We start from the raw sequence: 1,110,629 nt of genomic DNA, 5'->3' as shown, positions 1-1,110,629 counted from the left end.
AGGTCTGGTCTTGGCACCAGGCAGTCCCACCTTGTCCTTCATGGGTGCTATCCCGCATATAGCAGTAGATAGTCTACTTTGGAGTCATTCCTGCCAGTAGAGGCCCTGCAGTTTGTGCTTCTTCCTGTGTGAGTGTATATTTCCTTGAGTTAAAATTGGTTCTGGGAAGTCTGGATGTTTCCTTTCACCAGAAGGTTTCTTTAGATCTGTGGAAAGTGGTCTGACCTACAATAGGAAAGAAAACACTGGCAAATGGAATACACCAGAACTGGGAAAGGGATAACTGCAAATTAAGTCAGGAAACACACTTGCTTTAACTTGGGGAAAAGAGAAACTGGGACATGGATCACACTGATACCGGGACATGGAACACTCTGGTACTGGGACATGGAACACAATGATACTGGGAATTAGAACACGCCGATACTGGGACATGGAACAAGCCGATACCGGGACGTGGAACACGCTGATACCGGGACATGGAACACGAATACCGGGACATGGAACACTAATACCTGGACGTGGAACACGCTGATACCGGGACATGGAACACGAATACCGGGACATGGAACACTAATACCGGGACGTGGAACACGCTGATACCGGGACATGGAACACTAATACCGGGACGCGGAACACTCCAAAACTGGGACATGGAACACGCTGATACCGGGACACGGAACACACTGATACTGGGACACGGAACACACTGATACTGGGACATGGAATACACTGATACTGGGCAGTAGAACGCTGATACAGGGACATGGAAGACGCTAATACTGGGACATGGAACACGCTGATACTGGGACATGTAACACGCTGATACTGGGACATGGAACACGCTGAAACTGAGACAAGGAACACGCGGATACTGGGACATGGAACACGCTGATACTGGGACATAGAACACTCTGATACTGGGACATAGATCACTAATACTGGCACATGGAACACGCTGATACCGGGACATAGAACACGCCGATAATGGGACATAGAACACGCTGATACTGGGACACAGAACACTGTGGGCCTGATTCACAGAACTAACTTACAACAAAATCCTAAACCTACTACTTCTGGTAATCACAGAAGGCATTTAGTAGTCTTAAGTTAGGATTTTGTCTTAAGTTAAACCACTCCTAAGTGCATAATGACTGTTTGGTCCTCCCTCTTGGGCCACCCAAACCAGTCATGCGCACTCTTCCCTTCTCCATGCAGGCTGCATTACAGCCTGCCTAGAGAACATGCCCACCCCTCCAGCCCCTGGCTGAGCGCATTGCAGCGTTGTGATTGGCTTAGGGGATGGAGCCTGGCTGCCTGCTTCCTGTCTGAGTCGGAGGCAGGAGAGCAGGAGCAGAGAAGACGAGGGACCCGGGCTCAACGTACGATTTTTTTGTATGTTGAAAATTATAATCCCTCCTGCGCAACCCTGCGCCTGCCCCCCCTCCCCCCCCACCCTTGCCTGCACCCCCCCTCCCCCCCACCCTTGCCTGCACCCCTCCACCCATGCCGGCCGCAACTGCACCAATACTGACATTCTGTCTCTTTTTGTTGCGAACATTGTTAGTTTAGGTGCACTGATTACTCTAGCAAAGTTTATCAGTTTATTTGTGCTCTCCCTTGAACAGGCAGGGATACTTTAGTCTCTGCTGGTCTCCTTTCCCTGCAAGTTGTCAATTACTGCAGTGAACAGGGAGAGGATGGGAGGAGGACGTGGCTTTAGTCAACTGTTTTTTTCACGTCCCAGCATCAGCTCAACATCCTGTGATTCTAGGCAAATCGCGTAATTTCCCTGTGTCTAAAAACATGAATCTGACCGTATGTAATGTAACTGGTGCTCATGTAAAGCACTCCAATGCCACTGGGCCGAGTTCGTGTTATATAAAACTGCATGTGGGTGGGATAGGTGACACTTAAGCAAATGCACCGTTCACCAGTCTCTGAGATTGAAGAGCTTCTCTGAAGTATAATAAAAATATGCTGTGAAAATCTTAAAAGCTCAGGGTGAGCGTAAAATCGACCTAGGTGTGTGCCATGTCCTGCTTCCCAGCGGACATTAATCAAACCATCTACAGCACACTTATGGGGGGGAAAAACAAATAAAAGTGACTTCCTTGTATTTTTTGATAATTTTGATCTTCAAACAAATTCGTTATTTTTAATTGGAAGGTTGATTTCCAATTTAAGTCCCTCTCAAACACGCTTCTTTAACAATCTGTGCGTATATAATTATATCACTTTTTTGTAAACATTGGAACACTTTTACTGACTGCAGGTATATATTTAATTCCAATTTTTTTACTGAAACAAATGGCATGAAGAGCTATACAATGAACCGAAGTGTGAAGTGAAGTGCAAACATTTACTGAAAGAAAGATACCTCTGAAAAGTTTCTTAAGGATAAGAGATGCCGAGTCACATGACACCAAGATATACTTGTGCATCTGCCAGTCAGACCAGATTTTCATAGACCCCATTGCACCAAATGTACTTTTCAATCAACATATTGGGGGCCAGGGTGGCCAAGCGCCGGAGGAAACACTGGCAGCCCATTGGTCTGGCCAGACTCCTCTTTTTCCAGGGCCACCGAAGCCACTGGAGTTCAGAGGGCAGGAGATGCTCTCGTTGAGGTGTGCTGGGGGATTCCTCTTCATGAGCTTTTCTACCCCCTACCTGCTGGAAACAGGAGAAGTGCAACCTCTGTGAACCTGGCACCAGCACTCCTGGGCCCTAGAAGTGAGTATGCTGGGCCAGCTTGGGTACAAGAGAGGACCTCCATTGGGCCGGGCTGACTTAAAAGTGACCTACACCTAGAATTAAGAGGGACAGGTGGTATCCCGGAACCGCACACCAGCGCCTCCCAGTGGCTGCAGAACTCTGTAGCCCAGGACTGGAGGAGTGGGAGAGGCCCTAGGAGTCAGCAGCATCCAAGGAGAGAGTGAATGAATGCCTCTGCATGACCGCTAATCCTGGAGGGCCTGGCCACGCCGGCGTATCAAGGACTGCGCGGTTCTCGTTCTAACAGACAGCAAAGCCCCTGCACTATACAGTTACAATTAATACTTAGTAATAATGGTATCAAATGAAAGTAGTGAAAGTAATTTGAGCACATCAATATAAAATCTTGGACTTCGAGAATAGATAAGCATGAGTTTGACATATATCAGTACAGAAACGTTCTTTTCTTGATGTAGTATTCCTGTTTATTGTTCCTTGGTGAACGGCACCGGGAACCACTAGAGGGAGACCGGTACCAGCCAGGTGTATCCGCCGATGAATCGGTACCATCATTTATTTCTCCTCCCGGTAACCATTTGAATACGTAATAATTTTGATTCACCAGAATCCCGCTAACCTCGAACCCATACTCCTTGGAACTCTGAATACTGGTTTCCAGGAAATGCCCATACCGGGTGCTCTCTCTTTACTGCAATGTGCCTATCACATATGAGGCCCTGAAGATTCGCAGTCTGTTCCCTGCGATGAAACACGTGTTGGCCTATGCAAAGGAACAATAAATAGGAATACTACATCAAGAAAAGAACGTTTCTGTACTGATATATGTCAAACTCATGCTTATCTATTCTCGAAGTCCAAGATTTTATATTGATGTGCTCAAATTACTTTCACTACTTTCATTTGATACCATTATTACTAAGTATTAATTGTAACTGTATAGTGCAGGGGCTTTGCTGTCTGTTGTTACTGTGTGGATCCCTCGGGGTCCTGCCTAGAGCAGTTGTGAGGGTTACCGTTCGCCTCATTGCCTATACTGATCACTTATTGTCACCATCACCTTGCGGTCACCCAGGTTGTGCGCCTAGTAATTCTGGAACATCTAAAAACCTCCTAGTTGTTTGTGCGGTTCTCGTTCTAGTTTGCATGGAGTCACAAAGTAATTGCCCGGCAGGCCAGATCTCTGCAGCCATTACCCGCCTTCGGGGAGTTCTGAGAAATATGGCAAGGAAACCACTAAGACTAGAATTGAGAGGATTTAAAAATTTTAGGACTGTGCTGCAGAGGATGGGTCTAGAGATACAGTAAAGAAGACATCCTTTCTCGCCAAAAAGAAAACAGGAGGCAGTAAGCAATCCCGTAGAACTGTCATAGCAGAACTTTCAACCCCTTTTTCTTCGCTATTGCCTTTCAACAAATTGCTTTTACCTGGAAATGTTAATCCAAATTGTCATATAAAATTCGGTGGGATTGCATCTAATTCCATCATAAATTGGATAATCCCTATACATCTCAATGCTTTACTTCTCCTAATGCACGTTTTTGACGGTTCCATTCACCTCTTTTCCTAACAATACTGAGAATTGAATGTCATCTAGGGTTTGTACATTGTCTGAAAATTTCCAACCACCATGAATATTTATCTCTCTGTTTCTCCTCATTTTTACAGATTATTATTGTCTAATTTTACTATTGATTTAATGTTCATAATATCTCTAGGTCATTTGTATCTATTTACAATTTGTGAGGACAGTTTTCTTATAGGTATACATGTAATGTTTCTCTTATTTATTCCCCCCTCCCTTTTACTTCCTCCCCCTAGAAATCATAAAAGCATTTCGTCGTTTATTTTGAATTTATTTTTTCAATTGTATCACATCTATGCATTATTACACCTCTTTAAACTCTTTGATGTTTTTTCTGTTATTTAAATAAAGGCTTTTAAAAAACAATAACTTCCACTCCATGAGAAAGAACATATTTTCAGAAGGTCATACAGGCAAGACAACCATTCTTGGTGGTGACCCAATTTAGATTTTTCTGGATTACAGCCGAAAGAGCAGGCGGCAGAGAACAGGAGAGAGAGAATGGAGGTTACAAAGAAGGACCTGCATAATCAATTTAAGCCTGGAGACTTCTCATTGGTATCCTGCCAAGATGAACGTAACCCCTGAGGGTGAATACCATGTTTTCATACAGATTGAACCAGCAGAGTCCTTCCCAAAAGCGAAGACATCAGATCGTGAATACCTTTGCAGGATATGAACTAGGTGCTGTTACACCGGACTAGACGCGAGGTGCCACTGGGATTGGCATGATTGTATTATGTCCATTGAGCAGAGAGTGAGGGAATTCTTTCAGTTTGAGACTGAGGGGCATATTATCAACAACTAGCGATATTTATCGCTAAATGAGCTTAGCGATATTTTTTTTTAGCACCGCCCATCACCGAATTTTATCGCAGAGATAACGTGCTATTAGCAACGTTTATCTCAAATGCGATAAAATATCCGGCAATAACGGCTCAATGCGTGAATATCGCTGGGAATCCAGCGATATTTGGGCATTATCGCCAATAGGGACTTAACCTGAATATCCAACTCCCATTGGATATACAGGTTAAGAAGTGGTCTGAGCAGGCGTTAGTTTTTGGCGATATTCGCGCTTAGCGCACATTTTTTTATCGCTGTGCCTGCGTTGATAATAAGCGATAGCAACGTTAGCGACTGCTGTCAGTCGCTAACAGGTTGGGTACGCCCACTTTGCATGTCATTAGCGATAAATATCACTGACATGCAAAGCGGGCCCCAAACCGCTCGCTTTCGCCTACAAACTGTCGCTAACTGTTGTTAGCGACAGCTTGCTAATAGGGCGATGAAATTATTGCCGCTTTCGCGGGAAAAAGGCCCTTGATAATATGCCCCTGAGTGTGATCCCTGGTTGTGACGGGGTCTGCTTTTTTTTCCAACCCGCCCATGCACTCCCACCACTCGACTATCTCAATTGCTTTGGGAAGTCAATACAGAGAACTCAGAGATAACACTCTGTATTTCTTTACTTTGGTTATATTCATCTCTCTGTGCATTTTTGGAGCCCTTAGTTTAAGTGTTTAAGTATACAGGGTGTTGCAATAAAAAAAATGATTTACTCCTAAGGTCAATGTATTTTGCTTAGCAAAACTATGTAAATTGATACTTGTATAGCGCACTACTCACCCGCAAGGGTCTCAAGGCGCTTGTACGAATACCGCTGTGGAACCCATCCTGGCTTTCCCTGTGAGGTGTCCACTCCTGGGCACCCCCAAGGTGGAGGCCAGGCATCTACAGCCCTTCTCCATGACATGTGGAGACAGTGAAATGCTGTGTCAAAGTGATCACCCTACCCAGTCACTTCACTCTTGGCAGGTTCTGGCTCAGCTACTTGCGCTCATTTTAGGTATAATCTCAGTTTGTGAGGCATCCAGGGAGAGTTAGCAGGGTTGTGTACCGTTTACAAACATAAGGGTGTTAAGGACATGTCCTCGGAGCTGTTTTTTCATTGATGGGTTTGAACAAATGCTCTTAACAAATTACCGTATTGGCACTACTTCTCTTACATTTATATTGACCTGGAACCCTAAACTCTGCCAAGCCTGTGCACATGGCATGCAGCTAGATCCAGTATGTACCCTTTGCCAGTGCCCTTTACCACTGACATGCAACACCCTTGTGCATATACAGATGTGCCAGTCTACCTCATACCTGACCAGCATGTATCCTGAGTACACAGAGCGGTTCCAGTCTACCTCATCCCTGACCCGCACATATCCTGAGTACACACAGCTCTGCCAGTCGACCTCATCCCCGACCCGCACATATCCTGAGTACACAGAGCGGTACCAGTCTACCTCATCCCTGACCCGCACGTATCCTGAGTACACAGAGCGGTGCCACTCTACCTCATCCCTGACCCGCACGTATCCTGAGTACACAGAGCGGTGCCAGTCTACCTCATCCCTGACCCGCACATATCCTACAGCTGTGCCAGTCTACCTCATCCCTGACCCGCACGTATCCTGAGTACACACAGCTGTGCCAGTCTACCTCATCCCTGACCCGCACGTATCCTGAGTACACACAGCTGTGCCAGTCTACCTCATCCCTGACCCGCACGTATCCTGAGTACACAGAGCGGTGCCAGTCTACCTCATCCCTGACCCGCACATATCCTACAGCTGTGCCAGTCTACCTCATCCCTGACCCGCACGTATCCTGAGTACACACAGCTGTGCCAGTCTACCTCATCCCTGACCCGCACGTATCCTGAGTACACACAGCTGTGCCAGTCTACCTCATCCCTGACCCGCACGTATCCTGAGTACACACAGCTGTGCCAGTCTACCTCATCCCTAACCCGCATATATTCTGAGGACACACAGCTCTGCCAGTCTACCTCATGCTTGACCCACACATATCCTGAGTACACGCAACTATGCCAGTCTAGCTCATACCTGACCAGCAGGTATCCTGGGTACACAGAGCGGTGCCACTCTACCTCATCCCTGACCCGCACATATCCTACAGCTGTGCCAGTCTACCTCATCCCTGACCCGCACGTATCCTGAGTACACACAGCTGTGCCAGTCTACCTCATCCCTAACCCGCATATATTCTGAGGACACACAGCTCTGCCAGTCTACCTCATGCTTGACCCACACATATCCTGAGTACACGCAACTATGCCAGTCTAGCTCATACCTGACCAGCAGGTATCCTGAGTACACACAGCTGTGCCAGTCTATCTCATACCTGACCCTCACATATCCAGAGTACACGCAACTATGCCAGTCTAGCTCATACCTGACCAGCAGGTATCCTGAGTACACACAGCTGTGCCAGTCTACCTCATACCTGACCCGCACGTATCCTGAGTACACACAGCTCTGTCAGTCTACCTCATCCCTGACCCGCACATATCCTGAGTACACACAGCGGTGCCAGTCTACCTCATGCTTGACTCGCACGTATCCTGAGTACACACAGCTCTGCCAGTCTACCTCATCCCCGACCCGCACATATCCTGAGTACACACAGCTGTTCCAGTCTATCTCATACCTGACCAGCAGGTATCCTGAGTACACACAGCTCTGCCAGTCTACCTCATCCCCGACCCGCACATATCCTGAGTACACACAGCTGTGCCAGTCTAGCTAATACCTGACCAGCAGGTATCCTGGGTACACACAGTGGTGCAAGTCTATCTCATACCTGACCCGCACATATCCTGAGTACACACAGCTGTGCCAGTCTATCTCATACCTGACCAGCAGGTATCCTGAGTACACGCAACTATGCCAGTCTAGCTCATACCTGACCAGCAGGTATCCTGAGTACACACAGCTGTGCCAGTCTAGCTCATACCTGACCCGCACATATCCTGAGTACACACAGCTGTGCCAGTCTATCTCATACCTGACCCGCAAATATCCTGAGTACTTGCAACTATGCCAGTCTAGCTCATACCTGACCAGCAGGTATCCTGAGTACACACAGCTGTGCCAGTCTAACTCATACCTGACCCGCACATATCCTGAGTACACACAGCTGTGCCAGTCTATCTCATACCTGACCCGCACATATCCTGAGTACAGGCAACTATGCCAGTCTAGCTCATACCTGACCTGCACATATCCTGAGTACACACGGCGGTGCCAGTCTACCTCATGCTTGACCCGCACGTCTCCTGAGTACACACAGCTCTGCCAGTCTATCTCATACCTGACCAGCAGGTATCCGGAGTACACACAGCTCTGCCAGTCTACCTCATCCCTGACCCGCACATATCCTGAGTACACACAGCTCTGCCAGTCTATCTCATACCTGACCAGCAGGTATCCGGAGTACACACAGCTCTGCCATTCTACCTCATCCCCGACCCGCACATATCCTTAGTACACACAGCTCTGCCAGTCTACCTCATCCCTGACCCGCACATATCCTGAGTACACACAGCTCTGCCAGTCTACCTCATCCCCGACCCGCACATATCCTGAGTACACAGAGCGGTGCCAGTCTACCTCATCCCTGACCCGCACGTATCCTGAGTACACAGAGCGGTGCCAGTCTACCTCATCCCTGACCCGCACATATCCTACAGCTGTGCCAGTCTACCTCATCCCTGACCCGCACGTATTCTGAGTACACAGAGCGGTGCCAGTCTACCTCATCCCTGACCCGCACATATCCTACAGCTGTGCCAGTCTACCTCATCCCTAACCCGCATATATTCTGAGGACACACAGCTCTGCCAGTCTACCTCATGCTTGACCCACACATATCCTGAGTACATGCAACTATGCCAGTCTAGCTCATACCTGACCAGCAGGTATCCTGGGTACACAGAGAGGTGCCAGTCTAGCTCATACCTGACCAGCAGGTATCCTGAGTACACACAGCTCTGCCAGTCTACCTCATCCCCGACCCGCACATATCCTGAGTACACACAGCTGTGCCAGTCTAGCTCATACCTGACCAGCAGGTATCCTGAGTACACACAGCTCTGCCAGTCTACCTCATCCCCGACCCGCACATTGAGGTTCCGTAAAAATTATTACGATGATCTGGGCATTGCCGAATATGAACGAGTTTGGTATCTACGAACCGCAAATGACGAGTTCGGCAAGTGTGCGAAATTTCGCTACACTACCTGCCAGGGTTCGTCTAATATTACGCGTTCTTCATCTAAACCCTCGGGTTCCATTTTAGATACGGCATCCATTTTGTTTCTTGCCCTCACGTAGTCAGCGAGCAGGTAACTGTTCGCCCCTTGACCCTCTAGTTCCCAAGCCTTGCGGAAGACGCATATTCCTTTCATGCGTCTTTATGACCGGAGGAATGACACAGCAAAGGCAGATGGCTCAGCTTGAGGGTAATCTGGCCGTGCCGGCCTATTGTGACAGCCGTGCAGGCGATGGGATCCAACTCTTTGATCCTACGATCATGCTTCCTATATTACCCCCACACTCTTTTCTCTACACGTGTCTGACTTCCTTGCAGCTGCTCTTGTCTCTTCTTCTTTGTCATTTACAAACTCTAATGGGTGTGCCTAATGGTGGGAAGATGTACTTTTACAGTTGGGAACCGGCATGGCTATTGTAATTATGTTCCGGGATTCTGAACACATGAAAGCGACCCTTTTGAAGTCTACTGTGGGAACTGGATTGTAATCTTTTGTCCACATGTTATGCAATGGCAACATTCTGTATAAAAGAGAGCGACCAACGTATACAATTTGAAGCAGACTCTCAGAACCTACACACTGTTGTACTTCTTGTGACTTTTGCCTCCCTGCAGTAATAAACGCTGATCTTTGACGCCGAAGGAAGTGTCCCGTGTCTCTGTAGTTTGTGCGTCGAAACAGGTATCCCATGAAGGTTATAGGTGTTGTTCCCTGGCACCGCTGGTACTATTAAAAGTCCAGTCCTTCAGTTGGCGCCCAACGTGGGGCGACTTCAGCGGTACCGGTCCAAAGCCTGATGATCGTGAGGAACTTCGTGTGAAATCTCCGAGGGAAGGTGCACCCCGCTTCATCGATCCTGTTGTCGAAATAAGTGGCCCGAAGTTTTTCCCTGCGAAGATTCCCGCCTCCTGACGGCTGCGACGGACCGATGCCCTGACTGTCGACCTGTCTTCGACGCCCGGCGCAGACCTTATGTACAAGCGAGACGATAGATGGGCCTTCCTGGTGACGCCATTGAAGTTCTGAGTTAAGTATTTGTGGGTCGCTCCCAGTCCTTAGTGGTTGTTCTAGCTTTTGAAAGCTTTGTTGTTAGCCTTTAAGGCTTTGTTGTAATAGCTCACCGAGCTTTGTAATAGCCTCCTCAGGCTTTGTGGTTAGCTCTCCGAGCTTTGTGATAGCCTTAAGGCTTTGTTGTATTGCATGGTTCCATTGCATTTGTGGTTCTTAGTATTGGTCCTTAGTATTATTTGACAGTTGCAATTGCCAAAAACCGAGGGTTTTGACTTACACGAGGTTTTAATTGCTTCGGTAATCCTTGAAGTTTGATACTAGGTTAGTGTGCACGATGCCTAGCCATAGTGGTTTGTTTCGTATTTTCAAATGTTGCGCAATGGATTCCCGGTTGGAGGACTCGTGTCCGATACCTCCAGTTGGAACTCCGATACATGATCTTTATAGTCGACATGGGGTGGGTCCTATAATATATAATGATTACTGGGTCCGTTATACAAAGAAAGACGGTGACCTTAGATGGCCACCACATGGAACTTTTGAACTTTCGATTTTAGATAATCTTGAGGCTAAATTATTTTTAAAGAAAGCTAGGCCAGCTATGTTTGATTCCTTTCGGATATGGCGTAAAGAGGCCAAGCAGAAAGAAATCAAACAACTTAAAAAGGATCAAAAGCAAGGGTTCGTTCCTGTAATGCAAGCTATAAAAGAATGTAGACAAGACAAAGAAGAAAAAGACATGGAAATCTCTACTAGATTGCATCACATGAAAATAGATAAATGTTACCCAGTTTTACCGAATAAATTAGAAAAGAAAGAAGAAGATTTAAAGGAGGATTCCTTGCTGTCATACTTGATGAAATCACCCCCTCCTTATGTACAGGGTGCTACTGCTCCTGTAGCTCCTCCTGTAGCTCCCCCTGTTGTTCCTCTTGTTGCTCCAGCGGCTGCGGGTCAGCCCGCTGTTAACCCTACGTTTGTTCCACCACCTGTTCTTGTTCCTACTGCTCCTGTACCTGTACCTTCGCAGACTGTTGTTTCTGCTACTCCGACTACCTTGTCCGTTTCTACTATGCCTTCCTTCACCTCCAGTGTTGTTGCCCCTGTTTTTCTTTCCCCTTCTGTTCGTAAGCGTGTTCCTAACTCTGTTGCTACCCTTTATTCACCTCTTTCTGGTCCGTTATTTTCGTCTAATTTATCTGAAACTCCTCAGAGACGGAGTCAGATCCCTAGTGGTAGGGAGAAAGAGACGTTAATAACCATGGCTCATAGGTGGATGAAACATTCTGCTAATTACACTCCACGTGTAGTCTTTGATACGTTTTCTCAGTTTAATGAGCCTACGCAGAGATTCGTATTTGAGGAGATGTGTAACTTTTTGAGGGAAGAATGGTATAATGATGATGTAGATAATGTACCGTCCGACATAATTGAACTTCAGAGTCACTTTTCGAACGGTATGATTATAGGAGACGATGTACGACGTGCCGTGGAACGCTTATTAGCGTTCAGATCCACAGCACATTCTCGGGTGTCATCAGATGATACCACCGAGAATTGGAAAGCGGTTCCTGGTCAATATCCCATGAGAGAGGTTCCGCCACTTTGGGTGCCTGGTGACCCTGGTGCTAACCCTCCGGTTCTAGCCCATTTTCGAAGGGTGTGGATACATCTTCCATGGAAACGATCGGAAGTTTTGCAAGTGAAGCAATCCTTACCCGATCCGCGTAAAAATCCGGCTGGTTATTATAAGGAGTTATCGCAACTGGTGGAAGCTTCTATTATGAACCTTGCCGACATCGACATGTTGTTTGGCAATGTAGTCCCGCAACCAGTTTGGGCCAAAATTCGTCAAGCCAACCACGCAGTTGAATTAGGGGGTGATTGGGCTGCACTGATAGCGGCTGATGCATTGCAAGTCGGTGGGGCTAAGCCTGACCAGTTAATCTTAGATTTGCCTCAGAAAATAATTACGCTCATGAAAACTATCATGCCAGCGATGAAAGTGAACTGGGATAAGTTATCAGCTTGTAAGCAAAAGAAAGACGAGAGTGTCTCGGATTTCTTTACAAGGTTTGAGGAAGCGTTTGTCGACCACAGCGGCCAGGACATGGGCGCTGAGGGAGGCCAGCGATTATTTGTTGACAAATTCGTGTCAAATTTGCTGCCTGAGCTATGCAACAAATTAAAGAATTCAGAGAGTGCGTGGGCAGTTTCAACCCCTGCGCAAATACTAGCAACGGCTCAGTATTATGAGAATAGGGAAAAAGAAGAAAGTGATCGTGTAGAAAAGAAAACGAAGGAGCTCAAAACGAAGGTTTTGTTGCAGCAAGCATACCCTCCACGATCAAACCAAAATGATTCACAACAGCAGTATCGACCACGAGCACAGCCCGATAGGACACAGCCGCGTTCTGACAACTTTGATTATAGATCTTCACTTGGGTATAATCAGTGCGCATATTGTAAGAAGGAGGGACACCTAAAATATGATTGTCTTGCCTTACGGGACCGTCTGAATGGTGTGTCAGCACGAGGAAATCGTGGTAGTGGTCCCCAACAGGCATCACGAGGTAGAGGTCGTGGTTCATCCCACAATCAGAGTGATCGTTATCAAAATCAATCAGATGCAAATAATTGTTTTGACCAGCGAAATGCGGGGTCAGTCCGATCTGCACAGTATAATGTGGATGATTATTACGTAGAGCATGAAACTGTTGCAAATGACCATTACTAGGACAGCCACCGGCAAAGAGAGGGAGTAGTGTCAGTTCCGGTCGATCAGAGTGGGCCTTACGTTGCAGTGGCTACATCGGGTGTAGTTGAGCCTTTTCTGTTAGACACTGGTGTGATGAAAAGTTCCATCATGCATTCGAAACTCCCTGGCGCACCTTTGTCTGGCTTAACGAACGTTTCCGTTGGATTCTCTGGCGCCCCTGTTAGTAACCCAGTCTCTAGTCCTTTGCCTCTTATGATTGGACCTCGTGAGCTAACGGCTCCACTGATTCTATCTACAGGTTGTGGTGAGAATCTTTTGGGCCTGGATTTGTTGAAACGATTATATGCAACATTGTATTGTTCCCCCGAGGGAGTAGAACTTACATTGGGACAGAGAGTGATCTCTCCCATGTATTTGTCGGTCGATAAATTCCCACCGGAATTGAGTTCCCTCCCTGCGTCCTTATGGGCCACAGGTCCCAATGATGTGGGCCTGTTAGACATTCCACCCTATGTGATTCAATTGAAACCAAATGCGCGATTACCACGTTTACCTCAATATCGTATTTCTCTTGAGGGTGAACGAGCACTGTTAGCAATCGTTCATGATCTCATTGAAAAAGGTGTTGTTGAAGAAACTCGTGGAAACGTGTGTAATAGCCCTGTATTGCCAATTCTGAAACGAACTGACCCAACTAAACCTCCTGTGTATCGTTTCGTTATAGATTTGAGAGAGGTAAATAAAATAGTGGTTCCACAATTTCCTGTGGTTCCGGACATTACGGCTTTACTAACAATGATTCCGGCATCTGCCTCCTGGTTCACAGTGATCGATCTAAAGAATGCTTTCTTTAGCATCCCGATTGCAGAGGAAAGCAGAGACCTATTCGGATTCTCATTAGGTGGTCGCAGTTTTAGGCTAAAACGCGCTCCACAGGGCTACTGTGAGAGTCCGTCAATCTACAGCCAAGCACTTAAAGGTCAGCTTGATGCCTTTTTATTACCTAGAGGTGCAGCTTTGATTCAATACGTTGACGATCTTTTAGTGGCAGCTGATACAGAAGCAATTTGCAAAACGGCTACAGTATCATTGTTACACTATCTACATGACTTACACCACAAGGTATCGCCTTCAAAGCTACAGTATTGTTGTCAAGAAGTTACCTATCTAGGTCACTTATTGTCAAGAGAAGGGAGAAAATTGACCCCAGAGAGAATTGCAGCAATTTCCCGAATGACTGTGCCAAAAACCCAGAGAGATGTTCGCGCCTTTTTAGGTATTACGTCCTATTGTAGACAATGGATTCCAAATTTTTCATTGTTGGCGAAACCATTGATAGCCCTTACGTGCAAGGATATCCCATCCCCAGTACCTTGGTCTGAAGAATGTCAGAAAAGTTTTTCGGAATTACGTGATGCGTTGTGTTCGGCTCCTGTGTTGGGCACTCCTGACTACAGTAAGCCGTTTACACTATACGTTCACGAGAGGGATGGTTGCGCGTTGAGTGTTCTGACACAACCTTTTGGTGGTAAGCAACGCCCATGTGCCTATTTTTCTTCGACTTTAGACCCAGTAGCAAGAGCCTTGCCAAGTTGTTTAAGGGCAACAGCGGCAGCTGCGGCGTCCATTCGACAGTCCGCAGGTCTAGTCATGGATAATATGCTTACAGTGATGGTTCCGCATGCAGTTGACACTCTTTTGAATCGAACGAAAACTCAACATCTGACGAGCGCAAGATTGTCTGGATATGAGTTGACGTTGCTGGCCAGTCATATACGGATAAAACGATGTAATGTGTTGAATCCAGCAACATTGCTGCCGATCGACGCAGAATCAAGTGGTGAAGCAGTACATGACTGCTATCTCAGAACTGAAGAGGAAACTAAGGGTCGTATTGACCTAAAAGATACTCCATTGACAGATCCCGATAGTACTTTGTATGTGGATGGTTCTTGTTTCAAGTTGCCGAACGGTGATGTGACAACTGCGTATGCTGTAGTAACATTGAAAACGATTGTAGAAAGCGCAAGATTAAGTCAGAAATCGGCTCAGGCTGCCGAGTTGATTGCTTTGACGAGAGCGTGTGTGTTGTCTAAAGATAAACGGGTGAATGTGTTTACAGATAGTCAGTATGCGTTTGGTGTGGCACATAGTTTTGGACGACTGTGGAGAGAGAGAGGATTCCTTACGTCGCATGGCACGAAGATTCAACATGGTCAGCTTGTAAATGATCTTTTAGATGCACTCACATTGCCTAAACAAGTGGCCATAGTCAAATGTAGCGCACATCAGAAAGTAACAGACGATGTGGGTCATGGAAATGCGTTTGCGGATGAAACGGCTAAAGAGACGGCTAAAGATTTGACTAACAGAATGTATGTTACGAGCTCAGTGAGATGGCCAACAGAGACTGGTATGTGTGAAGACACATTTGAAAGTGTGAAAGCAATACAGAATGAAGCCACTGAGACGGAAAGGACAAAATGGAGAGAGAGCACGGGAAGATTGGATGAGAATGGATGTTGGGTTGATCTATCAGAGAAGCAGAGATGGATGTTACCGGATGCGTATGTGCTCGCTGTTGTTACAATGGCTCATGGTATGGCGCACATCAGCACGAAAGGCATATGCAAGTTGTTGTCCCATGTATGGAAGAATGATGGAATTACTAAATGTGCCGAGAGAGTGGTTAAGAATTGTATGGTGTGTTTGATGCACAATCCTGGTAAGGGCACCCCCACTCCACCTGGTCATTTTGCCCCTCCTATGTACCCATTCGAAGTCATCCAGTTGGACTTTATCCACATGGACCGATGCAATAACTTGAAGTATGTGCTGGTTGTGGTGTGTGCATTTTCTAGGTGGATTGAGGCCTACCCCCTTAAGGATAATACGGCTTTATCCACGGCAAAAGTTTTGCTCAAAGAGTATTTTTCCCGCTACGGAATGCCTCGGGTTGTATGGTCGGACAACGGAAGTGAGTTTGTTGGGAGTGTGATGAAGAGTGTGTGTCGCGGGTTAGGGATTGTACAAAAATTTCATAGTGCAAATCATCCACAATCAGCAGGATTGGTGGAAGGATATAATGGCACTTTAAAACTGAAATTGGCTAAAATTCAGGCAACAACTGGTTTATCATGGCCCGACGCTTTGCCTCTGGCTCTCCTGTCGACCAGGGCAACCGTACACTCTCGAGTAGGGCTCAGCCCATATGAGATTGTGTTCGGCCGTCCTGCTAATGTATGGGGAGTTCCAAGACCAAAGGAATTTGACAGAATTGAATACCCTATGTTGATTGATTATCTCTATGATCTGACTGCTAAATTGAGTTTGATTCATCAACAGGTCTTTGAGTCTCTGCCGTCACAAACAGAGGGTCCTGGTCATCGACTTCAACCAGGGGACTGGGTCCTTGTTAGAAACTACGGACGAAAACGAAACCTTGAACCAAGATTTGTGGGCCCGTTTCAAGTACAGCTGGCTACGAGGACGGCGGTTCGACTACACGGACGTCGGAACTGGGTACACGCTACCCACACCAAAAGAGTCCCGCTTCCTTTGCCATCGGACACCTGGATGAGAAGAGGTCTTTCTGCATCTGAGACCGACACTCCACCACGTTTCGTTCCATTCAGCGAAGCTCGGCTTGTATCTGACACCGTTGTTGACTCCCCTCAAACAATTTCCTCCACGTCAACTTTGGAAAACTTGACTGTTGAACAATCGCCTGAACAATTGAACACTCCTTTGCCGTCCAATCCGTTATTTGAAGATCAGACTCGCCTTGGAAGTAGCCGATATTTTCTTCGTCCACGAACAAGCCACAAATAAAAAGATTTTTTTGTTTCTAGATTCTACATTGCTCTGAAAACAGTGGACATTATATATTGTGTATCTTTTTCTTCTTTTCCGTACAGCCAAGAACATTATTTAGTTAGAACCTACCATCCAGGTTGACCGTAAGGCCGTGCGGGTACTTACTTCTGTTTAGCAGCTATCAACACAAGGTTGGTTTCTATTATCAATTTCTGGGAACTCCTGGGAATTGATAACCGCTACTCAGAACGAAGTGCGTCAAGAACGTCGCGGACGGTCGTTAGGGGATGGAATCATCATTGAGTGAGCTGTCGAAAAGAGAAGAAATGTTGGCGCAAAGATCTACATTACAAAAAATATGTCATACAAAATGGTTTTTCTCACAAGTAATCATACTGTTTTTCACCATATCTATGCTATTAGTAGGAGGAATATATTATGGGTCTCAGTCCTTATTGTCTTCTGCTACACCTACTCTTCCATCACATAATCAATATTTCGTTTCTACTGTTTCTCCACATTCCTTTTATCCTCTGCCTCAACACGAACAAGTCAGACGTGCGGAATTCAGAAACAACTCTTTTATCCAACTCTTGCATCAGCATCAGTTAGTGGTAAACACTACCAACTGTTGGGTGTGTGGGTTAATGCCACATACCATGGATAGGGGTATTCCGTACTTAGTTCTGCCTTATAGTGCACAAGGGTCAGCTCGAGCATTACAAACTATGTTCCGTAGTGCACTAGATTCCTACCCCCATCGAGAACCGCGCTCAGCAAACTCTGGTCCTGGCCCGTACCACAAGACTCTGGCAAGAGCTATTGCAGACTTAGATAGAGATATTTTTGACGCATCGCTCATCCCAGAGGAAGAGGTGCGAGCATATAGGGAACTAAGTGAAGCTGAGTACAGCTTATCAGTAGGTGAGAGGCAGCTTAAAAGCTCGCCACCGATATGGATTGTACCTCACCTTGGTAATTTCTGCTTGAAAGGTCTTGGTCGAAATCCGAGAGCTCAGTTTGGGGAGAGTGCTTGTACTGAGACGTATGTCTTACCAACGCTCTCTTCCCCTGTCTTCCTGCCTGCCAAGGGTACCTACTTTGTATGTTATGATCGAGCCTATACGTGGTTACCTCATGACTTCTCGGGTACCTGCTATATTGCAAATCTTTTGCCTCCGACTTTCACTGTGGCCTCTGATTATCACAGGAATAGAATTGTAAGAGGTGTGGTTAGCAAAGAAGATACTTCCGGACAAGAAGCGGGAGACTTCTTTAAGGGTTTCCTACCGTTTTGGGGACCGATGGTTAATAGCAGGAACCTGAGGCAGTTAACTCGTGTTGTAGAATCAACTGCCAACATAACTGCAAATGCCCTTGGTAATTTGACAACCGAGCTCCAAGCGGATAGATTGATGACGTTGCAGAACCGAATGGTTCTAGATATCATTCTAGCAGATAGAGGTGGGGTTTGTACAGTCATCCATTCGAGCTGCTGCATATTCATACCTGATAACGCTCCAACGGTTTATCAAGCCATCTCTAAGTTGCACAAAATTTCGGAGTCCATACACGTGGACGAAGGAAATTGGACGCTTCTGGGATGGTTTTGGGGTCTGATGTCGACTTGGGGTTGGAAGATTCTGATGATCATAGGGGTTGTTGTGACATTTCTGTTCTCATGTTGTCTTTGTGTGCAATGTGGTCCTGCCTTATGTGGCCTCTGTGCTACGACGTGTATAAGACAGCCCGTTGTCACCAAAGAGGCATTGAAGGATAGAATAATGTATCAGCAACATCTGAATGATCTGATGAGTATCGAAATCGATTATGATTCCGACTAGTGCTTGCCTACATGAGGGCAAAAGGACCGTCTGAGGTTCCGTAAAAATTATTACGATGATCTGGGCATTGCCGAATATGAACGAGTTTGGTATCTACGAACCGCAAATGACGAGTTCGGCAAGTGTGCGAAATTTCGCTACACTACCTGCCAGGGTTCGTCTAATATTACGCGTTCTTCATCTAAACCCTCGGGTTCCATTTTAGATACGGCATCCATTTTGTTTCTTGCCCTCACGTAGTCAGCGAGCAGGTAACTGTTCGCCCCTTGACCCTCTAGTTCCCAAGCCTTGCGGAAGACGCATATTCCTTTCATGCGTCTTTATGACCGGAGGAATGACACAGCAAAGGCAGATGGCTCAGCTTGAGGGTAATCTGGCCGTGCCGGCCTATTGTGACAGCCGTGCAGGCGATGGGATCCAACTCTTTGATCCTACGATCATGCTTCCTATATTACCCCCACACTCTTTTCTCTACACGTGTCTGACTTCCTTGCAGCTGCTCTTGTCTCTTCTTCTTTGTCATTTACAAACTCTAATGGGTGTGCCTAATGGTGGGAAGATGTACTTTTACAGTTGGGAACCGGCATGGCTATTGTAATTATGTTCCGGGATTCTGAACACATGAAAGCGACCCTTTTGAAGTCTACTGTGGGAACTGGATTGTAATCTTTTGTCCACATGTTATGCAATGGCAACATTCTGTATAAAAGAGAGCGACCAACGTATACAATTTGAAGCAGACTCTCAGAACCTACACACTGTTGTACTTCTTGTGACTTTTGCCTCCCTGCAGTAATAAACGCTGATCTTTGACGCCGAAGGAAGTGTCCCGTGTCTCTGTAGTTTGTGCGTCGAAACAGGTATCCCATGAAGGTTATAGGTGTTGTTCCCTGGCACCGCTGGTACTATTAAAAGTCCAGTCCTTCAACATATCCTGAGTACACACAGCTGTGCCAGTCTAGCTCATACATGACCAGCAGGTATCCTTTTTACACACAGTGGTGCAAGTCTATCTCATACCTGACCCGCACATATCCTGAGTACACACAGCTGTGCCAGTCTATCTCATACCTGACCAGCACATATCATGAGTACACACAACTGTGCCAGTCTATCTCATACCTGACCCGCACATATCCTGAGTACATGCAACCATGCCAGTCTAGCTCATACCTGACCAGCAGGTATCCTGAGTACGCACAGCTGTGCCAGTCTAGCTCATACCTGAGCCGCACATATCCTGAGTACAGGCAACTATGCCAGTCTAGCTCATACCTGACCAGCAGGTATCCTGAGTACACACAGCTGTGCCAGTCTATCTCATACCTGACCCTCACATATCCTGAGTACACACGGCGGTGCCAGTCTACCTCATGCTTGACCCGCACGTATCCTGAGTACACACAGGGTGAAACCAAAAACAATTTAGAGCCTTACCGGACTACAGGCGCTGCCTTTCTTTTCCTTCTAAGGGGACACAGCATCCTGCATTGCCACAGCCCGCCCGCCCGCCGACGCCCGACCCCTTCAGACACCTCGGGGGTCCGGCTGCTGTGCGGAGTGTGTGTGGAACAAGGACCACAAATCCCAGCAGCGCTAGCGGCGCATACCGCTACCTTTCCGCGCCAGGAGGCGCATAAATCAGGCGTCACCCCGATCGAGGGGGTGAAACCAAAAACAATTTAGAGCCTTACCGGACTACAGGCGCTGCCTTTCTTTTCCTTCTAAGGGGACACAGCATCCTGCATTGCCACAGCCCGCCCGCCCGCCGACGCCCGACCCCTTCAGACACCTCGGGGGTCCGGCTGCTGTGCGGAGTGTGTGTGGAACAAGGACCACAAATCCCAGCAGCGCTAGCGGCGCATACCGCTACCTTTCCGCGCCAGGAGGCGCATAAATCAGGCGTCACCCCGATCGAGGGGGTGAAACCAAAAACAATTTAGAGCCTTACCGGACTACAGGCGCTGCCTTTCTTTTCCTTCTAAGGGGACACAGCATCCTGCATTGCCACAGCCCGCCCGCCCGCCGACGCCCGACCCCTTCAGACACCTCGGGGGTCCGGCTGCTGTGCGGAGTGTGTGTGGAACAAGGACCACAAATCCCAGCAGCGCTAGCGGCGCATACCGCTACCTTTCCGCGCCAGGAGGCGCATAAATCAGGCGTCACCCCGATCGAGGGGGTGAAACCAAAAACAATTTAGAGCCTTACCGGACTACAGGCGCTGCCTTTCTTTTCCTTCTAAGGGGACACAGCATCCTGCATTGCCACAGCCCGCCCGCCCGCCGACGCCCGACCCCTTCAGACACCTCGGGGGTCCGGCTGCTGTGCGGAGTGTGTGTGGAACAAGGACCACAAATCCCAGCAGCGCTAGCGGCGCATACCGCTACCTTTCCGCGCCAGGAGGCGCATAAATCAGGCGTCATCCCCGTCTCGCGGGACGCGAGCGGGACGCCGGGCGAAGCCCGGGCTAAGGGCGGGCCCTCTGAGGCCCTCCGAGGTCGACGAGGTCGGGTCGGGTACACCCCACTAACATCTTTGCCCGACGGCGCACCAGGTAAACTTGTGAAATTTGTTATATGTGTTTAGGATTCTTACCTGCTACCCAGGCTATAAAGAGTAATACCCTTTATGATATAGAGCTCCGCACGATATACACTGGGAGACCTCTAAATTTCCCATTCAGTGCTTGCCATCGCACCCTGGCTACAACTACATCGCAATGTCTACCAGGGGTAGCAGAAGTAAAACCGCTGCAGCAAACAGTACATCCATTATTGGCCCTATTGACAATTTTATCACGAGAACTCATGACGCTATTGACTTAAGCATTTCCCTCCTTGAAAGAAGAGTCTCACAAGACCTAGAAGCTGCCAGGCGCAGGGCCTCATATGAACTATTAACAACCAAACGTTCCTCCCTCGGTGAAATTATGCTGGCAAAAACTCCTAATAAACAACAAGAATTACAACCAGGTTGCTTGCAAGAAACACGGCCTGATACTCATACCATTCCCAATGAAATCAACTTATCGGCTACGGACCCATTAATTGATTGTGATTCTGACACGAGCAATGATCTTGAAAAGACACCAGATCTAAATATAAATCTTACTGCGGAAAATATGGAAGCGAATAGTTATACAGCATTAAGACCTACTGAGGAGGGCGCTATTCGTAAACAGACTCAGCAATCAATAATAACTATCCCTCCTCCTGCAAAACAACGTGAAAAATCTAAAGCTCCATCTAGAAACGCCACAATCAAGCCTCCCACAGTTAGTGGAACAACAAACAAACCCCAGCCCCCAACGGAAGTAATGCAGAAAAAGGCCCAGGAGTATCCAAATAATCTTGACGCATCAGCAAAACAAATAAATAAAGACGACCAATTAATAGAACGAATTGGCAATCTTTTGGCGATCTTCATGTCACCAATCGAATCTAGATTGACCCGAATTGAAAAGAAACTTGAGGAACTTATCGCTGTTAATAAAAAGACTTCCACTAGAGACACTGTACCTATTAATACAGCAGGAAACATAAACACCAGTATAACCACCATTACAAAACCAATAGAAAAAGTTACATCATTTGTAGCGAAAACAACAAACCCACAACCAAAACCACCTGTAGTAAGTAGAGATAAGCCTACAAACAATCCTACTACAGGAAATGTTCCAACTCGAAGTACAACCACCAGCATTCAGGTGGAATCTACTACTCCAGGAAATATAACGGAATCATCTCAGGAACAAAAAAAGAGACATAACCATTCAACTTCTACTACTACAAATTCTCAGAAACCCCGACCAACACAAGACTCTCCATATAATTCAGGGCAGATCCCCTCAAGAATTAACCTTCCTCCCGAATGCGGTGCTTATGTATTGATTTTGGTTAACGTGCCTAGGCTTAGGCATGATCAAGAGGAAACTTCTTCATCTTTGAAAAATAAGATCTTGCACTGGCTGGTAACAAATTGTAACTATCCGATAGAATGTGCAGGAGAAATAAACCATGTACAGAGAGTAGGATGGATAGGCCCTTTAAAGAAAAAATTCGAAGGTGACTGTGTATCCATAAGTTTTAAAAATCCACAATGGGCTGAGAAAACTCTTGCGAGAGCCCCCCAACCCTCGGCTTGGGAATTTAACACTACTCTACTCCCGCTGGGGTATTTCTATAGACATCTGAATACCGATGCATCAACAGTGGAACCCAACCCACCCATCCCTTTTTTTAATCACCATCCAATGTTTGTAAACAACTCCCCCTTCATACAGCAGTATCCTAAATTCACATATCCGAATATCCACATGCAAAGGCATCAACCGCAGGCTTATTCTCATTTCACACCTCACCCCTATCTGTCCACAATGTCAACTAAGGAATATAGGGACCCACGTTGGCAACAAGTTGCTGCCGCCCCTGGCAATCTCTATAGTATCCCAACACAAAATAGATTTGCTGCACTTTCCACTCTTGACTTCAATGATTGACAAGAAAACACCTTCCCTGTAGGACTAGAGACCGACACATTAAATCCAGAAGGTCAGATGTCAGGAAGTGCCCTCAATACCCAGGGAATAAACATTCATAACCCCATAGCAGACAATACTCCAATTATTCAAAATCAAGTAGGACCAAATGATGAAATCAATTTAGTACAAACAAAAATTAGTCTTGATTTTCAGGGAAATTCTGTAACTAAGATAACTTCTCCTAGACACAATAGAAGTACTTCCCTAATACATATAACCTATTGGAATACAGCAGGCTTGCTGGCTAAGATAACAAACCCTAACTTTATAAACCAAGTGACAGCGAGCAGTATTATCTGTCTTCAGGAAACTTGGGCTATTGAACCATTACATATAATGGGATACAAGACTTTCCTCTCTTCAGCCAAAAAATCTTCATCTGGAAGAAACAGTGGCGGTTTAACTATCTATATAGCCAATACTTTACATCACGAAGAGATAGTTTTAGTTAAACTACATGAGAATTACCAAATTATTATTCTAAAGATAACTAAACAGACGTTATACATCATCGTAAATTTCTATAATAACAAAAAACTAGACGATCTGACTAATCTTCTTCAAGAGATTTCTCTTACTTTACAAGACTTAAAAGAGAAATTCACTAATAAAACATGCACTATACTCTGGGGTGGTGACTTTAATATCCACTTATGCGAGTATAATAACACAGATAAATGCGGGATAGTGGAAGATGATGGTAACACGATCACCCACTTTACTCACTCATATGAAGGCGAAAAAATGAATGAGGTTGTAACCGAATTAGAACTAGGTTTTGCAAACGAACTGAAAACCCCCCAAGTACCTTTTACACCAACCTTTAATGGCAGGGGACTAATGAGTCTGATAGACTATGTGATGATCTCAGCACATAAAGGCCCAAGCATAGAATCATTTGAAGTAGCCAAAAACCCTTTAAGTGATCACTTCCCGATTGTAATCACTTTAAGAGAACAAAAAAAACAAAAAGATCATGACACATTCTCTCTATTACATCAACAAAATCTAGAGTTGGGGTCTCTTAACGGTTACACCCTAAAATGGGGAAACGTTGATAAAAAAGCGATCACCTCAGGCATAGTTGCAGCATGTAAAAACGAGATATCACTTTGCCTAGACTACGAGGCAGAAAGCTCCAATATATTAGCCAGTTTTAATACCATTACAGAAAAGATAAAAAAGGCATTAACTAGATCTTGTAAACAGAAAAACCGTGAAAAGAATGGCTGGTTTAATTCAGCTTGTACCAAAGCACACATAAAACTAAAAAAAGCATTAGGCAAGAAACATAGAGATAGGGCGATAATTACTGCTTTAAGGAGAGAATATGCCTCGGCAATTAAAAACAGAAAACAAGAGATAAAAAATGAGCTATGGGAGCGTCTAAAGAAAAGCTCAGAACTCAAAGATAGTGCTGAGTTCTGGAAAATAGTACGGTCACCACACCTCACAGGTAAGGAGGATATACCCTCCATTGATGTTGCAATTACCAACACTGACTGGGTAAATCACTACTCAAATGTTTTTGGTTTAGGATCCTTACATAATATGGAAACAACAGACTTGCTGAATCAGGTTATCTATCCGCTAAACCTGCAGTTTACGCACGACGAGGTGCAGAAAGCATTAAGGTCCTCAAAAATAGGCAAGGCCCCGGGGCCTGACGGGGTGCCCGTCGATATATACAAACACGAAGAAGAACTCTGGTCCCCGCTTTTGACAAATGTATTAAACGCATCACTAGAAGAAGGCCTAATAAAAACATGGAAGTCTTCTGTACTCGTCCCAATTTTTAAAAAGGGAGACCGAAACTCACCAACTTGTTATAGGCCTATCTCCCTCCTGGATTCTCTTGGGAAGGTCGCTGGCCGGATCATTCTCGAGAGACTCCAGGAGTGGGCTGTTACTAATAACGTTATATCAGATATACAATACGGTTTCCGCGAGGGCCTAGGCACTGTGGACCAAGCGCTAAACCTGTCTCTACTGGCAGGAAAGTATTTAGAGGCCAAGGGGAGTGTTTTCCACATGGTGTATGTAGATCTATCCGCAGCCTTTGATTGTGTTATACACTCAAGGCTGTGGATGATCATGTTGAAAACGGGAGTAGATCCTCCCATTGTTGACTTCCTAAGAGAACTTTATACAGGAACAACAGGCAGAGTCCGATTCGGGACAAAGGGACAACTGACAGACAGCTTCGGTGTGGAAAAGGGGGTCAGACAGGGATGCGTTCTGGCCCCCTTTTTATTCACCCTTTATACAAACGGCCTCGAGATAGCAATGCTTGAGGGAAGCAAAGATCTTCCCTCGGTCGGTCGTCGGCATATACCTGCCTTACTATATGCCGACGACGCGGTCATTTTGGCTAGAACATCAGTGGAACTGCAGCGAGAGCTGGATAGATACTGTGAATTTATGTTAAGTCTGAACTTGTTTTTAAATGCCAAGAAAACTTTTACTATGCATGCGGGGAGGAAAACCATTAAACCTAAAAAACTATTCGTGAAGGGAGAACCGATAGAAAGAACATCTACCTACCAATACCTGGGAATCGTCATTGACGACAAATTTAAATGGAAAGCAGCAATTTCTGCTAGGAAACTCTCCTTTCTAAAAGCAACAATGGCTTTGAGATCATTTGTTCAAAAATTGGGTCACAAGCCACCTTTAGAAACGTTAAAAATCTATAAGGCAAAATGTGTCAGCACCGCTATTTATGGGGCAGGGATATGGGGCTATGTAAACGTGACTGACTTACTAAAAATAGAAAATGCCTTTTTAAGATCCCTACTGGGGCTTCCGAAAAACTCTTCCACATACGCCTGTCATGAAGAGCTGGGTATTGACCATCTAGAGGACATTATAAGAATTCAACCTATAATGCTCTGGCGAAGAATTTGGGTCACCGAACAATGCCATCTAACCAGACTCATTATCCAAGATATACAGACGCTCGAGCACTACGGGCGGTTGAAATGGACAGCCTATGTAAGAGCCTTTTTTAAAGACATGGGATGCAGTCATTATTTTACAGATCCAACTTCTCTAAACAGGATTTCCAAAATAGAACTGAGGAAAGCATGTCTATCACATTTGCATCAAATCCGTTTGCTAAAAGAAGTCCATAAACCCTCTGTACAGCAAAGCTTATTAGTTCAAACAGTATCATCTGTAGAACCCTATTTGATGTTTAATATGAGCCAATTTGACAAACTACTCTTGACACGCTTCAGGTTCAATATGTTCCACCTAATGGTCTGTTTTCCCACACAGTACGACTGGTCATCAAAATTGTTGTTGTGCCCTTGCGACTCCCAATCACAGCAGTCAACGATACACACAGTTTTATTTTGTAAATTCTTTGAGGCACCCCGCAGACAATGGCTGCTGCCCATACTTAAATACTGGGGTCTGCGGCAATCCCGCCCAGCTTACCTGGCATTACAATATCTGGAAAATGAATTGATAGCAAAAGCAACTGTACGATTCCTGAAATTTTGCATACGCCATAGGTCTAATCTCTGACAATTAAATGAGTGAAGAGTCCGTAAGGGATGGCAGTAAAAGTTTACCCTCTTTTATGATTTTATAAATTGTATTTTAAACCTATGATTTTTTAATACTCTGCTTTTAAACTGAATTGAATCAACGTATAAAAATGTATTTCTATGAACTTTTATGGTTTTTCTTTAAAAAAACCGAATAAAGTTATTTTTGATTTGATTTGAGTACACACAGCTCTGCCAGTCTACCTCATCCCGACCCGCACATATCCTGAGTACACACAGCTGTGACAGACTATCTCATACCTGACCAGCAGGTATCCTGAGTACACACAGCTGTGCCAGTCTACCTCATACCTGACCAGCAGGTATCCTGAGTACACACAGCTCTGCCATTCTACTTCATCCCCGACCCGCACATATCCTGAGTACACACAGCTCAGCCAGTCCACCTCATCGCTGACCCTCACATATCCTGAGTACACACAGCTGTGCCAGTCTACCTCATCCCTGACACGCACATATCCTGAGTACACACAGCTCTGCCAGTCTACCTCATACCTGACCAGCAGGTATCCTGAGTACACACGGCGGTGCCAGTCTACCTCATGCTTGACCCGCTCGTATCCTGAGTACACACAGCTGTGCCAGTCTACCTCATACCTAACCAGCAGGTATCCTGAGTACACACAGCTCTGCCAGTCTATCTCATCCCTGACCCGCACATATTCTGAGTACACACAGCGGTGTCAGTCTATCTCATACCTGACCCGCACATATCCTGAGTACACACAACTGTGCCAGTCTATCTCATCCCTGACCCCCACATATCCTGACTACACGCAACTATGGCAGTCTACCTAATCCCTGACCCGCACGTATACTGAGTACACACAACTATGCCAGTCTATCTCATACCTGACCCGCACATATCCTGAGTACACACAGCGGTGCCAGTCTACCTCGTCCCTGACCAGCACATATCCTGAGTACACACAACTGTGCCAGTCTACCTCATCCCTTACCCGCACACATCCTGAGTACACACAGCTGTGCCAGTCTACCTCATCCCTGACCCGCACATATCCTGAGTACACACAGTGGTGCCAGTCTACCTCGTCCCTAACCAGCACATATCCTGAGTACACACAACTGTGCCAGTCTACCTCATCCCTGACCCGCACATATCCTGAGTACACACAGTAGTGCCAGTCTACCTCATCCCTGACCCGCACATATCCTGAGTACACAGAGCGGTTCCAGTCTACCTCATCCCTGACCTGCACGTATCCTGAGTACACACAGCTGTGCCAGTCGACCTCATGCCTGACCCGCACATATCCTGAGTACACACAGCTCTGCCAGTCTATCTCATACCTGACCAGCACCTGAGCTGACTGGCACAGCGGTGCCAGTCTATCTCATACCTGACCAGCACGAATCCTGAGTACATACAGCGGTGCCAGAATATCTCCTACCTGACCAGCTCCTGAGCTGACTGGCACAGCGGTGCCAGTCTATCTCATACCTGGCCAGCCCGAATCCTGAGTACACACAGCGGTGCCAGTCTATCTCGTCCCTGACCAGCACGCATCCTGAGTACACACAGCGGTGCCAGTGTAAATTAACATTGACCTGCACATTCCCTGTGTTCATCCAGCTCAACCTCTGCAACTTAACCTTGATACACTTGTATAACATGCACACCCCGCACTGTGACTGGGCCTCAACTCTGATCTCTAACTACAATGTGCACACAGAGCTCTATTGCACCTCAAATGTGACCTGCACTTACCCACAGCTCCACCAGCACACCTCATCATGACCTGTTTGTACACTATGTGCTCAGAACTGTGTCAGTGTACCTCATCCTTACCCTGTACATCTTGCACGACCAGAGCACTCACGCTTAACCTGCAAGAACACTGTTTACACATAACCTTAGCAGTGTACCTCAGTCATCCAGTGCATTTAATATATGTACACACAGTTTTCCATTACCATTCAGTCTTAAAAGTACAGCTCTGACCTTGTATGAGTGCTGGGGACCGAAGAATGAGCTGAGCAAGCAGGGGACTGGAGGTTAGTAGAAGCCTCAAAGATTTGGATTTGAGCAGCAGTCTTGAGGACTTAACGTGTGGCCCTTGCTGGGGCCCGTGTGCATGAGTAGGAGCCGTTGGGTCTTGGTGAGGACCAGGAGTTTTAAAGTTCTGGTGGTGAGCGGGTGCCTCAGGGCATTGGGGTGACAAGAGCACCAGGGTGGAGCTCAGGGTAAAAAGAGGTCTCACCGGACTACATGGCCCTCAATGGTCCGGGTCAGAGTGAGCAAGAGCTGCAAGGCCGAAGGAGGAGGAGGGCGATCATGGGACCATAGCGGGAGATTTCTCCAAGAACATCCGATAAAGCTCTGGGGACCTCTCTGTGGGTAGGAGCCTCACAGATCTGAGTGTGATTAAGAGCCCAATTGGACCCACCAGTAGGATGAACTTCATGGTTCTGAGGGTAACTGGGTTATTTGGGATCTAACTGATGATGAGCTAGAGGCTTGAGGCATTAGTGTGTCACAGCATCAAGATTTCATCCACTACCCCAAAGGGTCTCTTGGTTTGGTGCTGATTTACTATAAGCAGGGGCCACTAATCCCGGAGGGTGCAGACAGGTCTGAAGACCTAAGAGTGAGTATGATCCTCTGGAGACCTGCTGGTCACAGGGCAGTAAGGATCCTTAAAAATAAACAGAAACGTTAGATCCTGATGGTAGACAGGACATTCAAGGATCCAAGATTGAGCATGGGACATGGGAACTAAAGCTTAGATGTATATTCAGGACCTAAGGGTGAGAAAGACATGTATAGCTCTGAAGAAAAGGACACATGTGGGTGTGCTGCAGTGAAATACTTTTTTTCCAGTCTGGACAAAAGTTACTGGCCCTATATGCTTTAAATACTTTTACTGCTGCAAATGTTTGCCAACATTAACTCCATGATCCTAACCAAGCAGTGCTTTGTGAAATGTGGTGACCTGCAAATGTGGGCCAATTTTTTGTGCTGCCCTGGCCTAATTGTGGTCCCAATCTAATCCAGCTAGACAAATAGATCAGGACAGGGCCACACTGCCAGGATCTTGGTCATGGAGACACACCCCACCTCATCAACACTTTTCTGAAGCAAATGAAGTAGGGAGTTCTAGACACTCTGAGTGAGCTGAATACTTGTATAGGCGCACAGTAACACTGAGACAGGGAGCACTCTGGCACTGGACATAGATAGCCCACAGCGCCAAGAAGCCATGTAAATGGCAGTTGTGTCTACTTATGATACGATCTGTGAATAGAGCCAGGGACCAGCAGGCGCTCTCAGAAAACACATTATCCCACTGATCTATCTTACTGGCAGAGCCTGTAAATATCAGGCTAGCACAGACCTCTGCGTAAGTGTTTACTGAGGTTGGCACTTGTGCCATCAGACAAAACTTTGCGGTACAAAAGGGGGGTGGTGATGGATGGAGCATCTGAACCAATCAAACACTCACACCCAGTCAACAGATCTGGGTTTAATCCATCACCGTTCTTTAGCCCACTCTGCCACCCCAGTTCAGACATGGCCATATGCAAATCAGTCTGACCCTGTGCCTCATGGGAACAGTCCAGCCCGAACTGCGCCTTCCCTGGACCGGAAACAAGCATCCTGAGACCGGTTTCTGGCATTTCAGCCGTCTTCAGCCAGCCTTGCTTGAATCCAGACAAAACTTGGCAGACAAAAAACACCCTGAGTGGTCTTCCCCTCCATCTTCGGAGTGTCATAGGACCTCATTTGTTTGCCAGCGCCACTCGCCTCTTCCCTTCCTCTCATTTTCATGGTTTTCTCATTAATTGTCCATTTGCATGACATGGCAGCCCGGGCTGGTGGTTGGAGTATTTGACTAGTCACTGTTTGTCCATCTGCTGCTTGCACACTATTCAGGCCATGCGGGTTTGACACACACGTGGCCTGGTGTTTGCACGTTTTACATACCACAGGTCGGTTTTTCATCTGCTGAAACTCCCCATCCAATCAAAGCCCTACAGCCTCTGCTGCATGCTCAGAAGTATCTCGCCCATGCTCACTGATGCACTCCTATTTTTACTCTTGTTTCTACTCACAGAGACCAAAAATACACCTTTCCCACATTTTTGAGTGTTGGAGTAAGAATAGTAAATCATTCTCCCATGGAGTCCTTTCACCCCCTCCTCATCCGACCTCATGCATGTACTTCAGAGCAACAAGACAGCTATTGGTAAGCACAGAATGCCATTACCCCATTCTGGGAAATTAGTACAAATATACATTTTTTTGTTGCATTTCTGATTGCTTTTTCCCCAGAATTCGTTTACGGGCATTCTGCGACTACGATTCCTGCTATTATTAGTAACCTTACCGAGATACACAAACTGATGTCCAGGGTCACAAAGGTCTTTTCATGTAACCAACTTGTATAAATGGTTGTATTTAAATGTGTGAACTCAATTTTGTAATTGACAAAACATGAATCTGCACTCATAAAGTGATTTCCGCACACAAAATATTACCCCACTAAGGTCTAGTATCATACATTGGTAAATATTCTCCTGAGACAGGCCTATCTTTTTAAGTGCTGAGACTCCGCAGTCATAAAGATACTACTCGTATAATACCTTTGTGAATAAACAATGGAAAACTTACGCCAGAGTGAATCATGCCCAAAGTATAGCTGAGTCTACAATTTTACAGAATGAAGGAACAAGTCGATGCTCAGCCTCGAGACCCACAAGCTGGATTCTGCAAAGATTATCCTGCACAGACAAGATTGCAACACTGCTCATCATCATTGCACAGTGGATAGAATGGAACTCACCCCTCTATGTCAACTCCATCGACTATGAGAAGGCATTCAACAGTGTGGACAGAGGCCCTTTGGAAACTCCTCCGCCACTATGGTGTGACAGATAAACTCATAAGGATCACCAGGTACTCTTACGAGGGAATGACTTGCAAGATAATCTATGGAGGACAACTCATGGAAGCCTTCCAAGTGAGGACCGGAGTCCGCCACGGTTGGTTGCTCTCACATTTTCTCTTTCTGCTGGCTATTGACTGGATCATGACCAAATCCACAGTAAGGAGAAGAAATGGGTTCCAGTAGGCATCTTGGATGCAGCTCAATGACCTGGACTTTGCAGACGACCTGGTCCTGCTTTCCTAAACCCATCTGCAGATGCAAGAGAAGACCAACAATGTGGCAGCCACATCAGCAAAATGTGGCCTCAATGTCCATAGGGGAAAAACTAAGATCCTGAAGGCTAACATGGCCAGCACAACTGCATTCACTCTTGAAGGCATGCACTGGAGGAGGTTGAGACCTTCACCTACCTGGGAAGTTTCACAGAGAAGCAGGGCGGTATAGATGCCGAGGTCAAGGCAAGAATCAGCAACGCAAGGGCTGCTTTCCTTCAGCTATCTGGTGCTCCAATCCTGCAAACCAAGCTCAGGCCTTTTAACACCAACATCAAATCGGTCCTTCGGAATGGACCAGAAACTTGGAGGACAACAGTGACCGCCACCATCAAAGTCCAGACCTTCATCAACACCTGTCTGAGAAAAATCCTTAAATCTGCTGGCCAAACACCATCAACAACAATGACCTGTGGCAGCAGACTTTCCAAATCCCTGCTCATGAAGAAATCATGAAAAGATGTTAGGGCTGTATAGGTCACACGCTCGGCAAGCCCACATCAAACACCACCAGCCAGGCCCTCACCTGGAGCGCTAGAAGGAAAAGGAGGCGAGCAAGGCCAAGAAACGATGTGCAGCTACCCTTCTACATACATATGGAGATCATGTAAATTAAGTGGAATGATTCATAGAATGTTCCTTCATTAACCCAATGTCAAAATACAACATTTCTTCTTCTCAGGCAGACTCAGCCTTCCATCCTTCCAAATTGGCTAATAGTAACATCACTATTGGCATCCTATAAAAATGGGCAGCTGTGTGGTATTTAGCGCTAAATGTATGTAAAAAAAACCATTATCATTGTAAAACTTACTTTGCGTGTTGCAGCAAGTTAGAAGTAGCCTTACAGCAGAAAGAAAATAAAAGAAACCTATTAAGATCATAGGGCTAGATGTAGGTAATTGTAATTTATCGATTCGAAAATACCGAATTTTACGGATTCGGTATTTACGAATACATACATGCCCTAAGGGCATGTATGTATGTCACATGGCACAGGTGTAAATGCACAGATTTGCATTTACAGAGGAATTCCTTATTTACCACCAACTAATAGTTGGTAGTAAATAACGAATCCTTAAAGCACAAAAGCACTCTTAAGTTCCTACATCTCATTTACCGATTCGGTAAATACTGAATCGGTAAATAATGATTCGGTAAATACTGAATCGGTAAATACCGATTCGTTATTTACCGAATCGGTAAATATACCATGTACATCTGAAAAGGCTATTACCGGTCGGTAACGGACGATTTCAGCCCTTACCGACCGGTAATAGCCTTCCTACATCTGGCCCTATATGTTCTAATTGTTTTAGCATTTTAATTTGTTTTGTTGGGAAGGCACCATTCGTTCCGAGCATGCTTCTATGACACCTCTGTACTATGTGGGGGAGCTTGTAGTCTCTATTGTTATATAGAGTACTGCAGCAATCCCCTGCAACTCGTTTGTGCATCAAGGGGCATATTTATGTAGGTTTTGCGTCGCCTATGCTCTACGCAAAGGGGTACAAGGCACGCAAAACTTAAGTTGGATTTATCAAGCCACACAAGGCCACCTTGCGTGGGCCTCGGTGGCTTGATAAATCCAGAGTAATACAACGCAGCGCAAATTGCTGTGTTGCATTACTCTGCCCCTGGGAGGTGTTCCTTGGGTGGAACATGGGTCTTCCCAAACATCCACCCATGGATTTTGGTTTATTCCCAGATTTACCATTACTGCTAGACCTGGGATGCTTCAAAATTATCCAACTTCCCAGGGGAGGCGTAACGAGGAGAAATATCTTAATGTTTCCTCCTTACATTCTCTTTCTATGGGTAGAAATAGGAAAATGCCTCAGGGATTGTTTTTATGCGATAATGTGCCCTTTCCGGCACAAAAACAATCCTGCTTACAACGCAGGCCCCCTTGCAGCATGATGCAAGGGTGCCTGCTTTGGCACTAGGCAGCCCATTGTGCGCCAGCACAGTGCAAAGACAGGAATGCGCTGTATATTGTTAGATACGGCGCATTCCTGTCCTTTCTCTGTTATGCAGTGCAGCAAAGTGACTTTCTGCGCTGCGCTGCGCTGCGCTGCGTGATGCCTTGATACATATGCCCCCAAATGAACAGCAGCTTCAACCCCTGCTGATTTCACAGTTGTCCCCAGGATCTTAAAGCAGCCCATTCCTTGCCCGCTACCATGAAAGTTATGCCCCAAATGAAGCATCACAAAAAGAGAGCAAAGGGTGGTTTTCTGCTTGGGCCTTCGCCTTCGATGTGCCAGGGGACACCCTTAATCCCTTCGCTGCGGCGGCAATTCCGCCGCAGTGCTAGGGGGAGGGGGGCCGCGCGGCGCTCGCATGCTCGTGACGGAACCGCTCCGTTACAAGCCTCGGGTGAGCTCTGCTTGTGACGGAGCGGTTCCGTCACGGCCCCGCCCGCTCAATAGAACGCACCGCGCAGGCGCGTAATCAGCGCTGCACAGGTGCGGCGGCCGGGCCGTGACGGAACCGCTCCGTCACCAGCACAGCCCACCCGAGGCTCGTGACGGAGCGGTTCCGTCACGAGCATGCATGAGGTTAAAGGGACCTGATGAGGCTTCAAACCTGGGACCACAGATTCCTTAGGAACCTCTGTAGCAAGTGCCTTAACCCCCCCCGAGCTATATTACCATTAATATAGTCCGAGACTTGCTGCACATACAGATGTCTTACACCATCTTAAACGAAGTTATCTTAGTTACTAATAAAACACGCTAGAGCAGCTTTAAGATCACATTTTCTTTGTGGTCAGTTTATTCAGGAACAGGCTCAGTAAAAACACTGCAAAGGTAGTTGCAGTCTATCGACTGGGTATTATTAACTCTGCACCCTAAAAGATCTGCCCCTCAGGAGTCTGCTTTTTCTGACTCCACTCCCATTCCGTGCCACCCCGATTTTCACCTGGGCAGCTTTCCACCCCCATAACATTACAATCCGGAGTGCAAAATCTTCAAACAGTAACTAGAGGACGGATCTTGCTAGGCAGTAGACATGCATGCTTTATACGGGATATTTAGATTTGATTTTATTAAGTGGACCACTTCGTCTCTGCATGGCTCAGATTTGGATCAATCAGAAACCTCAAGTCCACTATAATAAAAGGATTGGGAGAAAGAACTGCTCTAGGCAGGTGGGCCCTGGAGTGGCCCAGGCTCGCCTCAAAAGTCCACAAAACCCCACTTCATGCCCAGCCGTTGAGGCCCCAGGCTACACTAAAATGTTTACCTTTATGAATTGGCTACATATTTTGCGAGCGCCTAGATCTGAGGCCAGCTTTAAGCTTGAGGCCTAGGTCAGAGAGTCCACCTCTTAACCCCCCCCCCACAAACACACACACTCCCCTGACTGGCCTGCAGGGCTTTCTGTGTCCTGTAATTACCTCGATGCCGAAATAAAGACACCATAATGAACACAGATTATAAAGATGAACCAAAAAGGAAGCAAAGTGAAAATGATGGTTTGTTTTCTGTAAGTAATAATGAATACAAAAAAAAACCATTAGGATTATGGATGGGTTCAGGGCTACAGTGGGTGCAGGATAAGCTTGGGTTTAGGGTCAGGCTGGGGGTGCTGACCTGTGGCTTCTTCATTGTCCACTTAATTAAGGGTTCATCGGTTCAGCCGAATGTTAATGGAAACAATTGTCATTATTTTTTTTGTAATTTGTTTCAAAGTATTTTCCCATAATGATTTCTTTATTTTTTCGTGGATCACCTGATGATGAGGCGGGAAAGGGCCTTCGGGGCCTTGGGAGTCCTCCAGTTCCCCATGGGTTCCCCCTGTGTTGCCACCAGCTTGATGAGTTTGCCATTAACCATGATACCAGCAAGGAACTGGTGGGTCGTGGGTCCTGAGTCCCCCCAACCCTGGCTTGCCTGGTTGGTTCTACAATCGCTACTTGTATGCTGGCGGAGGCCTGGGGGGAGGGGCTTGGGACCACATTTTAAAATCTGCCACCATCATCAAGGTTTTCAGTCCACAGACATCACAAAAATTGGTTTGCCATCACAGGTGCTGCGGCTTCCGGCTCCTTTAGGCGGGGTGGGCTGAACACTAATGACGACGCCATCTTGAAGTCCCCGGGTCTTGCAACATCCCAAAAGGCTGCAGAGATCCAGGAAGCGGTGGTGCAGCCGGACGGTCCCCCAGGTCAGGGCGACAGGGCAACCAGCCGAGTAAGCCAGCAGGACAAAGCTGTAGGTCACAAACCAAACACTCCCACCCCCGCTGGCCACATAGAGGTGGTCGCTGACCTGGACAAGGACTACGCAGAGGGCGTAAAAGACCAGAAGCACCAGCACCATTTTGGCAACACGAAGGTGTACAGTATTTCGTGAACCACCAAGACGGCCCCCCATGCGGCGGGAGTGTAGGCATAATGACACCACCAGCAGAATGCTGCAGGTAGTCAGTGCGGCCAGAGGCAGCATGTAGCCCAGGATAGCGAAAGAAAGGACGTAAGACTCGTAGCCTTCAGATATTTCATAGTAGTCTCCGCAGTGCAAGTCTGAGCCATTGGCTGGTGTCAGGTTTACAAAGGCAATAGTTGGCCCACTAAGGGCACTGCAGGCCACGAACAGAAAAAGCAGTATGAACGGCATGGCAGCAGGAGCCCGTAGCCGGACGCGGGCGAGGCAGGTTGGGCTGAAGCTGGAGATCCTGAGGGTGTAAAAGGCCGAGAGGCAGGCCGTGAACCAGAAGCTGGTACTGGCGGCAGTCATGCTGGCAAAGTCCAGAACTTGGTAGATCCATCCTCCGGTGTGCTGGCAGAGTTCAAGGAGGTAGACCACCAGCCAAAGGAAGTTGGCCACTCCGTTGAGGAGGCTGACCAGGGCGAGAGTACCGATGACCAACTCATTGGTCGGAATGCCCCGGGGTGAGGCCGGCTTCCGGCGGAGGACAGCCTCCAGGATAAAGACATTGCTAAGGAGGCAGGTGCAGAGCAGGAGGCTGGAGGCCGCAAGAATAGCAAAGACTGCGCCCCAAGAGGTCATCTCTGGAGAGACATGTCCATGGAAGGACACCAGGAGCATCCAGGGCAGAAGCAGCAGGAGACAGAGGATGGTCTCAGCTTGGAAGAGATCAAGGTCCAAACGTCTCTACAGCAAGGGACAAGGAGCAGCCTCTGCTGTGGAGAGGAGGAATCTGCCCGAGTCCAGCGCAAGAACAACACTCTATGGAAAGTATGAGTTTGACGTATGACACGATTATGACTAAGGAAATCCTGATGCAAAGTAGCTCCAACCACAGGAAGAAACATCTCAAATCACATAAGGCATCACATTCCTAAAAGAGCTTGGAGAGCGGAGTCTTCTAGAGTTCTCAGTAGTGAATCGACAACACCCCCACCCCCCCATGCTGACCAAGAACAGGGCCTTCTATGGCACAGGCACTGCAACAGATAACATATACCTCCCCAGTATAATCCATACACCTTGCAGCATATACCCAGCCCTCCGTGTGACACTCTCACCCAAGAATCACTATACAAGCAGACTTTGTGGTTTGCAAATACTCACTGTGCATATTAACTCTCTGCATGTCCTGCTCTCCGCGCTCCACTGGATCACCTCCCTTCTGTTTCTGCTTCAATTGCCTTCTCTCAAGACCGCCCTTTCTCAACCAGACTTCCAATTTTCCTTCAATTTTGTCCACTTTCCTCTTTGTCTCATTAATGTTGATCTAGTTTTGTCTATTTTTGTGTCTACCGATGTGCCAGGTGGTTTCTACCGTGTGCTTGGGGACAGGTTGAAGGGACTGGGGAGGTGGAGCTGGGCAGCCAAAAGGTTGACAAAACTCAAGTCCATAGGCTTGGCAGAAGAGATGGGTCTTCAGAAGCGTTTAAACTAAAGTGTCTAGAAGTCTACCTTGAGACAAAGAGGTAGCATGAGGAAGAACCATGTGAATGCAGGGATCTCTGCGAAACCACTCAACCCCGGCTGTGCAGAGAGAGGGGTCTAGGAGTCCAACGTTAGGGCTCTAACAGGTGGGACTGATTTTAGAAAGTCCCACTGTGCAAGGCCGGGTGCACAAAGCACAAGGTTTGCAATCAAATCCCTTTTTTAACTGGAAGAAACTTAAGTGAGCTCAGTGCAGGAGATGTGAAGTGATCTTTTTGAGCCGACTTGTTGATGACCGAAGCCTAGTTTATAGCACTATAGATTAAGACAGTTGTGTAGGCTTATAGTCCTTCATATGGTCCATTACAGTAATCTATGAATGATAAACCCACTAGAAGGAGCAGAGGGTCAGACCACATTGATGGTGTGTTGACAGCAGTGGATCCAAGGGAGACATCAAAGGTTGTAAAACAAATTTTTGTTCAATTGTGGGATGAATGAGAGCTCAGAGTTCAAAAGGATCCCCGGATTTTATTCTGCGGTTAAGGGTTGGGGGATGATATACATGGTGAGGCCTGATAGCAAAATATTGCATCATTGAGGCATAACCGGGTTAAACACATCCATTCTAGCCCATGGATGAGGCTATCCATGACACCAGATTTCTCTGCATTTTGACCTGGATCTGGCTGCCGTTGGTGTGTAGGTGGTACTCAATGTTGTGGTTACTTATGTTTGTTAACCTGTTGGCCGCTAGGGTAATTACCCCACTGGGCGGGGGGGCACACACAGCGCCCCGGTGCTCGTGACGAGCTCAGCTCGTCATGGGCCACGGTGGCCACGTGCTCATGACGAGCTGAGCTCGTCACGGCCACACCCGTTTCTTAAGAACGTTCAGCACAGCAGGGAAATTAGCCCCGCATACGAGCGTTCGGACCGTTATGACGAGCTCAGCTCAGCTCAGCTCGTCATGAGCTCATGAGCACCATGGCTCATGACGAGCTCGTCATGAGCGTCCAACTGGTTAAAAGAGCTGCCATCTAGGTTTTGAATAAGAGTAGGGGTGAGCCTCAGGACATTCCACAGGTCACTTTTGTGATTTTAGTAAAGTTGTGTATTTTCACCTCATAAGCAGAAGCAACAGAACCCTTGGATTTCTGAGCCCCCAATTAAAAGTTGATCTTTAGCTGGGACAGGAAGTCTGTGACTTCAAAAATGGCAGAAGTGTTGACTTATATTTACAAGCCAAGTTGCGCTGCTCTTGCTCCATGCAAAGTTGTGCAAGAGCGATGCAACATAAAAAAGAGAACTATGAAGCCACGCAAAGCCATCTTGTGTGGCCCTGCACGGCTTTGTAAATCTCGAGTAATGTAACACAGCGCAAATCTCTGCATTCCATTACTCTGCGCCTGGAAGGTGTTACCTTGGGTGTTGCATGGGTGTTCCCACTCAACATCCATAGATTTTGACGCATTCCCAGAGTTACAAGAACAGTTAAATCAGGGAATGCACCAAAAAGATAAGCCTCCCCAAAAGAGGCAGAACGAGGAGATATAACTATTTCTCCTAGTTTTTTCCTCTTTCTGTGTGTGCTGTATTAAAACGACTTGGTCATGGGTGTCTATAAGGGGGGGTGGGGCTGGATTTTTCACTTGCTCTTTAATGACTGTGCCCCTGCCTTTTGACATTGTCAAGATCAAAGAACGGGGGGAGGTAGAGGGATATGCTAGGTCCACCCTCCTGTTCTAAACGTAGACCTACAAAATCCGAAATCTCAGATAAAGAACCTAGCAGTGAAAATTGATTTTCGGTCCTGCCAGGCGGCGCCGGGAAACCTTCAGGTAACTGTGCACCTTAAAATACTAATAATAATGTTTTGTATCTTATTAGTCAGCCCATGCTACCACTTCACGCCATGTCAAGTACATCGTTTTTCACTTCTCTGAAATTGTAATATGTGTCCTTCCGGGGATGAGTGCCAGGCTACTTTCTCAATATTTTGGCGGCTTTCACGAAGGCAGATGCTATGATAGTCTGTTTATTTGATTTACGCTTTGAGACTTTTCCTTGCTCTCATCCCGAGCGGTCTAAGACTTGCGCTTTCTCTTTATCTATTTCTTTCCACCGTTTCCTGAACTCTTTCATCCCAACGCTCCCTTTCTAGCTGCACAATTAGCATTCTCTGTCTCTTCCTCGATCTTTATAATTAAATAATGCATTATTGACATTACCTATTATTTTACAATTATTGCCAAAGCTTGGAAGGCTCATTGGTATCACACTTTTGGATTTATAATAGTTTTTTGTCTCTGTTGGTGCCACAGGGTTGCAGGTAGGTCGCTCACTCTTCTGTTATCTCTGGTTCTTCTCCAAAGAGGACACAGTCAGACATTTGGGATGTTATTGGTCTGGGAGGGAAGGCTCTGTGGTAGCAATTCATCATTTCCTCGCACCTGGGGTAGTGTGACTGGGTTTGTGCTTTGTTACCAGAGAGGCCCAGACTTCAATGTCTTTTTCTCCTGTACAAGGCAGTCAATTTCACCCATCATCAAACTCTGTCATACGATTGCTGATCTTCTATTTGATCAATGTCTGACTGTGTTTTAAGTTCTTCAGAGTAAATAATGTGCTAAGGTGTACTTTCTATGTAGTCCTTTGAAACATCTCATTTTGTACTGTGCTTGTGTTTGCATTTCCTAGTGTGTTGCATATTTTTTATTTATTTTGGTAGCAGATGTAAGTGCTAAGCTTCTACGTTTTTCCAATTTCTTTGGAAGGTTCACATCTTCTCTTGAGGTGAGACTAATCTCCCACTATCAGGGGGTTTGTTGTCCCCTATATGAGGGTTTATTGGGCTTTGTACTGGAAGAATTTTCAGTGCACTTCTCGACAGTGATATCTAGGAATGCATGTCTGTTTTCCTTTGTCATTGTTGGGATCATCCTTGTGCGCCTCAGTACGTTTTTTGCAGAACTGAGGGTGCATGTTTTCTCCTGAGCTGGTTTCCTGCCATGTAAAGCATCGGTGTCTGCACTCAGAGCCCATACTGTTACTGGCCTATTGGAGTATTGCTGTGACAAACAAATCAAAGTTTATCCCCAAAGCTTCATCTCGAGATTCATAGCTTGGAGCTTGACCTTGAGCATAAACCTCCTGCTTTACCTTCTCAAGGTACATCATGGCTTGTGTGAGCTATTCAGATCTGCTGAATGTTAGTACCAAAGCAGTGGAGTTGGTTCTCTGTTCGATACTTTGAGCATTTATCAAAAGTTGGCACTGGTTGGACCTTACTTTGGATATGTCTTGAAGGCCATAACTTTGGTTTTCGTATAGTTTGTTTTCAGGCGCCAGTCTGCAGCCAGACGTTGCCGTAGGACTTGTTCTGTAAGTGACTGGTGGTCCAGCTCATCGGTGTACAACAGGCCAATGATGTTTTGCATCTTCTAGTAGTAGTGCTGGTGGAGGTGATTTTGGTAAAGTGACTGCCAGGTTGTTCATGTGCATGCTGCACCTGCACGCCCTAAAGCATCTTCCCTACCTCAACTGGTGTTCGTGCTTGAAGGTACCCAGCTTAAAGGTGTTTAGTTGTATGCGGCATCGTAATACCTGCGTCAAATCTACTCTGCGTCGACGGAAAATAGGAAGCTTCCACTGCACCTCAAGATTGCTCGATTATCTCAGGAGACAACATTAGCTGCCCCGCTTGAGCATCTAATATCCATAGATCCTGACCGTAGGACCTTTTCCCTTACATGGGTTCCCGTTCTGCGGATTCATTTTTTGAAAGCGCCGCCAAACTTGCTCCACATAGATAGAAAATAAGAGGCTTTTCCTGTCCCATAAGAGTGCCGTTGGTTTTCCTTATGTGGGTTCCTGTTTCATACATCCATCTTTTGAGAATGGCGTTAAATCAGCCTGACAAAGATAGAAAATAAGAGGCTTCTCTTGCCCCACAAGTTTGCCGCCGGTTCCAAAGAATTAGCACCCACGGACCAAGACGGCAGAAACACTTTTCAGAGTCGGTTCCCTTCCCGATTTTAATACTTATAGCAGAATAGACCTGCCAAGTATAGGTTCGGTATTTTGACGCCAGTTACTAAATATATCCAGTGACATCCAAAGTTTCAAATTGTTTGGTGGTATTTCCTGACGAAGGCACCTCCAGTGCCGAAACGCGTGTCGAAGAAACCATCCTCATCAATATCAAATCGTTTAAAAATATGTCTTTTTAAGGAATTTCACAATGTGTACCATAGGATTAATGTTTCTATAAATACAAATGTATCTACGAAGATAATTAAGATGTACTGTTTTTTAATAATTTTTTCTTCTTGAACTCATTCTACACATTGCACTTTATTCCACATTGCCTGGAAGCGTTGTTTTCCATTGCATTGTGAACACATTGCCTTGATTTCATCACACTCATCCACGCTAGACTGCTTCTAGGAAGAGTCCTGTGTGCCACAAGAAGTGCCTTTTGGAAATGCAAAAAACATGCAAACAATGACCGCTTTCTGGACTCTGTGAACTTATTTGCGGATTAAGACGTGTAATGAGTCCATATGGTTGATTGCCGTGTGATGGCTCACATGTAGGTTCTCTTTGCCGTTGATGTGTGCCTGGGGTTTTGGGTCTCTCTCGCCCTGTCTCTTCTTCTCAGAGGAGAATCCAGGGCAGCGTACGGGATAACAAGTGGACATGGAGATGGAGATGCAAGGAGCACTGAGTGCAAGGTGGATGCAAGGAGCTACTAGAGTGACACAAAATGTTGAAAGCAAGTATCAGTGTTTTTCTAAATTGGAGCATCAGGGTGCCAATGGGGGCGTGCAAATGGCTGCATGACGGCACCCATTTATTGGCTAACAGTAATGAGAGGTAGTAAGGGCTATATAAAACTTGGAGTTGTCTCCAGTAGATTGGACAGTCATGATTACAGCGCCTTGATGCCTACAGGCATTTGTTGCACTCTATACATTTTATTCAAATCAAAATCAAATCATACTAGGTCAGAATGTATAAAGTGTGAGCAGATTGCAGTTGGTTGAATATAGGGCTTGCTATAAGTCTGGTTTTCAGTGAGCTAGATGAGGGCTTGTTAAAGGTCTGGAGAGAGCTCTTAAGGGACACAGAAAGGTAGGACAGGAAGACGTCATTTTCAGGGTGCTTGTTGACGAAAGGCCCCCAAGATTGATCAGACTGGGGTCGGGCCCCTAGGCAGGAATCCTTCGGTGCTGCTGGCCTCCACAGCTGTCAACGGTCTTGGGGTTCTGAAAAGAGGTAAGCAAGGTTTTGGGGACTGAATCTGGGTCAAAACAGGGGGAAAACAGCTTGTACAGTGGGCCTGGGTGCATGCAGTAAACAAACACCACAGGGGTCTTCTACACCACCAGGGGACTTGTTGCTCTCTTTAGCCCATAAACATCATTAATTAAGCATTATATAACAAGAGAAATAAATATTAATGTAGTGTTTGATGTAGCACTTAATAGCAGCATCCAATTTCTAAACACTCATTTCAGGCAATATAGACTGAGCCATGGAGAGCTGAAGTCATTTTTCCTAGGATCACAAAACATGGCCGCGTGGGCAAGTTGGGACTGCACCCCATGCTTCAAGATCTCAAAAAGCAATGGAGCCCACAGATCCTTCTTAAGGACAAATGCTTCATCAGGACACCGGCATTTGATATCAAATTAGATCTCATAAAGTCTGTGCATAAATCTTCCTCCAAACTGCTGATCCCTCATGCAGGTTACCAACAAGCCCTTCAGGTTGTTAGTGCTGTCATTGTTATTGTCATTATCGTCCATTTATAGCATCCGATGGCAGACCGCTTCATCGCTAATACGTTACTTAATGACAGAGGGCAGGCATGTCGCGAATGGAGACAACATTATGTCATGGATGAAACAGACACAACGATTTTCTGCTTTGGAATTTCACATGCATGTCTCCATGGCATTACCCTGTGCTAAGATTAAAGGCAAACGAGACGTGTTGAGCTTGTGTCTCATAGTGCCCTATGGGGCAAATCTTCAAGGAAGTGCCGCAGCGTGGCAACGCAAGCTCTTTGGCTGCGCCACGCTGCGGCACTTCTGAAGCACAGGGATGCAACATATTTACAACAATATGTCGCATCTCTGTGCTTACCCCTGCGCTGGCGCATAAACTGCAGCCAGGCGTCAGCGCAGGCACACTTGCACCATGGAGCAAAGATGCCTGCGTCGTGGGGAGATTGTTTTTGTGCAGGAAGGAGCCCTTTTCTGCACAAAAACAATCACGACAGGCATTTTCTTCTTTCAATGCGTGCTGTAGAATGCAGCACACATTGAAAGAGAAAAAAAAGGAGAACTTAAAACATTTCTCCTCGTTGCGCCACGCATTTCCAGATTTATGATCCCTTGTAAATCTGGAAGTGTGTCTGGTTCCATGGGTGTTGTGTGGGAACACCCAAAGCAACACACATAGAACGCCCCTTCCACGCAAAGTGCTGCGCGTGAAGGGGCCATATTTACAAGGACAGGAAAAGTCATGCAGGTGGCTTTTCCTCTCCTTGTAACTATGGAGAAGGGAAATGCGCCTCCAATATGTCACAAAAAGTGATGTACTGGTGGCGCAAGGGGCTTGTAAATCTGCCCCTTTGTTGCCATGAAAATCCTTGGTGTGTGTGGAAGGGCTGAAACCTTTATGGAATTGTTCCTCTTTCTATAATTATACCATATATCTCCCAGGCCTACAATGGGGATGCACATATTTAATTAAAAATGTTACCAAATTCTATCCTTCATTATAAATGTTACACAATGAGGTCACAATTGTGTCTACCGTAAAGACCCATCTAATTTCAAGGAAAATTCCGCTTGTGCAACGTGAAATGCAACGTGAAATCAGCTAACTTCTCCCTCGACACACCTAAAATAGACACACAATAAGACAAAGATTCTGAGGAAAAGCACGAAGAAGGGGAGGTTCCTCAATAGGATAGGAGGCTACTGGCAGAAATGCATTTGATACACTGCAAGAGCTCCCTTCTGGTCTCTCAGACTTAAAGAATCAGGTGAGTTCACAGAAATGCACTTAAAAAAATCAAAGCTTAAAGTTTTGTTATAGTTAAGTGTTGAAATGAGATGAGAAATACTGTTTAAAAAATAAAAAAACATAGAAATTTGCCATTTATAGTTTCATGAATTAACTATAATAGTGCCCCATCATGCTCTTCTTATCGGCTCACATACTACATCACTCATGACATGCTAAATGCCATTATTAATGTCATCACTGATGACTCCTCAAATGACATAATTGATGATCCACAACACCGGACCAGCCTACCTGAACAGCAGACTCAGCTTCCACACCCCCACCCACCAGCTCCGCTCCGCCAGCCTCGCCCTCGCCGCCGTACCCCGCATCCAACGAACAACCTCCGGCGGCAGATCCTTCTCCTACCTCGCCGCCAAGACCTGGAACACCCTCCCTACCCACATACAGCAGACCGAAGACCTACTCGCCTTCAGAAGACTCCTCAAGACCTGGCTCTTCGAGCAGTAGCGAACCCCCCCCACCCCCCGCCCCCCTCTCAGCGCTTTTAGACCCTCACGGGTGAGTAGCGCGCTTTACAAATACCATGATTGATTGATGATTGGACATTATCCAATGATTGTGTCACTGTGGACTAAGAGTAACTCAACAACTTAAAAATACAAGCTGTCATTTTAAAGTAATTAGTAAATAATTAGCATTATTTTTACTATTTCACGGCTGTATGTGATTTCATAGATAAACGATTTCATGGAATACCATTATTGAGAAAAATTTCATCTAAACTGTTTAATGGAAATTTTCATCATGAATGCCATTTACCTTTCCTATAACCCAATTCATAGATTCTCTTTTTGGTTGGAATTTGAATGCTTATTTTTTAAGTGGAAATACAATGGTTGCAGAAACAGTTTTGTCAGAGATATTTATTTTAGTGCTTTATTTCAGGGGACATTATTTCATAGTTATACATTTTGCATTGTCAAATAATTACTTTAGATGCATTTAATTCGCTGACATTCACCAGTAAACACCATCCATAGCTCAACCCCTACAACCCCTAAACACCATCAATTCCTGCCCCCTAAATCCCCTTACTTCACCTAAACTGCACTCAGGCCTGAAGCCTAAAAGCCCTTTCTACCCCAACAATTTACCATCACAGAACCATAAAACCACTCACTACTCCTATTCCTGAACCTTAAAACACCTCAGAAACCCGAAGTCCATCTATACCTGACCCCTAAAAAACCCTCACCGCCCTTAAACAATATACATCCATGGCAAATAAGAACTCCTCATCACCCTAAACTACTTATCTCTGACCCCTAAAGCCCCTTTCTACAACTAAATTCCACCCATCCCTGAATCCTTAAAACCCCTCAACGCCATTAAATCCACACCATTCTGAACTTTCACCATCCCAGCTGCTACCCATTAAATGAACCTTAAAAGGCCTCTGCACCCCTAATCTCCGCCCATCCATGAACCCCAAAGCCCTTAACACCCTTACACTCCACCCATCCCTGAAACCTAAAAACACCTTACACACCACTCATCCGTGAGCCCTAAAAACCCCTCAACACCCCTAAACTCCACCCATCTCTGAACCCTAAAAACCCCCTTCTATGCCTGAACTCCAATTATTCCTTACCCCTAATAATCTCTCATCACCCTAAACATTACCCTTCCACGAACCCAGAAAACCCCACAGTAGTCCTAAACTCCACCCAGGTTTAATGTAGTTTTGGGGTTTTCCTTAAAATGTTCTTTCGTTTAATGCTTCCTTTATTTTTCGATTTGTTGTATTTCCTTAAAATTGTCTTTCCTTAAAATTAGTTTTCCATGATTTAGTTTCCTCAAATGTGGTTTCTCAGTTTTTGTTTTCGATTAATTCACACACATCAGAGTAATTCAACAACTTAAAAATGAGAGCAGTCATTTGAAAGTAATAAGTTGAAAATGGACATTATTTTTACTGTTATGCACTAGCAACTGTCTATGTGTCAACTCACTCATATTTAGTCGATTACCCTCTTTTCACTTGTATTCACTTTCCTTAGAAACAAATAGTCTCCATGTGGGTTCACGTACGCTTTAAAGTCTGACCCCCAATTAAAATGGTGTTCATTATTAATTCACTTTAATGAAACCCCCCACCAAAACAAATGGCAAGACTCACAATTTACAATCAAAAGGTTGACATGCATGCATTAGTCATTGATAGGTCACCTTCCGCACAACCCTCCATTGTGGGTTATTGGAAGTGAAACTGTCTGTCACAGAAGTGAGGGTGGAGATGGCCTGTTTGGACCAGTTTTTTGGGATGCCAGAAAGGTCTACGAAGTGAATAATCTCACGTATCACAGAGGAGATGTTGATATGAGGATCCCGCAGATATAGGATTACATTGTCCAAACATGGAGAGTAGAATACTTCGGGGCATATTATCAAGGGGGTTTATCTCCGCTTTTTTGGCTTTAAAAGCCAAGAAAGCGGAGATAAATGTATCTCCCTATTACCTAGCTGTCGCTAACACCAGTTAGCGACAGCTAGTAGGAGATAGCGACCATCTTGGGTCCCACTTTGCATGTCAGTGATATTTATCACTAATGACATGCAAAGTGGGCGTGCCAAGATGTTAGCGACTGGAAACAGTCGCTAACATCGCTATCTCCTATTACCAACTTTTGGAGATATTCGCGCTAAGCGCGAATATCTCCAAAAACTAACACCTGCCCTGAGCAGTTCTTAGCCATGTTATCCAATGGGAGGTGGATAACATGGCTAAGAGCATTAGCTCGGTAATGCATGAATATCGCTGACTTTTCAGCGATATTCATGCATTGCGGCCGTTTTTTATCGCATTTGCGATAAACCTTGATAATAGCAAGGTTTATCTGCGATAATTTTGGACGATGCTTAGCGTTAAAAAATTCGTTGCTAAGCATCGTTAGCGATAAATATCGCTTAACGTTGGTAATATGCCCCTTCTATTGTGGAAGTCAAGTCCACTGCCTAAGTGGTGCTGGTCTAGGTGGGACGCTAAGGGCTCCATAGCAATGGCAAAAACAAGGTATGAAAGGGGGCACCCCTGCCTAGATAATGGGAAGGGGGCTGTGACCATGCCATTAATTTCCAACCTAGCGCATGGCGACTCAAAGAGGAGTTTAATCTTATTAACCCCTTCCACGCTGATGACGAGCTGGGCTCGTCATGAGGTAGCCTCCTGCTACGCTGATGACGAGCCCAGCCCGTCACGTAAAATGCGGTTTCGCAAAACTCCGCATACAAGCGGAATTCCGCCCGCACGCATGCGGTTAATAAAGCTGGGGTTAAGGCCCAATCTCCACAGCAGGTGAAGTAAGATGGGCCATTCCAAAGAGTTGAACACCTTGGTGGTGTTGAGCAACGCTGCTGTGGCCCTGAGCTGGGGATTGATGAGTCCACGAGTGCAAACATTGTGTTGAAAATATGCAAAGTGTTGTGGCCTGGCACAAATCCTGATTGGTCAGGACGTACTATGTCTGACATTAGTGGCATTAATCGAGCCGTGAGTAATTTGGCAATAAGATAACCATATATTTGGGTGCTTTTCAGGCATAAGAATGATGACAATCAACGCCTTCTGCATCGTAGGGAGGTGGCGTCCCAACCAGAAAGCCTCATCAGAGAGAGCCAAGCTGTAAGGGACAAGTACACAGGCTTACTCCTTGTAGAAGGTGACAGTCAGGCCTTCCAGGCCCGGAGCCCCATCACCAGGCAAGTTTTGGATCAACTGGACTATGTCCTCGATGGTGGATGGGACATTAAGGTATTGGCGGTGAGCGTTCTTGAGCCAAAGCAGTTGGGCCAAATCCAAATATTTGCCTAGTTGTGCAGGGTAGTAAGTCATTGTAGAGCTATGGAGATTGGTGGTGAAGGTGGTCATGGTATGCTCAAGATTGTATCGGTCCGAGTGTGGGGTGTGCTGATTGTCCAGTAGTTCTGGGATATAGTCGCTAACCTCGGGCCAGCAAAGTATTTTAGCCAGCACCTGTCCTAGTCTGCCCCCTCCCCGAAATGCTGTACCACCGCCTCCCTGCCCAGATAGTGGGTTTCCTGGACTGCCACCTCATTGTGTTCAATTAGCTTTTGCCTAAGGGAGACAAGGGTGCTAGGGCCAGTTGTAGGTGGCCATTTACCGGCCGGTAACGGGCGATTTCGGCCGTTACCGACCGGTAAATGGGTTTTTGGGATGTAGGGGGCCAATTTTACAGATTCGGTAAATTTACCGAATCGGTAAAATACTGATTCGGTATTTTTACCGATTCGGTAACTTCTAGATGTAGGTGGGACTCTTCTGAGTCCCAAAGGCCTCTCAGATTCGGTATTTTACCACCCAATCCAATTGGGTGGTAAAATACCAAATCCAGGTGTGCTTGCACATGTGTGCATGCACACCTATGCCATGTTACAAAAAACAACAATGGGAGAGGTAGGGAGAGTCAAGACGGCTTCTCTCAATCCCCGGTTCAATGTAGATAAACAAAAAGAGAGAGGCCAGATCAATCTCAAATAATGCCACAAGATTGGAGCGAGATAACTGGGGATCACACACTCACTTAGGGTGAAAAGGAAAGCCCTCACACACCGACCTAGTCAGTGTCATGCTTCATCATCGGGCCCCACCAAAGAGGCCGAGTGCCTCTTTGGTGTGCTACAACGCCAGAAAGACTGCGGAGCTGGTTGTGTGAAGGAGGGCGTGCTGTGAGGGTGAGTTAAATTAAAAGTGTCTAAATGAGTATCAAAAAAATATTTTATTAAATGATCCCTAAGACACGATTTTACAGGTATTATGTGTCTGAATTTAGTTGCCAAGGATTAGGAATGGTAAGATTCAGATAAATACAGTGAATAAATTCGTCAGTCAACATGTTTCTGCCATATTGCAGGCTTAAATTTGCCAAGGCATTCTTCAGGACTAAACCCCGGCGGTATGGACTCTCTAATCGTCCACCCTAACCAAGGGACGTGAAAGTGAAAAAAGGGTGAAAAAAGTGCATAAAAAGGGGAGAGCAAATGCTCAATCCCAAAAAAACTCCAAATTCGGGAGTATTTCTGCACTTTAAAATATGGCGCTACTTGCACCATGGGTCTCGGGAGGGGGGGTCCGGTCACGAGGGAGTCCCTAGGTGTCTAAGCGGGCTGCGAGCAACGAGGGCGATGTGCCAATTTCGCTCCAACCCCCCTCCCGAGACCCATGGTGCAAGTAGCGCCATATTTTAAAGTGCAGAAATACTCCCGGATTTGGAGTTTTTTTGGGATTGAGCATTTGCTCTCCCCTTTTTATGCACTTTTTTCACCCTTTTTTCACTTTCACGTCCCTTGGTTAGGGTGGACGATTAGAGAGTCCATACCGCCGGGGTTTAGTCCTGAAGAATGCCTTGGCAAATTTAAGCCTGCAATATGGCAGAAACATGTTGACTGACGAATTTATTCACTGTATTTATCTGAATCTTACCATTCCTAATCCTTGGCAACTAAATTCAGACACATAATACCTGTAAAATCGTGTCTTAGGGATCATTTAATAAAATATTTTTTTGATACTCATTTAGACACTTTTAATTTAACTCACCCTCACAGCACGCCCTCCTTCACACAACCAGCTCCGCAGTCTTTCTGGCGTTGTAGCACACCAAAGAGGCACTCGGCCTCTTTGGTGGGGCCCGATGATGAAGCATGACACTGACTAGGTCGGTGTGTGAGGGCTTTCCTTTTCACCCTAAGTGAGTGTGTGATCCCCAGTTATCTCGCTCCAATCTTGTGGCATTATTTGAGATTGATCTGGCCTCTCTCTTTTTGTTTATCCACCTATGCCATGTGACAGACAGTGTGCCACATGGCACACATGCCTGTATTTGGGGTGCTAGAGGGTGTCAAAGTGACACCCCCTGCACCCTTGCTGGAATCGGTATTTACCGAATCTGTAAATACCAATTCGGTAATGCCCATTGATTCCTATGGGCTTCAATGCCCATACGAATCAATGGGCATTACCAAATCGGTATTTACAGAATCGGTAAATACCGAATCTTAACCATTCGGTATTTACCGAATCTGTAATACCTACATCCCCCCTCTATTTTACCACTTCTTAAATACCGAATCGGTAAAATTCGGTATTTAAGAAGTGGTAAAATAAAATTACCTACATCTAGGCCCAAGTGTCTCCAGAAGTAAAGAAAGCTAGTTCAAGAATGTGGATTTCTGACTCAAGTTTAGCCAGTCATGCTGGTATTGTTGGCAAAATCCCAGCCTGCTTGGCTATGCAGACACCCCGAATGACGGCCTGAAACACCTCCCATAATGTTGATGCAGAGGTCACCATTTGAAAGTTATGGGCAAAGTATTACGTGATGCTTGAGCACACCTTATCTCGGAATACAGGGTCATGGACAGCGTTAGCAAAGCAGTGCCAGTTGTGTGCCCGGACTTTTGTGTCGGGGAGAGCCTACTCAAGAAGGATCAGCGCATGGTTCGAGAGCATCCGGGGGAGGTGCTCGATTGTCGTCAGCCAGGGAACTGCATCCTTTGTTGCCAACCAATAATCTATTCTGGACCAGGTATTGTGCTAGGCACCCATGCAGGTACCATCTTTGTCTTGGGTGTGGTATTGCCTCCACAAATCATTGAACCCATGGTCATTGTTTATGATTTGATTGATTTGATTTGAAGATTTAAAAAGCGCGCGAATGCCCATGGGCATCTTGGCGCTGGGTGAAGTAGGGAACCGAAGCTGCTAAACATTAGTGTACTAACCAGAGGTGAATAGCCATGTTTCTATCTCTTTCCAGGAGGAGAGCAGTGAGGGGCTATTTTTAATTGCAATTGGGAGCAGATTCCATGCCTTTTCTGCGTACAGCAGGAAGCTTCTCCCCCCACCTGACCGGTTTATATCTTGACACATGTCATTTTCAGGGGTGCAGCAGGGTGTCCTTGGGACACCCCTGCACCCTTGAAAATAATCTCAATTTGCGATTAGCTAATTGCTAATCGCACATTTCCCCTTCATTCCTATGAGCCTCCTGGCCCATAGAAATGAATGGGAAATTATTCCTTAATTGCGATTAGCAATTTGCTAATTGCAATTAAGGAATATTAAGAAATCGCTAAAAAGAAGCTGATTTCTACATACATTCCATTGTGCGATTCCTAAATAGCGATTCCTTAAAAATTGCTATTTAGGAATCGCACATTGGAATGTTGATACATATCGCCCTAACTCTCAAGGACGTTAGCGAGTATCTTTACACCACTATGGTCATACCTGCAAGTGACTCCTTAATACTACTAGAACATTTAAATCTCTACATTTCTAGTCCCTTTATGCACACCTAAAGTTCTTATCGAAATTTCCACCCATTCTGGATCACCAGAAGTGATTTGCAAAACTGCAGTTGTGTTGTCAAATGCTGGAGCGATGATGAAACTCAGTCTTTGAAGAACTGTTCCCAATACTGACCTGGCTGCATCTCCTTCCACCTGACCTGCATCCTCACACCGAGCTTTGATGACTATTGGTTACGCAGCCTTTCCCAAACAAAATCTTTGTGCGTTTATTGAACAGTACCTAAGAGCTTGAGACCTTCTGTGTCACTAATCCAACCTAGATTTAATAGTCTCTGATGTTTCACAAAGGGGTTAAATGTAAATCAAAAATAGTAGAGCGGTGACCAGTCTGGTGCGGTTGTATGTTCTTTCAACGAACTCCGTTGTAACGCATGCCTTTACCACACATGCATTACTACGGAATGCTATTTTCACGCTTATCTTTCTCCACGTATTTTTCCGTGGTGACGTCATACGTAGGAAAAAAGAAACGGCCGTTTCCTTCCTCTGCGCCGCCGATTGCCTGTACATCTCGTCTAAAGGTTAGTGTTTTTTTTGGGGGGGGGGGGGAAGCCCGCCCCAACCCCCCTTTTTTATTTGTACCCTTTACCACACATGCCTTTACTACGTACCTCGTAGTAAACGTATGTGTGGTAAAGGCTGTCGTTGTAACCACGCATGCGTTGTAATGCATGCGTGGTTAAGGTTTTCGTTGAAACGGCCTCGTTGTAGTGACCGTTTCCCGTCTGGTGCTAGTCAAGTGGGGTGCATAGTGGGTGCGTATAAGAGATGGTTAATAAAGACTTTAGATACAGGGCACCTCAATAGGGGCACGGGGGAACAAATTATTTTCGATGAGTGCAGCAAATGCAATTGTAAGATGGAGAAATATACTTTAACTGAGTAAAGGACAGTAAATTAATATGGAAATAGTTACTCAAATTAGCAGAGCTGTTTTAGCAGGAAGCAGTATAGTGGGACTCTCTTCCTGGTAGTTCCTACTCACTTCGATCTCCGAAGTGCCTGGTAAATCCCCCATGACTCATCAGCAGGCTGGTCTTAAACAGATGTTGGCAGCTGGTATGATTCCAACACAACTGACAGTGAAGCATACCTCCTCGAATCAGGGTCTCCCAAAGGCTAGGCAGCAAAGCCCAACACTTGACCCAGGAGATCAAGCTCAATGGAGCCTCAGATTTAGACACTTGTTACTTTTTGGCATTTAATAAAGTAGAATTATTGGTGGGGTCCTCAAAACCTGTAATTGGATCAGGGTCTCTTGGGATCCTGACAGGGCCTAGTCAGATAATGTCAGGGTTGTCCCACAAGGTTCCTCAGCAGAGCATTACAGGACATGAGAATTCCAAAATATAAGGAGACTGAGATATACAACTAACATTCCCTATTTTGATCTGTCAGAAGCTGCAGAGCTGATAAACCACTCTAAAATACTTCCCCTCTCCTCTGCCACAATAACATCCCATGATACGGCATAGTATATAGACAGTGTATGTACAGTGTATATGAGGTCCAAATACAGTTTTACAAATCAAACTTATCGTAGTACACCATACAATATTTCTTGAGTCAGTCTTTGGTCTGGCACGCTCACTCTTTCCTTCCCATGTAAACTTGTATCTGTGAAAAGGCCCTCTCAACATTGGCACTTGAGACAGGCAACACCAAAATAGCTAGTACAAAATTTGCTAACTCCGGCCACTGGCATAGCTTTCTATACCAATACCGGTGCACCTGAAGATTGTGATTCTCTGCAACATATGCGTTGAAATGGGCTCATATGCCCTCAGAATTACTGAAGCGGTCAAATACGAGGCAGCACTTTTGAAACTCCAGAGTAAATTTCCCTTTATAGAAGGGATCTATAACTTGTGCAGAGTACCACAGTGAGGCTTCATGGACTTCAAATGCCATCGTTGGTGAAGGGCTATTTCTCATGCATTATAAAATAAAAGTTCCTGAATTGCTCCTCAACATTTCTTTGCTTACCAAATGGCAAGCACTCTATCATGGAACATGTTGCAGTGCCAAAGTGACTAAAAGTGTCGCCCAGCTTACTCTGAAGGAGATGATTCACATCTACATGAACTATGGTGAACACTTGGTAGACAAGGGTGTTTTCAGACTCTAGTTTTTTTTATTATGTCCACTATACAGTCATGCTTTCCTGTAAAAATCAAAAAATGCAGTAGAGTGCACTTTTTTTCCAAATAATCAATATGTGGCAAAAGATCCTCACATTTCTTGCCGTTTGCATCATCACTCATCAAAAGTTCTGTAAACGGTTGCCACATGGATAATATAGCATTAATGGCCTCTAGGACTGAGAATCATCAGCTAAGTGACACAGTTGGGGTGACTCTTTCTGTTGATGCTTCTTTCCGCGCATAACAAAACAGTCCACTAGAATGGACTAAAAAGTCAATAGCATTCCTCATTAACTCTGAAGATTGTAAAGATGCTTTCAGCATACAATCTAACAAGTGGCAAGGATCTCTTACAGGGAAGCACTTCAGCTCCGATTTTGACAGGTCATCACACAACTTTTTCATATACGTAGCTGAATCACAGTAAATACGAACAATATCACTCCAATCTTTGTTGAACTTGGTAAGAACTATTTTGCAGCATCATTCCAAGTCACACTGCATTCCATGTTTTCCAAAAGTCTGGTGTCATGTTTTCACCAATATCCCAGGTACTTTGTGACTGCACTCATATATACCTGTCACTATACCTTGCACTGAATGTTAAAGCCTAGGGTGTTTGGCAATTCACCTACTATCAATACTGACTCACTAGAAAAGGGGGCTGAAGTATGAAGGGTTTTTACCCATTCTCTGTGGGTAAATGTGATTGTACATATTGGAAAAGATTCTTATGAAACCTTCAGTGAAAGACTCCAACGTAGCCAAAAAATCAAATATGATTTAGATATTTCCTGATTCTCTACTGTTTATAAAATAAATAAACAACACCTAAAACATGCTTCTAACCCCTGTATCTTTGGACCAAAGACCACAAAACTGAAAAGAGGAAGAAACAATATTTTAGTGACATCCCTAAACAACAAAATTCAAGCAGAATAATGTTAGCCCAGTCTTTCTTACTGCCACCTAGTTACAACCTTATATAACAAAGTTACATTGTAATGGCCCATTTAGGAAGAAATAAAAATGACTCTTTCACTCTCCTTTTCCTTTCTTTGAATGGCATTTAGTTTGTGGTTGTGCAGGGTTCTTTTCAGTGTTTATATGTTTACACTGGTGAGGGCTATTTCCCTTCCGGTGGGGTTTTATAAGTTATTATAGGTTTAAACCTAAAACCGGACAGCCTATCTATAGCTAATCAGGAACACCCTTAAGCCTGTCTTATCTCTACTCCGTCTAACCGACTAGACCTGCAAGAAGCCTCAGGCCCCTCTCGAAGCCGGGAATGAGAAGGGGATACTCTTAGCTGTGCTTGAGCTCTCCCTGCTTCTAGGGACTTTCAGGGGCATTATTTATGCTTACCTCAAACCACCTCTGAGGTGTGGAAGGGATCCAGGACCCTATCAACCCTACCACAAGCACAGGGGAAGGGGCAGTAGTGCCCAGCGGAGGGAGGAATGGCGGACAGCATCTGTGAGGCCTTGGGCATCACAGGTAGCTTCACCCTTTTTAGGTACGATGAAGAATGGACTTACTGTCTTAATCAGGATGCGACCGGCATACAGAAGTAAAGTCTAGCTGCAATTTAAGTAAACCCCACACCCCCACTTCTAGGGGTAACCACAACACATCTAAACAGTCAATGGGATCTGAACTATAGGAACAGTAAAGAACATTTAATGTGAAGTCCTGAAACAGTAGTCTCTGTATAGGGCTTGGGAACAGGAGGTGTTTGTAGGGAGTTTGGAAACAGGAAGTCTCCTAAGGGAAGTTTTGAACAGAGGTTGTTGTTTGGGGCTTGGGAAAAGCTAGTCATTATTGGGGCACGGTACAGGGAGTATATCTGAGGACTGGGGAATGAAAAATCTGTTTGTGGGCTTGGTTTGGGAGTAGGTTGTGGGTGGCACTGCCACAGGGCATGGGGAAGGGAAGTCATTGAAGAGTTTCCTCTATGCTTCTGCAAAATGGACTTTGTTTAATATCAATTCCTGATTCTGTGCATCTTCTGAATGTTGTATTCGAACAAAGGTCTGTATTGATCGGCCTGAAACAGAAAATGTTAGAAATAAACAAAATCGTGATTCATTTGTGTTGTACTTTTTTGGTTGAAGCCTACCAGATAGCACAATTGCTTGGTTGTGAAAAACTTTGTGCGAACATGTTGAAAGCTGTCCAAGGAGTGTATTCCTCCCATTGCTTACCATTGGCTTTGCCTTTTGTCTTTCACTTTGCCTTGCTTTCTATTGGCTGATTTTATTTGTATTAGCATGTCTAGCTTGTTTGCCCTTCTCATGGAGCCTAGCCTCTGATTCGTTACTTCTATTCTTTCAGGCGTAATAGCTTTCTGGGAACTATTTTTCATGAATCCCTTTGTGATAGTGCATGTTTCCAGCTGTCTCTCGTGTGCTTCTCTCCCCCACCCATGCTTATCTTGTTAGCTCTCACCAGTGCTCTTCCCTACCTTCCCACTCTCTGTGTTGCTCTGTCTAGCCTATGTGCTTCTTCTTTTTCCTTTGTGTTGTTCAGCAATGCCAAAAACCTTTGGCAGAGCCAACAGGTCACAAAGGCGAGAGCTAATGGCTTAGCCAATGCGTGTTTACAAGAAACGGTCAGCTTAGTTTGGACACCAGGTATACTTTAACAGTAGATTAACATTGCAGTCATTCTCGCCGCCAAGTAACAGCTCTGTGTGGAGGAACTGGTGTGTGTCGTTCCAGTTAAGAACGTCATTTTCTGACTTTGAATTTATGCGACTGATTCTGCAGAATCTGGGCAGCTGGTTCAGGTGCATGTAGCCATTTTGGATTAGGAACCATTATTCATTCCGAAGGGTTCATTCACTGGCGAAAGAAATCCAGAATTGGGCTGAACCTTCCATTACCCCTGAATCAGGAGCCGGTCATTGCGCTCCGCATGGGTGTCTGCCACCACGATTCTCATTGTTAATTCTGGCAAGCTGCACTAATGCTGAGTTAGCGCACCCTGGGTCATAGGGAAACTCAGAAGATCTCAGCCCTAACTCCAAATTAAAGGTCTAAAACTCAAATGATGCAGTAATTGGACAACCAGAAAATTCCACACCTGGTGAAGTCATTTAACATATGCGCAAGTACACCCCAGGAGTTAGCAGATGTTAGAACGAGCCCCTAGCGTTCCTCCTCCCTTCCTGTGCGCCACTGCTGGAGATGCGCCATCTTGGGAATCCTGCTCAGTTGATCTTGCACCATCTTCTTTGCTGCCAAAGTTAGAAGAGGATAATAGATAGTCACTCTAGATATAATTCTGATCATTTGGGACTTAGGAAAAAGAAGGAAAACTTGGCTTTTACATTTGCTGATGAAGGACCCTATTTATGGTTAGACGGAGCCAGTAAACCTGCAGCGGTCCTTATACCCGGCCACAAACTCAGGGGCATATTATCAACAAATAGCGATAATTATCGCCGCGCATCACCGAATATTATCGCTGAGATAACGTGCTATTAGCAACATTTATCTCTAAAGCGATAAAATATCCGGCGATAGCCGCTCAATGCGTGAATATCGCTGGAAATCCAGCGATATTCAGGCATTATCGCTAATGGGGACTTAACCTGAATATCCACCTCCCATTGGATATACAGGTTAAGTCCTGGTCTGAGCAGGCGTTAGTTTCTAGCGATATTCGCGCTTAGCGTGAATTTTTTAATCGCTTCGCCTGCCTAGCTAATAGACGATAGCTGTGTTAGCGACTGCTTTCAGTCGCTAACAGGTTGGGTACGCCCACTTTGCATGTCATTAGCGATAACTATCGCTGACATGCAAAGCGGGCCCCAAACCTGTAGCTATCGCCTATAAGCTGTTGCTCACTGCTGTTAGCGACAGCTTGCTAATAGGGCGATAAAAATATCGCCGCTTTAGCGGGAAAAAGTCCTGCTAAAGCGGCGATATGGCCCTTGATAATATACCCCAAAATCTTTACCTCTTTGGATTTTTGCTACAGTCACTGTTGAATTTTTGTGTTCTTCATCGCTGTATTGCATATTCTCCTCTTTATGCCCTTCCTAGATGAGTGTACGACCATGATAGTACGTGAAGGTGGCTTTCAGTCCCCCCCGAGGTCTACCATGTTGTCCAAAATGACTGGGATCCTCAGACCTCACTGTCACAGTTCTGATTACAGACCCAACTCCCTCCCACCCAGCCAGACCTGATATTAATCCACGACCTACAGTCCCTGATTACATCATACAATTCCTTCCTCCTCTCCTCACTTACAGCCTGAGGTTAATCCACCTGCAGATACTTACCATACCTGCTCTCCCTCTTTGAAAAAACGCATATTGTTTTCTCCACCCACTCACCTCCACCTTTGTCCGCCTGAGCGCCTTAACCCACTGGCAAGCATGACCAGCCAAAACAATGTACGATGGCGGATGGGATTCAAGAAACTGGAGTAAAGAAGATTTCTGGCAAGGACTGCGGCCATTGCAAACTTGAACTTGCCGCACCACACTCATAAATCCTCTGAAAGTGGTGTCATTATTTCTAAAACTTTATTATATATATGATGTCAGTCATTCAAGTAGAGCGGCAGGTGGTGATTGGTTGAAATGCCTTTTGGAGCCTTGTTGGTCATTAAAGGGCTCAAGGTATCTAAAGGGAAAGTCAGAAAGGGTCCTCTCAATTTTTTCTGCCTTCAGTGGTCAAGGCCTGGAGAAAGAATAAGGAGAATGTTGCAGGTTGGGGTAGGGCGTGAGGGGGGGCATCAGTCAGGCTCAGAGGAGAAAAAGAATCCTTTGTACTGCACTGTCTTTCCTTTCACTCTGTTCATCCTGCTGCAACCTCAGTTCCATCTTTTCCTCGTTTCCTTCCTGTCCAATTGTTCTTTACTGTTCTCGCTTTTCCATTACTGTGTGCAGCTGTGCATTTCTATAATTTTCTTTTCTTGTTTCTTTGTAGTTGTTTTCTAGATTTTTTATTTCTCTGACTGGTTATTTAATCATTCTCTCCCTGTTACTTGGATCCTCCACCCTTTTTAATGATCTTTTTCTCAAGGCGGTTATTTCTTTTGTTTCTCTCATTTGTGTTTGTTTTGTTTCTTCTTTCTGTTCTCTTGCTTTCATCTGTGTAACACACATTCTTAGTTTTTTAGGTCGAGCCTGTCCCATTCCGCAGGAATGGATAGGATCGAATTTTAGTGTTGCATCAGGAAAGCTAAACCAGCCGGCGTTTTCCTCAAGTGCATGTGGTCGGGAACGCGCATCCGCCTGCTGGTTTAGCTTTCCTGATGCAACTCTAGGGATCTGCTCCGCCCCCTACTGCACGCGCTTTCCATCTGCCTGCCTCGAGCGCGTCCACTTTAAAGCATCTGTTGCTCTGCCTCAGTTCTCCACTTCTCCTCCCCCCTCCTCCCCTCTAATTACAACCCTGTTCACGACCGCAAGGCCGTGCTTCAAAGGGATCCGCAGTCCCGCCCCTAAAAGCTTCTTTCCTGACTCCACTCTCTTCCCCTCCTCTTTACTTTCCTGGTTTTCTTTCCGTTCTCTGTTCGTATCCCCCCCTCACCCCCTCCTCTCTCTTTCTCTCTCTCTCTCGCTCTTTCTTCCTCATTTCTCTATAACTCTAGCCCTTCGTATCCCTTTCTCCCTCTATTTCTCTCCCCACTCTACTGGTAGATTGAGGCCACAGGCACACGGGCAGAAGTGCTCGAAATCGCACCCCTGCTCTTCAAGACCCTGTGCTCAGCGCTCAGTTCACCCCTCCAGGCACCAGCAGTTTCACCGGTCAGTTTAGCACCTTCAATGACATCGCAGATATTATTATTATTTTTTTTTTTTAGCACTCTAGTCACGCAAGTTGCCATCTCGGTACAAATGTACCTTTCTATTTTCTCCTTCTGCTGATAACTTACAGCACAAATGAAGCTCCCAAATCGGCCCTTCTCTACTATGCTGTGCGTGTTTTCCCGGCCGCCTGCAGGCATGTGTGGACAGATGGCGATATTTACTTTCCTGTCATTTTTGGTGACTCCAGATACAGAGAGAACAGATAAGATCGTTTGCTTTTAGCGAGCCTCCCTCACTGGCCCTTAAAACGAGTGAAATTCTCACTTGAATCATTTCACCCTGCAGTTGTGTTTTCAGTGTGCTTCAAGATACAAACCACAAAGCAAAAACATTTCCCAATACCCATGAATTATTATAACGTGCTTTACATTTGTGACCTGAATACGACAATATGTAAATTACAGTGGAATTATTAATATTTACTTGTATTGCATGTATACAGCGTTTACCACTTACCTACATCTTTGCTAAATCGTTTTTTATTTAACACTTGACAGTGTCCCTTCCGCTGCTACCCAGTTAGTCATCACTTTTTACTTGAATAATTTACTCCATTCTGTTTATTAAATGTTTGCCTCTAGCTTGTCTTCGGTGCAGGGGTTATCTTAACTTCGTGTGCTAAGGCACATATTTTTTTCATTACTCTTTTCCCAACCGTACGTTCACAACACAACTTCACACGAACATGAAAGTAAGCCTTCTCAACCACCATCTAAATCATGAGGATGGACTTCTACAGTTCTGGACATTTAACAAAACAAACAAGCATTTGCAATGCAATAGGTCTCGCAGTTGTGAGAGTTTGAGTTACTGGCATTGTAAATGGCAACGCCTTTTATTTACGTGTTGGTTTTTAAAACATAAATGAAAGGCATTGTCATTTACAATGCCAATAGCTTAAACTCTCGCAAATGCGAGACCTATTGCATTGCAAATGCTTGTTTCTTTTCTCCATTTAGTGGCGTCACTAGGGGGGTGCGCGGGGTGTGGACCGTGTGGTACAGGCAGAGGGAGAGATGGTGCAGGCAGGGGGTGAGATGGTGCAGGCAGGGGGTGAGATGGTGCAGGCGGAGGGGACATGGTGCAGGCAGAGGGGAGATGGTGCAGGCGGAGGGTGAGATGGCGTAGGCTGAGGGAAAGATGGTGCAGGCGGAGAGGAGATGGTGCAGGCAGAGGGGAGATGGTGCAGGCAGAGGGTGAGATGGCGTAGGCTGAGGGAAAGATGGTGCAGGCGGAGAGGAGATGGTGCAGGCAGGGGGTGAAATGGTGCAGGCGGAGGGGAGATGGTGCAGACAGAGGGAGAGATGGTGCAGGCGGAGGGGAGATGGTGTGGACACTGGGAGAGATAGTGCAACCAGAGGGGAGATGGTGCAGGCAGAGGGGAGATGGTGTAGGCAGAGGGAGAGATGGTGCAGGCGGAGGGGAGATGGTGTGGACACTGGGAGAGATGGTGCAACCAGAGGGGAGATGGTGCAGGCAGAGGGGAGATGGTGCAGGCAGAGGGTGAGATGGCGTAGGCTGAGGGAAAGATTGTGCAGGCGGAGAGGAAATGGTGCAGGCAGAGGGAGAGATAGATCTGGCATCTCCCCAGGCATCTGCTGTCCCATGCTGGAATATCTATTAAAAGGGGGGAATAGGATTAGAGTCATATATGGCAACAACTTTCTAATAGTACTCTCTAAGATATATCAATGTTCCGGCACCCGGTTCAGACCGTTGGCCTTCGGCTTCTCTGCTGGGTCCTTCACTCTTTGCGCTGGGGGGGGGGGGGAGAAGTATATGGTATTTAATATTTTCTTCTTGCAATTGGTTGTTGCACCCATGCACTCCGCTGCTGCACACGCACATCACAAGCCCAGACCTCGGTCTGAGCGCTTCTTGTGGGAGGGGGAAGGGGACTGGGGTAGGGAGGGGGCTGGGAGGGGTGTTCAGGGGGGGTTGGGGTCAGGGGGTGTGGGAGTGAGGGGGGAAGCATAAAAAAATGAGAATTTATGGCACAAAGCTTGTCTCTCTTTCTATTGTAGGACATGGTATTTCTGCTAGGGGAGTTTCTTTTTTACAATCTTTGGTAATAAAAATGAAGGAATTGTTAAAAATTTAAGATGTCGAGCCTTAGTATATATTCGATTAACATAGGGGGGTTGAATGATTGGAAAAAAAGGGCCAGATTGTCAGAGTTTGTTAAAACCGAGCCCATAGATATCTTGTGTCTTCAGGAAACGCATTTACCGTGGCGAAAAAACAGCTTCTCAGGGTTGACGGCTTTGACATTCTGGCTCATCTCAAACCTCAACAGTAAGGGGGGTGGCGATACTATGTAAAAAGGTGTTGGGCGGGGTTAAACGAGTTAAAACAGATGCACCTGGTAGATGGGCCCTGGTGGAGATGGAGTGTGGGCTAACAATATGTGGGATATACGGATTTAATCAAGATGACCCAGAAGTATTCGAAATAATGGAGGGGGAACTGGCAACCTGGCCCGTACCCATTTTGGTATGCGGGGATTTCAATATTTCAGCTGATCTGGAGGACAGAAGCCTGTATACCGGTAGAAAGCCCAGGGTTTTCAGGGCGCTCTGCTCCCTGATGCAGTCACATGGGCTAACAGTTGTATGGGGAGCGAAGGAGCCACACGATCCGGGGTTCACATACTTTTCATTCCCAGGGCGGGGCTAGGCCTGGGGTCTGAGGGATGAGGGTCTGAGTCCAGTGAGGGTCAGGGCGGGGCTTGGGGTCTGAGTCCAGTGAGGGTCAGGGCGGGGCTTGGGGTCTGAGTCCAGTGAGGGTCAGGGCGGGGCTAGGCCGGGGGTCTGAGGGATGAGAGGTCTGAGTCCAGTGAGGGTCAGGGCGGGGCCTGGGGTCTGAGGGATGAGGGGTCTGAGTCCAGTGAGGGTCAGTGCGGGGCTAGGCCTGGGGTCCGAGGGATGAGGGGTCTGAGTTCAGTGAGGGTCAGGGTGGGGCTAGGCCTGGGGTCTGAGGGATGAGGGGTCTGAGTTCAGTGAGTGTCAGGGTGGGGCTAGGCCTGGGGTCTGAGGGATGAGGGACGAGGGTCTGAGTCCAGTGAGGGTCAGGGTGGGGCTAGGCCTGGGGTCTGAGGGATGAGGGTCTGAGTCCAGTGAGGGTCAGGGCGGAGCTAGGCCTGGGGTCTGAAGGATGAGAGGTCTGAGTTCAGTGAGGGTCAGGGCGGGCCTAGGCCTGGGGTCTGAGGGATGAGGGTCTGAGTCCAGTGAGGGTTAGGGCGGGGCTAGGCCTGGAGTCTGAGGGATGAGAGGTCTGAGTCCAGTGAGGGTCAGGGTGGGGCTAGGCCGGGGGTCTGAGGGATGAGAGGTCTGAGTCCAGTGAGGGTCAGGGCGGGGCCTGGGGTCTGAGGGATGAGGGTCTGAGTCCAGTGAGGGTCAGGGTGGGGCTAGGCCTGGGGTCTGAGGGATGAGGGGTCTGAGTCCAGTGAGGGTCAGGGCGGGGCTAGGCCTGGGGTCTGAGGGATGAGAGGTCTGAGTCCAGTGAGGGTCAGGGTGGGGCTAGTCCGGGGGTCTGAGGGATGAGAGGTCTGAGTCCAGTGAGGGTCAGGGCGGGGCCTGGGGTCTGAGGGATGAGGGTCTGAGTCCAGTGAGGGTCAGGGCGGGGCCTGGGGTCTGAGGGATGAGGGTCTGAGTCCAGAGAGGGTCAGGGCGGGCCTGGGGTCTGAGGGATGAGAGGTCTGAGTCCAGTGAGGGTCAGGGCGGGGCTAGGCCGGGGGTCTGGCTGAGGGATGAGAGGTCTGAGTCCAGTGAGGGTCAGGGCGGGGCTAGGCCGGGGGTCTTGCTGAGGGATGAGGGTCTGAGTCCACTGAGGGTCAGGGCGGGGCTTGGGCTCTGGATGAGGGGTCTGAGTCCAGTGAGGGTCAGGGCGGGGCCTGAGGCCTGGGGTCTGAGGGATGAGGGTCTGAGTCCAGTGAGGGTCAGGGTGGGGCCTGGGGTCTGAGGGATGAGGGTCTGAGTCCAGTGAGGGTCAGGGCGGGGCTTGGGGTCTGGATGAGGGTCCCAGTCCAGAGAGGGTCAGGGCGGGGCTAGGCCTGGAGTCTGAGGGATGAGGGTCTGAGTCCAGTGAGGGTCAGTGCGGGGCCTGGGGTCTGAGGGATGAGGGTCTGAGTCCAGTGAGGGTCAGGGCAGGGCCTAGGGTCTGAGGGATGAGGGTCTAAGTCCAGTGAGGGTCAGGGCGGGCCTAGGCCTGGGGTCTGAGGGATGAGGGTCTGAGTCCAGTGAGGGTCAGGGCGGGGCTAGGCTGGGGGTCTGGCTGAGGGATGAGAGGTCTGAGTCCAGTGAGGGTCAGGGCGGGGCCTGAGGCCTGAGGGATGAGAGGTCTGAGTCCAGTGAGGGTCAGGGCGGGGCCTGAGGCCTGAGGGATGAGAGGTCTGAGTCCAGTGAGGGTCAGGGCGGGGTCTGAGGGATGAGGGTCTGAGTCCAGTGAGGGTCAGGGCGGGGTCTGAGGGATGAGGGTCTGGGTCCAGTGAGGGTCAGGGTGGGGCTAGGCCGGGGGTCTGGCTGAGGGATGAGGGTCTGAGTCCAGTGAGGGTCAGGGTGGGGCTAGGCCGGGGGTCTTGCTGATGGATGAGGGTCTGAGTCCAGTGAGGGTCAGGGCAGGGCCTGGGGTCTGAGGGATGAGAGGTCTGAGTCCAGTGAGGGTCAGGGCGGGGATAGGCCTGGGGTCTGAGGGATGAGAGGTCTGAGTCCAGTGAGGGTCAGGGCGGGGCCTGGGGTCTGAGGGATGAAGGTCTGATTCCAGTGAGGGTCAGGGCGGGGCTAGGCCTGGGGTCTGAGGGATGAGAGGTCTGAGTCCAGTGAGGGTCAGGGCGGGGCCTGGGGCCTGAGGGATGAGGGTCTGAGTCCAGTGAGGGTCAGGGCGGGGCCTGGGGTCTGAGGGATGAGGGGTCTGAGTCCAGTGAGGGTCAGAGCGGGGCTAGGCCTGGGGTCTGAGGGATGAGGGTCTGAGTCCAGTGAGGGTCAGGGCGGGGCCTGAGGGATGAGGGTCTGAGTCCAGTGAGGGTCAGTGTGGGGCCTGGGGTCTGAGGGATGAGGGTCTAAGTCCAGTGAGGGTCAGGGCGGGGCTAGGCCTGGGGTCTGAGGGATGAGAGGTCTGAGTCCAGTGAGGGTCAGGGCGGGGCTAGGCTGGGGGTCTGGCTGAGGGATGAGAGGTCTGAGTCCAGTGAGGGTCTGGGCGGGGCCTGGGGTCTGAGGGATGAGGGTCTGAGTCCAGTGAGGGTCAGGGTGGGGCTAGGCCTGGGGTCTGAGGGATGAGGTCTGAGTCCAGTGAGGGTCAGGGCGGGGCCTGATGCCTGAGGGATGAGAGGTCTGAGTGCAGTGAGGGTCAGGGCGGGGTCTGAGGGATGAGGGTCTGAGTCCAGTGAGGGTCAGGGCGGGGCTTGGGGTCTGGCTGATGGATGAGGGTCTGAGTCCAGTGAGGGTCAGGGTGGGGCTAGGCCTGGGGTCTGGCTGAGGGATGATGGTCTGGGTCCAGTGAGGGTCAGGGCGGGGCTAGGCCTGGGGTCTGGCTGAGGGACGAGGGTCTGAGTCCAGTGAGGGTCAGGGCGGGGCCTGGGGTCTGAGGGATGAGGGTCTGAGTCCAGTGAGGGTTAGGGCGGGGCTAGGCCTGGAGTCTGAAGGATGAGAGGTCTGAGTCCAGTGAGGGTCAGGGCGGGGCCTGGGGTCTGAGGGATGAGGGTCTGAGTCCAGTGAGGGTCAGGGCGGGGCCTGGGGTCTGAGGGATGAGGGTCTGAGTCCAGTGAGGGTTAGGGTGGGGCTAGGCCTGGGGTCTGAGGGATGAGGGGTCTGAGTCCAGTGAGGGTCAGGGCGGGGCTAGGCCTGGGGTCTGAGGGATGAGAGGTCTGAGTCCAGTGAGGGTCAGGGTGGGGCTAGGCCGGGGATCTGAGGGATGAGAGGTCTGAGTCCAGTGAGGGTCAGGGCGGGCCTGGGGTCTGAGGGATGAGGGTCTGAGTCCAGTGAGGGTAAGGGCGGGGCCTGGGGCCTGAGGGATGAGGGTCTGAGTCCAGTGAGGGTCAGGGCGGGGCCTGGGGTCTGAGGGATGAGGGGTCTGAGTCCAGTGAGGGTCAGGGTGGGGCTAGGCCGGGGGTCTTGCTGATGGATGAGGGTCTGAGTCCAGTGAGGGTCAGGGCAGGGCCTGGGGTCTGAGGGATGAGAGGTCTGAGTCCAGTGAGGGTCAGGGCGGGGCTAGGCCTGGGGTCTGAGGGATGAGAGGTCTGAGTCCAGTGAGGGTCAGGGCGGGGCCTGGGGTCTGAGGGATGAAGGTCTGATTCCAGTGAGGGTCAGGGCAGGGCTAGGCCTGGGGTCTGAGGGATGAGAGGTCTGAGTCCAGTGAGGGTCAGGGCGGGGCCTGGGGCCTGAGGGATGAGGGTCTGAGTCCAGTGAGGGTCAGGGCGGGGCCTGGGGTCTGAGGGATGAGGGGTCTGAGTCCAGTGAGGGTCAGAGCGGGGCTAGGCCTGGGGTCTGAGGGATGAGGGTCTGAGTCCAGTGAGGGTCAGGGCGGGGCCTGAGGGATGAGGGTCTGAGTCCAGTGAGGGTCAGTGTGGGGCCTGGGGTCTGAGGGATGAGGGTCTAAGTCCAGTGAGGGCCAGGGCGGGGCTAGGCCTGGGGTCTGAGGGATGAGAGGTCTGAGTCCAGTGAGGGTCAGGGCGGGGCTAGGCTGGGGGTCTGGCTGAGGGATGAGAGGTCTCAGTCCAGTGAGGGTCTGGGCGGGGCCTGGGGTCTGAGGGATGAGGGTCTGAGTCCAGTGAGGGTCAGGGTGGGGCTAGGCCTGGGGTCTGAGGGATGAGAGGTCTGAGTCCAGTGAGGGTCAGGGCGGGGCCTGATGCCTGAGGGATGAGAGGTCTGAGTGCAGTGAGGGTCAGGGCGGGGTCTATGGGATGAGGGTCTGGGTCCAGTGAGGGTCAGGGCGGGGCCTGGGGTCTGAGGGATGAGGGTCTGAGTCCAGTGAGGGTTAGGGCGGGGCTAGGCCTGGAGTCTGAAGGATGAGAGGTCTGAGTCCAGTGAGGGTCAGGGCGGGGCCTGGGGTCTGAGGGATGAGGGTCTGAGTCCAGTGAGGGTCAGGGCGGGGCCTGGGGTCTGAGGGATGAGGGTCTGAGTCCAGTGAGGGTTAGGGTGGGGCTAGGCCTGGGGTCTGAGGGATGAGGGGTCTGAGTCCAGTGAGGGTCAGGGCGGGGCTAGGCCTGGGGTCTGAGGGATGAGAGGTCTGAGTCCAGTGAGGGTCAGGGTGGGGCTAGGCCGGGGATCTGAGGGATGAGAGGTCTGAGTCCAGTGAGGGTCAGGGCGGGGCCTGGGGTCTGAGGGATGAGGGTCTGAGTCCAGTGAGGGTAAGGGCGGGGCCTGGGGCCTGAGGGATGAGGGTCTGAGTCCAGTGAGGGTCAGGGCGGGGCCTGGGGTCTGAGGGATGAGGGGTCTGAGTCCAGTGAGGGTCAGGGTGGGGCTAGGCCGGGGGTCTTGCTGATGGATGAGGGTCTGAGTCCAGTGAGGGTCAGGGCAGGGCCTGGGGTCTGAGGGATGAGAGGTCTGAGTCCAGTGAGGGTCAGGGCGGGGCTAGGCCTGGGGTCTGAGGGATGAGAGGTCTGAGTCCAGTGAGGGTCAGGGCGGGGCCTGGGGTCTGAGGGATGAAGGTCTGATTCCAGTGAGGGTCAGGGCAGGGCTAGGCCTGGGGTCTGAGGGATGAGAGGTCTGAGTCCAGTGAGGGTCAGGGCGGGGCCTGGGGCCTGAGGGATGAGGGTATGAGTCCAGTGAGGGTCAGGGCGGGGCCTGGGGTCTGAGGGATGAGGGGTCTGAGTCCAGTGAGGGTCAGAGCGGGGCTAGGCCTGGGGTCTGAGGGATGAGGGTCTGAGTCCAGTGAGGGTCAGGGCGGGGTCTGGGGTCTGAGGGATGAGGGTCTGAGTCCAGTGAGGGTCAGGGCGGGCTAGGCCTGGGGTCTGAGGGATGAGAGGTCTGAGTCCAGTGAGGGTCAGGGCGGGGCCTGGGGTCTGAGGGATGAGGGTCTGAGTCCAGTGAGGGTCTGGGCGGGGCCTGGGGTCTGAGGGATGAGGGTCTGAGTCCAGTGAGAGTCAGGGTGGGGCTAGGCCTGGGGTCTGAGGGATGAGGTCTGAGTCCAGTGAGGGTCAGGGCGGGGCCTGATGCCTGAGGGATGAGAGGTCTGAGTGCAGTGAGGGTCAGGGCGGGGTCTGAGGGATGAGGGTCTGAGTCCAGTGAGGGTCAGGGCGGGGCTAGACCTGGGGTCTGAGGGATGAGAGGTCTGAGTCCTGTGAGGGTCAGGGCGGGGCCTGGGGCCTGAGGGATGAGGGTCTGAGTCCAGTGAGGGTCAGGGCGGGGCTTGGGGTCTGGCTGATGGATGAGGGTCTGAGTCCAGTGAGGGTCAGGGTGGGGCTAGGCCTGGGGTCTGGCTGAGGGATGATGGTCTGGGTCCAGTGAGGGTCAGGGCGGGGCTAGGCCTGGGGTCTGGCTGAGGGACGAGGGTCTGAGTCCAGTGAGGGTCAGGGCGGGGCCTGGGGTCTGAGGGATGAGGGTCTGAGTCCAGTGAGGGTTAGGGCGGGGCTAGGCCTGGAGTCTGAAGGATGAGAGGTCTGAGTCCAGTGAGGGTCAGGGCGGGGCCTGGGGTCTGAGGGATGAGGGTCTGAGTCCAGTGAGGGTCAGGGCGGGGCCTGGGGTCTGAGGGATGAGGGTCTGAGTCCAGTGAGGGTTAGGGTGGGGCTAGGCCTGGGGTCTGAGGGATGAGGGGTCTGAGTCCAGTGAGGGTCAGGGCGGGGCTAGGCCTGGGGTCTGAGGGATGAGAGGTCTGAGTCCAGTGAGGGTCAGGGTGGGGCTAGGCCGGGGATCTGAGGGATGAGAGGTCTGAGTCCAGTGAGGGTCAGGGCGGGGCCTGGGGTCTGAGGGATGAGGGTCTGAGTCCAGTGAGGGTAAGGGCGGGGCCTGGGGCCTGAGGGATGAGGGTCTGAGTCCAGTGAGGGTCAGGGCGGGGCCTGGGGTCTGAGGGATGAGGGGTCTGAGTCCAGTGAGGGTCAGGGTGGGGCTAGGCCGGGGGTCTTGCTGATGGATGAGGGTCTGAGTCCAGTGAGGGTCAGGGCAGGGCCTGGGGTCTGAGGGATGAGAGGTCTGAGTCCAGTGAGGGTCAGGGCGGGGCTAGGCCTGGGGTCTGAGGGATGAGAGGTCTGAGTCCAGTGAGGGTCAGGGCGGGGCCTGGGGTCTGAGGGATGAAGGTCTGATTCCAGTGAGGGTCAGGGCAGGGCTAGGCCTGGGGTCTGAGGGATGAGAGGTCTGAGTCCAGTGAGGGTCAGGGCGGGGCCTGGGGCCTGAGGGATGAGGGTCTGAGTCCAGTGAGGGTCAGGGCGGGGCCTGGGGTCTGAGGGATGAGGGGTCTGAGTCCAGTGAGGGTCAGAGCGGGGCTAGGCCTGGGGTCTGAGGGATGAGGGTCTGAGTCCAGTGAGGGTCAGGGCGGGGCCTGAGGGATGAGGGTCTGAGTCCAGTGAGGGTCAGTGTGGGGCCTGGGGTCTGAGGGATGAGGGTCTAAGTCCAGTGAGGGCCAGGGCGGGGCTAGGCCTGGGGTCTGAGGGATGAGAGGTCTGAGTCCAGTGAGGGTCAGGGCGGGGCTAGGCTGGGGGTCTGGCTGAGGGATGAGAGGTCTCAGTCCAGTGAGGGTCTGGGCGGGGCCTGGGGTCTGAGGGATGAGGGTCTGAGTCCAGTGAGGGTCAGGGTGGGGCTAGGCCTGGGGTCTGAGGGATGAGAGGTCTGAGTCCAGTGAGGGTCAGGGCGGGGCCTGATGCCTGAGGGATGAGAGGTCTGAGTGCAGTGAGGGTCAGGGCGGGGTCTGAGGGATGAGGGTCTGGGTCCAGTGAGGGTCAGGGCGGGGCCTGGGGTCTGAGGGATGAGGGTCTGAGTCCAGTGAGGGTTAGGGCGGGGCTAGGCCTGGAGTCTGAAGGATGAGAGGTCTGAGTCCAGTGAGGGTCAGGGCGGGGCCTGGGGTCTGAGGGATGAGGGTCTGAGTCCAGTGAGGGTCAGGGCGGGGCCTGGGGTCTGAGGGATGAGGGTCTGAGTCCAGTGAGGGTTAGGGTGGGGCTAGGCCTGGGGTCTGAGGGATGAGGGGTCTGAGTCCAGTGAGGGTCAGGGCGGGGCTAGGCCTGGGGTCTGAGGGATGAGAGGTCTGAGTCCAGTGAGGGTCAGGGTGGGGCTAGGCCGGGGATCTGAGGGATGAGAGGTCTGAGTCCAGTGAGGGTCAGGGCGGGGCCTGGGGTCTGAGGGATGAGGGTCTGAGTCCAGTGAGGGTAAGGGCGGGGCCTGGGGCCTGAGGGATGAGGGTCTGAGTCCAGTGAGGGTCAGGGCGGGGCCTGGGGTCTGAGGGATGAGGGGTCTGAGTCCAGTGAGGGTCAGGGTGGGGCTAGGCCGGGGGTCTTGCTGATGGATGAGGGTCTGAGTCCAGTGAGGGTCAGGGCAGGGCCTGGGGTCTGAGGGATGAGAGGTCTGAGTCCAGTGAGGGTCAGGGCGGGGCTAGGCCTGGGGTCTGAGGGATGAGAGGTCTGAGTCCAGTGAGGGTCAGGGCGGGGCCTGGGGTCTGAGGGATGAAGGTCTGATTCCAGTGAGGGTCAGGGCAGGGCTAGGCCTGGGGTCTGAGGGATGAGAGGTCTGAGTCCAGTGAGGGTCAGGGCGGGGCCTGGGGCCTGAGGGATGAGGGTCTGAGTCCAGTGAGGGTCAGGGCGGGGCCTGGGGTCTGAGGGATGAGGGGTCTGAGTCCAGTGAGGGTCAGAGCGGGGCTAGGCCTGGGGTCTGAGGGATGAGGGTCTGAGTCCAGTGAGGGTCAGGGCGGGGCCTGAGGGATGAGGGTCTGAGTCCAGTGAGGGTCAGTGTGGGGCCTGGGGTCTGAGGGATGAGGGTCTAAGTCCAGTGAGGGCCAGGGCGGGGCTAGGCCTGGGGTCTGAGGGATGAGAGGTCTGAGTCCAGTGAGGGTCAGGGCGGGGCTAGGCTGGGGGTCTGGCTGAGGGATGAGAGGTCTCAGTCCAGTGAGGGTCTGGGCGGGGCCTGGGGTCTGAGGGATGAGGGTCTGAGTCCAGTGAGGGTCAGGGTGGGGCTAGGCCTGGGGTCTGAGGGATGAGAGGTCTGAGTCCAGTGAGGGTCAGGGCGGGGCCTGATGCCTGAGGGATGAGAGGTCTGAGTGCAGTGAGGGTCAGGGCGGGGTCTGAGGGATGAGGGTCTGGGTCCAGTGAGGGTCAGGGTGGGGCTAGGCCGGGGGTCTGGCTGAGGGATGAGGGTCTGAGTCCAGTGAGGGTCAGGGTGGGGCTAGGCCGGGGGTCTTGCTGATGGATGAGGGTCTGAGTCCAGTGAGGGTCAGGGCAGGGCCTGGGGTCTGAGGGATGAGAGGTCTGAGTCCAGTGAGGGTCAGGGCGGGGCTAGGCCTGGGGTCTGAGGGATGAGAGGTCTGAGTCCAGTGAGGGTCAGGGCGGGGCCTGGGGTCTGAGGGATGAAGGTCTGATTCCAGTGAGGGTCAGGGCAGGGCTAGGCCTGGGGTCTGAGGGATGAGAGGTCTGAGTCCAGTGAGGGTCAGGGCGGGGCCTGGGGCCTGAGGGATGAGGGTCTGAGTCCAGTGAGGGTCAGGGCGGGGCCTGGGGTCTGAGGGATGAGGGGTCTGAGTCCAGTGAGGGTCAGAGCGGGGCTAGGCCTGGGGTCTGAGGGATGAGGGTCTGAGTCCAGTGAGGGTCAGGGCGGGGCCTGAGGGATGAGGGTCTGAGTCCAGTGAGGGTCAGTGTGGGGCCTGGGGTCTGAGGGATGAGGGTCTAAGTCCAGTGAGGGCCAGGGCGGGGCTAGGCCTGGGGTCTGAGGGATGAGAGGTCTGAGTCCAGTGAGGGTCAGGGCGGGGCTAGGCTGGGGGTCTGGCTGAGGGATGAGAGGTCTCAGTCCAGTGAAGGTCTGGGCGGGGCCTGGGGTCTGAGGGATGAGGGTCTGAGTCCAGTGAGGGTCAGGGTGGGGCTAGGCCTGGGGTCTGAGGGATGAGAGGTCTGAGTCCAGTGAGGGTCAGGGCGGGGCCTGATGCCTGAGGGATGAGAGGTCTGAGTGCAGTGAGGGTCAGGGCGGGGTCTGAGGGATGAGGGTCTGGGTCCAGTGAGGGTCAGGGTGGGGCTAGGCCGGGGGTCTGGCTGAGGGATGAGGGTCTGAGTCCAGTGAGGGTCAGGGTGGGGCTAGGCCGGGGGTCTTGCTGATGGATGAGGGTCTGAGTCCAGTGAGGGTCAGGGCAGGGCCTGGGGTCTGAGGGATGAGAGGTCTGAGTCCAGTGAGGGTCAGGGCGGGGCTAGGCCTGGGGTCTGAGGGATGAGAGGTCTGAGTCCAGTGAGGGTCAGGGCGGGGCCTGGGGTCTGAGGGATGAAGGTCTGATTCCAGTGAGGGTCAGGGCGGGGCTAGGCCTGGGGTCTGAGGGATGAGAGGTCTGAGTCCAGTGAGGGTCAGGGCGGGGCCTGGGGCCTGAGGGATGAGGGTCTGAGTCCAGTGAGGGTCAGGGCGGGGCCTGGGGTCTGAGGGATGAGGGGTCTGAGTCCAGTGAGGGTCAGAGCGGGGCTAGGCCTGGGGTCTGAGGGATGAGGGTCTGAGTCCAGTGAGGGTCAGGGCGGGGCCTGAGGGATGAGGGTCTGAGTCCAGTGAGGGTCAGTGTGGGGCCTGGGGTCTGAGGGATGAGGGTCTAAGTCCAGTGAGGGTCAGGGCGGGGCTAGGCCTGGGGTCTGAGGGATGAGAGGTCTGAGTCCAGTGAGGGTCAGGGCGGGGCTAGGCTGGGGGTCTGGCTGAGGGATGAGAGTTCTGAGTCCAGTGAGGGTCTGGGCGGGGCCTGAGGGATGAGGGTCTGAGTCCAGTGAGGGTCAGGGTGGGGCTAGGCCTGGGGTCTGAGGGATGAGAGGTCTGAGTCCAGTGAGGGTCAGGGCGGGGCCTGATGCCTGAGGGATGAGAGGTCTGAGTGCAGTGAGGGTCAGGGCGGGGTCTGAGGGATGAGGGTCTGAGTCCAGTGTGGGTCAGGGCGGGGCTAGACCTGGGGTCTGAGGGATGAGAGGTCTGAGTCCTGTGAGGGTCAGGGCGGGGCCTGGGGCCTGAGGGATGAGGGTCTGAGTCCAGTGAGGGTCAGGGCGGGGCTTGGGGTCTGGCTGATGGATGAGGGTCTGAGTCCAGTGAGGGTCAGGGTGGGGCTAGGCCTGGGGTCTGGCTGAGGGATGATGGTCTGGGTCCAGTGAGGGTCAGGGCGGGGCTAGGCCTGGGGTCTGGCTGAGGGACGAGGGTCTGAGTCCAGTGAGGGTCAGGGCGGGGCCTGGGGTCTGAGGGATGAGGGTCTGAGTCCAGTGAGGGTTAGGGCGGGGCTAGGCCTGGAGTCTGAGGGATGAGAGGTCTGAGTCCAGTGAGGGTCAGGGCGGGGCCTGGGGTCTGAGGGATGAGGGTCTGAGTCCAGTGAGGGTCAGGGCGGGGCCTGGGGTCTGAGGGATGAGGGTCTGAGTCCAGTGAGGGTCAGGGTGGGGCTAGGCCTGGGGTCTGAGGGATGAGGGGTCTGAGTCCAGTGAGGGTCAGGGCGGGGCTAGGCCTGGGGTCTGAGGGATGAGAGGTCTGAGTCCAGTGAGGGTCAGGGTGGGGCTAGGCCGGGGATCTGAGGGATGAGAGGTCTGAGTCCAGTGAGGGTCAGGGCGGGGCCTGGGGTCTGAGGGATGAGGGTCTGAGTCCAGTGAGGGTAAGGGCGGGGCCTGGGGCCTGAGGGATGAGGGTCTGAGTCCAGTGAGGGTCAGGGCGGGGCCTGGGGTCTGAGGGATGAGGGGTCTGAGTCCAGTGAGGGTCAGGGTGGGGCTAGGCCGGGGGTCTTGCTGATGGATGAGGGTCTGAGTCCAGTGAGGGTCAGGGCAGGGCCTGGGGTCTGAGGGATGAGAGGTCTGAGTCCAGTGAGGGTCAGGGCGGGGCTAGGCCTGGGGTCTGAGGGATGAGAGGTCTGAGTCCAGTGAGGGTCAGGGCGGGGCCTGGGGTCTGAGGGATGAAGGTCTGATTCCAGTGAGGGTCAGGGCAGGGCTAGGCCTGGGGTCTGAGGGATGAGAGGTCTGAGTCCAGTGAGGGTCAGGGCGGGGCCTGGGGCCTGAGGGATGAGGGTCTGAGTCCAGTGAGGGTCAGGGCGGGGCCTGGGGTCTGAGGGATGAGGGGTCTGAGTCCAGTGAGGGTCAGAGCGGGGCTAGGCCTGGGGTCTGAGGGATGAGGGTCTGAGTCCAGTGAGGGTCAGGGCGGGGCCTGAGGGATGAGGGTCTGAGTCCAGTGAGGGTCAGTGTGGGGCCTGGGGTCTGAGGGATGAGGGTCTAAGTCCAGTGAGGGTCAGGGCGGGGCTAGGCCTGGGGTCTGAGGGATGAGAGGTCTGAGTCCAGTGAGGGTCAGGGCGGGGCTAGGCTGGGGGTCTGGCTGAGGGATGAGAGGTCTGAGTCCAGTGAGGGTCTGGGCGGGGCCTGGGGTCTGAGGGATGAGGGTCTGAGTCCAGTGAGGGTCAGGGTGGGGCTAGGCCTGGGGTCTGAGGGATGAGAGGTCTGAGTCCAGTGAGGGTCAGGGCGGGGTCTGAGGGATGAGGGTCTGAGTCCAGTGAGGGTCAGGGCGGGGCTAGACCTGGGTTCTGAGGGATGAGAGGTCTGAGTCCTGTGAGGGTCAGGGCGGGGCCTGGGGCCTGAGGGATGAGGGTCTGAGTCCAGTGAGGGTCAGGGCGGGGCTTGGGGTCTGGCTGATGGATGAGGGTCTGAGTCCAGTGAGGGTCAGGGTGGGGCTAGGCCTGGGGTCTGGCTGAGGGATGATGGTCTGAGTCCAGTGAGGGTCAGGGCGGGGCTAGGCCTGGGGTCTGGCTGAGGGACGAGGGTCTGAGTCCAGTGAGGGTCAGGGCGGGGCCTGGGGTCTGAGGGATGAGGGTCTGAGTCCAGTGAGGGTTAGGGCGGGGCTAGGCCTGGAGTCTGAGGGAGGAGAGGTCTGAGTCCAGTGAGGGTCAGGGCGGGGCCTGGGGTCTGAGGGATGAGGGTCTGAGTCCAGTGAGGGTCAGGGCGGGGCCTGGGGTCTGAGGGATGAGGGTCTGAGTCCAGTGAGGGTCAGGGTGGGGCTAGGCCTGGGGTCTGAGGGATGAGGGGTCTGAGTCCAGTGAGGGTCAGGGCGGGGCTAGGCCTGGGGTCTGAGGGATGAGAGGTCTGAGTCCAGTGAGGGTCAGGGTGGGGCTAGGCCGGGGGTCTGAGGGATGAGAGGTCTGAGTCCAGTGAGGGTCAGGGCGGGGCCTGGGGTCTGAGGGATGAGGGTCTGAGTCCAGTGAGGGTCAGGGCGGGGCCTGGGGTCTGAGGGATGAGGGTCTGAGTCCAGAGAGGGTCAGGGCGGGCCTGGGGTCTGAGGGATGAGAGGTCTGAGTCCAGTGAGGGTCAGGGCGGGGCTAGGCCGGGGGTCTGGCTGAGGGATGAGAGGTCTGAGTCCAGTGAGGGTCAGGGCGGGGCTAGGCCGGGGGTCTTGATGAGGGTCTGAGTCCACTGAGGGTCAGGGCGGGGCTTGGGCTCTGGATGAGGGGTCTGAGTCCAGTGAGGGTCAGGGCGGGGCCTGAGGCCTGGGGTCTGAGGGATGAGGGTCTGAGTCCAGTGAGGGTCAGGGTGGGGCCTGGGGTCTGAGGGATGAGGGTCTGAGTTCAGTGAGGGTCAGGGCGGGGCTTGGGGTCTGGATCAGGGTCCGAGTCAAGAGAGGGTCAGGGCGGGGCTAGGCCTGGGGTCTGAGGGATGAGGGTCTGAGTCCAGTGAGGGTCAGGGCGGGGCCTGAGGGATGAGAGGTCTGAGTCCAGTGAGGGTCAGGGCGGGGTCTGAGGGATGAGGGTCTGAGTCCAGTGAGGGTCAGGGCGGGGTCTGAGGGATGAGGGTCTGAGTCCAGTGAGGGTCAGGGTGGGGCTAGGCCGGGGGTCTGGCTGAGGGATGAGGGTCTGAGTCCAGTGAGGGTCAGGGTGGGGCTAGGCCGGGGGTCTTGCTGATGGATGAGGGTCTGAGTCCAGTGAGGGTCAGGGCAGGGCCTGGGGTCTGAGGGATGAGAGGTCTGAGTCCAGTGAGGGTCAGGGCGGGGCTAGGCCTGGGGTCTGAGCGATGAGAGGTCTGAGTCCAGTGAGGGTCAGGGCGGGGCCTGGGGTCTGAGGGATGAGGGTCTGATTCCAGTGAGGGTCAGGGCGGGGCTAGGCCTGGGGTCTGAGGGATGAGAGGTCTGAGTCCAGTGAGGGTCAGGGCGGGGCCTGGGGCCTGAGGGATGAGGGTCTGAGTCCAGTGAGGGTCAGGGCGGGGCCTGGGGTCTGAGGGATGAGGGGTCTGAGTCCAGTGAGGGTCAGAGCGGGGCTAGGCCTGGGGTCTGAGGGATGAGGGTCTGAGTCCAGTGAGGGTCAGGGCGGGGCCTGAGGGATGAGGGTCTGAGTCCAGTGAGGGTCAGTGTGGGGCCTGGGGTCTGAGGGATGAGGGTCTAAGTCCAGTGAGGGTCAGGGCGGGGCTAGGCCTGGGGTCTGAGGGATGAGAGGTCTGAGTCCAGTGAGGGTCAGGGCGGGGCTAGGCTGGGGGTCTGGCTGAGGGATGAGAGGTCTGAGTCCAGTGAGGGTCTGGGCGGGGCCTGGGGTCTGAGGGATGAGGGTCTGAGTCCAGTGAGGGTCAGGGTGGGGCTAGGCCTGGGGTCTGAGGGATGAGAGGTCTGAGTCCAGTGAGGGTCAGGGCGGGGCCTGATGCCTGAGGGATGAGAGGTCTGAGTCCAGTGAGGGTCAGGGCGGGGTCTGAGGGATGAGGGTCTGAGTCCAGTGAGGGTCAGGGCGGGGCTAGACCTGGAGTCTGAGGGATGAGAGGTCTGAGTCCTGTGAGGGTCAGGGCGGGCCTGGGGCCTGAGGGATGAGGGTCTGAGTCCAGTGAGGGTCAGGGCGGGGCTTGGGGTCTGGCTGATGGATGAGGGTCTGAGTCCAGTGAGGGTCAGGGTGGGGCTAGGCCTGGGGTCTGGCTGAGGGATGATGGTCTGAGTCCAGTGAGGGTCAGGGCGGGGCTAGGCCTGGGGTCTGGCTGAGGGACGAGGGTCTGAGTCCAGTGAGGGTCAGGGCGGGGCCTGGGGTCTGGATGAGGGGTCTGAGTCCAGTGAGGGTCAGGGCGGGGCTTGGGGTCTGGATGAGGGGTCTGAGTCCAGCGAGGGTCAGGGCGGGGCCTGGTGTCTGGATGAGGGGTCTGAGTCCAGCGAGGGTCAGGGCAGGGGTCGGGGTCTGGCTGAGAGATGAGGGTCTGAGTCCAGTGAGGGTCAGGGCGGAGCTTGGGGTCTGAGGGATGAGGGTCTGAGTCCAGTGAGGGTCAGGGCGGGGCCTGGGGTCTGAGGGATGAGAGGTCTGAGTCCAGTGAGGGTCAGGGCGGGGCCTGGGGTCTGAGGGATGAGAGGTCTGAGTCCAGTGAGGGTCAGGGCGGGGTCTGAGGGATGAGGGTCTGAGTCCAGTGAGGGTCAGGGCGGGGCTAGGCCTGGGGTCTGAGGGATGAGAGGTCTGAATCCAGTGAGGGTCAGGGTGGGGTCTGAGGGATGAGGGTCTGAGTCTAGTGAGGGTCAGGGTGGGGCTAGGCCGGGGGTCTGGCTGAGGGATGAGGGGTCTGAGTCCAGTGAGGGTCAGGGCGGGGCTAGGCCTGGGGTCTGAGGGATGAGGGGTCTGAGTTCAGTGAGGGTCAGGGCGGGGCTAGGCCTGGGGTCTGGCTGAGGGATGAGAGGTCTGAGTCAAGTGAGGGTCAGGGCGGGGCTAGGCCGGGGGTCTGGCTGAGGGATGAGAGGTCTGAGTCCAGTGAGGGTCAGGGTGGGGACTGGGGTCTGGGGGAAGAGAGGTCTGAGTCCAGTGAGGGTCAGGGCCGGTCTTGGGGTCTGAGGGATGAGTGTCTGAGTCCAGTGAGGGTCAGGGCAGGGCCTGGGGTCTGAGGAATGAGGCTCTGAGTCCAGTGAGGGTCAGGGCGGGGCTTGGGGTCTGGCTGAGGGATGAGGGTCTGAGTCCAGTGAGGGTCAGGGTGGGGCTAGGCCGGGGGTCTGGCTGAGGGATGAGGGGTCTGAGTCCAGTGAGGGTCAGGGTGGGGCTAGGCCTGGGGTCTGAGGGATGAGGCTCTGAGTCCAGTGAGGGTCAGGGCGGGGCCTGGGGTCTGAGGGATGAGGGTCTGAGTCCAGTGAGTGTCAGTGCGGGGCCTGGGGTCTGAGGGATGAGGGTCTGAGTCCAGTGAGGGTCAGGGCGGGGCCTGGGGTCTGAGGGATGAGGGTCTGAGTCCAGTGAGGGTCAGGGCGGGCCTGGGGTCTGAGGGATGAGGGTCTGAGTCCAGTGAGGGTCAGGGCGGGGCCTGGGGTCTGAGGGATGAGAGGTCTGAGTCCAGTGAGGGTCAGGGCAGGGCCTGGGGTCTGAGGGATGAGGGTCTGAGTCCAGTGAGGGTCAGGGCAGGGCCTGGGGTCTGAGGAATGAGGCTCTGAGTCCAGTGAGGGTCAGGGCGGGGCTTGGGGTCTGGCTGAGGGATGAGGGGTCTGAGTCCAGTGAGGGTCAGGGTGGGGCTAGGCCTGGGGTCTGAGGGATGAGGCTCTGAGTCCAGTGAGAGTCAGGGCGGGGCCTGGGGTCTGAGGGATGAGGGTCTGAGTCCAGTGAGTGTCAGTGCGGGGCCTGGGGTCTGAGGGATGAGGGTCTGAGTCCAGTGAGGGTCAGGGCGGGGCCTGGGGTCTGAGGGATGAGAGGTCTGAGTCCAGTGAGGGTCAGGGCGGGGCCTGGGGTCTGAGGGATGAGGGTCTGAGCCCAGTGAGGGTCAGGGCGGGGCTAGGCCTGGGGTCTGAGGGATGAGGGTCTGAGTCCAGTGAGGGTCAGGGCGGGGTCTGGGGTCTGAGGGATGAGGGTCTGAGTCCAGTGAGGGTCAGGGCGGGGCTAGGCCTGGGGTCTGAGGGATGAGAGGTCTGAGTCCAGTGAGGGTCAGGGCGGGGTCTGAGGGATGAGGGTCTGAGTCCAGTGAGGGTCAGGGTGGGGCCTGAGGGATGAGGGTCTGAGTCCAGTGAGGGTCAGGGCGGGGCTTGGGGTCTGGCTGAGGGATGAGGGGTCTGAGTCCAGGGAGGGTCAGGGCGGGGCTAGGCCTGGGGTCTGAGGGATGAGGGGTCTGAGTTCAGTGAGGGTCAGGGCGGGGCTAGGCCTGGGGTCTGGCTGAGGGATGAGAGGTCTGAGTCAAGTGAGGGTCAGGGCGGGGCTAGGCCGGGGGTCTGGCTGAGGGATGAGAGGTCTGAGTCCAGTGAGGGTCAGGGCCGGTCTTGGTGCCTGAGGGATGAGGGTCTGAGTCCAGTGAGGGTCAGGGCGGGGCTAGGCCTGGGGTCTGAGGGATGAGAGGTCTGAGTCCAGTGAGGGTCAGGGCGGGGCTTGGGGTCTGGATGAGGGGTCTGAGTCCAGTGAGGGTCAGGGCGGGGCTTGGGGTCTGGATGAGGGGTCTGAGTCCAGTGAGGGTCAGGGCGGGGCTTGGGGTCTGGATGAGGGGTCTGAGTCCAGCGAGGGTCAGGGCGGGGGTCGGGGTCTGGCTGAGAGATGAGGGTCTGAGTCCAGTGAGGGTCAGGGCGGGGCCTGGGGTCTGGATGAGGGGTCTGAGTCCAGTGAGGGTCAGGGCAGGGCTTGGGGTCTGGATGAGGGGTCTGAGTCCAGCGAGGGTCAGGGCGGGGGTCGGGGTCTGGCTGAGAGATGAGGGGTCTGAGTCCAATGAGGGTCAGGGTGGGGCTTGGGGTCTGGATGAGGGGTCTGAGTCCAGTGAGGGTCAGGGCGGGGCCTAGGGTCTGGATGAGGGGTCTGAGTCCAGCGAGGGTCAGGGCGGGGGGCGGGGTCTGGCTGAGAGATGAGGGTCTGAGTCCAGTGAGGGTCAGGGCGGAGCTTGGGGTCTGAGGGATGAGGGTCTGAGTCCAGTGAGGGTCAGGGCGGGGCCTGGGGTCTGAGGGATGAGAGGTCTGAGTCCAGTGAGGGTCAGGGTGGGGCTTGGGGTCTGGATGAGGGGTCTGAGTCCAGTGAGGGTCAGGGCGGGGCCTGGGGTCTGGATGAGGGGTCTGAGTCCAGTGAGGGTCAGGGCGGGGCCTGGGGTCTGGATGAGGGGTCTGAGTCCAGCGAGGGTCAGGGCGGGGGTCGGGGTCTGGCTGAGAGATGAGGGTCTGAGTCCAGTGAGGGTCCGTGCGGGGCCTGGGGTCTGAGGGATGAGGGTCTGAGTCCAGTGAGGGTCAGGGCAGGGCCTAGGGTCTGAGGGATGAGGGTCTAAGTCCAGTGAGGGTCAGGGCGGGCCTAGGCCTGGGGTCTGAGGGATGAGGGTCTGAGTCCAGTGAGGGTCAGGGCGGGGCTAGGCTGGGGGTCTGGCTGAGGGATGAGAGGTCTGAGTCCAGTGAGGGTCAGGGCGGGGCCTGAGGCCTGAGGGATGAGAGGTCTGAGTCCAGTGAGGGTCAGGGCGGGGCCTGAGGCCTGAGGGATGAGAGGTCTGAGTCCAGTGAGGGTCAGGGTGGGGTCTGAGGGATGAGGGTCTGGGTCCAGTGAGGGTCGGGGTGGGGCTAGGCCGGGGGTCTGGCTTAGGGATGAGGGTCTGAGTCCAGTGAGGGTCAGGGTGGGGCTAGGCCGGGGGTCTTGCTGATGGATGAGGGTCTGAGTCCAGTGAGGGTCAGGGCAGGGCCTGGGGTCTGAGGGATGAGAGGTCTGAGTCCAGTGAGGGTCAGGGCGGGGCTAGGCCTGGGGTCTGAGGGATGAGAGGTCTGAGTCCAGTGAGGGTCAGGGCGGGGCCTGGGGTCTGAGGGATGAGGGTCTGATTCCAGTGAGGGTCAGGGCGGGGCTAGGCCTGGGGTCTGAGGGATGAGAGGTCTGAGTCCAGTGAGGGTCAGGGCGGGGCCTGGGGCCTGAGGGATGAGGGTCTGAGTCCAGTGAGGGTCAGGGCGGGGCCTGGGGTCTGAGGGATGAGGGGTCTGAGTCCAGTGAGGGTCAGAGCGGGGCTAGGCCTGGGGTCTGAGGGATGAGGGTCTGAGTCCAGTGAGGGTCAGGGCGGGGCCTGAGGGATGAGGGTCTGAGTCCAGTGAGGGTCAGTGTGGGGCCTGGGGTCTGAGGGATGAGGGTCTAAGTCCAGTGAGGGTCAGGGCGGGGCTAGGCCTGGGGTCTGAGGGATGAGAGGTCTGAGTCCAGTGAGGGTCAGGGCGGGGCTAGGCTGGGGGTCTGGCTGAGGGATGAGAGGTCTGAGTCCAGTGAGGGTCTGGGCGGGGCCTGGGGTCTGAGGGATGAGGGTCTGAGTCCAGTGAGGGTCAGGGTGGGGCTAGACCTGGGGTCTGAGGGATGAGAGGTCTGAGTCCAGTGAGGGTCAGGGCGGGGCCTGATGCCTGAGGGATGAGAGGTCTGAGTGCAGTGAGGGTCAGGGCGGGGTCTGAGGGATGAGGGTCTGAGTCCAGTGAGGGTCAGGGCGGGGCTAGACCTGGGGTCTGAGGGATGAGAGGTCTGAGTCCTGTGAGGGTCAGGGCGGGGCCTGGGGCCTGAGGGATGAGGGTCTGAGTCCAGTGAGGGTCAGGGCGGGGCTTGGGGTCTGGCTGATGGATGAGGGTCTGAGTCCAGTGAGGGTCAGGGTGGGGCTAGGCCTGGGGTCTGGCTGAGGGATGATGGTCTGAGTCCAGTGAGGGTCAGGGCGGGGCTAGGCCTGGGGTCTGGCTGAGGGACGAGGGTCTGAGTCCAGTGAGGGTCAGGGCGGGGCCTGGGGTCTGAGGGATGAGGGTCTGAGTCCAGTGAGGGTTAGGGCGGGGCTAGGCCTGGAGTCTGAGGGATGAGAGGTCTGAGTCCAGTGAGGGTCAGGGCGGGGCCTGGGGTCTGAGGGATGAGGGTCTGAGTCCAGTGAGGGTCAGGGCGGGGCCTGGGGTCTGAGGGATGAGGGTCTGAGTCCAGTGAGGGTCAGGGTGGGGCTAGGCCTGGGGTCTGAGGGATGAGGGGTATGAGTCCAGTGAGGGTCAGGGCGGGGCTAGGCCTGGGGTCTGAGGGATGAGAGGTCTGAGTCCAGTGAGGGTCAGGGTGGGGCTAGGCCGGGGGTCTGAGGGATGAGAGGTCTGAGTCCAGTGAGGGTCAGGGCGGGGCCTGGGGTCTGAGGGATGAGGGTCTGAGTCCAGTGAGGGTCAGGGCGGGGCCTGGGGTCTGAGGGATGAGGGTCTGAGTCCAGAGAGGGTCAGGGCGGGCCTGGGGTCTGAGGGATGAGAGGTCTGAGTCCAGTGAGGGTCAGGGCGGGGCTAGGCCGGGGGTCTGGCTGAGGGATGAGAGGTCTGAGTCCAGTGAGGGTCAGGGCGGGGCTAGGCCGGGGGTCTTGATGAGGGTCTGAGTCCACTGAGGGTCAGGGCGGGGCTAGGCCGGGGGTCTTGATGAGGGTCTGAGTCCAGTGAGGGTCAGGGCGGGGCCTGAGGCCTGGGGTCTGAGGGATGAGGGTCTGAGTCCAGTGAGGGTCAGGGTGGGGCCTGGGGTCTGAGGGATGAGGGTCTGAGTCCAGTGAGGGTCAGGGCGGGGCTTGGGGTCTGGATGAGGGTCCGAGTCCAGAGAGGGTCAGGGCGGGGCTAGGCCTGGGGTCTGAGGGATGAGGGTCTGAGTCCAGTGAGGGTCAGGGCGGGGCCTGAGGCCTGAGGGATGAGAGGTCTGAGTCCAGTGAGGGTCAGGGCGGGGTCTGAGGGATGAGGGTCTGAGTCCAGTGAGGGTCAGGGCGGGGTCTGAGGGATGAGGGTCTGAGTCCAGTGAGGGTCAGGGTGGGGCTAGGCCGGGGGTCTGGCTGAGGGATGAGGGTCTGAGTCCAGTGAGGGTCAGGGTGGGGCTAGGCCGGGGGTCTTGCTGATGGATGAGGGTCTGAGTCCAGTGAGGGTCAGGGCAGGGCCTGGGGTCTTAGGGATGAGAGGTCTGAGTCCAGTGAGGGTCAGGGCGGGGCTAGGCCTGGGGTCTGAGGGATGAGAGGTCTGAGTCCAGTGAGGGTCAGGGCGGGGCCTGGGGTCTGAGGGATGAGGGTCTGATTCCAGTGAGGGTCAGGGCGGGGCTAGGCCTGGGGTCTGAGGGATGAGAGGTCTGAGTCCAGTGAGGGTCAGGGCGGGGCCTGGGGCCTGAGGGATGAGGGTCTGAGTCCAGTGAGGGTCAGGGCAGGCCTGGGGTCTGAGGGATGAGGGGTCTGAGTCCAGTGAGGGACAGAGCGGGGCTAGGCCTGGGGTCTGAGGGATGAGGGTCTGAGTCCAGTGAGGGTCAGGGCGGGGCCTGAGGGATGAGGGTCTGAGTCCAGTGAGGGTCAGTGTGGGGCCTGGGGTCTGAGGGATGAGGGTCTAAGTCCAGTGAGGGTCAGGGCGGGGCTAGGCCTGGGGTCTGAGGGATGAGAGGTCTGAGTCCAGTGAGGGTCAGGGCGGGGCTAGGCTGGGGGTCTGGCTGAGGGATGAGAGGTCTGAGTCCAGTGAGGGTCTGGGCGGGGCCTGGGGTCTGAGGGATGAGGGTCTGAGTCCAGTGAGGGTCAGGGTGGGGCTAGGCCTGGGGTCTGAGGGATGAGAGGTCTGAGTCCAGTGAGGGTCAGGGCGGGGCCTGATGCCTGAGGGATGAGAGGTCTGAGTCCAGTGAGGGTCAGGGCGGGGTCTGAGGGATGAGGGTCTGAGTCCAGTGAGGGTCAGGGCGGGGCTAGACCTGGGGTCTGAGGGATGAGAGGTCTGAGTCCTGTGAGGGTCAGGGCGGGGCCTGGGGCCTGAGGGATGAGGGTCTGAGTCCAGTGAGGGTCAGGGCGGGGCTTGGGGTCTGGCTGATGGATGAGGGTCTGAGTCCAGTGAGGGTCAGGGTGGGGCTAGGCCTGGGGTCTGGCTGAGGGATGATGGTCTGAGTCCAGTGAGGGTCAGGGCGGGGCTAGGCCTGGGGTCTGGCTGAGGGACGAGGGTCTGAGTCCAGTGAGGGTCAGGGCGGGGCCTGGGGTCTGGATGAGGGGTCTGAGTCCAGTGAGGGTCAGGGCGGGGCTTGGGGTCTGGATGAGGGGTCTGAGTCCAGCGAGGGTCAGGGCGGGGCCTGGTGTCTGGATGAGGGGTCAGAGTCCAGCGAGGGTCAGGGCAGGGGTCGGGGTCTGGCTGAGAGATAAGGGTCTGAGTCCAGTGAGGGTCAGGGCGGAGCTTGGGGTCTGAGGGATGAGGGTCTGAGTCCAGTGAGGGTCAGGGCGGGGCCTGGGGTCTGAGGGATGAGAGGTCTGAGTCCAGTGAGGGTCAGGGCGGGGCCTGGGGTCTGAGGGATGAGAGGTCTGAGTCCAGTGAGGGTCAGGGCGGGGTCTGAGGGATGAGGGTCTGAGTCCAGTGAGGGTCAGGGCGAGGCTAGGCCTGGGGTCTGAGGGATGAGAGGTCTGAATCCAGTGAGGGTCAGGGCGGGGTCTGAGGGATGAGGGTCTGAGTCCAGTGAGGGTCAGGGTGGGGCTAGGCCGGGGGTCTGGCTGAGGGATGAGGGGTCTGAGTCCAGTGAGGGTCAGGGCGGGGCTAGGCCTGGGGTCTGAGGGATGAGGGGTCTGAGTTCAGTGAGGGTCAGGGCGGGGCTAGGCCTGGGGTCTGGCTGAGGGATGAGAGGTCTGAGTCAAGCGAGGGTCAGGGCGGGGCTAGGCCGGGGGTCTGGCTGAGGGATGAGAGGTCTGAGTCCAGTGAGGGTCAGGGTGGGGCCTGGGGTCTGAGGGAAGAGAGGTCTGAGTCCAGTGAGGGTCAGGGCCGGTCTTGGGGTCTGAGGGATGAGTGTCTGAGTCCAGTGAGGGTCAGGGCAGGGCCTGGGGTCTGAGGAATGAGGCTCTGAGTCCAGTGAGGGTCAGGGCGGGGCTTGGGGTCTGGCTGAGGGATGAGGGGTCTGAGTCCAGTGAGGGTCAGGGTGGGGCTAGGCCTGGGGTCTGAGGGATGAGGCTCTGAGTCCAGTGAGGGTCAGGGCGGGGTCTGAGGGATGAGGGTCTGAGTCCAGTGAGTGTCAGTGCGGGGCCTGGGGTCTGAGGGATGAGGGTCTGAGTCCAGTGAGGGTCAGGGCGGGGCCTGGGGTCTGAGGGATGAGGGTCTGAGTCCAGTGAGGGTCAGGGCGGGGCCTGGGGTCTGAGGGATGAGGGTCTGAGTCCAGTGAGGGTCAGGGCGGGGCCTGGGGTCTGAGGGATGAGAGGTCTGAGTCCAGTGAGGGTCAGGGCGGGGCCTGGGGTCTGAGGGATGAGGGTCTGAGTCCAGTGAGGGTCAGGGCAGGCCCTGGGGTCTGAGGAATGAGGCTCTGAGTCCAGTGAGGGTCAGGGCAGGGCTTGGGGTCTGGCTGAGGGATGAGGGGTCTGAGTCCAGTGAGGGTCAGGGTGGGGCTAGGCCTGGGGTCTGAGGGATGAGGCTCTGAGTCCAGTGAGAGTCAGGGCGGGGCCTGGGGTCTGAGGGATGAGGGTCTGAGTCCAGTGAGTGTCAGTGCGGGGCCTGGGGTCTGAGGGATGAGGGTCTGAGTCCAGTGAGGGTCAGGGCGGGGCCTGGGGTCTGAGGGATGAGAGGTCTGAGTCCAGTGAGGGTCAGGGCGGGGCCTGGGGTCTGAGGGATGAGGGTCTGAGTCCAGTGAGGGTCAGGGCGGGGCTAGGCCTGGGGTCTGAGGGATGAGGGTCTGAGTCCAGTGAGGGTCAGGGCGGGGTCTGGGGTCTGAGGGATGAGGGTCTGAGTCCAGTGAGGGTCAGGGCGGGGCTAGGCCTGGGGTCTGAGGGATGAGAGGTCTGAGTCCAGTGAGGGTCAGGGCGGGGCCTGGGGTCTGAGGGATGAGGGTCTGAGTCCAGTGAGGGTCAGGGCGGGGCCTGGGGTCTGAGGGATGAGGGTCTGAGTCCAGTGAGGGTCAGGGCGGGGCTAGGCCTGGGGTCTGAGGGATGAGGCTCTGAGTCCAGTGAGGGTCAGGGCGGGGCCTGGGGTCTGAGGGATGAGGGTCTGAGTCCAGTGAGTGTCAGTGCGGGGCCTGGGGTCTGAGGGATGAGGGTCTGAGTCCAGTGAGGGTCAGGGCGGGGCCTGGGGTCTGAGGGATGAGGGTCTGAGTCCAGTGAGGGTCAGGGCGGGGCCTGGGGTCTGAGGGATGAGGGTCTGAGTCCAGTGAGGGTCAGGGCGGGGCCTGGGGTCTGAGGGATGAGAGGTCTGAGTCCAGTGAGGGTCAGGGCGGGGCCTGGGGTCTGAGGGATGAGGGTCTGAGTCCAGTGAGGGTCAGGGCAGGCCCTGGGGTCTGAGGAATGAGGCTCTGAGTCCAGTGAGGGTCAGGGCAGGGCTTGGGGTCTGGCTGAGGGATGAGGGGTCTGAGTCCAGTGAGGGTCAGGGTGGGGCTAGGCCTGGGGTCTGAGGGATGAGGCTCTGAGTCCAGTGAGAGTCAGGGCGGGGCCTGGGGTCTGAGGGATGAGGGTCTGAGTCCAGTGAGTGTCAGTGCGGGGCCTGGGGTCTGAGGGATGAGGGTCTGAGTCCAGTGAGGGTCAGGGCGGGGCCTGGGGTCTGAGGGATGAGAGGTCTGAGTCCAGTGAGGGTCAGGGCGGGGCCTGGGGTCTGAGGGATGAGGGTCTGAGTCCAGTGAGGGTCAGGGCGGGGCTAGGCCTGGGGTCTGAGGGATGAGGGTCTGAGTCCAGTGAGGGTCAGGGCGGGGTCTGGGGTCTGAGGGATGAGGGTCTGAGTCCAGTGAGGGTCAGGGCGGGCTAGGCCTGGGGTCTGAGGGATGAGAGGTCTGAGTCCAGTGAGGGTCAGGGCGGGGCCTGGGGTCTGAGGGATGAGGGTCTGAGTCCAGTGAGGGTCTGGGCGGGGCCTGGGGTCTGAGGGATGAGGGTCTGAGTCCAGTGAGGGTCAGGGCGGGGCTAGGCCTGGGGTCTGAGGGATGAGAGGTCTGAGTCCAGTGAGGGTCAGGGCGGGGTCTGAGGGATGAGGGTCTGAGTCCAGTGAGGGTCAGGGTGGGGCCTGAGGGATGAGGGTCTGAGTCCAGTGAGGGTCAGGGTGGGGCTAGGCCGGGGGTCTGGCTGAGGGATGAGGGGTCTGAGTCCAGTGAGGGTCAGGGCGGGGCTAGGCCTGGGGTCTGAGGGATGAGGGGTCTGAGTCCAGTGAGGGTCAGGGCGGGGCCTGGGGTCTGAGGGATGAGGGTCTGAGTCCAGTGAGGGTCAGGGCGGGGCTAGGCCTGGGGTCTGAGGGATGAGAGGTCTGAGTCCAGTGAGGGTCAGGGCGGGGTCTGAGGGATGAGGGTCTGAGTCCAGTGAGGGTCAGGGTGGGGCCTGAGGGATGAGGGTCTGAGTCCAGTGAGGGTCAGGGTGGGGCTAGGCCGGGGGTCTGGCTGAAGGATGAGGGGTCTGAGTCCAGTGAGGGTCAGGGCGGGGCTAGGCCTGTGGTCTGAGGGATGAGGGGTCTGAGTCCAGTGAGGGTCAGGGTGGGGCTAGGCCGGGGGTCTGGCTGAGGGATGAGGGGTCTGAGCCCAGTGAGGGTCAGGGCGGGGCTAGGCCTGGGGTCTGGCTGAGGGATGAGAGGTCTGAGTCAAGTGAGGGTCAGGGCGGGGCTAGGCCGGGGGTCTGGCTGAGGGATGAGAGGTCTGAGTCCAGTGAGGGTCAGGGCCGGTCTTGGTGCCTGAGGGATGAGGGTCTGAGTCCAGTGAGGGTCAGGGCGGGGCTAGGCCTGTCTGAAGGATGACAGGTCTGAGTCCAGTGAGGGTCAGGGCGGGGCTTGGGGTCTGGATGAGGGGTCTGAGTCCAGTGAGGGTCAGGGCGGGGCTTGGGGTCTGGATGAGGGGTCTGAGTCCAGCGAGGGTCAGGGCGGGGGTCGGGGTCTGGCTGAGAGATGAGGGTCTGATTTCAGTGAGGGTCAGGGCAGGGCCTGGGGTCTGGATGAGGGGTCTGAGTCCAGTGAGGGTCAGGGCAGGGCTTGGGGTCTGGATGAGGGGTCTGAGTCCAGCGAGGGTCAGGGCGGGGGTCGGGGTCTGGCTGAGAGATGAGGGGTCTGAGTCCAATGAGGGTCAGGGTGGGGCTTGGGGTCTGGATGAGGGGTCTGAGTCCAGTGAGGGTCAGGGCGGGGCCTGGGGTCTGGATGAGGGGTCTGAGTCCAGCGAGGGTCAGGGCGGGGGTCGGGGTCTGGCTGAGAGATGAGGGTCTGAGTCCAGTGGGGGTCAGGGCGGAGCTTGGGGTCTGAGGGATGAGGGTCTGAGTCCAGTGAGGGTCAGGGCGGGGCCTGGGGTCTGAGGGATGAGAGGTCTGAGTCCAGTGAGGGTCAGGGCGGGGCCTGGGGTCTGAGGGATGAGAGGTCTGAGTCCAGTGAGGGTCAGGGCGGGGCCTGGGGTCTGAGGGATGAGAGGTCTGAGTCCAGTGAGGGTCAGGGTGGGGCTTGGGGTCTGGATGAGGGGTCTGAGTCCAGTGAGGGTCAGGGCGGGGCCTGGGGTCTGGATGAGGGGTCTGAGTCCAGTGAGGGTCAGGGCTAGGCCTGGGGTCTGAGGGATGAGGCTCTGAGTCCAGTGAGAGTCAGGGCGGGGCCTGGGGTCTGAGGGATGAGGGTCTGAGTCCAGTGAGTGTCAGTGCGGGGCCTGGGGTCTGAGGGATGAGGGTCTGAGTCCAGTGAGGGTCAGGGCGGGGCCTGGGGTCTGAGGGATGAGAGGTCTGAGTCCAGTGAGGGTCAGGGCGGGGCCTGGGGTCTGAGGGATGAGGGTCTGAGTCCAGTGAGGGTCAGGGCGGGGCTAGGCCTGGGGTCTGAGGGATGAGGGTCCGAGTCCAGTGAGGGTCAGGGCGGGGTCTGGGGTCTGAGGGATGAGGGTCTGAGTCCAGTGAGGGTCAGGGCGGGGCTAGGCCTGGGGTCTGAGGGATGAGAGGTCTGAGTCCAGTGAGGGTCAGGGCGGGGCCTGGGGTCTGAGGGATGAGGGTCTGAGTCCAGTGAGGGTCAGGGCGGGGCCTGGGGTCTGAGGGATGAGGGTCTGAGTCCAGTGAGGGTCAGGGCGGGGCTAGGCCTGGGGTCTGAGGGATGAGGCTCTGAGTCCAGTGAGGGTCAGGGCGGGGCCTGGGGTCTGAGGGATGAGGGTCTGAGTCCAGTGAGTGTCAGTGCGGGGCCTGGGGTCTGAGGGATGAGGGTCTGAGTCCAGTGAGGGTCAGGGCGGGGCCTGGGGTCTGAGGGATGAGGGTCTGAGTCCAGTGAGGGTCAGGGCGGGGCCTGGGGTCTGAGGGATGAGGTCTGAGTCCAGTGAGGGTCAGGGCGGGGCCTGGGGTCTGAGGGATGAGAGGTCTGAGTCCAGTGAGGGTCAGGGCGGGGCCTGGGGTCTGAGGGATGAGGGTCTGAGTCCAGTGAGGGTCAGGGCTAGGCCTGGGGTCTGAGGGATGAGGCTCTGAGTCCAGTGAGAGTCAGGGCGGGGCCTGGGGTCTGAGGGATGAGGGTCAGAGTCCAGTGAGTGTCAGTGCGGGGCCTGGGGTCTGAGGGATGAGGGTCTGAGTCCAGTGAGGGTCAGGGCGGGGCCTGGGGTCTGAGGGATGAGAGGTCTGAGTCCAGTGAGGGTCAGGGCGGGGCCTGGGGTCTGAGGGATGAGGGTCTGAGTCCAGTGAGGGTCAGGGCGGGGCTAGGCCTGGGGTCTGAGGGATGAGGGTCCGAGTCCAGTGAGGGTCAGGGCGGGGTCTGGGGTCTGAGGGATGAGGGTCTGAGTCCAGTGAGGGTCAGGGCGGGGCTAGGCCTGGGGTCTGAGGGATGAGAGGTCTGAGTCCAGTGAGGGTCAGGGCGGGGCCTGGGGTCTGAGGGATGAGGGTCTGAGTCCAGTGAGGGTCAGGGCGGGGCCTGGGGTCTGAGGGATGAGGGTCTGAGTCCAGTGAGGGTCAGGGCGGGGCTAGGCCTGGGGTCTGAGGGATGAGGCTCTGAGTCCAGTGAGGGTCAGGGCAGGGCCTGGGGTCTGAGGGATGAGGGTCTGAGTCCAGTGAGTGTCAGTGCGGGGCCTGGGGTCTGAGGGATGAGGGTCTGAGTCCAGTGAGGGTCAGGGCGGGGCCTGGGGTCTGAGGGATGAGGGTCTGAGTCCAGTGAGGGTCAGGGCGGGGCCTGGGGTCTGAGGGATGAGGGTCTGAGTCCAGTGAGGGTCAGGGCGGGGCCTGGGGTCTGAGGGATGAGAGGTCTGAGTCCAGTGAGGGTCAGGGCGGGGCCTGGGGTCTGAGGGATGAGGGTCTGAGTCCAGTGAGGGTCAGGGCAGGCCCTGGGGTCTGAGGAATGAGGCTCTGAGTCCAGTGAGGGTCAGGGCAGGGCTTGGGGTCTGGCTGAGGGATGAGGGGTCTGAGTCCAGTGAGGGTCAGGGTGGGGCTAGGCCTGGGGTCTGAGGGATGAGGCTCTGAGTCCAGTGAGAGTCAGGGCGGGGCCTGGGGTCTGAGGGATGAGGGTCTGAGTCCAGTGAGTGTCAGTGCGGGGCCTGGGGTCTGAGGGATGAGGGTCTGAGTCCAGTGAGGGTCAGGGCGGGGCCTGGGGTCTGAGGGATGAGAGGTCTGAGTCCAGTGAGGGTCAGGGCGGGGCCTGGGGTCTGAGGGATGAGGGTCTGAGTCCAGTGAGGGTCAGGGCGAGGCTAGGCCTGGGGTCTGAGGGATGAGGGTCTGAGTCCAGTGAGGGTCAGGGCGGGGTCTGGGGTCTGAGGGATGAGGGTCTGAGTCCAGTGAGGGTCAGGGCGGGGCTAGGCCTGGGGTCTGAGGGATGAGAGGTCTGAGTCCAGTGAGGGTCAGGGCGGGGCCTGGGGTCTGAGGGATGAGGGTCTGAGTCCAGTGAGGGTCAGGGCGGGGCCTGGGGTCTGAGGGATGAGGGTCTGAGTCCAGTGAGGGTCAGGGCGGGGCTAGGCCTGGGGTCTGAGGGATGAGGCTCTGAGTCCAGTGAGGGTCAGGGCGGGGCCTGGGGTCTGAGGGATGAGGGTCTGAGTCCAGTGAGTGTCAGTGCCGGGCCTGGGGTCTGAGGGATGAGGGTCTGAGTCCAGTGAGGGTCAGGGCGGGGCCTGGGGTCTGAGGGATGAGGGTCTGAGTCCAGTGAGGGTCAGGGCGGGGCCTGGGGTCTGAGGGATGAGGGTCTGAGTCCAGTGAGGGTCAGGGCGGGGCCTGGGGTCTGAGGGATGAGAGGTCTGAGTCCAGTGAGGGTCAGGGCGGGGCCTGGGGTCTGAGGGATGAGGGTCTGAGTCCAGTGAGGGTCAGGGCAGGCCCTGGGGTCTGAGGAATGAGGCTCTGAGTCCAGTGAGGGTCAGGGCAGGGCTTGGGGTCTGGCTGAGGGATGAGGGGTCTGAGTCCAGTGAGGGTCAGGGTGGGGCTAGGCCTGGGGTCTGAGGGATGAGGCTCTGAGTCCAGTGAGAGTCAGGGCGGGGCCTGGGGTCTGAGGGATGAGGGTCTGAGTCCAGTGAGTGTCAGTGCGGGGCCTGGGGTCTGAGGGATGAGGGTCTGAGTCCAGTGAGGGTCAGGGCGGGGCCTGGGGTCTGAGGGATGAGAGGTCTGAGTCCAGTGAGGGTCAGGGCGGGGCCTGGGGTCTGAGGGATGAGGGTCTGAGTCCAGTGAGGGTCAGGGCGGGGCTAGGCCTGGGGTCTGAGGGATGAGGGTCTGAGTCCAGTGAGGGTCAGGGCGGGGTCTGGGGTCTGAGGGATGAGGGTCTGAGTCCAGTGAGGGTCAGGGCGGGGCTAGGCCTGGGGTCTGAGGGATGAGAGGTCTGAGTCCAGTGAGGGTCAGGGCGGGGCCTGGGGTCTGAGGGATGAGGGTCTGAGTCCAGTGAGGGTCAGGGCGGGGCCTGGGGTCTGAGGGATGAGGGTCTGAGTCCAGTGAGGGTCAGGGCGGGGCTAGGCCTGGGGTCTGAGGGATGAGAGGTCTGAGTCCAGTGAGGGTCAGGGCGGGGTCTGAGGGATGAGGGTCTGAGTCCAGTGAGGGTCAGGGTGGGGCCTGAGGGATGAGGGTCTGAGTCCAGTGAGGGTCAGGGTGGGGCTAGGCCGGGGGTCTGGCTGAGGGATGAGGGGTCTGAGTCCAGTGAGGGTCAGGGCGGGGCTAGGCCTGGGGTCTGAGGGATGAGGGGTCTGAGTCCAGTGAGGGTCAGGGCGGGGCCTGGGGTCTGAGGGATGAGGGTCTGAGTCCAGTGAGGGTCAGGGCAGGGCTAGGCCTGGGGTCTGAGGGATGAGAGGTCTGAGTCCAGTGAGGGTCAGGGCGGGGTCTGAGGGATGAGGGTCTGAGTCCAGTGAGGGTCAGGGTGGGGCCTGAGGGATGAGGGTCTGAGTCCAGTGAGGGTCAGGGTGGGGCTAGGCCGGGGGTCTGGCTGAAGGATGAGGGGTCTGAGTCCAGTGAGGGTCAGGGCGGGGCTAGGCCTGGGGTCTGAGGGATGAGGGGTCTGAGTCCAGTGAGGGTCAGGGTGGGGCTAGGCCGGGGGTCTGGCTGAGGGATGAGGGGTCTGAGCCCAGTGAGGGTCAGGGCGGGGCTAGGCCTGGGGTCTGGCTGAGGGATGAGAGGTCTGAGTCAAGTGAGGGTCAGGGCGGGGCTAGGCCGGGGGTCTGGCTGAGGGATGAGAGGTCTGAGTCCAGTGAAGGTCAGGGCCGGTCTTGGTGCCTGAGGGATGAGGGTCTGAGTCCAGTGAGGGTCAGGGCGGGGCTAGGCCTGGGGTCTGAAGGATGACAGGTCTGAGTCCAGTGAGGGTCAGGGCGGGGCTTGGGGTCTGGATGAGGGGTCTGAGTCCAGTGAGGGTCAGGGCGGGGCTTGGGGTCTGGATGAGGGGTCTGAGTCCAGCGAGGGTCAGGGCGGGGGTCGGGGTCTGGCTGAGAGATGAGGGTCTGAGTTCAGTGAGGGTCAGGGCGGGGCCTGGGGTCTGGATGAGGGGTCTGAGTCCAGTGAGGGTCAGGGCAGGGCTTGGGGTCTGGATGAGGGGTCTGAGTCCAGCTAAGGTCAGGGCGGGTGTCGGGGTCTGGCTGAGAGATGAGGGGTCTGAGTCCAATGAGGGTCAGGGTGGGGCTTGGGGTCTGGATGAGGGGTCTGAGTCCAGTGAGGGTCAGGGCGGGGCCTGGGGTCTGGATGAGGGGTCTGAGTCCAGCGAGGGTCAGGGCGGGGGTCGGGGTCTGGCTGAGAGATGAGGGTCTGAGTCCAGTGGGGGTCAGGGCGGAGCTTGGGGTCTGAGGGATGAGGGTCTGAGTCCAGTGAGGGTCAGGGCGGGGCCTGGGGTCTGAGGGATGAGAGGTCTGAGTCCAGTGAGGGTCAGGGTGGGGCTTGGGGTCTGGATGAGGGGTCTGAGTCCAGTGAGGGTCAGGGCGGGGCCTGGGGTCTGGATGAGGGGTCTGAGTCCAGTGAGGGTCAGGGCAAGGCCTGGGGTCTGGATGAGGGGTCTGAGTCCAGCGAGGGTCAGGGCGGGGGTCGGGGTCTGGCTGAGAGATGAGGGTCTGAGTCCAGTGAGGGTCAGGGCAGGGTCTGAGGGATGAGAGGTCTGAGTCCAGTGAGGGTTAGGGCGGGGCTAGGCCTGGAGTCTGAGGGATGAGGGGTCCGAGTCCAATGAGGGTCAGGGCGGGGCCTGGGGTCTGGATGAGGGGTCTGAGTCCAGCGAGGGTCAGGGCGGGGGTCGGGGTCTGGCTGAGAGATGAGGGTCTGAGTCCAGTGAGGGTCAGGGCGGGGCCTGGGGTCTGAGGGATGAGAGGTCTGAGTCCAGTGAGGGTCAGGGCGGGGCCTGGGGTCTGAGGGATGAGGGTCTGAGTCCAGTGAGGGTCAGGGCCGGTCTTGGGGTCTGAGGGATGAGTGTCTGAGTCCAGTGAGGGTCAGGGCGGGGCCTGGAGTCTGAGGAATGAGGCTCTGAGTCCAGTGAGGGTCAGTGCGGGGCCTGGGGTCTGAGGGATGAGGGTCTGTGTCCAGTGAGGGTCAGGGCAGGGCCTGGGGTCTGAGGGATGAGAGGTCTGAGTCCAGTGAGGGTCAGGGCGGGGCTAGGCCGGGGGTCTGGCTGAGGGATGAGAGGTCTGAGTCCAGTGAGGGTCAGGGCGGGGCTAGGCCTGGGGTCTGAGGGATGAGAGGTCTGAATCCAGTGAGGGTCAGGGCGGAGTCTGAGGGATGAGGGTCTGAGTCCAGTGAGGGTCAGGGTGGGGCTAGGCCGGGGGTCTGGCTGAGGGATGAGGGTCTGAGTCCAGTGAGGGTCAGGGCGGGGCTAGGCCGGGGGTCTGGCTGAGGGATGAGAGGTCTGAGTCCAGTGAGGGTCAGGGCCGGTCTTGGGGTCTGAGGGATGAGTGTCTGAGTCCAGTGAGGGTCAGGGCGGGGCCTGGAGTCTGAGGAATGAGGCTCTGAGTCCAGTGAGGGTCAGTGCGGGGCCTGGGGTCTGAGGGATGAGGGTCTGTGTCCAGTGAGGGTCAGGGCAGGGCCTGGGGTCTGAGGGATGAGAGGTCTGAGTCCAGTGAGGGTCAGGGCGGGGCCTGGGGTCTGAGGGATGAGGGTCTGAGTCCAGTGAGGGTCAGGGCGGGGCTAGGCCTGGGGTCTGAGGGATGAGGGTCTGAGTCCAGTGAGGGTCAGGGCGGGCCTGGGGTCTGAGGGATGAGGGTCTGAGTCCAGTGAGGGTCAGGGCGGGGCCTGGGGTCTGAGGGATGAGGGTCTGAGTCCAGTGAGGGTCAGGGCGGGGCTTGGGGTCTGGATGAGGGGTCTGAGTCCAGTGAGGGTCAGGGCGGGGCCTGGGGTCTGGATGAGGGGTCTGAGTCCAGTGAGGGTCAGGGCGGGGCTTGGGGTCTGGATGAGGGGTCTGAGTCCAGCGAGGGTCAGGGCGGGGGTCGGGGTCTGGCTGAGAGATGAGGGTCTGAGTCCAGTGAGGGTCAGGGCGGGGCTTGGGGTCTGGATGAGGGGTCTGAGGCCAGTGAGGGTCAGGGCGGGGCCTGGGGTCTGGATGAGGGGTCCGAGTCTAGTGAGGGTCAGGGCGGGGCTAGGCCTGGGGTCTGAGGGATGAGGGGTCTGAGTCCAGTGAGGGTCAGGGCCGGTCTTGGGGCCTGAGGGATGAGGGTCTGAGTCCAGTGAGGGTCAGGGTGGCGCTAGGCCTGGGGTCTGAGGGATGAGAGGTCTGAGTCCAGTGAGGGTCAGGGTGGGGCTAGGCCTGGGGTCTGAGGGATGAGAGGTCTGAGTCCAGTTAGGGTCAGGGCGGGGCCTGGGGTCTGGATGAGGGGTCTGAGTCCAGTGAGGGTCAGGGCGGGGCTTGGGGTCTGGATGAGGGGTCTGAGTCCAGCGAGGGTCAGGGCGGGGGTCGGGGTCTGGCTGAGAGATGAGGGTCTGAGTCCAGTGAGGGTCAGGGCGGGGCTTGGGGTCTGGATGAGGGGTCTGAGGCCAGTGAGGGTCAGGGCGGGGCCTGGCTGAGGGGTCTGAGTCCAGTGAGGGTCAGGGCGGGGCTTGGGGTCTGGATGAGGGGTCTGAGTCCAGTGAGGGTCAGGGCGGGGCTAGGCCTGGGGTCTGAAGGATGACAGGTCTGAGTCCAGTGAGGGTCAGGGCGGGGCTTGGGGTCTGGATGAGGGGTCTGAGTCCAGTGAGGGTCAGGGCGGGGCTTGGGGTCTGGATGAGGGGTCTGAGTCCAGCGAGGGTCAGGGCGGGGGTCGGGGTCTGGCTGAGAGATGAGGGTCTGAGTCCAGTGAGGGTCAGGGCGGGGCCTGGGGTCTGGATGAGGGGTCTGAGTCCAGTGAGGGTCAGGGCGGGGCTTGGGGTCTGGATGAGGGGTCTGAGTCCAGCGAGGGTCAGGGCGGGGGTCGGGGTCTGGCTGAGAGATGAGGGGTCTGAGTCCAATGAGGGTCAGGGTGGGGCTTGGGGTCTGGATGAGGGGTCTGAGTCCAGTGAGGGTCAGGGCGGGGCCTGGTGTCTGGATGAGGGGTCTGAGTCCAGCGAGGGTCAGGGCGGGGGTCGGGGTCTGGCTGAGAGATGAGGGTCTGAGTCCAGTGAGGGTCAGGGCGGAGCTTGGGGTCTGAGGGATGAGGGTCTGAGTCCAGTGGGGGTCAGGGCGGGGCCTGGGGTCTGAGGGATGAGGTCTGAGTCCATTGAGGATCAGGGCGGGGCCTGGGGTCTGAGGGATGAGGCTCTGAGTCCAGTGAGGGTCAGGGCGGGGCTAGGCCTGGGGTCTGAGGGATGAGGGTCTGAGTCCAGTGAGGGTCAGGGCGGGGCCTGGGGTCTGAGGGATGAGAGGTCTGAGTCCAGTGAGGGTCAGGGCGGGGCCTGGGGTCTGAGGGATGAGAGGTCTGAGTCCAGTGAGGGTCAGGGCGGGGTCTGAGGGATGAGGGTCTGAGTCCAGTGAGGGTCAGGGCGGGGCTAGGCCTGGGGTCTGAGGGATGAGAGGTCTGAATCCAGTGAGGGTCAGGGCGGGGTCTGAGGGATGAGGGTCTGAGTCCAGTGAGGGTCAGGGTGGGGCTAGGCCGGGGGTCTGGCTGAGGAATGAGGGTCTGAGTCCAGTGAGGGTCAGGGCGGGGCTAGGCCTGGGGTCTGAGGGATGAGGGGTCTGAGTTCAGTGAGGGTCAGGGCGGGGCTAGGCCTGGGGTCTGGCTGAGGGATGAGAGGTCTGAGTCAAGTGAGGGTCAGGGCGGGGCTAGGCCGGGGGTCTGGCTGAGGGATGAGAGGTCTGAGTCCAGTGAGGGTCAGGGTGGGGCCTGGGGTATGAGGGAAGAGAGGTCTGAGTCCAGTGAGGGTCAGGGCCGGTCTTGGGGTCTGAGGGATGAGTGTCTGAGTCCAGTGAGGGTCAGGGCAGGGCCTGGGGTCTGAGGAATGAGGCTCTGAGTCCAGTGAGGGTCAGGGCGGGGCTTGGGGTCTGGCTGAGGGATGAGGGGTCTGAGTCCAGTGAGGGTCAGGGTGGGGCTAGGCCTGGGGTCTGAGGGATGAGGCTCTGAGTCCAGTGAGAGTCAGGGCGGGCCTGGGGTCTGAGGGATGAGGGTCTGAGTCCAGTGAGTGTCAGTGCGGGGCCTGGGGTCTGAGGGATGAGGGTCTGAGTCCAGTGAGGGTCAGGGCGGGGCCTGGGGTCTGAGGGATGAGAGGTCTGAGTCCAGTGAGGGTCAGGGCGGGGCCTGGGGTCTGAGGGATGAGGGTCTGAGTCCAGTGAGGGTCAGGGCGGGGCTAGGCCTGGGGTCTGAGGGATGAGGGTCTGAGTCCAGTGAGGGTCAGGGCGGGGCCTGGGGTCTGAGGGATGAGGGTCTGAGTCCAGTGAGGGTCAGGGCGGGGCCTGGGGTCTGAGGGATGAGGGTCTGAGTCCAGTGAGGGTCAGGGCGGGGCTAGGCCTGGGGTCTGAGGGATGAGAGGTCTGAGTCCAGTGAGGGTCAGGGTGGGGCTTGGGGTCTGGATGAGGGGTCTGAGTCCAGTGAGGGTCAGGCGGGGCCTGGGGTCTGGATGAGGGGTCTGAGTCCAGTGAGGGTCAGGGCTAGGCCTGGGGTCTGAGGGATGAGGCTCTGAGTCCAGTGAGAGTCAGGGCGGGGCCTGGGGTCTGAGGGATGAGGTCTGAGTCCAGTGAGTGTCAGTGCGGGCCTGGGGTCTGAGGGATGAGGGTCTGAGTCCAGTGAGGGTCAGGGCGGGGCCTGGGGTCTGAGGGATGAGGGTCTGAGTCCAGTGAGGGTCAGGGCGGGGCCTGGGGTCTGAGGGATGAGGGTCTGCGTCCAGTCAGGGTCAGGGCGGGGCCTGTGGTCTGAGGGATGAGAGGTCTGAGTCCAGTGAGTGTCAGTGCGGGGCCTGGGGTCTGAGGGATGAGGGTCTGATTCCAGTGAGGGTCACGGCGGGGCCTGAAGGATGAGGGTCTGAGTCCAGTGAGAGTCAGGGCGGGGCCTGGGGTCTGAGGGATGAGGGTCTGAGTCCAGTGAGGGTCAGGGCGGGGCTAGGCCTGGGGTCTGAGGGATGAGAGGTCTGAGTCCAGTGAGGGTCAGGGTGGGGCTAGGCCGGGGGTCTGGCTGAGGGATGATGGTCTGAGTCCAGTGAGGGTCAGGGCGGGGCCTGGGGTCTGAGGGATGAGGGGTCTGAGTCCAGTGAGGGTCAGGGTGGGGCTACGCCTGGGGTCTGAGGGATGAGAGGTCTGAGTCCAGTGAGGGTCAGTGCGGGGCATGGGGTCTGAGGGATGAGGGTCTGAGTCCAGTGAGGGTCAGGGTGGGGCTAGGCCTGGGGTCTGAGGGATGAGAGGTCTGAGTCCAGTGAGGGTCAGGGCGGGGATTGGGGTCTGGCTGAGGGATCTGAGTCCAGTGAGGGTCAGGGTGGGGCTAGGCCGGGGGTCTTGCTGATGGATGAGGGTCTGAGTCCAGTGAGGGTCAGGGCGGGGCTAGGCCTGGGGTCTGAGGCATGAGAGGTCTGAGTCCAGTGAGGGTCAGGGCGGGGATAGGCCTGGGGTCTGAGGGATGAGGGGTCTGAGTTCAGTGAGGGTCAGGGCGGGGCTAGGCCTGGGGTCTGTCTGAGGGACGAGGGTCTGAGTCCAGTGAGGGTCAGGGCGGGTCCTGGGGTCTGAGGGATGAGGGTCTGAGTCCAGTGAGGGTCAGGGCGGGCCTAGGCCTGGGGTCTGAGGGATGAGAGGTCTGAGTCAAGTGAGGGTCAGGGTGGGGCTTGGCCGGGGGTCTGGCTGAGGGATGAGAGGTCTGAGTCCAGTGAGGGTCAGGGTGGGGCTAGGCCTGGGGTCTGAGGGATGAGAGGTCTGAGTCCAGTGAGGGTCAGGGAGGGGCCTGGGGTCTGAGGGATGAGAGGTCTGAGTCCAGTGAGGGTCAGTGCGAGGCCCGGGGTCTGAGGGATGAGGGTCTGAGTCCAGTGAGGGTCAGGGTGGGGCTAGGCCTGGGGTCTGAGGGATGAGAGGTCTGAGTCCAGTGAGGGTCAGGGCAGGGCCTGAGGGATGAGAGGTCTGAGTCCATTGAGGGTCAGGGCGGGGCTAGGCCTGGGGTCTGAGGGATGAGAGGTCTGAGTCCAGTGAGGGTCAGGGCAGGGCCTGGGGTCTGAGGGTTGAGGGTCTGAGTCCAGTGAGAGTCAGGGCGGGGCCTGGGGTCTGAGGGATGAAGGTCTGAGTCCAGTGAGGGTCAGGGCGGGGCCTGGGGTCTGAGGGTCTAAGTCCAGTGAGGGTCAGGGCGGGGCCTGAGGGATGAGAGGTCTGAGTCCAGTGAGGGTCAGAACGGGACCTGGGGTCTGAGGTATGAGAGGTCTGAGTCCAGTGAGGGTCTGGGCGGGGCTTGGGGTCTGAGGGATGAGGGTCTGAGTCCAGTGAGGGTCAGGGCGGGGCCTGAGGCCTGGGGTCTGAGGGATGAGAGGTCTGAGTCCAGTAAGGGTCAGGGCGGGGCTTGGGGTCTGGCTGAGGGATGAGGGCTCTGAGTCCAGTGAGGGTCAGGGCGGGGCCTGGGGTCTGAGGGATGAGAGGTCTGAGTCCAGTGAGGGTGAGGGCGGGGCCTGGGGTCTGAGGGATGAGCGTCTGAGTCCAGTGAGGGTCAGGGCGGGGCTAGGCCTGGGGTCTGAGGGATAAGGGTCTGAGTCCAGTGAGGGTCAGGGCGGGGCCTGGGGTCTGAGGGATGAGGGTCTGAGTCCAGTGAGGGTCAGGGCGGGGCCTGGGGTCTGAGGGATGAGGGTCTGAGTCCAGTGAGGGTCAGGGCGGGGCTAGGCCTGGGGTCTGAGGGATGAGGGTCTGAGTCCAGTGAGGGTCAGGGTGGGGCCTGAGGGATGAGGGTCTGAGTCCAGTGAGGGTCAGGGCGGGGCTTGGGGTCTGGCTGAGGGATGAGGGGTCTGAGACCAGTGAGGGTCAGGGCGGGGCTAGGCCTGGGGTCTGAGGGATGAGGGGTCTGATTTCAGTGAGGGTCAGGGCGGGGCAAGGCCTGGGGTCTGGCTGAGGGATGAGAGGTCTGAGTCAAGTGAGGGTCAGGGCGGGGCTAGGCCGGGGGTCTGGCTGAGGGATGAGAGGTCTGAGTCCAGTGAGGGTCAGGGCCGGTCTTGGGGCCTGAGGGATGAGGGTCTGCGTCCAGTGAGGGTCAGGGCGGAGCTAGGCCGGGGGTCTGGCTGAGGGATGAGAGGTCTGAGTCCAGTGAGGGTCAGGGCCGGTCTTGGGGCCTGAGGGATGAGGGTCTGAGTCCAGTGAGGGTCAGGGCGGGGCCTGGGGTCTGAGGGATGAGAGGTCTGAGTCCAGTGAGGGTCAGGGCGGGGCCTGGGGTCTGAGGGATGAGAGGTCTGAGTCCAGTGAGGGTCAGTGCGGGGCCTGGGGTCTGAGGCATGAGAGGTCTGAGTCCAGTGAGGGTCAGTGCGGGGCCTGGGGTCTGAGGCATGAGAGGTCTGAGTCCAGTGAGTCTCCACTGTCACGGACGCCAATAGCTGATGCGGGAACATTACGGGTATCCTGAACGAGAAAAAAGTGATGTGCATTTAAAACAGAAAAACGCTTGAACAAGTGCGTTTCCTGCTACATTAATAGCTGGAGGACTTAACCACATTTTAAAAGACAGCACGTGACTCGCAATTCTAAAGACCCGTAGAGCCCTTCGGAACCTGCACTATTATTGGATGAAATGTATGATGGTCCTTCTAAAGTGAGAAGAGGGTCCAGTCTATGCCGTCCTTGAATTCAAGAGTTGTCACGGCTGTATAAAGTGTGTTGCCCCCGTTGTGCCCCTCCTCCGTATACATGCCCTGATGAAGGTGCCGCTGTAGACCGTATCTGGCACCGAAACGCGCGTTGGCGCAGTGAACATCTGTCCTGACTACAACTCTCCATACCCTCCTAGCAATCTGCTGAGAGGGCACTGCAGGACTACCTCAGTGTATTTGTCCACGATAGGTTGTGGGGTTGTTTGAATTGTGTGAATGCGAATGGATGAATGAAATTGTTAATTTGCCTTAGTGGTATGAGTCTGTAAATATGAATGAAAGTTGAGAGGGTGCTTAGGGGCTATATGTATATTTTTTTGTAACCACAAATCCAGTACTGTGTTTGTATATATTTGAATGATGATGTCATTGTACACTTTTTTACCATCTTTTTATACTTTTGCAACTGAAAAATGAAAATAAAAAAATATATCTATTCTGAAGCCGTGTCAATAATCAATGCATAGTGTTTGAAAAGTGAGCTCGAAGTTGTGCATGATAATACTATAGGACTCTTTATGAGCCTCTAAATTGAAATCTATAGGGCAGACTTCTTGTTCTTTGTTTTGGATTTATTTATCCCCTGCCAGTCTGCCCTTTATCTGCCTCAGGGGGCCCCTTATGATATTGGTGACTGAGTCCAGTGAGGGTCAGGGCCGGTCTTGGGGCCTGAGGGATGAGGGTCTGAGTCCAGTGAGGGTCAGGGCGGGGCTAGGCCGGGGGTCTGGCTGAGGGATGAGAGGTCTGAGTCCAGTGAGGGTCAGGGCCGGTCTTGGGGCCTGAGGGATGAGAGCTCTGAGTCCAGTGAGGGTCAGGGCCGGTCTTGGGGCCTGAGGGATGAGGGTCTGAGTCAAGTGAGGGTCAGGGCGGGGCCTGGGGTCTGAGGGATGAGGGGTCTGAGTCCAGTGAGGGTCAGGGCGGGGCTAGGCCTGGGGTCTGAGGGATGAGGGGTCTGAGTCCAGTGAGGGTCAGGGCGGGGCTAGGCCTGGGGTCTGAGGGATGAGGGGTCTGAGCCCAGTGAGGGTCAGGGCAGGGCTAGGCCTGGGGTCTGGCTGAGGGATGAGAGGTCTGAGTCAAGTGAGGGTCAGGGCGGGACTAGGCCGGGGTTCTGGCTGAGGGATGAGGGTCTGAGTCCAGTGAGGGTCAGGGTGGGGCTAGGCCTGGGGTCTGAGGGATGAGAGGTCTGAGTCCAGTGAGGGTCAGGGTGGGGCTAGGCCTGGGGTCTGGCTGACGGATGAGTGTCAGGGCGGGGCTTGGGGTCCGAGTCCAGTGAGGGTCAGGGTGGGGCTAGGCCTGGGGTCTGGCTGACGGATGAGGATCTGAGTCCACTGAGGGTCAGGGCGGGGCTTGGGGTCTGGATGAGGGGTCTCAGTCCAGTGAGGGTCAGTGCGGGCCTGGGGTCTGAGGCATGAGAGGTCTGAGTCCAGTGAGGGTCAGTGCGGGGCCTGGCGTCTGAGGGATGAGAGGTCTGAGTCCAGTGAGGGTCAGTGCGAGGCCTGGGGTCTGAGGGATGAGAGGTCGGAGTCCAGTGAGGGTCAGTGCGGGGCCTTGGGTCTGAGGCATGAGAGGTCTGAGTCCAGTGAGGGTCAGTGCGGGGCCTGGGGTCTGGATGAGGGGTCTGAGTCCAGTGAGGGTCAGGGCGGGGCCTGGGGTCTGGATGAGGGGTCTGAGGCCAGTGGGGGTCAGGGCGGGGCCTGGATGAGGGGTCTGAGTCCAGTGAGGGTCAGGGCGGGGCTTGGGGTCTGGATGAGGGGTCTGAGGCCAGTGGGGGTCAGGGCGGGGCCTGGATGAGGGGTCTGAGTCCAGTGAGGGTCAGGGCGGGGCTTGGGGTCTGGATGAGGGGTCTGAGTCCAGTGAGGGTCAGGGCGGGGCTTGGGGTCTGGATAAGGGGTCTGAGTCCAGTGAGGGTCAGGGCGGGGCTTGGGGTCTGGATGAGGGGTCTGAGTCCAGCGAGGGTCAGGGCGGGGGTCGGGGTCTGGCTGAGAGATGAGGGTCTGAGTCCAGTGAGGGTCAGGGCGGGGCCTGGGGTCTGGATGAGGGGTCTGAGTCCAGTGAGGGTCAGGGCGGGGCTTGGGGTCTGGATGAGGGGTCTGAGTCCAGCGAGGGTCAGGGCGGGGGTCGGGGTCTGGCTGAGAGATGAGGGGTCTGAGTCCAATGAGGGTCAGGGTGGGGCTTGGGGTCTGGATGAGGGGTCTGAGTCCAGTGAGGGTCAGGGCGGGGCCTGGTGTCTGGATGAGGGGTCTGAGTCCAGTGAGGGTCAACGCGGGGCCAGGGGTCTGGATGAGGGGTCTGAGTCCAGCGAGGGTCAGGGCGGGGGTCGGGGTCTGACTGAGAGATGAGGGTCTGAGTCCAGTGAGGGTCAGGGCGGAGCTTGGGGTCTGAGGGATGAGGATCTGAGTCCAGTGAGGGTCAGGGCGGGGCCTGGGGTCTGAGGGATGAGAGGTCTGAGTCCAGTGAGGGTCAGGGCGGGGCCTGAGGGATGAGAGGTCTGAGTCCAGTGAGGGTCAGGGCGGGGTCTGAGGGATGAGGGTCTGAGTCCAGTGAGGGTCAGGGTGGGGCTAGGCCAGGGGTCTGGCTGAGGGATGAGGGTCTGAGTCCAGTGAGGGTCAGGGCGGGGCTTGGGGTCCGAGTCCAGTGAGGGTCAGGTCGGGGCTAGGCCTGGGGTCTGAGGGATGAGAGGTCTGAGTCAAGTGAGGGTCAGGGTGGGGCTTGGCCGGGGGTCTGGCTGAGGGATGAGAGGTCTGAGTCCAGTGAGGGTCAGGGTGGGGCTAGGCCTGGGGTCTGAGGGATGAGAGGTCTGAGTCCAGTGAGGGTCAGTGCGGGGCCTGGGGTCTGAGGCATGAGAGGTCTGAGTCCAGTGAGGGTCGGTGCGGGGCCTGGGGTCTGAGGCATGAGAGGTCTGAGTCCAGTGAGGGTCAGGGCAGGCCTAGGCCGGGGGTCTTGCTGATGGATGAGGGTCTGAGTTCAGTGAGGGTCAGTGCGAGGCCTGGGGTCTGAGGGATGAGGCTCTGAGTCCAGTGAGGGTCAGGGCGGGGCTAGGCCTGGGGTCTGAGGGATGAGAGGTCTGAGTCCAGTGAGGGTCAGTGCGAGGCCTGGGGTCTGAGGGATGAGGGTCTGAGTCCAATGAGGGTCAGGGTGGGGCTAGGCCTGGGGTCTGGCTGACGGATGAGGGTCTGAGTCCAGTGAGGGTCAGGGCGGGGCTTGGGGTCTGGATGAGGGGTCTGAGTCCAGCGAGGGTCAGGGCGGGGCTTGGGGTCTGGATGAGGGGTCTGAGTCCAGTGAGGGTCCGGGCGGGGTGTGGGGTCTGGCTGATGGATGAGGGGTCTGAGTCCAGTGAGGGTCAGGGCGGGGCTTGGGGTCTGGATGAGGGGTCTGAGTCCAGTGAGGGTCAGGGCAGGGCTTGGGGTCTGGATGAGGGGTCTGAGTCCAGCGAGGGTCAGGGCGGGGGTCGGGGTCTGGCTGAGAGATGAGGGTCTGAGTCCAGTGAGGGTCAGGGCGGAGCTTGGGGTCCGAGTCCAGTGACGGTCAGGGCGGGGCCAGGCCTAGGGTCTGAGGGATGAGGGGTCTGAGTCCAGTGAGGGTCAGGGCAGGGCTAGGCCTGGGGTCTGGCTGAGGGACGAGGGTCTGAGTCCAGTGAGGGTCAGGGCGGGGCCTGGGGTTTGAGGGATGAGGGTCTGAGTCCAGTGAGGGTCAGGGTGGGGCTAGGCCTGGGGTCTGAGGGATGAGAGGTCTGAGTCCAGTGAGGGTCAGTGCGAGGCCTGGGGTCTGAGGGTTGAGGGTCTGAGTCCAGTGAGGGTCAGGGTGGGGCTAGGCCTGGGGTCTGGCTGACGGATGAGGGTCAGGGCGGGGCTTGGGGTCCGAGTCCAGTGAGGGTCAGGGTGGGGCTAGTGTTTTTAGCACCTGCCACTTATCATAAAAACTTGAAATTGTTGAATAATGCCACTGTGAATAGATACAAACGTACTTTATCTATCGATGATGTGGACCAGACCGACACTAGTTTGCAGCAATATGTAGATTTTAACCTAGGTTTATTCTTCTTTGTTGGAGCTGCCCTAAACAGTAGAAAGATAAGAAGATTAACTAGAGTTGTAGAGGCAGTGACCAACCAAACTGCTGCAGCACTAGAAAACGTAACTGAAGAGTTGCAAATTACTAGAATTGTTGCCCTGCAAAACAGAATGGTGTTAGATGTCATATTAGCAGAAAAAGGAGGAGCTTGTAGACTTATTGGAAGTAGCTGTTGTGTCTTCATCCCAGACAACTCGCCTTCTGTTTATAATGCCATAAATAAACTGCATAAAATAGCTGCTGACATACATGTAGATAATGGTACATGGACCTTCTCTAGTTGGTTTTGGACCTTATTTACTACATGGGGTTGGAAGATCCTCACTGGCCTTTGTATAATAGTAGTAATTCTTTTTACTTGCTGTATGTGTATTCAATGTGGTCCTATGATATGTTCCCTTTGCATTACCTCTTGTATACCCAATAAGAAAGCTGTTACCGAAGCTGCTTATCAAAAGAGTCTAACTAAAGAGATTTCTAACATTATGAACATTGACATTCAAGATGAGTTTGATGACTACCCTATGAAATGGAATGGCTGCAGCTAACGCTGAAAGGGTCGTCTGTTGTAAATAAAACAACGGTATTATTAAGCATTAGCTGAAGCCATAATGCATCAGTCCAAATATCTAGTATAGGGATTCCATTTTGTATTTCGAGTCCGCCATTTTTCATGCCCTACATTGCCATGTGCTCAATGTTCTGATTGTCCTACCTCTCTGCCAGTTACACTGTGGATTCTACCTAGCAACAGTTATTATTAGTCCTTCTTGAGAGTGTAGCGCATGCTCAGCAGAAATAACAGTTGTTCCTTATTAGCATAGCCCTCCCATGTTCTAGAAGGAGTAGTTTCTGTCCTGTAACTCCAGTTCTGTAGTAGGGGTATCTCTGTTATAGTCATAATCTAGTGAATAGTCCCGCCCATGTGCGTGGACCCCGGAGCAATCAAAAATAATCTCTTACAGTGTCAAAAAATGCAGAACTGCACAGACACTTAAGAGAGAATGAAAGACAGATAATGCAGCCTAAAAAGGCTACACTGTCCAGTACTTCAACTAGAAATTCCACCATAAAATCCACAAAACAGCAAAAGCCTGTACAGATTTCCATTGCTTTAACAGCAAAATCCCTCAGAAATGATAGAGAGAAGAACCTGGACAGACAAGCCCCATAGGCTGCCATTATGTGGCTTAAATAGGATACTGTGCCTTTAAGGAACCTTCCAGAACCTTCTCCCAGTATCCCAGAATGCATAGCAGGTCCAACTTAGTTTCAGTTCTTTTTGAAGGCGTAAAAAACGCCAGACCTGTAGCATTATGTACATGAATAACTCTCCACCGGGGAGGCGGGAGGGCGCTTATGACTATAACAGAGATACCCCTACTACAGAACTGGAGTTACAGGACAGAAACTACTCCTTCTGTAGTAGGGGATCTCTGTGTATAGTCATAATCTAGTGAATAGAATGGCAAGCCCATCCCCACACCAAGCGGCGGTGGAGAAGAGAAAATTACGCCACTATTGTGCGAACAGATTCCGCAGCGAAGCCTGCCCAACCTGAGCGTCTGCCCTGGCATCAGTGTCCAGGCAGTAATGCTTAGCAAAGGTATGGACCGACTTCCAAGTGGCCGCCTTGCAGATCTCTGCGAAGGGAACATTACGAAGCATAGCTGTCGTGGCAGCTTTGCCTCTGGTGGAATGAGCCTTAGGTTTACCCCCTAAGGTCTTATTAGCTTTGCAGTAACACAATTGTATGCAGGACACAATCCACCTAGAGATGGACTGTTTAGAGGTAGCAAGACCAGTCCTGACTGAGCCATAATTGATGAACAATTGGTCTGACCTACGAATATCTTTAGTCTTATCAAGATAAAACTTCAGCACCCTCCTCACATCCAGGGAATGTAAAGACCTTTCCGCTGGAGACGAAGGATTCTGAAAGAACGTAGGTAAAGTGATAGTCTGGTTGATATGAAAATCAGAAACAACCTTGGGAAGAAACTTAGGGTGAGTACGCATAACAACCTTAGCAGCATGAAATACAGTATAAGGTTCCTGGCAACACAATGCCTGAATCTCACTCACCCTGCGGGCCGATGTAATGGCCACGAGGAACGCCGCCTTCCAGGACAGGTGCTGCAACGAAGCCTTATGAACGGGTTCAAAAGGCTCCTTCATCAATCTGGACAGCACCACATTCAGGTCCCACGAAGGCGAAGGAAGCCTGACAGGAGGGAATACTTTCTTCAAGCCTTCCAAAAAATCTTTGATCACAGGGATCTGGAAAAAGGAAGTCTGTGAACGGCCTTTCCTGTAGGCAGTCAAAGCAGCCAGATGAACCTTAATGGAATGAACATTAAGGCCCGACTGCGCCAGATGCAACAGATACGGAAGGATGACATCTTCCTTGCATGTCGTAGGGTCATAGTTCTTAGACTTGCACCAGATGCAAAACCTCTTCCACTTGTAAGCATAAGAAGTCCTAGTGGAAGGTTGCTTAGCCTCCTTCAGTATGTCCATACAATCCTCTGGGAGATTCAGATGGCCATATTGCACTATTTCAGGAGCCATGCCGCCAAACTCAAAGACGAGAGGTTGGGGTGCACCATCCGCCCCCCGAACTTCGTGAGAAGGTCCGGCCTGCACGGCAGCTTCATGTGAGGAAGGAGAGACCGGTGAAGCAGGTCCGTGAACCACCACTGTCTGGGCCATTCCGGGGCAATCAGAATCATTCTCGCCCTGGAGTGGGACAGCTTGATGAGAACCGCCGGAATCAGGGGAATTGGTGGAAAAGCGTACAGAAAGCTGTTCGACCAGTTGATCCATAACGCGTTCCCCAGCGTCCCCGGCTGGTAGTACCTGGAGGCGAAGCCTCGGCATTTGCTGTTTTCGGCGGTGGCGAACAGATCGACGTCTGGAGTTCCCCACCTTGCGAAGACTTCTCCTAGAACTTCGTCGTTTATGACCCATTCGTGGTTTTCCTGAATGAGTCTGCTCAGTTCGTCTGCCTGAACATTCTGCACACCTGGCAGATGGGTAGCCGTTATCGACAGTCCTCGAGCCAGAAGCCAGTGCCAGATCGCCTGCGCCTTGTGCGACAGAGTGCCTGATCTCGAGCCCCCCTGCTTGTTGAGGTAATACATCGTTGTCGTGTTGTCCGTCTGAACAAGCAGCGAGTCGGTCTGAAAGGACGGATGAAAAGCCTTCAGTGCCAAGTGAACAGCTCTGAGTTCCAGGAAATTGATGTGGTACGTGGACTCCGTCTGGGACCACGTCCCTTGAATTTGCAGGTCTCCGGAGTGCGCTCCCCAGCCTTGGAGAGACGCATCCGTCACGATGGTCTGTGTGGGAATGTCCTTGTGGAAGGGAACACCTCTGAGAAGATTCTCCTTCGAGCACCACCACTTCAGAGACTGAAGAGCATGTAGAGACAGTCGTATCTTGTCATCCCAGGACCCTCTCCTCTGGTCCCACTGATCCTCCAAGCACTCCTGCAGCGGTCTCATGTGCAGCCGCGCATGTGGCGTCAGGAAGATACACGAGGCCATCGATCCCAGCAGAGAAGACACCATCCTCACTGTCGTGGATGGAGCGGACATGAGAGCCTGAGCCTTCCGAAGGAGTGATAAACGTCGCTCTTCCGAAGGAGACACGCTTGCTGACAGCGTATCGATGGAGGCTCCGAAGTACTGGATACACTGGACCGGAGTCGGGACAGACTTGGACATGTTGATGTGCAACCCCAGCTTGTTCAAGAGAACGCACGTCTTCTGAAAGTGCGCTTGAGCTTCCGAGAAGGAGGAGGCCTTGATCAACCAATCGTCCAGGTACGGGTAGACAAACACCTTGTTCTTTCTCAGGTGTGCCGCCACTCCTGCCATGCATTTCGAGAATGTCCTGGGCGCAGACTTCAGCCCGAAGGGAAGCACCGTGTACTGATAGTGATTGGTGCCGACCTGAAAGCGCAGAAACTTCCTGTGTTTGCATGCAATTGGCACATGGAAGTATGCATCCTGTAGATCTATGGCACACATCCAGTCTCCTCGTTGCAACTGAGGATAGATCTGATGCAACGACAGCATGCGAAACTTTTCTCTGCGAATCCACTTGTTTGCCTGTCGCAAGTCCAGAATGGGCCTGAACTCGTTCTTGTCCTTCTTGCGGACGAGAAAGAACCGAGAGTAAAGACCTCTTCCTCTTTGAGACAGAGGTACGTCCTCTATCGCCCTTTTCCTCAGCAGGATGTCTGCCTCCGCCTGGAGCTCGCGCAGCTGGTACTGCGAGCTGACCGGAGGGATCGATGGAGGAGGGCTGATGAACCGAAGACTGTATCCATTGCAAACAATATTCAGCACCCACTTGTCCTGAGTAATTTTTCTCCACTCTGCCAGAAAAATTGAACGCTTCCCCCCACCGGAGCGGGTAACGGACGAAGGGGAAGTAACCGCTCAGGGTCGAGACCCGGCCGGGCCCTTGGTCGCGGTAGAGGACTGCTGAGCCCCTCTACCCCTCTGACGCTTCTGGAAGGGTCTTCTGTATGGCTGCTGTTGTTGCTGCTGCTGATGTTGTCCAGAAGACTGACCCCTTCCACGACCCTGCGACCCGAACCGCCGTTGGAACTGGCGGTAGGGTTTCTTTTCCTTGGGCTTCTCCAAGCCCACCGCCGTCAGGGTCTCCGCCTCGGCCTTCATCCTGGCCATTTCATCATCCGCGTGTTTCCCGAAGAGGGTATCTCCGGAAAACGGCAGATTCGCCACACGTTGTTGCGCTTCAGGCTTAAGCGACGTCAACCTGAGCCAAGCATGGCGCCTCTGGTTTATACCGTGGCAGTATCCATGCGCGGACAGCAGGGAGATATCTGCCGCGGCACTGATGGCCTGGTTAGAGACCAGCATCCCCTCCTGGACGATCTCCATGAAGTCCTCTCTGCGGTCGCGAGGAACGAGGTCCGCAAACTGCTCCATCGAGTCCCACAGTGAACGGTCATATCGTCCCAACAGAGCCGAGTCACTGGCGGCCTTCATCGTTGTGGAGGACGTCCCACACTCCTTCCGTCCAGCAGAGTCAATCCAGCGGCTCTCCTTATCAGGAGGCACAGTGGATGCAGGGGAGGTGGCATGGAGCTTCCGAGCCGCTGTCACGATCACCGAATCCGGTGTCGGGTCCTTTCTCAAGAAAGCTGGGTCCGACTCTGGAGCTCTGTATTTCTTGATGAGCGTGGAAGGCGCAGACTTCACCACCGCCGGTGTTAGGAAGAGCTGTTCAGCAGGCTCAAGGAGCCCCGGCACCAAAGGTAGTAGGGGGCGAGACAGGTGTTTCTTATGTAATGTCTCAAAGATCACAGAAGTTGAAGGCGTAGGAGCTGTAACCTTGATCCCCAACTTCTCCGCCCCACGCAGGAGAACCTCCTGAAACGTGCCAATGTCATCTATTGGGGACACCCTAGTCTCCGGTGAATCAGATAACGTTGGCGAGTAGGAACGCGTCCCCGAGGCAGAACGGGACCGGGACCTATGCCTTCTATGGCGATGCCTGGATCTCGATGAAGACCCGCGTCCACTCCTAGATCTGTCTCGTCTACCCGAGCGAGACCTAGATCTCTTGGGTCTGGGCCTGTCCGTAGGCCTCCCCGGTTCAGACGCCTTAGGCTTCGGAAGAACCTTCGACTTAGGAGTCTTCTTCGGGGGTGTCGGGTACTTGGGCATCGACACCGATCTCGGCGGAACTGGTGGAGGAGGCGTAACCGGAACCGGGACCTTCGGAGCCGGTAGGGGAGGCAACGGGGGAGGGGTCGGAGCCCTCGGCGGCGGACCCCTAGGCAAAGGAGGCGGAGTAGGCTTCTTCGGGGTATACACCACAGAATACGCCGTTCCCGGCGAGCCATCACCATGTCCAGACTGTGGGGAGCCCCCCACAGTCCTGGGCCTGTCCTTACGACCTCCTGACGCCGAAGACCGGTGCCCAGACATCGAACACGAGCCCTTCGACGGCGATCGGCCCTTCGGCGTCGACCGTTCCACACTCCTCGACGTCGACCGGTGTCTATGCCTCGACGTCGACCCCGACCAGCTGGATGAACCTCGAAATCTCGACGACGGGCGATGGCGCCTCAACGGCGACCTCGACCTCTTTGAACGTCTCGACGTCGACCTCTTAGATCGCCTCGACGTCGACCTCTTAGACCGTCTCGACGTCGATCTCTTAGACCGTCTCGAGGTCGACTTCTTCGGCGCCGGAGACCTCTCCCGTCTCGACGGCGACCCTGACGACGAGGATCCCCTCGACAACGATGACTTCGACGGCGAACGGCGGTGTCGCCTCGACGGCGAGCGCCGACGCCGGGTCCTCCGATGTCTTCTACTCGACGCCGACGTCGACGACGAGGAAATCGACACCGGCTTCGACGGCGGCCTGAAAACGTCCCTCGACGTCGACGGGCGACGTTTTCTCAACCCAGAGCCCTGGGGAGACCGGGAACTGGCCGTGGACCTTCCTCTCGACGTCGTGGTCATAGCAACTGACCCAGACGGAGATATAGGACGAGAGCTGGACTTCCTGCCCCTGGGGAGCCCCCCAGAGGCCTCAGCATGGGCAGAAGGAGCCCCTCCTGACCCACCTCGAGCCTTCAATCTTCTTTCTTCAAGTCCCTGAAGTCTGATTTTTCTCCTGTCCTTCAGGGTCCTTCCAGAGAAGCCTCTACAGATCACACAATCCTCAGGGATGTGGGAAGAGGGAAGGCAGAGGATACAGACCTCATGGGGGTCTGATTTGGCCTTCTTCCTGGAGCACTCCGGGCATTTGTCAAATAATGCAGGCATTATGGACAGCAAAAGAGTGCAGAAACCCAAGAAGAAAGTCACCAAAGTACTTTAAAAGCACAAAAATCGAATTTAGTGAAAAAACACCAACAAAACCCTTGAAAAGGGAGAGCTCAATGCTCCAGGGTCCTGCTTGCAGGAGCCGGAAAAAAGAACTGAAACTAAGTTGGACCTGCTATGCATTCTGGGATACTGGGAGAAGGTTCTGGAAGGTTCCTTAAAGGCACAGTATCCTATTTAAGCCACATAATGACAGCCTATGGGGCTTGTCTGTCCAGGTTCTTCTCTCTATCATTTCTGAGCAGTGGCGGTGCGTCCATTGGGGGCGTTGGGGCGTTGCCCCACTAGCCTGGACGACCGCCGACACTGCACTGCATAATAAAATATGTTTTATTTCCAAGTTCCCCCCAAAAAGAAAATCGGAGCGCCGAGCGCACCAAGGCCCCGGGAGAAGCCCGACAGGATCAGGCATCCATAAGGAAGTGGGCCGGCCTGTGGGGGGTGGGGCTGCAGCAGAGAGTGACAGCCCTGGCTGAGGCAGCGCACAGGCAGAGAGGGTGACTGCGAGTGCGCATGCAAAAGGCCAGAGTTGTCCAGATTTCGACGGGCCAGCGCATGCGCACACTTTAGACCCTCCACCCAACCCCCCCTCTACCACTATCAATATAGGCTTGGACCCGGGGCCCCGGGTCTCTAAATGGGCAGATTTCAGTCTGCTCTTTAGCCAATCCTGGTGCAGTGGCGCTGCTAACCCTGCGCCAGGATTGGCTGCTGCGGCAGGATGGTGCCGCGCACGTTGGTGTTGGCTGCTCTGAGCCATTGTCTTCAGTGATTGGCACTGGTCACTGCGCATGCTGTACTGCGTGTGTGTGTGTGGACTCGGAGTCGGACTGCCTGCTGGCTGGCAGTGGCTGCTACCTGGACGGACGGGCCTGCTTAAGCAGCTTACATCCATCGTTGATCGATTAGCACGACGGGACCACGTCCGGGCGGCACACACGTAAGTTATGTTCTAATATGATCATCAAACTGATCTTTGCTGCTATCGAGGCTGACTAGAGCGTCCGTCATCACAAGCGTGGGCCGAGAAAACAGCCTCTGAAGTGCCAAAATAATTATCAAAGGCATCATCTTAAGTCAAGTGGGATGGTGAAATATAGACGGGGGCTGCTGCTAACAGATCCGCAGCTGTCCTTGCACGTGGGTGTCTGCACTTTTAGCAGAAATAGTCACCTCTGGGACGGAAGTCGTGCGATGGTCGTTCAGTGAATCAGTGTTGATCATTCTGATCAGAAAGTTAATCTGAGAGGGCATCTAATGGGCATGTGGCGGCAGTGGTGACTGGTGACTGTAAGTAACATCATGGTGGTGAGTGGCATAAACCACATCATGTGCTGATAGTTTGTCACTGGCATGTCTTGCCTTGTTATGTGCATCTTCAGATTCTTAACACAAGCGCGCAGGCTCTTCAACGCCTCGTCATGGGTAAACGCGATATAATTGCAATTACAATGCAACTGTCCACAGCGTTGCGAAGGTGCAAAAGTGTAAACATGCGCAGCTTACATTAAACAATGTTTGAAAAAGATAATGAAAGAAATAGAGGGGCATAGATACAACCTTATACAGTGGGCTCGGACTCTTTCTATCTTCTTCTCTGAGCAGCAACAGCTCTTGCAGTGAATGGTATGCATGTTCTGTGCAGTGCAGGTAATGAGGCGCCAACTCAGCAAAACTAGTCTCCCGTTTCTAGTCCCTCATTTATTAAAGTTTTCCAAACAGCTGTCAGGAATTCTGATGTTGCTATGGCGTAGAACAAAAAAAATCGTTTCAAGGCACTTGAATAATAGATTGCACAATGACGGAGCTCAATGGAAGTGCTGCCTTTATCCTACTGTGAAGGATTGAAATCTGAGTTGATAGATTTGACCGTGAGATCTCTCAAAAGGGTCTTGGAAGCAGGAGCTCAACCCGCGGTACTATCTTCTTAAAAAAAATCGGCAGGGGAGGGTGGGGACGGGATACTAAGGTGGAAGAGTGCACACAGGCAGCTGGGAGAAGAAAAATCCTCTTCTGAAAAACACAGAGCTTCTGAACCTTGCTGGGCATTAGTGATGGGTAAAGTTGGTAAATGTCACCTCTTCCTCAAACGAAAACACCCTTTCTTCCTTTTTTATCTGAAAGCCCAATTCAAAGCCTCGTTCCTCCCCGTGACACATCTGCAGAAGCACTCGCATCCAAAATCAGCTCTAGTGCAAATTTAAAAAATATAAAATCTGCTTTTAAATATGCACGAGATTTTTTTTTCGAAAATACAATTCTTTAGAAAAAATTGGCACCCAAAAACGTGGCATGCACCTTGCTTACTGAATAAACACTTCAACTTTCACGAGGAAAACATGCCCACTGAGGCGTGTAGGGCTGTCTGCTGCTAGTGGTGATAACGCAGCGCCATCTTTGCGCTGCTCTCAGAGGGGCGTCATTGCAGCTACTCAGACCTAGTAAGTGGCAGTGCTACTCTTATGGACTGTTGTTCAAGCACTGTTATTTAGCAGTGTGACTGCAGGTCTTTTAACAGCAAGTGAGCCTTCAATGCTTCCTAGCGCTTTAATTGTGCACAATATTAGTCACGGACTCACGGTTTAAGAGCTGCAGAATCCAAATTTCAACAAGGATTATTTTGTTTGCAGTGCACACTGGCCATCACTGAATATGGTTCATGACGAAAATGGTCCAAGAATCCCCAGTAAAGCGGCGATCGTCCCTGGGAATGGTGCGGGCAGTTTGGAGTCTGACTGAGTCCTGCCTGCCTGTGGTACGGATGGACCAAGTAACGACGGGGACGGGTGGAACTTTCACTGAGCAGCGCCAGAGGCCCAGAGTGTATTTTGGTGTTTCAGACCCACACACAGTCAGGTGGGGAGAAAACGCGATAGAAATGCAGGTACCATACAGTCAGGGCTTTAAGTGGGATGAAAAAACTGTTGGGGGGGGGGTCTCTCTCAAAGGGGCCTGGCCAGTGGCCGTGCCTTACAACTGCTTTAAAACACGTAAGCTAAAAATCGGTGTTTAGCATAGTGTGCTGCGCTGCCTGACTTGTATTTTGTTGCTTTTGTCACTGCATCCAGATATATAAAACAAGTAACATTACTCCTACAACAAGCCAGGACTATTGGCTTTGTCAATGGTTGTTAGTTGCATAAAATAAATAAGCAACTAATACTGCTTCGTTGTATATAATATTGAAAAAGCTTCAATTCTGACATGAGACTGTGAAAAAAGTAAAACGAGTCTCTTATAAGTTATATCAAAGCCTGTGAAGGATGGTACTGCTGCAGAGTGAAGATTTTTATTTTCACCCTGAGGGCGAAGGCAAACATTGGAGAGCCTAATAAGGACCCTTCTCCGCACCTGCTTAGCACCGGCAGGACCCGGCCCTGCATACAGTGTATGTTTTTGGAGAGGACGCAAAATTCGTAGACACATGAATAGCTTTAGTTGTATCCAGCGTTTGCAATCACCAATTTGCTGGTTGGTAGCACCATAAAAAGTGCTGCCAAGTATTTCCATGTAACGTCTTATCAGTAAGTCATGACTTTTCAACCAACTGCCTGTTACTTTATGGGACTTTCATTTTTTTCGTAACATTGAAAGTGTAGGTTAAAAAAAAATCCCAGCACGAGTAGTGGTATTGATGTAAAAGCCAGTACTGGCTGAAGGTGTCACACATTACATGAGAAATGGGCGGTTATGACTGAAGTGATTCCTTTTGGATAGGAGCCACATATTTAATATTTTTTCTAGTGCTTCAATCAGGGATAAATAGCATGAAAAGTTGGAAGCCTATACAAACTCAGAATCCTGTTAGTTGTGGCTCAACAAGCGTAAATCAGAAACGTGTTGTGAGGACCTTTTCATTTAGGTAAAATAGCGCAATCACAACAAAAGACAGTCAAATACTGCTCCCCTTACCACCTATAAACAATAACCTCACCAATTCATAGATCAAACTATGCCCAAACCGCCCTACCCCTCTGGGACTCCTAGGCGCAAAACCCTCTGTAGCATTTGTAATTGCATTTCACCTTCTGTCTGTCATCTATCTGAATGCTATCACATGTGCTATGTGTGAGAAGTTGGCCTGATGTGCAGTGTTCACTATTCTAGTGATCACTATATATCAGTCCAAACAACCCTTATTGATGATTGGTTGTAAGTCAACCTTATAGACCAGCTATCCTAGTAGCATGGATACGAGCAGTCTAAGGCTAAGACTCTAGAGGGCGTGTTAAGCCAGCTGTTTTACCATCACATTACCCCTTGAACACCCAGTGAAAGGACACCACACAAGTGTTATGAAAATAAACAATGTATTTATTAGAATCACAACAACCCTGTACTCTTTATGAGGACAGGGTGCTAAGCACACAACAAAACTCTTATGAAAATACTTAAGTTAGCACGTTATACACAAATGCCCGAGGGGCACGAAAAACCATATACTCTAAAAGTGGAATGCGAAATTACTAGCAGGTAAGTACAGTACTAATAGGCTTTGGAATCGCTAGGACTTGACTAGGGAATCGTTAGATTACTTCTAGGAGACCTAGGGGACTCGGGTGCAGAGTGTGCACTCTCACGCGGGATGCGGGACAAAGTCTATGGAGGCTAGTAAAGGCAAAGTTAGTGTTCACGGGCGAACCCGACCTGGTAGGGAGAAAACGACAGTGGGTCCTGACCCTTGGATAGTGAGGCTATGCTGGGACACCGAAGTGCCGAAGTTACCTAGCCCAGGGGCTGCAGCTGCATAGGTCTGAAAAGACGTCGGGAATCTCGTTGCCGGACCAGGAGCCTGGAAGAAGGAAGTTGCTGGCAGGCGACCAGTGAAGAAAAGTTCGATGGATCCAAGCCTGGATCAAGGAAGAAGGAAACCTGAAAGCAGAGGGGACCAAGTTCTTGAATCACTAGCCAGTGATTAAGTGGGCACCAGGATGGCACCGGGCGAAGTCACCGCAGTCAGGTGAGTGGGCGCTGCTGGGCTCTGCAGTCTCTCGGACCAGGAGGCGTTGTCGGCGACCAGGATGGAGGTGCGAGCTGTCCCACGAAGGTTCTTGCTGTCGACGTCGCTGGACCCAGGATTGGGCAACAAGTCTTAGCAAATGCAAGGCCCACGCGGTGGACCTAAAATGGCGTCTTAGCCGGACCAGGAGGGTCCAGGGTACTTCTCCGATGGAGGGAAGCAAGGGCCAGTCTGGAGCAACCAGACCAGCAGCAGTGTTGTTGTCGGGCGTCGTTCGGAAGGCCACAAGCCAGCGGGCTAGTAGCCAAACAACGCGGTGAGCAGTAGGAAGCAGAAGGGCCCCACGCCGATCGTGGAGATGCTGGGGGGCTGCTCTTCGGTGCTGGAGCTGCTCAGGGTGGGGGCTTCTCGGACCCCAAAGCACTCACCAGGAAATTACTCGGTGGGCTTGCTGTGCAGAAGTTGTGCAGTCTTGGCGATGGCCGGTCCCTCGAGGTCTCGTCGCACCCACGGTTCTCAGCTGTGCTGTAGAGGTGGGTAGAGGTCAGAGGTGCCAGGGAAGCCGGGTCTCGTCGAGCTGGGCAGTCGGATTCCGGAGGAAGGACGTGCAGCAGACCGCAGTGTTCTTAGATGGTGCCTGCGGATGCAGGGTGACTACTCCTTAGCCACAAGGGAGAATCTTGAGGAAGAAATCGGGAAGTCCTTTCGTGGAAAGTGGTATCTTGATTCCAAAGATGATCTGATTTGGAAGGGGGCCAGTCTCTACCTTTATCTTGGAAAAGGGGGCTGGCACGCGACTAAGTCCTGCCCTAGGGGTGGGACCAGGAGGGGGGTGGTTACACCCACTTCCTTGGCGGGCTTTTCCCCAGCACAGGGTCAGGAGTGTCCCTGGAACTGGTTCAAGCCAGCCTATGCACAGTGAGCACCGGGGTGCCACGTGCAGTCACCTTCCTCTGAAGCCCTGCCTACCTACAATACACAAAATCCTGTCTGGGACGGTGCTGGCACCGCCCCTGGCAGGAAACCCTTTGTCCTTATCTCCTGCTCTGGGAGGACTCCCAGCAGCAGGAGGGCAGACTTGTGTCTCGGTGGCAGCATCCATTTTGTGGATGCTAAGGCTCTGTCTGACTTTAACCGGGGTTAGGGGTTACATACATGTCGTGTCCCTCTAGAAGGGTGGAATGCTAACCCCGTCGCCAGAATTGGCGAGGGGTTAGTATTCCAATTCGTATGACACCTTACTCGACATGTTTTGATAAAGCGATACCAGAGTTGGCATATAACCGCGAGGATTATAATGCACTTAAGAGTATATGGTATGCGATATCATGGAAACGGCTAAGGGATGGATCCCGAAAGCCGCAGACAGGCTCAGCTCATGCCAGAGCACCATCTCACACGATTCCAAGCACTCTGCCTTCAGGATTGTTAAGGCCTGCCCTAGGAGTGACTGATAGGAGATCTGTGTGTCCATTTTTAGGGTTAGATATAGGTATACTATATCTATAGCAAAGGGTGATTACACCACCTTGCCCCAGCTGTCGTGCAGCCAGTTGTGTCAGATTTGGATGGCCAGCCAGGGGTGGCACAATACATGCTGCAGCCCCTGGTAGGCCCTGGGTACACCTATGCCCTGGGTACCTAAGGTACACTGTACAGGGACTGATAAGGTGACTCAGTATCCAATTGGATATGTACCTAGGGTAAATGGAGTCCATTTTACAGAGAGAGCAGTAGGCCTGGGGTCCTGAATAGCAGGGTCCCAGGTCAACTAAGTCAGAAAACCAGCAAAACACCAGGCAAAAAGTTGGGGGCAACCATAGTCAGGGATCTACCTTCCTACATATAACCCCCCCCCAAACGAAAGGAGATAAGGCTAGCCTTGCCAGGTAAGCCTATATTGCCTGAGTGGCCATATAAGGAAGGACCAGCACTGGCATGGTTACCCCCTATCTCATGGTCCACTAAGCAATCCCTCACCCTAAGGGTGTCTGAGGGTCTCCACCATAGGGAATCTCTACCTGTGGTGTGTTTTGGCAAAGTAAAAGGCTGGTGCTGAAATGGAGTACTGAAGTGAGGCCCCACTAATTTTGGGCTCAGCTTCCTCCAATCATTTTCCACCATAAAGGCCTTTCTTTCCAAGACTGAGTTGTTTTGGGCTCTCAGGGTCAACCTCTGGCTACCTACAGCTGGAGGTTGGGTCCCTCTGTTTGGCTTACTGGAGGGACAGGTCAGGTTTGGGGCCCTCAGGTCCCAGGTTTGGCTGTGCCCAACAGTGTCCATCTGTGGGAGGTCCCTAACTAAATTTAAGGGGGATCCCTCAGGAGTTGGTTTTATTTTCACTTGGCTAGGACTACTAGCTTCAGTGCCCTTAATCTGATGATTGGGGAATTCTTTTGGACAGGGGGCCCTTTGGGGTCCACCACTGGCCTCCCTGACCTCTACAGCCCTGGGCTGACTGAGGAAGGGTAGAGAGGGGCAGGTTACCTGCTCCAGACTGGGTCCCATCTTGGAAGGGTCCACTGACATCAGGGGTTCTGCCAGGCTAGGCCTGACTACCTCTGTGGCAGTTTCTTCACAAGGGGTCAGATCAGTTCCCTGAGGAGGCTGATCTTTTCCTAAAGTCTGGTGGGAGGGAGATTTCTCTTCCTCCTCAATGCTCTCTGTCTGAGTGGAGTGATCCATAGTTTCAGGCTTCACAACACTATCATCTGTCTGAGTTTGAGCTGTGGCCATCACAACTCTCCCAACCTTTTCAGGAGGGGGCTCAGTTTGGGTGTGGGCTGTTACCATGACAGCCTTGACAACCTGTTCTGGGAAGGAAGTTGTCTGAGATTGGGTTGTGACTGGCACAACCCTCCTGACCTGTTCAGGGAGGACATCTTGGACTGGGGCTGTGGCTATCACTGCCCCACTAACCTTACCATGGGTATTTACCATTTTAGAATGGGTTTCTTGCTCAACTTCAGCCCAGGCTGAGAGCTCTAAATCATTCCCCAGTAGGCAATCTACAGGCAAGTTTGGTGACACTGCCACTCTCTTGTGGCTAGTGACACCTCCCCAGCTGAGATTGACCACTGCCATGGGATGATCTCTCTGTACTCCATCAATATTGGTCACCTGGTATGTGGCACCAGGTAAAAGTTGCCTTGAGGGGACTAGACTCTCAGTCACCATAGTGATGCTAGCCCCTGTATCTCTATAGGCCTCAACTTTTATACCATTGATGAGGGGCTCCTGTCTGTACTTGCCCAAAGTGTTGGGACAAGTTGTGAAGTTGGCAAACCCCATGCCAGTCTCACAGACAAGAGTATCTAAGTCAGGGGACCTGGTTAGGCCAGAGTCCCCAGGAACTCCCAAAGTAAATGCACCCAAATTCTTGGGGGCACTCCCACCACCTGGGGGATTACTACTAGTAGTAACAGGAGGTTTGGGAATGTTACTTGGGGGTATGTTTTCCTTATTGTTATTCTTTGGGCAACTGCTGTCAGTTTTTAAATGACCCACCTGTTTACAGGGATAACAATAAGGTTTCTTCTGGTTGTTGGAAGGATTCTGGGACCCACCCCCCTCAGAGGATTTTTGGGGCCCTGATGTGGTTTGATCTGTAGATTTATTCCCACCCTTCTCTTGAGGCTTGGTTGATTCCTTTTTCTGGTCACCACCTTGGTTCTTGGGCCTAATCCTGGTTCTGACCCATTTGTCTGCCCTCTTACCCAATTCTTGTGGAGAGGTCAGATCAGAGTCTACCAGGTGCTGGTGTAATAACTGGTTCTGACAATTATTTAAGACTTGCTCTCTCATAATAAGATTATACAATCCTGTGAAGTCAGTAACCTTGCTACCCAGTAGCCAGCCTTCCAAAGCCTTAGTGGCACAATCAACAAAGTCAGACCAGTCCTGAGACTGAGTTTTCTGGGTGTCTCTGAACAGCAACCTGTACTGCTCAGTGGTTAAGCCAAACCCATCAACCAGTGCATTTTTCAGGACCTGGTAATTGTTAGCATCCTCAACTCTAGTAGTGAGGAGCTTATCTCTACCTTTGCCATCAAAGGAGAGCCACAGTATAGCTGCCCACTGACTCTGGGGAATGCACTGCACAGTGCAGGCCCTCTCCAGAGCAGCCATCCATTTCTGGATGTCATCCCCTTGCTTAAAGGGGGGCACTATCTTAGTCAGGTGTTTAGTATCTAAACCCTTCTCTTTTTCTCTTGGGAGATTGCTGCCACCAGTGGGAGCTAACCCACTCATCTGCTGCTCTCTTGCCAGGGCAAGCTTCTCTTTGGCCAGGGCAATTTCTTCCCTTTCAATCCTCAGTTCAGCTTGTCTCATCCTAGCTTCATGCTCCTTTCTCTGAGGGGAAGTAAATCTCCTCTGTGGAGGATTCCTTCTCCCCTGAGAAGAGGCATTAGAGTGCAGAGATCTATTGGAGTCCCTAGAAAGAGATCTATCTCTTCTAACTCCAAGGTTAGGCCCACTTCGGGTTAGTACTGGGGGTCCCCCAGATCCTAGCCCAAGTAAGTCTAAGTTGGCCCTGGTTAGCCTTCTGACTACCTCAAGACCTTTGTCTACCTCATCCCCAGAGAGTTCCTCCTGATCCTCCTCCTCCTCAACTGCAGTAGCAGTGTTGGGGAGGTCTGGATCCCCAGAGGTCCCCTCTAAGGCTGGCATGTTCTGAGGTTCCGTGATGATTTTACTCGTGTTTGTAACATTGTCGTAAATACATAATTTTGGTATCAGTGAACCGCAAATGATCCATTTAGTATATCCTGGTGTTTTCGCTATGCTACGAGCAAGAGCACTCCTGTTACCAACACATTTGTGATTTACCCGTGGCATCCATCTTAGAACACGGAAGCCATTTTGTATTCCTTGCCCTCACATAGTCAATGGACACGCAATGACCTCTTTTCATTAAAGGACACGTAGGCTTTAACCGGCGATTCACCTTGCTAGTGACACGTGCACCTTAGGCCAGCAACGCTGTAGCAGCATGACTCGGCAGGAACTGCCTCCCCAGCCTGAGGCCAGTCCTGCTATACTGGTTCTTGTGTTCGTTGGCCTGATCATGATTAGGCGGCCGAAGCTGGTAACCGTGCCCATTTACGACCCACAAACATTTCTTATCCTGTCTTTCTATCTTCTGCACCTGGCTCTGCTCCTTTCCTTCTGGGCCTTTATTAGGGGGAGGTAACGAAATTTACGATGAGGCGGTCCGGGTCTTGAATGAAGAATTGACATGGGATTATGATGGACTAGTGGGAACCCCTCATTTGTAATGTTTTGACATCAGATACTGTTGACGATCCCTGTGCAACGCCAAATATTTATTGTTTAAGACACGAATGTTTAGAACTGTGGTAACATGTAAAGAATTTGCCTGAAGCCCAATATTTAGTATATAAGGAGCAACCCTCTTTGTACAAATCGAACAGGCTCCTAGATACTGCCCATGTGTAGTTTCTGTGACTTCTGTGTCCCTGCAGTAATAAACCTTTGGTCTTTGACGCCACCATCGAGAAGCCCGTGTTTCTGTTTGTTTGTGCACCAAGACAGGTGGAACTCCGGGGTCTTCGGGTGTTTTCCCTGACACCTCTGGACGGAACCAAAAAGTCCAGAACTCCAATTGGCGCCCAACGTGGGGCGACGTCATTCGGTACCGGTCCAAAAGCCTGAAGAGTTCGAGGAGCTTCGTGTGAAGATTTCAGAGGGAGGCGCCCCACTTCATCGATCCCGGCATATCGCAAAAGTGGCCCCGACGTTCTCTTCCACGAGGGTTCCCGTTCAGACGGCTGCAGTGGTCCGTTGCCTTGACCGTCGCCCTGTCTTGGACCCGAGGTGCAGTCCTCAGTACGGCGAAACGTGACGGGTTTCTCCTTGGTGACGTCTTCAGTGCCTCAGTTAAGTATTCAGTGGTTGCTAGTTGGTTTTGTAAGGGTTGCTCCTATTTGGATAAACCTTTTAGTTCTCAGTTCAGTTCAGTTCTGTAAGGTTATCACTGGTTATTCTGGTTACGATAATCATTCTGGTCAGTTCAGGTATCGATACATTTGTCAGTTCTGGTAGGCCTAAGTTCTTGGTTCGAGTGCGCATCTTTTCTGTTTATGTCTTGTTTGTTTTGTGTTCCGGATTATAAAATGGTAAGTCGGAAAAATTGTATGTTGTCTTGTTTTAGTTGCAACAGTGATTCCCAGTTGGAGGACTCGTGTTTGGTTCCTCCGATTGGAACTCCCCTTTATGATCTTTATTGCAAGTTTGGTGTGGGTCCTATCTCTTATAACGAGATATGGATCCACTACACAGAGAAAGATGGTGTCCTTAGTTGGCCACTACATGGTAGTTTTGAACCCGAGGTTCTCGATAATCTAGAAAGAAGGTTGTTTAAGAAGAAAGCCCGGCCGGCAATGTTTGATTCTTTCCGTTATTGGCGAAAAGAATCTAAACAGAGAGAAATTAAAAAGTTGAAGAAAGAACAGAAAGAGCAAGAGTTGACTTTAGAACAGTCTGCTAGGCAGCTGCAACTCAACGAGTCTGAGAAAGCGATGGAGGTGGCCGATAAAGAGCGTAATTTAGCGATAGACAAGTGCTATCCTGCTTTGCCATCGAGTACGGCTAAGATAGTAGAGGACCCTGAAAAGGATCCCCTGTTGTCTTACTTGTTACGATCACCCCCACCGTATGCACAGGGTGCTACGGCTCCACCTATACCGAATGTTCAATTACCGGTTGCTGGACAACCTGGTGTCCCTGTTCCCGCTCCCCTGAATCAAGTTCCTGTACCTCCTGTGGTCAATATTAATGTTCCTTCGACAACCCCTCTTCTAGGGTTGCCGGCTTCTTTACCTATGCCTGTGTCACTCACACCTGCTACTTCACAAGCTATTTTTCCTGTTACTCCTACTGTTCCTGATCTATCTGTTCCAACTGCTACTCTATTTACTGCTTCTGCTAATATTATGACTCCGCTTTCTGTTCGTCGAAGAATCACTGATTCTGTCTCTAATATTCTATCTCCCTTCTATAAAACTCTGATTAAGACTCCTACCTCTGACTCTGTGCAGAGGCGTAGCCAGCTTCCCAGTACTGAAGAAAAAGGAATACTAGATTCCACTGCTCTTAGATGGGTTTCGAAAGTTGGAAGATATAATGTACAAAATGTATTAGATACATTTATGCAATGGAACGAACCGACACAACGATATGTGTTCGATGAAATGTGTTTCCTTCTACGTGAGGAATTGGAAGAGGATGACCCTGAATCAAATCTAGGAGAATTAATTAATGTTCAGAAAGAGTTTGCTGCAGGTATGATAGTTGGACAAAATATAAAAGAAGCGATGGAACTGATTTTAAGTTATAGGAATGACCCATCCCTTCGTTCACCAAGGGAGTTAGGGAAACGTAGTACGAAACAAAATCGTCAGTATCCAATGAGAGAGGTTCCACCAATTTGGCGTGAAGCTGTGCAAGCTAATGCAAACCTTGGTATTGCAGCCGCTCCGGCACAATTCCAGAGAGTCTGGATACATATTCCATGGAAGCGAGCTGAAGTATTAGCAGTGAAACAGGCCTTGCCAGATCCGCGTAAAAATCCTGCAGGGTACTACAAAGAGTTGGCTCAAACAGTTGACGCTTGTGTATTGAATCTTGCTGACATAGATCTGCTATTTGGTAATGTAGTACCGCAACCAATTTGGGCTAAAATTCGTAAAGAGAATCATCCAGTTGCCCTAGGTGGTGACTGGGCAGCTATAATTGCAGCGGATGGTCAACAAATAGGTGGTTCCAAACCTGAACCTTTAATTGCTAATTTGCCTGGTAGAATAATCGATTTAATGAAAACCTTGATGCCAGCATTGCGCGTTAACTGGGACAAATTGTCCGCGTGCAAACAAAAGAAAGACGAAAGCGTCTCCGACTTTTTCACAAGATTCGAAGAGACTTTCGTGGATCATAGTGGCCAGGATATGAGCACAGAAGGAGGCCAGAGATTATTTGTTGATAAATTTGTGCACAATCTGTTGCCAGAACTTAGTGGTAAATTAAAGAATTCTGAAAGTGCGTGGGCTGTCTCTACGACTGCGCAAATACTTGCGACTGCTCAGTACTATGAAAATAGGGATAAAGAAGAGAAGGAAAAATCAGATAAAAAGACGAAAGATTTAAAAACTAAAGTACTTTTACAGCAAGCTTATCCGCCTCGCATGAATCAGACGAATATGCAGCAAGGGTCATATCAAAGAACGGATTATAATTTTCAAAGGCCACAATACCAATGGAATCAATGTGCTTATTGCAAAAAGGAAGGTCATTACAAAAGTGAATGTCCAGTTCGAACGCAAAATAATGCTGCGGCAGCTCAGAGAGGTCGTGGTAGTTCTATGCAAAACTCTAGAGGTCGAGGACGAGGTGCTATGCCTCCGCAGACGAGTGATCGCCCCTCTAATTATTTCGACCAGCGAAATGGACAATCTGCCCAACAGAATAGGTCTCCACAGTATCATGTTGAAGACTATTATGAAACTAGTGAGGAAGTTCAGCAAAGTGAATACTAGGACAGCCATGGACAAAGAGAGGGAGTAGTATCAGTACCAGTAGATCAGAGTGGGCCTTATGTCGCGGTAGCAACATCAGGTATAGTTGAACCGTTTCTGTTGGATACTGGTGCAGCAAAAAGTTCTATCATACATGCGAAACTCCCTGGCGCACCTTTGTCTGGCTCAACAAACGTTTCAGTAGGTTTTTCGGGCGCCCCTGTTCACAACCCTGTTTCTGGTCCTTTGTCTATTTCTGTTGGACCACGTCAATTGAAAGCACCCCTGATTTTGACGACAGGTTGTAACGAAAATCTGCTTGGTTTAGACTTGTTAAAACGCCTGTACGCGACATTGTACTGTTCTCCATCAGGAGTACAGCTTACATTGGGTAAAAGAATAATCTCTCCGATGTACTTGTCGATGGATGCGCTCCCACCAGAGCTGCGTTCACTCCCTGATACTCTTTGGGCGACTGGTCCTAATGATATAGGTCTCTTGGAAATTCCACCCTATGTAGTAACTTTGAAAGCAAATGTTAAACTTCCACGAATTCCACAATACAGAATCTCTAATGAAGGTGAGCGTGCGCTCCTACTGATAGTACAAGACCTGATCAAGAAAGACGTTATAGAAGAGACTAGAGGTAATGTCTGTAATAGTCCTGTACTGCCTATTTTGAAACGAACTGACCCTACAAAGCCTCCAGTATATAGGTTTGTAATTGATCTTAGAGAGGTTAATAAAATTGTGATCCCTCAGTTTCCTGTGGTTCCAGACATTACTGCATTGAAAACGTTGATTCCTGCTACAGCAGCATGGTTTTCAGTTGTCGACTTGAAAAATGCCTTTTTCAGCATTCCGATAGCCGAGGAAAGCAGAGATATCTTCGGTTTCTCTCTAGGAGGACGAAGTTTTAGATTTAAACGCGCTCCACAAGGTTATTGTGAAAGCCCATCCATTTACAGTCAAGCATTAAAAAGCCAGTTAGATTCCTTCGTACTTCCTAGTGGTTCTGCTTTAGTACAGTATGTCGATGATCTTCTAGTGGCTGCCGATGACAAGGAAACTTGCAAAACAGCTACGATTTCTTTATTGCATCACTTGTCAGATTTGAATCACAAGGTGTCACCTTCAAAAATGCAATACTGCTGCCAAGAAGTGACCTACCTAGGTCATCTCTTGTCAAAGGAGGGAAGGAAGTTGACCCCAGAGAGAATAAAAGCAATTACACAGATGAACGTTCCTAGCACGCAGAGAGAAGTACGTGCCTTTTTAGGTATTACCTCATATTGTAGGCAATGGATCCCAAATTTTTCTCTTCTAGCAAAACCATTGGTAGCCTTGACTGGGAAAGGTGTTCCGAGTCCGGTACCATGGTCTGCTGAATGTCAGCAGAGTTTTTCTGAGTTACGAAATGCACTGTGTTCAGCACCTGTATTGGGTACACCCGACTACAGTAAGCCATTCACGCTCTATGTCCACGAGAGAGAAGGTTGTGCATTGAGTGTTTTGACGCAGAAATTTGGTGATAAACAACGCCCTTGTGCGTATTTTTCATCAACATTAGATCCAGTAGCTAGAGCATTGCCTAGTTGCTTGAGAGCTACAGCCGCAGCTGCAGCTTCCATTCGACAATCTGCTGGTTTAGTAATGAACAACATGCTAGTAGTTATGGTTCCTCATGCTGTGGATACACTCATGAACCGAACCAAGACGCAACACCTTACCAGTGCTAGATTATCAGGTTATGAACTGACACTGTTAGCTAGTCATATTCAGATCAAGAGATGCAATGTATTGAATCCAGCAACATTGTTGCCGACTAGCCAAGAGTCGAGTGATTCCGAACCACACGACTGTTGTTTCAAAACTGAGGAAGAAACAAAAGGACGAATCGATCTAAAAGACACTCCGTTGTCAGAACCAGATGGCACGTTGTATGTTGATGGGTCTTGCTTCAAATTGGAGAATGGTGATGTGACTGCTGCTTATGCAGTAACAACTTTGAGTACGATTGTGGAGACTGCAAGAGTGAGCCAGAATTCTGCCCAGGCTGCAGAATTGATCGCGCTAACAAGAGCGTGCGTTTTAGCTAAGGGAAAGAGAGTGAATGTGTTCACAGATAGTCAGTACGCGTTCGGCGTGGCCCATAGTTTTGGCCGTTTGTGGAAAGAAAGAGGTTTCATTACGTCCCATGGGACTAAGATTCAACATGGTCAGCTAGTTAATGACTTGTTGGAATCTCTAACCTTGCCGACTGAAGTTGCGATTGTGAAATGCAGTGCTCATAAAGCAATCACGGATGATGTTGGTCGTGGGAATGCTTTTGCTGATGAGATTGCAAAACAGACAGCTAGAAATATGATGAGTAGAATGTATGTTGCAACGTCTGCAAGATGGATTTCTGAGTCTGGAATGTGTGAGAACACAGTGGAAAGCGTGAAGGAAATTCAGAAAGAGGCGACTGAGGAGGAAAAACTTACATGGAGAGAGAGCACGGGTAAATTGGACTCGAGTGGGTGTTGGATTGACTTGTCGGAACAACAGCGTTGGATGTTGCCTGATGCGTATGTGCTTGCAGTAGTAACGATGGCACATGGAACAGCGCACATCAGTTCAAAAGGGATTTGTAAGATGTTGGCTCCGGTCTGGAAGAATGACGGGATTAGTAAGTGTGCAGAGAGAGTGGTGAGAAATTGTATGGTATGCTTGATGCATAATCCTGGCAAGGGAATCCCCACACCTGCAGGTCACTTCGCTCCTCCTTCCTGCCCCTTTGAGGTGATCCAGCTAGACTTCATTCACATGGATCGTTGCAATAATCTGAAATACGTCCTAGTGGTAGTTTGTGCTTTCTCCAGATGGATCGAAGCATACCCACTGAAGGACAATACTGCCTTATCCACTGCCAAAATTCTTCTTAAAGAATACTTCCCCAGATACGGAATGCCACGGATTGTATGGTCAGACAACGGAAGTGAGTTCGTAGGGAAAGTTATGCAGAGTGTGTGTGCCGGCCTAGGGATTAGACAGAAATTTCATAGTGCGAATCATCCCCAGTCCGCGGGTTTAGTCGAGGGTTACAATGACACCCTTAAACTGAAACTCGCTAAGATACAAGCATCCACGGGTTTGTCCTGGCCAGACGCATTGCCTTTGGCTTTGCTATCAACAAGAGCAACTGTACATTCTAGAGTAGGGCTTAGTCCTTACGAAATAGTTTTTGGCCGTCCTGCAAATGTTTGGGGGGTACCTAGACCGAAAGAATTTAAGCAGCTGGAATACCCAATGTTAATTGATTACCTTTTCGACTTGACTGCTAAATTGAGTCTTATTCACCAACAGGTTTTCGATGCATTGCCAAAGCCACCGGAGAGTCCAGGCCATCAGCTGAAACCGGGTGATCAGGTGGTCATCAGAAATTTTGCAAGAACAAAAAATCTTCAGCCCAGATTTATTGGCCCTTTCCAAGTCCTGCTAGCAACGAGAACTGCTATTCGTGTGGCCGGAAGGAAAAATTGGATCCATACGACACATGCTAAACGTGTGCCTCTGCCACTTCCTTACGACAACTGGGTAAAGAAAGGAATCGGTACCTCTGAAACGGAACAAATCCCCAGGTTCATACCTTTCAGCGATGCAGAACTGATCACGGATTCACCAAATTCTGACTCTCCTCCTGAAACTGCTCTTTTGAACCCTGAACATTTGTCATACACACCCAAAGAACATTTGCCATCTGCGAACGTGAACATTGCAACGTCAGCTGAAAATACATTGTTTCCAGATCAGACAGCTCCTGCAAAACTGAGATACAACTTACGTTCTCGCAATATGGACAAATAAAGCAGGAAACTGCCTATTTTCAGATTTGCATTTTCTATACATTGCCTCCAGCCAGGAAGTTTGCTAATACTTTGTATTGTTTCTTTTTGTTTTAAAATTGCCTTGCCGTCTGGGTAGCCGTAGGGTCGTGGCTGTGTGCCTAGTTGAATCTGCGGGGGTCAGACACAAGGTCGATCTTTCTGTTAGTTCTGGGAACTCCCAGGGCTGATAGAGGCATTTTCATCTACGTACACATCATCAGTGGTCGCGAACGGTCGTAGAAGATGGAGCTTCCTGAGCTGCAACGAGAAAATGTAATTTATGTTCGCAGAAATAGACTGTACAGAATACTTCACAGCAAATGCTTTCTAATGCAATGTGCAGTTACATTTTTAATTGTTTTGATAACGTTGGTGGGTGGAATCGTCTTTTGTGTACATTTGATTTTTATGCCAGTAACTACAGTACCTTCCCTTGATCCTACTACTTCTACGGTTTCTTCTATGCATTCTTTTCACTCATTTCCTGAACACGAACAAGCTCGACGCTCAGAATTTATTAACAATACATTTGTACAGCTCTTGCATCAACACCAACTGATAGTTAATACTACAGACTGCTGGGTGTGTGGCTTAATACCTCACACTATGGATAAAGGCATTCCCTATCTAGTCTTGCCTTTTAGCTACAACGGATCATTTCAGGCCTTTCAGACCATTTTTTCATATGCCCTTGAGACCTATCCTCCGCGTCCACCACGGTCCACTAAATACAACTCAGCCAACAAAGCTTTAGTCCAGGGAATTATTGATATGATTAAAGACGTCAATAATACTCCATCTTATCCTAGAGATGAATTACTGGTGTATTTGAGTTGGAACTCTACAGAGTATCGCCTTAGTTTGGGAGAAAGCAAGCGTAAAAGCTCCACTTCAGTTTGGGTCGTGCCTCACCGAGGTCAGGTCTGTTTGCAAGGAAATGGGAGAAATCCGAGAGCTCAGCTAGGGAGGAGTGAGTGCGTTGAGACTTACGTATTTCCGTCTAACTCCTCCCCTGCCTTTCTGACTGCTAGGGGTACCTACTTCATTTGTCAGGACAGAGCATATACATGGCTGCCTGCTGACTTTTCAGGTTCATGTTATATTGCTCGATTGTTACCCCCGACATACACTGCTTCTTCAGATTATCACAAAACCAGAGTAGCAAGAGGTGTCTTCAGCAAGGAAGATACCGCTGGTCAGGAAGCTGGAGACTTCTTCAAAGGTTTCCTTCCGTTTTGGGGGCCTATGGCCAATAGTAGAAATCTACGTCAACTAACACGGGTAGTTGAATCTACAATTACAGAGACTGCTGGTGCCCTTAGTAACTTAACAGCTGAGCTCCAGGCGGATCGTCTCATGACGTTGCAGAACCGTATGGTTCTAGACGTAATACTTGCAGATCGAGGTGGGGTATGCAGAATGATCCAATCAAGCTGCTGTGTCTTTATTCCAAATAATGCTCCAACAGTCTATGAAGCAATCTCTAAGCTACATAAGATTTCCGACTCTATACACGTAGATAAGGGAAACTGGTCCTTCATGGAGTGGTTTTGGACTCTGGTATCAGCGTGGGGATGGAAGGTTCTGATGGTTATTGGTGTCATCCTAGTATTGCTGTTCTCGTGCTGTCTTATTATCCAATGTGGTCCCGCTCTGTGTAGCCTCTGTGCTGCAACCTGTTTCAGAAAACCCCCTGCATTAGGAGAAAAGGCACGAGACAGGATGATGATACAACAACATGTCACTGACCTAATGAGCATAAAATTAGACTCTGACTCTGATATAGACTGAGTAATTGCCTATGTAAGGGCAAAAGGAGGGTCTGAGGTTCCGTGATGATTTTACTCGTGTTTGTAACATTGTCGTAAATACATAATTTTGGTATCAGTGAACCGCAAATGATCCATTTAGTATATCCTGGTGTTTTCGCTATGCTACGAGCAAGAGCACTCCTGTTACCAACACATTTGTGATTTACCCGTGGCATCCATCTTAGAACACGGAAGCCATTTTGTATTCCTTGCCCTCACATAGTCAATGGACACGCAATGACCTCTTTTCATTAAAGGACACGTAGGCTTTAACCGGCGATTCACCTTGCTAGTGACACGTGCACCTTAGGCCAGCAACGCTGTAGCAGCATGACTCGGCAGGAACTGCCTCCCCAGCCTGAGGCCAGTCCTGCTATACTGGTTCTTGTGTTCGTTGGCCTGATCATGATTAGGCGGCCGAAGCTGGTAACCGTGCCCATTTACGACCCACAAACATTTCTTATCCTGTCTTTCTATCTTCTGCACCTGGCTCTGCTCCTTTCCTTCTGGGCCTTTATTAGGGGGAGGTAACGAAATTTACGATGAGGCGGTCCGGGTCTTGAATGAAGAATTGACATGGGATTATGATGGACTAGTGGGAACCCCTCATTTGTAATGTTTTGACATCAGATACTGTTGACGATCCCTGTGCAACGCCAAATATTTATTGTTTAAGACACGAATGTTTAGAACTGTCGTAACATGTAAAGAATTTGCCTGAAGCCCAATATTTAGTATATAAGGAGCAACCCTCTTTGTACAAATCGAACAGGCTCCTAGATACTGCCCATGTGTAGTTTCTGTGACTTCTGTGTCCCTGCAGTAATAAACCTTTGGTCTTTGACCCCACCATCGAGAAGCCCGTGTTTCTGTTTGTTTGTGCACCAAGACAGGTGGAACTCCGGGGTCTTCGGGTGTTATCCCTGACACCTCTGGACGGAACCAAAAAGTCCAGAACTCCAGTTCTCATGTAACTGAGAAAGCTTTCTGGCATCATATGTCTCTAAGAGACCTATCAGAAAGGGAATGGTGGGGTTAGACCCCTGCTTCAGCTTTCTGGAGACACAGATCTGTCTCATCTCCTGGAAACTGAGAGCTGCATATCTTGAAGTGACCTGTGGAGGGTCAACACTGACCAGGGGAGTCTCAGTAGAATCTCCCTGGGTAGACATGCTTTTCTAGTGAGGTGTAAGTGGTGCACTTACCTACACTATATGTTTGCCTACTGATCCCTTGCTAGAGTTGTAGTTTAGGGTGTGCTAGGCCCTAGGAGCTACAACAGCTGGTTCAGTAGAACTCAGAGTATTCTAAGCTAAGTTATATGTACCTTTAGTACTTATGTGATCTTTCACAAGATATTCTTAGGGCATGTGTGGTAAAACAACAGCAAGCTCAAATCCCAACCGCTGCTCACCAATGTGAGAAGTTGGCCTGATGTGCAGTGTTCACTATTCTAGTGATCACTATATATCAGTCCAAACAACCCTTATTGATGATTGGTTGTAAGTCAACCTTATAGACCAGCTATCCTAGTAGCATGGATACGAGCAGTCTAAGGCTAAGACTCTAGAGGGCGTGTTAAGCCAGCTGTTTTACCATCACATTACCCCTTGAACACCCAGTGAAAGGACACCACACAAGTGTTATGAAAATAAACAATGTATTTATTAGAATCACAACAACCCTGTACTCTTTATGAGGACAGGGTGCTAAGCACACAACAAAACTCTTATGAAAATACTTAAGTTAGCACGTTATACACAAATGCCCGAGGGGCACGAAAAACCATATACTCTAAAAGTGGAATGCGAAATTACTAGCAGGTAAGTACAGTACTAATAGGCTTTGGAATCGCTAGGACTTGACTAGGGAATCGTTAGATTACTTCTAGGAGACCTAGGGGACTCGGGTGCAGAGTGTGCACTCTCACGCGGGATGCGGGACAAAGTCTATGGAGGCTAGTAAAGGCAAAGTTAGTGTTCACGGGCGAACCCGACCTGGTAGGGAGAAAACGACAGTGGATCCTGACCCTTGGATAGTGAGGCTATGCTGGGACACCGAAGTGCCGAAGTTACCTAGCCCAGGGGCTGCAGCTGCATAGGTCTGAAAAGACGTCGGGAATCTCGTTGCCGGACCAGGAGCCTGGAAGAAGGAAGTTGCTGGCAGGCGACCAGTGAAGAAAAGTTCGATGGATCCAAGCCTGGATCAAGGAAGAAGGAAACCTGAAAGCAGAGGGGACCAAGTTCTTGAATCACTAGCCAGTGATTAAGTGGGCACCAGGATGGCACCGGGCGAAGTCACCGCAGTCAGGTGAGTGGGCGCTGCTGGGCTCTGCAGTCTCTCGGACCAGGAGGCGTTATCGGCGACCAGGATGGAGGTGCGAGCTGTCCCACGAAGGTTCTTGCTGTCGACGTCGCTGGACCCAGGATTGGGCAACAAGTCTTGGCAAATGCAAGGCCCACGCGGTGGACCTAAAATGGCGTCTTAGCCGGACCAGGAGGGTCCAGGGTACTTCTCCGATGGAGGGAAGCAAGGGCCAGTCTGGAGCAACCAGACCAGCAGCAGTGTTGTCGTCGGGCGTCGTTCGGAAGGCCACAAGCCAGCGGGCTAGTAGCCAAACAACGCGGTGAGCAGTAGGAAGCAGAAGGGCCCCACGCCGATCGTGGAGATGCTGGGGGGCTGCTCTTCGGTGCTGGAGCTGCTCAGGGTGGGGGCTTCTCGGACCCCAAAGCACTCACCAGGAAATTACTCGGTGGGCTTGCTGTGCAGAAGTTGTGCAGTCTTGGCGATGGCCGGTCCCTCGAGGTCTCGTCGCACCCACGGTTCTCAGCTGTGCTGTAGAGGTGGGTAGAGGTCAGAGGTGCCAGGGAAGCCGGGTCTCGTCGAGCTGGGCAGTCGGATTCCGGAGGAAGGACGTGCAGCAGACCGCAGTGTTCTTAGATGGTGCCTGCGGATGCAGGGTGACTACTCCTTAGCCACAAGGGAGAATCTTGAGGAAGAAATCGGGAAGTCCTTTCGTGGAAAGTGGTATCTTGATTCCAAAGATGATCTGATTTGGAAGGGGGCCAGTCTCTACCTTTATCTTGGAAAAGGGGGCTGGCACGCGACTAAGTCCTGCCCTAGGGGTGGGACCAGGAGGGGGGTGGTTACACCCACTTCCTTGGCGGGCTTTTCCCCAGCACAGGGTCTGGAGTGTCCCTGGAACTGGTTCAAGCCAGCCTATGCACAGTGAGCACCGGGGTGCCACGTGCAGTCACCTTCCTCTGAAGCCCTGCCTACCTACAATACACAAAATCCTGTCTGGGACGGTGCTGGCACCGCCCCTGGCAGGAAACCCTTTGTCCTTATCTCCTGCTCTGGGAGGACTCCCAGCAGCAGGAGGGCAGACTTGTGTCTCGGTGGCAGCATCCATTTTGTGGATGCTAAGGCTCTGTCTGACTTTAACCGGGGTTAGGGGTTACATACATGTCGTGTCCCTCTAGAAGGGTGGAATGCTAACCCCGTCGCCAGAATTGGCGAGGGGTTAGTATTCCAATTCGTATGACACCTTACTCGACATGTTTTGATAAAGCGATACCAGAGTTGGCATATAACCGCGAGGATTATAATGCACTTAAGAGTATATGGTATGCGATATCATGGAAACGGCTAAGGGATGGATCCCGAAAGCCGCAGACAGGCTCAGCTCATGCCAGAGCACCATCTCACACGATTCCAAGCACTCTGCCTTCAGGATTGTTAAGGCCTGCCCTAGGAGTGACTGATAGGAGATCTGTGTGTCCATTTTTAGGGTTAGATATAGGTATACTATATCTATAGCAAAGGGTGATTACACCACCTTGCCCCAGCTGTCGTGCAGCCAGTTGTGTCAGATTTGGATGGCCAGCCAGGGGTGGCACAATACATGCTGCAGCCCCTGGTAGGCCCTGGGTACACCTATGCCCTGGGTACCTAAGGTACACTGTACAGGGACTGATAAGGTGACTCAGTATCCAATTGGATATGTACCTAGGGTACATGGAGTCCATTTTACAGAGAGAGCAGTAGGCCTGGGGTCCTGAATAGCAGGGTCCCAGGTCAACTAAGTCAGAAAACCAGCAAAACACCAGGCAAAAAGTTGGGGGCAACCATAGTCAGGGATCTACCTTCCTACACTATGCCACTGTTTAGTAGAAGCATAGTGTACACTCTTTTAACATCAACAAAGTCAGGCAGGGAAAAATGTGGAGACTGACAAAAACGATGTCCTTTTTATACGTATGCAATATTACTTTCTCTTCAATTTTCTTTATTTGCGCTTTTTTTTATTGTGCTTGTGAACTTGGCAACCAAGTACTTCAACAGTATACACTTTAGCTGTCATTATGAGTCCGTATGAATGGTATTTCCGTGAGCAGTTATAGGATACTGCCACAGCCGATTCTGCGGCCACCATGTATGTGTACCTCAAGTGTTAAAATGCAGCCCTTGAAACCACTGTAGTTACGGGACAGTCAGAGGGCACAGATGTGTACAGTCTGTAACTGAGATAGCGCTTGCTTGTACTACTACTACCCCGAACTACTGTCTATGACCCATATGTCAGTCATGATGGGGCTCTTCAGTAATGCCTCTCGGGCTCTCATAGTGCCAAAGTTTCCGCTCAAGGCGCTTCCTCCGAAGCAGACAGACGCCCTCATTTGTAAGTGGCAGCACTACCTTTATATGCAACACGTGATGCCACGAAATTAATATTTATACTCGGTATAGTAATAGGTGCATTTTTACCAGTGCTTAATTTGTACAGCCTGCATACATCTTTGTGAGCCCAGCGATTTCCAGGAGGAAATAATAAAGGCAGGCTCATATGCAGGCCAGGGTGTGTGCACTGTTTAGGCGTGACGTTGTGCTGTAATTGGTGGTGGTGGCGGTGCATCGTGCATGGGAGCAATCTTAGGCTGTGCCAGCAACACTTTTGATCCCCTAAGTTTTCTGTCTCTAGTGCTGCGCAACAGCTCTGATGTTATGTAATTTTTAAGTGCGTTATGCTGCAGGTGTTATTTATTTGTAATGCTATGTTTTGGTCTATTATGTTTTTAAAGGTGGACAGGCCGGGCCTAATGGCACTATGGATACAGTAGTTTTAGAAAACGTATTGTGAAAAATACTAAGCTAATGCTAAAAACTCAGCTGGAATGTTTTATATCAGAAGTTGCAACACTTCTGATTTATGTTTACGAAATATACCTTGAGATACTATTTTATACTGGTATATGTACTCCGCTCAGGAATGTTTTCGCTGATGGCTGCTGTAGGTGAAAATAATGAACAAGCTATGCCATGGCAAAGCCAATTGGTTCGGCCTTTCAAACCATGCAATTTTGATCGATATATTTATTTTTGAAAAAAAATGGAAAACTATAGAGTATATGACATAAAAGACTATCCCAGAAGGGTCGGCATTGAAATGCACTTCTTTTCAGGCGGATGAGCACGTGTTCAGGGCTCAGGCCAAACACGTGCAAAACTGTGCCACCAGCCAATGGATTGAGTGGGCAGACCCATTGCCCCATGCTATTGTGTGTGGAAACAAAATATGAATAACAGTTGAACAGATAAATAAAGGAAGGGTGCTGGCTGAAGACTCATACAGGTCGCGCCTTTGGGGCCTTATAAATGTTTAGCCATGCAACACTTGCTGTTGCACCAAGGATATTGTTCATGTTTTTCCGAGAGAGAGATCAGAGTTTTGTTTAATGGAAGTTTTGACTCATAGAAGGGTAGCACAGAAGGTTACCTGCTGCAAAGAACATGTACCTGATGCAGAGCACAAAATCAGTAAATAGGTCAGTGGGTCACTGCATTTGTCATAGAAATCATTTTGTCACTTGCCCGTAAGTAAAAATCCTAACATACAACAGTGAGCTATTGAAAACTGCAAGGGTAAAAATTGTACAGACGTGCTGAATTTAGATACAAAAAGTAAATATGTTGAATGGTGATAGTTTGTGACCTGTTTAGTTGGTTCTTTTGTTGGTTGCTGTTTAAATAAAAAAAGTTGTTTGTTTTGTTGTTTGCAGTTTAAATAAAAACAATCTGTGAGGTTTTCAGCATTGTATCTTGAAGTTTGTTATAAAGCTCTGTAGTTATACTGAATAAGCAGCTACCTATGTTATATGACAGCTCTTTAATAATGTAATACCTGCACTTTCACAATTGCTTTATTAACCTTCCTGCTTTCTCAAATTTGCTTGAAAATGCACCATTTTTCCACTATTTTTTCAAAATTTTCTCGGGGGGAATTCCCCCCGAACCCTCCTTAGGGGGTTCAGGCTCGCTCGCTGCGCTCGCTACGGTGCAGTATGATTATCACTTTACGCCCCACCACTTTCAAATGTCAGCAGCCGCCACTGTTTCTGAGGGATTTTGCTGTTAAGCAAGGGAAATCTGTACAGGCTTTGCTGTTTTGTGGATTTTATGGTGGAATTTCTAGTTGAAGTACTGGACAGTGTAGCCTTTTTTGGCTGCATTATCTGTCTTTAAATTCTCTCTTAAGTGTCTATGCATTTCTGCATTTTTTGACACTGTAAGAGATTATTTTTGATTGCTCCGGGGTCCACGCACATGGGCGGGACTATTCACTAGATTATGACTATACACAGAGATCCCCTACTACAGAAATACTGTTAGCTCCACCCACTGATATATTTGGAAATGTCCTTACGTGGGGTTGTAACCTCTGTCTAAGCTGTAAGCTGAACCCCTTCCACTGTGTATAAAAGGGGCCATGTGCTTGTATTCAGTGTGCTACTCTGTACAATACTGTAGAAGTGTTGTGGAGGTTGTATCACCACCTTTAAAGGTTTATTAAACTATGTTTTTGTATTTCCAGTTTCCTTGCCAACTTCATTTGTAAGTCTAAGGACTTTGTACACAGAAGGGCGAACCCTTTCGGTACCTTTGGGCCTTGCTGAGGCCTGAACTCATCAATTGGCGCCCGTCACGTGGGGCTCATCGGCGACTCGGAGGCTCGAAGGACTGGTCGTGACGAAGGAATGGAACTCTGCCGGGGAAGTGATCACTGCCAGCGGCGTCTTTAGTCCTGGCATCCTGAGGTATTTCTTCCTTCCTTCCGATCTGACCATCTGGGTGGCGCCGGTCTTCGACTGAGACCTCTTCTGTCGGTTTGCTGTGGATAAGCTGTTTGAGCAAATTGTGGAACTTGGCAAGTGGAATCTGGACGCTCGTGCTTGGTAAGGACCAATGTATGGTAATTACTGTGAGTGTTTATGGTAGCCAGTGATTAGCAAGGCAGTTTTAGGATACGCTTGCTGTGGCTTATGGATATGGATATGGATATGGAGATGTTTGGATGATCGATCATATTATGATTATGAATATGGGTATATATGCGTTGCAACACATATAGGTAGGCAATGTGGAGATTTTTCTCCAACATATGGTTGTGAGCGGCGCAACGATTAAGTGCCATTTTTCTGTATAATATTGCGTATTTCGCACTATTTCTAGCATGCCTGCTTTTAGCACACTACGTAAGTGGTGCTGCTGTGGAAACCGGTTAAGTCTTGAAGAATCGCAGCCGGCTCCCCAGAAGGGACGCCGAATAGGGACATGTACATTAAGTTTGGTCTTTCCCCTATAATGTACAGCACATTGTGGAGGAAGTATACCAAGAAGGATCCTGAGTTGAGATGGCCTTTGTATGGTTCGTTTGATGTGCGCAAAATTGAGTATGTGGAACAGTGCCTGTGTAAGCGCCGAGCGAGACAAGATATGTTTGAGAGTGTGCGAATGTGGGTGAAAGAAGTACGTGAGCGTGAGAAACGTGAACATGCGCTGATTGAGAAAGAGCAGAGGAAGAATGTGCGTGAGAAGGCGCAAGAAATGAGACAACGTGAACAAAAAGACGCGGAAGAAAAACGGGAAAAGGAACGTAGATTGCAGATATCTGGCCAATATCCCATTCGTCGGCCTCTTTATCCTGTCCTTAATAATTCTGATGATGATTTTTCATTACTAGATCGTTCTCCGCCTCCGTATGCTGGCCCGTCTGCTCCGAAAGGGGAAGATGAGGATTCTGGATCATTTAAAGATAAGGTAGACACGCGGTCTAAGCTAACATCTGATCGTATGGCGGAGCTCCGACAAATTTCTTATCGTATTCTTAATATTACAATTCCTCTTGCTGAAATATTGTTGTCTCTTGAAAAATGGCCGGAACAGGGAAAAAATTTATTTTCTTGAAACCTTTTCTGATGAAGTAGTCGGGGCTTTTCGAAAATATTCTCCTGTGCTTGAACCTGATGACATAATACAAGATAAGAAAGAATTGCGTAAAGGTCTCTTTTCTCCTTCCCAGGCAGCTGATGCAGTTCGACGGTTATTCGTATTGCGGGATGAGGCGTCTCGGTTACGAGAAGAAAAACGACAAAAGACGGTGGACGACAAAGAGACGGGTTTGAGTGGCGACGGGAAACAATCATCTATCTTTTCTTCAGATAAGGTCGATATTGTGCATGTTAAACCTATGCGAGAGGCAGCGCCTTTGTATGTTCCTCCTAAAGGAGCGGGTACTAGTTCAGATAAAGATTCAGCTGATGCCCGAGGGTATTTTATCTATAATTGGGTATATACTCCTTGGAATAGAGCGGATGTTATGGCCTTAAAGAAAGCGTTACCTGACCCACGGAAAAATCCTGCTGCCTTTTATGAGGAAGTTGAGGGGGCTTTGAATTCTTGTACTATGACATTAGCTGACGTTGATTTATTCTTTGGTCTTATATTACCCCCTGACATGTGGAGATCAGTACGGAAAATTGATGATTTAGTGACGTTTAAAGCTAAATGGGAAGACATTGAGGAGGAGGACAGAGCTAGGAAACCTGCGCAGAAACCACCCCAGCTCATTCTAGACCTCCCTGCTGCTATTTTGATTAAATTAAAGACAATTATTCCCCCTAAAAAGATTGACTGGACTATGTTAGCATCTTGCAAGCAAAAGACAGATGAATCAGTTTCTGACTTCTTTACGCGATTTGAAGAAACTTTTCACGATTTCAGTGGTCAGTCTCTGACGGATGACACGGGTCGACATCTGTTTGTAGACAAATATGTTTCGAATTTATTACCGGGAGTAGCAGCTCGGTTGAAAGCGAGTGAAAGCTCCTGGACGACTTCGACTCCGGCATCCCTCCTGACAATGGCTCAGTATTACGAGCGTCAGGAATTAGAAGCAAAAAGTAATGAAGATAAGAAATCTAAGGATTTGAAAACAAAAGTTATGTTAGCACAAGTGTATGGACCACCCCAGAGAGGAAATAATAGAGGTGGTCGGGGTTTTTATGATTCTACATATAACCGCACAGACTTGGCTAAAGATCAATGTGCATATTGTAAGCAACGAGGCCACTGGGCCAATGAGTGTCCTTTAGCGCGAGAACACAGGGCTATGGGACGGGGTAGAGGTTTTGGGAGAAATCGTGGGGGTTTTTCTGGACCACGAGGTAACCTAAATGACAGGGCTAGATTCGAATCTAGAGAGCAACAACAAGGAGGGTCTAATACCTTTGATAGACGAAATCAGTATCAGATGTCTGACTATGTGCACCCCGAAAGTCATGATTCCCAATATGCATAGGATTGCGTAGGATGGGGGGAGGAATCAGTTGAAGTACCAGTAGATCAGAGGGGTCCTTATGTTACAGCACATGTTTTGGGTTCTACTGATCAGTTTTTGGTTGATACAGGGGCTACTCGTAGCGCTTTGTCTAAACAATTGGTTCCGAGGGCTCCCCTGTCTGGCTTAACGATCACATCTGTAGGGTTCGATGGAACACCTTCTCTTAGCCCATTATCCCAACCCCTTGCATTTCATGTCGACAAATTTACAGCACCATGTCCATTCTTGCTTTCCTCAAATACGCCTGACAACATTGTGGGTCTAGACATGCTGAACATTTTAGAGCCACAATCCGCTGCTCCCCTGAAGGAGTACGCGTGATTTTAAATGATAATTACCCTGCAAAAGAGAGAGTGTGTATGGTCGCTGAAAGTGCTGCATTAGCCTATTTACCTCACACGTTGTGGGCTACTTCACACACTGATGTGGGACAGATGGTCATTCCTCCGGTTCACATTAGTGTGAAGGAGGGAGCTGTGTTACCACGCCTGCCTCAAAATAGGATTTCACAGGAGGGTGAGGAGGCGCTCATACAGATTGTGCAGGATCTCATCCGAGTGGGGGTGGTGGAAGAAGTCCCATACAATGTTTGTAACAGTCCTATTTTACCAATCTTGAAGAAAGACACTGATACTAGGGTATATCGATTTATTATTGATTTGCGGGAGGTGAACAAGATAGTGGTGCCCCAATACCCTGTTGTTTCTGACATCACGACACTCCTTACCTTGGTTCCACCAACAGCAAAAACATTCTCGGTTGTCGACCTGAAGAATGCCTTCTTTTCGATCCCTATTCACCCTGATAGCCGTTACCTTTTCGGCTTCACTTTGAATAATCGATCGTATAGATTTTGTAGAATTCCACAGGGCTATACTGAGAGCCCTAGTATCTACAGTCAGGCATTGAAAAGACAGTTGGATTCCTTTGTCTTGCTTGAGGGGGTAGTGCTTATTCAATATGTCGATGACATTTTGTTGGCTGCTGACACCCCTGAGCAATGTGAGACTTGTACGTTGTCCTTGCTTTCCTTTTTGGCTTCTCACAATCATAAGGTATCTAAGAAGAAATTGCAATTCTGTAGACCTAAGGTGACCTACCTAGGCCACCTTTTGTCTAAGGAGGGGCGTGCACTTACATCAGATCGTATCCAAGCCATCCTGGACACACCAACACCTTCTACACAGAAAGATGTTCGAGCATTTTTGGGTCTTACGTCCTTTTGTAGGCAGTGGATACTGGGGTTTTCACATATAGTCAAACCACTGTTAGCGTTATTGACAAAAGACACTCCAATTCCCCTTCCTTGGACAGATGAATGTGAAAACGCTTTCCAACAGTTATGTCAGGCCCTTTGTTCAGCACCAGTGTTAGGCACTCCTGATTACACGAAACTTTTCACATTATATGTACATGAGAGAGATGGATGTGCGTCATCTGTGTTAGTACAGATGCATGGGGACAGGCAGCGTCCGTGTACATATTTCTCGGCATTGCTCGATCCTGTCGCTCGGGCATTGCCGGGGTGTTTTCGTTCGGTCGCAGCGACAGCTGTGTCAATACGTCAGAGTGAGGGAATAGTGTTATCTCACAAGCTGTTAGTGTTGGTTCCCCATGCTGTTGATGCCCTTTTGAATCAAACAAAGACGCAGCTTTTAACAAGTGCCCGTCTGACCGGATATGAACTAACGTTGCTGGCTCCCCATATCACATTGAGGAGATGTGCTACGTTAAATCCAGCAACATTGTTACCATTCCTGACGACTCAGCCTGAGGCACAAGAAGCACATGATTGTATTTTTGTGACTGAGGAACAGACAAAGGGTCGTATCGATCTCCAGGATACGCCTTTCTCAGATGTAGATGGAGAATTATGGGTGGATGGCTCCTGCCTGAAGCTACCGGATGGTACGACTTCGGCAGCATATGCCATCACTACTTTGTATACCATCGTGGAAACAGCACGCATACTACAGAAATCAGCCCAGGCAGCGGAGCTGATAGCATTGACACGAGCATGTGAGCTTAGTGCAGAGTTGTGTGTGAATATTTATACAGATAGCCGCTATGCTTTCGGAGTAGCGCACGACTTTGGCCTGCTCTGGAAGGAAAGAGGTTTTCTGACATTGTTGAAAATTAGTACGGTTTGGTGAACATTATCTGCGCCATCTTGCCTCTTCCCCTGATGCCACACTTTTGTCGTGCGCACCCGCCATTTTAAGATGCCTTGATCAGAGCGAACCCTTTTGTATGCCGCTGGCCCCTGATATAGCCCTTCGCCCTCACTAAGCCTGCACGCTGACCAACCCCCTGCTTGCACCTGCCTTGAATCATAAACCCCTTTTCGGCGCTGCTCTGCCCCAGGCCCTCATCCTGTTCCCAGCGCGACACCTCCCTTCTTCCCTTTCACGATCCCCGGCCCTTAGATGCAAACCCCCTTTTTCCCCCGTGTGCCCGTTTGTCTTCCCCGTTCCCAGGCCGACACCCAGCACTGCCGATACCATTCCTTGCCCCTCCCCGTACAAAAGAAAGCTTCCCCCACCAAAGGATCCCCGGGTTGATCAAAGCCCCCACTCCATGAGATCCGATCAAACCCCCCACATTCCGTGAATCGGCGGAATATCCAGCTGCGCGATACTCATCACCTGTTGTGACTAGGGTGGGGACTTCAACTGTAAATGTGTGTGGGAACGGGCCCAAAGGGGAGTTCCGGGAATGTCTGTTCCATACATCAAAGCTTTAACATGAATATGTAATCTGCAATAAAGTCATAAAACAGTGTATAAGAGGCCAGGCCTCAGAAATGTAGCTAGAGCACCTCAGAACGATACCTTCTGCCCGTTTTGTTGTGTTCTCCTCCGGAGAGAATAAAAAAACCTTGTTTCCTGCCTTCCAGTCTCCAGCGCCTGCCTCTTCATTGATTAAATAACTAGAGGGTCACAGAGGCAATACCGCCGGGCAAATACCGATTGTCCCCGACCCGTCACAGGTTTAACAATTGGCGTCCCAAGCGTGGGGCCCATCAGCGACTCGTGGATCCAGTGGGAGAGGTCCCGACGACAGAGTGAACGACTGCAACGATCGGGAGAGCTCTTGCCCAATAGACCCTCGTCTGGCAGCCGATCATCCGAACTTCACTAGTTCCGAACAGACCTCTCTCGAGTGATCTACGGTCCTGACTGGGAACCATTAGGAGTGCCGTGAGAAATACGAGAAAAAGAGGACGAACGGGCGCTGGATTCGGAAGACAAGAAACTGTCCACATGGTCCGGGTAAGGTCGTGTAATCACGACAAGTTGCGAAATGATTGCTTGATTGTTTGATTGCTTGATTATTCATAAAATACTAGTATTACTCTTTGTTTGACCTATTTGGAGATTCACTGTCTGCACACGGAGAAACAGTAGGCTCCTTCTCTTTTGCAAACGGTGAAGGATAGGTAACGTAACCGTCGCGCCTATCTTTCTCCCCCACTGACTCTATTATTTCTTAACGGTTTTTGGGAGACTCCCCTCTCCCTCACTGATTAAACTGGGTTCTTTAACCCCGAACTACTGTTCACAGATTGTCTTCTGGAGATTCTCTGTCTGCAAACCGGAAACAACAGCTTCCTCTTTGCGGTTAGTGAAAGGGTAGAGGACGCAGACTTTTGCGCCCTACTTACTCTCCCCATTGTCCTTTTTCTATCCTATTTATTTATTTATTAATTGCTTGATTGTTCCGCGCTCTTGGTTACTTTTTTTATTTTTTGTTCATGAGGTATTCACTGCCTGCAAACAACGTAGAATAGGAATATTCTGTCTAGTCTTTGCACCTAGTGATAAGATAGGCACTGCTGACTTATTAGTCCCTCGTTACGAGCCGTCATGTCTGTCTTCTCCCCATTGATTGATAATTGGTTCAGCCCGGACCGTGTATTAGAGGTGGACCATATAGCTCCACTAGAAGGCACCCCTAATAAGGACATGTTCATAAACTATGGATTAGTTACCATAGCCTATAATAAATTGTGGCACAGGTATACCAAAGAAAGTCAAGACAAACAGTGGCCACTGGCAGGATCCTTTGACCTTGATAAAATAGAAACGTTAGAAATAGCCCTTCGAAATAATAAGACAACGCCTATTATGCTCGACAGTCTCGGTATGTGGCGCAGAGAGGCTATGCAACGACAGAGAAAAGACGAGGACAAACCAAGTAGAGAAATATACCGACAGGACAACCCCAGGACACCGCTACCCACAAGCTATTCCCCGACACTACGCAAAAGACGACCAGACTTAGGGCCAGACCAATGCGCTTTTTGTAGATATGTCGGACACTGGAAAGCACAATGCCCGACTCTACTGAGCGTGAGTAAAGGCAAAGGGCCGACAGGAACGACAGATCGGCAGTATGAGAAAAAGCGCGAGACAAAGAAGAACCCGACTTACATAGACAGACCAGATAGAACCACCACGTTTGATTATGCCCGATGGCACAGATTTCGCCAGGACAATTTCAGCGGCATGCTCAAGTTCTCCTAGGTCGGGCAACGTCAAGACGGGAACCCAGCCACGCTTTAAGATTCACAAACGGAAAGAGATAATTATGACCAATAACTGTTTTATATTCGTCTTGGGTCTTTGTATGTCGTACTTGTACTGTCCCCCCCCCCCCCCGTCTGAGTTTGTGTGTATATAATGTACGAATCTGCGTCATCCCTCTACACGTGTTTCCGTGTTACTCAACCTCTGTTAAGCAGAAACTTAGCATAAAAGCAACCTGGAAAGAAAGAAATGGTACAACAAAATCCGTAGACCATTGATGAACTTGAACTTTTAATTTAACACAGCAAACAAGAAATAATAACGGTAAACTGTAGAAAATGAAAGTCAAACAGAACATTCGCCCCCCCCCCCCATTCTGGAACCTTCCAAAGTAGGGCAGGGTTACGGCTACGCCCAACCAGCGGCAACCCATATAAGGCGGGCCCCGCTGCCAACTCTTGGTCAGGAAATCTTAACATATGGGGAAGCCGGAGGAGAGGCAGGGGCCAGCGGAGTCCAGCCGCAACGGCCCTAGGTAGTTTCCGGTAGTCCCGCCACATGCCTCCTCGGCCCAGCCGCAACGGGCCTGGATAGACTTGAGTAGTCCCGCCACATGTCCAGAGAAGAGCGAGGCACCTCTTCCTTTTCTCCTCCGCAACAGCCGCAGCAGCCCTGGGCGGCGGATGCCCTGTCCATACCCCTGCAGGAATGCGTCCAGGTCGGGCCGGGAGGGAGAGGCGACGCGGACGAGCCTCTCCCACCTCCACCGATAGGAGGTCTCCCAGCCCCCGGCCCAACGCCGAACACCCCCAGTCAGGCGATGGTGCCCATACTTGCACAGCACCGAACACACCATGGTGGCACCCCAGTATTTGCACAGCACCGAACGTGCAATGGTGGCCATATTTTCGGAACACCGAACCTGCAATGACTGCACCGATACTCGTGCCGCGCCGAATGCGCGCCACAGGTGGCCATACTCCCACAGCACTGAGCACAAGACTTGGGGAACACCGGATGTGGAGAGACCTTCATGCGGGGCGATGAAAAAGAGCAGCATGGAGTGCACCGGGAGAAGGAGACGGCGCGAACGAGTCTCTCTCGCCCCCCCCCAGGTGGGGGCATCACAGCTGCACCCCAGCTGAACGTCCCGCTTTCACACAACAGGGACCTCTTCCTTTCACTCCGAAGGATCTCTTCCACTCTTGCAAACTCGACGAGAGTGGCCCCTGTAGGGCCTCAAAATGGCGTCTGGGTCCGCTGGAAGGCGGGCCCCGGCCACTAGAGTAACTTTGACCAGCAATATAACTCGGACATTTGCCCACTGGGGCACGAGCCCCCATCTCCGACAGCATCTCCGCAGCCTTGAAGATCCTACAAAAGTCCCCGGCGGAACCTTCGGCCTCTGCAGGTTTCCGGTAAGGGACGGCCGCCTTGACCGCCAACGAAATAAACATGACATTGCCACTCCTTCTGTTAGCATGAATTCTAGAACTGCCGAAAAGGACTCTGGTCCAAACTGCCAGTAATGGGAAACATTTCCCCCTGATGCTACTTCCGGACTGTGCCGGCCCCGCCCAAAATGGCGCCGGTATCAAGAGGGACTCGCGAACACCTCGTGGTGTTCCTTCGCACTAATATAAACTTGATGTTCTGAGACTTTATATGATCCTTTGTACACTTGGCTAGAAAAGACAAGGAGAGCTCACTCGACGAACAGTATGAAAGGATCCCGTTAAAAATGTTGATTACAAATGTACAATGTATTATATTTTTATAGCTGATGTATAACCTCATCTACGACGCACACATACAGTATGCATATAGGAAATCTGATTGCAACTATTATGATTATGCTTCTAAATTATGAAATAAATGCCCCCGAACCCCCAGCCAATTAATAGACGTTTTAGTTTCCTGCAAATGAATGAATAAAACTTTCCAATGTATTTGTTTCCGCAAGACGACACCCCCACTGTACGCGCTTTAACCATTGCCATGTCCGACCAAATACGACTGCACCCTCATCATCCACGTATTGAAATGATTCCGAGAAATAAAGGTTTTCGAAACTATGGACGGGTATTGCATGCTTTATTTTATAAAAAAAAAAAAAAATGTGGGATCGGTGGGAAAGTTCTTTTCTGTGCACCCTACTCTGCTCTCTCTTTAAGGTTGAAAGAAGATGGTTGCCCAGCCCTGGAGGACGGATCGGATCGACAACACGACACTCTGCCTTCAAAGTACGCGACTGACTCATGAACTCTCGCGTGGAGGAAGACCTTGACTTCCAAGGATGGGTAAAACGAACGGTGTAAATGAGGGAATGTAAAAGGAGGGTGAAATGAAATGATGTAAACGTTATAAAGTACAACGTTCCAAGGTATCAGGGAACGGAGCTGACCCAAGAACCGAAGAACCTTAGAACGCCACAGCGTTGAAGGAGGTTTAAGGATCCCGATAGTGAGATACGTCCTTTGACTAGATACCTCGCACTAGGCACCTCTGGTTTCCTTTTCACGTTCCCCTCACATGACCTATATGGACACACTGCCCCCCCCCCCCGACTCCAGAAACCATATCCCCGGGGACTCTGCCCCGAGGAGGGAAGACGAGTAAGAGGTGAGTAAAGGACTCTTGAATACATGTATTTAAATATGCGCGAATGCTGTTCCCTCCCCTCCCCCCTTTTTTTCCTCCCTCTGCAGGTTACATCAGAAATTACAGCCGAGGTGTGGCGAAGATCTGAAGCCTTGCCATGTCTAATACACAAAGCAGACTAGCGCCGCAAGGTGGTGCCTAAGCACGCCTGCAAACTACTCACTTATCGAACAAACCCGAAAAATTAGCACGACCTGATAAAAAGTGATCACCCTTAAACCAGACCGGACGAATGAACCCATGTCACGTATGATGCGAAACTGAGAGAATGTGTGTGTGTGACCGAGGCGCTGACCCAACTGGTCGAAGGACCGAGAATGCGAGAAAATGCGACAAAATGGTACCTCCTCTCTTCTTTCCTTTTCTCAAGGCACGTCCCCTCTACCCTGTCTAATACTCAAACTGCATGATTACAAGATCCTAACGCAGACCCGTGAATGTCCTTTACTGTGTAATGCACTAAATAGCCTTTTCTGACTACACTGCCACCCTCTCTGTTGCACGTGTACTATTTAGCCTGCCGTTGCACTCTCTCTCTCTCTCTCTCTCTCTCTCTCTCTCTCTCTCTCTCTCTCTCCTTCTATTTTTTTGCACTCCCACTCTTCCGAGCGATTAGCCCCGAAATTGGCAGACTGCCACCCCTAGCGCACCACCTAATTGGCTTCAAATACCGTCAGTATTTGCACAAAAACTTGTCTTTAATACAATCACCCTGATGTGGAAAAGTAAATTTTGCTATGTTCTGTGTCCCTACGTGTCATCCATCATATGTTATGTGTGCATGATTAAATATGCATATGTACTCTCCATGTCCGATTAATGACGCAATTACAGTTGTGTCCACCTCTAGTATGCCAGTTTCCAGTCCTCGTGAATACTACGAATATCAGGCCTATGTAAAGCTACGTTGCCACGTTTCTCAGTGTGCACGTTATTCTATTATAAAGTCCCCGTTTCTAGGCCTCAAAAGGGCCTGGACACCAGATTCAGCTCCTGTCTCCTGAAGCCTCGCTGAGGAGGGATACAGCCCCCACCTGTATCCTCGACCCTTCACTTACTTCCTGCCTCGCAGTGCCCGATCCAGCCTGGCTCAGTCTCTGAGTCTGCCAAGAATATGTTATAGTTCCAGTTATCAGTTCAGTCCTCCTTCTCTGCATTCCTAAGCTACTGAACTGTATCAATAGTTTCCGTCATTGTCTAGCCTTCACGTCTCCACGTTAGAGAAATACTGCATTTAATGGTCATTTCATATTCTTCATATTCTTCATCACGCACTACATGTAGAATAATACATGGTCCAGTCTTAGAATCAAGTTAGCCTTTCCTCTCCTGACTTATAGTTTATATCAACATGTTCTCTAAACATCAGATACTAGATACTGTTTAGGTACATGTCGCCCTGACTCTCCAGACTTCAGTCTCTGCTCCTAGCACAGAGTTCATAGCCCCCAGCTTCTCCTAGTGATACGTCATTGCCAGTTTGCGCGCACCATCAGGTTAGAGGTCCCGGCTCCCCAGGTAGCCCCCTCCATGGTTTCCGCCCCATTCATGACATATCCTGTTACGTTTGCATCACATGTCTATGTATACGCCCAGTTACACCTACTTTCGCCCTTATCTTTCGCGACTGCTACGCGTCACGCCTTCTGCTCCACCCACTGCTACGCCTACTGCAATGTAATGCTATGTGTTTGCGTTATGTATATATGCTCATGTATTGTTATTAAAAGTCAGCGCGCTCATCCCAGATCCAGCCCCAGCAGCTGCTGGGCCCTGTCATCCTATTCCTATGCAGGTTGACCTGTTCCTGTCCTTATGCTGTAATAAACCTGCAGAACTCCTACTACCTCGAATCTTGACTCTTATTTTATTGAGCTATCTGTTATGATATACGTCTAGTCAAAAAGAGAGGTATTATTTATTTATTTACCACATAATGGCGCCCGAATAGGGACTTGCCCTTTCCCCACGCGTCGGTGAAGCCACGCCGACCCCCTGACCCTCTGCAGTCGTGACGGAACTCTTCTGCGCAGTGGCAGATATTTCTGCTCAAGTATCCCTCAGGCCCACGGAGGAGACGGAGGAGGCGGTCCAGCATCCAGACGAGACGGTGGAGGAACGCGGCGAGTCCCGACCAGAGCCCAAGCCAAGAGTCCAAGGTCCGAGGTATCCGGAGGTCCACCCGTAACTGAAGTCCGAAGTCCGAAGTTCGTCGTCCGTCGTCGTAGCAGTCCAGTCCAGTCTGAGGCTTTCCGTTCTTGCTGCCCGGTGAGTACCGTTACTGGGGTGGTATCTAGACAGGGTCAATTTAATTGACTCTGGTCTGTGGGTTGGTGGTACACAGTCCCACAAACGAAGTGTCCACGTCGGTGGATGCGGGTCCTGACGTGTCTCTTTACGAGACCGGTAAGTTTCGTACTGTTTCAGCAGTGCATCTAGTTTCTGTTCTAGCCAGTTTCTGTTCTCGAGAAAATTTATGTGTTCTGTTCTCAATATTTCCAGGTAATATTCTGTTCGAACTGTTATTTTAAATGTTTTTCATGTATTTTAAATGTCGTGGTATGAATGGGGAATAAGTATCGTGTTCATTGTGTATTGTATTGTGTCCAGATTACAGTTCAGTCATGCCCATATTTTCCAAGTTACGTCAGTTAAAAACTAGAAAGGGTCTGCTGGAAGCAGCAGTTCCCGTCCCGCCCAGGGACAGTCCAGGTCACTTTATGTATCAGAAACATGGCATAAGCGCCATATTGTATCTAGATTTATGGGTAGAGTATACCAAACAGTTAGAAGAAAAGTATAGATGGCCCGTATCGGGTACATGGGATGCTGAGTGCATCATGAGAGTAGAAGAGGCATTATGGAAAAAGAAAGCCAGACAGTCACAGAAAGATGCCATCGAGTTATGGCGTAAAGAAGCTCATAAAAGAACTAAAAAAGAAATCAGAAAGTCAGAATTAAGTAGAGAATCCTTAGAGCGAGCCCAAGAAAAAGAATTAATCGAGATAGGTGAACAAGTCAAAACTGAACAGAGAGACAGACAGAGGAATGCCCTTATTAAGGGTATGTATCCTCTTCTTGCCGAGGGCTTGCCAAAAGCGACCCCGGAGGCATCCAGTAATTTCCCGCCACCACTAGTTCCGACCAAGCTACGTCACAAACCGACCGCAGCTGATATTTTTATTTCGTCCTATCTGGACGACACAGTCCCTGAATATGCAGATCCTGTTCGCGCTCCGCCAGTCCCTGTAAATCAGGCACATCCTGCTCCTCCAGACACCGGGGCACCCCATGCAGTACCTGCTACGGTACCCCCGGTCCAGCCAGCATTTCAATTTCCCGCTCCACCACGAAGAATATCAGTCGATGATTCTAGTCTAGGGGCCGCAGGAGGAGGTCCTCCTCAAACCCCGCCGCCACGCAAGCGTTTATCAGCACTCGAATTACATGCTCAAGCATCACAGCGTACTCCCAAGAGTAATAAGTCTGTTGCAGAAATCAGGCAAGCCCTTGGCGAATGTGCCTATGACCCAGTCCCAGGCGAGAATAATATGGTTTTATATTCAGTACGCGTAAGGAGGGTGACCGAGTATCTAGTCACCCTACCCGATATGAAAGAAGATCTAGACAGAATATATCGTTTCATCCGTACAGGGGATGATCCAGAAAGTATTAGTGATGCCATGTCTCAAAGGAAAGCTGAGATCCAGCGTATGATATTAAAGTTTTTAATTAACTGTCTAATAAGAGAACAAGATTACCCGTCTAAAGATCCGGCCGAAATGAAAACCCTGACAAAGTGGAGTGATAATATAGCCGAGGGTAAGCACAATACCATTAGTGCCATGGAGAGTATGTACAAGAAAATCCGTAGAGAAATAATAAAGATACACGAACAACGTAAAGCAGCACAAGTAAGCGAGAAAGAAAGTAACTCTGATACTGAAGAGGTAGACGACGAGAATACCGCCAGGATAGCGTATGTAGGAAAATCTAGATTTCCAGATCGCCATTTACGCTTAGAACACAAGTCAGTTTTCCATCATTCAGCACCAGAACAAGGTTCCCTAGAACAAGTGTTCCAAGCTACCGATCACATTCTGAAATTACGAATCGGTTACAGTGAGTTAAGTACCATGCATGAACAAGAACTAGCCCGATCAGCAGTCCGATGGATTACTGATTCTATCACTTTTCCAGACGAAATAGTGGCACAAATGTTTCTGAAATTGCCCCCAGCCGAGCAACGACTGGTGGGTATGTATATGATCCAACACCTCATTACTTCGTATGAGGGTCAGCACTCTGATCCAGGTCCGTTACATGATGTCCTGAACGAGTTACTCCAGTATAGATGGAGAGGTCTAGGTACCGATTTAATTAGTGTCATTCTAGAACAGCGCCACAAATATAGAACGTTTCTGAACCCGCATTTTGTTCATGTCTCACCCCCAGAAAGTAAACCATTTTACATGGAAAGACAGAACCCGTTACGAGAAGTGCATCCAGTTAAGACAGGGGACGGTGAAATGCAACGAGTGTTTGTTTACACCCCGATTACAAAGATGGAACTCCTCGAAATGTAGAAATTAATTCCCTGTCATGACAAAGATCCAGCAGGGTTCCATAGAGAATTAAAAGACATGCTCCGTATGGGAGAATACACTTACCCAGATATCATTAAAATGTTAAAGGTCCTGTTGCCCGCAGGGGTGTATGAAAAGCTAAAGGAAAAAGAATGGGAGGTGGGAGAGAAAAAGATCGATTGGGCAGTTCTAGAAGCTGAAGACAAGGCACGAGTACCAGGTACCGGTCTAGGAGAGAAATGTAAAGAATTACCAGAATTATTGATTCAAGTTCTACCCAGATTATTGACAACTAGAAAAGAAGACTGGGATGCAATCTCAGCCTGTAAACAGAAGCAAGATGAGGATATTAGTGATTTTTATTCTAGATTTGAAAAATGTTTTAGTATCAATAGTGGCCTCAAGACAAGTAGTGAGTCATACCCTCACCTTTTTGTTACTAAATTAGTCGAGAATTCAAGCCCACAAGTTAAAAATCGAGTTTTGAAAGTCGAAAGCACCTGGCAAGCTAATACTCCGTCCCAGATGCTCCAGATGCTCCAGTACCACCAGAATAGAATCAGGGAAGAGCAAGAACACGAGAGAAAACGTATGAAAGACACGAAAATGAAAGTACTAGTTGCACAATCCGTTCCTCAAGACAGTCAGAAGAGGGGTCCGAATCAAGCCAGTCATCCTGCAGCTCCCGTTAAAGGGAACTGCAATTATTGTAAACAGCCAGGTCATTTTATAAATGAGTGTGCAGTTCTGAAACACAACATAGCTACTGGTAAGACTAAGGAAAGACCACGTCCGCCTAGACAAGAGCAAGTTTCACAGACTCCTCAGCCACAGAATGCGCAACAGACAGTTACCGCACCGCAGCCTATCGCTGCAACACAGCATGTTACATCGCAGATGTACCAGTATGCACAGTCTGAGTATCCAGAGTACCAGCAGTATTCATGAAACAGCCTAGAGAGGGAGGTAGGCTTGCCTCTCATCGAGATACCTGTAGATCAAGAAGGTCCCTATGTTCACAGTCAAGTATTAGGGAAAGACAGAAAGTTTTTGATTGATACAGGGGCAAGTAGGACCACAATTAGTCACGCCGAAGTTCCAGGGGCTCCGCTCTCAGGCTCAAGAAATGTTTCCCTTGGATTTTCAGGAAAACCTATCGTAAATGAGATTTCAAAGCCAGTTACTCTAGAAGTAGGTCCATTGTCCCGCACTACTGATCTGTTACTTACTAAGTCATGTCCAGAAAACCTATTAGGCATTAAGACACTGAAAGAGTTGGGTGCAGTTATATGCTGTTCCCCAGAGGGAATACGATTGTTCCTACGTGACTTCAAGGGTCACTATGTATTACGAGATTTTGATTCGAGACTGTCTAACATTCCACAGCATCTATGGGCGCAAGGTCCAACTGATGTAGGTTACATGCAAATCACACCCTATCGTGTGACTCTCAAGCCAGGTGTAGTGTTACCACGAATCAGACAGTACAGATTGCCACCTGAGGCTGTAGCAGCCTTATCCAAAATTATTGACGAGCTCATGGCACAAGGAGTGGTTGTAGAAACTGACTCCAACGTATGCAATTCTCCGATCATTCCAGTTATGAAACGTACTGATCCAAATGCACCCCCAGTATATCGATTAGTGATCGACCTACGAGAGCTTAATAAATGTATTATTCCGCAGTACCCAGTTGTCCCAGACATCTCTTCCCTATTGACAGCCATTGATTCCGAAGCCACGTTCTTCACTGTCATAGACCTCAAGAACGCATTTTTCAGTGTTCCAATTCATCCAGACAGCCAGTTTCTTTTCGGATTCTGTTTAAATGGAAGGAGCTATATGTTCACACGCGCTCCTCAAGGTTTCACAGAAAGTCCTAGTATTTACAGTCAAGCACTTAAGAGACAACTTGATAACATTCACATGCCAACTGACACTGCCCTGCTCCAGTATGTCGATGACCTACTGGTCACAGCCCGTTCTGAACGTGCTTGCGAGCGGGCATCCCTTACAGTCTTGTATTTCCTAGCCGAGATGGGGCACAAGGTGTCCCCTTCAAAGCTTCAATTCTGTGTCCAGCAAGTGGTATACTTAGGACACTTACTGTCCAAGAGGGGTAGGCAGTTGACACCAGACCGTATCCAGTTAATAGCGAGTCTTCCTCAGCCCAAGACCCAGAAGGAGGTACGTGCTTTTATCGGCCTCACTTCTTACTGCAGACAATGGATTCCCCAGTATGCATTTCTAGCCAAGCCACTGATACAGTTAACGACACAGGAGGCAGCCGTATCGACTGTCCTCCCTTGGACATCTGAACATACACTTAGTTTCAACGAGTTAAAGAAAGCTTTATGCCAAGCTCCAGTTCTAGCTACACCGAACTACAGTAAGCCTTTTACACTTTTCGTTACTGAACGTAAAGGTACAGCATTATCTGTTCTCACACAAGATCAAGCAGGACAAAACAAGCCCTGTGCTTATTTTTCGAGCACATTAGATCCAGTCGCCCAGGCGTTGCCTGCGTGCCTCAAGTCAGTTGCAGCCACAGCACTAGCTATCAGACAAAGTGATTCCATAGTCTTAGGACATACCTTGACAGTACAAGTTCCACATTCTGTGGAAGTTCTTCTGAACCGAACACAAACTCAGCACTTGACAATTGCACGTTTAACAGGTTATGAATTGACACTGTTCCAGCCACACATAGAAATCAGACGCTGCAACGTCCTGAACCCTGCTACACTGTTACCATCAGCTAAATCAAATCCTGACCCACATGACTGTGTGGAAGTAGTTAACATTACGACAAAGCCAAGACAAGATCTGACAGATATTCCGTTACCAGACCCTGACCTGACACTTTATGTGGATGGTTCATGTATGAGAACTAGTACAGGAGAACTAGTCGCCGCGTATGCAGTGACTACTGACACTGAAGTTATTGAAACACACCGTATTGATACCCTGTCCGCTCAAGCAGCAGAGCTAGTTGCTCTGACACAAGCCTGCATACACGCCAAGAACCTGAAAGTTAATGTTTACACAGATTCACGCTACGCATTTGGAGTTGTACACGACTTCGGAGTGCTCTGGCAGGAGAGAGGTTTCATGACTTCTCATGGAACCAAGATTCAGCATGGTCTCCTTATTCAAGCTCTGTTAGATGCCATACATTTACCGACATCCATTGCTATCATGAAATGCAAAGCACATACGAAAGTCACTGATATTATTTCCCAAGGTAATGATCTAGCAGATCGCACAGCCAAGCTTACAGCACAGACTCTAGACATTCCAGTTAACATGACACATACTCCAGATCCGACTACATGCATGACAGTTAAGGACCCTACACAAGATGTCATAGATATCCAGTTACATGCTACTCCCGAAGAAATCAAGAAATGGTCCGAACAAGGAGGGGTCCAGACAGATCAAGGATGGTTAACAAAGGGTAGAGCCACATGGTTTCTCCCCGACTCTATGGTTCAAGTCATTATTAATACCGCACATAGTCCAGCACATTTAGGAGAAAAAGCTATGTTAGACAGTATCCAGAACATTTGGTTCAACAAGCATTTACGAGCTGCAGCTAAGCAGAAAGTCCGTACCTGTATGATATGTTGTCAGTTTAATCCAGGTAAAAGTGTCCCGGTGGAACAAGGTGGATTCCAGCCCCCTGACCACCCTTTTGAAGTCCTCCAGATGGATTATATTCAGATGGAGCGATGTCGAGGTTTCAAGTATGTCCTTGTAGTTGTATGCGCTTTGTCCAGGTGGACAGAAGCATATCCAGTCCCAGATTACACAGCCGCGACCACTGCCAAGCAGTTGGTTCGTGAATTCTTCCCCCGTTATGGACTCCCTAGAGTCGTATATTCTGATAACGGCCAGCCATTCTCCTCAGAACTCATGAAGCATGTTTCCCTTTTGTTAGGGTACCAGTGGAAGTTCCATTGTGTACGCCATCCTGAAGCAGCCGGTCTCGTTGAGAGACATAATCAAACCCTGAAAATCCGCATCGCCAAAGTCTGTCAAGAAAAAGGTGTGGACTGGCTATTAGCCCTGCCAGTCGCTTTATTTTACATGCGCATGGTCGCACATTCCAGATCAGGTCTGTCCCCGTATGAGGTCGTTTTCGGCCGCCCCCCTAATATGTGGGGTACTCCTAGACCCCGAAGTATTACCGATGTTTCAAGTAATATGCTGACAGATTACCTAGCTTCCTTGATGTCTGCCCTCAACTCATGTCGTTCACAGGTTGCCGCCGCATTTCCAGACAATACCGAGGTGGCACCGCATGAAATCGTTCCAGGATCCATGGTGATGGTCCGCAACTTTGACAGATCAAGTCCGCTGGAGCCTCGATGGAAAGAGCCCCGACAGGTCCTCCTCACCACCCGTACAGCCGTGAAGTTGGAAGGACGCAAGGGCTGGGTGCACCTTTCTCATGTTAAACTTTTTAATGGACTGAAACCCGTCTTGAAAAACATTTCCCAGGATTTGAAGGATTGCCAAAGCATTGTTCTCAAGGACTGTCCCGCAAATGACATTGTTACAACCCCTCCCCTGTTAGAGAAAACTCCGCAGCAGGAGTATAAACAGAAACTACGGTCTAGTAAAATAAGTCAGTCAGTTTGATTGTCTAAGTCCTCCCCTAGGTGAAACGGTTAGACTGTTTCTGACATGTATAAAATAGACCCCCATAGTGAGAGAGTTAGTCAAAACTCAATCCGATGTATCGTTTTTCTATGTTTCATATTGTTTTCCAGCCTTATGATTTCCTGCACCAGTTATGCATTTTACCTATGTTTCCCAGTTTCACATGTAAATAAGTCTGCTAATGCTACAGTAGAGCACACGTTTAGTGATCTGCCCCCTCATGAACTGTCCTACCGCCTCGCTATGCGTAATAACTCATTTATCCGCATGTTACATTACTCACACCAGACCAGCAATGCCACTAATTGTTGGGTATGTGGTCGACTCCCCCCTTTCCAGATGCCGAAGGGAGTTCTGCCACTTTTTCCTTATCCATTTTCACATAATGGTTCGTGTGGAGCATGGTCCACGTTAACGTCATCCTCAACAGATATGTTTTTTCTTAACAGTACATGTTTCCCAGACAAGCAAGGTTTCCCTCACCGAACAGGTTTAGATCTAGAAAATGAAGTGTATAATTTAGGTAATTATTCGTCGAATTTCATGGTCTTGAATGTTCAGTCTGATACTACTCCAGACTTACCTGCTATTTCAGTACTACCAGTCAAAGGCGAATTATGTGTCCGAAATAATGGTTCCGTACATGTAGGACATAGTGAATGTACTACTATTGTCAAGTATAGTGACAGTGGGAAATCTATTTTTAAAGCTTCACGTCATTCTTATTTTATTTGTGGTCAAACTGCATATGTTCGCCTGCCCCTCGATTGGGAGGGAACCTGTTACATTGCCTTCCTACTGCCACCAGTTTTCCTAGCCCCACCTGATTATCATAGAAATACACATCTAGTACACATTAGACATAGAAGGGAGTCCCCAATTGTCGATTATACTGAAACTGCTCTAGAACAGTATACAGATTTCAATAGAGGTTTCTTTTTCTTTATAGGACCTATCCAGAATAGTAAACTAATCCGTAGGTTAACCAGAACCCTTGAAGCTGTAATAAATGAGACTGCCTCTGCTCTAGGTAACTTAACTGAAGAGCAATCTGCTATGAGATTTGTCGTTTTACAGAATCGTCTCGTCCTTGACGTCATACTGGCCGATAGGGGCGGGGCCTGTAGAGTCATCGGATCTAGTTGCTGCATTTTCATTCCAAATAATGCGCCGTCTGTTTATTCAGCTATAACCAGACTCCATAAAATTGCCCATCTGATACACCAAGATCCAGGCACCTGGACATGGTCCGGTTGGTTCTGGAATATAATTTCCGCATGGGGATGGAAAATATTGTCCTTTCTAGGTATTGCAGTAGCGATCATATTCAGCTGCTGCCTCTGTATACAATGTGGCCCTGCGATTTGCGGCATGTGTGCTACATCCTGTATTCCTAGTTTAACTCCTAGTCCCAAGTCCCGTTCTAAATCCCGTTCCAGGATAATTCGAGACGAGCAAATGATACTGTATGAAATGATAGATGGTATCATGAATATTGATGTTTCCTGATGGAAACGTAGTGACAAGGAGGGATTGTGGAAAAGTAAATTTTGCTATGTTCTGTGTCCCTACGTGTCATCCATCATATGTTATGTGTGCATGATTAAATATGCATATGTACTCCCCATGTCCGATTAATGACGCAATTACAGTTGTGTCCACCTCTAGTATGCCAGTTTCCAGTCCTCGTGAATACTACGAATATCAGGCCTATGTAAAGCTACGTTGCCACGTTTCTCAGTGTGCACGTTATTCTATTATAAAGTCCCCGTTTCTAGGCCTCAAAAGGGCCTGGACACCAGATTCAGCTCCTGTCTCCTGAAGCCTCGCTGAGGAGGGATACAGCCCCCACCTGTATCCTCGACCCTTCACTTACTTCCTGCCTCGCAGTGCCCGATCCAGCCTGGCTCAGTCTCTGAGTCTGCCAAGAATATGTTATAGTTCCAGTTATCAGTTCAGTCCTCCTTCTCTGCATTCCTAAGCTACTGAACTGTATCAATAGTTTCCGTCATTGTCTAGCCTTCACGTCTCCACGTTAGAGAAATACTGCATTTAATGGTCATTTCATATTCTTCATATTCTTCATCACGCACTACATGTAGAATAATACATGGTCCAGTCTTAGAATCAAGTTAGCCTTTCCTCTCCTGACTTATAGTTTATATCAACATGTTCTCTAAACATCAGATACTAGATACTGTTTAGGTACATGTCGCCCTGACTCTCCAGACTTCAGTCTCTGCTCCTAGCACAGAGTTCATAGCCCCCAGCTTCTCCTAGTGATACGTCATTGCCAGTTTGCGCGCACCATCAGGTTAGAGGTCCCGGCTCCCCAGGTAGCCCCCTCCATGGTTTCCGCCCCATTCATGACATATCCTGTTACGTTTGCATCACATGTCTATGTATACGCCCAGTTACACCTACTTTCGCCCTTATCTTTCGCGACTGCTACGCGTCACGCCTTCTGCTCCACCCACTGCTACGCCTACTGCAATGTAATGCTATGTGTTTGCGTTATGTATATATGCTCATGTATTGTTATTAAAAGTCAGCGCGCTCATCCCAGATCCAGCCCCAGCAGCTGCTGGGCCCTGTCATCCTATTCCTATGCAGGTTGACCTGTTCCTGTCCTTATGCTGTAATAAACCTGCAGAACTCCTACTACCTCGAATCTTGACTCTTATTTTATTGAGCTATCTGTTATGATATACGTCTAGTCAAAAAGAGAGGTATTATTTATTTATTTACCACACTGAGACCGTGTCATTACCTCTCCTTTTCCGCTAGAAGTCAATGAACCGAGGTTGGACCGTAAGGGAAAGGACAGGTAAGACGACAGAGGTTCCCTAATCTGGCCCGTAATAAGGGAACTACATGTCAACGGCTCCTATGGTATAAAACAAGGACCTCAGAATACGCGACCCTCCCCGCCCCGAATTGTCGCAATCCCCAAACAAAAAAAAAATGATCACCCCTGTTACATCCCCTGTATCAGCCGCTCCAAACTGGAGTTATGAAACTACCCCTCATTCCCGGTTGGGAGGGATGGGTCGATTTACGCCCTTACACGCATTGATAAAAAGAACTGTTTAGCCTATGTTCGTCCCTCAGCAAAATATCTGTTTAGTACCATGCCGATAGCACACAGTACCCTTGGTAAATATAAAGCCCTAGAGAACGGCATAACTTTGTCAAGCCCGTCTTACGAAGGTGGGTCTCCATCAGATAAACTGTCGAAACTGTAATAAATAATTATGCAAGGAAAGCCATAATACCTCCAACAGGCCCGTCATCGGTCATTTATATGTTAGTTGTGAACCCTAAAATAACGGACGTTTTCATTTCTATCTGAAGCTGGGAGAGAAATAGACTTTTGTGATTTCCTTCCTCTGCAAATTCTCTAAAGACTGTCTTTTCAAACTCGTTTAAGGGTACGGCTGTCAGGAGAGAGAAGGACCGGATGTGGGAGCACGAGGCCTGACTGCAGACTATGGAACACCTACGACATGGGCCAAGGCGAGACCGCGACAGAACAGAGCTACAGGACGAGGCACTACCTCCAGCAAAGTGAGAAGAAAGGGCTAAACTGATGCCCCCGCTCTATGTTCGAATGTGTGCCGAAAGGTCCCCGCTCTCCAGACTCGGTCTTGAGCCCGCCCATCTGAAGTCTCTCGTTCCCCTAGTTTGTTCCTAATTTGGCCTTGCTCCATCCCCCTTTTTTCTCCGACCTACCCTATGGACTGTTTTTTTACGCTCTTCTTCCATCTGAACTTTCTGACAATCACCTCAAAGGACACAGGGCGAAAAGGACCTTTCCGACCAGAAACGCGAGGAAAGGGTCGTGCCCTGCAACGCAGAACTTAGAATAGAGCTGGACTTGTAGCTCCACCGCCGGTGCTCCACAGCGCCAACGAAAGACAACAAAGAATAATGAGAACTCGTTAACTTCGAACATTTGACATCCTCAATCACCGTTTCTGCTATGCCTCATTTCTCTCCCAGCCGCCATTGTATTGATCATGCTCCAATCCGAATCTGATATATGTAATAACCTACCAGTTCACGTTATGAAATGTACTTGCTGCTCTCGCTACAGAACCGTTTTTTGTATTACATTTTTATGACTTTCCTGCTAAAACAAATTGATCAAAGTTTATCAAATAGGTCCACCTCCTAAAAACTAGAAATGTTAAAATGTATTGTTTACAACTCTTTTCATCTAGGGTTCCTACCGTTTTCTTTCTCATGCCCACCACAATAGAACCGAGTAGAAAATGAACCAGCAAGATGTCTTGAATATGTTAAAGGGAGGACTGTTGAAAATTAGTACGGTTTGGTGAACATTATCTGCGCCATCTTGCCTCTTCCCCTGATGCCACACTTTTGTCGTGCGCACCCGCCATTTTAAGATGCCTTGATCAGAGCGAACCCTTTTGTATGCCGCTGGCCCCTGATATAGCCCTTCGCCCTCACTAAGCCTGCACGCTGACCAACCCCCTGCTTGCACCTGCCTTGAATCATAAACCCCTTTTCGGCGCTGCTCTGCCCCAGGCCCTCATCCTGTTCCCAGCGTGACACCTCCCTTCTTCCCTTTCACGATCCCCGGCCCTTAGATGCAAACCCCCTTTTTCCCCCGTGTGCCCGTTTGTCTTCCCCGTTCCCAGGCCGACACCCAGCACTGCCGATACCATTCCTTGCCCCTCCCCGTACAAAAGAAAGCTTCCCCCACCAAAGGATCCCCGGGTTGATCAAAGCCCCCACTCCATGAGATCCGATCAAACCCCCCACATTCCGTGAATCGGCGGAATATCCAGCTGCGCGATACTCATCACCTGTTGTGACTAGGGTGGGGACTTCAACTGTAAATGTGTGTGGGAACGGGCCCAAAGGGGAGTTCCGGGAATGTCTTTTCCATACATCAAAGCTTTAACATGAATATGTAATCTGCAATAAAGTCATAAAACAGTGTATAAGAGGCCAGGCCTCAGAAATGTAGCTAGAGCACCTTAGAACGATACCTTCTGCCCGTTTTGTTGTGTTCTCCTCCGGAGAGAATAAAAAAACCTTGTTTCCTGCCTTCCAGTCTCCAGCGCCTGCCTCTTCATTGATTAAATAACTAGAGGGTCACAGAGGCAATACCGCCGGGCAAATACCGATTGTCCCCGACCCGTCACAGGTTTAACAACATCATACGGAACACAAATTATGTATGGAGAATTGGTGCACAATCTTTTGACTGCCCTGACATTTCCTAAGAAGATAGCTATAGTGAAATGCAGTGCACATAAGAAAATTGTTGACAAAGTAGGGCAAGGAAATGCTTTCGCTGACCAAGTAGCACGAGAAACTGCAATGAGACCTGACTCCACTTCAATGTATGTTGTGAAGTCACAAGCAGAACGATGGCATGATGCTAGGAAAGAAGTGAGGGAAATACAGAGAGTTGCTTCTGATAAAGAACGAGAGCAATGGTCTGAAAATGGAGAACTAGATGATGAAGGTTGTTGGCGCAACAAACAAATGGATAGGTGGAAGTTGCCCACAGCTTTTGTCCAACCTATGGTTCAAATGGCACATGGGCTAGCACATGTTGGAGCTTCAGCGATTGTGAAATTGCTTGCGCAAGTTTGGGAGCATCCAGAGATTGCTAGCACGGCCAAGAGAGTGGTACAGACCTGTATGATCTGTCTTAAATACAACCCAGGGAAAGGAACACGGACTCCAGCAGGAGGATTTGAAATACCTACTGCACCTTTTGAAGTCCTGCAAATGGACTATATCCAACTTGAACGCTGTAATAATCTAAAGTACCTCTTGGTGGTGGTGTGTGCTTTCAGTAAATGGATTGAAGCCTACCCTACTAAGGACAATACTGCAATGACTACAGCAAAGGTGCTACTGAAGGAGTTCTTTCCTAGGTATGGTGTTTGTAGACTATTATGGAGTGATAACGGGCCTCATTTTATAGCAGACGTTATCAAGTACGTTCTGAGAGGTCTGGGGATAAAACAGAAGTTTCATGCAGTGTTCCATCCACAGTCGGCTGGCTTGGTGGAACGCTACAATGGAACACTGAAGCTTAAACTAGCAAAGATCCAGGCCTCCACTTCTCTGACTTGGCCCGACGCTTTGCCTTTGGCATTGTTGTCAATAAGATCAGTACCACACTCCCGAACCGGCCTTACACCGTATGAAGTGGTGTTTGGTCGTCCCATGAATATTTGGGGAGTGCCCAAACCAAGTTCCGTATATGATGTACCTTGTGTATTGATGAATGACTATCTGGCACAATTAACTGATAACTTGGTTTCTATTCATCAACAGGTTCGAGAAGCACTCCCTGACCGGTCCACAGGTGAGGGTCATAGTCTCCGACCCGGTGACTTCGTCCTCATCAAGGCGTTCGAGAGGACGAGTGGCCTGGAGCCCCGTTGGTGCGGTCCCGAGCAGGTTCTGCTCACAACAAGAACGGCCGTCCGAGTGACCAACCGGAAGAACTGGATTCACTCCCTTCATTGTCGCAGAGTGCAACCCGGATTGGTGGAGCCTGCCGTGTTGATTGACCATCGAGAAATCCTGACTACAGAGAAAGGCCCTGCTGTGGTACCTGATGAGCAAGAGGAGTTCTTCCCGCACCCGACGACTTCTGGAGTAAGAAAATACAACCTTCGACCCAGGAAGAAGTTTGCTGCTGTTTAGACTGCTGTCAGAACGGCCTCTTGGTTGGTGCAACGGAGAGCCGATGAGGCAAGGGGGGGGGATCAGCCTTGCATTAGAGTAGTGACACCCGTCTTGGCCCGTTGGTGAAGAAAACAACAGCCGCCTTGGGGGAAGAGTTCTGACAGCCTTTTTTTTAGTTTCAGGAAGATTTGCGAGACATTTGTTCAACATGGAGAGAAAGAAAGTGATCTGCGCCTTTGGATTTATTGCTAGTGTGGCAGTTGTTGCCATTATCACGTGGTTTGTTGAGGATGTAATTCCTGCCCGTGATCTATATGTGGTTTCTACACCGGTGCCAGAGGAGCATTTCTTTTATACGCCCCCCTATCAGGAACCAAAACACCGCTTGTCCTTTGTAAATAACACCTTCATTCAGATGCTACATCATACCCACACGGCTACAAATGAAACAAATTGCTGGATATGTGGTATGATGCCAGCGCACCAGAAGAAGGGGGGGGAACACCGTTTATACCTCTCCCTTTCTCTCATAATGGTTCTTGTCGTGCCTGGTATACTCTTCTATTTGCCACAAGAAAGCCTGCTGTTGGAAGATTACTTTTTAGATTAAATAAAGAATGTCACCAGAATAAAGAAGGCTATCCACAAGCCAATGGAACTATATGGGAGTGGGAAGAATATCGACCGGACAATGAGTCTACTCCCTACATTTTTACGAACACTAGAGACACTGTCGAAAGTGAAAAATGTGTGATTTCAGTTGCACAAGCACAAGCGGACTTATGCGTACAAAGTGTTGGGTACATCCCTGTAGGTGTTAGTGATTGTATTAAAGTCTTAAATATAGATGGTCTGAATAATAGCACATTTGTAGCATCCCATAATACATATTTTGTATGCGGTAATAGAGGATATTATCGATTACCAGCTGGCTGGTCAGGAGTATGCTATGTATCGTTTTTATTACCACCAGTGTTTTTAGCACCTGCCACTTATCATAAAAACTTGAAATTGTTGAATAATGCCACTGTGAATAGATACAAACGTACTTTATCTATCGATGATGTGGACCAGACCGACACTAGTTTGCAGCAATATGTAGATTTTAACCTAGGTTTATTCTTCTTTGTTGGACCTGCCCTAAACAGTAGAAAGATCAGAAGATTAACTAGAGTTGTAGAGGCAGTGACCAACCAAACTGCTGCAGCACTAGGAAACGTAACTGAAGAGTTGCAAATTACTAGAATTGTTGCCCTGCAAAACAGAATGGTGTTAGATGTCATATTAGCAGAAAAAGGAGGAGCTTGTAGACTTATTGGAAGTAGCTGTTGTGTCTTCATCCCAGACAACTCGCCTTCTGTTTATAATGCCATAAATAAACTGCATAAAATAGCTGCTGACATACATGTAGATAATGGTACATGGACCTTCTCTAGTTGGTTTTGGACCTTATTTACTACATGGGGTTGGAAGATCCTCACTGGCCTTTGTATAATAGTAGTAATTCTTTTTACTTGCTGTATGTGTATTCAATGTGGTCCTATGATATGTTCCCTTTGCATTACCTCTTGTATACCCAATAAGAAAGCTGTTTCCGAAGCTGCTTATCAAAAGAGTCTAACTAAAGAGATTTCTAACATTATGAACATTGACATTCAAGATGAGTTTGATGACTACCCTATGAAATGGAATGGCTTCAGCTAACGCTGAAAGGGTCGTCTGTTGTAAATAAAACAACGGTATTATTAAGCATTAGCTGAAGCCATAATGCATCAGTCCAAATATCTAGTATAGGGATTCCATTTTGTATTTCGAGTCCGCCATTTTTCATGCCCTACATTGCCATGTGCTCAATGTTCTGATTGTCCTACCTCTCTGCCAGTTACACTGTGGATTCTACCTAGCCACAGTTATTATTAGTCCTTCTTGAGAGTGTAGCGCATGCTCAGCAGAAGTAACAGTTGTTCCTTATTAGCATAGCCCTCCCATGTTCTAGAAATACTGTTAGCTCCACCCACTGATATATTTGGAAATGTCCTTACGTGGTTGTAACCTCTGTCTAAGCTGTAAGCTGAACCCCTTCCACTGTGTATAAAAGGGGCCATGTGCTTGTATTCAGTGTGCTACTCTGTACAATACTGTAGAAGTGTTGTGGAGGTTGTATCACCACCTTTAAAGGTTTATTAAACTATGTTTTTGTATTTCCAGTTTCCTTGCCAACTTCATTTGTAAGTCTAAGGACTTTGTACACAGAAGGGCGAACCATTTTGGTACCTTTGGGCCTTGCTGAGGCCTGAACTCATCAATGTGAGGGTCAGGGTGGGGCTAGGCCGGGGGTCTTGCTGATGGATGAGGGTCTGAGTCCAGTGAGGGTCAGGGCGGGGCTAGGCCTGGGGTCTGAGGGATGAGAGGTCTGAGTCCAGTGAGGGTCAGGGCGGGGCTAGGCCTGGGGTCTGAGGGATGAGGGGTCTGAGTTCAGTGAGGGTCAGGGCGGGGCTAGGCCTGGGGTCTGTCTGAGGGACGAGGGTCTGAGTCCAGTGAGGGTCAGGGCGGGTCCTGGGGTCTGAGGGATCAGGGTCTGAGTCCAGTGAGGGTCAGGGCTGGCCTAGGCCTGGGGTCTGAGGGATGAGAGGTCTGAGTCAAGTGAGGGTCAGGGTGGGGCTTGGCCGGGGGTCTGGCTGAGGGATGAGAGGTCTGAGTCCAGTGAGGGTCAGGGCCGGTCTTGGGGACTGAGGGATGAGGGTCTGAGTCCAGTGAGGGTCAGTGCAGGCCTGGGGTCTGAGGGATGAGGGTCTGAGTCCAGTGAGGGTCAGTGCGGGGCTAGGCCTGGGGTCTGAGGGATGAGAGGTCTGAGTCCAGTGAGGGTCATTGCGGGGCCTGGGGTCTGAGGGATGAGAGGTCTGAGTCCATTGAGGATCAGTGCAGGCCTGGGGTCTGAGGGATGAGGGTCTGAGTCCAGTGAGGGTCAGTGCGGGGCTAGGCCTGGGGTCTGAGGGATGAGAGGTCTGAGTCCAGTGAGGGTCATTGCGGGGCCTGGGGTCTGAGGGATGAGGGTCTGAGTTCAGTGAGGGTCGGGGCGGGGCTAGGCCTGGGGTCTGAGGGATGAGGGGTCTGAGTCCAGTGAGGGTCAGGGCGGGGCTAGGCCTGTGGTCTGAGGGATGAGGGGTCTGAGTCCAGTGAGGGTTAGGGCGGGGCTAGGCCTGGGGTCTGAGGGATGAGGGGTCTAAGTCCAGTGAGGGTCAGGGCAGGACCTGGGGTCTGAGGGATGAGAGGTCTGAGTCCAGTGAGGGTCAGGGTGGGGCTAGGCCGGGGGTCTGGCTGAGGGATGAGGGTCTGAGTCCAGTGAGGGTCAGGGCCGGTCCTGGGGTCTGAGGGATGAGAGGTCTGAGTCCAGTGAGGGTCAGGGCGGGGCTAGGCCGGGGGTCTGGCTGACGGATGAGGGTCTGAGTCCACTGAGGGTCAGGGCGGGGCTTGGGGTCTGGATGAGGGGTCTGAGTCCAGTGAGGGTCAGGGTGGGGCTAGGCCTGGGGTCTGAGGGATGAGAGGTCTGAGTCCAGTGAGGGTCAGTGCGAGGCCTGGGGTCTGAGGGATGAGGGTCTGAGTCCAGTGAGGGTCAGGGCGGGGCTAGGCCTGGGGTCTGAAGGATGACAGGTCTGAGTCCAGTGAGGGTCAGGGTGGGGCTAGGCCTGGGGTCTGGCTGACGGATGAGGGTCTGAGTCCACTGAGGGTCAGGGCGGGGCTTGGGGTCTGGATGAGGGGTCTGAGTCCAGTGAGGGTCAGGGCGGGGCTTGGGGTCTGGATGAGGGGTCTGAGTCCAGCGAGGGTCAGGGCGGGGGTCGGGGTCTGGCTGAGAGATGAGGGTCTGAGTCCAGTGAGGGTCAGGGCGGAGCTTGGGGTCTGGCTGATGGATAAGGGGTCTGAGTCCAGTGAGGGTCAGGGCGGGGCTAGGCCTGGGGTCTGAGGGATGAGAGGTCTGAGTCCAGTGAGGGTCAGGGCGGGGCTTGGGGTCCGAGTCCAGTGAGGGTCAGGGCGGGGCTAGGCCTGGGGTCTGAGAGATGAGGGGTCTGAGTCCAGTGAGGGTCAGGGTGGGGCTAGGCCTGGGGTCTGAGTCCAGTGAGGGTCAGGGCTGGGCTAGGCCTGGGGTCTGAGGGATGAGAGGTCTGAATCCAGTGAGGGTCAGGGCCGGTCTTGGGGCCTGAGGGATGAGGGTCTGAGTCCAGTGAGGGTCAGGGTGGGGCTTGGCCGGGGGTGTGGCTGAGGGATGAGTGGTCTGAATCCAGTGAGGGTCAGGGCGGGGCTAGGCCGGGGGTCTGGCTGAGGGATGAGAGGTCTGAGTCCAGTGAGGGTGAGGGCCGGTCTTGGGGCCTGAGGGATGAGGGTCTGAGTCCAGTGAGGGTCAGGGCGGGGCCTGGGGTCTGAGGGATGAGAGGTCTGAGTCCAGTGAGGGTCAGGGTGGGGCTAGGCCTGGGGTCTGAGGGAAGAGAGGTCTGAGTCCAGTGAGGGTCAGTGTGAGGCCTGGGGTCTGAGGGATGAGGGTCTGAGTCCAGTGAGGGTCAGGGTGGGGCTAGGCCTGGGGTCTGGCTGACGGATGAGAGTCAGGGCGGGGCTTGGGGTCCGAGTCCAGTGAGGGTCAGGGTGGGGCTAGGCCTGGGGTCTGGCTGATGGATGAGGGTCTGAGTCCACTGAGGGTCAGGGCGGGGCTTGGGGTCTGGATGAGGGGTTTGAGTCCAGTGAGGGTCAGGGCGGGGCCTGGAGTCTGGATGAGGGGTCTGAGTCCAGTGAGGGTCAGGGCGGGGCTTGGGGTCTGGATAAGGGGTCTGAGTCCAGCGAGGGTCAGGGCGGGGGTCGGGGTCTGGCTGAGAGATGAGGATCTGAGTCCAGTGAGGGTCAGGGCGGAGCTTGGGGTCTGGCTGATGGATAAGGGGTCTGAGTCCAGTGAGGGTCAGGGCGGGGCTAGGCCTGGGGTCTGAAGGATGACAGGTCTGAGTCCAATGAGGGTCAGGGTGGGGCTAGGCCTGGGGTCTGGCTGACGGATGAGGGTCTGAGTCCACTGAGGGTCAGGGCGGGGCTTGGGGTCTGGATGAGGGGTCTGAGTCCAGTGAGGGTCAGGGCGGGGCTTGGGGTCTGGATGAGGGGTCTGAGTCCAGCGAGGGTCAGGGCGGGGGTCGGGGTCTGGCTGAGAGATGAGGGTATGAGTCCAGTGAGGGTCAGGGCGGGGCTAGGCCTGGGGTCTGGCTGACGGATGAGGGTCTGAGTCCACTGAGGGTCAGGGCAGGGCTTCGGGTCTAGATGAGGGGTCTGAGTCCAGTGAGGGTCAGGGCAGGGCCTGGGGTCTGGATGAGGGGTCTGAGTCCAGTGAGGGTCAGGGCGGGGCTTGGGGTCTGGATGAGGGGTCTGAGTCCAGCGAGGGTCAGGGCGGGGTTCGGGGTCTGGCTGAGAGATGAGGGTCTGAGTCCAGTGAGGGTCAGGGCGGAGCTTGGGGTCTGTCTGATGGATAAGGGGTCTGAGTCCAGTTAGGGTCAGGGCGGGGCTAGGCCTGGGGTCTGAAGGATGACAGGTGTGAGTCCAATGAGGGTCAGGGTGGGGCTAGGCCTGGGGTCTGGCTGACGGATGAGGGGTCTGAGTCCAGAGAGGGTCAGGGCAGGGCTAGGCCTGGGGTCTGGCTGACGTATGAGGGTCTGAGTCCACTGAGGGTCAGGGCAGGGCTTGCGGTCTGGATGAGGGGTCTGAGTCCAGTGAGGGTCAGGGCGGGGCTTGGGGTCTGGATGAGGGGTCTGAGTCCAGTGAGGGTCAGGGCGAGGCTTGGGGTCTGGATGAGGGGTCTGAGTCCAGCGAGGGTCAGGGCGGGGGTCGGGGTCTGGCTGAGAGATGAGGGTCTGAGTCCAGTGAGGGTCAGGGCGGGGCTAGGCCTGGGGTCTGAGGGATGAGAGGTCTGAGTCCAGTGAGGGTCAGGGCGGGGCTTGGGGTCCGAGCCCAGTGAGGGTCAGGGCGGGGCCTGGGGTCTGAGGGATGAGGGGTCTGAGTCCAGTGAGGGTCAGGGCGGGGCTAGGCCTGGGGTCTGAGGGATGAGAGGTCTGAGTCCAGTGAGGGTCAGGGCGGGGCTAGGCCTGGGGTCTGAGGGATGAGGGTCTGAGTCCAGTGAGGGTCAGGGCGGGGCCTGGGGTCTGAGGGATGAGGGTCTGAGTCCAGTGAGGGTCAGGGCGGGGCCTGGGGTCTGAGGGATGAGGGTCTGAGTCCAGTGAGGGTCAGGGCGGGGCTAGGCCTGGGGTCTGAGGGATGAGAGGTCTGAGTCCAGTGAGGGTCAGGGTGGGGCTAGGCCTGGGGTCTGAGGGATGAGAGGTCTGAGTCCAGTGAGGGTCAGTGCGAGGCCTGGGGTCTGAGGGATGAGGGTCTGAGTCCATTGAGGGTCAGGGTGGGGCTAGGCCTGGGGTCTGGCTGACGGATGAGGGTCTGAGTCCACTGAGGGTCAGGGCGGGGTCTGAGGGATGAGGGTCTGAGTCCAGTGAGGGTCAGGGTGGGGCCTGAGGGATGAGGGTCTGAGTCCAGTGAGGGTCAGGGCGGGGCTTGGGGTCTGGCTGAGGGATGAGGGGTCTGAGTTCAGTGAGGGTCAGGGCGGGGCAAGGCCTGGGGTCTGGCTGAGGGATGAGAGGTCTGAGTCAAGTGAGGGTCAGGGCGGGGCTAGGCCGGGGGTCTGGCTGAGGGATGAGAGGTCTGAGTCCAGTGAGGGTCAGGGCCGGTCTTGGGGCCTGAGGGATGAGAGCTCTGAGTCCAGTGAGGGTCAGGGCCGGTCTTGGGGCCTGAGGGATGAGGGTCTGAGTCCAGTGAGGGTCAGGGCGGGGCCTGGGGTCTGAGGGATGAGGGGTCTGAGTCCAGTGAGGGTCAGGGCGGGGCTAGGCCTGGGGTCTGAGGGATGAGAGGTCTGAGTCCAGTGAGGGTCAGGGCCGGTCTTGGGGCCTGAGGGATGAGGGTCTGAGTCCAGTGAGGGTCAGGGCGGGGCTAGGCCGGGGGTCTGGCTGAGGGATGAGAGGTCTGAGTCCAGTGAGGGTGAGGGCCGGTCTTGGGGCCTGAGGGATGAGGGTCTGAGTCCAGTGAGGGTCAGGGCGGGGCCTGGGGTCTGAGGGATGAGAGGTCTGAGTCCAGTGAGGGTCAGGGTGGGGCTAGGCCTGGGGTCTGAGGGAAGAGAGGTCTGAGTCCAGTGAGGGTCAGTGCGAGGCCTGGGGTCTGAGGGATGAGGGTCTGAGTCCAGTGAGGGTCAGGGTGGGGCTAGGCCTGGGGTCTGGCTGACGGATGAGAGTCAGGGCGGGGCTTGGGGTCCGAGTCCAGTGAGGGTCAGGCTGGGGCTAGGCCTGGGGTCTGGCTGATGGATGAGGGTCTGAGTCCACTGAGGGTCAGGGCGGGGCTTGGGGTCTGGATGAGGGGTTTGAGTCCAGTGAGGGTCAGGGCGGGGCCTGGAGTCTGGATGAGGGGTCTGAGTCCAGTGAGGGTCAGGGCGGGGCTTGGGGTCTGGATAAGGGGTCTGAGTCCAGCGAGGGTCAGGGCGGGGGTCGGGGTCTGGCTGAGAGATGAGGATCTGAGTCCAGTGAGGGTCAGGGCGGAGCTTGGGGTCTGGCTGATGGATAAGGGGTCTGAGTCCAGTGAGGGTCAGGGCGGGGCTAGGCCTGGGGTCTGAAGGATGACAGGTCTGAGTCCAATGAGGGTCAGGGTGGGGCTAGGCCTGGGGTCTGGCTGACGGATGAGGGTCTGAGTCCACTGAGGGTCAGGGCGGGGCTTGGGGTCTGGATGAGGGGTCTGAGTCCAGTGAGGGTCAGGGCGGGGCTTGGGGTCTGGATGAGGGGTCTGAGTCCAGCGAGGGTCAGGGCGGGGGTCGGGGTCTGGCTGAGAGATGAGGGTATGAGTCCAGTGAGGGTCAGGGCGGGGCTAGGCCTGGGGTCTGGCTGACGGATGAGGGTCTGAGTCCACTGAGGGTCAGGGCGGGGCTTCGGGTCTAGATGAGGGGTCTGAGTCCAGTGAGGGTCAGGGCGGGGCCTGGGGTCTGGATGAGGGGTCTGAGTCCAGTGAGGGTCAGGGCGGGGCTTGGGGTCTGGATGAGGGGTCTGAGTCCAGCGAGGGTCAGGGCGGGGTTCGGGGTCTGGCTGAGAGATGAGGGTCTGAGTCCAGTGAGGGTCAGGGCGGAGCTTGGGGTCTGTCTGATGGATAAGGGGTCTGAGTCCAGTTAGGGTCAGGGCGGGGCTAGGCCTGGGGTCTGAAGGATGACAGGTGTGAGTCCAATGAGGGTCAGGGTGGGGCTAGGCCTGGGGTCTGGCTGACGGATGAGGGGTCTGAGTCCAGAGAGGGTCAGGGCAGGGCTAGGCCTGGGGTCTGGCTGACGTATGAGGGTCTGAGTCCACTGAGGGTCAGGGCAGGGCTTGCGGTCTGGATGAGGGGTCTGAGTCCAGTGAGGGTCAGGGCGGGGCTTGGGGTCTGGATGAGGGGTCTGAGTCCAGTGAGGGTCAGGGCGGGGCTTGGGGTCTGGATGAGGGGTCTGAGTCCAGCGAGGGTCAGGGCGGGGGTCGGGGTCTGGCTGAGAGATGAGGGTCTGAGTCCAGTGAGGGTCAGGGCGGGGCTAGGCCTGGGGTCTGAGGGATGAGAGGTCTGAGTCCAGTGAGGGTCAGGGCGGGGCTTGGGGTCCGAGCCCAGTGAGGGTCAGGGCGGGGCCTGGGGTCTGAGGGATGAGGGGTCTGAGTCCAGTGAGGGTCAGGGCGGGGCTAGGCCTGGGGTCTGAGGGATGAGAGGTCTAGGTCCAGTGAGGGTCAGGGTGGGTGGGGCTAGGCCTGGGGTCTGAGGGATGAGAGGTCTGAATCCAGTGAGTGTCAGGGCGGGGCCTGGGGTCTGAGGGATGAGGGTCTGATTCCAGTGAGGGTCAGGGTGGGGCCTGAGGGATGAGGGTCTGAGTCCAGTGAGAGTCAGGGCGGGGCCTGGGGTCTGAGGGATGAGGGTCTGAGTCCAGTAAGGGTCAGGGCGGGGCTAGGCCTGGGGTCTGAGGGATGAGAGGTCTGAATCCAGTGAGTGTCAGGGCGGGGCCTGGGGTCGAGTCCCAGAGCACCCAGGTTGTCGATATCCAGTGGAAACTGGAGGATATGGAAAATAGGCTAAGGCGCAATAACCTACGGGTGCTGGGGATACCTGATGGGGCAGAGGGGTCAGATGTTAGGGCCTTTATAATCAATCTCTTTAAGACCGCATTCCCTGAACTCTCAGAATGGAACTGGCCGGCAGGGGGGGTTGGGGTCAGGGGGTGTGGGAGTGAGGGGGGAAGCATAAAAAAATGAGAATTTATGGCACAAAGCTTGTCTCTCTTTCTATTGTAGGACATGGTATTTCTGCTAGGGGAGTTTCTTTTTTACAATCTTTGGTAATAAAAATGAAGGAATTGTTAAAAATTAAAGATGTCGAGCCTTAGTATATATTCGATTAATATAGGGGGGTTGAATGATTGGAAAAAAAGGGCCAGATTGTCAGAGTTTGTTAAAACCGAGCCCATAGATATCTTGTGTCTTCAGGAAACGCATTTACCGTGGTCGAAAAAACTGCTTCTCAGGGTTGACGGCTTTGACATTCTGGCATGCTTATCTCAAACCTCAACAGTAAGGGGGGTGGCGATACTAGGTAAAAAGGTGTTGGGCGGGGTTAAACGGGTTAAAACAGACGCACTAGGTAGATGGGCACTGGTGGAGATGGAGTGTGGGCTAACAATATGTGGGATATACGGATTTAATCAAGATGACCCAGAAGTATTCGAAATAATGGAGGGGGAACTGGCAACCTGGCCCGTACCCATTTTGGTATGCGGGGATTTCAATATTTCAGCTGATCTGGACGACAGAAGCCTGTATACCGGTAGAAAGCCCAGGGTTTTCAGGGCGCTCTGCTCCCTGATGCAGTCACATGGGCTAACAGTTGTATGGGGAGCGAAGGAGCCGGACGATCCGGGGTTCACATACTTTTCATTCCCACACCAGAAGTACACCAAACTGGATTACTTTCTAATCTCATCCACAGAGATTAGTAAAATCCACATCAGGAAGCTCCTCAAGGTCCTATTGGACCATAGTCCATTGGCAATTAGGTATCATGGTGTAGGGCCAGTTAGAAAACACAGGGTGTGGACATTCAATAGGAAACTCCTGGCTGACGCACTGTTTGTTGATTATCTGCGGAAATGGGCTCGCAAGTTTTTTTATGCCAATCACTATAGTGCATCTAGAAACTGCGTTTGGGATACGTTTAAAGCTGCACTGAGGGGGGAGATAACTAGCTATACCGCCCAAGCCAGGAAAGAATTACATGCTGGAAAGGATAAGCTCCTAGCAGATCTGGCCAAGGCAGAAGAACAACATTGGGCTTGTTTGTTGACACATGGCATGTTTACTCGGTTTTATGTCTGTAAATCTTTGTCAGATATATTTTATGAATTTTCTGCAAATGTTTGAAACCTTTCCCCCCTATTTATATTTATGAATTGATATCCTGAGATCTTTTGGCATCCTGAAATTTCTTGTATTGTGATCATTTATTTTTACTGCTTTTGTACCAATATAAATTCTCAATAAAAAAAAAAGGGCAGAGGGTGAGATGGTGCAGGCAGAGGGGAGATGGTGCAGGCAGAGGGGAGATGGTGCAGGCAGAGTGTAGGAGAGTAGGGTCTGCTATCCTATGGTCACCCCAAATTTTTGCTTTTTGCTTCACTGGTTTTCGACTACTGAGGCTGTGGGCCTGCTGATCAGACCCCCAGCCTGCTGTTCTCTCACTAAATTAATGACACATGTGCTATAGGCACATACCAATTGGAAATGGACTCCTTGTCAGCCCCTGTAGAATGCACTATAGGTGCACAGGGCATAGGGGCCACCAAGGCCTACCAGGGGCTGCAGCATATCTTTTGCCACCCCTGGCTGGTTCTTAAATTGACACAACTGGCTGATCACTCAGCTGGGGTAAGGTGGTGTAAACACCCCTTACTTAGGTATAGTATATCTATATCTAAACCTATATCTGGACACATGTAAACCTATGAGCCACTCTTATAGTAGGCCTCATCAATCCTGGAGGCTGAGTGCGTGGTTTTATGTGAGATGGAGCTCTAGCATGAGCTGAGCCTGTCTGCAGCTGTCGGGAACAAATCCCTAAGCTGTTTCAGGATAATGCCATACCATATACTATTAAGTGCCTTATAATCCTCGCGGTTATTTAGCAACTTTGGTTTGGCTTTATCAAAACATGTCGTGTAAGGTGTCATACGATTTGGAATACCATCCCCTCGCCAGTTCTGGCGACGGGGATGGCATTCCACCCCTCTAGAGGGGTAAGACATGTTCCTTTACTAAATGCGGTTAATTTCTCAAAAGACCTTAAGATCCACAAAATGGATGCCTCTGCCACAGACAAATGTCTGGACCCCTGCAGTTGACCGAAACTCGACCAAATGGGTCCTGGACAAAGGGTTTCCTGTCACAGGAGGGTGTCACCGCCCTCCAGACAGGAGATAGTGTATTGTAGCAGGGAGGTTTGAAAGAAACCAGACACTGCCTGGGGCGCACAAGGCTGCCCCTTGCATAATCCGGCCAAACCGGTTCTGGGGCACTCCAGCCCTCGTGCCAGGGCGGCCTGGATCAAAGGAAGGGGGTGTATCCACCCACTTCCTGGGTCCCACCCATAGGAGGGGACCTAGCAGGTAATCACGCCCCCCAGATTGGAATAAGAGTGGGAGCAGTGCCAATGCACATCAGATTTCCTGGAAGAAACATTTGAAACGCAATTCTGGACCCTTCGCCCTCCATCTCATCGTGGAAGCCCGAAGAATCTCCCTTGTGGTCAAGGAGTGACCACCCTGCAGCAGCAGGCACCATCCAGCCCTCGACGTCTACTTAGTTGCAGTTCCCGCCGGAACTCGAGCGACTGAGATCGACAAGATCAAGCTTGCCTGCCTTCCAACAGCCCGATCCACAGTCCCTGCAGAGCTGAGACCCGTGGAGGCGACCGGAAGCGTGGGGCACGCCATCTTGAATTGACCACGAGACGCTGACCGTGCAGCCCACGAGTGACCCTCGAAGCTGTGCACCGGGGTTTGAGAAGCCCCCACCCTGAGCTGCTCCTGAGCCGAAGTTCAGCCCTCCACACTCGACGAGTGCTGCGTGGGGCCCTTTGGCTCTATTTGGCTCAACGCGTTGGCCCGGTCACTTGCCCGCCGGCTAGTGGTCCCTGTGCCGACGAACTACCTAAGAAGACTCGTGAATCTGGTTGCTCCAGATCCACACCAGCTCCCCTGAAAAGGAGCCCCGACTCTGACCTTCCTGGTCCGAGTGAGAAGCAATCTTCCGATCCCGCGTGGATTGCTCTTGCCAAGGCTTGTTTGCTCCAAACTTGAAGCCGACTGCACCGACGGTGAGAGCCTGCGTGGGACAGATCGTGACCTGCTCCTGGACGTCGCAGATGCCCCAGAGCCCACGTGACAGCGGAGAGAAGCTCCTCAACGACCACCTGATTGCGCCCGACATTGCCTGGTTCCGTCCTGGTTCCACCCTGGTCACTGCTGAGTGACCCAGACTCTGTCCCCTCTGCTTTCAGGTACTCTACAACTTGAGTCCACCCTTGGACTCCACCGGACACTTCATCTTTAACCCGCCTGCAGCCCTTTCAGCTTCAAGCACCAAGAGCCTGCGTGTCAAAACCCGACGCCACTTCGACCCTGTGCACCCACTTCCTGTGGGTGAGGTAACTTTGCTCCGCCGGTGTTCCCACACTGGTGCACACCTCTAGGGTCTGTGTGTTAAGTTTTGTTCCTCTAGGTTCAGCGGAAGTGTCCTTAAACTTTAACTCTATGACTTTTACGCACCATTGGTTAACATTGGTGCATGCGTGCGCTTTCCGCACATCTCCCGAATCCCGAGGGCCATTCCCGACTTCAGCATTGCTTGTCCTGACTGCTCCCAGCGATTCCCTAGGCCCTAGGCCTAACCACTGTTCGAGTGGCCTCTCTTATACCACTTGTTTAGTATATGGTTTGAGTGGCCACCCGCCCTCATCCATAATTGTGCAACTTGTATGTTTAAACAGTGCTTTTGATTTAACGCTTGTGCCCCTTTATTCATAAAGAATACTGGGGATTGTTTTTAGTAATAAACACATATATTTTTATAATATATACTTGTGTGGTGTCCTTTCATTTGGTATTACAGGATTGTATGTGGTAAAACAGCTCGCTTAACACGACCTCTTAAGTTAAGCCTTTAGGCTGCTTAGTCCATGCTACCCCTAGGATAGCTTGTCTAATAAGGTTGACTTACAACCAGACACCATAAGGGATTGTTTGGTCAGGTAGTAGGTGGTTCCAGAATTGGAAACATCCCCTACCAGGCCAACTTCTCACATTGGTGAGCAGCGGTGCGGATTTGAGCTTGCTGTTGTTTTACCATTGCAATCTTTATATCAAATTGAAAGATCACATCAAGTACCTCTAGGTACATATAAATCAAAAGCTTAGCATATTAAGTTCTACTGAACTTAGTAGGTGTAGGTTGAAGGGATTAGCACACCCTGACTACAACTAACTAGCAAGGTACAGTAGGAAAACACTTAGTGTAGGTAAGTGCACCACTTACACCTCACTAGTAACCATGTCTGACACAGGAAAAGCCTCAGGGTCTGCTCCTGTGACAGTTGACCCTACCCAGGCAACTTTTGGATATGACAAACTAACCCGCAGAGACTTGATTGCCTTGTGCAAAGCAAGAGGGTTAAAAAGGGGCAGAAGCCCCACCTGCCTAATCCTGGTAGAAATCCTAGAACAGGATGACTTAGAAAAGGCAAAGGCAGCTTCCCTAGACACAGGAAGTGGAGGGAACCCCCCTGAAACTGATCCCCCTCAGGAGGAGGAGGATGATGATGACTTAGATGAGGACTCAGATGTTGAGGACTTAGGAGTTCAGGATCAGGGTAGCCAGGTTCCAGTTGCCAGGCTTAGCCAGGCCAACTTGGACCTACTGGGGAATGGAGAGGGCCAGCACCTCCCCAGAACCCAACATGTTATTCTCCCAGGCAACAGAAGAGTGAGATCTCCCTCAGGGGACTCTCATGTTTCTAGTGCCTCCAGAGAATCACAGAGAGGCATGAATGCTTCTCAAAAGCTAGAACATAGGGCCAGAATGAGGGCTGTCAAACTCCAGATAGAGAGGGAGGAGGTAGCCTTGGCTCAAGCTAGACTTGCCTTGGCAAGAGAGCAGAAATTAAGTGGCTTAGATGTCACTGGTGGCAGCAATTTTCCAAGAGAAAAAGACAGGGCCTATGATAATAGAAACCTGACCAAAAGTGTGCCCCCCTTTAAAGAAGGGGATGACATCCACAAATGGATGACTGCTCTTGAGAGAGCCTGCATGGTACAGCAGGTTCCTGAGAATCAGTGGGCTGCAATTTTGTGGTACTCCTTTTCTGAGAAAGGGAGAGACAGGCTCCTCACAGTTAGACCTGAGGATGCCAAAAACTACTCTGTTTTGAAGAGTGCTCTTATTGAAGGGTTTGGCCTAACCACTGAGCAATACAGGTTGTTGTTCAGAGACACCCAAAAAGCACAGACTCAAGACTGGACTGATTTCGTTGAGTGTGCCACTAAGGCTTTGGAGGGTTGGTTGCAGGGAAGTAAAGTTTCAGACTATACAGGATTGTACAATCTTATCATGAGAGAACAGATCCTTAATAACTGTACAAACCAGCTGTTGCATCAATACCTTATTGACTCTGATCTGACCTCTCCCCAAGAATTGGGAAAGAAGGCAGACAAATGGGTCAGAACAAGGATTAAGCAGAAACCCCAGAACCAAGGTGGTGACCAGAAGAAAACAGACCAGAAGGGTGGTAACCAGAATCAGAAAGATAAAGAAAAAGACCAGAAGTCTTCAGGCCCCCAAACTAATAGTAAGGAGGGTGGTTCCCAAAATGGTAACAAGAAGAAGAAGAACAAAGGTCCAAAGACACCTTGGTGTAATACCTGCAAATCAGTTTCACACTGGGGCAGTGAGTGCACCAAGGCAAATCCAGTTCCCACCACTACAGCTCCTAAAGCAACTGCAACCCCAAGTACAGTAAGCAGTGGTGGAACACAGTCCAAGGGTGTAGCTGGGTTGACCCTGGGTATTGAAGTAGGATCTGGCCTAGTCAGAATCCCTACACAGGCAGTTCTCCTGTATGATGTGGACATTGAGTTGCCCACTGCAGTAAGCCCCACTAACCTGGGCAAATACAGGCAGACTCCCTTAATTAATGAGAAACTGGCTCAAGCATACAGGGACACATGTGCCAGTGTCACCATGGTGACACCTGGCTTTGTGGACCCTGGACAGATTGTACTAGGTGAGAGCTACCTAGTGACCAACGCCAGCAACTCCACTACCTCCCATAGTGTGGCAGTTGTGAACTTCTCCTGGGGAGGGGTTGATGGCCTAAAGAAAGTTGTGGTGAGTGCAGACCTACCAGTAGACTGTCTGTTAGGCAATGACCTTGAAAGCTCAGCATGGTCAGAAGTGGAGTACAGGACTCATGCAGAAATGCTAGGGATTTCAGAGCATGTCCTTGCCATGACAAGGGCTCAGGCTAAGAAGTGCCTTCCTGAACCAGTGGTGGATCTTGAAACAATAGACCATCCACAACCCAAGAGAAGGAGCAAGAGAGGAAAGGCCCAGCCTTCCACCTTGCCCCAGGTTGAGGATCAAGTTTCAGAGGAAACTGATTCTGCAGTCCAAGAGGAGACTGTCTCTGAGGAGCTTGAACCTGACCAGGTTGAGTTTCTGGGGACAGGGGGACCCTCAAGGGCAGACCTGAGGCAGGCTCAATTAGATTGCCCTTCCCTTGAACCCCTCAGACAGCAGGCTGCTGCTGAGGCTGCTGGGGATGCCCAAGGTACCCATACTGTGTATTGGGATGATGGACTCCTTTACTCAGAGGCTAGAGACCCCAAGCCTGGCATGACCAGGAGGTTGGTCATACCTCTGCAGTTTAGGGGGTTCCTTCTTACCTTGGCCCATGATATTCCCCTTGCAGGACACTTAGGCCAGAACAAGACGTGGGACAGGCTTGTTTCACACTTTCACTGGCCTCACATGTCAGAGGATGTCAAGGAGTTTTGTCGCTCCTGTGTCACTTGCCAAGCCAGTGGTAAGTCAGGTGGCACAACAAAGGCCCCCCTAATACCACTACCTGTGGTGGGGGTCCCCTTTGAAAGAGTTGGAATTGATATTGTGGGTCCAATGGACCCCCAAACAGCATCTGGGAACAGATTCATACTGGTGGTAGTGGATCATGCCACCAGGTATCCAGAGGCTATTACCCTGAGGACCACCACAGCACCTGTGGTGGCAAAAGCCCTCATTGCAGTTTTCTCAAGAGTGGGCTTTCCAAAGGAGGTGTTATCAGATAGGGGCACCAATTTTATGTCCAGCTATCTGAAAGCAATGTGGAAGGAATGTGGAGTAAACTATAAGTTTACCACCCCATATCATCCACAATGCAATGGGCTTGTGGAGAGATTTAACAAGACCCTTAAAGGCATGATAAAAGGATTACCAGAGAAGCTCAGGCGGAAATGGGACATTCTTTTACCCTGCCTGCTCTTTGCTTACAGAGAGGTCCCACAGAAGGGGGTTGGCTACAGCCCTTTTGAACTTTTGTTTGGCCACCCTGTGAGAGGTCCATTGTGTTTGGTGAAGGAAGGATGGGAGTTACCTCTCAAAAAGCCCAAACTAGACATAGTGGACTATGTACTTGGTCTCCGCTCCAGGATGGCTGAGTACATGGAAAGAGCATCCAAAAACCTGGAGGCCAGCCAAGAATTACAGAAAGCTTGGCATGACCAAAAGGCTGTGCTGGTAGAGTTCCAACCAGGACAGAAGGTATGGGTACTGGAGCCAGTGGCTCCAGCAGCACTCCAAGACAAATGGAGTGGACCCTATCCTATTATTGAGAAGAAGGGGGAAGTTGTGGTAAATAAATAAATAATACCTCTCTTTTTGACTAGACATATATCATAACAGATAGCTCAATAAATAAGAGTCAAGATTCGAGGTAGTAGGAGTTTCGCAGGTTTATTACAGCATAAGGACAGGAACAGGACAACCTGCATAGGAATAGGATGACAGGGCCCAGCAGCTGCTGGGGCTGGATCTGGGATGAGCGCGCTGACTTTTAATAACAATACATGAGCATATATACATAACGCAAACACATAGCATTACATTGCAGTAGGCGTAGCAGTGGGTGGAGCAGAAGGCGTGACGCGTAGCAGTCGCGAAAGATAAGGGCGAAAGTAGGTGTAACTGGGCGTATACATAGACATGTGATGCAAACGTAACAGAATATGTCATGAATGGGGCGGAAACCATGGAGGGGGCTACCTAAGGAGCCGGGACCTCTAACCTGATGGTGCGCGCAAACTAGCAATGACGTATCACTAGGAGAAGCTGGGGGCTATGAACTCTGTGCTAGGAGCAGAGACTGAAGTCTGGAGAGTCAGGGCGACATGTACCTAAACAGTATCTAGTATCTGATGTTTAGAGAACATGTTGATATAAACTAGAAGTCAGGAGAGGAAAGGCTAACTTGATTCTAAGACTGGACCATGCATTATTCTACATGTAGTGCGTGATGAAGAATATTAAATGACCATTAAATGCAGTATTTCTCTAACGTGGAGACGTGAAGGCTAGACAATGACGGAAACTATTGATGCAGTTCAGTAGCTTAGGAATGCAGAGAAGGAGGACTGAACTGATAACTGGAATCATAACATATTCTTGGCAGACTCAGAGACTGAGCCAGGCTGGACCGGGCACTGCGAGGCAGGAAGTAAGTGAAGGGTCGAGGATACAGGTGGGGGCTGTATCGCTCCTCAGCGAAGTGTCAGGAGACAGGAGCTGAATCTGGTGTCCAGGCCCTTTTGAGGCCTAGAAACGGGGACTTTATAATAGAATAACGTGCACACTGAGAAACGTGGCAACGTAGCTTTACATAGGCCTGATATTCGTAGTATTCACGAGGACTGGAAACTGGCATACTAGAGGTGGACACAACTGTAATTGTGTCATTAATCGAACATGGGGAATGCATATGCATATTTAATCATGCACACATAACATATGATGGATGACACGTAGGGACACAGAACATGGCAAAATTTACTTTTCCACATTCCCTCCTTGTCACTACGTTTCCATCAGGAAACATCAATATTCATGATACCATCTATCATTTCATACAGTATCATTTGCTCGTCTCGAATTATCCTGGAACGGGATGTAGAACGGGGCTTGGGACTAGGAATACAAGAGGTAGCACAAATGCCGCAAATCGCAGGGCCACATTGTATACAGAGGCAGCAGCTGAATATGATCGCTACTGAAATACCTAGAAAGGACAATATTTTCCATCCCCATGCGGAAATTATATTCCAGAACCAACCGGACCATGTCCAGGTGCCTGGATCTTGGTGTATCAGATGGGCAATTTTATGGAGTCTGGTTATAGCTGAATAAACAGACGGCGCGTTATTTGGAATGAAAATGCAGCAACTAGATCCGATGACTCTACAGGCCCCGCCCCTATCGGCCAGTATGACGTCAAGGACGAGACGATTCTGTAAAACGACAAATCTCATAGCAGATTGCTCTTCGGTTAAGTTACCTAGAGCAGAGGCAGTCTCATTTATTACAGCTTCGAGGGTTCTGGTTAACCTACGGATCAGTTTACTATTCTGGATAGGTCCTATAAAGAAGAAGAAACCTCTGTTGAAATCTGTATACTGTTCTAGAGCAGTTTCAGTATAATCGACAATTGGGGACTCCCTTTTATGTCTAATGTGTACTAGATGTGTATTCCTATGATAATCAGGTGGGGCTAGAAAAACTGGTGGCAGTAGGAAGGCAATGTAACAGGTTCCCTCCCAATCGAGGGGCAGACGAACATATGCGGTTTGACCACAAATAAAATAAGAATGACGTGAAGCTTTGAAGATAGATTTCCCACTGTCACTATACTTGACAATAGTAGTACAATCACTATGTCCTACGTGTATGGAACCATAATTTCGGACACATAATTCGCCTTTGACTGGTAGTACTGAAATAGCAGGTAAGTCTGGAGTAGTATCAGACTGAACATTCAGGACCATGAAATTCGACGAATAATTACCTAAATTATACACTTCATTTTCTAGATCTAACCCTGTTCTGTGGGGGAGACCTTGCTTGTCTGGAAAACATGTATTGTTAAGAAAAAATATATCTGTTGAGGATGACGTTAACGTGGACCATGCTCCACACGAACCATTATGTGAAAATGGATAAGGAAAAAGTGGCAGGACTCCCTTCGGTATCTGGAAAGGGGGGAGTCGACCACACACCCAACAATTAGTGGCATTGCTGGACTGGTGTGAGTAATGTAACATGCGGATAAATGAGTTATTTCGCATGGCGAGGCGGTAAGAGAGTTCATGAGGAGGCAGATCACTAAACGTGTGCTCTACTGTAGCATTAGCAGACTTATTTACATGAAGAACTGGGAAATACAAGAAAAATGCATAACTGGTGCAGGAAATCATAAGGCTGGGAAACAATATGAAACATAGAAAAACGATACATCGGATTGAGTTTTGACTAACTCTCTCATTATGGGGGTCTATTTTATACATGTCAGAAACAGTCTAACCGTTTCACCTAGGGGAGGACTTAGACAATCAAACTGGCTGACTTATTTTACTAGACCGGAGTTTTAGCTTGTACTCCTGTTGCGGAGTTTTCTCTAACAGGGGAGGGGTTGTAGCAATGTCTTTTGCGGGACAGTCCTTGAGAACAATGCTTTGGCAATCCTTCAAATCCTGGGAAATGTTCTTTAAGACGGGTTTCAGTCCATTAAAAAGTTTGACATGAGAAAGGTGTACCCAGCCTTTGCGTCCTTCCAACTTCACGGCTGTACGGGTGGTGAGGAGGACCTGTCGGGGCTCTTTCCAACGAGGCTCCAGCGGACTTGATCTGTCAAAGTTGCGGACCATCACCATGGATCCTGGAACGATTTCATGCGGTGCCACCTCGGTATTGTCTGGAAATGCGGCAGCAACCTGTGAACGACATGAGTTGAGGGCAGACATCAAGGAAGCTAGGTAATCTGTCAGCATATTACTTGAAACATCGGTAATACTTCGGGGTCTAGGAGTACCCCACATGTTAGGGGGGCGGCCAAAAACGACCTCATACGGGGACAGACCTGATCTGGAATGTGCGACCATGCGCATATAAAATAAAGCGACTGGCAGAGCTACTAGCCAGTCCACACCTTTTTCTTTACACACTTTTGCAATACGGATTTTCAGGGTCTGGTTATGTCTCTCTACGAGACCGGCTGCTTCAGGATGGCGTACACAATGAAACTTCCACTGGTACCCTAATAACAGGGAAACATGCTTCATGAGTTCAGATGAGAATGGCTGGCCGTTGTCAGAATATACGACTCTAGGGAGTCCATAACGGGGGAAGAACTCACGAACCAACTGCTTGGCAGTGGTCGCGGCTGTGTAATCTGGGACTGGATATGCTTCTGTCCACCTGGACAAAGCGCATACAACTACAAGGACATACTTGAAACCTCGACATCGCTCCATCTGAATATAATCCATCTGGAGGACTTCAAAAGGGTGGTCAGGGGGCTGGAATCCACCTTGTTCCACCGGGACACTTTTACCTGGATTAAACTGACAACATATCATACAGGTACGGACTTTCTGCTTGGCTGCAGCTCGTAAATGCTTGTTAAACCAAATGTTCTGGATACTGTCTAACATAGCTTTTTCTCCTAAATGTGCTGGACTATGTGCGGTATTAATAATGACTTGAACCATAGAGTCGGGGAGAAACCATGTGGCTCTACCCTTCGTTAACCATCCTTGATCTGTCTGGACCCCTCCTTGTTCGGACCATTTCTTGATTTCTTCGGGAGTAGCATGTAACTGGATATCTATGACATCTTGTGTAGGGTCCTTAACTGTCATACATGTGGTCGGATCTGGAGTATGTGTCTGATTAACTGGAATGTCTAGAGTCTGTGCTGTAAGCTTGGCTGTGCGATCTGCTAGATCATTACCTTGGGAAATAATGTCAGTAACTTTCGTATGTGCTTTGCACTTCATGATAGCGATAGATGTCGGCAAATGTATGGCATCTAACAGAGCTTGAATAAGGAGACCATGCTGAATCTTGGTTCCATGAGAAGTCATGAAACCTCTCTCCTGCCAGAGCACTCCGAAGTCGTGTACAACTCCAAATGCGTAACGTGAATCTGTGTAAACATTAACTTTCTGGTTCTTGGCATGTATACAGGCTTGTGTCAGAGCAACTAGCTCTGCTGCTTGAGCGGACAGGGTGTCAATACGGTGTGTTTCAATAACTTCGGTGTCAGTAGTCACTGCATACGCGGCGACTAGTTCTCCTGTACTTGTTCTCATACATGAACCATCCACATAAAGTGTCAGGTCGGGATCTGGTAACGGAATATCTGTCAGATCTTGTCTTGGCTTTGTCGTAATGTTAACTACTTCCACACAGTCATGTGTGGCAGAATTTGAATTAACTGATGGTAACAGTGTAACAGGATTTAAAATGTTGCAGCGTCTGATTTCTATGTGAGGCTGGAATAGTGTCAATTCATAACCTGTTAAACGTGCAATTGTCAAGTGCTGAGTTTGTGTTCGGTTTAAAAGAACTTCCACAGAATGTGGAACTTGTACTGTCAAGGAGTGTCCTAAGACTATGGAATCACTTTGTCTGATAGCTAGGGCTGTGGCTGCAACTGACTTGAGGCACGCAGGCAGAGCCTGGGCTACAGGATCTAATGTGCTCGAAAAATAAGCACAGGGCTTGTATTGTCCTGCTTGATCTTGTGTGAGAACAGATAATGCTGTACCTTCACGTTCAGTAACGAAAAGTGTAAAAGGCTTACTGTAGTTCGGTGTTGCTAGAACTGGAGCTTGGCATAGGGCTTTCTTTAACTCATTGAAACTAAGTGTATGTTCAGATGTCCAAGGGAGGACAGTCGATACGGCTGCCTCCTGTGTCGTTAACTGTATCAGTGGTTTGGCTAGAAATGCATACTGGGGAATCCATTGTCTGCAGTAAGAAGTAAGGCCGATAAAAGCACGTACCTCCTTCTGGGTCTTGGGCTGAGGAAGACTCGCTATTAACTGGATACGGTCTGGTGTCAACTGCCTACCCCTCTTGGACAGTAAGTGTCCTAAGTAGACCACTTGCTGGACACAGAATTGAAGCTTCGAAGGGGACACCTCGTGCCCCATCTCGGCTAGGAAATACAAGACTGTAAGTGATGCTCGCTCGCAAGCACGTTCAGAACGGGCTGTGATCAGTAGATCATCGACATACTGGAGCAGGGCAGTGTCAGTTGGCATGTGAATGTTGTCTAGTTGTCTCTTGAGTGCTTGACTGTAAATACTAGGACTTTCTGTGAAACCTTGAGGAGCTCGTGTAAACATATAGCTCCTTCCATTTAAACAAAATCCGAAAAGGAACTGGCTGTCTGGATGAATAGGAACACTGAAAAATGCGTTCTTGAGGTCTATGACAGTGAAGAACGTGGCTTCGGAATCAATGGCCGTTAATAGGGAAGAGATATCTGGGACAACTGGGTACTGCGGAATAATACATTTATTAAGCTCTCGTAGGTCAATCACTAATCGATATACTGGGGGTGCATTTGGATCAGTACGTTTCATGACTGGAATGATCGGAGAATTACATACGTTGGAGTCAGTTTCTACAACCACTCCTTGAGCCATGAGCTCGTCAATAATTTTGGATAAGGCTGCTACAGCCTCAGGTGGCAATCTGTACTGTCTGATTCGTGGTAACACTACACCTGGCTTGAGAGTCACACGATAGGGTGTGATTTGCATGTAACCTACATCAGTTGAACCTTGCGCCCATAAGTGCTGCGGAACATTAGACAGTCTTGAATCAAAATCTCGTAATACATAGTGACCCTTAAAGTCACGTAGGAACAATCGTATTCCCTCTGGGGAACAGCATATAACTGCACCTAACTCTTTCAGTGTCCTAATACCTAATAGATTTTCTGGACATGACTTAGTAAGTAACAGATCAGTAGTGCGGGACAATGGACCTACTTCTAGAGAAACTGGTTTTGAAATCTCATTTACGATAGGTTTTCCTGAAAATCCAAGGGAAACATTTCTTGAGCCTGAGAGCGGAGCCCCTGGAACTTCGGCATGACTAATTGTGGTCCTACTTGCCCCTGTATCGATCAAAAACTTTCTGTCTTTCCCTAATACTTGACTGTGAACATAGGGACCTTCTTGATCTACAGGTATCTCGATGAGAGGCAAGCCTACCTCCCTCTCTAGGCTGTTTCATGAATACTGCTGGTACTCTGGATACTCAGACTGTGCATACTGGTACATCTGCGATGTAACATGCTGTGTTGCAGCAATAGGCTGCGGTGCTGTAACTGTCTGTGGTGCATTCTGCGACTGAGGAATCTGGGAAACTTGTTCTTGTCTAGGCGGACGTGGTCTTTCTTTAGTCTTACCAGTAGCTATGTTGTGTTTCAGAACTGCACACTCATTTATAAAATGACCTGGCTGTTTACAATAATTGCAGTTCCCTTTAACGGGAGCTGCAGGATGACTGGCTTGATTCGGACCCCTCTTCTGACTGTCTTGAGGAACAGATTGTGCAACTAGTACTTTCATTTTCGTGTCTTTCATACGTTTTCTTTCGTGTTCTTGCTCTTCTCTGATTCTATTCTGATGATACTGAAGCATTTGCAACATCTGGGACGGGGTATTAGCTTGCCAGGTACTTTCGACTTTCAAAACTCGATTTTTAATTTGTGGACTTGAATTCTCGACTAATTTAGTAACAAAAAGGTGAGGGTATGACTCACTACTTGTCTTGAGGCCACTGTTGATGCTGAAACATTTTTCAAATCTAGAATAAAAATCACTAATATCCTCATCTTGCTTTTGTTTACAGGCTGAGATTGCATCCCAGTCTTCTTTTCTAGTTGTCAATAATCGGGGTAAAACTTGTATTAATAATTCTGGTAATTCTTTACATTTATCTCCAAGACCGGTACCTGGTACTCGTGCCTTATCTTCAGCTTCTAGGACTGCCCAATCGATCTTTTTCTCTCCCACCTCCCATTCTTTTTCCTTGAGCTTTTCATACACCCCTGCGGGCAGCAGAACCTTTAACATTTTAATTATATCTGGATATGTGTATTCTCCCATACGGAGCATGTCTTTTAATTCTCTATGGAACCCTGCTGGATCTTTGTCATGACAGGGAATTAATTTCTTCATCTCGAGGAGTTCCATCTTTGTTATTGGAGTGTATACAAACACTCGCTGCATTTCGCCACCCGTTCCTTTAACTGGGTGGACTTCTCGTAACGGATTCTGTCTCTCCATGTAAAATGGTTTACTTTCTGGAGGTGAGACATGAACAAAATGCGGGTTCAGAAACGTTCTATATTTGTGACGCTGTTCTAGAATGACACTAATTAAATCGGTACCTAAACCTTTCCATCTATACTGGAGTAACTCGTTCAGGATATCATGTAACGGGCCTGGGTCAGAGTGCTGACCCTCATACAATGTAATGAGGTGCTGGATCATATACATACCCGCCAGTCGTTGTTCGGCTGGGGGCATTTTCAGAAACATTTGTGCCACTATTTCGTCTGGAAAAGTGGTAGAATCAGTAATCCATCGGACTGCTGATCGGGCTAGTTCTTGTTCATGCATGGTACTTAACTCACTGTAACCGATTCGTGATTTCAGAATGTGATCGGTAGCTTGGAATACTTGTTCTAGTGAACCTTGTTCTGGTGCTGGAGAATGAAAAATAGACTTGTGTTCTAGGCGTAAATGGCGATCTGGAAATCTAGATTTTCCTACATACGCTATTCTGGCGGGATTCTCGTCCTCTACCTCTTCAGTATCAGAGTTACTTTCTTTCTCGCTTACTTGTGCTGCTTTACGCTGTTCGTGTAATTTTATTATTTCTCTACGGATTTTCTTGTACATACTCTCCATAGCACCGACGGTCTTGTGCTTACCCTCGGCTATATTATCACTCCACCTTGTCAGGGTTTTCATTTCGGCCGGATCTTTAGACGGTTAATCTTGTTCTCTTATTAGACAATTGATCAGAAACTTTAATATCATGAGCTGGATCTCGGCTTTCCTTTGAGACATGGCCTCGCTAATACTTTCTGGATCATCCCCTGTACGGATGAAACGATATATTCTGTCTAGATCTTCTTTCATATTCGGTAAGGTGACTAGATACTCGGCCACCTTTCTTACGCGGAATGAATATAAAACCATATTATCCTCGCCTGGGACTGGATCATAGCCGCATTCGGCAAGGGATTTTCTTATTTCTGCTACAGTCTGATGTCTAGGCGTACGCTGTGACGCTTGTGCATGTAATTCGGATAACGTTAAACGCTTGTGTGGCGGCGGGGTTTGAGGAGTACCTCCCCCTGCGGCCCCTAAACTGGAGTCTAGGTCTACTGAGGCTCTTCGTCCTGGCAGAGTGGGAAATGGAAATGTAGGCTGGACTTGTATGACGGACTGGACCGGGGGTACCGTAACAGGTACTCCGGTGTCTGGAGGAGCGGGAAGTGCCTGATTTACAGGGACTGGTGGAGCGCGAACAGGATTTGCATATTCTGGGACTGTGTCGTCCAAATAGGACGAAAAAAAAATATCAGCTGCGGTCTGTTTGTGACGTAGCTTGATCGGAACTAATGGTGGCGGGAAATTACTGGATGCCTCTGGGGTCGCTTTTGGCAAGCCCTCGGCAAAGAGAGGATACATACCCCTATTAAGGGCATGCCTCTGTCTGTCTGACTGTTCGGCTTTGACTTGTTCACCTATCTCGATTAGTTCTTTTTCTTGTGCTCGTTCTAAGGATTCTCTACTTAATTCTGACTTTCTGATTTCTTTTTCAGTTCTTTTATGAGCTTCTTTACGCCATAATTCGATGGCATCTTTCTGTGATTGTCTGGCTTTCTTTTTCCATAATGCTTCTTCTACTCGCATGATGCACTCGGCATCCCATGTACCCGATACGGGCCATCTATACTTTTCTTCTAACTGTTTGGTATACTCTACCCATAAATCTAGATACAATATGGCGCTTATGCCATGCTTCTGATACATAAAATGACCTGGACTGTCCCTCGGCGGAACAGGAACTGCTTCTTCTAACAAACCCTTTCTAGTTTTTAGCTGACGTAATCTCGAAAAGAGAGACATTGTAAACTTGAATCGGAACACAATACAATACACGAGAAACAATAACAACTGGGAAAACAATTCAGGCATACCACGACATTGGAAATACATTGAACAACATCATAACATAACAGTTCGGACAGAATATTACCTGGACTACTGAGAACAGAAACACAAGAATTTCTCGAGAACGGAACAGACTAGAGTTACTGGATGCACTGCTGAAACAGTACGGAACATACCGGTCCCATAAAGGGACGCATCAAGACCCGTATCCACCTAGGTGAACACTTCGTTTGTGAGTCTGTGTACCACCAACCCACGGACCAGAGTCAATTTAGATTGACCCTGTCTAGATACTACCCCAGTAATGGTACTCACCGGGCAGCAAGAACGGAAAGCCTCGGACTGGACTGGACTGCTACGACGACGGACGACGAACTTCGGACTTCAGTTACGGGTGGGCCTCCGGATACCTCGGACCTTGGACTCTTGGCTTGGGCTCTGGTCGGGACTCGCCGCGTTCCTCCACCGTCTCGTTTGGATGCTGGACCGCCTCCTCCGTCTCCTCCGTGGGCCTGAGGGATACTTGAAGCAGAAATATCTGCCGGTGCACAGAAGAGTTCCGTCACGACTGCAGAGGGTCAGGGGGTCGGCGTGGCTTCACCGACGCGTGGGGAAAGGGCAAGTCCCTATTCGGGCGCCATTATGTGGTAAATAAATAAATAATACCTCTCTTTTTGACTAGACATATATCATAACAGATAGCTCAATAAATAAGAGTCAAGATTCGAGGTAGTAGGAGTTTCGCAGGTTTATTACAGCATAAGGACAGGAACAGGACAACCTGCATAGGAATAGGATGACAGGGCCCAGCAGCTGCTGGGGCTGGATCTGGGATGAGCGCGCTGACTTTTAATAACAATACATGAGCATATATACATAACGCAAACACATAGCATTACATTGCAGTAGGCGTAGCAGTGGGTGGAGCAGAAGGCGTGACGCGTAGCAGTCGCGAAAGATAAGGGCGAAAGTAGGTGTAACTGGGCGTATACATAGACATGTGATGCAAACGTAACAGAATATGTCATGAATGGGGCGGAAACCATGGAGGGGGCTACCTAAGGAGCCGGGACCTCTAACCTGATGGTGCGCGCAAACTAGCAATGACGTATCACTAGGAGAAGCTGGGGGCTATGAACTCTGTGCTAGGAGCAGAGACTGAAGTCTGGAGAGTCAGGGCGACATGTACCTAAACAGTATCTAGTATCTGATGTTTAGAGAACATGTTGATATAAACTAGAAGTCAGGAGAGGAAAGGCTAACTTGATTCTAAGACTGGACCATGCATTATTCTACATGTAGTGCGTGATGAAGAATATTAAATGACCATTAAATGCAGTATTTTTCTAACGTGGAGACGTGAAGGCTAGACAATGACGGAAACTATTGATGCAGTTCAGTAGCTTAGGAATGCAGAGAAGGAGGACTGAACTGATAACTGGAATCATAACATATTCTTGGCAGACTCAGAGACTGAGCCAGGCTGGACCGGGCACTGCGAGGCAGGAAGTAAGTGAAGGGTCGAGGATACAGGTGGGGGCTGTATCGCTCCTCAGCGAAGTGTCAGGAGACAGGAGCTGAATCTGGTGTCCAGGCCCTTTTGAGGCCTAGAAACGGGGACTTTATAATAGAATAACGTGCACACTGAGAAACGTGGCAACGTAGCTTTACATAGGCCTGATATTCGTAGTATTCACGAGGACTGGAAACTGGCATACTAGAGGTGGACACAACTGTAATTGTGTCATTAATCGAACATGGGGAATGCATATGCATATTTAATCATGCACACATAACATATGATGGATGACACGTAGGGACACAGAACATGGCAAAATTTACTTTTCCACAAAGTCACCTACTTGGTAGACTTTGGAACACCCAGGAGCCCTCACAGGGTAATCCATGTGAATCGCTTGAAAGCATTTGTGGACAGGGAGGACATGAGCTTGCTCATGGCCACAGATGGGGAACAGGAGGAAGAGAGTGACCCTCTCCCAGACCTGCTGTTGGACAGGCCACATGAAGGGCCGCTCTCCCCCGGCCCAACCAGGCCCGAGCCCAGCCACGCAAGTACCACACACCACCATTGCACGTCCACCGTCCCCGCAGGGACCCCTACACTCGAACCTGTTGACCGCGTAGGCCGACCCACTACCGGCCTGCGCGCCCATCCTGGGCGCCATCTTGGACACTCCACCACGAGGCCGCCTGGCCCCCGATCGACCTCAACCCTGGGCCTGGCCAGGCCTCAGACATTCCGGCACCAACGTCCACCCAGGAGGTGAGCGGGCTACTTGGTCAGTCAATGGGAGCAAGAGGTGTCGATGGCTCTCCCCCGCCAAGTGCCGCTCGCCCATCGCCTCCCCGGGCGCTGGCTCCACCCCCCTGCTGGGTGCCGGGACTCCCTCATCCCGGACCTCCCGACCTCCAGGTGCGAGGGTCCGGACATCAAAGCACACCAGCCCTATAACTGGGGCAGCTCCGGAGCAGGACGGGAGTTGTATCTTGGAGTCGAGAGACGCAAAGAAGAACTCATCCTTGACGGACTACTGGCGCTGCCGTAGCTCTGTCTTGTGCACCCTCGTCTTGCCTGCTGGCGCTGCCGCGGCTTTGGGAACCACCCTATCCTTCATCGTCGTCGGGACCTGCTGGCGTGGCCGCGGACCGTTTGTAACCACCACCTTCATCGGGACCTGCTGGCTCTGCCGCGGACCGTCGTCTTCCTTCATCCATCTCGGGACCTGCTGGCTCCGCCGCGGCCCGTTCATCTACACCACCGAGCTCGAGGATTGAGAGCTATTTCCATCTTTTTGGTAACAAGACTGTCCCGCTACCCTTTTCCCAAACAGAGACCAGAATAGAGGGGACCCCTGAGTCCAGACCTCCTTGTACCATTCTACCGTACTTGAAGAATTGCCTATAAAGTATCGTTGAACTTTATCATTGTGTGGTGTCCGTCTGTGGGGGGGGAGTTACTTGTCTGTACGATTCACTGGAGACGGCTCTCCCCGGAGACCTCTCCCCTTATCCTCGGCCGACCCTCCCGGTCCGTCTAACATTGGTGGCCAGCGGCGCGATCCGAATCACCGCATAAACCGTACAGAGAGTAGCTCACCCCACGGCGAATCACGATGTCAACTAAAGACAGCGGATCAACGGAGAAATTCCAGATGGAGAAATTGGATGAGTACAGCCATCGTGAACTTAAACAGTTCTGTATCGAATTAGGTATCGCTACCACCGGACTAAATACCAAAGATGACTTTAAGCAGGCCCTAGAATCTTGGGCAGAAACCGGGGCTGCCGGAACCCCCGATCAAAACATCGCAGCACAAACCCCCATGGCCCCTGAAGAGCGAAGAACGGGTCTCTCGCCAGACGAGATCCAGGAACGAGAAAGAACCCGACTACACGAGCTGGAAATGGCCCGGATCAAAATGGACGTTGAACTGAAGTTGGCCGAACAGAAAATCAACTTAGAGCACCTGCGTCTCCGAGAAGAAAGAGAGGAGAAACAGAGACAAAGGGAGCTCGAGGAAAAGAAACTGGCATATGAACATGAGCGGAAACTAGCTGAAATCGACCTACGCAAACAGAATAAAGAAGCAGGGGTGTCCGAGCAACCCCACACTCCAGGGGCAACAGAGAAGAAGGTACACATCCCCAAGGATGTCGTTCGAGAATACTTCCGAGAGGACGACATCCAGCAATGGTTTAAGGCCTATGAAATCGCTATGACTGCACACCGGATCGATAGAAGCGATTGGGGGGCCGGTCTGTGGGGGAGATTCCTCAATGAGGGCCGCGACGCCCTGCTGCAACTCCCGGACCACCAGATGACCTCCTATGACCATATGAAAGCTGCACTCCTCACCCGCTATGGCCTCACACCCGAGATGTACCGTCAGAGGTTCCGAGACTGCACCCGCATCCCGGGTACAACTTGGGTGGACTATGTCAATTACTTTAGCCGAGCCTTCGAGGGCTGGATCAAAGGAAGCAAGGTCACAACCTACGAACAACTGTTCAATCTTATGGTATGGGAGCATCTGTCGAACAATTGCTTCATTGAACTTCGCCAGCACCTTCTCGACAGCAAGTTAACGGATCCCCGGCAGCTCGCAGCCGAAGCTGACCGGTGGGAGATCACCAGAGTGGGTCGAAATGGGTCCTACGAACAGAACCGGAACAACAATGGTCAGCACCGTCCCCGAGGAGGAGGAGGCCAAGGACGCGGAAGAAGCAACGCTCCGGTCACCCCCACTACCAGCACCACCCCCCCGGCCAACCGGGGCAGCACCCCAGCGCGACCAGGATATCGAGCCAATGGTACCTGCCATCGATGCCAACGAGTCGGACACTATGCAAACGACCCAAACTGCCCCCAGTACCAGAGCCCAAGACCCCGCCAAGTAGCCGCTGCTGCTCTGGGGGAGGAACAGATCTCAGAGGAACAAGAAGAATATGAACAGGAACACCAAGAATGGGAGCCAGCCGCCATGGCTCTCGCCTGCCTAGGGGGGGGAGACATGGTCCCGCGGGTCCCCCTACCCGCTAATACCCAGAAGTACAGCCAATGGGTGGGCATCAATGGACGCCGGGCTGAAGCCCTTCGTGACACTGGGGCCAGTGTAACAGCCGTCCGCTGTCACCTGGTGACCCCCGAACAATACTTACCAAACATTCTCTGCCCGGTACGTTCAGCCGATAACTCAGAAAGTCTGTGTCGGATGGCCTGCGTCCCCTTCGAATGGGGAGGGGTCTCCGGCATGTTGAAGGTGACGGTCCGAGATGATGCCCCCGTAGACTGCCTCCTGGGTAATGACCTGGAAAGCTCTCCATGGGCAGCAGTCGAACGAAAAGAGCACCTGGGGATGTTGGGCGTCCCGGACTGGGCGTGCGTCACCACCCGGTCCATGACCGCCCGTGCCAACCCCCGCCCAGAGGAACCCGAATGGCCGGCGCCACCGCCTCCGGTCGCCCCCGCCGAAACCACCGACCGTGACGTCCCCCCCGAACCAGCTCAACCTCCAGACCTCGCTAACCCCGACCAGTGGCCTCAAGAGGGGGGGCCCACGCAAGAACAATTTCGCCAAGAACAAAAGACCTGTCCCTCCCTCGAGGGACTCCGCCAGCAAGCGCTAGCCCAAAGCGCAGGGGATACCTCCGGAACTCACTGGGTCTACTGGGACAATGATCTGCTGTACAGTGAGCAAAGAATCGCGGAGCTGGGGGCCAGCCGAGTCCTAGTGGTACCCCTCCGTTTTAGAGACTTTCTGCTAAACCTGGCCCACGATGTCCCCCTGGCAGGACACCTGGGTCAAGACAAAACCTATAGCCGCCTGGTGACCCACTTCTTCTGGCCCAAAATGAGGGACAATGTACACCAGCATTGCCGATCTTGCCCCACGTGCCAAGCCAGTGGAAAGAGCGGCCGCAAACTGAAAGCCCCCCTGCAACCTTTTCCCGTGGTCACCACCCCGTTCGAGAGGGTCGGAATCGATATCGTAGGGCCCCTGGACCCACGCACAAAACAAGGCCATCGATTCATCCTGGTGCTAGTGGACCACGCCACCCGCTACCCGGAGGCTGTTCCCCTGCGGACTGTGACAGCCCCGGTAGTCGGCCGGGCGCTGATGGGGATCTTCTCCCGGGTGGGCTTCCCCCGGGAGGTCGTCAGTGACAGAGGCACGAACTTTATTTCGAAATATATGAAGTCTCTCTGGCAACAGTGCGGGGTTACCTACCGGTTCACGACCCCCTATCACCCTCAAGGAAACGGACTCGTTGAGCGGTTCAACCGCACGCTCAAAGGGATGATCGGGGGGTTGGAAGAGCCCCTCCGTCGCCAGTGGGATGTGCTGCTGCCGTGCCTCCTCTTCGCCTATCGAGAGGTTCCCCAGAAGTCCCTGGGCTTCAGCCCATTTGAACTGCTATATGGACACCCCGTGCGGGGACCGCTCAGCCTAGTCAAGGAAGGCTGGGAGATGCCCCCTCTAAAGAACCCACCAGATGTTTTCCGCTACCTCCTAACTCTCCGCAACCAGACCCGGCGATTCCGAGAACTAGCAAAAGCCCACCTAGAGGCCAGTCAAGAGGACATGAAAAGGTGGTATGACCGGAATGCCTCCTCCATCGAATTTGAACCTGGGCAACAGGTATGGGTGATGTCCCCCACCGAACCCTGCGCCCTACAAGACAAGTGGACAGGGCCCTTCAAAGTGGTCGAGCGCAAGGGTCCGGCTACCTATCTCATCGACTTGGAATCTTCCCGGAACCCCCTCCGGGTCCTCCACGCTAACAGACTGAAACCGCACTTTGTACGGACAGAACTCAGCCTCCTGATGGCCACAGACAATGGGGCTGAAGAGGACTCCGAGCCCCTCCCTGACCTTCTACGAACTCGGGAGAAAGACGGCTCCGTAGATGGGGTCCGACTCTCAGAGGCCCTCACCCGAGAGCAACGCCAGGAGTGCCGAGTTCTCCTGTCACAATTCGCCAGCCTGTTCTCCCTCACCCCAGGTGTCACTTCCTGGTGTACGCACGATGTGGACACGGGGGACAGCCCCCCTATCCGCCACCGGGCCTACCGCGTGCCAGATCGGGTACGGGCCTGCATCCAGGAAGAAGTAGCCAAAATGCTCACGCTCGGGGTCATCGAGCCCTCAGACAGCCCCTGGGCCAGCCCTGTAGTACTGGTCCCCAAAGCAGCTGCCCCCGGCACCACACCAGAACTCCGGTTCTGCGTCGACTACCGGGGCTTGAATGCGGTCACCAGGACAGACGCACATCCCATCCCCCGGGCAGATGAACTAATCGACCGCATGGGAGCTGCCCGCTACCTCAGTATCTTCGACCTGACGGCGGGCTACTGGCAAATCGGCCTCACACCCCGGGCACAAGAACGTTCTGCCTTTTCCACTCCCGATGGCCATTACCATTTCACCGTCATGCCCTTTGGCATGAAGAATGCCCCAGCAACATTCCAACGGCTCGTCAATCAGGTCCTGGCGGGGCTCGAAGGATTCAGCGCCGCCTACCTAGACGACATCGCTGTATACAGCAACCATTGGTCCGAGCACCTCCACCACCTCCGAGCAGTGCTGCAAGCCCTTCAGCGAGCTGGCCTCACGATCAAGGCCAGCAAGTGTCAAATTGGGCAAGGGTCTGTAACCTACCTCGGGCACCAGGTGGGAAGCGGCCTGGTGGCCCCTCTGCAGCTAAAAATTGCCGCCATCCAGTCCTGGCAGCCCCCCATCACCCAGACCGAGGTACGAGCCTTCCTGGGCCTCACGGGCTATTACCGCAGGTTCGTGAAAGACTATGGTACTATCGTGAGGCCCCTCACAGAACTCACGTCAAAAAATCAGCCCCAGAAAGTCAACTGGACCCCAGAGTGTCAAGCTGCATTTGAACAATTGAAAGCCGCCATGTGCTCCGCCCCTGTGCTCCAGGCCCCCGACTACAGCCGGGAGTTCATCGTCCAGACGGATGCCTCCGACCATGGCATTGGGGCAGTCCTGTCTCAAGTGAACACCGAAGGCCGTGATCAACCGGTGGCCTTCATCAGCCGGCGACTCCTACCCCGGGAACAACGCTGGAGCACCATAGAGAGGGAGTCCTTCGCGGTGGTGTGGGCCCTCAAGAAGCTCCGGCCCTACCTTTTTGGCACACCCTTTCGGGTACAGACCGACCACCGACCCCTGCAGTGGCTGATGCAGATGCGGGGGGAAAACCCGAAGTTACTACGCTGGTCCATCTCCCTACAAGGGATGGACTTCACAGTTGAACACCGGCCTGGGCCAGATCACGCCAACGCAGATGGCCTGTCCCGGTTCTTCCGCCTCGACGAGAAGAGTCCCCAAGAGGATGGGTAACTCTCCCCGCCTTCAGCTGGGGGGGACGCATGTTGGACAGGCCACATGAAGGGCCGCTCTCCCCCGGCCCAACCAGGCCCGAGCCCAGCCACGCAAGTACCACACACCACCATTGCACGTCCACCGTCCCCGCAGGGACCCCTACACTCGAACCTGTTGACCGCGTAGGCCGACCCACTACCGGCCTGCGCGCCCATCCTGGGCGCCATCTTGGACACTCCACCACGAGGCCGCCTGGCCCCCGATCGACCTCAACCCTGGGCCTGGCCAGGCCTCAGACATTCCGGCACCAACGTCCACCCAGGAGGTGAGCGGGCTACTTGGTCAGTCAATGGGAGCAAGAGGTGTCGATGGCTCTCCCCCGCCAAGTGCCGCTCGCCCATCGCCTCCCCGGGCGCTGGCTCCACCCCCCTGCTGGGTGCCGGGACTCCCTCATCCCGGACCTCCCGACCTCCAGGTGCGAGGGTCCGGACATCAAAGCACACCAGCCCTATAACTGGGGCAGCTCCGGAGCAGGACGGGAGTTGTATCTTGGAGTCGAGAGACGCAAAGAAGAACTCATCCTTGACGGACTACTGGCGCTGCCGTAGCTCTGTCTTGTGCACCCTCGTCTTGCCTGCTGGCGCTGCCGCGGCTTTGGGAACCACCCTATCCTTCATCGTCGTCGGGACCTGCTGGCGTGGCCGCGGACCGTTTGTAACCACCACCTTCATCGGGACCTGCTGGCTCTGCCGCAGACCGTCGTCTTCCTTCATCCATCTCGGGACCTGCTGGCTCCGCCGCGGCCCGTTCATCTACACCACCGAGCTCGAGGATTGAGAGCTATTTCCATCTTTTTGGTAACAAGACTGTCCCGCTACCCTTTTCCCAAACAGAGACCAGAATAGAGGGGACCCCTGAGTCCAGACCTCCTTGTACCATTCTACCGTACTTGAAGAATTGCCTATAAAGTATCGTTGAACTTTATCATTGTGTGGTGTCCGTCTGTGGGGGGGGAGTTACTTGTCTGTACGATTCACTGGAGACGGCTCTCCCCGGAGACCTCTCCCCTTATCCTCGGCCGACCCTCCCGGTCCGTCTAACACCTGCTTTCTCAGAACCCTGATGATGGTTCAGTTGATGGAGTAGCCTTGGCAGGCAGCCTCACTGACCAGCAACAGATGGACTGCAGACAAGTTTTGCAGGCCCACAGGCATTTGTTTTCACTCACACCCAGCCAGACTGACTGGTGTACCCATGTTGTGGACACTGGTGACAGTCTGCCTGTCAAGAATAAGATCTACAGGCAACCTGATCATGTCAGGGATTGCATCAAGGCTGAGGTGCAAAAGATGTTGGAGCTTGGAGTGATTGAGCCATCAGAGAGCCCATGGGCCAGCCCAGTAGTCCTGGTGCCAAAACCTCATACCCAAGATGGAAAGAGAGAAATGAGGTTTTGCGTGGACTACAGGGGTCTCAATGCTGTCACTAGGACAGATGCTCACCCCATTCCAAGAGCAGATGAGCTCATTGACAGATTGGCTTCTGCCAAGTTTCTGAGCACATTTGATCTGACAGCTGGCTACTGGCAAATCAGACTAGCTGAGGAGTCAAAAGCCAAAACAGCATTCTCTACCCCTAGTGGACATTATCAGTTTGTGGTAATGCCCTTTGGTTTGAAGAATGCACCTGCCACTTTCCAAAGGTTGGTGAACCAAGTCCTTACTGGGTTGGATGACTTTTGTGCAGCTTATCTAGATGATATTGCTGTCTTTAGCTCCACCTGGGAGGATCACCTGATCCACCTGAAGAAAGTTTTGGAGGCCCTGCAGAAGGCAGGCCTAACTATCAAGGCCACTAAGTGCCAGATAGGGCAGAGTAAGGTTGTATACCTGGGCCACCTAGTAGGTGGAGGCCAGGTTCAGCCACTGGAAAGCAAAATCCAGGCCATACAGGACTGGGCTCCTCCAGTTACCCAGACACAAGTCAGAGCCTTCTTGGGCCTGACTGGGTATTACAGAAAGTTTGTGAAAAACTATGGGTCTATAGTGACACCATTAAATGACTTGACATCCAAGAAGATGCCAAAAAAGGTTCAGTGGACAGTTAGCTGTCGGAAGGCATTTGATGACCTGAAGAAGGCCATGTGCTCTGCACCTATCCTGAAGAGTCCTGACTACTCCAAACAGTTCATTGTTCAGACAGATGCTTCTGAGTTGGGGGTGGGAGCTGTGCTCTCACAACTTAATCAAGATGGTCAAGACCAGCCTATTGCTTTCATTAGCAGGAGGCTGACTCCCAGAGAGAAACGTTGGTCAGCCATTGAGAGGGAGGCCTTTGCTGTGGTTTGGGCATTAAAGAAGTTGAGGTCCTACTTGTTTGGAACTCACTTCCTGGTGCAGACAGACCATAAGCCCCTCTTATGGCTTAATCAGATGAAGGGTGAAAATCCCAAACTGCTCAGGTGGTCCATTTCCCTACAGGGGATGGACTTTACAGTGGAGCACCGCCCAGGGACTGACCATGGTAATGCAGATGGTCTCTCCAGGTACTTCCACTTAGAACATGAAGACTTATCTGGTCAAGGTTAGTTTAATGTCCCTGCGTTTGGGGGGGGGTTGTGTAGGAGAGTAGGGTCTGCTATCCTATGGTCACCCCAAATTTTTGCTTTTTGCTTCACTGGTTTTCGACTACTGAGGCTGTGGGCCTGCTGATCAGACCCCCAGCCTGCTGTTCTCTCACTAAATTAATGACACATGTGCTATAGGCACATACCAATTGGAAATGGACTCCTTGTCAGCCCCTGTAGAATGCACTATAGGTGCACAGGGCATAGGGGCCACCAAGGCCTACCAGGGGCTGCAGCATATCTTTTGCCACCCCTGGCTGGTTCTTAAATTGACACAACTGGCTGATCACTCAGCTGGGGTAAGGTGGTGTAAACACCCCTTACTTAGGTATAGTATATCTATATCTAAACCTATATCTGGACACATGTAAACCTATGAGCCACTCCTATAGTAGGCCTCATCAATCCTGGAGGCTGAGTGCGTGGTTTTATGTGAGATGGAGCTCTAGCATGAGCTGAGCCTGTCTGCAGCTGTCGGGAACAAATCCCTAAGCTGTTTCAGGATAATGCCATACCATATACTATTAAGTGCCTTATAATCCTCGCGGTTATTTAGCAACTTTGGTTTGGCTTTATCAAAACATGTCGTGTAAGGTGTCATACGATTTGGAATACCATCCCCTCGCCAGTTCTGGCGACGGGGATGGCATTCCACCCCTCTAGAGGGGTAAGACATGTTCCTTTACTAAATGCGGTTAATTTCTCCAAAGACCTTAAGATCCACAAAATGGATGCCTCTGCCACAGACAAATGTCTGGACCCCTGCAGTTGACCGAAACTCGACCAAATGGGTCCTGGACAAAGGGTTTCCTGTCACAGGAGGGTGTCACCGCCCTCCAGACAGGAGATAGTGTATTGTAGCAGGGAGGTTTGAAAGAAACCAGACACTGCCTGGGGCGCACAAGGCTGCCCCTTGCATAATCCGGCCAAACCGGTTCTGGGGCACTCCAGCCCTCGTGCCAGGGCGGCCTGGATCAAAGGAAGGGGGTGTATCCACCCACTTCCTGGGTCCCACCCATAGGAGGGGACCTAGCAGGTAATCACGCCCCCCAGATTGGAATAAGAGTGGGAGCAGTGCCAATGCACATCAGATTTCCTGGAAGAAACATTTGAAACGCAATTCTGGACCCTTCGCCCTCCATCTCATCGTGGAAGCCCGAAGAATCTCCCTTGTGGTCAAGGAGTGACCACCCTGCAGCAGCAGGCACCATCCAGCCCTCGACGTCTACTTAGTTGCAGTTCCCGCCGGAACTCGAGCGACTGAGATCGACGAGATCAAGCTTGCCTGCCTTCCAACAGCCCGATCCACAGTCCCTGCAGAGCTGAGACCCGTGGAGGCGACCGGAAGCGTGGGGCACGCCATCTTGAATTGACCACGAGACGCTGACCGTGCAGCCCACGAGTGACCCTCGAAGCTGTGCTTCGGGGTTTGAGAAGCCCCCACCCTGAGCTGCTCCTGAGCCGAAGTTCAGCCCTCCACACTCGACGAGTGCTGCGTGGGGCCCTTTGGCTCTATTTGGCTCAACGCATTGGCCCGGTCACTTGCCCGCCGGCTAGTGGTCCCTGTGCCGACGAACTACCTAAGAAGACTCGTGAATCTGGTTGCTCCAGATCCACACCAGCTCCCCTGAAAAGGAGCCCCGACTCTGACCTTCCTGGTCCGAGTGAGAAGCAATCTTCCGATCCCGCGTGGATTGCTCTTGCCAAGACTTGTTTGCTCCAAACTTGAAGCCGACTGCACCGACGGTGAGAGCCTGCGTGGGACAGATCGTGACCTGCTCCTGGACGTCGCAGATGCCCCAGAGCCCACGTGACAGCGGAGAGAAGCTCCTCAACGACCACCTGATTGCGCCCGACATTGCCTGGTTCCGTCCTGGTTCCACCCTGGTCACTGCTGAGTGACCCAGACTCTGTCCCCTCTGCTTTCAGGTACTCTACAACTTGAGTCCACCCTTGGACTCCACCGGACACTTCATCTTTAACCCGCCTGCAGCCCTTTCAGCTTCAAGCACCAAGAGCCTGCGTGTCAAAACCCGACGCCACTTCGACCCTGTGCACCCACTTCCTGTGGGTGAGGTAACTTTGCTCCGCCGGTGTTCCCACACTGGTGCACACCTCTAGGGTCTGTGTGTTAAGTTTTGTTCCTCTAGGTTCAGCGGAAGTGTCCTTAAACTTTAACTCTATGACTTTTACGCACCATTGGTTAACATTGGTGCATGCGTGCGCTTTCCGCACATCTCCCGAATCCCGAGGGCCATTCCCGACTTCAGCATTGCTTGTCCTGACTGCTCCCAGCGATTCCCTAGGCCCTAGGCCTAACCACTGTTCGAGTGGCCTCTCTTATACCACTTGTTTAGTATATGGTTTGAGTGGCCACCCGCCCTCATCCATAATTGTGCAACTTGTATGTTTAAACAGTGCTTTTGATTTAACGCTTGTGCCCCTTTATTCATAAAGAATACTGGGGATTGTTTTTAGTAATAAACACATATATTTTTATAATATATACTTGTGTGGTGTCCTTTCATTTGGTATTACAGGATTGTATGTGGTAAAACAGCTCGCTTAACACAACCTCTTAAGTTAAGCCTTTAGGCTGCTTAGTCCATGCTACCCCTAGGATAGCTTGTCTAATAAGGTTGACTTACAACCAGACACGATAAGGGATTGTTTGGTCAGGTAGTAGGTGGTTCCAGAATTGGAAACATCCCCTACCAGGCCAACTTCTCACACAGAGGGTGAGATGGCTTAGGGTGAGGGAAAGATGGTGCAGGCAGGGGGTGAAATGGTGCAGGCGGAGGGGAGATAGTGCAGACAGAGGGAGAGATGTTGCAGGCGGAGGGGAGTGATGGTGCAGGCGGAGGGGAGATGGTGCAGGCAGAGGGGAGATGGTGCAGGCAGAGGGAGAGATGGTGCAGGCAGAGGGAGAGATGGTGCAGGTGGAGGGGACATGGTGTGGACACAGGGAGAGGTGGTGCAACCAGAGGGGAGATGGTGCAGGTAGAGGGGAGATGGTGCAAGCAGAGGGGAAGATGGTGCAGGCAGGGGGTGAAATGGTGCAGGCGGAGGTGAGATGGTGCGTACAGAGGGAGAGATGGGGCAGGTAGAGGGGACATGGTGCAGGCAGAGGGTGAGTTGGTCCATCCGGTAAGTTATGAGGGGGTGACACCATGAGTTACCTGCACCGGGTGACACCAACCCTAGTGACGCCACTGTCTCCATTCCTTTCATTGACTGATTGTGTATTACACCTCACTTTTATTTTTTCTTCTTTTTTCTATTTCGTCTGCTTTTTAATTTCTCCCTTTGTTTTTGACCTTTATGATTCTTCCTCTATCATATTTTTTTCTCCTCTTTCCCTTTCTCGTTCTTACATCCTTTCTCCCTATTTTTCCTTCTCTACTTGAATTCGTTATTTTTCCTATAGTATAAATAAAGTATTTTTTGTCTTTTTTTTTTCTTTTTCATTTCTATTCTTTCCCTCCTTCCTCCATTCCTTTTCGTCTTACTCTTTTTAAAATATTTCTGCATCATTGTTTGCTCTATCCCTCTGCAGAGCTTTTAAACGTATGTGTCGATGAAAATCTTGAATTTCTTCATAGCCTTCGTCAATCATCCTGTATTTTCTGTCCTTCATGCATCCAACACGGTACACCTGCACGAGAAAGGGCGACAGTGAAACCTAATTTCATTTTACCTACAAATTTCCTACCTCATTTCTCATTGCTTCCTTTCTTAATGATAAACCCGTGTTACTGCCTCATTCTATCCAGTGCTCTCTGCTGTGTCAGTGCTTAATTTGTAAATAAAAAAATAATAATAATGAGTGCCAGGGCTCTTGTCAGGAGGCCACTGCAGCTTGCACCACACATTGCACCTGCAATGGTGCCAATGACAGTAACAACACAACTCCTAACCATCACACTCCTACAAGTGTGACAATATCGATGATTCCAGGCCCCCAAATCTCTACGTTAGCCAGACAGCGCCACCTTGTGGCAGACTGTCACAAGTGCTGTGTTGACAGTTAAGCGCTGTGTTCACAATTAAGTGCCGGTGCTGAGCCCTGAAAAACGCCGGCTCAAATTAAGCATTACGTGCTCTACTTAGTTGCCAGTTACTATCCCAACTTTCTTGTTTATGTCCACTAATCTATCTGCCTAATTTCCTCACGGTCGGAACCATACAGAAGGTCCATGGTTGGATGCCTGGAACCAGGTGAGACCTTGCTCAAAACACCTTGGACCCCTTTCACAGAGCTATTTGCATATTTAAGTTTTGCTTACACACACATATTGCCAACTTATATATTTATGGCTATTTGCAAATCCCTTTCACACCGATTTCCACCCTGGAAAAAATCTCATAAATGTATTCCTAACAAGGGACCCTTTACAAGGTGGAAAGGGAACACCCATTAAACTGGTGAGGGTGTGCAGGAACGATTTTCTTTATAAGGAAATATTTCTTCCTGGAGAAAAACAGAAAAAAGTCAGAAGGTGGATTTGCACTTTCTGACTGCCACGCTATTCTAGGTGTAACCTGGCAAACCTTTGTGCATTCCAGGAATTTTCAAATCTACACCCAGCAAGTATGTACACATACGAGTATGAATTAGTTTGTGTTTTTTTTTAAATCGAGACCCTCAAGTCTCACTTGCTCTGAATGAGTGTCACCCCTTTTCTATTTCACACTCCCTTAATCCTTTAGAGGAGCAACACACAAAATGAATCCTACCTTTGGTTAAAAAAATATAATACACAAAGTCCTGAAATCTTACACTGTGGCACGTGGGGTCTTTGCTAACAGTTATTTTTTGCTTTATACTTCTGTAGTCAACGATTGGTGGTTAGATGTAGCATGTTTACAGGGGGCCTAAAAACTCTACTCTACTCTTCCACACACTCTCACGAGCTTCCCCTTCCATATGTTAAAGGTCCGAGTATGACAGTCTGTGCCATATCATATCGACATACATGCAGGCTTTACTTTATTTTGGATGCTAGCCAGCAGGTACTGCTGCATGTTTACCTTGAAATCCTGGTATTTCAATCTCACCCAACCACTAGTTGGCGCAATAATGCACAGCATAGTGAATCCAGAAAAGATTCACGCTGCAAAATGAATAGTTTGTTACCTGTCGGAGTTGTTTTGCAGCTTGAAGAATTTTCTGGGTTCACTAGCGAACCCACCCTTCTCTGCTAAGGAAGAGAACTATAAGGAGAAGAAAAAAAAAGAATGCGAAGATGGCTACCAAAGGTGGGAGCCTCCGGAGGTAGCCCGTCGACGTCACAGAAGGGCACCAAATCGTACTACTTCGACGTCCACCAACAGAAAGAAAAACAAGCATTTACAATGCAATGGTTTCGCCTCCGGAGGTAGCCCGTCGACGTCACAGAAGGGCACCAAATCGTACTACTTCGACGTCCACCAACAGAAAGAAAAACAAGCATTTACAATGCAATGGTTTCGCCTCCGGAGGTAGCCCGTCGACGTCACAGAAGGGCACCAAATCGTACTACTTCGACGTCCACCAACAGAAAGAAAAACAAGCATTTAACAATGCAATGGTTTCGCCTTTGGAAAAGTTAGAGCTATTGGCATTGTAAATGACAAAATTTGTATTTATGTGTTGGTTTTGAAAACAGATAAATAAATGGCATTGTCATTTACATTGCCATTAGCCTCTGCAGTCACTCTGCAGTCCCTAGCACTCCGTAGCACTCCCTAGTCACTCTGCACTCCCTAGCACTCCCTAGTCACTCTGCACTCCCTAGTCACTCTGCACTCCCTAGCACTCCCTAGTCACTCTGCACTCCCTAGCACTCTGCACTCCCTAGCCCTCTGCACTCTGCACTCCCTAGCACTCCATAGGCACTCTGCACTCCCTAGCACTCCCCAGTCACTCTGCACTCCCGGGCACTCTGCAGTCACTCTGCACTCTCTAGCACTCCCTAGTCACTCTGCACTCCCTAGCACTCCCTAGCACTCTGCAGACACTCTGCACTCCCTAGCACTCTGCAGTCACTCTGCACTCCCTAGCACTCCCTAGCACTCTGCAGTCACTCTGCACTCCCTAGCACTCCCTAGCACTCTGCAGTCACTCTGCACTCCCCAGCACCCCCTAGCACTCTGCAGTCACTCTGCACTCCCTAGCCCTCCCTAGTCACTCTGCACTCCCTAGCACTCTGCACCCCATAGCCCTCTGCACTCTGCACTCCCTAGCACTCCCTAGTCACTCTGCACTCCCTAGCACTCCCTAGTCACTCTGCACTCCCTAGTCACTCTGCACTCCCTAGCACTCCCTAGTCACTCTGCACTCCCTAGCACTCTGCAGTCACTCTGCACTCTCTAGCACTCCCTAGTCACTCTGCACTCCCTAGCACTCCCTAGCACTCTGCAGTCACTCTGCACTCCCTAGCACTCCCTAGCACTCTGCTGTCACTCTGCACTCCCTAGCACTCCCTAGCACTCTGCAGTCACTCTGCACTCCCTAGCACTCCCTAGCACTCTGCAGTCACTCTGCACTCCCTAGCACTCTGCAGTCACTCTGCACTCCCTAGCACTCTGCAGTCACTCTGCACTCCCTAGCACTCTGCAGTCACTCTGCACTCCCTAGCACTCCCTAGCACACCCTAGCACTCTGCACTCTGCACTCCCTAGTCACTCTGCACTCCCTAGCACTCCCTAGCTCTCCCTAGCACTCCCTAGCTCTCCCTAGCTCTCCCTAGCACTCTGCAGTCACTCTGCACTCCCTAGCACTCCCTAGTCACTCTGCACTCCCTAGCACTCCCTAGTCACTCTTCACTCTGCACTCACTACTCTGCGGGTGACAGTGCTCGCCATGTTGGCCGCGGAAAAGGAATAGGGTACTGAGTGGGGGTAGGGTTAAGCTTTAAAAATACCTGCCTGGTACACCTAACACTTTAATCTGGCTAGCAGCCAGTATGATTAAAAACAGGAAAAATTAGGAAGTCCCAGGGCTCTAGTAACCCCTACTTCCTCTTAGGGTCAACATATTTCTGCCACTTGTGTTCCCAAATGCTCAATCCACACTTATTCCATAATGCTGACGTAACTGATTAATTTAACATACATACGTCAAGCACACCTAAACACCTCTTCCAGGCAGCCCCTTCATCAGACACGCACACACCACCACCAGAGAGCCTGGAGCAGCAGCAATGCGACACCCTCCTCCTCCCTGCTCCTAGGAGCGAATCCGACCCGGAATCCAGCCCTTCCCCCTGCAGGACAACTTCTGAAAAGGAGGAGGAGGAAGGGGGACCTCTGAAGAATAGACAAATCCAAACCAAGCAATGCAATCGGCTGTGAAAAAAAGAGGTCACCCTTAGCCCGAGCTTTTCCCAGGGCAGTGTTTTTCTCTCGCTCTCCTATACCGTGTCCCTTACTGTGTTTTGAGATCCAAGTCCACACAGAGACAACACACACTGCACACACCAAACCGCCCCTGCCCGCAGCTCTACTGCACACGGGATTTTCGCTATACCCGCTTATGAGTCTCTGTTAACCAATTCCTCCCACAAACCACCTCATGAAACACCAGCAGCGAGAAACCCCCCCAGCCAGATGAACCATCTCCCGTTTGGACATAAAAAGCCCTCCTCCCGCCGCACTCGCTCTCCCAGAGCGTGTGGGCTGCATTTATTTATTTAAATACACAATTACCAATCAAGCACACCTAAACACCTCTTCCAGGCAGCCCCTTCATCAGACACGCACACACCACCACCAGAGAGCCTGGAGCAGCAGCAACGCGACACCCTCCTCCCTGCTCCTAGGAGCGAATCCGACCCAGAATCCAGCCCTTCCCCCTGCAGGACAACTTCTGAAAAGGAGGAGGAGGAAGGGGGACCTCTGAAGAATAGACAAATCCAAACCAAGCAATGCAATCGGCTGTGAAAAAAAGAGGTCACCCTTAGCCCGAGCTTTTCCCAGGGCAGTGTTTTTCTCTCGTTCTCCTATACCGTGTCCCTTACTGTGTTTTGAGATCCAAGTCCACACAGAGACAACACACACTGCACACACCAAACCACCCCTGCCCGCAGCTCTACTGCACACGGGATTTTCGCTATACCCGCTTATGAGTCTCTGTTAACCAATTCCTCCCACAAACCACCTCATGAAACACCAGCAGCGAGAAACCCCTCCAGCCAGATGAACCATCTCCCGTTTGGACTTAAAAAGCCCTCCTCCCGCCGCGCTCGCTCTCCCAGAGCGCGCGGGCTGCATTTATTTATTTAAATACACAATTACCAATCGGAGATGGGGGTTAATTGCAAGGAACTTACAAGAGCTTGTACAGGACGCCCACTGCTGCCGCTGCACTCAGGCGGGCTCTGCTGCTCCTACTACTTTCTCTGTGGGTTTTATTTAGCGGCTCCACGCAGCTTCTCACCGGTGCTTTGTTGTTGTTTTTGAGGCGAGGGGAGCCGCCGGTGAAGTTTTGTGCGCTCGAGGCTTCTCGCGCAGGGTCTGCACACCAGTGGAGGAGGAGTTGGATCGCCATCTTCCTCTCACTTCCCTCTCCTGCTGCTTGCTGCTGCAGCAGATGACCTGAGAGGGATCCGTCTCACTCACACTGTGCGCGTCTCTCTCCTCGCTCTGAATAATGAGCAACCAGAGGCCAGGCAGAGCGAGAGACAAGGAAGACAACCTCGCAGTCCTTCTCCTCCACCACCGAGAAAGCCAGAGCTCCAGGGAGCAAACGCGGACCATGTTTACCGCTAGTATCGTGTGGTGTGTCCACGGACAGCGGGAGAGGGGCGAGGGGGGCAGGAACGGGCACACGGACAGCGGGAGGGGGGAGGGGGGCGGGAACGGCACACGGACAGCGGGAGGGGGCGGGAACGGCACACAGACAGCGGGAGGGGAGGGGAGCACTCACCTGGACTTCTTCCGGCGGCGGTCGGCCTGGAGGAATGACCCCAAAAAAACAAAAATAAATAAACACCACCCACCGCCGCGATGACGATCAGAAAAGGGTGCAGAGGGAAGAAATCGCGGGAACGCCCACGAATCTGGTCCGGCCATGACGGACAGATCTCTGTTCCAATGGCTAGCCTCCATTTATGGAGCTAGCCAATGGAACAGAGGGCGGATTCCCAAGCCACATATTATTCTCATTAGGTTTTCGCCTGCGCGAAAAGCTGCGCAGTGCGCAGCTTTCACTTAGGCGAAACCTAAAAAGAGAAGAAATACTACAATTCCGGACCCAACCACTAGATGGCGGAATAATGCACAGCATAGTAAATCCAGAAATTCTTCAAGCTGCAAAAGTTAACCGACAGGTAAGAAACTATTCGTTTCAAGCAGGTCTTCAAGTGCTACGGTTCAATCAGGCAATATCTAAGGTGTACCTTCCAAAGCACATTTCACTGAAGCTTCTCCAATTCGACCTGTGCCCTACATAGTAACTTCCTACTTCATGCTCAACAGGGTTTCCCCTCTTTAGAATGCCAAGGACATCTATACATCCTTGCTTTGGCCATGTGCGAAGCCTTTTGCGAGAAAAGATTTTGTTAAACTCCGAGGGCCCTAGTCACAAAAAAATACCTGCTACTTTCTTTTAGCGACTCGTGGCTTATTTAGAGGCAGGTGATTGAGCCCAAATTTTAAAGTAAAAAATGGCTTTATTTTAGCATTCACCCACATTAAATTGCTTTAACTTCAATGCAAGTCAACCGGGAAATTATCTTCCACTTAAAACTTTGCCAAAATCTCTGTTTTCCTATTCCCAAATGTTGCATGAATTCAGTTATAAGTTAGATGTGCTACAAGAGTAAGTTACACATACTTGTAATAGAACCTTTGTGCATCTGGCCCTGAGTTTAGAACATTCACAGTAGTTGAACGCTACAACCTTGCCATCTGATCCTGAAATGGGCATGCGCTGACTGACATAACACAGGTAAACTCATCCGAATGTACATACCACCCATACAGTTTCCATTCAAACCAGGCAAATGCTGAGCCAGGGCATAGGTGCTATACAAAAAAAAGCCAAATTCAATGTATTTAAAGCAATTTCTGCTCTAGAAATTCCTTTTCTTCATACCCTATCTGAAATTGTATAGCCACTTGAACACAACATTGCCATATTAGTTCCTGGAGAGAATTGCAGCCTGTGTACAAGGTTCTACTTGGGGCTTGACGCTAAAGCCAACCTGTGTAGCATTCGCAAAACTGGTTTCTTGATTTAATACAAAGGTGCAAATTGAAGGAGTAAATTTGCATAGTTGTTGCTTTGTCCAGTCGACACTGGAACCCTTTATGTTGGCTAAGTGGGATTTTTTGATCAGCTGGTATTTTAAATTGAGGAATATGAAAGGACGAGGAGGTGGTGGTGGTGTAGGAAAGTGAACTGAGAAGATCAGGAGCTAATCTTCAACTCGCCTTTGAACAAATGATCCCATGTCAGTTGATCACACTTTATAACTGTAACCTGTTCCAAATATTCATGTGCCATGTTACGTCACAGTGCATTTTTCCACAAAGCTGCCTTCTAGCCACAAGTTTTCCAAAAAAGAAATACATAATAAACACACTGCACACTCTCAGTAAGCGCTCTTCATTCATTGGCCTGTTCGACTGTCATTCACATTATGCTTGCACCCACCACATCATGGGTCATTGAGACAGCTCCCGTCAGCCAGGATGAATCAGGAGGTTAGTGGCTTCGTTAATGCACAGGACGTTCCTGCCAATGGCCCACAAAGTGCCCTTGGCAGGATACTTGGGCATTAGAAAAACCTGGTATAGGTTGGACTCACTGTTCTAATGGCCAGGGATGCACAGAAACACAGAGATGTTCTATGGAACCTACTCAGCTTGCCAGATGAGTGGTAAGTCAGGAGGGAGGAAAAGGGCACCATTAGTGCCTCTATCAGTTCATGTGTTCCATTTGAGCAGGCGGAACTCAACATAGTTGGTCAATTTGATCCCTCCTCACAGTCAGGCAAGAAGTATATATTGGTTGAGGTGGATCAGGCCACCTGGTAGCCTGAAGCTGTACCTCTGAGGAGCATGACTGCATGGGTGGTAGGTGGGGACCTTTTCTAGGGTTGGATTTCTGAAAATGGTAACTTCTGACAAGGGAACCAATTTGATCTCCTCTTGCATAAGAGATATGTGGGAGTAAGCTGGGGTGACATACCATTTTTCCATAGCATACCACCCACAAATCAATGGTTTGGTGGAGCTGTTCAACAAAACACTGACGAATAAGCTTGGAACTCTGCCAGAGAACCTCAGGAGGAAGTGGGATCTTCTCCTGTCTGCTTACTGAGAGATTCCGCAGAAAGTGGTAGGCTTCAGGCCCTTTGAACTTCTGTATTGAAACCTGGTGTGGGGTTCACTCACCATAGTCAGGGAAAGGTGGAAAGAAAGCTCAGAGTCTGTACAGAAGGATGTGGTGGACTATGTAATTGGACTCAAAACGTTAATGGCGCAATACATGAGTCAGTCAAAGTAAAACCTTCAGGCTAGCCAGGTGCAGATGAATGAGTGGTACAACCCGAAAACTAGACACGGTGTATGAGTGACCTCCAGGCTCGTTGTGCCACTTCGGCATCCAGACAAACTGATTCTGCAGACATGGGAATAATTCCTATCAAATTTGTGATGCTGTTTCACGTCAGTGAAACTATGACCTTGCTGATGTTCTATGCTCCACCTTACCCCTCTAATCACAAAAGAGAGCTCAGTTTTTAAATTGATCCTTCCACAGAACACCGGGTGGATGAGCAGCTTTTTATGGGGTCCTTTCCAGCAAAAAAAGGCAAGTCAGTGCAGAAGCGAACCATCTACCACAGAACTGTGCTCTGCATTAAGATCTGCTATGCATTGGGATGATGCATCCCAAATGCAAAAATACCGGTCGCAAAGGGGCAGATTCGGAGAATCTACCCCTTTGTGAACTGATTTTACCTTGATGCATCTATGCCTATGAACTTAGTGACAAACATAGGTGAGTGATTTAAAGTTACCTACTATACAGCGGCCTAGATCCACACCACTCCTTCTTCTGTCCTGATGAAAGTCCGTCGATCATGCGGTCCTAAGGACTGAAATATGTCGACCCCTGATAACAATACTATATAGGTGCAATGGACCACTTACACATCCACTACAGCACCTAGCACTGTTTTTAACCTTACCTTCCTGATCAATAAAATGCTCTTTACAGGACACAAGGTATTTTTAACTCTACACTTTTTTCACATATTTTTACACATTAATCGCGACAGTCAAAGAACCAGATGGTCTTCGTCCAGGTGGAGGAAAGTTGACTGCCTGGAGAACGGGAAACTCTGGTGGAAAAGAACCCTATGATCAAAATGCTCACCTGACTTCATCAAGCGGAGAATCAAGATATACCACTACCTATATAGTTAGAGTGTATAAGTTCCTTTGGGGAAACAGCCTCTACAACAAGCATTTTTTAGCACGCATTTTTTTACCTCGAATATGCATTTACAACGCATGCCAATACCACACATTTAAGGTAAGTTGGAATGGGTGGGGGGTCTCCCTCCACAAATACATTGTTTGAAATCTAATAACAATGCATAATATTGGCATGTGTTGTAAAGGTATATTCGCTGTAAAAACATGCGTGCTAAAAAATGCCTGGCAAAGGCATGCAATGTTGTTACCTACAGCATACAACCGGTCCTTTTTACAACACTTATAGACCCTGGCGTTCCAAGACACGTGGTTCATTGCCCTTTCGATTAAATACTACTATACATGGAAGCTGAATGAATCACAGCTTCTTTCTCCCCATTCTGATTTTTGGAATCTCCTTCATGGGTTCACCCCGCCAACACCTACCATGTCTGGCCAACATCCTCCAGACGATTCTCACTCGGTGCCACTCATTCCGTCTGATGTCAAAATGAGTTTGTCTGCCTCTCCTAGTGGGAACAGACACCATCCTAATCACCATTAGGCACACATTGAATCCTTCAATGGGACAAGTACACCCTTGCAGTGCTTAATTTATGCCAGTGATTGCAGGTAGTAGGCACTGTCATTCAATTTTTGGGGACTAAAACTTTGCCATCTGACTTTGAGCCAGAGCAAGAAAGAGACAAGAAGAAAAGGAAGGGAAAAGGTGGAAGCGGGAAAAAGGAAAACAGTGTAGAGTACGTGTACTTCCAGCAGGGTCTCTACCCGAACATAAGCTCTCTAGCTCCAGGCAAAAGCGTTGCATCATCTAGGCACTGGTGTATGCCTGGGGCTCCATCTCTTCGAGCACGGCATCTATCCCATATATAGTCCCTCCACCAAGCACAAGGTCTCTGGACCCCACCCGGGATCCTGTGATCCACCCCAGGTTTCTATCTTCTACAAAGCTTGTCTATCTACTACATCTGGCCTCTATCTCCCATAAACCCGTCGGTCACCACCCGCACCCTCTCTCACCTTGTTGGCATGGAATTTGCGCTGTTGGCACTGGTGGTGCTTGAACGAGCAGTAGCTTGGGTGCTGATATTGCTCTGAGTCGCAGACCTGTGGACATAAACAACCAGAGAAAAGATTCAGAATTCTAAGTTGAAAATTAGGAGAAAGATAGAAAGGGTCCAGGAAGGGTAAGGTGTAGGTATACCTTGAATGGCAGGAAGCAACACTAACCTTGTCTGGGTAGTCCCCTTCCTGGAAGTAGGCGTACTCCTTTTTCAACCACTTGTTGACGTGGGGCCCAATGCAACCATGAAATTGCAGCTGGCTGCACCAATAGTCTGGCCCCATCCCGGCGTACAACTTCATTCCATAGAATTTTCTATTCTTGAGGACATTAGCCTATGAACAAAGCAATGGAGGATCAGAATGTGTAGAAAACAGTTGCTTGCTCGCAGTAACTGCTCCATCAGCCTTGAGTATCTCTTCTGTTAGTACCACATGCGACCTGCTGCTGGAACAAACGGATGCATAGCAATGTTAGGAACAAGCATTTGCAATGCAATAGGTCTCGTTTTAACGCAAATTTAAGCTATAGGCCTTGTAAATGACAAAGCCTTTTATTTATGTTCTAAAAACCAGAACGCAAAAATAAAGGGCATTATCATTTACAATGCTAATAGTTCAGACTCGCGTAATTGCGAGACCTATTGCATTTCCAATGCTTGTTCACCTTACGGTAACTATATTTAAAATAACAGACTCACTTTAATTGTGAAACTCAATTGGCTAATGCAATCCCTCTGCTGATGTCTTTCTGTGCGTTAACAGCGAGAAACAGAAAAGAATACAGCCTGGCGGAGTAGGGAATAATAACATGCCTACTTACATAGCTTACGACATCACAACCTGCAACTGCAAAAACTCTTTGACTGTACAAGTCATTAATTGTATCTCAGACAGTAAAAGATAAGTGTTACTCAAAGTGTCACACGCTTGGCTGCAGAATACCACTCCAAGAGTGTGTTCGAAACTTTCTGCCACATTTTGGAATGCTTTGGACCTAAGATTAGCGTCCTCTGGAAGTCACTATATACTGATTTGAGGTGCTCACTTTCCCATTCCAAAATGGACATTACTTCAAGTTCATACTATGGATGCACCACAACGTGCCGCAGCGCCCTAAAAAGATTGCCTGTATGTTATCATTCCGAAAAGATCCCAGGACCTACATATTGTCAAAGGAGTACCACCTACTCTACTTGACCTCTCGGAAGTCCTTCCTATAATAACTTGAAAACGGCGAATAGAGAAGTCATCTATTGCCCAGTTAATGCCGTTCCAAGATGGCCACTGTTTTGACGCAGACACGTGGGTGTTTACAAGTCTGCCTGAGGGCGGTGAGTCAGCAATGTGCAGGCGTGGTGCGAAAACGTTGCGCAGCTTGTTTTCCAGAAGCGGGAAGAGCAAGGCAGAGAGAGCTGTGCATGGGCGGCAGCGGGACTGCGTCACTCACCGAAGAGCTGCTATCCTAGCCCAGGGCTGCGTTTCTAGCCTGCGGCCCGCTCGCTATTGCAGCGTCACTGTTAACTGTCTTTGCAAACACTGGAGGGGACATTGGGCGCTGCCGAGGGAGGGGGGCGCCTTGCACTGAGGTTCCTTGCGAGCACTGCACTGAGGGTGGGCGTGACTGCGTGTCTCACTGCACTGTGCGGAGAAGTGCAGGGAAATAATGTTAAAGGTGGGTATGTTTAAACAAGCAAAATCAGGCAGCAAGAACAGCAGCAACTATAATAAAAAAAAATGCTTAAACAGGATGAGATGAAAAGCACACATGGTGAGTTGAAACATAGGGTGTTGCCATCACAGCGCATCCGTTCGTAGAAAGGCTGTGTTTGCGGGGAGAGAGAGGGGAGGTGCTGGTGTGGGAGGGGGGAGGTGCTGGTGTAGGAGGAGGAGTGCTGCTAGGGCAAGGCTGTGTTTGCGGGGAGGTGCTGGTGTGGGAGGGGGGAGGTGCTGGTGTGGGAGGAGTGCTGCTAGGGCAAGGCTGTGTTTGGGAGAGAGAGAGGGGAGGTGCTGGTGTGGGAGGGGGGAGGTGCTGGTGTGGGAGGAGTGCTGCTAGGGCAAGGCTGTGTTTGCGGGGAGAGAGAGGGGAGGTGCTGGTGTGGGAGGAGTGCTTCTATGGCCTGGGGGAAGCTGGCTGGGGAGGGGGAGGAGAAATGCTAGTTTATGGCCCAAAAGCGCGTGCCTGTGGCCACGTGAACTTCATGAAAACGCCAGCAAAAAGCTGGTGGTTTCATGAGGATTTTGAGCACTTGAATTCTCGATCCCTCAATGCGCTTGCGCGCATTGTAGGTCACGAGACCTAAAAAGGGGTGGACAGGGAAGACTCGCTTCCCGATTCACAAAGATAAACTTAGACTTTAAGTTTAGACCTAAATTATGGGCCAGATGTAGGTAGGATTGATTTACCGATTCTTAATTACCGAATTTTACCGATTCGGTAATTAAGAATCGGTAAATCAGAGGGGTGGGTATGTAGATATTCCAGATGTGCTGGAATACCGAATCGGAGAAATTCGGTATTTACCGATTTGGTAAATACTGATCAGTAATGCCCATTCATTCCTATGGGCTTTGAAGCCCATAGGAATGAATGGGCATTACCGATTCGGTATTTACCGAATCGATAAATACCGAATTTCACAAGGGTGCAGGGGGTGTCACTTTGACACCCTCTGTCCCCCCCAAAAGAGGCTCGGGTGCCGATTCTTAATTACCGAATTTTACCGATTCGGTAATTAAGAATCGGTAAATCAGAAGGGTGGGTATGTAGATATTCCAGATGTGCTGGAATACCGAATCGGAGAAATTCGGTATTTACCGATTTGGTAAATACTGATCAGTAATGCCCATTCATTCCTATGGGCTTTGAAGCCCATAGGAATGAATGGGCATTACCGATTCGGTATTTACCGAATCGATAAATACCGAATTTCACAAGGGTGCAGGGGGTGTCACTTTGACACCCTCTGTCCCCCCCAAAAGAGGCTCGGGTGCCATGTGGCAAGCATACATGCCCTAAGGGCAGGTCTGCCTGTCATATGGCATAGGTGTGCATGCACACATGTGCATGCACACCGGAATCGGTATTTTACCATTGAATTGGATTTGATGGTAAAATACCGATTCGGTAAGGCTTTTGGGACTCTGAAGAGTCCCACCTACATATCAGATTTACCGAATCGGTAAAAATACTGATTCGGTATTTTACAGAATCGGTAAATTTACCGAATCGGTAAATTTACCGATTCTGTAAAATAGTGCCCCTACATACAGAAAAGCCATTTACCAGTCGGTAAAGGCCGAAGTCGGCCGTTACCGGCCGGTAAAAGCCTACCTACATCTGGCTTGAACTCTAACTTTAGACCTGAAGTCTAATTTTAAACCTAAAGTCAAATTTTTAAACTAAAGTCTAACTTTAGACCTGAAGTCTAACTTTAGCCCTGAAGTCTAAAGTTAGACTTCAGGTCTAAACGTAGAATTTAAGTCTAAACTTAGGCTATAGGTATAAACTTCGTAAAAAATGCATAAATCACTCTTTCAATGAAGACATTGTGGTCCTCCGCTAGTTGCATAACCTTGTTGAGTGTCTTTCGGAAGCATTTCACCTCTCCATTAGGGTGGGATTGTAAGTTGATCTTGATATATTTTTGGGTCATGGCAGCAATGTACTCTTTAATGAATTGTTGGTGTGAATCTTTTTCTTACTCAGGACATTTCGTGAGTGTCGATAACCCATAGTACGCAATGGTCAAAGTTGTTCACGTGTTAAAACAAGGCCCAAAATCTTCAGTAGGAGGCCTTTGCGCAACCCCCCTCTGGTGCAAGACCACAGCAACAGGTCCTGCAAACCACTGTAAGCTCCCAGCACTATCTCGGTCTGCAAATGGTCCAGTTTGGTGGAGTGGAATGCTTTTTGCTCCAATGTTTAACCCAAGAGACATATCCCTGAGCTCTAACAACAGATGGCTCATGAGCTGCGCTTCTTGTTGTAGTCCTTGAGACTTAGGGCCCGATGTAGGTAGGACTTATTTACCGATTCTTAATTACCGAATTTTACCGATTCGGTAATTAAGAATCGGTAAATAAGAAGGGGGGACATGTAGGAGCATCCAGATGTTTATTTTACCGAATCGGTAAAAATCTGTATTTACCGATTCGGTAAATACCGACCGGTAATGCCCATTCATTCCTATGGGCTTTGAAGCCCATAGGAATGAATGGGCATTACGATTCGGTATTTACCGAATCGGTAAATACCGAATTACACAAGGGTGTAGGGGGTGTCACTTTGACACCCTCTGGCACCCCCAAAAGAGGCTCGGGTGCCATGTGGCAGGCATACCTGCCCTAAGGGCAGGTCTGCCTGTCATATGGCATAGGTGTGCATGCACACATGTGCATGCACACCGGAATCGGTATTTTAACATCAAATTGAATTTGATGCTAAAATACCGAATCGGTAAGGCTTGTGGGACTCAGAAGAGTCCCACCTACATATCAAATTTACCGAATCGGTAGAAATACCGATTCGGTATTTTACAGAATCGGTAAATTTACCGATCAGTAAATTTACAGATTCTGTAAAATATGTGGCCCTACATACCATTTCTAAAATACTGGTCGGTAACGGCCGAAAATACCGATTTTCGGCCGTTACCGACCGACCTACATCTGGCCCCTGATTTGCTGTGGCTACTTTGTTCTAGAGATCAAGCCTTAGCTCCTTCTATGGCAGCTTGCTTTGATCTCTCACCAGTGCCCTCTCTTGATCTACACTCCCCAGTGTTTCATCTGGGTCCTGCTTATGTTAGAGCGTATACTAATGGATTTGCAAAAGTTGGAAAAAAGTAGCAAAAAAGAACTAAATGGGACAAACACTGTGATGATGGAGTATGGTTTTTAGGTGTAAAATAGTTTCTTATGCATTCCAATGAAATTACTTCGTGTAGGCGGAATGATACTTGAAGTAGCTTATAACATGAGGTGAGTGGGTAATATTCGCTTGGTCGAGCTACAGCCCACTCTATGTATGTTTTATACAATAGGTAACAATACGTCTGCAGACAGCTGTGCTGTTAACCGCATGCGCGCTGCGGCTATTTTCGCGCTGCGTGGCTTTTTTCAAAAAGCCGCGTTACATGACGAGCTCAGCTCGTCATCAGCGTGCGAGCGGCGCAACTGATGACGAGCTGAGCTCGTCATCAGCGCCGAAGTGGTTAAGCCATACATAAAAAGAGGTTTTCAGAGAGGTTACTAATGGGCTCTCTTTTTGCCCACATGAGAAATTTGTGACCCGCTGTTTACGGGCCGGCTCGAGTTGCACAGCGATATGCACTTTGGTATGTAAATTATTTTTATTTATTTATTTATTTTTTAAAACCTTTATTGACATCAAAAAGGAGAGACAAGTCAAGGCCTACAACCCAGCCGGCCGGCCGCAATGTACAAAACAATCAGGAGTCACCAGGCAAATATCACATAATCAATCAATACAAAGCAGAGGCCGTACAATCATAAAAGGGGGGAGAAAAAATTCAGGAACCAAAGGGCTAAAACACAGGAGTAAATAAGGCTTAATTTTTTAATATGGGGAGAAGACGTATGACAGGCGCACTTTCAATACGGAGGCATCCGATATCCCGTAATCAACTGCAACATTAATAAGGGGGCATGGGGCCAGAAGATCGGGGGGGATAATACAATGCATTCAAGAAATCAGGATATGTGAGACACAATCAGCCCCTGAGCATTCTTCTCGTAACATGCCCGCCACCCAAGACACTACCAAGCCAGAACAGAGGGATCGGAAAGACAAAAAACCAAAACCAGCTCGTCATAATAACTTCTAGGACACCGAGAGGAAAAAGGGGGGGGGGAACGAGGTAGGGAAGGGGAGGGGGAAGGGAAGGGAAAACGGAGGGAAGACAAAATAAGACAATAAAAAGGGAAATGAAGAAATAAGAAAAACGAAAGGAAGAAGACACGCCGACCCAGGCCCCCCGTGGCAGGAAGACAGGAGACAAAAGGAGTAGCGGCCCAAGTGGGGGTATGGCGATCGGGGAGAAAGACAGCCGAAACCTATCAGGAGGATTAACGACGCCACACCCCACAGTCAAAAACAGACCAGGACGACACCCCATCACGCGCTATAAAACATTAAGAGAAGGGGACCGCCCACCTTTCTACGATTAAAAACAATGATGCTACTAAATCGTATACCGGGAATCAAACAGAAGTCGTACATTTCACCCCCAACCCTTTCGAGCAACAAATCCCACCCACCACATGGCAATGTAAAACCACATACTAAATACGAAATCAGCATATAGTCGAGTGGAATGGTGACTAACATAGCTACGTGGGGGGTAGATAGATCCACAAGGGAGCAATAGTCCGAACCGAAAGTGTAGATGCATCAACAATCGCAGCACGATCAGTGTAAAACAGGAGTTCAGTTGCGCCACTGGATCGGGCGAGGTGGCCCCAGTTATAGACACAGGCAAAGTCTTCGAAGCAAGCACAGGAGGCAGTCCACCAATAGTTTCAGGCAACAATGTCGAACATGGTCGCAGTACAGCATCCAAGTCCCCGGGGTCCGAACCATGAAAAGCGGGGCGCCCCAAAGTCACCGGTGCACTACACGATCTTCGATCAGTGGCGGAGACACTCAAGTCAATCGAGGGGGGCGAGGCAATGAAGTCATCGAAACAAGAGGGCGACAAGAAGAAATGGCCGCCCAAAATGGCGGCAGATCGCGGCGGACCCACCGAGACTCCCAGGGCCAGGGAAGCGTGTAGGGATCTCAGGGCTTCCAGGATATCTCTGACCGTCGGCTCACGTCCACCAGAGCCGCTCCCCACACGATTAGGCAACACGGGCCTGCCGCCACAGGGTGATTCTCGTTCCAGAGGGTCGGCCGCCATTTCGTGAATCAGCCCAATCGCCGCCCACCAAGACCCCCGGAAATAACAGTTCTCAAATGTAGGACTTTACAAGCTCCGGGGGTCCCAGCAAGGGCGGCCTCGATGCCAAAAGGATATCCGCCCAAAACGGGTCTCCGCCAGCACCAGCTCCGGTGCCCCAAACAAGCGGAGTCCGGGCCCCGAGGACCAGGGCCGCCGGACCAAGCAGCGGCGGAGGGAGACCCCTTCACAGAATCAGGTCCCGGGGCCTCTCACCCACGTCGGCCGCTCGGCCACCAGGGCAGGCCCGGGTCAGGATCGCCGGGATCTTCGCACATCGGCTCCCAACACTGGTTCTCGCTCTCGGCCGGGGCCGAGAGCCGTCGGATCCCGCCGGCCAGGTCCCGGTCCAAGTCTCGCAGAGGCCCCGATCCCTCGGAGGCCACAACTCCGGAGCCACTGCACACCGAGACCCCGGGGTCGGATGGTAAGTACAAACAAGCCGTTATGTTTCAATGCCCCAAAAGATGTGTCGTCCTCGGACAGGATAGAAGACAGGATAGTCAATCAGGACGGAGGGCTGCGGGAGCCGAGCTAAAGGGCCACCATCACGGCCGCGAGCTAGGCTCCTCCCCTTGGTATGTAAATTAATCACCATCAACCATAATTTATCCAATATTTGTCCATTTTATTCCATTTTTTCAAAAGTTTATCCTTCACGTCAAAAGATACAAAATTCTTCAATTTTATGCTTTTTGTTTATTCCATGATTGCCCATTCAGGCTTAAACATGAACAATTCAGAATTACGAGTCCTTCAAGTATTCCCAATGGTATCACACCCTATGCATTTCGGTTTTCAAACCTTCGTCGGGGGTATCTGTGATTTAAAAAAAGAATATTTTCAGTCACGTCTATTAAGCATTACCTTTTTGTAGGAATCATGTAAACTATATGCACTAGACATCATGTAAATTATATGCACTCCTGTTTACACCCTCATTTCTACCGTAAGTGAACTCGACACAACATAATCTTAAAACAAAACATCTTCATCCTAGATAACGACAACCGTTACTTTCTCATCCCTGATTCCCCAAACTGGATAAAACTAACAGAACTTGCTACTAAATGAGAAAAAATAATGGGTGTGCTTCAGGACTACATTTACAGTGCGTTGTATATAAAGCCGTTTCAACCCGTGAACAGCACCCCGCCGAACAAAATTGAAGAAAAGCAAAAGAGCGTAATATGTTCACGTCAAAAGAAGTCCAACAAACTTTCCGTCACGGAGGACTCATAGATCATAGGCATTAATTCTGAGGCATTAACATGTCATTGACATCGAAGGACTGTTTCTCTTGCACTATTGTGTCATCTAAAACGTTAACGAATGTTCGATCAGCTACCATGTATATATGCACAAGTGAAACGTTGATTTAGTAGCGAACACTTTAAGGGATACAGGGGTTGGTGATTGAGAGGGGGAGGAGTCATGAGGACACGTGATATTGGACCAATCATTGCTATACAGGTGGGGTGGGACACGCTAGTTTAAAAATCGGGCCTTAAACACGAAGCGCAAACAAATGGAGGGTTCACGCGTATGTGAAGCAAGATGAATGAGATGGTGATATCAGGTATGCACGGAGTTTAGGACAAATATTTGATTGAGGATGAGGAAAAGGATCGGGTGGTTTATAATTATGGGTAACTGGGAGGTTCGAGTTCACTGACAGTTTTTGTTTAACGGGGTTAGTACGAATGCACTGTTTATTTTTGGAACAAAAGGTTGAAGTAAACGCACATAGGAACGGAAGATTTAAAGCACTGTGATTATATTTTTGGGGGAATCAGGGATGAGAAAGTAACGGTTGTCGTTATCTAGGATGAAGATGTTTTGTTTTAAGATTATGTTGTGTCGAGTTCACTTACGGTAGAAATGAGGGTGTAAACAGGAGTGCATATAATTTGCATGATGTCTAGTGCATATAGTTCAATCAATCAATCAATCAGAGCATTTGTATAGCGCACTACTCACCCGGAGGGTCTCAAGGCGCTGGGGGGGGGGTCCGCTACTGCTCGAATAGCCAGGTCTTGAGCTGCTTCCTGAAGGCGAGGTGGTCCTGGGTCAGGCGGAGGTGGGTCGGAAGGGAGTTCCAAGTCTTGGCGGCCAGGTAGGAGAAGGACCTTCCTCCTGTGGTGGCTCTTCGGATGCGGGGGACGGCGGCGAGGGCGTGGCTGGTTGATCGAAGCTGGCGCGTGGGAGCGTAGAAGTTGAGGCGGCTGTTGAGGTATCCTGGTCCTTGGTTGTGTAGGGCTTTGTGTGCGTGGGTGAGGAGCCGGAAGGTGATTCTCTTGTTGACCGGGAGCCAGGGCAGGTCTCTCAGGTGTCCGGAGATGTGGCTGCGGCGGGGGATGTCCAGGATGAGTCGTGCTGAGGTGTTCTGGATCCACTGGAGTCTCTTCTGGAGTTTGGCGGTGGTTCCGGCGTAGAGGGAGTTGCCGTAGTCCAGACGGCTGGTGACGAGGGCCTGGGTGACCGTCTTCCTGGTCTCGGTGGGGATCCATCGGAAGATCTTGCGTAGCATTCGCAGGATGTGGAAGCACGACGAGGAGACGGCGTTGACTTGTCTGGTCATGGAGAGGGAGGAGTCCAGGATGAAGCCCAGGTTGCGTGCGTGGTCAGTTGGTTTGGGTGCGCTGCGCAGGGCGGGGGGCCACCAGGAGTCGTCCCAGGCGGAGGGTGAGGATCCCAGGATGAGGACTTCCGTCTTGTCTGAGTTCAGTTTCAGGCGGCTGTTCGACATCCATTTGGCTACTTCTGTCATCCCTTCGTGCAGGTTGGCTCTGGCGGTGGCGGGGTCGTTAGTGAGGGAGAGGATCAGCTGGGTGTCGTCGGCGTAGGAGATGATGTTCAGGTTGTGCTGGCGTGCGATGGCTGCGAGGGGGCTCATGTAGACGTTGAAGAGAGTTGGGCTGAGCGAGGAGCCTTGAGGAACGCCGCAGATGACTTTGGTGGCCTCGGATCTGAACGGGGGGAGGCGGACTCTGTGTCCTTCCGGTGAGGAAGGAGGTGATCCACTCCAGTGCCTTCTCTTGGATTCCGACGTTGCTGAGGCGCTGTACTAGGGTGCGGTGGCAGACAGTGTCGAAGGCCGCGGAGAGGTCCAGGAGGATGAGGGCCGCTGTTTCTCCGTTGTCGAGCAGGGCTCGGATGTCGTCTGTGGCTGCGATCAGGGCGGTCTCGGTGCTGTGGTTGGCCCGGAAGCCAGACTGCGAGAGGTCGAGGGAGCCGTTCGTCTCGAGGAAGGCGGCTAGTTGCTTGTTGACGGTCTTCTCGATGACTTTGGCCGGAAACATGATTCCTACAAAAAGGTAATGCTTAATAGACGTGACTGAAAATATTCTTTTTTTAAATCACAGATACCCCCTACGAAGGTTTGAAAACCGAAATGCATAGGGTGTGATACCATTGGGAATACTTGAAGGACTCGTAATTCTGAATTGTTCATGTTTAAGCCTGAATGGGCAATCATGGAATAAACAAAAAGCATAAAATTGAAGAATTTTGTATCTTTTGACGTGAAGGATAAACTTTTGAAAAAATGGAATAAAATGGACAAATATTGGATAAATTATGGTTGATGGTGATTAATTTACATACCAAAGTGCATATGGCTGTGCAACTCGAGCCGGCCCGCAAACAGCGGGTCACAAATTTCTCATGTGTTCATGTCAGAGTGCCAAAGGAACGGGGCACGAAACCCGAGTGCTGCACGCCAAACTGGATAAAACTAACAGAACTTACTACTAAATGAGAAAAAATAATGGGTGTGCTTCAGGACTACATTTACAGTGCGCTCTCTTTTTGCCCTCCATGTCCCTCTCGCTCTTCAGCATTAGTTGAAGCTTCAACTAATCCGAGTGGAGGAGCAGAAGACTGCGGAGACCTTATCACAGGCTCCGTATTCCGAGTTTATTACGGCAACGCTGATGGATGCTGGCTGATAACCGATACAGACAATCCCCTTTCTTACACCGAATTTCGTTCACCAACTGGATCGTTTTGTTAATGGTTCCAATCTTGAGATTGTCTCACCTTGGCGGGGAGGACGGACATTACCGACAGAGGCCATCCAATCTCCATACCAAATCTCCTTTGCAATAAGGACTGCTTATCAACAGAAAACGAGGGTCAATATCATTGACAAAACACCATTCCAGCACTGATATCGAGGGTGTGACTACACCCTGGACCATCGGATTTGGATGATCCATTCCAATGCCCTGATGAAATTCCCAAGGCAGTAATAGGGAATGAAACGCGTTGGCTGTGCCTGCATATCTCGAAAGAGAAAATAAAGAATCCATTAAGGAAAAAAACGAGGATTTTTGAAAATCTTTGAACTTTTTGGTATCTCTGACTTCATTGTGTGCACCTCTTAAACTTCTTATAATGACTAGGCAAATGGGCCCAAGATCAAGACAAAGAAGACTAGGAGGAGGAAAAGGAGAAGTGTCAAGTGTCGTGTAAGGAGGCCAGGAAATGAAGTGGGCCTGGAGGAATGAGATTTAGAGCAGGACATGGATAGCCAGGCCAGAAGGACCAAATGGGCCAAGAGTACTATGGCTCAGTGGACAATGATCAGGTGGAGAAACAGGGCTAGGGGAACCAGAACAAAGAGGGTTAGTCTAGGAGAACCAGGGCTATAGGACCATGATCAGGAGGACCAAAACCAGGAAGGCCAACAGGACAAGGTGGAGGACCAGAAACAGGAGGACAAGAAAGGCTAAGAGCACCAGGACCAGTATTATCAAGAGGGCATGAGAGCCTGGGGCGTAATCAAGCCAGCTAAGATGGCTGACGTGCCTGAGTAGAGCTTTGTACACCAGCCTGCATAATCAGCAATCATCTTTATCGGTGGGGTCCAACAGAGACAGGTAACTGCTTCTGACAGCTACCGGATGCCCAACACATAACTAGAGACTACCTGCGAGAGCGAGAAGGGGCTACACCATAAGATTCGAAGGGCCTCGGCCTCGCGGCTGCTCCCCCAAAATGGCGACCATCATGGACAGCGGACAGAGGGCCGTAGACAAGAGCCGTGAACTGCCGGCTCGGAACAGAGCGCAACTCTATCCCAGGCCCAGCACTGTGCCCTATCCGCTGCCGGCAGGAAGAACGAGGTGAGGAGAGGCGGGGGCTTAGCGGTGGAGAGGAATGGGAGGCCAGAACTGCCACAGGACACCCTACGGCCATTGGTGAACACCTAGGGCCAGCAGAGAGGCCTACATGACGGCTCTCCGGCTGAGGGCCGACTGGGCCCCCCAGGAATCCCCAAAGCCTCCCAGAATCTGACCCAGGCCGGGCTCCAGGAACAACTGCAGATGGCGAAGGAGACGCAGTGTGAGGCGGACTGGAGAGCCATGAGTCACCTATTGCTGGGGTTGGAGACGCACCGATGTGCGGCCCAGGAAGCCTGGACAGCGTGACACTCGGTCAATACCAGGAGAAAGGAAAGAGATCAGGTCCGTCTCCCATCCACCACCTGCAGTCCAGCTGGGGAGCACCCCCACCGCCTGAGGCTTGGCGGTCGATAAGAGTCCCAGAACTTACCTTAGTCAATGTTCGGGGCTTAAATGCTACTAAGAAGTAGGGGCTGTCCATCCAGGAGCCCTTTTATGAGGGCATACCGCCCCTCTTTGTCCATCGCCCTGCGGGTTTCCTTAAACGGGATCCCCTGCCCGAGCCAAATCAGCGATCCACGCGCAAATGCGGAGTATGTAGTAGCACAGAAAGGGCTGCATCAGCGCTTTTGCACTTGTTCCAATTCGGCCTTTGTGAGGTGCGTCTCCTGTATTATCTGTGCTTTCTGGCGTTTGGTGTAGGAATTAACCGCATACCTTTTTTCACTGTGTGCATTCCCCGAAAATTTAGACAAGATACTAGGGTCTGCGGTCGTTGGCATGTCAGAGTGGCTCTGGGGTGGGGGAATGGGTAGGGGGTATCTTGCACTGATCCCGCCCCGGTCCCCTCTCCTGTAATGCTGTCAGATGACAATGCTCGCCCAGGGTGGAATTACATTTGTGGGGATGGGGGATAACTGGGAAGAAATTCAAACATTTTGAGGGGAACCAGGTCCCAACACTGCGGACCTATCACAACTGGCGATACTTCCAAACTATGCATGGAGCTAAAGTTCTAGTGTATTGGGGGGGGGGGACTTCGTTTCTAGGGGTGCTGGTCCGTTGCCCATAGTGGTCCATGTTACCAAGTGTAGTGTTGTACTTAGGAAGATAGCTATGAAGCGACTAGTGGTAGTAAGGTCTCAACCTGTTTTTCCGGGCATGGGCACGGTGGGGACCCCGTTGGGAGAGGGTGAGGAAGAAAGGAGGGGATTGTGAACCTAGATATCATGTTCCCTCAAATTAGTGTATCTGCTGTTTGGGGGTCACGAGGTGAGGGGTCACTGAGTGCACTCAGGAGATGCTTGTGTCCATGGAATCCTCTTTGGATGAGAAAATGTGGGGGTCATCCTCCCTGTCCGAGCTTTCCAAGGCTGGATCCTATTTGCGGCTGGTTGGAGAGCTCTTCATCGTTCAGCTATCTATTATTCGAGGTTGTGGGAAGCTACTTAGCTCTGGTGTTTCGGTCCCCGTCGCTGGGAGGTTCTTTTTCCTCTTTGGCTCCTGCATTGTGGTTCCTGTATGTTAGGGGCTATGTCCCAGGGAGGATCGTCCAGAGCGTGGAGGTAGATCCAGTCAAATACTGCCTTCGGGTCCACAAAGAACAATGAAGCCAGTATTAGACCCCATTCAGGTGGAGCATCCGTTTTGCCCCCAGGAAGGAGGCCCGCTGTCGCTGCACCACCCTAGAATAGTCTGGGAAGACCATCACTCATTTGTCTTTCACCTGAAGTGGCCCATGGTGTCTGGCCGCTCTCAGCACTGGGTCCCTGTCCCGAAAGTTTAAGCAACTTCAGGAGCAGTGGTCATGGGGACATCCCTGGGGAAGGTCATTGAGCCGGAACCCTGTGGGCTCTCTCCACTGAAAAGGGCGTGAGATCGGAATCTGGGGTGAATGATTTGAGCCATGTCTATATGAACTTCACCGGGTTGGATCCTTCAGCCCCTTCTGGCAGGTTGATCACGCGGATATTGCTTCGTCGAGACCACCCTTCTAAGTCCTCTGCCCTCTCCTCCAGCCTGTTGATACAGGTTTTAAGGTCCTGCATGGCTTCCTGCTGTGACTTACCTAACGGCTGAAGGGTGGCGAGGGCCTTCTCAACATCCGCTACTTTATCAGCTAGCTTACGCTGGACATCTCGCAACAGGCTTGGGTCCGAGTACAGGGCCCTAACTTATCCTCCATTGTGGCCTGTGAGTCTTCAATTGCTGCTAGTAATTTATCCAGCTTGTCGGACATAGACTGAAAAGCAGTTGTCTCGGCTGCTGGGGCCTGATTGGAGACAATCGGAAGTGACCGCCGTTCCGGGGCTGGTGTCTGCGATCCTGCTGTATGACGTAGGCGCCCCATGATGTATCCAGTGGCGTGGCCGGATCACTTCCTTACGTGTCACCAGGAGCGATCTGGTGATGTCGATCATTTGTGATGGAAGACAGGTTACTGCTGTTAGCTCCGGGTGAGTCTTTTCGGCTTTCTGTGTCCACCAGTGTGGCAGCTGCGAGCTTCGTCGAGGTGGCACCTCCTAGGAGATAAGAGTGGTTGGGAGTATTAGGGTCTTTAGCATTAAGGTGGCTCAGTAGTCCTTCAATACGGGCCTTCCATCATGCATGCTTGGCCCCGTGTTCAACAGCATTTGGGCGAGAAGAGATCATGTCCTGGTTGGAGATTCAGCTCTCCGGAGTTGAGCAGTGCACTGACCGGAGGCTCCCCATCGCTGTCTGCTCCAGGAGTGGTTTGGTGACCTTTCACACCCCAGTCAGTGTCCCGCTGGATGCTAGTCATGGGCACAGCATTGGTCTTTAATAGACGTATGGCGGAACAGAAACCCAATCTCTAGGCGGTATTCCTTCCACTCGATACTCCATAATCTACGGGTACCCCTCGACCGGTTTCTATGCTCGCCGACAATACTCCCCATGGCCCAGCAAGTAGATAACCTGGGACGTGTGGTCTCCGATCTCGACTTGCATCTTCTAACCCTCCAATGGCGACCACCCCACCCACTTGTCCCCACCTGGAAACTGCAGTGAGAATGCTTGGAAGACCCAGTGTTCCGCCACGATAAAACAAACAGTATTGAAGAATATGTTGCAAATAATGCCAATACGGCATCCACCAGGACACTGGAGTGGGATGCCCAGACGTAGGTCCCTTGATCACTTTGCCACTGGATTCAGGCTAGCCTGGCTGATGAGAGCTGTTAGTCCGAAACCGGTCCCAGGATGCTTGTTTCTGGTCCAGGGAAGACATGGCTTGGCAGTTCAGGCTGGACTGTTCCCATGAGGCACAGCGTCAACAATGATTTGCATATAGCTGTGTCTGAACTGGGGTGGCAAAGTGAGCTAAAGAACGATATTAGATTCAACCCAGATCTGTGACTGTGGGTGAGTGTCTGAAAAGTTTCAGCACTCCTCCATCAGCTCCTTGTGTTTGCTGCCTTCAAGATAGTCATCAGAGAGGCATGCATCAGGCAGATAGCGGGAGTCCGCAGCACACTTGACCGAAACTTGCAGAAAGCTGAACAAGAGCAAGCTGCCGTGACCAAGGCAGCAGACGCGGGCTCTGTGACCCCCAGCCCGAGTCGTGGAAGCCAAGACGGCTTATGCGAAAGGATTAGCAGGTCTACGAAGATACAGCATAGGGAGGGGGACAGATCAGGGGCACTTCTCACCTGGCTTGCCTGTCACAAGCAGGACACATAACCAATTACTGAGAACATGGGCCCTGCTTGCAGGGTTGCCACATCCCAGGCAGATATCCTGCGGCTCTTCCAGGTCCACTACACAACAATATACATAAGCCCTGACCAGGACAGTCAGAAACAGGTCAACCACTTCCTTGCACCCCTAAAAATACCCCAAATTCCGATGGAGGACAGGGCTCTCCTCGAGGCAGTGATCACACCCTCTGATGTAAAGCAAGCAATTCAGGCCCTAGCCCAGAACAAAGCCACCGGGCAAGACGGCCTACCTTTAGAATACTATAGCATCTTCGCCACGTTGTTGGCACTAAAATTGTCAGACATGTACGAGGCAGCGCTAGAGAAGGGGGAACTACCTGGCTGTATGCGGGAAAAATATAGGCCAATAACGTTACTATTCGCTGATTGTAAAATTCTAGGCAATATTTTGGGGGACCGATTGGGCCCAATACTCCCGCTGTTAATACACCTGGACTAGAACGGGTTTATGTCGGGTAGGAATACATCCCAAAACATACGTAGGCTCTTTCAAGTTCAGGATCGGGCTCCGGGCCGCTACCCCAGGGCGTCTTGCCTGGTCCTGGACTTGGAAAGGCATTTCACACCCTGACCTGACCATACCTCTTCGAGACATTGAAACGGATGGGGCTGGGATCAACTTTCAGAGCACAAGTGAAACTATTATACATGAATCTCACATCGAGGACACGACTGGGTAAATACATCTTGCAGCCCTTCCAGATAAAGAGAGGCACACGTCAAGGGTGCCCTCTCCCCCGCTATTTGCCATGGCAATGGAGCCTCTCACGATACGGTTGCACCAGGAGGGAGAGACTTGGGGCATCTCAATAGCAGGTACTACGCACACTGTGTCCCAGTATGTGGATAACCTGCTGCTGTGTGTACAAGATATCGCAGTGGATCGCAGTCCCATAAGGAATACACTTTCAGACTTTACAGCTGCAGCAGAGTTGGAGACTCGAGGTTTTGCTTGGATTTTCTGCGCCCCACGATACCTTGGCATTCGACTTTATCAACACCCCACAGACTTATTCGAGGGTAATCATCGAAGAGCCCTAGCGGGTGGCAAGGCCCAGTAAACTTTTGGTTGGAAGACTCTGCCCCTAGCCCCAATAGGCAGGATAGCCTTAGCGAAGATGATCTTAGTGCCGGAATTTCTCTATTACATTGCAAATACCCCTGTCATCCCCCCTCGCTCTTTCTATCGCAACCTGGATACCTTATTGAGCTCCATCATATGGGGAAACAACAATCAATCATTTGTAAAACGCACTACATACCCGCGAGGGTCTCAAGGCGCTGGGGAGGGGGAGGCGCTACTGTTCGAACAGCCAGGACTTGAGTATCCTCCTGAAGGTCAGCAAGTCTTGGGTCTGTTGTAGGCTTAGTGGGAGGGTGTTCCATGTCTTGGCGGCGAGGTGGGAAAAGGATCTCCCGCCGGTGGTTGTTCTTCTGATGCGCAGGACGGTGGCGAGTGGAGGTCGGCGGAGCGTAGCTGGCGGTTGGGGATGTAGATGGATAGTCATCTGTTGAGGTAGGTATTGTGGAGTGCTTTGTGTGCATGGATGAGCAGATTGAAGGATATCCTCTTGTTGACGGGGAGCCAGTGCAGGTTTCCCAAGTGGGGGGTGATGTGGCGGTGTCGTGGTACATCGAGGATCAGTCGTGCCGCGGCATTTTGGATGCGTTATAGTCGTTTGATGAGCTTGGTCGGGGCTCCCGCGTAGAGGGCGTTTCTCTAGTCGAATCTGCTGCTGATGAGGGCCTAGGTGACTGTCTTTTTTGTATCTGTTGGGATCCATCTGTAGATCTTGCAGAGCATGCGGAGGGTGTTGAAGCAGGAGGAGGAGATGGCGTTGACTTGCTTGGTCAATGAGAGCGTTGAGTTGAGGATGATTCCCATGTGGCGTGCGTGGTCGGTGGATGTCGGGGCTGCCCCCAGTGCCGTCGGCCACCAGGAGTCATCACAGGCTAAGGGTTGGAGCCGAGGATGAGGACCTCCATCTTGTCCGAGTTCAGTTTCAGACGGCTGATCTTCATCCAGTCAGCGACGGCCTTCATTCCTTCGTGGAAGTTGGCTTTGGCGGTGATGGGGTCCTTGGTGCAACTCCCAACCGACCGAGGAGGACTGGGGGCGCCATCCTTTGAAGCCTACTTTCTTGCGGGGCAACTCCAGTGGATGTCCCGATGGACAGCGGGGTGATATCTGGGGGAGACCGCCTCAGAGATGGGATCTATGTTGGTGCAGGCTATCTGCCGCCTGCTCCTTCCCAGCACCCGCCCTGACTCGACATATCCCATACAGGTGACGGTAGTGCGTACATGCATGTTACACATTCACCGCATGTCTGGTGGGACCCCCCTTGTACAACCCCCTATTACCGCTAGTCGGACTCTCTAGAAATGGAGGATACTACTCCCCCCGAACCATACAAATCTGGACAAACCACTAGGTCCTGGAGATGGGATCCCTGTTCACTGAGGATAAACTGCTCCCGTTCAACCATTTCTCGGAGGAGACAGGTCTCTCACCGGGCAGTTCCTGCTCCATAGACAAATAATCCTATGTTGCCGCCGCCTTTGGGACCGCTCAGAGAGGGGACCCGCAGCGCAACTGGTACTTCATGCAATACTCATTATGGGCATGGGCCGTCACGAATTACCTGGCATTTTAAAGCAATCTAAGACCTCACTGCCACTACACTTACCCCGCTGCACTGGAAGTGGGAGGAGGAGAAGGGCGCCCACTACATGATAAGGAATGGGAACAAGCCCTAGAATACCCAAAGAAAGTGTCCCGCAATGCTCGCTTTAAAAACATACACTTCTACAAACTACATCGGGCCTGCCTCACCCTGGCTCAGCTCCAATGGATTTACCCAGACACACGACTCCTCTGCCCAAGATGTTAAACCCCACATGCAACATTTAAACATACCCAGAAGGACCCCCACTGACAGCCTGCAGAGAGGCAGTTGGTAAATGGGGCTCGTCAGAGAAGGACACAATCAGGCGGGAGGAGGTACAAAGCTTGCGTAAGAAACATATTTCCACCGAGTGGGCACACTACTGTACCAATTCCGCCACCACGCAGTAAGCACCCAGCAAACGCTACCACAGACAACTACAACTGAAGCCCCAAGTCAAGATATACTAGCCCAGTCCACCTCACATACTGGTAATACCCCAGTTACCTCCAGACACCACGATAGAACATGACCTGGCAGTACGCACAAGAGACAAAGAGACCCATACACAGTGCCTACACTCGCGTGAGCGACACTTTGGGAAAGCCCTACTCCCCCCACCCCCTAAAAAACTACACGCAACAACATTATCCTCCCATCAACTGACGCCCATGGATGAAGATGTTCTAATTTGCCTCGCCCCCATCATTCTAGGTTCCCACCCCCTGTTCGTTGTCCATGCCGGTAGTTTCACGGACCAGATACCGTTCAAGTTATATTGCTCCTATTATGGCTATATTAAGACACATGACAACACTGCATGGCCATAGCAGTGTGACCAATAGCCAATCCCATTACACACATATACTGTCACACCCTGGGTTGACAGGCAAACATGTAAGATGCAATTATGATAATCGTGCCAATTGCTATAACTACTACTATGTAAACTGTCGTTAAAAATTAAATACAAATTGTTAAAAAAAAAAATGAGCGCAAGGACCAGGAGGACCAGGGTCAGGAGGAACACAAGGACCAGTGCTAGCATGACAAGGTCCAGGTCTAGTTGGAACAGAGTCTGAAAGAACAGGGCGAGGTGGTCCAGGACATGCACGAAGATGAGGGGCAACATAACCGGAGGACTAGGTGGAGCAGGGCTATGAGGACAGGCACCAGGAGGACTCAAACCATTAAGGTAAAAAAGACTAGTACCAGGTGGACAATGACCCGGGGGACAGGAAGGCCTGAGGATGTACAGGAATCAGAAACGGGGTGGGAGGGTGGCGGTGCGGGCAGGAACAGGACTAGAAAACCCAGAAACAAACACAACCTGGAGGATGTCCAATACAAAATTAAACCATATCAGAAAGACCAAGAGCACCAGGCCCAAAGATCAGAAGGAACAAAACCAGGAGGATAAGAAATAGAAGGAATAGGAGGACCAGGAAAACAAACCAGAAGCAGCAGGACCAGAAGGTTGAAGAGAATGACCAGGAGGAGGACCAGAAAGAAGAAGAGGGCCAATGCTAGGTGGAGCTGGGTCACAAGTACAAGGATGGCCTGAAGCCCCAAGAGGATGAGAATAAAAAAGAAGAAGTATTGAGGAGGAGTAAGAGAAGGGTCAGAAGAGGAAGGTGGACCATGAGGAGAATGTTAAAGGACAGAAGGACCAGGAGAAAGAGGACAAGAAGCAGGATATTGTGTGATTCTAGGCCACATGAGTAAGGACTTTGATGAGGGACAGAATGAAGAGATTACTGAAGATAAGGGTGCATGTTGCTCTAAGGGGAGCCTCAAAGATAATCAGTAGAAGCTTTCTGCCAAAGCCAATGCCCCTTAGTTCTTTACCTTGTTTTTAGATTTCATGTTCTGAGACTCAATTGTAGGGTTGATGAACTTGGTGAAAGACACCTGGGTGTCACAGCGTACCCTCTTCAGGTTGTTTTTTGTCTTGCACTGCTCCATCTTCAGAGAGCAGAAAGCGCACATCGGGCAGATCTCCTGGTGCTGGCGACCTTCACTGTCACAGACCTGGTAAAGGAACAAATCAGTCACATGGAACTAAATGTTGAAATTTTCAAGAAGGACTCTAGAAAGTACCCTGGTCTGGAATTCACTTGGGAGCAGCTCCTTCACCTCCCCTTGAATGCACAAAAAGAGCAGAGCATAGTAGAGAGGGTAGATTTCCGCTTGATGTAGATAAGATTTTGGGGCTGCCCACAGACAGAAAAAAGAGACTAGTCTTTTGCCCATCCTTCAATGGATACACTGGACTGTAGTCTGTGGGATACCCAAGACAGCAGGAGGAGAGAAAGGACTGGGGGGCATATTACCAACAACTAGCGAAAATTATCGCTAAATAAGCTAAGCGACATTTTTTCTATCGCCAAGTATCACCGGGTTTTATCGCTGAGATAACGTGCTATTAGCAACGTTTATTGCAAAAGCGATAAAAATCCCGGCGATAGCGGCGAAATCCATGAATATCGCTGAGAATACAGCGATATTCACGCATTATCGCTAACAGGGTCTTAGCCATTATATCCACCTCCCAATGGATATAATGGCTAAGAACTGGTCTGAGCAGGCGTTAGTTTCTAGCAATATTCGTGCTTAGCGCACATTTTTTTATCGCTTCGCCTATCTTGCTAATAGGCGATAGCGATGTCAGCGACTGCTTTAAGTTGCTAACAGGTTGGGTATGCCCACTTTGCATGTCATTAGCGATAAATATCGCTGACATGCAAAGCGGGCCCCAAACCGCTCGCTATCACCTACAAGCTGTCGCTAACTGATGTTAGCGACAGCTTGCTAATAATTTAATTGCCTATCACCTCCCTTGATAATATGCCCCTGGATTCCTTTGTCTGCCCTCTGAATGGACTCTGGGTATGTCGTGGAAGCAGGGGAATACTGGACTGAATTTCAGAATCTTATGGAAAAGACTCTAGTACACCAATTTCAGTACACCCTCAAATACACTTTATGGGTAGTGAACCCCGACCTTCTCAGATTTCATCCAATGACTGGAACAGAACGGAAATTGAATCAGGACTCATGAAATAAAACTTTTCTGAGGGTGGATGGAAGGATACCTGGACGTCCTAGCTTAGAGAAAATCTAGGACATCCAGAAAGAGGTATATGAGATATTAGGCCCTCCTCCAGAGCCAGATGGGAGTTTTTGAATGTTCACCCTCTTGAAGAAAAATCACAATATGCCCAAAGACCTAAGGTACAACAAAAAGTTCAAAGGATTAAATTTGTGCACAGACATGTTTACAAAAGCCATGTCTTACACAAAGAGAAGAGAGCAGATTTTTCCAAAGAGAGATGATAGAGTGGAGGCAAGTGGGAGTGCAGATACCTCGGCACTTCTGCTTTCTGCAGATGATTGGCAGGAGTAATAACCCCCCGCCCATCCCAGCACACTTTACCATATCTCCATATCCCAGCGCTTTTTCCTCAAACGTTTTCCAAGCCTGCACAGCAAAGTCGGTGGTGCAGGACCCCTGTAGCACCTTGGTACACATCATCGCCGAAGTGTCATCCTTTTCTATTGAGAAGAGGCTGCAGGGGTGGTAAAGAGACAATAGTTACCATTCATGTACAGCATCAGTGACAGCATGTCTAAAACCTAAGGCACCAAATAGTATTTCTGTGTCATTCAAAAAATTCTAACAGTCCTGCAACAATGCACTATAAGGGCTTGGCCTGCCTCACTGAGTGAAGATAAGGGGGACGGGCTTCAATGCTGGCCCCTAAGTGCCTGTTACACTTGAAGTTGAAGCAGATTGGCGATAGCGATGTTAGCGACTGCTTTCAGTCGCTAACAGGTTGGGTACGCCCACTTTGCATGTCATTAGCGATAAATGAAGCAGATTGCCCAAGCCTCCCTGAACATGAGAGACTGTCTGTGATTGGCATGGCAGCTCCCTGAACCCAAACCACCTTAATATGGATACATTAGGTGTATGGTCCAGGAGAAGACAGTATATGTGGCCCGGGACTGCCCCCGGAAGTGGGTGGCGGTATGGTCCAATTGGAATGAGTATCGTGGTAACCTATGTGAACCCCCTCGAATTACCCCCATTGACGAATTGCTTACAATTTGACTTATAGCTGAATTGGCACCAATCAAACTAGTACTGTACAAGAAAGATCTGTGTAAACTGTTTCTCCAATACGAATCATGTAATAAGTGTATTCCCTGTATGTGATGACCACCTGATTTTGTTCCTTTTCAATAAAAAGATTTATAAAAAAATATATATATGGATACATTAAACCACATATCTCTGCAGTGGATGATATTATCCAAAATTCTTCGTTCAGCTTGAATAGACATATATTTACTAAGATCACCAGATGACTGCATGCCAAAAGCCACAGATTTTCCTGGTGCAGGCTTTGCTTTTAAAAATCATTGCTTTCAAGTGTATTACTCCCATTTATTACAATGACCTGAACCATGCCGATAATTCCGAGAGTACAGTCTTAAATGAGGTATGTGGAAGGCCAAAATTAGAAACAAAGGGGAAGATTTAGGAAATGTTCATGCAACGCAGACCAGCAAGCAAAGATGTTGCACTGTGTTGCGTGAACAGGAGAGAGCTGGAAAGCACGATATCTACTAAGATATGGCAGCCTTCAGCTCTCCCCCTTGTGCTGGTACACTTGCAGCGGTAAACAACCTTTACAACGCGGTCAAAACACCGCAGTGCCATCACAACGCAGATTTTACAGCGCAAGTCGTTACCACGACTTGCACTGGAGGGCGCTCTAGACTAAGGAATAGTAGATTTACTATTCCAGCACCTTCCCTACTGTACGTAGGATGGAGTCGGAATAGTTAATCATACTATTCCTAAGTCCAGCACCCTACAGCGCAAGTCGTGGTTACGACTTGCGTTGTAAAAGCTGCGTTGTGATCTTTTTGATCACGTGGTAACATCATACATCCCTTGTAGCTGCCTAGCGACAACACTGGCACCTTTACGTCATGCTGCAAGGGTGGCTGCATTACAAGCATGATTGCTTTTTGTGCAGGAAGGTATACCTTGCTGCACAAAAACAATCCAAAGAGACAATTTCCTCTTTCTATGAGTGATGCAGAATGAAACATTATTTCTCCTCGCTATGCCTCTCTGTGGTAGGCATACTGATTTCATGCAATTACAGCTTTGCAAACCTTAGTAAATCAAGAATTGTGTGAAATTCATGGGTGGATGCACGGGAACGCACATGCTCCACTCATTGAACGCCTACTACTAAGAAATGGTACACAACACAGAGCTGATTAAGGCCTATGCAGCACCTGCCACATGTGATGCTCAATGGACTTGAAGCCTCAGGGTTTGAAGATAGTTTAACTAAACTACGGGGCATATTGCCAAGCAGGGCGATAGGCAATTATCGCCGCTTTAGCGGCCGTTTTCGGAAGCTAAGCGGCAATAAGGAGTTGTTTCTGTCCTGTAACTCCAGTTCTGTAGTAGGGGTATCTCTGTTATAGTCATAATCTAGTGAATAGTCCCGCCCATGTGCGTGGACCCCGGAGCAATCAAAAATAATCTCTTAAAGTGTCAAAAAATGCAGAAATGCATAGACACTTAAGAGAAATTTTAAAGACAGATAATGCAGCCAAAAAGGCTACACTGTCCAGTACTTCAACTAGAAATTCCACCATAAAATCCACAAAACAGCAAAGCCTGTACAGATTTCCATTGCTTTAACAGCAAACTCCCTCAGGAATGATAGAGAGAAGAACCTGGACAGACAAGCCCCATAGGCTGCCATTATGTGGCTTAAATAGGATACTGTGCCTTTAAGGAACCTTCCAGAACCTTCTCCCAGTATCCCAGAATGCATAGCAGGTCCAACTTAGTTTCAGTTCTTTTTGAAGGCGTAAAAACGCCAGACCTGTAGCATTATGTACCTGAACAAATCTCCACCGGGGAGGAGGGCGGGCGCTTATGACTATAACAGAGATACCCCTACTACAGAACTGGAGTTACAGGACAGAAACTACTCCTTCTGTAGTAGGGGATCTCTGTGTATAGTCATAATCTAGTGAATAGAATGGCAAGCCCATCCCCACATCAAACGGCGGTGGAGAATATGAAAATTACGCCACTATTGTGCGAACAAATTCCGCAGCGAAGCCTGCCCAACCTGAGCGTCTGCCCTGGCATCAGTGTCCAGGCAGTAATGCTTAGCAAAGGTATGGACCGACTTCCAAGTGGCCGCCTTGCAGATCTCTGCAAAGGGAACATTGCGAAGCATATCTGTCGTGGCAGCTTTGCCTCTGGTGGAATGAGCCTTAGGTTTACCCCCTAAGGTCTTATTAGCTTTGCAGTAACACCATTGTATACAGGACACAATCCATCTAGAAATGGACTGTTTAGAGGTAGCAAGACCTGTCCTGACTGAGCCATAATTAATGAACAATTGGTCAGACCTACGAATATCTTTAGTCTTATCAAGATAAAACTTCAGCACCCTCCTCACATCCAGGGAATGTAAAGACCTTTCCGCTGGAGATGACGGATTCTGAAAGAACGTAGGCAAAGTGATAGTCTGATTGATATGAAAATCAGAAACAACCTTGGGAAGAAATTTAGGGTGAGTACACATAACAACCTTAGCAGCATGAAACACAGTATAAGGTTCTTGGCAACACAGCGCCTGAATCTCTCTCACCCTGCGGGCCGATGTAATGGCCACGAGGAACGCCGCCTTCCAGGACAGGTGCTGCAACGAAGCCTTATGAATGGGTTCAAAAGGCTCCTTCATCAATCTGGACAGCACCACATTCAAGTCCCACGAAGGCGAAGGAAGCCTGACAGGAGGGCACACTTTCTTCAAGCCTTCCAAAAAATCTTTGATCACAGGGATCTGGAAGAAGGAAGTCTGTGAAGGGCCTTTCCTGTAGGCAGTCAAAGCAGCCAGATGAACCTTAATGGAATGGACATTAAGGCCCGACTGCGCCAGATGTAGTAGATATGGAAGGATAACATCTTCCTCGCATGTCGTAGGGTCATAGTTCTTAGACTTGCACCAGATGCAAAACCTCTTCCACTTGTAAGCATAAGAAGTCCTAGTGGAAGGTCGCTTAGCCTCCTTCAGTATGTCCATACAATCCTCTGGGAGATTCAGATGGCCATATTGCACTATTTCAGGAGCCATGCCGCCAAACTCAAAGACGAGAGGTTGGGGTGAACCATCCGCCCCCCGAACTTCGTGAGAAGGTCCGGCCTGCACGGCAGCTTCATGTGCGGAAGGAGAGAGCGGTGAAGCAGGTCCGTGAACCACCACTGTCTGGGCCATTCCGGGGCAATCAGGATCATCCGCGCCCTGGACTGGGACAGCTTGATGAGAACCGCCGGAATCAGGGGAATTGGTGGAAAAGCGTACAGAAAGCTGTTCGACCAGTTAATCCATAACGCGTTCCCCAGCGTCCCCGGCTGGTAGTACCTGGAGGCGAAGCCTCGGCATTTGCTGTTTTCGGCGGTGGCGAACAGATCCACGTCTGGAGTTCCCCACCTTGCGAAGACTTCTCCTAGTACTTCGTCGTTTATGACCCATTCGTGGTTTTCCTGAATGAGTCTGCTCAGTTCGTATGCCTGAACATTCTGCACACCTGGCAGATGGGTGGCCGTTATCGACAGTCCTCGAGCCAGAAGCCAGTGCCAGATCGCCTGCGCCTCCTGCGACAGAGTGCGCGATCTCGAGCCCCCCTGCTTGTTGAGGTAATACATCGTTGTCGTGTTGTCTGTCTGAACAAGCAGAGAGTTGGTCTGAAAGGACGGGTGAAAAGCCTTCAGTGCCAAGTGCACAGCCCTGAGTTCCAGGAAATTGATGTGGTACGTGGACTCCATCTGGGACCACGTCCCTTGAATTTGTAGGTCTCCGGAGTGCGCTCCCCAGCCCTGGAGAGAAGCATCCGTCACTATAGTCTGTGTGGGAATGTCCTTGTGGAAGGGAACCCCTCTGAGGAGATTCTCCTTCGAGCACCACCACTTCAGAGACTGAAGAGCATGCAGAGACAGTCGTATCTTGTCGTCCCAAGATCCTCTCCTCTGGTCCCATTGATCCTCCAAGCACTCCTGCAGCGGTCTCATGTGCAGCCGCGCATGTGGCGTCAGGAAGATACACGAGGCCATCGATCCCAGCAGAGAAGACACCGTCCTCACTGTCGTGGATGGAGTAGACATGAGAGCCTGAGCCTTCCGAAGGAGTGATAAACGTCGCTCTTCCGAAGGAGACACGCTTGCTGACAGTGTATTGATGGAGGCTCCCAAGTACTGGATGCGCTGGACCGGAATCGGGACCGACTTGGACATGTTGATGTGCAACCCCAGTTTGTTCAAGAGAACGCACGTCTTCTGGAAGTGCGCATGAGCTTCCGAGAAGGAGGAGGCCTTGATCAACCAATCGTCCAGGTACGGGTAGACAAACACCTTGTTCTTCCGCAGGTGTGCTGCTACCACTGCCATACATTTCGAGAATGTCCTGGGTGCAGACTTCAGCCCGAAGGGCAGCACCGTGTACTGATAGTGATTGGTGCCGACTTGAAAGCGCAGAAACTTCCTGTGTTTGCATGCAATGGGCACGTGGAAGTATGCGTCCTGTAGATCTATGGCACACATCCAATCTCCTCGTTGCAGCTGAGGGTAGATCTGATGCAACGACAGCATGCGAAACTTTTCTCTGCGAATCCACTTGTTTGCCTGTCGCAAATCCAGAATGGGCCTGAATTTGTTTTTGTCCTTCTTGCGGACAAGAAAGAACCGAGAGTAAAGACCTCTTCCTCTTTGAGACAGAGGTACGTCTTCTATCGCCCTTTTCCTTAGCAGAATGTCTGCCTCCGCCTGAAGCTCGCGCAGTTGATACTGCGAGCTGACGGGAGGAATCGATGGAGGAGGGCTGGTGAAACGCAGACTGTATCCATTGCAAACAATATTCAGCACCCACTTGTCCTGAGTAATTTTTCTCCACTCTGCCAGAAAAAATTGAACGCTTCCCCCCACCGGAGCGGGTAACGGACGAGGGGGAAGTAACAGCTCAGGGTCGAGACCCGGCCGGGCCCTTGGAAGCGGTAGAGGACTGCTGTCTACCTCTACCCCCCTGGCGTTTCTGGAAGGGCCTTCTGTACTGCTGCTGCTGTTGCTGCTGCTGATGTTGTCCGGCAGACTGCCCCCTTCCACGACCCTGCGACCCGAACCGCCGTTGGAACTGGCGGTAGGGTTTCTTCTCCTTGGGCTTCTCCAAGCCCACCGCCGTCAGGGTCTCCGCCTCGGCCTTCATCCTGGCCATCTCGTCATCCGCGTGTTTTCCGAAGAGGGTATCTCCGGAAAACGGGAGATTCGCCACACGTTGTTGTGCTTCCGGTTTAAGTGACGTCAACCTGAGCCAAGCATGGCATCTCTGGTTAATCCCGTGGCAGTATCCGTGCGCAGACAGCAAGGAGATATCCGCCGCGGCGCTGATGGCCTGGTTAGAGACCAGCATCCTCTCCTGGACGATCTCCATGAAGTCCTCTTTGCGGTCTCGAGGAACGAGGTCTGCAAACTGCTCCATTGAGTCCCACAGTGCACGGTCGTAACGTCCCAACAACGCCGAGTCACTGGCAGCTTTCATCGAAGAGGAGGACGTACCACACGCCTTCCGACCAGCAGAGTCGATCCAGCGGCTCTCCTTGTCTGGAGGCACCGTGGATGCAGGGGAGGAGGCATGAAGCTTCCGGGCCGCCGTCACAATTACCGAATCCGGCACCGGGTCCTTTCTCAAGAAGGCTGGGTCCGAGTCCGGAGCTTTGTACTTTTTGAGGAGCCTGGAAGGCGCAGACTTCACCACTGCCGGTGTCAGGAAGAGCTGTTCAGCCGGCTCGAGGAGCCCCGGCACCAGAGGCAGCAGGGGGCGAGACATGTGTTTTTTATGTAATGTCTCAAAGATCACCGAAGTCGAAGGTGTAGGCGCTTCAACCTTGATCCCCAACTTCGCCGCTCCACGCAGGAGAACCTCCTGGAATGTGCCTATATCGTCTATCGGGGACACTCTAGTCTCCGGCGAATCAGACAGTGTGGGAGAGTAAGAACGGGTCCCAGATGCAGAACGTGACCTGGACCTACGCCTCCTATGGCGATGCCTGGATCTCGATGAAGAACCACGTCCACTCCTAGATCTGTCCCTTCTCCCCGAGCGAGACCTCGATCTCTTGGGTCGCGGACGTTCCGCTGGACGTACCGGCTTCGACGGCGGCCGGAACACGTCCCTCGACGTCGACGGGCGACGTTTTCTCAACCCAGAGCCCTGGGGAGACCGGGAACTGGCCGTGGACCTCCCTCTCGACGTCGTGGTCATCGCAACTGACCCAGACGGAGATCTTGGGCGCGGGCTGTACTTCCTGCCCCTGGGGAGCCCTCCAGAGGCCTCAGCATGGGCAGAAGGAGCCCCTCCTGATCCACCTCGTGCCTTCAATCTTCTTTCTTCAAGTCCCTGAAGTCGCTACAGATCACACAGTCCTCAGGGATGTGGGAAGAGGGAAGGCAGAGGATACAGACCTCATGGGGGTCTGACTTGGCCTTCTTCCTGGAGCACTCCGGGCAATTGTCAAATAATGCTGGCATCATGGACAATAAAAGAGTGCAGGAACCCAAGAAGAAAGTCACTAAAGTACTTTAAAAGCACCAAAAATCGAATTTAGTGTAAAAACACCAACAAAACCCTTGAAAAGGGAGAGCTCAATGCTCCAGGGTCCTGCTTGCAGGAGCCGGAAAAAAGAACTGAAACTAAGTTGGACCTGCTATGCATTCTGGGATACTGGGAGAAGGTTCTGGAAGGTTCCTTAAAGGCACAGTATCCTATTTAAGCCACATAATGGCAGCCTATGGGGCTTGTCTGTCCAGGTTCTTCTCTCTATCATTCCTGAGGGAGTTTGCTGTTAAAGCAATGGAAATCTGTACAGGCTTTTGCTGTTTTGTGGATTTTATGGTGGAATTTGTAGTTGAAGTACTGGACAGTGTAGCCTTTTTGGCTGCATTATCTGTCTTTAAAATTTCTCTTAAGTGTCTATGCATTTCTGCATTTTTTGACACTTTAAGAGATTATTTTTGATTGCTCCGGGGTCCACGCACATGGGCGGGACTATTCACTAGATTATGACTATACACAGAGATCCCCTACTACAGAATTCTATCGCTCTATTAGCAATCTGTCGCTAACAGCTGTTAGCGACAGCTTTAGGCGATAGCGAACGGTTTGGGTCCCGCTTTGCATGTCAGCGATATTTATCGCTAATGACATGCAAAGTGGCCGTACCCAGCCTGTTAGCGACTGAAAGCAGTCTCTAACGTTGCTATCGCCTATTAGCAAGGCAGGCGTAGCGATGGAAATATTCCCGCTATCGCCAAAAACTAACGCCTGCTCTGTGACCAGTTCTTAGCCATGTTATCCAATGGGAGGTGGATAACATGGCTAAGAGCATTTTGTTGTTAATGCGTGAATATCGCTGTATTCTCAGCGATATTCACGATATCGCAGGAAAATGTATTGCTTTTGTGATAAACGTTGCTAATAGCACGTTATCTCAGCGATAATTTCCGGCGATGCTTAGCGATAAAAAATTCGTTGCTAAGCCCAGTTAGCGATAAATATCGCTAATCGTTGGTAATACGCCCCTACGTGCTGTAAGAAAACAAGTTACTTACCTGTAACTTTAGTTCTCCAGTATTGGAATCTTTCATAGATTCACATGCCTGAATCATTCCCCGTCGTCGAGACGGGAGTATCCGGTATATAAAAAAGCAGTGCTTAGTAGTGTAGCAAACTGAAAAGAGGCCTAGGCCCATTTCCCTTTTGCAACCCATAGCCTTTGTTATGTAAAAAAGGCCCAAACTTTTCCCTGAACCAATCAGAGCTCCTCACCCTCTAGAACACTCCTGAGAGAACCTTCTGCCCCTCAGATTTTTCGCGCACTTGTGCATATAACACACTTCTTGTGCTAAACCCGAGGTGAGCCTCTCAGGGGAGGAGGGTGGGTGCATGTGAATCTATAAAAGATTCCAATACTGGAGAACTAAAGTTATAGGTAAGTAACTTGTTTTCTTACTCCAGTATTGGAACTTTCATAGATTCACATGCCTGAATCAGAATAGCGAGCAGTGAAAAAACAAAGCACATTTACCTGATACATTACATAACCATGCAATACCATTAGAAAATGAAGCATAATCTCATATACATATATACATACTTATATAAAATGTGACTTTGTAAACAAGAGAAAATTATGGATGGAGGGATGCAAGAAAGGCTCACCGTTACTGGATGATATTCCCCAGTACCGCCTCTCCCACCGCCGCATCCGATTCTGCGGCTGCCTCCAAGCAGTAGTGCCTGGTGAAGGTGTGCGTAGATGCCCAGGTTGCTGCTCTGCAGATATCCTGGATTGGCACTCCAACAAACAATGCAGTGGATGTGGCCACTGCCCTCGTGGAATGGGCACGGACTCGTGCATTCAAAGGCTTTCCAGCAGCTTGATGACAGTAGACAATTGCACTGGAAATCCATCTGGCAATTCCCCTCTTTGACAGCGGGAAGCCTTTCCTGGGTGCACTGAAGGCGACAAATAACTGGGAAGACTTGCGAAACGCCTTAGTTTCTTTCAAGTAAAATCTCTGAACATCCAGCGAGTGTAATACTCTTTCTGCCGCTGTTGATGGATGAGGAAAGAAACGCTTCAGCACCAATGGTTCGTTCAAATGAAAATCCGTTGGCACCTTCGGAATGAACTTCGGGTTTGTCCTAAGAATCATTTTATCCTCTTGAAATTGCAAGAAAGGCTCCTGAATCGTGAGCGCTTGTAGTTCACCTACTCTTCTCGCTGAAGTCAATGCAATGAGAAGAGCCACTTTCCAGGACAAGAACTTCAGGTCTGCCCTGTGTATCGGTTCAAATGGTGGCTTCAACAATTGAGAGAGTACAATATTCAGATTCCATAAAGGTGGTGGAGGCTTTACTGGTGGAAAGACTCTGAATATCCCTTTCATGAATTGATTGATAATCCTTGAGGACCATAAAGATGGGCCTGACGATGACCTCCTGTAGTGGGATAACGCAGCCAAATGCACCTTGATGGAGGCGTGTGCTAATCCTGACTTTGCTAACAGCAGAATGTAAGGTATAATTTGATGAGGTGCAGCAGTAAGAGGGTGAACATCATGTCTCTTACACCACAAACAAAACCTCTTCCATTTCATCCTGTAGGTTTTGTTGGTACTCTCCGCTCTGGCCCTGGACAGGATCTGCCTACATTCATGTGAGATGTTCAGATGGCTAAACTCACAGTGTTCAGGAGAAAGGCTGCTAATCGCAAGGATTTCGGGTCCGGAGGGCGCACCTGCCCCTTGGACATTGTCAGAAGCGATGGAATCAGGCGCAACCGAATTGGACGGTCCTCCGACAGTAGCAGCAGTTCCGTGAACCAGTGTTGTCTGGGCCACCACGGGGCTACTAGGATCAGCCTGCACGGCTCCTTCTTGATCTTCACCAGTACGCGGGTGTGAGAAGTTGGCCTGGTATATGATGCTCACTAGTTCTAGTGATCACCTTGTACCATGCCAAGCAACCCTTATGGTGCAGGTTGTAAAGTCAACCTTATAGACAAGCTATCCTAGGGGTAGCATGGACTAAGCAGTCTTAGGCTAAACTCTGTAAAGGCATGTGAAGCAAGCTGTTTTACCATACACAATCCCTTGAATACCAAATGAAAGGACACCACACAGATATATATTGAAAATATATATAGATTTATTACTACAAATATCCCTGATACTCTTTATGAGCACAGAAGCAAATGCGTTAAAACAAAACACAGTTTAAATACACAAAAGTTGCACAATTAAGGATGAGCCCTAGGGGCCACCTAAACCATATACTAAGAAAGTGGTATAAGAGATGCCACTTGGACAGGAAATAGGCCTAGGGCCTGGGGAATCGCTGGAGCTGTTCGGGACTAACAGTGAAGAAGTCGGGAAAGGCCCGCGGGACTCGGGTGCAGTGTTTAAAGTGCACGCACTCACCAATGCAAAGTCTATGGTGCGTAAAAAGTACAAAGTTAGTTAGAAAGGAACCTTCCGAGTGACCTAGAAAGCTGAAACTTTAGACACAGGCCCTAGAGGTGTGTACCAGTGTGGGAACACCGGCGGAGCTGAGTTACCTCACCCACAGGAAGCGGGTGCATAGGGTCGAAGTAGTGTCGGGTTTCGTCACGCAGGTCGATGGTGCTTGGAGCTGAAGATGCTGCAGGCGGCTCGATGTGAAGAGTTCCGGTGGATCCAAGGGTGGATCTGAAGAGGTGAAGACCTGAAAGCAGAGGGGACAATGTTCAAAGTCACTAGCCAGTGACTACCGTGGAACCAGAGTGGAACCAGGCAATGTCGGGCGCAAACAGGTGATGTCGTGTAGCTTCTCTCTGCAGCCACGTGGACACGAGGGGTCGAAGACGTCCAGGAGTCGGTCACGAGCTGTCCCACGCAGGCTTCTCGCTGTTGGCGGTGTCGCGACTTGATAGAAGCAAACAGGCCTTGGCTAATGCAAGCCACGCAGGAATCGAAAAAGGCTTGTTACTCGGACCAGCAAGGTCAGAGCAGGTGCTCCTTTTTACAGGAGCAAGAGCAAGTCTGGAGCAACCAGACCTGCAGCGAAAGTTGTAGGTTTTGTCGCCAAGATGGCCACTAGCCGCGTGGCAAGTGGACGGTTAGGCGCGTCGAGTGGCACACTGCAAAAGGGCCCCACGCAGATCGTGGAGATGCTGGGGGGCTGATCTTCGGTGCAAGGGCTGCTCGAGGTTGAGGCTTCTCAAACCCCAAAGCACAGCGTCGAGGCTGCCTCTGATGCTGCGCAGTCAGCGTTTCGGGGGTCTTCCAAGATGTCCGGTCCCACGTCTCTCGGTGCCTCCACGGGTCCCTTCTTTGCAGGGACTGTGGATCGGGCGGTGAAAAGTCTGGGAGTCTGGGTCTTGTCAGGCTCTGGGCTCGGGCTCCGGCGGGAGGCGGCGGCAAAGCAGATGTCGAGTTGCTGGTTGGTGCCTGTATTCACAGGGTGGTCACTCCTTGGCCACAAGGGAGATTCTCTTCCGTCTTCTGTGCAGCAGAATGTCGAAGTCCAGTCTTCTTCTGTATTTCAAGTTGATTCAGGATGATCTGAAGTCTCAGGACACAGCTCCCACTCTTATTCGAATCTGGGGGGCCGGATCACCTACTAGGTCCCTCCTCTGGGTGGGACCAGGAAGGGGGGTGGTTACACCCCCTTTCCTTTGTCCAGTTTCGCGCCAGGACTGGGGCTGGAAAGCCCCAGCACCGGTTTGAACTGGCCTATGCACAGGGACACCTTGTGTGCCCCAGGCATGTCTGATTCTATTCAGCCCTGTCCTACCCAATACACAAAATCCTGTCTGGAGTGGTGCTAGCACCTCCCCAGGCAGGAAACCCTTTGTCCAAGCTGCCCTCGCTGGAAGGACTCCCAGCAGCAGGATGTCAGACTTGTGTCTGTGGTGGCAGCATCCATTTTGGGATGCTAAGGCTCTGTTTAACTTTAACCGGGGTTCAGGCTAGGTACATGTCGTGTCCCTCTAGAAGGGTGGAATGCTACCCCCGTCGCCAGAACTGGCGAGGGGGTAGTATTCCAATTCGTATGACACCTTACTCGACATGTTTTGATAAAGCCAAACCCAAGATAGCATTTAACCGCGAGGTTCATAATGCACTTAAGAGTATATGGTATGGCAATATCATGAAACAGCTAAAGGACATGGTTCCGAAAGCTGCAGACAGGCTCAGCTCATGCCAGAGCACCATCTCACATATTTCCAAGCACTCTGCCTCCAGGATTGATGAGGCCTTCCATAGGAGTGACTGATAGGAACATATGTGTCCATTTTAGGTTAGGTATAGGCATACTACACCTAAGTAAGGGGTGGTTACACCGACTTACCCCAGCTGAGTGATCAGCCAGTTGTGTCAAATATGGAGGCCAGGCCAGGGGTGGCACAATACATGCGGCAGCCCCTGGTAGGCCTTGGAAGCACCTATGCCCTGGGTACCTGGGTACACTGTTACAGGGGCCAATAAGGTGAACCAGTTCCAATTGTGTATGTACCTAAGGTACATGGAGTCCATTTTAAGGAGAGAGCAATTAGCCTGGGGCCCTGAATAGCAGGATCCCAGGCCAACTATGTCAAAAACCAGCTAAACACCAGGCAAAAAGTTTGGGGGTAACCATAGTCAGATATCCACCTTCCTACAGCGGGGAGAAGAGGAATTGGAGGAAAACCATAGGAAAAGATGCCGGACCATGCCATGGAAAACGCATTCCCCCAAGATCCCTTCTGGGGAAGCCAGCTTGCGAAGTACTGGCGTTGCCTGTTTTCCATTATAGCGAAGAGGTCCACCATCGGTGTTCCCCATCTCCGAAAGACGCTCTCCGGGATCTCCTGGTCTAGCTCCCATTCGTGGCAGGACGATTTTAGCCTGCTGAGAGTATCCGCCTTGATGTTTTGATCCCCCGGGAGGTGTTCTGCTGTCAATGATATTTCCTGCTGAATCGCCCATTCCCATATCTCCTGGGCTTCCTGAGACAGGGAGAGAGATCTTGTTCCCCCTTGCTTGTTTCCATAATGCATCGCCGTGGTGTTGTCTGTTCTTATCAACACCGGCGCACCTTTTATCCTTGGCAGAAAAGCCAGTAATGCCAAGCGGATCGCTCTGAGCTCCAGCAGATTTATATGTAATTGCTGCTCCTCTGCCTTCCAACGGCCGCTGACCTGAAGGTCCTGAAGGAAAGCTCCCCATCCTTCTAACGACGCATCTGTCGTTACCACTAGCGGAGCTGCTCTTGCTAGAAACGTCAGTCCTTGAGACACATTTGCCTTTTGCATCCACCACTTTGCTGCCTGCAGCATGACTGGTGTCACTTTTATTGTATCCTCGAAGGATCCCTCCACCTGACGCCATTGGAGATCGATCTGTTCCTGCCATGGTCTCATCCTTAGCCTGCAGCAAGGTACCAGTGGAATACAAGAGGACATTGTGCCCAGTAAGGGTTTGTACCTGCGGACTGAAAGAGACTTTCTTTTTCCCAAGTCTTGGAAGAGGGACACAATCCTCATTTGTCTTTCCACCACGTCCTCTTGGAGTTGATTTTGTGTATCCTCCTGACTGACGCTGGTTATATTGCTGACGGTACGGCTGCGATGAGGACTGATAAGAAGATGAGTACCTCCCTTGTTGGTATCCTCCTCTGTACGAGGATTGCCCTCTACCCCTGGAGCCACGAAAAGGGGTTTTTCTGTACTGCAGTGTTTCCAGAGCATTTGCCGTATCAGTATCCTTCTTGATACTTTCCAGCGTATCATCTATATGCTTCCCAAATAATTCTTCTCCATTGAAAGGGAGGTCTAAGATTTTGTTTTGTACCTCCGGCCTAAATGCTGTTGCTCGCAGCCAACACTGCCTGCGCAGGACTGCAGCTCCCCCCAGGGATCTAAAAGCCGTGTTCGCTATATCCATAGCGCAGTCTATGACTTCAGCCGAAGTCCTCTCTCCTTCCATGAGAATTTTCTTTGCCTCCTGCTTCTCTGGATCTGGCACCAGGTTAACGTATGGAAACAGGTCGCACCACATCTGCCTGTCATACCTCCCCAATATTGCAAGGGCATTAGCTGCTCTTACAAGCAGAGCAGACATTAATGAGAAACGCTTCCCTGTGTTATCCAACCTTCTGCCCTCCTTGTCTGGAGGTGTTGCAATCGGAGCAGATGGGTTCCTGGATTTCTGTTGTGCCGCCTGCGTGATAACAGAATCAGGTTTGGGATGACCTAAAAGGCAAGATGGAGCATCTACTGGTGCTTTATACTTTTTATCCAGTCTGGCCTGAACCGGTGTTACCGTCGCTGGCGTCTCCATGGCCTTCAATCCTTCTTTCCAGATATGAGACACTATAGGTAAAGATCATACAGATCTACGATACGAGTCTTTAAAGTCATATAGAAAACATTCCGTTTTCTCTTCCGTCATGGTCAGTGCAAACCTCTTAGTGGCTCTCTCCATTAAATTATGAAATCCACCAATGTCCTCCAGTGGAGAGTCCACTGGTCTCTGCGGAGGAGTTGCAGGTGATGGGCGATGTAGTCATTCCATTCTGCACTTGTATCCGCAATCTCACCATCCTCCTTATCCTCATCCGAGGTATCGTGGTGTGTTGTCGGTGGTGGGGACCTAACTGTAGGTTCCGGCACAATCTCTCGCCTACGAATCGGAGTCCCTGGAGCCGATCGTGGACGTGGAGTAGCCTCCATGGCCTGTTGAGTGACAGGAGTCACTGGGTATCTTCTCCTATAATCCTCCAACATTCCTTGGAGATCCTTCAACAAAGAGGATGGTACACTGGTCATCTCCTCTCGTTGCTGTTGTCGATATCTGTGTTGTTCTTGGGGTTGTTCTTGATAAACCCCATATTCTTCCTCAGAATCTTCTTCTTGGTACTTGACCTGTAATTGCGACGGGCTACTGGCAATACCATACTCATCATCCTCCTCCGAGTCTTCCTCTTCCAGTAAGTGAGAAGGTAGCAATGGGGAAACCTTGCTTGGAGATGTAACCTCAGGTGTTATAGGTTTTTTCCAAGGCACCAACCTTTTTTCTGGTGTTTTTTCCCTCGTCGACGAGCCCGTCGACGAGATTCCCATCGCCGTCGTCGACCAAGTCATTGTCGTCGACGCTACCGTTGTAGTGACCGTCGACGCTGTCCTCGTCGACATCGTCGTCCTCGTCGACGCTGCCGTCGACACTGCCGTCGTCGACGCTGCCCTCGTCGCCGCCGCCGTTGACACTGACGTCGACGCCTTCGTCGACGGTGAACCCGACGACGATATAGTCGTCGACGGTGAAATCGTCGACGCTGTTTTCTCACCAGCCTTATCGACGGAGGTGTTTTCGTCGTCGTCGATGGTCCCTTTTTAGTCGACGGAGCTGATTTCTCCTCAGAAGGCGCAGAAGAAGATCGTTTGATGGTAATCTTGATCTTCTGAGGTGACTGTGGTGGATCTGAGGTGGAATTTGCTCCTTTCACCTCACCAGCAGATCCCTTCTTCCCCTTAGATGATACTGAAGGGGATTTTGAGGGACTGCGCCCTGAAGACCCTGGAGTGGTCTTTTTTTGGGGCCTTCTCAGGTCTTTCCCCTGAGGAATGTGTCTGAGGAGATCTACTTCTCTTCTGAGATCTGTTAGACGCCACAGATTCCTCCTCGCTCTCACTTGAGAGGATTTCCTTCCTGGCTTTGACTTTCTGAAGCCAGATCAGCAGCCTTCCCTCACGATCTCTCAAGGTCTTATTTGAAAAGGTACGACATACCTTACAATCTGCTGCCTTATGGTCTGGATAGAGACAGTAGATGCAGTCCTTGTGAGGGTCATCTGTAAACAGCCTTTTCTTGGAGCAGGTTGAATAAGCTCTAAATAAACCTTTTTTTCTCCTTCTCAGACATGGTTGATGAAAAAACTTCCAATTCAAGCCAAAATACTGTAGAAATAAAGATTTTGAGCAGAGCTCAAAGGAGACTCCCTAGCACAACGTGCTGTAGAAAAATCTGAGGGGCAGAAGGTTCTCTCAGGAGTGTTCTAGAGGGTGAGGAGCTCTGATTGGTTCAGGGAAAAGTTTGGGCCTTTTTTACATAACAAAGGCTATGGGTTGCAAAAGGGAAATGGGCCTAGGCCTCTTTTCAGTTTGCTACACTACTAAGCACTGCTTTTTTATATAGCGGAGACTCCCGTCTCGACGACGGGGAATGATTCAGGCATGTGAATCTATGAAAGTTCCAATACTGGAGTAAATATCTTTTAAACTGCTTCTTGGGACCCCAGCCCAAGAAGACATTGATTTGACCATCTGGTGAACAAGACCTGAAGAGAAACACCTTAATATCAGGTGATGGAACCCAGAGGAACCAATATTCCAAAGGTGTTGTTTGATGACAATAATTGAATTTCTCTGGAAGAAATCTAAACGTAAAAGACCAAATCCTAATACACTTTGCAGTAAAGTGGGTAAAGAATAGAGGGCTGATGTAATTTCAGTCTTAAACCTTAAAGGCAGCATTTTGCACCCAGACAAGTGCTAATATAAGACATATGGAGTTTGACACTGAGATGCAACTGTAAATGGCAAACAGTAAATCCCAGTCTCCTGCAATGATGACTGAGATTAATTTTAGCATTACATCCATCACTTGCTTGTTTTAAATTTTTTCAGTCCTCTAAACTGCTATCAGTTAATCCAATCCTCAAAGATAGCCTTACCAGCTATTTCCTTTTCTAGGCAGTAACTCCCAAACTGAGTTCAAGAACAGGGAGTATACTGTGCTATGGGTATACAAGGCAAACTCCTGCAGAAGCCACCTTGCAAGCCAATGGAATGAATACGAAGCAGGAATCTGCCCTCTAAGGAAACTGCAAGTTGGAAGCAAAAGCTACAGATGGAAAAAACCTCCAGAATTGGCAAAAACAACAGCCCAGCCGAGCCACGAGGAGTAAAAGGGGATGAGAGATACCAAACCATGGAATCAATAGGGCAAAAAGGAGAGAACTGGGCAAAAATACCGATGAGCAGGGCAACATACTCAATGCTGTTCCTGCAGCGTCTAAAAACCCTAACTTAACTGAAAAAGAAGAATAAGAACTGCAGGAAGCAGTTCCATCATGATGGCTTTAGCTAAACCCACCCAAAACTGAGGAGCGGTGGCTAGGATGGATTGGGATAAAGACTAGGAACCCCAGCCCATTGTGGTGCTGTAACTTCCTGCCCTATCTTTACCCTTGCAAGGATGTATGGAAATTCCGGGTCCCCCTTGAGCCCCAGACCAACACTGGACCAAGGACTCATCTCTGAAGATGGGGGAAGACCCATATAGGCACTTAACCTGTCCGCAGCTGTCCGCAAGAGTAACTGTCTTCGAAGACACGCCTGTGGTGCATATCTAACACTGTTTGGTCAAATCACTATGGGCTAGATGTAGGTAACTGAAATTTACCAATTCTAAAATACCAAATTTTACCAATTCGGTATTTTAGAATCGGTAAATTCAATGTAGATAAATATTCTGTAAGTATTACCGAATCGGTACGATTCAGTATTTACTGAATCTGTATTTACCGATTCGGTAATTGCCATTCATTCCAATGGGCCTGGAGAAGAGCCAAAGATCATGGCGCTCCAGATCGGCCAGCCCACGATGGGACTCAATCCGGGACACGGCTGCACGTTGAGGACTTTGATTGCGGTACCATGACCTGCAGAACTGTAACGTATACTGTGTTTTTGATGTTTATATTTTTCTCAGTTCCAATGTGGGAGGGTATTCACATCGATCCAGTGACTCTGGGACTCTGCTGCTGGACTTTGGGCGCTCCATATCTGCAGGGGCCTCATGATCGGGGGCAGCACTGGTACGGTGGCTGGAGCTGGGGCCGGCTCACGTTCTCCCTAACAGAGTTTCTTCGGGGGGTGGGGCGGTTCCCTCACTCCGGGGCTGGGGTTGGACGAAAGGCGCTCTGCTAATTGGGGCAGTGGGTAGTTTGAAACCTACAGAGCAGGGAGCAGGGAGGTGGGGTCAGTTCCTTGGGGAGGGAGAGATGAGTCCAGGTGGGCCGGGAAGGGAGGGAGGTGTGGCTGTGGTCTGGAGGGGGGAGGGGGGTGGAGCCAAAGGGGGGAGGACAAAGGGAGGTAGGGGGTGGGGGGGGAGGGGAGGGGGTGGTGAGGTGTTTTTTGGAATTGGTGAGGGGGGGAAGGTTTGATTGGCCACACTTGACTGGTTCTGAGGAGTTGCACTGGCATGCAGGGATCCCGGGGTCTGAGCGGACTGTGAAATGCGGATATGGCTAAGAAATGGGACAAAAGCCTCAAGTTGCTGAGTTGGAACGTTAATGGGCTGGGGGACAAACTAAAACGCACCATGGTATTACAGTTTGTTAAGCGCCACATGCCCGATATTGTGATGTTGCAGGAGACTCATCTGTTAGGTAACACATGCCATGCCCTGAATAGGTACGGTTACACCTTGGCAGTCCACTCTGGCTTTACCACAGGGTCCCGGGGCGTAGGTATCCTGCTCGGACGCAATCTCCCATTTCTTCCAGACCACACAGACACTGACCTGCAGGGCTGCTTCGCCACAATTTCGGGGAAATGGGAGGGGCGCAGGCTCACTCTGATATCCACCTATGTACCGCCGGGACTCCAGTCGCAAGCATACACAGACCTTGGTAAACTCCTTCTTTCTCTCCCGGATAGGCAGTTGTTTATAGGAGGGGATTTTAACGTGGTAGTTTCCGGGGCTTTGGATAGGCATCCGGCCAGAGATACACCCAGGGGACAAAGATGGCCTGGTGATTTCCTAGAGACATTTGGCCTCACGGATGTATGGCGCTTGGCACACCCTACCGACACACAATATACTTTTTTCTCGGGACCACACCACTGCTTCTCCCTCCTTGATTATATCCTTACTCCCCTGCACCGAGACACAGAGGTGCGTGCGGCAACACACCTGGCGTGAAGCATTTCTGATCACTCACCAGTGTCGGTCTACATCACCGTCGGGAATAGACGGGAGGGATGTGCCGTGCCTATAAATGCCTGGTACCTACGCAATGAGGACCTCCGTAAGGCACTGACCCTCTCCATAGTCAACTATTTCAATAGTAACGACGGCTCGGTGGACTCGGCGGTTACCTTATGGGAGGCCTTTAAAACGGTCCTCAGAGGAGAGGCCCTGTCGGCAATTGCTGGACGGCGTAAGGAGAGGGAGGCGCAACTGGTGGAGGTAGAGGCCGACCTAGGGGCATTGGAGGAGGTGGCGCATACGAACGATACACCCGAGGCGCGTCATCGGCTCTCCTTGAAAACCGCGGAATATCAGGCGATAGTCACAGAGGCAGTGTAAGAAATGGGGTTACCAAATCTCCAGGGGGGTAGCACGGAACCAAGCGGGCAGGCCAAACTTCGGAGGACATGTGAAGCACTCACGCAGTACCCACAGACGACACACCAGGCACACCACAAAAGAGGCAGGACACCAGTTTGAGTTGGAAAATTAAGAAGTTTAGTATCTCCAACCTGCAAGGCAAAAATGCGTCAACAGTGGTATCATAACACGGCGCCAACTGGCACCAGAGCCAAGTGTATCAGGGGGGATTATTTACATGGGAAGTAAGGGCTGAGTCCGCAAGTCCATCTGAAATATAAAAATGTGACTAAATTAACATTGAACCTGGGGCCAGTATGGCGGGGCCAACTCAGTCTCTCATCATCCTTAGTGATAGGCTGTAATTGCAAAATACACCATCAGCATAAGTACACACCGTGCACAATAACTCCAGCCCGACCCCTGTAAAGGAAAACTTAATGGCATCACAGTAAATCCCAACAGACAGGAACACCTGTAATAAATCAGCAATGGGATATAACCAGGGGCCTGGAATGACACGTCAGGCCAGCACAGGGGCAGGACACCTATAATAAAAGGGCACATCAACATTAGATATCGGTCTCTTCACCTTAGGCCAGGGAGATGACCATCTCATCAGGGTAGTAGGCACCTTGTATGCAATTGAACCTTAGGCATACACATAACGCTGTGACATTAGGCATTTAACCATAAGCATTTCAACACTGGCGCATTATCCCTGAGCAATACCCTGGCATGTAACACATTGTGCACCTCACCAGTGCGTACATTAGGCTCACTTAGGCAGGTATATAACATCCACAGGGGCCCACAACCTTAGTTGTCTAACAGCCTGGAATCAGCCTGGAATCAGCGTAGGATCACCTAACAGGCAGGAAACATTAATATGCATTGGCATCAGTAACATTAACAACAGGGGGTACCCTTAAACATTTCCCTCACCAGGTTTCCGTAAAAACTAGGGGACCTCAGGGCAACCCATACAGCAGGGATTTATATCTTCCAAGGGGGGGATGATACTCTCCACCCTAATAATATTCAATGAGGGCAATCCCGAGTTATCTGGTGGGGCAGTTACGTGCAGGGAAGTCAGGACAGTTCAATCCTTCTGGAGCCCAAGTTGCAGCTGCCCTCTGCCAGACGGGGCACCTGATAGGGCAAAACAGTCCCCGGGGGCGGGCACCGGCAATGTACCCCGTTGCCCCCCCTCCACCAACTTAAGACAGGCCCCACTCACAGGCTGCACTTGATGCTCCCTGTGGGGCTCAGCTCCTCAATGCTGCGTAGGCCACTCGGGGCCCGCAAGGCCTCTGCTGCACAACCGAGGCTCAGGGCTCCTTTCCGGGGGAGGGGGCAGGCACCGGCAATGTGCCTCGAGGCCCCCCCTTCCCGCGGCGTCACCCGGGCCCCTCCTCCTCACGGGGGCCCGGGGGGGGAGTTCAATACGGCCTCTGGGCGGCACAATCGGGGCTCCCTCTTCCTCACGGGAGCCCCGCAGGCACACTGCTCCTCCGGCCGGCTTCGTTACAGGAGGCGGGGCTGGCACCGACAGTGTGCCCCGGCCCCGCCTACCTCACCGGCTGCACTCAGGGGCACAGACCAGCGGGGTGGCCTCCCGCTCCGGTCGCTGGCATTCGGGGCTCCCCCTTGACCACGGGGGCCCCGCATCGACCCTTCACCTGGGTCCCCCTCCCTCACGGGGACCCAGGGCTTCGCGACGCTCCTCTTCCCGGGCTGCCGGCCGGCAGCCAATCCCTGCGCGGCGTTGGCGGGGGCGGGCCGATGACGCGGCCGGGCCCCCGTCACGTGATGGGGAACCTGACGGCTTCAGGGCCTAACGTGGCCCTCTCTTAACTTCGGCGGCCCTCTCCTCACACCGGGGGCCGCCGCAACTGTATCCACGACGGTGGGGGTTGCTCCTAGGCGGCGCCGGCCGCGGCGGCGATTTTCACCAATTCCCAACCGGCGCAAGGCAGCGCCAACACTCCTCTGGCTGCGGCGATGATATCGGCGGCAATAAGGGGTAGGCTCCCTTCTATTTAATTATTTATATGGCGCTATTCACAGCGCACCGCTCCTCCCTCGGGCCACACAGCGGGGGCAGGAAATTATCTCTTCTCCAGCGCTTCGCAATTATAGCGCTTTCAAATTACAGCGCTTGATAGGCAGGGCCTTACAGCACTTAGGGGCCACAACAGTCCCAGGGCCCAGCGCTTCTAAAGGGCCTCACAGCACCTCAGCTAGCAACAGTTCTTTTGGGGGCACAATCTTCCCCATCCGGTGCTTCAAAGGGGCCACAGCTTCCCAAGGGGGGTAGACAGTCCCACTCCTCACCTCATGGGCGCTTCTTCCTCGCAGCGCTGGCGTAATTCCCGGTCCCCACAGTGTCAGGGACCTGGGTGGGGGCCCTTCTTCGAAAGGGGACAGCAGGGGGGGGGGGGTTTAGGGGTGCAGGGCCCAGCTCACAGGATCATGTGGCGGTAGCACCTCGCAGCAGGTCCCCTCTCTTTCTTGTCCCAGCTCTGACTGACTCTCTGGTGGCACATCCCCCTTACTTATACCCTCCTCCCAGGCAGTGCCAGAACCTTCTAGAATGTTGGCAAAGCTGGCCTAAACTGGCTCAAGGGGAGGGGTTGAGATCCCTGGGTGCCAGGCTTTCCCTCCAAAAGCTAGGGGTAGCTGGGTAATAATAGCTAGACCGCTGACCTATGGCAGTCCAGTGGCAAAACCCATGGCCATGGCATCCATTTTAAACACAGTACATTTTAGTCAGGTGCATTTTACAATGGGGGGAATTTACAAGTGCTCACACCATTACATAGCATTACAATTTAACAAGGTGTCTCACACCACTCATGGCCTATACAGATTTAATCCCACGGGGGAGACATTCCAAATTAGGGGGGCAAAAGCGAAAAATTTCAGGGGACAGGCCAAGTCCAACAGGCAGCAAAACAGATGGCGGCCTCCAGGGAAGGTAAGATCTACGACCAAGGAGACAAGGCGGGTAGGCTCCTGGCGTGGCGCGACAAAAAGCAACAAGCAAGTAAGGTAGTGACCAAGATTGGAGCGCTGGACGGAAAAGTAGTCACCGAACCCGACGACATAGTTACTGAATTTGCCCGTCATATCCAAACAGTCTATCGTAGGGGGTCTGACCGCCCGGAAGAGGACTCGGTCGCATTACTAGTGGACCTGAGGATGCCGGCCCTCTCCAACACAGAGCGCGACCGCTTGGAGGTGCTGCTCACCACAGCAGAAGTGGGGCATGCTATTGGCGACCATCGTCCCGGGAAAGCGCTAGGCCCAAATGGCCTCCCGATTGAGCTCTACAAGCTCAAGCCGGATAGCATTAGCCCCTATCTTAAGCGTATGTTTGACGAGAGTAGGTCTACGGGGGTGCTACCCTGTGACCAGAGGCTAGCAACGATCGTAGCGATTCCTAAAGAAGGGAAGCCCAGGGAGTTGTGTGCCTCATACAGGCCCATCTCCCTGCTAAACGCGGAACCCAAGATATTAGCTAAAGTCCTGACCAATAGATTGCAGCCGGTCCTCGCAACACTGGTCCATCCAGACCAATCAGGATTCATGCCCCACCGAAACACGGGACTCAATCTCCGTCGTTTGAAAAGGGTGCTGGGGAGATGTCATACGATCGGCGAGGATGCAGTGGTGGTATCGTTAGATGCCACAATGGCATTTGATACCCTCGAATGGCCATATATGATGGCGGTCCTCCGTAAACTGGGTTTCGGCCCAGGTTTCATCTCTTGGGTGCGACTTCTCTATTCGGAACCGCTTGCCCAGGTGGTTGTGAACAATAAAGTCTCAGAGGCTTTCACTCTGGAGAGAGGGACGCGCCAGGGGTGTCTGCTCTCTCCCCTCCTCTTTGCCATTTCCCTCGAGCCGCTGGCCACCTGGATTAGACAGGACGTTTCTCTGAAGGGGCTCCGTTGGGCCGATTGTTGGGAGGACAGGATATCGTTATACGCCGATGATATCCTTCTTTATCTATCGCGGCCCCGGAGATCATTGATTGTAGCTCTAGACATTTTCACCAACTTTGGTCGGAACTCCGGGTACAGTATCAACTGGAGCAAGTCCCTCCTTTATGTCCTTCAAGGTAACACCCCTTTACTTCCACGCGACTGTCCCATGAAGGTGGTCACAGAGGGTTTCACATACTTGAGCATATTTATGTCCAAGGATAAGGCCGCTATGTATGACAAGAACCTACTCCCGCCCCTTCAGAGGCTCAAGCGAGACTCCGCCGCCTGGAAAAAGCTCCCGGTGTCCCTGCTGGGCCGGGCGGCACTTTTTAAAATGATGGCGCTGCCCCGGTTCCTGTATGCCCTCCAGAACTACCCTGATCTTGTCCCGTCTTCGTATTTCACGGCCATTGAGGCGGCACAGAGGAACCTCCTGTGGTCCGGTGCATCTCGAATAGCTCTGCAGAAACTGACTTTGGGGTGGTATGATGGAGGGATAGCCTTACCTGACATCCACAGGTATTACTGGGTGGCACATCTTTGAGCTATCAACAAGGGTACCTATTGCGACGGCAACGACCCGGGGTATGGCATGGACAGGTGGCTCCTACCAGGGGGGAACTATGAAGCCGCGCTATATGAACGGCCAGCCAAGCTCGCACTTACAAGGCCGACTCTCCATTCTGTGAAATTGTGGCACATGGTCCAACGGACGATGGGATGGCACAACGTGCTCACCTTGGCCACCCTGCACTGGGTGTCCGAGCGGCTTGGCCTCCTGGGTCGCACTAAGGGGTTCCGAAACTGGGACCTTATAGGCATATACCTATGGGATTCAAGAGGGGTCAAATCCTTTTCATCCCTACAAAATACGTACGAGCTCGCAGACACGGAGTACTTTCGTTACCTCCAAGTCCGTCACTCCCTGTAGAAGAATATCCCACACGGTACAATGCCCCCTCAAGCCTTCCCCCTGGAGGATAGGCTGTTGGACGGTCACATACAGGAGCATGCAATTTCACTTACCTATAAGAAATTGATAAATAACTTCCCCAACTTACTTCTGGGCCTTGAAGGGAGGTGGGAGGCTGATGGTTTGGAAATTGATGAGGAGGAGTGGAGGTGTGCTCTGGCCTCCCCCAGGGAGGTAGCGATCTCATCCGGGCTGCGGCTCATCCAACTCAAGATTCTACACAGAGTGTACATTTCAATCACCAGGTTGCAGAGAATGGGCAGGAGTGATAGTGAAGGGGGCAGGAGGGGGTGCGGAATGGTTGGGTCCTTCTTCCACATGATATGGGAATGTCCGCTATTGCAAGTCTACTGGGTGAAAGTGGTGCGCTGTATGCAAGACGTTTGGGGGATAGAGTTATGCCCAGAGGCGAATCGCTGCATCCTGAACATATGGGAGCCAACGGACCTACCAGCTAGAGGCAAGCTTTGGGCAACACTGGGACAGATGGTAGCTAAGCGTAACATTGCGAGACTTTGGGGGGGCAGGCACGCCACCGCGTCTCGCCGAATGGAAACGTGATATGGACTGGTGCATGCTGCAAGAAAGAACAGTGTATGTAGCCCGGGGGTGCCCCCAGAAATGGGGGGAGATATGGGGAAAATGGAATGACTACAGAGGCAACATATGTGAACCCCCTCAACCTAGACGGTCAGTACTTGAGGTAGATGTTTAAATGTACAAATATATTGCAGTCCCATTGAAATGATACTGACGTAATGTTCTGATCCTTGTGTGATCTGCTGTATGCCTTTGTAACCCGTTTGTGTGACCATCGGTGGCCAATGTTTGGTCTTTAAATTTAAAAAAAAAAGAATAAAAAAAAAAAAGGGTGCAGGGGTGTTCAAAGGACACCCTGTTGCACCTCTGAAATAAGCATGGGTGCACATGTGGCGCACATACATGCCTTAAGGGCATGTATGTGCGTCACATGGCACTTTGAAAAATGCAAGCATTTGCATTTTTCACGGAATTCCCAAATTACCAGCAACTTGAAGTTGATGGTAATTTGCGATTCCTTAAGGACAATTTGCATTTTTTTTTGCTTCATACATTGCATTTAACCCCTTCCATGCGCATGACGAGCTGAGCTCGTCATGAGTTGCGCCGCTCGCATGCTCATGACGAGCTCAGCTCGTCATGTAACGCGGCTTTTCGTAAATAGCCGCACAGCGCAAAAATCGCGGCCGCACGCATGCGGTTAAGGAATCGCAAAATTTGCGATTCCTTAAATGCAATTGCAAAATAAGGAATTGCAAATTTTGCGATTCCTTGTTTTGCACCAGATTTTCCTTTATACATACCATTTGGCAAATTCGCATTCGCAAACGCGAATTTCAGCGTTTGCGAATGCGAATTTGCTTCATACATATGGCCCTATATCACCCTTTCGTCTGGTCCAGGGACTCCAGTAGGTTGGTGTGATTGCCACTACCTTGGATCTCCTCTGTTCCTTCATGACGGATAAGGTCCATATAGTAAGCATTAGAGATTTCAGAGCAGAGGCTTTTAGGCTCCCATGTGGGGTACCACAGGGGTCCACCTCAGCCCCGCTCTTTATAATTTGCACATCTCCGCCCTTGCTGAGCTGGTGCATTCATTCGGATTCCAAAAGTTACCCTATGCAGAAGATATACAAATGATAGTCTCCATATCAGACAATCTGCCGCTGGTAGTAGATAAATTCAAACAGTGTATGAGTGCAATCAGTATCTGAGTGAAAGATGACTGTCTAAATCTGAATGCTGAGATCCTGGAGTTCAAGGGCTCAATACTTGGTCTGGTCTGAGCTATTGTGGCTGGAAACCAGCGAAAAACTTGGATATCATTTTTTACAGTTCTCTCAATTTTGACTCACTGGTCAGACGTGTAGGAGAGTGGGGTCTGCAATCCCATGGCCACCCCAGATTTTTGCTTTTTGCTTCACTGATTTACGACTTTCCCTGGCTGTGGGCCTGCTAATCAGACCCACAGCCTAGCTGTTCTCTCTCTAAATTACAACCATGTACCTTAGGTGCATTTTACCAATTGGTACTGGGCCACCTTATCTTATCAGTCCCTGTACAGTATACCTTAGGTATCCAGGGCATAGGTGTACCCAGGTCCTACCAGGGGCTGAAGCATGTATTATGCCACCCCTGGCTGGCCATCCAAACAGACACAACTGGCTGCACGACAGCTGGGGCAAGGTGGTGTAAACACCCTTTGCTTTAGATATAGTATACCTATATCTAACCCTAAAATGGACACATATATTCCTATCAGTCACTCCTATGGCAGGCCTTATCAATCCTGAAGGCAGAGTGCTTGGAATTATGTGAGATGGTGCTCTGGCATGAGCTGAGCCCGTTTGCAGCTTGCGGAACCAAGTCCTAATAGCTGTTCCATGATAACGCTATACCATATACTCTTAAGTGCATTATAATCCTCGCGGTTAAATGCTAACTTTGGCATAGCATTATCAAAACATGTCGAGTAAGGTGTCATACGAATTGGAATACTAACCCCTCGCCAATTCTGGCGACGGGGTTAGTATTCCACCCTTCTAGAGGGACACGACATGTATGTAACTGTGAACCCCGGTTAAAGTCAGACATAGCCTCAGCTCCACAAAATGGATGCTGCCACCAAGACACAAGTCTGCCCTCCTGCTGCTGGGAGTCCTTCCAGCAACGGAGGCCTGGACAAAGGGTTTCCTGTCAGGGGCGGTGCTAGCACCATCCCAGACAGGATTTTGTGTATCCCAGGTAGGCAGGGCTGAAAGGAAGGTGATTGCAAGTGGCACCCCGGTGCTCACTGTGCATAGCCCGGCTCAAACCAGTTCCAGGGGCACCCCAGCTTCTGAGCTGGGGGGAGACCGGACAAAGGAGAGGGGTGTAACCACCCCCTCCTGGTCCCACCCATAGGGCAGGACCTAGTCGTGTGCCAGCCCCTTTTCTTAGGATAAAGGTAGGAGCGGGCCCCCTTCCCAAATTAGATAATTCTGAATCTTGACTACTTTCTGTGAGAAGTTGGCCTGATATGTAGTGCTCACTATTCTAGTGATCACTTTGTATCATTCCAAACAACTCTTATTGATGATTGGTTGTAAGTCAACCTTATTAGACCAGCTATCCTAGTAGCGTGGACAAGAGCAGTCTTTAGGCTAAACTCTGGAGGGCGTGTTAAGCCAGCTGTTTTACCATCACATGTACCCCTTGAACACCAAGTGAAAGGACACCACACAAGTTGTTATATAAATATAGGATATTTATTAATAACAGTTCTACCCTGAACTCTTTATGAGTCAGGGAGCTAAGCACAATACAAAACTCTTACGAAAATACTTTAAGTTGCACAATATACACAAATGCCCGAGGGGCACGAAAAACCATATACTACAAAAGTGGAATGCGAAATACTAGCAGGTAAGTAACAAGATCCAGAGGCTTCAGGATCGCTAGGACTACACTACTGAACCTTCAGATTACAAGTAAGAGGCCTAGGGAGATCGGGTGCAGAGTGTGCACTCTCACGCGGGATGCGGGAAGAAGTCTATGGATGCTAGGTTTCGTAAAGTTAGTGTTATCGGACGAATCCGACTAGGTAGACTAAAAACGACAAAGGATCTGGACACTTGGATAGTGAACCTGTGCTGGAGTATTGTGATACTCAAGTTACCTAGCCCAGGGGCCGCGGCTGCATAGGGTTCAAGTGACGTCCGGAATCCTTGTTGAAGTCTATGGAGCCTGAAAGAAGAAGTTGCTGGCAGGCGACCAGTGAAGAAGTTCGAGGGGATCCAAGCCTGGATCGGAGTTGAAGATGACCTGAAAGCAGAGGGGACTCAGTTGTAGATCACTAGCCAGTGATCGGATGGGCACCAGGATGGCACCGGATGAGGGCACCTCGACCAGGTGAGTGTGTGACGCTGGGCTCTGCAGTCTCTCGGACCAGGAGGCGTTGTCGGCGACCAGGATGGAGGGGCGAGCTGTCCCACGACGGTGTCTGCTGTCGGCGCTGCTGAAACCAGGATTGGAGCAACAAGCCTTGGCAAATTCAAGCCCACGCGGTGGACTCAAAATGGCGTCTGGAGTGGACCAGGTGGGTCCGGGGTGCTCCTCTGTTGGAGGGGAGCAAGCGCCAGTCTGGAGCAACCAGACCAGCGATGGAAATGTCGTCGTTCGTCGTCAGGAGGGCCACAAGCCAGCAGGCAAGTAGCCGGACAACGCGGTGAGCAGCAAAGAGCAGAAGGGCCCCACGCAGATCTCGTGGATGCTGGGGAGCTGGACTTCGGTGCTGGAGCTGCTCAGGGTTAGGGCTTCTCAAACCCCAAAGCACTTACTCGAGGGTCTCTCGGAAGTCGTGCTGGTGAAGCGTCTTGCAGGTCTTGAAGATGGCCGGTCCCACGGGTCTCGTCACACCCACGAATCTCAGCTGGGCTCGATGATGTAGGTAGAGGTCAGAGATGGCGGGAAGACCGGTTCTCGTCGAGCTGGGCAGTCTTGATCCGGAGGATGGACTTACAACAAACCGCAGAAGAGCTTCGGTGGTGCCTGCTGGTGCAGGGTGGCTACTCCTTAGCCACAAGGGAGAGTCTTCAGAAGAAGTCAAGAGTTCTTTCGTGGAAAGTATTCAAGATTCAAGATTATCTAATCTGGGAAGGGTGCCTGCTCCTACCTTTATCCTAAGAAAAGGGGCTGGCACACGTCTAGGTCCTGCCCTATGGGTGGGACCAGGAGGGGGGTGGTTACACCCCTCTCCTTTGTCCGGTCTCTCCCCAGCTCAGGGGCTGGGGTGCCCCTGGAACTGGTTTGAGCCGGGCTATGCACAGTGAGCACCGGGGTGCCACTCTGCAGTCACCTTCCTTTCAGCCCTGCCTACCTGGAATACACAAAATCCTGTCTGGGACGGTGCTAGCACCGCCCCTGGCAGGAAACCCTTTGTCCAGGCCTCCGTTGCTGGAAGGACTCCCAGCAGCAGGAGGGCAGACTTGTGTCTCGGTGGCAGCATCCATTTTGTGGAGCTAAGGCTATGTCTGACTTTAACCGGGGTTCACAGTTACATACATGTCGTGTCCCTCTAGAAGGGTGGAATGCTAACCCCGTCGCCAGAATTGGCGAGGGGTTAGTATTCAAATTCGTATGACACCTTACTCGACATGTTTTGATAATGCTATGCCAAAGTTAGCATTTAACCGCGAGGATTATAATGCACTTAAGAGGATATGGTATAGCGTTATCATGGAACAGCTATTAGGACTTGGTTCCGCAAGCTGCAAACGGGCTCCGCTCATGCCAGAGCACCATCTCACATAATTCCAAGCACTCTGCCTTCAGGATTGATAAGGCCTGCCATAGGAGTGACTGATAGGAATATATGTGTCCATTTTAGGGTTAGATATAGGTATACTATATCTAAAGCAAAGGGTGTTTACACCACCTTGCCCCAGCTGTCGTGCAGCCAGTTGTGTCTGTTTGGATGGCCAGCCAGGGGTGGCATAATACATGCTTCAGCCCCTGGTAGGCCCTGGGTACACCTATACTCTGGATACCTAAGGTATGCTGTACAGGGACTGATAAGGTGGCCCAGTACCAATTGGTAAAATGCACCTAAGGTACATGGTTGTAATTTAGAGAGAGAACAGCTAGGCTGTGGGTCTGATTAGCAGGCCGACAGCCAGGGAAAGTCGTAAATCAGTGAAGCAAAAAGCAAAAATCTGGGGTGGCCATGGGATTGCAGACCCCACACTCCTACACAACCCCCCCCCCCCAAACTTAGGGACATTAAACTAACCTTGACCAGGTGAGTCTTCTTGCTCTAAGTGGAAGTACCTGGAGAGACCATCTGCATTACCATGGTCAGTCCCTGGGCGGTGCTCCACTGTAAAGTCCATCCCCTGTAGGGAAATGGACCACCTAAGAAGCAAAAATCTGGGGTGGCCATGGGATTGCAGACCCCACTCTCCTACACTTTCCACGAAAGAACTCTTGACTTCTTCTGAAGACTCTCCCTTGTGGCTAAGGAGTAGCCACCCTGCACCAGCAGGCACTATCGAAGCTCTTGCGGTTTGCTGCACGTCCATCCTCCGGATCAAGACTGCCCAGCTCGACGAGACCTGGTCTTCCCGCCATCTCTGACCTCTACCTACATCATCCAGCCCAGCTGAGATTCGTGGGTGTGACGAGACCCGTGGGACCGGCCATCTTCAAGACCTGCACGACGCTTCACCAGCACGACTCCCGAGAGACCCTCGAGTAAGTGCACTGGGGTTTGAGAAGCCCTAACCCTGAGCAGCTCCAGCACCGAAGTCCAGCCCCCCAGCATCCACGAGATCTGTGTGGGGCCCTTCTGCTCTTTGCTGCTCACCGCGTTGTCCGGCTACTTGCCTGTTGGCTTGTGGCCCTCCTGACGACGAACCAAGACATTTTCACCGCTAGTCTGGTTGCTCCAGACTGGCCCTTGCTCCCCTCCAACAGAGGAGCACCCCGGACTCTCCTGGTCCACTCCAGACGCCATCTTGAGTCCACCGCGTGGGCTTGCCTTTGCCAAGGCTTGTTGCTCCAATCCTGATTTCAGCAGCGCCGACAGCAGACACCTTCGTGGGACAGCTCGCACCTCCATCCTGGTCGCTGACAATGCCTCCTGGTCCGAGAGACTGCAGAGCCCAGCGTCGCCCACTCACCTGGTCGAGGTGACTTCATCCGGTGCCATCCTGGTGCCCATCTGATCACTGGCTAGTGATCAAGAACTGAGTCCCCTCTGCTTTCAGGTCATCTTCATCTCCGATCCAGGCTTGGATCCCATCGAACTTCATCACTGGTCGCCTGCCAGCAACTTCTTCTTTCAGGCTCCATAGACTGTAACGAGGATTCCCGACGTCTTTTGAACCCTATGCAGCCGCAGCCCCTGGGCTAGGTAACTCGAGCATTTCGGTGCTCCAACGTAGGTCCACTATCTAAGTGTCCAGATCCTTTTTAGTTTTCAGCCTAACTAGTCGGATTCGTCCGATAACACTAACTTTACGAAATCTAGCATCCATAGACTTCTTCCCGCATCCCGCGTGAGAGTGCACCCTCTGCACCCAACTCCCCTAGGCCTCCTGCTCCTAACCTGAAGGTTCAGTAGTGTAGTCCTAGCGATCCTGAAGCCTCTGGATCTTGTTACTTACCTGCTAGTATTTCGCATTCCACTTTTGTAGTATATGGTTTTTCGTGCCCCTCGGGCATTTGTGTAAATTGTGCAACTTAAAGTATTTTCGTAAGAGTTTTGTATTGTGCTTAGCTCCCTGACTCATAAAGAGTTCAGGGTAGACTTGTTATTAATAAATATCCTATATTTTTATAACAACTTGTGTGGTGTCCTTTCACTTGGTGTTCAAGGGGTATATGTGATGGTAAAACAGCTGGCTTAACACGCCCTCTAGAGTTTAGCCTAAAGACTGCTCTTGTCCACGCTACTAGGATAGCTGGTCTAATAAGGTTGACTTACAACCAATCATCAATAAGGGTTGTTTGGAATGATACACAGTGATCACTAGAATAGTGAGCACTACATATCAGGCCAACTTCTCACATTGGTGGCAGCGGTTGGGATTTGAGCTTGCTGTTGTTTTACCTCGCACGTATCCTAAGAATATCATTTGAAAGATCACATAAGTACCCAGGTACATATAACTTAACTTAGAATACTCTGAGTTCTACTGAACCAGCTGTTGTAGTGTAGCAGGGCCTAGCACACCCTGACTACAACTCTTAGCAAGGGATCAGTAGGTAAACCCATAGTGTAGGTAGGTGCATCACTTACACCACACTAGAAGCATGTCTACCCATGAGAGTCTTCAGAGACTCCCCTTGTGGTTATTGACCCTCCACAGGTCACTTCCAGATATGCAGCCCTTAGCTTCCAGGAGATGAGACAATTGTGTACCTCCAGGAAACTAAAACAGGGTTCTAACCCTACCATTCCTTTTCTGTTAGGTCTCTTAGAGACATATGATGCCAGAAGGGCTACTCAGACAGATGGGAGCATGCCAGCCTTAGAAGGTACCCTTGGTGATCCTGACCTCACTGAAACAATTGATGTAGAAGAGGAGGAGGAAGAAGAGGAGAATTCTGGGGATGAGGCAGACAAAGGTCCTGAGCTAGTCAGCAGACTTACTAGGGCCAACTTAGACCGACATAGGGAAGGATCTGGGGGACCCCCAGTACTGACCCTAAGCAGGCCTAACTTTGGAGTTAGAAGAGATAGGTCTCATTCTAGGTACTCCAATAGATCTGTGCACTCTAATGCCTCTTCTCAGAGGACAAGGATTTCTCCCCAGAGGGGAATGACTTCCCCTCAGAGAAGAGAACATGAAGCAAGGATGAAACAAGCTAATCTGAGGATCCAGAGGGAAGAACTTGCCCTTGCCAAAGAAAAGCTTGCCTTTGCTAGAGAGCAACAGTTGAGTGGGACAGTCCCCACTGGTGGCAGCAATATCCCTTCCAAGGATAAAGACAGGAGTTTTGATACTAGACACCTGAGTAAAATAGTGCCCCCCTTTAAACAAGGGGATGACATCCACAAGTGGATGACTGCTTTGGAGAGGGCCTGCACTGTCCAGTGTATCCCCCCAAATCAGTGGGCAGCTATATTGTGGCTCTCCTTTGAAGGCAAAGGTAGAGATAAGCTCCTCACTACTAGAGCTGAGGATGCTAACAATTACCAAGTCCTGAAGAATACACTGATTGATGGGTTTGGCCTAACAACTGAGCAGTACAGGTTGCTGTTCAGAGACACCCAGAAAACTCAGTCTCAGGATTGGGCTGACTTTGTAGATTGTGCCACTAAGGCTTTTGAAGGCTGGTTACTGGGAAGTAAAGTTACTGATTTTACAGGATTGTATAATCTAATTATGAGAGAACAAATCTTAAGTAATTGTCAGAATCAGTTGTTGCATCAGCACCTTATTGACTCAGATCTGACCTCTCCCCAAGAATTGGGAAAGAAGGCAGACAGATGGGTCAGGACAAGGGTCAAGCAGCAGAACCAGAACCAGGGTGGTGGCCAGAAAAAAGCAGATCCCAAGGGTAATGAGAATAAACAAAATGACCAGAAGTCTTCAACAGGGCCCCAACAATCCAAAGAGGGTGGGTCCCAGAATTCCCAAAAGAAGAAGAACAATGGTCAGAAGAAACCATGGTGCCAGTACTGTAAAAGTAATACTCACTGGTTTAGTGAGTGCACCAAGAAAGGCCCAACTCCTACCACTACTGCCCCTAAGGCACCTGCACCCCCTAGTACAGTTAGTAGTGGTAGTAATCCTCCTAAGGCTATAGTGGGGTTAACCCTGGGAACTGAGGCGGGCTCTGACTTAGTCAGAACACCTACTCAGGCTGTTCTTGTTTGTACTGGGGACATGGATATGACCCCTACACTAAGTCCCAGTACTCTGGGCAAGTACAGGCAGACGCCTTTGATAAATGGAAAAATGGCTCAGGCCTACAGGGACACTTGTGCCAGTGTCACCATGGTGACACCTAACTTTGTGGACCCTGACCAGGTAATACTGGGAGCAGACTACCTGGTGACCAATGCTAGCAATGCCACTACCTCCCATAGTATGGCACTTGTTAACTTCTCCTGGGGAGGGGTAAATGGCCTCAAAAGGGTTGTTGTTAGTTCAGACCTCCCTGTGGACTGTCTTTTGAGCAATGATTTGGAATCCTCCTTATGGTCAGATGTGGAGTATAGGACTCATGTGGAAATGTTAGGTTTGTCAGCACATGTCCTTGCTGTGACTAGGTCACAGGCCAAGAAATGCCCAGCTGAACTAGTGCTGGATCCTGGAACAATGGACCAGACACTACCCAAGAGAAAGAGCAGTAGGGGTAAGATTGACTCTTCCCCCCTGCCTCAGGAACAGGATCAGCTCTCTCAGGAGACTGACCCCAAGACCCCAGAAGGAACTGTCCTAGAAGAGCTTGAACCTGAACAGGTTGAGTTTCTTGGGACAGGGGGCCCTTCCAGGGCAGACTTGAGGCAGGCACAGTTAGACGTTTCCTCTCTTGAACCCCTCAGACAGCAGGCTGCTGCTGAGGCTGCAGGGAATGCCACAGGTGCCCATAAAGTGTACTGGGACGATGGACTCCTTTACTCTGAGGCAAGAGACCCCAAGCCTGGTGCTACCAGGAGGCTGGTCATCCCCTTGACTCTGAGAGGTTTCCTTCTCACCTTGGCCCATGAAATTCCCCTTGCAGGTCACTTAGGCCAGAACAAGACTTGGGACAGGCTTGCCCCACACTTTCACTGGCCTCACATGTCTGAGGACACTAAGGACTTTTGTCGTTCATGTTGCACCTGCTAAGCCAGTGGCAAATCAGGTGGCACCACAAAGGCCCCCCTTATACCACTACCTGTGGTGGGGGTTCCCTTTGAGAGTGTGGGGATTGACATTGTTGGACCAATGGACCCCCCAACAGCATCTGGGCACAGATTTATACTGGTGGTAGTGGATCATGCCACCAGGTATCCAGAAGCTATTCCCTTCAGAACCACTACAGCTCCTGTTGTGGCAAGGGCCCTGGTTGGAGTTTTCTCCAGAGTGGGGTTCCCTATGAGGTGATCTCTGACAGAGGTGCAAACTTCATGTCAGGATACTTGACTGCTATGTGGAAGGAATGTGGTGTCAATTACAAATTCACCACACCCTATTACCCACAATGCAATGGGCGTGTTGAAGGATTCAACAAGACCCTCAAAGGGATGATAAAAGGGTTACCTGAAAAGCTTAGGCGAAGATGGGACATCCTTTTACCCTGCCTTCTGTTTGCTTACAGAGAGGTCCCACAGAAGGGGGTTGGCTACAGCCCTTTTGAGCTTTTGTTTGGACATCCTGTAAGAGGACCCCTATGTCTTTTGAAGGAAGGATGGGAGTTATCTCTCAAAAAGCCTAAACTTGACATAGTGGACTATGTACTTGATCTCCGCTCCAGGATGGCAGAGTACATGGAGAAGGCATCCAAAAACCTTGAGGCCAGCCAGGAACTTCAAAAAGCTTGGCATGACCAAAAGGCTGTCCTAACTGTATACCATGCAGGACAGAAGGTGTGGGTGTTGGAGCCAGTGGCCCCAGCAGCTCTCCAAGACAAATGGTCTGGACCCCACATCATCATTGAGCAAAAGGGAGAAGTCACCTACTTGGTGGACATGGGAACTCCCAGGAGCCCTCACAGAGTACTTCATGTGAATAGGCTCAAAGCATTTGTCGACAGGAAGGACATGGGCTTGCTCATGGCCACAGATGAGGGACAGGAGGAAGAGAGTGACCCTCTCCCAGACCTGCTCACTCAGAACCCTGATGATGGGTCAGTAGATGGTGTAGTCTTTTCTGACAGCCTCTCTGAGCATCAGCAACAGGATTGTAGGCAAGTCCTTCAATCCTTCAGACAAATGTTTTCTCTGACCCCCAGTCAGACAAACTGGTGCACACATGAGGTGAACACTGGAGACAGTCTGCCTATAAAGAGTAAAATCTACAGGCAACCTGACCACGTCAGGGACTGCATAAAAACTGAAGTACACAAGATGTTGGAATTGGGAGTCATTGAACCCTCAGAGAGCCCTTGGGCTAGTCCTGTAGTTCTAGTGCCTAAACATCACACCCAAGATGGTAAGAGAGGGATGAGGTTTTGCGTAGACTACAGGGGTCTCAATGCTGTCACTAAGACAGATGCCCATCCAATACCCAGGGCAGATGAACTGATAGACAAGTTGGCTTCTGCAACTTTCTTAAGTACATTTGACCTAACAGCTGGTTATTGGCAAATCAGGTTAGCTGAGGATGCCAAGGCCAAGACAGCATTTTCTACCCCAGGAGGTCATTACCAATTTGTGGTGATGCCCTTTGGTTTGAAGAATGCACCTGCCACTTTTCAAAGGTTGGTGAACCAAGTTCTCACTGGGTTGGATGACTTTTGTGCAGCATATCTAGATGATATTGCTGTCTTTAGCTCCACCTGGGAGGATCACCTGATCCACCTGAGGAAAGTTTTAGAGGCTCTGCAAAAGGCAGGCCTCACTATCAAGGCTACTAAGTGCCAGATAGGGCCGAGTCAAGTTGTATACTTGGGCCACCTTGTAGGTGGAGGCCAAGTTCAACCTCTGGAGAGCAAGATACAGGCCATAAAGGACTGGGCTCCTCCAACCACCCAGACACAGGTCAGAGCTTTCTTGGGCCTGTCTGGTTACTATAGGAAGTTTGTCAGAAATTATGGGTCCATTGTGACACCACTTAATGACCTGACAAGTAAGAAAATGCCAAAGAAAGTTCAGTGGACAGTTAACTGTCAGAAGGCATTCGATGACCTAAAGCAGGCCATGTGCACTGCACCTATTCTCAAGAGTCCAGACTACTCCAAAATCTTCATTGTCCAAACAGATGCTTCTGAGTTGGGTGTGGGAGCTGGTCTATCTCAGCTGAATATTGATGGTCATGACCAGCCCATTGCTTTTATAAGCAGAAGGCTGACCCCTAGAGAGAAACGTTGGTCAGCTATTGAGAGGGAGGCCTTTGCTGTGGTTTGGGCCCTGAAGAAGCTGAGGCCATACTTGTTTGGTACTCACTTCAAGATTCAGACCGACCATAAGCCCCTCTTATGGCTAAATCAAATGAAGGGTGAAAACCCCAAACTTCTTAGGTGGTCCATTTCCCTACAGGGGATGGACTTTACAGTGGAGCACCGCCCAGGGACTGACCATGGTAATGCAGATGGTCTCTCCAGGTACTTCCACTTAGAGCAAGAAGACTCACCTGGTCAAGGTTAGTTTAATGTCCCTAAGTTTGGGGGGGGGGTTGTGTAGGAGAGTGGGGTCTGCAATCCCATGGCTACCCCAGATTTTTGCTTTTTGCTTCACTGATTTATGACTTTCCCTGGCTGTGGGCCTGCTAATCAGACCCACAGCCTAGCTGTTCTCTCTCTAAATTACAACCTTGTACCTTAGGTGCATTTTACCAATTGGTACTGGGCCACCTTATCAGTCCCTGTACAGTATACCTTAGGTATCCAGGGCATAGGTGTACCCAGGGCCTACCAGGGGCTGAAGCATTGTAGGAAGGGGGAGTCTCTGGTTGGCGCAGTGCAGCACTAGCGACAAGCAGGGCCTCTCTCTTCCCCGTCAGGGCTGAGGGTTACCTTCAAGACAACCTCTGCTTACCCTCTAGGTAGTGTGGCTTAAGCAGTCTTAGGCTAATCTCTGGGGCATGTAAGGTTAAACATTTGCAATATTACACCGTCACAACCAACCCACCACACAATGACACCAAACTGTATTTGTAAAAATATATTCTCTTTATATAAATTTCAAGCAGGCTTGTAAATACAGTCTTGGTTATTTCAAATGCAGGTTCCAGTTACTCTTTAGGTTAAGTTGCCACAGTTCTTTCTCAGTAATAAGCAATCTTTGTTTAGTGTTATTCCCAAACAGTTCTTTCAGTGTTCTTTCCTTTCAAAGAGAAAGCCTCTCTCTGTTCTGGGGCTTTGGGACCCTCCCCGGCCTTCGGAGCGCCTTGCAGCGCCTCTCCTGCCTTCAAGGGTGAAACTGACTCGGCCCCTACCAACTCTCACACATCTCGCGGTATGCTTGGAATGGAGACCAGAGAGGGCCTCAAAGAAACCCTGGGCCTTTTCCAGAGGTGGGGGCTGAGCTCGGAGCAGAGCAGCAAGCAGGCGATCAGAGGAGCCCCGGGCCTTTTCCAGAGGTGGGGGCTCCCGGCTGCAGTGAGGAGCAGGGAAGGGTGAGAGGAGCCTCTGGGGCCAAGGCACCTTCAGGAATGCTTTCTTTCAGGAATTGTCAGTGCAGAGGGGTCCCTTCTGACAGCGAAGGATCTCCGGGAGGCAAGGCACCCTTCACAGTGCGGTGCGGCCTCTCCTGGGGGGCAGAGCAAGGCAGGGCAGCCGGGTGCAATTAGATGCCCGGGCACAGGCTGCTCGAGTCCCCGGGATTCCGGCGGGAGGGGCTGAAGTCTCCTCAAGGGCTCCGTGAAGCAGGCAGGGGTAGAGGAGCGGCCGGCCTTAGCCCTGGGGCAGAGAGCGACTCCGGGTGGAGCGAGGCTCTCAAGGGCAAGAGGGCAGGCTGGCTCCCGAGTACCACGGCCCTAGGAGGGGGCTAGAGGGGGCAGACTTCACCTCCGGCGGGAGGAAATACTCGGCCTCAGGCAGGGGACGAGCCAAAGCACAGGAGAACCCACTGGTCCTGGGGTTCAGTTCAGGGGGCAAGCTCAATCAAGCCCTTGGAGAATGTTTAGAGCACAAAGCAGCAAAGTCTTTAAAGCAAGTCTTCTTCCTCTCCTTTCTCAGCAAGGCAAGCAGCAGGCCAGTCCTTCCAGCGTCTCTTCTCCTTCTAGTCGGGCAGAGGTCCTTTGTGGTAAAACAGGATTCTGATTTACAAGGAGCAGGGCTCCTACTTTTATACACAGTTTCTTTTGTTCTCACTGGCCAGGGGGGCCTTTGCATAACTGCTCCAGTCCCTGAGCACTTGCGGTGGGTACTTCTGCTTCTGCATTCAGTGTGAGGGCAGGCACATCAGCCGCTCCCCAGGGGGGCGGAGCCGGCATTGTGAAGACAGGGGCAGCCTGAGTACTTTGTTGACAAGCTTCGGTCCTTCCTGGGCCAGGTGCAGGCTGAGTCATCAGTCGCTCCCCAGGAGGGCGGAGCCAGCATTGTGGGGGCAGAGCACAGCCTGATGCATCATTCAGGGGAAACTCCCACCACCCACTAAGGTGTCATCCTGCTATTCACAACCTGTCAACTCCCAGCCCTGTCACTCACACACTCAGACAGTCAGATACACACAAGAGCAGAGGCGGGCTGAAATGGTTAGACAAGCAAATGCTAGCTTTCTAAAAGTAGCATTTGCAAACACAGGATATTAAAATAAACTTTACTAAAAGAAGTATTTTATTATTCTGAGTTCAGGCATACTAAACATTAATTTCTACCATGTCCCCTGAGCCTGCTGGGATTATAGAGTGTAATAATTCCAGCAGCCCATCTGGCCTAGAAGGGAACTGGTAGCCTTACAATAGTGAAAAACGAATTTGGCAGTAATTCACTATTAGAACATGCCACACACATCAGGGCATGTTCTACCTTACACTTACAATGCACCCTGCCCTCAGGCCTACCATAGGGGTGACTAATATGAAGTTAAGGGAAGGTTTAGGGGCTGGCAAGTGTGTGCACTTGCCCAGCCAGGGTGACAGTACCAGACTGCACGCAGGTTCTGCAATGGCAGACCCTAGACACATTTTAAGGCTGCTTCTGTGGGTGGCGCAACCAGCGCTGCAGGCCCACTAGCAGTATTGGCATTCACAAGCCCTGGCACTCCTAGTGCACTTTACTAGGGACTAACAGTAAATCCAATGAACCAATCATGGACATCAATCACATGTACACTTTTCAGTAGGGAGAGCATATGCACTTTGGCACTGGTCAGCAGTGGCAAAGTGCCCAGAGTCATTAAACCAACAAAAACAGGTCAGAGAGAGTATTGGAGGAAGGCAAAAAGTTTAGGGATGACCCTGCCAAGAGGCCCAGGTCCAACACAACCCCCTTCCAGCCAAAACGCAGGGTAGACCAATCACCACTGTGATGGGCTTCCCTGCTTAGGGCGATAGAACATGGACCTGGCCCGCAACAGCAGGGGCACACTCCAGTTCTACGCCAATCTGAACCTATTTCAAATCCTCTGTCCACACTCTCAGGGTCCACCCCGCTGATCAATGGGGCACCCTTCTCTTCCTCTGTGGACACCACCTGTGCAGCCTCTAACCTTAACTTGCTCACAGGTGTGTCCCAACAGACAGACATCAAGTCATAGCGGCCACTGACAGTAGTCAGAGATGAGACCCAGGCCTCATGCCTCTCAGGGCTCTCAAACCTCTGTGGCATTAGAGAGTGGGGGGCAGTAGCCCCAGGTGCTTGGCACCCTTTGTCCACTCTCCCTCCTGTCAGGTCAGGTATGTCATCCTGGCACTGACCCACCAGCCCCAGGTCTGTACCAGGCGGCTGTACCAAAGACTGGGGTGGCCTTTCCCACACCCGGTCCTCCTCCTTGGGGCTCTGTACCCTCCCACCTGGAGTGGTACCCCCTTCCAGAATTGTCAGGGCACCTGTGGCAGGTGACCTGCACAATTCGCCCACCAGTTCAGGGGTGCTATCCTGCAACTGGGGCACCAGGTCAGGGGGGACACCCTGCACCTGGCCCTTAAACCTAGGGTCTAAACCCTCAAGTTGACCCGGGGTCAGAGGCGAGGACTCCCTCCCTCTGCACCCCTTTCCAGAGTACTGCCCACTCCCAACCGGAGTGGTACCCCTAGAAGCGACATGGGCCAGGACACTGATTACAGTGGTCCTGCCCTCCAGGTCAGACAACACCTGACCCTGGCTTCTCAACTCAGGGACCCAACCCTGCAGTTGAACACTTGCCTGGCGCACCAGGACTTTCCGGGGAGCACGCCTGCCCCCCCTGAGGGTGGCACATAGCTCATGTGTCGTGCGACAGTCTGCCCGGCGCAGATCTCCCAACCCCTGTCCCTCTGACAGTGCGGGAAGATCCCCCAGGACAGAAGTGGTGTCCCCCTGGTCATTCACTGGGGACGCAGCCCTGCTGGCTGGCCCCTGACCCACTGGTTCTTCCACTGGGGACTCTTTCCCCCTCTCGCCCCTCTTTCTGGACTTCTGCACCCTCCCAACTGGAGTGGTACTGCCAGTCACCAGAACTACTGGAGCCCTGTTTACAGAGCCTCCACGTTCTCTAGCCACTGGGGGATCCCCCTCAGCGGGTGACTCATCCGGACAGCCTAGGCTCCCCACCTGGTGTTCCCTTAAAGAACCATCCAGGCTCTGAGACTGAGGTTGGGCACTACCGGGACAAAACCCATTCTCACTCCTTCCCCTTAAGGACAGGACGTGAGGCCCTACACCCATCTCACTACTACAGGACCTAGCTGGGCTACTCTGCGCCACTTCCACCACTCTGGGCTGGAAGATACCTGAGACACTCTCCACAGGATCACACCCCAATGCCTCTCCAGACCCTCTGGAATCCACCACAAGGTCTGCCTCCAATGTGAGCTCCCTGGGGTCAGAGAACTCACTCTCAAACAGGTGTTGGCATAGCTCTGGAAAACTGGGACTTACAATATGCTCTCCCACAATTGGATTACACAGCCCCCTAGCAGGGTTAACCAAATTATCCTTCACCTCACCATCCAGCGCCTCACACACATACTCCACACCATTCTTCTGAGACTGGCCAGACAGTAGCGAACTGTCTCTGTCACACAACCCACACTCTTCTGGGCGGTCCTTACACTCACCCACCAGGACCTCAACCATGGGGGAAACCCTCCCGCCACTAGGACCATGAACTCCTACGCCAGCTACCCTATTCCCTTCAGGGACGCTGCGCACTACTGGAGCTACCTCATGCCCTTGAACCTCCTGGTGTAAGTTAACCCCCTCCAAGTCAGGTGCCATATCTCTAGGTGCACGCGCTATGCTGTCTGCACTAGATACCTGAATGTTGCTGCCACCATCTGAGCTGGACTCCACCTCCAACTCAGCAAAGCTCAATCTCTGAGCTACACACATTTCTTGTTGCTGGGCTGAAGCCCTCCTGGCCTCAAGCGCCTCGAGCTCCAAGTCAAGTTTCCTCATTCTTAAGTCATGCGCAAGCTCCATTTTCATTACTTCCAGGGCTAACCTCCTAGATTCTAGCTCCAGTTGCCCATTTATTTCCAGCTCTGCCAACTTCAATTCATGATCTCGGGTTGCCTGTCTGTCCGCCAGCTCCTCTGGCGACAGACCTCGGCCAGAAACACTGCTACCCAATGGGGAGGTTGCACCCCTACACTCTGGAGTCAGGGGTCCCTCCAGCTGCTGTTCTGCATCCTCAAATTCAAAATCCTTTCCAGGGGCATTCCTTGCCTTGACCCAGGCCCTCAGCGCCTTTTGGAACTGCTCACTTCTGGAGAGTCCGGTCATGGAAATGTTCAAATTTTTGCAGAACCTCTTGAGCTGTTTCCTGGTGTAGTTTTCTAGTTTCTCCCAATCACAGTCAATAGAAGAAATGGATGTTGCCCTTTCCATTTTCACTGACACAGGCATGACTTCAGAAACACATGGAGATCTCTTCTCGCAAATCATAAATCAACAAAAAATGTCTGTGGCTTTAGTTACTGGACTGTCATCACTGTGCAATGGTCAGTAGCTAGGGTAAAAACACTGCAAATGTAAATCCGCTATCCTCACCGCTGCGTCCAATGTAGGAAGGGGGAGTCTCTGGTTGGCGCAGTGCAGCACTAGCGACAAGCAGGGCCTCTCTCTTCCCCGTCAGGGCTGAGGGTTACCTTCAAGACAACCTCTGCTTACCCTCTAGGTAGTGTGGCTTAAGCAGTCTTAGGCTAATCTCTGGGGCATGTAAGGTTAAACATTTGCAATATTACACCGTCACAACCAACCCACCACACAATGACACCAAACTGTATTTGTAAAAATATATTCTCTTTATATAAATTTCAAGCAGGCTTGTAAATACAGTCTTGGTTATTTCAAATGCAGGTTCCAGTTACTCTTTAGGTTAAGTTGCCACAGTTCTTTCTCAGTAATAAGCAATCTTTGTTTAGTGTTATTCCCAAACAGTTCTTTCAGTGTTCTTTCCTTTCAAAGAGAAAGCCTCTCTCTGTTCTGGGGCTTTGGGACCCTCCCCGGCCTTCGGAGCGCCTTGCAGCGCCTCTCCTGCCTTCAAGGGTGAAACTGACTCGGCCCCTACCAACTCTCACACATCTCGCGGTATGCTTGGAATGGAGACCAGAGAGGGCCTCGAAGAAACCCTGGGCCTTTTCCAGAGGTGGGGGCTGAGCTCGGAGCAGAGCAGCAAGCAGGCGATCAGAGGAGCCCCGGGCCTTTTCCAGAGGTGGGGGCTCCCGGCTGCAGTGAGGAGCAGGGAAGGGTGAGAGGAGCCTCTGGGGCCAAGGCACCTTCAGGAATGCTTTCTTTCAGGAATTGTCAGTGCAGAGGGGTCCCTTCTGACAGCGAAGGATCTCCGGGAGGCAAGGCACCCTTCACAGTGCGGTGCGGCCTCTCCTGGGGGGCAGAGCAAGGCAGGGCAGCCGGGTGCAATTAGATGCCCGGGCACAGGCTGCTCGAGTCCCCGGGATTCCGGCGGGAGGGGCTGAAGTCTCCTCAAGGGCTCCGTGAAGCAGGCAGGGGTAGAGGAGCGGCCGGCCTTAGCCCTGGGGCAGAGAGCGACTCCGGGTGGAGCGAGGCTCTCAAGGGCAAGAGGGCAGGCTGGCTCCCGAGTACCACGGCCCTAGGAGGGGGCTAGAGGGGGCAGACTTCACCTCCGGCGGGAGGAAATACTCGGCCTCAGGCAGGGGACGAGCCAAAGCACAGGAGAACCCACTGGTCCTGGGGTTCAGTTCAGGGGGCAAGCTCAATCAAGCCCTTGGAGAATGTTTAGAGCACAAAGCAGCAAAGTCTTTAAAGCAAGTCTTCTTCCTCTCCTTTCTCAGCAAGGCAAGCAGCAGGCCAGTCCTTCCAGCGTCTCTTCTCCTTCTAGTCGGGCAGAGGTCCTTTGTGGTAAAACAGGATTCTGATTTACAAGGAGCAGGGCTCCTACTTTTATACACAGTTTCTTTTGTTCTCACTGGCCAGGGGGGCCTTTGCATAACTGCTCCAGTCCCTGAGCACTTGCGGTGGGTACTTCTGCTTCTGCATTCAGTGTGAGGGCAGGCACATCAGCCGCTCCCCAGGGGGGCGGAGCCGGCATTGTGAAGACAGGGGCAGCCTGAGTACTTTGTTGACAAGCTTCGGTCCTTCCTGGGCCAGGTGCAGGCTGAGTCATCAGTCGCTCCCCAGGAGGGCGGAGCCAGCATTGTGGGGGCAGAGCACAGCCTGATGCATCATTCAGGGGAAACTCCCACCACCCACTAAGGTGTCATCCTGCTATTCACAACCTGTCAACTCCCAGCCCTGTCACTCACACACTCAGACAGTCAGATACACACAAGAGCAGAGGCGGGCTGAAATGGTTAGACAAGCAAATGCTAGCTTTCTAAAAGTAGCATTTGCAAACACAGGATATTAAAATAAACTTTACTAAAAGAAGTATTTTATTATTCTGAGTTCAGGCATACTAAACATTAATTTCTACCATGTCCCCTGAGCCTGCTGGGATTATAGAGTGTAATAATTCCAGCAGCCCATCTGGCCTAGAAGGGAACTGGTAGCCTTACAATAGTGAAAAACGAATTTGGCAGTAATTCACTATTAGAACATGCCACACACATCAGGGCATGTTCTACCTTACACTTACAATGCACCCTGCCCTCAGGCCTACCATAGGGGTGACTAATATGAAGTTAAGGGAAGGTTTAGGGGCTGGCAAGTGTGTGCACTTGCCCAGCCAGGGTGACAGTACCAGACTGCACGCAGGTTCTGCAATGGCAGACCCTAGACACATTTTAAGGCTGCTTCTGTGGGTGGCGCAACCAGCGCTGCAGGCCCACTAGCAGTATTGGCATTCACAAGCCCTGGCACTCCTAGTGCACTTTACTAGGGACTAACAGTAAATCCAATGAACCAATCATGGACATCAATCACATGTACACTTTTCAGTAGGGAGAGCATATGCACTTTGGCACTGGTCAGCAGTGGCAAAGTGCCCAGAGTCATTAAACCAACAAAAACAGGTCAGAGAGAGTATTGGAGGAAGGCAAAAAGTTTAGGGATGACCCTGCCAAGAGGCCCAGGTCCAACAAGCATGCATTATGCCACCCCTGGCTGGCCATCCAAACAGACACAACTGGATGCACGACAGCTGGGGCAAGGTGGTGTAAACACCCTTTGCTTTAGATATAGTATACCTATATCTAACCCTAAAATGGACACATATATTCCTATCAGTCACTCCTATGGCAGGCCTTATCAATCCTGAAGGCAGAGTGCTTGGAATTATGTGAGTAGGTGCTCTGGCATGAGCTGAGCCCGTTTGCAGCTTGTGGAACCAAGTCCTAATAGCTGTTCCATGATAACGCTATACCATATACTCTTAAGTGCATTATAATCCTCGCGGTTAAATGCTAACTTTGGCATAGCATTATCAAAACATGTCGAGTAAGGTGTCATACGAATTGGAATACTAACCCCTCGCCAATTCTGGTGACGGGGTTAGCATTCCACCCTTCTAGAGGGACACGACATGTATGTAACTGTGAACCCCGGTTAAAGTCAGACATAGCCTCAGCTCCACAAAATGGATGCTGCCACCGAGACACAAGTCTGCCCTCCTGCTGCTGGGAGTCCTTCCAACAACGGAGGCCTGGACAAAGGGTTTCCTGTCAGGGGCGGTGCTAGCACCATCCCAGACAGGATTTTGTGTATCCCAGGTAGGCAGGGCTGAAAGGAAGGTGACTGCAAGTGGCACCCCGGTGCTCACTGTGCATAGCCCGGCTCAAACCAGTTCCAGAAGCACCCCAGCTAATGAGCTGGGGGGAGACCGGACAAAGGAGAGGGGTGTAACCACCCCCCTCCTGGTCCCACCCATAGGGCAGGACCTAGTCGTGTGCCAGCCCCTTTTCTTAGGATAAAGGTAGGAGCGGGCCCCCTTCCCAAATTAGATAATTCTGAATCTTGACTACTTTCCACGAAAGAACTCTTGACTTCTTCTGAAGACTCTCCCTTGTGGCTAAGGAGTAGCCACCCTGCACCAGCAGGCACCATCGAAGCTCTTGCGGTTTGCTGCACGTCCATCCTCCAGATCAAGACTGCCCAGCTCGACGAGACCCGGTCTTCCCGCCATCTCTGACCTCTACCTACATCATCCAGCCCAGCTGAGATTCGTGGGTGTGACGAGACCCGTGGGACCGGCCATCTTCAAGACCTGCACGACGCTTCACCAGCACGACTCCCGAGAGACCCTCGAGTAAGTGCACTGGGGTTTGAGAAGCCCTACCCTGAGCAGCTCCAGCACCGAAGTCCAGCCCCCCAGCATCCACGAGATCTGCGTGGGGCCCTTCTGCTCTTTGCTGCTCACCGCGTTGGCCGTCTACTTGCCTGTTGGCTGTGGCCCTCCTGACGACGAACCAAGACATTTTCACCGCTAGTCTGGTTGCTCCAGACTGGCCCTTGCTCCCCTCCAACAGAGGAGCACCCCGGACCCTCCTGGTCCACTCCAGACGCCATCTTGAGTCCACCGCGTGGGCTTGCCTTTGCCAAGGCTTGTTGCTCCAATCCTGGTTTCAGCAGCGCCGACAGCAGACACCTTCGTGGGACAGCTCGCACCTCCATCCTGGTCGCCGACAACGCCTCCTGGTCCGAGAGACTGCAGAGCCCAGCGTCGCCCACTCACCTGGTCGAGGTGACTTCATCCGGTGCCATCCTGGTGCCCATCTGATCACTGGGTAGTGATCAAGAACTGAGTCCCCTCTGCTTTCAGGTCATCTTCAACTCCGATCCAGGCTTGGATCCCATCAAACTTCATCACTGGTCGCCTGCCAGCAACTTCTTCTTTCATGCTCCATAGACTGTAACGAGGATTCCCGACGTCTTTTGAACCCTATGCAGCCGCAGCCCCTGGGCTAGGTAACTCGAGCATTTCGGTGCTCCAACGTAGGTCCACTATCTAAGTGTCCAGATCCTTTTTCGTTTTCAGCCTAACTAGTCGGATTCGTCCGATAACACTAACTTTACGAAATCTAGCATCCATAGACTTCTTCCCGCATCCCGCGTGAGAGTGCACCCTGTGCACCCGACTCCCCTAGGCCTCCTGCTCCTAACCTGAAGGTTCAGTAGTGTAGTCCTAGCGATCCTGAAGCCTCTGGATCTTGTTACTTACCTGCTAGTATTTCGCATTCCACTTTTGTAGTATATGGTTTTTCGTGCCCCTCGGGCATTTGTGTAAATTGTGCAACTTAAAGTATTTTCGTAAGAGTTTTGTATTGTGCTTAGCTCCCTGACTCATAAAGAGTTCAGGGTAGACTTGTTATTAATAAATATCCTATATGTTTATAACAACTTGTGTGGTGTCCTTTCACTTGGTGTTCAAGGGGTATATGTGATGGTAAAACAGCTGGCTTAACACGCCCTCTAGAGTTTAGCCTAAAGACTGCTCTTGTCCACGCTACTAGGATAGCTGGTCTAATAAGGTTGACTTACAACCAATCATCAATCAGGGTCGTTTGGAATGATACACAGTGATCACTAGAATAATGAGCACTACATACCAGGCCAACTTCTCACAAGACGTACCACCAGTACTTGATTTTTTTATTATCAGGACTTCGAAGAAAATCTTTTCTTCTTCTACCCCCCAGAACAGAATTTCAGTAGGCATTGCCTTGAAAACATCACGCTTAGAGTAATGCAATGCTCTATGTTTAAATATCAAAAGGTCCTCGCTGAATACTTTTTAGGCGATTAAGAATGCAGAAGCCCTCCTTGTTTTAAATGTGCCGAAACATCTTTTCAGTGAGGAACGGCATTCCCTCCTTTCATTGGCTGCCAGTTAGAAAGTGGGTGGCCTATAAAGCCCTTTGCATGGTCTTCCTTGCTTTCAGCTTTTTTATTAAGTATCTGCGATACATACCATAAAATACAAATTCGAGCTGTAGGATGCTGCTCTCAGCTGATGATTGATTAACCCCTTCGGTGCTGATGACAAAGCCAGCTCGTCATCAACGTTACCTGCGCTGCTACGGATGACGAGCTGGCTTTGTCACGATCAAGCCATTTTTGAAATTCCCGTGTACAGCGGGAAAACGCGGTAGCGCGGTAGGGGTTAAGGCCTATATGATTTGCAATTATCTGCTAGGTTTACCATGTTTAGGAAGTGATATAATCAGGGCCTCTCACATTGAGGGTGGAAGGATGCCCAATTTCCTCGCTTGCGCAAATACGGCCTTGAGAATAGGAACCAGGAGGCGCGCGTACCTTTATAGAAATTGGCCAGTAAGCTATCCGGCCCAGGAGCATGCCCAGGCCGCAACTGAATTATGGCTGCTCGAATCTCCTCCTTCTCAATATCGGCTGAGGGAACTTCTCACTGTGCATTGTTGAGCCAGCACAAGGCCACATCTTCCAAGTAAAGAGGTCTACATGGGATTTCACTTAAAGAGCAATTTCATTCAATTTCAGCACTACTGTTGGATGTCCTAATCGTGACGTCAGAAATTAATTATTCTAAAAATATATTCAATAAAGTCAACAAGGAATAAATCTCAACAAAACTGCTAATAGCTAACTATAAGTACTGCATTTCACTGGTTGTGTACGAGTGAAACCTGAGCCTAACTATAACGCCCCTCTAACCTTTGTTTTTTTCTGTGAATTCCTAAGGTGTTTTTAAAAACTAATTCCACACTATAACGTCCCTGTAATCTTTGTTTTTTTTCAGTGAATTTGTAAGGTTGTTTAAATGCTAATTCCTACCTATAAGGTCCCTGTAACCTTTCTTTTTTCAGTGAATATAGATAGATAGATAGACACACACACACACACACATATATATATATATATATATATATATATATATATATATATATATATATATATATATATAGAAGAAAGGGTTGCCCCAAGGTGGGAATGCACTTACGGGTAGGAACTAATGCCAAAGCCAGGGCGCGAGCTGCGAACAAAGTCCTTTTGCTGCCAGACGCGTTTCGGGCAACCGCCTTCTTCAGTGGCAGACCATGTGACAAGACGGCAAGCGGCAAACACCAGTAAATACCCACAGTAATTATACGCAGGTGAAGCACCTGAGGCAATGCTTTCTGGGACTGGTAGTTTAACAGTGGAACCCAAGTGGGTGGCCGCCGCCATTCACATGTAAAAAAGTATTAAAAGGATTGCCAATGTCCCCGCAAGCACCCCGCAAGTAAAGGGCACCTCCCGTACCACAATACGCTGCCCAAATGAGGCAGCTGTGGACCCGCAGTTTGTCCGCGGTAGTGCAAACCCGCGACCGGGCCGGCCGCAAACAAATGGAAGAAAGGGTTGCCCCAAGGTGGGAATGCACTTACGGGTAGGAATTAATGCCAAAGCCAGGGCGCGAGCTGCGAACAAAGTCCTTTTGCTGCCAGACGCGTTTCGGGCCAACGCCCTCTTCAGTGGCAGACCATGTGACAAGACGGCAAGCGGCAAACACCAGTAAATACCCACAGTAATTATACGCAGGTGAAGCAACTGAGGCAATGCTTTCTGGGACTGGTAGTTTAACAGTGGAACCCAAGTGGGTGGCCGCCGCCATTCACATGTAAAAAAGTATTAAAAGGATTGCCAATGTCCCCGCAAGCACCCCGCAAGTAAAGGGCACCTCCCGTACCACAATACGCTGCTTCACCTGCGTATAATTACTGTGGGTATTTACTGGTGTTTGCCGCTTTGCCGTCTTGTCACATGGTCTCTCACTGAAGAGGGCGTTGGCCCGAAACGCGTCTGGCAGCAAAAAGACTTTGTTCGCAGCTCGCGCCCTGGCTTTGGCATTAATTCCTACCCGTAAGTGCATTCCCACCTAGGGGCAACCCTTTCTTCCATTTGTTTGCGGCCGGCCCGGTCGCGGGTTTGCACTACCACGGACACACTGCGGGTCCACAGCTGCCTCATTTGGGCAGTGTATTGTGGTACGGGAGGTGCCCTTTACTTGCGGGGTGCTTGCGGGGACATTGGCAATCCTTTTAATACTTTTTTACATGTGAATGGCGGCGGCCACCCACTTGGGTTCCACTGTTAAACTACCAGTCCCAGAAAGCATTGCCTCAGGTGCTTCACCTGCGTATAATTACTGTGGGTATGTACTGGTGTTTGCCGCTTTGCCGTCTTGTCACATGGTCTGCCACTGAAGAGGGCGTTGGCCCGAAACGCGTCTGGCAGCAAAAGGACTTTGTTCGCAGCTCGCGCCCTGGCTTTGGCATTAATTCCTACCCGTAAGTGCATTCCCACCTAGGGGCAACCCTTTCTTCCATTTGTTTGCGGCCGGCCCGGTCGCGGGTTTGCACTACCGCGGACACACTGCGGGTCCACAGCTGCCTCATTTGGGCAGCGTATTGTGGTACGGGAGGTGCCCTTTACTTGCGGGGTGCTTGCAGGGACATTGGCAATCCTTTTAATACTTTTTTACATGTGAATGGCGGCGGCCACCCACTTGGGTTCCACTGTTAAACTACCAGTCCCAGAAAGCATTGCCTCAGGTGCTTCACCTGCGTATAATTACTGTGGGTATTTACTGGTGTTTGCCGCTTTGCCGTCTTGTCACATGGTCTGCCACTGAAGAGGGCGTTTGCCCGAAACGCGTCTGGCAGCAAAAGGACTTTGTTCGCAGCTCGCGCCCTGGCTTTGGCATTAATTCCTACCCGTAAGTGCATTCCCACCTAGGGGCAACCCTTTCTTCCATTTGTTTGCGGCCGGCCCGGTCGCGGGTTTGCACTACCGCGGACACACTGCGGGTCCACAGCTGCCTCATTTGGGCAGCGTATTGTGGTACGGGAGGTGCCCTTTACTTGCGGGGTGCTTGCGGGGACATTGGCAATCCTTTTAATACTTTTTTACATGTGAATGGCGGCGGCCACCCACTTGGGTTCCACTGTTAAACTACCAGTCCCAGAAAGCATTGCCTCAGGTGCTTCACCTGCGTATAATTACTGTGGGTATTTACTGGTGTTTGCCGCTTTGCCGTCTTGTCACATGGTCTGCCACTGAAGAGGGCGTTGGCCCGAAACGCGTCTGGCAGCAAAAGGACTTTGTTCGCAGCTCGCGCCCTGGCTTTGGCATTAATTCCTACCCGTAAGTGCATTCCCACCTAGGGGCAACCCTTTCTTCCATTTGTTTGCGGCCGGCCGGGTCGCGGGTTTGCACTACCGCGGACACACTGCGGGTCCACAGCTGCCTCATTTGGGCAGCGTATTGTGGTACGGGAGGTGCCCTTTACTTGCGGGGTGCTTGCGGGGACATTGGCAATTCTTTTAATACTTTTTTACATGTGAATGGCGGCGGCCACCCACTTGGGTTCCACTGTTAAACTACCAGTCCCAGAAAGCATTGCCTCAGGTGCTTCACCTGCGTATAATTACTGTGGGTATTTACTGGTGTTTGCCGCTTTGCCGTCTTGTCACATGGTCTGCCACTGAAGAGGGCGTTGGCCCGAAACGCGTCTGGCAGCAAAAGGACTTTGTTCGCAGCTCGCACCCTGGCTTTGGCATTAATTCCTACCCGTAAGTGCATTCCCACCTAGGGGCAACCCTTTCTTCCATATATATATATATATACGCGTAATGGCCGATTAAAACGCGAAAGCATTTCTTTGCACCAAATCTGGGTCTGTGTCTTCTTGCTGCTAAAACATTTCCTGGAAGTGGCGTTCGAGCAGTAAATCGGATATATATATATATATATTCTCCAAAGTTGCCCCAGAGCAGGATGCCATAGCAGGTACGAGACACCAGATTAACATGGGACTTCATAGAGAGGGTGGGTTCGAGCATAATTCCCAAGTCGCGAACCACTTCTTTGGGCTCGGGGCAAGGTCCCATTTCTTGCGGCCACCAATCCTGTGTCCATATCAGCTTGGCCTTGCCAAACAGCATTATTTCCGTCTTGCTGCAATTAAGTTGGAGTTTGTTGGTACTCATCCAGTCCTTGATGGCAATCATACATTTCTGGAATCTGGATTGAGTATCAAGAAAATGAAGGCTGTGGTTGCATTATCCACGTTTTGCCTTAGGAGCCCACCCTATGATTAAGATGAAGGATCATCGAAACGCGTCAGGGCAGCATAAATGTACGAGCCAAAGGTGTGTTGTTTTGTGAAATATAAGGTTTGGAGAACACCCTGCTTGTGGAGTGGCGTCTCTATGCTCTGGGGAAACTTTGGAGAATATGTTACACAGCGGCCTCGGCCGTGGGAGATGCACCGCCTAAAACAAATGCAGGTCTGTGGGGCTACAACCGGATGGCAGCCGATTCCAGCACAGTGGGGCAAAGAAATTCGAAACCGCACATCTTTCCTCAAAGCCCACTGGAGGGCCAGAAACATTGCTTTTAACATTGGGGTGTTTTATGACAAACACACATCTTCAAAACCTGCCCCTCTCGAGGAAACAGGACCGGAACAGCATGGATACCCATCACAGCTCTTTAGTCAATTGACATGAGTTGCAGGCAACACGTTTCAGCCGCGAGATCTGCCTTGTTCATATGGATATTATATATACACACACATATATATTTATAAAACCACATGCACATCCATAGCCCTAAATCATAAAATTACTTATACCTACCTTTACCATTGGCCAACCCTAAACCCTAAAATTATCTTTTCTTTCCTTTGCCAATTCCCACACCTACAACTTAAACTTACCCATACCTCCCTTTAACACTAACCCACCCTAAAATGACCCTTTCTTCCTATACCTCTACCCACCCCTTTATCTTATCATTTTTCTTGCCCCCTTTACCTCTACTTACCCCATACCCACCCCTTTATCTTATCATTTTTCTTGCCCCCTTTACCTCTACTCACCCCATCGCTCTAAAATTACTCTTACCACCCTTTAGCATTGAACAATCCTATGCCCTAAAATTACCCCTACCTTACTTTACTACTACCCACTCCTAAACCCTAAAATTTCCCTGACCTGCTGTTAGAAGGGCGATCCCGGGGGAGGCAGAAGATGTCTGACTGACAACCCCTAGGTCCACCCCTCCTTCTGGAAGTGGCCGAGCGTTGTCGAGAGGCCTCCTGGGTGAGGGTCCTCTCCTATAATCGTACAGCAGAGCAATCACACCACTACAAAGGGACACCACACAAGGATAAGTTCTTTGGCTTTATCACGAATAAAGGATGGATTATCTTCGGTAATATGTACAGGCGGATCGAGGGATCCGTAAAGGCTCGTAACAGGGAACAGGGTAGTGGGACAGTCTCAGTATTTGTCGGGCGTAGGGATACCCTGCGCGCAGCTCTCAATCCTCAAGCTGGGGGGTTCCGAAAGGTCGAGCCGCGGCAGCGCCAGCAGGACTCAAAGATGGTATTGACGAAGTTGGGCCGCGGCAGCGCCAGCAGGCATCGAGACAGTTTCGGCGAGGATGGGCTGCGCAGCGCCAGCAGGCTCTCAAGATGGTTCAGCTAAGATGGACCGCGGCAGCGCCAGCAGGCTCCAAAGATGGTTCGTCTAAGATGGACCGCGGCAGCGCCAGCAGGCTCCAAAGATTGTTCGGCTAAGATGGACCGCGGCAGCGCCAGCAGGCTCCAAAGATGGTTCGGCTAAGATGGACTGCGGCAGCGCCTGCAGGCTCCAAAGATGGTTTCAGGATACAGGGTAATGAGTTCTTCTCGGGGTCAGCCGCGACAGTGTCAGCAGGGCTCTCGACTCCAGGATACAACTGGCGTCCTACTCCAGGGCTAGCCCAGATATAGGACTGGAGTCCTTTGATGTCCGGACCCTCTCGCTTGGGGGTCAGAGGGGCCGGGATGGTGGTGTCCAGACACCCAGCAGGGGGGTGGAGCCAGCGCCCAGGGAGGCCGGAGGGCGATCGATACCAGGCATCCGGGGACGGCTGGAGGGCCATCGAAACTCCCCTCCTCTTGGATCCGTCGAGTGGCCACTCTACCACCTGGGGGGATCTTGGTGCCTCGATGTCGGGGCTTCGCTGGGGCCTTGGCCGGGGTCGGGCCGAGGCCACGTGCTCGGTACGTGATGGGCCCAAGATGGAGTCGGGCCTGAAATGGTGGTCCGGAGTGGTAGCCGGACCTGCAGCGTTGGGGCGTGCAGGGTTCGCCGTGTTCCAGGGGGGAGAGCCGGGGGTTGCCAGGGTGGCGGCTCTCGTTGGGAGTTCGTGTAGGGTAGCGCCAAGGGGGCAACCGCGGATCGGTGGAGGGCCGATGTCGTCCTGGGCCCGCCATGCGGGAGGGGTCGGACCACGCCATGAGGCCGGGTCCAACACACGTCCCCTGCAGCTGAAGGCAGGGGAGAGTCACCCATCTTCTTGGGGGTTCTCCTCGCCGAGGCGGAAGAACCGGGACAGGCCATCAGCATTGGCGTTGTCGTTGCCAGGGCGATGCTCCACAGTGAAGTCCATCCCTTGGAGGGAGATGGACCATCGCAACAGCTTCGGGTTCTCTCCCCGCATCTGCATCAGCCACCACAGGGGCCGGTGGTCGGTCTGCACCCGGAAGTGGGTGCCGAAGAGGTAGGGCCGGAGTTTCTTTAGGGCCCACACGACGGCGAAGGCTTCTCTCTCGATGGTGCTCCATCGTTGTTCTCTAGCCAGCAGGCGCCGACTGATGAAGGCCACAGGAAGGTCGACTCCCTCAGTGTTAACTTGTGATAGGACCGCCCCAATGCCGTGCTCCGAGGCGTCGGTTTGGACCACAAACTCTCGGCTGTAGTCGGGGCCTGGAGCACAGGGGCGGTGCACATGGCAGTCTTTAGAGTCTCGAAGGCTGCTTGGCACTCGGGGGTCCAGTGCACCTTCTGTGGTAGCCTTTTGGAGGTCAGTTCAGTGAGGGGTCCCACAATGCTCCCATAGTCTTTGATGAAGCGCCGGTAATATCCTGTGAGCCCCTGAAAGGCTCTGACTGCTGTCTGGGTGACCGGGGGCTCCCACGCCCGGATGGCGTCAATCTTTGGTTGGACGGGAGCCACCTGGCCGCTCCCTACTTGGTGCCCCAGATAGGTCACGAACCCTTGGCCTATCTGGCACTTGCTAGCCTTTATTGTCAGTCCGGCTCGTCGGAGGGCTGTCAGGACCTCCCAGAGGTGCTTTAGGTGCTCGTCCCATTGGAGGCTGTACACCGCAATATCGTCCAGATATGCGGCACTGAACTCTTCTAGCCCCGCCAGCACTTTATTCACTAGTGTCTGGAAGGTAGCCGGGGCGTTTTTCATGCCGAAGGGCATCACTTTGAAGTGGAAGTGGCCGTCGGGGGTCGAGAAGGCAGATCGCTCTTGGGCACCAGGGGTGAGGCCGATCTGCCAATACCCGGCCGTGAGGTCGAAGGTGCAAAGATACCTGGCGGCCCCCAGGCGATTGATTAGTTCATCCGCCCGGGGGATGGGATGGGCGTCGGTCCTGGTGACGGCATTCAGCCCCCGGTAGTCGACACAGAACCGGAGCTCCGAGGGCGCGCCGGGGGCAGCGGCTTTAGGGACCAGGACAACGGGACTGGCCCAGGGACTGTCTGAGGGCTCGACGACCCCCAGGGCTAGCATCTTGGCAACTTTGGACTGGATGCAGGCCCGAACTCGGTCAGGAACTCGGAAAGCCCGGTGGCGTACGGGCGGGCTGTCCCCGGTGTCGACATCATGGACACACCACCGGGTGACCCCGGGGGTGAGTGAAAACAGGTCCGCAAATTGTCCCAGCAGCTTTCGGCAGTCCTGGTGCTGTTCTGGGGTCAGAGTGGAAGAGAGGGTGACCCCTTCGACGGAGCCGTCCTTCTCGGCGGTGCTCAGGAGGTCCGGTAGGGGCTCGGAGTCGTCTTCAGCTCCGTCATCTGTAGCCAACAGGAGGCTCAGTTCTGTGCGGGCAAAGTGAGGTTTGAGCCGGTTGGCGTGCAGAACCCGGAGGAGGTTCCGGGGGGACTCCATGTCCACCAGGTAGGTGACGGGGCTCTTGCGCTCCACCACTTTGAAGGGCCCCGTCCATTTGTCCTGGAGGGCACAAGGTTCGACCGGGGACATGACCCAGACCTGCTAGCCCGGCTCAAACTCGATGGACGAGGCGTTCTGGTCATACCAGCGTTTCATCTCCTCCTGACTGGCTTCCAGGTTGGCCTCGGCAAGCTCCCGAAACTTCCGAGTCTGGTTGCGGAGGGTCAGGAGGTACCGGTAGACATCCGGTGGAGCATCTCGGACAGCCGTCTCCCAGCCTTCTTTGACCAGGCTGAGGGGACCTCGGACAGGGTGTCCGTACAATAGTTCAAAGGGGCTGAACCCCAGGGACTTCTGGGGTACCTCCCGATAGGCAAATAGGAGACAGGGCAGGAGGACGTCTGTGAGAAGTTGGCCTGATGTGCAGTGTTCACTATTCTAGTGATCACTATATATCAGTCCAAACAACCCTTATTGATGATTGGTTGTAAGTCAACCTTATAGACCAGCTATCCTAGTAGCATGGATACGAGCAGTCTAAGGCTAAGACTCTAGAGGGCGTGTTAAGCCAGCTGTTTTACCATCACATTACCCCTTGAACACCCAGTGAAAGGACACCACACAAGTGTTATGAAAATAAACAATGTATTTATTAGAATCACAACAACCCTGTACTCTTTATGAGGACAGGGTGCTAAGCACACAACAAAACTCTTACGAAAATACTTAAGTTAGCACGGTATACACAAATGCCCGAGGGGCACGAAAAACCATATACTTTAAAAGTGGAATGCGAAATTACTAGCAGGTAAGTACAGTACTAATAGGCTTTGGAATCGCTAGGACTTGACTATAGAATCGTTAGATTACTTCTAGGAGACCTAGGGGACTCGGGTGCAGAGTGTGCACTCTCACGCGGGATGCGGGACAAAGTCTATGGAAGCTAGTAAAGTTAAAGTTAGTGTTTACGGGCGAACCCGACCTGGTAGGAAGAAAACGACAGTGGATCCTGACCCTTGGATAGTGAGGCTATGCTGGGGCACCGAAATGCCGAAGTTACCTAGCCCAGGGGCTGCAGCTGCATAGGTCTCAAAAGACGTCGGGAATCCTCGTTGCCGGACCAGGAGCCTGGAAGAAAAGATGCTGGCAGGCGACCAGTGAAGATAGTTCGAGTTGATCCAAGCCTGGATCTGGAAGATGGATGACACCTGAAAGCAGAGGGGACCAAGTTCGTGACTACTAGCCAGTAGTCAGTGGGCACCAGGAGGGCACCGGATGGCAGTCACCTCGACTAGGTGAGTGGGCGACGCTGGCTCTGCAGATCTCACGGACCAGGAGGCGTTGTCGGCAACCAGGATGGAGAGGCGAGCTGTCCCACGATGGATGAAGCTGTCGGCGTCGAAGTTACCCAGGATTGGGCAACAAGCCTTGGCTAATTCAAGCCCACGCGGTGGACTCAAAATGGCGTCTTGAGTGGACCAGGAGGGTCCGGGGTGCTCCTCTTCGGGAAGGGAGCAAGGGCCAGTCTGGAGCAACCAGACCAGCAGCAGTGATGTCGTCGGGCGTCGTTCAGAAGGCCACAAGCCAGCGGGCTAGTAGCCAAACAACGCGGTGAGCAGCAAAAAGCAGAAGGGCCCCACGCAGATCGTGGAGATGCTGGGAGGCTGCACTTCGGTGCTGGAGCTGCTCAGGGTCGGGGCTTCTCGGACCCCAAAGCACTCACCAGGAAATTACTCGGCGGGCTTGCTGTGCAGAAGTCGTGCAGTCTTGAAGATGGCCGGTCCCTCGAGGTCTCGTCGCACCCACGGTTCTCAGCTGGGCTGTAGAGGTGGGTAGAGGTCAGAGGTGCCAGGGAAGCCGGTTCTCGTCGAGCTGGGCAGTCGGATTCCGGAGGAAGGACGTGCAGCAGACCGCAGTGTTCTTGATGGTGCCTGCGGATGCAGGGTGACTACTCCTTAGCCACAAGGGAGAAATCTTAGGAAGAAGTCTTGAGTTCCTTTCGTAGAAAGTAGTTTCAGGATTCAAAGATGATCTAATTTGGAAGGGGGCCTGCTCCTACCTTTATCTGGGAAAAGGGGGCTGGCACGCGACTAAGTCCTGCCCTAGGGGTGGGACCAGGAGGGGGGTGGTTACACCCACTTCCTTGGCGGGCTTTTCCCCAGCACAGGGTCTGGAGTGTCCCTGGAACTGGTTCAAGCCAGCCTATGCACAGTGAGCACCGGGGTGCCACGTGCAGTCACCTTCCTCTGAAGCCCTGCCTACCTGCAATACACAAAATCCTGTCTGGGACGGTGCTGGCACCGCCCCTGGCAGGAAACCCTTTGTCCTTATCTCCTGCTCTGGGAGGACTCCCAGCAGCAGGAGGGCAGACTTTTGTCTCGGTGGCAGCATCCATTTTGTGGATGCTAAGGCTCTGTCTGACTTTAACCGGGGTTAGGGGTTACATACATGTCGTGTCCCTCTAGAAGGGTGGAATGCTAACCCCGTCGCCAGAATTGGCGAGGGGTTAGTATTCCAATTCGTATGACACCTTACTCGACATGTTTTGATAAAGCGATACCAGAGTTGGCATATAACCGCGAGGATTATAATGCACTTAAGAGTATATGGTATGCGATATCATGGAAACGGCTAAGGGATGGATCCCGAAAGCCGCAGACAGGCTCAGCTCATGCCAGAGCACCATCTCACACGATTCCAAGCACTCTGCCTTCAGGATTGTTAAGGCCTGCCATAGGAGTGACTGATAGGAGATCTGTGTGTCCATTTTAGGGTTAGATATAGGTATACTATATCTAAAGCAAAGGGTGAGTACACCACCTTGCCCCAGCTGTCGTGCAGCCAGTTGTGTCAGTTTAGTTAGTCAGCCCAGGGGTGGCATAATACATGCTTCAGCCCCTGGGAGACTTCTGGGTACACCTCAGCCCTGGGTACAGGGACTTGGAGAGGGCCCAGTGCCAATTCAGTACCTGAGTACAATTTGGATAGAGAGAACAGCTAGGCTGTGGGTCTGATTAGCAGGCCCACAGCCAGGGAAAGTCGTAAACCAGTGCAGCAAAAAGCAAAAATCTGGGTGATCATAGGATTGCAGACCCTACTCTCCTACATGACCCCCCCCAAACTTTGGGACAGTAAACTAACCTTGACCAGGTGAGTCTTCTTGCTCTAAGTGGAAATACCTGGAGAGCCCATCAGCATTGCTGTGATCAGTACCAGGTCTATGCTCCACTGTAAAATCCATCCCCTGTAGGGAAATGGACCACCTAAGCAGTTTGGGGTTTTCACCCTTCATCTGATTTAGCCACAAGAGGGGCTTATGGTCTGTCTGAATGGTGAAGTGAGTGCCAAACAAGTAGGCCCTCAGCTTCTTCAGGGCCCAGACCACAGCAAAGGCCTCCCTCTCAATAGCTGACCAATTTTTCTCTCTGGGTGTCAACCTCCTACTAATGAAAGCAATAGGCTGATCATTACCATCAAAATTCAGTTGAGACAGAACAGCCCCCACACCCAACTCAGAAGCATCTGTTTGGACAATGAATGGCTTGGAGTAATCTGGACTCTTTAGGATAGGTGCTGTGCACATGGCCTGCTTTAGGTCATTGAATGCTTTCTGACAGCTTGCTGTCCACTGAACTTTCTTTGGCATCTTTTTGCTTGTCAGGTCATTAAGAGGGGTCACTATGGACCCATAATTTCTGACAAACTTCCTATAGTACCCAGTCAGGCCCAAGAAAGCTCGAACCTGAGTCTGGGTGATTGGAGGAGTCCAGTCCTTGATGGCCTGTATCTTACTCTCCAGTGGCTGAACCTGGCCTCCACCTACCAGGTGGCCCAGGTATACAACCTGTGTCTGCCCTATCTGGCACTTTGTGGCCTTGATAGTGAGGCCTGCCTTTTGCAGAGCCTCTAACACTTTCCTCAGGTGGACCAGGTGATCCTCCCAGGTGGAGCTAAAGACAGCAATATCGTCTAGATATGCTGCACAGAAGTCATCCAGCCCAGTGAGGACTTGATTCACCAACCTTTGGAAGGTGGCAGGTGCATTTTTCAGTCCAAAGGGCATTACCACAAACTGATAATGCCCTCCAGGGGTAGAAAATGCTGTCTTGGGTTTGGCCTCCTCAGCTAACCTGATTTGCCAATACCCAGCTGTCAAATCAAATGTACTTAAGAAGTTGGCAGAAGCCAATTTATCTATAAGTTCATCTGCTCTTGGTATTGGGTGGGCATCAGTCTTAGTGACTGCATTGAGGCCTCTGTAGTCTACGCAAAACCTCATCTCTTTCTTACCACCCTGGGTGTGAGGCTTTGGCACTAGAACTACTGGGCTAGCCCAAGGGCTATCTGAGGGCTCAATGACTCCCAGCTCCAACATTTTCTGCACTTCAGTTTTGATGCAGTCTCTAACATGACCAGGCTGTCTGTAGATTTTACTCTTGACAGGCAGACTGTCTCCAGTGTCAACATCATGGGTACACCAATCAGTTTGGCTGGGTGTCAGAGAGAACATATGTCTGAAGGATTGCAGGACTTGCCTGCAATCCTGTTGCTGATGTTCAGTGAGGCTGCCACAAAAGACAACACCATCAACTGATCCATCATCAGGATTCTGAGTGAGCAGGTCTGGGAGAGGGTCACTCTTCCTCCTGTCCCTCATCTGTGGCCATGAGCAAGCTCATGTCCTTCCTGTCAACATATGCTTTGAGCCTGTTAACATGGAGCACTCTGAGAGGGCTCCTGGGAGTTCCAAGGTCCACCAGGTAGGTAACCTCTCCCTTTTGCTCAATGATGGTGTGGGGCCCAGACCATTTGTCTTTCAGAGCTGCTGGGGCCACTGGCTCCAGCACCCACACCTTCTGCCCTGGCTGGTACACAGTCAGAACAGCCTTTTGGTCATGCCAAGCTTTTTGAAGTTCTTGGCTGGCCTCAAGGTTTTTAGATGCCTTTTCCATATACTCAGCCATCCTGGAGCGGAGACCAAGTACATAGTCCACTATGTTGGTTGCAGGCTTTTTGAGAGGTCTCTCCCATCCTTCCTTCACCAAACACAGGGGTCCTCTTACAGGATGCCCATACAGAAGCTCAAAAGGGCTGTAGCCAACCCCCTTCTGTGGGACCTCTCTGTAAGCAAACAAGAGGCAGGGGATCAGGACATCCCATCTTCTCCTAAGAGTTTCAGGTAGCCCATGAATCATCCCTTTGAGGGTCCTGTTGAATCTCTCAACAAGCCCATTGCATTGTGGGTGGTAGGGTGTGGTGAACTTGTAGTTCACACCACACTCCTTCCACATTGCAGTCAGATATCCTGACATGAAGTTTGTACCTCTGTCAGAAACAACCTCCTTAGGGAAGCCCACTCTGGAGAACACTCCAACTAGGGCCCTTGCCACTACAGGTGCTGTAGTGGTCCTAAGTGGAATAGCTTCAGGATACCTGGTGGCATGATCCACTACCACCAGTATAAACTTGTGCCCTGATGCTGTCTGGGGTTCCATTGGACCAACAATGTCAATCCCCACCCTTTCAAAGGGAACCCCCACCACAGGTAGTGGTATGAGGGGGGCCTTTGTTGTGCCACCTGACTTACCACTGGCTTGGCAAGTGACACAGGAGCGACAAAACTCCTTGGTATTCTCATTCATATGGGGCCAGTGAAAGTGTGAGACAAGCCTGTCCCAAGTCTTTGTCTGACCTAAATGACCTGCAAGGGGAATCTCATGGGCCAAGGTGAGAAGGAAACCTCTCAGAGACAAGGGGATGACCAGCCTCCTGGTTGCACCAGGCTTGGGGTCTCTTGACTCAGAGTACAGGAGTCCATCTTCCCAGTATACCCTGTGGGCACCTGTGGCATTCCCTGCAGCCTCAGCAGCAGCCTGCTGTCTGAGGGGTTCAAGGGAAGGGCAGTCTAACTGTGCCTTCCCCAGGTCTGCTCTGGAGGGTCCCCCTGAGCCCAGAAACTCAACTTGATCAAGTTCAAGCTCTTTAGGCTCAGTTTCCCTCAGTTCTCTCAGATCAGCCTCCTCAGAGACTTGATCCTCAACCTGGGGCAAGGGGGAAGGCAAAGCCTTACCCTTACTGCTCTTCTTCTTGGAAGGTGTCTGGTCCATAATTTCAGGATCCAGCACCTGTTCAGTGGGGCATTTTCTGGCCTGTGACCTAGTCACAGCAAGCACATGTGCTGGCAAGCCTAACATTTCCATGTGAGTCCTCTGCTCCACTTCTGACCATTGTGATGACTCCAAATCATTGCCCAACAAACAATCAACTGGGAGGTCTGAACTGACTACAACTTTCTTTTGTCCCTTCACTCCACCCCAGGAGAAAGCCACAATTGCCACACTATGACTAGTAGTGACATTGCTGACATTGGTCACCAGGAAAACAGTACCTGGCATGTTCTGTCCAGGGTCCACAAAGTTAGGTGTCACCATGGTGACACTGGCACAAGTGTCCCTATAGGCCTGAGCCATTTTGCCATTAATTAAAGGCGTCTGCCTGTACTTGCCCAAAGTATTGGGACTTATCTCAGGGGTTATATCCATATCCCCTATACAGACAAGGACAGCCTGAGTGAGTGTGCCAACTAAGTTGTCAGACCCCTCAGTTCCCAAGGTTAACCCAACTAATGCCTTGGGAGGTACACTACCACTACTGACTGTACTAGGGGGTGCAGTTGCCTTAGGGGCTGTAGTGGCAGGAGTTTGTCCTCCTCTTTTGGTGCACTCACTAAACCAGTGAGATTTACTTTTGCAGTACTGGCACCACCTTTTTGACTGGCCTTCTTGAGTCTTCTTCTTCTGGGAAGCCTGACCCCCACCCTCTTTGGTTTGTTGGGGACCTGGTGAAGACTTCTGGTCATTTTGTTCACTCTTTGCATTACCCTTCTGGTCTGCTTTCTTCTGACCACCCTGGTTCTGGTTCTGGTTCTGCTTGATCCTTGTCCTGACCCATTTGTCTGCCTTCTTTCCCAATTCTTGGGGAGAGGTCAGATCTGAATCAACAAGGTGCTGGTGCAACAACTGGTTCTGACAATTGTTTAAAATTTGTTCTCTCATCATCAGATTATACAATCCTGTGTAATCTGTAACCTTGCTACCCAGCAACCAGCCCTCCAAAGCCTTAGTGGCACTATCCACAAAGTCAGACCAGTCCTGAGACTGAGTTTTCTGGGTGTCTCTGAACAGCAACCTGTACTGCTCAGTGGTTAAACCAAACCCATCAATCAGTGCAATTTTTAAGGACCTGGTAATCATTAGCATCCTCCACTCTTGTAGTGAGGAGCTTATCTCTACCTTTACCATCAAAGGAGAGCCACAGTATAGCTGCCCACTGACTTCGGGGAATGCACTGCACAGTGCAGGCCCTCTCCAAAGCAGCCATCCATTTCTGGATATCATCCCCTTGCTTAAAGGGGGGCACTATCTTAGTCAGGTGTTTAGTATCTAAACCCTTCTCTCTATCTCTTGGGAGATTGCTGCCACCAGTGGGAGCTAACCCACTCATCTGCTGCTCTCTAGCCAAGGCAAGCTTCTCTTTGGCAAGGGCAATTTCTTCCCTTTCAATCCTCAGAGTAGCCTGTCTCATCCTAGCTTCATGCTCCATTCTCTGAGGGGAAGTCAATCTCCTCTGGGGAGAGTTCCTTCTCCTCTGAGAAGAGGCATTAGAGTGCAGAGATCTATTGGAGTCCCTAGAAAGAGATCTATCTCTCCTAACTCCAAGGTTAGGCCTACTTAGGGTCAGTACTGGGGGTCCCCCAGATCCTAGCCCAAGCAAGTCTAAGTTGGCCCTAGTTAGCCTTCTGACTACCTCAAGACCTTTGTCTACCTCGTCCCCAGAGAGTTCCCCTTGATCCTCCTCCTCAACTGCATTGGCAATGTTGGGGAGGTCTGGATCCCCAGAGGTACCCTCTAAGGCTGGCATATTCCCATCTAGCTGAGAAAGCTTTCTCGCATCATAAGTCTCTAAGAGACCTATTAAAAAGGGAATGGTGGGGTTAGACCCCTGCTTCAGTTTTCTGGAGACACAGATTTGTCTCATCTCCTGGAAACTGAGAGCTGCATATCTTGAAGTGACCTGTGGAGGGTCAACACTGACCAGGGGAGTCTCAGTAGATTCTCCCTGGGTAGACATGCTTTTTCTAGTGAGGTGTAAGTGGTGCACTTACCTACACTATATGTTTGCCTACTGATCCCTTGCTAGAGTTGTAGTTTAGGGTGTGCTAGGCCCTAGGAGCTACAACAGCTGGTTCAGTAGAACTCAGAGTATTCTAAGCTAAGTTATATGTACCTTTAGTACTTATGTGATCTTTCACAAGATATTCTTAGGATATGTGTGGTAAAACAACAGCAAGCTCAAATCCCAACCGCTGCTCACCAATGTGAGAAGTTGGCCTGATGTGCAGTGTTCACTATTCTAGTGATCACTATATATCAGTCCAAACAACCCTTATTGATGATTGGTTGTAAGTCAACCTTATAGACCAGCTATCCTAGTAGCATGGATACGAGCAGTCTAAGGCTAAGACTCTAGAGGGCGTGTTAAGCCAGCTGTTTTACCATCACATTACCCCTTGAACACCCAGTGAAAGGACACCACACAAGTGTTATGAAAATAAACAATGTATTTATTAGAATCACAACAACCCTGTACTCTTTATGAGGACAGGGTGCTAAGCACACAACAAAACTCTTACGAAAATACTTAAGTTAGCACGGTATACACAAATGCCCGAGGGGCACGAAAAACCATATACTTTAAAAGTGGAATGCGAAATTACTAGCAGGTAAGTACAGTACTAATAGGCTTTGGAATCGCTAGGACTTGACTATAGAATCGTTAGATTACTTCTAGGAGACCTAGGGGACTCGGGTGCAGAGTGTGCACTCTCACGCGGGATGCGGGACAAAGTCTATGGAAGCTAGTAAAGTTAAAGTTAGTGTTTACGGGCGAACCCGACCTGGTAGGAAGAAAACGACAGTGGATCCTGACCCTTGGATAGTGAGGCTATGCTGGGGCACCGAAATGCCGAAGTTACCTAGCCCAGGGGCTGCAGCTGCATAGGTCTCAAAAGACGTCGGGAATCCTCGTTGCCGGACCAGGAGCCTGGAAGAAAAGATGCTGGCAGGCGACCAGTGAAGATAGTTCGAGTTGATCCAAGCCTGGATCTGGAAGATGGATGACACCTGAAAGCAGAGGGGACCAAGTTCGTGACTACTAGCCAGTAGTCAGTGGGCACCAGGAGGGCACCGGATGGCAGTCACCTCGACTAGGTGAGTGGGCGACGCTGGCTCTGCAGATCTCACGGACCAGGAGGCGTTGTCGGCGACCAGGATGGAGAGGCGAGCTGTCCCACGATGGATGAAGCTGTCGGCGTCGAAGTTACCCAGGATTGGGCAACAAGCCTTGGCTAATTCAAGCCCACGCGGTGGACTCAAAATGGCGTCTTGAGTGGACCAGGAGGGTCCGGGGTGCTCCTCTTCGGGAAGGGAGCAAGGGCCAGTCTGGAGCAACCAGACCAGCAGCAGTGATGTCGTCGGGCGTCGTTCAGAAGGCCACAAGCCAGCGGGCTAGTAGCCAAACAACGCGGTGAGCAGCAAAAAGCAGAAGGGCCCCACGCAGATCGTGGAGATGCTGGGAGGCTGCACTTCGGTGCTGGAGCTGCTCAGGGTCGGGGCTTCTCGGACCCCAAAGCACTCACCAGGAAATTACTCGGCGGGCTTGCTGTGCAGAAGTCGTGCAGTCTTGAAGATGGCCGGTCCCTCGAGGTCTCGTCGCACCCACGGTTCACAGCTGGGCTGTAGAGGTGGGTAGAGGTCAGAGGTGCCAGGGAAGCCGGTTCTCGTCGAGCTGGGCAGTCGGATTCCGGAGGAAGGACGTGCAGCAGACCGCAGTGTTCTTGATGGTGCCTGCGGATGCAGGGTGACTACTCCTTAGCCACAAGGGAGAAATCTTAGGAAGAAGTCTTGAGTTCCTTTCGTAGAAAGTAGTTTCAGGATTCAAAGATGATCTAATTTGGAAGGGGGCCTGCTCCTACCTTTATCTGGGAAAAGGGGGCTGGCACGCGACTAAGTCCTGCCCTAGGGGTGGGACCAGGAGGGGGGTGGTTACACCCACTTCCTTGGCGGGCTTTTCCCCAGCACAGGGTCTGGAGTGTCCCTGGAACTGGTTCAAGCCAGCCTATGCACAGTGAGGCACAGTGCCACGTGCAGTCACCTTCCTCTGAAGCCCTTCCTACCTGAAGCCCTTCCTACCTGCAATACACAAAATCCTGTCTGGGACGGTGCTGGCACCGCCCCTGGCAGGAAACCCTTTGTCCTTATCTCCTGCTCTGGGAGGACTCCCAGCAGCAGGAGGGCAGACTTGTGTCTCGGTGGCAGCATCCATTTTGTGGATGCTAAGGCTCTGTCTGACTTTAACCGGGGTTAGGGGTTACATACATGTCGTGTCCCTCTAGAAGGGTGGAATGCTAACCCCGTCGCCAGAATTGGCGAGGGGTTAGTATTCCAATTCGTATGACACCTTACTCGACATGTTTTGATAAAGCGATACCAGAGTTGGCATATAACCGCGAGGATTATAATGCACTTAAGAGTATATGGTATGCGATATCATGGAAACGGCTAAGGGATGGATCCCGAAAGCCGCAGACAGGCTCAGCTCATGCCAGAGCACCATCTCACACGATTCCAAGCACTCTGCCTTCAGGATTGTTAAGGCCTGCCATAGGAGTGACTGATAGGAGATCTGTGTGTCCATTTTAGGGTTAGATATAGGTATACTATATCTAAAGCAAAGGGTGAGTACACCACCTTGCCCCAGCTGTCGTGCAGCCAGTTGTGTCAGTTTAGTTAGTCAGCCCAGGGGTGGCATAATACATGCTTCAGCCCCTGGGAGACTTCTGGGTACACCTCAGCCCTGGGTACAGGGACTTGGAGAGGGCCCAGTGCCAATTCAGTACCTGAGTACAATTTGGATAGAGAGAACAGCTAGGCTGTGGGTCTGATTAGCAGTCCCACAGCCAGGGAAAGTCGTAAACCAGTGCAGCAAAAAGCAAAAATCTGGGTGATCATAGGATTGCAGACCCTACTCTCCTACAACGTCCCATTTGCGTCGTAGTGGCTCTTCTAGGCCCTTGATCATCCCCTTGAGTGTTCGGTTAAACCGCTCCACAAGTCCATTCCCCTGGGGGTGATACGGGGTGGTGAACTTATATGTGACCCCCCACTGTTGCCACAGGGACCGCATATATTTGGAAATAAAGTTTGTGCCCCGATCACTCACGACGTCTCGGGGGAAGCCGACTCTGGAGAAGATCCCCATCAGCGCCCGGCCCACCACGGGGGCCGTGATGGTTCGGAGGGGGATGGCTTCTGGGTAGCGGGTGGCATGGTCCACCAGGACGAGGATGAATCGATGTCCCTGAGAGGTGCGGGGGTCCAGGGGCCCCACAATGTCTATCCCGACTCGCTCGAAGGGGGTGGTTACCACGGGAAAGGGTTGGAGAGGGGCCTTGACTTTCCTCCCGCTCTTCCCGCTGGCTTGACAGGTCGGACAGGTTCTGCAGTGATTGTTCACATCGTTGCGCATTTCTGGCCAGTAAAAGTGGGTCACCTGGCGGCTGTAGATTTTGTCCTGCCCCAGGTGCCCGGCGAGGGGCACGTCGTGTGCCAGGTTCAAGAGAAAGTCTCTGAATCGGAGGGGGACCACCAGCACTCGGCTGGCCCCCAGTTCTGCAATTTTCTGCTCGCTGTAGAGGAGTTCGTGGTCCCCATAGACCCAGTGGGACCCCGACGGGTCTCCGGCGGCTTGAGTGGCGGCTTGTTGTCGGATTCCCTCGAGGGAGGGACAGGTTTTCTGTTCCTGCCGGAACTGTTCGCGGGTGGGGCCACCTTCTTGGCGCCATTGGGCTAGTTCTGGAAGGTGGCCGAGCCCGGTGAGGTCTTCATGGCTGGGCTCCTGGGGCCCGAGTTCTGGGTCGGCGTCCTCGGGGACGGCGGGCGGCGGAGGCGCAGGCCATTCCGGTTCTTCAGGCGGGTGTCTTTGTTCGGGGCGGATGCCCGGGCGGTCATCGATCGGGTGGTCGCACAGACCCACTCTGGAAGTCCTAGCATCCCCAGATGCTCTCTCCGCTCGACGTGGGCCCAGGGTGAACTTTTCAGGTCGATCCCGAGGAGGCAGTCCACGGGGGCATCGTCCCGGACAGTCACCTTCAGCATGCCCGACACTCCTCCCCATTCGAAGGGGATCTGTGCCATCTGGCACAAGCTCTCGGAGTTGTCCGCTGATCGTACTGGGCACAGGACGTTGGGCAAAATTTGTTCAGGGGTCACCAAATGGCAGCGGACCGTCGTCACGCTGGCTCCAGTGTCACGGAGGGCTTCGGCCCGGTGTCCATTACTGGTGACCCATTGGCGGTACTTCTGTGTGTTGCCTGGGGTCGGGGCCCGGGGGATCATGTCCCTTTCACCCAGGCACACCAAGGACATAGCGGCGGGCTCCCATTCGGCCTGTTCGAGGTCGTTGTCCTCGTCCTCGCCTCTTTCTTCACCCAGGGCGGCGGCCGCGATCTGGCGGTTTGGAGGTCCGGTGGTGCCGGGTCGTTGGTTCATTTGGCAGAGGGGGTCATTAGCATAGTGATCCGGCCGCTGGCATCTGTGGCAGGTAACGTTTGGGAGGGGCCCTGGTCGTGCTGGAGGGGCCCCCCTTCGGCCCATGGTAGGCGAAGTGGAGGTTGGGGATGGCCCCGCAGGGGGGGTCCCGGCCCCTGCTCTGGCCTCCTCCGCCGCCGCGTGGCCGGTGGTTCCCCGGGGATTCCCGGCCGTAGTCTCCCATCGGGCTCCGGGGGACTCGGGTGCTCACCCATCTATCAGCCTCGACAGCGAGTTTCCGTGGCTCTGTCAGTTTGCTGTCGAGGAGATGCTGCCGGAGTTCGATGAAGCAGTTGTTGGAAAGGTGTTCCCATATGATGAGGTCGACCAACTGCTGGTAGGTGGTGACCTGACTGCCTTTGATCCAACCCTCGAGGGCTCTGCTATAAAAGTTCACGTACTCTAGCCAGGTGGTCCCGGGGATTTTTTTACAGTCTTGGAATCGCTGCCGGTACATTTCGGGGGTGAGTCCGTAGCGAGTGAGGAGGGCGGCTTTCATGTGTTCGTACGAGGTCATCTCGGCATTGGGGAGCTCTAGCAGGGCTTCCCTCCCTTCATTGACGAACTTCCCCCACAAGTCCGCGCCCCAGTCCTTGAGGGGTACTCGATGGGCGGTCATGGCTACTTCATATGCTTTGAACCACTGTTGGATGTCGTTGTTTTTATAATATTCTTTGACGACATCCTTGGGGATGTGTACCTTCGTGTCCACAGGTGGGGGCGAGGTCTTTTTGGCTTTGATTTCGAGTTCTTAAGGCCACGCTTGTGCTCGAACGTGAGTTTCTTCTCCTCGAGGTCTCTCTGCCTTCGTTTTTCCTCCAGATCTACTTCTAGCCGTAGTTGCTCGAGGGCTATCTTTCTTTCTGCCAGCTGTAGTTCTCCGTCTAGCCGGAGTCGGGCGAGCTCCAACTCGTGGAGCCGGTTCCTTTCTCGTTCCCGGGCGTCTTCGTGGGAGAGGCCCGTGTCTAGGTTGGCGGGTCTTTCTTCCGCTGGGGGTGCGTCGGCCTCTGGGTTATCTTCGCTCTGGGGTGGCGTCGCTCCTGCCTCCACCCATGTTTGCAGAGCCGACTTGAAATCTTCTTTGGTGCTTAGGCCAGTGGTAGCGATGCCCAGGTCTTTGCAGAATTGCTTCAATTCCTTATGACTGTACTCTTCCATTTTTTCTTTTTGGAACTCTGCGGTTGGTCTGGTTTCTTGAGTAGTCATGGTCGCGGTGTGTTTCTGGCGGTAGTGGATGAGTCACTCTCTGTACGATTTGCGCTGGCTCGGATCGCACCGCCTGCCACCAATGTTAGAAGGGCGATCCCGGGGGAGGCAGAAGATGTCTGACTGACCACCCCTAGGTCCACCCCTCCTTCTGGAAGTGGCCGAGCGTTGTCAAGAGGCCTCCTGGGTGAGGGTCCTCTCCTATAATCGTACAGCAGAGCAATCACACCACTACAAAGGGACACCACACAAGGATAAGTTCTTAGGCTTTATCACGAATAAAGGATGGATTATCTTTGGTAATATGTACAGGCGGATCGAAGGATCCGTAAAGTCTCGTAACAGGGAACAGGGTAGCGGGACAGTCTCAGTATTTGTCGGGCGTAGGGATACCCTGCGCGCAGCTCTCAATCCTCGAGCTGGGGGGTTCCGAAAGGTCGAGCCGCGGCAGGGCCAGCAGGACTCAAAGATGGTGTTGACGAAGTTGGGCCGCGGCAGCGCCAGCAGGCATCGAGACAGTTTCGGCGAGGATGCGCTGCGGCAGAGCCAGCAGGCTCTCAAGATGGTTCAGCTAAGATGGACCGCGGCAGCGCCAGCAGGCTCCAAAGATGGTCCGGCTAAGATGGACCGCGGCAGCGCCAGCAGGCTCCAAAGATTGTTCGGCTAAGATGGACCGCGGCAGCGCCAGCAGGCTCCAAAGATGTTTTCAGGATACAGGGTAATGAGTTCTTCTCGGGGTCAGCCGCGACAGCGTCAGCAGGGCTCTCGACTCCAGGATACAACTGGCGTCCTACTCGAGGGCTAGCCCAGATATAGGACTGGAGTCCTTTGATGTCCGGACCCTCTCGCTTGGGGGTCAGAGGGGCCGGGATGGTGGTGTCCAGACACCCAGCAGGGGGGTGGAGCCAGCACCCAGGGAGGCCGGAGGGCGATCGATACCAGGCGTCCGGGGACGGCTGAAGGGCCATCGAAACTCCCCTCCTCTTGGATCCGTCGAGTGGCCAATCTACCACCTGGGGGGATCTTGGTGCCTCGATGTCGGGGCTTCGCTGGGGCCTTGGCCGGGGTCGGGCCGAGGCCACGTGCTCGGTACGTGATGGGCCCAAGATGGAGTCGGGCCTGAAATGGTGGTCCGGAGTGGTAGCCGGACCTGCAGCGTTGGGGCGTGCAGGGTTCGCCGTGTTCCAGGGGGGAGAGCCGGGGGTTTCCAGGGTGGCGGCTCTTGTTGGGAGTTCGTGTAGGGTAGCGCCAAGGGGCCGACCGCGGATCGGTGGAGGGCCGATGTCGTCCTGGGCCCGCCATGCGGGAGGGGTCAGACCACGCCATGAGGCCGGGTCCAACACCTGCCTTTACTACTACCCACCCTAAACATATTCGTCCCTCCTTTTACACCCACCCAGCTTTAAACCCTAAATGTATCTTTACCTCCCTTTGCCAAAAAATTACCCTAACCTCCTCTTACCACAACCAAACCCCAAACCCTAAAATTACCCTTACCTTCCTTTACCTCCACCCACCAATTAATCTTAAAATTACCCTGTCCTCCCTTTACCACTACCCACCCCTAAACATCAAAATTATCATTACCTCTCTTTACACCCTATCCAGGCCTAAACCCAGAAATTACCATTACCTTCCTTTACCATTGTCAACCCTAAATACAAAAATGGCCCTTACCTCTCTTTACTTCTGCCAGACCTCAACCCCTAAAATTACCCTTACCTCCCTTTACCACTACCCACCCCTTTATCCTAAAATTACCCTTACCTCTCTTTACCTCTACCCACCCTAACCCCTAAAATCAACATTACCCCTCTTAACTACTGCCCACCCATAAACCTTAAATTTGCTCTTACCCCCCTTTACCACTATCCACCCCTAAACTCTAAAATGATCCATACCTGCATGGTCAAGTCATTGTGTGGTAAAGATGTCATATTAAAGGCTGTATAGACAAATTTCTATCTTTGTATTTACTTTTGCCCATGTGATCTGTTAGTGGTTTAATAAACAGAGCAAATTGTGATTCTTCATCTGTGCAGTTAAGGAAGCACTCATCTGAAAGTGTGTGTCTGAGAGCATTCTCAACTGAATATGTGTCACTTTGAACAAACCAACCTTATGTCTATCTGTATGTGCTGTAGGTTATTTGCACCTCATGGGGACCTGGCATTAAGAATGGAGACATGTCTGCCACTGTGGATATTTAGGCAGATGGATAATAACTCTGTGGTTGTGTCTCTGTGAAAAGACTTGTTGGAAAGGCGACCCCAGGGGAGTCAGAAGGTGTCTGACTGCCCGCCCCGAGACCCACCTTTCTCTATGGAAGAGGCCGAGCGCCGTAGGGAGGCCTCCTTGGCGAGGCTCCTCTCCTACAATCGTACCAGCAGAGCAATCACACTACCACAGACGGACACCACACGAAGGGATATTCTCAAGAATCTTTATATAAGAAATGAAGGCACGTTCTCGTAAAATGGTAACACAGGGATCGAGGGATCCGTAAAGTCTTTGCTTCGGGAAAAGGGGGTAGCGGGACAGTCTTGGCACCAACTGGTGCGTGGATAGTTCAAGGGGTCAGGCCGCGACAGCGTCAGCAGGGCCTCGAAAGTGGTTTCAGTTCGGTCAGGCCGCGACAGCGTCAGCAGGGCCTCGAAGATGGTTCAGCTTGGTCAGGCCGCGACAGCGTCAGCAGGGCCTCGAAGGTGGTTCAGCTTGGTCATGCCGCGACAGCGTCAGCAGGGCCTCGAAGGTGGTTCAGCTTGGTCAGGCCGCGACAGCGTCAGCAGGGCTTCGAAGGTGGTTCAGCTTGGTCAGGCCGCAACAGCGTCAGCAGGGCCTCGAAGGTGGTTCAGCTTGGTCAGGCCGCGACAGCGTCAGCAGGGCCTCGAAGGTGGTTCAGCTTGGTCAGGCCGCGACAGCGTCAGCAGGGCCTCGAAGGTTCCAGGTGCATGAGTTCGGATCAGGATCAGCGGCGACAAGGTCAGCAGGGCTTCTGGAGTTCTGGACTTTTTGGTTCCGTCCAGAGGTGTCAGGGACAACACCCGAAGACCCCGGAGTTCAACCTGTCTCGGTGCACAAACAAACAGAAACACGGGCTTCTCGATGGTGGCGTCAAAGACCAAAGGTTTATTACTGCAGGGACACAGAAGTCACAGAAACTACACATGGGCAGTATCTAGGAGCCTGTTCAATTTGTACAAAGAGGGTTGTTCCTTATATACTGAATATTGGGCTTCAGGCAAATTTCTTTACATGTTAGCACATTCCAAAACCTTTGTATCTTAAACAATAAATATTTGGCGTTGCACAGGAATCGTCATCAATATCTGATGTCAAAACATTACGAACGAGGGGTTCCCACTATTCCATCATAATCCCATGTCAACTTCTCATTCAAGACCCGGACCGCCTCATCGTAAATTTCGTTACCTCCCCCTAATAAAGGCCCAGAAGGAAAGGAGCAGAGCCAGGTGCAGAAGATAGAAAAGTAGGATAAGAGATGTTTGTGGGTCGTAAATGGGCACGGCTACCAGCTTCGGCCGCCTAATCATGATCAGACCAACGAACACGAGAACCAGTATAGCAGGACTGGCCTCAGGCTGGGGAGGCAGCTCTTGCCGAGTCATGCTGCCACAGCGTTGCTGGCCTAAGGTGCACGTGTCACTAGCAAGGTGAATTGCCGGCTAAAGCCTACGTGTCCTTAAATGACAAAGAGGTCATTGCGTGTCCATTGACTATGTGAGGGCAAGGAATACAAAATGGCTTCCTTGTTCTAAGATGGATGCCACGGGTAGAACAGAAATGTGTTTGTAACAGGAGTGCTCTTGCTCGTAGCATAGCGAAAACACCAGGATATACTAAATGGATCATTTGCGGTTCACTGATACCAAAATTATGCATTTGCGACAATGTTACAAACACGGGTAAAATCGTCACGGAACCTCAGACCCTCCTTTTGCCCTTACATAGGCAATTACTCAGTCTATGTCAGAATCTAACTCTATGCTCATTAGGTCAGTGACATGTTGTTGCATCATCATCCTGTCTCGTGCCTTTTCTCCTAATGCAGGTGGTCTTCTGAAACAGGTTGCAGCACAGAGACTACACAAAGCGGGACCACATTGGATAATAAGGCAGCATGAGAACAGAAATACTAGGATGACACCAATGACCATCAGAACCTTCCATCCCCACGCTGATACCAGAGTCCAAAACCACTCCATGAAGGACCAGTTTCCCTTGTCTACGTGTATAGAGTCGGAAATCTTGTGTAGCTTAGAGATCGCTTCATAGACGGTTGGAGCATTATTGGGAATAAAAACACAGCAGCTCGATTGGATCATTCTGCATACCCCACCTCGATCTGCAAGTATTACGTCTAGAACCATACGGTTCTGCAACGTCATGAGACGATCCGCCTGAAGCTCAGCTGTTAAGTTACTAAGGGCACCAGCAGTTTCTGTAATAGTAGATTCAACTACCCGTGTTAGTTGACGTAGATTTCTACTATTGGCCATAGGCCCCCAAAACGGAAGGAAACCTTTGAAGAAGTCTCCAGCTTCCTGACCAGCGGTATCTTCCTTGCTGAAGACACCCCTTGCTACTCTGGTCTTGTGATAATCAGAGGAAGCAGTGTATGTCGGAGGTAACAATCGAGCAATATAACATGAACCTGAGAAGTCAGCAGGCAGCCATGTATACGCTCTGTCTTGACAGATGAAGTAAGTACCCCTAGCAGTAAGGAAGGCAGGGGAGGAGTTAGACGGAAATACGTAAGTCTCAACGCACTCACTCCTCCCTAGCTGAGCTCTCAGATTTCTCCCATTTCCTTGCAAACAGACCTGACCTCGGTGAGGCACGACCCAGACTGAAGTGGAGCTTTTACGCTTGCTTTCTCCCAAACTAAGGCGATACTCGGTAGAGTTCCAACTCAAATACACCCGTAATTCATCTCTAGGGTAAGATGGAGTATTATTGACGTCTTTAATCATGTCAATAATTCCCTGGACTAAAGCTTTGTTGGCTGAGTTGTATTTAGTGGACCGTGGTGGACGCGGAGGATAGGTCTCAAGGGCATATGAAAAAATGGTCTGAAAGGCCTGAAATGATCCATTGTAGCTAAAAGGCAAGACTAGATAGGGAATGCCTTTATCCATAGTGTGAGGTATCAAGCCACACACCCAGCAGTCTGTAGTATTAACTACCAGTTGGTGTTGATGCAAGAGCTGTACAAATGTATTGTTAATAAATTCTGAGCGTCGAGCTTGTTCGTGTTCAGGAAACGAGTGAAAAGAATGCATAGAAGAAACCGTAGAAGTAGTAGGATCAAGGGGAGGTACTGTAGTTACCGGCATAAAAATCAAATGTACACCAAAGATGATTCCACCCACCAACATTATTAAAACAAGTAAAAATGTAACTGCACATTGCATTAGAAAGCATTTGCTGTGAAGTATTCTGTACAGTCTATTTCTGCGCACATAAATTACATTCTTTCGTTGCGGCTCAGGAAGCTCCATCTTCTACAATCCGCTCGTGACCACTGATGATGTGTACGTAGATGAAAATGCCTCTATCAGCCCTGGGAGTTCCCAGAACTAACAGAAAGGTCGACCTTGTGTCTGACCCCCGCAGATTCAACTAGGCACACAGCCACGACCCTACGGCTACCCAGACGGCAAGGCAACATTTTAAAACAACAAAAAATAATAGTAAACTTCCTGGCTGAAGGCAATGTATAGAAAATTCAAATCTGAAAATAGGCAGTTTCCTGCTTTATTTGTCCATATTGCGAGGTCGCAAGTTGTATCTCAGTTTTGCAGGAGCTGTCTGATCTGGAAATAATATATTTTCAGCCGACGCTGCAATGTTCACGTTTGCAGATGACAAATGTTCTTTTGGTGCAGATGGCAAGTGTTCAGGGTTCAAAAGAGCAGTTTCAGGAGGAGAGTCAGAGTTTGATGTATCAGTGATCAGTTCTGCATCACTGAAAGGTATGAACCTGGGGACTTGTTCTGTTTCAGAGGCACCAATTCCTTTCTTTACCCAGTTGTCGTAAGGAAGTGGCAGAGGCACACGTTTGACATGTGTCGTATGGATCCAGTTCTTCCGTCCGGCCACACGAATAGCAGTTCTCGTTGCCAATAAGACTTGGAAAGGGCAGATGAATCTGGGCTGAAGATTTTTCGTTCTTGCAAAATTTCTAATGACTACTTGATCCCCAGGTTTCAGCTGATGACCTGGACTCTCCGATGGCTTTGGCAATGCATCGAAAACCTGTTGGTGAATAAGGCTCAATTTAGCAGTCAAGTCGAAAAGATAATCAATTAACATTGGGTATTCCAGCTGCTTAAATTCTTTCGGTCTAGGTACCCCCCAAACATTTGCAGGACGACCAAAAATTATTTCATATGGACTAAGCCCTACTCTAGAATGTACAGTTGCTCTTGTTGATAACAAAGCCAAAGGCAGTGCATCTGGCCAGGACAAATTTGTGGATGCTTGTATCTTAGCAAGTTTCAGTTTAAGGGTGCCATTGTAACCCTCAACTAAACCCGCGGACTGGGGGTGATTCGCACTATGAAACTTCTGTCTAATCCCTAGGCCGGCACACACACTCTGCATAACTTTCCCTACGAACTCACTTCCGTTATCTGACCATACAATCCGTGGCATTCCGAATCTGGGGAAGTATTCTTTAAGGAGGATTTTGGCAGTGGACAAAGCAGTATTGTCCTTTAGCGGGTATGCTTCGATCCATCTGGAGAAAGCACAAACTACCACCAGGACGTATTTCAGATTATTACAACGATCCATATGAATGAAGTCTAGCTGGATCACTTCAAAGGGGCAGGAAGGAGGAGCGAAGTGACCTGCAGGTGTGGGGATTCCCTTGCCAGGATTATGCATCAAGCATACCATACAATTTCTCACCACTCTCTCTGCACACTTACTAATCCCATCATTCTTCCAAACTGGAGCCAACATCTTACAAATCCCTTTTGAACTGATGTGCGCTGTTCCATGTGCCATTGTTACTATTGCAAGCACATACGCATCAGGCAACATCCAGCGCTGTTGTTCCGACAAGTCAATCCAACACCCACTCGAGTCCAATTTACCCGTGCTCTCTTTCCATGCACGCTTTTCCTCCTCAGTCGCCTCTTTCTGAATTTCTTTCACGCTTTCCACTGTGTCTTCACACATTCCAGACTCAGAAATCCATCTTGCAGACGTTGCAACATACATTCTACTCATCATATTTCTAGCTGTCTGTTTTGCAGTCTCATCAGCAAAAGCATTCCCACGACCAACATCATCCGTGATTGCTTTATGAGCACTGCATTTCACAATCGCAACTTCAGTCGGCAAGGTTAGAGATTCCAACAAGTCATTAACTAGCTGGCCATGTTGAATCTTAGTCCCATGGGAGGTAATGAAACCTCTCTCTTTCCACAAACGGCCAAAACTATGGGCCACGCCGAATGCGTACTGACTATTTGTGAACACATTCACTCTCTTTCCCTTAGCTAAAACGCACGCTCTTGTCAGCGCGATCAATTCTGCAGCCTGGGCAGAATTCTGACTCACTCTCGCAGTCTCCACAATCGTACTCAAAGTCGTTACTGCATAGGCAGCAGTCACATCACCATTCTCCAATTTGAAGCAAGACCCGTCAACACACAACGTGCCATCTGGATCTGATAATGGAGTGTCTTTTAAATCAATTCGTCCTTTTGTTTCTTCCTCAGTTTTAAAACAACAGTCGTGTGGTTCGGAATCACTCGACTCTTGGCTAGTCGGCAACAATGTTGCTGGATTCAATACATTGCATCTTTTGATCTGAATATGACTCGCTAACAATGTCAGTTCGTAACCTGATAATCTAGCACTGGTAAGGTGTTGCGTCTTGGTTCGATTCATGAGTGTATCCACAGCATGAGGAACCATAACCACTAGCATGTTGTTCATTACTAAACCAGCAGATTGCCGAATGGAGGCTGCAGCTGCGGCTGTAGCTCTCAAGCAACTAGGCAACGCTCTAGCTACCGGATCTAATGTTGATGAAAAATACGCACAAGGGCGTTGTTTATCACCGAATTTCTGTGTCAAAACACTCAACGCGCAACCTTCTCTCTCATGGACATAGAGCGTGAATGGTTTACTGTAATCGGGTGTACCCAATACAGGAGCTGAACACAGTGCATTTCGTAACTCAGAAAAACTCTCCTGGCATTCGGCAGACCATGGCATTGGACTCGGAACATTTTTCCCAGTCAAAGCTACCAACGGTTTCGCCAAAAGAGAAAAATTTGGGATCCATTGCCTACAATATGAGGTAATACCTAAAAAGGCACGTACTTCTCTCTGCGTGCTAGGAACATTCATCTGTGTAATTGCTTTTATTCTCTCTGGGGTCAACTTCCTTCCCTCCTTTGACAAGAGATGACCTAGGTAGGTCACTTCTTGGCAACAGTATTGCATTTTTGAAGGTGACACCTTGTGATTCAAATTTGACAAGTGATGCAATAAGGAAATTGTAGCTGTTTTGCAAGTTTCCTTGTCATCGGCAGCCACTAGAAGATCATCGACATATTGTATTAAAGCAGAACCAGGAGGAAGTACAAATGAGTCTAACTGGCTTTTTAATGCTTGACTGTAGATGGATGGGCTTTCACAATAACCTTGTGGAGCGCGTTTAAACCTGAAGCTTCGTCCTCCTAGAGAGAAACCGAAGATATCTCTGCTTTCCTCGGCTATCGGAATGCTGAAAAAGGCATTTTTCAAGTCGATAACTGAAAACCATGCTGCTGTAGCAGGAATCAACGTTAACAATGCAGTAATGTCTGGAACCACAGGAAACTGTGGAATCACAATTTTATTAACCTCTCTAAGATCAATTACAAATCTATATACTGGAGGTTTTGTTGGGTCAGTTCGTTTCAGAATGGGCAGTACAGGACTATTGCAGACATTACCTCTAGTTTCTTCTATAACGCCTTTCTTGATCAGATCTTGTACTATCAGTAGGAGCGCACGCTCACCTTCACTAGATATTCTGTATTGTGGAATTCGTGGAAATTTTACATTCGCTTTCAAAGTTACTACATATGGTGGAATTTCTAAAAGACCTACATCATTAGGACCAGTCGCCCAAAGAGTATCAGGGAGTGAATGCAGCTCTGGTGGGAGTGCATCCATCGACAAGTACATTGGAGAGATGATTCTTTTACCCAACGTAAGACGTACTCCTTCTGGAGAGCAGTACAATGTCGCATATAGGCGTTTTAACAAGTCTAAACCAAGCAGATTTTCATTACAACCTGTCGTCAAAATCAGGGGTGCTTTCAATTGTCGGGGTCCAACAGAAATAGACAAAGGACCAGAAACAGGGTTGTGAACAGGGGCGCCTGAAAAACGCCAGGGAGTTTCGCATGTATGATAGAACTTTTTGCTGCACCAGTATCCAACAGAAACGGTTCGACTATACCTGATGTTGCTACTGCGACATAAGGCCCACTCTGATCAACTGGAACTGATACTACTCCCTCTCTTTGTCCATGGCTGTCCTAGTACTCCCTTGGCTGACCTTCCTCACTAGCTTCATAGTAATCTTCAACATGATACTGTTGAGACCTATTCTGTTGGGCAGATTGTCCATTTCGTTGGTCGAAATAATTAGAAGGGCGATCACTTGTCTGTGGAGGCATAGCACCTCTTCCTCGACCTCTAGAGTTCTGCATATAACCACCACGACCTCTTTGAGCTGCCGCAGCATTATTTTGTGCCCGTACCGGACACTCAGTCTTATAATGGCCTTCCGTTTTGCAATAAGCACACTGATTCCATTGGTACTGTGGCCTCTGAGAATTATACTCTGTTCTTTGATATGACCCTTGCTGTGTATTGGTCTGATTGGTGGGAGGCGGATATGCTTGCTGTAAAAGAACGTTAGTTTTTAACTCTTTCGTCTTTTTATCTGATTTTTCTTTCTCCTCTTTGTCCCTATTTTCATAGTACTGGGCAGTAGCAAGTATTTGCGCAGTCGTAGAGACAGCCCACGCACTTTCAGAATTCTTTAATTTACCACTAAGTTCTGGCAACAGATTGTGCACAAATTTATCAACAAATAATCTCTGGCCTCCTTCTGTGCTCATATCCTGACCACTGTGATCCACGAAAGTCTCCTCGAATCTTGTGAAAAAGTCGGAGACGCTTTCGTCTTTCTTTTGTTTGCACGCGGACAATTTGTCCCAGTTAACGCGTAATGCTGGCATTAGGGTCTTCATTAAGTCGATTATTCTACCGGGCAAATTAGCAATTAAGGGTTCAGGTTTAGAACCACCTATTTGTTGACCATCCGCTGCAATTATAGCTGCCCAATCACCACCTAGGGCAACTGGATGATTCTCTTTACGAATTTTAGCCCAAATTGGTTGCGGTACTACATTACCAAATAGCAGATCTATGTCAGCTAGATTTAATACACAAGCGTCAACTGTCTGAGCCAACTCTTTGTAATACCCTGCAGGATTTTTACGCGGATCTGGTAAGGCCTGTTTCACTGCTAATACTTCAGCTCGCTTCCATGGAATATGTATCCATACTCTCTGGAATTGGGCCGGAGCGGCTGCAATACCAAGGTTGACATTAGCTTGCACAGCTTCAGGCCAAATTGGTGGAACCTCTCTCATTGGATATTGACGATTTTGTTTCGTACTACGTTTCTCTGACTCCCTCGGAGAACGAAGGGATGGGTCAATCCTATAACTTAAAATCAGTTCCATCGCTTCTTTTATATTTTGTCCAACTATCATACCTGCAGCAAACTCTTTCTGAACATTAATTAATTCTTCTAGATTTGATTCAGGGTCATCCTCTTCCAATTCCTCACGTAGAAGGAAACACATTTCATCGAACACATATCGTTGTGTCGGTTCATTCCATTGCATAAACGTATCTAATACATCTTGTACATTATATCTTCCAACTTTCGAAATCCATCTAAGAGCAGTGGAATCTAATATCCCTCTTTCTTCAGTACTGGGAAGCTGACTACGTCTCTGCACAGAGTCAGAGGTAGGAGTCTTAATCAGAGTTTTATAGAAGGGAGATAGAATGTTAGAGACAGAATCAGTGATTCTTCGACGAACAGAAAGTGGAGTCATAATATTAGCAGAAGCAGTAAATAGAGTAGCAGTTGGAACAGATAGATTAGAAACAGTAGGAGTAGCGGGCAAAACAGCTTGTGAACTAGCAGGTGTGAGCGATACAGGCATAGGTAAAGAAGCCGGCAACCCTGAAAGAGGGGGTGCCGAAGGAACATTAATAGTGACCACAGGAGGTACAGGAACTTGATTCAGAGGAGCGGGAACACCAGGTTGTCCAGCAACCGGTAATTGAACATTCGGTATAGGTGGAGCCGTAGCACCCTGTGCATACGGTGGGGGTGATCGTAACAAGTAAGATAACAGGGGATCCTTTTCAGGGTCCTCTACTATCTTAGCTGTACTTGATGGCAAAGCAGGATAGCACTTGTCTATTGCTAAATTATGCTCTCTATTGGCCACCTCCATCGCTTTCTCAGACTCGTTGAGTTGCAGCTGCTTAGCAGACTGTTCTAAAGTCAACTCTTGTTCTTTCTGTTCTTTTTTCAACTTTTTAATTTCTCTCTGTTTAGATTCTTTTCGCCAATAACGGAAAGAATCAAACATTGCCGGCCGGGCTTTCTTCTTGAACAATTTCGTTTCTAAATTATCAAGAACTTGAGGTTCGAAACTACCATGCAGTGGCCAACTAAGGACACCATCTTTCTCTGTGTAGTGGATCCATACCTCGTTATAAGAGATAGGGCCCACACCAAATTTGCAATATAGATCATAAAGGGGAGTTCCAATCGGAGGAACCAAACACGAGTCCTCCAACTGGGAATCACTGTTGCAACTAAAACAAGACAACATACAATTTTTCCGACTTACCATTTTATAACCCGGAACACAAAACAGACGAAACACAAATTAAAGAAAGGTGCGCACTTGAACCAAGAACTTAGGCCTACCAGAACTGACAAACATATCGATACCCGAACTGAACTGAATGATTATCGTAACCAGAATAACCAGCGACAATCTTATAAAACCGAACCAAACCAAGAACTAAAAGGATTAGCAAAACAGAAACAACCCTTACGAAGTAACCAACTATCAACCACTTAATACTTAACTGAGGCACTGAAGACGTCACCAAGGAGAAACCCGTCACGTCTCGCCGTACTAAGGACTGCACCTCGGGTCCAAGACAGGGCGACGGTCAAGGCAACGAACCACTGCAGCCGTCTGAACGGGAACCCTCGTGGAAGGGAACGTCGGGCCACTTTTGCGATATGCCGGGATCGATGAAGTGGGGCGCCTCCCTCTGAAATCTTCACACGAAGCTTCTCGAACTCTTCAGGCTTTTGGACCGGTACCGAATGACGTCGCCCCACGTTGGGCGCCAATTGGAGTTCTGGACTTTTTGGTTCCGTCCAGAGGTGTCAGGGACAACACCCGAAGACCCCGGAGTTCAACCTGTCTCGGTGCACAAACAAACAGAAACACGGGCTTCTCGATGGTGGCGTCAAAGACCAAAGGTTTATTACTGCAGGGACACAGAAGTCACAGAAACTACACATGGGCAGTATCTAGGAGCCTGTTCAATTTGTACAAAGAGGGTTGTTCCTTATATACTGAATATTGGGCTTCAGGCAAATTTCTTTACATGTTAGCACATTCCAAAACCTTTGTATCTTAAACAATAAATATTTGGCGTTGCACAGGAATCGTCATCAATATCTGATGTCAAAACATTACGAACGAGGGGTTCCCACTATTCCATCATAATCCCATGTCAACTTCTCATTCAAGACCCGGACCGCCTCATCGTAAATTTCGTTACCTCCCCCTAATAAAGGCCCAGAAGGAAAGGAGCAGAGCCAGGTGCAGAAGATAGAAAAGTAGGATAAGAGATGTTTGTGGGTCGTAAATGGGCACGGCTACCAGCTTCGGCCGCCTAATCATGATCAGACCAACGAACACGAGAACCAGTATAGCAGGACTGGCCTCAGGCTGGGGAGGCAGCTCTTGCCGAGTCATGCTGCCACAGCGTTGCTGGCCTAAGGTGCACGTGTCACTAGCAAGGTGAATTGCCGGCTAAAGCCTACGTGTCCTTAAATGACAAAGAGGTCATTGCGTGTCCATTGACTATGTGAGGGCAAGGAATACAAAATGGCTTCCTTGTTCTAAGATGGATGCCACGGGTAGAACAGAAATGTGTTTGTAACAGGAGTGCTCTTGCTCGTAGCATAGCGAAAACACCAGGATATACTAAATGGATCATTTGCGGTTCACTGATACCAAAATTATGCATTTGCGACAATGTTACAAACACGGGTAAAATCGTCACGGAACCTCACTTCGACTCCAAGATACAACTGAAGTCCTAATACAGGGCTGACCCTGATATAGGACTGGAGTCCTTTGATGTCCGGACCCTCGCGCCTGGGGGTCAGAGGGGCCGGGATGAAGGTGTCCAGACACCCAGCAGGGGGGTGGAGCCAGTGCCCAGGGAGGCTGGAGGGCGATCGATACCAGGCGTCCAGGGACGGCTGGAGGCCCATCGAAACTCCCCTTCTCCGGGATCCGCCAAGTGGCCACTCTACCACCTGGGAGGATCTTGGTGCCTCGATGTCGGGGCTTTGCTGGGGCCTGGGCCGGGGCCGAGGCCACATGTTCGTGACGTGGTGGGCCCAAGATGGAGTCGGCCGGAGATGGTGGCCTGGCATGGTCGCCAGACCGGCAGGGTTGGCGAGTAGGGTCCGCCGGGGGGAGAGCCGTGGGTTGCCAGGGGGCTGCTCTCGTCGATGGTTCGTGTTCAGGGGGGTCGACAGCGGATCGACGGAGGGCCGATGTCGTCCCGGGCCCGCCATGCGGGAGGGGTAGGACCACGCCACGAGGCCGAGTCCAACACACGTCCCCTCCAGCTGAAGGCGGGGAGAGTCACCCATCTTCCTGGGGATTCTCCTCGTCGAGGCGGAAGAAGCGGGACAGGCCATCAGCGTTGGCGTGGTCGTCGCCAGGGCGATGCTCCACAGTGAAGTCCATCCCTTGGAGGGAGATGGACCATCGTAGCAGCTTTGGGTTTTCGCCACGCATCTGCATCAGCCACCGCAGGGGCCGGTGGTCAGTCTGGACCCGGAAGTGGGTGCCGAAGAGGTAGGGTCTGAGTTTCTTGAGGGCCCACACGACGGCGAAGGCCTGTCTCTCAATAGTGCTCCATCGCTGCTCTCGGGCCAGCAGCCGCCGGCTGATGAAGGCCAGAGGATGGTCAATCCCCTCGGGGTCAATTTGAGATAGGACCACCCCGATGCGGTGCTCCGAAGCGTCGGTCTGGACGACGAACTCCCGGCTGTAGTCAGGGGCTTGGAGCACAGGGGCGGTGCACATGGCTGTTTTCAACTTCTCGAAGGCCACCTGACACGCGGGTGTCCATTGTACTTTCTGTGGCCGGTTCTTCGAGGTCAGCTCAGTGAGGGGCCCCACAATGCTCCCATAGTTCCTGATGAAGCGCCGGTAATATCCCGTGAGCCCCAGGAAGGCTCGGACGGCGGTCTGGGTGACCGGGGGCTCCCAGGCTACGATGGCGTCAATCTTGGGTCGGAGGGGAGCCACGTGGCCGCTCCCCACTTGGTGTCCCAGGTAGGTCACGGACCCTTGACCTATCTGGCACTTGCTGGCTTTCACAGTTAGTCCGGCCCGTCGGAGGGTCGTCAGGACCTCCCAGAGGTGCTTCAGGTGCTCGGCCCAGTGGAGGCTGTACACCGCAATGTCGTCTAGATAGGCGGCACGGAATTCTTATAGCCCCGCCAGCACTTTGTTCACCAGTCTCTGGAAGGTGGCTGGGGCGTTTTTCATACCGAAGGGCATCACCTTGAATTGGAAGTGGCCATCGGGTGTTGAGAAGGCCGATCGCTCCTGGGCGCCAGGGGTGAGGCCGATCTGCCAGTACCCGGCTGTGAGGTCAAAGGTACTGAGGTACTTGGCGGCTCCCAGGCGGTCGATTAGTTCGTCGACCCGGGGGATGGGATGTGCGTCGGTTCTGGTAACAGCATTCAGTCCCCGGTAGTCAACACAAAACCTGAGTTCTGGAGGGGTGCCAGGTGCGGCGGCTTTGGGGACCAGGACAACTGGGCTGGCCCAGGGACTGTCGGAGGGTTCGACCACCCCCAGGGCCAGCATTTTGGTAACTTCTGTCTGGATGCAGGCCCGAACTCGGTAGGCCCGGTGTCGCACCGGCTGGCTGTCCCCGGTGTCGACATCGTGGACACACCACTGGGTAACCCCGGGGGTGACGGAGAACAGGTCCGTAAATTGTCCCAACAGCTCTTGGCAGTCTCGGCGCTGTGCGGGGGTCAGGTCGGAGGAGAGAGAGATTCCCTCGACGGAGCCGTCCTTCTCAGCGCACCTTAGGAGGTCGGGCAGGGGCTCGGAGTCGTCTTCGGCCCCATCATCGGTAGCTAGCAGCAGGCTCAGTTCTTTGTGGACAAAATGAGGCTTGAGCCGGTTGGCGTGCAGGACCCGGAGGGGGTTTCGGGGGGACTCCATATCCACAAGATAGGTGACGGGGCTCTTGCGCTCGATCACTTTGAAGGGGCCCGACCATTTGTCCTGGAGGGCACAAGGTTCGACCGGGGACATGACCCAGACCTGCTGGCCTGGCTCGAACTCGATGGATGAAGAGATGGATGGTCATGTCCTCCTGACTGGCCTCAAGGTTGGCCTCGGCAAGGGCCCGGAACTTCCGAGTCTGGCTTCGGAGGGTCAGGAGGTACCGGTAGACATCCGGCGGTGCGTTTTGGACTGTGGTTTCCCAGCCTTCTTTGACCAGGCTGAGGGGACCTCGGACAGGGTGTCCGTACAAGAGTTCAAAGGGGCTGAACCCCAGGGATTTCTGTGGTACCTCCCAATAGGCGAACAAGAGGCAGGGCAGCAGGACGTCCCATTTGCGGCGGAGGGGCTCTTCTAGGCCCTGGATCATCCCTTTGAGTGTCCGGTTAAACCGCTCCACAAGTCCATTCCCTTGGGGGTGATATGGGGTGGTGAACTTATACGTGACCCCGCACTGTTGCCACAGGGACCGCATATACTTCGATATAAAGTTTGTGCCCCAATCGCTCACGACTTCTCGGGGGAACCCCACTCTGGAGAAGATCCCCATCAGGGCTCGGCCCACCACGGGAGCCGTGATGGTTCGGAGGGGGATGGCTTCGGGATAGCGGGTGGCATGGTCCACCAGGACGAGGAGGAAGCGATGCCCTTGCGAGGTTTGGGGGTCCAGGGGCCCCACGATGTCGATTCCCAGTCGCTCGAAGGGGGTGGTCACTACTGGAAAGGGTTGGAGCGGGGCCTTTACCTTCCCCCTGCTCTTTCCGCTGGCTTGGCATGTCGGGCAGGTGCGGCAGTGGTTATGCACATCGTTGCGCATTTTCGGCCAGTAGAAATGGGTCACTAGGCGGCTGTACGTTTTGTCCTGCCCCAGGTACCCGGCGAGGGGCACATCGTGGGCCAGGTTCAAGAGGAAGTCTCTGAATCGTAGGGGGACCACCAACACTCGGCTGGCCCCCAGCTCGGCAATTTTCTGTTCACTGTATAGGAGGCCGTGGTCCCAGTAGACCCAGTAGGACCCCGAGGTGTCCCCGGCAGCTTGGGCTGTGGCTTGCTGCCGGGTCCCCTCGAGGGAGGGGCAGGCCTTCTGTTCCTGCCGGAATTGTTCTCGGGTGGGACCACCCTCCTGGCGCCATTGGGCTAGTTCGGGTATGTCGCTGAGCTCGTTGCTGTCTTCACGGTCGGGCTCCGAGGGCCCGGGTTCAAGGTCGGATTCTTCATGGACTGCGGGCGGGGGTGGCGCTGGCCATTCTGGCTCTTCGGTCGGGGCGGCCTCGGTCGCCGCCGGGGACCGGGCAGACATAGATCGGGTCGTAGCGCAGACCCACTCTGGCAATCCCATCATTCCTAGATGTTCTCTCCGCTCGACTTGGGCCCAGGGAGAGCTCTCAAGGTCGTTTCCGAGGAGGCAGTCCACGGGGGCGTAGTCCCGGACGGTCACCTTAAGGGTGCCCGATACCCCCCCCCCCACTTGAAGGGGATTCGGGCCATCTGGCACAGAGTCTCGGAGTTGTCGGCGGCCCTCACGGGGCATCGCACGTTTGGTATGATCTGTTCGGGGGTCACCAAGTGGCAGCGGACGGCCGTCACACTGGCTCCCGTGTCTCGGAGGGCTTCGGTCCGTCGTCCATTGATGTGGACCCATTGACGGTATTTTTGAGTGTTGTTCGGTAGCGGGGCCTGGGGGACCATGTCTCTTTCGCCCAGGCAGGCTAGGGCCATGGCGGCCGGTTCATACTCTGTCTGACCTTCATTGTAGACCTCTTCGTCTTCTTCTCCCCCTTCCCCCAGGGCTGCAGCAGCGAACTGGCGGGTCGGAGGGCCAGTGGTGCCGGGACGCTGGTTCATGGGGCAGAGGGGGTCACTGGCATAGTGACCGGGCCGCTGGCATCTGTGGCAAGTAATGTTCGGGCGGGGCCCCGGCCGTGCTGGGGGGGGCCCTCTTCTGGTCAGGGATGGCGAAGTGTTATTCTGGGGGGACCCCCGAGGTGGACTCCGTCCCGGGGTCGGCGGGAAGTCTCGGCTCCTGTTCTGGCCTCCTCCGCCGCCCCGCTGGCGGGGGTGCCCCTGGCCGTTCCGTCCCGTTTCTCCTATCGGGGTCCGGGGGACCCGGGTGTTCACCCATCGATCAGCCTCGATGGCGAGTTTTCGGGGCTCGGTCAGCTTGCTGTCGAGGAGATGCTGTCTGAGCTCGACAAAGCAGTTGTTGGAAAGGTGCTCCCAAACGATGAGGTCGAACAGCTGCTCGTAGGTGGACACTTTGCTGCCCTTTATCCATCCTTCCAGGGCCTGGCTATAAAAGTTTACGTACTCCACCCACGTGGTACCGGGGATCTTTTTGCAATCTCTGAACCTCTGTCGGTACATCTCGGGGGTGAGGCCATACCGGGTGAGCAGGGCGTCCTTCATGTGGTCATAGGAGGACATCACGTCCTCGGCCAGCTCTAGCAGGGTGTCTCTTCCTTCGCTGACAAATCTCCCCCATAAGCCGGCACCCCAATCTTTTCGCGGGATGCGGTGCGCGGTCATGGCAACTTCATACGCCTTGAACCATTGTTGGATATCGTCATTCTTGTAGTATTCCTTGACGATATCCTTGGGAATGTGGAACTTCGGGTCGGCAGGAGGGGGAGGGTTCCGGGTTACCGCGGCGCCAGCCTCTTCGATCTTGGCTTTGATCTCTAGTTCTTTGAGGCCACGCTCGTGTTCGTACGTGAGCTTTTTTTCTTCCAATTCTCTTTGCCTCCGCCTCTCTTCCAGATCTCCCTCTAATCGTAGTTGCTCAATGGCCATTTTCTTTTCTGCTAATTGAAGCTCTCCGTCCAGCCGGAGTCGGGCGAGCTCTAGTTCATGGAGCCGACTCCTCTCTCGCTCCCGGGCGTCTTTGTGGGAGAGGCCCGGTTCTTTGTTGGCGGTTCTTTCTTCTATTGGGGCTATGACTGTACTCAGGGGTACTTCTAGGACAATGTCATCATTAGTTTGGGGTGGGGTCGCTCCGGTCTCCACCCATGTTTGCAGCGCTTCTTTAAAATCGTCTTTTGTGCTTAGTCCGGTGGTAGCGATACCCAAAGCTTTGCAAAATTGTTTGAGTTCTTTATGGGTGTACTCCTCTAATAGTTCTTTCTGGAATTCTGTGGTCGTTCCGGCTTCCTTAGTACTCATGGTTGCTGTGTGCCTCTGTTAGTAGTGGCGAGTTACTCGCTGTACGATTTGCGCGGGCTCGGATCCCGTCGCTTGCCACCAATGTTGGAAAGGCGACCCCAGGGGAGACAGAAGGTGTCTGACTGCCCGCCCCGAGACCCACCTTTCTCTATGGAAGAGGTCGAGCGTCGTAGGGAGGCCTCCTTGGCGAGGCTCCTCTCCTACAATCGTACCAGCAGAGCAATCACACTACCACAGACGGACACCACACGAAGGGATATTCTCAAGAATCTTTATATAAGAAATGAAGGCACGTTCTCGTAAAATGGTAACACAGGGATCGAGGGATCCGTAAAGTCTTTGCTTCAGGAAAAGGGGGTAGCGGGACAGTCTTGGCACCAACTGGTGCGTGGATAGTTCAAGGGGTCAGGCCGCGACAGCGTCAGCAGGGCCTCGAAGGTGGTTTCAGTTCGGTCAGGCCGCGACAGCATCAGCAGGGCCTCGAAGGTGGTTCAGCTTGGTCAGGCCGCGACAGCGTCAGCAGGGCCTCGAAGGTGGTTCAGCTTGGTCAGGCCGCGACAGCATCAGCAGGGCCTCGAAGGTGGTTCAGCTTGGTCAGGCCGCGACAGCGTCAGCAGGGCCTCGAAGGTGGTTCTGCTTGGTCAGGCCGCGACAGCGTCAGCAGGGCCTCGAAGGTTCCAGGTGCATGAGTTCGGATCAGGATCAGCCGCGACAAGGTCAGCAGGGCTTCGACTCCAAGATACAACTGAAGTCCTAATCCAGGGCTGGCCCAGATATAGGACTGGAGTCCTTTGATGTCCGGACCCTCGCGCCTGGGGGTCAGAGGGGCCGGGATGAAGGTGTCCAGACACCCAGCAGGGGGGTGGAGCCAGCGCCCAGGGAGGCTGGAGGGCGATCGATACCAGGCGTCCGGGGACGGCTGGAGGCCCATCGAAACTCCCCTTCTCCGGGATCCGCCAAGTGGCCACTCTACCACCTGGGAGGATCTTGGTGCCTCGATGTCGGGGCTTCGCTGGGGCCTGGGCCGGGGCCGAGGCCACGTGTTCGTGACGTGGTGGGCCCAAGATGGAGTCGGGCCGGAGATGGTGGCCTGGCATGGTCGCCAGACCGGCAGGGTTGGCGAGTAGGGTCCGCCGGGGGGAGAGCCGTGGGTTGCCAGGGGGCTGCTCTCGGTGATGGTTCGTGTTCAGGGGGGTCGACAGCGGGTCGACGGAGGGCCGATGTCGTCCCGGGCCCGCCATGCGGGAGGGGTAGGACCACGCCACGAGGCCGACTCCAACAAGACTGTTGTGTGTCTTTCTGTATCCCAGCACAGCTGCAGTCCTCTGCAACCCATCACTATGGGCTTGTGTCATTGAGTATTGATAGTTACAGCAAGCTGGGTCCTTCCTTTGTCATCACTGTAACATGTCCAATTTGTGTTGCTGGATAAGTATATGTGCCCTAGAGAATGTGCACTATTTCTGTGAAAATAAACAACTTTGTACTGATGTGTATTCCAACCCAGGTTAATTCTTGTGTCGTTGTGTTGCTTTTAATAGAAAGGTTTGTGTAAGTTTGCACTTATGTGGCACCCAATAGGGATGAGTCATTCTAAAGAGAATTGATTATGTCACAGAAAATAACATATCATGTCGGTTGTGTAACACAGGAGAAGAAAACATTATACACCTACTGTGCCCTCTGTCCAGAATTAAAAAACAAAAGAGTAACACTGTTAAAAAGGTTATTCAATGAAAGATCAACAAGGACTTGTAGAAAAGCACTGCTCCAGTGTCTTTGCCCTGACGACATACTCATTAACTCTGCCTTCTCAAAATTCTTAGCATTTGCATGGATAAAACTTGAATTTCTATAATATTAACTGTCACGCCGTTCATATTTTTCTCTTCTAAACTTTTAAATATATGAATTTACAAATTTAAAACAGTTATATAATCCACGTGTACTATTTTAAAAGTTTAACGCTTCATTTTAAAATCACTTTCTTTTTACTGTATTATTGTAATTGACATGTTTATACTGTGCATTCACTCTTTGTAAGGATTTTAAATAATCAATAAACATCATCATCCGATGATGTCACAGTGCAACACTGTGTATACCACAGCAGGTGCTCTTTTCTGCAGGTATGCTAGTTAACAGTGACTCACCTTTCAGGGTCTCCTCCAATAGGCACCATGTGCCTGATGGTTGGTTCAGTTGGCTTGTCAACCTTGCCAGAAGGCGGGACCATGTCAATCATCCTGGTCTTCTTGGACTTCGTGAGCATTTTCAAGTTACTGGCAGGTTTGGTTATCCATACACCCTTTGCAGGAGTCTTCATCCTCACCGTGACCGATACGACCACTGTGGTTGCCGCTATTCTCTTGGGTACAGTCAAGGATATGGAGGACTTGAGCAGCTCATAGATTTCCTTCCGGATCTTCTCTTTTAGAGCCTTGCTGTTGATGACATTCGAAACCACAGCACGAACCTTAATGCTGGTATCAGGCTCAGACTTTGGCTTTGCTTTGGTTTTACCTGGCTTGGCTTCCTTCTCTGGCTCCTGTACGATGGCCAGAGGTTTGGAAGCTGACTCCTGACCTGCAACTAAGAGGGAATATTAGCATAAGTCCTTGACATCAGGCACTGGGGACCCTGCATTAAAGATATTCCATTTCAGGTGTGAGTAATTTATCCAGTTCTTAGTTTTTTGCATTTTGTACTTCTCGTTTTGAGTTTTGCCTTACAAGTCCTAGACCAGAATGCTAAGAAGAAGGCTTGGCTGAAGGATCTACTCACACCTGACCTGATGCAACTTGAGATCCGGAGGCAACATAGAATTAGATTGGCAACTCAAGCCTCATATGGTGTAACCTGTAGAAATCAGAATTGAATAGACTTCTCCCAAATTACACTGAGATACAGAAGCAAAAGAGTTTGCTACTCACACATGATATGAGAAGGTCTGGCAGCTCTAATGGGCACATACAGAAAGTGATCGTGCAGAAAGGATAGAACATGTGTAGGTACTCAAGCACAGAGGCACATGAGCAAGAAGAATATGACAACGAAAGAAAAATGCTCACAAGTTAGCTAAGACCTGGAAAAATAGGGCCACAAGCAACTACTTAGTCATGTAAAACACAGGCTCACAAGCATAAATTCAAATGCACAAAAAGAAATTTCAGCCCCTGTGGGAACATAGGTGAGCAGAAATAGAGCATGCATCGATCAAGTACAAGAGTCACATAAATCACGTGTTCATTCCAAGATGAGAAGCATACAAATAACATCTCAATCATGCATGAATCTGCACCAAAAAAGCAATTCAGCCATGAACAAACAAAGATACACAAGTGGAAACCGAGTAATGCAGAAAAAATACACTTGTACAGAAAGACAGACAAAGACACTACAACAAGGAACATGGGGCCATATGTATCAACAACCTGATTTGCGATTCTCAAATAGCGATTTTTTAGAAGTCGCTATTTAAGAATTGCAAATAGGGATGTATGTACAAAATCGCAGTTTTTTTGCGATTTTGTTAGTATTCCTTTATTGCAATTAGCAACTTGCGAATCGCAATTAAGGAATACTTTTCCATTCATTTCAATGGGCCAGGAGGCCCATAGGATTGAATGGGAAGTTATTCTCAATTTGCGATTCGCAATTTGAGAATCGCAAATTGAGATAAATTTCAAGGGTGCTGGGGTGTCCAAAGGACACCCTGTTGCACCCCTGAAATAAGCATGGGTGCACATGTGGCACACATAGATGCCCTAAGGGCATGTATGTGTGCGTCACATGGCACTTTGAAAAATGCAAAAAATGAATTTTTCAAGGAATTCGCAATTACCACCAACTTGAAGTTGGTGGTAATTTGCGATTTCTTAGGGCCAATTTGCAATTTTTTATGCTTTTTACATTGCATTTAAGGAATCGCAAAATTTGCGATTCCTTAAATGCAATCGCAAAATAATTTTGTGATTCCTTATTTTGCACGCAGATTTCTTTGATACATACCATTTAGCACTAATGCGTTCGCAAACGTTTGCGAACGCATTAGTGCTTGAGACATATGGCCCATAATTTGCAGTTCCAGTGCAAGACACATGCAGGAACACTGGCATGCAGAAGTTGTCTTCTACAATGACAAAAGCCATAAGCATAATAGAGAGTATGGGCGTCTTTCGTCAATCTCAAACGGGACAGATGGTCGCGCCCACATCCTATTTAAGCGCTTTTCTGGCCTTACTCTTTCTAAACTAAAATTAGCCAAGGGTCTAAAGGGGGTAACTTGGTTATTCAAGTGGGATGTGCCAGAAGTATCAGAATCCCTGGCACACTACTGGTAAATATGGGGAACAACCTTTACAACGAAACTTTTACAACGAACTACCATTACAACGCAACTTTTACAACGAAAACTATTACAACGCATTGCGCTGGGGGGCGCTCTAGGATAGGGAATAGGTTAATTTACTATCCAATAACCTTCCCTACTATCCACGGGGACTGGAGTTTGAATAGTAAATTAAACTATTCACTATCCAGCGCCTAAAAGCATTATGCGCTGTAATGGTATGCGTTGTAAAAGTTGCGATGTAAAGGTAGGCGTTGTAAAAGTATGCGTTCTAACGTCATACATCCGGTAAATATATGTGCACATCATTGGACACTGCCCAGTCAACACTGGCTGCCCCAGGACTGACAATAAGGACATTCACTGTGCACTACTGTCAATAAATCTACTAAGGAGGCGTGTAAAAAATGAACAGAATTTCCTTACCAGTTATTACAAGAAATGTAGGACAAATTATGTGAAATTAGGTGTAATTAGGTGAAATACAAATATTTAATTTTTATGTGTCAGCGCAAAAATACAAGTGCAGTGAAAAACGCCAGCTCATGTTCTGCTTGTTTGCGTTGTTCCTGTGCTACAATTATGCTGACATGGTAACATGGCGTAATGTGACACTCCTACAAAATTCTGCCTTATACAGCAATGTAATTTAAATTTTGTCCACGCTTACCTCTTTCGGACATTTGTATAGCAAACTTAGGGGCATATGTAGGTAATTCACATTTTGCGATTCTCAAATAGCGATTTTGAAGGAATCGCTATTTGAGAATTGCAAAATGGAATGTAGGTAAAAAAAAATCGCAATTTTTTGCGAATCTCAAAAGTTCCTTAATTGCGATTAGCAAATTGCGAATCGCAATTAAGGAATGAGAGTCCCATTCATTCCTATGGGCCAAGAGGCCCATAGGAATGAATGGGGATACATTCTCAAATTGTGATTTTCTATGAGAAAATCGCAATTTGAGAATCGCAAATCCAAGGGTGCCAGGGTGTCAAAAGGACACCTGTTGCACCCCTGGAATGTGCCTGTAAGTACATGTGGTGCACATACATGCACTAAGGGCATGTCTGTGCGCCACATGGCACTTTGAATTTAAAAAACAAAATGCATTTTGACAGGAAATCGCGAAATACCATCTACTTGAAGTAGGTGGTATTTTGCGATTCCTTAAGCCAAAATCGCAATTTTAAAGGCACCCCTACATAGCATTTAAGGAATCGCAAAATTGTGATTCCTTAAATGCTTGAACAAAATAAGGAATCACAATTTTTGCGATTCCTTATTTTGCTATGTGGCACCTACATACCAAAAGGCCGTTTGCGATTCGCAAACGCCGAAATTCTGCGAATTCCGGCGTTTACGAAACGCAAACGCCTTCCTACATATGCCCGATGATCACTGGGGAACCAGTGAAGAACGCTGGTACTTTTGACGTTCAGCCACCATCAACAAGTTTGCACACATTGACCTGTGGGTGAGCACCCTCTTCACTGTTACCTGACTTATCCACTATGTTTGAAGTGTGCCTTCAAGAGTACCTCGTTGATAGAACATTGGTTCTTCTTTGGTAATGAACAGCCCTCACCTTCCCAACCTCCCATCCTAATGATACTGATCCATGCATCCTTCAACCTGTGAAACAACACATTCTGAAAGTCTTCACTCACCTGGACCTTTTCTGACATGTTCTAGCCAGGCACATCCTCCTAGGACACAAGGCAGCATCTTTCTACCAAGATGTCACAAAACATACATCTCACTATGTTAACAACATGTAAAAGTCCTTATTTGAAGCCCTTCACCCAGAGTTTAAGATTTAGGCATGGTGGACTCAGACATGTTTGTTCTTATCTATCAAACTAAACCTCAGAAGGCTACTATATACAGTTTTGTGACATCCCAACTCGCAATCTACAATCTGTTTCAAATCAAGACGTGAGCAATTCCAGGGAGATATCTGCCTCTGTAGTAGATTAAATAATCCTCTACCGTGTAAGTTAGGTCCTAATAGTTCCTTACCTATTGCATGCTCTGTGAATTGCTCTCCACACAGCTTGAGCAGCAATGGCCACACGTGTTTATATCCTGGCCTTCTGTATGTGCCACAGGGACTATCGGGCCCTTAGGAAGCAGATGACTTGATGGTTTATGCATTTCAACACACTGATTCAGGAGGTACACCGTCTAAACTAAGTACCCACAAGAAGCAGCGAATTGTACCTCTCATTCATTGTAATATTACTCACAGAATCCTCCAAATCGGGATGAGAAGGTACCTTGACCGGGAAACAACCATCACAACGCACTACCATTACAACAAAACTTTTACAACGCGAGATCCATTACAACGCATGCTATTACAACGCATGCCATTATAATGCAGATGCTATTACAACGCATGACATTACAACGTAAGTATGGGTAAGTATTTAATTTAAATATTAATCTTTTAATTTAATAATATGAATTTTAATATTTTAAATATTTAAATATTTTTATTTTTAATTTAATATTTTTGTGAAATTAAATCAATTTATTCAAAATATTTATAATATTTTAATTACATTTAATATTTTTTACATTATAATTTAATTTACTTTAATAATTTTTAATATTTTAAATAAATGTATTCAAATTAAACCCCCTGGAGTTAGAATAGTAATTTTAACCCCTACACTATCCAACACTTACCCTACTATTACACCCCCCTGGAGTTAGAATAGTAATTTTAACCCCTACACTATCCAACATTTACCCTACTATTACACCCCCAAAGAGTTAGAATCGTAAATTAAAATATATTAAATAAAAAAAAAAATTATTTAAATAAATTAATAAATAATGTTTGTAATTTAATTAAAATTAAATTAATATTAATAAAATTAAATACTTACCTATACTTACGTTGTAATGGTATGCGTTGTAATAGCATCCTTGTTGTATTGGCATGTGTTTTTAATCGCATGCATTGTAATGGATTTTGTGTTGTAAAAGTTGCATTGTGATAGCATGCATTGTGAATGTATGCATTGTAACGTCATACATTCCTTTGACCTGATGATTCAGATGCAACATTAATGAAAGAGTGCACACCATATATAAACAAGTGTAATCCCGCAACCAGGACACCCAACATTGCCGCAATGGCGTACCTGGGAGACAAGTCGGTTGTCTCTCCAGGGGAGCGGGACGTCGACCACGTGACCACCGCTTCGCCAGAAACGCCACGGACACGAAAAACGCAGAGAGGGGAATACTTGGCACCAGGAGAGAAGGAGATGTCGAGAAAGAACAACGACGTGGAGGCTGAGAGTGAGGAGCCCGAGAGGAGGAACCAGGAGAGGAAGGCAGGAGCGGACTACGGGGAACAGCCTAGAGGCAACACCTGACAGTCCAACAGTCCTGAGAAAAAAGAGGACGTCTGGACCCCTTCTGCCACAACCCAAGAGGGCCATGGCTTTAGGGAAGTACCACTCCTCCATTATTTCGCCTTGGGGAGGTGGTGGGGGCTGTCGACTTGCACCAGAGCACAGCATGTACTGAAGCAAGCACCACAAACACCAGGGTGTTTTCGGTGGGGGTCTACACAGGAGTCCCTAAGCATTTCTTCTGATATTCTATTATTCTTTTTTTTTTAGGGCAAAATATACCTCCATCCCCCTGTGGCTGCTCGTTGTGTGAAGGAGAAGAAAAGCAAGCCCCGCTAAATTCTGAGGGGAAAAAGAAGCACACAGAGGAAGACTACTTCCCATGTTTGTGGACTGTCCTACAGCACCTCAGTTTACTTTTGATTTGACTGTTTAGTAGGGAATTTATTCAGTGGTATGTTTCACTAAACTTTAGTAAAACATGCCACTGAATAAAATCCCTACTAGTACAACAGAATTTCTTTATCTTTGTGTGCATACCCCTTCTTAATCCACTGAGTGATTACAATGGTGTCAGAAGTGGGATAGCATCATTGCCTCATCATGACCCAACCCGTCACTATGGAGGCGTTAATCACTCAGTTAGCTGAGGGACAGCGACACCTCCAGTTAGTATTGGAACTGCTAAACCAAGCAGCTCAAAACGAAAGGGAGGCTTTCCAAACGGCACTGAGAGAACAAGCTGCATTGATTGGCTCTAACCAACAAACACAAGATACTGACATATGTTGGACCCGGCCTCGTGGCGTGGTCCTACCCCTCCCGCATGGCGGGCCCGGGACGACATCGGCCCTCCATCGACCCGCTGTCGCCCCCTTGGCGCTACCCTACACGAACTCTCAACAAGAGCAGCCACCCTGGCAACCCCCGGCTCTCCCCCCTGGTACACGGCGAACCCTACGCGCCCCAACTCTGCAGGTCCGGACCACCATTTCAGGCCCGACTCCATCTTGGGCCCATCACGTCCCCGAGCACGTGGCCTCGGCTACGACCCCAGCGAAGCCCCGACATCGAGGCACCAAGATCCCCCCAGGTGGTAGAGTGGCCACTCGACGGATCCAAGAGGAGGGGAGTTTCGATGGCCCTCCAGCCGTCCCCGGACGCCTGGTATCGATCGCCCTCCGGCCTCCCTGGGTGCTGGCTCCACCCCCATGCTGGGTGTCCGGACACCACCATCCCGGCCCCTCTGACCCCCAGGTGCGAGGGTCCGGACATCAAAGGACTCCAGTCCTATATCTGGGCTAGCCCTGGACTAGGACGGCAGTTGTATCCTGGAGTCGAGAGCCCTGCTGATGCTGTCGTGGCTGACCCCGAGAAGAACTCGCTACCCCAAACCTCGAACCCCTGGTTGGAGTCCTGCTGGCGCTGCCGCGGCCCACCTTCGCTGAAACCATCTTGGAGTCCTCCTGGCGCTGCCACGGCCCACCTTCGCTGAAACCATCTTGGAGTCCTGCTAGCGCTGCCGCGGCCCACCTTCGCTGAAACCATCTTGGGAGCCTGCTGGCGCTGCCGCGGCCCATCCTCGCCGAAACTACCTCGAAGCCTGCTGGCGCTGCCGCGGCCCAACTTCGTCAAAAACATCTTTTGGAGTCCTGCTGGCGCTGCCGCGGCTCGACCTTTCGGAACCCCCCAGCTCGAGGATTGAGAGCTGTGCGCAGGGTATCCCTACGCCCAACCAGTACTGAGACTGTCCCGCTACCCGTTCCCTGTTTACGAGACTTTACGGATCCCTCGATCCGCTTGTACATATTGCCGAAGATAACCAACCTTTATTACTGATAAAGCCTAAGAACTTATCCTCTGGTGTGGTGTCCATTTGTAGTGGTGTGATTGCTCTGCTGTTACGATTCTAGAAGAGGACCCTCACCCAGGAGGCCTCTCGACAACGCTCGGCCACTTCAAGAAGGAGGGGTGGACCTAGGGGTGGTCAGTCAGACATCTTCTGCCTCCCCCGGGATCGCCTTTCTAACAACATACTACACCAGACGGATGCTATATCTGCAGAAAGGGTATGCCCAAACGTTCCTAGGACTGTCCAGCAGAAATTCCAAGAGGACGATGACCCAGACTATTTCTTGGGTGAATTGTGAGAGGGTGGCAACAACTGCCGCTTGGCCCCAGAGAGGTGGGGCAAGTACATAGCGCCCCTACTTTCTGGGGAATTACAGGCAGCCTATCAAACTGCCAACCCCGATGGTACTATGCCCTATCCAGATATTAAAAAGGCAATCCTTAAAAGGTTAGGCTACGACCAGGAATACTACCGAACTAGGTTCCGTAAAGAGCTGTGGGCAGCAGGGGATAATCCTAGAGCCCTATATTATAGGATCAGAGACCTTGGGAATAGGTAGCTGCAACCGGATGCTACAACAGTTGAGGTCACCGAGAAAATATACCTCAAACAATATTTAGAAGCCTTACCACCAAATACCAGGACATGGGTAAAAAAACATCCTGCCATGATGGTACAAACCGCTGTGGAGCTAGCATGTGCCTACCATAGACCTCCAGAGTTTGAAGCCCAACGAACGAAAAGTCCTTTTTCTCCCCAAAAACCTGCTGTACGAATCGGAGGGGATGCTAGAATACCCGGAGTGTCCAAATCCCTACCCAAGGCTCCGGCACCAACCCGACCGCCACAATCAGAACCCATGTGCTTCTGTTGTGCGGAGTGGGGCCACGTTGCCCGGAACTGCCCACTAAAAACTGAGGGAATAGAACCTATGAATATAGGAGTATCACAGAGTCGGGTTCTGACCCCAGGAGGGACTCAAGGGCGGTATAAAATGCCCATACGCCTAAACGGAAGGCCAGTGGAGGCCTTGTTAGATACTGGTTGTCATCATAGTATTATCTGTAGGGAGCTTATCCCTCTTAATCAGATTTTGGGCGAAGAAGAGATACAGGTTTCTTGTATCCATGGGGATGTATGTTCGTACCCCCCTAGCGGAAGTCATTATAGAAATTAATGGAGACCCTCAGATAAGGAGGGTAGAAGCGGTTCCTGTGTATTAGTGAAAAAAGTTCTACTAGGCACTGACCTCCCGGACTTTGATGAATATGTGGCCAAACTACCAAAGGAAGCTTCTGACCTGGACTGCTTGAGAGAGGCCCCTTTCTGTACATCGGACATACAAAGTACCCAAATAAAAACTTGACAAAACCAGGGCTGAGAAAAGGAAAGAAAGAGAACTGTATAGACGTTCTTCCCAACCCCCTGTCACATGTTTTCTTTCCTCCACAGAGAGCGAACATATGTCAACCCGGAGTTTCAGGGCAGCCCAGAGAGAAGACAGCACATTAATGTACGCCTGGAAACAAGCAGAAGAAAACGAAGACCACAAAAAGGTAGGCCCCCTATTTCTGTATCAAAAAGGGTCTTCTCTACAGGATTTTCAGGACTCCCAACAAGCACAAAGAACAATTAGTTGTCCCCATAGCCTTTAGGGAACAAGTTATACACCTCGCCCATAGTCAGGCCGGGGGTGGGCACTATGGGCAAGAACACGCTCTCAAATACTTGTTAGAGAGGTTTTACTGGCCAGGGGTTTATAAGGAGGTGGCAAGGTTCTGTGTCTCCTGTCCCAGATGCCAATAGGTAAATCCTTCAACCGAAAAGAAAGCCCCTCTTTACCTTTCAAAAGAGTAGGTATGGACCTGGTAGGCCCCCTTCCACTCTCTGCACGAGGCCACCAATATATCTTATTCCTAGTGGACTACGTCACCAGGAACCCTGAGGCTATTCCCCTCTCCAGTATTACTACCCTTTCGTTAGCCCAAGCTGTGGTATCCTTTTCTCGGGTGGATTTTCCCTGTGAACTGCTGACCGATCAAGGAACACCATTTATGTCCCGTCTCATGAAGGAAATATGTAAGTTACTGGGTGTCCGTCAGATTAGAACCGCTGTATAGCATCCACAAACAGATGGTCTTGATGAACGATATAACAGGACCATAAAATCTATTCTTAAACAAGCATTTACAATGCAATGGTCTCTGCATCATTAAAGGTAGAGCTATTGGCATTGCTCATGACATTTCTTTTTTTTCTTTAAATCATAAATAAATGGCATTGTCATTTACATTGCCAATACACAGCACTCTGCACTCAACAGCACACACCACTCTGCACCTGCACTCACTGCTCTGCACTCACTACTCTGCACTCACTACTCTGCACTCACTACTCTGCACTCTGCACTTACAACTCTACACTCACATCTTTGCAATCACTACTCTGCACTCACTACTCTGCACTCACTACTCTGCACTCACTACTCTGCACACTCACTACTCTGCACACTCACTACTCTTCACTCACTACTCTGCACTCACTACTCTGCACTCACTACTCTACACACTCACTACTCTACACACTCACTACTCTGCACTCACTACTCTGCACTCACTACTCTGAACACTCACTACTCTGCACTCACTACTCTACACACTCACTACTCTACACACTCACTACTCTACACACTCACTACTCTGCACTCACTACTCTGCACTCACTACTCTGCACTCACTACTCTACACAGTCACTACTCTGCACTCACTACTCTGCACTCACTACTCTGCACTCACTACTCTGCACTCACTACTCTGCACTCACAACTCTGCACTCACTACTCTGCACTCACTACTCTGCACTCACTACTCTGCACTCACTACTCTGCACCCACTACTCTGCACCCACTACTCTGCACCCACTACTCTGCACTCACTACTCTGCACTCTGCACTCACTACTCTGCACTCACTACTCTACACACTCACTACTCTGCACTCACTACTCTACGCACTCACTACTCTGCACTCACTACTCTGCACTCACTACTCTGCACTCTGCACTCACTACTCTGCACTCACTAATCTACACACTCACTACTCTGCACTCACTACTCTGCACTCACAACTCTGCACTCACTACTCTGCACTCACAACTCTGCACTCACATCTTTGCAATCACTACTCTGCACTCACTACTCTGCACTCACTACTCTGCACTCACTACTCTGCACTCACTACTCTACACACTCACTACTCTGCACTCACTACTCTGCACTCACTACTCTGCACTCTGCACTCACTACTCTGCACTCACTACTCTGCCCTCACATCTTTGCAATCACTACTCTGCACTCACTACTCTGCACTCACTACTCTACACTCTGCACTCACTACTCTGCACTCATGTTGGACAGGCCACATGAAGGGCCGCTCTCCCCCGGCCCAACCAGGCCCGAACCAGCCACGCAAGTACCACACACCACCATTGCACGTCCACCGTCCCCGCAGGGACCCCTACACTCGAACCTGTTGACCGCGTAGGCCGACCCACTACCGGCCTGCGCGCCCATCCTGGGCGCCATCTTGGACACTCCACCACGAGGCCGCCTGGCCCCCGATCGACCTCAACCCTGGGCCTGGCCAGGCCTCAGACATTCCGGCACCAACATCCACCCAGGAGGTGAGCGGGCTACTTGGTCAGTCAATGGGAGCAGGAGGTGTCGATGGCTCTCCCCCGCCAAGTGCCGCTCGCCCATCGCCTCCCCGGGCGCTGGCTCCACCCCCCTGCTGGGTGTCTGAACCCCCTCATCCCGGACCTCCCGACCTCCAAGTGCGAGGGTCCGGACATCAAAGCACACCAGCCCTATAACTGGGGCAGCTCCAGAGCAGGAGGGCAGTTGTATCTTGGAGTCGAGAGACGCAAAGAAGAACTCATCCTTGACGGACTACTGGCGCTGCCGTAGCTCTGCCTTGTGCACCCTCGTCTTGCCTGCTGGCGCTGCCGCGGCTTTGGGAACCACCCTATCCTTCATCATCGTCGGGACCTGCTGGCGTGGCCGCGGACCGTTTGTAACCACCACCTTCATCGGGACCTGCTGGCTCTGCCGCGGACCGTCGTCTTCCTTCATCCATCTCGGGACCTGCTGGCTCCGCCGCGGCCCGTTCATCTACACCACCGAGCTCGAGGATTGAGAGCTATTTTCCATCTTTTTGGTAACAAGACTGTCCCGCTACCCTTTTCCCAAACAGAGACCAGAATAGAGGGGACCCCTGAGTCCAGACCTCCTTGTACCATTCTACCGTACGTGAAGAATTGTCTATAAAGTATCGTTGAACTTTATCATTGTGTGGTGTCCGTCTGTGGGGGGGAAGTTGCTTGTCTGTACGATTTACTGGAGACGGCTCTCCCCGGAGACCTCTCCCCGTATCCTCGGCCGACCCTCCCGGTCCGTCTAACATTGGTGGCCAGCGACGGGATCCGAATCACCGCATAAACCGTACAGAGAGTAGCTCACCCCACGGCGAATCACGATGTCAACTAAAGACAGCGGATCAACGGAGAAATTCCAGATGGAGAAATTGGGCGAGTACAGCCATCGTGAACTTAAACAGTTCTGTATCGAATTAGGTATCGCTACCACCGGACTAAATACCAAAGATGACTTTAAGCAGGCCCTGGAATCTTGGGCAGAAACCGGGGCTGCCGGAACCCCCGATCAAGACATCGCAGCACAAACCCCCATGGCCCCTGAAGAACGAAGAACGGGTCTCTCGCCAGACGAGATCCAGGAACGAGAAAGAACCCGACTACACGAGCTGGAAATGGCCCGGCTCAAAATGGACGTTGAACTAAAGTTGGCCGAACAGAAAATCAACTTAGAGCACCTGCGTCTCCGAGAAGAAAGAGAGGAGAAACAGAGACAAAGGGAGCTCGAGGAAAAGAAACTGGCATATGAACATGAGCGGAAATTAGCTGAAATCGACCTACGCAAACAGAATAAAGAAACAGGGGTGCCCGAGCAACCCCACACTCCAGGGGCAACAGAGAAGAAGGTACACATCCCCAAGGATGTCGTTCGAGAATACTTCCGAGAGGACGACATCCAGCAATGGTTTAAGGCCTATGAAATCGCTATGACTGCACACCGGATCGATAGAAGCGATTGGGGGGCCGGTCTGTGGGGGAGATTCCTCAATGAGGGCCGCGACGCCCTGCTGCAACTCCCGGACCAGCAGATGACCTCCTATGACCATATGAAAGCTGCACTCCTCACCCGCTATGGCCTCACACCCGAGATGTACCGTCAGAGGTTCCGAGACTGCACCCGCATCCCAGGTACAACTTGGGTGGACTATGTCAATTACTTTAGCCGAGCCTTCGAGGGCTGGATCAAAGGAAGCAAGGTCACAACCTACGAACAACTGTTCAATCTTATGGTATGGGAGCATCTGTCGAACAATTGCTTCATTGAACTTCGCCAGCACCTCCTCGACAGCAAGTTAACGGATCCCCGGCAGCTCGCAGCCGAAGCAGACCGGTGGGAGATCACCAGAGTGAGTCGAAATGGGTCCTCCGAACAGAACCGGAACAACAATGGTCAGCACCGTCCCCGAGGAGGTGGAGGCCAAGGACGCGGAAGAAGCAATGCTCCGGTCACCCCCACTACCAGCCCCACCCCCCCGGCCAACCGGGGCAGCACCCCAGCGCGACCGGGACATCGAGCCAATGTTACCTGCCATCGTTGTCAACGAGTCGGACACTATGCAAACGACCCAAACTGCCCCCAGTACCAGAGCCCAAGACCCCGCCAAGTAGCCGCTGCTGCTCTGGGGGAGGAACGGATCTCAGAGGAACAAGAAGAATATGAACAGGAACACCAAGAATGGGAGCCGGCCGCCATGGCTCTCGCCTGCCTAGGGGGGAGAGACATGGTCCCGCGGGTCCCCCTACCCGCTAATACCCAGAAGTACAGCCAATGGGTGGGCATCAATGGACGCCGGGCTGAAGCCCTTCGTGACACTGGGGCCAGTGTAACAGCCGTCCGCTGTCACCTGGTGACCCCCGAACAATACTTACCAAACATTCTCTGCCCTGTACGTTCAGCCGATAACTCAGAAAGTCTGTGCCGGATGGCCTGCGTCCCCTTCGAATGGGGAGGGGTCTCCGGCATGTTGAAGGTGACGGTCCGAGATGATGCCCCCGTAGACTGCCTCCTGGGTAATGACCTGGAAAGCTCTCCATGGGCAGCAGTCGAACGAAAAGAGCACCTGGGGATGCTGGGCGTCCCGGACTGGGCGTGCGTCACCACCCGGTCCATGACCGCCCGTGCCAACACCCGCCCAGAGGAACTCGAATGGCCGGCGCCACCGCCTCCGGTCGCCCCCGCCGAAACCACCGACCGTGACGTCCCCCCCGAACCAGCTCAACCTCCAGACCTCGCTAACCTCGACCAGTGGCCTCAAGAGGGGGGGCCCACGCAAGAGCAATTTCGCCAAGAACAAAAGACCTGTCCCTCCCTCGAGGGACTCCGCCAGCAAGCGCTAGCCCAAAGCGCAGGGGATACCTCCGGAACTCACTGGGTCTACTGGGACAATGATCTGCTGTACAGTGAGCAAAGAATCGCGGAGCTGGGGGCCAGCCGAGTCCTAGTGGTACCCCTCCGTTTTAGAGACTTTCTGCTAAACCTGGCCCACGATGTCCCCCTGGCAGGACACTTGGGTCAAGACAAAACCTATAGCCGCCTGGTGACCCACTTCTTCTGGCCCAAAATGAGGGACAATGTACACCAGCATTGCCGATCTTGCCCCACGTGCCAAGCCAGTGGGAAGAGCGGCCGCAAACTGAAAGCCCCCCTGCAACCTTTTCCCGTGGTCACCACCCCGTTCGAGAGGGTCGGAATCGATATCGTGGGGCCCCTGGACCCGCGCACAAAACAAGGCCATCGATTCATCCTGGTGCTAGTGGACCACGCCACCCGCTACCCGGAGGCTGTTCCCCTGCGGACTGTGACAGCCCCGGTAGTCGGCCGGGCTCTGATGGGGATCTTCTCCCGGGTGGGCTTCCCCCGGGAGGTCGTCAGTGACAGAGGCACGAACTTTATTTCGAAATATATGAAATCTCTCTGGCAACAGTGCGGGGTTACCTACCGGTTCACGACCCCCTATCACCCTCAAGGAAACGGACTCGTTGAGCGGTTCAACCGCACGCTCAAAGGGATGATCGGGGGGTTGGAAGAGCCCCTCCGTCGCCAGTGGGATGTACTGTTGCCGTGCCTTCTCTTCGCATATCGAGAGGTTCCCCAGAAGTCCCTGGGCTTCAGCCCATTTGAACTGCTATATGGACACCCCGTGCGCGGGCCGCTCAGCCTAGTTAAGGAAGGCTGGGAGATGCCCCCTCTAAAGAACCCACCAGATGTTTTCCGCTACCTCCTAACACTCCGCAACCAGACCCGGCGATTCCGAGAACTAGCAAAAGCCAACCTAGAGGCCAGTCAGGAGGACATGAAAAGGTGGTATGACCGGAATGCCTCCTCCATCGAATTTGAACCTGGGCAACAGGTATGGGTGATGTCCCCCACTGAACCCTGCGCCCTACAAGACAAGTGGACAGGGCCCTTCAAAGTGGTCGAGCGCAAGGGTCCGGCTACCTATCTCATCGACTTGGAATCTTCCCGGAACCCCCTCCGGGTCCTCCACGCTAACAGACTGAAACCGCACTTTGTACGGACAGAACTCAGCCTCCTGATGGCCACAGACAATGGGGCTGAAGAGGACTCCGAGCCCCTCCCGGACCTCCTACGAACGCGGGAGAAAGACGGTTCCGTAGATGGGGTCCGACTCTCAGAGGCCCTCACCCGAGAGCAACACCAGGAGTGCCAAGTTCTCCTGTCACAATTCGCCAGCCTGTTCTCCCTCACCCCAGGTGTCACTTCCTGGTGTACGCACGATGTGGACACGGGGGACAGCCCCCCTATCCGCCACCGGGCCTACCGCGTGCCAGATCGGGTACGGGCCTGCATCCAGGAGGAAGTAGCCAAAATGCTCACGCTCGGGGTCATCGAGCCCTCAGACAGCCCCTGGGCCAGCCCTGTAGTACTGGTCCCCAAAGCAGCTGCCCCCGGCACCACACCAGAACTCCGGTTCTGCGTCGACTACCGGGGCTTGAATGCGGTCACCAGGACAGACGCACATCCCATCCCCCGGGCAGATGAACTAATCGACCGCATGGGAGCTGCCCGCTACCTCAGTATCTTCGACCTGACGGCGGGCTACTGGCAAATCGGCCTCACACCCCGGGCACAAGAACGTTCTGCCTTTTCCACGCCCGATGGCCATTACCATTTCACAGTCATGCCCTTCGGCATGAAGAATGCCCCAGCAACGTTCCAACGGCTCGTCAATCAGGTCCTGGCGGGGCTCGAAGGATTCAGCGCCGCCTACTTAGACGACATCGCTGTATACAGCAACCAGTGGTCCGAGCACCTCCACCACCTCCGAGCAGTACTGCACGCCCTTCAGCAAGCTGGCCTCACGATCAAGGCCAGCAAATGTCAAATTGGGCAAGGGTCTGTAACCTACCTCGGGCACCAGGTGGGAAGCGGCCTGGTGGCCCCTCTGCAGCTAAAAATTGCCGCCATCCAGTCCTGGCAGCCCCCCACTACCCAGACCGAGGTACGAGCCTTCCTGGGCCTCACGGGCTATTACCGAAGGTTCGTGAAAGACTATGGTACTATCGTGAGGCCCCTCACAGAGCTCACGTCAAAAAATCAGCCCCAGAAAGTCAACTGGACCCCAGAGTGTCAAGCTGCATTTGAACAATTGAAAGCCGCCATGTGCTCCGCCCCTGTGCTCCAGGCCCCCGACTACAGCCGGGAGTTCATCGTCCAGACGGATGCCTCCGACCATGGCATTGGGGCAGTCCTGTCCCAAGTGAACACCGAAGGCCATGACCAGCCGGTGGCCTTCATCAGCCGGCGACTCCTACCACGGGAACAACGCTGGAGCACCATAGAGAGGGAGGCCTTCGCGGTGGTATGGGCCCTCAAGAAGCTCCGGCCCTACCTTTTTGGCACACCCTTTCGGGTACAGACCGACCACCGACCCCTGCAGTGGCTGATGCAGATGCGGGGGGAAAACCCGAAGTTGCTACGCTGGTCCATCTCCCTACAAGGGATGGACTTCACAGTTGAACATCGGCCTGGGCCCGATCACGCCAACGCAGATGGCCTGTCCCGGTTCTTCCGCCTCGACGAGAAGAGTCCCCAAGAGAATGGGTAACTCTCCCCGCCTTCAGCTGGGGGGGACGCATGTTGGACAGGCCACATGAAGGGCCGCTCTCCCCCGGCCCAACCAGGCCCGAACCAGCCACGCAAGTACCACACACCACCATTGCACGTCCACCGTCCCCGCAGGGACCCCTACACTCGAACCTGTTGACCGCGTAGGCCGACCCACTACCGGCCTGCGCGCCCATCCTGGGCGCCATCTTGGACACTCCACCACGAGGCCGCCTGGCCCCCGATCGACCTCAACCCTGGGCCTGGCCAGGCCTCAGACATTCCGGCACCAACATCCACCCAGGAGGTGAGCGGGCTACTTGGTCAGTCAATGGGAGCAGGAGGTGTCAATGGCTCTCCCCCGCCAAGTGCCGCTCGCCCATCGCCTCCCCGGGCGCTGGCTCCACCCCCCTGCTGGGTGTCTGAACCCCCTCATCCCGGACCTCCCGACCTCCAAGTGCGAGGGTCCGGACATCAAAGCACACCAGCCCTATAACTGGGGCAGCTCCAGAGCAGGAGGGCAGTTGTATCTTGGAGTCGAGAGACGCAAAGAAGAACTCATCCTTGACGGACTACTGGCGCTGCCGTAGCTCTGCCTTGTGCACCCTCGTCTTGCCTGCTGGCGCTGCCGCGGCTTTGGGAACCACCCTATCCTTCATCATCGTCGGGACCTGCTGGCGTGGCCGCGGACCGTTTGTAACCACCACCTTCATCGGGACCTGCTGGCTCTGCCGCGGACCGTCGTCTTCCTTCATCCATCTCGGGACCTGCTGGCTCCGCCGCGGCCCGTTCATCTACACCACCGAGCTCGAGGATTGAGAGCTATTTTCCATCTTTTTGGTAACAAGACTGTCCCGCTACCCTTTTCCCAAACAGAGACCAGAATAGAGGGGACCCCTGAGTCCAGACCTCCTTGTACCATTCTACCGTACGTGAAGAATTGTCTATAAAGTATCGTTGAACTTTATCATTGTGTGGTGTCCGTCTGTGGGGGGGAAGTTGCTTGTCTGTACGATTTACTGGAGACGGCTCTCCCCGGAGACCTCTCCCCGTATCCTCGGCCGACCCTCCCGGTCCGTCTAACAACTCACTACTCTGCACTCTGCACTCACTACTCTGCACTCACTACTCTGCACTCTGCACTCACAACTCTACACTCTGCACTCACTACTCTGCACTCTGCTCTCACTACTCTGCACTCTGCACTCACTACTCTGCACTCACAACTCTGCACTCTGCACTCACAACTCTACACTCTGCACTCACTACTCTGCACTCTGCACTCACTACTCTGCACTCACTACTCTGCACTCACAACTCTGCACTCACAACTCTGCACTCACAACTCTGCACTCACAACTCTGCACTCACAACTCTGCACTCACTACTCTGCACTCACTACTCTGCACCCACTACTCTGCACCCACTACTCTGCACTCACTACTCTGTACTCACTACTATGCACTCACTACTCTGCACTCACTACTCTGCACTCTGCACTCACTACTCTGCACTCACAACTCTGCACTCACTACTCTGCACTCACTACTCTGCACTCACTACTCTGCACTCACTACTCTGCACTCTGCACTCACTACTCTGTACTCTGCACTCACTACTCTGCACTCTGCACTCACTACTCTGCACTCTGCACTCACTACTCTGCACTCACACTCTGCACTCACTAATCTGCACTCACTACTCTGCACTCACTACTCTGCACTCAGTACTCTGTACTCTGCACTCACTACTCTGCACTCTGCACTCACTACTCTGCACTCTGCGCTCACTACTCTGCACTCACTACTCTGCACTCACTACTCTGCACTCACACTCTGCACTCACACTCTGCACTCACACTCTGCACTCACAACTCTGCACTCACTAAATGTAAATGTAAATGTCATGGTACTTATAGAGCGCTCTGTCACCAGACGGTCACCTTGCGGTGTCGCCTATTCGGTTTCCTGGCGCTGATACTCATACCGCTGTGGAACCCCTCCTGGCTTTCCTTGTGAAGTGTCCACTCCTGGGCACCCCCAGGATGAAGCCAGGCATCCTTAGCGCTGTTGGGGCCGGTGTGGAGGCTAAGCAAGCTATTGTCCAGAGTTGCAGCGTGGGGCCCGTGATTAGAATAGGCACCGAGGCGAGAATTAACAGGTCCGAGGAAATTGAGCCCGAGACCCCGCTGAGGCGGAAATCGTACCCTGGTGCCTGGCCAGAACTCTGCATCAGGGTCTGCCACTCTAACCATTGAGCCACACTCCTACACTCACAACTCTGCACTCACTACTCTGCACTCACTACTCTGCACTCACTACTCTACACACTCACTACTCTGCACTCAGTACTCTGCACTCAGTACTCTGCACTCTGCACTCACTACTCTGCACTCACATCTTTGCAATCACTACTCTGCACTCACTACTCTGCACTCACTACTCTGCACTCTGCACTCACAACTCTGCACTCTGCACTCACTACTCTGCACTCTGCACTCACTACTCTGTACTCACTACTCTGCACTCTGCACTCACAACTCTACACTCTGCACTCACTACTCTGCACTCTGCACTCATTACTCTGCACTCTGCACTCACTACTCTGCACTCACAACTCTGCACTCTGCACTCACAACTCTACACTCTGCACTCACTACTCTGCACTCACTACTCTGCACTCACTACTCTGTACTCACAACTCTGCACTCACAACTCTGCACTCACTACTCTGCACTCACTACTCTGCACTCACTACTCTGCACCCACTACTCTGCACTCACTACTCTGTACTCACTACTATGCACTCACTACTCTGCACTCTGCACTCACTACTCTGCACTCACTACTCTGCACGCACTACTCTGCACTCTGCACTCACTACTCTGCACTCTGCACTCACTACTCTGCACTCAGTACTCTGCACTCACAACTCTGCACTCACAACTCTGCACTCACTACTCTGCACTCACTACTCTGCACTCTGCACTCACTACTCTGCACTCACTACTCTGCACTCACAACTCTGCTCTCACTACTCTGCACTCACTACTCTGCACTCACTACTCTGCACTCACTACTCTGCACTCACAACTCTGCACTCACTACTCTGCACTCACTACTCTGCACTCACTACTCTGCACTCTGCACTCACTACTCTGTACTCTGCACTCACTACTCTGCACTCTGCACTCACTACTCTGCACTCTGCACTCACTACTCTGCACTCACTACTCTGCACTCACACTCTGCACTCACTACTCTGCACTCACTACTCTGCACTCTGCACTCACTACTCTGTATTCTGCACTCACTACTCTGCACTCTGCACTCACTACTCTGCACTCACTACTCTGCACTCACTACTCTGCACTCACACTCTGCACTCACAACTCTACACTCACAACTCTGCACTCACTAAATGTAAATGTAAATGTCATGGTACTTATAGAGCGCACTGTCACCAGACGGTCACCTTGCGGTGTCGCCTATTCGGTTTCCTGGCGCTGATACTCATACCGCTGTGGAACCCCTCCTGGCTTTCCCTGTGAAGTGTCCACTCCTGGGCACCCCCAGGGTGAAGCCAGGCATCCTTAGCGCTGTTGGGGCCGGTGTGGAGGCTAAGCAAGCTATTGCCCAGAGTTGCAGCGTGGGGCCCGTGATTAGAATAGGCACCGAGGCGAGAATTAACAGGTCCGAGGAAATTGAGCCCGAGACCCCGCTGAGGCGGGAATCGAACCCTGGTCCCTGGCCAGAACTCTGCATCAGGGTCTGCCACTCTAACCATTGAGCCACACTCCTACACTCACAACTCTGCACTCACTACTCTGCACTCACTACTCTGCACTCACTACTCTGCACTCACTACTCTACGCACTCACTACTCTACACACTCACTACTCTGCACTCACTACTCTGCACTCTGCACTCACTACTCTGCACTCACTACTCTACACACTCACTACTCTGCACTCACAACTCTGCACTCACTACTCTGCACTCACAACTCTGCACTCACTACTCTGCACTCACTACTCTGCACTCACTACTCGGCACTCACTACTCGGCACTCTGCACTCACTACTCTGCACTCACTACTCTGCACTCACAACTCTGCACTCACTACTCTGCACTCACTACTCTGCACTCACAACTCTGCACTCACTACTCTGCACTCACTACTCTGCACTCACTACTCTGCACTCTGCACTCACTACTCTGTACTCTGCACTCACTACTCTGCACTCTGCACTCTGCACTCACTACTCTGCACTCTGCACTCACAACTCTGCACTCACAACTCTGCACTCACTACTCTGCACTCACTACTCTGCACTCACTACTCTGCACTCTGCACTCACTGCTCTGCACTCACTGCTCTGCACTCACTGCTCTGCACTCACTACTCTGCACTCTGCACTCACTACTCTGTACTCTGCACTCACTACTCTGCACTCAACACTCACTACTCTGTACTCTGCACTCACTACAATGCACTCACTACTCTGCACTCACTACTCTGCACACTCACTACTCTGCACTCACTACTCTGCACTCACTACTCTGCACTCTGCACTCACTACTCTGCACTCACTAATCTATACACTCACTACTCTGCACTCACTACTCTGCACTCACAACTCTGCACTCACTACTCTGCACTCACAACTCTGCACTCACATCTTTGCAATCACTACTCGGCACTCACTACTCGGCACTCACTACTCTGCACTCACTACTCTACACACTCACTACTCTGCACTCACTACTCTGCACTCACTACTCTGCACTCTGCACTCACTACTCTGCACTCACTACTCTGCACTCACAACTCTGCACTCACAACTCTGCACTCACAACTCTGCACTCACTACTCTGCACTCACTACTCTGCACTCACTACTCTGCACTCACTACTCTGCACTCACTACTCTGCACTCTGCACTCACTACTCTGCACTCACTACTCTGCACTCACAAGTCTGCACTCACTACTCTGCACTCACTACTCTGCACTCTGCACTCACTACTCTGCACTCTGCACTCACTACTCTGCTCTGCACTCACTACTCTGCACTCTGCACTCACTACTCTGCACTCTGCACTCACTACTCTGCACTCTGCACTCACTACGCTGCACTCACTACTCTGCACTCTGCACTCACAACTCTGCACTCACAACTCTGCACTCACAACTCTGCACTCACTACTCTGCACTCACTACTCTGCACTCTGCACTCATTACTCTGCACTCACAACTCTACACTCACAACTCTGCACTCTGCACTCACTACTCTGCACTCACTACTCTGCACTCACTACTCTGCACTCTGCACTCACTACTCTGCACTCACTACTCTGCACTCTGCACTCACTACTCTGTACTCACTACTCTGCACTCACTACTCTGCACTCACGACTCTGCACTCACAACTCTGCACTCACTACTCTGCACTCACTACTCTGCACTCTGAACTCACTACTCTGTACTCTGCACTCACTACTCTGCACTCTGCACTCACTACTCACTACTCTGCCCTCACTACTCTGCACTCACTACTCTGTACTCTGCACTCACTATCCTGCACCCTGCACTCACTACTCTGCACTCACTACTCTGCACTCACTAATGTGCACTCACAACTCTACACTCACTACTCTGCACTCACTACTCTGAACTCACTCTGCACTCACACTCTGCACTCACACTCTGCACTCACTACTCTGCACTCACTACTATGCACTCACTACTCTGCACTCACTACTCTGCACTCACTACTCTGCACTCACTACTCTGCACTCACTACTCTGCACTCACTACTCTGCACTCTGCACTCACTACTCTGCACTCACTACTCTGCACTCACTACTCTGCACTCTGCACTCACTACTCTGCACTCTGCACTCACTACTCTGCTCTGCACTCACTACTCTGCACTCTGCACTCACTACTCTGCACTCTGCACTCACTACTCTGCACTCTGCACTCACTACTCTGCACTCACTACTCTGCACTCTGCACTCACAACTCTGCACTCACAACTCTGCACTCACTACTCTGCACTCACTACTCTGCACTCACTACTCTGCACTCTGCACTCATTACTCTGCACTCACAACTCTACACTCACAACTCTGCACTCTGCATTCACTACTCTGCACTCACTACTCTGCACTCACTACTCTGCACTCACTACTCTGCACTCTGCACTCACTACTCTGCACTCACTACTCTGCACTCACTACTCTGCACTCACTACTCTGCTCTGCACTCACTACTCTGCACTCTGCACTCACTACTCTGCACTCTGCACTCACTACTCTGCACTCACTACTCTGCACTCTGCACTCACAACTCTGCACTCACAACTCTGCACTCACTACTCTGCACTCTGCACTCATTACTCTGCACTCACAACTCTACACTCACAACTCTGCACTCTGCATTCACTACTCTGCACTCACTACTCTGCACTCACTACTCTGCACTCACTACTCTGCACTCTGCACTCACTACTCTGCACTCACTACTCTGCACTCTGCACTCACTACTCTGCACTCACTACTCTGCACTCACAACTCTGCACTCACGACTCTGCACTCACAACTCTGCACTCACAACTCTGCACTCACAACTCTGCACTCACTACTATGCACTCTGAACTCACTACTCTGTACTCTGCACTCACTACTTTGCACTCTGCACTCACTACTCACTACTCTGCACTCACTACTCTGTAATCACACGCTGCACTCACTACTCTGCACTCACTACTCTGCACTCACTACTCTGCACTCACTACTCTGTACTCTGCACTCACTACCCTGCACCCTGCACTCACTACTCTGCACTCACTACTCTGCACTCACTACTCTGCACTCACACTCTGCACTCACAACTCTGCACTCACTACTCTGCACTCACTACTCTGCACTCTGCACTCACTACTCTGCACTCACTACTCTGTACTCTACACTCACTACTCTGCACTCACTACTCTGCACTCACTCTGCACTCACACTCTGCACTCACACTCTGCACTCACACTCTGCACTCACACTCTGCACTCACTACTCTGCACTCACTACTCTGCACTCACTACTCTGCACTCACTACTCTGCACTCACTACTCTGCACTCACTACTCTGCACTCTGCACTCACTACTCTGCACTCACTACTCTGCACTCACAAGTCTGCACTCACTACTCTGCACTCACTACTCTGCACTCTGCACTCACTACTCTGCACTCTGCACTCACTACTCTGCTCTGCACTCACTACTCTGCACTCTGCACTCACTACTCTGCACTCTGCACTCACTACTCTGCACTCTGCACTCACTACGCTGCACTCACTACTCTGCACTCTGCACTCACAACTCTGCACTCACAACTCTGCACTCACAACTCTGCACTCACTACTCTGCACTCACTACTCTGCACTCTGCACTCATTACTCTGCACTCACAACTCTACACTCACAACTCTGCACTCTGCACTCACTACTCTGCACTCACTACTCTGCACTCACTACTCTGCACTCTGCACTCACTACTCTGCACTCACTACTCTGCACTCTGCACTCACTACTCTGTACTCACTACTCTGCACTCACTACTCTGCACTCACGACTCTGCACTCACAACTCTGCACTCACTACTCTGCACTCACTACTCTGCACTCTGAACTCACTACTCTGTACTCTGCACTCACTACTCTGCACTCTGCACTCACTACTCACTACTCTGCCCTCACTACTCTGCACTCACTACTCTGTACTCTGCACTCACTATCCTGCACCCTGCACTCACTACTCTGCACTCACTACTCTGCACTCACTAATGTGCACTCACAACTCTACACTCACTACTCTGCACTCACTACTCTGAACTCACTCTGCACTCACACTCTGCACTCACACTCTGCACTCACTACTCTGCACTCACTACTATGCACTCACTACTCTGCACTCACTACTCTGCACTCACTACTCTGCACTCACTACTCTGCACTCACTACTCTGCACTCACTACTCTGCACTCTGCACTCACTACTCTGCACTCACTACTCTGCACTCACTACTCTGCACTCTGCACTCACTACTCTGCACTCTGCACTCACTACTCTGCTCTGCACTCACTACTCTGCACTCTGCACTCACTACTCTGCACTCTGCACTCACTACTCTGCACTCTGCACTCACTACTCTGCACTCACTACTCTGCACTCTGCACTCACAACTCTGCACTCACAACTCTGCACTCACTACTCTGCACTCACTACTCTGCACTCACTACTCTGCACTCTGCACTCATTACTCTGCACTCACAACTCTACACTCACAACTCTGCACTCTGCATTCACTACTCTGCACTCACTACTCTGCACTCACTACTCTGCACTCACTACTCTGCACTCTGCACTCACTACTCTGCACTCACTACTCTGCACTCTGCACTCACTACTCTGCACTCACTACTCTGCTCTGCACTCACTACTCTGCACTCTGCACTCACTACTCTGCACTCTGCACTCACTACTCTGCACTCACTACTCTGCACTCTGCACTCACAACTCTGCACTCACAACTCTGCACTCACTACTCTGCACTCTGCACTCATTACTCTGCACTCACAACTCTACACTCACAACTCTGCACTCTGCATTCACTACTCTGCACTCACTACTCTGCACTCACTACTCTGCACTCACTACTCTGCACTCTGCACTCACTACTCTGCACTCACTACTCTGCACTCTGCACTCACTACTCTGCACTCACTACTCTGCACTCACAACTCTGCACTCACGACTCTGCACTCACAACTCTGCACTCACAACTCTGCACTCACAACTCTGCACTCACTACTATGCACTCTGAACTCACTACTCTGTACTCTGCACTCACTACTTTGCACTCTGCACTCACTACTCACTACTCTGCACTCACTACTCTGTACTCACACGCTGCACTCACTACTCTGCACTCACTACTCTGCACTCACTACTCTGCACTCACTACTCTGTACTCTGCACTCACTACCCTGCACCCTGCACTCACTACTCTGCACTCACTACTCTGCACTCACTACTCTGCACTCACACTCTGCACTCACAACTCTGCACTCACTACTCTGCACTCACTACTCTGCACTCTGCACTCACTACTCTGCACTCACTACTCTGTACTCTACACTCACTACTCTGCACTCACTACTCTGCACTCACTCTGCACTCACACTCTGCACTCACACTCTGCACTCACACTCTGCACTCACACTCTGCACTCACTACTCTGCACTCCCTACTCTGCACTCACTACTCTGCACTCACAACCTGGCACTCACTACTCTGCACTCACTACTCTGCACTCACTATTCTGCACTCTGCACTTACTACTCTGTACTCACAACTATGCACTCACAACTCTGCACTCCCAACTCTGCACTCACTACTCTGCACTCACTACTCTGCACTCACTACTCTTCACTCACTACTCTGCACTCACTACTCTGCACTCACTACTCTGCACTCACTACTCTGCACTCTGCACTCACTACTCTGCACTCACTACTCTGCACTCTGCACTCACAACTCTGCACTCACTACTCTGCACTCACTACTCTGCACTCACTACTCTGCACTCTGCACTCACTACTCTGCACTCTGCACTCACTACTCTGCACTCACAACTCTGCACTCTGCACTCACAACTCTGCACTCACTACTCTGCACTCACTACTCTGCACTCACTACTCTGCACTCTGCACTCACTACTCTGCACTCACAACTCTGCACTCACAACTCTGCACTCTGCACTCACTACTCTGCACTCTCAACTCTGCACTCACGACTCTGCACTCACGACTCTGCACTCACAACTCTGCACTCACTACTCTGCACTCTGCACTCACTACTCTGTACTCTGCACTCACTACTCTGCACTCTGCACTCACTACTCTGCACTAACTACTCTGCACTCTGCACTCACTACTCACTACTCTGCACTCACTACTCTGCACTCACACTCTGCACTCACTACTCTGCACTCACTACTCTGCACTCACTACTCTGTACTCTGCACTCACTACCCTGCACCCTGCACTCACTACTCTGCACTCACTACTCTGCACTCACTACTCTGCACTCACACTCTGCACTCACCCTCTGCACTCACAACTCTGCACTCACAACTCTGCACTCACAACTCTGCACTCACTACTCTGCACTCACTACTCGGCACTCACTACTCTGCACTCTGCACTCACTACTCTGCACTCTACACTCACTACTCTGCACTCACTACTCTGCACTCACTACTCTGCACTCACACTCTGCACTCACACTCTGTACTCACACTCTGCACTCACTACTCTGCACTCACTACTCTGCACTCACTACTCTGTACTCACTACTCTGCACTCACTACTCTGCACTCACAACCTGGCACTCACTACTCTGCACTCACAACTCTGCACTCACTATTCTGCACTCTGCACTCACTACTCTGCACACACAACTCTGCACTCTGCACGCACTACTCTGCACTCTGCACTCACAACTCTGCACTCACTACTCTGCACTCACTACTCTGCACTTTGCACTCACTACTCTGCACTCACTACCCTGCACTCACTACTCTGCACTCACTACTCTGCACTCTGCACTCACTACTCTGCACTCACTACTCTGCACTCACTACTCTGCACTCTGCACTCACTACTCTGCACTCACTACTCTGTACTCACTACTCTGCACTCACTACTCTGCACTCACAACCTGGCACTCACTACTCTGCACTCACTATTCTGCACTCTGCACTCACTACTCTGCACACACAACTCTGCACTCTGCACGCACTACTCTGCACTCTGCACTCACAACTCTGCACTCACTACTCTGCACGTTGCACTCACTACTCTGCACTCACTACTCTGCACTCACTACTCTGCACTCACTACTCTGCACTCACTACTCTGCACTCTGCACTCACTACTCTGCACACACAACTCTGCACTCTGCACTCACTACTCTGCACACACAACTCTGCACTCTGCACGCACTACTCTGCACTCTGCACTCACACTCTGCACTCACAACTCTGCACTCACTACTCTGCACTCACTACTCTGCACTTTGCACTCACTACTCTGCACTCACTACCCTGCACTCACTACTCTGCACTCACTACTCTGCACTCTGCACTCACTACTCTGCACTCACTACTCTGCACTCTGCACTCACTACTCTGCACTCTGCACTCACTACTTTGCATTCTGCACTCACTAGTCTGCATTCTGCACTTACTACTCTGCATTCTGCACTTACTACTCTGCACTCTGCACTCACTACTCTGCACTCTGCACTCACTACTCTGCACTCTGCACTCACTACTCTGCACTCTGCACTCACTACTCTGCACTCTGCACTCACTACTCTGCACTCACTACTCTGCACTCACTACTCTGCACTCACTGATCTGCACTCACTACTCGGCACTCTGCACTCACTACTCGGCACTCTGCACTCACTACTCTGCACTCACTACTCTGCACTCACTACTCTGCACTCACTACTCTGCACTCTGCACTCACTACTCTGCACTCACTACTCTGCACTCTGCACTCACAACTCTGCACTCACTACTCTGCACTCACTACTCTGCACTCTGCACTCACTACTCTGCACTCTGCACTCACTACTCTGCTCTCACTACTCTGCACTCTGCACTCACTACTCTGCACTCTGCACTCACTACTCTGCACTCACTACTCTGCACTCCGCACTCACAACTCTGCACTCACAACTCTGCACTCACAACTCTGCACTCACAACTCTGCACTCACTACTCTGCACTCACTACTCTGCACTCTGCACTCACAACTCTGCACTCACAACTCTGCACTCACAACTCTGCACTCTGCACTCACTACTCTGCACTCTGCACTCACTACTCTGCACTCTGCACTCACTACTCTGCACTCTGCACTCACTACTCTGCACTCACTACTCTGCACTCACAACTCTGCACTCACTACTCTACACACTCACTACTCTGCACTCACTACTCTGCACTCACTACTCTGCACTCTGCACTCACTACTCTGCACTCACTACTCTGCACTTACAACTCTGCACTCAAAACTCTGCACTCACAACTCTGCACTCACAACTCTGCACTCACTACTCTGCACTCACTACTCTGCACTCTGCACTCACAACTCTGCACTCACAACTCTGCACTCACAACTCTGCACTCTGCACTCACTACTCTGCACTCACTACTCTGCACTCTGCACTCACTACTCTGCACTCTGCACTCACTACTCTGCACTCTGCACTCACTACTCTGCACTCTGCACTCACTACTCTGCACTCACTACTCTGCACTCACAACTCTGCACTCACTACTCTACACACTCACTACTCTGCACTCACTACTCTGCACTCTGCACTCACTACTCTGCACTCACTACTCTGCACTCACAACTCTGCACTCACAACTCTGCACTCACAACTCTGCACTCACAACTCTGCACTCACTACTCTGCACTCACTACTCTGCACTCACTACTCTGCACTCACTACTCTGCACTCTGCACTCACTACTCTGCACACACAACTCTGCACTCTGCACTCACTACTCTGCACACACAACTCTGCACTCTGCACTCACTACTCTGCACTCACTACTCTGCACTCACAAGTCTGCACTCACTACTCTGCACTCACTACTCTGCACTCTGCACTCACTACTCTGCACTCTGCACTCACTACTCTGCTCTGCACTCACTACTCTGCACTCTGCACTCACTACTCTGCACTCTGCACTCACTACTCTGCACTCTGCACTCACTACGCTGCACTCACTACTCTGCACTCAAAACTCACAACTCTGCACTCACACCTCTGCACTCACTACTCTGCACTCACTACTCTGCACTCACTACTCTGCACTCTGCACTCATTACTCTGCACTCACAACTCTACACTCACAACTCTGCACTCTGCACTCACTACTCTGCACACACAACTCTGCACTCTGCACGCACTACTCTGCACTCTGCACTCACTACTCTGCACTCACTACTCTGCACTTTGCACTCACTACTCTGCACTCACTACCCTGCACTCACTACTCTGCACTCACTACTCTGCACTCACTACTCTGCACTCACTACTCTGCACTCACTACTCTGCACTCTGCACTCACTACTCTGCACACACAACTCTGCACTCTGCACGCACTACTCTGCACTCTGCACTCACAACTCTGCACTCACTACTCTGCACTCACTACTCTGCACTTTGCACTCACTACTCTGCACTCACTACCCTGCACTCACTACTCTGCACTCACTACTCTGCACTCACTACTCTGCACTCACTACTCTGCACTCACTACTCTGCACTCTGCACTCACTACTCTGCACTCACTACTCTGTACTCACTACTCTGCACTCACTACTCTGCACTCACAACCTGGCACTCACTACTCTGCACTCACTATTCTGCACTCTGCACTCACTACTCTGCACACACAACTCTGCACTCTGCACGCACTACTCTGCACTCTGCACTCACAACTCTGCACTCACTACTCTGCACGTTGCACTCACTACTCTGCACTCACTACTCTGCACTCACTACTCTGCACTCACTACTCTGCACTCACTACTCTGCACTCTGCACTCACTACTCTGCACACACAACTCTGCACTCTGCACTCACTACTCTGCACACACAACTCTGCAGTCTGCACGCACTACTCTGCACTCTGCACTCACACTCTGCACTCACAACTCTGCACTCACTACTCTGCACTCACTACTCTGCACTTTGCACTCACTACTCTGCACTCACTACCCTGCACTCACTACTCTGCACTCACTACTCTGCACTCTGCACTCACTACTCTGCACTCACTACTCTGCACTCTGCACTCACTACTCTGCACTCTGCACTCACTACTTTGCATTCTGCACTCACTAGTCTGCATTCTGCACTTACTACTCTGCATTCTGCACTTACTACTCTGCACTCTGCACTCACTACTCTGCACTCTGCACTCACTACTCTGCACTCTGCACTCACTACTCTGCACTCTGCACTCACTACTCTGCACTCTGCACTCACTACTCTGCACTCACTACTCTGCACTCACTACTCTGCACTCACTGATCTGCACTCACTACTCGGCACTCTGCACTCACTACTCGGCACTCTGCACTCACTACTCTGCACTCACTACTCTGCACTCACTACTCTGCACTCACTACTCTGCACTCACTACTCTGCACTCTGCACTCACTACTCTGCACTCACTACTCTGCACTCTGCACTCACAACTCTGCACTCACTACTCTGCACTCACTACTCTGCACTCTGCACTCACTACTCTGCACTCTGCACTCACTACTCTGCTCTCACTACTCTGCACTCTGCACTCACTACTCTGCACTCTGCACTCACTACTCTGCACTCACTACTCTGCACTCCGCACTCACAACTCTGCACTCACAACTCTGCACTCACAACTCTGCACTCACAACTCTGCACTCACTACTCTGCACTCACTACTCTGCACTCTGCACTCACAACTCTGCACTCACAACTCTGCACTCACAACTCTGCACTCTGCACTCACTACTCTGCACTCTGCACTCACTACTCTGCACTCTGCACTCACTACTCTGCACTCTGCACTCACTACTCTGCACTCACTACTCTGCACTCACAACTCTGCACTCACTACTCTACACACTCACTACTCTGCACTCACTACTCTGCACTCACTACTCTGCACTCTGCACTCACTACTCTGCACTCACTACTCTGCACTTACAACTCTGCACTCAAAACTCTGCACTCACAACTCTGCACTCACAACTCTGCACTCACTACTCTGCACTCACTACTCTGCACTCTGCACTCACAACTCTGCACTCACAACTCTGCACTCACAACTCTGCACTCTGCACTCACTACTCTGCACTCACTACTCTGCACTCTGCACTCACTACTCTGCACTCTGCACTCACTACTCTGCACTCTGCACTCACTACTCTGCACTCACTACTCTGCACTCACAACTCTGCACTCACTACTCTACACACTCACTACTCTGCACTCACTACTCTGCACTCTGCACTCACTACTCTGCACTCACTACTCTGCACTCACAACTCTGCACTCACAACTCTGCACTCACAACTCTGCACTCACAACTCTGCACTCACAACTCTGCACTCACTACTCTGCACTCACTACTCTGCACTCACTACTCTGCACTCACTACTCTGCACTCTGCACTCACTACTCTGCACACACAACTCTGCACTCTGCACTCACTACTCTGCACACACAACTCTGCACTCTGCACTCACTACTCTGCACTCACTACTCTGCACTCACAAGTCTGCACTCACTACTCTGCACTCACTACTCTGCACTCTGCACTCACTACTCTGCACTCTGCACTCACTACTCTGCTCTGCACTCACTACTCTGCACTCTGCACTCACTACTCTGCACTCTGCACTCACTACTCTGCACTCTGCACTCACTACGCTGCACTCACTACTCTGCACTCAAAACTCACAACTCTGCACTCACACCTCTGCACTCACTACTCTGCACTCACTACTCTGCACTCACTACTCTGCACTCTGCACTCATTACTCTGCACTCACAACTCTACACTCACAACTCTGCACTCTGCACTCACTACTCTGCACTCACTACTCTGCACTCACTACTCTGCACTCTGCACTCACTACTCTGCACTCACTACTCTGCACTCTGCACTCACTACTCTGTACTCACTACTCTGCACTCACTACTCTGCACTCACGACTCTGCACTCACTACTCTGCACTCACTACTCTGCACTCACTACTCTGTACTCTGCACTCACTACTCTGCACTCTGCACTCACTACTCACTACTCTGCACTCACTACTCTGCACTCACACGCTCCACTCACTACTCTGCACTCACTACTCTGCACTCACTACTCTGCACTCACTACTCTGTACTCTGCACTCACTACCCTGCACCCTGCACTCACTACTCTGCACTCACTACTCTGCACTCACTACTCTGCACTCACAACTCTGCACTCACTACTCTGCACTCACTACTCTGCACTCACTACTCTGCACTCACTACTCTGCACTCTACACTCACTACTCTGCACTCACTACTCTGAACTCACTCTGCACTCACACTCTGCACTCACACTCTGCACTCACTACTCTGCACTCACTACTATGCACTCACTACTCTGCACTCACTACTCTGCACTCACTACTCTGCACTCACTACTCTGCACTCACTACTCTGCACTCTGCACTCACTACTCTGCACTCACTACTCTGCACTCTGCACTCACTACTCTGCACTCTGCACTCACTACTCTGCTCTGCACTCACTACTCTGCACTCTGCACTCACTACTCTGCACTCTGCACTCACTACTCTGCACTCTGCACTCACTACTCTGCACTCACTACTCTGCACTCTGCACTCACAACTCTGCACTCACTACTCTGCACTCACTACTCTGCACTCACTACTCTGCACTCATTACTCTGCACTCACAACTCTACACTCACAACTCTGCACTCTGCATTCACTACTCTGCACTCACTACTCTGCACTCACTACTCTGCACTCACTACTCTGCACTCTGCACTCACTACTCTGCACTCACTACTCTGCACTCTGCACTCACTACTCTGCACTCTGCACTCACTACTCTGCTCTGCACTCACTACTCTGCACTCTGCACTCACTACTCTGCACTCTGCACTCACTACTCTGCACTCACTACTCTGCACTCTGCACTCACAACTCTGCACTCACAACTCTGCACTCACTACTCTGCACTCACTACTCTGCACTCTGCACTCATTACTCTGCACTCACAACTCTACACTCACAACTCTGCACTCTGCATTCACTACTCTGCACTCACTACTCTGCACTCACTACTCTGCACTCTGCACTCACTACTCTGCACTCTGCACTCACTACTCTGCACTCACTACTCTGCACTCTGCACTCACTACTCTGCACTCACTACTCTGCACTCACAACTCTGCACTCACGACTCTGCACTCACAACTCTGCACTCACAACTCTGCACTCACAACTCTGCACTCACTACTATGCACTCTGAACTCACTACTCTGTACTCTGCACTCACTACTTTGCACTCTGCACTCACTACTCACTACTCTGCACTCACTACTCTGCACTCACACGCTGCACTCACTACTCTGCACTCACTACTTTGCACTCACTACTCTGCACTCACTACTCTGTACTCTGCACTCACTACCCTGCACCCTGCACTCACTACTCTGCACTCACTACTCTGCACTCACTACTCTGCACTCACACTCTGCACTCACAACTCTGCACTCACTACTCTGCACTCACTACTCTGCACTCTGCACTCACTACTCTGCACTCACTACTCTTTACTCTACACTCACTACTCTGCACTCACACTCTGCACTCACACTCTGCACTCACACTCTGCACTCACACTCTGCACTCACTACTCTGCACTCACTACTCTGCACTCACTACTCTGCACTCACAACCTGGCACTCACTACTCTGCACTCACTACTCTGCACTCACTATTCTGCACTCTGCACTTACTACTCTGTACTCACAACTATGCACTCCCAACTCTGCACTCACTACTCTGCACTCACTACTCTGCACTCACTACTCTGCACTCACTACTCTGCACTCACTACTCTGCACTCACTACTCTGCACTCTGCACTCACTACTCTGCACTCACTACTCTGCACTCTGCACTCACAACTCTGCACTCACTACTCTGCACTCTGCACTCACTACTCTGCACTCTGCACTCACTACTCTGCACTCACTACTTTGCACTCTGCACTCACTACTCTGCACTCTGCACTCACTACTCTGCACTCACAACTCTGCACTCTGCACTCACAACTCTGCACTCACTACTCTGCACTCACTACTCTGCACTCACTACTCTGCACTCTGCACTCACTACTCTGCACTCACAACTCTGCACTCTGCACTCACTACTCTGCACTCACTACTCTGCACTCTGCACTCACTACTCTGCACTCACTACTCTGCACTCTGCACTCACTACTCTGCACTCACTACTCTGCACTCACTACTCTGCACTCACAACTCTGCACTCACGACTCTGCACTCACGACTCTGCACTCACAACTCTGCACTCACAACTCTGCACTCACTACTCTGCACTCTGCACTCACTACTCTGTACTCTGCACTCACTACTCTGCACTCTGCACTCACTACTCTGCACTAACTACTCTGCACTCTGCACTCACTACTCACTACTCTGCACTCACTACTCTGCACTCACACTCTGCACTCACTACTCTGCACTCACTACTCTGCACTCACTACTCTGTACTCTGCACTCACTACCCTGCACCCTGCACTCACTACTCTGCACTCACTACTCTGCACTCACTACTATGCACTCACACTCTGCACTCACCCTCTGCACTCACAACTCTGCACTCACAACTGCACTCACAACTCTGCACTCACTACTCTGCACTCACTACTCTGCACTCACTACTCTGCACTCTGCACTCACTACTCTGCACTCTACACTCACTACTCTGCACTCACTACTCTGCACTCACTACTCTGCACTCACACTCTGCACTCACACTCTGTACTCACACTCTGCACTCACTACTCTGCACTCACTACTCTGCACTCACTACTCTGCACTCACAACCTGGCACTCACTACTCTGCACTCACAACTCTGCACTCACTATTCTGCACTCTGCACTCACTACTCTGCACACACAACTCTGCACTCTGCACGCACTACTCTGCACTCTGCACTCACTACTCTGCACTCACTACTCTGCACTTTGCACTCACTACTCTGCACTCACTACCCTGCACTCACTACTCTGCACTCACTACTCTGCACTCTGCACTCACTACTCTGCACTCACTACTCTGCACTCACTACTCTGCACTCTGCACTCACTACCCTGCACTCACTACTCTGTACTCACTACTCTGCACTCACTACTCTACACTCACAACCTGGCACTCACTACTCTGCACTCACTATTCTGCACTCTGCACTCACTACTCTGCACACACAACTCTGCACTCTGCACGCACTACTCTGCACTCTGCACTCACTACTCTGCACTCACTACTCTGCACTCTGCACTCACAACTCTGCACTCACAACTCTGCACTCACTACTCTGCACTCACTACTCTGCACTCTGCACTCATTACTCTGCACTCACAACTCTACACTCACAACTCTGCACTCTGCATTCACTACTCTGCACTCACTACTCTGCACTCACTACTCTGCACTCTGCACTCACTACTCTGCACTCTGCACTCACTACTCTGCACTCACTACTCTGCACTCTGCACTCACTACTCTGCACTCACTACTCTGCACTCACAACTCTGCACTCACGACTCTGCACTCACAACTCTGCACTCACAACTCTGCACTCACAACTCTGCACTCACTACTATGCACTCTGAACTCACTACTCTGTACTCTGCACTCACTACTTTGCACTCTGCACTCACTACTCACTACTCTGCACTCACTACTCTGCACTCACACGCTGCACTCACTACTCTGCACTCACTACTTTGCACTCACTACTCTGCACTCACTACTCTGTACTCTGCACTCACTACCCTGCACCCTGCACTCACTACTCTGCACTCACTACTCTGCACTCACTACTCTGCACTCACACTCTGCACTCACAACTCTGCACTCACTACTCTGCACTCACTACTCTGCACTCTGCACTCACTACTCTGCACTCACTACTCTTTACTCTACACTCACTACTCTGCACTCACACTCTGCACTCACACTCTGCACTCACACTCTGCACTCACACTCTGCACTCACTACTCTGCACTCACTACTCTGCACTCACTACTCTGCACTCACAACCTGGCACTCACTACTCTGCACTCACTACTCTGCACTCACTATTCTGCACTCTGCACTTACTACTCTGTACTCACAACTATGCACTCACAACTCTGCACTCCCAACTCTGCACTCACTACTCTGCACTCACTACTCTGCACTCACTACTCTGCACTCACTACTCTGCACTCACTACTCTGCACTCACTACTCTGCACTCTGCACTCACTACTCTGCACTCACTACTCTGCACTCTGCACTCACAACTCTGCACTCACTACTCTGCACTCTGCACTCACTACTCTGCACTCTGCACTCACTACTCTGCACTCACTACTTTGCACTCTGCACTCACTACTCTGCACTCTGCACTCACTACTCTGCACTCACAACTCTGCACTCTGCACTCACAACTCTGCACTCACTACTCTGCACTCACTACTCTGCACTCACTACTCTGCACTCTGCACTCACTACTCTGCACTCACAACTCTGCACTCTGCACTCACTACTCTGCACTCACTACTCTGCACTCTGCACTCACTACTCTGCACTCACTACTCTGCACTCTGCACTCACTACTCTGCACTCACTACTCTGCACTCACTACTCTGCACTCACAACTCTGCACTCACGACTCTGCACTCACGACTCTGCACTCACAACTCTGCACTCACTACTCTGCACTCTGCACTCACTACTCTGTACTCTGCACTCACTACTCTGCACTCTGCACTCACTACTCTGCACTAACTACTCTGCACTCTGCACTCACTACTCACTACTCTGCACTCACTACTCTGCACTCACACTCTGCACTCACTACTCTGCACTCACTACTCTGCACTCACTACTCTGTACTCTGCACTCACTACCCTGCACCCTGCACTCACTACTCTGCACTCACTACTCTGCACTCACTACTATGCACTCACACTCTGCACTCACCCTCTGCACTCACAACTCTGCACTCACAACTGCACTCACAACTCTGCACTCACTACTCTGCACTCACTACTCTGCACTCACTACTCTGCACTCTGCACTCACTACTCTGCACTCTACACTCACTACTCTGCACTCACTACTCTGCACTCACTACTCTGCACTCACACTCTGCACTCACTACTCTGCACTCACTACTCTGCACTCACACTCTGCACTCACACTCTGCACTCACTACTCTGCACTCACTACTCTGCACTCACAACCTGGCACTCACTACTCTGCACTCACAACTCTGCACTCACTATTCTGCACTCTGCACTCACTACTCTGCACACACAACTCTGCACTCTGCACGCACTACTCTGCACTCTGCACTCACTACTCTGCACTCACTACTCTGCACTTTGCACTCACTACTCTGCACTCACTACCCTGCACTCACTACTCTGCACTCACTACTCTGCACTCTGCACTCACTACTCTGCACTCACTACTCTGCACTCACTACTCTGCACTCTGCACTCACTACCCTGCACTCACTACTCTGTACTCACTACTCTGCACTCACTACTCTACACTCACAACCTGGCACTCACTACTCTGCACTCACTATTCTGCACTCTGCACTCACTACTCTGCACACACAACTCTGCACTCTGCACGCACTACTCTGCACTCTGCACTCACAACTCTGCACTCACTACTCTGCACTCACTACTCTGCACTCACTACTCTGCACTCACTACTCTGCACTCTGCACTCACTACTCTGCACACACAACTCTGCACTCTGCACTCACTACTCTGCACACACAACTCTGCACTCTGCACGCACTACTCTGCACTCTGCACTCACACTCTGCACTCACAACTCTGCACTCACTACTCTGCACTCACTACTCTGCACTTTGCACTCACTACTCTGCACTCACTACCCTGCACTCACTACTCTGCACTCACTACTCTGCACTCTGCACTCACTACTCTGCACTCACTACTCTGCACTCTGCACTCATTACTCTGCACTCTGCACTCACTACTCTGCATTCTGCACTCACTAGTCTGCATTCTGCACTTACTACTCTGCATTCTGCACTTACTACTCTGCACTCTGCACTCACTACTCTGCACTCTGCACTCACTACTCTGCACTCTGCACTCACTACTCTGCACTCTGCACTCACTATTCTGCACTCTGCACTCACTACTCTGCACTCTGCACTCACTACTCTGCACTCACTACTCTGAACTCACTACTCTGCACTCACTGATCTGCACTCACTACTCGGCACTCTGCACTCACTACTCGGCACTCTGCACTCACTACTCTGCACTCACTACTCTGCACTCACTACTCTGCACTCACTACTCTGCACTCACTACTCTGCACTCTGCACTCACTACTCTGCACTCACTACTCTGCACTCTGCACTCACAACTCTGCACTCACTACTCTGCACTCACTACTCTGCACTCTGCACTCACTACTCTGCACTCTGCACTCACTACTCTGCTCTCACTACTCTGCACTCTGCACTCACTACTCTGCACTCTGCACTCACTACTCTGCACTCTGCACTCACAACTCTGCACTCACAACTCTGCACTCACAACTCTGCACTCACAACTCTGCACTCACTACTCTGCACTCACTACTCTGCACTCTGCACTCACAACTCTTCACTCACTACTCTGCACTCTGCACTCACTACTCTGTACTCTGCACTCACTACTCTGCACTCTGCACTCACTACTCTGCACTAACTACTCTGCACTCTGCACTCACTACTCACTACTCTGCACTCACTACTCTGCACTCACACTCTGCACTCACTACTCTGCACTCACTACTCTGCACTCACTACTCTGTACTCTGCACTCACTACCCTGCACCCTGCACTCACTACTCTGCACTCACTACTCTGCACTCACACTCTGCACTCACCCTCTGCACTCACAACTCTGCACTCACAACTCTGCACTCACAACTGCACTCACAACTCTGCACTCACTACTCTGCACTCACTACTCTGCACTCACTACTCTGCACTCTGCACTCACTACTCTGCACTCTACACTCACTACTCTGCACTCACTACTCTGCACTCACTACTCTGCACTCACACTCTGCACTCACACTCTGTACTCACACTCTGCACTCACTACTCTGCACTCACTACTCTGCACTCACTACTCTGCACTCACAACCTGGCACTCACTACTCTGCACTCACAACTCTGCACTCACTATTCTGCACTCTGCACTCACTACTCTGCACACACAACTCTGCACTCTGCACGCACTACTCTGCACTCTGCACTCACTACTCTGCACTCACTACTCTGCACTTTGCACTCACTACTCTGCACTCACTACCCTGCACTCACTACTCTGCACTCACTACTCTGCACTCTGCACTCACTACTCTGCACTCACTACTCTGCACTCACTACTCTGCACTCTGCACTCACTACCCTGCACTCACTACTCTGTACTCACTACTCTGCACTCACTATTCTGCACTCTGCACTCACTACTCTGCACACACAACTCTGCACTCTGCACTCACTACTCTGCACTCTGCACTCACAACTCTGCACTCACAACTCTGCACTCACTACTCTGCACTCACTACTCTGCACTCACTACTCTGCACTCACTGCTCTGCACTCACTGCTCTGCACTCACTGCTCTGCACTCACTACTCTGCACTCTGCACTCACTACTCTGTACTCTGCACTCACTACTCTGCACTCAACACTCACTACTCTGTACTCTGCACTCACTACAATGCACTCACTACTCTGCACTCACTACTCTGCACACTCACTACTCTGCACTCACTACTCTGCACTCACTACTCTGCACTCTGCACTCACTACTCTGCACTCACTAATCTATACACTCACTACTCTGCACTCACTACTCTGCACTCACAACTCTGCACTCACTACTCTGCACTCACAACTCTGCACTCACATCTTTGCAATCACTACTCGGCACTCACTACTCGGCACTCACTACTCTGCACTCACTACTCTACACACTCACTACTCTGCACTCACTACTCTGCACTCACTACTCTGCACTCTGCACTCACTACTCTGCACTCACTACTCTGCACTCACAACTCTGCACTCACAACTCTGCACTCACTACTCTGCACTCACTACTCTGCACTCACTACTCTGCACTCACTACTCTGCACTCACTACTCTGCACTCACTACTCTGCACTCTGCACTCACTACTCTGCACTCACTACTCTGCACTCACAAGTCTGCACTCACTACTCTGCACTCACTACTCTGCACTCTGCACTCACTACTCTGCACTCTGCACTCACTACTCTGCTCTGCACTCACTACTCTGCACTCTGCACTCACTACTCTGCACTCTGCACTCACTACTCTGCACTCTGCACTCACTACGCTGCACTCACTACTCTGCACTCTGCACTCACAACTCTGCACTCACAACTCTGCACTCACAACTCTGCACTCACTACTCTGCACTCACTACTCTGCACTCTGCACTCATTACTCTGCACTCACAACTCTACACTCACAACTCTGCACTCTGCACTCACTACTCTGCACTCACTACTCTGCACTCACTACTCTGCACTCTGCACTCACTACTCTGCACTCACTACTCTGCACTCTGCACTCACTACTCTGTACTCACTACTCTGCACTCACTACTCTGCACTCACGACTCTGCACTCACAACTCTGCACTCACTACTCTGCACTCACTACTCTGCACTCTGAACTCACTACTCTGTACTCTGCACTCACTACTCTGCACTCTGCACTCACTACTCACTACTCTGCCCTCACTACTCTGCACTCACTACTCTGTACTCTGCACTCACTACCCTGCACCCTGCACTCACTACTCTGCACTCACTACTCTGCACTCACTAATGTGCACTCACAACTCTACACTCACTACTCTGCACTCACTACTCTGAACTCACTCTGCACTCACACTCTGCACTCACACTCTGCACTCACTACTCTGCACTCACTACTATGCACTCACTACTCTGCACTCACTACTCTGCACTCACTACTCTGCACTCACTACTCTGCACTCACTACTCTGCACTCACTACTCTGCACTCTGCACTCACTACTCTGCACTCACTACTCTGCACTCACTACTCTGCACTCTGCACTCACTACTCTGCACTCTGCACTCACTACTCTGCTCTGCACTCACTACTCTGCACTCTGCACTCACTACTCTGCACTCTGCACTCACTACTCTGCACTCTGCACTCACTACTCTGCACTCACTACTCTGCACTCTGCACTCACAACTCTGCACTCACAACTCTGCACTCACTACTCTGCACTCACTACTCTGCACTCACTACTCTGCACTCTGCACTCATTACTCTGCACTCACAACTCTACACTCACAACTCTGCACTCTGCATTCACTACTCTGCACTCACTACTCTGCACTCACTACTCTGCACTCACTACTCTGCACTCTGCACTCACTACTCTGCACTCACTACTCTGCACTCTGCACTCACTACTCTGCACTCACTACTCTGCTCTGCACTCACTACTCTGCACTCTGCACTCACTACTCTGCACTCTGCACTCACTACTCTGCACTCACTACTCTGCACTCTGCACTCACAACTCTGCACTCACAACTCTGCACTCACTACTCTGCACTCTGCACTCATTACTCTGCACTCACAACTCTACACTCACAACTCTGCACTCTGCATTCACTACTCTGCACTCACTACTCTGCACTCACTACTCTGCACTCACTACTCTGCACTCTGCACTCACTACTCTGCACTCACTACTCTGCACTCTGCACTCACTACTCTGCACTCACTACTCTGCACTCACAACTCTGCACTCACGACTCTGCACTCACAACTCTGCACTCACAACTCTGCACTCACAACTCTGCACTCACTACTATGCACTCTGAACTCACTACTCTGTACTCTGCACTCACTACTTTGCACTCTGCACTCACTACTCACTACTCTGCACTCACTACTCTGTACTCACACGCTGCACTCACTACTCTGCACTCACTACTCTGCACTCACTACTCTGCACTCACTACTCTGCACTCTGCACTCACTACTCTGCACTCACTACTCTGCACTCTGCACTCACAACTCTGCACTCACTACTCTGCACTCACTACTCTGCACTCTGCACTCACTACTCTGCACTCTGCACTCACTACTCTGCTCTCACTACTCTGCACTCTGCACTCACTACTCTGCACTCTGCACTCACTACTCTGCACTCTGCACTCACAACTCTGCACTCACAACTCTGCACTCACAACTCTGCACTCACAACTCTGCACTCACTACTCTGCACTCACTACTCTGCACTCTGCACTCACAACTCTTCACTCACTACTCTGCACTCTGCACTCACTACTCTGTACTCTGCACTCACTACTCTGCACTCTGCACTCACTACTCTGCACTAACTACTCTGCACTCTGCACTCACTACTCACTACTCTGCACTCACTACTCTGCACTCACACTCTGCACTCACTACTCTGCACTCACTACTCTGCACTCACTACTCTGTACTCTGCACTCACTACCCTGCACCCTGCACTCACTACTCTGCACTCACTACTCTGCACTCACACTCTGCACTCACCCTCTGCACTCACAACTCTGCACTCACAACTCTGCACTCACAACTGCACTCACAACTCTGCACTCACTACTCTGCACTCACTACTCTGCACTCACTACTCTGCACTCTGCACTCACTACTCTGCACTCTACACTCACTACTCTGCACTCACTACTCTGCACTCACTACTCTGCACTCACACTCTGCACTCACACTCTGTACTCACACTCTGCACTCACTACTCTGCACTCACTACTCTGCACTCACTACTCTGCACTCACAACCTGGCACTCACTACTCTGCACTCACAACTCTGCACTCACTATTCTGCACTCTGCACTCACTACTCTGCACACACAACTCTGCACTCTGCACGCACTACTCTGCACTCTGCACTCACTACTCTGCACTCACTACTCTGCACTTTGCACTCACTACTCTGCACTCACTACCCTGCACTCACTACTCTGCACTCACTACTCTGCACTCTGCACTCACTACTCTGCACTCACTACTCTGCACTCACTACTCTGCACTCTGCACTCACTACCCTGCACTCACTACTCTGTACTCACTACTCTGCACTCACTATTCTGCACTCTGCACTCACTACTCTGCACACACAACTCTGCACTCTGCACTCACTACTCTGCACTCTGCACTCACAACTCTGCACTCACAACTCTGCACTCACTACTCTGCACTCACTACTCTGCACTCACTACTCTGCACTCACTGCTCTGCACTCACTGCTCTGCACTCACTGCTCTGCACTCACTACTCTGCACTCTGCACTCACTACTCTGTACTCTGCACTCACTACTCTGCACTCAACACTCACTACTCTGTACTCTGCACTCACTACAATGCACTCACTACTCTGCACTCACTACTCTGCACACTCACTACTCTGCACTCACTACTCTGCACTCACTACTCTGCACTCTGCACTCACTACTCTGCACTCACTAATCTATACACTCACTACTCTGCACTCACTACTCTGCACTCACAACTCTGCACTCACTACTCTGCACTCACAACTCTGCACTCACATCTTTGCAATCACTACTCGGCACTCACTACTCGGCACTCACTACTCTGCACTCACTACTCTACACACTCACTACTCTGCACTCACTACTCTGCACTCACTACTCTGCACTCTGCACTCACTACTCTGCACTCACTACTCTGCACTCACAACTCTGCACTCACAACTCTGCACTCACAACTCTGCACTCACTACTCTGCACTCACTACTCTGCACTCACTACTCTGCACTCACTACTCTGCACTCACTACTCTGCACTCTGCACTCACTACTCTGCACTCACTACTCTGCACTCACAAGTCTGCACTCACTACTCTGCACTCACTACTCTGCACTCTGCACTCACTACTCTGCACTCTGCACTCACTACTCTGCTCTGCACTCACTACTCTGCACTCTGCACTCACTACTCTGCACTCTGCACTCACTACTCTGCACTCTGCACTCACTACGCTGCACTCACTACTCTGCACTCTGCACTCACAACTCTGCACTCACAACTCTGCACTCACAACTCTGCACTCACTACTCTGCACTCACTACTCTGCACTCTGCACTCATTACTCTGCACTCACAACTCTACACTCACAACTCTGCACTCTGCACTCACTACTCTGCACTCACTACTCTGCACTCTGCACTCACTACTCTGCACTCACTACTCTGCACTCTGCACTCACTACTCTGTACTCACTACTCTGCACTCACTACTCTGCACTCACGACTCTGCACTCACAACTCTGCACTCACTACTCTGCACTCACTACTCTGCACTCTGAACTCACTACTCTGTACTCTGCACTCACTACTCTGCACTCTGCACTCACTACTCACTACTCTGCCCTCACTACTCTGCACTCACTACTCTGTACTCTGCACTCACTACCCTGCACCCTGCACTCACTACTCTGCACTCACTACTCTGCACTCACTAATGTGCACTCACAACTCTACACTCACTACTCTGCACTCACTACTCTGAACTCACTCTGCACTCACACTCTGCACTCACACTCTGCACTCACTACTCTGCACTCACTACTATGCACTCACTACTCTGCACTCACTACTCTGCACTCACTACTCTGCACTCACTACTCTGCACTCACTACTCTGCACTCACTACTCTGCACTCTGCACTCACTACTCTGCACTCACTACTCTGCACTCACTACTCTGCACTCTGCACTCACTACTCTGCACTCTGCACTCACTACTCTGCTCTGCACTCACTACTCTGCACTCTGCACTCACTACTCTGCACTCTGCACTCACTACTCTGCACTCTGCACTCACTACTCTGCACTCACTACTCTGCACTCTGCACTCACAACTCTGCACTCACAACTCTGCACTCACTACTCTGCACTCACTACTCTGCACTCACTACTCTGCACTCTGCACTCATTACTCTGCACTCACAACTCTACACTCACAACTCTGCACTCTGCATTCACTACTCTGCACTCACTACTCTGCACTCACTACTCTGCACTCACTACTCTGCACTCTGCACTCACTACTCTGCACTCACTACTCTGCACTCTGCACTCACTACTCTGCACTCACTACTCTGCTCTGCACTCACTACTCTGCACTCTGCACTCACTACTCTGCACTCTGCACTCACTACTCTGCACTCACTACTCTGCACTCTGCACTCACAACTCTGCACTCACAACTCTGCACTCACTACTCTGCACTCTGCACTCATTACTCTGCACTCACAACTCTACACTCACAACTCTGCACTCTGCATTCACTACTCTGCACTCACTACTCTGCACTCACTACTCTGCACTCACTACTCTGCACTCTGCACTCACTACTCTGCACTCACTACTCTGCACTCTGCACTCACTACTCTGCACTCACTACTCTGCACTCACAACTCTGCACTCACGACTCTGCACTCACAACTCTGCACTCACAACTCTGCACTCACAACTCTGCACTCACTACTATGCACTCTGAACTCACTACTCTGTACTCTGCACTCACTACTTTGCACTCTGCACTCACTACTCACTACTCTGCACTCACTACTCTGTACTCACACGCTGCACTCACTACTCTGCACTCACTACTCTGCACTCACTACTCTGCACTCACTACTCTGTACTCTGCACTCACTACCCTGCACCCTGCACTCACTACTCTGCACTCACTACTCTGCACTCACTACTCTGCACTCACACTCTGCACTCACAACTCTGCACTCACTACTCTGCACTCACTACTCTGCACTCTGCACTCACTACTCTGCACTCACTACTCTGTACTCTACACTCACTACTCTGCACTCACTACTCTGCACTCACTCTGCACTCACACTCTGCACTCACACTCTGCACTCACACTCTGCACTCACACTCTGCACTCACTACTCTGCACTCCCTACTCTGCACTCACTACTCTGCACTCACAACCTGGCACTCACTACTCTGCACTCACTACTCTGCACTCACTATTCTGCACTCTGCACTTACTACTCTGTACTCACAACTATGCACTCACAACTCTGCACTCCCAACTCTGCACTCACTACTCTGCACTCACTACTCTGCACTCACTACTCTGCACTCACTACTCTGCACTCACTACTCTGCACTCACTACTCTGCACTCTGCACTCACTACTCTGCACTCACTACTCTGCACTCTGCACTCACAACTCTGCACTCACTACTCTGCACTCTGCACTCACTACTCTGCACTCACTACTCTGCACTCTGCACTCACTACTCTGCACTCTGCACTCACTACTCTGCACTCACAACTCTGCACTCTGCACTCACAACTCTGCACTCACTACTCTGCACTCACTACTCTGCACTCACTACTCTGCACTCTGCACTCACTACTCTGCACTCACAACTCTGCACTCACAACTCTGCACTCTGCACTCACTACTCTGCACTCTCAACTCTGCACTCACGACTCTGCACTCACGACTCTGCACTCACAACTCTGCACTCACAACTCTGCACTCACTACTCTGCACTCTGCACTCACTACTCTGTACTCTGCACTCACTACTCTGCACTCTGCACTCACTACTCTGCACTAACTACTCTGCACTCTGCACTCACTACTCACTACTCTGCACTCACTACTCTGCACTCACACTCTGCACTCACTACTCTGCACTCACTACTCTGCACTCACTACTCTGTACTCTGCACTCACTACCCTGCACCCTGCACTCACTACTCTGCACTCACTACTCTGCACTCACTACTCTGCACTCACACTCTGCACTCACCCTCTGCACTCACAACTCTGCACTCACAACTCTGCACTCACAACTCTGCACTCACTACTCTGCACTCACTACTCGGCACTCACTACTCTGCACTCTGCACTCACTACTCTGCACTCTACACTCACTACTCTGCACTCACTACTCTGCACTCACTACTCTGCTCTCACACTCTGCACTCACACTCTGTACTCACACTCTGCACTCACTACTCTGCACTCACTACTCTGCACTCACTACTCTGTACTCACTACTCTGCACTCACTACTCTGCACTCACAACCTGGCACTCACTACTCTGCACTCACAACTCTGCACTCACTATTCTGCACTCTGCACTCACTACTCTGCACACACAACTCTGCACTCTGCACGCACTACTCTGCACTCTGCACTCACAACTCTGCACTCACTACTCTGCACTCACTACTCTGCACTTTGCACTCACTACTCTGCACTCACTACCCTGCACTCACTACTCTGCACTCACTACTCTGCACTCTGCACTCACTACTCTGCACTCACTACTCTGCACTCACTACTCTGCACTCTGCACTCACTACTCTGCACTCACTACTCTGTACTCACTACTCTGCACTCACTACTCTGCACTCACAACCTGGCACTCACTACTCTGCACTCACTATTCTGCACTCTGCACTCACTACTCTGCACACACAACTCTGCACTCTGCACGCACTACTCTGCACTCTGCACTCACAACTCTGCACTCACTACTCTGCACGTTGCACTCACTACTCTGCACTCACTACTCTGCACTCACTACTCTGCACTCACTACTCTGCACTCACTACTCTGCACTCTGCACTCACTACTCTGCACACACAACTCTGCACTCTGCACTCACTACTCTGCACACACAACTCTGCACTCTGCACGCACTACTCTGCACTCTGCACTCACACTCTGCACTCACAACTCTGCACTCACTACTCTGCACTCACTACTCTGCACTTTGCACTCACTACTCTGCACTCACTACCCTGCACTCACTACTCTGCACTCACTACTCTGCACTCTGCACTCACTACTCTGCACTCACTACTCTGCACTCTGCACTCACTACTCTGCACTCTGCACTCACTACTTTGCATTCTGCACTCACTAGTCTGCATTCTGCACTTACTACTCTGCATTCTGCACTTACTACTCTGCACTCTGCACTCACTACTCTGCACTCTGCACTCACTACTCTGCACTCTGCACTCACTACTCTGCACTCTGCACTCACTACTCTGCACTCTGCACTCACTACTCTGCACTCACTACTCTGCACTCACTACTCTGCACTCACTGATCTGCACTCACTACTCGGCACTCTGCACTCACTACTCGGCACTCTGCACTCACTACTCTGCACTCACTACTCTGCACTCACTACTCTGCACTCACTACTCTGCACTCTGCACTCACTACTCTGCACTCACTACTCTGCACTCTGCACTCACAACTCTGCACTCACTACTCTGCACTCACTACTCTGCACTCACTACTCTGCACTCTGCACTCACTACTCTGCTCTCACTACTCTGCACTCTGCACTCACTACTCTGCACTCTGCACTCACTACTCTGCACTCACTACTCTGCACTCCGCACTCACAACTCTGCACTCACAACTCTGCACTCACAACTCTGCACTCACAACTCTGCACTCACTACTCTGCACTCACTACTCTGCACTCTGCACTCACAACTCTGCACTCACAACTCTGCACTCACAACTCTGCACTCTGCACTCACTACTCTGCACTCTGCACTCACTACTCTGCACTCTGCACTCACTACTCTGCACTCTGCACTCACTACTCTGCACTCACTACTCTGCACTCACAACTCTGCACTCACTACTCTACACACTCACTACTCTGCACTCACTACTCTGCACTCACTACTCTGCACTCTGCACTCACTACTCTGCACTCACTACTCTGCACTTACAACTCTGCACTCAAAACTCTGCACTCACAACTCTGCACTCACAACTCTGCACTCACTACTCTGCACTCACTACTCTGCACTCTGCACTCACAACTCTGCACTCACAACTCTGCACTCACAACTCTGCACTCTGCACTCACTACTCTGCACTCACTACTCTGCACTCTGCACTCACTACTCTGCACTCTGCACTCACTACTCTGCACTCTGCACTCACTACTCTGCACTCACTACTCTGCACTCACAACTCTGCACTCACTACTCTACACACTCACTACTCTGCACTCACTACTCTGCACTCTGCACTCACTACTCTGCACTCACTACTCTGCACTCACAACTCTGCACTCACAACTCTGCACTCACAACTCTGCACTCACAACTCTGCACTCACAACTCTGCACTCACTACTCTGCACTCACTACTCTGCACTCACTACTCTGCACTCTGCACTCACTACTCTGCACACACAACTCTGCACTCTGCACTCACTACTCTGCACACACAACTCTGCACTCTGCACTCACTACTCTGCACTCACTACTCTGCACTCACAAGTCTGCACTCACTACTCTGCACTCACTACTCTGCACTCTGCACTCACTACTCTGCACTCTGCACTCACTACTCTGCTCTGCACTCACTACTCTGCACTCTGCACTCACTACTCTGCACTCTGCACTCACTACTCTGCACTCTGCACTCACTACGCTGCACTCACTACTCTGCACTCAAAACTCACAACTCTGCACTCACACCTCTGCACTCACTACTCTGCACTCACTACTCTGCACTCACTACTCTGCACTCTGCACTCATTACTCTGCACTCACAACTCTACACTCACAACTCTGCACTCTGCACTCACTACTCTGCACACACAACTCTGCACTCTGCACGCACTACTCTGCACTCTGCACTCACAACTCTGCACTCACTACTCTGCACTCACTACTCTGCACTTTGCACTCACTACTCTGCACTCACTACCCTGCACTCACTACTCTGCACTCACTACTCTGCACTCACTACTCTGCACTCACTACTCTGCACTCACTACTCTGCACTCTGCACTCACTACTCTGCACTCACTACTCTGTACTCACTACTCTGCACTCACTACTCTGCACTCACAACCTGGCACTCACTACTCTGCACTCACTATTCTGCACTCTGCACTCACTACTCTGCACACACAACTCTGCACTCTGCACGCACTACTCTGCACTCTGCACTCACAACTCTGCACTCACTACTCTGCACGTTGCACTCACTACTCTGCACTCACTACTCTGCACTCACTACTCTGCACTCACTACTCTGCACTCACTACTCTGCACTCTGCACTCACTACTCTGCACACACAACTCTGCACTCTGCACTCACTACTCTGCACACACAACTCTGCACTCTGCACGCACTACTCTGCACTCTGCACTCACACTCTGCACTCACAACTCTGCACTCACTACTCTGCACTCACTACTCTGCACTTTGCACTCACTACTCTACACTCACTACCCTGCACTCACTACTCTGCACTCACTACTCTGCACTCTGCACTCACTACTCTGCACTCACTACTCTGCACTCTGCACTCACTACTCTGCACTCTGCACTCACTACTTTGCATTCTGCACTCACTAGTCTGCATTCTGCACTTACTACTCTGCATTCTGCACTTACTACTCTGCACTCTGCACTCACTACTCTGCACTCTGCACTCACTACTCTGCACTCTGCACTCACTACTCTGCACTCTGCACTCACTACTCTGCACTCTGCACTCACTACTCTGCACTCACTACTCTGCACTCACTACTCTGCACTCACTGATCTGCACTCACTACTCGGCACTCTGCACTCACTACTCGGCACTCTGCACTCACTACTCTGCACTCACTACTCTGCACTCACTACTCTGCACTCACTACTCTGCACTCACTACTCTGCACTCTGCACTCACTACTCTGCACTCACTACTCTGCACTCTGCACTCACAACTCTGCACTCACTACTCTGCACTCACTACTCTGCACTCTGCACTCACTACTCTGCACTCTGCACTCACTACTCTGCTCTCACTACTCTGCACTCTGCACTCACTACTCTGCACTCTGCACTCACTACTCTGCACTCACTACTCTGCACTCCGCACTCACAACTCTGCACTCACAACTCTGCACTCACAACTCTGCACTCACAACTCTGCACTCACTACTCTGCACTCACTACTCTGCACTCTGCACTCACAACTCTGCACTCACAACTCTGCACTCACAACTCTGCACTCTGCACTCACTACTCTGCACTCTGCACTCACTACTCTGCACTCTGCACTCACTACTCTGCACTCTGCACTCACTACTCTGCACTCACTACTCTGCACTCACAACTCTGCACTCACTACTCTACACACTCACTACTCTGCACTCACTACTCTGCACTCACTACTCTGCACTCTGCACTCACTACTCTGCACTCACTACTCTGCACTTACAACTCTGCACTCAAAACTCTGCACTCACAACTCTGCACTCACAACTCTGCACTCACAACTCTGCACTCACTACTCTGCACTCTGCACTCACAACTCTGCACTCACAACTCTGCACTCACAACTCTGCACTCTGCACTCACTACTCTGCACTCACTACTCTGCACTCTGCACTCACTACTCTGCACTCTGCACTCACTACTCTGCACTCTGCACTCACTACTCTGCACTCACTACTCTGCACTCACAACTCTGCACTCACTACTCTACACACTCACTACTCTGCACTCACTACTCTGCACTCTGCACTCACTACTCTGCACTCACTACTCTGCACTCACAACTCTGCACTCACAACTCTGCACTCACAACTCTGCACTCACAACTCTGCACTCACTACTCTGCACTCACTACTCTGCACTCACTACTCTGCACTCACTACTCTGCACTCTGCACTCACTACTCTGCACACACAACTCTGCACTCTGCACTCACTACTCTGCACACACAACTCTGCACTCTGCACTCACTACTCTGCACTCACAAGTCTGCACTCACTACTCTGCACTCACTACTCTGCACTCTGCACTCACTACTCTGCACTCTGCACTCACTACTCTGCTCTGCACTCACTACTCTGCACTCTGCACTCACTACTCTGCACTCTGCACTCACTACTCTGCACTCTGCACTCACTACGCTGCACTCACTACTCTGCACTCAAAACTCACAACTCTGCACTCACACCTCTGCACTCACTACTCTGCACTCACTACTCTGCACTCACTACTCTGCACTCTGCACTCATTACTCTGCACTCACAACTCTACACTCACAACTCTGCACTCTGCACTCACTACTCTGCACTCACTACTCTGCACTCACTACTCTGCACTCTGCACTCACTACTCTGCACTCACTACTCTGCACTCTGCACTCACTACTCTGTACTCACTACTCTGCACTCACTACTCTGCACTCACGACTCTGCACTCACTACTCTGCACTCACTACTCTGCACTCACTACTCTGTACTCTGCACTCACTACTCTGCACTCTGCACTCACTACTCACTACTCTGCACTCACTACTCTGCACTCACACGCTCCACTCACTACTCTGCACTCACTACTCTGCACTCACTACTCTGCACTCACTACTCTGTACTCTGCACTCACTACCCTGCACCCTGCACTCACTACTCTGCACTCACTACTCTGCACTCACTACTCTGCACTCACTACTCTGCACTCACTACTCTGCACTCACTACTCTGCACTCTACACTCACTACTCTGCACTCACTACTCTGAACTCACTCTGCACTCACACTCTGCACTCACACTCTGCACTCACTACTCTGCACTCACTACTATGCACTCACTACTCTGCACTCACTACTCTGCACTCACTACTCTGCACTCACTACTCTGCACTCACTACTCTGCACTCTGCACTCACTACTCTGCACTCACTACTCTGCACTCTGCACTCACTACTCTGCACTCTGCACTCACTACTCTGCTCTGCACTCACTACTCTGCACTCTGCACTCACTACTCTGCACTCTGCACTCACTACTCTGCACTCTGCACTCACTACTCTGCACTCACTACTCTGCACTCTGCACTCACAACTCTGCACTCACAACTCTGCACTCACTACTCTGCACTAACTACTCTGCACTCACTACTCTGCACTCATTACTCTGCACTCACAACTCTACACTCACAACTCTGCACTCTGCATTCACTACTCTGCACTCACTACTCTGCACTCACTACTCTGCACTCACTACTCTGCACTCTGCACTCACTACTCTGCACTCACTACTCTGCACTCTGCACTCACTACTCTGCACTCTGCACTCACTACTCTGCTCTGCACTCACTACTCTGCACTCTGCACTCACTACTCTGCACTCTGCACTCACTACTCTGCACTCACTACTCTGCACTCTGCACTCACAACTCTGCACTCACAACTCTGCACTCACTACTCTGCACTCACTACTCTGCACTCTGCACTCATTACTCTGCACTCACAACTCTACACTCACAACTCTGCACTCTGCATTCACTACTCTGCACTCACTACTCTGCACTCACTACTCTGCACTCTGCACTCACTACTCTGCACTCTGCACTCACTACTCTGCACTCACTACTCTGCACTCTGCACTCACTACTCTGCACTCACTACTCTGCACTCACAACTCTGCACTCACGACTCTGCACTCACAACTCTGCACTCACAACTCTGCACTCACAACTCTGCACTCACTACTATGCACTCTGAACTCACTACTCTGTACTCTGCACTCACTACTTTGCACTCTGCACTCACTACTCACTACTCTGCACTCACTACTCTGCACTCACACGCTGCACTCACTACTCTGCACTCACTACTTTGCACTCACTACTCTGCACTCACTACTCTGTACTCTGCACTCACTACCCTGCACCCTGCACTCACTACTCTGCACTCACTACTCTGCACTCACTACTCTGCACTCACACTCTGCACTCACAACTCTGCACTCACTACTCTGCACTCACTACTCTGCACTCTGCACTCACTACTCTGCACTCACTACTCTTTACTCTACACTCACTACTCTGCACTCACACTCTGCACTCACACTCTGCACTCACACTCTGCACTCACACTCTGCACTCACTACTCTGCACTCACTACTCTGCACTCACTACTCTGCACTCACAACCTGGCACTCACTACTCTGCACTCACTACTCTGCACTCACTATTCTGCACTCTGCACTTACTACTCTGTACTCACAACTATGCACTCACAACTCTGCACTCCCAACTCTGCACTCACTACTCTGCACTCACTACTCTGCACTCACTACTCTGCACTCACTACTCTGCACTCACTACTCTGCACTCACTACTCTGCACTCTGCACTCACTACTCTGCACTCACTACTCTGCACTCTGCACTCACAACTCTGCACTCACTACTCTGCACTCTGCACTCACTACTCTGCACTCTGCACTCACTACTCTGCACTCACTACTTTGCACTCTGCACTCACTACTCTGCACTCTGCACTCACTACTCTGCACTCACAACTCTGCACTCTGCACTCACAACTCTGCACTCACTACTCTGCACTCACTACTCTGCACTCACTACTCTGCACTCTGCACTCACTACTCTGCACTCACAACTCTGCACTCTGCACTCACTACTCTGCACTCACTACTCTGCACTCTGCACTCACTACTCTGCACTCACTACTCTGCACTCTGCACTCACTACTCTGCACTCACTACTCTGCACTCACTACTCTGCACTCACAACTCTGCACTCACGACTCTGCACTCACGACTCTGCACTCACAACTCTGCACTCACAACTCTGCACTCACTACTCTGCACTCTGCACTCACTACTCTGTACTCTGCACTCACTACTCTGCACTCTGCACTCACTACTCTGCACTAACTACTCTGCACTCTGCACTCACTACTCACTACTCTGCACTCACTACTCTGCACTCACACTCTGCACTCACTACTCTGCACTCACTACTCTGCACTCACTACTCTGTACTCTGCACTCACTACCCTGCACCCTGCACTCACTACTCTGCACTCACTACTCTGCACTCACTACTATGCACTCACACTCTGCACTCACCCTCTGCACTCACAACTCTGCACTCACAACTGCACTCACAACTCTGCACTCACTACTCTGCACTCACTACTCTGCACTCACTACTCTGCACTCACTACTCTGCACTCTGCACTCACTACTCTGCACTCTACACTCACTACTCTGCACTCACTACTCTGCACTCACTACTCTGCACTCACACTCTGCACTCACACTCTGTACTCACACTCTGCACTCACTACTCTGCACTCACTACTCTGCACTCACTACTCTGCACTCACAACCTGGCACTCACTACTCTGCACTCACAACTCTGCACTCACTATTCTGCACTCTGCACTCACTACTCTGCACACACAACTCTGCACTCTGCACGCACTACTCTGCACTCTGCACTCACTACTCTGCACTCACTACTCTGCACTTTGCACTCACTACTCTGCACTCACTACCCTGCACTCACTACTCTGCACTCACTACTCTGCACTCTGCACTCACTACTCTGCACTCACTACTCTGCACTCACTACTCTGCACTCTGCACTCACTACCCTGCACTCACTACTCTGTACTCACTACTCTGCACTCACTACTCTACACTCACAACCTGGCACTCACTACTCTGCACTCACTATTCTGCACTCTGCACTCACTACTCTGCACACACAACTCTGCACTCTGCACGCACTACTCTGCACTCTGCACTCACAACTCTGCACTCACTACTCTGCACTCACTACTCTGCACTCACTACTCTGCACTCACTACTCTGCACTCTGCACTCACTACTCTGCACACACAACTCTGCACTCTGCACTCACTACTCTGCACACACAACTCTGCACTCTGCACGCACTACTCTGCACTCTGCACTCACACTCTGCACTCACAACTCTGCACTCACTACTCTGCACTCACTACTCTGCACTTTGCACTCACTACTCTGCACTCACTACCCTGCACTCACTACTCTGCACTCACTACTCTGCACTCTGCACTCACTACTCTGCACTCTGCACTCACTACTCTGCACTCTGCACTCACTACTCTGCATTCTGCACTCACTAGTCTGCATTCTGCACTTACTACTCTGCATTCTGCACTTACTACTCTGCACTCTGCACTCACTACTCTGCACTCTGCACTCACTACTCTGCACTCTGCACTCACTACTCTGCACTCTGCACTCACTATTCTGCACTCTGCACTCACTACTCTGCACTCTGCACTCACTACTCTGCACTCACTACTCTGCACTCACTACTCTGCACTCACTGATCTGCACTCACTACTCGGCACTCTGCACTCACTACTCGGCACTCTGCACTCACTACTCGGCACTCTGCACTCACTACTCTGCACTCACTACTCTGCACTCACTACTCTGCACTCACTACTCTGCACTCTGCACTCACTACTCTGCACTCACTACTCTGCACTCTGCACTCACAACTCTGCACTCACTACTCTGCACTCACTACTCTGCACTCTGCACACACTACTCTGCACTCTGCACTCACTACTCTGCTCTCACTACTCTGCACTCTGCACTCACTACTCTGCACTCTGCACTCACTACTCTGCACTCTGCACTCACAACTCTGCACTCACAACTCTGCACTCACAACTCTGCACTCACAACTCTGCACTCACTACTCTGCACTCACTACTCTGCACTCTGCACTCACAACTCTGCACTCACTACTCTGCACTCTGCACTCACTACTCTGTACTCTGCACTCACTACTCTGCACTCTGCACTCACTACTCTGCACTAACTACTCTGCACTCTGCACTCACTACTCACTACTCTGCACTCACTACTCTGCACTCACACTCTGCACTCACTACTCTGCACTCACTACTCTGCACTCACTACTCTGTACTCTGCACTCACTACCCTGCACCCTGCACTCACTACTCTGCACTCACTACTCTGCACTCACACTCTGCACTCACCCTCTGCACTCACAACTCTGCACTCACAACTCTGCACTCACAACTGCACTCACAACTCTGCACTCACTACTCTGCACTCACTACTCTGCACTCACTACTCTGCACTCTACACTCACTACTCTGCACTCACTACTCTGCACTCACTACTCTGCACTCACACTCTGCACTCACACTCTGTACTCACACTCTGCACTCACTACTCTGCACTCACTACTCTGCACTCACTACTCTGCACTCACAACCTGGCACTCACTACTCTGCACTCACAACTCTGCACTCACTATTCTGCACTCTGCACTCACTACTCTGCACACACAACTCTGCACTCTGCACGCACTACTCTGCACTCTGCACTCACTACTCTGCACTCACTACTCTGCACTTTGCACTCACTACTCTGCACTCACTACCCTGCACTCACTACTCTGCACTCACTACTCTGCACTCTGCACTCACTACTCTGCACTCACTACTCTGCACTCACTACTCTGCACTCTGCACTCACTACCCTGCACTCACTACTCTGTACTCACTACTCTGCACTCACTATTCTGCACTCTGCACTCACTACTCTGCACACACAACTCTGCACTCTGCACGCACTACTCTGCACTCTGCACTCACAACTCTGCACTCACTACTCTGCACTCACTACTCTGCACTCACTACTCTGCACTCACTACTCTGCACTCTGCACTCACTACTCTGCACACACAACTCTGCACTCTGCACTCACTACTCTGCACACACAACTCTGCACTCTGCACGCACTACTCTGCACTCTGCACTCACACTCTGCACTCACAACTCTGCACTCACTACTCTGCACTCACTACTCTGCACTCACTACTCTGCACTCTGCACTCACTACTCTGCACTCACTACTCTGCACTCTGCACTCACTACTCTGCACTCTGCACTCACTACTCTGCATTCTGCACTCACTAGTCTGCATTCTGCACTTACTACTCTGCATTCTGCACTTACTACTCTGCACTCTGCACTCACTACTCTGCACTCTGCACTCACTACTCTGCACTCTGCACTCACTACTCTGCACTCTGCACTCACTATTCTGCACTCTGCACTCACTACTCTGCACTCTGCACTCACTACTCTGCACTCACTACTCTGCACTCACTACTCTGCACTCACTGATCTGCACTCACTACTCGGCACTCTGCACTCACTACTCGGCACTCTGCACTCACTACTCGGCACTCTGCACTCACTACTCTGCACTCACTACTCTGCACTCACTACTCTGCACTCACTACTCTGCACTCACTACTCTGCACTCTGCACTCACTACTCTGCACTCACTACTCTGCACTCTGCACTCACAACTCTGCACTCACTACTCTGCACTCACTACTCTGCACTCTGCACTCACTACTCTGCACTCACTACTCTGCTCTCACTACTCTGCACTCTGCACTCACTACTCTGCACTCTGCACTCACTACTCTGCACTCTGCACTCACAACTCTGCACTCACAACTCTGCACTCACAACTCTGCACTCACAACTCTGCACTCACTACTCTGCACTCACTACTCTGCACTCTGCACTCACAACTCTGCACTCACAACTCTGCACTCACAACTCTGCACTCTGCACTCACTACTCTGCACTCACTACTCTGCACTCTGCACTCACTACTCTGCACTCTGCACTCACTACTCTGCACTCTGCACTCACTACTCTGCACTCACTACTCTGCATTCACAACTCTGCACTCACAACTCTGCACTCACGACTCTGCACTCACGACTCTGCACTCACAACTCTGCACTCACAACTCTGCACTCACTACTCTGCACTCTGCACTCACTACTCTGTACTCTGCACTCACTACTCTGCACTCTGCACTCACTACTCTGCACTAACTACTCTGCACTCTGCACTCACTACTCACTACTCTGCACTCACTACTCTGCACTCACACTCTGCACTCACTACTCTGCACTCACTACTCTGCACTCACTACTCTGTACTCTGCACTCACTACCCTGCACCCTGCACTCACTACTCTGCACTCACTACTCTGCACTCACTACTCTGCACTCACCCTCTGCACTCACAACTCTGCACTCACAACTCTGCACTCACAACTCTGCACTCACAACTCTGCACTCACTACTCTGCACTCACTACTCTGCACTCTGCACTCACTACTCTGCACTCACTACTCTGCACTCTACACTCACTAAGCACTCACACTCTGCACTCACACTCTGTACTCACACTCTGCACTCACTACTCTGCACTCACTACTCTGTACTCACTACTCTGCACTCACTACTCTGCACTCACAACCTGGCACTCACTACTCTGCACTCACAACTCTGCACTCACTATTCTGCACTCTGCACTCACTACTCTGCACACACAACTCTGCACTCTGCACGCACTACTCTGCACTCTGCACTCACACTCTGCACTCACAACTCTGCACTCACTACTCTGCACTCACTACTCTGCACTTTGCACTCACTACTCTGCACTCACTACCCTGCACTCACTACTCTGCACTCACTACTCTGCACTCACTACCCTGCACTCACTACTCTGTACTCTGCACTCACTACTCTGCACTCACTACTCTGTACTCACTACTCTGCACTCACAACCTGGCACTCACTACTCTGCACTCACTATTCTGCACTCTGCACTCACTACTCTGCACACACAGCTCTGCACTCTGCATGCACTACTCTGCACTCTGCACTCACACTCTGCACTCACAACTCTGCACTCACTACTCTGCACTCACTACTCTGCACTTTGCACTCACTACTCTGCACTCACTACCCTGCACTCACTACTCTGCACTCACTACTCTGCACTCACTACTCTGCACTCACTACTCTGCACTCTGCACTCACTACTCTGCACTCACTACTCTGCACTCTGCACTCACTACTCTGCACTCTGCACTCACTACTCTGCACTCTGCACTCACTAGTCTGCATTCTGCACTTACTACTCTGCACTCTGCACTCACTACTCTGCACTCTGCACTCACTACTCTGCACTCTGCACTCACTACTCTGCACTTTGCACTCACTACTCTGCACTCTGCACTCACTACTCTGCACTCACTACTCTGCACTCACTACTCTGCACTCACTGATCTGCACTCACTACTCGGCACTCTGCACTCACTACTCTGCACTCTGCACTCACTACTCGGCACTCTGCACTCACTACTCTGCACTCACTACTCTGCACTCACTACTCTGCACTCACAACTCTGCACTCACTACTCTGCACTCACTACTCTGCACTCACTACTCTGCACTCACACTCTGCACTCACTACTCTGCACTCACTACTCTGCACTCACTACTCTGCACTCACAACTCTGCACTCACAACTCTGCACTCTGCACTCACTACTCTGCACTCACTACTCTGCACTCTGCACTCACTACTCTGCACTCACTCTGCACTCACACTCTACACTCACACTCTGCACTCACACTCTGCACTCACTACTCTGCACTCACTACTCTGCACTCTGCACTCACTACTCTGCACTCACTACTCTGCACTCTACACTCACAACTCTGCACTCACTACTCTGCACTCACTACTCTGCACTCACTACTCTGCACTTTGCACTCACTACTCTGCACTCACTACCCTGCACTCACTACTCTGCACTCACTACTCTGCACTCACTACTCTGCACTCTACACTCACACTCTGCACTCACACTCTGCACTCACTACTCTGCACTCACTACTCTGCACTCTGCACTCACTACTCTGCACTCACTACTCTGCACTCTACACTCACAACTCTGCACTCACTACTCTGCACTCACTACTCTGCACTCTGCACTCACTACTCTGCACTCACTACTCTGCACACTCACTCTGCACTCACTGCTCTGCACACTCAGTCTGCACTCGCAATTCTGCACTCACTAATCTGCACTCTGCACTCACTACTCTGCACTCACTACTCTGCACTCTGCACTCACACTCTGCACTCACTACTCTGCACTCACTACTCTGCACTCACTACTCTGCACTCACTACTCTGCACTCTGCACTCACAACTCTGTACTCACTACTCTGCACTCACTACTCTGCACTCTGCACTCACTACTCTGCACTCACTACTCTGCACTCTGCAGTCACTACTCTGCACTCACTACTCTGCACACTCACTCTGCACACTCGCTCTGCACACTCACTCTGCACTCACTGCTCTGCACACTCAGTCTGCACTCACTACTCTGCACTCACTACTCTGCACACTCACTACTCTGCACACTCACTATTCTTCACACTCACTACTCTGCACTCACACTCTGCACTCACTACTCTGCACACTCACTACTCTGCACACTCACTACTCTGCACTCACACTCTGCACTCACACTCTGCACTCACTAGTCTGCACACTCACTACTCTGCACTCACTACTCTGCACACTCACTACTCTGCACTCACTACTCTGCACTCTGCACACTCACTCTGCACTCTGCACACTCACTCTGTAATCACACTCTGCACTCACTACTCTGCACACTCACTCTGCACTCACACTCTGCACTCACCACTCTGCACTCACACTCTGCACTCACACTCACTCTGCACTCACTACTTCACACTCTGCACCCTGCACACTCTACACTCACACTCACCTTCTGCCTCACAGAGGGATGAAGTGAGCGCCGTTCTACTGGGCAGACCTGGGGTCGGGCGTGAGGTTCGCCAGGGGCGCGCTCGTCGCCAGGGGCGTGCACACGTGCACAGCAGTGCGCAGCCCCTGCCTGAGAGGACGAGGAGCCCCCGCGGTGTAGAGCGGCCAGAGGCCCGGTGCAGGCCGCAGTTACAGCGACCTCATGGATGGCGGACGCTTCGGATCTGCAGGGTGCTCCCAGAGTCGAGGGATCTCATCCAGTTCTGCATTCTAATGCGAGAAGCCCCCACGGTGGCAGCAGACGTCAGGAGTGGCGGTAAGTGGGGCTTAATTGTGGGGGGGGGCGGCGGCGTGTGTGTGTGTGTGGGTGTGTGTGTGTGTGTGTGTGTGTGTGTGCGTGCGTGCATGGGGGGTGGCGGCGGTGTGTGTGTGTGTGCGCCTGTGTGGGTATGCGCGTTTGTGAGTGCCTTCGGCCTTCAGTAACGCTGTGTTTGTGCGCATGTGAGCAAAGCGCGTCCACATACCCTAAGCGGCTCGTGCACCTGTCTGTCTCCCTTGGGAGGCATTTTAACAACAATAGGTCTCGCTGCCGAGACCTTAAAAGTATCCGTGAGACCGGGAAGGACTGGGACCTCAAACTTCCCCTTGTCCTCTTTGCTAATAGAACCCATGAACAGGTGTCAACCGGGTTTAGTCCTTTCGAACTCCTGTTTGGCCGAAAACCCCGCAAACTCCTAGAGATTGTTGTTTGGCCGAAAACCCTGCACACTCCTAGAGATGGCTGCTGAACAATGGACTGAGGAAGAGGACGAGAGTAAGCCTCTTCTTGGGTACACTGCATCATTAAAAGAAACTCTTTCCACCCTCTGGGAAAAGGTACACCTTAACATGGAGCGGGCTCAGCAGAAACAAAAGACCTATTACGACAAAGGGACCAAGACAAGACACCTAAATGTTGGAGACAAGGTATTGATTCTCCAATCATCCTGTGAGAAAAAACTGTTAGCGACCTGGCAAGGACCCTATGTAATAAAATAGAAAGTAATCCCTGTCACATATAGGGTATCCATGCCCCATAAAGGGAGTAATGACCAAATCTGCCACATTAACCTAGTAAAGAAATGGGAAGACCCTACTTCGCAGGTTACAAAACCCCTAGAAATCACGTTCCCAACTGTTTTGAAGACCACACCAGAGAGACCTTGTGTTGGCGAGAACCTAACGTCCTAACAGCGGCATCAGCTTTACAACGGGGGCGTGGCATGAAGCTGAGGTGAATGGATGCAAGCTGCAGAGCACCTTCGGCCCTATCCCCTAATTACACCCATCCTGAGCCCCGGGCACGGATATTTGCCCCAAACTGGGAGCCGGGGGACCCTGGCTCTCCGGGACAGCATCTGGAGGATATGAACTGCCCTGGAAAAGGGGGAACCACTGAAAAAGAACTGACGGGTGTGGCGCAACCAACATGGCACCCAAGAACTGCTGCGACAGACGGAGCTGAGCTACTGCACCGAAAACAATCACCAAGCAGACCCTGAAGTATTCCTAAGGTTTGGAGAGACTCCCGCTGGGTCCGACAGCGAGGGATTGAGGAAACGACTGCAGATAAATGCATGGTGGGCTGAGAAGGGGAGACCAGCAGACGGCTGGAGGACCGCGGGTGAGCTGATCTGGAAGGGCGGTGACTAATTCTGCAGCCAGAGCGCCCTCCACTTGACAGGAGTCATACTGGAGGAAAAGGTGACTCAGAGGGGGCTCAATCCCTGCTTGGTGGCTGGAGCGTGGCTCCGAGACCGACATGCAGTGGGAGAATAGAGAGCTGGGGGCTCTCCTTGACGCGTAGCTGTGCCAGAGGAGGAGCCTGGTATAGGGCCTTCAGAGATCGGGTCAGAGAGGTAAAAGAGGGCCGAAAACTACTCTGAGACTGGGTAAGTGACTGCTGCCTAGGATTGGCGGGGCAGACAAGTGACAAATGTCCGGGCTAGAGATTATATGGGGCCAAGCAGCCATAACTTTTAGAGTCCTGATCCGGTTGGACCCTTTGCACTCCAGCACAAAGGAGGCCGCGCGCACAACAGCTACCATAGCTGCTGCCGACTCTGCGAAGTTGCACCGCAAGCTCCAGCAGCAAGGGGGTGAGGAACTACACCCACTGGAGGTTAGTGAAGCCTTGCGGGGGTAAGTGGACGCGAGTGGTGATCACCCTATCACAGGGAGCAGTGCCGTCCCCTTGCTACTACCACAGTATGCAGCACAAGATCGGTGACCGCATCGGAGCACAGCCCCCCTGCCTTACTTGGATTATCGGGGCGCATGAGAAGTGATTGCACATCTAAATGTGGGGAAAATATTGAGGAAGAAGGGAAGTGTTGTCCAGAGTGCAGGGGGCACAGGGAATCAGACAGACAAGGCAGAGGAGCTGAATGAGACAGGAGGAGGCCCAACTTCCTCGAAGCCAACTCTAGTGGACATAATGCAAGCTATTACGTCCTCCAGGGAAGTGTTGGAGGGGAAAATAGATGCCACTGGCACAGACTTGGGCTTGTTAAAAGACTGCCATCGTTAATTAAAGGAACGAGTCATAGCCTCTGAGAAGATATTGGTCGAACTCCCGGCAAAAGTGTCTGTGTTACAGAAGTCACTCGCAGAGCTGGAGGCCAAGGTTAAAACACCAGACGTCAGGGCCGAGGATAGTGAAGGAAGGTCAAGCAGAAATAATATAATGGTCGTTGGAGTGACGGAGAGGGAGGAAGGAGGGAACATAGTGGCTTTTCTGGAGGACTGGCTCCGGGCGCAAGTGGTCCCGGAGGGACTATCATCCTTTTACGCTCTGGAGAGAGGTCACAGAGTCCCGGCCCGACCGCCCAGACTGGGGGTGCCCACCCGGCTGATAGTAGCGTGCCTGTTGCACTTCAGAGATAGAGACCATATTCTGCAACGGGCCGGTAAGAATCAAAACCTACAGATTGCCAATAGCAAAGTACTGATATTCCCCGACTTTACCAGGGAAATCCAACACAACAATGCGTAATTTCTGGCTGTTAAAAAAAGACTTTGCCAATTGCAACTCTCGTACACCATGCTCTTCCCGGCACTGCTCCGAGTGGCTGATCCAAAAGGGGCAACGTTTTTCAACACACCGCAAGAGTCTTGGGACTGGTTAGATACTAGATGGCCCCGTGAATGACAGAGAATTCCCAACAGGACACCAGCAATAATAAAGTCGGGTCCAGTGCCCACTCCCCAAGAGAGCTCAGCTTGGAGTGACGCAGAGCACTGCAGGCTGTGGTGGAACATAGTCAAAATGTTTGCAGTCCTGAATCAAGCCAAACTGGAACAGAGACAGGAAGAGCAGCAGAATCATCAATACATAGTGATAATGATGACTCAGACACGGAATTGCCGATAGTTACGCCACAAACAGCGGATCACATTGTCTGAGAAAAAATGTGGTGGAATGAAGACCTGAAGAGTACCCACTTTACGAATCAGCAGCCTGGGCTGAGGAACTATGGAAGCTGCTAAGGGCACGGACGTTGGTTAATTGCGGATAACAAGTTTGGGGCTCAGTATCCAGGCTGAATGTCAGGGGGGCGGGTAGACAGGCCTCAGGACTTCGAAGGTTGAGCCGCGCACCCAGAACATACAAGAGGATTCTAAAAGTTTAGATTAAGTTTGGATGGGGTCTAGTTTTAGAGTGCCTATCCTGGGGAGGGGAGTCGGGGAGTTTCCATGGTTGAAGGGTTGTTAGTGGGAACCAGGCGTGTCACAATGGAGGACTTAGCAGAGAAAGAGAACCATAACATGCAATGGCTACCCCCTAGAGTTAAAATTTATATCCTGGAATATTCGGGGAATGCATTCGATGCTGAGACGTAACAAAATTCATGCATACTTGGTCCGGAACGGGATTCAAATTGCACTTCTCCAGGAGACTCACATAATGGAGAAGGAAGGGATGGCGCTGCAGCATCGCTGGAGAGGGTAAGTGTTGGAAAGGCGATCCCAGGGGAGACAGAAGATGTCTGACTGCCCACCCCGAGACCCACCTCTCTGTATGGAATAGGCCGAGCATCGTAGGGAGGCCTCCTTGGCGAGGCTCCTCTCCTACAATCGTAACAGCGGAGCAATCACACTACCACAGACGGACACCACACGAAGGGATATTCTCAAGAATCTTTATATAAGAAATGAAGGCACGTTCTCGTAGTAGTATAACACAGGGATCGAGGGATCCGTAAAGTCTTGGTTTCGGGAAAAAGGGGGTAGCGGGACAGTCTTGGTACCAACGGGTGCGTGGATAGTTCAAGGGGTCAGGCCGCGACAGCGTCAGCAGGGCCTCGAGATAGTTCAGCGTTGGTCAGGCCGCGACAGCGTCAGCAGGGCCTCGAAGGTGGTTCAGCTCGGTCAGGCCGCGACAGCGTCAGCAGGGCCTCGAAGGTGGTTCAGCTCGGTCAGGCCGCGACAGCGTCAGCAGGGCCTCGAAGGTGGTTCAGCTTGGTCAGGCCGCGACAGCGTCAGCAGGGCCTCGAAGGTGGTTCAGCTCGGTCAGGCCGCGACAGCGTCAGCAGGGCCTCGAAGGTGGTTCAGCTCGGTCAGGCCGCGAAAGTGTCAGCAGGGTCTCGAAGGTTCCAGGTGCAAGAGTTCGGATCAGGATCAGCCGCGACGTGGTCAGCAGGGCTTCGACTCCCAGATACAACTGGAGTCCTAATCCAGGGCTGGCCCAGATATAGGACTGGAGGCCTTTGATGTCCGGACCCTCGCGTCTGGGGGCCAGAGGGGCCGGGATGAAGGTGTCCAGACACCCAGCAGGGGGGTGGAGCCAGCGCCCAGGGAGGCTGGAGGGCGATCGATACCAGGCGTCCGGGGACGGCTGGAGGGCCATCGAAACTCCCCTCCTCCGGGATCCGCCAAGTGGCCACTCTACCACCTGGGAGGATCTTGGTGCCTCGATGTCGGGGCTTCGCTGGGGCCGGGGCCAGGGGCAGCTGCGGCCACGTGCTCTGGACGTGATGGGCCCAAGATGGAGTTGGGCCGGAAATGGTGGCCTGGCATGGTCGCGGACCGGCAAGGTTGGCGAGCAGGGTCCGCCGGGGTCCCAGGGAGGGGGAGTGCCGTAGGTTGCCTGGGGGGCTGCTCTCGTCGAGGTTTCGTGAAGGTTCGTGTCAGGGGGGTCGACAGCAGGTCGATGGAGGGCCGATGTCGTCCTGGGCCCGCCATGCGGGAGGGGTAGGACCACGCCACGAGGCCGGGTCCAACAGTAAGTATTTAACACTAATTATTCAGCATTTGCCCAGGGAATATTGATCTGGGTGAGAGCGGGTGTGCCGTTTCAATGTACGGGCCAGGTCACAGACCCGGAAGGGAGGTATATAGTGGTGTCTGGGCAGTTAGATGGTATAGTGATCGGGAGTCTGTACGCTCCCAACTCGGAGCAAAAGGCCTTCCTGGTGCAGCTATCTGGGACATTAGTACCAATATTGAAGGGTTCAGTGATATTGGGGGGTGGGGATTTTAATTCTATCACTGATGTAGAACTTGATCGCTCACATCCACCACTTCCTGATGCGCTGATACACAAGATAGCAGAAGCGAGGTATAATTGGCTGCAGAGGTGGGGGTTGGTCGACACATGGAGGACGCAGCAGCCGGCCACTAGAGATTACTCAATTTTCTTTGCTTTGCACGACTTGCATGTCCGACTGGACACTATCCTGTATTCCCAGGTACACACCAGTAAATACCTCACTAGAACAATCTCTGACCACAATCCAATATTGCTCTGAATTAAGTGGTCACAGGCAAGGTCCAAAATACCCACATAGAACTTGAAACCCGACGTGCTGGGCGATCAGGTTTTCTGCGAGGCGGTTGGCAATTCTCTCGAACAGTATTTTCAGTTCAATGCTAATGCAGCTACAAACTCGCTAGGTGATTTGGGGATAGTGCATATCGGAGACGATGGGGGTGCGTAGGGACATACAAAGGGTGGATCCAAAATTCAGAGACTTAGAGACGGAAAGACTTGAGAGAGCGGACAAGCAAGAGGAGCTCTCAGCGGCCAGGGAAGCAGTTGCAGCAGAAGTTGAGCGGTTATGCTACTTTGATTACAAGCAATACATCACTAGAGTTCACACTGAGCGAGATAAGTCTGGGGCCCGGTTGGCTTAGCTGTCTAATCCAGCTAGATGAGGATCGTGATTCTCGAATTAAGGGAACAGAATGAGGAAGTATGTTATGGGCAACAATGAATTAACAACCTGTTCCATGATTTTTACAGGGAACTTTATAGAAGTAGGATAGAGTTAGAGGATGAAGCCCTAGATGTGTTCCTGGGGGGTGCAGAATTGCCAGCATTGCAGGAGGACATAGTGGGTCTCCTGGGCCGCGGAGTGGAGCTGGGCGAGGTGAGAGTGGCTATTAAAAGCATGGCCAGAAATAAAACACCAGAAACGGATTGGCTGCCATCAGAATTCTACTGAGCATTCAGCAAGCTTTTGGCCTCAAGGCTCATGCAGCTCTATAATGAAGCAAATCGAGTGGGGCATCTCCCGGCCACAAAGCGGGAAGCAATAATATTTCCACTCCTTTAACCTGGGAAATCGGCCTGGGACATCTCGGCCTACCGGCCCCTATCCATGCTTAACTTGGACTACAAAATTCTAAGTCGTATTTTGGCCACTCGGATCCTCCCCTGTATGACAACCTTAATCCACAGCGATTAGGCAGGGTTTATCCCCACTAGTAACACAGCTCTAAATGTTCGGCGGTTCCTCCGGGTGCTGGAAGCAGACTCTTACCAGAAAGTGGAAGCAGTTGTCTTCTCGTGGACATCGAAAAAGCATTTGATAGCCTTGAATGGCCCTATCTGTTCCGAGTGATGCAAAATTCGGAATAGGGGAGGAGTTTGTGAAATGGACGGCTCTTTTGTACACTGACTCTACTGCCAGGGATAGAACCGGGTTGCTAATTTCAGATGCTTGCAGAGTTGGCCGCGGGACGAGACAGGGGTGCCCGCTTTAACCCTATTGTTTGCCCTGGCCATGGACCCACATGCAGCTCGAGTGAGAACGGGACAGCATTATCAAGGCATAAACGTAGATGGGCGAATTTATGACATCACACTCTACGCAGATGATTTACTAATGTTCCTGGAGGACCCGCGAGAAGCACTATCGGGAGCAAAGGAGTTGCTGTGAGAGCTAGGTGACATGGCAGGGCTCAAAGTAAACTGGGCTAAGTCCTGCCTTTTCCCTACAATAGGGAATAGAGTTGGCCTGCAGGAAACGGATGGGGTGAGATGGGAAAACCGTTACTTGATGTACCTTGGTACACAAATTCATCACACCCCAGAAGACCTATTGGAGGGTAACATTGGGAGAGCCATAAGAGGAGTGAAAAGCAGCTATGACGTTTGGGTAACTCTCCCACACTCTGTGGTTGGCCGAGTAGCTCTTCTTAAAATTATTACACTACCGAGACTGCTGTATTACTTTGGGGTGTTGCCGGTCTGGATCCCAGCAAAATGTTTCGCTTAGCTCAAGTCACTGATCTCGGGCTTTTTGTGGGGGACTGGAAGGCGCAGGGTAGCTCTGGGAGTGCTCATGAGGCCAAGGTCGCATGTGGGACTCTCTGTCCCTGATTTTTCAACCTATTATCTAGAGGCGCAGTTGCAATGGTTCACCAGATGGATAGCAGGCAGACTCATGGGTTAGAAGAGCGGTGCGACGATCTCCAGCCACTGAGACAGCTATCCCAAATTGTGCTAAAGTTCCCCATGCGACTTAACACTTTGCCCATGGAAGTACGAACTGCGCATATGTGCTGGAATCTGAGTTTGAGGCGTGCGCGGATTAAGCGTCCATACGCCCCAAAAATCCAGTTGCTGCTTTGTGAGGCATTGCCTCATGGTGGAACCTGGCGGGTCGGAAACATGGGGAGACCTAGGGCCTCAAACACTAGGGGACTTATTTGAGGAAGGCACCATGCTTCCAATTCGAGGACCTTCAAACGAGATATGGATTACCCGCGGGTGACTTCTTCCTACACTCAGTGCTCACTGCAGCCGTACGAAAGCACTGGAGGGAGGGGATGTCTGAACCGTAGTTGTCATTGGGGTGCCAATACGTGGTGATGGCGATGGGGACACATGTTTATACAGGCGTATGATCCAAGAAATGATACTCCCGTTGACGGCACTGAGACAAAAATGGGAGGCAGACTTAGGAGAAGACATCCCAGACAAAACTTGGGGGGAGCTAGTGGAAAGGAGATGGAAAGGCACCAGGAATGCCAGATTCCAGCTAGTACACTACTATGTCGCACACAGAGCGTATATTACCCCTGCAAAGATTAACAAATATTTTGAGACTCAATCGGCGGCCTGTTTGCGTTGTGTAATGAGAGGAGTGGACTTTTGCCATATGTTCTGGAGCTGCCCACAGATGGGGAATGTCTGGGAGGGAATCACTGCGGTACTGACTGATGGGACTGATAGGGACATAGAGGTAACCCCGACAACCTGCCTGTTACATAGGTTCCCCCATACAGCAAAGAACAAAGTAACAAGCAAGTTCTTGGACCTGAGGCTCTCATTAGCTAAGAGGGACATTGCTATGCACTGTAAGGCAAAAAGTGCCAGAGTATAACTAGATGGCAGACCCAACTTGTTAAATAGGCAGATAGAGAGCCAGAATGCAGGAAGAGAAAAGAGCTAGGAATGAGAAAGCGGAGGAGAGAGCGAGAGAGCGAGAGCGTGGGAGGCACTGGTGGTATCACTAAAGAACCTAGAGGGTATGGGAACAGACGCCCTAGTAGAGGAGGTCCCTTAGAATCCAGGATGAAGAGGGAATGCTAAAGTATAAGAGGGAGTTGGATTTTAACCCCTTCCCACTAATGACAAAGCCAGCTCGTCATGGGCGTTACCTGCGCTACGCGGATGACGAGCTGGCTTTGTCATAAACAAGCCATTTTTCAAATTTTAGCGCACAGCGGGAAAACGCGGTAGCGCGGTAGGGGTTAAGCTACTTAATGTAAGACATGAGTAAACTGGATGTGGACCTATGCTAGATGCACAGGGCCTGTGACCTACGACATGCATACTTGACTGCACGGAACGGTCGCACAATGGGAAGTGGCACGCTTGAGGGGAAGGATGGGAATGGGTGAGCAGCGAGGGGTAACATGCGTTGTTAAGCTCGTGAATTTAGAAGTCCAAAATGCGCGAGGGTTGACGTGTTCAGTTCAAAGAGGCATGCAGGGCATGGCGGACTATATCTCAGGAGGTAATGTTCTAACATTGATTTGTGATAAGTGGATATGTTTTTAAAACCAAATAAAGTTTGCTTATAAAAATGCTGGCGGGGGGGGATGCCTGACTGCTCGGTGCAGTTGCGCCATCAGGAAGTGGGACTCCTAGAGGGAGGGAAGGGTGGGTCCAGGTAGAATGGGGTAACATAGGGTATTAAGTTTACGAGCTAAATAGTGGAAGATTAGACCTGTGTGTCATGGGGTAAATGCAGGAGCTGGAGGAATGGGGGGGCCCTGGCTAGCGGGGCTCTTTTTAGTCAATCAATCAATCAGTCAACTTTATTCGGTTTCAGCATATAAAATCATAAAAGTTATAAAAACGTTAACATTTCCATAAAAGTAATAACACAATTCATCACAAACAAGTTACAATCCACAATAGTACAAATTGATTTAGAGCCAAAAATACAAGATTAGGTGCATGACCCCTTTACCCTCAGATAAAAGTTGTTTAAACGGTTAAAAGAATGAATCTCAAAACCTGCTCTGGAATATGTATATTATAAGTGTAAACATGGACCCGGGCCATTGCTAACATTTAATCTAGGCAATCCCTGGCCTTCACAGCAGATTTCAGATAGCTGAGAACAAAGAAAATACATTCTTCATGCAACATTTGTAAGTAAATAAGGGCAGGATGAGCCTGAGTAAAATTCCTCCTCTTTAAAATCGGAACAATAAAAGTTTTTCGTGGGACTTCATAAAATTTACAAAATAGCATAAAATATAGCAGATCCTGTGAAGACTCCTCGTCGCAGCCACAGGGTGCTAACAAGTGCCCTCTCCTACAACCCCTTGGTATAGCCAACGAAAAATGAAAGGGGTCAAGGCGAAACCTGGTTAATAGGAACCGTTTGTAAATGCTTAAAGAACCCAAGAGATAAGGCTCAGTTGATGGGGTTTTGTTTTCAGCATTAATAATTTACAGACAGTAGGTTTCCTCAACTTCAGCTCTTCCCTCTCGATTTTCCTTGAACTACTAAAGGACTGCCTTATTTATCTCACATCCTTTCTAGTTACAGACTCAGGGTTGGAGTACAAATCAGCTCTACCCAACCTTTCAAAGTTGGTTTTGATATATCTGAGCCAGGGTACGTGGAAGGCACGGTCGAGATTCATACACTCTTTTAAAATCAGTTGACTAGCGGGGCTCCCACACTCAACAAGGTTTTCATCCAAAAAATGAAGGGGCAGAGGGCCAATGTATCACTTAGGTAAGGTACCTCCAATTCTTCATGTACCACTATGTTGGACATGCCCCGAGGAACGCCCAATAAGCGTTTCAAGAATGCGTTCTCTGCAGTTTGAAGATCATTTGTGGTAACATGCCCCCATATTTCACTGCCATTGGAAGCTGTTGCAAAGCTCCTAGCCTGATAAATCTTTAAGAGGGCTACGATAGGTTTCTTTCCTAACTTAGAGGCAAAATTAAAGATAGCTGTATTTACCCGCACCAGGTTTCCCCTCTTTCTTGTTTTAAAGGGCCCGATTTCAACTTCTCGTCCATTACGACCCCCAAATACGAGAAGGCATCAGTGCGGGGTACTTTAGCAGATCCTAACCTAAATTGAAAGGATTTTTTCAGGCGAATGCCGACCAGCATGACATAGGATTTAGAGTCATTAATAGAAAGATCACGGGCCGACATAAAGGCTGAAAATGCGTCAAGCATGGTTTGTATCCCTCTAGCGGTTCTTGAAATAAGGACCGAGTCGTCCGCGTATAGAAGGACTGGGAGACCACGACGGCCGACAAACGGAAAATCTACCCCGTTGATAATAGGGCTTTATCTAAACTGTTGATATATAAATTGAACAAAAAGGGTTCTAGAATTCGGAAATCGAACATGGGCCTTTGTAGCATTATGGAGATATTCCAAAAAAGAAACAATATTCCTGTCTACCCCGATGTCTACCATGGACTGCCATAACTTGATCCTGTTCCCGCGGTCGAGCGGGGCAGACAGATACATGATTGCTCGAAAAATGGTGCCAGAGCGGGAGACCGTGTATTTGTTGAGAATCATGGTTAGATTAAGGCACTGGTCCACAGTCGATGGGCCTGGGCAAAACCATACTGAACGTCTGATAACTAGGAGAGTTCCACTGCACAGCTATTCAACTTTTCTAGGAGCACTCAGCCCACCACCTTAACCACCAAGTCCAACAGCGAGATTGGCCTATAGCATTGTGTGCTATCACAGTCACCCTTTTTAAAAACTGGCACCATGGTTGAGGTAGCCCAGGATGCAGGGCATCCTGAGCTGGCCGCAGTGTTACTTACTGCAGCGAGGACTGGAGCCCAAACGGTTGGGTATGATTTAAAAAGATCTGGGGGAATGCCATCAGGTCCAGGGGCTTTGTTGCTTGTCAGCCCAACTATACCCTCCTCAATCTCTTCTATGCTAAAAACCAGGCCTGAAGGAGCTGCCTCCTGAGTTGACAGGCCTCTAAACTCAACGGGACTCGCGAACATCGTTTCAAAATGGTGCACCCACTCGTCTTCTGTGATATGTGTACCTACACTACTTCCTTCATCATGGTTTATAACAGGGCTATTAATAAAGCTCCAAAACATAGAGCTATTCCTCAATGTACTGGCATCCATTAGCCCTTTCCATGCTTCTTCCTTCAGAGCGGCTTTACGTTTAGCCAATGCCATTTTATAGTCTCTCCGACATGATTTAACCAGTGTCTGATTTCTAGGGCTGCTAATCAAAGCTTCCCTCAACCTCCTTGCTGCTGAGGAACAGGCGGAATCAAACCATCTAGGGGTCTGAATTACTGGGCAGCGGGCCGGGATACTTAAAAGATTGCCTACTGTGCCAGAGATGATGTTGAAAGCACTAATGAGCTCCCCGGAGATGTTCTCGGTGAAGTGCACAGGATTAGCTCCCTAGAACATGCCTCTTTCATGGGCTTGTAGAATACGTCTGGGGAGATCAGAGACCACTTCAGCCTTCTTCTACCATCTGTGGCTCGTAGTGACACCTTTTGGCATGGGCACCCTTTTTGGGCAACAGTAGGGTACCAAGAAGTTCAACCCACAGAGAGTTATGGTCGCTATAGGCACTTGCTTGGATCTTGAATCCCCTAAAAAATGCTTGTACAGATGATGAGATTAGTATCAAGTCTATTAGTGAGCCACCACCTCTCCCTTTAAATGAGGGACAACAACCTTGCTAAAGGGGATCACATAGAGACAAGAGTGACATTAAATCAAATAAGTTAAGGGAATCGTTCAGCAGGTCCCCATTAGTGGCGTGTTCAAAATTAATTCCCCTCACCCGGGGACAGCCTAGATCGGCTAACGTTGCTACCCTGTGATCTCCACATGTGTGAATATTAAAATCCCCAGCAATCATAACATTTTGGAGAGCAGCATTACGGTGTTGCCCAGTAAAAGAGCCTAGCATGATGATGTTACACCCACCCTTGGAGCGTGATGGTGAATTGTAAAAGTTAATAAGACCCAGTTTATTGAACCCCTTACTAAGTACCAAAGACTAAGACTGTATGCACGAGCTCAATGTGGGCAAGACCTCTATCTTGCATTCCACAACTAAGGATATGTAGATTACAAGACCACTCTTTGGCCTGCCTGCAGATGCTGGAACAAAAAAGGACTTATATCCCTCTAAAATTAAACTACAGTCCATCAACCATGTTTCCTGCAAACAAATTAAACAGAATTTCTTGACAAATGCGACCCACAACGAGTCCGTAAACTTATTCGCTAGACCTGCAACGTTCCAGGATATCAAGTTGTTAACATGTTCATCCAAACACCTCTGACTTTGCCGTGGTAAAACCTGCTGAACATTAGGGTTCTTTATATCCAATGCAGAGGAGCCACCAAGTCAGTCAAAAGCATTTGTCGCGGCAAAGGGGGTAAATTGATTTAACAATTCCAGAGAGGGTGGACCAAAATCCTGTTGTCTTAAAGGCATCTTTTCAGTCAATTGAAGCATGCAGAGAATAGCGGACGGTACCTCCTGAGATAATATTTCTGATGTTGAAATGTGATACATAATTATTTATGCAAAATCAAATAACGTTTGTTTAAAAAGAAAAAAGGAATCAGCTGTACAACCTCTTAGACCGCTATCCCGGATTGTGTTCTAGCATGCTTGGCCATACTTACCTAGTAAAACATGATATCAAAACAGAAAGTAGGAAGATAATAAAACTAAGACCCTATAGAATTCCTGCGGCCCGGCGACAGGCCGTACAGCAAGAGGTAGAAACAATGCTACAAGCCGGTATCATTGAACCTTCTTAGAGTGAATGGTTCTCCCGGTAGTACTTGTACCCAAATCCAAGACAGCAGTCTTCCCTTCTGAATAGACTTTCGTCAACTAAACGCCCACTTCAAGTTCGATAGTTACCCCATGCCCTAGGTAGACAAGCCAAGCTAGTAGAAAGACCAGGGGGAGCAAGGGTAATGTCTACTATTGATTTAACTAAAGGGTACTGACAGATACCTCTCAGCCCCACTGCCAAAGAAACAAGCATTTACAATGCAACGGTCTCTCCTTTGCAAATGTTAGAGCTATTGGCATTGTAAATGACAACATTTTTATTTATGTGTTGGTTTTGAAAACAGATAAATAAATGGCATTGCCATTTACAATGCCAATAGCTTAATCTCTCGCAAATGCCACACACAAACATACAGACCCACACACACAGAGCCCCACACACAGAGAGCCCCACACACACACACAGAGCCCCCCCCACACACACAGAGCCCCACACACACACAGCCACACACACACAGCCACACACACACAGCCACACACACAGACACACACAGCCACACACACAGCCACACACACTGCCACACACACTGCCACACAGCCACACACTGCTCCACACACACACACACACAGCCACACACACACCGCAATCTTGATTACCTTCTTGTTTTATCACAACTGTGATCACACATCTCCCATACTGTAACTTCTCGTCGTTGAGTTTTTCCTGTATTTGTTTATCCAACTTGTTTCTCTCATGAACACACTTGCACCATCTCTTGACTTCATTGTTCTGACTCATGAGCCTATGATTTTTGCCCCAGTATTGTTTTATCATTACATGCCCCGATCAACATGCATGTAGCGTCTCATTGCGTGAGCTGTACATCATTTCTTTGCTTCATCGCTGACCCAACTTCCTACCCTTGCCAGCTCATCGTCCACCCTTTGCTCCATTACGGTGTCTTCCCAACGTCCTCTGTGTGCTGCACCTTATCGGTCTTGCCCGGCATCCTCTCAGTCCTCATGACATTCTGTCTTGAATGCCTGCTCAACATTTTCCCAAGGCCCAAAATCTGCCCATTGCCTCAAAATGCCTATTTGCTATCAGCAGCTCAGTGTCGTCAAGCACCTTCCTCATTCATCATCTGACCATGTGGCCATGGCTTCACTTGTTCATCCCAAAATATCTGCATAAACGTCTGTCTGCCACCAGCCCAACATTTTTGTGTTGTTTCCTCTATCCATCCCAGCATTTTCCCAAGGCCTATCTCAGCCTAACATAGATTTCCATTTTTTATTTTCAGACAAGTATACTACTCTTCTGTCTACAATATTATTTGGAAACTTCTCCCATCTTAATTTTTACCTTGTTTTTTCCACCATACATTTGTATGAAATGCATGTATGTGCTACTTTGAAACCTCACATGTTATGGGGTTCTCATGAACCCCTTCTTGGATGGAATGTCACTTGAAAATAGTTTGCAGTGGTACAGGTCCTACCCCACACTTGGTTCCCTAGGCTCAAAACAATGAGCTGTATTTGTTGTAGGATGTAGCAAAGTTTACTTCAAGAAATGCAGAGTAAAGCCATGTTAAATGTGTCATTGTGTGAAGTTTGCAGAGTAAGTGAACACCCATGAACAAGCTTATGCTTGTGTTGCTCCTCAGCTCTGGCACCCCTCTCATGCCTCGCCACACCACCTCGAAGCCCATTTTGTGTGACTAGGCCCTATGGTTGAAGTGGGCAGGATCTAGTTGGTACAACGTTCCTAATCTTTCTTACTTTCACTGAATCAGTTCCCTGTTCTTTTTGTTAACCCCTTCGACGCTGATGACGAGCTCAGCTCGTCATGAGGTACGCCTGTCATACGCTGATGATGAGCTGAGCTCGTCATGTAACGCGGGTTTTGAAAAAACTCAGCACACAGCGGGAAAACCGCTAGCGCGCATGAGGTTAAAGAAACAACTGTCACTGGATGGTTCATTCTGACCTTCGAGATGCCTCTGGATGAAAGGGATGAGGGTCCCCTGTACTTTGATGCCAGAGGAGAAGCAGACTGTGAAAACAAAAAAAAACAGCCTTGTCATATTGCCTATTACCTCAAATAAATGTAAATGTGTGCAGTTGGGTCATCGGCAGACGTAAACGCCGCTTGGGAGCAGTATGTTGGTTTAATTTGTGGGAGGTATTTGAAGCTTTGTGGTGATAAAGCTGTATTTCTAATGGAAACAAATAAAAAAGGTTTGCAATGGGTACAGTCTGATGGCATGTTCTTGAAAATATGAATGCATTGATGGCACTCATTTGATCTGAAACGCTAAATCTCTTTACACATTTTTCAGCATCCCAACTTATATGGTAATGGAGTTTTGAAATAACGATTTGCATACCACAGTGCTTTTTATGTATCTACCTGAAGTCGAAAGGCCCATAAAATAGTTGCAGATCACTATGTTCTTTTTTAGCTACTTGCCTGGGACTGCCGCTCAGTCACTGACCCGACCACATTGCTGGAGTTGGAATAGCAAATCATACTATTCCTAAGTCCAGCGCCACTAGCGCAAGTTGCCCTTTAAAGCGAGTAAGAAGACAAACTAACTTTTGTCCTCTGTCTGTAAAAACGGAACAAATATGGCAAGATAACAAGATTTAAAGGTATTTTTATTGCTCACAAAGGTAATGAGCAATAAAGATGCCTTTAAATCTTGCTATTTTGTCACATTTGCTCCGCTTTCAGAGACTGAGTTCAAGTAGGTTGGAGTTCGGTCGAGGAGATTTTTCAAGGTACTAGTCCTGCAGGACTAGTACAATTTTTTTGATTTTTCGAGCCCTGCAATTGATTAATTCATTTGCTTTGCAAGTATTCTGGCCAGGTCTTGAGCACTTCCCTTACTGAATGATGCTGGGGAACTCCTGGGCCTTGAGTGTTTTCTTCTGTGCTCCTACCCACTTTCTCAGGAGTAACCTCTAAAAACCACATTTCAGATGGGCCAACTAACCTGTACGTGATTGAAGGCCTGCCAGATTGCTGACTCTATCTGCGATAAGACTCTGGCTCATTGCTAATCCAATTAGCACATGAATTCTTTCAGGTTGGTCTTCTATTTTGACGCGTTCTTCTGACTAGGTTCTACACAGTCGTTTTTGTTGTGACCTTTATGTATTCCTTATTAGTATTTACACTTGTCACCCATCTGATTTTCAGGATTCTGTTTTCTAGGATAGTGATTGTTCTGAGCACACCTTTCACAGTACATTCAGAGCATGGCACGAGTTATGGCATGCGTTGTGCTCTCTGTTAACCACCATTGGTGAATTTCAATTGTTTGTTGTGTTTAGATTGTTTTTTTTCAGTGAATTTCATTGCTCTTTTAGGATGCATTTATTTCCCAACCGTGTGGCTATCAGCCAAGCACTGCGTCCAATCCCCTTCCAGCAGGGCCAGAATTTCTCGTAGTCTATCAGCATTAGCGTAGATAAACATTAGCTGGTAAATTACCTTGCTTTTATGTGTTTGAGCCAGAACCATAACACAGTTTTTGTCAGTGCAATTCTTTTTTCCTCATTTAAAAAAAAATGTATTTTATTCGTTTTTTGTAGGTTAACAAAGGACATATCTTATGCAGTTACAATTGTCATATGCAATCTGGGTTACATTATTGTTTCAATAGTATTGCAGTCCGTAATTAATGTGCATCCATAGTTGTGACGTGCCCCAGTTTGGTGTAATGACAGCATTACGGCCATTGTTTAGGACCTCTGCGCATACAATGGTTGAGTGTGATTGCATGTAATGGCGATCTTAGTGTTCATTTACTGAGCATGTGGGACAGATGGGATTGAGAAATTCATTTTTTTAATGGTGCACTTTAGTATTCATATGTGCTGTGCACGCCCTTTGCTTCCCAAACTCGCAAATTAGTTACGAGTGAGAGACGCTAATCAGACAGGTAAGAAACTTGACACAAAGACAAAGCCCTACAATGTAGAAATGGTTGTATGACATTACAACGCATGCTAATAGATCGCATGCCATTACATTGCGGTTTTTATAACGCAAGTCGTTACGACGACTTGCATTGGAGGACGCTGGGCTTAGGAGTAGTATAATTTACTATTCCAACCCCAGTCTACATACAGTAGGGAAGGTGTTGGATAGTAAATTATACTATTCCTTGTCCTAGAGCGCCATCCAGCGCAAGTCGTTGTAACGACTTGCGTTCTAAAAACCGCGATGTAATGGCATCGCGATGTAACGACCGCGTTGTAAACGACGTTTCCCGTAGAAACCAGAGAACATAAGGCAGTCACACAGACACCAACTCACCCGTCCAAACAACCACTTCAGATTTTCTATGCTTTTAAACTTGAGTTCCTCCATCCACTTCATTCTCGTTCAGCTGACCATGCTGCAACATACCACATGAAATAAATCACTCACCGGTCTTCTTTATGGTCTTGCTGTGATCATGAGCTTCTTTCTGTTCTGTTTCTATTGACACTGCATTGTCAGTGTCCATTGGCACTTTCGCTGGCGTTACTGCCGTCTCTTTATTCTTCTTTGTATCCAGAGAAGACTCCTGCTCTGCTCCTTCCTTCATCTTCCCTTTCCAGTGCTGCCTTCTCCTCTTTACAAAATCTGTTGTTGGCCCTAATCTAGGTGCCACACTCGGGTACTTTTCAGGGTTCACCTTTTGTCCAAGCTCCTTCATTAATTCTTTCTCCTGAGGGGTTTTGTATTTGGCCTTTTGCACCAGACCCTTCGCTTTATCCAGTTTGTCTCTGCTTGCCACCTGGTTCTGTCCATCTTTCGCTGCCTTACTTTCAAGGCGTCGCTTTCCTTTCCCTGTCCCCTCCACCTCTGTTTTTTTGTGCATGGAATGCCCCACGTCTTCCTCTCCTGCCTCGGTCTTTGTTGTTTCTCCTGTTTCATTTCCTGCCTCCTCCTCTATGTCTTGCTCTTCCTTCTTCCCCGCCTCCTCTGCTTTCATTGTTTTCAACCACAATTCCATGTCCTGAATTGCTTTGACAGCTGTCAGCTTCATTGCCTCTTGTTCTGCAGCTTCAGAGTCTTTCATGTCTGCCATTGCCACCTCTTCCACTCCTTGTGTGTCTTGCTGTCTTTTCTTTGCTGCCGCCTTAGCTAAAAGAGTACACACCTTTTGTTTGGTGCCCTTTATTTTTTGGCCCGATGCATCCATTTTTTCTTCGCTCAACACTATTGTTGTTAATGTCTTAGCAGCATGCGTCTCCTTTTCTGCTGCCTTCACTCTTTTTTTAGCACGTGCTATATTTATCATCTTCTTCGTCTTTGTAATCACTTTTATTTCCTGAAATTCCAACTTTTCAGAGCCTTTCTTTTCTGTGTCGGCAGCTTCCCTTGCTAGTTCATGTATTCCATTCTGTGCTAACTCCCTTTCTCTTTCCTTCTTCGCATGCAACTTTTCTGCAGCCTGTTTATTTGCCTCCTCTTGTATATCTGCAGCCTTCCTCACTGCCTTTTTTCTTACATTCGGCCTTTCATTAAGTATTTTTTCTGTGTCCTGTCGTGCCTCCACCATTTCCTCATTCTCCGTATCCCCCGTCTCACTGGCCTCGTTTTCGTCCTTTAGGCTTCTAACACGGCCCACTTTCTTATTTGTCTCTGGCTCAGCATCTTCCGTTTCCCGATTTAGCTCTGAGATCTCGGAAAGCGGCTCCTCCATCTCGGGACTGTCTCCTAGCAACGCCCCCTTCTTGTTCTCTGCCACCTGTTGCATGACTTCACTGGCGGCCTCGTGCACCATCACCTCTGCCATGTGTGGGTCTCCCAGGCGGCTTTGCACACTGTCCATCTCTTTCGCCACTTCCTCTGCCCACTCCAGTCCTTTTCTATGGCTCGTCTTGAACTGATGCAACACAATGTCTTGTATCACCTTTATGTTTAGTGTAGCTCCACTTTGAGGGATTGCCTGAGTTGCCTCCATTTCTTCTTCTTCAATTAATTTTCCAGCAGTCACCGGTGCGACAGTATTGGCCATTGCCCTTGATGTCTTCAGGAGGCCTCGTAAAGATCCTTCCCTTATAGCATCCTGCTGTGCTGTTACCACTATCTCGACTCCTCCGTTGTAGTGTCTGTGACCCTTCGTCCTAGAGACAGCCCCTTTCACATTCACCGTATACTTCACTCCATTTCCAAAGATGCCTTCAGTCTGTACCCTTTCACCAGGGGTCCTGTGTGCCAGCACACGCCTCCCTCGAAGTCCAGGAGCTGCCAACCCCTCTTGATGTTTCCTTCCCAGTGGCAGCTCTGCAGTCTCTTGCCAAGATCCGTCCTTGCGTGTCGCCCCCTGTGGTGGCACTTGCAAGGGGTCCTTCGGCACTAAGTGGGGCGCCCTCTTAGGAGGGACCCCTGATTGGACCACCGACAGCCACGCGGCCTTGTGCCTACCTGTGTTTGCTGGTGGCGGCTCCTGTGCGGTGTGAGCCACAGCTAAGCCTGATGTCTTCCTAGCTTGCTTAGGCGTGGGCTGCATTTTTATTGTCCTGCGCATGACGTGTTTGGCGTCCACGGCTCGGAGCGGCATTGTTGTTGTCTTGGGTGCGGCGCGTGCAGGTGTCTCGTGCGTCACCACCCGACCTGGAACCAAAGGCACTCTGCTCCTTGGTAGGCCGTGTTCCGCATCCGGGGCTGGTGTCATTCTGGCCCATATTCCCGCCAACATGTCTTTAACCAGGGGTACCGGCAACCCTGTCTCCTCCTGTGATGTCTCCGGCCAGATCTCTGAAGTCGCCTCCGGCTCTGGTGGTGTTCGGGGGTCTTCTTCTGCAAACAGCCCCCTCGGAAGGGCACTTCCCCGTGGAGCGTCCTGTGGGCCTGGTGACGACGTCATCAGCCGGCTCTCGGCCATTTCCCCCTGGGACACGCGCAGGTCCGGCGTAGATGTTACGCCGTTGTCCGTCTTCGATGTTAGTAGCGGACCAACGGCCACCGAGACCTGCGTCAGCATCAGCACGCCGTGGACGGTGGTTTTTCCTACGGCTGTACTGATGTGTGTCGTTCCCAGGGGGTCGGTCAAGCGGGCCAGTGACCGATGCTGATGGTGTTTTCGAACATCGTCACTTTCCCAATGTCGCCTCCACGGGTACCCTTCCTTTGATGAGTGGTCTGCCACCAGGTGTGCCGCCAGTTCGATGTTCCTGGTGGCAGAGTCCTCGTTTGCGGCGTGGGCAATCACATCGGCCAGGTCTTGGGCCGATGGCGAGGGTGCGAGGGGTCTCTCCCTCTCAAAAGGCAGCATTTGGATGTTATCAGGCGCCAGCGCCTCTAACGCCACCTTTTGAACGAGATCCTCAAGACCCCTGTGCTGGTCGGCGGGGCACGCAACCCTCTAGGAAAAAAATAAAGAAAAACAGGAAACATATGAAGGTGGTCAGGCAGGATGAAGGAAGACAGAACAGTAGTAAGAAGGGATGACAGGAAGTGGGAGAGAGAGTAAGGACACCGGAAATGGGTCTTTGTCACAGAGGAGAGGAAGGAAATTGAGGCAGGCAATGGTAGCTTAGAGAAGAGGTAAAGAGAAGGAAAAGAGAAAGAAAAGTGAGTCAGAAGGTCAGAGAGTCAAAGGAAGGTCAGACATAGATGTGGTATAATGTGCCAAGATGGAGGTAATGAGAATCACTGCTGCTGCTTTTGTTACAGGGGCCCATATTGCAGCAGTGTTCAAAAAAGAATGCAGGGTGGGTGTGTTGTTGTAATTTGTGCGCAGGAAGTAGACGTACTGGGCCACATGGCAGGCATATTGGTGGATCACATGCAGTTAGAGGCGGGTGGTACCCATTGGGTGGGCCTAAGGGGCTTACCTTGATGTAATATTGCCCACTCGAACACCGGTACTCCGCAAACTTGCAGAAGGAATCGAACCATGGAGGCGACTCCATCTCGCTGCAGATTCGGCCTGGAGCACGAAGCAAGCCAATAGGAAAACAACAAGAACAGAGCAGAAATTATTAAAGACCAGTACAGCTGAATGAGACGAAGAAGAACAAATGTAAATGGACTTGATGCTACAGAGAAAAGATCAACAGGTAAAACAGTAAGTCCATTCTAGAGTTAATAGCAGGTGCCACTGGCCCATCAAGTATACAGTCAACATTTTGCACTTTCAATACAGTAGCTACAACCTTAATAGAAAAGGCACAATTGTCATCTGATAGAATAACCACACTCAGAAATAAAGGAAAAAGTCAGCATGCAAAATTATTCAGACATTGACAGAGTCAGCTGTAATTCGTTTAGAAGTAGAGGTCAAAATAAAGCACTTATACAGCCACATGCATCAAGCGATTTAGGAATCGCAAACGGTGCGAATCGCTAAAATCGTCAGTTTGCGATTCCTAAATCACTATTTGGGATGCATTTAACAAAAATACAAGAAATCGCTATTTTTTGCGATTTCTAAAAATGCGATTGCATTTAAGGAATCGCAATTTGCGATTCCTTAAATGCAATGCATGACACCTTTAACAATTGCGAATTCGCAATTAGGAGGGAAAAAACTACCATGAGGTAGGACCTCATGGTAATTTGCGAAAATACTAAAAAATGCATTTTATTGCTTTTTTCAAACTGTCATGTTGTGCTCACACATGCCCTTAGGGCATGTGTGTGCACAACATATGTGCATAGATTGATTTCAGGGGTGCAACAGGGTGTCCTTTGGACACCCCTGCACCCTTGAAATCGCAATCTCAATTTGCGATTAGCTAATTGCGAATCGCAAATTGAGATTGTCTTCCCATTCATTCCTATAGGCCTTTTGGCCCATAGGAATCAATGGGAAGGGATTCTTAATTGCGATTCGCAAATAGTGAATCGCAATTAAGGAATAATAAGGAATCGCTAATAAAATTGCGATATTTTGCTGCATTGCCGTTTGCGATTCCTTAATTGCGATTTCTTAATTTTCGCAATTAAGGAATCGCAAACGGCAACAATGATGCATGTACCTGATAATCCTGATTGGAGATAATGAATTTGAAGCAGAAACATCCTGCAGGATGAGAAGTGATAGAATTATATTATTCGAACAAAGAAAGGATCAATAGAAATACAACAAACCAAGCTCTCCCAAGGGAAAAGGGCATTTCAATTGGCAAGGGTGACTGCAATGGCTTACTCTTTGGAGAAAGGTTTATTAAAGCACTAGGAAAGTACTATAGACCAGAATTATCAACGCCTCTCTTATGCAAGGCACCATGTCGGACTGTCTAAAAAGTGGACAAGTCACACCTATACTAAAAAAGCCAGATGCAAATCACTCTGATCCCAACAATTTTCGGCCCATTTCGAGTACCCCAACCTTAGCCAAGCTCCTGTAAAAATGTGTTCATCAGCAACTCTGCAATCACCAGCACCAACTCCTCGACCACTACCAAACTGATTACAGACCAGGTCACAGTACTGAAACCGCCATGGTCCCCATTGTCGACCATGCTTTATGCTTTCTCGATTATAATGAATCTTGTCTTTTAATCCTTCTTGACCTATCATCAGGGTTTACACAGTCAAACATGAAACCCTCCTGAACCTCTTGGAACTTAGGATGGTTCTCTATGGTACTGTCTTAAAATGGTTCTGCTCATTCCTACAAAACAGATCTCAACGAGTCCTACTCAATCATGACTTATCTGATCAGACACCATTCACTATCAGCGTTTCCCAAAGTTCTTCACTTTCGCCCACCCAGTTTAATATTTACATGGAACCCCTAACTGAAATCCTCAAACGCTCCCAACATCTCCTACCATATGTACGCTGATGATAAGCAAATGTACATGAAGATTACCACTCCTAACGACATCAGCACTCTCAATAACATCTTGAACAAAACTCAATACTGGTTAACACTTAACCACCTCAAACTTAACCTTCCTCAAAACGGAATTCCTATTAATCTCGCCTCCCAAACCCACCTCTAACATCAAAGACTGGCTCCCACTACTCACTGCCTTGAACTGTACCCCACATATTGTTGATTCAGCAAAATCCCTAGGAATAACACTAGACAACAACCTCTCCATGATGAATCACATTAGCTCCACAACCAGAGGGGCCAATTTCTTAAGAAAACTCCAGCCTTTCCTGCCCAATGTAGATCTAAAGATGGCGGTTCAGGCTCTTGTGATCTCCAAACTTGACTATGGGAATGCTACCCTTGTTTGCCTACCGAAAATAAAACTAGCACTGTTGAGGGCTACCATCCATGCTGCTACACGGCTCATCACAGTCGTAAAGAAAAATGATCACATCACCCCAGCCCTCCACTCTCTGAACTGGCTACCATATGAATCTAGGATCCACCTAAAAATAGCATGCATGACATACAAAGCCATCCACCACAACACTCCTCGCTACCTGGCTCAGAAACTGGTGCTATCCAGAAGGAATAGAGCTTCTCATAGTACATTCTCCCTACTGTTGAAACCCCCAAAATTTCACCCAAAAAAACATATAAGGGATCTTTCTCTGGACTTGCCCCAAGAATTTGGAACTCTCTTCCCCCAGAGATCAGGACCATCCCTTCATTCGTTCTTTTAAAAAACAAAGTAAAAATGAGACTACTGAATAATCTCCTTCTTATCTGAGGCGACTATCCATGCCAATTTGATTTCTTTGCTGGTGTTTTCACTATGTCTCTTTGTATTATCTTTTCATGCTGTATATTCTATATTTTGGTCCTTGTATATTTGATGCTATTAATCAAGTTGTACAGCGCTCTGACCCCAACATTTTGGTCATGTTCATGCTTTATAAAACTTTATACATAAAAAAATAAAATAAAATATATTTCAATTTTCTCAGCCTTCAGCAGGGCTCAATCTAACATGGGGCGCATGTTTGGTTGTAGAGTTTTCGCCCAGGCTGGCGGGATGTCACTGACTGCCAGCCGTGGACAACAGAGGTCCTAATATCTTCTTCCCATAAAGAGGCCGAAGTACATGTTCACGTGGCGGCAAAGGCAGATTACAGACAGGTGGAAACCATGGTAAGAGTTCCTATTCCTCTTGTTTCTTCCACTGTAAAGGTCGGGGGACGATTACAGATTTTCAGCCAAAACTGGAGTTTAATAACAAACGACCCATGGATACTCAATACCGTAAGTGATCTCAAGATAGATATTACCCTCACACCTTATCAAACACACCCACCCAGAGAGTAGATCCTAGATCAAGAACAATCAGAAGTAGTAGAACTAGAGGTGATCCAAATGTTACAGAAAGGTGCCATTCACCAAGTCTGAAACACCAGGGGCGGTTTCAAGAGTACAATCTTTTTAGTAAAGAAAAAGGACATGGGGTAAACCTAAGACAGATGAACGCTTTTTAAGTATATAGACACTTCAAGATGGAGGGTATCCATCTTTTGAGAGACACCCTACGAGAGAAAGATTGGCTTGTGAAATTGGATCTCAAGGATGCTTATTTCACAACACCAATGGGCTACAACTCAGAAATATTTAAGGTTCTCATGGAAGGGCACAATTTACCAGTTCAGCTGTCTCTCCTTTGTCCTATCATCAGCTCCTTGGTACTTCACCAAAGTTCTAAGACCTGTAGTAGCCTTTCTAAGAAAAAGGGGTGTCCGGATTATAATCTACCTAGACGATATGATGATCATGTCACAGAGTCAGGAAAAATTACTAATACACATGAAATGGACAGTAGACCTCTTAGACGGACTATGTTTCATTGTCAACACAGAAAAGTCTGTAACAACTCCTACTCAGAATCTAGAGTTCCTAGGTTTTAAGGTGAATACCATTACCAACCAATTACAATTACCCTTAAAAAATTGACAAAAATAAAGAAAGGAAGTAGCCCATTTCCTTTCAAAGGCTACTCTGAGTCTAAGATCCTTAGCAAGAGTGGTTGGCCTTCTGTCCTCTTCTATCCAAGCTGTTTCACCAGGTTCTTTACACTACAGGGACTGCAGAGATTAAAATCCTTGGGTTTAAGGAAGGGGCTATGGTACTCAGACGAGATCCCCTTGTCTCAAGAAGCACAAGAGGATCTTCTGTGGTGGTGGAACAATCTGGACAGTTGGAATGGCAAGGCAATCTTCGGGAATGTCCCATATTTCTTAGTAGAATCAGACGCAAGCAACCTAGGTTGGGGTGAGAGAATAGGTTTGACAGAGACAGGAGTTAAATGGTCTAAGGAGGAACGTCTACTTCACATAAATTGTCTAGAGATGATGGCTGATTTAAACGCACTGATTAGCTTCAAGTCATCCATAAAGAACAGCGTAGTTCTCTTGAGACCGGACAACTTCACAGCTGTGTCCTATATCAATCGCCTAGGGGGCGCAAGGTCCAGAACACTCGCCAATATGGCTAAGGAAATTTGGTATTTTTCCTGGACTCAGAAAATTTTACTAAAAGCAGAGTTCATTCCTGGTCACTGGAATATAAGAGCAGATTGGAACTCAAGGTTTCTAAGGGACTCGAGCGACTGGAAACTGAATCCAAAGGTTTTTCAAAAGATTCAGAACCTATGGGGCCCCATCCAAGTGGATCTGTTCGCTAGCAGATTAACATATCAAGTAGAAGACTACTTCAGTTGGAGACCAGACCCCAAAGCGATGGGGGTAGATACTCTATTTCAAACATCGGACATGGGGAACTGTTATGTTCCTCCCCCTTTCCCTCTAATACAGAGGGTATTATTGAAAACACGGAGAGAGAATTACAAGATAAGTTTGGTAACTCCCTTTTGGGATATACAGGTATGGTTTCCCGGGGTTCCTGGAACTTGCAATAGATTTCCCACGTTTAGTTCCTGCTAATTTAGACCTTCTCTTTGGACAAAAAGGGGAGCAACATCTTCTCTTACCAGTGGCGTAACAAAACTTGAGGGGGCCCACCTGCACAGCACATGAAGGGGGCCCCCTCCGACCATACTTAGGAGCTCTGCTGACAGGGTACTGGGCTGAAGGACCCCCTGGAGCTCGGGGCCCCCGCACCGCAGGGGCCTTTGTTATGCCCCCGTCTCTTACTAGAAGGAAACATGAACCTTCTTTTTGGCGGTTTTCAGGTGATCAAGCAGATACTCAGGCCTTCCATGAGAGGCTAAAAGCCTACTGGATGAGTAATGGGCACCAGGAACAAGAAAAAGATATACTGGTGTATGCAAAAAATAGTCTAGTTGGTGCATGTAACAAGATTTTGGTCCTGTGGATGCCCCTATATTTATATAGCCAATTTCTTAGCGGAGTTATTTAGATTAGGCCTTTGCTATTGAACTGTTAACTGTTATAGATCAGGAATTTCGGCTGGACACTCACTGATTAATGAATTTTCAGTTGGTAGCGATCCCTTGATCCGAAGAGTATTGAAAGGGATAAGACTTAAATGCCCTCCTATGGCTAGATATCAATCCTTATGGAACGTCAATCTTATATTTGACTTATTTATGTATTGGCCTAACAACCCTTTACTATCTAGAAAACAGTTGTCTATGAAATTAGCTACTCTTCTCTGCCTTATATCCTTCAGAAGAGTATCTGATGTTAGAGCATTAGAAATTTACAACAGATTTTTTCCCCCAGACAGGGGTCCAATTTGACTTACGTAGATGAACCAAAACAATGTCTGAGTGTATTGTTTACCCTTATTTTAATGATTTTAAAAAAACTCTGCATTGTTAATTGGTTGAATGCTTACTAAAGTGTTAAGTCTGTTGTTAGACCAGTTGGTGAAAATCAGTTGCTGATTTCTTTTGTCAAGCCTTTTAAAGCTATACCAGCAGCTACTATCTCCAGATCGGTAAGAACCATTATGTCTGAAGCTGGAGTGGATTGGACTAAATTTGGAGCACACTCAAAGCAAGTCAAAATAGCTTTATTCGACAGATTTGTCATAAAAGCACAACATACATACACACACGATTTAAAATAATAAATATTACAAATTTTTAAGAACAATTTAAGAAAATATTAAACCTCATATAACTGCTAGATAAAGATCTTGTTAAAATTGATAAGATAAGTACATAAATCAACAATATTCCTCAAGTATTTCCTACCCCAGTTCATTGTAAAAAAATGGGATACAAAAATGACATTAAAAAGATTAGATCCATAAACAGCCCTAACAAAGTGCCTTAGCCCGGATAGACCAGGCCCATGCCAAAAATTTGGCTACTGCAGTTGCTATTAATGGAGATGAATCCGGTGATAGTACTCTCAGCGCCTCTCCATGCCTACCAAAGCCAAATAATTTACAGATAGGTATTACCCACATAGCATGGGGTTTCTTATACAAAGGGCAAAAAAACAACAGATGACTAATTGTTTCTTGTTCTTCATGACATTTTGGGCACACCTTCTCAACCACCCCTGTCCATTTACTAGTGAATGACCTGACAGGTAGTGTACCGACCCTCAATTGGAAATACAGCTTTCTGTCAAATGGTTTTTCAATAGAATCCCAATATTGTTCTAGTGCAGGCCTAATCTTAAATTCAAGGAATTGGCCAGTCAAATGCCTTGTTGAGCCATTTGTGCATGCTGTAATCATGATCTTGTCCCAATATATCTCCTTCAAGATCTTCTTAGAAGGAAATGATGCATTGAGGGGATCGGCCCACAAGTCACTCAAACCTAGATTTTCCAGCAACGCCCTGATCTCTCTCAGCCATCTAATCTTATGAAATTGATCGGTGACCATTACATCTTTGAGGCCCGTGGCGTAGTGGGCAAGCTCAGCCGTACACCACAGTCTTCGCCAATACAAGAGAGGTCGGAGTTTTAAACACGTCCGCAGGGACTCTATATGTTCCAGGTGCTCGTCCTGGTGTTATGGAATTTATTGCCCTATCCACGTCCGCTAGTGTAAATATCCCGCTTGAGAAATAGCAGTAGAAGTAGGGATCCATGCTCACCTCGTCCCCCAGAGAAGCATACTGGGGTTCGAAGTGTTCAACCCATGAATGATGGTCAACATTGTTTTGTGGGGGATCAGGACACCCCCCCCCCGTCCCACTTATATGTGTCCCAAAATATTTTAGGATTCCTGGACACACATGCCTCCTTGAGCTCCTGCCATCTTGCCTGGTCCAAGAGCTTTTTTGCTTCTTTAACTGCCTTTCTATAGGAGTCACGTGCCAGCCTTACTTTTACTGAGTCCCTGGTACCTAGTGCTGACCCTAGTGATCTCCGCACAGTGCGACATTTCTCATTAAACCACCCTTCCACTTTCTTACGCTTGACACTATTGAAATTAATAGGTTTACAGAAGAATAGTTTTAGCCGGTCAAAGAGGGCAGTGTGTGTCGCTGTAACACTAGACAACGAGAGCTGGCTGTCCTCACCAGTTCCCCACTCTTCCACTACCCTGTCCACCTCCTTGTTCATGGCTAACAAAGCATCTGGGGAATCAGAAACATGTCTCCATTTCAGGTGCCGCATGTCATTGGTTAATGCCAATTCACTACCCCCACCTCTATCCTAGGTGGTATTGCTTCTCCAAACAGTCCGATTACCGTAACTATAAGTGGGTCATGATCGCTTTCAACACGATTCGTAACGACCATGTCCCTTACGAACTGCCACAAAGGTAGACTTACAAGGACATAATCAATGCGGCTCGACCTGGCCCCATTATTAAAGGTGTCAGCCCCCTGCTTATCTGACAATGTATGCCCGTTTACGGCCCTCAACTGCTGGCCTACACACATCCCCTTTAGTTGGACGGCTGCCTCCGTCCACTTCTTGATTGGTTCGATCTCTAGGGTAGGTATGCCCCATTTCGTGTCTTTGTCCTCCGTGAGGGACTGATCCTCCAACCCCAGTGGTTCGAACGTGGTGTTGATGTCCCCTACTACTATAGCATCAGTACCCCTCGGCATACCGTCCAACAACATCTCCAGGTCTGCTACAACCTCTGAGCTTCTCCCACCTTTGAGGCCTCTTGCATAAACATTAAAAATACACAATTTAGGGCCATTCACTGGGGTAATTCTTATCTGGAGTATATCTATGTTATTGGTATGAACTTGAGATACTTTGCAGCACAATGTCTGCCGAACCCAAACCGTCAGGCCCCCCATTGCTCTGCCCTTTGTTGTTTAATCGCAGAAACTTGGAATGTGAGATACCCCAGTCGAAACACGGGTTCTATCGCCTATGTCTCCTGTAGGAGACATATATCGTGGGATTCAATAAAGTCTGACCATTCAGGGAGTACTACCTTAGAGCCCAGTCCTGCAGCGTTCCAAGATAGCAGCGTCACATTTTCGGCCCTGTAGGTCCCACAGTCGACTGGCACCAGATCCCCTTGTTGCCTAAGGAGCTGGCCCGGACTAGAAATCTGCTCCAAAATTGGTGGCAATCCCTTAACCCCTGCGCCTCTAGGGGATTTTGTGCTCCTCTCCACAGGTATAATGCAGGATGTATGCCCACCTAGCGAAGTAATAGTAGAACTGGATACAGCATCCCCTAGACCACCCGATTCGTGACCAAGGATAGGTGGGTCGACAGCATTCACGTCACATACTGGGCTCTGGTAGCTAGGGGCAGCTTTACGTCAATCGCACTCATCTAGGTCAGATAGTACATTATACCTATTTGCTGTGCGAATTCCAAACCTACACTCAGGACCTTAGACAAGCCCACCTCTTCCTCCCTGGCCATTCCAAGAACCTTGGGAAAAAACTGGGTAGAAGTAAGTTAGCGTGAATGGCTTAATGCAAGAGTCGGTACCCGGATAATCCCAGCTACAGATGTGATCAACAACTCTACGGTCTCTAAAGTTTATAATAACACTATCCCCCTTTGTATCTTTGTGTCTCTTCCCAACCCAATCCACCCTTCTTGCAAATAAGATTTCGGCCAACATCCCAGGGGGAAGAGACCGATTGGCATTGAGCCAATATATGCACTTATTTTTCAAGTCTGGGTAATCCTCTTGTTGGCCTGGTCTTAGTAGTGGTACCCCCGTCAAAATGCACACATAGGGGGCAGAGGCTGGGGGGAGATCTATACGTGGGAGACAGTCCGTTAATGGATCACTGTTCACCTGTTTGTTACAGCCTGGTTTATAAAGCCCCGAATTTGTACCCCCCTTTCCAAAACCTTCACCACCCGTAGGTTGTACACCTTTAGTTACACTCGGGCTGGACTGGATGGCAGGGTCACTAGTGGTCATAGTGGTGTTACGTTTTGATGCTATTGCCTGTGTTGGTTTAGATAAAAGATTAGCATTAGCATTTGGAATAACCTCAGGAACTCGCACAGACTCACAACCACTCTGTATGCTAACCACAGCCCCGCCATGTCTATGTCCCTGCCCCCTACTCCTTCCAGAATTGACAGTTTCTTTTCCATGGCATCCAGTCTGTTATAAATGGGAATGCAGGACCTATAGAAAAGCTGTTCAAGTTTATCCCCCATTTCTTGTGACCAATCCAGTGGAGTGTCCATCCTTTGGGGCAACACTTGATCTGTCAAGTCTATTGTCGGGGACGATAACTCCGTGATATTATAAGGTGTAGCTTGAGCCCCAAATGATTCTTCATGGGCATTTATCTTCTTTATTTTAGCTTCTCTCCCCTTCTGGGTCGAGCCCCCGCGCTTCCTTTTCGTTACCAATACTTGTTCAGCTGGCTTTGAACCACGCTTTGGACGCGTTCTTGTGGGACACTCCATAGGGGCTATCAAAACGCTGCGATCTATACAACTATTTTCAGCGTCATGCAAGTTTTCTTGATTTGGACATAAATGACCGGGTTCCCCTTGTGCCGCATGGATTAGTGCAGAGTGAATAACTTGGTTCACCCCTATGCCTTCGCCTAAGGGAGCATCAGGGCCAGGGGCAGTTATGGGGGACACTACCCTAGCCAGCACTCCTATTGAAGACCTTTTGTTAAGGGCTAAGTCCGTTGACAACCTTTTCTCAGCACGGTCAATTTCATGTGCTACGATCGATGTGGCCTGTACTATAAATTGGTCCAGCGTTCCCATGATAGAGCCAGTAGGGACATTTTTCCCTCCTTTCACCCCCTTTACAGACATGCCTACTTTTAATCTTTGGTGTGTATAGGAGACCCTTAAGCAGCCAGTCACATATAATCTGGTAATATAAGGATGCTTTAGCCTTTGTCCCCAGTAACGGATAGCAACTAACCTTAGTCTGGCATCAAATGGATATGGCCCCGTCCCGTCCTCAAATCGTTCTCGAACGGGCTCAAACGGGCCCGCCCTTGGCCCGGGCTTTGCCCGGCACACGTCCACGCGCGTCAGCGCAGCGGAAGTGACGATGCGCTATGTAGGCGCCGGTGAACTGATGATTCCTCTCAGGTGTGTGATTAGCAGCACGCCCCCTTGGGAGACGTAGTCCTTGTGCCTCCTTCCACCAACAGCCAAAACAACAAAGCTGTTCCCGCGCCTGCGGGAGCGGCGAGGCGCTATGTAGGCGCCGGTGAGCTGATGATTCCTCTCAGGTGTGGGCTTAGCAGCGTGCCCCCTGGGAGACGTAGTTCTTGTGCCTCCTTCCACCAACAGTCAAAACAACGAAGCGGCTCCCTCTTCCAGAGGTGCAATGGCCAGCAAAGTCTTTTGGGCAGGTGGTACGTTTTCAGATATTTTTAAAGCAGCAGACTGATCTAGTGCTACTACCTTTGCAAGTTTTTATCTTAAACCAATGGAGCACATGGCATTAAATAGCTTTAAGCTTGCATAATGTTAGCCTCCGGTCTTGTAATGAAATGGAGTTTCTCTAATTAACATGCAGAGAGAATCTTGATTTCATTAAAGACAATAGAGTCGAACATTATCCTACCCTCCACGCCCATGTGGAGAGATGTTATATTGTTTTAAGCAAATAAGTAAATTCTATATTCGATTTGATATTTTATATGTATATTAAGGATGTTTTGTTGCCTTTGCAATGCTTATTTTATTTGAATTTTTAAATTTTGAATATTGTTTGTGGTTATCACCCTTTCCTATTTTTTCAAGACAATTCTTCGTTATGCAGTTTCTGTCTTCATCAGGCAATAACATCAATTCAACAAGTTTATTCGAATAAGTTTAACTTTTTGTAGCTATACTGTTACTATGTTGTTTCTAAAGTTCTATGAAATGTTTTAGTTGTGAAATAATACATATTCTTTAAAGCTATTGCATAATGTTTGCCTCCGTTGCCTTTAATGAAATCAACATTCTCTCTTTATGTTAATTGGATAATCTCCATTCTCCTTGAAAAATGTCAACAGGAAGTAGAGTCAATAAAGCAAGAAAACAGTCAAAAAGGAATGGCATGAACCCATCAGAGAAAAACAACTAGAAAGGTACTCATTTCAGCAGGGAAAGGGTCAGCAACAACTAAAATGACCAGATCTGGAACAAAATTAATAGAAGTATGACCAATCATGCAAGCATTAACAGGAGGTACCCTCACTCAAGAGGGAAAAAGGTCAATAGAAAATACACTCATTTGGGCAGGTAATGGGTGAGTAGGTGTTTCAATCAATTCTGCAGGGAAAGAGTTAACAGGAATTACTATTAATTCAATAGAGGTAGGATCAGAACAACCAACCCAGCAGGCAAAGTGTCTACGGTTATCATGAAGTCTTTCTAATCTATCACCGTAAGGAGGTGAGGCTTAAAATGCACAATAACCTTTACCAGAGTGTGTTTTGTAGGTCTCGCTGAGATAACGCGCATGCGTTCTCAGCGAGACTTATGTAACTGGGCATTCAAAAATGCTCCCAAGCAGGCGGATTGCCCACAGTGCATGTGTGCAGGCGAGTGCACATCTTAAACCATTTGGCAGCCTGTAAGCCTCTCTCCTCACTCACACTTCAAAGGATCCCGCTCCCACGCCCCCTCCGCGCAATGCCGAGAGCTTGTTGTTTACACACAACACCCCAGCTGCTTTTGATCCGGATTCTGCTCCTCCGCCCCCCTCCGCGCAATGCCAGAGATTGTTGTCCAGCAGATCACTGCAAGGCTTTATCAAACACCTTCTTATAACAGACATCCTCTGGTCGCAGGCAAGGAGAATAAACGTAAAATCTGTAGTGTGAGAGAACAGGCCACTGATCGGTTTACACTTTGTTGCAAGCACATACTTTAAGACGTTTTCAATGAATGGTAATGTGAAGATATATTCTCGTGTTTTTTTGGTGAATTAAGGAAGTGTAATGCGTAAGTCATCTTAGATAAAGGACCTCCTTAACTCGCTCTACACCCCTCTCTCTTTCTACTCTCCTCTCTCTCTACACCCCTCTCTCTCTACAGCCCCCTCTCTACACCCCTCTCTACAACCCTCTCTCTCTACACCCCTCTCTCTCTCTCTATAACCCTCTCTCTACACTCCCTCTCTACACCCCTCTCTCTACACCCCTCTCTTTCTACTCTCCTCTCTCTCTACACCCCTCTCTCTCTACAGCCCCCTCTCTACACCCCTCTCTACAACCCTCTCTCTCTACACCCCTCTCTCTCTCTATATCCCTCTCTCTACACCCCCTCTCTACACCCCTCTCTTTCTACACCCCTCTCTCTACACCGCCCTCTCTACACCCCTCTCTCCCTACACCCCTCTCTCTGAACACTAACCCTCTCTACACCCGTCTCTCTACACCTCTCTCTCTACACCCCTCTCTCTACTTCCCCCTCTCTACACCCCCCTCTCTAGGCCCCTCTCTCTACACCCCCCTCTCTACAACCCTCTCTCTACCCCTCTCTCTTCACCCCCCCTCTACGCCCCTCTCTCTACACCCACCTCTCTACACCCCTCTCTCTACACCCCCCTCTCTACACCCCTCTCTCTCTCTCTACACCCCCTCTCTACAACCCTCTCGCTACACCCCTCTCTCTCCCTACACCCCTCTCTCTCTACACCCCTCTCTCTCTACCTCTCTCTATACTCCCCTCTCTACACCCCTCTCTCTCTACACCCCTCTCTCTATATTCCCCTCTCTACACCCTCTCTCTCTACATCACCCTCTCTACACCCCACTCTCTACACCCCTCTCTCTACGCCCATCTCTCTGATTGATTAACAGCACTGTAGCGCTAGGGTGTGCATTGAATTCTATTGCTGCAAGGATTTTTAACCTGTCCTGTTTTAAAAGTGTTTATTAAAATTGTTGTTACCTTGCCATTCGCCGCGCTGACTCCCCGGGCCACCGCAGCAAATTCATGCTGATTGTGTGGAGGGAGGAATAGCGCTCGCACTTCCTGGTTGTCCCTCGGCGGGCGGCCATCTTTTGAGGGTGACAGACTAGTCTCCCCTCCCTCCCTGACTATTTAGGGCTCTGAATACACGCGCTCGTGTAGATTGATTAACAGCACTGTAGCGCTAGGGTGTGCATTGAATTCTATTGCAGCAAGGATTTTTAACCTGTCCTGTTTTAAAAGTGTTTATTAAAATTGTTGTTACCTTGCCATTCGCCGCGCTGACTCTCCGGTCCACCGCAGCAAATTCATGCTGATTGTGTGGAGGGAGGAATAGCGCTCGCACTTCCTGGTTGTCACTCGGCGGGCGGCCATCTTTTGAGGGTGACGGTCTAGTCTCCCCTCCCTCCCTGACTATTTAGGGCTCTGAATACACGCGCTCGTGTAGATTGATTAACAGCACTGTAGCGCTAGGGTGCGCATTGAATTCTATTGCTGCAAGGATTTTTAACCTGTCCTGTTTTAAAAGTGTTTATTAAAATTGTTGTTACCTTGCCATTCGCCGCGCTGACTCCCCGGTCCACCGCAGCAAATTCATGCTGATTGTGTGGAGGGAGGAATAGCGCTCGCACTTCCTGGTTGTCCCTCGGCGGGCGGCCATCTTTTGAGGGTGACGGTCTAGTCTCCCCTCCCTCCCTGACTATTAAGGGCTCTGAATACACGCGCTCGTGTAGATTGATTAACAGCACTGTAGCGCTAGGGTGTGCATTGAATTCTATTGCTGCAAGGATTTTTAACCTGTCCTGTTTTAAAAGTGTTTATTAAAATTGTTGTTACCTTGCCATTCGCCGCGCTGACTCCCCGGTCCACCGCAGCAAATTCATGCTGATTGTGTGGAGGGAGGAATAGCGCTCGCACTTCCTGGTTGTCTCTCGGCGGGCGGCCATCTTTTGAGGGTGACGGTCTAGTCTCCCCTCCCTCCCTGACTATTTAGGGCTCTGAATACACGCGCTCGTGTAGATTGATTAACAGCACTGTAGTGCTAGGGTGTGCATTGAATTCTATTGCTGCAAGGATTTTTAACCTGTCCTGTTTTAAAAGTGTTTATTAAAATTGTTGTTACCTTGCCATTCGCCGCGCTGACTCCCCGGTCCACCGCAGCAAATTCATGCTGATTGTGTGGAGGGAGGAATAGCGCTCGCACTTCCTGGTTGTCCCTCGGCGGGCGGCCATCTTTTGAGGGTGACGGTCTAGTCTCCCCTCCCTCCCTGACTATTAAGGGCTCTGAATACACGCGCTCGTGTAGATTGATTAACAGCACAGTAGCGCTAGGGTGTGCATTGAATTCTATTGCTGCAAGGATTTTTAACCTGTCCTGTTTTAAAAGTGTTTATTAAAATTGTTGTTACCTTGCCATTCGCCGCGCTGACTCCCCGGTCCACCGCAGCAAATTCATGCTGATTGTGTGGAGGGAGGAATAGCGCTCGCACTTCCTGGTTGTCCCTCGGCAGGCGGCCATCTTTTGAGGGTGACGGTCTAGTCTCCCCTCCCTCCCTGACTATTTAGGGCTCTGAATACACACGCTCGTGTAGATTGATTAACAGCACTGTAGCGCTAGGGTGTGCATTGAATTCTATTGCTGCAAGGATTTTTAACCTGTCCTGTTTTAAAAGTGTTTATTAAAATTGTTGTTACCTTGCCATTCGCCGCGCTGACTCCCCGGTCCACCGCAGCAAATTCATGCTGATTGTGTGGAGTGAGGAATAGTGCTCGCACTTCCTGGTTGTCCCTCGGCGGGCGGCCATCTTTTGAGGGTGACGGTCTAGTCTCCCCTCACCTCCCAATCTATATAACCCCTGTCCTTTCGCGCAGCGGTGACGCGCAGCGGGAGCGCCATAGAAGCGCCGAAGAGGCGCCAAAGAGAAGCCAGTCTGCACCAGTCCGCGTCCAGGCGCTTCCAGATTTAGGCTCGAGCCGTTATTATGGTAGGAAATCGTCTCACTTACAGTTCTTCCTCCCTCCTTTCCCTACGTCCCTCCACTAACCCTCTATGCCTCCACTCAATACACCCCATTAATTTAAGGTCCCAGTGTAAATTATGTGATTGGAGTACGTCTCCCATACACATCGAAAAACTACACTCCCTACATAAACGGAAGATGTTTCTCCTTAACTGTCGGTCAGAAACGTGGCTTCAGCTAGAAAGTGATCCGACTATTGTGGGGGCTATTCCACAAGGTTACACTCTTAAACGTTTAGACCGCCAGACAGGCAGAGGTGGTGGACTGGCCATCATTTATAGAGACAGCTATAAATGCCGCATTACCCCATCTACCTCATCAGCCTGTGAGAGCCTTCACTTTACTTTAGAATTCTCTCCTACCACTACTTTTTCTGGCATTTTAGCCTATCGACCACCTGGCGCTCTTAATAATTTTGTCTCTAATGTGACTGACATTGTCGCCAATGCTTTGTTCACCGCGGCAAATTTTACTTTGCTGGGCGATTTTAACCTGCACTTGGACGATCCTCGTGATACATCAGCTATCAGTCTTCGATCCAATCTTCAGGCTATTGACCTACGCCAAAAGGGTTTTCTTGCGACACACATCAAGGGGCACCTTTTGGACCATATCTATAGTAATTTAGACAGTCTAACGGTTGAGACCCCTATCCCACTACCCTGGACTGATCATTTTCTAATACCTTTTACATGGTACATAAATCCCCCTTTCATTCCTCAAAATCTCAAAAAGCACTGGGGAAGGAATTTGTCCTCGCTTTCGCTCCCTGACTGGGAACTGGCTCTCACCAAATATCCTCCTCAGAGGGCGACGGATCCCAATACTGCCACGATGAATTTTGATAATTGGATCTCCAGCACCCTGGATCAAGTTCTCCCCAGGAACCCTTTAAAATCAATAATAAGACCTAAAGTTGCTCCATGGTACACGCCCGCCCTTAGAACAATGAAGCAAGCCTGTCGCAAACTGGAGAGAGCTTGGAGGCAGGACCACTCACAACAGAGGAAGGCTGAGCACAGAGCTGCTATTAAGCTCTATAAAAAGGAAATTAAATCTGCACAATCTCATTTTTATGATTCAAAAATTAATTTGGCCGCTAACGCCCCGAAGGAAATTTTTAAAATAGTTAAATCTTTAATTTCTCCCCCTCCTGAGCGGCCGTCATCAGACGGCACTCAAACTCGCTGTAATGATCTTGCCACTTTTTTCTCCCAGAAAATCCAGACCATCTACTCTTCATTTACTACGGGCAGTGATGATTTCACCCCCAGTTTCCGATCATCCTGTTCCCTGCTTGCTCGGCAAGTTTCCACTCCTTGACCTCACCACATTAGATAGGCTGATTCGTAAGACCACCTCGGGATCTCCTAATGACCAAGCACCCCCTCAGACCCTCATTAAGGTCATTGACGTCATCTGTCCGGTTATTCTGGATGTCCTTAACGCCTCCATCACTTCTAAATCCGTTCCACCTCTATGGAAGTGCGCGATGGTGAAAGCGTTATTGAAAAAGCCCACACTGGACCAGAACAACCTGGCTAACTATCGCCCTATTTCTTTACTGCCGTGGATGAGTAAACTGCTTGAGAGGCATGTTAATACCATCTTAGTGGACTATTTAGAGTCCAATAGTCTGCTCCGTGCCTCTCAGACAGGGTTCCGCCCTCAGCATGAAACTGAAACTGCCCTTTTGGCAGTGACAGAAGAAGCTAGAGCTGTGCTGGACCGGGGAGGAAAGGTTGCCATTATATTACTCGATCTCAGTGCCGCGTTCGACACGGTTAACCATGCCACATTATTACAACGATTGAGTGGTTTGGGCGTGTCGGGCGCGGCCCTGGAATGGCTAGCCTCCTTCCTCGATGAACGATTCTTCCAGGTGTTTGAGGGTGAGTCAGTTTCCCCCAAGCATCCACTTAGCTGCGGGGTGCCCCAGGGCTCCTCCCTGAGCCCCACTCTTTTTAATGCCTACATGGAAGGGCAAGGGACCTCTATTCATCAGGCAGCTGATCGGAAGATATGTTCCCTCACGTAACTTGAGATCAGCCTACAAAGACCTACTTGAAGTACCTCGCTACAAGAAAAAACGACAAGGTGGCAGCAGCTTCCACTTCTTAGCAGCTACCCTATGGAATTCTTTGCCACTAGCCCTTAGACAGAGTAAGGACCTCCTTGCCTTTAGGAAGGCTTTCAAGACTCATCTCTTCACACAGGCTTACTTGAAATAAAGATCTCTGCAGACTCACCCCGTGTTATGTTTTTTATTTTTCTTTCCAGCGCCAAGAAGCCTTCGGGCGTATGCGCGCTTTATAAATTTTTAATAACATAACATAACATAACATAACATGGAACCTCTAGAAGGGATAGTCCAGCCCTTTGGTGTGCGTATTGTTACCTACGCCGACGACACCCAACTGGTGGTCTCTCTTGACCACTCTGAGGGATCGTCTTCCACCTTAGGCCCCTGTCTAGAGGCTGTGGCCAGGTGGATGCAATCCTCCTATCTAAAACTTAACGGGGAGAAAACTGACATCATGTTGTTGGGCAACCCTCCTCCGTCCGCCCTAGCATCTATCTGGCCCCCTTGTCTTGGCACGCCTCCCCCTCCCAAATCCCAGATAAAGAGCCTCGGAATTTGGTTGGACAAAGCGCTTGACTTTTCAGTCCAAGCTACCAAAACTGCCTCTACATGCATCGGGCTGATGAAAATGCTTCGCAAGGTGCTCCCTTTGCTCCCATTCCAGGCTAGGAGGATCATGGTCCAGGCCCTGATACTCTCCCGTCTGGACTATGGGAATGCCCTATACATAGGAGCCCCGGCAGCAGTGACCCACAGGCTCCAAGTTACACAAAACTGTGCCGCCCGACTATTGTATAACATTCCCCGTTGGCAGTCAGCCAAGAAAGCTTTGAAAGAACTTCACTGGCTCCCAGTAGCGGCCAGAGTGCAGTTCAAGGCCATGTGCATTGTATTCAAGTCTTTTCATCGCACTGGCCCGGTAAATCTGCACCCCATATCCATGCCTTATGCCCCGGCCAGAGCTCTGCGCTCTAGTTCTTTACAGCTCGCGACTACTACTAAAGTGAACAAAGCCCGCTGGGGCGGTCGCTCCTTTTCCCATACTGCGGCCAAGCTGTGGAACTCTCTCCCCCTCTCCCTTCGAGAGAACAATAACCGTATGTCTTTCAGAAAGGCTTTAAAAACGCACTTGTTCGCAAAAGCGTGTTAATTCCTCCTGAGCCCGCCACAAGCAATCAGTCTAAAGCGCTGCGAGGCCTCCGGGTAGTTACGCGCTATACAAGTGCAATTTTTCATTTCGTTTCATTTCTACACCTCTCTCTCTACACCCCTCTCGCTCTACACCACCCTCTCTACACCCCCTTCTCTCGACCCTCCTCTCCCTACACCCCTCTCTCTACACCCCCCTCTCTACACCCGTCTCCCTACACCCCTCTCCCCTACACCCTCTCTCTCTACACCCCTCTCTCTCTCTCTACACCCCTCTCTCTCTACAGACCCCTCTCTCTACACCCCTCTCTACACTCCCCTCTCTCTACACTTCCCTCTCTACACCCCCCTCTCTACACCCCTCTCTCTACACCCCTCTCTCTACACCCCTCTCTCTCTACACCCCTCTCTCTCTACAACCCTCTCCCTCTACAACCCTCTCTATATACCTCTCTCTACACTCCCCTCTCTACACCCCTCTCTCTACACCCCCTCTCTCTCCATCCCTCACTCTAAAACCCTCTCTACACCCCTCTCTCTACACTCCCCTCTCTACACCCCCCTCTCTACACCCCTTCTCTACACGCCCCTCTCTACACCCCCCTCTCTACACCCCTCTCTCTCTACACCCCTCTCTCTACACCCCTCTCCCTACAGCCCTCTCTCTACACCCCACTCTCCCTACACCCCTCTCTCTCTACCCCACTCTCTCTACACCCCTCTCTCTACACCCCTCTCTCTCTACACCCCTCTCTCTACACCCCTCTCTCTACACCCCACTCTCCCTACACCCCTCTCTCTACACCCCTCTCTCTACACCACCCTCTCTCTACACCCCTCTCTCTACACCCCACTCTCCCTACACCCCTCTCTCTCTACACCTCTCTCTCTACACCCCTCTCTCTACAACCCTCTCTCTACACCCCTCTCTCTACACCCCTCTCTACACTCCCCTCTCTCTACACCTCCCTCTCTACACCCGTCTCTCTACACCCCTCTCTCTGCACCCCCTCTCTACACCCCCCTCTCTACATGCCCCTCTTTACACCCCTCTCTCTATACCCCTCTCTCTACACCCTTCTCTACACCCCTCTCTCTACACCCCTCTCTCCACAACCCCCTCTCTACACCCCTCTCTCCACACCCCCTCTCTACACCTTCCTCTCTACACCCCCCTCTCTACGCCCACTCTCTCTACACCCCTCTCTCTACACCCCTCTCTCTCTCTACACCCCTCTCTCTCTACACCCTACACTCTCTACACCCCTCTCTCTATACCCCTCTCTCTCTACACCCCTCTCTCTCCACACCCCTCTCTCTCTACACCCTTATCTCTACACCCTTATCTCTACACCCCTCTCTCTACACCCCTCTCTCTCCTCACCCCTCTCTCTCTGCACACCTCTCTCTCTGCACCCCTCTCTCTCTACACCCCACCCTCTCTACATTCCACTCTCTCTACACCCTTCTCTCTCTACACCCCTCTCTCTCTCTACTCCCCTCTCGCTCTACACCCCTCTCTCTCTACACCCCGATCCCTACACCCTTCTCTCCGTACACCCCCTCTCTCTGTACACCCCCCTCTCTACACCCCACCCTCTCTCTGCCCCACTCTCTCTACACCCCACTCTCTCTACACCCCTCTCTCTCTACACCCCTCTCTCTCTACACCCCTCTCTCTCTATACCCCTCTCTCTCTCTACATCCCTCTCTCTGTACACCTCCCTCTCTCTACACCCCACTCTTTCTGTACCCCTCTCTCTCTACACCCCTCTCTCTCTACACCTCTCTCTCTCTACACTCCCCTCTCTCTACACTCCCCTCTCTCTACACCCACCTCTCTCTCTACACCTCTATCTATCGCCCTCTCTTTATCTATTGCCCTCACTCTATCTATCTAGCGCCCTCACTCTATCTCTCTATCGCCCTCACTCTATCTATCTATCGCCCTCACTCTACCGATCTATCTATCTATCTATCTATCTATCTATCTATCTATCTATCTATCTATCTATCTATCTATCTATCTATCTATCTATCTATCTATCTATCGCCCTGCCTCTATCTATCGCCATCACTCAATCTATCTATCGCCCTCACTCTATCTATCTATCGCCCTCACTCTATCTATCTATCTATCTATCTATCTATCTATCTATCTATCTATCTATCTATCTATCTATCTATCTATCTATCGCCCTCACACTGTCCAGCGCCCTCACTCTATCTATCTATCGCCCTCACTCTATCTACCTATCTATCGCCCTCACTCTATCTATCTATCTATCTATCGCCCTCACTCTATCTATCTATCTATCTATCTATCTATCTATCTATCTATCTATCTATCTATCTATCTATCTATCTTACTATCTACCTATCTACCTATCTACCTATCTATCTATCGCCCTCACTCTATCTATCGCCCTCACTCTATCTATCTATCTATCTATCTATCTATCTATCTATCGATCACCCTCACTCTATCTATCGCCCTCACTCTATCTATCGCCCTCACTCTATCTATCGCCGTCACTATATCTATCTATTGCCCTCAATGGTTAGAGCGGCAGACCCTGATGCAGAGGTCTAGCCTGGGACCAGGGTTCAATTCCCCGCCTCGGCGGGTCTTGGGCTCAAAATTCCACGGACCTGATCATTCTTGCCTCGGTGCCTATTCCAATCATGGAGTCCCACTCTGCAACTCTGGGCAATAGCTTGCTTAATCTCCACAACGGCCCCCACAACGCTAAGGATGCCTGGCCTCCACCTTGGGGGTGCCCAGGAGTGGACACCTCACAGGGAAAGCCAGGATGGGTTCCACAGCGGTATTCGTACAAGCGCCTTGAGACCCTTGCAGGTGAGTAGTGCGCTATACAAGTATCAATTTACATTTACATTTACATATCTATCTATCGCCCTCACTCTATCTATCTATCGCCCTAACTCTACCTATCTATCGCCCTAACTATCACCCTCACTCTATCTGTGGTCCTTTTCCCCCAGCGGTGTTGTCACTACCCTGTCGCACAGCTCTCCACTTTCATCATGAAACGCTGGCTTGCCTCATTTCTTTCATGAGCCTGCAGGCAGCCGAGTGGATACTTCAAATAATCTCAAAGCTTCCTAGCCTACTGCCATTGAGTTGCCAACAGTAGCGAGACGGGAACAACAAAGCAGTAAAACAAGTGAGCTGTTTTCGGGACAACTGAATCTTCAGTTGGGAATATCACTGGGACGATGGCCAATACGCACGCTTTTCTCTGTAGTAGAGGCTTTCATTCCTCCCCTGAGTGCACTCATTGTCTACCTAAAGTCAGGTTTGACTAGAGGCGTTGTTTGGGTTTTTGTCTTGGTTGAGGCACAAAGCAAACACAAGGAGATGATCGACGGAGCGGTGAAACTTTTCAGACACTCACCCCCAGTTACAGATCTGGGTTGAATCCATGACCGTTCTTTAGCTCACTTTGCCACCCCAGTTTAGACACAGCTATATGCAAATCAGTCTTGACCCTGTGCCTCATGGGAACAGTCCAGCCCGAACTGCTAAGCGATGTCTTCACTGGACCGGAAACAAGCATCCTGGGACCGGTTTCGGGCTAACAGCCCTTATCAGCCTGGCTACCTTGAATCCAGTGGTAGAGTGAGCTAGGGACCCACGTCTGGGCATACCTTGCCAACTTAGGGCGAACAAAGCAAACACAAGGAGATGATGGACGGAGCGCTGAAACTTTTCAGACACTCACCCCCCAGTGACAGATTTGGGTTGAATCCATCATCATTCTTTAGCTCACTTTGCCACCCCAGTTCAGACACAGGGTGAACAACGTTTACAACGAAATTTTTACAACGCACTACCATTACAACGCAGTCATTACCACGCATACCATTACAACGCATTGCGCTGGGGGGCGCTCTAGGATAGGGAATACGTTTAATTTTCTATCCAACACCTTCCCTAGTGTCCACGGGGACTGGAGTTGGAATAGAAAATTATACTTACCACTATCCAGCGCCCCAAAGCGCTATGCGTTGTAACGGTATTCGTTGTAAATACCGCGTTGTAAAAGTATGCGTGGTAAAAGTATGCGTTGTAACGTCATGCATCCCAGACACAGCTATATACAAATCAGTCTTAAACCTGTGCCTCATGGGAATAGTCCAGCCCGAACTGCCAAGGGAGGACCTGGCCTGGCAGTTCGGGCTGGACTGTTCCCATTGGGCGCAGGGTCAAGACTGATTTGCATATGACTGGGTCCAAACTGGAATGGCATGGCCAGAAAAAAAATGATGGATTTAGGGCCGGATCTCTGTACTGGGGTGAATGTATGACATTGTTCTGCATTCTGTCCATCAATTGTTCTTTTTCTAGTTGGTTGAGGCACAAGCATTGGGAAGTGCCAAGCCTCTGGTCATAGAAACTGGGTCCCTTCTCACTCACCTTGGTGTTTAGCCCTGCATTCCATCTTCAGCTTTCTGGCCTCAATTTAGAAATTGTCTGGAGACACAGTGGACTCTGGCAAATCTGTGTGCCCAACTCTTATGTTCCTGAAGGTCCTTCTTACCAGGAAAGTCCCCTATATGAGCAGGTCCTGCTGAAGGAGGTGTTTTTCCACTGTTCCACATGCTGGACTGCTCCATTGCAGGAGCCTCGTTGAACTACCTTAATACCGGTGCACTTGCATGCTCCCTTCTTTCAGTGAGAGATCCCATACATGTTGACATCCAACCTCACACCTGCAGGCACTGTCACTTATCCAGACTGGACCAAGTCATAACTGTTAACCTCATCTTTCTTGTCTGATACCCAGATGCTTGTGCACACTATTTGTAGCTCCTCTGCAAAGTGCTTGCTCGGGCACTGAAATTCACTGTAAACTCATCCAGGCATGAGACCTACCCAGAGACGTGTTAATGCATGGGCAAAGTGGGCTCTGGCCCAGGGCCCCAGCCTTTTAGGGGGCCCCCTGACAGAGTCAGGTCTGTTCTGCAGAGTCTTGCCCTAATGACCTTGAATATTTCTTAAACAGATTTTTTTAAATACTGTTGTCCTTTAATTTATTTTTAAAGTACATGACATGTGGGAATCCATAACAGACATTTTGCAGAGAAATGTTGTGTATAAATTTAATGCAACATCCATAAAAAAGTTTCTTTTAGATCAAAACAGGGTACACATGTGAGAAATGAGAGGAGGTCAGATAGATTAGTTGCAGTAATATTGGCGAGCTGTTGCTTTGTTACAATACTGAAAACACACATAGCTATCTCTGAATATTAGATTTAACACATTTCGAATTGGGACAGATTTCTGGGTACTGTCACGGACTTAACCAAAGAGGGCATGAAAAAGCTCAATTAGGATCATAAATTCAAAGCTGTTCCGAACAGGGGCCCCGAATACGTTTGGCCTAGGGCCCCCAAAATCCTTAAGTTGTCTCTGGACCTACCCCCAGATGCATCAAGCATCCATTTTGCGATTCCTTATTAGCGAAAAATAAGGAATCGCTAATAAGGAATAGCAAAATGCTATGCAAGAAGAAATCACTTTAAAAATAGCGATTTCTTAAAATTCCTTAATTGCGATTCGCAAATTGCAAGTCGCAATTAAGGAATACATCCCCATTCATTCCTATGGGCCTAGAGGCCCATAGGAATAAATAGGAAGATTTTTCAATTTGCGAATCACAATTAGCGAATCGCAAAATGAGATTGCGATTTCAAGGGTGCAGGGGTGTCCAAAGGACACTCTGTTATACCCCTGAAATTGATCTGTGCACATATGTTGCGCACACGCATGCCCTTAGGGCATGCGTGTGCGCGCAACATGAAACTTTGAAAAATGCACTTTAGTGCATTTTTCAAAGTTTTTGCAAATTTCCATGAAGTTGTACTTCATGGTAATTTGCGAGCCCTATTAGCGAAATCGCTATTTTTTAAACTTTAATGCATTGCATTTAAGAAATCTCAATTTGAGATTCCTTAAATGCAAGTAATCGCAATTTAGCGAATTCTCAATTTGCGATTTTTGCATTTGGGATGATGCATCCCAAATGCAAAAATACCGGTCGCAAAGGGGCAGATTCTGAGAATCTGCCCCTTTGCGACCTGTTTTTTGCTTGATGCATCTGGGCGCTAATCTCTATGCAGACTCTATTGAATACCAAACTCAAAGAGATCTCTACACTTCTACAGGTCACCGTAGACACGAGACAGAACAGTATAACATCTGCTTTCATTTTGTATTTTTATGGGAAACCATCTCCTCGTCGTTTGTTTATAAATATGTTATTCTATCAGTTGCTAATGTTTTGGAAATTATAAGAAGTTGTTTCTTTCTTTCTTACTGGACCTCGAATGTAATGACAGAGTACGTATATTTTTTATCATTTTTTTTTCTTAATTTGGGAATTCATCAAATAGTAAATTCACAAGTCTGTGCTGTCAGGCTGGTATACGTCAACACATTTTTCACCAACATATTATAATGCCTTTGCTGTGTATACTTAGCAGCAAGCCCTCTCTGGTACAGAAATGTACATTACATTGAGTCTGGGAGGGCTGCACTGGGAAGCCAGCAAAGTCTCCCCTAGGTGTTTTGGTCCTGCAGCCTTACTCTGGTCTTTTATTAATTCTGCAACATAATGATTTTCTAAGATGCTGCCTTATCTTGCTCAGACAATTTATAAATGCAATATGTCTCTTTTTTCTGCCTTATATATAAAAACCTTACATTTTCATTTCTTACTTAAACATTGCCCTTTGCTTAGTCTAGCTTACAAGCGCCCCTTCCACTACACAGACACAGATACACACACAGGTTGATCTTTCTGCTATATTGTTTCTATATGATTTAACTGTAACATATTGATGATGATTGGTTGTAGAGATAATGGGCCATATGTATCAAGCCTTTTTCCCGTTTGCAAACGGTCAGTTTCTTAGAATCGGCCCGTTTGCGAATTGGAAAAAGCCTTTTGGGATGTATCATCCCAAAAGGCCATCGCAAAATAGAGAATTGAAAAAATTTGAGATTCTCTATTTTGCAAATGCAATTACGGAATTGAAAATTGCGATTCCTTAAATGCAATTCTGGAAGCACCAGAAATGTGATATTTGGCCTTAAGGAATTAAAAATAACCACCAACTTCAAGTTGGTGGCAATTTGCGATTTTCTTTAAAAAAGCACTTCTTTGATTTTTTTAAAGTGCCATATGTCGCACATACATGCCCTCAGGGCATGTATGTGCGCAAAATGTGCACACATGCATATTTCAGGAGTGCAACAGGGTGTCCTTTTGGCACCCATACAACCTTGAAATTGCATTCTTAATTTGCGATTCTTTAATTGGTAATCACAAATTGAGAATGTCTTCCCATTCATTCCTATGGGCCTCCTAGCCCATACGAATGAATGGGAAGGTATTCCTTATATGCAAATCTCAATTTGCGATTTGTAAATAAGGAATATGTAGGATTCGCAAACTTGTTAGCAAATCCTACATACATTGCATTTTGCGATTCTCTAATTGCAATTCGCTAAAAATCGCAATTTGAGAATCGCAAAACTCTTGTTTGACACATATGGCCCTATGCACTTTAAAGCTAGATTCCTGGCATTATGCACTATATACAGAAGTTACTGAAACAAATATGATATGCAAGAACTTTGGTCTCAACCTGCCTCCTCACCTTTGGGAATGACACCATGGTTCTCATACAGGTCCAAGCGATGCACTTTATGGTGGTTGCATCCGCTGACATTCCTTATTTTGCAAGCGAGTTTGGCTCTCCAATCCGGCTTCAGGGCAGAGAAGAATGACGTGTACTCTTGCTCTGAGAGTGGCATGCCGGGTTCAGTCTCCGCTTTAGCGGACATTAGGATCCAGAGCAGGAGAACTGGATGGACGGTGGGGAAGGAAGGTGGGGAAAAGGGAAGAACAGAAAAGAAAGGTAAGCCAGTAAAAGGTGGATGCAGTACTGTTAATAGAGGAAGCTGGTATACTGTACCGAGGAAGGGAGGGATCCAAGATTACACCACTCATTCTCTTTACCTGAGGGAGGAAACTGAATGCACATTGGTCCGGTCTTATTAGACTAGATATACTCAGTGATACCTTTTTGTATCTTTCCCCTGGATGGAGCGCCTTAAGAAATTCTTGAAGCAAAATGTCAACAGTGATTCCTTAGTTGTACATCCCTCTCAATTCGAGCTTTATGCTCTAAAACCAACAATGGTGCTCTAACACTATAACACACCTGTTGCCACAATGTGTAGATCTGCACCTGAGAAATTCCCATGGCCAGTTATCAACAAAGAATACAAAATAGTGGAGCACTCATACTCATTATATGTAGAAATATCTTCAACCATGTATGTTTGGGTTCATTTAATAGGTGCATTGATACGTCATGGTATATACAACACTCATATTGCTTATATAGTATAGAGACGACGCCTTTGAAATCATTAGCAACTTCCAATATTCAAGTAAGTGAAATTCTATTTGTACCTCAAAGCCGTATCACAAAAAATAACACATCACATCTTCAATCTAAACATAGTTGTTTATCAGTTCCTTGAATGCAAGTACGTACAATAGTTTAGTGACAATTTGTAGATATATTATTGTTGTTTCTTGATGGATGGTCTGAGCTGACACGTGTTTCATCCCTTTTGGGACTTTCTCAAGGTTTGATTCAGGTAGAATATCTCCAGCGTGTAAAACATGGTAATTCTCGCTTGTTCAAAGCAGCGTAATAAGATATCCAGGCTCAATGAAGCTTGTCAGCAATACTCATTCAAGCAGAATGATGTAACTGAAATGTTACGGGCTGTGCCATCCAAAAGCATGTAAGTAGACAATTAGTACCCGCTTCCAAATCAGTAAGAAATTTACTGAGGGTTTGGATGAGTGATCCCCAGTGTTGATAGGAACCATAGTAAGCCCTTGGTGCATCCGTAGTGACCACCGGCGTTCCACATAAACTGTCCTTCGTATGACAAATGTGAACTCAATGTGATTAAATGGTTTTGGATCGTACAGTCAGTAACATTTCAGTTACATAATTCTGCTTGAATTAGTATCGTTGACAGGCTTAATTGAGCCTGGATTTCTTATTGCTCTGCTCTAAATAAGCGTGAGTAACCGTTTTTGACTGGCTGGAGATATTCTACCTGAATCTAGCCTTGAGAAAGTTACAAAAGGAACGAAACACGCTGTCTTACGCTGATGACACACAGATAGTGGTGGCAGCCTATAAAGATCAAGCCGCCCCTACACTACAGTTTCAAAACTGCATGAGGGAAATAAACAGATGGATGGGAAAACATTGTCCTAAGCTCAATTCTGAGAAGACCAAGGTAGTAATCTTTGAAACCTGCAACCCAGATGGGACAATCTCTGGTGGCCAGCGGAGATGGGTGAACCACCAATATCAGTTCAGAAAGCAAAAAATGTGAGAGTACTGACTGATAACAAATTAACTCTATCACATCAGACCAATGTCATTGTGTCGGCCTCCCACTTTCTGATAAAGAAACTCAAGAAGATTATACCTTACATCCCTACTGATTCAAGAAGGACAGTTGTAACAACTCTTATACAGTCAAAGCTGGATTACTGCAATGGGCTCTATTTGAATATGAAGAAGCAATATAAAAAAAAGCTGTAGACAGTACAAAATGCCACTGCCAGACTAGCACGAGTCTGTAGCCAAAGAAATTCGAAGACTCCACTAGCTTCCGGTGGAACAACTAATTTAATTCAAATCACTATGCCTAGCCTGTAAGGCGCTGAGTAACTCAAGTCCAAGATTTCTTTAGAGATATTTTTGCCTGGTATGAACCGGCCAGACAACTACCCTCCACTGGTGCCAGACTCATGAAAGTTCCAAGGATACGGCCCTTAAACTGGGGAGGATGTACCCTTTCGTATTGTACTGCTAAACTTTTGAACATGCTCCCTAGGAAGCTCAGAACGGCAAGGTCACTTACCATCTTCAGAAAAGGGCTAAAAACTTGGCTATTTCAGAACTAGACGCCACTTCTGGGCTCATTCACAGTCCTAGCGCCGAGACACCTCCAGGTATTTGTGCGCTCAATAAATTTTTATAACATAACATAACAAGCAGTTGATACTACGTGTCTAAGGAATCGTCCCTCTTGCTAGTTACAGAGGTCCCTACAGACTGTCCTGAGTGATGTGACTCTGCAGAGGGAGATCTAGATCTCCTTGGTAAACTCTGCACTCTTCCAGGAGGAGTGAAGAGAGGGCCATTTTGGCCTTCTCCAACATCTCCCTGAAGATCTGAGTTTTCCAGGTTGGAATCATCTTGATCCTCCAAGGCCAGGGTTTGAATCTAGGTCGTAAAAGGTGTCACCTCCTGACCTGTCTTCATTCCCTGCCCCACCCACTCTTTCCTGTTCATCTGACCCAACGGTCTTCCTAAGGTCATCTAACAGTAACACCTCAATGAGGCATTGAGTGTTGGCATTTCTCCCAGTTTTCAACTTTCTAGAGACACACATGGCTTTCAATTCCTGGAATGTAAACTCATTGTAACTAGAAGGCAGATAGCCACTGGAGGCTTCTCCTTTAGAAGACATACTTAGGGGCCCATTAGGATCTCGGGCGGTGGCGATCCGCCCGAGATCCGTCCCCGCCCGCCACCCATTTCCCCCCTGCTATATTACTATGGCGGGGGACCGCGGCGGACGGAGAGAACGTCCGCCGCTTTTTCGCCTGGTCAACAAGTTGACCGGGAGGAAAAGAGTTTAATATGGTGGCGGTGTCTGTCAGACACCGCCCGCCATATTATCATAGGGACGGAAACATGCCTTTGCCGCCACGGAAAGGCATGCGGTTATTGCTTGCGGGGGCCCGTTGCGGGTCCCCCGAGACTACATGGGTGCACATGGGGGTGCCTATGGTACCCCCCTGCAGTTCCATGTACAACATGGCAGGCACTGCGCAGTGCCTGCCATGTTGTGCATGGAAGTGCACAACATGCCTTCCTGGCATTGTGGCGGGCGGTGCTGAGTGCACCGCCCGCCACCATGATAGGAATGCAGGATGCACCCGCCACTGTGGCGGGCGCATCCTAATGGCCCCCACGGGACCCCCGCCCTTATGGTGGGTGGTCCCATTTCCCGATAGGATAGCAGGCGGATAAAGTTTGCCCGCCATCCTAATGACCTAAGTGTGGTGTGGTGTATGCATCTACCTAACCTCGTGGGAAACTAAAGTCTCTTAGGTTGGAGAAAGGTGTGCTAGACCCTTGACTTACCCAACCCTAAGTTCAGTAGAACTTACTTATTCTAAGCTGGTATTAGATGCACCTAGTACTTAGTGGTTTTCAGTTAATCAATACAAAGGTGCATCTGGTAAAACAATGCAGGCTTGAATCCCACCGCTATCACCAATGTGAGAAGTTGGCCTCGTATATGGTGTCCACTAATTAAAGTGGGCACCTTGCACCAGTCCAAATGACCCTTATGATGTATGAGGTCAAAGATAACCTTTAGAAAGCTATCCTCGTGGTAGCTGTGGGAAGCAGCCTTCAGGCTTAATCTTGAAGGGATGTAAAACAGCTTTTTTTTTACCAGAATATCATCTTTAGTACCAATTAAATGAAAGGAGAACCACACAGTAGTTATAAAAATATGTATTTACCTATATAACACTCTCTAGTATCCCTTACACAAAGATGCAACACAAAGCACACAAAACTGTAGTAAAGAAACTGTTGGAAGTAGCACAATACACAGTGGGCTCCAGGGAGAGACCAAACCATATACTGAAATAGTGGTATAAAAACCACGACTTGAGTCGAGACAGTGTCTAGAACACGTAGAATCACTGGGACCCCAAGGAACCACCCAAGGTGATTAGATAGGGACCCCACGGAGGACAGGTGCAGTGTGCTAATACAACCGCAGGCTCCGTACAATTCTATGGGGAAGTCGCAGTTACAATTTTAAAGTTTAGGTACCCTTCTCCGTGGACTTTGAAGAAACCCTTTGGAACTTAGGAGGTTGGAGAGCCACCCCACCCGTGGATACCGGAGTACCAGAGTTACCTATTCCAGGGATGCCGGATGCATACGTCTGAAGTGGTGTTGGAAACTGCTGTCTTTTTCATTGGGGAGCTTCAAAGGAGTGCTACTGCTGGGAAGGAAGAAAGTGTCAATCAGAACCCAAGGGTGGATTTGTGATGGAAGGAACCTGAAAGCAGAGGGGACAAAGTCTGAGTCACTTCTGGGTGACTAGGTCTCGGTAGTCGAATGCCTGCCGATGTCTGGTACTTCAGGTGCGAAGAAGGGATACTTGACTCTGCAGCCACGAGGACCAGGAGATGATGAGGACAAACAGGAGCCGGATGTGAGCTATCCCATGAAGGAGTGCTGAGGGGTCGATGTCCGGCTGGAGCACCAACAAGCCTTGGCAACAGCAACCAGCGCAGGAAGGTTAATCGGGTTACGGTGTAGACCAGCAAGGTCCAGGGGACTCATAAATCAATTGGGAGTCAGGGCACGTCTGGAGCAACCAGGAAAGCCCAACAGATTTCAAGATGACTCTCTGGAGGACCCAGAGGCCGAATGACCAGGAGTCGCAAGGGGACCTTGAGCAAGATCACAAAGTACCAACCCACGCAGCATTCGGTGCAAGGAGGCTGGAGTTCTTTTCTGGAAATACTGCTCTGGGTCAGGACTACACGGAGTCCAATGCACAAGCGGGGGAATTGCCAACAAGCATATGCACATGCAAAAGTACGCAGTGCACAGGGGTTACAGGCTATGCGGTCCCCACAAGGGATACTGGCCTCGCGTTGTCTAACGAGGGACGAATTTTCTGCTTTCTGGCCAAGTGCTCATTTTCCAACCTACAACCCACTCCTCGCGCCCCCGGTCGCGGGACCCGCTCGAGGCTCAAGACTCTAAGGACTCCCTGACTACGAGAGGAGCCGACCACTGATGCTGTTTCCCCTGCGGGATTGCGAGGACCAGCGGGCGCTGCGCTGAAGACTCGCCGCAGCTGGTCCTCTTCCCGCCCACCTCCCGTCATATACAGATCGCGTCTGACTCGCATGCGGGACGCGCGCGGGGCAAAGCGCGGAGCGAAGCCCGGGCAAAGGGCGGGCCGTTTGAGGCCGTTCGAGGATCGGAGAGACCGGGACCGGGCCACCCCCCCTGGTCGGACCCACTCCATCGTCCCACTTTCCACAAACTTGGCCCAATAAAACATTGTGATGAGCACCAGGGAAACAAGAAGTAAAGCCGCACTGGCCGGGGCTGGAGCCCCTAAAGGTACTATCGATAACTATTTTGTTAAAGCTGGCTCACTGCTGATAGACGAAATCACCATTCTTTAAAGACGTATCTCCCAAGAAATTGACTGGGTGAGGAGATCATCACTGGGGCCAATGGCTCTGGCTAAGTCTCCTGAAGGGAGACCAGTACCTTACAGTACTAATCAGGAGGGCTTGGAGGTAAATCAGTCAGCCACCAACCCAGATCTCACTATGGAGGGTTTAAATGATCTTGAGGATATGAGCCTCATGACCTTACCAACGATTCAGATACCATCTGCCCCGCTATCAACCTCTAGCAAGGATCTGGCTATTTCCTGCACTAGTGAGAATCACCTTGATTTACAGAGGGGAGTAAGGGAGGGAGCAATTGAAAAAAAAAGAAAGGGGGCCAATCCAAGGGTGGTAGCAAGCTAAAAACATCTGAGTTTAAGTCTGCATGCAATGCTCCTAGTTTGGGCAATAACAATCTGGGGCAACCACCTACTATTATCACTGACACCCAAACAATTGCCCTTTTACCTACAGATGCCACCTCCTACCCCACCAATATATCTATAGACTCCTCTAGCGAGGACATCAGTCTTGCAGATATAGGCTCACTCATTAGGTCACTCCTAAATCCCTTGGAAGCACGGCTGATAAAGATCGAAGCAAGGCTGGTCAACATACAAAAATCAACGGTCCAGTTGGCAGACAGCCTTAAGTCAGAAACCAAGGGTACTAAAGGAGGGTCAGATAAAATGCCTAAAAAGAGTACAAATTACACATCCCCAACGAAGGAAACTGGTTTACTTATTTCCCAAAATATACAACATAAACCTAATCAGAATAAGATTATACAAACCCCTACTACTGTAAATAAAATTATACCACCTACACAAACTCAATCAACCACACAAACTCAGGTACCCATACCTACACTACCAAATACATCTACAAAACCTACCAATAAGCCCGATCCCCCTGACAAAGCGAAGAGTGTTGCGAGGCCCCCAGATAACATTCAAAAAAAAATTCGGAAAACAAAACCTATAAATTTACCTCCTGAGGCATCCCCCTACACAGTGATTTTGGTGGGAGTGCCTGAACTATCTCCCAATTCCATTGAGTCAACTGTTTCTCTCAAGAACAAGGTTATTAACTGGCTGTCCCTAAACAGACCCCTCCCGCAAGGAACAACTGGCGATGTACTCATGGTGAGACGCGTCGCCTGGGTAGGCAATCTGAGAAAGACAACCAGTGGTGATTGTATTGTGGTTAGCTTTAGGGAACCAAGGACAGCCTCATACATTTGCAGTTGGACCCACGAAGATCAAGGGAAATTAATCCAGGCTCTCCCTCTCTCATCCTTCTACCCATCAAGTATCTATCTAACAGAAGATCCAAGATGGGGGCACCATCAGGAGTTACTGGGAGAGTGGGAGAGCAATAGTGCAGGAAGGAGGGAGCCTTATTATCATAGGAACATGCTCCCAGAATATCCACCGGCATATGGAGAGGGGGAGGGGTGGGAGTATAGCACCAGAAGGAGGGGGGGATGGGGTGGTAGACCGAGAGGAGTCCCTGGCCCACATAGAATGCACCATCCAGTCTACCTCCCAATTTCAAATAGGTATAACAGCCTTGAAATGGTCGATTGACTGGCTGATTGCAATGTCAGAGTGGCGGATCAGCTCACTATAATAGATCATAGAGAGGAAAGATCCATCCCCCAGGAACAAACCCAGTTACAAATAGAATCTAAAACTGCCCCTGACACACTTGGCTACTCCCAAGACCCCGTTAACTGCACAGTTGAGGTAGGGGATAACATTAGTAATCCAGGGGCTGCACAGGGTGAATTGCCACATAACTTATTGGTAAATCCTAATTCAGCCCCTACAGAGAACAACTTTTCTAACACTGAGCTGCTACCTCCAAGACCTGCGGCGTTTAACATGATTTCTTGGAACGTAGCTGGCCTTGGTAACAAAATGGAATGCCCAGAGTGGCTGTCATTTATTAGCTCAAAAAGCATTTGTCTCTTTCAGGAAACCTGGGCAAGAGAGGAGTTCATATGCCCAGGTTTTGAAGTCTTTAAAAAAAAAGCAAAATGGGGGGGAAGGGGACGTCCGTCAGGAGGGTTGGCAACCTTGATTGCCTCCCATTTGGGCTGCAAGGCTAGGTGTTTAGCTGAGGACTCCGAGGATATATTACCTGTCCTGCTAGAATGGCCAAATTTGGCTAAACTGTTGGTCATAAATGTCTATTCGAGGCCCGTGGCCATATCAGGTGAATCAAAAACGATCGAGGAGCTCTCAGCATTTCTGAGTGACATCCCTAGGGATCTCCCACATATGGTAGCAGGAGACCTTAATTCCCATTATGAGCCACTCCCTGGCCTGCTTGATGGACCTTCCCTAGAGGTGGATGCTAGCTGGCTGATACCAGACACAGTGGCTCCCCCACCAAGAGCCTGGACACCCCTTGCATTACAGATAACTGCACTGACCCTTAACCATGGTCTAAGAGCATGTAATGGGCGCACAAAATCAGATAACCCAAGCAAATGCACTTTTAAAAAACCAGGTAGTGAATCCAGACTCGATTATGTTTTAGTTCAATTATCATGCTGGCCACGAATAATTGATTTTAGGGTACTGAGTAGAGAGGATAGTGACCACAACGCCCTCGAACTCGAATATGCCATTCCAGGCATAGAGGACATGGTACTGAATACAGCAAATATAACTACAGGGTTACTCTTGGAGAACAATAGGAGGAGAGTTAGGTGGGAGAAGCTGGCCACCAATGGCGTAAAGCTACCCAGGCTCTACGCCAAAATTATTCCAGTGCTTGAAATGGCATTTGGTTTTGCCGACAAATTAGACAATCAAGCGAATAGAGAATTATTAGGGCAAACCCATGAAGAATTACTAAATACTCTGGAGCTAGACCTATTCTCCAAAGTACCAGTTAAAACCAATGGGATACATAAAAAATCCTGGTACAACGCCACATGCCGGGACTCAAAACGAGAACTCCTATCTGCAATAAAGGGGCGTGGATGTCGAGAGACAATACAAGGGAAAAGACGGGCCTATAGGACATTGCTGGCAAACGCGAAGGCCGAATGGGACCAAAGGCACTGGGAAGAGCTCTCCGGAGCATTAGCCAATAAAGATTTGCGCAAATTCTGGCGACTGGTTAACCATGGGTCGGAGGATCTTCTCTCGGCTATTGAGCCTAACATTGCCCCTGGCCTATGGCAGGAGCATTATCAATCTCTATACGCTATGGAGGATGCGTCTGAAGGCAATACCAATTGTATCACTCTGAGTAGTCAGAAGGGTGACCCTTTTACGGAAAAAGACGTCCGTATTGCAATTGCGGGGCCAGCAGGAGGGAAAGCACCAGGGCTGGATGGGGTCCCTGGAGATCTCTTTAAGCAGGAACCAGGGATATGGGCACCGTATCTCCTTCTGATATTCAATGCGGTTCTCAGGGGTATGGAGGTTCCAGATACTTGGCTAGGCGCAGAGGTGGTGCCAATATTTAAAAAGGGATCCCCTCTGCTCCCAGCCAACTACCGCCCCATAAGCCTCATAGATGTCTCACAGAAGCTTTTCAGCAGATTAATACTGGATCGCTTGCAGAACTGGCTGGAGGAAACGGATACTCTAAGCCCGTATCAGGCAGGATTTAGGAGGGGTGTCTCCACAATCGACCACATATTTAGATTAAATCTTATATATTGGAGGACGGCACTCATCGAGGGCGGCACCCTGTATACGGTCTTTGTGGACCTACGTGCCGCCTTCGATTTAGTGCCAAGGGCCAAATTGTGGGAGGTAATGGCAGAACTAGGCGTCCCGAAAGACATCCTTGCAATCTTGATTAAATTACACCATAATAATTTCGCAAGGGTCAGATGTGGGAGAAGCGGGAAATTAACTGAAAGATTCCCCGTTCGCAGAGGGGTGAGGCAGGGTTGTGTGCTCGCACCGACCCTGTTCAGCCTCTTTGTGAACGGGGTAATCGCACATCTGACCGGGATTGCTAATACTGATGCCCCAAAATTGACTGGCAGCAGGGTGCCCGCAATTATGTTTGCGGACGACACCCTGCTGCTATCTAAAACTCCGATGGGCATACAGAGAGTGCTTGATGGCTTCCTAGATTTCTGCACAGAAAGGGGCCTCGAAATTAACCCCCAAAAAACTAAATTCATGATCCTTAATCCCAAGTTTCCAAAGCGTCCAAATCCCCTACTCGGTTCAGTACGTTTGGAAAGGGTTCATACCATAGAGTATTTGGGGGTAACTCTAAACCAAAACCTGACGTGGGGGGCACATCAGATTAAAGGTAATATGAAGCTGTCCCAGAAGGTGGGGGGAATTATGAGAATTGCGTCCAAGTCATCCTTCCGCCCCCTAACCCCCGCTATCCAAATTTATAAAACGCAGGCGCGGGGGGTGTAATCTACGGGGGAGAGATGTGTGGTCATACCTCATCCTCTAACCTGCAGATGACAGAAAATAAATTCATAAGGCACCTGACTGCCCTCCCACCAAGTACCCCACTCCTGCCCTTGAGACTGGACTTGGCCTTGAGGCACATCACAGAAGAACTGGGGCTTAAACCCCTAGCATTCTGGCGTCGCATTTGGAGCAGCCAGGATCTCACTTCTTATCGATCTGAGCTCCAGGAATTCTTAACTTTACCCAATGCTACCAAGACCCCTTGGCTAAACTACATTAGGACAATGTGTGAGACCCTCGGAATACCAGAACTGTGGTCACACCCAGAAAGCACAAGCACCAGGATCACAAGGAAAGCGCTCTCCAGAGCCTACTATGATAAAATGCTTACCCGAGTCCTGGCCAGTGCGCGAGAGGGATCTTTGACACATCGTTTTACTGTAATTAAAGACTCATATAACCTTGAAAGTGTCTTGGATGGAATGGCTCCTGCTTTAACAAGGAAACTATTCCTGCAATGGAGGTATGGGACTCTTCCTCTAAAGACTTTCACCAAAGCATGGGCTGGTCAGTCTTCCACGGAGATCTGCCCGGCTTGCGCCCATACTAAAGAGAATGAAGTTCATGTTATTTTTTTCTGTCAAGCCTACCATAAAAGCAGACGATTCTGGCTGGTCCCATTGCTTAAAAACCTGGGATTTAGAACATTTCTTCCTGCATTCAGAGTTTTAAAGACAGATTTATCCCCGGCAACGGTGTTTGCACTGGCAAAATTTTTAACAGCGATGTGGCATGCTAGATCCCGGTATATAAAGGTGGCGGGAGACTTTTGAAAATCCCTCGTTGTTTGACACATTGTTATTCTGTTTTGTTACCCTTTTTTTAAATTTTAAATAATTTATTTATTGTATATCTTTTATGATCAATTGATCGAAATAAAGATTTAATGATGATACTGGCCTCAAACTCAGTGAGAGGGCAGCTCAACCTCGAGGAATGTCGGAAACCACCTCCTATGTTGCTGGATCCTTTGGAGTCCGCAGGAGCTTAGGATCAGCATACTGGTATCAGTTGCATTACGGTGCCTGTGAATGTAGGGGAGGGACTCCTTCACCCCGAGGGAGATTCTTCCGATCTCCTTGATGCTCCACAGGGTCCAGCACAGAGCCTGTATGGTACACAGGCACAGACAATGCTTTGACCGGAGAGGTAGATGAAGTCGGACCCAGTCAAAGTCCAGCAAAGTCCAGAGTGTCTAGACGGTCGAAGGTCAGTGATTTCTTGTTCATAATCTTGTCCATGTGAAATCTCAGCTCCTACAGCCAGGTAAGCCATTATATACACAGGGGAGAGGGTTGGCAAGATTCAGGTGAGGGTCTGGACAGAACGGGGGTTAATCCCATGTCCTTTGTCCAGTTTTGCGCCGGAGCAGGAGTCAACGGCTTCCAGAACTGGTTTGAATTGGACTATGCACGGGGACACCAAGTGTGCCCCAGATGCAAACTTTCAGGCACTTTGGAAGTGCACCCACCCAGCCCCAATACACTAAATCCTGTCTGGGATGTGGTCACACCTCCATGTGGCAGGATGCCTATTGTCCTGCCTTCCCCTGCTCAAGCTTGGCTCAGCAGCAGGAGGGCAGAAATGTGTCTCTGGTCAGCAGCAACCATTTTGTGTTGCCCGGGTAAAGAAGGCTGGCACCGGAAAGACCAGTGACCCCACGAAGCTCGCTTCAGAAGGGTGGAATCATACCTCCCACACCGGTTACCGGTGCGGAGGTATGATTCCAAGGTGTTTGATACCAAACACAACACATTTTGTTTCAGCCATTTTCGTGATAGCATTTACCGCAAGGTTATAATGCTCTTCCAGTAACTTGCACAGTCTGATGGCTGTCTCCACCCATCCGTCCTAAGCGCTACGAGGCCTCAGGGTAGAAGTGCGCTTTATAAAACCCCATTTCATTTCATTTCATTTCACCTCTACCTATATGTCTGGTTGAGTCACAGACAACCTGGGAGAATGGTCTCCGAAGTCTGCAGAGGGGCTCTGCTCATGCAGGGGCACTCTCCCAGGTAAAACTCAGCACCCTGCCTTCAGGATTTTTAAGGCCTGCTATAAGGGTGACTTATAACTGTAGACACCTATAGATATAGTGAACCTAAATGTAAAGTAAGTGTGCAAGCACCAGCTTACACAGGCTTCAATGGCAGACCTGTAGTTCCATTTTGCATGGCCTCTCATAGGTGGCATAATACATGCTTCAGCCCATGGGAGGGCCCACGAGTGAACTGACGCAGGTTTAGAAATCGGACTAAGATAACTTTCATATTTCTGGAAACATTGCCCAGGGGTTAACTGTTATTTTATTGATAGTCTTGAAGATGGTCTCATGGAATAATGCATAGAGATCGAAACGTCGACACTCACACTCTCTTCCGGCAAATAATGTACAAAGAGAAGTGTTTACGATAGTAACATTGAAGGAGTATAGAATTGTATTTATTTTCCTCTTGTTACATTGTATGTTTAACTGTATGGTACCCTTAATAAATTTCAGAAGAGAAAAACTTTTTCTATATACACCTGTATTCTTGATATTCTTTGTTCTGTGATTGGTTTACTGGTTCCGATACTTATGTAAGGAATAATTAATATCACTTATATAAAAAGTATTTTTAACAAGAGTATATTGGTGAGTTTATTAATAACTCTTGTACTCAAATATATATAAAAAAATATATAACGAAGTATTTTGAATATATCCCTTGAAGGCGCCCTTTACCCTTCTGCTCTACTACAAAGCAGGTCAGTAGGGGTTGAGACGGGATCAAGATATGAAGCCAAATTGTGATTAATTGGGCCATTTGAGATCCCTCGGTTCCCTCCAGTATGCCCACTATCCAGATGTTATTTAGTCAGGAGCAGCCATCAGCATCTTTGGTGCGGTTTATGAGTTTGTTTGTAGTGCGGAGCAATTGTGTCACTTGAATCTGTAAGGTATTTAGAGAGGCTTCTGCTTCAGTAATCCTGCTCTCCGTCTCTGTCGCTCTGCCAACCAGATTGCAGAGATTCTGCTGTAGGAGAGTGAAATCTGTGCCCACCTCCCCAAATGTTTGATTTTGGGCAGGAACAAGAGTTCATGATAGGTTGCAGTATGGCTGAAATTGCTTGATGCTATTTTGTCCTCAGTGGCCGAAGAGGGGCGGACTCAGCATTGCTGGTGGATTTAGCAAATTAATCTATAGTGGCTTGTCCAACTGGGTTGTGCGGCCTGTCCATCCCTGTTATTACAGCCAATTTCGTTTTTCACTATTGCAGGGCTACCTGTCTCCATAGGAGAGAACGGGCAGTTAGATTATAACATTTTATAATCCTAACTGACCCAGGGAACATGGTAGAGAAATGAATTTAGTATGCCTGAACTCAGAATGATAAAATATATCTTTTAGTGAAGTTGTTTTTAACATTCTGTGTTTGAAAATACCACTTTTAAAAAATAGGTATTTTCTTGCCTAACCATCCAGCCTGCCTCTGCTAGGTTGTGTATTGCATGTCTGGTTTGTGAGTGACAGAGGCTGAGGGGGCTCCAGCAGACAGGGTGAGTCAGCACAAGGCTCAATAGACCTATCTGCATTGGGAGTGGTGGAAGGACTAGCACCTGGGCCTGAATAGGACTGTGCCTGCCTTCCACAATGTTGGTTCTACCCCTCCTGTGGTACCTCCTGATGACCCTGGCCCACACTGACAAAGGAAGAAGTTGTGCACTGGCAGAATGCACCCAGAACTGGTTTGGACTAGGTACAGACACACTCTTCCTTCAGAGACAAAGGATTCGTGTGTATAAAAAGGGGGACCCAGACCCCAGAACTTTAGATCACTTCTGGACATCAAGACGGACCTTTTGCCAAGGAGAAGAACCAGAGAATCTGCAGGAGTTTTTGACTTCCCCTGTGCCAGTTGTAATTGCTGGGGTTGGCCTGCAGTGGTTTCTTTATTGCAAAGGAAAGGAGAAAGACTTGTATTTGCAACTTTCACCATCTTGAAGAAGAATCTCCAAGGGCTTGAACTGTGCTTACCTCCTGCTGAAGTCTCCGGGATACAAGACTTCACCACCAGATCCCCCCTGGATTTCCTTGCTGATAATTCTGTCTGCAGAAGCCTCCATGTTGTTGGGAGCTTGGCGCGCGACTCAATGAGAAGAAGCATGTCGCATCCACAGCTGTTGCCATCGCATCAAGGGAAAAACGCGTTGCCACCGCAAGGGTCGCTGTCGCATCACCAGAGTAGCGTGTCTCCGTCGCAGCTGTTTTTTGTCGCATCACCGGAGGAGCATGTCGCAGGGCCTGTCGCTACTCCAAAGCTACAGAGTTGCAGCACAGCCGCCGTGCGTGCACGCATCGTCTTCACGTTGTCGCATCACATCGAGGGCGCCATCTTCTCGCATCGCACTGGATTGTTGCATCGCAGCAAGGCGCCATTTTGTCGCATTGCAACTGGACCGCACCTCGAGATCGTCACATCACCTCCTCTCCGGTAAGGAACAGACTCATAGCCTACTTTGCGCAAGCACTGAGGAACAGACACATCGCCTCCCCCGAAGCAAGAAACCCACGCATCGTCCTCCCTGCAAATCTTTTGTTTATATTGCGTGACGCATCCAAAGGTACTTTGTGGGAAACGTGTCGCATTTACCATCTAAAGTGAACTGAGTTATTTCTATCATCTTAAAGTCAATTTCTTAATACTGTATTGTGGATTTTTGTTGTTTGGGTGTTGTGTTAAGTCTATATAAAAAATACTTATTTTTATAAAAACCTGTGTTGTGTCCATCTGTAGTGTTTTCACTGTATTCATGTATGTGTTCACAAATGCTTTACACACTGCCTCTGAGATAAGCCTTCCTGCTCGTGCCAAGCTACCACAGGGTTGAGCAGGGGTTGTTTTTTAGGAGTGTAGCCCCCTTACTCTGACTAAAAGCTAGGGTCCCTATTTGGACAAAGCTGCAAGCCATTGCCAACTAGATACCCCCAGTTCTAACATTCCCCATGATCAAAAGCCTTTGGAGGAACGTCAAGATATTTTTGGCTCCTTTCGGAGCCACATGTACATGTAGCAGCTTCAGTATGTCTGGGTGACCTTAGCTGCTGTGGTTCATGGTGGGTTTCTGCGAGTCTGTGTAGAATACACAGTAACATGAAGCCATTAAGATCAATCAGTTGTCCCAGTGAAGTTCACGAGAAGGTGGGCTCTGTGCGTCACAACTGGTCTGATCATCCATGGAACTTGGTGGAGCGCGCACAACACCTGCGGCAAAAGCAGGAGGGCATGTGCCACTCTTATTTGAGGAGTACGTTTTAGTGTTCTCCAGTGCAGTCTCTCTCCCATAGCAGCGGGCGGCTGATCGCACCCGCACGCCCATCCAAGAACAGATTTCGTCATTGGGACTCAACTCCCAGACAAGCAGATGTGCCACTTCTCACCGGGGATGAGAACAGTATTATGAGCTTCTATTGGACCATGTTGAATATTATGACTTTTAAAAACAGTATTGTTCATTCTCTAACTTGAGTGGTTTAATGTGTGAGATTCTTTTTTTGTGGATATTTTATTAAAAATGTTTGTGTTACAGCACAACAGAAAAAAAAGTCTATACATTGTAAAAAAAAAAAATCCCCCGCCCATTAATCCATCACAGCGCAAACATTTCAATTCCTACAAGAAAATTAGGGAAGGTAACATATAGTAATATAAACATACAAAAAAAAGAAAAAAACACCAAAAAACCCAGTGATCAACCCACATTTTGTGTATTTTCTAGACCCTCTTTCCACCGCTGGATGGGTTCCCAAATTCATCTCCCAAGCAATCTACCCTTTTTAGGTCTCGCCTAGCTATCTCGTTAGGGATGCTTGGTGAGATTAAAGTGAGGGCTCTGAAAAATGCACCCAAAGGCGTATTACCTACAGTGCATGTGAGCCGGGTGCGCGCACATCGCACACCATTTGGGAGCCTGTGCGCCTCGGAATCAGACTTCAAAGGAATCCGCTACCCCGCCCCCTGCATCAGACTTCAAAGGAATGCGCTCCCCCGCCACAGCAATGCCGAGAGCTTGTTCCTTTGGCAAAAGCCGGTTTAAGCTCTTCTTGTTACTTTTCTGCTGAGTTAAATTGCGTTATAGTTTTGAATGCCTTATTCAATTTGTATTGTCATTTTTCCAAAACGCGTATCTTTTTGGTTTCATCGTGGGAAAGGTAATACTCATGCATCATTTTTGTGGCTTGTTGCTCACTTGTTTTTTTTAGTAGGATTTGTTTTGAAACGGTGGCCGTGCTGCCCACTGATTAGTGAAACTGGTTTACCTCTGAAGATTACCCCGTTTGTGCAGGCAGGGAACCCGACATCCTGCATAATATACACGGGAGAGTTCCCAAAGATTGATGCAAACCGAGCTTTTTGCCTGTGAAAATAACTTAGAAACGTAAACTGTTACATATTGAAATGCCTCTCCCCTAACCCTGGGCGTAGTATGCGTAGTGGGGCTATGCGAAGCTACGCAAAGTGGGCGAGAAACTACGCCCACCTACGCACTTCGCGTAGCCCCACTACGCGCCACCTGCCCCCCTGCCCTCCATACCTAATTTTTGAAAATATTGAAATAAAAGTAAATAAAAAAGCACTTACCTTGTGCGCTGCGTCCCGGGGCTCCCTCTGCTCGTTCGCACCGCCATCACCGCCACCTTGGTTACCAATGCGTATGCGCGGCCGCCCGAGCATGCGCATTTCTCGCGAACGAGAGCAATGATGTCTATTACCGACCCATACGATGACTGCATCTGGTGCTTAAGCTCCGACCATGACGTCGATAGTTGTTCCTCATGTCGAAAGATGAACCTGAAGGCCCTGAGGGAAAGAGAGGCCAAACTCCTGGTGGCAAAATTGAAAGCTGATAAAGGAAAATCATCGAGGTCTCGTTCTCGAAAGGCAAGGTCGAGGTCGAAGTCGAGGTCTAGATCTCGAGAGGAGTCATCTTCGAAGTCCGCTTCGGATCATACTTCGAAGTCGAAGAAGAAACATAAGAAGAGGAGACATGAATCCCGACGTCGTTCCGGTAAGGAGTCGGACTCGAGGTCGAGGTCACCGAAGAAGGTACGTTCTAAGGTGGTTACTCTGGATGTCTCTGAACCGGAAGGTGAGGCCTCACCTTCGGAGTCGCGTGTTCAGTCACCGATGCCGGCTCCAAATCCGTCTCCGGCGCCGTCTTCGGCCCGAGATGAGGAAGAGATTCAAGTGGATGCGGATTCCGCGCCTACCGAAGAGCCAAATCCGATTCCTCCACAAGACCAGCCTGAGGGTTTCCAACCACCATTTCCAACCCCAGGCCAAGATCCATCAGCGTTTCTTAATGCTATGTATGGTGTCTTTTCAAGGGCATGGTACCCCTCTGGCGCACCTTCGGGTCCCATGGGTCCACTGGCTTTCAATCTAGGAGTACCTCACTCCTATCCTCCTGCTCCATTTATGCCTTATATGCCAGCCCCAACGCTGCCTTGGCAATTTCCGGCTCCACCGAGGCCGTCGACGCCGGTTCCGGCATCACCCGCTCCAGAGCGACCTCGAGAGCATCAGGCTAAACCTTCGGATTCGATACCGACGTCGATTCCGACTACGTCGGAGCCGTTGGTGGATCCGGCTGCGAAGCGTGTGAAGGAGAGGTCCAGGAGGGAGGCCCAACGCCTTTTAGAAGAAAGAAGGTATATAGAATCTCATCCTGATATGGATGAAGGTGAATTGGATGAAGATAGTTTTGATGAACTGGCTGATGCTAGTAGCCTGGATTTCTCCCCGGAGTGGGAATTGCCTTCAGGCTCTGATACACCTTCTAAAGATGTTCAACCTTACCATATGGTTATGAGGAAGGCGGCAGATCTTCTTCAGTTAACTTTACCTACAGTGGAATTTAAATCCAATCTTCTGACTGAGGTTTTACATTCTCCTAGTTCTGTAGTAGAGCCATTGCTTCCATTTAATGACGCCTTGACAGAGCCCATTTTGGAAGTATGGAAGAAACCACTGTCAGCTCCTGCAGTTTCCAAGAGTGTGGCTAGAAGGTACAGGGTTGCACCTGAAGACCCTGCTTTTTTGATTTCTCATCCTTCACCAGAGAGCCTAGTCATTCAACCAGCTTGCTCTAAAAAGAATATAAGTGCCTTTCCCCAGGTTCCTTGTGAAAAGGAAGCAAAGAAACAAGATCAGGTTGCTAAAAAGACCTCCTCTGCAAGCATGGCATTGAAGTCGACTAATGCCACTTGTCTGATGGGGAGATATGTGCATGCCCTTATGGATTCTTTGCGTGTTCTAACTCCTAAGGTTCCTGATGCCGACAGGAAGGATTTTGAGGAGGTGATCTCAGATGCACAGGCAGCGGCTCGCCAAGTTATACAAAGTGGTCTGAACACTGCAGACTCTGTAGCGCGTATCATGGGCACTGCTGTCGCCACTAGAAGATCAGCTTGGCTGAAATCCTCAGACTTTTCAGCGGATGTTCAGGCGACTTTATTGGATCTTCCTTTTGATGGGTCTGGCCTCTTTGGGAAGAAGGCTGATGCAGCCCTTGAGAGATTTAAAGACAGTAGAGCAACTGCTAAATCTTTAGGGCTTCAGATAAGGAGCTGTTCGACCAACAAGAGATTCAGGGGTTTTGGTCGCTCTTCCTTTCGGAATTACCGACAAGGTCAGCAGCAGCAGCAACAACAGCAGCAGCAACAAAATTCCATGTACAGGTCATACAGGGGAAAGCAAAGAGCGCGTCCTCGTGGACGTCAGGCCTCTTCCTCCTCCACTTCCTCCAACCCCCCTGCCTCATAAAAGCAGTCCTAGATCTGCCATTCAGGATCATGTGGGTCCTGTGGGGGGTCGGCTTGCCTATTTTCTACAAGATTGGGAATCGGTTACATCAGATCTTTGGGTTCTCAATCTTGTAGAAAATGGGTATGCCCTTCCCTTTCGGGAATTCCCTCCCAATTACCCGCCTTGCCAAGGTTTTTGCACCAAGGAACATCTGTTACTTCTGCAGGAGAAAGTGCAGACTCTTTTAAGAAAGGGTGCGATAGAGGTGGTTCCAGAGCAGGAAAAGGGTCAGGGATGCTACTCCCGGTATTTCCTGATACCCAAGAAGGATGGCAGACTTCGTCCAATCCTGGATCTCAGGATCTTGAATCTCTATCTGAAACAGGAGAAATTCAAGATGCTCACCCTTGCTCAGGTTTTTCAGGCGCTGCTAGAAGAAGACTGGATGGTATCACTCCACTTGCAGGATACGTATTTTCACATCCCAATCCTGAAGTCGCACAGGAAGTATCTCCGTTTTAGGGTGGGATCGCAGCACTATCAGTTGGCGGTCCTTCCGTTTGGGCTTACTACTGCGCCTCGAGTCTTCACCAAGGTGATGGCAGTGATGGCGGCGCATCTCAGAAGGTCAGGGATTGCAGTATTCCCTTATTTGGACGACTGGCTGATCAAGGCAGAGACATCAGAGAGAGTGCTCCATCATCTGCGAGAGACAACCCAGTTGTTGTACAGGTTGGGTTTTTCGATAAATGTACCCAAGTCTCACCTGGTGCCCTCCCAGCGCAACCTGTTCATAGGTGCTGTACTGGACACAACTGTATGTCGCGCATTCCCTCCTCCTCAAAGGATTCGCGACATACAGGAAATTATTCCTTTATTTTACAATGGAGCGGTCGTTCCAGTCCTGAAGGTCCTTCGCCTGCTCGGTCTGATGGCTTCATGCATTCTGTTGGTCAACCATGCACGCTGGCACATGAGGGCGCTCCAGTGGTGCCTCCGCAGGCAGTGGTATCAACACAACGGAGATCTCAGGGAGTCAGTGAGGATCTCCAGGGAAGCTGCGGCGGATCTGTCTTGGTGGGGCGTGGAAGGCAACCTGTCTCAGGGGAAGCCTTTTCAGTTGCCTCCTCCGGTGGCCACAGTAATTACGGATGCATCCACTCTAGGGTGGGGTGCTCATCTGGGGGATCTGGAGGTCAAGGGTCTTTGGTCTCCAGAGGAAAGGTTGCTTCACATCAACCTTCTAGAATTGCAGGTGATACGTTTGGCGCTCAAGGCCTTCCTCCCTTCCCTTCGCGGTCGTTCGGTCCAGGTCCTGACGGACAACACGACCGCGATGTGGTATATCAACAAGCAGGGAGGAGTGGGGTCGCAGTGTCTCTGCAGAGAGGCTCTGCGTCTCTGGTCCTGGGTTCAGGACTACCAGATTTGTCTAATGGCAAATCATCTGGCCGGAGTTCTGAACGTTCGTGCAGACAGTCTCAGTCGGCAGTTCTCTGCCGACCACGAGTGGAGGCTTCACCCGGAGGTGGTTCGTCACGTCTTTCGGATGTGGGGGGACTCCTCGGGTGGACCTGTTCGAGAATGCTCACTGCCTGTCATTCTGCAGTCTCCAGTATCCGATGCAAGGAGCCTTGGGGGACGCGTTTCAGTTGAGTTGGGGAAATCAACTCCTTTACGCGTTTCTTCCTCCCATACCTTTGATTCCTCTGGTTCTGAGGAAGATTCGCCAAGACCGGGCCCAAGTCATATTGGTCGCCCCGGACTGGCCACGAAGGGTGTGGTATACAGATCTTCTCCACCTCTCCTCTCACCCGCCGCTCCGTCTCCCTCTCAGGGTAGACCTCCTCTCTCAGATGGAGGGGCAGGTTCTACACCCCCACCTCCAGACATTACACCTTCATGCCTGGAGATTGAACGGGGCAACCTGAATTCCTTTTCTCTCCCGCCTGACGTGGTGGATGTCATCTTGTCAGCCAGGTGTGACTCCACTAAGTCCATCTATTCTTTTAGATGGTCAAAATTTGTCACTTGGTGTGGAGGAAAATCTATTGACCCTTTGAGAGCCCATTTGTCTAATGTTCTCCAGTTTGCTCTCTCTCTGGCGCAGCAAGGGCTTGCTGTTGCCACAGTTAAGGGCTATCTTTCTGCGCTGTCGGCATTTTTCTGCTTGCCTGACCAGCCATCTCTTTTTAAGTCTCCTGTGGTTTTAAGGTTTTTGAAGGGTCTCACAAATAAGTACCCTCTTACTCCTTTTATTGTGCCTCAGTGGGACTTAAATCTTGTCTAGACCTTTTTGATGGGTGCTCCCTTTGAGCCTCTTCACAAATGTCCTATGAGGCTTTTGACTCTTAAGACAGTCTTCCTCGTTGCAATAACCTCTGCAAGGAGGGTAAGTGAGCTTCAAGCTCTTAGTTCCAAGCCCCCTTTCTTGACCATTCATGCTGATCGAATGGTTCTTAGGACCAGGGCTGCTTTTCTCCCAAAGGTGGTGACTCCTTTCCACCTTGGTCAATCCATTACCCTCCCTACCTTTTATCCTCACCCACACCCTTCCAAGGAGGAGGAGAGGTTACACCGTCTGGACCCCAAAAGGGCGGTGTCCTTTTACCTGGACAGATCTAAAGACTGTCGATTGGATGACCAGCTCTTCATTGGGTTTGCTGGCTGCAAGAAAGGAAGAGCGTTCCATAAAAGAACTTTGTCAAGATGGATCGTCCTCTGTATAAAGATCTGCTACTCTTTGGCCGGTAAGGAACCACCAGAAGGGTATAAGGGCTCATTCTACAAGAGCTAAATCTTCAACCTCAGCATTGGCTAAAGGTGTTCCTGTAGAAGATATTTGTAGGGCGGCAACTTGGTCTTCCCTCCACACTTTCGCGAAGCATTACTGCTTGGATTCCGAAGTGAGGAGGGACGGCCACTTTGCGCGTTCTGTCCTCCAGGATTTCCTGGTTTAGAAGAGTGGACACCCTCCTCCGGGTGTTGGGACTGCTGTGGGACTCTATTCACAAGGTGAGGAATCCACACGGCAGATGTATCTATCAGAAGTACAAGTTACTTACCTTCGGTAACGCTTTTTCTGGTAGATACAATATTTGCCTGTGGATTCCTCACTGAGCCACCCGCCTACCCGTTGTCCACTCTTCTATACCAGAATATCTGTATTGTTTTTATTTTATGGTCAAGGAAATGTGTTATTTCAAATGTTTGTTTACATTTGCTTCACACTGTGTGTGTTATTTTGACTATCGTGTACTGTGTATACTATGTGCATTACTACTGTCATTGGTCCGTCCGTGTGCCTCGAAGGCACGGAAAAAAGGGCGGAACTGATGTCATCACGCCGGCGTGGGCCTATTATAGGCGTCGGTGACGTCAGCGGAGTCGCGAGCGATGTCGTGTCTCTATGACGTCCGAATCCACGTTGGCGCGAGGCTACGAAAAGAATTTCCGAATGTTCCTGACACAAGGGGATATTCACAAGGTGAGGAATCCACAGGCAGATATTGTATCTACCAGAAAAAGCATTACCGAAGGTAAGTAACTTGTTCTTTATTACTCAGTCTTCCATTGCCCACTATATGTTGTGTGCAAAGGATGTTATCCTGTAACTGTTTAATCTGCAAAACTGTTGTCACAGATACACATTATTTTGTTGTGTCCTAGACAGTCTGCTGACCGGCTGCCACACCCACACACACAACACCACACACACACAACCCCACACACACAACCCCACACACAACAACCACACACACACAACCCCACACACAACCCGACAAAACTACACACACAACCCCACACAACCCCACATAACCCCACACACACACAACCCCACACATACACACAACCCCCCACACACAACCCTACACCCCCCACACACACATCCCCCCACACACACAACCCCCCCACACACAGACCCCCCCACACGCACACCCCCACAACCCCCCCACACGCACACCCCCACAACCTCCCCACACACAACCCCCCACACACAACCCCCCCACACAACCCCACACACACACAATCCACACACACAACCCCCCACACAAAACCCCCACACACACAACCCCCCAAACACACAACCCCCCCACACACACAACCCCCCACACACACACAACCCCACACACACAACCCCACACACACACACAACCCCACACACACACCCACCCACACACAATCATCTATCAATCTATCTATCTATCTATGGCCCTCACTCTATCTATCTATCGCCTCACTATCTATCTGTCTATCTATCTATCACCCTCACTCTATCTATGTATCTATTGCCCTCACTCTATCTATATATCTATCTATCGCCCTCACTCTATCTATCTATCGCCCTCACTCTATCTATCTATCTATCTATCTATCTATCTATCTATCTATCTATCTATCTAGTTATCTTATCTACCTGTCTGTCTGTCTGTCTGTTGCCCTCACTCTATCTATCTATCTATCTATCTATCTATCTATCTATCTATCTATCTATCTATCTATCTATCTATCTATCTATCTATCTATCTATCTAATCTATCTTATCTACCTGTCTGTCTGTCTGTCTGTTGCCCTCACTCTATCTATCTATCTATCTATCGCCCTCACTCTATCTATCGCCCTCACTCTATCTATCGCCCTCACTCTATCTATCGCCCTCACTCTATCTATCTATCGCCCTCACTCTATCTATCGCCCTCACTCTATCTATCGCCCTCTATCTATCTATCGCCCTCTATCTACCTATCGCCCTCACTCTATCTATCTTTCGCCCTCACTCTATCTATCTATCGCCCTCTCTCTATCTATCTATCGCCCTCACTCTATCTATCTATCGCCCTCACTTTAGCTATCTATCTATATATCTATCTATCGCCCTTACTCTATCTATCTATCGCCCTCACTCTATCGATCTATCTATCTATTGCCCTAACTCTATCTATCTATTTATCTATTTATCTATCTATCTATCTATCTATCTATCTATCGCCCTCACTCTATCTATCTATCGCCCTCACTCTATCTATCTATCGCCCTCACTATATCTATCTATCTATCGCCCTCACGCTATCTAACGCCCTCACTCCATCTATCTATCGCCCTCACTCTATCTATCTATCTATCTATCTATCTATCTATCTATCTATCTATCTATCTATCTATCTATCTATCTATCTATCTATCTATCTATCTATCTATCTATCTATCTATCTATCTATCTATCTATCTATCTATCTATCTATCTGTCTGTCTGTCTGTCTGTCTGTCTGTCTGTCTATCTACCTATCTATCTAATCTAGCTTATCTATCTTATCTACCTGTCTGTCTGTCGCCCTGACTCTATCTATCTATCGCCCTGAGTCTATCTATCGCGCTCTATCTATCTATCTATCTATCTATCTATCTATCTATCTATCTATCTATCTATCTATCTATCTATCTATCTATCTATCTATCTATCTATCACCCTCAATCTATATATCGCCCTCATTCTATCTATCTATCTATCTATCTATCTATCTATCTATCTATCTATCTATCTATCTATCGCCCTCACTCTATCTATCTATAGCCCTCACTCTATCGATCTCTCTATCTATCGCCCTCACTGTATCTATCTATCGCCCTCACTCTATCTATCTATCTATCTATCTATCTATCTATCTATCTATCTATCTATCGCCCTCACTCTATCTATCGCCCTCACTCTATCTATCTATAGCCCTCACTCTATCGCTCTATCTATCGCCCTCACTCTATCTATCGCCCTGACTCTACCTTTCGCCCTCACTCTATCTATCTATCTATCTATCTATCTATCTATCTATCTATCTATCTATCTATCTATCTATCTATCTATCTATCTATCACCCTCACTCTATTTATCTATCGCCCTCACTCTATCGCCCTCACTCTATCTATTGCCCTCACTCTGTCTATCTATCGCACTCACTCTATTTATCTATCGCCCTCACTCTGTCTATCTATCGCACTCACTCTATCGCCATCACTCTATATATCTATCTATCGATTGCCCTCACTCACTCTATCTATCTATCTATCTAACTATCTATCTATCTATCTATCTATCTATAGCCCTCCCTCTATCTGTCTATATATCGCCCTCACTCTGTCTATCGCTCTCCTTCTATCTATCATCCTCCCTCTATTTATCTATCGCCCTCACTCTATCTATATATCTATCGCACTCACTCTATCTATCTATCTATCTATCTATCTATCTATCTATCTATCTATCTATCTATCTATCTATCTATCTATCTATCTATCTATCTATCTATCTGTCTGTCTGTCTGTCTGTCTCTCTGTCTATCTACCTATCTATCTAATCTAGCTTATCTATCTTATCTACCTGTCTGTCTGTCGCCCTGACTCTATCTATCTATCGCCCTGAGTCTATCTATCTATCGCCCTCACTCTATCTATCTATCTATCTATCTATCTATCTATCTATCTATCTATCTATCTATCTATCTATCTATCTATCTATCTATCTATCTATCTATCTATCTATCTATCTATCTATCTATCTATCTATCACCCTCAATCTATATATCGCCCTCATTCTATCTATCTATCTATCTATCTATCTATCTATCTATCTATCTATCTATCTATCTATCTATCTATCTATCTATCTATCTATCTATCTATCTATCTATCTATCTATCGCCCTCACTCTATCTATCTATAGCCCTCACTCTATCTATCTATCTATCTATCTATCGCCCTCACTCTATCGCCCTCACTCTATCTATCTATAGCCCTCACTCTATCGCTCTATCTATCGCCCTCACTCTATCTATCTATCGCCCTGACTCTACCTTTCGCCCTGACTCTATCTATCTATCTATCTATCTATCTATCTATCTATCTATCTATCTATCTATCTATCTATCTATCTATCTATCTATCTATCTATCTATCTATCTATCTATCTATCTATCTATCTATCTATCTATCACCCTCACTCTATTTATCTATCGCCCTCACTCTATCGCCCTCACTCTATCTATTGCCCTCACTCTGTCTATCTATCACACTCACTCTATTTATCTATCGCCCTCACTCTGTCTATCTATCGCACTCACTCTATCGCCATCACTCTATATATCTATCTATCGATTGCCCTCACTCACTCTATCTATCTATCTATCTATCTATCTATCTATCTATCTATCTATCTATCTATCTATCTATCTATCTATCTATCTATCTATCTATCTATCTATCTATCTATCTATCTATCTATCTATCTATCTATCTATCGCCCTCCCTCTATCTGTCTATATATCGCCCTCACTCTGTCTATCGCTCTCCTTCTATCTATCATCCTCCCTCTATTTATCTATCGCCCTCACTCTATCTATCTATCTATCTATCTATCTATCGCATCGCCGCAGCATCACTCAGCACTACCACAGAATCACTCAGGGGCATGAAAGAATCACCACAACATCACTATGCGCTACCACAGCATCACTGAACGCCACAGCATTACTCGTCGCCACCACAGCATCAATCTGTGCAACCATTCAACAACAACTGGTTCAAATATGTTCTCTCAATGTTTCAAGCTTTATTACAAATGTCACAAAAAAAAAATAATATTTCACTTCTGTTCTTGGATTTTCGTCACAATAAAATACACTGAACATAATCTTCACAAAAGTTATTTACAAAAGTTTAAGCTATTGCCATTATAAATTACAATAACTTTTATTTAAGTATTATTTCAAAAAAATTAAAAGCCATTGTTATTTGTAATATCAATACATCTAAGTCACGTAAATACAACACATGTTGCATTACAAATGCTATAGGTGTCACATTTGCGAAAGTTAAAACTACTGGCATTGTAAATGACAAAGCTATTAATTTTGCTATTTTCTAAACCAACACATAAATAAAATATTTGTCATTTACAATACCAATAGCTCAAACTTTCCTAATGCGAGACCTATTGCATTGCAAATGCTTGTTCCCTTTCCTAGCGTATATTCCCTTCTCCAAGTTATAGACAGCAAGTAGCCTGGCGAGCCACTGATGCAACGTAGGGGGCGCCTTGTCTAACCATGCTTTAGCAATACATACTCGGAGAACCGACAGAGCTATAAATAAAAATTGCTTGTGGGGCCCATCAAAAACTGGGTTGACCCCGAGTATGATCCAAACTGATGAGAGGGTAGTTTTTATCCCCAGAGATCTGTCAAGAAATGATTCAATAACTCTGTTAAGTGTATGCAATTGCGGGCAAGTAGCAAATATATGTATTATGTCTGCCTCCGAGGAATCACAGCTTGGGCAAGTAATCCCAGAGGTACCCCCCCCCACTGAGCTATCCTTGCGGGGGTGTAAGATAAGGAGTATATCGTCTTGTAGTGCTGGGCCTGCAACGCAGAAGAGCATAATATCGTCCGGCCCAATTCTATTGAATCCTGAAAACAATTCTGCTCAATACCTAATTTCTCAACCCATTTGGTACCAAACTTCTCTAAGTCATCGGGCTTAGTTGCGACTAGTTCTGAATAAAATCTACGGATCGTACAATCTACCTCCCTTTCAATAACATCCAGACTTTGGTTATTGTTAAACCCTGATGGCTCACCATGTTTATTATGAATAAAACTCCGTACCTGCATGTATTTAAAAAAGCTCCTCCTTTCAATGCCAAAAACAGCCTGTAATTCCGTACACTGCAATACCCCACTGGGAACAGTAATGTCGCCTAATTTCAGGATCCCCTGTTTCGCCCAATCAGCCATAACTGAGTCCGCAAATATCTCCCCTGGGAGGGATGTATTTTTAAACATGCGAGTAGATATATATATATCTATAGGGAAGAGGTGTGGCGCCGCGGCCAGGGCGACTGACTCCGGAATATGGGGATCACGGTTTGATCCCCGGCACCGGCGGCAGATTAGCCCAGCACCATGTGACTCTGGGTAATAGCTTGCTTAATCTTCCCGACGGCCCCCAGCGCCTAGAGACCCTAACGGGTGATTGTGCGCTTTACAAATGTGGATATTATTATTATTAAATCTCCCAAGGCCACATTTTTTCGAGAAGGACGCCCATATTTTATAAACCACCTGCACTGTCTTAAATCTCGTTCTTTTGTAATAACTGAAATCTGTGCTATTAAAGAAAACTATTCCCCGCTTCTGTCCCCAGCACCGTCGCATATACATTGGTAGAACTAGAAATAACTGAGGGATCTCTCTCCCCCCTGCCTAGCAGCTCCTGCATATACTGAAGTGCCGCCGCCAAATAGTACATTCTGAAATCCGGGGCACCCCATCTCCCTCTATCCCTGGGAGAGTGATGTACCGATATGCCCTTCTTGTTTTGCCATGCGCCCATATGAATCTGTTTAAAAGGAGTTCTAATGCCAAAAACCATCTAGACTAAAAAAAGTGGTATCGCCCTAAACAGATAAAGAAATCTGGGCAAAATAATCATCTTTATAATGTTTGTACGTCCCACTAGTGACAGCTGGAGATTATGAATCCTGTCCAGATCTTGTTTTACTTTGGTGATCAATGGTTCGATATTCCGATCTACAATACTGTCCAGATCTGCCAAGATAACTATCCCTAAGTAAACGGCTGAACTAACCACCTGGCTATCCTCGCAAACCGCACTACTATTTTTAATGATCTGGGTTTTAGCCCTATTGAGTCTGTACCCTGAGACCTGCCCAAATACCTGGGCTTTTGCTTCAACCTCTTCGATAGCAGGAACAGGGGCTGAAGTAATGATCGCGACGTCGCCTGCGTAGGCCAACGTCTTAAACTCCTGGCCGTGCATTATTAAAGGAAGGATCCTCTTGTTACATTCTAATCTAGGTAATAGTGGGTCCATATATAGCGCAAACAAAAGCGGTGAGGACGGGCACCCTTGCCTAGTCCCTCTTTTGATCTGCAGCGGGGCAGTATATCCATTGTTAATTCTCAACCGAACCGTAGGATCTCTGTAGAGAGCTTGGATGGCTTTAACGTATCCCTCCCCTATACCACTCCACCTCCTAACCATCCAGAAATAGTCCCAGGAAACCCTATCAAATGCCTTCTCTTCAACGAGTAACAAAACGGCCATAGGGTCCCTTGGGACCTCTGCTGCGTCAAAGAGGGTAAAGACTTGCCTTATATGTTGTGTAGTGCCCCTTTCCCGGTATGAAGCCGTGCTGCGTAGAGCTAACCATGCCCTCAATCACCCCAGATAATCTCATGGAGAGAATTTTAGAAAACATCTTCGCATCAGCGTCCATAAGAGTTATGGGCCTATAAGATCCCCGTTCAGATGGTGGCTTGCCCTTTTTCAGAATTACTACGATATCAGCCCCCCACCCACCCCAGGAGCTTGGAGTGCAATCTCCCTGTTGTGCCTGCAGTATTGTATCCTGCATATCCTTACTTAAGACCTGATACACATCCTGTGTGTATTCGCTGTCTACCTGACTCTCATGAGGTAGCATCTTGTGTCCACTGCCAGTCCTTGTCATCCAGAACTATCAAGGACAGAGAAAGAAGCAGGATTTATGGACTTTCTGAGAGAGGTAGGTCTCCAAAGAGACTTATGAAGCGGTCGACGTCGAAGAAAGTTCCGACCTGCTCTCCAACGACGAAGAAGGTGAAGTCTTCAGCGTCGAAAGTCAAGACTACGCTGCCGTCAACCGGGCGATGTGCAGCGTCGAGTGCAACGTCTAGGTCTCCGTTGAAGCAGGGCGGCTCAATGCCGAGACTTCAGTCGTCGAAGGCTCAGGTAGAGTTTTTGACGTCGAAGCCTCCGCCGTAGCCTAGTCATGGGCATTCGGCGTCGAGGCAGCCTCCGTCGTCGTCTGGCTATAGACGCTCGACGTCGAGGCATTCTCCGTCGTCACCAGGTCATCGGCGATCGACGTCGAGTCATCCCCCGTCTTCGTCAGGTCATCGGCCATCGACGTCGAGGAAGAGATCGACCTCGAAGCATCCTTCGTCGTCGCCAGGTCATCGGCGTTCGACGTTGAGAGATTCTCCGTCGACGACCCATCGACATTCGACGTCGAAGCATTCATCGTCGTCGAAGGACCATGGTAGTTCGACGTCGAAGCTTCTTCCGTCGGCGTCCCACGATCGACGCTCGACGTCGAGGCATTCACAAACGTCGGCAGGGCACTCGCCGTCGAAAGTTCAACAAAGTTCGGCGTTGGAGAAGCCTGTATGGTCTTCACCTCCTCGGAGATCGACGTCGAGACATGGAACTCCAGTGGTCCAACCTCAGACAGTGGCACAGCAGTCTATAAGGTCGTCTGGGTCTGCCTCAGCTGCGGAGGATGACCAGGGCTCGCAAGTGAGTGACAGTCACGCTGCCAAGCGGAAGAAGTCACTGGAACAGAGGGACTCTCGCGGTTGCTTCAGGTCTGCGGCTGGCTCAGGTTCGGACTCTGGCCCGGATGTGATTATTTATCAGTCGGGCAGCGAGGAATCCAGGCATTCGCAAAGGGATGCAACGCCTCCATCACACTCTCCAGTGAAGGATTTAACACATAAATCACCTACTGTCAGACTTTCACCGAGATGGTGCAAGCCACTGCATCACTGGGCTCCGGACAAGGAGACAGCGTATCGATTGCAGCAACCGCTCTCTAGGCCTAGAGAACGGACACGCTCTCCGGTGAGGCAAAGAGAAAGATCACGCTCTCCAGTTTGCCGGAAGGAAAGATCACGTTCCCCAGTTCGCCAGAGAGAAAGATCACGCTCTCCAGTTCGCCAGAGGGAAAGATCACGTTCCCAAGTTCGCCAGAGAGAAAGATCACATCAGAAGGAAAGATCACGCTCTCCAGTTCGCCAGAGGGAAAGATCGCGCTCCCTAGTTCATCAAAGGGAACGATCGCGCTCCAGGGTGCGAACCGGCAGGCGTAGATCACGCTCAAGAAGCACAAGGAGAGATCGAAGAACTCCTTCTACTTCTTCCTCGACCCGCTCTCACAGAGACTACTCTCCTACCCTGACAGACTCTCCTTCAACGAGGGTATCTCCAATATCTCCAATAGATGATATCTTCACTTTTCAGGACGTTCTGGGTAGGGGAGCTCTTAAGCTGGGAATTGCCTTAAAAGCTACGCAAGTCAAGACCTCGATAATATTTGAAACATTACAACATAGGTCTGCACCCAAACCTCTTCTGCCTTTGGTGCCGGGGATTATAGAGCCAGTCATGGACATCTTTTTAACCCCAGCGACGGTCAAAGCGGCTCCGGCAAGGATTCTTAAAAAGTACAAATCTCCAGAGGACGATCCGCTATTCCTCAGAGCTGATCCTCCCCCGGACTCAGTGATTATTGCGGCGGCGAGGAAGTCCAATGCAGTTGCCTCATCCTCCACTGTTCCTCCGGATAAGGACAGTTAGATGCAAGATTCGTGGGGAAGGCGGGTCTGCAATACATCAGCGTCTTTCCTCAAGGTTGCCAATGCGGAAGCCCTCTTGGGGCGTTATGACCGCTCCCTGTGGGATTCTCTGCAACGTTTTGTGGTGAAACTTCCAGTAGAGGACCGTAAGGACTTTGAGGAAATCCTCCTGGAAGGAAGTCAAGTCTCCAACCAGGTGATAAGCGCCGCAGCGGATGGAGATACCCTAGCAGCTCATGGGTATGCTCATGGGGTAACAGCACGAAGGTCATCATGGTTGTGACTAACGGCTTTAAAACCAGAAGCCCAAGCACGTATATTGAACTTACCTTTTTCAGGTGCTTCATTGTTTGGCACAAGCGCAGACGAGGAAATGCAGCGCATGAAGGCAGAGCTGGAAACTCTCAAGGCGGTGGGTCTTGGGAAGAAGAAGGAGTTCAAAAAGAAATTTCGCTCCTTCAACAAGGGCTCTACAAAGCAGCGGGTTCAAACCCCGAACTGGCGGAAAAGCCAAGATCAGCAGGGGCAGCAAAAGTCCCAGTATAAAGGCAAGCGTAATTACAAGGGAAATAATCAGCGCCAAGACAACAACACCGGCAAGGCTCAAGCCAAGCAATGAGTTGTCTCTTCCCCCAGCGCCGTGGACCACTCCAGTAGGGGGAAGCCTGTCAAAGCATTTGAAAGAGTGGCAAAGCATCACAAAAGACAGATGGGTGTTGTCTACGCTTCAGAATGGGTACTGTCTTCGTTTCAGTCGTTTGCCTTCACCAGTTCCCCCAATGTCTACATCAAATCATCAGCTTCACCTTCTGCAAAAAGAAGTCACCACTCTGCTCGAAAAGTCAGCTATCGAGAGAGTTCCGGTCTCTCAGAGGGGAAAAGGAGTGTACTCCCGTTATTTTCTGGTCAAGAAAAAGGACAGAAGGCAGAATACAGACCCATCCTGGACTTGCGAACGCTAAATCTGCATGTCAAAAAGGAAAGATTCCGCATGTTGGCGCTTCACCAAATATATCCACATCTCAGGAAGGGAGATTGGATGTGTTCGCTGGACCTTCAAGATGCTTATTTCCATGTCCCAATACATCCCAGTCACAGAAGATTTCTTCGGTTCAGGGTGGGGACCTCTCACTATCAGTTCAAAGTCCTGCCGTTTGGGTTGAAGTCGGCCCCTCGAGTGTTCACGAAGTGTGTTGCGGTGGTAGCAGCTGCTCTACGTCGCAGAGGGGCCTTCGTGTATCCATACTTGGACGATTGGCTGGTGAAAGGTCCTTCCCCAGTCAATGTAAGGAATCAGTTCCAGACTTGTATACTGCTTTGCCAGAGACTAGGGCCCATGTCAACTTCAGAAAATCAGTCATTCAGCCCACCCAGAGGATTCACTTCCTTGGAGCTCTGCTAGACTCCGAAGCAGGAAAAGTGTTTCCTTTGGAGGAGAGAAAATCATCAATCGCCCAGAAATGTCAGCTGATTCTTCGCGGCAATACTCAGAAAGTGCGCAGGATTGCCTCCCTGCTAGGGTTGATGGCGTCTTGCATCTTCTTGGTTCCGAATGCCAGACTCCACATGCGTCCTCTTCAGCAGGATCTAGAGGACAAGTGGGATCAGCAATCGGCTCCCTGGGACGATCACATCACTATCTCAGACGCAGCTCGAGCGTCTATTCCGTGGTGGACAAAAGCTCAGAATATGCAGGTGGGAGTCCTGTTCCATCCACCTCCTCCTGCACAAACACTGATCACGGACGCCTCCCTTCTGGGCTGGGGGGCGCACATGGGTCCCCTGCAGGTTCAAGGTCAGTGGTCACACAAGGAAAGCACTTACCATATCAACATGCTGGAGCTGAGAGCAGTACACCTAGCTCTCAAAGCGTTCCTCCCCCCTCAATCCAAGAGTCATCGGTGCTAGTACAGACGGACAACACCACCACGATGTACTACTTGAACAAGCACGGGGGACGCGCTCTCGGACGTTGTCGTTGGAAGCGCAGAGGATCTGGCATTGGCTTCTGGCTCGAGGGCTATCTGTCACGGCGGTTCACCTTCCAGGAGAACAAAATGTGAGGGCAGATGCTCTAAGCCGTCATTTCGACAACAAAGAAGACTGGGTTATTCACGACGAAGTGGTGGAGGAACTTTTTCAATCCTGGGGTCGTCCCTCCATAGACTTGTTCGCGGACGACCAAAATGCCAAATGCCGAAGCTTCGCCTCCAGATTCCACCGGCCAGGCTCTTTTGATCGACTGGTCAAACAAATTTGTGTACGCCTTTCCACCTCTCCCGTTGATTCCGAAGGTGGTGAGCAAGCTAACACACTTGTGCACAACAATGATTCTGATTGCTCCCGATTGGCCGAGGCAATGGTGGTACACGGACCTGCTTCATCTGTCAGTGACACCTCACAAGAGGCTGCCATGCAGGCCGGACCTGTTGTCCAAGATGGACGGGAGGATTTTCCATCCCAACCTTCCGTCACTGAGCTTGGCAGCATGGCTCCTGAGGTCATTCAATACGGCCATCTAGGATTGCCAGAGGACTGCATGTTCATTCTGAAAGAGGCAAGGCGTCCTTCCACCAGACATTCGTATGCATGCAAGTGGAAGAGATTTTATATGTGGTGTATACAGAATAGTCATGATCCGATCAAATGTCAAGAAGAAGCAGTTCTTCCTTATTTGTTGTATTTGGCCAAAGCAGGTTTGAAGTTTAATTCCATCAAGGTGCACCTAGCGGCCATAACGGCTTATAGGCGGTCACCTTCTCAAACCTCTTTTTTCCAGCTAGCATCTGTCAAGGACTTCCTGCAAGAGTTAAAAAAGGTATACCCTCCAGTGCGTCCTCCTTCTCCACCCTGGGAGTTGAACTTGGTGCTATCAAAGTTAATGGGTCCTCCCTTTGAACCCATTCACAAAGCTACTTTACAACATCTTTTATGGAAAGCGGCTTTTTTGGTGGCTATCACATCAGCTCGCAGAGTGAGCGAGATTCAAGCCCACTGTGCATCAGAACCCTATACAGTGTTCCATTTGAATAGGGTGGTGCTACGGACGCATCCATCTTTTATGCCTAAAGTGGTGTCAGATTTTCATGTAAATCAGATCATTTCTCTGCCCACTTTTTTCCCCAACCCCTCTACTCCAGCTGAGAGGGCTCTGCATTCTTTAGACCTGAAAAGGGTTTTAAAATTCTATCTTGACAGGTCTAAAGTGATTCGTCATTCTGATCATCTTTTCGTTAACTATGGATCGATCAGGGCAGGCCATGCTGCCTCGAAGCGTTCCATTTCCAGATGGATCGTTTCATGTATTAAACTTGCTTACCAGCTAGCGCAAAAACCCCTGGGGTTTTCTCCCAAGTCACATTCCAACAGGGGAAGAGCTGCGACTGCGGCTTTTCTCAATAATGTGCCCATGTCTGAGATCTGAAAGGCGGCGACCTGGCGGTCCGTCCATACATTTACCAGACATTATTGTCTTGATTCTGACACGAGAGCAGATACCCAAGTAGGCCAAGGCTCCTTGCGGAATCTGTTTAGCAGCCAGTCTGGGCTGTGATGTTGGGTCTTTTAAGGTAGAAGATGTACTTCTCATTTACCTGCAGGTGGTTGTTGGGCTTGCTATTCTATTCAGTGCTTATGACTATTGATGAGGATCCCCTGGAAGAGAAGGATAAGTTACTTACCTGTAATCCTAGTTCTCTTCCAGGGGTATCCTCATCAAAGTCATAAGCAACCCACCCGCCTCCCCAGGTAAATGAGAGCTGTACGTTTTCATATGTGTATTTAGCCCTGATATCAGGGTTATGCAAAGAACAACTGACCTAACTGTCACCCCTGAGGCATGATGGGAAGCCTGGGTTCATGGCTGCCTTAAAGGCACAGTGCCAGTTTTTTGGTTGAAAATGCTTCCATTTTCTATGTTACTGCTTTTCACTGCAGCCTGAGGCTAACAATGTCTTTTTATGAGTAATTTTCAGGAGTTATGAGTGGTTTTACTCATTAAAACACAAAATTCAAAGGATATTTGATTTAATGTGTTCTTTGTTTCCTTTATAATTGCAGTACATGTACAAGGTTTTACATTGTGTTAGCCTCTTTTTTGGGGCTGCATTGGTATGAGAAAAAATAATATATGTACATACATATATGTGGAGTTAGATATATGTGTTTTTTACATATATATTTTTATATTGTTTCCGGGGTCCCGCACATGGGCGGGAATATTCAGTGCTTATGACTTTGATGAGGATACCCCTGGAAGAGAACTAGGATTACAGGTAAGTAACTTATCCACATTACCCTTATCATCTATAACATCCTTTATTTCCCCAGCCGACATTTTCTGCCTGGTGCGGATTGCTAGGATGTGCCCCACCCTTTCACTTAATTCGTAGCACTTTTCTTTCTTGACCATATAGCTAGCTGCCGCTTTACTTGCGATGCCCTCTATTGCCTTGGCTTTACCAGCAATCATTTTAAGACGGATTGGCTCCAGGGGTACGATCTGCTGTATTGCTACATTCAACTCTTCCTCTGCCTCAGCTAAATTTTTTATAATTGTTTCCACTCTACCTTTTTCCTGTTTTTGCTTATGTAGCGTGTAGCTCAGAGTCTCCCCACATACTCCTGCTTTGAATGCATCCCATGCAATACCAGAGGAGGTACTTCCTCTGTTGATTTCCCAATATAGTTTAATCCATTTGTTCTTATGTTTAATATATTCCTCATCCTTTAGTAATACCCTCTCAAAAGTCCAATTGTATTCCCTACTGGCAACTCTCCCGAGTTTGATAGTAATTACTAGGGTGCTATGGTCCGAGATTATCCGTGGAGGTTTTTCCAACTGAGATCTAGCAGTGAGGGAATTTGATACTAAAAAGTAATCCAGTCTCACGGAGATCTTGTGTGGTGCTGAGTAGAATGTGCTGCCAGTGCCCGCAGGATATAACCTTGGCCAGAGACCCGTTAGTGAGTTATGGTGTGCAAGATCAACTATCGCACAGCATGTCTTTTTTTTACGACCAGTATATACCTGGCCAACCTCAGTTCCCAAACCAGAGAGCCCATTGATATTAAAATCTCCACAAGAGATGATAGGTCAGGCCATAGGGCTAATTCTGAGTCCAAGAACTCGAAAATATCTGGGTCGTCTTCCGTCAAATCATATATTGACGCTATAGTGAATGTTTCGCCCCTAATAATCAATTCTAGAAGGACCCATCTCCCCCATTGATACTCCTTCTTTCTTTTAATTATTGTATCCCTTCCTTTAGCTAGTATGGCCACACCCCGAGTCTTTGAGCCTTGCTTTGTATGTGCTAAGCAGCAAAAAAAACAACTGTTCCAAGAGCTATCCCTTCATCCCTTCTATATGTGTCTCCTGTAGACAAACAAGATCTAACCTCATTGACCTCAACAGTGCAGCCACACGCTGCCTTTTTGCGCAATCATTGAGGCCACAAACATTAAATGAGGCAATCCGCATACTCATTAAAACACATCAGAGAGCTGTCCTGCCTTTCCTACCAATACATTAAGAAGACTTAGAAAGTGTGCTGAGTTGTGCTGTCAGTGCTGCAATTGCCTTCCCCCGTCCCTCCTCTCCCCCCCAGAACCCCCCTCCCCCCTTACAGGCAAATAGGTCAATCATGACTGATTAGTGACCGCTTAGATTGCAGCCATCGCATCCTCCTCCCTCCCCAGTGCCAACAAAAAACCTCCTTGTGTGGAGCCCCCGTCCATTAGATCCCTTATTATTCACAATTACAATACATTTATGTACATTTCCTCCCTGCTTTTTCCTGCACAGGTACACAAAACAGTGCCTTATCTAGAACATCTTATCTGCCCCCTTTATTTCCTCCATATATTGTTGTGCTTTAACTTCTGAAAAAAAGATTTTAATCTGTCTAAAAGGGAGCTATTAGCTGGCTCATCCTCCATCTTCTCTCAACAGTGGAATGACAGAAGTCGGGTCTGGCAAAGAATGTGACTTCCTTAAATGAGCGCTTAGACTCAGGCTTCGCTTTGTCAATAATTTCCTGCCTAAGCAGATAGTTACCCACATAGACCAGGATTGCCCTGGGCCTGCCCTCCTGTCCTTCCCTATGCCCTTTCCTTAGTGCTAGGGGAAACCGATGCACTCTCTGTATTTCATTCTCCCACTGCCAAGAAGGTGACTCGGGGAAGGGACCCTTAAGTAAGTTAACAACAAATAGCCTAACATCCTACCCTTCAATCCCCTCAGCCACCCCCAGCGGTCTTATGTTATTCCGCTGCTGCCGATTCTCAAAATCCTCCAGCTTCCACTGAACATCCTCGGCCATCTTTTGTTGTGCTTGCTTAGAAGTCTGCAGACTGCCAAGATCGTCCTACAGCTTTCCTGTCCTTTCTTCCACATGGGTCACTCTATCCTCCACCTCTTCGCATAACTTACTCATTTTTCTCAGTGAGCTTTGTATATTTTTTGTAGCCTGTCTAGCCCTACGACTCTCGATACTTGCTTTTCTCTGCATCTGCTTTAAAGTGCTGAACATTAATTCCAGCGAAGCGGGCTGAGGCTGTGGGGGGTATTTGAGGCCTGCTCCCCTCCTTGGCTAAGTGGATTACCATCATCCTGATACATTTGCAAGGTTTTTATTTTGGGCCTGCGTTTCTTCAGCGTACTTTTCCGTGCTGTAGAGCTGCTCCCTGAGTCTGTATCTTCGAGTGAGCTCCCTTCACTAGATATGATTGACTCTGAGTCCTCATTCACAGAAAAGAAGCGGTCCCCCTCAGGTGAGCCAGTCCCCCCTCTCCCCTGTGCCCCTAGTTGCTGAGTATCGTTAACATCATCCTGGTATGCCAAGAGGGGGTCGCTCACCCAAGTACTCACAGTTTTTCATGGCTCTTGTAGTTCAGCTCCCACCCAGGTTTGAGGCTCTAGCTCAGCATTACCGCCTACAACTGGTATGGCAGGATCTTCATACATATCAATATGTTCCTTCTGGCTGCTTTCGTCCTTTCCCATAGTAAAGCATTCAGTGCCTGCACTCCCGCTCCTCTGCTCGCCGCCGGGTGGAGTTTGCGCCTCTGTCTCCTGGCGTTGCTTAGCGACCGGGCTTCCAGCGTCCTCGAGGACGGTACCGCTCTCCGCATCGACGTCTGTAATCTCCAGTCCTTTGGTGGCAAAAGCTTCAGCTACGGTAGGCTGGCGCATTGTGGATTCTTTGTTTTTACCGTTTTCCTTTAGGGGTTTAGGCAGTGATGTATTTCGAGCATTGGCCGCCGTCACGGCATCGCTCGCACTCCCACGCTGAACCCCCGGCTTCTCTGTCAGAGCCCTCCGGAACGTGCTTGTGGAGCGCTGCACCGTGCTCGGGGCTGATATCACCTTGCCTTCATCTTTCTCCTTGGGGATTCCCGGCTACTTTTGCTCCTTGACCTGCTTCATGGCGCGTGGAGGCATTCAGCGTGCCACTCTAGAGAGCAGTTCGGCAATCTTTGTGAGCCCAATTTTAATGCTAGCAAGAAAAATCACTGTTGGGTATCCTGCCGACCGCGCAGCCTCGAGATCTTTTTGCCCAGCAGCAGCTAAGTAGACCAGGCCAACAGGGGTGCACCACATCGTTGTCAAACCATCATCCTATGTCGGGAAGGGAGAAGGAAGAATGCGACTGTGCGCTACGATCTGGCAGCGGCCAACTTGCCAGCCTAATGTGTGAGATTCTAATGAATTTGTATTAATGTATTGCTTCCTTTGTATTTTCCCTGAGGGTGTTGATTTCAGTATATCATGACTGACCCCAGAATTTACTGAGCTGAATTATACCTTGTTCTGCTATTTCTGTATTTGCATTTCATTCTGAGCTTCTTGCTTTTATATGACAAATGACCACGGATTGACTCCTTCCCATGAATGTTGCTTTCTGTAATGCCTTTAAACTAGCTATAAACCTTTGTTGTTTCATTATATTACGTTTGCCTTTATTATAAAGTCTAATGTGCATTACATCTACCTCTGAAATGTTACTGGATTTGGAATTCAAATGCTGACCAGGTCTAGTTGAGGAGCAATAAAATCCTTGGGAATTTAACATTGCTCCCTTTTCATCAGAAATGCTTTAATCTGATTTTAGGGGAACTCACTACATGACCTCATATGTTTCACATCTGTTGTTGTTTTTCTGTTAGCTAACCCCTAAAGAACATCTTTGTTTTATTTATTTTTTTAATGCAAAATTGCCACTTTTATAAAGATAAACAGTGTTTTTACAAAAGTGACCACAACGTTGGATACAAAACCTGACCCTTTCCTTACTGGCTCTGCACTGCCTACCTCTGAAATGTACAGAGCCTTCTCCTGTGCAATTAGCCTTCAGCCTGTCCCCAGCTCTGCAGGCGCTTGCACCTAACTCCTGTTCCCCCAAACCACTCCATGTCTCTTTCTTTTTAATTTTTTATATAGAGAACATGGCCCAAGGGCATGAAGCTCTATCCTTTCTCCTCTGCCATCCCCCACTCCCTTGCTGTGCAGTGACTCCTCTCTTGCCTCCCTCCTCCCATGACTTATCTGGTAACCCAGATTCTTATGCCCCCCAGCTCCTATGCGCACAACACCCAAAGAACACAGGTTGGCTGATGCTGTATGGAGCAGATTTCACACTGTAATCTGCCTTCTGTGGCATCAGACATCCTCCAATACGAGTTGCTTTGCTGCTGGAGACAATGTGAGGTTACAGATTGTGACATAGCACTGTCTCCAGCAGTGACACAGAACAGGTTGTGCAGTAATATTGTGGCAGGTACATTTTATATTATGGCAGACTTTGTTAGAGTTCCATCTAAAGAGAAGAGACAAAGATTGCAGGGAAGTATGGTGCTTTCAGACCCCACCCCTACAACTGGTCAGGCTGGTCTACAACCGGTCAGGCTGGTCTACAACCGGTACGATGAGATAGACTGAGAAGTGAATAAGATTTAAAGAAGGATGGGAGAGGGACATTCAGACTCCCCAATATCATGAACCTCAAAATGAGCTGCAGAGGAAGATAGAGTGGGAAGACAGACATGACAGGGATGCAAATGAACAAGACATTAACTGGAGACCATATCATTTCCGCCCAAATTCTCCACTGGGGTCATTTATGGCAGTAAGAGACACTTCAGAAACATTAAAGAAATCAATTTTGAGAAAGAGTAGATCAGATCTAACGCCTCTAGAGGTAGTAGAATATAAGGAGGGCAATTATTATGGTCAGCCCTTTTCAGATAAATTGTCAAAGTGGACTAAAAAACAGGGGAGGAAGCAATGGCCCTGAGAAGGTTCAACCCATCGACTTAGCAGCTGCCAAAGATTGTATACATCAGGGACAGGGCAATCCAGAGGGACTATGCCGATATGCAAGAATGCCTCGCGGTCTGGGAGGCGTTTGCTATAGACCAACCAACTGAAATGATTCAAAGTAATAGACCAATTCTGAGGTTAGGCCCAAGACGTGTAAATCCTAGACCAATAAATCAGTTACCCCTCATTTTCAAGAGTGGACAACTGCCCACATACGTACCATGGCAACAAATGGATAAAGAGAATTTAAAGAGAGCATTACCTCTGCTGTCTGAAGGAGCAGGAAAATGGATAGGATGCTTTGAAAAACACACTCCTGGGGTGAATCTTGCCTTGAGCGATGTTGTAAGCTTGTTAGGTTATTTGGTGGTAGATGAAGTAAATACTCTTTCTACCAGAGCAGGCTTTCCTCAAATAACATTGATAAACACACTTTGATTGATTCTCCTTTAACCCCTTGCGTGCTGATGACGGCCCCCGTCGGTCATGCATCACAGTGCTCGTGTGCTGATGACGGCTGGGGGCCGTCATGAACCCGCCCACTCTTGAAAACGGCCGCACAGGCGCAGAATCGCGGCTGCGCCCAAGGGGTTAATAATATCCATCAACGTGTTTGGAATGCGGTTCAGCAGACAGGCCAGACATAGGAACCCTAATGGCAGAGGGTATAAAACCGACTGCAGACATTGCTGAATTTATCACCAGAATTAAAGAACAATGGGTTCAGGAAGTAAGATGTAACTGCGAAAACACAGGAGGAAATGTAATGTTATTTTAGAACGTACTGAAACAAGGCTTGTCCATGGATATGCAAGCAAGCCTAGATGGAGTAGTGGGAACTACGCATATTTACAATTTGAGGTACATGATTAATTTAATTTGCACAAATGAAAACAATGTGTTGGTCAGTTGCCAAAGCCAGGAGCATAACCTTGTTCTAGGAGGTCAGTATCTTATTCACTCAACAACAGAGTTGCCTTCACAAGTGAAATGTCTTGGGAAGAGGTTGCAAGGAAGTTAGTGGGTACTTGGCAAGTGAGATATTTGGAAGCACTTCAACTATTGTCGGAAAGGATGAGGATCACCAACAACAATGGAAAGAACAAGGTGACTACAACACTTGCAATATATATTGTTTGACAAACTACTACACCATTGGCCTCAGCAAAACAATAACCACCTCACATCCATCTCCAACTTCAACACCTTGAGCACTACCTGCGCAGACAACCTGGCTCCTCTCAAAGCCAATCGAGCCACAAAAACCAGGCTGCAAGCAAGCTGGTACATGGGAGAGTTCAGGCTCACCAAATGCCACTGGAAGCAACTTCAACGCAGATGGAGGCAAAGTCAGGATGACGCCAAGAGCATCGATCAATCCACCTACAGGCACTGCAATCAGCAAATCAGAGCCACCAAATGCCCAGCGCTCACCGACCGCATCAAAAGCAGCACCAACAGCTCCAAGGAAACCTTCTCTATCGTGAAGACTACACCTCTCCGGAAGCAAGCTTATCCAGTGTCATCACTTCTCAGGACCTTAGCACCCAGCAGTCACCTTTCTTCAGCTACATTTACAACAAATTCCATCCCCAACTGGACCCTTCCACCCTTGTAGCCCTTCAGCTCATCTCAACCAACCACCACCATCACCACTCAAGAAACTGCAACAACCATGCAGTCCATACAATCCAGAGCACCCTTGTACCCCCTGCCCACACCATGTCATCATCAAAGGACTGGACCCCATCAGTGCAGCCCTCATTCCGATCCCAAATAACTCTGTCATCATAGCCCCCCCCCCCCGATGCCTGGAAACACGCCATAGAACACCCCCTCGACAAGAAACCCTCAGCGGACCTGAAGACGCTAGCCATTTCCGTGCTACTCTACCCAGTAAAAGTCAAAGAAGAAATGATAAAACAAATGACTAACTACCCACTTTAATGACACCCACCTCCTCAACACCACTGAACCAGATTCAGGCCCAACCACAGAACAGAGACATGTGATACACAGTAATGTGAAAAGCATGATGTGATGCGCATGCTGGCCTCATCACACACAGACATGTGTATAACATGTCGGTAAACAACGTTTACAACGAAATTTTTACAACGCACTACCATTACAACGCAGGCATTTCCACGCATACCATTACAACGCATTGCGCTGGGGGGCGCTCTAGGATAGGGAATACATTTAATTTTCTATCCAACACCTTCCCTAGTGTCCACGGGGACTGGAGTTGGAATAGAAAATTATACTTACCACTATCAGGCACCTCTAAGCGCTATGCGTTGTAAAGGTTTGCGATGTAAAAACCGCGTTGTAAAGGTATGCGTGGTAAAAGTATGCGTTGTAATGACATACATCCACCATGTCGCAGCAGCGGCCATGTTTTGAAATGTATTGCTTTTGTGGAGCATTACTGCTTTTGTGGAGCATTAAATTAACAATGTGAAAATGTGCATTTTTAGAAAGGAGTCACCTGGAAGTGATGTCTCATTACAGCCCTTAACCTTTGCAAGATGGATGGACCAGGTGCAGCATAATCCTTGTACGGATTTTGCTGCTCCGCGCTGTACATGTGTCGCTGTTAGAGCATTTTAAATGACAATTTCAACTCAGCAAAATAACCCATTTGGTCCTACACAAATGACAGATAGAGTTGTCCATAATCTTAAAGGTTTTATTTTCAGAATTTAATCATGCAGAAATCAATTTGAAAAGACAAAATCAATATATCAATTGCTCAGTTAAAGTACAGAAATCAATTAGAATTCAGTAAAGTTCAGGTCTTCACAATATAGAGTATAAAATGGGAGAGCAATACAGTATGGATTTGTCTCCTAGTGTCAGTAAAAGGGGGCTCTACTACACGTGCAAAACTGCACACTTATATACGGTTCTAAACACAGGATTTCATACATATACCACAGTTGTGTCTGGTTCTCAGACCCGAAACCAATCAGGATTAAGTAAAGAGAAACAGTTGCAGACTAATATATTTGGAAAGTCTCTCATAATATACAACCACCTGACCTGGAATAAATATTGTTACACAGTGTGTCTTTCTACCAAGACAATTAGTTGCAACCTTCAATTAGTACAAACATTATTTTAAGCACGTTCAAGATTTATTCTAAAGAGAAATAAATACGAGTTTATCCACACGTTGCACTGAAAGGTCACAACAAGATGGCGTCTGAGGCCTAAATTATCTAAATTAGGTAGAGTTCGCATTTTCATTTGTGCAAAGCATTACATTTAAAAAAGCAGCGTCATCAAGAGCAAAGTGAACCTGCCAGACCACCTATAAAGTTGAGTGGGGGTTAGAGTTGTCAAGGGGGAAGCAACACAATGGCAAAATGTGACAGCTAGAAAACATATGCGTTTTCATGGAGTGCTAAAAGTAAAAGAAACAAGTATTGGCAAAACCAACAGGTCTCGCCTTTTGGTATCTACTGGTTTTGCCATTGGTTTTAACCACGGCATTGGTCGGTTGGTGATCCGGAGTGGATGGAGTTCATTGTGCGGGTGGTGTCTTTGGTGCTGATCGGGGTCCAGTTGCAGAGGGTGGTGGTGGCGGGCGTTGGTTCGGTGGTAGGGTGCGTGGTCTGTGCGTCGAAGCTGTTGTGTATGTCGGCGATCTTGCGGTGGAAGAACGAGGCGAGTGAGTTGCAGAGGTCTTGCGAGGGAGTGATGTCGTTGTTTCCGGCGCTGGGGTTGGAGAACTCTTTGACGATGCTGAAGAGTTCCTTGCTGTCGTGGGCGTTGTTGTCCAGTCGTTCTTTGAGTGCCATATTCTTGGTGGCGCGGATCAGCTGATGGTGTTTGCGGGTGGCGTGCTTTAGGGCGGTCTTGTTGTCTGTGGTCTGGTCGAGCCGCCAGGCTTTCTCGAGGGCGCGTCAGTTCTTCTTGGAGTCCTTGAGTTTGTCGGTGAACCAGGGGGTTTTCTTGCTGCCGGGTCTGCTGGGAGGGTTCTTTAGTGGTGCGAGGTCATCGGCGCAGGCGGTCAGCCACTTGGTGAGGTTGCTGGCTGCTTCGTTGGGGTCTGTTGTGCTGGTGGGAGTGTTCTGGTTGAGGGAGGCGGTGAGCTGTTCAGCGGTGATCTTGCTCCAGCTTCGGCGGGGAACCTGTTGCGGGTGGTGGTGGGTCGTAGTTCTTCTGAAGCTGAAGTGGACGCAGCTGTGGTCGGTCTAGTGGAGTCCGGTGGCGTGGCTGAAGGAGATGTGCTTGCTGGATTAGAAGACGGGGTGTTCACCAGTTGCTTGAGTCCGAGGTTGGCGAGGTTGTCCAGCAGGGCGGTGGTGTTTCGGTCGTTGTTGTTCTCCAGGTGGAAGTTGAGGTCCCCTAGGAGGATGTAGTCGGCGGAGGGAAGTGCGTGCGGGCTGATGAAGTCTGCAATGTCTTCGCTGAATTGCGTGCGTGGTCCCGGTGGTCGGTAGATGAGGGTGCCTCGGAGGGTGGTCTTGGGGTCAGTGTGTACCTGGAAGTGCAGGTGTTCGGCGGCGGTGAAGGTTTCGTCGGAGTTAGTCGAGATGCGGATGGTGTTCTTGTGTACGATGGCGATGCCTCCTCCGGTCTGGTTGACGCGGTCCTTCCGGGTGATCTTGTATCCGTCCGGGATGGCTATGGTGACGTCGGGCGCTGAGGGGGCGTTCATCCAGGTTTCGGTGAGGAAGGCGACGTCCGGTGCTGTCGCGTCGAGCAGGTCCCAGAGTTCGACGGCATGCCTGTGGACGGAGCGGGTGTTGAGCAGGATGCACTTCAGGTGGTTGCTGCTGGTGCTCGACTTGGCTGGGGTGGTGCCGGTCCGGATGCAGGCGAAGTTGCAGGAATGGCAGCGGAAGGGTCCGTGGGTGTGACGCGGGGTGGCTCGGTAGCATCCGGGGATCCGGCCGGTGTTGAGTGCGTTGAGGGTGGCGGCGTCGTAGGTCCGGCGGGTGGACTGGCGTCTGCGGGGGCCAGGGGTCCTGGCGCTGGGCATGGTCCAGGCGCGGACGGGCGCAGACGGGCTTGCCTTCGGCGCACAATCGGCGCGCCCGCTGCGCGTCAACGCTCCGCGTGCGAGGGGGGGACATGAGAAGGGAGCCGGGAGGGAGGGTGCGCTGGGTGGCGGGAGCGGGGCAGCCAATCGGCTGGCGGGGTGCGGGGCCGCAGGGAGGCAGCAGCGGGAAACTCGGGAGCGGGCAATCGGGCGGCTCAGTGGCGGCTGGGTCGCCTGCAGCAGAGACAGCGTCAGGAGGAGCGTGGGGGCGACCAGGCCTAGGGAAGGCACAGTGGTCGCACACTCTCAAAAAGAGAAAGGAAGGACCACACAAGCTAATGAGTAAGAAGCAAGCAAATAAGAGTGACAATCAAGCCGACCAAAGGTTGCCAGTGGGTGGGCCGTGAGCCCACTGTACGCTGACAATAGGTCTTTTTGCACACAAACAGCGTGCATTGTCTGGTAGGTGAGACCTTAAAAGTATTTTACTGAATAACAGCAGTGGAAGGATACAAGCAATCCAGTCAAAAGGATGGTAAATAAGCTGACTCCAGAGGAGGGACAAACACAAGAATAGACACAAGTAAATGAGATTGATAAGAAAGCCAACCAATGAAACACAATGGGCCAACCCAAAACCTATGGCAAGTATCTGTATCGTCTAGTATAGGTCTTTCAACAAGAGATAGCTGAAGCTGTTTATAGACCGGAATAGAATGAAATGTATAATTGTATTTACATTTCAATATGGGAGGGAAAATACAAATTCCTTCCCCCAGACACTAACCACTACAACCATGATACTGGCAAATGAAATTCTAAACAAAGTTTAAATATTACAAAAATGCTGAAATAAATCCGGCAAAAGGTGATGGAAGACATGGTTGCAAATAGTTTAAACCACTGGCAATCACTCTGGGTTGCATTCCAGCCTATAATGTTTCACTTAAGAGGCTACTCTAGACAGAGACCCAACTTATGCAAAATAGTGCTGTCCTTGCTTCTCATAGAAGCTAATTACCAATGTCTGAGATTAATTCAAGTAATTCACCCATCCCTTACATATTTCCTTATTGTTATGCCCAAAATGTGACAGGTATGTCAAGATGTGGGTGCCATGACCACTGCATCACAGGACAGAAGCTGCACCTTACTGGAGATGCTCTAATAGGCCACAACTAGTCTGGAGTCTATTCTGTTCTCATTCAAAGGAGTGTTCCTATTGGAGCAGGAGAAAGGCTGATATGCTTATGGACTGGAATGCGGCCCACATGATAACCAGTAGCTGAGATCAAATCAGCAATCTACACAATTCTTTGTTCTTCACAAAAATAGTAAGACATTGTTATGTCAGACTCACTTTACTCTCACCTAAATTGAAAATGATTAATACACATTACAAAGTATAACTGTCAAAACTGTATCATTATTGCTGCAAAGCAAAACAAACCATTGGCTAATGTATGGTGTACTTATTACACATGTTTTTTTGCCGGATGCTGGCAAAAAGGTTGATCCTTCTTAATCAATGTTCTTAGGTAGTGCGCACTACAAATGATAGAAATTCGAGGAACATACAATCACAAAGGGGAATTGGGAGACAAAGAAATGTGGTCAGGGTTACACAATTTGTTCAAGCGGTGGAGCTGAGAGCAACATGCAGCTCTCCCAGTTCCAAATCTTCCCATTCCAGTGCTTAATTCGTAAAAGGACAAGTGCTGGGGCACAACGTTTTGCTCAGTGTCCGTCACTATCGAAGGTTGGTGTGCCAAATGCCAATCAATTTCCTTGATTCCACCTCTTTCAAAGCACTTCAACACCTTGTTAGGGGTAGTAGGCGCTACGTAAATGCAATACAATACAAAACAATACTTACAGACCCTTGCACTTTAACTCAGCTATATAAACGCAATTACAATACAATACAATACCTACAAACCCTTGCACTTTAACTCAGTTTTGCAGGTTCTCTTCCATCCCTGCTCTCTCCCTTTGTCACTATTTCTTTCTCTAACTCTTTCTTCCCCGGGCTTTAACAATGAAGGTATAGATTCATATATATAATTATGTACAACAGATTAAAACATGTGACATGTTTTGCCCTATTGTGTTGGTATTAAACATACATGTTCAAGGCTTAAATGTTTAAGTAGCTCCCTGCAGCTGTTCTGTTATTAAGTGCAAAAAATGCATGTGTTTCATCCCTGAGCAGTCTGCTCGACTGTCTATGTACCTAAAGTGTTGGTGCTAAGTTGTCACATTCATTTTTTGAAGAGTAATTAATCTTAGCAGCTATTAATATATCCTGTTTAACTCAATTAGAAAAACCATTCTGGCTGATAGCTGGTGAGACAGGCCCCCGAGGCTCTGTGCATGCATTTTGTATAATTTTAAAAATACCGCTCTGTGTTTTTTACTTTGTCCGCTACTTCTTAGCGCAATGTGTAATTTGTATGTTTGTTGATTTTAAAAACAAATATACTTGTACCTGAACGCCGCCCCTCGGCGCAACGCTCTTTTCTTGGCCTGATATTACCCTTCGCTCCAGGCACCGATCCGCCACGGCTTGTGCCGTTTGCAGCGGCGGTGGCCACACGAGCGCTACTTACTCCATCCGGCCACACATCCTCACTTCCGCCCTGCTGGTCAATTGGCAGGTTAGCGGGCTAGTGAGTTGAATAGGTGTGGCTACTTAAGACCAGCGTAGCCTTCAGTTGGGGCTGATAGCTGGTGAGACAGGCCGCCAAGGCTCTGTGCATGCATTTTGTATAATTTTAAAAATACCGCTCTGTGTTTTTTACTTTGTCCGCTACTTCTTAGCGCAATGTGTAATTTGTATGTTTGTTGATTTTAAAAACAAATATACTTGTACCTGAACGCCGCCCCTCGGCGCAACGCTCTTTTCTTGGCCTGATATTACCCTTCGCTCCAGGCACCGATACGCCACGGCTTGTGCCGTTTGCAGCGGCGGTGGCCACGCGAGCGCTACTTACTCCATCCGGCCACACATCCTCACTTCCGCCCTGATGGTCAATTGGCAGGTTAGCGGGCTAGTGAGTTTCTCTCCTTTGGGTATTTAATGACGCAATGGCGGAAGCGCAGCGGACGAGCGCAGCGGACGAGCGCAGCGGGAGCGCCGACTTCGTGCCGAAGTCCTGCCAAAGTCCTGCCCGTCTGCGCCCGTCCGCGCCAGTACGGGATCAGGGGCCATTCCCTTTGCCCCCGGTCACATAACATATTCCCGCTCCGCTCTATTGAGTCTACAACCGCCTCCATGTACTTTTGTCCCTACCTTTAGTTGTCATGATGCTCCGCTGAAATGTTCTAAATGCGCTCTTACGTTAGACTCTGTCACCCCGGCTATATGTACCACCTCACCTACTTTCTGGGATACTCCATCTGTCACTCATCATTTTTCCTCGATTTCGCTCAAAGCAAGTCCTGATCTGGGCTTTATTAGCATAAATTGTCGATCTCTCTCTAAACATAAGAGAGACATCTTTGACCTCCTTGAGTCATCTAGACCAGCAGCCATGTTCGTTACGGAAACATGGTTAAATGATAGCTCTGGTCCGGACATTGCCATGGCTCTCCCCAATAACTACACCTTTGTGGGGAGAAACCGTGTACTCAAGGATGGCGGAGGTATCGCTGTAATTTTTAAAAGAGAATTCTCTTGCAAATGGGAAGATCTTGATTTTCCCAGTTGTGAAGCTGGTCTCTTCAAACTCCTACTCTCTCCCAATTTTACTTTGACTGGAACCCTTATTTATCGTCCCCCTGGCTCAGCCTGCACATGGGCCTCCTCTTTCCCAGAGCTTATTGCCCCTCTGATGTTACAATCCACTAATTTCCTAATAGTGGGAGACTTAAATATTCATTTTAATTAGGCATCTTGCCCCATTAGCACGCGCCTACTACAGGATTTAGCCGCCCTAGATCTTCACCTACATAACTCTGGCCCTACCCATATAGCTGGTAATCTATTAGATCCCATTATCTCCAATCTTAATTGCATCACCTGCTACTCTTCTTCACCTGTTACCTGGTCCGATCATTTCATTATTGATTTTTCAATCAATATTTCTGATCATCACAACTCCTTTACTAGATCACATCCTCATAAAGCCAGCAGGAACTGGAAACGATTAGATAATGGCAAACTGAATATCTGCCTTGAGAATTCCAAACCTATGCTTCCCATTGTTACTACTAAGGAGGTATCTGCTGTCAGCTCTTGGCTGATATCAGCCTTAGATTCCTGCCTCCCCACCCAGGGAAATAAGCCCCATATTCATCATCCACCGGCTCCCTGGTTTAATGATTCACTCCGCCAGGAAAAATCTCGTTGCAAGAAACTGGAACGCATTTGGCGCTCCAACTATTGCACGGATAAGAAAAATAGGTATAAGGCCGCTCTTCTTGTATACCATTCTGCCTGTGATACCGCCAGAGCTAATTATGCTAATATTACCATACTTAATGCCCAAAATCGACCCAAGGCCTTGTTCAAAGTTGTAAAAGATCTTGCAGGCATGTCCTCTGTACCTAAAGACCCCTGCTTGGACACAGAACAATGTAATGCCCTGGCAAACTTTTTCCTGGAGAAAATAGATAAAATCTATGCTAATTTTAGCACCTCTTCTACTTATTCCTCCATTCTTGATTTTCAATTGCCCAGCCCTTGCTCCGTCGATGCATCTAGTCTAACTCCCACTGCTCCCAAACTCCACTCCTGGGAGCTGATCTCGCCTGTGCTTTTTCAAAAATATCTACACAAAATAAAAACTGGTTCTCCCTTGGATGCCATGCCTCCACAAATATTGTGCACACTCGATCCATCTATACTTCAGATCATTCTTGATCTCCTGAATGCTTCATTGGTTGAAGCTACGGTTCCCAAAGAATGGAAACATGCGATGGTGGTTCCATTGATAAAAAAGGCCAACGCGGACCCAAATAACCCCTCCAACATCCGTCCCATCTCTCTTCTCTCATGCTACTCTAAAATTCTTGAAAAGCATGTTAATTCTCTTCTCACTTCTTATGTTGAATCTTTTAGTTTTCTTCACTCCTCTCAATCTGGATTCAGGGCTGGCTTCTCCACTGAGACCACGCTTCTTGGTGTGACTGAGACCATCAGAAGACAAGTGGACAACGGGGAGACAGTGGCACTCATCTTGTTAGACTTGAGTGCCGCATTTGACACCGTCTCCCATTCCATCCTGTTGTCCACTCTGAAATCTGTGGGTATAGATGGCCCGGCCCTGGCCTGGATTGCTAGTTTCCTTTCTAATCGCACCTTTCAAGTCTTTTCCTCTACATCTGTCTCTTCTAGCTTCACCTCCCCTCATGGTGTTCCCCAGGGTTCTATTCTCAGTCCCCTTTTTTTTAATCTTTATGTGAGTCCTCTAGCCTTCTTGGCGGAGCAAGCAGGTCTCACGATCTATTCTTATGCGGACGATACGCAAATCGTCTACTCCTTATCCACAAATAAACATCTCCCCACGTCTTCCCTGCAGTCTGGTCTGGAACAAATTTCCAACTGGATGCATAGACATAAATTACAACTCAATGGTGATAAAACGGAGCTGCTTTTATTTGGCCCAAATTCATCGCTCTGGGGCCCTCAACATTGGCCTCAACAGATGGGCCCTATCCCTACTCCTTCAGCCACAGCCCGCAACCTCAGGGTCCTTCTGGACAACCAGCTGTCAATGAAGCAACATGTTGTAAAAGTCTCAGCCACCTGCATCACCATCGTACGGTGGCTGAGAAAAATTACGTGGATGCTTCCAGCTGACACCCTGAGGACCGTAGTCCAGGCCCTTGTCACCTCACGGATGGACTACGGGAACATTCTGCTCCTCGGGGCCTGTAAGGAGGTCATAAAGAAATTGCAGGTGGTTCAGAACATGGCAGTTCGCCTTATCTGTAACTTGCCTGCCAGGTCCTCGGCAGCCGTCCATCGGCGTAAGCTGCATTGGCTGCGCATTGAGAGCCGAGTGAAATTCAAAGCTTTCTGCATAATGCACCATATCAAAACTGGCAAAGCCCCGAAATATGTGTCCTCTTTAGTACAGCACTATGTTCCTTCGCGCACCTTGAGATCCTCTACGCAAAACAAGTTTCAGACCCCTCGTTTCAATAAAGTCAAAATGGGCGGTCGCTCGTTTGCGATACTTGCACCCTCCCTATGGAACTCCATGCCTCAATCCCTGCGATCTGAAACCTGCTACCTGAAATTCCGTAAAGGTATTAAGAGCTGGCTTTTTGATTCTTAAAAAAAAAAAAATGCGTGCTCATTCCTTCTCTACCTAGCTCATCTTCTGTTTGCCTTTAGCGCCGGGAAACCTCCGGGTAGCTGTGCGCTTAATAAATGCAATTATAATAATAATAATAATATTCTAGAATAGAACGGTAACTCCATAAGGCATACAATTATTATCACAGGGATTTTTGTCAAAAGGCCCACAGAACAGGATTTTTTGTAGTCCTCCACTGAGCCAAGGTGAGTGTTATTTATTTTGCAAAACAGAACTTAACATACAAAAAGGCATAAAACATTCACTGTCTTTGTATATACATATATCACATTTGCAAGTGATTAGTGACCCCCAGTGTGGTGACCATAACAAAGTCAGTGAAATGTAAATAGTGATGCAGACTCAAAGGCGAGTGCTGATTTTGTCTGCTCTCTACCTTCAGCCAAGAAGGATGTCAGGAGAGCCCCACATGGGTAAGGGAAACATTCATTCAATCCTGCATTGTTATAAGCACAAGCTCTTCACCAATACTTGAAAGGCAGAAGGTGTTGGGGGGATTACGAAGAATGTTTTCATGGATCGCGTGAATAGCCTACTGGGATCAATAGACAAGACACATGCCTGGCTTAAAAGCCAATTCCACTTGTCAAGTTATCACCCATAAGGCGGAAACATCTACTTCGACCCGCAGACTTAAATGTCGGAATTTGTAAAGCGCACAGCTACCTCCACCGGAGGTGTCCCGGCGCTGTCCGTATACCGCTTAGGAACCCTTCCTGGCAAATGTCCACTCCTGGGCACCCCCCAGATGCAGCCAGGCATCCCAGCGCTTTTGGGGCCGTTGTGGAGACTAAGCAAGCTATTGCCCAGAGTTGCAGCGTGGGACCCATGATCAGAACAGGTACTGAGGCGAGAATATCCAGTCAGGGGAATTAATGGGAATCGAACCCTGGTCCCTGGCCAGAGCTCTGCATCAAGGTCTGCCTGCTCTAACCATTGAGCCAAACTTCCCCACCCATTGAGCCACACTTCTCCACTTGAGCCACACTTCTCCAGACTTGGACATTCTAGATCATCGCCCTGGCACTGACGTCTACTCTTTCCACAGGCCTCACAATCATTCTATCTAGCATGTGTCTGGTGTCAATTGCCATGCTGCATCTACAGCAGTCAGAGCATTAGAGGGGAACTATGCACCTGCAAACACTAAACTATCTTTTTTTTGCTTTGCACCTGCAGTCCAAGCCTGCTCAGCTTGAGGCAAGAGAGGGTTTGGACCCTGGTTTTTGTTCTAGTCCCTGGTATAGCTATTTGGTCTTACTTGGGCTCTCCTAACTTTAAAGTGTTGTGGTGTGATTGCAGACCAACAACAGAAGGTGAGAGCTTTGCAAATAGACACTTGAGTTCTGTGTCTGTTGTTAGACTCCAATCTCAGAAACTGTGATCTGTCTTGCCCTGTGATCTGTGGGTTTGCTGATCCAAATGGTGAGGTTCTAACACACCTCTTGCATACATCTGGTGGCGAGGCTTTTAATTTGTTTATTATCATGTTTTCTTTGCACTTTGCTTTTGATTCGCTTTTTAGTACCGTGGTTCTAAAATCCACGTTTACTGGGAGGAACAAGTGCAGTCAAATTGACTGGATCATGCTCTAGATCATGGGTACTCACAAACTTTCTCTCGGGGGCCAAATTTACAGTTTGGTTTGTGTCTGAGGGCCGCATCGGTGGGGGGCGGGGTCAGTGGGGGAGGGGGCGGGGCTAGAGCAACAACATAAAACTGACCATGAGGTTGATCACAGGTCCCTGCAGTGGACGCCTTCGTCCACTGAGCCGCCCCAGCATACACACATCTCTCTCTCTCTCGGTCTCCCTCCCTCTCTCCTGTCTTCCTCTGTCTCCCTCTGACTGTCTCACTCCCTCCTTCTCTCTCTCCATCCATCTCCGTCTCCCTCCTTTTCCCTCCATCTCACTCGCTATCAGTCTCCCTCCCTCTCACTCTCCCTCCCTTTCCGTCCCTCTCCTTCCCTTTCCCTCCCTCTCCGTCTCCGTCTCCCTCCCTTTCCCTCCCTCTCTATCTCCGTCTCCCTCCCTCTCCCTCCCTGTCCGTCTCCCTCCCTCTCCATCTCACTCACTCCCTCTCCCTCCCTCTCCCACTCACTCCCTCTCCCACTCACTCCCTCCCTCTCCCACTCACTCCCTCTCACTCACTCACTTACTCCCTCCATCCCTATCACTCACTCCATCCCTATCACTCACTCCCTCCCTCTCACTCACTCCCTCTCACTCCCTCCCACTCACTCACTCCCACTCACTCCCTCCCACTCACTCCCTCCCACTCACTCCCTCCCACTCACTCCCTCTCACTCACTCCCTCTCTCTCACTCACTCCCTCTCACTCACTCCCTCTCACTCACTCCCTCTCACTCACTTACTCCATCCCTCTCACTCACTCACTCTCACTCCCTCCCTCCCTCTCCCTCCTTCCCTCTCACTCCCTCCCTCCCTCTCCCTCCTTCCCACTCACCCCCTCCCTCCCTCCCACTCCCTCCCTCTCACTCACTCCCTCCCACTCACTCCCTCCCTCCCACTCACTCACTCCCACTCACTCACTCCCTCCCACTCACTCACTCCCTCCCTCCCACTCACTCACTCCCTCCCACTCCTTCCCTCTCACTCCCTCCCTCCCACTCCTTCCCTCTCACTCCCTCTCACTCACTCCCTCTCACTCACTCCCTCCCACTCACTCACTCCCTCTCACTCACTCCCTCCCACTCACTCACTCCCTCTCACTCACTCCCTCCCACTCACTCACTCCCTCCCACTCACTCCCTCCCACTCACTCCCTCCCACTCCCTCTCACTCACTCCCTCTCACTCACTCCCTCTCACTCACTCCCTCTCACTCACTCACTCCCACTCACTCACTCCCTCCCTCCCACTCCCTCCCTCCCACTCACTCACTCCCACTCCCTCCCACTCACTCTTACTCACTCACTCCCTCTCACTCACTCCCTCCCTCCCTCTCCCTCCCTCCCTCCCATTCACTCCCACTCACTCACTCCCTCACTCATTCTCTCACTCCCTCTCACTCCCTCTCACTCCCTCTCCCTCTCCGTCCCCCTCCCTTTCCCTCCCACTCCCTCTGTCACCTCACCCTGCCTGGGTGCCAGCCGGGGCGCACACACACTCACAGCCGCACCCGAACACTTCACAGGTCATCAAAAGACCATTTGCATGTTAATGAGGCCTTTGTATTTCACCTCTTCTTAGGCTCCTGCAGCTGCACTCTGGCCATTGCTAGGAATCGTCCGGCCGGCAGCCCCCACAGAGCAGCAGAGTCTCTCGTGCTGCTGCAGAAACCTAATAAAAAACGTAAAACACAGGTATGATGACTCGGGGGTCCGCGGGCCGCCGGGGAAGGCTTGCCGGGCCGCCCCTGGCCCGCGGGCCGTACTATGAGTACCCCTGCTCTAGATGGATCTGCTAGGATTTTTTTCTGACTACTCTGTCCACTGAAATTTACACAGTGACATAACATCTTATCAATCTCTTATTGTTGAAATGTGATGGCTTCAAAGTGTTCACTAAATCATCTTCCACTTAGTGTGGCTAAAAATAAGCGCTATTTGAAGAGATAAGACAGAGTCGATAAGGAAAGATTACTATCAAATTTGATCTCTAAAAACAATACTAAACTCTCTAGATGTCAGGACAAGGGCGGTAGTCCAGTCGAGATTATTAGTTCTTTCGCTGCATTATGCGAGTCAATCAGGGAGTCATAATTAGCCTCTGTACAGCCGCTTTAAAATTAAACTTTCCAGATGGTGGGATACTACCAAGTCTGCACCCCTCAAAAAAATCATCTATTCACAGTACACAGGACATAATGAATACTGAAGAAGTTGTCCAAGTTGCGGAGACAGGAGGTGAGAAAATGCCCAACATGTGGAGAAGAGAAGGCGGATGATATCCCCATGTTGTGGCGGTGCCCTCTGGGAGAGACCTTCAGCAAGATGCGGATAAGATGATCAACAAGGTTATAGACAAAGACATTAAGGTAAGCCTAGCAATTGTAATATTTGGGGTTGTTGAGGGAAGCCATAAACCTGTGAAGTTAGTCAAGATTTTTTTTTTTAATTGTCTTTGTTATTATTACTGGCAAGAAGGGAGAAATTTATAAAATGGGTACTGCATACTCCGCCAACAAGAACTTAATGGACATTATCTGTCCAGAGGATAAGTTATTTAGCACACAAGATTTAATCGGCTAAAAGAGTCAACTTTTGGGAGCTATACCACCATAAGTGAGGGGACTCCCGAGCACTAGTACCCAGCAATGCGACGATCGTGTGCTGGTAATGCGGGCGCCAGAGGAGAAGCCGGATATGACGGCCAGTGCTTGCGCTGAGGAGCCGGGAGGCTGTGGTGAGTGGAGGACAGTCGCACTGCTCTCCTCGCAGAGATGAGCTGTGGCCGATATCGAGGGGCGCTGCCGGGATTTCAGCAAGGTCAGAAGCGAGGAGGGCTGCGGTCGGTGCCCAACTGCTGCGGCCTGTGCTGCAGGCGGCCAGCATCGTGGTGTGGCTGGACCAAATCACTGAGCACTGGATGCAGGGCAGCTGTGCTACCCTGCCTGGCACCCTGATCCGGCTTGTGCTGAGGCCCTGTCGGAATCCAGAGGTCAGACTGAACCTAGGTTTGTTGGGAACACGAGCGGAGGGGGTGGGCGACCGCACCGACTGGACCCACGCAAGAATTCAGGAGGCTCTATTTCAGATGCGGTGTGTGAACCCCACCAACATTATGGTGGTCAGTGTCCCCGGGAGACTGGCTGCGGCAGAGAGCATTTTATGGCTGCAGCCCACCCTGAACAGGGAGACACTGGGAGTGTGGCAGCCACATATGTGTGGGCCTTGAGGAGGCTGATGAATGCACTGACCCGAGGTGAGGAGAGATGGGTGCCATTGCCTGGTACCTGGGTTTTACAAAAACAGCATCTCTCCTGTTCTTCCCTTCCATTGGGGTCGTAGTCCACGGAGGATACTGGGAGTGGCAAGCGGCCTAACTCTTGACACTAGACTAACCCACTGAATTGAGGCGGTGCAGCCACATGACCCGGCAGACATGCTGGCTGGTGCTGGGGATGGCCACCTGCCCTCGGAGGCAAGGACCTGACACCGCGGGCTGAGGCGGAGCACAGGAATAATAGCTGCCCCGAGAACGTGACTTGAGCTGCCATTGCTTGACATCGGAGATGATTAAATGTGCAGTGCAGACTCAATCGGGCAGCCTCCAACCCCGGTAGGCACTACGTGCCTACCTGCTCAACAGCTGGTCATGGGCGTCTGGAAACGGGCGAGCCCCCTTATTCTGAGGCAAGCTCAAGGCATGAGATACCACATCTAGCACTGACCGGCCGAGGTTTCAACCAGACATCTAGTGGTTTCGAACAATGAGGCCGAGGCGAGTCCAACGCTACAATTTCTATCCCATCCGGAACCGCGAGGGCAGAGGCAAGCAGAACAGAGGAGGTTACAAAGGACAGAACACAGGAGACACCTCTTACTCAGGTAAACTTGGTGCAAGCTGGGAAGTTATGGTGGGAGGCCGAGTTGCTTTGCTTCTTCACAGGCGGGAGAATCTGACACACGACCCATGGGTACTTCAGAAAGTAAAGGGTTTTCAGATAGAATTTTATGCCTCCCCTCAGCAAGCACACACTCCTCCACCTCTACATTTTTCCCATGTAGAAATGTCTTTCATAGACAAAGAAGTGGCCTCATTAGTGGCAAAGGGTCAATCGTGGAGATGGTTCCATATCCTCATGGCTTCATAAGTACAATTTTTCTGGTTCCAAAGAAGAATCAAGGTTTCAGACTAGTGTCAAATCTCAGGGAATTCAACTCCTCGGTAATGTATCGTCACTTCAAAATAGAAGGCATACACTTACTAAGGGCTCTGCTGTTAGAGAAGGACTAGATGGTACACCTGGATTTAAAGGATGCCTACCTGGCAGTACCCATTTTTCCTCCACATCAGAGGTTCTTACAGTTCCAATGGAGAAACTGATCATTCAAATTCTCCGCCATGCCATTCGGACTCTCGTCCGCCGCTTGGTGTTTCACCAAACTGCTCAAACCAGTGGTTCCATACCTGAGAAAAAGAGGGTTGAGACTCATAATCTATCTGGACAATATCCTTATTATGGCACAGAGTGTGGATACAGTACTTCTTCATCTAGCTTGGACAATTCCGACTCCTGCAGGAGTTGGGGTTCGTCAAACAATGCAGACAAGTCCATTTTAACGCCGGCACAATCAATGGAATTTCTGGGGTTTCAGGTGAACTCGATTGTTGCACAGTTGCTACTACAACCACTGAAAAAGAGAATAGCAATCAAGAAGGAATTGAGGAGAGCGATTGCCTCTCCGACTATATCCTTTAGGACGTTGGCATGTTTGGTAGGTCTCTTAGCTTCATCAATTCAGGTGATATTTCCAGGACCCCTACATTATCGAGCGCTTCAGAGACTGAAAATCATGCATTTACTCAAGGGCCTGAGTTATGCGGAACAGATTCTGTTATCCACGGAGGCCAGGATAGAGATTGCCTGGTGGTTGGACTACATGAACGCGAGGAACGGCAAGGCCATTTTTGCGTCAATACCTGCGGTAGTAATAGAATCCGATGCTAGCCAACGGGGCTGGGGAGCCCGGTGTGGGTCAGTGGAAAGGGGGGGCGGATGGTCCCCGAGGAACTGAAACTGCATATTAATTGCCTAGAGCTACTAGCAGGTTCATTTGCGATTCAAACACTTTCCCCACAGTAGACGAGTTACTGTATTCTCCTGCACATTGACAATGTATCGGCAGTGAGATACAGCGATCGTCTCAGCATGAGATCTCGCCTATTGGTGGATATAGCCAAAGATTTCTGGCGTTATAGCCTCCTACACCACATATCAGTGACTGCGGAGTACATTCCAGGCAGCTCCAATGTGGTGGCAGATTGGTACTCACTGTTCCTTCGGGACTCCAGCGATTGGAGATTACATCCCAGACTATTTAGAGCCCTGAACAACAAGTGGGGTCCTTGCTCAATAGACCTGTTTGCGTCCAGACTAAACATGCATCTACCTCAATTTTACAGTTGGTGACAAGATCCTCTGGCGATCAACACAGACGCATTCCTTCAATCGTGAATGACGGGTGCACATTCTGCCTTTCCCCCATTTGCCATGATTCAGAGAGCACAAATCCGCAGCCAAACAGCGGAGGTGATATTAATTTCCCCAGGTTGGAAAGCACAAGTTTGGTTCCCAGTGGCACTAAGCTTGTCTTGGGCTCCACCAGTATGTCTAATCTCGCTCCCAGATATACTTTTGGACCCTCTGGGTCAACCCCATCCACTAGCAGTACAGGAACAGTTGTCCCTCATGGCATGGAGAATTCAGTCGGCGCTGGCAGATGCACAGCAGTTTTCTTCCTGTCAGTGTCTTGGGCACCCCTACGCACAAACGATATGAATCAGCTAGGCGTAGATGGGTTAGTTGGTGTTCTGAACGGCAGGGTGGTCCCGTGGGATCCGAAATTCATATGATCGTTAATTTCCTTTCAGAGATGGCGAGGTCAGGTATGGGCCTATCGGACGGTTAATAATTTCCGATCCGCAATTTCAGCAGGACATCCCCGTGTGGATGGTAAACAGGTGGGAAAAATCCCCTGGTATGTAAAATTGTAAGGGGTATCAGATTGGTGAATCCTCCAAAACTCAGATATTCCACACTGTGGGATGTTGAAGTGGTACTGCGATTCCTCAGGAATTGGCCAGCAAATTACGGATTATCTCGCTAACAATTGTCAGCGAAACTTACACTGTTGTTAATTCTATTATCCTGCAGACGTGTTTCAGATATACGAGCATTAGATCTAGCAGATAGAGTATTCACTCCTATGTATTTCATATCCTGCTTTTCCTCATCATAGCAAGTTGTGTGTGGTACAATGCTAAAAGTATTATGAAGATTGCAGGGGGTGGTTAAGTGGCTCCAAGGAATATGTCCCTGATGTAAATTCAAAGTCTTTTTTTAGAGGTGCTGAAGGGTTGTCGATCTGCAGTCAGGAGGCTAATGCTTAATTTGTAGAACAATAAGTGTGGCTCCAATGCTTTCCTCAGTAACCCGCGGCTGGCACTACTGGATGTCAGTGGACCAAATCCCGCGGATGTCCAGCCTTGATTTCACCTAATGTCTCTTTAATCTAGAATCAGACATGCCCTGCTCCTTTAGCTCACTCTTGCAGGTTCCTGCTTTTTTCCTTTGTCACAGGTTTCTGTCTTTGTCTTACTCCTTCTTTCCCCTTGTACTTTCTCTCTCTCTTGTTGTAGGTCAAAGTTTGATTAGGATAAATAATCGATGGTCACCAAAAAGGAGTGCTGTGGCCCTCACCTGCAGCTGGCAGCTCAACTTAAGCACTGCCAGATGTGTGTGCATTATATATCACTGATTACAATGGTGGTGTAGGAGCTGTTGAAGTGATTCTCAGAGGTCTTTTGATTATGTAGATCATCAGAACTATTTTCTATGGTTGCGTAGGGATGTTGAAGTTAGATCCCAGTAGGTCTGTAGATCCCTGTGCCTTGTGTTGATGCTGTGGCTGGTGATTTGACTTGTAAAGATGTATCTAATCGTGGTAAATACTTTTATTCTGACTATAAAATATACAGAATATAACACAAGATAATAGGTATTTTAACATACCAAAAAGCTTTCGATACTTAAAAAAAAAACACTTTGCAACACACCAGTATACAGTATTCTGAAAGCAAGCCAAAACGTAAATCAAGTAAACCTTAAAAATAATTTAAAACTTTATAAAGAAGTCACAACTACTTTTTGAAGTTGGTATTTTATTAAGTCCTAGTTCAAAGAGACTGCAGTTACAATGTATATTCTAAATTAATTATTTAAGCATCTAAAATAATATATAAGGAAGTATGGGCTAAATTTCTTCACTCTCCCTTTTTCCAATTTTACATTTACCCATATAGTTCAATTGGGCCCATACATTTGCATTAACGATGGGGATATAAAACAGAGTGATATAACCTTAATAATGCCAGTTACATAAATGAATGTTGTGCTATGGAAGCAATCAGAGTCTTAAACACAACAAAACCAAGAGGTTCATTGATATATCTTGGTTCCTTGAGCTCTCACCTGGCAACAGGACTAGAATCCACGAGAGATGATGCTCCATCTCTCTCCATAAAGCTTTTCCTCAACCAAACAACTCCACATTGAGGAAAGAAATGAGAGCCGGTTCCTCTTCACTGAAGCAATGATACCTGGACTCATCAATGGTAAAGTGAAGGACCAGGTAACTAAGAGACGGCAAGGCCAGTGACATCATAGATGAAAGGCTGCTGACCTCAAACAATCAGGAACACCACTGTAGGATCTGCCTCCTACAAACATGGTGGTTTGCTTCAGAGTGACCAGGGGCACCTGAATTGGTTCCCCTCTGCCACACATGTGCTAGGCAAGGGTTGTAGGAGAGTAGGGTCTGCTTTCCTATGGTCACCCCACTTTTTGCTTTTTGCTTCACTGATTTTCGACTTAATGTGGCTGTGGGCCTGCTAATCAGACCCACAGCCCTGCGGTTCTCTCTCTAAATTTCACACCATGTACTTTAGGTATATCACCAATTGGGATTTGGGTCACTCTTGTGAGTCCCTGTACCGTGTACCATAGGTACCCAGGGCATAGGTGCACCCAAGGCCTACCAGGGGCTGCAGCATATCTTTTGCCACCCCTGGCTGGCCATCCAAACTGACACAACTGGCTGATCACTCAGCAGGGGCAAGGTCGTGTAATCACCCCTTGCTTAGGTATAGTATTCCTATACCTACCCTTATATATAGACACATATGCACCTATAAGTCACTCCTATGGCAGGCCTTAACAATCCTGAAGGCAGAGTGCTTGGTTTTATGTGAGATGGTGCTCTAGCATGAGCTGAGCCTGTCTGCAGCTTTAGGAACCATGTCCTTATAGCTGTTCTATGATATAGCCATACCATATACTCTTAAGTGCATTATAATCCTCGCGGTTGAATGCTAACTTTGGTTTGGCTTTATCAAAACATGTCATGTAAGGTGTCATACGCTTTGGAAGGCATGCTGTTCCTACTAATACCGGTTAAAGTTAACCAGAGCCACAGCATCACAAAATGGATGCTGCTGCCACAGACACAAATCTGACCTCCTGCTGCTGGGAGTCCTTCCAGCGAGGAAGGCTTGGACAATAGGTTTCCTGTCTTGGGAGGTGCTAGCACCACCCCAGACAGGCCATAGTGTATTGGGGCAGGGAGGGCTGAATGAAATGAGACACTGCCTGGGGCACACAAGGTGTCCCATTCATAGTCCGGTTCAAACCGGTGCTGGGGTACTCCAGCCCCAGCTCTGGCGCGAAACTGGACAAAGGGAAAGGGGTGTAACCACCCCCTTCCCTGGTCCCACCCATAGGAGGGACCTAGCAGTTAATCCAGCCCCTAAATTTGGTATATAGATAGGAGCTGAGTCCCAAGACTTTAGATTTATCCTGACTGAAACTTGAAATGAAACTCTGGACCTTCGAAGTTCTACCTGAAGATAGAAGACTGAAGAATCTCCCGTGTGGTCAAGGAGTGAGCACCCTGTGCAAGCAGGCATCATCAAGCGATCAACGGTTTGCTTTGTCAATGCTCCTGCCGGAGCCCAAGCACAGAGCCTGACAAGACCTAGACTTCCAGACTTTCAAAAGCCCAATCCACAGTCACAGCAGAGCTGAGACCCGTGGAGGCGACGAGAGACGTGGGACCGGCCATCTTGGAAAGCCAGCGAATTGCTTTCCGTGCAACTTCTGAGGCACCCTCGAAGTTGTGCATTGGGGATTGAGAAGCCCCAGCCCCGAGCACGAACTGCACTGAAGATCAGCCCTCCACACTCCACGAGTTCTGTGTGGGGCCCTTCTGCATTTTCCTGCTCGACGTGTCTGTCTGGCCACTTTCTCGTTGGCTAGTGGCCTCTGTGATGACGAACCTTTGAATTTACACCACTGGTCTGGTTGCTCCAGACGGGCCCCTCCTTCCCTAAAAAGGAGAAGCCCATCAGACCTTGCTGGTCTTATCCAGAAGCCATCTTTGATTCCTGCGTGGGTTGCCTTTGCCAAGGCTTGTTGACTCCAATCTGGAAACCGACACCGCCGACAGAGAGAGCCTTCGTGGGACAGTCCGTATCCAGCTCCTGGTTGTCGTCGACACCTCCTGGTCCACGTGGCTGCAGAGTCAAGCTTCACGACATCACCTGATCGCATCCCGACATCGCATGGTTCCTTGCTGGTCACTGGCTAGTGAGCCAGACTCTGTCCCCTCTGCTTTCAGGTTCTCTTCATCCTCAATACGCCCTTGGATCCACCCGGACACTTCTCTCCTGGTCGCCTGCGGCATCTTTCTCCAAGGCTCCATAGAAATCAGCGACGAAACCCGACACACTTTGATACCTATGCACCCACTTCCTGTGGGTGTGGTAACACGAGTACTTCGGTGCTCCTGTGGGTATTGACTATCCTAGTGTATAAGTTTTTTGTAGCTTTCTCCTAGTCCATCCGGAAGTGCCCTAAAAGAACTAGTTCCCAATTCTTTCGTTCCCATTCTAACTCTATGATAACTCGGTGTGTGTAAAGACACTGCACGTGCATCCTGTGGGCCTCCTGCTCCCTATCCTTTGGTAGTACAGCGTAGCCCCAGCGATTCCCTAGGCCCTAGGCCTACCTTTTGTTCGTGACGTGGTTCTTATACCACTATTTTAGTATATGGTTTGAAGTGCCCCTAGGGCATTACTGTATTTTGTGCAACTTATTGTATGATAATTGAGTATCTTGTTATGTGCTTGTGCCTCTGACCTCATAAAGAGTTCAGAGGATTAATTTAGTAATAAATGCATATATTTTATATATATATAACCTGTGTGGTGTCCTTTCACTTGGTATTAAAGGGATTGCATATGGTAAAACAGCTGGCTTCACATGCCCTCTTGAGTTTAGCCTAAGACTGCTTTGTCCATGCTACCACTAGGATAGCTGGTCTATAAGGTTGACTTTACATCCATCACCATAAGGGTTGTTTGGACTGATACAAGATGCCCACTAGAATAGTGGACATCACATATCAGGCCAACTTCTCACATTGGTGTGCAGCGGTTGGGATTTGAGCTTGCTGTTATTTTACCAATTGTAATTTTTGAGATATCATTTGGAAGATCACATCAGGTACCATAGGTACATATAACAAGACTTATAATACTTAAGTTCTACTAAACTTAGTTGTTGTAGACCAAAGGGCCTAGCACACCGGACTACAACTCCTAGAGAGGTTTAGTAGGAAACACTTAGTGTAGGTAGGTGCACACACCACACCTCACTAGAAAATGTCAGCCACAGGTGAACCTAGTGTATCTGCGCTCCACCTAGCAATCCCTTCGGGCTACAGTTTATTATGTGCCAATAGACATAGTACACACCCTGGGGGTGGGGTGGCCATCATATACAGAACCTCTTGGACCATCTCGTCCTTTCCCTATAACCAGGTAGAACGCATTGAAGCGCTCCCTTTTTGCATCAAAACCTCGCCCAACTTTACAATTTCTGGTCTTCTGGTTTATCGACCACCCAACTCTAAACCTTCACACCTCCCTGCTTTCTTAGACTACGTACTTCAAGCCTCATTGCGATATGCCAACTTCACCCTTCTTGGGGATTTTAATCAGCATGTTGATAATAGTGAGGATACCGCGTCTCTGAATTTCCTGTCTACGATAGCAGCCGGTGGACAGAAGCAGGTTATTAGCTGTCCTACTCACAAAGCTGGTCACACCCTTGACCTAATTTGTACTAACCTGAATGACCTAGACGTTCATACTCCCCTCCCTATAGTATGGTCGGATCATATGTTTATTCCCTTCACACTACCATGTAACCACATAAACCGCCATACCTGCCCGGCTAAACAACTGGGTAGAAATTGGAGTAAAATATCTCCTGACAGCTTAGCTCCCTACCTACCACTGATGGACTCTTCAGACTTGGACTTAGATCTTGATACACGGCTTACCAACTTCAATGAGCAGATAACCTCAGTGATTGATCTCATTGCCCCAATTAGGCCTATAAAGACTTACCGCTCCACTCCATCCGCCCCCTGGTACTCAAATGATCTCCGCAACTTAAAATCGGAATGCAAACATCTTGAAAGGCGTTGGAGAGTCAACTACTCACTGGACTGCAAAATCCTTTATAAAACTGCTTTAAAAAACTATAGGAAGAAAATCATAGAACACAAAAGAGTATTTCTAGAAGAGAAAATCAATCGCTCCCAAGGGTCATCTAGGGAAATATTTGAGACAGTAAGATCCTTTACTGACCCCCTGGCATTGAAACGCCCGCCAGTGATATCCCAGTCGCTTTGTGATAATCTTTCTGTCTTTTTCGAAAATAAAATAGCTTCCATCTACGATTCCTTCCCTGGTATCACTCCGGCAAATACCAGTCCCTTTCCCGCCGTTTCCGGACCCGAATTTCTGTTTTCTGACTTTGCAGAGATCTCTGTGGAACAATCCCTGGCGGAACTTCTTAAAACTAAATCAGGTTCACCATTGGACCCATGGCCCGCCAAACAATATAAATCACTTGCCCCTATTATTAATCCCTCACTAAACAGAATCTGGAACGACTCCTTGAAGCGGGGACTCTTTCCAGACACATGGAAACAAGCACGTCTGGTCCCTATCATTAAGAAGCCTAATGCAGACCCGAGTGACCCTGCCAATTATAGGCCAATCTCTCTTTTACCTGCCCCGGCCAAAGTACTTGAAAGACTGGCTCAACAACAACTAGCGAACTTTCTTGAAACCACAGGTGCTTTTCATGACTCGCAGCATGGCTTTAGGCCAGGATACAGCACCGAGTCGGCCCTAATTGAGATGTCAGACGCTGTAAGATGGAGGCTAGATGAGGGATCCAGAGCGGTGTTGGTGCTGCTGGATTTGTCGGCAGCATTCGACACCGTCTCTCATCCTCTCCTTCTTGAACGCCTCCACTCAAAGGGTATCCGGGGTTCAGCATTGGGATGGATATCATCTTTCCTGTCTAACCGGTCCCAGGCAGTTTTTACCCCCCCATTTACTTCTGACAGTCGTCCGCTTCGGTGGGGCGTCCCGCAGGGCTCCTCACTGAGTCCTCTTTTGTTTAATGTTTATTTTTCCCCACTTTTTGATATCATCACTCAAACAGGTTTAAAGGTCACCTCCTACGCGGATGATATCCAGCTGTTGTTTTCTTTTAATAACACCTCCCCCTCCAAATTTGTTCCCTTAAAAAACTGCCTCCGTACCATTGCTCAATGGATGGACAGTAACTTCCTCAGGCTGAATGCAGGGAAGACGGAGGTTCTGTTTTTCCATCAGCCTTCTCCGCTTGACCCTAACATCTGGTGGCCTCTTGACTTAAGTGCCCCCCCCCGTCCCAAAAGATTCAGTGAAGAACTTGGGAGTCAAATGGGACTCTAACCTCACTTTTTATCAGCAAGTTCACTCTGTCTCCACCGCCTGTCTAGCCAAAATTAGAATGATCAAAAAGTTTATACACTTCCTCCCTTGTAACACCAGGAAGATTATAGTACAGGCGCTTATTACCTCGCACCTAGACTACGCCAATGCTCTCCATACTGGTCTGTCTGTGGGGCTTTGTCATCGCCTGCAGACGGTCCAAAATGCGGCGGTGAGACTAGTTGCAGGTACTTCTCTACGTGAACATATTTCCCCCCATCGTCGAGAACTTCACTGGTTGCCTGTGCATAAAAGAGCTGATTTTAAAGCACTGGTATTGGCTCATCGGGCCCTGCAAGGTAAAGGCTCTGCCTATTTATCTACATGTCTGATCCCTTATAATAATTTCAGACTCTACGCTCCTCTTCTAAACATCTTCTAACAGTCCCCAGATACAGGAAAACCCGCACAGGTGGGAAAACCTTCCCAGTACTGACCGCGGCCCTCTGGAATAAACTTCCGATCACCATTCGGCTGATCAAGGAGGAACTGTTCTGTTAAATGACCTACGGAATGACCTCGATCTCGGACTCAGTTAAAATCACCAGGTTGTAGGTAATCACAAAGGAGCGCCGGGACACCCCGTTGGGGTAGCTGTGCGCGATACCAAAAGACACTAAATAAATAAATAAAAAAAAATATCTCTACCGGTGGGCGGTGACCCTACCAGGGCACCCTCAAAATTTGCCATACTCAGCTTCAGAGAACTGAGACACTTGTGTACCACAAGGAAGCTGAAGCAGGGTTCTAACCCTACCCTTCAGCACCTGATAGAACTCCTAGAAGAATCTGAGGTTCTTAAGGCCTCTAATACAGGCCCTACAGGTAATGCAGAGGAGGTGCTACCCTCAACAGAAGATACCCCTGACCCTACTGTCATATATGATGATGAGATAGTGGAGGAGGAAGATTCTGAGGATGAGGTAGGCAGCCAGGTTGAAGTTAGGAGACTTAGCCAGGCTAACCTAAGCCTACATGGGGCTGGAGAGGGGCAAGCCCCATACAGACCCATCAGTAGACTTAATCAGAGGTATAGGCGGGAAATATCCCATTCAGGGGAAGATCTCCACTCCACTGCCTCAAGGGGTTCTCAGAGGGGAATGAATTCCCCTCAGAGGAGAGAACACCAGGCTAGGATGAGCGAAGTCCAAATCAGAATAGAGAGGGAAGAACATGCCCTAGCCCAATCAAAACTTGCTTTGGCAAGGGAGCAAAAGTTGAGTGGATTAGATTCCACTGGTGGCAGCAATATCCCTAAGGATAAAGACAGGTCCTATGACAATAGACACCTGAGTAAGATTGTGCCCCCTACAAAGTTGGGGATGATATCCACAAATGGATAACTGCTTTGGAGAGGGCCTGCAAGGTACAGCTGGTACCCCAAAGTCAGTGGGCAGCAATTTTGTGGCTCTCCTTTTCAGAAATAGGAAGAGCCAAGCTCCTCACAGCTAGTGATGATGATGCTAACAATTACACTGTCCTGAAGCGTGATCTAATTGATGGGTTTGTCCTAACCACTGAACAGTACAGGTTGATGTTCAGAGATACCCAGAAGACACAAACTCAGGACTGGACTGATTTTGTTGATTGTGCCACTAAGGCCCTGGAAGGCTGGTTGCTGGGAAGTAAAGTTAAGGACTATACAGGATTGTATAATTTGATCATGAGGGAGCAAATACTTAACAATTGTCAGAACCAGCTGTTGCACCAACGCCTGATTGACTCAGATCTGACCTCTCCCCAAGAATTGGGAAAGAAGGCAGACAAATGGGTCAGTACCAGGGTTAAGCAGAAAAACCAGGTCCAAGGTGGTGATCAGAAAAAGGCAGACCAAAAAGGTGGGGATCAGAAACAAAAAGACCAGAAGTCTTCTTCAGGCCCCCAACAAACTTCTAATGAGGGGGGGTCCCAAAATTCCAAGAAAAAGAAGAAAGAAGGTCCAAACAAACCTTGATGTAATTATTGTAATTCTGCCTCTCACTGGTTCAGTGAGTGCACCAAGAAAGGTACAGCCCCTACCACTGTAGCCCCTAAGGCATCTGCACCCCCTAGTACAGTTAACAGTGGTAGTTCCCAACCCAAGGCTTTAGTGGGGTTAACCATGGGTACTGAGGTGGATTCTGGCTTAGTCCGGATACCAACCCAGGCTGTTCTTGTCTGTAATGTGGACATGGCTATGTCCTCAACTGTGAGTCCCAGTACTCTGGGCAAGTACAGGCAAACACCTTTAATTAATGACAAAGGGGCTCAGGGCTACAGGGGCACATGTGCCAGTGTCACTATGGTGAAACCTAACTTTGTGGACCCTGGACAGATTGTACTGGGTGATAATTACATGGTGACCAATGCAAGCAATGTCACTACTACACACAGTGTGGCAGTTGTTAACTTCTCCTGGGAGGGGTAACTGGCCCCAATAAAGTTGTGGTAAGTGCAGACCTCCCAGTTGAATGTCTGTTGGGCAATGATCCTTAATCCTCAGTATGGTCAGAAGTGGAGCATAGGACTCATGCAGAGATGTTAGGCATATCAGCTCATGTCCTTGCTGTGACCAGGTCACAGGCCAAAAAGTGCCAAACTGAACAGGTCTTGGATCCTGTAACTATGGGCCAAGTACCACCCAAGAGAAAGAGCAGTAGGGTTAAGGCAGTGCCTTCCCGCCTGCCCTCAGGTGAAGATCAGCCTTCTCAGGAAGCTGATTGTGAGACCCCTGAAGGAACTGTCCTAGAAGAGCTTGAACCTGAACAGGTTGAGTTTCTTGGGGCAGGGGGACCTTCAAGGGCAGACTTGAGGCAGGTACAGTTAGACTGCCCCTCTTTTGAACCACTCAGACAGCAAGCTGCTTCTGAGGCAGCTGGGAATGCTCAGGTACCCATAACGTTTACTGGGATGAAGGACTCCTTTATTCTGAGGGTAGAGACCCCAAGCCTGGTGCTTCCAGGAGGTTGGTCATACCTCAGGCCTTTAGGGGTTTCCTTCTTACCTTAGCCCATGATATTCCCTTAGAAGGACATCTAGGCAAGAACAAGACTTGGGACAGGCTTGTCCCTCACTTTCACTGGCCCCATATGTCAGAAGATGCCAAGGAGTTTTGTCGCTCCTGTGTGACCTGCCAAGCCAGTGGCAAATCAGGTGGCACAACAAAGGCCCCCTTATACCACTACCTGTGGTGGGGGTACCCTTTCAAAGAGTAGGGATTGACATTGTTGGACCAATGGATCCCCAAACATCCTCTGGGCACAGATTTATACTGGTGGTAGTGGATCATGCCACCAGGTATCCAGAAGCTACTCCCCTAAGGATCACAACAGCACCAGTTGTGGCAAGAGCCCTCCTGGGAGTTTTCTCAAGAGTGGGCTTTCCAAAGTAGGTTGTCTCAGATAGAGGTGCAAACTTCATGTCTGGGTACTTGACTACAATGTGGAAGGAGTGTGGTGTTAATTACAAATTCACTACACCCTACCATCCACAGTGCAATGGGGTTGTTGAAAGAGTTAACAAGACCCTAAAGGGTATGATCAAGGGTTTACCTGAAACGCTTAGGTGAAGATGGAACATCCTTCTACCCTGCCTTCTGTTTGCTTACAGAGAGGTCCCACAAAAGGGGGTTGGCTACAGCCCTTTTGAACTTTTGTTTGGGCATCCTGTAAGGGGACCCCTATGTCTGGTGATGGAAGGATGGGAGTTACCTCTCAAAAAGCCTAAACAAGACATAGTGGACTAAGGAATTGGTCTCCGCTCCAGGATGGCGGAGTATCTGAAGAAGGCTTCTAAAAACCTTGAGGCTAGCCAAGAACTTCAAAATGCTTGGCATGACCAAAAGGCTGTGCTGACTGAGTACCAGCTAGGACAGGAGGTGTGGGTGTTGGAGCCAGTGGCCCCAGCAGCACTCCAGGACAAATGATCTGGACCCCACACAAATGTTGAGAAAAGGGAGAGGTCACCTACTTAGTGGACCTTGGAGCTCCCAGGAACCCCCACAGGGTGTTCCCTGTCAACAGACTCAAAGCATATGTTGACAGGGCAGACATGGGCTTGCTCATGGCTACAGACCAGGGACAGGAGGAAGAGAGTGACCCTCTCCCAGACCTGTTGACTCAGAACCCTGATGATGGTTCAGTTGATGGTGTGGCCTTAGCTGGCAGCCTCACTGGCCAGCAGCAACAGGACTGCAGACAAGTTCTACAGTCCTTCGGACATATGTTTTCCTTAACACCTAGTCAGACTAACTGGTGCGCCCATGAGGTGGACACTGGTGACAGTCTGCCTGTGAAGAGTAAGATCTACAGGCAACCTGACTATGTCAGGGACTGTACATAGACTGAGGTACTGAAAATGTTGGAGCTGGGAGTAATTGAGCCATCTGAGAGCCCCAGGGCCAGCTCAGTAGTCCTGGTACCAAAACCTCAACCCCAAGATGGTAAGAAAGAGATGAGGTTATGTGTGAACTATAGAGGTCTCAATGCTGTCACTAGGACAGACGCTCACCCAATTTCAAGAGCAGATGAGCTCATTGATAGATTGGCTTCTGCCAAGTTTCTGAGTACATCTGATTTGACAGCAGGCTATTGGCAAATCAGGTTAGCTGAGGATGCCAAGGCCAAAACTGCTTTCTCAACCCCAGGAGGTCATTACCAATTTGTGGTGATGCCCTTTGGCTTGAAGAATGCACCTGCCACTTTCCAAAGGTTGGTGAACCAAGTCCTCACTGGGTTGGATGACTTTTGTGCAGCTTATCTTGATGATATTGCTGTCTTCAGCTCCACCTGGGAGGATCACCGATCCACCTGAAGAAGGTTTTAGAGGCCCTGCAGAATGCATGCCTAACTATCAAGGCCACAAAGTGCCAGATAGGGCAGAGTACGTTTGTGTACCTGGGCCACCTTGTAGGTGGGGGTCAGGTTCAACCATTGGAGAGTAAGATCCAGACCATCAAGGACTGGGCTCCTCCAACCACCCAGACACAGGTCAGAGCTTTCTTGGGCCTGTCTGGTTACTACAGAAAGTTTGTTAAGAATTATGGGTCCATTGTGACACCACTTAATGACTTGACTTCACAGAAGATGCCAAAAAAAGGTTCAGTGGACAGTAAGCTGTCAAAAGGCATTTGATGACCTGAAGAAGGCCATGTGCTCTGCACCTATCTTGAAGAGTCCTGACTACTCCAAAGAGTTCATTGTCTAAACAGATGCTTCTGAGTTGGGGGTGGGAGCTGTGCTTTCACAACTTAATGTAGATGGTCAAGACCAGCCCATTGCTTTTATTAGCAGAAGGCTGACCCCTAGAGGGAAACGTTGGTCAGCCATTGAGAGGGAGGCCTTTGCTGTGGTTTGGGCCCTGAAGAAGTTGAGGCCATACTTGTTTGGCACTCACTTCAAAATTCAGACCGACCATAAGCCCCTCTTGTGGCTAAATCAGATGAAGGGTGCGAATCCCAAACTGCTCAGGTGGTCCATTATCCCACAGGGGATGGACTTTACAGTGGAGCACAGACCAGGGACTGACCATGGCAATGCAGATGGTCTCTCCAGGTACTTCCACTTAGAACATGAAGACACAACTGGTCAAGGTTAGTCTAATGTCCCTGCGTTTGGGGGGGGGGGGGTTATGTAGGAGAGTAGGGTCTGCATTCCTATGGTCACCCCACTTTTTGCTTCACTGGTTTTCGACTTAATGTGGCTGTGGGCCTGCTAATCAGACCCACAGCCCTGCTGTTCTCTCTCTAATTTTCACACCATGTACTTTAGGTACATCACCAATTGGGATTTGGGTCACTCTTGTGAGTCCCTGTACAGTGTACCATTGGTAACCAGGGCATAGGTGCACCCAAGGCCTACCAGGGGCTGGCAGCATATCTTTGCCACCCCTGTCTGGCCATCCAAACTGAAACAACTGGCTAATCACTCAGCTGGGGCAAGGTTGTGTAATCACCCCTTGCTTAGGTATAGTATCCCTATACCTGCCCTTATATATAGACACATATGCACATATAAGTCACTCCCCTGGCAGGCCTTAACAATCCTGAAGGCAGAATGCTTGGTTTTATGTGAGATGGTGCTCTAGCATGAGCTGAGCCTGTCTGCAGCCTTCGGAACCATGTCCTTATAGCTGTTCTATGATATAGCCATACCATATATTCTTAAGTGCATTATAATCCTTGTGGTTGAATGCTAACTTTGGTATGGCTTTATAAAAACATGTCATGTAAGGTGTCATACGCTTTGGAATACTACCCCCTCGCCAGTTCTGGCGACGGGGGTAGCATTCCACCCTTCTAGAGGGAGAAGACATGTTGTTCCTACTAATCCCGGTTAAAGTTAACCAGAGCCTCAGCATCACAAAATGGATGCTGCTGCCACAGACACAAGTCTGACCTCCTGCTGCTGGGAGTCCTTCCAGCGAGGGAGGCTTGGACAATAGGTTTCCTGTCTTGGGAGGTGCTAGCACCACCCCAGACAGGCCATAGTGTATTGGGGCAGGGAGGGCTGAATGAAATGAGACACTGCCTGGGGCACACAAGGTGTCCCATTCATAGTCCGGTTCAAACCGGTGCTGGGGCACTCCAGCCCCAGCTCTGGCGCGAAACTGGACAAAGGGAAAGGGGTGTAACCACCTCCTTCCCTGGTCCCACCCAGAGGAGGGACCTAGCAGGTAATCCAGCCCCTAAATTTGGTATATAGGTATGAGTTGAGTCCCAAGACTTTAGATTTATCCTGACAGAAACTTGAAACGAAACTCTGGACCTTCGACATTCTACCTGAAGATAGAAGACTGAAGAATCTCCCTTGTGGTCAAGGAGTTACCACCCTGTGCAAGCAGGCACCATCAAGTGATCAACGGTTTGCTTTGTCGATGCTCCTGCCGGAGCCTAAGCACAGAGCCTGACAAGACCCGGGCTTCCAGACTTCCAACAACCCGATCCACAGTCACAGCAGAGCTGAGACCCGTGGAGGCGACGAGAGACAGGGGACCAGCCATCTTGGAAAGCCAGCGAATTGCTTTCCCTGCAACTTCTGAGGCACCCTCGAAGTTGTGCATTGGGGATTGAGAAGCCCCAAACCCGAGCACCAACTGCACTGAAGATCAGCCCTCCACACACCACTAGTTCTACGTGGGGCCCTTCTGCATTTTCCTGCTCAACGCATCTGTCCGTTCACTTGACCGTTGGCTAGTGGCCTCTGTGATGACGAACCTTTGAATTTACACCACTGGTCTGGTTGCCCCTGACTGGCCCCTGCTTCTCTAAAAAGGAGAAGCCCATCAGATCTTGCTGGTCTGATCCAGAAGCCATCTTTGATTCCTGCGTGGGTTGCCTTTGCCAAGGCTTTTTGACTCGAATCCGGAAGCCGACACCGCCGACAGCGAGAGCCTTCGTGGGACAGTCTGTATCCAGCTCCTGGTTGTCATCGACACCTCCTGGTCCACGTGGCTGCAGAGTCAAGCTTCACAACATCACCTGATCGCATCCCGACATCGCCTGGTTCCTTCCTGGTTCCTTCCTGGCCACTGGCTAGTGACCCAGACTCTGTCCCCTCTGCTTTCAGGTACTCTTCATCCTCGATCCACCCTTGGATCCAACTGGACACTTCTCTCCTGGTCGCCTGCAGCATCTTTCTCCAAGGCTCCATAGGAATCAGCGACGAAACCCGACACACTTTGATACCTATGCACCCGCTTCCTGTGGTTGAGGTAACGCGAGTACTTCGGTGCTCCTGTGGGTATTGACTATCCTAGTGTCTAAGTTTTGAGTAGCTTTCTCCTAGTCCATCCGGAAGTGCCCTAAAAGAACTAGTTTCCAATTCTTTCGTTCCCATTCTAACTCTATGGTAACTCGAGTGTGTGTAAAGACTCTGCACGCGCATCCCGTGGGCCTCCTGCTCCCTATCCTTTGGTAGTACAGCATAGCCCCAGCGATTCCCTAGGCCTATCCTTTGTTCGTGACGTGGTTCTTATACCACTATTTTAGTATATGGTTTGAAGTGCCCCTAGGGCATTACTGTATTTTGTGCAACTTATTGTATGATATTGAGTATCTTGTTATGTGCTTGTGCCTCTGACCTCATAAAGAGTTCAGAGGATTAATTTAGTAATAAATACATATATTTTATATATATAACCTGTGTGGTGTCCTTTCACTTGGTATTAAAGGGATTGCATTTAGTAAAACAGCTGGCTTCACATGCCCTCTTGACTTTAGCCTAAGACTGCTCTGTCCATGCTACCACTAGGATAGCTGGTCTATAAGGTTGACTTTACAACCATCAGCATAAGGGTTGTTTGGACTGATACAAGGTGCCCACTAGAATAGAACATCACATATCAGGCCAACTTCTCACAAGGGTCAAGTGAAAAGGTGCCCACAATTTAAGGTGTTATTTAAATTGCGAGAAAGAATACGTGCAGCACAAAGAAGTCTCGCTTTAGGAATATTTTCCAGACTTTCACAAGGGTTTGGGAGTATTGCTATCAGATATGGGTCTTTGATGGCACCCAACCTAGATCACAGGGCCCAGGAAAGACCTAGGTGCAGCATTCTCAGCCTGTGTGCTCTTGGTGTGTCCATCAGCATCCTCTGCTTGCACTGCACCGCTAGGCTCCTTTGAGAAGGTCTTAGGCACATTGATGGCGCACAAAAGGTTCGATCTCTTTGCTGTCATGGTTTATTTATAATGGATTCTCCAATCGTATCATCTTTAGAACCTGAAGCTTTTACTCCTCGTGGGACATTCTGAGAAATATCACCAGTTTTGCTGCAGAACTTGGTTGTGTGGGCCTCGTGAGATGGAGGCATCTTGTTATGCGGCCAAGATTCATAGCACATATCCCTATGAATTTAGGTTAGACCCAGGAGAGAATGCCAGGAAAGTGAGCAAATGACCCGAGAGTCTGTGGGCGATTTATAGGCAGAGACCGGGTGCTCTTTGACAGACGTGGTCCGTAAACTCTTCTGAAACTGACTATTTCTTTCCTGGTCTCCTTACACCAGAGCCTGCCTTCTTGCTTTCCATATCGGGTCAGATCAATAACAGTACATAAAATCAGAAAATATATAGAATGTGCATCTTTCTGTGCCTCCTGTGATATGCATGTCTCAGACCAGCGCATCACTCACTTGATTGGTTATGTGTTTGTATCTGACTTGCACAGTCCTGGTGTTGGCTGTGGTTGTGTGGTCTGTACAACACGTGTCCCATTGGAGCCCATAGAAAAAGCCTAACATAGCATTATTAGCTTATTTGTAGTGGAGGCAGCATCCCTACCTCACACTACCACTAAAAATATAAGCCAATGAAATAGCTAATTTTACATCTGGCTTTGTTAGGAATATTAATGCATTATTGGTTAACACAGCAGGAAGTTGCTGTCTCTACCTACACACACGTGCACACGCGCACCCCCCCCCCCCCGAAGGCGAGTCCCAAATACTGCTGTATCTACTTGGCATGGGGGCGGAGTCAGAGCAAGGTCTCATTGGATTGGATACAGGACCTATTCAAGGGTTTTGGTCCCACCTACACCTCTATAGAACACATTGGCATGTTGTTTTTCAGTCTGTGGACTAGGATTCTTAGATCAGCCCCTTGCATTCATACATGTTTGAGAATAGTGTCATATGGAAAGTACTCTTACCAAGGTGTGCATGGCCAGGACAGTTGGCAGAGCAAGTGAAAGACCTGGTCAAGCATTGTGTGTGTGCTTCTGTTCCCCGTAAAGCTTTATATTCCTTTCTACTTGAATATGTACTACTTAAAGTGTGACTTCTTTATCTAATAAAGAACCTACAAAGAACATACAGTGTTTACTGTTTCTAGAGTATGCAGCTGGTTTGGGTAAATATAATAAACATAGTAGTCTGAAAAATAAACACAAATGCAATGCATTCGAGAGACATTGCCAAAGACGTCCCAACAGCTCTCCCACTTTATAAGACAATATGCCACTTCCAGACAACAATTCACACACTTCACCAACCCATACTGCCACAGCTACTGTGGTTGAAAAGGATGCAGTGGATCCTAACAAAAGATTATTCTCTTCGTTCCCCCCAGACGGATGCTTCAAGCTGGCCAGTTGACAGACCAGTTTTCCTAGATGCCAAGTACCGAATAGCCAGTTACACATGTACATTCATAAACACATTAAAATAAACATTACACCAGACAACCACGCAGACATTCAAAAACACCAAACTATTAATGATCCAATTCAAACAATGAGAAAAAAGCCAAAATCCCCAAGACCAGGGCAGCGCTGTGAGGCCATACTAATGGCAATACAGAGCCATATAAATGTATGCAACATACCATCATGTGACCATGCTCAGATATAATGGTGGGGGCGCTCACATGAAACCAGGTGCTTACAAATCCAATCAGTAGCTCTCACCACCCCCCATGCCTCCCAATGACTAGCAATCATCTTTGCACCCTTTAACACAAGCACTATATGAACTGTGTCCTGCATGGTCCCTGGGCCAAAGCCTTGGACTCTCAGGGGCCAGGTTCTTCTTTTAAACAACTGGAATAGACTTAGTCACACATACAAATGCACACTGCTGTCCTCTGTTTACCATATAACTTGGTAACTTTGAAGGACCACGAAGAGATAGAAATTTTTGGGCTTCAAGAATTCAAATTAGGATAGTGGAGCAGTCACCAAACATTACATCACACAGCCTTAGTTCCAAACATGAATTCACAGGAAATCGCATCACACTTCGGTGCAAAATCAGAGGATCTGACTGCGTGGCTTTTGGACCAGAAGCCATAATAAGAATTGAATGAAAGATAAATGAGTGACTTTTATGTACCATGGCTCGAGGTTACCTCATTAACACATATCGTCATTGGTCTATATCTTATCTCCATGAAGTCCATGCTCATAATTCCAGTCATTACCAGGAGGTATTTATTTCTAGGTAGTAAGTGGCTTTGAGGCATGGCTTAACTTGTGTGACACTTGGCTGTCCATGGAATGACACTGATTTAACTTTACACTGATGGCTGCTTCATGGGCGCTGTATTGCGCTGCCGGTTTCCCTAAATAACCCCGAAAAATGTGCTGGCCGCTCCATCATTATAGAGATCTTCTCTTGCCCTTTCTTCAAACTAAACTGCGTTGAAATCTTTCAGGCATCAACTTCAGCACTTTTGTCATGTGAAGTCGTGCATATTTAAGGCCCTTTGTCTCGTGATGTCCTTCAGTTCCAGAGTGATTACCATTGGTATTGATACAACATTCAATAACCCACCGAGACTGCGATTGCATCATGCTCTTCTTATCACCCCAAAGGCAGATCTGACTGCCTCACAAGATGAATCCAGTTTAGCTTGTGGAAGCCTGACGTCTGGCTATCATGTGTCAAATAATATGCCCATTTAACAGAAAGGCCATTTTTGTGTAGGATTATTATATCTTTTTAAACTCTTTTTATTGTTTTTTCCCAACAACATCAAAACTAGACCACCAGCAAATAACATCATATATGACAATTTTCGGGTACACTATATTTCCATATTTACAGGGATTAGTCATCACCCGCCTATTGCTGTTACATTTGGTTGACCAAGAGACACCGCCCAGCCGTGTTATTTGCATTATGCCATGCCCGTGGTGTTGTCGTTTTCTCCATGTCGCTCCCATTCCCCATCCATTCTTCTCTTCCCCACCTCAGATTCCCAAAGCATCGCCTTTTACATCCCTCCATTTGGACCATATCTTGGCAAACTTCCGGGGGCAGCGCTCAATAGATCTGTTTGCATCCAGACTAAACACACAACTCCCTCACAGTTGGCGACCAGGTCCTCTGCCAATCAACTTGGATGCATTCCTTCAATCGTGGACGACGGGTACGCATTATTCCTTTCCCCCGTTTGCCATGATTCAGAGAGTAGTGGCACAAATCCGCATGCAAACAGCGGTGGTGATATTGATTTCCCCATATTGAAAAGCACAAGCTTGGTTCCCAGTTGTGAGAAGTTGGCCTGGCATATGATGTCCACCATTATATTGGGCACTTTGCACCAGTACAAACGACCCCTATTGATGGTAGCTTTAGACAACCTTTAAAGAAAGCTATCCTAGTGGTAGCTGTGGAGAGCAGCCTTCAGGCTAACTCTTGAAGGAATGTAAAGCAGCTTGTTTTACCAGTCTATAATCTCCTGAATGACCAAATGAAAGCAGAACCCCACCAGGTATATATATAAAATATATATATTTATTTATTCTAAACACACCGCTCTAGTCTCTTTATGAGGCTAGAGGCAAAAGTACAATACAAGAAATTAACCCCTCCCATGCTGATGACGGAGCCGCTCCGTCATCAGCCACGGTCGCGCTGTGCTGATGACGGAGCGGTTCCGTCATGGCTCGCCCAGCTCGATAGAACGCTCATGCGCGGCGCGAATTCCGCGCCTGCGCTGAGCGTTCTATTCAGCGGGGCGGGCCGTGACGGAACCGCTCCGTCACAAGCACAGCTCAACCGACGCTGGTGACGGAGCGGTTCCGTCACCAGCATGCGGCGGCCGCGCGGCCGCCCCGCCCCCTTAGCACTGCGGCGGAATAGCCGCCGCAGTGAAGGGGTTAAATAGCACACAGTAAATTAGCACAGCATACGTTTTGCCCTAGGGGCCTCACAAACCATATACTAAGAAAGTGGTAGTACCGCTCTCAGCATAGAAACAAGGCCTAGGGCCTGTAGAACTACTGGGGCAACCAGGAACCACCCAAGGTAGGGACGCAGGAGACCCACGGGGGACACGTGCAGTGTCTAAACACAGCCATGAATCACCATTGACTTCTACGGAGGAAGGTTAAGTTGGAATTTTAAAGATGAAGGACACTTAGGAGTGGACTACGGTAATACCCTTTCAGTACTGAACACTTCGAGAGTCAAGACCCACGGGAGCACTGAAGTACTCGTGTTACCTCAACCAGGGAAGCCGGGTGCATAGGTGTCTTTTCGTGTCGGGTTTCGTCGTCCTTTCCAGTGGAGAGCTGCAAAGAAGTGCTGTAGGCGACCAGAAGAAGAGATCCGGGTGGACCCAAGGGTGGATCGGAGATCTGAAGAACCTGAAAGCAGAGGGGACAGAGTCTAGTTCACTAGCCAGTGACCAGGGAGGCGACAAGAAGATGCCAGCCGATGTCGGGTGATTTCAGGTGATGTAGGTGAAGCTTGACTCTTTAGCCACGAGGTCCAGGAGCCACCAACGACAACCAGGAGCTGGATTCGAGCTGTCCCACATCGGATTTGGAGTGCTGCACTGTCTGTATCCGGTTTGGACCCAACAAGCCTTGGCAACAGCAACCCATGCAAGATGACAAGATTGGCTTTGGAGCAGACAAGCAAGATCTGCGGGACTCACCCTTTGGAGGGATCTGGAACAACCAGGAAAGCCCAAGAAACACAGTAGATTCCTTCATGGGGCCCAGCAGTCGATGGACCAGGTATCGCGAAGGGGCCTTGAGCAGAAATGCAGGAAGCAGGCCCACGGAACACTCGTGCACAATGCACAACTTCGGGAAAGCTCAGGAAGTCGATACACTAGCAAATGTGCTGGATGTCCAGGAGTTCCGGTCCCACGTCTCTCGTGATGGCTACAGGTCTCAGCTTTGCTGGGGACTCGTGTCGGCCTTGGAGATGTCTGGAAATCCATGTCCTGTGTTTCAGATTCTTCTGGATCCGGCGGGAGCCTCAAAAATGCAGACCGGCAAGATGCTTCTTTGGTGCCTGTTTGAACAGGGGAGTCACTCCTTGACCTCAAGGTAGATTTCTTCCGTCTTCCAGTCGAAATGGAATGTCAAAGGTCCAAGATACATGTTTCAGAGTTTCGTCCTGGGTACTCTAAAGTCCTAGGGACTGGGTTCCTGTACTTGTACTAAGTTTAGGGGTTGGACTAAGTCTAAGGTCCCACCTATGGGAGGACCTGGGGAGCGGGTGGTTACACCCCTTCCACTTTGTCCAGTTTCCCGCCAGAGCTGGGACTGAGTGCCCCAGCATCTGGTGTGATCTGGGAAATGCACAGGGACACCTTGTGTGCCCCAGGCACTGTCTGAAAAGCATTCACTGAATGCACCCACCCTGTCCCAATACACTGCCTGGGGCACACAAGGTGTCCCATGCATAGTCCGGTTCATACCGGTGCTGGGGCACTCCAGTCCCAGCTCTGGCGCGAAACTGGACAAAGGGAAAGAGGTGTAACCACCCCCTTCCCTGGTCCCACCCATAGGAGGGACCTAGCAGGTAATCCAGCCCCTAAATTTGGTATATAGGTAGGAGCTGAGTCCCAAGACTTTAGATTTATCCTGACTGAAACTTGAAATGAAACTCTGGACCTTCGAAGTTCTACCTGAAGATAGAAGACTGAAGAATCTCTCTTGTGGTCCAGGAGTGAGCACCCTGTGCAAGCAGGCATCATCAAGCGATCAACAGTTTGCTTTGTCGATGCTCCTGCCGGAGCCCGAGCACAGAGCCTGACAAGACCTAGACTTCCAGACTTTCAACAGCCCAATCCACAGTCACAGCAGAGCTGAGACCCGTGGATGCGACGAGAGACGTGGGACCGGCCATCTTGGAAAGCCAGCGAATTGCTTTCCGTGCAACTTCTGAGGCACCCTCGAAGTTGTGCATTGGGGATTGAGAAGCCCCAGCCCCGAGCACCAACGGCACCAAAGATCAGCCCTCCACACTCCACGAGTTCTGTGTGGGGCCCTTCTGCATTTTCCTGCTCGACATGTCTGTCTGGTCACTTGCTCGTTGGCGAGTGGCCTCTGTGATGACGAACCTTTGAATTTACACCACTGGTCTGGTTGCTCCAGACTGGCCCCTCCTTCCCTAAAAAGGAGAAGCCCATCAGACCTTGATGGTCTTATCCAGAAGCCATCTTCGATTCCTGCGTGGGTTGCCTTTGCCAAGGCTTGTTGACTCCAATCCGGAAGCCGACACCGCCGACAGCGAGAAACTTCGTGGGACAATCCGTATCCAGCTCCTGGTTGTCATCGACACCTCCTGGTCTACGTGGCTGCAGAGTCAAGCTTCACAACATCACCTGATCGCATCCCGACATCGCCTGATTCCTTCCTGGTTCCTTCCTGGTCACTGGCTAGTGAGCCAGACTCTGTCCCCTCTGCTTTCAGGTTCTCTTCATCCTCAATACACCCTTGGATCCACCCGGACACTTCTCTCCTGGTCGCCTGCAGCATCTTTCTCCAAGGCTCCATAGGAATCAGCGACGAAACCCGACACACTTTGATACCTATGCACCCGCTTCCTGTGGGTGTGGTAACGCGAGTACTTCGATGCTCCTGTGGGTATTGACTATCCTAGTGTCTAAGTTTTTAGTAGCTTTCTCCTAGTCCATCCGGAAGTGCCCTAAAAGAACTAGTTTCCAATTCTTTCGTTCCCATTCTAACTCTATGATAACTCGGGTGTGTGTAAAGACACTGCACTCGCATCCCGTGGGCCTCCTGCTCCCTATCCTTTGGTAGTACAGCGTAGCCCCAGCGATTCCCCAGGCCCCAGATCTATCTTTTATTTGTGACGTGGTTCTTATACCACTATTTTAGTATATGGTTTGAAGTGCCCCTAGGGCATTACTGTATTTTGTGCAACTTATTGTATGATAATTGAGTATCTTGTTATGTGTTCGTGCCTCTGACCTCATAAAGAGTTCAGAGGATTAATTTAGTAATAAATGCATATATTTTATATATATAACCTGTGTGGTGTCCTTTCACTTGGTATTAAAGGGATTGCATATGGTAAAACAGCTGGCTTCACATGCCCTCTTGAGTTTAGCCTAAGACGGCTTTGTCCATGCTACCACTAGGATAGCTGGTCTATAAGGTTGACTTTACATCCATCACCATAAGGGTTGTTTGGACTGATACAAGGTGCCCACTAGAATACTGGACATCACATATCAGGCCAACTTCTCACATTGGTGTGCAGCGGTTGGGATTTGAGCTTGCTGTTGTTTTACCAATTGTAATCTTTGAGATATCATTTGAAAGATCACTTTAGGTACCATAGGTACATATAACAAGACTTATAATGCTTACGTTCTACTGAACTTAATTGTTGTAGACCAAAGGGCCTAGCACACCCTAACTACAACTCCTAGAGAGGTTTAGTAGGAAACACTTAGTGTAGGTAGGTGCACACACCACACCTCACTAGAAAATATCAGCAACAGGTGAACCTAGTGTATCTCTACCGGTGGGAGGTGACCCTACCAGGGCACCCTCAAAATTTGACATACTCAGCTTCAGAGAACTGAGACACTTGTGTACCACAAGGAAGCTGAAACAGGGTTCTAACCCTACCCTTCAGTACCTGATAGAACTCCTAGAAGAATCTGAGGTTCTTAAGGCCTCTAATACAGGCCCTACAGGTAATGCAGAGGAGGTGCTACCCTCAACAGAAGTTACCCCATACCCTACTGTCATAGAAGATGATGAGATAGTGGAGGAGGAAGATTCTGAAGATGAGGTAGGCAGCCAGGTTGAAGTTAGGAGACTTAGCCAGGCTAACCTAAGCCTACATGGGGCTGGAGAGGGGCAAGCCCCATACAGACCCATCAGTAGACTTAATATGAGGTATAGGAGGGAAAGATCCCGTTCAGGGGAATCTCTCCACTCCAATGCCTCAAGGGGTTCTCAGAGGGGAATGACTTCCCCTCAGAGGAGAGACAACCAGGCTAGGATGAGGGAAGTCCAAATCAGAATAGAGAGGGAAGAACTTGCCCTAGCTCAATCAAAACTTGCTTTGGCAAGGGAGCAAACGTTGAGTGGATTAGATTCCACTGGTGGCAGCAATATCCCTAAGGATAAAGACAGGTCCTATGACAATAGACACCTGAGTAAGATTGTGCCCCCCTACAAAGTTGGGGATGATATCCAAAAATGGATAACTGTTTTGGAGAGGGCCTGCAAGGTACAGCAGGTACCCCAAAGTCAGTGGGCAGCAATTTTGTGGCTCTCCTTTTCAGAAAAGGAAGAGACAAGCTCCTCACAGCTAGTGATGATGATGCTAACAATTACACTGTCCTGAAGAGTGCTCTAATTGATGGGTTTGGCCTAACCACTGAACAGTACAGGTTGATGTTCAGAGATACCCAGAAGACACAGACTCAGGACTGGACTGATTTTGTTGATTGTGCCACTAAGGCCCTGGAAGGCTGGTTGCTGGGAAGTAAAGTTAAGGACTATACAGGATTGTATAATTTGATCATGAGAGAGCAAATACTTAACGATTGTCAGAACCAGTTGTTGCACCAACACCTGATTGACTCAGATCTGACCTCTCCCCAAGAATTGGGAAAGAAGGCAGACAAATGGGTCAGAACCTGGGTTAAGCAGAAAAACCAGGTCCAAGGTGGTGATCAGAAAAAGGCAGACCAAAAAGGTGGGGATCAGAAACAAAAAGACCAGAAGTCTTCTTCAGGCCCCCAACAAACTTCTAATGAGGGGGGGCCCCAAAATTCCAAGAAAAAGAAGAAAGACGGTCCAAAGAAACCTTGATGTAATTATTGTAATTCTGCCTCTCACTGGTTCAGTGAGTGCACCAAGAAAGGTACAGCCCCTACCATTGTAGCCCCTAAGGCATCTGCACCCCCTAGTACAGTTAACAGTGGTAGTTCCCAACCCAAGGCTTTAGTGGGGTTAACCATGGGTACTGAGGTGGACTCTGGCTTAGTCCGGATACCAACCCAGGCTGTTCTTGTCTGTAATGTGGACATGGCTATGTCCTCAACTGTGAGTCCCAGTACTCTGGGCAAGTACAGGCAAACACTTTTAATTAATGACAAAGTGGCTCAGGGCTACAGGGACACATGTGCCAGTGTCACTATGGTGAAACCTAACTTTGTGGACCCTGGACAGATTGTACTGGGTGATAATTACATGGTGACCAATGCAAGCAATGTCACTACTACTCATAGTGTGGCAGTTGTTAACTTCTCCTGGGAGGGGTAACTGGCCTCAATAAAGTTGTGGTAAGTGCAGACCTCCCAGTTGAATGTCTGTTGGGCAATGATCCTGAATCCTCAGTATGGTCAGAAGTGGAGTATAGGACTCATGCAGAGATGTTAGGCATATCAGCTCATGTCCTTGCTGTGACTAGGTCACAGGCCAAACAGTGCCAAACTGAACAGGTCTTGGATCCTGTAACTATGGACCAAGTACCACCCAAGAGAAATAGCAGTAGGGATAAGGCAGTGCCTTCTCCCCTGCCCTCAGGTGAAGATCAGCCTTATCAGGAAGCTGATTGTGTGACCCCTGAAGGAACTGTCCTAGAAGAGCTTGAACCCGAACAGGTTGAGTTTCTTGGGACAGGGGGACCTTCAAGGGCAGACGTGAGGCAGGCACAGTTAGATTGCCCCTCTCTTGAACCACTCAGACAGCAAGCTGCTTCTGAGGCTGCTGGGAATGCTCAGGTACCCATACAGTTTACTGGGATGAAGGACTCCTTTATTCTGAGGGTAGAGACCCCAAGCCTGGTGCGTCCAGGAGGTTGGTCATACCTCACGCCTTTAGGGGTTTCCTTCTTACCTTAGTCCATGATATTCCCTTAGAAGGAAATCTAGGCCAGAACAAGACTTGGGACAGGCTTGTCCCTCACTTTCACTGGCCCCATATGTCAGAAGATGCCAAGGAGGTTTGTTGCTCCTGTGTGACCTGCCAAGCCAGTGGCAAATCAGGTGGCACAACAAAGGCCCCCCTTATACCACTACCTGTGGTGGGGGTACACTTTGAAAGAGTATGGATTGACATTGTTGGACCAATGGATCCCCAAACAGCCTCTGGGCACAGATTTATACTGGTGGTAGTGGATCATGCCACCAGGTATCCAGAAGCTATTCCCCTAAGGATCACAACAGCACCTGTTGTGGCAAGAGCCCTCCTGGGAGTTTTCTCAAGAGTGGGCTTTCCAAAGGAGGTTGTCTCAGATAGAGGTGCAAACGTCATGTCTGGGTACTTGACTACAATGTGGAAGGAGTGTGGTGTTAATTACAAATTCACTACACCCTACCATCCACAGTGCAATGGGCTTGTTGAAAGATTTAACAAGACCCTAAAGGGTATGATCAAGGGTTTACCTGAAAAGCTTAGGTGAAGATGGAACATCCTTCTACCCTGCCTTCTGTTTGCTTACAGAGAGGTCCCACAAAAGGGGGTTGGCTACAGCCCTTTTGAACTTTTGTTCGGGCATCCTGTAAGGGGACCCCTATGTCTGGTGAAGGAAGGGTGGGAGTTACCTCTCAAAAAGCCTAAACAAGACATAGTAGACTATGTACTTGGTCTCCGCTCCAGGATGGCTGAGTATCTGAAGAAGGCTTCTAAAAACCTTGAGGCTAACCAAGAACTTCAAAAAGCTTGGCATGACCAAAAGGCTGTGCTGACTGAGTACCAGCTAGGACAGAAGGTGTGGGTGTTGGAGCCAGTGGCCCCAGCAGGACTCCAGGACAAATGGTCTGGTCCCCACACAAATGTTGAGAAAAAGGGAGAGGTCACCTACTTGGTGGACCTTGGAACTCCCAGGAACCCCCACAGGGTGCTCCATGTCAACAGACTCAAAGCATATGTTGACAGGGCAGACATGGGCTTGCTCATGGCTACAGACCAGGGACAGGAGGAAGAGAGTGACCCTCTCCCAGACCTGTTGACTCAGAACCCTGATGATAGTTCAGTTGATGGTGTGGCCTTAGCTGGCAGCCTCACTGGCCAGCAGCAACAGGACTGCAGACAAGTTCTACAGTCCTACAGACATATGTTTTTCTTGACACCTAGTCAGACTAACTGGTGCGCCCATGAGGTGGACACTGGTGACAGTCTGACTGTGAAGAGTAAGATCTACAGGCAACCTGACTATGTCAGGGACTGTATATAGACTGAGGTACAGAAAATGTTGGAGCTGGGAGTAATTGAGCCATCAGAGAGCCCCAGGGCAAGCCCAGTAGTCCTGGTACCAAAACCTCAACCCCAAGATGGTAAGAGAGAGATGAGGTTATGTGTGGACTATAGAGGTCTCAATGCTGTCACTAGGACAGATGCTCACCCAATTCCAAGAGCAGATGAGCTCATTGATAGATTGGCTTCTGCCAAGTTTCTGAGCACATCTGATTTGACAGCAGGTTATTGGCAAATCAGGTTAGCTGAGGATGCCAAGGCCAAAACTGCTTTCTCAACCCCAGGAGGTCATTACCAATTTGTGGTGATGCCCTTTGGCTTGAAGAATGCACCTGCCACTTTCCAAAGGTTGGTGAACCAAGTCCTCACTGGGTTGGATGACTTTTGTGCAGCTTATCTTGATGATATTGCTGACTTCAGCTCCACCTGGGAGGATCACCGATCCACCTGAAGAAGGTTTTAGAGGCCCTGCAGAAGGCATGCCTAACTATCAAGGTCACAAAATGCCGGATAGGGCAGAGTAAGGTTGTGTACCTGGGCCACCTTGTAGGTGGGGGTCAGGTTCAACCATTGGAGAGTAAGATCCAGACCATCAAGGACTGGGCTCCTCCAACCACCCAGACACAGGTCAGAGCTTTCTTGGGCCTGTCTGGTTACTACAGAAAGCTTGTTAAGAATTATGAGTCCATTGTGACACCACTTAATGACTTGACTTCACAGAAGATGCCAAAAAAAGGTTCAGTGGACAGTAAGCTGTCAAAAGGCATTTGAAGACCTGAAGAAGGCCATGTGCTCTGCACCTATCTTGAAGAGTCCTGACTACTCCAAAGAGTTCATTGTCCAAACAGATGCTTCTGAGTTGGGGGTGGGAGCTGTGCTTTCACAACTTAATGTAGATGGTCAAGACCAGCCCATTGCTTTTATTAGCAGAACGCTGACCCCTCGAGGGAAACGTTGGTCAGACATTGAGAGGGAGGCCTTTGCTGTGGTTTGGGCCCTGAAGAAGTTGAGGCCATACTTGTTTGGCACTCACTTCAAAATTCAGACCGACCATAAGCCCCTCTTGTGGCTAAATCAGATGAAGGGTGAGAATCCCAAACTGCTCAGGTGGTCCATTTCCCCACAGGGGATGGACTTTACAGTGGAGCACAGACCAGGGACTGACCATGGCAATGCAGATGGCCTCTCCAGGTACTTCCACTTAGAACCTGAAGACACAACTGGTCAAGGTTAGTCTAATGTCCCTGCGTTTGGAGGGAGGGGGTTATGTAGGAGAGTAGGGTCTGCATTCCTATGGTCACCCCACTTTTTGCTTCACTGGTTTTCGACTTAATGTGGCTGTGGGCCTGCTAATCAGACCCACAGCCCTGCTGTTCTCTCTCTAATTTTCGCACCATGTACTTTAGGTACATCACCAATTGGGATTTGGGTCACTCTTGTGAGTCCCTGTACAGTGTATCATAGGTACCCAGGGCATAGGTGCACCCAAGGCCTACCAGGTGCTGCAGCATATCTTTTGCCACCCCTGGCTGTCCATGCAAACTGAAACAACTGGCTGATCACTCAGCTAGGGCAAGGTTGTGTAATCACCCCTTGCTTAGGTATTTGGGGCCTGATTCACAGAACTAACATAAGACAAAATCCTAAACGTACTACTTTTGGTATTCACAGAAGTTAGGATTTTTTCTTAAGTTTGTCTTAAGACAAACTTAAGATAAGTTTGTCTTAAGACAAACTTAAGACAGACTTAAGACAGACTTAAGTTAGGATTTTGTCTTAAGTCTGACATAAGACAAACTTAAGACAAAATCCTAACTTCTGTGAATACCAAAAGTAGTAAGTTTAGGATTTTGTCTTAAGTTAGTTCTGTGAATCGGGCCCAGTATCCCTATACCTGCCCTTATATATAGACACATAAGCACATATAAGTCACTCCCATGGCAGGCCTTAACAATCCTGAAGGCAGAGTGCTTGGTTTTATGTGAGATGGTGCTCTAGCATGAGCTGAGCATGTCTGCAGCTTTCGGAACCATTTCCTTATAGCTGTTCTATGATATAGCCATACCATATATTCTTAAGTGCATTATAATCCTCGCGGTTGAAAGCTAACTTTGGTTTGGCTTTATCAAAACATGTCATGTAAGGTGTCATACGCTTTGGAATACTACCCCCTCGCCAGTTCTGGCGACGGGGTAGCATTCCACCCTTCTAGAGGGAGAAGACATGTTGTTCCTACTAATCCCGGTTAAAGTTAACCAGAGCCCCAGCGTCACAAAATGGATGCTGCTGCCAGACACAAGTCTGACCTCCTGCTGCTGGGACTCCTTCCAGCGAGGGAGGCTTGGACAATAGGTTTCCTGTCTTTGGAGGTGCTAGCACCACCCCAGACAGGCCATAGTGTATTGGGGCAGGGAGGGCTGAATGAAATGAGACACTGCCTGGGGCACACAAGGTGTCCCATTCATAGTCCGGTTCAAACCGGTGCTGGGGCACTCCAGCCCCAGCTCTGGCGCGAAACTGGACAAAGGGAAAGGGGTGTAACCACCCCCTTCCCTGGTCCCACCCAGAGGAGGGACCTAGCAGGTAATCCAGCCCCTAAATTTGGTATATAGGTAGCAGCTGAGTCCCAAGACTTTAGATTTATCCTGACTGAAACTTGAAATGAAACTCTGGACCTTCGAAGTTCTACCTGAAGATAGAAGACTGAAGAATCTCCCTTGTGGTCAAGGAGTGAGCACCCTGTGCAAGCAGGCATCATCAAACGATCAACGGTTTGCTTTGTCGATGCTCCGGCCGGAGTCCGAGCACAGAGCCTTACAAGACCTAGACTTCCAGGCTTCCAACAGCCCAATCCACAGTCACAGCAGAGCTGAGACCCGTGGAGGCGACGAGAGACGTGGGACCGGCCATCTTGGAAAGCCAGCGAATTGCTTTCCGTGCAACTTCTGAGGCACCCTCGAAGTTGTGCATTGGGGATTGAGAAGCCCCAGCCCCGAGCACCAACTGCACTGAAGATCAGCCCTCCACACTCCACGAGTTCTGTGTGGGGCCCTTCTGCATTTTCTTGCTCGACGTGTCTGTCTGGTCACTTGCTCGTTGGCTAGTGGCCTTGTTAGACGGGGACCCTGAGGGTCGGCCGGATACCGAGGGAGAGATCCCCGAGGGGGACCGTCTCCGGCGATCGTACAGACAAGTACCCTCCCTCCCCACAAACAGGCACCACACCAAGTCGAGTTCAAGGCTTTATATAAGGTTCTTAAGGCAAGGATATCAGCGATACAGGATAACTTGGACCCGGGGGTCCTCTCACTTCTAGTCTCTGTAGGGAAAGGGGGTAGCGGGACAGTCTTGGTACCGGATCGGTACAGGTAGTGGTAAAAGGCGAGCTCACAATCCTCGAGCTGGAGGGTTTGTGGATCGGGCCGCGGCAGCGCCAGCAGGCCAAGGTGATAGTCTCATAAAGCAGAGGGCCGCGGCAGCGCCAGCAGGCCAAGTCGATGGTTTCACGAGGCAGAGGGCCGCGGCAGCGCCAGCAGGCCAAGACGATGGTTTCACGAGGCAGAGGGCCGCGGCAGCGCCAGCAGGCCAAGACGATGGTTTCACGAGGCAGAGGGCCGCGGCAGCGCCAGCAGGCCAAGACGATGGTTTCACGAGGCAGAGGGCCGCGGCAGCGCCAGCAGGCCAAGACGATGGTTTCACGAGCAGAGGGCCGCGGCAGCGCCAGCAGGCCAAGTCACGGATGAGTTCTTCTCGGGTCTCTCGACTCCAGGATACAACTGCCTTCCTGGTCTGGCCCTGCCCCAGTTATAGGTCTGGTCCCCTTTGATGTCCGGACCCTCGCGCCTGGGGGCCGGGAGGTCCGGGATGAGGGAGTCCAGACACCCAGCAGGGGGGTGGAGCCAGCGCCCAGGCGGCCTGGGGTGATCGACACCTGGCGGAGGAGAGCCGTTGACGATTCCTTCTCCCATTGACTCGCCAAGTGGTCACTCTGCCTCCTGGGAGGATGGTGGGGCCTCGATGTCGGGGCCGGCCGGGCCCGGGGTTAGGGTCGAGTTGAGGCCACGCGGCCTCGTGCTGCAGTGCCCCAAGATGGCGGCCGGGTCGATGTCGTGGGGTAGATGGTGACCCGGGCCAGCTGGGTCCGGAGCTGGTGTCTTGTAGTGGAGGGATTGCAGGGTACTTCGGGTGGTCGTTTGTGGACTCTGGCTGGGGATGCAGGGAGAGCCAGGGTCCTGGTCCCATTGCGGGGAGGGGGGACAGCTCGAACATGCGGCCTGTCCAACATGCGTCCCCCCCAGCTGAAGGCGGGGAGAGTCAGCCATCTTCCTGGGGACTCTCCTCGCTGAGGCGGAAAAAGCGTGACAGGCCGTCGGCGTTGGCGTGGTCCTGGCCTGGACGATGTTCCACCGTGAAGTCCATCCCCTGCAGGGAGATGGACCAGCGCAACAGCTTCGGGTTCTCCCCCCGCATTTGCATCAGCCATTGCAGGGGTCGGTGGTCTGTTTGCACCCGGAAGTGGGTGCCGAAGAGGTATGGCCGGAGCTTCTTGAGTGCCCAGACTACGGCGAAGGCCTCCCTCTCAATGGTGCTCCAGCGCTGTTCTCGGGGCAAGAGGCGTCTGCTGATGAAGACCACCGGATGGTCGACCCCTTCGGTGTTGAGTTGGGAGAGGACGGCCCCCACACCATGATCGGAGGCGTCCGTCTGCACAATGAATTCCCGGCTGTAGTCGGGAGCTTGGAGCACGGGGGCCGTGCACATGGCGGTCTTTAGCTTCTCGAAGGCTGATTGGCAGTCCGGGGTCCAGTTGACGGTTTTGGGGCTCTTTTTGGAGGTGAGCTCTGTGAGGGGCCCCACGATGCTGCCATAGTCCTTCACGAACCGCCGGTAGTATCCGGTGAGCCCCAGGAAGGCCCGGACCTCCGTTTGGCTCGTAGGGGGTTGCCAGGCCTGGATGGCAGCAATCTTGAGTTGGAGAGGGGCCACCAGCCCGCTTCCCACTTGGTGTCCCAGGTAGGTCACGGACCCTTGGCCAACTTGGCACTTGCTGGCCTTGATGGTGAGCCCGGCTTGCTGGAGGGCGTGTAGAACCTCCCGCAGGTGGCCGAGGTGGTCGGTCCACTGGTGGCTGTACACAGCAATGTCGTCCAGGTAGGCGGCGCTGAAGTCTTCCAGGCCCGCCAGTACCTGGTTTACCAGCCGTTGGAACGTTGCCGGGGCGTTTTTCATGCCGAAGGGCATGACTTTAAAGTGGTAGTGCCCGTCTGGGGTAGAGAAGGCGGATCGTTCTTGGGCCCTAGGGGTGAGGCCGATCTGCCAGTAACCCGCTGTTAGGTCGAAGATGCTCAGGTAGCGGGCGGCCCCCATCCGGTCAATTAGCTCGTCTGCCCGGGGGATGGGATGAGCGTCGGTCCGGGTAACTGCATTCAGCCCTCGATAGTCCATGCAGAACCGGAGCTCAGGGGCAACGCCCGGGGCAGCTGCCTTGGGAACCAGGACGACCGGGCTCGCCCAGGGACTGTCTGAGGGTTCGATCACTCCTAGGGTCAGCATCTTGGACACCTCGGTCTGGATGCAGGCTCGTACCCGGTCTGGTACGCGGTATGCTCGGTGTCGAATAGGAGGGCTGTCCCCGGTGTCCACATCGTGGAGGCACCAGGGGGTGACTCCGGGGGTGAGGGAGAACAGGGAGGCGAACTGCCTCAGGAGCGTTTGGCAGTCTTGGCGTTGCTCCGGGGACAGGGCCTCGGAGAGCTGGACCCCTTCCACTGAGCCATCCTGCTCGAGGGCCCTCAGTAAGTCCGGAAGGGGTTCGGAGTCTTCTTCTGTCCCAGTATCGGTAGCCATCAGGAGGCTGAGTTCGGATCGCACAAAATGGGGTTTGAGCCTGTTGGCATGGAGGACCCGTAGGGGGTTCCGGGCAGTCTCCATGTCGATTAAATAGGTGACGGGCCCCTTGCGTTCGATTACCTTGAAGGGCCCGGACCATCTGTCTTGGAGGGCACAGGGCTCAACCGGGGACATCACCCAGACCTGTTGTCCAGGTTCGAACTCAATGGAGGACGTGTGCTGATCGTACCACCTCTTCATGTCCTCCTGACTGGCCTCGAGGTTGGCTTTGGGGGTGTCTCGGAACCGCCGGGTCTGGTTGCGGAGAGCCAGGAGATACCGGTAGATGTCCGGGGGAGTTTTCTGGGGAGGCTGCTCCCAACCTTCCTTGACTAGGCTGAGGGGGCCCCGGACGGGGTGCCCGTACAGTAGTTCAAAGGGGCTGAAGCCGAGGGACTTCTGCGGGACCTCCCGATAGGCAAACAGGAGGCATGGAAGCAGTACGTCCCACTGGCGTCGAAGGGGTTCTTCTAGACCCCTAATCATCCCCTTGAGGGTGCGGTTGAATCTCTCGACCAGTCCGTTTCCTTGCGGGTGATAGGGGGTCGTGAATTTGTAGATGACCCCGCATTGCTGCCAGAGGGACTTCATATATCTGGAGATAAAGTTCGTGCCCCTGTCACTGACGACCTCCCGGGGGAACCCCACCCGGGAGAAGATCCCCATCAGGGCCCGGCCCACCACGGGGGCCGTCACAGTCCGAAGAGGGATGGCCTCGGGATAGCGGGTGGCGTGGTCTACAAGGACCAGGATGAACCGGTGTCCTTGGGCTGTTCGAGGGTCGAGGGGCCCCACAATGTCTATTCCCACTCGTTCAAACGGGGTGGTGACGACAGGAAAGGGTTGTAATGGTGCTTTGATTTTTCGGCCACTTTTTCCGCTGGCCTGGCAGGTGGGGCAGGCCTTGCAGTGGTTGGTGACATCCTTCCGCATGTGGGGCCAGAAAAAATGGGTCACCAGGCGGTCGTAGGTTTTATCCTGCCCCAGGTGTCCGGCAAGGGGGACATCGTGGGCTAAGTTCAGGAGGAAGTCTCGGAAGCGAAGGGGCACCACCAGCACCCGACTGGCCCCTAGTTCTGCAATTTTCTGCTCGCTGTAGAGCAGGTCTTGGTCCCAGTAGATCCAGTGGGCCCCCGATGTATCCCCGGTGCTCTGGGCCAGGGCTTGCTGCCGGAGTCCTTCGAGAGAAGGACAGGTTTTTTGCTCGGCCCGGAATTGTTCCTGCGTGGGGCCTCCCTCCTGCCGCCATTGTGCCAGGTCAGGGACGTCCCGAAGCTGGTCGGGTCCTTCTTCGGTTTGGGTCAAGGGAATGGCTTCTGGGGCGGCCTCCTCTGGGATGAGCGCGGGAGGAGGTTCTGGCCACTCGGGCTCTTCTGGGCTGGGGACCGCGCGGGCGGTCATGGACCGGGTCGTGACGCAGACCCATTCGGGGAGGCCAAGCATCCCCAGGTGCTCCCTCCGTTCGACAGCTGCCCAGGGAGAGCTTTCAAGGTCGTTTCCTAGGAGGCAGTCCACGGGGGCATCATCGCGGACAGTTACTTTTAACATCCCTGTTACTCCTCCCCACTCGAAGGGGACGCAGGCCATGTGGCATAGGCTTTCGGAGTTGTCGGCTGATCGAACAGGGCAAAGAATGTTCGGCAAGATTTGGTCTGGAGTGACGAGGTGGCGTCGGACCGCCGTTACACTGGCCCCGGTGTCGCGGAGGGCTTCCGCCCGGCGACCATTGATGTTAACCCATTGACCGTACTTCTGTGTGTTGGCGGGAAGGGGGGCCCGCGGAATCATGTCTCTCTCCCCTAAGCAGACCAGTGCCATGGCGGCGGGTGCCCATTCCGAGGGATCGGTCTCGTACTCCTCTTGGTCTTCCGGGATTATTTCTTCCCCTAGGGCCGCCGCTGCAACTTGGCGGGGAGTCGTGTTCGGATTCTTTGGGCAGTTGGGATCACTGGCGTAGTGGCCGGGTCGCTGGCACCTGTGGCACGTAATGTTGGCCCGGAAACCGGCCCGGACGGCAGGGCTTCCCCGGCCAACCGGGGTCGAGGGGTTTCTGGGGGGTGACGAGGGGCCGGGGTCTCTCCCCCGACCCTGACTTCCTCCTCCCCCTCGGGGGCGATACGATCTGGATACTTCGCTGGGTGCGCTCCGGCCAACTCGGGTGCTTTCCCACCGGTCGGCTTCGGCGGCGAGTTGTCGAGGGTCGGTTAGCTTGCTGTCCAGGAGGTGTTGCCGGAGCTCCACGAAGCAGTTGTTCGACAGGTGTTCCCATACGATAAGGTCAAAGAGTTGTTCGTAGGTGGTTACTTTGTTGCCCCTGATCCACCCCTCGAAGGCTCGGCTAAAAAAGTTCACGTACTCCACCCAAGTTGTACCCGGAATCCGTTTGCAGTCGCGGAACCGTTGGCGGTACATCTCAGGTGTGAGCCCGTATCGAGTGAGGAGGGCGGCCTTCATGTGGTCGTAGGAGGTCATTAGCTGGTCCGGGAGTTGCAGCAGGGCGTCCCGCCCTTCGTTGACAAACCTCCCCCATAATCCGGCTCCCCAATCGCTTCGGGGAATCCGGTGGGAGGTCATTGCCACCTCATAGGCTTTAAACCACTGCTGGATATCATCGTTCTTGTGGTATTCCCGGATGACATCTTTGGGGATGTGAACCTTGGGCTCGGTCGAGGCAGACGGGGTCGGTCGTTCGGGGAGCCCGAGGTCTTTATTCTGTTTCTGAATCTCCAGTGCTTTGAGATTGCGCTCATGTTCGTACTCTAGTCTCTTTTCCTCTAGCTCCCTCTGTCTTTGCTTGTCTTCCCGCTCTTCCCTGAGCCGTAAGTGTTCCAGGGTTATTTTTTGTTCTGCCAGCTTGAGTTCCCCATCCAAGCGAAGTCGGGCAAGTTCTAATTCGTGGAGTCTGGTTTTTTCTCTTTCTCGGATCTCTTCCAGGGAGAGATCCGCTCTTTCTTTAGTTGGTGCGGGGCTCGTTTCGGTTGTTTGTGTTCGGGGTACGGCCGTACCCGTTTCTGCCCAAGCTTCTAGGGCTCGTTTGAAGTCTTCCTTTGTGCTAAGACCTGTGGTTGGAAGTCCAAGTTCTATGCAATATTGCTTCAGTTCCCGGTGGTTGTAGTCTTCCAATTTTTCCATCTGAAATTTTTCCGTTGTTCCGCTCTCTATTGACATGGTTGTTGTGTGTGGTGGGGCGAGTGACTTTCTGTACGATTATGCGTAGGTTCGGATCCCGTCGCTGGCCACCAATGTTAGACGGGGACCCTGAGGGTCGGCCGGATACCGAGGGAGAGATTCCCGAGGGGGACCGTCTCCGGCGATCGTACAGACAAGTACCCTCCCTCCCCACAAACAGGCACCACACCAAGTCGAGTTCAAGGCTTTATATAAGGTTCTTAAGGCAAGGATATCAGCGATACAGGATAACTTGGACCCGGGGGTCCTCTCACTTCTAGTCTCTGTAGGGAAAGGGGGTAGCGGGACAGTCTTGGTACCGGATCGGTACAGGTAGTGGTAAAAGGCGAGCTCACAATCCTCGAGCTGGAGGGTCTGTGGATCGGGCCGCGGCAGCGCCAGCAGGCCAAGGTGATAGTCTCATAAAGCAGAGGGCCGCGGCAGCGCCAGCAGGCCAAGTTGATGGTTTCACGAGGCAGAGGGCCGCGGCAGCGCCAGCAGGCCAAGACGATGGTTTCACGAGGCAGAGGGCCGCGGCAGCGCCAGCAGGCCAAGACGATGGTTTCACGAGGCAGAGGGCCGCGGCAGCGCCAGCAGGCCAAGACGATGGTTTCACGAGGCAGAGGGCCGCGGCAGCGCCAGCAGGCCAAGACGATGGTTTCACGAGGCAGAGGGCCGCGGCAGCACCAGCAGGCCAAGACGATGGTTTCACGAGGCAGAGGGCCGCGGCAGCGCCAGCAGGCCAAGTCACGGATGAGTTCTTCTCGGGTCTCTCGACTCCAGGATACAACTGCCTTCCTGGTCTGGCCCTGCCCCAGTTATAGGTCTGGTCCCCTTTGATGTCCGGACCCTCGCGCCTGGGGGCCGGGAGGTCCGGGATGAGGGAGTCCAGACACCCAGCAGGGGGGTGGAGCCAGCGCCCAGGCGGCCTGGGGTGATCGACACCTGGCGGAGGAGAGCCGTTGACGATTCCTTCTCCCATTGACTCGCCAAGTGGTCACTCTGCCTCCTGGGAGGATGGTGGGGCCTCGATGTCGGGGCCGGCCGGGCCCGGGGTTAGGGTCGAGTTGAGGCCACGCGGCCTCGTGCTGCAGTGCCCCAAGATGGCGGCCGGGTCGATGTCGTGGGGTAGATGGTGACCCGGGCCAGCTGGGTCCGGAGCTGGTGTCTTGTAGTGGAGGGATTGCAGGGTACTTCGGGTGGTCGTTTGTGGACTCTGGCTGGGGATGCAGGGAGAGCCAGGGTCCTGGTCCCATTGCGGGGAGGGGGGACAGCTCGAACATGCGGCCTGTCCAACAAAGCTGAAACAGGGTTCTAACCCTACCCTTCAGCACCTGATAGAACTCCTAGAAGAATCTGAGGTTCTTAAGGCCTCTAATACAGGCCCTACGGGTAATGCAGAGGAGGTGCTACCCTCAACAGAAGATACCCCTGACCCTATTGTCATAGATGATGATGAGATAGTGGAGGAGGAAGATTCTTAGGATGAGATAGGCAGCCAGGATGAAGTTAGGAGACTTAGCCAGGCTAACCTAAGCCTACATGGGGCTGGAGAGGGGCAAGCCCCATACAGACCCATCAGTAGACTTAATCAGAGGTATAGGAGGGAAAGATCCCATTCAGGGGAAGATCTCCACTCCACTGCCTCAAGGGGTTCTCAGAGGGGAATGAATTCCCCTCAGAGGAGAGAACACCAGGCTAGGACGAGGGAAGTCCAAATCAGAATAGAGAGGGAAGAACTTGCCCTAGCCCAATCAAAACTTGCTTTGGCAAGGGAGCAAAGGTTGAGTGGATTAGATTCCACTGGTGGCATCAATATCCCTAAGGATAAAGACAGGTCCTATGTGAATAGACACCTGAGTAAGATTGTGCCCCCCTACAAAGTTGGGGATGATATCCACAAATGGATAACTGCTTTGGAGAGGTCCTGCAAGGTACATCAGGTACCCCAAAGTCAGTGGGCAGCAATTTTGTGGCTCTCCTTTTCAGAAAAAGGAAGAGACAAGCTCCTCACAGCTAGTGATGATGATGCTAACAATTACACTGTCCTGAAGAGTGCTCTAATTGATGGGTTTGGCCTAACCACTGAACAGTACAGGTTGATGTTCAGAGATACCCAGAAGACACGGACTCAGGACTGGACTGATTTTGTTGATTGTGCCACTAAGGCCCTAGAAGGCTGGTTGCTGGGAAGTAAAGTTAAGGACTATACAGGATTGTATAATTTGATCATGAGAGAGCAAATACTTAATAATTGTCAGAACCAGTTGTTGCACCAACACCTGACTGATGCAGATCTGACCTCTCCCCAAGAATTGGGAAAGAAGGCAGACAAATGGGTCAGAACCAGGGTTAAGCAGAAAAACCAGGTCCAAGGTGGTGATCAGAAAAAGGCAGACCAAAAAGGTGGGGATCAGAAACAAAAAGACCAGAAGTCTTCTTCAGGCCCCCAACAAACGTCTAATGAGGGGGGGTCCCAAAATTCCATGAAAAAGAAGAAAGAAGGTCCAAACAAACCTTGATGTAATTATTGTAATTCTGCCTCTCACTGGTTCAGTGAGTGCACCAAGAAAGGTACAGCCCCTACCACTGTAGCCCCTAAGGCATCTACACCCCCTAGTACAGTTAACAGTGGTAGTTCCCAACCCAAGGCTTTAGTGGGGTTAACCATGGGTACTGAGGTGGATTCTGGCTTATACCAACCCCGGCTGTTCTTGTCTGTAATGTGGACATGGCTATGTCCTCAACTGTGAGTCCCAGTACTCTGGGCAAGTACAGGCAAACACCTTTAATTAATGACAAAGTGGCTCAGGGCTACAGGGACACATGTGCCAGTGTCACTATGATGAAATCTAACTTTGTGGACCCTGGACAGATTGTACTGGGTGATAAATACATGGTGACCAATGCAAGCAATGTCACTACTACACATAGTGTGGCAGTTGTTAACTTCTCCTGGGAGGGGTAACTGGCCTCAATAAAGTTGTGGTAAGTGCAGACCTCCCAGTTGAATGTCTGTTGGGCAATGATCCTGAATCCTCAGTATGGTCAGAAGTGGAGTATAGGACTCATGCAGAGATGTTAGGCATATCAGCTCATGTCCTTGCTGTGAACAGGTCACAGGCCAAAAAGTTCCAAACTGAACAGGACTTGGATCCTGTAACTATGGACCAAGTACCACCCAAGAGAAAGAGCAGTAGGGTTAAGGCAGTGCCTTCCCCCCTGCCCTCAGGTGAAGATCAGCCTTCTCAGGAAGCTGATTGTGAGACCCCTGAAGGAACTGTCCTAGAAGAGCTTGAACCTGAACAGGTTGAGTTTCTTGGGACAGGGGGGGCCTTCAAGGGCAGACTTGAGGTAGGCACAGTTAGACTGCCCCTCTCTTGAACCACTCAGACAGCAAGCTGCTTCTGAGGCTGCTGGGAATGCTCAGGTACCCATAAAGTTTACTGGGATGAAGGACTCCTTTATTCTGAGGGTAGAGACCCCAAGCCTGGTGCTTCCAGGAGGTTGGTCATACCTCAGGCCTTTAGGGTTTTCCTTCTTACCTTAGCCCATGATATTCCCTTAGAAGGACATCTAGGCCAGAACAAGACTTGGGACAGGCTTGTCCCTCACTTTCACTGTCCCTATATGTCAGAAGATGCCAAGGAGTTTTGTCGCTCCTTTGTGACCTGCCAAGCCAGTGGCAAATCAGGTGGCACAACAAAGGCCCCCCTTATACCAATACCTGTGGTGGGGGTACCCTTTGAAAGAGTAGGGATTGACATTGTTGGACCAATGGATCCCCAAACAGCCTCTGTGCACAGATTTATACTGGTGGTAGTGGATCATGCCACCATGTATCCAGAAGCTATTCCCCTAAGGATCACAACAACACCTGTTGTGGCAAGAGCCCTCCTTGGAGTTTTCTCAAGAGTGGGCTTTCCAAAGGAGGTTGTCTCAGATAGAGGTGCAAACTTCATGTCTGGGTACTTGACTACAACGTGGAAGGAGTGTGGTGTTAATTAAAAATTCACTACGCCCTAACATCCACAGTGCAGTGGGCTTGTTGAAAGATTTAACAAGACCCTAAAGGGTATGATCAAGGGTTTACCTGAAAAGCTTAGGTGAAGATGGACCATCCTTCTACCCCTGCCTTCTGTTTGCATACAGAGAGGTCCCACAAAAGGGGGTTGGCTACAGCCCTTTTGAACTTTTGTTTGGGCATCCTGTAGGGAGACCCCCCATGTCTGGTGAAGGAAAGATGGGAGTTACCTCTCAAAAAGCCTAAACAAGACATAGTGGACTGTGTACTTGGTCTCCGCTCCAGGATGGCTGAGTATCTGAAGAAGGCTTCTAAAAACCTTGAGGCTAGCCAAGAACTTCAAAAAGCTTGGCATGACCAAAAGGCTGTACTGACTGAGTACCAGCTAGGACAGAAGGTGTGGGTGTTGGAGCCAGTGGCCCCAGCAGCACTCCAGGACAAATGGTCTGGACCCCACACAAATGTTGAGAAAAAGGGAGAGGTCACCTATTTGGTGGACCTTGGAACTCCCAGGAACCCCCACAGGGTGCTCCATGTCAACAGACTCAAATATATGTTGACAGGGCAGACATGGGCTTGTTCATGGCTACAGACCAGGGACAGGAGGAAGAGAGTGACCCTCTCCCAGATCTGTTGACTCAGAACCCTGATGATGGTTCAGTTGATGGTGTGGCCTTAGCTGGCAGCCTCACTGGCCAGCAGCAACAGGACTGCAGACAAGTTCTACAGTCCTTCAGACATATGTTTTCCTTGACACCTAGTCAGACTAACTGGTGCGCCCATGAGGTGGACACTGGTCACAGTCTGCCTGTGAAGAGTAAAATCTGCAGGCAACCTGACTATGTCAGGGACTGTATATAGACTGAGGTACAGAAAATGTTGGAGCTGGGAGTAATTGAGCCATCAGAGAGCCCCAGGGCCAGCCCAGTAGTCCTGGTACCAAAACCTCAACCCCAAGATGGTAAGAGAGAGATGAGGTTACGTGTGGACTATAAAGGTCTCAATGCTGTCACTAGGACAGATGCTCATTACCAATTTGTGGTGATGCCCTTTGGCTTGAAGAATGCACCTGTCATTTTCCAAAGGTTGGTGAACCAAGTCCTCACTGGGTTGGATGACTTTTGTGCAGCTTATCTTGATGATATTGCTGTCTTCAGCTCCACCTGGGAGGATCACCGATCCACCTGAAGAAGGTTTTAGAGGCCCTGCAGAAGGCATGCCTAACTATCAAGGCCACAAAGTGCCAGATAGGGCAGAGTAAGGTTGTGTACCTGGGCCACCTTGTAGGTGGGGGTCAGGTTCAACCATTGGAGAGTAAGATCCAGACCATCAAGGACTGGGCTCCTCCAACCACCCAGACACAGGCCAGAGCTTTCTTGGGCCTGTCTGGTTACTACAGAAAGTTTGTTAAGAATTATGGGTCCATTGTGACACCACTTAATGACTTTACTTCACAGAAGATGCCAAAAACAGGTTCAGTGGACAGTAAGCTGTCAAAAGGCATTTGATGACCTGAAGAAGGCCATGTGCTCTGCACCTATCTTGAAGAGTCCTGACTACTCCAAAGATTTAATTGTCCAAACAGATGCTTCTGAGTTGGGGGTGGGAGCTTTGCTTTCACAACTTAATGTAGATGGTCAAGACCAGCCCATTGCTTTTATTAGCAGAAGGCTGACCCCTAGTGGGAAACGTTGGTCAGCCATTGAGAGGGAGGCCTTTGCTGTGGTTTGGGCCCTGAAGAAGTTGAGGCCATACTTGTTTGGCACTCACTTCAAAATTCAGACCGACCATAAGCCCCTCTTGTGGCTAAATCAGATGAAGGGTGAGAATCCCAAACTGCTCAGGTGGTCTATTTCCCCACAGGGGATGGACTTTACAGTGGAGCACAGACCAGGGACTGACCATGGCAATGCAGATGGTCTCTCCGGGTACTTCCACTTAGAACATGAAGACACAACTGGTCAAGGTTAGTCTAATGTCCCTGCGTTTGGGGGGGGTTATGTAGGAGAGTAGGGTCTGCATTCTTATGGTCACCCCACTTTTGCTTCACTGGTTTTTGACTTAATGTGGCTGTGGGCCTGCTAATCAGACCCACAACCCTGCGGTTCTCTCTCTAATTTTCACACCATGTACTTTAGGTACATCACCAATTGGGATTTGGGTCACTCTTGTGAGTTCCTGTACAGTGTACCATAGGTCCCCAGGGCATAGGTGCACCCAAGGCCTACCAGGGGCTGCAGCATATCTTCTGCCACCCCTGGCTGGCCATCCAAACTGAAACAACTGGCTGATCACTCAGCTGGGGCAAGGTCGTGTAATCACCCCTTGCTTAGGTATAGTATCCCTATACCTGCCCTTAGATATAGACACATATGCACATATAAGTCACTCCCATGGCAGGCCTTAACAATCCTGAAGGCAGAGTGCTTGGTTTTATGTAAGATGGTGCTCTAGCATGAGCTGAGCCTGTCTGCAGCTTTCGGAACCATGTCCTTATAGCTGTTCTATGATATAGCCATTCCATATATTCTTAAATGCATTATAATCCTCGCGGTTGAATGCTAACTTTGGTTTGGCTTTATCAAAACATGTCATGTAAGGTGTCATACGCTTTGGAATACTACCCCCTCGCCAGTTCTGGCGACGGGGGTAGCATTCCACCCTTCTAGAGGGAGAAGACATGTTGTTCCTACTAATCCCAGTTAAAGTTAACCAGAGCCTCAGCAACACAAAATGGATGCTGCTGCCACAGACACAAGTCTGACCTCCTGCTGCTGGGAGTCCTTCGAGGGAGGGAGGCTTGGACAATAGGTTTCCTGTCTTGGGAGGTGCTAGCACCACCCCAGACAGGCCATAGTGTATTGGGGCAGGGAGGGCTGAATGAAATGAGACACTGCCTGGGGCACACAAGGTATCCCATTCATAGTCCGGTTCAAACCGGTGCTGGGGCACTCCAGCCCCAGCTGTGACGCGAAACTGGACAAAGGGAAAGGGGTGTAACCACCCCCTTCCCTGGTCCCACCCATAGGAGGGACCTAGCAGGTAATCCAGCCCCTAGATTTGGTATATAGGTAGGAGCTGAGTCCCAAGACTTTAGATTTATCCTGACTGAAACTTGAAACCAAACTCTGGACTTTCGACGTTCTACCTGAAGATAGAAGACTGAAGAATCTCCCTTGTGGTGAAGGAGTGACCACCCTGTGCAAGCAGGCACCATCAAGCGATCAACGGTTTGCTTTGTCGACGCTCCTGCCGGAGCCCGAGCACAGAGCCTGACAAGACCCGGGCTTCCAGACTTCCAACAGCCCGATCCACAGTCACAGCAGAGCTGAGACCCGTGGAGGCGACGAGACAGGGGACCGGCCATCTTGGAAAGCCAGCGAATTGCTTTCCGTGCAACTTCTGAGGCACCCTCGAAGTTGTGCATTGGGGATTGAGAAGCCCCAAACCCGAGCACCAACTGCACTGAAGATCAGCCCTCCACACACCACGAGTTCTGCGTGGGGCCCTTCTGCATTTTCCTGCTCAACGCATCTGTCCGATCACTTGCCCGTTGGCTAGTGGACTCCGTGACGACGAACCTTTGAATTTACACAGCTGGTCTGGTTGCTCCTGACTGGCCCCTGCTTCTCTAAAAAGGAGAAGCCCATCAGATCTTGCTGGTCTGATCCAGAAGCCATCTTTTATTCCTGCGTGGGTTGCCTTTGCCAAGGCTTGTTGACTCGAATACGGAAGCCGACACCGCCGACAGCGAGAGCCTTTGTGGGACAGTCCGTATCCAGCTCCTGGTTGTCGTCAACACCTCCTGGTCCACGTGGCTGCAGAGTCAAGCTTCACGACATTACCTGATCGCATCCCGACATCGCCTGGTTCCTTCCTGGCCACTGGCTAGTGACCCAGACTCTGTCCCCTCTGCTTTCAGGTACTCTTCATCCTCGATCCGCCCTGGGATCCAACTGGACACTTCTCTCCTGGTCGCCTGCAGCATCTTTCTCCAAGGCTCCATAGGAATCGGCGACGAAACCCGACACACTTTGATACCTATGCACCCGCTTCCTGTGGTTGAGGTAACAAGAGTACTTCGGTGCTCCTGTGGGTATTGACTATCCTAGTGTCTAAGTTTTGAGTAGCTTTCTCCTAGTCCATCCGGAAGTGCCCTAAAAGAACTAGTTTCCAATTCTTTTGTTCCCATTCTAACTTTATGGTAACTCGCGTGCGTGTAAAGACACTGCCCGCGCATCCCGTGGGCCTCCTGCTCCCTATCCTTTGGTAGTACAGCGTAGCCCCAGCGATTCCCTAGGCCTATCCTTTGTTCGTGACGTGGTTCTTATACCACTATTTTAGTATATGGTTTGAAGTGCCCCTAGGGCATTACTGTATTTTGTGCAACTTATTGTATGATAATTGAGTATCTTGTTATGTGCTTGTGCCTCTGACCTCATAAAGAGTTCAGAGGATTAATTTAGTAATAAATACATATATTTTATATATATAACCTGTGTGGTGTCCTTTCACTTGGTATTAAAGGGATTGCATATAGTAAAACAGCTGGCTTCACATACCCTCTTGAGTTTAACCTAAGACTGCTCTGTCCATGCTACCACTAGGATAGCTGGTCTATAAGGTTGACTTTACAACCATCACCATAAGGGTTTTTTGGTCTGATACAAGGTGCCCACTAGAATAGTGGACATCACATATCAGGCCAACTTCTCACAAGGGTCAAGTGAAAAGGTGCCCAAAATTTAAGGTGTTATTTGAATTGCGAGAAATAATACTTGCAGCACAAAGAAGTCTCGCTTTAGGAATATTTTCCAGACTTTCACAAGGGTTTGGGAGTATTGCTATCAGATATGGGTCTTTGATGGCACCCAACCTAGATCACAGGGCCCAGGAAAGACCTAGGTGCAGCATTCTCAGCCTGTGTGCTCTTGGTGTGTCCATCAGCATCCTCTGCTTGCACTGCACCGCTAGGCTCCTTTGAGAAGGTCTTAGGCACATTGATGGCGCACAAAAGGTTCGATCTCTTTGCTGTCATGGTTTATTTATAATGGATTCTCCAATCGTATCATCTTTAGAACTTGAAGCTTTTACTCCTCGTGGGACATTCTGAGAAATATTACCAGTTTTGCTGCAGAACTTGGTTGTGTGGGCCTGGTGAGATGGAGGCATCTTGTTATGCGGCCAAGATTCATAGCACATATCCCTATGAATTTAGGTTAGACCCAGGAGAGAATGCCAGGAAAGTGAGCAAATGACCCGAGAGCCTGTGGGCGATTTATAGGCAGAGACCGGGTGCTCTTTGACAGACGTGGTCTGTAAACTCTTCTGAAACTGACTATTTCTTTCCTGGTCTCCTTACACCAGAGCCTGCCTTCTTGCTTTCCATATCGGGTCAGATCAATAAGGGTACATAAAATCAGAAAATATATAGAATGTGCATCTTTCTGTGCCTCCTGTTGTATGCATGTCTCAGACCAGCGCATCACTCACTTGATTGGTTATGTGTTTGTATCTGACTTGCACAGTCCTGGTGTTGGCTGTGGTTGTGTGGTCTGTACAACACATGTCCCATTGGAGCCCATAGGGTAGAAAAAGCCTAACATAGCATTATTAGCTTATTTGTAGTGGAGGCAGCATCCCTACCTCACACTATCACTAAAAATATAAGCCAATGAAATAGCTGATTTTACATCTGGCTTTGTTAGGAATATTAATGAATTGTTGGTTAACACAGCAGGAAGTTGCTTTCTCTACCTACACACATGTGCACACGCACACACACCCTCCCCCCCCGGAAGGCGAGTCCCAAATACTGCTGTATCTACTTGGCATGGGGGCGCAGTCAGAGCAAGGTCTCATTGGATTGGATACAGGACCTATTCAAGGGTTTTGGTCCCACCTACACCTCTATAGAACACATTGGTATGTTGTTTTTCAGTCTGTGGACTAGGATTCTTAGATCAGCCCCTTGCATTCATACATGTTTGAGAATAGTGTCATCTGGAAAGTACTCTTACCAAGGTGTGCATGGCCAGGACAGTTGGCAGAGCAAGTGAAAGACCTGGTCAAGCATTGTGTGTGTGCTTCTGTTCCCCGTACAGCTTTATATTCCTTTCTACTTGAATATGTACTACTTAAAGTGTGACTTCTTTATCTAATAAAGAACCTACAAAGAACATACAGTGTTTACTGTTTCTAGAGTATGCAGCTGCTTTGGTAAATATAATAAACATAGTAGTCTGAAAAATAAACACAAATGCAATGCATTCGAGAGACATTGCCAAAGACGTCCCAACAGCTCTCCCACTTCATAAGACAATATGCCGCTTCCGCCAAGCATTATAATTGTGTCTTCTCTAGCCATGCACATAAACATCTCTACTGCCCTCATCCCAATTAGTTTCAAAGTGGATCCATATTTGCAATTTCTTCTCTTTATTGGCCACATTCATACCCCTTTTTATGACATGTCCTGTCCAGCTATTCCGAGCTCTCCTGCTTTGATTGTCTGTCTTCTGACCATTATGTTTGTTATCGCTATCTATCTCCATTTCAACTCTCATTGTCATTACTCTGCGTAACTTTGTTTGTTTGTTCTTGACCGCCATCTCCATCTCTATGGCACACGTTTAGTCATTCCCTGCCTGACACATTGTTGCTTTCTATTTATCAGTCTCTATCACTATCGCTTCTGCTCTCAATTGTCCACACGAGATGTTGTATGCCCTCATTTTCATAACTGACCCTATTGCTGCCAATGGCCTCCCATATGAATAAAACAGTGTGTTCTCTCCAGCCGGCTTGATCGCCATCTTTATTCTCTCATTGTCTTCTCTCTTCCATGTCCCAATATAAGTCCACGCTAGCCATGGCAATCAGCATCTTTACTACTCTTCTTGTTGCAGGCCATCTTATCCAACATGAAGGTAGAGTGCAAATGCCACGGTGTCTCAGGATCTTGCGAAGTGCGCACATGCTGGAAGGTCATGCCCCCTTTCCGCAAGGTTGGCAACGTACTGAAGGAGAAATTTGAGGGTGCAACGGAGGTCCAGCAGCAGAAGGTGGCTACCCGAAAGCTTCTAGTACCCAAGAGTGCCCACTTCAAGCCCTACACCATGCAGGATTTGATCTACGTGTCACCCAGTCCAGACTTTTGCCACCAGGATCCTAAAAATGGGGTACCAGGCACAACAGGCCGCCGCTGCAACCGCACTTCACCCGCCACGGATGGATGCGAACTGATGTGCTGTGGTCGGGGCTTCCACACAGCTGAGACTGAGGTGGTGGAGCGCTGCAGTTGCACCTTTCGCTGGTGCTGCTCTGTCAAGTGTAAGCAGTGCCACAACATTGTGCAGGTGCACAAATGCCGGTGAGCCGGCGCCCGCGAGAGGGAGAAAGGCAAAGAGATAGAAGACAGTAAGTGGAGATTACGGGGATGGAAGATCAGAAGCATGCAAAGAGGAGACTTATACCAGGGTCTACCAAGGCGTGTTGGGATTTTGAGGGTTATCAAGACTGGGAAAGGCTCAGTGGCTATTTTGGTAACTTGAAAGAGCAAAACAATAGTAGGGTCTTGGAGGCTTCTACAGTATGAGAAGGAATTGGTAGGGGCGTCAAAATTGATTCCTTAGATTGACTGTATATCTCTAAGGAGTCCACCAGAATGGGAAACTCAAAGTGATGCGATTAAAATTGAATTCATAGGCGCTCTGGCATGCCAATAACCGGTCTAATAGTTTATCTGGGTATCTGAAAGGAGTGCTTAAGAACAGGAGAATTCGATTGGCCTATAGATAAAAGGGGTATTTTAGGGCCACAATATTGAGTCCTATCCCAAAGAAGCCAACAATGTTGTCTCATATAGTAAGTTGATACACCAATGAGTCCCCGGGAATGGTAATATTCTGTATAGTATTTCAGAGGACTGACTACGTGACTAGATAGCACAGACACACTGAAAACCTGACCAAGTGTCCGACATGAGAGAATCTAAGTGTAGTACAGTTAGTGGGGGTCATTGGGCAACCTTTAAGAATTGATAGAAGCAGACTGAGGGGATAGATCAGAGAAACCCCAAGAACTACAAGGGTTTTACAGGTAGGAGGAGTTCTCTGCACCCAATAATAGGTCCTACTGATTGTCCGGGCATTCCAGCAAACCTCATTACAATGGCAGAGACCTACAATGAAAAGGCATATTTTAGGATTGCCAAAATGGGTTCCATCGGTGTATCTGGCAGAAGCATCTAGGGTTAAGGGAATGGTGGTGTCTTATAGGTAATCTATTTTACAAGAGGTGTCAAGAACTGGTATTAGGGAATGATTGGTTGAAGTCTATGAATTCTCAAGAATATAAGCTTCAGGGTGCAGTACAGGTAGAGGTTACCCTCCGAGTACCACAAATGGTAGGAATTTGAAGGGTCACAATCGAAGGGCCCGATTTACAAAGGTAAACTTCGACCTGAAGTCTAAGTTTAGACCTAAAGTCTAAGGGCGTTATTATGAGTATGGTGGTCCTGGAACTGCCGTACTTGCTGTGGTGGTCCAACCACAACCACCCATCTGCCCTAGTACAAGTGTTGCGCTGGGACTGCCACAAGACCGCTACCTCTGCCGGAATCAAGGATTCCACTGCGGCGGTGGTCTAACAATGGCCTGAATATACAGGTGGTGCCAATGCCTGCACCGCGCCGGGCATATTCCTCCTGCATATCCACTTCCCTTTTCATGGCTGGGACCCTGCCATGAAAAGGGTGGTTGGGTGGCCTGGGGCCCTAATACGGCTTCCGGTCAATTCGGACCTGGGGGTGCATGGTCTCTCACGGCGGTGGTATGCTTGTTAGGCTCTCCTATGAGCTTAACATACTGCAGCAGCACCGCCCGCCTACCCTGGATTAAAGTCATAATCCTGCAGGGTATACACCCGTTACAACGGATCTTTTACTCCGCAGACCCATTACAACGCGACCATTACTCCGCATACCATTACAACGCATTGCGCTGGGGGGCGCTCTAGGATAGGGAATAAGTATAATTTACTATCCAACACCTTCCCTAGGGTCCACGGGGACTGGAGTTAGAATAGTAAATTATACTTACCACTATCCAGCGCCCCAAGGCGCTATGCGTTGTAACGGTATGCGGAGTAAAAGTCGCGTTGTAATGGTCTGCGGAGTAAAAGTATGCGTTATAACGTCATACATCCTCCTGCAGGCGTGCTCACCACAGCCTTGGCGATCTTCCTGGGACTGTGGTGGTCCCAGCCGAAGACCGTCAAAGTTGAAATAAGGCCCTAAGTTTAGACCTACATTCTAAATTTAGACCTATAGTCTAACTTTAGAACTGAATTCTAAGTTTATACCTAAAGTCTAAGGGCAGGATTATGAGTTTGGCGTCCCAATGGACCATCAAACCCACGGTGGCAGTGCAGTAACCACACTCACCAGAGGTCCGACCGCCGTATTATGACTTTGCCTGTCGGATCGCCATGGGACAGCGGCTACCGCCAGGGATTCGAAATCCCTGGCAGTCTTGCAGCGTTCTGAAGTTACAATATACAGGCGGTGAAGCTGCTGCACCGCCAAGCATTATAATTTGTGTTTCGTCACTGCCCACCTTTTCAAGGGTGGTGGTGAGGAAACAAAGGAGGCTAGTGCCTCAGTGCACAGGGTGCATTCTGGGGGGTCCCCCCTTCTTTCTGCACCCCCAGTTCCTGCACGGCATGGACTTTACTGTCCATGCCGTGCTGGAATGCACTGTGGAAGTCCCATGGCACTGCCTTTCTTAGGCTCTCCTATGAGCCTTTGAAAGGCAGTGCCGTGGGCCAGTCGCTACAGGATCGCCTGTCCGGATTAGAACTTGTAATCCGACAGGCATTTGGCAGTGGAGTTTGGCGAGGTGGGAGCGAGGCAGTGGCGTGCTGCCCAGCTCCCACACCGCCAAACTCATAACCAGGCCCTAAGTAAAGACCTAAAGTCTAACTTTAAACCTGAAGTCTAGTTTTAGACCTGAGGTCTAAACTTAGACTTCAGTTCTTCAGTTCTAAACTTCATCCACCTTCCAAGAACTGGGAAGTCCATAATGATTTGAAGACTAAGAGGTACTATTGGGGAACCAACAGCTTGGATTGTTTTTCGCTAACTGAAGACGGACCGGGTCTTGGATGCCATTCAAAATAGACTGTAATTTGTGGCCTTTAGACAACTTTGGTTGGTTCAGATTGGGAGAATTTCTCTTTGGAATGGGGGCATTTTGTGGTCCTTTAGAGCAGTAAGTATTTTTTGGTCTTCTGGAAGTTGGAGTTTCTGGAGCATCTTCAATGGGAGAATTTCTGAGATCCTCCAGAAGGGATAGTTCTTAGGGTTCTTTAAAATGTAAAAGTGTCTCCATAGATTGGAAGTGTTTCTGGGGTCCTGGCATATTTTAAAAAGATACTGTGATGGGTTCATTACAAAGGAGAAGGTCAGGAGGAGGCTAAAATGGGTATCTGGATTCCTTGGACTGGGGGAATTTTTTGGGCCCTTTGCGCTCCTAGAGGTTATGCCTCCTACGGGCTGCGTGCTTTCAGATGTTTTAGGAAAGCGTTACACTCTAGAATGGACACATTATTGTTTCCTTTAAGAAGGGAGTTCCTATTGTCTCTGAAATGAGAGAGAGTGTGTGGCCCCATCCATGGGAAGTTTCTGGTATCTTCCCGAATGATAGCGACTTGGATATTCTATAGAACGGGTCATTTAGGTTTGTAATTTCTCTGGAATCGGGGACCTCCTTGGGTCTATATAATAGATGAGCTTCTGAGGCCCTCTACACTGGACGAGTATCTGGGATAACCTAGGACAGAGAAGTTTCTGAAATTTTGGGGTTATGCAAAATCTAAACCCCTTATGTATTTGGAGATTTAACTCCATAACTAAATGTTTCTCATACTTTTCATGGAAACATGGGCAAACTTCTGTATTGATCTATGTTTTATTAAGTCTTTGTTAAAGGTCCATGTTTCAAACTGTAAGTATTTTCAGAGACATTTGTCTTATCGTTCAGCACTTAGCTTAGAAGTCTCTGGGCCCGATTCACAGAACTAACTTAAGACAGAATCCTAAACTTACTACTTTTGGTATTCACAGAAGGCATTTAGTAGTAGTAAAGTTAGGATTTTGTCTTAAGTCTGTCTTAAGTCGGTCTTAAGTCTGTCTTAATTCTGTCCTAAGTTTGTCTTAAGTTTGTCTTAAGACTGTCTTAAGTCTGTCTGAAGTCTGGCTTAAGTCAAACTTAAGACAAAATCCTAACTTTACTACTTCTAAATGCCTTCTGTGAATACCAAAAGTAGTAAGTTTAGGATTTTGTCCTAAGTTATTTCTGTGAATCGGGCCCACTGTTACCTACAATAAACGATAGAACCTGATATACTGATCAACAGATCCCACTAAACAAAACAGTTCAAGGTGAGCTCAAAGTTAACTCTGGCTCATTCTATTTTTTTTATAGAGAATAAAGTTTAGAAGCCCTCCCCTCCATATTCTCCAGGACTCAGAAAGTGATGATGCATTGAACTTTTTTGGAGACTCACTAGGATTAGAAAGCAGGAGTGGTACCAGTTGGAAAAGGAGTTAAGTGCAAGTGAGAAACTATTACTTTTAGAGAATATCTGAAGTATTTAAATCCCAGCTACTGAATGTCATTAAAGATCTGAAAGAAAAGTATTGAATTAAGCTTCAAGCAGCATTCTCAAGAGCCGGGACAGGGCACCCCCATATCTGGAATTCAGGTTTAGATTTACCAACAATATCACCTGCGCAGGTGATGTATGTAATTAGCCATCATTAGGGAACAAGAAAATAATTAAGGGGCACATTAGGATGGCGGGCGGATCGCCCCCGCCATGTCGGCGGTTGTCACCACCGGCCCTGCGGGGGCGATCCCCCCGCCATATTAAGATGACTGGGGGGTCAGCGGTGGACGGAAAGACCAGCGGAAAACAAGGTTAATATGGTGGCAGTGTCTGCAAGATACCACCATCCATATTATGATGCTTGCGGAGATGTGCCTTTCCATGGCGGCAAAGGCTTGTGGTCTTTGCCTTCGGGGGCCCGTAGTGGTCTCCCACCATGTTGGGGGGTGCACATGGGGGGTACCTATGGTACCCCATGCATTTGCATGCACAAGGTGGCAGGCACCACGCGGTGCCTGTCACGTTATGCATGCAAATGCACGACATGCATTCCCAGCATTGTGGCGGGTGGGGCTGTGAGCACCGCCCGCCACAATGCTGGGAATAAGGTTTGTCTCGGTGGCATCCTAATTTCAGGTGCGGGACCGCTGCACCTCTTGCGGACGGTCCCGCATTCCATTATTGTGCCGGGTGAGCCGACATCGTAATTGGGCCCTAAGTTATTAACTCTTCATAGAAGCATAAAGCCAAAGATCTAAACAGTCTGACAGCTGAGATTTAGGAGATATTATTCCCTCGAACAAAGGAACCACCACTTTTGGTGACTATTTGATGGCAACCCGAGGGGACAGAGCAGCACTCCTTATTCCTTTTTTACATTTTTTTTTATAAACAACAGATTTTATTGGGCACTGCTTATTCTATTTAGTGAACTCTTAAACCCAGTAGGTTACAGGCATTAACCTCTTTTACTAAAGTCTTTAATGTTTCGGCCATATGAAATCATCTGCTTCCTGCCTTGATTATTGTGTATCAGAAAAGTTATAGGCCTGGTCGCCATAATGATGAAGATTGTATGGTACTTTAATGAGAACATCAACCCACAATAATATAGCATCACTACTTCACCTACTTCTCCATAATCATGATCAGTATCTACTTACTATTCTTACTTACACATCTATGTACCTTGTGTTGTAGTAGTTAGGTTGATGTAGTAGAGGCAATATTTTTGTCATGAGAAATAACGCTTGCAATATATTGGTGGTATACCATGGCAAACCTTGTACAGGATTTGAAAGGGGCAATTGACATTAGTTTAGGAAAATAAGTTTGCTTCCCATTTATGACAATCCTTGCCTTCAAGGTTTTGATAAGGTGAACTGAATAGTCTTGTTGCAGGTACTGAAACCTTTTGATTTATTTTTCAAGACCTGTCCTCTCATTTCTATGCAAGAGTATTAGAAAATGAAACATATATTGATAAAATGCTTATTCCAAAGGAAACACGACAGCGGTGCCCCGATTCCTCAGCAGTGTTTGATTTATAAGTTGTCACCATATTTGGCAACATTTATACCCCATTCTACTCCAATAGCTGCTGCAAAAAGATAACAATCCATGTTGGCTGTATTGTAATATACACATCTAAATCATCAAGCCTCGTAAGAAACTTATTGAAGAGGTTCCCGCCATTAATATAAAAAACCCAATTCATGTGCTGGAATAATACATTCCCAAATTTATGTTTTAAATAATTGGATATCTATATTACACCTCAGTTGGAGCAGATGAAAGACTATAATTTTTGGAAATTTCCATAGGCGATCAACCTGAAGCTTGCACTGTGTAATAACAAAAATAAGAAAAATTCATATTGTGGAAATGTCCATTCTAACATTTTTGTTTACAGCAATTCCGCTTTCATTTGATAAAGGATAACACAGTCTATGATGGTTACGTTATTCTGGGCCTACACGGGCATTAGAATGGTTTGAAAATGCTCAGAAGAACCATTCTAAAGTGAGGAGAGCCTTCCCAGGTGTACATTTGCTACTGGACAATACATATTAGACAGGTTAGCTTGATGCTACGCTTTCAGGATAGCCTTAAAATTAATGACATATTTCAAGCAACAATTCCATACAAAGAAAGCTCTGGTTCTCATAAGAATATGCTGACTCAGGAAGTACTTCAACACTAGGGGGCCAATTCCGATCTCGGTTGGAAGGGCACCAAATCGGGTTCGGCATTCGCGGATCTGATTTGGAGGCTGAATTTCCGTCCGAGTCGGTATGATTCGGTATTTAAGAAGTGGTAAAATAAAATTACCTACATCTGGCCCCTAGGGCCCGATGTAGGTAATTCTTATTTACCACTTCTTAAATACCGAATTTTACCGATTCGGTATTTAAGAAGTGGTAAATATGAAGGGGGGAGATGTAGGTATTTCAGAATCTGTAAATACCGAATCGTTAGGATTTGGTATTTACCGATTCTGTAAATACCGAATCGGTATTGCCCATTGATTCCTATGGGCTTTGAAGCCCATAGGAATCAATGGGAAATACCGATTCTGTAATTACAGAATCGGTAAAATTACCGAATTTGCAAGGGTGACAGGGTGTCACTTTGACACCCTGTTGCACCCCTGTTCCTGGCTTGTGTGCCATGTGACACACAGACATGCCCTTAGGGCATGTCTGTGTGCCACATGGCACAGGTGTACATGCACAGATGTGCATGTACACTGGAATTCGTTATTTACCATGGAATAGTATTCCATGGTAAATAACGAATTCTAAAGGCCCTGTAGCACTGTTTAAAGTGCTACCTACATAAGAAAATACAGATTTGGTAATTTTACCGATCGGTAATTTTACCGAATCTGTAAAATTACCGATTCGGTAAAATTACCGAATCTGTATGTTTTTCAAAGCCCTACATACCAATGTCCAAATACCGGTCGGAAACGGTCGAAAATCGGTATTTTCGGCCGTTTCCGATCGGTATTTAGACACCTACATCTGGCCCATAGTTCCTACCAAAAAAAGATCTACAAATAGAATATCCAATTCAGCCCCCTGGTTCAATGAGAGCCTTAGGCTAGAGAAACAAAGCTGCAGACGGCAGGAACGTAAGTGGCGTAAAAACTATGATCCTGATGAAAAAATCCGCTACAAAGAAAAATTAAGTAAATATAAACAAATGATCATTTGTCAAAAAAGTACATACTACAACAATCAAATCGAGTCAGCACAGGACTCAGTTAAACAACTATACCAGGTTGTCACACATCTAACGGGACAAGATAAACCCACCACAAGAGAGGCTTCTCAATCTATGTGTAACGGTCTAGCTACTTATTTTCAAGATAAAGTTTGCAATATCTATTCCAAATTTAACAAATACACCACTTCTGTCACTAATTCAAAAACACTTCCTGATTCCACCAGCCTTACTATGGACATCAAAAATAAACCCACTTTTCAATATTTTGACCAGGTTTCGCCGGAACTAGTTTGCAAACTCATGATGACCATTAACTCGGGATCCCCAGACAATCCTTGTCCTCCTTCAATATTCAAACTAGCTCCAGATATTATCAGCCACACACTCACAGACATTTTCAACGCTATGTTCACATCAGGTGTTTTTCCATCGATATGGAATAAAACGGTAATTAAACCACGCCTCAAAAAAGTCACACTAGATCCCTCCAGTGTCACTAGCTACAGACCAATAGCATGTCTCCCTTTTTCAGCAAAAATTGTAGAATAAATTATGAACATCCAGATTTCTGAATTCATAGACCTTAACAACTGCCTCGACGACTCACAGTTCAGATTCAGAAAGAGTCATGGCACAGAGACTGCCTTGATTAAAGCATCCGACGAAATCAGAATGATTTTGGATGGAGGAGGTGCTGCGGTGCTTATATTGCTCGACCTCTCCGCGGCCTTTGACACGGTTGATCACACCACCTTGATCAACCATGTCACAGAAACTGGAATATCTAAGAGTGCCATCTCCCTTCTCTCTTCCTTTCTGATCAACCGGGAACAATCCGTGGCCATGGGCAGTTATTCGTCTTGCCCATTTGCTCTCCCCTGTGGTGTCCCCCAGGGATCCTCGCTAAATCCAACGCTTTTTAACATCTATGTAGCGGACTTGGCGAGGATCATCAAAGCTCATCGTCTAGCAGTAACATCCTATGCTGACGACACATAGCTCGTCCTGGCAATTAACAACAATGGAATAGAAGTAGCCAACAACTTCCAACAGGGAATGCTTGCTATCAGCAATGGATGAACGAAAATTGCTTAAAGCTAAACTCGGACAAAATCGAGGTTATGGTTTTTGGCAAACTCACTCCAATATGGTCCCCCATTTGGTGGCCACACTATCTCGGAACTCCACCCACTCCAGTTAACAAAATCAGGAATTTAGGAGTGATTTTTGACAATAAACTATCATTTGTACATCAGGCAAATACAATAGTCGCTCTCTTCCTGCTGTCCTTCGCATCATCAATGATTTCTCTTCTTTTTCCGGTTATAAGATAAACTGGGATAAGAGTGAAGCATTGCCCATGTCCATTGGTACTACAAAAGCTGCAATTTCTGGTTTCCCATTTCATTGGCAATCATCCCGACTTAAATATTTGGGGATATTGATTAACAGGGGATTGGATAACATAGTTGTGGATAATTTAACACCGTTGATTGCTCAAATGCAAAGGGATTTCGATAAATGGCAAGTCCTCGGCTTATCTCTCTGGGGGCGGGTTCAGGCGGTGAAGATGGTTACCCTACCGCGATTTCTTTATGTTCTAGGTATGCTCCCTCTAAACATTCCTCTAACTATTCTTCGGTCTATTGACTCCAAAATTAAACTTTTTATATGGGGTACGGCTAAACCGCGTCTTACCTTGGCCAAATTAAAATCTCACCAATTATACGGGGGCTTGGGTCTTCCCTCTATCGAGCATTACTTACTCGCCCTTCATCTTTCACAACTTTCCTTCTTTTTGCCTAAGTCTAAAGACATACCTCAATGGGTCCCACTTGAACGTCACTTATTAACTTCCGGTCTTGGTGTGTCCCTTTTATATGGCAAGGGTTCCAGTCCTTACGATCCTAAAAACCCAATCTTATCTGCTATGCATAAATCTTGGCAAAGAAGTCATTGTTTACTTAAATCTAATCCGCGGCTTTGCATCAAAGCTCCTTTATGGTTCAACTCGGCTATTCGGGTTCGTGGTCGCATGTTATCCTGGCCTCTATGGCAGAAAGCTGGTGTTCACTCTCTGCACCAACTATTTCATAATGACAACTTTAAATCTTTTTCCCAACTTAGTGAGGAATTTCATTTACCATCCACACAATCCCGCCAATATATTCATCTTCAACAGGCCATCACAAAACATTTAGGGCCAGATGTAGGTAATTCATATTTACCAACTCTTAAATACCGAATTTTACCGATTCGGTATTTAAGAGTCGGTAAATATGAAGGGGGGAGATGTAGGTATTACAGAATCTGTAAATACCGAATCGTTAAGATTCGGTATTTACCGATTCTGTAAATACCGATTCGGTATTGCCCATTGATTCCTATGGGCCTTGAAGCCCATAAGAATCAATGGGCAATACCGATTCTGTAATTACAGTATCGGTAAATACCGATTTTAGCAAGGGTGCAGGGGGTGTCACTTTGACACCCTCTAGCACCCCAAAGACGGGCATGTTTGCCATGTGGCACACAGACATGCCCTAAGGGCTTGTCTGTCTGTCACATGGCTAGGTGTGCATGCACACATGTGCATGCACACCTGGAATCGGTATTTTACCACCCAATTGGATTGGGTGGTAAAATACCGATTCTTAAAGCCCTGTGGCACTCTGACATGTGCCAGCTACATCTGCATTTACAGAATCGGTATTTTACCGAGTCTGTATTTACCGATTCGGTAATTTTGCCGAATCGGTAAATACAGATTCGGTAAAATACCGATTCTGTAAATGCATGCCCTACATCTGAAAACCCTAATACCGGTCGGAAACGGCCAAAATCGGCCGTTTCCGACCGGTATTAGGGCTCCTACATCTGGCCCTTAGATTCTCCACCTGAACTGTTGACCGCATCCCCTATTTTGTCTTATTTGCATTTGTGGGGAAATTTTAACGGTGTGACTTCCGGTCTTTATAAGACTTTCCTGCATCCTCTTTTTTCGCAACCCCTTTCAACAGCTCTTCAATCAGGATGGCAATCTCGCCTATCAGTTACATATTCTAATACTCAATGGGATCAAATTCAGGAAGGTTTACATAAAGGTGTCAGAGAGGCCCGTCTCAAATTTTGCATTTTCAAAATCATCCATGTATGGCACTGGTCTCCATCTAAACTGCATCATGCTAAATTGGTAACACATTCTTTGTGTTGGAGATGAACATAAGTTACTTACCTGTAAACTGTGGTTCTCCAGTATTGGTGTCTTTCATAGATTCACATGCTTGAATATTCCCCGTCGTCGAAGTGGGAGTCCCACGGTACATAAAATAGCAGTAATATATGTATACATAAGTAAAATTATTATAATTATACAATACATATACATATAAAATATATATATATATATAAAATGCAATAAACTCAAAAGTACCATAGAACTGAATAGGCCCATAGAAAGCCTAAGGGAGAAACTAAACTTTGTAACATATCTATGTCATTATGTCTTGGTCCATATTCCAGCCAATCAGGCTGCAGTTCCCTCTAGAACCTTCTCCTCAGAAGCTTAAGACCTCAGATTTTCGTAGCACAGAGTAACCAAAAAGTGCCTGAGGAGAAGAGAGCCTCTGAGGGGAGGATGGGAGGGTCGCATATGAATCTATGAAAGACACCAATACTGGAGAACCACAGTTTACAGGTAAGTAACTTATGTTCTTCTCCAGTATTAGGGGTGTCTTTCATAGATTCACATGCTTGAATAAGAGTAGAAAGCAGTAAACACCAAATAAGTCATAAAGCTAACAGTAAAATGTAACATATAATAAATATATAATTATATATATATATATATATATATATATATATATATATATATACAGCCAAACACTCTCCTCCATGCAAGAAAGATGTCCGGGCCACTTAAGAGTTTGCACAGCGTCTTTAATAAAGAAGGCTTTCTCTCTACGCGTTTCGCAGGTAAGCCTGCTTGTTCACGAGAAAGCCTTCTTTATTAAAGACGCTGTGCAAACTCTTAAGTGGCCCGGACTTCTTTCTTGCATGGAGGAGAGTGTTTGGCTGTATATGCAGGGACTCGCTATCCCGTCCGAGGCCCGCCATTGAAAGCGGCAGGAATCACAAGCGACTTTTGTCTGGTTTGAATATATATATATATATATATATAATAGGAAAAACCTTTATGACTGGAGGCGGGTAGCAACAGAGGCTCACCTTTACTGGAAAAGATTCCGCAGCACCGCTTGTCCGACTGCTGCATCAGCGGCATCTGTCGACTGCAGGCAGTAGTGCTTCGTAAAAGTATGGCTGCTCGACCACGTAGCAGCCCTGCAAATGTGCCGTAGAGGTACCCCCGCAAAGAGGGCAGTAGAGGCCGACACAGCTCTAGTGGAATGAGCACGTACTGAAGCTGGAAGAGGCTTGCCAGCCCGTTGATGACAAAAAGTAATGGTGGAGGAAATCCACCTAGTAATAGTTTGTTTGGTAACAGGTTGTCCTTTGCAGATCGGGCCGTAGGCCACGAACAGTTGATCAGATTTCCTGATGGATGCAGTGCGCTGAATGTAAAATTTAAGGCAACGTTTCACATCCAGGGAATGTAATGAAGGATTACAGGAGTTTGTGGATTAGGAAAGAAAGTCCTCAAAATGATTGGTTCGTTGAGATGGAAATCACTGGGAACTTTCGGAATAAATGTTGGATTAGTACGTAATGTAACAGTGTCTTTTGAAAACTGAAGAAAAGGAGGCTGAATCGTGAATGCCTGAATGTCACTGACACGCCTAGATGATGTCAAGGCGAGTAATAGGGCAACTTTCCACGTGAGGAATTTTAAGCTTGCTGAGTGGATGGGTTCAAAAGGAGGTAGGAGGAGCTGAGACAAAACCAGATTCAGGCGCCAAGCAGGCGGAGGACGCCGAATGGGTGGAAACATACGGAAGAGACCTTTGAAAAATTGTTGGATGATTCTAGATGAATACAGTGAAGTCGAACCATCATGGCGGAAGCGGGAGAGAGCCACCAAAAAGACTTTCAGAGTGGAGTGGGAAAGTCCTGACTTTGCAAGGGATAGGAAGAAAGGCAGGATTTGTTCAGGTTTGGCGGTCATCGGATCCAAGGCTTTGGTGTGACACCAGACACAGAAACGCTTCCACTTCAACTGATAGGTTTTAATGGTGGAAGGGGCACGGGCGTGCGCCAGCACCTCCCTACAGTCATCGTCGATGGCTAGACGCGCGAATTCATGGTGTTGAGGTTCCAGGCATGGAGTTGGAGATATGCCGGATCCGGATGGCAAATCTGCCCCTGCTGCATTGTGAGGAGGTGAGGCAGTGGATGAAGCGGAATTGGCTCGTTCTGGGAGAACAAGAGCAGATCCGAGAACCATGGGCGCCGCGGCCATTTGGGTGCAATCAGGATGATGTGGCAGGGTTGAAGCCTCATTCTGTGTAGTAGGCGTGGAATCAGAGGAAGCGGAGGAAAAGCGTAGCTGAATGCGTTCAACCAGCTGATCGAAAATGCATTTCCGCTCGACTCTCTGTGGGGATGAAGACTTGCAAAGCGTTGGCATTTCCTGTTGGTGATAATCGCAAAAAGATCCATTTGCGGCTGGCCCCACTGGCGGAAGATGAACTCGAGAGTTGGTTGATTGAGTTCCCACTCGTGATTGTCCGAGAACGATCTGCTGAGTGAATCTGCCAGAACATTGGAAACACCCGGCACATGGATGGCTGTGAGATGAATTTGATGACAAATCACCCAGTTCCAGATCTCCTGTGCTTGTTGGGAAAGCAAAAGGGACCTGGAGTCGCCCTGTTTGTTCAGGTAATGCATGCTGGCGGTGTTGTTTGTCCTCACCAGCAGAGATTGACCTTGAACAATCCTTTGAAAAGACTTTAGGGCAAGGAAGATCGCCAGAAGCTCCAGGCGGTTTATGTGCCAAGTGCGCTGGACCGCTGTCCATTTTCCCTGTACTGATAGGCCTTCGATATGTGCACCCCAACCCTCCAGGGATGCATCGGTCGTAAGCGTTAGAGTTGGAGTAGTGTCTTGAAAAGACCGACCCTTTGAGATGTTTGGAGGATGAGCCCACCACTCCAGAGCCCGTAAGATGCGGGGCGTGAGAAGGATCCTGTCGTTGAAAGATCCTGAGATCTGTTTCCACTGCTTGTCCAACTCTTCTTGGATGACCCTCATATGTAGTCTGCAGTGAGGGATCAACTGTATTGCAGAAGAGGCCATGCCGAGGAATGATTTCAACATCCGGACTGAAACGTACAGTTTTGACTGGAGTGATCGTACCAACTTGAGCATACGGTCTTGTCGTTCCTGGGAGACAAAGACCATTCCCAGATGAGAATCTAGCAAGGCTCCTAGAAAATCTCACCGCTGAGATGGGCGAAAGTGTGACTTCTGACAATTGATGGAAAGACCCAAGTTTTGAAACAGGGAGAGGCAAGACTGTGTATGCTGGATTGCCAGTTGAAGATTCTGAGCTTTTATGAGACAGTCGTCCAGGTATGGATAGAATTGTATGCCTTGTAGGCGTAGAAAGGCAGCTACCGGGGCCATGATCTTGGTAAAGACCCTCGGTGCTGAACGGAGGCCGAATGGTAGGACCTTGAATTGGAAATGCAGGTGTCCGACTGTGAAGCGCAGATACTTCCTGTGTCTGGGGTGAATTGGCACATGGAAGTATGTGTCCTGGAGGTCTATTGTTGAGAAGAATTCCCCTGGATTGAGGTAATTTAGGATTTGGAGCAGAGTTAACATTTGAAAAGTTTTGGAAAGGATGAATTTGTTTAGGGCCCGCAAATCCAAAATCGGACGCCATTCTCCCGACTTTTTCTTTACTATGAAAAAGCGGGAATAGAATCCCTTGCCGCGTTGACCTAGCGGCACTATCTCGATGGCTCCTTTCTGGATCATTAATTTCACCTGGGCCAAAAGTTCTTTGAGGTGGGGAGAGGGTGGCCCCGAAGGTGGACGAGTGGGAGGAAATTTTGTGTACTCCAGGGTATGGCCTTTGGAGACAACGTCCAGGACCCATTGGTCGGAGGTGATTTCGGACCATTTGCAAAAGAATTTTGAGATGCGACCTCCAAGATGCGCAGTCGGCAGACGAAAGGAACTGAAATTGTCACTGTTTTTTTATGTTTGCACCACCTCTATAATTTGTTTTCCTCTGGTATGGTCTGGAGGAAGACTGACGATTTTGGTCTTGGTATGAACCTCTCTGCCGGTTATCGCTGTAGGTATTGTATGAGCGATACTGGCCTGAGCCACGAAAAGTAGAGGAGCCTCCACCTCTACCTCGTGCTCCCTGAAAGGGCCGCTTCTTATATTGGAGAGTAGCCAAGGACCTTGCAGTGTCAGTGTCCTTTTTGATCGCTTCAAGAGCATCGTCCACATGTTTGCCAAACAAAGATTCTCCATCGTACGGCAAATCAAGGACCTTCGCTTGGACTTCTGGGCGAAAAGTCGTAGATTTTTACCAGCCTTGACGTCTCAGGACTGCAGCTCCAGCTAATTGGTGAAAGCCCGTGGATGAAATATCGAGGGCTCATTCGATAATTTCAGACGAGATGACCTCTCCCTTCTGGATAATGGCCTGTGCTTCTGCACGGATGGTCTCAGACATCTGAGGAAGCAATGCGGCAATCTCGGACCACATCTGGCGGTCGTAACTGCCCAGAATAGCTAAAGTATTAGCCGCTCTGACAGTTGTGGCTGCCATTGTTGTAAACTTTTTCCCAATAGAATCCAGCTTGCGGCCTTCCTGATCAGGAGGAGATGTGAGCGGTGTTGCCGGATTACGAGATCTTTTTTGTGCCACCTGTGTAATAACTGAGTCTGCTTTTGGTTGGGATACCAAGCAGGCTGGAGCGGACGCTGGAGCTTTGTATTTCTTGTCCAATCTGGGTAAGACTGCAGGTACTGAATTAGGACGTTCCATAAGTTTAAGGCCCTCCGCCCAAATAAAGTCAATAATTGGAATTGTGTGTGATTGTCTTTGTGAAATGTCCTTAAAATCATACAGGAAGCATTCACTCTCATGTTGCTGTTTCTCTACAGTGAGATGAAAGCGTTTCGCAGCTCGGACCATTAAATTATGGAAGTTTGCAATGTCCACTGGAGGAGATGCAAGAGGTGGAGTGGGCGGAGTGGAAGGTGTTTGTGCTCTGTAATTGTCCCACTCATTCATATCGACGTCATCGTCGTCATCAGTGTCTTGAGGAGCGGGATCCTCATTGTCAGTGTCAGGACGAGTTCCTCCCGGAGACGCGGGTGGAGCCGTAGCAGGTGTTTGTGGAGCTGGTAGTTGAGGCTGGGGAGGAGGAGGTAATGCCGGGGAGGCAGGTGTAGATAGAGGGAACCTGCGGTTATAGTCATCAAGCATGTGTTGCAAATTTTTGACTAAAGAGAAAGGAATTTGTGTAACTGGTTCTGAAGTTACAGTCTTTGCTTCATCAACAGGAAATAAATCATTCCCACCTTCGACGTATTCCTCTTCGTCACCCTCATCACTGTACTCCTGGCACTTAATGTTCAAATCAGATGGACTTGATGCCTGTGCAAACAGTTGTTCCACCTCAGATTCATGGTCGGAGTCCTCTCCACCGGATTGAAATAATTTATCTGGAAGACGGGTACCACTCCTTGTAGGACTTAGTTGAATGAGAGGAACCGTCTTCAAGGAAGAAGCAGTAACCACTGTATAAATGGTAGCTGAGGTCGGAGGACGAGACGTCGACGAGCCCGTCGAAGCAACAGCAAGAGTAGGCTGACCAACCTGAGGAGTTGAAATTGAAGATTTTCCCATCGTCGACGAAGATGTCTTATCCGTCGACGGAGCCGTCGACGAAATCGGAATTTTAACCGTCGTCGACGAAGATCCCGTCGACGAGATAGCCGTCGACGGAGTCGTCGACGCTGATGTTACGGCCGTCGACGGGGGCGCCGTCGACGGGGGCGCCGTTGACGAGCTCCTCTTAGATGACTTGGTCTTCGACGTCGATATTCGCGTCGACGTCGGGACCATCAACGGTGTTCGCGTCGACGAGGGAAGCGTCGACGATGATTTCTTCGTCGACGGTACTGACTTGACACTCGTCGACGAGATCTTAATAATGGACGTCACGGGTCTCGTTTCCTGGGCTGCCGTCGACGAGGTGATCGTCGTCGACGCGGCAGAGGATGAAATAGAACAGGTCGTTGTCGACGTAGAGGTGACAGACTTTGTTGTCGTTGAACACGTCGACGGGCGCGTCGACGAGCCCGTCGACGAGCCTATGCCATATTTGTTCGTGGAAGGCATGGCTTTGGGCGCAGACGTCAGAGAACTAGGTCCCGTAGACGTGCCCTGAAGCAAATCCTGTGGGGAAACAGTCCTGGAGGATTCCAATAGTCTGCTTTTCTTAAGAAAAGGAGATGGAAGCTCAATTTCAGACCCACGCTTCTGAGAGGACTTGGAAACACTTGAAGAAAAAATTTCCACATCAGACACCACAGACTCTGAAGGCTTCAACTTCTGTAGCCACAGAAGGAGACAGGCCTCTCTATCTCTCAGAGTCTTGGGAGGAAAAGTGCGACAGTACTTACAGTTCTTAACCTCGTGGTCTGGGTAGAGACAGTAAATGCATTTACTGTGAGGATCCTCATGGAAAAGACGCAGTTTGCCACAAGAAGGGCAGGCTTTGAACAAAGATTTCTTATTTGAAGACATTTTGAAGATATAACAGGTAGTAGAAGAAGAAAAACTGAGCAGAGCTCAGGGAGACTCCCTTCACACGACGTGCGGTAGAAAATATGAGGTCTTGAGCTTCTGAGGAGAAGGTTCTAGAGGGAACTGCAGCCTGATTGGCTGGAATATGGACCAAGACATAATGACATGGATATGTTACAAAGTTTAGTTTCTCCCTTAGGCTTTCTATGGGCCTATTCAGTTCTATGGTACTTTTGAGTTTATTGCATTTTATATATATATATATTTTATATGTATATGTATTGTATAATTATAATAATTTTACTTATGTATACATATATTACTGCTATTCTATGTACCGTGGGACTCCCACTTCGACGACGGGGAATATTCAAGCATGTGAATCTATGAAAGACACCCCTAATACTGGAGAAGTGCTGCTTCTGGTTGTGATATCACGCACATTATTTGTGAATGCCCCTGTACTAGAGCATTCTGGCTTTTTATAAGAAAGACTTTGGCTTCTGTTATGTCACTACCATTACCCTTTACTTCTGCAAATATTATTTTGCATGATTTTCAAGGTCTTCCGAAATTGTCTAAACCACAGACCCGTCTTCTTCATACTGCTTTGGCTACTGCCAAAATTTGTATTTTACGCCATTGGAAGTCTTCCTTACCTCCTTCCCAGGAAGAGTGGCTGGTGGCTATGGTACAAACAGCCTCTTATGAAAGTGTAATTTATTACTTGCAAGATCAGGCTTCTGTTTTTCTTCAAACATGGTCCCTATTCCTAGACATCACGGTGGATGATGACTCTGTCTCTATTCTTTCCTCTCCAACGTCTGTTATCCCTCCTTAGTTCACTCCTCCTGTTTTTTGTTTTTTTTCTGTTCTTCAACTCTTCTCATATGTCTTGGTTTCGCCTCCTTTTCTCCTTTCTCTTGTTACTCTGGGGTTTTCCTTTCTCTTTTCTTTTATTTTCTCTTTTTATTCCTGCTTTATAGTTCATTGAATATTTGCTATTTTTGATTATTCACATTTATTACATGTTATTTATAACTATATATTTTTTTTTACTTGTATTATGCTTCATTTATCAATACCTTATTTTATTCTATGCTTGCACATGTAAGTGGTTTTGTATTGTCATCTAAAAACGTTTTAATAAAAAATTCCAACACAAGTACAATAGTCTCTGCATCATACTTTACAATAAAAATGATCAGGAAACTCCTGCCGTATCTTCCCACATGTAACCAAGAACAATTCCCAACAGGTATCATTTAAAAGACAATTTAAAAAATGTATGCAATACGCATTACATGAATAAACAACAAGGAGTCTCTAAGGTTTTTTGAGAAGGGGTGTTATTCACCAATTGAGAGAAGAGGGGTCTTTCACATGGTAATACAGTTGAACAGCACTGTACAGAACAAATCATGTGACAACCCGGCGGCACTTGGTGAAAAGTGATATATACAGTAGGTGATAGTGATAGTGCAAGTGCTAAGGTGAACAGCGTGGTCGGCGCATAGTGACAAAATATAAAACAGTAATGGCTCCAGAGGATCAAGTTGTAATCACTTAGAACATGAATAGATGAATTTTTACAGGAGTACAAAACGTAATATGCGCCATGAATTTAGGCTGTGAGGTCGACGGCGTTTCGATCCCCGTGAGTCGGGATCGTCATCAGGACAGGGTTGTCGATGAAACCAGTGCTGTAGGGGGAGAGAAGGGCGAGTAAGTGGGCGGGCAAGAAGGGAAGCGCGATGCTGGGAGGTGCGGGGTGCCTAGGGGGTGCACAACTGATCAGGTTGACAGGGGCGTGCGGGTGAGGGCGCGACTAGATTTTATTCGGGCGCTGGTTAGTGAGGTTATCAAGGGGGGGTGTGCGATTATAGTTAAAGCAGGGTCGTGTGACTGGTGACTAGATATTAAATATACAGGGGTGTCCGGGGAGTGGGAGGCGGCGCGAAGCGAGGAGGGCTGTGAGGGAAGTTAGGAAGGGGGTGGTGATTGGGGGTTGAGCGCAAGGAGAAAATTTGTGGAAACTTACATAGTCACCCAAGCGGAGGCGCGTGGGTGGCTAGGTTCCAAGCAGTTCCTCAGGGGTCCGCGGCTGCAGGGAAGTGAATAAAAGGGAGGATTAGGGATCGGGCGCACGGGGTGGGGGCGTCCCGTCTAGGTACCGAGAGTTACCTGATAGTTGGTTTGGTAGAATCAGGTCAGCGGGGACGGGCGGCACCTGTCCAGAGGGGAAAGAGGGAAGGGGTTAAGGGAGACTGGTAATGGCAGGAAGGGAGAAACAGGCAGGATAACAACAAGATCGCACAGTGTGAGCGTATCTATGGCATACCTGTATGAATCAGGGCGGTGGAGGGCGATTAGGGCCCTCAGAGTTTGATGTCGCTCGCAGTGAATGCAGGAGCTACGTGCGGCTCGATGGCGGCAGCCTGGGTAATAAGACACAAAGCAGGGGGGCGGGGTAGGCGCGCCGAGAGATCGGGAGGGGAGGCGGGGCTGTGGGTGTGTCGGCTAGTTGCCAAGGCAACGAGGACAAACAGGAAGAAGTTTACTCGAAACGGGGACGGGCTCGGTCAATAGCTAAGCCCACGGTTGCTAGGGCAACAGGCACATCCAGGAGGTGATGGGGTCAATTGAACAACAATCATGGCAGATCGCGAGAGATTAAAACAGTCAAGGAAAAGAATGGCATTTAGTTTCGAAACGTGCATCATTTCAGTTAGTTAAAGTAAACGGGTGGATACATTATTGGCCAAAAGTAGCTGTATAGATATCAATCTATTCGAGCTAGATCTTACATTATATTATAGAAAGGAGGACACCATAATTATACAAATTAAGATCCACAGTCAGAAGGTACATAGCACGTGTTGGGGTTCAAAGACACAGACAGGGTACCATGTAAGCCTGCCCGTACTTAAAGGCACATGAATGGATATGGTTACATGAAATTATTGCCCAATGGGGCAGTGTGGTCTGAAACCGGGGGGTTATGTACATCCAGATCTATAGGTGGTTTAGGGGGAACAAATTTTAGAATTATGAAATAATTGTCCAGTAGGGCAGTGTGGTCTGAACCCGGGGGTTATATACATCAAGATCTCTAGGTGGCTAAAGGGGAACAAACTTTAGACAGTAATGGTGTTATTCAACTCATCAAAAGTGTTCAGACCATGATTGACAGAGTCAACCCGTGAAATCCACTTACATTCTGCTCTATTCAGAAGGGTGGCCATGTTGCCCCCTCTGATGGGTAATGTGGGTTTCTCAATAACCATCCATCTCAGATCTGTATCAGCATGTGACTTCTCCAAGAAATGTGTGACCAGGGGAGCTGTCAGGACTTTACAATTAATCCTGCTCTTATGTTGAATTATCCGTTGTTTGACCATTTGAGTTGTTTGGCCAATGTAGATGAGGTCGCAAGGACAACGGATGGCATAGATGACATTTTGGGTTTTGCAGTTAGAGTGGTGGGTGAGTTGGTGGGTATGTCCATTGTACGTGAATTCTTTAGTGTTGGCAGTCAGCTCACAAACACTACAGGATTGACATTTAAAATGTCCGATCACTGGATTCAAACCCCAGGCGGCAGTGATAGTGTGCCTTTCCGTTGATGTGGTAGGCCAGGTAATAGCACGTACCAGATGGTTGGCAATGTTGTTGCCCCTTTGATATGAAAATAAGGGTGGTTCCTGAAATTGTTCTTCGGAACGTAGGATAGGCCAATTTTTCTTGATTATTTTAGCGATTTTGTTGCTGTCAGGGCTATAGACTGAGACAAAAGGGATTCTAGTCATTGTCTTTTTGTTGTTGTTTGGCACCAGTAGATCTTCACGGTGATTGTACCAAGCCCGTTTCTTTGCTTTTGTAACCAAGCGTCGCGGGTAGCCTCTATTGATTAGCTTGGTGACCAATATGTCTGCCTCCCTGAAATAGTCTTTTCGCCATTTACAGTTTCGGCGAATCCGTAAGAACTGGCCATAGGGTAGGCCGTCACGTAGGCCTCTTGGATGGTAACTTGAGTAATGTAACAATGTGTTACGTTACGTCGGTTTTCGGAAGAGTGATGTACCCAGGACGCCGTCTTCTGCATGAATGGTGACGTCAAGGAATGGTAGGTCATTGGATTTCCATTCGCTGGTGAATTTTAAGTGTTCCTGTGCAGTATTAAGCCAGTCAACAAAGGGTAGAAGAGTGTCGGATGGTCCATTCCAAATCAGTAGAATGTCATCTATGTACCGGTGCCACAGATGGATTTGGGGCCGGTACGGATTGATGGAGTTAAGGATCAAAGATTTCTCCATGTCGTGAACAAATAGAATAGCAAAGTTAGGGGCGAAGCAAGCGCCCATAGATACTCCTTTCACTTGTAAGTAGTAGCTGTTTTTATACATGAAGTAATTATTCTGCAGAGTAACACGTAGAAGGTCCATGATAAAATCAGTCGGGATCTTGGTAGGCTGGGGTCTGGAAAGTAGGAGATTTTTAATGACCTCGAGTCCTTTACGGTGGGGGATGTTGGTGTAAAGGGACTCGATGTCCATACTAGCCAACAACTGGGTGTTTGGATCAAAGGTTTGGTCTTCTATGATATTAATGAGGTCCATTGTATCACGTATGTAAGTGTCGGTGACAGGTACGAACTCTTTGATGATAAAGTCTAAGTATTTTCCAAGGGGTTCCAGTATAGAGCCGCATCCAGACACGATGGGGCGTCCAGGAGGATTCCTGGTGTCCTTGTGTATTTTCGGGAGGACGTATAGGACTGGTGTCCTTGGGTGTGGGTTGTTCAGGTATTCAAATTCCTTTTTGGTTATGATATTGCGATCCTTAGCTGTAGTAGTGATTGAAAGAATCTTTTGTCTAATGTCAATCAAAGGGTCTTTAGAAAGGATGTGGTAGTGTTCAGTGTTGGTAAGTTGACGTTCAATCTCTTGGTCGTATTGGATGTTACTTAGGACGACAATGCCACCGCCCTTGTCAGCGGGTTTGATGACGATTTCACAGTTGTTTTGGAGGGAGTTGAGAGCTTCTTTTTCTGTTAAAGGAAGGTTGTAAGGAATGAACCGAGGTGTATCTTTGAGGTCCATAACTTCCTTCATAACTAGCCTTTCGAAAGCCAGTATTTCTGGTGTCATTTGGTTAGAAGGGGGATTGAAGGTGGACGGCAACCGGAAAGGGGAGATTTGATCCGTTCTGGAGTCAGATTTGTCAGCAAAAAATTGTTTTAACCGAATTCTTCTAACGAATTTTAGAAGGTTCGATTGTAGTTCTAAAAAGTTCGTTCTGACGGTAGGTACAAACGAAAGTCCTCGTGACAGGAGCGTGGTTTCTTCGTGTGTCAGAGTGTGGTTTGACAGATTGAAGATGGGGATGGTCATTCCAGTGGTGATGGCACCTGTTTCATCATTTATTGAGGTGGGCCCCATTGGTAATAGCGATTGCGTGTTTGGCGGTTGCCTGGTGTTTGAGGTTGGTATTGTCTGGCCCTGGTTTGGCGGTTTTGTGGTGGCGGTTGTCCGCGTCCTCGGCCTCGTGCTAAAAAACCGGGTGGTAAGAGGGGTTGGGGTCCTGAGGTGGAAGCAGACGAGGAGGCGTCTGTGTCGTCCGCAGAGCTGTTGGATGAGACCGAGAAGGTGACCTGTTGCTTGTTCCTAAATCGTCCCTAGTTACGTGTTCTAGGAGGGTTCTGTTGAGTGTTGAAAAACTCCTCGTTAAGGTAGGGGTATGTGTTCTCCACTTTATAGTTTTTAATGTCTTTTTCTATTTTGTTCACTTTTTTGTTGACTTCAAAGGTATTAAAGGTGGAGATGGTGCTGTTAAGTTTTTCTAGGAGGCTCTTTGCATCCGTGATGGTAGTGTCTGCTAGGATAAGTTTCTCTAATTCGTCAATTTCTTCCAGTTCCAATCGACTGTGTTCAATGGCCGTGTCTATACCCAGGACCATCCAATGACGGGAACAGGTGGTCGCTAAATAGCTAAAGTTGGTTCTGAACTTGGGGTCCTGTGTAAAGATAGCAGGGGTGTTACGGATTTGTAGCCCTAAGGGGATGACTCCTGAGCGCAGGTAATCTGTGAGCATTCGGGCATGTAGATCAATCCTGATCTGTTTCTTCTTCAACTTTTCCAGTTTTTCCAAGAGGACACGGGAGGTGTTGGGAGCAGGGGATGTAGACGTCGAGAGGGGCGCTCCCGAAAGTAATGAGGGACCGGCCAAACGCGACTGAATATATTCCTCTGAGTAGGTAAGGGACTCCTTTGACATCTTGTGTGAGCCGGAGGGTATTACACAGATGAATGCCCTTATTGCTGAGGCACTTAAGGTGAAGTACACTGAGGTACAACTCTCGCAGCTATGCAGCTGCTCGTAATATGTGTAAGAATAACAGGAGAGAACCCATAAACCACGTTGGGATGGGTGTATAATGTAAACAAGAACAATTCCCAACAGGTATCATTTAAAAGACAATTTCAAAAATGTATGCAATACGCATTACATGAATAAACAACAAGGAGTCTCTAAGGTTTTTTGAGAAGGGGTGTTATTCACCAATTGAGAGAAGAGGGGTCTTTCACATGGTAATACAGTTGAACAGCACTGTACAGAACAAATCATGTGACAACCCGGCGGCACTTGGTGAAAAGTGATATATACAGTAGGTGATAGTGATAGTGCAAGTGCTAAGGTGAACAGCGTGGTCGGCGCATAGTGACAAAATATAAAACATCCCCATCTTCAATCTGTCAAACCACACTCTGACACACACACACAAAGAAACCACGCTCCTGTCTCGAGGACTTTCGTTTGTACCTACCGTCAGAACTAACTTTTTAGAACTACAATCGAACCTTCTAAAATTCTTTAGAAGAATTTGGTTAAAACTATTTTTTGCTGACAAATCTGACTCCAGAACGGATCAAATCTCCCCTTTCCGGTTGCCGTCGACCTTCAATCCCCCTTCTAACCAAATGACACCAGAAATACTGGCTTTCGAAAGGCTAGTTATGAAGGAAGTTATGGACCTCAAAGCTACACCTCGGTTCATTCCTTACAACCTTCCTTTAACAGAAAAAGAAGCTCTCAACTCCCTCCAAAACAACTGTGAAATCGTCATCAAACCCGCTGACAAGGGCGGTGGCATTGTCGTCCTAAGTAACATCCAATACGACCAAGAGATTGAACGTCAACTTACCAACACTGAACACTACCGCATCCTTTCTAAAGACCCTTTGATTGACATTAGACAAAAGATTCTTTCAATCACTACTACAGCCACGGATCGCAATATCATAACCAAAAAGGAATTTGAATACCTGAACAACCCACACCCAAGGACACCAGTCCTATACGTCCTCCCGAAAATACACAAGGACGCCAGGAATCCTCCTGGACGCCCCATCATGTCTGGATGCGGCTCTATACTAGAACCCCTTGGAAAATACTTAGACTTTATCATCAAAGAGTTCGTACCTGTCACCGACACTTACATACGTGATACAATGGACCTCATTAATATCATAGAAGACCAAACCTTTGATCCAAACACCCGGTTGTTGGCTAGTATGGACATCGAGTCCCTTTACACCAACATCCCCCACCGTGAAGGACTCGAGGTCATTAAAAATCTCCTACTTTCCAGACCCCAGCCTACCAAGATCCCGACTGATTTTATCATGGACCTTCTACGTGTTGCTCTGCAGAATAATTACTTCATGTACAAAAACAGCTACTACTTACAAGTGAAAGGAGTATCTATGGGCGCTTGCTTCGCCCCTAACTTTGCTATTCTATTTGTTAACGACATGGAGAAATCTTTGATCCTTAACTCCATCAATCCGTACCGGCCCCAAATCCATCTGTGGCGCCGGTACATAGATGACATTCTACTGATTTGGAATGGACCATCCGACACTCTTCTACCCTTTGTTGACTGGCTTAATACTGCACAGGAACACTTAAAATTCACCAGCGAATGGAAATCCAATGACCTACCATTCCTTGACGTCACCATTCATGCAGAAGACGGCGTCATGGGTACATCACTCTTCCGAAAACCGACGGAACGTAACACATTGTTACATTACTCAAGTTACCATCCAAGAGGCCTACGTGACCTACCCTATGGCCAGTTCTTACGGATTCGCCGAAACTGTAAATGGCGAAAAGACTATTTCAGGGAGGCAGACATATTGGTCACCAAGCTAATCAATAGAGGCTACCCGCGACGCTTGGTTACAAAAGCAAAGAAACAGGCTTGGTACAATCACCGTGAAGATCTACTGGTGCCAAACAACAACAAAAAGACATTGACTAGAATCCCTTTTGTCTCAGTCTATAGCCCTGACAGCAACAAAATCGCTAAAATAATCAAGAAAAATTGGCCTATCCTACGTTCCGAAGAACAATTTCAGGAACAACCCTTATTTTCATATCAAAGGGGCAACAACATTGCCAACCATCTGGTACGTGCTATTACCTGGCCCACCACATCAACGGAAAGGCACACTATCACTGCCGCCTGGGGTTTGAATCCAGTGATCGGACATTTTAAATGTCAATCCTGTAGTGTTTGTGAGCTGACTGCCAACACTAAAGAATTCACGTACAATGGACATACCCACCAACTCACCCACCACTCTAACTGCAAAACCCAAAATGTCATCTATGCCATCCGTTGTCCTTGCGACCTCATCTACATTGGCCAAACAACTCAAATGGTCAAACAACGGATAATTCAACATAAGAGCAGGATTAATTGTAAAGTCCTGACAGCTCCCCTGGTCACACATTTCTTGGAGAAGTCACATGCTGATACAGATCTGAGATGGATGGTTATTGAGAAACCCACATTACCCATCAGAGGGGGCAACATGGCCACCCTTCTGAATAGAGCAGAATGTAAGTGGATTTCACGGGTTGACTCTGTCAATCATGGTCTGAACACTTTTGATGAGTGGAATAACACCATTACTGTCTAAAGTTTGTTCCCCTTTAGCCACCTAGAGATCTTGATGTATATAACCCCCGGGTTCAGACCACACTGCCCTACTGGACAATTATTTCATAATTCTAAAATTTGTTCCCCCTAAACCACCTATAGATCTGGATGTACATAACCCCCCGGTTTCAGACCACACTGCCCCGTTGGGCAATAATTTCATGTAACCATATCCATTCATGTGCCTTTGAGTACGGGCAGGCTCACATGGTACCCTGTCTGTGTCTTTGAACCCCAACACGTGCTATGTACCTTCTGACTGTGGATCTTAATTTGTATAATTATGGTGTCCTCCTTTCTATAATATAATGTAAGATCTAGCTCGAATAGATTGATATCTATACCGCTACTGTTGGCCAATAATGTATCCACCCGTTTACTTTAACTAACTGAAATGATGCACGTTTCGAAACTAAATGCCATTCTTTTCCTTGACTGTTTTAATCTCTCGCGATCTGCCATGATTGTTGTTCAATTGACCCCATCACCTCCTGGATGTGCCTGTTGCCCTAGCAACCGTGGGCTTAGCTATTGACCGAGCCCGTCCCCGTTTCGAGTAAACTTCTTCCTGTTTGTCCTCGTTGCCTTGGCAACTAGCGGACACACCCACAGCCCCACCTCCCCTCCCGATCACGCGGCGCGCCTACCCCGCCCCCCTCCTTCGTTTCTTATTATCCAGGCTGCCGCCATCGAGCCGCACGTAGCTCCTGCATTCACTGCGAGCCACATCAAACTCTGAGAGCCCTAATCGCCCTCCACCGCCCTGATTCATACAGGTATGCCATAGATACGCACACACTGTGCGATCTTGTTGTTATCCTGCCTGTTGCTCCGTTCCTGCCATTACCAGTCTCCCTTAACCCCTTCCCTCTTTCCCCTCTGGACAGGTGCCGCCCGTCCCCGCTGACCTGATTCTACCAAACCAACTATCAGGTAACTCTCGGTACCTAGACGGGACGCCCCCACCCCGTGCGCCCGATCCCTAATCCTCCCTTTTATTCACTTCCTTGCAGCCGCGGACCCCTGAGGAACTGCTTGGACCCTAACCACCCACGCGCCTCCGCTTGGGTGACTATGTAAGTTTCCACAAATGTTCTCCTTGCGCTCAACCCCCAATCACCACCCCCTTCCTAATTTCCCTCACAGCCCTTTTCGCTTCGCGCCGCCTCCCACTCCCCGGACACCCCTGTATATTTAATATCTAGTCACCAGTCACACGCCCTGCTTTAACTATAATCGCACCCCCCCCCTTGATAACCTCACTAACCAGCGCCCGAATAAAATCTAGTCGCGCCCTCACCCGCACGCCCCTGTCAACCTGATCAGTTGTGCACCCCCTAGGCACCCCGCACCTCCCAGCATCGCGCTTCCCTTCTTGCCCGCCCACTTACTCGCCCTTCTCTCCCCCTACAGCACTGGTTTCATCGACAACCCTGTCCTGAGGATGATCCCGATTCACGGGGATCGAAACGCCGTCGACCTCACAGCCTAAATTCATGGCGCATATTACGTTTTGTACTCCTGTAAAAATTCATCTATTCATGTTCTAAGTGATTACAACTTGATCCTCTGGAGCCATTACTGTTTTATATTTTGTCACTATGCGCCGACCACGCTGTTCACCTTAGCACTTGCACTATCACTATCACCTACTGTATATATCACTTTTCACCAAGTGCCGCCGGGTTGTCACATGATTTGTTCTGTACAGTGCTGTTCAACTGTATTACCATGTGAAAGACCCCTCTTCTCTCAATTGGTGAATAACACCCCTTCTCAAAAAACCTTAGAGACTCCTTGTTGTTTATTCATGTAATGCGTATTGCATACATTTTTGAAATTGTCTTTTAAATGATACCTGTTGGGAATTGTTCTTGTTTACATTATACACCCATCCCAACGTGGTTTATGGGTTCTCTCCTGTTATTCTTACACGTATCTTCCCACAAACACAATAAAAACCTTAGTCAGCACCCTGGTAATGTCCCGAGTTGACTATTGCAATGCCCTCCTGATCAATGCGCAAGAAAAGGTTCTAAATAAACTTCAGCTGGTACAGAATGCGGCCGCCAGACTTATCACAGGAACACCCAAATTCAAGCCAATTTCAAAAACCATTCGAAAACTGCATTGGTTGCCAGTGAGACACAGAATCAAATTCAAGGCCCTATGCATAGCTTTTAAAACCATCCATGCAAAAGGACCAACTTTCCTAAAGCACTCCCTCTGCCCCTATAGACCAGCACGTACACTACGATCCTCCACGGCTAATCTCCTTGAGATAACAAAAACTAAGAAATCTACATGGGGCGACAGATCCTTTTCAATTGCCACCGCCAAACTGTGGAATTCATTGCCAAACCACATAAAAAGCACCACAACTTTAATACCCTTTCACAAACAAGTAAAAACTTGGTTGTTCAATCAATAATCATTCATTCAGTGATTACTCTGTCCAGGCGCTGAGACACCTCTGGGTAGTTGTACGCTTAACAAGTCTTATAAATAAATAAATAAATAAATAAATAAATAAAATGCTGGGCCTGTATTCCAGCATATAGCGCATTTCCGTAGTTCAATCTTGATAAAGCCAGCACTGTGACCACTGTTTTGCAGGATGCAAGAGGAATGAAAGGTAAAGTTTCCTGATCATTTTCAGGATTTACCGAATTGATGATGACAACTTATTTGCTTGTGCATCATAAGACAGTTTATTGTCCAGGAGCATACCCCGGTTTTTTACCTTGTGGAGCCCAAATTTCTATGAAGAGGTCGGGACAGTGAGTGTTGGGTTCCTATACTAAGGACGGGGAGAGCGAGTGACTCATGACTGTATACTGCGAAGAACAACATACCTGCCTTCTTTCTGAAAGGAAATTAAATGAAATTAAATTAAATGAAAAGAATTTACAGAGTTTACTATACCCTAAAGTGTCAAAGAGCTATCTGAAAGGCACCCTGAAGTAGGCAAAAATCTCCCCGGATATGGCTAAGGGATATCAGAGGAGAAAAGTCATGGATTCAAAAAGATATTTTAAATGCAGCAAGTGAATCAGCTTAAGCGATATGGACAGGGAAAGTATTCCACAGCAGCAGTGACTCAAATGGAACGGCCTCTCCATCTGGCCTTCTGAAATGTGGGAACCAACACATTCTTACGGAAGGAAGATCTGAGAAGCCTACAAGGGGTGTACCAGTGGATGAGGGAATTAAGTTGGCTAGAGCCTTTCTGATGCAGGGCTAGAAATACCATACAAAGAGCCTTAAAAAGTATCCTCTTTCTGACTGTAAACCAGTGAAGGGAACAAATCCCATCTCTGAACGAGAGGTGCCCCGGGATGTTAAGAATAAGCAGGACAGCCACGTTCTGAGTGACTTGAAGTTTGTTACGGCATGAAGCATTAATTTTGAGATACAGTGAGTTGCTGTGATTCAATCGCAAGAGGACTAGTGTGATGATGACTGATTGGTGCAGTTTTACAGGGATATATGGGAAGATCTGTCTCAGGGTCCTGAAGACGAGGAAACAGGTTCTATTATTATGACTGACCTGAGTTTTGAAGCTCAAGGTATTTTTGAATAGGACACGCAGTTTTTGTCTGATTTGACAGGATTGTGAAGAGGTCCACAATCCTCTGGCCATCAGACATTGGACAAAATAGACTCCTGAGTGCCAAACAACAAAACCTCAGTTTTGTCAGCATTTAGTTTTAGGGCATTGTCTTTCATCCATCTACTAATGCTAGACATACAATGATTGAACTTCTCAGCTGCAGAAGGCAAGTCGCTGGAAATAGACGCAATGATTTGGGTGTCATATGTGTACGACAGCACCTGGAACCCAAAAGAATGCACCAATTCAGCCAGTGGGTATTGGGACACCCAAAAGGTAGGTTAAAGGCTTCCACCTTAAAACCCTCACAACTGACAATTTGTACTCTGTTGGTAAGGAAAGAGCGGAGGAAGTTTAATGCGAAGCCACCAACACTGATTTGCTGAAGATGTCGGATTATATATACTGGGTAGACGGTGTTGAATGCTGCTGATAAATCAAGCATCACCAGAATGGCCACCCCACATTGATCAACCTGGTGGTGGATGCTGTCTGCAACCACAATAAGAGCATATTCTGTACTGTGAAAACTTCTGAAACCATTTTGTGAGGTCTCAAGGATGTCATGAGACTGAACAAATGTAATCAATTCTTGGTTAACAAACTTTTCAAGAATCTTGACTGGCGCTGGTAGTAGAGAAATAGAACAGAAGTTTTTCACATCTTCAGGATCCACATTGGGTTTTTTGAGTAGCGGAGTAACAATCTCTCCCTTCCAGGGGGCGGGGAAGACTCCTGGTTGAAGTTTGAAAGAAAACATTCTGCAGAAAATCCGCAATTGGTTCTGGAGTAAGTTGAAGAGTTTTAGGTAAACAAGGATCTGACGTAGATTCAGATTTAAAACTCAAAAACAAATCCATGGTTTCATGCAAAGATATGAGGGGAAATTGAGTGAGCTGATTGAACTGAGGGCACCGGACTCACTCTCCCTCCGTAAATTGAAGTCCAAGTAAATATTCAAACTTTTATTCCGGAAGTATAGTGCCGCTCTGTCACATATGGATGTGTCTGTGCGCCACTGAAGGCCTTTGCGGTTGAGAATGGCCTGCCTTGTGCAATGTTAGATTAGACAGCTGTGTTTGATTCTGCAGTCCAGCCTGCATGCAGATGAGAATGTGAGGCATTGGACAGGTGGAGGTCCTGTTGATAGCAGATTTCAATGCAGTGCCTGCGGAGGTAAGCAAATACCAGACAGGCCTTACGCTGGTCATTTAACCTATGGATGTTCCAAGTGAGTCATCTACAAGTGGTCATAGGTACATGAGAAATTACAAGCTCTGCTGTCATAACACAGAGCAGGAGTTTTAGGCATAGTGGGAAGCCACCAACAAGCAGTAGAATGTGTGGATGAATATGCTCCCAAACACATAAAAGAAAAAAAACATCTAAAACCGACCACCCACTTCAAACCGCCCAACTGGTCATGCTGTGCACCCCCTTTCCTGGCGCTTCCTGACCTGGCGCCAGGAAACCGCTTGGTCACAGTGCGCTTTACAAATACTTTCAACATCAACATCAACATCACCATTCCCAACACAGAGTCTAGGGAACCAAAGCAAAAAATACATCCCGAGGGCGAGGAGGCCTTGCGAACAACACAGCAGAGATGAGTTGGGTTGCTGAGAGGTGTGAGCAATGGATGTAGTGGAGGGCATCACGATTAGCCGAAGAGCAATGCGTCCACGGTTAGGTCAAGGTCGCGTGGACCACAGTCAACAGTCCCCAAGCAGTGTAATATGAGGTGAGGGAACCCGACAGGGGCCAGGTAGGGGGTTCCGATCAATCAGTAGCACTGAAGCTGTTGCCATCCAAAGCCATCGATGAGCCAGGGCAGGCTCCCGTGGGAGCATTTCAGGGTCACACTAGGGTCAGTAAAAAGGTGAGTTTTATCTTGGTGTGAAATGTGGAGTTTGGCAGGGTAAATCAATGAGTTTGTGACTTCACCTTTCTGGAGTAACCGTTTGGCAGGAAGGAACTCGCGGCAGGCAGCCTTCACCGCAAGCGTGAAGTCAGGGTAACGTGAGAATGAGTTCCCCCTGATATTGGATTTCTACGCGCTCTCTGACTAGCCTCAGAATGGTGTCTGTCTTTGTTGTTCGGGCGGCGTGTCTTTATCGGGCTCGCCGGCCCCTCAGTAGAGGACGAGAGCCCAGTGAACGGTGGATGTGCTTGAGTGCTTCATCTGTGTAAAGAAAAACGTGCCAGGGCTCTTGTCAGGAAGCCACTGCAGCTTACACCACACATTGCCCCTTCTATGCTAGCAATGATAGTAACAACACAACCATTAACCATCACACTCCTACAAGTGTGACAATTCAGGCTATTTCAGCCCCTCGAAAGCTATAAGACCGGCTTGAGCGGTAGGTGATAGTCATTTTGAAGGTATATTGAATTAATAAATACCCGTTGTTGTGATCACCTCTAAATTAGCCAGACAGCGCCACCTTGTGGCAGACTGCCACATGCGACAATTAAGTCCCAGTGCTGAGTACTGGAAACCACCAGCTCAAATTAAGAACTGGAGCAGAGGAGGAGCGTAGCTTGTGGGAGCACCACAGACAAACATGTAGGAAGGACAGATCCTCTGCCTAACTCCAGTACTATGATTCAACCACACATCCATTAGATTTGGCTAGTACCAAAGAACCAGGACTGAGCACCTAACCTGGCATCCCTTGAACCTAGTTCCAGAAACATGGGAGAATAATCAGCATAGACAATGCCACTTCATCACAGGAAGTGATGTCAGAGCCATAACACACACTTCACTCTAAAGCGAACGGGTCCATTTCACTGTCAAAATTAAAGTACACACCTTTCTCTGTAGATAATATGTGCATGCAAATGTATGGAATACAATGCATGTGTACATATGTAAACTAGATATTAATGCCGATCTACTTGTTTGACACTGTAAAGCAGCGAATAGTGGAGGCAAAATATAAGCCCCAACATTTATCATCGATAATTCTTTATCCGCCAAAAAGGCATTAATAGACACAGAGAAAATACAACATTGCACAACAGACGAAAACAGCATCGTTAAGAAAAAAAAGACCACAGTTCAGAAATCAATATAATACAAAATCGGTGGTGCGGCAAGATAGTTCGTCAATAAATATCGGCAAACAGAGATTAATACATAGCGTACTTGTAAATGATTAAGGCGCGGCAACATTTACAAATAATGCATTTATTCATAAGTATTCAGTCACACCTGCCTTGCAACCCAACATTGTTCAAGCAGTGAAAATATTACTTTAAAAGGCCACGCACTCTTACACCAGCATCCTTTACCTTTGGAACTCATCTAGTTAATATCAGTGATAAAGCATCCCGGGGGACATAAGTGCAGATTTTCATTCAGAGATAGAGGGTTAGGCTATATTTGCAGTTGTGCTTTGAAGCGACTCTCTGGCTGTATCAGCGCTATACAAAAGCAAACTAGATATTAGGAGATAAAGTGAAAAGAGCATTTAAAAAAGAGTTCACTTATTCTATTTTATCCCCCCCCTCTCAGGACAGGTCATGATTAACAATGTTAAAGTTCCTGGCCAACCCCTGGAGCCTGTGACAGATACAATGTTTGGGTCCCAGGCCCCAGGGGCCACCACAACATGATACCTCTTGCATGAGGCAGCCAGGCAGTTTTGAGTGCAGATCTATCCTAGAATGCCGTGTGCCTCTGGTGCGACCACAGAAGAATCGACTGCGATTCGCTGCAGCGTACTTCGTTTCTCTATTTTGGTACAAAACAGAACCCAAGCATCATACTGTTTCGTACCCACAGGAGAACCTGGAGTAGGCCTTCTTCACACACCACAGAAGGTCCTACATGCGTCCTCCATCTTGGCTTGTGCCATCGGCTCACACATAGTCAATGCGCGCTTGTTGACAAGTCAGAGCTTGGGGAAACCAGCATGCACCAGTACTCTTACCCTGAATAAGATATTTGAATGTACTGCATCAAAAAGCTTCTCTTTATTTGGCTTAAATAAATAGTTAAACTCTGATAAGATTAAAAGACAAAAGTCATGAACATGGTAAAAAATTAAAATGGTTAAATAAACGCAGTAACATATTTAAAAAAATCTTGCTCACTGTTAGTGCAGCTTAGCATTTCAATTAATTCCAAATAAAATAAAGTGCAGAACACCTTAATCAAGCGTACAATGTGCTTGTATCTTAGTTCAATGAAACTCATTTAGTCATACATGGTCACATGTTTATCAATATACACAATTGTTTCTTATTAAATAAATCATTCAACGAGGGGGTGAAGCCCCTAAATGTCAGGTCAATAAAAGGCACAGTACAATGGCAGTTGTTTATTTCACATTAACTTCAAATACTTTCCGTAGAATTCCTGTCTTATTACTATTACCATCTTCAACCCAACACCAAAGAGTCAACACTTTTTTTTTATCAGTCAGTTTCAAAGAATTAAGTGGGAATGTAGAATTATTGACCACCAATAAGTTCAGTTCACAACAGTGAAAGTTCTAAATATGGAATCCCGAAGGATTATCAGCATCGAGGCAAATTAGAATATTAGTATCACTAGTTTCTATCTGAGCTAGAAGGCAAATGGCTTCCTGAACTTCCCTAATTTCATTCAATCCCTAATTTGAGTCTTAGCACCCAGATTGGAATAGATTTGCGTACTTCGGTGGCTTCTCACAATAAAGCAATCACACTTGTGTTCTAAAACGGCAGGCAATCAGTCCCTGCAAAATGATCACCTTTTAACAATATTATATCAACCTAGTAATTGTTAATAGCTGCACTATCAGATTGGATTTTGAAGAATTGAAAATTCACAATTGTCCAAACAGGGTTTTGCAAATCTCTGTCTACATTTATCAATAAATTTACACTTGCAAATAGGACATCACTATATCAAAAGAAGAACAAGGCATCCGAATCAGCTGGAACGATATTGTATTGTAATTTTCACGCTTTCATTGTGAACCATTCCAAAACCTAAAACAGTGCATTTTCGCTGCTCTTATAAGAAATCCCAACAGAAGAATTTGGAAATATCTCTAAAGCTCATCCCCTGTCTATGTTATTGTTCTTCTCTGAGGGATTAGGACAACCTAAAATGTGGACAAGGGAATCATAAAATTCACAAGGGAGTCTGTCCAGTGAATACAGATCCCAGGTCAACAAACTACAAACAGATATCAGAAAGTATTTATCACCTCTTGCAGTTCCTTATTTAGGTCTTGGTTTCATAAGAGTTCAATAATGCAGTAAATTCCAATGGACATTCCTAGGGAACCATAAGTCATGGTGGGTGTTTCATATGTGAGAGGTGCCACTTCGAAGCAGGTCACCATCGACCTCCACAACCTTTGTACTATCCCACTTTGGGAGCCTGATTTTCAAGCTGAATCAGAAAGTTTGGAAACACTTTGAGATTCTTCAGATGTCTTTGTCTGGGTCAAGAGTCAGATTTCCACAACTTGGAATGTGCTCCTGGGAATTTATTCCTGTGCTGTAATCACAAGAGTGTTAACTTGGGTTAAATACATCTAAAGTCTACGCAAGTGAGTGTGGATAGTGCAGATGGCTTAGTTGACTCCAGAGATTGCAGGAAAAACTCTACCAGCACAGCAAATATTTTCAGTTTACACCTTTAACAAAAACCACTTGGACAGCAAGTGAGGAGGATTTGGAAGGGTCTAAGGGTGATGCAGGAATGTCTGCAGTCGTAGACCCATCCTGAAGTACCAAGCTCTTGCAGCATCCCAAGGAGTTGTAGAGCTCCAGTAGACAACGGTGCAGTCGAACAGTTCCCCAGATAATGATGAAGGGGCAGCCGGATGAGTAGAACAATAGCACAAAGCTGTAGGTCACAAACCAGTCACCGGTTCCTCCTCTGGCCACATACAGCTCATCGCTAACTTGGGCAGAGACCACACAGAGGACATAGAAACACAATAATCCCAGTACCATCTTGGCAACTCGAAGATGCACGGCTGCCCGTGGTCCACTTCCCATGCGGCGAGAGTGGCGACATAGTGAGGCCACCAAGAGGACACTGCAGAGGGTCAACATAGCCAGAGGGACCACATAGCTTAAGATGTTGAATGCAGTGCTATAGGCCATGTAGGCCCCTGACAGCTCATAATAATCCCCGCAGTGCAAGTCTGAGCCATTGGGTTCTTTCAGTCGGATGTATGCGATAGAAGGCCCGCTGAGGATGCCGCAGGCCAGCAGCATGACGAGTAGGATTCTAGGCATGGCATTGGGAACCTGTACCATAAGGCGTGTGAAGCATAGTGGGCTCACCATGGAGATTTTCAGGGTGTAAAACGCTGAGAGGCAAGCCGTGTACCAGAAGCTAGTGCTACTCACAGTCATGCAGACAAAGTCCAGAACTTGATACAGCCACCCTCCAGCACGCTGACAAAGACCGAGGAGGTACACCACCAGCCAGAGGAAGTTGAACACCCCGTTGAGGACGTTGATCATGGCCACACTCCCAATGATCAACTCATTAGTCGGCAAAGCCCGGATGGCAGCTTGACTCTGGCGTGAGATGATGGCCTCCAGAATGAAGAGGTTGCCAACGAGGCAGATACAGAGCAGCGCGCTGGAGGCCGTCAAGAGGCCGAGTGCAGTATCTTGCGATGTCATCTTTGGCAGGACATCACCACTGGAGGATCAGGGAGAGTCATGGGTCTGGGTAGCCAGTCAGGTGTTTCTGCTTGGTACAGTCAGATGATGGTTTCTATTTTGAAGCCGAGAGGTGAGAGAGAGTAACTGAGAACTTGACGACAGGCTGGCGATGGGTTATGACTAGGGAAATCTTGATGCAAAGCAGCTCATGGTCTGAGAAGATATACATAGTGCCGGAGAGAGCATAAAAAGCTTTTTCTGTTACCACCCTCAGCAATTACCTGAAAGACTCTTTTTGGCACTGGTTGCTAAGACAACGTCTAGTGAGACTGCTACTCTACCTTACAACAAGCTGAACAAGCATTGGCATACCCAATAGGTCTCGCCTTTGGGACATTATAAGTGTTTAGACAGATCTATTGGCTTTGTCAGAGCTATGTTGTAGAGCATTGTGGATGTTGTGCAGCATGTTGGAAAGTTATAATAAGAAAGTGTTATGAGCATTTGGGGGGCACATAAACAACGGGAGGGTAGAGGTTGGGAAATAGTACCTCAATTTCAATTGAAGCGGTGGAGGGAAACTAGGGGAGAATCAACAGGTGCCAGATTCCGAAGGCAGAAGAGACAGTGCGGAGTACTAATTTGGTGGTGTGCTGAAGCAGAGGTGATGCTCAGGTGAGCCTGAATGATGCTGAGGCAATATCGGCCCATGGAGGGAGTGCTGCGGGTAGTGGGGCGGGCGGTGGAGGAGCAGGGCGGGGGGTAGTATACTACGGAATACAGCCCAACGGAGATAAATAAACAAATAAATAAATAAAGCAGATTTCATTTACGAAATTAGTTTTATTTGTTTACATACCGCCGGATTCCGTAGTTTACTACCCGAACTTGTTCCTCCCCCGCCCTGCCCCACCGCCCCGCAGCACTCCCTCCACAGGCCGCTACTGTGCTGAGGTGATGCTGAAGTGGTGGTGTGCTGGTGCGGAGGTGATGCTCAGGTGGTTCTGATTGATGCTGTGGTAATGAGTGATGCTGAGGTGGTGGAGCTTCACTGGTGCTCAGGTGGGGCTAAGGGATGCTGAGTTGGTGCTGTGCTGGTGCTGCACTGATGCTGAAGTGATGCTGCATGGGTTCTGAATTCCAGCTGAGGTGGGGCTGCACTGGTGCTGAGGTCGGGCTGCGCAGGTGCTGAGGTGGGGCTGCGCTGATGGTGGTGTACTGATGTGGAGGTAGTGCTGTGCTGATGCTCAGATTGTGCTGTGCTGCACTGAAGCTGAGGTAGTGCTGTGCTGATGCTGAGTTGGTGCTTCAGTGGTGGTGCACTGATGAGGAGGTGGTACTGCACTGATGCTGAGAAGGTGCTGTGCTGATGTCATGTGGAGCTGGTGCTTCACTGGTGCTGAGGTGATACTGCACTGGTGCTGTGCTAATGCTGAAGTGGTGCTGCAATGGTGATGAGTCGCTGCTGAGGTGGTGCTGCACTGGTGCTGTGTTAATGCTCTGGTGGGGCTGAGATGGTTCTTCATGGATGCTATGCTGATGATGGAGTGGAGCTGAAGTGGTACTGAGCTGGTGGTGTGCTTGTGTGAGGTGGTGCTTAGGGTGTGCTGAGTGATACTGAGGTGGTACTGAGTGATACTGAGATGGTGCTGAGTGATGCTGCTGAGTGATGCTGGGGTGGTGGCGAGTGATGCTGAGGTGGTGCTGGGTGAAACTGCGGTGATACTGCACTGGTGCTGTGCTAACGCTGAAGTCGTGCTGCATTGGTGATGAGTTGCTGCTGAGGTGGTGCTGCACTGGTGCTGTGCTAATGCTCTGGTGGGGCTGAGATGGTGCTGCATTGATGCTATGCTGATGATGGAGTGGAGCTGAAGTGGTACTGAGGTGGTGGTGTGCTTGTGTGAGGTGGTGCTTAGGTGGTGCTGAGTGATACTGAGGTGGTCGTGAATGATACTGAGGTGGTGCAGGGATGGTGCTGAGTGATGTTGAGGTGGTGCTGAGTGATGCTGAGTTGGTGCTGAGTGATACTGAGGTGGTGCTGAGTGATGCTTTGGTGGTATTCAGGTGATGCTGTGCTGGTGATGCGTTGGTGCTGAGGCAGCTGGGGTGGTGCTGTGCTGATGCTGTGGTGGGGCTGCGCTGGTGCTGAGTTGGAACTGCACAGGAGGTGGTGCACTGATGCGGAGTTAGTGCTGTGCTGAGGTGGTGGTATTGAGTAATACTTAGGAAATACTGCACTGGTGCTGACATGGTGCTGGGTGATGCTGTGTTGGTGCTGTGCTGATGCTGAGGTGATGGTGCTGCACTGATGCTGAGGTAGTGTAGTGGTGCTGCACTGGTGCAGAAGAGGTGCTGCACTGGTGCTGAGGTGGTGCTGCGCTTGGGCTAAGTGATGCTGAGGTGGTGCTGTGCTTCTGTTGGTGTTGTTGGAGTGCAATTGCGTGCAGTAGCTTTGCATAGATGACTGGCTTGAAGGCAACTCTGCTCATACAAAACTGTGTAACTATGCAAAGCAGTGCTTTCCCTCTATGATATACAATCACAAGCTTAACAGAAAAGTGATTGTAGTGAAAAAAGGCCTTCACACAATTGCAATGTACCATGCAAAGTGTCTCATTTTTCAAAGTCAAAAATGTTTTGCCTTTGGAGCAGTCCCCAAATTTTTTCCCTTTTATGGTTATCTGGCACTATGAAAAGGGAAAGTGTGAAACCCAGGAAATGGCAGAGAACACCTAATTTATTAGAGAAGGGAGATCTTATTAGACATGTCTAACACTGTCATTTTATATACACAGATTACATTTGGTTCATGCATAAAGTATAAGCATTTTGATCTATATGTCATTGAATAGTGTCCTAGTGCATAATGGGTCGCAAAAAATTGCTACAACTTTCCATACCAACGTAAATGTTGCTTAGGGTGTGTTTAAAATGAAGGTTTTTTAGGTCTCGCCTAGCGATGCAGCGTGAAAGCACTGTCGCTAGCGAGATCTATTGTTACTGAACGGACTGGAATTGTAAACGCGCCCGTGAACACGCACGTACAGACACGCGATGTGCGCATCTCCTGTCCCCCTTCCGTCATCCGCAGCCTCATGCAATTTAATTTTTTTGTATGCGCTCCAAGCACGGCAAGCTTGACACGTACACCATGCCCCACTTACCGGCTCATGTGGGGACTCTGCGCTGCTCCTCAACTGGTCTTGCGTCTTAAGCCGGTCACTGCAGCAACACGCGGGGCTCTGTCTTGCTCACAGGAGCCCCGTCTGAAATCCTGCTATGGCCGCACCATGCAGCATTCACAAAGGTGGGGTGGGTTCCCGCCGGACTTCCTGTACTGCTTTTTTTTGCCTTGGGGGCTTTGGCGGCCCCCTCCCTGGGCCGCATGCGCATGAGCAGCGTAGCACTCATTAAAGTCCGGCGGATTTTGAAGTCCACACGCGCCACCACTGGGCACGAGCCGCAGAACATGTGAAAGTTCCAGGTACCGCGCATGCGCGGGCAGCTCTCGCCCTCCCAGGTCTCCTCCCTGGCCCGGATGTGGAGCTGCTTTCTGTTTTGCTTGTTGCAAATTGTCTGTAAACACATTTTTCTTTCATTGACTAACTGATTCCCCAAATGTGCACCCACACTTGTTTGATCATCCATTTATCCACCACAATGGTGAATCTTGTGATCAGTCTACCTATACCGCTGTACATTTTGACAGCAGCGGTACAGTCATTCATCCAGTTGTATCCATATGTGTCTTTATGTGTATATGTTGAGTGCCTACTATGTGTGTTGCTGTCTGTGCATGCATGTCTGGTGCTCGAAAAGCAATTATGTCTGTGCTTTGCTGGGTCAGAACGTCTATCTCTGGTAATTCTTGTATGTGAAAGCACTTCACAAGAAGCATACCTATTTACGTTATCAACGCTTGTTATGGTATGTCCATTATGTATGAGACATGTATGCACCTTCCATCACAAACAGAACGGGTACAGTACATGCATCAGCGGTGCGAGCTTCCCTTATAAATGGAGGTACGGCACAGGTATCCACTCTGCACCTTCCATCACAAACAGAAAGGGTATATTACATGCATGAGCAGTGCGAGCTTCCCTTATAAACGGAGGTACGCCACAGGTAGCCACTCTGCACCTTCCATCACAAACAGAATGGGTACAGTACATGCATGAGCAGTGCGACCTTCCCTTATAAACGGAGGTACGGCACAGGTATCCACTCTGCACCTTCCATCACAAACAAAGGAGGTACAGTCCATGCATGAGCAGTGCAAGCTTCCATTATACACAGAGATACGCCACAGGTACCTACTCTGCACCTGCCATCACAAACAGAACGGGTACAGTACATGCATCAGCGGTGCGAGCTTCCCTTATAAATGGAGGTACGGCACAGGTATCCACTCTGCACCTTCCATCACAAACAGAGGAGATACAATACATGCATGAGCAGTGCGAGCTTCCCTTATACACAGAGATACGCCACAGGTACCCACTCTGCACCTACCATCACAAACAGAGGAGGTACAGTACATGCATGAGCAGTGCGAGCTTCCCTTATAAACGGAGGTACGGCACAGGTATCAACTCTGCACCTTCCATCACAAACAACGGGTACAGTACATGCATCAGCGATGCGAGCTTCCCTTACAAATGGAGGTACGGCACAGGTACCCACTTTGCACCTTCCATCACAAACAGAACGGGTACAGTACATGTATCAGCAGTGCGAGCTTCCCTTATAAACGGAGGTACGGCACAGGTATTCACTCTACACCTTCCATCACAAACCGGGCAGGTACAGAACATGCATGAGCAGTGCGAGCTTCCCTTATAAACGGAGGCAGAGCACAGGTACCCACTCTGCACCTTCCATCACAAAAAGAGCAGGTACAGTACATGCATCAGCAGTGCGAGCTTCCCTTATAAAACGGAGGTACGGCACAGGTATCCACTCTGCACCTTCCATCACAAACCGAGCAGGTACAGTACATGCATGAGCAGTGCGAGCTTCCCTCATACACAGAGGAATGGCACAGGTATCCATTCTGTACCATCAATCACAAACAGAAAGGGTACAGTACATGCATCAGCAGTGCAAGCTTCCCTTATACATACAGATACGCCACAGGTATCCATTCTGTACCTACCATCACAATCAGAACAAGTACAGTACATACAGAAGCAGTGCAAGCGCCTCTTATGCACAGAGGTACAGCACAGGTATCCACTCCATCACAATCAGCAGTGCAAGCTTCCCTTATACACAGAGGTAGAGCACAGGTATCCACTCTGCCTCTCGCATGACAAACAGCACAGTCACAGTACAGGCATCTGTGACAGGTGTCGGGTCCGAACCTTAGAGCCTGTGCATAAGCCGAGCCCTGAAAATGTTTGCTGTGTGCATCACAAAATAAACATCACATAAAATATGATAAAGTTGCTTCAGGATTCAAAAATGTGTGTTCCTACAAAATGTGAAGCTTTGACATTAATATGCCATATTATAGCACTGCACTGAGAAATAAATGCATAAAAATTCGTTATTAAGCATTAACGATTAGTGCACTAAGTGGCAAAGCAAATGTCATGTAAACCCTGTAGGTGGCCCAGATTATTATAGAGTAAAATTATAGCCTCTTAAATAAAGCACAAAAGGTTTTTGTACAACTGGTATTTTGAACTCACATACTTGAAAGAGCTTTCATACTTGATAATGAAGAAAAAAGTGTTTGGGTGAAATAAAATATTTGCCCAAGATGACACAATTTAAGCGGTGAAGTCACAATTTATACAGGTTTTCTGGTTTCACTTTGTATAAATCGGCCAGGAAAATTAGTAACTATCTTTTTGCCTTATCATACATTAAGGATTTGTTTTTACCTTTTTGTTTATTTTTTATATCAGTTGAACTCAACCCAAAGGCCATATTAGAGCATTTTACAATGTGTGTCAGTTACAAGGCTTCATTGCTTACAGGCATGGGAAGATTAAGCGATCTGCACAGGATCACAGGATTTTGTGCCATAGCCGAAACTCGGACTTAGGGCCTGATTACGATGGTGGGAGGACCGCCACCGTCAGCCCGTCAGTGGTGGTTCCCCGGCCAATCGTAAGGGCCGATTTGACTGCCCCATTATGATGGCAGTCGGAAAATCCGACCGCCACGTTTCCGACAGTCAAATTGAATCCGACCACCAGTTTGACCGCCCGCATAGCCCAGAATGGCTGCAGTGCCTGGAAGGCACCGCTGGTCGGATTATGATGTCAATCCCTGACAGTCTTTCCATGGAGGGTCACTCGCAATGAAAAGACTGCCGGGGATGGACATTGGGGGCCCGTAGTGGGCCCCCCTTTTCCCCTGAACCCGTTCCTGTGGGTGTTGGGGGCATCCCAACATATCCCTGTACCAAGTGACAGGCCCCGCATGTTGCCTGTAGTACGGGACATGTAAAACATCCCTTTTTAACATTTAATGTTAAAGGTGCGTAATGCGACCGCCAGTTTGCGGTAGCATTGTAATTCCTATTGTTAGACTGCGGCACGTTTGGCGGGCGGTCCCACATAGGAGACGATGGTGGTCAGACTGAAGTTCAAACGCCAGCGTAATGATCCCCTTAGTTCCCCAGTTTCAAAGTCGGCAGCATTGGCAGTGGTCTCCACATCCTGAGTAGAGGGAAGGTGGCAGGCAGAAGCCACATAAAAGCTCATGTCGTTATGGGCTCGAAGCGCCAACAGGGCCATCTCTGCTTCTATATGGTACATACCAAGTCATACATCCTCTAAAGAGTTAATAGTCTATCTATAGTGGTATCAGATTCTTGCTGTCATCAAGCAGCATTTAGGCAGTTTTCAGCATTTGCAATCATATACTGCCCTCTAGTGGCTGCTGTTGGAATTCGCCAGTTCTTTCAGTTTAGAATAGCTTCTGCGAACTGCACGCATTTATTTTGTAATCAAATTGATATTGCTCAAAGGCATATTGGGTTCCTGTTGTGACTACATTTACAGCAGCTTAGCTAGTTTGCATGTGTCTGTATGTATGGAACCTTGGAGTGCATGATGACAGTGTGGAATGTTGGTATGCCTGGTGGACTGGAGGAGTGACAGTTGGAATGATTGGGTTGAGCTATGAAGATCAGCTCCTGGTGGGGCCTTGTACTAGCCTGGATTAACTTTGTACCATCATGAATAGATCCTGTAACCAACATCAATGATCCTGTAACAACTTAATAAATCTCTACTTGGATCTACCTCGTGACTACCATTATACTTCATTTCAGTTCCATTTCTCAAAAACAATATCACTGGAGCCACAGAATCATTTTGTGTTATTTTCTTCTGCAATTCGCATGTAATACTATTCAGCCGGTAATATATATTTAGTTGCATAGCATTATCCTGCTTTTGGAGCAGCGCAATTTTGGCTCCATCCTTACATGGCACAATTATGCAATAACATACATGTAACCAACATTATATTTACTGTGTGCCTTAACTTTATTAACATGTGTGAAGCATTTACACGTATTAATGGACTGAAACCATTATAGGGATTAGAGTTTTATTCATGTATACACTAATGTTTAATTGAAATGTATAAACATATAGGGGCAGATGTATCAAGATTCCATTTTGCGATCTCTAAATAGCGATTTTTAAGGAATCGCTATTTAGAATTCGCAAAATGGAATGTATGTAAAAAATCGCGAATTTATTGCGATTCCTTAATCTTCCTTATTTGCGAATTCGCATTTTGCGAATTCGCAATTAAGGAATAATTTCCCATGCATTCCTATGGGCCAGGAGGCCCATAGGAATGATTGTGAAATATTTCTCAAATTGCGAATTCGCAATTTGCTAATCGCAAATTGAGAATTACTTCAAGGGTGCAGGGGTGTCTCAAAGACACCCTGCTGCACCCCTGAAATGTACATGTGTGTGCATATGGCGCACATACATGCCCAATGGGCATGTGTGTGCGTCACATGCCACCTTCAAAAATGCCAAATTGTGCATTTTTAAAAGAATTCGCAAATTAACATCAACTTCAAGTTGGTGTTAATTTGCGATTTCTTAACCAAAATTCGCAATACAAAAATGCTACATACATAGCATTTAAGGAATCGCAAAAATTGTGATTCCTTAAATGCTATGGCAAAATAAGGAATGGCACATTTTTGCGATTCCTTAATTTGCGAAAATTTTATGCATGCCAAAACATGCAAAAAGACCGTTTGCGACTCGCAAAGGCCGAAATTCTGCGAATTTCGGCCTTTGCAATTCGCAAAAGGCTTGATACATCTGACCCATATTCTTTTATTCACGTTTACATTTTATTTTCAAGTTACACGCGTGAATGAATAGTTATGTATTCGAAGTGCATATTAAATGCTAACCTAAACTGACTACAGGCCTCAATTGAAATGGCTTTTGCTTTGCAAGCATGTTCTCTTTTTCTTTGCAGGTGTATTATCATGATTCTCATTAGTAAGAGACAGGCTTATTGTTTTTCTTAGGCAGCTGATAGTGAGGCCTGCAGGGAAGAAGTTGGCAGTGAACATGGAGAATTAAAGGTCGAAGCAGGCCGACTGTTCATCATGTACTAGGACGGAGAGATGATCAAGGTTGAAAACTGCAGTCCCAGTTCAATGCGACGGGTAACTGAAGGGATGTTGCAGATGCACACAAGTAATGATTTGGTTGGTCCCTGGTGGTCCGAAAGCAGATAAGTCTGTTTCTGAATCTCCTGTTACTTTTACATTGCTGCTCTCACAGTTGGAGGACAGAGATTACCTTTAGACTTTGAGAGATACAAGCCTCTCTGTTTGTCTTATTCTTTCAAGTATGAAGCTTTATGCTAAACACGTGTTACCATTTTCCAGGACTTCTATTGATGTTTGATCATGCTGACACCTTCTATGCTCCCTAATTAGAGACCCTTAGTAGATGATCCTATATCGGACTTATGTTTAGAACAGAGACGGGAAGTTTCTTTATGGAACACCTGTTTGCTCTAATCTGTTTCCTCATTATTTTAGCTATCACAATTCTGTATCACATTCTACTGGAACCAAAGAGGAACCCCCGGAAACCAAGCATCACCAAAGCAGATAGCGGTCAGACTAAGGAGCAACCTCAGCGGGTAAGTTCCTACTGCGGACCCACAACATCCAACAACCAGCAGCCATATGGGGCCATCCAAATCGAGCAACATATGCACCAGCAAATACTGCCCCCCGGGGAAAAGGACTCAGACACAATCTTCTGAATTCCCGAATTCAAATCTAGAGGAAGAGTGGACACTCTAAACAGGGGCAACATACTAAAGCTAATCAACTCAATAGACAAATTAAAAACATTAACACCTCTGATTTGCTTACAATTGAATTTCATCCAGCCCCTCACCCAAATGGAAATGAAACAACAAAGACCACATGGACATCAAGCGATGTAGCAAACTCAATCATGGAGGAATCACTCAGATTCTCCCAGTGGGGAATTAAGCTCGAAGCAGCAAAAAGGCCAGCTTATCCTACACTGCTCCTTGAAGAAAGGAAACAAGAACGCCCCCAAACGGCTAAATCAATACTGAAAGGAGCACGCAGTTGCTCCCCAGGATCGGATAAACACTCACCGCACTCTCACAATCCAATCTCTCACCAACTAGCATCACGCAGAATAATAATAACACGCACCATACCTGGAGGAGATACTAACTGACAAAGAGCATCAGCCTTAACTTCCAACTCCGCTGTTCCCCGCCAAATCAAAATATGCAATTGGAATATCAACGGACACTCAGATAAACTGGAGGACCCCGAAATACTAAACTATTTAAAATCTTTTGACCTGATTCTTCTCCAGGAAACGTGGGAAGCAAATGACATACCACTACAAGGTTATACAACCCAAACCCATCCGGCAACCAGAGGCTCTCAATATGGCCACAGCTCAGGCGGCCTGGCGACATTCGCCTCAATATCAACTATCGGAACAACGGAAGCAATAAGAGTAAGCATCACCCCACCGAATGCGATACAGGCACTATCAATTACAATCGTAAATAATCAGGTCACCCAACAGCTATATATCATAAACATATATATACACCCGAAGCACAGGCAATCGGGGTCAAGGGAACTCGTCAAAGAACTGATAAGGCTCATGGAGGACGGGGATATGGAGAATATACTTGTGGCAGGTGACTTCAACCTCCACCTCTTTGGAGACAGACCAATTGACGATATGACGAAGGAAATGGACACCGTCTGGAAAATCCCAAGCCAATCCATCCCCTCCCCAAACAAACACACAAATACCTCAACCCAGCTACTGAAAGATCTTGAGCAGCTAAACTTGAGAGTACTCAATGGACAATTCACAGAGGAAACTCCACCAGCACCGACCTACTTTTCCTCAAGCACTTCTTCACACCTTGACTACATGCTTGCGACACTTCCACTGTACGAGAAAATCAATTAGTTCAAGATAGGAGACAGTGCCCAAAGCGACCATCTGCCGCTAGAAGTTAATCTAGGTCTGTCTGGCGAGAACGAAGCAATAGAAAGAAGATACATTGGCACAGAACATACCGCCAACTACAGAGGAATAAGGTGCCAGATTACTGAGTCTGAGGGACTATCAACCAGTGCAAAACTAACCATACACCACACATCCAGCTCAAACATAAATCCACTAGACGCTTGGGTAGACTTTGCAACGGAATTAGGAGCCAAACACGCTACAGAGCTAAAAATCCAAAAAGGGAACACTTCAAGGTTTACACATGGAAAACTAACAACTGCAGAGACAAAAAACATAAAACGAGTAATAAAAACAGACTCTCAAGCAGCTTCGAATAGAACCAAAAAAAGAGGACACTCAAAAGGAGCTCTGCATCCTAAAAGCACTGTTAAAAAAGAAGATCTGGGAAAGGAAAAGGCAACTGAATGAAGACCTCTGGATAAAAATTCTTCACAATTCTAAACAGAAGAACAGCTCCAGTTTTTGGAAAATAATCCACAGCCTCCAACAGCCAGGTCACAAAGGCATTAACTCCAATATATCCGAATCCGATTGGGCTAACTACCTATCAGCTCACTTCAATATAGCTGATCCAGAAACGGACAAGTCTACAGGGGGAGACTGGTTAGATGGTGCGCGACAGAGCCTTGACAAGACCGGCACACTTAACAACAAAGAGATCCAATTCCACAAGAGGAAATCATCCCTGCTCCATATTCCAATTGCGGACAGAGATCTACCAACAACTCCGATCCAACCGCAAATGGAGAAAGAAATCCACACCTAGAAACAGCAGACAGGATTAGAAAACAAATTTCAAAAGGCAAACTCGAGGGGGCCCCTGGCCCCAATGGGATCCCGCCGATATTATACAAACATGATGCTGTCTTTTGGAGTAACATCTTGGCACCAGTATTTCACGAAATAAGGCAATCAGCAAAAACACCAACATCCTGGAGAGGCTCGATAATAAGCCTGATCTATAAAAAGGGCGCCAGGAATGATCCAAGCAGCTATCGCCTCATAGCCCTAATCGATACCGAGGCAAAGTATTATGCAGGCCTCATCCTGGAGGACCTAACATCTAGGGCAACTGCAAAGAACATCATCCCAGCACCCAACCGGATTCCGCAGCATCCAGGGCACCACGACAAATATCATGGCGCTAACCCTTTTGTCAGACGCAGCAAAAGCCACCAAGAGTTCTCTTTTTTTGTGCTTCATCGACTACAGCGCCGCATTTGACCATGTAGACCGGCACAAACTCTGGCGGAAGTTGGATAGATGGGGAATTCCAGGCCCACTCTTACAGCAGCTGGTAATGCTATAGTATACACTAACACTTGGGTCAGGATCAAACTGGGACCCGGCGCGCACCTCTCAAGACAAATCAGGATCAGCAAAGGATTGAAACAAGGCTGCGTCCTAGCCCCTATGTTGTTTAATCTCTTCCTCGCAGATCTCCCTGGCGAGCTGGAGACAGCTAAATCTCACGCACCGCGGCTGGGCAACATCACGCTCTCAAACCTCCTTTATGCAGACGACCTAGTCCTCATCAGCCGGTCCCCCCTCGGCCTCCAACATCTTCTGAACAAAACTAACGCATTTTCCACAACTAACTCATTAACAACCAATTTAAACAAAACAAATATCATGACAATGAATTATCACAAAAAACGGAAATTTGCATGGCTCCTGTACGGACAGAGGCTAGACCAGGTAGCCTCTTATAAATACCTAGGCGTCATAATAGATGGTAATGGCTCTTTCAAACATCAACTAGAGGCCATCTGTCGGAAGGGCACGACATTCCATTTATTGATAAAGCCTTTACAGAAAGCTCTCCCTGACCGGTCACTGGGCCCTCTCCTACAGGTAATAAGAGCTCGCTTACAGCCTAAGCTCACTTACGGCAGTGAATCCATGCAAGGCAAAGACGCAACGACATTAGACAATACCATCAGTCGAGCATACAGGGCAAAATTCCATCTTCCCACCTGCTGATCGCCCGCTCAAATCCGTCTTGAGTACGGATTGCAGAAACAAACGGTGGAGAGAAGAGGCGCATACATAAAAAGTTGGCAGAAAATCAGAGACGCCGACCGCGGATCCTTAAATGCCCACCTCTGGACTGAACTGTCCGTTAGAGACAACTCACCTGCAAGGAATTACTTAATGGAATCACTGGAGACCTTAGGATTAACAAACCTATGGGAGTCACAACTGATCCTAGCACCTTCAAAAAAGTGGTGTCGAAAGTCACTAAGATGGTTTCATCCATTGAGGACAAAGCCACCCTAGCCAAGAGATCGCATGGATGGGTAGTGTTGAAAGGCTATGGTGCTCTGAAACCACAAGAGTACTTAACAACGGGCCTCACACAGAAAACGAAAAACAAGTTTCTCAACATGCGCCTCGGCAACATACCTATAGCATCCCACCTGGCACCATGGAAAAGGGAAAACTCAGCAAACCGCTGCCGACTCTGTCTTTCTGGGAAAGAGGACCTCATACATATCATCTGCATCTGCACAAACCTCTTGGATATAAGGCGTTCTCTGCTTCGGGTCCTATGGAACCAGAAGGGCATAACAAGCTGCAGGCAAGCTGTGATGCTTTGTTTTAATCCTGAAGAAACCCAGCTAAACTGCAGAATAACAAAATTTTTCGACATAGTGACAACCAGACTAAACGAAACAGCCAGAGGGTTTCACTCGAAGCACCAGCTAAACCAAAACAGCGCTAACCTCACCGGAGATCCTTGACTCTTAAATCTACAAGCACCTTGTCCCCCTAACCCCAAAGGACCTAACTAAACCCAAAATGAGTCTTTCTTAATTATGTGAGCCACCCGCTCCTTTTATGTTTTACATGTAGCCATTGACTTCTTTTAAATATTTGTACGTTTCAAAATTGTGAATTTTTATTAACTGCACAATAAACTAAATCTAAATCATTCTACTGTGGCTAAACTTATTGAGATATGTCAGCTTCTTCGCTATATTGTTATACCTACTGAATTTATTATTGGTTTGCTTATATGCTGGATTGCTTGGTAATCCCCCCAAAAAACTTTCACCTTAATTGGCGATTCTTGGTCCATATTATGGAGTCAAATTGGCTTTACAAGCTAGAAATGTATTGATATATTCTCCCTTACAGTGCTTCATGTCAACCAACAAAGGTCCAAAAGACCAATGGAGAAAAATCTATAACGGCTTGGCCAAGAGGTTGCGTTGAAAGCCCTAGTGCGCTCTCATTATCAATCCGTATTAATGAACCATGCTATTACTTTGTATGTCTTGCAAAGATAGATAGATAGAAAGATGTGTTTATGTACAGATATTTCAAGTTTACAGCATATGCTCAAGTATAATCTAGTACAACACAAATAACTCATTGTATGTTTCACCATTAGTTGTTTTAGAGTTGTACTTTAATGTCTGTTCCTTGGGATTATTTTGTGATACCTTAACCAGTGCCTTTTTATAATTATTTTACAATGCAATTTGATCTACCACAGAAATCCCACCAATGCAAAAGGGATTCACCCATCCCTGGAAATGATGGAAAGAGGAATGTCTAACGTATTTAGAGGAAATTCAATGGATAATTGAGATCGAAAGAGGAATGTCTAACATATTAAGAGGAAATTGAGTGGATAAAATGCCAGTTGGGAGAAAAAATACATATTGCTACCTTTGTTATGATCTGAGGGTAAATAAACATTTAGGGCATTTTCCAAAGTTGCTCCTGGTGAAGGGGAGTGTGTTTAAAATGATTTCAATTAAGCCAAATGCCAATTGTTGCAAGTGTCCAGGTTTAGTGTAAACTTTCAGGAATAGACTTTGGGCGCATCGGATCCGGGCTCATGTGGTAACTGGGAAATGTAATTGATTGCTGCTTAAAGATAGGGACCAGTCTGACAGGTGTGTTGCAGGTGGGTCAAGAAGAAATTTGTAGGCATGAACACATTTTTCGTTGACAATCACAAAGCCAAGATTGATGGAAATGTTCGCCTGAAGTACCTCACGACTAAAGAATGATCTGATAACGATATGAGAAGAAAGCCATTATTTGTTAAGGCCAGTGATTGGCTGATGATACTGAGGCCTGGGGTGGATGTCACAGGAAAGAGCAAAAATTCTTGTCATGTGAAAGTATTACGAGTTAACAAAGAAGGGTGGTAACAGCTGGTGGCAAATGCAGGAACATATGTAGAATTGTTAAAGTCTGTGTCCTATGATCTCAGAGGGTCTTCATGGTAATGACAGGTGTACTGAAAGTAGGAGTCAGAATACTGTATTTTCAATATAAAAATAAGAACATTTTCAATCAAATGTGCATGAGAAGCAACCTCTATTGTCTTACAGTTGCCTCCTCTGTCAGTATTCTGAGATCCACCTGTCAGGGTCTTTTTCTGGGACCTGAATTCCTGGTTTTATAATGCGAGAAGAACTACAAGTCCCGGGATGCAAAGAAAAAGTAAACTGAGTGGCCTAGTTATGCGTGGACTTAGGAGACTTAAGAGCTCCGTGACTTGAGTGTTGAGCAGGCGTAATCCAGTATACCTCACACAGCAGCTTCATCTGCCCAGCAGAGGTCAGTGGAGAGCGGTGGCGAGCAGTGGCGAGCGGAGCCAACGGTCAGAGAACGCCAGAGACCGCGCCGAGAGGAACCCTGGTGCGCTCTCCTCCTGCGAAAATTCGAGCGTGAGCAGAGGCAGAGGCGAGTTGAGAGCGGGGGTGAGGAGCGAGGAGCGGCCGTTGATCATCACTGTACGGCTGACTGCACGCGCTGCCTGACTGCTCCGAGAGCAGAGCGGAGCAATTATAATGCAGGGCTGAGCAGCAGCGTGGAGATCTCAGCCACCAACGGGAGCTAGCAGTGGCAAACCGGCAAACCGGCAACCGGTAAATAAACGGAGCAAATGGAGCAAACAGGACAACTTACCGGACGTAATAAATGAAAAGACCCGCAATTGAGTTTTTCCAGCCACAGCTCAGCACAGAGCACCAGCTACCATCGCGATCACGGCTGGGCTGAGCTGAGAAGGCGGTGGCAGTGTGGTGATTTCAGCTAACAAATAATCTTATCAAAGAAAGCTATCAGCGGCAGCCAGAGCCACAGTACAGCACAGCAAGACTACGTGGGAGGGGACAACCAGCTAAGCAAAGGGGAGCAAGGACATCGGATAATCGGAACTAACCCTCCTGCTGCAACTCTAAACTTGCACGGACGAGCCCGTGAAGCCGCTGATTGTGCCTGTAGTACTAGACCATCCCGGGAACTGGATATATATCAGGACTAAAACCGGTGAGTGGTGGGCTTGGCATGCAGGTGCAGGGGTGCGCAGGGGGGGTGCTAAAGGACTAGTGTTTTTGCCAAATGGTCAGTGTGCATCCTAAGCTTCCCCAGCTTTTCCCAGCCCCCTAGCTTCCACCTTCCACCTTCCAACCTCCACTTTCTGTCGGGCGGCTGCAATTAAGGGCCAATAGCCTAACATGAGATCTGGCAAGATTCGGGGGAGCCAAACGAACAAGGGAGGGCAAAACAAGCTAAAACAAAGGTCTAAGCTATCTAAGGGGGAGATGGAGGCTCAGACAGACGTGTCCACAGCTATAGCTATAGAGAAGAGCCCCCTACCAGAAACAATTGACCTAACGGTCTCAAGTGAGTTAACGGAGCAAATACAGGCCCAAATTGCCACGACCAAACAAACAAGAAAAACAACAAAAAAAGAAGGGGGAAATAAAATGAACATAACTCTGGTTCAGCCCAAAATTTATACAAAATTTTGTTTTCTAAAGAATCCAGGGGACGTCTATTTTTCAAAGATTAACAAAGTATCAGGTCTTCAATCGCCTCTTGAACCATTCCAATCAGCCTTAAACCACCATCCCAGAGATAAGCGGCCTGACTGGACGATAGCTACAGTAATAGCATCTGTAACAGCAGAGGAGACAAAAGTATAACATCTATAACACCACCCCAAAAAACTTCTACACCTCAGCGCAATAATATCAAAACGGGGCAAAAGTTCGAGATGGCAGGTATCCCGGTAGAACGGAAAATGACCATAGACGCCAATCTAATACAAATACACCGGCCAAAAGAAGCCATGGATATGCTGCCATCAAAAATGGAGAAGAAGAACTCAAACAACAACAGTAACATCGAGAATGTCAGCATGAGTAATGAACTAGGCCATGAGGGCCACGAGGGCACAAGCAATAATGAGGAGGGCATTAGAAAAGAGGAAACTGCAAATCCACCAGCACGGCTAACAGAGATGGAACCCTCGTTAGTAGTCCTTGATATAACAAACAACGAACCCACACTAGTATCCAAGGCATCAGAAGGGATGCGAAATAAAGATATAAGCCAGAAGAATTGCATACCAGAGATGATCGAAATCTCTTCTTATCTAAGGAAAGAGGAGTGGGAGGAACTCATGGCGGCCTACCCAAAAGACCTGAGCGCAAGTAGGACGGCCAGTGAGACATCAAAATGTGGAATGGCACACCTGGAGACAAATATAGCAGGAATGGGGGGCCAGGAATAGCGCAACCCTTAAAAAAGCTACCCGTGCCCCAAGAAGCGGGACTCAAAGAGTGCCATGGAAACCAGGATACAATTCCAGCTCAGGCAATTCCAGCTCAGGCAAGGCAAGAAAGCGCATGGCCCAGTCTTCTCAATACAGTACAAATCCTGGTGGATGCAGCACACTACCAATCGGAGAAAATGGATGCCCAACTAACGTTGTTAGATACGCTGGCAGTATTTGTAGTTGCAATAGATGGGAAGCTGGGCACGTTAAACTCGCTTCTTCAGAGTAAACTTAACCAACTTGAGGACACCAAAAGGAGAAACGGCATTGAGTGTGAATGTGGCTCAATCATTGACAAACTGGCCACCCTGCCAACACTAATGTCAGACTTATGCGGACATCTCAAAAGATCTGCCGAACATAGTCAGAAGATCGGCAGTGACGTACTGGGTTGGCCAAAATTAAACGGACCTGGCAATGTGCCTACTGCACAAACAAGTGAGGTTCCGTAAAAATTATTACAATGTGCTGGGCATTACCGAATATGGACGAGTTTTAGTATCTATGAACCGTAAATAGCGAGTTCGATAAGTGTATGCATTTTCGCTACACTACCTGTAAGGGTTCGCCTAATATTACGGGTTCTTCATCTAAACCCTCGGGTTCCATTTTAGATACGGCATCCATTTTGTTTCTTGCCCTCACGTAGTCAGCGAGCAGGTAACTGTTCGCTCCCTGACCCTCTAGTTCCCAAGCCTTGCGGAAGACGCATATTCCTTTCATGCGTCTTTATGGCCGGAGGAATGACACAGCAGAGGCAGATGGCTCAGCTTGAGGGTAATCTGGCCGTGCCGGCCTATTGTGACAGCCGTGCAGGAGATGGGATCCAACTCTTTGATCCTACGATCATGCTTCCGATATTACCCCCACACTCTTTTCTCTACACGTGTCTGACTTCCTTGCAGCTGCTCTTGTCTCTTCTTCTTTGTCATTTACAACTCTAATGGGTATGCCTAATGGTGGGAAGATGTACTTTTACAGTTGGGAACCGGCATTGCTACTGTAATTATGTTCCAGGATTCTGAACACATGAAAGCGACCCTTTTGAAGTTTACTGTGGGAACTGAATTGTAATCTTTTTCTTCGCATGTTGTGCAATGGCAAAATTTTTGTATAAAAGAGAGCGACCTACATATGCAATTCGAAGCAGGCTCGCAGAACCTACATGCCTATGTACTTCTAATGACTCTTGTTTCCCTGCAGTAATAAACGCTGATCTTTGACGCCGAAGGAAGTGTCCCGTGTCTCTGTAGTTGTGCGCCGAAACAGGTATCCCATGAAGGTTATAGGTGTTGTTCCCTGGCACCGCTGGTTCTGTTAAAAGTCCAGTCCTTCAGTTGGCGCCCAACGTGGGGCGGCTTCAGCGGTACCGGTCCAAAGCCTGATGATCGTGAGGAACTTCGTGTGAAATCTCCGAGGGAAGGTGCACCCCGCTTCATCGATCCTGTTGTCGAAATAAGTGGCCCGAAGATTTTCCCTGCGAAGATTCCCGCCTCCTGACGGCTGCGACGGACCGATGCCCTGACTGTCGACCTGTCTTCGACGCCCGGCGCAGACCTTACGTACAAGCGAGACGATAGACGGGCCTTCCTGGTGACGCCATTGAAGTTCTGAGTTAAGTATTTGTGGGTCGCTCCCAGTCCTTAGTGGTTGTTCTAGCTTCTCGAAAGCTTTGTTGTAGCCTTTTAAGGCTTTGTTGTAATAGCTCACTGAGCTTTGTTGTAGCCTCCTCAGGCTTTGTTGTTAGCTCTCCGAGCTTTGTGGTAGCCTTAAGGCTTTGTTGTATTGCATGGTTCCATTGCATTTGTGGTTCTTAGTATTGGTTCTTAGTATTATTTGACAGTTGCAATTGCCAAAAACCGAGGGTTTTGACTTACACGAGGTTTAATTACTTCGGTAATCCTTGAAGTTTGATACTAGGTTAGTGTACACGATGCCTAGCCATAGTGGTTTGTTTCGTATTTTCCAATGTTGCGCAATGGATTCCCGGTTGGAGGACTCGTGTCCGATACCTCCAGTTGGAACTCCGATACATGATCTTTATAGTCGACATGGGGTGGGTCCTATAATATATAATGATTACTGGGTCCGCTATACAAAGAAAGACGGTGACCTTAGATGGCCACCACATGGAACTTTTGAACTTTCGATTTTAGACAATCTTGAGGCTAAATTATTTTTAAAGAAAGCTAGGCCAGCTATGTTTGATTCCTTTCGGATATGGCGTAAAGAGGCCAAGCAGAAAGAAATCAAACAACTTAAAAAGGATCAAAAACAAGGGTTTGTTCCGATAATGCAAACTATACGAGAATGTAAACAGGAAAAAGAAGAAAAGGAAATGGAAATTTCTACTAGATTGCATCACATGAAAATAGATAAATGTTATCCGGTTTTACCGACTAGTCTGGATAAGAAAGGAGAAGATTCGAAGGAGGATTCCTTGTTATCGTATTTAATGAAATCACCACCTCCTTATGTACAGGGTGCTACTGCTCCTGTAGCTCTCCTGTAGCTCCTCTTGTTGCTCCAGCGGCTGCGGGTCAGCCCGTTGTTAACCCTACGTTTGTTCCACCACCTGTCCTTGTTCCTACTGCTCCTGTACCTGTACCTTCGCAAACTGTTGTTTCTGCTACTCCGACTACCTTGTCCGTTCCTACTATGCCTTCCTTCACCTCCAGTGTTGTTGCCCCTGTTTTTCTTTCTCCTTCTGTTCGTAAGCGTGTTCCTAACTCTGTTGCTACCCTTTATTCACCACTTTCTGGTCCGTTATTTCCGTCTGATTTATCTGAAACTGCTCAGAGACGGAGTCAGATCCCTAGTGGTAGGGAGAAAGAGACGTTAGTAACCATGGCACATAGGTGGATAAGACATCCTGCTAACTACACTCCTCGTGTGGTCTTTCACACGTTTTCTCAGTTTAATGAGCCTACGCAGAGATTCGTGTTTGAAGAGATGTGTAACTTTTTGAGGGAAGAATGGTATAACGATGATGTAGATAATGTACCGTCCGACATAATTGAACTCCAGAGTCACTTTTCGAACGGTATGATCGTAGGTGAAGATGTACGACGTGCCGTGGAACGCTTGTTAGCAGTGAGATCCACAGCTCATTCTCGGGTGTCATTAGATGATACCACTGAGAATTGGAAAGCGGCTCCTGGTCAGTATCCTATGAGAGAGGTTCCGCCACTTTGGGTGCCTGGTGACCCTGGTGCTGCCCCTCCGGTTTTACCGCATTTTCGAAGAGTGTGGATACACCTACCATGGAAACGATCAGAAGTTTTGCAAGTGAAGCAATCTTTGCCCGATCCGCGTAAAAATCCGGCTGGTTATTATAAGGAGTTATCCCAACTGGTGGAAGCTTCTGTTATGAACCTTGCCGACATCGACATGTTGTTCGGTAATGTTGTACCGCAACCAGTTTGGGCGAAAATTCGTCAAGCCAACCACGCAATTGAGCTAGGGGGTGATTGGGCTGCACTGCTAGCGGCTGATGCATTACAAGTTGGTGGAGCTAAGCCTGAACAGCTGATCTTGGATTTGCCTCAGAAAATCATTACGCTCATGAAAACTCTCATGCTAGCGATGAAGGTGAATTGGGATAAGTTATCAGCTTGTAAGCAAAAGAAAGACGAGAGTGTCTCGGATTTCTTCACGAGGTTTGAGGAAGCGTTTGTCGACCACAGCGGCCAGGATATGGGCGCTGAGGGAGGCCAGCGGTTATTTGTTGACAAGTTCGTGTCGAATTTGTTGCCTGAGTTAAGCAACAAATTGAAGAATTCAGAAAGTGCGTGGGCGGTTTCAACCACTGCGCAGATACTAGCAACGGCCCAATATTATGAGAATAGGGGAAAGGAAGAAAGTGATCGTGTAGAAAAGAAAACGAAGGAGCTCAAAACGAAGGTTTTGTTGCAGCAAGCATATCCTCCACGATCAAACCAAAATGATTCACAACAGCAGTATCGACCACGGGCACAGCCCGATAGGATGCAGCCGCGCTTTGATAACTTTGATTATAGATCTTCACTTGGGTATAATCAGTGCGCATATTGTAGGAGAGAGGGACACATAAAATATGATTGTCTTGCCTTACGGGACCGTCTGAATGGTGTGTCGACACGAGGAAACCGTGGTGGTGGTCCTCAACAAGCATCACGAGGTAGAGGTCGTGGTTCATCCCAAAATCAGATTGATCACCATCAAAACCAATCGGATGCGAATAATTGCTTTGACCAGCGAAACGCGGGGTCAGTTCGATCTGCACAATATAATGTGGACGATTATTACGTAGAACATGAGACTGTTGCAAACGACCATTACTAGGACAGCCAACGACAAAGAGAGGGAGTAGTATCAGTTCCGGTCGATCAGAGTGGGCCTTACGTTGCAGTGGCTACATCGGGCGTAGTTGAGCCTTTTCTGTTAGACACTGGTGCGACGAAAAGTTCCATCATGCATTCGAAACTCCCTGGCGCACCTTTGTCTGGCTTAACAAATGTTTCCGTTGGATTCTCCGGCGCCCCTGTTAGCAACCCAGTCTCTAGTCCTTTGCCCCTTATAATTGGACCTCATGAGCTAACGGCTCCACTGATTCTATCTACAGGTTGTGGTGAGAATCTTTTGGGCCTGGATTTGTTGAAACGACTATATGCAACCTTGTATTGTTCCCCCGAAGGAGTAGAGCTTACCTTAGGGCGGAGAGTGATCTCTCCCATGTATTTATCGGTCGATAAATTCCCAACGGAATTAAGTTCCCTCCCTGCGTCCCTATGGGCCACAGGTCCCAATGATGTGGGCCTGTTAGACATTCCACCTTATGTGATTCAATTGAAACCGAACGTGCGATTACCACGTTTACCTCAATATCGTATCTCTCTTGATGGCGAACGAGCGCTGTTAGCGATTGTTCATGATCTAATTGGAAAGGGTGTTGTTGAAGAAACTTGTGGAAACGTGTGTAATAGCCCTGTATTGCCTATTCTGAAGCGAACTGACCCAACTAAACCTCCTGTGTATCGTTTCGTAATAGATTTGAGAGAGGTAAATAAAATAGTGGTTCCACAATTTCCTGTGGTTCCCGATATCACGGCCTTACTAACAATGATTCCGGCATCTGCCTCCTGGTTCACGGTGATCGATCTAAAGAATGCTTTCTTTAGCATCCCGATTGCAGAGGAAAGCAGAGACCTATTCGGATTCTCATTAGGTGGTCGCAGTTTTAGGCTAAAACGCGCTCCACAGGGCTACTGTGAGAGTCCGTCAATCTACAGCCAAGCACTTAAAGGTCAGCTTGATGCCTTTGTTTTACCGACGGGGGCGGCTTTGATTCAATATGTTGACGATCTTTTAGTGGCAGCTGATACAGAAGCTATTTGCAAAACGGCTACGGTATCATTATTGCACTATCTACATGACTTACACCACAAGGTATCGCCTTCCAAGCTACAGTATTGTTGTCAAGAAGTTACCTATCTAGGTCACTTATTGTCAAAAGAAGGGAGAAGGTTGACCCCAGAGAGAATCGCAGCGATTTCCCGAATGACTGTGCCAAAAACCCAAAGAGATGTTCGCGCCTTTTTAGGTATTACGTCCTATTGCAGACAATGGATTCCAAATTTTTCATTGTTGGCGAAACCATTGATAGCCCTTACGCGCAAGGATGTTTCATCCCCATTGCCTTGGTCTGAAGAGTGTCAGAAAAGTTTTTCTGAATTGCGCGATGCGTTGTGTTCGGCTCCTGTGTTGGGTACTCCTGACTACAGTAAGCCGTTTACACTATACGTTCACGAGAGGGATGGTTGTGCGTTGAGTGTTCTGACACAACCTTTTGGAGGCAAGCAACGCCCATGCGCCTATTTTTCTTCGACTTTAGACCCAGTAGCTAGAGCCTTGCCGAGTTGTTTGAGGGCAACAGCGGCAGCTGCGGCGTCCATTCGACAGTCCGCAGGTCTAGTCATGGATAATATGCTTACGGTGATGGTTCCGCATGCAGTTGACACTCTATTGAATCGAACGAAAACTCAACATTTGACGAGCGCAAGATTGTCTGGATATGAGTTGACGTTACTGGCCAGTCATATACGGATAAAACGATGTAATGTGTTGAATCCAGCAACATTGCTGCCGATCGACACAGAGTCAAGTGGTGAAGCACTACATGATTGTTATCTCAGAACTGAAGAGGAAACTAAGGGTCGTATTGACCTAAAAGATACTCCATTGGCAGATCCCGATGGTACTTTATATGTGGATGGTTCCTGTTTTAAGTTACCGAATGGTGATGTGACGACTGCGTATGCTGTAGTAACATTGAGTACGATTGTGGAAAGCGCAAGATTGAGTCAGAATTCGGCTCAGGCTGCTGAGCTGATCGCATTGACGAGAGCGTGTGTATTGTCCAAAGATAAACGGGTGAATGTGTTTACAGATAGCCAGTATGCTTTTGGTGTGGCACATAGTTTTGGGCGACTGTGGAGAGAGAGAGGATTCCTCACGTCGCATGGCACGAAGATTCAGCATGGTCAGCTTGTAAATGACCTTTTGGATGCACTCACATTGCCTAAACAGGTGGCTGTAGTTAAATGTAGTGCACATCAGAAAGTAACGGATGATGTGGGTCGTGGTAATGCGTTTGCGGATGAGACGGCTAAAGAGACAGCTAAAGAATTGACGAACAGAATATATGTTACGAGCTCAGTGAGATGGCCAACAGAGACTGGTATGTGTGAAGACACGATTGAGAGTGTCAAGGGAATACAGAATGAAGCCACAGAGACGGAAAGGACTAAATGGAAAGAGAGCACGGGAAGATTGGATGAGAATGGATGTTGGGTTGATTTGTCAGAAAAGCAGAGATGGATGTTACCGGATGCGTATGTGCTCGCTGTCGTTACAATGGCTCATGGTACGGCGCACATCAACACGAAAGGTATATGCAAGTTGTTGTCTCATGTATGGAAGAATGATGGGATCACTAAGTGTGCAGAGAGAGTGGTTAAGAATTGTATGGTGTGTTTAATGCACAATCCTGGTAAGGGCACCCCCACTCCACCTGGCCATTTTGCCCCTCCTACGTACCCTTTCGAAGTTATTCAGTTGGACTTTATCCACATGGAGAGATGTAATAATTTGAAGTTCGTTTTGGTGGTGGTGTGTGCATTCTCTAGATGGATTGAGGCCTACCCCCTTAAGGATAATACGGCCTTATCCACGGCAAAAATTTTGCTCAAAGAGTATTTTCCCCGCTACGGAATGCCTCGGGTCGTATGGTCGGACAACGGAAGTGAGTTTGTTGGGAGTGTGATGAAGAGTGTGTGTCGTGGCTTAGGGATAATACAAAAATTTCATAGTGCAAACCATCCACAATCAGCAGGCTTGGTGGAAGGATATAATGGCACCCTAAAACTAAAATTGGCCAAAATTCAGGCGACAACTGGTCTATCATGGCCCGACGCGCTGCCTCTAGCTCTCCTGTCGACCAGGGCAACTGTACACTCTCGAGTAGGGCTCAGCCCATACGAGATTGTGTTCGGCCGTCCTGCCAATGTATGGGGAGTCCCAAGGCCTAAGGAGTTTGATAGAGTCGAATATCCTATGTTGATTGATTATCTCTATGATCTGACTGCTAAATTGAGTTTGATTCATCAACAGGTCTTTGAGGCTTTGCCATCACAAACAGAGGGTCCTGGTCATCGGCTCCAACCCGGAGATTGGCTTCTCGTCCGAAACTTCGGACGAAAACGGAATCTTGAACCGAGATTCGTGGGACCGTTTCAAGTACAGCTAGCTACGAGGACGGCGGTTCGACTGCAGGGACGCAAAAATTGGGTACACGCTACCCACACCAAAAAAGTCCCGCTTCCTTTGCCGTCGGACACCTGGATAAGAAGAGGTTTTTCCTCATGTGAAACAGACACTCCACAACACTTTGTTCCATTCAGCGAAGCTCAGTCCATAACTGACACCCCTCGAACAATTTCTTTGCCATCGCCATTGGAGAACTCTGAAAAATTGCCTGAACAATTGAACACTCATTTGCCGTCCAATCCACTGTTTGAAGATCAGACTCGCCCTGGAAGTAGCCGGTACTTTCTTCGTCCACGAACAAGCCACAAATAAAAAGATTTTTTTTTGTTTTTAGGTTCTACATTTGCCCTGAACGTAGTGGACATTGTATATTGTGTATTTTTTTTTCCCTTTTTTCGTACAGCCAAGAACATTATTTAGCTAGAACCTACCATCCAGGTGGGCCGTAGGGCCGTGCGGGTACTTCCTTCTGTTTAGCAGCTATCGACACAAGGTCGGTTTCTTTTATCGATTTCTGGGAACTCCTGGGAATTGGTAATCGCTACTCAGAACGAAGTGCGTCAAGAACGTCGCGGACGGTCGTTAGGGGATGGAATCATCATTATCTGAACTGTCGAAAAGAGAGGAAATGTTGGCGCAAAGATCTGCATTGCATAAAATATTTCATACGAAATGGTTTTTCTTGCAGGTGGTCATACTGTTCCTGACTATATCTATGTTACTGGTGGGGGGAGTATATTATGGGTCCCAATTCTTATTGTCTTCTGCTACGCCTACTCTCCCATCTCGTGATCTGTATTTCGTTTCAACTGTCTCTCCACATTCCTTTTATCTTCTGCCACAACACGAACAAGTCAGACGTGCGGAATTCAGAAACAACTCTTTTATTCAACTCTTGCATCAGCATCAGTTAGTGGTAAACACTACCAATTGTTGGGTGTGTGGGTTAATGCCACATACCATGGATAAGGGTATTCCGTACTTAGTTCTGCCTTATAGTGCCCAAGGGTCAGCTCGAGCATTGCAAATCATGTTCCGTAGCGCACTAGATTCCTACCCCCATCGAGAACCACGCTCAGCAAACTTTGGTTCTGGCCCGTACCACAAGACTCTGGCGTGAGCTATTGCAGACTTAGATAGAGATATTTTTGACGCATCGCTCATCCCAGAGGAAGAGGTGCGAGCATATAAAGAACTAAGTGAGGCTGAGTACAGCTTATCAGTGGGTGAGAGGCAGCTTAAAAGCTCGTCACCGATATGGATTGTACCTCACCTAGGTAATTTCTGCTTGAAAGGTCTTGGTCGAAATCCGAGAGCTCAGTTTGGGGAGAGCGCGTGTACTGAGACATATGTCTTACCAACACTCTCCTCCCCTGTCTTCCTGCCTGCCAAGGGTACTTACTTTGTATGTTATGATCGAGCCTATACATGGTTACCTCATGATTTCTCGGGTACCTGCTATATTGCGAATCTATTGCCCCCGACTTTCACTGTGGCCTCTGATTATCACAAAACTAGAATTGTGAGAGGTGTGGTTAGCAAAGAAGATACTGCCGGACAAGAAGCGGGAGACTTCTTTAAGGGTTTCCTACCGTTCTGGGGACCGATGGTTAATAGCAGGAACCTGAGGCAGTTAACTCGTGTAGTAGAATCAACTGCCAACATAACTGCAAGTGCCCTTGGTAATTTGACAGCCGAACTTCAGGCGGATAGACTAATGACGTTGCAGAACCGTATGGTTCTAGATATCGTTCTAGCAGATAGAGGTGGGGTTTGTAAAGTCATCCATTCGAGCTGCTGCATATTCATACCTGATAACGCCCCAACGGTTTATCAAGCCATCTCTAAGTTGCACAAAATTTCGGAGTCCATACACGTGGACGAAGGGAATTGGACGCTTCTGGGATGGTTTTGGGGTCTGATATCGACTTGGGGTTGGAAGTTTCTGATGATCATGGGGGTTGTTGTGACGTTTCTGTTCACATGTTGTCTTTGTGTGCAATGTGGTCCTGCCTTATGTAGCCTTTGTGCTACGACGTGTATAAGACAGCCCGTTGTCACCAAAGAGGCATTGAAGGATAGAATAATGTATCAGCAACATCTCAATGATCTGATGAGTATCGAAATCAATTATGATTCCGACTAGTGCTTGCCTACATGAGGGCAAAAGGACCGTCTGAGGTTCCGTAAAAATTATTACAACGTGCTGGGCATTACCGAATATGGACGAGTTTTAGTATCTATGAACCGTAAATAGCGAGTTCGATAAGTGTATGCATTTTCGCTACACTACCTGTAAGGGTTCGCCTAATATTACGGGTTCTTCATCTAAACCCTCGGGTTCCATTTTAGATACGGCATCCATTTTGTTTCTTGCCCTCACGTAGTCAGCGAGCAGGTAACTGTTCGCTCCCTGACCCTCTAGTTCCCAAGCCTTGCGGAAGACGCATATTCCTTTCATGCGTCTTTATGGCCGGAGGAATGACACAGCAGAGGCAGATGGCTCAGCTTGAGGGTAATCTGGCCGTGCCGGCCTATTGTGACAGCCGTGCAGGAGATGGGATCCAACTCTTTGATCCTACGATCATGCTTCCGATATTACCCCCACACTCTTTTCTCTACACGTGTCTGACTTCCTTGCAGCTGCTCTTGTCTCTTCTTCTTTGTCATTTACAACTCTAATGGGTATGCCTAATGGTGGGAAGATGTACTTTTACAGTTGGGAACCGGCATTGCTACTGTAATTATGTTCCGGGATTCTGAACACATGAAAGCGACCCTTTTGAAGTTTACTGTGGGAACTGAATTGTAATCTTTTTATTCGCATGTTGTGCAATGGCAACATTTTTGTATAAAAGAGAGCGACCTACATATGCAATTCGAAGCAGACTCGCAGAACCTACATGCCTATGTACTTCTAATGACTCTTGTTTCCCTGCAGTAATAAACGCTGATCTTTGACGCCGAAGGAAGTGTCCCGTGTCTCTGTAGTTGTGCGCCGAAACAGGTATCCCATGAAGGTTATAGGTGTTGTTCCCTGGCACCGCTGGTTCTGTTAAAAGTCCAGTCCTTCACAAGGGAGGCTGAGGTTGACGCCACCCGCTGCAAGGACACTGATGTCAAACAGCAAGTTAAAACATCTAAGACCAGTGGCAATGATTACCCAAGGACGGCAGAGAAAACTCAGGATACAGGGGAGAACAGGACGGAGCCAATAACGCCTCTATCAGCAGGTGTCGAAGACGACACGGACACAAACCATAAATTAAATGCCAAACAGAGGAGAGCGAAAAAACGTAAAGGGAGAAAACAGAAGCTCTGCTCTAAACGTGAAGGCTTTAGGCAACTTTTTGGGCAAACAAAGACCGCAGAACAAAGCACGAGCAATCTGGTGGAAGAAATATCATCAAATCGTGAACACGACGAAAGAGGCGGCTCATCTGAAGACATTGCACAACCAGCAAATAAAAGCTCAGTGAAAACAGCAGCTGATCCACCAAGTAATCAAGCTGCGGTGCCCCAACAATCTGGGTCCATCACTTCACTGGCCGACCCTGGGTCATGGAGCCGGCTAACGCACCACATGAAGCCTCGCACAAAACCCATGGGAAGCCCGAAAGCTTTAATAAGCCCAAGGGGAGAAAAAACAGGAAGACAAGATCTAGGACTCACTGAAAACCAAATATCAGCCATCACCAAAGAAACTGTGTCAACTTATCTACAAGCGGACCAGCCAATGTCAAAAATTGCCCCTGTAGCCCTGACTTTAAACAAGCAGCTTCCATGCCGTGAAACCTCTGATCCAACTGAATGTGCAAGGGATCATGGCTCAGCATGGGAGCAACACCGAGAGGGCATTCGGGCATCAGTAAACACAATAAGCAACATGAAGTGGATAGCAACACTAAACACGGACAATGTATTTGGAGGTGCCATCAACCAAGTGGAAGCTTCGGATGCCATATGGTTCACCCCTGACTTTACCTCCAAAGGGAGACGCGATACCCTTAACAGAGGCAACATCTTGCGTTTATTGGCCCACATCCCTTCACTGACATCTGTGGCAAGCTCTGACCTGAAGTCTATTGAATTTATAGCTGCGGAAGGCACAGGAAAAGAAGCGACGAAGACGATTTGGGCTTCGGCAGACCTGGCACAAAAGATCCTTATGGAGTCCGAGACCTTTAAAAACTGGGGCATCATGTTGAAGCCCTTTACAAAGCCTCGATACCCGGATGTACTGTGCACTGAGAGAAGCCTGAACCGGAGGGAGCACGCAGAAGGCAGTAAAATCTCGGTTCTTAGGGGTGCTGTCGGGCCAAGTTGTATTGGCAGAAATGGGTTCTTTGAACTCACTTTCGGGGAACGACATGAAAGACAAGCCCCTAACGGGTGGCAGGAACAAAGACGGTTTGTGAGAACCATAACAAACAGTAATTGACAAGTGCAGCGGACAACAACGGAGCACCTACAGGATCAATTGCGTTTATGTTCCTGGAATATAAATGGCCAAGCATCCAAAATGCTTGACTCGGACTTCATAGCTTATATTCGATCCTTTGATTTAATCGCGCTACAAGAAACCTGGCTTGCTGAGCCTCCGCACCTTCAGGGGTACCTACGCTTTTTCTCCGGCGCAAAGAGTTTAGCCAAGTATGGTCACTTAAGAGGAGGTTTGGTAACATATGTAGCTACAACTGGCTTTGCGATGGCTAAAGAAATCGGGCCCTCGGCGACAGCTGCACTTGCAGTTAACCTGACTCTGACTACAGGACAAGGCAAAACAATTAACAACTGCACCCTGGTCAATGCTTATATTCACCCCAAAGGAAAGAAAAAAGCAGCGGAGGAGTTATATGCATACATAGAAGAGTGTATCACGGGTGAAAAAACAGCGCATATAGTACTCACTGGGGATTTTAACCTCAATCTTATGGGAACAACACAAGAGGAGGGCACCATGGCACAAAATACATTCTGGGCCCTACCACAACAAGGCAAGCCACAAAGAGCCGACCAATCAAAACTGGGAAAGAAGGTACTTGAGGCATTAGAAAACTTTAACATCAGGGCACTAAACGGCAGGTTTGCAGGGGATAACCCGCCAGCCTCAACTTTTCACTCAGGAATAGCGAATAGCACGCTAGATTATACCTTCATGTCACTTCCACTCTTCCAATTCATAATATCTTATCGGATAGGGAACCAAACAGATAGTGATCATTGTCCTCAGGAAATTACTATGGACATTGCCAAACCAATTTACGAGCGTTCGACGGCTCCTAAAGAGACCATCTACACCGTAAACTTTAAAAAGATCAAGTATTCGGCCGCAATGGGTGAACTTTTGATTGGACTGGCAAAACAACATTATATGGAGCGCACAGGCCCCAATGAAGTAGCGAAATGGGTGCAGTTTACTACTATCCTGGGGCAATATGCAACAAAGCCAAAAGTGCGCACAAGAATGAATAAGCTGGGCACCCTTCCCCAAGCATATAGAGGGAAAATAAAAGAAATGAAATACTCAATCTCTAAGTTAATGAGAGTAGCACAGCAGGACCATAATAGCAAAGGGATGCTGCATCAACTCTCTAAATTAAAAGCTTCATTAAAAAAACTAAAACGGGAAGCAAACAGAACTATAGCGGAACAACTTTGGGCAACACTCCATGAGGACATAAAAAAGAATGACGGTGCAAATTTTTGGAAGACAATAAACTCATTAACGCACCCTGCAAAAATGGAGACTACATCTAACATTGCAGAAGTAACTTGGGCAGCATATCTCGAAAATCACTTTAACCGAGATCTGTCGGCCAATCAGAATATGAGCAAATCTTTCCTTGTACGAGCCCATGATGTCGGCAACAGGCTACAAATGTGCCCAATCAATCAGGACATGGCAGGGGATGCAGATCATATATCTCTGGAACCCATAATAAAGCGGCAAATAAAGAAAGGAAGAAGGGAAGGTGCGCCAGGTCCAAACGGGATTCCACCCGTCCTCTTTAAACAAGACATGGACTATTGGGCAGCGGCACTTGAACCCCTCTTTAGGGAGATCCGGTACACTAACATCTTACCAGACACTTGGAAGGGCTCTATTATTGCCCCCATATATAAAGCAGGGGATAGAGGCCTTCCTCAAAATTATCGGCTAGTTGCCCTAATCGATAATGATGCGAAGTATTTTGCAGGTCTAATACTGGAAGAACTAAAGGCATGGGCCACGAGAAAGTCTCTTATACCTGTTAATCAAACAGGCTTCGTTAAAGCAGTGGGGACAACAACAAATATACTGACTATGGGCATGCTTATAGATAAGGCAGAGATGAAAAACATGCCCCTGCACCTCTGCTTCATAGACTATAAGACGGCATTCGATAACATCAACCGCAATCTACTATGGACAAAACTCAATGATTGGGGCATCCCAAAAGGTTTGTTGGAGCTGCTAATCAATCTACACACAGACACTTGGATTCAGATTAAGGTGGGGGACGGCTCAATGCTGTCAAGGCGGATACAAACTAACAACGGCCTTAAGCAGGGCTGTGTGTTGGCACCCACACTGTTCAACCTGTTCCTGGCGGACCTGGTGCCCCTATTAAACAACTGCAACTCACACTCGCGAAAATTAGGAGGCCTAAATTTACCATACCTCTTATATGCAGACGACCTGGTGCTAATAAGCCATACAAGAGTAGGGCTTCAAAATCTCTTAAATACGACCCAGAGATATTCCGAGTTAAATGATTTAACAGCGAACCTCGAGAAGACGCAAACAATGACAATCAGCAAGAATAAAAACAAGAAAAGCTTCTCGTGGTTCTGGAATAACACCCGCATCAAAGACACCTCGTCGTACAAATATCTAGGTGTGAAGATTGACAGTGGTGGCCAATTCAGTGAACAAAGGGCCAGCATAAGAGGTAAAGGCCTCGCTCTGGCAATCGCCTTAAAAACACTAAATAACAACCTTTCCGGCCCTTCTCTGACTCCTCTACTACATGTTATATGTGCCAAACTACTACCAACACTAACTTATGGGAGTGAGGCCCACCGAGGCAGAGATGCCGTAACACTTGATAGCACAATCGTGTCGGCATATAGAATCATCTTCAGCCTTCCAAAGCGATCCTCCCCAGCACAGATCAGATTGGAGTTTGGTATTCGGTCACAGCTGTTGGCACGACAAGGGGCATATATCTGCTCATGGGACAAAGTAAGAAAAACGACTGAAGGAACGTTGAACGAATATTTATGGAAAGAACTAGAGCAGACCCAAAACTCACCAGCAGCAAAATATCTGGAAAAGAGCATAGTGAACACCGGGCTGGCAGAACTCTGGGCGTCCCCTGCAGATCACAAATCACTCAACAAACTGGTGAAGAAATCGATCAAGCTTCAGTCATGGGTCCAGGATAAAGCCACCCTATCAAAAAGATCTCACGCATGGATGGTATTAGATACATACCTGATACAAGCCTCCCAGCCTTATCTTGGTCTAGGTTATACAAAAAAAACAAATTGTCCCTTTTAAGATATAGACTGGGCCTGCTACCATGCATCCTACACCTCCCTCACTGGCTGAGATCGAAAGCAGGAACACTATGCAGGCTATGTGGCATTGGGGCTGAAGACATGATGCACCTGCTATGCTCGTGTGAAGAATTGCAAGAAGAAAGGAAGCTCCTGCTGAAACGCCATTTTATTCTACAGGGGGTACGCACACGAAGGAGTGCAGTGCTAACCTGCTTCTCAGCACAGGACCCTCAGCTGAGCTGCAGTTTCGTGAAATTTTTAAAAGCAGTGGAAAAAAAACTACCAAAAACTGACCCATGAATAATCTACAAACAGGACATATGATTTAATTTATATTGACGAATCATCTATGCTGCAAACTTTAATGAATTTTATGGAAAAAATGAACAGACTAACAGGCCTACAAAGCGGATGAGAAGTACAGAAGGCCTAATGTGGGCGGCCAGCAAACAAAATCATTTTGTACGCTGAACTGTTTATGCTTATCGCACTATAGTATAGAATTGATCTTAAACGCATGTTTTTATGAGTATTTTAACTTTCTTATTGTGTACTGTATCGCATTGGTTTTAATTAACTTTGAAATAAACAATAAACCGTCAAACCGTGACTATCACTGTTTGTACCAACACACAGAATCTTCGCACATATCTGCCGGTGTCTTCCTTTTTATGAGTATTTTGAAAAGCTAGTCTAGCCTCAAGATCAGATGTGACTTCTATCTCACCACTCATCCCCCTGCTCTAAGGACATACAGCTTCCTTCATATGGGTGTGCCTATGGGTGTGGTGTGTGTAAAGAGAGGATGGTCCAGGCTGTATTGACTCTCGGTCTCATTTGAGCATACTTAGTTAATTTATTTATCTTGTTTCTAGGACAGGATACCCACCTTCAAAAACTGACATTATTTTTAAAACTACTCATTAAGGCTCACAGTAATGGCAAAGTACGAGGAATATCACTTTGTGTTTGTAACTCTACGTATGTTTGTGTTTTTTTCCTCACACAGTACACCTAAAATACACATTTGCTTTAGACAATGATGACAGGTGTATCAAATGTAATGAAATTTAAACTAAATGTACTCTTCTTGAGAACCACCACTGCAGGTCCCATCTTCCTTTTATATGCCCTCTGTTTGGAAAGTTCTTCCACCTCAGATGACCACAGCGCCCTTTGAACCTTTGCCCCTTCCAGGCACTAAAATCTGCCTATGCCACTGGATTACCAGATAACTCTCTCACCACGGATACAATGTTCCAGCCTCAGTTTTAATGCATTATGGGAGCTGTAGTCCTAGATCACTTCAGTTGAAGTGACACATTTGCGAACAATGATTTGTAAAAGAAAAACCCAGGACTTGAGCCGTGAAGCATCTGGTAACCTTAACATTTGTTAGAGCAATGCCTCTGCAGATCTACACATATGTATCCTGAGTACAGCTGCCAAGCATCCTCAGTGCTTCATTTGAGACAGTGGGTGCAGGTAGGGCTCACCAGCACGGATTTTTGGAGACCGGGATTTATTTTTCAATACTACACTTTGATGCAGAATAAGATAGAGAAAGGCAGAAAAGGGAGAAAGAAGGAAGAGGGGAAAGATGCAGAAACAGTTTTAAAGGGAGAAAGCAGGGAAGAAAAACAATCTGCCAGAGTGCGATGAAGGGGCCGGGAGTGTCTGGTGGTGGATGAAAGTGCCAACAGTGGACTCAAGACCAGACAGCCCTGGGATTTCGCAGGCCTGAATTTGGCAGCGCTGGCTGCATGCTACAGAAGAAATCTTTGGGCACTGGCACTTATTATTTTACAAATTAAGCTCTAACCCCATGTCAGATGCATCAATTACTTTCAGCAAGCCCTAACTTTGTAGCCAACAGCACGTTGCAAGCTGATATTTACAGGAAAACAAGGCCAGAATGCAACCTAGAGACAGATAAAAGGCCAGGTCTAGCTGAAGGAATCCCATATGACACCACTGGGCTGTGCAACGCACAGTGGGTCCAAATGTTATAGGACACAGTTCTGGTATCATAAGTGCTTTTAGTCCATGATAGGCCTCCATGTTGACTTGCCGTCATCAGGCGAGCATCCACTAGTGTGTTTGCAGTAGCTAGAATTCCTACTGAAGCCTAGGAAGTAGGCGGTGCTTAATGCTGCAGCAGAGCTCCAGTAGACGGCGGTGAAGCCGTACAGTCCCCCAAGTGAGAGCAAATGGGGTTCCAGACGAGTAGACCAGAAGCACAAAGACGCTAGTCACAAACCAGTCTCCTGAATTTGCATATCGCTGGAGGCTTACTTGGGTGAAGACTATACAAACTGTATAGAAGACCAACAAGACCAGCACCATCTTGGCCACACGCAGGTGTACCGCTGCACGTGTTCCGCCCCCGATACGGCGGGAGTGGAGGCACAGAGAGACAACAAGGAGGATGCTGCAGATGATTAGTATGAGCAGAGGCAATAGATAAGCCAGAATGTGAAAGGTCGTGTTGTAGGCCCTGAAAGTGTCAAACATCTTGTAGTAATCACAACAGTTGAACTCTGAGCCATTAGCTGCTTTCAGTCTGACAAACACGATGGGTGGCACACTGAGGATACTGCTGGCCAGAAGCAGGATCAGCAGGACCCTCGGCACAGCAACATGTGCCTGAAGCCTGAGACTGATGAGCCAGGACTGGTTGAAGTTGGAGATCTTCAGGGTGTGGAAGGCAGAAAGGCAAGCAGTGAACCAGAAGGCACTGCCGCTTGCAGTCATGAAGACAAAGTCTAGAACTTGGTACAGCCACCATCCTGCATGCTGGCAGGGACCCAGGAGGTACACCACCAGGCAGAGGAAGTTACATACCCCATTGAAGATGTTGACCACAGCCAGACTGGAGATGATCAGCTCATTGGTTGGGAGTGCCTGGATGGAACCTTGACACCGGCATGGGACGATGGATTCCAAAATGAAGAGGTTGCCAAAGAGGCAGGTGCAGAGTAGCAGGCTCGAGACAGTCAGAAGACCAGCAGCAGTCACTTGAGATGTCATCTCGGACATGACATGCACACTGAAACACAGCAGAAGAGTCCAAGCAGAGTAGGTAGGATGTGAGAAGGTGACTGCTTGATGCCACCTGAGGATAGTTTTTATTTTGAAGCTGTAGGTGACAGGCAGTCACTGCAAGTATAAGGGCGAGCTAGAGACTTATTATGACTAGGGAAATCCTGATGCAAAGCAGCGCAAGGCCTCTGGAGGAAACATTTCGGAACACCGAGTCCCTGGTAGACCAAGCATGCAGTAGCTCGCAAATCTCTCAGGACTGACCAGAGAGGCTGCCAACAGCAGTGAACCAACAGATTCTTGCTGTGAGCACCTGTCCAAGAGCACAACGGCTGTCAGTGGTGGAGGTGTGAGCCTAACTTGAGAAGCTAAACATACAAGGGCTAAATTTGTTAATGATAAAATCGTCGAGTCAATGGTAATATTGTGACGCGAGCCTTTGCTTCGGCTCAGATGGTGGCCCGTACTGACCAAAAGAGTGGCAGTACTGGGGCCAGAGTGAGAAGCTGTACTTTATGTCATCGATGATACATGTGTGGGTGGGGGAGGGGCAACTGTTATCTAAGAGGCTGATTGTCGTAACACACATTGCCAATATTGTTGCTAACGAACTGCCGGACTATCTTATGACGCCTGACATTATTTCTGCATAACAAAGTACACAATTGTAGCGCTACCCATTGTATTATTTCTCCATTGAAAAGTACAGGATTGTAGTGACCCGCTTTGCATTATTTCTTCATTGCAAAGTACATGATTGTAGTTACGCATTGCATTATTCATTTATTGAAAAGTACATGATTGTTGCAGTGCGCATTGCATTATTTCTTCATTGCAAAGTACGTGATTGGGGTGTGACGCATTGCATTATTCCTTCATTCCAAGGTACCAGGGTGTATCGTTACGCATTGTATTATTTATCCTTAGCCCAGCACAGGATTGTATCCGTACGCAGTGCATTATTGTTTGTCCATTGCAACATGTGTGATTCTAGCATTGCGACCAGCATAGCATTTTGAAAGCGGTGGTTGGGATTTAAACCTACCAGCCAGCCGGAACGAATATTACCCTTTATTATATGTTAGCTTTTGTATCGTGTGGTCTGATCGTATATCTTTTTACATAAAGTTTATACTCGTTTTATCAAACTAATGTGGAGTCCATTTGGGGTGTCGCCAGTGGGTTGCTGTGGGTGTGGTTGCACATACTGGATACTCGTGCTTGGAGATAGGCCTGGGTGCTCGTGCTAGGCTACTAAGGGGGTGAGCAGGGCTATCTCAAATGGTGTCCTTACTTGGCCTAACGTTGAGTGAGGAGTCCTGGGGCTCGCATTTGGTGACAGTGGTGCGGGACAGGGACTCCGGCTTCCAACATTTGGTGGCAGAGCAGTGGGATATGATCCTAACCTAATTGAAACGCATGTGTGCAAAACCACTCACAGTAATTGGTGTACATCATAAATTGATCACAGACCACAACGCAAAAACATATTGTTTTGAATTGGTGGTTCTACTGTTGAGTAACCTTTAAACCACACATCATGTCTCAGGGGGGAGCCAGATAGCCGGTGAGGCTGCAGAGCTTTGGGATGTCCCATGAAGGGTAGCGCCAAGAAGGAGGAGCGGCAAGTGGCCTTGAGGGCCTGGTCGGAAGCCAAAGAGGCTCAGGAGACAGGTGATGTTGAGGTGGATAAGGATGAACCAGGGAATGGATTTGGTCCACAGGATTTGCCAGTGGAGGGACCAGCCGCAGGGGCTAGAAGAAGCCATTCAGGGAGGAGTTTTTCACCAGAGGAGTTGGAGGAAAGCCAAAGGGTCAGACTGCATGAGTTGGAGGTGTTAAAACTTAAAACTCAAGCAGAGGAGAGCAGGAACGCGCTTGCGTTGGAAGAGAAATGGATTCTCTTCGCTCATGAGTTAAGCATGAGGAACTGGACATTAAGGGTAGACAAGCCGAGCCCAGTTCGAATGGTGGCAGCGCACCGCCAGTGCCAGTAGGGAAGGTGTACATTCCCAAGAATTTAGTGTGAGATTACCAGAGGGGTGATGACATTTATGCGTGGTTCACGGCATAGGAGATCGCACTAAGGATGAATGAGGTGCCTGAAAAGCATTGGGGGCGGGCCTGTGGAAACACTTTGAGGCTTTGGGGAGGGACGTTCTATCACCTTTAGAGAGGCCGGGAACCCTGACCTACGCCAACATGAGGGAGACTTTATTTCTCCGGTATGGGCTTACTTCTGAACAATACTGGCAGAAGTTCAGGACCTCCAAGAAACTAGAATCCCGTACTTGGGTAGAATGTGTGAATGAGTACACACGGGCACTGGATGGTTAGATGTTGGGCAGCAAGATCAATGATTTTAAGGACTTCTGCAATTTAATCAGTTGGGAGCACTTGAGTAGTCTGTGTGTTCCATAGCTGCGCCAGCATCTATTGGATAGTTAGCTGACTAATCCCAGTAAGCTTGCTGAGGAGGCGGACCGCTGGACTAGCACCTGGGGCCACAAGGGGATTGGGAGTACCACTGCCAAGAGTATGCAGGAGGACAAGGGTAACCACAAGGAGTCCTCTAAAGGGCCACAAGGTAGTTCCCCCAAGAAAGGGTCCCATTCCCCCAAGGCCAAGAGGGCCTGGGCCTTCAAGAGCAAGAAGGAGCCCCGAGGTCCTCCTACGTGTTACTTCTGTAAAGAAGTGGGTCATATCTCCCCTAAATGCTCCAAAAAGTCATTTGCACCCACTGGTGCTCGAACACCTGGTTTGGTGAGTGTAGGGTTGAGGGAGGAATTGAGTCTTTGGAATGGGGAGGAGCAAGCAGTTATGACCCTGGTCTCCTTAGGAGATCGAGAGATGGTCCAGGAAATCTCTCTGACTGAGAACACTAAAAGTACAGGCAGTGGGTGAGCATCAATGGACGGAAGGTGGAGGCTCTGAGGGACACCGGAGCCAGTTTGACATCTGTCACGTGTCAGTGGGTGTCTGAAGAGCAAGTAATTTCCGATGTGCTTCACCCTGTAATGTCAGCAGACAATCCAGTGCGCCTCTGCAAGGTGGCACTGGTTCCCTTTGCATGGGGAGGGGCCTCAGGTTCCTTGAAGGTTGTTGTAAGTCCGTCCATGCCTGTAGACTGTCGGCTAGGGAATGACCTGGAGAGTTCCCCCTGGAAGGAGGTGGAGCGCCAGGCGCATTTGGAGATGTTGGGTCTATCTGAGTCAGCTTGTGAAACCACTCGGTCTATGTCAGCCAGTAAAGGTATTCAAGAGAACCTGGAGCCTGAAACAGTGGCCCAGGTGTCTGCCAGTAAGAGAAGCGGCAGGGGCCGCGGAAATTCGGCCCCCACAGTTCCCATGGTCCAGGAGGAGACACACTATGAAGGGGATGTCCTGGAGCCTACGGGGGAACAAGTGACTGAACTGGGGGACCTACCCGGGCTGCCCAAATGGCAGCAGGAAGGAGGGCCCTCCAGGGAGGAATTCTGTGAAGAACAGAAGAAGCACCCTTCTCTTGTAGGTTTGCGGCAGCAGGCAGCAAACCAGGCAGCAGGTGATCAGTCGGGATCACACTTGATTTTTTTGGAGAACGCTCTGTATGGTGAGCCAAGGGTGGCTGAGCATGGGTCAGCCTGGGCGCTGGTGGTACCCCAATGCTTCGGAGCCTTCCTGTTGGGGTTGCCTCATGATGTACCTTTGGCGGGACATTTGGGGCAGGACAAGACCTTTGAGCGGCTTGTCGCCCACTTCTACTGGCCCCAGATGCACAAGAGTTCTGATACTCACTGCAGGACCTGTCAAACTTGTCAGGTGAGTGGTAACCGTAGAAGGAAGCAAAAGGCTCCCCTCCAACCTTTCACTGTGGTCAGCATACCCTTTGAGAGGGTGGGCATTGACATTGTGGGGGCTTTGGATAACAAGACGACCATGCACAACATGTTCATCCTGGTCTTGGTGGACCATGCCACCTGGTACCCGGAAGCCATCCATCTCCGGACGGTGACAGCCCCCATGGTGGGCCGTGCACTAATGGGGAATTTTACCTGTGTGGGGTTCCCCAGAGAGGTGGTGTCCGACAGGGGTACTAATTTCATATTGAGGTATATGAAATCTCTGTTGAAGGAGTGCGGTGTAACTTATAAGTTCACCACACCTTACCACCGCCAGGGTAATGGTCTGGTTGAGAGGTCTGGAGGAACCCATGAGGCGTAAGTGGGACGTCCTCTCGCCATGCCTACTGCCTCATACCACATTTTGAGAGGTCTGAGGTTACCATGCTCTTGGCTACCGACGACGGGGCGGAAGAGGAGAGTGAACCTCTTACTGACCTCCTGTCAGCCAAGGAGAAGGATGGGTCAGTGGATGGGATGTACCTCTCGCCTACCCTAACCCCAGAACAGCAGAGGGTCTGTCGCCAGGGATTGGGTCAGTTTGCCTCCCTGTTCTCCGTGACCCCAGGAGTCACCTTTTGGTGCCTCCATGATATGGACACTGGAGACAGTCTGCCTGTCAAACAAACATTTTACAGGGTAGCTGATAAGGTCAGGGCCAGCATCAAGGAGGAGGTTTCCAAGATGCTGGCGCTAGGGGTGATTGAGCCATCCAGCAGCCCCTGGGTCAGCCCAGTGGTCCTTGTGCCAAAAGCTGCTATGCCAGGTGCCACTCCCGAACTTCGGTTCTGTGTGGATTACTGTGGGCTCAATGCAGTCACTAGGACTGATGCGCACCCCATTCCCAGAGCTGATGAGCTGGTGGATCGCTGCATTTGTCACCCCGAGTGGGACGGGTATGCTCAGACGTGAGTCCCGTCCTCTCCATGCCACTGGAATCAAGCTATCCGGTCCTAGGATGCTTGTTTCCAGTCTAGGAAGGACCTGGCCTGGCAGTTCGGGCTGGACTGTTCCCATTGAGGTGCAGGGTCAAGACTGATTTGCACATGGCTAGGTCCAAACTGGAATGGCATGGTGAGCAGAAAAACTATGGATTTAGGCCCAGATCTCTGTACTGGGGTGAATGTATGACATTGTTCTGCATTCTGTCCATCAATAGTTCTTTTTGCATTTGTCACCCCGAGTGGGACGGGTATGCTCAGACGTGAGTCCCGTGCTCTCCATGCCACTGGAATCAAGCTATCCTGGCTGAAGAGGGGTGAAACCCCGAAACCGGTCCTAGGATGCTTGTTTCCAGTCCAAGAAGGACCTGGCCTAGCAGTTCGGGCTGGACTGTTCCCATTGAGGCGCAGGGTCAAGACTGATTTGCATATGACTGGGTCCAAACTGGAATGGCATGGTGAGCAAAAAAATAATGGATTTAGGCCCAGATCTCTGTACTGGGGTGAATGTATGACATTGTTCTGCATTCTCTCCATCAATAGTTCTTTTTGCATTTGTCACCCCAAGTGGGACGGGTATGCTCAGACGTGATTGTCCTGACAAGTGCAACCACTTGTCAGGCCTTACTTTCCCTTTTGCGTACACACTGGGCACCCCTGTAGTAGGTCCCGGGTAACCCCTGGGCAGGGTGCAATGTAAGTAAAAGGCAGGACATATACTGAGGTGTGTGCTATGTCCTGACAGTGAAAAATATTCTATTTCGTTTTTCACTGGTGAAAAGCCATCCTGCCCATAGGACATAATGGGGAGGCTGGGTGTTGTGTTTTGTTAGCCTAGTTTCCTACAGGTTTAAAATGGAGAGGTGGAGTTTAGTATGTCTGAACTCACAGTGTCATAACACATCTTTCTATGAAAGTGGTTTTGTCACTGTGTGTTCAGAAGCCACTCTTTTAAAAAGTGGCTCAGTTTTGTGCTCTAAGCATTTCTGTGTGTCTCTGCTGAATGTGGATTGACTGTCTGGATTGAGAGGTGAGAGGAGCTGGGGGAGGTCTATACCACAGGAGGTGAAGAGGCCTGGACTGCTGCTATAAAACAATTGACCCATCTTCTGCTGAGTGATTAAGGATCCAGACCCCCAGTATCAAAGGGAGAAAGCTGACACTGGGAGGGAGACACCCAGAACTGATTTAGGCAGGGGTCCGGGACCCCTGAGAACACGTACTTCAAAGACATTTAGGGGTATAACTATGAGAGATGAGACCCCTGAACGTTGAAATAGAAATGGATTGAGACTGAAAAGGCTTGGACCCATTTCGTGGTCAAGATGAACCTCTGCTAAAGAAGGAACAACTGAAGAGACTGCTGGGAAGGACCAACCCCTTGCTTCGTGATCTGGGGCTGGTCTGCAGTTTGCTGTTTTAACCAAGGAAGAGGCTGTTGGGACTGTGCTTCATGCGCTCGGTCCCCCTGCTTGAAGAAGACTGTGCTTTGTGCTGTGTCTTGTTATCCCAAGAGCCCGAGGTAAGCTGGCTCCCTGTTTGGAAACACATGAACATAAAAGTTTCCAGAGAAGTTTCAAGCGACTCGGTGGGCGCATGTTGTGGCAGCTTGAGACCCTTGGAAGGTGTGCCCTTTGATCTTGGACACACGGAGGAGAAGTGAGACTCGGGCACACTGGGTGCGTGTCGTGGTGCACAGGAGATGTTGGTGAAGAGCGCCTGGTCAACGTGTGCATTGAAGGTGAAGTGAGTCTTGGACGCGCTGGGTGAGTGTCGTGGTGCACCACAGGTGTTGGTGAAGAGCGCCTGGTCAGCGTGTGCATCGGAGGTGAATGAGACTAGGACGCGCAGGGTGCGTGTTATGGTGCACTGCAGGCGCTGGTGAAGAGCGCCTGGTCAGAGTGTACATCGAAGGTGAAGGGAGTCTCGGACGCGCAGGGTGCGTGTTGTGGTGCACAGGAAGCGTTGGTGAGGAGCGCCAGGTCAACGTGTGCATCAGAAGTCAAGTGACTCTCAGACGCCCAGGGTGTGTGTCGGGGTGCACTGGAGGCGCTGGTGAAGAGCGCCTGGTCATCGAGTGCACCTGAGGAGAAGTGAGGCTCGGACACGGTGAGCATTTTGTGGTGCGGCCGAAGGCGTTGGTGAAGAGCGCCTGGATATCGGGGCACCGGAGTTGGAGTAAGTCTCAGTGAAGCAGTGTGTGTGCTTTGGTGCAACCTGGAACTGTGGAGGTGATCGGCAAATCATTGTGTGCACCGGAAGAAAGTGAGTCTCTGTAGCGCAGTGTGTGTGTCTTGGTACCAACTGAGACCGCAGGAAGGAGTGCCTGGTGAACGTGCACTCGGAGTCGACGTGAAGTCCCATCAGCGTTGTGTGTGTGGCTTTGTGCCAGGGGAGACCCAGAGGGTGCTGTGGTGCACGTGCCCCCGGAGGAAAGTAATCTCAGAGGCGTGGGTTACATGTGCCCGCGGCCGCCTGAGACCTTCCTTACAGTCGCGGCCAGGACCAGCAGCCCCTGAAGAGCTGAGCTGCCAGGCCGAGCCGCTGAGGCCCATTGCAAAAGTTCTGAACGGAAGACACATTGCGCTGACGAAGGAGAGTAGAGTGGGGACGCACCCCCAGGTAACGTGGATCACTACCTGGGCAGGGTGCGGGCTCGGCGGGACACTCTCTCGGCCTCTCAGTCCTTCTGGCGACGCAAGCCTTTGCTTTAGCCCATATTGGAGCCCGTACTGACCAAAGGAGTGGCAGTACTGGGGCCAGCATGAGAAGCTGTACTTTATGTCATCGTTGATAAGTGTGGGGGGTGGGGCAACTGTTATCGAAGAGGCTGATTGTCGTAATATACATTGCCAATATTGCTGCTAATGAACTGCCGGACTGTCTTATGACGCCTTCCATTATTTCTGCATAACAAAGTACACGATTGTAGTGCTACACATTGCATTATTTCTCTATTGCAAAGTATAGGATTGTAGCGGCTCGCATTGCATTATTTCTTCATTGCAAAGTACATGATGTGGAGAAGTGTGGCTCAAAGGTTAGAGCGGCAGACCCTGATGCAGAGGTCTAGCCTGGGACCAGGGTTCAATTCCCCGCCTCGGCGGGTCTTGGGCTCAAAAATTCCACGGACCTGATAATTCTCACCTTGGTGCCTATTCCAATCATGGAGTCCCACTCTGCAACTCTGGGCAATAGCTTGCTTAATCTCCACAACGGCCCCCACAACGCTAAGGATGCCTGGCCTCCACCTTGGGGGTGCCCCAGAGTGAAAAGCCAGGATGGGTTCCACAGCGGTATTCGTACAAGCGCCTTGAGACCCTTGCGGGTGAGTAGTGCGCTACACAAGTATCAATTTACATTTTTTTTTACATTTTTGATTGTAGTTACGCATTGCATTATTCCTTAATTGCAAAGTACATGATTGTAGTAGTGCGCATTGCATTATTTCTTCATTGCAAAGTACGTGATTGGGGTGTGGGATGCATTGCATTATTCCTTCATTTCGCAGTACATGATTGCAGCGGTACACATTGCATTATTTCTCCCATTGCAAGGTACTGGGGAGTATTGTTACGCATTGTGTTATTTCTCCTTTGACCAGCACAGGATTGTATTGTTACGCAGTGCATTATTGTTTGTCCATTGCAACGTGTGCGATTCTAGCATTGCGACCAGCATAGCATTTTGAAAGCGGGGGTTGGGATTTGAACCTACCAGCCAGCCGGAACGAATATTACCCTTGATTATATGTTGGCTTTTGTATCGTGTGGTCTGATTGTATATCTTTTTATATAAAGTTTATACTCGTTGTATCAAACGCGTGTGGAGTCCATTTGTGGTGTCACCAGTGGGTTGCTGTGGGTGTGGTTGCACATACTGTACACTCGTGCCTTGGAGATAGGCCTGGCTGCTCGTACCAAGCTACTAAGGGGGTGAGCAGGGCTATCTCAAATGGTGTCCTTACTTGGCCTAACGTTGAGTGAGGAGTCCCGTGCCAGACTGTGCATAACTGGGAATGCAGCTTCTAACAGTATTGCATTCTGACACCATGGTTGTTATTCAGGGAGTCCGTTAAAGAAAATAATCCTTATGCATGCTGTAAGTCCTATAGGACTGAAAACGCATTCTCGCATTTCAAAAACGCCTGTAGCTGGTGATGTACGTGTATTTACTGCTGCTAATAATGATTTAGATACGTATTGCGTGCCAAAGTTATGCATTGGTGTTAGAAGCTACAAATTCTTTTAGCATAAACAGACTAAAAGGAAAACAATTGATGAATATGTAGCAGATTTGCATGATTGGCTAACAATTGTATATTTGGCACCCCACAGGATGATTTAATAAGAGATCAAACCGTGATGCACCCTAGCAGACTGGTGATTCAAGAAAGGTTATGAATGGAGGAAGACTTCCCTTTAGACAATATATTAGCAATTGTCCGAAAGGCAGATATCTCTGAGAAAAGTGCTGTAGCTTTGAAACAGAATGAGAAACAAACAGTGCATGTGCAGAGGATGTTTAAAAGTTATAGTGCAAAAAATACTGTGTTATTTAGCAAAGAAAAGCCAAAGTGTGTGAAAAAGGTAGATGTTAGAGGTGCTACAGCAAAGAATACTTTGCTTACAGCAAAATTCATCCTGCTATAAACCTAAAGTGGAGTAAATGTGGAATTAAGACTCACTACGCTAAAGTGTGCAGAAAAAGAAGTGTGTTAAACGTGTGTATGAATATCAGTATAGAATAGAACTAAAGGTTTCAGAACGTGATTTGGATGATGACAGACAAAACATTGTGATGGATGTAAAAGAGAAATTAATATTGAATATACACGATACAACATGCAAAAGGAAACCTGAGTGTAAGATGACATTAGGTGGGGTGGATTTGACTATCGTTGCTGATTCTGGCTCTCCATACACCACTGTAGATGAAGAAAGATTTGGCGAGAAAAGATTGGTGAATTCTTAATCGAATCTGATATACACCCAGAAGGATATGGAGGAAAGAAAATAGATATCCTGGAGTTCAGATAGTTAGCATTCAAATTTAGACACAGGGTGTCCGGAGGTAAGCTTTTCATAGAAAAAAAAGGACCGCCAGTTTTATGCTGGCAAGATCAGAAAGACTTGCACATTGTATTGTATCCGAATAGCAAAGAGCAAGTACTGATTGTTGACCATGGCTCACCAATGGGGGGCACTTTGCTTAAAAAAGTACACAGCCTATATTTCTCCAGATGGAAGTTTCCAGTTTTGACGCATGCCTTTCGGCCTGGCGTCAGTGGCTGTGATCTTTCAGAGATAGATGTTACATTTTTTGGGCAAAAAAGAAGGTAGGTATTATGTATTTTCAAGATGACAGATAGGTGAATTCTTAATCGAATCTGATATACACCCAGAAGGATATGGAGGAAAGAAAATAGATATCCTGGAGTTCAGATAGTTAGCATTCAAATTTAGACACAGGGTGTCCGGAGGTAAGCTTTTCATAGAAAAAAAAGGACTGCCAGTTTTATGCTGGCAAGATCAGAAAGACTTGCACATTGTATTGTATCCGAATAGCAAAGAGCAAGTACTGATTGTTGACCATGGCTCACCAATGGGGGGCACTTTGCTTAAAAAAGTACACAGCCTATATTTCTCCAGATGGCGGTTTCCAGTTTTGATGCATGCCTTTCGGCCTGGCGTCAGTGGCTGTGATCTTTCAGAGATAGATGTTACATTTTTTGGGCAAAGAAGAAGGTAGGTATTATGTATTTTCAAGATGACATACTGGTGTTTGGCAAGAATAGATATGAGCACGGTTTAAAACTAACCAAACTATTTTCCATCCTTGAATATAATGGAATAACAGTGGAGTGTACCTAATGCAGACTTGCTGAAAAAAGTGTTACATATTTGGATCATGTAATTGATGAGTTTAGTGTTAAGCCAAAATCACCCTTAGTGCAGGCTATCAAGAACGCTCCAACGCCTAAAAGTAAGGAGGATGTCTGATCCCTTTTAGGCCTTGCTGAATGCTGTGCTAAGTTTATACCAGAATTTGCGGATAAGTGTTGTCACATCAAATAACTTATTCTGGAACAAAGTTTCAGTGGTCACTGCAATGGATGAAGACTTTTTGGTCATTAAGGAATGTATATCAAGTGCTACCAGACTATTGAGCTTTAACCAAAATGCAGATTGCATTATCACAACCGATGCAAGCTACAAGGGTTTGGGTGCAATGTTAACTCAGGTGAAAAACAAAGGGGTGGAAGGTGTTTTAGCATTTGCATCAAGGTCCTTAACACCTACTGAAAAGGTATCCCACCATTGAGAAGGAGGCCCTGGCTTGCACTTGGGGCCTAGAGCATCTCAGAGCATTTGTGTGGGGTACGCCCGTTACTATCCATTGTGACCATAAACCACTGGTAAAATTGCTAACAACAAGGGGTACCACTAATGCATCAGCCAGGATTGCTAGAATTTTTATGTGCATGCAGGATTTCATTAACAAAATTGTATATGTGCTAGGTAAGGAAAACACTGTTGCAGATGTTTTTATCCAGGATGCCAACACAATTGGAGGAGTGTGAAGATGAGAAATGGAATAGGTTCCTTGAGGCTTTAATACATGACAATAGGTAACCAGCAATAAAGAACGAGGATTGAGAGCAAGAATTCAGAGGTGGCATGTGACACTATCAAACACTTAGAAGGCATGTAGCCTAATAAAAGAGATTTGTCTCATGCAATCAAACCTTTCTGGGAAATATGAGCTGAGCTATCATTGGACAGCGGAATAATTTTGAGAAGGAATCATTCCTCCGCTTAGTCTTCATACTAACATCTTGCTTTTGTGTCATGAGAGTCATTTTGGCATAAGTCGCACAAAAGCAGTGGTAAAGAAACTTTTTTGGTGGCCAGGGGTGGATTCCGACACATATATATTAGTCAGGGAATGTTTGGAATGTCCGAGAGAAGGCAAATCCCTTCAGACACTTAGACCCATGATGTCCAAAAAAAAACTGTGAAGCCATCGCCATTGATATGATGGGACCTGTGGGTCCATTGCAAAAATACATATTGTAATCATGGATCTGCTCTCTAGGTGGCCAGTAGTCAAGATTGTACAGAATGCTGACACTAATGCACTGTTAATGAGCTCAGATCAAGTTTTAATTTCAGAAGGACTTCCTATTACTATTTTAAGTGACAACCGGGTGCAATTTAAATCTCATTCTTTTGCACAGTGTTGTGATAAAGTCGGTGTTAATCGGACAACAACCTTTCTCTATAATTCAAGGGGCAACAGAATTGTTGACAGATTCAACCGTGTCATTAAATGGGTGATTCAGGCACTTTGTGTAAATAACAAGGAGTGGGAGGTACAAGTAACGAAAGCTGTGTGGGGTTACAGGGTCACTAGGAATGGAGTCACTGGGTTGTCACCTTTTTTGAGAATGAGAGGGAGGAATCCAAGAACCAAGTACAACCCTGGGAGGGTGTTAGGGAACTGTGTTGAACCATGGTCCTTTGAGGATGTCAGGGACACCACGGTAAAGGAAAATTTGAAAAGTAAAATCAACTATTATTCTAAGAAAAATACTAAACCTGTGTCCGCCCAAGTTGGAGATTAGGTTCACATAAAGAAACCTGGTTTTTTACCGAAAGGAGAAATGAAAGGTTATGAAATGAGGAGGTTGTGGAGGTGTTGCACAATGCTGTCCAGCTCAGTAATGGTAAAGATTGGAACTTTAAAGAATGGAAGGATCAGAAGGAGAAGGGAGGTAGTAAGGAAACTGATTGATTGGCTGCAGAGGAGTCTTTGATAGACATAGGTACTCAAGCAGACTCGAGTAGAAATTCAGAGCCACTAGCAAACCATTCTTTGGCTAACTCTTCTGGTGATATTCTACCGCATAACAACAGTAATACTGAGGAAGCATCGAAGGAAGGCGCTACACAGAGACAAGAGGAAGATGGATCCTCTTGTGAAAGTTTGGGAGAACAAGGTAGGACAAGAAAACCACCCAAATGGTCAGAGAAGTATATTCATGATGGTAGAAAGTAGTTTATTTTTTAAATATTTAATTATTGGTATTTTTTCTGCTTGATAGATAACTGATATCACACAGCATCCTTTTCGTTTTAAAGGAGGGGATTGAGTGGTGTAGTAGTTAATGCATTGTTATGGATATAATCGAACTGTTTTAATATTCTTTATTTTTATTTTAACCCGTTCCATGCTGATGACGGAACCGCTCCGTCATCAGCTACGGGTGCGCTGTGCTGATGACGGAGCGGTTCCGTCATGGCCCGCCCAGCTCGATTGAACGCTCATGCGCGGCGCGAATTCCGCGCCTGCGCTGAGCGTTCTATTGAGCGGGGCGGGCCATGACGGAACCGCTCCGTCACGAGCACAGCTCAACCGACGCTGGTGACGGAGCGGTTCCGTCACCAGCATGCGGCCGCCAAGCGGCCGCCCCTCCCCCTTAGCACTGCGGCGGAATAGCCGCCGCAGTAAAGGGGTTAAATGAGGGGGATGTGTTGTGGGCTAGGTGTTTGAGCTTGTGTCATTGTGCTATTTTGCTCTCTATTGCATTTTGATTCCATGGCTGTTATGCGGGGATCCTGGAAGCAGTTGAATGGTGTACGGGCTGCTGATATGACCACATTTGATGTGCTCTGTGCCATGGCAATAAAGTAGCTTAAATGCCTACCTGCGTTGACTACTTTCTACAGGTAAGGCAGCATAGTGAAACAAACAAAATTAGATGTGTTCTCTATTGCTATGCCACATCTGTGTTTTTAATATTAAAAAGTGAAAAAGTGTTAAACAGATGGATTATAATGTCTAAATACTGCAGGGGAGATGCTTGAGAACAGCAATGGACAATAGACCCACAAAATTAAGTGACAAAATGAAAACACCCTAGGATACAAGCAGCCATAGACGTTAAACCACACAAAAATATTCTAGGATCAAACAGCCCTTACTGTAACAGTGACTTGCACAAACACTGAAGAGACAACTTGCCACACAGAACCAAAACCAGCAAAACAACAAACATTGCCAGGCAGTGGCTCCTCAAATACAATGGATGGGTTTTCTGGATTTGCACTAAAAGCTGGCTAAGTGGATGTTAGTATGCTAAAAATGTAAAATAGCAAAACAGAGCATCTATGTCTGCACTTGAAAGCACTCAGAATTATCATTTAGAACAAATGCAAAAAAAACATTTGCTTTAGACTTTGCTTTACACATTGAAAATAGCCATTTATGGATGTACTAACCAAGCTTACCTTTCTTCTCTTTCAAAATCCTGTCACGTTGTGTCACTTAAGAGTTCAAACTTCTAACACTTAAAAAAAAGATACATGTGGATTTACAGAAGGAAACCCTACTTTTAAAAGTTCTTTACACATTTCTGTAGGCAATCACATCCATGTCAAATGTAGGTAGGATGGCTACAGAGCTTCATCTGTCTGCTAGATCTTATGTCATCAGCACAAATGTACATAGCCTGGGGCAGTGGGTGAACTTTCTTTATGCATTACTTATTAAAAGTGTGACACATTTGGACCAACCCACACTGCATCCACTCCATAGTGGGGGTACATGTCATGACATATGGGCCCTATTTAGGATGTTGGTCAGAGACGCCTCCGACCGACATCGCTGTGGATTGGAAATCAACTGACCTCAGGTCGGGTGGTCAGGCTCCGCAATTAGGATGCGACCACAAATGGTGCGGTAGCAAACTTCCATTTTACAATGGGAGCTTGTGCGGAGGGCCAAGTCGCCCGCAGCACAAGCTTCCATGAAAAATTGAACGTTTTTAAACATCCCTGCACTGTGTGGCATGCACCTCACGGCGCCTGCCACACAGTGCAGTGATGTTAAGGTCACATGATGAGGGCCAGGGAGTAAGGGGGCCCTGCTACCCCCAAAGTTGCTTCCGACATCCTTTCCATGTCAGAAAGGCGGACATTAAAAGGGTGTCAGAAACCGACATCCTAATCCAGACGGTGGAAACGCCGTCCTTAAGGGATTATGAGTTCTTTCGAACTGACCGACGGGCTCCATGAGCTCGTCAGATTGTGACGGTCAGTCCCTCCCACTACTGCCTCCGTCCGTATGCATCGTAAAGCATCAATCAGACCGCAGCAGTAGATGCGGTTCGGACCACAACCGACAAGCCGTTGGTTGCAGTCCAACCGCATCGCAATGAGGCCCATGGTGTCTTGCCTCTTTATGGATAATTGCTATTTTGTTGGGCAGTATTTTTATGAGTTTACCTAGGAAGAGGTCTTCTCTTTTCAAGGAGCTAGCAGTGGGTGGCCATAGGATACAATACCATGCACTAAGTAGCTCCAGGGTAACGTCGACCATGGTAAAACCATCTGTGGGGCTACCACTCTGCCCCTTAACACTAGAGAAGCCTAGGGCTAGTGAGCAAGTCTGCTGCTACATGGAGAAGTAGAATGGAAAGCCTCTGGTATCTGCATTAGTTCAGGGCCAGGTGGCAGTGGCTTTCCCTTCCACATCTTTATGTCAGGAGACTATGCCATAAGAAAAGTTCAGAGAGGAAAACCACAGGGCAAGCAATCCTGTGTCACGCCCGAAGCAGCTACAAAGTCAATGCTGAGCTTGGACGATTGCAGCATAACTTCTTCAATACTGGAGCTGTGCAGAGAGCATGTACAGTTAGCTCCCTGGGTATCACACCAGGTCATGCCAAGTTTAACTGATTTGTCCAACAGGAAAACTAAACGACAACAGAAAAAGGACCATGTTTTATATATATCGGAGTGGCCATTACACACGAAAAGTTAGTAACTTTGAGTAGGCATCAGTTGCGGCTGGTGACATTTGAAAGTGGTGCAGCATAAATGTTCATAATGAGTGCCCGTTGGAGTGCGAACATAGCAAGAGAGCCTGACTCTCATAAAGGGGGTTCGGGGGGTTACTCCCACTGAGAAAAATTTGAAAAAATACTGTACAAATGGTGCATTTTCAAGCATATTTGAGAAAATAGGAAGATTTATAAAGCAGTTGGGAAAATGCAGTTATGACATAAATAAAGAGATTTCATATGACGTAGAGTAGCTTCTTATTCAGTTGAACCACAGAACTTCATAACAGACTTTGAGATAACAATGCTGAGTATCTCACAGAGTTATTTATCGATATACCTTTACAAATGGAATCTGAGAAAATAGAAGTTATTGTGACTGGACACGATGAGACAGTAAATAATAAAGATTGAAAGGCTGTAAGGCACCCTACAAGGCACGGTACGTCTCATTCAGCGGATAATGAAATATGATCACATCACCCTATCCTCCTTGAACTCCATTAGGTCTCCTTGCTGGTCCACTACATCATCAAAACCAGCCACATCTTTTACAAACATTGCATATGATGCAGCTGTTGTTCATGAAATAGTGGCTCAGCAAAACCCCCATAGTGGGCCATCCTCCTGGGATCTCCTTCCTCACATATTAGTACATTACACGTTGTGCCATCCATGGGATCTGTTACGAGGCCCTGTGTGTTCTGTTCGTTTATGTCCTGACAAATGGCTTGAATTTTACTGCTTGCATTTGGAAGCTCCTGCTTTCAGCAAACAAGTGTGTTCATGTAAGCTGCATGCAATGCAAGTGGTATGTCAGGGCATAGGCTGAGGCCAGGAATCCCCAGGAGGAGTCTGAGGGCCTGTAAACAAACTATAAAATAACACCTTGCTTCTCAAGATCCACTTTCTTCTCTGCACGCGCCCAGCGCCTAAGTTTCTTTCACCTCACCTTCCAGAGTTATATTTGGGTTTGATTAATTGATTTTCTTAAGTATCCATCCAGGAGAATTAGATGCACTGTGGACTCAAATGAATCGTAATTGTGAAGGAGAGTGTAAGCAGTGCAAACAAACTGTTATGCCCTTCATAGGTTACTTATATCGTGCAGTTTTCTATTCTCCTGCTGCTCAGCCAGTGTGTGTATTTAGAGTAGAATGTTGGGAATACAGTGATGCATGCAATTTTGGGTGCCTGTGGGAGTGAGGAATGACAGAAATGGGCTGAGCAGCAGGCAGCCTGCTCCTGGTGGGGCTGCTGTTGGATGGGACTAAGGGCTGACTACCAGGCTGACCTACATCACCATCACCTGTCTACCTGGACTACCTTTCTGTTGTACTTGTATACCATTTTGATGTACTTGGACCAGCTACTGAATAAAGGTACTTATGAACTCTACTCGGATACCAGCGTCTACTTGTGTCACAACCATATGAGAGGAGCGGAGCCTCAGGCTGCTGCTCATTATGTTTGTTGCTGGTCTTTTAGTTTTTTTCATGGGGCAATTTCCAAAGAAACAGATCGAGGTCCTGACAACCGAACAGTATGCACACGTTCATCTTTGGCACGCGGCTTTCTGACCGACTGAAAGGTGGCAGGTTTTACCAATTAACTTCTCCTGCTTGATTTTTGTGAGGTCTAAACATGTTAGCCGTGTTCACTCTGGCCCCACTCTAGGGGCATCTGCCAGGCCTGTTGTGTGCCTCGGAGAGGTTATATCTGTGGCCTCACCTGTAATGTCAGTGACATCCTTAACCCTTGATCCCTGGTCACCCCCTTGAATGGATGATGTGGCCATCGGCCCCTCCTGTGATATGTGGTTGCACTCATTTTGGTTAATTCCCTCATTTAATCGGCCTGTGGGTGTGGACCCAGCCGCATGACTGGTCCCCACAGCCACAGTCTTTGTTTTTAAAATTGTGGTGCTGGATTCAGGTGGCATAAGATGACTAAGAAAAAGAGTTACTTACCTGTATTGGCATCTTTCATAGATTCACAAGCTTGAATCATCCCAGCCATCGAGGTGGGAGTCTCACAGTAAAAATAAGCATATATACAATACTAAAAACACAATTATAATATGCTATTATGCACTGCACTGTCACTGCAGTAGCCCATCCCTATTCTTTTGTAAAAAAAAAAACAAAGTTGAAACTCAGCCAATCAGGCTCCAGCACCCTCTAGAAAACTCCAAAGAGAGGCAAATCCCTCAGATTTTCTAGCACAAGTGACAAGAGTGATATATCAGTAATAAGGGAAGACTCTTCAGGGAGGAGGCAGGGTCTCAAGTGAATCTATGAAAGATACCAATACTGGATAACTGAAGTTACAGATAAGTAACTCGTTTTCTTATCCAGTATTGGATCTTTCATAGATTCACATGCTTGAATCAGAATAGCTAGCAGTTATGCAATGTTAATCTTAGAGGATGGCGTGTATCATATGAATGACTAATAGATATCCTAATATATAAATATACATGTACATATCTACTTCATATGTATGACAATATAAAAAAAGCATATATGCATAAAGAAAACTCAACATAGCAATCACATGTGAAGCAAATACATTGAATTAGCATTAATAAATAATCACCTCCATAACAGAGGCTTACCTTAGTGGAAACGATTAAGGAAGATTGCTTGTCCTACTGCTGCTTCTGCCTCAGTAGCCAAATCCAAGAAGTAATGCCACATAAATGTACGCACATTTTTCCATGTCGAGGCATGGCAAATTTGATCCAATGGCACTCCAGCAAATAGCGCCGCTGAGGATGACACTGCTCTTGTGGAATGAGACTTAGGTTTGAAAGAAAGCGGTCTGTCTGCTTTAGCATGACACAAATGAATAGCAGCTGCAATCCACCTTGAAATTGTTGCTTTAGTCACTGCAGCACCTGGCTTTTGTGCACCATAGGACACAAACAGTTGATCATATCTCCGGATGCTCTTAGTATGTGAAAGATAAAATTTGAGGCATCTTTTTATATTTAATATATGAAGTGCCTTTACAGCCAGGGCAGAATGTTCTTAGAATAACCGGCTCATAAAGGTGGAAAGTTGACGGTAACTTTGGAATAAATACTGGATTTGTTCTAAGGAGAACATAGTCATTAGTAAAGCGAAGGTAAGGCTCCTTAACTTTGAAGGCTTGAATTTCGCTGACTCTCCTGGCAGAAGTAAGAACCAACAATAAAGCAACTTTCCAAGAAATGTATTTGAGCTCAGCTCTGTGTATAGGCTCAAAGGGTGGTTTCATAAGTTGTGCCAGAACCTCCATTCTGGAGAAGGAGCTCTTACAGGAGGGTACACTCTGAAAAGTCCTTTCATAAAATGTTTTACCAGTCGACATGAACAAAGAGATAAACCTCCAGAGGGCTGCCTGTAAGTAGAGATGGCAACCAGATGTAACTTAATAAATGTGAACATAAGGCCGGATTTAGCCAGGGAGAGCAGATATGGTAAAATTGTATCTGGAGAACACTCAAGTGGGTGCACACTGTTACGAAGGCACCATGAACAGAAACATTTCCATTTGAGAGTGTAAGTTTTAATCGTGGACGATGCCCTTGCTTTAGAAAGGATGTCTCTACAGTCTTGCGGCAGGTCTTAATCCTTGAACTCAGCGTGTTCAAAAACCAAGCATGTAGCTGCAGTGGGGCTGGATGTTGATGGAGAATCTTGCCCCTGCTCATTGTTAACATGGTTGATGATACTGGAAAGCGATAAGATCTGCATTCTGAGAGCAGGAGAACCTCTGTGAACCAATGCTGGGGTGGCCATAGTGGAGCAATGAGAATCATTCTGCACAGCTCTCTTTTCAATTTCATCAGAAGCCTTGGAATTAACAGAAAAGGAGGGAACACGTAGACGAAGATCCCTGTCCACCTTATTAGAAAGGCGTTTCCCGTGAACCTTATTCTGGCTCCCAGCAGGCAAAGAATTTACATTTCCGGTACATTCCGGAAGCAAAGAGATCCAAGCTGGGCTTGCCCACATCTGGAAGATGGACTCGAGAACCTTCTAGCTCTCATTTGTGTCAAGAGTTGGAAGTCCTGCTCAAAGTATCCACCAGACAGTTCTTCACTCCTGGGAGATGTTCCACCTTCATAGAAATGTGGTGAGAGATAGCCCACTGCCAGACTTCCTGCGCTTCCAGCGATATGATGTGGGAGAGTGTGCCTCCTTGTTTGTTCAGGTAATGAATACATGTGGTATTGTCTGTCCTCATAAAAATCGAGGCCCCTTGAATCCTTGGGAGGAAAGCATGTAAGGCTAGAGAAATGGCTTGGAGCTCTAGAAAGTTGATGTGCATCTTTGAGAGCGCTTTGGACCACTTGCCCCTTATCTGGAGGTCCTTAACGTGTGCCCCCCATCCTTCTAGCAAAGCATCTGTAGTGAGGACGCAATCCGGCATTTGAGAAAGGAAAGTTAGCCCTATTGAGAGATTCCTGGCGTGCTGCCACCAGAGCAGAGCTGTCTTTATGACTGGAGTTATTCACCTAGTTGTCCAATGATCCGGTCACCTGAAGCAATTGATAGTCTAGTTCCTCTGGTATTGGTCTCATTCTGAGACGAGCGCAAGGTACCATCAGAATTGCAGAGGACATCATTCTCTGTAGAGATTTTATCAGCCTCACAGTAGCAAAAAATGTTGCCTTTTGCCTTTTTGCTAGAGAAATAAGGTGGGTGTGCCTTTCTGTGGACAAGAATGCCTTGTCTTGGATAGTGTGTAGGACAGCTCCAAGAAAAAGCGTATTTTGAGACGGTTGCAGAACTGACTTCTGAAAATTGATAGTCAGCCCCAGGGAACAAAACATTTGTAGGCAGATTGACATTGCTTTTGAGACCTGTTGAAAAGACGGTGCTTTCACTAACCAGTCGTCTAGGTAGCGAAACAGCTGCAGGCCCTGACACCTGAGATGAGCAGGAACTGGAGCCAGACACTTGGTGAATACTCTTGGGGCTGACCGCAGACCAAAAGGGAGGACTCTGAACTGAGAATAAGCACCTGCCACAGTGAAACAGAGAAACTTTCAATGTTTGGGATGAATATGGATGTGGAAACCTGCATCCAGCAAATTAGTTTTGCCATAAAATCTGCGTGATTGAGAACCTGAAGGGTGACCATGCGGAAGGACTTCTTCTGCAGATATTTGTTTAATCTCCTATGATCTAAAATTCGCCTTCACTCTCCTGACTTCTTTTTTTGTCGGAAAGAAATGAGAATAAAATCCTTTCCCACCTGAGAGTGAGGCACTCTTTCTATAGCTCCTTTCTGGAGCATATCAATGGCTGCTTTCCTGAGAAGTCCGAGATGAGGTGGAAGCCTCTTCAGAGGTGGATGAGGCGGTGGGATCTTTACAAATTCTAGGGTGTGACCATATTTTATTATGTCCAGAACACATTTGTCCAAAGTAATTTTGCTCCATTGGTCGAAATGTAAAGAAATATTTGCAGTATTGGGGTTGGAACCTGGCCGAATTGCTGCAGATCCTGGGGAGGTGTCACTGTTACCTAGCATTGTCCCTGGCCTGAGGGGGTTGTTTTCTTCTGTTTTGCTGTCTGGAGTAAGCAGCAGCTGGAGGGGCTCTATACGACTGCTGTTGTTGATAGCCATATCTATATTGGTATGTCTATGAGTGGTATTTCTGATAGACCTCGAAAGGAATATGATCCTCTGCCAAGGGCCCCCGAGCGAGTGTCTTCCTATACGGGAGAGTTCCTAAAGCTTTAGCTGTATCTGTGTCTTTCTTTATTTCCTGGAGTGTATCGTCACTGTGGCTGCCAAACAGTGCTTCCCCATCAAACGGCATGTCTAAGATCTTACTTTACACCTCAGGACGAAAGGTGGTAGACTTGAGCCATCCTAAGTGACAGAGAACTGTTGATCCAGCTTTTTGCCTAAAACCTAGATATATCTATGATTTCCTATGCTGACCTTTCCCCTTCAAGCAGAATCTTTCTGCTTCTTGCTTTTTGTCGTCCGGCAAAAGATCGAGGTATGGCGCAACATCACACTACGTTTGGTGGTCGTATCTCCCTAGAAGTGCTAAGGAATCAGCGGCACACACTGACACACCAGCCACAGTGGTAAATCTCTTCCCAATATTGTCCAAGTGCCTTCCATCCTTATCAGGTGGTGCAGTAATGGGTACCGAAGGATTCGGTGATCTTCGCTGCCCTGTCTGGCAAAACACTGAATCCAGCCTAGGTTGTCCTAACGGGCATGCAGGTGCATCGTCGCGGGCCTTATATTTGTTGTCAATTCTAAGCAGGGTTGCCGGCACTGAATCGGGATTCTTCATGATTTTAACACCTGCTTCCCAGATACGATCTATGATGGGAATAGCGCAGACAGATTTTCTGTTTTGTTCCTTAAAATCATATAAGAAGCAGTCAGACTGCTTAACAGGCATAGGCAGGTGGAAACGAGTTGCCGCTCTCTCCACAATAGCATTGAAGCCCCCAATATCCTCAGGAGGAGAATCAATTGCTTGAGGAGCTGGCGGAGAAGGTGTTGCAGTTAGGTAGTCTGCCCACTCATCTATGGTAGTAGGCGTCTTAAGAATTTCCAACCAAACTTTTCTTGTTCCGTTTACTAATAAAATTAAAACCGGTTATTGTATTTTTTTATTTTATTTTATTATTGATATGTATTGATTTTAATGTATGTATAGAGATTCACAGCGAAAATTATTGCATGATTAGTGCTGTTTGTGAATATAATCGATAATAGGAAGAAAAGAATATGAGGCCTTCTGTTTTTAACACAAGATTTGTAGATATTTGATTAAAAACTCTCTGATGGAATTTGATGATTACTTGTCTAACATATAGGAATAACTCTGTGTGATCTCTTTTATAACATTGTTGATGTTTTTGATTGTATTTTATTGCCATATGAATATATTAAAAAAAAAAAAATTAATAAAGGAGGAGATACTTTTTGCAGAAAACAGGTCTTGTAGTTTGGAATAACTGTGTATGAATGGTTATAGGAAAAATAGTGGGTGGTCTAAAAAAAATGTAAACTTTTTGTATTAATTAGCGCAAGTTGGACAAGAAAAGTTTGGTTGGTTATCTGAACCCAGTTCCCTTTGTTTTTTGCTCTCATATTGTTTTCTGTGCCTTAGGAATTTCACCTTCGTCAGCGACATCATCATCCTGGGGCATCTGATCTTGTGGCACAGGCACAGAATCCTGAGCCTCCTTTGTGGGTACCGAAGCTGGTGCTGAGTCTAAAGAAGGAGGAGGAGACCATTGTTTCTCAACAGAACCTGCTGCTGCGGGGAAGCAAGTGTTATAGTCCTGCAGCATAGCTATTAAATCTTGTACTAATGCCATAGGCATCTGAATCATAGGCCTGTGACCTTTCCATAGGTTGATTGTAGTTCATGTCATAGTATTCATCTTCACCCTCCTCCTCTTGAAATTGTATGTGAAGTTGAGAGGGGCTGTGGGCCGGACTGAACAACCCATCATCTTCAGATTCCTCCAAAAATGGACTAGGAAGCAAACGAGAGATGTCAGAAGGGTCCTGTTAGAAACAACTTGTCCACGGGATCGTCGACGAGAACCTGGATGACAAAATTGGAGTGAATTGCAATGAAGAGCGTCTTCTTTGCTGCGGCGTCGACGAGATCTTCGTCAACGGGGAAACGGACACTTTTGATGCTGAAAATACTGTTGTCAACAATGGTGTAGACATCGTCAATGCCGTTGACAGTAGATCTATTGTCACTGACAAAGTGGTCATCTGTCGACGATGGAGGCACAGTCGACGACAGAAGTGTCGTCGACGGAGGAGACGTCGACAGAGGCAAAGTGGTCGTTGTCGAAGGCCTCGTCGACGGTCTAGGCACCGATGGCGAAGAGTTTATTGTCGACCATGGCCTACTCTCCCCCTCCCACCCACTAAACTGCCCATTCCTTTATCCAGTTCCAGATTATATTGTGCCACCTACTTTTGCTCAGCAGTGGCTGGCTGTTAGTGTTGTGACAAAAGTAGTGTCCACTCCACAACTCCAGATCTTTGTGACTCAAGACTACCTTGCCACAGCAGATGGAGGTGAGGTCAGGTGTGGTCTGATTCTGTCTCGCTCACCAAGAGAGGGCAGAGATGGACAGGCTGCCCAATCAGCCCAGCAGTGGCAGAAAGGGCCAATGTCTATATGGCTTCACAATAAGCCATTACAGTGATTAGGCATGTTCTGTGGGCACAGCCTCCCACCCCCGGAGTGCCATGTGCATAAACTCTGAACCAGAGGCCTACACTGAGCCTAGCAGCTGAGTCTCTCAGCCAATCCATACAGTGCTCCCTTGATGATACACAACATGAGAGCAGCACCAGGATTGGTTTGAGCAGGCAAACTCACCGCTCATTAGGAGACTGAGAAACTGGGGCTTTGAGCAACCCACACTCATTATTGTCGGGCTGGCCGGAGAAAGACAGCTGCCCAACCTGACATGCGCACTTTGTGGCCTAGGTGCTGTGCGCTCGGTGCTACACACCAGCACCAGTATGTATGTCATGGGTCTATCAAATTGAAGGCCCACCCACCCCCTTCAGAGCCGCGGTGGAGGCTGATGGCTGACTCGCAGGCTCATTGAATAAAATGTATAATGAAAATTTCTGTTTCAATTCTTGGATGAGTCAAGTGCATTATATTTACATGTTATAGGGGGGGCCAGAACATGAGTGGGTAAACCCCTCAACGTCCTAAGGCAGAAAACTGCTGCTGCATGCATTTATTCCCGTAAACCTAATGACTCTGAAATGAGGATGAAGTCCGGCATTTAAGAGGGCGATCTCATTAGTGTGAAAGCAGAAATAAGTTTTTTGAAGGGTGATAGGGTTGTCAAATGAGGATGACACCGTTGAAACCGAAGAAGGCATTTTATTTAATAGGAGAATGAATGTGAGTGAAAAGAGGATGATACCCACAAAATGAGGGTGAGCTGACAGGTATAAGTATTAACTTATCAAACGAACTAGAACAAACTTGCCAGAAACATTTTTTTTGTAATTATAAACAATTCATTATCTTCTGGTATACATGTCGAGAGAAATTAGGTAAACGCATATTTGATGAATAATGTAGGGCACGTACCACTACTTTACGGTGTCTACTGTCCCTCACACTGCATGTTCTGTGGCATATGAATATACCCATTCAAATATGGCCACACCTGAAAACAAAGTTTTTTGGTCTCTGCGCACACTTATATTTCGAGCGTTTTGTTTTGGTTGTACGTGATATTTTGTTTAGCGCTACACGTTGTTACACGATGCCTATTCGTGTCTTATATACAGACGAATTCTGTGAAAGATAACCACCTTTCACTAACTGCGCGCTAATGTTTCACTTGAAACTTTTAAATGTTTCTTCTCCTTTTTTAACAGTTCATTGATGCAAATTCATGACTCCATTTTTTTCCATCAATTTCTATTTTTATTGATTATGCAGTTTACTTCTTGCATTATAACGAGTTAGTCAATCACTTTCTTTTGATTGTCAACATATATCCATTATAGCTCTGCCCAATGCATTTCGGGTCAGGTCATGTGACCCTTCGTCAGGGGCCTGTGAACAAGACGAATACAGGACCTTAGCCAACATCAATATATACAATAAAGTTCAAACATATGCATTAAGGTCATGCAAATGAGAAAACACAGTATTTAGTTAAACATCATGAAATCCTATGTATTGTCGCATTTGTAAAGCGAATCTAACCACAACAGTATAATAGGTGGTATAAAGGTAACTTACAGGGCATAACAGTGCAATAAGCGGTGTATTGGTGAAGATCAAGAGGGTAGGTGAGGTGAAGCGCATGCAATGCGGAAGACAGGTTTCAAATCGCGCAAAAGAAATCTGGGAGCACTTACGAGAGTGAAGGATAACGCATTGAACACGCTCACTTCAGGCGGGTGACTCGGGTAGCAAAGGTCAATGCCGGACGGGTAAGGGAAAATAGTGTACGGCTGTGTTTTAAACAAACACGCTCAGTTCCGATCACGTGATCGGGTGAACAAAGGAAGTCGAAGAAAGACTTCTCGGGGGTGTTATGAGTAATGTACCAGCTCGAAGTGCAGAATACTACAAGTGATGTTAAAAAGATAAACGAAGTGAGGTTAACAAATGTGGAAGAAATGGGGTGAACATGTGTTAAGTTTGATCAGTCTGACATACGAGTACCAGTGGACCAAAAGATGATGAAGGAATGAAAATAGAAAACGGACATTAGAATGGACATGAAAAAAATATACACGATGTGTAACCCAGCAAAATAACTTCAATACTGGAAATATACTAGTTGTAACTAACATTACGGTCATAGAAATAACATGATAGTCAATAATAGTAAATGGTTAGATCAACATTATAGGTGTCGAAGAGGGGATCCTGTACATAAGATGTTAAATCTGATGGGTTCAAGGGAGGGGGTTAGAAAGGTCCTTAAAGATGCCATTTATAGAAAACACGAATATTCAATCCGGTCATTCATCCCGGATGGCTGCAGACTGTTCAATTTTTTGATCCAAAAATATTCAGCTCTTAGCCTTTGTTTGGTGGGGTAATAGTTATGGACACCAGCTTTTATCTTGAAAGTGTCAACGCACATGTGCAAGATACCAACACATATATGCCACTGGATATTGATCCGACTGATGAATACAGAAGCATATTGCAACAAATAACTAATAAAGCACTTGACATGAAAATCATCAGTAAAAAGACCCATCAATTTTTTGAAACAAAATATCCAAGACGACCTAAACTGTATATGCTACCAAAAATACACAAGGATAATAAAAATCCACCATTCAGACCAATAGTCTCTGCCTGTGGCTCAATCTCCGAACCGTTAGGTCAATATATCGACTGGTTCCTACAACCGATTGTTCAAGAAGGCAAAACGTACATAAAAGATACAACAGATTTTCTTAAAATTCTCAACGAAGTGACTCTCTCACCTGGAAAAGAATATTGGCTATGCACAATAGATGTGACCTCACTCTATACCTCTATCCCTCACAACAAAGGAATGGAAGCCCTGGAATGGAGCCTATTAAAAAGAGACGAGATGGAAGAAAGTCAAAAAGTTTTTCTGTTGGAATTAATGCAATTCGCCCTATTCCACAGTTATTTTGAATGGCAACAGAATTTCTATAACCAAAGCATCGGAACATCTATGGGCTTTGGGGGAGCCCCAGCATATGCATGTATCTTCATGTCTAAATTCGAAACAGACTTCATCCTTAACAACCCAGATTGGAGCAAGAATCTAATTATATTCAGAAGATACATAGACGATATCTTTCTCCTGTGGCAAGGGAACAAAAAATCACTTGAAAACAACATCAATTTCATAAACACCAGGTATGAAAGAATCAAATTCACACACACCATTCATAAAGAATCTATTGTATTTTTGGATGTAAAAGTTAACATCACTGATTTTCATTTTTCCACTCAAGTCCACATTAAACCCACTGACAGGAATTCAAGTTTACTTTTCCAAAGTTTTCACCCTATTACTTTGAAAAAACATTTACCAACATCTCAACTAATCAGGTTGAAACGCATTACTTCAGATCCACAACAATTGGAAATTTCCATGAAAGATCAAATCAACAAATATCTGGTAAGAGGATATCCCACAACTGTTCTAGATGAATCTATGAAAAGAATTAATATCATCCCAAGAGAAAAACTTTTCACACCCAAGACCAACATAACAGAACAAAAAACAGTATGTGTCTTCAAATATCTACATCTTATGTACAGGATCCCCTCTTCGACACCTATAATGTTGATCTAACCATTTACTATTATTGACTATCATGTTATTTCTATGACCGTAATGTTAGTTACAACTAGTATATTTCCAGTATTGAAGTTATTTTGCTGGGTTACACATCGTGTATATTTTTTTCATGTCCATTCTAATGTCCGTTTTCTATTTTCATTCCTTCATCATCTTTTGGTCCACTGGTACTCGTATGTCAGACTGATCAAACTTAACACATGTTCACCCCATTTCTTCCACATTTGTTAACCTCACTTCGTTTATCTTTTTAACATCACTTGTAGTATTCTGCACTTCGAGCTGGTACATTACTCATAACACCCCCGAGAAGTCTTTCTTCGACTTCCTTTGTTCACCCGATCACGTGATCGGAACTGAGCGTGTTTGTTTAAAACACAGCCGTACACTATTTTCCCTTACCCGTCCGGCATTGACCTTTGCTACCCGAGTCACCCGCCTGAAGTGAGCGTGTTCAATGCGTTATCCTTCACTCTCGTAAGTGCTCCCAGATTTCTTTTGCGCGATTTGAAACCTGTCTTCCGCATTGCATGCGCTTCACCTCACCTACCCTCTTGATCTTCACCAATACACCGCTTATTGCACTGTTATGCCCTGTAAGTTACCTTTATACCACCTATTATACTGTTGTGGTTAGATTCGCTTTACAAATGCGACAATACATAGGATTTCATGATGTTTAACTAAATACTGTGTTTTCTCATTTGCATGACCTTAATGCATATGTTTGAACTTTATTGTATATATTGATGTTGGCTAAGGTCCTGTATTCGTCTTGTTCACAGGCCCCTGACGAAGGGTCACATGACCTGACCCGAAATGCATTGGGCAGAGCTATAATGGATATATGTTGACAATCAAAAGAAAGTGATTGACTAACTCGTTATAATGCAAGAAGTAAACTGCATAATCAATAAAAATAGAAATTGATGAAAAAAATGGAGTCATGAATTTGCATCAATGAACTGTTAAAAAAGGAGAAGAAACATTTAAAAGTTTCAAGTGAAACATTAGCGCGCAGTTAGTGAAAGGTGGTTATCTTCCACACCTGAAAACAAACATTTGTTGCATCATCAGCCCTTAACTGTAAAACTACCACGGGCAATTCAGCGTCTGTTCTGGTTCTTACAGCTCATTGTAGGCTGAAAAGAGATGCTGTTCATGTCCCTCTGTGACCAAGCATCCTATGCCCTCTACTTAACAGGTAGGTCATAGTAGGAAATACAAGTCACCGGAGGAAACTGGCAATCGGTGTTTGATTGCAAGACTGATGAGTGAGCAATTAGGGCCCTTTTGATATCAGTGAATGTCTTCCCAGATCTGTGAGCCCCACTACAGCGTCACTCAAGACCCGGAACACTGAGAGAGGCTTGGCCTCTGAAGCAAGAACAACGATGAGGCTGCAGCTCTCCTCCATTATTTATTTATTTATAAAGTTTTATATAGCGCGGACATGACCCACGGGGGTATCAGAGCGCTTTACAGTACATAATTATCACAAGTTATACATACAATCGGGAATCGCATATAATACATATGAGGTAGACATTACTGTTTGATTAAAAGCGGTGGCAAGTAGGATTCAAAGAGTTAAAGGTTTAAGATGATAATTTGTTCATGAGAAACAATTTCGCTTCCTTTTTGAAGGTGATAAAAGAAGGGATTCTGCATAAGTCTGGGGGAAGGTTGTTCCAAATCTTCGGTGCGATACCTAAGAAAGCTCTGCACCCAGTTCTCTTTTTGTGGAAGGATTGAGGTTTTAGTAGTAGTGAGCTTGCGCTTCGCGAATGTCTACCACCTCCAAACCGCTCTAGCTTTTGTGCTAAATAGCTGGGGGTGTTGCTATGTAAGGCTTTATGTGTCATGCAGGCGATCTTTAGTTGTATTCTCGACTCGTACGTTAGCCAGTTCAAAGCCTTCAGGGCCGGCGTGATGTGGTTATTTCTTTTTATTCCGGAGACCAGCCTGGCCTCAGCGTTAAGCGATGCCCTGATCGGTGCTGGTTTGTATTTTGGAAGACTGCAAAGAGTGGTGCTTCCGTAGTCCAGTCTTGGTAGTACTAGGGCTTGGACCGCCATTTTTAGATCAGTCTGTGGGAGGAAGGGTTTAAGTTTCCTTAAGATACTCAGCTGAAAGTTGGCTCCTTTGGTAGTATTGTGGATTTGTTCCTGCATATTTAAATGTTTGTCAATCATGACTCCCAAGGACTTTGCGGAGTCAATGATGTGAGGGGCACAATCAAAGGAAGTAAGATGCTTCAGCCATAGGTCTATCTTGGGTGCATGATTGGGAGGGGAGATGAGGAGGAACTCAGTTTTTTTGGTGTTAAGCATGAGGTGGTTGCCATTGAGCCAACTTTGGGTATTATGAAGAATGGCGTTGAGGGAGATGAAGTCATCTGGTGAGGAGATTTTCAAATAAAGTTGAGTGTCGTCCGCGTATAGATGATATAGAATGTTTGCAGAGCTAAGCGCATTAGCAAGGGGTTCCATGAGTAGATTAAAGAGAATAGGTGATAATGCTGATCCCTATGGGACTCCTAGTGAGACCATGGAAGGTTGAGAGAATGATTGCTTCAACTTGATTCTTTGGGTTCTGTTGCTTAGGAAGGAGGTAAACCATTGTAACACTGGACCGGTTAGGGCCATCCTTCGTTCAAGTAGAGACAGTAGATTGTCGTGTTTAACCGTGTCGAAGGTGGAAGATAGGTCAAGAAGTATCAATAGGCACGATTCATTGTGATCCAGCATTTTTAAGATGTCATCCATTATGTGGGTGAGGGCTGATTCAGTACTGTGACCTTAACGGAAACCGATTGGTGTTTATCTAGGAGGTTGAAGTTCTCGATGTGATTGCAAAGTTGAATTTGTACACTTTTTCCATTAACTTTGCCAGCGTGAGGATGCTGGATATAGGTCGATAGTTGTTGAGGTCTGTGGAGAGGGAGTTGGCTTTCTTTAGTATAGGTGTGACCTGCCCTATTTTCAGACAGTCCGGTATGGAACCTTGCCTAAGAGAGGCGTTGACAATTTTTGCCCATAGAGGTAGAATAGAGGACTTTATCATTTTGAATACAGATGGGGGTAGGGGATCAGAGAAAGGATTAGCAGGGTTGATTGCTAGTAGGGTGCTATAGATTTCTTGTTCAGTGATGGGCGAGAAGGAGAGCCAGTTGGCATTGTTCTTTGGAACTCCGGTTGGCAGGCAGAAAAGGTCCTTGATCTGGGAGTAAAGATTTTGTTCTTGGTCAGTAGATAGTTGGGGTTCTTTCTTGGATTGAATGTCATTTTAAATGGTTCTAGTCTTTTCTAGGAAGAATTTGGCCAGCTCGACACAGTTAGGGGTAGCCGGGTTGCTAAGCTCCACTACGTTTGCAGAGTGGCGCGATTGTTGTTTTACGATTTCGAATAGCTTTTTAGGACGGTTTATGGCTTGGTTCAGCTGTGTTTTGAAGAAGTCTGCTTTAGCTTTTAAGATTTTTCTGTTGTTCGTGTTTCTCAGGGCCCTAAGTTGGTGTAGATGATCAGTGGAAGGTGCTGCTTTCCATGCTCGCTCAGCTAGTCTTAATTTGCGTCGGTCCGAGTTAAGATTCTCATTGAACCATGGTTTGGAGATTTTGGTGCAGAATTTTTTTTTCTTGAAGGGGCGCTGTGGTATCCAGGATTTCAAGCATAGTGGCGTTGTAAAAGTCCGTGAGATCTTGGACGTCGGCCATATCTGCTGATGGTGTCAGGGCGGAATTGCATTGGGACACCAAGGCGTTGGCATCGATATTCCCGATATTACTTTTCCATTGTATAGTTTTTGAGGTTGGTTTCGTTTTGGAGTTACCTCATTGTGGATGGAGAAGAAGATACTGTAGTGATCAGTCCAGTCACATGGGGAGATAAATGCTAGCAATATGATGTTTCTTTTTGCTATGATGAGGTCTAAAGTCTCCCCCTTGTTATGTGTTGGGCTGTCACAGAATTGAGACATTCCTGGACTGCCAGAAAGGATTTGAGACCGCTTACATCATGATCGCCGGTATTGCTCCAATGGAGATTGAAGTCTCCCAGAAAGATCTGCGGCACTTGTGTGTTGGCATTGGCTGTAATGACTTCCATTAACTCATCAATGAACTTCGGATTGTCACCCGGGGGGTGGTATATTATGTGAAGTTGGCAGATGATGCCCTTGTCGTCTGAGATGTTGGTGCATAGATATTCACAGGAGGATAAGGAGATGGAGTCTGCTTGTTTAACTGTGATGGTGTTTCGATGGATGCAGGCTATCCCCCCTCCGGGTTTCTCAGTTCTATCCATGCGAAATATATCATGACTAGGGGGGACCAGTAGGTCAAGGATGGGAGAAGAGGAACTCTTTAGCCATGTCTCTGTGAGGATGATGATGTCCAAGTCATTCGTGCAGGGCTGCTCCTCTGCTAGCGAGATCTTACCTACTTATGTCCGAAGTACACACATTTAAAGGAAATGCAGAGATCACAAACTGTGTCGTATCAAAAATGTGGTTAACTCACAAGACCTGTTTTAAGGTCGAGCCTACAGCATTGCTTTAGCACTGCTTGTTTGGCGAGATTATAGTAAGGCTTTCAAAAGTCTACCCAAACTGCGGATTAGGTACAGTTCATGTGAGCCAGGCGCGTGCACATCGCCAGCCACATCACACACCATTTGTATGAGCCTTGGCATCAGACTTCAGAGGAATCCGCTCCCCCGCCCACCCCCACATCAGACTTCAAAGGAAGCCGCTCCCCCGCCCCCCCCCCCTCCGCCACGCAATGCCGAGAGCTTGTTCCATTTGTGTTCATGCCGTACACAACAGCTCCTACCATGGCACACTGTTTCATGTTTATGGGCTCCATTGCCTTTCCCTTGCTGCAGCCTCCAAAGTCCTTGAATTCTCACTAAACCCGCTGCTGTAGGTTATGCCCGGGTGCCGCACCACATGATTCAGCACAGCGCTCTCTTTCTTCATATCCCTTTCTTCCCCCATGTCGATCTCTTCCTTTCCCTGTTATTCCCATGTTTTTAATCATTGATTGTCTTTGCCTGCAACTTTTTAATTTTTATTTTGTGCAGTTTTATATAGCACGAATTATAGCGCTTTACATGAGCACCTGTTACGTTGCACAAGAACACATTCATTTTTGGTAGGCAGGACGGGGAGATTAAGTGAATTGCCCAGAATCACACTATGTTGATCCAACGCCGATGCTCGAGCCCGGTTTCCCAAAGACAGCTGCTCTGGCCTTTACGCCATCATTAAAAATGGCCCTCGCCCTCCCCCTCCCCCAGCACAGAGCGTGCATCGCTTGTTTACCTTCTCTCCAACCGCTCAATCTGTGTTGTGTAACTTTATACCCCCGCCTCCTTTGTGTTGCTTGTTTATTTGTAAGTTTTGCAGTTTGATAGCACTTGACATGTGCATCTGTTCATAGATTGTTCGCGGACGCGGTGCTGAAACCTCCAAACAAAGCCGTGTCACCACAGCGCTGGCCATCTTACCGCACTGCTGCCCACTGTCTCGCATACCTTGCAATCTGAAGATGGCTCCAAGGCATGCAGGATCAGAATGACCTAGGCGCCAGAGCCTCCATGCTGCCACCATTGCAAGGACACTGCTTCTGAAAACCTTATCAGGCCATTGGGAAGGAGAGAGCCAGCAGCGCGGGGACCTTCTGTCCCCGTGGCACACAAGTCGCTCTTTCTCTCTTCTCTAAATTCCTTTGGCTGGGGCTTTGAGGTACACAACTCGCGTGCTTTTTTATTTTTATTTTGTGCAGTTTTATATAGCACAAATGATAGCACTTTACATGAGCACCCGTTACGTTGCACAAGGACACATTCATTTTTAGTAGGCAGCACGGGGAGATTAAGTGAATTGTTCAGAATCACACTATGTTGATCCAACGCCGATGCTCGAGCCTGGTTTCCCAAAGTCGGCAGCTCTGGCCATTACGCCGTCATTTTGGTTCCCAGCCACTTTTAACCCTTTCATTTTCATTCCTATACCCCCTAATGTTATGTGTAAGAGGTATCAATTAGGTAGGGAGGAGTTTCAGCACAAAGGGGCCCTGCACATCAGCTGCAGTACCCCTATTCAGCTACAGAGACGCAAATACAGCCACTGCTCCAGATACACGAACGAAAACAATACTAGGGACCAATCCTGGGAGTATCACCTTGGTGGTTCTTTGCTCTATTAAGCTGTTTCTGAGTGCTCACGTATTTTTAAATCAGTGGACAAAGGTACCACGAGAGTCTGATGTGCCTAGGATCTAACTCCTACTTGCTCACAGGGCTTCACATTTACCGTCATATTGCATTTTGGTGACTATATCAGACTGGGCACTCCCTCCCCAGGTACTATTCAGTCCATTAGTTATTTATGCTCTTGCTCGCACCTTTTACATTCATTCTAAATACTTCCAATCTTGCCGAAAAGGGAGCAAAGGAATAATTTCAAAAAGTGTTTTCCCAAGTTCACACAATTTGGCCAAATACACGATATCTCCTCTCTCTCTCTCTACACCTCTCTCTCTCTACACCCCTCTCTCTCTACACCCCTCGCTCTCTCTACACCTCTCTCTTTATACCCATCTCTCTACACCCCCGTCTCTCTACACCCCTCTCTCTCTATCGCCCTCACTCTGTCTATCTATCTATCTATCTATCTATCTATCTATCTATCTATCTATCTATCTATCTATCTATCTATCTATCTATCTATCTATCTATCTATCTATCTATCTATCTATCAGTCTATCGCCGTCACTCTATCTATCGCCCTCACTCTATCGCACTCACTCTATCTTTCTCCCTCACTCTATCGCCCTCTCTATCTATCTATTGCCCTCACTATCTATCTATCGCCCTCACTCTAGCTATCTATCGCCCTCACTCTATCTATCTATCTATCTATCTATCTATCTATCTATCTATCTATCTATCTATCACCCTCACTCTACCTATCTATCGTCCTCACTCTAGCTATCATCGCCCTCACTCTAGCTATCTATTGCCCTCAATATCTATCTATCTATCGCCCTCACTATCTATCTATTTATTTATCTATCTATCTATCTATCTATCTATCTATCTATCTATCTATCTATCTATCTATCGCCCTCACTCTATCTATCTATCGCCCTCACTCTATCTATCGCACTCACTCTATCTATCTCCCTCACTCCATCTATCTATCTATCTATCTATCTATCTATCTATCTATCTATCTATCTATCTATCTATCTATCTATCTATCTATCTATCTATCGGCCTCACTCTATCTATCGCTATAGTGGAGTGGTGTGGCTCACTGGTTAGAGGCGGCAGACCCGGAAGCAGAGAACGGCCCGGGACCAGGGTTCAATTCCCGACGCGGCAGGGTTGTGGACCAGGGTCAGCGGACTCGCTAATTCTCGCCTCGGTGCCTAATCTAACCAGGGATCACACTCCGCAACTCTGGGCAGTAGCTTGCCTCATCTCTACAACGGCCCCCCACATTCGCCGGGGATGCCTGGTTTCACCTTGGAGATACCCAGTAGGGACCATCTCACAGGGATAGCCAGGACGGGTTCCCCAGCGGTCTACAGCGCCACAACGCCTCAGGGCAGCAGTGCGCTTTACAAGACACATACATACATACATACATACATCGCTCTCACTCTATCTATCTATCTATCTATCGCCCTCACTCTAGCTATCAATCGCCCTCACTCTATCTATCGCCCTCTCTATCTATCCATCCATCCATCTATCTATCTATCACCCTTACTATCTATCTAGCTATCTATCGCCCTCACTCTATCTATCTACCGCCCTCACTCTATCTATCGCTAGCTATCTATCACCCTCACTCTATCTATCTATTGCCCGCCCTATCTATCGATCACCCTCACTATCTATCTATCGCCCTCACTCTATCTTTCTATCGCCCTCTATCTATCTATCGCCCTCACTCTATCTATCTATCACACTCACTCTGTCTATCTATCGCATCACCACAGCATCACTCAGCGCCACCACAGCATCAATCTGTGCAACCGTTCAACAACAACTGGTTCAAATATGTTCTCTCAATGTTTCAAGCTTTATTACAAATGTCACAAAAATATGTTAATATTTCACTTCTGTTCTTGGATTTTCGTCACATGAAAATACATTGAACATAATCTTCACAAAAGTTGTTTACAAAAGTTTAAGCTATTGCCATTATAAATTAAAATAACTTTTATTTAAGTATTAATTTTTTTTTTTAAAGCCATTGTTCTTTGTGATATCAATACATCTAAGTCACGTAAATACAACACATATTGCATTACAAATGCCATAGATGTCACATTTGCGAAAGTTAAAACTATTGGCATTGTAAATGACTAGCAGCCTGATTCATCAACGGGCCGTTTTGCGAGCCCCTAATAGCGATTCATAGCGAATTGCTATTGAGGACTCGCAAAACGGTATTCATGTAGGAATTGCTAAATAAATAGCGATTCCTACACATTCCTTATTTGCGAGTAACAATTTGCTACTCGTAAATAAGGAATAACTCCCCATTCATTCCCATGGGCCAAAAGGCCCATAGGAATGATTGGGGAGTATCCCTTATTTGCGAGTAGCAATTTGCTACTCGCAAATAAGGATGCGATTTTAAGGGTGCCAGGGGTGTCCAAAGGACACCCTGTAGCACCCCTTAAATGCACATTTGAACAGGTGTTGCGCACACACATGTCCAAAGGACATGTGTGTGTGTAACATGCAAAAGAAAAAAATGCACTAAAGTGCTTTTTACACTATTTTCGCAATTTACCACCAAGTCAGACTTGGTGGTAAATTGAGACCAAATATTGCGATTTCGCTATTTCTAATTGGTTGATGAATTGCATTTAAGGAATCTCTATTAGAGATTCCTTAAATCCAATTCCTCGCAAATATGCGATTTCGGTAATAGTGATTTTTGCATTTGGGAAGATGAATCCCAAATGCAAAAATCGCACTCGCAAAGGGCCAGATTCTCAGAATCTGGCCCTTTGCGAGCGCAAATCAGCTTGATGAATCAGGCTGAAAGCTATTAATTTAGCTATTTTCAAAACCAACACATAAATACAAAATTTGTCATTTACAATACCAATAGCTCAAACTTTCCTAATGTGAGACCTATTGCATTTCAAATGCTTGTTTTAGGACTGGTTACCCAGAGCTCTGGATGCTTAGCAGAGCTAATGTCCCCAACATACTTTCAGAAAGGCTATGGATTATCCCCTGCAATCACTGGTTGTCAGAAGAGTTATTTACACTGTGAAACAGGGCACTCTACAGACATCCCGTGGTGGAAGTGTCTGCCATGATGTATGGATCTTTGCCTCTTTATGCCAGCTGACCAATTCTCTTTTTTTAAAATACAGCTGAGGACTACGGTAATTTAACTTTTTAAGCTATGCCCCCTTTAAAGACCCATCACCTTTTTAAGCTATTTTGAGAATTAGGTGATGTATGTAATACAGGGCACTCTAGCAGTGGATGGGACCGCGAGACAATACCACTGAATCAGCTCAACACAGCTCGAGTGCAAGGATGCTATCACTATAGCCCTGCGCTGAGAGGTACTTACTAAAAGTTATAGTAATTCCCCAGTTCCAAAGTCAGCAGCATGCGCCCTAAATGCCACAACCTGAGTAGAGGGAGAGAGGAAGATCGGCAGATGCCACAAGAAAGCTCAGCTCGTTATGGGCTTGAGGTTTCAACAGAGACCTCAGGCTGAGCCAGAGCCAGGCTTCCGGTTGAGCCTGGCTTGAGCTTTCAGTGTTTCGCCATCTCTACTTCTATATCGAACATGCCATGCTGCGCTTCTCACACCATTTCACTTCAATGAAGAGTTAATAGACTATCTATAGTGGTTTCCAATTCTCGCTGTCATCAAGCAGCATTTAGGGAGCGTTTCCAGAGTTTGCAATTAAACACTGCCATTTAATTACTTTGATTGAATTCGCCAAGTTCTTTCCGTTGTGATTAGCTTATGAGATCTGCGGTCATTTATTGAAGGGATGGGTAGTGAACTCTGCTCCTCCGGTGGAGTTTGCAAAGTTTTGCTCAATCCACGCTCCGCTTGGAGTACGGAGTTTCGGAAAAACTCTGCCAACCGCGCATGGCATTGTTTTTTCTCACTCAGGGCTCATCAGCGGTAAGATGGCGAGTGCGAGCGAGAAAATCACCTCCCGGAGAGATTTCTCAGCGTGGACAGTTGCGGCAGGTCATTCACCCAGATTTTACTGAGCGCGGAAAGCTTCTGGCGCAAAAAAACAGTGCATGCAGCGTGACAAGCTGAACTCCACCACTTGCAAAATTGCGAACAGTTGTTAAGTAACTCCGGAAAATTCTGTGGAGTGAAACTTCGCGAGTTCCACGCACCCCTAATATATTGTTGCCCTGAATTGATATTACTTCAAAGGCATATTGTGCTCAAATCCTCAAAAAGAATATCAGTGGAGTAACAGGGTAATTTTCTGTTATTGTCTTCTGCAACTCGCATGCAATACTATTCAGCTGGTAATCAATATTTAGTTGCACAGCATTTTTTTTGTTATCCGTCCGTATTTATAAACCATTGAACTATGCTATTTCGTTGTGTGACTTGCAAATATAGATAGACAGCTAGACCGACAGAAAGCTAGACAGCTAGACGGATAGATGGATGGATAGCTAGATAGATAGCCAGATAGATAGATAGATAGATAGATAGATAGATAGATAGATAGATAGATAGATAGATAGATAGATACGTGTTTATGTACAGATATTTCAGGTTCACAGCATATGCTCAAGTATAATCTCGTACAACACCAATAACTCAATTTATTTTTCACCATTATTAATTTAGTTTTAGAGTGGTACTTTATTGTCTGTTCCTTGGGATTATTTTGTGATACCTTAACCTGTGCCTTTTTACAGTTATTCTACAATGCAATTTGATCTACAACAGAAATCCCACCAATGCAAAAAGAATCCACCCATACCGTGGAAAAGATGTACATTAAAATTTCTAAAATATTTAGAGGAAACTGTGGCTAAACTGCCATATGACAGAAAAATGCATATTGCTACCTTGTCTATGATCTGAGGGTAACTTTGCTCCTGAAGCCAAACCAGTGTTTGCTAATGCCCAGGTTTAGTGAAAACTTGCAGGAATAGACCTGGGAGTATCGGATCAGGTCTCATGTGATAACCGAGAAATGAAATTGATTGCTGCTTTAAGGCAGGCACCAGTCTAACAGGTGTGTTCTGGATGGTTCAAGAAGAAATTCGTAGGCATGAACGAATATTTCTCTGATAATGATAATCCAAGATTGATGTAAATGTTCCTCTGAAGGACCTCAAGGCCAAAGAATGAAGTGAAAATGATATAAGAAGAAAGCCGATAGTTGTTAAGGCAGTGATTGGCTGATGATACTGAGGCCTGGGGTGGTAGTCAAAGGAAAGAGCATAGTCACATCAGGGCCACAGGAACCCCCCGCCCCAACATATCCAACATCCCGCAAATAACACACAGACACAAGTGTTAAGATTGGGAAAAGTTGCTGCAGGTTTATTGTTACATACAACATTATGTAATCACGGTGGGTTATCTTACGGGCAATCCAAGGGCAGGCCGCATTCTCGCCACCTGCCCGCCTGATGAGCCAATCAGCACAGTGGCGAACCACCCAACTGCTGCACCATTATGGTAATAACACTACTCACGCCCCTTGCGGGGCGTATCTAGGCAAACCCCCGGTTGCACAGGCCCACAACCGCCCGAAGGACTACTGGGGCGCCGACTCGGGTTCCTGGACCTCCCATGAGGTTCTAGGTTAGGCTCTGGCACCCCTATGTGCCTGCTGAAGTACAGTGTTGCACCTCTCTGCTTCCGGATTGCCCTGTAACTCCGCCTGCAACGAAAAAGGAAACACATTAAAAGCTCCCTCAGGAACCCCCCCCCCCAGCTGACACTCAGGGTTAGAGGTAGGGAGGGAAAGAGTGTCCCGAAGTGGTACCTGCGACGTCCGGAGCGGCAAAGAGGCCACAACAATGGCGAGGGGGAGAGATATACCCTCTCCCTGCCTGCCGCCCCCCGGACGCGCGTCACGGATCCGCCCACCTCCACCGGGCAACGCCTGCCCTGGGGAGGGGTGGCAGACCACAGCAAGGGGCGGGGGCAGCCCTCTGTGACTAAGGGCCCGCCCTCCTGATGGCCACCGGGTGGCCTCGGGCAGACACATAGTCACATCAGGGCCACAGGAACCCCCCGCCCCAACATATCCAACATCCCGCAAATAACACACAGACACAAGTGTTAAGATTGGGAAAAGTTGCTGCAGGTTTATTGTTACATACAACATTATGTAATCACGGTGGGTTATCTTACGGGCAATCCAAGGGCAGGCCGCATTCTCGCCACCTGCCCGCCTGATGAGCCAATCAGCACAGTGGCGAACCACCCAACTGCTGCACCATTATGGTAATAACACTACTCACGCCCCTTGCGGGGCGTATCTAGGCAAACCCCCGGTTGCACAGGCCCACAACCGCCCGAAGGACTACTGGGGCTCCGACTCGGGTTCCTGGACCTCCCATGAGGTTCTAGGTTAGGCTCTGGCACCCCTATGTGCCCGCTGAAGTACAGTATTGCACCTCTCTGCTACCGGATTGCCCTGTAACTCCGCCACAGCCCGTGCGATGGTCCCCGCCACCGCACAGGCCCCCCACCAATGCTACCTCTATACCTGCAACCTTTGCTCAGACGTGCCTCTTTTAAATCGAGGAGGAATAGGTCTAAGCCCACAGGCGTGAGTTGAACCCTATCCGCCTCAAAGTAACCTTTGACTTTGTCCTGAATCATTTCATGTTTGAAGAAACCCAGACCCCTCTGTTGGGTAAATTTTTTCATGGCGCTGTGCTTTTCTTCCTTGACCTTACAATTGCTTGGCACGACTTAGCGCCCCACCAGTGACCTGATCCTGACATGAACAATACATGCCTAAGAACCCAGGCCCTTCTGCCACTAATCTGCAGATACCCCCGGGTCTTATTCCTTTACAACATTAGTGTAACCATCCCCGGTTCGTGAAGTCATACTACCAGGTAAATGACAAAGTGATGAGGAGGGGCCCCTACTGCTGAACGCGCTTCGTATCAAATAATAGGCGTTCCAGCACAAGCCCTGGAACTCAAACACCCTTCACGACAAGCGACAGCAGGCTACACCCAGCTAAGTTACAACTACTGCTGTAACGCCACTCTCCGCATAACATAGAGACAGTGTGTTTACGATAACGCTTGTGCTGCTATACTCAAAGAGCACAGAGGCATAGAAGGGATGAATACATATCATACTATATAACTAGGACGATGTCCTTGCATGTGCTAATACAGGATTGAAAAGGTATTAACAGCAGGCATCACCCGCCCTCTCGGGTTTGTCTGGAAACAGCTTAGGCCATGCTACCTCTAAGATAGCTTGTCTGTAAGGTTGACTTACGACCAACACAAAGGGATTGCAGGGACTGAAACCAAGTGCCCCCTTAAGATCCCGACCTGCATCATGACACGCCTGCTGACCAAAAGCCCCTCTGACACTAATGAGCATATACCCCCGGGAACAAACCCTCTACAGCAATAGTGTAGACTATCCCAGGTTCGAGAGGTCATACCCCCGGAAAGAGACCCCGAGATGAGGGGGCCTCCCCTGCTGATATCGCTCCCTAATCCAAACACTAGGCGAACCAGCGCATACCACTGAGACCCCACCACCACCTTCACACAAAGCATCAGCAGACTACACCCAGTAATGTATAACTTCTGCCAAAGCGCAGTTCTCCAATTCAACTGTAACTGTGCTTTGTGAACGCTTGTGCAACTATACTCAAGCAAAGTACAGAGGGATATTTCAGTGCGCAAAACATAATTTAGTAAAACTTGTGAGGAGGACTTACATTTTATATACAGGATTGCAAAGGTAAACAGCTGGTATCACATGCCCCCTAGACCTGGAGGCTGCTCAACCATGCTACCTCATGAATAGCTTGCCTATAAAGTTGACTTACGACCCCCGCCATAAGGGATTTAATAAGCTGAACCAAGGGCTCCCAATATTGGCGATATAAAACCTCAGGCCATCTTCTCACCTTGGGAGGAGCACAAAGGAATCTAAAGGATACTCAGGTTCAACACCAGGCTGTTTCAACGCAAACCAGGGGAGCCCAACCACGCGGTAGTGAGACAAAATATCGAAATTAAAATAACGATATACAATAATATCGATGTTTTAATTTCGATGGTATAGAATATCGATGTCCAAAATATTGACAGACAGAATATCGTTTTTTTTAAGGTATGTATGTTACTAATATCGAAAATATCGAAATTTACTAATATCGAAATTTTGTTTAGTGTTATGTATTTTATTATTTTGTTTATATGTTTGTTAAATATGTTTTGTAATGTATGTTTGAAAATTAGTAAATTTGTTTACATTTTGCGTTTTAGTATCAGAGCGGGTTGTGGGTTTATAGGGGAATAGGGTGGAAAGTAATTAATAATAATTAATTAATACATTTTTGTAAATATTTTTAATTAATAATTAATTGGTAATTAATTAATATTAATTAGTTAATTAATTAATATATTTTAGTAAATATTTTTTAATAATTAATTAGTCATTAATTTATATTAATTAGTTATTACATTATTTGAGTTAATGTTTTAATATATATAAATTGTTGTTATTGTTAATTAATTAATTGGTAATCAAATAATATTAATTAGTAAATTAAATTAATTAGAGTTAATGTGCTAATATATTTAATTTATTGTTATTGTTAATTAATAATTAATTGGTCATTAAATATTATTAATTATTTAATTAAAGTAATTAGAGTTAATGTGCTAATATATTTAATGTTTTTGTTATTGTTAATTAATTGTTAATTAATAATTATTAAGTCATTAAATGATGTGATTTATTTATGTGTAGTGGGTTGTGTGTTAAAGGGGGAGTAGTGTGGGAAGTAATTTTTACCCCCATGCTATCCAACGCTTTCCCTACTGTTGCACCCTCTGGAGTGGGAATAGTAATTTTAACCCCTACGCTATCCAACGCTTTCCCTACTGTTGCACTCTCTGGAGTGGGAATAGTAAATTTTACCCCTACGCTATCCAACGCTTTCCCTACTGTTGCACCCTTTGGAGTGGGAATAGTAATTTTTACCCCTACGCTATCCAACGCTTTCCCTACTGTTGCACCCTTTGGAGTGGGAATAGTAATTTTAACCACTACGCTATCCAACGCTTTCCCTACTGTTGCACCCTTTGGAGTGGGAATAGTAATTTTTACCCCTACGCTATCCAACGCTTTCCCTACTGTTGCACCCTCTGGAGTGGGAATAGTAATTTTAACCCCTACGCTATCCAACGCTTTCCCTACTGTTGCACCCTTTGGAGTGGGAATAGTAAATTTTACCCCTACGCTATCCAACGCTTTCCCTACTGTTGCACCCTCTGGAGTGGGAATAGTAAATTTAACCCCTACGCTATCCAACGCTTCCCCTACTGTTGCACTCTCTGAAGTGGGAATAGTACATTTTACCCCTACGCTATCCAATGCTTTCCCTACTGTTGCACCCTTTGGAGTGGGAATAGTAATTTTTACCCCTACGCTATCCAACGCTTTCCCTACTGTTGCACCCTTTGGAGTGGGAATAGTAATTTTTACCCCTACGCTATCCAATGCTTTCCCTACTGTTACACCCTCTGGAGTGGGAATAGTAATTTTTACCCCTACGCTATCCAACGCTTTCCCTACTGTTGCACCCTCTGGAGTGGGAATAGTAATTTTTACCCCTACGCTATCCAACGCTTTCCCTACTGTTGCACCCTCTGGAGTGGGAATAGTAATGTAAACCCCTACGCTATCCAACGCTTTCCCTACTGTTGCACCCTCTGGAGTGGGAATAGTAATTTTTTCCCCTACGCTATCCAACGCTTTCCCTACTGTTGCACCCTCTGGAGTGGGAATAGTAATTTTTACCCCTACGCTATCCAACGCTTTTTCTACTGTTGCACCCTCTGGAGTGGGAATAGTAATTTTTACCCCTACGCTATCCAACGCTTTCTCTACTGTTGCACCCTCTGGAGTGGGAATAGTGATTTTTATCCCTACGCTATCCAACGCTTTCCCTACTGTTGCACCCTCTGGAGTGGGAATAGTAATTTTTACCCCTACGCTATCCAACGCTTTCCCTACTGTTGCACCCTCTGGAGTGGGAATAGTAATTTTTACCCCTACGCTATCCAACGCTTTCCCTACTGTTGCACCCTCTGGAGTGGGAATAGTAATTTAAACCCCTACGCTATCCAATGCTTTCCCTACTGTTGCACCCTCTGGAGTGGGAATAGTAATTTTTTCCCCTACGCTATCCAACGCTTTCCCTACTGTTGCACCCTCTGGAGTGGGAATAGTAATTTTTACCCCTACGCTATCCAACGCTTTTTCTACTGTTGCACCCTCTGGAGTGGGAATAGTAATTTTTACCCCTACGCTATCCAACGCTTTCTCTACTGTTGCACCCTCTGGAGTGGGAATAGTAATTTTTACCCCTACGCTATCCAACGCTTTCTCTACTGTTGCACCCTCTGGAGTGGGAATAGTGATTTTTATCCCTACGCTATCCAACGCTTTCCCTACTGTTGCACCCTCTGGAGTGGGAATAGTAATTTTTACCCCTACGCAATCCAACGCTTTCCCTGCTGTTGCACTCTCTGGAGTGTGAATAGTAATTTTTACCCCTTTGCTATCCAACGCTTTCCCTACTGTTGCACCCTCTGGAGTGGGAATAGTAATTTAAACCCCTACGCTATCCAACGCTTTCCCTACTGTTGCACCCTCTGGAGTGGGAATAGTAATTTAAACCCCTACCCTATCCAACGCTTTCCCTACTGTTGCACCCTCTGGAGTGGGAATAGTAAATTTTACCCCAACGCTATCCAACGATTTTCCTACTGTTGCAATATGTGGAGTACGTATATATATAAATTTGTTTGTAGAGTTTTTAATGTATTTTAAATGTATATGTATTAGTTATAATATTTTAAATATGTTTTAATGTTTTTATTTAATATTTGTAAAATGATATGTATTTTTAAACTATTTTTACATTATTATTAATAGATTTTAAAAAACGATATTTTTACTTTCGATATTTTTGTACTACGATATTAAATTTTCGGTATTTTTGTACTTACCTTTATGAAGATATAACTCCGATATTTTTGACTTCGATATTTTTGTATCGATATTTTTGTAGGTAGATATTCTGTCTGTCGATATTATGTCATAGATTCCAACCACGCTAACCCTGAGCGAGAAACCGTGAGTCCAATTCCTGATAGGAGCCCATCGTGCAAGCCACCAACCCTAATAGTGAGAACGAACAAAAGGGGTTTTTAATACCAGATAGACATTCTGCGTCTTCATACATCTGTTACTTCACTTCCTGAGCAATTCTATATTGAGAGTCTTCTGGGGGCCCACTTCTATAGGTATTATTGGCAGTCCAGGCTCAGGCAGTGGTTGCAGTTGCTCCACTAGTACGTGAACTGAGTGAACACTGCAGGCTGTAGACCCTACATACTACTGAGAGGCAGCAGGAGCTCCCAAACTGATGGCTCAGCGGGTAGGCTGCCTTCCAGATTCCAGAGCCTTGGAAGAACAGAAGACGACAGCAGTATTAAGGAAGAGCAAATTGACTATTGTCATGTGACCTTTTCTTCAAAGGATAAGTTAAAACAGTGCAGGTCCCGGGAATGTACATAAGCAAGACTAACTCTACCACTTGGTAAGGCCCCAGGATTGATATGCACATGGATATATATGTCCTATTAGCTTAGGGCTAGACCTAGGATTTGCTACTATTCTAATTTTGGCACATCAAGATGGACTTCCCTACAGTACCATTCCATGACAGGCAGTCAGATAATACCCAAAGTGAGGGCCCAACCCAATCAGCGCCACAGGAGTAAGCCCAGCAGAAATCTGTCATATGTAAATATTAAGGGCCAATATTAATTTCCACACAGGCAAAAGAGTCACATAAAGCGGCTCGGGGCTCCCCATAGCACACTTAAACGTGTAGTTCTATGGGGTGCCTGTTCTTCTGTAATATAAAGACGCACAAGACGTCAAATTGCATAAGAAGTGACTGAAAATTAACACCTTTGGCACACTGATTCCACACTGTTGTGGTCTACGTACATTCTATTCTGACAGACGCTGCACTATCTTGTTATGAGATAATGTTAGATGGAGTCCAGAAACGCTCCAAATGGCCTTACAAATGCGCACGAGCAGGTGTCCATTCACATACATGTACACTGCGCACAACTACGCGCCTCCCCTGGACCGAACAATCATTCAAAGTCTGCTGTGCACACATGACCCATTGCTCGGTGCCTCTCCTGCGGGTGACAGGTGCACATTCACATGTACGCTGCGCACACCTCACACCGTGTCTGTTCCATGCAACTCCTCTGCATGAGATGTACGCCGGCAATCGGTTGTGTATACCTATTGTCCACACTATGCAGTAGCATTAGCTTGGCTGGTGTATCGCATATGTCCTAGAAATGGATACTCGGTCACCTGTATCTGCTGATCACCTCGTGCATAGTTGGCTTACTGTTTGTCTGGAATAACACAAATCACTTAAAATGGGCACACAGTTACCGTACACATCAGTCACATCATACAGTTCTAACTTGCTGCTTGCCTGATGTATCACACCTCTTGCGCAGGGGCACCCGGTCACCTGTACACATTGGCGGCCTTATACAGAGTACACTAGCTGAAGGCCTGTTGTACCGCACACCTCAAATGCAGGCACTCAGACCGTATACGTACTGAGTATATCATCTTAACTTATCTGCAGGCACACCAGGAATGTACCTACTGAGTATATCATGCCGAGTCGGCCTGCTGCTAGCCTGGTTGCTAGACACGCACTAAGCACTTCCAAACCAGGTGTACACAACCCCAAAGGCAGAACCTAACTTGTGTAAATTGAGACGCTACCGGACACCTCCATTTTGAAGCAGCTGTAAATGTTTCTGTCTGCTATCGAATTATTAGCACAGCGTCAATGTAATGCAACTGATTCTCTGTAATACGCTCTGACCTATGGGCAAGATCGCACTATATAACAACACCTTTGCAAAACGAAGCTACCGCTCCTGCCCCGCATCAAAGTGGAGGCAATAACCATGGCTTGTATAACTGAACGATTGGTTCTTCTATGCGGCGCTCTGACCCTAGAATAATGTTCGCGCCAGAGCTTGGTCCCATAGTGTAACATGCACACGCCCCTCTTCTCTTGAAAAATAGCTTGTAATGTGCACACTTGTAACTTCACCTCCTATGTCCTTACTGTTCATACTGTGCGCGCTCTGATGCCTTCAGGAGCACACACTGTCTCAATCGCCTCCCACAGCGCTGTAATAGTAGCAGAATGCCTTACAGTATAATAACGAATCATGCCTGCTGGGAGGCATAGCCCTATACACCAGACGACGCAGCCGGACAGAAAGATCCCGGGAAGGTTTCCCGGGCACAGGCTGCGAAAAGAGGCTGGAAATTGAGGGAGACATAAATGAAATGGGTAGCCTACAGCGGCCTCTATGGCTAACGGCAACCAATCAGCAGGACGGAGGACCAACCCGATGACCTCGCTCCTGTCTAGAAACTTTATCGCACACATATTTGTATGCAATACTGACCCGCAATAGACTGAACGGGAGCCGCCCTGTTGCCAGTGGCCGAAGCTACCGGGGTGAGGGCAAAACATGCGAACGACAACGATCTGGCAACATGGCGCTGCAAGCGGGAGGAATTTGGAAGAAATGCCACCCGCCACATGGATGAGAGCATATTCCCATACCAGACCGCTACCACGAGTGACTAATCTCTACACGTTTCTGGCGCGGGCCCTGTCTATCTGCAGCCTAGAACTATCTTATAGTGCTCGGAGCTTCTGCCGGGTCTCATGCAGAGACTTACAACGATGTTGCCTGGTAGTGTGCCGGTGTCTGATGTCCTGTGGACACCGCAATATATAATACCGCTGGGAGAGTGCGACCGATTACAACATGCGGCCGGAACACAGCGTGGGAATACCCGGTGCTCGGGGAGATGGACCCGAATAATATGGTGGACATGTTGATGACATCCAACGCGGCGCCTCCCTGGGGCACGAACCCAGAAAAACGTAGTGGCACTGACCGACACGGTAGCGCATGACGACTAGCGCAAACTTCGCTACCTAAGGCAGGGGCCCGGCCCGCGTCGCCTCGCGCCCAACGGGCCTGCACATGAACGCGGCAAGCTCAGCCCCGCATGACCGGGTGGGCACTGCCCGAACACCTTACCTCCGCGAGCCAAGGCAGCCCAAAACCCTCATCTTGTCCTAACGGTGGCCCAGGCCTCTGCAAAGGGGGGTAGGGCCACGGCCCGGGGACAGATCTTGTATGGGGGAATGAAATCCCTGCGCACGAATGACAACGCAAGCGAGTGCCCTGAACCCGGCGGTGTGCACAAGAGGCTGAGGTATGCCTGGAACCCAGAGATCGGACTTGCACCCTCCGTGGCAGGTACGAGTACGCACCCAATGCGACGTTGGGCTAAACTGCCGCACGGAGACTCCCTTCTCTCCTGCCTCTGTACTGCATGAAATGGAGCCTGACCAAGTACTGAGGCCCTCCGACATCTACCCCCCATCGAATGAGAAGGCAAAAGCTCTGCCTGAGTGAAAAGGGGTGTGTGAGACGAGGCCCGAGGCGAGTCAAGCTGCCCGACTGGACGGTGGCACGCGCACGCGCCCCCACAGCCCTGTGGAGGGGCGCTGTGAAGAAAACAGTAACAAGCCTGTACTGCATAGCCACAACAATGTCCGAAATGCGTGACGCCGTGGGCCCACATGGGCGTGGCCAAGGACAGACCACACACTCGCCCATCCACCCACATGCCCTGTACATACCTCACGATAACTTGTTGAAACAGCGAAAAGGGGGGCGACCACCGAACGAAGCGCGCAAGGGAGGGCCTGGAGTATGCAAGGAAACGTATTATATAAGAAAATCAAATACGACTACGACCTTAACTGAAGCCGCGATGCGGGCCTCAACATATTGGCCGCTCCTCGCGGCAACTAAGACATGAAGGAAGCTACATTACAACAAGGTTGCACATGAGAACAGAACGACAACGCAGGCACAGCTCGGTCAGAAAGCGAAGAATGCATGAGAAATCTGCCTGTGGGCACCCCGAGCTGCAGACATGGGGATAGACCCGCACTCACACCGTGAAACTGGCATGCAGCAGGCGCTAGACTTGACATATCGTTGAACAAACCAAAGACATAAAAGCTCCTCATGGGCCGGTTCCAAAAAGGGCCACCGCTTGGGTCAATTCCACCAGGACATGCGAAACAGGAATTGCCTGGTGACAAGGACTGCGAGGTGCCGCCCCAACAGGTGAAACCAAGAACACACATAATATGCTTCATCCCCGCGGCGAGACCTAGCCACCTTCAGTACCACATGAATACCTCACAAATAATTTCTGTCGCTGCGAGAAGGGGGGCGGACCACCGGGGCGGGCGTGCAAGTGGCAGGCCGGAATCGGTCTGCAAGACAAAGTGATGCGTTAGGAAAAGAAGCACACAACATAGCTCCAACAACTTGTGAAATTGGTGCTGAACTCATAAGCAAACACGGCATATGGTTGGCCGGCACTCGCGCCGTAAGTTAATGACAAGCAAGCAGAAGGTGCACTTCCGGACATGATTGGCGACTGCATAGGAAATGCTACCGGACCAGGCCCCAAAGATTCCTTACAGCCTGTAGACTTGCCACCAGACCCAAGGCACGCGGCCAGCTCGTGGGAGGTGCCTGATGCACAGTGAAATAAAGCCGAGGCAACATGCACAGCTGCCCGGAGACACCTTGTCGACTGACATAGCTGGACTTAAACCATGAAATTACCCAGTGTTGGGGGCAGGAGGAGGGGCTGCAAGGACCGAGCCCCTGATCGTGGACTCCCCTTGTGAGGTCGTCTAAGCGTCATGACTGTCCCGATGCTGTACGGGATCGGGCAGGGGCACAGGCATGGCTGCCACGGCAGGGATGCCGCCACATGCACCCAGGGGCTATGACGCGTGATCGCTACTGGCCCATATCTTAGAAATTTTTAGTTCCGACCCGCGGCTCCAGGCGAAATGGCCGCAACTCGGCCCAAAAGTCTAAGAGCATCGTCCGACCCTGAGAGCGGACCCTGGAACAGCGCCATAGAATCCCCAGGCGGACCCCGGCTGGGCCACCTGAACGCCATGTGCCGGAGCAGCGCTAGAGGCAAGGGGGGAAGAGGTGGATGCCACAGGGCATTGAGGGACCTCGACGAAGGCCCCCCCACGAATCCGCCCTAGGCCGGGGCATACAGCAAACCCCGCCAAGCCCGCTCACCCGGCCCCACGTTCCACCCCCAGGCGCTGCCCAGGGGCCACACAGGCGCGACACGGCAGGAAGGCTCACGGATGGCATTAAACGGCCGGGGTGAGGGCGCACCGTGAAGCCCACTCACCCGGCCCCGCGTTCCACCCCAAGCACCGCCCGGGGGCAAAGCAGATGCTGCACGGCAGGGGGGAGGGGGCTCAACCAGCCAGGGGAGGCTGTGAAGCAATGATCGGCCAGTGCCCGACCCGACCTGTGAGCGGACATTACTCCGAGATACAGGCATCTGCACACTGGACCGATGCTAGTACACCACCCCGGCGCAGACCCTGCAAGGACCGGGCCCGCGGCCCGACCGAACAGCCCACAAGCCCGCACCCTCGATCGGGGGCACTCACAGGGCTACACGGGGGGAGGAGCGCCGGCGCCCCACATCACCAAACGGCTGGGGACACCCGGGGTCCGCACAGAAGCATGTACGTGGCCCAAAACAGCAGTCGAGATGCGCCCCTCACGGCCACCCTACAACGGTGAGCGCGGCACCAGGGACAACAGAGCCGCAGGCCTGTCCCCAAATCAGCACGCGCAGCCGGTACGTTCGGCCAGATGGCCAGTTACCCCCACCTCCACAGCGGCCCGTCGCTAAGCGGGCCGCCTAGCCCCGCTCGACCTCTGAAGGGAGGGAGTAGGCGGAGGGGGGGGGGTACAGCCTGTAGGCCTCAGCCCGTAGGCCTCACTCACCGGCAAAGAGTGTCCCGAAGTGGTACCCGCGACGTCCGGAGCGGCAAAGAGGCCACAACAATGGCGAGGGGGAGAGATATACCCTCTCCCTGCCTGCCGCCCCCCGGACGTGCGTCACGGATCCGCCCACCTCCACCGGGCAACGCCTGCCCTGGGGAGGGGTGGCAGACCACAGCAAGGGGCGGGGGCAGCCCTCTGTGACTAAGGGTCAGCCCTCCTGATGGCCACCGGGTGGCCTCGGGCAGACACAAATATTCTTGTTGTGTGAAGGTAATAAGAGTTAACAAAGAAGGGTGGTAACAGCTGATGGCAAATGCTGGAACATATGTAGAATTGTTAAAGTCTGTGTTCTATGATCTCAGGAGGTCTTCACAGTAATGATGGAGAGAGGAGTTGGCCTAACGGCTAGGGCGGTCGACCTTGAATCTGGGGAGCCGGGTTCGAGTCTCGGCAATGACGCTGAACATCCTGTGATTCTGGGCATATCACGAGTCTCCCGTTGCCTAACGAAAACTAATGTGTCCTCATGTAACGCAACTGGTGCTCGTGAAAAGCGCTCTGATACCCGATACCTTCGGGTTAAGTTTGCGCTATATATAAAACTCCATAAAAAAAAAAAAGTGTGATGAAACAATGGGGCATATGTATCAAGCCCTTTTCCTGTTCACAAACGGGCCGATTCTAAGAATCGGCCTGTTTGCTAACGGGAAAAGGTCTTTTGGGATGTATCATCCCGAAAGGGCATTGCAAATTAGAGAATCACAAAATTTGCGATTCTCTATTTTGCGATTGGCTTTAAGGAATCGCAAATTGCGATTCCTTAAATGCAATGTATGAAACACAGAAAAAGTGCAACTTGGCATTAAGAAATCGCAAATTACCACCAACTTGAAGTTGGTGGTAATTTGCGATTTCTTAGAAAAATTAACTTTTTTGCATTTTTCAAAGTGCCATGTGGAGCACATGCATGCCCTTAGGGCATGTATGTTCACCACATGTGTACACATACATATTTCAGGGGTGCAACAGGGTGTCCTTTTGACACCCTGGCACCCTTGAAATTACATTCTCAATTGGCGATTCTCTAATTGCGAATCGCAAATTGAGAATGTCTTCCCATTCATTCCTATGGGCCTCATAGCCCATAGGAAGGAATGGGAAGGTATTCGCGATTCGCAATTAAGGAATATTAAGGAATCGCAATTATTATTGCAATTCTTACATACATAGCATTTTGCGATTCCTTAATAGCAATTCGCTAAAAATCGCTATTAAGGATTCGCAAAAGGGTTTGTTCATACATATGCCCGCCCATAAGAGTCAGGATAGTGTCTTTTCAATATAAAAAGAAGAAATGCCCAATCAAATGTGTACGAGGAGCAAGCTCATCCGCTCACTGATGTTACTACGGAGACTGCGTCTGTGGGCACACTACAGGAGAGGATAACTGAGGACCCTGTGGCTCACAGGGTGGAAATGTGAAGTCAGACTTAGGAACTGAACTTGGAAATATGCATGACATAGTTATCTTATTTCAAATGACCATTTATTAGGAGGGATGATGTGAAGTATGGTTAAGACTATGTAAGAGCCAAGCCATTGTTAAATTTTACGAATTGTAATTTTAGGTTGTTGTCTATATGGTACAGCCCTTGCACCCTTAGCCACCCGGATTCTCATGGTACCTCCAAAACCCTGGCTCTTGAACAATTTAGGAGGCAGCTGAGAGGAACTACAGAAGGGATGTCGATTCCAGAGGATGATTTATTCTGCCTTTTTATAAAATAATATTATTTTGTTTATTACAGCAATATTACTATTACTTCCCCCTCCCCACCCTGAAACGCAGTGCCTGGCACCAGTGCAGCCGTCTTACCCCTTGAAGTGTGCCCTCTCAGGTCTATGTTGGTACTAAATATATGAATAGGATGAAAAATAAGATGTTTGTAAGTTGATGCCCTAAACCTACAAAGTCAGGAAAGGCAGCATCCCTTGTAGGATGGGCTCTCCGCTTACCCACTCCCTGGCCTATCTGCACTCACATATATTTAATTTGAAAGGCTAATTTTAGCTATAACCACAATAGCCAATGTAACCAACTATTCAGAAAGGCTCGTCCCATGAAGTGTCTAGTTCTGGGATTTGTTTGCTATTACATTTTGCAAATGGATGAGTTTAGTGAGTATTTCGGGTTAGTATTTGTGGCATGGATAACAACATTAGGTAAAGTGAGTGACAGACCTAGGGTACCACTGAATGCTTGTTAATGTTCCACCTTATTAATGATAATTAATGGCCATATGTATAGGTTTTAATCGGACGAAATATTGCACAACAGTAACTAGCCGTTATTTTCTTACGGTTGCCACTTCTCTCAGTATTCTGAGATCCACCTGTCAAGGTCTTACTCTGGGACTTGAATTTCTGGTTTTATAATGCGAGAAGAACTACAAGTCCCAAGATGCAAAGAAACACTAAACTGGGTGGCCTAGTTATGCATGGACCTAGGAACTGTTGTGTAGTTCCTATGAATCTATAAAGTATCTGTGTGTTTAGATAACATAAATTAATTAAGAGATTGGTGTCCAAACTGATTCCTGACACCCCCAAAGGATATGTTAGTCTGTAGACCAGCTTACTCACAGTGCCACTATAAGCCCCACAACATTACCAAGGAGCGAATAGTTTCTGGGAACTATCGAACATGACAACCCTGACCCCTCAGGGATCATGGAAACAGTACAGTACTTTGTGCTCAGTCACTTGTGCTCACTTCTTCTTAGAGAGATATACAGAATAAACAAAGGGGACATTTTCAATAAACATTTATTGAACCAGCGTCATTCTAGTATAAAATACATGTGCTGCGACAACCATTAGACAGAAACATATATATATATAAAATTGCAAGCACCGAAAGAGTAAATAAAAGGTAGAATTATACCATGGTGCTAAAACAGTAAACATATCCAGGCATATAGATACATGGCAGTAATCATGAGTCTAAGATGCAAACCCTAACTAAGTGTACCTAAGTGTACCTAGCATGTATGTAGGTGTAAAGCCAAGAATACCCCTACCCGAGGCGAGAGAACGAAGGACTCCGTCTTGGTCCCGAGTTGGACACCTTGCAAGGGATGTCAAACTACTGCAAGCTGGAGTTTCCGTGTGCAGTGACCTTAGCGTCTCGTGTCAGCATGGAAGCTTTTCCGCTAGTTTACCCAGCGAAGATTTGGTACTTATATCCCCGAAAGGTACCCTCAGGGGTGGGTGTACGACATTACAACGCATGCTTTTACCACGCATGCTTTTACATCGCAAGTTTTACAACGCATACCATTACAACGCATAGTGCTTTGGGGCGCTGGATAGTGAATAGTTTAATTCACTATTCCAACTCCAGTCCCCGTGGATAGTAGGGAAGGTGTTGGATAGTACATTAAACCTATTCCCTATCCTAGAGCGCCCCCCAGCGCAATGCGTTGTAATGGTTTGCGTTGTAAAAGTTGCGATGTAAAAGCATCGCGTGGTAAAAGTTGCGTTGTAAGTGATGTTTCCCTCAGGGGTTCTAGTTAGATGTGTAATGCTACTGTGGGCCTTTTGTCCAAGGATGATGATAGTGGTGACTTTTGTACAGAGTTATCATACAAAAGATGGTAATCCTGCTGTGATACTGAGAAGACTCATGCATAACAATTAGGGTCAGTTTTAGAAGAAAACCACACAACATTTATTCGGCACCTAACTAGGTAAAAGGTCAGCACCAGAGCCAATATGTAGAGCAAGGTAAAAAAAAATGTGGGTAAAAGATTGTGCAGCTACCATGGCCTAAATTGGGGTACACTGGGGCTCATAACACAACTTGAGAGCTCTGTGAATATCACTGTTTGTACCGACACAGAGAATCATTGCACCTTATCTACCAGTGTCTTTCTTTTTATGATCCTCCAGATCAGATGTGACTCTATCGCCCCACTCACCTTCCTGCTGTAAGGTCATACAGCTTCCTTCATGTAAGGGTGCCTATGGGTGTGGTGTGTGTAAAGAGAGGGTGGCCCAGGCTGCATTGACTCTCGGTCTCATTTGAGCATACTTAGTTAATTTATTTATCTTATTTCTAGGGCAGGATTCTCACCTACGAATATTGACTATTTTTTTTAAACTACTTTCTGCCGTGATACCTGGCTTTTGGAGGGCCGTGACAGTCAAAATACCAGCTGGCGACACTTGCTCTAGCATACACAGCGTACATTCGAACTGGAATAGGTGGGGTGCCCCGCATACGGTTGTTGGACTAATGAGATGGCCTTTATGGGAGCCTTTTGGGCGAACATAAATAGGCTTACAGAACTAAGTGTGCGCTCTTGCGGGCATTTCTGAATCAACCCCGGGATTGTCTGTTAATGGAATAGTCTTTTGCTGATCGCATTATCTTTCGCAAGTAACGGTGCCCCGTTTTGGACCTATTCAACACTCTAGTCTTCTGTCTCCTCGCTATATTTATGAGTTGGAGGGACGCTGCTAGAATACTAGATTATGAGTATTTCAATTAACCGGGGTCCACATAAGAAATGACAATTGGATCGTTGCTCTGGTTGTTATTCTGACTCAACCATTTTTATTGTGATTGAATTCGTCCAAGTTATTATCGCCCTGAAGAAGTCCTCTAGTAGGACGAAACACGTCGGCTGAATCACGTTGGAATTTGATGTTTGTGACTACGTTTTTAAAGTAATGAGAAAAATTGGAATAAAAGAAAAAACCCGTAACAATATTTGTGTAGCATATAAACTTTATATTTGGTTATTGAGCTTTTGCAATTATTGTGTGTTGCACCTGTTTTGATGTTTTATACTTAGTTAATTTATTTATCTTATTTCTAGGGCAGGATTCCCACCTCCGAATATTTACATTATTTTTAAAACTACTCATTAAGGCTCACGGTAATGGGAAACTACGAAGAACCTCAATGTGCTTTTAGCTCTATGGATGTTTGTGGGTTTTTTTCTCTCACAGTACACCTAAAATAGACATTTGCTTTAGGCGAGCTGATGACAGGTGTATCAAATTTAATGTAAATTACCCCAAATGTATTCTTCTTGACAACCACCACTGCAGTTTACATCTTCCCTTAATATCCCCTCCATTTGAGAAGTTCTTCCACCTCAAATGACCAAGGCACCCCTAGACCTTTTTGCCACTACCAGGCACCAAAATCTGCCTTTGGATTACCAGATAAGTGTATCACAATGGATAAAATGTTCCAGTCTCAGTTTTTAATGCATTATGGGAGCTGTTGTGCTGTCCTGTCAGTTGATGCAGTTGAAGAGACATTGTGAACAAGGATTTGTAAAAGAAAAATCCAGGACTGGAGCAGTAAATCATCTGGTAACCTTACCAATTTTGACTGCACTGCAGATCTGCACATATATATCCTAATTCCCACAGTCAAGCATCCTTAGTGCTTAATTTGAGATGGTGTTTGCAGGTAGGGCTCACCGGCACTAATTTTTGAGGACATGGATTTACTTTTCATTCTTAGACTTTGATGCAGAACAAGATAGAGAAAGGAAGAAAAGGGAGCAAGAAGGAAGAGGAGACAGATGCAAAACCAGTTTTAAAGGGAGAGAGCAGGGAAGAAAAACAATCTGCCGGAGTGTGAGGAAAGGGCGGGAGTGTCTCGTGGTGGATGAAAGCGCCAACAGTGGAATCAAGACCAGCAGCCCAGAGATTTTGCACGCCTGAATTTGGCAGCGCTGGCTGCATGCTACAGTGGAACACTTTGGACACCGGCACATATTATTTTACAAATTATGCACTAAGCCCATGTCAGATGCAACACTTTCTTTCAGCGAGCCTTGACTTTCTAGACCACAGCATTTTTCATGCTGCTATCTACAGGAAAACAAGGCCAGAATGCAACCAAGCGATAGATAAAAAGCCAGGTATAGCTGAAGGAGTCCCACATGACACCACTGGACTGTGTCACACCCAGTGAGTCCAAATGTTACAGGACACAGTACTGGTATCATAAGAGCTTTCAGTCCATGATAGGCCTCTATGTTGACTTGACGTCATCAGGCGAGTATCCAGCAGTGTGTTTGGGGGAACTAGAAATCCTACTGAAGCCCAGGAAGGAGGCGGTGCTTAATGCTGCTGTAGAGCTCCAGTAGACGTCGGTGAAGCCGTACAGTCCCCCAGGTGAGAACAAATGGGCATCCAGATGAGTAGACCAGAAGCACAAAGCTGCAAGACACAAACCAGTCACCAAAATCTCCTCGGTTTGCATATTGCTGGAGGCGTACTTGAACAAAGACCATACAAACAGTATAGAAGACCAACAGGACCAACATCATCTTGGCCACACGCAGGTGTACAGCTGCACGTGTTCCACCTCCGATACGACGGGAGTGGAAGCACAGAGAGACAACAAGGAGGATGCTGCAGATGGTTAGAATGACCAGCGGCAGTAGATTAGCCAGAATACCAAAGGTCGGGTTGTAGGCCCTAAAAGGGGCTGAAATCGTGTAGTAGTCACCACAGTGTGACTCTGAGCCATTATCTGCTTTCAGTCTGATAAACATGAGGATTGGCCCACTGATGATGCTGCTGGCCAGAAGCAGGATCAGCAGAACCCACGTGTGAGAAGTTGGCCTGATGTGCAGTGTTCACTATTCTAGTGATCACTATATATCAGTCCAAACAACCCTTATTGATGATTGGTTGTAAGTCAACCTTATAGACCAGCTATCCTAGTAGCATGGATACGAGCAGTCTAAGGCTAAGACTCTAGAGGGCGTGTTAAGCCAGCTGTTTTACCATCACATTACCCCTTGAACACCCAGTGAAAGGACACCACACAAGTGTTATGAAAATAAACAATGTATTTATTAGAATCACAACAACCCTGTACTCTTTATGAGGACAGGGTGCTAAGCACACAACAAAACTCTTATAAAAATACTTAAGTTAGCACGTTATACACAAATGCCCGAGGGGCACGAAAAACCATATACTCTAAAAGTGGAATGCGAATTACTAGCAGGTAAGTAACGATTCTCAGAGGCTTTGGGATCGCTAGGACTGGACTACTGAACCTTTAGATTACTAGCAGGAGGCCTAGGGAACTCGGGTGCAGAGTGTGCACTCTCACGCGGGATGCGGGACAAAGTCTATGGAAGCTAGAATTCACAAAGTTAGTGTTCACGGGCGAACCCGACCTGGTAGGGAGAAAACGACAGTGGATCCTGACCCTTGGATAGTGAGGCTATGCTGGGGCACCGAAATGCCGAAGTTACCTAGCCCAGGGGCTGCAGCTGCATAGGTCTGAAAAGACGTCGGGAATCCTCGTGCCGGACCAGGAGCCTGGAAGAAGGAAGTTGCTGGCAGGCGACCAGTGAAGAAAAGTTCGATGGATCCAAGCCTGGATCAAGGAAGAAGAAAACCTGAAAGCAGAGGGGACCAAGTTCTTGAATCACTAGCCAGTGATTAAGTGGGCACCAGGATGGCACCGGGCGAAGTCACCGCAGTCAGGTGAGTGGGCACTGCTGGGCTCTGCAGTCTCTCGGACCAGGAGGCGTTGTCGGCGACCAGGATGGAGGTGCGAGCTGTCCCACGAAGGTTCTTGCTGTCGACGTCGCTGGACCCAGGATTGGGCAACAAGTCTTGGCAAATGCAAGGCCCACGCGGTGGACCTAAAATGGCGTCTTAGCCGGACCAGAAGGGTCCAGGGTACTTCTCCGATGGAGGGAAACAAGGGCCAGTCTGGAGCAACCAGACTAGCAGCAGGATTGTCGTCGGGCGTCGTTCGGAAGGCCACAAGCCAGCGGGCTAGTAGCCAAACAACGCGGTGAGCAGCAAAAAGCAGAAGGGCCCCACGCCGATCGTGGAGATGCTGGGGGGCTGCTCTTCGGTGCTGGAGCTGCTCAGGGTGGGGGCTTCTCGGACCCCAAAGCACTCACCAGGAAATTACTCGGTGGGCTTGCTGTGCAGAAGTCGTGCAGTCTTGGCGATGGCCGGTCCCTTGAGGTCTCGTCGCACCCACGGTTCTCAGCTATGCTGTAGAGGTGGGTAGAGGTCAGAGGTGCCAGGGAAGCCGGGTCTCGTCGAGCTGGGCAGTCGGATTCCGGAGGAAGGACGTGCAGCAGACCGCAGTGTTCTTGGATGGTGCCTGCGGATGCAGGGTGACTCCTCCTTAGCCACAAGGGAGACTCTTGAGGAAGAAATCGTGAAGTCCTTTCGTGGAAAGTGGTATCTTGATTCCAAAGATGATCTAATTTGGAAGGGGGCCAGTCCCTACCTTTATCTGGGAAAAGGGGGCTGGCATGCGACTAAGTCCTGCCCTAGGGGTGGGACCAGGAGGGGGGTGGTTACACCCACTTCCTTGGCGGGCTTTTCCCCAGCACAGGGTCTGGAGTGTCCCTGGAACTGGTTCAAGCCAGCCTATGCACAGTGAGCACCGGGGTGCCACGTGCAGTCACCTTCCTCTGAAGCCCTGCCTACCTACAATACACAAAATCCTGTCTGGGACGGTGCTGGCACCGCCCCTGGCAGGAAACCCTTTGTCCTTATCTCCTGCTCTGGGAGGACTCCCAGCAGCAGGAGGGCAGACTTGTGTCTCGGTGGCAGCATCCATTTTGTGGATGCTAAGGCTCTGTCTGACTTTAACCGGGGTTAGGGGTTACATACATGTCGTGTCCCTCTAGAAGGGTGGAATGCTAACCCCGTCGCCAGAATTGGCGAGGGGTTAGTATTCCAATTCGTATGACACCTTACTCGACATGTTTTGATAAAGCGATACCAGAGTTGGCATATAACCTCGAGGATTATAATGCACTTAAGAGTATATGGTATGCGATATCATGGAAACGGCTAAGGGATGGATCCCGAAAGCCGCAGACAGGCTCAGCTCATGCCAGAGCACCATCTCACACGATTCCAAGCACTCTGCCTTCAGGATTGTTAAGGCCTGCCATAGGAGTGACTGATAGGAGATCTGTGTGTCCATTTTAGGGTTAGATATAGGTATACTATATCTACAGCAAAGGGTGAGTACACCACCTTGCCCCAGCTGTCGTGCAGCCAGTTGTGTCAGTTTAGTTAGTCAGCCCAGGGGTGGCATAATACATGCTTCAGCCCCTGGGAGACTTCTGGGTACACCTCAGCCCTGGGTACAGGGACTTGGAGAGGGCCCAGTGCCAATTCAGTACCTGAGTACAATTTGGATAGAGAGAACAGCTAGGCTGTGGGTCTGATTAGCAGGCCCACAGCCAGGGAAAGTCGTAAACCAGTGCAGCAAAAAGCAAAAATCTGGGTGATCATAGGATTGCAGACCCTACTCTCCTACATGACCCCCCCCCCCAAACTTTGGGACAATAAACTAACCTTGACCAGGTGAGTCTTCTTGCTCTAAGTGGAAATACCTGGAGAGCCCATCAGCATTGCTGTGATCAGTACCAGGTCTATGCTCCACTGTAAAATCCATCCCCTGTAGGGAAATGGACCACCTAAGCAGTTTGGGGTTTTCACCCTTCATCTGATTTAGCCACAAGAGGGGCTTATGGTCTGTCTGAATGGTGAAGTGAGTGCCAAACAAGTAGGCCCTCAGCTTCTTCAGGGCCCAGACCACAGCAAAGGCCTCCCTCTCAATAGCTGACCAATTTTTCTCTCTGGGTGTCAACCTCCTACTAATGAAAGCAATAGGCTGATCATTACCATCAAAATTCAGTTGAGACAGAACAGCCCCCACACCCAACTCAGAAGCATCTGTTTGGACAATGAATGGCTTGGAGTAATCTGGACTCTTTAGGATAGGTGCTGTGCACATGGCCTGCTTTAGGTCATTGAATGCTTTCTGACAGCTTGCTGTCCACTGAACTTTCTTTGGCATCTTTTTGCTTGTCAGGTCATTAAGAGGGGTCACTATGGACCCATAATTTCTGACAAACTTCCTATAGTACCCAGTCAGGCCCAAGAAAGCTCGAACCTGAGTCTGGGTGATTGGAGGAGTCCAGTCCTTGATGGCCTGTATCTTACTCTCCAGTGGCTGAACCTGGCCTCCACCTACAAGGTGGCCCAGGTATACAACCTGTGTCTGCCCTATCTGGCACTTTGTGGCCTTGATAGTGAGGCCTGCCTTTTGCAGGGCCTCTAACACTTTCCTCAGGTGGACCAGGTGATCCTCCCAGGTGGAGCTAAAGACAGCAATATCGTCTAGATATGCTGCACAGAAGTCATCCAGCCCAGTGAGGACTTGATTCACCAACCTTTGGAAGGTGGCAGGTGCATTTTTCAGTCCAAAGGGCATTACCACAAATTGATAATGCCCTCCAGGGGTAGAAAATGCTGTCTTGGGTTTGGCCTCCTCAGCTAACCTGATTTGCCAATACCCAGCTGTCAAATCAAATGTACTTAAGAAGTTGGCAGAAGCCAATTTATCTATAAGTTCATCTGCTCTTGGTATTGGGTGGGCATCAGTCTTAGTGACTGCATTGAGGCCTCTGTAGTCTACGCAAAACCTCATCTCTTTCTTACCACCCTGGGTGTGAGGCTTTGGCACTAGAACTACTGGGCTAGCCCAAGGGTTATCTGAGGGCTCAATGACTCCCAGCTCCAACATTTTCTGCACTTCAGTTTTGATGCAGTCTCTAACATGATCAGGCTGTCTGTAGATTTTACTCATGACAGGCAGACTGTCCCCAGTGTCAACATCATGGGTACACCAATCAGTTTGGCTGGGTGTCAGAGAGAACATATGTCTGAAGGATTGCAGGACTTGCCTGCAATCCTGTTGCTGATTTTCAGTGAGGCTGCCACAAAAGACAACACCATCAACTGATCCATCATCAGGATTCTGAGTGAGCAGGTCTGGGAGAGGGTCACTCTCTTCCTCCTGTCCCTCATCTGTGGCCATGAGCAAGCTCATGTCCTTCCTGTCAACATATGCTTTGAGCCTGTTAACATGGAGCACTCTGAGAGGGCTCCTGGGAGTTCCAAGGTCCACCAAGTAGGTAACCTCTCCCTTTTGCTCAATGATGGTGTGGGGCCCAGACCATTTGTCTTTCAGAGCTGCTGGGGCCACTGGCTCCAGCACCCACACCTTCTGTCCTGGCTGGTACACAGTCAGAACAGCCTTTTGGTCATGCCAAGCTTTTTGAAGTTCTTGGCTGGCCTCAAGGTTTTTAGATGCCTTTTCCATATACTCAGCCATCCTGGAGCGGAGACCAAGTACATAGTCCACTATGTTGGTTGCAGGCTTTTTGAGAGGTCTCTCCCATCCTTCCTTCACCAAACACAGGGGTCCTCTTACAGGATGCCCATACAGAAGCTCAAAAGGGCTGTAGCCAACCCCCTTCTGTGGGACCTCTCTGTAAGCAAACAAGAGGCAGGGGATCAGGACATCCCATCTTCTCCTAAGAGTTTCAGGTAGCCCATGAATCATCCCTTTGAGGGTCCTGTTGAATCTCTCAACAAGCCCATTGCATTGTGGGTGGTAGGGTGTGGTGAACTTGTAGTTCACACCACACTCCTTCCACATTGCAGTCAGATATCCTGACATGAAGTTTGTACCTCTGTCAGAAACAACCTCCTTAGGGAAGCCCACTCTGGAGAACACTCCAACTAGGGCCCTTGCCACTACAGGTGCTGTAGTGGTCCTAAGTGGAATAGCTTCAGGATACCTGGTGGCATGATCCACTACCACCAGTATAAACTTGTGCCCTGATGCTGTCTGGGGTTCCATTGGACCAACAATGTCAATCCCCACTCTTTCAAAGGGAACCCCCACCACAGGTAGTGGTATGAGGGGGGCCTTTGTTGTGCCACCTGACTTACCACTGGCTTGGCAAGTGACACAGGAGCGACACAACTCCTTGGTATTCTCATTCATATGGGGCCAGTGAAAGTGTGAGACAAGCCTGTCCCAAGTCTTTGTCTGACCTAAATGACCTGCAAGGGGAATCTCATGGGCCAAGGTGAGAAGGAAACCTCTCAGAGACAAGGGGATGACCAGCCTCCTGGTTGCACCAGGCTTGGGGTCTCTTGACTCAGAGTACAGGAGTCCATCTTCCCAGTATACCCTGTGGGCACCTGTGGCATTCCCTGCAGCCTCAGCAGCAGCCTGCTGTCTGAGGGGTTCAAGGGAAGGGCAGCTCAACTGTTCCTTCCCCAGGTCTGCTCTGGAGGGTCCCCCTGAGCCCAGAAACTCAACTTGATCAAGTTCAAGCTCTTTAGGCTCAGTTTCCCTCAGCTCTTCCAGATCAGCCTCCTCAGAGACTTGATCCTCAACCTGGGGCAAGGGGGAAGGCAAAGCCTTACCCTTACTGCTCTTCTTCTTGGAAGGTGTCTGGTCCATCATTTCAGGATCCAGCACCTGTTCAGTGGGGCATTTTCTGGCCTGTGACCTAGTCACAGCAAGCACATGTGCTGGCAAGCCTAACATTTCCATGTGAGTCCTCTGCTCCACTTCTGACCATTGTGATGACTCCAAATCATTGCCCAACAAACAATCAACTGGGAGGTCTGAACTGACTACAACTTTCTTTTGTCCCTTCACTCCACCCCAGGAGAAAGCCACAATTGCCACACTATGACTAGTAGTGACATTGCTGGCATTGGTCACCAGGAAATCAGTACCTGGCATGATCTGTCCAGGGTCCACAAAGTTAGGTGTCACCATGGTGACACTGGCACAAGTGTCCCTATAGGCCTGAGCCATTTTGCCATTAATCAAAGGCGTCTGCCTGTATTTGCCCAAAGTATTGGGACTTATCTCAGGGGTTATATCCATATCCCCTGTACAGACAAGGACAGCCTGAGTGAGTGTGCCAACTAAGTTGTCAGACCCCTCAGTTCCCAAGGTTAACCCAACTAATGCCTTGGGAGGTACACTACCACTACTGACTGTACTAGGGGGTGCAGTTGCCTTAGGGGCTGTAGTGGCAGGAGTTTGTCCTCCTCTTTTGGTGCACTCACTAAACCAGTGAGATTTACTTTTGCAGTACTGGCACCACCTTTTTGACTGGCCTTCTTGAGTCTTCTTCTTCTGGGAAGCCTGACCCCCACCCTCTTTGGTTTGTTGGGGACCTGGTGAAGACTTCTGGTCATTTTGTTCACTCTTTGCATTACCCTTCTGGTCTGCTTTCTTCTGACCACCCTGGTTCTGGTTCTGGTTCTGGTTCTGCTTGATCCTTGTCCTGACCCATTTGTCTGCCTTCTTTCCCAATTCTTGGAGAGAGGTCAGATCTGAATCAACAAGGTGCTGGTGCAACAACTGGTTCTGACAATTGTTTAAAATTTGTTCTCTCGTCATAAGATTATACAATCCTGTGTAATCTGTAACCTTGCTACCCAGCAACCAGCCCTCCAAAGCCTTAGTGGCACTATCCACAAAGTCAGACCAGTCCTGAGACTGAGTTTTCTGGGTGTCTCTGAACAGCAACCTGTACTGCTCAGTGGTTAAACCAAACCCATCAATCAGTGCATTTTTCAGGACCTGGTAATCATTAGCATCCTCCACTCTTGTAGTGAGGAGCTTATCTCTACCTTTGCCATCAAAGGAGAGCCACAGTATAGCTGCCCACTGACTTCGGGGAATGCACTGCACAGTGCAGGCCCTCTCCAAAGCAGCCATCCATTTCTGGATATCATCCCCTTGCTTAAAGGGGGGCACTATTTTAGTCAGGTGTTTAGTATCTAAACCCTTCTCTCTATCTCTTGGGAGATTGCTGCCACCAGTGGGAGCTAACCCACTCATCTGCTGCTCTCTTGCCAGGGCAAGCTTCCCTTTGGCCAGGGCAATTTCTTCCCTTTCAATCCTCAGAGTAGCCTGTCTCATCCTGGCTTCATGCTCCATTCTCTGGGGGAAGTCAATCTCCTCTGGGGAGAGTTCCTTCTCCTCTGAGAAGAGGCATTAGAGTGCAGAGATCTGTTGGAGTCCCTAGAAAGAGATCTATCTCTCCTAACTCCAAGGTTAGGCCTACTTAGGGTCAGTACTGGGGGTCCCCCAGATCCTAGCCCAAGCAAGTCTAAGTTGGCCCTAGTTAGCCTTCTGACTACCTCAAGACCTTTGTCTACCTCGTCCCCAGAGAGTTCCCCCTGATCCTCCTCCTCAACTGCATTGGCAATGTTGGGGAGGTCTGGATCCCCAGAGGTACCCTCTAAGGCTGGCATATTCCCATCTAGTTGAGAAAGCTTTCTCGCATCATAAGTCTCTAAGAGACCTATTAAAAAGGGAATGGTGGGGTTAGACCCCTGCTTCAGTTTTCTGGAGACACAGATTTGTCTCATCTCCTGGAAACTGAGAGCTGCATATCTTGAAGTGACCTGTGGAGGGTCAACACTGACCAGGGGAGTCTCAGTAGATTCTCCCTGGGTAGACATGCTTTTCTAGTGAGGTGTAAGTGGTGCACTTACCTACACTATATGTTTGCCTACTGATCCCTTGCTAGAGTTGTAGTTTAGGGTGTGCTAGGCCCTAGGAGCTACAACAGCTGGTTCAGTAGAACTCAGAGTATTCTAAGCTAAGTTATATGTACCTTTAGTACTTATGTGATCTTTCACAAGATATTCTTAGGGCATGTGTGGTAAAACAACAGCAAGCTCAAATCCCAACCGCTGCTCACCAATGTGAGAAGTTGGCCTGATGTGCAGTGTTCACTATTCTAGTGATCACTATATATCAGTCCAAACAACCCTTATTGATGATTGGTTGTAAGTCAACCTTATAGACCAGCTATCCTAGTAGCATGGATACGAGCAGTCTAAGGCTAAGACTCTAGAGGGCGTGTTAAGCCAGCTGTTTTACCATCACATTACCCCTTGAACACCCAGTGAAAGGACACCACACAAGTGTTATGAAAATAAACAATGTATTTATTAGAATCACAACAACCCTGTACTCTTTATGAGGACAGGGTGCTAAGCACACAACAAAACTCTTATAAAAATACTTAAGTTAGCACGTTATACACAAATGCCCGAGGGGCACGAAAAACCATATACTCTAAAAGTGGAATGCGAATTACTAGCAGGTAAGTAACGATTCTCAGAGGCTTTGGGATCGCTAGGACTGGACTACTGAACCTTTAGATTACTAGCAGGAGGCCTAGGGAACTCGGGTGCAGAGTGTGCACTCTCACGCGGGATGCGGGACAAAGTCTATGGAAGCTAGAATTCACAAAGTTAGTGTTCACGGGCGAACCCGACCTGGTAGGGAGAAAACGACAGTGGATCCTGACCCTTGGATAGTGAGGCTATGCTGGGGCACCGAAATGCCGAAGTTACCTAGCCCAGGGGCTGCAGCTGCATAGGTCTGAAAAGACGTCGGGAATCCTCGTGCCGGACCAGGAGCCTGGAAGAAGGAAGTTGCTGGCAGGCGACCAGTGAAGAAAAGTTCGATGGATCCAAGCCTGGATCAAGGAAGAAGAAAACCTGAAAGCAGAGGGGACCAAGTTCTTGAATCACTAGCCAGTGATTAAGTGGGCACCAGGATGGCACCGGGCGAAGTCACCGCAGTCAGGTGAGTGGGCACTGCTGGGCTCTGCAGTCTCTCGGACCAGGAGGCGTTGTCGGCGACCAGGATGGAGGTGCGAGCTGTCCCACGAAGGTTCTTGCTGTCGACGTCGCTGGACCCAGGATTGGGCAACAAGTCTTGGCAAATGCAAGGCCCACGCGGTGGACCTAAAATGGCGTCTTAGCCGGACCAGGAGGGTCCAGGGTACTTCTCCGATGGAGGGAAGCAAGGGCCAGTCTGGAGCAACCAGACTAGCAGCAGGATTGTCGTCGGGCGTCGTTCGGAAGGCCACAAGCCAGCGGGCTAGTAGCCAAACAACGCGGTGAGCAGCAAAAAGCAGAAGGGCCCCACGCCGATCGTGGAGATGCTGGGGGGCTGCTCTTCGGTGCTGGAGCTGCTCAGGGTGGGGGCTTCTCGGACCCCAAAGCACTCACCAGGAAATTACTCGGTGGGCTTGCTGTGCAGAAGTCGTGCAGTCTTGGCGATGGCCGGTCCCTCGAGGTCTCGTCAAACCCACGGTTCTCAGCTATGCTGTAGAGGTGGGTAGAGGTCAGAGGTGCCAGGGAAGCCGGGTCTCGTCGAGCTGGGCAGTCGGATTCCGGAGGAAGGACGTGCAGCAGACCGCAGTGTTCTTGGATGGTGCCTGCGGATGCAGGGTGACTACTCCTTAGCCACAAGGGAGAATCTTGAGGAAGAAATCGTGAAGTCCTTTCGTGGAAAGTGGTATCTTGATTCCAAAGATGATCTAATTTGGAAGGGGGCCAGTCCCTACCTTTATCTGGGAAAAGGGGGCTGGCACGCGACTAAGTCCTGCCCTAGGGGTGGGACCAGGAGGGGGGTGGTTACACCCACTTCCTTGGCGGGCTTTTCCCCAGCACAGGGTCTGGAGTGTCCCTGGAACTGGTTCAAGCCAGCCTATGCACAGTGAGCACCGGGGTGCCACGTGCAGTCACCTTCCTCTGAAGCCCTGCCTACCTACAATACACAAAATCCTGTCTGGGACGGTGCTGGCACCGCCCCTGGCAGGAAACCCTTTGTCCTTATCTCCTGCTCTGGGAGGACTCCCAGCAGCAGGAGGGCAGACTTGTGTCTCGGTGGCAGCATCCATTTTGTGGATGCTAAGGCTCTGTCTGACTTTAACCGGGGTTAGGGGTTACATACATGTCGTGTCCCTCTAGAAGGGTGGAATGCTAACCCCGTCGCCAGAATTGGCGAGGGGTTAGTATTCCAATTCGTATGACACCTTACTCGACATGTTTTGATAAAGCGATACCAGAGTTGGCATATAACCGCGAGGATTATAATGCACTTAAGAGTATATGGTATGCGATATCATGGAAACGGCTAAGGGATGGATCCCGAAAGCCGCAGACAGGCTCAGCACATGCCAGAGCACCATCTCACACGATTCCAAGCACTCTGCCTTCAGGATTGTTAAGGCCTGCCATAGGAGTGACTGATAGGAGATCTGTGTGTCCATTTTAGGGTTAGATATAGGTATACTATATCTACAGCAAAGGATGAGTACACCACCTTGCCCCAGCTGTCGTGCAGCCAGTTGTGTCAGTTTAGTTAGTCAGCCCAGGGGTGGCATAATACATGCTTCAGCCCCTGGGAGACTTCTGGGTACACCTCAGCCCTGGGTACAGGGACTTGGAGAGGGCCCAGTGCCAATTCAGTACCTGAGTACAATTTGGATAGAGAGAACAGCTAGGCTGTGGGTCTGATTAGCAGGCCCACAGCCAGGGAAAGTCGTAAACCAGTGCAGCAAAAAGCAAAAATCTGGGTGATCATAGGATTGCAGACCCTACTCTCCTACACCACGGCACTGCAATATGTGCCTGAAGCCTGAGACGGATGAGCCAGAACTGGCTGAAGTTGGAAATCTTCAGGGTGTAGAAGGCAGAGAGGCAGGCAGTGAACCAGAAGGCACTGCTGCTTGAGGTCAAGCAGGCAAAGTCTAAAACTTGAAACAGCCTCTCTCCTACACGTTGGCAGAGATCAAGGATGTACAACACCAGCCAGAGGAAGTTACATACCCCATTGAAAATGTTGGCCACAGCCAGACTGGAGAGGATCAGCTCATTAGTTGGGAGTGCCTGGATGGAACCTTGACACCGGCATGGGACGATGGATTCCAAAATGAAGAGGTTGCCAAAGAGGCAGGTGCAGAGTAGCAGGCTCAAGACAGTAAGAGGGCCAGCAGCAGTCACTTGAGATGTCATCTCTGACATGACATGCACACTGAAATACAGCAGAAGAGTCCAATCGGAGTAGGCAGGATGTGAGAAGGTGACTGCTTGTTGCCACCTGAGGATAGTTTTTATTTTGAAGCTGTAGGTGACAGGCAGTCACTGCAAGTATAAGGGTGAGCCAGAGACTTATTATGACTAGGAAAATCCTGATGCAAAGCAGCGCAAGGCCGCTGGAGGAAACATTTCGAAACACCGAGTCCCTGGTAGACCAAGCGTGCAGTAGCTCGTAAATCTCTCAGGACTGACCAGAGAGGCTGCCAACAGCAGTGAACATATTCTTGCTGTGAGCACCTGTCCAAGAGCACAAAGGCTGGCAGTGGTCGAGGTGTGAGCCTAACTTGAGAAGCAATAGATAGAAGGGCTAAACTTGTAAATATGTCCACACAATGGTAATATTACCAGTGGACGTACATTCAGTTTCTGGATAGTCCATGGCCGCTTCACCGTAGGTGTCCTCATCCTTCCTGAGTAGAATCTGTAAAGTTAAATATGTGTTCCTAAAGCTATGTTTACCAGCACAATTGTAGCTCTGTCACACAGTTAGTTGCAAAGACTGGCTGTTCAGCCATAAACACATCTGCACAGCCCATGCCCACACTGGACAGGGTTTATAGTTAAAGATGGGGTAGGTGAAGTGGAGGAGGAGGAGAACTGGAAGTATGAAGGGGAGGACAAGGACCAGTCGGCGGAAAAGGGACAGTTGGTGAATGACGACCATGAAGACCAAGAGGAGAAGGATGACCAGGAAGGCCAGAGAAGAAGAGCCACGCTCAGGTCCTGGAGGAAAACAAGGAAGACAAGAAGTAGGAGGCCGCCAGGAGGAAGAGGACAAAGGAGGAGAAGGAGGAGAAAGACTGCCAGGACTACTAGCCATATTGGCGAAGTTGCAGCGGGCTATGACACCTTGGTCTAACGATAATTCATGTACAGAACGTATTTCATTTAGCCAGACCTTCCAGGGGCTGAAGGGGGAGGCAAACTGCCCCCTTGTATTATGAGCCAAAGTGCACATTACATGGGTAGGGCAGCACAGGAAAACAAAAGGTATGCAATGTGTTCTCTATTGGTATGAACCTGTTTTTTTTTAATTAAACTTATAAAAGTGTTAAATAGATGGATTATCATGCCTAAAGACTGCAGAGGAGACACACTTGAGAACAGCAATAGACAAGCAACACCTAAAAATTGAGTTATAAAATGAATGAAGTCCAAGGATACAAGCAGCCATACAAATTAAACCACACAAAAGGATTCTAAGATCAAACACTCCTTACTTTTACAGTAACATACACAAACGCTGAACAGATAACTTGCCACACACAACCAAAACCGGCAAAAACAACCAACACTGGCAAGTAGTGGCTCCTCAAGTTCCATGGATGGGTTTTCTGGATACACACTAAACGCTGGCTAGGTGGGTAATGTGCTGCAAGGCCACGATGATGGATGTTAGTACAAGAATGCTACAAACATAAAATAGCATAACAGAGCATCTAGGTCTGCAACTGAAAGCAACCAAAATTATCATTTAAAACAAAAACAAAGAAAACATTTGCTTTAGACTTTACTTTACAAATTGAAAATAGCCATTTATGGATGTACTAACCAAGCTTACCTTCCTTCTCTTTCAAAATCCTGTCACTTTGTGTCACTTAAAAGCTCAAACTTCGAACACTTAAAAATATATACATGTGGATTTACAGCAGGTAACCTTACTTTGAAGGGTTCTTTACACACTTCTGTAAGCAATAACATCCATGTCAAATGTAGGTAGGATGGCTACAGAGCTTCATCTTTCTGCTAGATCTTATGCCATCAGCACAAATGTACATAGCCTGGGGCAGTGGATGAACTCTCTTCATCTATTGCTTATCAAAAGTGTGACACATTTAGACCAACCCACACAGCATCCACTCCATGGAGGGAGTACATGTCATGATATATGTTGTCTTGCCTCTTTATGGATGATGACCATTTGATTGGCCAGTTTTTGTATGAGTTTACCGATAACCCCATCCCTTGTTATACCTCCGTAACAAATTGTTGTCTAGAGATTTTCCTTTAGGATTTGTGTTTTTGGATCATTAGAAAAGTAGTTTAACTTGGTAAACAGGCCGGATGTTTCTGGGCAACATTTTTAAAAATGGTGTAAGTGTTGCAGTGATGAAGTAATATTACAGGAACTATGATACATGTATACTTCATTTTGGTGGTCAAGTAGTCTTATAGAGACAGAAAATAACGCCTAAGAGCAACCCTTCTGCCATTTTCCAAAATGGTGGCTATAATAGAGGAAGAGGAGACATGTATAGAAAGGAAACAATAATGGTTTTTAATCCTTGTATGTATACAAACAATGTTTATGATCTCAATATGAAAGAAAATCAATGTTTATCACTCTTGCAGTAGACACATTTGTGTAGGTTTTAGCACCCCATCAATACTTGCTAACTAGATTCACACTGATTATTCTCTACATATGCATGATCCACATCACTAATCAATCAATCAATCAGATTTATAGAGCGCGCTACTCACCCGTAAGGGTCTCAAGGCGCTGGGAGGGGAGGGGACTGCTACTGTTCGAAAAGCCAGGTCTTGAGTTGCTTCCTGAAGGAGAGATGGTCCTGGGTCAGCCGTAGGTGGATGGGGAGGGAATTCCATGTCTTGGCCGCCAGGTAGGAGAAGGATCTGCCTCCGGCGGTGGCTCTGCGAATGCGTGGCACAGTGGCGAGGGCGAGGCTGGTTGATCGCAGCTGGCGGGTGGGCGTGTAGAAAGTGAGGCGGTTGTTGAGGTACTTGGGGCCTAGGTCGTGGAGAGTCTTGTGTGCGTGGGTGAGGAGTCTGAACGTGATTCTTTTGCTGACGGGGAGCCAGTGCAGGTCTCTCAGGTGGGCGGAGATGTGGTTGTGGCGGGGGATGTCCAGGATGAGTTGTGTGGAGGCCTTCTGTATGCGCTGGAGTTTTTTCTGTAGTTTGGCCGTGGTTCCTGCGTAGAGGGCGTTCCCGTAGTCCAGTCGGCTGGTGACGAGGGCCTGGGTGACTGTCTTCCTGGTTTCGGTGGGGATCCATCGGAAGATCTTTCGGAGCATGCGTAGGGTGTTGAAACAGGATGACGAGACGGCGATGACTTGTTTGGTCATCAAGAGGGAGGAGTCCAGGATGAAGCCCAGGTTTCGTACGTGGTCTGTCGGCTTGGGGGTGGTGCCCAGAGCAGGGGGCCACCAGGAGTCGTCCCAGGCGGAAGGGGATGATCCCAGGATGAGGACTTCCGTCTTGTCTGAGTTCAGTTTCAGACGGCTGTTCTTCATCCACTCGGCGACGTCTTTCATTCCTTCGTGTAGGCTGGCTCTGGCGGTGGCGGGGTCGTTGGTGAGGGAGAGGATCAGCTGGGTGTCATCGGCGTAGGAAATGATGTTCAGGTTGTGTTGGCATGCGATGGCTGCGAGGGGGCTAATGTAGACGTTGAAGAGGGTGGGGCTGAGCGAGGATCCTTGAGGTACGCCGCAGATGACTTCAGAGGCCGCGGATAGGAACGGGGGAGGCGGACTCTCTGGGTTCTTCCGTCGACGAACGAGATGATCCACTCCAGTGCCTTCTCTTGGATTCCGGTGTTGCTGAGGCGCTGTATCAGTGTGCGGTGGCATACTGTGTTGAACGCTGCAGAGAGGTCCAGGAGGATGAGGGCAGCTGTTTCCCCGTTGTCAGGGATCTGATGTCGTCAGTGGCTGCGATGAGGGCGGTCTCGGTGCTGTGGTTAGCTCGGAAGCCGGACTGTAAGGGGTCGAGGGATCCGTTAGTTTCGAAGAAGGTGGCGAGCTGTTTGTTGACGGTCTTCTCGACGACTTTGGCAGGAAAAGGGAGGAGCGAGATGGGGCGGAAATTCTTGAGGTCGGTGGGGTCCACTGTCGGTTTCTTCAGGAGGGCGCTGAGCTCGGCATGCTTCCAGCTCTCCGGGAAGGTGGCGGTGGTGAAGGAGATGTTGATGATGTCCCGGAGTTGGGGTGCGATGATGGAGCCGGCCTTGTTGAAGACGTGGTATGGGCAGGGGTCGGTAGGGGAGCCGGAGTGGATGGTGTTCATCGTGCGGGTGGTGTCTTCGGTGCTGACCAGGGTCCAGTTGCAGAGGGTGGTGGTGGAGGGCGTTGGTTCGGTGGTTGGGTGCGTGGTCTGTGCGCCGAAGCTGTTGTGTATGTCGGCGATCTTGCGGTGGAAGAACGAGGCGAGTGAGTCGCAGAGGTCTTGCGAGGGTGTGATGTCGTTGTTTCCGGCGCTGGGGTTGGAGAGCTCTTTGACGATGCTGAAGAGTTCCTTGCTGTTGTGGGTGTTGTTGTCCAGTCGTTCTTTGAATGTTGTCCTTTTGGTGGTGCGGATCAACTGGTGGTGTATGCGGGTGGCGTTCTTGAGGGCTGTCATGTTTACTGTAGTCTGGTCGTGTCGCCAGGCTTTTTCGAGGGTGCCGCAGTTTTTCTTGGAGGTTTTGAGTTCGTTGGTGAACCACGAGGCTTTCTTGCTGCCGGGTCTACTGGGTGGGTTTTTCAGAGGTGCGAGGTCGTTGGCGCAGTTGGTGAGCCACTGTGTGAAGTTACGGGCTGCTTCGTTGGGGTCCGTCGTGTTGGCGGGAGGGTTCTGGCTGAGGGAGGTGGTGAGTTGGTCCGCGGTGATCTTGCTCCAGCTCCTGCGGGGAACCTGTTGCGGGTGGTGGTGGGTCGTGGTTCTCCTGAAGTTGAAGTGGACGCAGCTGTGATCAGTCCAATGAAGTCCGGTGGAGTGGCTGAAGGAGATGTGCTTGCTGGAGGTGAAGACGGGGTCAAGCATGTGGCCGGCATAATGGGTGGGGGTGTTCACCAGTTGCTTGAGTCCGAGGTTGGCGAGGTTGTCCAGCAGGGTGGTGGTGTTGCTGTCATTGTTGTTCTCCAGGTGGAAGTTGAGGTCCCTTAGGAGGATGTAGTCTGAGGAGGTGAGGGCGTGCGGGCTGATGAAGTCCGCGATGGCTTCGCTGAATTGTGTGCGTGGTCCCGGTGGTCTGTAGATGAGAGTGCCTCTGAGGGTGGTCTTGGGGTCGGTGTATATCTGGAAGTGAAGGTGTTCGGCGGCGGTGAGGGTGTCGTCGGAGTTGGTCGTGATGCGGATGATGCTTCTGTGGATGATGGCGATGCCCCCTCCGGTCTGGTTGACGCGGTCCCTCCGGGTGATCTTGTATCCGTCCGGGATGGCTATGGCGATGTCGGGCGCAGAGGAGGCGTTCATCCAGGTTTCCGTGAGGAAGGCAACGTCTGGTGATGTTGTGTCGAGCAGATTCCAGAGTTCGACGGCGTGTCTGTGGACGCAGCGGGTGTTGAGCAGGATGCACTTGAGGTGGTTGTTGCTGGTGCCTGGCCTTTCGGGTGCGGTGCAGGTCCGGAGGCAGGTGTAATTGCAGGCTTGGCCGGTGAAGGGTCCGTGGGTGCGTTTCGGGGTGGCTCGGCAGCAGGCGGGGTTCCGGCCGGCGTTGAGTTTGTTGAGGGTGGCAGCGTCGTAGGTCCGTCGTGTGGGCTGGCAGCGTCGGGGCCCAGGGGTCCTGGCCCTGGGCGCGGGCAAGGCGCGGACGGGCGCAGACGGGCTTGCCAATCGGCGCGCCCGCTGCGCGTGGCCGATGCGCGTACGCGCGGTCCCCGTCATATATGGCGAAGTGGGAGGGAGGAGCAGCTGGGAGGGAGGAGCAGCTGGGAGGCGGGAGCGGGGTGGCGAATGGGGACCGGGGATAAGGAAGGGGGCGGGGCTGCAGAGGAGCGGCGGCGGAGAGCGGGGGGACAAGGGCGGGAGAAGCTGACACGGCGGGAAAAAAAGCGGCGGGAAAGGCAGACACAGGAGGCGGCAAGGGGAGAGAGGGGGGGACAAGGGCAGGAAAAAAGCTGACATGGCGGGAAAAACAGCGGCGGGAAAGGCAGTCACAGGAGGCGGTGAGGGGGCAGGCCTGAGGGCGGGAGCCCAGGCAGCAGGAGTGGCGACAAGAAGGGCAGCAGCGGTGACCAGGGCACACGGGGGCCGTGCGGTGAGTGGAGTGACCGGGTTAAGGGTCACTAACACATCTTCCCTAAAGTAGAACACTCTTTTAATGTGCCCATGCACAGATTATGACATCAGTGGAAGGTCACTTTGCGGGACTGATCTCTTGAACTCACTGTACCGAAGATAGTCAAACGTGTGAGTCAGTACTTGTTTCCCACACATGAACAAGGTATTTTTCGATGACCTTAAAGTCACATTCTTCTTCTGTCTCAGCAAATCCTTTCAGAAACTTCATAGGTTGCTAATAGTGTCATCATCCGTAAGAATATGTGCCTTGATAAGAACACTCAACATCTCTGGGTCAGATTTCTTGTACTTCATATGAAGCAAGATTAAGTGTCTTTTCTCGCCTGTTCCATAACGTAGCCCTAACTCTGACAATGCTTGCCTTATAAACATTGCAACAAATCTAAGTAGCACAATAATAACATCTGTGTCATTTGACAGTACAATGACTCAATTGGAACCATTCTGAACAGCCCAATCAACATGTGGCACATCACGAAGGTCAGCTTCCTTTAATTTGCTGTTAAGTTCTTGAACAATATAGACAATACCTTTTGAATATATCTCTGCAGGCACCAACTTCTCATTGACAATCTTACTTGCAATAATTGGAAATTCAGTGTTCACTGAAGCATCAGCAATGTTTTGGCAAGTTAAAATCTCCAATTCATCTTTTTCGATGTTGATGACCAGAATTTATCAAGTTGCACAAGTATAGGTGTCGGATTTTTGATGCAGGCAAGGGCAATTGTTCCTCTTGTAGACATATGTCTGATTCCCTCACATTCTTTGGCAGATAGTTCAAGATAACTTGCAAAGACAATGTGCAGTTCTTGCAAGGTGCACACTGACTTAGATATCTGTAGAAAAGTCAGAAGTACTCCGAAGTTTTGCATGGATGAAATCTTGACCATTTGCAATTGTGACATATAGTCCACAACATTAGCAGTTTTCGATGAGGACAACTTTTTAAATTGAAATTATTCAGGTGTAAGGTTTTTTTTTCAAACTCTTGTATGATTTTTCCTTCACTGGTTTGATGCAGCATCTCCATCAAATAATGTGTTTGCTGGAAGAAGATCATGCGACAGAATGTCTTTGATGAATTCACCCCTTTATTATGCTACTTTCTTTTCTCTATGTGCTTGCGAAAGTTTTTATTTTTTTGTAACCTGTTTTGTAGTGTCTGGTTGGAAGAAACTCTTCCTATGACAATTAAAGTGTGGAAGTTTAGCTTTAGTGATTATGTCAAACAGCTTTTACTCTATCAATACAAATCTCTCCTGCTTCAGTTCTACGTATAGTTTTGATCCATGTTCCAGCGTTTCTAGTGGACGTGTCTTTATATCGTAATCCACTTATTGTTTGGTCAAGAAGTTGTGTAGTCGCACAGGCTCCGTAATTTCGAAGGGGTTTCCTTGCTGCTGTATGTAATGAAGAAGGTCTGTCCACATGTTTATTAAAATGTTCCCCACTCTTTCCCAAACGTTTGTGGTGAGGAACAGTTTCACGATGGTGTAGGAAGCTAGGTTTCTGTTGCAGATCCCCTCACTTTTTGCCGGACTACCGGTGCTCCTACACTTGATGTGCCAGGAGTCCCTGCCATTCAGGTTCCCAGGGCATGTGTTCTTTCCCAAAACTGTACCTAGGACCCCTAATTGGCACTCTCTGGCCTCATGTCAGTCCCTTGTAAAAGGTACCATGGGTACCAAGGGCACTGTGGCCAGAGAAGGCCTCCAAGGGTTGCATGACTTATTGTGCCACCCTTAGAGACCCTATACCTTTACATACACACACATACATACTGCCATTGCAGGTTGCGCATTTTGGTGCAGAACAAAGGGAAGAGTTGACATGGCACACATCACTGTGTGTCATGCCTACAACCCACTGCCCTTGTATAGGTAAGCCACCCCTCTAGCTGACTGCACTATACCAGTTGTGAGGGTACAGGTGCATGAGCCCTGTACCCCTACAGTGTCTATACCAATTCTTAGACATTGTATGTGCATTAATACCATTAAGAGTATATGGTGCTGGGAATTTGTCATTACAAACTCCACAGCACCATATTGCCTTTACTGAAAACTGGGAAGTATGGCATCAAACTTCTCAGCACATTAAACCCACACTGATGCCAGTGTGTGCTATAATGCCAAATGCACTCAGAGGTCATCTTAGAGATGCCCTCTGAAAAACGACCAGCCTCTGGTGGGTTACCTGACTAGTACACACCAGCCTGCCACCACCAGACATGTTCCTGGGCCCCTGGGATGGGAGCCTTCGCTCCTTAAGCCCAGAAACAAAGCCTTTCCTAGACAGAGGTAGTCACGCCTCCCCCAGGCCAGGAAGAGCCATCTGTGGCAGGGGAGCTTCAAAGGCCTTACAGCCTTTGTAACGCAACCCTCGGCCTCTCCTGCTATCAGGAGCAGGCCCCCTTCCCGTCTCGCTTCCTTTTTGACTGGAATTATTTGCACAACCCAGAAGGTGTGCTCACCTCTGCCAACCCCACCCCTCATGTGGGGGAAGCAGGGTGAAGCCCCATCTTCAGTGCCCGCCATCTTGCAGATGGCAGGCACTCTCCAATCAGGATTAGGGATTGTGCCCACTCCCCCATGTGGGGAGAGCACACCAAGGGTGTAGTCACCCTAAGGTCGTTATCCTACTGGCTACGGACCTCAAGACCCCTAAAACGCCCCTTAAATACAGTATTTAGGGGGCAGCCCAAAATCAAGAAGACAGATTCTCTCAACCTACGAAGAAGAAGGACAAGAGAAGACGCCCAGCAGCGGAGACTGCAGGGAACAACTGACTTGGCCCCAGCCCTACTAGCCCGTCTGCAGTTTCCAGAGATCTTGCACCAAAGTCTTCTTGTCCTGCAGACAGCGGCCTCCAGAACCCTGGGAGGACTGACTGCCTTCAACAAAGACTGGATCTTCAGTGAACAGCAGTTCTGTTCAAAAGAAACACCCAAGACAGACTCTGAGCCTACTGAGGACAAAGAAATCCGACGCCTGGAACCACCATTACACCCGACGCCTATAGCCTGAATTCAAGTTGCCCACCGGTCCCAGCGAGGTCCGCCAGCGCTCCAGAATCCAAGTCCACTGTGGGTTGACCTCTCCAGGACTCCCCGACATCGCCTGTTTCCTCTGCACAGAGACCCCCCCAACCGCGAATGGCCCGGTAAGGTGAAATCCGATCTTAAAAGACACCCTTGCATCAAGCCATCCTACGCCCTGGAAAAGAAACCCTGAGGTGCACCCATGTCCCCGAGCTCGCCAACTTACCTGCCTAGCTGTTGGTTCCTCCCGTACGTCTTCCTGGACCGAGCCTGCAGCCAAAATCAAAAACACACTACTCCAGTTGAAAACAACACGTCACCCGATGCCAAAACAGCACCCTGCACCTGGCCGCCCCTGCACCGTAGTGGGTAGCACCATGTGTGCTAAATCAGATCCCCCTGTGCCCTGAGCCTAACACCAGGAACTTTGCTCCCACAACCTTGTGGCCTGCTCGTGAGCAGCCACCAACTGGAGGCTCCCTATCCCCCATTGGATTACATTGGGCCTCAGCACTCTGCACCCACCCAACTTAGTGCTGCTGAGGGTGCTTTGAGAGTGCATCCTTGACACTGGAGGAACCCTTGTTCTAACCCCAGAAAACCAACTCCCAACACAAAGTACTTACCGTTAAACAGATTACTTCATTTCCTCCCATAGGATTGCATTGACTGCTTTTCTTTGAAAATTCGTGTTGGTTTGTATGAAACCCTGAAAAACTGCAAATGTACAAAAACTGATTTACTTACCTTTTCTCTAGGAAATGTCCCAGTGTGATATCTAGGCATATCACACTGAGTAGAAAAATTAACTTAAATGTAATCTATAAAGTAACGTATAAAGTAATCTGTAAAGTAACTGAAAAGTAATTTTTAAACATTAACTTACCTGTAATTCAGCCAACTGCATTTGAACCTGCATTCAACTGTAAAATATTGCATAAGATTTTGCAAAGTATTATTTCACTTACCTGCACCAGGCATGGCTCTAGAAATAAAATAACTTAATATTTTTGATACAAACAAATTAGTCTGAGTAAAATCTTTGTGTGTGACATCATTTGCTGCCTGAGTGTGTACAATAAATGCTTAACACTGTCCTCTGATACTGCCTTGCTGCTCGACCACACTACCACAAGTAGAGAGTAAGGTGCGATCTACTTTTACCTCTGCCTACCTTTGGGGTTCCACTGGACTCTGTGCACACTATACCTCATTTTGGTATAGTATATACAGAGCCAGATTCCTACAGATGGTCCTTTAATATTTAGTTTGTCATCTCTCTGTAAACAACACAAATCGAAAGGACTTCATGGTAAACTACCTAGCATTGAGCAACATATTTACTTGTACACGTCTGACCAACAATTCCCTTGGAGCTTTTCTATGATCTCTGGATCGTCTGTTCCAGTTTTAAATCTGGAGCCACAGCATTGAACCTTCCCTCTCTGTCTATCACCACAAAATGACGTTGGATGCATTTTCTGTAGAGCTATTGTTTTTCCACTTCTAGCTTCGTCACTCTTTCCAAATACCAGGACCCATATCTCAGGTAGTTTACGCAATCGAATTCGCGAAACACAGTAATCAGTCTTCCCATGCAGTTCCCAATCACCTTCTTGCTCAGCATGTACCAAGTTTATCACTACAGCTATCATGTGTAAAACATTTCCCCAGTACTTGAAAAGTTTTGATTTTTTTTAACACTCTTTGGCAAACTCTACAAACTTGGTTTTCAGGTTTTCTGATTCTGAACTGAGTGCAATGAACATTGCCTGGCTTTCCATTACGTATTTTCAATGAAGTGCACCCTGTGCCTTGGCCACTACTGAGATAAGATATGCAAAACCTAATTTGTCATTCTTGTTCCAGAAAGCATTCCAACGCAATGTTTCTATAGCCTCAGATATGATGAGCATACCTTGTAACAAATTGACATAATGAGTTCCGCTATACTAACTAGACAGTTTTGCTTCCAAAGATTCCAAAGATTTCAGCATCAATAAGTGCATCGTCTATGCCACATCCACTGAGAAGACTTCCTGCACACCACAACACAACTTGTTTTTATGTGGAAAACGCCCATCATTAGATAAAGATCATCAAATTCTACTGGATTGCTCATAAAAATGTCAGCTATAATACGGAAAACACCTTCATTGCAGAATATTGTCAGGATAGGTTGGTCTTCAAGCTGAGCATGCACATTTTGGATTTTTTTTAAAGCTGTGTATACTATTGCATAGTTATGACTGGAGATGGTATTACTGGCAAAAACTCAACCTTCTTCAGTGGGACAGTATTCTGGGAAATCAGAGCATGAATTACAGCCCACAGAGGAACTGACTTTTCTCCATACTTCAGTCCGCACCGAATAAGCAATATGATAAATTAAGTTAAATCAGCTTCGCGGACCACAGCATCAGTTAAAAGAAAATCCAAGTCCTCAGCGACTTTGAAACTTTCTGGTAGACTGGAACATGTTGATGGCTTGAGTGATTTTGTACAAGTTGGCAAGTCCGTTGGATTATATGTTTGCAGCTTTGTTTGTTTATACCTACAGCTAACACAGCTTGTTTTCCAGCTTCTACTTCATTGGTACAGCCTTGAAAAAGCACCATGGCAGTATGATGTGTGCTGGATGTTCCGGACAAAGAAGAGCTACCTTCAAAATCAAAATTATCAAGAGTAGCAATTGCAAATCCTTTCCAGGTAAAGTGACTTGGAAGTGGTTTGCTGTTGTATTCACAAGATTTTACAGCATGAGTGAGCTGCTAACAAGTTCCTGCTCTGTACTATCTCTTTATAACTTGTTGAAACACCAATCCTATTCATTGAAGTGATTAGCGCTCTACTTTTGCACATGTCATAGATTGCGTGGGCAGTCGTCATACTTAGCGGAGCTTTCTTTTTGCCGTGAGTAATTCAGAAAACATGATTTGGAAAAGACAGTGCATTTGCACAGCATAAGACTGTTGGTTCATGGGATTGTTTTCCACTTCTTCGCTTATATTTTCAAAGCCATCATCAATGCTGTTCGCTTCTGTTTCGAACTCAATAACTTAAGTTTGTAAAGGTTTTGCTTTGCTGATATTAAAGAATATAGGGCCAGATGTATCAAGATACGCTTTTGCGATTCTCAAATAGCGATTTTTAAGGAATCGCTATTTGAGAATAGCAAAATGGTATGTATGTAGAAATTCGCTATTTTTTTGCGATTCCTTAAAATTCCTTAATTGCGATTAGCAAATTGCTAATCGCAATTAAGGAATGAATGTGAAATTATTCTCAATTTGCGATTCGCAATTTGCTAATCGCAAATTGAGAATAATTTCAAGGGTGCAAGGGTGTCCAGGGTGCACCCCTGAAATAAGCATGGGTGCACATGTGGTGCACATACATGCCCTAAGGGCATGTATGTGCATCACATGACACTTTGAAAAATGCAAAAATGAGCATTTTTCAAGAAAATGGCAAATTACCACCAACTTAAAGTTGGTGGTAATTTGCGATTCCTTAGGGACAATTAGCAATTTTTTTTTGCATCATACATTGCATTTAAGGAATCGCAAATTTTGCGATTCCTTACATGCAATCGCAAAATAAGGAATCGCAAATTTGCGATTCCTTATTTTACACTGAAATTTGCTACAACATACCATTTTGCTCAAATGAGTTCGCAGATTTCGGCGTTTGCGAACCCATTTGAGCTTCATACATCTGGCCCATAGTAAAAAATGTTAAGACAACATCAGGCATTCTTGTTGACTCCCATGATTTGCAAAGCTCTAAGGCATTAAAAAACGTGTCACTATGCTCAAAATTGAAATCTTGTGGGATGTTTCTTTGAATGATTCTTTTTTTTATTTAAAAAAAAAACTTTTTATTAGTTTGAAAATCAGGGAAAAATACATTCATAAGATACACATAGAAGGCTGCAATCATATCTGTTAAATACGGCAACTCTACACATTTAAACATCATCCATTTACCATGAACATTACACGTTTTTTGACAAGTATACCTACGCCCCTGGAACCAGACGAGAATTCGGAATGCGCCACCATTTTAAATCCCCATCGATCTAGTGCCTTACACGCAGAGCCCACCAAGTGTGTCTCCTGTAATAAGGCCACCGCAGGCGCCCATCGCTTTAGGTATTGCAATACTAGACCTCTCTTTACCTTATCTCCCAACCCCCGCACATTCCATGTAAGTAGGGTCAATGGGGTTATTGGGGATAATTCAGTCATCGGCTGGTTAGAGTCTCGCTGGCCTTGCACAGTCATACGTGTTAGACAGAATACGCAGTGTCACCAAAACAGCAATGCAATATGTCCCAAGAATGTTGGCAGCCACCAAATCCATTATGTTTGCCCTTGTGAACTGTACAACAAACAAGAAACAAAACCTTATGAACATTCCCCCCCCCCCCAACCCCCCTCCCTGCCTCCCTGCCTGACGGATTCAAAACTACTCGCCTCCCCAACCAAGCAGAGTGCTCAATTCCCTTCCCAGTTTCCAGTTGACAGGGGTGAGAGTGAGCGTCTATCGCCCCCGCAACCCCACACAGTCTCCTCCCCATCCTCTCCCATCCAGACGACAGGGCTATCTAAATTGAAGAATACAGTGTGCATAACCAAAACGGCTCATGAATCACTATATCCGGGGTACACTATTCCATGGTTTCTAACAGAGTAGTCTAGATTGTTCCAGTTGCTTCGTTGGAACCCAATATAGCCGTTTCGGAACTCTCAAAGTTTGTCAAGTTCTGGTCAATGGTTCTTTCATCCTTGTTTCAGCCACCTCAACGAAGAGCAATTAGTAGATCGTCCTATGCACAGATTCACTCGCGTTCCTCACTCATTGCGCGGTCTCTGTGCCAATTACCATTGTCCCCGGTTCTGCCAGGCGGACCGGCCTTCCGCCAACGCTCTAGCCATTCCTGCGCATCTTCAGGTGTAACAAAAAAACATGTTTTACCTTCGGCCTCCACCCTCAGTTTAGCTGGAAACAGCATGGAACATTTAATGCCTTGATCTCGAAGGGTCTTCTTGACATCCAGAAAACCTCCCTGTTGCTTCGTGACGGCTGCAGTGTAGTCCGGAAAAATCGTGATGGCCGCGTTGTCTATCTTCAACGGGGGAGCAGTGCACGCAGCCTGTAATATCGCGTCTCTGTCCCGAAAATTTTAAATACGGGCCAGAATAGGTTGTGGAGGCGCCCCGGGCCTCGGCCTACCCCCAGGGACCCAATGCGCACGCTCAACAGAAAAATAATTGGACTGACCTTGTGGCTGAAGATGGTTCGTGATCAGATCTTCCACGAACAGGTCAAGGGCCGGACCTCCCGACCGTTCCGGCACACCAATAAGGCGGATGTTGTTCCGTCTCGACCGCCCTCCTGATCCTCCAGATTTGCAGCCAGTAGTTTATTTTCGGCCATACGGTGGTTCACCTGTTGCTTGAGGGTGGTGGTGTCTGATGTTAGTGTCGCTGTGACAGTCTCAACCTCCGACATTCTCCTGGACAGTTTGCTAAAATCGTCTCGAATTAAGGCCAGAACCACTGCGAGGGTCCCAATGCGGGAGTCCACCTTGTTTAGGGTCGCTATAATGTCTTGCAGGGTCACCTCTTGCGCCTCGCCTGCACTCGCGCCATTTGGTGATGTGGCCTCTTTGTCCTATGCCGCCGTCTGCGTCTTGGCATAAGCATATTTGTCAAGTTTTAACTGGCTGGAGCCTTTTGTGTTCCTGCTGCTCATTATGCCAACCTGTGAGCGTATGTGCCCAGCTCTGGGGTACTGTCACTACTCGCAGCTGCTTGCCAGGGGGCTCCGCCAGGCCCGTCGATGCCCGTTCTCCAACTTCTGTCCCTAGGCACTGTAAGTGGCTGCAGCACTCGCACTCAGTCCCGTCTCAGGCAGTGTATAATTGTGCACCTCAATGTCCCATTAATATCTGCGAGGCCTGCAAAATAGCGCCGATCACTGTGCCTCTCCAAAGCCACAGTCGGCCGATCCGCTTCTCTCCGCCTGCTCCCGCCCAGCGCTTACAGTCCGTGTGTGGCGGCCAGGAATCACCCCCGCAGCACTCACCGCTGCACCTGATCTCCCACGGGGCACCGCTGGATCACACAGGCAGGCCGAGCAAGTCTGCAGTAATGATGATGCTCGCCTCCAGCCGCCCCTCGCTTGCACCTTTGTGCGGTCTGCACTCCAATTGGGTTCCTCCGGGCAGTCTCCAAACTCAAGGCCCCAGCTCACCTCACTGCACCAGGCCACAGTTCTTCTCGCGCCACCAGCGTCACCAGAAACAGTTCTTTTCGCTCCGGGAGCGGATCGCTAAACGCCCTGCGTCCTCCACTACCTCAGCTCCCGGACAGAAGAATGAAAGAATTCTCTTTTCTTTAAATAGAGCTGAGGACTTAGGGCTAGATGTAGGTAATTGTAAATTACCGATTCGAAAATACCGAATTTTACCGATTCGGTATTTTCAAATCGGTAATTGCTATGTAGATAAAAAATCGGTAAAAATTACCGAATCGTTAAGATTCGGTAATTACCTAATCAGTATACCGATTCGGTAATTGACATTCATTCCTATGGGCCTGGAATCTGTAAATTGGCCCCCTACATAAGGAATGCGTTACTTACCTGTAACTGCAGTTATCCAGTATCGGTATCTTTCATAGATTCACATGCCTGAATCTATCCCCGTCGTCGGGATGGCAATCCCCGGTACATAAATAAAGTAATGTCACATAGACATATATACATAGTAATGGGCCAGAGGCCTCTCATTAGTAACATATCCATGTCCTTTTGTGAAAAGGACCAAACTTTGGCCAAGAGCCAATCAGCTATCACCACCCTCTAGAACCTTCCTGGAAGGAGCTCTAATCCCTCAGATTTTCGTAAGCACAGTGCTAACTAGCATATTACTGAGAGAACTAAGGTGAGCCCTTCCAGGGGAGGCGGGTGGGTTGCATGTGAATCTATGAAAGATACCAATACTGGATAACTGCAGTTACAGGTAAGTAACACATTCCTTATCCAGTATTAGGGGTATCTTTCATAGATTCACATGCCTGAATCAGAGTAGCGAGCAATAACAAGCACATTTCGAATTGTACAACACCAATCTCACTAGATAATAACATATCAATTGGGAAATGCAAAAGGTACCAAAATGCAATATTAGAGAGAAATGTGCAAGTAGACAGTAGGAAGGTGGGATGAAAGAGAAGGCTCGCCTCTAGTGAAATAGATGACGGAGCACAGCTTGTCCCACTGCTGCATCTTTCATAAGTTCAGTATCCAAGCAGTAGTGCCTGGTGAACGTATGCGGTGTCTTCCATGTCGCCGCTCTGCAGATGTCAGTAATGGGCACTCCAGCAAAGAGTGCCATGGAGGTTGAGACTGCTCTAGTGGAATGAGCACGAACCTTGGAATGCAGAGGATGTCCTGCTTGCTGATGACAGAAAGCAATAGTCGCAGAGATCCAACGTGAAATGCTCTCCTTAGTTAAGGGAAGACCTTTCCTAGGTCTGCTAAAAGCAACGAAGAGTTGGTTAGATTTTCGAAATGTCTGTGTTCTGTGAATGTAGAATTCAAGACAGCGTTTGAGATCAGAGACTGGAGAAACCTCTCTGCTGCAGAATGTGGATTCGGGAAGAAAGAGCGCAGGACTATAGGCTCATTACGGTGAAAGTCAGATGGGACCTTTGGAATAAATTTAGGATTAGTCCTTAGAATCACTCTGTCGTGTTTGAATTGGAGGAAAGGGTCTTGAATTGAGAAGGCTTGGAGTTCGCTTAATAGTCTCGCTGAGGTAAGTGCCAGTAGAAGTGCCGTTTTCCAGGAAAGATATTTGATATCAGCTTTGTGTATCGGCTCAAAGGGATGTTTCATTAATTGAGCAAGCACAATGTTCAGCTGCCATGCAGGCGGTAAAGTCTTCACTGGAGGGAACGTTCTGAACAAGCCTTTAAGAAACTGTTTTATGAGTCTACTGGACCAGAGGGAAGCACCAGTCGAGGAACGCATGAAACGAGATATGGCAGCCAGGTGAACTTTTATTGAAGGATGAGCAAGACCTGAGTTTGCCAAATGTAGAAGGTAGGGCAAAATCTGTGCAGGCGACGAAGAAAAAGGATGTACTTTCTTTGATTTGCACCATATGCAGAATCTTTTCCATTTCAGGGAATATGTTTTGTTGGTACTGGCAGCCCGAGCTAGAACAGCTCTGCAATCTGGTGGGATGTCTAAGTTCTGGAATTCTCTGAACTCAGGAGCCAAGCCGATAATTTGAGAGATGCTGGATCCGGATGCTGGACTTGTCCTTGGTTCATTGTGAGGAGATTGGGGAACGGCTTCAATGGGATCAGCGGTTCCAGCGATAGGAGATGAAGCTCCGTAAACCAGTGCTGGCGCGACCAAGCTGGAGCTATCAAGATAAGGGTACAATGTTCCGCCTTCAACTTCCGGAGAACCCTGGGAATCAGGGGAAATGGAGGAAATGCGTATGCAAAGACGTTGAACCATGCGATCGAAAATGCATTCCCTAGAGACCCCTTCTGGGGACGCCAGCTTGCGTAATGTTGGCATTTTACGTTGTGTCTGGTTGCAAAAAGGTCCAGGTGAGGCGTGCCCCATTGGGGGAAGATCTGACTGAGCTGATTCAACTCCCACTCGTGGCACACAGAGCGCTGTTTGCTCAGTGAGTCTGCGAGGACATTGTCCATTCCAGAGACATATTCTGCACGAAGGGAAATGTTGTGAAGAAGCAACCAATTCCAGATTTTCTGAGATTCGGGAGATAACATCAGAGAACGGGTCCCCCCCTTGTTTGTTTATATAGTGCATTGTTGTGGTATTGCCTGTCCTCACAAGCACTGGGGAATCTTTGATCCGAGGAAGGAATGCTCGAAGGGCCAGGTAAACTGCTCGTAACTCGAGAAGGTTTATGTGCAGTTATCGCTCGGAAGGAGGAATGCACCCCAACCTTCCAGGGACGCATCTGTTGTTATGATATGCGGAGAAACTGGAAGCAGGGAAGACAAACCTCGCAAAAGGTTCTGCGGGTGAATCCACCAATGTAGAGCTTTCACCATGGGAGGAGTCACCCGGATGACATTGTCGAACAATCCTGTACACTGGATCCATTGAGTGGACTGCGCTTCCTGAAGAGGGCGCATGTGAAGACGGCAGTGTGTAACTAACAGGATGCAAGAAGACATCATCCCAAGCAGGGACTTGTAAAGGCGCACCGTGAGGGATCTTCTGGTTTGTATGCGGGCCGCTAAGAATGTCAGCTTGGATTGACGCTCCTGCGATGGAAATGCTTTCTTCTGTGCCGTATCGAGGACAGCGCCTAGGAAAGTGAGACGCTGGGAAGGTTGAAGGACGGATTTGTCTCGATTGAGAGTGAGGCCCAAGTCGTTGAAAAGTTGAAGACAGGCGTTGGAGGATTTGGTCACGCCTACAAAAGGAGGCGCCTTGACGAGACAGTCGTCCAAGTATGGGAAGACTTGGTGATGTTGCTGCCGGAGGTACGCAGCCACTGGAGACAGGCATTTTGTAAAAATGCGTGGGGCTGATTTCAGGCCGAAGGGCAACACCCAAAACTGGTAGTGTCTGCCCGCCACAGCGAACCGGAGGTATTGCTTGTGATTCCTGTGGATAGGCACGTGAAAATAAGCATCTTGAAGGTCTAGAGACACCATGAAGTTGTTCGCATTGAGGAGTTGTAGCACCTCCTGAATGGACACCATACGGAATGACTGTTTTTTGAGATACTTGTTTAGGTTTCTTTAGTCCAATATAGGTCTCCATTTTTTCTCCTTCTTTCGGATCAAGAAAAATCGGGAATAGAACCCCTTGCCTCGCTGAGCACGAGGGACTCTTTCTATAGCGCCTTTCTGGAGCATTAGTGAGAGTTCCAAAAGCAGTAGATGTAAATTTTTGTGGAGAATAGGACAAGGAGGAGTTTGAGGCGGAGTTTCTATGAACTCCAGAGAGTGTCCGAATTGAACTAGTTGGAGGACCCATCGATCCGTAGTAATCTTTTTCCAATTTTGCAGGAAAGACGAAATTCTTCCTCCAATCTTGCATGGCAGAGAAGAAGTGGAGACCTGTCGCAGAGATAAGTCATTGTCTTCTGGTTGTGTCCTTCTTTCCTCCTTTACCACGAAAGGAAGATTTCGTGTAAGACGACTGCTGCTGCTGTTGTCTCTGTTGATATTAAGGCTTATACTGCTGATTTGAGTTGTAAGAGGACCGGTAACCTTGAAAATCTCCTCTTGCAGAAGATTGTCCTCTCCCTCTTGAGCTCCGAAAGGGAGGACTCTTAAACTGGAGGGTACCCAGTGCCCTCGCCGTATCGGTATCTTTTTTAATACCTTGTAGCGCCTCATCAATGTGTGCTCCAAACAGAAGTTGGCCGTCGTAAGGCATGTCAAGCACTTTAGTTTGTACTTCCGGACGGAAAGTAGTAGCTTTCAGCCAACCTTGGCATCTCAGCACCGCAGCCCCAGTCAGTTGGCGAAATCCGGTCGATGCAATATCCATCGCACAATCGATTATCTCTGAGGCTGAGCGTTCCCCCTCCAAGAGAATCTTCCTAGCCTCCTCTTTTTCTTCCTCCGGTAAGGATCCCAAATATGGGCAATATCAGCCCACATTTGACGGTTGTAACGTCCTAACAGTGCCAGAGAGTTTGAGGAGCGCACTGTTAACGCGGACATAGAAGAAAACCGCTTTCCAATATTGTCCAGTTTTCGTCCTTCCTTATCCGGAGGTGCAGTTAGAGTAGCAGAAGGATTTTTTGATTTACGCTGCGCTGCTTGAGTAATGACTGAGTCCGGTTTGGGATGGCCAGTAAGGCAAGCTGGAGCCGTGTCTGGAGCCCTATATTTCTTGTCCAGCCTAGGCAGCACTGGGGGCAAGGAAGAAGGGTTTTGCAAGATCTTAATCCCCTGATCCCAAATGTAGTCGATGATAGGTATGGACCTGACAGCCTTTTTAAAGGGTTCCTTAAAATCATAAAGGAAACAGTCTTGTTGTTGAGTTGTAATAGGAATTTTGAAACGCAAAGCCGCCCTTTCCAGGATATTATGGAACCTCCCAATGTCCTCTGGGAGCGAATCGGCTTGCGTAGGCACAGGAGATGCCGGACATGGAATGACATAATCGTCCCATTCGTCATGGGAGTCCTGAAGTTCTCCTTCTTCATGTTGTTGCTCCTCCTCTTCATCATCTGAGGATGGTGGAGGTTGTGAGGGAGCAGGGTCCGGCTGAAGTACTAGAGGCGGAGGCCAAGGTCTAGATGGAGGAGTCAAGTCAAGTCAAGTCATAAAATTTATATAGCGCACTACATACCCAGAGGGTCTCAAGGCGCTTAGGGAGGGGAGGAGGAGAAACCACTGGAGGTGGTGGAGGCGTAGGCGTAGATGGGAACCTCTGTTTATAATCCACAATCAAAAAGTGAAGATCAGTGACTATAGATGCAGGCAGACACACAATAGGTTGAAGGGGAGGAGGCTGGAATTCCTCTTGGTAATCTATTGGTTCTTCCTGTTCTTGTTCCTCATAATCCGAGCTCTCGTGGTATTTTACGTTCAGTTCGGATGGGCTAGTAGCTGTCTGGAACATAGAGCCATCATCTGAGTCATCGTCGTCCAGGAGATGCGCAGGTGGTAAAGCCTGGACTCTGCTCGGGGAGGTTAAATCCGGAGTCAGTGTGCGTTTGGTAATTTTTAGATGAACATACGCACTTTTTAAGGTAGGTTCCGTTGTCGTCGTCGAACCCGTCGACGGGGTGGTCGTCGACGGCGAGACGGCGACGACTGATCCAGATGGCATCGTCGACGATGACGTCGACGACGATGTCATCGAGGGTTGCGGCGTCGACTGCAATTTCTTCGTCGACAGCCTCGTCGACAGCCTCGTCGTCGACGGAGATGGCGTCGACATCGGTGGAGCTTTCGTCTACGTCGATGATGTTTTCGTCGCCGACGATGGTGCCTTCGTCGACGACGATGATGACTTCGTCGAGGTGGAAGTGCTCCTCGACGGCGGCTGAACAAGCGTCGACGACGACTTCTTCATTTTAATGATAGATGAAATGGACCTACCCGTCGACGAGGAGGATGTTGTAGACGTCAACGTGGACATTGAAGAAGACGCCACAGAAGTGGAGATGGTAGCTCTCGACGCCATCACAGGCAACGCTGACGAAGTTGTGAAGGGTTTCTTGAAGGTGGAAGCAGAGCTCTGAGGAGAAACCTTCACAGGCAAGACCTTACAATGAACCTCTGAAGACTTTTGCGTCTTCTTTTGAGGTGGCTCCGAAGATGGTCCTGGGGATGTCACTCTAGGTCTTTTAGGAAATGAATGTGGACTCCTGAAGGAACATTCACTCTCACCAGAAGAGACTGTCTGGTCTTTATCTTTCAGTCTCTGTAGCCATATCAAAAGGCGGCCCTCTCTGTCCTTGAGGGTCTTTGTTGAAAAAGTCTGGCAGACCTTACAATCTTCAGAAGAGTGGTCTGGGTAGAGACAATAGAGACACTCTTTATGCTTGTCGTCTACATGTAGCCTCTTCTTGCCACATGAAGCACAGGGTCTAAAAAGACCTTATTTAGGAGTATCAGCCATAGTAAACTGAAAACCCCACACAAATGAAGAAGTTCTGAGAGAAAAATACTGGAAATCCAGAGAAGTAAGGAAAACTGAGCAGAGCTCAGTGGAGACTCCCTTAGCACGAAGTGCGGTAGAAAATCTGAGGGACTAGAGCTCCTTCCAGGAAGGTTCTAGAGGGTGGTGATAGCTGATTGGCTCTTGGCCAAAGTTTGGTCCTTTTCACAAAAGGACATGGATATGTTACTAATGAGAGGCCTCTTGCCCATTACTATGTAAATATGTCTATGTTACGTTACTTTATTTATGTACCGGGGACTCCCATCCCGACGACGGGGAATTATTCAGGCATGTGAATCTATGAAAGATACCCCTAATACTGGATAACAAAAGCCTAATACCGGTCGGTAACGGTTGAAATTCGTTAATTTTGGCCGTTACCGACCGGTAATAGCCGTCCCACATCTGGCCCTATGGTATTTAAAGCCTTAGGCTACATTCCTTTGATTTCCCTTTCACATTTTACAAGTACTTTAAGCACTGGGTAATGTACATAAAATAGAACACTCTGGCAGAAGATGGGACCACGAGACAATACATCTAAAGCTGCACTAGACAGATCCAGTGCAAGGGTGCAATCACATTACCAACTGTGGCGCTTCCACTGTTGCCCTTATATCGAAGCGTTGTACACTGAACATGTTTGATGCTATATGTACCGGCAGGAGTGCAAACTACTGTCTTCTGTGAAAGCAAGATGGCAGAAGCAGGGCCATCTGAGCACGGGCAACCAAGGTGCATGCCCTCCTTGATGCAGCAGCAAGCCCAGTAGGAGGCTCCCCAGGGATGAGGACTCCTTCATGACCAGATCCTTGTACCATACAAAGGGGAAGGTGGTGAGCAGGGAGTGGCTTGGGATTCCGATGGGCAAGAGAACTGAGCCATGCAGAGGTTGAGTAGCAGGTGATGATGAACTCAGGCACACGTTCTTGCTTCGTTCTTTGGGCTTGGGGCGCAGAGAGCTGAGGTCGGATGAGTAGAGGCGAGCTCAGGGCTACACTGCAAGTCCTGCATGTAGCCACAATAGGCATGGTGCCTCTTCCCGCATGCCGAGCCAGCTCCCTGTAGAGGGTAGCTTTATCATGTCCAGCTTTATCTACCACTGGAAGACAGTTTAGCAACCTCCCAAACTCCCCACGTCTGATCTGAGCAGTCTCCCAACAGACTGTTAGTGTACTGTGTGCTGCAGGCCCACTGGTACTTGTTAGATACAATCTGTACAACCAACCATGGTGACAGGAGACTGCTCTCTCCTCCTGCTGCTCATCCTCTCATCCGTTCATGCTCCCAGTCAGTCACATATCCGGCCACCTATCAATCAATCAGACGTTTGTTAAGCGTAACTACTCACCCGTAAGGGTCTCAAGGAGCTGGCGATGGGTGCAGGTTCCAGTCCATTAAGGAGGGGCTCCGTCAAAGAGCCAGGTTTTGAGGTTTCTCGCGAAGATGGGAAGCGATGTTGTCTGCCTGAAGTGGAGAGGAAGGGCGTTCCAGGCTTGGCTGCGAGGAAGGAGAAGGAGCGGCCTCCCGATCTGGTTCTTCTGGTGCGATGGACCATGGCGTAGGAGAGCTGGGCTGATCGTAGGGTCCTTTGGCTCGTGGAATTTGAGTCGGCTGTTCAGGTATGCTGATCTGGTGTTGTGGAGGGCCTTGTGCGCGTGGGTGAGCATCTTGAAGGTGACTCTTGCCTCGATGGGGAGCCAGTGGAGTGTGCGCAGGTGCTGGGAGATGTGGCAGTGTCTTCGCAGGCTGAGGACCAGTCTTGCTGCAGCGTTCTGGATGTTCTGTTCAATACAGCAGAAATTAAATATATATTTTCATCTGATGCACCACTAAAGCACACAAACAAACTCTCCAATCAATAGAGAAGCACTTTCAGCCACAGACACATTGGCTGTTCCATTGCTTGTTTTTGGGTTACCTCATCAAATGAGCCACTTTAGAACAGTAATACAAATAAATAAGTATCACTAAGCACTGAGATTGATGGGTCTAAAGCTACCCTTGTACCCCATGGCATACTTTCTATATGTTTCACAAATGACCACTAAGAGTTTCAGAAAGACCAGGAGAACCAATACTAGGAAGATAAGTTAGAGAAGGATGTCGTGGGTGTTTGATGTTGGTAGGTCAGTGATATAAAAATGAATAAAAGAGTGGTTCCCACATGCTCCAGGAGCACTGCAGTCATTAACTGGTCTTTTCTGTAACACATCATGCAAACAGGTTAGGCCAGTCACCCACAGCAACCAACCAACTTGGATGAACCACTCATATTTCATGGGATTGGCCCTACCAATGACGTGGTGACTCTGGCTCCTCTACCATGAAGAACATCAAATGATCAGGAGGATGAAGAGGAGGACCGGAAGGAGCAGGAGGTTGATAAAAGAGAATTGAGGAGAATAAGGAAGATTAAGAGGGCCTCAGCAGGACCATCAAGAGAATCAAAAGGGCAAGAAGCTCAGAGGAATATAGACTAGCAGGAGAGTCACAATGTAGACGAGGCTCAGTAGGACAATGGCCCAAAGAGTACCAGGGTCATAAGGAAAGGAACCACAGCCACCACAAAGTCATGGACCAGCCATAACAAGATACCCAGGGTATGTGAAGAGAAGTATAGGAGGCGGAGAGCCGCCAGAAAGTCAACTAAGTCGGGACATGCGCCATGATGAGGATCAGGATCTTGATTAGAAGAAAATGATAAAAAAAACACGTTACTTACCTGTACACTGTGGTTTTCTGGTATTGCAATCTTTCATAGATTCACATGCTTGAATCTTCCGCGTCGTCATGGTAGGAGTCCCACTGTACTTCAATAAGCAGTAACTATTGCAATACATTAGAAAGTATTGAAAAAGATAGTACATTTTTAAACCAATCCACATCATTAGAATAAACACACACTTCAACCAATCAGAGACAAGCCTAAGACCCCATCTCCCCTGCAGAGACAACATACCTCAGATTTCGAGCACAAGTGTGACTAAGAGAATAGTCGCATGAGGCATAATGTGGCTAGCCTAAAAAGGGGGGTGGAGAGGGGGGCCGGAAGCATGTGAATCTATGAAAGATTGCAATACTGGAGAACTACAGTGTACAGGTTAGTACTGAATCTTTCATAGATTCACATTGTTGAATCAGAATAGCCAGCAGTAATAATGCCCAAATTAATGTGATCCGGCGAAGACAATAACGGAACACACATTTTTAAGGAAAAACAAGTTATGTAAACACCCTTTTTATAATATAGCATCAAATTTGAAAAAAATATAAATATAATCACAAACTGTCTCTGAACTAGTATCATATCTATAGAGAAAAAACATAAGACAGAATCTGTACCTTACAGAAACAGATGTCACAGGACCGTCTGTCCTACCGCTGCATCATTCTTCCATGTCAAGTCCATGCAGTAGTGCTTTGTGAATGTATGCACATTCAACCATATTGCTGCTCTGCAGATATTAGGAAGCGATACACCAGCAAACAGGGCTGTAGAAGTTGCCACCTTTCTTGTCAAGTGCACTGTAACTTTAGTGGAAAGCGGTCTTCCAGCTTTTTGGTGGCAAAAAGCGATATCTGACGATATCCATTAAGCAATACAGCTGCTCATGAGAGTATATCCTTTTCTAGGCGGTGCAAAAGAGATAAAAAGCTTCCGTCTTTCTGAAATTATTTGTTCTATGAATGTAGAATGTTAAGCAATGTTTTACATCTATAGAGTGCAGAGCCCTTTCAGCAGGAGACGAAGGGTTTTTGAAGTATGTTGCTAAGATTATTCTTTCATTTATGTGAAATGAAGTTGGAACTTTAGGTATAAAGCGTGGGTTTGTTCTCAACACCACCTTGTCTTCCTTAAACTGTAGAAATGGTTCTGAAACTGTGAAAGCCTGGTTTTCAATGACTCTCCTGGCAAATGTGAGGGCGAACGAGAGCACTGTTTTCCATGAGATATATTTAATTTCAGCTATATTGATTGGCTCAAAGGGTGGCTTTGTGAGTTGAGTGAGAATTGTATTTGACTGCTAAGCCACTGCAGGATGTTTTATAGGTGAAAAAGCCCTGAAAAGGCCTCTCATTAACTCTTTTACTATTCTTGTAGACCAAAGAGAACGTTCCCCTGATTTCTTACAAAACCTGGAAATTGCTGCCAGGTGCACCTTGATGGAACAGTGCACCAATCCGGACTTTGCCAAAAGAAGGAGTTATGGTAACAACTGTTCTGGTGGAGAATGGAAAGGATGCAAGCCCTCCTTAATACATCAGAATCTCTTCCATTTTGCTGCATAAGCCTTATTTGTGGAAAAAGCTCTTGAATGTTGCAGGACTGATTTACATTCTACTTTAATATCTAAAGCTCCGAATTCATAGTCGTGGGATTCCATGCCGATAAACTCAGAGACTTTTTTTGCCGGTGCAGTATCTGACCGTTGTTCATGTAGAGTAGATTGTTCAACGTCCGAAAGCAAATATGTGGAGAGATTGACAGTATTAGGAGCTCTGAATACCCAAACTGTCTCTGCCATGCTGGGAGCACGAGAATGAGATGGCATGGCTCTTTCTTCATTTTGCATACTATTCTTGGGATGACACAAATCAGTGGAAAAGCATCAGCAAACATTCCTGTCCACTGGGTGTGGAGAGCGTCCCCCCAAGATATTTTTTTAGGAAATCTGCTGGCAAACCATATGCATTTTTTGTTGGTCAGAGTCAGAAAAAGGTTCCAACTTTGGAGTGCCCCACACATTTTGAATACTTGTTCCAGCTGCACCTCATTCAATTCCCATTTGTGGCATTGGCTGCCTATTCTGCTGAGAGAATCTGCCCATTCGTTGTCTATGCCTGGGACATGCTCTACTTACAGAGTCATTTTGTGCTTTAGCAAGCACCTCCAGATCTCTTGTGCCTGAACCGATAGCATGTGAGATCTAGTACCCCCCTAGAACATAGTTGTGGTGTTGCCCATTCATACCAGAACAGGAGAGCCTCGAATTCTGGGTAGGAAGACTTGCAGCCCTAGACACACTGCCTTTAACTCTTGGAGATTTATATGCCTCTACGCTTCTTGGACAGATCATTTCCCATGAAACTCCAAGTCTTGGAAATGTGCTCCCCAACCGTCCAGAGAGGCATCCTTTGTCATAATGTAGCTGGGACGTATCGCCTCGAAGGATAGGCCTGGAGAAATATCGAGCTCTAGTCTTTTCCCCACCATGAAAGAGCCTTCTTCATTGCCTGTGTGATGAGAATGACATAGTCAAAAGAGCTGTGAACCTGAATCCACTGGACAACCAGTTCTTCCTGAAGCGGCTACATATGTAAGCAACAATTTGGAATCAATGGGATGCGTGAGGATTGCCTGCCCAGCATAGACTTGTACATTCTTACTGAAGCAGACCTTTTTGCTGGAAGTTGAGACGCCAAGTGTAGTATCTTGTGCCTTCGTTCTAGCGTGGGATATGCCTTTGCTACCTTGGTGTTCACAACTGCTCAAAGGAATATCCACATTTGACTTGGGATAAGAAATTACTTTTCTACGTTGAGCTGCAGCTCCAGATATTTGAACAGCTAACTAAAAAAAGCCAAAGTAGATTCTTATGGGATGTATGACGTTACAACGCATACTTTTACTCCGCGTACCATTACAACGCGGTATTTACAACGAATACCGTTACAACGCATAGCGCTTTGGGGTGCTGGATAGTGGTAAGTATAATTTACTATTCTAACTCCAGTCCCCGTGGACCCTAGGGAAGGTGTTGGATAGTAAATTAAACTTACCTCTTATCCTAGAGCGCCCCCCAGCGCAATGCGTTGTAATGCCATGCGTTGTAATGCCCGCGTTGTAATGGTAGTGCGGAGTAAAAGTTGCGTCGTAACGGGTGTATACCTTCTTATGCAAACTTTTATGAGCCAGACATCCATGTAGGGAAAGACCTGGTGGCCCTGCCTTCTCAGAAAAGCTGCTACCATCCCCATGCACTTTGTGAATACCCTTGAGGCTGAAAAAAGGCTGAAAGAGATAATTGATTGTTAATTGATAATGCACTCTGACACCTCAAACCTCAGGAAGCAACCATGTTTGACGTGAACTGGAATATAAAATGTTTTGTCTAAAAGAGCGCGAGATATTATAAAGTCCCTTATGTTTATCAACAAGAGAATCTCTTGCAACAATAGCATTCTCAAAGGCTGTTTCTTGATATATTTATTACGTTGTGTGTGATCCATGACTTGTCTCCATTCTCTGCATTTCTTCTTTACGAGGAAGTAATTTGAGTAAAAACCTTTTCCGCAATGCTGGAAAGGAACTTCTTCTATTGCCCCCTTCAACAGAAGAGTCGAAACCTCTTGTTTTAAGAAAGTAAGATGTTGATGTGCCCTCTTGGAAGGTGGATGACAAGGAGGCTTTTGGACAAAGTCCAGGGTGTGACCTCAATGAATAATGTCCAACGCCGATTTGTCCTTTGTGATGGTGTTCCAATGATGGAAAAATGCGGACAGATGATGGATCCCTGAGGCTGGTGATGATAGGAGGTGGCTGGTGGGTGAGAAACATCACTGACGTCTGGAGGTGTCTTGAGACTTTCCTCATGTTGAAGGCCGGCGTCGAGTCGATTGATGGGTGTATGGCATGTTGGAAGCTCGAAACTGTTGTTGTTGCAGACCGACATAATGTGGTCTATAGCCCAGTTGAGAATAGGGCTAGTATCGGTATGAATGGAAAGAAGGCCTTTGCTGGAACTGACCTCTTCCCCTTGCTCCACGGAAGCACTTGTAACGTCGCTGTTAGAGAGTACATAGGGAACGTGGCATCTCCGTATCCGCTTTAATCCATTTCAAAGCATCATCCATGTGCTTTCCACACAGATTCTCCCCATGAAAGGGTATATTCAGGATTTTCAATTGAATCTCAGGGCGGGAAGATGTAGCCTTCATCCAGCCCTGTCTATGGAGGACAGCGGCACCTCCTATCTGTCTGAAAGCAATGGAAGAATAGTCCATAGCTGTATTTCGTACCTCAGAAGATGCTCGGCACCTTCCTACAAAACGTCTTTCACCTCCATTTTCTTTTCCTCAGGGAGATGATTCAGAAGAGGTGCTAGATCTGACCACATATGGCAGTTGTGATGTCCTAGAATAGCTAAGGAGTTGGAGGCCTTAATGGATGTAGCGCCGTTGCAGGAAAGCTCTTTCCAATAATATCAAACCCTTTTCCTTCCCTATCAGAGGGGATGAGCAAGGTACTGACAGATTCCTGGAGCGCCATTGCACTGCCTGCATAATCTCTGAATCTGGTCGAGGATGTCCAATTAAACATGCAGGAGCAGAATCAAGGGCCTTAAACTTTTTCTCCATTCTCTGCAACATAGCGGTGACCAAAGCTTGGTTTCTCATCAGCTTCAACCTCACCTCCCAGATTTAACTACCTATGGGAATGGATCATACCGATTTTCTAGTAGAGTCCTTAAAATTGTAAAGGAAACATTCCGTTTGAGTTTAGGAAGCAGTAGGTCAAATCTTTTGGATGCTCCTTCTAACTCGTGGAATCCTCTGATATCCCCTCAAGGAGAACTTGCTGGAGAAGGAGATAGTGATGGTGAAGAAGGATCAATATAATCATCCTATTCTTGGCCAATAATGCCTATATCTTGAATCTTCCTCTGGCTGATCATTGGGATCACTTTCAATGTAATCATCCCTGATGGTAATACTACAATGGGCTGGTCTTTCTTCCTGCACTAGAGGTGGTGGAGGAGTAACAGGTAGTGGTGATGTAATCTATATTTTAAGATGCCCCGGAGTGAGAGGAAATGAAGCATGAGTTGCTGGAAAACATCAAGTAGTCGTTTAGCCTGAGACCTATGATCACAGAAGTTGTGACTTACATGGTACCATCTCTTGTATCCTGGAGTTTTCATATGTCTCATATGGGTAATGGTCCTGAAAAGAATCATAATGTTGCAGCTCATGACGAGCCGTGAAAGAATAGTTTCCTTCCATGTATTCCGAGGTATGCTAGAAAGGATCCTCGTCTTCATTATCAGTGTCCTCATATGTGACGGGCTGTAGGCTGGTCTAAACAGGCTCTCGTCTACAGACTCCTTTGTATCCAAAAGATGAGATGGAGGGAGAGGTGATACTTTACTTAGAGATGTCAGACCTGGAGACTTTTGGACAATTTCATCCATTTGAATGTTTTTTGTGCTCCGTTACCGACAAAGTCATTTTATGGTGATCGTCGTTGGAACCAGAATCTTCATCGGAGATCTGAACACTGTCGTCGAAGGAGTGACCATCCACTAGGTCATAGACGAAGTAGCTCTCGTCAAAGTTGTAGACAGGGCAGTCGACGCTGTTGCTGTTATCGATGCCGTACACGAGGTGATCGTTGCTCTCGTCGATGAGGCTGTCATCACTGCCATCGCCGGAGTGGTCATCATTGGTACAGCAGTCGAAACGGCCATTGGCAGTGATCTGTAAGTCATTCTCGATGTCGGGTGTGTAAATTGAGACTTTTACGTCAATGAAGACTGCTTTTGAGGAGTTACAGGCACAGATGCAGAAGAAGTGGAAGGCTTCTTCTGGATAGAACTTTTTGAAGGCTGTTTATGGGCTGCCTTCTCTGAAATGGATGCTTTTTCAGCCTTCATCTTTTTTGAGTACTCCTTTAATGAGGTAGAGCCCTCATTTTTACGTTTTCGCTCAGGAGTGGAGCGACTAGGACCTTCCTCCTCATCAGATCCAGATTCAGATCTGGTCTTCTTCTTTTGGAGTCATAACATTAATCTGGCCTCTCTGTCCTTAAGAGTTTTGGCAGAGAAGGTTCTGCAATATTTACAAGCCCTGCCAGTATCATTGGGATATAAGCAGTAAAGACAGTCTTTGTGAGGCTCTTCTGAGAATAACCTTGCCTTTTCACAAGACTGCAAGGCCTCTTCTTAGATCCTTCTGACATCTTGAAATAAAAGTAGTGAAGATGAAGTAAAACACAACACCTTATGCTTAAATCAGTAGAATTGTTCCAGAGAGGAACAGTTCGGGGTCAAAAGTTCACCAACTGAAAGAACTGAGCAGAGTTCAGGAAGACTCCCTCACACATGATGTGTGGTTAGAAATCTGAGGTATGGTGGTTCTGCATGGGAGATGGGGTCTGAGGCTTGTCTGATTGGTTGAAGTTTGGGTCTATTCTAATGATGTAGATTGCTTTACAAATTGACTATCTTTCTCAATGCTTTCTAATGTACTTCTATAGTACTGCTTATTTAAGTACAGTGGGACTGCCCCCATGACGACGGGGAAGATTCAAGTTGGAGAAGCAGAATCATGAGGACCATAGGCTATTCTAGGCTTTGTTTACAGAGACCATGCCTAATAGCCTAATATACACAGTTGTTAGCTACACTTCTTAGGCCCTCTTGAGCTACCCACTCCTAGCGCTTTCATCAACTTAAAGCACTCGCTAAAGTTGGTATCAGGAGTCACTTTATCCGGGCAAGGAGAAGATTACCAGGAAGCACAAGGAAAAATATCAATGACCCTTACCCTAGATCATAAGTTTGTCACCATAACCAACCCAAGCCTCCTGTATTGAGCATAAGCTTTTCTAAAAGGTAATCATAAAGATTGTAGTAATAACATAAAAAATTTATATGAAATACATTTAGCAAATTAAAATACTATCGCTCCTAAAAGGGCCTAACAAGAATTATCACAGTGCAAATCTTTTGTCAGAGTGGGGAACAAACACTACAACCCCTGCCTACTGTTGTAATCTATGAAGACTTGATGTTGAGCTGCAACCTGACCATGTCTGGTCTTTTAATCTATAGACCCCCCCGGCCCATGTGGGAACTTTTGTGAAGATCTAGCAAATAAAATTTGACGTATGGCTAGCAAAGCGGCCAACTTTACCATTCTAGGGGACCTTAATCTGCACCTCGAACTGGAGGATAAGGCGAAGATCTCTCATTTCTTAGCAGATTTAGAAGCTTTCCAGCTACCTCAATTAGTCTCGAAGGGCACACATGTGGCTGGGCACTTGCTTGACCCGATTTTTTCCAATTTTGCCTGCCTAAATATCTTCCCCCCGGTCCCGCTGACATGGACTGACCATTCAGTCATCCCATTTTCTCTACTGTGGCAGAGTAGAGTTGATGTGCTGCGCCCGGCTGCTGTGGTAAAACGGCCATGGCATAATCTTGAGCAGGAGGAGCTCGCCAAGCAATTAGCGGAATCTAGACCTCAGCTTCCTTCAGACATCGAGGAAGTGCATGTGTGCTTTCAGGACTGGCTGATAGCAGGTCTGGATAGCTGCATCCCGGCCAAGCGGGGAGGTAAGGGTCGTGGACCATCAAATCCTTGGTTCACTGACCTTCTAACGCATGCAAAGAAGGGGTGTAAGAAGTTGGAACGTGCCTGGCGTCGGTCTTATGAGCCATCGGCCAAAGCTGTATACCGCAAGGCAGTAAAGGATTATCATAAGCTTATCCATAAAACACGGGCAGAATTTGTCGCTGACCAAATCTAGACAAGCTCCAACCCCACTAAAACCATCTTTAAACTGCTCAAAAATATGAAGAATGCTGGTCAGGCTAGGGTTTCCCCGTTAGTTTCTAATCAGCATTGTGAGACATTAGCACTCCACTTTGTGGGAAAAGTGGATCAGATCTATCGGGCCTCTCTTCAGGGAATACCCAAACTGAAAACGCTGGGCTAGCAGGGCCAGACAATGGGATGAATAATGGTGTGTTGGCTCTGCCATTGCTGTCGCCGGAGGAATTCCAGATTATAAGTACTAAGATCAAATCAGGTTCGCCGGCTGACCCGCTGGCGGCGAATCATTTGCGCCAGATCTTACCTCTCATCTCCCCGGTGGCCTTAGAACTGTTTAATCTCTCTCTGAAGTCAGCCTCCGTCCCCAGGGCATGGAAGCATGCTAAGATCATTCCACTGTTGAAAAAGCCATCCCTAGACCCAGATGACCCAGGCAACTATCGCCCAATATCTCAGCTCCCTTTCATGGCGAAACTGGTAGAGGCTCACGTAAATTCCATCCTATCCAACTACATTGATGAGCATAACATCTTTGACCCATCCCGACATGGGTTCCGTCCCCGGCATAGTACGGAATCCGCTCTTTTGGTGGTCACGGAATCCATCCGTAGTAGGTTGGATGTAGATGATTCTGTGGCCTTGATCCTATTGGATCTAAGCGCCGCATTTGATACGGTGCCCCATGAGATTCTCCTTCATTGTCTTTGGACGATCGGCATTAGGGATGCTGCCTTGGAATGGTTCCGGTCCTTTTTGGCCGAGCGGTCGTTCCAAGTGTCTGTTCCGCCATTCCACTCGCACGAACATGCTCTGGGTAGGGGGGGTTCCTCAAGGCTCCATCCTGAGCCCTCTTTTATTCAATCTGTATGTGGAACCTTTGGCGAAGGTGGCCAGAGACAGGGGGCTGTCCTTGGTGTCGTATGCTGACGACACCCAGCTAGTGATTGCTTTTTCAAAAAAATGCAGGACCAATTTGGATCATCTCGGCCTGGATGAAGGCCAATTACCTTCAACTAGATGTCAGCAAATCCGAGATTTGACTTATGGGAAGGACCAGGGACTCTGGTCAGAGCAATGGTGGCAATGGGCAATGAGCAATGGTGGCCCTATCATTTGAAGCCGGTGCCGGTGCCGAAGGAGACGGTGAAGAACCTGGGTGTCTGGTTGGATACCGGCCTAACATTTGATAAGCAGACAAAAGCTGTAGCCGCAGTCTGCTTTGGGCTTCTGACAGGACTAAGACCTCTGCTTGGTTTCTTCCCTCCCAGAGTACGTCAGACCATCTTGCAGGCTTCCATCTTGGCAAGGCTTGATTATGGCAATGCCTTATATCTTGGTGCCAATAAAGCTAGCATCAAGCGCCTGCAGGGGGTCCAGAATGCAGCCGCGCCCATGTTAGTGGCTCTCCACAAATCTCACTCTGTGGCAAGTTCTTTTGAAGCTGCACTGGCTGCCAATCGAAGCACGCATACAGTTTAAGGTGCTCTGCATTGCGCACAATATTTTGAGGCTTCAAGCCCTAGAGGGGCTCTCGGGCCTACTGAAGCCATACTTGCCTAGTTGAGTTTTACGATCGGCGAATCAAGGTTTGGTCTGTGTCCCCCGTGTCAGGAAAGCGAGGGCAGGGGGCCGGTCGTTTGGCCTCATGGCGGCCAAACTGTGGAACTCTCTTCCAGTATGTATTCGTGCCACCCCCAGCCTTCTGACATTTCGTAAGTCTCTGAAGACTTGGCTGTTCTCTACTCTGTGATATCTGTTGCTCGATGCGTTTCCCTGCTCCGGTTTGGTTTCTGGTTGCACTGGGACGCCTCGTTTCTGAGGCAGCCATGCGCATTACAAATCCTGTAATACATAAATAACAAAACATCTCTAGACATGCTTTAATAAAGAGAAATAACAATTCAGCATTAAGTGCTTATTGGCCTTAATATACCTTATCACAATGATACATCTCCGAAATGTCTTTGTCATAACTTTTCATAATAAACAGATCAGGCCTGTAGGTGTCGTCCCTGGCATGCCACCATAACTAACACTGCCCTGTTGCATTGAGCTTAAGCTTTCCCACAAAGCAAAAAGTGCAAAACATCCACTCTTTTTTCAGTGGAAGCACAGACTTCTGCCCAATAAAAATGCTGTATGCAAGCGAACCAGCATGTGGGTGGAGCATACGTCCTTCCCTCGGTAGTACGTCTGAAAGCTTTTTTTCTTGATCACTAAGGTCTGAAATTAGCTTGGCTGTCAAGCCAGACCTAAAAATAACAAAGAGTGAGTTTCTTATGCTGTACTCAGGACAACCTCAAATCATTGAAGTTCTGACTATCTCTAGTAAGAAGAGATACAATTGAGGGCCTGAACCCAGGCCGCAGCAGCCGCTGAGGGGTGGGACCATTCAGCCTTACACCTGTGCCTATCTGTGAGATATGGGAGTTTTGGGGGTCCCTTCATTTTGTATTATGCCTCTACAGTACAATCCCAAGTTGTTTCATGCCACACATGAGTAGCTGACACACCTCTGTGGCTGTTTTTAGCATGCTGTCAATTGTAATCCTGCATTTGTAATCATGTTAAAGGTAGATGTATCAAAATGCAGATACTGTGACCAGGATCAACAAACTTCTCACGCCGTCCAAGGAATAACCCCAGAGCTCTGAAATCTTAATTATGTAAGGCTAGTTTGTTGACAACAGTGGTTGGACACAGCTCTGTACTAAGAGACAGACGACTGAGAGAGCGCTGGCTTGGCTTCTCGTGACTGCCTCATTAGTTTTGCATGTGACGGTCAATAAGCGTGAAGTGGCCCGTCAAAGTAGAATGCAAAGGCTGGCGAATTTGCATCAGGATAAAAGGTCACTGTTTAACAAGTAGCAGCCACAGAGATTAAAAGGAGGTGGTGGAGAGATACACTTTAAATTATATGAAACAGAAATTGCTATTTCATATGGCATAAAAGGTAGCAGTCATTGTCCTCGTAACAAGCCAACATAGCTGAGATGTTGGTGTTTAGAGCAGTTGGACCGCACACATCTGACAGCACAGTAGTAGTTAACACACACAAACCCACGGTGCACTTAAACCCATATCCATTTTTTACATAGTGGCGCTACGAAGGCCACGTGTTGGTGTATATATGGAGAGGGACCTCATGGCGGAAAGTGGCTGGGGCCATCGCACATGCGTGCTTTGATGCAGAGTGCACCTTGTAGCACATTGTTTGAACATGGGTGGACTTTGTACATTTCTGCTTTTCCACAATTGGTGTGTTGGACATTTGTTCTGCAAGCTGCTCAAAGGGATGCGTCCATTGTCCCTTTAAGAGCAAACAACACAAACAAAATAGGGGGTTTCGTTAGCAGCTTAGTCAAAGTCAGATAAAATCTCACTGTGCTAGTAAAGACTCCATAAGAGGCTGGAGAGAGAAAAAAAGTTAGAAACATTGGATTGGCACTGTGATGTTTTTCTTTGGGGATACAACCAAGGTGACATGTATATTGGATTCGTATTTAATCCTCTACGCGATAACTTGCTCTTTGCTCATGATTCACGAGTATTGTGAAAATTGATATCCGGGTAAAATTGTCTGGAATTTTTTATGTATTATGTTTGTATTACTCTTTGTGCTTTTATGGCCTCCAGTCGAATAAAGACATGTTTGACTGACTGACTAGTATATTTGTGTCAAAAAGCCATTTATTTATTAACGAGTATAATTGTTAAAAGACATTGCTAAATTGTGTGTTCAATACAAGACATTTCTATGTTTAAAACTTTATAAAAAAATGTCATGAAAACTTCTAATGCAAGCATGGGGGACAACTTAAAAATCGCTTCCTACACTGATATCAGTATTCTTCATCCATCGGTCTTTATCCTCATAGCGGCCTGCCCGCATCAGGACCAGCGCTGTCTTCTGGAAGTCACTACTAACAGCTAACTGTTATGCGAAAAGAACAGAGGAAAATGTTTTTGTTGAGCGTGTAGTCCAGTCCATGTCAATCTCCAACCAGTTACCTCACAAATGTGGTTAATTTATGCTCAAAATCTGCTTATCTCCTTAATTTAACAAGCTTCCTAATTTAACAAACACCAATCACATCCACCAAATTTGTGTAGGTATCTAAGAATGCACACACAGACTGAGAATTGGCGGGTCAGGGGGGGTAATTAGGAGGAACATGGTCAGATTTCATCTGATGGAATAGTAAAAATCCTTAGAGTAGCACTTTGTTTTCAATGCTACAGCGAAAGTTGAAGTTGTGAAGGGCAATTTCTTTATGATTATGACTATTCAGAAATGAAAGCTACAATTTTAAGTGCTAACGATAGATGTCTTATTTTAATAGAATGCACTAGTCAATTAAAGTCTTGTATCTGGATGGTGTTAACGCCCTGCTCCATGGCCTTCCAGACTCCACACATGCACCTCTAAAGGGCAACCTACACACCATAGCATGTCTCACCCAGGGCTTAAAGAAATATGATCACATCACCCCCCATCCTGATGGGACTCCATTGGCTCCCCTTTCCTTCCCTTTACCATCTTCAAAGCCATCTGCATCATTTACTAAGCCATCATGATGGGCATCCATGCTCATTTTGCAGACAAGCTCACCATCTCTAGTGTTTCCCCGCACACCCGCTGTCAGGACGACATCAGACAAGAAGAGTAAAAAAAGAAAAACAAGACAACAGGCCTTTTCCATCTATGCATCCAGGTTATTGAAGAACATCCCCGTACTCATCAGGAAAGACCAAACGGTGCTCCAATTTAGGAAAGAGTTGAAGACACATCCCATTAGAGAACACTACATCACAATGCTTGTCTTTGACCCTGTACATCCCCCCCCCCCCCCCCCCGCTGCCTTTTGGCTATGTTTGCTCTAAAGAAATACCACATAGAAATACAAGTACTAAACATCCATCAGGTCACCATTACTGTGACTTCTTGGAATGGGAAAACCATGTAAGTTGCCCACTAAATAACGCACAACATAATTTTGTTGTGAGGTAAAATAAAATCTAGATACCGCTGGTTCCAACATTCCATTTTTTAACAATTTTGTTAGTGGATGCCCGGCAGCTTGCGAATTTGGGTGCTTGCATGTGTCCCTGTTTTGAAAATGTAACATATAATTCAATATTGTTTGGCATCAGCAGAGCCTAAATGACCATTAAAAAGGGAAATACATTCTAAGTTGTTCAGGCAATGGGGACCATATATAGCCTCACCCACTAACCAAAAATCCTTATGATGGCACTGCACCCAGTAGTCGTGTATGTCTGTGGTTCCATGCATTTGCACATTAAAGTCTGACGTAGTAGCTTTCCCAGTACTTACTTTTGAAAGTGGCCCTGTTTTGAGTACCAAGTGCCAGTTTTGACTTTTATGAGCTGATGATCGTCCTCTCCTAAGAAGCTGTCGGTGGAGGCGGGCGAGTTTTAGATGTTGGTTATTGCAGAGATGCCTAGAGGATAGGGCCTTTCAGGCAGAGGTATCTACTGGAGAGATATACTGCGGTTATACGAGTTTTGCAACTTCTTTCCTCGTGCCTTTGGACCTTAAAAACCCACAGCAGACATTGTCTCCTGAAGTACTAAGATGCTGCTGGAAATATTTGTTGTCAAAATTAAAAAAAGAGATGTTCAAAAAAGTCAGTGGAAGTCAAAATTAAAAGATATGCTAAAAAAAAGGCAGCGGAAGCCACAAGAGCATGGGCAGTCCTACTTTAAACTGGGAAAAGGAGGGGAAAGACATGAAACAAGCATTGGCAAACCCAAAACGTTTGGATAACATTTTGGGTACTGACTAAAAAAGAGTGCTGCAGTGTAAAACAAAACCAAAGACAATTTCATTCTGTAAACAATAAGCTTGTGGGTCAAAGACATTACCATGTGACATTTGAGACTTAAAATAGTGCTTCATGAATCCCAATGGAAGCACTCCGGAGAAGGGGATGATACACCAAACAGCCAAAAGCATGGGATGAGAGAGAAATGCTCTTCTGGGAGATACCAAAGCCCACACTTTGTACAGTTTAAAGGACTGGCGGACAGCTGCACTGTTAAGCCAGACCTAATGAAGACATGACTGTGGACTAATCTGGTAGATGTTGAGATTGTGGCCGGCAACAGTTCCTTACAAAAAAAAAACTAAGATTTTGGTCGCCGAAAAGGGATGCAAAGCTCATTCGCTCTGCCCAGTTTCTGCCTTTTGAGGTCAAACAAACTTTCTTTCATCCCCAGCTTTAACTTTGATTCGTCCACACTCTTGAGCCCTTGCGCCGGTCCCAAGCCATTTGTTTTTGCCTTCACCGAATCTGCTGGGAGTTGTACCTTTGCTAACCCTTCCTCAACAAATATTTTCCAGTGTTACTCCGGATGTCTGCAGAGGCGCTCTGAGCACATACCCTTGTTTCTTTTTTTAATGGGTGTATTTATTTATTTTATAGAACGCTTTAGCCACCTTTTGGCATTATGAGCGTGCTAGTGCAGCAAAGATTGGGGTTTAAAACCAAGTATAGCAAGGATTGCGGTGGAAGACCAAGCAGGGAAAGAGAGAGTACAACAAGCAAGAGGCATATAGTACTTAAAAAGACTAGTCCATTTGTTCGATGGAGGATGCTCAGATTGGAAATTGATTCCGTAGTAGTGTTTCTGAGAATTCCAATGGCACTTACAATATCGATCTTCTCCCAGCACTTATTCACAGATGTGTACCGTTTGGCCGTTTCCCCCTCGCTGTTCTTGTGTGATTTGCTAACTTGCATAGTATTAATTAGTAACAGCATGTTTCACTGTTGACTGGTCATGAGATAGAAGCCTATCTCGGCACTGTCACCGCTTTCCTCAAGTTACTGGAGATGTAGCCTCTAAAACTGAACACGCTATTCCAGAAGAGCCATCCAAGCTACCATGTAGAGTGGTAACACACTCTGGGGTTTTGGCTGATGACATGTTATCGTATGTTGCGTGACTTCATAAAAGGCAACATTCTCCAATTCTTTAGTCAGTTGTTGCTTGTCCACAAAGTCCACAGAAGTACATCCAATCCTCCTGGCCAACTAATAATTTTAGGTTATGAATCTATTTACCCAACCTTTAGCCCAGAAGGTAGATTTTCTTATAAAATTATTTTCCACTCAAAAATCAATCTTGTCTTCGTGGCAGTACAGCGGTGATTTCAGCAGTTGGGAGTTTACCTTACAGTAATGAGACTGATCTACTGACGATGGTTATCGAGAGCCTCTATACTAATATCCCACAAACTGAGGCCTTGAGAATCCTTGATACTTTACCTGACACTAGAACATGTCCCCACAGAGTACCGACCTCATTCATTACTGCTTGAGGAAAAACAGCAAGTAACAACAATGACTTCATATTGAACAGCTAATTCTTTGAACAATCCAAGGGATCAGCCATGGGGACAGTTTGTGCTCCCAAAATAAATAATCTATATGTAGCAAACTGTGAACCTAACTACATTTAGGACATTAACAACTCAATTCATTAAATGAGTACGATAGATAATGTGTTACCAATCTGGTCAGTGGCATAAGGCAAAATGATTAGACCCCCCTGCAGAATGTAATAAGGACCCCCCTCCCCGAGTTTCCCATATCTCACAGATATTTATAATGGGCTGCCCCTTGAAGGTTTGGGGCCCCCTTGGAGGGCTGGGGGCTCCCCTGCACCACAAGGACTGCAGGTGCCTAAGTTACACCTGAAACAGACTTCCTCCTCAAGGAATTTCATGAGTGGTTCAATTTTCTCAACAGTAAATTGATCTGATAGATAGAATATAATAAACAGGCCATCTATTTTCGCGATCTCACCATAAGTGAGGAAAATGGCTCACTGCACATACACTGAGCTTATTACCTCTCAGAGTACGCTTCTTAAACACGGGAATCATACACCACAAAATTGAAAAGACAATCTTCCTTTTGGGCATTTCTTAGGCCTCAGGCTTAACTGCACCAAAACACTACTTGCTGGAAGCTGACAAACCATCACAGAAGCTTAAAGCACGAGAATACCCACACACACTTATTACGAGATCAATTAAACAAGCCCGGTATAATGATCAAGAAAGTTTACTCAAAGACAAAAATCATCAAAAAAGAATCTAGAATCTTTTGTGTTTCTACATTTAGAACTGAACCCAATAAAATCAAGAACATTATCTTGAGACACTGGTATTTGCTCAACAATTAAAATGTTTGTATTGATAAATCTATGCTTGCTTTCTACGTGGTAAAAACCTATGACACCAGCTTCCAAAAGACTATGCCAATCCATGTAATGAATTCATATTGCAAAGTTTTGGTCTCCAATCCCTTACAGGTAATTTTCGATGTCAGAGTTACACGGCAAGCAATACCACAACTGTACTCAAATCCTTCACCATAAATTGTCAGACATACTACATCAAAAATGTTTCCAACTGTCTCACAAAAAAAAGGCATCTATTGTATTCAGTGCCCTTGTGGACTCCGTTACATAGGGAAAACCACTCAAGAAGTTTGGGAATGAATATTGCATCATCATTCTTGGAATAGATGTAGAGTTGAACAAGCCCCACTGATTGACCATTATATAAATAAACAAGCACACCTCTAGAGAATTTAAATGGTGGATTATTAAAGTTATTAAATTATTAACCATTCTGCTAGAAAATACAGATAATTTGCTTACACTGTATGAGAACAGATGGATTTGGAAACTCAATACTGTTACAAATGGTTTTAATATTTCAGTGAAGTGGTGTGCAATAGCCATTAATATATAGTCTTTTTACCACATCATTTACACTTTGACACATTTCATGATTCATTCTTACTGCCTGGTCTAGTCCAAAACCGGCACCGTGCACCTCCCACAAGAATTTTTAAGTGCCCAGTTTTTGGTTTACCTGTGTTCACTTGTGCTGTCGGGAACCTTATGTTTACTGCCGAGGTTTCCTCTCAATGAGTTCATTTCTCATGATTACAGTGAGACTCTCTACTGTTCATTGACCATGTTGGACTGAAAACCTTAAATTTATTTGTTGACTAATCTGAATATTCTCCTTTCAAGGATTTGAATTATTGACTGTTTTGTGGCTCATAGAACACTGATTCATACCTGTTGTTTGCCCACAATGCTCCTATCACTTCGATGATTTATTGCAGGCTGTGTTTGCAAATTACAACTTCTCCTGATAAATTATTAATCCCACACTGAGTTTGCACTTTTATTTGGTCAGATGCCTTTTCAATCAACCTGCCCTGGGACTTCTGCATCAATACGCGATTATTCTGAACTCTCTTGTAAGCTTGATACAATCTCTACACTTTTCCTTTAATCTTTCTTTTCTATTATCTCAATTTTTTTTTGCATCTAATCACTGTGTATACGCTGCACAATCCATTTGTTCTTTGCATGTGTGTCGTTCACATTGGATTCCCTTAATATGGAAGTAGACCTCCATAATGCTTCAACTGATATCCGTTATAGTTCATTAGCAAGCTCCCCCTCAAAGAGATAAAGCTAGTACTCTATCCTCCTTTTCTTCTCTGACTTTAGATCAGACCCTAGCTCTAATCAAGTTAAATCAGACTCCCTTGAGGCCTATGTCCCCCGTATCATGCATTTATTGGGTACCTGAGATCACTGCAGCCCACCTTTTGGGCATTTTTAATATGTTGTTTAATACTGGTTATTTTGCAAAAGAGTGGATAAAAGCTTCCATCCTTGGGGTTATGTTAGATACTAAGCTATCCTTTGGAGGTAAGATTAATCACATCACATTTTCCTCCTTTTTTGTGCTGAAACTTCTCAGGAAGGTCCTTCCTTAAATTCCACAGGCCTTGCAGAAAACCACAGTCACGGCTCTTATCACCTCGAAGTTGGACTGATGCAACGCTCTGTTTATTAACATCCAAAAAAGGTTCCTGAATAAGTTACGGATTCTTTCAAATGCGGCAGCCTGCCTTCTCCTGGGTATACCCAAACATAGGTCTGCTTCACAAGCCTTGATCCAATTGCACTGGCTTCGTATAGAAAAGCATATTAACTTTAAGGTCCTCTATATCGCTTTTAAATCCTTACATAATCTGGATCCTCCATACTTGGCACAATGCTTCCAACGCTATATCCTGCCAGACCTCTTTGGTCATTCACTAGTGATAAACCTGGTGGTTCCCAAATTTAAATGATCTAAGGGCCAGATGTATCAAGGCTTTTTGTGTTCACAAACAGGCCAATTCGCAGAATCGGCCAGTTTGTGAACGCAAAACATGCCTTTTGCAATATATGAAACTTTTGGCATTCGCAATATCAGTAATCGCAATTCTTACATACATTGCATTTTGCGATTCCAAAATAGCGATTCAGTAAAATTCGCTATTTTAGAGGCGAAAAAGCATTTCTTGATCCATCAAGCCCTAAATGTGGTGGCAGAGGTTTTGTAACATGTACTGCCAGCTTATGGAATTCCCTGCCTCAGGAGCTTAAGGAGAAATCGGACCTGCTCGAGATTTGGAAAAATTCTAAAAACCTGACCATTTAATCACTAAGAATTAATTTTTGGATCTTTTCTCATGGCCCATAGGGTAGTTCTCCTTTTTTAGGGTTAGCACCCAGACACCCCAGGTAGTGTGCTGTAGAAATTTTATTTTTATTTCATTTCAATTAATGGCAGACACATTTAATGATTTATTCCTACAGCCTGGCCCAGTCCAAAATAACACCCCGCACACATTTTTAAGAGCCCTCTTTTTGGTTTACCCTTGTATGCTTGTGCTGTCCACAACTTTGGCTTGAAGTCGTGGTTTCCTCTCAACTGATTCATTTCTGTTAATTACGGTGAGACTCTCTACCATCCCCTGACCATGTTGGATTGAAAACCTTACATTTATTGATTCATTTGAATATTCTTCTCTCAAGGATTTGAATTATGATGTGTTAATGGTTCATACAGCATTGATTCATGTGTGTTGTATTCTCACAATTATCCTATCACTTTGGTGACTTGATACTGCATGTGTTTCCAAATTACAACTTCTTCTGATAAATTGTTTGTCCCACAATCAGTTTGCCCCTTTAGTTGGTCCTATGCCTTTTCAATCAACCCGCCCTGGGACTTCTATATCCTATTGTTCCGAACTCTTTTATGAGCTTGTTAGTATATTTTTTTCTAATAATCTTTCTCTACTCTTATCTCAAATTTCTTTTGCGTCTAATCACTGTGTGTACACTACACAATTGGACTCCCAGGACCTACCTTCATGACCCATCTTACATCTTATTGTTTGGTTTCTCACTGGTGTGTTGTGAGGAGATCGCTTCTGCAGGTATCTTTAGCATTCGCCTCAGTATGCTTTCTAGTTACTAAAATGGACCTTGAACTTTTTATTTATTTTTATTTTAAAGTTTTATAGAGCGCTGGCTGACCTGGAGGTATCAGAGCGCTTTACATGAGCATCAGATCATAGTTACAGGTTACATCGTTACAAGGGTTACACAGTTATTAGAGCATGGCAACATAGTTACTTGTAAGGTCAAGATAAACAATAAGCACAAATACGTAAGGGGAAGCAGGCAAGGGGAAAGATTCAGGGGAGGGGGGAAGGAGCTGGGGAAGTAGACAGGTAATGAAGGCGGTAAAGAGGAGGGGAGGGTGAACGACATCGCATGGAAAGAGGAGGGGAAGGGCGACGGGGACACAAACCGGAAGACGAGTCAAACTAACGTCCAAAGTCCAGTAAACTGATCCCAGGGGAAGTGGTATCACTTCCCAATCTCTGTTGCGGGAGGTTCCCTTTACACAGTGGACTCTCTAAGAGGGGTCTCTGAGACTCCAAGGCCTACATACTGGATCCTTCCCCAAAAAGGGGAATGGGAGTGCTTTGGCAAGGGGTGCCATACTATACCTCAGCGGTGAGTGGCTCCCTAGGAGCAGTAGACTCTCTGCGGGTACACTGAGACTCCAGAGTATAAATATTGGATCTTTCCCCAACAAGGGGAGACGGAGTGCTTAGTCAAAGGGCACAAAGGACTGGGGGCTAGGCAGACTAGCAGGCAAGGTGAGAGATTCAGGGGAGAGTGGATAGGAGCTAGGAGCTGGGGAGGTAGACAAAGGGAGAAAGAGTACTAAATGGGAACAGATTTAATTAATGAGTTATTATATAGCGCTGGCTAGATCCGATGCAATCAGAGCGCTTTACATGAGGGACAATAATGTTGTAGATTACATCAGTTAAAAATTACATAAGTATCAAGAAAAGCATTTTAAGAACATAGGGGACAAGGTGAATGGCGCAGGAAGGGTAAGGGGATAGGGTAAAGGGGTAGGAGGAAGACAGGACATAGAGACGAGGGGAAAATCTGCCCAAGGTCCGGCTGGGTAGGTGATGTCAGGGAGGGGGAGTCCACAACCCATCTCCCCTTTAGCTATATGGTAGCTCTACCGGGCATCAGCCAAATGGCTATGTCTCCATAGTCTGGGGTAAGATACGCAGGTTCCAAGTCCTGATGTGTAGGCAAGTTAGGGGATAGGTTCATGGTCTAGTTAATGTCCAATTGCTGACCCAGGGAAGTAAAACAACGTGTAGGGAACCTCTATGGAAGCCATCTTGGGGTCAGGCAGGGGACTGTACTGTACACTGGTGGCCATCCTAAGGTTAGGGATCAGGCAGTTAAAGTCAATATCCAGGACAGCGGCTGCCAGAAAATAACAAATCCAGCGTGCACACACCATCACACGCACAGACATGCACAAGCACACACCAATGTGAGCACACACTCTCACATGCGCACTAACGCACACAGACAAGCACATAGCCAGAAACATCCAAGAACACAAACACACATAAAATCCCATGCTCTAATGCAAAAACACCCAAATACATGCACACGCAAACACCATCACAAGCACAGACATGCACAAGCACACACAAATGCGCTCACTCTTATATACACGCAGACACGCACAAACGCACATACAGAAACTATCAAGAACACAGGCACACATACAATCACATGCTCCAGAACAAAAATACCCAAGGATGTACACACAAATACATGCACACACACCATCACATGCACAGACATGCGCAAGCACACAACAAATGTGCGCACACACTCTCATACGCGAACAGAAGGCTCACATACAGAAACATACAGAAACATCCACACGCACAAGCATACATAGAATCCCATGCTCTAATACAAAAACACTCAAATAAATGCACACACCATCACACGCACAGACATAAGCACACAAACATCTGCGCGCACAAACACAAGCACACATAGAATTACATGCTCTAATACAAAAACACCCAAATACATGTCCACACCATCACAAGCACAGACATGCACAAGCACACACAAATGTGAACATAGTCCTTCATACACGCACAGGCGCACAACCCCCATCATACATGCACAGACGCACACACAAAAGCACTCCCATGACAGATTTCTCCAGGACTGCCGCAGCATTGATGGCACACAAAGGCAGAGTCAGCGGTACTGATGTCCTCTGGGCGCCTTGGCGTAATGGATCCTATCCCTCCTCTCAGCCGCCATCTTAGGATCAAGCACTTAATGGTGCACGATCGTGGTCGGGCTAAGAACATAATGGCAACAAACATTGTCTTGCAAAAAGAGGGGGAAAAGGCCAGTACGAGCCTTACGGAATGGACGCTGTACCTTACGGGCTGGATGGATTGAGTCTCTAATCATCTGCCGCTTTGCAGGGTGAGGAGGCAATGGGCCTTTTACCAGGGAGGTCACGCAAGGCGAGGAGGGTACCCCGCAGCCCCAAGCATACCATGTGGGAAGAGCCGGGTAATCCACAGGGGAGCCTTCGGCACCAGTTAGCCGCGATGGGTAGGGGAGCGAGAAATCTAGCAGCAGAACCAGCGGTAGTCCAGTAATAGACACAGCAGCAGGGCCGCTGCGACGTGAGAGAGCAGGCAACAGAAGGGTAGCTGCGACGTGAGAGAGCAGGCAACAGCGTCAACGGCTCGTGTGAGGAGTGTGACCGCCTGGCGGGAGGCCTGGTCCGTGGTTCACTCCAGCCACGATGGGGTCGATGCAGGCATCGGGACCGGGTCCCGCTGTAGGAGAGCTTGCGGCATGAAGAACAGAATGAGGGAGGAAGAGTGGCCATCAGGGCCTCAGTTTAATCAGGGAGTGGTCATTTGATATAGGTCCTGAGAGTACTTAACTCAAAAATTAAAAAGGTATGGTTCAGACCATCTTCAAGGCCATTTTGAGCAGTGGCCATTTTGAGTATTGGCTTAAGAGTGGAAGAATAACCTTGAGTGGCTCCATTTTGAGGCTTGTTTGGAATAAGTAATAAGATCAGAGCCACGCAGTCCAAAGGAGGTCATTACCTCGTAGCTCCAAGCGAGCTGCTATTGTTGCAGGGAAGTTTTAGATAGCAAAGACAATTACCCTGTAAAGGTAGAAACCGGGTGTAGGCGTCAATCCATTAGCACCCAGGCAAAGGCAGTATGAATGGAGCCAGGCGGAGAAAAGCCTCTTTTAGTTACACAAAGAGGCATCAGTTGCAGGCAATTCGGTGCAGAATACTACAGAGGCAGCTGCAACAAAGTAGCCGGCCAGCTCGTCAATCCCTCCCAATTACTGCTGTATGTACACACTCCCAGCAGATTGGGAGTCAGATGGTTAAAACCCCTCAAAGAGAGTCTCCGGACGGATCGGAAGCAAGCCTGAGCAAGCACTCTTAACAGGCCGCACATAAGGATGTCGTCACCGCAGCCTCGAGATCGAATGCATCCAAGTCCGCGATGCAATCATGAATCCGGGCCGCAAAAGGCACCCAGAGGCAGCAGTGAGGTCTTCGGCAGCTCCTCGCAGCGGTGGGGAGCGCTGTATGATAGAAGTAAGCATGGTTAAACCTGCATGCCTCTCCCAGGCAGCCCAAACCGCGAATGTGTCTTAACCACGCATGCCATCACCTCACAATTTCATGGATAGACATGAATGGTAAAGGGGTGTGTGTGGCTAAGGTTGCCACTACCCCGACCCCCGCTGACCGCCCCCGACCCCATGCTGTTCCTAAAACCCTGCCCCTTTACTAACACTATCCTGACCACCCCACCCCCTGTGCCGATTCTGCCCATTCCCCTACCCCTGGTCTAAGGCCTAAAAGCCCTGCCCCTTTAGTTACATTACCCCCACTTCCTGTGCTGTCCCTTAAACTACTGCAACCCATTCCACTGCCCTGAAACCTATCCAAACACCCCAGACCTAAAAACGACCCCACCTACCCATTCACCTTCCACTGCCCTAAGGCATAAAACCATGCCCCTTTACTTACAGTACCCCGACCCCCTTACCCGCACGTTGACCTTTAAACTCCCCAACCCCTTCTACTGCCCTAAAACCTACCCCAACTACCCATTCCCCTCAGGCCTAAAACACTGCCCCTTTACTTACACTATCCTGAGCCCCCCCACCCTTACCCCGTGCTGTATCTTAAACTAACCCAACTGCTTCCACTGCCTTGAAACCTATCCTGACCCCCCCGGCCAGCCCCACTCCCCTCATTGCGGCATCTTCTTGCTTCCACCTTCACCGTTTTCCATCAAGCCAGGAACTAGACCACGCACTGCCTTAACCTTGCATGTGTGTGGTTTAGGCATGTGCGTGGTTAAGGCAAGCGTGGTTGCGCTTGCGTAGTCAGAACACGCGTGGTTAAGGCCCCACAGTGTTCCAACTGTTCCCCTGTGGAGAGCATTCAGTTCTGATCCAATGCAGAAATGCTTCCAGAGGCATACTCTGGCTGTTTCTGTCTGTGGCTTCTGAAACCTTCTTGGGGAGCGCAGTGGCTCAGTTGCACCAACGGTTGGTTAGGTCCTCAGTTTTGGCTCCATTCATGCTCAGGTAACTTTCCTCCATGAAGACTAGAACAGGGCTCAGGCATGAGGTGATGCTAGTTGTGTTGTCTATAATTCATCCTCGTTGTAAGTGGATTTATGTATCATGTATGTACATCTGGAAGAACACATGGTTGACACAACAGGTCATGTACAACATTCAACAAACAATATCCCGACGTTTGTGACTAGGATCGACGAAGAAGGATTGGATCCAAGATAGTGCAATTGCAGTAATGCCTGTTCCTTCCTGCCAAGTTAATTTTTGCTGAGCTAAAATCAATTTATGTATAGAGAGGAGCAGTGCATAATTTGCAACAAAAAAAACCACGCGAGCTGGTACCCTAAGCTCTGCTCTGAAGCCTACAACTGAACGTCAGTGTGACGAAATCCAAGGCTGGTAGTCTTAAATCCACCACAAGACACTCCCTGCCTCTTTATCTCACTCTTGTAGGTTTCAGCGTTCTATCTTGGCTACAGTTTTCCAGTCTTTCTCTTCCCCCATCTTCACGATCTGTGTGTTTTATCTCTTTAACGCGTAGTAAATATCTGATGCAGAAAAATAAGTGCCAGTCCACTAATATAAGTGCTGGTGCTCCCACCAGTAATCACTGGCTTAAATGAAGCACTGGAAAGGAAAGCGGCTACCCCCCCCCCACCCATGTACTGCTACTAATAAATGTCATTTACATATCGATCAGCCAGCAGTCATCAGCCACTTGTTGATTTTAACTGTCTTTTATGACATATGGATTTTGTTATTCATGGGTAACTGCGCCTGTGCTTTGAAAGAGATAACCTTTATCTGTTGAGCCCTGTGCTGTTGCTGCTCTGTGGGTAAGGGAAGCGTGCAGAATTAATGCTTTTCGGGTACCATTTAAGAGGCTGGTGGATGGTTGCACTGCTGATGCCCATGTCGTAGCTGTCTGTGTGTGCCAGGAACACTGCTGAAGCAAATATGTTACAGTTCTCTCTGTTTTACTGAAGCTACAGAACATGTGTTTTGTGATGCAGAAGCTAAACTGACTAGGTTGGCATTGACGATGCTTCTTTTAAGGGTGGTGTCGGTAGCTTGTAGTTGGACTCTGGAGTGAGGTGAGATGGTTACAGAAGATATTATTACTTGAAATGCTCTGCGGCTCCGATATGGTTGACAGCCTGCAAGTGGAGGCACCCGGGTGATGCCACATTTTTTTCAGACTCAAATGGAGCTTAGTATCTTGTTTGTTGTACAGCTTTAAAGCAGCACACTTAGGCAGTCCAAAGGAATATGACAGTGGGGAATATCCAAGTGGCTTGATTTTATAATACAAGGGATAACTGTGTAACGTTAGAAATTGTTAGAACACTACTCTATACAAAAAAATAAAAATCACATGTGCGGGATGTATGACGTTACAACGCAGGCTATTACAACACCTGCCTTTACAACGCGGTTTTTACATCGCATACCATTACAACGCATAGCGCTTTTGGGTGCTGGATAGTGAATAGTTTAATTTACTATTCCAACTCCAGTCCCCGTGGACACTAGGGAAGGTGTTGGATAGTAAATTAAACGTATTCCCTATCCTAGAGCGCCCCCCAGCGCAATGCGTTGTAATGGTTTGCGTTGTAATGACCGCGTTGTAATGGTAGTGCGTTGTAAAAGTTTCGTTGTAAGTGATGTTTACCGTTCTGAAATCATAACAGATGCCCACCAGTTTCATCTCTGCTCTTTGATCTATCTATGGTTTGGGATGTCCCATCCTGAGGGTGTCTTATATCATGGCCACCAATATAAAACGGTGCTCTTGGTGACAAAATTAGTGCCAATTCTATGACATACTCATTCCATATACACTATGTGGCAGCTATGGGATGCAAACTATGGTTTGTGAAACTGGTATGATTTGCTTTTGCGTAATTACGTAAAATTTTGCCAAAACTACATGAAATGCAAAATGCATTCTTACGTCAACTTCGAATGTGGGAAAGTGGCTGCTCAAGCACTGTCATTCTTGGTATTTTTTTACAGTGCATTCCTAGTACGTTTTTATTGCAAAAGGCATGGAACTACACAATGTGGTGCAATTTCACGAAACACGCTAATTAGGGTGGCGTAAAGCCATTTTCAACTCAGCCTAGTGTTAACGTAGGACTTTTAAGCCAATGCCCTGTGACATTATTTTATTTTGGCTGATCCTCACTCATTCCATGTATTTTACAAAGAATTGTTGGATATATATATTTAGTTCCTTGAATGAATGGGAGATTTATAGAGGGTGCGGCTACTCCGAGGAGTGTCCTGGCGCTAAAGGAACAACTCCAATGGTACGCACCCCTAAACTGTTGCAATCTGCGTGGGAATAGGAGTCTGTACTCATATAAGGCCATGTCTTCTACCTTTGTAATGTCAGTGGTTCTCTATGTGTGCAAACATGGTACCGCTGCAGTTTGTAGCATGTATTATATGCTAGTCTCTAAACATCTTACTTCCAATGCACCTACTTACTACATACTACAAAGGCTTTTGCTGTACATGGCTCTGACACAACAGAGTCCTTGTCTATGTTAATAAAGTTGCAGAGGTGAGCAAGGCACCATATGCATAGGGAGAGCCAAGAGGGGCCAGGTCAATGGCCTAGCTAGGCTCTAAAGGCCACACCCTACCAGAGCCATCATAAGACCAAATATGTAAATCACACAACAGATGAAATGGAAAACAGGACAAGACTGCTTAAAATTGAAGAAAAACATGTTCATTATTTTAGGTCTGACCTAGAGACAGCTTTGCCTATTTTGCCACCTTTGTGTTAACAACAAAAATTAATTAATTAATAATACTCACATAGATACATACATAGAGAGGTTTAGGTTACCCTCGTTATCCATTGTTGTTTTCGACTGTCATTCACATGTTGCTTCTGCCAACCACAGCATACATAATGTGGCAATAATTCGGCACAACCTAACTATTGACTGTCTAGCACTCTGAGTGACAGACTTTATCCTGATCACATAAACATATCCACCTAAAAAGAAGGGCACTTCAGTGCCACGGCTTATGAGCAAATCTTTTGCTTTGCCAATTGCTCCCCCCCCACCTCCCCCATTCTTTATCCCTTTTATTAGGTCTCGCCTAGACGAAAGCAAAAGCGAAGCTTTTGCTGTCTAGGGCGAGACAACTTATGTTATCACTTTTAGGGGAATGTGGACAGCAGACTGTCACGCGCTTCTCCTGCCGGAGATTTGACCTCGTGGGCGCGCTTTGGCGCCTTGGGTGCTTGTTGCGCTTTCATTTATGGCGCGCACGGCGCCGTGCCCCTCTCGTGCCAGCCACACGCATCCACAGGCACACACACACACTGCATACACACACGCACCCCCCCCTTAACAGACCCCCGCGCACACAGACAGACACACGCACAGACACACTCGAACATACACAGACACACGCGCGTACACCCCCCACTCACGGGCTCTCGCGCACACATACACACGCACACAGACACACACACATATCCCCCCTCCACTCACTGTGCTCTTGTCACGTCGCCTCGCTGTCCTCTACAGGCTCCGCACTCCTCTGGTGTTTTCTTCGGTGCATCACCATACGCGGGGCTTCCCTCACGCTTGTTTTTTCTTCTTCTGGTCTACTACGGCGCTGACGTCAGTACGCCCAGGGCGCGTGCACGGGCGCAGCCTAGTATGTTTATGTCAATGAGCGTCCTCAGGTCTCTGTAGTCACAGCTTGTGTCGTCCCTCTTCTATGTCTCCTCTCGTCCTGCCGAGCGCGCGCAGCCCTGGCTCCCTCTTGCCCATTGACAGTGCTCTTGGCCCCGAGTGCTGCGGCGCGCGCTAGCTTGGCTGCAGGAGAAGTCTGCGCCACTCGCAGAGGCACCGGGGCTGCGCCCACCGAGCGGGGGAAGTTCACTGAGGAGAAGCGGGAGCCTCTGAAAGTAACAAGGACTTGAGGCCGCCTCGGAGAGCGCTCTCCTCACTTCGGCGGGCTGCAGTCTGAAACCTGTGGACCGCTCGCGCCGCCAGCCCTGTACCGGCTGGAGCTTCCCGCATGCCCCTCGCCTCCGTCCCAGCCCAAGCGCGCGGCTTCCCTACCGGAGTCTGTGCGTGGGCTGCAGGCAGTGAGAGGGGAGCATGGAGTGGCCGCTCGGCCTGTGCTGACCAGCATCATGGAACTTGGCAACCCCTTTAGTTGAGCCCAAGTAATAGGCGGGCCGGAGCAACGATGGGGGACTCGTGTGCGTACAGGAGCTGCCCGGGACCCCCAGACTGCACAGTTCCAAGTAATGTTTCGATCAGTGTAGTGCTTAATTAATTGCAGCTTCCGTTTCGAAGTGATGTAACTAGTGCCCAATTTGTTTAATCGACCTAGAAAGGGATAGAGAGCTGGGGTGCCCTTAGTGGGGTTTGAATACTGATCTACAGCCGTCTTGCTTTCAGTACCGTAGAATGGGCTGTATTTGAATTCCTAAACTAAAGCAACAAGATGTCTGTCTAAAAAAAATCAAAATCGCAATAAACTTAAGCGCAACACGTTTTTTGGTTTTCACTTTGATGGATCGTACTTTAAAGCCGTTGGAAGAACTGAGAATAGACTTTTATTTGGATTCATCTTGTAGAATGCAGGCTAAATTGACACAGAAAAGTTATGAAAGCGTGTTTTGTTGAATCCCAGTTTACACTGTGACATATATTATGCTTATGCAATGTTTGAATTGCGTGCTGAGTTTCTCTTTTCCTGCATCCACCCGTGCACACCCAGAAGGCTGCACCCAGTGTGAGTGAGTCGCAGAAGGCTAAAAACTGCCGCCAGGGAATGTGCTTGCATTCCTTAGCCTTGAATCTTTGGGCACGAGGGAAGGTCAGAAGTAGAGTAATGCGTGAGTCAGTTTATCCGAATTTATTCAGCATTGAAAGTCAGTCTTTTAGAAGAGAGGTTACCTTGTGGTAGTGAAGAGTAAATATCTAGGCTAATTGTTTTGAAAAGTTCGTGTGCTATTACCTGTAGGCACCGTAACTGTTATGCAGAGCACAGCTGCAGTTCATCTTACAGGACAACCGGTGCTCGGTTCAAGCTCTAGAATGATAGCTTTGGAAAAATATCTTCTATTTTGACTGTTAAAAAACTGAATTATGTTAATTTCTCTTCCAATAAGTGAGCGAATGATAATGGTAGTGTTAATGAGCTTGGTACAGAGTATAACATGTCTTCCTAAGCCTTCATTTAAATGTTCTGATCTTTAATAAGCATCACACAACATGTCTTCAAAGTGATGCTTCCTGGAAACAGGACGTCGTCAGCCCTTCCAGACAGACACCGCCGTGCGTGCCTACATCTCCGCGCACAAAAGTTTGCCAGGAAACGCTGTTCTTTCCACGCTGATCACCACCACTGCCATGCACACACAGACACCACCAATGCCATACACACACGGATACCACCACTGCCATACACACACGGATACCACCACTGCCATGCACACACAGACACCACCACTGCCATACACACACGGATACCACCACTCCCATGCACACACGGACACCACCATTTACAAAAGTTTAAGCTATTGCCATTATAAATTACAATAACTTTTATTAAAGTGTTAAATATTTAAAAAAATTAAAAGCCATTGTTATTTGTAATATCAATACATCTAAGTCACATAAATACAACACATATTGCATTACAAATGCTATAAGTGTCACATTTGCGAAAGTTATAACCATTGGCATTGTAAATAACAAAGCTATTAATTTCGCTATTTTCAAAACCAACACATAAATAACAAATTTGTCATTTACAATATCAATAGCTCAAACTTTCCTAATGCGAGACCTATTGCATTGCAAATGCTTGTTATAATCTGGTGTCGCATTTCTTAAGTGTTGTGCCAATTTCTTCTTCATTTGTTTTGTGCTGTTTAAATGCTTAACACATGTTCTCTGTGTAAGCCTTGCTGCTCAGTGCCATAGCTACCCAGGATTGAGCGGAGGGTTTGACAGACGAATTCCAAGGGTTCTTAAGTGGTTGGTAAGTGTAGTACACAGTGAGGTGACACTACCAGACCATATAATACACCCCATTTCCTCCTATAATCAATTATGTAATTTGAGATTTCATCAATGATGTCATTAAATTTGTTATGATCAATGTAATATAGGAGATCATACACAGTGTTTGTTGGAGGTACAAGCACTAGGTATCTCAGTAAATTATAACTGGTAAATTTACGGTGGTTTTTAAACATTAGTTCTTATTTCATATCAATACCCAACCATACAGTTATTTTAATATGAGTTTAATTTCAGTCCTCCGCGAACAAATCTTGACAAAGTCAATGAACTGGACACATTAGAACGTTTTCAAAGAAAACGTGGGTACAAGTCAATGCAGTCGGTTAGAGGTGCTTAGGGCGACAACACTGGCAGAGAGCTAGTCAGGGGGACTAGCAATGTCCTTTCACAGGAGGAGCAGTCCTTCAACAGCTCCAGGCACATTATCCGCTTTGCAATGGATTACAATCGAGTGGTCCTAATGCAAGAGATGAAGGGTGATAAAAATGCTCTAAGGATGCTGTGGATGCGACACAGTGGATGGGGTCTTTCTGCAGGGTTTTCTCGGTCCATGAACGTGATGAGGGTGTTCTGGTTGCAGAGTTGACGTGCCCGAAGTCCTCTCCGGTTTGGCCAAAGTCCAATCGCCACTGGACTGCCAGTCGTCCATTGGCACAGTGTTGTAATTGATAAAAGGGGGATGTGTTGTAATGTAACATGTCTTGTTCATCCTCCCTATGCTTTCCCCTGCTGCACTGCTTGGCCCTTGATGAGGTCATTGGAATGTTGTGTGGCTGAAACAGTAAGGAGATGTCAGTTGGCATGAAGGGCTGAGCAGTGGGACTGCTCCTGGTGGGGTCTCTTGTCTGTCTCTAGACTATCTCTACTTATCTCATGGATCTGAAGAAGAAATAAAGTTATGATCCTGAATATCACCTACAAACCATGGATCCTTCTTCACTGTAACACACAGTCACAGGCCAGTCCTTCCTGGGTCTTTAACTTCCCTTCTGAAGGTCCCCAAAACTCTCTGACAGCACTTCCGGGCTCTGCAAACTTGAGTGCAACTCTGTGTCGGCCCTTGGTTGTCGTTGCTGCACAGTGATGGGGGTAGCAGCCTAAAGATTTTGCGCTACCAACTTTCCCCAGCAGGCTTCTTCAGTTGTTGTGTCCTTGTGCTGTGAACAGGAGGACAGTCAGCTGGCCCATGGCCCTCTCTTGGCTTGTATGGGCTCTGGAGATGACTTCTTCTTTAGCAGGACACGGCAGAGACAGTCTCTCTCTATACAGTTCACTGGGTGCAGTTCTCATCAGGTATAGCCTCTCTGCTGGTCTCTCTGTGCAGCACAGCAGTCTTTCTTTGGTCCTTTTTAGGTTTCGCCTGGCGTAGCACTGCGCAGGCGAAATCTTATGTTAGAACAGTACGGGGCTTTGTCCCGCCTCTCTCTTCCATTGGCTAGCTCCATAAATGAAGGCTAGCCATTGGAAGAGAGATCTGTCTGTCATTGCCCGAGCAGATTCGTGGGCGTTCCGGCGATTTTTACTCATCCTGCCCTTTTAGAACGTCATGCGGCGGTGGGTGGTGGTTTTAAAAAAAAAAAATGTTAAGGTTTGTTTTGTCATTCCTCCAGGCCGACCGCCGCCGGATGAAGTCCAGGTGAGTGCTCGCCTGCCCTCCCGCTGTCCGTGTGCCCGTTCCCGCCCCCCTCCCGCTGTCTGTGTGCCCGTTCCCGCCCCCCCTCCCGCTGTCCGTGTCTCCGGCCCCACTTGTAAATGCTTGTTTTTCGTATTGCACTCCAAATTGACTAATTTGGTTAGTTTCCATGGTGGAGGGGAGGCGGTACTGTGTTTTCTCTAACTGATGCTACACGGAGGTTACTGTTTTTAAATGGTGGCTCTGCGCTCGTCACTGCTTCCACCCTTCCACTCAAATACAGGGCGCGCTGTGCTTTCGCTTGTTGATTCTATTTGCGTGTACATCGTGCCCCCATTCCACGCTCTCCAGAAAGCAGAATTATCGGCTTTTTTATGCAGCTCTATCGGTTTTGTCTGTGGTTCCTTTGTTCTGCATCTGACATGCGCCAGAATGCTCGGAACGCAGCAAGAGACTGCCTTGATTTTCAAATTGCAACTTAAAACACCAGAACTTCACCCTTTCGTCTCCTGTCGCAACCTCAGAGTCCCCAGCACCCCCAGCCCTCCCCCCCTTACAGTCTCCCACCGTGACGACAAACTTCAGAGCCGCCCCTGACCCTGGGCTAAGATAGCCTCTGGCTCTAACTCTTCATTAGAAGCCGCTAGTCCGTCATCTTGACCGAGGGAGGCTCTCAGTGTGTGGACGGAGCGCCCGCCGGAGGCAGGAAGGACAGAGCAGCACAGCCTCCCAGGGAATTTCATTACTGTTGAAGTTATTTGGCAACCTGTGTGTTCATGAACCGTCTCTAATTGTGAATCTCTCTGACGTCGGGAGAGGCAACGGGCCCCTCTTGTATAAAAACACACTAATAAATCGTGTGTTTGTTCAACACTGTCGCTTTCTGCACCCTCCTTGCTGATAAATTTTGTTTATTTTTTGCCGACCCTCTTATGTTCTCGGCGTCTTCCTCTGTCTTCTGTCCCCGCACTCCCCGCTCTGCTTGTTGTTTCTTGATATTAGATAACTGTACCCCTTTGCTCCTGTACAAAGTTGTGGCGTGCCACGGGACCTTGCAGCAGTTTTAAACTGCACAGATAAACACGGGGCTGCACCTCAAGGCACGACAGGCCGGAGCCCCCGACCCCCCTACTGCTCCCACGCTCGTACATTACAGCTCCCTGCTTGCTGCACTCCAAGGTATCAAACACTGAACGAACGGTAACCCCGTCCAAAGTGCCGGTGAGATTTCTTTGGTAATTTTGTTCTCACCCCTCCTTCAAGAAAACAGTTTTAGGGTGTTGTTGGCAATGGGCTTTCTGGGTATCTATAAATGCGACAAGGAAGATCTCAGTTTTTGTCTTGGATTCTTGGCACATTGTGTGATTCCCGTCAATTAATAGTGGTGCCACCAGCAGTTTTATTGCCTATTGAAGGGAGAATGCGGAGAGCGCTTAGAAACCAGCTTCGCTCGGAGTTTGTGAGCTACGTACTGCTGTTAAACGTTGTTTAGTATGAAATTAACGTGAAAATGCTTGCGCATAACGGTGATGCACCTGAAACAATCGTGTGCGTTTTTCTCCACACCCTCCCGCCCCCCCCCCCACCTCCACCATTATTCGGTATGTTAAATCGCGGGATATTTTTTCCCTGAAGCCTTTTGCTGATGACAATTACCTCCACTGAGGGACAGCTGGCAAAGAGTTGCCAATTTGTCAGTCATTTAAATAAAGTGGGTGAATGAGTAAACTCATGCTCCTGATTTACGTGTGATCTGCACTTACACCTTCGAATTCAGGTAAGGCCAGCTCGGCCTGTCATCCTTCCGATGTCATTATGCCGTAGTAACTCCTGCTGTCTGATACACGTATACGCGAGAAACTGTTGCGTTAAGGGGACAAGTTATCAGTGACCTTTAGTTAATATAAAAGGAAATACTTTATTTAAGTAGCATTGGGCTTCAGGGGTTCACTGATTGGCTCTGTGTGTGTGTGGCTCTCTGTGTGTGTGGGGGGGGCTCTGTGTGTGTGTGTGGGGGGCTCTGTGTGTGTGGGGGGGGGCTCTGTGTGTGTGTGGGGGGCTCTGTGTGTGTGTGGGTGTGTGTGTGGGGGCTCTGTGTGTGGGGGGGGGCTCTGTGTGTGTGTGGAGGGGGCTCTGAGTGTGTGTGTGTGTGGGGCTCTCTGTGTGTGTGGGGGCTCTCTGTGTGTGTGTGTGGGGGGGAGCTCTCTGTGTGTGGGGGGAGCTCTCTGTGTGTGTGTGGGGGGAGCTCTCTGTGTGTGTGTGGGGGGAGCTCTCTGTGTGTGTGGGGGGCTCTGTGTGTGTGGGGGGCTCTGTGTGTGTGGGGGGCTCTGTGTGTGTGGCTCTCTGTGTGTGGGGGTGCAAATCCAATAGGTCTCGCATTTGCGAGAGATTAAGCTATTGACATTGTAAATGGCAATGCCATTTATTTATCTTCTTTCAAAACCAACACATAAATTTACAATGCCAATAGGTCTAACTTTGGCAAAGGCGAGACCGTTGCATTGTAAATGCTTGTTTATTTACTGATCCTACTGTGTTTAAACTATGTCTTCAAGTTACAATACTACAAAGCAAATGGTACCTTTTCTTAGCAAAATAAGAAACATATTTTCCAGTGATGTAGAATAAAACTATAATTTGTTTCAATAGCTGCCCTAAAGCACGACTGCCGGGAAGTACCCACACCGCTGTATTCAAATTATATGCAATTACTATTTTTTAAAGCATAGAATGTTTTAGTGTATATAATCCCTATGTTTAGGTAGAAGCAGGTTTTCTTTTTTTCACTTCTTTTTATTTTTGTGACTAATGCTTCCACTATAAACAAGCATTTACAATGCAACGGTTTCACCTTTGGAAAAGTTTGAGCTATTGGCATTGTAAATGACAAAATTTGTATTTATGTGTTGGTTAAGAAAACAGATAAATAAATGGCATTGTCATTTACATTGCCAATAGCTCTAACTTTTCCAAAGGCGAAACCGTTGCATTGTAAATGCTTGTTTTAAAAGAAGTGACGCCTTTAGAAGTACTGCTTCACCGGGAGATAGCTCGGGCGGTTAACTCACCAGCTGAGCTGTTTCATCCATTCAACTCGTAAATCACAGAAGGCCTCGGCCGCTCTCATTTTGGAGGTGGATCACACTCTTAACATGGATTTTGTTCATATTAACACTTGTAATTTATAGCGCATTGAAGCTGCAAAAGACGAAGACAGAAAAACCTGCCCAGTAAACACAGTATTTAGAGGCTACTCGAGTTCAGGCTTGGACTACGTAGCGCATCGTAGTGAAATGCGTTCTTGAATAGTAACAGGTTATAAGTTATTGTATATCAAGTTCTTTTAAGCGATATTAAATACAAAAACAATTCGTAGTATAAAATAAGCATGTGTTTAAAAATGGAAGTGTCCTGACAACATTGACTTGGCCCCCAGTGGCTGGCACGGGGCCGCGCGCGGGTTTGCTGCCTGCTGCTGCTGCTTGTATTTATTCGCAGCCGGGTGTTTCCTGTGCTGTGCTTCCCTCTTTGACACTCAGAGGAGGCCGGTCTGATCAGTGCGGCTCCTGGGAGTGCGGTGCCACCGGAGGCCGGAGAGCTGGTGGGTAAGAGTGCCAGGGTGCTGCTGCTCGGGGCATCGGGCGCAGGCTGCCGCCAGGAGAGGCGCTATAGCGGCGGCTAAGCCGGGGGAAGGAACCAACACACTCAACACTCAACACACGTTCACGGAGGTATTCTGATATCCTGTACCCGGAGGGTATCGATGATGGATCAATAGAAGGGGAGGTGCTCCCGTGAGCGCTCAGACTGCTTCCAGGCGCTCGAAAACCTGCTTCAGTCGGAGGAGGAAACCAAATCTCGGCCACAAAAAGGAGCTGTTCTCTCAAAGGTTTCCTGATGCCCTGGACCCGGAGGGTATCGATTATGGATTGATTGGAGGGGTGTCCATGTGCCTCTTCAGTCTGTGAGCGCTCAGGGTGCTTCTAGGCGCATCAACGCTTGCTACAGGCTCGGAAGATAAGCACATCTCTACCGGCAGAGGAGGTTAGCTCTCGGAGGTCTTCCCATACCCTGGATCCTGAGGGTATCGATTGTGGATTGATTGGAGGAGTGTCCCAGTGGCCCATCCCGCCTGAGAGCGCACAGACTGCTTCCAGGCGCATTGACAGCTTGGTTCAGCCGGGGAGGTAAACACATCTCTGCCAGCAGAGGGGGCCTCTCTCGGAGGTCTTCCCATACCCTGGATCCTGAGGGTATCGATTGTGGATTGATTGGAGGAGTGCTCGCGTGCCCCCTCCCGCTTGAGAGCGCACAGGCTGCTTCCAGGCGCATTGACAGCTGGGTGCATCCGGGGAGGTGAGCGCGCCTCTGCCGGGGAGGAGGGCTGCTCTCGGGATCCCGGCGGCATCGATCCTGGATTGGTAGCAGCAGACAGACGGACACACCCTGCTGCTGGTCGGATCGCAGCGGCCGTGGATGGAGCGGGGAAGCTGCGCTTGATTCCCGCCACCCCCGTGTGCGGACAGGAGGGGGCGCCCGGTGCAGGCAGCATCTGACCGGAGAGGGGGGACGGTACAGATCCCGAGATTGTGTATCGATCCGATCGATTGGATGGATGTGGAAGCCCCGAGGCCGCAGGATGCCCGGATATCGCTGGTTTTGATCACGGAGGGGGAGCTGATCACCATTGGATGTTATTGATTATTGATTAACAGAGCCTCGGGCTGTGGAGCAGCGGAGGCGGGCCAGGGAGACAAGGGGATCCCCCAATGGACGCAGTCAGTGAGGGGGGGCAGACAATGGGCACCGCTTACCTTGCCTGCCCACAATCTCGGCCACGTGCTCGGAGCTGGGCACCGGCACGCACTCGGTGGTGTTGGAGCTCTTCAGCCGCAGCTCTGGCTCCTTGTACAGGGTGCACAACTTGTTCTCGCCCTTGGGGGGCAGCTGCTGCTGGTGGTTGTGGCTGAGGCCGGTGTTGTTGTTGCTCTCCTCCTGCTGCTCCTGCACCGCCACCACGCCGGCGCTGGCCGGGAGCTCTCCCAGCCCCAGCAGGCAGAGCTGGTCCAGCGCGAGCTGCAGCGCCCGCTCGTCCTCCAGCAGCGCCCCCCTCTACTCCTTGCCGCCACCGCCCCGAAGGTTGAGCTCCCCAGCTCGGCTGCGAAGCCCCCGTTCCTCTCCATGATCCCCGGCACTACCAGGCTAGGCATGGCTGGAAACCACAAAGACTTGGGAACAAAGAAAAGAGAGTGGGAAAAAAAAGCATTTACGGACAGACAGTGGGAGGGGGCGGTAACGGGCACGCGGGGGGGGGGGGGGGAGAACGGCGCATGGACAGGGGGGGGGGGGTTGGGAAAGGAACGCACTCACCTGGACTTCTTCCGGCGGCCGTGGTCGGCATAATGACGGACACAAACACCCCAAAAAAAAAAAAAACGAAACTCCGCCCACCGCCCGATGACTACACAGAGGGAACGCCCAGGGAAAAAATCTCGGGAACGCCCCCGAATCTGGTCCGGCCTTGACGGACAGATCTCTGTTCCAATGGCTAGCCTCCATTTATGGAGCTAGCCAAAGGAACAGAGGGCAACAGAGGGCATATTCCAAGAGTCCCTTACTGAAGACTACAGATTTCTCTGGAGGCGGAGCTATCGCTCCGTGCTCCAGCGAAACCTAAAAAGAAGGAAACCATAACAGCACGGCGGGGCAGGGATAAAGTACCAGAGCATGTGTATCGGCTCCACAGGTTGTGGGACTTACTGGGCATGGAAACCATGACTGCCATGGTGGAATACACTCAACAGGCATTCGACCATTCCTGGGGTCCATGCATAGCCTATCTCTCACAGGAGTTCAAGGAGCTTACCTGCCCAGCGTACTTATGGGTGTGAGACTCACTGACCCCAAAGGGCCCAGGTTGCCAGGACTGATCCCCCCCCCCCCATGAATGTGGAGTAGTGGCGGCTTGTCTGGGAGAGGACGCTGACTTTAGCCACAAACCAGCGACATCATAACAAGAAACCTCCTCTCCGGGAATATTACCCCCCCCCACACACACACTCTCCCTCCCTCCAGTCCCCCCCCCTCCCCCAGAACTCCATGGGAGTCCTCACACCCACTAGGTCACTTTACCCACCAACCTGCAGTTGTAGGTGGGTGTATATGTATTACTCCTGAAACTAATAAACAGATTTGAACATTAAAAAAAGAACTACTGATCCAGCTCTCTTAACTCAGACATTTATAAATTACATTTTTGTCTAGTAAAGGGTTCAGTGACATGCAGTTATTTGCCCAGAATCACACAACTCAGGGTGTGTGTTGTGTAGACAACCATTCATTCACTGATGCCTGGGATAGGCAGAAAGACTATTTCCTTTCTCCTCTTTGGCCCTTGACTTCAATTCCTTCCTGCTTCTGTGCCTCCCGCACTTTCAGAATTCCCATTACCCGGCTCTCCACATTGGGCCCTTTTTAGGTCTGGCATAGAAATCCACTGGTATGTTCAACATTTATATTTTACTTCTGCCCATCACAACTCATAGCATGGAGCAGGGGGTCAGTCCAGTTCGGCCATTTTGCTTCTGTACATGTGTTCATCCATCAAAAAAAGTAGTCCCCTTCAGTGACAAAACTGTTTGACTGCTCTGTACTTTCATTTGATGGTATTTGTATATCTATTTTGAAGCAGGGGAGTTTGTTTTATTTATGTGGGTTTGTTGCATAAATATACATGCCGCCTTCAGAAGCCAGTATTTTCATTTTTGTATTACTTTGAACTTTTAATGTCTATGGCATATGTTTGCCAAAAATACATTAAATAAATGAAATAGCTTGTTAAGGCTCGTTTTACTGGCTTTGCCAATGCTTGTTATTCTTTCCTTCTGCCACCCTCCTACCACCAAGCACTACATACAGCTGACTCCTACTGCAAATAACAGTTACACGTCAGTATATTTCATATTTCTAGGGGCCACACAGTCCCTACGGGGCTCTCAAGCCAGATCCACGTGCCAGTAGCTGAGCCAGTTCAAGGGTTTTTCCAATGCATGAAGGGATTTGAAGTCCTGTTTAAAATAGTATGAAACCAGAACTGCAAGTTCTGGACTAAAGGACTAAAACCAGGCCTACAACTCAAGGAAAATGTCTGGGCTGGCTGAGTAACTCCTCATGTAACTGGGAAACGTGTGATCTCTGTACTCACAATATACCTGTCCCATAAGCAGCCCTTTCTACTCTCCTTCCTCTACTCTGCCCCATCTCTCTACAAATGCCCCCCCCCAACTCTCTTCACCGCCACCGCTGTATTCTATTTCTCCCTGTTCATCATAGGAAGCCCTTTCTCTGTGTCCCCGTCTCTCTTTCTCCAAAGCCTGTTTTTCGACCCTCACCCCTACAACCACGTGGAACTAGGGGTGCAGCACCCCCAGATAAACTGCAAAGGTTTTAGCAGGAAAACGGACAGTAGCCCCGGGCCCTTGGACTTTTCTTTTTCTTGAGCATTTGAAAGACAGTCAAACGTTGAAAACAATTCATCAGGGAACAGCAGCTAGTCACAAGTTACTGTGAATGCATTGAGCATGCAGGGGGTCTATTTTTACATTTGTCTGCCATGAAGTTGAGGGCTTTTTGATATAGCTGAGTCATTATAGTGCTTCGAGAAATGAATGTATTTTTATTGGAGTTTGGCTTTTTTATAGTGTACAGTGTGCATTGAGAAGTGCATCATAGCGCTTTATGATCGCACATTCCAATAAATGGAAATTACTTACTCTTTAGTGAACCCCATGTTGAGGCCAGGAGGAGGTAGGCAGATGGGGCAGTGGTAACCCTCACAGATGGGAAACATAAAGTGCTAGTTTCCTTTCTAGTAATTACAAATGTTTTCAAATAAATCACCACCGACAGAAATACAAATCAGACTTACTGTCTCTTGATACTTAAGTGTGACAGGGGAATATTTTTTAAATAGGGTCTAAAAACAAGTGGGGAGTAAAAAGAATCTGGATGTAGTCATACTTTGTGATGCCCTCAAGGACAAGGACATCGTGAAATATTATTGTTAAAGTAGCAGAACACCTTTTAGAGAATATTTTCATTGCAAGAGCATCTCCAACACAAAGTGATGTACATGTGTGTCCTCTGGTTGAAACAAGATTACATGAACCTGTATGTGACATGGAGGGGCCATGTCAATATGTTATTGTGATAGTGCTATACAGCACTTTTATGTTTGAATTACACATATTTAAATCTTTATCTCACACATATTTACAATTTTGGGCATATAGAGCGCATGTGATTTGGCCAAGATCACACAACCTTTGGTCAGACACCAGAACTGGGAACAGAACCATTTTCCTAGATGGAAGGCAATCGACTCAGCCACTACACAATATCTCCCTGCGTAGCTTTCCCTTTTAGGCTATGCTGCTTAGCCAGTGGCATAGTTTAGGGATTTGAACACACAGTAATACTCAAACGACCATCCCAGCATGGCCGAGTCAGGCTTCCGTCTTCGATCTATTATTTAGGGTGCTTAGATAAAGCAGAAGTGTTTTATCAAGCACAATATAAAAACAGGTAATTATGATGTTCAATCGACTTTATTCTGTACATATTATAGTCTTTCGCTCTGAGCTTTTGTTATGTCGGTTTAGCAGGCACACAAACTCGCTGAACTACTAAAACATGGTATAGTCTAAGCTGTTGGTTAAGAGTTTACTACCTGTCCTCCCATGCACACTGACGGAATATGGAATACGGCACATATTGCAAATATAATATCTCTTTGATGTCCTGAGTTCATGGAAGGAAGAAGCTGCATTACTGCATGTACCACACTCAACTCGCTTTTAGGAACTACAAAAACGAAACCAAGCATTGTGTGCCAAAAAGTTATATACTGCATAATAAATTATAGATAGCATAAGCTTTATTTCCGAGTTCTTAATGTGTCTGTTTAGCAGGCACACAAACCTACAGAACTACTAAGCCAGTAGAATAGACCAAACCAGGATTTGTTGTTACTCAGTGTCCGCGGCGGTTTAGAAAAGTAACGAACTTTAGCAGATTAATAAATATACATATATGCACACACATATTTATATATAAAAGAGCAACATTGAAAATTATAAAAAAAACTCTGTAAATGTGAAGATTTGAAATTTGAGTTAAAATTAAGTTGCTGTCCTTATCTTAATTCGTGATTCTGTGCAAACACAGCAAACAGAATCTAGTATAGATGGTTGGTGGCCTCAATTGAAACACAGGTATGCACTGTCAAAAAGAGAACATGCATTAGGATTAAAAAAGACAGAGTAATACGTTAGCGTCTAGCATATTGCTTTGTCTTTTACGAATAAAATCAAATTATCTAAAGCTCCAAACTTCCAAATAAAATTTAATTTTCATTTCCTGATACTCTTGTTTGTGAATTAAATAAATATTTCATAATTTGTGTGTTTGTTTGGTGTTATTTTGTTCTCTCTTTTGTGTATTGTTTTGAAGTGCAAATAGTAAAAAGTGCTTAGGGTGGGGAGGTACTGCTTTCCAGTCCTGATTCATTGGGGTCTACATAAGTCAACAGGTTAAGACCCACAGGACTAAGCTGCTGGTCTGGAGTTTACTCCTGGTCCAGTCATCCTCACTGATAGACTATGTGAAACGGTACTCACTGCCAATATATCTCTTTCATATGAGGAAGATGCCATGCGTAGTGGAGTCAATATAGTACTGGTAACAAAAGCAAGCATTGTGTGCCAACAAGTTACACATTTCATTGTAAAGTACAACTTAACGAGTAGGCGTCTAAGGCACAAATGCATAAGGTAACTGTTGCAAATGTATCACAACACACATAGGTTTGATGGAGCAGTGAGGACAGCAATGCGCGCTGACACCATTGACTAAAGGGCGGCCTTTCAAGACTGCCGCTTGATGGGGGCCGCAATGGCTTTGTCTACAACTGAATCAATTTGGAAGCAGATTTGGCAAGGGATAAAAACTCTTTGCCGTTGAACCTAAACTCTGTGTGCCAACAGAGGGTAACAGAGACACAGCCTCAGGCCCTGCTTGTTGTGAGATAGTGGGACTGATTCAAAAACATTTTCCAGTGTGTGACTTACTCCTATGGAGCTCATGGTTTACTCCTGCAAGGAGTAATTTGGGATCACCACAAGAGCAACTCTTGGCAAAATCCTTGGGGATCTGATCTAGAGTCTTATGAAGAAAAGTTATACTAGTGAGCTATTGAATATTATCCTACTATTCTCCATTTTCTGCCTTTCTCGCTTTCTCTCTCTGGGTCAAAGTCCCCCAAAATGAACGCTTGTTGAGCGCCACCTGCAACACACTACTCAATCGGTCTATTCCTTGTCTTAAGTAAAGAAAGGAGACTTGGAATGAATAAGGAGAGAGTTCAGTCAGGTGGGATAGCACAAAATGCATGGAAGAAAACGCTTGATAATTCAAAGTACTGATCTTCACACTGGGAGCATTGCAACCCTATTTCTTATCTGTATTATTTTGTAAAAGGAATAAACCATTGCTAGTCAGTGATGCCCCCACCTCTAAAGCAGCAGTCCACAAACAACTGCAAAGCTGAGGCCCTCTCTTCAGGAACACTAGTACCCATGAACAAATGTTGACCATGTTCAGCTTCAGCATTGAGGTGCTGCATTCTGTTACCCTTCAGGTGAAGACTGGAGAAAAAGACTGCTCCAGATCTTCGTAAGTAGGCCCTGGGAATTGCCGCCAAGTAGTTCAAAGACACAATCGACTTGTTCAGACACTCTAAGCGTAGGATTCAAAAGGACTGTGCATGCTGATAACTGCAAGGATAAAACCTAGAATGCATCGTGCTGAGGTGTCGCAAATGCCATGGGGTCGCTTGTTGGCTATGCCTGGGTTGTGAGATTTCATGTGCTCAAAGAATGCGGTATAAAGTCTGTAGGCACTGTTGATGCTTTTAGCCCTCAGATATCACAGAAACAGACACTGACTTGCCATCATCAGGCAGACAGCTGGTGGTGTCTTTGAGTGTGGCAGTACTGGGAGCAGGATGGACCCTAAGCTGATGCCCATGGGTTATGCAGCACCCGGCACTGCTGCAGATCTCCAACAGACGCTGGTGCAGCCTTACAGTCCCCCAGGTGATGGCAAAGGGGCATCCAGATGAGTAGCCCAGCACCGCAAAGCAGGTAGTCACAAACCAGACAGAGATGCCCCCTCCTTCGGTATAAAGGTGGATGCTGACTTGCCCAAAGACCACACAAAGAGCATAAAAGACCAACAACGCCAACATCATCTTGGCCACACGGCGATGCACAGCCGCACGTGCTCCACCCCCCATGCGGCGGGAGTGTTGGCAGAGAGAATATACAAGCAGAATACTGCAGATGGTCAGCACTGCCAGAGGCACCAGGTAGGCGAGGATGGTAAAGGTCAAGCAATAGACCCTGAAGGCCTCAGACAACTCATAGTAATCCCCGCAGTGCAAGTCTGAGCCGTTGGCTGCTTTCAGTGTGATAAACATGGTGGTTGGCACGCTGATGATACTGCAGACCAATACCAGGAACAGCAGGATCCACGGTACAGAAATGGATGCCTTCAGCCTGAGACTGGTGAGCCAGGGTGGGCTGAAGCTGGAGATCTTGAAGGTGTAAAAGGCAGAGAGGCAGGCCGTGAAATAGAAGCTGCTGCTGGTCGCAATCATACACCCAGGGTCCAGAACTTTGTACACCCATCCTCCAGTGCGCTGGCAAAGACCCAGGAGGTACACCATCAGCCACAGGAAGTTAAAAATGCCATTGAGAATGTTGCTAATCGCTAAACTACAGATGATCAGCTCATTGGTCGGAAGCGCCCGGATAGTGGCTGGACTCCGGCGTGGGACGATGGCCTCCAGAATGAAGAAGTTACCAATGAGACAGGTGCAGAGCAGCACGCTGGAGGCCGTTAGGAGGCCGACTGCAGTACCTTGTGATGCCATGGCTGACTGTACGTGTCCATCAGAAGATACACTGAGGCTCAGGAGGCAGACTGACGATCTGTGCTTGGTGCTGGCAGAGGACGGTTTATGTTTCGAGGCAGATTGCTGGAGGTGAGCTGCAGTCCCTGTGAGCTCGACAATTAGCTGTAAACTTGGTATGATTAGGGAAATGCTGTTGCAAAGCAGCTCACGGTGTTGGGAACAAAGGATCCATGTCATAGAGAAAGCATAGAGCGGTATCGCCTCATACCATCGTCACTATAGCCATCCACTAGCACGGTGTACCAGAACAACCAAACAGTAGAATAACACCAGTTCGGGACTGGGGTCCTCCACTTCCTTTGTGGAAGAAATTTAAAGTCCACTTGGATAATACATTTTCTTGATCTCCTGTGAAGCATGACATTTGTTCAAATGAGCAGTGGTCACTGGGAGAGAGCAGCAATAAGTGAGCCGAGATCTGCATCTGACAGATAAGTCATGCCTTCACACATCAGCGCACTCCATGTGATCATTACAGCCAATCAGAGGTGATAAGGATAAGTTACTTACCTGTAATCCTAGTTCTCTTCCAGGGGTATCCTCATCAAAGTCATAAGCACTAAATATTCCCGCCCATGTGCAAGACCCCGGAAACAATATAAAAATATATATGTAAAAAACACATATATCTAACTCCACATATATGTATGTACATATATTATTTTTCTCATACCAATGCAGCCCCAAAAAGAGGCTAACACAATGTAAAATTTACATGTACTGCAATTATAAAGGAAACAAAGAACACATTAAATCAAACATCCTTTGAATTTTGGGTTTTAATGAGTAAAACCACTCATAACTCCTGAAAATTGCTCATAAAAAGACATTGTTAGCCTCAGGCTGCATTGAAAAGCAATAACATAGAAAATGAAAGCATTTTCAACCAAAAAACTGGCACTGTGCCTTTAAGGCAGCCATGAACCCAAGCTTCCCATCATGCCTCAGGGGTGACAATTAGGTCAGTTGTTCTTTGCATAACCCTGATGTCAGGGCTAAATACACATATGAAAACGTACAGCTCTCATTTACCTGGGGAGGCGGGTGGGTTGCTTATGACTTTGATGAGGATACCCCTGGAAGAGAACTAGGATTACAGGTAAGTAACTTATCCTTCTCTTCCAGGGGATCCTCATCAATAGTCATAAGCACTGAATAGAATAGCAAGCCCAACAACCACCTGCAGGTAAATGAGAAGGAGTAGTTTCTGTCCTGTAACTCCAGTTCTGTAGTAGGGGTATCTCTGTTATAGTCATAATCTAGTGAATAGTCCCGCCCATGTGCGCGGACCCCGGAGCAATCAAAAATAATCTCTTAAATTGTCCAAACATGCAGAACTGCACAGACACTTAAGAGAGAATTTAAAGACAGATAATGCAGCCTATATCCACAGGCTACACTGTCCAGTACTTCGACTAGAAATTCCACCAAAAGTCCACAAACAGCACAGCCTGTCCAGGGTTTTCTTACAGAGAAAACCTTGCCTGTAACAGCAAAACCCTCTGGAATGATAGAGAGGAAGAAGTGGACAGACAAGCCCCATAGGCTGCCATTATGTGGCTCAAAACAGGATACTGTGCCTTTAAGAGAACTTTCCAGAAGCCTCACAGTATCCCAGAATGCACTGCAGGTCCCTTCCACCTTCAGTTCTTTTTGAAGGCGTAACACGCCAGACCTGTAGTATTTCTTACACGAATATCTCTCTCCACCGGGGAGGAGGGCGGGCGCTTATGACTATAACAGAGATACCCCTACTACAGAACTGGAGTTACAGGACAGAAACTACTCCTTCTGTAGTAGGGGATCTCTGTGTATAGTCATAATCTAGTGAATAGAATGGCAAGCCCATCCCCACACCAAAGCGGTGGTGGAGAAAAGAGAAATAACACCACTACTGTGCGAACAGATTTCGCAGCGAAGCCTGCCCAACCCGAGCATCTGCCCTGGCAACAGTGTCCAGACAGTAATGCTTAACAAAGGTGTGGACCGACTTCCAAGTGGCTGCCCTGCAGATATCTGCAAGCGGAACACTACGGAGCAAAGCAGTCGTGGCAGCTTTGCCCCTGGTGGAATGAGCCTTAGGTTTACCCCCTAAGGTCTTATCAGCCTTTTGGTAACACAATTGTATACAGGACACAATCCACCTCGAGATGGACTGTTTAGAGGTAGCAAGACCGGTCCTGACCGATCCATAATTGATAAACAATTATTCTGACCTACGAATATCCTTGGTTTTATTCAGATAAAATTTCAACACCCTCCTAACATCCAGGGAACGCAGAGACCGTTCCGCTGGAGATGAAGGATCCTGAAAACTCGTAGGCAAAGTTATAGTCTGGTTAACATGGAAGTCAGATATAACCTTCGGAAGAACTTTTAGGGTGAGTACGCAGAACAACCTTAGCAGCATGAAATACAGTATAAGGTTCCTGGCCACACAACGCCTGAATTTCCCTCACCCTGCGGGCCGATGTAATGGCCACGAGGAACGCCGCCTTCCAGGACCGGTGCTGCAATGAAGCCTTATGAATAGGTTCAAAAAGCCCCTTCATCCATCAGGACAGCACCACGTTAAATTCCCGCGAAGGAAGCCGGACAGCAGGAAACACTGTCTTCGAGCCGTCCAAAAAACACTTTGATCACAGGGACCTGAAAGAAGGAAGTCTGTGAAGGCCATGTCCTGTAGGCCGTCAGCGCAGCAAGATGAACCTCAATGCAATGGACATTAAGGCCAGATTGCGCCAGGTGTAGAAGATACGGAAGGATGACATCTTCCTTCTACGTCCGTAGGTCATAGTGGAAGGTCGCCTAGCCTCCTTCAGTATGTCCATACAAACTTCTGGTAGATTCAGATGGACATAACGCACTACTCAGGAGCCATGCCGCCAAACTCAAAGACGAGAGGTTGGGGTGCAACATCTGCCCCCCGAACTTCGTGAGAAGATCCGGCCTGCACGGCAGCCGTATGTGAGGAAGGAGAGACCGGTGAAGCAGGTCCGTGAACCACCACTGCCTGGGCCATTCCAGGGCAATCAGGATCATCCGCGCCCTGGACTGGGACAGTTGGATGAGTACCGCCGGAATCAGGGGAAAGGGCGGAAAAGCGTACAGAAAGCTGTTCGACCAGTTAATCCATAACGCATACCCCAGCGTCCCCTGCTGGTAGTACCCGGAGGCGAAGTCTCAGCATTTGCTGCTTTCAGCGGTGGAGAACAGATCTACGTCTGGAGTCCCCCACCATGCGAAGACTTCTCCTAGTACTTCGTCGTTTATGACCCATTAGTGGTCTTCCTGAATCAGTCTGCTCAGTGCGACTGTCCGAACCTTCTGCACACCTAGCAGATGGGTAACCATGATCGTCAGTCCTCCAGCTGGAAGCCAGCGCCAGATCGCCTGCGCCTCCTGCGACAGAGTGCGCAATCTCGAACCCCCCTACTTGGTGAGGCAATACATCGTGGGCGTATTGTCCGTCTGTACAAGAAGAGAGTTGGTCTGGAAGGACGTAAGAAACGCATTCAGTGCCAAGTGAACAGTCCTGAGTTCCAGGAAATTGATGTGATACGTGGACTCCAACGGGGACCACGTTCCTTGTATCCGTAAGTCTCCGGAATGTGCCCCCCAGCCGTGGCGAGACGCATCTGTCACGATAGTGTGTGCGGGAATGTCCTTGTGAAAGGGAACCCCTCTGAGGAGATTCTCCGCCGCCACCACTTCAGAGACTGAAGCGCATGCAGAGACAGTCGTATCCTGTCGTCCCAAGATCCATTCCTCTGATCCCACTGATCCGCCAAGCACTCCGCAAAGGTCTCATGTGCAGCCGTGCGTGTGGCGTGAGGAAGATACCAGAAGCCATCGACCCCAGTAGAGAAGACACCGTCCCCACTGTTGTAGATGGAGCGGTCACAAGAGCCTAAGCCTCCCGAAGGAGTGATAATCGTCTCTCCTCCGAAGGAGACACGCTTGCTGACAGCGTATCGATGGAGGCTTCCAAGTACTGTACGCACTGGACCGAAATCGGGACAGCCTTGGACATGTTGATGTGCAACCCCAGCTTGTTCAAAAGAACGCACGTCTCCTGGAAGTGTGCTAGAGCTTCCGAGAAAGAGGAGGCCTTGATCAACCAATCGTCCAGGTCCGGGTAGACAAACACCTCGTTTATCCTCAGGTGTGCAGCTACCACCGTCATGCACTTCGAGAATGTTCTGGGCGCAGAGGGCAGCCCGACTGGCAGTACTGTGTACTGATAATGATTGGCGCCTACTCGGAATCGCCGGAAGTACGCATCCTGTAGACCTATGACAGAGCCAATCTCCCTGTTGCAGCTGAGGAGAAAACCTGATGCAACAATAGCATGCGAAATTCCTCTCTCTCTGAATTTACTTGTTTGCTTGTCGCAAATCCAGAATGGACCTGAACTCTTTCTTGTCCTTCTTGCGAACCAGAGAGAACCGGGAGTACAGACCTCTTCCCCTTGAGACAGAGGCACGTCTCCTATCGCCCTTTTCCTGAACAGGATATCGGCCTCCGCCTGTAGCTCGCGCAGCTGAAACTGCGAGCTGACCGGAGGAATAGCTGGAGAAGGGCTGATGAACCGAAGACTGACTTAGACCCGGCCGGCCTTCGTTCGCCGAGGAGCATCAAGCTCTCCCGCGTATGCGCACAATATACTTGTGAAGTATTAAAGGCGGCCCGGGACCACAGGCAAACCCTGGGAGGAAAAACGCCGCTAGAAAGGGGAGGAGGCCTCAAGCCGGTCTCCACACCCCAAACCTACAGCCTTCCAAAAGTCTCGAGTCAGACTTATGCGGGCCACTCACTACCCCCATGGCAGCCCAAGGGTTGCCCAAAGAACAGGAGAGTAGAAGCACCCTGCTGAGCCGCAGGCTGCAGAGACATCCGACGAAAACAAGTATGGCAACGTAGGACAAACCCACAATACTTGGGGGTCGGCAGGAGAGAAAACTCCGCTCCGACACCGATGCTTAGAACTGAAACCATCAGGTCTCTTGTAAGGCTTCCCTTCTGTCTCTCGGCAGGGGAACCATAAATCGGTGAAGAAAACACCCCCACACAGGGATCCTACCACAACCGCCCAGCAACAGCGGGCCACAGCATGACGTCTACGTGCCGCACCCCTGCGACCAAGTCAGACGTACATTCGAAGCCAGAACCTCCTGGCAGGTGGTAGCGGACCAAAGCTAAGTACCGCCAACCAGTTAAGAGTCGGAGAGGGACTCCCCGTACTCGAGGAAGACGCATCCCCGGCATCAAGGCACGGGGATTCGCAGACTGAGGGGCCAAAGGCCCCTGCCTAGCCGATGAGTAGGCATGCAAATACTCAAAACTAAGCAAAAAAAAGGACCAACGTCTGAGGTTCCGTGAGAATCGTTACGATGTTCCGGGCATGAACAAATATGGGCAAGTAAGGTATCTATGAACCGTAAATGACGAGTTCAGTAAGTGTACGCATTTTCACTACACTACCCGGCATGCTTCGCCTTATTTACGTGTTTCTACATCTGAACCCTTGGGTTCCATTTTAGATACGGCATCCATTTTGTTTCTTGCCCTCACGTAGTCAGCGAACAGGCAACTGTCCGCATCATGACCTTTTAGTTCCCAAGCTTTACGGAAGAAGCATATTCCTTTCATGCGTCTTTTATGACTAGGGGAAGAGAATCTGCTAAGGCAATTGCCTCCGCCCGAAGGTGATTCCGCCGTGCCGGTCTATTGTTTCAGCCTCGCACATGCTGGGATCAAGCCCTTTTAAGCTACGATTACGCATCCAATATTAACCTCGCGTTATCTCTTCCCTGCTGTCTGACTTCCCTGCAGCTGTTCTTGTCTCTTTCTCTTTGCTTATTCACAACTCAAGTGGAATGTACCTAATGGTGGGAAGATGTGCTTTTACAGTTGGAACTGGTGATGTTAATGTAATTATGTTCCGGGGTTCTGAATACATGTAAGCGACCCTTTTGAAGTCTTTTCGTGGGAACTGGGTTGTAACCTTTTGTTCACATGTTGTGCAATGGTAAAACCTTGTATAAAAGAGAGCGACTCACATATACAATTTGAAGCAGACTCTCAGAACCTACACGCCGTTGTACTTCTGTTGACTTTTGCCTCCCTGCAGTAATAAACGCTGATCTTTGACACCGAAGGAAGTCTCCCGTGTCTCTGTCTTTAGTGCGCCAGAACAGGTATCCCACGAAGGTTTTAGGTGTTGTTCCCTGGCACCGCTGGGCCTTAAATAGCCCAGTCCTTCAGTTGGCGCCCAACGCGGGGCGACATCGGCGGTACCGGTCCAAAGCCTGACGATTGTGAGGAACTTCGTGTGAAATCTCCGAGGAAAAGGTGCACCCCGCTTCATCGATCCTGTTGTCGAAATAAGTGGTCCGAAGATTTTTCCCGCGAAGATTCCCGCCCCCTGACGGCTGCGACGGACCGATGCCCTGACTGTCGACCTGTTTTCGACGCCTGGCGTAGACCTTTCGTACAGCGAGACGATAGACGGGCCTTCCGGGTGACGCCATTATATTTTCAGTTAAGTATTTGTGGGTCGTTCCCAGTCCTTAGTGGTTGTTGCAGCTTATTGAAGCTTTGTTGTATTGCATGGTTCCGTTGCATTTGTGGTTCTTAGTTGTTGGTCCTTAGTTGTTATTTGACAATTGCAATTGCCAAAAACCGAGGGTTTTGTCTTTCACGAAGAATTAGTGCTTCGGTAACCCTTGAAGTTTGATACTAGGTTAGTGTGCACGATGCCTAGCCATAGTGGTTTTCTTGGTTTCCTTAAATGTTGCAACAAGGATTCCCGGTTGGAGGACTCGTGTCCGATACCTCCAGTCGGAACCCCGATATATGAGCTCTATAGTCGACATGGTGTGGGTCCTATTATATATAATAAATATTGGGTCCGTTACACGAAAAAAGATGGTGTCCTTAGTTGGCCACCGCATGGAAGTTTTGAACTCACGGTTTTAGATAACCTCGAAGCTAAATTATTTAAAAAGAAAGCTAGGCCAGCTATGTTTGATTCTTTTCGGTTGTGGCGTAAAGAGGCCAAGCAGAAAGAAATCAAACAGCTTAAAAAGGATCGAAGAGAAGGTATCGTTCCGATAATGCAAGTTGTACAACAATGTCAGCGAGATAAAGAAGAAAAAGAAATAGAAGTTTCTACTAGACTGCATCACATGAGGATAGACAAATGTTATCCGGTTTTACCAACTAGTCCTGATAAGAAAGAGGAGGATCCGAAGGAAGATCCCCTGTTAACGTATTTCATGAACTCGCCACCTCCTTATGCACAGGGTGCTACAGCCCCTGTAGTTCCTCCTGTGGTACCACCTGTAATTCCTCCTGTTGTCCCTCCTGTCACTCCAGCGGCTGCGGGTCAGCCCGTTGTTGGTCCTACGTTTGTCACACCACCTGTCTTTATTCCTACTGCTCCTTTGCCTGTGCCTTCGCAAACTCCAGTCTCTGTTACCCCGACTATCTTGCCTGTTTCTGCTGTTCCTACGTTCACTTCTAATATTGTCGCTCCTGTTCTTTTTCCTTCTTCTCCTTCTGTTCGTACCCGTATTCCTAATACTGTTGCTACGCTCTATTCCCCACTATCCGATCGATACTACCAACCAGTGCTTCCGAAACTCCCCAGAGACGGAGTCAGATCCCTAGTGGAAGGGAAAAAGAGACGTTAGTGACAATGGCACGTAGGGGGATAAGACACCCTACCAACTACCCTCCACGCATGGTTTTCGAGACGTTTTCTCAGTTTAATGAGCCTACGCAGAGATTTGTGTTTGAAGAAATGTGTAACTTTTTGAGGGAAGAATGGTATAATGATGATTTAGATAATGTACCGCCCGATGTGACTGAGCTTCCGAGTCAATTCTCGAACGGTATGGTTGTGGGTGGAGATGTACGGCGTGCACTAGAGCGACTGTTAGCATATAGATCCTCAGTGCCTTCTCGTGTATTATTTAATGATGACACCGACAAAACGAAAACGAACGCTGGTCAGTATCCTATGCGAGAGGTTCCGCCACTTTGGGTGCCAGGTGATCCACAAGCTCACCCTCCGGTTTTACCGCATTTCCGAAGAGTTTGGATACACCTCCCATGGAAACGTTCAGAAGTTTTGCAAGTGAAGCAATCTTTGCCTGATCCACGTAAGAATCCGGCTGGTTACTATAAGGAGTTATCCCAATTGGTGGACGCTTCTGTTATGAACCTTGCCGACATCGACATGCTGTTTGGTAATGTCGTACCACAACCGGTTTGGGCAAAAATTCGCCAAGCAAATCATGCAAATGAGTTAGGTGGTGATTGGGCTGCACTATTAGCGGCTGATGGATTACAAGTTGGTGGGGCTAAGCCTGATCAGTTAATTTTAGATTTACCTCAGAAAATCATTACACTTATGAAAACTCTCATGCCGGCGATGAAGGTGAACTGGGATAAATTATCAGCCTGTAAGCAAAAGAAAGACGAGAGTGTCTCGGATTTCTTTACAAGGTTTGAGGAAGCGTTTGTCGACCACAGTGGGCAGGACATGGGCTCCGAGGGAGGTCAGCGGTTATTTGTCGATAAGTTTGTGTTGAATTTGTTGCCTGAACTACGCAACAAATTGAAGAATTCAGAAAGTGCATGGGCTGTTTCAACCACCGCACAGATATTAGCGACGGCTCAATACTATGAGAATAGGGAAAAGGAAGAAAGTGATTGTGCAGATAAGAAAACGAAGGAGCTCAAAACGAAGGTTTTGTTGCAGCAAGCGTATCCTCCATGATCAAATCAAAATGATTCACAACAGCAGTATCGACCACGAGCACAGCCCAATAGGATGCAGCCGCGCTCTGACAACTGTGACTATAGATCTTCACTTGGGTATAATCAGTGCGCATATTGTAGGCGAGAGGGTCATATCAAGTATGATTGTCCTGCCCTACGCGACCGCCTTAATGGTGTGTCGACTAGAGGGGGTCATGGTGGCCCCCAACAGTCATCTCGAGGTAGAGGCCGTGGTATCGCTCAAAGTCAGAACGAGCGCCCTAATACGTCCTCGGACACGAATAATTGTTTTGACCAGCGAAATGTAAGGTCCGATAAATCAGCGCAGTATTACGCGGACGACTATTACGTTGAACATGAGACTGTTGTAAACGACCGTTACTAGGACAGCCACCGACAGAGAGAGGGAGTAGTATCAGTTCCGGTTGATCAGAGTGGGCCTTACGTCGCAGTTGCTACATCTGGCGTAGTTGAGCCTTTTCTGTTAGACACTGGTGCGACGAAAAGTTCCATCATGCATTCGAAACTCCCTGGCGCACCTTTGTCTGGCTTAACAAATGTTTCCGTTGGATTCTCTGGCGCCCCGGTTATCAATCCTGTCTCTAGCCCTTTGCCCCTTACTATTGGCCCTCGTGAGCTGGAGGCTCCTTTGATTCTATCTACTGGTTGTGGTGAGAATCTTTTGGGTCTGGATTTGCTAAAACGGTTATATGCGACTTTGTATTGCTCTCCTGAAGGAGTGGAGCTTACATTAGGTCGGAGAGTAATCTCTCCTATGTACTTGTCGGTCGATAAATTCCCACCGGAATTGAGCTCCCTTCCTGCGTCTCTATGGGCCACAGGTCCTAATGACGTGGGTCTCTTGGACATCCCACCTTATGTAATCAAGCTGAAGCCAAATGTGCGATTGCCACGTATACCACAGTATCGTATCTCCATTGAGGGAGAACGGGCGCTATTAGCGATTGTACACGACCTGATCAAAAAGGATGTCGTTGAAGAAACTCGAGGAAATGTGTGTAATAGTCCTGTACTACCAATTTTAAAACGCACTGATCCATCTAAACCTCCTGTGTATCGTTTCATAATCGATTTAAGAAAAGTAAATAAAATCGTGATTCCACAATTCCCCGTGGTCCCTGATATAACGGCTTTGTTGACCCTAATTCCGGTTTCTGCCTCCTGGTTCACGGTGATCGATCTAAAGAATGCTTTCTTTAGTATCCCGATTGCTGAGGAAAGCAGAGATCTATTCGGATTCTCATTAGGTGGTCGCAGTTTTAGATTGAAACGCGCACCACAGGGCTATTGTGAGAGTCCGTCGATCTACAGTCAAGCCCTTAAAACTCAACTTGATTCATTTATATTACCGGCAGGCGCAGCCTTGATTCAGTACGTTGACGACCTGTTGGTAGCTGCTGATACCGAAGATATTTGTAGAACTGCTACAGTATCGTTGTTGCGGCATTTATGTGACTTACATCACAAGGTGTCACCTTCCAAGCTGCAATATTGTTGCCAAGAAGTAACCTACTTAGGTCACTTATTATCAAAAGAAGGGAGAAGGTTGACCCCAGAGAGAATTGCAGCGATTACCCGAATGACTGTGCCAAAAACTCAGAGAGATGTACGTGCCTTTCTAGGTATTACGTCATACTGCAGACAATGGATCCCAAATTTTTCACTATTGGCGAAACCATTGTTAGCTCTCACGTGCAAGGATGTTCCGACTCCTTTGCCCTGGACTGAAGAGTGTCAAAAAGGTTTTTCAGAATTACGTGATGCGTTGTGTTCGGCTCCTGTGTTAGGTACTCCTGATTACAGTAAGCCGTTTACACTGTACGTTCACGAGAGGGATGGTTGTGCGTTGAGTGTTCTGGCGCAACAATTTGGTGACAAACAGCGCCCATGCGCTTATTTTTCTTCGACCTTAGACCCAGTAGCTAGAGCTTTGCCGAGTTGTTTAAGAGCAACAGCGGCAGCTGCGGCGTCCATTCGACAGTCCGCAGGTCTGGTCATGGATAATATGCTTACGGTGATGGTTCCGCATGCAGTTGACACTCTCTTGAACCGAACAAAAACTCAACATCTGACAAGCGCAAGGTTGTCCGGATATGAGTTGACGTTATTGGCAAGTCACATACGGATAAAAAGGTGTAATGTGTTGAATCCAGCAACATTATTGCCGATCAACACGGAGTCAAGTGATGTAGCATCACATGACTGTTATCTGAGAACCGAAGAGGAAACGAAAGGTCGAATTGACCTAAAAGATACTCCGTTGGTAGATCCCGATGGTACTTTGTATGTTGATGGTTCCTGTTTTAAGTTACCGAATGGTGATGTGACGACTGCGTATGCTGTGGTGACGTTGAGAACGGTTGTGGAATCTACGAGATTAAATCAGAACTCGGATCAGGCAGCTGAGTTGATCGCCTTGACGAGAGCGTGTGTGTTGTCCAGAGGAAAGCGAGTGAATGTGTTTACCGATAGTCAGTATGCGTTTGGTGTGGCACATAGTTTTGGGCGACTGTGGAAAGAAAGAGGATTCTTAACGTCGCATGGCACGAAGATTCAGCATGGACAGCTTGTGAATGACCTTTTAGATGCACTCACATTGCCTAAACAGGTGGCCATAATTAAATGTAGTGCGCATCGAAAAGTGACAGATGATGTTGGTCGTGGGAATGCATTTGCAGATGAGACAGCCAAAGAGACAGCGAAAGATCTGACAAATCGAATGTATGTTACAAGTTCAGTGAGATGGCCTGCGGAAACTAGTATGTGTGAGGACACAGTGGAGAGTGTGAAGGAAATACAGAATGAGGCCACTAAGATGGAGAAGACTAAGTGGAAAGAAAGCACGGGGAAATTAGACGAGGATGGATGTTGGGTTGATTTGTCAGAGAAACAGAGATGGATGTTACCGGATGCATATGTGCTTGCTGTTGTTACGATGGCCCATGGCACAGCACATATTAGCTCGAAGGGCATATGCAAGTTGTTGTCCCCTGTATGGAAGAATGATGGGATTACTAAATGTGCAGAGAGAGTGGTTAAGAATTGCATGGTATGTTTGATGCATAATCCCGGTAAGGGCACCCCCACTCCACCTGGTCATTTTGCCCCTCCTACATGTCCTTTCGAAGTTATTCAGTTAGACTTCATCCACATGGAGAGATGCAACAATTTGAAGTATGTTTTAGTCGTGGTTTGTGCATTCTCCAGATGGATTGAAGCTTACCCTCTTAAGGATAATACTGCCCTATCCGCAGCTAAAATTCTGCTCAAAGAGTATTTCCCCAGGTACGGCATGCCTCGGATTGACTGGTCGGACAACGGAAGTGAGTTTGGGGGAAGTGTGATGAAGAGTGTGTGTCGTGGTTTGGGAATATCCCAGAAATTCCATAGTGCTAATCATCCTCAGTCAGCGGGTTTGGTGGAAGGATACAATGGCACCCTGAAACTAAAACTTGCTAAAATTCAGGCAACAACTGGTTTATCATGGCCTGACGCTTTGCCTCTAGCTCTCTTATCAACCAGGGCTACTGTACACTCTCGAGTAGGGCTTAGCCCATATGAGATTGTGTTCGGCCGCCCTGCGAACATTTGGGGGGTTCCGAGGCCTAAAGAATTGAACAGACTTGAATATCCAATGTTAATAGATTACCTATATGATCTGACTGCTAAATTGAGTTTGATTCATCAACAGGTCTTTGAGGCTCTACCGTCACAAACTGAGGGTCCTGGTCATCGGCTACAACCGGGGGACTGGGTCCTCACCAGAAACTTCGGACGAAAACGGAATCTCGAGCCGAGATTTGTGGGACCTTTCCAGGTGCTACTGGCGACGAGGACGGCGGTTCGACTGGAGGGACGGAAAAACTGGGTGCATGCCACCCACACCAAGAAGGTTCCGCTTCCTCTGCCGGCAGCCACCTGGATACGTAAAGGTTTTTCTTCGTCTGAAACTGACGTTCCCCAGCGCTATGTCCCATTCAGCGAAGCACAGATTGTAGGAAACACTTCAGTGTTATCTGACACCCCTGTTGATTCCCCTCAAACAATTTCCCTTCCTTCAACATTGGGGAATACAAGTACTGGACAATTGCCTGGACAATCGAACACTTTTTCGCCATCCAATCCACTGTTTGAAGATCAGACTCAACCCGGGAAAAGTCGATACTTTCTTCGACCGCGCGTTAAGGACAAATAAAAGAATTCTGTTTTTCTTTTTACCTTTTTGAATTTACAGTGCCCCTTACTGTTGTCATGAACATTGTGGACATTATATATTGTGTTTACCTTTTCTTTTCATGCAGCTAAGAGACTATTATTGAATTGATTCTAATTCACTTAACCTATCATCTGGGTTGGCCGTAGGGCCGTGCGGGTACTTCCTTCTGTTTAGCAGCTATCGACACTAGGTCGGTTGCTTTTTGTCGATTTCTGGGAACTCCTGGGAATTGGCAATCGCTACTCAGAACGAAGTGCGTCAAGAACGTCACGGACGGTTTTTAGAGGATGGACTTCTCGAAGCTGTCGGAAAGAGAGAAAATGTTGGCGCAAAGATCAAAAGTCTTTTGTACAAAGTGTTTTCTATTTCAGATCTTTATGTTGTTTCTAACCGTTTCAATGCTACTGGTGGGTGGAGTATATTTTGGGATTCAATTATTATTACCTTCTACCTTACCTACTCTTCCGTCTCACGATCTAAATTTCATCACTACTGCTTCTCCACATTCTTTTCACCTACTACCCCAACATGAACAAGTCAGACGCGCGGAATTTAGAAACAATTCCTTTGTGCAACTTCTGCATCAGCATCAGTTGGTGGTAAACACTACAAACTGTTGGGTGTGTGGGCTAATGCCACATACCATGGACAGGGGTATCCCATATTTGGTTCTTCCATACAGCCCCCAGGGGTCAGCTCGAGCATTCCAAACCATGTTCCGTAGTGCACTAGATTCCTACCCCCATCGAGAGCCACGCTCAGCAAACTTTGGTCCTGGCCCGTATCACAAGTCTCTTATGATAGCTATTGCCGATCTAGATAGAGATATCTTCGATACGTCACTTATCCCAGAAGAGGAGGTGCAAACCTATAAGTACCTTAGTGAGGCTGAGTATAGTATATCAGTGGGTGATAGGCAGCTTAAAAGCTCGTCTCCAATCTGGATTGTACCTCACCTAGGCCACTTTTGTCTGCAAGGTCGTGGCCGAAATCCAAGAGCCCAGCTTGGGAAGAGTGCTTGTGTGGATACTTACGTTCTACCGATGCTCTCTTCCCCTGTCTTTCTGACTGCCAAGGGTACCTATTTTGTATGTTATAACCGAGCATACACGTGGTTACCGCATGACTTCTCAGGTACCTGCTATATTGCAAATCTCTTGCCCCCGACTTTCACTGTTGCTGCCGACTATCACAAAACCAGAGTTGTGAGAGGTGTCATTAGTAAAGAGGATACTTCCGGCCAAGAAGCAGGAGACTTCTTCAAGGGTTTCCTACCGTTTTGGGGCCCTATGGTCAATAGCAGAAATCTGAGACAGTTAACTCGTGTAGTAGAGTCAACTGCTAACATAACTGCAAGCGCCCTTGGTAATCTGACAGCAGAGCTTCAAGCAGATAGGCTTATGACGTTACAGAACCGTATGGTTCTAGACGTTGTTCTAGCGGATAGAGGTGGTGTGTGTAAGGTCATCCATTCGAGCTGCTGCATATTCATACCCGATAACGCTCCAACGGTTTATCAAGCCATCTCCAAGTTGCACAAAATCTCAGAGTCCATACACGAGGACGAAGGAGATTGGACGCTTCTAGGATGGTTTTGGGGACTAATGTCGACTTGGGGTTGGAAGATTCTGATGATTATAGGGGTCGTTGTGACATTTCTGTTCACTTGTTGTCTGTGTGTACAGTGTGGTCCTGCCTTATGTGGCCTTTGCGCTACAACGTGTATAAGAAGGCCATCTGTTACCAAAGAGGCATTGATGGATAGAATTATGCTCCAACAACATCTGAATGATCTGATGAATATCGAGATCGACTCCGACTTCGACTAGTTCTTGCCTACATGAGGGCAAAAGGAGCGTCTGAGGTTCCGTGAGAATCGTTACGATGTTCCGGGCATGAACAAATATGGGCAAGTAAGGTATCTATGAACCGTAAATGACGAGTTCAGTAAGTGTACGCATTTTCACTACACTACCCGGCATGCTTCGCCTTATTTACGTGTTTCTACATCTGAACCCTTGGGTTCCATTTTAGATACGGCATCCATTTTGTTTCTTGCCCTCACGTAGTCAGCGAACAGGCAACTGTCCGCATCATGACCTTTTAGTTCCCAAGCTTTACGGAAGAAGCATATTCCTTTCATGCGTCTTTTATGACTAGGGGAAGAGAATCTGCTAAGGCAATTGCCTCCGCCCGAAGGTGATTCCGCCGTGCCGGTCTATTGTTTCAGCCTCGCACATGCTGGGATCAAGCCCTTTTAAGCTACGATTACGCATCCAATATTAACCTCGCGTTATCTCTTCCCTGCTGTCTGACTTCCCTGCAGCTGTTCTTGTCTCTTTCTCTTTGCTTATTCACAACTCAAGTGGAATGTACCTAATGGTGGGAAGATGTGCTTTTACAGTTGGAACTGGTGATGTTAATGTAATTATGTTCCGGGGTTCTGAATACATGTAAGCGACCCTTTTGAAGTCTTTTCGTGGGAACTGGGTTGTAACCTTTTGTTCACATGTTGTGCAATGGTAAAACCTTGTATAAAAGAGAGCGACTCACATATACAATTTGAAGCAGACTCTCAGAACCTACACGCCGTTGTACTTCTGTTGACTTTTGCCTCCCTGCAGTAATAAACGCTGATCTTTGACGCCGAAGGAAGTCTCCCGTGTCTCTGTCTTTAGTGCGCCAGAACAGGTATCCCACGAAGGTTTTAGGTGTTGTTCCCTGGCACCGCTGGGCCTTAAATAGCCCAGTCCTTCACGTCCCTCGCTTACACGCGGTGAGTAGCCACAGACTCCCCATCAGAAGGGTTCCTCGACGCCGATCAACTGCTCGGCGTCGTGAGTGGACGGTGCCGGGAACACAAAGTCCCCTCCTACGAAGAGGAGCTCAACACGGAGCGAGGCCTGGAACAAGACCCAGGCCGCAAACAGCGGTAAGTGTTCCGCGGCTGTAACCCATGACGTCGACTTCACTACGACGTCACCATCACTAAGACAGTGACTGTCCCTACGATACCCAACACTCCGACGTCAAAATGTCAGCACGGTGTCAAACACCGAGACGCCGAGACATCCATAACCGTGACGTCTGGACCCAACGGAAGATAGCGGAGTCCAAGCGACCAACGCCCCAAAAGGAGCATCACTGTCCCATGACGTCGAGCCTCACCGCTCCATGACGTCGAGCCTCACCGCTCCATGATGTCGAGCATCACTGCCCCATGACGTCGAGCATCACCGCTCCATGACGTCGAGCATCACCGCTCCATGACGTCGAGCATCACCGCTCCGTGACGTCGAGCATCACCGCTCCGTGACGTCGAGCATCACCGCTCCGTGACGTCGAGCATCACCGCTCCGTGACGTCGAGCATCACCGCTCCGTGACGTTGAGCATACCTGCCCCGTGACGTCGAGCATATCTGCCCCATGACGTCGAGCATCACTGCTCCATGACGTCGAGCATCACTGCTCCATGACGTCGAGCATCACTGCTCCTTGACGTCGAGCAGCACTGCTCCATGACGTCGAGCATCACTGCTCCATGACGTCGAGCATCACTGCTCCAGGACGTCGAGCATCACTGCTCCATAACGTCGAGCATCACTGCTCCATGACGTCGAGCATCACTGCCCCATCGACGTCGAGGCACTCCATCGACGTCGAGGCACCCCATCGACGTCGAGGCACCCCATCGACGTCGAGGCGCTCCACCGACGTCGAGCACTCCACCGACGTCGAGGCACTCCACCGACGTCGAGGCACTCCACCGACGTCGAGGCACTCCATCGACGTCTAGGTACTCCATCGACGTCGAGGTACTCCATCGACGTCGAGGCACTCCATCGACGTCGAGGCATCGAGGCATCTCCACGATGCCGAGGCATCTCCATGACGCTCCACGTCCTCGAAGCCGTCCGGAACCGCGTCATAGCACAGACGTGCCTTTACCGGGGAGAACCCCAGAGGGTACAGCATGGGACTCGGTAGAGGACCCACCCTCTCCTTACCCAGAGGCTGAAGATGCCTTCAAACTCCTCTGTTCTAAACCTGGGAGCCAAAGCTTCCCAGAAAAGAAGTCACAGAGAAGACAGGTGTCAAAAGACACAGGCAAACACAGAATACAAACCTGTGAGCTTCAGCTTTGGCCTTTAGTACAGCTGCAGACAAAGCACTTGTCAGATTAGAAGTAGCATAAGACAAGAATACTGCAGAAATTCTGCCAAAAAAACACAGCAGAATGTAGATAAAGGTCAAAGACGTCGAGTGAAGCTGTAAAAATCCAAATTTATCACAAAAATAATATAGAAAAAGCTCAAAAAAGAAGAGCTAATGCTCCAGGGTCCTGCTAGCAGGAGCCGGAAAAAAGAACTGAAGGTGGAAGGGACCTGCAGTGCATATTCCTTTCATGCGTCTTTTATGACTAGGGGAAGAGAATCTGCTAAGGCAATTGCCTCCGCCCGAAGGTGATTCCGCCGTGCCGGTCTATTGTTTCAGCCTCGCACATGCTGGGATCAAGCCCTTTTAAGCTACGATTACGCATCCAATATTAACCTCGCGTTATCTCTTCCCTGCTGTGTGACTTCCCTGCAGCTGTTCTTGTCTCTTTCTCTTTGCTTATTCACAACTCAAGTGGAATGTACCTAATGGTGGGAAGATGTGCTTTTACAGTTGGAACTGGTGATGTTAATGTAATTATGTTCCGGGGTTCTGAATACATGTAAGCGACCCTTTTGAAGTCTTTTCGTGGGAACTGGGTTGTAACCTTTTGTTCACATGTTGTGCAATGGTAAAACCTTGTATAAAAGAGAGCGACTCACATATACAATTTGAAGCAGACTCTCAGAACCTACACGCCGTTGTACTTCTGTTGACTTTTGCCTCCCTGCAGTAATAAACGCTGATCTTTGACGCCGAAGGAAGTCTCCCGTGTCTCTGTCTTTAGTGCGCCAGAACAGGTATCCCACGAAGGTTTTAGGTGTTGTTCCCTGGCACCGCTGGGCCTTAAATAGCCCAGTCCTTCACGTCCCTCGCTTACACGCGGTGAGTAGCCACAGACTCCCCATCAGAAGGGTTCCTCGACGCCGATCAACTGCTCGGCGTCGTGAGTGGACGGTGCCGGGAACACAAAGTCCCCTCCTACGAAGAGGAGCTCAACACGGAGCGAGGCCTGGAACAAGACCCAGGCCGCAAACAGCGGTAAGTGTTCCGCGGCTGTAACCCATGACGTCGACTTCACTATGACGTCACCATCACTAAGACAGTGACTGTCCCTACGATACCCAACACTCCGACGTCAAAATGTCAGCACGGTGTCAAACACCGAGACGCCGAGACATCCATAACCGTGACGTCTGGACCCAACGGAAGATAGCGGAGTCCAAGCGACCAACGCCCCAAAAGGAGCATCACTGTCCCATGACGTCGAGCCTCACCGCTCCATGACGTCGAGCCTCACCGCTCCATGATGTCGAGCATCACTGCCCCATGACGTCGAGCATCACCGCTCCATGACGTCGAGCATCACCGCTCCATGACGTCGAGCATCACCGCTCCGTGACGTCGAGCATCACCGCTCCGTGACGTCGAGCATCACCGCTCCGTGACGTCGAGCATCACCGCTCCGTGACGTCGAGCATCACCGCTCCGTGACGTCGAGCATCACCGCTCCGTGACGTCAAGCATCACCGCTCCGTGACGTCGAGCATCACCGCTCCGTGACGTCGAGCATCACCGCTCCGTGACGTCGAGCATCACCGCTCCGTGACGTCGAGCATACCTGCTCCGTGACGTCGAGCATACCTGCCCCGTGACGTCGAGCATATCTGCCCCATGACGTCGAGCATCACTGCTCCATGACGTCGAGCATCACTGCTCCTTGACGTCGAGCAGCACTGCTCCATGACGTCGAGCAGCACTGCTCCATGACGTCGAGCATCACTGCTCCATGACGTCGAGCATCACTGCTCCAGGACGTCGAGCATCACTGCTCCATAACGTCGAGCATCACTGCTCCATGACGTCGAGCATCACTGCCCCATCGACGTCGAGGCACCCCATCGACGTCGAGGCGCTCCACCGACGTCGAGCACTCCACCGACGTCGAGGCACTCCACCGACGTCGAGGCACTCCACCGACGTCGAGGCACTCCACCGACGTCGAGGCACTCCATCGACGTCTAGGTACTCCATCGACATCGAGGTACTCCACCGACGTCGAGGCACTCCATCGACGTCGAGGCATCGAGGCATCTCCACGACGCCGAGGCATCTCCATGACGCTCCACGTCCTCGAAGCCGTCCGGAACCGCGTCATAGCACAGACGTGCCTTTACCGGGGAGAACCCCAGAGGGTACAGCATGGGACTCGGTAGAGGACCCACCCTCTCCTTACCCAGAGGCTGAAGATGCCTTCAAACTCCTCTGTTCTAAACCTGGGAGCCAAAGCTTCCCAGAAAAGAAGTCACAGAGAAGACAGGTGTCAAAAGACACAGGCAAACACAGAATACAAACCTGTGAGCTTCAGCTTTGGCCTTTAGTACAGCTGCAGACAAAGCACTTGTCAGATTAGAAGTAGCATAAGACAAGAATACTGCAGAAATTCTGCCAAAAAAACACAGCAGAATGTAGATAAAGGTCAAAGACGTCGAGTGAAGCTGTAAAAATCCAAATTTATCACAAAAATAATATAGAAAAAGCTCAAAAAAGAAGAGCTAATGCTCCAGGGTCCTGCTAGCAGGAGCCGGAAAAAAGAACTGAAGGTGGAAGGGACCTGCAGTGCATTCTGGGATACTGTGAGGCTTCTGGAAAGTTCTCTTAAAGGCACAGTATCCTGTTTTGAGCCACATAATGGCAGCCTATGGGGCTTGTCTGTCCACTTCTTCCTCTCTATCATTCCAGAGGGTTTTGCTGTTACAGGCAAGGTTTTCTCTGTAAGAAAACCCTGGACAGGCTGTGCTGTTTGTGGACTTTTGGTGGAATTTCTAGTCGAAGTACTGGACAGTGTAGCCTGTGGATATAGGCTGCATTATCTGTCTTTAAATTCTCTCTTAAGTGTCTGTGCATTTCTGCATGTTTGTCAACTTAAGAGATTATTTTTGATTGCTCCGGGGTCCGCGCACATGGGCGGGACTATTCACTAGATTATGACTATACACAGAGATCCCCTACTACAGAAGTACATCTTCTACCTTAAAAGACCCAACATCACAGCCCAGAGTGGCTGCTAAACAGATTCCGCAAGGAGGCTTGGCATACTTGGGTATCTGCTCTCGTGTCAGAATCAAGACAATAATGTCTGGTAAATGTATGGACGGACTGCCAGGTCGCCGCCTTACAGATCTCAGACAAGGGCACATTATTGAGAAAAGCCGCAGTGGCAGCTCTTCCCCTGGTGGAATGCGCCTTGGGAGAAAACTCCAGGGGTTTTGCGCTAGCTGGTAAGCAAGTTTAATACATGAAACGATCCATCTAGAAATGGAACTCATCGAGGCAGCATGGCCTGTCCTGATCGATCCATAGTTAACGAAAAGGTGATCAGAATGACGAATCACTTTAGACCTGTCAAGATAGAATTTTAAAACCCTTTTCAGGTCTAAAGAATGCAGAGCCCTTTCAGCTGGAGTAGAGGGGTTGGGAAAAAAAGTGGGCAGAGAAATGATCTGATTTACATGAAAATCTGACACCACTTTAGGCAGAAAAGATGGATGCGTCCGTAGCACCACCCTATTCAAATGGAACACCGTATAGGGTTCTGATGCACAGAGGGCTTGGATCTCGCTCACTCTGCGAGCTGACGTGATAGCCACCAAAAAAGCCGCTTTCCATGAAAGATGTTGTAAAGTAGCTTTGTGAATGGGTTCAAAAGGAGGACCCATTAACTTTGATAGCACCAAGTTCAACTCCCAGGGTGGAGAAGGAGGACACACTGGAGGGTATACTTTTTTAACCCTTGCAGGAAGTCCTTGACAGATGCTAGCTGAAAAAAAGAGGTTTGAGAAGGTGACCGCCTATAAGCCGTTATGGCCGCTAGGTGCAGCTTGATGGAACTAAACTTCAAACCTGCTTTAGCCAAATACAACAAATAAGGAAGAACTGCTTCTTCTTGACATTTGATCGGATCATGACTATTCTGTATACACCACATATAAAATCTCTTCCACTTGCATGCATACGAATGTCTGGTGGAAGGACGCCTTGCCTCTTTCAAAATGAACATGCAGTCCTCTGGCAATCCTAGATGGCCGTATTGGATGACCTCAGGAGCGATGCTGCCAAGCTCAGTGACGGAAGGTTGGGATGAAAGATCCTCCCGTCCATCTTGGACAACAGGTCCGGCCTGCATGGCAGCCTCTTGTCAGGTGTCACTGACAGATGAAGCAGGTCTGTGTACCACCATTGCCTCGGCCAATCGGGAGCAATCAGAATCATTGTTGTGCACGAGTGTGTTAGCTTGCTCACCACCTTCGGAATCAACGGGAGAGGTGGAAAGCATTCCCCCTCGAGCCTGGCCGGTGGACCCTGGAGGCGAAGCTTCGGCATTTGGCGTTTTTGTCGTCCGCAAACAAGTCTATGGAGGGACGACCCCAGGATTGAAAAAGTTCCTCCACCACTTTGTCGTGAAGAACCCAGTCTTCTTTGTCGTCGAAATGACGGCTTAGAGCGTCTGCCCTCACGTTTTGTTCTCGTGGAAGATGAACCGCCGTGACAGATAGCCCTCGAGCCAGAAGCCAATGCCAGATCCTCTGCGCTTCCAATGACAACGTCCGAGAGCGCGTCCCCCCCTGCTTGTTCAAGTAGTACATCGTGGTGGTGTTGTCCGTCTGTACTAGCACCGATGACTCTTGGATTGAAGGGAGGAACGCTTTGAGAGCTAGGTGTACTGCTCTCAGCTCCAGCATGTTGATATGGTAAGTGCTTTCCTTGTGTGACCACTGACCTTGAACCTGCAGGGGACCCATGTGCGCCCCCCAGCCCAGAAGGGAGGCGTCCGTGATCAGCGTTTGTGCAGGAGGAGGTTGATGGAACAGGACTCCCACCTGCATATTCTGAGCTTTTGTCCACCACGGAATAGACGCTCGAGCTGCATCTGAGATAGTGACGTGATCGTCCCAGCGATCCGATTGCTGATCCCACTTGTCCTCTAGATCCTGCTGAAGAGGACGCATGCGGAGTCTGGCATTCGGAACCAGGAAGATGCAAGACGCCATCGACCCTAGCAGGGAGGCAATCCTGCGCACTTTGAGTATTGCCGCGAAGAATCAGCTGACATTTCTGGGCGATTGATGATTGTTTCTCCTCCGAAGGAAACACTTTTCCTGCTTCGGAGTCTAGCAGAGCTCCAAGGAAGTGAATCCTCTGGGTGGGCTGAATGACTGATTTTCCGAAGTTGACATGTAGCCCTAGTCTCTGGCAGAGCTGTATACAAGTTTGGAACTGATTTCTTACGCTGACTGGGGAAGGACCTTTCACCAGCCAATCGTCCAAGTATGGATACACGAAGACCCCTCTGCGACGTAGTGCAGCTGCTATCACCGCAACACACTTCGTGAACACCCGAGGGGCCGACTTCAACCCAAACGGCAGGACTTTGAACTGATAGTGAGAGGTCCCCACCCTGATCCGAAGAAATCTTCTGTGACTGGGATGTATTGGGACATGGAAATAAGCATCTTGAAGGTCCAGCGAACACATCCAATCTCCCTTCCTGAGATGTGGATATATTTGGTGAAGCGCCAACATGCGGAATCTTTCCTTTTTGACATGCAGATTTAGCGTTCGCAAGTCCAGGATGGGTCTGTATTCTGCCTTCTGTCCTTTTTTCTTGGCCAGAAAATAACGGGAGTACACTCCTTTTCCCCTCTGAGAGACCGGAACTCTCTCGATAGCTGACTTTTCGAGCAGAGTGGTGACTTCTTTTTGCAGCAGGTGAAGCTGATGATTTGATGTAGACATTGGGGGAACTGGTGAAGGCAGACGACTGAAACCAAGACAGTACCCATTCTGAAGCGTAGACAACACCCATCTGTCTTTTGTGATGCTTTGCCACTCTTTCAAATGCTTTGACAGGCTTCCCCCCACTGGAGTGGTCCACGGCGCTGGGGGAAGAGACGACTCATTGCTTGGCTTGAGCCTTGCCGGTGTTGTTGCCTTGGCGCTGATTATTTCCCTTGTAATTACGCTTGCCTTTATACTGGGACTTTTGCTGCCCCTGCTGATCTTGGCTCTTCTGCCAGTTCGGGGTTTGAACCCGCTGCTTTGTAGAGCCCTTGTTGAAGGAGCGAAATTTCTTCTTGAACTCCTTCTTCTTCTCAAGACCCACCGCCTTGAGAGTTTCCAGTTCTGACTTCATGCGCTGCATTTCCTCGTCTGCGCTTGTGCCAAACAATGAAGCACCTGAAAAAGGTAAGTTCAATATACGTGCTTGGGCTTCTGGTTTTAAAGCAGTTAGTCGCAACCATAATGACCTTCGTGCTGTTACCCCATGAGCATACCCATGAGCTGCAAGGGTAGCTCCATCCGCTGCGGCGCTTATCACCTGGTTGGAGACTTGACTGCCTTCCAGGATGATTTCCTCAAAATCCTTACGATCCTCTGCTGGGAGTTTCTCCACAAAACGTTGCAGAGAATCCCACAGGGAGCGGTCATAACGCCCCAAGAGGGCTTCCGCATTGGAAACCTTGAGGAAAGACGCTGATGTATTGCAGACCCGCCTTCCCCACGAGTCTTGCATCTTACTGTCCTTATCCGGAGGAACAGTGGAGGATGAGGCAACTGCATTGGACTTCCTCGCGGCCGCAATAATCACTGAGTCCGGGGGAGGATCAGCTCTGAGGAATAGCGGATCGTCCTCTGGAGATTTGTACTTTTTAAGAATCCTTGCCGGAGCCGCTTTGACCGTCGCTGGGGTTAAAAAGACATCCATGACTGGCTCTATAATCCCCGACACCAAAGGCAGAAGAGGTTTGGGTGCAGACCTATGTTGTAATGTTTCAAATATTATCGAGGTCTTGACCTGCGGAGCTTTTAAGGCAATTCCCAGCTTAAGAGCTCCCCTACCCAGAACGTCCTGAAAAGTGAAGATATCATCTATGGGAGATACACTCATTGAAGGAGAATCTGTCAGGGTAGGAGAGTAGTCTCTGTGAGAGCGGGTCGAGGAAGAAGTAGAAGGAGTCCTTCGATCTCTCCTTGTGCTTCTTGAGCGTGATCTACGCCTGCCGGTTCGCACCCTGGAGCGCGATCGTTTCCTTTGACGAACTGGGGAGCGCGATTTTTCCCTCTGGCGAACTGGAGAGCGTGATCTTTCCTTCTGATGTGATCTTTCTCTCTGGCGAACTGGGTAACGTGATCTTTCTCTCTGGCGAACTTGGGAACATGATCTTTCCTTCCGGCGAACTGGAGAGCGTGGTCTTTCTCTTTGCCTCACCGGAGAGCGTGACCGTTCTCTAGGCCTAGAGAGCGGTTGCTGCAATCGATACGCTGTCTCCTTGTCCGGAGCCCAGTGATGCAGTGGCTTGCACCATCTCGGTGAAAGTCTGACAGTAGGCGATTTATGTGTTAAATCCTTCACTGGAGAGTGTGATGGAGGAGTTGCATCCCTTTGCGAATGCCTGGATTCCTCGCTGCCCGACTGATAAATAATCACATCCGGGCCAGAGTCCGAACCTGAGCCAGCCGCAGACCTGGAGCGACCGCGAGAGTCCCTCTGTTCCGGAGACTTCTTCCGCTTGGCAGCGTGACTGTCACTCACTTGCGAGCCCTGGTCATCCTCCGCAGCTGAGGCAGACCCAGACGACCTTATAGACTGCTGTGCCACTGTCTGAGGTTGGACCACTGGAGTTCCATGTCTCGACGTCGATCTCCGAGGAGGTGAAGACCATACAGGCTTCTCCAATGTCGAACTTTGCTCAACTTTCGACGGTGAGTGCCCTGCCGACGTTTGTGAATGCCTCGACGTCGAGCGTCGATGGTGGGACGCCGACGGAGGAAGTTTCGACGTCGAACTACCATGGTCCTTCGACGACGATGAATGCCTCGACATCGAATGTCGATGGGTCGTCGACGGAGAATCTCTCGACGTCGAACGCCGATGACCTGGCGACAACGAAGGATGCTTCGAGGTCGATCTCTTCCTCGACGTCGATGGCCGATGACCTGACGACAACAGGGGATGCCTCGACGCCGATCGCCGATGACCTGCGACGACGGAGAATGCCTCGACATCGAACGTCTATAGCCAGACGACGACGGAGGCTGCCTCGACGCCGAGCGCCCATGACTAGGCGACGGCGGAGGCTTCGACGTCGAAAACGCTACCTGAGCCTTCGACGACGGAAGTCTCGACGTTGAGCCGCCCTGCTTCAACGGAGACCTAGATGTTGCACTCGACGCTGCACATCGCCCGGTTGACGGCAGCGGAGTCTTGACTTTTGACGCTGAAGACTTCACCTTCTTCGTCGTTGGAGACCTCGACGCCGATCCCGACGCCGAAGGAGAGCAGGTCGGAACTTTCTTCGACATCGACCGCTTCATAAGTCTCTTTGGAGACCTACCTCTCTCAGAAAGTTCATAAATCCTGCTTCTTTCTCTGTCCTTGATAGTTCTGGATGACAAGGACTGGCAGTGGACACAAGATGCTACCTCATGAGAGTCAGGTAGACAGCGAATACACACAGGATGTGTATCAGACCAAGCCTTCTTATGCCCACAGGCAGGGCAGGTGTCAAAAAGAGCCTTAGGCATTTCTGACAAAAAATTAACCTTTTTTGAGCCCAAAAAAGGTATAACTATCTCTCTAAGGTAAAAAAACGTCGAGTGAGATCAAAAATTTGAAGAAAACACCAAGTAATTCTGACAGAAAGTCAAAAAAAGGTGGGAGCTGTTAACCAGGGTCCTGACAGAAGGAGCCGGAAAGAACAACTGACCTAACTGTCACCCCTGAGGCATGATGGGAAGCCTGGGATCATGGCTGCCTTAAAGGCACAGTGCCATTTTTTTGGTTGAAAATGCTTTCATTTTCTATGTTATTCCTTTTCAATGCAGCCTGAGGCTAACAATGTCTTTTTATGAGCAATTTTCAGGAGTTATGAGTGGTTTTACTCATTAAAACACAAAATTCAAAGGATATTTGATTTAATGTGTTCTTTGTTTCCTTTATAATTGAAGTACATGTACAAGGTTTTACATTGTGTTAGCCTCTTTTTGGGGCTGCATTGGTATGAGAAAAATAATATATGTACATACATATATGTGGAGTTAGATATATGTGTTTTTTACATATATATTTTTATATTGTTTCCGGGGTCCCGCACATGGGCGGGAATATTCAGTGCTTATGACTATTGATGAGGATCCCCTGGAAGAGAAGCATTGGTACAACAATTGAGGATCACCCACATGAATTGATTGGTCAATAAAACAAGGCAAATTTTGTTATCAGCATGGCAACAGTGCATTTTACTATGTTTAGTGCTACATTCCAACTTAACTTTACATTATGGACGAGCTATCATCATGTTTGCTGAATTCCAGGAAGCATATCTGAACTTTAGTCATAGCTCATACACTTGTTTTTCTCAAGAAGTGTTGCTCTATTAATACCACAACCACGGCTACCTCTTGAGTTCCTTCAATTTTAGATGAGAGTATGTTTTTTGCTCCACTCTCGTCTCTTATCTTATCTGCACAGCTGTAATTTGCGTAGAATCCAAACCTCTTTTTCATATCTATCATATTTCCCTTCGTTTCCTTTTCTCTCTGCCCTGCACGTACACCTAACCCTCTGTTCTGTTCAAAATGTAACCTTGCATTCTGTCTCTCCCCGGCTTTAACCACAGAGACACAAATCAGGAATGCAAATCGATTCGTAACTACAATACATAACGGAAGCAGCTGCAACCATAACAACAAAAAAAGAAGTAACTTTGCCCTAGACTACAAATCACATAAAACTAATCAGTATAACAAATTCTAATAATGTTGTAAAATATACGATTAACTGTAACATGTCCAACTAAATGTGGGCTCAAAGGGTGCCATGCACCCGGTTTGTCAGGCGCTTCAACACTTCTGCACAAATCGCAAGCGCTACATAAATCCAAAATTAAACATAATATTAGGCAGTTTCTAGCACTCCCCAAAGAGATTGCCACACAGAATCGAGAGGCTGCCATTATCACTTACTAGAAGGCCCCCCCCTCGAAACCGAACAGAGATATTGCAGTTGTCACCAGCTGCCCAAGCATACACATTTTGTCAATGGATGTGGTGAGATTCTGAACTAAGAAAAGGGTAAAAAGTGGGAGGAAACTCCGTGCAACTCACAAGGGATAATGTTGGCACACAAAGAGGGGTCAAACATTATGGGCCTGATTACGAGTATGGAGATGCGGTAGCGGACCGCCATGCTGGTGCCTAGCTCCCACACCACTAAACCGGTGGGCCCACCGCCCGCCAGATTACGAGTTTCCTCATGTCTGGCGGTCTTTTTTTGGTGATCCCATGGTGGTGCCTCTGAAAATAGGCACCGCAATGGGAATGTCGAAAAACTTTCCTGCACGGCATGGACTATAAAGTCCATGCCGTGCAGGAACTGGGGAACATGCACACAGGGGGGCACATGTTGTGCCCACCTGCATGTATCCCCATGCAAATAGGCAACAGAGGGCACTGTAGGGCCTCCTTTGTTTCAAGACCACCAGCCTTTTCATGGAGGTTAGACCTCCATGACACTGCTGGCGGTCCTGAAACTCGTAATATGCATGGCGGTGCTGCAGCAGCACCACCAGCATTTAAATGAGGCCCTGACCTTCACCACAAGGGAACATCCGTGCAATGTCGGTCTGACCGCCCAAGTTGTAATAGGGTGGCCGGACCGCTGGTGTGGCGGTGGGGGGACCACCGCGTGCCCGCGAGTCTGGCTGTTTCTCGGACCACCAAACTTGTAAGTAGGCTCTGAGTGTCAACTTTGGGCAAGTTGTAGAAGGCAAGGAAGGACTATAAATCACACCTCTGTCCTAAACACTCTCTCATAGCTTTCTCCCTCCCTTGAAGCCCCCTCATGCCTGCTACAATTAACTAGGGGAAGCTGGGGGAAGGGACAGAGGTACAAGGGACAGCCCTGGGCTTACAAAACTGGCCTGCAAGGGCTCCAGCTCACCGGGAGAAATGTAAGGTAGAATAAAAGACATATACGGACCTGGCCCAATGGAAAAAGCGGGCTCAACGGTGCATTTGGCAATACAGCTTTAAAGGTATACTGCCTAAAACATCAGAAACCTTTCCAGAAGGGGTATTCGTGATATATTCCAATACATTATTGTTATGTTAATTCAGTGTGTTCTACAGGAGCAGCAGTTCTAAACCTTTCGACTTCTGTGGACCCTACCTGAATCACTTCTGAAAGCCATGGACCCCCGCCTAAGCAATTTCTAAGATTTGAACATCAAAACAATACACAACACTACAGAAACACGCACATATCAAACCAATTCTGAAATATGTTATCTAATTCACAAACCAAAAATATACAAAAAATGAAATTTTAATTTTAATGGGAAGGTTGATTGAAGGTTTTCAAAATGGGTTTTTAATTATAAAAGATGAAGCGGTATGCTACACTATGGCATATCACTGTCTTTGTTATGCACTTAATGCAGTCTTTCATTTTGTCCGCACATACCAGTGCTTCAGTTGAGGCCAACTGCCCATAGTACATTCTGCTTACTGTACTTGTACTGCGACCACAATTCATGCTAAGGATAGCAACTTAATTGTTACCTCCGTTTTCGAAATCCTTCACATTTACGGGCCGGTTTATCATTTTTTACTTTACTTTTTGCTTTTTGTATATTTACGTTATTAATCTTCTAGTATTGCATTCTGTAAGCACTTTCTGTGTAGGCTTAGCGGATCCCCAGCGGTCCATGGAACGAGGGTATGAAACACTGCTCTGGAGAGATGTTTGGGGAGTCCACCCTTTGTCAAAAATCTGGGCAGGTGCTGAATTATATTTAAAGTGGTGAGACATAAACAGCAAGCCAGATTTTCAATGAGAGATCAAGCCTTACCGACCACAAGAGGTTTTGGTGGTCTCCCTTGATAACATTTAAAATAATGGGGCCAAATTGTGATATAAAAGCATGATTTTGAAATAAAGGATTAAAAACGAGAAGATTTATAGGCAAAATGAAGAGCCTCTCATGATAATAAAATACGTGTGTCAAAACAGCTGGTCCTTTCCAGAGCCAGATCATTGGGTAATACCCTCCCCACGGGAAAACAGGGAAACAGTGGTGGCAACGTTTGCATATTTCAGTACAATGATCCAGGAGCTGTCTCAAAAACATATCTTTTGCATGCAGTTTAAATAACCTGGATTTTTTTAAATTATGCTTTTTTTGTTTAAAATAACATTACTGTCCTCCCAACTACAACTTTTTTATTTACAAACATCATATTTCACCCCCAAATAATAGTTATTCGTTTTCAGTGGGTACTATTGTCTCACAAGAACAGAACACAACACGCTATGGACAGCAGTGGTAACCACCAAATGTTAAGAATGCTACTTGTAACCACCAAATGTCGGGAATGTCCAACTTGATCCAGGGTGCCGTGGCTGTCTACTATTGGGAGGGTGTAGCTTATCGCATAGAAATAGAATGGTTGATATTAGATAAAGACAGTCATGCAAATCAAAGGAGCCATATCCATAGGCAAAATAAAAAAAAAGTCACAGTTACTGGCTCCTCTGAGTGTGCATTCCATTCCATTACTGAATAAGTTTTGTAAAATCAGTTAAAAGTAAAAAAAAAACATTTTTTTGATTTCCATCACTGCATAGAACAGGAAATATACACTAGATATAACATAAGTTATTGAACAAAAGTACTAGCAAAAAAGAGTGTAATGTATACATACCAAAAACCTAAATTTAGGTGGGAATCACCTGTTTGAAGATAAACATGTGGATTTTCCTGGATGCTGTGAAGGAAAGTCTTGATTTTATTAAAGGCATGTATCCAAGCATAATTCTTTTCTTTGCTATAATGGCACGGCAGCCAAGGTAATCAAGCTACATTTACCATGCATCAATAGGGAGTAATCTACCAATAAACTCATAATGGTACTGAAACAACAGTCAGTCAACTAACCCATGAGGATTCTTTACTGGAAGCATCAAGTCCCCTGTTCTTGCATGGATACAAAAGTCATAACTAATAAAACATTGAAACTATGAACAAGACAAAGATAAAGGCCGACAGAAGGGAAATAGGGCTAAATGTATTAACATTAGGAATCCTAATTTCCTCATTGCAATTCTCTCTCTATCACAATTAGGAAATCAGTATTCCTAAGGAATGAAACTCTTTTGAGTTTCATTAGCAATTCCTAGTGCGTCATAAATAGACCTACCTAATGCATATTTATACCTATTAGGAATTGCAGCCCTCACATGGATGGTGTCCTTCTGAAGTCAGCAGACTTTTTGAGCAAAAAATGATGGATTTAGGCCCAGGTCTCTGTACTGGGGTGAATGTATGACATTGTTCTGCATTCAGTCCATCAATTGTTCTATTTGCTTATTGATAAAAGCAATCTTCTTTTTTTTTAAATGCAGCCTGTTTTTTTTAAAGAATGCAGGAAGCATTTTAATTGAAAAGATGAAACTTTGCAGTTTTATTTTTTAAGAATAGTCAGTAGTCCGGGGGACCACTGCATGCTATTAAAAACTATTTGTATCCACATAATCCTTTGGGACCTTTCCCCTTTGTGAAAGGGTTACCACAAGTGTTAAAGTGGCGGTAAAGTATTACTGTTTTGCGACCGGAATTAGGTCACAAAACAGTAATACATACTATAACAATTCGGTATTTAAAAGGGACGTCCTAAACACGACCTTTCCAAATACCGAGTCACAAATGTAAAATGCGATTCGGTAACAAGTTACTGAATTGCATTTTGTATATCTAAAAAGACATTTACAAAGGCATGTAAAATGCGATTCGGTAACAAGTTACTGAATTGCATTTTGTATATCTAAAAAGAAATTTTTTGCCTGCAGTGCTACCTTGGCTCTTGAGCTTTTGCTCAATTCTTGTTCTTGCTCCAGCACAGTTTTCAGTGCTACCTTGTTTTCTTAACTCCTGAACCAGCACTATTCTAGTATACCCTTGTAGCCTCACCTTCTGTTTATCCTTATCCAGTCCCTGCCTTTCTTCCCATTTCATTGGTTCCAGTTCCTAGTTTGCTGTCTTTCTCTTTCTGTTGTCTAGCTTCTATTACCGTGTATGTTTTTTACTTGATTTCTGCCAAGTGTGCCCTGTGATTTACGTCCTTCCCTGTTAAGCACTCCTCTTTGCTAGCTCCTTGTCGATTGTGCTTGTATTTAATTCTACCCCCCTTCTGTTACTGCCTTGCATGTTCCTTTTTGATCGCCAGGATCCGTGGGCACAGCTGACTTCCTAGGTGGTGTTTCTTATTCACTGTGAGTATTGTCTTTGAGTTACATTTAAAACATTACCATAGGATCAACTCCAAAGACCCTGTCCTTGCATGTATATCATACATGTTGGTATTTGCAGTTAGTATCTGCAACAGCAATTGTGGGTGAGGAAGAAAACAAGTTACTTACCTGTAACTTTGGTTCCCCAGTATTGGTAACTTTCATAGATTCCCATGCTTTTGTATCATTCCCCGTCGTCGGACTCGACGGGGAATGATACAAAAGCATGGGAATCTATGAAAGTTCCAATACTGGGGTAAGAAAACAAGTTACTTACCTGTAACTTTGGTTCCCCAGTATTGGTAACTTTCATAGATTCCCATGCTTTTGTATCATTCCCCGTCGAGTCCGACGACGGGGAATGATACAAAAGCATGGGAATCTATGAAAGTTCCAATACTGGGGTAACTTACTGACCTTCATTCTTACTGTGTAGAGCTCCTGAGTGCTTTACCCCACATTCCCTGTATTGTTAATGTTATTGCTGTTGTGTGTGTATGTGTGTGTGTGTGTATATATATATATACATGCTGAGCGTTGAAATGCACTAATAAAGCACCTGTGTTTTAGCACCAAGATTGGGTTTCCACTCTTCATCATTTTTTGCCGACAGGAATGAGTTGGTGGCGCCGTGGCGTCTGGCGAGAAAACTTTTATATTATATATATATATATATATATATATATATATATATATATACACAACAACATTAACAATATATATGTCTTGCACGTCCGTTCTGGGTGTATTCTGAATACTAAATCGCCTCTTGGATGCCCATCGTGTCTGAGTCTTAGCCACCTTGTTCACTTGTGCGGGCTTCCCCTTTTCTCCTCCGACTTCCTGTGTGATCCTGGGCAGCGCAGTACTCTGTTTTCTGCTTACGTTTTCTACCAAGTCGCCTGTCCTTACCCAAGTCCCTGACTGTGTTCTAAACATATCCCCGGCAGTCCATGACATTGTCATACTATTCTCCATTCTCTGCCTTTCTCGCTTTCTCTCACTGGGTCAAAGTCCTCAAAAATGAATGCTTGTTGAGCAACACACTACTCAATAGGTCTATTCCTTGTCTTAAGTATAGAAAGGAGGCTTGAACGAACAAGGAGAGGGTTCAGTCAGGTAGGACAGCACAAAATGTGTGGAAGAAAATGCTTGACAATTTAAAGTACTGATCATTACACTGGGCAAGTTACGACCATTTTTCTTAACTTATCTGTATTATTTTGTAAAAGGAACAAACCACTACTAATCAGTGTTGCCCAAACCTCTAAAGCAGCAGTCCACAAACAATTGCACAGCTGAGGTTATCTCTTCAGGAACATTAGTAACCATGAACAAATGTTGACCTTGTTTAACCTCAGCATTGAGGTACTGCATTCTGTTACTCTTCAGGTGGAGACTGTTTGGAGAAAAATACTGCTCCAGTTCTGGCCCAATGGAAACAGTGGGGCTTAACGGTACATTTGGCAATACAACTTTAAAAGTATCCTGCTGACAACATCATAAACTTTCCAGAAGGGGCACTCGTGATATATTTCAATATATTATTGATGTGCTGATTCAGTGTGACCCACTGGAGCAGTGGTTTACTTCTGGAAGCTGTAGACCCCCACCCAAGCAATTTCTAAGATTTTACCCTCAAAACAATACACAAAACTACATGTATATATCAAACAAAGACACAAATTCTGAAATATTGTATCTAATTCACAAACAAAAAATGCACAAAAAAACGACATTTTTATGGGAAAATGTGTTTTCATTTCTCAAGAATAAGTTACTTACCTTCGGTAACAATGCATCTGTAAGAGACATATGTTAGTTGTAGATTCCTTACCTTTGAATCTCCCCCAGGCGTCAGTCTATATCTGGAGATTTTTCTTTAGCAGTACCCCTGTGCATCGGTAGGTGGCGTTGGTCGACTCCGCATCTGTCGGTGGCGCCATGGTCACCGGGGCGCCTAATTAGACACCGCCCCCGTGCACTGACGTCAGTTCTGACACGACTTTCCATGCCAGAAGCGCAGAGCCATGCAAGACACTGACCAATGGTGCGCCACAATTAGGGCCCTATATGGGAGTCCTTATCTCTAGAAATCAGTTTGCAGAGTGGGGAGGATGAGTGGAGCGGTAAGGTATCTACAACTAACATATGTCTCTTATAGACACATCATTACCAAAGGTAAGTAACATGTTCATCTGAAAGAGACAGTTGTAGATTCCTTACCTTAGAATAGATACCCCAGCAATACCATCCCCGGAGGAGGGTCTGTGAACCAAGTTCAGACGAGAAAGTCCTGAAGGACCAAACCGGCAAAATAGCCGTCCCTCCGGACTTGGCTGTTCAGCAGTAATGTCTGGTAAACGAGTGCAGGGATGCCCACATTGCCGCTCGGCAGATATCAAGAAGTGGTACTCCATGTGCCAATGCGGTGGTTGCTGCTGTAGCCTTAGGGCAGTGGTTCCCAAACTTTTGACTCCTGAGGACCCCTAACTGAATCACTACTCTAAGCCGGGGACCCCCAAGCAATTTGTACAATTTAAATTTCTTTTTAAAAACGCCTTTTGAAGCAGAGGCAATTTCAAGAGGGAGACACCCTGAATTGGGTCTATTGGCATGGACATGTATGCATACAGCAGTGGATTATTTAGTGGTGCAAGTCTCCTGCTCTCAGCCATAGCAGCACCTCTACATTCTCATTTCAGAGCCCTGGAGTGGTGACCCTTCCTTACAGCAACAGGTTGAATGATTGTGAATTATTAGCATTTTTACCTATTCACAGTTTAAGAAGGTCTAAAATATTATACAATTATGAAGCATTTTATAATAAAGACATGCCCCAAGGAGCAACGAATATTGTGAAAATTCTAACAAGGTAGTGCACAAAGCAATGAGTCCAGTGTACAGAGCAAATTCAAGGTTTATATTAGGAGTTCATCATGGAAGTGCAAGCGATGGCAGGAAGGCATCTGCACAGGAGGCATATTGTTTCAGCGAGATCATGGAACAATGCTATGCCAATTACCATAAACCCCTGTTAGACATAATCTTTAGTCACAGACAGCAGAACAACATTTTACCACCAAGGGGTGAGCAGTGCAGTTAAGGCATATTTCAGAGAGGCCTTGCATGACCCTCTCCTATTAGGATGCCCACTGCCCCGTCCCTTGCCAACAACAAACTGCAAAGGCTACACAGAATAAGAGCTTGATATGTCTGAATATGAAAGCTTGACAGCACACATAATTCACCCAAGGGCTTGTGAAAAGTGAGCAATCAGATAGCAGCACGAAAATCCTACTGCTGATCCTAGCTGCATCTATTTTTACCTGCCTGCCAAGTAACGGTAACCTATACACATGTGCCTTTCAACGCTTTATTGCTTTTATTGTATGCCTGTATTTTCATTGTTGTGTCTGTGACTGCTGTTGTCTGTCTTCCCCCACTGCCTGTACGTGGTCCATGCCCCTTTTTCTTCCCTCTGTTCCCCTCACTGTCCCCGTGCTCTCTCTGCCCGGTGTTTCCTTCTGTACCCCTCGCTGCCCCGTGTCTCTGCCCGGCTTTCCCTTCTGTTCCCCTCGCTGCCCCAGTGCCTCTGCCCGTTCTGCATTTTGCCTCTGTGCCACTCATTTTTTGTGCCCGTCTGCCCTCTGTGCCACTCGTTTTTCTCTCGTTTTTGTGCCCCTTTTGCCTTCTGTTCCACTAGTTTTTCGTGCCTTTCTGCCCTCTGTTCCCCTCGTTTTTTGTGCCTTTCTGCTCTCTGTTCCACTCCTTTTTTGTGCCTTTCTGCCCTCTGTTCCACTCATTTCTGCCTCGTTTTTCGTGCCTTTCTGTCCTCTGTTCCCCTCGTTTTTTGTGCCTTTCTGCCCTCTGTTCCACTCATTTTTTGTGCCTTTCTGCCCTCTGTTCCACTTGTGTTTCTCTCGTTTTTTGTGCCTTTCTACCCTCTGTTCCACTTGTTTTCCCTCGTTTTTTGTGCCTTTCTGCCCTGTGCCACTCGTTTTTCTCTAGTTTTTTGTGCCTTTCTGCCCTCTGTTCCACTCGATTTTCCCTCGTTTTTTGTGCCCTTCTGCCCTCTGTTCCACTCGTATTTTGTGCCTTTCTGCCCTCTGTTCCACTAGTTTTTTTGTGCCCTTCTGCCTTCTGTGCCACTCGTTTTTTCCTTGCTTTTGTGCCCCTTTTGCCTTCTGGTCCACTCGTTTCCCCAGCCGCTGTGCCCCCTGCGGCCCGTCCCCCTGACTGCCCATTCGCTGCCCCCGCCTCCGATTGTATTGTTGTGGTCTCACCGCCCCTCAACATTCACAGCTCTTGTGTGCTGTGATGTCGCAAGGGCGTTTCATTTTTCACTACGACGACAAGCACTCGAGTCCTGCGGACCCCCTGGGAATGTCTCATGGACCCCGGCGGGTCCGCTGACCACAGTTTGGGAAACGCTGCCTTAGGGGAATGAGCACGCAACCCCACTGGAGGATCCTTCTTACCTAAAGCATAGCAGGTCTTTATACAAAGGACAACCCATCGAGAGATGGTGAATTTTTGAACAGGCCGGCCTTTCTTGGCCCCTACATATCCAATAAAGAGTTGATCATCCAGCCGGAAATCCTTGGTGCGGTCAAGGTAGAATGACAGCGCACGTTTAGTATCCAGACGGTGGAGTCTCTCCTCCTCCTTGGAAGGGTGAGGAGGTGGGAAAAAGGTGGGCAAAGTGATAGACTGACCTACAAGAAATGTAGTAACCACTTTAGGAAGAAACAAAGGCTTCGTTCTTAGCACCACTTTGTCTGGATGCACAGAGAAGAAAGGGGGCTTGAAAGACAGAGCTTGAAGCTCACTCACCCTGCGAGCTGAGGGGATGGCCACAAGGAAGGCAGTTTTAAGAGTGAGGAGCCTGAGACGACAGTTATGAAGAGGCTCGAAGGTAACACACATAAGGTATGCAAGAACGAAATTCAAGTCCCACTGTGGCATTATGAAGGGAGATGGAGGAAACAGATGAGCAATGCCCTTAAAGAACCTAGTAACAATAAGAGACTTGAATAAGGATGGCTGATCTGGCAGCCGGAGAAAAGCAGAAATAGCTGCAAGAAAACCTTTGAGAGTGCCCAGAGCAGAGTCCTGTGGGCCAAAGAAAGTATATACAAAAGGACCTCTGAAAGAGGGGCAGAAAGGGGATCCACGGCCTTTACTGTGCACCATGCCACAACTTGTTCCATCAACAGGCGTATACCGATTTAGTGGAGGGATGCCCGGCTACCAAGATGACATTACGGACTTCGGGAAGAAGTTTGAAAGCTGTCAACTGTTGCTGCTCAATCTCCATGCAAGGGGAAACAACATTTACATGGCATGCCATTACAACGCGGTCCCATCCTGGCCTTCCAGAACATTGCCACCTGTCTCTTGGCCAAGGCCATGGTTAAGTCCACAAATGTATTTCCCACTTTCTGTTTCGGTAGGCGGGGAATAAGACCAACAGGTACACCTCTACAGATCCCTCCATTTCTCTCCCCAGGGTCTCCCCGGTCAGTCTCACTGTCTCATCCCAAACATGGGTCAGCTTCAAGCAGTTCTAGACCATGTGGATAAAGTCTACACCTAGCCTGCCAGATCTCAGGCACTCGTGCATCTCCCCTCCATGTATGACCCGGAGTCTGTGTGGGGTCAGGTAAGTCATGTGTATGTAATTTAATTGTATGTATTTCAGCCTTGTGTTGCGAGATTCCGTCCTAGGGGAGGCCAGGACTCTTTCCGAGTCCCGATGCATGAGCTGCCTACCCAAAGCACACTCCCAGCGGTCTCTAATATTGGGTAGTGATACCAATGATGTCTCCACCAGGGCCATGTAAAACTATTTCACCTGGTGTTGAGCATCTCCCAGGGAAAGTAATGCATGTAGCAGGGGGCTCGTATCTGTTTCTTCCCTACCCTCTCCCCACAGGTCTCCAAATGTACGGATCAGGGCTTTATACCTCAACTGACCCGCTGGTAAGCCATATTGTTTCACTAGTTCCTCAAAGGGGATCAGTGTCTTATCATGGTAGCAGTCCCCCACAGTCTTTAAACCCGTCTCTGACCATTCCGTCAGCTGCTCCGAGGTGAATATCTGGTGTGCGATTCCATGCAGAAGGCCTACTAGGGGTAGGCGGGGTGTATAATTGGAGCTTTCTGGCATCCTGGATACACTCCTCTTCCAGCACTGCAGTGCTGTAGTTTGCAATATCAATCTATATGGGGGTCACCATTTTGCGCTCCAGGATCTTAGCCAACAGTAGTGCGGAATGACCACCCAGCACTCCCATAAATGTTTCCTCTACATTAGCCTCCTCCAGCCACTGTACCAGGGAGGCCAGATAGTAGAATTCAAAATATGGTACCCCCAATCTTCCACTCCTCATCGGGTGGCGCAATATCGCCGGTGAAACTCTCCTACGACCCTCCCCCCAAATCAACTCCCGCACTAACGAGTTCAGAGGGGCAAACCAGCCACCGGGTAAATTCAACAGGAGGTTCACAACATAATACAGTAATCTAGGCAACATAACCATTTTTGTCAATAATACCCATGCCATAAGGGGTAGCTTCAGTGAGCTCCAGAATGCCACACAGGATTTAAGCAATCGGAGTGTCCTATCCAGGTTGCCCTCATGCATATCAGCTAGGGAATGATAGATATGTATACCCAGGTACTTAAATGTGGCTTGAGACCAGTTAATATCGTCAGGGAGTGTCTGAGGTCTCATCAATGGTCCCGGGATAGGAAAGAGGTAGGTCTTGGCCTTATTAACTCGCAGTCCTGTCAATGTGGCAAATCTGTCCAAAAAGTTCCAGTCCACCGCAGATCCGGCTACTGCCTCCTGCAGATAAACCAAAAGATCATCAGCATCAGCATATTGGGAGATAATATGTTGCCTCCCAACGAGGGTCAACCCCATCCTGTCCCCCCCCCCCCCCGGCGAAACAGCACCACAAGTGGCTCCATCGCCAAGGCAACCAGCACTGGCAACAATGGGCACCCCTGCCGCGTACCGTGGAGAATCCCATATTGGGATGAGACTGTCCAGCCCACTTTAACTCTCGCAGTTGGATGTGTGCCTGTTGGACTTGGGCCTTAGGGCAGGTTCACCCCTAATCTTTTTGCTTTTATTTGTGACCCAGTGTTAGTGATTTTTGGGTCTTGGCGCACTTTGGAATGCATGGAGAATGTGTGTGTCCATGTTAGTTCCTGATGTGTGGGGAGTGCAGGCTCGAGTTTGGTATGTGTGAACTCGTGAGAATGAATGCTGCGCAATGGTATGTGCGGCTTGTATGTGTCTAGAAGGGAGGTGCTACTTCTGGACATTGATGTATGTGTGCAGTAAGGGTGCTGGAGCGTGATTGGCTAGCATGCCAGGCTCCAGGAAGTCTGGATGGGTCTGCCCGGTGGTGAGTGTGAGATCAGCATGAGTGATGTGTGGGAGGAGTGCACCTGGGTCCTGGATGGGCTGGGTTTTTCCCCACACAATGCTGGCTCCGCCCCCCTGTGGTTTGTCTAACGACCCAAGCCTCCCCAGTGATTGAAAGGGGTGGTTGGGCCATCAAGGGTACTCCCAAGCCAGCTGCAACTGGTTTCCCCCCACCCTGCACCCTGAAACAAAGGATTTCTCTGTATAAAAATGGGGCTGTGTCCCCACAGAAATTGTTCTACTTGTGGATCCTTGCCAGAGGGGGCTGTTGCTGCTGCTGGGGCCAAGAGGACCGCCACTTGGCTTGTCTCCCTGCCTGGAGACCCAGTGAGCTGGCTCTGGCCCAGCCTTGCCCCCCTGCCTGCCTCCAGTCCCTGCTGGAGCTTTGCTTTCATGCCCCTAAGCGCTGGGTGCGCTTTATTTTGATGATAGCGCTTTGGAGCGCTTTGCCAGGCCGAGCGAGTGCCCACCTCGCTTTATATTTTAATTTGAGGCCGGTGGCCACCCGGCAGTGCCCCGTTTCTATTTAATTTGAGCGGCTGCCCACGCCGCATTTGCCCGTGGAACACCGCCGCAGCCCGGAGGAAGCAGCACCCGCCTTCAGCCCGGGCCGCGCTGGGATTGGCCCAGCCGGCCGAGCCTACCGCCGCGTCATCGGGGGAGGAGGAGATCGCCGGAAAACAGGAAGCAGCCTGCGCGCACCGATCAAGGCTCCCCGAGCGAGAGGAGAGCCCCGGACCTCCAACAAAAGACCGGTGAGTGCCGATAGACGGGAGGGGCGCCGGGACCCATTGTCGGAGTCCGCCCCCCCCTGTAGCACGATCCCGCACTGTTGCTTGTTTGGGAGCCACGAGGCTCCGGGTGCATTCCTTTGTTGAGCCTAGGAGGCTCCCCCGCCAGAGCGAGGCTCCCCCCACGGCCGCATCCCGTATTTCGAGCCTAGAGAGGCTCTGAAGGGCATCCTTGATTTTAGAGTCCCCCGTGAGGGACTCCATCGTTGTGAAGGGCACAAGGGGTGATAGAGCGGCCCCACTTGGCAGCGGGTCGCTCCCCCTGGTGGCGGCCCATTTGATTTACGAGCCCCAAGGCTCGAGGGGGCATTTTGTTGATTTAGAGCGCTGAAGCTCTTACTCCCAGCCCACATTTGTTTTGCGAGCCAGAGAGGCTCTTGGGACACGAGTGTGGTCAGTAGCCCCGAGGCTCCCACACAGTGTCTCCTCCCCACCAGTGTTCTTGAGCCCACGAGGCTCCAACGTGTGCCCATTTGTGATTTACAACTGTCCAGCACTTAGTGGACAGTTGCTACGTTTAGGCTTTGTGTGCTGTGCTGCCTGCGCAGCTTCCCTGACATTGAGACTCAGGGCATTTCAGCCCCTTGCGAGGCCATTTGGCCTGGGGGACAATTCTAGTGTTGTGCCATGTGCACCCTGCGCAATTTATGATTTACTGCTTATGTGATTTCTGCGCAAATGTTCTACCTGCACCCCTGAATGTGTTTTAATGTTTCATGTGCAATTGTTGATCTTACCTTTGCTAAAAGTGACCTGCTTAGGTAATTGTTTATGTTTGTTTTATCCCCTTTGCTAAAAGTGACCTGCTTAGAGGATTGTTTGTGTCATTACCTTTGCTAAAAGTGACCTGCTTAGGTAATGCCTTATGCTTTTATTCCCCTTTGCTAAAAGTGACCTGCTTAGAGGATTGTTGATGTTTTATTGCCTTTTCTAAATGTGACTTGCTTAGGTGATTATTTTAGGTTTCCTTCCCTTTGCTAAATGTGACTTGCTTAGGTGATGGTTTTCCTTCCATAGGTCCTGATGATAAGGTCCTAGTTCCCTGCGTGATTTCCCTACAGTGTCTAGGGTGGCGTAGGAGGTATTTTCCCTTTACCAGTAGTTACTGGTTGTATGCTACATTTACTATTTCTGTGTTACAGTCATTATATGTTGACGTGCTAAAGTGTTATACCTACAAGTATTATTTCTAACAAGTGCATACCCCTGACAGTGGTCCAGGTGGCCCTGTCCTGTACATAATCCCTTGTAAATCTTGCCCGTGCCTGTTGGCACATTGTAAAGTTGTGTGTTATCTAATGTGTTTTTACTATAATGCAAAGGCTATTTTTGATATAACCTTGTGTGGAGTTTCCTTTGTGGTGGGCCTAGGGTGTTGTCGCTGGGGTGCGTGCGCGAATACTTAACTCATACCGCCTCCAAGTTTAGCCTTGCTGCTCGCGCCACGTTACCTAGAGGGTGAGCAGGGGTTGCCTTGGTGTGTGACTCCCTTGCCCTGACCTTAGAAATGGTGATCCCTGACTGACGTTGGCGCAAGCCTTGGCCAGCCAGAGATCCTGTTTCTAATATTGGCGGCAAGCGGTGAGGATAAGGATTTGTGTTTGCGCTGTACCACAGTGGCGACAGGCCACACTACAAAACTCTGCAATTTTAGATAACCACATTTTGGGGATTATTGTTTTTTAGGGAAGTTCAGTTTTGCTTCTCCTGAAAGGTGTCATTTTGTAATTTCTGTTCAGTACATTTGTTCCCCGCCCTGCTTCCAGAGTTTGGTACCTGTGCCACTTGTGGTCAGGTTGAGAAAATTAGGGGTGGTAGAAACTGCCTTACCGGTCCGAGGGGAGGGTTGTGTGTGAATGAGTGGTGTGTTACACTGGACAGTGGAGTGCAAGTTCTCTGCGATAGGAATCTTGCTGATTTTTGTAATTGTGTACTCCTGTGTAAGCTCAGACCCCCAGGTTCTCTGTGTCAAACTCTTCTTGAGAACGTCTGCCAAAATGGAGCCTGTTTTTGATCTCTGTTGTCTTTTTAGGTACAGTAGGTCAGAGCTGGTCAGATTCTGTGAAGAGGGAGGCATGGAGGTGAGTGAGTTGGATACTCAGTCCCAGCTTAGGGACAGCCTGATCCAATGGCAAAAGGGTCAGTGGGATCTTGAGCACAATGAGAGAGATAGGGCCCGGGCCGCACGCCATGAGGGTGGTGAGTCTGTGGAGAGCCCTGAAGAATGTGAGTTGTATGATGATGACAGTGGATGGATATCAGCAAATAGTGAGGACCCCATAGATAGGGAGTCCCTTGCTGGGTCCAGTGTCAGTACCAGCGCCCCATCCCTTGTCCTGTCCCCAGAGGAGTGGTTGGATAGGAGGGAAGAGCGGGAGCATCAGCTAGCGATGGAACAGCTCAGGTTGGAGCACGCCAAGCTAGAGGCTGAAAGGGCCTTGTTCAGGGAGAAGGTAACCCTAGAGGGTAGGTTATCCCCTGAGTGCAATTTTGATTGTCTGGATTCCCCAGGGAGGGTGGAGTCCAGTGGTGGCAGCTTTTTAAATATAAGTGTAGACAGTCCCACTCCCAGTTCCTCGAGTATGGTACCTGTTTCCCTAGAAGAGGAGTATAGGTTGCAGTTCAGGGACAGTAGGAAACTGTCTCACCAGTCTTGGGAGGAGTTTACAGAGGACTGTCAGTGTGCACTGATTGAGTGGTTAGAGATTCCCACGGGACATGATTTTGACAAACTGTTTTGTCTTATTCTCAAGGAACAGGTGCTCAGTCATTGTCGGCCGGAGTTGCGGCAACACCTGTTGAGGTTGACTTTTGATCCTTGGGAGCTTGCAAAGGAAGCAGACCGATGGGACAGTGCGAGAGGTTCTTTAGAGTCACTAGTGAGTGATTCCAACAATAGTGGGTCAGGTGTCCTCCAGCCCAGCGTGGTGGAGGAGGGTGAGAGTAGCCCAGCTAGGTCCCAGGTTAGTGAGGAGGGTGTAGGGGCTGACTGCCTGTCTCAGTGGAGCGGGAGTGAGTGTGTGACCGAGAGTCCCCAGATGCCCGAAGCCCTGTCACAGAGCCTGGATGGTTTCTTTAGGGAACACCAGGATGGGAACCTAGGCTTGCCTGTTAGTTCACTTGAGGGAGATCTCCTAGTGTGTAGAGGACCTGGAGCATCTGTAAGCGGAGCTTCTATGGTTCTAGAGTCTGGCAGTACCGCTCCAGTAGGGAGGGTACAGGAGTCCAGCGAAAGGAGTGATTGGGGGATAGTATGTGAGTCCCCAGAAGTCCTGGAGTGCCAGGCATTGGTTCCACCAAAGGTTCTAGACCGGAGGTTGGAAGGCCAGGTTCAGGATCAGCCTGACCTGAAGGGTGGGACTACTGTAATCAGTGTCCTGACCAGTTCTTTTTCCAGAAGTACCGCCCCGGTTGGGAGGGAGCAGGACTCTGGAAGGGGGTGCAGAGGGTGGGAGAGCCCACCTCTGACCCCGGTGCAACCTGTGAAGTTAAACCCAAGGTTGGGAGAATGGTGTTCTGAGGGGACCCCTCGCAGGAGGAGGAGGAACCCTAGAAGAAGAGGTAAGGGGAGGAGAGCCTTCCCTGAGACTCCTGGTCCGCCTGAGGTTGTAGACCCTAGGTTGGAGAACCAGTGGCAGTCTAGCCCTGTCTTGCAGACAAGAAGGGTGGAGAATGGCTGTTATGTGCCAGGGGTTACTACCCCCCACTTTGTGAGTAGGCAGGATCCAGTGGTACCTGGATGGCCTAGGGCCTGGTCCTGGCCGAGGGCAGCTGGAGAGTATCAGTGGGGTACCCCAGTTAGTCCCTACAGTAGTTTTAGAAGGAACCCTAGGGGTTCACAGTGGCGTAAAACAGGAGGGTGTCCCTGCAGTTGTGGGCCCGCGTCCGTGTTTTATCGCCCCAAGCAGGGAAGTCCATCACGGTGGTGATTGGTCTGCCCTGCGTTTTGGCTGGAAGGGGGTCGTGTTGGACTTGGGCCTTAGGGCAGGTTCACCCCTAATCTTTTTGCTTTTATTTGTGACCCAGTGTTAGTGATTTTTGGGTCTTGGCGCACTTTTTCCCTGTGTCCCAGAGTAAAGTGTGTGCGTGTAGTATGGCTGGCCTGCCCTCCCATAGGAATGCATGGAGAATGTGTGTGTCCATGTTAGTTCCTGATGTGTGGGGAGTGCAGGCTCGAGTTTGGTATGTGTGAACTCGTAGAATGAATGCTGCGCAATGATATGTGCGGCTTGTATGTGTCTAGAAGGGAAGTGCTACTTCTGGACATTGATGTATGTGTGCAGTAAGGGTGCTGGAGCGTGATTGGCTGGAGCTGGCTGGCATGCCAGGCCTCCAGGAAGTCTGGATGGGTCTGCCCGGTGGTGAGTGTGAGATCAGCATGAGTGATGTGTGGGAGGAGTGCACCTGGGTCCTGGATGGGCTGGGTTTTTCCCCACACAATGCTGGCTCCGCCCCCCCTGTGGTTTGTCTAACGACCCAAGCCTCCCCAGTGAATGAAAGGGGTGGTTGGGCCATCAAGGGTACTCCCAAGCCAGCTGCAACTGGTTTCCCCCCACCCTGCACCCTGAAACAAAGGATTTCTCTGTATAAAAATGGGGCTGTGTCCCCACAGAAATTGTTCTACTTGTGGATCCTTGCCAGAGGGGGCTGTTGCTGCTGCTGGGGCCAAGAGGACCGCCACTTGGCTTGTCTCCCTGCCTGGAGACCCAGTGAGCTGGCTCTGGCCCAGCCTTGCCCCCCTGCCTGCCTCCAGTCCCTGCTGGAGCTTTGCTTTCATGCCCCTAAGCGCTGGGTGCGCTTTATTTTGATTATAGCGCTTTGGAGCGCTTTGCCAGGCCGAGCGAGTGCCCACCTCGCTTTATATTTTAATTTGAGGCCGGTGCCCACCCGGCATTGCCCCGTTTCTATTTAATTTGAGCGGCTGCCCACGTCGCATTTGCCCGTGGAACACCGCCGCAGCCCGGAGGAAGCAGCACCCGCCTTCAGCCCGGGCCGCGCTGGGATTGGCCCAGCCGGCCGAGCCTCCCGCCGCGTCATCGGGGGAGGAGGAGATCGCCGGAAAACAGGAAGCAGCCTGCGTGCACCGATCGAGGCTCCCCGAGCGAGAGGAGAGCCCCGGACCTCCAACAAAAGACCGGTGAGTGCCGATAGACGGGAGGGGCGCCGGGACCCATTGTCGGGGTCCGCCCCCCCCTGTAGCACGATCCCACACTGTTGCTTGTTTGGGTGCCACGAGGCTCCGGGGGCATTCCTTTGTTGAGCCTAGGAGGCTCCCCCGCCAGAGCGAGGCTCCCCCCACGGCCGCATCCCGTATTTCGAGCCTAGAGAGGCTCTGAAGGGCATCCTTGATTTTAGAGTCCCCCGTGAGGGACTCCATCGTTGTGAAGGGCACAAGGGGTGATAGAGCAGCCCCACTTGGCAGCGGGTCGCTCCCCCTGGTGGCGGCCCATTTGATTTACGAGCCCCGAGGCTCGAGGGGGGCATTTTGTTGATTTAGAGCGCTGAAGCTCTTACTCCCAGCCCACATTTGTTTTGCGAGCCAGAGAGGCTCTTGGGACACGAGTGTGGTCAGTAGCCCCGAGCCTCCCACACAGTGTCTCCTCCCCACCAGTGTTCTTGAGCCCACGAGGCTCCAACGTGTGCCCATTTGTGATTTACAACTGTCCAGCACTTAGTGGACAGTTGCTACGTTTAGGCTTTGTGTGCTGTGCTGCCTGCGCAGCTTCCCTGACATTGAGACTCAGGGCATTTCAGCCCCTTGCGAGGCCATTTGGCCTGGGGGACAATTCTAGTGTTGTGCCATGTGCACCCTGCGCAATTTATGATTTACTGCTTATGTGATTTCTGCGCAAATGTTCTACCTGCACCCCTGAATGTGTTTTAATGTTTCATGTGCAATTGTTGATCTTACCTTTGCTAAAAGTGACCTGCTTAGGTAATTGTTTATGTTTGTTTTATCCCCTTTGCTAAAAGTGACCTGCTTAGAGGATTGTTTGTGTCATTACCTTTGCTAAAAGTGACCTGCTTAGGTAATGCCTTATGCTTTTATTCCCCTTTGCTAAAGAACAAGTTACTTACCTTCGGTAACGCTTTTTCTGGTAGATACTATATCTGCCTGTGGATTCCTCACCTTGTGAATATCCCCCTTGCGTCAGCAACGTTCGGAAATTTTCTTCGTAGTACGCCGACGTGGGCGACGTCACAGGAGCACGGCATCGCGCGCGACTCCGTCTGACGTCACCGACCCCATATCAGGCCCACGCCGGCGTGATGACGTCAGTTCCGCCCTTTTTTCCGTGCCTTCGAGGCACACGGACGGACCAACGATAGCAAATATGCAAATATACAATGTACACAGTACATATAGGACAAAATCAATACAATAGTATAAACCATATATACAGAAAGACCAGGTATAGCAGAGTGGACAACGGGGAGGCGGGTGGGTCAGTGAGGAATCCACAGGCAGATATAGTATCTACCAGAAAAAGCGTTACCGAAGGTAAGTAACTTGTTCTTCTGATAGATACATCTGCCGTGTGGATTCCTCACCTTGTGAATAGATTCCCACAGCAGTCCCCACTCCCGGAGGAGGGTGTCCACTCTGCTACACCAGGAAATCTTGGAGGACAGAGCGCGCGAAGTGGCCATCCCTCCTCACCTCGGTATCCAAGCAGTAATGCTTCGCGAAAGTGTGGAGGGAGGCCCAAGTCGCGGCCCTGCAAATATCCTCAACAGGTACACCCCTAGACAAAGCAGATGTTGCAGACTTTGCTCTAGTTGAATGAGCTCTAATACCCTCAGGAGGGTCCTTACCCGCAAGTGAGTAGCAGATTTTGATGCACAGGATTATCCACCTGGAAAGAGTGCGCTTGTGCACCGCTCTGCCCTTCTTGCAGCCAGCAAAGCCAACAAACAGCTGGTCGTCCATCCGGAAGTCCTTAGTCCTGTCCAGATAGAAAGACATCGACCTCTTAGGGTCCAGGCGATGCAGTCTCTCTTCCTCCTTAGACGGGTGAGGGGGAGGATAGAAGGTAGGAAGGGTAATGGACTGCCCAAGATGGAAAGGAGTCACCACCTTAGGCAGAAAAGCAGCCCTGGTCCTAAGAACCATCCTTTCAGCATGAATGGTCAGGAAAGGGGGTTTGGAACTTAGAGCTTGAAGCTCACTTACCCTCCTTGCCGAGGTGATTGCAACGAGGAAGATAGTTTTAAAAGAGAGAAGCCTCAATGGACACTTGTGCAAGGGTTCGAAGGGAGAACCCATTAAGAAGGTCAGCACAAGATTCAAATCCCAATGAGGAACAACAAAAGGAGTAGGAGGGAACATATTTATGAGACCCCTCAAAAATCTCAAAACCACCGGAGATTTAAAGAGAGATTGCTGATCCGGCAAACATAGAAACGCCGATAAGGCTGAAAGATACCCCTTGACCGTGGCCACAGCCAAACCTTGCTGCGCCAGATAAAGGGCACATTGTAAAATATTAGACAAATGAGCCTTCAAAGGGTCAATATCTCTCTCCCTGCACCAAGAAACAAATTTTGACCACCTGTAGGAGTAAATGGACTTAGTGGTGTCACGCCTGGCAGAGAGAATGACATCCACTACCTCGTGAGGGAGAGAAAAAGAACTCAAGTTGCCCCGTTCAATCTCCAGGCATGAAGGTGTAATGTCTGGAGGTGGGGGTGTAAAACCTTCCCCTCCATCTGAGAGAGGAGGTCTGCCCTGTGAGGGAGACGGAGCGGCGGATGAGAGGAGAGGTGGAGTAGGTCCGAATACCACACCCTTCTTGGCCAATCCGGAGCGACCAATATGACTTGGGCCCGGTCTTGACGAATCTTCCTCAGAACCCGAGGAATCAAAGGTATGGGAGGAAACGCGTAAAGGAGTTGATCTCCCCAACTCAACTGAAACGCGTCCCCCAATGCTCCTTGCATCGGATACTGGAGACTGCAGAATGAAAGGCAGTGCGCATTCTCGCGAGTGGCGAATAGATCCACCCGAGGAGTCCCCCACATCTGAAAGATGTCGTGAACAACCTCCGGGTGAAGCCTCCACTCGTGGTCGGCAGAGAACTGCCGACTGAGACTGTCTGCACGAACGTTCCGAACTCCGGCCAGATGATTTGCCACCAGACAAATCTGATGGTCCTGAACCCAGGACCAGAGACGCAGAGCCTCTCTGCAGAGACACTGCGACCCTACTCCTCCCTGCTTGTTGATGTACCACATCGCAGTCGTGTTGTCCGTCAGGACTTGAACCGAACGACTGCGAAGGGAAGGGAGGAAGGCCTTGAGCGCCAAACGTATCGCCCTCAATTCCAGAAGGTTGATGTGAAACAACCTTTCTTCCGGAGACCAAAGACCTTTGACCTCCAGGTCTCCCAGATGAGCACCCCACCTGAGAGTGGATGCATCCGTTATCACTGTGGCCACTGATGGAGGCAGTTGAAAAGGCTTTCCTTGCGACAGATTGCCTTCCACGCCCCACCAAGACAGATCCGCTGCAGCTTCTCTGGAGATCTTCACTGACTCCCTGAGATCTCCGTTGTGCTGATACCACTGCCTGCGGAGGCACCACTGGAGTGCCCTCATGTGCCAGCGTGCATGACTGACCAACAGAATGCAAGAAGCCATCAGACCGAGCAGACGAAGGACCTTCAGGACCGGAACAACCGCTCCATTGTAGAATAAAGGAATCATCTCCTGAATGTCGTGAATCCTTTGAGGTGGAGGGAATGCACGACATACAGTAGTGTCCAGTACCGCACCTATGAACAGGTTGCGCTGGGAGGGCACCAGGTGAGATTTGGGTACGTTTATCGAAAAACCCAACCTGTGTAACAACTGAGTTGTCTCTTGCAGATGATGGAGCACCTTCTCCGGCGACTCTGCTTTGATCAGCCAGTCGTCTAGAAAAGGGAATACAGGAATCCCTGACCTTCTGAGATGCGCAGCCACCACTGCCATCACCTTGGTGAAAACTCGAGGCGCAGTAGTAAGTCCAAAGGGAAGGACCGCAAACTGGTAGTGCTGCGATCCCACCGTAAAACGGAGATACTTCCTGTGCGACTTCAGGATTGGGATGTGAAAATACGCATCCTGCAAGTCGATCGACACCATCCAGTCTTCTTCCATCAGCGCCAGAAGAACCTGAGCAAGGGTGAGCATTTTGAACTTCTCCTGTTTGAGATAGAGGTTCAAAATCCTGAGATCCAGGATCGGCCGAAGCCTGCCATCCTTCTTGGGAATCAAGAAATACCGGGAGTAGCACCCTTGACCCCTCTCCTGTTCTGGAACCACCTCTATTGCACCCTTTCGAAATAGAGCCAGGACTTCCTCCTGCAGGAGAAGCAGGTGGTCCTCCGAACAATAACCTTGGCAAGGAGGGTAATTGGGAGGGAACTCCTGAAAAGGAAGTGCATACCCATTCTCTACGAGATTGAGAACCCAAAGATCTGATGTAACCGATTCCCAATCTCGTAGAAAATGAGTAAGCCGACCCCCTACTGGCCCTACATGATCCAGAATGGTGGATCTAGGGCTGCTTTGCTGATGCGGGCGGGGGTTGGGCATTATTGGAGGAAGTGGTGGAAGAGGAGACTTGATGTCCACGTCCACGACCCTTCTGTCTACCTCTATAGGACTTATATAGAGGGTTCTGCTGCTGCTGCTGTTGCTGTTGGCCCTGCTTGAAGGGACGAAAAGAAGATCTACCGAATCCTCTGAATTTTCTAGTCGTAGACCCTCTCATCTGCAGACCCAAAGATCTTGCGGTGGCACGGCTGTCCTTAAACCTTTCCAAGGCTACATCAGCCTTCTTACCAAAAAGGCCAGTTCCTTCAAAAGGTAAGTCCAGCAATGTAGACTGCACATCCGCAGAGAAATCCGAGGACTTTAACCATGCGGCTCTCCTGGTCGCAATAGATGAACCCATAATTCTAGCAACAGAATCCACAGTGTCCATGCCGCTCTGAATGACCATGCGGGCAGCAGCCTGAGTGTCAGAGATCACTTCATTAAAGTTCTTCCTATCCTCCTCAGGAAGTTTTGATGACAATTGCTTCACTGAGTCCATTAGTGCATGCACATACCTACCTAAAAGGCAAGTAGCATTTGATGACTTAAGAGCCATGCTCCCAGAAGAGAAAGTCTTCTTCGCAGACTGATCTAATTTCTTAGATTCTTTGTCAGCTGGCACTTGAGGGAAAGAGCCTGCAGCCCTATTAGAGCAAGCCGCCTGTACCACAAGACTTTCTGGAGATGGATGTGTAGAAAGAAATGCAGGGTCATCAGGAGCCACCCTATAGCGCCTCGCAATAACTCTTGAAACTGCAGGAGCAGATAATGGCCTCTTCCAAATCTCCTTTATTGGATCCGTCAAGGCATCAGTAAATGGCAGTGTAGGCTCAACAATTGAAGAGGGAGAGTGCAAGACTTCAGTGAGGATGTTGGGCTTGTATTCCACTGTGGGCAGCTTTAAGTTAAGAAGATCAGCAGCCTTCCTAATAACCACGTGATAGGGTGCCACATCCCTAGACGGAGCATCAGAAGTCGAAGGTAGACCCCACTCGGGAGAGAGTTCCAGACCACTAGCATCCCGAAGTTCATCGAAATCATCATCATGATCAGGAAGCTCGCCTTCTTCCACATCAGAACTTTCATCATCTCTTTGCTCGAGAAGACGCTGAGCTCTTCGCCTCGACCACTCCAATCGAATCGAAGTCGACGGATCCGGTAACGACTCCGACGGAGCCGGTTCCGACGTCGATCGAGGAGCCGGAGCAGTAGGACGAGAATCATGAACAGGTGTGGTACCTCGATCTCGACTACGAGGTCGATCCGGAGTCGGCGAAGCCGCATGCGGAGTCGAAGACCTCGGTGGAGCCGTACCGAGCCAAGGTGGAAGAGGCGCCGGCATGAAAGGCATAAATGGAGCTGGGGCGTACGACTGAGGAATACCCAGATTGTACGATAATGGACCCATGGGACCAACAGGCGCTCCAGCGGGGTACATTGCCCTAGAATATACTCCAAACATCGCATTGAGAAAATGCGAGGGATCCTGACCGGGACCAGGAAAGGGAGGGTACGGACCTACCGGATGTTCCAATGGAGGCCGTTCCGACACATTCTCACTCAGACCTTCTGGGTCCACAGGAGTCTCCATTGGAGCCGGATCTTGAGGAATCACCTCTTCTTCCTCTTCATGCTCCGAAGGATGCGAGGATACCGGATCCGGCTCCGGCTCCGGAGTCGGAGAACCTTCTTTTGACAAGGCAGGCGAAGGAGAGACAAAGTCTTTACGGTGTTTGTGAGACTTTTTCTTCGAGTCAGAGGATTCCTTCTCCGAATGATGCTTCGAACTGTGCTTCCTCCTCTTATGCTTTCTCCTCGAGGAGCTCGAAGCGTGACCTGAAGCCGACTTAGATCTAGACCTAGATCTTTCTCTGGATCTTGACTTCGCTTTAGATCTCGACTCCTCTCCAGATCTCGAACCCGCTCTGGATCTCGACGCCGATCCCGACTTCGATCGAGACCTTTGCTTCGACTTCGATCTTCGTGACGTCGATCTCGAATATCTTCCAGTATCCTGTTTTACTTTCGCCAAAAGTAGTTTAGCTTCACGCTCCCGAAGCGACTTTGGATTCATTTTAAAACAGGAATTGCAGTTTTTGACGTCGTGACCCGAACCAAGACACCACAAACAATCCTTATGTGGGTCAGTGATAGACATCATGCGGGCACAAGACCTACATTGCTTAAAGCCTGTTTTCCTCGACGACATCTTCGGTGAAGAATCAAGTCGCAAAAGAGAAACAGTGACAAATAATTAACAGCTAGATACTAAGTATCGCAGAAGATCCCGAAAACCGTTAGCGTCGAAGACGCGGAAAAAAGGGAACTGACGTCATCACGCCCGCGTGGGCCTGATATGGGGTCGGTGACGTCAGACGGAGTCGCGCGCGATGCCGTGCTCCTGTGACGTCGCCCATGTCGGCGTACTACGAAGAAAATTTCCGAACGTTGCTGACGCAAGGGGGATATTCACAAGGTGAGGAATCCACACGGCAGATGTATCTATCAGAAAGTGACCTGCTTAGAGGATTGTTGATGTTTTATTGCCTTTGCTAAATGTGACTTGCTTAGGTGATTATTTTAGGTTTCCTTCCCTTTGCTAAATGTGACTTGCTTAGGTGATGGTTTTCCTTCCATAGGTCCTGATGATAAGGTCCTAGTTCCCTGCGTGATTTCCCTACAGTGTCTAGGGTGGCGTAGGAGGTATTTTCCCTTTACCAGTAGTTACTGGTTGTATGCTACATTTACTATTTCTGTGTTACAGTCATTATATGTTGATGTGCTAAAGTGTTATACCTACAAGTATTATTTCTAACAAGTGCATACCCCTGACAGTGGTCCAGGTGGCCCTGTCCTGTACATAATCCCTTGTAAATCTTGCCCGTGCCTGTTGGCACATTGTAAAGTTGTGTGTTATCTAATGTGTTTTTACTATAATACAAAGGCTATTTTTGATATAACCTTGTGTGGAGTTTCCTTTGTGGTGGGCCTAGGGTGTTGTCGCTGGGGTGCGTGCGCGAATACTTAACTCATACCGCCTCCAAGTTTAGCCTTGCTGCTCACGCCACGTTACCTAGAGGGTGAGCAGGGGTTGCCTTGGTGTGTGACTCCCTTGCCCTGACCTTAGAAATGGTGATCCCTGACTGACGTTGGCGCAAGCCTTGGCCAGCCAGAGATCCCGTTTCTAACATTGGCGGCAAGCGGTGAGGATAAGGATTTGTGTTTGCGCTGTACCACAGTGGCGACAGGCCACACTACAAAACTCTGCAATTTTAGATAACCACATTTTGGGGATTATTGGTTTTTAGGGAAGTTCAGTTTTGCTTCTCCTGAAAGGTGTCATTTTGTAATTTCTGTTCAGTACATTTGTTCCCCGCCCTGCTTCCAGAGTTTGGTACCTGTGCCACTTGTGGTCAGGTTGAGAAAATTAGGGGTGGTAGAAACTCCCTTACCGGTCCGAGGGGAGGGTTGTGTGTGAATGAGTGGTGTGTTACACTGGACAGTGGAGTGCAAGTTCTCTGAGATAGGAATCTTGCTGATTTTTGTAATTGTGTACTCCTGTGTAAGCTCAGACCCCCAGGTTCTCTGTGTCAAACTCTTCTTGAGAACGTCTGCCAAAATGGAGCCTGTTTTTGATCTCTGTTGTCTTTTTAGGTACAGTAGGTCAGAGCTGGTCAGATTCTGTGAAGAGGGAGGCATGGAGGTGAGTGAGTTGGATACTCAGTCCCAGCTTAGGGACAGCCTGATCCAATGGCAAAAGGGTCAGTGGGATCTTGAGCACAATGAGAGAGATAGGGCCCGGGCCGCACGCCATGAGGGTGGTGAGTCTGTGGAGAGCCCTGAAGAATGTGAGTTGTATGATGATGACAGTGGATGGATATCAGCAAATAGTGAGGACCCCATAGATAGGGAGTCCCTTGCTGGGTCCAGTGTCAGTACCAGCGCCCCATCCCTTGTCCTGTCCCCAGAGGAGTGGTTGGATAGGAGGGAAGAGCGGGAGCATCAGCTAGCGATGGAACAGCTCAGGTTGGAGCACGCCAAGCTAGAGGCTGAAAGGGCCTTGTTCAGGGAGAAGGTAACCCTAGAGGGTAGGTTATCCCCTGAGTGCAATTTTGATTGTCTGGATTCCCCAGGGAGGGTGGAGTCCAGTGGTGGCAGCTTTTTAAATATAAGTGTAGACAGTCCCACTCCCAGTTCCTCGAGTATGGTACCTGTTTCCCTAGAAGAGGAGTATAGGTTGCAGTTCAGGGACAGTAGGAAACTGTCTCACCAGTCTTGGGAGGAGTTTACAGAGGACTGTCAGTGTGCACTGATTGAGTGGTTAGAGATTCCCACGGGACATGATTTTGACAAACTGTTTTGTCTTATTCTCAAGGAACAGGTGCTCAGTCATTGTCGGCCGGAGTTGCGGCAACACCTGTTGAGGTTGACTTTTGATCCTTGGGAGCTTGCAAAGGAAGCAGACCGATGGGACAGTGCGAGAGGTTCTTTAGAGTCACTAGTGAGTGATTCCAACAATAGTGGGTCAGGTGTCCTCCAGCCCAGCGTGGTGGAGGAGGGTGAGAGTAGCCCAGCTAGGTCCCAGGTTAGTGAGGAGGGTGTAGGGGCTGACTGCCTGTCTCAGTGGAGCGGGAGTGAGTGTGTGACCGAGAGTCCCCAGATGCCCGAAGCCCTGTCACAGAGCCTGGATGGTTTCTTTAGGGAACACCAGGATGGGAACCTAGGCTTGCCTGTTAGTTCACTTGAGGGAGATCTCCTAGTGTGTAGAGGACCTGGAGCATCTGTAAGCGGAGCTTCTATGGTTCTAGAGTCTGGCAGTACCGCTCCAGTAGGGAGGGTACAGGAGTCCAGCGAAAGGAGTGATTGGGGGATAGTATGTGAGTCCCCAGAAGTCCTGGAGTGCCAGGCATTGGTTCCACCAAAGGTTCTAGACCGGAGGTTGGAAGGCCAGGTTCAGGATCAGCCTGACCTGAAGGGTAGGACTACTGTAATCAGTGTCCTGACCAGTTCTTTTTCCAGAAGTACCGCCCCGGTTGGGAGGGAGCAGGACTCTGGAAGGGGGTGCAGAGGGTGGGAGAGCCCACCTCTGACCCCGGTGCAACCTGTGAAGTTAAACCCAAGGTTGGGAGAATGGTGTTCTGAGGGGACCCCTCGCAGGAGGAGGAGGAACCCTAGAAGAAGAGGTAAGGGGAGGAGAGCCTTCCCTGAGACTCCTGGTCCGCCTGAGGTTGTAGACCCTAGGTTGGAGAACCAGTGGCAGTCTAGCCCTGTCTTGCAGACAGGAAGGGTGGAGAATGGCTGTTATGTGCCAGGGGTTACTACCCCCCACTTTGTGAGTAGGCAGGATCCAGTGGTACCTGGATGGCCTAGGGCCTGGTCCTGGCCGAGGGCAGCTGGAGAGTATCAGTGGGGTACCCCAGTTAGTCCCTACAGTAGTTTTAGAAGGAACCCTAGGGGTTCACAGTGGCGTAAAACAGGAGGGTGTCCCTGCAGTTGTGGGCCCGCGTCCGTGTTTTATCGCCCCAAGCAGGGAAGTCCATCACGGTGGTGATTGGTCTGCCCTGCGTTTTGGCTGGAAGGGGGTCGTGTTGGACTTGGGCCTTAGGGCAGGTTCACCCCTAATCTTTTTGCTTTTATTTGTGACCCAGTGTTAGTGATTTTTGGGTCTTGGCGCACTTTTTCCCTGTGTCCCAGAGTAAAGTGTGTGCGTGTAGTATGGCTGGCCTGCCCTCCCATAGGAATGCATGGAGAATGTGTGTGTCCATGTTAGTTCCTGATGTGTGGGGAGTGCAGGCTCGAGTTTGGTATGTGTGAACTCGTGAGAATGAATGCTGCGCAATGATATGTGCGGCTTGTATGTGTCTAGAAGGGAAGTGCTACTTCTGGACATTGATGTATGTGTGCAGTAAGGGTGCTGGAGCGTGATTGGCTGGAGCTGGCTGGCATGCCAGGCTCCAGGAAGTCTGGATGGGTCTGCCCGGTGGTGAGTGTGAGATCAGCATGAGTGATGTGTGGGAGGAGTGCACCTGGGTCCTGGATGGGCTGGGTTTTTCCCCACACAATGCTGGCTCCGCCCCCCCTGTGGTTTGTCTAACGACCCAAGCCTCCCCAGTGAATGAAAGGGGTGGTTGGGCCATCAAGGGTACTCCCAAGCCAGCTGCAACTGGTTTCCCCCCACCCTGCACCCTGAAACAAAGGATTTCTCTGTATAAAAATGGGGCTGTGTCCCCACAGAAATTGTTCTACTTGTGGATCCTTGCCAGAGGGGGCTGTTGCTGCTGCTGGGGCCAAGAGGACCGCCACTTGGCTTGTCTCCCTGCCTGGAGACCCAGTGAGCTGGCTCTGGCCCAGCCTTGCCCCCCTGCCTGCCTCCAGTCCCTGCTGGAGCTTTGCTTTCATGCCCCTAAGCGCTGGGTGCGCTTTATTTTGATTATAGCGCTTTGGAGCGCTTTGCCAGGCCGAGCGAGTGCCCACCTCGCTTTATATTTTAATTTGAGGCCGGTGCCCACCCGGCATTGCCCCGTTTCTATTTAATTTGAGCGGCTGCCCACGCCGCATTTGCCCGTGGAACACCGCCGCAGCCCGGAGGAAGCAGCACCCGCCTTCAGCCCGGGCCGCGCTGGGATTGGCCCAGCCGGCCGAGCCTCCCGCCGCGTCATCGGGGGAGGAGGAGATCGCCGGAAAACAGGAAGCAGCCTGCGTGCACCGATCGAGGCTCCCCGAGCGAGAGGAGAGCCCCGGACCTCCAACAAAAGACCGGTGAGTGCCGATAGACGGGAGGGGCGCCGGGACCCATTGTCGGGGTCCGCCCCCCCCTGTAGCACGATCCCACACTGTTGCTTGTTTGGGTGCCACGAAGCTCCGGGGGCATTCCTTTGTTGAGCCTAGGAGGCTCCCCCGCCAGAGCGAGGCTCCCCCCACGGCCGCATCCCGTATTTCGAGCCTAGAGAGGCTCTGAAGGGCATCCTTGATTTTAGAGTCCCCCGTGAGGGACTCCATCGTTGTGAAGGGCACAAGGGGTGATAGAGCGGCCCCACTTGGCAGCGGGTCGCTCCCCCTGGTGGCGGCCCATTTGATTTACGAGCCCCGAGGCTCGAGGGGGCATTTTGTTGATTTAGAGCGCTGAAGCTCTTACTCCCAGCCCACATTTGTTTTGCGAGCCAGAGAGGCTCTTGGGACATGAGTGTGGTCAGTAGCCCCGAGCCTCCCACACAGTGTCTCCTCCCCACCAGTGTTCTTGAGCCCACGAGGCTCCAACGTGTGCCCATTTGTGATTTACAACTGTCCAGCACTTAGTGGACAGTTGCTACGTTTAGGCTTTGTGTGCTGTGCTGCCTGCGCAGCTTCCCTGACATTGAGACTCAGGGCATTTCAGCCCCTTGCGAGGCCATTTGGCCTGGGGGACAATTCTAGTGTTGTGCCATGTGCACCCTGCGCAATTTATGATTTACTGCTTATGTGATTTCTGCGCAAATGTTCTACCTGCACCCCTGAATGTGTTTTAATGTTTCATGTGCAATTGTTGATCTTACCTTTGCTAAAAGTGACCTGCTTAGGTAATTGTTTATGTTTGTTTTATCCCCTTTGCTAAAAGTGACCTGCTTAGAGGATTGTTTGTGTCATTACCTTTGCTAAAAGTGACCTGCTTAGGTAATGCCTTATGCTTTTATTCCCCTTTGCTAAAGAACAAGTTACTTACCTTCGGTAACGCTTTTTCTGGTAGATACTATATCTGCCTGTGGATTCCTCACCTTGTGAATATCCCCCTTGCGTCAGCAACGTTCGGAAATTTTCTTCGTAGTACGCCGACGTGGGCGACGTCACAGGAGCACGGCATCGCGCGCGACTCCGTCTGACGTCACCGACCCCATATCAGGCCCACGCCGGCGTGATGACGTCAGTTCCGCCCTTTTTTCCGTGCCTTCGAGGCACACGGACGGACCAACGATAGCAAATATGCAAATATACAATGTACACAGTATATATAGGACAAAATCAATACAATAGTATAAACCATATATACAGAAAGACCAGGTATAGCAGAGTGGACAACGGGGAGGCGGGTGGGTCAGTGAGGAATCCACAGGCAGATATAGTATCTACCAGAAAAAGCGTTACCGAAGGTAAGTAACTTGTTCTTCTGATAGATACATCTGCCGTGTGGATTCCTCACCTTGTGAATAGATTCCCACAGCAGTCCCCACTCCCGGAGGAGGGTGTCCACTCTGCTACACCAGGAAATCTTGGAGGACAGAGCGCGCGAAGTGGCCATCCCTCCTCACCTCGGTATCCAAGCAGTAATGCTTCGCGAAAGTGTGGAGGGAGGCCCAAGTCGCGGCCCTGCAAATATCCTCAACAGGTACACCCCTAGACAAAGCAGATGTTGCAGACTTTGCTCTAGTTGAATGAGCTCTAATACCCTCAGGAGGGTCCTTACCCGCAAGTGAGTAGCAGATTTTGATGCACAGGATTATCCACCTGGAAAGAGTGCGCTTGTGCACCGCTCTGCCCTTCTTGCAGCCAGCAAAGCCAACAAACAGCTGGTCGTCCATCCGGAAGTCCTTAGTCCTGTCCAGATAGAAAGACATCGACCTCTTAGGGTCCAGGCGATGCAGTCTCTCTTCCTCCTTAGACGGGTGAGGGGGAGGATAGAAGGTAGGAAGGGTAATGGACTGCCCAAGATGGAAAGGAGTCACCACCTTAGGCAGAAAAGCAGCCCTGGTCCTAAGAACCATCCTTTCAGCATGAATGGTCAGGAAAGGGGGTTTGGAACTTAGAGCTTGAAGCTCACTTACCCTCCTTGCCGAGGTGATTGCAACGAGGAAGATAGTTTTAAAAGAGAGAAGCCTCAATGGACACTTGTGCAAGGGTTCGAAGGGAGAACCCATTAAGAAGGTCAGCACAAGATTCAAATCCCAATGAGGAACAACAAAAGGAGTAGGAGGGAACATATTTATGAGACCCCTCAAAAATCTCAAAACCACCGGAGATTTAAAGAGAGATTGCTGATCCGGCAAACATAGAAACGCCGATAAGGCTGAAAGATACCCCTTGACCGTGGCCACAGCCAAACCTTGCTGCGCCAGATAAAGGGCAAATTGTAAAATATTAGACAAATGAGCCTTCAAAGGGTCAATATCTCTCTCCCTGCACCAAGAAACAAATTTTGACCACCTGTAGGAGTAAATGGACTTAGTGGTGTCACGCCTGGCAGAGAGAATGACATCCACTACCTCGTGAGGGAGAGAAAAAGAACTCAAGTTGCCCCGTTCAATCTCCAGGTTAGTGAGGAGGGTGTAGGGGCTGACTGCCTGTCTCAGTGGAGCGGGAGTGAGTGTGTGACCGAGAGTCCCCAGATGCCCGAAGCCCTGTCACAGAGCCTGGATGGTTTCTTTAGGGAACACCAGGATGGGAACCTAGGCTTGCCTGTTAGTTCACTTGAGGGAGATCTCCTAGTGTGTAGAGGACCTGGAGCATCTGTAAGCGGAGCTTCTATGGTTCTAGAGTCTGGCAGTACCGCTCCAGTAGGGAGGGTACAGGAGTCCAGCGAAAGGAGTGATTGGGGGATAGTATGTGAGTCCCCAGAAGTCCTGGAGTGCCAGGCATTGGTTCCACCAAAGGTTCTAGACCGGAGGTTGGAAGGCCAGGTTCAGGATCAGCCTGACCTGAAGGGTGGGACTACTGTAATCAGTGTCCTGACCAGTTCTTTTTCCAGAAGTACCGCCCCGGTTGGGAGGGAGCAGGACTCTGGAAGGGGGTGCAGAGGGTGGGAGAGCCCACCTCTGACCCCGGTGCAACCTGTGAAGTTAAACCCAAGGTTGGGAGAATGGTGTTCTGAGGGGACCCCTCGCAGGAGGAGGAGGAACCCTAGAAGAAGAGGTAAGGGGAGGAGAGCCTTCCCTGAGACTCCTGGTCCGCCTGAGGTTGTAGACCCTAGGTTGGAGAACCAGTGGCAGTCTAGCCCTGTCTTGCAGACAGGAAGGGTGGAGAATGGCTGTTATGTGCCAGGGGTTACTACCCCCCACTTTGTGAGTAGGCAGGATCCAGTGGTACCTGGATGGCCTAGGGCCTGGCCCTGGCCGAGGGCAGCTGGAGAGTATCAGTGGGGTACCCCAGTTAGTCCCTACAGTAGTTTTAGAAGGAACCCTAGGGGTTCACAGTGGCGTAAAACAGGAGGGTGTCCCTGCAGTTGTGGGCCCGCGTCCGTGTTTTATCGCCCCAAGCAGGGAAGTCCATCACGGTGGTGATTGGTCTGTCCTGCGTTTTGGCTGGAAGGGGGTCGTGTTGGACTTGGGCCTTAGGGCAGGTTCACCCCTAATCTTTTTGCTTTTATTTGTGACCCAGTGTTAGTGATTTTTGGGTCTTGGCGCACTTTTTCCCTGTGTCCCAGAGTAAAGTGTGTGCGTGTAGTATGGCTGGCCTGCCCTCCCATAGGAATGCATGGAGAATGTGTGTGTCCATGTTAGTTCCTGATGTGTGGGGAGTGCAGGCTCGAGTTTGGTATGTGTGAACTCGTGAGAATGAATGCTGCGCAATGATATGTGCGGCTTGTATGTGTCTAGAAGGGAAGTGCTACTTCTGGACATTGATGTATGTGTGCAGTAAGGGTGCTGGAGCGTGATTGGCTGGAGCTGGCTGGCATGCCAGGCTCCAGGAAGTCTGGATGGGTCTGCCCGGTGGTGAGTGTGAGATCAGCATGAGTGATGTGTGGGAGGAGTGCACCTGGGTCCTGGATGGGCTGGGTTTTTCCCCACACAATGCTGGCTCCGCCCCCCCTGTGGTTTGTCTAACGACCCAAGCCTCCCCAGTGAATGAAAGGGGTGGTTGGGCCATCAAGGGTACTCCCAAGCCAGCTGCAACTGGTTTCCCCCCACCCTGCACCCTGAAACAAAGGATTTCTCTGTATAAAAATGGGGCTATGTCCCCACAGAAATTGTTCTACTTGTGGATCCTTGCCAGAGGGGGCTGTTGCTGCTGCTGGGGCCAAGAGGACCGCCACTTGGCTTGTCTCCCTGCCTGGAGACCCAGTGAGCTGGCTCTGGCCCAGCCTTGCCCCCCTGCCTGCCTCCAGTTCCTGCTGGAGCTTTGCTTTCATGCCCCTAAGCGCTGGGTGCGCTTTATTTTGATTATAGCGCTTTGGAGCGCTTTGCCAGGCCGAGCGAGTGCCCACCTCGCTTTATATTTTAATTTGAGGCCGGTGCCCACCCGGCATTGCCCCGTTTCTATTTAATTTGAGCGGCTGCCCACGCCGCATTTGCCCGTGGAACACCGCCGCAGCCCGGAGGAAGCAGCACCCGCCTTCAGCCCGGGCCGCGCTGGGATTGGCCCAGCCGGCCGAGCCTCCCGCCGCGTCATCGGGGGAGGAGGAGATCGCCGGAAAACAGGAAGCAGCCTGCGTGCACCGATCGAGGCTCCCCGAGCGAGAGGAGAGCCCCGGACCTCCAACAAAAGACCGGTGAGTGCCGATAGACGAGAGGGGCGCCGGGACCCATTGTCGGGGTCCGCCCCCCCTGTAGCACGATCCCACACTGTTGCTTGTTTGGGTGCCACGAGGCTCCGGGGGCATTCCTTTGTTGAGCCTAGGAGGCTCCCCCGCCAGAGCGAGGCTCCCCCCATGGCCGCATCCCGTATTTCGAGCCTAGAGAGGCTCTGAAGGGCATCCTTGATTTTAGAGTCCCCCGTGAGGGACTCCATCGTTGTGAAGGGCACAAGGGGTGATAGAGCGGCCCCACTTGGCAGCGGGTCGCTCCCCCTGGTGGCGGCCCATTTGATTTACGAGCCCCGAGGCTCGAGGGGGCATTTTGTTGATTTAGAGCGCTGAAGCTCTTACTCCCAGCCCACATTTGTTTTGCGAGCCAGAGAGGCTCTTGGGACACGAGTGTGGTCAGTAGCCCCAAGCCTCCCACACAGTGTCTCCTCCCCACCAGTGTTCTTGACCCCACGAGGCTCCAACGTGTGCCCATTTGTGATTTACAACTGTCCAGCACTTAGTGGACAGTTGCTACGTTTAGGCTTTGTGTGCTGTGCTGCCTGCGCAGCTTCCCTGACATTGAGACTCAGGGCATTTCAGCCCCTTGCGAGGCCATTTGGCCTGGGGGACAATTCTAGTGTTGTGCCATGTGCACCCTGCGCAATTTATGATTTACTGCTTATGTGATTTCTGCGCAAATGTTCTACCTGCACCCCTGAATGTGTTTTAATGTTTCATGTGCAATTGTTGATCTTACCTTTGCTAAAAGTGACCTGCTTAGGTAATTGTTTATGTTTGTTTTATCCCCTTTGCTAAAAGTGACCTGCTTAGAGGATTGTTTGTGTCATTACCTTTGCTAAAAGTGACCTGCTTAGGTAATGCCTTATGCTTTTATTCCCCTATGCTAAAGAACAAGTTACTTACCTTCGGTAACGCTTTTTCTGGTAGATACTATATCTGCCTGTGGATTCCTCACCTTGTGAATATCCCCCTTGCGTCAGCAACGTTCGGAAATTTTCTTCGTAGTACGCCGACGTGGGCGACGTCACAGGAGCACGGCATCGAGCGCGACTCCGTCTGACGTCACCGACCCCATATCAGGCCCACGCCGGCGTGATGACGTCAGTTCCGCCCTTTTTTCCGTGCCTTCGAGGCACACGGACGGACCAACGATAGCAAATATGCAAATATACAATGTACACAGTACATATAGGACAAAATCAATACAATAGTATAAACCATATATACAGAAAGACCAGGTATAGCAGAGTGGACAACGGGGAGGCGGGTGGGTCAGTGAGGAATCCACAGGCAGATATAGTATCTACCAGAAAAAGCGTTACCGAAGGTAAGTAACTTGTTCTTCTGATAGATACATCTGCCGTGTGGATTCCTCACCTTGTGAATAGATTCCCACAGCAGTCCCCACTCCCGGAGGAGGGTGTCCACTCTGCTACACCAGGAAATCTTGGAGGACAGAGCGCGCGAAGTGGCCATCCCTCCTCACCTCGGTATCCAAGCAGTAATGCTTCGCGAAAGTGTGGAGGGAGGCCCAAGTCGCGGCCCTGCAAATATCCTCAACAGGTACACCCCTAGACAAAGCAGATGTTGCAGACTTTGCTCTAGTTGAATGAGCTCTAATACCCTCAGGAGGGTCCGTACCAGTAAAAGAGTAGCAGATTTTGATGCACAGGATTATCCACCTGGAAAGAGTGCGCTTGTGCACCGCTCTGCCCTTCTTGCAGCCAGCAACGCCAACAAACAGCTGGTCGTCCATCCGGAAGTCCTTAGTCCTGTCCAGATAGAAAGACATCGACCTCTTAGGGTCCAGGCGATGCAGTCTCTCTTCCTCCTTAGACGGGTGAGGGGGAGGATAGAAGGTAGGAAGGGTAATGGACTGCCCAAGATGGAAAGGAGTCACCACCTTAGGCAGAAAAGCAGCCCTGGTCCTAAGAACCATCCTTTCAGCATGAATGGTCAGGAAAGGGGGTTTGGAACTTAGAGCTTGAAGCTCACTTACCCTCCTTGCCGAGGTGATTGCAACGAGGAAGATAGTTTTAAAAGAGAGAAGCCTCAATGGACACTTGTGCAAGGGTTCGAAGGGAGAACCCATTAAGAAGGTCAGCACAAGATTCAAATCCCAATGAGGAACAACAAAAGGAGTAGGAGGGAACATATTTATGAGACCCCTCAAAAATCTCAAAACCACCGGAGATTTAAAGAGAGATTGCTGATCCGGCAAACATAGAAACGCCGATAAGGCTGAAAGATACCCCTTGACCGTGGCCACAGCCAAACCTTGCTGCGCCAGATAAAGGGCAAATTGTAAAATATTAGACAAATGAGCCTTCAAAGGGTCAATATCTCTCTCCCTGCACCAAGAAACAAATTTTGACCACCTGTAGGAGTAAATGGACTTAGTGGTGTCACGCCTGGCAGAGAGAATGACATCCACTACCTCGTGAGGGAGAGAAAAAGAACTCAAGTTGCCCCGTTCAATCTCCAGGCATGAAGGTGTAATGTCTGGAGGTGGGGGTGTAAAACCTTCCCCTCCATCTGAGAGAGGAGGTCTGCCCTGTGAGGGAGACGGAGCGGCGGGTGAGAGGAGAGGTGGAGTAGGTCTGAATACCACACCCTTCTTGGCCAATCCGGAGCGACCAATATGACTTGGGCCCGGTCTTGACGAATCTTCCTCAGAACCCGAGGAATCAAAGGTATGGGAGGAAACGCGTAAAGGAGTTGATCTCCCCAACTCAACTGAAACGCGTCCCCCAATGCTCCTTGCATCGGATACTGGAGACTGCAGAATGAAAGGCAGTGCGCATTCTCGCGAGTGGCGAATAGATCCACCCGAGGAGTCCCCCACATCTGAAAGATGTCGTGAACAACCTCCGGGTGAAGCCTCCACTCGTGGTCGGCAGAGAACTGCCGACTGAGACTGTCTGCACGAACGTTCAGAACTCCGGCCAGATGATTTGCCACCAGACAAATCTGATGGTCCTGAACCCAGGACCAGAGACGCAGAGCCTCTCTGCAGAGACATTGCGACCCTACTCCTCCCTGCTTGTTGATGTACCACATCGCAGTCGTGTTGTCCGTCAGGACTTGAACCGAACAACCGCGAAGGGAAGGGAGGAAGGCCTTGAGCGCCAAACGTATCGCCCTCAATTCCAGAAGGTTGATGTGAAACAACCTTTCTTCCGGAGACCAAAGACCTTTGACCTCCAGGTCTCCCAGATGAGCACCCCACCCGAGAGTGGATGCATCCGTTATCACTGTGGCCACTGATGGAGGCAGTTGAAAAGGCTTTCCTTGCGACAGATTGCCTTCCACGCCCCACCAAGACAGATCCGCTGCAGCTTCTCTGGAGATCTTCACTGACTCCCTGAGATCTCCGTTGTGCTGATACCACTGCCTGCGGAGGCACCACTGGAGTGCCCTCATGTGCCAGCGTGCATGACTGACCAACAGAATGCAAGAAGCCATCAGACCGAGCAGACGAAGGACCTTCAGGACCGGAACAACCGCTCCATTGTAGAATAAAGGAATCATCTCCTGAATGTCGTGAATCCTTTGAGGTGAGGGAATGCACGACATACAGTAGTGTTCAGTACCGCACCTATGAACAGGTTGCGCTGGGAGGGCACCAGGTGAGATTTGGGTACGTTTATCAAAAAACCCAACCTGTGTAACAACTGAGTTGTCTCTTGCAGATGATGGAGCACCTTCTCCGGCGACTCTGCTTTGATCAGCCAGTCGTCTAGAAAAGGGAATACAGGAATCCCTGACCTTCTGAGATGCGCAACCACCACTGCCATCACCTTGGTGAAAACTCGAGGCGCAGTAGTAAGTCCAAAGGGAAGGACCGCAAACTGGTAGTGCTGCGATCCCACCGTAAAACGGAGATACTTCCTGTGCGACTTCAGGATTGGGATGTGAAAATACGCATCCTGCAAGTCGATCGACACCATCCAGTCTTCTTCCATCAGCGCCAGAAGAACCTGAGCAAGGGTGAGCATTTTGAACTTCTCCTGTTTGAGATAGAGGTTCAAAATCCTGAGATCCAGGATCGGCCGAAGCCTGCCATCCTTCTTGGGAATCAAGAAATACCGGGAGTAGCACCCTTGACCCCTCTCCTGCTCTGGAACCACCTCTATTGCACCCTTTCGAAATAGAGCCAGGACTTCCTCCTGCAGGAGAAGCAGGTGGTCCTCCGAACAATAACCTTGGCAAGGAGGGTAATTGGGAGGGAACTCCTGAAAAGGAAGTGCATACCCATTCTCTACGAGATTGAGAACCCAAAGATCTGATGTAACCGATTCCCAATCTCGTAGAAAATGAGTAAGCCGACCCCCTACTGGCCCTACATGATCCAGAATGGTGGATCTAGGGCTGCTTTGCTGATGCGGGCGGGGGTTGGGCATTATTGGAGGAAGTGGAGGAAGAGGAGACTTGATGTCCACGTCCACGACCCTTCTGTCTACCTCTATAGGACTTATATAGAGGGTTCTGCTGCTGCTGCTGTTGCTGTTGGCCCTGCTTGAAGGGACGAAAAGAAGATCTAACGAATCCTCTGAATTTTCTAGTCGTAGACCCTCTCATCTGCAGACCCAAAGATCTTGCGGTGGCACGGCTGTCCTTAAACCTTTCCAAGGCTACATCAGCCTTCTTACCAAAAAGGCCAGTTCCTTCAAAAGGTAAGTCCAGCAATGTAGACTGCACATCCGCAGAGAAATCCGAGGACTTTAACCATGCGGTTCTCCTGGTCGCAATAGATGAACCCATAATTCTAGCAACAGAATCCACAGTGTCCATGCCGCTCTGAATGACCATGCGGGCAGCAGCCTGAGTGTCAGAGATCACTTCATTAAAGTTCTTCCTATCCTCCTCAGGAAGTTTTGATGACAATTGCTTCACTGAGTCCATTAGTGCATGCACATACCTACCTAAAAGGCAAGTAGCATTTGATGACTTAAGAGCCATGCTCCCAGAAGAGAAAGTCTTCTTCGCAGACTGATCTAATTTCTTAGATTCTTTGTCAGCTGGCACTTGAGGGAAAGAGCCTGCAGCCCTATTAGAGCAAGCCGCCTGTACCACAAGACTTTCTGGAGATGGATGTGTAGAAAGAAATGCAGGGTCATCAGGAGCCACCCTATAGCGCCTCGCAATAACTCTTGAAACTGCAGGAGCAGATAATGGCCTCTTCCAAATCTCCTTTATTGGATCCGTCAAGGCATCAGTAAATGGCAGTGTAGGCTCAACAATTGAAGAGGGAGAGTGCAAGACTTCAGTGAGGATGTTGGGCTTGTATTCCACTGTGGGCAGCTTTAAGTTAAGAAGATCAGCAGCCTTCCTAATAACCACGTGATAGGGTGCCACATCCCTAGACGGAGCATCAGAAGTCGAAGGTAGACCCCACTCGGGAGAGAGTTCCAGACCACTAGCATCCCGAAGTTCATCGAAATCATCATCATGATCAGGAAGCTCGCCTTCTTCCACATCAGAACTTTCATCATCTCTTTGCTCGAGAAGACGCTGAGCTCTTCGCCTCGACCACTCCAATCGAATCGAAGTCGACGGATCCGGTAACGACTCCGACGGAGCCGGTTCCGACGTCGATCGAGGAGCCGGAGCAGTAGGACGAGAATCATGAACAGGTGTGGTACCTCGATCTCGACTACGAGGTCGATCCGGAGTCGGCGAAGCCGCATGCGGAGTCGAAGACCTCGGTGGAGCCGTACCGAGCCAAGGTGGAAGAGGCGCCGGCATGAAAGGCATAAATGGAGCTGGGGCGTACGACTGAGGAATACCCAGATTGTACGATAATGGACCCATGGGACCAACAGGCGCTCCAGCGGGGTACATTGCCCTAGAATATACTCCAAACATCGCATTGAGAAAATGCGAGGGATCCTGACCGGGACCAGGAAAGGGAGGGTACGGACCTACCGGATGTTCCAATGGAGGCCGTTCCGACACATTCTCACTCTGACCTTCTGGGTCCACAGGAGTCTCCATTGGAGCCGGATCTTGAGGAATCACCTCTTCTTCCTCTTCATGTTCCGAAGGATGCGAGGATACCGGATCCGGCTCCGGCTCCGGAGTCGGAGAACCTTCTTTTGACAAGGCAGGCGAAGGAGAGACAAAGTCTTTACGGTGTTTGTGAGACTTTTTCTTCGAGTCAGAGGATTCCTTCTCCGAATGATGCTTCGAACTGTGCTTCCTCCTCTTATGCTTTCTCCTCGAGGAGCTCGAAGCGTGACCTGAAGCCGACTTAGATCTAGACCTAGATCTTTCTCTGGATCTTGACTTCGCTTTAGATCTCGACTCCTCTCCAGATCTCGAACCCGCTCTGGATCTCGACGCCGATCCCGACTTCGATCGAGACCTTTGCTTCGACTTCGATCTTCGTGACGTCGATCTCGAATATCTTCCAGTATCCTGTTTTACTTTCGCCAAAAGTAGTTTAGCTTCACGCTCCCGAAGCGACTTTGGATTCATTTTAAAACAGGAATTGCAGTTTTTGACGTCGTGACCCGAACCAAGACACCACAAACAATCCTTATGTGGGTCAGTGATAGACATCATGCGGGCACAAGACCTACATTGCTTAAAGCCTGTTTTCCTCGACGACATCTTCGGTGAAGAATCAAGTCGCAAAAGAGAAACAGTGACAAATAATTAACAGCAAGATACTAAGTATCGCAGAAGATCCCGAAAACCGTTAGCGTCGAAGACGCGGAAAAAAGGGAACTGACGTCATCACGCCCGCGTGGTCCTGATATGGGGTCGGTGACGTCAGACGGAGTCGCGCGCGATTCCGTGCTCCTGTGACGTCGCCCACGTCGGCGTACTACGAAGAAAATTTCCGAACGTTGCTGACGCAAGGGGGATATTCACAAGGTGAGGAATCCACACGGCAGATGTATCTATCAGAAAGTGACCTGCTTAGAGGATTGTTGATGTTTTATTGCCTTTGCTAAATGTGACTTGCTTAGGTGATTATTTTAGGTTTCCTTCCCTTTGCTAAATGTGACTTGCTTAGGTGATGGTTTTCCTTCCATAGGTCCTGATGATAAGGTCCTAGTTCCCTGCGTGATTTCCCTACAGTGTCTAGGGTGGCTTAGGAGGTATTTTCCCTTTACCAGTAGTTACTGGTTGTATGCTACATTTACTATTTCTGTGTTACAGTCATTATATGTTGATGTGCTAAAGTGTTATACCTACAAGTATTATTTCTAACAAGTGCATACCCCTGACAGTGGTCCAGGTGGCCCTGTCCTGTACATAATCCCTTGTAAATCTTGCCCGTGCCTGTTGGCACATTGTAAAGTTGTGTGTTATCTAATGTGTTTTTACTATAATACAAAGGCTATTTTTGATATAACCTTGTGTGGAGTTTCCTTTGTGGTGGGCCTAGGGTGTTGTCGCTGGGGTGCGTGCGCGAATACTTAACTCATACCGCCTCCACGTTTAGCCTTGCTGCTCGCGCCACGTTACCTAGAGGGTGAGCAGGGGTTGCCTTGGTGTGTGACTCCCTTGCCCTGACCTTAGAAATGGTGATCCCTGACTGACGTTGGCGCAAGCCTTGGCCAGCCAGAGATCCCGTTTCTAACATTGGCGGCAAGCGGTGAGGATAAGGATTTGTGTTTGCGCTGTACCACAGTGGCGACAGGCCACACTACAAAACTCTGCAATTTTAGATAACCACATTTTGGGGATTATTGTTTTTTAGGGAAGTTCAGTTTTACTTCTCCTGAAAGGTGTCATTTTGTAATTTCTGTTCAGTACATTTGTTCCCCGCCCTGCTTCCAGAGTTTGGTACCTGTGCCACTTGTGGTCAGGTTGAGAAAATTAGGGGTGGTAGAAACTGCCTTACCGGTCCGAGGGGAGGGTTGTGTGTGAATGAGTGGTGTGTTACACTGGACAGTGGAGTGTAAGTTCTCTGAGATAGGAATCTTGCTGATTTTTGTAATTGTGTACTCCTGTGTAAGCTCAGACCCCCAGGTTCTCTGTGTCAAACTCTTCTTGAGAACGTCCGCCAAAATGGAGCCTGTTTTTGATCTCTGTTGTCTTTTTAGGTACAGTAGGTCAGAGCTGGTCAGATTCTGTGAAGAGGGAGGCATGGAGGTGAGTGAGTTGGATACTCAGTCCTAGCTTAGGGACAGCCTGATCCAATGGCAAAAGGGTCAGTGGGATCTTGAGCACAGTGAGAGAGATAGGGCCCGGGCCGCACGCCATGAGGGTGGTGAGTCTGTGGAGAGCCCTGAAGAATGTGAGTTGTATGATGATGACAGTGGATGGATATCAGCAAATAGTGAGGACCCCATAGATAGGGAGTCCCTTGCTGGGTCCAGTGTCAGTACCAGCGCCCCATCCCTTGTCCTGTCCCCAGAGGAGTGGTTGGATAGGAGGGAAGAGCGGGAGCATCAGCTAGCGATGGAACAGCTCAGGTTGGAGCACGCCAAGCTAGAGGCTGAAAGGGCCTTGTTCAGGGAGAAGGTAACCCTAGAGGGTAGGTTATCCCCTGAGTGCAATTTTGATTGTCTGGATTCCCCAGGGAGGGTGGAGTCCAGTGGTGGCAGCTTTTTAAATATAAGTGTAGACAGTCCCACTCCCAGTTCCTCGAGTATTGTACCTGTTTCCCTAGAAGAGGAGTATAGGTTGCAGTTCAGGGACAGTAGGAAACTGTCTCACCAGTCTTGGGAGGAGTTTACAGAGGACTGTCAGTGTGCACTGATTGAGTGGTTAGAGATTCCCACGGGACATGATTTTGACAAACTGTTTTGTCTTATTCTCAAGGAACAGGTGCTCAGTCATTGTCGGCCGGAGTTGCGGCAACACCTGTTGAGGTTGACTTTTGATCCATGGGAGCTTGCAAAGGAAGCAGACCGATGGGACAGTGCGAGAGGTTCTTTAGAGTCACTAGTGAGTGATTCCAACAATAGTGGGTCAGGTGTCCTCCAGCCCAGCGTGGTGGAAGAGGGTGAGAGTAGCCCAGCTAGGTCCCAGGTTAGTGAGGAGGGTGTAGGGGCTGACTGCCTGTCTCAGTGGAGCGGGAGTGAGTGTGTGACCGAGAGTCCCCAGATGCCCGAAGCCCTGTCACAGAGCCTGGATGGTTTCTTTAGGGAACACCAGGATGGGAACCTAGGCTTGCCTGTTAGTTCACTTGAGGGAGATCTCCTAGTGTGTAGAGGACCTGGAGCATCTGTAAGCGGAGCTTCTATGGTTCTAGAGTCTGGCAGTACCGCTCCAGTAGGGAGGGTACAGGAGTCCAGCGAAAGGAGTGATTGGGGGATAGTATGTGAGTCCCCAGAAGTCCTGGAGTGCCAGGCATTGGTTCCACCAAAGGTTCTAGACCGGAGGTTGGAAGGCCAGGTTCAGGATCAGCCTGACCTGAAGGGTGGGACGACTGTAATCAGTGTCCTGACCAGTTCTTTTTCCAGAAGTACCGCCCCGGTTGGGAGGGAGCAGGACTCTGGAAGGGGGTGCAGAGGGTGGGAGAGCCCACCTCTGACCCCGGTGCAACCTGTGGGGTTAAACCCAAGGTTGGGAGAATGGTGTTCTGAGGGGACCCCTCGCAGGAGGAGGAGGAACCCTAGAAGAAGAGGTAAGGGGAGGAGAGCCTTCCCTGAGACTCCTGGTCCGCCTGAGGTTGTAGACCCTAGGTTGGAGAACCAGTGGCAGTCTAGCCCTGTCTTGCAGACAGGAAGGGTGGAGAATGGCTGTTATGTGCCAGGGGTTACTACCCCCCACTTTGTGAGTAGGCAGGATCCAGTGGTACCTGGATGGCCTAGGGCCTGGTCCTGGCCGAGGGCAGCTGGAGAGTATCAGTGGGGTACCCCAGTTAGTCCCTACAGTAGTTTTAGAAGGAACCCTAGGGGTTGACCGTGGCGTAAAACAGGAGGGTGTCCCTGTAGTTGTGGGCCCGCGTCCGTGTTTTATCGCCCCAAGCAGGGAAGTCCATCACGGTGGTGATTGGTCTGCCCTGCGTTTTGACTGGAAGGGGGTCGTGTTGGACTTGGGCCTTAGGGCAGGTTCACCCCTAATCTTTTTGCTTTTATTTGTGACCCAGTGTTAGTGATTTTTGGGTCTTGGCGCACTTTTTCCCTGTGTCCCAGAGTAAAGTGCGTGCGTGTAGTATGGCTGGCCTGCCCTCCCATAGGAATGCATGGAGAATGTGTGTGTCCATGTTAGTTCCTGATGTGTGGGGAGTGCAGGCTCGAGTTTGGTATGTGTGAACTCGTGAGAATGAATGCTGCGCAATGGTATGTGCGGCTTGTATGTGTCTAGAAGGGAAGTGCTACTTCTGGACATTGATGTATGTGTGCAGTAAGGGTGCTGGAGCGTGATTGGCTGGAGCTGGCTGGCATGCCAGGCTCCAGGAAGTCTGGATGGGTCTGCCCGGTGGTGAGTGTGAGATCAGCATGAGTGATGTGTGGGAGGAGTGCACCTGGGTCCTGGATGGGCTGGGTTTTTCCCCACACAATGCTGGCTCCGCCCCCCTGTGGTTTGTCTAACGACCCAAGCCTCCCCAGTGAATGAAAGGGGTGGTTGGGCCATCAAGGGTACTCCCAAGCCAGCTGCAACTGGTTTCCCCCCACCCTGCACCCTGAAACAAAGGATTTCTCTGTATAAAAATGGGGCTGAGTCCCCACAGAAATTGTTCTACTTGTGGATCCTTGCCAGAGGGGGCTGTTGCTGCTGCTGGGGCCAAGAGGACCGCCACTTGGCTTGTCTCCCTGCCTGGAGACCCAGTGAGCTGGCTCTGGCCCAGCCTTGCCCCCCTGCCTGCCTCCAGTCCCTGCTGGAGCTTTGCTTTCATGCCCCTAAGCGCTGGGTGCGCTTTATTTTGATTATAGCGCTTTGGAGCGCTTTGCCAGGCCGAGCGAGTGCCCACCTCGCTTTATATTTTAATTGGAGGCCGGTGCCCACCCGGCATTGCCCCGTTTCTATTTAATTTGAGCGGCTGCCCACGCCGCATTTGCCCGTGGAACACCGCCGCAGCCCGGAGGAAGCAGCACCCGCCTTCAGCCCGGGCCGCGCTGGGATTGGCCCAGCCGGCCGAGCCTCCCGCTGCGTCATCGGGGGAGGAGATCGCCGGAAAACAGGAAGCAGCCTGCGTGCACCGATTGAGGCTCCCCGAGCGAGAGGAGAGCCCCGGACCTCCAACAAAAGACCGGTGAGTGTCGATAGACGGGAGGGGCACCGGGACCCATTGTCTGGGTCCGCCCCCCCCTGTAGCACGATCCCGCACTGTTGCTTGTTTGGGAGCCACGAGGCTCCGGGGGCATTCCTTTGTTGAGCCTAGGAGGCTCCCCCGCCAGAGCGAGGCTCCCCCCATGGCCGCATCCCGTATTTCGAGCCTAGAGAGGCTCTGAAGGGCATCCTTGATTTTAGAGTCCCCCGTGAGGGACTCCATCGTTGTGAAGGGCACAAGGGGTGATAGAGCGGCCCCACTTGGCAGCGGGTCGCTCCCCCTGGTGGCGGCCCATTTGATTTACGAGCCCCGAGGCTCGAGGGGGCATTTTGTTGATTTAGAGCGCTGAAGCTCTTACTCCCAGCCCACATTTGTTTTCCGAGCCAGAGAGGCTCTTGGGACACGAGTGTGGTCAGTAGCCCCGAGGCTCCCACACAGTGTCTCCTCCCCACCAGTGTTCTTGAGCCCACGAGGCTCGAACGTGTGCCCATTTGTGATTTACAACTGTCCAGCACTTAGTGGACAGTTGCTACGTTTAGGCTTTGTGTGCTGTGCTGCCTGCGCAGCTTCCCTGACATTGAGACTCAGGGCATTTCAGCCCCTTGCGAGGCCATTTGGCCTGGGGGACAATTCGAGTGTTGTGCCATGTGCACCCTGCGCAATTTATGATTTACTGCTTATGTGATTTCTGCGCAAATGTTCTACCTGCACCCCTGAATGTGTTTTAATGTTTCATGTGCAATTGTTGATCTTACCTTTGCTAAAAGTGACCTGCTTAGGTAATTGTTTATGTTTGTTTTATCCCCTTTGCTAAAAGTGACCTGCTTAGAGGATTGTTTGTGTCATTACCTTTGCTAAAAGTGACCTGCTTAGGTAATGCCTTATGCTTTTATTCCCCTTTGCTAAAAGTGACCTGCTTAGAGGATTGTTGATGTTTTATTGCCTTTGCTAAATGTGACTTGCTTAAGGGATTATTTTAGGTTTCCTTCCCTTTGCTAAATGTGACTTGCTTAGGTGATGGTTTTCCTTCCATAGGTCCTGATGATAAGGTCCTAGTTCCCTGCGTGATTTCCCTACAGTGTCTAGGGTGGCGTAGGAGGTATTTTCCCTTTACCAGTAGTTACTGGTTGTATGCTACATTTACTATTTCTGTGTTACAGTCATTATATGTTGATGTGCTAAAGTGTTATACCTACAAGTATTATTTCTAACAAGTGCATACCCCTGACAGTGGTCCAGGTGGCCCTGTCCTGTACATAATCCCTTGTAAATCTTGCCCGTGCCTGTTGGCACATTGTAAAGTTGTGTGTTATCTAATGTGTTTTTACTATAATACAAAGGCTATTTTTGATATAACCTTGTGTGGAGTTTCCTTTGTGGTGGGCCTATGGTGTTGTCGCTGGGGTGCTTGCGCGAATACTTAACTCATACCGCCTCCAAGTTTAGCCTTGCTGCTCGCGCCACGTTACCTAGAGGGTGAGCAGGGGTTGCCTTGGTGTGTGACTCCCTTGCCCTGACCTTAGAAATGGTGATCCCTGACTGACGTTGGCGCAAGCCTTGGCCAGCCAGAGATCCCGTTTCTAACATTGGCGGCAAGCGGTGAGGATAAGGATTTGTGTTTGCGCTGTACCACAGTGGCGACAGGCCACACTACAAAACTCTGCAATTTTAGATAACCACATTTTGGGGATTATTGTTTTTTAGGGAAGTTCAGTTTTACTTCTCCTGAAAGGTGTCATTTTGTAATTTCTGTTCAGTACTCCCTATCCACGACATGCTGTACCCTCCAAGTATCCACCAATCCCCAGTGTCTGCTCCACTCCTGAAAGCCCATTGACATACGGTGTGGCTGCGTTCCGGGGAGGGGAGGGTGCGAGCATTCCAATGCTATGTGCGTCACACAGCTGAAATCTCCCCCTATTATTGTGGCTCCCAGCATCTGGCCACCCGCTAGTTGGGACGATTATACTCGCAGGAAAGCCACCTGATCATAATTCGGGGCATATATGTTGCCAATGGTAATGTCCGGACCACACAGCTCCCCCGTAAGCAGCACATACTTTCCTTCTTGGTCAATCTTAGTGCTAGTAACTTCTAAGGGTACCCCTGGCCGTACCCACATGAGTACACCCAAGCAAAGGCCGAATAACTTGTTGCGTACAACTGCCCTCTCCCCAACCAATGTAATTTCGTACCTTCGCTCTGTATGAGGTGAAAGGAATTTACTTCTTGATACACATAGTTCCTTATCCTTGGAATAATGAAGAGGACGTGGAAGAAAGTTGTGTAAAAGAGCATTGTAAAGCAATATAGAATAATCTTGAATGGTATGTAGTATCCACAGATCTGTTGTGCTGTGTTCTGCCAAGCTAGAAGGAAAGACTGAAGTGACCCCTACTGGAAGAAGGGCAGAATTGAAAAGGCTTACCTGTGATATGATTTCTTTTTTGGCACCTGACACAATTTCTGACACTTCTGCCTATTTGAGGGAAGAACTGGGGATTGAGGCATTGATGGTAGAAATGAAACCTCTGTACTGGGCAACTTCTCTTGACAGAAAACTACCATCAAACTACCATCAAATCTTTTACACTGCAAGGCTCATGGAACGTCTCCCAAGTGCAGAGAAAGGCAGCGCAGCGATTTGGCTGCGTTGGCGTACTCAAAATTTATGAGGCCACTCACAGCCACATAGGATGGCTTTGCGTGGCTTCATAAATCTGATTCAGAAACCTACATCATGCATGTACCACTGTACGTGGTGCAAAAGTGACGCATGCCTCTCATAAATAACCCACTAGTGTGTGTTTAGTGGCATGTAAACCGCACCAGTGTGTGTGAGTGCCTGCATACTGAATAAGTGTGTGCTTGTGAGCAATGAGGTTTGCTGTCCTAATGTGTATGTGTGCCCATGCATGACTGCTCTCTGTTTGCATATGTCTGTGGGCATCCATGCTGCACTAGCCTTCGGTGTAGCTTGTGTATAGAGCTTACACGCCCCTGATTTTCTTATTTAACCCTTTGGGTGCTGGTGACGGAACCACTCCGTCACCAGCCACGGACGGGCTGTGCTAATGACGGAGTGGTTCCGTCACGGCCCCGCCGCCATGCCTGCGCGGCAGCGATTTCGCGCCTCCGCTGAGCGTTCTATTGAGCGGGCGGGGCCATGACGGAACCACTCCGTCACAAGCACAGCGCGCCCGAGGCTCGTGACGGAGTGGTTCCGTCACGAGCATGGCGGCACCGCGCGGCCTCCTCTCCCCCCTAGCGCTGTGGCGGAATTACCGCCGCAGCCAAGGGGTTAAAGGCAACTTAATGTGTTATCGTATTCAAATCCCTGAGTGCATGACAGATTCAGGTTGCCTTTTAGAATTTGTCTCTGAACTGTGTTTGCTTTGATCTCGATTTGTTCAGCTGACACCAGGCTTTTATATATATATCTCCAAGCTACTTCAAATAAAATTAAATTAAATTACATTTCATTACAGTACCAGTGATGAACGATCTACATAGCTCCAAGCAGTTAAATAATTGTCATTGCCCCAATTCACAACGGCTAAATGACGATTGTGTGAAAAAACTTGTGTGTATTTTTGCAATGATAATTCAATGTGCACAAACGTGCAGCCAAGGTACATACAGCCCTGGATGGTTTTATTTTGTAAAGATGAATTGAACTTTATGTTTATGTTCTGTTCGTTTGCCTGACTTGATTATGGCGCCCATCAATCCTGCTGGTCACCTGATACATTACGTGTATAAGAGGAAGTCTGTTTGCGGCGGCCGCCTAACACTGACGAAGGCGTACCTCTGAAACACGTTTGTTCTTTACTTTTGTGCCAAATAAATCCGGGGCATGGATTTACCCCCCGTGAGTGCTGACTGTATTTGAAGTAGCTTGGAGGTTTTACGCGACTCTGCTGTCACGTTCTCAGCACCCGCTACAGAGTGCGCAAGCATTTCGGCAGAGACTGGGAGCGTCTATATATATATATATATATATATATATATATATATATTCACTGAAAAAACCATAGGTTATAGACCATATATAGTTAGGAATTTGCATTTACAAAACCTTGAAAATTCACTGAAAAAACCATAGGTTAGAGACCATATATAGTTAGCTGGACATTTTATTGACATAAAACCAATGAAATTCCATATATAGTTAGTTGCACTAACTATATATCGCGCACCCGCAATCCACTGCTGATGATGTCACATATTACATCATTCATGACATGGTCAGTGACATCACTGATGACATCACTGATGACATCTCAAATGACATCACTGATGACATCACTGATGACATCTCAAATGACATCACTGATGACATCATCTAGTGTCTGTGTGTTTTTGTAAAGTTTAAATATGTTTTACATATTGAAGAATGAGTGGATGTATGGAAGACTGAGTGTGTGTGTGGCTGGCTGGGAGGTGTGTGACTGTGCATATCAATGTGTACTTGTATCAGTGATTGTATAAGAGAGTAAGTATGTGTTAGTATATGTGTGAAAAGTATGGTGTTCTGTGTTTAACTGTATAGATGAGGAAATCGAAGTGTGATTGATTCTTCACAGGACTGACTAGGTGTATGAGTGCATATGATAGTGTTGTAATAATGAGTGACTGTATGTATGAGTGATTGTATGGGTGAATGAGTGAATGTGTGTGTAGACGTAGGAATCAGTGAGTGCGTATGTAGTAACTGGTATTGGTGTGTCATGATGTCATCAGTGATGTCATCTGAGATGTCATCAGTGATGTCATTTGAGATGTCATCAGTGATGTCATCAGTGATGTCACTGAAGTATGGTGTTCTGTGTTTAACTGTATAGATGAGGAAATGGAAGTGTGATTGATTCTTTACAGGACTGACTAGGTGTGTGAGTAACTCCATGGATGAGTGGCAGTGTGTGAGTGTTTGCATAGGTGTATGAGTGCATATGATAGTGTTGTAATAATGAGTGACTGTATGTATGAGTGATTGTATGGGTGAATGAGTGAATGTGTGTGTAGACGTAGGAATCAGTGAGTGCGTATGTAGTAACTGGTATTGGTGTGTCATGATGTCATCAGTGATGTCATTTGAGATGTCATCAGTGATGTCATCAGTGATGTCATTTGAGATGTCATCAGTGATGTCATCAGTGATGTCACTGACCATGTCATGAATGATGTAATATGTGACATCATCAGCAGTGGATTGCGGGTGCGCGATATATAGTTAGTGCAACTAACTATATATGGAATTTCATTGGTTTTATGTCAATAAAATGTCCAGCTAACTATATATGGTCTCTAACCTATGGTTTTTTCAGTGAATTTTCAAGGTTTTGTAAATGCAAATTCCTAACTATATATGGTCTATAACCTATGGTTTTTTCAGTGAATTTCATTGGTTTTTTAAAAGCTAATATCTATAGCTGTAAAATATATTCTTTATTACGTGACGTATCACGTAGCCACGTGAGACGCCTCATGGCGCGTCGCATAACCGTGACGTATCGGCTCTGCAGCGCAAACAAAACCCGTAACGTAAGCGTGCCGGAGCACGCTTACAGATATATATATATTTTTTAACCTTAATTAGACAAAATCCACACGTGCACATATCTTGAGGCCTTGCAAAGGCACATCAAACAAACAGTCCCTACAATTTTGCCAAGTTTGCTGGAAATCTATTCCCTTCATTTTTTTTTTACTGTTTCTCTTGGTTTTCCCCTTGTTACGCTTACCGGGACGCTACCCGGTACGCGAACCGGACGCTCCAAAAACACAAGATGGCGGACTCCCGTTACGCTGCCGGTCAGCTGCCCGGTTCGCGTACCGGGAAGCGCCTCTACCGCGAAAAATCGCGGGGGACTTTAATATCCCCCTCATCAATCCTAGGGGGTCAGGAGTGGTCTACCTTGCCCCCTTTCCTTCATTTCCCCCTTCGTTTTTCACCACATCTTGTCTCTCGATCGTACCGAGAGACAAGATGGCGGCCGCTCCGGACTGTTTAGAATGTTGACAGACACCGGAGAGCCAATCAGCTTCGCTTCGCGAAGTTCCGTTACGCGTCAGGTATGCGAACCGGGGCGCTAACCGGAGCGCTGTCACAGATATATATATTTTTTTAAACGTTCATTTCTCAAAATCCACTGGAGCACATATATTGAGACATAGCAAAGGCACGTCGGGCAAACCATATCTACAATTTTGCCAAGTTTCATGTAAATCTATTCAGCCGTTCGAGCTAAAAGTGAGTCCAACCGCCCTATGGAAAAATGAATGGGAAAAACGCGTTTTAGGACCCCCCTTTTTTCTCGGCCCCCCTTGACGAAACCCCCCCCAAATTTTCAGGGGCTGCTCAGAAACAAAATGTGCCATTTTCCTGAACATTTCAGCCAATTCCAACCACAAACGCCAAAGTTATTAGACATAGAATTTTCAGAAATCCCATAGAGAAAAAATCCTAACTATATATACCCACTGGCTATCGCCAGTAGGTAATATACATATATAAACATATATAATCTGCATATCTATATAAATATAAATGCATGCATACATATACATATATGCATACATATGCATGTTATTTACATGAAAGTTTTAAAAACACTAATAAAAGCAAAGCTAAAAAGCCACCTCATTACAAACAGAATGGCTTTAACTTAAACGAGGGCGAGATCTATTGCATTTTCAATGCTTGTTTACTTTGGTTCTACCAAGAAGGCATTCAGATGTGTCACACATTTGCCATAAATTCTGAATGTTAGCACTCTAGTTGCTCATTAGATCACTGTAGTAAAGCTAGTGCTCACCAGGGAAGTCTGCTGCTAATCATGGTTTGCAGCCATTTTCCCGCATTTTTTATCCCGCAGACTTTCAGTCCGCATACCATTATCCCGCAAGGTCATTGACCTCGCATACCATTATCCCGCATTGTTTCAAAACGCATATGCATTTATCGCGCATGCCTTTACAAAGAATTACGTTTTAAAGGCATGTATGGTAAATGCATTTGCGTTGTGAAAACCACGATGACGAGAGAGGTAAGTGGGTTTGTGTTATTTTTTCGTGGGTTAGTGATTGTGTAGTGTAGTGTAGTGTTGTGTAGTGTAGTGTTGTGTTAGTGTAGTGTAGAGTTGTGGTGGTTGTTTAGTGTAGGGTCATGCTGGGGGTAGTGTTTTAGGGTTTAGGGTTGTGTTGTAGTGTTTGCGTAGTGTAGGGTCATGCTGGGGGTAGTGTTTTAGGGTTTAGGGTAGTGTTGTAGTGTTTGCGTAGTGTAGGGTCATGCTGGGGGTAGTGTTTTAGGGTTTAGGGTTGTGTTGTAGTGTTTGCGTAGTGTAGGGTCATGCTGGGGCTAGTGTTTTAGGGTTTAGGGTAGTGTTGTAGTGTTTGCGTAGTGTAGGGTCATGCTGGGCGTAGTGTTTTAGGGTTTAGGATAGTGTTGTAGTGTTTGCGTAGTGTAGGGTCATGCTGGGGGTAGTGTTTTAGGGTTTTGGGTAGTGTTGTAGTGTTTGCGTAGTGTAGGGTCATGCTGGGGTGTAGTATTTTAGGGTTTAGGGTAGTGTTGTAGTGTTTGCGTAGTGTAGGGTCATGCTGGGGGTAGTGTTTTAGGGTTTTGGGTAGTGTTGTAGTGTTTGCGTAGTGTAGGGTCATGCTGGGGGTAGTGTTTTAGGGTTTTGGGTAGTGTTGTAGTGTTTGCGTAGTGTAGGGTCATGCTGGGGTGTAGTGTTTTAGGGTTTTGGGTAGTGTTGTAGTGTTTGCGTAGTGTAGGGTCATGCTGGGGTGTAGTGTTTTAGGGTTTTGGGTAGTGTTGTAGTGTTTGCGTAGTGTAGGGTCATGCTGGGGGTAGTGTTTTAGGGTTTTGGGTAGTGTTGTAGTGTTTGCGTAGTGTAGGGTCATGCTGGGGGTAGTGTTTTAGGGTTTTGGGTAGTGTTGTAGTGTTTGCGTAGTGTAGGGTCATGCTGGGGGGTAGTGTTTTAGGGTTTTGGGTAGTGTTGTAGTGTTTGCGTAGTGTAGGGTCATGCTGGGGGTAGTGTTTTAGGGTTTTGGGTAGTGTTGTAGTGTTTGCGTAGTGTAGGGTCATGCTGGGGGTAGTGTTTTAGGGTTTCGGGTAGTGTTGTAGTGTTTGCGTAGTGTAGGGTCATGCTGGGGGTAGTGTTTTAGGGTTTAGGGTAGTGTTGTAGTGTTTGCGTAGTGTAGGGTCATGCTGGGGGTAGTGTTTTAGGGTTTAGGGTAGTGTTGTAGTGTTTGCGTAGTGTAGGGTCATGCTGGGGGTAGTGTTTTAGGGTTTAGGGTAGTGTTGTAGTGTTTGCGTAGTGTAGGGTCATGCTGGGGTGTAGTGTTTTAGGGTTTTGGGTAGTGTTGTAGTGTTTGCGTAGTGTAGGGTCATGCTGGGGGTAGTGTTTTAGGGTTTAGGGTAGTGTTGTAGTGTTTGCGTAGTGTAGGGTCATGCTGGGGTGTAGTGTTTTAGGGTTTTGGGTAGTGTTGTAGTGTTTGCGTAGTGTAGGGTCATGCTGGGCGTAGTGTTTTAGGGTTTACGGTAGTGTTGTAGTGTTTGCGTAGTGTAGGGTCATGCTGGGGGTAGTGTTTTAGGGTTTAGGGTTGTGTTGTAGTGTTTGCGTAGTGTAGGGTCATGCTGGGGGTAGTGTTTTAGGGTTTAGGGTTGTGTTGTAGTGTTTGTGTAGTGTAGGGTCATGCTGGGGGTAGTGTTTTAGGGTTTAGGGTAGTGTTGTAGTGTTTGCGTAGTGTAGGGTCATGCTGGGGTGTAGTGTTTTAGGGTTTTGGGTAGTGTTGTAGTGTTTGCGTAGTGTAGGGTCATGCTGGGGGTAGTGTTTTAGGGTTTAGGGTAGTGTTGTAGTATTTGTGTAGTGTAGGGTCATGCTGGGGGTAGTGTTTTAGGGTTTAGGGTAGTGTTGTACTGTTTGTGTAGTGTAGGGTCATGCTGGGGGTAGTGTTTTAGGGTTTAGGGTAGTTTAGTTGTTTAGTGTATGCTAAAGGCATATTCGTTCTAAAAGTTTTCGTTATTTTAATTTGCGGCCTAATAGTACATGCGGGATTTCGTCATATATTCGCTAATCATACTTTCTATGGCAAAATGAACCCCCTCATTTTGTTCCTTTTTAAATTAAATGTTTTAAGAGTTACCACTTTATTCCAATCAAGATGGCTTCAGGTGTGCCATACCTTTGTAATAAGTAGGACTGTTAGCACTCTAGTTGTTCTTTAGAACACTCTGGGACATTCTGTCATTGGGCTATAGTTGGGCTACATCTGGCTGATATTTGGGCTACATGTGTTTTTTTTGTCTCTGGTGGCCATCTTTGGGCTACATTGGGCTACATTTGGGCTCCAACATATATATAGCCCAATGTAGCCCAATATATATTTTTCAAAGTTAATTTTCGTAAAAACCACTGGAGCCTATATCTTGAGACATAGCAAAGGCACATCGGGCTACCAGTCCCTACAATTTTGCCAAGTTTGGTGTAAATCCATTCAGCCGTTCAGGCTAAAAGTGAGGCCAACCGCCCTATGGAAAATTGCATGGGAAAAACACGTTTTGGGACCCCCCTTTTTTCTCGGCCCCCCCTTGACGAAACCCCCCCAAATTTTCAGGGGCTGCTCAGAAACAAAATGTTCCATTTTCCTGAAAATTTCAGCCAATTCTGTCCTCAAACGCCAAAGTTATTCGACATAGAATTTTCAAAAATCCCATAGGAAAAAAATCCTAACTATATATACCTACTGGCTATCGCCAGTAGGTAATCAGATTTAAGATTGAAGCGTTACTCATTGAACTTTGTGGTCCTCAGCAGCTCATCTGCTCTTAATCTTGGCTACACCAATAACAATAAAGGAAAGTCAGGGGTTATATTGACAATTTGCTGAGTCATGTTAACAATGTAAAAAGAAGGGAACTCGGCTATATCGTTTGTGTTTCGTTTCAGGGGCCAGACTGTTTCAGACAGGAGTCGGAGAAGATAATGCTGCCTTTGCTCCAGGGGCGTAGGAGACACTCAATTTCTGGGGGGGACAAGGACAACCTTTTGGAGTTTCCAGTGACCCGATACAAATCGACCATTGTCTGAGAACCGTACACTAAGTTAAACAAATACAATCACATAGGGGCATATTAGCAAGGAACCTCGTTAAAATTATTGCAGTTTTAGCGACAGGAAACTGCCACTAAAACGGCGAAAGTGGGCTTGCTAATATGCGTTATAGACCAAATGTGAAAAAACGTGTTTTTGAAACGTACATCTTCATGCACCAAGCAAACAAAGGTGGGAAGAAAAAGGAAGAATAAACTGAATTCTCTTTGCAACATTCCTAAACCTCAAAATGCAACTGGAGTAATATTGGAGTGTATCGGAGACAGGCTAAAATCACACAGAGCTGTAAGAGCAGAGAAATGTCGACTTTGTAAAAGTGGCATATGTCAAATAGTAATATGAAATCCAATCTTACCGGTAAAGAGGATTTATCATTGCCATTCCAAAGATGCAAAACATGACACAGCTTCTCTTTTCTAAATAGGAACTACAGCTCAAAAGAGAATACAGAGGAATTCCCAATGTTCATCTATGAGAGGAGTAGGCTTCACAGAAGTGAAAAACAAATGTAGGTGTTTTTCACTACAAGGACATGCAAAACTTAAATGTACATGCCCTACCTTTTAGTAACATAACACCCTGGCCTATGGGCTACCTAGGGCCTACCTTAAGGGTGACTTATGTGTAATAAAAGAGAAGTTTAAGGCTTGGCAAGGGGTTTTGAATACCAAGTCGACATGGCAGTAAAATTACACACACAGGCTGCTCTGCATTGGCAGGCATGAGACATGGTTAAAGGGATACCTGTGTGGGTGGCACAGTCAGTGCTGCAGACCCACATGTAGCATTTAATTTACAGGCCCTGGGTATATGGTATACCACTGTAATAAGATAATTGTAGGTAAATTAAATATGCTAGTTGTGTATACACCAATGTTACCATGTTTGGGGGAGAAGCACTCGCATTTAAGCAATGGTCAGCTGCGGTAAAGTGCTCAGAGTCCTAAGGCCAACGAAAGGAATCAGTAAAAAGAGGAGGTAAGCAGGCAAAATGTTTGGGGGAAGACCACACAAGGCTGGCAGGTTTAATAGCATGGTATAGGATTCTGTGTGTCTGAGTACTGAAGTCAGTTGGATCCCTTTTGGAAACCCCTTGTTTAGCAGTGCACAAATGAGTAGTGCATGGAATGCACTAAAGTACAAAAACTTTGTTATATGGGAGGCTCACAAAAAACTATAAAATGTTCAAAACAAGCAAATATGCCTTGTGCTAGGATTATTCCAGCTAAAATATTGAGCATTTTATTGAAAGAGTGGATACCTTGCTCAAGACTATGATGTTTATTTACAAGTGACATTTGGAGAGTTGCATATTAACAGTGAAGTAATCCTTGAAGAATAGTTATTGCTACAAAGAAAAAAGGTCAGATGGGCAGGATAACTTGGATATGGGTGGTGATGCCTCAGAAGATGAGCCGGGGTGTCCAACACCAATGACTCTACTTCTGAGCATGTCCAAGAGGAGTCTGAAGACCCCTTACTGGAGAACTCTAGTCCCCATGGAATATCTCTAGTGACACAGAGGGATGCCCTTGAGGTAGGACCCCCTTTGTTCCTCCTGGGGGGTACAAAGTGCTCAGGGGAGGTCCCTCCTCTGCCACTGCAATAGAGACCTCCATCTCTAGCAAGAGAGATTATTCTTTAGAAATGGAATACCACCTGTTCAACGTTGAGAGAGCAAAGCTCAGAATCAAGAAAGAACATTTGGCCCTAGATAAGGAAACCCTAGAAGTCCAGAGGGCTTAGAAGAATTTGGTATTATAATCATCCCATGGTGGCAGCACTAGTGAACCTAGAGTTAGGGAACACTCTTTGACACTAGGTACTTGAGCAGGATAGTCCCTCCTTACCAGCAGGTGATGACATTCATAAGTGGATTTCTGCTTTAGAGAGGGCCTGTGTAGTTCAGAAGGTTCCTCAGGGCCAGTGGGCAGCTATTCTGTGGCTCTCCCTTGCTAACAAAGATAGGGATAAACTCTTAACTGTGAAGGAAGAAGATGCAGACAATTACAAAGTCTTGAAGCGTGCCATCATAAGTGGGTTTGGGTTAACCACTGAGCAATACAGGGTTACGTTTAGGGACACACAAAAGGCAAACACTTAAGACTGGGTAGATTTTGTATATAGTGCTATTAAGGCTCTGGAAGGCTGGCTTCATAGAAGTAATGTGCATGATTGTGAGGGACTGTACAATTTTACTTGTGAGCAAGCACATCCTTAATAACTGTCAAAAATGAGCAACTACACCAGTACTGGTGGACTCAGATCTGACCTCTCTCCAAGATTTGAAAAGAAGGCAGATGAGTGGGTCCGCACCAGGGTGAAACAAAAGTCTCATGGTAGTAGGGACCAGAAGAACCAAGATTCTTCTAAGGTCCAAGAGAAAAGTGGGAAGAAATCTAAAGAAAATAAAGTCTTCTGAAGGTCCTCAAAAAATCTTCCTCTGGGGGTAGGTCCAATTCATCTTCCTCCTCTAACAAGAAACCTTGGTGCTATTTGTGTAAAGAAAAAGGCCACACCGATACTGCTACTATTAATCCTAAACCTCCTAGTGCCCCTAGCAATAGCACTGGTGGTAGTAGTGCCCCCACCCCCAAAAGAATGCCTAAGAAAGTTCAGTGGACTTTTAGCAGTCAGAAGGCCTTTCATAACCTGAAGCAAGCCATGTGCCCTGCTCCAATTATGCAAAGACCTGACTACTTCAAACAATTCATTGTCCATACAGATGCTTCTGAGATAGGGATATGTGCAGTATTGTCACAGCTTCATACAGAAGGTCAGGATCAACCAGTAGCTTTTATAAGCAGACGGTTGACCCCCAGGGAGAAGCATTGGTCAGATAAGAGGGAGGCCTTTCCTGTGGCCTGGACCTTGAAGAAGTTGAGGCCATTCCTGTTTGGCACTCACTTCATTGTTCAGATAGACCATAAGCCCTACTTATGGCTTAAACAGATGAAGGGTGAAAACCTCAAACTTTTGAGGTGGTCCATTTCTCTACAGGGGATGGACTATTTAGTAGAACGTAGACCTAGGAGTAACCATGCCAACAAAGATGGACTTTCCAGATATTTCCACTGAGAAAATGAAGACTCAAATGGGAAAGGTTAGCCTCATGTCCTTACGTTTGGGGGGTGTAGGAAAGCAGAATCTGCTTTCATGGTTACCCCCACTTTGTATCTGGTGTAAGTGTGTTTTGTCTGTAGACTGCTGGGATCCTGCTAGTCTGGACCCCAGCAACTGTGCTCTCTCCCGTAAATTGGCTCTGGCAAGTACTTTGGTACATCCACAATTGGTTACTGGTGTACCCTTATAAATCGCTAGTATATGGAACTAAGGTACTCAGGGCATAGGTACACCAGAGGCTCCCATGGGCTGCAGCATGTATTTTGCCAACCGTGGAAGTCCACTTAAACTTGAGTACAGACCTGCCATTGCAGCCTGTGTGAGATGCTGCTTGCACCTCTCACAACAGATATGTTTCCTTATGTCTGAGGTCACTGCACTCAAAATCTATAAGCCACCCCTATGATAGGAAGGGTGCTTGGTTACAAATGTGAGGGTGCCCCTGCATGAGCTGGACACCCCTACAAACCCCTGATTTGATTCTTCAGGCTTTGTAAGAGCGGTCAGCCATTTTAAGGTATATAGTGGACATCAGTTATTACATGATGTCTAACTATATAATGGCTGCACTGGACCTGGTCATGTTTTGTAGCAAACATGTTGGAATCATACCTCAACACCAATTCTAGCGCTACAAGGATGATCCCGAGTACTGGGGGGCTCCTTAGGGGAACCCCTGTACTCCAAGTAACAGCCTTTCAGGGTCTGCCAGCAACCTAGTGCTGCTGCCAACCACAGACCCGATTCGGCCCTACTGCTACTGAGCTCGAACATGAGAAGGTAGAAAAATAGGTATCCTGTCACAGGGAGGTGTGGCTTGCCGGTTGCTTCAGACTGCTTTGAAGGGCACATTTGCCAGTTCAGGAACCCCTGGCTTCTTCTTTGGCGCAAAACTGGACAAAGACCAGGGGAGTATCCTTTCCTTTGTCCAACCCCTCCTCTGGGTGGGACCCCTGACTCGTTCCAACCCTTTCCTTAGGGTACTTAAGGGCTCCCCTGTGGGTAGGTCCTCAGATTCTTCTTGGAACAAGACTCTCAACCTCTGAAACCAAGACACTCTTTGACCATTTTGACACTTGGACTTCGGCGGACTTCGACTGGACCCAAGACTGCATCAAGGAAGACTCCTACTGCTCCTGGTCTCACTGCTCTTCAAGTCTTCTGCGCCATCTGTGTCTGTGCATCATCCAGGTTCTCCAGAAGGCCTGTGGAGATCAGGGAAATCCAAAGTATACTCCCTTGGCGTGAAGGAGTCAACATGCGACTCCTACACCTTGTAACCCTCACTATCTTATGTTACACATCCTGTAAATTGATTTACGTACATATGATGTATTGTCTTTGTATAATGTGGATGTGTGATTTAAAGAACTCCGACACCCTGGACTGGATAGTGCTATAAAATTTGAAATAAGACAAAATAGTGATATTTAAATTGTTATTTATGTAAATATTCGGACAGACCAACACATCTGACACAATATAATGCAAGATGTGTGCTTAGACTATGTCTGGTGCTAATTGTTCTCATGTTCCAGGGCGAGGTTTAACTGCTCAAACATTTAAACAAAACATTAGGCTTTTGAGTGGCTGAATTGTGCAGTGTGAAACAGTCAAATAAAGTTGAGTTCCAGTTGAGGAGGGGCAGGATGCAGTCAGCATAGCTGCCAAGGTTTCAGAATGCTTTGTTGGACATTATCATAATATCAGTATAATTATGAGTGACATATCAATGACTATGAGTGACACTTTCTCGTGAGCAATGAAGACGAGGGAAACATATAAATATCAGAAATTACACCCATATGAGCAATGAAAAACTCTAAGGATATCTTAAAATTGCTGCAAAGCACCAGAAATGGAAGGGCGCAAACAGGAGACTCCTCCTTGCAGTCCAGCTGCACAGACTATTAACACCAACTCAATTGATAATCTGAAAGCAATTTAAGCTTTATGGGCAAAACAATATTTTATAAAGTAAACAGCTTCAGTTATGGTCCACTGCAAAACTCATTACAAGAACATTATTAACGTTTCTTCCACACTCATATGTTGTTAATACTCCACAGTCTTGCAGCGGACCAATTCAAAGGGGCTGGGGGTCACACAGACTCTGGGAATGCACCTCAATATTAAATATATTTGTAGCTAAATTGAATGTTTAAAGGTTCAGGAGTCCCACCGTTAAAAATAGATTTGCATGCAGAATACTAAAATACGCTACTAACTGGGAGAAAATATTACAGGCCCAAACTGTAATCTTGATACTATGTGGAAGAAAATTGTGTTTTTTCAGTGCAGACAATATGTGGCCATATTAAAAGGAACTACACATCGTTTGCATAACTGGTACATTTGGCTTGAAAAACAATTTAGAGAGACTCCACAATCCATGTTATTCCGGGAGAAGCGTTGTTTAAGTTTTTAGAAATAAACTGTAACGAACATGTCAGTGCTTCCAAAAGAGGTGCACGTTCACATACAGTACTGCTTGCAGATACACTTCAGCAGATTGTTTCGCACAAAAATTAACTCGTACGTGAGCTCCTTTTATAAGCACATTAATCTTTCATGTTTCTAATAGCAATAAACTTTATTTACATTTTGCTGCGCACACTACCACGAACATGCTCGCACCGGACTCCATCTCGGGTAATATGAGCAGAACTGTACTCACCACAGCACGTGAAACACTGCCTTGGATCAGGGATAGGAGGGCCTTGTTATAAGACACACAGCATGAATCTTTTGGTGACCTGGTGACCAGTACATGGGAGGAGGAGGGTGGCTAAGCACTAGCTCCAAACAGGGACAGGCGCACTGCCTGCTGCCCAGCCCCCCAGTGCTGGATCGCGCCAGTGGGCTATGGCTCTCAGTAGTGAGCAATCTACAAACTTGATTCGTCCTGTAAGTTCAGACTGCAATCAGCTGTGGGGGCGAGTGATGAGGTGTGAAAACCTTCTTGGAGTTTTTGGTGCACAACAAAAGGGAAGGGCACAGGTCAAGTGCAGGGCCATTAGCACGTCAAAGCACTCGCGCTTTGACATACCAATGGCCCTGCCACAAACAGAAGAGGGAGGAGAAATTCTTTCATCCCCTCGTCCCCCTCCTCCCCCTCACTACAAAATCTGGGGGGGATATGTCCCCCGCGTCCCCCACACTTCCTACGCCCATGCTTTGCTCAATGTCATGGTTTCGATGAGACTGTACGTTATTTAGGTAGACACTTGCAGACTGTAGGCTGATTTCCATGTCTTACAGCACAGGGGTTACCTGAAATGGCCGAGCCAAAAACTGTCCCTGTTTATTTATGGCTAAACAAACAATTTGTGTAGTTCTTAGCGTATTTACTTGACCCCAAGGTCTGGTACATGGTTTTTTGCATGGGCATAGGAAGTGTGGGGTACGCGGGGGACATATCCCCCCCAGATTTTGTAGTGGGGGGGACGCGGGGGACGAGGGTGAGGGGGACGAGGGGATGAAAGAATTTCTCCTCCCTCTTCTGTTTGTGGCAGGGCCATTGGTATGTCAAAGCGCGAGTGCTTTGACGTGCTAATGGCCCTGCACTTGACCTGTGCCCTTCCCTTTTGTTGTGCATCAAAAACTCCAAGAAGGTTTTCACACCTCATCACTCGCCCCCACAGCTGATTGCAGTCTGAACTTACAGGACGAATCAAGTTTGTAGATTGCTCACTACTGAGAGCCACAGCCCACTGGCGCGATCCAGCACTGGGGGGCTGGGCAGCAAGCAGTGCGCCTGTCCCTGTTTGGAGCTAGTGCTTAGCCACCCTCCTCCTCCCATGTACTGGTCACCAGGTCACCAAAAGATTCATGCTGTGTGTCTTATAACAAGGCCCTCCTATCCCTGATCCAAGGCAGTGTTTCACGTGCTGTGGTGAGTACAGTTCTGCTCATATTACCCGAGATGGAGTCCGGTGCGAGCATGTTCGTGGTAGTGTGCGCAGCAAAATGTAAATAAAGTTTATTGCTATTAGAAACATGAAAGATTAATGTGCTTATAAAAGGAGCTCACGTACGAGTTAATTTTTGTGCGAAACAATCTGCTGAAGTGTATCTGCAAGCAGTACTGTATGTGAACGTGCACCTCTTTTGGAAGCACTGACATGTTCGTTTCAGTTTATTTCTAAAAACGTAAACAACGCTTCTCCCGGAATAACATGGATTGTGGAGTCTCTCTAAATTGTTTTTCAAGCCAAATGTACCAGTTATGCAAACGATGTGTAGTTCCTTTTAATATGCCCACATATTGTCTGCACTGAAAAAACACAATTTTCTTCCACATGGTATCAAGATTAAAGTTTGGGCCTGTAATATTTTCTCCCAGTTAGTAGCGTATTTTAGTATTCTGCATGCAAATCTATTTTTAACGGTGGGACTCCTGAACCTTTAAACGTTCAATTTAGCTACAAATATATTTAATATTGAGATGCATTCCCAGAGTCTGTGTGACCCCCAGCCCCTTTGCATTGGTCCGCTGCAAGACTGTGGAGTATTAACAACATATGAGTGTGGAAGAAACGTTAATAATGTTCTTGTAATGAGTTTTGCAGTGGACCATAACTGAAGCTGTTTACTTTATAAAATATTGTTTTGCCCATAAAGCTTAAATTGCTTTCAGATTAGTCAATTGAGTTGGTGTTAATAGTCTGTGCAGCTGGACTGCAAGGAGGAGTCTCCTGATTGCGTCCTTCCATTTCTGGTGCTTTGCAGCAATTTTAAGATATCCTTAGAGTTTTTCATTGCTCATATGGGTGTTATGTTATGTTATGTTATGTTAGTAACTTTTATTCAGCGCACAGCTGCCCCAGCGAAGGGGCGTCCTGGCGCCTGATCCAGTACCACAACACAACAAATCACCGCTGAAAAGAAACACGATCAGTCAACAGAGGTGAACAAATAGGTTTTAATCGCGCGTCTGAAAAGAGTCAGGCTATTAAGGGCACGGATGTGGACAGGAAGAGAGTTCCATAATCCAGCCGCCATGACTCGAAATGAACGGCCGCCCATCCTACTCAGTCTGAATCTAGGCGCATTCACTAGATGAAGAGATTCCGACCTGAGAGACCGCCTGGGAACATACGGGCAGACAAGACCCACCAAGGCAGGAGGTGACGAAAATTTCAGGATCTTGAATGTAATTTCTGATATTTATATGTTTCCCTCGTCTTCATTGCTCACGAGAAAGTGTCACTCATAGTCATTGATATGTCACTCATAATTATACTGATATTATGATAATGTCCAACAAAGCATTCTGAAACCTTGGCAGCTATGCTGACTGCATCCTGTCCCTCCTCAACTGGAACTCAACTTTATTTGACTGTTTCACACTGCACAATTCAGCCACTCAAAAGCCTAATGTTTTGTTTAAATGTTTGAGCAGTTAAACCTCGCCCTGGAACATGAGAACAATTAGCACCAGACATAGTCTAAGCACACATCTTGCATTATATTGTGTCAGATGTGTTGGTCTGTCCGAATATTTACATAAATAACAATTTAAATACCACTATTTTGTCTTATTTTAAATTTTATAGCACTGATGAAGCAAAGCTTCGCATCGCGACGTGCTTTATTCATGAACCTCGCCCGTGTGTAATCCAGTAATAATTTGTACGTCTTACTAACGTTTATATTTCATGTTTAAACGAAAGTCCATGAAGCTTGCCTATGTGTATTTCTAACACTATTAATTTAAGTCAATAAAATGGCCGCTGCTTTGAAATAAGTGTCTGCGCATGCGTCAGTCACACTCACGTGTCCTGATGTGTTTGCAGGTTTGGAGGGAAATAGTTGCGCATGTGTAATACATAGCTTTGCCAGTAACGTGGTACTGCTCGTGCCGCTGCTCTTGTGCTCGTATATATGTAGCTAACATTTAGACTGCATAAGTATATTTTTTAGTGATAAGTTGAAAGTACAAACTCAATGATGTGTTTTCATATCGTTATTTCTATGTATTAATTTGTTCTCGCTTACTTTTCATGTACCGCGGGGAATGGGGGTCTGACTGAACCGAAAGCCATCTTGGAGGGTACTTGTGCGCAGTCTCGCCAGGAGCTGTCTTGGCATTGAATTGCTGCCAAAGAAGGTTGATACCAGAAGCCACCCTGGGAAGCAGTACCTTCGCCCTGCAGCATCACGATATTGTTCTATTATGTTGCTAAAATGTATTCTTTCCTGTACTCTGCGCAATTTTCTCATGGGAACCCCAATCTCGCTAGGCGGTACCCAGAGATGTAAATTAGGCATCCAAATAGTGTGTTTTGATTGGTGTGTTACCCAAATCCTATCTTAGGACCAATCCAAATTGAGGGATTCTGACACTTTGCAACATTGGGGGGTGGTACACTGCCCCAAAACAGTATATCTACCCTGGGTTCACCTAGGGAAATTGTCCGACTTGTCTGGTTTAGCTGACCAGTCACTGACCCAACGCACTCAATAGGTGACTGAAGATACAGAGAGCTGCGGAGCACTCTGTCCGAAATTGACCATAGACTAAGGTTTTACTAAACCTTAAAGTGCTGGCGGAGCACTTTGCTGGGAGTTCGCTGACCCAATCGGGGTCTTGATCGATAGCTGCAGAGAGGGTGGAGCGCAGGCGTTGCTTCCGAACTGCGGGTGCTGGTCCTGTCCTGAGGGTCCTGTCCTAAAGAGCCTGTCCTGAGGGTCTTCCTGTCCTGATTCCTAATCTGAGGGTTTCCTGTCCTGTCCTGGGTGTCCATTCTGCACCTGCTGTCCATTGAGGGGTATCCTTCCTTGAGGGTTTCCTGTCCTTAACTGACCCTTGGCCAGGGTTTGGTTTCCACACCAGTCTAGGTAAATATAGTTCTAAATTCTTTAAACTTGCACCTTTCTATTTTTCTGTCTTTTGCTTAAATAAAGACACACCTTTGCATATGTTGATTTTTCCATGCTTTTGCCGCACTATTGAAATGTAAAGTCATTTGCATTTAATTTCTTAACGTGTTCCCATGTTACCCTTCCTGTTAGAAATCATATTTTGCATTGCAGTTTGTCATTTTCTGATATGGTCTAGAACTTCCTTACTTAAACTGTCTAAAGAACTTTTGCCCTAAATGCATAGCGTTTCCTGTTGCATCCCATATTAGCATTTCCATGATTACCCTGACTTTATTTCTCTATAGTTATGTACTTTTCATTATCTTGATTATTGATTGTCTTATTCTTGTAAATTTAATGCTTACTGAGAACGAACTTTAGATAAAGAGTTTAAAACTTCCAGTTGTCCGTGGTCATTTACAAAGTATTGAATGTCAATTTTGGGTTGTATTTTGCTGCTTTTCCTTTTACAGCTAGCTCCCTGATCCATTGTGGTCATAGGTACCCGTGTCGGTGGATGGTAAGTCGGGTACGCTGAGAAATAACAGTAGGGAATTCACACAAATTGGTAGCAGCCCGTGAAGTCACCCGGTCAATGTATATGGTGAATTGAAATATATGGGCCCGAAGCCGGAAGCGGCGAAATTATTGGTAGGGTGACCTCGCGCGCTCTATCAGTTTTTCTGGCTAGCAGAGGATGGTTAGGGACTAGTTAAAGGTTAGGCAGGATTAGTTGGGCTAGTAAAGTCGGTAGCTGCTAGTATATTAATGCTGCTACAAGAGCGGCCATTCCGAGGGAACTGATCACTCTCTTGAAAGGTGTTGCTTTTGAAATTCATGAATTGTTTTATCATCGTTATTCTTGTTCTTATATTGTTATATGTATTAATCCATGCATTTGTAAATCGTCTCGTTCATTGTTGTCTGAACTCCCCGGGGAATTGAAAAGGCAAGTGGTGAATAGAATCCATTGTCTTGAGGTCGCAGGCTCGAGGAAAGTTAGGTGCAGGTTAGGATAACCGGGAAGCACTAACTAGGGTTTTTCTGAATACGTGTGTGAATAAATGTCAGTAAAGAGGTTCATTGGCAAAATTCCCATAGTGGCGTAACCTAGTAAGGGTCACATCGGAAGAGTAGCAGGTTCCCCGGAGCTTGGGTGAAAGCAGAGGGGTCCGCTGGGAAACCTTAGACTCGGATATATCCCGGAGAAGTGGATGAGTTTAGGGGAATAACAGGTTCACCAATGCTAGAGTGAAGGGTAGGCGGAAGAGATCTACCCGCAGCGCGTGAAAAGTAAATGGAAGTAGTTTACTTGCAGTAAAACAACGCTATCCTGTCTAGACACTTGAGCACTGTGGCGAATGTGTATTCGTTGTTAAATAACCAAGCACTGAGCACTTTAGAAAGAAAGAAAGTTTCCGTTACCTTGTGAAGGGAGGGAGTCAGCCGCGAAGCGTCTCTGACGTCACTCTGTGCCGCGCTGGGATTGGTAGAAACAGCGGGCGGGTAGCGGGGCTGGAATTGTAAAGGAGGGGTGAAGCGCCGAGGAGTGAGAACTGTCTCACGAAGGGGCCGCGCACCCATTGGTCGAAACTATTTGAACGCGTGCACCCCATTGGTCGCACGGACTTGCAAAACGCATTTTGATTGGGGGTCACTTTGTAAACAAAGTTAAGCGTAGAAATCGTATGTGGCACTCGTATTGTCCAGAGACTAGACCCGATCCAAGAAACCAAGGGTTTGAAAGGGATCAGTGGAAAGCCAATAGATACGATATTATGTACGGAGCTAAGAGAAAAAGGTCCCTTGTAAATAGGGTAAAGAATTATTTCAAAACGGACAAACCGATTAAGTCCAGAGAGGGCGTTATTGTCCCACCACCGAATACTCCCGCCTCGTTCATGATGTTTGACCGGGGGTATAATACCTGTGTGTGGTTGGAGAATTGGGTGAAGTACACAAAAGATGACGGAATATTGGCTTTTCCGTTAGACGGTACTTTCAATGGTAGGATTTTATTTAATTTGAGGACCCGAATGAATGAATTGCATCCCAGACCGAGACTAACGCAGTATGAGGCATTAGAGGAATGGGAGATTGAGGCTTTTGAAAGAGAGAAACCTCGGATGGACAAAGGTCTGACCAAGTGGTACCCAAGGCTGAAACAAGAGACCAGGGACAAGAGGATGAAACAGTGGAGACAGAGTATGATTGTTGAAGGTCTGTTTCCCATGATACCAGCATGTACCCCTTCTGGGGGAGAGAAAAAGACAGAAAAGAGTAAGCATTGGGGAGCTCTTGGGGAGTCAGACGATGAGTTGTTAGATGACATCTTTACGAGGAGTCCGCCGCCTTATAATGAGGGAGCCCGACCTTCCAGTGTAGGAGAGAATCCCCAGCGTCCATCTATTAAGGAAGAGGACAGATCCCTAAGTAGACGGGGAGGGGGTCAGGTACTGCCCTATTTTGAGGATCCTGGACCCGCGGAGGTAAGAGAGATATATCCTAGAGTGCCCGTGAGCCCGGAGGAAAAATATTCCCGTGAGAGAGCCTTTTTCCCCAGACCTCTTTATGAAAACGAAGAAAAACCATTAAGTTCAGGAATGCCCTTTTTACAGCCTCCGTATGGGGAAGAGCGTAGGTCATTTGGCACAGGAACTTTGTTCCCAAAACCAAATTATGGTGGAGGACCGAGTGAAACGCATCCTACTGCCCCGAGTTTTACCCCTCACCTGACCCCACAGATAATACCTGACCGGACATTAGGAAGAGTACTAGACGAAAGAGAGCAAGAGGCCATAGCTAGACAGAGAACAGAAATAATTCAGAAAATCTCCCAGTTAAATAACAGTCCTGAGGCTTTGACTATTCCGGTAACAATCGGACCAGTGGTTCCGCTGTATGGGAATAATCAGGGAAGTCCAAACCCTCCAGTTATGAACCCAATCATGGCCCCACCAAGACAGGAGCCCCTACTGATAGACGATCAGTCCAGTGAGTGCGAGTCTGAAGTTGTGTTCTTGGACCTGCCAAACAAACAGAACGGAAAGGGAGTGCAGAAGAGGCAAAATCCTTTTAATGCGAAAGAAATTAAATTAGAATCAACGTCAGGTACTAGGAGTGTCTCTCTGGTAACTCCGGAAGAAATTGAAAACTGGAGTCGTGAATTAGAAAAGCAGACTCCGCAAACGAAACCTTTGGACCTCTACAAACTGAGAGTAGAAATAGAGGAATTAATGGCAGGAAATGTGGGATTAGACAGATTAAATACATACTCTGAAGAAGAGTTGCTGTTTATGTGTAAAAGCCTTACCAGAAGTACAAGAGTGCTCCGTGAAAAGCTGACAGACACTGCAGCTAGTATGGGGATAGATATTTCCAGATCGAAGCCCTTGCAGAAACCATACCGAGCTGAATTCTCAGACAAGGATATAGAGAACTTGAATGTGTCAGGGAAAAAGTTGCAGATTAAAGAGTTGCTAGCGATTCTACAAAAATGGGGAGACGTGGAAAAATGGAAAAGCAGGTGGGCGAGAAAGAAAGATGAGGCTCAATCCAGACAAGCGACCCCTGAGTTCCCTTTGAGAGAAGTAGACAAGCCCGAAACGTTATGCCCCATGCGTGAAGTACCAGGTGGGAGGTATGTGCACGTTCCATGGTCCAGACAGGATATTGTGTCCTTTACTAACGATTTCCCAAAATTGCGCGAAAAACCAGTTGACTGGTACCGGCAAGTGGAAAGGTTCGTAAAGGTGCAAAAATGCCTGTGGAAAGACCTGGATGGATTTTTCGATATTGTGGTCCCGGTAGATCTATGGACTGAGTGTAAAATAGCCATAGGCTGGCCTAGTGAGGAGTACCCGAGGGACTCTAACACAGGGGAGCCGTCGATTGAAGTGATGAAAAAGTATGAACAAGTAATTCTGCATTTGAAAAACAAGGTGCCCGCAAAGGAAACAGATTGGACCAGGATAGATAGAACCACGCAGGAAAGAGACGAGACAGTGCACTCCTATTATGAAAGGCTGTTGCAGGTGTTTAAAACATACAGTGGTATAGATAACATCGAGATGAAGGATATGACACATTTCATTTACAGGTTTGTAAACGGTTTAAGACCCGAAATTTGTCAGTGGATAAAAGATAACAAAATCTGTTGGCATACAAAAAAGATAGATGAGGTCTTGCGGTACGCAAAGTACTGCGAGGACGAGATGGCAGAAAAGAAAAAAGCTCTCAAGGAAAAGGTTATGTGGGCTCAAGTGAAGCTCGCAGAACAGCAGGAAAAACAGTTGAGTAACATGGTCAAAAACACTCAGAACCAAGGTCCTGGGGGTGGGGGAGGAGGTAAGCCCCGGCCCAAAATGAGCAGGGAAGAGGCTATGAAGAAATTTTCCTGTCACCAGTGCGGAGAAATTGGACACTGGCGTAACGAGTGTCCTTATTTGCCTGACGATAACACCCAAACACCTGATTTAACTCCACAGACGCAGAAAGAAAGACCAAGAAAGACTCAACCACAGGTAAAAACGGTTCAGGTGCCCCGAGCTCCAAAGCAAGTACCTAAGGGAAAAGGCACAGGGGGTGATGAGATAGAAGTCTGGGAAAGCAATGAGAACAGAAATGCAGCAACTTCGCAGTATTTGTTAAACGATACCTTCCTTTGTGATGACCAGTACTGACGGGGCCTGAGAGGGGAGGACGAGGAGTGCGTACTTGGCGCCTCCTTGCCGGTGGACCAGTCCGGACCATACATTGAAGGAAAGGTTGATGGAAATGATGTCACCTTTCTGTTGGACACTGGCGCTACCCGTTCTACTGTGAGAACAGTGGACGTTACAAACCTACCCCTCTCGGGAGAAGCCATCCAAGTAGTGGGTGTATCTAATCAATTGATTAGTACTCCTGTTACCAAGCCCATGGAGATCTCAATTGGAAACTTTAAGGAAATGCATAGATTTGTCGTTTGTGACACCAGTCCAGTAAACTTACTGGGACGTGATTTGCTGTGCAAAATGAACTGTACTATCTTTTGCACACCAAAGGGTGTTGAAATTCAGACCCCAGATGAAGATGGCATTTATAAATTAATGCTAATCAGACCCGACTCAGAAATTAAACGAATGACTATGCAGGATTTGCCCAAAGAACTTCAAGAAGCAGTGAAGCCAGAGGTATGGGACTTTACTGGGAAAGATGTAGGGTTAATGAAAAATGTGGACCCCATACAGATAGCAAAAGGACAATGCGGTATACCCCAATACTAAGCCCTACAGAATGAATGCAGAAGTGAGAGCTGGTGTTACCCTGGAAATACAGAAATTGCTAGAAGGAAACATCATACAGGAAGTAATGAGTAGCCCATGTAACTCACCGATTATGGGCATTAAGAAGCCTAGTGGCAAGTACAGAGTAGTGCAGGACCTACGAAAAGTCAACAAAATAGTGGTCCCCTGCTGCCCTATTGTCCCAAACCCAGCAGTGATTCTGTATCAGATTCCCTGGGATGCTGAGTGGTTCACTGTGATAGACCTATGTCATGCATTCTTTTCCATTCCCTTGCATCCAGATAGCAAATTTCTTTTCTCATTTGCCTTCAATGGTCACGTGTATGTCTGGAACCGGGTCCCTCAAGGGTACACAGAGAGCCCCTCTATCTTTAATCAGATCTTGAAAAAATGTTTAGAAACTTTGGTCTTACCTGGAAACTCTGTCCTAGTGCAATACATTGACGACCTCTTGGTGGCGTCCAAAAGTCATAGGGATTGTGTGATTGACACCATTGCCCTACTGAATCACCTGAGTGAGAAGGGACATAAAGTGGCCCCTGAAAAATTACAGTTCTGTGCAAAATCAGTGAAATATCTGGGGCACCAGATAGAGAAAGGTGTCAGGAAAGTGACATCAGAAAGGGTGAGAATAATTCAAAAGATGCAGTTGCCCCGTACTCAGAAAGAGATCAGAATGTTCCTGGGAGTGATAGGATACTGCAGGCAATGGATTCTGGGATTTGCAGTCCTAGCTAGGCCCTTGATAAAAATGACCAAGAGAGGAACACCGGATATTGTGCAGTGGGATGATGAAAGCTTAACAGCCTTCACAAAACTACGGGATTGTCTGTGTACAGCCCCTGCGTTAGGAATGCCAGACTATTCCAAGGAATTTGCCCTATTCTGTGACACTCGCGATAATTGCGCGTTGTCAGTCCTGACACAAGAACATGGCACGACCAGAAGGCCTGTGGCATATTTCTCTGCCACTATGGATCCAGTGGCTGCTGGATTACCAGGATGTCTGAAAGCAGTAGCTGCTACCTGCGCAAGTTTAGAGCAGAGTGAGTCCATTGTCATGGGACATCCTGTAACTGTGTATGTTCCCCATGGAGTGGTAATTTTGTTGACCAGAACCAAAACTCAGTATCTCACCCCTAGTCGGCTGACTAAATACGAGAGGATTCTTGTGGGTGCTGCAAATGTAAACATTGTTAGGTGCAGTATTCTGAACCCCGCAACTTTGCTCCCCGACCCAATGGATATGGAAGGTGGGGTGGATGATGAGCATGATTGCATTGATTTAACGAAATTCAACACCAAGCCACGCCCAGACATTAAAGAAACACCTTTACCTGAGCATGACAAGGAATTGTTTGTGGATGGTTCATGTCTAAGACATGAACAAGGAGGCCTGAGTGCTGCCTATGCGGTAGTCTCCTTAACAAAAATTGAAGAAGCAGGTTATCTATTTGACGTAAAGTCTGCACAAGTAGCCGAATTGATCGCCATGATAAAAGCTTGCAAAATTGGGAAAAACCTACGCATAACAGTGTATACTGACAGTCAGTACTGTTATGGGGTTGTGCATGACTTTGGCCAATTGTGGCTACAGAGGGAGTTCCTGACTTCATCAGGTACCCCTATTCGAAATGGAAAAGTGGTACAAGACCTTTTAGAGGCAATCCAGTTACCAAAGGAACTGGCAGTGGTAAAATGTGTTGCTCATAAGAAGGGCATTGACACTGTATCACTGGGAAATGATTTTGCTGATCGAGTGGCCCAATGGTGCGCCAGAGATCGGTATATCATAAATCCAAGACGAGGGGGGCCAGGAACCAGCTGCCAACTTTAAGTGTTTGAAGAAGTGCCTACATGGGATGAAGTGAAAGAGTGGCAGCAGGCGGCACCTTGGCAAGAGAGAGAGAAGTGGAAGGAAGATGGGTGTAGACCAAGACGTGTGGATGGTGTCATCTTAGGCCCAACTGGTATGCCTGTGTTACCTAGACACTTGCTTAGCACAATGGCGAGATTGATACATGAAGGATCACACATTGGTAGGGACGCCATGATCCTAGTGTTCCAACAGACTTGGTACAGTAAAAAGTTCAGGAAAGTAGCAGAGTCCCTCTGCCAGAGGTGCCTGCCATGTCAAAGGATGAACCCAGGCAAGAAAACAATGGTGGAACTGGGGAAAATAGGGAGGTCAGGGGGTCCCTTTGTAAGAATACAGGTTGACTTCATCACCATGCCACGTTGTGAAGGGAAGCGATATGTCCTTGTTATGGTCTGCCTGTTTTCAAAGTGGGTGGAGGCTTTCCCTACTCCCCAAAATGACGCAATAACAGTAGCTAAGTGTTTACTAAAAGAACTGATACCTAGGTTCGGGGTTCCAGTCACTATTGAATCAGATAGAGGCCGACATTTTCAGAATGAGGTGATCGACGAACTCTGTAAGGCCTTTGGAATCTCACAAAAGCTCCACTGTGCATATCGTCCAGAGGCTTCTGGAATAGTGGAACAAGTAAACGGAACTATCAAAAACAGACTAGCAAAACTGTGTGATGCATCTGGCATGACCTGGGTGAAGGCCCTGCCCTTAGTCCTGATGGGACTCAGAAGCGTTCCTGACCGCAAGACAGGCCTAAGTCCCCATGAAATCCTGATGGGAAGAGTGATGCGACAAGCATGGGTACCAGGAAGCAAACTGTTGAGTATTAATGATGATTTGGTGCTTGAATACTGCAGGAGATTAGGTGACCAAGTGCGTTCTATCTCTCGCCAGATCGGAGAAGACGCCATCCTCAATCCGACGACTCCTCTCCACAAACTGGTCCCGGGGGACTGGGTCAAGATAAAGAAGCATACTCGGAAGAGCTGCCTGGAGCCCAGGTGGGGAGAGAAGCGTCAGGTGATCCTGGTAACAACCACAGCCGTAAAGTGTGCAGGGGTTCCACATTGGGTCCACGCCAGCCACATCCAGAAGGTATTACCAGACGAAGAGCCTGAAGAAGAAGGGCATCCAGCAGAGGACTCTGCAGGAGCCAGACCGGAAGTAGCTGACGACGTACAGCCCAGTACCAGTCGAGCTGCAGAATCAGCAGACGTTGGCCCAGGAATAGTTGATAACGAACTACCAAGAGTCCAGCCTGCTGAAGGGGTCCAAGAAGCTGAGCCAGAAGTAGCTGAAGACGAGCTGCCGAGCATATGGCCAGAAGAGTGGATACCATTAATTGATCTCACTGAAGACCAGATCAGAACAAGTGAGCGACTTCGGGAAGGTAGAGAGTGGACTAGAGAGGAAAAGCAAGGCAAAGGCGAAGAACCTCAGGATCTTGAGATTCACATCAAAACTGAGGAAGGAGAAGGTCAGACAGGGACAGAACAAGTGATTGATACTCCTCCACTGACTCCTGATGTCGAGAAAGGACAGACTAGACATAGTGTAATAGTTCGAGCAGAAGAAAATCAAGAGATCGAAGTGCTTGAACAGGATCAGATGGTATTAGAAGAAAGTGTTCAGGAAACAGAAACAGAGACATTTGAAAGACAAACACAAAACTGTCCTGAACAAGGCCAGATTAGTGACCAGGCAGAAGAAATAGATGCTAGCCCTGGAATTAGTCAGATAGAAGAAGGAGAAACTGAAGCAGAATTGCCACAAGTTAAAGAAAATAAAAGAGCAAGAGAAGAAAACGAAATACAAGTGCCAACAAAAAGACTTAAGAAAAGAAAGCACGTAGAGCCTGGCTTCGTAAAGAAATTAAGACTAAGGATAAAGACAGTGGAAGAAAAACGTGCTGAAGAAAGGAGAAGTGCTCGCATAGCTGAGCAACAAGAAGGTACTTCCAAAAGAAGGAGTGATCGAATAAAAAGACAAAACAAAAAGGACAAGTCTCCTGAATGGACGCTCGTGTTGGAAGAATTTGAAGATCTTGATATCACTGACGAAAGTGACGGGGAACCAGTCCCTGAGTACTCTGCCGAAGAAGAAGACGAGCCACCGTGAATTTGCACAAAGTAAGCTACTTGTGTAAAGACACAAAGAGGGGTCGAGAAACTTCTTCTGAGCCAAAATGTCTGATTCAAACGTGAATGGTAGACCTAGTCGCAGCTGTTGCAAAACATGCTGCAAGGTATGTGTATGTAGTATAGTTGTACTGATATTAGTTTGGATAGGACTAACAGTTTTCATTCCTTTTGCGGTGAGCAAAAATACTAATATGTACCCTACTGAAATTGTAAATACTGACCGTGAGGAGCTGACAACACAGAGTGTAGCAAGACATGAGAGAGCACTGAAACAAACAAAACGAGACTTAGAAGCATCAGATGAGGGAGGACTACATTATCATGGAGTTAAGAATAAAACACATTTAAATGTTTTCGCAAACTTGTTGATACACTATGTAGAGACTATGGAAATTGAAGATTGCTATGTCTGCATGAAGCTACCTACCTCTGTAGCTGAAGGCGTGACATACCATCACCTGCCCCTGACGTATGGAATATCATGTAGCATTTTAGCTAGTTTATTTTACAAAAGAGGACCGTTACAGTACTATTACTCTAACAATGACGTGATCTTTTCTGAACTTCCTATACGTGGGAACTTGAATCCTGTACATACAAAAAGTGACGTTACTCGCTATATGGGCGAATACTTTCTGACTATAGGTAATATCGACATAGGTGACGCACACAGAGATAACTTAAAAATACAGAAAAAGGCAGATGATGAGAAACAGAAAAGGCCAAAATGGGCGGAAAACATGGAAGGCACCTCAAATGGTGGGGCGGGTCCTGCTCTGTTGCTGGATTTTGAAAAGAAAGGCAAGCTATGTCTTCACCGCGAGAAGACTAGCTATTATAATAACATTTTCATTGGTTCCAGTGAATGCGAACATAATTACAAGGTAATTGGAGGATGGGGTTTCAAAAATGGGTCAGAGCCTGTGTTTCCTGGAATTTATTATATTTGTGGGGACAAGGCTTACTTCAAATTGCCGGATCACTGGTATGGAAGCTGCTACTTTGGCATTGTCTTCCCGAAAATATACCATGTGAATGAAGTTGCTGGAAGCAGTGAAAATACTAATGGCTTAGTGCGTAGTAAAAGAGAGAGTGTAGGTGAAATAATGGGTATTATTTTCAGTGCACTGATACCTGGAGTGGGAGTGGTTCTGAACACTCACAGAATTTGCAAATTGTCTACCATAGTAGATGTGTTGTCTACGGACACAGCTCATGGATTTCTGCTGGTCAATACCGAAATGGTTGCGATCAGATCAATGGTTTTGCACAACAGACTTGCTCTTGACACCTTATTAGCAAAGGAGGGCGGAGTCTGCCGGATGTTGAAGTCGCAACATTGTTGCACTTATATTCCGGACAAAAGTGTACAGCTCAAAAGATACGTGAAAAACATTACTAATTTGGAAAAGGAACTTAAACCACTCGAGGTTGATAGTGCCTGGAAGAGACTGGTAGATGGTCTCTCAAATGTAGGTCATTGGCTCGCTAGTTTAGGTAAAAGCTTATTGTTCAAGGTACTGATGCCAATTGGAATTATAGGTCTTATCCTATTCTTCATCTTTGTCTGTTGCAAATGCCGTAAACACACCAGAAAGCATCAAGTGAATGCCAGAGGAGTGAAACGAAGTGTGGATGAGCTTGAATTGGAGGAGATAAATAATCAGATCTACAAAAGGGTGAAGAATTCTCACCCTACCAAAGATGAGAAAGAGAAATTGAATCGCTTGCTGGAAGAGATAGAGTTGTATAGAGTGTGAGGAAGTTGGCATCTGGTTCCATATATTTTGTGATGATAGTAAATATCATCAAAGAGGGGATTGATGAAGCAAAGCTTCGCATCGCGACGTGCTTTATTCATGAACCTCGCCCGTGTGTAATCCAGTAATAATTTGTACGTCTTACTAACGTTTATATTTCATGTTTAAACGAAAGTCCATGAAGCTTGCCTATGTGTATTTCTAACACTATTAATTTAAGTCAATAAAATGGCCGCTGCTTTGAAATAAGTGTCTGCGCATGCGTCAGTCACACTCACGTGTCCTGATGTGTTTGCAGGTTTGGAGGGAAATAGTTGCGCATGCGTAATACATAGCTTTGCCAGTAACGTGGTACTGCTCGTGCCGCTGCTCTTGTGCTCGTATATATGTAGCTAACATTTAGACTGCATAAGTATATTTTTTAGTGATAAGTTGAAAGTACAAACTCAATGATGTGTTTTCATATCGTTATTTCTATGTATTAATTTGTTCTCGCTTACTTTCCATGTACCGCGGGGAATGGGGGTCTGACTGAACCGAAAGCCATCTTGGAGGGTACTTGTGCGCAGTCTCGCCAGGAGCTGTCTTGGCATTGAATTGCTGCCAAAGAAGGTTGATACCAGAAGCCACCCTGGGAAGCAGTACCTTCGCCCTGCAGCATCACGATATTGTTCTATTATGTTGCTAAAATGTATTCTTTCCTGTACTCTGCGCAATTTTCTCATGGGAACCCCAATCTCGCTAGGCGGTACCCAGAGATGTAAATTAGGCATCCAAATAGTGTGTTTTGATTGGTGTGTTACCCAAATCCTATCTTAGGACCAATCCAAATTGAGGGATTCTGACACTTTGCAACATTGGGGGGTGGTACACTGCCCCAAAACAGTATATCTACCCTGGGTTCACCTAGGGAAATTGTCCGACTTGTCTGGTTTAGCTGACCTGTCACTGACCCAACACACTCAATAGGTGACTGAAGATACAGAGAGCTGCGGAGCACTCTGTCCGAAATTGACCATAGACTAAGGTTTTACTAAACCTTAAAGTGCTGGCGGAGCACTTTGCTGGGAGTTCGCTGACCCAATCGGGGTCTTGATCGATAGCTGCAGAGAGGGTGGAGCGCAGGCGTTGCTTCCGAACTGCGGGTGCTGGTCCTGTCCTGAGGGTCCTGTCCTAAAGAGCCTGTCCTAAGGGTCTTCCTGTCCTGATTCCTAATCTGAGGGTTTCCTGTCCTGTCCTGGGTGTCCATTCTGCACCTGCTGTCCATTGAGGGGTATCCTTCCTTGAGGGTTTCCTGTCCTTAACTGACCCTTGGCCAGGGTTTGGTTTCCAAACCAGTCTAGGTAAATATAGTTCTAAATTCTTTAAACTTGCACCTTTCTATTTTTCTGTCTTTTGCTTAAATAAAGACACACCTTTGCATATGTTGATTTTTCCATGCTTTTGCCGCACTATTGAAACGTAAAGTCATTTGCATTTAATTTCTTAACGTGTTCCCATGTTACCCTTCCTGTTAGAAATCATATTTTGCATTGCAGTTTGTCATTTTCCGATATGGTCTAGAACTTCCTTACTTAAACTGTCTAAAGAACTTTTGCCCTAAATGCATAGCGTTTCCTGTTGCATCCCATATTAGCATTTCCATGATTACCCTGACTTTATTTCTCTATAGTTATGTACTTTTCATTATGTTGATTATTGATTGTCTTATTCTTGTAAATTTAATGCTTACTGAGAACGAACTTTAGATAAAGAGTTTAAAACTTCCAGTTGTCCGTGGTCATTTACAAAGTATTGAATGTCAATTTTGGGTTGTATTTTGCTGCTTTTCCTTTTACAGCTAGCTCCCTGATCCATTGTGGTCATAGGTACCCGTGTCGGTGGATGGTAAGTCGGGTACGCTGAGAAATAACAGTAGGGAATTCACACAAATTGGTAGCAGCCCGTGAAGTCACCCGGTCAATGTATATGGTGAATTGAAATATATGGGCCCGAAGCCGGAAGCGGCGAAATTATTGGTAGGGTGACCTCGCGCGCTCTATCAGTTTTATCCAGTCCAGGGTGTCGGAGTTCTTTAAATCACACATCCACATTATACAAAGACAATAAATCATATGTACGTAAATCAATTTACAGGATGTGTTACATAAGATAGTGAGGGTTACAAGGTGTAGGAGTCGCATGTTGACGCCTTCACGCCAAGGGAGTATACTTTGGATGTCCCTGATCCCCACAGGCCTTCTGGAGAACCTGGATGATGCACAGACACAGGTGACGCAGAAGACTTGAAGAGCAGTGAGACCAGGAGCAGTAGGAGTCTTCCTTGATGCAGTCTTGGGTCCAGTCGAAGTCCGCCGAAGTCCAAATGTCAAAATGGTCAAAGAGTGTCTTGGTTTCAGAGGTTGAGAGTCTTGTTCCAAGAAGAATCTGAGGACCTACCCACAGGGGAGCCCTTAAGTACCCTAAGGAAAGGGTTGGAACGACTCAGGGGTCCCACCCAGAGGAGGGGTTGGACAAAGGAAAGGATACTCCCCTGGTCTTTGTCCAGTTTTGCGCCAAAGAAGAAGCCGGGGGTTCCTGAACTGGCAAATGTGCCCTTCAAAGCAGACTGAAGCAACCGGCAAGCCACACCTCCCTGTGACAGGATACCTATTTTTCTACCTTCTCATGTTCGAGCTCAGTAGCAGTAGGGCCGAATCGGGTCTGTGGTTGGCAGCAGCACTAGGTTGCTGGCAGACCCTGAAAGGCTGTTACTTGGAGTACAGGGGTTCCCCTAAGGAGCCCCCCAGTACTTGGGACCATCCTTGTAGCGCTAGAATTGGTGTTGAGGTATGATTCCAACATGTTTGCTACAAAACATGACCAGGTCCAGTGCAGCCATTATATAGTTAGACATCATGTAATAACTGATGTCCACTATATATCTTAAAATGGCTGACCGCTCTTACAAAGCCTGAAGAATCAAATCCGGGGTTTGTAGGGGTGTCCAGCTCATGCAGGGGCACCCTCACATTTGTAACCAAGCACCCTTCCTATCATAGGGGTGGCTTATAGATTTTGAGTGCAGTGACCTCAGACATAAGGAAACATATCTGTTGTGAGAGGTGCAAGCAGCATCTCACACAGGCTGCAATGGCAGGTCTGTACTCAAGTTTAAGTGGACTTCCACGGTTGGCAAAATACATGCTGCAGCCCATGGGAGCCTCTGGTGTACCTATGCCCGGAGTACCTTATTTCCATATACTAGCGATTTATAAGGGTACACCAGTAGCCAATTGTGGATGTACCAAAGTACTTACCAGAGCCAATTTACGGGAGAGAGCACAGTTGCTGGGGTCCAGACTAGCAGGATCCCAGCAGTCTACAGACAAAACACACTGACACCAGATACAAAGTGGCGGTAACCATGAAAGCAGATTCTGCTTTCCTACACCCCCCAAACGTAAGGACATGAGGCTAACCTTGCCCATTTGAGTCTTCATTTTCTCAGTGGAAATATCTGGAAAGTCCATCTTTGTTGGCATGGTTACTCCTAGGTCTACGTTCTACTAAATAGTCCATCCCCTGTAGAGAAATGGACCACCTCAAAAGTTTGAGGTTTTCACCCTTCATCTGTTTAAGCCATAAGAGGGGCTTATGGTCTATCTGAACAATGAAGTGAGTGCCAAACAGGAATGGCCTCAACTTCTTCAAGGTCCAGGCCACAGGAAAGGCCTCCCTCTTATCTGACCAATGCTTCTCCCTGGGGGTCAACCTTCTGCTTATAAAAGCTACTGGTTGATCCTGACCTTCTGTATGAAGCTGTGACAATACTGCACATATCCCTATCTCAGAAGCATCTGTATGGACAATGAATTGTTTGAAGTAGTCAGGTCTTTGCATAATTGGAGCAGGGCACATGGCTTGCTTCAGGTTATGAAAGGCCTTCTGACCGCTAAAAGTCCACTGAACTTTCTTAGGCATTCTTTTGGGGGTGGGGGCACTACTACCACCAGTGCTATTGCTAGGGGCACTAGGAGGTTTAGGATTAATAGTAGCAGTATCGGTGTGGCCTTTTTCTTTACACAAATAGCACCAAGGTTTCTTGTTAGAGGAGGAAGATAAATTGGACCTACCCCCAGAGGAAGATTTTTTGAGGACCTTCAGAAGACTTTATTTTCTTTAGATTTCTTCCCACTTTTCTCTTGGACCTTAGAAGAATCTTGGTTCTTCTAGTCTATACTACCATGATACTTTTGTTTCACCCTAGTGCGGACCCACTCATCTGCCTTCTTTCCAAATCTTGGAGAGAGGTCAGATCTGAGTCCACCAGTACTGGTGTAGTTGCTCAGTTTTGACAGTTATTAAGGATGTGCTTGCTCACAAGTAAAATTGTACAGTCCCTCACAATCATGCACATTACTTCTATGAAGCCAGCCTTCCAGAGCCTTAATAGCACTATATACAAAATCTACCCAGTCTTAAGTGTTTGCCTTTTGTGTGTCCCTAAACGTAACCCTGTATTGCTCAGTGGTTAACCCAAACCCACTTATGATGGCACGCTTCAAGACTTTGTAATTGTCTGCATCTTCTTCCTTCACAGTTAAAAGTTTATCTCTATCTTTGTTAGCAAGGGAGAGCCACAGAATAGCTGCCCACTGGCCCTGAGGAACCTTCTGAACTACACAGGCCCTCTCTAAAGCAGAAATCCACTTATGAATGTCATCACCTGCTGGTAAGGAGGGACTATCCTGCTCAAGTTCCTAGTGTCAAAGAGTGTTCCCTAACTCTAGGTTCACTAGTGCTGCAACCATGGGATGATTATAATACCAAATTCTTCTAAGCCCTCTGGACTTCTAGGGTTTCCTTATCTAGGGCCAAATGTTCTTTCTTGATTCTGAGCTTTGCTCTCTCAACGTTGAACAGGTGGTATTCCATTTCTAAAGAATAATCTCTCTTGCTAGAGATGGAGGTCTCTATTGCAGTGGCAGAGGAGGGACCTCCCCTGAGCACTTTGTACCCCCCAGGAGGAACAAAGGGGGTCCTACCTCAAGGGCATCCCTCTGTGTCACTAGAGATATTTCCTGGGGACTAGAGTTCTCCAGTAAGGGGTCTTCAGACTCCTCTTGGACATGCTCAGAAGTAGAGTCATTGGTGTTGGACACCCCGGCTCATCTTCTGAGGCATCACCACCCATATCCAAGTTATCCTGCCCATCTGACCTTTTTTCTTTGTAGCAATAACTATTCTTCAAAGATTACTTCACTGTTAATATGCAACTCTCCAAATGTCACTTGCAAATAAACATCATAGTCTTGAGCAAGGTCTCCACTCTTTCAATTAAATGCTCAATATTTTAGCTTGAATAATCCTAGCACAAGGCATAGTTGCTTGGTTTGAACATTTTATAGTTTTTTGTGAGCCTCCCATATAACAATGTTTTTGTACTTTAGTGCATTCCATGCACTACTCATTTGGGCACTGCTAAACAAGGGGTTTCCAAAAGGGATCCAACTGACTTCAGTACTCAGACACACAGAATCCTATACCATGCTATTAAACCTGCCAGCCTTGTGTGGTCTGCCCACAAACATTTTGCCTGCTTACCTCCTCTTTTTACTGATTCCTTTTGTTGGCCTTAGGACTCTGAGCACTTTACCGCAGCTGACCATTGCTTAAATGCGAGTGCTTCTCCCCCAAACATGGTAACATTGGTGTATACACAACTAGCATATTTAATTTACCTACAATTATCTTATTACAGTGGTATACCATATACCCAGGGCCTGTACATTAAATGCTACATGTGGGTCTGAAGCACTGACTGTGCCACCCACACAGGTATCCCATTAACCATGTCTCATGCCTGCCAATGCAGAGCAGCCTGTGTGTGTAATTTTACTGCCATGTCGACTTGGTATTCAAAACCCCTTGCCAAGCCTTAAACTTCTCTTTTATTACACATAAGTCACCCTTAAGGTAGGCCCTAGGTAGCCCATAGGCCAGGGTGCTATGTTACTAAAAGGTAGGGCATGTACATTTAAGTTTTGCATGTCCTTGTAGTTAAAAACACCTACATTTGTTTTTCACTTCTGTGAAGCCTACTCCTCTCATAGATGAACATTGGGAATTCCTCTGTATTCTCTTTTGAGCTGTAGTTCCTATTTAGAAAAGAGAAGCTGTGTCATGTTTTGCATCTTTGGAATGGCAATGATAAATCCTCTTTACCGGTAAGATTGGATTTCATATTACTATTTGACATATGCCACTTTTACAAAGTCGACATTTCTCTGCTCTTACAGCTCTGTGTGCTTTTAGCCTGTCTCCGATACACTCCAATATTACTCCAGTTGCATTTTGAGGTTTAGGAATGTTGCAAAGAGAATTCAGTTTATTCTTCCTTTTTCTTCCCACCTTTGTTTGCTTGGTGCATGAAGATGTACGTTTCAAAAACAAGTTTTTTCACATTTGGTCTATAACGCATATTAGCAAGCCCATTATCGCCGTTTTAGTGGCAGTTTCCTGTCGCTAAAACTGCAATAATTTTAACGAGATTCCTTGCTAATATGCCCCTATGTGATTGTATTTGTTTAACGTAGTGTACGGTTCTCAGACAATGGTCGATTTGTATCGGGTCACTGGAAACTCCAAAAGGTTGTCCTTGTCCCCCCCAGAAATTGAGTGTCTCCTACGCCCCTGGTTTTTTGTCTCACGATGGGAGAGTTTCACTCACCTTTGTCCCCAGTATGTTCATGTTATCCTACATTTTGGGTGTTTTGAGCAAGTAAAATTGCTCATCATGTGGATGTATTCACCGAAAAGATCAAAAGAGGATGCAATCTTGCATCATTCTTTTTAATCGTCTTGTTATCAAGCTACTCCCCCCCACCTCCGCCCATCCAATTATCTTTTCTTAGCACAAATAAGAATCATATTTTCCTGATATAGATTAAAACTATCAAATGTTTCAATAGCTGTCCTAAAAACACGACTGCCAGGAAGTACCCGCACTGCTGTATTTAAATTAAATGCAATTACTTTTTTTATGTTGAATTGTGTATGAGCCCCATGCTTAGCTAGAGGCATGTTTTGCTTTTTTTACTTCTTTTTATTTTTGTGGCAGATGCTCCCATAAAAAAACAAGAAGAAAACCATGACAGCACAGCGGGGTACGGATAAAGTACCAGAGCATGTGTATCGGCTCCACAGGTTGTAAGACGTGTCATGAAAAAGACGACTACAATGGTTGAACACACTCAACAGGCATTCAACCATTCCTGGGGTCCATGCATATCCTATCTCTCACAGGAGTTCAAGGACCTTACCTGCCCAGCGTACTTATGGGTGCTGAGACTCACTGCCCTCAAAGGCCCCAGGGTGGCCATTCTGACCCCCCCCCCAACCAAATGTGGAGTAGTGCCGGCTTGTCTGGGGAGAGGAAGCGGACTTAAGCCGAAAACCAGAGACATCGGAACCGGACACCTACTCCTGAGATTATTCATCCCCCATTCCTCTCCTTCCTTCCTTCCTGTTCCTCAATCACCCCGCCCCCCCACAATAGGAGTCCTCTCACCCAAAATGTTACTTTACACACAAGCCTGCGGTTGTTGGTGGGTGTATGTGTATTCCTCCTGAAACTAATTAACAGATTTGAACCTAAAAAAACAAAGTTCTTATCCATCTCCCGTGACTCCCACATTTAGGAATTACAGTTTGTTTAGGGGACTCTACGCTGATTTTCTTCCCATGTTTAAAAGTTTAGGGATCAGTGACATGCCCAGGATCACAAAACTCAGGGTGTGTGTTGTATATACAACGATCCATTCTCTAATGCCTCAGATAGGCAGGGCGACTCTTAAACCCTTTCTTTCCTCCTCTTTGGCCCATGTCTTGAATTTCTTCCTTTGTGCCTCCAGCACTTCCCTAATCTCACATTACCTGATTCTCTACAATTCTTTTTTCCATAGTCCTTCCTCTCTTATAGCTCCCAAGTTTACCCAAATTCTGATCTGCCCCCTGATACCTGCAAGGTCGGGGCCTGTATCATGTATAGGGAAGTCCAGGACTGTCCTCATTGTATTATTTTTCCCTTTTTAGGTCTAGAAAAGAAATCCCCTGGTATGTTCAACCGCCATTTAGATTTTACTTCTGCCCGTCACAGCTCATAGTGCGGAGCAGAGGGTCTGCCCAGTTCAGCCATTGGCTCATTTGAACTCTGAGTGAGCAAAGGAAGTGCCATCTCCCTGACGCGAGAAGGTGATGCGTTCCATCCCAATTATGAGCCAAATCCAGTGTCCCCGGAAGCTTGTTTCCTTCCCAGTGTAAGAATTGGCTTTTGTAGTCTGGTCTGCCCTGTTCCCATGATGCACTGGGCCAGGGACAGACTAATTTGCATACAGCCAGGTTCTGAAACTGGGATGGTGCAATGAGCTAAAAAACGGTGTTGGATCTAGCCCTGATCTCTTGACTGGGTGAGAGTACTCTGCTTAATTCAGAGACTCTGTCCATCACCACCCCTTGTTGTAAATAATTTTGTCCACCCTAAGCGTGGAAGGGTATACTCAGATGTGAGTCCCTTGCTCATTGCACCATCAGGATTCAAGCAAGCCGGGCCGAAGACGGCTGAAATGCCAGAAACCGGTCCCCGGAAGCTTGTTTCCTTCCCAGTGTAAGAATTGGCTTTTGTAATCTGGTCTGCCCTGTTCCCATGATGCACTGGGCCAGGGACAGACTAATTTGCATACAGCCAGGTTCTGAAACTGGGATGGTGCAATGAGCTAAAAAACGGTGTTGGATCTAGCCCTGATCTCTTGACTGGGTGAGAGTACTCTGCTTAATTCAGAGACTCTGTCCATCACCACCCCTTGTTGTAAATAATTTTGTCCACCCTAAGCGTGGAAGGGTATACTCAGATGTGAGTCCCTTGCTCATTGCACCATCAGGATTCAAGCAAGCCGGGCCGAAGACGGCTGAAATGCCAGAAACCGGTCCCCGGAAGCTTGTTTCCTTCCCAGTGTATGAATTGGCTTTTGTAGTCTGGTCTGCCCTGTTCCCATGATGCACTGGGCCAGGGACAGACTAATTTGCATACAGCCAGGTTCTGAAACTGGGATGGTGCAATGAGCTAAAAAACGGTGTTGGATCTAGCCCTGATCTCTTGACTGGGTGAGAGTACTCTGCTTAATTCAGAGACTCTGTCCATCACCACCCCTTGTTGTAAATAATTTTGTCCACCCTAAGCGTGGAAGGGTATACTCAGATGTGAGTCCCTTGCTCATTGCACCATCAGGATTCAAGCAAGCCGGGCCGAAGACGGCTGAAATGCCAGAAACCGGTCCCCGGAAGCTTGTTTCCTTCCCAGTGTAAGAATTGGCTTTTGTAGTCTGGTCTGCCCTGTTCCCATGATGCACTGGGCCAGGGACAGACTAATTTGCATACAGCCAGGTTCTGAAACTGGGATGGTGCAATGAGCTAAAAAACGGTGTTGGATCTAGCCCTGATCTCTTGACTGGGTGAGAGTACTCTGCTTAATTCAGAGACTCTGTCCATCACCACCCCTTGTTGTAAATAAATCCAGTGTAGCCATCCCTGGAACTTGGGAATTTTCTATGAGCTCCAGTGAGACAAAATATTCTGCAAGGCTGCGCCTACCGCAATACCGATCTGCCTGCCTCTGCGAGACCAGAGGGGAAAAGTAAGTGCGTTGGGCAGGCCCAAGAGGACAAACGCAGGGAAGCGCGATATTTGCGTATTAAAGTGTTTGTCTATCTCGTCAAGTATCTGTTCCCAGTATAGCATGAGTTTTGCTTCTGTGCATGTGTTCAACCCTCTAAAAAAAGTAGTCAACTTCAGTGCCAAAGCTGGTTGACTGCTCTGTACTCTCATTTGATGGTTGGGTACTTTTTATTTATTTCGTTTTTTTGCATAAATATACATGCCACCTTCAGAAGCCACCATTTTCATCTTTATATTACGCTGAACTTTTGATGTCTAGGACACGTTTGCCAAAACTAAATTAAATAAATGAAATATCTTGTCACGGCTAGGTTTACTGTTTTTGTCAATGCTTGTTCTCCTTTCATCTTGCAAACCTCGTACTACAAAGGACTATATACAGCTGACTCATATTGCAAAATATTATTACACATGTCAGTATGTTTCATATTTTTGCAGGGCACACAGTACCTACAGAGCTCTCAAGTTACCCAGTTCCACGTGTAAGTAGTTCAGCCAGTTCAAGGGTTTTTCATTGCATGATGGGATTTGTACTCCTGTTTAAAACATTATAAAACCAGGACTGCAAGTTCAGGACTACAGGACTAAAACCAGGACTACAACTCAAAGAAATTTCCTGGACTGGCTGAGTTACTCTTCATGGAACTGGCGGCCAGATTTACAACACACTTAAACGGTCTGGGCTGTTTGTGACTGGTAAAATGCGTTTTTAAATGTACCAATCCTATTTTGCGAGTCAGTAACCTTTTACCGACTCGCAAAATAGGGTTTGCGAGTCGGTATTAGGAAGGGGCATGCCAAGGGCTTCCCTTCCTAATAATGAGTTGCACTGGTATGTATGAATGTTTTGCTACTGTGAATGCGGTAGCAAAACATTTGCAGTTTACCACCAATTTTAAAGTGGTGGTAAGCCATTCGCAAACGGGAAGAGGTCTCTAAGGGACCCCCTCCCCTTTGTGAATACTCCATCAAACTTCATGACTGTATGGTCACCCTGAGCAACTGGATGGTTAGGCACTGCTTGAAGTTGAACTCAGGAAAAACGGAGGTGGTGCTATTTGGAAATCTTTCTCCTCAGTGTTCGCCAGTCTGGTGGCAGACACACTGGGCCCTACTCCTACACCAGTAGCCATACTCCTACACCATAGATGAAAAACTCAATATGAAGTCCCAAGTTTCTAAGGTGGTGTCCTCCTCCTCCTTCCTTACTATCAGAATTGTATGTAAAATTCTGCCTTTTATCCCCATCAACACCAGAAAAACAGTACTGACCTCCCTTGTCTTATCCAAATTGGATTACTGTAATGGAGTGTATCTTAACTTACAATCCAATTTACTTAGAAGGTTGCAGGCAGTACAAAATGCTGGGGCTATACTGGTCTTGGATGTTCCTAAATCCAGTCTATCAGAGTATACATTCAGGAATAGCATTGGCTACCAGTTGGTGAGCGGATCAAATTTAAGGCTCATTGCATTGGGCATAAGGCATTGCATAGAGAAGGACCACAATTTCTTTGTGACCTCTTTAGTTGGTATTCTCCCAACAGATCGCTTCGTTCAGCTAATGCCTACCTGATGTCCACCCCTAGAATCAAAAGGACTAATTGGGGGGGGGAGGAGTTTCAGCTACAACACTTTAAAGGAATGGAACGCCCTTCCACTCTCCCTTAGGAATACTTCATCCCTACTTGAGTTCAGGAAACTGCTCAAGACATGGCTCTTTAGAAATTATCTTTTCCTGACACAGCATGGCAGACCATGAGCGCCTAGACACCTCCGGGTAGTAGTACGCACAACAATTGTTATAACATAACATAACAATAGGGAGCCCACATTTTTTCAGAGCAGGCAGTGATCCCACAGACCACTGCACATTCTGAAAAAATTAAATGAAAACTTTTCATTTTTGAAAAGCATACCATTTTCCTTTCCTTTAACAGGCTGCAAATATACTGCTTTGTTCAAAAAGCATTACAATAAAAGGGGTATACCCATTAAAGACACTGGGACCTAGGTGCAATACGGTACATAGAGAGAGTGGTCCCAGTACGCAGTATTCAGTCAGAACAAGGAATACCAATACAAGTATATATGTGTACAAATACAGAAACACAAATGCATATATTTAGTTAGAACACTGTTATTCAATCACAATGTGCATGGAGGTGCAGTATATCATACATACATTACATTTTATATTAAAAATACATTAGTGCCCCAGGGAGTGGAGGAGTGGGATGGGGTGATAAGTGAGAGAAAGAAATGTGCGAGGTTTAACAAAGTAAACAATGCTAGTCCTCAACTTGAAGATAAATAGGTTACTTAACCCTGGCTTCACGTTTCAGCCATCTGAAAACGGGAACAATCAATGTTCATAACATATTTAAGCAAAACCATGCTCCATGCGCTTTTGTAGATATCATAAATGCAGGTTGCGCAAGCTGGTAGGGGGTTAAGTTTGTCGACGTTTCGACCCCAAACGTAAAATTAGATATCCGTAGGACCTTAAAGCGGGGTCTTCATCAGGACGGGGGTGGTGTGGTGGGGCAGGAGTATCTGTAATAATGAAGTGTAGTGAGTGATCCAATACAAAACAGCACAGTGAATTAAAAATGTAGGGGGCGCCAAAAGGCATTTACCTTGGGAAAAGACATCAATGGTTGGGCCATCCGACTCCAATCCAGGGAGAACACAAGTCAATCTGCAAGACATTGTAAGCAGCGGGGGCGGGTATTAGCTCATAGAAAGAACATCTATGTGGGAGATTGAATTATCAAGTGCAGCTAATCGTGGTCGCCAATACACACTCACATTAATCAGGGCGAAATCGTAATCAGAGAGGCTTGGTTCACGGTGTAATGACAGGGCGCCACGTAGGTCAGCGAATTACTAGAAGAAATGAATACACAAAACGGAGGGAGAAACATTAATAGTTGGCTGGGGAGTACTGGGTGAAAAACCATGTCACTATCACCGCGAGTAGGGAAATTAGAAAGCCGCTACAGAGGTCGGCAATGTCTGAAGAAGAGAAAAGGGCACGAGAGTTTAGGTGCGCGTACATCCTAGCATAAGGACATAACCAACCGCACTGTACCTGCTCAAGGTAATGAGGCAGAGAAGTAAATACCTGTGGCAACAGTCACCAACGATTCCATAAGGGGGTCCTGTGCGTTGCCGAAGAATCAGCAGTCACACTGGAAGCGGGCCGTAAGCGTTTTAGGGACGCATGCTGCGCGCGTGCACGTTTTCTAACGCGTGATGCGCGGGTGGCCATGGTGAAAAGACTAGGAAGGCCGCGACTCATTAAGAAATACAAATGAATGCCCCATGTGAAATAAAGTGAATTGAATAGATTTTAGCAACGCGCACCTCTCTGGCACGAGGGTGAAAGCGTAGTATTTGTTGATAATAATCCAAATAGTATAACATCATGTATAGTATAATACACTACGGGCAAAATGAATAAGTGGGCCATCGTCAAAACTACAATTGTGATGTAGCCAGATATAATCACTTTGCAACAGGAGCGCACACCTCTCAAGCACGAGGGTGAAAGCGTTCCCTATAATACCAGTTATTTTAAGTCCAACAATACACATACTAGTGGTAACTCGGGTAGAATTCAACATACAGCAGGCGCTCATGATCGTGCACAGTGCCAGACGAGTACCTCTCCGGCACGAGGGTATAGTCGTCCACCGTAGTCTGCATAGAGTTAAAGTAAATCTACTCAGATACAGTTGTCTATCACAAAGGATGAATGTGTGTGTGATTCGAGGTTGTATATAGTAGCTGAAAAATAGCTGAAAAAGGGACCTCAAGTGGGATCTGGATTCTACTGGCATAGTGTTGCTAATTGGGCATGACTGCTATCCAATTCATTCAGTCCATTTTTGATGGAGTCAAAAATTGACATGCATTTTGATTCCCGAATGTTCAAAATCATGCTTATGTCTCCGCCCCTTGGGCCAAGTGAAACTTTTTCCAGGACAATCCATTTCAAACTGTCAGGGGTATGTCCAAACCTTTTGCAGTGTTCCACCAGGGGTGCACCTGGTACCTCACACCGTATCCGACTGCAATGTTGCATTATTCTGCTTTTCACTTTTTGTTGAGTCTGGCCTATATATACAAGGTCGCACGGACAACGAATCACATATATAACATTTGTAGTATTACAATTCGTGTAGGATTTTAGGACAATTGTTCGTTGGTTATGTACGAATTCTTTAGATTGTATCGTAGTGGTGCAGGCTTTACATGATCCGCATCTGTGGTGCCCCAGGATGGGGGAAGGTTCTACATGGATAGTACAGTAGCTGGTTCAGGTGATTCCAGAAAAGAGTGGACAACCAGGTCCCTGATGTTCTTCACTCTTCTGTAAGAGTGGAGGGGAAGGGAACTTTGCTGTATGCTCAGACGTGAGTCCCTTGCTCACTTTGCCAATGGAGTCAAGCAAGCCCAGCTGAAGACGGCTGTAATGCCAGAAACCGGTCCTGGGAAGCTTGATTCCGGTCCAGGGAAGACATGGCTTGGCAGTTCGGGCTGGACTGTTCCCATGAGGCACAGGGTCAGATTGATTTGCATATGGCCATGTCTGAACTGGGGTGGCGGAGTGAGCTAAAGAACGGTGATGGATTAAACCCAGATCAGTTGACTGGGGGTGAGTGTTTGTTTTGTCAACGCTCCGTCCATCACCACCTTTGGTTTTTCTATGTTCGCCCTAAGTTGGCAGGGTATGCTCAGACGTGAGTCCCTTGCTCACTTTGCCACTGGAGTTAAGCAAGCCCAGCTGAAGACGGCTGTATTGCCAGAAACCGGTCCTGGGAAGCTTGATTCCGGTCCAGGGAAGACATGGCTTGGCAGTTCGGGCTGGACTGTTCCCATGAGGCACAGGGTCAGATTGATTTGCATATGGCCATGTCTGAACTGGGGTGGCGGAGTGAGCTAAAGAACGGTGATGGATTAAACCCAGATCAGTTGACTGGGGGTGAGTGTTTGTTTTGTCAACGCTCCGTCCATCACCACCTTTGGTTTTTCTTTGTTCGCCCTAAGTTGGCTGGGTATGCTCAGAGGTGAGTCCCTTGCTCACTTTGCCACTGGAGTCAAGCAAGCCCGGCTGAAGACGGCTGTAATGCCAGAAACCGTTCCTGGGAAGCTTGATTCCGGTCCAGGGAAGACATGGCTTGGTAGTTCGGGCTGGACTGTTCCCATGAGGCACAGGGTCAGATTGATTTGCATATGGCCATGTCTGAACTGGGGTGGCGGAGTGAGCTAAAGAACGGTGATGGATTAAACCCAGATCAGTTGACTGGGGGTGAGTGTTTGTATTGTCAACGCTCCGTCCATCACCACCTTTGGTTTTTCATTTTTTTTTTTTATCTGCTATCAGTCCCCAATATTTATTTATGATCTTCTTGATGGCGTTACTTCTGGTAGAGAAGGTTGTCACACATATCATCCTTTCACAGGTTGATTCACTTCTGTGCCTTGGTTGTAAAAGGCTCTCACGTGGGTTGTACCATGCCCGCTTGCGTGCTCGCTTGAGCAGCCTGGCAGGGTAGCCCCGTTCCAGTAGGTGGTCTGTTAATTCCTGAGACTCAGTCATGTAGTTGGCCTTCATCGAAAAGTTCCTGCGGAGACGCAAGAACTGCCCGAATGGTAAGTTGTCCCTTAATCCCCTTGGATGCTGGCTGTCGTATTTCAGGAGGGAGTTCCGTTCAGCCGGTTTGGAGCAAGTCATTCTCTGTAAAGATGGTGATATCCAAGAAATCAATATGTTTGTTGTTGATTGTAGAGTGAACTGGATATCCGGGCTCCTCTCATTTAACCAGGTATGAAAACATGTTAGGTTAGCTGTGGTTCCAGTCCAGATCAAAAGGACGTCATCTATATACAGAACCCATAAGTCCATATTGCTGATAAATGGGTTCTGATCACTGAATATGTACCTCCTCTCAAAGTCGTCCATAAATATAATCGCCAAGTCTGGGGCAGAAGTTGCCCCCATTGCCACTCCTTTGGTTTGTAGAAAGAACTCATTTTGTAAGATAAAAAAGTTTTTCATCATGGCGATTTTTAGAAGATCAATGATGAAATCCGTGGGGACCGGTACAGGTGCCGTTCTTTAGTTGAGTGCTCTTTCAGCGAATCGTTGGTGGCTGTTGCCACAGGTATTTACTACCCTGCCTCATTACCTTGAGCAGGTACAGTGCGGTTCTTTGGTTGAGTGCTCTTTCAGTGAATCGTTGGCGGCTGTTGCCACATGTATTTACAACTCTGCCTCATTACCTTGAGCAGGTACAGTGCGGTTGGTTATGTCCTTATGCTAGGATGTACGGCGCACCTAAACCCTCGTGCCCTTTTCTCTTCTTTCAGACATTGCTGACCTCTGCAGCGGCTTTCTCATTTCCCTACTCGCGTCATTGACGATATGATCATATCTTGAAACTCAAGTGAGTACTCGTAGTGATAGTGACATGGTTTTTCAAGGTATACACTTAAAATATCGAGTTTTTAATATCGATTTGCATTAAATATCAAATAGAATAGCAGTAATATCGAATCCAAAATATAGAATGGACAAAATATCGAATGGAGAGAATATAGATAACAAAAATATAGAATGGACAGAATATAGACAACAAAAATATAGAATTTGAGGTAAGTAAGTTAATATCAATTTTTTTATAATATCCAATTTGTTCAAGGTATTTTATATGTTAGTATATGTGTTAAAAGTGTATATTTATTTTATAATTTATTTTAATTAATTAATTTTATGGTATTTAATTTTTGCGTAATATAATTCTGTAGCGGGTTGTGGGTTTATAGCGGAATACGGTGGGAAGTAATTTAATTATAATTAATTAAATATGTTAATTTATTTATTGGTATTTATTTTGAATTAATTGTTAATTAATTGTTAATTGTTATTAATTAAAATATAATTGGTAATTAATTTTAATTAATTGATTAATTATGTTAATTTTATTAATTTATTTATTTTCTGTAGCGGGTTGTGGGTTTATAGGGGAATAGGGTGGGAAGTAATTTAATTGTAAATAATTAAATGTTTTAATTCATTTATTGGTATTTATTTTGAATTCATTGTTATTTAAATGTTTACTTGGTAATTAATTAAAATATAATTGGTAATTCATTTTAATTAATTGATTAATTGATAATTATGTTAATTTTATTACTTTGTTTTCTGTTGCGGGTTGTGTGTTTATAGGGAAATAGGGTGGGAAGTAATTTAATTGTAATTAATTAAATATTTTAATTTATTTATTGTTTTTTTGTTGTTATTTTTAATTATTTTTTAATTGTTAATTAATTGTTAATTGGTAGAAAATGTGTATTAATAGGTAATAATTTTTAATAATTAATTTTTATTTGTATTTTTTATTGATTCATTATTATATTATATAAAATTGTTAATTACTTTTAATTAATTTGTAATTGGTATTAATATTTAATTTATTTTTATTCATATATGAAGTATTTACTTTCCCTACTGTTGCACTCTCTGGAGTGGGAATAGTAATTTTTACCGCTACGCTATGCAACACTTTCCCTACTGTTGCACTCACTGGAGTGGGAATAATAATTTTTACCCCTACGCTATCCAACGCTTTCTCTACTGTTGCACTCACTGGAGTGGTAATAGTAAATTTTACTCTTTGTGCTATCCTACAGTAAAAATATGTTATATATATTTTTTAATATTACGTTCATATATATATATATATATATATATATATATATATGTATTAATAAATCAATTTGTATGTTGTTTCTTTTACTTACATTAATTTGTTATTAATTTTTATGTTATTTAAGTATTTTAAGTATATTTAAGTTAACTATATTTATTATTTAATTTTTAACTACTTTAAAGTATTTTTAAAAAATCGATATTTTGACTATCTATATTTTTTACAACGATATTTTTGATTCGATATTTTTGTACTTACCTGTATGGAGATAGGAAGTCGTTTTTTTTGTATTCTATATTTTTTACTCGATATTTAGGTAGTTCTATATTTGTGTAATCGATATTATGTCAGTGATCCGGTTTTTCACCCAGTACTCCCCAGCCAACTATTAATGTTGCTCCCTCTGTTTTGTGTATTTATTTCTTCTAGTAATTCGCTGACCTACGTGGCAGCCTGTCATTACACCGTAAACCAAGCCTTTCTGATTACGATTTCGCCCTGATTAATGTGAGTGTGTATTGGCAACCACGATTAGCTGCACTTGATAATTCGATCTCCCACATAGATGTTCTTTCTATAAGCTTATACCCGCCCCCTCTGCTTACAATGTCTTGCAGACTGACTTGTGTTCTCCCCGGATTGGAGCCGGACGGCCCAACCATTGATGTCTTTTCCCATGGTAAATGCCTTTTGGCGCCCCCTACGTTTTTAATTCACTGTGCTGCTTTGTATTGGATCACTACACTTCATTATTACAGAAAATCCTGCCCCACCACACCCCCTTCCTGATGAAGGCCCCACTGTAAGGTCCTACGGATACCTAATTTTACGTTTGGGGTCGAAACGTCGACAAACTTAACCCCCTACCAGCTTGCGCAACCTGCACTTATGATATCTACAAAAGCGCATGGAGCATGGTTTCGCTTAAATATGTTATGAACATTGATTGTTCCCGTTTTTAGCTGGCTCTATGGTGAAGCCAGGGTTGAGTAACCTATTTATCTTCAAGTTGAAGACTAGCATTGTTTACTTTGTTAAACCTCGCACATTTCTTTCTCTCACTTATCACCCCATCCCACTCCTCCACTCCCTGGGGACTAATGTATTTTTAATATAAAATGTAATGTATGTATGATATACTGCACCTCCATGCACATTGTGATTAAATAACAGTGTGCTAACTAAATATATGTATTTGTGTTTCTGTATTTGTATACATATATACTTGTATTGGTATTCCTTATTTAAAAAGCAGTCACAGACAAGGTAGTCTGCAGTCCCCAGCAGGCCACCATCACTGTGAGTGCAGGCCATTCCCACTGGGTCGCAAATTGCGGCCTACCTCATGAATATTAATGAGGCAGGTCCCTTGGGACCCATTTGAGAATTGTAAACGGTGTCTCAGACACTGCTATACATCAGGTTTAGTGACTTGCTAATTGCAAGTCACTAAAAAGCGCAATTTGCGAATTGCAAACCCTAATGGTCATACATCTGGTCCCGAGAAACTTGTGAGCTCTGTACTCCCCTCTCTGTCTCATAAACTGTGCCTTCTACTTTCCTGCCCCACCCTTCTACAAATCTCCCACACCCTCGCCACACACCCTCAACCCCCTCCACCCCCACCGCTGCATTCTCCTAGTTCATCATCCCCTCTGTTTCCCCGCCTACCTCCCTTTCTCCACAGCAAGTCTTGCACCTCTCATCCCTACAACCACGTGAACTAGTGGTGCAGCACCCCCAGATAAACTGCAAAGGTTTTATCAGGAAAACGGACAGTAGCCGGGCCCTTGGAGCTTTCTTTTTCTGAAGCATTTGAAAGACAGTCAAACGTTGAAAGCAATTCAGCAGAGACCAACGGCTAGTCACAAGTTACTGTGAATGCATTGAGCATGCAGGGGGTCTATGTTTACAATTGTCTGCCATTAAGTTGAGGGCTTTTTGATATAGCTGAGTCATTATAGTGCTTCGAGGAATGACTATATTTTGTATTGGTATTTGGGCCAAATTTGTCTTTCTTATACTTCACAATGTTCATTGACAAGTGCATCGTAGCGCTTTAAGATCATGCAATAAAATGAGTGGAAATGACTTACACTTTAGTGAACCCCATGTTGGGGCCAGGAGGAGGTAGAAAGATGGGGCAGTGTCGAACAATAGTAAACCTCCAATCGGAAAACATAAAGAGCTAGTTTCCTTTGTAATGATTACAAATGTTTTCAAATAAAGAACCACCGACAGAAGCACAAATCAGACTTACTGTTTCTTAATGCTTAAGTGTGAGAGGGGCTTATATTTTTATTAGGGTCTAAAAACAAGTAGGGGGCAAAAAGAAGCTGGATACACTTATACATTCTGTTGCCCTCAAGGATAAGGACTTCATGAAGTTTTATTGTTAAAGTAGCAGAACACCCTTTTAAGAAGATATTCACTGCAAGAGCATCTCCAGCACAATGTGATGTACATGTGTGTTTTCTGGTTGAAACGAGAATATTTAAACCTGTAAGTGAAATTGAGGGGCCATGTCAATACGTTATTGTGACAGGGTCACAATACAGCACTTTTATGTTTGTATTGCACAAATTTAAACAGTTATCCCACACATATTTACAATTATGAGCACATAGAGAATATTTGATTTGCTGAAGATCACACAACGTTTAGTCAAACACCAAAACTGGGATTAGAACCGCTTTCTAAAATGAAAGGTAATCGACTCAGCCACATCTCCTTGGTTATGTTTTCCATTTAGGCCATGCTGTTAAGCCAGTGGCATGGCTTAGTAATACTCCAATGACTATACCAGCATGGAGGAGTCAAACTTCCACCTTCGATCTATTATTCACAGTGCTTAGAAAAATCAGGCATGTTTTATTCAGCACTATATAAAAACAGGTTATTATGATTTTCCAGTTGACTTTATTATGTTCATATAGTCTTTCGCTCTGAGCTTTTGTTATGTCGGTTTAGCAGGCACACAAACTCACTGAACTACTAAAATATAGTATATCCTAAGCTGTTGGTTAAGAGTTTACTGACAGTCCTGCCCCTGCTTGCATCATCTCATACCTCTTTTACTATTCAGATCTCCCAAACAAGTCCTTCTAAATCCTTCCTTCTGACTCTATCACCTCCGCCTTCCCTTTACTCATCACAAAACCCCTCCTACTGCTATGAACTCCCCACCCCACAAAAAACTTCCTAGACCCTTCCGTCTTTCCATCCCCCCACTATTCCTTTTCAATCCAAATAACAGATTAACATGTTCACCACTCTAATTAATTACATATTTCCCTATACTACATCCCCACTAATCTTGTTTGGGTTCCGGAGTAGCATGCTACTCGCCGAAAAGTGCTTCAACACCTCAATCAGGGGTAGCAAGCGCAATATAAAACCACGCCCTTCCCTATTCCATCCTTCCACTATACTTTCAAGCCAAATGTCCATCGCTCAAATGTATTTTATATTTCCCAAGACTAATTCACCACTAATCCTGTTTGTGTTCCGGAGGAACGTGCTGCCCGCCAAAAAGCGCTTCAACACCTCATCAGGGATAGCAAGCGCTATGTAAATGCAAACCTTTCCCTCTTCTATCCCTCCACTATCCGTCTCAATCCAAATAACAGACTAACATATCCACTGCACAAATTATTTCATATTTCACCATACTAATTCACCACTAATCCTTTTGGGTCCTGGAGTAGTGCGCTACTCGCCGAAAAAGTGCTTCAACGCCTCGTCAGGGGTAGAAAGCGCCAAAGAAATGCAATTACAATACAATAGTCATCCCAGACTCTCTGACAGCATATGGAATACGGCACTAACTGCTAATATAATATCTCTTCGATGTCATGAGCTCATAAAAGGAAGAAGCTACATAACTGCACGTACCACACTAAACTCACTTTTCGGAACTACAAAAATGAAACCAAATATTGCGTACCAACAAGTTATATATTGCATTATAAATTACAAATAACATAAGCTTTCCCTCCGAGTTTTTAATGTGTCTGTTTAGCAGGCACACACACCTACTGAACTACTAAGCCATTAGAATAGACTAAGCCAGGGTTTCTTACTCAGAGTGTCCATAGCGGTTTAGAACGTTTACTAATATTAGCAGATCATATATATATACATATATATATATATATATACATATATATATATATACATATATATATATATATATATATATATATATACATACACATATATATATATATATACATACATATATATATATATATATATATATATATATATATATATATATACATACATACATACATATATAGGCGTCGGCTCCTTACCTGAGAGCATGCAGAACTATTTAAACTGGGTCAAAACTCACCTGCAGTTCGTCAGCGGCATCTGAGGAAGGCACACCACGCCGAAATGCATTATGCCACAACTGCTGTATCATTAATAAAACCTCTCTCGAATTTCCCTGCCTGTGGCCCCTTCCTTCTGCTTTGCTGGAGGTTTTCGTGGACATATATATATATATATATACATATATATATATATATATATATATATATATATATTATATATATATATATAATTGCATTGGCCAAATACATTCTAAGATGTGGCTAAAATGAAGAGACTTGAGAAAAATTGTGGCTATGAACAGTACCGTAAAATTATATGATTATGGTTCAAAAAACGAATTGTGTGTGCGTGATCATGACGAAATTGTGAGAAAATTATATTGGACGTGATTAATTTAGCCAAACCCATTATAGTCATTTCACTATTGTCTCCTTTGCAAAAGAACTCTGTTATGTACAAAGTTAAAAAGAGCAATGAGTATGTTTTCTATGCAACACATGTGGGTGTTTCTTTAAAAGAAATGGAAGGAAGCTTACAAACCTAACCAGTGAGCAAGGAGCGGAAGGCTCTGAAACACGTTGGCATTTTGTTGCTAGCGTCTAAATAAACAAACTGTCACATTGGAGCCGCCATGCTGTGGTTTTGTTTGGCATAAGTTAAGAAGTTAAGGGGATTTGCCCGTACCTACAGGTTGTTGGTTGAAAATGTGTGTGTGTGTGTGTGTGCGCGTGTGTATGTATATATATATACTTGTATGTTTGCATATATATATTTATATATATATATATATATATATATATAGATGCAGGGAAGTTAGATGTCCTTAAGAGAGCAGTGGTTGAGGAAATAAATAACATCAAAGATCATATAGGGAAGCCAAATTTCCAAGACCACATGATAGAGGCCCATACAAAATTCTTCAATAGACTGCAAGGGTTTTTCCTAAAAACGGTAGACCAAAGCAAGGGCAATAAATACCCACCAAAACAGGGATGGTACGACAAAAGCTGCAGATTGGCACGACAACATTTGAGTAGTGAGCTAAGAAGGGGCGATCCTGTTGCAGTTAGGAAGGCAAGGGATACATACAGACTAACCCAAAAACAAGCAAAGAGAAGGTGGGACGAGGAATGCTGGTGCGAGCTGAAACATGCTTGCGCAGCTAAAGATTCCAAGTTATTCTGGTCCACGGTAAAATGGGATAGGGGAGGAATAGCTGCCAAACCACAAAATCATGTTGCGAAAAACAAATGGGTTGAGTTTTTCAAGCCACAATATGCCCGTAGCATAACGCAAGTCACTGATATCCCCCCACCAACCGTTCACTTTAATAATGAAGTATTTAACGTAAACGATGTAAGCATCGCCCTGGACTGTGTAACGGGGGGGAAGAGCTCCGGGTATGGATGGCATTCCGGCAGATCTGTTCCTAAGCGACCGGAATTCATGGTGTATGTATTTTTCATGGCTGGCTAAGGAAGGAAGAGACAATACTAAACATCTCCTTCAAAGAGAGAACTTTTGGATCTATAAACTCTGCACCCAAAGACCGAACGGACTCAATGATAGGATTGAATTTTCATGTTACCTATGAATATGCTCTCTTGATGCCACTTGGTACGACTGTGAATATTCGAAAGTCATGATGATTACAGTTTTTTCCCTTATCTTTTTCTTATTTTTTCCATGTGTTCCCCATTTTTAATGTACTTGTATAAAATTGTCACTGTAACAGATACCAACTCAATGGCTCACCACACTAAGGCACTTCACATCATTCCCAACATGGGGTTCGAATCGACCTTTTCAGTACCATTTTGGTACTCATAATTTTATTTACTTATTTTTATCCTTCCGGTTTTTGTTACCTAAATAATACTAACAGAACATCATGTTAGATTTAACAATAGGTAGATATAACATAAACACCAATACCATACCTGTGTAAATGCCGACAACATAGTCTTTCCTCAGTTGTTGTGCACCACGTGATCGCGAACAACCCGGACCGGGTAAATTAAATGGCGAACACCACACTTAGTGGCGTTTTCACACGATGGTGAACTCATGAGGCTGCGATAAAGAGGTTTTACAAGCCGCAAACAGGTCAGTTAATCACCTAACTCCATTTGATGTAAACATTTAAAACTAAGAACGGTCACCAACGAGTCTTCCCTTATCTCCACCCACAGCACACAGATAACCACAAGTAAAGGCAGATATGTAAGTTGTACGCTACAGAGCATCTTTTTGTATTTTAATTTTTTTTGAAATGTGATAAATGTCTTATTGAGAGTTGACCATTTCCAAGACATATAACAATATCATGTCTAAGTCAGTGCGCAGTGCGACTAGATAGGAACTGTAATACAATGTATATCATTACAAATGACATCATGACTTTATAAGATGTGACATTACGATTTATTACTTCTTTACAGTGTTTTCCCTGATGAAGGGCTATATGCTGGCCCAAAATGCATTGGATATCATGATAAAACAATGATGCCTCATTAAACAAAAGTATTGAAAAATACAATATGAACTTTTTTGAAAAATAACATTAAAGAATAAACAAATTCTGATTTTCACAACGGAGAAAATTTGTGTGGAATCCTCTTATTTCAGTAAGAGGAAAAACGGAGTTCCCCCAGGGATGGTCCCAGTGACCCACTGGTACCACTTCTACCTGGCTAATGCAGTGGCCATGGGAGGGGAAGGGCCTCCCTCCTGGAAGGGAGCTGAAATTATCCCTATATTTAAAAAAGGCGACAAATCCCTTCCCAATAATTACAGACCCATCAGTCTCATAGATACAGCACAGAAACTGATGGGCCGATTAGTACAGAATAAGCTGCAAATGTGGATTGAGGAAAACAACATCTTGTTGCCATACCAAGCGGGGTTTCGTCCCTTGACTAGTTCCATAGACCAGGTTTTCTACTTTATTGCCATCTATTGGAGAAACGTAATATTGAAAAATGGCACTCTATATGCCGTCTTTGTGGACTTAAAAGCAGCTTTCGATCTAGTGCCAAGAGAAAAGTTGTGGAGGACTTTCGCTGAAGCAGGTATAAGTCCAGATCTTCTCACTCTCCTTGTGCGCCTACATGAAAATAATTACGCCAAAATCAGGTGGGGGGCGCAGGGAGAAGTGACCGATCAATTTCCTGTGGAGCGGGGGGTGCGGCAGGGGTGTGTCCTGGCCCCAACACTATTCTCCATCTACATTAATGGTATTGTGGACCACTTGAAAAAATCACCAAGCGATGCTCCAATCATAGCAGGCTCACATGTCCCCGTCCTTATGTTTGCGGACGACACGCTCATACTCTCACGCACACCGAGCGGTCTCCAAAAGGCTGTCAATGCATTTGGCGAATTCTGTGACATTCGGGGCCTTGAGCTGAACACAACTAAGACAAAATTCCTGTGTTTGAACCGACAATCCACATTCAAAGGTGTAATCAAGTATAAGGGTACTCCGCTTGAGAAAGTAGAGGCTTTTTCCTATTTAGGAATAATTTTACAGGGCAATATGAAATGGAAATCACATATCTACACGGCAGTATTAAAGTTTAATCAGCTTGCAGGCGCAGTTGCACTTAAACATAGAGCCTCGCTGACAAAACCAATAAACTGTGCCCTTGAAATTTACAATATGAAAGTCCTGAGCGCCTGTTTGTATGGCTCAGAACTGTGGGGTTTCTCAAACTTATCAGATCTGGGTCTAGCGGAAAATAGATTTTTGCGAGGGCTGGTAATGCTCCACAAAGTACACCTATGATCCCATTGAAATTGGATCTTGGTAGGAAAAGTATCGAGGACATAGCTCGATTGCAGCCATTGTTGTATTGGAGGCACCTGATGGTGACCCCTGAGTTAGCCCATTACGCTGCAGCATTGTCAGATGTTGTTAAATTTGATTGATTTCACTGCATTGTATGGCTGTAAGATCTGAAGGGTCTATTGCTAAAGTTAAAACTGGATCATCCTGGGGCAATAGGGATGTGTCTTGCTTCCCGACGAAAGCGAAATTGAAAGAAATATACTGGGAGATGGTGTATTCCACAACCTACTGTACTGGGCCGATAGGTAATTTGTCAGCCCGCTTTCTGGGCATTAAAATGGTTCCATCTTGCGAAGCCTATTGGGACATAATTGAAAACCCGCAAGACAGGAAGTTATATTTCCAATTTCGAGTTGGAACACTCCCAGTAAATGCTTTTAAGAGACATTGGTCCCCGCTGTGGGATGAGCACTGTTATTACTGTAAAGAACAAACAGAGCATATCTCACATTTGTTGTTTTGTTGCCCTTTATATGCCAGCCCACGGCGGAAATGGCTACGACCAGTCTGTCTAAACATTGGCACTCGCAGTCAATCGACTGCCCTTAGAATACTAGAATCAGATTGTTCTCCACTCTTTGCGATTGCTGTAGCGAAATTTCTTGGATGGGCATGGGTGATCCGCACTCGCACCTTACTGGCTAATGTAACATAAGGAAATACTGTCACCATGGCTACATTGTTTTTAACAATTTTTAAATTACCCATGTATTTCATATTTGTAGTGCATTCGACTGTCAGCTGTTTAATATGTAGTTTAATGTGATCATTTTAGATGTAGTACTTATTTGTATAGTGTTAGGGTGGAAATGCTTTTATGACAAATGTCGAATAAAGCTTTGAAATTTGAATTTATATATATACATACATACATACACACATATGTGTTTATGTATATATGTGTATATATATATATATATATATATATATATATATATATATATATATATATATATATATATATATATATATTTATATATATACACACACACATACATGTGAGGAAGACGAAACGCATTATGGTGGATATGAGAAAAGGAAATACATTTGCACAAATGAAACTGGAGTCTCTGTGCCCAGTACAATCATCTGTAAAATGTTTGAAATTTCAGGTACAAATTAAGTTGCTGTCCTTATCGTGATTCGTGGGCGGTTTGGCAAACACAGCAAACAGAATCTAGTATAGATGGTTGGTGGCCTCAATTGAAACAGAGGTATGCACTGTCAAAAAGAGAACATGCATTAGAATTAAAAAAGACAGAGTAATATGTTAGAGTCTAGCATATTGCTTTGTCTTTCAGGAAGAAACAAAAATTATCAAATTCTCAAACCTTCTGATTAAAAATAATTTTTCACTTCCTGTGTATTTTTTGATCGACAATTAAATAAAATATTTCAGTGTGTGTGTTTGTTTGGGTTTAACTTTTTTGTGAAATTGTTTTGAAGCGCAAATAGTAAAAAGTGCTTTGGGTGGGGAGTTACTGCTTTCCAGTCCTGATTCACTGGGGTCTACATAAGTCCACAGGTTAAGACCCACAGGACTAGGCTGCTGGTCAGGAGTTTACTCCTGGTCCTGTCATCCTCACTGATAGACTATGTGGAACGGTACTCACTGCCAATATATCTCTTTCATATGAGGAAGATGCCAGGCGTAGTGGAGTCAATATAGTACTGGTAACGAAAGCAAGCATTGTGTGCCAACAAGTTAGACATTTCATTATAAAGTACAACTTAACGAGTAGGCGTCTAACGCACAAATGCATAAGGTAACTATTGCAAATGTATCACAACACACATAGGTTTAATGGAACAGGGAAAGTGAGAACAGCAATGCGCGCTGCCACCATTGACTAAAGGGCGGCATTTCAAAACTGCTGCTTGATGGGGGCCGCAATGGCTTTGTCAATTGGAAGCGGATTTGGCAAGGGATCAAAACGCTTTGCCATTGAGCCTGAACTCTGTGTGCCAACAGAGGGTAACATAGACACAGCCTTAGGCCCTGCTTGTTGTGAGATATTGGGACTGATTCAAAAACATTTCCAGTGTGTGACTTACTCCTGTGGAGCTCATGGTTTACTCCTGGTACTCAGGAGTAAGCAGGGACCACCACAAGAGCAACTCTTGGCAAAATCCTTGGGGATCTGATCTAGAGTCTTATGAAGAAAAGTTCTGCTAGTGAGTTGTTGGACATTTTCCTACTATTCTCCATTTTCTGCCTTTCTCGCTTTCTCTCTCTGGGTCAAAGTCCACCAAAATGAATGCCTGTTGAGCGCCACCTGCAACACACTACTCAATCGGTCTATTCCTTTCTTAAGTATAGAAAGGAGGCTTGAAACAACAAGGAGAGAGTTCAGTCAGGTGGGACAGCACAAAATGTATGGAAGAAAACGCTTGATAATTCAAAGTACTGATCTTCACACTGGGCGCATTGCGACCCTTTTTCTTAACTTATCTGTATTTGTTTGTAAAAGGAATAAACCATTACCAATCAGTGTTGTCCCACCCCTAAAGCAGCAGTCCACAAACAACTGAAAAGCTGAGGCCCTCTCTTCAGGAACACTAAAACCCATGAACAAATGTTGACCTTGTTCAGCTTCAGCATCAAGGTGCTGCATTCTGTTACCCTTCAGGTGAAGACTGGAGAAAAAGACTGCTCCAGATCTATGGAAGTAGGCCCTGGGAATTGTCACCAAGTAGTTCAAAGTCACAAACGACTCGTTCAGACACGCCAAGCTTAGGATCCAAAAGGACACTGCAAACTGATTCCTGCAAGGATAAAACCTAGAATGCAACGTGCTGAGGTGTCCCACATGCCATGGGGTCGCTTGTCGGTTATGCCTGGGTTGTGAGATTTCATGTGCTCAAAGAATGCGGTATAATGTCTGTAGGCATCGTTGATGCTTTTAGCCCTCAGCTATCACAGAAACAGACACCGACTTGCCATCACCAGGCAAGCAGCTGGTGGTGCCTTTGAATGTGGCAGTACTGGGAACAGGATGGACACTAAGCTGACGCCCATGATTTATGCAGCACCCGGCGCTGCTGCAGAGCTCCAGCAGACGCTGGTGCAGCCGTACAGTCCCCCAGGTGATAGCAAAGGGGCATCCAGATGAGTAGCCTAGCACCGCAAAGCAGGAAGTCACAAACCAGACAGAGATTTCCGCTCCTTCACTAAACAGCTGATTGCTGACTTGCCCAAAGACCACACAGAGAGCATAAAAGACCAACAACACCAGCATCATCTTGGCCACACGGCGATGAACAGCCGCACGTGCTCCACCCCCCATGCGGCGGGAGTGTTGGCAGAGAGAAACGATTAGCAGAATGCTGCAGATGGTTAGCACAGCCAGAGGCACCAGGTAGGCGAGGATGGTGAAGGTCAAGCAATAGACCCTGAAGGCCTCAGACAACTCATAGTAATCCACGCAGTGCAAATCTGAGCCATTGGCTACTTTCAGTTTGATAAACATGGTGGTTGGCACGCTGATGATACTGCAGGCCAATACCAGGAACAGCAAGATCCACGGTATGGAAATGGATGCCTTCAGCCTGAGACTGGTGAGCCAGGGTGGGCTGAAGCTGGAGATCTTGAAGGTGTAGAAGGCAGAGAGGCAGGCTGTGAAATAGAAGCTGCTGCTGGTCGCAATCATGCACCCAGGGTCAAGAACTTTGTACACCCACCCTCCAGTGCGCTGGCAAAGACCCAAGAGGTACACCACCAGCCACAGGAAGGTAAAGATGCCATTGAGAACGTTGCTCATGGCCAAACTGCCGATGATCAGCTCATTGGTCGGAAGCGCCCGGATGGAGGCTGGACTCCGGCGTGGGACGATGGCCTCCAGAATGAAGAAGTTACCAATGAGACAGGTGCAGAGCAGCACGCTGGAGGCCGTTAGGAGGCCGACTGCAGTACCTTGTGATTTCATGGCTGACTGGATGTGTCCATCAGAAGATACACTGAGGCTCAGGGGGCAGACTGAGGATCTGTGCTTGGTGCTGGCAGAGGACGGTTTCTGTTTCGAGGCAGATTGTTGGAGGTGAGCTATAGTCCCCGTGAGCTCGACAATTAACTGTAAACTTGGTATGATTAGGGAAATGCTGTTGCAAAGCAGCTCACGGTGTTGGGAACAAAGGATCCACGTCATAGAGAAAGCATAGAGCGGTATCTCCTCATACCATTGTCACTATATCCATCCACTAGCATGGTGTACCAGAACAACCAAACAGTAGAATAACACAAGTTCTGGACTGGGGTCCTCCACGCCCTTTGTGGAAGAAATTTAAAGCCCACTTGGATAATAACATTTTCTTGGATCTCCAGTGAAGCATTACATTTGTTCAAATGAGCAGTGGTCATTGGGAGAAAGCGGCAATACGTGAGCCGAGATCTGCATCTGACAGATAAGTCATATCTTTACACATTATTAGCGTACTTCATGTGATCATTACACAGCCAATTAGAGGTGATAAGCATTAGTACAGTGGTCAGTAAAATAAGGCACACTTTGTTATGAACATTGGCAACCGTGCATTTTACTATGTTTGCTGCGACGTCCCAAGTTAACTTTACATTATGGACGAGCTATCATGTTTGCTAAATTCCAGGAAGCCTATCTGAACTTTTGTCATAGCTCATAGAATTTGTTTTTCTGAAAAAGTGTTGCTCTATTAAAATCACAACCACGGCTACCTCTTGAGTTCCTTCAATTTTAGAGGATAGTGTGTTTTCTGCTCCACTCTGGTCTCTTATCTTATCTGCACAGCTGTAATTTGCGTGGAATCCAAACCTCTTTTTGCATATCATCTTTCCCTTTGTTTCCTTTTCTCTCTGCCCTGCACGTACACCTAACCCTCGGTGCTGTTCAAAATGTAACCATGCATTCTATCTCTCTCCGGCTTTAACCACAGAGACACAAATCAGGAATGCAAATCGATTCAGAACTAAAATACATAACGAAAGCAGCTGCAACCATCACAAAAAAAGAAGTAACTTTTCCCTAGATTACAAGCCACATGCAACTAATCAGTATAACAAATTCTAATAATGTTGCAAAATATACGATTAACTGTAACATGTCCAACTAAATCTCGGCTCAAAGAGGTGCAATGCACCTGGTCTGCCAGGTGCTTCAACAACTCAGAATGGATAGTAAGTGCTACATAAATCCAAAACTAAACATAATACTAGGCAGTTTCTAGCACTCCCCAAAGAGATTGCCACACGGAGAGAGAGAGGGTGCCATTATCACTGACTAGAAGGGCCCCCTCGAAACCGATCGGAAGAATGCAGTTGTCACCAGCTGCCCAAGGATACACATTTTGTCAATGAATACGGCGAGATTCTGAACTGAGGAAAAGGTGAAAAGTGGGAGGAAACTCCGTGCGACCCAAAAGGGATAATGTTGGCACACACAGAGGGGTCAAACATAATGGGCCTGATTACAAGTTTGATGGTGCTGCACCGCCAAACCCATGTGCCCACTGCCTGCCAAGCAACGTGGCAGTTGTGTTTTGAATAATGAAACATTTAGCTTTTATTGCAAACATTAACGAAGTTGCTCATATATAATGTTATTCTCGCAACGTCAGTCTTTTTACTTGTCAGCTGCAGTGCTGGTCTGATTTAGCATTTTCTTCTCCACTTTTCCTAAGAATTTCACAAGCCTGCAGTTAAGCTGCGTGTCCCTAGGTGAAAAGCACACTAACACGGCCTGTCTCCGTGTACGGATGCCTCTCTGATTGAAAAGTGGCTTTAAAAGCTGTCTCCTTTCCTCTGTTAGGACTTTGCATGTACAGATGAGATGCAGCATATCTTCTTCCGCGATCCCACACAGACGGCAGCTAGAATCAGATTTGTTACTCAGTCAATGTGGACAGTGCTTTGTGCATGGCAACAAGCCTAATCTGTATTTTAAAATTGTAATTGTTATATGTTTGGCGAAACCGAAAGCTAAGTACTTTTGTGCAGCCTGAGAGGAGTAAGAGCCCAGGGTCATCCAGCCATGCGACCTCTTTGTTAGGGCTGCCTTGTCTTCAATCCAAGATTCAATTTTTACAATTTTCTTTGTAGCTTTTTTGAGAAGACAGTGGCTTGTCGGGGTTGCCCAAAGCTCAGTAAGGCCCAGGATTGACACACTAGTAGCTAAATATTTCGCTGCTGGAGATGACTGTTTCTGTTGTAACTCAGTCCATAAGTGCCAGTTTAAGGAACCTGGTTTAGATTTCCTTACTCTGTCCCAGAAAATAACTGTTGCACCTTTCCTTGCAATAGTCTGTTTTTGCACGCCAAACTCGAGCCTGATTTGTGCTGGAGAGACTCATGTAGGGAGACCTAAGACCATTCTATATACTTTAGCAACCACGGTGTCCAAAAGCTTGGAATCCCTTCCTCTCTGTGCCTCGCTCCCGTAGGTTATTGTCGGAAGAAGTTGTGCTCGTATAACTTCAACCAAAGGGGCGAGTGAGGGGCCTGTCAATTTCGAGTTTAGGTTTCTCATTGAGACAGCTAGGGCTATGCCTTTCCTTTAATTACATCTCTTTGGGATACAAAAGGCCCGCCTTTGTCAATGATCACCCCCAGGTATTTATACTCTGAGACTGAATCCATTTGGACCTTATCCCAAAACCAGACAGGTACTTTCTTCAGGTTCTTTTTGATTGTCATGGTTTTGGTTTTCTCCAGGTTGATGGTTAAGTCTTAGCCTCCGAGTATTGGAACGTGAGGTCTAGAAGACGCTGCAGACCCACCTGCGTTTGACTAATCAATACTAGGTCATCAGTATAAAGCAGACATGGTAGTGTTAGGTTCCCAATCTTTGGGGAGTGTGTGTTGCAGGCATTTAATAACGGAATCAGATCTGCAAGAAACAGGTTGAAAAGCGTTGGGGCCAGTACACAGCCTTGCTTAAGGCCTTTTGTTGTAGGAATTTTCCTAGATAGCGTTGACCCATCGCCGAGCTTTACTTGCACCCAAGTTCCAGAGTGCAAGTTGATTAACAGGTTCAATAAAACCTGGGGAATGCCCCAGCCTGCCAGTTTCAACCGGAGTTTCTGTCGGTTCACATGGCCAAAGGCTGCCCGGTAATCGATAAAGCATAAATGTAGTGGTGTGCCTTATCAATTAACAAAGCCATTGATATTATGTTTGTCGAGGTCCCCACGGATTTAGAGAAACCTGTTTGATTTAGGGGGAATGATTGAGTTATCTTCCGCCCAAAGTTGCAGCTCATCCAGCAGTGTCCCAGCAAAGTATTTTGCATCATTGTCCAAGAGGGCAACTAACCGATAACTTTTGGGGTTGGACTTGTCACCTGATTTATAGATTGGTGAAATTATCGAGGTCCTCCAAGATGGAGGGAGTCGGCCTGTTGTTCTTATTTCCCAGAACAAAGGACTAAGAACCTTTGCCCAGTATTCTTTGTTTTGTTTGAAGAGCACGGGTGGGATTCCGTTAGGCCCCGGAGCCCCTGCTTGCCTTCCCTTCTTGTTGTACTTGTTAATTGATTTTATATGATCACTTAAAGGAATAAGTCCTGATGATTCTCCTTCAAACATGTGATGTCATGATAGTGTTAGTGTAGGGATACACTAATTCTTTTCTCTTATCAACCGCAGATGAAGACGGATCTCGATGTAGGGGCAATCATTGCCTGCTTTCTGGTTCTGGAATGGTTGTTCTTTTCCTGCTTTAAAGATTTAACCTTACCCGTAGATTTGTATTTGTATCAGTTCCCCTGTACTTCTACAACCTAGTCCTGAGATGTTTGTATGTCCAGTTATTTTTGGCTTCGTAATAAACCCACTAACTTAAACCTCGGAGTCAGTGATTCTTCAGAGTCGTGTCCTTACCTGAAGTCGATTAGATTGTATAAATGAGTTGTTTCTCCCTTCTACACTTCTCAGCAGGAAACAAAGCTTCATCGAACCTAGGGTTCCAGAGTAAGTTGGTAGAGTTGAACCCGGCCTTATCACCTGCTACAATTAACTAGGAGCTGGGGGAAGTAACAACGACAAAAGGAGCAGCCCAGGGCTTTCAAACCCGGCATCCAAGGGCTCCAGCCAACCAGGAGAAATGTCCGCTAGATATAAATAAAAGGCCTATATGGACCTGGCCCAATTGAAACAGCAGGGCTCAATGGTGCATTTGGCAATACAAATTTAAAGTTATCCCGCCTAAAACATCAGAAACCTTTCCAGAAGGGGCACTCATGATATATTTCAATGTATTATTAGTGTGCTAATTCAGTGTGATCCACTGAGGCAGCGTTAACCTTTTGACTTCTGTGGACCCTAATTCAATCACTTCTGAAAGCCAGGGACCCCCGCCCAAGCAATTTCTAAGATTGAACATCAAAACAATACACAAGACTACAGAAACACATGTATATCAAACAAATACACAAATTCTGAAATATTTTATCTAATTCACAAGAAAAAAAATATACAACAAAAACATTTTTTAAAGTGAGCGTTGACGCTTTTCAAAATGTGTTTTTATTCCTAAAAGGTGAAACGGTATGCTAGAGTCTAGCATATCACTGTCTTTTTTTAGCGCTTAATGCATTCTTCTTTTTGACCACGCATACCAGAGCTCCAGTTGAGTGCTCCACCAATTGCCCATACTAAATTCTGTTTACTGTACTTGTACTGCGACAACAAATCATGCTAAGGATAGTTACCTAATTATTACCTCAATTTTCAAAATCCTTCACATTTACACAACGGTTTAAAATTTTTGACTTTCCATTTTTTTTATATTTAGTTTATTAATCTTCTAGTATTGCATTTTGGAAGCACTTCCTGAGTAGGCATAGCGGATCCCCAGGGGTCCATGGACTGAGGTTAAGATACACTGCTCTTAAAAAAATTGTATTTACATTCTCGAAGGGGAAGGGGTCCTTTGAGACTCTTTCCCCTTTGAAAATGGGTTACCATCAGTTTTAAACTGGTGGTAAAGTATTACTGTTTTGAGACTGGAATTAAGTCGCAAAACAGTAATATATACTATAACAATTTGGTATTTGGAAGAGAAGCCCTAAACACTCCCCTTCCAAATCCCGAATCACAATTGTAAAATGCAATTTGGTATGCATTTTGTATATATTAAAAGGCATTTTTCCAGTTGCAAATGGCCTTATTTTGCTAATCAGGCCATTTGAGGCCAGGAAAATGCTTTGTACATCTGGCCCCAAGTTGCTTGGAAATGTCTATAACAACAGCTCACTGAGGTGGAAAACTTTGAAGAAAATTGTGTACACCAGAAGTAGGAAGATGATTGGATGACTACAATCGATCCTGGTCGGGAAACCCTTAGAAGCCATAGCTCCTCTAACAGAATGAACAACTGAGATGAGCAAAAAGGCTTAGGGATATAATGGGGAGCTTCACAAATTGTAGAATCTCCCCTTTTATGAAATCCACTTTGCACTGAGGTAGATGTAAAATGGATTTGTCTTGGGTAATAAGGAAACCTAAAAATGTAATCTACTGTGAAGGGATCAGAGAAGACTTTTCTTGACTTATATAAAATATCCTAGATTCAGAATCAGTTGAGTGTTGGTCAACAACTGTACAATGTTCCTGTTTTGTTCTAAAAGGAGGAAGTTGTCTAAATAGATGGTCCATCAGATTCCCTGAGCTCGTAAGTGATCACTGGTTTCATGACTTTTGTAAAGCATCATGGTGCTGAAGAAAGTCCCAATGGGAGGGATGTGAAGCAGTAAAACCTCTCCTTCCATTGATATTGGAGAGATTTCTTGGACTATTTGTGAATGGGTATTGTGAAATAAGCATCTTGAATATCCAACTGAACCATACAATTTCCTGCTAACAGGGAATAATCTCCATCTTCAAGTGATAGCAGACCACAAAGCTTTTGAATGACTTGAGATGTATCACAGTACAGAACTTCAGTTTTTTATTTCGTATCAAACGGATTATGCAAGGGAAACCTGAAAGGTCAAAAGGAACACCTATATATATAGCTTTCTGTGTAGAAGGGAATTTACTTTTTGAAACACATAGTACCTGATCTTAGGAAAAATGAAGAGGAGTTGGAAGAAAGTTGTGAAAAATAGCATTTTAAAGCAATACAGAAAAATCCTTAAAGGTATATAGTACCCACAGATCGGTTGTGCTGTGTTCTGCTAAGCTGGAAGAGAAAAATCAAAGTGACCCCCTACTGGAAGATGGACAGAATTGAAAATGCTTACCTGTGATCTGGTTTTTTCTATGGCACCTGACACAATTTCTGACACCTCTGCCTCTTTGAGGGAAGAACTGGGACATGAGGTCTTGATGGTAGAAATAAAACCTCTGTACTGGGCAACTCATCTTGACAGAAAACTACTATCAAAACTTGTCCTTTCTTTGACAGCACTGTCAGAAACCTGTGAACCGAATATCTTCTGTAAGGAGAACTGGGCCTTGTCAAGAGATGCATAGGTAGAAACAAAGATACTTAACTCCTTGAAAAAGGAGTCGCCAAACAGAAGGCTATTGGCCTTCAGTCCAAATTCTTATGATGTCAGATTCCCCAAACTTTCATCTATTTTTAGTAAAACACTCTTGCTCTTCTCATGCACCTGTAGGAGGGACAAATACTTACCAAACACCCTTGAGCTTTACTTGCTTCTGTAGGATGACCAGGACGCCATGGCACCTGGAAGAGAACAAAGCAAAAGTGAGAAAAGGGAAAAGGAAAAACAGAAAAAGGACAAAGACATACGGAGACAGAGAATAGGATAAAAATAGATGATAAACTCTCTTACGCCATCTTTCAGGAATCTGAAGCAGTGCTTGAGTGAGAAGCCCATGTCAGAGCAAAGAAAGGAGAAAGAAGTGAGGAGGTAAAGGAGAGACGCAGCCCAAAAGCAGAGAGATGTGACATCGGGAGTGGCCCGAGAATGTCCCCTAGCACCACAACAGTCAGTAAATACCACAAAAAAAGTTGTGAGAAGTGAACACCTGCCACGAAGTGCCTCACAAATCACAAAGGGAATGGACCTACACTTAGCTCCCACCTCATTGCTTGAGAAACACGGCTTACCCAGTTGGGTTCAAGAATGAAATGCTAGTCGTGCAGCATAGCGCTGGGTCACACAAAAGAGGGAGAGGAAGACTGTAGAAGAAGCACACACTCTACATGCAAAAGCTGAAGCCATTCAAGCCACTACCTTTCTCATGTTTGTATTTCAAAATTTGGAACTCGTACGAGATTCACAAGGCAGAAAAAATACAAGCATCACCTATAAAAATGAAATGAAATCACAGCAATAACACCAATATAAGAGATATATGAATAAAAAATTAGAGAGCGCATTCGCTTCATTTCATTAGATAGTGCATAACATCAGAACATTAACAGATACATTTACCATTTTATTCAGTACAAGTATAGAAAACATTTAAAAAAAAAATAAAACTTGTATATCAAACTTTTCTTTGGGTGGGAAAAACAATAAGTTAAAGGCTTCCGCTGCTGCTCAAACACGAAATTTTAAAAATAAGGGCCTCACAAATTTACAACGATAAAAAAGCAGTGCAAGGCAAACAAATAATACATGTTTTAAATCCTAAACACCTTCATTACAAAAATTACATACACTATCCTTGTTTGCCAAATGAGACCAAGTGGCAGCTAAGGCTTTTAAGGGCAGAATATTAAAGTGTAAGAGAGACCAGCGATGTCTAGCACCATGATCAATGTTCCATGTTAATTATTGCTGTGGCTTTATCGGAATGGAAGAATTCCTTATCACCTTCAATTTACCTTTTTTCCCGCAGTATTCAGAGTCTAAGCGAAAGTGTAGCTTGCATGAGGCATGCTTGATAAAAAGATTTAAGCTGTTCTGACCACGAGTATAAGCATTCCTGGCTTAACTCAAACATGCTTAATGCATAAATAAAAATTTTATAGAACAAAGTCTTTTCTTTTTTTTTCTTCAAAAATCTCTATACGTATGAAATTTCAGAAGCCAATAACACCATTGCTGTGAAGCCTTAAACAAATGCACTGTTTAACCCAAATTTCAATCTAATTGCAGAAATAGCAACATGAGTATTAAAATCAGAAACTTTCCTCAAATTTAGCATCTCTGTCTTATCTAAACAAATCCCATTCCATCACATCAATTAGTTCAATTGCGTACAGTAGAGTGGGAGATATTTTCACCCTATACACAGAAAGTAGATGAGTGAAGTGCCTTCTACTCACAGCATTATAAAAAGCCCCTAAACCATAAACCTGTGATTTAGCCCTACAATTGTTGTGAGAAATAGGATTATAGTCATTCAAGCTGTCTGACATAATTTTCCCCAGAATGTGGTACAACTTAACTACCTCTAATTCTTTTTCACTGAGGTGCGAACTATAATTAATGTTATATCTTTAAATATCAAGATTTTACTTTTGGATACATGAATTCTAAGAGCATGTGCATCCGCAATTTCTGAAGTAACACCAGGTGACTGTTCAAGCCCTTAGGTGTAAAGTCCAAGATCACAATGCTGTCTGTGTATAGCAAGCAGGGCACTGGGCGGCTCCCAATTTTCGGCAGATTGCCAGTACTATTGTCTAGAGGGAAAGGTAGATTAGAAATTTAAAGAGAAAAAACAATGGGGATAGGAAACAGCAGTTTCAGGCCGTTTTTTGTGGGGATCACAGACGAAAACCTCTTGCCACGCCCCATCAACACTTGCCACTAGGGGGCCGATTCTGATCCTGGATTTTTATTTTCCATACGAATAGGATTTGTATTTTTTTCCATACAAATTGTAAAAGTCCCTTCCAACCTGTGTAGTACGATTCGTATGGGAAAAATACATACAGATCGGCCCGTTCCTTACAAATCGGATCGGGAAAAGCTGTACGACACGGACTTGTAAAAAAGACCATACAATTTTTAAAAAGGCTGTCCAACCCGACAAGTACGATTTGTACCGGGTTGTCAGCATACGATTTGTATGGAAAATGGCCTGTATACGGGGAATGACTCGTACCGGGCAACGAAGCGAACCCCTATACGCCTCGTACCCTGGTATGACTCGTTCTGGGGGTATGACTCATACCGGGGTATGGGTCGTATAGGGGTATGAGGTGTACAGGGGTCCCCCCACATGCGAGGTGTGTGTATGGTGTGTACCCCAACATCGTGCATGTACGCACCGTACGTATGCAATTTTGGGGTACGGTGCGTAAATACGTGATTTTGGGGTACGGTGCGTACGTACGCGATTTTGGGGTACGGTGCTTGTACGGTGCACACCGTACCCCTCTATTCATGGGGTGCGCGTACATGAGGGGGTCTGTCTCGTACTGTTTTCGGGGCGTACAAGGTTTTTCCGGCACTTTTTGGCTCTTGTAAAAAAAGAGCCAAACGGAGTGCCGTTTGTACGAATCGTACTTGCCGGGTTGTAAACTGCTGGCGGGAATACATGGGAACGTCGCATACAGAGCAATCCGAATCGGAATCGCTTGTATATACAAGTTGTATGGTCTTTTTTAGAATTTGTATGGAGTGCGTCTATTTGTACGGATCGTACTTCCTGGGTTGTAGGGGCCTCCTTACAAGTACGAGTTGTATGGGGAAAGCGCTCCATACCACGATTTGTACAGCGTTTTTTCAGGATCTGAATCGGCCCCAAGGTGTCTGAGTGTCAAGTAATGGTTAAACATAGCAGAATGCCAGATATACTGAGACCAGGCAGTTTTTCCAAAAGCGTGGGGTGGTCGACTTTGTTGATCTTCGTGAAGAAATCAATAAAAGCTGCATATATCAGACAGCCTCTGGTTTTCACATATTTAGCTGTAAAACATTGAAGAGCAGAAATATTATCTGTTGAGCAATGATTTTTTCTCTACCGCTATAATGGAATAATCATTTCCGCCTCCACCCAGGAGTGTAAATGTTCCAAAATGCATTTCGCAAAACTTTTGCCTGCCACATCTAGTATGGCAATTTGCGTATTGTTGGTTGGCAAATTATGGGATCCCTTTTTGTGAATGGAACTGTAACACTCCCTAACCAGAATGGAGGGACAATTGTTGGAGAATAACAATGTTCAAAAAATGGTGGCCCAAAAATTAGCCCAGAGTTGGGTTTCTCTTTTTATAACCGTGATCGGGTCCTCATCCGTACCCATTGCACCTGAATTTCTCATTGACTACATGAAGTCCTCGATCTGTTGCACTGAGATGGGAGGCCATAATCCTCGATCTGTTCCACGGAGATGGGAGGCCATAAGTTACTAACTCTAGATTCAAACTGGAATCAAGATATTCTATATGCGGATCCGTCTCATTAGAAGCATATCATTCAGAAATATACCTGCTCCAGTGCTCTTCCTTAATCAGGATGGGATGTGATGTAATCTCACAGCATTCGGAAATAATCCCCCAATATTTCCTCATGTCCTTACGGACGGTGCCACTAAGTTCAATCCATTTGTAGTCACACTCATCCTTTTTCAGACTCTCCTTTAGTCATCTTCTCCTCTTTATAGGAGCTATTATTTTCCATCTTTCATCCAAGAAAGATAGATTGGGTTCTAATTAACCTATTATTTCTTATTCAGGTCTGAGAGTGGTTGTTTCGAGAATTTATAGAGTGAGTTTCTCTATTTGACAATCCCTACTTACAAACTATTTCATAGACTGAGTGTATTGAAGAAGTATATGTGAATTCCAAAATTCTGTATAGCTAATAATCTTTTTTAACAGGCCTTTTTACTGACCTCAAGTAGGTACCACCTGATGACATCTCAAAACTTGTTGTGTTCCCATTAAGCATCCATGGACTCACCATCGAGGAGCAAAACTCTATCAAAAACGATAGAGCTTCATGATCACTAAGGGAGTTGTCAATAAAATAAATTTCCAGACTAGTATTAAAAATTGAATAAAAGGCTATGAGATAGTTAATTATAGAGTACCTGGTAGTAGTCATGAGTAAAAGGAGCCATGAAGTCGAAATCAATTCTGCAATTCACTATTGTGCACTCATTTTTTCTAAGTAAACCCATGAGTAAAAGTCCTCTTTCAGCTATTTTCATTTCGCTAGAAAACAGACCAGGGCAATGTTTAAAGCATCATTGGCCCCGGGTTACAATTACTTTTGAGAGTGCCTGGCAGCCAGCTCTATTTTCTAAGTTCATCTTCTATTATAGGATGGTACTCTTCCTGCTCTGCCTCTAACAGAGAGACCTGTCTCATTCCTTTCCCGAGGTTACTAATAGATGTTCAAAGCTTTAGCACAAGGATTGAGGCCACTCAAGGGACCATTGTGGGGATATACTCAAAAAAGGAAGAGTGAGCTTTTCACTCCAGTCCGGTGCACAGCCTATTTCACCATTTACCATATATTAGTTGATAATCAGAATTTGAAGAAATGATGATTCCAAAATACTCCAAATAAATTTCATGAATTGATTTTATTCTCCATGTATAATCACACGTAAGATGCAGTGGCATTTAAAAAGCTTCTCATGCTTCAGATATGCCTATCCGGGCCTTTTTCTGAGCACGCAGAAAATACAACGTACATTCCAAACTCAAAGCTTCTGTTACCCAATGCATTTCGTGCTGTAATAGGCCCTTCCTCAGGGGTTCACTGCGAGTAAAATAACATTAATATTAAAATCGTGATTTTTTTGCACCAGTAACTTGAGCAAAAGAAACAGGAAACCCAGAAAGAAAACACTGAAACAAGTGAAAACTTTAAAAAACAAAACCAAGAAAAGGAAAGAAGTCAGTACCTCATACGCCAACCGTGAGTCTATTGCTGGTCTTCGAGTCAACCGTGAGTCTATTACTGGTCTTCACGTGTCCTTTCATGCATGCGCCACATTGAGAAACAAGAGACCGGATAGACCAGAGCAAGTCGTAACAAGCATTTACAATGCAACGGTTTCGCCTTTGGAAAAGTTAGAGCTATTGGCAATGTAAATGACAATGCCATTTATTTATCTGTTTTCTTAACCAACACATAAAAACACATTTTGGGATTTACAATGTCAATAGCTCAAACATTTCCAAAGGCGAAACCGTTGCATTGTAAATGCTTGTTTACAATGTACTTCATTCAGGCAATTTGCCACAAACTGATATATCATTTTAAGCACATTTTAAAACACTTACAACATCACTTCAGTTTAATAAATGAGCCCCAGATCCAAACGTACAAAAATGCATCTGTGCAATTAACTTAATAGCATTCTGGCAAGTGTGAATCCCCTATTTGAGAAAAAACTGAGCTCAGCCATGTTCTAAGATCATCCAAAAATAATTTGAAATCCAGAAGAATGTGTTTTATTGCTAACTTTGCTAATTATCGACAAAAATAATTGCTGTTATTTAACATTATTATGTCTCTAAACCCCTTGATACCAAATTCTTTAGGGACGAGCAAATAAATGTTGAATACCTGTAGTCCTCCCCAAAAATACACATTAAACTCCCTTTACCTTTGACATATTTAGCATTGCCTTTCTTCACCAACAAAACAAAACTGTGTATTAACCAGCATGAAAAGCTGCCAGTCCAAATACATCATATCTGTAATAGGGTGGAATGAATTCTTCAATTTGTTGCCGAAGGTCATGACCCTTCACAAATTCTCCAACATAGATTCACTACAAATAAGGGAAAATATTCCATGATCACCCATATTTCTTGAAGTGCATTACATTTCATGTAGACTTTCAGTGTGTTAGAGCAAGTTTTTCTTCATGAGGAGAAAGGTCAGGGTAGTAAGCACACTACCTAACTATCAACACAGATCACAATCCCTGCATTACAATTTTCCAGCTCCAATGAGATTTTAAATAACAAGCTACCTTTTTAGCTTAACATGATAGTGTGCCCAATAAAAGAATGGCTAGCACAATCAACATCCTGTCCATCATTTCAAAAAAAGGGTTGAGCTTATGTTGTGTTTCAGTAACATCTTCATAAGTTTTTTTTTTCGTGGATCCTTATTGCCATACAAATAATTTGTCTTGCTATACTTATTTTTCCTAACAATTGGTGAGTTCATAGAGTGCGCTCCATAGCTCAACACGGTTGCTTGTAAATTAAGCTCAGCAAAACACACAAGATGATGGACGGAATGTTGCACAATGGCAAAACATTCACCCCCAGTCACAGATCTGGGTTTAATTCGTCGTTATTTTGCTCACCAAGCCACCCCAGTTCAGACATGGCCATATGCAAATCAGTCTTGACCCTGTGCCTCATGGGAACAGTCCAGCCCGAACTGCCAAGCCATGTCTTCCCTGGACCAGAATCAAGCATCCTAGGACCGGTTTCTGGCTATCAGCCGTCTTCAGCTAGGATAGCTTGACTCCAGTGGCTTAGTGAGCACGGGACCCACGTCTGGGCATACCCTTCCCACATAGGGTGAACAGCAAAACACACAAGATGATGGACGGAAGGTTGCACAATGCTCACTTTGCCATTGGATTCAAGCAAGCCTGGCTGAAGACGGCTGAAAAGCCAGAAACTGGTCCTAGGAAGCTTGTTTCCGGTCCAGGGAAGGCATGGTTTGGCCGTTCGGGTTGGACTGTTCCCATGAGGCACAGGGCAGACCGATTTCATATGGCCATGTCTGAACTGGGGTGGCAGAGTGGGCTAAAGAATGGTGATGGATTAAACCCAGATCTTTTGACTGGGTGTGAGTGTTTGATTGGTTTGGAGGCTCCGTCCATCACCACCCCCTTTTGTACCGCGTAAATTAAGCTCAGCCCTGCTGATTGAGGATGAGCCCAAAATCTTTTCCAAACCTTGCAAGGGTGTTTGCTGGACCCTACAACAAGCTAGGTGGTGAGTGGTCATGGTGGCAGCCGAACTCGTGTGTATGTAAGACTACCAACTGTTCTTCCAGTTAAAGTTTACCACAGGCCAGCACAACTGTGGTCCCTTGCCAAGCCTCCTATGGAGAAATATGCCTTGTGTTTCAGAAAACCATGATCAAAATACATACATTCTGAGCTTGATAGGTTTGAATTGGTCTAACCAGTGTTTACCTGCACTGAAAGCCAAATAAAATCTGAAGAAAGGAAACCAACGCATTTCCAGCAGATAGGGGGGTAAGATTTTATGGGTTGAACTCTGCAAGAGCTTATGACTTTTCACATTTCCCACCTGTACTTACAAAGTTGGCTAAATAATAGTCCCTTGAACAAGTTTCTTACACATCATAAGAAATTATAAGAAACTTTTTACAACAGTGCAAGGAAAAATGTTTGGTAAGGACTGAGCCTTTGTTTGTAGCTGTCTTTGTTCAGGCTGGAGTAAAGGTTGGGTACCCAGAAAAACCTTCTGCTGCAGGGTAGGAGCAGATGAGCTGTGCTCTCTGACTCTGACCGCCTGGATGACCTCTATATGCTGACTGCTGAATACACATGGAGGAGGCCTTAACACATCAAGCCTTCCATGTGCTACAAGAGCCATGCCACCCATCTGGCCCCCTGAAAAGACCTAGGATAAAGAAAGATCCGAATACACATGGAGGAGGCCTTAACACATCAAGCCTTCCATGTGCTACAAGAGCCATGCCACCCATCTGGCCCCCTGAAAAGACCTAGGATAAAGAAAGATCCGAATAGTGAAGCTAGCCATTATTTTCCTGTTTCAGATGCTCTCTAACCTTAGAGACTCTATATTTGCCCTGGGGGTCATTTAGTATCAAAGCCCTCATGTGGGGCTTGTGGTGCAGCAACAATACATTGATCCCAATTCTTTATGTCCTAACACTGCAAGCAGTACATTGAGGAGACCAATAGACCAATACATTGAGGGGCGCTAGATCGTAAACCACTACATCACCAGAGGTTAGTACTTAGACAAAAATAAAGTAATATGCCTCCTCCCTAAAAAACACAAAAGTTGAACAAGAGTTTAGGTTGACCAATAGTTTAAACAAGCTTTGCAATAAAAAGTTATCCACCAATGGATTTGGAACAAAAGGTGAAGGTTGTGGTTTAACTTGTGAACAATATGAATGTTTTTTTTTAGCCTATTGTGATTGTATCTATTTCTATCTCATGTCATTGGTATGGCCTGGACAATGTGATGCAGAACTGGTGCAACAGTATGCGTATGCGGCTTCTGGTTGTAAGCAAAATATGTGAGTATAGGACTGCAAACAGCACATACAAAATCATGCAGGGATATGGCATGGACATAGTTGGGTGCAGCATTTAGGAAAGGTCTTTATTTAATTTCTGCTATCTTGAGGACTGTTAATGGTCATTTTAGGAGTGCATTTCAGGGCATTATATCTGAGAAGCTGCCACCTAGGTATTTTGATAAGGAGGTATTATCAGTTATAGACCCATATTTGATACAAGGAGTCTTGTTTTGGTGCATAATCGAGGTTCATACTGCAAGAAGGATGGTCATGTGCCATGAATGGGCAGCAGTGCAACTCACACTGCTTTAAAGCATATTTTTCTTCCCACTAGTAAACAGTGAAATGCTTTGATAGCAAAAGTAATGTGATCCGGTCTGTTTAGGTTGAGTATCTGTCTGGCTGCTTCTTTCTAGATCTTTGTAGCATGACAACTAATTTATGAATTTGTTAGATAGTCCAACATAAAGTAGATTTGCGTTGGTCAGATGAGATATCAACAGGGTCAGAGAGGCCTCTCTCCTGTGTAAGGGTCCGAAGAAAGAGGACCTATGTCAACGCGAGTCTCTTGTTACATTGCTGCTTTGTGATTCAAGAAAAAGCCAGAACCTCAATAGTTGTTATCAATAGGTGTCCCATTACAGGAATTCAAAAGTATATGGGTTATGATTTTTATACAATCCATATGTATTTCTATTTTAGAATAGTTCGGTTTGACGTGATTCTCTTGCATCCACTGTTAGAAACACATTAGATATTTGTTGAGGTCATAATTCTTGATACTAGAAAGTTGTTTCAGTTTTAAGATGATCCAAGTATCACCATCATTATAGCTGTAACGCCAGGGAGGGAAACATGGCGTCGGGGTGACGCTGGTCGCGGGAGCTCTTGCACGAGGTGGAGAGGAGGCATATACTAAAAACTGATAAAATTGCGCAGATTGTACTATGCAGGAAGCGCGGCAACATAGCGTGAGGATTTAAAGTATACAGTACCATGCTCCAGGTCATATGAGTACAGTGGTGGTGAAAGAACATGGAGCCTGGCGTTGGGCTGCCCCAATATGGAGAAAGACTAGAGTGGCGATTTTGGCGGTCGGCTTCCGGGTTAACAGAGGAAGCACGGCGAGACTACGAGGCGAGGGGAAGGACGCCAAGATAGTGGCAGAGCACAGAGGAGACAGTATCAGAGACGAAGCTAAGTCCATTTTTGTTTTTCAAAGCGTGCAAAGTGCCCGACAGACCTCCCAATGGCAAGCTGGCGGGAATAGAGGGGAGAAGACTACACAGGCACTTGAGGGGGGGGGGGGGGGGGGGGGTTGGGAGTGCAGAGGAGAGCTCCCGCTCCTCGGGACTCTCCGGGGCCGCGGATGGACGTTCTCTTTCCCCGGGGCTCCTCCTGTGCTCGGGAGCCTCGGGACGGTCGATGCAGGCTGCTTCCTCCTTCCGGCTCTCTCCTCCTCCTCCTCCTGCGATGACGCGGAAGGGGGCTCGACCGGCTGGGCCAATCCCAGCGCGGCCCGGGCTTGAAGGCGGGCGCTGCTTCCTCCTCTCACTCGGGGCCGCGGCGGTGAATACACGGAGCAATGCCGGGTGGGCACAGGCCTTAAATCTAAATATTAAGCGAGGTGGGCACTCGCTCGGGGTACCACAACAGCGGCAAGGTCCCTGACTCGAGTTGCACGAACGGGAGGGGGGCGGGAGAGGACACGGACGACGGGAGGGGGCGGGAGAGGACACAGACGGCGGGAGAGGACACGGACGACGGGAGGGGGGCGGGAGAGGACACAGACAGCGGGAAAGGGGAGGGAACAGGAAAAAACGTAACTCCGCCCTGGGAAAAAATCTCGGGAACGCCCCCGAATCTGGTCCGGCCTTGACGGACAGATCCGGCACTCAATGGCTAGCCTCCATTTATGGAGCTAGCCAATGAGAGCCGGGGGACGTTCCCGAAGTGCTTATTGGGGACATAGGATTTCACCTGCGCTGAAAGGCTGCGCAGCAGCCTTCGGCACTCAATGGCTAGCCTCCATTTATGGAGCTAGCCAATGAGAGCCGGGGGACGTTCCCGAAGTGCTTATTGGGGACATAGGATTTCACCTGCGCTGAAAGGCTGCGCAGCAGCCTTCGGCAGGCGAAACCCAAAAACTAAACGAATAAAGTATTTATGAAAATCCATTGGAGGCACTCCTGATGTTACTCTTCAAAACCGTGAGTCAGTTACAGAGTGCTTGTGCAATATTTACATACTCAAACTGTTGTTAAGTAACAGTGCCACGTGCTTCCTTTTGCACGCGCTAGCTCTATTTGTTTAAAACGTTGCCACGCATTAGCGTAACACGCTTCCTTGCGCCACTCCTTCATGCTCTGAGTGTTGCCAAGAAGCGGCGTTACTATGGAGCAGAGTCTCGACGCAGCGTAAGGCTGCCATCTTAAGTGTAATTTTTTTTCACTTCATCGCTATCATTCCTTACGACTAGATTTTGTTGGCAGTTACGGAGACACACACTCGGCGCGCAAAATCTGGTGTCTTGTACACTGAGGACACATATTCTCTAAAACAAAGGTAAATGCAGAAAATTGTACACACGTTTTGACAGTGTTTGATATATGGAAAGGTACGGGCAGTTAAAGTTGCAGTTCCCGTTCCTAGCACAGGGGCTGAGGTAAAGATATAGACGGTTGATTGCAGCAAGTGAAAAGAAATAACCCCAATGTGGGAAGCACGCAGTTTAGGACAAGACACAGGCACAGGAACAGTCACCCAAGGTAAACCTTATTAAACGGGGGAGTAAATAAATAACCTGCCACAGACATCTTTATATATCTGCGAATCATTTGCAACAGATAAGAATGACTCCCAGATTCGGGTCAAAGAGCCGAATACCAGGGACAGAGATAGAGAGCCCAGGACTGGCACAGGGTATCAGGGACAGAGAGTATTGTACCTGGTTTAAGAGCCCAAGACTCGCACAGTGAATCACGACAGAGGACCTATAATGGGGACAAAGGTCCCGCAACTAGAACTGGGTTGGGGAGCCACAGAACTTAGACAAAGAGCCCAAATCTCGGGTCATAGATTCCAAGGTATCTGATAAGGGACACAGATCTCGGTCATTACGGGGACAAAGGTTCCAGAAAGTGAACCAAAGGAGCCAGAAACTTGACTGGGTGATCATAACCGGGACAAAGGTCCCAGAACTAGGACTGAGAGTTAAAATGGGGACAAAGGTCCGAAAGAAGCCAGAACCGGTCCAGAGAACCTAAAACTAGGACAAATGTCCCAGAACCAGAAAAAAGGACGGGGACAAAGGTCCCAGAACCGGTACCAAAAGGGGGCAAAAGTCCTAGAACCACGATGGAGAGCTGGTACAGAGAGCCTACAATGGGGACAAAGGTCCCACATCCAGAAAAAAGGAGGGGACAAAGGTCCCAGAATCAGAACCAGGAGGGGACAAATGTCCCAGAACCAGTACCAAGACAGGACAAAGGTCCCACACAGAGAGTCTACAACAGGGACAAAGGTTCCAGAACCACAAAAAAGAGGGGATAAAAGTCCCAGAACCTTTACCAAGACGGGACAAAGGTCTCACAATCAGTACCAGGAGGGGACAAAGGTCTCACAATCTCGATGGAGAAACAAGACAGAGAGCCCACAACGTCGACAAAGATCCTTGGACCAGAACCGGGACAGAAAGTTTAAAACTAGAACAGAGAGTCTGAAACTCGGAGATAAAAAACCAAAGCCTGGATAGAGAGCCCAGAATGGGGACAAAGGTCCCGCAACTAGAACTGTGTCATACAGACAACACAACTAAGATACAGAGCCCAAAAGAAAAACAAGGAGAAAAATATGCCACAGAGTTCACAACCAACGAAAAATAAAAAGGCCCAGAACCAGAGAAAGAGGCCTGTAACCGGAGAAAGAAGTCCAGAACCAGAGAAAGAGGATCAGAACCGAAACTGCTAGTCCAAAACAGAGACCGAGAAAGAACTGGCTTCAATAATTTTCTTCGGGAACATTAAATCCACACATTGGTAATCTAAAGCATGGAGGCATCTGTTGAAATGTTCATCTTCAACTTGGATCGTAAAGCGATGGTGGACGGAAACAGATTGAAGAAAGTGAATTCTCTCTTCCTGTTTTTGCTGGTCAAGGACAGATTGGGGAAAGTAGGCTGTCTTTTCCTGTTTTTGTAAGTCTAAGGGGAGTAGGTGGTGGTGATACCTATTAGTTGTTTTGGGTGATCTGCCTCACCTCACACTTCACTCTTAACATTCTTTGCCCCTAAACGCTTGTTTGCCTTCACAAACTAAAAATAGTTCAAGAAGTCTTAGACTTTGTATCTGTCTTAATTATTATTGTTGTTGTCTATAATACATTAAGCTTAATTTATGTGATTTGTTTATATATTTCATTTTTCTGTAAAGGAGGAAGATGTGTTGTAAATTAGTTCTTCGTGTAACATGGCTGATAGTGGTTGTTAGCCCTTCCTTTGTGTTCTTACTTCCTTAGCCTCACAGAATACCTGTGTGTTCTAACTTGACTAGAGTGTTCCACTCTTGGGAGTTGGCTGTGTCCTACAATAAATCTACATGTAACCAACTATAGTCAAGTCAAAAAGATCTTTATTGCGGCAAAATGCCATAAAAGAACAAAAGGAACATGCATAAAACACCAAATTGCTATTACACATTGATTTGAACATGTTAAGACCAATACAAATATGTTTAGGGAGGCTACAAGGCAAGAGAACAAAGTTGTGATATGCGTTGAAGGCCAAATAACATATATATGGCAATAATGAAGGAATTTAGATGCCAAGCATAAGACAGGGCAAGTATACACATGATTAAGATCAATAAGAAACCATTAGAAAAACTAAATAGTGTTAAAACCAGTAAAAGCAGTTAAAAGACTAATGTTGGGAAGCAAGTTTCCATTCACGTGTGATCATGAGAGATTGTGTAAATTTGCAATGGCGGCAGGCTAATAAGATGGGCAAACTTGAATTAATCCCAAGCTTTGGTTCTCTATAATAGCTCTTCACATATGCCACATTGCAAGCAAGAATCTGGAAGTTGCAGAACAAAAAATGGGTGTAACTCATATTTTAGTAGCCTAAAGGCCTCAGTGTGGTCTCTTATTCCCATATTTCTACACAACTGAAGCACCCATTTGGACCTTGGCCTTCTATAAGCAGGGCAGAAGAGAAGAACGTGGAATTCGGACTCTTCGGTCAACGTACACCCTGGACAGTCCAATTTAAGGCTACCCTTCCATTTGTTTGTAAAAACTCTAAGAGGAAGCACCCCATGTCTGAATTGCAAAAACAATTCCTTAGCTAGAAGTGGTTGGATCATATTGAGTACTGGTTCAAGCTTATATTGGAGTTTGACATCTAGAAACCTATAGGTCAACATGCAAGAGTTAGTACTCTGCGTGAACTGTGCTAATTTATGTTCTTTAATGGCAAACTGGAGGGTGTTTTTGGAAATAGAGGAGCACGTCTTTTCAGGTAATAGCCACATGTTTGCCCTCCCCAAAGTATAACATGTATTCCGAATGTAGGACAACCATCGGATGTTACCTGCTCCCAGAATGGACATTACATCCTTCAGTTGCTCCCTATAATTTGATAGCTCGGGCGTGCTCCATAAGCGGTGCCAAAATAGGAGCGGACGGGAAGCAATTATTTCACAAAAATCGGGCCGATCTCCATATCCATCCTCAGAGGTGTTAATGGGGTACTTTTGGGTAAGTTCAGGAGTTGTCGTAGGAAGGTATTCTGTTATGGATAAAGCGTTAGAAGGGGAAAAGCCCCAAAGCTCCGCACCATAGAGTTCGGGTCCCCTGCCCTGAGTTTTGCAGATTTCTGCAGGTGGACCTACCACTTTTTGGGTACAGTTTTTATATACTTTTAAAATGCCCCCAATTGATTGTGTGAGTTTTAAGTTAGCTTTGTTTTCTTTGGTCTTCCAGTCCATCTTATCATTAATGGTAAGACCCAAGTAACCAAAGGTAGATACCCTTTCTAAGGGCATTCCTTCCATTTGTCGCTGTGGGCAATTAGTGGTATTTGCATTGAATACCATATATTTCGTTTTTTGGAGATTTATCTCCAAATCCCTCTTCTTACAGAATTTACTGAACTCCTCCAATACCCGCTGCATACCCATTAGAATCTTGGACATTTCTCAATGCTGAGCCACTTTGCATTTAATCAACCATATACATATCCTTATGGTTAAAATCTAATTTATTTCTTGAATTTGTTTATGCGGGTCATTGTTGCAATACCCTCACGTAACTGTTTATAATATCTGTATCTATACAACAAGCCTGATTTAGGTGAGAGGCTCCCAATTTTTTAAGCACTAAACTGCATTATTCTTTTAACTGTCTCCTAAGTAAAATTCCCTCTGCTTCATCGTCAACGGGCAGCATACATTTTGCAGCTGTTCTTTTGCAAAAGTCTTTCCTGTTCTAATATGATGGCATGCATGCGTTACATCCTAAAACTGTTATTTTGTAAACTGCTTACATGCAGCATTAAATGCTATGTGTAAAGCGCCCAGAAACCCTTATGGGTATTGGTTGTGTAAAGACGAGAGGGAGACAAAAATTATATAAAAATAAAGTAATTTATTAAGTGCTGTAGTACGACCCACTGGTGCAGAGGAAACGCATCCAGTTCAATCAAATATCCAACCGCTTCTGCTTCACATTCTGAATTCCTAAAGATTCCAAAGTTACATCAATACATTCTATATGACCTAGGTATAAATCTAAATTCTATAATAAAAATAAAGAAAAGGCACAATTACCACATGTATCCTTTTAAACAAAACAAAATAAATCAAGAACAAAAAGATAGCAGTAAAAGTTTTTTTTTTAAACATCTAAAATATAATCATCAAACTTTTTAGGCATCCTAGAATTTCTCTTTTGTAACACAGAAGTTTCTTTAACAGAAGAACCCAAATCCATAACTTCTTCTTCATTGAATTCCGACAAATTAGAATGAGGATAATTAGCACAGGTACCGTCCCCTTCATTATTCTCACCATTAATCCATACCAAACCACCATCTTCTTTAGCAAACAAATTGTTCTTGCCCTGGTTTAAGAACCACAACAGAACTCTTATTCCACCAACCCTTGCCCTTTAGTAAAACAATGGTATCAGTCACCCTTTCAACTTTGAAAGGATTAGTAAACCTGGAAGAACCCTTACTGTTCATAGTAGGTTTGATGATCCGTACCCAATCACCAATTTCTATATTTTTACTTTTCACTTTATGAAATGAGTCATGATAGCTTTTCCCAGAAATGCGAGAATCAGCAATATTCTTTTTGGCTCTGTTAATGGATAATTCCAAATTTCCCTTTCTAGCTTCTTTTTTAAACAAAGGTGTCAACAAAGATTTTGCTTGTGTCCCCCTCATTAAAAAGTACGGAGAAACTCCAGTACAAGCATTTGGAGTGAAATGATAACTCCACACCTTTTCTTTCAAAAATTCAAAAACATCTAAATCACTTTCTAAATCACTTTCTAATGCTGCTTGAATTCCTTCTTTTATAACTCTATTGGCCCTCTCAACTTGACCATTGGCACGAGGACAATATAAAGGCGCTCTTTCAGACAGCACACCAAATTTGTTCAAAAATGATTGCATTTTGTTTGAGATAAATTGCACCCCATGATCAGATAAAATTATATTAGGTGCACCTTCAATTCTAAAGATGTCCAAAAAATCAATAACTTAATCAGTTACTGGATGCTCTACAAAAGTGTAATAAATCCACTTTGAAAAATTATCAATTACAACAATAGGAAATTCTTCTCCCTACCTAAACATTCATACGGACCAGAAAAATCAATAGAATTTTTTTTCCCAAGGTCCAGCAGGAACTTCTTGAATAGATAAAGGTTGTGTAGAAACTTTCCAATGTGTATCCAATTTCACACACACACAGAACAATTGTCCACCATTCTTTCCACACTGGCATCCAAGCAAGGCCACCAATAATGTGCTTTAAGACATTTTTTAGTACCAGATACTCCTGGATGTCTTGAATGAGCCAACTGAATACGTTTATTTCTGACACCTGCAGGTGGAACAAACAAATCCTGTCTCAAAAGTATGTCATTTTCAATACTAAGCTCCTCAGCAATCTGAGCAAAACTTCTAAAATGTACATCCACATTTTTACAAGGTGGCCATCCATTAACAACAAAATGCTTTACTTTGGTCAAAATAGTATCATTTGTCATGGCATCAATCCATTCTTTCTTTGAAACAGCAGCATTACATCAATCAACAACATCCATCAATGCCACAACACATTCATGTTGATCAATTATCTCGTTGTCACACCCATCTTGAGACGGAAGTCTAGATAAGCAATCTGCAGTAACATTTTTACCTCCAGGAATATGTTGTATTTCAAAATTAAACTCCTACAATCTTGCAATAAGCCTTACAAGCCTGGAAGAAGCCTTGCCACTTCTAACACCATCCATCATAAAAACAAGAGGCTTATGATCTGTAACCAGAACAAAAGGTCTTCCCCACAAAAAACTTTTACGTTTTTCTACGGCCCATACGCAGGCCAAAGCCTCTTTTTCAATGGTGCTATAGTGCCTCTCTGCTCCTCGAATCCCTCTTGAAATGAATGAAATTACTCTTTTTTTGTCATCTTCAATCTGTGTAAACACAGCATCAAGCCCAATAGCACTCGCATCAACTGTGACATAAGATTTCCCTTTTGGATCAAACGTATTTAGACCTGGTGCTTTAGCACTCAGTTTCTTCACATTAATAAAAGCATAACCTTTAACAAATCTAGAATAATATTCGTCTAACCCTAAAAAAGTACGCAAAGAATCCTTATCTTGTGGTCTAATAGCCTTCTCCAAAGTTTTGACAGGATCTTCCTTAGGAAAAATGCCGTCAGGAGTAATCTTGTGGCCCAAGTAATTAATCTCCTCAACAAGAAATTTACACTTGTCTTTACGCACTGTCATTCCTTTGCTACCTAAAATATTTAATACTTTTTCAAGAATCATGCTGTGTTGTTCACCATTTTCTGCAAAAATTAAAATGTCATCCTGAAATGACTGCACAGCATTTAGGCCTTGAAATAGATTCTCAATTAGCTTTTAAAAAACACAGGCCGCTGAGGCCAACCCGAAAGGCACCCTCAAAAATCTACAGAGACCAAATGGAGTAATAAGAGTTGGGAGGTCTTTTGAAGACTCATCAAGAAGTACTTGATGGTACGCAGATTTAAGGTCAATAACCGAGAAATATTTTGCCCCATTAATCGCGGCAAACATTTCCTGAATACGGGGTAATGGATAAGTGTCAACAACAATATTCTTATTAAGGGACCTGAGATCCACACAATCTCAAATCCAGATTTTTTTCTAAGTGCGATAACAATAGCGGAAACCCATTCTGAACTGTCTGTGGATTCAATAATACCTTCAGAGCACAAAGTATCCAAATGAGATTTCAATGTTTGTCGGATGCCCAAAAGAACCATACGTACTTTGTGCTGAATTGGCAATGCTCCTTTTTTTAATTTGATTTTATGCAAAAAGCCTTTAACTTGTCCAACCTCATTTTTTAAAACATTACTATGTTTCTTCAGAATCATTTACAAAGAAAATGTATCCATGGAAACATTGTTGACATCTAAATTTCTTAATTGAATGGGACGATCTGAACCTGGACATAAGTTAATACCCAACCTTCCTAGATCAAACCTGTAGGAGAGTGGGGTCTGCAATCCCATGGCCACCCCAGATTTTTGCTTTTTGCTTCACTGGTTTACGACTTTCCCTGGCTGTGGGCCTGCTAATCAGACCCCCAGCCTAGCTGTTCTCTCTCTAAAATTACAACCATGTACCCTAGGTGCATTTACCAATTGGTACTGGACCACCTTTACAGTCCCTGTACAGTATACCTTAGGTATCCAGGGCATAGGAGTACCCAGGGCCTACCAGGGGCTGAAGCATGCATTATGCCACCCCTGGCTGGCCATCTAAACAGACACAACTGGCTGCACGACAGCTGGGGCAAGGTGGTGTAATCACCCTTTGCTTTAGATATAGTTCCCTATATCTAAACCTAAAATGGACACATATATTCCTATCAGTCACTCCTATGGAAGGCCTTATCAATCCTGAAGGCAGAGTGCTTGGAATCATGTGATATGGTGCTCTGGCATGAGCTGAGCCCGTTTGCAGCTTGCGGAACCAAGTCCTAATAGCTGTTCCATGATAACGCTATACCATATACTCTTAAGTGCATTATAATCCTCGCGGTTAAATGCTAACTCTGGTATAACATTATCAAAACATGTCGAGTAAGGTGTCATTCGAATTGGAATACTACCCCCTCGCCAATTCTGGCGACGGGGGTAGCATTCCACCCTTCTAGAGGGACACGACATGTATGTAACTGTGAACCCCGGTTAAAGTTAACTCGAGCCTTGGCATCACAAAATGGATGCTACCACCACAGACGCAAGTCTGACCTCCTGCTGCTGGGAGTCCTTCCAGCGAGGGAGGCTTGGACAAAGGGTTTCCTGCCTTGGGAAGTGCTAGCACCACCCCAGACAGGATTTTATGTATTAGGTAGGCCCAGGCTGAAAGGAATGAGACATGCCTGGGGCACACAAGGTGCCCTGTGCATACACCGGTTCCAACCAGTTGCTGGGGCACTCCAGCCCCAGCTCTGGCGGGAAACTGAACAAAGGATAGGGAGTGTAACCACCCCCCTTCCTGGTCCCACCCAGGGGAGGGACCTAGTCGTAGTGCAGCCCCCTTTAGCTGAATAAAGGTAGGAGCTGGTCCCATTCCCAGTTAGATTAATCTTGACAACTTCCACGAAGAAACTCTTGACCTTCGACCTCCTGAAATCAGAAGACTGAAGAATCTCCCCTATGGTCAGGGAGTGACCATCCTGCTTCGCAGGCACCATCAAGCTCCTGTGCGGTTTGCTGTAAGTCCTTCCTTCAAGGAATCCGACGACCCAGCTCACCGAGACCCGGACCTCCAGACCCCTCTGACCTCTACCCACATCCACAGCACAGCTGGGACCCGTGGGTGCGACGAGCAACGTGGAGACGGCCATCTTGAAGAAACCTGCACAGCGCTTCCAGCACGACCCCCGAGGGTTCCTCGAGTGAGTGCATTGGGGACTGAGAAGCCCCACACCGACGCAGCTCCTGCACCAAAGACCAGCCCCCCAGCATCCCCGTGATCTGCGTGGGGCCCTTTTGCCTGGTTGCTGCTATTCCTGTTGTCTGGTCACTTGCCGGCTGGCTAGTGATGTCAGGTTTAACTCCACGGGATCCAGTTGTTGCACTAATGGTTCCACCTCCAAATGTCACCAACACCCTGAAGTGTATACACAGGGTGTTCGAGCCATTAGGCGAGGGAGAAAAATAACAAACTAAAATAATAAAGTATGGGAAGGGAAAAGGAAAGGGTCTGCAGGGAAAGGATGCCTGTAACAAAGAACAAAACACATTCAGTAATTGCGGTACTCTACACAACGCTACACTCATAAAGTCTCACTATACATGCCTACATATATATACCTGCGTATAAGTGAAGTAAAGACCTTTGAACATGAACCCAAAACAACTACTCCAACACAGTCTTTGGGAACTCCTATGGGAAATATAAGCAAGATGTAAAATGAGGTCTGTACCCAGTTTGGCTTTCCTTTATATTAATGAGATCAGCAATAACCACATATTACATACCACCAGACTGTTCAGAGGTCGCTTTGTACTTTTAGATCCATGTGGTGAAACGTAAAAGAACCAGTAACATACACTGTACATAAGATACGGCAGTGTGTAGGAGGAAATAACCACAACACTCCGCTCCTCCACACTTTCGAATTGAGTCAGAAAAACAAAATATAAACCTTTTACCAGTAACACGTAGTTGCGGCCACCACCGTGTTCTGTGTATAACTTGCAAATATTTCCATATGATAATAAACGGTAACGCATAGTTAGCCTCACTACCACGCTACGCTCTTTTGTCCAAGAAACAGAATTGCCACTGAATTACGGTAACACGTGGTTTCGACCACCACTGTGTTCCGCAATACGAATGCCCGAAAACAGAACCCAAACAACGTTCTACTAGAACGTGCACGAAAGTCTTCTAACATGTAGCGCATCACAACAGTGACCACACAGCGCGTTAGAGAAGCACGCAGAAAGTATCAGCAGTATACAAAGACAGGAAACGGTCCGATCAAGGAAAAACAAGAAAAGGTGGGGGCGATTCCGAGCGAGGACAACTACTCGCTCTCCCGCCTCGGCTAGACAACCCGACTCACCCTCAGCCGTTGGATGGAGAACAGGAACCAGGGACGGGCGCGCAGAGCAGCCGCTCTCACGCCGGGAAACAGACTCAGAATAGCAAGCACCCGGAAGCGTCTCTCCAGCACAGAAGTACTTCCAGGGAAACCAAGGAGGATCATGGGACATGTAGTTTGTAGGGGCTAAGCAGGTGCAAGGCAGCGGAACCTGACAAGTGACCTCTGAGACGACGACCCGCAGATTTCGGCACTGCTAGTCTGGTCCCCCAGACTAGCCCTTGCTTCCTTGTGAAACAGAAGCACACTGGACCCTCCTGGTCCACACCAGACGCCATCTTTGTTCCACCGCGTGGCTTGCATTTGCCAAGGCCTGTTGACCAGATCGACGATCCAACACCGCCATCAGCAGCAGACTACGTGGGACAGCTCGTGCCTCCAGCCTGGTCGTGAAGAGCAGCTCCTGGTCCGCGCAGCTACAGAGAGAAGCGACCCTTCCTCCACCTGAACGCGGCGACAGCCCCTGGTTCCCTCCTGGTTCCAGCACCGTCACTGGCTAGTGACCGAGACTCTGTCCCCTTCCCTTTCAGGACTTCTCCTTCCTAGTTCCATCCTTGGAACCACCGGACTCCTCCATCTGGCTGCCTGCCAGCAACTTCTTGTTTCAGGCATCACCGGGATCAACGCAGCAAACCCGACACCACTTCAGCCCTATGCACCCGCAGCCTGTGGGTTAGGTAACTAAAGCTTCTAGGTGCTGAAGTCTGTGTTCACTATCCTAGTGTCCAGGTCCACTGTTGTTTTCCCTCCATCCAGCCAGGTTCGTCCGGAATCCGTAACTTTGTAAACTGTAGTATCCATAGACGTTGGTACGCATCCCGCGTGAGAGTTCCCACTCTGCACGTGAGTCCCGTGGGCCTCCTGCTCCGTACTTACCTAGTTCGTAGCGTAGTCCCAGCGATCCTCCAGCCTCTGGATCTCCTTACAGTACTTTCTTTCCTCGCATTCCATTGTTCTTAGTATATGGTTTGTCGTGCCCCTAAGGCACACGTGTAAATATTGTGCAAACTCGTATTTTCTCCTTAGTATTGTCATGTGCTTAGCCCTCTGATCTCATAAAGAGTTCAGAGGTGTTGTTATTAATAAATATATTGTTTATTTTCATAACAACCTGTGTGGTGTCCTTTCATTTGGTTTTCAAGGGGTTATATTGTGGTAAAACAGCTGGCTTCACATGCCAAAAGAGTTTAGCCTAAGACTGCTTTGTCCATGCTACCATTAGGATAGCTGGTCTATAAGGTTGCCTTACAACCAATCACCATAAGGGTTGTTTGGACTGATACAAGGTGGTCACTAGAACTAGTGAACATCATATATCAGGCCAACTTCTCACATTGGTGTGCAGCGGTTGGGATTTGAGCTTGCTGTTGTTTTTACCACGTATAATCTTGAGATATCATTTGAAAGATCACATCAGGTACTCTAGGTACATATAACAAGCTTAGAAATACTCTGAGTTCTACTGAACCAGCTGTTGTAGTAGAAAGGGCCTAGCACACCCTGACTACAACTCTTAGCAAGGGATCAGTAGGAAAACCCATAGTGTAGGTAGGTGCATCACTTACACCACACTAGAAGCATGTCTACCCATGGAGAGTCTTCAGAGACTCCCCTAGTGGTTAGTGACCCTCCACAGGTCCTTTCCAGATATGCAGCTCTCAGTTTCCAGGAGATGAGACAACTGTGTACCTCCAGGAAATTGAAACAGGGTTCTAACCCTACCACTCCTTTTCTGTTAGGTCTCTTAGAGACTTATGATGCTAGAAAGGCTTCTCATACAGATGGGAGCATGCCCCCCTTAGAGGGTACCCTTGGTGATCCACACCTCCCTGAAACAGAGAATGTAGAGGAGGAGGAGGATGAAGAGGGTCTCTCTGGGGATGAGGCAGACAAAGGTCCTGAGCTAGTCAGCAGACTTACTAGGGCCAACTTAGACCTACATAGGAAAGGATCTGGGGGACCCCCAGTACTGACCCTAAGCAGGCCTAACTTTGGAGTTAGAAGAGATAGGTCTCATTCTAGGGACTCCAATAGATCTGTGCACTCTCATGCCTCTTCTCAGAGGAGAATGACTTCTCCCCAGAGGAGAATAACTTCCCCTCAGAGAAGAGAACATGAAGCAAGGATGAAACAGGCTAATCTAAGGATCCAGAGGGAAGAACTTGCGATTGCCAAGGAGAAGCTTGCCTTTGCTAGAGAGCAACAGTTGAGTGGGGCAGTCCCCACTGGTGGCAGCATTATCCCTAAAGATAAAGACAGGAGTTTTGATACTAGACACGTGAGTAAAATAGTGCCCCCCTTTAAACAAGGGGATGACATCCACAAATGGATGACTGCTTTGGAGAGGGCCTGCACTGTCCAGTGCATCCCCCAGAGTCAGTGGGCAGCTATATTGTGGCTCTCCTTTGAAGGTAAAGGTAGAGATAAGCTCCTCACTACTAGAGCTGAGGATGCTAACAATTACCAAGTCCTGAAGAATACACTGATTGATGGGTTTGGCTTAACAACTGAACAGTACAGGTTGCTGTTCAGAGACACCCATAAAATTCAGTCTCAGGATTGGGCTGACTTTGTTGATTGTGCCACTAAGGCTTTTGAAGGCTGGTTACTGGGAAGTAAAGTTACTGATTACACAGGATTGTATAATCTAATTATGAGAGAACAAATCTTAAATAATTGTCAAAATCAGTTGTTGCATCAGCACCTTATTGACTCAGATCTGACCTCCAGGGGTGTGGAATTTTATAAAATATCTTCTTGTCCAAAGGACAAAATGTTTAAGAAATCTTCTTGTCCTGTAAAAAAATCAACTTGTCCCATTTGGTACCAAACAATGAGGTTTCAATGTATGACCGCATTCTCATGTAAGAGCTTGGATAGCAGCCTCTCTGATTATGCCAGGGCTCATTTTACTATATTATTAGAGACAACGGTCCCTAACATGGGAAATATAAGAACATATCCACAAAACTGCAATCAGCGTTTGGTGTTCTATTGTCCCAATGGAACTTTTTTTCATGTATTTACTTCCATAATAATATAATAAAGAGAGTGAACCCAAACCTTTGAGGCGGGTAATCTCAGGAACCACAGTGCCAATCAAAACACCCAATACAGCATTGGAAATGTCAGGGTAGGCAGATGGACATAGGGTATATACCAGCAAAACATATACTTTAGAAGGGCAAAGTATGTTGTGTGACAAAGTAGCCCCATCTCTCATTTTTTTTAAAAGTAGTTTTACGTTGATTTGCCTTTATTTTGTTTTTAAAATATTGACATGCACCAAAGCTGATGTATTAAATGATTCCTTAGTGCAATGGTAGTTAATGTTTTCAAACTCTACATTGTAGCTTTCTGCACACTACAACCATTTTTAAGTTGCAAATATTTTGCTCTCTTAATCCCTTTTTCAAGGAGCACATTGTTTGGGGTACATTGTCCGTTTTCAAAATAAAATCTCCAATATTGCTTCCATTCTTCTTTATACACTTGCACATTATAAATGAGTCTTCTGGAAGCTATACACATAGCCACAACTTGTAAATGTTGCAGACAATGCACACTTGCTTTTATTGGATCCTCTGTCAGTAATGCAAGCTGAGATTCCTGCTGACTGTGTTTGAATATATCTGACTTGAATTCTCTGCTCGACCTAACTTTAATGCAATTGACCCATGAACATGTTACACAACTTTGTTTTAAACATTAGCATCCCGACAAGCCGAATAAACTGTGGGCGACCATACATCTAGCAAGCAAATGCAAATGTGTCACTATATTATTTCCCTGAGAAACTACCACCAATTTGTTTCAGAGGCGATGGGGGGATTTGAGGAAGCCAGCAAGAAAAATGCATCCGTTAGAAAACCCCAAAGACTGGCCATTGAAAAAATATTAAGGTACTATGGTTACAGCATGCACTGATTTGTCATTGAAGATGTTAAGAAAAAAGGTCATGCCTTTCACAGCAATTTACTTAGTTGCCTCTCCAAGTCATACCATGCAGACTTCATGCAAAGTAAAGCTCAAACTACACACAGCTAGCGTTCTGCATAGCTCCTGCACAAGCCACGGGCATGGCACACCTCATCTCTAGAACAACTTGTATCCTCTGTAGTGCAGCTCATACACTTTACACCTTCTATTTAACAATTCCCTCCTGCACTATCCCTTACCCTTACATGAATGATGCACAGCACTGTTCATACCTATTTTTACAGCTCATGTCCTGCACAGGTCACTGTAAAGATCATATGCAGTGTAGCTCAGGTACCATGTGGATCACATGTAAGACATAGTTGAGCCTTGCATTACCATTGTTCCTAGCATCTTCAGTATAGTGCACAAACCAAGGTATGCACAGCCCACGCTTGCACAGCTTATTCCATTATGACAGGTAGTATCCTTTACGCGCTGAGGGATGCGGAGATGGGGTTCTTATAAAAAAAAGGAGATTATGGTGTGTGATTTACAGTCATACTCTGCTACGAAGTAAAAGGAACAGCCCTTTGATGGTTTTATTCAAGGGAGTAGCCAGAAAGTTAAAATACCCCCCACTTTGACCAATGCTCTGACAGCACCAAGTAAGTGATGTAAGTGAGCTCATACCTCCCTACAACTCCTTTGTCACTTCAATCCAAGCATCTGTCTATTATTCTTTAATGCTAAATCTGTCTGCTCATGTCCACCATTTCACCTTTACATTCAGTCATTCATTCTATCATTCATTCTTTCTTCCCATTCCATCCATCGGCCATTCCATACATCTACCCATCTGTTCACCCATCCACTATCTATGCACGCACCCATCCACAATCTATGCACGCATCCATCCACCCATGCATCCATCATTTGACTTACCCTTCAAACAATAACGCCTTTCAACCATCAATTGTTCCTTTTGCCATTCATTTATTCATCCATCCTCTCAGATTTTAATTTACTTTGCCATACATCCATCCTCTCAGATTCTCATTTACTTTGCTATACACCCATCCTTTCAGATTTTATATTACTAGAAATCCTTTTATCCATTCCGACTTTTATTTACTCTGCCATCATTTTATCCACTGATCTATCCATCCATCCTTTCACCCAACCATCCATTCATCCACTCGTCCATCCATCCTTTCATCCACCCATACATTCACCCACTCATCTATCCTTTGCCCCTCTTCCATCCTTCTCTCCCTTTTCTAGCAACCCATCTTCTATTTTCTTTTAGTTAATCATCTCTTATCTGCCAAGTTGTAGATGAGAGGCCCATAAAAAACTCACCTCTGCTGTAGCTGCTATAGGGAGGGGTTCACTATGCCCCAGGTTTTATTGGTGGGGGGCCCTTAATCAGTAGATTTAGCTTTAGAACCGAACGAGCTTTCAATTCACTAAAACATTAAAAAGTGTTTTCAAAATCCTATAAAATAATGCACCCATGGTCAGAAACACACGCACAAATAGGTTTAGAGTGGTATTTTATTAGAGTTCAGTCCACTAGGTAAGAGAGGCAGCAACAGCGTGTTAAAAATATAAATATAAATGCTTAAGTTGCATTTGTAAAGATGAATTTTCCATAAACTTAATGTTAGAAAATTGTGCACGGCCCTACATCAAAAAGTGGATTTTGACAACACTTTTTTGATGTGGGGCTGGGCACAATATTTTTTTGCCCGTCATAGTTTACAGAAAATTCAACTTTACAAATGCAACTTTATCATTTATATGTTACTACGCTTTTGCGGCCTCTTACCTTGTGGGCTGAGAATGATCTGATAATAGCTCCGATCACAGTAATAGCCACAGTGTTGGGGAGCAGCCGTGATCTCTGCAGCTGGTGGTGATCGGCCGTGTGCTTTACACCAAAGGCACAAGGGCAATGACCTCTGAATGATGGGGTCACGAGGCAGGTTTTGGGGAGTGCAGAGACTTGGAAACACAAGATTATTGTGAAATGAAGTACTTGTGCATTCTGCTTACAAGCAACGGTGACTGGCCTAAATGCTTTCAGCGTGCAGTTGTGAGTTACAGCCTGCACTCTGAATGAAACCATGTAAGCAGAGAGGTTTTTTTTTCCTTTTCCAAAAGCGTAAGGCAGGCCTGCCCCGCAACGTTCAAAGAGATGTCAGTGTGTGCCTTGCGCTGTGCTCAGAAAGGAGGGAAGCACTTCTGGGTATTGTCAGTGAATCAAAGGATTATTAAATCGTAGAAAGTTATGCCAATAAACGCAGCACGCATTTGGAAGCAGGTTAGAAGGATTTTGCAAGTTCTTTTCTGGGAAAGGTTTCTGCTGCAGGAAGTGGAGCCTACTTGTCCGACGGACAATAAAAACATAATTACTTGTTGTCCCTGTCAGCAAACAATATGTCCTGGGCGTCGGGCGATATGAATTCCCCACCCCTGGACCTCTCCCCAAGAATTGGGAAAGAAGGCAGACAGATGGGTCAGGACAAGGGTCAAGCAGCAGAACCAGAACCAGGGTGGTGGCCAGAAGAAAGCAGACCCCAACGGTAATGAGAATAAGCAAAATGACCAGAAGTCTTCAACAGGGCCCCAACAATCTAAAGAGGGTGGGTCCCAGAATTCCCAGAATTCCCAAAGGAAGAAGAATAATGGTCAGAGGAAACCATGGTGCCAATACTGTAAAAGTAATACTCACTGGTTTAGTGAGTGCACCAAGAAAGGCCCAACTCCTACCACTACTGCCCCTAAGGCACCTGCACCCCCTAGTACAGTTAGTAGTGGTAATCCTCCCAAGGCTATAGTGGGGTTAACCCTGGGAACTGAGGCGGGTTCTGACTTAGTCAGGACACCTACTCAGGCTGTTCTTGTTTGTACTGGGGACATGGATATAACCCCTACAATAAGTCCCAGTACTCTGGGCAAGTACAGGCAAACGCCTTTGATCAATGGAAAAATGGCTCAGGCCTACAGGGACACTTGTGCCAGTGTCACTATGGTGACACCAAACTTTGTGGACCCTGACCAGGTAATACTAGGTTTAGACTACCTGGTGACCAATGCTAGCAATGCCACTACCTCCCATAGTATGGCACTTGTTAATTTCTCCTGGGGAGGGGTAAATGGCCTCAAAAGGGTTGTTGTTAGTTCAGACCTCCCACTGGACTGTCTTTTGGGCAATGATTTGGAATCCTCCTTATGGTCAGATGTGGAGTATAGGACTCATGTGGAAATGTTAGGTTTATCAGCACATGTCCTTGCTGTGACTAGGTCACAGGCCAAGAAATGCCCAGCTGAACTAGTGCTGGATCCTGGAAGAATGGACCAGACACTACCCAAGAGAAAGAGCAGTAGGGGTAAAGTTGACCCTTCCCCCCTGCCTCAGGTAGAGGATCAGCTCTCTCAGGAGACTGACCGCAAGACCCCAGAAGGAACTGTCCTAGAAGAGCTTGAGCCTGAACAGGTTGAGTTTCTTGGGACAGGGGGCCCTTCCAGGGCAGACTTGAGGCAGGCACAGTTAGACTGTTCCTCTCTTGAACCCCTCAGAAAGCAGGCTGCTGCTGAGGCTGCAGGGAATGCTACAGGTGCCCATAAGGTATATTGGGACGATGGGCTCCTATACTCTGAGGCAAGAGACCCCAAGCCTGGTGCTACCAGGAGGCTGGTCATCCCCTTGTCTCTTAGAGGTTTCCTTCTCACCTTAGCCCACGAAATTCCCCTTGCAGGTCACTTAGGCCAGAACAAGACTTGGCACAGGTTTGCCCCACACTTTCACTGGCCCCATATGTCTGAGGACACTAAAGAGTTTTGTCGCTCATGTATCACCTGCCAAGCCAGTGGCAAATCAGGTGGCACAACAAAAGCCCCCCTTATACCACTGCCTGTGGTGGGGGTTCCCTTTGAAAGAGTGGGGATTCTTTATCAAAAGGAGGGAGGGCGATCAATAGATCAACGGACACTAGTTACCACTTGTGAGAGTGGAAGGTCCAGTTACAGCATGTGTCCGTGAATGGTCTTCACTAACAAAGCGGGGGGCTGAACTGTTCCTGCAAGGAGTGGGAAGAATAGAAGAAGACTAAGAAGGACTGAGCAGAGGCTGGCGTGACCAGAGGTGTAAATGTAACACCTGTGGGCATCCCTTTTGTCGGATGTATTTGCCTCACACACCCCGAAGGATGTCATGCTTCATCATTGGCGGTTGCTCCTCGTCGGGGGGGCGGTGCAATCCCCGACGGGCTCACCTCAAAGAGGGGCACTTTGGCGGAGATCTTTTGTATCCGACAGCCCTATGGTGAAGTGTGGGTGTGTGGGCGGGGAGGCAACTGGGCCTAAGGTGATGGTTAAAATGCAGCAAGGGGTACCGGAAACTATTTTATTCTGGTGGTCCCCCTATTGCAGTTAAAATCGTGAAGACGAGCTCACTCAGTGTCACCTCGTTAGGTAGAGTGACCTATGTGGAGCTCTGAAAAACAACAAGTGGTCAACATGTTTCTCGCAATGGGATTACTATCCTGCGATTCATCAGGACCTTAAAAAGTGAAAAACAATAAAGAATATGAACTCAATAACATGCTGGTGTCATGTATATGGTGTGGTGTGGGTATATTTTTTACCTCAATGGAAAGTCCTATGCCTGGAACATGAGAAAGAAAGCAATTACACATTAGTAGTACATTTCTCATTATAACAGCAAGGGTTGTCATCGCCAGAATGTGAACATAATGGGCATGCTGGGGCAGTGTGGGGAATAGTCACTACCTCTCCATGCCAGGTGGTTTCAGCGTGCAGTGTGATGTGCACACACACTCTAAAACTATATCAGTGAGAAGGTATAGGATTAAAAACAAATTTGTAAAAACAGCAGGCAACTGCAAAAACACCATGTTAGCTCAGCGCGGCATCATGAACATTACTAGTGTGAGTAACAACACTTAACACTCAGTGTGGACTGTCAAACCTAGGTGGAATACAGGATAATGAGGTAATCAGCGCCTGACTCACCTAAGGGTTAAGGGCTAAGGGCCACATGAGTGGTCGGCGGGTCAGTACATCGGGGAGAGCCTTCAGGCTTGGCTAGAAAGTAGACATATTACAACGAAAGTAAGTAAAGAAAACGCTCCACAATGTTCAAGTCTGGTTACAATGCGGAGGCGCTGCAAAGGAATTCAGGAAGCCGGTATTGACTTGGCTAGAAAGTAGAGTAACTGAAAGAGAACGCTCCGCAGTGTTAAGGTATAGTTGCAAAAGCGGAGGCGCTACAAAAGGAATCAGGGAGCCGGTATTAAAGACTCCACACGGTCAGATCTTATAGCGAGCCCCCATAGCCCTCCTCTTACCTCACTCTGCCCGTGTCCGCGTGGGATCACCTACCCATCTCCGCCGAGCTCGGATAGATGGTGTAGTGTGCGCGGCGTTTGTTTATAATGAAGCCTGGCTCAGGGGTTTCGATCAGTGATACGCCTCCTGCCAAAATCACGTGACTCGGGCGGTGATTCGATCGGCCATGATGTAGTGGTTAAATGGACCGCGTTATTCATGTATAACTAGAGCACGCATGGGATAAAAGGTGTATTCCATCGATTGCATGGGGGCAGATAGTCTTATCACAAGTTATTCATGCTTAGTTCCTGGAAAAATTTATAGCTAGACGTTTGTTTTCCAGAATATAGGTAATGGAGTGATAATGACTAGGACCGTGTTGATCGAAGTCCATGGCACATGTAAAATGCGCGTGAGATGTAAATAGGAATTTAACCGTGTACAGATCGTCGGCAGTATGTAGTTAGGCATTATTAATTCTACTATCACGGGGGTTGTTCCGAAGGCATATTTTAAGATCATGTTTTAAGACAATATTGATGGGAACACAAGTAACCACATGGTCCATTGCGTAGTCATGTCAGTAATCATGTCTTATGCCGAAACTGATGAGGGCCTCATAACTGGTAACAACCAAGGGTGGGTCGGCCATTATGTAAGGGTTAGGTGCCCCTCCACAATCATGGGTGGGTTAGGAGAAAGAGGCGGGGAGGAGGTAGGGGGGGTCCATGGTGAGGCAAAATATTGCGGCCGGGTTAGATTGTGTATTGAGTCCTATAGAAGACCTTTAAATGATCTGTCTGGATTCACGGACAATGTATACAGAGGGGCTTGTTGGTCACGTGATTTCGCGTGTATCATAGGTGGTTATGATGTGCCATACAGATAGTATATGACACACCAGCAGCAAGATGAAGACCAGTGTGTGCCAGAGTGGACTTGACCAGGGGGAATTAGCCAGGGGTAATTGACCATTAGGATTGTCGGAGGCCTTGCAAAAGCATATCAGGGTGGCTAGTGTGAAGTTCACAATGAATGCCACGGGATGTCTTCATTCAGCCCCCGGCTGTCAGTGGAAAGTCGATGGACCCATCTCTGCTCCTTCCTAAAGAGAGCATTCTTAGGGCAATTGGGACTAGATTCCAAGACAACCCAAGTCATGGAGTCCGCGTTGTGGTTGGAATCCACATAATGTTTGCACATTTTTGTATGGGTCTTTTTGCAGCGAAAATTGCTGCGGTGCTCAATGATACGGGTCTTTACTGGGCGAGTGGTCATCCCAATATATTGTAAATTGCAAGGGCAGGTCAACAGATAGATGCAATGTGTTGTGTTGCAATTAGTATGGTGCCTCAGTTCCCAATTGAAGGTCTCAGAGAGCTTGATGGTTTTCTGTGTCAAGGTGAACCTACAGACAACACAAGAGCCACACGGGTAGTGGCCCGTGACAGGTGGTAGATGCCAAAGAGTTTGTTGAGTCTCTTTTATGATTGTTTTAGGCCTGGTACTGATCAGTATATCCTTCAGGTTCTGTGATCTTTTGAACGCAAACCGGGGTTGTTCTAAAGTCAAGTCACCTGTATTAAGGATACCCCAGTGACGTTTGATGATGTTTCTGATTTGGTTGGACAGGGGGGTGAAGGTGGTGACACAGGTGATGACTTGGTTCTCAACCGGTGCGTTCTCCTGTCTCTCAAGTAGTGCCTCTCGGTTATTATTCCGAGCCCGCTTTCTGGCTTTATAGACATCACTTTTAGGGTACCCTCTGTCCAGGAGATTCCTGGATAGGAGAGTGGATTCCTTCTTGTAGTCAGACACTTCGCTACAATTACGTCTAATCCGGAGAAATTGTCCGAATGGTAGATTAGAGCGTAAGGCCTTAGGATGATGACTCTGAAAATGGAGCAGACTGTTCCGGTCTGTGGGCTTCCTGTACATAGTTGTCTTGAGGGACCCTCCTTCCAGTTTGATGGTGAGGTCAAGAAAAGCAATTTCTCTCTGGGAAGAGGACATGGTGAAGTGTAAGAAGGGGTTCAAAGTGTTAACCCATTCAAAGAACTCATCATGGGAAGTCAGTGGACCCGTCCAGAGTATCAAGATATCGTCTATGAAGCGCTTCCACATCAAGATGTTCTCTCGGAAGGGGTTAGACTGATGATGTATATGTTTATCTTCAAACTCTGCCATGTATAGACAGGCCACCGACGGGGCAAAGGTGCTGCCCATGGATGTACCCTGGGTCTGATGGTAGTGTTGCCCCTTGTATTCGAAAAAAAATTTGGTGAGTGCCAAGGTGGCACACTCCATGATGAAGGTCTGTGGTGTATTAGAGTTCCATGTCTCAAGGCCCAGTCTTTCCTCTATCACTTCTAGGGTGGCCCTCTGGGGGATATTGGTATAGAGGGCCTCCACATCTAGAGTAATTAAGAGATCGATTTGTGTAGTGTCCTGTATGGAGTTCAACAGGCGCAACACATCTGTAGTATCCTGGATATATGAAGGGATATTTTTCACCAGAGGTTGCAAGAAATGGTCACAAAATTGTGAAAGTGGCTCCAGCACAGAATTGATCCCAGACACAATGGGCCTCCCTGGTACAGGATGGGTCCCTTTGTGAATCTTCGGCAGGATATAGAAATATGGTACCCGGGGGTCCCGTTTAGTCAAGAACTCTGCCTCTTTTTTAGTGATCCATTCCTCGTTTTCCGCTTCCATTACTAAACCTGTTATTATGGTTTGTAGGCGTCTAGTTGGATCGCCGGCGATGGGTGTGTAATATCTGCGATCATTCAATTGTCTGGTACATTCCAGATCATAATCTGCAGTATTCATAAGAACCGTTGCTCCACCCTTGTCCGCCTGTTTGATGGTGATGAGGGGATCATTTGCCAGTGATTTTAGGACCAGCATTTCCTTGCTGGTGATGTTAGAAGAGTGTGGCTGTTTGTCCAGTTGGTTTATCTCCTTGAGAACAGTTTGCTCAAAGGTCAAGACTTCGTTAGGCACCATCCCATTGTGAGGTGTAAAGGTTGAAGGGTTATGTAGACCCGAGTCCTCAATGGGTTCAGGGGGTTTTCCATCAAAGAAAGCTTTTAGCCTTATTTTCCTGAAGAGAGACTTGATTTCCCTTGTTTGTTGGAAAGGGTCTGTCCTCGGGGTTGGAACAAAGCCTAACCCTTTTTGGAGGACCAGTTCCTCTTCTTCAGTCAAGACACGGTTTGACAGGTTGACCACCAGACTCATTTTGGTCCTGAGCGGGTCGTGGTCCTCGTGTCCATCCCTTGTGGGCGGTTGTCCTCCCACTGTACTTTCTTTTCTGGCGCGTTCCCTCTTCTTTGCCCTCGCCCTCTGCCCCAACCTCTGCCTAAAAAAGGAGGGTGTGAGGTATTTTGAGTGGCATAGAACGGAGGGTATTGTGGGGCTAGTGGCGGTTGAAAGTGTGGGAATTGTGGAAACTGCCAAAATGGGGGGCCCATTTGTTGTCCTTGGTATGGGTAGTTTTGAAAACTGTTTTGCCCACGGCCTCTGCCCCTTTTAGGTTTAGGAGGCATCTGTTGGGGGTCATTGCTTTCGCTACTATCAGAGCCACTGTTCGATCCTCTTCTTGACGAGGCTGCACTCGAGTCCGAGTTATAGCTAGTTCCAGGTGGGACATAATCATCCTTCAGATAGGGATAGACTTTTTCTTTAGAAAATCTTTTGATGTCCTTTTGTAGCTTCGCCACTTTCAGATTCATAAGATATTCCCTGTGTTCCGCAATCTCTTTATTTAAATCAGCCAATTTGGTTTTGAACCCAGGATTGGGTACCGCATTTTTTAATGCCGCCTCTGCTGCTTGAATGCGAACTAGCAGAGCATCAGCCAATCGTTTGGCAGTGTTTACGATCAGAATCAACAGGTCATGGGTGCACTTCGAGGACACCTGAGACCACTCGATCTTAAACTGTCCGTCTTCCCAAAAGATTCTTGGAAAGTTTTTAACGATCAAACCGTTAGGGGCAATTTTGGCCTTGAAATATTCCGCCATCATTGTCCCATGTATTGTAACTCTTATCCATTCTCGTTTGAGGTCCGATAGTGTTTGCCATTCAGTTGAGTTGCTCACGGAGCTTGGCTCAACGTCAATGCCGAAAAGAGATGGTGTTCTCATAATTGCTGCTGCATCTTCTTCGCCGAAGCTCAAACCCTGTCCCTCCATGGTGGAAGGGATTATGGGTCGTGCTCCGGTTCGAAAGGGAGGAATTGGATAAAGGATTCAAACCCCAAGTGGGGGTGTGAATAGTGAGCAACACCTAGTAAATATAGGGTTGCTAAATGGGGGATCTGTCAAAACTAACCCACCGGTATGAGACTCCCACGGTGTGCACCGTGCAAGGTTCTTTATCAAAAGGAGGGAGGGCGATCAATAGATCAACGGACACTAGTTACCACTTGTGAGAGTGGAAGGTCCAGTTACAGCATGTGTCCGTGAATGGTCTTCACTAACAAAGCGGGGGGCTGAACTGTTCCTGCAAGGAGTGGGAAGAATAGAAGAAGACTAAGAAGGACTGAGCAGAGGCTGGCGTGACCAGAGGTGTAAATGTAACACCTGTGGGCATCCCTTTTGTCGGATGTATTTGCCTCACACACCCCGAAGGATGTCATGCTTCATCATTGGCGGTTGCTCCTCGTCGGGGGGGCGGTGCAATCCCCGACGGGCTCACCTCAAAGAGGGGCACTTTGGCGGAGATCTTTTGTATCCGACAGCCCTATGGTGGTATATTTTTTACTAATGTGTAATTGCTTTCTTTCTCATGTTCCAGGCATAGGACTTTCCATTGAGGTAAAAAATATACCCACACCACACCATATACATGACACCAGCATGTTATTGAGTTCATATTCTTTATTGTTTTTCACTTTTTAAGGTCCTGATGAATCGCAGGATAGTAATCCCATTGCGAGAAACATGTTGACCACTTGTTGTTTTTCAGAGCTCCACATAGGTCACTCTACCTAACGAGGTGACACTGAGTGAGCTCGTCTTCACGATTTTAACTGCAATAGGGGGACCACCAGAATAAAATAGTTTCCGGTACCCCTTGCTGCATTTTAACCATCACCTTAGGCCCAGTTGCCTCCCCGCCCACACACCCACACTTCACCATAGGGCTGTCGGATACAAAAGATCTCCGCCAAAGTGCCCCTCTTTGAGGTGAGCCCGTCGGGGATTGCACCGCCCCCCCGATGAGGAGCAACCGCCAATGATGAAGCATGACATCCTTCGGGGTGTGTGAGGCAAATACATCCGACAAAAGGGATGCCCACAGGTGTTACATTTACACCTCTGGTCACGCCAGCCTCTGCTCAGTCCTTCTTAGTCTTCTTCTATTCTTCCCACTCCTTGCAGGAACAGTTCAGCCCCCCGCTTTGTTAGTAAAGAGTGGGGATTGACATTGTTGGACCAATGGACCCCCCAACAGCATCTGGGCACAGATTTATACTGGTGGTAGTGGATCATGCCACCAGGTATCCAGAAGCTATTCCCCTTAGGACCACTACAGCTCCTGTTGTGGCTAGAGCCCTGGTTGGAGTTTTCTCCAGAGTGGGGTTCCCTAAGGAGGTCATCTCTGACAGAGGTGCAAACTTCATGTCAGGATACTTGACTGCTATGTGGAAGGAGTGTGGTGTGAATTACAAATTCACCACACCCTATCACCCACAATGCAATGGGCTTGTTGAAAGATTCAACAAGACCCTCAAAGGGATGATAAAAGGGTTACCTGAAAAGCTTAGGCGAAGATGGGACATCCTTTTACCCTGCCTTCTGTTTGCTTACAGAGAGGTCCCACAGAAGGGGGTTGGTTACAGCCCTTTTGAGCTTTTGTTTGGACATCCTGTAAGAGGACCCCTATGTCTTGTGAAGGAAGGATGGGAGTTACCTCTCAAAAAGCCTAAACTTGACATAGTGGTCTATGTACTTGGTCTCCGCTCCAGGATGGCAGAGTACATGGAGAAGGCATCTAAAAACCTGGAGGCCAGCCAAGAACTTCAAAAAGCTTGGCATGACCAAAAGGCTGTCCTAACTGTTTACCATGCAGGACAGAAGGTGTGGGTGTTGGAGCCAGTGGCCCCAACAGCTCTCCAAGACAAATGGTCTGGACCCCACATCATCATTGAGCAAAAGGGAGAAGTCACCTACTTGGTGGACATGGGAACTCCCAGGAGCCCTCACAGAGTACTTCATGTGAATAGGCTCAAAGCATTTGTTGACAGGGAGGACATGGGCTTGCTCATGGCCACAGATGAGGGACAGGAGGAAGAGAGTGACCCTCTCCCAGACCTGCTCACTCAGAACCCTGATGATGGGTCAGTAGATGGTGTAGTCTTTTCTGACAGCCTCTCTGAGCATCAACAAAAGGATTGTAAGCAAGTCCTTCAATCCTTCAGACAAATGTTTTCTCTGACCCCCAGTCAGACAAACTGGTGCACACATGAGGTGGACACTGGAGACAGTCTGCCTATAAAGAGTAAAATCTACAGGCAACCTGACCACGTCAGGGACTGCATAAAAACTGAAGTACAAAAGATGTTGGAATTGGGAGTCATTGAACGCTCAGAGAGCCCTTGGGCTAGTCCTGTAGTTCTAGTACCAAAGCCTCACACCCAGCATGGTAAGAGAGAGATGAGGTTTTGTGTAGACTACAGGGGTTTCAATGCTGTCACTAAGACAGATGCCCATCCAATACCCAGGGCAGATGAACTGATAGATAAGTTGGCTTCTGCAACTTTCTAAAGTACATTTGACCTAACAGCTGGTTATTGGCAAATCAGGGTAGCTGAGAATGCCAAGGCCAAGACAGCATTTTCTACCCCAGGAGGTCATTACCAATTTGTGGTGATGCCCTTTGGTTTGAAAAATGCACCTGCCACTTTTCAAAGGTTGGTGAACCAAGTTCTCACTGGGTTGGAAGACTTTTGTGCAGCATATCTAGATAATATTGCTGTCTTTAGCTCCACCTGGGAGGATCACCTGATCCACCTAAGGAGAGTTTTAGAGGCCCTGCAAAAGGCAGGCCTCACTATCAAGGCTACTAAGTGCCAGATAGGGCAGAGTCAAGTTGTATACTTGGGTCACCTTGTAGGTGGAGGCCAAGTTCAACCTCTGGAGAGCAAGATACAGGCCATAAAGGACTGGGCTCCTCCAACCACCCAGACACAGGTCAGAGCTTTCTTGGGCCTGTCTGGTTATTATAGGAAATTTGTCAGAAATTATGGAACCATTGTGACTCCACTTAATGACCTGACAAGTAAGAAAATGCCAAAGAAAGTTCAGTGGACAGTTAGCTGTCAGAAGGCATTCGATGACCCAAAGCAGGCCATGTGCACTGCACCTTTTCTCAAGAGTCCAGACTACTCCAAACTTTTCATTGTCCAAACAGATGCTTCTGAGTTGGGTGTGGGAGCTGTTCTATCTCAGCTGAATATTGATGGTCATGACCAGCCCATTGCTTTTATAAGTAGAAGGCTGACCCCTAGAGAGAAACGTTGGTCAGCTATTGAGAGGGAGGCCTTTGCTGTGGTTTGGTCCCTGAAGAAGTTGAGGCCATACTTGTTTGGTACTCACTTCAAGATTCAGACCGACCATAAGCCCCTCTTATGGCTAAATCAAATGAAGGGTGAAAACCCAAACTTCTTAGGTGGTCCATTTCCCTACAGGGGATGGACTTTACAGTGGAGCACCGCCCAGGGACTGACCATGGTAATGGAGATGGTCTCTCCAGGTACTTCCACTTAGAACAAGAAGACTCACCTGGTCAAGGTTAGTTTGATGTCCCTAAGTTTGGGGGGGGGTTATGTAGGAGAGTGGGGTCTGCAATCCCATGGCCACCCCAGATTTTTGCTTTTTGCTTCACTGGCTTACGACTTTCCCTTGCTGTGGGCCTGCTAATCAGACCCACAGCCTAGCTGTTCTCTCTCTAAAATTACAACCATGTACCCTAGGTGCATTTACCAATTGGTACTGGACCACCTTATCAGTCCCTGTACAATATACCTTAGGTATCCAGGGCATAGGTGTACCCAGGGCCTACCAGGGGCTGAAGCATGCATTATGCCACCCCTGGCTGGCCATCTAAACAGACACAACTGGCTGCACGACAGCTGGGGCAAGGTGGTGTAATCACCCTTTGCTTTAGATATAGTTCCCTATATCTAAACCTAAAATGGACACATATATTCCTATCAGTCACTCCTATGGAAGGCCTTATCAATCCTGAAGGCAGAGTGCTTGGAATCATGTGAGATGGTGCTCTGGCATGAGCTGAGCCCGTTTGCAGCTTGCGGAACCAAGTCCTAATAGCTGTTCCATGATAACGCTATACCATATACTCTTAAGTGCATTATAATCCTCGCGGTTAAATGCTAACTCTGGTATAACATTATCAAAACATGTCGAGTAAGGTGTCATACGAATTGGAATACTACCCCCTCGCCAATTCTGGCGACGGGGGTAGCATTCCACCCTTCTAGAGGGACACGACATGTATGTAACTGTGAACCCCGGTTAAAGTTAACTCGAGCCTTGGCATCACAAAATGGATGCTGCCACCACAGACGCAAGTCTGACCTCCTGCTGCTGGGAGTCCTTCCAGCGAGGGAGGCTTGGACAAAGGGTTTTCTGCCTTGGGAGGTGCTAGCACCACCCCAGACAGGATTTTGTGTATTAGGTAGGCCCAGGCTGAAAGGAATGAGACATGCCTGGGGCACTCAAGGTGCCCTGTGCATACACCGGTTCCAACCAGTTGCTGGGGCACTCCAGCCCCAGGTCTGGTGGGAAACTGGACAAAGGATAGGGGGTGTAACCACCCCCCTTCCTGGTCCCACCCACGGGAGGGACCTGGTCGTAGTGCAGCCCCCTTTAGCTGAATAAAGGTAGGAGCTGGTCCCATTCCCAGTTAGATTAATCTTGACAACTTCCACGAAGAAACTCTTGACCTTCAACCTCCTGAAATCAGAAGACTGAAGAATCTCGCCTATGGTCAGGGAGTGACCATCCTGCTTCGCAGGCACCATCAAGCTCCTGTGCGGTTTGCTGTAAGTCCTTCCTTCAAGGAATCCGATGACCCAGCTCAACGAGACCCGGACCTCCAGACCCCTCTGACCTCTACCCACATCCACAGCACAGCTGGGACCCGTGGGTGCGACGAGCAACGTGGAGACGGCCATCTTGAAGAAACCTGCACAGCGCTTCCAGCACGACCCCCGAGGGTTCCTCGAGTGAGTGCATTGGGGACTGAGAAGCCCCACACCGACGCAGCTCCTGCACCAAAGACCAGCCCCCTAGCATCCCCGTGATCTGCGTGGGGCCCTTTTGCCTGGTTGCTGCTATTCCTGTTGTCTGGTCACTTGCCGGCTGGCTAGTGACCTCTGAGACGACGACCCGAAGATTTCGACACTGCTAGTCTGGTCCTTGTGAAAGAGAAGCACCCTGGACCCTCCTGGTCCACACCAGACGCCATCTTTGTTCCACCGCGTGGCTTGCAATCCTCCTGGCATCCACAAGCACACAACGGTAACAGTAAATTTAAATCACAGTACCTTTTACTCTGTTTCTCACTAAATCACAACGAATCAGCAGGTTTCAAAGTCTCAAAGTACAAAGTAAACGAGACTTGAACGAAGCAAATTCGAGAAATACGAGAAACCGATAAAATTTTGCACAGTGGGTCAGCACATTTAAAACACCTCGTCGCCAATGTAAAGACGAGAGGGAGACAAAAATTATATAAAAATAAAGTAATGTATTAAGTGCTGTAGTACGACCCACTGGTGCAGAGGAAATGCATTCAGTTCAATCAAATATCCAACCGCTTCTGCTTCACAATCTGAATTCCTAAAGATTCCAAAGTTACATCCAGGGCTCGAGTCATGGTACCACGCGGGTGGACAGCGTCCCGCCACTTATTTTACAGGGTGGAGGCCGTCCCCCCTGCCAAACAGCTGGACTTCACTCTTTGGCCTCTCTGGGACAAGGAGCTCGGCACCTTTCGTGACGTCACTTCCTGTCGTGACGTCGCTTCCGGTGACAGCGTCCCCCCACTTCTTTTTTTAGGACTTGTGCCCTGGTTACATCAATACATTCTATATGACCTAGGTACAAATCTAAATTCTATAATAAAAATAAAGAAAAGACACAATTACCACAGGTTGTTCTATATAAAATTGTAAAATACCAATGCGTGTTAATTACCAATAGCGCTACTTGGGCACAACGCATCCTTTAACAGTCCACTCTATTGACTACCAACGCGGCCACCAGCCCTGCCAAGTGTCACGCTTCAGACGTGACGCTAACGCATTTCAGTGTGGTGGTCCGCATCACCGCACTGAAATGCATTGTCTCGCATTATGGCGCCTCTCAGCTGTGAAGCCGGAGCACTTATAATCCACCAATACCGAAATCTGCAGTGGTAGCGCGATGTGCGCTTCTCCGGCAGGCTTGGGGGCTGGTGCGTCTGCTCAGTCCTGTGGTATCGCGAGGCATGACGTCAGGAGAAGAGTACTGTCAGTGCCTGCTATTGTGAGACTCAATTTAATAGGGCGGGGCGGCCGGCGCGAGAGGGCAGCATTTCGAAAGTAGTAAATAGCTGTGTGCGTGGGATTTTGGTAGTGCAGCTGAGCAAGTGCTTGCACCAAGTTGCAGCGGCATAACAGATACACTGGGCGGCCTGCAAGCACCCTCTGAGGGTCACCTGACGCCGGGCGCTGGTGGTGGATGATTACCTCGCCGTTGTGAACCTGTTGTGAACCTGTAAGAAAACTGTAATGCTAAGTAATTACAATTATTACATTTTTTAGATAACTAAATTAATGTAGGAGCTGAATAATCGGAGCTGAAACAGCGTTTATGGTAATTGAAATATGCACGTCGAGGCCAGAATTTTACAGATCAGCCGTGCCCCGCCCGGCCTATCTCTGTCAGAGTCTACTCTGGGCATGGGTGATCCACCGGGCGGCGGCTTGCCTGCAATTTTCCTGCGACGTGTGATGTTGCTAGCCACCATGGGGTGCCCCTTTGATGGCCAGCAACGTCACGCACTTCGCAAATTTCACCCCGATAAACAGAATGGCAGGTGGCAGCTTTATTTATCTCTGCAGCGCTCGCCATCAGCAGACATGGTGCTTAATGTGCTGTCCAAGCCCTTACATTAGTGTGGGGAGGGTCATGGTGCAGGGTGTTGGTTTGCATCCTGCTGTGCCAATGCCCTCCTAAGCCCCCACGCCAGGCTGGCCACAGATTGTCAAAAACGTCACCTTTGCAGCTCCTGCCCCCAATTTCCGTGGTTTTGGGAACAAGGGCACAGTGTTTGTCCATTGTCATGATCCCAGGCCTTTTTCGGTCGGCAGACCACTGAAGTCATCAAGTGCGACCGTGATAAGCTCAGGGTGTCAACAACTCCAGTCGAAGCTCCTGCCATCCCCTATCCCAGAAAGAAGAAGGTTGGCTGCACTGTACCTGGGAGACAGCCCAGGCCAGCGTGAGATTACGGCCAGACACCAGCAACAATTTCGTAGGGAGCGGTGATAAATGTACAGGGCAATGGCTGGTGACAGCTAAGTAAGTACTTCAGAGATCGGAAAACTGTGGTGATTAATTTGGGTAATTCGTATCAATTGCAACACTAAAATAACAAACTAGTGTAACATTTCTTTACAACAAAATTAATTTTTAACTTGCGAATCAAAGGTTATATGCAGGCCGACACAGAGGATAAAACAGCTGTAATTTGGTATAGATTACCAGCTGCATTTTATTAAATACTACAAAAAAATATTACAGGAAGGTATGGTACGGTAGGAAAGGGCGCAGGGCAACTTCGAAAATCGCATAGTATCCCAGGTCAGGTGTGAGTTGTGTATTTAATCCAGGTACTGACTTGCATTTACTAAAATGAGACTTTTTTTTGTACCATACATTTTCTTAATCCACTGCTCCTTATCAAGTGGCCCTTAAGGTGTCACTAATGAGATGTGAATATCACTCGAAGGTGACTTGAAAACATAGAAATGTTACTCTTGCATACTGAAAACTTGGCAACTATGTTTGGGCCGTGCCGGTGAAGGTCGGGTGCAGGCCTATCAAGTGTCACGCATCAGGCGTGACACTAGCGCATTTCAGTGTGGTAATCCGCATTACCGCACTGAAATGCATTGTCACGCATAATCGTAGTGTCTCAGCAGGTGTCTAACTGTAAAGTCCTACCATGGTAATAGAAGCTGTGCTCCATTAGGTGAAGCAGCATGAGCCTGGTGCGCTGCTGGCAGCATGCAGTGGACAAACTGTGAGCTATCTGGCCTCTGCCTGCTGCACACAACTGAAGCATTGCAAAAAATGTTTTGTTTGTACCAGGCCAAAACGGGAGTGCCGTTCGCGCGGCCGCGCCGTCTACAGGGCTCAGCTGCAGCTTTCATTATCACAGCTCTGCTCAAGAGGCTCAGCCCGGGCCGTCAGCGGCGGCATGTATCGCATGAACTTGGGTTTAAGTAAATCAGGATTTTTCAGTTTATGTATGAGGGATATAGGCCCCCCATCCCCTGCCCTTCGAGGTTTTTTGAGGATTTGGTTGCAGAGGAAAGATGATTGTCGTGAGTGACATCAAACGTAAATCACGTTGTTGCCCAGCACTTTCGTTTCACTTTAGTCCCTTGCACAAGGAGACTCCTGGGTCCTGCAAGCCAGTGCGTGATCAGCTGCTTGCAGCCAATGCCGTTCATGAAGTTCTGCCCTGGGCATGGCTGTAGGCTCAAGGCTTCTGGCGAGCTATGACCAAGTGTGTGCTGCCTCACAGCCTGAGGCGGCATTGCCCAAAATGCCCAGGGGTGCGTGCTGGTGTCTGCCGCCGTTAGTTTTATTTCAGCCTCGGCCAGCCAACAGCCCTCCTTTACTTGGGCTAAGGCAGCTCATCTCTGTGCAGCTGTTCTATATCTCAATGCAGTAACAGAAATCACAGAGAGGGGGAAGAAAAAAAAAACAGTTGGCAGCACTCTACAGAAAGTAGAGATTTTTAGTTTATGCACAGGGCACGTCTCTTTTGTAGACACCCCCTTACTGGGCTCAGGTGTGAGTGATGTACAAGACAGTGACTGCACAGTGGAAGGGATTGTGTATTCCCGGTGGGTGAGGGTGGGTTTGTTGGTTGGGGCCCGAGGAGTATTGGAAAGGCTTTCCTTGTCTGAAGGAGGGGTAACATTGGGTAGGAGAATTGTAAGGTGTGCACAGAAGAGCGCATCACGGCTGAAAGTGTTTGAGTAAGTGGAAATTAGGGAGAGAGCTTCGGTGCAGAATGAAAGGGGTGTGTGTGGGTGTGAGAGAGAGGTGGGAAGGTGGAGGAGGCCTTCCTCCTCTTGTGACTCATCTTTGTCCCGTACACAGTGCATAATTTATGCAGGTAGTTGGTAGTGGAGGGAATTAATTTTTGGGGTCTGAGAGTTATTTTTCTTCCACCATATTTTGGTCCAGAGCTACTACTAGAGAGAATTACAGAAAGGAAGCAAGACGAAAGCAGAAGAACATAATGGAACAGTGACAGATGAAGATAGCAGGAAAGAAAAATAACCTACAAGAGTGAGATAAGAACACTGGAAGAGTAGGTTGATTGAAAAAAGAAGCATGACGTGGAATCAAAATGTATAAGCCTTGGTGTTCATGAACCCCTACATTCAGCAGCATGAGTGACAGCCTCTTTAGAAAAAGTATGAGCTCCTTCTGTTTTTTATTTGTTTGCAAATTAAGCATGGCATATGTATAAAATACTAATTAACTTGGCCTAAATGCCATCAAGACAAGCTTAATGGCACACCGAAAAATTATACATGTATCAAACAGGGTAATGTAAAGACTAGCATTTGAACATAGCTCAACAAACCTAAACCATGTAGGATACTTGGAAAAAACCCAGAACTCAAGCCCAGATGCTCAAATGGATGCAATGTATGATATTGATATGTTTCCTTGGTTTTCATTGCTTGAGTTTGTTCACGAGAAAGTGTCACTCGTGGTCATTAAAATGTCACTCATAATTGCACTGAAATTATGAACATGTCACACATTGCAATCTGAAACCTTGGCAGCTATGCGGGTGACTCTGGTCAGTGGTGACGGAGATAGTGTCTGTAGTGGCGCTGTCTAGTCTATGCACGTCACGTACAGACGTGACGTGCGGCCGCCATGTTAGGGTGCGCACGCAGCGCGATTGAGAAGCGCGAAAAGCCGACACGTAACTGTCGCGGCTCGGCTCTCTTTAGGGAGATTTACAAATAAACAAGTTAACCACACCAACAGTGCAGCGTCTTCATTGGGGCATTAAAGGACATTACAATGGCGACGAGGATGGGATCCTAGACCCCCTGCCCCCTGCAGAGGACCAGACCACCAAGGACACCACCACCAGAGTGCAAGCAGTAAGGAACCAGACATAGAAAAGACAAGAGAAAGTAAACCTGGTGCCAGGAAGAGCAAGAGGTCGGAAGGAGACCAGCAGCAACACACAGGTACCACCCTAAAGAGCGTGGCAGAGCTTAGCACAGCCCAGGGGAGGTAACTACCAGCTTAAAGTGTAGCCCACACCCCAGAGACGTCAGGACAGCGCGCCTGAGCACGCGACGACCCACCGGACAAGGAGGACCGCGCTGGATCCCCCAGGCAAGATTGAGGGGGCGGACGAAGGCAGTCCCCAACCGCAAACAGGCAAGGAAGAGCAGGAGAACACGCCAGGAAGTCCCAGAGGCAAGGCGAACGCGCATCCCGCGATCAAGAGCGAGAAAATGAGTGCGCAAGCGGGGTACGCGATGGCGCCCGTGCAATTCCTACCAAGACCAGGGGAACCGCTGATGAAGTGGGAAGACTGGAGGGAATACATCGATAATTTCAGAGGAGTATTGGAGGATGAGAATGAAGAACAATTCAATCCCAAGAGGAAGAAACGCATATTATTGCTAAACCTGGGCCCAGAAGGCCTGAGAATTTACAAGAGCCTTGTCCCGAAACAAAGAGGAAGCACCGACGTGGATGTGTATGCCCATGCCATCGAAGACCTGAATGAACACTACAGGCCGGCGGTGTGTGTCTCAGTGGACAGGTTCAATTTCCAGCAAGGAAACAACGGCCGGGAGAGACAGTAGAGGAGTATGTTGCGGCCTTGAAGAGACTAGCGTCCACCTGCAAATATGATAATTGGGAGGAGGAGTTCATTAAAGACCAGGTGGTGATGCATACCACGAGCACGGCGGTGCAGGACAAGTTGTGGGCCAGCGGTGACACCACCCTAAAAGAAGTGATGGTAATCGTCAAAAGGGCAGAGCTGGCGCGCAGATGCGCGGACGCAACGAGGAAAGAGACCACCACCAACACGATGGTGAACAGAATAGACGAGGAGGAGCCCCGCAGGGACTACAAGAACAAGGGTTCGGCGGCAAAGGGGCACAACAAATGGCAAGGTAACCCAGGCCCTCCAGGGAAACAAGCAGGAAGTACCGAGAAACCGTGCTATCGGTGCGGGAGCTGGTCGCATGAGGCACACGACAGGAAGTGCCCCGCGTTCCGCGCCAAATGTTTGTACTGCGGCATAGTGGGCCACTACGAGAAGGTGTGTCGGAGGAAGTCCTCGAAGAGCATGGTAAAGTACGTCGGACAGGAAAGCGAAGAACAAGAAGAGGGTGCAGAGGAAGACGTGGTCACAGTCATTTACATTGAAGATCAGGTACAAAGCGTAGATGGCCAGGTGTTGAACATTGAAGGCAAGAGAACAATGAAACCGGTGCTGGAGATGCTGATTGGCGGAATACCGATTAAGGTCGTGGCTGACACCGGCTCGCCCTACACCATCATCCAAAGAGCGGTGTGGGAGGAGAGCTTTGCACCACATCTAGGCCCAGAATTGGAGAAGTTAGACATCCGCCCAGTGACGTACAACGGGGACCGCATTCCTATGGCAGGATTCAGACCACTACAGTTTGAGTTCAGAGACCGGTCAGCGTTCTGCAAATTGTACATCTCTGAGAGAGGACCCTCGGTCTTAGGATGGCTCGACCAAGGCGACCTGGGCATCAAGCTGAACCCAGGAGGAAAGGAACAGATACTGCTCACGGAACCGGGAATCTGGCCGGACCTAGAAAAATGGAAGGAAGAGTACCCCAAGGTTTTCGGAGGCACAGTCGGAAGGATGGAGAAATTTGCGCACAAGATAGTCTTGAAGGACGGTGCTGTGCCCGTCGCCCACAAAGTGAGAAATGTTCCTTTGGCGGTAAGGGACGCGGTGCAAGAAGAACTACAGGATCTCGAGAGGAAAGGGATCATCGAACCTATCACGTGCGCGGAATGGCTCGCACCCCTGGTGGTCTTGAACAAACCGAGCGGGAAGATCAGGCTGTGTGTCCACCTACGCGAGTTGAACAAGAGCATAGTGGTGGAGAGGTTTCCCTTGCCCCGGATCGAGGAAATGCTGGCCAGAACCAGGGGTGTCAAATGGTATTCCACCATAGACTTGACCTCCGCCTACCACCAGATCGCCCTGCATCCGGAAAGCCGAAAACTCACGTCCTTCATCACTCCATTCGGGTGCTACCAGTTCCGCCGCATGCCGTTCGGGCTAGCCTCGGCGGCTGCGGTGTTCCAAAAGTTGATGCACCAGCTGTTTAGAGACACCGATGGAGTCCAATATTTCCAGGACGACATCCTGGTAATGAGACGAGACAGACCGGATCACGACAGCAAACTGGCAAAGGTACTAAAGATCCTCGAGAGTAAGGGCCTCACAGCTGAATGGACCAAGTGCCGGATTGGAATGGAGTTGGTGACTTACCTGGGTCACGAGATAGGGGTGCGAGGGGTTACCCCGAGGGCCGACAATGTGAGAGCCATCTGCGAAGCGCCACCGCCTTCCACCAAAGAAGAAGTACGATCATTCCTTGGAATGGCGGAGTATTATAGTAAGTTCGTGCAGCACTTCGCGTCCAAAACCCATCACATGAGGCAGCTGACACAAGACAACACGGAATTCTGCTGGTCGGAGGGAGCGCAAGGTGAATTTGAAGTCATCAAGAGAGAGGTGGCTGGAGCAATCCCGCTCCAAGGATACGACCCCCAAGGAACCACGGTACTAACCACGGATGCCAGCGACAAGGGGCTGGGTGCCGTCCTTATGCAAGATCGAGGCCAAGGGAGGATGGAAACGATCAGTTTTGCATCCCGCACGCTCAGTGAGACCGAGAAGAAGTATAGTGTAATTGAAAAGGAGATGCTGGCGGTTGTGTGGGCCATGTCCAGGTTCAGACAGTTCTTGTGGGGCACACGGTTCTTGTTAAGGACAGATCACAAACCCTTGCTGAAAGTACTAACGTCCAGCGGACATGCAAGTGCTACACCGCGGATCTCAAAGATGGCCCTCAAACTGCTGGAATTTAGGTACGACGTAGAGCACATCCCTGGCAGCAGGAACAGAGTAGCAGACTACCTGAGTAGAGCGGCAGCCATGGATCAGAGTGGAGAAGACCAAGATGGAGCGGAAGAAATGGTGGCACTCTTGGAAGATCAAGAGAAAACCATCGGACACCAGGAATGGAGGCAGGCTTACAGAAAGGATCAGGTCCTGGAGGAAGTGAAATCATACATCACAGGAGGGTGGCCCGATAAGAGACTAACCCGTGGAGGCCTCAATCCATACTTCGAAGTCAGAGAAGAGCTGTCGATGGACGACCAAGGAGTGTTTGTATACAGAGGGGAGAAAGTCATCCCCCCAGAAGACATTATCCCCAAACTATTGGACATGCTCCACGAGGGACACTTGGGAATCGGAAAACTTAAACTAAGGGCCAAGCAAAACTACTGGTGGCCGGGTATGGATGCAAGGGCCGAGAGGCCCGTCAGAGACTGCCCACAGTTCCAAGGGGCAGACAAAACGCTCAAACCACTCCGCCCTGCCCTGGGCAAATTTGACCCCCCAAGGAACCCGTGGGAGGAGTTGTCAGTGGATATACTGGGTCCCATCCTGGACGTGCATGGAGTCCAGAAGTACGTATGTGTCCTGGTGGATAGGTACTCGAAATGGCCAGAGCTGAAAATAGACGAGGTGATGGATACAGAGACCATCATAAAATTCCTGGCGGACAGTTTCGTGAGAGAAGGCATTCCGAAGTCCATCTTAAGTGACAATGGCCCCCAATTCAGATCAGAGAAATGGAGCAACTTCATGCAAAGAAATGGAATCCTGGCAAAGCACACGTCCATATACCACCCGGCTGGGAACGGACTTGTGGAGCGATTTAACTGGGTGGTGATGGGCTCCGTGCAGGCAGCCATCTCCAACAACAAGGACTGGGAAAGAGAGATTGAGCGTATGGTGTGGGCGTACAGGATCACCCCCACAGGTACAGGGTACAGCCCTTTTCAAATACTGAGAGGCCGCAAACCATTCACCCGGGACAACCGTGTTGGAAAGATAAAGTCATAACAAGTGAATGGTCCCCTGCGGTGGTGCGAGCCAACCTGGAAAAAGCACAATCCATTTACTCTAGACACTACAACGCCCGGAGAAATGTGAAAGAGACAGAGCTGAAAAAGGGGGAATGGGTACGAGTGAAATTGGCCACGCTAAGGAGGAAAGGAGAGAGTAAATACAGCAAGCCCCTGCAAGTCAAGGAAGTGAGGGGTAGGGCGGCTCTACTGAGTGACGGTAACGTGTGGTCACAGGATCGCATGGCCAGATGCAACGCAGTGCAAAGATGGGACTGTGATGGAGAAGACCCCGAAGGGGTAGAAGCAGGGTCTCAGGAACAAGAACAATCAGATGGAGAGTTGGAGGTGAGCAGAGGAGAACAGTGGAGAGAGACAATGGACTATGGCGATCAGGAATCAATTGGTGAAGCGGAAAAGAGCAGGCAAGATGGAGGCGCGACCGCGCTTGAAGGTTGAGGAACGTATGAAGGGTCGCAGGAAGGAGCGGTCCCGCCTGACCCCCCGAGACTCACACGGAGCGGTAGGGCGGTGATTAAGCCTGCAAGATTTCGAGACTTTGACATGAGCAACGGACAGTGAGTTAAATGTTTGTTTGGAAAAAAGGGGAGATATGTAGTGGCGCTGTCTAGTCTATGCACGTCACGTACAGACGTGACGTGCGGCCGCCATGTTAGGGTGCGCACGCAGCGCGATTGAGAAGCGCGAAAAGCCGACACGTAGCTGTCGCGGCTCGGCGCTCTTTAGGGAGATTTACAAATAAACAAGTTAACCACACCAACAGTGCAGCGTCTTCATTGGGGCATTAAAGGACATTACAGTGTCACTCATAGTCGTTGAAATGTCACTCATAATTACACAGAAATTATGAAAACGTCACACATAACAATCTGAAACCTTGGCAGCTATGGCATCGTACTTCAGTTTCCAACATCGTTTAGTAAGTAAACAAAAGCCAAAACGCACTTACTTCCCTGAAATGCCTCGCCGTAACCATTTGAGGTGGTAATAATATTGAATAACACGTATTTAGCCTCACGCATTTGCAAAAATCATATCAAATGATAAACTAATAATACTATACGGGATTTTTCTCAAAACAAAAATGAAAAAAAAATTGCGGCAAATAACGGTCAACTAAACTGTCCTGACGTCAGCCGGTTCGCGCGTCTACTTCTACTTGTTACGTATACGTGACGCCCGCCTCCGAAACGGTAGCTATGACGTCACATCGTCCGTTTTCGAATTGGTGACGCGCCGATCCATCATTGCCCCACGTCAAATCAGCCCCATACTAAGATGGCTACCTCTGCCTACCTTGCTCAGCCAATAGGCTGCGGTGGTGGGATTCCCCATGACAACAGCGTATGTCCCGCCCTCCCTGACTGCAGCTGGTAAGGAGAGAGGATGGGAGAAGCCAAGATGGCAGCGGCTGTGGAGGCGGAGTATGAGTCCGTACTATGTGTAAAGCCCGAGGTGAACGTTTACCGCATCCCTCCGCGGGCTTCCAATCGGGGCTACAGGTGAGTGCGAGGGTCCTGGGTTCCCAGCACAGAGAGGACCAATGCTCAGTGGTCGGTCCAGGAGTTGTATACTCGTACCGTTATGTAGTGTATTCCATTATAAGCTCTCAGTTTGTTATCGTGACCACGTTTGAGCACGAGGCTTGCAGGTGTTTGGTAAATGTAATCATTCCTACCAAACATACTTGGTTAGAGATTTAAGACCGATTTTACATAATGCCACTTTAAAGTAATGTTTATTTGAAAACAAATCTTTGCATAAAGATGAGTGTGTGGTGCATGTGGTGTGAGAACGAACACAACGATTTGACTGGTTGTTATATATTCATTTAATATTTTATCCCCTTTGATTATAGAGTACAACCAGTGCCAAAGATGTGAGACATTAAGAATGAAGGAGTTATGTATTGGAATATTTATCTGCATGACCTACTGGTGCTGATGCTGGAGTACAGCTTAAGCCAGACACCTGCAATCAAGCAGAGGTGGCTTCTCTGTTCCATGTTCTCCTCTTTAGATATATCAATGCGCTCACTCACGTTGCCCTCTACTAGCCAGATGCTGTCTGCCCTTAAGAGAAGAGCTCGGGTTGAAGTGCAGCCTCCATTGCCAGTATCTAAGGTGTTCTTCCTTCTCTTAAGTCACAAAGCTCTTACCCAGCTCCACTGCAGCATATCATTTGTTTTCCATCGACTTCTGTTCACCACTAGTGTCCCCAGAAGAGATGGGTATTCTCAACCCACATTTTCTTCAACTGGTATGCTGACTGCATAAGTTTGTCACTTCTTCCAGAGCGCTGACTATCAAGTAAGACCAAACACTAAATGACTCTCACAAGGCAACAAAAAAAATCAGACTGCGCTCCACCCGACATGAAGTACAAGCACCACTGAGGTTTACAAATTTTCTGCCGCCCCAGCCCAAAATGTGGGTATATACATTTAGCCCCCCTCCCTTTTTAGTTGAATGAATGAAAATAGTTTTTGTATAGCGCAACGTTCACTCCAGGGAGCATCTTGGCGCTTTTGGACCTGGATCTCAAACTGTCGGTTTTACTGTGCTCATGAAGCTATGTAAAGATCAAAGCCTCTATTAGACCTGGCATCTTTTAGCATGGTTCCGCCTGTTTTTTATTTTTGCTTTTGACCTCCTGTTTTCGATGTGTGCTGGACTCCGTTTTTGGAGTCTCGGCACTTTACCACTGCTGATAAGTGCAAGTGCTCTATGTCTTAAGTATGGTGGTAATTGGTTTCATCATGATTGATATTTGATATACTAGTAGGTCCATAGTATAGCGTGCCATGTTTGCCCAGGACCTGTAAATCACCTGCAAGTAGTGGGTCCACAGTGCTGATTGTGCCTCCCACATAAGCAGCCCTTCAAACAGGTCTCATGCCTGCCACTTCTGAGCCCCTTTGTGCAGTTTTAAACTGCCTTGTCGACCTGGCCAGTGCACCCTCTTGCCGGGCTAACCTTGCCTTTATTATATGTAAGACCCTCCTAAGGTAGGCCCTGGGCATCCCCAAGGGCAGGGTGCAGTGTATTTAAAAGGTGGGACATCTATTTTGATGTTTCACATATCCGGATAGTGAAAAACTGCTAAAGATTTTTTTCACTATACCAGGGCCCATCTCTCCCATAAGTTAGCATTGGAGCTGCCTTGTAACATTTTACAAGTGTGTCTTTCAATCGGGAGCTAATGGACAATTGGAGTTTGTTATCTCTGGACTCCCAGTTTAAAAAAAAAAAACATCTTCTAGTAAAGTTGGTTTTAAATTGCAGGTCTGAAAATGACACTTTTAGAAAGTTGTGCCTCTGCCTGTCCCTCGAATACGCATCTGGGTTGGATGACAGTGACAGTTGGGTTTTGTGAATTTACTCTAGACAGTCGCACACAAAGGGAGCAGAGGTGTGCCCTGCATATCCTGATGGGTCTTCCTGAGCTAGAGTGGTTAGAGGAGTTCCCATTGACACCTAAATAGTGCTGTGCCTGTCACCACCCAAAGCAGTCTCCACCTCCATGTAGTGCCTGAAACCAGGGCCAGGAAGGACAGGGTCTTGTGCACTACAAAGAACTTTCTTTGAAGCCTCCCTACTTCAAAGGCCACATAGGCTATAAGTACTGGACATCTGGCACCGTATACTGGATTGAGGACATTCTTCCAGAATGGGAACAATTCTGGATTGAGGACATTCTTCCAGGAAGAAGATCTGTCTTGCAGTCATGAGTGACTGCCTCTTTGCTGCTTGCTTTGTTGTGCTAGCCTGCTGCTTTGTTGTGCTGGACTGGAAGTGAGAGGACTGGACTTTGCTCTCTACATTATGCTTTCTAAGTTTCTCTCAGGGCTTTTCTTGAGCTGTCGTCCTGTTGGAATTCTCAGGGCCATCATAGACTTCACCGGCAGCACCAGGACACCTCTGCTGGATTGAGGACATTCTTCCAGGATGGAAACAATTCTGGATTGAGGACATTCTTCCAGGAATAAGATCTGTCTTGCAGTCATGAGTGACTGCCTCTTTGCTGCTTGCTTTGTTGTGCTAGCCTGCTGCTTTATTGTGCTGGACTGGAAGTGAGAGGACTGGACTTTGCTCTCTACATTATGCTTTCTAAGTTTCTCTCAGGGCTTTTCTTGAGCTGTCGTCCTGTTGGAATTCTCAGGGCCATCATAGACTTCACCGGCAGCACCAGGACACCTCTGCTGGATTGAGGACATTCTTCCAGGATGGGAACAATTCTGGATTGAGGACATTCTTCCAGGAATAAGATCTGTCTTGCAGTCATGAGTGACTGCCTCTTTGCTGCTTGCTTTGTTGTGCTAGCCTGCTGCTTTATTGTGCTGGACTGGAAGTGAGAGGACTGGACTTTGCTCTCTACATTATGCTTTCTAAGTTTATCTCAGGGCTTTTCTTGAGCTGTCGTCCTGTTGGAATTCTCAGGGCCATCATAGACTTCACCGGCAGCACCAGGACACCTCTGCTGTGATCCTGGGCCCTTGAAAGTGAGTTTCTGTGCTAAAAGAAGAATTCAGCCCATCGACGCCAAGCATCACCGGCACATCTCTGCAAAACCCGATTTGTCGCTTCTGCGTGCATCAAAGCTGTGGTACCTGCTTGATGCAATGACTGCGACTTACAACAGAAGACCTGACTTTTCCACAGTACCTACAAAGAACTGCTACTGCATGCATCCTGAGCACTGCTTCACTGAAGTCTGTGACGCACAACTCCGACCCTGCTCTTGTATCCTCTCATTGTGGCTTGAGTTTTGACGCTTCATCAACGCAGCACCGCCATCGAAACAGACACTTTACAGAAAGCGACGCATCCCCTCCTGGGCACAACACATCACCACCTGTGCGCAATGCATCATCCCTGGGCTCAGACTTCATCATCAACACCGCGTTAAGGAATCTAGGCATATCGCCTGCAATCAACGCACCGCATCTTTTGCGCTTCGCATCAACCGCTGGCGTTAGACAACACTGCACCGCCTCCAGGAACTGAGCATCACTTACTACAATCGATGCATCACCTCCCTTGCGCAATGGACTGACACTGAGCAGCAAGGGCCTGCAAAGCAGTAAGGAACCGACCCTTCACCTGCTTTAACAACGTCTCCCCTCCCCTGTGCCACGCATCGTCTTTGATTTTTGACTCATCCAAGGTGGTGTTGTACCGGAATCTGTATGATTCCTGTAGCCGGCACTCAATTGTGGTTTGACTGAACTAGAGGATTTGTCCCGATCAAGTACGACCTAATAGCCCCATTTGGAGCTATTGTTTTTTTACAGCTATAACTTTATTTAATCTTTGAAAGGATATATACATATACATCTACATACCTACACACACGTTTAGCAAAATTTAGACAGAAAACGGAGCTGACTTTAATTGCGTAGTATTCAATTTATCTTTATTCCACGTTAGCCATAACGCATTTCGGCTGTCACGGCGGCCATGATCACACAAAGTTTACCGATCAATCAGGGTATTATAAGTGTGCTACTCACCCGTCGGGCCTCAAGCCGCTGGGTGGGAAGGGGTGTCAGCAGACCTGTTTAGCCGAAAATCCAGGTCTTGTGAGTCTTCCTGAAGGTATTCAGGAAGAGGGCTCGTCTGATGTCTGCGGGGAGCTCGTTCCAGGTCTTGGCCGCAATGTGAGAAAAGGATCTTCTGCCTGCTCTGGCTCTGTGGATGCGCCGGGTTTCAGCCAGTGCGAGGTTGGAAGATCTGAGGTTCCTTTTGGGTACGTGGAAGTTGATTCTGTTGTTAAGGTATTCGGGTCTGCTGTTGTGCAGGCATTTGTAGGCATGGGTGAGGATTTTGAAGGGGATTCTTTTCTCCACGGGGAGCCAGTGGAGTCTTCATAGGTGATGGCTGATGTGTTCGTGCCGGGGGATGCCGAGGACGAGTCTAGCAGCGGTGTTCTGTATCGTCTGGAGTTTGCGGAGTAGGGGCCTGCGTAGAGCGCATTTTCATAGTCCAGTTTGCTGGTGATGAGTGTGTGGGTGACTGTCTTCCTTGACTCAGGAGGGATCCACTTGAAGGCCTTTCGGAGGATGTTGAAGTAGCTGGAGGTGACGGCGTTGACCTGTCTGTTCGTGGTGAGGGAGGAGTTGAATACGATGCCAAGGTTTTTCACGTGGTCCGAGGGGGTGGGTGGGCTTCCAAGGGCGGTCGGCCACAGGGTGTTGTCCCATTCTGAGGGGGTGATTCCAAGTACGAGGACTTCTGTTTTCTCAGCGTTGAGTTTTAGGCAGCTGTTGGTCATCCAGAGTGCGACATCCTGCATCCCTTTCTGGAAGTTGAGCCTGGCGGTGGTGGGGTCTTTGGTGAGGGAGAGGATGAGTTGGGTGTCGTCAGCGTATGATACGATATTGAGGCCGTGTTGTCGGACAATGGTGGCGAGGGGGTGGGGGGCCATGTAGATGGTCAGGCTCAGTGAAGACCCTTGTGGGACCCGCAGGTGATATCTGTGGGATCGGAGAGGAAGGGTGGCAGTCTGATTCTTTGGCTTCGTCTGGTGAGGAATGGTCGGATCCAGTCTAGGGCTGTTCCTGGTATGCCGACGTTGAATAGTTTTGTAAATCTATGGAGATAAGTCCTTTAGGGCATGGAGTAAGCTGGACCTTATTATAAGAGAACAACGAAATTGCCCTCTCCACCCATGTTCACAATTTACTTCAAAAATCAAACTATATTTTATTTAGTTTGATAAGGTATTTTTATTTATACCAATCGTTTTTATATTTTTGAATTATTTTTTTGAAAGATTTATAAATGCAAAAAAAGACCACTATACATTGATCTATTTACTACACTATACATTCTCATTAGAAATATACATATAACAAACATACCAAATCAAAAACAATTAATTACTATCAATCATTCATCCCAAACAAAAACAATTCTAACCAAAACACATTATGTACACTTCAAATGTCAAAAGTGAATAGACAAAGTGAGACAATGAGGAGTTCAATTAATGAAAACAATATGTTTACAAATCCGATATTCTTCATTGATACTGTAGTAAAATATTTGCTCCTCCCTGTTTGCCGACGCGTTTCGAAACCGGGGTATCAGTTCCCAGAATCTCATCAGGGCTTTGTCATTATCATAATTTCAACAGAAGGGGGTTGTGGGAAGCTTCTTTAATTTACAAAACTGATGTAGATTTCTTCTCATTAAGTGCAGTCTTTCGTTTAGATCGAGCAGTCCTGCTCGAATCTGTTGTGCCACTCACCACCTCGTGAGTATTCCTGCTGGAATTCAGCAAGTTTTCTTTTATCCCCTTAATGGGCAGCGTGTTTTATGTTCGGCGTTCACCATCGCCGGATGCTGTCTGAAACTCTTTTTTCTTCTTTCGTGCACAAGTAGCAACGCCCAGGGTCTCTGCTTCATAAACGCTGTGTCCGACGTTGAATAGTTTGGCAGCGAGTGTGCGGTGGGAGACTGTGTTGAAGGCTGCTGATAGGTCGAGTAGGATGAGGGCTGCAGAGTGGCCTTTTTCTTTTTTTAACGTTTTTTTTACAGAGTTTTATATAGTGCGAACTTGACCCGAATCGGGTATCGGAGCGCTTTACATAGCACCAGTTGCATTGCATGAGGACACGTTCATTTTTGTTAGGCACAGGGAGTTTTTAAGTGATTTTCCCAGAATCACAGGATGTTCAGCTGTTATTGCCGAGATTCGAACCCAGTTCCCCAGATTCGAGGGCGGCAGCCCTAGCCGATAGGCCAACTCTTCTCCCCAGGAGGGTGCAGATGTCGTCTGTGGCGGCGAGCGGGGCGGTCTCGGTGCTGTGGTTGCTTTGAAATTCGGATTGGGACGGGTTGAGGACGGCATTGTCTTCTATGAATCGTGTAAGTTCCCTGTTGACTATTTTCTCTGCGACTTTGGCCGCGAAGGGGAGAAGCGAGATGGGTCAGTAGTTTTTGAGGTCGTTCGGGCAGCTGTGGGCTTCTTGAGCAGGGGCCTGACTTCTGCACGTTTCCAGTCTGAGGAGGTGCCTGTTTCGAATGTGGTGTTGGTGTGTTGCAGTTTGAGTGCGATGGTGGTGGAGGCTCTGTGGTAGATGTGTGAGGGGCAGGGGTCTGTGGGGGCCCCTGAGTGAATGCCGTTCATGGTCGAGGTGGTGTCTTCGGCCATGATTGGTATCCAGGTGGAGATGGTGGGCTGGCTGGTGTGTCTGGGGGGTGGGCCGGATGTGGCATCTGGTGCATGGTCGACTAAGTTGTTGAAGAGGTTTTTGATCTTGAGTTGATCTTGTGGAAGTAGGTTCCAAGCTTGTTGCAGAGGTCTTGGGACAGGGAGATGTCTGCGGCTTTGCTGCAGGGGTTGGTGAATTCTTGAATGACAGTGAAGAGTTCCTTGGAGTTGGCGAGGATTTTGTTGTGGATGAAGGTCCTTTTGGTGGTTCTGATTTGGTTGTGGTAGTCTGTCATGGCATCTTTGTAGGTGGTGTAGTGTTCGGGTGTCTTGGTGTTTTTCCAGTTTTTCTCCAGGCATCTGCAGGTGCGTTGGGCTTCTTGGAGATCGGAGGTGAACCAGGTGGCTTTCCTGGGGTGTTTGTCGGTGTTGCGTAGCAAGGTGAGCTAGTCTGCGCAGTTGGAGATCCAAGTGTGGAGTTCTCTGGCTGCAACATTGGCGTCGGATACCGAGGTGTGGATGCCTTGAGTGAAGGTGGAGTTGAGTTGCTAGTCGGTGACCTTGCTCCAGTCCCTTCGTGGTGGGCATGGGGCTGGTTTGGGTGCCTTGGGTTTGTCGACGCTGAAGTGTACGCAGTGGCGGTCGGTCCATGGGGGTCCTGTTGTGTGGCTGAAGTGTATGCTGTTTCCTGCTGCGAAGATGGGGTTGAGGGTGTGACCTGCTCTGTTGGTCGGTGTGATGACTAGTTGTTTGAGTCCAATGTTGGCCAAGGCCAATCAGTGGCCTTATCTTTCCAGGGGTCAAACTGCCATCTTAAAAAAAACTACCAGTTCACATAACATTATGTAACCCTGTTTTTTAGCTAGAGTTTCATTCAGTTGGCATTTATAACCCGAACATGGCATCAAACTTATTTTGAGGTGGAGAAGAAATGATTCATGAAACGTATCAGTTTTAGGGTGTACTGTGCCTTAAATACGCTATCATATTTTTGAAATGTTGCTTTGCCCAAAATAAATCAAACTTTCGTCGTCTATAGCAAGACACGTGTCAAAGTAAAATACAGTTTGACTACTCAAATTAAGTATAACCTCAAAATTGAAGGCAAGTGCCCATTTGATCGATGAATCATATTTCACATCCAACAACAAATTTTCTTTTTTTGCCCGGCTATTGTCTTATGCAGTTCTAAACTCCTGGAGGCAGGCCATCTTAACAATGATTCAGTTTAAGTTTCATCATCTATTCAGCAACACTTTAAATACTTACGGATTACAACAATTATCTCACCATAGATATTAAAGACAGGAATGGAAATCTTCATCATAGTTAAGCCTACTCTACTGTCGAGTGTGAGAATGTATCTTGTTTCAAGCTCGCGTAATGTTCTTACACTATCACCACCCCTGTTATTTGTCGGAACTTTTTCTATCACAAAGTATTTAACTTATGTAGGATCTTTCTGACCCTCATATGTTGCAGGATTCTTTTATGAACCTGCAATGTTGTGCTCCCCACAAACTGCAAATTGCACATGAACGTAGACCGCAATTTTTTTGGGGCATTGTAGGTAGTGAGAAATTGCATCTGAGTTTCTATCTTCTCCTTTCTAGGTACTTTCTTGGAAAATAGAATCACCTCACGTTTCTTCCTATTTGCTGCATGTCTTGCTTCCTCAACCATTGCTTCCCTATAACCCCTCTCATGAAATCTCTGGCTCATCTCATTCTGACACTTGATTAATTCACTAGGTTTGCTACAATTTCTATTTGTTAGCAGCATTTCACCATATGAATGCCATGTTTTATGCAGGCCGGATGAAAGCTCGATGCATGCAGGGTTGTATTTCCTGCTGTTTTCTTCCTGTAAATTGTAGTCTCAAGTTTCCCCACCTCAACATAACCTCTTCATCTAGAAATGTCACATTGCTCTTACTGACGATATGTGTAAATTTCAAATTTAAATCATTATTTAGACAATTAAAAAACTTCTGCTGAGTTAGTGGTTCCTCTCCAGATCACAAATACATCTAGCCTACAATACTATGTTGTTCTCACACATCTATGCATGTTCTCTGCAGAGCACCTGTTCCTCCCACCAGCCTACATGCAAGCATGCATAACTGGCGGCGAAATAGGTGCTTATGGCAGTGCCCTGTTTTTACTGATAAAGATCACCCTCAAATAAAAAGAAGTTGTCTTCCAGGCACTTCTTTGCCATTGCCAGCAACATTTGGGTGTGTTTCCATAAGCTTACTGGTCTGTCACTTAGGAAATATTGCATGGCTCTTAAACCATTGTTGTGGGCAATGCTAGTGTAGAGTCATTATGTTGAGTGCTACTGACTCAAAATCATGTTCCGTATGTCGTATATCATTTTCAAAAAGTCACTGCTCTCCCTTACGTATGATGGTAACTTTGCTATGTATGATGTCAAAAATAAATAAATGTACTTCCATGTGTTTTCCATCATACTTCCATTGGCAGATGATATTGGTCGTCCTGGGGGACTAACTGCCATTTTTATGCACCATTGGAATTAAGTACAGCACTGGAGTCCTGGGAATGTCATTCTTCAGATATCTTAATTCATCGTGTGAGAGTTAACCCTCCTTCATCCATTGCTCTAGTTCCAGAATATATTCAGTTTGAGCTTTGATCATTGTTTCCTGTTTATACTTTTTATAGCAGTACCTCTGACTAAGTTGTGTGCGTGCTTCCTTTAAGTACATATTCATCGGCCATAGGACAATATTGCCCCCTTTAATCAGAGTTCCTTATAACCACTTGCTTGTTTTTATTAATTTTTGCCACCAAGTCATGTATATATTATTTCGTAGTTTTATATAGCACAAACTTGACCCGAAGGTATCTGAGCACTTTACATGAGCACCTGTTGCGTTACATAAGGATACATTCCTTTTAGTTAGGCACGGGTAGATTAATTGATTTGCCCAGATCGCAGGATGTTGAGCGTCGTTGCAGAGATTTGCAACCGGTTCCCCAGATTTGAGGTCAACCGTCCCTAGCCGTTAGGCCACATCCTTTCCCCAAATCTTGACTTATGTATGCTGAATTTATTGTCATTCTGGTCTTGTTTTATTCAAATAAATATTGGCTATGTTTCTAAACTAGTGTGGAGTACTTTTATGGTGTTTTCAGTGTGTGTGTGTGTGTACAAAAACTTTACACACTACTTCTAGGGATAAGCCCGACTGCTATGTGCAAATCTACCAAGGGGGTGAGCAGGGGTTATTCTTTGTGTGTAACTTACTTACCCTGACTAGCATGAGGGTCACTACTTGGACCAGGTGCTTACCACTGCCCACTATAGACCCCATTTCTAACATTTGTGATCAGCGGTGAGGATAGGACTTGTATTTCTGCATTACATACAGTGATTGGTGTACACTACTTCCATATCACAGACCACTACATACCGGCATACTAATTTTCTTTTTTAATGTTTTTGTTTACAATTCTTTGAGTTTCTACAATCCTGTTTCAGTCTGGAGAGCCGTCAGCAGTACCTGCAGAGTTGGTGTTTGAGCAGGAGAGGTTGGAGACCTATACATTGCCTCAGCTTAAAAGGTTCTACAGGGAGCTCAGGTGTTCTTTTAAGGGCCAACAGTATACATTTAGGGTTTGAGGGTATAACGGCTTCCAGGACATTAAGTTCCTGCAATGTCTTCCCTCCCCGCCCCCCCCCCCCAGTAGACCTGTATTTTGGTGCACTCCCAAATGTTGGTGTTAACGTCGCCCTCCCCATGCCCATATCTCTGACAGGTAGGTTCACTTGCTCGTCCTATTTTGTGTAGTCTCGCTCAGTCATAATAGACTCTGTGCAGTATTTTGTATAGAATGAGGCGAAGGCGTGATTTAATTGCCACCTCTCTAGGGTGCATTAAGGCTGCCTCTGAGTTTATGGGTTAGTGTGCCGACGTTCCCCTCCTAGGTGGCACGCAACTTGCCCAGTCTGTCCGGTGCATTATTGTTAAGGGTCCGATATGTAAGTGATACAGCCTTGATGAGAATATGTTCCTGGAGCAGTCTCCCCTCCAACGATACATAGTCCGGCAGTGGGAAATCGTTTACGTTCTCTGCTTGCTATGCATCTCTAATTTGTGCGTATTTGAAGAACTGGGAAGTCTGTAATGCCTGCGTATGATCCCCTTTACGGTCGATAGGTGTGTGCATCACATCATTGAAGTCCCCTCCTATAATGTTTATCGAATCCTGTGTCTAGTAGTATTTCTGTCACTTTGTGTAGTGTCCTAGTTTTGTAGTTTTGGCGGGGCATAAACTGAGAGGATGGTAACATTCGGTTTGCCCCGTTTACCCGTCACCCCAACAAATGGGCCCTGAGGATCTAACCATGTACATGTCACACAGGAGGGGTCGATTTATTAATCAGGATTCCCACTCCTCTAGAGCCAGGGGTGTACCCCACATGGGCCAGGACGGTATACTCGCCCCTCGCTATGAATCCACATTTTGTGCCCTTGAGGTGGGTTTCCTGCAGCATCACCACGTCCGGGTGAATACGTTTTATAAAATATGTCACCAGCCCACTTTTAATTTTATCCCCACGGCCATTGACATTCCAGGTCAAGGCAGTGAAGGATTCACTCTCCAGACTCATCATGGTTGACTATAGTATATCTGTGTCGTACGTGTGTGCAGTGAAGAGGGCAGAACCCTGTTGTAAGAATATACCTAGTGATGTGATTCCTGTTGACACCATGGCTGAGCCAGAACCGAAACTTAACAACAACCACCTTGTTTAACATCCGCACCCAGAGAAGTGATTAAGGGCAGTAGTAGTCTGTCGCCCATCCCAACCCAAAACTTACATTACAAGTCCAAACTCTTGCAGCGCATTGATAAATAGAAGGAAAGAGCGTGTGCAGAGAATAAAACGAGGGCATGTAGAGAGGAGAAAAGATAGGAGTGAAGAAAAAAGAGACAGTGGGAGAAGTAAGAGAAAGAGTAGGAAAACAACTATCAAAGTCTTAGGCCTCTTCTGGCCTATCACCTGCTCTTGATCGCGATGCTTCAGTCACTGTGCAGGTCTAGGAGGTGTTGTTTGGGGGTGGCAGTGATAGAGCTCGGCCTTATCAATCCGATTCACTGGCAAGTCTCTGAGGCCCTTATTTAGGAGTTCGAGTCGGGAGCTTCTCCCTGCGTATCCGGTTTCTCTGTCTCCACATCTTGTTCAATTGCTTCTATTTCAGTGATCAGGGGATGTTGCAGTGTGCCGTCTTCTTCTTCGGATGTGGTCTCTCTGGTGTCCGTCCCTGTGTAGGGTTCATGCCATCCAGGGATGGGAGTGTTACGTGGTTTCTCAGCCCGGCGTGAGTCCAGCGACTGTGTACCTCTCCTCCTTAAGTGAGCACTCCCTCTTGTGACATACGGCATAGGCCCTTGTAGACATGCTCGCCGATGGCCCTGGGATTTCTGTGGTTTCTGGAAGTCGATCACTGGTTCTAAACTAGTCAGTGTGTATTATCCAGTACACATTATAACTCTCTTTTTTTCAAGTACATCTATTTTCTATGTGACCCATTAACACACCTATCAGGGCACGTACAGTATGGGTCACCCATTTGTTGGACCCTCCCCTTCATTTACTTGGCACCTAGTAGTGGCAGTAATTCCGTCACAGTGCCGGACTCCTACTCAGGATATTGCCTCTTGCTTGCGGTGAGTGGGGTGGTTCGAGAGGGCTCAAAGACAGGTTAGTCAGACACATGGGATGGAAACTGGAACTCAAGAGGTAGTAAACTGAGGACGGGGTGGAAGTAGCACCAATATTGTTCTGGCTTCAGGGCTTGGCAAAGGCAAGCAGGGACCAGGTGTGCTCTTCTTGCTAATGCGCCACGGCATGCAGGCATAAACCACTTGAGCTGTATTTCTGTGTGGCCTGTGTCTCTGTGCCTCCTATAACTACACCTTGTTTTTATTTCCCACGCTTATACTGAATGTAAAGAAAACTGGCAACTTAATAATAGTCTTACTAATCCTGTCTTATTTTCTGCTATGGTGTGAAGTGTATCCTGCACTGAATATCTTTTCCTACTGTCTTCTGTGAGCACACACTGTTTCCCCGATCCCTGAGCATGGCTCCTCTTTTAGCATGTCTGCAATCATGGCAATTATCATCCTCTTCTGCAAGACAAAACCTGTATCTGTTTATACAGTTCTACTGAATAGAAAAGTGTGTGATCAGACTGTATGAGCCTCCCAAGTTATTTGTGAGAGTAAAGCATGAGAATTGTACATTTCAAAGACGCAGTGCTATTAATAAGAATTATTTTTTCCAAATGGCCATTACATATTGCTAAACACCCCACTAAAAAGATTCATAAAACCTATCCAAGCGTAATAAAAACACAAGTCTACAAGCTTTCATAGCATAAGGAAACTATAACTAAAACCCATGCTATCTTACCCTACTAGGGATGGAAACCAAAGTCCCTAGGTTGTGTGTCCTGTATGTAAAATCAAGCCCTGCAACAACTGTACACACTACTGCCTGTTAGTCACTGCTTTTTAGGTCTGACTACAGACTGCTGTAACGGATTTAGCTGTCTGTTGTCAAAAGACCTAATGGGGACAAAACCAATACGTACAGTGAGCTTTTTTTGCAGCCTGTTGCACATCACTGGTTGACTTTCTTGTCCGTCTCATTTGTTTGCTTATTTGATGGCATTAATTCCTCTTGTGTAGTGTCTCTGCCCTGGAGCACAGCTTCTTTACAATCGCGAGCGCCTTTTTTTTTTTTAGGTCGAGCATTCAAGGCCTCTGGTATATACTTTAGTATATACTTATGTATATGTACTTTGTGGGCTCTGGAGATCAGCCCTAGGACTTGTCTGCTTCCGCTTAAAGACTTTTTTTCTGTTCAACTGCCTCTATTTAACTGTCTTAATAGAAAAGGACCAGTAGAGGTCAGTAAAATACCAGAATTGCTTTCTGCTGAGGGACTTCGTTTTTGGGTTTCGCCTGCCGAAGGCTGCGCTCTGCGCAGCTCTTCAGCGCAGGTGAAATCCTATGTCGTCAATAAGGACTCCTGGAACGTCCCCCGGCTCTCATTGGTTAGCTCCATAAATGGAGGCTAGCCATTGAGTGCCGGATCTGTCCATCAAGGCTGGACCAGATTCGGGGGCGTTCCGGAGATTTTTTCCCAGGGCGGAGTTACGTTTTTTCCCGTTCCCTCCCCTTTCACTGAAAGTGAATTCAGATGCGCTGTCCATTTCCGCCCCCTCCGTGTGCCTTTCCGCCCCCCTTGCTGTCCTGTGCACGTTTCCCGCCGTCCGTGTCCTCTCCCGCCCCCTCCCGCCGTCCGTGTCCTCTCCCGCCCCCCTCCCGCCGTTCGTGTCCTCTCCCGCCCCCTCCCGCCGTCCGTGTCCTCTCACGCCCCCAGCGAGTGCCTACCTCGCGATTTCTGCCCGCCTGCCTGCCTAGCGAGGGCCGCCGCGCTGCCCGCGGTGACCCGGAAGTACCTGGCCGGCCGGCCAATCCCTTCGCGGCCGGCCGGAAGTCCCGCACCCGCAGCCCGGGGGAGGGAAAGGGAAGCCTTGCTGTTTGCCGCTTCCCCCTGCCTGGGGGAAGCCTTTGCCGGTGTTGCCGGTCTCCCATGCCTGGAGGGAGACCGGAGAGGAGCCTGACGAGGGTGGAGCGGAGGGGGCGCGGGGCACATTGTGGTGCCCGCCCACACCGCAAATCCGTACCGGCAGCAAGGAGGAGGGCAGCAGCGATCAGGTAAGGATCAGCGGAAGACGTGCAGATCTCACCACCCACGGAGCACGGCTCTCCTCGCGGAGGCTCCCTTCCCCCGTTCAGGCTGTAGAATTTCCTATGAAAGCTCAAATGGAAAATCGCTACCTATTTTTAACGTTTAAACTGTAGAAAGGCGTACGTTATGCTAGTTTAATATATGTATTTATGTGGGGACGTAAGGCTAGATTCACCGCCCTGGAGAACAGCACAAACGAGGCAGACCATGTTTAAATATATTCGCGATGACAGTGGAGACCTCCAGGGAAGGTCGGAACCGGAGACAGCATCTCAGCCGGCCCCGGAGAAGCGAGGATGAGGCGGACAGCTGCCCGAGCCCCCAGCCATGTGCTCGGCTCCCCGCTTCGTTTCCACTGGAAAGGGCGCTGCTACGACCCCCCTCCCTGCCCTGCTCACATGTCTCTTTCTCTTCCCAGTAGAGGGTTTGTGGGGGAGGGAGAGCCGTGCGCCTTAATCCGAACCCCTGCGCTATGTTTTTTAATCATGTGTGTACTCGTTTTGACGGTGAAGTAGTTGTTTAGTAATCTCATAATCCCGACAAAATTGAACAGTGTAAATCTTGGGAACGCGCTTCCCACCTGAGAAGGCCTAAATCATTGTGATTTAGACGTCACAGTGGCACAAGCACGTATGCAGAACTTCCAAGGTGGATTCCGACCGAGGTATATGTCTTAACTATTCAACCATTCAGCCTTCTGACTCGCACACCCACCTTTTCATCTATCCGCATGCTTATCTGTGTATGCATCGACCTATTCATCCGTCCGTCCATACATCCTGCAGTTAATACATCAATGTGTCTTCCATCCATTCACCACCTATATTTTAATTTCTCCATCTGTCTTGCCAACAATTTATCAATTTATTAATCTATCCATTCACTTGTCCAACAGATTATGTGTGAATACATCTTTCAGATAGTCATCCATTCCACCCAATGTTTTATCGCTCTACCTGTCTGTCAACCTATACACCCATCTAAAATCATTCACTCACTCACCTTCTTCACCTATTTATCACTCAATGCATCATTCATTCACCAGCACCTACCTATTCATATGTCCATCTGCCCATCCGCTATACCTTGAGATCAGCGTGTAAATCCACCCTTCCACCTGGCCCGCCTGTCCAAGTGTCCACCCAAGCATCTTTCACCTATTCACCCTCTATCTAATATCAAACCCCCAACTCCCATGCCACAGGACTCTCTGTACCTGGCCCTGCAACAAGCCTCCCTGAAGAGAACCTTCCCCTTCCTGGTCCAGCAAGCGTTAACTCAATTAAGTGGCTTTATGGGAGAGAGTTTAGTTACATTACACAGGGACACAGTCTGTATTTAAGGCACAGGGTGATTCAGTGATTTGCCAAGAATCACAGGATGTTGAACAGTCGCTGAGATTCGAACACAGTCCCGCAGTTCCAAGTCGGCAGATCTGGCCACAATATGAAATGCCTTTTTTAATTAAAACGCATTCCACCGATGCCCCAGGTGCCTTTTACCTTAAAAATGGCGACCAAGGCGCTGGGAAGGATAGAGTGATTTGCTACAGACCACACAGGTCCGTTGCTTGAGAAGGAAACACAGGATTATAGCCTGGGACTGCCATATCCTATTGATATCAGTTACGTTCATTTATGTTTCAAGATCCTTGCCAGAAACACCATAATCGGTAGATTTTAGCAAAAAAATGCTTCCAGCACGAACAGATCAAAAGTTACTAAAAGTGGAACAGCACATGTTACTGTGCAGTGAATAGCTCTTTGCGAAGATTGACTTGTCACCTTCCAGTTGCTTGTTGGTGTGCTTGGGTTTAAACTTGTAAAGGTGAATCCTTTGGCCATACTCGGTACTTTAAATGGAAATATAGGACTGCAGGTACTTACTATTTAGAGTATCTAATCTGTTTGCTCCTGGGAAGTCCCCCTACGCTCCCAACAAATGTACTGCAGCAGTGAGGAGAAGTGCCGGTACTCTCCCTTTCAAAGTAAAGAAGTGCAGGTACTCAGTACCGAACAGTATCTGCCCGTTTAAAGCACTTTATACTATGTTAACATGAGTAAAACAACAATATAATTGAGTATTACTGTGTTGTGTTCTCTTGCTGCATAATATAGGCAACTCTGCTACATAGATTGGTCTTCCCCTGTCGCATAATTCCAATAAACTGCTTATAGGCAGTCTTTCTGGCTGTTTCAGCAGTGAGGCGCAGGACTGGATGGGCAAGGCATTAGTGCTGTTATCTTAACCAATGATCGCAGAGTAGCTGTTTGGGCCAAATTTTACTTTCACACCTTTGCTTTGTCCATACATTGGTGAGCTGAGGCACATGGGTGATTGTGGGGAATGAAGCAGCTGAGAATGAAGTTTGCAGATTTTTGCTCACCCTGTTTGTGTGAAAGAAGCTTGCACTGCTGCTCCCTGCTGAGGGATGCTTTCTTTGCCGTTCCTGTTCTGTAGAGGAGAGCTTGCATTGATGCACTATGTAATCTACATGCCGTGTATCAGAGGCACGTTCACAGACACTGCATGTTTCAGCTGTGAGTGTTAAACATGGGCAACTGCTTCCGGTGCATTCATTGTTTTACTTGGAAATGGAGCTTGTATTGCTGCTGTCTTTTGCCACACATGCCCTAGGCATGAAAGATTGCACTGATGTTGAATGTACTGCACCTGTGAGGGGAAGCCTGCACTGGTGATGCCCATCATGCGGCCCGTCCTTCTGTGTCTGTAGGAAGTTTGCAGGGTTGTTAGCTTGATTTTTTTGTGTGTGTGCAGATTTATATAGCGCAAACTCGGCCCGAAGGTATCAGAGCGCTTTATATGAGCACCAGTTGCATTGCAGATGGACACATTCATTTTTAGGAATGGGGAGATTAAGTGATTTGCCCAGAATCACAGGATGCTTGAGCCTCCTGTCAGACTCGAACCCGGTTCCCCACCTTCAAAGTCGGCCGCTCGAGCCGTTAAGCTACATGGATATCTTCTGTGTGCTAAAAACTTTTGTGGCTAGTGCGTCTGCGAAGCTTGAGCACCCGTTTGTGTATGAAGTAAATTTGCAATGTTGTCTGCTTCATAATTGTCCTGTGCCCAAAGAAGCTTGTGGTATGCCCCAAAGATTAAAGAAGCTTGCAAGGCTTCTGCCTATGATGTACCCTATGTGTGAATTTTACGCAGGAGCGTGCAGCTTACGAAACCCCAATTATTACAGGGGATCCTGAATCAGTATACTTTCAGAAGGTGATAGTGGATATTAATAAACATCCCCTTTTGGCCATTTCCAGAGTCCATATTCGGCCAGTAACTTTACACGCTAAGGGTGGGCGATTGAGCGACGCCCCTATACGGAACTACTTCGATCAGAAGAGTCTATTTTCACCCTTCAACATCAGGCTAAAAAATACATGAAACCAGCCCTGATTTTTAATTATTCAGAAGGATTATTTTAGATACAGTTAACCATCTTCCAGCCGATTGGAGACTAATCCAAAGTATTGAACTAAACTCCAGACAGGAAGTAGGGGGCATCGGTTGAGGGAGCAGTCACCATCGCCCTAGAGAGTTTTTTTTTAATTGACCATATGTGTATCATACTTTGTTTTGAGAGTCCAAAAAGTGTTTAGTCTTGAGAAAGATGGTGGTATAAGAGTCCATCGAAACGCGTTGACGCCTCCTTGAAAGGTACACAATCCGTCAAGTGGCTAGACTAAGGAGTATTTTATGAATTGAACAATACCAGGCACTAGCCCGTACAGCTTTTTCCTACGGATGTGTACGCTACTTATGACATAGTGTTTTTTGTCTTGTGATATGTACTCTCTTTTTTATTTACAGTGTTGGTTTTTATAGAATACAACCAGGATTTTCCTAAATATTTTTGTCACAATTCTGTGTAAAATATTAACTATATTATGTAAAACTGTCTTCATTTTTAAACTGTGTATTTCAGTGTTTTTAACTAATAAATTGATTTGTACTTTTTTACAACTGATGTTGCCAGGATTATCTGTAAGGAATATATGGTCTCACTTCCAAGGTATGCAGAGGGTGTGAGTGACAGAGGATGAGTGGAGTAGATTGAATATATAGTAGACACAGGTATATTTTCTCCAAAGGATAAAGCTCTTGTAATACCTGTGAGGGGAAACCTGCACTGGCAATGCCCACCATGTCGTCCTCCTATGTCTGTAGGAAGTTTGCAGCGTTATTAGCTGTTTGGGTTTCGCCTGCCGAAAGGCTGCGCTCTGCGCAGCCTTTCAGCGCAGGTGAAATCCTATGTCGACACTAAGCAGTTCGGGAACGTCCCCCGGCTCTCATTGGCTAGCTCCATAAATGGAGGCTAGCCATTGGGTGCCGGATCTGTCCGTCAAGGCCGGACCAGATTCGGGGGCGTTCCCGAGATTTTTTCCCAGGGCGGAGTTACGTTTTTTCCCGTTCCCTCCCCTTTCACTGAAAGTGAATTCAGATGCGCTGTCCATTCCCGCCCCCTCCGTGTGCCTTTCCGCCCCCCCCCTCGCTGTCCTGTGCACGTTTCCCGCCGTCCGTGTCCTCTCCCGCCCCCTCCCGCCGTCCGTGTCTTCTCCCGCCCCCTCCCGCCGTCCGTGTCTTCTCCCGCCCCCTCCCGCCGTCCGTGTCTTCTCCCGCCCCCTCCCGCCGTTCGTGTCTTCTCCCGCCCCCTCCCGCCGCCCGTGTCCTCTCCCGCCCCCCTCCCGCCGTTCGTGCCCGTGTCCTCTCCCGCCCTTTCTACTGCTCTTTATCCCATGCTAAAATGTCAATATTGTGCGTGTCGGAAGATTCGGCAGATACCATTTCCGTATCCGGGTGGGATTTCAACTTTCATATTGTGCCCTTCAATGCTGCCGCAAGAACGTCCAACATGAGAAGATCCATGCGTTATCATGGTAAGAGTGGGTTGGGAACATGGCACCCTGCTGGCAAAGGAGTGGAGCAGACAATATGTGACAGGATAATTAACGGCTATTGTATCAAACGATCGTTGTGCTTGAAATTCCAACATTTGACTTAAGTGCCACAGCAGAAGGGCGAGACTCCAGCTCCCGCTCTTGAGGCTGGTATAGGTTTTCACTCTGTTGAGGTACTTGCTGCGCACTTCTACATTTGTTCCAGCCACGCAGATCACTGTACAACGGATGTTTTTAAAAAGGCACTGTTCCTGGCAGGGCTACCTTCAGAGCAGCAGATGCTGCCAAATATCGAGCAGTCTAAAAACAAAGCACACATCTAGAACAACTGGGTTATGCAAGCTTACATAGTACTTATCGGATTGATTACGGTAGTTTTACAAAAAGACGCACAGGATTACAAGAAGGCAGGCCGCCACCACCACCATTACATCACATTAATCTACAGTGTGGTGGTGTGGGGCAGTATTTGGGAGGGGGCATATTTGAAGCATGGTGTCTGCAGTATCAGTACGGAATTTCACTCTCATGATTGATAAATTGAAGTATTTCACAGTGACAGAAAGAGGAGTTATATTTCGCAGCATTGCAATGCTGACTGCTGCTTAATGTGTGCCGGTGCTTAGCACCGGCACTTAATTATCAAGGCCGGGTCTACAAGCATATGGCATTGACGATATTGGTATATATACCTCGGTAACTCGGAGCAGAGTGTTGGTCTCGTCTGCCAGTCCCAATGAAGAGTGCTGCGGCTTTGAGATTATGAGCCAAGATTCATTTGAATTAATGGCGGCCCTCAGTTCAGTGGTGCCGGCCCAGTGGGCGGGACACTGATTGGGCTGCATTTGTTTCTGCTGTGCGTCAGGCAGCGTGCGCAGGTTGGGCTGGATTTGGTTCTGCTGTGCGTCAAGCAGCGTGCGCAGATTATTTCAGATTTCAACGCACGCACACCACGAGTCGTCAGTTTTCAAGTCAGCCCGATGACGTTGAGGGCATGCAGCAGCAGTACCAGGGCTACATCGGATAATTAAAGCAGTGCCCCGGCCGCCCAGCTCACCACGAGCAACCGTAAGTAAAACAGTAGTACTAAGTAGCCCGTCCATTCCCAAACCAATGCTGCTTTTTTTTTGTGAGCGTGGTGGTATGTCGGTCACCGTGGTAGCTCCGGCTCCACAAGATTCGATGAAGCACTGCTGGCCGTTCACATTATATCACCATAGGGCCCAGCCAGAGTTAAATTCAAGCCCTACCCGGCCCCGCCCTGAAGTATTCTCCGTTTAAGAGTTTACTGCTTCAAGTGGCTAAATCCGCTCGTCTAGCAGTCCTGGAAGGCCCGCTATCGGGGATGGCACATGGGAAATGGAATAACAGTAGCCACCTTTTGTCACACGAGAAATCTTCTAGCATAAGCTTTCCCCTGACACCACCATGCTATTGGGTGCAATGTGGCAGGTGTTTATTTCTCTTCCGCAACCAGAATAACAAGTTAGTTTGTCAGCCACACGCTATATGTGGGAACTATTATACAATTCCGCTATTGATGTTTCTTTTCCACTAAGGGATTTATAGTATTACCCCGACGTCAATAAATGCCTTTATCTCAAGCTAAACAATCTGACACAAGATGTCTTTAAGCGCAAAGATCAGTATGACCGAAGGCAGAGTACATTTTATTTCAGTATTACTTTTCTCTCCATGACTTAACCTGTATATACATTTTGTTAGTAGTGCATCCTGGTAAAGTATGGTGGTGCACTGGGAAATAGTTTGACACTTAAAAACAATTTAATGATGGAAAGTATTTTTGAAACCAAAAGCTTGATTTACATTTTTGTGCTGCTGTGCTTTATTGTGTCGTTCTCCTCTTAGCACTAGAGCTCACTTCCTGCAAAGTACAAGAGCGCTCTGTGATGTGTGCTTTCCATGGCTCCCAGCGGGGAGAGTGATTGTTGCCTTGAACAGCCATGGTAGGCGCAGACAGATCAAGCGGTTTGCCCAGACCCACAGGACCAGGAGCCTATGCCAAGACTCAAACCTGGTTCCCCAGCTCCGAAAGCAGCAGCTCTTGCCATTATGCCACACCCTCTCCCCCACTTTCATTTTTAGTAGTTGGTTTTGTTTTAGGCGGCGCTAACAGGAGAACTGGGCAGGTGCAAAGTACTGCCCCCTGACGGGAGCCCCGGCACTTATCTTTTTTTTTTTTTACAAATTAACCACATGTCAAAAGCACCATGTGTACTGTGCCCATTGGCGCTCAAAGCGTTACACCCAATTAACTGCCCCCAGCGCACCACCGAACTGTGCATTATTCACCCTCGAAATCTGACTGCCCACAGAGGCGAGTTTCCTTCTTATAGGGAGGATGACCCATAACCGCCAATGCTCACGACTTAGAAACTGGGGAACGAGGTTGGAGTATCGGCATCAGCGCAACAGCCTGTTATTCCGGGCAAATTTATTAATCTCCGGTACCTAGAAAAAAAAAATGTGAAACGTAACAGGTTCTCATGTAAAGCGCTCTAAAACCTTCGGGTCGGCATATGTGCTTTGACTGCTTGGTTTCCACACACCGCATCTGGGAAAGGTACGGTTAAAGGCCCATTTTTACCATGTTCGACCTCACAACTACACTCATTCTCCCCTGCCTCTCCATTTCCCTTTCTCAATACCTCGCCTTTCTACCAAGCGCATCGATGGCAATGGCTATTCTTTCTCCCCTCAAGTAAACTTAACAAACCCTCCAACAAATCTTTACCTCACACTTTTTATACCATGCACCCTGACTGAGCCTGGGTGACTGCGTAATTTCCCTTTCCAGAAATGGTGTAAAATGCACCCAAAAAAAACAGAACATATGCACTAGTACTCAAAATGCCAACTTTGGAATTTGGCCCTTTTTTTCTTTCAAAGTGCTTTATTGGATTTTATAAACAAAATAAAGTCGCTAGTATACAGCAATGCAGAACACCTGTTGGAAAAGGCAGTTAAAGTGAATTAATTACTTAAACAAAAATGCTTAATGCAGTATAAGGGAAAGAAGGTGAGAACGAAACATAAAACAAAGCATACAGTAAAACAAATCCTGACCATCATACAAAACATAAACAAGCATTTACAATGCAACAGTTTCGCCTTTGGAAAAGTTAGAGCTATTGGCAATGTAAAGGACAATGCCATTTATTTATCTGTTTTCAAAACCAACACATAAATACAAATGTTTCCATTTACAATGCCAATAGCTCAAACATTTCCAAAGGCGAAACCGTTGCATTGTAAATGCTTGTTAAATTTTTCTGGCAACTGCCTCTATTTCACTTTTTTGATAGAAAACGACAAGCAGAGGTCAGTAAAATAGCAGAATCACTTTAGAATACCCTAGATTCCAGTCCATAGAAATTGTCTTCCACGAGCACCCGTAGACAATAATAATTTTTTTCAAATCTCGTATTTTCAGTGATATGACCACCGAAGGCCCTGATTTTATATTAACAAGCATTTGCAATGCAATAGGTCTCGCATTTGTAAGAGTTTAAGCTATTGGCATTGTAAATGACAATGCCTTTTATTTATCTATTTTGAAAGACAGATAAATAAAATTCATTGTCATTTACAATGCCAATAGCTCAAACTCTCTCAAATGCGAGGCCAATTGCATTGCAAATGCTTGTTTAAGTGGGTGACACAATAGCATGTTCTCTTGGTGATAGAAGGAGAGGTCTGTGCACTAAATCTGCAGGTTACAGGTTGGAATCCATCGCTCTGCAACCCTGAACAAAATCCCTGCAAATTTGGGAAACTTGAGTACCATTGAGGCGGGATCATTAAATTAACCAGGTGCCTTTGTCGTCAGACCTGCAATGCCCCCTCCCGGTATTTCCTTTAACAGCCTCAGGGTTCTACTCCTTCTTGTTCACTGTTATAGACGTTAGCAGATAAGTATCTTTTTAGAATGAAAAAAAGAAACGGGATGTGCTGCCTTTGTCATGGCCATCTGCTAATCTCATGCCTTGAGTGCTGTGAAATGCAAACAAAACTGGTGTGAAAACACAAAATATTATTTGAATCGGCTCATCCCAACTTCCTTACAACTTTTAAATGACTGCTCCTAGACTCATAGGGGTGGATACTAGTCGGGCACATTAACGTGCCCCGCTGAAAATTGACATTGGAGTATAAAAAACAGTATTGTATAATTAGAAAGGCATTGAACACGCTTATGGGCACTAGAAATACATTACCAGGCACATCCATGCACGAGTAAGTGATCAGTGTTCATGTCTGTTGCAGTGACTTCCCTGTGGTGCATTTGCAACATTAATACAAAATATCACTTCTACGGCATGGTGTGTATGTATTGATCCTGAAGTGAGCGGTGCGATAGGCAAGCTGTTCTTGCAAGAGTAGACTGGTCCCAGCAGACAAGCACGTGACTCAGCAAAACCCGCCCTCTGTCAGCTGTACAGCCTGAACCGAATCCCTTCAGATAACAGATTTCATTATCTCAGCACGGGCTCCTGTTGTCTCTGCACAGAGGGGCAATGCTTATATAGAGCAGGGCAGAAATAGCGAGGCTTATAGCAACCTCTAGAGTTAAATTCAGTGGTACTCATTGAGTGGGCAGCAGGAAGAAAGGGAGGGGCCTTCGACGGCTAGAGTGTGAGAGGGGCAGGGAATAGAGGATGAGGGGCTTTTCACTGTGGTTAGCAGTTAAGCGGAGCCACAACTTTTACACCACAAATTATGCAGTTACCTGAGTCCCTTTGTTGGCCCCGGGCCAACCCAGTAATACGGCTCAAATGCCTTCCCGCACAATCATGAATCCTCTCCGTGGGGGGCGCGTTGGGAGCGCGTTGGGAACCATAGCCTCCCTGAGCATGTAAAGTGTGTGCACGGAGAGTGTTCTCCAGGGTCACATTCTTTCGCATGAAAAAAGCATGCGATGCGCGCGCTGTGCCGCCTGTTTCTCTGCTGAAAGGAGACAGGAGGTGGCATGGGCGGACAGGAGATATGCACGCGGAGTGCACAGCTCCTGTCCGCGCGTGCCACCTCCTGTCTCCCTTTGATAAGGAAAGCGACGACTATAGAGTCTCGCTAGCGAAGCAGCTGCGTTGTATTCGCACGCGAGACCAGAAAACAGAGCTTTGGACTGCACCATTTCCTGCTGAGAGGCAATATTTCTCTCCATGTGTTGCCATACCTGGAATGCCTTGCAATTTGGTGCTTACTTTCTACCATGTTAAAGAACAGAAGATGTTTCAGCGCCCAGGCTAATGTGCTGCATAGCTAAATATATATAAGTACCCAAAGGTGAGACCAGTTGCATTCCAAATGCTTGTTTTTTTTTTTGCTGTTTCCCCTGCGGGCTGCTTCTACCTCCACCCAACCTGCTCTTTCATGCCCACCAGCTTGCCTGTTGCTTACTCCACCTCTGTTCCTGTCCTGCCCTATTGCTCTCTCCCTCCTGCTCAGTCACCACCAGTTGGAATCTGAAAGAAATTAGATTATTATTGGGAGTGGGTCACTACCCAACTAAAGGAACCATCACAACCCATGTCCATGCAAACCCTCAAAATCACTAACCTGAGCTCAATCCCCTGGTAGCTATGGCACTGAGCATACTGGCTTAACTTGGGGGCATTAAGTACAGTATTTATGCAATACCAAAGCAGTAATAAAGTTAAAACGCAAAACAATAAAAATCCCAGGCAGAATTCGAAAAATGGAGTACAATTTTTGGTAAACAAAATTGCACTAAAATGACAAAAAGCCAAGCCGTAAAACTGGAGGGATGATTTATTTAAAATTGCTAAGTAGAAATAGTGCCATGCAGCCAATGATAGTCAATGTTTGCGGTTGACTGGGATCTAGGTTCACAGTGTTTCAGGCAGAGGCCAACAGTAGGGTCCAGTTGCCACTGGTCAGCTAGATTATTTCAGGAAGAGGCTTCTTTTAGCCTGCATCCTTGTAGCTTGAACAGGAGGTCTGTCTTGTTATGCTCATGATCCATTTCTTTGTTCTGGGTTCAGTGCCCCTCTCAGGTCACAGACTGGAGGTCTAATTTTCTGTTAGTTTGCAGCTCCAGTAAATGTTCAGAAGTGGGTGCCCGGGGTTACCCCTTTTATGCTTTGCATTAGCTAGTGCGTAGGAATGCCTCCTGGGCAAGCCCTAAACAATGGAATAAAAGTTCCCGGGCCTACTCTAACCACTGGCCATTTTCAAAATGGCAAAAATCTTTAGCTATTCTAAACGTGGACTCTGAGGCCTGGGAATGTAGCTGTGTGTGGAAAGTGTGCTTTCTTAATTCTAGTGTCCGTCCACATCTAACATTAAAGTTCAGTTTGAAGCTGCCACTTTATCCACATTAAAACCAGTGACAGAAGTCTGGTAAGGCAGAGTTCTTCACCAACCAGACAGTGGATTTACAAGAACTGGCCTGGCCTCCTTCTCTCTCCTTTCAAGTGTGCCCCAAGTGTTCTATGCAAGCCCAGCAGGCCTGTCAAGCAGGGTTTGACACTCTAATGTTCAAAAACATGCTCACGGCCCCAACCTGTGTAGTCTGTGGGGGACAGAGGTGTCATCTCAAGTCAGCCTCTTATTTGCACCTGTGAGGTATTTCACACCCATTCAAGGCTGATTCCTATCTGGGGAAAGTTAGAGAACCAATGCATATGAGCTCCTAAGAACTTCAGGCAGGGAAAATACCTTTCTAACCGTTACTTTTCCTCAATATTAATTAAAAATCTGTCTTCACCATTGAATTGGATTTTTTAATAACTATTACATGTAGTTGTTTATCTTTCTAGCTGGCCCCATTCTCAAGATACAGTATTAGTATTTTAATCTGTACTCCAGTTTATTTTTTTTGCATAGGGCAGCTGGGCCTGCCACAGTAAAAAATTGCTTTTGGGTGCTAGTTATTGTAAGGGCAATTAACATAAACTTTCTACATGTCCGCATTTGAATTCCATGCACATTGCCTTGTGAGTTACAAGCCCTACATAGGGTGACTTATTAATATCTAAAGTTAAGGTTTTGACCCATCAAAAGGGTTTATTTTGATAGGTCATATTGCAGTTTTTGCACTGCTAGAGTCAGGCTAAAGTGATATGCCCGAAGTATGTTAGCAGTGCCACTGTAGTGGATGGCAAAGTGGGTGCTGCAGTCCACTAGTGACATTTAATTTCTAGGCCACCTTGTACTAAATACTAAGGACTTAAAGTTAAGTATGCCAATTAGTTTTGCTGGTTCAAACCTGTTTAAAAGGGGAACGTAGTCAGTTTGTTACTGGTTTGCGGGGGTAAAGTGCTGGGAGTACTACAACCAGCAAAAATATAGGGTCCAGAAAAAGGTGAAAAGTATGGGGAGACCACAGAGAAAAGGTAGATTTCCAACAGACGTGTTAACGTGACCCGTGCGTCCCCCTTTTTAAAAAAAAATGTTTAATTAATTTTTTTAGGACAACCTGCTGCAGGTTGCTACTTGCAAATCTTTTTCTGCAAATGCACTTTCACGCTCATTCTATTTATTTATTCATTTATTTTAAAGTTACTACTACTACTACTACTCTTAGATAGGTGTCGCTATCTTGGAAAATCAGTAACGCTACTTTAAGCTCCACAGATCACCAAACCCTTATGGCAAAGCTCTTGTAATGCTATGTAACCTACCCTGAAATGCCATGTGCTTCATGGACAGCCAGCTTTTCAAAATGGATATTTTGTTCACTGTAATAAACTTCCCAGTCACACTCTGGCAATCTCATTATACATACGTGATGGCCAGCTTGACTGTTTTGTTTTTGCACCTGTAGTTGATGCACTGTTAAGCATTGTTTGATAGTTGGGGCTGAATGTAAAAGATACTTTCTGGAGAAGTGCGTGGTTCTTTGCAGTTCTTGAGTATTTTCTTCTCTGAAGTCCCAGTGCCGCCTTTAGTACTGCTGTGCTTGCTGGAAGGCATACATCTCAATTAGGACCTTCATTTTCCATTAATCAGTAAAGTGGTCTAGCAGTCATAGCTTAATTTAGAAGGTGATGAGGGCTTGGCACTACAATGCTGCATGGCACGAGCTAATAATCTAAAAATCGCCGTCCAGTCTGATCTGCATCTTTAAAAGATTTTACATCTACGACGACAGGATGTAGAACAGTTGAAAGTAAGATACACCTCGAACAAAGAATGTCCTATCACTGTCTTGTTTGTGCTTGTTTTTAGGGCTCGTCCTATTCCATTCCGCAAGGAATGAATAGGACGAGTCTATTGTGGTGAAACTAAGAGCTAAACTAAGCTCTCAAAAAGCGTTTTCAACGAGTGCATGAGGTCTCGTGAACGCGCTTCAATTCGCCCGAGCTGCCTGCCTCCACATCAAAGCCATCTGTTGCTTTGCGCTCGGCCTCAGGCCGGCATTTCTCCTCCCCTAATTATTCACTGCATGGCCGGCCGGCCGGCACATCAAAGGCTGCTGCTCCCCATGCGTCTCGTCAGCCCCCCATTAAACAGCACAAGCGTCAATCCTGGTTTTTAGGTCTCGCCTGTCGATGCGCATGCGCATCGAGCTTGCGAGACTATGGGGGCTTAAACAGTCTTTAACCAACTTGCAAGGAATCGTGGAGATTCCTTGCAGTGCCCGTGAAATTCAAGCTCAATGCGCATGCGCATTGAGCTTAAAAGCCGCCTGCCTTGCATGTATTTTCCCTCAGGCGCACTCCTCCCACACCCCCGCTCCGCCCCCTCCCCTGCCTGCCGTGTCGCATTTCTTCAGTTCCCTCAGCCGCACTCCAGGCCCCTGCTGCTTTCACACCCTCTCCCCGCTCCGCCCCCTCCCCTGCCCGCCGTGTCGCATTTCTCCTCCCCCCTCCCCTTCTCTGCCTTCCCTCCGTCTTGTCTCTTTTGGTCTTATTCTTGTTTTAACTTTTTTTTCATCTTGGTTTGCCTTTCTTCACTTTCTACTGCAGTAACACACTCAGTTTGTCCCTTCACGCGACAGCATCTCTCAAATTGCAGTAAGTCTACAGCGGGTTCTTTTTGATGCTCTACTTCGTTGCAGTTTGTATTTTAAATTTGCACACTTTTGATGCGGCCGCTGCTTTCACTTTCGCGTGCACAGGGACGAGTCCTCTTCACATCCACCCCCTACAAGTGGTGCCTCCCGCTCACGTGATGCTGGGTGGCTCTTGTTTACCCCACACTACCCAACCCCCCATCTTCGGGCCACTGCACTGTCTCGCCCGCCAGATTTGCATTTTGCCTAGCACCCTCGCCTTCAGTTCTCGTTGACAGTAAATAATAAAGCGTTTCCGCTATGCCGGCTCTGCAGTGCAGGGCCATGAACCATGTATGATAACATCACCCAAAGTCGCCATTCACATACCGTCTATACTACCGACTTTCAAAGGCCCTCATGCTTGTCTGGCTCCTCCCTAAGTAAAGCAATCCAGAAGTACAACTCTGAATCAAAGACTCTCTGCCTCATCACCATTTGCCAGCATGCGGAGACTTCAAAGACTTCAAGCTGTGGCCATAATCAGGCCCCCTGAAAACAGCAAAGCTCTCGCAGCCACAAAGACAGTGTAAATTGGAAAAAAAAACAGTTGCAATACATAGGAAAGAAAGCAGCAGATCTCTGTGTTCAAGTTCTTTCAACGAAATTTAATGGGATCCAAGCTCAGCCGACACGTGTTTCATCGCGTTAAAGTGGAGTCAACACGACTCTTCAGGGCTGATAAAATAAATAAAACAGGTGTATAGTACATTCCAATATGTCACATTTTGTACATGGATTCATGACACGAACGTGCATGAGAGTGAAGGTGACGGAATGTTACGTGCCTAGTGGTCGAATATGTGATGAATGGACCATGCGCAACCACAAGCACATCCTGGTGACGATGGTGCTAGAATACAATTAACGGCTAAAGTGTCCTTATCTAATTGACTATTTGGTGTGCTTATAGATCAAATAAATAAACTTTATAAAAATATTTTGTCTCATCTTTTGGTGTTTCATGCTCACGAGGGACCTGCGTTAGTGGGGTGTCAGGGTGTGGAAGTGTTCGAAAATCAATGCAATAAGCATGCCAGTGAAAATCTCATACTATAAAGTGGTCACACGTGTCTGAGAAAAGGTACATGCTAATCTCAGGTCCTACTAGTAACAGTTTCAGGCATACCTATTAGAAGCTTCAGGCATCCACGGTTGGATGCGCGATTTGACCAAAGTTGGTATAGTATCTACGTTAAAAATGAAAAGAAAATATATACATGAATATGTATATATAACAATAGGGAGAAAAATAGGAGCGGGCAATAGGTGCGTTACGTGGAGTGGACTCGATGTTTGTATATAACAAAGGCTCACCCAGAGAGATTGGCGAGTATGCCAAAATGTTTAAGCGATCACGACCCTGGTTCCGGGTTTCACAAGTGTATCTTGCACCAGTAAGGTGAAAATAAACAAACAAAATGTCGCTCGTCTGAATTCGAGGAGACTGCATGAAAAGGAAAAGAAAAACGGGCTAAGTAAAACCATCCAGAAAAAGCCTTCTTATTAGTTGTAACATAGTGAGAGAAACACAGTCCGTCCCACAGACGAACCGCATAGTACATACCTATGCACGTGTGTGTGAATAGCCGTACCGGGAGGGGACTCGACAGTGGACAAGTGGATTCTTAGTGTGAGAATCTTCGTAGGTCGTTAATCAGGCCCCCTGCTTGCCATAACCCCTCCCTTTTCCCCCTCCCTCCTGGACAGCCTCGCTCTCCCAAGCACCTCGCTTAGGCACATACATACACCACTCACGTGCTCCCCACCCCCCTCCTCCCCCGATCACTTTCACGTCCGTCCGTCTCCCTAGATATAACACAATTACACGCAAAACTGAAAATGTACAGCTCAGCTGTTGATCTCCCAACTCAATGCCGTATGTGCGACATCAAAGAGTTTAAATACCTATATTCCAAGTGCTACTGTTAATGCAGGTTAAGTGAAACTACTAGTTGTTTTGAAACTGGCATAATAAAATCATGTTTTAAAAATATTATTTTAATCTGTGCCAATTGATTGTAGTTTGCACTCGCCACAGGCAGCACAGTCACACACCCAATGCCACTCACACACGCAACGCCACTCACACACGCAACGCCACTCACACATGCAACTCATCCACGCAACCCCACTCACCCACGCAACGCCACTCACCCACGCAACGCCACTCACCCACGCAACGCCACTCACCCACGCAACGCCACTCACCCACGCAACGCCACTCACCCACGCAACGCCACTCACCCACGCAACGCCACTCATCCATTTGCAAAACCAAAAGGTCAAACTCTTCTATTGCGAGACCTATTGCATTTTCAATGCTTGTTTTTTCTTGTTTGCCTGCCTCTGCTCCTGTTAAGTGTTCTGTTTACCTCGTGCCCGGTCTTCATGAAACACTTGCAGCTGCCGCTTCATTTGCCATGCTGATTGCTTCGGTGTTTATTAAGCTACTGCTGCCACTTAATCTCCCGGTGCTGACCCCTCACCCCACCACAACACTGCTTTACTTTTTTTTTTGCTCTGGTATTTAGTGCAAACTCGACCTGAAGGGATCAGAGCACTTTACATAACCAGCAGCACAGACGGACACATGCAATTTTTATTTGCATGTGTTTGTCACACACCCAATGCCACTCACACACGCAACGCCACTCACACACGCAACGCCACTCACACATGCAACTCATCCACGCAACCCCACTCACCCACGCAACGCCACATGCAACTCATCCACGCAACGCCACTCACCCATGTTTGCAATGCAGTTACAAGCCCTAAAGCAAAAGGCTCAGAACGTTTAAGCACAACAATGTTTTTTCTGTCTATAATAACAAATGCTTTTGGATTGCACGGGCACATTTTAGGTAAATGCAGGTTTTTGATCATCGCGAGTGTTAGGGGACGAACTGCGACAGGCACGAGTGCATCCTTTGTTGGCACTTTGTCCCGAGCGCATTGTTGCTCACCAAACCCCTTCGACAACACTGCTTTTTTTATTTTTGCAACTTTGCCACCCCTTAATCTCTCCGTGCCGCCCCCTCCCTCACTGCTCCCACAACATTGCTTTTTAGGTCTCGCCTGTCGATGCGCATGCGCATCGAGCAAGCGAGACTATAGGGGCTCATCCAGACTTTATCTAACTTTCAAGGAATCGTGGCGATTCCTTGCAGTGCCCGTGACTTTTAAGCTCAATGCGCATGTGCATTGAGCTTAAAAGCGCGTGCACAGCCGCCCGCATTCCTCCGACACCTTTGAAGTGAAACTTAGCTTCACTTCAAAGGCCCGGCTTGTTCACACCCACATGCCGCTCTGCCCCGCTCCGCCCCCTCCCCTGAGTCATCCTGCCTGCCCCTTCCCGCCGTGTCGCATTTCTCCTCCCCCCTCCCCTCTCCCCTCTCCCCTCTCTTCCCTCCGTCTTGTTTTCTTTGATGCTGGTATTGCTGGCAGCGGCATTGCGCTTGGAGGGACAGCAACAACATAAAACTGACCATGAAGTTAATCACAGGACCCTGCAGCCGAAGGCTTCGTGCACTGAGCCCTTGATGCTGGTATTGCTGGCAGCGGCATTGCGCTTGGAGGGACAGCAACAACATAAAACTGACCATGAAGTTAATCACAGGACCCTGCAGCCGAAGGCTTCGTGCACTGAGCCCTCCCGGCATACACATAATTTTATCGCTCTCTTTCTCTCGCGCTCTCCCTACATCTATAGCTCCCCCTCCCTCTCTCCTGTCTTCCTCTGTCTCACTCTAACTGTGTTCCTCCCTCTGTCTCACTCCCCCTCTCTTTTTCCTCCTCTCTCCCTCCCTCTCCGTCTCGCAGCTTAGATTCACGTTTCTGCCTGTTTCACTCTCTCTTCCAACTCTCACCCCCCTCTCCATTTACTTACACAAATCTCGCAGATACCCCAAGCAGCGGTGCACGCAGTACCAATCCTTCTGTTATGCCACATCTCGCAGCTTAGATTCATTCCCTCTTTCTTTTAACTCCCCACGTTTCTGCCTGTTTCACTCTCTCTTCCAACTCTCACCCCCCTCTCCATTTACTTACACAAATCTCGCAGATACCCCAAGCAGCGGTGCACGCAGTACCAATCCTTCTGTTATGCCACATCTCGCAGCTTAGATTCATTTGCTTTTTTTTTTAACTCTCCACGTTTCTGCCTGTTTCACTCTCTCTTTTAACTCTCACCCCCCTCTCCATTTACGTTTCTGCCTGTTTCACTCAGCCACGCAACGCCACTCAGGCACGCAACGCCACTCACGCACGCAACGCCACTCAGCCACGCAACGCCACCCAGCCACGCAACGCCACTCAGCCACGCAACGCCACTCAGCCACGCAACGCCACTCAGCCACGCAACGCCACTCAGCCACGCAACGCCACTCACCCACGCAACGCCACTCATGCACGCCACTCACACACGCAACGCCACGCACACATGCAACGCCACTCAGCCACTCACTGCCACTCAGCCACGCAACGCCACTCAGCCACGCAACGCCACTCAGCCACGCAACGCCACTCACCCACGCAACGCCACTCAGCCACGCAACGAAATGGACATAAGGGATGCCGTGCAAGAGAAAATTACTACACACAAGAAAAGTGCGACCGAAAAACACGTACGCCAAAACGAAACTCAATCCATGCCAAAGAATAAAACTAAATAGCAGCCATTGATAAAATACTAAACACACTCTAATGAGAGGAGCCAGACAGAAAATACGTACGAGCAAAGCAAAACCAAATACAATAATTACATTAACATCAATAAAAGGAAAGGCATAAACAAAAGTATAAGAACTCACAAAGGCACTTTTTCATAATATGCAAATAAAATTGTCATTACCTGTCGATCGTAGCAGCTCATTCCCTGAAATGTAGAAAATATAAAAAAAAACACAAAAAAGAGAACATACACAGTGCATACATTATACTTTTAACTACAACAAGCAACTAACAAAAAAAATGAATAGCGGCGAAACAAGTCACATACCGGTACAAATGACACAAGCAAAAGCTAAGTCAGAGGGAAAATAAACATCACAGTGCCACCTCAGGCGAAACGGAACTACTGAAACTACATACCAGGAAGACACTAGCAAAGATTACTCAATGCATCCCAAAGAATCTACTTAAACACGAGCCAACATTCGCATAAAGATCAAGAAAAATTCAAAACACAAGGAAAGTGAGCGAGAAATAACAAGGGACGCAATTTCAAAGACATAACACATACAAACATAAACATTGCTTTATGTAACATTTCGAAAAAACTATATTTTTCAAACATATATCTTTTAGAACAGTACTAAGGAATATTGTAACTCAAAACTCGATAATACACATGGCGCAATACAAATAAAACACTCATACATCCTAATAAAACATTATTAATAATACGTATATACACACACGTATTAATACATTCAAATTCATGTACTCACTTTTAATAAATGTACATCTTACCAGTCAGACGACGCAGCAACAAACACGGAGGAATAACACACCTTTACCGCACGAACATTCACATCAATTTGGAAAAAGCCCCGTTGACGCATGTCAAATGCAACGCTACGTCACACAACGTAGAGCTGCGATTGGCTAAAAATTACGTAACGCTCATAATTACATCACCATCAATTAAAAAATAGAACGCTAACATCCCTTACGTAACAAACGTAAAGGGAATACATTGCGTAATACCCTTTACTAGAACAGAAAAACAAAAACTTTTATTTACATACACTACATAATTTTAGAAACGTATACACAAGCCAAGTGCGACCAAAAAACACGTACGGCAAAACGGAACACAATCCATGGCAACAAATACACCGAAATAGCAGCCATTGATAAAATAAAAATCAAATGCAAGAAGCCAGGCAGAAAGTACATGCGAGCAGAGAGACCTAATAAAATAATTACATTAGCTTTACAATAAGCAAATCAATAAACAAAAGTATAAAAGTCACAAAGACACGCTTTAATATTATGCAAATTAATTTGTCATTACCTGTCCATCGTAGCAGCTCATTCCCTGAAATAAAGAAAATATAAAAAAGAAAACACACAAAGAGAACATACACAGTGCATACATAAAACTTTTCACTACAACAATAAACAAACAAAAAAAAAAACTGTGCACGCACTACCAATCCTTCCGTTATGCCAGATCTCACAATCTTCCATCACACACGGAGCTGCTCCAGCACAGGCAACGGCAATGCAAGCTTCACTCAAACACGGAGCAGGTACAGCACAGGCAACAGCATTCCCTTACACATGGAACAGGTACAGCACCGAGAGCTGCAGTGCAATCTTCCCTCACACATACATCAGGTACAGCACAGCCGGCAGCAGTGCAAGCTTCCCTCACACACAGAGCAGGTACAGCACAGGCAGCAGCAGTGCAAGCTTCCCTCACACATAGATCAGGTACAGCACAGGCGGCAGCAGTGCAAGCTTCTCTTACACATGCAACAGGTACAGCACTGACAGCAGCAGTGCAAGCTTCCATCACACACGGAGCAGGTATAGCACAGGCAACGGCAATGCAAGCTTCACTCAAACACGGAGCAGGTACAGCACAGCCAACAGCAGTGCAAGCTTCCCTTACACATGGAACAGGTACAGCACCGACAGCAGCAGTGCAAGCTTCCCTCACACATAGATCAGGTACAGCACAGGCGGCAGCAGTGCAAGCTTCACTCGAAAACAAGGAGCAGGTACAGCACAGGCAACAGCAGTGCAAACTTCCCTTACACATGGAACAGGTACAGCACCGACAGCAGCAGTGCAAGCTTCCCTCACACATAGATCAGGTACAGCACAGGCGGCAGCAGTACAAGCTTCCCTCACACACAGAGCAGGTACAGCACAGGCAGCAGCAGTGCAAGCTTCCCTCACACATAGATCAGGTACAGCACAGGCGGCAGCAGTGCAAGCTTCCCTTACACATGCAACAGGTACAGCACCGACAGCAGCAGTGCAAGCTTCCATCACACACGGAGCAGGTATAGCACAGGCAACGGCAATGCAAGCTTCACTCAAACACGGAGCAGGTACAGCACAGGCAACAGCAGTGCAAGCTTCCCTTACACATGGAACAGGTACAGCACCGACAGCAGCAGTGCAAGCTTCCCTCACACATACATCAGGTACAGCACAGGCAGCTGCAGTGCAAGCTTCCATCACACACGGAGCAGGTATAGCACAGGCAACGGCAATGCAAGCTTCACTCAAACACGGAGCAGGTACAGCACAGGCAACAGCAGTGCAAGCTTCCCTTACACATGGAACAGGTACAGCACCGACAGCAGCAGTGCAAGCTTCCCTCACACATACATCAGGTACAGCACAGGCAGCTGCAGTGCAAGCTTCCATCACACACGGAGCAGGTACTGCACAGGCAACGGCAATGCAAGCTTCACTCAAACACGGAGCAGGTACAGCACAGCCAACAGCAGTGCAAGCTTCCCTTACACATGGAACAGGTACAGCACCGACAGCAGCAGTGCAAGCTTTCATCACACATACATCAGGTACAGCACAGGCGGCAACAGTGCAAGCTTCCCTCACACACGGAGCAGGTACAGCACAGCATACCCTCAGACCCTCACCCTCAACACCTCACCCTCACTAACTTCACCCTTATCACCTCACCCACAATTCCACACCCTCACTCACCCTCACCATCACTCACCCTCACTCACACTCAACACATCACCCTCATCTACACTCAACATCACCATCACTCACCCTCAACATCTCATCCTTAACACCTCACTCTTAACACCTCACTCACCCTCACTCATCCTCAACAAGTCACACTCACTCACCCTTAACACCTCACCCTCACCCTCAATACCATTCAACACCTCACCCTCACCTTCACTCAACATCACCCTCACTCACCCTCAACGACTCACCCTCAGTTACACACACTAACACTCAAAAACGCAACAGCACTCTGCCTCTCCATCATTCACACTCTATCCATCATTCACACACTATCCATCTTTCAGAAACTCTGCATCATTCACCCACTCACCATCATTCACCCAATCTCCATCATTCACCCAATCTCCATCATTCACCCAATCTCCATCATTCACCCAATCTCCATCATTCACCCAATCTACAGCATTCACCCAATCTACAGCATTCACCCAATAGACAGCATTCACCCAATAGACAGCATTCACCCAATAGACAGCATTCACCCAATCTGCAGCATTCACCCAATCTGCAGCATTCACCCAATCTGCAGCATTCACCCACTCTGCAGCATTCACCCACTCTGCAGCATTCACCCACTCTGCAGCATTCACCCACTCTGCAGCATTCACCCACTCTGCAGCATTCACCCACTCTGCAGCATTCACCCACTCTGCAGCATTCACCCACTCTGCAGCATTCACCCACTCTGCAGCATTCACCCACTCTGCAGCATTCACCCACTCTGCAGCATTCACCCACTCTGCAGCATTCACCCACTCTGCAGCATTCACCCACTCTGCAGCATTCACCCACTCTGCAGCATACACCCACTCTGCAGCATTCACCCACTCTGCAATTTGAGGAATGTTAGGCCATTTTCTTACACATAAAGAAATTTCAGGACGGAAAACAAGGGGGTCGACGGAGTATAGCATCAGATACGTTAGACACAAAAAAAACTTAACATCATTGACCTAAAAGGATGCAAGGATGTTAATCAGTCTTCGGGCCAAAAAGTAAATTTAATTCGTACGATATTACAACAATATTACACAAAGGAAACAAATACAAATATGTGGCAGGAAGCGAGGACGAGGAGATACAAAGACACAAGTGAAACAGGCAACTTTTTCGCCGGGCAATAAACAAGCACTATTCATCCGGAGAATGGGACGGTTTAAAGACAGTAGTCAACAGTTACACAAAAAACCGGACGCATACAACAATAGCACTTCTTCTCACGGAATTCCGTCTAATATAAAGCAAATATGACGAAATAAACAAAAATTCAGAAACAATCAAATTTTTCAGAGGGAAATAAACAAGAACGATTCATCCGGAAAATGGGACGCATTGAATACAATAGTCGAGATTTACACAAAAAAAGAAACGCTTAACACAATAGCATTTATCCAGACGGAATTAGTTCAAATACAATAAAACATATTACGAACATAGAAAGAGTCAGTCACAAAAATCTAACGAAAAATACATTAGTTCACTGTACATGTCGTTCATACATTGCTAAAAATACTACAGTCAGCAAAGACACAAAGTTTCATTTCATACTTCAAGTACGTCAATAACAAATTATCCGACTACTTCAGCATCACACAAAAAAATAATAAAAAAACAACTTACATCAATATATTACAACACATTTACCACTTCGAAATGAAACAAACCCCTTTTGTATGTCAAATTACCAAAAAAAGGACATTAATACATTACATTACAGTTTAACAAAACATATGCATTACACATCGCCAATAAAAAACACTACTTTATGTTACATTACAAACATTTACAAATATTACGAGTGAATTAAATAAATTTAGCAAGTATTTAAATTTTACATAGTATATATACTACATTACATTACATTAAAATAAACTTAGGAATACATTCTTACCTGTCAAACGACGCAGCAACACCACCGGGACAAGAACACGCCTTCCGCACACCAACATTCTCGATCAATGGGGAATTCAACGGTTGACGTATGCAAATCGGAACGCTACGTCAAAAACGTCGCGCTCCGATTGGCTAGAAAAATACGTAAACAAAAAACACACACAACTCAAAAATAAACTAGACCGCTAAACATAGCAGACGTCGACGTGACGCTATACGTCGGCCATTTTAAAAAAAAAATAAAAACGAGACTACACAAACATGTTACAAAACATACACATAGTTAGTACAATACATACACATTTAAAATTACATACTAATATACACATAAGACTGAAGTAATACAAAGGGGACACCTTTAGTTACAAACAACACATTACTTAATTATTATTAACATATACACACACTCTTAACATCACCCTCACACAACAAAACTATCACACTCTTTCACACACGCTCAGTAACGCTAAAACAACCACGCAACGCCACTCAGGCACGCAACGCCACTCACGCACGCAACGCCACTCAGCCACGCAACGCCACTCAGCCACGCAACGCCACTCACCCACGCAACGCCACTCACCCACGCAACGCCACTCAGCCACGCAACGCCACTCAGCCACGCAACGCCACTCACCCACGCAACGCCACTCACCCACGCAACGCCACTCATGCACGCCACTCACACACGCAACGCCACGCACACATGCAACGCCACTCAGCCACTCACTGCCACTCTGCCACGCAACGCCACTCTGCCACGCAACGCCACTCAGCCACGCAACGCCACTCAGCCACGCAACGCCACTCAGCCACGCAACGCCACTCAGCCACGCAACGCCACTCAGCCACGCAACGCCACTCAGCCACGCAACGCCACTCACCCACGCAATGCCACTCACCCACGCAATGCCACTCACCCACGCAATGCCACTCACCCACGCAACGCCACTCACCCACGCAACGCCACTCACCCACGCAACGCCACTCAGCCACGCAACGCCACTCAGCCACGCAACGCCACTCACCCATGCAACGCCACTCACCCACCCTCAACCCCTCATCCTAACTCGCAATAACCCTCCCTCACCCTCACTCACTCTCACTCTCACTCACCCTCAACACCTCACTCACCCTCAACACCTCACTCACACTCAACTCCTCACTCATCCCCACCCTCACTCACCCTCAACACCTCACCCTCACACAGTGCAATAGGTCTCGTAGGATTTTTAGTTACAGCTTTTACAATTGTTTATTGCTTTTTTGATTTGTAATTCTTTAGCATTGGCAAAAAAAAATAAAAATGCAAAAGATTTACAACAAAAAACCCATAAACAATTCTAAATGCACTAACTCTAATGCTGCGAGACCTATTGCATTTCCAATGCTTGTTTATATTTTATTCTTTTTCAGTGTTATATAGCGCAAACTCAACCTGAAGGTGCCAGAGCACTTTGCATTACCACCAGTTGCATTACAGACGGACGTATTCAATTTTTAGGCACCGGGAAATTAAATTATTGGCGCACAATCACAGGGTGCTTGTTCGTTTTCCATTGTGGTTTGCTTGTCTCGTTCCAAGCTTTGACTAAACGTAGTTTCTTTTTAATGCGCGGAAGGCACCTTGTTTACCAACTCTCAAGCTTTAAAATACAGTTCACTGTTGTTTCATGGCTACAAAGCTTTTTGAAACTAACTCCGAACTTGACTCGTGATCTTGTATTCTCTGTGGTCATTTGTTACAGGATCTCCACCCACCCTGCTTTGTTTTCAGTGCACCATGTGTTGGGACACTGAAGACGTAGACAGCCCCCTATTTTGCAGTACATGTGAGCGATTGCTTCCCCTTCTCTGTCACTAAACTGTAATGTGTACGTATCCTTATTCTGTACCAAGTTTTATGTCGTGAAGATGTGGTGAAAGGCGTTTGGCTAAATCCACTGCGAGGGTTCTCTGGAAGGGCCGGAATCCTCTATCTCTTGGAGAAATTCGAGCACGAATCAGACGTAGATAAAGATAACGCCTGATTTGCTCAATTCCACAATGATACTGACAACACATTCACAGGCCTTGAGACACGTGCACCCTAGAGGGTGGTCTTTTGCCAGCTGTGCCAGGGTAGTGTAAGGAAAGCCCTTTGTGCTTCACTGGAACAACTGCTGATCAGCTTATGTGCAATTCACCTTCTTTCTTGCACTTTTCCCCGATCTCTTTCGTCCCATTACCAGAGTCTGATATACCTTTGTGAGGGTCAGTAGAAAAAAAAGTAGGGGAGATGACACTGAACTCTGATCCAACCCTGGTTTCTCGCTCGCAGCAATGTGTTCAAAACCCGATTGAAATATGTAGTTTGACTTGTTGAATCTTTAGGCTATTTGAAGCGTTTGTAAATGAATGGCAATTCTATAATTTAAAAATCATCTGTCAGCATAAAGACTCTGTCTAGGGCTGCACATTAGTCCTCCATGGTCAAGTGGTCATATGCGAATATCGAAAGATTGGGCTCGACATTCACGGCTAAGTAGCTTCTCACAATACGGTGTGTATATGTTGTCCCTCATCAAATCCTATCTTAAAGCAGCATAATATCTCTACCATTGTGAGTTGAGAAGTGATCGACAGAAAACATGCTGTGGGATGTCTTTTCAAGGATCGCTCAGTCCTCGTGTCAATAGCCACTCTGTAGTGCTTTTTGGAAATATACAATGATGCCCACATACTAGCATTTCAAAATGTGTTTTTGATGTCTTCAATGGAGGCTGCTTTGAATATGGTGGAACTGACACTGTCTCGGGCACCAGTCTGCTTAGCAGAATGGTAACATAATTATGTGCCTCCCATAGCCGGTCTAAACTGAGTTTTTAATGGCAAACCCACTGCAATAGTAGTCAATAGCAACAACATGCTTGCAGGGTTTTCTCTGAGGGCTTTTGCTACTGCAAGCGGAACATCCTACAAAACATGTGTTTAGCATGGCACAATTCCATAACTAACAATTCCAATACAACCCACATAATTCCACTACACACCACACACACCCACTCCACTCCATTTCAAAATACATAGTTCAGAGACATTTACATTTACTACCCCAATAGCTCTAACTCTCCATTTTTTTAACACCCAAACACACAGATCTGGAGCTTAGCTCCACTTTATTTGTCCTTTTTCATCACCAAAAAGACAAAGCTAGCACACAATTACACAGCACACCACATACATCCAGTCCACACCACACAATTACACACAGTGCCACAAAATTCAACAGCACACCATGTAATTAAGCGCCACTACATACCACTCCACACCACAAAATGCCATTCCACATAATTGCACTCCATAACACACAATCATACTCCGCATAATTTCAGTACTCAATACCACATAATTACTAACCACATAATTCCACAGCACACCATGTCACATAATACTACTACACAAATCCACTCCACCCCGCAGAATTCCATGCCACACAATTACACAACTAACTAATCCAATACAACCCACATAATTCCACAACACACCAAATACATACACTCCATAACACATAGGTAAAAGATATTGCCAATACAATGTCAATAGCTTTAACTCAATCAAATACGAGACCTATTGCATTTCCAATGCTTGTTTCTGCAGCCCTTGTTCAAACAAGGTGCTTAATTAGGCCTGAGGCAATACTGAAGCATTTATACCAACCCAATAAACATGCAACCTGAAAGTGAAGAAGGGTTACCTACTCAGACTTTAATTTGTGTGCTAACTTGGTTAGATAGCATCGCGAAGTTGCTTGGGTGTCCAGTCAGGCAGAAAGCTTTATTTCGGCTAATGCAGCCATAAAAGCACATATAAAATAGCATTATCCATAAAACATGGTTCATAAAATAACATGTTAATTAGAGATTTAAAAAAAAACGTTGTTGTTAGGACCCCTTGGGAGTCAAAAAGTATCAACATATAGAGGGGCCCAACCCCTGAAATCAATTGTCACGGGTGGGGCAATACACAAGGGCAAATACTATAACAAGGACATCTTTTTTTTCTGTGTGACAATTGTGGCTTCAAATTCTCTTGCTTTAGTACAAAATACCACAGAACCAAATGAAATATGCAACTTGCACCAACTTTTCCAGAAGCTGTATTTTGTGATCGACTGGTGGCAATAGCTGTTTTTTATTCTGAATAATTAATAAACAATCAATGTCGGAGACATCCTGGATGATGATGCCACCTGAAGTAAACCTTAACGGAGGAATTATGTTGTAGAAAAGTTTGTTTCAGTGTGACTTAAACTACCTAATTGAGCAGGCCACAGATAAGAAAGTTCCTCTTTACTCAAGTTGGTAAAAAAAACATGTGCCCCCACATAGTTGGGAAGCGTTTGGAGGGGCTCTGCAAATTTTATCAGGGCACAGGCTCCTCCGTTGACTTCTGGAGGGCTGGAAGGTGGGTGCAAGTGGGAGGAGTATTGGGACCTTGCAGAGGGGTTTGAGGATCAGGTCAGGAGGTCCGTGCAGTTTCATTAGCAGACAATCATTCAGTGTCTCCAGCATATATTTTTGTCGACCCTCTTGTGATACAATGGTACTGATGCTTTAGATTTGATCTAGGCCAGTTGATCTGCAGATTCCCTAGGGCTCCAGGGCAAGCCCCATATCCGCATTGCGTATCCTAACCGGTCTCTGTACCTGGACCTCACCTTGTGCCTCCACTATCAGGAAGCAGCCCTTCTCCACTCTACCACCAAACAGGGGTACATCTTCAGCCTGCTCCATCTAAGAGGACCAGTTTCTATCGAAAACAGAGGCCACTGACTGGAATTCTGATCCCAATCTTTCATTTGCCATCTTTAGGTTTCATAATCTCTGCCTACCAGCAAAGGGAGCATTTTAGCAGGTATTTCTGCTCCAAAATCGGAGGAGCAATTGCTGCGGCTTTGAATGTCTGTGTCGGACATTCGAGGTGGGTTCAAGTAGTTGCTGGGAAATTCTGGTGGGAAGCAGCCAAGCAAGTTTTAGCCAGTTCTGTGTTCCCGCATCAGTTCATTAGCTGAATTAGTCTAGAAACCAGGTATTTAAAATTACCATTGCGTTTGAGACGCAAGCCTCTGGGGGTGCTGCTAGCAAAAATACGTTTTTAACTGAAGTGCAGGGAGCCAACATATTGCTGGATGTTCAATGTGTAGTTAAAAAGGGCACCATTTGTATTGTACACAATCTCCATGCATACAGTAGGGAAGCAGATCACAAGTGCATGGGGAGAAGTATTGAGGAAGAATCTGACTTTTTGTACACTATGCAGATTTTAAGAGAACAGCTGGACTCCTCTTCCAAGGGTACAGATGAAAGATCTGGCCCTGCTCTGGGGTCTCTCAATGGATCTGATGCCTCCACCCATCAATTTCCTCACAGCCCTCTGAAGTCCTTGTTCATTAAGGGTTGTTGGTGCACTTTGATTGTGCCCAGTGTCAGTGATTACGAGGGGCATCTCTTCAGTGCTGCTAATTGGCCACAAGGCCTAATCCTGGGAATTGTTTACACAAGTCTTGAGAGGCGTTTGTGGCTGGCATGGTTTATTTTATCTTCATAAATACATTCATTATAAAGATTTCTGGAAAGCCATTATTTGTAAATAAACCACTTTCTAGACACTACCATTAAAGTCAAACCAAGAACAATGATCCCAATGCACAGAAAAGAAGATCCCAAGAACTTCAAAGCGTATTCACTGACCACTAACCGTTGAATACTGAGCTAAAAAGATAGTTTTAGGCAAGCAGCTCTTGAGCAGCCGTACCCTGTTCCTGCCGTACCATTTCCTAAGGTCTCCTTATGATGATGCAAAGCACAATAGCTAGGGACGCCAGATCTTCTGATGGTTCGATTGCCTGCACCTGTCTTCCTTTATTTCTTTAAATACTGTACTATTTTCCATTCCCTGTAACGAAGCATCTGTATATGTGCCTTCCACCCCCTCCAATCATGAGCTATAATTTTGCCAAAATGAAACCCAATTTCACCAGAGCATTCCAGTAACGATCCAGTACAGATCCTCAAAATTACACAGAAGAGCTAACTTAGAAGTCAGTGCTGCTCACCATCCTTGGACCAAAGTGACCATTTTGGACACCTTTCTCTACTCAAAACCTTTGTACCGCAGGGCATTTCCAAACTGCAGAAAAGTCCCTCCTTCCCTCTTACTCTAGGTAAAACACCACAGGCACATCTGCAAGAAGTTTCCATGTAGGCGCACACCCTAATATAGTAAAGACGATGCAGATATTTAAATGAAATCACTTGAAAACAAGCATAAATTATGACTTTCCAGGGGCCATCATTGCCGAACACCCATCTATCTTTGGCAAGGCGCCCAAGTCCACCTTACAGCCTTGGAAATATCACTTTAAGTATTCTCCTGTACATACACAAAATGTGTTAGTCGCCAAGTGCCCTCATTGAGAGCTTGGCCTCCCGCCTTCTGACAGAGTGGCTGTTTGACTTGTGGATGATTGTAAATCACTTCTCAACTGCAGACACCAATAGATTTGACTCTTGTGCTTACTAAGTCAGCCAACAAGAGAATGCAAATGCAGTTCTGGCCCATCACACCCCAACTTTAGAGAGCTTTATCCCACTGTACCCTACTCTGTGGAGCTTTCCAGTGCTGCAGCAAAGGACTCGAGTCAACCAATCCAGCCATACAACTCCCCTAAGAGAGTCCTGCCTGAACCCGAAGGCTGTATGGGTGAGCTTGGTAGGTTTCCCACTGTGAAGAAGGCGGAGAGAACTAATCCCACCAAAAGATCTGCTGTATATGCTGCATGACTAAGAAGATGCCGGTTGTTTATCACAATTAGATGAACTAAGGTGATCTAACGCGACCTAACGCATTACCTGATACAGCCACTATTAAGGGTGGATTTATACAGCCACTATTAAGGGTGGATTTACATCAATTTACTAAGGTGACCCTGTGGGCCCCATTACTCCACAAAAGGGCTTAAAGCCTGATCGAAAGTCTGCTAATCTAGTGTGTAATTTTGTAGTGTGTACAACAGTTTAAGAAGCTGCTTTGTTTTTAGTATAACCGTTCTTCCATTAATAAATTTGTGTGGGGGCTCTCCTAATGTGAAAATTCATTATTTTACCAGAGTATCTAGCTCACTAAACATTGGCCGCTGATGTCCATCCAGTCCGCCCCCGCCCCCTTCTATCTGCTGAAATGCCTCGAATCTACTACTTCTCCAAATTGTAGTGACAGTCATGTTGAACTTTGTTTTCTTACAATTTTATATTAAAGTAGCTATAATAACACCATACCAAATTGACAATACCTTAGAGCAAATGTCAGTAATAGCTCACATAATAATTCTCAGAATATTACGTGTTGTATGTCCTTTTTCTCTAAGTAAAACACAGGGCTTTGTACAATTGTTATGAAAGCGTCTCTCTCTCTCCCACATATCACTATTGATCACGCTGGGACTCTTTTGATTTTCCTATATTTGCATTTTCGATTTACTCCAAGCGTCCATCTTCTAACATCTGGCATGCGTAGCCCTTCAACAATTTCAGAATCTGCTTCTTTGCAATTCAATCTCTCAATAGAAACAATTTTGTTTTTGCCCAGAATTCTGTTTATTCAGTTTTTTATACACACCCATTAACAGTAGAGTTGTTTCCAAAAAGTGCTTTATGCTCTCGACCCAAATGCAACTTTGTGCTTCAAAATGTTTTTTTGGTTGTGCTCCATGTATTGTGGTGCTGTGCAAAATACATCTTGTAGTAGGAACAGTTTTCTTTCTTACTCTAAATTGCAGTTCACAAAAATAGTGCCATGATCTGAAATGCAGTTTCCCATACTGGATTGCTTTCTGTTTGATATACAATTTTGGGTTATTCCAAAAATCTGATGATGTATTGGAGGGTTCCTGCATTACTTATGTTTCTAAAAAGTTAGTCAACTGTATTCTTTTCATGTTGTATGGACTTCCATATTAAAAATAGCTGTGGTGTTCAGAGCACTGTATCCTTCATTGTATGTTCTTCAGGCAACCTTTCTTCTTGGTCTGTAGTTACTGGGCTGCCATGGTCTGTTAAGCAGAAGGAGCAGTTTGATTGACTTGCAGTGCAAAAGTCTTACTGTGATTGTGCTAATGCACTTCTTTCACGTTTGTCAATTACTGATGATTATTTGCCCTGCCATGAAAGCATTGATACTCTTGCCAGTGTAACTCAGTCATACTCTGTTTTTCTTGGACAGGGCCTCAGATTGGAAGCTGGATGCACCAGACTGGACAGGCCGTCTTCGCGTCACCTCCAAGGGGAAGATGGCCTTTATCAAGCTGGATGACAAGGTGTCCGGTAGGTATAGATTTAGATGCTGAAAGGGAAGCAGTGTGGGTAGGGATCAGCAAAAAAATGGTATATGGGATTATTAAGTGGTAGGTGATAGTGGTGTAAGATTGATCAAGGGCTTCATTGGTTTTATAGCATGCTTGAGCTCGGAGGTGGGAAGAGTAATTGACTTAACGAGTACATAAGATGATGATATGAAGGGCACAGAGGTTTTATTCCATGAGCTGTAATCTTGAGGGATCAGAATGCACCCCAGTACTCGACAACTTACCAGGTTCGAGTTGTCGTGCTTAAAATTGTTTTGTACACTGGGAAAAAATGTTTATTGTTTGGCAAAGTATTGAGGTGTCCTAGCAAGAGCTATAGTCGGTGGAATTTTATGATTTCAATGGACTGATCTGAAGTCTTGTTTTGAATATCTCTCTCTCTCTCTCTCCCTCCCTCTTTAGGTCTCGCCTGAGCCAGCGCATGCGCTGTCTGGGCAAGACATTTAGTGAGTGGGCTTTTAAAAGTCCAACCACAGCTTTTTCGGTGGCATGGAGCGTGCGGTTACGCGCACAGGCACGAGCGGAGGCGCCATCTGGCTTTCCTCTCTCCTCATGTTGCTCCCGCGCGCACAATCACTTTTGCCGCCGCCGCGCACACCACTCGCGTGCTTTTTTTTATTTCCTTTTGGCGCGCTCGGACAAAACTCCTGGTCTGGCTGCTACAGCTTTTCCGTTAACTTTCACCTACAACCTTCCTTACACTGACTGGCACGAACTGGCCGCACGTCTTGTTTCATGTAAGTTGGCTTTTCTTTTCGCAATTTGTTTACTTTTACTCATGCGTGTCTTTTTTTAATGTAAGTGGGCTTTTTTTCGCTGATTGTTTACTTTTGCTCACACGCGTCTTGTTTTATGTAAGTGGGAAGGTACGTTTGTATGTTTTCCTCTTGTTGAACCTTTGAGGTTTCAGTAGTAGATTTTCTGCACTCCTTGAGCTGGGTGCATTTTGATGGAAGGCCTTATGCGTCATGCACACTATTTTTAGATGAATTCTGGCTTCAAGAGGTAGCCAGTTCAGGGATTTTAAGTCTGGCGATATGTGGGAACTTGTTTTCGAGCCGGTGATGAGTCTTGCTGCAGCATTTATTGAGGCTCTAAGGGTAGCTGTTGTAGCTTTTGGAAGGCCACACAGAGAGACACTTCCGTACTCCACCCGAGGAATAACTAGAGCTTTACTGCCAGCTTGAAGTCATTGGCTGTCAGGAAGGGTTTCAGCTTCCTCAGTGTGTTTTTCTGGAAGTTTGCTCCCTTTGTGGCATTGCGAATGTGTTTCTGCCTCGTGAGGTTGCTGTCGAGTTATTCTCGGCGATTTCGCTGAGTCCACAATGGTTGGTTGAACGTTGAGTGCAGTAAGATATTTGATCAAGTCTTGCATTATGGGGACTTTGGCGGGTGGTGCTATAAGGAGGAATTCGGTTTTTAGGGCGTTTAGTTTGAGATGGTTTTCTGCCAGCCAGGTCTGGGTGTTTCGGAGCGTGGAGTTAAGCAATTTAATGTCTTATTGTGTGTTGATCTTAAGATAAAGTTGTGTATTGTCAGTGTACATATGATATTGCACGTTAGACGCATGTAGAATATCGGTGAGTGGTTCCATGAAAAGGTTAAACCGTGTCGGGGATAATGAGGACCCTTGCGGGACTCCCAGCGTTACTGGTACGGGTTTGGAAAGCGTGTTGTTGACCTTGAATTTTTGTGTTCGGTTATGGAGAAAAGAGGTAAACCAGTTTAACACTGACCCTGATAGACCCATTCTATGTTTCAGAAGATCTTGTTTGACCGTACCAAAGGCTGAGGATAGGTCTAGTAGGATGAGTAGGCATGATCCGTTCTGGTCAAGGATTTGTAGTGCAATAACGTGTCATATGGCTGATTCAGTGCTGTGACCAGCTCTAAAGCCTGATTGGTGCTTGTTAAAAAAGGTCAAAGTGGTCAATATGTTTAGTCAGTTAGTGGTGTACACATTTCTCAAGTAATATGGCCACGGTAGGAATATTGGATACAGGATGATAGTTCAGGTCCGTAGGGTCAGCTGTTGGTTTCTTTAGGATGGGTGAAACTTTGAGTGAGTCTGGGATGCAGCCTTGTTGAAGTGAACTGTTAATGATTTTAGTCCAGCCAATAGGTCTCGCATTTGGGACCTTATAAGTGTTTAGCCGTGCAACGGTTGATGTTGTTGCACCAAGGATATTGTGCTGCATAACTAAATACTTATAAGGTCCCAAAAGCGAGATCTATCGACTATGCCAATGCTTGTTTTCCTTTTCCCTTCCGACACCCTCCTAATCATGGGTGCATGCTGTTGGGGAGAAATAAACTTTGAAAACACATTCTTTCAGTATCATTTAAGAAAGGACACAAACAAGCAATGGGTGGAATGCTTGAATTAATCTCTGCCACTGGTAATTACTCAGGCCGCATTCCAATCCATTGTTATTATGCTCACCATGCAACCTTAGTTTGGACCCAGCAATGTGCAAACTGTCTTGACCCAGCTGCAATGGGAACAGTCCAGCCTGACCTGCCTAGCTAGGTCCTCCCTAAACTGGAACACAAGCAATACAGGACCAGTTTCACCCTTGTTATATTCTCATCAGACGGATATAGCGTGGCTCCAGGGACAGTGTGCACAGGACAAGTCTGGGCATACTCGTCCCACTTAGGGGACACAATAAGTATACAAATCATTCCATCCATCATCTTTCTGTATACTTTAATGTGTCGCCCTGGATTGGCAGTTCGGGCTGGACCATTCAGAATGGAGCACGGTCAAGACTGATTTGCATATAGCTAGGTTCAAACTGAGGTGTGCAAAGTAACTGTGGATAGTGATGCCGCGCGAGTCATTGTTAGTGGCTGAGTTTAATTCAAGCATTCAATCTATCACTTTTTTGTATAATATAGGACAGCACAAAAACAAAGATTTTGCACTCCTGCTGTGTGGACTGAGGCAGCAGATAGTTCTTGCTATCCTATTTCTTTCTGAAGCAGATAGAAGGTTGGACTTCTCCCTACTTTGAGCCTGGGATCAGTTATAGCCTAACTTTTCAGTTGTCATTGCAAAAGGCGATGCCTGCGTACTACCAGGCATGCCTGCAGAGGATTCGAGGCTGCTTTTCCTGTGTCATGCAAATATTTAACTCCACATTGGAGGAAGCCTGGCTGTGATTGATGGCGGAGGATATTTCAAAAGTACAGAAAGAAGATATAATTCTTTCCTCGGTTTCAACAGTTGGCATTGCTATCTCTCTCACATTGAGACCTCTCCCTGACAGGAGAGTGAATAATGTTATAGCAATGGCTGATCTATAATGGTGACAAAAGGAATGGCCTTCCATTTACTTGGGTTGTTTCTCAGATGAGGCCGAGATCATGGATTCTCATCGTAAAAAATCAAGTGATCTAGGAAAATATTTTGTTACTGGAAAGGTTCCAGACCTATGGGTCTGGATCCATTTAAATTAAAGTCCCTGTCGTTTTAGCGGGTCTGTCCATTATTGGAGGCACTGTAAGAGCTATTTAGAATTACAATTATTTGAAAATTAAGCTGTTTTGTCTGTGAGAATGGAAACATTCAGCTGGGGTACGGTATATTAAACATTCTGATGGCTACATCTGCCTGTGGATTCCTCACCTTTTGAATATCCCCTGCGCCAGCATTCTGAGTAAACTTTTTTTTTTTTCCTAGCTCACCTCGCCGACAGTCGTCACAAGCCACGGCTCCGTTCGCGACTCCCCATGACGTCACTGGAGCCATAAGAGGGCCTGGTCGGCATGATGCAGTTCCCTTTTTTCCACGCCTTCGACTCGAACGGTTTTCTGGGACTCTCCATTCTGGTTTCGAGTTACTTAGTAATTTCTCCAGGTTTAACTGTAGCTGCACGATGGCGACAGCGAAAGCCGGGATTCAAGCCCTGTAGAGTGTGGGATCATATGTCCATCACTGACCCCCATGAGGACTGTTTGTGGTGTTTGTCATCGGACCACAACGTAGAGGGCTGCTCATGCTGTCGCAAGATGAACCCGTAGGCCTTGAAAGAGCGTGAGGCCAAGCTCTTCATGGCAAAAGTAAGGAAGGAGAAGAGAGGTCGGAAAAGGTCCAAGTCGAAGTCTTCGACCTTGCACGCTTCGAAGTCAAGGAAGCATAAAAAGAAGAGGAGGCATGGCTCTCTGCGTCTTTCGTCGAAGGGAAAGGCTTCGAGGTCACCTTGTCCGGCACCTGGACGTCGTGAAAAGGACTTTGTGTCTCAATTGCCTTCGTCATCTCCTCAGGCGACTCAGGTTCATTCTCCTTCACCTAAAGGTACCCAGGAATGGTCGCCGACGCAGAAGGGCTCTCGGGCTTCGGAAGACGTACCGGCTCAGGACCAACCTTGTCCTGTGCATGAGACTGTGCCTGTGGCTCCGCCTGTAGATCCAGCTGTTCTGGTGCCAGCTGTTCCTTGTGTGGATCCTGACTTAGCTCCGTGTCCTCCATTTCCTGGACCGGGGTCAGATCCCTTGCAATTCGTAAATGCTATGTGTGGCGTGTTTCGCAATGCGGCCTTCACCTCCGGAGCACCTTCAGGTCCCGTGGGTCCGCTTGCCTTCAATTTGGGCTTTCCTCAACAGTATGCCCAGGCACCCTTCGTGCCTTTTATGCCGACAGCGCCGTTTTGGCAGTTTTCGACGCCATATACTCAGTCCCTGGCGCCATCTGGTGGCCCTTCCTCTTGACTTCGTACGGTGGCGATTCCTGCATCGGACCCTCCTTCGTCGCAGGCTTTGAAGCTATCTGCGCCGCCGACACTGCAACCGAAGTTGCGTTCAAGAAGAGATACACAGAGGCTTTTGGAGGAAGAACAGTTTCGAAGAGAGGAGTTTGAAGAAGGCGAAATCGAGGAGTCTGTTGTCGAATTTGAGGGTTTTCAAGAGGTTAGTGGCCTGGATACCTCCCAAGAGTGGGACTTCCTCAAGAGCCTCACCACAGGGCCGGCTTTAGGCATGTGCAAGCTGTGCACCTGCACAGGGCCACCAAACCCTAGGGGCCACCACGCCAATATATATCCTTAATATATTAATCCTCTGAGGATGGATACATATTTGCGTGGTGGCCCCTGGCCGGGATTTGGCGGCCTCCGGCTCTGTTCCACTTCTAAACACCCTGACCCCCGCTCCTCTTTACTGCCTGCGCGCTCCACCCCGCCCGGACCCCCTCTTCCAGGCCCCCTACCTACGCTCCCTGCCCAGGGCCACCATGAGCCTAGAGCCGCCCCTGCTCACCATCTCAAGAGGTGGCTCCCTATCATATAGTCCTTAGAAAGGCAGCGGAGCTTTTGGACTTGAAGTTGCCTACAGCGGAGTACAAACCAAATTTACTCAGAGGTTTTACATTCCCCATCTTCTATAATTGAACCGCTATTGCTGTTTAATGAGGCTCCTGCTGTTTTGAGGTCGGTAGCAAGGAGATACAGATCTTCTCCAGGAGACCCTGCCTTCCTTTCAGCTCATCCGTCCCCTGAATGCTTAGTGGTGTAGTCGTCCTGTTGTAAACAGTCTATAGGTGCATTTCCTCAGGCTCCTGCCGACAGGGACTCTAAAAAGTTGGAGCAATTGGCCAAGAAAGTGTTTTCTTCCTCTTGCATGGCATTAAAGTCCACCAATTCTACCTGTTTGCTGGGGAGATATATATACACACTCTGATGGATTCTGCTAAACAGTTAGCACCCATGCTTCCTGAGGAGGAACGTGGTAATTTTATGGAGGTTCTGACGGACGCAGAGGCTGCAGCTCGTTAAGTTATTCAGTCTGGTTTGGACACAGCTGATTCGGTGGCCAGGGTAATGAGCTCCTCCTTCGTTACCAGGAGACAGGCATGGCTCAGATCTTCTGGGTTTTCTCCAGATGTGCAGCTACCCTCCTCGATCTTCTGTTTGATGGATCAAAGCTGTTCGGAGAGAAGGCTGATTCTGCACTTCAGAGATTCAAGGACAGCAAGGCCACGGCAAAGCCCTTAGGGTTGCAAATTCAGTCAAAGGGGTTTGGTTATAGAAGCTATCGAGGATTTGGAAGGTCTTCCTTTCATAGCCTGCGACAGCCTCCGCAGCAACAAAACAAAAATCCTACAGAGGGAAAAACAGGGTCACCCGTGAGGGTCAACCCGTCACTTCTCCTCCTCCTACCTCTCCTACTCCCCCTAGTAACATAGGAAAGCGGCCCTAGATGCCCATCCTGGAGCATGCGGGTCCTGTGGGGGTCGGCTGTCCCATTTTCTACAGGATTGGAAATCGGTCACTACGGACCTTTGGGTTTAGAATCTTGTAGAGAATGGGTACGCCCTTCCCTTCCGGGAATTCCCTTCTCCTTACCCTCCTTGCCAAGGATTCTGTTCGGAAGATCATTTAGTCCTTCTCCAGAAGGAGGCCCTTGCCTTAATGCAAAAGGGTGAGATGGAGGTAGTCCTGGAGCAGGAAAGGGGCCAGGGATGCTACTCCCGGTATTTCCTGATCCCCAAAAGGATAGCAGGTTACGACCGATCCTGGACCTCAGGGTCTTGAATTTTTACTCAAACAGGAGAAATTAAAGATGCTGACTCTTGGTCCGTTTTTTAGACGCTGCAGCAAGAGGACTGGATGGTGTCGATTGGTTTGCAGGATGCGTATTTTCACATCCCCATCCTGAAGTCTCACAGGAAGTATCTCCGTTTCACGGTAGGGTCACAGCACTACCAGTTTGCGGTCCTCCCATTTGGTCTTACTACTGCATCTCGAGTCTTCACAAAGGTGATGGCAGTGGTGGCAGCTCATCTCAGGAGGTCGGGATTCCAGTTTTCCCCTATCTTGACGACTGGCTGCTCAAAGCTGAGTTGCCGGAGATGGTGCTTTATCATCTGCGAGTAACGGCTCAGCTGTTCAACTTAGGTTTTTCAATAAATGTGCCCAAATCTCACCTGGTGCCCTCTCAGCGCAACCTGTTAATTAAGGCGGTACTGGATACTACTGTGTGTCGAGCTTTTCCACCTACACAAAGGATTCTCGTTCACAATGGAGCGGTGGTTCCAGTATTGAAGGTCCTTCGTCTGCACAGTCTGTTCACTTCCTGCATTCTGTTGGTCAATCATGCACGCTGGTACCTGTGGGCACTACTGTGGTACCTCCGCAGGCAGTGGTTTCACCACAACGGGGATCTCAGGGAGACGATCAGGATCTCCAGAGACACTGCAGCAGGCCTTACTTGGTGGAGCTTTGAAGGGAACCTGTCACTAGGAAAGCCATTTATTCTTCCTTCATTGGTGGCCACGGGGATAACTGATGCCTCCACCCTAGGGTGGGGTGCTCATCTGGGGGACCTGGAGATCAAGGGTCTTTGGTCTCCAGAGGAAAGATTGCTTCATATCAATCTTTTGGAATTGCAGGCAGCACTCTAGGCCTTTCTTCCCTCCCTTTGCAGTCAGTCGGTTCAGGTCCTGACGGACAACACTACCGCAATGTGGTACATCAACTAGCAGGGAGGAGTAGCGTCGTATTGTCTCTGCAGAGAGGCTCTACGACTCTGTTCCTGGGCCCAGGACCACCAGATTTGTGTGATAGCAAATTATCTGGCTTGGGTGCTGAACGTGCGTGCGGATTCTCTTAGTGAACGGTTTTCGTCCGATCACTAGTGGAGACTTCATCCGGAGGTTGTTCATCGCATCTTCCAGATGTGGGGAACTTCTCGGGTGGACCTTTTTGCCACTCTGGAACGCACACTGCCTGTCATTCGGCAGTCTCCAGTTTCCGATGCAGGGAGCAATTGGGGACTGTTTTCAGTTAGATTGGGGTTCAGAGCTCCTGTATGAGTCACACCCCCCCTCATACCCTTGATTCCTCAGGTTCTCAGGAAGATTCGCCAAGACCAGGCCCAAGTTGTATTGATCGCCCCAGATTGGCCAAGAACTTCTCTCATCGCACCCTCCACTCCATCTCCCTCTGAGGGTAGACCTCCTCTCGCAGTCGGAGGGGCATATTTTACTCCCCTCCCCCCCCCCCCCCCCCCCCCCCCTCCAGAGCTTGCACCTTCATGCCTGGAGATGGAACGGGGCAACCTGAATTCTTTCTCTCTCCCGCAGGATGTGGAAGGTGTTATTTTATCGTCCAGGTGACACTCCACCAAGTCTGTTTACTCCTCCAGGAGGTCTAGATTAATCAGATGGTGTGGAGAGAAGTCCATTGATCCATTAAAGGCCCACTTGCCATATATTATTCAGTTTTCACTGTTCTTGACCCAGCAGGGTTGTGCTACGGCCACTGTAAAGGGTTATTTGTCGGCTTTATTGGCGTTTCTTTGTTTGCCGGATCAGCCGTCTTTGTTTAAATCTCCTATTGTTTTAAAATGTATTATGGGCCTTACCAATAGGTTTCCACTTACTCCCTTTATTATGCCTTAATGGGATTTCAATCTTGTTTTGACCTTCTGGATAGGTTCTCTGTTTGAACCTTCACATAGTTGTCCTTTGAGACTCCTGTCTTTCAAAACGGTCTTTCTACCTTAGGCAGAAAAGCAGGCCTGGTCCTGAGGACCATCCTCCTGGCTAAGGTGGTTACTCCCTTCCATCTGGGGCAGTCCATTGCCCTTCCGTCATTCTATCCTCCTCCCTCACCCTTCCAAGGAGTAGGAGAGACTACACCACCTGGATCCTAAAAGAGCGGTTAGGTTTTATTTGGATAGGACTAAAGGCTTGCGATAAGACGATCAGCTCTTTGTGGGCTACGTTGGACGCATGAAGGGCAAGGCTGTGCACAAGCGCACTCTATCCAGATAGATCATCCTGTGCATCAAGATCTGCTACGCCCTGGCTGGTAAGGAGCCGTCTGAAGGTATTAGAGCTCAGTCCACCGGAGCCAAGTCATCCACTTCTGCTTTGGCCAGAGGTGTTCCTGTAGTGGATATTTGTAAGGCTGCAACTTGGACCTACCTCCACACTTTCGCAAAGCATTATTGCTTGGATTCCAAAGTGAGGAGGGATGGCCCCTTTGCACGCTCTGTCCTGCAGGAGTTTTTGGTATAGAAGGGTGGACACCCTCCTCCGGGAGTGGGACTGCTTTGGGATTCTATTCAAAAGGTGAGGAATCCACAGGCAGATGTATCCATAAGAAGAACAAGTTACTTACCTTCGGTATCGCTTTTTCTGGTGGATACAGTATCTGCCTGTGGATTCGTCACTTACCCACTCTTTTCCCCGATGGCCACCCATACCTTAAAAGTGGCATTGTTTAACATGTTTGTTTTGCATTCTCTTCTCTCTGCCTTTGCGTGGGTTTATAGGACATGCTTTTATTCTTTGTCTTTCCGTCTTAATTTTACATTGTGTGTATTTGTATGAATATTGTGTACTGTGTATACTTTGAATCTGTTGTCGGTCCACCCGTTCGCCTCGGAGGCACGGAAAAAAAGGGTGGAACTGACGTCATCACGCCGACGAGGCCCTCTTATGGCTCCTGTGACATCATGCGGAGTCGCGAGCAGAGCCGTGGCATTGTGACGACCTCGTCGGCGAGGAGAGCTAGAAAAAGGTTTCCGCCGAATGCTGGCCATGGGGATATTCAAAAGGTGAGGAATCCACAGGAGAAACTGTATCCACCAGAAAAAGCGTTACGGAAGGTAAGTAACTTGTTCTTCTGTGTGCCTCCATTCTGTGTTAAATGGGCCGTTCGGTGAATTTCAATATACTTCTAAAAACCCAAATAGACTGCATCAAACCAAGCCACATTCTAGATCGCATATAGTTGGTGATTAGTAGAGGTGCACGGCTGGGTAAAGAGAACTACTTTTCTTCTTTACACTGGATGGTCCTTTAAATGAAGCTGTGGCTAAATGGCCATTAGGCTTGAATGAGAGTCAGTAATGTAACGGATTTGCTTCTGATGGCTGGCAGGCCGATTTAGTAAGTGACTGAAAGATTAGTGCTTCTAGGTACATTCAGTTGAATGTTTAGGTCCTCTCTGAAAGGTGGCCTGAAGCAGAATTAGTTGTATCTGTCTTGCATCGAAAACTGCATTAGAGCTGAGGTAAAGTCCATCCTTTCCAGTGCAATCTGATAATGGCTGACTGGCATTGCCCCAGTACTACATTTATTTCAGTTTCAGTAGACCTGTCCCTCCCATGTTTAGTCTGTCTTTAAACTCGTAAATTTGTTTTACCAAAAGTTTAATTAATTTTTTACATTTCATTTTTTTCTCTACTCGAGAGGTAGGCTAATTTGTAGAACTAAATGTTTTAATAAGTCTTTCTTTATTAGAGTATTGTTTTCTCGTGAGGAATTGTGTAGTGTCGGCTTAACATGTTTTTCTCCTTTCTATACATTTATGCAATTTAGCGCAATTGCCTTCAGCCACTCGTTAACCAAAATTATAGCTTTTCCAACTCACAAGTTTTTTTTGCTCTAAAAACACAAGTTCCACCAATTTGTTCACCTTCTGCCTCCAAGCTACAACCTTCACACACTTAGTTACTTGCTTATATTCACCCACATCCATGAAGTGTTCCCACTCGCATTCACATTCTAATCCACATTCACTGAACTGCTTATTCATCCACCCACATTTACTCATATACTCTCACCTGTTTCCTGACACATATAGATATAGATATATATAGAGAAAGAGGGATAGAGAGGGATATAGATATAGAGAGGGATATAGAGATAAAGGTTACAGGGACTTTATAGTAGGTACACATTTACCCATGCAAATCCATAGGAATTTAGAAGTTTTTGTTACACTTATAGTTCTATTTATCTGAAGAAACTATAAATCGTGGCCTAAAGTTACTTAACGGCATGAGTTACAGTTTCTTCGGATAAGTATAACTGCCAAATTGCTATGGTTTTGTGTCGGTAAAGCTTGAACCGAACTGTAACGTCCTTGTAACCTTTGTTTTTTGTCAGTGAATTTTTATGTTTTATTACGATAAAGTAATTTATAGTTTGATCCGCGTCTTTACATATACAAAGTTTTATTTCTTTAATACCTCCAAAAGTACTGAATAGATTTGCACCAAATTACAACAAGCATTTGCAATGCAATAAGTCTCGCATTAGGAAAGTTTGAGCTATTGGTATTGTAAATGACACATTTTTTATTTGTGTTAGTTTTGAAAATAGCGAAATTAATAGCTTTGTCATTTACAATGCCAATAGTTTTAAATTTCGCAAATGTGACACCTATAGCATTTGTATTGCAATGTGTTTTATTTACGTGACTTATATGTATTGATATTACAAATAACAATGGCTTTTAGTTTTTTTTAATAATTAATACTTTAATAAAAGTTATTGTAATTTATATTGGCAATAGCTTAAACTTTTGTAAATAACTTTTGTGAATATTATGTTCAGTGTATTTTATTGTGACGAAAATCATAGTGAGGGTGATGGGCATATAGATGGAGTGAGGGCGATGGGTATATAGATGGAGTGAGGGCGATGGGCAGATAGATGGAGTGAGGGCGATAGGCATATAGATGGAGTGAGGGCGATGGGTATATAGATGGAGTGAGGGCGATGGGCATATAGATGGAGTGAGGGCGATGGGCATATAGATGGAGTGAGGGCGATGGGCATATAGATGGAGTGAGGGCGATGGGCATATAGATGGAGTGAGGGCGATGGGCATATAGATGGAGTGAGGGCGATAGGCATATAGATGGAGTGAGGGCGATGGGCATATAGATGGAGTGAGGGCGATGGGCATATAGATGGAGTGAGGGCGATGGGCATATAGATGGAGTGAGGGCGATGGGCATATAGATGGAGTGAGGGCGATGGGTATATAGATGGAGTGAGGGCGATGGGCATATAGATGGAGTGAGGGCGATGGGCATATAGATGGAGTGAGGGCGATGGGCATATAGATGGAGTGAGGGCGATGGGCATATAGATGGAGTGAGGGCGATGGGCATATAGATGGAGTGAGGGCGATGGGCATATAGATGGAGTGAGGGCGATGGGCATATAGATGGAGTGAGGGCGATGGGCATAAAGATGGAGTGAGGGCGATGGGCAGATAGATGGAGTGAGGGCGATGGGCAGATAGATGGAGTGAGGGCGATAACATTTCTTAAGTTACTAGTGCAGAGGAGAAGCTGTACTGACTCGATGATTATTAGGCACAGGGATTTGTTCAGCTTAGTGGCACTAAGGGAGGATAAGGAAGGATGAAAGGCTGAGCCAGTCCCTTCCTTTAAGGTTGCAAGCTGAGCTCTGCAGTATGCGCATTAACCCACTGATATACATTACCAGCTGCTGAAGGTATTCCGTTTCAGGCAGCCCACATGCTTAACTCTCTCCCATATGTTTGTTTGAATAGCTTTATTTCGATATATTTGTCATATCATAAAAGCATTGCAGTACAAAAACAGTTAAAAATATAATACAATTTAACAATTCATCCCTCAATACACTTTATGCCATTTGTCAATTCTGCAGTTTTTTGTAACCGTCAATAAAATAACATGGGACAGAATCCATTTACCATAAAATTATTAAAACAAACTAAGTTAGTGGAGATCTTGTTACTGGAGAAGCAATTTCCTCACTGATCTTATCCGCCAAGCCCAGCCCAGGAATTTTGCCAGGCAACAGGCGAACACGGGGCGAGCATCAGATCTTAAAATGCGTAGGGCCTCCAAGTGCGATCGGGTGCCAAGGCTCATGCATAGAGGTTTCAGCCATCTGCATCTGGGTGCTACATAGGCTGGGCACTCAAACATTAGATGGGCAATGGACTCGTCCCTTTTTTCACAAAAAGGGCAATACGGTGTAGTTTGCAGCGGTGGCTTCCAGCATGCTGTCCACTGACCTATAGGTAGAACTCCCACCCTAAATTTGAAGTACAATGACCTATCCATTGGGTTGAGGATCAAGTCCAGATAGGGTTCTCTAAGGGGGAGGTCCTTAATTAACAGAAACTCAACAGCAGATCTGCATAATTTACAGTCGCTCATTCTCTCATTTGCCACCCAAGACCAATATAATTTCTTTAACATCTGTTTGGGTGGAGCCGTTCTATTAGCCCAAGCATCTCCAAGGCCCAGTTCACAGAGAAGCCGCTTTACTTCCATGAGCCATCCAACCTTGTGCCAGCCAGGGGATGAAAGGAGTTCGCTCAGGGCTTCTGCGTAACTCGACAGTTCTGGTACATTCCATATTCGAGCCCACAATAGGAGGGGACGTAATCTTGCTTGCTCGCATATTGGGCGTGTACCTGCATCGAGTAAAAGAGGGAGTGTGGGGGTGCTGTGTGGTAGCCTTATGAGATCTTTGTGAAATTTATTTTCAAGATGGGTCAAGGTATCAACTCTCTGAGTGCCCCACAATTCCGACCCATACAGCGCCGCACTCACCACCCTTGCCCTATAGATGTCTAATATCACCCCAATGGGTTTAAGAGACGAGGCACGATGTTCTTTAAGCAGGGCCCCTGTAACCCTCTTATGAGTCAGAAAGACTTTTTGGTGGTGAGCCTTCCAACTCATGGAGTCACAGACTCGGATGCCTAGATAATCAAATTCCCTTACCCTTCAAGTGGGACTGAGTCTAGGGTTTGGGGGAATGACTGTCTTCCTAGGGGGGTTAAGGACCAGGAATTTGGTTTTGCTTATATTGATGACTAGGCCCCTAGAATCACAAAATTCCTTGAACCTGGAAAGCAACGTTTGAAGGCCTATCGGGGTTTTTGAAATCAGGAGGGTGTCATCTGCAAATAGGGAGTGTGGGTATTTTTCTGCCCGCCAGGAACGGTGCATCTGCTGGATGTTTAAGAAGGTGCTCCACCACTCCGTTAACATAAAGTGAAAACAGAGTGGGGGCTAGCACACAAACCCTGGCGGACACCCCTATCTACAGGAATGCGAGGTGTTTTTGGCCCTGTTCACCCCACCTGATTTGAGCAAAATTGCTTTCATGAAACTTAATAAGCAAACCCAACAAATACGGAGGGATACCCAAACCCTCTAAGACATTCCACAATTGGTCACGTGGGACCAGGTCAAAGTCAGTCCGTAAGTCTATAAATGCGAGATACAGACTGCCTTTGCCCAATACAACCACTTTCCAATAAAGCATTAAAAAGCGAAATGTCTGCTCAATAGTACCTGTTCCTGATCTAAAGCCGGCCTGGAAGTCAGACAAAACCTGGTTTTCTTCAGCCCATTGCAAAATCCTACCTAGGACTACTTTGCCTGCTACCTTCTGGGTGGAATCGAGCAAACTAATTGGACGGTAATTGGCAGGGTCGGCCCGACAGCCTTTCTTAAAGATCGGGACGACCTCCGCACCCATCCAAGAGTCCGGAAGGCAACCCCCCATCACGGCCTCGTTCAGAAGTAAGGCAATTAGTCTGCTCCAGACCTCAATATTGGCCCGCAACAAATCACCTGGGATGCCATCTGGGCCTGCAGCCTTGTTAGCAACAAGGCACCTAATTGCCCCTTCAACTTCCTTGGCAGCAAAGGGGTAGTCATTGGTTGTATTAGCAAACAATGCTCTATGCAAAAAACCCCTGTTTGTTTCTAGTACACCAGATGGCATGGAGTAGAGCTTAGAGAAATGGGCAAACCAAGCCTCCCCTGTAATGTTGCAGGTCAATTGTGAATCGATGGGCCTATCCCTACCTCTAAGCAAATCCCAGAACCCCTTCGTATTCTTTTTAGGTTTTGCCTGGCGAAAAGATGCGCTCTACGCATCTTTTTCGCGCAGGCGAAATCCTGATGAGATCTGTAGTGTGGCTTTGGGTCGGCCCTCGTCATTGATTGGCTGGCTCCATAAATGGAGCCTAGCCATTGGACGAGGGGCCTGTCCGTCAATGCCGGACCAGATTCGGGGGCGTTCCCGCGTTTCTTTGGCTTTTGCCGACGTCACGCGACGTCAGCCGAAAGCCGGGAACGCCCCCCAATCTGGTCCGGCATTGCCGGGACCTGCCTTGCCATTGCCTGCCTTGCCGGTCTCCCGTGTTGTGAGGGAGACCGGAGATGCTGCCCGCAGCGAGAAGCCGGCCTGAAGGAAGCAGCCCCCTACCCCCGGCGACATACCTCCGTCCTCCCCGCATCCAGAGCCCTCGCCCCGCTGCCTGGGTCCTCCGCGCTCTGAGCCCGCCGGTCACTCGTGGAGCAGGCTGCAGATGCGGCAGAGAGGTTAACTCTTGCCGTTCCGCGGCGCAGACAATGCTCCAGCCTGAAACAGCTGAGCTCTGGCCAAGGAGGGGCACCCCTCACTTACATGAACCCCAGCCCTGGCCGGCGCAGCATGTCTGAAACAAAGCGGAGAATACAAGCGCTTACTTTAGTACTCTCTGCAACTGCAGAAAAATGTAAATGTATTGTTTTCTGGTTCCCGTGAGTGAACAAAGGGAAACCCTGAGACTGTATGTCGTGCGCACGTAAAGAGAAACCAGGGTACGAGGGTCTGAGTGAGTGAAGCTGGGAGAGACACGGGGCGGTAAACGCGGAGTCGGCAGGGATAAAGTCGGAGGCCCTGTGGAGTTTGTACAACACAGTGGGCTAGTGCCTGTTTTACTGTGCCTGTACGGTACCTTTGTGGGAAGAGATTTCAACACTCAACAGATTTAAACGAGGTTTTGCTTTTAGGTGTCCTGTTAGTGTCACTCTGTAAAAACTTTACTTTCTTTCAATGTCCGCCCCCCCCCCCCCCCTCCCTCCCCACCCCCCACTGAATTAGGGCCCGAGTGGGCTTGTGGTGCCTTATTTGCTTCTATAGGTACGTGTCTGTCCTACAGGAGCGGGATGCAACAGAGCCACCATTAAAGTCAAGTAAACTGTGGGGGTTACTTGTTCGATATTAAACGTGTTCCTCCCGTGTTGTCCGAAATTCTGTGTTTGTCCTGTATTGTTCTATGTTATGTTTTGCAGAGCATTCTAAGCAGCGCATAACATTCAAGAACGCTTCTAAGTCAAGAGAACACCAAACCATTACTTACAGCATAATATGGGGTAATCTTTTTTAGCTGTCTTTTACGTCACCCCATGTTTGATAAAGTTAAAACAAAGCGGAGAATACAAGCGCTTACTTTAGTACTCTCTGCAACTGCAGGAAAATGTAAATGTATTGTTTTCTGGTTCCCGTGAGTGAACAAAGGGAAACCCTGAGACTTCGGTAAAATGCCCTAATCCGTGCCCTATGGAGCTGTTTGGCGACGGAGGAGCAGGGAAGGGGAAGAACTCGCCGCTGCAGCTAGTTACGTCTGAAGGAGGCTTGGCTTCTGCAAGGAAAGTTTGCCTCGCTGAGTTGGGTCTGACTTATGCAACAGGTGAAACATTTTTGTGTTCGAGTGTAAAGTGTTTACTGATGTGCCCACTCTGATGTTGTTAGCTTTTTTTTTTAAAAGAAATATTTTTTCACAGATCTCAGAACGTAGACCGACAATAGCGTTCGTATCCCCCTGGGGAAGCCTCGGAGTGCTGAATGAGCCCAGAGCCTGCCGCTTCTCACAGATGCGCAGGGCAGTGGCGTAACGAAAATGTAGCCTCCCGTTCCTACAAAGTACATCCCCCCCGGCTCCTGACCCAGTCCTGAGCTTTAATGCTAGGGACGTGGTGGCGGTGGGGGGCAGGGGGCAGGGGGCTCCGGAGCTCCGAGCTGCCCGTCCTGCGCTTCAGAGTGCAGCTTCAGAGTGCAGAGTGGAGCTTCAGAGTGGAGCTTCAGAGTGCAGAGTGGAGCTTCAGAGTGGAGCTTCAGAGTGCAGAGTGGAGCTTCAGAGTGGAGCTTCAGAGTGCAGAGTGGAGCTTCAGAGTGGAGCTTCAGAGTGCAGAGTGGAGCTTCAGAGTGGAGCTTCAGAGTGCAGAGTGGAGCTTCAGAGTGCAGAGTGGAGCTTCAGAGTGCAGAGTGGAGCTTCAGAGTGCAGAGTGGAGCTTCAGAGTGCAGAGTGGAGCTTCAGAGTGCAGAGTGGAGCTTCAGAGTGCAGAGTGGAGCTTCAGAGTGCAGAGTGGAGCTTCAGAGTGCAGAGTGGAGCTTCAGAGTGCAGAGTGGAGCTTCAGAGTGCAGAGTGGAGCTTCAGAGTGCAGAGTGGAGCTTCAGAGTGCAGAGTGGAGCTTCAGAGTGCAGAGTGGAGCTTCAGAGTGCAGAGTGGAGCTTCAGAGTGCAGAGTGGAGCTTCAGAGTGCAGAGTGGAGCTTCAGAGTGCAGAGTGGAGCTTCAGAGTGCAGAGTGGAGCTTCAGAGTGCAGAGTGGAGCTTCAGAGTGCAGAGTGGAGCTTCAGAGTGCAGAGTGGCGCTTCAGAGTGCAGAGTGGCGCTTCAGAGTGCAGAGTGGCGCTTCAGAGTGCAGAGTGGCGCTTCAGAGTGCAGAGTGGCGCTTCAGAGTGCAGAGTGGCGCTTCAGAGTGCAGAGTGGCGCTTCAGAGTGCAGAGTGGCGCTTCAGAGTGCAGAGTGGCGCTTCAGAGTGGCGCTTCAGAGTGGCGCTTCAGAGTGGCGCTTCAGAGTGGCGCTTCAGAGTGGCGCTTCAGAGTGGCGCTTCAGAGTGGCGCTTCAGAGTGGCGCTTCAGAGTGGCGCTTCAGAGTGGCGCTTCAGAGTGGCGCTTCAGAGTGGCGCTTCAGAGTGGCGCTTCAGAGTGGCGCTTCAGAGTGGCGCTTCAGAGTGGCGCTTCAGAGTGGCGCTTCAGAGTGGCGCTTCAGAGTGGCGCTTCAGAGTGGCGCTTCAGAGTGGCGCTTCAGAGTGGCGCTTCAGAGTGGCGCTTCAGAGTGGCGCTTCAGAGTGGCGCTTCAGAGTGCAGAGTGGAGTGGAGCTTCAGAGTGGAGCTTCAGAGTGCAGAGTGGAGTGGAGCTTCAGAGTGGAGCTTCAGAGTGCAGAGTGGAGCTTCAGAGTGGAGCTTCAGAGTGCAGAGTGGAGCTTCAGAGTGGAGCTTCAGAGTGCAGAGTGGAGCTTCAGAGTGGAGCTTCAGAGTGTCAAGAGCAATGCCAATAGCTCTAACTTTAACAAAGGCAAAACCATTGCATTGTAAATGCTTGTTGGAACTTGCATCCATTAGGTCTCTCCAGAAGTTGGTCTCATGCGCTTCCCTTGCCACGGATATAACTTTTTTATAGCTTTTCCTAGCGAGTCTAGTTCGAGCTGGGTCTTTTGCTTTCCCAGCTAGGATGAGTTCACCTTTGGCAGCACGACATGCAGAGGAGTACCATTTATCTCTACCCTTGGTTGCGGTTCTACTTGTGGCCCTTGCCTTACTCTGTGGGACGGTGAACAATTCACTTAGAGCTGAAACAGTTTCTGTGAGGACCGTAAGAGCATCATAATTTTTTTTTTTTTTTTTAAATAAAAACCTTTATTGCACTTGTATATTACACAGCGGAGCGCCTACAACCCTGCGGGCCGGCCGCTAACGCATTTTGTGGTACAGAATGCAGCATCACAGAGAGTTAGTGAAATCAACAGTCTCAATATAGATCTAAATAAAGTCGCTGCAAAATAAAAGTGCTTTCCAAATATCTGTATCGGCGCTGGATGAGGTTTTTGATTGTACTTTTTTGTTTCTTTTTTGTAAAACAACAACTACTAACTTTAACCGTTAGGAATTAGCATTACGATCTTGCATGAATCAACACAATCCGAGTTACATGTTCCTCCCGTGAGAGGTCTACACTAGTCCCCCACCCTTTTGTGCAATTACTCCCCCCCTATCTTACCCTACATCCGTCATCCGCCCCCCAATTTAATAAGTCTAATAGGAGATCCCGCACCGTAACCCTGGCTTCTCCTCTCCCCGCCTTTCTCGCTCAGCTTCACCCCTCTTCCTCGTCCTCGTCGGAGCCATCTAAATCTTCTTCCTGCAAAGGGTCACAAATGTCCCCCCTGTACACATTCCACTTTGTCCATATTTTGTTCCACTTCCCTGGGCAGGCCCGGCTAGAATAAACTGCCCTTTCTGTTATCATCACACTGTCCATAGTTAGACACCATTGTGACTTGGTCGGCACGTCCGCCGCCCCCCAGCGCTGTGCGATGTCTCGTTTTGCCACCATTAATCCGACTGTGACCCAGAGCCGTTCGTATCTGGAAAGGTCAGTAGGTTCCCATACGTTTAACAAGCACCTTCTCGGGTCTGGTAACAACGACTGGTCCAATGTTTGTGAGAGTGTGCGAAGTATCTGTTTCCAGTATTCACGAATCTTGGGGCATTCCCATATGGTGTGAAAAAATGTTCCTTCCTCCCCGCATCCACGAAGGCAGTAAGGATGAGGTATTCTGTGGATGCGGTGTAGCATGGTCCTAGTGTAATAAACCCTGTGTAGTATTTTGAGTTGCACTAGCCGCATTCGGGCCGAGATGCCCACTTCCTTAGGGGACCCAAGTGCCTCATTCCACTCATGCTCGTCCATGTCGCTAGTGTCACCCTCCCATTTCGCCTTCAACAGGAGTGTTGGATCAGGGAAGTTATTGAGCAATTTGCGGTATGTGAGTGATGTCGCCCTTTCCATCATAAACTCAGCAAGGAGGCGGTCTTCTAATGGCGAGGACTCAGGCAGTGTCATGCCGGGGGGAAGGGCTGCGAGCAATGCATGTTGTATCTGGATGTACCTATAAAGTTCCCTGTCACCAAGGTCATAGAGTTCCTTCAGCCTGGGAAAGGGTATCACTTCGTTCCTCTCCCAGAGATCACCCACAGTGGAGATCCCTATAGTGTCCCAGTGTGTGAAACCCTTACTGTTTCTCATATTGCCCAACATCCGAGAATCCCACAGCGGGGTCATTCCGGTAATCTTCCCCCTCCAACCCAGCGCTGCCGTTGCAGTATGCCACACCTGTACTGTGAGTCTAGTGGGCCCCAGTAGGGCACGAACTTTGCGGTGATCGTATAGTGGTCCCAGCAGGCTTGTCGCGCCCAGTTGCTCCCTGTCCGCCCGGAACGCTGGCTCGGTTTGAGGCGCGTGAATCCACTGGTTGATGGGCTTGAGGTGTGCTGCCCAGTAGTACAGTCTTAAGTTAGGTAGGGCGATACCACCGTCGTACCAGCCTCTGTGCAACTTGGATTGCGCAATGCGCGCAGGGAGGTTCCCCCAAAGAAGGGTAGAAACCAGCGCTGCCACTTTCCGGAAAAAACTAGGGGCCACGGGATAGGGTGTATTTTCGAGGACATATAAAAACCGTGGCAACGCCATCATTTTATAAAGTGCGGCTCTACCCAGGAGCGTCAACGGAAGACCCGACCAAAACTACACATCTCGTTTAAATCTATCCAGGTGAGACTTCAGATTATTATCCATGAATTCCGTTGGATCCCTAGTGACGTGAATGCCCAGGTATTTAAACGATGAGCCTGCTATCACCAGAGTGTTACAGAAAAGGGGGTTAAACCCATATAGTCACGGGGACCTGGGCGCTATGCGGTACATATGAGGAAGGGTCCCCGTAAGAAAGGTGTATTGTCAAAAGCATACACAAATTACTAAGAACAAATAAACAAAAAGAATTCCACAAAATTAATGGAATGGTAATAATGATTTATTACCAACCAAAACGTAATTTTCAAAATTCATAACAGTTGCATCAATTAATATTTTGCGAAAAAGCCCCGGAGGGGGGAAGGGAAGGAAAGAGTGCTCAAAAGGAGTGATAGGAATTAGAAGAATAACATAATATACAAGAATAACAAAATATTCCGATTTTCTTGACAGTGTAAGAATAATTCAAAATATCATGGCCAAACAATCAGACCAAAATTACACCATTACAATAAATCCTATTCGCAAAGCACTTCTGATTACTAGATTTGATCGGGGATGTGCCGGAATACAAACAGAGAAAAGTCGACGTTTCGACCCCTATCAACAGGCTGAATAAAGTCCTTTCACGGGGTCTTCATCAGGACGTCACACTGGGAGGGAAGGGGGCCAGTTCTGTGAAGAAGAATATTTCACTTTAATATATAATGAGGATGACAATTCATCCTAATAACTCTAACAACGAGTAGGGTGATAAATAAAAATAAATTACCATGGGGTACGGCCGATACTGGCTCAGTACATGGATAGGACGCCACGCTAAGGAGTCGTGGTCTGTCGTCAGTGGCGAAGAATTACGCTACAGAGGAGGTAAAAACAAGGGTGTCAGCAGGCTATTAAGTCCCAATGGTTTGTGCAAAAGGAGATAAGGCAGAGCCCTGAACGGGTCCTGTGGCCTTATTACCAAAGTAACCATGAGGGGGTAATTACGGTAAAAGAGAGAAATACCTCTGAGGTCAGAAGGAACGTCAACAGGTAGGTGAGTAATTAAAGAAGGTGCAGAAATTACTGCGGGAGTTCCCTGACGTGAAGCTGAAATAAATAAATGAATTGCATGTTTGGTGGTTAACACATGTCAATTTGCTTCAGGAGTTTGATTAAGCGGTAGCCATTACTCACAAGAAAATGTAGACCGATTCGTTTTGTTATGGAAACTTGTTCCAAAAAAGGGGGGGTGAATCCAGTAGCGTGTCGCTTGGAAACCCTGAAATTCTCACATTCATTAATAGCAAAACCTGGGGGTGACAAGGAAAAACAGCTCAATGTGCTGATCCAAATAATCCTAGTGATGCCAGAAGTAAGAGATAAGCCCCATTACACAAATAATTGGATGGCGATTACTCACGGAAGGGTAGGAGGCTGTTCACGCTGTCTATGCGGAAGCTCCGGCAAACTCCATCGCGGCAGTGGCATGGAGCGCGAGATTCAAAAAAGTCAAATACGGGGTAGATTTCCAAAACTCGATTAATCCATACGTTCTAGGGTAGATAAAAAAGTTACCAGGAGACTTGGATCCCACTAACGCAACCCCCCCTGGAAAAATGTACTTACAAAGGGCGGGGAAAAGAGCTGTCTTAATCAGGCTGTTCATCAGACTCCGCAGCGGCTGCAGTGCGGAGGACGGTGGGAGGAGCCGAAGCATATGTCAATTCCCATGGAAACAGAAGACATACTCTCTAGAGGGCGCGAAGCGCGTCCAAATACGATATAGGAACCGCAATTGAGAGGATTACATTAGACACAGGGCAAATTGGAGCAAAGTTAAGAAAAACCCAAGGTCAAAGGACCATTTGGGGAAAAATTAACCGCAGTATTAAATTTTTGGTATATACATGGAAAACCACTACTTGTTTGCAAAACACATCACAGATCGAAAAGCAGTTATTGGTGCATCTCCCACACAGGGGGATGTGACCAAATCGTAAGATTATCAAATACGAGGCAATTGGCAAATACTGTAATTTATACTACACAGAATAACAAACCACAGAAGGATGGTGCATCTCTCGCGCAGGAGGATGTAGACCAATTGCATTTGCCCAAATTCAGTTATGGGACATTGACATACATTAAAGAAGGCCTTAAAGGACTATTATCTCAGGCTACAGAATAATAGAATAATATAAGGGGGCTACACTTCTAACCCAATGCTGCCAATTGTGCAAGACTACTATCCTGCTCATTCAACCCATTTTTAATGGAGTCCAGAAGTGACATCCATTTGGACTCGCGTGTGTTAAGGATTGTTAAGAGGTTACCTCCTCGTCTCCCCAGACTGATCTTTTCAACAACAAACCATCGTAAATCAGTGACCAAATGGCCCGCGGTTTGCCAGTGATCTACCAGCGGTGCACCTGCCACTTTGCATCTTAGCCTACTGCAGGGAGAAGAGATCCTTGACTTGATTTTCTGTTGCGTTTGTCCTACATATAGCTGTCTGCATGGGCACTGAATGATGTAAATAACTCCAGTGGAGTTACAATTGGAGTGGTGTTTCAGATGAAATGTGCGTCCATTGTGGACAAATGTTTTTATCTGCATTGTCGTCTCGCATGCAGTGCACGTGCCAGAAAACAGGCGTGGTACAACCCCCGAGAATCCCTATTGAACCCAGAAAATTTAGCACGAGCAAGCACCGACCGTGTCATCTGCGTCACTACTTTCTCCACACGCAGTAATGATATAAAGAGGATTATCAACCATAATTGGCCTCTTGTTGCTGATGTCATAAACCAAACTGAGCTGCCTCTCCACTCTTTCAAAAGGGCAAAAAACATAAGGGACATGGTGGTCCACTCATACCTGGAACCATTGAGTCAACCAACTTTAACATCACTCTGGAACCTGCCCCCTATAATTGGGCATTACAGGTGTGGCACGTGCACTGCATGCGAGACGACAATGCAGATAAAAACATTTGTCCACAATGGACGCACATTTCAAGAGGTAACCTCTTAACAATCCTTAACACACGCGAGTCCAAATGGATGTCACTTCTGGACTCCATTAAAAATGGGTTGAATGAGCAGGATAGTAGTCTTGCACAATTGGCAGCATTGGGTTAGAAGTGTAGCCCCCTTATATTATTCTATTATTCTGTAGCCTGAGATAATAGTCCTTTAAGGCCTTCTTTAATGTATGTCAATGTCCCATAACTGAATTTGGGCAAATGCAATTGGTCTACATCCTCCTGCGCGAGAGATGCACCATCCTTCTGTGGTTTGTTATTCTGTGTAGTATAAATTACAGTATTTGCCAATTGCCTCGTATTTGATAATCTTACGATTTGGTCACATCCCCCTGTGTGGGAGATGCACCAATAACTGCTTTTCGATCTGTGATGTGTTTTGCAAACAAGTAGTGGTTTTCCATGTATATACCAAAAATTTAATACTGCGGTTAATTTTTCCCCAAATGGTCCTTTGACCTTGGGTTTTTCTTAACTTTGCTCCAATTTGCCCTGTGTCTAATGTAATCCTCTCAATTGCGGTTCCTATATCGTATTTGGACGCGCTTCGCGCCCTCTAGAGAGTATGTCTTCTGTTTCCATGGGAATTGACATATGCTTCGGCTCCTCCCACCGTCCTCCGCACTGCAGCCGCTGCGGAGTCTGATGAACAGCCTGATTAAGACAGCTCTTTTCCCCGCCCTTTGTAAGTACATTTTTCCAGGGGGGGTTGCGTTAGTGGGATCCAAGTCTCCTGGTAACTTTTTTATCTACCCTAGAACGTATGGATTAATCGAGTTTTGGAAATCTACCCCGTATTTGACTTTTTTGAATCTCGCGCTCCATGCCACTGCCGCGATGGAGTTTGCCGGAGCTTCCGCATAGACAGCGTGAACAGCCTCCTACCCTTCCGTGAGTAATCGCCATCCAATTATTTGTGTAATGGGGCTTATCTCTTACTTCTGGCATCACTAGGATTATTTGGATCAGCACATTGAGCTGTTTTTCCTTGTCACCCCCAGGTTTTGCTATTAATGAATGTGAGAATTTCAGGGTTTCCAAGCGACACGCTACTGGATTCACCCCCCCTTTTTTGGAACAAGTTTCCATAACAAAACGAATCGGTCTACATTTTCTTGTGAGTAATGGCTACCGCTTAATCAAACTCCTGAAGCAAATTGACATGTGTTAACCACCAAACATGCAATTCATTTATTTATTTCAGCTTCACGTCAGGGAACTCCCGCAGTAATTTCTGCACCTTCTTTAATTACTCACCTACCTGTTGACGTTCCTTCTGACCTCAGAGGTATTTCTCTCTTTTACCGTAATTACCCCCTCATGGTTACTTTGGTAATAAGGCCACAGGACCCGTTCAGGGCTCTGCCTTATCTCCTTTTGCACAAACCATTGGGACTTAATAGCCTGCTGACACCCTTGTTTTTACCTCCTCTGTAGCGTAATTCTTCGCCACTGACGACAGACCACGACTCCTTAGCGTGGCGTCCTATCCATGTACTGAGCCAGTATCGGCCGTACCCCATGGTAATTTATTTTTATTTATCACCCTACTCGTTGTTAGAGTTATTAGGATGAATTGTCATCCTCATTATATATTAAAGTGAAATATTCTTCTTCACAGAACTGGCCCCCTTCCCTCCCAGTGTGACGTCCTGATGAAGACCCCGTGAAAGGACTTTATTCAGCCTGTTGATAGGGGTCGAAACGTCGACTTTTCTCTGTTTGTATTCCGGCACATCCCCGATCAAATCTAGTAATCAGAAGTGCTTTGCGAATAGGATTTATTGTAATGGTGTAATTTTGGTCTGATTGTTTGGCCATGATATTTTGAATTATTCTTACACTGTCAAGAAAATCGGAATATTTTGTTATTCTTGTATATTATGTTATTCTTCTAATTCCTATCACTCCTTTTGAGCACTCTTTCCTTCCCTTCCCCCCTCCGGGGCTTTTTCGCAAAATATTAATTGATGCAACTGTTATGAATTTTGAAAATTACGTTTTGGTTGGTAATAAATCATTATTACCATTCCATTAATTTTGTGGAATTCTTTTTGTTTATTTGTTCTTAGTAATTTGTGTATGCTTTTGCTATCACCAGAGGGCACTCATCGCCGAGGCTCGGAGCCTGCCCCTGCAAAACATATAGTTCCGACTTAGTCCAATTCAGCGTATAGCCGGAAACTCTGCCGTGTGTGTCACAAATGTGCAACAAAGCCGGTACTCCGCGTTCGGGGTTTGTTAGATAAATCAACATATCGTCTGCGTACAACGACAGTCGGTCCTCCCCTCCCCCACACCATGACATGCCCTTAAGGATAGGCGAAGTCCGTATGAGGGTCGCCAGGGGCTCCAAGAAGATCGCGAACAGTAGGGGTGACAAGGGACAACCCTGTCGTGTGCCCCTCCCTAGCGGGAACGTGCGCGAGATATGTCCATTAGCTACCACGTGCGCCGCAGGGTCAGTGTACAGCAGCTTGACCCATGCAATAAAGCGGGGCCCGAATCCCAAGCGCGTCAGTGCCTCAAAAAGGTACGCCCATTCTACGAGGTCAAATGCCATCTTAGCGTCGAGTGCCAAAATCACCGCTGATTCCCCGATAGAATCCGCTCTGGCCAGCACTCCGTGCAGCCTCCGCAGGTTCAACGCCGTGTTCCTGTGTGGCATGAACCCGGATTGATCCGGGTGAATAATCGACGACAAATGGGGCAGGAGTCTAGTCGCTAGGAGTTTAGCCAAAATCTTAACTTCGGCATTTAGCAAGGATATGGGGCGGTAAGAGGAACATTCATCAGGTGGTTTGCCTGGTTTGGGGATAGTTACTATGGTCGCCACTCTCTGGTCTGGCGGAAGGGAGCCTTTTTCCAGACATTCCCTAAACATCTCCAGTAGATGTTCACTGAGGGATCCAGGCACTGCTTGATACCACTCAATGGGTATGCCATTGGGTCCCATTGCTTTGCCCGGGTTCAGTGCCCGAATCGCCAGCTGAACCTCCTCGGCGGTGATGTCCGTTTCTAACTCCTGTGATGCTTCCGGGGACAAAGTTTGGACCTCGATCGGAGCTAGGATGGCTGTGGCCATCTCAGGAGTGATCACACGTTCCGGGGTGTACACCCTTTCAAAATGGGTCGCGAGTAACTCCGTAATACGTCGTGGGTCAGTGTGTACCACCCCATTTTCGTCCTTCAAGCGTTGGATCCCCCTGGAGCTGCCCTCCCGTTAATCAAGCCACGCCAGCATTTTCCCCGCCTTTTCGCCCATCTCATAGATCCTATTTCGAGTGTCGGCTATTTGCCCTTTTACTTGGATACGTAGGTGATCGTCGTATAGTTGTTGTTGAAGGGTAAGTGCATGCAGGGTTAGTGGAGAGGGGTGCTGCTCATGGGCTGCTGTCCGATCCTGTAAACCCACTTCCAAATTAACTAATTCCTGCGATAATTGTTTTTTATGACCCGTGATGGAGTTAATGGCCTGTCCCCGCAGGACCATTTTATAGGCTTCCCACAGTATCTCCGGGGAACGCACTGAGTGTATGTTTTCCCAGAAGAATTGCTGTGTTGTATTCTTAAGGGCCTTGCGAACCCGGGGAACCCTGAGGTAGGCAGCGTGAATGGGGTAAATGCGTCTGCGTGAACGTGCCTGCGAAGAAAGTGTTAGCGTGAGTGGTGAATGGTCTGAAATCCCTCGTGGATGAATCGTCATGTCGTCTATAAGTTGGAGTCCCTCTCCCAGCGTCAGGAAGTGATCAATGCGAGATAGACTGCCGTGCACGGCTGAGAGATAAGTGTATTGTTTTGTACCAGAGTGTAAATGCCTCCATACGTCAGTCAGTCCCAAGGCCGTTACAAACCGCTGAAGGTAGGGGACCCCACCCGCCTGAACCGGTGTGGGGTATCTATCAAGTTGTGTGTCCAGAACTGCATTGAAGTCCCCCCCCCCCCCCCCCCCCCCCCAGGATAATCTCACCCTCGGGGAGAGTCAGAAGAAAGTCACCTAGTTTCGGGAGGTGAACCGAGTGCAACGCCGGTGGTATATACACAGATACTAAATTAAGAAGTTTCCCCTCCCACTGCCCCTGCAGGGCCGCAAAGCAGCCTTGGTCATCAGTTTTAGTAAGTAAGGGGATGAAACGTGTATTTTTTTGTATCAGGATGCCCGTCCCCCTGGAACCGGACGTAAACTCAGAGTGAACTAACATTTTATATCCTCGTCTATCCAAGGCCTTGGTAGTCCCCCCCTACCAGATGCGTTTCTTGCAGTAGTGCTATGGTGGGTTTCTGTCTTTTAATAGCAGTCAGTACTAACCCTCGTTTGACTCTGTCCCCAAGACCTCTCACGTTCCAAGACAGTAATCGTAAGGGAGGGCATTGTGACTCAGGGTCCGCTTGCCCCCCCAACTGGGACCGAATTATCAGCCATTAGGTACTATGGGTTCCATGGTGTAGTGGCCAAGGGGTGTAGCGGGCATGGCGGCCATGCCGGTGCACAGCGAAGGGCCGAGGGACATCACGGAGGTTTATGATCAGTCAATCCCACCCATCTCGCATTGACTCATACTGAAATTTAAGCATTGTCTTCGACTATCTATATACATTCCTAACTGTAACAAATCGACCCCCTCCCCAGCCCCCCTCCCTGCTACCCTGCCTAACGGACTTTCAACTGCCCGCCTCCCCAACTGAGCAGAGTGCTTGACCCATCCCGCAACCAGAGTACTTGCGTGTAGGGGGGAGAGCATCTCCCCGAGCAGGCGGCATCCCTGCGTGCCGTTGGTGTGTTCGCGCCAGAGTCCAATTGCAGCTATCAAACCGTGTCAATAAAACCAGCGATTGCCCTGTCCATGAAGATTGGAGTATGGGGTTCATTCGTCGCCACCAGCCCCTGCGAAACCACGGGACGGAGAGTTCTCCGCTCCTCCATGCCCTGACGTCTGTGAGCCAGCTCTGCTGTCGCCTCCGCGATCCTGGGCAGACCTGTGTCTCCTCCGCTGTCGGTCCACACTATGCCACCCCTCAAGCCAGTCCCGGGCCGCTTCTGGAGAATCGAAAAACCATACTTTTTTGTCCGCCACCACTCGCAGCCGGGCCGGAAAGATCATTGAATACGGCAGTTCCTTTTCCCTCAAAGTTTTCTTTACCTCAAGGAATGTTCTGCGCTTTCTAGAGACCTCCGCTGTGTAGTCCGGGAAGAAGGCGAGTTTCGAGTTCTGAATTCGGATCGGCGGCGCCACCCTTGCGGCCTGTAAAATGGCGTCGCGGTCTCTGAAATTGAAAAGTCGTGCCAGTATTGGTCTAGGCGGGCCACCTGTTTTCTGTTTGCCCCCGGCACTCTGTGGGCCCGTTCCACTGAAAAAAAGTTCGAAAGGCCTTTAGGCTGGAGTCTGGTTTTGATTAATTCCTCCACATACAGGTCCATGGCTCCCTTATCTTCAGATTCCGGCACTCCTAAAATACGAACGTTATTGCGCCGGGAGCGCCCTTCTTGGTCATCCAGCTTGTCTTTGAGCAGTTTGTTGTCCGCTTGCAGTCGTCCCATCGCCGTTTGTAACTCGGACACGTCTTCAACCAGCGATTTAGTGACCACCTCCACCTGTTTAACCCTTTCATTCATTTTCTGGAGGTCTGCCCGTATCAGGGTGACCTCCGTGGCCGTCGCTCCCACCGTCGCCTGCACCTGAGCCAGCGCCGCCAGAACATCCTCCAACGTGGCTTTCTTCGCCCCCTCAGACTCCGACGTTTTCCCCGCCTTCTTGCGCTGTTCTTGGGGGGGAGTATGCTTCTCGTAGGCGAATTTGTCCAATTTGGCCTGAGTAGTGCTATGTCTGGGGCCCCTGTTGGACATGGTATCGGTCTTGCGGACTTCTCAGACCCGCTCAGGCCCGTGATTAAACCAAGGAAGGCCGGTGCTGCGTGATCCTGTCGTCGACTGTGGGTGGTCACGTTAGGCGACCGCTGCCGCAGCAGCCACCGGAGGCCCCCCGCTACCGCAGGTCTTTATCGCTCCGCCTTGGCGGGCGGCTCCGCGGGGGTGGTTATTGGAAAAACCCTGGACCTGGCGTGTGTGCAGCGCCCAAGATGGCAGGTCCGACTGCCCGGTGCTCGGCGCTGCCCCAAAGCGCGATCACACAAGGACCCACTGCCACTGGGTGTCCTGGGGCCCCGCCTATGCCGCTGGGAGATGCTTACAGATTGTCCCGGCAGTGCATCCCGGACTCCGGTACATCCGGCCAACCGCCGCCGCCAAAGGTCTATTTCCGGCCAGGTCCGTAGGTTACGCAACTCCGCTGTCTCCAGGAGAGCGTTAGGCCCCACCTCTCGCTGATCTCAGCCAAGCGATGTCGCACCGTTTCAGGGTCTTCGCCGTCTCGAAATTGAACCATCGGGTGCTGCACGGCCTCTAGGTCCGATCCACCCCTTTAAGCACTTTGAGAATCAGGATAATTACGACGGATTGCAGTGGGAAGCCGCCTCCTCACGGGAGCCCTCCTAAGCTGCGGCCGCCATCGTTGGCTGCTAGCCACGCCCCCCAAGAGCATCATAATTGATGGATTCTGATGTGTCTAATCGGAGCTTCGCAGCTAACATTATAGTCTTAGCTTGAGCCATCCTACCCTCGTCCGCAGCAACTTTAGCCCATTTTAGTCGCCTGCCGCAGTTCGAAGGAACAACTTCGTGGGATGATTTCCATTTAGGTGGAGACTCAATTGGTTTCCCATCTTGCCACAGAGGGGCAAGGGTTAAGGCTAGAGGGTTGTGGTCACTGTCAGATGACAATAAGACTTCCATGTCATGGAAGTACGACCACAGGTTATGGTTCAGCAGTATATAATCAATTCTAGAAGTGTGTCCCACCCTGTTATAGGTGTGCGCTCCCCTAGAATCTGACTTAGATCGACCATTAGTGGCTCTAAGGTCGTATTCCATACAAAGTGAGTTGATATCTATAGCTCTCTGGGTCCATTTTTTAATCGGATCCAGAGAGAGCAGAGGAATGCCTCTCCTAGCATCGTCTACCCATGTGTCCAATATATCCTCACTTGCTAAGGGTTCGAAACAGCAGTTAAAGTCTCCTGCTAAGACAACAAGGGAATCAATTTTACAGGCTTTCAGCTCCTCTTCTACTCCGGATGAGGATAACATTGAGTTCCCCCCCCCCTAGCCCCCCTTAAGTAGAGGTTAAACACTTCTAGCTTCCTACCCCCATGGCACTGTATTGAGAGTCTCAGAAGATCAGGCGATTGTGTGTGTATGTGACTTATGGTTAGTCCCAATGCAATACTGACCCAAATAAGAAGGCCACCCGACGGGCGGCCTTTGCTGCCCTGTGGTTGGGATGCTGGCACAGAGTAGGTTGTGTACCCTACCCTGTGGCAGGGTTCCAAGCACCATGTTTCTTGCAAAAGACAAATCCCGAATGGATCCACAAGGGAATTCCAGTCTGGGTTGTCAACATTGCGTGCAAGCCCTGCCACATTCCAACTTAAGATCTTCAGTTGGGGGTTTCCTATAGTACTCTGTCTGGTCAATGGCGCAGGAGCAGGGGGGAGCAAGATTAGAGCCCGGGCCTACCCCTGAGCCATGATCAGACACTGCCTCCATTACATCGGCTCTAGTTGGTGTTTGGGCGGCCTCCTTCTGGATTCGGATATTTGCCCTGGTGTCGGTAATTCGTTTGCCAGGAGGCAAAGACAGCTGATGGGAAAACATGGGAGTCATTGATGGTGCAACTAGCTCATGCACAATTGCATGAGTTCTAAGGGTATTAGGAGTGTTCGGCGCTCCCTGTACTAACAAGGCATGTGCCAATGGTTGGACAAGTGGGGTGGAGCTAATTCCTTCCAATGTAGTTAGCAAGAAAAAGGAGTCAGAGTCCCCATGAGATAGAGGAATCTTTGCAGGCAGGTGAGGATCAGGGGGCTTGAGCAGTCAATCTACTTCTTCGAGACAGCTGTACCTGTTCGAGGTTGGTACCCCGAACCAGCGTCTAGTTGGAATTTGCTCTTTAGTAGGAAACCCCCTCCTGGGCTGCTGATGTGCCATAGACCAGTTGCCCCCATAAGAGTGTGCATTACGTGGTGGATAGAAGAAAGTTAGTGGCCTGGGTGCAATGGATGAGCCCTCACCAACAGTAGACCATGAACAGATATGGCGGGCCGTGTATGGATCCTCAAACGTCACGACCACACAATCGCCAGGACTGGATTTCCGTGAGGGACCCACCCAGGGGACTCTTCGCACCATTTTAACTCCGCTTCTCCGACCATTTGGAATTGGTCTATGCACATTAAGCCAGTGCATGACCTTGTTCTTTAGAGAACAATGATTTTCGTACTGGCCAATCACGACCTCTGGCACACCCGTCAGTACCACTACGTAGTCGTTGGCTTCTGGGGGGAGATCGATATACCCCCCCTTGAAAGTTGCTCTTGTTATGTGAGCCCTGAATAGGTCGATGGGTATTGTTGCTAACATTCTGCCTCGGAAGAGCACCCACATTGGTATGTGTGGGGGCTTGGGGAATGGGGTCCTTTAACCTTGGCGCCCTAAGCGGGGGATCAGGTATTTTATAATCAATTCCCTTAGTGCGAGGTTTGGGGATTGGCTGCGTTGAAACTAGTGCTGGAGGGGGAACACTTGGAGTCTGTGGGGCTATGTTATTCTCTAGGAGACCTTGGTTTTCTAGGCCTCGTAATCCCAGAGTGGCCAAAGCTATAATGCTCTTTTCCATCTCTAATAGATGGTTCTCAATGCGTGAGAGTCTTAAGTCCAGGGGAGATAGGAGCTTTTTTAGGGTTTCCCAAACTATTCCTATAAACTCCCCATCCCTCCCTTCCTGATCCTTTGAGTGAAGTCCGATTTCTTCTGTAATTATATTATCTTCAGTGGTTGCAGAGGCTGTACCATCACTATCTTTTCCCCGGGGAATCTGTAACGGGGAAGCATACCCTCCTATAACGTTAGTCGCATGGATGTTACCAACGTTGAATAGGTTTGCCCCAACGATTTTAGCCTTCTTGCGTGAGTAAGCAGACCTTGAGGCACGTTTCCTTTTGTGTAGTATGCCCTTGGTGCTAGTACATGTGGATACATCTAAAATGTCTGGGGAATGGGGAGTGATAGTAAGTTGTTGATCAAGGGTAACCACGGGTGGGGGCTGACTTACAATCGAGGGTATGGGACACAGGGGTAAGGGCGAGACAAGTGAAACCGGAGTATAATTAACATCCGCCTTCGCGATTACTCAGCGCTGATTGACCAGACGCTCCGGAGTAGTAGCAGATGCTATGTGACCCAGTGAAGAATTTTTGGAGTTAGCAAAGTCCTGCGACAGTCTTCTAGCAGCAGCCAGATCTAAGGAGACTCGAGTTTGCAATTTAGTAATTTCATTGTCTATAGCAATGTTTGTGCGTGTAATAAAGTCATCCATGGGACCATTTTGTATCAACCCCCCCTTAGCAGCCCTACTGCGGCTAGCCCGTGTGCACATGTATAACAAGATAAGCAACCAGAATAGCCAATAGGAGGAAACAATATGAACTGTACCGAGGGCAGGGCGAAGGGCGAAGGAGGGGGGCCCAGACCAGACCTCTTAGACCTCGAACGGCCCGCTCTTTGCCCGGTCTTCGCCCCGCGCTGCGTCCCGCGCTGCGGGAGTGCTGGTCCTAGATGTAGTGAACGTAGAGGGCGGTGGGCGGGCCAACAGGGAGAGCGGACCGGAAGGTCTCCGACGGTCACGCAGGGACTCCTGGGCAATGGAGTCCCTGCTAACGCTCGCAGCCCCACTGAAGCCTCACACCCAAGCCCAAGTCCTCCTCAGCGCCGGTTGCAGCGTCCAAGTCCAGCCCCCAGCAGAGACGACGAAGCGGCACCCGCGGAGCGGGTGCGGCGAGCAGCAAACAGCAGTGGTGGTGTCCCAAGCAAGCGCCTACAGGTACGAGCGCTATAGTGTTAGTGGCGTCCCCCATATGTGCATTAACCTATTGACCGGCATGAGAAGAATGAAAGGCGGAGAAGGATGAAAGGCAGAAGTGTATGATCATGCAACTCCTTACATTTCCTACAAGCATACACACCAGAAACACAGGCAGAGAGAGAAAGATGGGGATATATGCAGTGAAAGTTCACTCACCCAGCTTTACGAATGGGTGTTAACTGAGGCAAAAATCACTTTCTTAAACCTGCCTCCGGTGAATGTCTTGTTCCTCCCCGTACAAGCTTGCTAGCTCCAACCATTTGCAGGCATATTTGGCAGTGCGGTACACACACAGACCCAGGGCTGGAAAGCTGTGAATAAGTCTGTTAATGCAGCATCGAGGAAGAGGGGTTTTAATGGGCTCCGCTGCCCCAGCCTGGACATTAAAAGTTGATGGCGCCGATGGAAGCAGCGAGGCCGGGTGCAGCCTGCCTTGTGTGCCGTGTCAGGATGATGGGTGTGCGCAGAGCGGTGTGCAGTGTGGCTGAGACCGCTTTAATCACGAGAACTCCCCATAAAAGCAGAAAGCAAGGCGGAAAAGTAACTGCTCCTCCAGGAAGGACGGGGCGAGCTGAACGCATCTCATCTGCGAAAATACAACAATTAGGGAGAGCTCAGGTGGGCAAAGAACAGCAAGGATGCGTTTTACATAGCGGCTAAACACCCGAGTATCGAGGCGCTGCTGTGCTAATGAATGTTACTATTACCAGCCACATTGGCACCGGCGAAGGGTAACACGGAGTTTTGGTGCTTTTTGACGTCCTGCGCACAAACCTAAATTACTTGAAAAATACATACTTGTGTGTATTTGAGTGCAGGGGGCTGAGAATTAGTGGGGGGTTTCTCCTACTTCCAAGCCTGCTGACAAACACGTTTTAGACAAATACTGTTGTGCTGTTGTTTACCAAACAACCCATACATAAGGAAAATGGAAACCTCGCCTTGAAGCGATTAGCGTGTAAAGTTTCGCAGTATATTGCATGCACGTAGTGTTTAGCCTTAAAATTCCCCACAGCACTATTAACAAGACGGAGAGTTTGAACGCGCAGGGTTCCTATCATGAAAAACAAGCAGGAAGTGGGATAAGGGAGGGGTGGCAAATGGTGAGCAATTTCGCGGCCGCCTTGATGTTCTCAGTGGCTGCCCGGCTCACTGAGAACATCAAAGTGGCCGCAAAATTGCTCCCAAAGCTGCAGCCGGGCAAATGGTCCGCGCGCCCGGCGAGCGCATGCACTGTTCCCGATCCGCCTGCAGACTTTGGGAGCATTTTTAAAAGTCCCTTACTAAACTCTCGCAGATCAACGCATGCGCGTTCGATCAGCGAGGCCTAAAAAGGGCTCCGTCTGCCAAATTTGGTGTAAATCCATTAGGTGGTTCGGCCTGTAACTGTTTAAAAATTGGAAAATCCCAATATGCATTGCATGGAGAGAAATCCGTTTTGACCCAGGCTTTTTCTCGGACCCCGGCCTGCCAAATCACCCCCGTTACCTTCCATTTCGGAACTAGGCAAATTATGGCAATTTTTTGGGAACATTTCGTGAACTTTCGTCAAATGGCACCAACGTGTGTGTGTGTGTGTGTGTTTTTTTTTTTTATAATAAAGACTTCTACTGATGCACTACAACGTGGTCTGTGCTCAGTTACTAATATTGGTAGCAAGAAAGTGCGAGCGGAGTCTTCTTGAGATATATATCTATATATATATATATATATAGATATATATCTCGATCAGAGGTTGCTTTTGTTCATTCCAGCTAAGGTTGGATGGTATTTTACCAATCCAAAGCTGTAATACTGTGCTTGGAGTGGTAAAAGGCTTGTATCGTTTTACAGTTCGACATGGAGGGCACTAGCTGCTTAAAGACTTTGCTGTATAAATAGCACAAGACTTTGTTCTTTTCTAGCTCGGCATGGATGGCCCTGTGCTAATCCTATGCTTAAAAACTTTGCTACAAAAACAGACATTTGAGGACAACACATTAAGAGTTGCTGTGTTTATAGGTGCTCCTCTATACCTAATCTTTGGAACACCCAGAATTCTGTGCTTCTTTTTTGCATAATTTAAGCAGCACTTTAAGTCTGAAAGGGTATTGTGTGTGTGTGTATTCACGTTCTGCTACAGATGCTAAGCAGCCACTATGGGAGTGGTGTCTGGTGCGGCCCTCGCCTTTTCAAATCCAAGGTTATCCTCTTACAAAGCGACACCATGCAGTGATTACACACACTCAAAGTTCTTGAGTGTGCATGTATGTCGCTTTGTAAGAGGCTAACCTTGGAGATATATATTTGCTGAAAAAAACAGAAGTTAGAGTTGGGTGTGACAAAAAGATCAGTTTTTTATAATAAAAAAAGAAACATGCTAGCCAATTCACTGACAAAAAAACCAAAGGTTAAAGTAACTTCATAGTTAGGTGAATGTTAACGATCAGACATTGCTGTGGCGACCTTTCCAGGTAGAGGTATTTCTAGGTAACAGATCTGTAGGAAAAAGTATCCCTTAGAAGTTATCAGTTCTCAATAAAACTTATTCAGAGGGAGAATGGCTCATCCCCTGGCTATCTGTTTTATGCAGACTTATTTGGTAAGGCTTTTTCTAGCTAAAGACTGCTGGCCCAAAGCAGTTGCCTGTGGCTGAGATCATTCTAGGCGTTCCTTCCATCATTTCCTATTGGGCAGGGAAATTTGACATAACTGAAGCAGCACTGTAATCTCACGAGGGGTAGTGCCAACACTGTGGATCTGTGACACTACTTCTTTAATTCCATCTCTCGTCCCCCCCCCCCTCCCCCTCTTCCTCCCCGGGATGGGTGAATGGCTGAAATGAAAGTTTTCTAGATCTAGTATGACACCTAGAGAAACTTCTTCATAAGGAAGTTCTGTGCTCAGTAAAAATAATATAATAAGTATGTAACTTGTATTTTTTCATATCTTTTACAGGAGAGCTGTTTGCCCAAGCCCCTGTTGACCAATTTCCTGGCCTCACTGTGGAGACTGTGACAGACTCAAGTCGATATTTTGTAATCCGTATTCAAGATGGAAACGGTAAGTAAGGGCTTTAAAAAAATGTAAGTGCCAAAAAAGAACAGGTTATAGGGAGGTGCCTACTTGTACTAGCATAGAAAGTAATTTAGGCGCTAGACTCAGGAGATTGTGGTGGAGAGGGGTGATGCCAAGATGTCTGTGAGGCAGTGGAGAAGAGATTTATAAAGTACGTGTTTCTTTCGTTATTAAGAAGACCAGTAAGTTAATAAATTAGAGGAAAATTGTAGTGGGTGGTTGGTGCAGGAGAAGACTAATCCACCTAGAATTGTCGGTCTAGTTGAGAATAACTAATCTATCAAAAACACTTTGAATTCCCCTTTCCACAAAGTATTACAAGGATGCGTAGTCAAGTCAAGTCAGGTAATTTATATAGCGCACTACATACCCAGAGGGTCTCAAGGCGCTTGGGGAAGGGTGGGGAATTATTTGTCGAAAAATCCAGGTTTTAAGCTGCTTTCTGAAGGCTAGGTGGTTTTGAGTGAGGCGGAGGTGAATGGGAAGGGAGTTCCATGTTTTAGCCGCTAGGTAGGAGAAGGATCTTCCTCCCATGGTGGATTTGTTGATGCGTGGGACCGCAGCGAGGGCTTGGTTGGAGGAGCGTAGCTGGCGGGAGGGGGAGTAGAAGGATAGTTGCGAGTTGAGGCATTCTGGTCCAAGTTCGTAGAGTGCTTTGTGTGCGTGGGTGAGGAGGCGGAACGTTATCCTCTTATTGACAGGGAGCCAGTGGAGGTCTTTTAGGTGACCGGAAATGTGGTCTTTGCGCGGGATGTCGAGTATGAGTCTGGCTGATGCGTTTTGGATGCGTTGGAGTTTTCTCTGGAGTTTAGCGGTGGTACCGGCGTATAGGGTGTTTCCGTAGTCCAGGCGGCTTGTAACTAGTGCGTGAGTGACCGTCTTTCTACTTTCGGTGGGGATCCAGCGAAATGTTTTTTTGAGCATGCGGAGGATGTTGAAGCAAGATGATGAAACTGCGCTGACTTGTCTGGACATCGAGAGAGAGGAGTTCAGGATGACGCCCAGGTTCCGTGCGTGGTCCGTTGGAGTCGGTGCTTTTCCTAGGGCAGCTGGCCACCAAGAATCGTCCCAGGTGGAAGGGGAGGTGCCTAAGATGAGGTCTTCTGTTTTGTCTGAGTTCAGTTTAAGACGGCTGTGTTTCATCCACTCGGCTACTTCTTTCATTCCTTCATGTAGGTTGGTTTTGGCGGTGTTTGGGTCTTTGGTGAGGGAGAGGATTAGCTGGGTGTCATCAGCGTAGGAGATTATGTTGAGGTTGTGTTGTCGAGCGATGGCCGCGAGGGGGCTCATGTAAACGTTGAAGAGGGTGGGGCTAAGTGAGGATCCTTGTGGCACGCCGCAGATGACTTCGGTGGCCTCCGACTTGAACGGTGGGAGGCGGACTCTCTGAGTCCTTCCGGTGAGGAACGAGGTGATCCAGTCCAGTGCTTTTCCTTGGATTCCGATGTTGTTGAGGCGTTGTAAAAGAGTGCTGTGGCAGACTGTGTCAAAGGCTGCGGAGAGGTCGAGGAGGATGAGGGCGACTGTGTCTCCATTGTCCAGTAGTGTTCTAATGTCGTCTGTTGCTGCGATGAGGGCGGTCTCAGTGCTGTGTTTGGCTCGGAAGCCGGATTGTGATGAGTCAAGGGATTTGTTGGCTTCGAGGAAGGCGGCGAGCTGGTTGTTGACTGCTTTCTCGATGACTTTGGCCGGGAATGGTAGGAGCGAAATGGGGCGGTAGTTTTTGAGTTCGGTGGGATCAGCTGTGGGTTTTTTCAGGAGGGCGCTGAGTTCGGCGTGTTTCCAGCTTTCCGGGAAGGTGGCGGATTTGAAGGAGCAGTTGATGACGTCTTGGAGATGAGGTGCTATGATGGAGTCTGCTTTGTTGAAGATGTGGTGAGGACATGGGTCTGTAGGGGATCCTGAGTGGATGGAGTTCATCAGGCGGATGGTGTCCTCAGTGGAGATTGGGTTCCAGTCATTGAGGATGTTCAAGGGGGGTGAAGGAACAGTAGAAGGTTGGGTGGGTTGGTCTCCGGGTTGGTTGTCGAAGCTGTTGTGGATGTCTGCGATTTTGTCGTGGAAGAACGAAGCTAGGGAGTCGCAAAGGGTTTGAGAGGGAGAGATGTCGTTGGAGTTGGCAGTGGGGTTGGTAAACTCTTTGACGATGTTGAATAGTTCCTTGCTGTTGGGGGCGTTGTTGTCTAGTCGGTCTTTGAATGCAGCTTTCTTGGCAGTTCGGATCAGTTGTTGGTGTGTGCGGGTGGCGTTTTTGAAGGCGTCCCTGGTGTTGGTGTTTGGGTCTTTTTTCCAGGCCTTTACAAGGGAGCGACAGAGTTTCTTAGATTTCTTAAGATCATCGTTGAACCAGGGGGCGTTTTTGCTGCCTAGTTTGATTTGACGTTTTTTCAAAGGTGCTAGGTTCTCGGCGCTGTTGGTTAGCTATTGAGTGAGGTTAATGGCTGCTTGGTTGGCGTTCGATGAGTGGGCAGGGGGGTATTGAAGAAGCGATGAGGAGATCTGGTCGATGGTGATTTTGTTCCAGTTTCTTTGCGTAGCAAGATGGTTGCATAGCTAACTAAGAGATTGTAGCATATCCAGTTGAAAAATGGAACAGTGGAATCCGAAAAGAGCTTGATGCCCGAATTAACACTCCTACCCTCTTCAACGCAGTTTGCTAGGATGTTTGGCAGATATAGCCGTATGAGTGAGTAAAGTGAGAGATGGGCAGTTTGAGATTGCAGAAAGTGCTTACTCATTCCCTTGTTTTCTAGGGCGAAGCGCTTTCATCGGCATTGGCTTCTCAGATCGTGGTGACGCCTTTGACTTCAATGTGGCACTTCAGGACCACTTCAAGTAAGTATTACACAGGTTATTATCCAGCTGTTGTAGGACGGTGAATGGCTTGTCTTTTATTCAGATACCGCAATAGGACGGGCAGGCACAATATTCACAACCTAGATCTTGGCAAGACTGGTACTGAGTAGATCAGGTTTGAATCTGTAATTATTTTGAACTGTGCCACTATTTTTAAATCTGCTTGAACTATTGAACCTGTAGAAGGACATTCCTGAAATTGTTTGGAGGTATTTTCAAATGAAGCTGGGAGAATGTTGTATGATCTGGGTACTGGCTGGGCCACATTATCCTTAGCAGCACTGAATATTGTTTTAATCTATTTGACTAGTAATTTGTTTGTGCTTTGAATACATTGGGTAAGTGTCAGTTTCTATCATAATTGTATATAGTTTGGACTTACTGTGGTGAGCAAAGACAGTTGATTTTCCCCAATTTACTGTACATTGTTTCTGCATCCTGTCCATCGGAATTGTATTGAGGAACTCCACTTGTAGTGATTGACATGCTCTCACTCTTGACATACTCTTATGATATGTAGTGATTCCTTAGTGATTCCTAAGTGTTAAGTGAACACCAAGAGAAACTCAGTGGAGTGTAAAATCCATGCATTTGCTGCTTCTTTGAGATTAATAACAATGGAGTCCATTGAACTCATTGGGCAGTGCTTTACGGCCGAGGCTGGCGCCAAGCTCTAAACATTACAAACTCTCATCTCATGGAGTACTTTTAAATGAAAAAGGCAGTTTTATTTTTTATTTTTTTAGGTAGATTTTCCTGTTAATAACCACTTTCAATCTAAACCGATAGATAGGAGCTCTGGTGATATTGTGATTTGCTCTGGGTAACAGTTTCCTCATGTGAGGAAACTGGAACTAGAACTCCTATCATCTGGTTTCAAGCTCCACTGCATTCCGGATATACCACAACATCAGTGTAGGCTTGTGGTTTGATGTTGTTGGATGCTATCTTGAGGTCCTCCCCTTCCTCTCCAGCCTTCACCGTGAACATTGTTCCCTGCTGTACATGTTGGTTGACTCCCCTTTCTCTGTGCAGGTGGGTGAAGCAGGAATCCGATCTCACAAAAGAGTCCCAGACACCTGACACACGGCCAAAACTTGATCTGGGCTTCAAGGAAGGTCAAACTATCAAACTCAGCATTGGGGTGAGTGTACAGCAACCACAGACAGACTTAAAGAATGATCTATTTGATAGTAAAGAGTGGCTGTTTAGGAAGAATAGGTGGATGCTGGAGGTGCTAATGAGGTGGCTGCAAAAAAGCTCTCCGACATGCCTCCTTTACACTCATACTCTCGGTCAATGACCGTGACCAACGATGAGACATCTGTTGGTTCATTTTTTATGCTATGCAAACAGTACAATAATGGTTGTTAAATTAATTTACACCGAATGATGAACCGCAGCAATTTGGAAGGGCCCTGCTCCTTAGCAATCATTTTGAGAAACATGTTCATCTAACAAGTGGAGAAATGATTGAAAATACTTTAAGTTTACATTTTTTCGCTTTACATATGTGTTGCCATTCAGTATACAAACAGGAATCACACATAACGTAAAAGAATAGATGGAGGTGTAGTTTACATGAAGGTAGACTGTGGGCATTCCCACCATTCTCTGGTTTTCCTCTATTGGTATTTTGGGTAATTATTTTGGTCAAGGAAGGGGTGGGAAAGTGAATGATCGTAGTCAGTGGGGACAAGTGGAGAAGGGGGGTTTGTCTAAAATTCGAAGATCTTTAGGTAAGGTGTGAAAAGCTTAGAGGGTGTGTAGAAGGCATCCACCTCAAATTTTTATTTAAATAGGTATGTTGGAGGATCAGACTGAATAAAGTAATCAATGTGGAAAAACGATATAAATCCTCTTCAAAATGACCAAAGAAAAGCGTACAGGTGGTGATTTGACATTACTGTTGAGGATAACAAGGCCTAAGTAGTGAATGCTGGTGTGTGAGGTTGGTGTTAACGCACATTGGGCCTGTAGCAAAGATGGCTTCTCTTTAAGAGATGCATGTGGGCTGTGCTGCTGGATATGACTATAGAGAGTAAGGTATGTGGTACTGCTGTCTCGGAGCATAATGGATCAGCACAGGAGACCAAACTGGTGAAGGTCACAGAATGTACACTACAGAGGAACCCCCTGCAACACCACAAGAAATGTACTTCTGAGGCTCGGGGGAAGCTCTTGAACTACCAGCCTCCAGAGTCAGACTGGCACCATAGAGAAAAATATTTGCTTCTTGTAGTCCCATCACACAACCCCCTGATTTTTTTTTAATGAATGGGGATACAGGGTCTTCCTCATTGCAGAACTATCTGTCGGTCCTGCATGGAGTGCTGAAGTTGAGTAAACCACAGCGGGAGACCTAAATGGGCATGTGGCCTTGCATCCTAATTAGTGAACGGTACTACTGTAGGGGAGCATCTTCTTGTGCAGTTACCATTAAGTAGCCCCATCTACTCCGTCTAAGAGCAAGAGGCTCCTGACAACCTCAGTGGAGAAGGTTTGCACCAAATTAGATGCCATTTGGAAAAATATTGTAACATTTACGAAAAAAGCTGAATATGATGGAATTAAAGCTGATTGGACCAGAGAAGAAAGTGGTACCTACAGATAAAAGAGCAGTGTCCACAGAAACCGCCGAGTATTAAAAGATGTCAATGTATACCGTATTCCAAAACTGTGCCCTACTCCTAATTGTTAGGCTGGAGAATTTGGTGGATAATCTGTGCAGCTCCACATCCCATGCACCCCTGGGGTGGAACTCATGGCTGTAAATTCTGATCTGGTAACTGAACTTTAGCCTTCTAGGGCTGCAAGGCCAGTCCAGATTCCGAGACAAGCCTTACTCATCTGAGAAGAGCAGCCCTTCCATTGTGATGTGGAGAAGGTTCCGGGGCTGCAGTCATTGCAGAATTTCAAGTTGGAGACCTTTGTAAACTCCTGAGTTCAGCAGCAAAAGATCGATTTATTATATTGTGAACACAGAAATCTCTTGTTCCCTGCCCTAAGTGCCATGACAACCACATGATGAGTGCAATGTAATGGGTCTAGCCTGCACACCTGCTTAGTTTCAACCAATTAATCTAATTTAACAACAAATTTACTTAATTTAGGAGCTAACCCAGTGGGAATTGTGCCCACAATTCTTTGTCAAACAGCTCTGTAAGGACCTAGTGTGACCAGGTCTAACTGGGAGCTCAAACTGGGTCCATTAAAGGTTTCAAGAATTGTGTAAACTTAATTTATAAACACTTGTCCCAATTCAACATCATATGACATACAAAAGTTCTGGTTCAAAATCAACGTCGTTTTTACTGTATCTGATACATCTTATTCATGTGGTTTCAACAAATACAATAATGGTGATTGAGTAAAATACGATTTGACTGATACATTGTTAAATCACATATGTATATTTCATTCCTTGCAACTATTACAAAAAGTCTTTAAATAAATGATAAACATCAAAACATATCCCAATGCATTTCGGGTCACTACTGGACCCTTCTTCAGGGGTGGTCCTTTATTCAAAACGGTTTAAATCCTTGATATTCAATAGATGTTCTGTTTGTAAGCACTTCAAAGTAGTATTTCAAACACTGTGAAGATAGTAATCGCCATGATAATAATGTCAGTATTTGCATGTGAAAGTCTGCACGGTGTCAAAAGTAGTTAAAATAAGAAGATAAGTGAGTCATGAAGTTAACAGCAGCTAAACTGAAGTGTGTGAGGGAACTGATTAGGGGGATGAATTATAGTAATGCTGAGGTGCAACCTTATTTGAAACACCCTACTACCGTATGTGTGCCTGACACCAAACACCACGTGATAAAAAATACGTGCAACTCAAGTGCACCCAGTATCAAAAAATCTCAACTTACCCGCCCAACACACACAATTGTGGACGGTTTCAAGAATTCAACGAGCGTATCCGGTTCTGTGGATTACATGAGTACTTATGTCAATTAAAAAACGTTATGAGAACAAAAACGTCTCCCTAACTCTATGTGGCTCACTGGCTTACCGAAAAACAAGTATCACGAGGATGAATCTCAAAGTTCCCGCAATCTGCGGTACAGCATAGACCGGTTGGCCAAAGACTCCCTGTAAGTAAAAGATGCGAGTGCGTCAGTCTCTCGCCCCGATTTTCCCGTGTGATGTTATCAAAGCGGCAAGAGCTTCCATCATGCCTACCTTCGGTGTCGTGGCGTCCTCTAACCCTCGACCTGGCGATTACTTCCGGAAACAACATCCGGTACAACGTAACATGCTTAAGTAGTCATGCGCCCTGGACGTTAGGCTGAGGCCAGGGCGCATGACTACTTAAGCATGTTACGTTGTACCGGATGTTGTTTCCGGAAGTAATCGCCAGGTCGAGGGTTAGAGGACGCCACGACACCGAAGGTAGGCATGATGGAAGCGCTTGCCGCTTTGATAACATCACACGGGAAAATCGGGGCGAGAGACTGACGCACTCGCATCTTTTACTTACAGGGAGTCTTTGGCCAACCGGTCTATGCTGTACCGCAGATTGCGGGAACTTTGAGATTCATCCTCGTGATACTTGTTTTTCGGTAAGCCAGTGAGCCACATAGAGTTAGGGAGACGTTTTTGTTCTCATAACGTTTTTTAATTGACATAAGTACTCAGAACCGGATACGCTCGTTGAATTCTTGAAACCGTCCACAATTGTGTGTGTTGGGCGGGTAAGTTGAGATTTTTTGATACTGGGTGCACTTGAGTTGCACGTATTTTTTATCACGTGGTGTTTGGTGTCAGGCACACATACGGTAGTAGGGTGTTTCAAATAAGGTTGCACCTCAGCATTACTATAATTCATCCCCCTAATCAGTTCCCTCACACACTTCAGTTTAGCTGCTGTTAACTTCATGACTCACTTATCTTCTTATTTTAACTACTTTTGACACCGTGCAGACTTTCACATGCAAATACTGACATTATTATCATGGCGATTACTATCTTCACAGTGTTTGAAATACTACTTTGAAGTGCTTACAAACAGAACATCTATTGAATATCAAGGATTTAAACCGTTTTGAATAAAGGACCACCCCTGAAGAAGGGTCCAGTAGTGACCCGAAATGCATTGGGATATGTTTTGATGTTTATCATTTATTTAAAGACTTTTTGTAATAGTTGCAAGGAATGAAATATACATATGTGATTTAACAATGTATCAGTCAAATCGTATTTTACTCAATCACCATTATTGTATTTGTTGAAACCACATGAATAAGATGTATCAGATACAGTAAAAACGACGTTGATTTTGAACCAGAACTTTTGTATGTCATATGATGTTGAATTGGGACAAGTGTTTATAAATTAAGTTTACACAATTCTTGAAACCTTTAATGGACCCAGTTTGAGCTCCCAGTTAGACCAAACCACATGATGAGTACATGATCTTAGAGTAGTGATGAGATGAGATGCCCAAGGCTCTGTTTTGTTGAGGGCTATTTAAAGATTGTCTTGGGAGAAAGTGTCAATTATTCATTGTCTCTGATTCAGTTGGGGCCGAGACTGAAACTTGTGAAAGATTCAGACAAAGATGGCAACAAGACTGCCTAGGTATCAAGAGTATCACTGAAATGAATGTTCGCTTTGCAATATAGCGATGAGAACGACTACAATGGCCTAGGAGTACTCATTTGTTGTAACTCAATGGTAGGACCTGTGTTTTATTGGGTAGTGAACCCCCGGAGTGTGCTACGATCGCCATTGAATCCATCCAGGCAAAAACCAACATTGATCTGTTTCCTGCAAAAGAACAGTACACACGCTTCCTCCCTCCCAGTACTGTTTCTTGTCTTCTTTGGCAAGAGCTGCGCATAAAATGAAGCATGTAATAATGAGTTATCTACACCATGCTCCTCATTTATGAGCCAGATAAGATAGCTGATCAAATAATCAACTGGTTCTTGTTAGGCCAGTAAGTAGGAGGTATCATTTGCCTCTGGAATGGTTGATCAAATGGAAGCAGCACTGGCTGAAGTGAGGTGTGGAACTTAAGATTGGAAATCCTAGACTGAGAGTGGCTTGCCTTTAGTACTTTTCACTCATTCATCCCTCAGTTTTGATGCCAACTGCCTTAAAAGCATTAGTTTCTTTTGTTTTCTCCTCTGGTGGGGATAGGATTTACAAGTGAAGTTTTACCAGCCGCCTTTTACTCAACCCGCCTCCCCAAACAGATAATCTTGCTTTCTCTCTCCTTTTTAATTAATTTCTTTCTCAACCTCCTGGTTGAGCCTAGGTCTGGAATCCTGCATTGGTCATGCCCCACCTCCAAACAAATACCTGTATCTTCAGAAGCCCGGTTACTCTAATCCCATAACCCAAACATCCGGATCCTGCGCTTCGCAGCACATGCACTAAGCACCCACTTAATTTTATGCTGATTATTGTGCGTCCTGCAGTTCTTCACATAACTGATTGCATCACACTTAACCTTAACACCAGCTTCATCCCTCTACTAGCTCTTGACTGTCCGTACATGTATATGTAAGGAAACAGGCATCTTATTGCAGGTTTCCCCCTACCTTTTGCCCCATTTGTACTATTAGCTGATGGTTTTTCGATTCTGAGCCATACCCCAATACTAGTGTTATGACCCATTACAAAAGCTAGGTCGAATTGAATGCCCCATTTGGCAAGTACTGACTTACTTATAGATCCATAGTATATGGTACCAACAGCATGTAAGGCATAGTGAGGTGTGACCCTCCTCTCCCAGAAAGGCCACTCTGGGTGTTAGCAGAGAAGGCGAGCTTCAAAGTAAAACCCACCTTTGAAGGGCCCCCTATGACAGCATACTCGAGCAGGATGCCTTTTGTTCCTGAAGACAAGCTAGAGCCATGGACAGACGGAAGACCCACCCCAAACCGGTTTTCCCGTGGGCATGTAATCCTTAGGTAGCCACACCTTTGGGGTTGGCTCCCAAGCTCCTGACAGTCAAGGGAAGGGTAATACATCATGAGAGTTGCACGAATATTGCACTTTGTGATTGTCAAACGCCACACATCACCGGAACTTTGTCACCAAACAGTAGGGAAACTGCACTGTTCCCTCTGGCACCTTCCCAGAATAAAATGCCCACCCCGAACCTCCGTACATGTTGAATTTAGTGAGTGGATCTAAAGAGAACTGCCCTGCTGCCTTTGAAGCTGCATGTAGAGAGGCTGCATTGTCGGAAGGAGTGCACTTGCTGCACTTTGGTTTAGTGAATTTGGACTGTGCCAGTGGCTTCTGGCTCGAGAAAGTTGATTCCTGGCCCCAGATCAAAGCTAGGACTTCCAGGGTTAGTAGGCTGGACCCCTGGTACAGCACCAGGGATGTCCAAGCTGAAAAAGCCCAAACTGGCAAAGCAGTAGCCACTTCTGAGGAATTGCCACTGACAGGCACGCCATGAGACCATTTCGATATAGCCAAATGTTTCACCCATGTCTGTCAGACCCGGGAGTGCTATTAGAGACTAGATCTGTTGCCCAAGAGGAACACTAGATCCCACCACAGATATTCTCTGTGATCACTTTGTTGTGAGATCAGTTCCCTGGCCGCAGCTATTGACGCAAAGAGAACGTCCTGTGTCGCGGTCAGTTTCTCCTCACCCTGCGTCCACAGCATTAGGACCACTCAGTTGTTGTCTATGATGGTCGTATCCTAAAGGTTGGAACTGGACTGGAGCAGGCTCTGGGAGCCAGGTAACTTTCCAAAGTAAACTTACTGGACTCCTAGACCTCCGCCCTGTCTTCTCTGATATAATACCTCATCATTGCAGCCTTCACGGTGTCTTTGCTGGTGATTTAAAGCTTCAAGGCAATATTTCAACCAAGTCTGGCATAATCCCTCCTCCGCCTACTAGCCATCATCAAGTAGCGCATCACTCTTCCAACCCTGACCAGTCAGACCCAATTTTAGATTGCCACATACCATTGCTGTACCTAACACTGGATTGAACTAACCACATTGCATGGTCTTTGACCTACCACTGGAGCGCCCGACGAAGGAGATCGTAATCCATCCGCCGGATAGTTTGGTCATTCATGTTTTCCCATTAGTGCACTTTATGACCACTTTGTAGCACTCCACCTTCTAAACAATAGCTGTCTACCTGATCAAAAATGGCTCGGATAATAGAGGGCCTCATTCTGCACTGTGATATGCACAAGAGCAGACCTCAACAAATGCATTGGGAGACGCTTGTGTTTATCACATTCATAGGAACCCAGAATTGATGGGCATGTCCCACAGAAGGCGCATCCAAGAACCAAGGCTTTCTACAGCGGTATGACCATTACTGGAACATCCAACAGAGGCATATAAAACTTCAAAGCATTTGAGCACTGCACTCTTCTTTCACTAGCACTTCGAAGATTCAAAGAAGAAATGCACAGCTCTCAACTTCACGTACACCATTGACCATATCAGACAACACATTAGCCACATCGAACTGTCCGACATCTCTGCAATAGTCCCCTTGTGACAGACCAACGTGGATCCACCTCCATCCTTTTCAACTCACCATAACTCGTATTATACAAAGGATCTGCTTGGCAGGCCACATGGAAGAACCTCTCCGACACTTTGAATATCTGTTTCCCTCACTCAAGGGCTCTCTCCCCATTCAAGAGCTGACCATTCCTGCTACCAGCCTGGACCTTTGTGACCCTGCAAACTGCCAAACTATTACACCAAAATTGCATTTGCCAAGCAACTGTGTAGGAAAATCAAAGAAACCCTCCTCCAGGACTCCTAACTTGGACTGCCCCTTATGCAGCATCAAGACGCCTGTCATCCAAGTTTTGATTGCCCTGAGCATCTCGTCTGACTCATTTGATGGAGACCTCAGAGCTCCGTAAGAACGAGCATGGAAGGTATTGTCCTTCATTTTTATTTCAATCCACATTAACACATTCCGTCTTATCCTGATGAGCGCATCCTCATCCAACTCCATCTCTGAAACATATAAAGTTGCCCAAGGATCCTTTCTGTCTCCATTAACCTTCAATATTCACATGGAAGTCTTCAACTCTCATTAATCTATTTGCTGAATTGACAGTTGCAAAAATGATACGAACACCTTGGCATGGTATCAGAACATTACAGTGATAGAGTAATGCCCCAAAGCATATTTTATCAGTCGACATAAAGGAGTACTAACAGATGTTAACAATGGGCACCACAGAGCTCTTCGCCAACTACTTTCATGCAATTATGAGAAATTATGCTAACCACTTTTGGTGCTGCTCTCCATACAAACTCTATTTTTATCATGTGAACCTCCCTGTTATGGGTAACCAGGAATATGAGATGGGCTTCTCTCCCAATTGTAACTCCATCAGCATTAACTTCATCCACTTGTGTCTGGTTCAACTATTTGTATGTGCACAATCAAACTTCACACCATCTCAGAGTCTCAGTTTTTGCTTCCAAACATAGTCCAGGGTGTTATCTCAGTTGTAAAGTCTCTTGATGCATATGTAAATATATATTTCTTTAGTTCTACAATACTGCGCAATAACTATCTTGACAAACACCTAGTAGATTTTATTTCAAAGTATCTGTCAATTCTCATGACCAAGGCACATTTTCCATCATCTGTCTGTGACCCAGAGCAAGGCAGATAAAAAATAGTAAGAGGAAGAGAAAGATGGGGAAACCGTGACTAAGGAAGAAATCAGTGATGACAATTACTTGAAAAAGAGAGGTAACGAGGCAAGAAGTGTAGTTTTGTGGAAGAGGCATGAAATCAAAACTAAGTAAGCAATGAGTGTAGGGCTTGCTCTCCTTAATCAAACTCTGCAGCTTTTTCTCACAGCTGTTGACTAATCCTAATGACTAGTTTTTCACATTGAGATTATCTTCAGAATTTGCATCATGAGAAACATGTGAGCTGCCTGAAAACAATCTTTGACTCGACAAGAGATGCCTTTCTCCCTGATGACAGAACAGCTGTCCAAAACTTCGCCCTGCCTGATTGCTTTATTAACTAGATAAGTGTTCTTTAAATACATTTGTGAAATTTTTGGAACTTAGGTGGAGAGCAGATCAAAAGACAGCAGGTGTATGCACTAATTGAGGGTTCAAAGCGTGAATGAAGAGAAAATAGAAACCTTTTGTATGTGGACAGGGTACATACTAGAAAAAGGTGAGATCAGGTACGGCAGAAGTGAGGTATGTATGTAGTGTTGCAACTTCTGAGGAGAGACGATAACATCCAAGATGATGATACTAGTATTGCTATTTCTGTATGTCTTATTGCTCACACTACAGTTTACCCATTGTTTTTCAATGTGGGCTGAGCACCACAAATTGCGTTACAATTGTTAACCACTCACCCTTCCACCTCTGCCACCTTCTCTTCTTCCAGAACATAAAGAAGAAAGAAGGGTCTTCCAAGGCACGTCCTTCTGGGATTGGGGCAGTTGGTTTGCTCCCGCCACCTCCAGGAGGCAAGATTGGCCCCCCTCCACCATCGCAGCCATCCACAGCAATTGCCAACCATGTGACGCCACCACCCCTGCAGACATCGAACGATGATGGAGATGCAGGTAACCACATTGTGTCCTGAGTCCTATTACGCTAGGAAGCAAGCAGTACCCAGACATGCGCAACCCTCTTAGCATTCCATCATTCCTTCTCTGTTCCCAGCAGCCCCAAAGCATAGTCCTCCCTGGACCCACAGCAGCAATTGGGAATATCCATGGTTGTTCCTGTGCTCGCATCAAGGCTCTGTGCCCACTCAGGCATACCAAAAAATACACTGGCCACACTCCAGCTTCCCCTACACACTCCAAAAGCTCCAGTACACTTGTGATATTCTGGAATCGATATTGCCATTCTGTCAGCCCCACTCAGTTTCCTTCTTGTTCCCCCTACACTCAAAGGTTTGTCTTGCGCACTCATCTGCTTTCCGACAAAAGATCCAAATTGTATTTTCTGTAGCCTGTTATGATATGAGAAGGAATATTCAGCAACCCCTTTTACAACCACAGAATCCATTTCTGACTCCCAACAGCCTTGCTAGTCTCTACTACAAGAACAAGTACTACACTAGAGTCCCTCTAACACTCCCAGCAGCCCCTTGTGACAGTCCATCATACAGTTCCTGCCACCGCTTTGACAACCTAAGGTTCTTCCCATGCGGTCAACATCCACCACATCGCTTTGTCCTTTCTAGACTCCTGACAGTCCTTCCTGCTCTTTGATCTCTCCCACACCTCAGTAAGAGTTATGACAGTCCATGCTCCCTAATGAACTCGCAGCAGCCTTTGTCATGCTCAGGGTGTCTGTTCCTAAGCTGAAGGGAGGCAGTACAAAGATTCCTTGATGCCTGAGATGCTAAGCATTCGAACAAATAGCAAGTATGCCAACCTCCAAAGCACTTTTAGTGCTGAATAGCTAAGGATGGTTATTCATTGTGCCTGTCTTCTTTTCTCAATCACTCACAAAATGGGTAGCCAGCAGGGAATAGAGATGAGTTTAAAAGTGTTCGAGGCATGTGGGCTGCTAAATTCATATCTTAGCATTAGATCGCCGCCTAGTGTTGGGCTCGGATGATTGCACATTGTTGTCCTGGAAGAGTCTTCGAAGTATCCTGAGATAGGTGGCTCCTCCCCTGGACTACAGTGCGCATGGGCATCGGCTCCATCCCCAGATTGTTTTTTTCCGCCATTGGGTTCGGATGTGGTCTCGACGTCTTACTGTCGGAACCAAGTAAAACTAACTTTTAGCGGCCAAAAGGCCTCGATTTTCTTGCGTCGGTATTGTCTGCGCACGGTCTCGAGTCTTCCGTCTCTTGGAGCCGGAACAAGCGGAGTTTTCTTTGCTTTCTAAACTTTGAGGCCTTCTCATCGCGACACGACTGCAAGCCTTTACGGACATGGAGCGGAGCCCGTTTAAGTACTGCCCGCTCTGTGGGTCCAAGTACCCACACATCGATCTACACCCCGTGTGTAACAAGTGCCTTTCACCGGACCACGACGACGGCAAGTGCAAGGCCTGTGCACAGTTCCGCTCCAAGAAAACTCTCAAGCTTCGGCGCGCGGTGCGCTTGGAAGCTAGGCAAGCGGCCCCGGATCCGGAGAACATCTTCGGCGACCAGGAAGAAGAGGTCCAGGGTCACCATCTACAAATCTCCCCATCACAGACGGAGGTCGAGGCGGATCCGGGAGACGACGACGGAGTCGCGGGTCAAGTCCTCGAATACGTCGAAGAGGTAGGAGACGACGATGAGATTTATGGGGCCGCGGCGGATAGCTCAGCGGACGAGCTCTGCCCCGAAGGTTACGAGGATACCGACCGGGACACGGGATCGCCTGTCGGCCTTACCCAGGACCCGTTGCCGCAAGCCACAGCCCCGCCTTCGGGCCCGGCTACGGACTCACTTGCTGGGCACGCTGTTTCGAAACCGAAACTGAAACCATCGGGGTCGTCAACACCTAAAATGGCCGACCCGAAACTGAAACCTAAGGACTCGAGTGTCCCTAAGATGGCTGCCGTGCCAGTGAAGAAGTCGGTGCCCGTCACCCCATCGGCTCCGTCGACCTCCGGTCCGCAGAAGCCGAGGAAGTCTGTCGATTCCGATGCTCCGAAGTCGAAACCGACGCCCGAGGAAGGGGCCCCCAAGAAAGATGGTCGGCACGGATCAGCGGCTACGGCGCCGTCCAAGCCCGCCAAGGTCGGCTCCAAAGAGGCTACGCACAAGAAGTCTGCGCCCCGGCCTCAAGATTCGGAGGTGCCGAAGACGGTTTCCGCGCCCAAAACGCACAAGGCCCGCGAGGACGTCGGATCCGAGGGACCGCTCAAGGCATCCTTGTCGGCGACGAAACCCACTGGCAGTGTACCGTCCCCCATTGCGGAGTCACTGCAGAGAATCAGGGAGAAAGCCTTTGCTCCATCGGCTCCGATGCCATCACCGCAGCCGCAAAAGGACGCTCCGGCTAAGCCTTCTGGGAAACTCCTCTTTCTCTTGCCACCTAAGGAGGCGCCGAAAGCGTTTTCGACGAAATCGGCTCCGAAACAGGGTTCCTCGCTGCCTGACCCTCTTCCACGTCGTGTACTCGAATCGGAAGACGATTCAGAGCATTTCATCGATGCTGCCACCGGCAAGCTGACACTCTATAAACGGAAGATCACTTCTGAGCCGGTGGACCCCTACATCATCCCACTGAAAAAGAAGAGGGTGCCCCTTGACGCCTCAGGCCTCACGGAACCGATTCAGCCTCCTCCAAGACGGAGCCCTACTCCCTCCCCAGAACACTCTGTGGGTGAGGAATATGATGAGGATGAGCAGTACAATTTCCCTATCGATGAACCTGATGTACAACCAGATTCATACGACGACACTGGTGACCAGAACACCCAAGGTGTGGGCCAAGACCCGCAGACCTTTAATGCACGTGCATCCCCGACTGAGGACTCAGCAGGATTTCATGCACTAATTGAAAGGGCGGCGGCCAATCATGATGTGGACATGCATGCCGACCCGGTTGAGGAAGACTTCCTTTTCGACACCTTTGCCATATCTGAAAGGACAGTAAAGACACTTCCTATGCTGAAAGGTGTTCTCAAACATGCTGGGGACATTTTTAAGGAGCCTACGAGGGCGAGAGTGGTCAACCCTCGCATTGAAAAGAAGTACAGGCCTGCACCTGCGGACCCCGTCTACATCCGGGGACAATTGCCACTGGACTCTCTTGTGGTTGCCAATGCCAGGAAACGTGCCAACTCCCAGACAACGGGTGAAGCTCCTCCCCCGGATAAGGAGTCCAAAGTGCTTGAGGCAGGAGGCAAGAGTGGCTGCACAGGCGGCAAACTTTTGGCGCATCGCAAATACACAGGCGCTCCTGGCGCGTTATGATAGGGCGCACTACGACACCCTAGAACAGGTTATACAACACCTGCCCCCACAGTTCCAAGAAGGCACCAAAATGCTTATTGAGGAAGGAAAGCTAATATCAAACGCAGCCATCAAGTGTGCACTTGACGCTGCGGACACAGCTGCTAGGGCTATCAACACTAGCGTTATGCTGAGAAGACAAGCCTGGCTCCGCATCTCAGGGTTTAAGCAGGATATTCAGACAACAATTCTGAATCAGCCAGTCAATCCTGATAGTCTGTTTGGTCCGGATGTTGACACCACCCTAGAGAAAATAAAGAAGGACACGGAAACTGCTAAGTCTATGGGGGCCCTGCAGTCCCAACAGTTTCGTGGCAGCAATTTTCGTCGCTCAGGTGCACGTGGAGTCACCAGAGGACAAATGGGTCAACAATCCCAGTTCTCCAAAGGTGGGGCGCAATCCTCGTTCACTAAACAGAACAAGGGAGGTTACAGGAATAACAGCAACAGAGGTCGCGGCAGAGGAAACAACAGCTCCCGCACCTCTACTCCAAGCAAACAGTGACTTTCTGTCACTGCCCCCCGACCACCTAACACCTGTCGGGGGGAGACTGCAGCAGTTCCTGCCCGTCTGGAGAAACATCACCACAGACAGGTGGGTGCGACAACTAGTCCAGTATGGTTATTGCCTAGAGCTGAAATCCACTCCACCCAACATCCCACCGAGGCAAAGGCCTATGTCCGCAGAGCACTTGCACTTATTGCAGCAGGAAGTGGTGGCGATGCTGCAAAAAGGCGCAATCGAGCTCGTGCCGGTGGGGGAGGAAGGCACAGGGGTATATTCCCTGTACTTCCTTATTCCAAAGAAGGACGGTTCTCTCAGGCCCATTCTCGATCTACGTCCCCTCAACCTGTACATACTGTCAGAGCATTTCCATATGCTTACACTGCAGCAGATTCTTCCCTTGCTAAACCAGGGAGACTTCTTAGCAACCTTAGATCTCAAGGATGCTTATTTCCACATTCCACTACACCCGTCACACAGGAAATACCTCAGGTTCACTATTCAAGGCAGGCACTACCAGTTCAAAGTCCTACCCTTCGGAGTCACAACAGCCCCGAGGGTGTTCACCAAGTGTCTAGCGACAGTGGCGGCGCACCTCAGGAGGCAGAATATCCATGTCTACCCCTACCTAGACGACTGGCTCGTACAAGCCAAGTCAGAGCAACAGTGCGCCGCAGACATGTCGACTACAATTCACCTTCTTCACGATCTGGGTTTCTCCCTAAATTACCCAAAATCGCATCTTCAGCCGACACATGTCCGGCAGTTCCTGGGTGCTACGATCAACACCCTGACAGCCATGGCTCAGCCAAACCAAGTCAGAATCGACAGCATTCAGTCGCTGATCCAACGTTTCCGACCACGACACTCCCTGCCAGCGAGAGTGTTCATGCAGTTGATAGGCATGATGGCCTCCTGCATCTTCATAGTCCCTCACGCACGGTTACATATGCGCCCGCTCCAGGAGTGCTTAGCGAATCAGTGGACACAGGCTCGTGGGCAATTGACAGACCTAGTGTTGGTTACCAGTCGGGCATACGACTCTCTGCATTGGTGGACTCCACACAACCTTTGCAAGGGCCGACTGTTCCAAGAGCCCGTGCCGCAGATTGTCCTGACAACGGACGCATCTCTCCAGGGATGGGGAGCTCATGTGCTCACTTACACCGTGCAGGGACTATGGACGACGCAGCAACAGAAGATGCACATCAACTATCTGGAACTGATGGCAATCTTCATGGCGCTCAAGTCCTTCATTGTACATCTGAGCAACAAGGTCGTGCTAGTCCGGACGGACAACATGACCGCGATGTACTACATTCAAAAGCAGGGGGGCACCCACTCGCCACAGCTGTCTCATCTGGCTCAGAGCATGTGGAAGTGGGCCATTCAGAGGAACATTTTCCTCATGGCAGAACACCTCCTGGGCAAGGACAATCAGATGGCGGATCTGCTCAGCAGATACAGCCATCAGATGCACGAGTGGGAGATACACACTTCTGTTCTCCACCCGTACTTCCAGCAGTGGGGTCATCCGGAGATAGACCTGTTTGCAACAAAAGAGAACGCAAAATGCCGACTCTTTGCCGCCAGGTTCCCTCACCCACAGTCGCAGGGGAATGCGATATGGATGAACTGGTCCGGCAAATTTGCGTACGCTTTTCCGCCAGCCCCTCTAATACCGCTGGTCGCAAGAAAGCTAAGGCAGCACTCCATGACTCTCATCCTGGTTGCTCCAACGTGGGCACGACAGGCTTGGTACACCACGTTCCTCGAACTCTCAGTGGTGCCGCATCAAAGACTGCGCCTCACGCCCAGTCTTTTGACGCAGAACCATGGAGACATTCAGCATCCAGATCCACAACAGCTCAACCTAGCGATCTGGCTCCTGAAGTCCTAGAGTTTGGATACCTTAACCTACCTCCAGAATGCATGAGTATCATCAAGGAGGCGAGGAAACCAACTACTAGAGCATGCTATGCTGCTAAGTGGAAGCGATTTGTCATCTACTGTACGTCCAATGACATCAACCCGCTAGATGCATCTATCCCCAACATCATCTGCTATCTGTTACATCTCTACAAGTGCAATCTGGCGTACACTTCCATTAGGATACATCTCTCAGCCATAGCGGCTTATCTTCAGAACAGGCAGCACCTCTCTGTCTTCAGAGTGCCCGCCATTAAAGCCTTCCTTGAAGGTCTGAAGAGAGTCATTCCCCCAAGGACGCCACCAGCTCCGGTGTGGAACCTCAACGTCGTTCTCACCAGACTGATGGGGCCACCATTTGAGCCACTGCACTCGTGTGAGCTCCAATTCCTTACGTGGAAAGTGGCCTTTCTGATAGCTATTACGTCTCTGAGGCGTGTCAGTGAGCTGCAAGCGCTCACCATACAAGAGCCGTTCATTCAAATTCACCCAAATAGGGTAGTGCTACGCACTAACCCTAAATTCCTTCCTAAGGTGGTGTCACAGTTTCATCTTAACCAAACTATTGACTTACCAGCTTTCTTTCAAAACCCGCAAACGGTGGCGGAAAGAATGCTCCATACCTTAGATGTACGGAGGGCGTTGATGTACTACATAGACAGAACACAACCCTTTAGAAAGACAAAACAACTCTTTGTTGCCTTCGCACCACAACACAAAGGCAACCCAATTTCCAAAGCAGGGATAGCCAGGTGGATTGTTAAGTGCATCCAGATATGTTATCAAAAAGCCAAGCGCACTTTAACAATACCCCCCAGAGCGCACTCCACACGCAAACTGGGGGCATCCATGGCTTTCCTAGGGAACATTCCTTTAGAGGATATTTGCAGAGCAGCCACGTGGGTCACCCCACATACCTTCACAAAACACTACTGTGTTGATGTGCATTCCAAGCAGCAAGCAGCTGTAGGACAGGCTGTTCTCAAGACACTTTTTCAGGTTTCTGCAGCTGGCACGGGCAACCGCCGCTGATGGAGGGACTGCTATGTATTCTATGCTAAGATATGAATTTAGCAGCCCACATGCCTCGAACTGAATATGCTACTTACCAGTATGCATCTGTTGTTGGCATGTAGGGCTGCTAACATTCATATCGCCCGCCCTCCTCCCCGGTGCCTGTCGCAGCTGCAGATATACTATTGTATTTATTCTTTAGCATGGACATCCTTTACACTTTTCACTCCATCTTCTGCCACAATGGCGAAAAACAATCTGGGGATGGAGCCGATGCCCATGCGCACTGTAGTCCAGGGGAGGAGCCACCTATCTCAGGATACTTCGAAGACTCTTCCAGGACAACAATGTGCAATCATCCGAGCCCAACACTAGGCGGCGATCTAATGCTAAGATATGAATGTTAGCAGCCCTACATGCCAAGAACAGATGCATACTGGTAAGTAGCATATTCAAAACGAAACAAAGTGAAGTAAAAGGTGAGATTTCATTGAAAAAAAGTAGACTAATAAAGTGGTTTGGGTGTAACTTCCTTTAAGAAATAGAGAGGACATTAGAAGTTCCTATGTATTTGTCAAGCTTTAGTGAAAAGCTGGACAGAAGTCATACTAACATGAATTTTATTAGGCAACTGGTATCAAATATAGGACTGCCAAGACAGGATTTGGAAATCGTCCCCCATAGTAACACCAAAACAGAATTGTGTGTGTGTAGATGTGTGTGTAGGGGGTTGTGTGTGTGTCTCAGGGAACATTTTAGCAGAGTCTTGGGGTTTCAGTTGAAAAGAAGGCTATATTTTGGAGTGTGCCGGAAAAGAGGGAGAAGTAAGCTGAGCAGCTTTGTTGAACTTCAGCTGCCTTGAAGTGGGAGCGAAGATGTTGCTATCCCCGCTTTTGAGCGCAGTTTGTAAGTCCAGGGAGATGAGACTTCCCAGCTCCTTTATTTTCAAGTATACATAGATCATAAAGGGCAAAATTAACCAGGTCTGTTATTTTCTGGGGCCAGAAACTTTCCAGTTTTATAAAGGTGATTTTGTTTCAAAGAAAGATTAGAGTTTGGTGTTAAGATGCACTCTAAGAGTTTTGTAGGCTATGGGAGGTTGAAGATTGGGTGATAGTATTTTGAGTCTGAAGAGTTTAGGTTTTTTCAATAAATATTGCGGCTAAGGTATGTAGGAACAATTCCAGAACTGATGGAGGCATTGCTGAGTAGTCTTATGCAGCTAGTCTAGAGAGCAGTTAGATCTGTGAAGATGGCAAGTGGGTATGGATTGAGAGGAAATCCTTAGTTGTACTGTGGGCACAAACCCAAATTCTAGAGTGAAAGTGAGGACCGTATATAAAATGTACTATTGTCAGTTTGTTTTTTGTATCCTGTATCATTCTTTTCATACTCCATCTTGCCAGGTATCCTATTGGACCTTGAGGCACCCTTACCAGCATTTACTGTGCCAGCAGCGGCATCTGCACCTTCAGACCTCTGGGGAGACTTCAGTGCGGCAGCGGGCAGGTAATCTGTGGCTCATGCATTGGGAGGTGGCTACATTGTCAACTTTGAAACTGGAGTTATGGTTCTCCAACATGAGCTCTTCATTGACCTTTATGCTGAATGAAGCAATCTCTTCTATAAAAAGAAATGGTATTGTTTGTCTAGATCTTTAGATCTGCCTACCTGCAGGCTTTAAATAGCCAATTACAATGAAAAATCTATTTGGGGTGTGATTAAGTTGCTGGAAATGAGTTAGTTTTAAAAATGAAAGTCTGAATAGAATAAGCATAAATGATCCATTTGGATAGGGGAGATTGTAAAGAGACCGCTGGAGGAAGGCCTGTCCTTCCTCAGCCAAGTCTGGCCACTCATTGGACTCGTATACAGGGGAGATATGAAAAATGGAGCGAAAATGGGATCCCGCTTTATGTAGTTCTTTCCAAAGCGCTTGATTTCTGTGTGTGTATCGGACTACAGGCTTGCCATTGAAGAGCAGCAACATTGACATTCTCTTAATCTAGATCCGTAATTTACACAGATTCCACTCAATCTTGAAGCTTCCATGCTCTTTCTCAAAAAATGTAACTTTGAAAAACCTTCTTGCTCTCCGGATAACTCCTTGGGCTCTTCAGCAAGCCTTTTAATAGACTTATCTGATAGAGGCTTCTAGCCGCAGATTCCTTACCATAGAATATTCCCCAGATGTCAGACTGAATCTGGAAACCTTTGATAAGCAGTAAAATGTAAATGTAAATGTAGTATACTTGTAAAGCGCACAGCTGCCCCAGCAACGGGGCGTCCCGGCGCTGTATAACTCTGGGGAACCCGTCCTGGCTTTCCCTGTGGGATGGTCCCTTGCTGGGAGTCCCCAAGGTGGAGCCAGGCATCCCCGGAATTGGTGGGGCCGTTGTGGAGATTAGGCAAGCTAATGCCCAGAGTTGCCGAGTGGAACCCCTGATTAGAGTAAGCACCGAAGTACCCCTGCGTGTCATTAGGTGGTGCAGTTCAACTCAGAGTGCCGCCCGCCCCGGAATTGATGTGCATGGTGCCTTCATAGGCACCAACCCTATGCGCTGACATCTGTACTTTTCTTTCTGAGCCAGTCAACACAGATCTGAAGAGAGCTACCCCCATGTCACTTTGACTGACCTTTTTTTGACATTTTGTCAAATACTTTTTGAGTCTTTGTCTCCTTGTGTGTAGGATGTCCACCGAAAAGGCAGGGTTTAAACTAAGCAGTGGCTGTCACCAGCAAATGTTGGTGACGGACCGGCCCTTGGTTTCCTCTGGTCTCTTGTGCGACCACAGTGCCAAGACATGCGAAGATTGTGGTGCCATGCATCTGAAAACTGAGATAGTGTTCCCTCAAGCTCCTCACTGCCCAACACAGAACAACTCTGCAACACTCCATATCTCAGTCGCAAGGAAGGTTTAACTTGTTCGCGAAGTTAAACCTGGTGATTGTCATTTTTCTCCAAGTCGTCCGGTAAGTCCTACAAGAAATGAAGTCATCAAAGAGGTGTTTGACTTCACCCTGCAAGTCTTTGGATGAGTCGTGGCGCCATTGGCACTCAGTCTAGCTCTGTGGTGGAGCCTACACCTGGGGTGTCTCCGCACCTTCCTGAAATTCCAGGAGCCGGAGTGACCCCTGTCCAACTAAAAGAATTCTTTGAGTCCATGCACCTCATCTTCGAGCGGCTCAACCCCTCTGGAGCGCCCTCGGACCCCCAGGTTGGGGGGGCTTTACTGAACGCCCTCTGCGACAGTCGGGCCCCAGGGATTCACAACGGAGCCAGCGCCTTATTTCTACGACAGGCTGTGATTGGGTGATGAGGGTGAGGGGTCTCTAGACCCTTATAGTTACTTGACAGGTTATTCTAAGGACATCTGGTATAAGGATCTGACAGATGCCTGTGCCTCGGCACCTCCCCAGACACTGGCCTGGTCTCCTCCTACCATGATTATGGAGGAGGGTGCCTCATTTGCTATGGTGGTTCGGATAGAGGCGGAGGCCTGCCGCCTTCGCCTCACCCCAGTGGACTCACAACACCTCACCCCGGAGAGCTTGGCGGTCCAAGCCCCATGTCCAAAATTAATGCTGGTGCATTCCCTACCGGATAGCGAATCCAAAAGGCTGGCTACCTTCTGGAAGAGGATGTTCTCTTCTGCCAACCTGGCATTGCGATCAGTGAATACAGTATACCTATTGGGCTGATATTCCCATATATGATCTGGGACACAGGTGCTGCCCATGGTCTCGGAGGAAGCCCGAGCTGTTCTTTCTCAGACAATTGCCGATGGGAGAGATGCGGCTAAGTTCACCATAAGATGAGGGCCAGGTATGACTGACTCACTGGGCAGAGCGATTTCCTCATCAGTGACCCTTTGTTGCCACGCCTGGCTGAGAATCACAGGCTTCTTTTCGGGGGGGATGTGCAAGCTTTGCTCATGGACATTTCCTTTGATGGCTCCTGTCTGTTCAGTGAGAAGGTGGACTCAGTGCTGGAGCGCTTTAAGGCCCTCTCCAAACCCAATCCACCTTCCGCCCCTTTCATGGCCACAGAAATGGAGACCCTACACTCAGCCACCACAGCTAGCATGGTTCACAATTCTTTTGCTGCTGAGGATGCGGTTCCCACAGCCCACATGTGACCGGTAGCCAGAAGTGGAGCCAGTCCACCACTCCGGTAACTGCAGCCTCCAAACCCTTTGAATTTGCCTTCCGGCCATCATGGGCATCCAGTGGGAGCTGTATACGCCATCACCAGGTTTACTGGATGTCAATAACCTCAGACCATTGGGTTTTGCAGCTCATCCGAAGGAGCTACTTTTCCCTTATGACCATCCCCTCTCCCATGCCACCCACTTATGACAAGTTGACGAAGGACCAACTCTCCTTACTCAATCAGCATTTGTTTGCTCTCTTGGCCAAGGGAGCTATATAGCAAGGGTGATTGCATCAGAAGTAGGTTGTGGTTGCTATTCCCGCTACTTTCTGGTGCCCAAGAAGGACCGAAGCCTTTGTGCTTTCCTAGACCTGCTCCATCTCAACCTCTTTCTGAAAAAGAAGAAATTAAAGATGCTCTCACAAGTCCTCTTTGCCTTAGATCCAGGACACTGGATGGTAGCATTGAACTTGCAGGACACCTTTTTCCACAACCCCGTCCTGCCTGCCTACAGATGTTGCCTGCAGTTCATTGTGGGCCAAGAGCACTTTGTTTGCTGTGCTGCCTTTCTGCCATATCAGAGCCTCTCTGGAGTTCACTAAAGTGATGGTGGTGATTGCAGCTCATCTGTGGAGGTCGGGAGTTTGTCTTTCCCTACCTCGACAATTGGCTGTTGAAGACAGACTCGCCCCAGACAGTTGTCTCCCACCTCCAGACTACGGAAAACCTTCACTTACTGAGGTTCACTATTAACGTGCCAAAGTCACCCCGACTCACTCGCAGTTGCTCCTTTTCATCAGAGCTGTTCTGGAAACAGTGCAGTCTTGGGCTTATCCTCCAGAGAAGTCCAGGATATTCAGGCTCTGATATTAATGTTTCAGCCTCTAGCCTGGATTTTGGTGAGGTCGTTGGGCTTCCGGGCTTCTTGTATCCTGCTTGTTGCTCATGACCACTGGCCTACACGACTCTGCAGTGGGACCTGAAGTCCAAGTAGGCACAGTATTAGGGGAATCTCTCCAACATGGTTCAGATCTCGGAGGGAACAGCTAAAGATCTGCAGTGGTGGCTTATGAACCGCCATTGTCCGTGTCAGACCCCTCTTCCTTCCCCAATGTATTGACAGATGTCACTCCTGCGCTGGGGCAGCCATCTAGGAGTGGTGGAGATCAAAGTACTCTAGTCTCCGGCAGAGTCCGGACTCCACATCAGTCGGTTAGAGCTTCGGGCGATTTGTTTGGCATTGAAAGCCTTTCTTCCTTCAATCAGAGGAAGGTTAATACAGGTGTTCACAGACAACACCACTGCCATGTGTTACTGCAACAAACAGGGCGGGTGCGGTCGTGGACCCTGTGTCAAGAGGCCTTGTTCCCTAGGAATTCAACACTTTGCTGGCTCGCTGAACGCCAGAGCAGACAACCTTTGCCATAGGTGCTTAGCGGATCTCAAATGGCATCTCTACCTGGAGGGGACGCCATGTCTCTTTCACGAGTGGGGGGAATCTTGGTTAGATTCCTTTGCCTCTGCAGAGAACGCACGTCAGCCGTTTTGCATGTTGGAGTTTTCAAGGTTCTCTCACTCGGAGACGCTTTTGGTCTTTAGTAGGACTCTGGCCTCCTGTATACCTTTCCGCCAATATGACTTGTGCCCAGAGTTCTCAAGAATACAAGGAACGCCTGGGCTCAAGGCATTCTTATGGCTCTGGATTTGACATGGAGATTATTGTATCCAGAGCTGTTGAGTATGATCATTGGTCCTCTATCAGGTTGCCTCTTCGGTCAGATCTCCTGTCTCAGAAACAGGGCAGGGTCCTGCACCCGAACCTGAAAATGCTTTTCCTTCATGCATGGAGATTGAGCAATGACAGTTGACCGCTTCCGACCTTCTGCCCATAGTCTGCAATGTTATCCTGGCAGCCATGTGTCCCTCAACCAAGACTGTATACGCCTGCCGTTGGAATAAGTTTGTGGCATGGTGTCAAGATGAGCATGTTGACCCTTCATCCGCACACTTTCTCAGGATCTCTTATTTATTCTTTCCTTGCTCTGGGCATGGTAAAAGGTCACTGTTCTGCAATTTCTGCAGTTGCCAAATCGGCCATCCTGAACAGTTCAGCAAAATCATGTCTTAATTGTGATAAATACATAAATAAAGGTAGATATGAATAACTCCTCACTGTACTCATCCTAAACTATTGACCCTACACAAGTTTCCAAAACTCCATTCTCTCCCATCATCCAGCTTCGCAATTACCCCTTCACTTGTCACCGTCTGCGATTGGAAAAACTTGCTCTCGCCTTTCCTCACAAAACCAGTCTTCCTTATTACCACCCAATCTCGACTTTTCACATACAAATTCTTCACGCCCTCTGGATCTAGACAAACCATTTGCTATGGTAATCCACCAAAACAACCACAAAGTGATCACCTATTCCAAGTTTTTTTATAGTCCCCAAAAAATCCACAGCCAGTTTTTCCCTTGGCCGAGCTGAGAGTTCCATACACCCCAAAAGTGGTTGCCTAACCATTTTGACTTTATCACTATTGCTACAGGCATAGCAATCTCGTACCACATCCTACACAGTTCCATCCATCAGCCACAGAAAAACTGCCTTAACATCCTTTTGGTTGGATTCCTCCCCAAATGCCTCTCATGCACAATCCTATTCAACCTTGCTCTCAACACATAGGGAGGAATGATACGATCTCTCCTCAATATCTTATCTCCCTGAATACTAAGCTCACCCTTCATCATCATATAAGGCTTTACACTTTAATTTAATTGATCAAAATTCTGCCAATCACATACTATAGGTTTAGTCAGTTCCTCATACTCAGTCATTCTCAATAGCCTCTCTTCATACATCTGTCCACATACAATTTCACCTTCAACACAAACCACTTGACCTTCCATTTCTTGCGTACAGGAAGTATCCTCCACAGGCACTCCTGACAAACAATCAGCAATTACATTTGTTTTGCCTCGCACATATTCAACAACAAATTTGTAGTCCATCACAGACCACAACCATCTCGAAATATGAGGCGTCGCATTTCCTTCTAAACTCCGCCTGTACTTGAAAATGTGTACAAGAGGTTTATGATCAATTTTGAGTACAAACTGCAAAGCCCACAAATAATACATGTAATTGTTCATTCACCAACAGGCTAAGGCCTCTTTCTCAATGAAGAATAAGATTGTTCTGCACCTTCTAATCGACGGGACGCAAATCCAATAATCCTTTCCCCTTCGTCACCCACTTGGGTCAAAACTGCTCCAAGACCAACATTACTAGAATCAGATGTTACAATAGTTTTCCTACTAGTGTCAAAGTGACCCAATGTGGGTGCATGAGCAAGAGATTGTTTTACCATAGCAGACGCATCTTCACATTCCGGAACCCATTCAAACACATTTCCTTTTTTAGCAGTACCCTCATAGGTTCTACCACTTCTGCAAAATTGACACAAATTTTTAACAATATTGAGCAAGTCCCAAGAAAGATTTCAACTGTTCTTTGTTAATGGGCAGAGGAGCGTCCTCGGTAGCTTTCATGATGTTTTTTTTTGGTCTTATTCCTTTCGCAGATACTTCATGTCCCAAATTATTTACTTGTTCTAACCTCAATTGGCACTTCTCCCTTTTTATGTTCTCCCAACTTACAAGGCCACAGGGTATGCTGTCATTTTATGAAATCAACAAAAAAATCCATGATTCCCCTCTCTCGCCAGTCAAATATTTAACAACATTCAAGAAGACAATACTCCGCTGCCAGAGGCAAGCAGGTTAACAATTGCTGTGGTTCTTAAATCTTAGAAAGACCCACATAGCTGTGCAAGCTTTAGACCAATATATCCCAGTTCAATGTGGCTCTTAAAATACTCATGAAAGTGCTCCGTAATAGGTTGGAAGTCCAATTACCGACTGAAAACCCAGGTCAGGTGCTCATATTCTAGGACATGTGATCAATGTTAGTGACTAAAAAGTTGTGGTATCAGTTGATGCAGAAAACTCATTTGACCGGGTGGAGTGGGGCTACATGTTTAGAACTTTAGACTGCATAGTTTTAGGTCCAAAGTAAAATGGCAATTTACAAACCCCACAGCAGTTGTGATTTGCAGTGGCCACACTTCATCCCCTTTCCTAATGAGCAGGGGCACAAGACCACGGTGATTGCAAATAGGCAAAACAAGGATATCCTCTGGTTCTCCCACCCAGCTGTACAATCTAAAGCATTTTTGTATGCTAATGACCTTCTAACTATGTCCAGACTTGAAGCCTCTCTCGCACACCTCACAGATTTAATTTGGAGGTTCTCCCACTTTCTCTGGATATCTTATGAATTGGGGAAAATGTGAAGCAATGCCCTTGACCTGATCGTCGACAGTAGCCATTTTTTTACCTTATCCCTTTCACTGTAAACCATCTAAACCTAGGCATGGAGAGCTTAGTGGAAGACCATTTGAAACCCATATTGTTTAAACTGAAACTAGACGATGAGTGGACTGTTCATAATTTGTCACTCTGGCGCAAAACTCAAGTTAATAAAATGAATGTGGTACCTAGGGTCAATTATGTTTTTAAAATACTGCCTCCTTGTGTAACTAAGGAAATGCTGTTGGAACAATCCTGTTTAGTGAAATAGTTTGTGTGAGGAGGGGAAAAAACTCATGTTAAGAATAGATAGAAGGAATTGAGCTAGCCGGCAGCTAACCTGACCGCATAAACCCGGAGCTCCGCCGTGCACTGCCCAATATCCACCATTATCCTGACTCGGAGTTCAGTTTTTCCGCCTCACTCTCCCTCCACAGGAGCGACACGCTTCAGGGATAGCAACGGTCCTGGCTCTGTGGCGATTCGGCGTTCTGGAGACCCATCCGCGGCGGTGTGCGGGGCCGCGAGTGACAGAGCCCAGAAGCCGCGCCCTCGAGTGCGCGCCTTGCCGACCTACGTGCCCCTGCGTGCAGCGAGAGTGAGCGCGCCGGACCCGGGCGCTTGTGGAGGGGACCAGCTTGCTAGCGGAACACGCCCGGGCTGTTGGCTCGAGTTCCCTTGAGGAGAGGATCAGCCCCGCGACACACACAGAAGGTATCCCCGGGGGCGCCGCCTGTCCTCCTCCCAGCACAAACTTTACAACCTTACCACGTTGCGGCCTGAGATCCCCCGGTGACGACCACTGGATGCTAATGAGGAAAGGGGAGCAGATGTAGAGACTCGGGGCATTCTCAGGGCCCCGTTGGGGTGGAGTCGCTCCCCTGATATAGGAGACCCTTGGGCATGCTGTGAGCCCTCCCCTGAGGGTACACGGGGGAGACCTGCGCTGGACGGTTGAGCCGGGGGGCGCTGCGCGGAGGGGTATCTGGTTGGCGGCTCCATCTTGCGACGACGCGGCCTGGCGCGGAATCTCTCCTGCGCGGCGTGAACTGGACTTCACGTGCCATACTACAGCGCCAGGGCTGACTGCTGGGGGCCTGCGCGATCAGCCGACGGGTTCCACGATCTCACGCTCCTGATCTACGGAGACCCCAGATATTGAGCCGGGTCTCCCTGGGGCGGTGCTCCGCATTTGCAGTCAGTGGGATCACGGTGCGGCCTGAACGATGGGCAAGGGCGACAAAACGCAGAGCAAACTCCCGTTAGCGCAAAGAAGACTGCAACTGCGGAGCCCTCCTGCGGAGCTCACTGACCAACCGCATCCCGCTGAGGACCAAGCAGATAGTTCCGACATCAAAAGCCTTTTGCGATCCATGGAGCAAAGTCTTCAAACTAGCATTTCTGCGCTGGGCGCCAAGATGGACGCCATGTCGTATAGAATGGACCGCATGGCTGAGCGCTTGGATAAGCATGCGGAGAAACACGACATGGCGGAAAGGAGAATTACAGAAGTGGAGGAAGCGCAGACTGAGTTGGACACTGCACATAAGAAAATAGAAACCCTGATGCGCTCTCTTCACGACAAGACGGAGGATTTGGAGGTGCATTCGCGCCGCAGCAATCTCCGCATAACGGGCCTGCCGGAGACCACGCAAACAGGCATAATGGAACTCTTCGTGGAAAAGCTTCTCACGACCCTTCTGGGAGAAGGAGTGTTCTCGTCAACCGGGAGCTCCACCTCGCCCGATTATTGCTAATATACTCAACTATCGGGACAGGGACACTGCTCTCAGACTTGCCAGAAGAAAGCCTGAGCTCCAATATGAAGGATCGGCGATATCTATCTACCTGGATTTCACTGCGAAAGTTCAGGAAGCACGCAAACCCTTCATCCCTCACAAGAGACGACTCAGGGAACTGGGTCTGGACTATGCGATGCTGTACCCAGCTAAATTGCACGTCAACAGGCAGGGACATTCGCATATCTTCACGGACCCAAAAGAACTGATGCAGGCGATGAAGCAATGGTCGAGAGAAAAGAGGGACGATAATGCGGAAACGCTGACTAACGAAGACAATAGCCATCTTGACGACCAGGAATGATCGAGAAACTGGCGATATTCAGGGTCTTGAATCGGGAGTGCTGCCGTGCAGGTGGATGACCTGCGACCTTTGTTTGGGTGGTCTTGTACTGTGTCCTGACCCCCCTGTCAACTGGATGATCCCTATCAGATAGGTTGCATAGGGAGTGGAGGGTCGTGGGGACAATTTGGTTCTTTAACTGTACGTGCAGGTTGTCTGCTGCGACCTGGGTTGGCACTCCTAATCCTAAAGAGACGTTGGGATATGTGGGGAGGGCGAGCTGGGAGGGAGGAAAGTTGCGGAATTCTTTGTACAATCCGAAGTAATACTATGCTACTCTGTTCACATTTTGCAGTAGTGCATTGCGGGAGGGGGGGGTGCGGACCTGATATATTACTTGGAGACCATTGGAGGTTACGCGCTATTAGGCGACCTTGCTTCCCGAGCGCAATGCACTGCTGAAGAACTAGGTACTAGGTTGAAGGAGATGGTATTGGGGTGGGGAGGGTTGGAAGGGACTCTGCATGGCCTCGTTGGGGGGTGTCTGCTGTGGGAGGGGGGTGGAGGGGTCGGGAGTTTGTTGCTGCATTTTTGTTTGGTCTGTTTGCTTTGCCCACTTTGACTTCTGAGATAATACATGTCTTGTACTACATAGTCCTGCTACTACGATGGCTAGCACAGAAAACGTAATGGTTGATGGGGAACCAGCCCCGCTTCGAGCGATGACCTGGAATTTAAGGGGGCTGAATGATCATCGGAAACTCAGAAAAGTCCTGAATTACTTACAGCGCCATAATGTTGACCTAGCACTCATCCAGGAAACACACCTCCCGCTCACAAGTAGAATGTTTCTGAGCAGGGGGCTGGTGGGAAACTACACTGCTGCTGGTTTCACTACTCACTCTAGAGTGGTCCTGACTTGGGTGAATCCGAAGTCTAAACTGACACTGTCTTTGCTGAGAGCAGACCCGGAAGGTAGATACCTAATTTTGCAGCGTGAATCTTTCTGGATTCACTATGCTGTGCATATTCCGCAATCTGGTGGTTGGCGCCGGAATCGTAGTCTTTTTTTCTCTTTTTTTTTTTTTTGTCGTAGCCCAGGTGGGCGTCGACGTCCCACCATTTGGTGTCCCTTCGGTGACGTCGGCGTGCTTCCGGCGGAAGCTACCACCCTTGGGCGCCATCTTCAGATTCTTTTTTCCGCCGTTGGGTCTGGATCGTCGCGTGAAGCTCCAGAAGTTTTGGAGGAGGAAACAAGAAAATACAGCAAAAATTCACAGGTGAAGACCTAAGAACATCGACAGAAGAGGACCTTTAGTGAGGAGACGACGAAGAAAGGAGAGCACTTCGAAATCTTCGACCTCCTTGAAGGAATGCGCACACAGGGGGGCCCCTGAGCGCAGGGATGTACAAGACGCCGTTTAAATACTGCAAGAACTGCCACCACAAGTTCGCACAGAAGGACCAGCACCCAGTCTGCAACCTCTGCCTGCCAATCGACCACGAAAGCAGAGACTGCAACGCCTGCTCCGTCTTCAAGCCGAAGACACTCCGAATTCGAGAAGGACAGAGGACGGCTCACCACACGATGCAGGGCAAGGGCCAAGCCCCGACGCTCTATGAACTTGGCCTCTCCACCGACGATGAGGACAACATCGCCGAAGGACCAGATGACTTCACGGTCGTTGAGACCGATAAGAGTACGCCTGATAAGGTAGGAGAGTCTGCGACCCCGAAAACTCCCACAGGGCCTCGAAAACCTGAGGCAGACTCTCGAAAGTCTGAGTACAGAGCCTCGAAAGGAGCACCGGCGCCGAGCAAATCGACGACCGAAGCTGCATCCTCCGAAAAAGAGCCCAGCGGATCCTCCGAGAAGGACTCCCCGGAGGCAGAAGACCAGCGAAAAGCAAAGGTCATCGAAGCAAGCCCCCGAAAAAGGTCCTTCGACTTCGACGTCGAAAGAAAAAGAGCCGAAGAAAGCTTAGACGACGACGCCGAAAAGGGCGGCCGAAACGCTCGACGACGAACAGGCCGCAGAAATGCAGAGAAAAAAGAGAAGGCTCGAGGCCGAAATGGAGAACATCCTTCAGAGAAAGAAGGACTTTGACGAAAAAAATGAAAAGTTACAAGATTCCCCCGAAGCCGGCACCGACCGTCGCTGAGGTACAGGAGATCGAAGAGTTCGACATCGAAGAGCCGCCGAAAACTCCGGAACCTTCGGAGCACGAAGAGGAGGGGGACCTCTACTACACAGAGGGGGATTACGGGGAACAGCAGTCAAGCTACGGTTCAGGTTCCTCGACGGCCCAAGACCAGGAATGGCAGGACATCGAGGCCGAAAACCCAGAGGAGGCGGTAGAAACATACCCCTCGAGGCCTTCGCCACCGGATGACATTGGGGCATACAATGAGGTGGTAAGAAAGGCGGCAACAGCTTATGGAATTAAGCTGGAAGAGGAGAAGCCAAAAGCAGACTTCCTGCTCGAGACACTGCTCCCCATACAGACAAGGAGCCAGTTCCTGCCCATGCTCAAGAGTATCACGGCCCAGGGAAAGGAGGCCTTCAAGGACCCGGCTACATGCAGATCTGTAACGCCGAGGACCGAGAAGAAGTACAAATTCTCCTTCGAAGACCCAGCTTACATCAAGGGTTCCGTCACAGCGGATTCTATCATCGCTGCAACGGCCAGGAAAAGGGCAAACGTCCCAACAACGTCCGGACCCCCACCTGACAAAGAAAGCAGGAGGATGGACCTAACGGGCAGGAAGATTGAGAGGAACGCTGCAACGCACTGGCGGATGGCGAATTCCAACGCCCTCCTGAATAGGCATCAATACCAGCACTGGGAGGAGATGGGACAGTTGCTCAAGCACCTCCCGGAACAATACCGTGACAGAGGAGCACACCTGGTAGAGGAAGGGAAGAGCATCGCCAACTCGTGCCTGAAGACAGCCTTGGACGGGGCAGAAACATCCAGCAGACTGATGGCTATAGGCATCACTGAAAGAAGGCAAGCATGGCTCAGGATCTCAGGATTCAAGGCTGAAGTCCAGAACAACATCCTGAACACACCTTTCAGCGGTGAAACATTATTCGGAGCCCCAGTGGATGATAAGCTCACCCAACTGAAGAAGGACAACGAGACGGCAAGGTCCATGGGAGCCCTGCAGTTCAGAGGGATGAGAAGGGGCACTCCGTCGCGGAGGCCGAACAGCAGAGGTGGAAGCCAGCGAGGAGATTCTCACCAGAGTTTCCACCTGGGGCAACAGAGTGACAGCCAAGGCCACCAGGGGCAGCAGAGGCAAAACTGGAACTACCAAGGCAGGGGCCAGTCCTTTCGATCGAGAGGAAATGGACGGGGCCAGAGAAGAAGAGGCGGTGAACAGCCCCCCTCTAAGTGACTTCACACGAGAGAAGGTGCTCTACCACCCACACCCTCCGGGGGAGGAGCACTGGAAAACAAAGAGGAGAGGGCTACACGGACAAGACACAAAGGAACATGCAACTCGGGTAGGAGGAAGATTGAGATTTTTTCTCCAGGAGTGGAGAAATATAACAGACAAGTGGATACTCAATATTATGCAGTTCGGGTACTGCATAGAGTTGGAAAAAAGGCCACCAAACAGAAAACCAAAGAAAAGACCGCACTCAGGAAGAGAGCTGCAACTACTGCAAGAGGAAGCCCAAGAACTCCTCCTCAAAGCGGCCATAGAACGGGTCCCCTTCAAGGAACGGAACATGGGAGTGTACTCGAACTACTTCCTAGTGCCAAGGGTGGACGAAAGCCTAAGACCCATCCTGGATCTACGGTTCCTGAACAAATACGTCAAAACTCAAAAATTCAAAATGACGTCAGATAAAATCAGGGGACTTCTTGTCCACCATAGACCTCAAAGATGCATACCTGCACATCCCCATGAACAAGCAGCACAAGCACATGCTAAGGTTCACAGTAAACAAGGATCACTACCAATTCACGACCCTAGCTTTCGGCCTAAAGTCCGCACCAAGGGTGTTCACCAAATGCCTTGTGGCAGTGGCCGCACACCTAAGGAGAAAGGGGATACACGTGTACCCCTACCTCGACGACTGGCTGGTGAAGGCAAACTGCTACAGGACATGCAAAGAGCATGCAGAACAGGTGACAGGAACGCTAGCAAACCTGGGTTTCTCCATACACTGGGGCAAAAGCTCGATGGAACCAGAGCAAGTGAAGATCTTCCTGGGAGCCCAGATCGACACCATACAATGCAGAGTCTTACCGAGCGAAAAGAGAACGCTCAGCCTACTGAGGGAGAAACGTCACTACCAGAAGGGGCGATCTCTGACAGTGAGGACTGTGAGCAAGATCTTGGGGATGATGGCATCATGCATCCACCTGGTCCCCAATGTACGCCTACAAATGAGACCACTCCAAGAGTGGCTGCAACAACAATGGTCACAAGCTACAGGAAGTTGGGAGGATCTAGTGGTTGTAACGCACAGGGTGCAGGAAGAGATAAGGTGGTGGACCAAGGAGAGAATAACAGAAGGGAAACCTCTAACACCACCGGACCCAACAGTGACCATCACCACAGACGCATCCCAGAAGGGGTGGGGTGCACACATGAACAGGCTCGGAGTGAGGGGTCTGTGGAGCCCTACAGATGCAGTCAGGCACATCAACTACCTGGAACTGAAAACTGTGTTGCTAGCCCTCAAGGCCTTTCAGAAACACCTACACAACCGGAAGGTGCTAATACAAACAGACAACACCACAACGATGTTTTACATAAACAAACGGGGGGAACTCAATCGTTCCCGCTGTCAAACTTGGCACACGAGATCTGGAAATGGGCCATACCACTAAAAATAGACCTGCTAGCCATACACCTACCAGGGAAGGACAATGTGGAAGCGGATTGGCTCAGCAGGCAGACTTCAGCATCCCACGAGTGGGAACTCAACAGTCAGGAAACAGAGAGTCTATTCAGGAAGTGGGGCACCCCAACAATAGACCTATTTGCAACACACCGGAATGCAAAATGCCAATACTTTGCATCCAGGCAACCAGAGGCACGGTCCCAGGGGAATGCCCTATGGATAAGCTGGTCAAAAACATTTGCCTACGCTTTTCCCCCGATACCACTGATCCCCAGGGTGCTCAACAAATGCATGAAGAGCAACATGACGCTCATCCTTGTGGCACCACAATGGGCCAGACAGACGTGGTATTCGCAGATAATGGAGATGGCGCAGGGGCCTCCCCACAAGTTCTCAAAAAAAGAAACCTACTCTCCATGGAAAACGGAGGAATCCTACACCCAGAGCCAGAGAGCCTCAACCTCTCAGCCTGGCTCCTGAGGACTTAGAATTTGCACACCTGAAACTACCAGAGAGCACCCTGCGGGTGCTGCGAGAGGCAAGAAGGCCCAGCACACGCAAGTGCTATGGGGAAAAGTGGAAAAGATTCACTCAATGGTGTTGCAAGAAACAACTCCAAAGGAGACTGACCAAGGAGTCCACGGTGCTAAGGTACCTCACACACCTAATCAAGGCAAAGCTAAGCTCATCCTCACTGAGAGTGCACCTAGCAGCGATTGTGGCATACACAAGAGGAGAAACAGGGAGAAGCTTCTTCACATCTCAAGTCGTGAAAAGATTCCTGGAAGGGGCTAAAAGAATAGCGCCGACAAAGAGAATGCCGCCACCGGCCTGGAACCTAAATGTGGTACTGACGGAGCTCATGAAAGCACCTTTTGAACCCATCCACAAAACATCACTGCAGATGTTGACAATGAAGACGGCTTTCCTGGTGGCAATCACCTCACTACGAAGGGTGAGCGAACTGCAGGCACTCACACTGCAGGAACCCTACATCCAGATACAGTGACAGGGTCGTGATGAGAACTGACCCACACTTCATGCCAAAGGTGGTGTCAAGGTTCCACATGAATCAGAGTATTCAGATCCCTAGCTTCTTCCAAAACCCCACTACAAGCGCTGAGAGGTCGCTCCACACCCTAGACGCAAGAAGGGCTGTGATGCACTACATTGAAAGAACGAAGGACCACAGGAAGACGAAACAGTTCTTCGTGTCCTTCGCTAACAGTTACATGGGCAAACCAGTTACTAAAAACACCATAGCCCGATGGATCGCACAGACAATTCAGTTCTGCCACAAGCAAGCTGGCCAGGAGCTAACAGGAGGGGCACGAGCCCACTCCACCAGGAAGAAAGGAGCAACAATTGCCTCCCTGGCCAACACACCGATTCAGGATATATGCCTGGCGGCAACATGGGCTTCAGTGCACACTTTCACGAAGCACTACTGCGTGGATGTACAGATGAACAAGGAAGCACAAGTAGGACAAATAGTGCTTCAACATATTTTTAGCAACCAATGCTCATCTTCCACCCAACCGCCACAAAAGTAACGAAAACCGCTACAAAATCTATGCACAGCATAGTGAATCCAGAAAGATTCACGCTGCAAAACGAATAGTTTCTTACCTGTCGGTGTAGTTTTGCAGCTTGAAGATCTTTCTGGATTCACTAGCGAACCCACCCGCCTCCGCCAGAAAGATGAGGCTGGAAAGAGGGTGGAAAAACATGGAAAAGAAAGCAAGTTGGAACAATTACAAAATACGTGGAAACAATAACGTTGAAAAAACGATTAACATACATAGCCATGGATTCACTACAAAGACAAACAAGGAAAAGAGACAGAAAAAAGAATCCGAAGATGGCGCCCAAGGGTGGTAGCTTCCGCCGGAAGCACGCCGACGTCACCGAAGGGACACCAAATGGTGGGACGTCGACGCCCACCTGGGATACGACAAAAAAAAAAAGAGAAAAAAAGACTACGATTCCGGACCCAACCACCAGATTGCGAAATATGCACAGCATAGTGAATCCAGAAAGATCTTCAAGCTGCAAAACTACACCGACAGGTAAGAAACTATTCGTTTCTAGGTGTGTGGGAAAGGGGCATGACTTAATAGTGGTTAATGTTTACGAACCCAAGTACGACTCCCCGGAATTTTATGAGGGCCTCGCTCAGCACTGTCATGAAAATCACACTTCACACAATGATGTGGGGGGGAGAACTGAACTTGGTGTTAGACCCATCGCTCGACAGGTCCTCGGGCCCGACACGCAGACCTGCATCAGCAGCTATGAAAATTCGCTCTGAACTTATCACACTTGATCTAATTGATGTTTGGAGGGGCAGACACACAGAGAGGGGGGTACACCCATTACTCGGCATACCATGACATACACACCAGAATTGACTACTGGTTGGTGTCATCCTCTATTATGAGATACGTAAAATCCTGTGCTGTGCTGCTGCGCACCCTTTCTGACCACTCGCCGCTTCTCTTGATCCTTAAGACACCTCTGAAGAGCATCCCTCCCTTCACGTGGCATTTCCCTCCGTACTCACTCCTAGGTGAGCTCTTCCGCGGAGAACTAGCGGTGGAGATAGAGAATTTCTTTGACACTAACATAGGATCGGTTGATAGTTTCCAAACAGTGTGGGAAACGTTTAAGGTATATATTCGCGGCGTTGCAATGGCGAAGCATTCGAGTGTACTCAAAGCTATACGACAACGGCTGCTACACTTGGAATCGCAACTGGCTGAGCTAGAGAGGAGCCATCTGGAGGGTGTGGGTGAGGACGTGACGGAGGCCATCAAGAACCTCATAGTTGAGTACAATGAGGAGGCCGACAGAGCAGTACAACACATGGGGAAGTATGCGACGGCCCGGATGTACGGTGAAGGAGAGCGCCCGGGCTCTCTCCTGGCCAGGTTGATGTGACATTCCAGACGTCCTTTGGTGATATCAGAGTTGGAGACGCCAGTAGGTCCTCCCCTCACAGAGGAAGCAGAGATTGTAGATGAATTCAAAAACTTCTATTCGGATCTCTACGCTTCTCAGGCTGCGAATAATGAGGAAGCCATAGACGATTATTTGGGTCATATACAGTTATCTTTCTTGCCGAATTCCGACCGGGAATTCTTGATGCAGCCCATTCATGAAGACGAGATAGCTGAAGCGCTTGCGAGTATGCGCTCAGACAGCGCCCCGGGCGCGGACGGGCTTACGGTGAGCTTTTATAAAGCGTTCAAGGACGTACTAATCCCGCACTTATCCACACTGTTTGATGATCTCTGCGCGGAGGGCAGCATGCCACGGTCTATGAGGGAGGCCCTGATAGTGACTATTCTCAAACCGGGAAAGCCCGCTAATTCCTGTGGCTCGTACAGGCCGTTATCTCTTTTAAATTTTGATGCCAAGTTATACACAAAGGTTTTGGCGACTCGTTTGGCGCTACTGGCCCCGGAGTTGGTGGCTCCGGAGCAGGCTGGCTTTATCCCCAACAGGAACCTCACCTATAATATAAGAACCATACTAGGAACTACGCAACACGTCAGGCAGGACACCAGGGCCATGGCTGTCTTCCTGGACATGGAGAAAGCCTTCGACTCTGTGGAGTGGCCCTTCATGACCAGAGTCTTGAGGCGACTGGGACTGGGCGAACCATTTTTACAAATGGTGGGAGCACAGTACTATCGCCCCACCACCAGGGTGCGCATTGGTGATCGGGTCTCTGACTCCTTTGCGATTTGCAGAGGCACTAGGCAGGGCTGCCCGCTTTCACCACTACTCTATGCGCTTGTGGCCGAACCGCTGGCATGTGCACTCAGGGTGTATCATAGCAATGAAGGGGTGAACTGCCCTACGTATAAAATCATAATTTCGACTTACGTGGATGACACCTTGCTGTATGTCCGTGACCCCGAATCCAACCTCTCCTCAGTATTAAGGGAGGTGGTACGTTTTGGTGCTCTATCCGGACTCTGAATTAACTGGTCAAAGTCGATGGCTTTCCCACTTACCCCGAAGACTACACCTTTTGACATGGAGTACCCGTTGCAATGGACGACTGAACCGATTAGGTATTTAGGGATTATGCTTCATACTGACCCGGAAGTCCTAATACGTGAAAACTATGGTGTTGCGTACAGTAAACTGGAAGACTATGTGGAGTCATGGATTGCTCTTCCTTTGTCCTTAATGGGACGTATAGCAATCATGAAAATGGTGATCCTACCCAGATTCTTATTCCTCTTTAATAACTTACCGATAGTGCTATCTAAGACTTTTTTCAATAACCTGACACAGCTTCTCATTAAGCTAGCATGGGGAGGGAAACAGCCCAGAGTAAAATGGACGACTCTCATGCTTCCTTACGAGCTAGGAGGGCTGAACGCACCGGACATGGAGAGGTATTACAGAGTGGCACAAGCGGCACACATGCACACGTGGATCCACGGCGAAGCTACAATACCACATGTACGCTTAGAACGACTGTTCGCTGCTCCGCTCCCACTCCCTGCCACGGTCTTTCGTCCGGCGGACCGCAGAATTGGTATTTTGGACTCGATTAAGTCCACTAACCACGCCTGGGACGCGAGGTGAGTTATTGTACTCCCCCACCCCCCTAATGCCCATCGAATGGGCGTTGTGGCTGCCCCCCCGTAGCGGAAAAGGGAGTAATTCAAGCACTGCACACCCTGGGTATTTTTATGGCGAGCGACCTGTTCTTGAATGGCGTAGTGAAAACTTGGGATCAAGCCGCTCCGACTCCGGCCGAAACCCCATTACTACTTCGCTTTCAATTTCATAGGATTCGCAGTGCTTTATTGGTCCTCTTGGGCCCAGACCTGGCGGAACCGCCGGAAGTGCCGGAACTTACTCATGTCATTAAATCTCCCTCTCCCCATAAGCTAGTCACCAACCTGTATAGACTGAATAGAGGGTCAGATGAGACTCTACACCCGAAAGCTAGAAACAGCCTGGCAGAATGATCTGTGCATTACAATAGATGACGGCTGTAATGCCAGAAACCGGTCCCCGGAAGCTTGTTTCCTTTCCAGTAAAGAATTGGCTTGGTAGTTTGGTCTGCCCTGTTCCCATGATGCACTGGGCCAGGGTCAGACTAATTTGCATGTAGCCAGGTTCTGAGCTGGGATGGTGCAGTGAGCTAAAAAACGGTGATGGATCAAGCCCTGATCTTTTGACTGGGTAGGAGTGTTCTGCTTAATTCAGATACTCTGTCCATCACCACCCCCTTTATGAATCGTTTTGGCCACTATAGCAGTGGAAGGGTATGCTCAGACATGAGTCCCTTGCTCACTGCACCATCAGGATTCAAGCAAGCCGGGCCGAAGACGGCTGTAATGCCAGAAACCGGTCCCCGGAAGCTTGTTTCCTTTCCAGTAAAGAATTGGCTTGGTAGTTTGGTCTGCCCTGTTCCCATGATGCACTGGGCCAGGGTCAGACTAATTTGCATGTAGCCAGGTTCTGAGCTGGGATGGTGCAGTGAGCTAAAAAACGGTGATGGATCAAGCCCTGATCTTTTGACTGGGTAGGAGTGTTCTGCTTAATTCAGATACTCTGTCCATCACCACCCCCTTTATGAATCGTTACAATAGATGACGGCATGTGGACATACTGCTGTGCCAGTACCAGGAAACTTTCATTAAACGGCTGACACAGACTGATCCATTTCAAATTCCTGCAGCGAGTGTATTACACTCGGGAGAGGCTCCACAGGTACGGCCTCCGTCAGTCTGCAAAATGCGAGTGATGTCAAGCGCCGATGCGGACTTTCTACATCTGTCGTGGCAGTGCCCGGGAGTTAGAGCATTCTGGTCCAAGATATTCACAGAAATTAGCAAGATACTAGAGACAGAATTGACGTCAGACCCCGCCCTGGCACTCCTAGGTCACTCTCGGGGTCTTTCTGTTGCGATACGGCGACTAACTGATATGGGCATGCTAATGGCTAGGCGAGTAGTGGCAATGTGCTGGCTGAGGGGTCCGCTTCCGACCCTGAAAAGGTGGGAACGGGACATGCGATGTTGCTGTACGCGAACTGAATGCTACAGTGAACTGCTTCCCCCCACGAGTCGCCCGAAGAATTTCTGGAGCCTTTACCGCGACTATCTTAGAGTGAAGGACGCTGAGAGTGCAGGGTGCGGGGAGGACACTGAGGGACAAGAGTGATTCGCTGGTGGGAACCCTGAAATATGAATGGCCTACTGAAACGTGAACCAGAGAAAAAGGGGGTGATGGGCGGCGGTGTGGTGGTTCCGAATTGTGTGTGCCGCACTCAGGCGACGCACGGCGCAGGGAAACCTAATTCTCATGAGTTGTGATTCAGCCTACTAGTAGTCCTGATATTTGTACACTGGCCCCAGTCCCCACTTCACAACACCTCCACACAGATGGATGGGGAGTACACAGCAGAGCATAGTTCTAACAATAGTTGAGGCAGAGCAGGGGGAGGGGGGCGGTAGCGACATAGGGGTGGGGGGTTGTTGGGGGCTTGTTTTTAGTATGGTACTTACTCCATAGGAGTCACGAGACGTTAAGCGGTAGCTGGATAGAACTTAAAGCATCAAGGGCGCTGAGTAGTCCACTTTCCTCTTATTGAGGGTGATCGAGTACTGGGCTATTGGAGTTCTACATATGTCCAATATAAACGCATGATATTGTGTATAGTGCCGCCGGACCCCTGAGTTGTCGGCTCATTGGCTGTGTATAATTGACAACTTGTGCAAATCTTCTGCCAATTCGCAGCCGGCCTCCGGGTTGTGGCTACACGCTGTGTTTATCGACTCTAGCTAATAAAATTAATTAAAAAAAATAAAAGAATAGACAAACTACATGCTGGCATGTATAGCGAATGCCATCTATTACCACATATGGAATGCAATTGGATATCATTCCATTTTACTCCACTATTTTATCCTTGTCACCTTTGAGAAGCCAAGATGGGTGTATGTATATAGAAGATTAAACGGCATGGGTGAGCTTAGCCCATTTACTCTTAAGATAAACACAATATTATGCATGCCGATCCAGTCTTGCGAGCCATTTCTTATGCATGGCGGCGAACACACCGGTTACTAAAGGCTGATAGTGAAGTACATGTAGGCACTCCTTTATGAGATAGAAGCCAATTCTGGATTGTGGTACAGAACCATACTGGCATGCATTCATAACTAAAGGTATATGCATGTAAGATCAGCTATTAAAGGATGGTAGGTTGCTGACTTTTGCTGAAACACAATCGGTCTTTGGACGTCACAAGATCCATTTGTAGAAATGTAGGCAACTATCACATTCTTTCCACAGCCCTAGGTCCTAAATGTGTATACCTGTCAGTTTCGCCTTTTCTTACCTACATGCAAGTATGGGAACATATGAAGGAACAGAGTCTGGATTGTTACAAGATCCTTATAGACATTGTTTTCCAACACCCAATAATGTCACAACTTAGACTGGTGCTCTAATGTATGTATGTATGTATTTGAGCTTGTAAAGCGCACTGCTACCCGTCCGTAGTTTTCCTGGCGCGTTATAACTCTGGGGAACCCGTCCTGGCTTTCCCTGTGGGATGGTCCCTGCTGGGAGTCCCCAAGGTGGAGCCAGGCATCCCCGGAATTGATGGGGCCGTTGTGGAGATTAGGCAAGCTAATGCCCAGAGTTGCCGAGTGGAACCCTTGATTAGAGTAAGCACCGAAGCGAGAATTATCGAGTCCGCTGACCCAAGTCCACGACCCTGCCGCGTCGGGAATTGAACCCTGGTCCCGGGCCGACTTCTGCTCCCGGGTCTGCCGCCTCTAACCAGTGAGCCACACTACTCTAACAGACAACAGTAGGACTATACAGATCAGTAATAGGCTGAACCTTTTCTTGAAAATGGTAATGATGTACAGGAGGCCAGGCTGAAGTTAGGATACAGTAAACTGCTACACAGGTGGCATTGGTCAACGCTAAGGTCAGCAAACACCATCTTTCTCTCCACTTATGTGGCTGTATATCTCACCAGCCTGTTAGTTACATTGTCCACATAGTCTGCACCTTGTTGTGCTCCTACTGAGACAATATTTCGAAAGAGATGCGAACCATCTATGACCTACAGAGATATTTAACATTGTAGGCGGCCTCATTACAAAATACATTGCAATACCCAGTGATCACTCCACAGTCCAGTAGATAGCTTGCCACAGCTTTGGATGTTTTCAACCTTCGGTGTGCTGCACTTCTAAGAAAATGACAAGTTCGAACTGCTGAAACGTGGCTACCAGAAATGTACCTGGAACCGAATCACAGTAAGTGCGCCAGGAGCACAACAGTCGTTTGCGCTCGCTTTCTGCACCCCAGGGGCACTTTGGTATTAGAGTAGGGTGGCGCAGACGCTTGTGCGTCCCCTTTAGTAATACCAATATTGTGGCGCACTTAAGGCACCAGCGCTACCTTCAGGGGGTGTTCATTTGCCTCTGCGCGTGCACCATATTGCAGACGAGGGCACAGAGGCCAAGAAGCTCTATGTGGTGCATTCTCAGTTCACCACCTTGTAGGTGGCACACTGAGTGAACCCCTGAGACCAGCCCTTTGGAGGGGGAAGGGGGTCCTATGAAACCCCCAATCATCTCCTTGCAGGAGGGTGCAGTCACTGACTGCACCGGCCTGCAAGGTGATCTCTAATCACCTTCAAAAGTGCAGACTGGTTGCTGCCTGCACTGTGAAAACATGGAGGGGCTGCAAGCAGCCACTCCATATTTTCACAGGCATGCGCTGCCCTGGGGCAAGGCAAGTTCGCGGCTGCCCAGAGGCAGCACATTAATCTTTTTTTTATTTTTATTTTTTATTGTGTTTATTGGCATTTATACACAGCACATACAAGAGCACAATGGCAGCAAATACAGTCATAGTTAACAGCAATTTATTGGCAAAGAGTAAATTGCATGTTGATGGCAGCGGCTCCCCAGCTCCAATTTAAGCTGTCATCACCCGTACAGTAGGCAACCGCACCCCCTAACACTGTGGTGTCATCAACGGTCACTTCTTCCTGCCTGCCGCCAGTATGAGCGGTACTCTACAGTCCACTAATGTAATGTCTCTGTTTCGTCAAGTGGTGACGCACCGTCTCGTGCGTCGTCTGACTCTATGGCTGAAGCCTCGGCCCCTGTATCGGAACTGCCTTGTGCGGCCCTCCTCTCAAAGTACAACGCCCAATAATTTTTTGGCCGGTTTCGAGGGGGGAGTAGGTCACTGTATAGACCAGTCTGCGTACAGCAATATAGCATGTCATTCTCCCATCTGGCCATCGTCTGAGTCGGCCCTCGCATCCAAGTCATCGCAACACAGCGTTTAGCAAGTAGAAAGGCCATGTCTGTCAGTCTCCGCAACTCTGGCACAATATCTTTGGAATAGCCCAACAGGGCGAGAAGCGGCGAAGGGGTTAACGCCAGACCGGTGATGACATTCACTTCTTTGTATACTCCTAACCAAAAGTCCGCCACCCTCTGGCAAGTCCAGGCCAGGTGCAGGAAGTCCGCAGACTGTGAACTACACCTCTCGCAGCTAGGGCTCTCTCGTAGTCTGTAACGGCACTGCCGCTTGGGAGTATAGTAGTGCGTCACAGCGTTTAACGAATCTAGAAGGCCCGTACGCCGATCCCTGGGGCGGGCGAGCAAAGCAGGGAGCGGCACCGGGTCTGCCACTATTCCCTCGATCCTCAAATGTGGTGCTTCCGTAGGGCCATGCATCCAACCATAGGCATGTGCGCCTTGAGCCGCACAGTAATAAAGCTCCATATCCGGGGCGTTAAGGCCACCCTCCTCATAGGGTCGGATAAGAATGTTCCACGCCACCCTGGGCTGCTTACCAGCCCAGACCAACCGCAGCACCAGTGAGTGTAACTGTTGGAAAAAGTGCTCGACCGGACCATCGGGATGTTACTGAACAGGAATAGTAGGCGGGGAGGACTACCATTTTCAGCAATGATATCCGTCCCAGCAGGGACAGGGGTAGATAATCCATTTAGCAATTGTGTCTTCCAGGTTGGAGATCGCCACTCCATAATTCTCCCGAAGGACCACCTCTGGGTCCGTATGTAGCCGGATGCCCAAATATCGTACCGTATTGGATAATCAGATTCTACCCTCTTGGTGGCAGGGGTGAGTGTGAACATGACAGTTTTATTCCAAATCACTTGTACCCCAGACAGCGAACTGAACAAGACCACTTCCCTCAGTACTCTCGAGAGGTTTTCCTCCAGGTTCCGCACATAAAGCAAGGTGTCGTCCGCATAGCTAGAAACTATCTGGTTGTATCCCGGAAAGCGAATTGCCCGTGGCCATGATATTCACGGAGCGCGCACGCCAGTGGTTCCGCGACCAGGGCGTACAAGAGAGGAGAGAGGGGGCAACCCTGTCGAGTGCCCCGGTCTATTGTAAAGGGCTCCGTAAGGAGTGATCCAATTCGTACTCTCGCCGTCGGGGAGGAATAAAGAGTGTCCAGCAGTTGAATAAAGAGGTCCCCTACACCCATGCGTCAGAGCACAAGTCGGAGAAAAGGCCACTCAACAGCGTCGAAGGCCTTTTCCATATCCAGGAAGACTGCAATTTCCGGGCGCGTGTGCCGGAACGTCGCAAAAACTGTGCGAAGGTTAGATGTCCGATGATTCCGATTTAGGGACAAAGCCCGCTTGCTCAGGGGCCACTAATCTAGGGATCAACGAACTGAGTTGGTTTGCGACTATTTTCGCAAAGATCTTAGCGTCCACGTTAATCAAGGATAGTGGTCGATAGGACGCGCAGTCTTCTGGGGGTTTTCCTGGTTTAAGAATAGCCACTATAATGGCCTCTCTCATCGTGGGTGGCATCGACCCCCCCCCCCCCCCCCCCCCTCCCTCCCCCTCCTTCCCTCCGCCATCTGCTCAAACAGCCTAAGCAGCCTGGGTGTTAATATGTCCGAGAATGTTTTGTAAAACGAGGCCGGAAAACCGTCACTGCCTGGAGCGCTCCCCGCCCTCATGGAGGACCATGCCCAGACCACACTAGAAATTTACGGTGGATGTTTGTAAGCCAGGGTAGCTGAATATGCGTTAGGTAGTCAAGTATCTGTTCCTCTGAGGCCGATCCCCTAGTGGCATAAAGTGTCGCGTAATATTCCTGAAAGCGTTCTGCTACTTGCTCCTCTGTCAACTCCTCATCCGTTTGCGGCGATCGGAGTATCGGTGTCTTGGTACCATGCCTATGCTGTTTTGCGAGTCTAGCCAAAACCGCCCCTGGTCGTTCTCCCTCCCCGTACGATCTGGCTATGGAGTATTTTCCCAGGTATTTCACCTCCGCGTCTGCCTCGTCGTGATATTTTCGAAGCGTTTTTGCAAGTTCCCGGGTCAGTTCCGCGCTATTATCTCTATGGCGGAGCGCTTCTATATCCTTAAGCGTATTTTCTAAAAGTGCTAAACGCCCCCGTATGGACTTTAGGACGCCCGCGTGTTTCGAGATGGCCACGCCTCTTATGTATGCCTTAAAGGCCTCCCAAACGGTCAAAAAGGAGTCTACCGAACCGATGTTTCTTTCAAAAAATTCTTCAATAGCCTTTGCCATCTCCTACCTGAAGACGTCATCCAAAAGTGCGTACGGTGCAAGACGCCACGTAAAAGGGGGAGGACGCTGTGCCGGGGCACGAAGCGTGACCAACACCGGGGAATGGTCCGAATAGGTACGGGGTAGCGACGCGCAGGCCTGCACTGCAGAGAGGAGGGACGATGACAACAGCCAATAGTCAATGCGGGTATGAATGTTGTGTTGCGCCGAATAATGCGTATACCCCCCTTGCGTCGGGTGCCTGACCCTCCAAACATCCTGCAGTCCCAGTCTCGTCATTTCAGTTTTTAACACTCGGGCAGCGGCAGAGGGGCGTCTGTCAGGGCCGTCGGAGCGATCGAACGCCGGGTGTCGCGTTATGTTGAAGTCACCACCCCAAAGAACATATCCTTCCCCTCAGTCCCTGACCCTGCCAGCCAGCATTATGTAAAAAGATGGGCAATCAAAATTGGGACCGTACGTGTTAATAACATGGAAGGTCATGCCCTTGCCGGCGCATTGCATGATGGTGTATCTGCCTTCCGAGTCCGTGGCTATGGGTGTGAGAGACAGGGAGGCCCTCGGGTTCACCCAGGTCAATACACCCCTAGCATTGGAAGTAAAGCCTGCCGCATGCGTATTATTATGCAAACCTCTAAGTCTTGCCGTTCGCAGCGTGCTGGCTGTTGCTTGATTTTAAACTTGTTATCGCTATATCGTTTATTTGCTTTGTTATTATAGCGCTGCATATTATTTCACTGCGCCGTGTACTGGGGTACTTTTATCTGGCTTGCGCTGCATACTTAGCTATCTGGGGCAATAGCACAGTACTAGTTTCTTACCTGCACCTTAAATGTTGTGCTCACCCTGCATTTGCAGGATTCAGGACAGCTAGGGATCGAGACTGGGAGCTTCGCTGCGTTTCTGGCCGCCATCTTGGAGAGGGCATTTGGGGCTGCCGATTCACGGGCGCCATCTTTTGCTGGGGGACTAGTTGCTCCCCTCACACTCCTCCCACGTTTAGGGCTATAAAAGATGGACAGGCAGTCAGAGCGCAGCGGGTGCGCGCCGGAGGTGCGCCAGAGGTAAGCCCGTTTGCGCCCGTTCGCGCACAGGGTGAGCCGGGCGCCGGCGGATCCTCCCTTCAATGCCGTTACGCCTCTATCCACTGCTGCGTTGATCCCCTATTATCCATTGCTGATAAGGCTCCTTGTCATCAGCAATCTGCCACCAGTAGAAAGGCTGATTCTCTGTCATGCGGCCTTTTGAATGTGAGATCTCAGTAAACATGCTGAAGAGATCACGCTGCTTATCGACTCTCAGGAGTTAGATGTACTCTTTATGACAGAGACCTGGACTACCACTCACTGTTTAGTGGAGTTGGGGCTAGTGTGTCCTCCGGGCTATAAGATCCGACATAACCCCCGGGTTGGGTCCAGAGGAGGAGGAGTGGGGATGATTTTCAGAGAGACACTAGACCTCTCTTTGCTTGACACTAAGACGATCCCAGGCTGTGAACTCATGGGTTTCGCTATCAATGATCAGGGGGGCTCACTTTTTTCAGGTCTACTGTGCTACAGACCTCCGGCCAGTGCCCTATCGGCTGTAACGGAACTTATTGACGTCATCTACGAGTTCTCTAACTCGCATACGAGGACAATAGTGCTGGGTGATTTTAACTTATGGCCAGATGGCCCGACCGACTCTGCCTTTAAAGAGCGGGTGCAGGCCAACGGTAACATCCCGCTACAGCATTTGGTACTTTCGCCGACACACGTAAAGGGCCATGCTCTTGACCTTATCTTTGCTGACGATGGCTAAGTGGCCATTCAAAACATCTTTCCTCAGTGCTGGACGGATCATGCACTTGTGCACTTCCATCTCTCGTTCCCCATTCCAGCTATGAAGAAATGTAATCCAGGAGTCACTAAGGTGGGCAGACAATGGTCGAAGTTACTGAAACTTTCTCCATGTCCCACCTTGATTCCAGAGGGCATTAGGTTGGGTGATAACGTGACGGCTAGTTATGAGTCTCTCAGTCAACAAATTCTGATGTCTTTGAATTCACTGGCCCCCCTTCGAAAGACTAGAGGTAGAACAAAACCAGCAATGCCGTGGTTCACAGACAAACTCCACCAGCTCAAGCACCATTGTAAACGGGCTGAGCGAAAGTGGAGAAAGTTATACCTAGAGTCTGACAGAGTTCTTTTTAAACAGGCCCTAGCAACCTATAAAGCCCAGATTAAGCAGGCCAAGGCTAGCCTTTTAGAGGAATCACTAGGCGGAGAGCAAGTCCCAGACGTTAATTATAATCGTGAAAAATTTGGCATCTCCCGCTAGCACTATTAAGAACATTCCTGCCACCCAAACCCTTTGTGATGCACTGGCTTCGGCCTTTGAGGATAAGATCACATTGACCTTGAACAACCTTGCCTCATCACAAGACTCCATTGCCCATACCTTGGACCACTCCACCTCCATGGCGGGGTCTGTGATCAATGCCAGATCTGTGCAATTGAACGCCTTCCCGTCACCGTCCTTTGAAGATTTTTGTGCATTAGCAGAGAGGGTATCCTCGGGCTCGCCGTTAGATCCTCTTCCACCTAAATTCTGGAAACTCTTTCGGGAAGAGCTCTTCCCGCCGCTCTTTTCCATCTGTTGTCAGTCTCTTGAGTTGGCACAGGTCCCGGATTGCCGGAAGCTGGCAGTGGTATCCCCTCTCCTAAAAAAAGACACTCTGGACCCTACCTGTCCAGCAAATTATAGACCCATTTCGTTGCTCCCATTCCCAATTAAAATCTTGGAGAAACTGGTGACTAAACACCTTTCCAGTTTTATAGAGAGCAACGCATGTCTGGACGTGGCCCAGTTTGGCTTTAGACCTGCCCATGGGATGGAGTCAGCACTGGTGACAGTGCTAGACGACCTGCGGACGCGTGCCGACCATGGTCGAGCGGCTTTCTTAGTACTACTCGACATGTCGGCCGCGTTCGACACGGTCAGCCACACGATCCTGATCAGGAGATTGGAGGAAATAGGGGTATCGGGACTGGCGCTGGATTGGCTGGTATCCTATCTTGACAACAGTCATCAAATGGTTGCTCTGCCGCCCTTTAAATCTAACATCAGAAAGGTAGGGCAGGGCGTGCCCCAGGGATCGGCCATCAGCCCGATCCTCTTTAACCTCTACCTCCGTCCCCTGATTCAGTTGATAAAATCTTATGGCATAGCGGTCACCAACTATGCGGACGACACCCAACTTGTCTTCGCGTTTGAGGGCAAGGAGGCAGTGTCGCTAGAAACTTTCCATCAGTGCATGTCCATGACAGCGACATGGTTGAGCCGGAATTCCTTGCAATTTAACGGCTCCAAAACTGAGGTGCTGCACTGTTCTACGGACCTCTCCCCCAGGCCTTTGCCATCGAATTTCTGGCCTCCAACCTTTCGGGATACTGGTATGCCGGCACAATCAGTCAGATATTTGGGGGTGATGTTTGACTCCAGCTTGCAGCTTGATGTGTCGGTAAATAAAACAGTGGCCACTTGCATGGCCCTTCTGCATATGCTGCGGAAAATATTACCGATGCTCCCGGAACAGTCCAGGCCAGAAGTAGTGAGAAGCATTATTCTAAGTAGGCTTGACTACTGCAGCTCACTACTTCTAGGGGCTCCAAAAACCCTGGTGGCAAAACTGCAACAAGTGCAAAATCTCGCCGCCAAGCTGGCTCTCTCACGGAGTCGTCTTGACTCTTCTACAAAAGCGCTCAGGGAGCTCCATTGGCTTCCAATCCCTCAGAGGATTGAGTTTAAAGCCTTGTGTCTGGTACATAAAGCCCTTCATGGACAGGGCCCCTCTTCCTTCCAGAACCTATTTTCCGGGTACGTACCGGCCAGATCTCTTCGTTCGGCCTCAGCATGCATGGTAACAGTTCCCAAGATTCTGAGGATTCGGTTAGGAGGCCGTTCCTTTAGATTCACTGCGGCAAAATTGTGGAATTCTATACCTCTTGGCCTACGCCGCACAGATGATCTTATTTCCTTTAAGAGGGCTCTGAAAACATTTTTGTTTCCCATAACCTGTTAAAACCCCTTCTCTAGGCTTTGCAACTGTCTGTACACTGATGTATCATCTAAGTCTAAGCGCCAGGATACCCGATGGGTGACAGTCATTGCGCTATATAAGAGCACCAATACAATACAATACAAGTCAATGTAGGGCTGTCCGGTCTCAAATGAGTCTCTTGGAGCATGGCTACATCTATCTCGTGTCTCGATAGGTATTGTAGTATCCGTCGGACCTTTCTGTGGTAATTGAGACCTCTGACGTTCCACGTCAGGAAGGTGAGAGTGTCATTGTCCTGAGTGCGTTGTGTCATGTCAGTGGGTGCAGTAGGTAATTGCAATTGGTTGCGATCGAGCGCATCACCGTCCAGAGTGCCATCCTACATGTATGTGTGCCAAAACAATTCAAAGTCAAACAAATAATCCAAAACCAAACTCCTTCCCGCAAAAACAGCGTGCAGGAAAAAAGTGTACTGTACCCCAACCCCCTCCCACGCTTGCCCTACCCCAACCAGGCCGCGCCCCGCTCCGTCCCCCCATCCCTCCCTCGATCTCCCAGCAATGATCCTCAATCGCCCCTCTACGCCCCCTACCTCCACCCTCAGCTCCCAGAACTATGAGAATGAAAGAAAGCAGTACATAACAAGAACAAGTTCCCCTAAAGGAGGAGCAGGGCAGAGAAACGTGGTTCACACTCCGGGGCATAGGTACCATGCACATAGCAAATATATAACAGTATCCAACAGTACTACCGCCACTTGGCCCTGCCCCTCCGCCTCCACATAGAAGAAGGTAGCATAATAACATTTCTACTGACTGTACCAGGCTGAGTTCCGTAGCAAAGCCCTGTGTGGTCTCCCAACATCGGATAGTCTCAACGGGTCTCTGCAACTCCCCAGAACACCCCCCACCTGGGATGCTCTCACTCAGAGTACTCTTTAAACAATGGAGTTAGGTCCTGGGACATACAGTGGGTTGGACCTTCAGTATACTATGAAATACAAAATTACCCCCTGTATCATTTCTTTTATGACTCAACTTTTGAGTGACACAAACTAGTCACAATACAGTTTGTGAGGTATCATTTATTTATACCTTCTTATTTTGTTATTTTTTCAATCTTTTTAACTTTCATTAATGTCTAAGAAAAGCACTATGACAAACAAATACACCACAATTCAACATATATATATATATATATATATATATATATATATATATATATACAATTTCAAAATACATCTATATACAACCTGCACATCGAATTTCCTTTTCGTCAAAAGACATTTTCATCAACAGGCATTTATTGCGATTAGTGTTATTTAATAACACTAGTGTTATTTAATAACACTAATGAAAATGCTATGCAGCATCTGCCTGAACAGTCCACTACCTATGAACCAAATAATACAAAAAATAAATTCTAGAAAAAGCAATAATTCTACAAAGAATAAATTTCTGAAAAAGTAAAGAAAAAGAAGAAATTTTGCGAAGACCACAACTGAATTCATTGGTCAACTGGACATTTAAAGTGCATATTTTTCAAATGCTGACGCGTTTCAAACCCTGTCACTTGAATTGTTGGGTTCTCATCAGGGCTCTTTCGTTTATAATTGTCTGTGAAATATACGAAAGAAACTTTATTTTAGTTTTTGTCTATCCTAATAGATTCCCCATTTATATCTTTACTTATTGGTGCTACAATTTTACCTGATTTCCAGCCTTTGCCGGTCCAAGGACTCTTTTGGTAAGTAATCATTCAGCTTACATATTTCCTACAATACAAGTAGTCAAAATCAGCCCTAGTTGTTGGTACGAACAGGTTAGTCATTCTAATGCTTTAGCTCATCTCAGACGTACCTAGTGGTGTCTTCAGGTTAATGTGGACACCTCTTGGTACTTCGTGCTTGTTCTGTTGTCAATAATTGACCTCGGTTTGAACAACCTGCAAGCCACAATACGGCATTTTAGTCTCCTGTTGTGCTTTCATTTCACACGCACTAACAGACGAAAAGGCATACCTTCAACTCTGGGAGGGCAGATTCACAGTTCTTAACCTCAGGCTCTTGGGCTAGGATTAATCTCGAGCGCCATTCTGGGCCATCGTATTGGGATTTCCTTAAATATAAATAAGCGGGCGTTTGTTTTAAGTTCCCCGTATTATTGCAACTTGCCGGATTAGGCACGCGACTTGGTTTTGGCATCTTACCTGTCCGTGTGAAGCTCCGAGTTCGACTGGGTCAGTCGCTGAATTTGGCGGCCATCTTTGAATGTGTTCTTTATACTCGTTTGTTTCATTGGAAAGGATGGCGGCCATATTGCAGTGTAGTTTGCAGTTTTTTTGGAACATTTATAATCTTGATATTTCTGATAAAGTATTTAGCCCAGTCATGGCGCTGTCGAATTTTAAAATTAAATAGGCTTCCTTTTTCAACAGCATTTTTTCAACATCACCGCTTTTTTGCTGGTGATCGGATGTGAACAATACAGACCACCTGAAATCATTTTCTCCATGTTGTTTCTCAATAAAGTGTTCGACCATTGGGGCAGATACAACTTTATTTTTTATTCTAGACCGGTGCTGGGTTATTCGCACATTTATTTGCTGAGTAGTTTTGCCTATGTACAGTTTTGGACACGGGCATACAATGCTATACACGACATTGCGTGTTCGACAGTTAGAGAAACCAACATGTTTCCAATTTACATTTTTGTGCTGGAACTCTTTGCCCTCGATTGTATTGGCGCATGACACGCAATTTCCGCACTTATGGTGTCCTTCAATGGGTTTCATACCCCATTGCGACAATAAGTCACTTTTCAATTTAGGTAAGGCTATGTCTGCCCGTACCACTTGTTGGCCAATATTTCTGTTTCTCTTATACGCGAAGAGGGGGCGTGGGAAAGGGCACTCTAGATTTTCCAACAAGTGCCAATTTTTCAGTACCATCTGTCTCAACTTGTTAGTATCAGGGCCAAACGTTGTTACACATACGAGTCTATCTAATACCTCCTTCTCTTTTTTCTCTAATAGACACTCCCGTGGTGTATATCTTGCCCTCTTGTGAGAGTGCTTGAGCAGTTTTTTCGGGTATCCTCGATGTTTCATTTCCTCGCAGAATTTTTCTGCGTGTTGGTCAAAGTCCCTTACTTCCGTACAATTTCTCTTTATTCGGAGCAATTGGCCGTATGGCAAGTTAGCCTTCAAGTTTCTTGGGTGCGCACTCTGATGGTGCAAAATTGTATTACGGTCAGTTGCTTTCTTAAACAGAGAGGATTTTAGAGTCCCTTCTGAACATGTGATTTCTACGTCCAGAAATGTCATTCTGGCACTACTCGAATCAATGGAGAATTTAATATCCTGATGTTTCGCATTTAACCAAATGTGAAACTCCATCAATTCGGCGTGGCTCCCCTGCCACAGGAGCCACACGTCGTCGATGTAGCGGTACCACTGTTTGATGTGTCCTTTGTATGGATTATTGTTGTCCACAAACCTTTTTTCATATTCCGCCATAAAGAGGACAGCCATCTCGGGGGCATAAGGGCAACCCATCGCGGTCCCCTTAATCTGCATAAAAAACTGGTCATTGAACTTGAAGTAGTTCTTTTTTAGTGCCACTTCCGCCAGTTTTAAAATGAATGTAGTTGGAACCCTATGTGGTCGCTCTCTGGCTTCTAAATAGAGCTCCATTACCTCCAGTGCTTCTTCCTGAGGTATCTGGGTATACAATGACATTACGTCCATTGTTACCATAAGTTCTGCTTCAGGGTCAAACTCGGTTTTCTCGACTTTCAATAGGAAGTCAGTGGTGTCTCTTAAGTACGATTTTACTGTCCTGATAAATGGTTTTAGAAAGAAGTCCACATACTTCGCAATGGGCTCCAAGCATGAGTCGCACCCAGAGACGATTGGACGTCCCGGGGGATCTCTATCGTTTTTATGGATTTTTGGGAGGAAGTATAGAATGGGAGTCCTTGGGAATTTCTTCACCAAGAACTCGCATTCTTTAGGGCCCACAAACCCTTCTTCTCTTCCTTGACTGATGATTTCGGCTATTGTCCCTTGAATTCCTTTCACAGGATCCTCCTGTAATTTCCTGTACCACACTGTATTAGAAACTTGTGATAGTGCCTCAGCTAAATATTTGTCTCTAGGCCAGAGCACAACCGCTCCGCCTTTATCGGCCTGCTTGATCACAATGGACGAATCGTCTTTAAGGTTTTTCAATGCCACTCTTTGGTTTTTGCTGATGTTTTGTTGCACATATTTTTTACTCTTTTCCAGCTTGGTTATTGAAGACAGCATTGTTTGTTCGAAAGCGTGAATCTGTTTAGGGATGTTTTGGCTTGGGACAAAACTGGATCGATTTTGTAGACCCGTTGTTTCGTTATCTGGGCTGGAGGATTGATTAGAAAAAAAGACCTTTAGTCTAATCTTTCGACAAAACTCAATCATTTCAAGTTTAGTTTTTGTGAAATCAGTATATTGGCTTGGGACAAATTTGAGTCCAAGATTTAAAACAGACTCCTCATCTTTTGTCAAGACCTTCGAGGATAAATTAACTACCGTGGTGGGACACCCTACGATTTGTAATAATTCCTTCTGGTTCGCATCTCCCATTGGGGCTTGAATCTCGCCTTTGGTTGCGGACCTTTCTCTAAAAAAGAGACCTGTTTTTTGCCTGTGTTGCCTCGTGCCTCTGATCCAGATGAATCCGATGAGGAAGTCTCTGAGAAAGTTTTAAATCTATAGCGGGATCTGCCCTGATAATTCGATAAAGCCCCTCTTGAGTCTGGCTGTGTGTAATATTCGTCCTTTAAGAAGGGGTATGCCTTTTCGAGAGTGAATGATTTAGAATCTTTTTCGTATTGTGCAGTCTTGTTGTTTATGGTAATGTCTTTAAATAAAAGAATTTCTTTTTCAATCTTCTCTAAGAGAGCTTTAGCATCTGGAATGACGTCACTGTTCTGGATCGCTTTAGTAAGGTCCTCAATCTCTTGGAGTTCTTTAACACAGAGTCTTTGGGCTGTTTCTATTGTATGCACCATTAAGTCACGGCTACATTTGGTATTTATACAACTGAATCCTTTCCTATATTCAATATCCTCAGTGAATATGACTGGTGTGTTCTTAACCTGGAGACCCCACGGAATTGTACCTCCCACCAGATGTTTTAGGAGAAAGTGGCCATGGAGTTCAGTCCGGATGTGCTTCTTACTCTCACTAGTTTATCTGACTCGTTTTGTTGTTGGGCCGAAGTGCTTAGTGTTATATTTGCAAATGGGGATGACGCTATTAGGCTTTGTATATGGCTTTCAGTAAACGACAGAGTGTCTTTCTCAGCCATTCCAGGGGAGAAATTGACTCCCCACGTGATTAAATCGATCTGTCAGTGAAAAGTAACGTAGTCTTTTGCCCTTGCTACTCTCGCGGGTGTTTGCCCGCTCTATACTCTTTAACCCCTTCAGTGCTGCGCGAATTTCGCTGCAGTGCTGAAGGGTCATAAATCACATTGACTCATGACGGAAATGTTCCGTCATCAGCACCGGAGCACCGACGCTGATGACGGAACCGTTCCGTCATGAGCATGGAAGGGGTTAAACAATGGAGTTAGGTCCTGGGACATACAGTGGGTTGGACCTTCAGTATACTATGAAATACAAAATTACCCCCTGTATCATTTCTTTTATGACTCAACTTTTGAGTGACACAAACTAGTCACAATACAGTTTGTGAGGTATCACTTATTTTGTTATTTTTTCAATCTTTTTAACTTTCATTAATGTCTAAGAAAAGTGCTTTTCTTAGACATTTTCTTAAATCGGGGAATCACCAAGGCAGCGAATCATACAAAGAGTAGGTAGAGAAGCAAGAAAATGAAAGTGTGTCCTCATGTAACGTAACTGGAAAATATGTAAAGCGTTCTGATACCTGATTCGGTTCGGGTCTAGTTCACGCTATATAAAACTCTGCAAAAAAGAAAAAGCACCCCAGTATAGAGTCATCATGTAAAGTACTAGTGTTCCCCATCAGGTCTGGAAATCACGTTGGCACACTAGTTCGACAGTAGGCAGGGGCCCTCCTCCAACCCCAACCAGTGTCTATACCAAACAGTCCTGCCGCTGTGCAGTCCCCGTAGATCAAGCACCTCACTAGATAGCCGACAGCGGACTCAGTCCTACTCTTCCAAAGGTCCTCCTGTCGCCTCCTCTGCTCCGTCGCCTCTCGGTGCCTGTTGATTATCACCTCGGCGCCAGTCCCTCATGGCCCTCTGTAGCGCCTTCGGTCCATAAAAATAGTAGAGCGACCCTGTCTGTTGACCCTTAGTTTGGCGGGATACAGCAGGGCGTGGTCAACGCTGAGTTCGCGTAGCTGTCGCTTCATGGGAACAAACTGGCGTCTAGCCTCCTGCACCCTGGCTGTAAAATCTGGGAACAGGGATAGCGTGCTGCCTTCATAGTGTAATGGCTGTTTCTCTCTTGCCAGTCTCAGAGCAGTGTCCTGGTCCCTGTAGTTGAGAAGTTTAGCCACGATAGGACACGGCGGGGCACCCGGCTTGGGTCTCGTGCCGTGGGTGCGATGGGCGCGCTCTATCACGAACATTCCTGAGAAGGCTGTGTCTCCCAGCAGCTTTTTAAGTAGTGACTCGACGAAGAGCTCCATATTGTCCGTTTGAGTGGTCTCTGGAAGGCCCATGATGCGTATGTTACATCTGCGCGACCGCGCCTCCAAATCTTCAGCCTTGTCTTGGAGCAGCTGAATAACCTTGCCCAACTGCTTGTGATCTGAGTCCAGTGTCGTCTGTGACTCCTCCACCTCTCCTATTCTGCGCTCCGCCAGATCTAGGTGCTCGGCATGTTTATCCAACCGCTCCGCCATCCTGTCCATGCGGTATGTGAGAGCGTCCATTTTGGCGCCTAGGGAAGTGAGGCCGCCCTGTAAGTTCTTTTCTATCGCCAAGAGAATGCTGCGAATATCAGGTTACACCGAGTCGCAATCCCCCGAGCCTCCCGCACCATTGTTCGTGTCGCAAGATGGCGGGTCTGGGGTCTTAGTCTTCCTGGTCTGATCAAAGTTAAGTTTGGGCAGCGAGCGGTCCGGGCGGCCCATGTCGCCTCAGCAGAGAGCAAAGTGCACCAACACACCCAATAGTTCCCCCACACACAGCTGGGACAGCCAGTGGCCACGTCATCCTCCGCAAACGGTACGCCGAAAAGGTTGATGTCCGATTGGACGCCGTGCAGACCCCGAAGCATGTCCCTGCCCTCCCGAGGGTCAGCGTGGAAGACAGCCGGGCAATAGGCAAGGGAACCAGGCCAGGGGTTACTCACGTAGCACAACTGCACCCCAGGTACAGAGATACTGCAGCTCTCGCAGGTCCACAGCTAACGACTCTCCACAGTGGGTTCTGAAGATCGCCTCTTAGTTATTTACAAGGAAACCAATGGGGCCACGGCGCACTCCAAATGGGAGGGACCAGGCTGGGCAGGTCGCAAACAGAGCGCCCCAGGTCGCGTGGAAAGTAGCCAGTCCATCATCCAGTCGGTCTGAAGATGGGGGCAGCGCAACAGGAAGGCCCCGAGACCTATGAGGCACCAAGAGCGCCAGGGGGGGTATAATCACCGCGCCCCCTCACACCCAGATGGACTCACTGCTGACTCCCAGCAGCCCCCGCCGATCACAGTCCCGGCCGTCCACTGCCAGCCGGTCCGCCGTCGCCACAGCACGTCCCCAGCTCCGCTCTCAGCACAGTGGTGGGGGCTCTTCCGCAGCGGGGGTCCGTAGGCGGCGAAGCGGGCGCAGTCGGGGATCCGCGGCCGGAGCTGCGCCAGGAGGCCCACAGGCCCAGCAGAAGCCTGGGGCTCTCGTGAGTCTCTGCCCCCTCCTCAGGTCATTAGCGTAGTGGGCACACCTCCGATGGCGCGTTCACGCTCCAGGCTCCGCCGGAACTATACCGGAGCAGCTCTTCGCCCTGCCACAGCAGACGGGGCACTTCCAGGCGCCGTGCCACACGTCCTCAGGGGGAAGATTCGCCCAGCCTGGGCCGTGCGCCAGCCCTAGCTCTGCACAGGCTGCCCCGCCTCGTGGGTCCGCCCGCAGCAGGTCAGTCAAGAAAAAGGCACTTCCCGGTGCCCCCGGCACCCGAAACTCCAGCCGATCGCGCCCCCACTGCTCCGGAGCCTATAATGTGGTGGTCATGTTTTTCTCAACATGCTTTTCAATAAAAATCTGAACACAAAGAACCTATTTAAACAACCTTAATGTTCTTGAGAACTTGTGACCGACCCTGGGACAAATGTAAACAATTTCTGGAAAGGTAGATTGGTATGGCTTTAATGTTGTGTAAGTCACATGCAATCATGTCCAGATGCAACTTGGTGGATTTACCAAATTCAGACCTGTTGGATTTGCCAATGCTCATTTGTAATATATTTTTTCTTTTGATTTGTAAGGTAGCAACTTGGATGTCTGCACACACGTTTTGTGCTTGTTGTTGCTTAGCTTTAGATACTAGGACGGATGCACAAGTTCTGGAAGCTTTTTGCCGAATTGAATCATCCAGTACTCTCGCCGGAGTCTGGCACTGCTATGAATTAGATTCAAAGGTTTTGAATCGGTGGTAAATTACTTGTGGGAGAATTATCATTTCCTCACCTGTAACAATTGATGTCCAGGGTGGGATTCGCCCATCCCATAACAGATTCTCTCCTTATAGTGGCTGCATGACTTCTCCAGAAAAGCAAATGCCTTTCTGAAGGCAAATCTCTGCCTCGATATTGTCACTGTAGAAGGAAGTTATGACAGAATATGTACTCCTGAGAGCATTTGTTCCAATGTGTTTTTTCGGTGGTTCTCATTTGCATTTTGGCAAAGAGCAGAGGTAGCAAAAAAAAACAAATATTTTTTAATCTAAAAAAATTGCTGTTTTGAGGTTGTCAGCAGTTTGGTATGATTCTAGGTTAAGGTTATGAATCAGAGATCGATCGCAGGAGACGTACTCCCAGGTAAGTAAGTGTTCGAGGCATGTGTGCTGAAGACACACATGCTTTGCATACACCTGCCATCTAGTGTTGGGTTTGGATGTTTGCAAGTTGTTTTTCTTCGAAGAAGTCTTTCAAGTCACGAGGTAAGGTGACTCCTCCATTCGGTAATAGTGCGCATGGGCATTGACTCCATTGTTAAATTGTTTTTTTCCGCCATTGGGTTCGGACTTGTATTGGTGCGCTCCTGTTCAAAACCGTTCTTCAGGTTCCCCTTGGTGCGCCATCCACTCTTCGCTGAACGGTATTGTTCTTTCACGCGTTTCCCTGTTCTCCGGGTATTGAATCGCTCGGGAAACACTATCTTCTGTCAGAAACATCGGTGGTGGCCCTCTGGTCGATGGAACAAACTCTATTCCAATTCTGTCCTTTGAACCGTGCCAAGTACCCTCGCACAGACCTACATCAAGTTTATAACTTGTGCCTCTCACCGGAGCACAACGAGGAAGACTGACGCCTGTGGGTCGTTTCGGTCGAAGAAAACTTTACGTGATCGCCGGGCTCGACGACTAGAAAGGCAACGTCCAAGCATTCAACACACTCAGGATATCTTCGGCGAAGAATCTGAGGTGTTGGCGGCAGAGGAAGAAGCCTTCTCAGTCACTGAGTCTGATTCTGAACTTGAGATAGATGGAGTCCGAAGATGTGCCTCCGCGACAGGGTGTCGTGAGTACTGAAGACCCCTTGCCCCCTAAAACCTTTCCCAAAAAACATAAGGCTACGGCATCACCTCTGCCTTCTGGCCAAGGTCGGCACCAAGACAATGTTTCTAACGCCCCACCTTCTGGCTCTGCACTAAAACAAATCATCAAGCCTTCCGCCTCTGTTTCAAGTTGGCCAAAATCAAGTTCAGGGAAACCCTCCAGTTCCGAGGACAAATCTGGTTCGGAGCCGAGACCCTCCGCCCCAAAACAAAAATATGCTTCGGAGCTGAAACCAAGTTCAGGGAAACCCTCCAGTTCCGAGGACAAATCTGGCTCGGCGCCGAAACCCTCCGCCCCAAAACAAAAATATGCTTCGGAGCTGAAACCTTCCACTCCCAAAAGCAAACCTATTTCGGCGCGCCAAAATCAAAAGACAGCCTCTCTGAGCCGCCTGAATTTTAGACGTTCTCAAGTCTAAATTGGATCCTAAACAGAAAAAGATTTATATCCATCCTGATACAGGACATATTTCTGCCAAAACACAAGTCAAACATAGACTTCCTTCAGAGGACCCTGCAGATAAAATCCCTATGAAGAAGAAAAAGGAGGTGGCTTGCAGTCCTGCGCATCCTGTCCCGCAATCCCCTACACCTCCACTATCTTCTCCACATTTACCAATTCAAAATCCGTTTCACATAACATCTCAGAGATCGCCACATACACAGCCTGAAGGGGATGATATTGATGAAGAAGTTCTCCTTTACCAGTAGACTTCTGGAATGGTTATACTATTGACCCTCAAGAGAATACTAACCCAGTCCTTTACCCCACAAAGCCATCACCACCAGATGATCAAGAACGTATTGCTAGAGCAGCAGAGTATCATGGGGTGGCCTTACATAAAGAGTCCTTAGGGTTCCACACACAGGTCACGTCAAACACTCCATATGCTAAAGGGCATGATGAGGCATACAGATGGCATCTTCAAAGACCCTGTGTGAGCACATATTTTAACTCCCAGTCAAATAAAATTTTAAACTTCTCCATTTGATCCTATGTTTATCAAAGGACAATTACCTCTTGACTCCCTAGTAGTGTCCAATGCTTTAAAAGAGCTAATTCACAAGCCTCTGGTGATGCACCTCCCCCAGACAAAGAATCTAAACTTGTAGATGCCTTGGGTAAGCGAGTGGCCCCTCAAGCCACTAACTACTGGCGCATCGCAAACACACAGGGCTTACTAGCCAGGCACAACAGGGCACACTGGGATGAGATGGAGCAATTGCTCCAATATTTCCCGAGCAAACACAAAAATAAAGCACAAGAGTTGGGTCAGGAGGGAAAACCCATTTCTAACTTCTATCAGATGTGCTCTAGATGCTGCTGACACTGTGGCTAGGGAGATAAATACCAGCATTTTCCTCAGAAGGCTTGCATGGCTTAGAATTCGGGTTTAAACCTGAGGCTCAAATGACTATTGGATATTGACTCTGCCTTTTGTTTCAATAAAATATTTTTATTTAAAAAAAAAAACAGCAGTTCATTTTGAACACACCTTTTGATAAACAACACTTGTTTGGTGCTGAAGTCAATCACGCTTTGGAAGAAATGAAAAAGGACACAGAAGTGGCAAAGACCAAGGGAGCGCTCCAATCCCCATCAAATACAGGTTCTTTTGCTGCTCATTTTACAGAGGCGGGTCCAAAACCACATCCTCAGACCTGAATGCTTCCTATCATAAAAGCAACAACCAATCCTCTCCCTCTAGAGGTTTTTCTAGCGGTGGTGTAGAGAGAGCAATTCCAAAGGTATGGGTAGAGGTTCCTCAGTGCGTAACTCCCCTTCTCCCAACAAACAGTGACTTGCCCACATCTTCCCCAATGATTTGACATCTGTAGGGGGAAGACTTCAACAATTTCTCCTCATTTGGCAATCCATAATATCCGACAAATGGGTGGTAGATCTTATCCGACATGGTTATTGCCTGGAGCTTACCACCAATCCTCCAAATATTCCACCTCACACTCACAAACTGTCATTAGACCCATTACAGTTACTTGAACAAGAGGTGCAATCTCTCTTAGCAAAAGGAGCCATAGAACCAGTTCCATTACAGTACCAAGGTTCAGGGGTTTACTCTCTCTATTTTCGAATTCCCAAAAAGGACGGCTCCTTGAGACCAATTTTGGATCTCAGACAGTAAAACCAGCGCATACGGCCAGAACATTTCCATATGGTAACGCTTCAACAGGTGCTTCCACTTCTGCAGCAATGCGATTTTATGTCCACACTAGATTTAAGACGCATACTTCCATATTACAATCCATCCAGCTCATCGGAAATATCTCAGGTTTCTGATATCCGGCAAACAATATCATTTCAAAGTACTCCCATTCAGAGTAACTACTGCTCCCAGAGTTTTTACCAAATGTCTAGCAGAAGTGGCAGCTCATCTCAAAAGACAACAAATTCATGTGTTCCCGTACTTGGACGACTGGCTCATCAAAGCCAGCACACACCAAAAGTGCTTAAAACACACTCAAACCATGCTAAATCTATTGCACTAATTGGGCTTTACCGTCGACACGCTGAAGTCTCATCTACAGTTTTTACAAATACAATCTTATCTGGGAGCGACTCAACACTCGCACTGCTCTAGCCTCTCCCAGTACAGCCAGAATTCACAATATTCTAACTCTTATTACAGTTTTAAGCCGATCAAACCTTGCCGGCCAAAACCTTAATGCAACTGCTAGGAATGATGGCCTCATGCATTGCCACAGTGCCTGAGACAAGACTGCACGTTTCCTCTACCAGAAGGCTTAGCACACTAGGGGAATCAGTCACAGGGTTAATTAACAGATCTAGTGTTGGTAGACAGCTGCACCCATCACTCTCTGCAGTGGGGGAAATCACAAAACTTATCAAAAGGGCGGCCTTTCATCGACCTTGTTCCACAGATCGTGCGAACCGCAGACATCTCACCGGTTGGGGTCCCCATCTCCACAAGTACACAATTCAAGGTCTCTGGGACAACAAGCACAAACATCTCCACATCAACTATCTAGAGCTTCTAGCAGTATTTCTAGCACTCAAAGCTTTTCAGTTTCATCTCATAGACAAATTGTACTAATCCTCAAGGACATGACCGCCATCTACTATGTCCAAGAACAAGGGGGGGAACACACACTCTCCTGCGTTCATGCCTTTCTCAGGCCATCTGGAGATGGTCAATTCATCACAAAATTAATCTCCAGACAGAACACCTTCGAGGGGTAAACAATCAAATTGCCGATCTCCTCAGCAGAAGGAGCCTGCAAATACACAAGTGTGAACTTCATCCCCAAGTTCTCCTTCCATACTTTCAGAAATGGGGATTTCCACAAAATTGATCAGTTTGCTACAGTGGACTAAGCAAAATGCCCTAACTTTCCCTCCAGGTTCCCACACCCTCGCTCCAAAGGCAATGCCCTATGGATCAATTAGTCAGATATTTTCCCAAGCTTTTCAGCATCTCATTCCTTCTGTTTCTGGTTTGCAAGCTGAGGAAAACCTCCCCACACTGATTTTGATAGTCAACCATGGTACACCACACTTCTTGAACTCTCAGTAGTTCCATATCAAAAGCTACACCTTAATTCCAGTCTTCTCACTCCGAACCATGGAGAAATCCGACACCCAAACCTCAAGTAGGTCAATTTAGCGATTTAGCTCCTGGGGTCATAGGATTTAGATACTTACATTTGCCAACAAACTGTATGACAATTCTAAAAGAAGCGAGAAATCCCACTACCAGAGCTTGTTATGCAGCAACATGGATACAATTTGTTATTTATTGTAAGCACAAGAATAATCCTCTGGATACTTTTTTTTTTGTGTCTTCATCTCCAACATGGTTGTGATCTGCCGAACTACTGAACAAGGAAGAAAGGCAGTAAGTGGTACTGACGTGCTGCCTCAGTCCAAGACTGGTGAGGGTAAAGAGATGAGTGGGACTACCATGACCCAACAGCTACGCCAAACCCCATACCGATCTTGACATCTTGTTGCTCGGTTGGCAGATGCTAACCATAAGCCAGTTCCCGCCATAGCTTATATCCACCAGTGTGCCAAAAAAGAGGCGAATTGGCTTAGCAGGGAGAATGCACCTTGGCCACGCAATCATCGGACCTGGGGGGGGGGGGGCGGGGGAGTACTACTAGTGGGACCAGTCAAGTAAATGCCAGAAAGCTCTTTTATCTGGCTTCCCAGCCCTGGCGAGATCTAGTTTCGATATTTGGAGGTTTGATGTAAACCAGTCATGTAAAGAAGGAGGAGAAGCCTCCTTCCATCGCTTACAGATTTCTCTGCGCGCCACCAAGCTGGAATAGAACAAAAGGTTCTTGGCTGGGCTATGACTCTGATCTACTACACCGAAGATTACGAGGCGAAGGTCCATAACCACTGTAAAGCCCAGGGAAGATGTAAGTTTATTGCTGATTGAATCCCAAAAAGACGTCAAGTGAGGGCAATCAAAGAACATATGTGCGTCAGAGGCCTCGGCTAGCCCACACCGGGCACAGGCCACCGGGGCACCTGTGGAGAATTTGGACAGCCTCTGAGGAGAGTAGTAGGCTCTATGTAGGGTAAAAAGGTGGTTCCTATGGAGCCAGGCTGGTTTAACTAGATTCCATAGAACATTACAAGACGTTAGCCACAGATTGTTTAAGTTCAGGCTAGGCATCGAGGAACCCCACAATAGTTTGGGGAGATGAAATTCTCCATCAATCTCTTCAAGGATTAAATTGTACCAAAAAGAAACTTCTTTCGATACAGATGGTTTATCCAGCAGGAGAGATTCCAATTGACTGCCTCCCCCTAAAGGCATGATGTCACAACGGGGTTTTTAGCGGAAAAGGCTTGAGCCCAACTTGATATCTGCAAATATTTAAGTCTTGAGAGGTTAGGGCCCACTTTGCTCACTAAATATTCCCATGGAAGCAGAGTCCCTTCCACAAACTATCACCCCATGTTGATATTCCGGCATCTTTAAGTGGAATTGCTAGTATAATCACTCGCCCAACCTGGAGTAATGGGGAGATCCCATATAGGAGATCTACTAGAATGGTACCCCAGTTTTATAGAAGACCTGAAATTAAACCAAGTTCTTGCTAGGCACTGCAGCACCTTCAATTTAACATTTTTAAAAAATGTGGGGTCGCCAAACTTAAAAAGAAAACCAGACTGCCCAACTCCTTCACCCTTCAATAAGGCCGAGAACATCGTCCCTATACCCTGATCTGTTGGCATTTTTAGCAACATTCGTGCGTGTGACAGTTGAAATGCCCACGCATATAGGTCAGGAGCTGCCAGACCACCTTTCTCCCTACGACGCCTTATTTTCTTCCAGGCAATCCTTACGTTTTTATTATTCCAAATAAATGAAGAAATATCCCCCTTTAGCTTCGCCATCATAGATGTGTCAAAATAAAGAGGAATGGTATTAAACAAAAAGGACAACTTTGGTAGAATGGACATTTTCACCAGATTTGCACGACCCAGAACAGTCAGAGGGAGATGCCCCCATTAACTTCTGGCACTCTTTAGCAACTATGGCAAAATTGGTGGAAGCAATCAGATTAATATCTTTAACAATTCTTAATCCAAGATATCTCAGATTTGTGCTTAGTTGCTCGTTAAATCCTGCTTCATCGCTATTCCAAACCATTATTTCAGTTTTTGAGGCGTTTACCTCATACCCTGAGATTTTCCCAAATTCCAAAGCTAAATTAATAACTGCAGGGAACGCGGTACTAATCTCTGACGTCATAATCATGACGTCGTCAGCATACAGGGACACCCTCTTTTCCCACTCTCTGTATATAAAAGGCTTGATGGTATTGTCCTCTCGAATTTTTTGAGCAAACGGCTCTATATAGAGATCAAAGAGCAGCGGGGATAGAGGGCAGCCCTGCCGCGTTCCCCTTGTAATATCAAATGGTTCGGACAGACCTCCATTAACCAGGACAGATGCGGTTGGCCTATGGTATAAGAGTTCCATCGCTCTGCGAAACGCCTCACCCACCCCGAATTTAGCCAAGGCCCCCGACAGGTACAACCAATTGACCCTGTCGAAGGCCTTGGTAGCATCCAGCGTAAGGATGGCCAGTGGCATTGAGGACATGGTCGCCATGTCTATTGCTCCTATAAGATCGTACGTCAATTCAAAGAGCTGGCGACCCTTCACAAAGCCCTTCTGATTGGGGTGTAAAACTGCAGGAGCAACCTGGCCCAACCTCTTAGCCAGGAGCGACGCAAAGATTTTGTAGTCCGCGTTGAGGATTGATATGGGGCGGTATGAGCCGCAATCAGTAGCAACCTTGCCTGGTTTCAGAATAAGTGTGATAGATGCGTTGTTCCAGGAAGTTGGGGGAAGTGCTCCTTCCTGCAATATTTGATTGAATAGTACTGCAAGGAAGGGGGCTATTTCACCCACAAGATGTTTGTAGACCTCGGCTGGCAAGCCATCAGTACCCGCAGCCTTATTCCCCTTGCTACCTTGTATCGCCATCACCACCTCTTCTTCTGTAAGCGCCTTATCTAGAGAAGCACTTTGTTCTAGCGATTGTAATGAGATACCGTTCAGCCACTCACCTATGCTATCAGGGGAGATGTTCTTGTCCTCCTGGTATATATTCTGAAAGAATTCTTTAAAGGCCAATCTGATTTCTATATCAGAAGACACGGTCCCTGCACTAGTTGTAATAGAATCAATGTTATTACGTGCCTGATCGGTTCTAGACTTCCAGGGCAACAGTTTGCCTGCCCCTTCACCAAATTCGAAATGGGCTAATTTACTCGCTTCCCATTTCTGGAGGATGCGCTGGTTTAAAACAGAAGCCAGTTGCCCTTTAAGTTCCAGCAGTTTCTCCTGCTTGGCCAATGAAGTAGGGTTGGAAACATTACTACAACCATCCAGTTCAGTTTGCATTGTTAATAGGTTAGTCTCGATAGATGTAACTTCTAGCATGTACTGCCTTCTGCGGAATACAGTCTTATTCTTAATGACCCCTCGCAGGGAACACTTAAAGGCGTCCCAAACAGTACTAGAACTTGCCGAGCCGATATTAATTCGCAAAAATTCCCGTGCTTCTGATCTAATGTATAAGACCTCATCCAACGTTGACAAGAAGGACCGGTCAAAAGACCATGACCTAGTCGGGGATTGAATAACACCGAGAAGATCTAAAGAAACTGAAGAGTGGTCCGACAGGTGCGATGGTAAATAGCTAACATTTTTTACAGAATCGACCAAAGCTCGGCTTATTAGGAAAAGATCGATCCTGGATTGGTGGTGATACTTAAGATTCTGAAACGAGAAACCAGGTTGCTGACCTGCCCTTACTCTCCAGATGTCTATGAAGCAGTATTGATGCATGCATTTAAGTAAAAAAGCTCTAGATTTGGACAATATTTGTTGTCGACTAGATGGAGTCGTATCTAGGGAGTGGTCGAGCACTATGTTAAAATCCCCTGCTATTATGATAGGTTCTGAGAAGTGCAAAAGTTGGGAAAATAGGGATTCTAAGGCTAAGGGATCATCCCGATTAGGTCCATAATAACCAGCTATAGTTAACCGTGAACCACCTATTACCACAGTGGTGATTGCCCACCTACCTGCCGAGTCTACCTTCTGCGTGATTAATCTTGCGGTGATGTTTTTTTAAAAAGAATAGTCACACCCCTTGTATTAGTTGATTGGGAGGTAGATACTGACAGATCTATCCATCTGTTCTTTTTAGCCAAGTCAAGTAACTCAGCCTTAACTAGATGTGCCTCCTGGAGTATAATGACCTGCGCATCAGCATCCCGCAAATATTGTAAGATCCTGTTTGCTCTAGGTTTGGTGCGCAGGCCATTAACATTCCAGGAGGGGATATTAAGATTACTCATATCTAGTACCATGTCCTCTATGTCTATATACATAAGGCATAAAGCCCATAGCTATTACCAGTAATGCGATCCTTGCCCATACCACGTAAAAAAAAGTCAAAAACCAAATCGGAAATGAGGAACATTTTATACTTCTTTACCCAACCCCCCTCACCCCAGTGACCTCCATCCTCCCTCCCTTGAGGAACCCTTGTACTATCTAACCGTAACATGTCCGGTTGGTGGTACCCCTTACCCATTCCGAGCCCCAACAGAGTGCTTCTAACTATTCAGTTGAGAACTAGATTACTATTACTTTGTTCTTTACCTGCTGAATTCCCTCCGATTGACAAAAAAAAACAGTTTTAATTGTAGGGATACAGCCTAACTTTTATCTATTACATTTCTTACTTTTTTATTTCTTTTCCCTTTTTTATTTTATTTAATTATATATGTGCCTGCCCCCTTTTTTTTTAATTTTATTTTTTTACCTCTAACCTTATCACCATGTGTCCCACAATAGAGAAAGAAGAAAGGAAGAAAAGGACTGAGCAACAAGGAGAGTCAGGAAGTTGTATGACCCTAATCGCCTACCTTAGGAACCCACGCTCTCAGCCGGGACCCCCATCAGCCCCCTTGGCCCCACCAAGGGACATCACTAGCTCGTCCGCCGCCTGAACTGAACGGATGTTAAACATTTTATTGTTAAACATTATTTTCAGAGCTGCGGGCAAACTCAACTGCACTGTTGCACCTAACTTCCTAAAGGCCTCCATTCTCCTACCCAGTTCCCACTGTTTTTCCAGGGTAACCCTCGATAAGATCTGACTTATCTGAAAATTAAAGCCTGCTCCCGATAGGGATTTTTGCTTGAGGGCTAGGTTAAGAATGTGGAATGAATAAGTATGAAAGTTCACTAGGATCTTTCTTGGCTTAGTCCTCTGTGGGCTGCGCCTGAAGGGGTCGCTATGTATCCGCTGAATGTCGTTTGCTAGCTCCTCTTCAGATTGATCCAAGTTGAGACTTCTTTAACACCTTCAATGCTAGAGGTATTTTCCCAAGGTGCTGGAGTCTCTTAAATCCCATTGTTCATGACGAGCTCAGCTCGTCATGAGCACACGAGCAGTGTACTGCATGACGAGCTGAGCTCGTCATGAGCATGGAAGGGGTTAAAAGCGGGATGATGTAGCGCTTGATGTCTGATCCTTCGCTGGCTTCTGGTATATTCAAAATCCGAATATTGCTGCGCATCGCATTATTTTCCAAGATCTCCATCTTGTCTGCCAAAGCGATGTCCTCTTTTTTTAGTTTCAAAATTTCCTCTTTAGCATTGTCCAGTTCAACAGACATCCCCGAAACTGTCTCTTCCAACACTCCAGTCCTTGAGAAAAGACCGTCAATCTTACTGTCTAGGGATTCACAGTAAGTTCTGATCTCTTTCTGGATTGACGCTGACTCTTCAAACCCCTGTTTGATGTCAGCTGACAAGGTGGAGAACATAAGCTGTAAGGAAGAGACTGAAAGATCTGGAGGCATATTTGTGGTGGTTGAAGGAACTGAGGGGATGCCGCAGATGGAAGATGTATTGGAAACAGATTGCTGTGAGATATTTAGATTTAGGTTTTCCCCTCCTGGCTTTGACACCCCAGGTCGTCTGGCTCTAGATCCGTGCCTAGTTCATGGCATATATCGTTACTAGGCTCATCAGAACTGCTGCAACCTCCTGCAGTGATGGAACTACTTGGAGTGTTGAAATTTACTGCCTCATTCCCCGATTCGATCCTGGGCACCGAGGATGCCGCTTCCAGGGGAGCACTGACAGTAACATTGACCTTGGGATTTGATTTTATTGATGATTTTGTCAGTGGACTTGGCGACAAGGCAGAGTTGTCTTTTATCGGGGGTGTCTGATTCGACTCCCACCCCAGGTTGAAGTTCCTTACAGACCTCCTCCATATTTACAATTGTTGCTGGAGCTAAAGCAGCATTAGGTGTACAGGCAGATAAAGAGACTAATCGAGAGGGTGACTCAAGAGCGGATGGTGTTAGAGGGTCAGCAAGGCCCAAAAGATCAGACTGAGCCGGAATTATAGGTAAAGCAGGTAGACCAGACACTTGAGGAGGGTGACTTTGAACTAGGTCTAACACCTGAGGGATGACTTTGAAAAAGGAGCGCAGAGAAGGCGTTATCCTAGAGCTGGAATCAAGGACAGATTTGGTTGTGTTTGCTAACTTTTTAGTCTTTTTTGCGCGCTTAGCCTTCACTTCAGTAGAAAGATATGATGAGGGGAGGAACATGGCGGCAGCAGGCTAGCTGCCGCGGTACTCCGCTCTGAGCCCTATCGGAGTGTCATGCCTGTGAGTGCTACGAGAATCTAGAATCGGGCATTCTGCTGAAAACCTCGATGCTCCGTCTGTTCGTGTGTTTATTCTAAAAGCGTACTTTTTAAAAGCTTTTGAAGCCTTTTTTTTTTCCGACTCTCGATAGTGAACGCCGCGGTACTGCGGTCTTTCCTCCGTGTCTATGCGCTTCCAGAGGGGCGTGCTTCAGTTTGGTCCGGAGGCTCCTGGCGTTCCTGGTGTTCCTGATGTTCTAACTCATCCACTGCCATCACCGCCGACGGGACTGAGGCCGTGGCATCAGGCTGCCCTGGAGCTCCGTCGAGGGAGACGCTTGCAGTATCTCCGGAGAGATCCTCGTATAAGCGTGTCTGTGAGGCACGGAGAGCCGCTGGGAGAGACTGAAGGGACCGAAGCAGCAACTTCGGCGGCTATATCAGAGGAGGTGAAGGGGGGTCAGTAGGGAGGGGGTCAGTCAAGTGTGAGCTGGTCCCGTCTCCTGCAGTGGTGGGACTGGGCAAGGAGCAGGGGGGGGGCGCACTACATCAGTCACCACACGAGCTGCCACACGAGCTGCCACACAAAGAGATTAGCCTAAAGACTAGCCTAAACTCAATTCAATCCCCCTCTAACGCGCAGCCTTTTCCATTTGTCTCTGCTGCTGGGGTATCGCTGTTGACATGTAATCAGGGGGCGCGCAGTAAAGGCAGTAAAGATAAAAGCAGGGGGGGGGCATATTCTTTAAAAAGAAAGAGGGGAGGAGGGAGCGGACTGCGGAATCGGCTGTACAGGCTCTTTTAAAGCTGGATTCTGGGGTAGCGTTCCAGGGCAGCGCCGAAGGGGTCAGGAGTTGTTTAAAACGCCTTCTAAAACGCCGTCTAAATCCTCTGGATACTTTTGTTCAAAACATTGTTGGTTACCTTCTGCACCGACAGCATTCTAATTTAGCTTACACATCTATTCAATTGCACCTTGCAGCAGTGGCTGCATATCTGCAAAACAGACAGCACTGTTCTTTATTCAAACTCCCTGTGATTAAAGCTTTTATGGAAGGCTTAAAAAGAGTAACACCACCCAGAATACCTCCGGCACCAGTATGGAATCTCAACATTGTACTTGAGACTCATGGATCCACTTTTTGACCGATTACACAATTTGCCTTTAGAGTTCCTTCATTGCAATTACTTCTTTAAGGAGAGTTGTTGAGCTTCTGGCATTAACCTTAGAAGAACCCTTCTTTCAGCTTCATAATGATAATGTAGATCTTCGCACAAACCCAAAATGCATCCGCAAAGTAGTTTCTGCTTTTCATCTTCACCAATCAGTTGAGTTACCTGTGTTCTTCCTTCAACCTTATTCTGTAGCAGAAACAGCTCTTCACCCACTTGATGTCAGAAGAACTTTATTGTATTGTATCAAAAGGACAAATGATTTTCGTAAAAACAAAGCAGCTGTTTGTTGCATTTGCACCACCTCACAAGGGCAATCCTATCTCTAAATCTGGCATTTCAAGATTGTTAAATGTATTCAAACTTGCTATTCAAAAGCTAAAAGAACTTTATCTATACCCCCTAGAGCGCATTCCACTTGCAAAATAGGGGCATCTGTGGCCTTTTTAGGTAACATTCTTATAGCTTACATATGTAAGGCAGCAACATGGTCTACCCCACACACATTTAACAAACACTATTGTGTGGATGTATTAGCACGCCAACAAGCCAATGTAGGGCAAGCAGTGCTTAAAGACACTGTTTCAGACCACTGCAACATCTACTGGTTAACCACCACTTTGGAGAATGCTATATAGTCTATGCAAAGCATATGTATCTACAACACACATGCCTCGAACGAATTATGTTACTTACCCGTAAGCATCTGTTCTTTTCATGTAGAGCAGAAGATTCACATGCGCCCTCCCACCTTCCCGGTCACCTGTAGTTGTTGCAGTTCTCCTTATTTACATTATATACGCATGGACATCTCTTTACTACACTCACCTACTCCATTCTCACCCTCTTGTGGGAAAACAATCTTAACAATGGCGTTGATGCCCTTGTGCACTATCACTGAAAGGAGGAGTCTCCTTACTTCGTGACTGGAAAGACTTCTTCGGAAAAAAACAACTTGCAAACATCCGGACCCAACACTAGTTCGCAGGTGTATGCAAAGCATGTGACTCTACAGCTCTACATGCCAAGAACAGATGCTTACTGGGTAAGTAACATGATCCTTTCCTTGCCTTGTTTTTTTCTCTAAGTGTAATGATCCCAATGTCCCGCTGCTTTTTGGGAAAAGTGTATTTAGTTAAGATTTTGAGGTAAGAATGTCAGCTGCTCTGTTTTAGCAACTGGAATAATGTAGTTTATTTCCTCCTTAATATGTATAATCCATTTGCCGTTATCCTGTCTGTTGTACATATGTTTCTCACTTTGTTGCACTACATGAAACACGATATACCAAATAAAGTTAAAACAGCAGTTAAGATACAGTATTTGAGATAAAATTGGTAGTGGGTAAGCTCTATGCACGTTTTAAAAATAGATGATGAAAAACCAAGATTACATGAGAGGCAAGAAGTTTAAACACTTTGAGGCCAACAGAGCAGAAGAGGGGGGTCGGAGGGGGGTAGGAAAACATGATGGGAAGGAGGCCTTTGAAGAATTATTCTGGCCATTGTAAGTTGCTATAAGCTAGTTTAGGTGAGTAATGCCGTAATCGTAGCTAGACTGAAATACACATATTCTAGTCTGCAAATTGTTTAAATGATACATTACTTCATGTCCTAAATAGAGAGGTGTAAGACAGCTGAAAATGAATCCGGACCATGTGGAAGAAATGCTTTAAACATAGAAAGAAATCGAGCAAAAGAGGAACAAATATGGAAAAAGGTGTAAGTGCCAACAGCACTGAAGCCCTACCCAAACTGTAAGGAAGAAATAAATTGTGCATTCTGAGCAGCAGGAGATAGAAAGGGACGGAAAAAGTATGGGAAACAAATGAAGCGGAGGAAGCAATTGTAGTAGGTTGTATAGTGTCATCTGTATATCACCTCTTTCTCAACTAGACTGGAGTTTTAAAATGGACTGTCCTCTGTCTCTTGAATCAAACAGGAAAGTAAGGCTTTTCAACAGTTTGCTTCAGGTTTACTTACCAGATGTGCCTGTGCTTTGCTTCTTCCACAGCGGCATCATCGACCAAGGCCCGCAGTCATCCAGCTGGGTTCAGTTCTGAGCTGGGGAGGGAGATGATGATGATGATGAAGCCATGCTGGACCCTTTGGGAATACCACACTGTCGAGCGGTGAAAACCCCTGAAGAATTCAGAGTGCTTCATTCCCAGATGTTTCTACTCTTCCATATTTTTTAAGTGTCATTCTGGTCTCTCAAGAGAAGGATGTCTGCTTCCAGGTTACTACTTGCCAGAAGCGCCAAAGGGAGTTGTATTGAGATCAGCTGCAAGTGTAAACATATACTGGAAAAGAACACTAATTGCATTAGAAGAATGCGAAATTCCACTCTGGAACTGACAATGGCTAGCGGGGGCAATTTCTTTTTTGACATGGACTTTTGAGAGACAGAAAAGTGACTTGAGAGTTTTGGGGCTGGGGGTGCAATGGGAGGGGAAGGCTGTTGCTCTCCGCTTCTCCTTTTAGCATAATTCCTCCATCTCCTTTCCAAAATGTGGTTTATTGATCACGCCCACCTGACTGGCCTGTTCAAAGGTCAGCTGGGATGTGCCCGTGAAGGTCTGGTTGCCCGCTTGTTTCTGCTTGGCGACATTGCTGTTTTGTAGGTAGTGTTATTTGAGTGTAAAGGTGCATGCCCATTTGTCAGCTGATAGCTATGAAAATGCTCCCTAACCAGTCATCTTGCTCCCCCCTGCATTCCACTAGGTAAAGTAGTGCCATCCATCCAAAGGAAAGATGTACTGCAATTTGTCTGCCACACCTCTTGAGAAGGCTGCGGAGGTCTCATTCCTGCTGTCACATACAGGAAGGCCATAACTAATCCCAAAGTTTTCATCCGTTCAATATTTGTTGGTCCGCAGGATCACTGTTTCTCCATCCTCGCAAGGATACCTCCAGGTTCACTTTGTATTATTCTTTCACATTGTTTCAAGTTTCCAGCAATCAACTTTCCTGTTCCTTTCTTTATCTTTCCCTGTAGCTGACTACCAATTTCATCAGTTGGCAAGTTCAGTCATGTCAGCCTCTCCTATGATGCCATTGTGAATGTAAAGCTGTAAGTGGTAGAACTGGGCACTTTACATACAACTCGCATAGATGTTAACTTGTTTTTTTTTTTTTGTTTTTTTTTTGCACCTCCATATCCTTTTCAAGAGCCAGGCAGATATATAGAGTTGATTGATCACTTGGCACTAAAGCTATGAACAAGTTGTCCTCCTTATGGCCAACTCGACCTTGGCATTATTTTGCTCTCTAGAACACTAGCTGTTAGCGACTGAATGATAACTGAGCAGAACCTGTTGCCAGTGTTGTTTCAGAACACAAGCTGTGAAAGAGTCGCCACCACTGGATCCCCCACAAGCACACAGACTGTGATTGCGACATCAGTTGGAAATATCACTGGTCACAGAGCAACGTGATTCCTGCACTGAGCAGTGCAAGCTGTCATTGGCCTCCCATTTTTGCACCTCCCTCCTTCCAAGCCATCCATGACTGACTCCTGTTCACCACACTTTTAGTACAGCAGACACCGATTCTGATCCTAATTTGTTTTTAGAGTTCCCTTCCATGTGCAAGTTGTCTTGGAACTACCCTTAACTTTTAGATAATTCATGAGAAGTAAACCTCTCACTTTCTAGACTTCTCATTTCTAGCGCAAACTCCCATACGAGTGCAAAAGTGGAGTCTCTATTGGGTCATTCAAAGCCCTTGGTCTCAAAATAGCTAAAGAGATGGACACGTTATCCCTTGTCCAACTCTGTGTGTTTTCAGCATGTATTCCCTCTGATCTGAAATAGGTCCCTCTTTGATTGCAGCCAATTTCCTTCACCTTTGCCATATTGCAATACACGAGCAGAGTACAAGTAGCCCCAATTAGACCAGTCTTTATGCACTGTTTGCACCTGGTGAATGAATCACTCCTGGGTTCCATGCTTTTTGTAGAGAGGACAATTGACACATGAGCAGTGTAAAAGTCAAACATTTTTAAAAGTTGACAATTCTAAAGCAGTTGACTAGCCACTTCCTTTCCACAGTTCCATTAGTGCGAAAGATGTTCCGAGTAATTGATGTGCAGAATTGTCCCATTTCATTGTGCTTTAAGTTTCACCTGTTGTACAATTTAGACATTCTGTGGGTGTTCCTTCCAAACATGGCAGTGTAAACACCTCTAGCATTCTCCTTGTGTGGTTATCTGATCACTTTCATCTGATGGCAGGTGTTTCAATCAGTATTTGATTTCTAGAAAGCATCATCCAAGGTAAGAAAAAGTAATTCAGGTACAGTTAAGGAGTGAAATAAAGAAGCCATTCCTCCATTATAGAACTTGTAGAGACATAAGAGAACTATAGAAGACAAAGGATGCGTTAGTGGCAGGACTTGGCACCCTCATATACCTAACAAATTAGTCCAGGAATCTGACCTGCTCTGCTAGAAACTAGGGTCAACACCCCTTATCTTGATCCCTACTCTTAAAATCTCATATAAATGTATACATGAAGTAATATATATTGTGTGTTTGAGCAAACTTTGAAGCAGAAAGAGCTAGAAAATTATAATTATTATGTATATAAAGTAAATGGCTGTATCTGTGCAATATCGACAAAGAAAATAGCGATAAAAAATACAATACTCGAGTTTGTGTTTTGTATTCTGTGATAAATGTTAGTGGTTAGAGAATTACACCAAACTGGACAGGCTGTAGGGCAGCAGAGGAGATTCAAACGTATGGAGAGTTCAAAATCCCTAGGTATATACGCAAAAGCCTAGCAGGTAGCAGGACCTCTGAACTGGAACAACCCTTTCTATAAGACTCGGTGGCTCAGGCCGCATACAGATGGAATAAGCCAGCAGAATGTCTGAACCTGGGATAACACATCCAACTGAGAACAACTCACCAGCATGTAGAGAAAGGCAGCTGGACTTCTCAGCTCTCACAAGAAGTCTTGAATGGGATTCACTGGGGGTCTCCAGTTGGCTGAGGTAGGTACCTTAGCCCAAATAGGGACCCTTGCTTTTAAGTCAGGGAAAGGAAGGACACCTCAGATAGCCCCTGCTCACCCCCTCTGTAGCTTGGCACGAGCAGCCAGGCGTATCTCCAAGGCAAGTGTGTAAAGTATTTGCAACCACACTCTCAGTAACCTACTGATAACATCACAAATGGACTCCACATGAGTTTCATAAAAACAATGAGATGTTTGTTAAAAAAAAAAGCAACAATCCGGTAGTTTGTAATGCTAAAATAATGCAATCTGTAATGACACTATCGGGCACTTCGTAATGCAAAAATGATGCAATTCGCCACAATCAAGCAGTTTGTAATGCCAAAATAAAACACTCCGACACCGATCACGGTGCTCTGGACGGTCCCTATGCCACTCTTACTGACTTGCGGTCAGCTACTGCCAAAATATGCCCCCAACATTGTTATGATGGAAAACAAAGTGCAGCTCCACACTCCGGCACTGCCACTCCTCTGCAAGTACGGGCCGCGATATGGGCTTGAGCGGAGGCTCGCGCTGCAAAGTTGAGAAAGGCTGAGAGCGTGTCTTGTAGCCTGCACCCCGCCCCAGGCAGCGACACAGCGTTACTGGGGGTACGTTCTCACTCCTCTCCTTGCTGCTTGGGCCTCAGATGCGACTTTGTTGATCTTGGGCAGTGAAACTTGGACCCCCGACGGTAATGGTTCGAGGCCTCTCTTTGGCAAAGGCAGGCGGCGGTGAATTCCCACAGCTCCTCTGGGGCTGCAGGTCCGTGCTGATGGCAATTACGATCGCAGCACTTCTGGTCACGCTGTCGATCGAAGCAGAGAACAAGATTGCTCTGGGACACACAGTCACAGAGAAAGTTCTCACAAAGATCTCAGGCTGCCACAGGGCACATGCACACAGCGTCGCTGAGACACACTTGGAAACTTTTATGTTCCTTATTTTCCACAACAGGGAGCCAGCTCTCCTCGGGCCCTTGGGGACAAGTTACTTCAGGACACAGCAAAGTCCTTTCAAGCGGGGGAACACAGCAAAGTCCCTTAGACTCTCCTTGGTTAAATCCGCAAACTGCAGGCCAGCCCCATATCACACCGCAAGGGTCATTCCTTCTCTTCAGCTATTCTTTCTTGGCAGAGGTTTCTCTTGACCACGAAGTAGTTGTCAATCCTTTCCAGTCTTGATCTGTCCAACGTTCAGGGGTTTCAACTCTCATAGTTATACCCCTAAATGTCTTTCAAGCCTTTGTGTTCAGGGGGCACTGACCCCTGTTCAAACCAGTTCTGGGTGTCTTCCTGCCAGTGACACCTTCTTCCTTTCATTAGTAGGGATCTGGATCCTCAATCACTCAGCAGGAGATGGAGCCATTGTTTTATGGCAGCAGCCCAGGCCTCTTCACCTCCAGGGGCAGCTCCTCCCCCTACACTCTAGATGCAGGTCAGCCTGTTGCTGTCTCACCTCCTACTCTGGGTCAAGACATTTCCCAGATCCTATTACATTCAAATCCAGACAGTAAATCCACAACCAGGCAGAGATGCACAGAATTGTTAGAACAAAGAAACTAGCCACTTCTAAAAGCGTGGTTCCTAAACACACAATTCAAAAACCACCTTCACAAAAATATGTATCTGAAAGAGACACGTTAGTGATAGATTCCTTACCTTAGAATATCCCCAGGCGTCAGACTGGATCTGGAATTTTTTTGCGTAGCAGTACCCTTGCGCATCGGTAGGCGTTGTCTGCGGCTCCGCGTCCGTCGTGGGCGCCGTGAAGACTTCGTCGGAGTACTTAGACGCCGCCTCCGCGTGCTGATGTCAGTTCTTCTTTTTTCCGCGCCAGCAGTGCAGATCCGGAAAAAGTGGTACCTTAGTCTTTTTTGACTAAACTTTTTTGATCTCTTTTGATCATTCTTTTCGAAGTCTTCGACTCCGAACGGTGCCGGTAGGGATGCCTGGTTTTAAGCCCTGTGAGGATTGCAACCGGCTGTCGGTCACCGACCCTCACCGTCGGTGTCTCCACTGTCTCGGCGTCGACCACGACGACAAGACCTGTTCTGACTGCCGGGCCCTGACTTTGAAGGCTAGGCGGGAGCGGTCCCGCAAGCGGCTCAAACTCCGGCAGTCGGCCCCGCGCCGAGAACGGTCCCGGTCCGGATGGAGGTCGAGGGACGGGTCGTGAGAGAGGAGCCATTGGAGCTCCGGGAGTCTATATCACTCCTCAGGGTCAAAGTCGTCAGGTAAGCACAAGAAGTCGAAGAGATGTCATCGCTCTTCCGACTCCCTCAGACGCGCGCGACGCGGCGGGGGGGGGGTTCAGATGGCACCGCTCACGCGGCTCCGTCTGAGTCGCAGCCGTCGCGTCCGGCCCCATACCCTCCGGTCCCTGACGCCGGAGGAGATAGAGCGGTTCCTCATGGCCATGAGGTCCCTCATGGCCATGAGGTCCCTCACTCCTCCGACGGGCTCCGCGGCGCCTTCGGGCCCAGCGGACCCGTCTGGGGGTCCTAGCGGGTCGGGGGCTTTCGGCACCGCAGGCCCCCACTGGATCCGGTTCCGGGTCGTCGCCGGTGGACTTAACAACCTCCCCGGCCTCTCAGGTGTCACCCCTGGCGCCGTCTTCAAGCGGCGCCGTCCCCGATGCCTCCCTCGACCCGGTTCCGACCTCAGAACGGTGCCGCTTCAGACGCCGTTCGGAGAGTTCACTTTCCAAGAACCGGCCCCATCATTTGCTAACCCTGAGTACCAGGAGATGGGTGATGAGGAGTATTGGGTGGGGTCTGAGGACCCTCTGACACATGAATGTCAGTCCCAGGAGGACTGGACAGGTGGACTTGGTGATGCCAGTGGTCTGGACACTTCGCCGGACACTGGCTTTGTCTCACCTCCTACCGTGGCTACGGAGGAGGGGGCAACCTACAGTGTGGTGTTGATGAGGGCGGCCAAGGCCCTTGAGCTCCCCGTCGCGGCCGTGAGGACTAATCTCCTCACTGAGGTCCTTAAGCCGCAGTCATGCTCAGCCGAGCCTCTGCTGCCGTTTAAGAGGCCTTAACCGACGTTCTTTTGGGCACTTGGTCCAGGCCCGCTACAGGTTCGCCTGTAGATAGGAACGTGGCCAGACGCCACCGCCTGGCCCCGGGCGACCCTTGTTTCCTGTCCACCCCACCCCACCCCTGAGAGCCTGGTGATCCAGGCCTCAAATTCCCAGACCGCATTCCTGTCGGCTCCGCCTGACAGGGAATCCAAGAGGTATGAGCAATACGGCAAAAAGGTATTCTCCTCCCTGAGTCTGGGACTGCGGTCTTCCAACACCGCATGCCTCTTGGGCCGCTACACCCACTCTCTGTGGGATACGGTCGCGGATGTGCTGCCAGAATGCCCGTTGGAGGTACGGGCTAAACTCCGCCAAGCCCTTGTGGAAGGCCGAGATGCGGCACATTATTCTATCCGGTGTGGACTGGATACCACTGACTCTCTGGGCAGAGCGATGGCAACGACGGTGGCGATTCGGCGCCACGCCTGGTTGAGGTCCGCCAACTTCTCGGCAGATGTCCAGAATACACTCATGGACATGCCATTTGATGGACGTCACCTTTTTGGCGACAAGGCAGATCATGCGCTTGAGCGCTTTAAGGACTCCAGGGCTACGGCCAAGTCCTTGGGCCTCTTGGCCCCGCGCCAGCAATCGGCTGCCTCTCACTCCTTTCGTGGCCACGGAAGGGGTGTACCCACACGTGCTGCCAGCCATGCTCCGCAAGGTAATACCCAACGCGGTGGCGGCCGTGGAAACCGCCGTGGCGGCGGTCGGGGACAACGGCGAGGTCAGTCCACACCTTCCCCCGCAGCATCCGCGTCAAAACCCTCCTAGTCCGTGCTTTCAGGCCCATGTGACGCCAGTGGGGGGCAGGGTTCGCCATCACCTCCTCCACTGGCGCACTGTCACATCGGACAGGTGGGTGCTGCAAATCGTCCGAAGGGGCTACTCCCTCCCCTCCGAGACGACTCTTCCAGCCATGCCACCTCCAGACAACGGCAGACGACCTGCACCAGCTGGGGTTCTCCCTCAATGTGCCGAAGTCACACCTGTGCCCCTCTCAGAAGCTCCTCTTCATCGGAGCGGTTCTGGACTCAGCGCAGGTTTGGGTTTATCCTCCTGAACAGCGGATCCGGGATATTCATGCTCTGATTCCACTCTTTCAGCCTTTATCCTGGGTCTCGGTCAGGTTGACGCTGCGGCTTCTGGGGCTGATGGCCTCCTGCATCCTACTGGTGCATCACGCCAGGTGGCAGATGCGGGCTCTGCAGTGGGACCTGAAGTTTCAGTGGGCCCAGCATCCGGGCAACCTGTCCGACCACGTCCTGATCTCGGAGGGCACTGCGAGACCGCTGCAGTGGTGGCTCACGGACCGCGATTGGGTCAGCGGCAGATCCCTCTCCCTTCCCCAACCGGAGCACGTAGTTGTGATGGACGCGTCCCTCCAGGGCTGGGGAGGCCACATGGGAGAGGCAGAGATCAGAGGCCTCTGGTCTCCGGCGGAGGCCGACTCCATATCAACCTTTTGGAGTTGCGGGCGATTCGTCTAGCACTGAAGGCATTCCTCCCCTCTGTCCGGGGAGTGTAGTGCAGGTGTTCACGGACAACACCACCGCCATGTGGTACTGCAACAAACAGGGCGGGGTGGGGTCGTGGACCCTTTGCCAGGAGGCTCTGCTCCTCTGGCAGTGGCTGGAACGCCAGGGTGTGACCCTGGTGGCTCAACACCTGGCAGGTTCTCTGAACGCCAGGGCGGACGAGCTCAGCCGTCTGGGCATGATGTATCACGAATGGCGTCTGAACTCGGACGTGGCGCAAGGCCTCTTTCAGCAGTGGGGAGAGCCTTGGTTAGATCTATTTGCCACCGAAGCGAACGTGCAATGTCATCAGTTCTGCGCGTTGGAATTTCCAATTCGGCACTCGCTCGGAGACGCTTTTCGTCGCGAGGGGAGTTGCGGTCTGTTGTACGCCTTTCCGCCTATACCACTTCTGCCCAGAGTGCTGAAGAAGATCAAGCGCGACCGGGCCCAAGTCATTCTTGTGGCTCCGGACTGGGCACGAAGGTACTGGTATCTAGAGCTACTCAGTATGTCAGTCGATCCCCCGGTTCGTCTGCCTCTTCGGGAGGACCTTCTGTCACAGCAGCAGGGGACGGTGCTCCACCCGAACCTGTCCAGTCTCCACCTCCATGCTTGGAGATTGAGCGGTGACAGTTGAGGCCATTTGACTTGCCTCCTGAAGTCTTTAATGTCATTCTGAGAGCCAGGCGTCCCTCCACAAAGTCGGTATACGCCTGCAGGTGGAACAGATTTGTGGCATGGTGCTCAGCAAAGGCTGTGGATCCTCTTGCTGCCCCTCTCTCTGAGGTTCTTCTCTTTCTTCTTTCTCTTGCCCAGCAGGGCTCTGCTCTGGGCACTATCCAGGGCTACCTTTCTGCCCTTTCGGCCTTTCTAAGGCTGCCTGATCAACCTTCTTTGTTCAAGTCCCCTATTGTAAATAGCTTTCTGAAGGGCATCACACACACACGTTTCCTCCTGTTCCGTTTGTGATGCCTCAGTGGGACTTGAACCTGGTTCTTACATTTCTGATGTGCGCTCCCTTTGAGCCACTTCACAACTGTCCTCTCCGCCTTCTTACTCTGAAGACTACTTTCCCGGTTGCCATCACCTCTGCCAGGAGAGTGAGTGAGCTCCAGGCCCTTTCTTGTACTCCTCCCTTCCTTTCTGTCCATCCGGACATGGTTGTATTGCGTACTAAGCCATCTTTCCTTCCCAAGGTTGTCACGGCCTTCCACATCGGGCAGTCTATCACCTTGCCCACCTTCTTTCTGCCACCGCATCCCTCTAAAGAGGAAGAGCGGCTCCACAGTCTGGACCCACAACGTGCGCTTTCATTCTATTTGGATCGCACACGCCAGTTCGGGGTGGATGACCAACTCTTTGTTGGTTACGTGGGTGCTAAGAAGGGGAAAGCGGTGCACAAGAGGACCATCTCTCGGTGGATCATCTTGTGTATCCAAGCATGTTACTCCTTGGCTAAAATGAAGCCCCCTGTTGGATTGCGGGCTCATTCCACCCGAGCCACGGCGACTACAACTGCCCTGGGCCGGGGAGTCCCCTTACAGGACATCTGTCAGGCAGCTACGTGGGCATCGCTGCACAAGTTTGCAAGACACTACTGCCTGGACAACCAAGTCCGGAGGGATGGCTTCTTTGGCCTTTCTGTCCTCCAGGACTTTCTGGTGTGATTATTGGTTCGCAGACCCACCACCGGGGTTGGTATTGCTGGGGTATCTATTCTAAGTTGAATCTATCACAAATGTGTCTCTTTCAGATGCACAAGTTACTACTTGTGTAACGATATATCTGTAAGAGACATTAGGTAGTGATAGATTCCTTACCGACCCACCTATCCTCCCCGTTCTGCGAACCGATATCTAGGGTTAGGGTTATCCCCTTTCAGGGCCCTAGTTTCAATGGCATCAGTGTTGGTTTTTTAACATGGCTCAGTGCTTTTGGCGCGGAAAAGCTGTGTCTAAGAACTGACGTCAGCACGCGGAGGCGGCGTTTAAGTACTCCGACAACATCATCACGGCGCCGACGACGGACGCGGAGCCGCAGGCGATGCCTACCGACGCGCAAGGGTACTGCTACGCAAAAAATGTCCAGATCCAGTCTGATGCCTGGGGCTATTCTAAGGTAAGGAATCTATCACTAACTAATGTCTCTTACAGATATATCGTTACACAAGTAATAACTTGTGCGTTATTAAATGGCAGGCATGAGTTCTCTCTTTAGGGCTACTTGTGTGGGTGGCACAATTAGATCTGCAGGCCCATTAGTAGCAATTGCAATACCAGCTCTGGCACACACAGTGCACTTTACTTGGGACTTTACTAGTAAGGCAAACATTCCAATCATGGACAACCAATTACCATTATACTTTACTCAGGGAGCACTTGCACTTTGACACTGATCACCAGTGGCAAAGTGCCCAAAGCATCTAAGTTGGCAACACCATGTCAGAAAAAAGGTCTGGGGGGAAGGAGAACGTTTAGGGAACTTTAGCCAAAAAGGGCCAAGTCCAACAACTGGCAACATTCATCGCTGGTTCTCCTACCTATTCTGTATTCAAAGACCCTAGGCAACATATAATTCACTACAGAAATGATATTTGTCTGTAAATATGCAAGCCAAGCAACACTAAAATATTAAAAGAGAAATACATTTTCATTATCAAATATGGAATTAAAAATCACAAACATATATAATCTATTGACAGTGTGCTATCCTATGAGTAAAATATAACAATATGTTCCTCATTCAATTAGTTTAATCATTAATACATAACCAATGTCATGATGATCATTTCACTTATGTACGAATCAATTCGTATTCTTCTTTATATCCCTAAACATTAGTGGCTTAGATCATGGTCGATTCTTGGTAGGGTCGATTCTACGCGGGTTTCGGTGAGCCATGCGCCTTAATCATACAAGCCATATGTGAAACCAGATGGTACCGTTGAGAGACAGCAACTTGCAGGTTGCATGAATCGGTAACATAGATTGCTCATAAAGGAGCGACCTCCAAGGTGAGTAAAGATTGGTAGCAACAGACACTTAGGTCAGCTGCTTAATTTATTCTTTCTTCAGAAGTGTTTAGATGTACAAATGGTTTGTTTTAATAAATAACGATGGTTGAACAAAGCTCAATCTTTCTGATATCCAAAGGATTCCCATGTAGATGCTACAACTTTGATGGATCCTTGGTGTTAATATTATTTCAGAGAAAGATTTATGTTCGAGGCATGTGGGCTGCTGAATTCATATCTGTGCATAGATCGCCGCCTAGTGTTGGGTCCGGATGATTGCACATTGTTGTCCTGGAAGAGTCTTGGTGTTAATAGTATTTCAGAGAAAGATTTATATATTGTGACCTGGCCTAAGTTGGCAGACTGATAAAGCGGATGATAATGACACTGTGGGAGGGCGTTCCTCCCTAGCGTCTGGCAGGTCTCCTCCTACCTATCCAATGGACACTATTTTGTTCACATACAGCCTTCGGGTCCAAGAAGATGCCTTGATCAGGGTTCTAC

At 48.4% G+C, this 1,110,629-nt stretch overlaps 4 protein-coding genes and 1 pseudogene across 4 annotated transcripts; 2 read left to right on the top strand and 3 right to left on the bottom strand.

The window, feature by feature from the left end:
- Window positions 1-203,492: 203,492 nt before the first annotated feature.
- On the bottom strand, window positions 203,493-214,495 carry LOC144766619 (acrosin-binding protein-like). Its single transcript, XM_078650403.1, has 3 exons — window positions 214,346-214,495; window positions 214,136-214,222; window positions 203,493-204,341 (listed from the first exon to the last, which is right to left on the bottom strand). The coding sequence occupies exons 1-3, from the start codon at window positions 214,478-214,480 to the stop codon at window positions 204,201-204,203; spliced, it is 363 nt and encodes a 120-aa protein (XP_078506529.1). The 5' UTR covers window positions 214,481-214,495; the 3' UTR covers window positions 203,493-204,200.
- A 20,018-nt stretch (window positions 214,496-234,513) lies between these two features.
- Window positions 234,514-941,991, bottom strand: LOC144768939 (uncharacterized). Its single transcript, XM_078652943.1, has 11 exons — window positions 941,804-941,991; window positions 892,134-892,187; window positions 782,662-782,724; window positions 707,864-708,296; window positions 630,264-630,322; window positions 437,166-437,372; window positions 410,903-410,997; window positions 407,502-410,430; window positions 327,180-327,618; window positions 236,114-236,246; window positions 234,514-234,708 (listed from the first exon to the last, which is right to left on the bottom strand). Exons 6-11 carry the CDS (start codon window positions 437,350-437,352, stop codon window positions 234,514-234,516), a joined length of 3,978 nt encoding a protein of 1,325 aa, XP_078509069.1. The 5' UTR covers window positions 437,353-437,372; window positions 630,264-630,322; window positions 707,864-708,296; window positions 782,662-782,724; window positions 892,134-892,187; window positions 941,804-941,991.
- Window positions 543,707-544,093, top strand: LOC144768937 (protein Wnt-4 pseudogene; annotated as a pseudogene).
- On the bottom strand, window positions 615,226-616,137 carry LOC144768936 (taste receptor type 2 member 9-like). Its single transcript, XM_078652942.1, has one exon. The coding sequence runs from the start codon at window positions 616,135-616,137 to the stop codon at window positions 615,226-615,228; it is 912 nt and encodes a 303-aa protein (XP_078509068.1).
- Window positions 941,992-942,187: 196 nt separating the features above from the next.
- LOC144768100 (adaptin ear-binding coat-associated protein 1-like) lies at window positions 942,188-1,102,154 on the top strand. Its single transcript, XM_078651490.1, is given in 9 exon segments — window positions 942,188-942,229; window positions 942,232-942,356; window positions 988,675-988,775; window positions 1,024,940-1,025,044; window positions 1,027,813-1,027,894; window positions 1,028,951-1,029,059; window positions 1,038,306-1,038,486; window positions 1,046,691-1,046,793; window positions 1,099,517-1,102,154. Coding segments are annotated over 9 exon segments (897 nt in total). The 3' UTR covers window positions 1,099,566-1,102,154.
- Window positions 1,102,155-1,110,629: the final 8,475 nt, after the last annotated feature.

Source organism: Lissotriton helveticus, chromosome 7 (assembly GCF_964261635.1).
Source record: "Lissotriton helveticus chromosome 7, aLisHel1.1, whole genome shotgun sequence".
Taxonomy (NCBI): Eukaryota; Metazoa; Chordata; class Amphibia; order Caudata; family Salamandridae; genus Lissotriton; species Lissotriton helveticus.
The sequence above is the reverse complement of the archived record's forward strand: the minus strand, read 5'-3'. Positions and strand labels throughout refer to the sequence as shown.

Excerpts from the sequence above, each read along its gene's own strand:
- LOC144766619 (XM_078650403.1), bottom strand. The coding sequence starts at position 214,480 with ATGAAGTTGTACGCCGGGATGGGGCCAGACTATTGGTGCAGCCAGCTG. Across the intron at positions 214,223-214,345 it reads AAGGGGACTACCCAGACAAG|GTCTGCGACTCAGAGCAATA; the intron begins GTTAGTGTTGCT and ends TTATGTCCACAG. Across the intron at positions 204,342-214,135 it reads GCAAATTCCATGCCAACAAG|GTGTACCGTGTTGGATGCAT; the intron begins GTGAGAGAGGGT and ends TTTCTCGTGCAG.
- LOC144768939 (XM_078652943.1), bottom strand. The coding sequence starts at position 437,352 with ATGTCCGCTAAAGCGGAGACTGAACCCGGCATGCCACTCTCAGAGCAA. Across the intron at positions 410,998-437,165 it reads CCATGGTGTCATTCCCAAAG|GCCGAATCTGCAGCGAGATG; the intron begins GTGAGGAGGCAG and ends TTCGTGCTCCAG. Across the intron at positions 236,247-327,179 it reads ATTGGAGGAGACCCTGAAAG|CCTCTTCTCAATAGAAAAGG; the intron begins GTGAGTCACTGT and ends CCACCCCTGCAG.
- LOC144768936 (XM_078652942.1), bottom strand. The coding sequence starts at position 616,137 with ATGACATCTCAAGTGACTGCTGCTGGTCTTCTGACTGTCTCGAGCCTG.